At 38.2% G+C, this 1,069,405-nt stretch overlaps 1 protein-coding gene, 5 long non-coding RNA genes and 1 pseudogene across 7 annotated transcripts; 4 read left to right on the plus strand and 3 right to left on the minus strand.

The window, feature by feature from the left end:
- Window positions 1–43,692: 43,692 nt before the first annotated feature.
- Window positions 43,693–628,248, minus strand: LOC139357012 (uncharacterized). Its single transcript, XR_011609618.1, has 4 exons — window positions 628,120–628,248; window positions 563,992–564,101; window positions 111,619–111,791; window positions 43,693–44,079 (listed from the first exon to the last, which is right to left on the minus strand). It is a non-coding gene; the product is annotated as an uncharacterized lncRNA (long non-coding RNA).
- On the plus strand, window positions 371,751–484,595 carry LOC105473990 (uncharacterized). The gene is made up of 3 exons (XR_982616.2): window positions 371,751–372,004; window positions 483,200–483,372; window positions 483,798–484,595. It is a non-coding gene; the product is annotated as an uncharacterized lncRNA (long non-coding RNA).
- Window positions 589,933–600,300, plus strand: LOC139357228 (uncharacterized). Its single transcript, XR_011610091.1, has 3 exons — window positions 589,933–590,124; window positions 595,435–595,567; window positions 595,873–600,300. It is a non-coding gene; the product is annotated as an uncharacterized lncRNA (long non-coding RNA).
- A 151,299-nt stretch (window positions 628,249–779,547) lies between the features above and the next one.
- LOC112425244 (U6 spliceosomal RNA) lies at window positions 779,548–779,646 on the plus strand (annotated as a pseudogene).
- A 55,967-nt stretch (window positions 779,647–835,613) lies between these two features.
- LOC105473989 (uncharacterized) lies at window positions 835,614–937,118 on the minus strand. The gene is made up of 3 exons (XR_003016283.2): window positions 937,069–937,118; window positions 840,226–840,320; window positions 835,614–835,706 (listed from the first exon to the last, which is right to left on the minus strand). It is a non-coding gene; the product is annotated as an uncharacterized lncRNA (long non-coding RNA).
- Window positions 937,119–969,390: 32,272 nt separating this feature from the next.
- On the minus strand, window positions 969,391–1,031,727 carry LOC105473988 (insulin receptor substrate 1). Of its 2 annotated transcripts, none has more exons than XM_011728314.3 (2): window positions 1,027,845–1,031,726; window positions 969,391–970,445 (listed from the first exon to the last, which is right to left on the minus strand). In XM_011728314.3, exon 1 carries the CDS (start codon window positions 1,031,607–1,031,609, stop codon window positions 1,027,866–1,027,868), a length of 3,744 nt encoding a protein of 1,247 aa, XP_011726616.2. In that variant the 5' UTR covers window positions 1,031,610–1,031,726; the 3' UTR covers window positions 969,391–970,445; window positions 1,027,845–1,027,865. The 2 variants fall into 2 exon arrangements, with proteins under 2 accessions (XP_011726616.2, XP_011726617.2); XM_011728315.3 differs by lacking the exon at window positions 969,391–970,445 and adding an exon at window positions 1,025,000–1,025,250 and having other exon boundaries at window positions 1,027,845–1,031,727.
- Window positions 1,031,728–1,033,023: 1,296 nt separating this feature from the next.
- Window positions 1,033,024–1,044,417, plus strand: LOC105473987 (uncharacterized). Its single transcript, XR_982614.3, has 4 exons — window positions 1,033,024–1,033,090; window positions 1,040,443–1,040,586; window positions 1,041,887–1,042,047; window positions 1,044,204–1,044,417. It is a non-coding gene; the product is annotated as an uncharacterized lncRNA (long non-coding RNA).
- Window positions 1,044,418–1,069,405: the final 24,988 nt, after the last annotated feature.

Raw genomic sequence — 1,069,405 nt, forward strand, 5'->3', positions numbered from 1 at the left:
AATGCTAACTTTACTGAATGAAACGTTTATGTTTTGTAATGCAAAAATTTATTTATAACAAATATTTATTAAGCTCTTATGATGAGCTCAGAACTATGTTAAATATTGGCAGTAGAATAGTGAATGAGAGAGGCCAGGTCCCTGCTCACTTAGACCTAGTGAACTGCATTTCAGTGGTGGAAACAGGCAGTAAACATGTAAAAGTCCCATTTCCTATCACACTAAGTGTGATGAAGAGAAGGAAAGAATCAATACAATGGAGAATAAGTGGAGTGGTAGGGACCACAGTGATTAAAGCAGTCAGAGAAATTCTAAAAAATTCTGAAAAATAACAGAAAATCTGTTAATGGCAAGATATTGAGATGGAGTAAATAAATGTAAGAAACCTTCAGAAAGAATTTTACACGTGCTAATAGTAATGTCTATTCACAGCTTTATCAAAATGCTTTTATGGCTAGCACATGAAAAGGAAGTCAAAAAAAAAAGGTCACACCTGAAGACAAGATCCTATTGGCTTTTATTCCATTTATTCAACAACTATTTACTGAGTGTGTATAATGTTTCATGCTGTGGACTAGAGGTGGGAAACACAATGCTAAGAAAAACAGCCTATTCACATGTCTCTGAAGGCAGCCTTTGAGAATTACTGACCCTCAGGAATGAAGAATGTGGTTCCATGAGAAATATCATTGAAAATAAAGCAGTCAGATTTTAAAAACAAACACACACACACAAATAACAAAAGTGAGTGAGAGAGAGAGAGAGAAACAGAGAAAGGAAGTCTAAAAATTATAAGACACTCAAAGGTCTTTCTTTTTGGTTTGACATTTTAGTTTCATCACCTGCTCCAAGAATATCTATGATTGCAAGTACAGTATTTATAGCTCCAAGATGAAAAATAAAATAAAAAAGTCTTCTCTTTAATTAAATGTTTGCAAAAAATATGAATGGTCAGTAAAACAGGATATATGGCCAAACACGGGTTTTGTTTTTGTTCATCATTCCTCCACCTGCTCTTTAAAGATTATAGTTTGTTTCCCACTAATTGTATCGGGCATGGATTTGGCAAGCTTATCTGCGAGACTTTCTCTATTGTGGTCTAGGGCAGCTTCACCCCATGGGAGAAAAGAAGGATCTGGTTCATTGAATCAAAGACCTAAAAAAGTCACTGAGGAAGTTTTCCTATAATCTTAAAGTTTGTTTTGTAAACAAGTCCTCTTTAATCAAGGCTTTCAAGCTATTCTGTCACTTCAAAGTCCTTCCAAACCAGCCCCAAGTCACATTTTTGGTGCACAGACAAAAAATGGGTCTGGCAAAAGCAGCCATCATTACCACTCATCATGATGGTTAGTCTTTTTTAAAACTCCAAGAAGCTACAGCAAGTCCCCTGAACAATTATTAAGAACAAATTTTAAGAAGAAAATTAATCTAATCAATTTATTTCGAGATCTACCTTTACAAAGCAACTGGGGACAGGACTCTATACTGTAAAGAGAGATGCAAAATGAACAAGTGATATTTCTCCTCAAAAATTCTGCAATTTCTCCAAGTAGTATGAAAGCCTAGGAGATCAGACACTGAGGATGAAAGCTCTTGGTATTTACAGTAAAACGAAGGGTTCCCATTCCCAGAGAATGTGACACCATCCAATTCCATGTCTAATCTACTGAGCCAGTAGAGGTAGGCTTTTAAATTAGCTTGTGTGAAATAAAATGTCCAACATGATAATAGCAACAGATTCTGATATACCGCATTTTGTGTGCCAGGTACTTGTCTAAGTGCTTTACATATGTAGCATTTTTTATCCTCAGGATATTGCTACCCTTATTATAATTCTCTTTATCCTGAAGGGGAAACTGAAGCAAAGAGAGTTTAAGTAATGCATGCAAGATTGCCCAGCAGGTGGGCAGTAGATTTAACCCTGTTTCTTCAACCTTGGTGACCGTTCTTTTAACTTGAAGCCAAATTGCATTTCATAGAGGAGTGTTGAAGAAGCAAACTTTTCATAAAGAAGGCAGGTCTTGAATGAATATTTATTTATTTATTTATTATATCACATCATGCGTTCAGTCATTATTGAACTGAGTACCTTATATTGCTGTAGAGCCTTCCACAATGTGTCTCTTGCCTAAAACAAACAAATAAAAATGATGGCAAAGATCTATTCAAGTGAAAGAATGCAATGATTGCCCACAATTCTCTGCATGGATATAGATGAGGAGATATGGGTGTCAAAATGTCAATTTCCAAAGTAGCCTCTAAGTCAGCAGAAAGCAAGGACTTTGTTTTCCAAGGTGGCCATCTCTGAAGCATTTTGCAAGGTTTTCATGAGCTAAACATGCCTTTCCTAAAGAAAAATAATGCCAACTTGGAACTCTTTAAAAATGAAAGACCTAAATGAACATAATTTCCATACATGTGAGTTGGAATGTGGAATTCACGCACTCTAAGAGAGTGGTTGCTCTGTAAGGACAGAAATGCATTGGCATCATTATGAGTTGAAACCAGAGAACAATCCCAGGCATACTGGTTTCCTGTGGTCACTCTAACAAATTTCCACAAACTGGGTGGCTTAAAACAACAGAATTTTTTTTAATCTCCCAGTTCTAAAGTCCAGAGGTCCAAATTCAGAGTGTTAGCAGAGCCAAGCTCCTTTTGGAGTCCCTAGAGGATCCATTCCTGGCCTCTTCCAGCTTCTAGTGGTTGCTGGTATTCTCTGACTTGTGGTTGCATCACTTTAATCTCTGCCTCTGTGATCACAATGCTTCCTCCTCTTCTGTTTGTGTCATCTCCTTTTCTGTCTGACTCAAATCTCCTTCTGACTTTTTCTTATAAGGACACTTTTAATTTAAATAATGACCACTCACATGATCAAGAATAATCTCCTCATCTCAAGATCCTTAATTTAATTACACTTACAAGGGCTCTTTTTCAAGGTAACATTAGCAGGTTTCGGGAATGAAGAGTGAACTTATCTTTTTGAGGGTCACTCTTCTATCCACTATGCCAAGTAATGGCAAGATCACTCCAAGGGAACCTTACTGGGCAGTTCTCTTTACAAAACAGCTGATGTCACAAACCTCTCCTCCACCTTAATCACAAGCCCAGGAGAAGCACAAACTGTGAAGCCATTTATTGTATCTGAATGAGTGCATGTAGCATTGGAGTGAGGGTACCTGGTTTCCTGGAGTTAATAAGTCCTTAAACTGCAATACTATGTGAGTTTCAGGTCTATCAACTTTTCCTGCCCAGTCTTACAATAATAACTTGCTATGTGTTAGTGTATAAAGATAAATAAAATAGGGCTGCTGTCCTTGAATTGATCAACACACTGAGAATCTGGCATTAGATTAATTCAGGGAATGCACTAAAGATTTTGCACCTTATATGATTTTATATTCTTGTCTGTTAGTGTTGCTTGCCTATCAGTCTGTTTCTTGTCCAATTCTGTATCATCCATCTCTCATGGGCCTGGAAATTCTGGAAGTTCATCATGAGTCTTAAAGGCAAGAGTGTTGTGTGAATTAGTGAATGTTTGCACTAGAGACAGTCCTTCTAGCTGGAAACGAGTAAGTGGTCAGTCCACCTTTCGAAACACAACTGAGAATAAATAATTTAATTTTAAAAATCTCCCAACATCTAAGTTAAATATGATATCTGGCTATTATAATTTGCCTAAATGCCCACTGCTAGGCAAGCTTCCCAATTATCACTAATTCCTAGTTATTCTTGTTTGCATGTGATTCTAATAATCCCTATTTAGCAGTTTCCTGAGTAAATAAGAAACATTAAAGTGGACACATAGAGAGCAATAAAAAACTGCAGATATAAGCTTGACAGAGAAGTATTAGAATGAGGATTTATACTTTGCATAATATTCTCTGGGAATTTGATAGACAAGAACCACATTTTTATTAAAGAGTCTTGTTTACTTACCTATGTGCCTAATTATTCAATAAACTCTTGTTACAGTTCAGCAGATAGACTCTGAAAAGTACATTCTGGCTGACCATTCAAAAGACAATATCTACAAATGCAGCTTTTGAGATAGTGTAAGTGATAAACATTGGAAAGATTGTAAGGTTATAAGGCAGTGTCAGCCATTGCTCTCTATATCCATAAAATCTTTTTGGGTTAATAAATTCTGTTGCTGATCATCAGTTTGTCTGATAGCAGAATCTGCCTGGATTGAGGCTGCTGAGCTATTGGGGAAAGCATCAAAGTGATTTGCACATCTTCAGGTAGTGCAGACTTCATCAGTCAGGGTATAAGGATCCAAACCAGATTAGTGCACCAAAGAGCGGTACTCACTGTGCCTGTTCTACCCTCCCTTCCTCTGTCCCTCCTTCATTCCCTCCCTCCTTCCTTCCTTCCTTCCTTCTTTCCTTCCTTCCTTCCTTCCTTCCTTCCTTCCTTCCTTCCTTCCTTCCTACCTTCCTTCTTTCCTCCGTCCCTCCCTCTCTCCCTCCCTCCCTCTCTCCCTCCCTTCCTCTCTTATTCCCTCTCTTCCACTTTTCCTATCTTACCCCTCCTCCTTCCACCTTTCCTCCCTTCCTCACTCCCTTCTCCCTTCCTCCCTCCCTTCTTCCCTTCCTTCCTCCCTTCCCCTCTTCATTCCTTCCTCCATTCCCCCTTCCTTTCTCCCTTCCTTCCTCCCTCCTCCCTTCTTCCCTTATCCCTTCCTCCCTTCCTCCCTCCCTTCCTCCTTCCTTTCTCTCTCCCTCTTTATCTCCATTCTTCCCTCCTTCCTTTTCCTCTTCCTCCTTTCCTCCCTTCCCACCAGCTTCCTTCCCCCTTCTTCCTTCCTTTCCTCCTTCCCCCTTCTCTCTTTCTCTCCTTCCCCCTTCCTGCTTCCTTCCTTCCTCCCTTCCTCCATAACTCCCTTCCACCTTCCCTCCTCCCTCCCTTCCTTCCCTCCTTCCTTCCTCCCTCCCTTCCTTCCTCCCTTCTTCCCTTCATTACTCCCTGTCTTCCTTCCTTACTATCTTCCCCTTCTTCCCTCCCTCCCTCTTCCCTTCCTTTCTTTCTCCCTTCCTCTCTCCTTCCTCCCTCCCTTCTTCCCTTCCTTCCTCATTTTTCCACTTTGTTCCTTCATTCCTTCCCCCACTTTCTTCCTTCCTCCCTTCCTTCCTCCCTCCTCCCTTCGTCCCTCATTCCTTCCTCCCTCCTCTCTTCCTCCCTCATTCCTTCCTCCTTTCTTCCATTCTCCCTTCCTCCCTTTCTCCCCATCCCTTCCTCCCTTGTCCCTTCCTCCCTTCCTCCCTCCCTTTCCCCCTTCCTTTCTCCCTCCCTTCCCCCCTCCTTCCTTTCCCCTTTCTCTTTTCCTCCCTTCCCCTTCCTCCCTTCCTCCCTTTCTTCCTTCCTTTTTCCTTCCTCCCTTCCTCCTCTCTTCCTTCCCCCTTCCTCCCTTCCCATTTCCTTTCTTCCCCCTTCTTCCTTTCCCCTTTCCTTTCTTCCATCCTTCCTTTCTTCCTTCCTTTCTTCCCCTTTCCTCAATTCCTCCTTTTCTTCCTTCCCTGCTTCCCTCTTCCCCCTTCCCTTTTCCTATTTCCTTCCTTCCTTCCTTCCTTCCTTCCTTCCTTCCTTCCTTCCTTCCTCCTTTCCTTCTTCCCTCCCTCCCTCCCTCCTCTCTACTCCTCCCTCCTTTTTCTCCTTCCCTCCCTCTCTCCCTTAGTTCGTTCGTTCGTTCGTTCGTTCGTTCGTTCGTTCCTTCCTTCCTTCCTTCCTTCCTTCCTTCCTTCCTTCCTTCCTTCCCTCCCTCCCTCCCTCCAGAATAAGTGTTACACCAAGCTCACCCATGTAGCATTCCTACTCTATTTATGATAACCAGCTCTTACACTTTTAATTTTCTGGAATGACAGAAAATATGTTTGTGTACAAGGAAGAAATATTATGTAATATAACAACAGAAGACTTTTTTCCTGGGGGATTGTGCACAAAAAGTCAACTTGGTAAACGCTTAAGTAAAAACAGTCAATGTAAATATTTGCAACAGAGTTTGAAAGATGACAGACTCAAGAGCAGATCTGAGCTGAAGATATTTTTTATTTGAGCTTTATGGAATTTCTGAATTTGAACCAAAACTTGGAAATTTAGAGACTCAACGTGCAAATCATATATTTTAGCTTCTCATGTAAATATTAGTAACGGCAATGCTAGGGCCACATTTTGGCATGGCTACAAATCCCTCTCCTCCCCAGACTTGACTACAGTCTATGTCTGACATTCATGCCACATAGGCATAACACCTTACTCATGGTCACTTCACTAATTTAGCTTGTGTGAAATGAAATGTCCATCATGACAACAGCAATGGATTCTGATATATCATATTTTGTGTGCCAGGTACATGTCTAAGCTCTTTACATATGTAATACTTATAATCCTTGTGGTGTTGCTACCCTTATTATAATTCTCTTTTTCCTGAAGGGGAAACTGAAGCATAGAGAGAACATAGGCAAAAAAAAATTCCTTTCCTAGTACTTGGTGCAGTTGACCAACTAAATGTCATTATTAATTAAGCAGGGTTGTTGAATTGTGTAAGACCAAAAGTAATCACATAATCAGAGGTCTTATTAGGTTTCCTTGGTGGTGCTCAGAGTATAATGTATAAATTAAACCCTAGATTTTATTTTTCTGGTGGTTTATCCCTCATATCTAGTAGAAGAGGTACTTTGTAAGCTTGCCGACACTAAAAGTTTTAGTAAATCCTCAGTTTGAAACCCTTGAAGAGTATCTAGAGCTTTAAACTGACATCTCCAAGTACTTTATGACTAGGCTGTACACACATTGGCCACTGAATCCAGTGCTTAGGAACCTAATGTCTTTAGATGGTTGGTGCAGAGGATGAATTCCTGGTCATGAAAGATATATTACATATCCTCTATGTCAAGTTTGCCCAGCCCGCAGCCCACAGGCTGCATGCAGCCCAGGATGGCTTTGAATGCAGTCCAACACAAATTCATAAACTTTCTTAAAACATGACGAGATTTTCGTGCAACTTTGTTTGTTTATTTTTAGCTCATCAGTTACTGTTAGTGGTAGTGTATTTTATGTGTGCCCCAAGACAAATCTTCTTCCAATGTGGCCCAGGGAAGCCAAAAGATTGGACACCCCTGTTCTAGGTAAATACATCTCTGGTACTTTTAAATTAAAAATTTTGCTTTTGTTTTCTTCAAATCCTGAGTGGTCATGACGTGCCTTGTCCATAGTTTCTTCCAGTGATCTTCCCTGCAATTTGCCCTCATTAATTTCAGACTGCAGTGATACTTATGGCCCTTTTAGTATGCCCATTTTCCAGTGGTCTCTACATTCTTTTGTTATTTCATCATTTTTTATTTTATTTTTTACTCATATTTTGAATATACTGTGTAATAAATTTGTAACTACCATTCAAAGCAAAATAGCAAGTATTTCCTTCAGGACAGAAATTTTCTTTCCCTGCTTACCCACCCAAACCTATCCACAACCACTTTTACTCAAGCTCATTGAGGTTTAATTGACCTACCTTAACCCACATACAATACACATGTGCAATTTGATAAGTTTATATGTATATTTACATACACTCATGATACTGTAATCAGAGTCAAGATGAGATTGTAGTAAAGTACTTATCAGCTGAGAGCATGTGTGGTATTGTAATACCTATTGGTCAGGAAAGTATAACATAAATATTAAAATACAATAAGACAATACCTAAAAATTTCTAACATATTGCCTTGAGAGCTCTCAATTACTGAAAGTTCAAAATAGTCCACATGTATGTGAATACACACACATATTATATATGCTTACACACACTTACATATATACACACATACATGTATGTATAAAAATACAGAATGATTTTATATATATATATATATATGGAAAAGCTTTCAAAGACAAATTACAAAGTAAAATTGCCTAAAGCAGCATTAAAACGATATATTCATATTGATTATGAGACAGAGATAATACACTCAAGAGGTATGTTTCGCTAAGAAATGGCTTGCTATATCTAAAGGTTGAAACTTTCCTAACTCTATTACAATGAGCATATTATGTCTTCTCAAAAACACACACGCTGTTTAGGTGGACCATGGATAATGAACAAGGAAATACTTTTTAATATGAAAGGCCAGGAAGATGTTCACAATTTCTTGGGTTCAAAGAGGAAATAAATACCAACTAAAATGAAAAGAAAAACCTGCTGGGAAAAAAGCACTGGAGAACCCAGCTTCATTTTTTAATTTGATGTTCATAATTTATCCATTATGACCTAAAAAAAGCAGTGTCTGCAGTTTCTCATTTCTGGAGCCTGTTTTGCTCCACTATCTTACAACAGAAACTAAATGTCCTTGTAGTTGAGCTGAATCCCAGAACCTACTTAAATAAGATAAGCAGTTGCTTTAACCATTTCTTAAGTATATTCATCAAAGTTGTTGGAATACCTCTTGCCACTATTAATAATTCCCAGAAAAGATTTTGTTTTCTTTAAAAAATTAGTATGAAAAGTGTTATTTATTTATTTATTTATTTATTTTTTTAAACCAAACACCGCATGTTCTCACTCATAGGTGGGAACTGAACAATGAGATCACTTGGACTCAGGAAGGGGAACATCACACACAGGGGCCTATCATGGGGAGGGGGGAGGGGGGAGGGATTGCATTGGGAGTTATACCTGATGTAAATGACGAGTTGATGGGTGCAGCACACCAACATGGCACAAGTATACATATGTAACAAACCTGCACGTTATGCACATGTACCCTACAACTTAAAGTATAATAATAATAAATAAATTTAAAAAAAAAAAGAAAAAAAAAGAAAAGTGTTATTTAAACCTCTCCCTGTAGATTGTTTTAGTTTCTGAAGCTATTTTAGAACCTCCTTATCTGCTGGTCAAAAATCTAAAATGATTTTTTGCTTTGACTGTCAATTGGAAAAAAAGTACTCTAAACGCTCCCATTGTGAACAGTTTACAGTGATTCCTTTGAAGTAGCTATTCTGAGGCATATACTCATTTATTAGTATATAACAGGTTAGCACTTTGAGATAAAAGACATTACATACATTTTACAGTATGCAAATATTCAACTTTGTGTAGGATCTCTCTCTCTCTCTCTCTTTGAAGACGAGTAGGTGAAGCCAAAGTTGACAGATAAACATATGTATGGTCTGAAACCTTCAACTTGACCATAAAACAACCATGGCTCATAATAATATAATTTATGCAATTTCAGTAGAAATAAATTTGTTTCTCATAGGTTAAAAAGGAGTCTAATGCTTATATCTATCATGTTAGCAATTACACGTACAAGTTTTTTTTTTTTTTTTTTTTTTTTACAATTGGATGTATTTCAGAAAACATGAATACGCTGACATTTTAAAGTCAAATATCTTTTTATACATATTTAATATTATTTAATTAAAAGAACTCTTTTATACTTTTATGAAAGAAAATACACCTAAATTTGTTGCTTTATAAATCAGTTACAAGATTTTTCCTTAAAATTGCTGTTTTATTTATTTGTATATTATAGATTATAATTATGTGATTCCTTTTCAAAGTCTGTTTTAAAATTAAACTTTTTAAATTGTATTTTAATTGACAAATAATAATTGTGTATACTTAAGGGGCTATAGTGTGATGTTTTGATCTATGTATACATTGTAGAAAGATTCAGTTAAGCTAATTAATATGTCCATCACCTTATCAACATGTTTTGTGATTAGGAATATTATAAATGTATTCCTCTAGCATTTTGGAAATACACAATGCATTATTATTGACGGTGGCACAGTTACTACACTGTGCAGTCAGTTCAATAAAATGTATTCCTTCAGTCTAACTGAAACTTTGCACCCTTTGGCCACCATCTTCCCTTTCCCCATGTCTCACTTTCATCTCCAGCCTCTGGCAAACACCCCCTGACCTCCTCAAAAATTACAAAGCTTTAAATACATCTATTTGTATTTATGTATGTATGGATTTATTTGAGACAGAGTCCCGCTTTGTCACCCAGGCTAGAGTGCAGTGGTGCCATCACAACTCATTGCAGCCTCAACCTCCTCGGACTCAGGCCATCTTCCCACCTCAGCCTCCCAAAGTGCTGGGATTACAGATACAAACCACCACACCCAGCTAATTTTTAAAATTATTTGTAGAGACAGGGTTTCCCTGTGTTGCCTAGGCTGGTCTCAAATTCCTGGACTCAAGCAATCCTCCCGCCTTGGCCTCTGAAAGGGCTGGGATTGCAGGTGTGAGCCACTGCACCTGGCCTAAATGAAGTTTTAAATAAAATTGGCACAGGCTCCATTTGGATTACAGATTCTCTATGGATGAACATAGAATTTTATGATCTGATTACTGAATTTTTTATTTAGACAAACTATGAAGAGTTTGATTGATCCTTTGTTCATCACAGTAACTCCAGAACCACATCATTTTCCCTTCTGTTCTTCTCCTTCAATTTAGCACCTTTCCTAAAACGGAGATTAGTAGATATTAAAATCTCCAGGCAAGTTAAAATAACATGTAATTATGTCTTTCCTTTGAAGGATTCTTAAAAGAAAGAGGTGTGAAGAAAAGCACAAACACCAACATTGGTTTAAACAGAAAACATACTCCACAAGATTTGTGGACTTGAGGAGATCACCAGGGATTTTTCTTCCTTGAAAGAAGATAGCCTTCCAGGCTTCATCTTTCTCCCACGCTGGATGCTTCCTGCCCTCAAACATCAGACTCCACGTTCTTTGGCTTTTGGAGTCTTGGACTTACACTAGTTTATTGCCAGGGGCTCTCAGGCCTTCGGCCACAGACTGAAAGCTGCACTGTTAGCTTTCCTACTTTTGAGGTTTGAGGACTTGGACTCATTTACTACTGGCTCCCTTGCTCCTTAGCTTGCAGATGGCCTATCATGGAGCTTTACCTTGTGATCATGTGAGTCAATTCTCCTTAATAAGCTCCCTTTCATATATACATACATCCTATTAGTGCTGTCCCTCTAGAGAACGCTGACAATACAGCCTTCTTTCTCATTCACAGATGGCACTGTTTAGCTGAGTCTGCTCTTTCCACCTTCTTCTGCCGGCTTTATTTTAGCCATGCTGGCAGCTGATTAGAGGGTGCCCACCCAGATTGAGTGTGGGTCTGCCTGTTCCAGTCCACTGACTCAAATGTTAATCTCCTTTGGCAACACCCTCACAGACATACCCAGGAACTATACATTGCATCCTTCAACCCAATCAAGTTGACACTCAATATTAATTATCACAAGGGCCCTTAGCAGGCACTGAATCTGCTGGCACCTTAATCTTGGATTTCTCAGCCTGTAGAACTTTCAGAAATAAATTTCTGTCATTTATAAGCTACCTAAGCTACAGTATTTTGTATGTATTTTTATAGCAGCACAAATAGACTAAGAAAATATGACAGCCAATTCCTTATTTTATATAAATATATACACACACACACACACATACATATACATACACACATACATGAGCATATATGTGTATATAAATGATCCACAGTTTGAGTTGACAAGCTGCTGACCTAGGAGACCCTGGAGAGTCAATGGTGTAGTTTCCACCTGAAGAAGAGCAGATATTTCGATTCAAGTCTAAGGACGGGAAAACACTTACTGAATCAACAGAGTATATGTGTGCATGTGTATATGTATGTATACCTTATTGATTCTATTTCTCTGGAGAACCTGGACTCATACAAAAATGTAAACAGAAGATTAGGAAAGAAAAATAAAACTGTCCTCATTCACAGATTGTATGAATGTCTATGTAGGAAATCCTAAAGAATAAAAAGCAAAACCAAAAATCTTGATCTAAATGATTATAGCCAGCTTGCAGGATACAAGGTTAATATTTAAAAGTCAATTATTTTCTTAGATACCAGGAATGAACAATTGAATTTCCAAGTATTTATTTCTGGTATCTAAGAAAATAATTGACAATTGGGATTTCAATTTTTTATTCCTGGTATATAAGAAAATAATTGTCATTACATTAGCACCAAATAAGTAATACTTAGGTATTAGTCTAAAATAATGTAAAATATTTATGAAGAAAACTATAAAACTCTGATGAATGAAATCAAAGAAGATTTAATTAAGTGAAGTTAATTTGAACCCTCTTACCATGTCCATGAACGTGGACAGTAAGACTCCAATGTTGTCAAGACATCAGTTCTTCACAACTTGATCCACATATTTAATAAAATTTCAATCAAAATCTTAGTTAATTATTTTGTCTTTGATTAAATATTTATGAATAAATTTATCATAGTCTATTAAATATCTCACTTGGATTTTTATTAAGATTGCATTAAATCTATAGATCAAGTTAGGAAAGACTGACATCCTAACAATATTGAGTCTTTTAATCCATGAACATCTAATATATTTTTACTTTTTCAGATAATCTTTTTTTCCTACGTATGATAGTTTTCTGCAAATAGATCTTGTGAATATTTTGTTAGATTTATGCCTAATAACTTAATTTCTTGTTTTTGTTTTTCTTTGTTTTGATACTCTTGTAAATGGTAGTTTTATTTAATTGCAAATTCTAATAGTGCAATGCACATATACAGGAAAGCAATTGACTTGCACAAGTGAACATTTTATTCCATGATCTTGCTGTACCTTCTTATTAGTTTCGGGGTTGTTGTTTTTTCTTTTTTTCCTTTTTTTGGTATATAATATCACTAGCAAATAAATTTGGTATTATAGCTTCCTTGCCAATGTGTATACGTGTATATTTTTCTTTTTCTTTTCTTATTTTATTTTCAGAGACTTCCAGTGCCATCCTGAATAGGAGTCGTGAGAAGAGACATCATTACCTTGTTCCAAGTCTCAGGGGAAAAAATCTTAATGGGAAAGTTTCCCACCATTAAGTACGATATTAGCTACAGGATTTTTGTAGATGAGATTTTTTTTGGCAAGTTGAGCAAGTTTTCCACCATTCTTAGTTTGCTGAGAGGTTTCCCTTAATCATGAATGGATATCGAAGTTTTTTTAGTGCTTTCAGCATCAATTTATATGATCACATGCTTTTTCTTTAGCTTGTTGATGTGGTTTGTTACATTGACTAGACTTTTATGTTTGTTTGTTTGTTTGTTGAGACAGGGTCTTGCTCTGTCACCCAGACTGGAATGCAATGGCACAATCTCCTTTCACTGCGACCTCTGCCTCCCAGGTTCAAGCAATTCTCCTGCCTCAGCCTCCTGAGTAGCTGGGATAACAGGCACGTGTCACCATGTCTGGCTAATATTTGTATTTTCAGTAGAGAGGGGGTTTTGCCATGTTGGCCATGCTAGTCTCAAATTCCTGGCCTCATGTAATCTGCCTGTCTTAGCTTTCCCAAAATGTTGGGATTACAGGCGTGAGCCACTGCACGTGGCCACATTGACTAAATTCTAAATGCTGAATCAGTGTGCGTATTGGAAATAAATTCCACTCATTTGTGGTATGTAATTCTTTGTATACATTGATGGATGCTGTTTGCTAATATTTTGTTGAGAAGTTTTGCATCTTTACCCATGAGTGATATTATTCTTTAAAGTTTTCCTTTCTACTCATGTGTTCGTCTGGTTTTGTTGGGAAAATGCTGGCCTCATAGAATGAGTTAGGAAGTGTTCCCTCTGCTTTTATCTTCTGGTAGAGTCTGTGGAGAGTTAGTGTTACTTCTTTTCTGACTGTCTGGTAGAATGCACCATTGAAACCATCTGGGCCTGGTGCTTTCTTTTTTGGAAAATTATTAAATATTGATTGAATTTCTTTAACATACATAGCATGAGTGAAGTCACTCTTTCTCCTTGTATGCATTTTGGAAGTTTGTATTTTTCAAGCTATTGTCCATTTTATCTGAGTTATTAAAAGATGTAGTCATAGTTTTGTTTGAAGTGTTCCCTTATTATCCTTCTAACATCTGTGAGATCAATAGGGATGATGCTATTTTCATTTCTGATACTGTTAATTTGAACCCTCTTACCACTCTTCTTGGTTAGCCTGGCTAGAAGTTGATTGATATGTTAAGCTTTAAGAGAATCAGCTTTTCAAATTAGGTTTCTTATATGCCACATACAGTTGTATCTTATTAATTAATTTTCAGAACAATTTTACTTTTAAAAAATAATTTAGCAATTTTTAAACTAGTGGAATTTTAACCTTCTAAAATACCATCTAAATGAAATGTAGTTATAGCCAAAAGTCAGGTAAGAATTACTTTGATTAATAGGATACATTTGGAAGTGCTGAAAGACTCATTTGATCTTTTAAAATTCACATATACTTTGATATTAATTTAAATTCCTCTTGTGGTATTTGATTTTTTAATAATTAGTTTTTAATATGCTTCCAAGGATATTTGGGGAGAAATCAGAATTATAATTGCTTCTAGATGACATCAAATTAAAAGAATTTATTAAAATAATTTCCTTTGAGGTTATATTAGAAATGCACATAGAACTATAATGCATAATTTTATTAATTGTCTTTTACTGTAGATAGATGATCACATGTCTCTAAAGTTGATTGGATATTAGTATAATGTAATGGATTCTAGCAAAAGGTTTGTAATCAAGCAGGCAAAATTTTTAATTCTCCTCATGCCACATACCAGTATTTAACCATGGGCACATTACTTAAACTCTCTGAGTTGCAAATATCAACTAATATGGGAATCAAATCAAATGAAAAATATAAACTATTGTGTCAGATGGATGTAGCTTCTTGACCATGCTCTACTATTGATTAGCTATATAAATTAGTTATTTAAGTTAAGTAGTTTCTATAAGTCTGTTTTCTTACCTGTTAAATAGAAAATTGTAAATTAGTTACAGTGGGTTTTCTGAAAATTAAGCAAATATTATATTACACTTATTAATAGAATATAAGTTTAAAGGTGCCCAAAAGTGCTTCACACAATATACTTTCTAATTGTGATAAAATATTTCTTCATTCAGAAATAAGAAATCATTGATTAATATAATTTTTGAATTTTTCTCTTTCACAGTTTGTTTTAATATTTTAAAATATTAAATATTAACAATGTTAAAAAGAATCTCTTGCTTATTTAGATCTACAAAAAGTGGCAGTAATAATTAATAAGTAAATCAATAAAACAGATTTTGCTTTGCATTTTCTCATTTCTGGAAGTGATACTTGACTGTTTAAAGCAAATATAATAACAATGTATTATAGATTTTATAATATAGTGGAAGAGGGAGGAGGAAATGGAAGGATACTTTGTAAGGCACTAGGTTATATATTACAAGGCATTATGTTGTTTAAATATAGACTATAAAAAATTAAACAGGTACATTATAACCCAGAGCAACTACAAAAAATTTTTAAAAAGAAGTATTGCTGATAAAAGTAGCAGCAAGCATAAACTTACAGATAATTAATTCATATAAAAGGAAGCAGGGACAGAGGAAAAAAATAATAAAGAATGTATGGAACAAATAGGAAACATAGTAATCATATGGATAATTTCCAATAAATGTAGATAGTCTAAGTGCTTCCATGAGAAAATAGAGGTTGTTCACACTGGATAAAGTAGCAAGATCCAATTTTACGCTATGTGAAGGAAGCCAGAAACAAATTATTATACAGGCTATGATTTCATTTATATGAAGTTACATAAATAGCCAACTTTTAGTGACAGAAAACATACTGGTGTTTTCCAGGGGCTAAGGGTGAGGTGAGCAGATTGATTTTAATTGGGCATGGAAGAACTTCTTGGGGTGATAGAATCTTCTATATCCTAATTGTGGGAGTGATTATAAAACTATGTACATTTGCTAAGACTCATCAAACCGAGACCTTAAAATAGGCTAGTTTTACCGTATGAAATTTGTAACTTGTAAAAAGTAATTTAAAACAGTTTATGAACATCCATGTTTGAAAACCATAAATGATTTCCAAGGGGCCTTCCTTTCTGTTAGATTCTTTCAGTTTTCAGATTTGTACATTTAGCCATGCATTTTGCAGAGACAGAAGGAGTGAGTTTTCAACGTGTTCAGCTTATGTGGGTGTTCAATAAATTATTTTTAATCAGTTGGATGACTCAAAGGAAGCGAATCTGAGATGGGGGTTGGGGTTAGTTACCACTAGCACAGCGTATCTTTAAAACCTAAAGTGCCTTAAACATTTGCCTTTTGGGCTCCTAATTTCTTTCTTTCTTTTTTTATTTGAAAATATACTCTCCTCCGCTTAGCTGGAAGAATAAAATCAATGGCAGCTCTATTCCAGAAATTTGTTATGGTGTGACTGGAAACTATTGCATACTTGAGCAGGCTATTTGGAAGAAGATTCTCCATACTATGTAAGGCAATAAACTTACTTCTTTCCTCAATTGTTTTGCTGATGCCTGAAAAAATGAAGTAATTTTAGAGAGGTCTCTCATTTTAAGATTCTATTCAGATGCTAGTAGGCTAACATTAATTTGTGGTTTTTTAATATTGTGAGTTAATAGCACTACTACATAAGCAATATATAATTTTTTTAAAAGACATGAAACATACAAGCATAAAGGATGGCTTGAGCTAGTGTTTGAGCAGGCAATGAGAGAGTATTTTAAGAGCCTGAACCAAGGATTATAAACATGCATAGACGATAAAATTCAGACCCTTTGAGTAGATAAACTTTTTTCCCTTCTAGGAGTTATTCAATGACATAGCTGTTAGCTATTTGATGCTGATCACAAATGTATTAATAATGAAAAATTTGAATTTGATCCATAAATGAATAAGAAACAGAAAATGCAATCAACTATAGCAAGTGGCTAGGTTATCTCTGATAATTTAAGGTTCTGGAATTCACTTAAACTAAAATAAATTGTCAGAAGTGTCCCCCTGGGTGTCCAATAGAGCTTTATGGCAGATTTAAGGACTTGGAAGAGACTCACTCCAGACCCAGGAGGCCTGAGTGTCTCTTTGATCAATTATTGTGCTTCCATTAAAATATTTTCACTTCAAAATACTCAGGGGGCATCTTGATCACCGTGATTCTTGCTACAGCTATCAGATCATCTAGGTCTTTTACTTTTAAAGGTTATCACTCCTCTCTGCTAATGCATCCAATATTTAAGGAGTTCAACATGCAACTGATACAAATCTTTCTTGCTGGACCAAGAATTGACTTTTCCTTGCAGTAAAAGATGTTTGTCATAAAATATCCTAGTGAAATTCACGTGCTAGCCCCTTAACAGTTTGGGTGATAGAATAACATAAGTAGTAGCCTTGATGGCTCAGCTATGTTAATAGTCTTCTGTGGTAATAGGAGTGATTGATATATGCTGTAATCCTACACTGTGATTTTGTAATATTTCTTTGGATTTTTATGTTGATGTGAAAACTCTGCTTGGAAAATGACTGGTCACCAACACACACACACTCACACACACACACACACACACACACACACACACACAAAATGTTAACTCTGGGCAGCAAATCTGTTGAATATTCACTGGACCAGATTTTTAAAAATCACATCATATAATGAAGTGAATGCTTGCTCCTTCTCTACATTAAAGGGAAGTTACCAAAATTAATTAAAAATCTGGAAAATACTTTGGTCTTCTGAAATCTACAATATACCTGCGTAGTAATACTTTCATAATAGTGCATTCGGTAATTGTTAAAATAAATTCTTAGTCATTGATACTTGGTGTATTCGCTTTTATTTCTAATTTGCAGTTATTTGTTTATTTGTTTTGTATTTGCGATAGCACTTCTATACAAGAAGTGTATAGATATTCAATTATTTAACAACTTTGGATTCTTGTTGATTCGTTTTATTGGCTACTTTGAACATTAAGCATATTAACGTTTAAGTTTTGAAACAATTTTAGAATCTTATAGATTCATATTTTTTTGTTCAGAACCCTCATTAGTAGAATAAAAAAGTTCAGGCTAACATCTCTTTCTGCAGGTTACAAACATGCAAATATCACTGTCTCTACAGGAACATTCTTAAACTAACCAATGGGCAATTAGGTGGCATAGATTTAGGTCAGTCCCAGAAGTGAAACTTTATATATACTTGTATTTCATTATCGTAACGGCATAAAACATACTCAGTATAAAGCTAAAAGCACAACGATGTTTTATAGTGGAGGAGAATGGTAATAGTAAAAGAAGAGACATTCATAGATATTCTAAGAGTAAAAGTAAGAGAAACGAAAGATAGGTTTTCAACCCAAATAAACTACCATTACAAGTTATTAAGAGGACTGAATAATGCTTCAAGAATTTTTCACCCTGATGTACAAACATCATGATGTGGATTAATGATAATATAATAGTTGCTTTCACAGAAATTTGTTCTTTTGTGAGCTTGACATGTGAAATAATCATTTACTTTAGACATTTGTGAATGTGCTATTTAACCAATATTCCATTAAAAACCTATGAGACTAAATGTTTATAGAAACCTTCTATCCCTCCTAACTCAACATGATCTCAGATCAGAATCTTAAAAAAAGAATGAGTATAGTCTCTAGGTATCTTCTATGATGAAAAGATGAAGTTATTTATTTATATATTATTCAAAGGCTGCAAGCAAAAAGAAGACAAGCCCATTCACCCAAACACAGTACCATCATAGTAAAAATTTTATAGTTGAGGCGAAGGAGTGTGTGCTTCTATGTGTTGTATTTTTAGGTTGTTAATTTAAAACATCTATATCCATACACATTTACATTAAATTACTTGGTTCTTATTTTCTAAAATCATTAACTTCATTGTTGCCATTTTTTTTTCTTCTTCCCCTGCACGTTCTCTCTCAAGATCATATGGAAAAATATATGGTATTTAGGTGTTCTGTTGATTTCCTAGGGTTGGGTGCTTAAAACTACAGAAATTTATTCTCTCCCTGTTCTGGAGGTAAGAAGTTCCAAATCCAGGATTGTTCTCTTATAGAGGTTCTGAAGGAGCATTTGTCTCACGTCATCCTGCTGCCTTCTGGTGGTTTTCAGGAGTCCTTGGTGTTTCTTGAATTGCAGATTCACCACATCTATCTCTGTCTCTGTCTTCAGATGCCATTTTCCTCTGTGTGTGTCTGTGTTTCTTTTCTTCCTATAAGGATATTGGTCATATTAGATTTAGGGACCGTCTTAATCTAATATGACCTTTACTTCATCTGTGAAGACCTGATTTACAAATAATGTCTCATGCATAGGTTTTCAGGGTTATGGCTTCTATATATTTTCATGAGGGACACAATTAAACCCCTAAGAGCTGTTTACAGAACGTATATGTACATACATACACATGTAGTTTCTGCATCTTTCTTTCTTCACAGAATAATACCTCATGGAAATTCCTTGAAGCCAATTGCTATGGCTCTAACACATTTATTAATGCCTGTATAATATTCCATGGTATAGGTGCTTGAAAATTTATTCACTGCTTGCCAATGAAGGGCATTCACTGTTTTTTAGATTTCATCACTACAAACTAAAGTGCCCTAAGTGCCTTAGTGCCTTTTCCAACTAGTTCTTTGTATCTATGTAACAGATTCCAAGGTGTGGGATCAAAAGGTATATGTGTTTTAAATTTCCTAGGTGTTACCAGATTAATTTCCAAACAGTTACAACAATTTGTCTTTTCCCCAACAGTAAACAGGCATAGTCCTTTTCTTGCATTTCTGCCAGAACAGGTATTGAAGCTTGTATTTAATCTTTCAGCACAATGAGTATGGAGTGATATCTTACTCTTACATTCCTCACTAATGGGTTTGACCACATTTTTATCCTTCTTTGGCCACTTGGACTTGTTTTAAATTGTGATAGATGCCTTTTTCCTATCAATTCACATGAATCTGTTGGATAGTAAGTATGTTTAACCTTCATTAGCATGTATGTTATATATATATTTTCTGCCAACTTATTTAAATTTAAATTTTATTTATATCTATTTTTTTCTGCAAATATATCATTTGTGAATTGATTTGTTACACAGTTCTATAATTTTATATAGTCAAGTACAAACTATTTTTTCTTTTACTGGTCCAGAGTTGACGATTTTGCTGGAGAAACATTCCCCAGGAGCATAGTAAGTATGTTTAACCTTCATTAGCATGTATGTTATATATATTTTTTCTGCCAACTTATTTAAATTTAAATTTTATTTATATCTATTTTTTTCTGCAAATATATCATTTGTGAATTGATTTGTTACACAATTCTATAATTTTATATAGTCAAGTACAAACTATTTTTTCTTTTACTGGTCCAGAGTTGACGATTTTGCTGGAGAAACATTCCCCAGGAGCAGCCAAACATTCATTTAGAGCAAGCAATTGCCGTGGCAACTGTGACCTGTCTCCCAAGATCCCTGCTCTGCTCCCTTCTGGTAGTGATAGGGCCTTTGGGTCTTTGTTATGCCAATGGCTATTCAAGCAAGAGAGCACTTGACAACCTCCCTTGTAGTCTGGTTTATCCATGTTACTTAACTCTGCAACCTGGGAGGTGAGCAGAATGAAGTCATACCTTTTTAAAAGAGCACATGGCCTCCTCTTACATTTCCCCTTCCACACTGGCTGAAATGTGTGTGAGCTACTTTGAACCATGAGAATTAGGATAGTACCCAAGGACTGCAGAGTAATTTGATGGAAAGAGGCTCAGTTCCAATTCTCTACATCATGGAGCCACCATGTAAGCCCGAGGCTCCTTTCCCATGATCATTCCCTAGGAGGGAAATAAACTTTCTTAAACGATTGCCATTTGCAGACCCAGTTAAAGCAGCCACAATTAAACCCTAAATAATATAGAAACCAAAGAATCTCATGTGTTCTAAATTTGGAAATAGTGTTAACCATCTAGCAAAAGATCTTTGACCAGAATAGCATGATTCGGGATTCTATTCACACTAAAAGATTGATTTGCCTATATAATTTTGTCTGTTTAAAAAAATAAAATATTTTTCCATTATTTTCCCAGCATACTATTGAATGATTCATTAATATCTCCGTATTTATTCAGGCACCTAGTAATTATTTTTCTGAAGCAGTGCTAACAGAAAGCCAAAGAAGTTCAAATAATAACTTTGTAAATATGAATTATAGGCTCAAAACTGAGTCTGACATTTTCAATGGTGGGTGTGAGAATTCTTGAGGCAGCAGGAATGACTGGGTGCTTAATACCTGTTTGCTTTATTTAATAACAATGTGTACTGTACTCAGCAGGAACAGCAGCTCTCCCCGCAGACTCTCAGCAAATATAGCTTCATGCATGCTAAAAGCATCGTTTGATCTAAAAAGTATTTTTATTCTCTTAAAGAGTGATCTTATCAATGTTAATACTATTTGGCATTGAAATATTAAATAAAAGTTATTTGTCATGGTCAATATATACATATTATTTTTCACGAACACGTCTTTCTCATTCTATTCCCTAAGTGTTGGTGTTTCCTAGGTTACACCTCCCTCTACATTTTCATTTACAATAATTGTCCTTTTCCACTCATTCTATGATGCAGATCTGGACTTGTTTCTACCCTACACAAGAGGAAACACTTTCCCCATTCTTATTACATTCCAGTATCAGCCTGCAAAGAGAAGCATTCTATCACTACCTCACCTTTCTCAGAAGTGCTGAAGAACAACCTTTCACTCTTACTTACTCAGGGAAAGTGGACTGGCTAATTCATGATCACTATCCGAGGCAAGACTGGATCAACATCTATTGTTTTCTCTGGAGCTGCTACTTTTGTGTTCAGGTTGGAAGGACCATTGACTGTCTCATTCTCTATGACCCATTGAGTCAAGGCTGAGAGCCTGACTTCCCAAAGTAGGCAGTGGGGCCACGTGTTGATGCTCCCTATATGTTTGCAGTTGGGTTTGTTCACCAGATGGCGACCCTTTGTGGGACCAGTGGAGTGTTTGAGACAGAGTCATGCCCCAATGTCTAGAATTCTTGGAGAGCTAATAGAAAACCCCAATTTAATCTCATATTAAAGCCACACATTTTCCCCCTTTTTAAAGTCACTGCTTCTTTACTTAATTAATATTTATTGTGTTATGCTATTTACTAGATAATAGTAATAAAATAGTGAACATACAGATTAGTTACTTACCCTTATGGAATTTTCAGTGAGAGGGGAAATGTCAACTTAAAAAATAATTATATAAACATAAAGCAGGTGCTAAGGGAAAAAATTAGACAGTATCAAATGATTAATAACTGGAACACCAATTTGTTCTGGGTAGGTAAGAGACCAGGAGGAAGTCATGGGGCCTCCTGGTGGAAGAAATATGTGACTGAGACTTAAAATTAAACAAGCATGAGAGGACTTCATAGGACAGAGACAACAACTGACTTGAGGATCTGCAGGGTAGAGAGACTGTGGTATCTTCACAGAATGGAAGGATTCCATCATAGGTGGAGTGAACACAGGTACGAGGGTAAAAGGTGGCTTAAGAGAGAGGTGACGATCAGATTAATATAGGGCAAATTAAGGATTTTACGTCTTATCCCAAAGAGGCTGCAAACAAGGGAAAGTGTTGCCCCATTTGCATTTGAAAAATAAGTCACTTAGAAGCCAGAGCTGTTTGGGAGCCGGAAAGAAGGAAGTGGTTCTGAGTTGAGACCATAAAGGCTTAGACTCACCCATGGTGATGAGAATGAAGAGGAGCACAGAATTTAAAAGATATCTAGGAGGAAGGATGAAAATATTTACTGCAAGATTTCATACCTGAGTGAGGAAAGTAGAAGAGATGAGACTATATTCCAGGCTTCTGATCAGCATGTAGGTGGAGGTGGATACCATTTCCGAAGCAGAAACAATGGAGGACCATCATTTCTAGGATGAAGGAGCTCTCCCTGCATAGCAGTCTAGCCTTCCAATATCTGAGCTTTAATGAAATTCCTCCCTCTTTATTAATTTGCTAGGGCTGCAATAACAAAGTACCATAGACAGTAGGCTTCAACAGCATAACTGCATTTTCTCACAGTTCTGGAGGCTGAAAGTCTAAGATCAAGGTGTTGGCAGGTTTGGTTCTCCTAAGGTCTCTCTCTTTGGCTTGCAGATGGCTGCCTTTTCACTGAGTCCTCACATGGCCTCTCCTCTGTGCAAGTGCATCATCCTGGTGTCTCTTCCTCTTCTTACAAGCCACCAGTTGTATTTGATTAGGGCTCAACTGTTATGTCCTCACTTACCATTAATTACCTCTTTAGAAGCCCTATCTCCAAATTCAACATATTGAGGTTTAGGGGTTCAATGTATGAATTTTGGGGGACACAATTTGGTCCAAAACACTCTCCCATGGCACACCTGCTGGCTAATAGATTCTTGCTTCATAAACTCAATATATGTGAATCCGATATTACTCATGTTGAAAATAAATGTCTGAAAATTTTATCAGCCTTTTTTTCCTCTATGTTATCAGAATCCAGAAACAATGTTTTATAAGATTTTGTATCTCCCATTGCACAGAGCTAGTCCCACACCATTAAAAAAAAATGATTAAATGACCGCTAATATTTTAGAGATTTATACTTTTTAAGATTAGGTTATGAACATGAAGAGAATGAAATATATGTCAAAGATATTAATGGTCTAGCTATTTATTCATTAATGAGAAATGTAATTCATATTTATAAAGTTTGGTAACAAATTTACACAGGACTTAATATTTTGGTCCTAATGTCTTTTCATATTTGCCACAGATCTCTGATATAGTTTGGCTTTGTGTCCCCAACCAAATATCATCTTGAATAGTAATTCCATAATCCCCATGTTTCATGGGAGGGACTCAGTGAGAATCCTGGGGACAGTTTCCCCCATGTTGAATCACTGGGGACAGTTTCCCCCATGCTGCTCTTGTAATAGTGAGTAAGTTCTCATGAGATTTGATGGTTTTATAAGCATCTGGCATTTCCCCTGCTGGCACTCATTCTTTTTCCTGCTGCCCTGTGAAGAGGTGCCACCCGCTGTGATTGTAAGTTTCCTGAGGCCTCCCCAGCCATGCAGAACTGTGAATCAATTAAGCCTCTTTTCCTTATAAATTACCCAGTCTCAGGTATTTCTTCATAGCAGCATAAGAATGGACAAATACAGTCCCCTTTGTTGTTAATAAATTAAACCTTTAATTAACAAAGGATGCTTGTATTAATGTATTCTAAACTAATCAAAAGTATTATAGCCAAATAGGATGCTAATTAACAGATTAGTTAAATATCAAGCATAGGCTGAATCCCTTTTTGCAACAGTTTCAATAATGTTTTAAAATACTGTAGTGAACTTGTTCTTTCAGACCTATTCTCATAAACATATCAATGATTACTCACATTTCCAGATTAACACACAATTTTTCTAAAGCACTGGTAAAAACATAATTTGGGTTTTTAATACAATTTTCAAATTGCATCAAAATACTATCACATTTGTGTAAAACACCTTAATAATATATTAGATTAGAATAACAAAATTCTTTAAGAAAGTATGTCTTAGATGAGCGTTTAATTTCTACAGGTAAAAGATGGTTTTTCCATTACCTGAATGTAAACAGTCTGTGAGATAACAATTCATCTGTTGGGTAATCCATTCATTCAGTCAATTAATCTTCAGGAAGCATTTACCAATAAATTACTGTATGTAAGACTGTCCACTTAAAAAGTAATAGACAATTCTCAAACAAATAAGAAATCACAAAGACATTTAAAAATGGGATCTATAACATGCTACATGTCATCCTATACATATGCTAAATATAAAGGAAACATGTTTATTTTAATAAATATGTAAGAGAAGGAAACAAATCGGTTAACTTTTAAAGAGGAAATAAGTCGATGAAAAAATGTATACATTTTTAGAAAAAAATTATTTTGTTATGTATCTTTAAACAGTATATAAAAATCCTAAAGAAAACAATGAGTCCATAAGTACCAAATTTGAAATGATGGTAGAACAGTATGATTATACCCATTGGTTAATTTCTATAAGCTGACATTTCTTAATGTTTACTGGGTATTGTATTACATCTGTCTATTAATCATGATATAAAAATTTCATAAAAATAATAAACCATTTAAAAATGCATTTAAAATATTTTACTGTTTTCAGTTTGCTAACTGTACTTTGCCTTAGAAACTTCATGTGGTTTTATGCCACTCAAGACTTTGATTCAATCAGCTAATATTATAGGGCAATAATTCTAAAACTATCTCAGGAGAAAGATCAGTTTAGCTTTGTTTTTAAAATTCTAAATTTATTGCCAAATGGTACATTTTTAAATAAAATAAAACAGAATTATTTTTTAAAGTAAATCTAAAAAGACATACAAATTATAAGCCTTTTTAAAAAAATTATTGGATTCAACAGGCATAAAACTACTCTGTCAAAAGACTATAAAACCTTTTTAAATGTTTCTTTATACTTCTCATGTCTTGGACCAGTAACAAACACCAAACTTTTAATATCACTGTTCTGAAAGACACAACAGTGGACAAAAGAAACAAAAATCTCTGTCAAAAGTAAAGCACTGGGGAGCGGGTATGCTGAAGAAGTACAATTTATTTATTTATTTATTTATTTAAGACTGGGTCTCACTTTGTTGCCCAGGCTGTAGTGCAGTGGTGAGTGGCCTGATCACAGCTCACTACAGCCTTTACCTGCCAGGCTCAAGAGATCCTCCCAACTCAGCCTCCCAAGTAGCTGGGACTACAGGCATTTACCACCATGGCCAGCTAATTTTTAAATTTTTTTTTTGTAGAGATGGGGTCTCACTGTGCTGTCCAGGTTGTTCTCGAACTCCTGAGCTCAAGAGATCCTCCTGTCTTGGCCTCCTGAAGTTCTAGGATTACAGGTATGAGCCACTGCACCCAGCCAAAGTATAATTTTAAATAAGATGGTAATAAAGGTCATATCTGCAAAGGTAACATTTGATCTAATACCTGAAGGAAATGAGAGACCCAACTATGCGAATAACTAGGAAAATATCATTCTTGGCAGAAGGAATGGAAAGGACAAAGGCCAAGTAACTTAAACATAGTAAGAGAGAGAAAATGGTAGAAGATTAAATAAAAGGGAAAATGGAAAGCCAGGTTACGCTGGGGCTTTGTGAGGACTTTTGGCTTTCACTGTGAATGAAATATGGAGACAGTCATTGGAGAATTTTCAGCGGAGGAGACAAATCATCCGACTTAGATTTGAAAGAGGATCCTTCTGGCTACCGTATTCAGCAGACCACAGAGGTCCATGGCAGGAATAAGGAACCTCAATAATCATGTGAGAGGTACTAAAATCTTGGGCCACTTGTGGAAGTGTTGAGAAGACACTCATTTCTAGATATATTGTGAAGGAAAAGCTGAGAATATTTGCTAATGGGTTGACTATGCGGCTAAAGAGAATAAAGGATGAATCCAAGTTTTATTTGTTTGTTTTATTGTGTCCTAAGCAACTGGAAAAACGGAATAGTCATTCGTTAAAATGGAGAAGACTGGATAGATTAACTTTGGGCAATAAATCAGGAGATTTGTTTTAGAGATAAGTTTGAGATGCACATTTAACACACAAGTAGAGATGTTAGACAGTTCAATCTCTGGAGAGAAGGAATTAGAAACAAAAAGTATATAAAAAAACTTTTAGAAGAGTGTTGTTATAAAGGGAATCAGGAATATAGGATACAAACTGGGGTAATGCAGATTTTGTTTTAGGATGGAAGGCAACAAAACAACATCTTTTTTTTAAAAAAAAAATTATTTTTGTTTTTATTTATTTATTTTTTGAAACAGAGTTTTGCTCTTGTTGCCCAGGCTGGACTGCAATGGTGCCATCTTGGCTTACCACAACCTCCGCCTCCCAGGTTCAAGTGATTCTCCTGCCTCAGCCTCCCGAGTTACTGGGTTTACAGGCATGTGCCACCACGCCCAGCTAATTTTGTATTTTTAGTAGAGATGGGGTTTCTCCATGTTGGTCAGGCTGGTCTCGAACTCCCTAACTCAGGTGATCCACCTGCCTCGGCCTCCAAAAGTGCTGGGATTATAGGCATCAGCCACCACGCCGGGCCAAAACAGCATATTTTTATACTGATGTGAAATACCCAATAGCCAGGGAAAGCTGGTGATGCAGGAAAAACAGGAGAAGCTTTGCTGAATTGATATTATTTTCATAAAATGAGCTAGAATAGGATTTAGTGCACAAATAAAGAGGTGACTAAGGATACAAGCATGAAAAGTTTATCCATAGTAAGAGAAGAGAAGCATATATAATGGCCATTACCTGTGTGCAGGTAGGTGGTTAGTGGTGGTGGTAGGGTATTGTGAAAGTTTGCACTGATTGTTTCTCAGTAAAATACGAGGCCACATCATCAACTGGGAGTGATTATGAAGGTGTGTGTGTTAAGAGATTGAGGAGAGAGGTAAATCAGCAATACAAGCTGTGGAGAATGAAAGAGAATGAACTAGTTAAATTTGATAAAATTGCTAGATAGTACCAAGGTCGCACTTGAAGTTACTGGCCACAAAATTTACCTAAGAAAAGTCGGCATGACTGTATGTATTCTCCACCCCTGTTCAGCTGTGTAGCTACAGGCACAAATGAGCAAAATCATGTTGTTTTGCCATCAATTACAATGAAATGACATAGTAGCAAGATAATTCGGGATTTATGCAGTGCGTAAGTATGATGACAGCCTCTGGAATTTAGACTGCATAAAAAAGCAGTGAGAACATGAAGGAAACTGAGGGAGAATGAAAATGTGTAGAATCAGTGGATCAAAGATTCTGGGTAGTGAATGGATTTTCAGGATTTAGGGACTAGAAAGAGTGAGATGGAAAATAGAAAATGTTAGTTGGTTGCTTAAAATTGAGATTGTATAGGGGATGTGGTTAATGTAATGACACAGTCTAATGGTATTTCTATGATGAGTTGAGATAGGAGTGCACAAAATTTATTGAGGAGAATCTGAATGGGCAAGATGTAGGAAGAACTGTCTATGCAGATATTAAAATTACCAAGTTGTAGACTAGGAGTGATGGTTTAAGACTGATAATGAACAAGAAGCTCAAATATGAGAAGAATGAAAGAAAGTTAATGGAGTTGGCAGATAATTGCAGCAAGCAAGACATAATAAAAGATTTAAACTTGGAATAGTAAGAGATGACAGAGAGAGCAAAGTGGTCTGCCCCTGGCAATAAAGAGCATGAAGAATAGCTCCCCTATCTCCAGGCAAAGGAGGAGTGTTAGAGATAAAAATACTTGCAACTTGCAGGGTGAAAAGCAAGAAATGTCTAGCTTTCAGTGACAACAATGTAAATGGAACATTTTTGAGGAAAGGTTGAGTATATAGAGATTTTGCTAATGAGCCTGGTATGCAAACTCTTTCATACTTCATTCATTCTCAGTTAATTATGGGCTTAATTATTGTGCATATTTAATCACAACATATTCCAATACAGTTAGTCATTGCTCTGTGTAGTTCTTTGAATAGTGTCCCCAAAAATTCATGCCTGGGACCTCTGAATGCAACCTCATTTGGAAATATGGTCTTTTCAAATGTTATTAAAGGATATTGAGATGGAATTCTCCTGAATTTAGGATGGTTCCTAAATCCAATGACTGGTGGCCTTATAAGAAGAGGCATGGGCCGGGCGCGGTGGCTCAAGCCTGTAATCCCAGCACTTTGGGAGGCCGAGACGGGCGGATCACGAGGTCAGGAGATCGAGACCATCCTGGCTAACACGGTGAAACCCCGTCTCTACTAAAAAGTACAAAAAAAACTAGCCGGGCGAGGTGGCGAGCGCCTGTAGTCCCAGCTACTCGGGAGGCTGAGGCAGGAGAACGGTGTGAACCCGGGAGGCGGAGCTTGCAGTGAGCAGAGATCCGGCCACCGCACTCCAGCCTGGGTAACAGAGCAAGACTCCGTTTCAAAAAAAAAAAAAAAAAAATGAAGAGGCATGACACAGAGAGACACAAACAGAGGAGGCAGACACCCAAGGAAGAGGGTCATGTGACAATGGAGGCAGAAATTGAAATGATGCATCTGTAAGCCAAGTCAAGGACTGTTGGAATCACCAGAAGCTGGGAAGAGGCATGGAACAGATTCCCCCTCAGAGCCTCCAGAAGGAACCAAATATCAAAAAGACTTTGGGCTTCTGGCTCCCTTGAATTGTTGGAGAATACATTTCTGCTATTTTAAGACACCCAATTTGTTACCCTTTGTTAGCGCACTTCTAGGAAGCTAAAACACTCTGTAACAAACCACCTCAAAACTTCAGAGCTTAAAACAACTCTCTCTTGTGCACACTCTATCTCTTTCTCTCTGTCATGCTCTCGCTCTAGCTCTTTTGCTCTCTCTCTCCTTCAGGAGAGCTTCTGGGCTGATTACGATGTTTTGCTGATCTGAGCCACTTTGCTGTTCTAACCTTGACCTGCTCAATGCAACTGACTTAGGATGGCCTCAGCTAAGATGAAGTGGATTTTCTTTATGTTGTCTGTCATCCTCCAGTAAGACCGCCAAATCTTGTTCACATGGCAGGGGTTGAAAGGAGAGTGGAAAATTTGAGTGTGTTTTCAAAGTTCAGTTTACATCACATGTTCTGATTCCAAAGCAAGTCAGATGGCGAAAACCTGAGTCAGCGTGGGAGGGCACTACCCATGGGCGTGGATTCACCGAGGTGTAAAAATTGAGCCATTAGTGCACTCATTTTACAAAGAGTGAATTACCAGTTATGATGTTTCGTTACATTTTTTCCCAACTGTCAAGACATAGTTGATATTTAGACCACTTGTACAGACTTTTAATACTTATTAAATATTGACTTTAGTCTGTGGGGAGGAAGGAGCTAAGGTGGCTTGTCTATGATCTATACATTCTCTTTAATGGAGGACACACCCTGAGGAAGGAAAAAAAGTCAACTGACTTTATCCAATTGCCTTATCAATGTGATAGCCAGACTTCCAGATAAATAAACTAATAACATTTTTAGTAAGGAGTTCATATCTATGGAATATTCCTGGTTAAGCATTGAAACAAAGAGGAAATGTATGTATTTATGAGGCTTGACTCCCTGGAAAATGTCATGTAAATTGGGGTATAAAATGGATGAATTTCATAAACTACATATGCTCTATGGTGGGAGGTAATGACCTCAACTTAGAGACTGGGCCAGAGAGTCTGTGTCTGATGCAGGAAAGAAGGACAGGGAGAGATGCCCTCAATGTCCCAAACTTCCTCCTGCTCCTCTGACCCTCTCAATTGTTTATATCCTTAATTGTAAGATATCCTTGGTTGCCTGTATTAATAAAGCTTGATATCCTGTGAGAGCTCTGATTTCTGTATGACTTGGCAATCCAGTCCTGTGTAGCAGTGCTGTCTATTAGCTTAAATAATGCATTAGTCACATTATTTAAATGGTTGTGGAACATAATCTCCTACATATCAGTTCCGACTAGTACAAAATAAAACTAATTTCATTTCAATTAAAGATGAACTTCTATCCTGTTCCTTTGGTCACATTTCACATTTTGGGAGAATAATAACTGCTTGGAGAGGCTTTAATTTTCTAAATGTAAGAATCTATATTTATATTTATTCTTTCCACAGATATTTATTTAGTGCCTACACTGTATTAGCCATTGTTCATGAGTCTGAGTCAAGTGCTGTATTTCTCAAACTGTAACCATTGGATTTTCCCTCAACAATCTGTTGTAAGCTGATAATTTTGTAAAATACAGTGAATATATCTTTTGTTACTGCAACAACATCAATTGCTATTACAGTTTCTAAATACTAATGCTTAGTTTATATACTTTTGTTGCAGATCAGTGGTAGTTTATCTAAAGGTGAAGTCTCTGAGTAGCACTTTGAGTAGCACTGCAGATGGAGATATACAACAGTAAGACAAAGGCACTAAATTTTATTCCAGTGAAGAATTAATTAAGTACACTAATAATTAAAGTAAAATGTAACATATTATATCATGGAATATTATGAAACTCAAATATTATAAAATAAGTAGGTTTCCTTTGTCCTGACAGACAATTGTATAGGCACAGAAAATCTGCAAGTCAAAGTCCAGAATTGGGAACAATGGTGTTCCCCAAGGATAGAGACTAATGCAGGGGTTGAGGGGGTGGGGAGGGCTGGAAGTCATATTGGTAATAATTCTTTCCTCTTTTAACCTTAAATACCCTTAAATTTTTCTTTAAATAAAAACATGTATTACCTATTAAGTAAATTAATTTTACAACTAGAATATAATAATATAATAGAGGCATAAGGAGCTTCAAGAGTTCATGGGAAACAAAATTAAAAGATAAAAATAAAAATATAATCTTTTCAATATAAGCTCTATCAAGTGCAGGACACTTTTGTAAATGATGATACCAGATATTTAGCCTGTCCCTAAATAACTGAAGTTGTTGGGAATTTAACCATATCAATGCTGTCTTTTTTACATCATTAACAGAAGGAAAATGAGTGCACTTTACAGATTTTTTTAAGATTAGGAAACAGAAAGAAAAAGAAGTCAGAGGGAGCCAAATCAGATGGTATGGTGAATACTTAATTATTTCCCAGCAAAAGTCTTGCAGAATTTCCCTTGTTTGATGAGAAGAATGAGCAGGAGCATTGCCCTGGTGGAGCAGAACTCTCTGGTGAAGCTTTCCTGGGTATTTTTCCGATAAAGCTTTGGCTAACAGTCTCAAAATCCTCTCATAATAAGCAGAAGTTTATTGTTCTTTGGTCCCCCAGAAAGTCAACAAACAAAGTGCCTTGAGCATCCCTAAAAGCTGACCCTTACTTTGACCAGTATGCTTTTGCTTTGACTGGACTTCTACCTCTTGCTCTGAGTGTCCTTTGCTCTCAGGATTGTACTGGTAAAGCCATGTTCCATCGCCTGTTACAATTCTTCAAAGAAATGATTCAGGATCTTAATCACACTTATTTAAAATTTCCATTGGAAGCTCTGCTCTTGTCTGCAGCTAATCTGAGAGCAATGGTTTTGGAACCCATTGAGTGGAAAATAAGCTAAATTTGAATTTTTCAATCTGAATTGTGTAGGCTGAGCCAATTGAGATGTCTATGGTATGGGCTGTTGTTTCTGCTGCTAATCTTTAGTCCTCTTCAACTGGGCAAGGAATAAACTGAGCTTTTTCCTCACAAATTGATGTGGGTGGTCTGCCATTGCAGGTTTCATCATCAACATTGCCTCATTCCTTCTTGAAACAAATAATCCATCTGCAAACTGATGATTTCTTGGGGGCATTGTCCCTGTAAACTTTTCAGAAAGCATCGATGATTTAACCATTCTTCCACTGAAGCGTCATCAGTTTGATGTTTGTTCTTGTCTCTATTTTAGCAGAATACATGTTGCCCTGATAGGGGCCCTTTTCAAACTTATATCTCATTCTCCTTGGTGCTTCAAACTAGATTCTGTTCGAACATGTTATAGCAACATAGTATGAGTTTATCTTGGTGTACAGTTTTTGAAATCCAGGCATAGTTTTTTCATAATATACATTTTCCAAGGACTTTTTGAAAAGCCCTCCTATAAAGGTCCAGATATCATTTAGTAAAAAATATGTATGTTTTTCAACCCCTCTTAAAATATGAAAACATTTAACGATAACCATGTTACTCTGAATGCATTTCATGTCCCCTCTGCTTATGTGTTTTATATCTAACCTGCTGTCCTTATAGCACACATCATACCACACAGACACACACACACACACTTTACATATATATCATATATGATTTATTCTACTTTTTGCAATTGATTTTATTTTTTTCTGTTTAACAGAATGGTTCACATTAGATGTTTTAAGTATTTGTCAAGTAAAATTTTTTCTTAATTATTTTGGGGAGAATACATTCATTCAAGTAAGCCATCAAAGCACTCAGAGATGGTAAGATTTGGGCATGGCTGTTTCTCTTGTTTTAATCAGATAGCCTATTCATGTGTGTACAGCACGAGAAGGCCACCTTGTACATATAGAGATGTAAGTTTCACAGAAGGAAATTTCAGTGCTTATTGTTACACTTGTCCTGTTATGAAGATTTTCATACACATGAGCAGATTTTTTTCTGAATGTTATAACCTGAGAAACCAAACAACATTAATAAAAAAGAAATCATAAAAAACTCCCTGTGTCATACTTTGGGTGATGTTATCTTGAAGATTCATAAGAATGAACTTGGCCCCATCATATATTGATGTCATTTCTGGACATTTTGAAAATGGATAATAATCATAAGCGTGTTAAAACTCCCAATCACTACTACTCTTGGTGTATTAGTCAATTTCTCACACTGTTATAAAGAACTGCCCGGGGCAGGGTGATTTGTAAAGGAAAGAGGTTCAATTGACTCACAGTTAGTTCTGCATGTCTGGGAAGGTCTCAGGAAACTTACAATCATGGCAGAAGATAAGGCAAAATCAAGGTACCTTTTTCACGAGGCAGCAGGAAGGAGAATGAATGCGGGAGGAACTACCAAACACTTACAAATCCATCAGATCTTGCGATAACTCATTCACTATCACAAAAACAGCATGGGGTTAACCACCCCCATGATTCAATTACTTCCACCTGGTCTCTTCCTTGACACGTGGGGATTATAGGGATTATGGAGATTACAATTCATGATGAGATTCTGGGTGGAGACATAACCAAACCATATCAATAGGGTTGTACTTGTTGATCTAGCATCCATTTTTTCAACTTTTTGAACATGTTTATGACATCAGTGAGCATAGCACCACCATTATCCATACCATGAATTATTCTGAGTTATTCTACTAAAATGCATAGAGACCAGTTTCTTCTAAAACAGTGATTTGACTATAATAGCTTTTTGCCAAACATTTTAAGTTTGATCTGATTCGATGACTATTTACTTACTTAACATTACTTAATATTTAAATGGCTTTGGAGTTAGGTGGCCTGGGTTCACATTTGGCTCTATCATTTACTAGCACGTAACTCTCACAGTTTTATGCAGAATACAGATGATTCCAGAGAGGTATCTGATGATGGGTTTTCTCAAGAATTTCTGAACATTACTGACAGCACTGATGTCCATGGTACATTATAATTGGCCATTTCTCTTTCCTGGAGAGTGGATATTTGGTATGTTAAGAATAGAGGAACATTGCTGATCAGTAAACAGCATAATTTATTTAACAGTGAGCCAGAAATTTGAATACTTGGATATATAAAGTGAGTCTTGTCCAGCTGAACATGGGTGGTTACTTGCCTTAGCAGTTTTCTCGTCACAGCCATCACCTCCAGAGCAATACTGGATTACGAGGCACTCAACTAAAATAAAATGAATTTGTCATTCCAAATAGTTCTCATGAGAGTATGACTAAAATTGATATAGACATTTAAATTTTCTCAATGTGCTCCTGGAAAACCAACTGATCTCACCATCTTCAAGTCAGTACACAACATCTCACCTCCTTTTCTAGTCATAGTTCAACCCTACAAAACTGATATGGAAACTGATATAGTTTGGCTGTGTCCCTACCCAAATCTCATCTTCAATTGTAGTTCCCATAATTCCCAAGTGTTTTTAGAGGGACGCGGTGGGAGATAATTGAATCATGGGGGGCAGTTTCTTCCATACTGTTCTCGTGATAGTGAATAAGTCTCACAAGATCTGATGGTTTTAAAAGAGGAAACCCCTTTAGCTTGATTCTCATTCTCTTCTCTTGTCTGCCACTATGCGAGATGTGCCTTTCACCTTCTGCCATGATTGTGAGGCCTCTTCAGCCATGTGGAACTGTTAGTCCATTAAACTTCAAAATTTCTTTTATAAATTGCTCAGTCTCAGCTATGTCTTTATCAGCAGTGTGAGAACAGACTAATACAGAAACTAAATAGAAACTAAAAGTGAGTTTCCAGGAACCTCATTAAGACTGGTCATCCACAGCTACTAGATTGTATTGGACACCATGTTGCTAGTCAACTATAAGGATGATAGGCTTAGGTTATAGAGATTGGAGCTTTAATATCTGTATTCAATCAATCACTTATTTAGTTACTCCTTAACATAATCAATTAACATTTACTGAGTGATTCTCATGGCCCAGGTCCTATATCTTGTGACAGTAAAAATAAAATAAAACAACAGTTTGTTTTGTCTCTACATTAAAATTATTTCTGCTGCAGGTGTAGACTGAAAAATTTGCACAGAGAAATGCCACATATAAAATAATAGGGATGGGAAATATGGACACGTGGTCTACCTTCTGTTTATTATTAATAAATTCATGAATAGATGCATATACCACCATAAAATACACAAACTGGGGCAGGATATATAGCAGAAAGTGAGACCCCCATCAATTATAGCCTTAACCAGTGTTCCACCCAAAATTTATGTGCATTCTTCAAAATGTTTGCTATATTTATACACACCCTAGCTTTCCCATATGTATGATATAAAATATATGTTTGTGTATGTATATGCATATACATATGTATAGTTTTAAGAATTTGTGGGTTTGTTTCCAATATAATTCAGCTTGTGCAATAATATGATTCTATAATTTGTTTTCTCCATATATATATATTTTGGGAATGTTCCCACATCAGTGTATTTAGCTCTGCTTTCTTCTTTTAGCTGAGTCATGGAAGACTAGCATAGAGAGGTATTCTTTATTAACATTAACTCATAAGATGATAAGAATTTATAAATCACCAATTTTTTAAAAATAGGGCAAGAAAGTTGATGAAAAATTTCCCCATTTCTAAAAGTAGTATGAGAAACGGGATATGAATTTGTCCTTTTTGCCTTATTTTTATTTTTAAAATTTCATTTTAAAAATAAAATTTCATCTGTGAGAGTTGGAAAAACGTATAATACATAGGCTGAGTTCCTTAGAATAGAAAACCATGCCACCATATTGCAAGTTCTGGAGAAGCTAGTTACATCATAATCTGAGTATCGCCCCTGGGGTTTTTCTGCACGCAATGCATAGCCACATATTGTAGCCTTGATGGGAAAGAAGACAACTTAAGGAAGAGCACTCTAGGCACAAGGAAGAGCCAATATGAAGCACATGAGTTGGACAAGATAAGTTTAAGGCTAGAGTTGAATATAATGAGGGAAAAAAATGAGTTGAAGAAGACAAAGAAGAGCCAGTCACACAGAACCTTGCAGACCATCACTAAGGGATAAATGAAAGTGAGAAGAAGGAAAAAAGATAAGAAGGAGAAAGAGAAGGAGGAGGAGAGGAGAAAGAGATATAGAAAAGGAGAAGAAAATTAAACAGGTGATAACAATATAGAGAAGAAAGAGTAGTAATGCTATTTAAATGATAAAATTAAAGACCACAATGATTTAGAAGAATTTCCCAAGAGGCAGAAAACAAAAATGGTAGAACTTATCAGTTCCTCATAGAAGGGAATACCTGAAAAATCTTGGAGGTATCACGGGTATAGTTTCAGGTATATAAAAAACTATAATCTGGGTAGAGCAACTGATGAAGATCACAAATATTTGTTTGACTTTACTGACATTTTAAAGCCAACTTCATCCAGTAATCTTTATGGAGACAAGTCTGAGCAGACAGTCTTACAGAATCTATAAAGAAGATCCCAATCTCCTGTATTATGCTTTATTTATGCTGAGTAACCCTAGGAGACAGATTTTCCTCTCATATTCTTGTGTTGATTTAATTTCAAATATGTCTAAAAGAAAAAAAATGAATCAGTTACACAGCTTGACAGGCATAAACAGGTTTTGCTCGGCTACCCACATGATCTGTAACATTGTCATTCTTTTTGTCTCTCCACTTGGCATTCACAAGGTACAGTACCAATTATTTAGTTGTGGAGAAATTCCTGTGTTATTTTGAAATGAGTTATAATCAGTTACAAAATTTGACATGCATGTAATCTAATGTCCAAAGGCATTAGAGCTCTTGGATATGTTTTCTATTTGTAGTGGTGAGAGGGACAAGAAGAGAATTTAATTCAGTTCTCACTCGTCTGAAAGGTGTCAAGATTTGTTCTTGCATTACAATTTTTTTCTTCTCTCTTACACTTCTCTGTGGATAAATACTAAGAAAAATAACTTTGCTGGAATTCCGACCTGTTATTTCATTGTGTGTCTCATGTTTGACTTGGTGGAGAGAATGCTAGATTAAGGCAGTGCCTGCAACAGCATGCTGAAGAGTGCTATATATGAAAGCCAGTCTTGACAAGGGAGGCTGGGCTTAACAATGGCTGTGCTGGTTAAAGAAGAGTACCACATCCAGATCAAGTACCTAGTATGTGAAGAATCACAACGTATACAGAGAAGATTGCCTGAGCCCGTGTATGCTGTGTGTACAAGAGAATGGCCAGCATTATCTCAGTGCTGTGAACATATTTGGTGCTCTTTAAAGGTTATTACCAGCAACCCAGGCTCCACTTCCTGGAGGAGCACTTCAGTGTTAAGGACGGAAAGCACGTTGGTGTTATATTCTATTATTGCTCAGCCACACCAGAGAGCAAAGCTCCAAATTCTATAAAATCTCATATTTGTATCAACATCTGTTTCTTCTTTATTTATTCCATTTAATAGTTTATTCAACAAATATTTATTATGCACACAGGTTGTATTAGACACTATGAGACTTCATGTAGACAAATGCAATCCTCTACGATTCCCTCTGAGCAGTGTGAGGGTCCATAAGATCAGGCTGTTTCTGAGGTTGCCCCTCAGTGATCTCAAGTCTTTAACAGCATTGCAATCCTAAATCTCCCATCAGAAGGTTAGGTGCAACTTTTTACTTCTCATCAAATCAGGATAAAGTGTACAAAAACTCATGGGACCAAAGTCTGAATGCCTGAAGTTAGATGGTGTGACTCTCTCTGGTTTATGAATAAGAGAACTTTGTGGTTAGAAACAACAAATAGGTAGAAGAGCTTAAACATGTTCTTGGCAGAGTGCTTCCGTTCTTAGGGTAAATAATTTGTTAACCATTTCATATGAATTTTCTAGTTTGACATGTTAGTCTTTTTATAAGGATTGATCTCTATGATGATGCCTTCAGAAACTAATGGGTGAGCTGGCCATTTACTTTTAAATGTCAAATATCTAGTTCCTGCTTCTGGAAGTGAGCTGTGTGGAGGCTGAACTCTGTAGGCGATATTGCTTATATCATGTGCCAGGAGTCAGAATTTCATCTGATATTCAGGTCCGAACTTTCTTGTGAAAATATCAATCTACTTACATCTATGTCTACATATTTATCAATCTTAGTAAATGTACATGTCTTCATAATGGAATAAATTATATAACTTAGGACTTCATAAAAATAAAGGTATTCACTGAAAATTATATATGTGTATAAACCATCTTTGCAAAAATCATAACAATGAGAAAATTATGACAGTGAAAGAGACTGACCTAACCAATCCTCATCTTGCCTTTAACCTCCAAACTTCCATTGGTTATTCCTCAGGTAGGTACAAGCTAACTTTGGGAGAAAAGTAGTTTAAATGATAATAGCCCTTTCCCCAAACTAACACCTTTTGTAAAACTAATGAAAGATGACCAGGTTAGGAGGATGAGAGGGGCCTGAATTCTGCTAAGATGTAGGTGTAAATGAACACCAGGCATTATTGCAGAGATCAAAAGATTTGCAACTTCCCCAATTACTCCTGCCGATAACATCACTATTGTAGAATGTAAGATTGACCTTTTGAGATGTCCTTTCAGGCCTCTGCATTTCTGTTGACTGGATGACCCAATCAAAAGCAGACTCAACACATGAGGACTATTTTCCACACCCTTACTATTGCATCCCCAACTGATCAGCAGCACCCAGTCCCCTAGCTCTCTGCCCACTTTCCTTGAAAAACCCTAGCCTCTGAATTTTTGAGGAGGCTGATGTGAGTAATAATTAAAACTCCCATCTTCCCTTTGGCCTGCTCTATGTGCATTAAACTCTTTCTCTATTGCAATTCACCTGTCTATATTGACTCTATCGGGGCAGCAAACAAAATGAACCCACTGGGCAGCGACATGTATATACACATACAAACATATTTGCAAGCATATGCATACGCATGCACATGTACATACATGCGCGTGCACACACACACACACACACACACACACAGATTTAGGTTTCCACCTACACCAGGGGTTTTTGTGATGGGTCAGTGACTCTTTCTATGACTTTTTACTTCAGCTTCTGGACTCCTTCTCATCCCCATTTCCTCACACATTTGTCCAAGGTCTAATCCTTATAATGAGTCAATTATTCCCATAATGCCCATAATGGCCAGGCTTTCATGATTGAATCCTTATTGATAAGTATGTGAGGTGAATAGAATGATGATAACCTTTATTTTTAAAATTGATCACTGGCTGCTCTCTAGAGGATGTATTAAAAGAGATACAACTGGAATCTAGAGGATCACTTAGGGGCTATCACTAGGACATGGAAGGAAGTGGCTGAGCAAGAATTTTGGAGAAAGAAGTAACAGGGGTTGATGAAATGTTAAAATACTTTATGAGATTTGTCATGCAGTTATATTTCTGGATCTCTTTTCAAATGGAAAGTTCTGACAATATTGGCCAATCATGATCTGAGTGATAGTTTCCTCTAATTGGATCAGGTGGCCTCTGGTTTTTCAAAGTCCCCATTTCTCCCTATTATTTTACATATTTCTCATTTTATGACTTGACAGTATATGCCTGGTTTCTCTTTGTGATCTGCTTTGGTTTGAATGTGGCCCCAAATTTCATTTGCTGAAAACTTAATCTCCAGTCAGCAGTGTTGGGAGTTGGGGGCCTGGTGGGTGATGGTTAGGTCATGAGAGTCCATGCTTATGAACAAATTCATGGAGATTATAAAGAGATCTGAAGCTACGAGTTCTATCCTTTTTATGCTCACCCTCTCTTACCCTTTTAACTTCCACCACTGTTTGAGTTAGCAAGGAGGCCCTTACGAGACACTGGCACTTTGATACTGGACTTCCCAAACTCCAGAGAACTGTGGGAAATAAATTTCTTCTTGTTGTAAAATATGCAGTCTGTGGTATTCTGTTATGGTAACACAAAACAGAGTAAACATGAGCCTTTATGAAGTACTTAATAAACAATAGCCCTTTTCTGTGTTATTATTGTGAAAAATTTGCATGGAGGAATAGAAAAGATACTGGGCTTCCAATGAGAATTACTGAGCACAGTTAAAGAATCACCACGTAGCCCAGGCACACTGGACATTTCTGAATCTCCAAATACGTAACATTGAGGATAAAAACATTTATTGACCTCCCCCACAGAGCTGTTGTGAGAATCAGGTGAGGGCAATAACCTCTCTTCTCTAGCTCTAATGTCGTGCAGAGCTCACATATATATTTCCTCTAACACCTATTTTAACATCTTGTGTAGTTTGTGTGGTTTTTTTCTCTATGAAGTCATTTATTCCTTGAGGAGTGGTAGTGGGCCTGATTCATTTTTGCATCTCCTACAGCTTGAGCAAACAGATTTGCACATAGTGGCACTAAGTAAAAAACTGAATTTGTTAAGCAATATATATTTGAGATATCTTATAAATTGTGAGTGGATCCTGACGTGTAAAAATGTAGCACACCTCTGAATCACTGTGTCCTGATTCTCTGGCTATTGCTCTAAACTAGGATCACCTGTGCAACACCTTCAATCTGAATCTACATGCAGGTCCCATTTATAGTAGTTGATCTTGTCAACAAGTTTCAAGAAATCCAATGCAGTGTGACTTAAATGCTAAAGTTCTGAGAAGCTCACAGGTAGGAAATGGAACAGGTGTGGCTTGATTAGATATGTGGCTTGATTAGAGAGCTGTTTTGTTCCTGTCTGATTCTTCTAGTTTGGCTCTGCTCTCTGTTGTTTCTTTGTTCTTAAACTGGATTGCCTTGTCATGAAATGATGTTCATAACATGCTATAAAGAGCTTTTAGGCTTCACAACTGCTCACCACACTGTATATGAGAGAGAACATTGGTGTCCACAATTCCCAGAAAATGTCCTGAAATCTGTGCTGATTGGAAACAGTGTTTGGCTAAGGCCTAACTTGCCCAAACATGTGGCAAGCTGAGCTACGCTACCCTGGGTGATGCTCATGAGGGGAGTTGTGGGCTTTCTTGATGGGACATTTCCCTATTGTGTGTAATCATTTGCATTTCTGCTTGCTGCCACTCAGTGTCAATGGCACCCTCTAGTCACTGAGACAACTAAAAGTGCCCCTCTCTAATTGACTCTGAGGGAAGAGTGTCCCTACTAGTTAAGACTAATCAGGATTCTTTCCTAAAGCTTATGGAACCAAATGTTGCTACATATTGGAGAAATAGTGCAATAGCTGCTGAGAACTCAACAACATCCAACATACTGAGCAGCCTAAAACCAAGGGGAGATTGGTGGCCACTTCCGTTGTTTATAATCACAAAAGAGACCAGGAAATACTTCTTTCCCTCCCATTTCCTTAAGAATAGAAATGACAATCATTTGTTGCCATTATTTTAGGTTCTTTGTGACACTTTATCCCCTGTAACATTCACAACAACACTACATGTATTCATATACCCTTACAAGTGGGAAAGCTGAGACTCAAAGTGTAGTGTCTTAGTAAATTACCCATTACCACAGCTGATAAGGGGCTACACCAGGAGCTGGCAAACATTTTCTTTAAAGAGTCACGTAGTAAATATTTTAGACTCTGTGGATGATACAGTTTGTGTAACAACTACTGTGTCATTGTAGTGCACTACAGCCATATACAATATGTAAACAATAGATGTGCTGTGTTCCAATAAAACTTTATATATAGCAACTATGATTTAAATTTCATATAATTTTCAATGTCATTAAATATTCTTCTTCTTTTGATTCTTTTCAAACATGCAAAAAAGAATTTCTTAGTCACAGGTGATATGCGTTAGGCTTTGTGTCCCCACTGTGACCAGGCAATCCAGTTTAAGAACAAAGAAACAAAGATGAATCTTGAATTGTCATTCTTATAATCCCCACATGTCAAGGGAGAGACCAGGTGGAGGGAATTGGATCATGGGTTGGTTTCCTCCATGCTGTTCTCATGATAGTGAGTGAGTTCTCATGAGATCTGATGGTTTCATAAGGGGCTCTTCCCCCTCTGCTTGGCACTTCTCCTTCCTGTCCGCTTTGTGAAGAAGGTGCCTTGCTTCCCCTTCACCTTCCGCCATGACTGTAAGTTTCCTGAGGCCTCCCCAGCCATACTGAACTGTGAGTCAATTAAACCTCTTTCCTTTATGAATTACCCAGTCTCAGGCAGTTCTTCATAGCAGTGTGAAAATGGACTAGTATAATGGGCATATAAAAGCATGTGGTAGGCTGGATTGGGCCCATGGGTCATAGTTTGCTGTATCCTGCCACACAGAAAAATCCCACTGTGTTCTGGGATGGAACTGGGAGGGTTATATGGCCATCTAGTTGTAGAACCATCACTCTTAGCCCAATACCCTTATTGACAGTGCTCTACATGCCCATGTCATCAGTGACTCACATTCTGAAGCCTGGAGGCCAACACAGTGGGATCTTATAGTTCTTCATGAGTCTGGACATTTGAGTCCATCATCTACCTGGATTCAAGGCTTTAGTGTTCACAAAGGCATGTCCTGTGAGTTACTGGACCTTATAGAATGCCTCAAATCCCACCAGTGATGTCAGCTCTTTGCTTTGCCACAGTTGTCCATAATTTAGTTTTCTTTTTAAAAAGGTATTCTATAGACCTGATATTGGCCTATTATTTTACTAGCGTATGCTTTTATTTTGATCTCACACATTAAAAAGCTGGGTTTGAGAAGCAAGTGTTTGATGGCTTTCTTTCCCTCTTTAAGAAACATGCCATGCTGTTGAAGACAATCAGGACCCACACCTGTCACTGAGCACCAGCTGAACTTGCTCATCAGAGATGCATCCTGGACCACGTTCAGGACCAGCCCGAGGCAGAGGCAAGTGAGGCAGCTGCCTGGGGTGAGAATCAGCACAAACTTGAACAGGTGCCTGGAGGCCTGAATACTTCAAATATTTAAGATGGGAACCTTGCCCACTAGTAATTTTAAACCCGTACATTTATCTTTTGGTTTTGCCTTCAAGCCCATTTTGTAAAAGCATTTGAGTTTCCTTCTGTAGGTTCACTGTTCATTTTAGAAAGGTTTCATGTATTTTTCTTAATTTTTTCTTTTTTTACATGGAAAGTCAGTATATGGTCTCACACTTAGCATAGTGATATATTTTCTATATCCAGCTTGTTAGCATATGAATGAATAAAAATACAATTCTCCAAACTAAGGAAAAAAGGCTGCTTTTCATAAAATATTTTAGCATAAAAATAGAAGAGACATGACAATTTTACCTTTAAGCTTTTTTTTTTTTTTTTTTTTTTTTTTTTTTTTTTTTTTTTGAGACGGAGTCATGCTCTGTCGCCCAGGCTGGAGTGCAGTGGCCGGATCTCAGCTCACTGCAAGCTCCGCCTCCCGGGTTCACGCCATTCTCCCGCCTCAGCCTCCCAAGTAGCTGGGACTACAGGCGCCTGCCACTTCGCCCGGCTAGTTTTTTGTATTTTTTAGTAGAGACGGGGTTTCACCGTGTTAGCCAGGATGGTCTCGATCTCCTGACCTCGTGATCCACCCGTCTCAGCCTCCCAAAGTGCTGGGATTACAGGCTTGAGCCACCGCGCCCGGCTACCTTTAAGCTTTAATTTTAATTCAGTTCTGAATTCAAGTTGTAGAAAGGGGAGTCACAGGCGAGAACTAAGGATCCTATTGCCTTGAAGACATCACCATATGGAAGCCATTTGTGAGCAGCGGCTGTACTAGACAAACCTTTGTCTCCTGAATGCAATTTAATGCGAGATGTGGCTCTTTAAGATGCTTGGTAATCACATATGGGGATTTCCTTCACCTTCAGCTCTCTGGAACAGGGTCGGCCTCCAGAGCATGTGGTTCTGAGAGTTATATCTCACCGCGCTCAGATAGGAACACGGCGCTGGAAAAATGTCATTTAAATATCTTGCTTTGTGATCTTGATTGTTGATTGTGGTTGTTGTTTGGGGTTTCTTTTTCTGTTAGTAGGTCTGATTTTCACAACTATAATTCATATTTTATCTTAAAGGAAAAAATAAACATTAATTTGACACAATAATATAATAACTTAAGAATTTGCCAAATGCCTTTGTTTTTCCATTTGCACAATTTTGAATTTTATTTTAAACATTTCTTCTGGCTCATTTGTATTGCTATCATTCCTTGGAAATGCTGTCATTATGATAGCATGCCTATTAATGAGGATGCATTTACTAGCACATGTTGTTGACGGAAATTTTATAGGTGGTAGGAAAACCATTCACTCACTTCTTTATGACATTATAACTCTTGAATTCCTCCCGCTTTCCAGGCCCTCTGTGGGCTTTGGATAGAGTTTAGAATAGATTAGACACATTTTCCTATGCTGATGCAACTACCAGTCTACTGAGAGATGTGCAAAATAAATAAGAAATATTGGGACATGTTTTAGAATATAATATGTGTTACTGTATGAATGCCATTAAATGACTAGTATTAATGCCATTAAATACTAACTCTAATAATGTTGAATGTGTCACCATTCCCAAATACATATGTGATTGTGAATTAAAAGTATGGTGGCAAGATCCAGCTGAAATTTGAGTGTGGCAATATTTGGAGAAGGAAACATTGCTGGGCAGATCTGTTCTGGGAAGATAATTGTAAGGAACAGGACCATCAGAAAGTGTCATATACACTTTGACAACTGCCACTGGCTGCAGATACTGTTCCTGTTCTTCAAGTGAAGAAATCGAAGCTCAGAAAAGTTAAGTGCCCAAGAGGGCGTGGCCACTAAGTGGTTTGGCTAAGATCTGGAGAGTCAGCCTCAGGAACATCATGGTAAAGATCACATACTCCAACTATATTTCTTTGATCCAGTCTCTGCCACTTGCTGGCTTATGATCTTCGGCATGTTGCTTAACCCTTCTGTGTCTTAGTTTATTTTTCTATAAAATGGGTATATGAAGAGTATTTTCCTTATTTGAATTACTATAAGGATTAAATTAGTTCACATTAGCCAAGTGTGTAGAACTGTACTGAGGATACAACCAGCACTGTATAAGTGTTTGCTAAATAAAACAAACATTAAAGTATGAGTACCAGGTCTGTCTGACTCCAGAACTTGCTGTCTTTATATAGCCTCGTGCTGATTTGGGAGTGCAGCTACAAGTGATAAGTTTATTCCCTTTTTCTTCTCTTCTATCAGCTGTGTAGCTTTCTGATACTAGAAGGGTGGGGGGGGGCGGGCATCAGAGGTAGAAGTAAATGAGATGAGAAATCACGAATTTTTCATTCTGTCATTATAGCCACTGTGATCCCTTTTTCCAAAAAGGACCAAATTGGGTTTGTTTTCAGAACAAGTCAGAAAAAAGGTATTGTTACTCCAGGGCCTTCATGAAAAAGAAAAGGCATGTAAGTAAACAAGCAATAACAAAAACCGTTTCCTCTGGTTTGTTGATGCATGACATTCCATTAGAAAGACACTTTCTTTCATCTTCCAATTGATGTTTTAGGATAAAACAGTTCAGCTGATATAAATGATCCTGAGCCTTCTTCCCAGAGGATATATTAATCAAGGTATCACTGCGGGGTGGAAGTTGAATAATTTAGCATCTTTTAGTCAAGAATTGAATAAATGCATGGTTATTCATTTTATTTTAAGTACATTTAAATGAATACAAAATTTCTAACCATTAGTAACAGTAGATGTTGCTGTGATGCTTTTGGATATGTCTAAAATTATTTTACACTGTAGAGCACAATTATATACTTGGCTATAAAAATTCTAATGAGAAATAGACTCAATTTATCAACTAAACATTAGAAGTGTCAAATAAATATCAGCTTGATCTAGTTAGTCATTTATAACTGCTAATAAAATGAATAAACCTACTTAACAGTATTTCCTTGAAGTCTAAAAATGCTATTTTTAGATTTAAAAAAACGCAAAAATGTGCTTGCTTATCAACACTCTGGAGAGCAAATAAATCTTATAACTAAATTTTCACTAATATCCTGATTCATACCATTCCTTGAGTGTGGTTTAAATCAATCTGTAAAAAAAAGAAAAAAGTCTAATTCACAAAAACCAGGTTGATTTTTAATCAAATAATATTAAATATTTAAGAATTGGAAAAGTATATGAGGAGTCTTCAAAATGTTCATGGAAAATGTGTATTGTGAAGAAACTATGCATGGATTTCAAAACATTTTTGCACTGAAATAAACTCATATTAACTGGTTATAATATGCCAGAATAGGATGTAGTTTGAGGCAGTGAGAAGGATGGCACATTAGTTTGAAAATAGTCCCTATGAAAGCAACATGTATTCTGCTAAAATTGAACAAAAACAAATCTTAAATCGATGGTGAGGCTTGGATTGAAGAACGGTAAAATCATTGATGCTTTATGAAAAGTGTATAGGGATAATTCCCCCAAGAATCAGCAGTTTACAAATGCAGTCATTAAGTCAGAGGAGGGGACAAGATGGCTGAATGGAAACAGCTCTGGTCTGCAGCTCCCAGCAAGACCAACACAGAAGGCAGGTGATTTCTGCATTTCCAACCGAGGTACCCAGTTCATCTCATTGGGACTGGTTAGGCAGTGGGTGTGACCCATGGAGAGTGAGCAGAAGCAGGGTGGAGCATCAGCTCACCAAGGAAGTACACAGAGCTGGGGACCTCCCTCCCCTACTGAGGAAAGCAGTGAGGGACTGTGCTACCTGCCCAAGGTACTACGCTTTTCCTACGGATTTTTGCCATCTGAGGATCAGGAGATTCCTTCGTGAACTTACACCACCAGGGCCTTGGGTTTCAAGCACAAAACTGGGCAGCAGTTTGGGCAGATGCTGAGCTGCAGGAGTTTTTTCATACTCTAGCAGTGCCTGGAACTCCAGTAAGACAGGACAACTCTCCACTGTCCTGGAAAGGGGGCTAAAGCCAGGGAGTCAAGTGGTCTTGCTCAGCGAGTCCCACTCACATGGAACCCAGCAAGTTAAGAACCACTGGCTTGAAATTTTCACTGCCAGCACAGCAGTTCGGAGTCAAATGGGACTATTGAGTTTGGTGGGGGGAGGAGTGACCACCCTTACTGTGGCTTTAGTAGGCTGTTTTCCCCCTGACAGTGCTAAGAAGACTGGGAGGTTTGGACTGGATGGAATTCACCACAGCACAGCAAAGCGGCTGTGACCAGACTGCTTCTCTGGATTCCTCCTCATTGGGCAGGGCATCTCTGCAGGAAATCCAGCAGCTCCAGTTAGGGGCTTACAGACAAAACTCTCATGTCCGTGGGACAGAGCACCTCGGGGAAGGGGCGACTACAGTGGCAACTTCAGCAGACTTAATCTTTCCTGCCTGCCAGCTCTGAAGAGAATGGCTGATCCTGACAAGGGGGATTCTCCCAGCACAGTGCACCACCTCTGCTAAGGGACACGCTGCCTCCTCAAGTGGGTCCTTGACTCCTGTGCCTCCTGACTGGGAGAGACCTCCTGATAAGGGTCAACAGACACCTCATACAGGAGAGCTCTAGCTGGCATCAGGCCAGCGCCCCTCTGGGATAAAGATTCCAGAGGAAGGAGCAGGCAGCAATTTTTGCTGTTGTGCAGTCTCCACTGGTGACATCCTGGCAAACAGAGTCTGAAGTGGACCTCCAGAAAACTGCAGCAGACCTGCAGAATAGGTGCCCGACTGTTAGAAGAAAAACTAACAAACAGAAAGCAACAACAACATCAATAAAAAAGACCCCCCCCCCCGCCAAAAAAAATTAAAAACCTCATCCAAAGGTCATTGGCCTCAAAGATCAAAGGTAGATAAATCCATGAAGAGGAGGAAAAACAGCACAAAAACCCTGAAAATTCCAAAAGTCGGAATACCTCTTCTCCTGCAAATGATTGCAACACCTCTCCAGCAAGGGTGCAGAATTGGATGGAGGATGAGATGGATGAATTGACAGAAGTAGGCTTCAAAAGGTGGGTAATAACAAACTCTGTTGAGCTAAAGGAGCATGTTCCAACCCAATGTAAAGAAGCTAAGAACCTTGATAAAACATAGGAAGTGCTAACTAGAATAACCATTTTAGAGAGGAACATAAATGACCTGATAGAGCTGAAAAACACAGCACAAGAACTTCGTGAAGCATACACAAGTATTAAGAGCTAAATCAATCAAGTGGAAGAAGGGATATCAGAGTTTGAAGACCACCTTGCTGAAATAAGGCATGCAGACAATATTAGAGAAAAAAGAATGAAAATTAATGAACAAAGATTCCAAGAAATATGAGACTATGTCAAAAGACCAAACACAGAATTAATTGGAGTACCTGAAAGAGACAGGGAGAACCAAGTTGGAAAACACACCTCAGTATATTATCCAGGAGAACTTCCCCAACCTAGCAAGACAAGCCAACGTTCATATTCAGGAAACAGAGAACACCACTAAGATACTCCACAAGAAGATCAACTCCAAGACACACAATCATCAGATTCTCCAAGGCTGAAATGAAGAAAAAAATACTAAGGGCAGCAGGGAGAAAGGTCAGGTCACCTATAAAGGGAAGCCCATCAGACTAACAGTGGATCTCTCAGCAGAAACCCTACCAGCCAGAAGAGAGTGAAGCCCAATATTCAACACTCTTAAAGAAAAGAATTTTCAATGCAGAATTTCATATCCAGTCAAACTAAGCTTCATAAAAGAAGGAGAAATAAAATCCTTTCCAGACAAACAAATTCTAAGGGATTTTTGTCACCACCAGGCTTGCCTTAAAAGCATTACCAGTGACACTCTGGAGAAACTGCATTAGCTAATGTGCAAAAGAGCCAGCTAGCATCATGACGACAGGATCAGATTCACACATAACAATTATAACCTTAAATGTAAATGGGCTAAATGCCCCAAATAAAAGATACAGGTTGGCAAATTGGATTAAGAGTCAAGACCCATTGGTGTGCTGTATTCAGGAGACCCATCTCATATGCAGATACACATAAGCTCAAAATAAAGGGATGGAGGAAAATTTACCATGCAAATGGAAAGAAAAAAAAAAAGCAGGGGTTTCAATCCTTGTCTTTGATAAAACAGACTTTAAACCAACAAAGATCAAAGAAGACAAAGAAGGGCATTATATAATGGTAAAGGGATCAATGCAACAAAAAGAGCTTACTATCCTAAATATATATGCACCCAATAAAGGAGCACACAGATTCATAAAGTAAGTTCTTAGAGACCTACAAGGAGACTTATACTCCCATACAATAATAGTGGGAGACTTTAACACCCCACTGTCAATATTAGACAGATTAACAAGGCAGAAAATTAACAAGGATATGCAGGAGTTGAACTCAGTACTGAACTAAGTGGACCTAATAGACATCTACAGAACTCTCTGCCCCAAATCAATAGAATATACATTCTTCTCAGTACCACATAGCACATATTCTAAAATCAACCACATAATTGGAAGTAAAACACTCCTCAGCAAATGCCAAAAAACTGAAGTCATAGCAAACAGTTTCTCAGACCACAGTGCAATCAAATTAGAACTCAGGATCAAGAAACTCACTCAAAACCACACAACTACATGGAAATTGAACAACTTGCTTCTGAATGACTCCTGGGTAAATAACGAAATTAAGGCAGAAATAAATAAGTTCTTTGAAACCAATGAGAATAAAGATAAAATGTACCAGAATCTCTGGGAGACAGATAGAGCAGTATTTAGAGGGAAATTCATATCACTAAATGTCCACATCAGAAAGCTGGAAGGATCTCAAATTGACACCATAACATCACAATTAAAAGAACTAGAGAAGCAAGAGCAAATAAATCCAAAAGCTAGCAGAAGAGAAGAAATAACTGAGATCACAGCAGATCTGAATGAGATAGAGATACAAAAAACCCTCCAAAAAATCAATGAATCCAGGAGATGTTTTTTGAAAAAATTAACAAAATAGATAGACCACTAGCTAGACTAACAAAGAAGAAAAGAGAGAAGAATCAAATGGACGCAATAAAAAGTGATAAAGGTGATATCACTACTGACCCCACAGAAATACAGACTGTCATCAGAGAAAACTATGAACAACTTTATGCAAATAAACTAGAAAATCTAGAAGAAATTGATAACTTTCAGGATACATACATCCCCCGAAGACTAAACCAGGAAGTCGAATTCCTAAATAGACCAATATCAAGTTCTGAAATTGAGGCAGTAATTAGTAGCCTACTAACAACAACAACAAAAAAAAGCTTAGAACCAGATGGACTCACAAGTGAAATCTACCAGAGGTACAAAAAGGAGCTGGTATCATTCCTTCAGAAACTATTCCAAACAATTGAAAAGGAGGGACCCCTTCCTAACTCATTTTACGAGGCCAGCATCATCCTGATATCAAAACCTGGCAGAGACACAACAAATAAAGAAAACTTCAGGTCAATATTCCTGATGAACATTGATGTGAAAATCCTCAATACAGGCAAACTAAATCCAGCAGCACATCAAAAAGCTTATCCACCATGATCAAGTCAGCTTCATCCCTGAGATGCAAGGCTGGTTCAACATATGCAAATCAATAAATGTAATCCATCATATAAACAGAACCAATGACAAAAAACATATGATTATCTAAATAGATGCAGAAAAGGCCTCCGATGAAATTCAATGTCACTTAATGTTAAAAACTCTTAATAAACTAGGTGTTGTTGAAACAAATCTCATAATAATAAGAGCTACTTATTACATACCCATAGCTAATATCGCACTGAAAGGACAAAAGCTGGAAGTATTCCCTTTGAAAACTACCACAAGAAAAAGATGCCTTCTCTCACCACTCCTATTCAACATAGTATTGGAAGTTCTGGCCAGGGAAATCAGGCAAGAGAATGAAATAAAGGGTATTCAAATAGAAAGAGAGGAAGCCAAACTGTGTCTGTTTGCAGATGACATGATTCTATATTTAGAAAACCCCATTGTCTCAGCCCAAAAAATCCTTAAACTGATAAGCAATTTCTGCAAAGTCCCAGGATACAAAATCAAAGTACAAAAATTGCTAGCATTCCTATACATCAACAATAGACAAGCAGAGAGCCAAATCATGAATGAGCTCCCATTCACAATTGCTACACAGAGAATAAAACAGCTAGGAATACAGCTTACAAGGAATGTGAAGGACTTCTTCAAGGAGAACTACAAACCAGCGCTCAAGGAAATAAGACAGGACACAAACAAATGGAAAAACATTCCATGCTCATTGATAGGAAGACTCAATATCATGAAAATGGCCATACTGCCCAAAGTAATTTATAGATTCAATGCTATTCCATTCACATTCTTCACAGAGTTAGAAAAAAACTACTTTAAATTTCATATGAAATCAAAGAGAGCCAATATAACAAAGACAATCCTAAACAGAAAGAACAAAGCCGGATGTATCACACTATCTGACTTCAAACTATACTACAAGGCTACAGTAACCAAAACAGCATGGTACTGGTATCAAAACAGACATATAGACCAATGGAACAGAACAGAGATCTCAGAAATAACACAACACATCTACAACCATCTGATCTTCGACAAACCTGACAAAAATTAGCAATGGGGAAAGGATTCCCTACTTAATAAATGGCGGTGGGAAAACTGGTTAGCTATGCAGAAAACTGAAACTGGACCCCTTCCTTACACCTTATACAAAAATTAATTCAAGATAGATTAAAGACTTACATGTAAAATCCAAAACTATAAAAACCCTAGAAGAAAACCTAGGCAATACCATTTAGGACATAAGCATGGGCAAAGACTTCATGATGAAAACTCCAAAAGCAAATGCAACAAAAGCCAAAATTGACAAATGGGATCTAAATAAACTAAAGAGCTTCTTCACAGCAAAAGAAACTAGCATCAGAGTGAGCACACAGCCTACAGAATGGGAGAAAAATTTCTGCAATCTACCCATTGGACAAAAGTCTAATATCCAGAATCTACAAGGAACTTAAACAAATTTACAAGACTAAAACAAACAACCCCATCAAAAAGTGGGCAAAGGATGTGAACAGACACTTCTAAAAATAAGACATTTGTGTGGCCAACAAACATGAGAAAAAGCTCATCATCACTGATCTTTAGAGAAATACAAATTGAAACCACAATAAGTTACCATCTCACACCACTCAGAATGGTGATTATTAAAAAGCCAAGAAACAATAGATTCTGGTGAGGCTGTGGAGAAAGGGAAATGCTTTTGCACTGTTGGTGGGAATGCAGATTGGTTCAACCATTGTGGAGGACAGTGTGGTGATTCCTCAGTATCTAGAACCAGAAATACCTTTTAACCCAGCATTCCCATTGCTGGATATATACCCAAAGGCATATAAACCATTCTACTATAAAGACTCACGCACATGTATGTTTATTGCAGCACTATTTACAATAGCAAAGACACAGAACCAACCAAAATGCCCATCAACTATACACTGGATAAAGAAAATGTGATACATATACATCATGGAATACTATGCAGCCATAAAAAACAATGAGATCATGTCCTTTGCAGGGACATGGATGAAGCTGGAAGCCATCATCCTCAGCAAACTAACACAGGAACAGAAAGCCAAATAACACATGTTCTCACTCATAACTGGAAGTTGAACAATGAGAATGCATGTACACAGGGAGGGGAACAACACACATCAGAGCCTGTCAGGGGGTGGGGGTCAAGGTGAGGAAGAGCATTAGTACAAACACCTAATGCATGCAGGGCTTAAAACTTAGATGATGGGTTGATAGGCACAGCAAACCACCATGGCACACGTATACCTATGCAACAAATCTGTGCATTCTGCACATGTATCCTGGAACTTAAAGTAAAATAAAAACAAACAAGCAAACAAACAAAAGACAATCAACCAAAAACAACAACAAAAAAATGGGTTATTCATTTTAAGAAGGGACAAGGCAATGTTAAAGATGAAGCCTGCAGTGGCAGATGACCAACATCAATTTGCAAGGAAAAAAATCATCTTTTTCATGCCCTAATTGAAGAGTTCCAACAATTAACAGCAAAAACAATAGCCAACACCATAGAAATCTCAATTGTTTCCGTAAACATAATCCTGACTGAAAAATTAAACTTGAGCAAATTTCCACTTTGTGGGTACCAAAAATATTATGCTCAGATTGGCTGCAGACAAAATCAGAGTTTCAGTGGAAATTTTAAACAAGTGGGATCAAGATCCTGAAGGATTTCTTCATGGTATTGTAACAGGGGAGAAGCATGGCTTTACCAGTATGATCCTGAAGATAAAGCACAATGAAAGCAATGGCTACCGAGAGCTGAATGTGGTCCAGTCAAAGCAAAAGCAGACGGGTCAAGAGGAAAGGACATGGCAACAGTTGTTGTTGTTTTGTTTGTTTGTTTGTTTTTACTTTAAGTTCTGGGATACATGTGCAGAAAATACAGGTTTGTTATATGGCAACAGATTTTGAGGATACTCAAGGCATTTTGCTTGTTGACTTTCTGGGGGACCAAAGAACAATAAATGTCTGCATATTATGACAGTGTTTTGAGATGGTTGGCCAAATCTTTATCAGGAAAACAGCAAAAAAAAAAAAAAAAAAAAAAAAAAAAAAAAGTTTCACCAGAGATTCCTTCTTCATCACAACAAGGTTCCTGCTCATGTTTCTGATAAAACAAGGGAAACTCCACAGGAGTTTTGATGAGGAATCATTAGGCATCCACCCTGCAATCCTGATTTGTCTCCTTCTGACTTTTTTTTTTTTTTTCCTAATCTTAAGAAAATCTGTAAAGGGCACCCATTTTTTTTCAGTTAGTAATGTAACAAACATTGCATTGACATCTTTACTTTCCTGGTCCCATAGTTCTTTAAGGGATTGACGAAATGGTTTGTACTATTGCTTACAAAAGTGTATTGAGCTTGAAGCTTATATTGAGAAACAAATTATATATTTTTCATTATCTTTTAAAGTAATTTTTCCACAAACTTTTCTGAAGCCCTCTCATATTTCTTTTAAAATCTATTTTTATGTTGCCCTCAATGAAACCATAGCAGGTTTAATGAAAAGCAACTTATAATATACGTAAAATATGTTTTTCAGGGATTAACTCATATCATTACCTTTCCTTTTACAAATGAATTAAGTTTATTTTAAATTTAACCCTTTCTCTGTTATTTGTCATCTTCTGGAAAGTTTAATTTCTCTAGCATTTACACTGTCCAGCTGCTTGTTAATACCAAGTGTTCCACTTACAAATATTTGCTACCTTAGCTTCATTATCTGTGCATAATTGTATCTACACAGTGGTATTGTGAGAATCAAATAGAATTCTACATGTAAAGATTTTGTAATAGTTGTTGGCACATATTAAACACTCAAAAATGTAGGCATTTTTGTTAGTAATAAAATAATGTATATTAAGGCATTTACATAAAGAGAACTCTCGAGAAATTTTTGTTTCTTCATTTCTTACATTATTTATTTCTTTTTGTACAGTAATTTATTGTTTCTAAACTCCAAGAGGATACTATGCATTTTTAAAAAATTAATACATAATAATAAGATACTCCAAGGAAGTGAAGTTCAGCAAATATCAGCTAACTTCTCCATGACAAAAGCCATGTTTATGTTTGGGGTAAACAAAAAAAGATAACACATGGATTGATTGTACCTTTGGATGCAAGAATGTTGCCTCTGAGAGAGGGACAGGATATAAAACAGTTTTACTATTTTGGTATTTGTGGGTAATGTATTGTAACGGAGTATTAGATAAAGTTTGATAGGACTCAGAGATGGTTAAGTTTTTAAGCCAATGCCAAATGTGTTCTAACCAGATGGCAAATATTTAATTCACATCTGCATTGGTTGCTTATATATACCTACTTTTACAAGGTATGGGGTTTTAGTTTCCTGTCTTTATAGTCCTAATAATCTGCTTGTCGAAATAAAGACATGCAAAGCGTAAAAGTATGCAGCATTGAGTGTATAATAATACATCAACAATATAAGTAATGTCAAATTGCAGTGACATAAGATTTCAAAGAAGAGAAAGTCAGTTACAGCAGAATTTTCTGAAAAGGCTTCTGGTAGAAGAAAGGGCTTAGTTGGGCCTTGACAAATAGAGAGGATTTAAATACCTAGAGATCAGAGAAGGGAGATTTACTAGGTGTGTGTAGAGTTTTTAAGCTTGTAAAGGAACAGATATGAGAAATTGCAAGTGGTGTGCTATGATGGCAAGTACCGCTTCTTGGTCACACAAAGCAAAGTTTCATGGGAGATTCAAAGGACACAAGGATAGATTTTGAGGTTCCTTGAATACAACATAAAGGATTTTTTCTCCTGTAAGCATAGGAGAGAGATATAGTACCCCCAAAATATTAGATATTCAATAAATAATTTTAAAAGAATGTATATAGGCTTATATTCACACTTTCACAAAATGCATCTGAAAATGGAACATACTAAAGTAGGGACTCAGGGATTTAGTTACTAACCCAATAGGAAATGAAGAATAACTAAAAGTACTTAATGCATATGCAGTTAGGAAAACCATACTCATTTTTAGCTATTTAGATATGTCTAATATTATACAAATAGTCAAAATATCTAAATTTTCATTAAAAATGTCCACTTTTCTTTCCTATTTTATTTTTTTAAGGATTTGTTTTCTTTGTAACTATAGAGTCTTGCTTTGTTGCCCAGACAAGTCTCTAGCACCCCCCTCCATTTCCTAAAGTGGTGGGATTATAGGCATGAGCCACCGCACCCAGGTACTTTCTTAAACCCTCTTACTATAAGAAAATATTTATAGAAAAATATTGTATGTTTTCAATAATGTATTGTGCAACTGCGCTGTACAGATAATAATAAAATTAAATAGTATTTTGCTTAAATTTGCTCTTATGAATAAAACTAAAATATCATTAAACAATTTGGGAAATTACTATCTTGAAAGTTGTTGTATTTATGTTTATTTTTTCCCCAGAACAATTGCACCTTGAAACAGATCTAGAGAAGCAATCTTTTTTGATATTATGTATCCTAGTGTTTCTTTGCATATAAACTTTGTAATAGCAGAATTTTACTTTACTTTAATGGCATTAAGCTGAAAGTGATTTATGATGCCCTTTGAAATAAATGTAACAATCACACATTTAAGAGTTTGCGATAAATGAGGCTGAGAAGACCCAAAAGAAAGAGGAAACAAATCCATAATCCTTAATATTATTTATCCTAATGAACCAAACAACTCAAAATCACCAAAATACAGAGAACAAGTTTTAAAATATCTCTGCCATGAATACTGGTAACCACTGGGCCTTTGTTGCAGACCTCTGATAAATACCAGAGAGGCAGGATGAACATATAAGACCTTTGCTGATTTTCAGTTATTGCACACAATTTGCTACTAGCAGTAGGAAACGATATGCCAATAGGAGACCGATTTTGCCATGAATTCCACTGTCCTGATACACAACTGTTTTCCTTTTCTTCTATTTCTTTTAAACTCTTTATCCAAGTGTAACTAATTGCCTTTTAAAAAGGGTTTAATCACTACATATCTGCAATTTGGTAGTCATTATTTTCATTAAATCAATTGCGTGTATCTTTTATGTTGCTTCAGTTTCATAATTGCAGTTGCAATTTTGCCTATTTTTTAAAATTTAATGTCTCATAATTGGCTATTCGTCAATTGTTTGATTTTTAGGTAGTTTTCTTTTTTTCACAGGTAGAGTAAATTCTGTAATTAATAAGTTTATGCATACAGTTGTATTCTATTTTTAAAATTATTTCCTTAGGATAAAATCTCAGAAGAGATATTACTGGGTCAAAAGGTGTAATGGTTTTTATAGGTTTTCAAACTAGTTGCCAAATTGCCTTTTGAAAGGATTTTACCACCTAAATTTATAATACCCTGGATGTCTCTCCTGATAATAATACATATATATCTACTGAGTATCCCTTACTATTCGTTCCTGTATCCTCTATGAGTTTTCAAGCTGTAGATCCTGTGGATCATCCTAATTTCATGTCTATTTTCCCAAAGTAGTCGTGTCTTCTTTAAAGTATTTAAAGTATAGTATCCAAAAATTAAATACTAGGAGGGAACTCCTGTTCCTGCCTATGCCACCCTGCAGAATCATTAACATCTAGAATTTTCCTTACAGCAAGCAGTGGATAATTGGGATTTTTGCCTCATTGAGGGACACTTAAAAACTACTTTGCAAAGTTAAGAATAATAGATTAAGGCAGAATCAGTGACACCAAGTATTTGTTTAGATAACTAGGTTTACCTGATCTCCCAAGGATGCTGGAATTCAATTTAGTATTTTATCTTTTCATTAAATATGTATAGATTTGTGATTACTTATGATTTTGCCCATCTCCTTTATTTCAGTAAGACATTAATACTGTAACTTATCCTCCCCAAACACTTCAAGCACAAAGCTCATAAGAGTTTTTGAATGGAGCAAGAGTTGGCCTCAGATTCCAACTCCACAGCTTACAAATCACATGGCCATGGGAAGTAACCTGACTTCTTTGAGCCACAAATTTCTCATTTATTAAATGAGAGTGGTATTAACTCCCACTTTCTCATACTATGAAGACTGCATGAGATAACACATGTTCAATTCCTAGAACACGGTATGCTTCCAATAACTATTAATTTTTAGAAGACATTAGCACAGATTAACTATGTTTTACTATTAAAGCCTGTTAATATATACCAAGAAGTCATGTTGGGACAATCTAGCATCCAAATATACTGATAGTATTTCCAAACCATTTTTTGAGCCATGGACTTATTTGAACATTTCTTGAAAGCTATCTGTATTAGTCAGGGTTCTCTAGAGGGACAGGACTAATAGGATAGATGTATATATGAAAGGCAGTTTATTAAGAAGCATTGACTCACACGATCACAAGGTGAAGTCCCACAATAGGCCATCTGCAAGCTGAGAACCAAAGACACCAGCCTGAGTCCCAAAATCTCAAAAGTAGGGAAGCTGACAGTGCAGCCTTTGGTTTGTGGCCGAAGGCCCAAGAGCCCCTGGCAAGCTACTGGTGTAGGTCCAAGAGTCAAAAAGCTGAAGAAGTTGCCCGTGTTAGAGGGCAGGAAGCATCCAGCACAGGAGAAAGATGGAGGCCAGAAGACTTAACCAGTCTAGTCCTTCCGTGCTCCTTTGTCTGCTTTTATCCTAGCTGAGCTGGCAGCTGATTAGATGGTGTCCATCCAGACTGAGGGGGGTCTGCTTCTCCTAGTCCACTGACTCAAATATTAATCTCCTTTGGCAATACCCTCACAGACACACCCAGGATCAATACTTTATATCGTTCAATTCAATCAAGTTGGCACTCAATATTAACCATCACACTATCAATTATCTCTCCAAGATAATTGATAATTTTCCCGAGAAAACTGTATCCTGGTCTTCCAGGACTCTAAAGCTGAGTTCAGTGACCTCACATAAAAGTTCCCACTCCTATATATTTCATTTCCAATAAGAAGAAATTACACCTCCAAGAACTTACATGGTCTGTTCAATCAGTGTTCTGTAATTATATAAACACATACAGCAGATCAAAATCACTGTATCTGGTTCTTTTTAATAGGAATGTATATTCAGCAATGTCCAGTAGGAGCTGGAGTTGTTAATTGTTATCTCTTCTAAGATGACACTTTTGTGTAAAAACTTGATTTAAAAAACTGTAAAACAAAAAGTCATTTCACAAAAATAAATGTAATGCAAAAAGGTCATTATGTCTTATTGATTTTTTCTTCTCTGCCAATACGAAAGATCACACCCTGCTGTTAATATAGAAACTTTAGTGAATTCGGTCTTCTAATTCACATTGAAGAGTGCAACATTCTTTCTTGGCCTTCGTTGGAGGCCAGGAAGGATCAGCACATTTTAGCTGTGTGGTCCTGGTCTCTAGGACTGCTAACTCAGAGGCGAGTCGCAAAAGATGATTCATTGCACTGGGACTTAGTTATTTGTAGTGTCTAACTCTCTGCTAGTTTCTATACATTCCAGTGTTTTCAAAGGAGAATATCTGACCCACAAGTGTTCAAGAGAGGTCCCCCCACAGAATCTCATCAGGCTAGCAAAGCAGCAGTACATCATTCAAATGAAGTTGGAAACCTGTCTGCTTGGTGTGGGGAGGCAGTATGTGGCACAAGAAAGTACGTTTTCTGTGACAAAAATATTAAAACAAAAGCAACCCAAAATTTCTTTTGAAAAGTCAAAAAAAAAAAAAAACAAGAAAACTGGAATAATGTAATCTTTAAGCACACATGGAAACTTACAATAATGGAAATAATCACTTCCATTTATGAGGTCAGGTATCTAGTTAGAATATGGAAAATAGTAAGAACAGCCACTCTCATACTAACAGCCATAGCAGCGTGGATGAGTATCACACCCACAGATTTGTATTAACCTGTGACAGAGCAAAGAATGCAATAAAACCTAAGCTAATTACATTTTTAAAAAATAAGTCTTTTCTCACATAGGAAAGAAGCCATCCTCACTCACGAGAAGGGGGAAGATTTTATGACAGACAGGAGGAAGGATAAAATAGAAAAACTTTTAGTTTATAACAAATTCATACGGCTGCTTATGGATGGAGGACCAGAGTAGAATTTTGAGGAGCCCAGCACACAATGACACTTTAGTTTTTTTACCCCTGGGTCTTCAACAACTATCAGGGGCTGGTATGCCAGACACTGGAAAGAAGGGAGTGGATGAAACAAATCCCACTCAGATACATGGGGTCTCTCCCAAGTGCAGAGCCATTGTTTCCTAAATGGAGGTACAAGGGAGAGTAAGAGGGTTGACGTGAGGTGAGAGGAACCCATCTGGGGTACTCAAGTCCCTCGCCTACCTTTAAGATTGTAACCAGGCAGCTTAACTTGAAAATGCATTTTAAAGCATTTCCCCCCACACCTTTCTCTTGGGTTTCAAGATAAACCATAGAAGGGTTTATCTTGAAGCAAAGACGGGTTTCTTGAAGCAAACCATAGAAGTCTTTTCACTTAGCCTTAAACCCCATATTGCTCCCTTTCTCACTGCATATACTCCCTTTACATTTATCTAACTACAGGCTAGTATCTAATTATGTGCCTTCTTAGAAGTTCCAGGGGCTAATCTTGAGACAGTTAGACCAAGCCTAGAGACCCAGCTGCAAAATTCCAGCGATTACCTCAAGGCAGCTAGTCAACAACCCAGCCACTGTTGAGATGATGCCAGCCCATGCTCCAGGTGATCTGAGACCCAAGATAGCCACCAGAACAAAACACACAGGCATTGCATTTGGCATAATTCTTGCAGCCCTTGCATATCAAGTTTTCTTTCTAAACTCTTGCCTTCCCCCCAAAAATTTGAAGTGGTTGCTTTGGATGGGAATTCAGCCACTTCTCCTTTGCTAGCTTTGAAAATAACGTCATTTTCTTTCTACTATACCTCACTCTTGTGCTTTAGATGGGAATTCAGTCACCTCCCGTTTGCTAGCTTTGGAAATAAGGTCACCTTCTTTCTACCATCCCTCACTCTTGTTAATTGGGTTCTGCAAGTGGTGAGCAACAGAACTCGCGTTCAGTTATGACACTACGGCAGGAAAAGAGAGTTGAGAGAAAGCAATTTGAGACCTCCCAGCTTTCACCTACCAAGAAAGGAGCAAGCACAGGAGAACTGGGGAAAACATCTCTAAGGAGTTCTGAGCACTCAGGGATTGCAAGGCAGTTCCTTCCTAAGGCTTAGAGCAAAATGTCAGAGTTGGAAATTGGAGAGCAAAGGGAAGTCTCCAGCAACCAAAAAAGCAGGCTTCTTCATTATAAAGCACACAGAGATCTCTGGGGGCTTGTCAGTGCTCAGCCCCCAGGCCTTGCTAGAGAGAAGGTCCTGACACTGACCACAAACATTTGAATCTGGTGATGAACTGAATCAAACTAAAGCTATAACAAGTTATTCAGCCAGCTCCAATAATCGCCCATTTGGCCTGAATGGAAAAAAGTGTGATTTTTTTTCTGGAGACAAATTTTCAACATGCTATATATATATATATATTTAATGAGAAAATGTGAAACATGGCCAAGAAAGGAAACAGTCAACTAAAGAAGATTCAGAGGCAACGCAGAGGTTGGAATTACATGATAGGAACTGTAAAATAACTATTGTAAAATATGTTAAATGATATACTTGAGAAGATTCACAATATTCACAGAAATATGAGAAAGCCAAATAGAAATGTAGAAATGGTAGAAATGAAAAATACAAAATCAAAAATAAAGAATATTAAATCGACTTGACAGCAGATTGGATACAATACAGGAAAGGATCAGTGAACTTGAAGATGGGTCAATAAAAAATAACTTAACTGAAGCCCAAGAAGAAAGAAGAGTGAAAAAATGAGGCAATTTTAAAGCATGTCTACAAATTCTTTGACACTCTCTCATCAAGCGGATATTTTGTAGTTTCTTTGACAGACAGAATGTGGTTAAAGTGACACTTTTGTGACTTCTGGGACAAGGTTTAAAAAAGAACATGGCTCCTCTGCTCTCTCCCAAGGGATACTCATGCTTGGAATCCAGCCACTATGTTGTGAGGAAACTCAGGCAAAATAGAGTAGACATGTGTAGATGTCCCAGCTGCCATTCCCCACTGAAGTCCCAGATGACAGTCTGCATCAGCAGCAAGCATGTGAGTGAGGAAGACTTTGAGATGACTCTAGGTTGATTAAAATCAAGTGAGACATACTTCGTAAGACCTTTGAAGAGCCATCCTGGTTTCAGAGCTTCCATGGATCGGACTGAGGTCTTCATGAGACATTATGGTGATCCAACTTTTCTCTCTGTCCAACCCTATTTGTTCCTCCCTCCCTGCAGGTAATGATCCTAATAGTACTCCCTGACAAAGCTTGCGCTAGTGGTCTTCAGCCTAGAGTCAGCTTCCTAGGGATTCTAACCTGTGACAGACCCCAATCTTAAACTCTATTTATCAATGGATAGGTAAAAATAAAGAAATAAACAATACAAGTAAAAGTATAGTAAGACTATCTGAGAAGCTATATTTTCCTATCTAGTAATGGGAGAAACCTTCTTAACCAAGACTGGGAACCCCAGGAGATAGACTTTTGAAAAAATGGACATATATTAATATAATTTAAATTATTCTGTATAAAAATTACTTCAGCTTATTTCTTTTTCTCCTTTAATTCCTCTTTAAATCTGTTTCAAACAGGCCTTTGTCATGTTACAGACTAAGTGATAGCAAAATTAATTCTATATACAAACACTTGTTTTGATGAAAAATATTTTTGATGCAGAGAGCTCCATGTATAATATTCAAAAGGCTATTACTTTTTGACTAAAAAGAGACAAACCAAAACAAAAAGTGTAAATATAGAAGAGCAAACTTCAAGAGACTACAGATGTATGAAAAAATGAAATGCTGGAGCTCAATAAAATTCAAGGAAATGTAAACTATAATATAATAAGGTTTTTATATCCATTGCAGTAATTTAAATAAAAAAGAGTAAAAACACCTATTACTGGTAAGAATTGAATTGTTTCAGTTTTCCATAGAGCATCTTTAAAATATTCTAATAATATGAATTAAAAATACATATTCCTTTGGACAAGTAATTTTATCTTGAGACTTTATTTGACAGCTAGAAGTAACAGAACATGGGAACACAGGTATCTAGAGTAATATTATAGTGACAAAAAAGAAAAGAAAAGTGAATGACCTTAAATAGGAAAGCAAGTTAATAAGTTCAATAAGTGAATTCCTATAATTTTATGTTGCCTTGGCATCCATTTTGAATATGGTTTTAACTTTCTTGTACCAGAAGCAGGGCTTATTTACCCTTGACAGTTTTCATTTCTCCACCTCCTCCCAGTTCCTCAGTATAATCAACCAACTTTTATAAAATTGCCTCCTGGTGACCTAACCTACATAGTTTCTACACCCCGTATAGACTATATAGATATGCCACAGTCATTGGGACTCCATTGAACATGTGCCTGCTTGCTCTAAACTCACCATTTAGAACTTCCTGCAGGAAACCTGCTTGGATAATACCTCAGACCCCAATAAAGGTCATGGTTCATAGGTCCATCTCTCTCTGGCTCCCCCACCCATTGGTTGAGTGTGCATGTCCTGAATGGCTCTGCCCTTTACTTTGGCCCTCTGAGGCATGCTGCCGTCTTCTTTCTAGGATCTGTAAGTAACAGACTACTCCTGTTGTTGTATTTGTTTTGTTGAGTTGCTTGTATTTGTTTTGTTGAGTTGCTTGTATTTGTTTTGTTGAGTTGCTTGCAGTTTGTGTCCAATCTGCAAACCTAACATTTTTCAAGATGAGTGTTCTCTTAGACACTGACTATCTTGGCAGGAGTAAACTGGACACAGATCAGAGAAGAACCACATGGGTGTCTGCCAGTATAAACAAGTTTTCTATGAAAGGGACATCTGGTCCCAGGTTGAACACTTAGGCATTAGGCCATCTGCGAGGTTAAAGAAATATCCGATGAAAAGCACACTGTAAACATTCATGACCAAATCCTCTGGAGTCAGGGCAGGGCTAGAGTTTATAGCTACTTTCAAGAAAAAGACCTCAACGCCAAATTAGAGAGAAACACAAGTTATGAAACATATACATCCTGGAATATTATGTGGCTATTGGAAATAATGAATGAGAGCTAAGTGTACACTCAGTGTACTAAGTAGATTCGGGGACAGGCGGGGAGACCAGTCCTCCCAGATAATGGTTATAAGGAGGCTTTCTGTCTGTAACACATTTACTCAAATAGAAGACGCTCTGCTTATTTACATCAAGATATGCTGCTGGTAATTCTAAACAATCTTACTGATAATATACTTCTCAGCCAGGCCCCGTGGCTCATGCCTGTCATTCCAGCACTTTAGGAGGCAAAAGTGGGAGGATCACTTGAGGCCAGGAGGTCAAGACAATACACTGCTCCCCACCAGAGTAAATCCTCCCTGCCACTTCCCTGCCCTTGGCATCCCTCTATGTGCCAATTAACTTGGAGATATGTCCACAAAGTACTGGTGAGTGAAAAAAGGAAAAATGTAAAATAGGTCTGTCATATTATCCGATTTTTCTTTAAAAGGATGATCAAAACCGTGTATTTATATGCATGGAAAATAGAAATCACAAATATTTATAACACATATACATATATATTCATTATTTCGTATCAATTGAATCAATTGAAATCAAATAATCAATTGAAATGATTATTGAGCATGAGAAAGAAAAAAGGCTGCTTTCTATGTTGTTAACATGGGCTATGGGGGACCAGACAAGAGGGGCATGGACAGGAAGGAGAAGAAAAGACAGGACATAAGCAAAAACACATTTTAAAGTACTACATTAAAAGCATATGTATGATTTGACCACATCTGTACAGTTACATACATATCAGGGTGGAAATGTAACATCGCTTTTAATAATTTCAAAAACAAACAGAAAAATAACAAAGTTTAATACTCGCAAGCTGAAAATTTGGGATCCAGGTTTCAGAATTCCATGCTGTCTGATGATACGAAGATCTGAAATTCTATGGGAAGGAACACGCTTTAGCTTTTAAGCTCAGACTTGGGAGCTAGCTGATAAACCCACAACCATCGCTAAAATGCTGAATTTACTCCATCAGGAAGCCCTTACCATTTGCTTTAATTGCAAGTTGAGAACTGACTCTTTTAGTCCAACACAAAAGCATACACATAATAGTCACTCACCACTCCACTGCAAATTAGTATTCAGATTGAAGGCTACCTTTTAAAATACCATTTTCTTTAGAGCAAATATAATCAAATGGTTAAAAGAGGCATTTCGATGATTTTTACTTCATTTCCTAGCTTTGCTTGCTTGCTTGTTTAATTATCCAGAAAATTGTGACACAAGTGACTTGTTTTTTACTGTCATCTTTATAAACACAAAAGCTTGAATTTCACTAATTCCAAGAAAGCAGAGCAGGGGTGGGTATTGGGTCATAGTTTGTACCTGACACAAAACAAACTTTTTAATTGTATCTAATCAGAAACAGATTTTGTTTTGAATTCCGATGTTAAATCCAGCAGTTCACATTGACAAATCTGTGCAGAGGCACTACAGATTTCTCTATTAGTCATTCATGCTGCTTTGTTCATGTCATTGTGACCTTGCAAAGAACACAGTGTCCTTAGAAACATTAAAATAATGTTCTAGGTGAACTTCATAAAGTACATTAAAGTTATAACTTTATCTTGTTTAAAGGACTGCAAATTTACTAAAAGATATAAAAAAGTCTTTTTTAAATATATAATCTGGATTAAGGTACATGTTAGGATTTGGAGGATCTATTGCTTGTATCAAAGTCACTAGATTTATAGTATCAGCAACTTATTATAAATTAATAGGATCAGGTTAGTATCTTTTTATCTTTTGAACAGTTATTTTAATTTTAGGCAAAAAGACAGTATAAAGAATCAAACAGAACATTGCCAGGCAAAGCCTTTCATTTCCAGTTCTACTTTGGTCCCAGGTAGTGTTTAACTATTTCCAACAAACAAAAATAAATATCATTTTTCATAAAGAGCTTCACAGTCAATCTCTGCAATCAAAGGAGTTTCTACAAAACAGATTATTCAGATAAATGCCTTTCTCTCATTCAATAAATAAACATTGAGTTAGACAAAGATTTTGTTCCAAGTTTTGAACACTTGCTGGTCACAGATGGACCAGTAAAACACAAGCCTGTTCTCAAAATGTTTACAGGCTCAGACAGAATACAATGTGATGGTCATCCTAATTATGTTTGTACAAGGAATTGTGTAAGCATAGAAAACTATGAAAAACATAATTTTGATTACATATGTATATATTTTTGTAATATAAGTAGTTCCAAGATCAGGGTTGTGGCCACACATTGCTCTAATTAAACACTTAAAGCCCATGCTATGGGACCACCTACATGGTGTTAGGGTTATTAAGCAGCCAAATCCACGTGCGTGAGGCACAATCGAGATCATGTTTTTATGCCAAATTCTGTATCTTACCAAACAGAATTACGTCAAGTACCATCTTCCTTTTAGAAAAATTATACTTGTATTTCTCAGACATGGAAGTATCATTAGGAATTTGGATCTGTTCACTATGGAATAGTGCATGCCACTTTGGAATTTAATTCCTTGTTCATGTATGGAAAATGAATTATGCAACTTAAGCTGCCATCTGACCAGGTACTTTTCTCTCCAACTCTCTGTCATTAGATGATGACGAATAAAGGCAGTAAAATATTTTCTCAAAATCTAGGCAAATAGCCTGGAATTGTTGATGACTACTTAATAAGGAATTTTGACTTGTAGGTTTTCTTAGGAAGCAGTAAACTCATGAAAGTATTGAAGTTGCTGATTTGAAAGATGTTTCATTTTTGTTTTTTCTTTTTTAATTCAATACTCATGAAATGAGTTTTTATTTTTATTTTATTTATTTATTTTTTTTATTTTATTTCTTGAGACAGGGTCTGGCTCTGTCTCCCAGGCTGGAGTGCAGTGGCACGAACTCACCTCACTGCAACTTCTACCTCCCGGTTTCAGGCCATCCTCCCACCTCAGCCTCCCAAGTAGGTGGGACTACAGGTGCACACGACCACACCCAGATAATTTTCGTATTTTTTGCGTAGACGAGGTTTCACTATGTTTCCCAGGCTGGTCTCGAACTCCTGAGCTCAAGTGGTGCACCCACCTCAACCTCCCAAAGTGCTGAGATTACAGGCATGAGCCATGGCACCTAACTCCATGGCATGAGTTAAAAAAATAAAAGTCCAGGATGCCTTGTTCATGATTTATTTTCACACCAATTTCCCTTAATAGTTAACATTATCAATCTCTATATAAAGATTTATTTGGATACAAATAAAGAAAAAAGCATTATAGACCTCAAAGAGCTTTTGGAAGAAATTTTTGAAATGAACTATGATGCTTAGTTTTTTTTTTTTTTAAAGGTGATTCTGGTTCAGCTTCATACTTTGACTTTTTAATTCTTGGTAACTGTAAACTTAAGCATTGACCTAAAATAGCAAATTTAAAATAAATTAGGTAAAAATGTATTCAGATAAATAAATCCTAATAATCTTTTGGAAAATAATTGGATATGTTTTGTCTTCTTCCTGTTCAGCGAAATATGGATTATCTAGCTCTAGCAGTAACATTTATTGCAGGTCTTAGTATGTGTGGGAAATCTATGAAGCTCTTTGTGAGCCCTATCTCAATTAAATTTTGCAACAACCCTACGTAGTGTGCATTTGCATTAGCTAAAAGGAAGTTGACTGCTGTAACAGGGAAACCCCATCATTTGAGTACCTTAAAAAAAGATATTGTTTTCTCACTCATGTAAAGCACAGTTATGTACTTGGGAGCAGAGCAAGGTGTCTTTTCTATACAGTCTTTCGGGTGACTCAGGCTGAAGGAGGCACAGCCATATACAAATTATGTGGATTCTAGTGATCTTTGTAGGCAATACAATCCACCAAATGGATGAAGGAAGAAATAGTAGAGAATCAAATGGGATAATTTCATTGGCCAGGCTTGGAAGTGGCATACATTGTAGACCTCAGAGACACAGCCTTATCTTATTGCACAGGGGGCTGGAAAAGTGTTACCTAGCTCTGCACCCAAGAGGAATGGGTATATTTGGTAAGTAGCTAGACAGTCTGTACCAAAGTACAGTATATCTTCTAATTTACTGCTGAAGAAAGTAAGGCATGAAGAAATTTCAACTCTAGCAAATGATGGACTATAAAGCACATCTATTAAATATTGTCTATGTGTAAATAGTTTAGCTTATTATATGTTTGTCATTAATATGCTGTACTCTGAATGTAAAAGTCTGTGCTTCATGATATCATACTGAGTTTGCATATAACATGTTAAATGACTTGACTAAAAATTTTTTCAAATAAACTTCAATTTTATGTGGCAGTAGGTCACATCCTTGTAGGTTTTCAGTAACTAAATATGTGAAAAAACTAAGTGTGCAAAAGACTAAAGACACAAAACAATCTTGTTTGAATAATGGACTCGATTCAGTAAGTCTAAACTGACTGAACTATGGAGCTAGTAGAAGAAAGTCAGAAGGCAATGCGAAGTGACTTGATGTAGTTAAAAGAAGTCCGACATATATTCAGAGGTGCAAATGATGCCTTTCCCAAACTACCAGTAAAGGTGTCCAAGAGCCCCACTAAACAGTGGGCCTGTGAACACTTTGGCTCAGCATACTCTCTGCCCTGACAGTTTAAATCTTAATCTAAACAACACAAGGATGTGGCAGGTGGGGCATGGAAGAGTGGAGCTGATTTTTCTCAAAATTGAAGACCTTAAAAGAGGAGCTATTAATTTATGCTACCTGTATCTTGGGCAAGATCCAATTTCTTGTTCCCTCTGAGCTTTCAAGCTTTAAACTTCATAAGGAAGTCTTGTTCAAACATAAATATTCCCAGCTGTGGATGAACTTGAAAGATATATTTTCATCAGATCTTTGAGGGGGTAGCATCTAAGCAGATTTTTTGTAAGTGCAAAAAATATCTCTAGACCTTGTAGTCTATTTAAAACATTAACAGATACTTGTATTCAGCTCTATGAAAGACTCATGTTTGGTTTTTATCTCTGTGATAGATACTGCTATTTTTACAGGACTTTGGGCAATTTTTATGCTCTAGGAGACATGTAACGTTTACTCTGTTGTTGAGATGCCCCTAGCACATTACCATGTCCTCCTAAGGGTACTGATAGCGTGATAGTGAAGCAGGCTTCAAAGCTGCCTCCGATGGTAATCTTTAAGGGTTCACCTTTCGAGATGGATCATTACCGTAATTGTTTTGTCATCATCAGGTTATTTGTTGAGCCACATGTAAGCCATATTCTCGGCACCTACACTTATTTTATTATACAAATTATATATATCCACTAAAGGTCATCAACATGTTAAAAACAAATAAAATGTATGAATTTATTTATACATTAAAAAAATTAAAAAAAATCTGTTCAAGGAGGCTGTACTTCTGCTCAATAATGTGAGATCAGTGGTGCTCAGAATTTAACAATGCTACAGGCTGTATCCCAGTTTTCCACATCTACTCTCACAGATACTGTGGGTTTGGTTCCAGGCCATCTCAGTAAAGAAAATATGGCAATAAAGTGAGTCGCAAACATTTTTGACTTTCCAGTGAATATAAAAATTATATTTACACTGTATTATTGTTTACTAACTATGCATTAGCATTATGTCTAAAGAAACCATGCATATACCTTAATTAAGGTGTGTACTTAATACCATATTGCTAAAAAGTGCTAATGATAATCTGAGCCTTTTGAAAGTTGTAAACATTTTGCTGGTGGACGGTCTTGCCAGATGTTGATGGCTGCCGACTGATCAGGGTGGTAGTTGCTAAGTGACGGAGAAGCAATGTCTTAAAATAAGACAACAATGAAGTTTGCTGCATTTATTGACTCTTCTTTACATAGAAGTTTTCCCAGTAGCATGTGATGCCATTTGATAACATTTCATGCACAGAAGAACACCTTTCAAAATTGGAGTCAATCCTCTCAAACCTTGCCACTGCCTTATCAACTAAATTTACGTAATAGTCTACATCGTCTGTTGTCATTTCAACATTGTTCACAACATCATCACCAGAAATAGCTTCCATCTTAAGAAATGACTTTTATTGCTTATCCATAAAAAACAACTCCTCATCCACTAACATTTCATCATGAGGCTGCAGCCATTCAGTTACATCTTCAGGCTCCATTCTCATTCTGCTCCTCTTGCTACTTCCACCACATCTTCAGTTACTTCCTCCCCTCAAGTCTTGAGCCCCTCAAAGTCATTCATGAGTGTTGAAATCAACTTCTCCCAAACTCCTGTTAATGTTGATATTTTGACCTCTTCCCATGAATGATAATTGTTCTTAATGGCACTGAGAATGGTGAATCTTTCCCATTCAGTTTCCTTTACAAAGACCATCAGAGGAATCACTGTCTATGGCAGCTATAGCCTTACAAAATGTATTTTTTGCATAAGACTTGAAAGTTGAAATTACTCCTTGATCCATGGGCTTCAGAATGGATGTTGTGTTAGAAGACATGAAAACAACACTAATCTCCTTGTACATTTCCATCAGCACTCCTGGGAGATGAGGTGCATTGTCAATGAGCACTAATATTTTGAAAAGAATCCTTTTTTTTCTGAGCAGTAGGCTCCAACAAAGGGCTTAAAATATTCAGTATACCATGATGTCAACAGATATGCAGTCATCTAGTCTTTGTTATTCCATTTATAGAGCACAGACAGAGTAGATTTGGCAAAATTCTTATGGACCCCAGGAGTCTGGGAATGATACATGGGCATTGGCTTCAGCTTAAGAATCATCAGCTGTATTATCCCTTAAAAAGAAAGTAAACCTGTCCTTTGAAGCTTTGAAGCCGGACATTGACTTCTTCTCTCTAACTGTGAAATTTCTAGGTGGCATCTTCTTCCAATAGAAAGCTGTTTTGTCTACACTGAAAATCTATTATTTAGCACAGCCACCTTCATAAACTGTCTTGGCTAGATCATCTGGGTAACTTACTGTAGCTTCTATACCAACATTTCCTGCTTCATCTTGCACTTTCATGTTAATGAAGATGGCTTCTTTCCTTCAATCTCATGAACCAACATTTGTAGGTTTAAACTTTGCAGCTTTAAAATTTTTCTTCTGCAACTTCCTCATTTCTCTCGGCCTTCATAGGACTGCAGAGAGATAGGGCCTTGCTTTGGATTAGACTTTGGCTTATGGTGATATTGTGTCTGGTTTGACCTTCTATCCAGACCACCAGAACTTTCTTCATATCAACAATGAGGGTGTTTTGCTTTCTTATGATTTGTGTGTTCACTGGGGTAGCATTTTTAATTTTCTTCAAGATTTTTTTCCTTTGCATTCATGACTTTGCTGTTGTAAGAAGGCTGAGATTCAGCCTATTTCAGCTTTTGACATGCCTTGCTCACTTAGCTTAATCATTTTTAGCTTTTGATTTAAAGTAAGAGGTATGGGACTCTTCCTTACACTTGAACACTTAAGAGACCATTGTAGGGTTATTAATGCCTAATTTCAATATTGTTGTATTTCGCGGAACAGGGAGGCCCAAGGCGAGGGAGAAAAATGGGGGGAACAGATAGTCAGTGGAACAGTCATAATGTACAAAATATTTATTGATTACATTTGCCACGGACGCGGTTTGTGGTGCCCCACCACCACTGCAACAGAAACATCAAAGATCACTGATCACAAATTATCATAAAAGATACCATACTAATGAAAAAGCTTGAAGTAGTGTGAGAATTACCCAAACAGGACACAGAAACATGAAGTGAGCACACGCTATTGGAAAAAGGCACCAATAAACTCACCGTACGCAGGGTTGCCACAAACCTTCAACATGTAAAACATGCAGTATCTGTGAAATGCAATAAAGTGAAGCACAATAAAATGAGGTGTGCCTGTCCGTCCTTCAGGGCTCAGATCAGTTATACCTTATCACATTGGCCCAGCATTCTCTATCCCCTCACTTTGTTTTAGTTTTTTATAGCAACTTTAATCACAAAATATATCACATATAGGCTTATTTACCAATTTTATGTGTCCCCCAAGTAGAATGGAGACTTGAAGGAAATGGAAGCTTTGCTTTATTCATGGATAAATTCCTGTCATTTACAGTAATAACTGCCAAAAGAAGCATTTAATAACATTTGTTGAATTAATAAGTACCTTTTTAAAGTTTAAGTCATAGGAAAATATTTTATAACTTTTAAATTTTTTATTTTATCGTCATAGATATACAAAAGTTGCAAAGATAATACATACAGAGATATTCTATGTACTCTTGTCCAGTGTCTTCCCTCAAATATTAAATCTTAAATAATAACAGCACAAGATGAAAACCAGAATATTGACCTTGGTAAAATGTGCATGCAGAAACTAAAAAATTTTATCAAATGTGCCTATTTATGGAATCACTCCAATGAAGATACAGAACTATTCCATCACCATTAGACCTTTCTTGTGCTACCTCTTAAGACTACATACATTCTTCCACCCTTCTTCATTGCTAACCCTTGGCAAACCACTCATGTGCTTCTCACATGTATAGTTTTGTAATTTTGAGAATCTTACATAAATGAAATTACATTATAAAGTATGCGACTCTGGGATTGGCCTTTTTCACTCAGGAGAATATCCTTGAGATCCATCCAAATTGTTATATCTGTCAGTATTCTGTTATTTTAAAATTGCTGAATAAAAGTTCATGGCATAGCTGACCCACCTTTTAAACATTCACCTAGTGAGAAACATTTTGGCCATTTCAGCTTTTTGCTATTACAAATGAAGCTGTTTCAAAAAATAGTGTACAGGTTCCTGTGTGAACATAAGTTTTTGTTTTTATGGGATAAATGTCTAGATATGCAATTGCTGAGTTTATGATAATTGTATTTTTAGTGTTTTCCAAAGAAATTTCCAAAATATTTTTAGAGTGGTTGTACCATTTTACATTCCCGCTAGCAATGGATATAGATCCAGTTTTTCAACACCATCACCAATATTTGGTATTTGGTCGTGCATGCGTGCGTGTGTGTGTGTGTGCATGTGCGTGTGTGTGTGTTTATACATTTGACCCTTGAAAAACATGGGGGCAAGGAGCACTGACCTTCCGCATAGTCAAAAATCCATGTATAACTTTTGACTCCTCAAAAACTCAACCAATAATGGCCTAATGTTGACCAGAAGTCTTTCCAATAACAACAAAATAATACATATTTCATATGCTATGTGTATTATGTACTGTATTCTTACAGTAAAGTAAGCTAGGAAAAGAAAATGTTATCAATAAAATTTTAAGAAAGAAGAAATATATTCAGCATTCAGTAAGTGGAAGTGGACCATCCTAAAGGTCTTCATGCTCACTGTCTTCATGTTGAGTCGTCTGAGGAAGAGGATGGGTTGACCTTGCTGTCTCAGGGGTGGCAGAGGTGGAGGAGGTGGAAGGAGAGGCAGGAGAAGCAAGCATACTTACTATAACTTTTATTGAAAAAAAAATTATGCAGAAGTGTACCCACACACTTTTGTTCAAGGGTCAACTGTATACTGTTTTAATAGGAGAGCAGTGATATTTCATTTTCCTAACAGTTAATGATGTTAAACACCTGTTTTAGGCTTATTTTTGTCATCATGTCTTTTACTCATTTTCTAATTGGATTGACTTTTTTCATTAACTATTGAGTTTCAGGAGTTCTTTATATATTTTGGATGTGAGTCTTTTGCCAGCTATGTGATTGGCAATTTATTTTTTACCTCTTGTAGCTTATCCTTTAATTTTTCTAACAGTATCTTTCACAGAGTAAAAATGTTTAATTATGACACATTTCAGTTAATTGTTTGATAGAACATGCCCTCAGTCTCACATCTAAAAACTCTTCACACTGTAGTACCATAGTTTTAGGCTTTACATTTAGCTCCATAATACATTTTGAGGTTTGGGTTTTGTTTTGTTTTTTGTTTGTTTGTTTGTTTGTTTTTTTGTTTGTTTTTTTTTTTTTTTGAGATGAAGTCTCACTCTATCCCAAGCTGGAGTGCAGTGGCACGATCTCAGATCACTGCAAGCTCCACCTCCCGGGTTCATGCCATTCTCCTGCCTCAGCCTCCCAAGTAACTGGGACTACAGGCGCCCGCCACCACACCCGGCTAATTTTTTGTATTTTTAGTAGAGACGGGGTTTCACCGTGTTAGCCAAGATGGTCTAGATCTCCTGACCTTGTGATCCGCCCGCCTTGGCCTCCCAAAGTGCTGGGATTATAGGCGTGAGCCACTGCACCTGGCCCTTGAGTTAATTTTTGTATAAAGCATGAAGTTTAGGTTTTGTATAAAGTGTACTTTTTCTGTCTATACATGCTCAATTTCTCCAGTATCATTTATTGGGAAAGCAATCCAGTCGCAGTTGAATTGCTTTGCTCCTTTGTCAAATATTAATTAGGCATATTTGTATAAATCTATTTCTGGATTCAGTATTCTGTTCTATTGATCTATATGGATATCCTTCCACAAACACCACACAGCCATGTCATAAGAGTCATATAACTGTAGCCATATGATAACGGTAGCTGTATAATAAATCTTAAATTCAGTTAGGATGATTCCTCTCCCTTCATTTTTTTTTTAGAAATATTTTAGCTATTCTAGTTAGTTTACCTTCTCATATAAATTTTAGTATAGTCTCATTTGCAAAAAAAATCTTCTGAGACATGATTGGAATTACATTAAACCTGTATATCAATTTGAGAAGTCACATCTTTACTAATACCCATGGAAACGGAATGTCTCTCATATTCTTGATTTTTTCATTAACATTTTCTCATTTTCAGCATAGAAGTCCTATACATATTTATTAGACTTATACCAAAGCATTTTATTTTCAAGGTATTGTAAATAGTACTGAATTTTAAATTTTGGTTTCCACGTGTTAATTGCTAGGATACAAAAATACAGTTGATGTTTGTATGTTTATCTTTTTTCTTGGGAACTTGCTGAACTCACTGAGTCCTAGAAGATTTTTGTAGATTCCTTGGGATTTTCTGCATAGACTATTATGGCATCTGCCTATATGTAGATGGTCTTCTTTTTAAAAAATTCCTTTTCTGTCTATGTGCTTTCTATTCTTTAAAATCTTCTTGTGCTGGCTAGAATTTCTAGTATTATGTTGAATAGTACTGGTGAGAGAAAACATTCTAACTTCCTGACTCTAATTTTTTTCGGTAGATATTCTTTACTAAGTTGAAGAAGTTCTCTATTGCTAGTTTCCTAAGAGTTTTCATTATGAATGAGTGTTGAGTTTTGTCAATATTTCCTTGCATCAATTGATATTATGTTATGATTTTTTTTCCTTTTAGTCTGCTTATATTTTGGATCACACTAATTTCCAACTACTATACTAGCCTTTATTTCTGCTACAACTCGCACTTGGTCAGACATTGCTGAACCATATTTTATAATGTTGTGTTAAATTTTTTGGATGTATATTCATGAAAGATATTGGTCAGTAGTTTTCCTTTTGTGTGTGCACTGTCTGGTTTTGGTAATAAGGTAACATTAGCTATTATAATAAGTCAGGAAGCATTCCCTCCTCTTTTGTTTTTTGAAAGAGACTATATGAAATTTGTCTGAATTTTTATTTAATTATTTGGTAAAATTCTCCAGAGGTACCATCTGGGCTTGGAAATTTTTTTTCAGGATATTTAAAATTATGCTGGGCGTGGTGGCTCACGCCTGTCATCCTAGCACTTTGGGACACCCAGGTGGGTAGCTTACCTGAGGTTGGGAGTTCAAGACCAGCCTGGCCAACATGGTGATAGCCCATCTCTACTAAAAATACAAAAAATCAGCCAGGTGCCGTGGCGCACACCTGTAATCCCAGCTACTCTGCAGTCTGAGGCAGGAGAATTGCTTGAACCCGGGAGGCAGAGGTTGCGGTGACCAAGATCGTGCCACTGAACTCCAGCCTGGGCTACAGAGCGAAACTTTGTTTCAAAATAAAATAAAATAAAATAAAATATTAATTTCCTTTATAGGTATAGGTCTATTCAAATTACTTCATATCTGGTAAGATGTATTAATTTGTATTTTGATACTTTTTTCTATTTCATGTAAGTTGGCAAATTTATGTATATAAAGTTGCTCTGAGCATTTTTCTATTATCATTTTGATGTCTTAGAGGACTGCAGAGACCTCTTGTTTTATTTAGGGTACTGGTAATTAGAGTATTCTTTCTTTTCTTCTTGTCAGTCTTTGTGAGAATTTGGTCAATTTTATTGGTCTTTTTCAAAGAACCTGCTTTTTGTTTCATTAGTTTTTCTCTATTTTTTGTTTTTAATTTCATTATTTCTGTTTTTATGTTTTGTAATTTCCCCTTTCTGCTTATTTTACGCTAATTTTTGCTCTTCTTTTTCTAGGTTCCTTAGGTTAGTACTTAAATGGTTAGGATTTTCTCTCTGTGCTAATGTATGCAATTAATGCTATTTATTTTCCTCTCAGTACTTCCTTAGCTGTGTCCCACAAATTTTGATAAGCCATATTTTCATTTTCTTTTAGTTTTTATTTTTCTTCTAGTTTTTAAAGTTTCCCTTGAGACTATCTCTTTAACCCATGGGTTACTTACAAGTATGTTATTAAGTTTTTAAGTCTTTGGATATTTTTCTTTTATATTTCTGTTATTTTCAATTAATTGTAGTCAGATAACATACTCTGTATAATTTCAGTTATTTTCAGTTGGTTGAGGTTTGTTTTAGGGCAAATAATGTGTTCTACCTAAGTATATATTCTATAGATACTTTAAAAAGTGTATTTGGCTATAGTTTCATAGAATGTCCTATAAATGTCAATAAGATCTTTTAGTTGATAGTGTTTTAAGTTTATTTATATCCTTGCTGATTTTCTAACTGTTCTATCAACATTTAAGAGAATAGTGTTTAAGTTTCTAGTTGTAATTGTGGACTTGTCCATTTTTCCTTTCAGTTTAATGAGTTTTACTTCACACATTTTGCAAACCCGTTGCTTTGTGTATACATATTTTGTATCTTCGTGTCTTCTTTTTTGGAATCATCCTTTAAAATTGCGTAACATGTTTTCTGTCTCTGATAATTATATTTATTTTAAAATATGCTTTATTTGAAGTTAATGTAGTCACTTCTGTTTTCTTTTGATTAATGTTTGTATTATATATCTTCTTCCATCCTTTTATTTTCTACTTACTTATATCACTATATTTAAAGTGCATTTCTAGTAGATAGCATATAGTTGGATCATTTTTTAAACCCAACTGCAATCTCAATCTCTGTCTTTTAATTGATGTATTTAGTCCTTTTATATTTAATGTAATTATTTGTGTATTATGGCTCAAATGTGGTGATTTATTTTTTATTTCTGTTCATTCTCTTATTAATGTTTTTTGTTTTCTTGCTTTCCTTTGAGTTAGCTGAATATTTATTTAGACTTCCATCTTGATTTATTTAGTCAACCAGTATTTTAATAATTTCAGTAAAGTGCAGAGATCATTACTCCCTCCCATTTTCAATATAATTGTCTTAAATACTGTATAAACACTGAGGATCACATTACACAGTATTATAATTTTTTGCTTCACTCTAAATGTAATTTAGAAAGCTCAAGAAGAAAGAAAAATCTATTGTGTTACCATATTTTTCCTCTTTTCACTAATTCTTCCTTCAAAATATTCTAACATCCTGTCTTTTATTATTTCATTTTTGTTTAGATAACTTCATTTTGCCATAGTTTAAAAGAGAAGGTCTACTAGTAAAAAATTCCCTTTTTTTAATCATCTAAGAATGTCTTGCTTTCTCTTCATTCATAAAGGTTGTTTTGCTAGATATAGAATTCTGAGTTGACAGTTATTTTCTTATTTTCTTTCAGCGCTTGAAAAATTATACCCTGCTTCTTTCTGGACTTCATGGTTTCTAGTTGGAAACTAACTTTCCATTTTAATTCCCACTATAAATCACATATTATTTTTTTCTGGATGCTTTGAAGATTATTTGTCTTTATTTTTTATAAGTTTGACTATGATATGTCCTAGTGTGTCTTATCATATATAATGAGGGAAAAAATACAGTTACCAGGGATCTGAGTTTCAGCAAAATAGATCAATAGGCCAGGTGTGGTGGCTCATGCCTGTAATCTCAGCACTTTGGGAGGCTGAGGCAGGCAGATCTCTTGAGCTCAGAAGTTCAAGACCAGCCTGGGCAATATGGCAAAACAATGTCTCTACAAAAAGTACAAAATTTAGCTGGGTGTGATGACATGCATCTGTCGTCCCAGCTACTTGGGAGGCTGAGGCAGGAGAATTGCTTCAGCCTAGGAGGCAGGGATTGCAGTGAGCCGAGTTTGACCATTGTACTCTAGCCTGGGTGACAGGAGTGAAACTGTCTCAAAAAAAGTAGATCAACAACGTAGCAGCCAGGGAAGAATTAAGGGCACAGAGAAGAAAGCTATAACAGTGAAGAAACACCTGTAAAGCTCATAGGTCTGAGAAAGATGCCAACTACAAGTTTGAAGATTTATTTATAGCATTTTAAAAGCTTCTCCTCACCTTTACTTTACCACCATGTAACACAGCTCAACTATAATAAAGACAAATTGCAGCTGAAAGAGCTGGAATATACTGACTCTCTCTGAGGAGAAGTATTTGAGAAAACCCAAACTTAAAAGAGGAAACAAAAACAATGACACTAAAAATATTTGGAACCTTATGTATATGTAACTACAGCAATACATAAATGCAACCTAACGTCTAGCCAAAGTAACAAATACCCTCACAATAAATGCAAGTTTACTTCAGTCCCTGTAATCCAAAGAGTATGTTCAGGTTTCAACAAGAAAACTAAGTCATGCCACAAAAGAAAAGAAAATGCAATATGAAGAGACAAAGCAATCATAGTTAAGAAATTTGCAAAATTAATGACAAACACCAAACTATATATTCAGAAAGTTCACAGAATACCAAAATTATAAATACCAAAAAAGAGACAAACCGACAAAAACAACCTAAGTATATCATATTTCAACTACAATCAATCAAAGTCAAGGAGAAATTCTTTAAAGAATCCGGAAGGAATAAACACTTTAACTACAAGGACAAGAACTATAGTGAATTTTTATCTGAAACCATGCAAGCAAGAAGAGAATAGCCTGAAATATCTCAAGAATTAGAAAACAAATCAACTAAAATTCTATATTCAGCAACAATTTTCTCCAAAAGTGAAGTAAATTATATATTCTTAGACAAATAAAAACAACTCTATCTCTGGCAGACCCTTCCTAGAAGAAATTTTAAAAAATTTCTTCAGGCCAAAGAAAAAATGGTATAGGTCAGAAATCCATATCTATGGAAAGAAAGGAAGAACATTGAAGAAGGAATAAGGAAGTAGTCTTATTTTCAATTGTCTTAACGGATTTAAAAAACAACTTTTTGTTCAAAACAGTAACAATAGCATTGTATTTTATGTTTATACCTACATGGATAAGTGAAATCAATGAGTGCAATGTTATAACATACACTTGGAATGAATTTGAGATAGTTGGGTTAATATCTACCATGTTTGTAACTGCTTTCTATTCATTCCATGTGCTCCTTGTTTCTTCCTCCTAACTTTTTTTCTCACTTTCTCTGGCTTCAGTAAGCACTTTATATGATTCCAATTTACCTACTCTCTCAGATTATCAATTACATATTTTTTTTTTAAAAAAACAAGTGTTTGTGCTACAACTTACAGTATATGCTACTTACTTATCCCAGTGTGCCTTAAAATAATTCTATACAGCTTACCATATAATGTAGGTATCAGAATATTTCAAATTTAACACTTACAGAACACTTTTTTCAGCAACAGAACATCTACTCTTTACAGGCTCACATGGAACAGTTGCATAGACCATATTCTGGGTCATAGGCATATCTTTAAAAATTTAAGAGACAACAAATCATACAAAATATATTCTTAGACCTCATTGGAATTAAAAAAGAAATGAAGAACAGAAAGGTAGCTGGAAAATCATTGAATATTTGGAAATTTAAGAATACACTTCTGAATAACCTGTAAGTCAAATAAGAAATTTCAAGAAAAGTAAAAATTATCTTGAACTCAATGAATGAAAATTCAACCTATCAAAATCTGTGGGATTCAGTGAAAACAGTATTCAAAGGGAAATATATATAATGTATATATTAAGAAGATAATAAGAAAGATTTTAAATCAATAAGTTATGTTTTGACTTTAAGAAATGAGAGAAAAAAAGAATAAATTAAGCCAAAAGCAATCAAAATGGAGGAAATAAAAATTAGAGCAGAAATCAATGAAATTGAAATTAAGAAAACAGTAAAGAACATCAACAAAATTTAGTTCACTGCAAAGATAAAACAATTAACAAAACTCTAGCTGATAGTGAATAAAAGAGAAAAAACACAATAACCAACAGTAGATGAGCCATCCACACTGATCTCATGGGTAATAAAAACATAAAATGGATAAGAAAATACTGGCCAGGTATGGTGGCTCAGGCCTGTAGTCCCAGCACTTTGAGAGGCTGATTGTTTGAGCCTGGGAGTTCAAGACTACTCTGGGCAACATAGGGGGATCTTATCTCTACAAAAAATATAAAAATTAGCTAGAATGGTGGCCCGTGCCTGTAGTCCTAGTTACTCAGGAGGATGAGGTGGGAGGATCGATTGAGCCTGGGAGGTTAAGGCTGTGGTGATCCACAGCACACTCAAGTCTGGATGACAGAGCAAGACCCTGTCTCAAACAAAGAAAAGAAAAGACAAGGCTATGAACATTTCTATACCCACATATTTGATAACTTAGTGAAACTTAAATGAAATGAACCAATTTATTGAAACACACAAAATATCAAAATTCACACAAAGAGAAATTGATAACCTGATTAGGCGAATATTTACACTATAAATAAATGATTTCAGGCCCAGATGGTTTCGCTCTTGAACTGTACCAACCATTTAAGGGAAAAAAACAGACACTGTTTTCCACAATTTGTCCCATACAATAGAACCAGTGGGTATTCTTCCTAACTCATACTTTTGTTGGGGTCCGCCTGTTTCCTAAACAAAGGAATAAACACACAAGACAACACAAGACAAGACAAACATGGCGGCCGCCTCGAATGGCGTGCTCTGCTTTATTTTATACAGTCGTTTGTGGAACGTTGCCAAGTCACAAGACACATTGTTGTTTTTCTGACCTTTCCCTGACTTTCTGGATTTTCAAGATGTTTACACATAAACAAGCCCCCAACGCCCTGCTTCATTTGCAAGAGCAGGACTTACCGGGAACGCCTCGTTTGCGAGCACGTAGTCCTCTACATACTTTAAGCTCAGCATTACCCTAACACTGAAATCAAGACAAAGACTTTACAAGAAAAAAGAATAAAATTATATACCAATAACTACCATGAATATAGATGCAAAATTATCTACCAAAATTTTTGTATATTGAGTCCAACAATGCATAAAAATTTACATCACAACCAAGAAACATTTATTTAGGTATGTAAGGCTATTTCCGTTTTCAGAAATTAATGTTCTTGGTCTATTGACAGGCTAAAGAAGAAAAGTTAAAGTTATATGATTATATTAACTGACATGAGAAAACCATTCAAAACAATCTCATACCCATAAATGAAATATCATTTAGCAACCTAGGAATAGAGGGGTACTTTCTCAACTTCATCAAGAACAAAAAGCTCTACAAGTAACATATTTAGTGGTGAGAGACTGGATGCTTTCCTTCGAAGACTGGAGAGTAGGGAAAGATATCCTCTCTAACAACTGTTGTTCAATATCATACTGGAAGCCCCAGGATAACTTAAAAAATTAGAGATTTGAAAGAAACAAAACTATCTTTATTTGACAATGACAACATTGTCTATATAGATAGCTACAAAGACTCTACATAAATACTTCTTGAATTGATAAGTGAGTATAACATAAAAGAACACTATACAAAACTGCACTGCTTTCCTATATACAAGTATTGAACAATTGAAATTTGAAATTTAAACTATGTATCATTTACAATAGCACCAAAGTAAGGTATCTAGGTACAAATATATCAACATATGTGCAAAAATCTGTTTTTAGATGAATTAGTCCATTTACATACTGTTATGAAGAAATACCCAACACTGGATAATTTATAAAGGAAAAAGGGCTTAATGGACTCACAGTTTCACATGGCTGGGGAGGCCTCACAATCATGGCAGAAGGCAAAGGAGGAGCAAAGGCACATCTTACATGGTGGCAGGCAAGAGAGCGTGTGCAGAGGAACTGCCCTATATGAAACTGTTAGATCTCATAAGACTTATTCACTATTATGAGAACAGCATGGGAAAAACCTGCCCATATGATTCAATTACCTCTCACCAGGTCCCTCCCAGGACACATTGGGATTGTGGGAGTTACAATTCAATATAAGATTTGGATAGAGACACAACCAAACCATACCATTCCTTGTATATAAACTGGAAGACTCAATATTAAGATGTTAATTCTTCCCAAATTGACCTACAGAATGTATGCAATCCCAATCAAACTAACTGAAAGATATTTTGTAGATATCAACAAACTGATTCTTAAATTAATATGGAAAGGCAAATGAACTGGAATAACAACTACAATTTTGAAAAAGAAGAACAAAGTTGGCAACTTACACCTCAACTTCAAGGCATACTATTAAGCTGTGATAATCAAGACACAGTGGTAACAGTGAAACAATACACCTTTAAATCAAAGGAACCCAACGAATTGACCCAAACAGATTCAAATAATTGGCAAAGATGCAAAGAAAATTCAATGGAGAAAAGATGGTCTCTTAATCAAATGGTGCTGGAACTATTGGAATCCACATGCATAAATAAAAATTTAAAAAGTAAATGAACTTAGACGCAGCCCTTGCATATCACACAAACATTAACTGGAAACAGATCACAGATGTAAATGTTAAAACTATACTTTTTTTAGAAGAAAACATAACAAAGTGTAGTTGACTTTCAGTTTTGCGATGGATTGTTAGATACAACACAAAATCACCATTTATAAAATAAAAATGGATAATTTGGACTTTATTAAATTTAAAATTCACATTTGTGAAAGAAACTGTTGTGGGAATGAGAAGATAAGCCACAATCTATGAGAAAATAGTGACAAAATATATTTCTGAAGAAAGACTTGTATACAAATATGTAAATAATCTTTAATGTCAACAATAAGAAGCCACACAACCCAACCAAGTATCTGAATAGACGCTTTACCAAAGAAGATATACAGAGGACAAACAAGGACACACACAAAAAATGCTCAATATAATTTGTCATTAGAGAAATGCAAATTAAAACAACAATGAAATGCTGAGACATATCTATTGGGATGGTTTATCTCTGAAACTTGATAATAATGATCACTGGCAAGGATGCAGAATAACAGGAACTCTCAGTTATTTTGGGTAGAATACAAACAGTACAGTCACTTTGGAAGACAGTTTGGCAGTTTGTTACACAGTAAAACACAGTCTTACCACATAATCCAGCAATTGTGTTCCTAGGTATTTACCAAATTAATTTTAAAAGTTATGCCCATATGAAGTCTTGCATACAAAAGTTTATAGCAGTTTTATTCAAGATGTTTTATAATATGTTGCTCAAGATGTTATTCAGTAAATTGTGATATATCTATGCAATGGAATACTATTCAACAATAAAAAGAGGTGAGCCACTAAGCTATGCAAAATTATAGATGCATGTTAAAAGCATATTTATTAACCAAAGAAGTCATTTTGAGCACTGTATTCTGCATGATTCTACTTTTATGACATTCTGGAAAAGATAAAATTATACAAACTGAAAATATCTGTGATTGCCAAGGACTTGGGTAGAAGAAAGGGTTGAATAAATATAGCATAGTGGACTTTTTAGATCGTGAAACTGTTTTGTATACCATAATGGTGGGTACCTGAACACTCTGTATTTGTTAAAGCCCATAAAACTACACAGTGAAAAAAAATTAACCTTAATATATGCATATTTAAATTTTCATTTAGGAGGTTGGGGGATCCCAAATGGAAGGCAGACTGTGACAAAAGTATGGAACCATATTATAAATGCTATAAATAATCTCTCTGAAGAGGTTGAGGGTAAGAGTTCTAAGTAACATTGAAAATGAATAGAGACTATAAAACAAAGAGTAAAGGGACATAAGTATTGCACTTTGTTTGATAAAGTTATTTCCCATGGGGATATATCCGTAAACAATTTTGAAACCACTGTGCACATATGCGGGAACTGAACAATTAACTTAATAAATGGCACATGGCAGGAGTTAGGTTTCTCATGCTGGAGTGGAAGGTTACAGATGAGCAAAAGAAAGAATCTAGTATGATGCATGTGGTAATGCATTAGAGCTGGAAACATCAATATAAACATGTTTAACTTAATATAAATATAGATATATCAATATAGAAATATATATTCTATAAATATACAGTTATAGAAAGTAAGTACATATGCAAAGAATATATATAGAAAAAAATACGTATGTGTAAGTAAATGAGCTAGTATATACATATATATTTCCTTGCTCTTTTTCAGCTAAAAGTGTCTGGAGGCAACTATGATCCAGTAGCAATGAGCACAACTTCTGCCCATATCTTGGTTTCTAATACCATTCTTCAACAAAAAAGAACCAAAGACCCCCTGAGAAATTATTTATTCTAGATCTGGATTACAGAGGACACAAAATGAGCCTGGAGCATGTTGCAGTGCCAGAAAAAGTGATGAGGTGCTTTCAAAAAATACACATACACGTGCATGCACGCAAATGCACACATGATATATGATGGGATATGTCAAAGGGATACAGGAGCCAACTGAAAGCGCTTCCAGTGGCCAAAGCTAGAATAATTTTAGCAATAAGATAAATAACATAGTATTGGATTAAAACCAAAGTAAACAGTAAATAGCCAAAAGTCTAGGCTTTTACAAAAAAAATTGAATAAACAAATTCGCAGAGAAGTAAGAACAAACCTCCTACTCAGAATAATTATAAATAATTGATGTAAGTACTCTGCTCTCAAGAAGGGCCCACACTGAACACCCCACTCCTTAAGTGCAGGCTGCACATAGTCATGTCCTTTTAAAGAGTACAGTACAAAAAGAGGATAAAAAAGTGCTATGATTTGAATATGTCCCCCAAAGTTCACGTGTTGTAAACTTAATTTCCAATTTGACAGTACTAAGAGGTGAGACTTTAGGAGGTGATTAGGCTGTGAAGATTCTTGCCTCTTGAATGGATTAATACCATTATTGTAGAAATGGGTCTCTCATAAAAGGACAGGTTCAGCCCTCTTTTGGCTTTCTTCCTCCCCCACCTTTCTCTCACCCTCTCTTGTCCTTCTGTCTTTTGCCATGGGATGATGCAACAAGTGGTACTTGCTAGATGCTGGCCCCTCCATCTTGGACTTCCCAGCCTCCAGAACTATAAGCTTTCTATTTATTGTAAATTACCCAGCCTTCTGTATTTTGTTATAGCAGCACAAAATGAATTAAGACACAAAGTAACTTTACAGTGGAGAAAACTGACAAACTCTCACTCAGTCAATGATCAAGATGAACTCACCATCAATAAGTCAAGTTGATAACATGTAATAGCACTTATTTCTCGAAACAATGCAGCCTAATCATGAGAGCAACATCAGATAAATCCCGGTTGGAAACATTATACAAAGTATCTGACCCATACTCCTCAATACTATCATCATCAGAAACAGGGAAAGTCCTAGAAACTGTCACGACCGAGGAAAGCCTAAGGAAGTCTGAAAACTAAATGTAATCTGGTATTGCAGATGGGTTTCTGTAACAGAAAAATGACATATGGTAAAAAATAAACAAATAAATAAAACCGGAAGAATGGATTACAGTATGGACTTTAATTACTAATAACCTAGTATGATTGGTTTATTGCTTGTGAAAATATATTATACTACTTTAAGATGTTAATGAAAAGGAAAACTAGGTGTCAGATAGGTGGGAACTCTCAAGTTTTCTATAAATCTAAAACTATTTTTAATGTTTTATTTAAAAGAATACTCTTCCAAAAACTTAAATATATGAGCCTTTGAAAATTGCTGATGTGACAGTAGTCAAAATAATGTAATTGTACATTTTAAAATAACTAAAAGTGTATAACTGGATTGTTTGTAACACAAGAATAAATGCTTGAGGGGGTAGATACCCATTTTCCATATGTGATTATTATGTATCACATGCCTGTATCAAAATATCTCACATACCTCATAAATACATACATGTACTATGTACTCACAAAAACTAAAAATGAAATATATTTTAAAATGTGCTGATGTGGACTGCGGGAAGCGGGGATATTATTGGCAGCACAGGTGCTTACAAAGTAATTAAGACTCCCATTTTTTATTTCGCATTGTATATTGATGTTTTATTCATCATTTTCCACCAATATGTCAGGCCTTCTTGTTCTTTCACCATCTCACTTGCTTATACAAACTTTGCTGTCACCTTTCAACTTATAGTTATAATTGATGAAAAATAAACTGAAATGTTTGAGCCAAGGATTTCTAAGGAGAAAGAAATAGCAAATAAATTAAATAAAGGAAATCTGTAAATGTTAAGATACCTAAGTGTAATCAGTTTCCTAGGTGGCGATATTTCCCAGGTGGTACAATTTAGAAAAATCAAATTTTCAACAATAGGTAAAGTGTACCACTTAGTGTTACAAATATTATTATACAGGATTTTTTAAATGTTGAGATTACCAACCATGCTGGACTCGTACACTGATTGCTGCCTACAGCTCCGTTCTTAGTATGCATGCTGTGAGATCTCTATATGTGTGAAATAATTTTTAATCAGAACAAGCCCTATTTGATATTTTAGAAACAGGCTGTATTATGTAGGCAGTGATCTAGGATAGATTCGCTGCAGTAAAGTGCGTTGCGCGTCATGATTAGATTTAATTTTTAAACTTTAATAATATATTCCTAGATCAGCACTATGATTAAAGTATCTAAAATGGTAACTATAGTCAGTCTGGTGGTTTTGGTCTTATTAGTGAATTTAAGGCCAAGATAAAAAAATAACTCTTGGTTTGAACCTGTAAAATTAAATAGCAACTGGTTAAGATTCACCATCTGCAGGAAGAATCCCCGTTATGCAGTGATGTGTGTATCTGTTGCTAAGGAGATAGGGAACAACTAAGTTCAGTCTTCATGATGAGAGCACATCATCCAAAGTAAAATGAAACAAAAGGAAGCTGCAACTTAATCAATTCAATTGTCATAGCACGATTTAGAGTTAGGAGGTATATATTGGTTTGGACCATATGGTGTTGTTGATATTTGATCATTTTTGACCAAAAAATGGAAATGTTATGTGGTTCAACCAAATATATTCAATCTTCCAGAGTGGTGGGGTCACAAAAGCAAGAACATTAGTGTTTTTCTAATTTTCTCAGGGAAGCAAATGCTCTGGATTTTTGCTGAATACAGCAGTTATTTCCCTAGCAATATTCCTGAGTGGAAGAAGACTGTACATTAGGATATCATACAACCTATTAGAACTGGAATTCCAAAAAGTTTCCTCTCCGTTGTAACATGGTGCTCCATGGTAATATTTGCATCTATAATTTGGCCTCCTCAGACAACTTTCCTATCAAAAATCGTTTGGGAAGCTAGACTTCAAGGTTTCAAGCTAGATGTGACTCCTATGTTGAAACGCTAACTTGGAATCCTGGATTATTAACCAGTGTCTTGGAATTTGCTTACATGGGTCAATGCCTCTGAGCCAAATCCATTAAATACATATTGAGCAGCCCTACAGTCAAGCAACTATGTTGAGCAATAATAAAAAATTGTGGACTCATAACCCCCAATGGGCTCACAATCCATACCAGGAAATGGATACATACACAAACTCTAAAGTGCTATGGGATCTAGAAGAAAAGGTGGGTCCTTCTGAATGTTGGAACTGGAGACAATTTCCCAGAAAAGATGAGAGTTGTGCTGGGCTTTACACAGTCAACACATAGAGGATTGGTGATGGAATTGGTAAAGGAGAGAATATGCATGGCAATATCACATAAGAAAGTATACGATGTGTGAGGGAAGAGCATATTTTTGGTATGGGGATGTCTTAAGATCTGCAGCCAGGAGATAGAAAGGTAGAGTTTTTGATAACCGACCAAGTGCCTTAAATACTGTGCTTACTAATTCTGTAGATTGACTGACCATTTCTGCCTCCAAACACCATCCATGAGTAATATTCTCTCATCAAGACTAAGTCTCATTATGGACCATGACTATCTCTGTGGGAATAGAAAGTACCCTGGGATGGGAGGGTAAAATTATAACTTGTAATTGTAAGGTTCTTAATATGTCCATCAAGGTTCAACAAACAACAAAGTACCAGGAGCACTGCTGTAGCCAAACAGAGTTAGGTGTACTTATCTGACTGCAACAATGGTGAGCACACTCCAAAGGAAAGTTGACAGGACTATGTAGTGGGATTAAGGAGGGACATTTTATGAGTCTTGGATTTATGTCCAGTGATTTTTAGGAGGAATTAGGGAAGCCAAAGTTAGTTCTGAATAGGGCAATGTGAAGTCACAGGGGCTAGTTTGTGACTGGAAATATTTTTTTTGTCTTTTTTTTTTTTTTTTTTCCTTTTTATGGAGAACGGGGTCTTGCTATATTACCCAGGCAGGTCTCGAACTCCTGGGCTCAAGGTATCCTCCCGCCTCTGCCTCCCTGAGAGCTGGGATTACAGGCGTGAGCCACCGCACCTGGCCAGTAACTGGGAATCTTAATAAATGTGTTGCTGCAGTGGGAAGATCAAAATGGGGCTCATGTTGTAATGGAAAAAAAAGCAGCAATCACTCATGTTGGCCAGAAGAGAGGAATGTGTAGTCATGTTGTGATAGTACCATGGCTTTGTCTGTGTCCTGGTTTGAGTATCATTCATGTTCTGATGAAAATACTGTCAGCAAGGCTTATCCTTACTTTCACCAGTTGCCAGTAAGTCTGATTTAACTTTTTAGTTCAGTGTGTCCCCAGTCATCAATCTCTCCTTTGCTGATTATCTACTGAAAACACATCAAAGTTTATTTTTGTTTGTTTGTTTGAACAAGACAGGGATACATCTTAATCACCTGAAAATAATAACTATGGTAACTTTGTAAAAGAGGTATTAAAAGCAGGAATCTCTGAAGACATGTAAACTAGTTAGGAGACAATTTTTTAAAATCTAGGTAAAAATTATGGGAGCCTTAGACACTGAGATTAGAAAGAATGAGAAAAAGTCATGGCACATTTCCACAGTAGAATTTATGATTTACCTGCCAAATTATGTGGGTTATTCAGGAGGTGTTCTGAAAGAATTTGCCAATAAGTATACTGAATATGCATATGTAATTAAGCACCTCTTGGAAAATACACATCATTCTAATGCTTTTATGTATGCATCATGGTTTTTAAACTGTAATTGGAAGATGAGCAAAATATAATCTTTACCTGCCTTTGTGCAGTTCACTGTTAAGAGAGGTATGCAGATATCTCAAAGACACCATGAAAATAAGTGACATAAGAATTATATAGAATCATGGACAGTGGGGAATTAGAACTTTCCCTGAGAAAGTAACCTGGAATTTGGGACTAGAAGTATCAAAAGAAGAGAGAATAAAGGCTAAGACTACAATATGAAATACAAATTCAGTCTCTAATGCTACCAAGAAACAATATGAACATATAAATATAAAGAACTAATTATTAAGTAACTAAGAATGCTATTGTAGAGTGGATATGTGATGTTGGAGAAGAAAGCAAGGTTGGGGGAGAGTTTAGAAGTTTGGAAAAACAGGTTAGGATGAGTCTATGCTGACGAAATGTGACTATAAACTGTAGGTAACCGAAAGCCATAAACGAGATTAAGGAGTGAGCAACAGTCATCTATTTCTATAATATACATTAATTTGGGATTTTTATATTATCAATAATTGAAACTAAATTGGCCATGGTAAAAACTTACAAGAGTCATTTAATTTATAGTCTACTTTATTTATTATGTACTCTCCTGCACATATTAAACCCATTTCTGCTTATAAAGACCTCCATTAGATTACACCATTTTATCTAAAATCCAGTTCCAGTATTAACAATCATTGCCAGGAGGTTTTGGTTTTTCTTCCAGCAGAAAAGTGGCTGCTTTCTTCTCTGTCTTGCTGGATCCTGCATCCTAGTAACCATGGAGCTGTGATCACTGTACCTTGAAGTCACAATCTCTACCACAGCCTCAGGAGCACTGGAAGCAGGCAGTTTAATTTGCCTTCAATAAATTAGGAAAGTATACTTTGTGGATGCATATCAGAGCATTCTGTGTCTTTACAATTTTGCATTCCTTTTGTCTAAACTTTCTGAAAAGTTTCTCGTCAGGCTCCCAGGAAGCAGATTTGCTAATAAATAAACTCACTACATCTCAGTGTGCTACATGTAGAGTGAGAGAAAAACTCCCCCCAGGTATTTTAAAATTCCAACCCAATGACTAACAAGCCATGAAGTCCCTGGTAGTACTCACTATCCAAGAATGGTAACAGATAAAGACATGTTAATAATCAAACCCAGATGTGATGCCCAGCTGGAAGAAATACGATGGGCATCTGACATTGACTTAGGTTGTTAATATTCAGAATACTCCAATAAAAACTGCTCAAACAGTCTTCTATAATTTTACTCTGTGGTGAAGCCATTCTAGAGGCTGAGTATAGAGTTTTAGTGATGTATTCCGTGGCATTTTAAATACCATCTTGTTTCTTCCCCTTCCTATTAGCAGCCCTCCCTCCACACCTTCCTTGCCTACCTCCACTATCTGCTGGTTCCTGAAACCACATTTCTATCTTACAAGTTAATTGGGCTGGAATGCTCTCTGACTTCCATTTCTTAAGCTCCCTCAGTCACAACTCCAGATCTTCCATAATTTCAGACAACTGATGAAAGTAATTTGTGAAAGTAATTTCTTTCTAGTTTTATTGTAGTTTTCTAGTTAATCACTTTAGTTAGTTTTATTATTTGTTCATCTGGAAGACTTTCCTACCAAATATTATTTTAATCTGGTAATATCATTTATTTGTATCACACTTTTAAGCATTTTATGTATACATGTATATTTATATATAAAAATATATAGTGTATATGTATTCATATATATGATATATATGTATATACATGATATATGTATATAAATTATATATATAGTCTACATTTGTTTCCTACTTCATGCAAAACACCTCTTCTTTTAAAATGAAAGTTGCTTCAGGATGGGGATTAAATTTCTGCCATACTTGTTTCATGCTCATTATTTTATGTACTGTGGGTATAGTGAGCAGAATATCAAGAAGGACATAGTGTATCAAATAAATGTACACATATATACAGAAAAGCTTATATGCTTTAACCTTTAAGAATTTAATATTACATATAGTGCACGTTTGTATCAGTCAGGGTTCTTCAAAGAAACAGAACAAATGGGATATACAGATACATAGTTTATCATAAGGAATGGGGTCACTGGATTATGGAGGCTTACAAGTCCCAATATCTCCTGTCAGGAAGCTGGAGACCCGGGAGAGTCAATGGTGTAGCTCCAGTCCAAATGCCATCAGACTTAAGACCCAAAAAGAGTGGCACTTCCATTTGAGTCTGAAGGCTTGAAAAAAACAACGCCCCAGTTGGTGGCAGTCAAACAGAAGGAAATTTCTTCTTACTCATAGAAGGGCCAATCTTTTTGTTCTATTTAGTTCTTCAGTTAATTAAATGGGGCCCACCCACACAGGGAGAGAAATCTTCGTTTCACACTCTACAAATTCAAATGTTAGTCTTATCCACAATACACTTACGAACACACCCAGAATATTGTTTGACGAAATATCTGGGCACCCTTTGTCCCAGTCAAATTAACACATAAAAGTAACCACTGCAACATTCAAGCTATATATCTACCTAAAGGGTACTTGTTTTAATATCAGATAAAGAATATTCTGTGGTTTTGGAATTTAAAATGGGTTGACTGATATCATGTTAAAAAGTATTTTACATATTAAATTTATAACGTGCTTTATTTTTAAATACGTGAACTCACAAACCACACATATATTGCTTATGTTCATTTTTCCTTTTCTATGGATACTTTAAAAAGAATTTAAAAAGAAGTAAAAAAATGAGTTCCTTAGTTTTTCAGTAAACATATTAGATGTGCATATAGAATTCATATATGTATAATATAGTCAAAAAGAAAGAAAATGTCTACTGGAAACAATTAGTTGCAAACAAAAATATTCCATCACTATCATATATGACCAAGGAAAATAAAGAAACAGTTCTCTATTGGTTGCTCTGGTAAATGTTATTTTTAATTTAATTTAAACAAAAGAGATATTGGCCAACAAATTAAAAGTCATATCCTTGGAACATTAAAATGTCTCTACTCGTTTTTGTTGTCAAGTCTGATTCCAATAATATTCTTTAATGTTGGTTTCTAATAATTTAATAATTTATTAAAATTTTATCAATTTTAATAAATTAAATATTCTTTAATGTTGGTTTCTAATAATTTAATAATTTATTAAAATTTTATCAATTTTAATAAATTAAATATTCTTTAATGTTGGTTTCTAATAATTTAATAATTTATTAAAATTTTATTTTGGGGTAATTACATATTTACATGCAATTGAACGCAATACAGACAGTCCCTGACTCATGATGGATCCACTTATGATTTTTTTAACTTACAATGGTGTAAAAGTGATATGCTTTTAGTACAGTATTCAATAAATTGTGTGAGATATTCAATACTTTATTATGAAATAGGCTTTTTGTGGGCTGGGTGCAGTGGCTTATGCCTGTAATCTCAGCATTTTGGGAGGCTGAGGTGGGCGGATCACCTGAGGCCGTGAGTTCGAGACCAGCCTGACCAATATGGAGAAACCCCATCTCTACAAAAAATTCAAAATTAGCTGGGCGTGGTGGTGCATGACTGTAATCCCAGCTACTTGGGAAGCGGAGGCAGGAGAATCGCTTGAACCCAGGAGGTGGAGGTTGCAGTGAGCCAAGATCGTGCCATTGCACCCCAGCCTGGGGAACAAGAGCAAAACTCTGTCTCTAAAAAATAAATAAATAAATAGGCTTTCTGTTACACGATCCTGCCTAATTGTAGACTACTATAAATACTCTGCGTATATTTAATTTGGTAGGCTAAGCTACAATGTTCAGTAGGTTAAGTGTGTTAAATTTATTTTTGACTTAAAATATTTTCAACTTACAGTGGGTTTATTGGGCTGTAACCCCATTGTAAATTGAGGAGCATCTGTACAGAGAAATCCCTCTGCCCTTCACAAAATTTCTACAATGAAAACTTCTTGCATAACTCTAGTATAATATCATAGCAGGAGAATTAACCTTGGTACAATCCACTGATTTATTCAGATTTCAGAGTTTCATGTGCACTTATTTGTAGGGCTGTGTGTGTGTAACTTTGTCACATAGGGCTATTTTTGTAATTGCCACCACAGTCAAGATGTAAGATTTCAATATTTTTTTTAAGCTATCAGTGATCATCCTGACAAGGTAGTTCATCAAAAAAACTAGCTTAACAGAAATGAACTAACTTAATAAAGATGTATTAACGTTAACAAAAATGTATTAATGATAAAATGTATTAATGATAAAGAGAGAGAAAAACAGATAAAATGTAAAAAGCACTAGCTTGCTGGGGAGTGGAATCTGTGACTCAATTAGAGTTGCCTGAGTTAAAGGGCCACTAAGGCTTGTGGGCTGAGCCTTTCTCATGACCACTCCCCTTTCCAATGAATCCCCACAATGTGAAAGGTTCTATTCCTTGGTGATATGGTTTGGCTGTGTCCCCACCCAAGTCTCACGTTCAATTGTAACAATCCCCATGTGTCAAGGGCAGGGATGAGTGGAGACAATTGAATCATATGGGTGGTTTCCCACATACCATTCTCATGGCAGTAAATCTCCTGAAACCTGATAGTTTTACAAATGGGAGTTCCTCTGCACAAAACCTCTTGCCTGCTACCATATAAGACGTTCCTTTGCTTCTCCTTTGCCATCCACATGTGTGGTGGATGTGAGCCCTCCCCAGCCTTGAGGAACTGTGAGTCCATTAAACTTCTTTCCTTTATAAATTACCCAGTCTCAGGCATGTCTTGATTAGCAGCATGAGAATAGACTAATACACTTGGTTTGCAGAGATTCCCAACTTTTTAATAGCTTGCGATTTATTTTTCCTTATTCGAGTCTGAACTTCATTAGCACATCGAACTATATGCCAGATAAAATTATCTACCCACCAATATACACCCTTTATATCTATTAAGAAATTAGCTGTCTCTATTCACTGGTGTTTCCTTTGAACATTTTTAGCATTGTAGTCATCATAGGTGAAATTAATCAGAGCATCATCCAGCACCATACGAAGGTTTGAGTATGAAACTCCACTCTGCAAGTGTGTATTAGTACTTTTTGGTATCCTAATTTATTCATCCCTAATATTCTGATAATTTGGTAACTATTCTAATTCATGAAAATAAATGCATGAAAATTGCCTAGGATAGTGCCTTGCATGTAGGAATCCATAGGAAACATTTGTCCCTTTTCTGCCATCTTAAAATATACACATGTACACACATGCACACACAAAGTAAGAGAAGAAAAGACTCATTTTACAGTTTAAATATCATTTTGGAGCAAAGCTAAAAAGGCAGAAAGAAATCACCATATCCTCAATAATCAAGTGTAGAGCTGGTTTAGACAAGCACTGATGGCATTACTAAAAAGAAAATGATCTAGTATAGTTTGTACTTTTAGTGCCCTCTATCAAGACAGCTCATCAGGATGAACTGTGCAATCTGCATGCACATTATCACCCTGCCCTTTATAGCCTATGGATAGCCCGTTGCTATCATGCTTGAACCCTGGGATTTCCTTGTAAGCCCTCAAATTTTCCAGGCAGATTCCTACCTCAGGAATTAGCATTGTTTTCTTCTCTAATAAATGCTCCTTTCCATGTGGTAGGCTAATATAATTCGCTTTGCTCAAATTGCTGCCTTTGTAGCTAGGCTTTTCTTGGACACACTATTTAGAAATAAAAAGTAAACTCTGAATCACTACTATTCATGGTGTATTGGTCCATTTTCACAGTGCTATAAATAACTACCTGAGACTGGGTAATATATAAAGATAAGTTTAATTGACTCACAGTTCCGCATGACTAGGGAAGCCTTAGGAAACTTACAATCATGACGGAAGGTGAAGGGGAAGCAGGGTATGTCTTACATAGCAGCAGGAGAGAAAGAACAAGTGAAGGGGGAAAACTGCACACTTTTAAACAACTAGATTTCATGAGAATTCGTTCCCTGTCAGGAGTACAGCAAGGGGGAAGTTCACTCCCATGATTCAGTCACCTCCCACCAGGCCCCTCCTCTGACACATGGGGACTACTATCCAAGATGAGATTTGGGTGGGGCCACAGAGCCAAACCATATCACCTGGGAATCCTCATCATGGGGAATCATTTTCCGTAATTCTTACTGCAATCTGACATTCTAATATATATGCCTGTACCCTCCCTCGAATCCCCATTAGAATGTTCTGCTCCATAGGCTTAATAGAAGCTCCATAAAATATTAACTCAATAAATGAATGAATTATAACTCACAGATAAAAGAACACAAAATGGTTGAGCAGTAAAATACTGAGAAGTTACAGGAAAGAAGTTATTGGAAAATGTTTATCAATACAACCTACACAATTGCTCCATGCCCATAGTTTTTCCCCAGTGGGAGATAGCTCTGAAGATTATTTCCTCTGCCCAAATGGGTAGAAGCACTTTCAAGCCCAATGCAATCACCCTTCACTTTCCCTTCTAGGGTGACCAACTCATCCAGGTTTGGCAGGGATTTTCCCATTTTCAGCACCGAAAGTCCTCCATCCAAACTAATATTCCACAATCTCCCTCAGTTCCAGGAAAACTGGAACAGTTGGCCACCTTACATCCAACCGATGAACAAGTCTATCAATATTACCTCACTAATGCCTCTTGAATCCATCCACCTTTGTCAGTCTCCTTGTTTCTATCCTAGTTCTACCTACCACCCCTTCTCACAATGGGTCTTAAATAGCCTCCTACTTGATCTAAGCAGAGCCACCTTGAATATCCTCTAATTTCTTGCACTGCGCAGCACAAAACTATATTGAAGAATGCTACACTTCCCCTGCTAGGAACTCTCGAATGAATGTCCTGTTGCTCTCAGAATAATGGAACTTAATACAGACTTGTAGGATCTGGTCCCCAGCTTCTCCTCCAGCCTCATCCTATACCATTGTTTTCACTCCAGGGCTACTCTCAGGCCCTCATCCTCATCATGCTCCCTTCTACCACAGGGCTTTGGTATATGCACTGTCCCATGTGCATAATGTTCGTTTCCCTCCACTTAGCCTTTATTCCTTCTTCTCACCTTTCAGACCTACTTGAAACATTCCTAACTCAGGGAAATGCAGCCAACCCATCTGACTTGGGCAGATTGTCCAAATGTAAAGCCATGCACTTTTTTTTTCTGAGAGCTGTTGTTGCAGTCACAATTTACCCATTTTTATATGATTATTCGACTAATAGCTGTCTCCTCTACTAGTTTATAAGCTAGTACACCTATATTCATCTCCCTTGACACAGAGTAGGATTCCGAAACATTTTTGAATAAATAAATGAATTAAGGAAGCAAGCACACCAAAGCAATGTGAACAAAATATAAAGCCCCATAATCATGTAAATAGACAAAATATCTCTGGGCATGAGTAAGCAGCCTCAGGCATTTAGCAGAAGGTGTATCAGCAAAAATCCCCACAAAGCTCAGCAATAAAATTGTTACAGACTTTATAGTAGTGAAGAGGTAAAGAATAAGAATTATCTACAACTAACAAAGTTGTGTAAGGGAAAAACCGCTTGTCATATACAGACTAAAATAAATAGCAACTGAACTATGGAGAGAGAGAGAAACAAAAAGAGACAGAAACAGACTTTGATTTTCTGGATAAGTAATTACAGATCATTTTCTTAGCCATATCGTATTAACGAATTCACCAGTTTCTGAATGAGAGTAATTTTAAATGATAATGGCGCACCTCCTTGTGTTATCCCCTTCCCTCGAGTATGGGTGAGACCTGTGACTTGCTTCTAACCAACAGATTATAGGAAAGGTGAAAGAATTTTGCAGATGTAATTAGGGTCCTAAATCAGTTAACTTTCAGTTTAATTGAAAAGGAGATTATATTGGGTGAACCCCCCTCCCCAGTCAGGTGAGCCCTTTAAAAGAGGGTCTAGAGGTTGCACATACAAGCAGCCAGATTCCGCTGCTGGCCTTGCAGAAACAAACTGCCATGTAATTGCCTATGGGGAGGGTTATGTGGCAGGCAACTGCAGGTGTCTTCTAGCTGCTAGGAGTCTCAGTCTTACAACCACAAATCGCTAATCAGCATGAGGATTTATTATTGAATTCTACGAAATTACCATTATTTTATGTGTCAAAAAATAGTCAAACATGCAAAAGTCTGTAGGATTAAACTCATGTACACAAAGAATTCTACATTGCTGTATGAGAAATAATAATACACTTCATGGCTTAACCTAGCATCCATGTATTATATCACTGTGTCTATAGGTCAGAAGTCCAGGCACAGTGCCACTGGGTTCCCTGCTCAGGGTCTCATGGGCTGAAATCAAGGTATCAGCTTGGGGGAGTTCCTCATCTGGAGCTCAGGGCCCTCTCTCATCTCACATGAATCTGTTTTTGATTACCATCCTAGTAATTTGTAACATTTTATTTTCTTTATTAAGCATTTAGAAAACCACATTAGATAGAGATATGAATTAAAAGGACTTTGCCTGATTATAATACATGATATTATGTTAATTTAACCTAAAGAGGCCAGGTAAATAGCATCCAGTAATGAAAAGTGCCTTAAGATGCAATCTGATAGAAATGAATCATTTGCTATCTAATGGCATTGGCTATTTAAAAAAGATTCTGGGAAAACTAATTGGATCATTTTATAAAGTATCTGAATCCCTCTGGGCTAAAGCATAAGTTATAATAATATCTTTAATATTATCTGGAAGACATTCTGATACATAAATATCAACAATTTAACTTCTCTCTACCCCTTTATTATTTTGCATAAAAATTCAAATTTACTATATTATACAGATGGTTCGAAAACTAAATTGAAGGCTACCCACCAAAAGTCATGTGCTTCATTGACCCTTTACACAAGGGCAACGTGTTTTTATATCAATGTACATGCCATGAACACAGCTAACCTAAAGTGTATGCCAATAAGAAAGAAGATAAGAAAAGCTCTTAGTGGTTGCTTCAGCATCTGGCAGAAAAATACCAGTTATCATGATGTTTCAAGTTAATTTGTTTTTTTTTTTTTAACTATTCTTCGACATTATATATAAAACATGTGAAAGGAAACTGATTGCTTAGTAAGGGTAGCTATATCTCCACTATAGAAGTAATTTAGTTTTGATTTCTTTTTAGGCAAGCATTCAGAAAGACATTCAGATGTAAAACAAATTTAATTACTTTAAAAAAGCGTGGTAAAATATTGTGGAAAAATAGAGATCATTAGTTTTATGTGGAAGCCTAGAATTTTCTCTGATTCCAGAAAAGCACACTGAAAAAAAAAAGATTCTCCATTTATTTTCATTTTGTTTCATGTCTCCTTCCTTCCTTCCTTCCCTCCCTCTTTCCTTCCTTCCTCACTTCTTTCCTCCCTTCCTTCCTCACTTCCTTCCTTACTTTCTCCTTCCCTCCCTCCCTTCCTTCCTCCTTCCCTCCCTTCCTCCCTTCCTTTCTTCCTCAGTTCCTTCCTTCCTTCTTTCCAACCTTCCTTCCACAAATGTTTGTTGAGTCCCTACTATGTGCCAGTGGCCTGGAGACATAGTGAACAAAACAGACGTGATTCTTGCCCTCATGCAGTTCATACTCTATTAGGGAAGACTGTTAAAACAGTAAGTATGTAACACTGAAAACAAATAATATGAAGAAAAACTTTTGCAGTTAAGGGGTTAGGCTGATGGGGGTGGCTACTTTAGATACTGAAAGAAATACCTGTTGGAACACTCTGGGGATCAAGTGAAGTACGCATACGCACTTTGGTTTTCCTAACATACTGAGCACAGGAAAGCCAAGTTCATTCTCTGTCCTATGCCAGGAATAATGACTTCTCCCTTCGCAGCTTTTCAGGCTCACCTTCACTCATTCTAGAGCAAGCTTGCCCAATCCACGGCCCATGGGCTTCATGTTGCCCAGGACAGCTTTGAATGCAGTCCAAGACAAATTCATACACTTTCTTGAAACATGAAGAGCTTTTCTTGCAATTCTTAAAAGCTCATCAGCTATCATTAGTGTTAGCATGTTTTATGAGTGGCCCAAGACAATTATTCTTCTTCCAGGGTGGGCCATGAAAGCCAGCAGATTGGACATTTGTGTTCTAGAGTAAGAAGCCTTGAATTTGCAGAGAACCAAAAGCAGCACTGTGCCACCAGCTGATATTCTAAGAGTCTCTCCTTGCCTAGGTGTACCTGACTTGGGCAAAACATTTACAAAATTTTCTCATGAAGGGTACAGGAGAGGATGCAGAGATCATGCTAAAAAGTATATCTTACAATAACCAGTGAGAGTGCCTGGTGAGAAGGAATATTACAGGAGGGCATTTGGAAGGGGCCTTGGAGGACTTGGGGTCGAGAAAGAAAGGGGAAAGGATCTCAGAGGCTAAATTTCCATATTTTGCACTGCAGCTTGCTATTGGTAATAGTGTTTTTAATCTCTGAAAATGACCACAGGTTGTTTGTCATGGTACATGTGGAGCCTTAAAGTGGTACACACATGAAGTCATGTTAATGAAATTTATCTAACTGGGGCATCCACAACTAACCATATTTTGAAAACTTGATCAGCTTGGAAAGAGCACTGACTTTCAGCTACAGGAAATGTGGTATAAGTTCTAATTCTATGATTTACACACTCAGTGATCTTGGACAACCTCTCACATTAATTTTATGTTACTCAGTATTTCAATGTGCGTGGCTACTATATTTTCATGGTGGGGTGTACCTTTGATCAGTATTGGTAAGCCCTTTGGTGATTGAATATATTCTTTCCCTAATTTTACCATGATGTGTTTATTTTACTTCATTTTTTCATTTGTATGCCTGTAGTGTCTTATTCATCTCATCATTTCTTCTATTTCTGGACCATGTTGGATTAGCTATATGTCTTACAAGTATTAACCGGGAATTTTGCCTTATGATTGAATTTGAGTGTTTTTAACTTTTAAAATAAAGTTTGAACAAACCAAAGGGGTTATACAGTAATATTTTCAATCACATTTGGTCATTTTTTAAGGCTCATTCAATTTTTCTATTTTTTTTTGGTCATTTACTTATTGTTCTTTTCTCATTGTATTATTATACTTTAAGTTCTAGGGTACATGTGCACAACGTGCAGGTTTCTTACATATTTATACATGTGCAATGTTGGTGTGCTGCACCCATTAACTTGTCATTTACATTAGGTATATATCCTAATGCTGTCCTCCCCCGTCCCCACATAGGACCCAGTGTGTGATGTTCCCCTTCCTGTGTCCAAGTGATCTCATTGTTCAATTCTCACCTATGAGTAAGAACATGTGGTATTTGGTTTTCTGTTCTTGCGATAGTTTGCTGAGAATGATGGTTTCCAGCTGCATCCATGTCCCTACAAAGAACACGAACTCATCCTTTTTTTATGGCTGCATAGTATTCCATGGTGTATATGTGCCACATTTTATTAATCCAGTCTGTCACTGATGGACATTTGGGTTGATTCTAAGTCTTTGCTATTGTGAATAATGCCGCAATAAACATACATGTGCATGTGTCTTTATAGCTGCATGACTTATAATCCTTTGGGTATATCCCCAATAATGGGATGGCTGGGTCAAATGGTATTTCTAGTTATAGATCCTTGAGGAATCACCACACTGTTTTCCACAATGGTTGAACTAGTTTACGGTCCCACTAACAGTGTAAAAGTGTTCCTATTTCTCCACATCCTCTCCAGCACCTGTTGTTTCCTGATATTTTAATGATTGCCATTCTAACTGGTGTGAGATGGTATCTCATTGTGGTTTTGATTTGCATTTCTCTGATGGCCATTGACGATGAGGATTTTTTCATGTGTCTGTTGACTGTATGAATGTCTTTTTTTGAGAAGTGTCTGTTCATATCCTTTGCCCACTTTTTGATGGGGTTGTGTTTTTTTTTTCTTGTAAATTTGATTGAGTTCTTTAGAGGTTCTGGATATTAGCCTTTTGTCAGATGAGTAGATTGCAAAAATTTTCTCCCATTCTGTAGGTTGCCTGTTCACTCTGATGGTAGTTTCTTTTGCTGTGCAGAAGCTCTTTAGTTTAATTAGATCCCATTTGTCAATTTTGGCTTTTGTTGCCGTTGCTTTTGGTGTTTTAGACATGAGGTCCTTGCCCATGCCTATGTCCTGAATGTTATTTCCTAGGTTTTCTTCTAGAGTTTTTATAGTTTTAGGTCTAACATTGAAGTCTCTAATCCACCTTGAATTAATTTTCGTAAAAGGAGTAAGGAAAGGATCCAGTTTCAGCTTTCTACTTATTGCTAGCCAATTTTCCCAGCACCATTTATTAAATAGGGAATCCTTTCCCCATTTCTTGTTTTTGCCAGGTTTGTCAATGATCAGATGGCTGTATATGTGTGGTATGATTTCTGAGGACTCTGTTCTGTTCCATTGTTCTATAGCTCTGTTTTGGTACCAGTACCATGCTATTTTGGTTACTGTAGCCTTGCAGTATAGTTTGAAGTCAGGTAGCATGATGCCTCCAGCTTCGTTCTTTTGGCTTAGGATTGTCTTGGCAATGTGGGGTCTTTTTAGGTTCCATATGAACTTTAAAGCAGTTTTTTCCAATTCTGTGAAGAAAGTCATTGGTAGCTTAATGGGGATGGCATTGAATCTATAAATTACCTTGGGCAGTAAGGCCATTTTCACAATATTGATTCTTCCTATCCATGAGCATGGTATGTTCTTCCATTTGTTTGTGTCCTCTTTTATTTCACTGAGCAGTGGTTTGTATTTCTCCTTGAAGAGGTCCTTTACATCCCTTGTAAGTTGGATTCCTAGGCATTTTATTCTCTTTGAAGTTATTGTGAATGGGAGCTCATTCATGATTTGGCTCTCTTTTTGTCTGTTAGTGGTGTATAAGAATGCTTGTGATTTTTGCACATTGATTTTGTATCCTGAGACTTTGCTGAAGTTGCTTATCAGCTTAAGGAGATTTTGGGCTGAGACAATGGGGTTTTCTAAATATACAATCATGTCATCTGCAAACAGAGCAATTTGACTTCTTCTTTTCCTAACTGAATACACTTTACTTCTTTCTCTTGCCTGATTGCCCTAGCCAGAACTTCCAACAGTATGTTGAATAGGAGTGGTGAGAGAGAGCATCCCTGTCTTGTGCCAGTTTTCAAAGGGAATGCTTCCGGTTTTTGCCCATTCACTATGATATTGGCTGTGAGTTTGTCATGAATAGCTCTTATTATTTTGAGATACGTTCCATCAATACCGAATTTATTGAGCGTTTTTAGCATGAAGGGCTGTTGAATTTTGTCAAAGGCCTTTTCTGCATCAATTGAGATAATCATGTGGTTTTTGTCTTTGGTTCTGTTTATATGCTGGATTACATTTATTAATTTGCATATGTTGAACCAGCCTTGCATCCCAGGGATGAAGCCCACTTGATCATGGTGGATAAGCTTTTTGATGTGCTGCTGGATTCAGTTTGCCAGTATTTTATTGAGGATTTTTGCATCAATGTTCATCAGGGATATTGGTCTAAAATTCTCTTCTTTTGTTGTATCTTTGTCAGACGTTGGTATCAGGATGATGTTGACCTCATAAAATGAGTTAGGGAGGATTCCCTGTTTTTCTATTGATTGGAATAGTTTCAGAAGGAATGGTACCAACTTCTCCTCATACGTCTGGTAGAATTCGGCTGTGAATCCTTCTGGTCCTGGACTTTTTTTGGTTGGTAGGCTATTAATTATTGCCTCAATTTCAGAGCCTTCTGTTGGTCTATTCAGGGACTCAACTTCTTCCTGGTTTAGTCTTGGGAGAGTGTAAGTGTCCAGGAAATTATACATTTCTTCTAGGTTTTCTAGTTTATTTGCATAGAGGTGTTTATAGTATTCTCTGATGGTAGTTTGTGTTTCTGTGGGGTCGGTGGTGATATCCCCTTTATCATTTTTTATTGCATCTATTTGATTCTTCTCTCTTTTCTTCTTTATTAGTCTTGCTAGTGGTCTGTCAATTTTGTTGATCTTTTCAAAAAAACCAGCTCCTGGATTCATTGATTTGTTGGAGCGTTTTCTGTGTCTCTATCTCCTTCTGTTCTGCTCTGATCTTAGGTATTTCTTGCCTTCTGTTAGCTTTTGAATGTGTTTGCTCTTGCTTCTTTAGTTCTTTTAATTGTGATATTAGGGTGTCAATTTTAGATCTTTCCTGCTTTCTCTTGTGGGAATTTAGTGCTATAAATTTCCCTCTACACACTGCTTTAAATGTGTCCCAGAGTTTCTGGTATGTTGTAACTTTGTTCTCATTGGTTTTAAAGAACATCTTTATTTCTCCCTTCATTTCATTATGTACCCAGTAGTCATTCAGGAGCAGGTTGTTCAGTTTCCATATAGTTGAGCGGTTTTGATTGAGTAGTTCTTAGTCCTGAGTTCTAGTTTGATTGCACTGTGGTCTGAGAGACAGTTTGTTATAATTTCTGTTCTTGTACATTTGCTGAGGAGTGCTTTACTTCCAACTATGTGGTCAATTTTGGAATAAGTGTGATGTGGTGCTGAGAATAATGTATATTCTGTTGATTTGGGGTGGAGCGTTCTGTAGGTGTCTATTAGGTCTGCTTGGTGCAGAGTTGAGTTCAATTCCTGGATGTCCTTGTTAACTTTCTGTCTTGTTGATCTGTCTAATGTTGACAGTGGGGTGTTAAAGTCTTCCATTATTATTGTATGGGAGTCTAAGTCTCTTTGTAAGTCTCTAAGGACTTGCTTTATGAATCTGGGTGCTCCTGTGTTGGGTGCATATATATTTAGGATAGTTAGCTCTTCCTTGATGAATTGATCCCTTTACCATTATGTAATGGCCTTCTTTGTCTCTTTTGATCTTTGATGGTTTAAAGTCTGTTTTACCAGAGACTAGTATTGCAACCCCTGCTTTTTTTTGTTTTCCATTTGCTTGGTAGATCTTCCTCCATCCCTTTATTTTGAGTCTATGTGTGTCTCTGCATGTGAGATGGTTCTCCTGAATACAGCAAACTGATGGGTCTTGACTCTTTATCCAATTTTCCAGTCTGTGCCTTTTTATTGGACAACTTAGTCCATTTACATTTAAGGTTAATATTGTTTTGTGTGAACTTGATCCTGTCATTAGGATATTAGCTGGTTATTTTGCTCACTAGTTGATGCAGTTTCTTCCTAGCATCAATGGACTTTACATTTTGACATGTTTTTGCAATGACTGGTACCTGTTGTTCTTTTCCATGTTTAGTGCTTCCTTCAGGATCTCTTGTAGGGCAGGCCTTGTGGTGACAAAATCTCTAAGCATTTGCTTGTCTGTAAAGGATTTTTATTTCTCCTTCACTTATGAATCTTAGTTTGGCTGGATATGAAATTCTGGGTTTAAAATTCTTTTCTTTAAGAATGTTGAATATTGGCCCCCACTCTCTTCTGGCTTGGAGAGTTTCTGCCGAGAGATCTGCTGTTAGTCTGATGGGCTTCCGTTTGTGTGTAACCCGACCTTTCTCTCTGACTGCCCTTAAGATTTTTTCCTTCATTTCAACTTTGGTGAATCTGACAATGATGTGTCTTGGAGTTGCTCTTCTCGAGGAGTATCTTTGTGGCATTCTCTGTATTTCCTGAATTTGAATGTTGGCCTGCCTTACTAGGTTGAGGAAGTTCTCCTGGATGATATCCTGAAGAGTGTTTTCCAACTTGGTTCCATTTTCCCCATCACTTTCAGGCACACCAATCATATGTAGATTTGGTCTTTTCACATAATCCCATATTTCTTAGAGGTTTTGTTCATTTCTTTTTACTCTTTTTTCTCCACACTTCTCTTCTCGCTTCATTTCATTCATTTGATCTTCAATCGCTGATACTCTTTCTTCCAGTTGATCAAGTCCGTTACTAAAGCTTGTGCATTTGTCATGTAGTTCTTGTGTTATAGTTTTCATCTCTATCAGTTCTTTTAAGGTCTTCTCTGCATTGATTATTCTAGTTATCTATTCATCCATTCTTTTTTCAAGGTTTTTAGTTTCTTTGCGCTGGTTATGTAGTTTCTCCTTTAGCTCTGAGAAGTTTGATTGACTGAAGCCTTCTTCTCTCAACTCGTCAAAGTCATTCTCCAGTCAGCTTTGTTCCATTGCTGGTGATGAGCTGCATTCCTTTGGAGGGGGAGATGTGTTCTGATTTTTTGAATTTCCAGCTTTTCTGAACTGCTTTTTCCCCATCTTTGTGGTTTTATCTGCCTTTGGTCTTTGATGATGGTGACGTACTGATGGGGTTTGGGTGTGGTGTCCTTTCTGTTTGTTAGTTTTCCTTTCAACAGTCAGGACCCTCAGCTGTAGGTCTGTTGGAGTTTGCTTGAGGTCCACTCCAGACCTTGTTTGCCTGGGTATCAGCAGCGGAGGCTGCAGAAGATAGAATGTTGCTGAACAGCGAGTGTTGCTGTCTGATTCTTGCTCTGGAAGCTTCGTCTCAGGGGCGTGAGGTGTGAGGTGTCAGTCTGCACCTAGTGGGGGATGTCTCCCAGTTAGGCTACTCAAGAGTCAGGGACCCACTTGAGCAGGCAGTCTGTCCGTTCTCAGATCTCAACCTCTGTGCTGGGAGATCCACTGCTCTCTTCAAAGCTGTCAGACAGGGGCATTTACCTCTGGTGAGGTTTCTGCTGCTTTTTGTTTAGCTATGCCCTGTCCCCAGAGAGGAGGAGTCTACAGACGCAGGTCAGCCTCCTTGAGCTGTGGTGGGCTCCACCCGATTCGAGCTTCCGGCAGCTTTGTTTACCTACTTAAGCCTCAGCAATGGCGGGCGCCAGTCCTGCAGCCTCGCTGATGCCTTGCAGTTAGATCTCAGACTGCTGTGCTAGCAATGAGGGAGGCTCCATGGGTGTGGGACCCTCTGGGCCAGGTGTGGGATATAATCTCCTGGTGTGCCATTTGCTAAGACCCTTGGTAAAGTGCAGTATTAGGGTGGGAGTTACCCTATTTTCCAGATGTTTTGTGTCTCAATTTCCTTTGGCTAGGAAAAGGAATTCCCTTCCCCCTTGTGCTTCCCAGGTGAGGCGATGCCACGCCCTGCTTCAGCTCTCACTGGTCGGGCTGCACCCGTGTACCAGCGCCAATTGCTCGACACGCCCCAGTGAGATGAACCTGGTACCTCAGTTGAAAATGCAGAAATCGCCCGTCTTCTGTGTCGCTCACGCTGGGAGCTGGAGGCTGGAGCTGTTCCTATTCGGCCATCTTGGGCGCACCCCCCTCATTTTTCTATTTCTATATTACTCAAATTCTAACTTTTGCTTTGTAACAGTGTTGTTCAATTTATCTTTTCATCCTCATGTAGTAAAGAAAGTATGACTTTTTGTATGAAATGTTACTTTTCTATTGGACTCTTGTAGAAGGCTTGTTTCATACTGAAAAAAAACCAGAATAGATTCTTACATGTTTAATTTCCAATTCATCACAATATGGTATTAGTACGTTTGAACTTTATTCTTTAAGGATGAGTGATTTGTATTTGGTGACTAGTAAAACATCAAGTGTAGCAATCTTTGACTTAAATGTGATAGTATAATATAAATTCTGATTAAAATTTTGCAACCTTCTTTTATACCTTCTTACATATAGTCTACTTTTATTTCATTTGATTTTTTTGGGGATGGGTTCTCGCTATATTGCCCAGGCTGGAGTGTAGTGGCTACTCATAGGCGTGAATATAGTGCACTACAGCTCAGAATTGCCTAAGCCCAAGATTCCCAGGTAGCTGGGAGTATAGGTATGTGTCACCATGCCCAGTCCTATAGTCTACTTTGTAATGGTATTTTACTTAGTATATTGTGATATTTCATGTCCTAGGAAGTATGAGATGAGGTATTCATATTTTTCCCTTAAAATGTGTCATATTTTCCATGTGGTTCCTTAATAATGTGCTTTCTTCTTCATATGCTTCTTAAATCTGTATTTTTAACTGATATGACCTTTTGATTATCAATAAAAAGCAGTATGAGAAAAGCATTAAAGAAATGACAAATTAAATATAGGTTATTGTGGATATTTTCTTTTCCTCTTGACAGCTCAAAATCACAAGGACAATTTTCCAAGGTTAAAAAATGGGTCCATTTAAAACTGGAATTGCGTTCATCATTGGTGTCACAGTTGGCAATGGAGTGTGACGGGCGGCTGTTAACTCTAGCAACTTGTCATGTGCCAGCTGTTTTGTTACAACTCAAAGGGCCCACAGGCAAATTCTAAGCTGAAACAATTAAATGACAAAGAAACAGAATCATATAAAAATAAGACTGAAAACCAGAAGACCTTCGAGTTTCAGCAACCAATAGAGAAAGTAAACCCTTGTCGGGAAGTGGTCACCACAGGAGAGGTGAAGACTTATTTGCCTTCAGTGTCTTTAAAAAACAAAGCCAAACACTGCAATTTTTCATGACAGTCTCTAGATTTAATTCACAAAATTCTTAGGCTAATAAATCTATCGTTCTTTGAAAATTTTATAACCAGAATGCCATAGTACAACAAGATTATTTCAAATATATTTGTCAAAAGCAGTTTCCCAAGAGAAACACCTAAATTATCATAGTCACAAAGTAGTCTGTACTCCTTAAGAATTTTAAGGCTAGCACATCAAAAACTGGGAAGATTTTCAGGACATATTCTTGGACATCACACTTTCAACACCATTCATATTCTAATACAAGTATTATCACTTCAGAATATATGAAGAAGTGATTTTCTGGTTCTTCTCCTTACTTAAATATTTGAAACGAATGGACTCAGCATCTTTTGGTGGGGCATTCACCACTAGTTGACTCCCACATCATCTGATTGAGAGTATAAATGATATTTAATAGCTGAAGGTAAAAGGATGAAGAAGCATGGAAGAAATTTCCCACTGCAAGGGGTTTCAGAGTACCCTGGGACCACCCTTGGGCTCTGTGATTGGACTGGAACAGTCCTTGGTAAGACATTGGCCCTTGTGGGGTTACTTCCACTTTGTCAGCATTGTCAGCATCAGCATAACTCTGTTATGACTGTTGGAGTCCTAGGACAGAGCAAGTCAGACCAGTTTCCTTCCTTCAGAGGCCCTAGAGCCTAGAACAGGGTGAGGGTGGGACACATTGAGAAGGAAGAAGGAGTATTAGACGAAGGCAGGGAGACAAGATGCGAGATGAGGGCTCAAGCTCTAGGATGAGATAAACCTGGATATGAATCCTGACTCCTCCACTACTAGGTGTGTAGCTACAGACAAGTTATTTCAACACACTTGAAATAATATGACCATAATATGAAGAAGGTGTACCTCCTCTTAATGTCATTATGAGGATTTAATCATATGATCTTCATAGGATTATTACTGGACTTCATAAGTAATACTTTAATAAACATTCCTTATTATTTTAGCTGTTTAGTTTTTTATTTGTTTATCATCGTCATCATTATCAACACCATTTTGAGTTTTTAGCTTCATGAAATCGGCTTCAATTTTTATTTCCTCCAGGAAATACTTTCAGTTCCCCTTCCCTTACAATGTGGGACCTCTTCCACCTTGAAACCCGTCTCTCTATCTATTGATGCTTGCCTTATCTTCCAAGGCAGTGCCAACTCACTGAGTGTAAATAACTGATTTTATCTGCATGTCCCTATCATATTTAACATGACACTTTCATGTATGTAAAGCTCAGTACCAGAGCTTAGTATCATTTGTGGAATTGAATTGCCACCAGGTATGGGTGTAGCATGTTACTGGGCTTAATGTCTCCTCATGTAGTTGCAAAAAATGCTATAGTCATGTGCCATATAAAGATATTTCAATCCATGTCGGACTGCAGATAGGATAGTGGTCCCATAAGACTATAATGAAGCTGAAGAATTCCTATCACCTAGTAATGCTGTAGCCATCATACTGTTGTAGCACAATGCATTACTCATATGTTTGTGGTGATGTTAGTGTAAACAAACCTACTGCACTACCAGTCATATAAAATTAGCACAGACAATTATGTAGAGGACAAGATATTTGATAATGACAATAAATGATGATGTTACTGGTTGATGTATTTACTATACTATACTTTTATTGTTATTTTAGAGTGTACTTCTTCTACTTATAAAAAAAATAGATGTAAAAACAATCTCAGGCAGGCCTTTCTGGAAGTATTCCAAAATAAGGTAGTGTAATCACAGGAGATGGCAGGTGCATGCACATTATTTCCCCTGAAGATCTTCCAGTGGGATAAGATATGAAGGTGGAAAACAGTGACACTTTTTAAATCTGAGGCTAATGTGTATGTCTGGGTTTTCATTTCTAATTTTAAAAAGTTTAAAAAGTAAAAGGTAATAAAAATGAGAAATTTCAAAAGCAGAAAAAAGAAGATTAAAGAATATGGATATAAAGAAAATATTTGTATAGCTGCACAATGTGTTTATGTCTTAAGCTGTGTAATTAAAATAGTCAAAAAGTTTAAAAAATTAAGTTTATAAAATATCAAAGTTGCAGTCAACTAAGGTTAATTTATTATCGAAGAGAGAAAAATATATTTCTCTAGCCTAAATGTACAATGTTTATAAAGCCCACAGTCACATACAGTAATGCCCTAGGCCTTCACATTCACTCACCACTCACTGATGTCTAGAGCAACTTCCAGTCCTTCAAGCTTCATTCATGGTAAATACAGCTGTACCATGTTTTATCTCTTCTACTGTTTTCTTACTGTATCTTTTCAATGTTTAAATATGTTTAGATACACAAATGCTCACCATTATGTTACAACTGTCTTCAGTATTCAGAACAGTAACATGCTGCACAAGTCTGTGCCAGGAGCAATAGGCTTTACACAATAGGCTAGATGTGCAGTAGGCTGTACCATCGAGGTTTATGTAAGTTCACTTGATGGTGTTCATGCAATGACAGAATCATGTAACCATGCATTTCTCAGAACATATTCCTGTTGTTAAGTGACATGTGACTGTACAGCGGACCCTGGAAACATGGTTTGAACTGTGCAGGTCCAATCATATATACATGGATTTTCTCCCACCTCTACTATACCTGACACAACCAAACCAACCCCTCCTCTTCCTCTTCCTCCTCAGCCTAGTCAACACAAAGACAAGGATGAAGTCTTTTATGCTGATTCACTTCCACTTAATGAAAAGTAAATATACTTTCTCTTTCTTATGATTTTTAACTAATATTTTCTTAACTGCATAGCTTACTGTTGACTGGAAGCTTTAACCATAACATAAAGAGTCGATTAACATACATTTTGTATGTTACATGTATTATACACTGTCTTCTTACCTTACTGTAGCTCCACTAGGGGAAGAGGTGGCATTCAAGGGGCCTGGGACTTAGGAAACTTTCAAGCTAATGACTCAACAACAATTAAAACTATATTAGCAGATTTATTCTGTGATAATTTCTTGACCCTTGAGAAGTGGTTGTAAAGTGCCTATGTCATAGGATAAAACTGCATTACCATGGAAAAGAGTAACTTTTGTCACCAACAGTATTAGAGATGTGCTAGAAATCCAATCTCAATTGGATATAAACATTAATATTCTTTTACTAACATCTTAATCATGAAATAAGGTGTCTTAAATTATGAAATTATGGAATGCTAAATCCAGATGTCATCTAATTCAATTATCCTCTTCTTATTTCTTTAAACAGGGAAGAAGGCATAGACTCACAACAAGTTTCCCAAAATATGCATTATGTTTTTCAAGTTGCACGTATTGAAAGCCCAAATCAAATAAATTAGTTACAGCAACAACAAAAACCCCCAGTAACTATAAAGCCTGAGAGCAATGCTGTATTCAGGAATAGCTGCATTCAGGAGCTGAGACATTTTGCAAGGATTTTGATTCTCAACGCATCTCAGGTCAGTAGTCTCCTCTTCCCTATGTTGGGCTTCACCCTTGAGATCTAAGTATGAGCATGGTGACTGCAAGAAGCTTCTGCTTCACATGCTTCAAGGTCCAGATCCCACAGGAAAAAGTTTTCTTTTATGCTACCATCTACCCGTGGCTTCACAAAAAACATGAAAATTGCTTTAACTAGACTTGCTGTAGATAAAGTCCCCACTTCTGACCCAATCCTCATGGCCACTAGAATATAAAGTAGTGATTGGCTTAGATGTTTCACTCTTAAAGTTGGAGGTGGGCCTTAGATCTCCTGGGCTAAGAGAGAAGGAGGGACCTCCACAAGCAAAAAATGAGTGAGCTATTACCAGAAGTAGATTCAAACTGAGGGCGTAAATAACTGTTAAGAACTAATCCAGACAAGCAGCCAGTGTGTTCCTTTCATTAAAATATTGCACCCCTTAGAGTCTTTATATAAAAAACATATATACTCCATGCATGTGGTAGGTAGTATATTATTCTCCCATATTTGGTGCCTCTCCTGACAATAAAACTATACTCAGGTGAAACCAGGGACTCACCTTGTGAGCAGAGATATGTGACACATCTCAGTAGACTGATCAAGGGCCAGCACATGGTCTACCAAGTTTGCTCCTCTTTCTGCCATCATGACCAGTAGTACTTCTGCTAGAAGACTTCTCCATCAGCCTGGTTCCCAGAGGTGAAGATGAAATGGGGTACAGTCACAGGCAACCTATGAAACACATGGGACATGAGAGAGAGAGATCTTTCTTGATGTGTTGCACTAAAATTTTAGGATTATTTGTTATCAAAATATAACTTAGCCTGACTGATAAACCTCCTGAAAAGGATCACCAAATTTATTTCTCTTTTGGCATTTGTAAACCAAGGAGAATCCTTTCCTCTACAGCTTTTCTAATCTCATTTTACTCCAGAAAAGCTAGGCAAATCAAGGTTTATTTAAATTTAATATAATACTATTTACGTATATAAAATTAACCGTCTTTCACTTCCAGTTCCAAAATGGCGTCACAGAAGCAAGCCAAAACAAATATACCACATGGCAATTATCATGAGCAATATCCCAGAACTCAAACGTGAGAATGAGAGAGTCCTTGGGGTCACAGAGAGATGAAAAACTCTGAGCAGAACAGAATCAGACTCCTGTATCCACAAGTGTCCTATCCCTTTTCTGCCCAGGAAAATGTACAGTGACAATTTCCTACTAACTCACGGTTTCTACGCTGGACAAAGTGGGATCAAGGTGGACAACCAGCTTCCCCACCATCCTGGACTCTGTAGCACAAACTTTTCCCTGCTTCAACCCACAGGAATCATTGCTAGTGCCTGAAGAGAGAAATATCTCTGGGAATATTCAGAGACAAAGTGGGGAAGCAGCACTATCATACCCAGTCCCAAAAACTTTGCTCTGTAACTTGGCCAAAGGAGAAGCGAGATCAGAGTGGTCGTGTAACAGCAGCATGATGCAGGAAGGTTGTTCTACATGCCTCTTGGCAGGAATGCCTAGCCAGCCTTCCAGGATATTGCCTTTGGGACCTCCCCCATTCATATGGGCACAGTCTGATATGTTACTAGCTCCTAGGCAAATGTGAGTTTAAAGAAGCATCTAGGGGCTAAAAGGAGGCATCAACCTTGTAGGAAAAGAAAGAAAAGCAACAGGTAAATTACAAAGAATCTGTAAGTAAACATATCCAATAAAAACCAAAACAAGCCAGACAAAGAAGACTGGAATAAATAACTCATCCTTTAATGCAAAGACATAGACATACATCCACAAGAAACAGCAGCAAACAGGGACCTCCTAAAATGGACAAAGAAAGAAACCAGTGGCTGACCTTAAAGAAACAACAACATATGAAGAGCCAATCAACAGAATGAAGTGAAGAGACAACCCACAGGACGGGAGAACATCTTTGCAAACTATTGGTCTGACAGAATTAGTAAGCAAAATATATAAGGAGCTCAAACAATTCAATACCAAAAAAAAAAAAAAAAGCAAATAATCTGATCTGTGTAATTGGCAAAATATCTGAATAGATATTTTTCAAAAGAGGATATGCAGATGACCAAGAAGTCTATGAAAAGTGTTCAATATCACTAATCATCAGAGAAATGCAAGTCAAAACCACAATGAGATATCATCTCACCCCAGTTAAAATGGCTTTTATCAAAAAGGCTGGAAATAAGGGGTGCTGGTGAGGATATGAAGACAGGGAAACACTTGTACACTGTTGGTAGGAATGTAAATTAGTGCAATCACTATTGAAAACTGTATGGAGGTTCTTTAAAAACTAAAAATGAAACTTCCATATGATTCTGTAATTTCACTATTGGTTATGTATCCAAAAGAAAGAAAATACTTGCACTCTCGTGTTTATTGCAGCACTAGTCACAATAGCCAACATATGGTATCAAACTAAGTGCCCATCAGTGGATGACTGGATAGACAAAATGTGGTATGTGTACACAATGGAATACTGTTCAGCCATAAAAAAGGAGGAAATCCAGTCACTTGCAACAACATGGATGGAGCTGGAGGTCATTACATTAAGTGAAATAAAACAAGCACAGAAAAGCAAATATTTCATATTCTTATTCATATGTGGGAACTTAAAAAAAAGTGTATCTCATGAAGATAGCAAGTAGATTGGCGGTCACCAGAGGCTGGAAAGGATAGAAGGGAGGAAGAATGAAGAGTAGTTGATTAATGGGTGCTAATATACAGTTAAATAGAAAAAATAAGACCTAACATTTGATAGATCGGTAGCGTGATTCTATTGTTTATTTCAAAATAGCAAGAAAAGAATAATTTGAATGTTTTTAGCATAAAGAAAAGACAAATATTTAAGGTGATGGATACCCAATCACACTGTGTGGCAGTTAATATTAGGCATCAACTTGATTGGACTGAAGGATGCCTAAATAGCTGGTATTGGGTCTGGGCATGTCTGTGAGGGTGTTGCCACAGGAGATTAACATTTGAGTTACTAGACTGGGAGAGGAAGACTCACCCTCAATGTGGGTGGGCACCACCCAATCAGCTGCCAATGCAGCTAGAACAAAGCTGGCAGAAGAAGGTGGGAGAAGGGGGCTTGCTGAGTCTTCTGGCTTTCATCTTTCTCCCATGCTGGATGCTTCCATCCCTTATTCCTGCCCTTGGACATCAGACCTCAGGTTCTTTGGCCTTTGGACTCTTGGACTTACACCAGTGATTTGCCAGGGGGCTCTTGGGCCTTGAAGCTGCACTGTCTGCTTCCCTACTTCTGAGGCTTTTGGACTTGGACTGAGCCATTACTGGCTTCTTTCATCCTCAGCTTGCAGATGGTCTATCGTGGGACTTCACCTTGTGATTTTTTTGAGTCAATTCTCTATAATAAGCTCCCTTTCATATATGCATGTATCCTATAGATCCCTTTCATATGTGCATATATCCTGTTAGTTCTGTCCCTCTGGAGAACCTAATACACACTGATTTGATCTCTATAAATTATATGAAAGTATATTACCCCAGATACCCCAGAATTATGTACATCTATCATGTCAAAAAATTAATTAAAAATTTTCAAACTCTTCTTGTGATAAAAAAAAAATCAACTGTCAATTTTCTCTGTGTCTAATTTGATGCATGCCCCCTATAGCTACGTGGCCTTGGACAGATCCTGTAATCACCTTAGACTATATCACAATTATATCACAACTGTATCACAAATAATATATTAGTTATTTGTGAAATATCATATTTGATCACTAGATGATGTCTAAAGCCACTCTGTCAATGAACATCTATAGTTCCATGAGTTTATATCCTGCTTTCCTTCATAGCAATTCCTCTAATTTGTAATAATCCATCCTGTTATTGTTGCTTTTTGAAGTATCTCTCTCTTCATACTAGATTATAAACTCCATGAGGGCAGAGACCATCTCTGCCTTTTTTACTACTAATAGCTCAGTATCCAGTAGAATGTCTCAGATGTAATTAGACAAATAAGTTTTTATTTGTTTGTTTGGCTTTTATTACAAATGTTATGTATGCCTTTGGTTTTAATGAAACATCATCTAGATTAATAGCTTTAAACAGGCATGACCTGGCCTTTGTCTAAGCTCAAATGTCTGTGTGCATGTCCAGACATAACACATAATATGTATTCTATATATATACATTTTCCTTGAATTGGAAATATGCATCTGCTTTGGTGCTGATAGTTTAAAATCTATGCAAATCATTCTATCAAATCATTGTAAATTAAAAAAAAAACTATTAAGCTCATAGCTCTGGCATGCTAAAACATGTAAAGTTTTATGAGTTGAACAGAGGGTAGTAATTCAGTGATGGGAACATAGTTTGTTAGATGATTTTTTTTTTTTATAGCTCAAAATTGATATGAAACAAAATATTACTAATGATAGTTGAATTTTTCAGCAGTTCCGCCTTTTGCCTCTAGATGTCTCACCTGGAATTCCCATTGTATAATAGAAGCTCTTCTGATGCAATACCCCACTATAGGGCTTGGCTGAAATGTCATCTTGGGAACTAAAAGAGTAAACCATGTGAACTTAACTGCAATTGGGTCAAAACATTCCATCAGTATTTTTTTTAACTTTCTGGAAAAATGCAAATAGCAGATGGTGGGAGAATAGGCAGATTTATGAGAAAAGTGACTTTATATTAGTCATTTTGATGAGCCACATCCCAAGGAGCCCTGCCTTTTTGGCTATGATGAACAGTTTCCAGGTGTAACCCTTGGTGTTGGGAAAGTGATATTTAAGACAATGGCCATCAGCCCACCTTAACAGCTTTTTTTCCACTTCAAACATAAGTTATATCATTTATATCCCAGTTGGTGAGGTATGGAATTCAATATATTAACATATGACTTTAGGATATTACTTATGTAAGAAAAATAATAATTTTACCCCAAGAAAGAAAATATTCTGTGAGTTCAACCAAACACAAAGTAACAGTTTTATTTCTTGAGAGGATAGGAAACATTTTGGCAATAGGCAGAAACAGTTTATTAAAATTTGTGAACATAAGTAATGAGACGTAATTCTCTTGTAAATATCCTTACTAGTGAAAACGTTTTCCAACACCATATGTTATATAGATTGACATATATACTATATGTGCTAATACTATGATAATATTTAGTCTATAAGGGAAAAGTGAAAAATAAAAAAAAACAACAGATGACCTGAAATGGACTAGAAGTAATATCCCAATTCAGGTGATACTCAAACTACTTCAAAGTGGCATAGAATATATTCTATCTGGGTGTGTTTAGATATGCTGAGCTTCTGCCACAAAATCTATATTTCTCTAAAGTAAGGAAGAAAAGGATACCTTTTCATCCCTGAAATAGTTCTAGCCAAAACAATTAGTATTTATTTGTTGAAAAAAAAAAATGAATGAGCGAATGAAAGATGAGCAGAATCTGATTATTTTCTTGCATATTTACTAAATAAATGCTTGCTTTCTTGGTAGTTTTTAAAATTATACGAGGCCTAAGTTTCTATGTCTTTTAAATTTCATTTGTTTTATTTCAATTTGTAATTATTTTATTTTAATTTTTGGCAAAACGTATGATTCTCAAAATATGTCGTATAAATAACCATTTTGGTAGACAAAAAAAACCACAAGCAAGCAACCAAACAAACAGGCAGTGTGCCCCACTTTCCATCTGCTTTTGTTTTATTTTCATGAATTATCTTTTTTTTAGTTGATTCTAGTCAGTTTGGGTCACTTAAGTTACATATAACAAATACTGTATGTCACTTATTTATTTAAATGTATTTTCAAAGAATCATCACTAACTACCTAATCATCTCGGAATTTCGGGCTCTAGCATAGAAATCTCTCCCCAAACTAGTTTCATCCTCCTTATCTAGTCTTTTCTTCCCCTAACAACTGAAAAACAATCTAAGGTCTCTCCCCCCACTTACCTATTGTGGTAAATAATTGTTCAATCTAAATATTACCTACTTACATCATATGCTTGTTCTGGTTCACTCAGGTAGATGTCATCAAATCTATTCCTACTTAAGGAAATTGAAGAGCCATTATTTACCTAAGGTCTTAACTGTCTGCCTAGACTTTAAAGTCACTGACGTTAGCAACTATGACTTATTCCTAGAAACACTGTTTGGCCTTCAACAAAAATTGGTTAACATAAATTGAATTCCATTTGCCAATCTACCAATTAAAGAGATAGATATGGCTGACGTTATCAGTGGAAGGAGTAATGGTACAGCTCTGATAAGCTCTTAATGAGAAATAGGATGTCAGTGATAAGAGAGAAAGAGAGGCACAGAGAGAAGTTTGTGAAAAAAAGAGAGATTAGAGAGATACAAAAGGAAGAGAGGAACAGAGGGACAAAGAGGAATGGAATGAGCAGCAAAAAGGATAACTGGGCTTCTCCCTCACCCCTGAAGAGTATTGTGTCTGGGATCCCCTGTCTTAGCTCTCTCTCATCTTTCGGATTTTGTATAATGGTGAGGTTTGGGCTTCCAGTGAACCCATTGCCCAATAGCGAACTGACTACTTCTTAGCAGTTCACTGGGAACCAATCAGCCTTTAAAGTCTTTGGGAATCTAGCCAGGATCTAACCAGGCATCAGCCCCTGCTCTGCAGGTCCGGAGAAGAGAGGAGGGTGAGACAACTCCCTCACCCTGTGTCCCTTTCCTTGCACAATACGATATTCTAGTAGCTTCAAAGGTCCTTTTCTCCCAAAAGGTATCTACTTCTCAGAGCATAGATTGAGTGCTTGGTCCACAGGGCAGCTGGAATTCTCTAGGAGACTACAGATCAAAATCCAGGGGCTTACACTTGGGCTGTAAAATTGGAAAGTATTTAAATTTTAAATCATTTGTGATCTTGGATGATTCACTTACATTCTCTTGGTCTCAATTTTCAAATTCTAGAGGGATTTTCCAATTCTATGCTGGATTTGTTGCAGAACTCTTTTAAGTATGAGGTCCTATTATTCAATTCTGGAACTCAAAGTCGGGTATTCAATCTAATCCCCTTATCATGATGACTCAATTAAATTTGTTTATTTCTAATGTAATAGTAATTATAGAGAGAAATTTACATCACAGATAGGTATAACCTAATTTTTAAAATAAATATGTAGTTATTAGACTCTGATTTTATATTTTTACATCCTCCTTTTCAGTTATATTAGAAAATAGAGTAAGTTTTGATTTATTTACAAATTCAATACATATTTATTGAGAATCTATCATGAGCCAACCTCTGGTAAGTGCTTGGAATACAGCAATGAAGAAAACACTTCTTGTCCTCCACATGAAGCAGACACTTGAACTGACGGGAAAGGCTAATACTTCTAACTAAATTTTATGTTTTGTGGACACAAAGACGGAAATAATAGACATTGAGGACTCCAAAACAGAAGAAGGGAGGAGCGGGGAGAGGGTTGAAAAACTGTCCATTGGGTACAATGTTCACTATTTGGGTGATGGGTTCACTGGAAGTCCAAAACCTCACCATTACACAAAATACGCAAGTAATAAATTTGTACATGTACCCCCTAAATCTAAAATACAATTTAAATAATAAGATAAATAAAATAAAATAAATTGTATATTTTGGAGATATTTTGACCCCACTGCTTTTACAGCCTTTCTCCACAGCATTTAATATCTTTCTTTAACCAAAGTAATAAAATCTGCTTTTTAAAAGCACTGTAATGATGCCAACCATAGCAAATAGAATATATTTTTATTAGGACATTAACCATTTCATTTAAAAAGACAGCTAAGTTTTGATAAATGTACCTAGGTTGTTGAGAATATGGAAAAAAAAACTAGAACTGATACGAAGTTTCTATTTTTATTAAATCTCTGTAAGGTCTGCTTGAACTTAATTCTGATAATCAATATGTCTGTCATGATATGTCTGTCAATGTTCATGTTTGGATAGAAACAAATACCTGTTTCAAATACCATAGTTCAGAGATTTTTAATAAAGATAACCCTTTTCTTTACAAATGGGTGGGCCAGGGTTTAGAGAAACCAAGAGATGGCTCAGCCCACGCAGGGCTAGCAGTGGTGGGTAGCTGTTATTACCCATAGGCCTGAAGTGGAGAAAGGGGTCACCAGAACTTGGAGAAATTTGATGTATCGACAGGACTGCCTGGGAAGCTTCTGACCTTTGGCAGAGTAACACACCTAACCAGTGGCCACTTGGTAAGAAGGGTGACCACATTCTCCTCCTCCAAGCTGATCTACTGCCAGGGCTTCTCACTGATCCACCCCACTGGCAAGCCAAAGGGCAAGGTAGCCCAATGATACAGTCCATAGACGTCAGCCTTCTATAACATAGGGTAGAACCAGGAAGGATGGTATATAGATCTAGACAAGAACATGGATGACATCCAGAATAGTATGATCATCAGAAGTTATCAGAATTATCTCTTGACAAACTTTTTACTTTAACATTGAAAAATGACTTTCCTAACAGAAAAGTATGTTAATTTCTGTTGTATTTTGAAATCAGTTTTCATAATGCAAATTATTATTTTAGTTACTCACATTTCTATAAACCATAAAATATATTAATTCATCTTTCTAGAGACATTATTTATATTATCACAGGGAAGGTAGTACTTTCTCAAAAATTAGTTTAAATAGGTCACCTTTGCAATTATTGAATGATAATGGAGGTGTTTCAAAGACTTTGCATTTCTACATGGCATATAATGAGCATTTCAGAATTTATTTTTAAAAGGAACAAAAGAAGAAAGAAGTGTATTTATATACAGTCTTCATCACCAAGCAGTTATCTCTGCCTCATTTTAGGAGAGAATAAACAGATATTTGGACTTTTATAACATGAAAAGTTTGTTCCCCCCAAAAACAAAATACACGGCCTCAATAACGCAAACATCTAGGGAATATTAGTAGAATCTGAATTTCTTTTCAGGAACAGATCATTTTAATCATATTTATTTTATTTTATTTTGCTTCTCTGAGTAGCTGTCTTCTCCCCAAATTAGAACAAAAAAAATTCAAGTGTACTGTTATTTTTTAAAGGTAACACACTCGCTGATAATAATTAACAACAAATTAACATGTAACTATTAATTTGTATTGAATGAATCACTCTGTTTTGCTTTGCTTCTATTTTAGATCTAAAGCTGAAAATAAAAGAACAAGATAAAGCTTTCCAGTTTATGAATGTTTCTTAATAAATGTACACACACTTTTATACATATTTAAACTGGCTTAGATCAAGCTGCCTGCTCTGTCAAGGGCAATGTATTCCACAAAACTAATTCTTTACAGTTCAACATGACATGTATTAAATATATATCAAATACTTGGTACAATTTTGCCTATTCAGCGCAACTGGCAAACCCTTCATAAGAAAGGCCACAATGTCACGTTGGCATGAAAATAGAATCTGGACTGAGAAGTGGAGAGAAAAATAAAAGTTCTCTTAAGGTCAAGGGCAACAGCTGAGCAGCTCCAGGGGCTCCAGGGGCTACCTGCTTCAAAGGATACGGTGCCTTGTGTTTATAGATAAAATTTTGGTTTCTATGGGGGGAGGGTGGTCACAGGAACAAATATCCCTGACACCCAAACAAAATAATCCCAAATAAAATGGATGATGTAGTCCATAGTAAAAAGGGAGATAACTATTCATGGGAAAAAATGCATGACCTCACCCTTTCAGAATACACAGTGATTCATCAGCATTTTCCAGCTTTCTTTCTTGCTTGCTTGCTTACTTTGAATCTCATAGCTCAGTCCCTTTCCCTTTTGCACCTAACGTCAGCTTACTTAATTGAAGATGTTAGGGGTTTGGGAAGGACGGTCAACTGTAAGGAAAGCTCATGGTTTGTGGAAGTATTTCTTGTCAATAATGTAGAGGTATCATCTTTGCTGATGACACATTTTTCTCAAAAGCTAAATGTGACACACACTTCTTTCTTTTTTTTTTTTTTTTTTTGTCTCAGAAAAGCTGCATATTAACTTAGTTGATAAAGAAGCCCCTGTGATCATGAGGAAAATCTTATGGAAATATATTTATAAACAGGAGGAATCAGCTGAAAATATTACAAGCAAGCAAAGTTATAATTTTCAAGTGTGGTACTTGCAGAAACCTTCGAGTGCTATCAGTCCATCTCCTTCTTATAAAAATGCACCACAGTTTAATCAAGTAACTGTGAAACCACTGCCTCAAAATTGCAACCAAATTGTTTGGGCAGTGTTATGTATCTAAGGAAACAAATGTGGACTTCTAGAATTACATTATTAGTTTCTTTTGAGCCATGTGCACTTCAAAGATTTTTTAGAATCTAGTAATGCTATGTCACACAGAAGCCAACTACTACCCAGGTGGAAATAGTGGGCCCCTTGATGGTCGTTTGCTCTCATCTACCTGCCTCCCGGTGATTTCCAATTTTTGGCTCCTGCAATGTGGCGGGAAAAAGAGCGAGTTTTTATCTGGTTTGTTCTACCAGCCATCTACAAATTAATAAAGGGATGATGAAACGCTATTGGTGAAAATGTTTTTGACCAATCTGCTTCTTTCCATTGCACTCTACCAGTGATTCTCAGCATACACAGTAATGTGGATTCTTGTTAAAATGCCGCTTCCCAGGCCCTGCCTCCTGAGATTCAGCAGGTCTGGAACTGAAATCTATATTTGATACTGGGAATCCCTTGGGTTTGGGGGCCACACTTTGAGAAACACAGCACTACATGTTTCCTGTGTCCAAAGCCTGATCTTTAGAAATCAAGTCAAATCAGCACACTTTTTTATCTATGCTGACTGAACAGTTTCTAGAAGAAACATTTCGTTGCATCTCAGAACCTGGTGGTTCAGTGCCATCAAGGCAGCAGGTACAGCCCTGGGCCTCAAAAGTTTCAGATACTCTCTCTAAATAGCCCATTAACAAGAGATGTTTCAAAGAGAGTATTGGGGATGCTTAAAAATTACATATGAATATTGTCACCTCATTTGATGGACCTAATGGCTGCACTGTAGATGAAACTCTCTGGTTGTGAGCATCACCCATTCCCTTCAAGGGTCTGGGAAAGTGACAAACTCCTCATGGTACTTATTCATGGCTTTGGAACAATCACAGGTGGCAGGGGTGCAGGGTTTTGCACAAGCCCCTCTCTTACTTAACAGGTGTCTATGCATGCCTACATGGTCTGTGGGTTTTGGTGACCTGCGCTCATCTACTTGGATACTGGCCTTGGTGTTGCTGGCTGAGCAGACAAAGCATTTTGTTTTCACTCTGAGAGCTTTCCTTTCTGCTTATTTGCACTTCTATCATTCTGTACCCAGAAGATAAACCCCATCTGATTCAGGCCAGCCACTTACGCTTTATGCGGTCAGCACTATATTCACTTATACAAGTGGGCTGAGTGTAAATGTCTTTAGGGCTTTTCATGAGATGATTTGACCAACCAAACTGCAAACAACTTATCTCCAGGATAATTATTTTCTTAGGGAACTCAAACCTAGGGTCCCTCCAATAGCTAATCAATGGAATCAATCAATTCATTATTTAGTAGATAGTGTCATTCTTGTGAATTATTTAACTAATATTAGTTAAGGTATAATTTATGTACACTAAAATTCCCATGTAAAATGTACAGGTTGATGAATTTTTTTAATAAACTATATTTTAGGGCAATTTTAGGTTTACAGCCAAATTGAGAAGAAAATTTAAAGATTTCTCATATACTCTTAATTGTAACAAATGTACCCCTCTACTGGGGGATGTTGACAATAAGGGAGGCTATGCATGTGTGGGTGCAGGAAGTACATAGATTTCTTTTTAAACTTTTAAAAAATTTTGTAATTAGTATACATTCACAGGAAGCTGCATCATGCTACTCCTTTGTAGTTACCTCCACACCCTATCTTTTACCACTGTAATACCTGGTAACCAATAATCTGTTGTTTGTCTCTATAGTTTTATCATTTCAAGAATGTTATATAAAAGGAATGATACAGAATGTGGATTTTTTGTGACTGGCTTTTATCACTCAACTAATGCCCTTACGATTCATTAAAAATCATTTATCCAATTTGTTGTGTGCTTGTTCTTTTTATTGCTGAGTAATATTCCAACTTATGATATTTATGTATTGAATTTATCTATATGCATTTATTTCCAAAGGCTTTAACATGATGTATATCAACATATGTACTAACGAGGCTAAGAAAACACAAATACAAAATTAGGAATATTGAAAACAGAAAACCATAGTATGCTAAGCTTAGTAATGGTCAACATAGTCACTATGGCTATGTTTCAGAACTGGCTCTGAAATTCCTGGCATGACAGTCAAAAGAGAACATGATAGATAAATGGCATAGTCCTCATTATTAGAAAGAAGGAAGCAAGCCAGTACTTAAGTAGAGAGAAGTTTTCTGCTGGTGTCAAATGTAAAAGAAATAACTCATGAGAAGTTTTACATAGGCCATACTGATGTGATAAACAGCATTCTCAACGATATTTCTATGGCAAACACAAACATGAATTTTACATAGCTGGCTACTTTTCATTATGAACATTGTTGGTCACAAGGCAAAAACCAAACTATTAAAGTACAACTCAATGGATGGAGCAAGGTGGTAGAATAAAAGCTGACACCATTCATTCCTCCTGCTAGAATAACAAATTTTAACAACGATTTACACACAAAAAATGCCATGCTGGACCCAGCCAGTGTCCATGCATGCAAGGAGTGATGGGCCAGCCCTAGCCAGTGAGGAATTGCCCATCCCAGTAGTTAGAATTTGAGTTTCTCAGAAAGCCTCACCACCATGTGGTGAAGTGTTTTGGGGTCTTAGGTAAAGGTAAAATGCAGTGTAGGACACAAGGACTGCAATTCCCAGGCAACTCTTAGGGATAGGCTGGGCTTAGAGCCAGTGGCTTGCAATAAATACCTAACTCTTCAATACCCAGACACTGATGAACATCTACAAGCATCAACACCATCTAGGAAAATGTGACCTCACCAAATGAAATAAATAAGGCACCAGGGACCAATACCAGTGAAATGGAGATATATGACCCTTCAGACAGATAATTCAAAATAGCCATTTTTAGGAAACTCAAAGAAATTCAAGTTAACACAGAGAAGGAATTTAGAATTCTATCAAATAAATTTAAATTGAAAAATGCAATTGACATGCTGAAGAATGCATCAGAGCCTCTTAACAGCAGAATTGATCAAGCGAAAGAAAGAATTAATGAGCCCGAAGACAAGCTACTTGAAAATACATAGTCAGAGGAGACAAAAGAAAAAAGAATAAGAAACAATGAAGCCTGTATATAAGATCCAGAAAATAGCCTCAAAAGGGCAAATTTAAGAGTTACTGACCTTAAAGATGAGATAGAGAAAGAGATAGGGGTAAAAATGGTTTTCAAAGGGATAATAACAGAGAACTTCCCAAACCTAGAGAAAGGTATCAACATTCATACACAAGAAAGTTATAGAACACCAAGGAGATGTAACTCAAAAAAGACTACCTCAAAGCATTTAATAATCAAACGCTAAAAGGTCAAGGATAAAGAAAGAATCCTAAAATCAGCAATATAAAATAAATAAATAACATACAATGGAGCTTCCATAAGTCTGGCAGCAGACTTCAGTGGAAATATTACAATCGAGGAGAGAGTGGTATGACATAAAGGAAAAACTTTCATCCTAGAATTGTGTATCTGACAAAAATATCCTCAAGCATGAAGGAGAAATAAAGTCCTTCCCAGTCAAACAAAAGCTGAGGGATTTCATTAACATCAGGCATATCCTGCAAGAAATGTTAAAGAGAGTCCTTCAATCTGAAAAAAAAAGTTAATGAGCAAGAAGAAATCATTTGAAGGTACAAAACTCACTTGCAATAGGAAACACACAGAAGAAAAAGAATAGTGTAACACTGTAATTGTGGTGTGTAAACTACTCTGGTCCTAAGTAGAAAGACTAAATGATCAACCAATCAAAAAAAAATTATAACAACTTTTCAAGACATGGTGAAATAAGACATAAAGAGAAACAGTAAAAAGTCAAAAAGCAGGGAATGAAGTTAAAGTATAGAGTTCTTAGTTTTCTTTTTTCGTGTTATGTAATCAGTGTTATGTTATCATCAGTTTAAATTAATAGGTTATAAGATGGTATATGCAAGTCTTATGGTAACCTCAAATAAAAAACATACAATGGAGACATAAAAAGATAAAAAGCAAGAAATTAAAGCATACCACACAGAGAAAATCACCTTCACTAGAAGGAAGACAGGAAGAAAGGAAAGAAACAAGAGAAGGCTGCAAAAGAACCAGGAAACATTTAACAAAATGGCAGGAGTAAGCCCCTACTTATCAATAATAACATTGAATGCAAATGGACTAAACTTTCCAGTCAAAAGATGCAAAGCAGCTGAATGAATTTAAAAAACAAGACCTATTGGTCTGTTGCCTACAAGAAACACATTTCATGTACAAAGATACACATAGACAGAAAATAAAGGGATGAAAAAAGATATTCCATGCCAATGGAAACCAAAAAGAGCAGGAGTAGCTATACTTATATCAGACAAAGTAGATTTCATGACAAAAACTATAAAAAGAGACAAAGAATGTTATTATATAATGATAAAGGCATCAATTCAACAAGAGAATATAATGATTATAAATAATTATGCACCAAACACTGGACACCCAGTTATATAAAGCAAATACTATTAGAGGTAAAGAAAGAAATAGAACCCAATAAATAATAGCTGGAGAGTTCAACACCCCAATTTCAGCATTGGGCAGATATTCAGACAGAAAATCAACAAAGAAACATCTAACTTAATCTGTACTGTAGAGCAAATGGATCTAATTGATATTTACAAAATATTTCATTCAATGGCTGCCAAATACACATTTTTTCCCTCAGCACATGGATTATTCTCAAGGATAGACCATATGTTAGGTTACAAAACAAGTCTTAAAATACCCCCCAAAACTGAAATAATATCAAGCATTTTCTCTGACCACAATGGAATAAAACTAGAAAACACTAAGAAGAGGAAGTTTGGAAACTACAAATACATGGAAATTAAACAATATAATTCTCAATTGCCAGGGTGTCAACAAAGAGATTAAGAAAATAATTGAAAAAATTACTGGATCAAATGATAATGGAAACATAATATACCAAAGCTATAGGATATAACAAAAGCAGTACTAAAGGGAAATTAATAGATATAAGTGCCTACATGAAGAAAGAAGAAAAACTTCAAATAAACAATGTAATAAAGCATCTTTAAAAACTAGAAAATCAATAACAAACTGAACACAAAATTAGGAGACGAAAAAATAATAAGAATCAAAGCAGAAAGAAATAAATTTGAAATTAAGAATACTACACAAAAGATAAATGAAAAGATTAATGAAAAGCTGTATCTTTTTTTAAGAAAAAGAGATTACAAAAATTGACAAGTCTTTAGCCAGATTAAGAAAAAAAGAGAGAAGACCCAAATAAATAAAATCAGAGATGAAAAAGGAAACATTTCAACTGATTTTGTAGAAATCCAAAGGATCATTAGTGGCTACTATGAACAACTATATGCCAATAAATTGGAAAGTCTAGAAGCAATGGATAAATTCCTAGACACATACAACCTATGAAGATTGAACCACAAATAAATCCAAAGCATGAACAGACCAGTAACATATAATGAGTTTGAAGCTGTAATAAAAAGTTTCCCAGTAAATTCTAAGACCCATAGTTTCACTGCTGAATTCTACCAAACATTTAAAGAAGAACTGATACCAATCCTACTAGAATTGTTCTGGGAAATAGAAAATGAGGGAATACTTCCAAATTCATTCTACAGGGACAGTGCTACTCTGATATCAAAACCAGACAAAGACACATAAAAAAAATAATACAAGCCAGTATCTCTGATGAACATTAATGCAAAAATCCTCAACAAAATACTAGCTAAATGAATTCAACAATACATTAAAAAGATTATTCATCATAACCAAGTGAGATTTATCCCAGGGATGCAAGGATCATTCAACATATGCAAATCAGTCAATGTAATACATCATATCAACAGAAAGAAGGACAAAAACTATACGATCATTTCAATTGATGCTGAAAAAGCATTTGATAAAGTTCAACATCTCTTTATGATGAAAACCCTCAAAAAACTGGGTATAGAAGGAACATGTGTCAACATAATAAAAGCCATATACATATGACAGATCCACAACCGCATGGAGAAGAACTGAAAGACTTTCTTCTTAGGTCTGGAACACGAAAAAATGCCCACTTTCAGCACCGTTACTCAATATAGTCCCGGAAGTCCCAGCTAGAGCAATCAGACAAGAGAAAGAAACAAAGGGCATCCAAATTGGAAAGGCAGAATTCAAATTATCCTTGATTGTAGATGATATACTCTGTTATTTGAAAAAAATCTAAAAAATCCACAAAAAATTATTCAAACTGATAAATTCAGCAAAGCTGCAGGATACAAAATCAATATACAAAAATCAGTAACATTTCTATATGTCAACAATGAACAATCTGAAAAAGTAATCCTATTTAAGATAGACCAAGTAAAATTAAATACCTAGGAATTAACGTAGCCAAATAAGGGAAATATCTCTACAGTGAAACTTCAAAATGCTGATAAAACAAATTAAAAATGGCACAAAGAAATGGAAAGATACTCCATGTTCATGGATTGGAAGAATCAATATTGTTAAAAAGTTTCTACTACCCAGAGCAATCTACAGATTCAATGCAGTCCCTACCAAAATACCAATGACATACTTCACAGAAATAGCTAAAAAAATCCTAAATTTTATATGGAATCACAAAAGACCCACAATAGCCAAAGGTAACCTGAGCAAAAAGAACAAAACTGGAAGAATTACATTACCTGACTTCAAATAATATTACAGAGCCATAGTAACCAAAACAGCATGGTATTGACAAAAAAAAAAAAAAAAAAAAAAAAAAAAAAAAAAAGGATACAGACCAATGGAACAGAATAGAGAACCCAGAAACAAATCCACCCCCTACAGTAAACTCATTTTGACAAATGTGTCAAGAACATACAGTGAGGAAAAGACAGCCTCTTCAATAAATGATGCTGGGAAAACTGAATATCCATATGCAAAACAATGAAACTAGACCCCTATTTCTCACCATAAGCAAAAATCAAATAAAAATGGATTAAAGACTTAAATCTAAGACGTCATACTACAAAACTACTACAAGAAAATATTGGGGAAAGTCTCCAGGACATTGGTCTGGGCAAAAATTTTTTGAGCAATACCCCACAAGCACAGGCAACCAAAGCAAAAATGGATAAATGGGATCGTATCAACTTAAAAGGCTTCCGTACAGCAAAGGATACAACATTTACTCACTTGTTACACCTCCAATATAATTGCTATTTTGTAAAAAGTAGCAAATACCCCTTCCTTTGATAAAAACGTGGGAAGTATTAAATGATAGTAATGTATAAAACCTATTTACCAATCCCTGAAGAGAAATATATTTTTTCTTGAAATACGTCTTATTTGGATTAAATAAACTATTTTCTTTAACTCTCTGTTAATCTCTTAATTTAAAAATAAGTGACGAGACAATCCACAGAATGGGATAAAAAAATTTGCAAACTACCTCTCTGACAAGGGATTAATAATCAGAATATTTAAGAAGCTCAAACAACTCCACAGGAAAAAAATCAAATAACCTGATTTTAAAATGGGCAAAATGTTTGAATCGACATTTCTGAAAAGAAGACATACAAATGGCAAATAGACATATGGAAAGGTAGGTGTTCAACAGCATTGTTCATCAGAGAAATGCAAAACAAAACTACAAGGAGAAATTATTGCCCCTCAGTTAAAATGGCTTATATCCAAAAGACAGGCAATAACAAATTCTGGTGAGAATATGGAGAAAAGGGAATCCTTGTACACCGTTGGTGGGAATGTAAGTTAGTACAACCCTATAGAGAACAGTTTGGAGGTTCCATAAAAAAGTAAAAATAGAGCTACCATTTGATCCAGCAATCCCTCTCCTAGGTATATACCGAAAATAAAGGAAATCAGTTTATGAAGAACTCTCTGCACTCCCATGTTTGTTGCAGCACTATCATTATAGCCAAGGTTTGGAACCAAGCTAAGAGTCCATCAACAGATGAATGGATAAGAAAATGTGGTGCTTATACACAATACAGTAGTAGTCTGCCATAATAAAAGAACGAGACTCTGTCATTTGCAACAACATGGATGAAACTGGAGGTTATTATGTTAAGTGAAACGAACCAGGCACAGAAAGACAAACATTGTATGTTCTCACTTATTTGTGGGATCTAAAAATAAAAACATGCAGATAGAGACTCACGCAGATAGAGAAGGATGGGCCGGTGCGGTGGCTCATGACTTGTAATCCTGGCAATTTGGAAGGCCCAGGCAAGCAGACCACTTGAGCTTAGGAGTCTGAGACCAGCCTGGGTAACATGGCAAAACCCATCTCTACAAAAAAACACAAAAACTAACCAGGAATGATGGTGCACACCTGTAGTCCAAGCTACTGGAAAGACTGACATAGGAGAATTGCTTGAGCCTGGGAGGCAGAGGTTGCAGTGAGTGTAGATCATGCCACTGCATTCCACTATGGGTGACAGAGTGAGACTCTGCCTCAAATTAAAAAAAAAAAAAAAAAAAGGAAAAGAAAATAGAAAGATGGTTACTAGAGCTGGGAGGGTAGTGGGGTGCAGATTATGTGGGAGGTGAGAAAGGTTAATTGGTACAAAAAAAAAAAATAGAAAGAATAAGACCGAGTATTTGACAGCGTAATATGGGGAATATAGTCAATAATAATTTAATGGTTCATCTTAAAATAACTAAAATAGTATAATTAGATTGTTTGTAATACAAAGGATAAATGCCTGAAGGAATGGATACAAAATTTTCTATGATGTGGTTATTGTGCATTGCATGCCTGTATTAAAATATCTTGTATATCTTAATACCTCATAAACACATACACCTACTATATACCCACAACAGTTAAAAATAGAAATCATAAAAAGCATGAAAATAAAAATAAAAAGCAAAGAAAATAAATAAATAAAAACCCAGGCCCTCCAAAAAAATAAAAAATAAAGTATAAATTCATAAATTCCAACCAACAAGACATATCATGATCTTAGCACTTCAGTGCATCATAAGGAAGTCTGTGAGGGGGGCTCATAAAGTCAATATTAGTGTGGCTCAACACATATATCTGGTTCTTCTTTTTTGCCTCCTTGTGAGTGGATGGGGTCAGGTACCCACTTACGGCAAATGAGTTGTGAGTATAGTAGTATGTATTTTTTTAAAAAATGTCTCTTCTTTTAATACAACACTAACATTCCTCCATCAAGAGATTGGGTTCAGCTTTTTTCTCCTTGAACATGTGCAGGCTTTATAGAAATGATGCTGTGCAGTTCTGAATATTAGCTTCTGCTAATTTCTATCTGGCCTTCAATCTCAATTTCTCTCTTTCTCTCTCTCCTTGCATTTTTGAAGTCCTGGGCCATCACATAAGTTTAATCATTATGAAGTTGTTATGCGGAAGGAATCATACTGAGAAACTACATAGTGATAAGGAGTGTTGTCCAAAGAGCCCCAGAAGTTCCAGCTCCATAGCTGTTTAAGTCAACCCAGGCTAGGATCTAGATATGGGAATAATGAAGTCTTGGAGATGATTGAACTTGACATCTTTTCACAGCAATCTCAGGAAAATAGATAAATTAAATATTTATTTTCAATGATATTTGGAGCAAATTTCTTAGGCTTCAAAGGTCTAGGACAGTGATTGAATTGCAAACCCTTATGCTATTTGTACGAGCTGATGAAGAGTGTAAGAATATTCTGGGTACTAGAGTCAATTTGGAATAATCCCAGAGATCAGGCTTACCTTGAAATATTAGAGAAAAAATTACCAGTTTTTATAGGACATCCTCTTTTGAATAATACCCATGGGCAAAGAAACAAACAAACAAAAAACAAAAACAAAAACAAAACAATTCAACAAATACTTCTATAACTTCAATTGTAATACATTTTATTAGGCATGTTTCTCTTCCAAAGTGTGTTTCTTCATTTTCGTGACTTGTTCCCTTCAGTGCTTTCTCCTTTTGTTTTATATTCTAGAACAAAGTTGATTATAAGCATCTGATTGATTATAAGAGAGTATACATTTAGGGTTACCTAAGACTTTAATGATAATCTTGGCCAAAACATCCCCAATGTTATGACTGAGGAAACTTAAGATCCAGGACATCGCTAAAGGATTGTAAAGGACGTTGTTGAATGGATTGTAACCTGTCATCTGACTGCTATGTTCTCGTCTATGCTCTCTTCTAAGATCTCACCTGACTTAATGAATATGCAACAAGTAGCCTTAGCATAAATCAGGACATGGCATATGAGTGTTCCCAAAACAGTTGAAGAATGTGACAGAAGAGATTGTGAGAGTCCCTCTCTGCTGGTCATTGGTAGGCATCACCCTCCACATTTAAGTACCTTGTAAGTACCTCATCCCTGCCCCACAACACAGAGATATAACCAACATTTACTGACTCTTTACACCTCCAATATAACTGTGCTGTTTTGTAAAAAGTAGGAAATACCCCTTCCTTTGCTAAAAATGTGAGAAGTATTAAATGATAGTAATGTATAAAAACTATTTACCAATCCCTCAAGAGAAAGATATTTTTTTCTTGAAATATGTCTTATTTGGATTAAACTATTTTCTTTAACCTATAGCTGTTAATCTCTTGATCATTCCCTATGATATTTTCTTGCCCAAAATCACACACATTCAGAGTTCTAAAACTGGCTGAATCTTATGTCTCTCTGACAATATATTCATTATTTTTTAAATTTGGATCGAAGAGATTTATACATACTTAAACTTTTAGTAAATGTCATACACTCAAGAGAAATCTTCCCTTACCAGGCCTTCCCCCTTTCAATTTAAAATATCCTTCCTTGTTAATACTTTCTGTACATACAATATACTTCTCTTTCAGAGCTCTTACCCTAAGTAGATTATTATTTGTATCCTGTATTTCTTCTCACCAGTCTGTAAAACCCATGAAGGCAGAGACAATATCTGAGACGTTTATCATTATAGGTTTGTGAGAGTAAGAACTTGTAAGAACTTGTTGAATAAAGAAAACATCACCTTTCAGCTCTGACACGCTCTATTTTACCTTTTATAGGTTCATCTTCTTAGAGAATAAATAAGAAAAACACATGGAATGATATTGTGGTTAATACAATGTAAGAGATCACACGACAGACTCCAAAGAAGACACAGACTGATAATATAAACAATAAGTGCTGGAAGAGTTGAAGAGGTAGCTGTATCCCTCGGAGGAGGTGTTCAGATAATACATCAAGCAGAAACTTGCACCTTGAAAGATGAGTGGAAAGAGGGGTGGGAAATACATCGATAGTGGGAAAAAAACTGGTGAAAACAAAATCAAAAAGAGAAATGTATACACTATGCACAGCAGAGACAGTTCCATGCTTCTGACTCTCAAGGGAAAATATCCACATAGGAACATCATGAAATATAAACTTGGAAAGGTCATTTGCGGCATCTGTGGAATTACTGGATTTTTTTAAATGCTGGAGTCTAGGTCCAGTGTCTGTCCCGTAAATGCTGGAAACGACTCATTATTTGAACAGTTAAGTGGCAAGATTAAAAAACTGTAACAGCAAAGTGCACCAGTAGTTTAATGTAAGATGTATTGAGGAGAGAAGTCCAAAGGGAGAAAGGCTAAACTTGTTGAAATACCATAACCAAGGTGGAAGTAGTTGGCATAAAAAAGAAGGTTATATGTGACATGTGTTATGAAATATAATGAAATATTAAGAGTGAACATGGATTGTAGGTAGAAATTAATGGTAAGGGAAAGGAGTAAACCAAAAAAAATACATGACAACTAGGTAGACTATAAGAAAACAGAAGGTAGGAAATCAGGTAGAAGAAATGATTTGTGTAGATCAAATGATAAATTACAGATACTAAATTATCATTGGCAATGAAATCTCCAAGTGACCATTTGTTGTAAACAAAGTTCATATAAGATGGGACTTTGAGGGTGAAGTCAGTGGTGGAGATCATTGAGTTTATTGAAACTAATTTTGTGACTTACGCACTGGTCAGATTTTGTGAAGGTCCCATATGTCTTGAAAAATAATCAGTGTTACATAAAGGTAAAGTGAATTTTTCTTTATGTTTATTTTAAATCAAGAGTATTAATTATGTCATGTAATACTTCTATATTTTCACTAGCTTTTTGTTGCTTGACTTGTCAATATTAAAATATTAAAAAAAATTAAAATCTTTTTTTGGAAGGGGTAAAGATTCCACCATGCATGTTTAAAAAATAATTTGTGTTCTTTAAAACTGGCATGCAAACTTGGCATATTTCCTTCAAATAAATGTTAATCATTATGTTGTTTACAAATCTGTGTTTTTATTACTATTTTTCTGCTTATCCTGCCAACTTTCTGAATTATGTCAATATCTCCACTAATTTTGTATGTTCCAATTTTGAAAAATAATTTCGTCAAACATTTTTTGTATATTTTAAGATTATGTTGCATTCAAGTTCAAAATTTTAATTTTGTAGTGAGTATTCATTTTATCTTTAAGTTGGGAATGACTTTTATTTATAATGAAGTTAATTTTTATCCAACATTAATATTAATTTACAAGATTTGCTTTATATCTTATTTTCACCTTTCACTTTGAATCTTTGTAGGTCAGCCTACCTCAGACATGTCTCTTCTAAGCAGCTTATAGCTGGATTTTTTGAGAATCAAAACTGAGAATTTCTTTTTTGTAAGACATAATTTTCTGTTTCAATTGTTGTTTTCTTTACTGATAAATGTGTATTTCAGTCCAGTATTTTAGTTTCAGCTTATTTTTAACTTCTGCTACTTCTTAGTCATTATTTTCTCTCAAAATATTCTGTTTATTTTACTTTTAATTTTTATAGATACCTAATATTTGTGCTTACGTATGTGGTACCTGTGATATTTTGATACCAGCATGCGATATATAATGATCAAATCTGGCTAACTGGTATATCTACCACCTGAAACATTTGTTACTTATTTGTGTTAGGAATAGTCTAAATCCAGTCTTCTAGTTATTTTGAAATATACAATAAATTACTGTTAACTATAGTGACCTTATTGTGCTGGTGAACACTAGATCTTATTCCCTCTATTAATATCTAACTACAGCTTTATACATTAACCAGCCCCTCTTTATCTACCTGCCCCCCACCACCAGGCCCACTCAACTTCATTTCCCAGCTGTTCCCATCAATGAATGAATGGATTAAAAGATGCACAATGGAATATTATTCTGCTATATAAAAAATAAAATCCTGTCATTTGCAACGACCTGGATGAACTGGAGGGCATTATGTTAAGTTTAGTAATCCAGGCACAGAAAGACAAATGTCTCATATTCTCACTCATGTGTGGGAGCCAAAAAGTTGATCATATGGAGGTAGTGAATACACTGGTAGTTGCCAAAAGGGTCATATTTAGATTTATCAACTAGTTTACCAACCTCTTTTCCTGTTACAAGTTCTTGCATCATGTTCCCTTATGAATTCAATTTCTTACTACGTGTATTCTTCTAAAGTTCCTTCAGAAACGGTATTTGAGTCATTAACTGTCTCACCTTTATCTGAAAAATGTCTAAATTTTGCATTATCTTGAATGACAATCTAGTTAGATGGATATAGATTTCAACTGGGTTGAAATACTCTTCATTTATTTACATAAACATCTCTCTCTTTTTTCTAGACTGTGTCTCTTAAGAGTCATAATAATTTCTGATTCATTTTTTAGTTGCCCAATAGGTAATCCACAAATATCTGTGAAGAGAATGACCAGGGCCCCCTTTCTCACCAATGGCAGTGTCTTGGATAAACTTCATTTTAAAGGAAAGTAATGATACATAATTTATTCTTTCTTTTGACCATAGATAAAGACAAATCCTGGAATTTTTGTACAGACTTGGGGAGTAACTAAGGTGTATCTCATGGTCACTCTTTAACTCCTTCCTGAAATCTTTTTGAGTTATTACAATATAAAAAATATTAGAACCTAATTCTTTCATTAAAATAGTGGTAACTGACCACAAAGCAATGAACTATTTTTTGTAAGTTTTTTTGTTTTGCTTATCTTTAAGTTGTATCAAATGCCCTCCAAAGATACAATGAGGATAAGGCAACTTTTTAACTTATAAAATTTGAGCTCCTTTAAGGTTTACATTCCCTACTAGTACTGGTGTTTCTTTTATGCATTTAAAAAATGCATAAACATGTTACATGCTCTGTAAACATGCTTAAAGAACAGTGTATGTACAACCAAGACAAACTAGGTTGGAGTGGATCTATGTTGAAAGCGATTCTACTAAAACTGTACACTGTACACTTAAAGAGCACTTTAAAGATGATAGAACAAAGATGTTTACTTACTTTTAAAATTACAGGTTGCTGAGCACATCTGCAGAATACAGAACGGATGCCAACTATCTCAGAGTTTGATTAGAGGAAAAAAATGAAATATATCAAGCCCTCTGAAGAATGAAAAATGAGTGAAAAAAAAGGAGACTGTATATAAAATATCACCTGTAGACTTCATTCGTTCATCTGTCATTCATTATGGGCATTCCAATAGAAATATACCAGTGGCCAGCCAGGCGTGGTGGCTCACGCCTGTAATCTCAGCACTTTGGGAGGGTTAGGTGGGTGGATCACGAGGTCAGTAGTTCTAGACCAGCGTGACTAACATAGTGAAACCCTGTCTCTACTAAAAATACAAAAAAAAAAAAAATAACCAGGCATGGTGGCAGGCACGTGTAATCTCAGCTACTAGGGAGGCTGAGGCAGGAGAATTGCTTGAACCTGGGAAAGGGAGGTTGCAGTGAGCCAAGATCACGCCACTGTACTCCAGCCTGGGCGACTGTGAGACTCCTCCTAAAAAAAAAAAAAAAAAAAAAAAAAGAGAAAACAAGAAAAAATATATATACCATTATATTTTTATTGTCAATTTACATTGTTGTGTAAATATATTTCCAGGTGCTTGATTACTGTGTAGTTCCCTCCCCTGCTTCTCCCCAGAGATGCAGACCCTCTTCATCTGCTGTATAAATCAGGCTTCTGAGATGAAAGCAGAGTTTCAACCCTGAACCTTAGAGAATTCATCAAAGCAAATGCCACCTTGTTTCCCTGATGGCACTTCTGATCTCACAGCATGTCCTTTTTCAAACATCTACAGGTACATGTGTTTGTTATGAATATTTTACTCACAATTCTTTTGCACCCTCAATTTGAGGTCATGATTGAAGTTAGCAGATGCCTAGAACCTCCTTGTCCAAGAACAAGGATGTTAATTATTCCTGGGCACAAGGGGCTCTCATGCTTCTCTGCACTGGCCTCATCCCAAACTTGAAACCAATTTTAGGTCTCTGCACTCTCACCATGGAGTATTCACTTGCAACAAAACCCCCTTAAATAGGTAGATTGTGCAAAGACTTTGTGGAGGAGACCTGGAGAGTCTGTGTGCAAATCACACAGAAAAAACATTATTTGACTTGTTCATTATTTTTGTACACCTTGAACTTCCGTGTTGGCTGTGCTCAAAGAAGCCTTTACAGAATCCAGGTACCCACAATGCTCTGCCTTCTGAAGACCAGCCCTCCTGACTCATGATTCTGAGCTGCTTTCACATCCATGGGGAGGTGGGTCCAGTCTCCATGCACCCACCAGTCATCCCTAAACCAAATTTACTTGTGGTAAATAAAGTCCTCTCCATCTCATTTTGCTATGCATTCTCTCTCTCACACCCTGGTTTTGCATGTATAAGCTTGTATATCTCCAACTTATAACCTACTTCCTATGCCTAATTCTTGCTAAGAAAGGTATTTTAAAAATTACCACAAACTTGGCAGCCTAAAATAGCACAGATTCATTACTCATAGTTTCCATGGGTCTGAAATTTGGGCATAGTGTGGCTAGATTTTCTGCTTAGGATCTCACGGGGATAAAATTTTACTATGATTTGGGGCCGTGGTCTCATTTGAGCTCAAGTTTCTATTTCAAGCTCATTGACTGTCAACAGAATTGATTTCACTGAAGCTGCAAGATGGAGATCCCTATTTTTCTTCCAGTTGTTGGCTGAAGACAATTCCCAGCAAATAGAGGTTGCTGGCAGTTCCTTGCCATATGGGCCCCATAGGTAGTTTACAGCCTATGTTTGTTTTCTTCCAGGTCAGCTAGTGCATGACTCTGATTTTCATTTCTGTGCCTGGTCAGAGAAAAGATGCGGCTTTTAAAGGGCTGATGCAATTAGCTCAGGCTTACCTGGATAATCTCCCTCATCTCAAGGTTCACTGATTTAAGACCTAAATGATATCTGCAAAATCCCTTCATAGCAGTACGTAGATTAGTATGCTAATTAACTGGGAGAAGGGTTGTACACCAGTGGCTGAGCATCTTGGAGAGCCTGTCTTAGAATTCCACCCACTGCAGTCAGGTTTATTGTGAAATAAATAAAGAATAAGCTTCAAAGTTCCTTACTTGCAGAACATTTTCCAGGAATCTAGGATGAGCCCTTTCTGTGTGTTCACATGGTCTTATGTTTATACAATTTTTGCAAAAGTCATATATTTTGTTAATATCTAGTTAAGAAAACTATTACTTACCACTCCAGATTCTCTCTGCTTTTTGTTTGGCCATGGCATTTTGGAGATTCAGCTAAGGGGAAGCTGAGTGAGGGATATTTTTACTTCTATTTAGTGGGATGTTTTTATGTGGTCCCTGTCACTTCTGTACGCTAGCTGGGGACAGTTTCTGCGAATAGTCCCACTGCTGTCCATTGCCACTCACCTGTTGGGGGAATACAAAGCCAGCCCTGCATTGTGCTGTGAATGAGAATCATGGAACCCAGTCCCAGAAGCAGGTAGGAAGAGGCAAATGAGTTAAAATGTATAGAGTTGGAAGCGAGGCTATTGAAAAGTCTTCACAAAATCAGAAATATAAAATTACAATCAGGGAATGTGTTTCTCATTAGAGCCTGGTTGAGAGCAAAAATTTCTATTTTCAGCAATATTATGAGTAAGGCAGTATATTCAATCAAAAATTCACAATACTTTTTTTTAACTGGAAACAAAATATTTAATAAAGTTTGAGTACATCATTTGACTTCCAATTTGGAAAGATGATTGAGATAGTTTAAAAAATACAAAAATTTGGCTTATATCTGTATGGTGTGTACTATCTTTATCAAATTTAAATATATTGATTCAAGAGTTGAAAGAAATTTCATATAAAATAATGATATTTTAAACAAAAGTAATAAAGTTAAGCAATGAAATTAACTGAAATTATTCTCATACTGAGAACAAATTATAGCCAAAATATACACAGATTTTGTCAAAAGTAATAATTCCTTAAGAGAAAGAGACAGATTTTTAGTCACAGTAGTGAATAGTTTCTTTATTTCTTCACAGAAAATAATATTTTGAGTTTTTTATGAAGATGTGTTCTGCCAAATTATGTATTAAAGACTTTCATTATGTTATTTTTATGGATTTTGTTATATTGTAAGTTTCTCAGCATTCTAAAATGTACAATTCTCTGATATCTTCTTATTCTAAATAAATATTCACATTGGTTCCTAATTTCGTATTCAAAATATTGTTTTTATTTATTAAAGAAGCCCTCCCACACTGTAGAAGCTGCAGGCCCCTTAGCTCACACTCTGTTGTGTCTCCGGTGTTCTCATGGGTGTCAATCATGTCTATATACACACAAAGAGATTGCACCACTATCTCCTTATGGGCAGTACAAGATCCCAAATGGGTCTCATCTCCTCCAAGCCTTATGTCTTCCTTTATGGGCTTGGGACAGGGTGAGGACACTCAGAGCTGTAAGGTTCCATCAGATGAGACCCAGTAGCATTAGGATTTGACAGTTATCTGAAACATGAGCTACATTTTTTAAGAAAAATTTACTTAGCGTACAATTAACCATTTTAAAGTGCACAATTCAATGGCATCGAGTCTATTTGCAATGTTATGCAACTGCCAATTCTATCTAATTCTAAAACATTTTTATCACTCCCAAAGTAAACTCTATCTAATCTTTATGAGGCAGTCACCCTCCACCTCTTTTTCCCCTGACCCTTAGCCTCTGACAACCACTAATTTACTTACTTTCTCTATAGATTTAACCATTCTGAACATTTAATATAAATAAAACCATACAATAGCTGGGCTTTTGAGTTTGGCTTTTTCATTTACCATCATATTTTTAAGATTTATCGACATTGTGGTGTGTATCAGTGCTCTACTTTATTTTTATTTTTTAATTGATGGAAAATAGATGTACATATTTTGGGGGTACAACTGATAATTTAACACATTTATATAATTTTAAAATATCAGTGTAATTGGGATATGAATTACCTTAAATAATTATCTTTATGCTAGAAGCATTCAAATTAATCTCTTCAAGATATTTTGAAATATACAATACATTATTGTATAGTTACCTCACTGATCTATCAAATACTAGGTCCTATTTCTTCTACCAAATTGTATATTTGTACCCATTGATCAGCATCCCTTCATCCTCTTCCTTCCCCATTACCCTTCCTTGCCTCTGGTAACCAGCAATCTACTATCTTCATGAGATCCACTTTTTAATCTTCCACATATGAATGAAAATGTGGTATTTGTCTTTCTGTCCTTGGCTTCTTTCACTCAATATAATGGCCTCCAGTTCCATCCATGTTGTTGCAAGTGACTGGATTTCATTCTATTTATGGCTAAATAGTATTCCATTATGTATATATTCAACATTTTATCTATTCACCATTGATGGACACTTAGGTTAATTCCATATTTTGGCTATTGTGAATAGTGCTGCAATAAACATGAGAGTGAAGGTATCTGTTGGATATGTGAAATTCCTTTCTTTTAGATATATAACCAGTATAGTAGATTGTAGTTGTATTTTTAATTTGTTGAGAAATCTCTATATGGTTTTCTGTAGTGGTTGTGCTGATTTACATTTTTAGCAATAGTGTATGTGGGTTCCCCTTCAAATTCTCGCCACTGTCGGTTAGTCTCTGTTTTTTTGTTTTGTTTTGTTTTTTGTTTGTTTTTTCATAAAAGGCCATTTAAACTGGGGTGAAATGATATCTCATTGTGGTTTGATTTGCAATTATCTGATGATTAAGGATGTTGAACATTTTTCGTGTACTTGGCTATTTGTAAGTCTTCTTTTGAGAAATGTCAATTCGAGTCTTTTGTCCATTTTCAAATCTGTTTGATCTCCTTATATATTCTGTTTATTAATTCCTTGTCAGATGGTAGCTTGCAAATATTTTCTGTGCATTATCTCTTCACTTTGTTGATTGTTTCCTTTACTGTTTAACTTGATGTAATTCCACTTCTCTATTTTTGCTTTGGTTGCCTGTGCTTCTGAGATCCTACACAAAAAATCTTTGCCCAGGCCAATGTCCTGGAGCATTTCACACAGTGTTTTCTTCTAATAGTTTCATAGTTTAATCCATTTTTATTTGATTTGTGTATACGATTAGAGTTAGGGGTCTAGTTTCGTTCTTCTGCATATGGATATCCAGTTTTCTCAGAATCATTTACTGAAGGGACTGTCCTATCCCTGTTATATGTTCTTGAAACTTTTGTTGAAAATGAGTTGCCTATAAATGCATGGATTTATACATGGGTTTCTTTATTCTGTTTCACTGATCTATGTGTCCGTTTTTATGCCACTACCATGCTGACCAATTTGGTTATTAGAGCTTTGTAGTAAATTTTGCAATTAGGTAATGTGACACCTCCAGCTTTGTTCTTTTTGCTCAGGATTGCTTTGGCTATTCTAGGTCTTTTGTGATTTCATATGAATTTTAGGATTACTTTTTTATTTCTATGAAAAATGACACGGGTAGTTTGATAGAGCTTGCATTGAATCTGTAAATTGCTTTGAGTAGAATTGTCATTTTAACAATATAACTTTCCCAATCCATGAGCATGAAATATCTTTTTATTTTTGTGTCCTCTTCAATTTCTTTCATTAGTATTTTGTAGATCTTTCACTTTCACTCTACACTTTCACTCCATCCATTTTTACTTTGTGCTCTCTCAATGTACATAATCTTATACTGCCTATTTCTTAAGTTGCTGTGGATAATTTTTGATCTGTGTTTGGGTCTTTATACTAGAGTATATGAGTGGACTGAACACCACAAATCTAGCATTAGAGTATCTAGGTTTGTCCATGTACTTAATTTTATCCATTGGCTTTATATCTTCAAATATCTTCACTTTTCACGTTAGCTTTTTTTTTTTTTTTTAAATTTCTGATGGAAGAATTCTTCTAGCATTTCTTTATACGATGAGTCTGCTGGTGCTAAATTTGTTCAGTTTTTGTTTTTCTGGGATATACTTTATCTCTCCTTCATACTTAAAGGGTAGCTTGGATGGGTACACCAATTTGGATGACAGTCCTTTTCTTTCAGCACTTTGAAAATGTTGTCCCCTTCCCTCTTGGCCTGTGTGGTTTCCATTGAGAAATCTTTGCCAGATAAATTGGACCTCCTTTATATGTCACATGGTTCTTTTCTCTTGTTGCTTCTAGGATCCCCTCTTTGTCCTTGGCCTTTGAGAATTTGAGTACTATCTGTCTCGGGTTATTCTTATTTGGCTCAAATTTGTTTAGTCTTCTCAAACCTTCCTGTACCTGGATATTTATCTCTTGTTTAAGTTTAGGAAAGGTTTCTGTTATCATTTCTTAGGATAAACTTTCTGCCTCATATTCTAGCTCAACTCCATCTTGAACACCAATGCTTTTTAGATTTGATCTTTTGAGATAATTTTCTATATCTTGTGGGTGATCTTTTTTCCTTGTTATTCTTTTTCCCCCGAATATTTATTTTTAAATAGTCCATCTTTGAGCTCACTAATTATTTTCCCCGCTTGACCCATTTTGCTATTGAGAGCCTCTATTGAATTTTTCAGCTCCACAAGCAGATTTCTCCATTCCAAGATTTGTTTGGTTTTATTTTGGTTTTATTTTCATTATTGCAATGGCTTTGTTAAATTTCTCTGATACATTTCTGAATTGCTTTTCTGTAACCTTGAAGGTCACTGAGTTTCCGCTGAACTTCTACTTTGAATTCTGGTCAGAATTTGCATATGGTTGCCTTGTTAAGGTCAGTCACTGGTTCCTGGTTTTGTCCATTTGAGGAGATCATTTTTCTTGGGGATGTACATCTATGTCTTTGCATTAAATGATTTGTTATTTCTTCCAAGTCTTCTCTGTCTGGATTGCTTTGGGTTTTATTGAATATGTTTGCTTATAGATTTGTTGTAATTTACTTGTTCATGTTATTTCTTTTCTTTCCCCCCATCCCCCAGGTTGTTGCCTCCTGTTCAGGACTACATGGTGCCTTAAGCCCAGGTTTGCCTCAGTTCTAGTAAACAATCAGAGTACTGCCTGTTAAGAATGAGGCAAGTTCCAAAGGTGATACATAGGTACTGTGGGAAGGCTGGCTGTGTGTCTATGCCCGGGGCACCAGTGGAGCGAACCTCCTACAGCATGGTGCTGCTAAACAGCCACTCTGACTTGTTGTTTCCTTTGGTCGAGTTGCAGAGCAGAATTTCCAGGAATGGCAATGGTAGTACCATGTCCCCCTTTGTCTCTGGCTGTCCTCAGGGATATTTCTCCCTTCAGACATTCCCAATCTTCCTGTGGTTTCAGACAGAGACAAGTCTTTTGCCAGGGAACTCAAGATGGTGGGGAAGCTGATTGTCATATCTTACTTTATCCAGTGTAAAAACCATGAGTTGGGGGAAATTATCCATTTGCTTATAGCCAGGCAGTTTGGGACAAGAGGCATTGCCCCTACGGAAGTCTGATTCTCTCATTGTCTGTTTGTAGTCTTTTTACTTCTACTTCTCTGTGGCCTCAGAAACTGTCTCATTCTCATACTTGAGTTCTAGGATATTGCAGGTGATGTCAGCACTATGTGTGTATATTTACGTATATACAGGTTTTCCTTGAGGGTGAGTAGTAAAGCCAGCTTGCGTCTACACTGCCATTTTGGAACCAAAAGTCTATTCAGTTTCTTTATGAGGCTAAATAATATTCTAAGTATATACTACTTTTTGTTGATCCAGTCATCTGTTCATGTACTTGGACTTTTAGGAGCTAGATCTGGAGCCTGGATCTTCTATTAACTTCTCTCCATTCTCATTGTCAGAGTCATCCCAGTGTCACCTATTGTCCAAGTGCATCCATCTTTGCTGAGTATCTGCTCACTTCCTCCCCTGCGTCAGGGACTCTGTCTCCTCAAGGGTGCAGGTGTCCACAGAAATTCTGTTCTTGGTGCAGAATGGCTAGTCACTCTTAGTTTCCCTCAATTACAGACTTTAATTTTGGAGGAAGACAGACTTCACTTATACAAAGAGACTCAAGTCATAGACCATTGCCACCAAAACAATGAATAAAAACAAATGAGTGAGTATTCTCACTCCATAGACAGCTAGACAATAGTTTGCTTCTTCTGTAATCTTGCTGTAATCACTCTGGCACCCGATAGACATGTTCTATTTGTAGTACCTGTTCTTCTGTTTGTAACTCACCTTCCTACCCACTCCCCACATGAGTTAATGGTCAACGTTTTCAATTAAAGTTTCAGATGCATTCTCAGGAGACACCTGAACAGAGATGAGAGACCTGAATTGTCCTGCTGCTCCAATATTTCTCATCAGAATGTGGCATCTGGGAAATGATCCTAGTCCAGTTATTCTAGTTCACCAGGTTGGAACCAATTTTCAACCTCAGAGATTTGGTCCTACACACTGAGTATATTATTGCCTTCTTTTCTTTCTTGTCTCAAATTTAATTCACTAAGAGCAGGCTTTCACAGAGTAGTTCAACTCTCTTCAGCGAATTCTGAATTTCTACAATTGGGCTTCTCCATAAGGTGCTTCTTCATAAGGCGCTTCTTTAGTAAAGAATTTCAGTCAACCTAACTTGTTTTACAGCCTTACACACAAAAAGAGAATAAGATGAAAACTCTATATGGCCAAGGACATTGTTTTGTTTTGTTTTGTTTTCTCTCACTACCATATGTCCTACAATTACAATATTGTATGCCATAAAAGGCACTCGATAAACCACTGCTAATGTAACGAATACACGCACATGCAGTTCTTTTCTCTGTCATGATTTAGTGATCACAAACTTGATAGAAATCACAGCAGCTGTCTGCATAACCACATACCATAGGTGCGCTTGTAGGTATTCCCACAGAGAGAGAGGCATTTGCAGCCACATGTCCACATATTATTCCTAAAGACTGAACCTGTGAACATTGTATTAACCTCCATTGCATCTCTGTCTCTCCTGCAGGATTTTAGTGGTACTCTCTTACAATAACCATTTCATGCTTTGCAAATGGCTTTGGTCACTGGTGACAAGTATTGTCAAATGGGGTTTTCCATGCATATTTGATGGACAACTCCACGTTTCAACTCAGACTAGAGAAAATCCTGTCTAATCAAGTGAAGTGGATTCTGAGTTCCAAATCCATAATAGGTACCTCTTCTGCTTCTAGGAAGAATTTCATCTTATGATATTGGATAACAGTCAATACTGAATTAAACATTGACTATTAGCTGGTGATTTTATAAGGTATGTTTTAAGACTTGCTCACACAATACCACAGTTGTCCTACTTTCTCTCTGAAACAATGAGTCAAGGGTAGAGCAGACCCCGAAGAGAACATGGTACTGATCATTAGCAATACTGTACCGTACACTTAAAATGTTAAGGAGTGCAACTCACATTATATGTTCTTGCCACAAGAAGAAGAAAATGAAATAGTGATCTCAGAATCATTTCCCTGATTGCAACCATCTTTGTGCATCAGTAGAGCAACAGCTTGATGGTGACAATGAAGGTGCACCCTGGCACCTTAATTGAATAGAAAGGGAATACTTAATCAAAGATGGAACTTTCACTGCATCATAAATTAAAAGCCTTGGATAATGTTTCAAAATGTGGGTGATCTTATATATAGCCTCCTTCCTCACTTGATACTAACATTGAAAACAGACTCAGCACTTCTTTACATTCAAAGTAAAGAACATGCTCATGCAAAAGCATTTAGGATTAAAGTGGATTGTACCAAAGATTCAAGGGAGGCAGGAAGATTCACATTACAGAGCAAAACACTGATCAAACACCCCATTTGACAATTCTGTTCATCTCAGCATTTCTCTGACAATTGGGTTCCTCTATTTTGCACTCTTTTGTTCTGTTTCTAGGATTGCACTCATATTCCACTGTCTTTGCAGGGATGTACTGACAGTGAATAACCATTGTTTTACATCATCCCTAGAAAGCATGATCATTTAGATTATTTGGTCTGTTCCCTTCTCCTCTTTGAGGATAAGTGCCAACTGGCTGACTATCTTTCCCCAGCCTTCCTAGAATTCCAATAAATTACATATTTTCCATACTGTTCAAATTATATCTAGAGAGGATGCCATTATATCCACTTCTATAAAGAAAGATACAAGCCCAAATGTGCTAAAGTCCCAATGCAATCAATTTTATCTTATCTGTCCCACAAAAAGGATTTAATGCAAAAAATATTTAAAGTAAAAAAATTCCAAAATGATTATACCTTTACTAATTATTTCCAGAAGTCATGAATTGTTGTTTTTTGTGTTGTCCTATTCTAGTTAGAATTAAACTACTATGCCCATGAGAGACTGCTATGTCATCAAATTTCAAAAGGATTATTCTTGACTATGCGCCCAGTAACTATGGGTTCAGATATTGTAGTCAGCGAGGCTTCCTTATACAAAAATGTAATAGCTTCCTTCATCACATGAATTTTTCTAAAGGCATTCACCATTTTTAAAAATTATTCTAGGAAATTAATTATTTTATGATTTTTTAATAGAAACTGTAATAGAATTGAAATGTGTCTTGCAAATGCCCAGGGTAAGTGGTAAAAGATAATGTACAGAGAAACAAAATTGGTAAGAAAATTGTGTCAACTTATCCAGCATTTAAGAATTTTTACTTTTTTTTTAAACTAAACTTCTCCCTACTTTTAGTTTTTAAAAAGCATTACTATCTGTTATAGTTTGCCATGATCAAGAATCACAACCTTGATTGACTGAGCTGTTACTACGTGTCTTAGTTTGCCAGCATCCAGAATTGGAACATTGTTGAAGTGTGCAGACTTCCCACTGTTTACTGAAACGACTTTCTTGTTAACCATGGCAAAATGTCCGGCTCTGAAAATACTCTTCTGAGAACCCCCATGAACTCACTGTGACTCCAGTGTAATGCACATTTAGAAAGATTTCTGTGAGTCTTTTAAAATGTTGTGGTTTATCACAAATTGCCAAAACCTTGCCTGCAGTGCTGTTTATCAGCACTAAATTATTTCAAGCGCTCTTCCTGTTAAAGCTTTTAATGTTCTGTGTGACTCCTTATGCTAATGTTATACGTATGACTGATGTTTCTGCTCACATGAAACAAAGCACATTCATAAAATCTGGATTTCACACAAAGGTCGCTTTTTCTTCAACGTCGCATTTAAATTGATTCACTCTAAGTATTTCCCCCATATTCCTATAAATCTGATACGGAGGCTGGATGGATCAGTCACTGAAAGCAATCAGATAATGCGTTACACATTAAGGCAAAGTAAATTTAACCCACTGCTAGTAAAAATGGATTTAGATGTGTGTGGTTTTTGTAAAACATGCAATCTGCTGTGTTTGATCTTCTCTTTGGAGGTAGGGATAGAGGTAGTCTATGCACAAACAGACTAAATGAATATATGTTTATGCAGGCAAATAAATGATCCTTTTCTCTTCTAGCAGGCTTCCAAACCCACCTCTCATTCCAAGTAAGGCCACGAGCTCTGGGTGGAGTTCGCCTACATTGCTAGGCATAGCCCTTTACATATAATTCTAAAAGAGGTATTGATTACATAACTTTGAGAGAGAGAAATGCACTGTCGATCTCTATTCTTACTAAGACCCATCACATAGGATGACTTTTGTATTCAAATAAATGATTTTGGATACTTTTGAAGACTGAATGCACATATATTCTTTGGAATTTTAAGTACATCCTCCATATGAGCTAAAGTATTAAGTATGATATTAGTCCTAGTGCTCTATAGTGCTGTAGGGTATATATAGTTAATAATAATTTATTGTATATGTTCAAAAAGCTGGAAGAGAGGATTTCAAATGTTCCCAATACAAAGAAATGACAAATGTTTGAGGCGATGGATATGCTAATTATTCTTATTTGAACATTACACATTACACATCTCAACACATATACATGTATTGAAATATCACTCTGAACCCTATAAACATGTTTAATCATTATGTGTCCACCAAAAATAAAAGAGTTAAAAGTAAGTTTCCTTTGATTTGAAATTTGGTGTAAGAGATGCTATATCCAGCATGCCTGCAGAAACTGGATGCTCTGCTAGGGAATTTGGGGATTTATCTCTAAATTACAGACCCCAGATGCAGTAAATCATGTGCATACACCATGCTTTTGATACATAAATATAAGTGTATTTAATTTTATCTTTACATTTTTGTTTTGTGTTTGCATGTGTGTATGTGTATGTGTGTGTATTTGTTTGGCTTATCTAGTTACATATATGAACTTTTTAAGAAAAAGTCCAACATGTCTAACTGGCTCTTACATTCCTCTAATGTCATGTCTCTTTTGGTAAAAGAAGTTTTTCCCCTTTGCTTATGTTTTATAACTGCTTTTATTAAGCTATCTGTCATTAAATTCACAGTTTGAGATAACTTTACCAATACAAACCTATGAAATACAGACTATAAGAATTATATAGCCAGCATCCATTTCACTTTTTTGCACAAATGCTACATTTCATAGTCCTCCTGCATCTGGCTCCTGGAATACAAGAAGAGGTAGTATTTGTTTCTCTCACGCCAGACATGGTCATAAAACATCCTGCACAATCTTCCATGCTATCTCTCCCCAGACTTTGTGGCCGGAAGCAAAGGATTCCAAGATGGTGGAGACATATGTTGATGAGAGTCCAGGTCTCTGAATCAGTGGCTGCCCAGGAAATTTGTCCAAATTAAGCATGGGCTTGAGCAAGAAATAAGCTGTCTTCAGTTATGCTCCTCAGCTCTTGATGTCTTCTTTAACTCTGTTTTGAAATTATGGTTGTACTCTTTAGGCAGGTGATTTTGGGGGCAACATTTTCTGATTCCAAATGTGTCTTCTAAAGGTAACTCAACAGAACTTCCAGAGCTTATGTAGGTCATTGTGCAGTTGCATTTTGGGGAGGAAGGTCTTTACTCTTGGGGTGTTCATTCACAAACCATCTATTTATTAAATACCTGGTTACTGTGTTCTTATTTTGAGCATGCAGAGCACTGCCCATATATCATTTCACTAGAATAATTTTATTACTTCTATATGTACAACTTTACCCTTATGTCATGGGCTGGGGTATTTATGTTTGTGTCCCCTCAAAATTCATATTGAAATTCTAACCTCCCAGGTGACAGTATTAAGATGCAGGCTTTTTTGGAAGGTGATTATGTCATATGTCAGAGCCCTAATGAATGGGATTAGTGCCTTTTTAAAAGAGGCCCAAGGGAACTCATTCATTGGCCCTTTCTATCACGTAAAGATGTTGCAAGAAGTTGCTGTCCTTGAGGAATGGGTCTCAACAGACTTATCAGCTCTGCTACCACCTTTATCTTATACTTCCTGGCCTCCAGGACTGTGAGAAATAAATGTTTTTCATTTATAAACAATGTAATGTATGGTACTTTGTCCCAACAGACTTAAGACATTTTGTGAATTAATAAACTCAGATGAATTTTACAAACTAAGCATTTTACCCAGACCTGCCTGGGATTATTCCACAAAGTTTACTATATTGAGAATGCCCTTTCTCTATATTTTAAATACTCTTAAATGTTAGTTCTACAGGTCCTAAAGTTGTTTCTTAATCCTGCATAAAGCATTAAGAAACTTCACATTCTGATAGATGCCTGTCAGTTAAGACTTGTTGGAGCCAAACAACCCAAAATGTGTCCATCTCTTGGCATCTCTTTGAGTCCTGAGGTTTATACTAAAGATGGTAACTCTCATCATTTCAGATGTCATTCCTGGACTGTACAAGTCAGTCCACTGCAACTCAAGGCCTTTCCAATAATTCCCCAACTGAGTAGAGCAACAGAGGTTTGAACAACTGCCCTTTTATGACCTTTCTTGAGACTTTTACTAAACTTACTGTTTTTGCTCAATGAGAATGTGAAAATAGCTTGAAGAACATATTTGTATTATTGTTTTCAGTGTTTCTTTTTTTTAACTTCAGACTATTTAAACAGCCAACACTCTTTCAGTACCTTTACATGTTCTAAAAATACAGAGGTTCTTTTGCTTATTTATTAAAAGGAATTAACCTTCCATGACACACGGCAGACTTAATTTGTTGAATTTTGGAAAGTGCAATTATTCAAACTATAGTACTGAGTTCCACAAGGTACACTGTAAGCACACACATCATTTTTCTTGGGTTTATAATTCTATTTTTTCAGTCATTTGATAACTAGATGGCTATCTCAGGCAATAAACAAGGCTCACATTAACAAGGTACCCACATTTCATTGGTCCTAATCCCACTTACATCACATTGAACTTTGGAACCCACAAACTAACTACCAACAGACTTTAAGAAGTAATGCTATCTTCTTATAGTATAGAAAATGGGCAGTTATTTTATCTGTTTCTCTGCTAAAGGTGGTCCCCTATTCTGTCATGCCTGCTGTGGCCACCTGTGACTGGTGATGCTCACAACAAGGATAATATTTACTAGGACTTCCAACACTGCTGAACTCACAGGTGAAACCACTCTGTTCTCTTGCTACCTCACTGAGTCAGAGCCAACTACACTATTTGTATTATTAGCTTGCTTGATCACAGAGAAGTACAGAAGCAAAGTAATGGGACACCTGCTTATGCCTGATTTCCTTCCCTCCCTCAATCATGGGCCATCTCTCCATGAAGCAACCCCTCCGTGCCAATCTACCCCTGAGGCTCCCAGTAAAATGCTTCTCTTCTCTTTCTGCCTTTCTTCACTCACTGATTTGCTCTGTCCTACATTCTGGCAATAAATGTATTGATTGTGAACAAAAATATTATCAGTTTCAACTAGAACCATAACCAAGGCCCTACCCTCCCTCTACCTTAGTCACAAATACAATGATTGTTTTTTCTTTAGTACCAACTATTCCTTCATGGATGATAAGTCCTGTGCTGCAGTCATGCCAAATGCATGATTCTTAACTCTCAGAATTCAAACTTCAGGCTGCAAAAAGGATTATCTGGCAGCTTGTTCAAATTGTGAATTCCATGGGTCTACTCCTAGCTCTCCCATTCAAGGTCTACTGCTCTTGGGTGAACTATTTTGACTTTTGCAAAGCACCCAGAGGATTCTCATTCAGATGATCCAAGCCTTCTTCTACTTTTAGATGCAATGCCACCTGCCGTATTAACATTCTTGACTGTTCAGGGGATAGTATAAATTTTATTAATAATTTCTATAACTTTTTTTCTTTTTTGGTAACAATGATTTTGCCTGGCAGTCTATGTTGTTATTTGAGGCAGACATGTTTAGAATTCCTACAAATTCCTGGTAGATTGGTCCTTTTAACATTATGCAATGTCCTTCTTTGTCTCTAGCCATTTTATTTGATCTGAAATGTACTTTATCTTTTAATTGGTGTATTTAAACACTTACATTTAAGGAAATTGTTGATATATCAAGACTTAGATCTGCCATTTTATTATTTATTTTCTGTTTCTAATTTATTTGTTTCTCTTTTCTGGCCTACCTGTTGGTTTCTTGAACATGTCTTAGAAAGTTTTCCTATGAATCTACAGTGTTCTTGAGTGTGTCACTTTGTATAATTCTCTTGGTGACTTGTCTAGAATTTACAGTATACATGTGTAACCTATATCATTATTGGCACTGATGTCTTGTCACTCAAGTGAAGTGTAGAAAACTTTCATTGATTTCCTTTTGCCCTCTCTACTTTTTAAAATACAGTTGTTTGTCTTAAGTATTTCCTGAATATCCATTGAGTAGCATGTAAGATGGTGTTACATTTTTGGCTACAACCATGAAATGTGATTTAATAAACTAATTAAAGGAATACACAATCACTCCCATTTTTATAAATATCCATGGTTTTCCTTCCTTTCTGGAGTTTCAGGTATTCTTCTGTTATCATTTATAGTCTATTTAGAGAACTTTGGTTAGTCATTTATTAAGGGTTAAATTGCTGGCCAAAAAAAAAAAAAAAAAAAAATTCCTAGTTTTTCTTCACCTTAAAAGTTCTTGATTTCCCCTTCATTCCCAAGGATATTTTTGCTGAATATAGAACCTTGGATTGGCATGTCTTTTCTCTGTGATATAAATGACAGTTATTAGCCTGTTTATATGATATATTTAGAGTTTTTTTCTTATTATAAAAAATTCTGAAATCAAGATCATACATTTCGTTAGAGGAATCATATATTCATAGACTTCATGGGAGGATTCAGTGGATAACAAAGGTAAAATCTAATTCAACCACAGAGAGTGAAGAGAGATGGAACAAGGTCTGAACGGAAGTGGAAATCATTTTCGTAAGCAGAAGTGGATCAGCTTCCTTCTCTGAGACTAGAGGGAATAAAAGGAGGACAGGAAGAGATTTACATGGAGATCAGAGCATGTTTTCTAAATGGATTTCTCCCTGGGTGCCACTCTTGGTGAAGTTTGAATGTTTAAAGATAGATATTTTTCATAAACAAAGACACTAAACTGTAAGACAACTACTTAATTTCTCATCATCTAAAGAAATATCTATGTATTCTACTTTAGAATAAAAACGAAAGAAATGAACTACAAAATATCCACAGTTACACATGCAGTGGTGTTGGCTTTTAGATATCTTATGACTGTCTGAAACATGGAAACATTCCAAACAATTTTCAAGGGGGATCTGACCCCATGCAATGTTTCCCTGATACTCTTGGCTTTGCAACCTAACCTTGGCTGAGATGAGACTGCATTTCCTTCTGGTGCCTACCTTGAGAAATTCTGCCAACTTTGTTTTGGAGACATTTAAATAGGCTAATTATAATATATTCGCACTGAGAAAAGGAAAAGATAAAGTACCTTTTCTTGCCTATCAATAAGGAAAAATATAAAAAATATTTTCAGCATTGCCCAGAATACCTTTATTAGAATAAAAATGTGACTGAGATCTACTTATTCAATTTTTAATTTTCTTTTTTGGACCATGCTGCTTCTAGCAAATAGGACCGATAATTTTAAAAAGTCAACTTAACAGAATGTACACATCAAAACGAACTATATTTATTGTAATCTTACTTATATTTTTATCCAAGTTTGCTGCCAATGTAAAAAAAAACTTTTTGGAAACTCATTTTTGGAAAAGTATCTGAAATCTCCAGCATGATCTTTTCAGGAACATTGATGCGACAAAGGAAACCAGCTGAATGTGTTGCTGAGACACACAGAAGATTGATTTGGTAATGGAAGGTGAGCTCTGTCAGTTTCCACAAGGGCAAAAGAGTATTGAGTCCTCGTTGTGTGTCTGTCTCTTCTGATAGACTTTGGGCTCACGAAATGAAGGTACCATATTTTATTCATTTCATTGTTCCCAGCACAGTCCTTGGCACTTATCAGGCATCTCATCAAAGATTATTAAATTCCATTTTCTTAATTCAAATCACAGTTAATGGTCCTAATGCTTTGAAGTGACCCCAAATGTTTCTCTGGTCATTTGCAAATAAGCATGAAATGATTCTTTTTTCTCATGCGTGCATACCATTTCTACAGGTACTATATATATAGTATTATAAATTTTCACAGAATAGTATTTTCTGACCCCATCCTCCCCTTGCAGTGCAATAGTCTTATGGGGATTTTTCATGATTGATAGTTGGATTCATTTTTCAACTAGATACATGTATCCAAATGAATGCTTTAATATTTCAACCCCATAAAAATGTAATGAAAAACCTGTCATGGATAATAAGTTGCAGTGAAGTGCTTGAGTACCTTAAATGACAGGCTCTCTGTGATTTCAAATTCCAGTTCTCTTGGATTTGAGTTATACAGTTAACTAAGTTAAGGATGCTACATGTAAAGAAAAATATGATCATTTCAATGAACATCATAATCAAAAATAACTTAAAAAATCACTTTGCTGTGTGTTAAAATATAAGTAATATTTTCTCAGGGGACTTTATACCAGAAAGAATGAGGCACAATCTAAGGGTGACTTTAATTAGTCGATTTCTCATGTCCTTTTTTTTTTTTTTTTTTTTAGCCTATTTGCTTTGTCTTGTCCTAATTCATTTTTTACTCCACTGTCTTAAATATTAACCAGAAATAATATAAGAAACCTGGATTTCCAGGGCAAAACAATTCAACAAGCTTTATTTATCAATTGATGTGTGTTTGTGTGTATAATTCTAAAAATAGAAAATGAGTAACCATGAAAGTTAAGTTTACCTTTATAATGTTCATCTAAATTTATATTTACAGAATTAGAATACTTTCCTAGATGTCACCCAGAATCAAAAGTTCTAATACACCGATAAGTGTGAATTTCCACATCAGAAAAGTTCCTTTTTCCACTCTGTTTTATGTGGCTGTTACTGAAACAAACCAAATGGCTAAATCAATACAAATGGCCCTTGAGGCCTAGAGAGAGCACAAGAAAGTGTAGCATCATTAAACTAAATTACAAACAAGCACTTAAGAAGACAAATAAGTATTTTGTTACCATAAGTCTTCATTTTTTTATGGTGATGATAATTGAAAATGTTTACAAAACATGCATGGTACCAGAAACAAGGCTTCTGTGATTGTGTCCTAATAATTAGGTATACCAAGTTGCTATGGCTGCTTTAATCAGATAGAAAAGTATAAATCTAGAGACGAAAATTTGATAGCATTTTCCCAAGCCCCAGCCTCTATCTGGTATTAGGAAACACATAACTCAGGAGGAGTGATAATCGGGGAGGTGAGCATTGGAAGAGTAATAGGGCCAGCTAGAGAGTATGAGTTTCACCTTGTTGCTCTACAAACATGAGTCTGGAGCTGAGCAGAAAGAAGGAAGACACAGGAGGGGATAAAAGGAAATACTGCTAAGGGCTCGGGTAAGTGATGAGGACAGAATATAGCAAAGATAGGGGCTGCCCTTCCTGTTTCCTAGGAAACTGCTCCCAGATACCCAGGTTTATATTATCCACATGCTTACAGCAGATGAAAATGAAGAAGGACGCCGGGCGCGGTGGCTGAAGCCTGTAATCCCAGCACTTTGGGAGGCCGAGACGGGCGGATCACGAGGTCAGGAGATCGAGACCATCCTGGCTAACACGGTGAAACCCCGTCTCTATTAAGAAATACAAAAAAAACTAGCCGGGCGAGGTGGCGGGCGCCTGTAGTCCCAGCTACTCGGGAGGCTGAGGCCGGAGAATGGCGTGAACCCGGGAGGCAGAGCTTGCAGTGAGCTGAGATCTGGCCACTGCACTCCAGCCTGGGTGACAGAGCGAGACTCCGTCTCAAAAAAAAAAAAAAAAAAAAAAAAAAAAAAAAAAAAAAAGAAAATGAAGAAGGACTAAGCCCAATATTCTACAAATAGAATACAGGCCCAGGAGAAATATCCAAGGAAATGATATGTGAATAAAAATTATTTTGAAAAAGTCTGGAGCAAATACATGTCAGAAGAAAGAAGAATAAATTACCCAGGATATTTAAAACTCAGAATTCAGGGCATAAGTGGCTTTTGGTCCTGAGCAAACTATGTGTGATATGCACTTCATAAGTGACAGTTTAGGGCAATGGTCATTATACAGTGGATTAGAACCAACCCTGGGAGCAAATCAAAATACATAATTTTAATTAACCTTCTTGTATAAGGCATGTAAGTTTAATATTAGAAAAAATTTACCTGTATTATAAAATAATTTAATAATGATGTTTGAGTTCTTCTAACCAAGACAATTTATTTTGTTTTATATGAATAATTTTAAGTCTAAACATAGGAGAGATTTCAGAAAAAAATATTTATATAAATTATTTTCATGACAGATATACAGGTTTTGATACAAACATAAATCCTGTCTGGAAAGTTCAAATTCTTTACCGTCTTTGTGAAAGATAGTTTTCAACAAAACATTATGCTTTTTTGCCCATACTAGCTACTAGGATCATGAATCTGAAGAAATTATACATATATATGCATGTAAAATTATTATATATAGACTATATATATACTTGTCACTGTCAGCTGTTATTTTGACAGATTAAATAGAAACTGAATAGATAATTTTTGCTTCACTAAATCAAAAACACTCTTTATTGGTTATAAATAACATTGAAATACACTCCTGCAAAGCACATCAGAATGGTTTATGACTTTTTAAGGAAAAATATTATATTCAATGGGCTGACTGAAAATTTGCCTTCAACATAGTGACTCTATTCTATGTGAAAAATGAAATAATTTAAAGAGACTACAAAAACATACATAAATTAGTTTTATTTGTCTTTGACAGCTATGGTACAGCCTGTAGTACTCACACATATGTACTTATCTTCCCTTTCCAGGTTTCTGGAATGGTTAGGCTTTGTGACCCTTACATCCAGGTAGTAACATGCAACCGGTTCTGATCTGGAAACAACCAGCAGTGACATGGATCATTTCCCGGCTAAAGCATTTCATTGCTGATATGAATCTCTACGCACTCTTTCCCTCTATGATAATCATGGAAGAAGACTCATATTCTATTGGTGGAACTATGGATTTGAAGGTTCATGTGTCAACAAAATCTCTACTTGGAGGAAACCTGCCTGAGAGAGTTACTTGGATGGACAAAAACTTAGTATGACTCAGAAAGAAACTTCTGGGCTGTGAAGCCACTAACTTGTTTTGATTGTTATTTCAGCACAACCTAGAATATACTAATGAATATAACTTTAGACAGCACTTTTTGTGCCATGATATTTCCATGTAGCACTTAATGTACAAGTATTTGTGTTTTGACCTATTATATTTAGTTCAAAAAAAGCTTATTAGAAGCTGAGGCCAAACTAAATAAAAAGGGAACAACATGCCCAAATTTAGTCAAATATTGGAGTCTTCATCTTTATACAACAATTTGGAATATAAAAGAATGATGGCAGAGAGTTAATACTTCAAATATTGCATTGTAAGCTATATTTCTCTTAGAAAAGGATCTCTTGACCCATATAAACAGATATTTTTTTTAAGCAGTACTCTCTGCTATGTAAATATTCTATAGCAGCCAGTATCTCTCATTTACAGGGTTATTATCGTTGGCAGTAGGACATGAAGAGAAATCCTGAGGGTGTTTATGTTTAGGTGTCTTATTTCTGGAGGGCAGGAAATGACAAATACAGCCAAAAGAAACCTGCCCCATGCCAGCAGTCCTTAGAGACTTTAATAAAGTTCAAAATTTTTATATTAACATTACTATTCTTTTTTTAGTGCATTTAAAAATAGCACATTTTGAGAAATAAATTTTCTTTTCTTGAGAATGAAATATTTTTAAGAGAAGAGCTTTGGTAGAGATTTTCCTTATTCAGGAGACTTTATACTTACAAGAACTAGAGGGAAGTTATGAAAGTCATAAGAGAGATAATGTTTGACTACCAAAATTGTTTGTCACTCTGAGTTATCTTGTCTAAAGAAGAAAACATATTTGGTTGATTCTTCTAATATCTTGTTACAACTTATTCAGTGGGAATTTCTGGAAGTGATGACATAAATGGGAAACCCTGTAATCATCACTTTTGTATTTATTTATTTATTTATTTATTTATTTATTTATTTATTTTTGAGATGGAGTCTCACTCTGTCGCCCAGGCTGGAGTGCAGTGGCCAGATCTCAGCTCACTGCAAGCTCCGCCTCCCGGGTTCACGCCATTCTCCTGCCTCAGCCTCCCGAGTAGCTGGGACTACAGGCGCCCACCACCTCGCCCAGCTAGTTTTTTTTTGTATTTTTTAGTAGAGACGGGGGTTTCACTGTTTTAGCCAGGATGGTCTCGATCTCCTGACCTCGTAATCCACCCGTCTCGGCCTCCCAAAGTGCTGGGATTACAGGCTTGAGCCACCGCGCCCGGCCTTTTTTTGTTTGTTTGTTTGTTTTTTGAGACGGAATCTCTCTCTATCACCCAGGCTGGAGTGCAGTGGCGCGATGTCGCCTCACTGCAAGCTCTGCCTCCCGGGTTCACGCCATTCTCTTGCCTCAGCCTCCCCAGTAGCTGGGACTACAGGCGCCCGCCACTACACCCGGCTTTTTTTTTTTTTTCTATTTTTTTCTTTTTTTAGTAGAGACGGGTTTCACCGTGTTAGCCAGGATGGTCTTGATCTGCTGACCTCATGATCCGACTGCCTTGGCCTCCCAAAGTGCTGGGATTACAGACATGAGCCACTGCGCCCGGCCATCATTTTTGTATTCTAACTACCTTCTCTTCTTGCTCTTGGGCATCTTGTCATCTACTTCTTCACGTCATCAACTTCTGTTACGTGAAAATACTGATATTCCAAAATCAACTAAACCTAAGCATGGGGAATATTTTTACTTTGTTTTAATTTTTTTCCTTAAAGTTATGGGGGTGTGTGGGTGTGGGGGTGTGTGTGTGTGTGTGTGTGTAGCACTATAAGAATAGAACAGAAACAAACATTATTTAGAGTCATCTGTTAAAGGCAGAATAATATACTCTCCACCAGAGAAAAGGTATCTACATCCTAAACCTCAGAACCTGTGATTATATCACGTTACATGGAAAGGGGAATTAAAATAAGGTTGCTAATTTTAAGGATGCTTACTTCCTTAAAATAGGGAGATTATCCTGGCTTTTCCAGATGGTGCTAATGGATCCTTAAATGTGGAAAAGACAGGCGTATGAGCGTCAGCATCAGAATGATATAATGGGAAAAAGACTTAACTTGCCATTGATAGCTTTGAAGAGAGAAGAAAACTATGAGCCAAGGGAGGTGAACATCCTTTAGAAACTGAAAAAGGAAAAGATACGGATTCACTCTTAGAGGCTCCAGAAAGAAATGCAGCCTGCCTGACACCGTGGTTTCAGAGTGAGAACCACATCAAATTTCTAACCTAACAGAATTGTAAGATAACAAATTTGTGTTTTAAGCTAGTAAATGCATGGTCATTTATTACAGCTGCGATAGAAAACTAAGACCTGTATAATGCCCTATGAGAATAAAACAAGTTGAAAACCACTACCCCTTAATTCTTTGAGAATTAAGAAGTATACAGTAACCAATTTTTCTTAATTTCAACCAACAATCAAATAATAATAATAATAACAAAATAGAGGCCAGGCACGGTGGTTCACGCCTGTACTCCCAGTACTTTGGGATGCTGAGGTGGGTGGATTACTTGAGGCCAGGAGTTCAATGCCAGCCTGGCCAACATGGTGAAACCCCGTCTCTACTAAAAATACAAAAAATTAGCCAGGTGTGGTGGCGCATGCCTGTAGTCCCAGCTATTCGGGAGACTGAGGCAGGAGAATCGCTTGAACCTGGGAGGAAAAGGTTGCAGTGAGCCGAGGTCCCACCATTGCACTCTAGCTTGGGTGACAGAGTAAGACTCTTGTCTCAAAAAATATAAAAACTAAATAAAAATAAATGAATTCAAATGGGAATGTTACTGGAAATGAGCATCATTCTCCAGACTCTGTTTTGAGAAACAGAATCTAATTCCTTAAAGAAATGAATGAACATGCTAGATTTCCCCAATGCTTGAGTTTGCTCTGATGCATCCCTGCTGGGAAACTGATAAATGAACTACACTCTCTTGTGAGATGTTTCTATGCAACAAGTCTATAACCGATGAAGAATAAATCATAACAAGTGAGAGTCTTGAAAGGTCAAGCCATAAGGTTCAGCACTGAGTTGGACTGGGTCAGAAGCTGGGAACGTTATTTAATACTGAGAGAGATTGTAAACTTGGCAATCTAATCAGACTCTGCTTTGATGTTATGCTTTTTGCTTTGTAGGCTCTGGTTTATGGTAGTTGATGTTTATTTCCACATATACTTTCCTTTCTTCCTATTTTATAAAATTCTTGGAATTGGTATTTCTGTATCCTACTTAAGGCAAAGCATTAATTCAAGCCAATTAGTAAGCTCCCACCCTCTCTTGGTTCCAATTTCAACCCCATTATTGTATAAAATTTCATGTTTACAACATTCTAACTCTGTGTTGAGAATAACAGCCTCAGTCACCAAGGCTTATGGGGATTTCCACATTTCCAAATCAGTCATGAAATAAACATGCACTGAAACCAAACATTTTTAAATGTATTTGGTGGGGTAATAACATTCATCTAACTGCAGATAGAAACTTTTTGTTCAGCCCAGAGATCATTGCAGTGATTCCAAATGTTTAGTCAGGACAGTGAAGACAGACTTTTCAAGCCACTTAAAATCCTGGTGGGGAAATAAACATGGCAAAATATACATTTAAATCTCAAAAACATATTAAAATACAAAGACTGTTGGAGAAGTTTAAGGGAAGTACTAAAACTGACAGATGTTTAGTAATGATAAACAGGATTTTCGACAACATTTCAATTAACTAGTCCTTTGAGATTATTTTCATAGCTAAATTAGCTAATTGAAGTAGATTATAAGAGCTTATTAAACACTTAATTCTGGTTTTCTTCAGTGTGAAATATATTCAATTAGCATTTAAAAATATCTGAACATGTGATATAACATAGATGAAACATCAAAGTGGTCTCAGAATTTTTGTAATTAAAAAATATATATTTTGCTGTTAAAGAAATATTAACTTGGATAGACTTAGGTGTCTTTTTTCTTTCTCTTCTTCTTAACCCAGGTGAGAAAAGGCAATTGTGAAAGGAGAAATGGACCAAGAATCAAGAAATGTAAAACCTTATCACTACTTTTTCCACTAAAGACTATTACATTGGGCTAATTGTTTTACTTCCTGGGTCTCAGTTTCCATAAATGTAAAATAAAATATTAGACGTCATTCATTCAATCATGCATGAAAAAAACTGAGAACTTCCTGGACTTCTATATAGGCAATTGGGATACAAGAATAAACAGATTAATGCACAGAATTTATAACCCAATTTCTCTTACAGCAAAAATGGCATTTATTTATGTGCTATGAATCATTACAACATAATACATAGGGATTTTGATATTGGCAATTACATGTCCCATACCTATTAATATAAGTTGTCTAGTGTTTCAAATTAAAGTTTCTATGATGAAAAAAAAATCAGAACTTTGTTTTAAAATGATACCTGGAACATTGGTAAACAGCTGATAAAGATGAAGAATTTTAAAATGCAATTTTAATGTGAAAAAAAAAAAACTCTATTAGTAGGTCAAAATCTAGAATGGAAAAAATAATTAAATAAAATTGGTTTATTAAATTAATGTCCTATGGACAGGACTACCAAACCACATTTTATAGTGGATGTTAAATATTTTTATGGAATTTCTAGTTTACACGACAAAGTTTGAAGCAAAGAGAAACCCTTATTCTAAAAAATAAATGTTGATCTGAAATTGTTGCTATTGTTTTCTTTATTTTAACTGCTGGTATAGAGCAAACCATAATTACACCTAGATGTCAGACAAGGAGAAAATAATATAATGAAGTTTCTAACTATTTAAACACCTTTTAAAATGTGTAAATTTGCCTATATCAAAGCAACTTTTGCTTTGTTCTCGCTTTCTTTCTCTCTCTCTTCTCCTCCCAACCTTGCCATTTCCATTTTTTGAGCCATTCCATTATTTTTTTCAAAATATATTATTATTTTATGTGTTTATTTTGTCATACATCCTCCCTTTTAAATCAAATTGTCTTTCTTATGCCCTTTTCTTACTCTCTCATGTCTCCTATGACTCTATCCTCCAATTTTGTTCTTTTCTTTTCTTTTTTGAGACAGAGTCTCGCTCTGTCACCAGGCTGGACTGCAATGGTGTGATATTGGCTCACTGCAACCTCCGCCTCCGGGGTTTAAGTGATTCTCGTGCCTCAGCCTTCTGGGTAGGGGGATTACAGACACGCGCCACCACACCCAGATAATTTTTGTACTTTTAGTAGAGACGGGTTTTCACCGTGTTGGCCAGGCTGGTCTTGAATTCCTGGCCTTGTGATCCACTCACTCCCAAAGTGCTGGGATTACAGATGTGAGTAACCACACATGACCCAATTTTTTCCTTAGATATTACTTATTCATATTCCTGGTCTGAGACTTCATAAAACCCTACTACTAACAAGGAATAGGCCATTTGCTCCTCCTTAGTAAAGTCCTAAAGAATTATTTTGGGATGTCCATCATTTGTGCTACCCCATTCTTGAGAGTTCAATCTTCATTCACCTTCATTTCACCTTCCAATTGTCAGTATTGGCTATCCTGCCTCCAAGCCATCATCAAGACTTGATAGCTCACACTCTAATGAAATAATCCATCGGTACCATTTCATAACCCAAAAGAGTCTGTTCCCAAACTTTCAAACAAGGAGTTTTCTTATTAATGTCTCTAGAGTTGACCTGGGTATAGTTTGGACGATTTACCAGTATTTACTAAACACAGACACTGGTTGAGAAAAAGACTGTTACTCTTGCTAAAGTTCTATTTTTCAGAGGTCCTTTCTCTTAGGAACAACTGACGTTTTGTTCTCCAGCTTTGGAAACTACCTTCCCATACATTCTACAGTTTGTCTTTTATTGCTCTGTATTAGTCAAGATTAGTTCAGTTGCAAGTGAGAGATCCAAATTCAGCCATGTTAAACCATAGGAAAGGAAAAAAGTCTTGCTATATAACCAAAAGTCCAAGGACAGACTATCTTCAGATTCAGTTTGATCAAATTATGTCATCACGTTACCTGCTCTCTCTTTTTCTCCTTCATAATTTCTCAGCCCTGCATCCTGTATGTGTTGACCTCATTATGTGCTTTTCTGTTACATTGACTGGATTTCTTCATTATAACAGTTCTAACACAATTTTCTGTAAACTTAAAATTCAAAGGTTAGTCTTTTTTATTTCCAGCAGAAATATGAAGATAGGCAGTTTCCCTTGGGCTGATGCCTCTTAAAAATGTAGGAAGATGTGGTATTCTGTGTGGCCTAGTCTACATAAGGCACACATCCTTGTAATGGTAGGGGTAAAAGGGATGGGAGATTATGCTATAGAATTTTGACTGAAATTCCTACCAAAATTATATGGAATGGAGAAGGTATTCCCAAATGAAGATGGGAAAGGATCCTGAGCAGACAAAAATTGTATTTAGAGTTGTCCGATATACATAAACTCCTCCAAAATGATACAATTTGAGGGGTAGCTTTATAAACTTTAGAACAACTGTGCTATTGTAGATATCAGAAGCTTCTAGAAAACTAGTTAAATTCCAACAAATAGAAAATATCTATAGGTGTAGACCAAATAATTTAATCGATTTTTTACGTGTCAATATTTTTCCTAGATCTTTTAAATTAGGCTGCAGTTATCAATTTTCTTTTAAATCAGGCTGAAGTTATAAAAAATTTTTTCATATCACATGTAGTTAAAATAAGTTCACATTTATTGACAAACCCAAAGTTGGGAATTTCAATGACTTTTATATTCTTTCCCAATATTCACTCTTCCTCTTTTAGCACTTAAATTTTCCTTCTGGAAACAGTTTTAGTTCATTCTCAGTCTAAAACCATAAGCTATAACAGTATCTGCCAAAGGTGTCCCAGTTCACTAAGAATGAACTGTAGAGCCCTTAAAATAACCTTCAAGACTTGCCTAGAGAACAGTGTCCACGTACCTCTCTGACCTCATGCTCTCTCACTCTAATCCACCAGCTCTGCTCCTTCCATGCTATGGCCCCATCCCAGCCCCTTGCAGATGCTCAAATACCCCATCTCAAGCACAATCCCATCTCAAGGCCCTTGAACTTACTGTCTCTTCATTCTGGGATGCTCTCATGTTCATAACCACATGGCTCACTCCCTCACATGACTGAGGTCTTTGTTCAAATATCTCCTTTTCATGGAGGACTGTATTAACCATTCTATCTAAAACAAACAAACAAATAGATGAACAAACCCTTTTATCCTATTAGCCTCCCCAATTTTTAAAAATGTGCTAAGCATTTATTATTTTTTAATTGACATAATAACTGTGCCTATTTATGGAGTACAAAGTGGTATTTCAATATGTGTGTACAATGTATAATGATCAAACCTGGGTAGTTAGCATATCCATCACCTCAAACATTTATGATTTTTTTTTTCATTTTGGAAACATTGAAAATTTTCTAACTATTTGAAAATATACAATATATTATTGTGAATGATAGTTACCCTCCAGTGTTATAAAACACTAGAACACATTACTCCTGTCTAGCTGTATTTTTGTATTTATTAGCCAATATGGCTGTATATTGTATTTATATAGCCAACTTCTTCCTGTCTCCACTCCTCCCTACCTTTCTAAGCTTCTAGTAAGCACTATTCTACTCTATACTTCTATGTGCTCAAACATTTTGCTTCCATATATAAGTGAGGCCATGCGGTATTTGTTTTTCTGTGCCCAGCTTGTTTCATTTAACATAATGTCCTCCAGGCTCATCTGCATTGCTATGAATGACAGGATTTTATTCATTTTTATGGCTAAATAGTATTCCATTGTATATATACACTATATTTTCTTTATCCATTCACCTTTTGACAGATAGTTAGCTTGATTCTATATCTTGTCTATTGTGAATAGTGCTGCAATAAGATAGCTTTTTGAGACTAATTTTCTTCCCTTTGGATATATACCTAGTAGTAGAATTTTTTTTACAGCAATTATTACCACCCAACACTTTTGTTTATTTTCTTTCCTTCCTCACTGGCATGTGGTGTACTAGACAAGAAAAACTGATTTGCTCATTTCTATATTTCAGCACCCAGGACAGTGCCTAACATATTGTTGGTGCACAGTGAATAGATGTTAAATATATTCTTGAAGGGAGAATAAATGAATGAATGAATAAATGAAGGAATAGTTCTGTCACTCAGATCCAAATGTTGACTCATGATCTAGGCCTAGCCTGTCAGAGTCTCATATTGCATGGCCACGGTGATGCTATAAGTTTAGCCATGAGACCTATATCAAACACATATGTAGATATGGTTTGGTTCTGTGTCCCCACCCAAATCTCAACTTCAATTGTAAAAATCCCACATGTCAAGGGCAGAACCAAGTGGAGATAATTGAACCATGAGGGCGATTTCTTCCACGCTGTTCTTGTGATAGTGAATGAGTTCTCACGAGATTTGATGATTTTATAAGGGACTTCCTCCTTCACTCGGCACTCATTCTCTTTCCTGCCACCCTGTGAAGAGGGGCCTTCTGCCATGAATGTAAGTTTCCAAGGCCTCCCTAGCCATGTGTAACTGTGTGTCAATTAAGCTGTTTTTCTTTATAAATCACCCAGTCTTGGGCATTTCTTCATAGCAGCATGAGAACTGGCTATTACATATGTTCTCACAGTAAATCTGTGACACTACAGACAAATAATGATATACATTAAAACAATGAAGTCCATAAAGAGGGTCAGCCTGAGCATCAACCCAACACAGATGAAGGCACAGCTAAGACATGGAGCCTCATGACCCTAATAACTACCCACCACCATCCTACTTTCTTTCCTCATGCTAGACAGAGCTTGTATTTTTTCCCTGAAATTAAAATGTTTTAAAAATTCTTTAAATTTCTTTCCAAAAGATAACTAGTAACTGCACTGTAATCAATAATTGATGAGCATATCAACATTTAGTACTAGAATTTGCAATATTTTTTAAATGTTGATCATTCAGAAAATGGTACCATATTACTGTGTTTGAATTCTAGTCATGTTTGCATGACTTATTTAGTCATATCATTTATCTGTGTTATCCATTGAGTCATTAGCATTGCTTTGGGAATTTGAATGCACCCTCTGTATAAAATTACTGGCATCAGTCCATCAATTTAGATAGTAGCCAATGTTTTTCTCCATATTTTAATGGATCTAGAGAATTTCAGAACTGGAAGAATCTAAGAATCAAGTCATATCCACTTATTTTATAGTTTAGGATCCTGAGATACAAAGAAATGTAGTAATATGTAAATAGTAAATAAAACAGCATACATGGTTCATCTTACATAAGCCTTGTCCTTTCCCTAATTAAAGTATTTAAATATTTACGTAAATAGAAATGCAGCTGTGATATTGAAACCAAATCAGTCAGTGGTGACTAAAGATTTCATAGCAGGTGCAGCCCTTAAATTTATCTTGTCTCACATTCCAAATGATGCAACAAGTGCAATTTCCCCACCATATTCAACTGCCAAAGACTAATACAAGTAAACGCAAATACCTAAAGTGAAAGGTCAATATTACTGTTAAGAAATCAGCAGCATAACTACTGTTAACACATTTTCACTTACATAACAGTAATTGCATTTAATCATAATAGAGATAAGGCTTGACTTATTAATTTTGATTAATTTGGTTTGGTGTTTAAAATATGACCTGGCCTTTCTCCTTAGCATCTCTTCACTAAGACCTTTCAGCTGCAGGATTATATCACAGGTCCAAAACAGTACTTAGAAATAGAAGTTGTAAATTACTAACCCAGTGTACATAAGTTTGGAGCATCAAATAGCATCTTCTTTAATTTACTTACAAAATCTCTTTTAGAAAAACCACCAAGCACTGGGAGAGAAATGTTAGCGCACTGATTAATTTTATGTATGGTTGTAGTATCTTAATAGATTGTAAGACCTTCTTTAGGGAGGTTACATAATATCTTGTGTGTACAGTTTATGAGCTAGACATACATTAACCTACTCAATCCTGGTAACAGCTCTATGAGACAAGTATAATCATTACCTCTGTTGTACAGATATAAAAACTGAGGTCAACAGAGGATTCGAACAATTGCAAATTGCTCAAGGTTACTTCTTCACTGAACTCACCAGAATTATTATAGATTGACTGAACAGTCATTATACAATCAAATATATTATTGAAATCATTGTTTATTTATTTGCTAAACCTAGGTTAAGCTTCACTATGTCCAGGACTAATCTGGAGCCAGTATGCAGGTATTAAAAAATAATAAATAAGGTCCATATTATCATAGTCTTACTGCCAAGGGCAGGGAGGCAATAAAGATGATTATCCTTTGGTCTCTAAGAAGTTCTAATGAACTTGGTGGAACAAAGCAATGAAAACAGAGGACAGATGGGAAGTGAGAAAAGGTATTTTGGATAAGATGGTCAGGAAAGCCCTTTCTGATGAACCAGCATTTTATTTTTATTTTGTTTTGTTTTGTTTTCCTTTTAGCTACAGCTCAAAGAATAAAGCAGCGTTTTAGTTGATATTTCTTTTGTTGTTGTTGTTGTTTTGAGACAGAGGCTCTGTCTGTCGCCCAGGCTGGAGTGCAGTGGTACAATCTCGGCTTACTGCAACCTCCACCTCCCGGGTTCAAGAGATTCTCCTGCCTCAGCCGCCCGAGTAGCTGGGACTACAGGTGCCTGCCACCATGCCTGACTAATTTTTTTTTTTTTTGTATTTTTAGTAGAGATGGGGTTTCACCATATTGGCCAGGCTGGTCTTGAACTCCTGACCTCAGGTGATCCACCCGCCTCAGTGTTCCAAAGCGCTGGGATTACAGGAGTTGATATTTCAATGGTGACAAGCAGCTTGCCATCCAACAGCACAACAAAAGAACATTTTTAGGCAAATTGAACAGCAAGTAAAAATTTTATGTGGACATGAGTTTGTTATGGTCAAAAGACAAAAAGAAGTTGATGAGGCTGGAAGGGACAATAGAGAGGATGAGGTTAGAGAAACAGAAAGGCCCCAGAGTCTGGAGAGTCTCAGAGGCCAAGGTAAGGATTCCAGCTACAATGCGCACGCCTTAGAGAGTTTTAAACATTTGCATGAAAGTTACACAATTTGATTTACATTTTTAAAAGTTTGGCTTGTTTTGTAGAAAACAGACTGTAGGAGAAATGGACAAAAGTGAAAGAAAGAAGACCAATTTAAAGGTCATTAAATACTTCAGTTTAGAATGAATATTTAGGGGTACTTTTGAAGAGAAAAAAATAAATGCTAAGATCCTCCTCCTGAAATTGCTATTTGTAAAGATATCCCTTTAGAATGTTCATAGTTCTCCCCATGGGGAATAAATGAAGGAGACATAGAAGCTAATAATGGGTTCAGTGCTCTCCTGTGCACTCTCATAGCGCTCCTCTTTACCCTTCTGCATGTATCACATCTTACAGTATGTTAGTTGCCTTTTTTACCTGCCTTTTTTACTTTGCCTTTTTTATTTTTACTTTGCCTTTTTTATTTATTTTACTTTGCCTTTTTTATTTTTAGTCCAAAAATGTATCAACATTTTAAGAGCAAGAGCTGAGTCTTCACAACCTCCAGGTCTTCTTCCTAGCGCATAGTAGGTACTTAAAAAATATGTGTTACATACCTACAACAGCTCCAGCAATTCCCCAACATATGTGCCCAAGTTTCCCAGGGTAGGCTTCCTGAAAGTTCTTGTTCTTCATTCCACCTCACCCCACTCCAAATGCCTTTCACATTCAGGAGTGATGCAAAGCTAAGATACAAACCATGCAGCAAATGCATTCACTAGTTGTCTATTATTATAGTTGATAGTATAGGGAGGTACATTTTAACATCTTTAGTATTGGAAAGCTGGTGGCTGAAAAGTAGTGAGACTGGGTAGTTTGATTTTATTCTTTATGCAGGCCTCTATAATATTTTCTTTCACTATTTTTATATTCTTTTTTCTGTGGTTATATTTGAATTTAAATTTGTTATTGAGAAACACAAGAAGAAACTGTAGCTTTCAAGCTCCATCAATTAGCAAGAGTTTCCTCCTAGAAATTCCAACCCTTTCCCCTTCAGGGTTTGATTTTATACTCTTTTCAACAATCCCTATAGAACACTGCCTATGCTTATAGTACATCTTTATGGATTAATTTTCAATTTATGCAATCGTTATCCTATTAGTATGAGCACATTGTAATTAGGAATTATATGTTTTAATTTTGAATCCTCACTACTAAGCACAGGGTCAGAAAGAAGGTAATGATTCTGGAAGGAAGGAAGGAAGGAAGGAAGGAAGGAAGGAAGGAAGGAAGGAAGGAAGGAAGGAAGGAAGGAAGGAAGGAAAGGAGGGAGGGAGGAAGGGAGGAATGGACGGACAGAGAGAGAGAAGAAAGAAAGAAAGAAAGAAAGAAAGAAAGAAAGAAAGAAAGAAAGAAAGAAAGAAAGAAAGAAAGAAAGAGGAAGGAAGGAAAGAAGGAAGGAAGGAAGGAAGAGGGAAGGAGGAAGGGGGAGAAGGAGGGGGAGAGGGAGGAGGGGAAGAGGAAGAAAGGAAGGAAAGCGAGAAAGGAAGGAACAAAAGGAGAGAGTGGGAGGGAGGGAGAAAAAAAGAGAGGGAAAAAGGAAGGGAAGAATGCAGTTCTTAGATTCTTCTATCACCACCAGGTCCTGAAAATAATGCTTGTCCTGCAGCTTTTCAAATATGAGGCTGAAGCAGGAGAATCTCTTGAACCCAGGAGGCGGAGGTTGCAGTGAGCTGAGATCACAGTACTGCACTCCAGCCTGGGTGACAGAGCGAGACTCCATTTCAAAAAATAAATAAATAAATAAAATAAGAAAGAAATTGAACACATACGCATGCACTCACGTGCAATATCTCCTCCCTAATGAGCCTTATAATCTAACTGAGTTTCAAAAGTAAAAACGCACAACTAGCCATACAGAAAAGTAAATGAAGAACCATTATATGATAAAGACACTCTTAATACATAGCACAAAATAATGAACATGGTTTACCTGTGTCAATATTTAATGGAAATTTTATTTATATGTAGAATCCTATCTATTAACATATTAAAATAGAAATTAAATATTTGAGAAACTTTTCTAAGGCAGTCACTTTCCTTTTTCATGTATTTCTTGCTTGCAATTTTAAAATTTGTCATCCACCTTTTCTCCTTGTTTTGTTACCAGAAACTATCTTTGAAAAAGATTCTGTAAAAATTAATAAATGATTATTTAAATATATTAAAAACCACATGGAAAATTATCAATAACAAGGTGACAATGAAAGAGAAATTGCTTGTTCCACAATAAAATAAACTGTCTATATAATATTCCTGAGAAAAACTGAATCAATAACATTTGGAATTTATGCTGATGTAAGAAATCATTTAAGTGAGAGAATAACTAGGCTGTTTAAGTGTGTACCTATGTTTTTCAAGTAAAAGTCTCATTCAGATATAACGTGTTTACAGAAAAGTACATAAATCATGCATAAATCTCAGTAAAGTTTTACAAAGTGAACAGTACTATGCAGCCAGCATCCAAATCAAAAACCAAAGTCCTGCCAGCCTCCCATAAAGACCCCTATGAGTCTCCAACATACCCTGCCCTTCTGCAGGATAAAATCTCCACTAATTCTTCACACTATAGACAACATATGCCTATTTTTTATCTTTAATTAAATGTTTATTTAAGTGTTTTTAATTTTCATTTATGTTTTGGGAAGTTGTACCATTTATATAATGGCATTGCATTGTTTGAATATATGAGTATATCAAAATGTATTTCTCCATTCTATTCTAGATGGACATTTGGATTGCTTCTAGTTTGGACATATTAAAAATAGTGTTACTATGAATTAGTTGGCATCAAATGAAATATATACATGTGTTGAATTAGACCAAATAATGTACAAAATTATTTAGATGAATGATTTCATTTCATTTTCAATAAAAAAGCATGTGACTATTAGTATCCTCATTTGTGAACTGCAGTAACTGAAGTTTGAGAGGGTTAGTAACTTTCCCAAGATGATGTAGCTAGTAAGTATGGGAGACCAAATTCATGATTCAACAAATAGAGTCTCTATCTTATACCAGGACCTATAGAAGCAATAAAAATAGCAGTAAATAAAACAGATCATGATCTCTGTCAACCATTTTAGTTGGTTTTAGGAGAGAAGACAATAAAATATGTCATATGTTAGTTCGTGAGGTAACGTGTGTTAAAGAAGAAGGTAAAGTAGGAATAAAAATAAGACATAAGAAGGGTTTATTGGTTTTAATTTTAGGTAAGGTGACTGGAGAAGAGTTTGATGAAAAGGGTGCTGTTTGATTAAATAACCTGAAAAAGGATTGGACTTCAGACCTATCTTGTAGCAGAGCCCGTACTGTTTACATATTAAACCAACAAATGTAAATTTATAACTTCTTAATAGAGATTTTTTGAAAATACTCTGCCTCTTTAAAAAAATCTACTGCCCACTCATCTGTGTGTAGATCATTAAAGAGAACAAAACAAAGCAAACAAATAAAAGCCAATTGCGCTGAATTTAGAGTGGATTTAATTGCATGAGCCTAAAAGGCTGATTCTCAGTCCTCTTTATAAACAGTGGTTGGTAAGACGTCACTGGACATATTCTGAAGTTAGCAAGCCAAAATATCAATGATGATTAGACAAATATTGTTAACTAAAGACAAGACTAAAGGTAATGTAAGAAATCGCTGAACTAGTAACACTTGTCATTTTTATTCAACCTTTCTTCTAAGGGATAATTTACTTGATAGAGGCAAATATAAAATTGATTTTTAAAATATTTTATATGCTATATTTAAATTAGTGGAACATAAGGCATCACTGTTATTTTTGTTTTCTTTACCTTAAGAGAATTGGGTTAAAATAGTCTAACAAGAGATTTTTGCCTCTGGTATGACCAAGTAGTTCTTAAAGGACCCAATACTGACACATATAAAAGCTACACATTTTTTAAAAATATAAACAAACAAACATATAAACAAAAATCCCATAATGACATAAAGGAACTGGAGAATGAGCCAAAACAAGCTAATATGGTTTGGCTGTGGCCTTACCCAAATCTCAAATTGTAGCTCCCATAATTTCCATGTGTCATGGGAGGGACCTGGTGGGAAGTCATTGAATCATGAAGGCAGGTCTTTCCCATGCTGTTCTCATGATAGTCAATAACTTTTATGAGATCTGATGATTTTATAAATGGGAGTTTCCCTGTATGTGCTCTCTCTCTCTCTTGCCTGCTGCCATGTAAGACATGATTTTGCGCTTTTGCCTTCTGCCATGATTGTGAGGCCTCCCTAGCCATGTGGAACTGTGAGTCAATTAAACATCTTTCCTTTATAAATTATCCAATCTCGGGTATGTCTTTATTAGCAGTGTGAGTACTGATTAATACACAGGCCAATTCATAATGGAAGGTAACATTTGGCAGATGAAACTGGCATGAGTGAGTTATCAGGTTTTATGCATTTTAACTCAGGGTCAGGTCAAAGTCTACACATGGGTCATATAAAACCATTCTAGGGAGCTCACATACTTTCCCCCTGCAGAAATACAAGAAAAGATTTGTTGTATTATAGCCACTGGTAAGTGGAGTCAGAGAGGGAGAACTCCAAATTTTGTGCATAAATTTAGTCTAATCTCAGCCTAACTTCTAAACACTAAACTATGGCACATATTCCAAAATGTAAAATCAGTACTGAGATTGATTTGCCACCCAAGAAACAGACTTTACAGTTTGAACCCAACCAATTTAATTACATGCAAAATAAAAGAAACAAACATGGCCAAATGTGTATAATAGAATTCAGAACATGCCCAACATAACTCCACAACATCAATGATAAAATCCAATACACTAGACATTTGAAAAGCCTGGAAAATGTGGCAAATTTTAAGAGAAAATATAATCAAGACACTATTACTAAGATGATGCTGATGTTGGGTTTATCAGAGGCAATCTTAAAACTGCTATAACTATGTATAGAAGGGATTTCAAGATGGGTGATTGGAGGCATCTGGAACCCACCTCCTCCACAAAGAACCAAAATAGCAAGTAAATAATCACACTTCAAACAGATCATCTAAGAGAGAACATGGATTCAATAGGGAAGTGGCTGGAAAGAAACACCTAAGGCAAGGAAGGAGAGGAAAGTAAGGCAGCCTGCTTGGCTGGGATCAGCTGGGAGCCCGGAGAGGCTCCTCAATACAGGGAAAGGGAGGGTGAGAGACCCGCAGTGGTCAACATTTCCTCTGCAGACTCCTGCAATCCTGGCCATAAGAGAGCCCCTTGACCCTTGGGCCCTAAGACTAACATAGGAAGCTGCCTAGAAACCACACAATGGTATTGCTCCAGAGAAGGCATTCAAACTGGGTCCCATATCGCCCAAGTTCCAAGATGCTATAGCACAAAGAGAGCCCCACTCCTACAAGATTGCATCCTGTCCTGGGGTCCCACAACCCCTGCATCTCTAAAATCTTGGAGCCCCATTGACATCCCCAACCTGCAGCCTCTGCTACTGCTGATTGCTACTGCCAGGGCCAAGGCATGAGCTGTTGGCAGCAGTCCTTCCGCCACTCACATTTTCATGTACCCTGAGGACAGACTCCCTGACCGGTAGCTGCTGCTGCTGCTGGCTGTCACTTCTGAGGCCAAAGTGTGAGCTACTGGCAGCAACCCTAAGGACAGATTACTCTGCCTGAAGCCACTCCCTGGGACTAATGTGAGAACTCCTCAGCTGCCTGCCTAAGGCCACTGCCACTGAAAGCAACCCTGTTCTTACCAGCAGCGTGCCTGCAGCACAACCACTGCTTCCCCCACCCAACCATTCTACCAGGAGCCTGGGTATCACCCAGGCTACTTACCACAGCAAGCACCTGCACATATCACCGGGGAGCCTGAGGACACACTTGTCTGGCCCAGTTCTGCCCCTCTCAGTGGCTAAGCACACCATCTGGGAGTTTGGAGATCATCCTGCCCATTCTGCCATTGTTGACACCTGAGCACCCCTCCCAGGGGCCTCAGCATAGGTCCATCCAACCTGCTGCAACCACCACAGTTGGCACCCACCTATACATGCCACTTGTGGGCCTGAGTACTAGCCCACTTAGCCTTTCACAGCCACCACAAACACCAGTATAGATGCTTGGAAACCAGAAGGTTGTCCTGCCACTGCTATCTTCCATGGCATCACTCATGCCATGTCCATTGCCTAGGGGCCCAAGGACCCACCTACCAGCCCATTCCACAACTAATCCACAAGATGCCTGGAAGAATCAGCCCATGTAAGCCCATTAAAATTGGGGCCAGAGTACAATACCTTGGGGCCCAGGTACAGGCATGCTTGGCCTTCTGCTGCCACTAATGGGGCCCAAGTATTGGCCCACCTGGCATCCCCACCCACAGTAAAACTTAAACACAATCTCCAGTGAGAATTACACCCTAAGCTACAGAAAAAAATCATTGACACTGCTTATAAATGAAGAAATCGTATAGAGGTTACATGATTTCACACACGCAAAAGCAAAGGCAAAGTGTTGTACCCAATCAACACCATAGGTACATCTTCAGGAAAAAGTCCTTCCCTGTAAAAGCAAATCCAAAAATTAGAAGAAGCAATTGTTACACCAGATGTGCAAATATCAATGTAAGGATACAAAAAACATGAAAAAGTAAGGAAATACAACACCTCCAAAGGGACACAACAATTCTCTTGCAACATATTTCAAAAAAAATTATGAAATCCCAGAAAAATAATTCTAAATAATGATATTAAAGAAGATCAGTGAAATACAAGAGAACACAGATAAATAATACAAAAAAATCAGACACTCTCCCTCTCATTCGCTCGCTATCACTCGCCATGAATTTCTTGGGGAAGAAAATAAGTGCTGAAATTTTTTTAAAAATTAGAAAGACAATTCAAGATACAAATAATAAATTTACCAGAGATATGTTTCATAAAAAAGAACCAAACAGAAATCCTGAAACTGAAGAATTCATTACATAAAATAAAAAATATATTTAAAAGCTTTAACAATAGACTAGATCCAGCTGAAGAATTTCAAAACTTGAAGGCAAGTATTTTGAAATAATCTAGTCAGACAAAAATGAAGAAAAAATAATTAAAAATAATAAACAAAGCCTACATGACATGTAGGGCACCATAAACAAAATATTCAAATTTTTGGTAGCCCAGACGGGAAAGAAAAATGCATAGAAAATATATTTAATGAAATAATAGCTGACAAGTTTGCAAGTCCAGCAAGAGATTTAAACATTCAGATAAAGGAAGCTCAGAGATGCCAAAATATATACCATTCATAAACATCTTTTCCATGGTACATTCTAATCAAATCATTAAAAGTCAAAGACAAAGAGAAAATTTTAGAAACAGTGAGATAAAGCATCTAGTCACTTATAAGACAACCTCCATCAGATTAACAGCAGGTTTCTCAGCAGACAACTTACAGGACAGGGGAGAATAGGATGATATATTCAAGATACTGAAAGAAAAAGAAAAAAAAAATGCTAGTCAAGGATACTATAACCAGAAAAATTATCCTTCATAAATAAAGGAGAAATAAATTCTTTTCCAGCTGAATAAAAGCTGAGGGAGTTAATTACCACAAGACTGACCCTACAAGAAATATTTAAAGGAATCCCACACATGGAAGCAAAAGGATAAACCAAATTCAAATTTAGTTTTAGGAAAGAAATAATAAAGATGAGAGCAGAACTAATCAAATAGAGATCTAAAAAGCAATACAATGGATCGATACAATAAAAGGTTGATTTTTTGGAAAAAAACAATTCATAAACCACTAGCTGGACTAACCAAAATAAAAAGAGAGAAGACCCAGAAGACCCACATGAACAAAACCAGAAATTATAAAAGAGACACAACAATTGATAAATGAAACGCAAAAGATCATCAGAGACTATTATGAGTAACTGTACACTAACAAACTGGGAAACTCAGAGGAAATGGATAAATCCCTGGACACTTACAACTTATGAAGGCTGAATCAGGAAGAAATAGACAATCTGAACATACCAATAATGAGTAATAAGATTGAATCAGTAACAAAAAGCCCTTAACAAAGAAAAGCTGAGGACTGAGTGGCTTCACTACTGAATTCTACCAAACTTACAATGAAAAAAAAAAAACACACCAATTCTCCTCAATCTGTTCGACATCTCTTCCCAGTAAAAACTCTTAACAAACTAGGCATAGAAGGAACACACCTCAACAAAATAAAGGCCATATATGACAAACCCATAGCTAATGTCATATTACCAGCACTTTGATTTTGGACTTAGCTTCCAGACTTGTGAGTAATACATTTCTATTATTTATAAGCTATTTCATTTATGGTACTTTGTTAAAGTAGTCTGAATGGACTAAAGCTAAGCCAAAACAGGTTCTTTGAAAATATCAATAAAATTAATAAGATTCTAGCCAGGCTAGTTAATTACATGGGTTCATTGGTGATTTCTACCAAACAATTAAAAAAGAAATGATACCAATTATCTACAATCTCAAAAAAGAAACATAGGCAAGACTTCTGTATTCTGTGAGCTCAGCATTACCCTAATACCAAAACCCAACAAAGACACTATAAGGATAGCAACCCACAGATCAATATCTCTCGTGAAGACAGATGAAAATATTTCCAATAAAATATTTGCAAATCAAAACAAATAACTTATAATGAGAACTATACCACAACCAAATAGGGCTTATCTCAGGCATGAAATGCTGGTTCAACATTCAAAAATCAATTAATGTAATCCATCACATCAACACATTGAAGAAAAAAATCACATTATCATATTAATAGATGCAATTAAGAAAAGCATTTGACAAAACTCAAAAAACTAGGAGTAGAATGGAACTTTCTCAACACCATTTAAAAAAAAAGTATATCTAACATCATAGTTCATGGTGAGAAACTCAAAGCCTTTCCATTAAGATCAGGAAAAAAGCAATGATATTTCCTTTTACCACTGCTTTCCCACATCAAATTGGAAGTCTAATGCAATAAGAAAAGAAAAGAAATGTATACGGACTGGACAAAGATAAATAAAATTGCATTTGTTGAAAGATGACATGAGTGCCTATGTATAAAATCCAAATCAATCAATTTTAAAAACCTCCTAGAACAATATCAAGAATGCAAAATATGACTGGGTGTGGTGGTTCACGTCTGTAATCCCAGCACTTTGGGAGGCCAAGGCAGGTGGATCGCCTGAGGTCAGGAGTTTGAGACCAGCCTGGCCAACATGGTGAAACAGTGCCTCTACTAAAAATACAGAAATTAGCCAGGTGTGGTGGTGCATACTTGTAGTCCCAGCTACTCAGGAGGCTGAGGCAGGACAATCGTTTGAACCCAGGAGGCAGAGGTTGCAGTGAGCCAAGCTGGCACCACTGCACTCCAGCCTGGACAGCAGAGAGAAACTCCGTCTCCGGGGAAAAGGAGAATGCCAACTACAAGGTTAATATATAGTCAGTAATTATTCTTTGCAGCAGCAATGGACAAGTGAAATTTGAAAATAAAAGCAAATTGTTATTCACATTAGCAGCCCCCAAAATGAAATATTTAGATATAAATCCAATTAAGCATGTACAAAACTCTGATGAAAACTATCAAAAAACTAAATAAATGAAGATGTTTTCCATATTCATGTGTAGGAAGACTCAATATTGTCAAAATGTCAGTTTTTCCCAACTTGATCTATAGATTCAGTGCAATCCAACTAAAAAATCCCAGCAAGTAATTTTGTGGATATCGACAACCCAATTCTAAAGCTTTTATGACCCAGAATAGTCAACTCAATACTGAAGAACACAGTCAGAGAACTGACACTACCTGACTTTAAAACTTACTCTAAAGTAATAATAATTGAAACTGTGTGGTATCTCTGAAAGAGTAGACAAATAGGTGAATGGAACAGACTAGAAAGCCCAGACCCACATAACATAGATTCCTATAAATATGATCGACTCTTTTTTTTTTTACAAAGAATCAAAAAAAATTATAATTACAATGGAGCAAAGATACTCTTTTCAACAATAGTGATGGAATAATTGGACATCCACATGCAAATTTAAAAAGTCAAAAACATTCTACACACAGACCTTAAACTTTTCACAAAAATCAATAGCAAAGTTTTTTTGCTTATTCTTCTCCTAAGTTTTCATAAACAGAAAGAATTTCATTCTTAAATAATTGACCAAAAAAAGTAGTGAAACAATCTACTCTTGGATTGCCCTTTGGGACCTATTTATCACAATTCAAAATTTCTTAAATATATGATATTGTTAGGTTATCTATTTCATCTAGAATGTGTTTTGGTAGCTTGTATCTTTCAAGGTACTTGTGTACTTCTTCCACATCATCTAATTTCTTGACATAGATTAGTTTATCATATCTTTATTATCTTTTAAATATCTGGAAGACTGATAATAGTATTTCTGTGTTTATTTTGATATTGGTAATTTGTGCTTTCTTTATTGTTATGTTGTCTTACTAGGGCTTATCAATTTTATCCATCTTTTCAAAATCCAACTTTTTCTTTACTTTTTCTATTATCTTTCAGTGTTCTATTGCAGTGGTTTCTGCTCTGATACTTGTTTTCCTTCTACTTACATCTGAATTTCTTTTTATGGTGTCTTGATGAGAACTTATATCATTGGGCATCCCCTGAATACTGAATTTTTATTGATTTCAAGTTAAGTGTATTGTCTTATGATAATATTTTACAAAATACTTCAATCTTTTAAAATTTATTTATACTCACTTTGTGGTCCAATGTAACTTTCGTTTTCAAAAATGTTTCATGTGTACTTGAAAATATTGTGTACTTTGCTTTGATTTATGTAGCATTTTGAAAATGCTTTTAATGTCAATTTGGTTTACTGTTTAGGTATATTATATGCTTATTAATTTTTGGACTACTTGTTTTATTGATTACCAGAATGAGATGTTAAAATTTCCTGCTTTTATTTTATATGTATGTATTTTTTCCTTAGTTTTGTCATTCTTTAGCTTCTTGAGTTTTGAATCTCTGCTATTTGATGCCTACATATTTTGGATTGTTATGTTTTCCTGGTAAATTGTCTCTTTCATTTTTATAAAATGTTTCTTTTTTAGACTCATAATACTCTTTGCATTATAGTCATTTTTCTGATACCAGTATGACTTTATGAGCTTTATTATTACAAACTGTATGCTTCCAACTCATGTAGTAGGTTGTGCATTTTTGAACATTCTAATAATCTGTTCCCTTTAACGAGAATAATTAATCCATTTATATTTAATTATGTATTGACACCTTCTAATTTAAGGAAAATATCTTGTACCTAGTTTTCCATTGGTCTCTTCTACTCTTGTTATTATTTTGTGTTATGGCTCTTTGTTGCCTTTTTTGCATTAATTGATAACTTTTTAGTGTTTTATTTTATTTCCACACTACCAGAAATTTAGCTACACCTTTTAAAATATTTTCAGCATATGCTCTGAAGTGAATAATATGCATTTGTAAATAAATATATTTGTAACATCTCATTAGCGTCAATATTGTATTATTTTACATTTTATACCTGACTCTTTACAATTCCTATTTGATTCTTCCTCTGATTTCATACCTGAAATTTCACACATCATGCTTTCTAGAAGTGATAACCTAATAATGTCATAATTCTGTTTACCCACACTTCTATCCTTTGTGCTGTTTTCTTTTTCTTTTTCTTATCTTATCTTTTTTTTTTTTTTTTTTAAGAGAGAAAGAGAATGTCTTGCTCTGTCATTCAGGACGGAGTGCAGTGGTGGAACCACAGCTCACTGCAGCTTCCACCCCAGTCTCAAGCAATCCTTCTGCCTCAGTCTCCTGAGCAGCTGGAGCTACAGGCACATGCCACATCACCAGGCTGGTCTCAAACTCCGGGTCTCAAGTGATCCTCCTGCCTTGACCTCCCAAGTTCTGGGATTACAGTTCTGTGTTCTCTTAATCATATGCTGTATTTATAAGCTCTACCTCACAATATTGTTATTTTTACTTAAATTAGTCTGAGACAGTTACAAAAATTAATTTTTTCCGACAGAAATAGTGTTTTAGGTTGGGCGCGGTGTCTCATGCCTTTAATCCCAGCACTTCGGGAAGCTGAGGTGGGCAGATCATCTGAGTCAGAGTTCAAGACCAGCCTGTGCAACATGGAGTTAAACCCCGTCTGTACTAAAAATACAAAAATTAGTCAGACATGGTAGTGCACGCCTGTAATCCCAGATACTCGGGAGGCTGAGGTATGAGAATTGCTTGCACTCGGGAGGTAGAGGTTGCAATGGGCTGAGATAATAGATATTACCCAGCCTGGGTAATAGAGCAAGACTCCATCTCAATAAATAAATAAATAATAAAAAAAATCAAAATAGTGTTTTACATTTACCTCTTTACTTACCATTTCCAATGCTCTAAGATTCCATCTGGTATCATTTTCTTTAACCTGAATAACATCTTTTAGGGTTACTTGAAGTGAAGGTATATGGGTAAAAAAATTCATTTGTCTTTTATCTGTCTGACAGTATTTTAATTTAAATAACATTTGAAGTTTATTTTTCCTGGATATTAAATTCTGAGTTAACTTCCCCCCTTCTTTATTTAAATTGTTCTGTTGTCCTTATTGCTGCTTTTCCCCCACCACCTCGACCCCAAGGAAATATCAGTGTTAATCATCATTAGCGTTTCAGTATATATGACTGACCTTTCATTCCCTTGCTTTCATATGAGATCTTACCTTTGTGATTTGTTTAAAGCATTTTGACTGCCAAGTGCATAGAGGTGATTTTTCTCATATGTATTGTATTTGGGACTAGCTGAGAATCTTTAATATGTGTATCATTGTCTATTGTCATTATTATTATTACTATTAGTATAAATAAACTATGTTTGAGCCATTATTTTTATAGAGTTTTTCTATTTCCTTTTCTCTCTTTTTTCTTCTGAGATTCTAATTTTACTAATGTTAAATTGCTTGATACTTTCCTACAGGTCACTGAGGGCTCGCTTCATTTTTCCTTTTTTTTCCCCTTCTTATTCAGATTAAGTTATTTGCATAGATTGTTTATCACGTTTACTAACAATTTCTTCTACTATCTTTAATATGCCTTTGCGGCTGTAAAGAAAAAACATAATTTCAGTTATCATGCTTTTAAGTTTTAAAATATCTATCTGGTGCTTTCATATAACTTTAATTGTTTTGCACACATTACTTGTTCTTTCTCTATTAAGTTTATATCTTCCTTAGATTATTTAGGCATTATTGGATTATTTAAAATATTGATATTGGTTGCTTTGAAGTCTTGCTTGCGAAATCAAACATCTTGCCAAATCCAACACCTGGGCCACATCAAGGTCTGCTTCTATTGATTTTCCCCTTGACTATTAATTATATTTTTCTCTTTCTTTGCATGGATAGTAAATATCAACTGTGCACTGGACACAAGTAAAAGATATACTGTAGATGTTCTAGATTTTCCTTCAAATATTCCCTTAAAATTGTTATTCATTTTGTTCTAATAGGCAATTGAGTTACTGGTAAAAAAAAAAACTTACACTCCTGTAGCCTTTATTTTTATGTTTTTTAAGAATGGATCCACAAAAATCTCCCCAAAATTTCTGACATCCTCATTGACAGACTCAATCTACAACTCTGTCTTCTCTAATTCAGACTTAATTTTAAAGTTTATTAGGATGAGGCTAAAAGAAGAGCTTACTATAGGGCATTGTCCTTACTCCTAAAGAATAGCCTTTCTAGTATCTCCAGGGTGTTAATAAGGGATAACTTTTTAAAAAAATACACTTTGGCTAGGCAGTATCTACATGTTCCACATCACTAACTGACTGCTAATATCAATTTTCCATTCTCAACCCTGTAGAACAGGTATCTGGTAAGTCAGGTATTGTATTACTCCTTCCATGTAAGACCTAGCTTTCAGTGCAGAACTCATGAGGAAGCCACCTGTAGACCTTTGAGATAACCCTGATTCAGTATCCCTGTTGTCTCAGGTCCTGTCCTACAGATTCCAGCTGCATCGGTTGCCTTGAACTCTGATATCTATCTTCTCACTCATTAGGATGGTCAGAGTCACCTCAATCTCCAGAAATCCGTTCTTCAGTTGGAATACTGTCCCAAGGCAGAGAGCCAGGGAATTTTCCTAATCTCTCCTCTTTCATGGATCACAGTCTTGTGGAGCCTGTCTTCCAATACTGAAAGTTTTTCTTTGTATATTTTGTGTTTTTTATGGTTGTTAAAAACATAAGGGGTAGTCTGCTACCAGTTACCCTGGCATAAATATTGAAATTGAATGTTCACAAACACTTCTTCAAGCCTCTGCTTGCATAAACATTGCTAACATTCCACTGGCTTAGCAAGCCACATGGTGAAGGCCAGAGTCATACTGGGTGGAACTAAAAAGGTCTTAGATACGATCAACTTTACTGCAACCTGTCTATAAAATTGCTATCTGTGTAGTGGGAGCCTAAGAAAAAGAGAAGAGAATGAGGATGGGTCAGTACTAATAACTGAAAAGATAATGGTGGAAAATTCTTCAAACTTGAGAAGAGATATTAAAATGATTAGAAATAATCTTCCTCTCTAATGAGATTTAAAAATATGTAATAAACCTCCTATATACATCATAATAAAATAGTAGAATAATAAGGGTGGAGAGAGGAAATCTTAAAAGTAGGTAAAAAATAGAAATATTAATACCTTCATAAAAACAACTGAAACAACCTAATACTTGACTTCTTTGTGTAGAAATAGTGAACAAAAGAAAACAACTGTCAATGCAGGATTCACTTTCAGGAGCCTAAGTCAAGTTAAAGTTTTCTAAAGTAAATTCACTGACAAAGAAAGAGTAAATGTAGATTTACTGTATTTATATTTCTATTTTATCTACACTAATGGCTAGTTAACATATAACAAATTAGAAGAATAAGATATTTAATGAGTTGTAAATAAGAAAAATGAAAAAGTAACATGGTATAGGTAGAACAAATATAAAGCAAATAGCAATATTATGGATTTAAATTTAAATATTGAAATAATTACATTTAATGTAAACAAACTAAATTCTCTAAAGTATTGTAAAAATGAAATTTTAAATTAGTCTATATGTTGTTTACAAAGAGCACAAGTTGAATGTAAAGATTAAAATGGTAAAATTAAAATAATAGATACCAGGTATGGATACCAGGTAAACAGTAAAAAAGAAAAAAAAGTTGCTAAATTAATATCAAACCCTTTCAGGAAAGATGAATTAGTAGAAATAGAGGAATATTTTATGATAATAAAAGGTCAAGCCAACAAAAAAATTACAATTTTAAATGTATGCGGACATATTACCTAGGCTAAAATACACATAGAAAAAGTTGACAACACTCTAAGCAAAAACCATCAAACTTTTAAGTTTGGAAGATTTTACTAAGCCTCTTTTTAGTAATTTATAGAACAAGCAGATTAAAAAGTAAGCATATAGATGATCCAGACTACAGAGTTACAGATTCGTTCTCATGAACATACTTCACCTAATAACTACAGAAAATAGGTTTTTTAAGTGACCATAAGATATTTAACAAAATTTATTATTTTCTAGGAATAAGATCTCAACATGTCATAGAATTTAAATAATGAATAGTACATTTCTAAATCACAGTGAAATTAATTTAGAATTCAATTAAAACAAAATTAACTTTGAAATCCTCATGTTTGGAAACTAAGAAACATATTTCTAGAGAAATATACTTCAGAAAATAAATTCTAATAAAAATGTAAAATATATTTAGCTGAATATGAATAAAACTATTATATATCTGAGCAAGCGAGATGCTGCTTACTGAGAAATTTTAGCCTTAAATTCATTTAATATATAAAAGGAAAGGCAGAAAACAATGATCTAAGAATCCTTCTCAAGAGGTTATAATAACATCAAATTAAACTCCACAAAGTAGAAGGAAAATTTAATAAAGAAGAGAAAATAATAAAATAGAAAATAAGTAGACAATATAATAAACCCAAAAAAGTTAGCATATTAAAAAGATTAATAAAATTGATAATTCCCTTATAATGTTGATCAACAAAGAGGGAGAAGTGGTGGGGTGAGGAGAGACAGAGATAGGGAGAGATAGAGAAAATTTCAGAGAGGTAGCTTAAATAGCCAGTACTGAAAAGAGTTACATTACTAATACCATAGACATCAAACAATATAATATGAACCTATCATGATTAACTTCAAAGCAATAAAAATTAAAATCTAGAAAATAATGACAAATTCCTAGAAAAACACAAAATACCAAGACTAAAAAGAATTCACCAGTGAATTCTGCCAAACATATATGAAAGAAATAATGACAAACACATGCAAATTCTTCCAGAGAATAGAAATAGGAGGAATACTTTCCAGCCCATTTTATAAGGTCAGCATGAACTTTATAACATATCTGACATCAAAAGAATTTTTAACAAGGAAAATTGTAGGACAATTTTACTCAAAAGTATAGATGTAATATTCCTAAATTAAATATTAACAATATTAACAAAATAAGGCCAACAGTATAGAAAAGGGATATCCTATTATAACCACAGTGAGTTTATTCAAGACTGGAATATAATCCACTACAATAACAGAACAAATTATTTAAATGATAACATCTCAATACATAGATGGTTTATTCCAAATATGTAAGGTCTGCTCAATATTCAAAGAATAATTAATACACAACATCGTATTAACAGGCTAAACAAATAAACCACATGTTCATATCAGTTGACGCAGAAAAATCATTTGACAAATCAAAAACTCATTAATTATACACCATAATTTATCCCTGAAAAATAAAAACTTATTTTATACAAAAACATGTACACAAATGTTTATAGCACCTTTATAATAGATCCAGATAGGAAACAATCCAAATTTCCTTCAATGAGTGAATAAACTATGGTACATCCATATCCTGAGGTACAACTCAGGAATATAAAATAACAAACCATTAGTAAATATAACAAGATACATGAATCTCCAGAGGATTGTGGAAAAGTCATATTCCCAAAGCCAAAAAATAATAATAATAATAATCAAAATAAAGCCAATTCCCAAAGTTTATATACCGTAAGATTCCACTTATCCAGCATTCTTGAATTGCCAACATTGTAAAAGCAGCAGAAAGATTAGAAATTGCCAGAGGTTACACAGAGTGTGGGGGTGGAATGAAAGACATTGTGGCTATACAGTGATGATTGTTGTGGCAATGGAAATGTCCTGTATCTTGACTGCATTAGTATCAATATACTGGTTGTAATATTGTACTATACTTTTGCAAGATGTTATCATTAGAGGAAACTGAGTAAAAAAGAAATGGAATCTCTTGGTTATTTCTTATAACTGCCACAGAACTTACAATTACCTCAAACAAAAACACGATTTCTCAGTAAGTTCAGAAAAATCATTTGATAAATAATATCCCCTATTCATATAAAGATCCTTAGAAAATTAGATTTAAAAAAACCTTCTTTTATCTAATAAAAACATCATGTGATGATAAAATTTTGGACGCTTTCCCTATAAGGTCAGCAATAAAGCAAGTGTGGTGCTATCATAATTCTGTTCAATATTGTACTTGTGGTACCAACAAGTATAATAAAGTAAGAAAAAGAAACTCTAAAAGTGAAAAATGTAATATGTACACTTTAAACATAAATATATGTATATATACATATATAAAAGATGGACTAATGAGCAGAATGAAGAAGACATTAAAAGTTAGTAAACTATGCATTTTCCAATTAGAGGCACAGAGAGGAAAAAACTTGAAGAATAAAGCTGGACCTCTATCTGTCAACATATAAAAAAATTAACTCAAGGTGGATTAAAGACTTCAATATAAGACTTGAAACTATAAAACTACTAGAAGAAAATATAGGAGAAACACTTCAGGACTTTGGTCTGGGCGAAGATTTCACTGCTAAAACTTCAAAACCACAGCAATCAAAATCAGATATTGACAAATCATACTATGTTAAACTCAAAAGCTTCTGCACTGAAAAAGAAACCATCAACAGAGTGAAAAGACAACCTGTTGAATGGGAAAAATATGTCCAAACTCTTCATCCGACAAAGGACTAAATATCCAGAATATACAAGGAACTCAACCCGACAGTAACAAAAACACCAACAAATAATCCCATTAAAATATGGACAAAGCACATAAATAGAAATTTCGTAAAAGAATATGAACAGACATTTCTCAAAAGAAGACATTCATACAGCCAACAGACACATGAAAAAATGCTCATCATCACTGGCCATCAGAGAAATGCAAATCAAAACCACAATGAGATACCATCTCACACCAGTTAGAATGGCGATCATTAAAAAGTCAGGAAACAACAGGTGCTGGAGAGGATGTGGAGAAATAGGAACGCTTTTACACTGTTGGTGGGATTGTAAACTAGTTCAACCATTATGGAAAACAGTATGGCGATTCCTCAAGGATCTAGAACTTGATGTACCATATGACCCAGCCATCCCATTACTGGGTATATACCCAAAGGATTATAAATTATGCTGCTATAAAGACACATGCACACGTATGTTTATTGCAGCACTATTCACAATAGCAAAGACTTGGAATCAACCCAAATGTCCATCAGTGACAGATTGGATTAAGAAAATGTGGCACATATACACCATGGAATACTATGCAGCCATAAAAAAGGATGAGTTTGTGTCCTTTGTAGGGACATGGATGCAGCTGGAAACCATCATTCTTAGCAAACCATCACAAGAACAGAAAACCAAACACCGCATGTTCTCACTCATAGGTGGGAACTGAACAATGAGATCACTTGGACTCAGGAAGGGGAACATCACACACCGGGGCCTATCATGGGGAGGGGGGAGGGGGGAGGGATTGCATTGGGAGTTATACCTGATGTAAATGACGAGTTGATGGGTGCAGCACACCAACATGGCACAAGTATACATATGTAACAAACCTGCACGTTATGCACATGTACCCTACAACTTAAAGTAAAATAATAAATAAATAAATAAATAAATAAATAAATAAATAAATAAAAAAGAAAAAAAAAGAAAACATACAAAGAGTCAAAAGGTATATGAAAAACTGTTCAGCATCACTAATCATCAGGAAAATGCAAATCAAAACCACAATGAGATATGATCTTAGCACAGTTAGAATGGCTATAATTAAAAAGACGAAAGACAACAGATGCTGGTGAGGATATGGAGAAAATGGTACTCTTATATGCTGTTTGTGGGAATGTAAATTAGTACAGCCTCTGTGAAAAACAGTATGGATATTTTTCAACAAGCTAAACATAGAGCTACCATATGATCTAGTAATCCTACTACAGGGTATTTATCCAAAAGAAAGGAAATCGGTATATCAAAAGGATACCTGAACCCCATTGATGTAAACACACAGCACTAGTCACATTAGTAAAGATATGGAATCACCCTAAGTGTTCATCAATGGATAAATTGTTAAAGAAAATTATATATATAATTTATATATACATTATTTTATATATATATATATATATGAAAAACGCACACACATTCCATTTGTCCACTAAAAAAATTGTGTCATTTGCAGCAACATGGATGGAACTGGAGGTCATTATATTAAGTGAAGTAAACCAGGCACAGAAAGATAAATATTGCATGTTCTCACTCATATGTGGGAAGTAAAAAAGATTGATATCATGGAAGCAGAGAGTCGAATGATAGATACCAGAGGCTGGGAAGGATGTGTTAGGGAGAGGGGTAAAGAGAGGGTGGTTAATAGGTACAAACATGCAGTTAGATAGAACAAATAAGTGTTAGTATTCAGTAGCAGAGTATTTGATAAAGTAGTGTGGCTATAGTTAACAAGAATGTATTGTGCATTTCTACTACTACTATTATGTAGTAGTAAATAGAGTAGTGTGACCATAGTTAACAACAATGTATTTTATATTTCAAAATAGCTAGAAGAGAAGATTTGAAATATTCCTAATACAAAGAAAGGATTAATACTCGAGGTGATGAATATTGTAAATACCCTAACTTGATCATTATACATTCTATGCATATAACTATATTTCATATGTTCCTCATGAATATGTACAAATATCATGTATAAATAAAAAATACAAATCTAAAAATATGGGTAAAATACAGGCTAAAGTAAAGCAAAAGGAAAGTGGTATTTCATGCAAACAGAAAACGTAAGGCTGGAATGGCTAATACTATCAGACAATACATTTCAAGATAAATAGTGTGAGTATATCCAAAAATATCTTTCAAAATCAGAGGTGAAATAAAGACTTTTAAAGACAAAAAAAAAGGAGTATTATTACTAGCAGACTTGCATTAAAAGAAATGCTAAATAAATTTTTAAGATAGAAGGAAGATGGTAACAGAAACTTGAATCTACACAAATAACTAAAGATCTCTGAGAATGGTTAAGATGAAGATCTTTTCTAACTGCTTGAAATAGTTAAATGAGACAAATCTAATCCTCAAATTTATTAAAGAACCCATAAGGACCTTCACCAGACTCTAGACTTTGTTTTAACATTTTACTGAATGTTTAGGCTCTTTATAAATATTTATCAAATAACATAGATCGTATATTAATTCACTTTGTACCTCTGAAAACTATCATATGCCTGGCCTATCAAAGGCATGAATACATGTCTGATTGAAGAAAATAAAGATGGTAAAAATACTGTATTTTAAAATGATTCACCATTGTACCCTTTGCCTTTGCTGATAGTTGGTATTAGAATCATACACTTGAGCAACATTTTCTTCTTGAGAAACCAGAGCGTGAAAAGTTTCCTTATTCTATTTCTCTTTGCCCCATATAAAACCATAAAATAAACACTTGACTTAGAAAAAAATAAGGAAAGGCAAATCACAAAATCCAATTTTTTAATCTTTGCCTCTGCTTCCAGAAAATCTAAAGTCCGTATTAGAGTAAATGTTTAGAAATTAGCTTATTTCAAATACCTCACTTCAACAGGCTTCTTATATATGAATCTCAATTCTTTTATTTCCCATGGGAAATCATTCAAAAAGTAGGCTAAAAAATTACAAATACAAATTCCAATGATAAAATAAACTGAAAATGGTGGTTCAGTGGCACTTGTATGTCTTTATTTTCTTCCATAGTGTCATGTAATGATGTCAAGCCGAGAACATCTCCCAAGACTACTTGTCAGAAGAATCTAATCCTGAAATTCATGAAAGAAACTTTAAATCCTGCTTTGTCACTGATGTTCACATTATATGTATTACCAGCTTTTCTTCACAACAGCTCCAACCTTCAGGAAATTTGTGGAAAATACTATAAAGTGAAGGCAGGAAAGACAACTATAAACATTGGATGCAATATTGGGACTACAGATACAGGATGGGTGATCATTCTCCCTACTAATGTGCTCAGTATATTCACTGTAACATGATTGTCATGATTTTAAGTCAATTACTTCATGGCTATCTAAAGAAGTGATCTCTTTGGGCACTTGTGTGTTGGCAAATGCTTTTTACTGGTACCATATAGAATCCTCAAGTGCTTCATGAGCAAGGGTTTTCTGTTAAATCTCTCTCTCTCTCACACACACACACACACACACACACATACACACACACACACACACACACACACACACACCTAGTATAACCTGCTTAAATGGATTGGAAATCTCAGTTTTAGGGGACTTAGCAAACTTCCCCCTACATTACATGAGATAAATGGTTAGTGTGATACTGGATGTACAAGAAGTCTGTTTGTTTCTAACACTCAGGGTCCTTTAACACCCATGCTTAATGTTCATCAGTGATTTCTTAAACCACTGAGAAAAGTTTTAAGTTCTCTAATGTCACCTTCGACACCTCAGTTTTTTCTTTCTCCTTTTGTTCCTATCTCCCTATCTTCCTCCTTTCTTCCTTTCTCTCCCTTGTATTTTTTAAGGTTTTGAGACTTGTATGCCATTTCAAAATAAAGAGGTTTCTAAGCTATTCTTACATAAAATTTATTTTCATCATAACAGCCTATTTGCTTCCTTCAAGCACTAACATAAATCTGTAATTATTCCAGATATTTTTTAAGTTCATTTATTCAACAAAAATGTATGAAGTTCCAACTGTGTTCCAAACATTGGACATGCAGAAAGCAATCTAGTAACAACAACAATAAAAAGAGACTCTCATGGAACATTATTTCTTGGGAAGAGAGAGACAATACATAAGAAATAAATTAGAAAATATCATCATTGATCTTAGATACTGCTAAGACCAATGATGAAATAAAATGGAATGATATGATATGTAAGTACTTGATTATTATTGTACCACTCTGAAAAATGTAGGCTTCATGATGGCAAGAAGCAAATTTGATAATTTCTTTGTATATCCCCAGCAAATTACATGGCACATAATACTCATTCAATATGTTTATTAAATTACATAATTAGCTAATGGAAAAAATATAACTGGTGGAACATTAAAATTGCATTATCAACTTCTCAAAACCAAGTACCTTGAAATGATCCCAGATTACTTTCAGAAATCCACAATCCAACCTCTTTCTGGCAAGAGAATGAATACAACTAATTTCAGATTATCTTCAACTAATTTCCAGGGTCATCAGAAGTGTGTTTGCATAGGTCCACAGATTGACTCTAGATAAAAGACTAAAAACTACCAGGAATTTGTCCAGGAGCTATGAACATCAGTTTTCCAAAAATAACTAACTAGAGCCAATAATACCCAGATGAATGTATGAAGAACTAAGGAAAAACACCCGCAGTGATTTGGGCTAACATCTGACCTGGAAAGGTCCAACCTCCTTTAAGAACAAGTAATGTGGCCGGACCTAGTGGCTCACACTTGTAATCCCAACACTTTGGGAGGCCGAGGTGGGCAGATTGTCTGAGGTCAGAAGTTCTAGAGCAATCCAGCTAACATGGTGAAATCCCATCTCTACTAAAAAAAAGCCAAAAAAATTAGCCAGGCATGGTGGTGGGCGTCTGTAATCCCAGCTACTCGGGAGGCTGAGGCAAGGGAATTGCTTGAACCAGGGAATTGGAAGTTGCGGTGAGCCAGGATGGCGCCACTGCACTCCAGCCTGGGTAACAGAGCAAGACTCCATCTCAAAAACAAACAAACAAAAAACAAATAATGAAAAATAACAAGTTTTTGAAAAGTATTTTTTTTAAGAAACAAATACATTTAGAAAAGGACACATTGTACTGTCAATAAAATTCAAGATATCACTTGCTGTACATACAAAACAACATATAAAGGAAAATAATTTAAATAAAGCAAGAGAAGGACACAAAGGAAACAGAGACAAATTAAAAATGAAAAAAGTGAGAAATGCATGAAAGAAAACTATACAGAGAGAACAAAGAAACAGAGGTACTTAAAATGAGCATTGGAAGTGGTCAATAAAATAAAACAATATGATCAGTGTGTCAGAGAAAGGGAGGAAAACCTTAAATTTTTTCTCTAAATACAAAGGAAAAATTCCAAAAAAAAAAAAAAAAAACAACTTGGTGAATAAAAATATACAACAGAGAATAGAGAAAAAAGCATATGGTTCATTGCTATTTGTAAGAAGAGACTAGAAGTAAGAATATGGGAGCAGTAACAGAATATATACTAGAAAAATGCTTTTTGTGAATGGGCAAAAATATTTTCTGAATATTTGGAGAACCCTCTGAGTAATAAGCAAAATTAATGAAAAATATGTCAATATGTGACAAATTCTGGAGATATAAAAAAATTTCTAGGACATTGGAAGAATCACAGATCTTCGTCCAGAATAAAAAATAATATTAGAAGCATTTATTTACAAAGAGCTAAGTAATACCTTTAGATCATTAAACGCTAGGTGGTGCTGATAGTGGGGGGGGGTTTTGTGGGGGGGGTGCTTCCTATGAATTCTTTAAGAGTTCAAGGTGCTATTTAAGTGTGAGGGCAATAGAAAAATATTGGAAAGAGTTAGAGTGTAAAGCTTACCCTTACACATATACTTTCTGAAAAAATATGAACTAAATATATGTCCAGGCAGGCAAGGGATATATCAGATTAATACTGATAATAAATAAACTTCCAGAATGAGTAAGCTCTGATACAAAAAGAATGTAGGGGAGTAACAGAAATAACACCCAGCATGAGTTTCAAATGGCTGCAGCAAATGTTCACAATGCTGTATATAAATGTCAAATTGAGTTCATACTAAGAAATGTGAAATTGGCCTGGCGCGGTGGCTCACACCTGTAATCCCGACACTTTGGAAAGCCAAGGCAGGCGGATCACAAGGTCAGGAGATCAAGACCATCCTGGTTGACACAGTGAAACCTCGTCTCTACTAAAAATACAAAAAAAAAAAAAAAAAAAAAAATTAGCCGGACGTGGTGGCGGGAGCCTTTAGTCCCAGCTACTCAGGAGACTGAGGTAGGAGAATGGCATGAACCCAGGAGGCAGAGCTTGCAGTGAGCCGAGATTGCACCACCGCACTCTAGCCTGGACAACAGAGCGAGACTCCGTCTCAAAAAAAAGAAAAAAAAAAAGAAGAAATGTGAAATTGTTAAAACTATTAATATTATAATTAATAGCAATACATATTCCAAGCCTAGAAATGTGGAAGAAAAAGCAAAAATATCAATTTTGTTAATGTGTATTGAATGTAATAGGGTTCTCCAGAGAAAAAGATTCAATAGGTAAGATTTATTACAAGGAATTGGCTCAGTGATGATGAAGGCTGAGAAGTCCCATGAGCTGCCATCTGCAACCTGGAGACCCATAGTATAGTTTAAAGGCCTGAGAAGGAGAAAGTTAATAGCATAGATGCCAGTTACAGTCTGAAGATCTGAGAACCAGGAATGCAGAGGGCAGGAGAAGATGAGAAGATGGATGTCCCAGCTCAACCGTTGGGCAGACAGATAGCAAATTCATCTTCCTGTGCCTTTTTGTTCTATTCAGATCCTCAGTGGATTGGTTGATGCCCACTCACATTGGGGAGGGCACTCAGATTTACCCAGTCTGTGGATTCAAATGCTAATGTCTTCTGAATACATCCTTAGCAACTAAACCAGCAACGCTGTTTAAGCAGATATCTGGGCATTCCATGGCCCAGTCTAGATGACACACAAAATTAACAATCACATAAGGGAATACCATTCACTGTGACGTTTAAATCAATGTTAGGTCAACTATTAACTTTACTATCCTAGAGATAACTATTAGTAAATATAAAAACAAGTTCTCAAGTGGAGAGTGCGATCTGATCATCCAAGGAGGGTATGAAAAGTCAAATTGTGGAAAAAAAGTATAATAAAAGAGCCATAAAGCCAATTGCCCATGATGTCCAGACATTGCAGGAAAACCATGAGGGTTCAGACAGACAGAATAAATAGGAGAGACTATGAGATGAGATGCCCTAAGCAGTTTGCAGAGGGCAATTAGTGGAAGTTAGAAATGGGAGTAATGGAAAGGTAGGGGATTGTTATCACTGCCTGGGAACCTGGAGTTTGAATTTTGGCATCATGACCAGGACTAGTGGTTATGGTAAAGAAGGTTTTTCAAGGGGTATAGAAGTAGAAGTCATTGGACTAAATTAATACTTCAATGAACTATGAGGTTTAGGTTACTGGATCTGAGAAACAATGCAGATAATGCGTTAGCATGGGAAGAAAGATGTTTACTGGATTTTAGAATTATAGTAATCATGTTTTTTGTGCCTTTGTTTCTCCAACTCTAAATCAATAATATAATAACGTTTTCATATATTGTGGTGAGAATTGAATGGTTTACTGCATTTAGAAACACGTGGTACACAACAAGTGTTTAATAAATGTTAGCTTTTTCTGAATAAAATGACTGCCAAATGCTTATTTTTCTTTGATGCCCACGTGTAATAGATTTCCTATCATTTGCAACTCCAGAACATGAGGTTTTTACTTGGTATAACCAGAAAGTAAGAAACTGCATAATCATGTACATGCAAATTATAGTGAAAGAAAAGAAAAATAAAAGCTACAAGTGGAAAATTTTGAGTATGTGCCCCTTCTCCTGATTTTTGTTATATTCCTGCTTTTCTTCTACTTACAGACTTATGTTTCTTCTTTTCTTCATAAATTAGGAGTCTTCAGTCTTAGTCTCTTTTGCTCTTATCCTCTGAGTGACCTCATTCATTTGCACGACCTCAATTAACATCTATGTGCTGATGACTACAAAATATGTACTCCTGCCCAAATTTCTCTCCACTGCTCAGAACCTGATTATCTATAGGCCTACTTAATATTGCTACCTCAATGTCCCCCCTAATTCTTTCCTTTTTCATTTCCAAGCCTGCTTCTTTCCTACCTAGCAAGGCCAAAATCTGGGAATAATCAAAAATCCATCCTCCCTCTTACACTTACTTATCATTACAGGAAAAAAAAAAAAAGTCATTTTTAAGATTTTAAAAAAAACTATCCCACTAGTAAAAGCTCACAATTAAAATCAAATTCTAGTATGACATATAATAAAAAGCAACGTTTCACCAATCCCAATCCTGCTGGCATGTGGGGAAAGGCTGGCAAACACGTTTTCAATTGTTTGGTTCTTTTCTATTGCAATGAATAAAAAATTATAGCACTATTTCTTTTATATATAAAATGAATACATATTCTATTATCTTCCAATATACTATGTTAGGATTTAGCAAATTACAACATTACTTTCCCTCTGACCTTCTAATGTAAGCATAAACATTACTGTCAGTTTTTTACTTGTCACTTCTTTTACTAAAGGGTAAGTTAATTCTTCCTTTCTTGTCCAGTTAAACTTACTTAGAATTTCTTTTGTAAGATGAAGCCTTTAATTCTGCCAACTTTCCTTTTACCTCTTGTTCTCACCTTCAACCTCTTCATTGCCGCAGCTACATCTATGATTTTACATTACAGTTATACCTCAGAGATACTGGAGGTTCAGTTTCAGACCATTGCAATAAAGTAAGTATTGCAATAAAGTGAGTCACACATTTTTTTTGTTTCCTGGTACATATTAAAGTTATATTTACACTATACTACAGTCTATTAAATGTGTAATAGCACTATATCTAAAGACACAACATGCATACCTTAATTTAAAAATACTTTATTGCTGAAATATGCTAGTAATCACCTAAGCCTTTAGCAAGCCATAATCTTTTTAGTGGAGGAAGGTCTGGCCTCAGTGTTGTTGACTGCTGAAGGATCAGAGTTGTGGTTGCTGAAAGGTGGGGTGGCTGGGACAATTTCTTAAAATAACACTAAAGTTTTTGGCTGTATGAATGTCTTCTTTTGAGAAATGTCTGTTCATATCCTTTGCCCACTTTTTGATGGGGTTGTTTGTTTTTTTCTTGTAAATTTGTTTGAGTTCTTTGTAGGTTCTGGATATTAGCCCTTTGTCAGATGAGTAGATTGCAAAAATTTTCTCCCATTCTGTAGGTTGCCTGTTCACTCTCATGGTAGTTTCTTTTGCTGTGCAGAAGCTCTTTAGTTTAATGAGATCCCATTTGTCAATTTTGGCTTTTGCTGCTGTTGCTTTTGGTGTTTTAGACATGAAGTCTTTGCCCATGCCTATGTCCTGAATGGTACTACCTAGGTTTTCCTCTAGGATTTTTATGGTATTAGGTCTAACATTTAAGTCTCTAATCCATCTTGAATTAATTTTCGTATAAGGAGTAAGGAAAGGATCCAGTTTCAGCTTTCTACTTACGGCTAGCCAATTTTCCCAGCACCATTTATTAAATAGGGAATCCTTTCCCCATTTCTTGTTTCTCTCAGGTTTGTCAAAGATCATACAGCCAACAGACACATGAAAAAATGCTCATCATCACTGGCCATCAGAGAAATGCAAATCAAAACCACAATGAGATACCATCTCACACCAGTTAGAATGGCGATCATTAAAAAGTCAGGAAACAACAGGTGCTGGAGAGGATGTGGAGAAATAGGAACGCTTTTACACTGTTGGTGGGATTGTAAACTAGTTCAACCATTATGGAAAACAGTATGGCGATTCCTCAAGGATCTAGAACTAGATGTACCATATGACCCAGCCATCCCATTACTGGGTATATACCCAAAGGATTATAAATTATGCTGCTATAAAGACACATGCACACGTATGTTTATTGCGGCACTATTCACAATAGCAAAGACTTGGAATCAACCCAAATGTCCATCAGTGACAGATTGGATTAAGAAAATGTGGCACATATACACCATGGAATACTATGCAGCCATCAAAAAGGATGAGTTTGTGTCCTTTGTAGGGACATGGATGCAGCTGGAAACCATCATTCTTAGCAAACTATCACAAGAACAGAAAACCAAACACCGCATGTTCTCACTCATAGGTGGGAACTGAACAATGAGATCACTTGGACTCAGGAAGGGGAACATCACACACCGGGGCCTATCATGGGGAGGGGAGGGGGGAGGGGGGAGGGGGGAGGGATTGCATTGGGAGTTATACCTGATGTAAATGACGAGTTGATGGGTGCAGCACACCAACAAGGCACAAGTATACATATGTAACAAACCTGCACGTTATGCACATGTACCCTACAACTTAAAGTATAATAATAATAATTTAAAAAAAAAAGTTTTTGGCATTAATTGATTCTTTTTTTTTTCACAAAAGATTTCTCTGTAGCATGTGATGCCACTTGATGGCATTTCACCCACAGTAGAACTTCTTTCCAAATTTGAGTCAGTCTTCCCAAACTCTGCCACTGCTCTGTCAACTAAGTTTATACAATATTCTATGTCCCTTGTTGTCACTTCAACACTGTTCACATCATCCCAAGGGGCAGATTCCATCTCCAGAAACCACTTTCTTTGTTTATTCATAAGAAGAAACTTTCCATTTGTTAAAGTTTTATCTTCAGATTGCAGTAATTCATTCACATCTTCAGGCTACGTTTTAAATTCTAGTTTCCTGGCTATTTCCACCACATCTGAAGTTACTTCCTCCACTGAAGTCTTGAGCCCCTCAAAGTCATTCATGAGTGTTGAAATCAACTTTTTTCAAACTTTTGTTCATGTTGATATTTTGACCTGCTCCAGTGAATGACCACTGTTCTTAATGGCACTGAGAATGATACATCTTTTCCAGAAGATATTTACTTTTCTTTGCACAGATCCATCAGAGGAATCACTATCTATGATAGCTGTATCCTTGCAAAATATATTTCTTAAACAATAAGACTTGAAATTAGAAATTACTCCTTAATCCATGGGCTGTAGAATGGCTATTATGTTCAGAGGCACAAAAACAACATCCTTGTATATCTCCATCAGAGCTCTTGGCTGACGAGGTGCATTGTCAATAAGAAGTAATATTTTGAAATCATTTTTTTTTCTGAGCAGTGGGTCTCAACAGTGGGCTTAAAATATTCAGTGAACCATGTTGTGAATAGATAGATGTTCTGCCATCCAGGTTTTGTTGTTCAACTTATAGAGAACAGGTAGAGCAAATTCAGCGTAATTCTTCAGGACCCTAGGATTTTCAGAACGTTAAATGAGCATTTGCTTCAACTTAAAGTTTCCAGTTGCATTAGCCCCTAACTAGAGAGTCAGCCTGACCTCTGAAGCTTTGAAGCTGGACACTGACTTTTCTTACATAGTTGTAAAAATCCTAGATGGCATTTTCTCCAATATAAGGCTGTTTAGTTTACATGGAAAATTTATTTTTTAGCATAATCACCTTCATCCATTATCTTGGCTAGATCTTCTGGATAACTTGCTGCTTCACCTTGCATTTTACGTTATAAAAACAACTTCTTTCTTTAAATCTCATGGACCAACCTCTGCTAGTTTCCAATATTTTTTCTGCAGTTTTCTCACCTCTCTCAGCCTTCATAGAACTGAAAAGAGTCAGGGCTTTGCTCTACTTTAGCTTTACCTTAAGGAAATGTGGTGTCTGGTTTCATCTATCTAGACCACCAAAAGTTTCTCCATACAAGCAGTAAGACTGTTTTATTTCCTTATCATTATGTGTTCACAGGAGGAGCACTTTTAATTTTCTTCAAGAACATTTCCTTTGCATTCACAACTTGGCTAACTATTCAGTGCAAAAAGACTAGCTTTTGGCCTCTCTTGGCTTTCAACATGCCTTCCTCACTAAGCTTAATCATTTTTAGCTTCTGATTTAAAGTAAGAGATGAGTGACTCTCCCTTTCACTTGTACACTTAGAGGCAATTGTAGGATTATTAATTGGTCTCATTTCAATATTTTTGTGTCTAGAGAATAGGAAGACCCGAGAAGAATGAGAGAGATGGGTAAATGGCTGATCAGGGGAGCAGTCAGAACACACAACATTTATGGATTAAGTTTGCTGTCTTATATGGGTGCTTGTTGTGGTTCCTCAAAACAATTACAGCAGTAAAATCAAAGATAATTGATTACAGATCAAAATAACAGATATAATAATATGGCAAATTTTGAAATATATGAATAATCATATTGACATTTGAAATAGTCCAAAATGTGATGCCAAGACAAAAATTGAGCACATATTGTTGGAAAGATAGCATTGATAGACTTGCTTGATACAGGCTTGCCACAAACCTCCAATTTGTAAAAAACACAATATCTACCAAGTGCAATAAAGTGAAGCACAATAAAATGAGGTATCCCTGTATAAGGCTGATAATATTTACATTGTGTTCAATAAATATACTTGGGCTTTATATGATTCATCTGCAAGTGGAATCTAAAAGTTAAGAAGCATTCAAGGATGTTTACAGTATGATGATCACTCAGAGTGTTTACTCCAGAGTCAAACACAACCAATGTTACAACTTCTGTGCACTGAAAATGGGATATGATTATAGTCAAGTTAGAATGGATTCATAAATGTTTATTCTCCATCAATCATTTTGACAATATACTCACTTTTTCTTAAAAGATTCATAATTTTATTTCTGTTTTAATGCTTCTTGTTTCCAAAAAAATCTCCCTCCCAGAACTTTCTACCTTCATATTCCCATATCAACTTGTTGCTATTTAAGTTTGCTATTCTCCTATTACACAGAGGACAGCTCACTGCCCTCCTAAAGCACTGTTTCATGGATTCCACATCTTCCTCTTTCTTAATCTTTTCCTAAGTGCTACTATAGTATATCCTTAGTTTCCTAAAGAAGACAGCAAAAGAGCAAACATTTCTAAGATCATATATATCTTCATAAACCAATATTCTGATCCTTTATCTTTTTTATCTTTAATCTGAGAAATTGTTTCAACATTATTTTCTACTCCTTTGATTGTTTTTTAATGAAAATCATCTTTCAATTTCAAGAAACTTGTTCATGTTATTTGCTCATCTTTCATAACTCATACTTCTTGCTTTGTCAAGTATCTTCTTGAATTTGACAACACTATTAAGACATTTTTATAATTTATTTTGTGTTCCTCAATCTATGACTATTTACTTTTTCATTTGTTTTGTCTTACTTTTTAATATTGCTGGCATTCTTCAAAGGTATGGGAGTCATTGATTGTCTGCTCCTATGTAAGAACGTAGCCATAAAAAGATGACTTAGTACCAGTATGAATCGAGGCAGAGGTTATTGTCCGACATGCTTTGCTTTACAGCAATTGGGCAATGAACCAGACATTGTACCAGGTAATACCTACATTCCACAGTGCAGAAATTTATTATCCTGTGGATATCTCTGGTTGCAACAGATGCTTGAAACTGAGAATCAGTCTTCCCAGTCTCGGTAGCAGAAAATAGGGGACAGTACAGTCTGTCAATGGCTATTGTATTAGCTAACCACTTTTGTTTGCTATGGTCTCTTCCTCCTCAAATTTATTCCACAATTCCCCATGATCTCAAGGTCCAATTTTAATGTCTTTACATATCAAACTAACTCTTTTATGGTCAGGTTCATGCCTATCTAACCAGATTTCTTTCACTTTGTAATTTACTCATAATGAAGAATTTATAACCTTCACTACCTTTAAGGCTCTTTCAAATCTATGTTTCTTTTCTTTTCCTTTCTACTACTTTTTTCATCCTAAATTATCTCTATTAACCTTTACATCTCATTTCCCTAATTCCACCAAGAAGACAAGTGTCAACTTTCCCAGGCAAATGCCTCATCTAAATGTCATGTTCTTTAGTGATATTTACCAGTTGTCAGTACTCCACTTTTATGGATAAATTATGCAATAAATTATACTGAATGAATGAAAAATAGTAAAAATGACAATAAACATTTATTGACTATTGTCCTACATACTTTAGGTGTGTTTTAATTTAATCTTGATGACATCTTATGGGTTATGAACTGAGGCAAAAAAAAAGGTGAATAGTGGAGCTGGGATGTGAACTTGGGACCTCTTACACCAGACCCAGAGCTTAATGCTACACTATAAATTAATGAATGAATAAAATTGTGACTTGAAAACCTCTCTTCTTTTGGCTTCTATAATATTGTCCTCCTCTTGTGTTTCTCTCACCTTTTTGGTCTTTTCCTCTAACTAATTTGTAAATGTTAGAGTGCCCCAGGTCTTGCAGATAAGACTTCTTCTATTCTAGCTTTAAACAACCCCACTATCTCCATAGTTTTTAATCACATTCATATTCTGATGACTCTCTAATGTAACCCTCCCATCTGACCTCTAGACATGTACATGTGAATGCTTCACCTTTCCTCTCCACCCCAGACTTAAGACATTTCAGTAAGAAAAATTGATCTATTTCTTCATTTTTGCTCCTTGCCTGGCCTTCCTCATCTTAGGGTATGGCATCACCCAGTTGCTCAAGCCCAAGATCCAAGAGTCAGTCTTAACATATCCCTTCCCTTGATTCTCACATCCAGTCACCTGATTTACAAATCTTACTGTATCTACAGGGCATATCTCATATCCATCCACCTCACTCCAAGTTTTTCTTAGCCTGAATACTCATCCATCCAACACTGAGGGTACTGCCTGAGCCTGCTAACTAGTCTCCTACTTTGTGAGGAATATGTTCCTTTGTATTGGTAAATTTTCATACTGCTAAGAAGAAATACCCAAGACTGAGTAATTTATATTATAAAGAAAAAGAGGTTTGATGGGCTCACAGTTACACATGGCTGGGGAGGCCTCACAGTCATGGTGGAAGACAAAGAAGGAGCAAAGGCATGTCTTATGTTGCAGAAGGCAAGAGAGCGTATGCAGGGGAATTGCCCTTTATGAAACCATCAGATCTTGCGAGACTTATTCACTATTACGAGAACAGCATGGGAAAACCTGCCCCCATAATTCAATTACCTCTCACTGGGTCCCTGCCACAAAACATGGGGATAATGGGAGCTACAATTCAAGATGAGATTTGGGTGGGTAACACAGCCAAACCATATCACCATTCCTAATACTTTCTCACTTAACAGTCTGAATGGTTTCTTTAAAGTGAAAATTACATTTTTGCACTCCCTTGCTCGATATCTTCAATTGCAATTTATTGCACTTTGAATAAATATTTGGAATCAAACTTTTTATCATTGTTCCAAAGACTTGCATGATTAGGCTGCTGAACTTTTCTCATGCCACACTTTCTCTTGTTCCCTTTGAGAACAAACAAAGCAACATTCACATCAGCCTCCTTGCATTTTCATACAACCCATTTATCTACTTTTCAACCTACATCTACTCCATGATCTGTTTCCTCAACCTAAAAATACTTCCCAGGCCCTACTTACTCAGTTTGACTTTATCTTTTTAGCTTTGTCTTATTTTTTAGGAATCTGCTTAAATGTCTTCTCTGTGGAAGGATCTTGTCCTCTATATAGTCTTACATAAGTACCTCTATTACTCTTTTACCAAATCCCTGTTCCTTTCTTTCATGGCATTTGTGAAAATTCCCTTGGAGTGAGATATAAAAATAAATAAGAGTCGATTCTTATTTTACGTAAATTTAAAATGTAACTGAAGAGACAGGCAAGCATGCCACCATAATACAATGTGAACAATGCTGTGATGGAGGGATTAACAAAGTTCTACAGCAAGACGGCAAGACGGGGAGAGGATGTATCAATCTGGCCTTTAGCAATGCAAGAAGTGAAAGCTTCACACTGTAACAGACAGTTTAGTTAGTTTAGTTGTGAACTGCAGAGTGACTCTGAATTCATGCGAGAGACATGTTTTGATCATTGAAAGAATTGCTATTCAAAAATTGCAGATCTCTGCTTCCTTCTTGAACAATGTCACTGTTTACCTTTATCCTAAAATAAAGGATGCAATGTCTTTCCAGTGGATATTTTGATACAGAAGAAATGTACATGATAGATTGTCTAAAGAATATGAAGTCGTATGGAATTCTGGGACAACAGAATGAAAAGGCAGATTATGATATGATATAGCCTCTGCTTTCAGACTTATTAATCCCCCATTTGTGTCCACATTTCCAAGAATAACTTCCCCTTAGCAGTTCAACTAATAGTCACTCAGGGTAAGCAATTAGTTTTATGGCTAGCTGTTCTCTGCTCTAGAGAAAAATTAAGAGCTGTTGAAGGATGCAATCTCCTAGTAAAGCAACAAAGTTAAAAGATTAGATGGAGATAAGTAAAATAATTGCAAGTAATTTTAGGCTTATGTTCTCTTCCTCATCATTCCACAGTTATTTCTGAACTTATTTTGCTCCCAAATAAAGTATTAGTAGTAGTTTCTATTATACTGTGTTTTGTTGATAGTGTGAGTTTGATTTAAAGAGTGGGCGGGGGGGAAAGCATTTTTAACTGTGATTATAATACTAAAGCTTTTCAAACATTGCCATGAAATTAGTTTTGTGGTCCAAATTACCTGTAGCTCAACTGTCTACACTAATTTCATTTTGATATTTATAAAATAGTTCCATGTAGATGAACTTAATCCATATCATAGTTCATAAACTAGTCAGCAGTATTAGACGATGTTCAATATTTAGATCAAAATATGGATTGCATATAAATACTGACCTTGAGCTACCAGAAACTGAGCTACACTTAAATTCTGAGCAAATACAAGAATTTAGGACAGGTAGATTTATACATATAATGTAAATAACCGTTGTTCACACTGATGACTCCTTAAATTACTAAAGTAATGATTATAGTCAATACAATATAATGTGATTATATTCCATAAAACACAGGATGCTGTTAGGACGTTAGTGACAACAGAGAAGTAAGAACCTCTGAAAGCTCACCGTTCCATAAAAGCAATAAAAGAAACTAGCAAAAATTGCCAAAATTGATTTTTTTTTTTTTGAGAACTTGGAGAATTAATAAAAGGCTCGCAGCAACCAGAGGAGAGTTTAGTCAAGAGAAACTGTTGAATATCAGTAAGAACAGTGGGCTCTGTCATGTTTCAACTTACCCTAGTTTCATCTTCTGTTTTTTATTTCAGTGGTAGTCTTTAAAAAAAAAATCACAGCCTATATTCCTGGCACTTGAGGGAGAACAGACTTCATTCCCAAATGATTGCCATTATTTGACCTGTCTTGTGGTTCCCTGGAAAACACCACTCCAAAAGCTTATCTTTATGCAAACTTACTTGAATTGCTCTAGTGCTAAATGCCTCAGGGAAGTGTGTGTGTGTCTAATGTTTTAGCATCACAGCTGCCTGAAGCAATGGATAAAAGTTGGGACAAATAATAAACTAGCCAAAAAGCTTAAAAGAAAAAGCTGCAGAATGAGATACCCATAGGGGCTTTGCAAAGCTCCAACATATCCCTGGAAATCTAGAAGGCATTGTGCATGCACAGGCTATATGCAGCTGTGCACATGCTCACAAAAGACAGGAGAGGTCCTAAGTTCTTATTCCTCACTGACCTTGAGGTTCCAATGAAAGTACATTAGACAACAACACCAATTCACATAAGGAAATCAAGAGTACCAGTAAATATAATAATTTACATTTGTATATGTGTAAAACTCAAAGACATTATAAATATATTTTTGTTTGTATCTCCTATTTTGCTCCTATCTGAATTAAATGATAACTGCATAATTCAATAATTAAAAATCTAACTTAATTGGCACACAATGTGTAAAGACGTAACCTGTGATAATAGCAAAATGTAAGGAGATGGAGTCTAAAAGAACCAAAGTATTTGTATACTATTGAATTTAAGTTGGTATTAATGGCAGTCTCTATACTGATTGCTAATAACTCAAAAATATATCATAAAAAAGTACTAGAAAATTAAAATTGTACACCAGAAAATATCTAACACAAAAGAAGGCAACAAAGAAGAGACTGCGGAACAAAACAGACCTAAGATATAGACAACAAATAGCAAAATGTCAGATGTCAATCACACCATATCAGTCATTATGTTAAATATAAATTGATTAAACTCTCCAATCAAAAGACCAGAGTTGGTATTGTAACAACCCAAGGGGTTCACCTTGCCCACTGCCTAGACAGAGCCAATTTATCAAAACAGGGAAACTGCAATAGAGAAAGAGTAATTCATGCAGAGTCTGCTGTGTGGGAGACCAGAGTTTTATTATTACTCAAATCAGTCTCCCCAAGAATTTGAGGATCAGAGTTTCTCAGTTTAATTTGGTGGGTAGGGGCCGGTGAGTCAGGAATGCTGACTGGTTGGGTCAGAGATGAAGTTATAGGGAGTTAAAGCTGTCCTCTTGTGCTGAGTCGGTTCCTGGCTGGGGGCCACAAGATCAGATGAGCCAGTTTATCTATCTACATGGTGTCAGCTGATCCATCAAGTGCAGGGTCTTCATAATATCGCAAGCGCTGATTTTAGGTTTTACAATAGTGATGTTATGCCACAGGAGTAATTTGGGGAGGGTCAGAACCTTGTAACCTCCAGCTGCATGACTACCAAATAGTAATTTCTAATCTTTTGGCTAATTTGTTAGTCCTAAAAGACAGTCTAGTCTCCAGGCAGGAAGGGGTTTGTTTTGGGACAGGGCTGTTACCACCTTTGTTTCCAAGTTAAACTATAAACTAAATTTCTCCCAAAGTTAGTTCAGCCTACACTCAGGAATGAACAAGGACAGCTTGGAGGTTAGAAGCAAGATGGAGTTGGTTAGATCAGATCTCTTTCACTTCAATAGTTTTCTCAGTTATAATTTTGCAATGATGGTTTCAGTATAATGGGAAAAAAAACAAACCCGGGATCTAACTACATGCTCTATATAAGACATATACTTTAGATTCAATACAAAAATTAGCCAAAAGTAAAAGAATAAAAAGATATACCATGCAAACGGTGATCAAAAGAAGGCTGAGGCAGACATACTAATATCATATAAAATAGGCTTTAAGACACAAATTGTTACCAAAGATAAAGAAGTACATTTTATAATGGTAAAACTAAGAAGGAGAAATAGACAATTTTGCAATAATATTGGACTTCAATATTCCATTTTCGACAATGTATAGAAAAGCTAGACAGAAAACTGAGAAATAGAAGACTTGAACACTATATAAAAACTTAGCAACAGATATCTATTGAACACTTCACCCAACACCATCACAATTTTCACACATTGTTTTCAAGTGCACATGAAATATTCCTCAGGATAGACTTAATAATGGTCTGTAAAATCAGTTACACTGAATTTTTAACAAATTGAAGTCTTACAAGGCATGTTCTGTAGCCATAATGAAATGAGATTATAAATAAATAACAAAAGAAATGTAGGAAATTCTTTAAAATGTAGAAGTTAAATAACACATTGCTAAAAATTCAATGGGTCAAAGAAGAAATCACAAGTGAAATTAGAAAATGATTTGAGGCGAATGAAAACAAAACGAAACATACCAAAACTGACGGGATGCCGTCAAAATGGCGCTCAGAGGGAAATTTATATCTCAAAATGCTTATATATTGGAAGGGGGAAAATACCTCAGATCAATAACTTAAAACTTCTACCTTAAGAAACTAGAAAAGGAAGAATAAACTATCCCAAAACAAGCAGAAAGAAGAAGACAAATATCAGAATTGAGATAAAGAAATTGGGAATAGGAAAACAATTGAAAGAATAAATGAAACAAAAAATTATTCCTTTCAAAAGATCAACAAATTGACATTTAGCTAGATTAACCAAGAAAAAAAAGAGAAAAATTTCAAATGACTAAAATTAAAAATGCAATAGGAGACATTACTCTTGACATTATACAAACAAAAAGGATTATAAGGAAATACTATGAATAATATTATTCCAACAAATTAGATAGCCTAGATGAATTGAATAAACTCTTAGGAGACACCAATTATCAAAACTGATTTGTAAAGAAATAGAAAACCTGAATAAATCCATAACAAGTAAAGAGATTGAGCAATAATAATAATAAAACTTCTCACAAAAGCCCAAAACCAGGTTAGTTTTACTGATTAATTATGTAAAATGTTTAAAGGAGAATTAACATTAATTCTTCCCAAGCTCTTTCAAAAAAATAGAAGAAAATAGAAAACTTCCTCACTCATCTATGAGGCCAGTATCACCCTGATATCAAAACCAGACAAAGATATCTTGAGAAAATATAACTGCATACCAATATCTTAATGTAGATGTAAAAATTCTCGATAAAATACTAGCATGCCAAATTCAATAAGATATTAAAAAATTAGAAACCATGACCCTGTGGTATTTATCCCAGTCCTGCATAGTCAGTTCAACATATGAAAATCAGTTATTGTAATATACCATTTTAATAGAATAAAGGAAAAATCCACATGACCATCACAATACACATAAAAGTTATTTGACATAATCCAACATGCTTTCACGATAAAAACACTCAACAACTGATAATAGAAGGGAGCATCCTCAACCTGGTAAAAGATATCTGTGAAAAATACACAGCTACTGTTCTACCTAAGGATTAATAATTGAAAGCTTTTTTTTCTTAAGAATAAAACAAGATGTCCACTCTCCCTACTTCTATTCAACAATATACTAGAGGCTGTAGCCAGAACTAGAGATTTTTCTTAAGTAAGAAAAAAACTAAAGGCATCCAGATTACATAGGAAGAAGTAAAACTATCTCTCTTTGAAAATGATATGATCTTATTGACAGAAAACCCTAAAAATCCACAAAAGAAATAACTCTTAGAATTAGTAAATGAGTTCATCAAAGTTACAGGATATAAGATCAACATACAAAAATCAGTCATATTTCTGTATATTACCAATGAACAATCTAAAAATAAAATACAAACAGTTTCATTTACAATAGTATCATGCAAAATAATATGTTTAGGAAAAATATGCAACCACGAAGTGCAAGACTTGTTCACTGAAAACTACCAAACATTATTGAAAGCAACTAAAGAAGATCAAAATAAAAGAAAATAAAAGATATCAGTGTTTACATATTAGAAGACATAATATTATTAGGAGGGCAATGCTCCTTAAATTTATCTACAAATTCAACAAAATCCCTGTTAACATTCCAACGTTACTTTAAAAATAAAACAAAACAAAACAACAACAACAAAAACAAGCTTATCCTAAAATCCCAATGAAAATGCAAGAAACAAAGAATAGTCAAAACAATTTTGAAAAAGATCAACAAAATTGGAGGACTCATGTTTTCTGATTTCAAAACCTATTAGAAAGCTACCATAATCAAAACACTGTACTACTAACATGAAGATGATGAATGGATCAGTATAATACAACTGAAACTTCAGAAATAAACCCATACACCCAGGGTTAACTGATTTTTGCAAGGCTACTATATTAGCCCTGGGTTGCCATAATGAAGTACCATAAATTGTGTGGCTTAAACAAACAGAATTTTTTTTTTTTTTTTTTGGTCTCACAGTTTTGAGAACTAGAAGTCTGAAATCAATGTATCATCAAGGTCACAATCCCTCTAAAATTTTCAGGAATATCCTTTCTTGCCACTTCATAGCTTCTGATGGATTTTTTTTTTTTTTTTTTTTTTTGGCAATCTTTAGTATTGTTTGGTTGGAGCTTCATAACTCCAATTTATCCCCAAATCATCACATGTGGATTTCACCATGTGTCTCTCTTCACATGGCCATGATCTTTAAGGACACCAGACATGTGGATTAGGGGTCCACCTTACTCCAGTTTAGCTGCATCTTTACTGACTACTAGGTTGGTGCAAGCAATGGCAACAACCGCAATTACGTTTGCACCAACCTAACATATTTCAACCGTATTTCTGAATAAGATCGCCTTCTGAGATACTTGGAGTTGGGATTTTAATATACATTTTTTTTTTTTTGTGGAGGGAGCATAATTCAACCCATAAAAGGTACAGAAACAATTTAATGGAGAAATAATCGTATTTTCAACCCATGGTGCTGGGACAACTAGATATCTATATGCTAAAGAATAAACTACTTTACAGCACATACAACATCAACTCAAGATGGATCAAATACCTAAGATTTAAAGCTCTAAATCTCTTAGAAGAAAACCAGATGTAAATCTTCATGACCTTAATTAGGCAACATTTTTTTTTTTTTATGTATGACACCAAAAGCACAAGCAATCAAGGAAAAAATAGATAAATTGGACTTCAGCAAAATTAGAGCCATTTGTGCATCAGAGGACAGTATCATGTAATTGAAAAGACAAATCAAAGAATGGAAGAAAATATGTGTAAACTATATATCTGATAATGTGCAGTATCCAGGATATATTTATAGAATTCTCAAAACTCAACAATAAAAAGACACATAATTGAAATAAAAACGAGCAAAACAAATTTAATAGACATCTCTATGAAGAAGGTAGATACATGGCAAATAAACATCTGAAAAGATGTTCATCATTATCATCTTCACTAGGAAAATGCAGACTTGAACCACAATAAGATACCACTTTATAGTAGAAAGACTGTAATTTTTTTAAATGAAAAATAAAAATAGCAAGTGTTGGTGAGGGTGTGGAGAAATTAGAACGCTCATACATTTCTGGTGTAAATGTAAAATAATGCAGCCATTGTGGAAAACAATTTGGCAGTTCCTCAGCAAGGTAAAATCTAGTTACCATATGATCCAGCAGTTCTATTACTAGGTATATACCCCACCCAAAGAACTGAAACCTTATGTTCATATTTTACAAAGGCTCATACATTATGTTTATAGCAACCTTTTCCTAATAGCCAACAAGTGAAAGCAACTGAAAAGACCATAAACTTATGAATGAATAAACAAAATGTGTGGGGTGTGTGTGTGTATATATAAATATAATATATAATATACATAATAAATGATATGTAGTGTATATTATATGATATACAGAATATAAACATATAATAATGTTATGTATTATATATTATAAATAATATGTATTTTATATAGTATATATCATATATTATATCAATACAATTATATAATTGTTATTTTATATATACTATATAAAACATATATAATATATAATATATAAAACATATTTACTATATAATATATTTTATATTTAAGTACATATATAATACATATATGAGTATTAGTCATAAAGACGAATGAAGTGACAGTACATGCTGCAACATGTTATATGATTTCATTTCTATGAAATCTTAAGAATAAGAAAAACCCGGGAGGCGGAGCTTGCAGTGAGCTGAGATCCGGCCACTGCACTCCAGCCTGGGCGACAGAGCGAGACTCCGTCTCAAAAAAAAAAAAAAAAAAAAAAAAGAATAAGAAAAACTGTAGAGACAAACAGTAGATTAGTGATTTCAGGGGATGGGGTAGGTGGAGAATGGAAATTGACGATTATGTTTCTTTTGGGGATGATTAAAATGTTCTGGAATTAGAAGGTGGTGATTGCACATCTCCATAAATATACTGAAAAACATTGAATTATACACTCTAAAATGGCAAATATTACAGGTATGTGGATTATATCTCAATATTTGAAAAATATTTCACTATTAAGTGTTTGATTTAGTGTTTATGGAAGTATTTAAGAAGCAGTATTGTCATAGTATTTCCAATGCCTTACAATCCTTGGCTGAAAATAAGGTTGTAATGTAGAATCATGCCATAACACAACCATGTAGGACTCTAACTCCTGATTTTTGCTAACTATTCTATATTTAGAGCCAGGTAAATTTTTAGACTTAATGAGCATTAGCGCAACGTTTTATTCTAAGTGCCAAGGAACTCAGCAGTAAATATACAAATACAATTTTTAAAGGCAAGTTTATCTTTAAAAGTAGCAAATCATAAATATATTAATATCTTCCTACCATTTAACAAAAAATGCTTGAACTTAATTTTTACTAATTACAAGCCACAAAATTAATACATTTCAAACACTTAACAAGAAATGTTATTCATTCATTCATGTTTCCATGCATTTTTTTATGAGACAGGCCCTCATGTAAGTCCTAAAAATACAGATACAAAACAAAACAGAAAGAGAAATCTCTGTTTCTATTGAACTTATTTTGAACTGAGCATGAAACAGAAAATAATTTTTAAAGCAATGTATATAGATCTGACAAGAAACAGAAGCCACAATCAGAATAAGTGAATTTTTAAAAGGCATTATTTACAGAGGTATAGAAAATGTTGAGGAGGCCAGGTGTGGTGGGTGGCTCATGCCTGTAATCCCAGGACTTTGGAAGGCCAAGGCAGGCGGATCATGAGGTCAAGAGATTGAGACCATCCTGGCCAACATGGTAAAACCCTGTCTCTACTAAAAATACAAAAAAATTAGCTGGGCGTGTTGGTAGGCGCCTGTAGTCCCAACTACTCAGGAGGCTGAGGCAGGAGAATCTCTTGAACCCGGGAGGCAGAGGTTGCAGTGAGCCAAGATCCTGCCACTGGACTCCAGCCAGGGCGACAGAGTGAGACTCCAGGGACCTGTAACAGTAGGAAGTTGTTACATACCTAGGCAAGAAGTGGTGGAGTGCTGAAACAGTTTAACTGGAATAATAAAAGTAAGAGCTGGACTGCTCTGCCCAACAGATGTTGTACTTGTGAGACTGTAGCTACTGCCTGAACCTTGGGGTGAGGCAAGAAAGAAGTGGGGAAGATCTCTCTCTCCTGCTACCCTCTGATCTCCTGAGAGTAACTTCCTTGCTCAACTTAACTCAAAGACAGAGAGAAAGCTGGTGGTGATGCAGCCCACCTGTGTCTGCCCTCTGGAGTGTGGGAGAGTGGAGAATGAATAGACAGGAGGGAGGCCTGGAGTGCAAATGAAAAATAATCAACACAGACTGACACATGGCAAATACTCAAGAATTGTTTGTTAGTGAATGCTTGACAAATTTATAATGATATATGTTCACAAATATTGATGTGGTTTGACTCTGTATCGCCACCCAAATCTCATGTCAGATTATAATCCCCAATGTGTGGGAAGGTACCTGGTGGGAGGTGCTGGATCATGGGGGCGGATTTCCTCCATGCTGTTCTCCTGATAGTGAGTGAGTTCTCAGGAAATCTGAAGATTTAAAAGAGTGGCACTTCCTCCCTCACTCTCCTGTTCCACCATGCTAAGATATGCTTGCTTCTGCTTTGCCTTCTGCCATGATTTTAGGCTTCCCATTCATACTTCCTACTAAACCTAGGAAGCTATCAGTCAATTAAACCTCCTTTCTTCATAAATTACCCAGTATCAGGTAGTTCTTTATAGCAGTGTGAGAATGGACTAACATAAATATACATACGTATGTATATTTATATATATATATAATTATATAAAGATAAATGTGTTCAGAACTAATTTTGTGTCTCTGTTCCTTTATTATACACACATTCACAGATACTTCTATGTAAGTGCAAATTAACAAATACTTGTTGACCACTTAAAACTTACATACCTCTACACATACATACATACAGTTTATACTTCACAAAAGATTTTAACAAAAACAGGATCCCTGACCTCACTGAGTATATTAGTAAGGTTGGCAAGGTAACATATGCAAGTAGTAATTTTGGTGTGAGGAAGAATACTATAAGTCAAAGAAACAAAGTAAGAGCCTGAAATATGGAAGATAATTCCTCACGCGTAAATAAAGTGACTATCATGGATGGGGGTGGCAGGGGACAGTGGGAGGACACTTGTTTTCCTCCTATACAGAAAGGCATTAGGAACACCACAGAGAAAGGTATTTGCTAGGAGGACTCATGGGAACTGAAACCATTAATAAAGATCAAAGGGATTTATATGCCAATCAAGCAAATACATGATATTTTAATCTGTAGGCAATGGGAACCATTGATTTATGTTTTAAAGTAATCTTAAAGAAAGATGTGGTCATGAAAGAAGCTGCTTTCCATAATCCAGGTGGAAATGCCAAGAGTCACAATGACATTGGTTATAAAAAGAAGGAAATGACTCTAAGAAACAATTTAGAAATGAAATAACATGATATGCTGCCTAATTGGATACAAAGATTATGGAGATTCAGGAGAAAGCTAGAGCTGAAAGCATGGTGATCTTCTTAAGAGAGGGAAAGATCATAAAAAAAAAAAAGAAAGAAAAAAGAAGAGTTAGTCTTGCAAAAACCTGCAAGATGAATATGTTTTTAAGTAGGATACCTCTTCATATACTTTCAGTTGCATATTAAGCATATGCCAGGCATCATGCTATGCACTAAATTTGCAAAAACAACAGTATCAACAATACCTATCAGATAGCAGATCTCAGGTTGGGAAGGAAGAGTTTAAAAGCAATATGGGAGAGTACTAATCTACTTATGTAGAGTATATTACACATGGAATTTGTTAGGTGGGTGGGGTGCCTGGGGAGGTGATATCTGTGCTGAATCAACAAGAATGAGGGTATTCCAGGCAGGAGAAGCAGCACATGAAAATACCAAGGAGCTGGGCAGGGTGTCAATGACCATGTGACAGTTCAGTTTAAATGGGCAGTTGAAATCACTGGTCAGACTTAAGAGAGAAGTGATATCTGAATATGCAGTTCTGGATGCCATCCTCCACGGAGCTGGTATGATGCAAAACGATAAACTAGGATCCCAAGAAAGAGTGGAGGTACAGAAGAATTCTGGGGGAAATTTAAACACCATTCTTCAAATGCAGTCTCCAGACAAGGAGCTTCATCATCACCTAGGGACTTAGTGAAAGCATGGAGCAAGCATCTCCCTGCTCTGTTCTCCCCTCCCTTCGCTGGCCTGCTGCCTTGGCCAGGAGCTAAGTGCGTTTGTGTGTGCAAACACTTACCCTTTCTCAGAAAAACCTATTTTCAGGAAGGATCTGATAAACTCATTCACTCTCCAAAAAAAAAAAAAAAAGTTTCTAAAAGAAAGATTTATTTAACAAGTTTCACTTAATACAATACATCTAAAAGGAAATCACAATACAAGGAAAGATTTAAACCAAAGCCTCAGAATTTCATACAAACAACATGACCAAACTCCTAAAGTATTGGTATTACATCTTAAAATTGTTCCATATGCTTTAAAAAAAAAAAAAAAAAAAGTAAAAGTGTACACTCACATGCCTTACAGGATATTAAACCAAAAAGCTGGAATTAACAAACATGCCAAACGTCTTTATTATGAATTGTAGACACAGTTCCTATATTTGAGTTTCACAGAAAAGCATATTTTTCAACATGCATCTGAAGTTTTCAATGTATTTGTGGTATAAGAGCAACATTTAACGTAAGTGAAACTGCATTAACCAAAAAATGCTTACTGCTTAGATACACTCCTACAACCTAACCAACTTGAGGAAAGCTGAAAATTATTTTAACAGTTATGGTCAATACTGAACTTTGTTATTATGTCCTAGATGAATGTTTCCCTGTTCAAAATTACTGAGCTTGAAGTTTTAAAATAATCTCAACTTCCACTTTACAGTAAGCATGAATCACAAGCCTGTAATGCAAAAACTGTTACACTTAATTTTTGTTTTCTTAAAAAGGAGAAAGAGAGAGAAGATAAAGAAAGAGAAGCTGATGAAGAGTAATCAGAATCAATTATATTTCCCATCTACCAATCATACTGGATATACTCGACATCCCTCCCATTCCATTCAACTCCCATAAAAGCACAGCTTTTATATCTGGAGTAGCTGTTTAGTGTACCCTCTCTAGCTAAGCAAGGTTTGACGGATAGTCACTGGAGTTTTCCTGCAGAACTTGGTCATATCCACTCACACTGCTCTGACCACCATAACCACCTCCATGACCACCACTCAGCTCCTGGCTAGCAGGACCGCTATAACTAGACTGGTTGGATAAGCTCATCCCTCCCCTCATTTGGCTACCATAAGCACCACCACTTGCCCCTGCTGTAAATTCAAAAACAGTTCTACATAGCTGTAGTCCTACTGAGTCAAAAACTCTGGAGTGGGGGCCCAGCAATATGAGTTTTAACCCTTTGGGTTAATTGCCATTCAGGTGATGGTTATGAAGGTAAATTTTGAGATCGACTGCTACAGAGAAACGAACCAGTGAAAATGACTAAAATGAGCAATCAGGGTGGTAGGAGAAAAAAATGGAAGGTGGAAATGTTTTAGAAACTCTGGGAAAAGACTTTCAAGAGGTGAAGACACCTTACCAGGGTGTAGGACTGAAGAGAGGATGTGATGAGGACTTTAAGAGACCTTTTCTTTTTGGTGTTTGGGGATCTCTGGAAGAGACATTTCAATTGTTAGAAGACAGAAAGAAATAAACAGGAAACATATCAGAGTGATGTAGAAATAGGATATGGTGGTATGATAGACAGTGAGTGACTCAGTGGCTCCAGTAGATGGGAAATTGTATTAGGATAGGGATGTGATAGATAAAGAATATGAAGAATTAGTCAGGAAGAAGATAATTGTTAGTTGGAGTCAGGAAGGGAAGATCATGCTCTGAGTTAGTGGTGGAGAGAGAAGAAAGGGGAGAACATCTTCAGGGAATGAGAAGGCAGAGAGAACTAAGAAAGAGGAGTGGCTTTTTGGCAGCAGTGATGACTCCTTGGCAAGAATCTGATGTCTGATAAGAGAGAAGAAAGGATGTGAGCAGAACAAATGCTGAGAGGAGAGGAGAGAGGATCCTGAGACAAGAAGAGAGGTTAGCCTTGGACTGGTATGAACTAATGTCTTTCTAGGAGGAACAAATGACTAGAGCATGCCAGACTTGATATTTCATTTTAATTTGAATTAAATCTGTAGTTCATTTAAAGGATGGATACAGTCTTTATAGAATCCTTTAAGTAAATGAAAAAGTATTTTAGTAAACCTGGGGAAGTAACAATGCATGTTTGTGTTTACTTCATGTCAAAAGATAAGGTTTAAAAGAGGGTTTCATTCAAAAAGATATCTTGATGAGAATTTTTAATTATTAATAAAACCATGGTTTTTTTAAATTTTAAAAAAATGTAAGCAGAGAAAATTGATTTTTCTGAATATTCAGGGCTATCAACTAAATAATTTTTTTTCTATAAAAGCCACATGGTATTCATTAATTCATTAGAAACTTAGTAAAAGGCTACTAAGCATCAGCCAGGTGCAGTGGCTCATGCCTGTAATACCAGCACTTTGGGAGGCCACGGTGGGCAGATCACAAGGTCAGGAGATCGAGACTATCCTGGTTAACACGGCGAAGCCCGATCTCCACTAAAAATACAAAAAAATAAAAAATAGCCAGGCATGGTGGCACATGCCTATAGTCCCAGCTACTCTGGAGGCTGAGGCAGGAGAATCGCTTGAACTCGGGAGGCAGAGGTTGCCTTGAGCCTAGATCGCACCACTGCACTCTAGCCTGGGCGAAAGAGCAAGACTCTGTCTTAAAAAAAAAAAAAAAAAAAAAAGACTACTATATGTCAAGCATTGTCTTTTTTTGGACACATAGTTGTGAACAATAAGACAGTCATTTTTGTCAAGGAGCTCACATTCTAGTTGGGAGACTGAACAAAAAATAAATAAGCAGATGTACTAAATAAATAGGAATCATATCAGAGTGATGAGTACTCTGCATAGAAATAGGATATGGTGGTGTGATAGAGTGAGTAACTCAGTGGCTGCAGTAGTAGATGGGGAATTGTATTAGGATAGTGATGTGATAGACAAACCACGTTTACGTAATAATCCAATATGGTTCCATTATAGAGAGGGCAGAAGCATTGTGCCCCCATGCAGTTATTCAGAGACCCAGGTGAATGCTAACTCTGCCATGTGCAACCTTTGGCTTCCAGGTTTCCTCCAAATGACATCCAAGGAAAGGAACATGGAGGATGGAACATTGGAGGTGTTTGCTTTCCTGGTCTGGAAGTCACATGCACCTCTGCTGCTGACATTCCATTGGCTCACAGTCATAGAGAGACCCCCAGCTCCCCACCACTAGGAAACAGCCTATCTTAGTGCCAGGGAGAACAGAAAAGACAACTTTTTAATGAAGAGGTTAGCAGTCCTCCTACGAGGTGTCAGATCACACAGACTATGATGAGAAACCAATGGAGAGTGTTAGGGATAGAGTGATAATTTATTATTATTTACATGCTTCAAAGAGCCCTGTGACGATGAATGATGGATCAGAGAAATACAAAAATGGGAATGTGGAAGCCAGTTAGAAGATTCTTGTAAGATAAAGGCAATGGTGGCTCAAAGGTGTCTTGGACTACAGTGCAATTCTTGTGAAGATATAGAGAAAAAGGAACACATGAGGATAAGCTTGAAGATCTTCAAATGAAAGATACAATTTGGAAAAGGATCTAGACACAATTAATGAATACATAAACACATGTCTTCTCCACACACAGCCTCCTTAGGCCTTAACTCTTATTGGAGATGTGTGCCTTCACTTTAAAAATGTTGTATTAATTCTGCACCCAATTAACCTCAGTGGCCAGCTTTAGTGTTACTTGACAAGGTTAAACAAGTGTGGTTTTTGCCCTCAGCTGTCATTACTGGATGCTTGGTTGATGTCTCCTTCTTTAAACAAAAAGAACAAGCATTTCAAAGGGCTCTTACAAGTTAAATCCTCTCTCCAGTTCTTCAGTAAGGTTGGAGCTAAATCCAGGGGTGAGAATCTCCAACAGCTGGGGGTGGGCAGAGGGAAATGAAACTTACTTCAAGCACATGTGACAGTCATGATTCATAGTGGGAATCTGGGTCAGAATTTGCAGCTGGGGAAGCACCAGGAAAAGATTACTTTTATTATAAAAACATGTACTTAATTACAGCTCAAAGCTGGAGGTGGGGGTGAATTGCACAGCTGGAGGGAGAAAGCAAATTAATTTGTGGACTTTTAAAGCCCTCTTCCAGTGAAATATGCCCCCTCCTGTTTTAGCATTGGGTTATAACTGAAGAATTTTCAGAGTAGCCTCAAAGCAAGAGTAGGCAGGATGCAATGTAACAGCAAACAACTTACATTAGGATTTCCTCAGGCTTGTGAATTACAAGAGCTTTGGGCTGTGGTTTCTTTTTATAAAGTAGACAAAGCCTGGCCCTCAGTCAGGATTGTTTTTCTTAATAGGCAATATCACCTCCAGAGATGATGATATCCTTAGTAAACAATGCTCTTGGTATTATGATAGAGACTCAATATTGATCACTGAGCCCCTTAGAGAGACCCTGTTGACAGAACCTGGCACTTTACTATCCAGGAAGTAAAGACAGTCAGATATATATTAAGTCGCTATGTGAAAATGTTAAAATGATGAGAGTTGAATTAAAGTTTCCAAATCTTAGCATGTTAGTTATTAAATAACCCTGGTGACATAAAAATCTTTGCAAATTTCTTTGCAAATTTCACAATAACTAGGTTGTGTCTTTTTTTTGGTCATCGCATTGAGCAATGCAATGAAGTGCAAAATACACTCGCTGTCATAAAAAGTACAGCAATTTGGTGAAGCTGAAAGACATGGCTACATTAGCAAATAATTAATAATCAAGGCCACCTCCAGGAAAAAATTTGTACAAAAAATAAGTATCTTAAAGGAATTCATATTTGGATAGAGATCTTAAGTTTGGAACCATAAACAAAATGTCAGTTGAAAACAAAAGCACAAATGTGGTAGATGCTAGGCTTGTCAATAACCAAATTTTTAAAAGTCAGCAAGGCTCAGAGGATCAAAACCTTAACAAAAATCATAAGTCAGAATTATGTCACTGTATTTGGAGATTAAGAAAACATTTTAAGGAAAAACAAAATATTTTAATTAGTGCATTTTAAAACGAATGTAATTTGTATTTTTATGCTCCTGGAAATAGACTTTGAATGACTGTTGAACATTTGGAACAATTATAATACAGAAAGAATATTTACAATATAAGGAATCTATATTTTATTGACTTGTATAGTACTAATATTATATGATTTCATGTTAAGACACTAAGATAATGTTCAAGTTTTAATTTTTTCTAAGTGTTCATCGAGAATTTTGTATGCAGAAGACACTGTGCTAAATGATATTACAAAATTCATATATGCTAGTAATTTTAGGTAAGTGCCATACATATAACCAATTCACAGGTATTAATGTAATTTTCAACCATTTATATTTGGATGATCTAATGATTAATCCTGATATCATAGATTTCTTACATTGCTAACATATTTTAATTAATGCATATTATTTACAAATACGATATTGAGACTCTCTTTGGCGTTGGTGTGAATTACGGAATAATAGAATCAACATTGACTAGGCGGCCAGCCAACTCCATTCTCGACCAGATTCTTCTACTAAACTGGGTGCATAAACTTTCACAAATTACTTCGCTTCTGTGGTTTTCTAGTCTAGAAAATGGGTCAGTGGACAAGATTGTCTTTTCATTCGTTCCATCTCTGAAAGCTATAATTTTTATATGTTTCAAAATGGTAGCAATGTGTCATGTATCTTTCTGGCCTCACATACCCATCACATATGCAAGCCACTGCAGCTTGTACAATAATTCCTCCTGCAAATATAACATCATATTTTGACTTCTAGATATCTTGGAGCTGTCACCCTATCTCCAAGGTAGGTCCAGCATTCACTTTTAATGGATCCTAGGTTCAGACATACAGAAGAATGGGAAACATCACAAATCCACTAGTGACTAACTAACCTAACTTCACACATCACTGTCATCGTTCCTAAACCTAGCCAAAGGGCCTGGAAAAAAGGGTATGGACAAGAATGCCTTCTCTATACTAGAGAAAATTAACTTTCAATTTGTGTATCTTCAACTTCTCTAGAATAAACAAAAACCAGTTAGCCTAATAAGATCGAAGTTATCCAGGATTCAAATCTAACTTTGAAATTTAATACTTAAGTTTCATCAAGAAGATGAAACATCAGGGCCAAGGAAATAATTCGAAGCACCATGGATCTCAAAGACAAAAGCTGCTGGTAATTATACAGCCAATAATAATTACAGCTAACATTGCACAACTTACTACGTATTAGGCCCTGTCCTAGGTGCTTTCCATATATTAACTAATTTAATTCATTTAATCCTCATGACAAATCTTTGAGAAATGTATTGTAATTATCCATATTGTACAGATGATAAAACGAAGTAACAGTGAGGTTAAATAACTCCCTCTTGATCATATAACTAATAAGAGGGAAAAGATGGTATTCAAATTAGAAGTCTGGCTCTACAATCCCAGACTCTTTATTATTATTTTTTTATTTCCATAGGTTATTGGGGAAAAGGTGGTGTTTGGTTACATGAGTAAGTTCTTTAGTGGTGATTTGTGAGATTTGGGTGCACCCATCACTCGAGCAGTATACACTACATCCAATTTGCAGTCTTTCATCCCTCACCCCCTTCCCACTTTTTCCTGAGGCCCTGAAGTCTATTGTGTCATTCTTATGCCTTTACGTCCAGCATAACTGTTGAGAAGACAGAAAACGACAACCACAGGACAGCTAACAACTCTGGCAGGCAGTTTTAAAGCCATATTGCTGGATATGCCTCTGCTGTTAGTAGTATAACGTTCCAGCTCTAAACTCCTCCCATTCTTCCCATGGACAAATGTTCAAGGAATCTTAAAGAATTCCAAAGAAGCATAATAGTGGATCCTCGCCATCAAAGCGATTGCAGTCAAGTTTTGGTGACAATATAGGGATAGAAAGGCAAGTTCTTGCCCCAGAATAGTGGGTATGGGTCTGGGCTGAAAAGACAAGAATGATTAAGAGCTAGACAGAAGGGATACGAGCACAAATGTCTTTATTATTGTAGCTGATAGGGTGTTTGAAAACCTCCAACTCTTCACTTACTTCAGTCAGAGCATTACATAAAATACATATTTTATACAGGAATGATATTACATTAAATTATCATTTGGAACTAATCAACTCTTTTTGGTTGATTATTTTCCTTGATTAGCATATTACCAGACCTGGTGCTTCCACGGAAGACCCTGCAATCACAGGCGAGGCAAAGGCCTTCCTAGACAAAGTCCCGCATGAGAGCATGGGTACCTAGGTAGAATAGGAGGCACAGTGATGGGGGAGGATGGAAGTGGGCTAAAAATGATTATGGGCTTTATAATTTGGCATGGTAGTCTTCTTGTCGTAATTAGAGAAAAGATATTTGAGAATGAAGTGACTGAGAGGTCTGTATTATATTTAGATTTGCTAATTGGAAAAAACAAGTTACTTTATTTCTCCCTACTGATCCCTAAGGGAAAATAAAAACTTCCACTGCACACAAGAGCAAAAAAAATTCTTTTTCTCCCTTCTTTTTCCTTAAAATTCACTTTGGGTATCTCGGATCTTTTATAAAATATTCCAAAGGGCATCGCTGATCTTGGCTGCACTGTCACCACAATTTCTAAGACTTAATGCCCAGAAATTGTAGAGACTCCCCGAATGCCTAACGAACTGTTTTAGAAATCTGTTCTATTTAGTTTTCCATTTGCTGGTTCCTTCTGCCATGTTCAAAGTTACTGGAAGCAGTTTGACTTCCAGAAACCAGATGGATGAAGTCTCTGAGAACAAAGACTCCTTGGCTAAATAAACAAGCTTGGGAACCTGTTGTCCTTTGCATCAACACTTTGCCCACAGACCGGTTTTGTGAGGTCAGTACAATTCCCAGATGTATTACTAAATGTGTGAATTTTAGAAAGAGTAGGAACTAAAATATTGCCTTTAGACATAACTACTTGGAAAAAATATGTTTCCGTATTTTGAATGCAACTCTTCTGGTTAGAAGTGCAGACTTAACATTTAAAAAAATATGCACATACATATGTGTATGTATAATAGACATACATACACTTACACATGATACTGGTTTTTACATTATTTAATACATTATATTTTCTTTGTCCCTTCATTTTACTTAAGATAAATATTACTAAACATGTAGTTACTATTTTAATATTTCTTTTAATTGAATGTTGGCAAATAGATATTAGAGATACAAAGTCAAAATTAGAGATACAGTTTGAGTTTCTTTACCCCTATCTAATGGCTAAACAAGAGAACGTTAAAATGCTTGCAAAATTTAGGTAGCATACAATTTCAGGATAGGTACTTTAAAAAATGTGGTACAATATGTAAGTTACTAGAGGGACTGCTGAGTAGAATATTTGGATAAAAATAGTAGTAGCACCCATTAAAAAAGTTCGGGGCTGGGGATGCCTGGCAGGGTGGCTCATGCCTGCAGTCAGAGCACTTTGGGAGGCCAAGACAGGAGGATCACTTGAACCGAGGAGTTTGAGACCAGCCTGGGCATTGTAAGGAGACCCTGTTCCTACAAAATATTAAAAAATAAAAAATCAGGTGTGGACCACATGCTTGTGGTCCCAGCTACTCTGGTGGCTGAGATAGGAGGATCACTTGAGCCTGGGAGGTTGAGGTTGCAGTGAGCCGTGATTACGACACTGCATTCCAGCCTGAGCAACAGAGCAAGATCCTGTCTTAAAAAAGAATTTTTTTTAGAATGCAAAATAAAATGGAGATATGAGTCTACTATGAAAATTCTACATTTTCTTTTTGTTCTCAATTCATAGATGAGATAACCCCTTCTCAGAAACCTTCCAATTAACATATATATATCTTTGGTCATTTGATATAATAAGTCATTAGCCCTCTGTTGAAGTAATTCAAGAAATTGCCTGCAAAGTGTGAGTGAAAAATAACTTATGGGTAAGGTTATACAATAAAGTGTGTCAGCTGAGACTTGTGGTGCCAATCATATGTCTATTCTGCATATCACCACTAAGTTACACAAAGGAGTCCCAAAGAGCTGGGGGCTGGTTTGCGGGCTGTACAGACAATTGCCCAAGCAAGCCTGAAGTACACATCTAATTTTTAATGCTGAATCTCAGAACATGCCTTAAAGTAAACCTCCACCATCGTGTGTTGTTTAACGGTGGTGATACTTTCCAAGAAATGCATTGTTAGGCAATTTTGTTCTTGTGTGAACAACACAGAGTGTACTTACACAAACCTAGGTGGCAGAGCCTACTACTGACCTACACTGTATGGTGTAGCCTACTGCTCCTAGGTTACAAAGTTGCACTGAGCCACTGTAGACCTCATAAGTGTGGTATACTTAGGCTACACTAAATTTATTTAAAACAATTCTTTCTTCAACAATAAATTAGACTGGGCACAGTGGCTCATGCCTGTATTCTCAGCATTTTGGGAGGCTGAGCAGGAGGCATTGCTTGAAGTCAGAAGTCTGAGACCAGTCTGGGCAACAAAGCAAAAATCAGTCTCTGTAAAAAATTTAAAAATTAACAATTATCTAGTCATGGTGGCAGACACCTATGGTCCCAGCTACTCAGGAGGCTGAGGCAGGAGGTCCTCTTGAGTCCAGGAGTTCCAGGCTGCAGTGAGCTATGATCACGCCACTGCACTCCAGCTTGGGTGACAGAGTAAGACCCTGTCTAATGAGGAGTAAATAAGCAATAGTAATAATAATAAATTAACCTTAGCCTACTGTAACTTTTATGTATTATAAACTTTTAAAGTTTTTAAAACTTTCTGACTTTCTTGTAATAACACTTAGCTTCAAACAAAAACACATTGTAGACGAGGTGAGGTGGCTTATGCCTCTAATCCCAGCACTTTGGAAGACAGAGGCAGGTGGATCATTTGAGGTCAGGAGTTTGAGACCAGCCTGCTCAACATGGCGTAACTCCGTCTCTATGAAAAATACAAAAAAATTAGTCTGGCATGGTGGTGCACACCTGTAGTCCCTGCTACTCGGGAGGCCGAGGCAGGAGAATTTCTTGAACCAGGAGGCAGAGGCTGCAGTGAGCCGAGATCACGGCACTGCACTCCATCCTGGGCCAGAGAGTGAGACTCTGTCTCAAAGAAACACACACACACACACACACACACACACACACACACACACACACACACATTGTACAGTTGTATAAAATATTATTTTCTTTATATCCTTTTAAGATTCTGTTATTTTTACAGTTTTTGTTGTTGTTGTTAAAAACTAAGACACACACACATTAGCCTAGGCCTACAAGAGTCAGGATCATCAATGTCACTGTCTGTCACCTCCACATCTTGTCCCACTGGAAGGTCTTCAGAGGCAGTAACATGTATGGAGCTGTCATCTCCTATAATAATGTCCTCTTCCAGAATCCATCCTGAAGGACTTATTCTTATTGAGAAGTAGGTTTATTTACATTGCCACAAATGCCTGAGTAATGCATTATGTTATAAAGTTACCATGACTACAATGTAATAAGGTGATAGAAGTTGTAAGCTCCATTTATAATCATATGGGACTACCATCATGTGGTCCATTGTTGACCAAAACATTATGTGGCAGCCAACTATATTTCTAAAACGTGGGCTAAAACTGTGAAGGGAGTTGGTTCTAAAAAGCAGATTCCATTTACTGTTGGGCAATTATTTAGGCTACACTAAATTCACGGTGAGAATCACAGACTTGCCTCTCCCTTCTATCAGAAACAGACCAATATAATGAAAATCAATTCATTTTCTTGAAAGAGTAATTCACCAAAACTACGTTGACATTCTATTGTTGTTTTACCATGATCTTTTTATAGCCAATCAATAGCGTGCCCTCTAAAGGAAAAACTCTTGACTCTAACCTACCACACAATCATAGCTGCATCATGCATGAAAAAAATAAAAACTCACAAATGGACTGTCTCAAAAGGTTATGTATGGCTTTTCTCACAGTTATTTCATGGAAACCCTTTTCTTCAGAACATCTCGATAAACTAGTGGAACACACGTTGGGAGAGGATAAGCTAGCACATAGGAAAAAAGAGATCCTCAAAAGCAGAAATTAGCAGAGCCCATTCAAACACTGTCTAAGGAAGGGTATCTTGGTGCCCAAACTCTGTGACACTCTGGTCTTTTGGGAGGATTGTTCTTGTTGAGTCATCCAACTATCTCATAAGATTGTGACTTCCTGCTTACTGAGCAATCATTTGGTTACAGTTTGGTTCCCATGGAAATCTGCTTGTGTGAGAGAATGTGCTGGTTGGCCAGCATGGTCACTGCAGCCCATACTTTGACCTCACTAGGACTTCCTGTACTTTCAGTCTCTCAGTCTTTTCCTATCTTTGCTTTGCTCCTCATCCACCTTGAATTTCATGAGTTATTTCAGAAGTACGATTTGCCTTTTGCCAATATTCTAAACTCCACTGTCTCATTTCTCAATCTTTTATTCTTATTCCTATGTTGAAGTCACAGCTCTTGATGAACTTTAATTATCTGTTCTTTTGACATTTGCACCTGATCTGCTGAATTCTGATGAAGAAAATCTGAAAATAATTGCTGAATTTATGGTTATTGACCTCAATTAAGTCCTCAAGACTGCCTAGAGAACATTATGTTTCTTATTGCACTCAGTCTCAAAAACTCCACAGTTATTTGTTTAAATCTTCTTTATTGCTGTCAGATCTCCAACTCCCCCATCCCTCTGCTTTCCTCTATACAGAAGATGAAAGGTATCCAGAGGGGGTATGGTCATCTTCCCACCAGAAAGCATATTAGCCTACTACACTTGTATGAGTCTTATCTTTCTTCCTTTTTATTACAAAGAGGGAATAGTATCACTTCATATTTAAGGCCAATCCAATAGACATGCATTGGTTCACTATTCTTACCTTTCCAGAGACCTTATACTACTAAATATCACTGCTCTTCCTCATATTCATTTTTACTTTTAACCATAGCCTTTCTCAGCATAAAATATGCTCATGTCTCTTCAATAAAACATACACATACACACACATGCACACTTGCACTGCACCTACTCCGGAGACCTCTTCTTCCTCAACAGCTATTGTTCTGTCTCTTCTTCCCTTCCTAACTTCTCTCAAAAGCTCTCATATTTACTGTGTCCTTTCTTTAATTCTCTTTCATAACATTTGGTGGCTTTTTAAAAAAGAATTGATTTAAACTAGCTTATTAACTTATTATTTTCCTTTTGAATATGTTTTTGAGTCAATTTCGATCATTTATATTTTCCTAGAACTATCAATTTAACCTCAGATGCCCAAATGAACCTATGTAAAACTGTAGCATGGATCTGTCACAATTTTTACATAATTTTGATAGTTTAGTCAAGACTCCTTTCACATTCACAATGTCTTTTTTTCCTTTTTACTTATTCTTTCATCAAACTTCTCGAAAATTTGTGCAATTCAATAAAAGTTTCAAATAACTAGTTTTGAATTCATTTTAAAAATTCTTATATTTGTAGGTCTAATTATTAGTTTCTCTTACAACTGTTATTAATTCTTGTACCAACTTAAGGTTTACTTCATTGTTCATTCTTTGTCTACATTTTAATCTTTCACTTTAAATTAAATGCATTTAACAGTATAAATTACCATCTTGGTATCATCTTTTCATTGGTATCCACTTTTCATTGATTTCATGATATTACTTTTTAATTGTCACTTATTTATATATAATCTCTTTTTGGTTTTAGTTTTTGCTTTAAGCCAAACACTATATAAGAATGTATTTTTAACTCTTTATATACTGTGCCCTCTTTGATTTGTAGTTTAGAGAATTACTTGATATTTTCCTCATAGTGTGAGACCTTGGCCAGTTTTTGTAAATTCATGGGTGTTTGAAAAAAAATGAATCCCTTTAGAGATTGTCTTAGTTCATTTGTGCTGGTATTAAAAATATGTTAAGTTGGGGAATTTACAAACAACGGAAATTTATTGCTCACTGTTCTAAGGACTAGAAAGCCTAATATGAAGGCACTGTGGTGAGGGTCTGGTGAGGGGTCTCTGCTTCCAAGATGGAGATTTGTTGCTGTGTCCTCATATGGTAGAAGGTGGAAGGGCAAATTAGACAAACAGCTCCTTCACATCTCTTTTTTGAGGGAATCTGTCCTCATGACTCAATCTCTTCCAAAAAGCCCCACCTCTTGGTAGTTTCATATTGGTGATTAAGTTTCAACACATGAATTTTGAGGGAACACACTCAGACCATAGCATCTCACCAGTGATCCCCCAAAATTTATTCTCATATATAAAAATATTAATTTTATTCCAGTAGCCCCAAAAGTACTAACTTGTTCCAGCACCAACCCAAAAGTCTAGTTTAGAGTCTCACCTAAATACCATCTAAATCAGATATGGGTGAGACTCGAGGTATGATTCATCCAGAGGCAAATTAATGTCTAGGTCTGAATCTGTGAAATCAAACAAGTTATGTACTTCCAAAGTACAACGGTGGGACAGGCATCAGATAGACATTCCCATTCCAAAAGGGAGAAATATGGAAGAAGGAATGGGTAACAGGTCCCAAGGTCTAAAACCCAAAAAGGCAAACAACATTAAATCTTCAGGCTTGAGAATCATCTTCTTTGACTTCAGGTCTTGCCTTCTGGACAACTGGGATGGGAACTGGATCCCAAAGGTCTTGTGTGGCCCCGCCCCCATGGTTCAGCTGAGTGTAGCCCATGTGACAGCTCTCAGGTGTCTGTGGCTCCTCTAGGCTGGTGTTGCATACTGGATTTACAGTTCTAGGTCTCAGGGTGGCCCTATCTTCATGGCTCCCTGAACAATTGTCCTACTGGGGACTCTCTGGAGTGCCCCTGCCTCTGTAGCAGTTCTCTACCTGGTCCACAAGACTCTACCTGGTCCAAGGACTCCCTAGAAATCTAGATGGAGGTAGCTATTCCTCCACAGCTTTTGCAATCTGTGTACATGCAGAGGTGGAATCATGTAGGTGTCACCAAAATTTACCACTTAGGCCCTTCTGGAAGGGCTGCCTGAACTGGACCTGGGCCACCAGAGCCATAGCTAGGGTAGCCAAGAAACACTGCACTAGAATGTAGGGAGCAGAAACTTGAAGTGAGCCTGGGCAGCAAGCCCCAAGTTTCCATGGGTGTCTCAGGCCCCTCGTTTGAAATTGGTATGCCCTCAATGCCCTGGTACTCTGGGCCTGTGATGGGAATTGCAGTCATGAAGATCTCTGAAATGCTTTTGGGGTCATCCTTCTACTATCTTGATGAATAGCATCTGGCTTCCTAGTATCCTTACTCATCTCCTTATCAAATGTTCACTTGGCCACACTCTTGATATTCTTTTCCCAATGTACTTTTTCATTCTTGACATGGCCAGGCTGAGAGTTTTCCAGATCTTTAAGTCCTAAGTCCCTTTTAATTATAAATTCCATCTTTAAGTTTTTTCTCTCTTCTCACATTTCACTATAAGCAGTCAAGAAAAGCCCTGCAGTACCCTGAACACTTTGTTTAGAGAGTTCCTCCTCCAAATAGTCTAGTTATTTTCTTAAGTTCTGCCTTCCACAAATCACTAGGATGTGGACATCCTTCAGCCACATTTTTTTGCTACTACAGACTTACATTTATATTTAGTGTCATGAGGGAATATCTATGTTCACATTAAGTATTAAATCAGATTATAAAAATGTGTGCATGATGGTTCCATTTGGTTGCATGATACACTTGTATGTGCATATATATAATATATATAAGTACCTATATATTTATATTTGATAACATAAATCCATATATACAAACACATACATTAGGCTGGCCTAGAACCTCATTGGTCAGAATTATTTTCTTCTTATTTCATCTGGTTTATGGATATGTTGGACCAAATTGTTTTTTCCAGGTAGGTAAAGTATCTGATGTTTTCCCTGGGCAAAGCTTTAGAAAGCTGCTGTGCCTTCCCCATGGCTCCAACTCCCACTAGACGTACCTGCTACATTCCTAGTTTTCTCTATTAAGATTCTAGATCCTGAAACATGACTCTCACCTCTGGGCCCCACTAATTGCTTCTCCCTTTGTTCCTTTCTATTAAGGGTAGTAATGACTTTCTCCTATTGTCAATATCTGGGTTTCATATTATCTGCAGTCTGGCTTCTCCATCCTTCCATCATCAGTGTAACCAGCGTTAAACTCCCTTGGTTTTAATTCTTAAGAGTTCCTGCATTACTGGTTGGGTCCTGAGGAACACACACCTTAACACACAAAGACAGAAACAGAGAAAGTGTGTTGGAACCTAAAGTGACCCCCAGGCAATCTTACTCCAGAATCTGCTCTCTTGAACACCATCCTAGATCTTTCTCTCAATTGAAATTACTCCTGCCTGGAATGTGTACATACATTTTGGTTAAGTCCCTTAGTCTGCACTTTGGGAAGACCAATGTGCTCCCTGAGGTTTCTGCATATTTCTATAATCTAATAATCTTGTGGCTTCTTGTTCTAGAGCTCCTGTTCTCAGTGGAATTAATGTCATTTATCGTCCTGCTCTACTTTTAGGCAGAGCTCTTTAGTTTCTTGGTCTTTTCTTGAGTTCATGCCTTCTAGGCCTCTCTTTTCTCACTCAATGTGGCCAATTAAAATACTTTCCTAAATAAAGATAGTTCCCTACCTTGAAAAATCTCTAATGCCAGCTACTAAAGTAACAATTTCTCACTTATCCACAGGGGTTATTTCTGGCTAGTAAGATGATGAATGACTGTTTTATGTTAATTTTTAATTTTATAATACTCTTGTGGGATTAAAATAATTCTGCCAACCACAATAACTATTTGCATTTTCCTAAAGAAATAAACTTGCTATGAATTCAGAGCTATGTAAACTGAATTCACCACCACCAAGAATTTGTGATACATTTTTCAAGCAAAGGAGTCAATGATTTAATACATAGGCTTTAAGAATGAATGGGGTTTTTTTTTTGGTTTTGAAAAAAAAGGAGAGAAGGGCTTTATTCATTTTCATGCCCAGAAAGAGATAATTATTGTTATAGAATAATTGTTTAGGTTCTACAGAATAAACTATTTCTTAATTTTAGAGTTAAAGTGATAAGAACAGAGAAACGGTCATGGATGTATTTTTCAGGATATAACTTATTCTTTCACGCACAAATTCCAAAACGAATGGAAATCTATTGTTGGAATTGTATGAAATATTAGTTATTGTAAATAAAGCATATAAAACTAAAATAGGTTTATATGCTTTTAGATTCAGTAATTTTATTTTAATGGTGCTTTTTGCAATGAGATTTCACCTGTATAGATCCCTGCACAAGATAAATTCATAGAGGCATAATAAGAACATGAAGAGTGAATACTAGTGACTCACATCTGGTTTAGGAATTCCTAGGTCAAAAAAATAATCCCTACAAATAACAAAGATACTTTTTTTACTAAAAGCAAAAGAGACCCTGGAGGAGTAGGTGGAAAACAAAAGAGAAGGCATGCCAGGCATGGTGGCTTATGCCTGTAATTCTAGTGCTTTGGGAGGCTGAGGCAGGAGGATTGCTTAAGGCCAGGAATTTGAGACCAGCCTGGGCAGCATAGCAAGACTCCATCTTTACAAAATATTTTTTAAAAGAGAGAGGATGTGTAGACAGATAATTTTCATTTTTCTTTCAGTTCACACACAGTTCTTAGTTAACAAACATTGTTAAACATCTAGGTGACAGTCAACGTGCAAGAGATAAGAATCAAAATTATTTCTCTCAGAGAACTTTCACCCTAGAGGAAGTGCAGACAAATACTCATAATACAACAGAGTGTGACACATGGATTACAGAGATACTTAGAGTGCTACTGAAACCCAGAAAATTGCAGGAAGGAGTGGAGATCAAGCCGTGTCTGAGACTTAGGGAAATGACAAAGACTGTCTCCCAGACAAGCTTTAGTCAGGTTCCTCTGAGCTATCTTCTCAACTAGGCCTCAATCTTGGCATAGCCCTATCTTTGGCATGATTAGCCCAGTCTTAGCAAAGAATTCTGCTAGTTCATCCCCCAGCCTTAAATATCTAATCATCCTTGATATTTAATCAAGTTCTTCTTCCACTTTTGATGCATAAGTCTTTCACCTGCTTTTAGGAAGAATCTTATTCGATCAGTTTTATAAGAATCTCTTTCCCCTAGATTTCTCTTCTTAGTACTTTTCCATCTACTGACCCCCTTCCTCGCTCCTTGGCTGTAATTCCCCACTTGCCCTTGTTGTATTTAGAGTTGAACCCAATCTCTCTCCCCTATTGCAATATCCCTATTGTGAGTCTTGAATACAGTCTTCCTTACCACTTTAATGAGAGTCAGAATGGTTTTTTTCTTTAACAGAAGGCTTCCTTGAAGTGGCTATCATGACACTAAGTCATGAAGGATAAGAAAGAGCAGGTGGAGGAGGGGCAGGTGGTGGGGAAGAGCAGTGAATAGCATTCACAGGGTAAGGACAGACATTTGCAAGGCAGTTGGCTGGGAGAGTCTGTGGCTGGAGAATAAGACACAACTGACATGACAGTGTGGGATGAGGATGGAGACATTCGCCAGGGGCTGCTCATGCATCAAGGGCCTTGTGTGCTATGCCAGGGAGTTTGCATTTACAGTAAACAACATTTTACCCACTGCAGGAATTTTTTTTTTTTTTTTTTTTTTTTTTTTGAGATGAAGTCTCACTCTGTCACCCAGGCTGGAGTGCAGTGGCGTGATCTTGGCTCACTGCAACCTCTGCCTCCCGGGTTCAAGAGATTCTCATGCCTCAGCCTCTTGAGTAGCTGGGGCTACAGGTGCACACCACCACGCCCGCCTAAGTTTGTATTTTTAGTAGAGGCAGGGTTTCACCATGTTGGCCAGGCTGGTCTCGAACTTCTGACCTCAAGTGATCTGTCCACCTCAGCCTCCCAAAGTGCTGGGATTACAGGCGTGAGCCACTGTGCCCGACCCCCACTGCAGGATTTTAAGCAGAAATGTGACACTGTTAAATTTGTATTTTATTTATTTATTTATTTTTGACACAGTCTCGCTGTCACCCAGGCTTGAGGAGTGCAGAAGCACAATTTCAGCTCACTGCAACCTCCAACTCCCAGGTTCAAGCGATTCTCCTGCATTAGCCTCCCGAGTAGCTGGGATTACAGGCATGTGCCACCGTGACTGGCTAATTTTTGTATTTTTATTATAAATGGGGTTTCACCATGTTGGCCAGGCTGGTCTCAAACTCCTGGGCCCAGGTGATCCCCCTGTCTCAGACTCCCAAAGTGCTTACAGGTGTAAGCCACCATGCATGGCTAGATTTGCATTTTAGAGACCTTGTAGCCACTATGCTGAACATGTAGTAAGGACTGCATGTTTGGTGGGCTACGTGCCTTATGAAGAGGCTCAAAGACTAGTGAGTAGTGAGTATCTGAAGTGGGAGCAGATGGTAGAGGAGATGGGTGGGACTGGATCCATTCACCTGGGTATCTACGAGAACATGAGTATTTAAGTAAGGAGTAGAGGAAAGAAACTGAGGTGATTCCTGGGTTTCCCTGATTGGAGTGTCTGAAAGGGTGGAGGCTCATTTATTTAAATAGAACATATAAGAGGAGGAGAGAGTTTTAGGAAAAACACGATGACTTCATTATTTTTGTTAAATCCCATTATGAGAAATTTAGAGAATGGAAATTGCTAAACGGCTGTTCTATCTTTTGGAATTAGCTGTGTAAGACCAAATTACAGTAATTCATAACTATCATCATTCTAAATCCACTTGATTTTAATATGTTTCAAATATTTTTTTACTGTGTAATTTACAAGAAAATTGTTCTATATTCAAATGGTCATTTTCTCTAATTGCATATTACCAAATCAGGATAGACTATGAACAGAACTGCATTTGGGTAAATTTGCAAGGCGGTATTAGCCAGAATTGCTGAAGTAGCTTACTGCTGGGCTCTCCTGGGTAGGATAGTAGAGAAGATACCAGGGATGTCTTGTTTTTTGATTGTTCATTTACACTGATAAACACAGTAAATTTAAATCGTCATTATTGATGAACCTCTCTCTTTTTTCTCTCTCATTGAGATATTAAATGTAAGTCCTTCATAGATGAGCTGATGCAAAAGAATGTTTTCAAGTTGTCTTTGACAAAGACAATTTTAACTGGAAAGCACAGTACAGAAGAGTTTTCCAAAAAAAAAAAAAAAAAAACCTGCTCAAATACAAACAGAAAATGCATGTCAAAATAAGATTTACTAAGCCACTGGAAAATGGTTTAAAATGTATGGAAAGAGCAACTTTGTTTTTGCAAATACCATTGGCTAGAATATGTGAACCGCTGATTATTTTCAAATGCTCCTCACAAAGACAATTCAGGCAACAATACTGAATGGAAACATGCATACATCCTCATTTTCATCTTAAGGAGCTAAATAAGCAATATTCTCATATCCCTTAAAAACATTCAGCAACATGAGGCATATACCAATTTTATGATAAAACTGTAAGATTGTTAATACAGCAGGTAATAAAAGTATTCACTAAGTGTATATTGCTGGTGAAACTAGTCTTCAGAAATATGTTTATATGGATAAGAAAATAGGAAAAAAAATCAGTAAATATTAGCTGTTGGAACTGTATCAAGTACAAGTGGAAAGAGGCTAAATGTGTAAAGCTAAACTGTCAAACACAGTATAAACTCCTAGTGTTAATTCAGTTATAAGTAAATATTATATTTATACCCAGGAAAATGGGCATGTAGGGGAAAAAATCATTGGGCCACTATGCAGTATCACTTTGGATGAAAGAAAATACTTATTATAAGTCAATGGAATAGAATAAATCATTACAATATCAGTCTGGGTTTTACGTTCTAATCCTAGAATTATTCAGAACAGCAATAGGAAATTTTCTTTCCTAGTAGTTGTAGAAAGTGTGAAAGATGATAATTTATCATCTTCTATAAAAATGATTTTTAAAAATTAAAAATAATTTCAAAGGGCTTTTTATTTTTGTCTACAGGTTGAAGTAGTTTAGTTTCTTCCATCTGATAAAAATTGAGAATATTCACATTCATTTTCAAATTTTAAAAAACTTTGTATTATAAACAAATATATAATAACAAATGTCCCAGAACCTCAGAATATGTACTAGCATCCAACTAATATTAAATTTGATAGTGTGTGTGTGTGTGTGTATATATATATATATATACATATGCATTTTAAAAAACTCTTCACAAGGTAGCATATAACCTATTGGAGGATCAGATTTAATCTAATTTTCTGACATTTTCCCCAAGCAACTTGTAGACTGGATTAGGTTTAATTGTTTTTTTTTTTTTTTTTTTTTGAAAAAAACTGAAGGGTGACTTAAATTATTACTAGCTTTTTTAAACTAATTGAACAATGAAAAATACATACCACAGGGCACAGCATTGAGAAAAGTCAAGTAGTACGGGAAGTAACCGCAGCATTTACTAACATGCTCAGCCAAGAACATAATTGCCAAAATAACCTTGAAAAGGGGTGAAAGTACTGAATACTGCAGTGGTGATTATGCTGATTTCAATTACTCTGGTTTAAATGGAATGAAATAAGGCTCTAACTCCGTTAATTAACAAGCCTATCCACAGGTGATCTCTAAATGCTCTGCGTATAACTCCTATTAATGCAGAAAATGTACATGCCTAGAAATGGCACGTCTGCATATTAAACCCAATTATGCAGTTTACAAGAGAACTGGTGTTCTTTTATTTTTCCACAAGAAAATTATAGTGAAGAGTAGAGAGAGAAAGAGGAAAGAGCGTGGCAGAGGGAATGTTGCATACATTAATGAATAATGATCCAGAGGCAGTGCCTTTCTTGAGTTAGTTCATTTTTAAGAAGAACAAAGGGGCCATCCTGCTGTGTACATTTTCAGCAGGGATGCCTGACTGGCTTATTTTTGATCTGCACTATGATGTGGTTTCAATTAGCAGTAGCACTTACAAAACTAGTAGCAGTCATTGTAGCAGAAAATATGAGCCTAAAGCGGTTGAAAGGCACTTTAGATGTATGCAGGAGATGTCTAAGAGCACTGTGCTTTAACTTCTCCATAGCTAACCATCTATGTCCATAATAGTCCCTTTAGCTTTTCAGAATTTGAGGATGGTGTCTTTTCACATCTATAGCATGTCGCCTAACTTTGTTTCTTTTCTTTTTTTCCTTGCCTAACTCCGTTTGGGGCAAAGTCAAGAGGAAACTTCTACTTTCATATTCAATAATATAAGCTTACATGTCTTCAGCATTAAAGAAATTACAACACACATACATTAACTCAAATCCACTACTGATATCTTGATAAAATTTTTCTGGATAGGACCTAATTAAACTAAGAAGCTTCTGCACAGCAAAAGAAATAATCAGCAGAGTAAAGAGCCCACAGAACGGGAGAAAATCTTCATAATCTATACATCTGAAAAAGGACTAGTATCCAGAATCTGCAAAGAACTCAAAGAAATCAGCAAGAAAAAAAACCACAAATGATCCCGTCAAGAAGTGGGCAAAAGACAGGAATAGATAGTTATCAGAAGAAGATATGCAAACAGCCAATAAACAGGAAATATTGCTCGACATCACTAATCATTGGTGAAATGCAAATCAAAACCACAGTGAGATATCACCTTACTCTTGCAAGAAAGACCATAATTAAAAAGGTAAAAAAACAATAGCTGTTGGCATGAATATAGTAGAAAGAGAACACTTTTAACTGCTGGTGGGAATGTAAATGAATACAACCACTATCGAGAACAGTATAGAGATTCCTCAAAGAACTAAAAGTAGAACTACCATTTGATCCAGCAATCCCACTACTGAGTATCTAGCCAAAGCAAAAGAAGTCATTCTATGAAAAAGACACATGTACTTACATGTTTATAGCAATACAATTCTCACCAACCTAAGTGCCCATCAACCAACGAGTGAATAAAGAAAATTTTCTATATATACACCATGGAATACTACTCAGCCATAAAAAAGAATGAGATAATATCTTTTGCAGCAAGTTGGGTGGAATTGGAGGCCATTATTCTAAGTGAAGTAACTCAGGAATAGAAAACCAAACATTGCATGTTCTCACTTATAAGTGGAAACTATGCTATTAGGATGTAAAGGCATAAGAATGATATAATGTGTAATCCCAGCACTTTGGGAGGCCAAGGCAGGTGGATCACGAGGCCAGGAGTTCAAGACCAGCCTGATCAACATGGTGAAACCCTGTTTGTACTAAAAATACAAAAATTAGTTGGGCGTGGTGGTGCACACCTGCAATCCCAGCTACTCAGGAGGCTGAGGCGGGAGAATTGCTTGAACCTGGGAGGTGGAGGTTGTAGTGAGCCGAGATCGTGCTACGGAACTCCAGCCTGGGTGACAGAGCGAGACTCCATCTCAAAAAAACAAAAAGAAAAAAAGAATGATGGTATGATGGACTTTGGAAACTTGGCGGGGAAGGTTTGGAGGGGATTGAGGGATAAAAGACTACATATTGGGTATGGTGTACACTGCTCAGGTGATGAGTACACTAAAATCTCAGAAATCACCAATAAAGAATTTATCCATGTAACCAAAAATTGTCGAAATAAATATTTTTTTTAAAAACTTCCAAAAAATAAATTTCAAAATATGAAGGAAGGCTAAGGAAAGACAAGATCTATGGAGCAACTGCCTTTCTGGGACAGGGGCAGAAAACAAAACAGGAAAAAACCAAGGAGAATTGTACGGACTGTTTTCAGTGTTGGTCCACCCTGCCTGAGGTGTTCCAAATCAATGACTAGGAAAACCCTGACACAACAGAACTGCTAGTTGAAAAAGCAGCTCAGCTTGCTGGTGTTTCTCAAGATGCCTTGTGGGTTTTACTATTTGGGCTTGCAAACGTTAGTACCCCAGGGATAATGATTTCCTTTTGAGTGTTTCATCTTTATGAGAATATTACCTACCACCAGGTGTGCAGTTGTAACTTGCTTATGACCTTCAGAACCAAAGGTTTTCCACGTGTCATCTAAGACTAACAGAATCAAAGAGAATATAACAATTTTTCTATATAGTTACACATAGATGAAATCTTTGAGAGCACAGCGAAATGTGGATTATGAAAACATATTTAACAATATACAACATAATTTACATAAATTCAAATACCGATGCCAAAATTATTTACCTGTTACCTATAACTGTGCAACTCATAGGTTGGTAAACTATGGCTCAAGGACCATATCTGTTCTATTGACTGGAAGACAGTCACACTTACTCACGTATGTACTGTCTGTCTGCTTACCTCCTAGAATAGCAAAGTTGAGTTTCTATGATAGCAACTATATGGCCCACAAAGCCCAAATTGTTTACCATCTGGCCCTTTATGGAAGAAGTTTGCTAATACCTGGGGAGACTTATTCTTGATTCAGAGAAAAATAAAATGCTTTCATCAACTTTTCCTGAATCATTATGCCTCTAGAAAAAAACTAAAGAAAAAAAATTTCAAGGATATGCATTCAAATTTTATATAAACAGATATGAAACAAAGTGTTGATAAACAAAAGCCCAATAGGACCACAAACAAATAACATTAACTGCCTTGCAGTTGGTGAGGAAGCTGTCGATGTCAGAAACCAAGACAAACTATAAAGGAGAGGCTTCAAAGAAACAAGAAACCGAACTTCCAGATAATCCCAGTTTTTTGTCTTCACCTAAAATATGATATTGCCTGAAAACCCGTCTTCTCTATGAACCAAGAGGTAAACCAAGATATATTCCTAGATATTCAGAGACAAATATTCACAAGTCATGTGCCTTCTTTAAATAAATTTCTACCTTAATAAATTTTAGAAATAATAAATATTGTTTAAAGTTAATCAATGGTTTAAACAAAATATACAATTAATGAAGCCTTGCAGGTGCAACAGAAAAAAGTCTCTATTCAAATGATTAGAGAAAAAAAAAAACAGCAGAAGAATCAGAAACAGAAAACGCAAAGGGCAAGATCTCAATCCAGAATGAGTGAGAACAGAAAACTGTCCTGAGAGCTATTAGCAAGAAGAATTATTGTCATTAATATTGATTTACTGGTAACTTGCACTTGTGTATCTGTTGTGAATGATGAATAAATGTTTACACACACATATACATATGTCTATATGTGTGTGGGTGTTTATATATATATATATATACACACACACACACTGTTTAGAATGTTATCTATATGGTTTTTAATATTGATTAAAATTTGTTCTCAACTAGTCCTTTAAACTTCTATATAAATTCTCAAGTAAAATAATCTTTGAAGTTATTTCAATGTTAAGGTAAGGTTATAAGTATAATAGATTATAGCTTCCATTTATAAATTACACAAGTAACAGAGCTATATTATCTTTCTGACTACATAAATTAATACAAATAATTCTTTTCTTGCCACTTATTTGTATCTATTGTTGATTCGTTTATTGCATTAAAGGTATTTGTTAAACACCTAGTATGTCAAGTACTAGTTGAGGTGCTTTTGATTCAGCAGTGAGCAAAACAGAAATCTCTGTCCTCATGTACTGAACAATCTGGTCTCTTATACAGATAACTAATGGGCAAATTTGACTGGTCTACCTTCAAATATACATTCTGATCTAATCACTTCTTGTTACCTCTGCCATTACTACTTCAGCCATTATCTCTCATCTGGATTATTTCATGATTTTATTAACTTCCTGATTGTTCTACCTGTTTCTGCCCTTTCACTTATATTATATTTACCATGTTAGAACTGGAATAATTCTATTAAAACCTAGCTCGGATAATATACCTTCTCTCCTGAAAGTCCCCAGTATTTTCTCATCCCATAAAGTAAAATAAAAAATCCTACTCTTGCCTCTGAGTGTCTACTCTCAGCTTCATCTCTGACCTTATCGCCCACAACTCTTCTTGTTCACTCTACTCCAAACCCACAAGCTCCGGGCTTGCTCCCTGAAAGCACCAGGAGTAAAGAAACACTTGCTTCAGGAATATTGAAGTTGCTACACCCTCTACAGATAGTGTTTCTCCAGAAATTAATACGTTTTGTTTCTTCTCTTCATTCCTGTTTCTGCTCAAATGTTACGTTATCAGACAGAACATTCTTGTTATCCCATTTAAAATAACTAACGTCTCATACATCATGACCATCCCCTTCCTGTGTCATTGTTATTCATGGTATGTATGAATGCCTGTCATGATTTATATGCTAATCATTCATTTGGTTGTACATTGGATTAGTGTAAATATTACTACCCATTTTCTCCTTTCCACTTTTTCTAAATCCTCATGCTTTCTATATGTCCTGTATGCTGACTGTATTGCTCAGTAAGATTAAATGTCTTCATAACCTAATTTCAACTTTTACACAATCTGTTCTGAGAATTCACTGAAATAATAGAAACTAGAAAAAGAGAAGGTTTTAAAGTCTTAAAATTGTGACATATACCTCATTACTTTTTATGTACAGTTGATTTAAACTAAGGAATAATTAATTTTGAAAGTCTTTCCTATCAACTCCCAGAGATTTATTTTTAATAATTTACATTATTCAATGTCTAGTTATGCTTTATCAAAATTATTAAAGGTGATATATGGACATCTTTTTGTTCTCTCATTTTAAAAAGTACACTCAGATATAATACATACCCTGTGTCAAGAAAAATTATATATATACACATACACACATTTACACACTGCAAATCCATGTAAACTAAGAAATGAAAATGCTTTCATTTTGACACAGGGTCTTACTTTGTCACCCAGGCTACAGTGTAGTGGCATAGTCACTGCTCACTGTGGGTGGCCTCCACCTTCCAAGTTCAGGTGATGCTCCCACTTCAGTGCCCTTAGTAGCTGGGACTATAGACATGGATCACTCACCACACTTGGTAGGGATGGGGTTTCACCATGTTACCAGGCTGGTCTCACACTTCTGGGCTCAAGCAATCTGCTCACCTTGGCCTCTCAAAGTGATGGAATTACAGATGTCCACCACTGTGCCTGGCCTGAAAATTCTTTACTTTGAAAGGAAGAGGAACTACAGAATTCTTCTAAATTTACCAAATATAGTGCAACTTACTGAACACCACTGTATCAGTTCATTTTCACATTGCTATAAAGAACTGCCTGACACTGGGTAATTTATAAAGGAAAGAGGTTAAATTGACTCACAGTTCTACTTGACTGGGAAGTCCTCAGGAAATTCACAATCATGGTGGAAGGCACCTCTTCACGAGGTGGTAGGAGAGAGAAAGAACTGAATGAAGGGGGATGTCCCTTATAAAACTATCAGATTTCATGGGAACTTACTCACTAGCATGGGAGAAATCAGCCCCATGATTCAATTACCTCCCACCAGGTCCCTCCCATGACATGTGAGGATTATGGGACTACAATTCAAGATGAGATTTGAATGGGGAAACAGCCAAAACATATCATTCCATTCTTGCCCCTCCCAAATCTCATGTCCTCACATTTCAAAACACAATCATGCCTTTCCAACAGTCCCCCATAGTCTCAAGTCATTCCAGCATTAACCCAAAAGTTCAAGTCTAAATTCTCATCTAGACAAAGCAAGTCCCTTCTACCTATGAGCCTGTAAAATCAAAAGCAAGCTAGTTACTTCCTAGATAGAATGGAGGTACAGTAATTGGGTAAATATACCCATTCCAAATGGGAGAGATTGGCCAAAACTAAGGGGCTACAGTTCCCATGCAAGTCCGAAATCCAATAAGACAGTAATTAAATCTTCATGTCTCACATTAAGTTCATGCTGATACAAGAGGTGGGCTTCCATGGCCTTGGCTAGTGATCCTGTGGGTTTGCAGGGTATAGCCCTCCATCTGGCTGCATTCACAAGTTGTTGTTGAGTGTCTGCAGTTTTTCCAGCCACATGGTGCAAGCTGTTGGTGGATCTACCATTCTGGGGTCTGGAGAATGGTGGCCCTCTTCTCACAGCTCCATTAGGCAGTGCCCTGGGGAGACTGTGTGGGGGTTACAACCCCACATTTTCCTTTCACACTGCCCTAGCAGAGGTTCTTCATGAAGGCCCTGCCCCTGAAGCAGACTTCTGCCTGGACATCCAGTCATTTCCATATATCCTCTGAAATCTAGGTGGAGGTTCCCAAAACTCAGTTCTGACTTCTGTGCACTCACAGGCTTAACACCATGTGAAAGCTGCCAAGGCTTGGGGCTTGCATCATCTGAAGGCATGGCCTGAGCTATCCCTTGGGTCCTTTTAGCCACAACTGGAATAGCCGGGACTCAGGGCACCAAGTCTCTAGGCTGCACACAGCATGGGAATCCTGGGCCCAGCCCACAATACCATTTTTTCCTCCTAGGTCTCCAGGCCTGTGATGGGAGGGGCTGCCACAAAGGTCTTTGACTTGGCCTGGAGACATTTTCCCCATTGTCTTGGTGATTAACATATGGCTCCTCATTATTTATGCAAATGTCTGCAGCCAACTTGAATTTCTCCTCAAAAAAATGGGTTTTTATTTTCTATTGTATCTTCACGCTGCAAATTTTCCAAACTTTTATGCTACACTTCCCTTTTAAACATAAGTTCCAATTCTAAACCATATCTTTGTGAATACAAAAAACTGAATGCTTTTAACAGCACCCAAGTCACCTGTTGAATCCTCTGCTGCTTTGAAATGTCTTCCACCAGATACCCTAAATCATCTCCCTCAAGTTCAAAGTTCCACAGATCTCTAGGTCAGGGACAAAATGTCACCAATCTCTTTGCTAAAGCATAGCAAGAGTCACCTTTATTCCAGTTCCCAACAAGTTCCCCATCTCCATCTGAGACCACCTCAGCCTGAACTTCATTATCCATATCACTATCAGCATTTTGGTCAAAGCTGTTCAACAAGTCTCTAGGGAGCTCCAAACTTTCCCACACTTTATGGTCTTCTTCTGAGCCCTTTGAACTGTTCCAACCTCAGCCTGTTACCTAGTTCCAAAGTAGCTTCAATGTTTTCGGGTATCTTTAGAGCAGCACCCCGTTACCCAGTGCCAATGTACTGTATTAGTTTATTTTCACACTTCCATAAAGAACTGCCCAAAACTGGACAATTTATAAAGGAAAGAGGTTTAATTGACTCACAGTTCCACATGACTGGGAAGGCCTCAGGAAACTTACAATCACGGTGGAAAGGAAACTTACAATCATGGTGGAAGGTACCTCTTTATAAGGCAGTGGGAGAGAGAATAAGAACCAAGCTAAGGGGGAAGCCTCTTGTAAAAACCATCAGATCTTGTGATGTCTGACTGTCACAAGAATAGCATGGGGGAAACTGCCCCCCATGATTCAATTACCTTCCACAGGGTTCCTCCCGTAACATGTGGGGATTATGGGAACTACAATTCAAGATGAAATCTGGGTTAGGAAACAGCCAAATCATATCAACCTCTTAATATTTACCAACAGGTTTCTCAGGTTTAAGGCTACAGAATTAATATGCATGAACTTTAATTGACCAGATGCTTATTGTGGCATTCTCCAGGTTGAGTGGAATCAGTGCAAACTCTCTTGGTCTTTATTTCTTCAGAATACTTTTCATCATTATTTGATTTGTTACTATGTTTACACTCAGTAAATGTGCATCTTTACTTAACGAAAATCCAGTATCCCAAAATTCAGCACATTTTGCCTAGTGTAAACTAGGGTTAAAAATAAATACTACCAATACTGCCAAAGTTCACTTCCCTAGTTTAGCTAACAATGATAAACCATAAATGAAAACCAGGCTAACAAATGACAATGACTGTTAAAAATAAGCTGATTAAACCCTCTGTCTCAATCCTGATTCCTCAACCTCCTACTTTCTATTGCATCTTTCCCAATAACACTCATACAACTCTGGACTCACCCATCCCAAAACAAAACAAACACACAAGCAAGCAAGCAAACAAATGCCACCTTTTCTCCCAAGGAAGAAAAGTGGAGCTGAGGGATATCAGAGCCTTGTCAGCATCACTAGCCTTCAGAAGCTCTACCTTCTAGGTCAAGAAATGCCAGTTTAAGAAAACAAGACAATCTAGGTTTAATCCTGCCTATTCTGTCTACCAGTGATTATTTAACTCTCCTTATACTATGTAACCTCATATGTAATTGAATATTATAATAATAGAACCTACTTCACAGAGTCATCATGAAGAATTATAAATAATGCTATACAGGTAGTTGCCATAGTACCTGGAATTTGATATATGATCAATAAATACTGGTATGGTTATTAATCCTTATTCTATACTACTACTTCACCTACTGACTGGATTCTTTAAAAGGGATACAGTTCTTGCTTATGTTTTACTTGCAAAGATCTATGTGTGCCCTGAAGTCTGTTCTCACCATTATCATTGTGATGAGAGGCTTTATCCTTTTTCTGAAAATGATGTCAGCTAGTTGGAGAACCCTGCCTATCTCCTACAATGTTGCCCAACCAATATTCCTTAAATATTGTCTCTACCATGTTTGTCCTCTGCTCTCAAACCTTCAGTGATACCCTCCACATCACCACAGTAAGACTAAATTTCTCAGCCTAACTTTCAAATCTGCCTCCACTCAAAACTCGTCACTTCATGTTTTGTAGCATTCGTGTACTCATCACCAACACTACCCCTCACCCTGTTGCCTCATGGCTCATGATGACAGCATGTTGTAATGAAATCTCTGGAATCAGGATGGTTGAGTTGTTGAAAGTGTGACTTTTCCAGTATCTGCAGTAGGCAGGTTACTTAATCTCACTAAACCTGAGTTTCTTTCTGTGTAAAATGAGACTATTAACAGTAAAATAGATTTTGGGGGGATTAAATAAAATAAAACCATGTAAGATCAAGTGAGGAGGCTGAACCTTATGAAGCACACAGTAAATATTCACACCTCTAATGGATAGTGCTTTGGTTCAGCTTTCTTCACTCCTCTGCCTAGCCAGACCTTTCTCATTATTTAACTGTCTCTGGTTTACTTTTTCGGCAACCTTTATTAAAAAGCTCTACACTATTACCACAATGTTCCTTAGTGCTCATATGCTGTACTTTACTTTCCCAATAGATTATAAATCATTTATGGCCAGAGGATAATATTTTATCCTCTAGTAGACTCCATGGTACCTGATGAAGCACTGCACAGATTTTAGAGTCTGCCCAAACTGTCTAACCACACTGTTTCCTGAGGAGCTATTGGACCAGAAAGTGAGTAAGTGTTCATTATACTTCCCTGACTCATATGACTTAACACCATTTGTCCACACATATAGCACTTACGTGCTAAACAACTGTGGGTGAGACCTACAATTAGAGCAAAGATGAGAAGATAGAACATCAACATCAGGCAGCGGTCCCCAATCATTTTTGGCACCAGGGACTGGTTTCATGGAAGACAATTTTTTCCATAGTAGAGCAGGAGGAGTCAGGAGATGCTTTCGGGATGAAACTGTTCCACTTCAGATTATCAGGCATTGGATTCTTATAAGGAGTGTGTAACCTAGATTTCTCACATGCACAGCTCATGAAAGAATTGGTGCCCTTATGAAAATCTAATGCCACCACTGAGCTAACAGGAGATTAAGCTCAGGCAGTAATGCTTACTTCCCTGCTGCTCACACCTCTTGCTATGCAGTCCGGTTTCTAACAGGCCATGGACCAACCAGTCCATGGCACGTGGGTTGGGGACTGCTGATATAGAGTATGGTCAAGATTTTACCATCATACTTGTTGAAACAAACCAGTTTTACTATGTCTTTGTCTATATCTTCTGTTCTCTGAATAACATATGTAGAGTTCAAGGGTTTATTTTCTCAAATAATAATTATATTATGTCTGTTCAGATGGCATACAGGTTCATATTTTGGCAGCATAAAAGGCAAAGAAAAGTTGACCAAAAAATATATGAATTCTACTGAGAAGTATAACACTTTATAGGTACCAACAGATGACTCTTCTCTCCTTGAGTACTTTTATTCCAAGAACAGAGATTATAACCTAACTTAGCCCTAAGATGCCTACTCATGATAGACATGTTAAAATTGACATTTAACAAAATTGAGCAATAAAAGAGGCATTTTATTAAGTGCAAGAAATATCACCCATTTAAGGCCAGACACAGTGACTCATACCTGTAATGCCAGCATTTTGGGAGGCCAAGACAGACAAATCATGAGGTCAGGAGATTGAGACCATCCTGGCCAACATGGTGAAACCCCGTCTCTACTAAAATGCTAAAAATTAGCTGGGCGTGGTGGTGCATGCCTGTAGTCCCAGCTACTCGGGAGGCAGGGGAATCCCTTGAACCTGGGAGGCGAAGGTTGCAGTGAGCCGAGATTATGCCACTGCACTCCAGCCTGGCAACAGAGCAAGATTTTGTCTCAAAAAAAAAAAAAAAAAAAAAGAAAAGAAAAAAAAGAAATATCACCAATTACCTTTGTAATATTGGTAAAATAGTGAATGATGTTAGAAACAATGACATAAACTTGCATCCAGATTAGTTTATTTGAATATGCTTATGCTCTGCTATGTAAATTTAATATAATGAAAAATAATGCTATTTGGAAAAAAAAATCCTTGAAGAGGTATCTAATGTAAAAGTAGATTAAAACTGTCTATATGTGTATACATGTGGCAGCTTTTTGCTTCGGAAATGGATGTATACGTAATATATGCTATAAGTGTCTGCATAACATACATTACAACATATACATGTTACACAAGTGATATAATTTATTAAATATTTCTGAAATAAATTATAAAAATAGCTGCTTAACTAAATGAAAAATAATTTTTCAAGAACAAATACTGTAGAAATTATGTGAAAAAGACATAAATATGTTGGTCTTAGATTGGTTTTATTATTGAATACACTTAATTTTAGACATTTAAACTTTTACCTTGCACAAGATGTCTATTCACCTGTGATAGACCACCTTGAAACAATATGAGGAAAAAAGTTTTATCTGATATTAGTAGTGCTATCTCTCATAGTAAAGAAAATAAACCCAGTTTCAGGGAGATTTGTGGAAGGAATAGTATCTTTGTGATGCACTTCCCCAAGCATACTCACATACATACATATCAGCCAGTCATTCCATAGGGGTCACACCCAAGAAGGTGGCATGCCTACCACACGGTGGCTTTCAACAACCATAACCCAGGGAAAATCCTGGAGCAGCACTCAACTGAGAAAGTCAGCCTGCAAAATCCCAGAAGCCGAGGGATGAGTGTATCTGGGAGACACACCACAGCATCCACTACACTGATCTTGTTAGGGGATTTCTTAAGAGGTGTCAATTGAGGAAAATGATGAGACAAGTCTCAATCATTTTACGAGATTTATTTCCCAAAGTTAAGGACACGCCCAGAAGACAGATCTAAGCCTTTCTCCAAAGACGATTTTGAGGGCTCCAAATTTAAAGGGGAAAGGGTGGGAGATTAAGAAGTACATGGTTTTCTTTTCTTTTTTCTTTTTTCTTTCTTTTTTTTTTTTTTTTTTTGAGACGGAGTCTCTCTTTTTCGCTCGGGATGGAGTGCAGTGGCGCGATCTCGGCTCACTGCAAGCTCCGCCTCCCGGGTTCACGCCATTCTCCTGCCTCAGCCTCCCGAGTAGCTGGGACTACAGGCGCCCGCCACCACGCCCAGCTGTTTTTTTGTATCTTTTAGTAGAGACGGAGTTTCACCATGTTAGCCAGGATCGTCTCCTTCCCTCCTGACCTCACGATCCGCCCGCCTCGGCCTCCCAAAGTGCCAGGATTACAGGCGTGAGCCACCGCGCCCGGCCAGCCGAGAAGTGCATGGTTTTCATGTAAGTGAATCTGCATTTTTTATATAAGATGACATAAACAAAAGAGTCAGAGGAAAAATGCAGGGAATCTGCATTTTACATAAGGTAATACAGACAAAATGGGATAGGGGAACAATCAGATATGCATTTGTGTCTGGTGGGCTGGAGTGACTGCACCTGTAAAGATAAGTTATCAATTTCCATTGCCATGGGAAAATTTTAATAGCTCACTAGGAATTTCTTTGTGGGCAAAATATGGGGGAGGCATGTAGCTTTTCATCTTGCAGCCATCTTATTCAGGACCTAAAAGGAGGAAGCAGGTTTGCCTGACCCAGTCCCCAGCTTGAGTTTTCCCTTTGGCTAAATGTGTTTGGGGTCCTAAAATTTAATTTCCTTTCACAGAGGTAAACCTTTATGTTTGCTCTTTCTTCTTCCACACTTTCATCAACATTTTGTTGTGTGCTTCTTCTTCCATGGGTCAGCAGCCACCATCCTGACCTTACCTTTGCAAACTTTCCAAAGTCCTCAAAACCCTTCACAGAAGATGCTGAATTTTTCTTTGCTTAAACTGAAATCTGACTCACCTCTAAGGATATAACATATTTTCCTCTACCATACTGGCGCATGGCAATTCACATGGATCAACATTGTCCTTTATCCTCACTGCTGGAGCTTTTTCTCTTCATTCCTTGGAAACTCCTAACTAGAAATTTTCTCCTCTACGCTTCCTTCTTTCTACCAGCTAAGGAAGTCCTTCTCACAGACATGGCAGCACATGCCTCATGGTATTATTCTATAGCTCACATCCTGGCCCCATGCAGGTGACTTCATATCCGCATGCACAATTTATGAAATGTTCTAGCCTCTTCATACTTAAAGAGTGGTCCAGGCTGGGCGCAGTGGCTCACAACTGTAATCCCAGCACTTTGGGAGGCCGAGGCAGGTGAATCATGAGGTCAAGAGATCGAAACCATCCTGGCCAAAATGGCGAAACCCCGTCTCTACTAAAAATACGAAAATTAGCTGGGTGTGGTGGAGCGCACCTGTAGTTCCAGTTCCTCAAGAGACTGAGGCAGGAGAATCGTTTGAACCCGGGAAGCTGAGGTTGCAGTGAGTCGAGATCGTGCCACTGCACTCCAGCCTGGGCACAGAGCCAGACTCCGTCTTAAAAAAAAAAAAAAAAAAAAAAAAAAAAAAAAAAAAAGGTGGTCCACAGACCAGCGACATTGGCATCACCTCAGAACTTTGTAGAATTCAGAAATTCATCCCTTTACAGGGCTACAGACTTAGAAACCAAATTTTAATAAGATCTTGAGGTGCATGGTACACACACTGAAGTTAGAAAAGCTCTGTCCTAAACTCTTTATTCCTTGACATTGTCATCTATGATCTTCACAGGCCCTCTGCTTTAGGACATCTGTTCTTTGACTGCATCGAGCTTGACACTGAGATGTCTAGACCATTGGTCCTTTAATTTCTTCTCACAAATTGATACCCTTTTGGTTGCTATTGTTCCTCATGAAACTCTTGGAAGGACCTGTAACTCTAACTTGCCAAGTGAGATGTTCCCTAAATTTCCAAAGAGCATCTGTGTTACCATCGGTGCTATAAAAAGTTAGCAAAGTCAGGTGAAGCCGGGTTGGTGTGTACAGTGCTTGAGCTTGCCCCATTTCTCATCTTTCACTTTAGTTTCTGACCTAAATTGAAATAGATTATTAATATTTACATCATTGTTTATAGTTTATGAAGCAATTTTAGACACATTACCTCATTTGGTAATAAAGTTGCACAGTAGAAAAAGCATTCCATTTTACAATCAGACAGTTCAGATTGAGAGAAAAAAGGTATGTAAGGTATTCAGATCTCATAAGCAATCAGGGACTCAACCTCAGATCCTCTGATTCCTACTTCAGCCCATATTCTATGGCACTTAAAATATTGCCATTTATTCTAGTATTTCATACCTATTAGAACGTCATGTGACTTGACATGAAAACAAATGAACTTATACTTCTCTTATCTGAATTTGTATTCCCTGAATAAAGGAATGGGTTTTTACCTACAAATCCTTTTACATTGTAATATAATTCCATTCAATGAAATATTAGAGTGAATTATTTAAATATCATAACATGAAAAATGACAAAAGTCAGCTTTAATAGAATTGACTTATTCTATCATTTTGTCTCTGTAATTCTCAAGAGGATATATATTTATTTCTTCATCTTGTTTGACTGTTTAGCAGTAGACATGCTGTTATTTTGGTAAGCCTTACTTATTTATAATTCTTGACACAGATGGAATCAAAATCTTGGTTTGAACTATTTCTAAATTTTCTGTGATAGGAACCAAGAATCACAAAGCATAGTCCTTGTTATCATTCAGATAGACTGTTTGGATATATTCAAGTTATCTATTTCATTTCCACCATTTGTAATAGACACTATTAGGTACTATGACCCAAATGTTCAATTAGAAATTATCTTGTTTTTGAGGAATTTACAACCTACTGTGGGAGACAACAATGTAAGACAGTAATAGTCTTTGATAATGATAACAGAATAGAAAGTAATTCAAAGTGTGAGACTGTCAGAAGAGGGAAGGGCAAATTAGGGGAAGAAATTTACAAAAGAAAGAGCATTTGACTTGAATCTTGAAAAGTCAGAGCCATAATAAAGGAAACAGCATGTTAGTCACTAGAGAAAAATATGACAGTGTCTTCACAGCAGGTAAGTAAAATGGAGGGTGATGTGGTTTGGCCGTGTCCCCACCCAAATTTTATCTTGAACTATAATCCCCACATGTTATGGGAAGGACCAGGTGGAGATAATTGAATCATGAGGGTGGTTTTCCCCATCCTGTTCTTATGATAGTGAGTGAGTTATCATGAGATCTAGTGGTTTTATAAGGTCCTCCCCCTTTTGCTAGGCACTGATTCTTCTCTCTTCTGCCACCATGTGAGAAAGGATGTGTTTGCTTCCCCTTCCACCATGATTGTAGGTTTCCTGAGGCCTCCCCAGCCATGCTGAACTGTGAGTCAATTAAACCTCTTTTCTTTATAAATGACCAAGTCTTGGGTATGTCTTTGCTATAATAGCAGTGTGAGAACAGACGAATACAGAGGGTTTGAGCTGTGACATGGCACTGACAAATTCGAGGAGGAAAAGGAGGTCAGCGTAGATGTTGATGATATGGAAAAGTCAGTTGAGGTAAAAATCACAAAGTTACTCAATGAGTGAAAAGAGTGTGGATATTCAGATGTAGGTTTTCACATACTGGTAGCGTGAATAAATCTGCCAAGAAGCTTTGGAAAATACTAAGATGAGGAGCAACAAAGACTGAGAAAATAAGTTAGGAGACCGTTTTTCATAAGGAGACTGTGGAGGCCTAAAATAGGGGAGTAGTAGATAGAATGGGAAGGATAATATAAATTGAAAGACACTTCAGAAGCAAAATCAATAAGATGTATTCATGTATTTTATGTGAGGAGGGGAGAGAGAAACCATGTCAAAGAGAAATCAAAGAACCCTACATGTTCTAAATAAACAAGAGAAGGTGGTTCCCAGTGCTACTCTATGAGCAAGTGCCCAAAACTATAAATCTCAGAGCCCCATATATTAGTCTGTTCTCACGCTGCTAATAAAGACATACCCGAGACTGGGTAACTTATAACAGAAAGAGGTTTAATGGACTCACAGTTCCACATGGCTGGGGAGGCCTCACAATCATGGCAGAAGGCAAATGAGGAGCAAAGGTTCACCTTACATGGTGGCAGGCAAGAGAGCAAGCGCAGGGAAACTCCCCTTTATAAAACCATTAGATCTCGTGAGACTTATTCACTACCAGGAGAACAGTGTAGGGAAAACTGCCCCTATGATTCAATTATCTCCACCTGTCCCCCAACTTGACACATGGGGATTGTGGAACTGCAATTCAAGATGGGATTTGAGTAGGGACACAGCCAAACCATATCACTCCATTCCTGAGACTATTATTCAGAATGTCTGGGATAGTGCTAGAAATCTTTATTTTTAAAAAATTTCCCCAGGGAATACTTTCTGTGGTCATTTCTGCCATAGGCCTGGTAGGTGGCAAGCCATGTTGTTAACACTGACCTGTTCCATTAAATGACACCTTGTATCTAGTTTTATAGAGAGGATGTGTGTCACTACTTTAGGAGAAAGAAGAATGATGCCATCATTTATAATTTTTGAGAGTGGCTACGTCATAGATTCCTTTGAGAAAATCAATCTTGAGTATATTAATGTTTCTAAAAATCGATGGAACCAGGAGTTCTGATGACTTTTATTTGATAAACTGTTTTTCTTTTTTAAAAATAATTTCAACTTTTATTTTAGAATAGGGGGTTCATGTGCACGTTTGTTACATGGATATGTTGTGTGATGCTGAATTTGGGGTACAAATAATTCTGTCACCCAGGTAGTGAGCATAGTACACAATAAGTAGTTTTTCAGCCCTTACCTCCCTGCCCCCATCTCCCTCATTCAGTAGTCTCGTTTCTATTGTTCCCATCCTTTTGTCCATATGTAACCAATGTTTAGCTCCCACTTATAAGTGAACACATGCAGTATTTGGTCTTCTATTTCTGTGTTAATTCACTTAGTAAGCCATTATTTTGATGCTTTTTCTTCCCTCTACAATCCACAGACATTTTTGGGGTCTATCTACAGGCAAAGTCTTAGTTTAGTACAGGGGAAGATGTAACCAGTGCTTTGCTAAAAAGAACAAATGAATGTAGTACCCTACTGACTAATTGATACAGTGTACACTTATTTTAATGTAGAATGGTCCTAAAGAAATAGAAACAGTTTAGACAGCTAATCTGCCATCTGGAATAGAAGATAAAAGTACATGTTCTTTATTAAATTTTAATCAGGACACAACCTGGAGTCTATAAAAGAAATTGCTGACAGACTTGGCTACATAAAAATTCAAATGTCCCTATGATGAAGTTTCCATAATCCAAGTTAAAAGATAAACAATAGGCTAAGAGAAACAATTACACTAAGTAAAAGGAACAAAGGTGTTCATTTTATGTAAAGGATTTCTTAGAATCATGAAGAAAAAGAAAGATCCAAAGAAAAAATGGGGCAAATACGTAAACAGGCAACTCAAAACAAACAAACAAAAAACACAAAGTAAGACTTGTTCAACCTCAGTAATAATTTAAAAAGGAAAGTGAGAAAACAAGTTTTTTTTTTTTTTTTTTTACAAAATATTGACAAAACATTTTTAAATTGATAATAAATAGTGATTGAGAGACTGTGCAAAACAGCAGTCTAGTCATAGACAATTTGGTGGAATATAAATTGTTTTTGCTCTTTGTGAGACTACTTTGGTAGTATCCATAAATTTAAAACGCATATATCCTTTCACTTATCAATTTCAATACAGTCTAGTCTATAAAATTACTAGCACGTATGGTCAAAGATGTGTACCTAAGAATGTCAGTTTCAGTATTATTTATAATAACAAAAAACTGGAAATACCCTAATTATGTATCAATAATGTAATAATAAATCATGAAATGTTATACACCAGTCAAAAATGAGATAGATTTATAGGTCTTGATTTTTTTTAAAAGATCTCTTTGGTGTAGTAAGTGAACAAAATCACTTTGCAGAATAAAACATATAGTATGATTGAATTTGTAGGCTTTTAAAATTTATATGATTGCATATATACATATACGCATATAAAAATATTTACAAGGGCTGGATGAATTTTATAAGGGTTAGATGAATACTATAGTGGGGAAATATGAATTTACTTCTGGGGAAGGGAATCATTTGGGAAAGTGGGAATCCAGATGAGATTTTCATTGTTTCATGTGTATAACCCTACACTATGTAAATATTCTATGATAAAAATATGTTCTTATATAATTGGAAAAATAAACAATAGATATTAAAAACCTCCCTAATATTGGAGAAAACAGTAAAGTTAAAGACTTCTTAAGGGAAAAACAAAGCACACGTGTTCTAATTGTAAGAAAAGCTTCAGAATTTCCTGGCTATGCCTATTTTTGACAAAATGCTAGTGCTGTGTTAAAAGAATACATTAAAATTTAACACTTTATGATTAAATGTAAGATTTAGGGTGTGGAGATTTCAAAGTGTGAATTTGGTTAAAATTTAGTTTGCTTGTTGCTGCTGGTTTTTTTTTTTTTTTTTTTTTTTTTTTTTTTTTTTTTTTTTTTCTTGTAAAGCTGTAACTGATAAAAAGTCTTAGAGAGGAGAGAGTAACCGACGCTTAGGCAGAATAAAGTCATTATCATCGAGAAGGTCTTTCTCATTCCATTCAGGCCCCTTAATAACTTTATTGCATTTCTAGGTATAAAGATCATATCTCACTAGGGAAGAAACTGCATGATATATGCTGGGCAGTTGCCTACCTACCATTGTCATGCGTTGGTTGTGAGAGCAACACCTGTGTTCTTTCTATATGTAGATGGCTCCACTGCCATCTTTCCCAAAACTTCTGGAGGTCACCGTTTTTACAACAGGATATCTCTCGCACCAGTGACCTCCATTTTAACACTTTGCCCTGTTATCTATAGAAAGAGAGGTTCTTTCCAAATGCCAGGAGTGCCTTAAACTTTATTTCTGAGGTAAATCAGACTCACACAAAGTTAGCGTTCCCCAAAGTGGGGGTGCCTCTGCATAAAAATGTTCTCCAGTGGATAATTCATCATGTGATATTTCAAGCACTGAGACAGCAGAAGTGACAACATTTGGAAAGAAAGGATGGAATTTCCTTTCTTTACATGTGTGAGGAGCGCGCGCGTCTGTGTGTGTGGGGTGGGGTGGGGGCCTATGGGAAGGAGTGGATCTTGTAGTGGACAGCATTCTTTGAATGTAAATATACATGTAAACATATAAATATATAAATATATATGCGCGCATTTTTCTCCTGCATAAAGGAGTCAGGCCGATCTCTTTCTATTTGATCTTAATCCCTCTTCCCCGCCAGCGTGGCCCAGGAGCACCCCTCTCTTTCTAATAAACGGCTGGCAGAGCAAGCCGTTCACGCTGTCCCCTTTGATCACCTTGGAGCTGTCAGCCCTTGCTGCTGTTTTCCTCCCAGCTCTTGTTCCTGCCTAAAAGTGGAAGTAATACCCCCTGAAAGAAATACCCTAGGTGTCCTGCAAAGCATTAATCTATTTCTTCTTTTTCTTCTTTTTTTCCTGGGGCCCACCCTCCCAGCTTGAACAAATCCCCCTCTTCCTCCCTCCTCCCCTCTCTGCAGAATCCCAGTTCCTTTTGAGACACCCTCCACTGTGCCGGCGTAACCCCCTGGGCCCTCGCTGTCTGAGAAGCTACCACCCGGCCAGACAGGGGAGGCTCCGCCCCGCCCCTGCACCCGGCTCCCTCTCCCCCGCCGCCCGGGAGCCCGGATCCCACAGGCATCTGTGTTCGCAGGTTCTGCCGTTTGCTTTCGGGAAGGCGAGCATTGTTTTCCTCTGGATGCAAGCTTTTGCTGACCCACACCCACCTTCCCCAATGCCTCCGCTTCCCTTCCCCCTTCGGGGACTTGGGATTGCCCTGCAGACTCCCTGGACTTGCATTTTGGTCTCCGGCTGCAGTGTTTGGGAGCGAGGCTGCGGGTGCGACCCAGCTCCGGCTCAGCTGCGCGCATTTGCAAATGCGGCTGCGTCCAGACAGGACCTGGAACACATTTCCAAGCTCACGTCCCCGTTTCTTGTTTACAGCTGAGATTATAAGCAATCTATGTGCCCTCTTATCATCGTGTCAGGCAGTGATATATAGTTTGTAAATATTATTTAAAGGAAATGATTCGCAAAGGCAAACAATTGCAAGCAAAGTATATGGACCATGAGGTTTATCTTTAATGTACATACCAGAAGGACAGGGAAGGGGGCTGGGAGACGGGAAAATTATGGGGTGAGGTGTGTGGGTGGGGGGAAAGGTGGCAGGGATGACTCAAAGGATTCTGGTGATTCGATGACAGTGACATAACTAATTAAATGTAATGTTGCTTAAAAGCCTTTGCTCTCTTTCTGAAATTGCTCGAAAGTATGCATTATTAAAGAAAAAAAGATAATGTAGAAGGAGGGGGACTTAGAATGACTGAATACAACTCATTGTGCTGGCTCAAAAATGTCAAACTGCAGTGGAAAGAAATACAGCATTACAGGCTGGTGCGCTGAGGCCCCAGCTAGGGAAGGGGGAACTGTTAAGTGGAAAATTCCGGGAGAGAACTCGTTTCCATTTCCAATGGGAAGAAAGAGAGTGTTGTTGGAAGCTGGCAGATCTTTGGAAAATACAGGGGAGCACAGGGAAAATGACAAAAATGATCTCATTGAACTCTGAGAAATCTAGCAAACAAATAGCTTTAGCCCAACCTACCACATTCTTACAGTGCCTGTGCCTGCATACCAAGACTGAAAGAGGCTGAAATCTCAGCTCTCCCTCTCTCTGGTCCCCTGTGTCTCCTGAGAGGAAAGGAATGATGCTTGAGACACTGGCAGCAGCAGAGGATCATGACTGTAGAAGTGTGTCTACGAGTACATGTGTGCTTCCTCAAATAGACTTGTGTGCTTAGGGAGATACTTACTTGGCATCCTGAATACTAAAACGATGGTGCAGCTGTATTTGTTGGACACTAGAGGATTTCAGTTTAAGGAGCATTTTTCTGTCCGAAAGAACCACAAATCCTAACAGGAGTCACGAGGTTTTGCCACCCTATGGGTGGCTTCTGTTAGTGGGTTTTCTTCTAAGGATAGCCCGAATTGCATCACGAGCAGCTAGGTGATGGAGCAGGGTGAGAGCAATCACATCTCAGTAGCTGTGTGCAGGTGTATTCGTATATCCACGACCAGGAATGTTAGAATTATCATTTCATGTTCCAATGGAGAAAAACAGACACTAATAAGGAGCCATGTTTTTTGTTATTCTGTAAAGCTTCTGTCAAGAAGAAAGAAAAATGCCAGGCAGTGAGTGTACTGCACGTACACAAATGAAGTTCAAATGATCTTCATTTGCTATGCTGATTTTTTCTCTATGAGATCCACAGCACACTGACAAGCTAAAGAAAACTTGCTTTACATTTATGGGTAGAATATGTGTGTATGTGTGTTGAGCAGCACTTTTAAATACATTCCTCTCCATAGTAGTCTGATAGTTTAATAACTGTTGAATTATATTGAAAACACTTTATTAAAACTATTTGTCCATTTCAAGTAAACTTTATTAAAAATTACCGATGACCGAATTTACGTGATCAACATTCCATCTACTGACAAATCCAAAGCATAGATCAGCATATCCTGTATTAGTCCAACGTCTGCTCCAAAAATTTAATTGTACTTGGATATGTAAATTCAACGCTATGATGGACCTTGGGACTTGTAAATTTTACATAGAAAACAATATTTGGTTCAGACCAATTCTTAAGCTATGTCCAATTGCCAAGGCAATGCCCATAGTTGATCGAAGAAATATACTGTGAGTTACTCATTATATACTTAAGATATAAATGTTCGTGTCTGTCCTTACAAACAACTTACTTATATAGAGTTTTAATGAGATATAAGTCATATCTCATAACATTCACTTACTTTAAGTGTTCAATTCAATGGTTCATAGTATTATTTACAGTTACACCACCATTAGTACAGTTCCATTTTAAGGTATTTTCATCACTCTACAAAGAAAGATAGTGATTATTTACGATCACTATCCTTTCCTGCCCCAGCCCTAACTAATGTTTTTGAGGTCCATCCATGTTATTCCTTTTAATTGCCAAATAGTTTTCCACTGTATAGATATACCACATCTTACTTATCGATTCTTCAGTTGAGGAACATCAGTTGACGAACAGAAATGTTTCCATTTCTGGGCTGTGGTGATTAATGATGCAATGAACATTCACATATAAGTCACTGTGCAGACACGTTCTATTTTTGGTAGATACCTAACTAAGTGTGGAATTTCTATTTCATATGGTATGCTTACATTTTTCAGAAACTGCCAAATTGTTTTCCAAAGTGGCTGTACCATTTTACATTCTTACCAAAAGCATATGAAAGTTCTAATTGCTCCAAACAGTAACACTTGTTATTGTCTGTCTTTTTGATTATAGCCGTTCTGGTGAGTGAGAAATAATATCACATTGTGGTTTTGATTTGCATTTTGTTATGTTCAATCATGTGCATCTTTACCTGTGTTTATTAATAATTTGTGTATCTTCTAAGGAGAAATACCTAAATATTCAAAACCTTCCACCATATTTTTAGTTGTGTTATTTGGTTTTTATAACTGACTTGTTAGAATCCTTTTTATATTCTGGGCACAAATCCTGTGTTGGATATATGATTTATGAATGTTTTCTCTCAGTTTGTGGGTTAGTTTGTTATTTTCTGTCTTTCAAAGCAGTAAAGTTTTTATTTTGATTAAATTTAATTTATCAATTATTTTTCTTTTATCATTTGTGCTTTTGTTGCCATATCTAACTTTCTGATACAGTCTTAAGATATTTTATTTTATTTACTCAATATGTATTTTTTAATAACCTACCATGTGCCTGTTACTATATTAGAATGGAAAGATAACTCAACTGCAATAATATTGATAATTTATAGCTTAGATTTGAGGGCACATTTAATGTGTCTGAGTCACAGGACAAAAGTCACAGGACACTGATGACGAACATATTTCAATGTAGTTTCTGAATGTACAACTTTGTTTGAAAACTACATCAAAGGTCTAAATTTGATGCCATAAACCACTTCTTTACCCCAGGAAAGATATACTGTATCTGAGGATTTTTCTTAATTTTTCTCACTCAAATACTGCCACTTACAATGGGTGTCCATGTTCTGACATGACTTTGTAGGAAAACTGACCTTTCCTCCACATGGAAGGTGGTAGACGGAAGTTGTGTTAGGTCGTTCTTGTGCTGCTATAAAGAAATACCCTGAGACTGGGTAGTTTATAAAGAAAAGAGATTCTGCAGGCTGTATAGGAAGCATGGCACGGGCATTTGCTTGGTTTCTGGGGAAGCCTCAGGGAGCTTTTATTCATAATGGAAAGTGAAGCAGGAGCAGACAACTCACATGGCCAGAGTAGGAGCAAGAGAGAGAGAGTAGGAGGGTGCAACACAATTTTAAGCAACTAGATCTCAAGAGAATTCACTCACCATCATGAAGAAAGCACCAAGCCTTGAGAGAGCTACCTCCATGGCCCAGAACCTCCCACCAGGCCCCACCTCCAACACTGAGGATTCTGTTTCAGCATGAGATTTGGTGGGGACACAGATCCAAACCATATCATAAGTCTAAAATATTAACAACAGAATATATCATACACTGGAATCAGTGTGAGCTTCTGTATGCAGTGGGGATAGCATGGTTGCACAGGCATACTTTGTTTTATTGAGCTTTATTTTATTGAACTTCATGGATAATGTATTTTTTATGAATTGAAGGTTTGTGGCAACCCTTCATTAGGCAAGTCTATTGGTGCCATTTTTCTAACAGCACATGCTCACTTCCTGTCTATGTTATATTTTGGTAATTCTCACAATATTTCAAATGTTTTCATTGATATATCTCTAATGGTGATTTGTGATCATTGATCTTTGATATTACTATTGTAATTGTTTGGAGGTGCCACAAACTGCACCCATGTAAGACAGTACACTTAATTGATAAATGTGTGTCTTCACTGGTGCATCAACCAGCCATTCTGGTTGATTTCTCTTCTTCTTCTCAGGTCTCCCTATTTCCCAAGACAAACAATATTGAAATTCAGACAAGTCTTTTGTAAGAGAGTCAATCAACTCTAAAATGGCCTCTAAGTGTTCAAGTGAAAGGAAGAGTCACATGTCTCTCATTTTAAATCAATAGCTAGAGATAATTAAACTTAGTGAGACAGGCATGTTGAAAGCAGAGATAGGCTGACAGCTAGGCCTCTGGCATCAAATAGCTGAGTTGTTAATGCAAAGGAAAGGTTTGTGAAGGAAATTAAAAGTGCTACTCCAGTGAACACACAAATGATATGAAAATGAAACAGCCTTCTTGCTGATGTGGAGAAAGTTTGAGTGGTCTAGATAGATGATCAAACCAGCCACAACATTCCCTGACGACAAAACCTAATCTAGAGCAAGGCTCTAATTCTCTTCAATTCTGTGGAGGCTGAAGGAGGTAAGGAAGCTGCAGGAGAAGAGTTGGAAGCTAGCAGAAGTTGGTTCATGAGGCTTAAGGTGAAAAGTTGTCTTCATAACATAAAAGTGTAAGGTGAAGTAAATAACAAATTATTTGGAAGATCTACCCAAGATAATTGATGAAGGTGGCTATGGCTAAACAATACATTTTCAATGTAGATAAAAAAACATCTTATATTAGAACAAGATGCCATCCAGAACTTTTATAGCTAGAGAGGTGAAGTAAATGCCTGGCTTCAAATTTTCAAAGAGTAAACTGACTCTCTTATTAGGGTCTAATGCAGCTGGTGATTTTAAGTTGAAACTGGTGCTCATTTGCCATTTTATAAATCCCAGGGCCTTTAAGAATTGTGCTAAATCTGTTCTGTCTGTGCTTTATAAATGGAAAAACAGGATGGGCGTAGTGGCTTACACTTGTAATCCCAGCATTTTGGGAGGCCAAGGTGGATGGATCACTTCAGGTCAGGAGTTCGAGACAAGCCTGGCCAATATGGTGAAACCTCATCTCTACTGAAAATACAAAAATTAGTCTGGCGTGGTGGCGTGTGCCTGTAGTCCCAGCTACTCAGGAGGCTGAGGCAGGAGAATCACTTGAACCTGAGAGGTGGAGGTTGCAGTGAGCCAAGATTGTGCCACTGCACTCCAGCCTGGGTGACAGAGTGAGACTCCATCTCAAATAAATAAATAAAAATAAATGGAGCAACAAAGCCTAGATGACAGCACATCTGTTGACAGCATAGTTTACTAAATATTTTAAGCCCACTCTTGAAACCCACTGCTCAGGAAAACAAAAATTTCTTTCAAAGTATTACTGTTCCTTGTCAATGTACCTAGTCAGCAAAGAGCTCTGATGAAGGTGTAGGAGAGTAATGTTTTTGTGTCTGTTAACACAACATTCATTCAGCAACCCACGGATCAAGAAGTCATTTCAACTTTCGAGTCTTATTATATAAGAAATACGTTTTGTAAGGTTATAGCTGCTATAGATAGTGATTTCTATGATGGATCTGCACAGAGGAAGTTGAAAACCTTCTGGAAAAGATTCACCATTCTCAGTGCCATTAAGAACAGTTGCTATTCATGGGAGGAGGTCAAAACATCAACATGAACAGGAGTTTGGAAGAAGTTGATTCCAACCCTCATGGATGACTTTGAGGGGCTCAAGACTTCAGTGGAGGAAGTAACTGCAGATGTGGTGAAAATAGCAAGAAAATTAGAATTAGAAGTGGAGCCTGAAGATGTGGCTGAATCGCTTCAATTTAATGATAAAACTTAAACAGATGAGGAGTTGCTTCATATGGATGAGAAAGAAAGTGATTTCTTGGAAGCAAAACTTCTGGTGATGATGCAGTGAACACTGTTGAAATGACAGCAAAGAATTCAGAGTATTACATTAACTTAGTTCATAAAGTAGTGACATGGTTTGAAAGGATTGACACCAATTTGGAAAGAAGCTCTACTGTGGGTAAAATGCTGTAAAAGAGCATCACCTATTACAGACATGTCTTTTGTAAAACAGTGCATCAATACAGCAAACTTCCTTTTTTTTTTTTTTTTATTTCAAGAAGTTGCCATAACCACCCCAACCTTCAGCAACCACCATCCTGATCATTCAGCAGCCATCAGCATCAGAGCAAGACCCTCCACCAGCAAAATGATTATGACTTATTGAAGTCTCATAATCATTATCATTTTTAGCAGTAAAATATGTTTACATCAAGTATTTTTAAATGTACATATTTTTGTTATACATAATGCTATTGCATGCTTAATACACTACAGTAGAGAGCAATGTAACTTTCATATGCACTGGAAAGCCAAAAAATCTGTGTGACTTGCTTTATTGTGGTGGTCTGGAACCAACCCCACAGTATTTCTGATTTATGCCTAAAAATGCTAAAGTGATCCATTTGTATTTCTCCTTCAAATTACTGAACACTTAAATGCTTCTCCTTCTCAGAGGGATCCTTTGGGTTATCATCCCAGGGACAGAGAGGGCAGTTAAGAAACTTCACAAGAAAATAGATTCACTAACTGGTCTGGATGAAAAGGATGCCATGGTTAGCTAACTAGACTGTTGGAGCGTACTCAAGGGTATTCCAGACAGGAACAGCAAGAGGGAAAGCTCCATTCTTTCAAGGCCCTGGGGATTGAAGAGGAAGAAGGAAAATGATGTAATATAAGGTTCTCTCCTCATTTCCATCCCCACTTTCTTGGTAAATCCAATCCCAAAAAATATAAGGTAGCTTCAGAAAAACCTAGACATGTTCAGAAACAGTGTGGGAGGAGCACCAAGGCCACTAGGGCTTTTCTCCCTTCCAAAGTTTTGGCTCTAGGAAAGACCATCTTGAAGGCTGCTCCCACACCCATATGGGGCATTGCTATATCAAAGTCAGGTAGCATTGTTGGGAGGAGGAGGGCTCAGTGTTTAGCTTGCCCTAACTACCCTCAGTTCCTGTTTGGCAGGGACATGGCGCCCAAATAGATCAAAGCCTAGCCAGAGCTTTCTAGCAGCTCCTACTAGTATGGAATAAAAGGACAGCAGCTGTAGGGTGGACACTTGGGCCAAAATGGATGGAGACCATTAGTGCTCCCAAGACCAAGAACACATTGCAGATTGAAACAAAACAAAACAATACCAAATAAAACAAAAATAACTTTTTCTGTTACTGGTGGCAGTGGACACAGAAGGAGAATCTATATCAATTATGAGCAATGCCAATGGATTTTAGAATCCTAAAAAGCCAGTTTAAATTATTGGATTGTTTTCTGACTCCCAGATGGAGAACGTATAATTCAGAATTCAATCAGAGAAAAGGAACCAATAGTTTACGTATATTAAGAGATTTATTGCCGGGAATTGGTTTATGAAATTGTGGGACTGGCTGGGAAAGCCTGAAATCTGTGTTGCAGGATTTCAGGAAGGATGATCTGGAATTCTCAGCCAGGGACAGAAGCTACTGTTTATAGGCAGAGTTTCTTCTTCTTCAGGGAAGCCTCAGCCGTGCTCCGAAGGCCCTTTCAACTGCTTAGATCAGGCCCACCCAGATAACTTAGGATGGGTTTGTATAAGTCACCTGATTATGGACCTTAATCACCTCTATAAAACACCTTCATAGCAACATCTAGATTAGTGTTTAGCTGAATCACTGGGTACTGTACCTTTGCCAAATGGGCACACAGAGCTGACCATCACAGGGAAGTATGTTTATTCCCTCACCATACTTTTTAACTATCAGTGGGCTTCAAATAAGAAGACTGGATGCATTTCCCAAAAAATAAAAAAGCACTCTTTCTTTTTGCAGTTAAGTTGTCCTGTGAATTTATTAAGTGCAATTCTGTACAACAAAGTTAGAGAGATGCTTAATTGTGGTGTGTGAGCTCAAGGAGGTAATCTTCCTGTTATTCTCCACCTGGTGCAGAGCAAAAGTGAAAAAAAAAACAAAAACAAAAACAAAAAAAAAACTGGGATCTGTTCTGTAAATTGGATCTAAGGGAATAACCTTGATTTCAGACTCCTGCCACCAACTTCACAGTAATTTGTGACATCAGCCATCAGACACTAATACAAGCACACTGTAAATCTTGCTTTAATTAAAAAACTTGGAAAGCTTCTTGGAACTATGACTTCAGGACATTCTTTGGGCTTTCTCGTTTTTTTTTTGTTGTTGTTGTTGTTTTTTGTTTGTTTTGTTTTGTTTTGTTTTTGGTTTTTTTTAGCAGTCTTTTCTTCTCCCTAAATAAGAAAACAAGCATGACTCAAGAGGTGCTCAAAATGTGTTTTTAAAATATCTTATATCAAGTAGTCTCTAAGATTTTCACTTTGTTATCTTCAGAGGGCTTTGAAAATTTTCTCTGATCACTGAGGAAGCACATTCTTCACCCCAGTGAATAGTACCACTGAGCATGAGCCAAGGAAGCCTTGTGAAGTCTTCTTTTTTCCTGTCCTCTAAGAGCTTGCTCTCCTGTGTCTGTCTCTCTCCATCTTTACAACTCACAGCCATCCTCTCCCCTAGCATCCCGCTTCAGTTCTTTCTCCCCTAACAAGTCACTCTACATATAAAAGCCAGGGTAATATTTTAAATACTTCATTCAGATCTTGTTACTCTGTGTCTCCTTTCCCAGCTTAAAAATCATCAAAGGCTTTTCCATTGCCGTTAGCATAACTTCACATGCCTTACCATGCCCCAGAAGGACTGGTGTGATGTGGCTCCTGCCAACACAGCCACCCCATCTCACACTCCCTTCCTCCTGCTCACTGTGCCCCAGTCCCTCTGGCCTAATTCCTGTCCATGAACATGCTTGCCTCTAGGCCTTTGCATTTATTGTTGGCTCTTCCAGAAAGCTCTTCCTTTGAATGTTTATCTGACTGACATCTTCTTAGCTTTCAAGTCCCACCTTAAGTGTTACATTTTCACAGAGGCTTTCCCTAACGCCTCCCAATTTGCTAACTCTTATATTCACTCATCACAGACTATAAATAGCAGTTTATTTGCTCACTTACTTATTTTCTGTCTAAATTCACCAGAAGGCAAACTCGTTGGAACTGGAATTTTGCCAATTATATTAATTTGTGTATTCTCTGCAGTTAGAACAGTGCCCGGCACATAGATATCCAATAAATATCTGCCAAAATGATCAATCAATAAATATTAAAATAGAAGATGGTGTGCTACGCTGTATCTGTATATGCTATGAACTATATAGAGCTTCATATATAAGCTACTAATTACACTGTTAACTTGCATCATTTGAACCTTTAATACCTCCATTATTTTCTATATACAATGCTGTTAACAACTTATAAAACATAATACATTTAATAACTTTTTAATGAGATCAGCAATCTTACCAATGCTAACACTATTCTTTAGCTTTGGATCCAAAAGTTATAAGAATGGCAATATCTTTTCCTGTGCCTTACACTTCATCTGCCATTTGATTTTCATGTTGGAAGAGCCCTACAATAGCCCAAGGACGCAAAACCTTTATATGAGCATGGATGACATCACGACCATAGTATAGGTCATTTAAAATAACTTTTGCCAGTTTTAGACACAGAGGTAAACATAGATAGGAACAGAATTTCCAGGTAATTTGAGCTTTTTTTTTCTTACTTTTTGAGAAGAAAGCAGCTAGTTATGAAAACTAAACACAGAGAGGAAAACATTTGTTTCTGTGAAAAGACCCCAGCTTGCTTGAACATGTTTCTAAGAATGTTTACTTTGGATATCTAATATTATAATAGATTTCTTTCTAAGTTATGTTTATCAAGCTTCTGGTTGGCAGTGCTATAATTTCTGCTATAAATAAGTCTGATTATTGCAAGAAAGAACTACTTTTCAAAGCACTCCATGCAACTCGCTCAAGATGTAAACCACCATAACTCCCTAAGTTTATATGCACAGTGCAACTGACACGCCTTCACTATGTCTTCACAATTTAGACAACCAGCACACTACTGGTTCTACATCTAGAAAAGCTTAGCACTCTTCTATTAGATATTAGAAGTCTGGAAATTCACTAGCAGTCTGAACTGCTTTCATATGGCATTTAAGAGCAGGAAACAATTGTATAAATTCACATTAAATTTGTTAAGAGGCTCCAGGGTTTCAGAAGTCATTTGGATGAAACAGCTAAAACCTCAACAGAAGAACAAATGCTGAGCTGCTTTCTAAGTAAAGATACTATGACACACAAAGCAATAGGCCTGATTTAATGTAGGTCAAAATATGACTGTGACCCTGGCATACGTAACATCTTAAAATTCTTCTTTGATGGATGGAAACGCATTTTCCTAGACCCAAGACATTACAAACTGCCATTCTATATAAATTCAGCTGTAAAATTATTTTTAGTATATATATTCTCCTCCATGACTTAAATCAATGCTCTCTCAATGCTTACAGATGTTTTCATTGAGCTAAGGTAGATAAATTCATAGACTATGTGCTAGAATGTTAATTATAGTTTTTCTTTATAGCTCCTGGGTGATCATGCCTTAACTCATCTATGAAAAAGTACATTTTGGCCAGATGAAAGTTTGGTGCTCCTGGGAAAATGAGATTTATACAGCTAAGACAAAATCCTAAACTGCCCATCTGAGATGCCAAAGCCTCATTTAGAATCTTTGTTGGGGAGGGGGGCAGTTAGCTTGAGGGAAAGACGTCTCAGGTACCTGTAAAATGTTCCCAAAAGCTTAAGACCAAACTGTCACTCCTCACAGAAGTTACTGGTCTCAAACCTTATACCAAAGCAGTAGAATATTTTGGGAAATGTATAACTATTAAAAATCACTTGACAACTGGGGAAATGAGAACGAGTAAACCTCATTATTCTTCATATTTTACCCCTCAGTTTAAACCATCTGGGTATAGGGTGTGAGTTCACAGGGCTTTAGTTCTCACCTGTCCCTGCGGGTGCAGGATGCATCTCTCAGACTGCCTGCATATTATACCACACCCTCAGGGTATCATCACTCTCGTCTCTGAGCCCTGAGGTCAGGACTCCCTAGAAATCCTGGCCAGTGGTGAATTAAATGCACCAAAGTCCCCTTTGCAGTTAAACTCTGTTTTAATGAAATTACTTCACTTTCCGGCATTCAATTTTGTGTAATGTAACTAACATAAATACTAGTAAATCTCCCCAGATGGAGCCTAATTATGAAGGGCCAGAGGGTAGAAGAATTAGAGGGTATTGTAAGTTAAGAATCTTAGATGCTGAAATAAAACTATTAGCAGCCAAATTATAAGGCAATTTTTTGTTTAACAGATAAGATTTTTCATCTTAAAAATTAAACACTGCCAGGCATGGTGGCTCATGCCTGTAATCCCAGCATTTTGGGAGGCCAAGGTGGGTGGGGAGTTCAAGACCAGCCTTGCCAACATGGTGAAACCCCGTCTCTACTAAAAATACAAAAATTAGCCAGGTGTGGTGGCAGGTGCCTGTAATCCCAGCTACTCAGCAGGCTGAGGCAGGAGAAGTGCTTGAACCCTGGAAACAGAGGTTGCAGTGAGCTGAGATCGCGCCATTGCACTCCAGCCTGAGTGACAGGAGTGAGACTCTAACTCAAAAAAAAAAAAAAAAAATTATACACACTGTTGTCAGTGTATTCAAATAAAGGATGGTCAGAGAACTTAGGGTATATACACACACACACGTATATATGGTATATTTAGTGATTTAGTGTTTGAAATTTTGATTGAATGTGGTTTGGTGATTTATAGCAAGAAAGAGAAGATGACATCAAGAATTTGTGTGTCAAATTGAAACTTATCTAAATTTAAATGTTTTTAAACCAATTTGTTTTTTTTGTAAGCACTTTCTACTCTCAAGAAGAGAAGTTTAATTTAGGAGTAATAAGAAAAAGTCATAGGCTAAGCTTTCTGTAAGCAATGTGGACTTAAGAAAAAGCTTTGAAAATGTAGCCTAATAGCACGGCCCCAGTGGGGGGAAATTATTTTTCAGTAAAAGATTCATTTTTAATCTATATCTATCTATATAGATACAAAGCACACACACACACGTATATATACATATGTATAAGTAAAATATAACATTTATTAAAAACTTGGGAATTTTGTATTAAAGGCTTCTTGAGTTTGAAAAGGTGGTTAGAAAAATTAAACAATAAAATAATTGCTAACTTTATTTTTTAAAATATGTTTCTCTTTTACTCTGCACTGGTAGATTAAATTATTGGAGAGTGCGAAATGGGGAATTTGGGGCTAGGCATATTTAATTCCACGGAAGGGTTTGGATTTCCTCATTAAAACTCCACAGCTAATGTTTGATGTCAGTATGAGATTTCAATCAAAATGTCATCCAATTGGGTGCAAAAAATTACCTTTATGAAATGGTCCTATCAGGAACAATCCAAAGATGATATAAATTCTGCAAAAGACCCCAGTTGAATTATTAGGTGTGGCTTAAACATGTAATATTTTACACATTTTCCAGTCATCTTTAAAAATGTAATTGTAATTTGTTTTGAGACACTATGGCTCTCTTTTATAATATCTCTAGTTATCTTTGGAAAGTTAGAATTCTTATAGTTTTATTTCAGCAGTCATGTGTATTTTTCCAAATGCTTATGTGAATACGGAGCTCTGTATTACATTTACCTGTCATCAAAGTGAGGATATTAATGATACATATAAAGTCAAAGGAGGATTTTTGTCTAAACCTCAAGTAGAGTCTATATTTACATAGACTGTTCTTTGAAAATTATATAGATTATATATAAGGTACCAGGAAACCTCCTGATCCGTCTACAGGAAAATTAAATACATGTTTGGAAAAAAATACTAATTGGGATAAATATTTGGTTTCTACACTATAAACCTTGGTGGGTGATAAAGAGATGCATCATACTATAAAATTAAGAAGAGCTCATAGCACCCCAAAAAAGGAGAACGTTAAATGAAAATTTTAATTAATGAATTTAGTAAAGTCAAATTTATAAGACAGTAAAGAAGCAAAAATCATATATATGACATAATTAATTGATGGCAGTAAAAAGAAATATTGATGAAATGAAACTGTTAGGTAGATAGGCAGACATGAGCAGGGCAGGAGAACCACCCCCGCCCCCCATCTCCAGGAATGTCAAGAGATCATCGTGTGATAGTTGAGCGGTTGTTGAACTGTCTCTCTAAAATAATAATCTATCGCAGCCAGCTCCAGCGAAAGACAGTCTCTCAATAGATAGAAAACACCTGAAGCTGGTGTTCGGCAGTTTCCCGGAGCCGGCTCAAGCATGCACTAATGGGCGAAATGCAGAATTTAACGGGTATATGACCTTCCTCCAAGAATGCGCAACTTGTAAGGGAAAACTGTCTCAAGTGAGCATGCGCACAACCTCAGTAAACACAGCACGAATGCCGCCGCTCCCATGTGCTGGCAGGTCACCACGCATGTGGACAGCCTGCCCCCAGGAAGAATCAGGGGAGAATAAATGCAAACCCCAGAACCATGCCAACGTATAAAATCCCAAGTCCGCCGGGCATGGTGGCCCAGGCTTGTAATCCCAGCACTTTGGGAGGCCGAGGCTGATGATCTCTTGAGGTCAGGAGTTCAAGACCAGCCTGGCCAACATGGTGAAACCCCCGTCTCTGCTAAAAATACAAAAGCTATCTGGGCATGGTGACGGGCGCCTGTAATCTCAGCTACTCGGGAGGATGAGGCAGGAGAATCGCTGAACCCGGGAGGCGGAGGTTGAAGTGAGCCGAGATCGCGCCATTGCACTCCACCCTGGGCGACAAGAGCGAAACTCTGTCTCAAAAACAAACAAGCAAACAAAAACGCAGTTAAGGGCAGGACAGCGCACTTGACTCTCTCAAATCGCCCTCCTGGCCCTCTTCCAAGTGTACTTTACTTTCTTTTGTTCTTGCTCCAAAACTTTTGAATAAGCTTTCACTCCTGCTCTAAAACTTGCCTTGGTCTAACTCTCTGCCTTAAACTTACTTCTGCCATTTGGTCAAATTCTTTCCCCGGAGGAGGTAAGGATGAATTGCTGTGGACTCATATGGATATGATGCTGTTAACAAGACAATTTTAGAGGATTTTGAAACTGAGATCTTTGAGCTTTTCCATAGACCCAAGGTAGAGCAGACCCTTGTGTTGACCAGTGATTGAAAACCACCACCTTCCAAAAACAGAACTATCATAGTGCTATAGGAATGCCTATGCTCTCGAATTAAAAGCCAACTGAAAATCGAAATAACGCATTATACGAGAAAGCTGTCTATACAATCATGCAGATTGTGTTCAAACCCTAAATAGAATGCAGCTGTGGGCAAGGCTGCTCACACGTTGCTTCAATATCCCTTGACACTTGATTTCAGCAGTAACTAGCCCAGCTGTGGCCAGCAGTTTAACTTCGTGCTCAGTGTCTCACTGCATGTTCTTTTTGGTTTCCACCCAGGAGCATCTTGGAAGCTGTCAGAGCCCGCTGGTTCGTGGAAGGTCTGCACCCTGGAAATGCAGAGTAGTGAATAACCTTTGGGCAGCCCGTCTTCAACCAAGAGAGACTGACAGTTGGTGGATAGTCTCTTGCCTTTCATTTGTAGGCAGACAATTCTTGCAAGCTTCTCTGGAGAATTCAATCACATTCCCGAAAGCAGTGACCTCCACAGCAGACTCCAATATTGCCTTCCTTTCTTCTCTCATTTTGCCTCCTTTCTCACTTCTGCTTCTTCGGATTAGCGCCCAAATGAACTGCCTACGCCCAAGTCTTTGTCTCAGACTCTGCTTTCAAGGGAACCCAGACCAAGAAACACAGTCCTATTACACCTGTTTTCAGCAATTCCATAAAAGTGATGGCTTAGGAACTGAGTTAGCCTTGGCTTTTGGCTGGTAGTTAATCTGCCTCTTTTCAACCTGCATGAAAATTGTTTTAGAGAAAAGCAAAAAGATATCTCAAAAATCTCCAAAATCACTCATTTATTTCCTTAACACTGTTTATTTTTGTTCAGAATTACTTGTCTATAGGTTTAGCATCTTATTTCATTGCTCATTTACAGATGGATCAGCATTACAGTGCTGAAGAAATGTGATTAGTATAATGTCCTGCCCATCTTTATGTACTACACACAACTTCATTGAATGTTAAATAATAGGGGAATTGATGATGACAGTATTTATCTTCAGCGGAAGATCTGCATATGTGTTTAAAGTATTTAGTGAAATTTGCTGGCGATTCTAGATGGGTTAGGAGAAAATCGTTATTTTTTCAATTAAAAATAATGGAAGATAAGCTGTAATTACCTGAAAATTTTTTATCCAACAATTTTTTTAAATCTATCTTTAGGAACAGATTAAGAGGGATTTGTGTGGTGTTCATTACCTTAGTTTTGGAAGCACCCAATATTTACCCAAAAGATTATAATAACAATATTTTAGCTGCAGTGACTTAGATAAATCAACAACACACATATATGGTTAAATATTTTGTGTTCCTTCAAAAATTTTTACCTGGCCTTAAATAAAGGAGAAAATGGCAAATGATAAACCAAGCCCATTACAGAGAAATTACATTGGGAGAAAAGTAAATGTCAGTTATATATTTTAAGTGTATCTTACATATTATATAATATATACATTTAAATAATATACAATATATAGTGTCATATTAAAATACAATAGGATAAACAAATAATTATAGAATTTAAAATAATATTTCTTTCTCAGATTAGAGGGAAAATTTGCTTCGCTATTTTGCACATACTTAATAACAAAAGTGTATGATCTCACTTGGTTAATTGTGATATGGAAATAAAATAGAAGTTTTGTATATATGCAGCTAATTTGAAATGTTTGGGATATATAAAATAGAACTATAATATACATATGGATGTTCATGGTTTCTGAATAAAGGACAGAAACTGAGTTAGAGAGAGAGACATTTTTCTCTCCCTATACAATTCGAATGAAAATTGTTTATGTTTCCTTTGACTTCACGATATTTGGGTAAGCATTTTTAAAAGATTTACTAATCATCCTGTAGAATCTAATTATGAAAATATTCTAAGTCAAACTTAAGCAAATTACTACTCTTGGACATTACTTTGGAACTCTTCATAATTTCAATTTTATTTGATTATAAAAATTTCATGTAATCCCAGCACTTTGGGAGCCCTAAGCAGGCAGATCACGAGGTCAAGAGATTGAGACCATCTTGGTCAACATGGTGAAACCCCATCTCTACTAAAAATACAAAAATTACCTGTGCCTGGTGGCATGTACCTGTAGTCCCAGCTACTCGGGATGCTGAGGCAGGGGAATCGCTTGAACTCAGGAGGCTGAGGTTGCAGTGAGTCGAGATCACACTACTGCACTCCAGCCTGGTGACAGAGTGAGACTCCTTCTCAAAAAAAAAAAAAATTCCCCAAAATAAAGTGATATTAAAAATTGTTCATAGCTATATAAAGCAAAAGAAATTGCAGAACTTCCATCTCCCACAATCTTTAAAACACCTTTAAAACAACACATGTTCTGATTTATCATATACATTCAGTCTTCTAATCTCTGCAACACAAATCCATTTTTAAAAATGTTTCATCAAATATTCAGATAGTATGCTAATGTGCAAGTTTAAAAATAATCTATATTGGGCATTTAGGATAAAAACATTAAAGAGATTTTTTTCTTTTTCTTTTTTGAAAATAAAATCCATTTCTATTTGATTTTGAATTGCCCTTCACATGTTTCAGAAAGAGGATGCAAAATTGAATGCTGCTCTGAGAGCATGTTGTGCCCCTGAGCCAGCACTGCTTGCAGCCAGGGATTCTGACCCTGCTGGAAACCCTACCGCAGAGCAGTGATGGCAAGAACTGAGAGGACATCAAAACCTCAAACAAGCTACACTCCTGTGGATTTGGAAAGAAACAAGGCACTTAAACATTCCTGCTATGGTTTCCTTAGCAACATCCATAACAACAACTCCGTAATACTATGGGGTTCTGTTTTCTTAACCCTTCAGGGTGTCAACTGAATGAAAACTTCCTTGAGGAAATATTTCAACTCACTAGGTGGACTGGCATAAATTAAACTCAGTAATGCACTGTCTTCTAACCCCTTTCCTTAGCCTGGGTGAAGTGGCTAGGAGGGAAGTAGGGAGAGGGAGCAACGTACAAATTCTACCTTAACTGCCGTGAGAGTTTACTTCATGAAAGAGTTGGATTGGCACTGTTTAGAGGTGACTTGTATGGAAAAATAAAAATATACTCCAAGGCAGTGTGAAGTTAAATTGCCCTTGGAACTCCTCATCAGATATATTTAGTAAAGGAGAAAATCCAAAGCCCAAGGAGTTTTCTATAACCACATTGTCCGAAATGACAGAAAACAGCAAACAGCCCTTAAATCATGTGTATTCAGAATAAGCGAACGGTTTAGGAATATTTTATTGAGCCAATTTTATGTAACATAACTCAAAGGTAATAATTCAGAGCAATCATTTAATATTAAATTAGTTGAGAAAATTATGCACTTAGGAAAGTTTGGGATGTGAACAAATATATAGCAATATGCCAATCATTCAAACATTTAAGTTGTGTAATAAGAAATTATTTTTATTCAAGAATTTAATTATTTGGCATATACTAAATAATTTTATTATAATAACCCATAATAATAGCAATATAATAATTGCAAGAATAATAGTAAGAAGATGAGAAAGAAGAGAATAATATATCCTACTAATTACAAAAATTCAAAAGTATCAGTGATACATTTCTGAAATTATTACCATTCAGGAATATTGTGGAGTTGGAGCAAATTAATGAACATACTGCTCAAAAGTACAATTGTTTACTTCTTTATCCCAGGATAATATTCTTTACCAATTGTTATATAATCAATTTATTTAAATATCTGTTTAATTAATACATTTAAATTTAAAAGCCTTCTTATCTATATAGAATAGCTGATATTTGACAATCAACAAATTCAAAGAAAAATATAATCAATGTTTATAGGTGAATAATTCCAATTAAGAAAATTCCCATGGGTATTATATCACCATCACTTCAGTGTTTTGAATTAGTAGGAATTTGTTTTCTTTCTTTCTCATCTTCTTCCTATTATTATTCTTACAGTTATTATTATATTAGTTATACTTCTTTAATGATAGACATAAAATTAAAATATGTAAATACTCTACATGAACTGTAATCTTTAACTTTCTCTTTTATACCTTTAAGTCAAGTCAGGCCTGTGACCAGCAAGAAGGCAGCTTTTGTTTAAGACATAAAAGATGTCAGAACATCCTCTTGTCCTTTCACACACGTGGCACTCACTACTTCACCCAGTAAGACCCAACACATTTTCATTAATGTCATACTCAGGCTGCAGAAATAATAAGGTTGCTATGTTGAGGAAAGGAAGGCAGGAGGGCAACACGTTGGGGGGAAGACGTCGCCTGTGTTTTATTGGAAAGCTATTAATGGAGTCCAAATGATTTATCAATTTGATGCAAGTAAGGAATTCATTGGTTCCTTGAATTGTTTAGGAAAATGGGAAAATCACTCAGTTTCTGAACATTTCTGATCATTTTAATCTGAGAAAGGATCATAGTTTCCATTTAAGACCTGTTTCCTACCTTTTAGACCCCAAGCTATCTGTATATCTGCTTTTTTGCTTCTACTTGATATAAGAATTAGAGGCCAAAAAAACCATTTGAAAGAGAAAAATAAGTAAGAAGTAATAATGAATTACGTTAGTGCAATCAATCTTTTAATGAAAATCAAGTTTTACCAGAAGGGTAACAGCACACCCTTCAATATATCATGTTGAACTTGATAACCATGTTGAACTTGGATAAGGGAAATCTGGATTCATCACAATTTTTTCCTCTGGGTCTTCAAAGAAGATGCACACCCTATGAAACTTCAGAATATGCAGCAAGATCTTTAGATAATGCAAGCATGGTGTTTTATCCAAATGATTAGCAGTGTCACTAAATCCCACAAAAGAGGAAAGAGATGGTAACATACAGTCAAAGAATTAGGCTGATGACCGTAACACTGCAACTCTAAACAAGGGTCACCCATCAACAAACAAGAAGCCCTCCACAAATTACAGCCCCCCAGGAAATGACTCAGTACCTATCCATGCTTGTTGTGTGGTTGTTATTGTTATCTTCTTGTTATTGCTATATTTCTTATTTCTCATGAGCCATGAAAACATATTCACTTATTTGCAGACCTTGTCCAATCTCTGTTCAAGATCTGTCTGATTCCTGATAGAATCCTGCTTTTCAACCCACCAACTCCTTTAATTACTGGCTAGAACAGGTGTTGCCTTCATCCTAACACAGTTGTCAGTAAACATAAACTCCCGGGCCTACCCACATAGGCTTTGTCTCAGAATCCCAGCCCTCACACATGAAGGCTACGGCAAAGGCCAGGGTGTCCATGCTGTTGATCAGTTTATAAAGAAATCTGCAACATATAAAGGATAAATGCAATATGATGGTGAAAAAATATGGTGGAAGATGGGCTGATGTGAGGCAGAGCTCAGAGGATTACAATGGTAATAATCAACAAATAAGCATATTATTGTCTCCAAGGGGAGTTAAAACAGGTATCAACAATTCTGAACCTAGAGCCGTAAGAAAAAAAGAAAAGCAGTGGATGGGGTAAAGTGAGTAGAAGAGAAAGGTCATCAAAAATGCATTGGTGAAGATGGCCCTACACAGCCTTAGAAAGCAATTCTTACAAGAGGGAATACAAAACAAAAGAGGAAGGCAAAAATGAACATGAGTGAACGTATAACTACTGTCAGACAAAAGGATAAAACACACTGAGCCTTTTAAGCAGTTGAGAGTTCAATTATTCTTAGTATTAGTTATATAGATCTCCCAGTACTAAGCCTCTTCCCAGAGAAAAGCTTATTATTTTTGTCTTAATCTAAAAAATACAGTCAAAAGAATGAGCATACATCTTCAGTCTCTACCCTTTGCTCATCTTCCTGGTCACAGCCAGTCAGAGTCATCTTCTAAAAACACAGTTCTGATTATGTCCTTTTTCTGTTTAACACCCTCTTTCATTCACTGCTGTTAAAATTAGGTCATACCCTTATTCCTGGAATGCAGAGTTCTCTGATATTTGGCCTATAACTTTTCCTGACATTTATTTTTTCTTCTAATTCTACTTTCCATGTTTTCTACACTAGCCAAGTCAAACTGCCAATCATTTCTTGTGCACGCACTTCTGCAAGTTCCCCAGCCTTCACAGTTTTTCCCATACAATTTCCTATTTGGTCTCAGTATCATTTATGGCATGTTTCAAATGCTATCTCTTCCTTGAAGAAAAGTCCAAGTAATTCCTGACTTTTCCTAATGCCCATATATTTTGTGTGGGTGTTATGAACTTTCTTTCTTCCTCTTTTGTATTAATTATAGGTGAACGTAGATGAGTGGATGGATGGGTAAATTCACACATCCAAAGATATTCTCCACTACTATGATAAATGAGAGCCAGAGACTACCTAAGACGCATAAAGACATTAAAAGTGACTGCTCTGAAACTAGAGAAAGCTAGGTTTGAAGCCAAGCTCTGTTAGTTTGTAGCTGACACCTTAAGTTAGTTATCTATCCTCTTTAAACTTAGGTTATCTTATCTGTTAAAAAAAAAAAAAGAAGTGATGATATGTAGAAGGAGGGAGAGAAGGAGGAAGATAAGGAAGAGGAAGAAGAGAAAGGAGGAGAAAAATGAAGAGGATAAGAAAGAAAAGGAGGAGGAGGAAGAAAAACAATGGATGAAGGATGATAATTATGTATTTGGCATAGTTTTTGGAAAATAAAATATATTCACTTAATATTAGTAATTTAAAATATTGTCAATTATCATTAATATATTAGAACTAGCCTTTTCAATTTTAGTTTTGCACACCTCATGATGCTTAGCATGTAAAAGGCACTCAATCCATATTAGCTAAATGAGGGCATGCCTGTTTTGTGTTTCACTCTGAGAAGTCAATAGGGCAAGAACATACCCAGAATTAAAGGACCTCTGGGTAAGAACATCAGAAATGAAAGTTGAAAATGAAAGGATGTGGTAAAGAAGGTGGCAGAGTGGATAGCAAAGGCCAGTGACACAAAGTCGATCATACTTGAAAAACGATGCATAGTGCAGTATCTGTAAAATACAAATCAATAGATCAGAGCAGGTGTTTGTAATATTTGGTTCATGAATGGGCCTCAGAGGCCTGTGAACTCCCGAAATTGTGTGCGGCATCTGGAAATGAGCAAGAAACCATGGCTTTTTATCAGACTCTCAAAAGAATTGATAACTCCACAAATATTAAGCAACACATTTTAGAGATGGAACACGTAAGTAAGGTCAATTAAAGATTACAGAAAATAAGGTAACATAACTTGTGCTTCACGTAGAGATGTTGTTTGGATATTCAGCATAAACTTCATGGATAATATAAAGCTCCTAAACAGAAAACAAAGACAGACATGGTGTTAAGACTGAAAAACACCCGCCTTTTACCTCCCACTGGGAGAGGAAAGGTTAAGTCTTGAAGTGTGGAAAGTCGTCAGGAGATAACTCACCAAAAGGGTGAAGCTCACTGGAAACAGAAGAGAGAAGCAAAAGAGAAGTAAAAAGAACAAAAATGAAAACATGTCATGTTTTTGAGATACTAGCATGCAGTTGATAAAGGATAGAAACTAGAATTAATTTTAAAAAGAAATGCTGGAAACTTTTACATATAAATAAAACAAAGTAAACAAAAGATAAATAAAACACCTTGTTGGGATAAATAAAAGCATTGTTTCTTAAAATGACCATGTAGTACCAACTTGTAACATGTTACTTACAGTTTACTTCTTTTACTTGTTTGCTTGGAATGGGTTTCAGTGGAAGAGACATTACCTTCAACTGCCCTTTCATATTAATCATTATTCACTGGAGCTTTTTTTTTTTTAATACTTCTATAGAGATTAAATTGCATCAGTTTCTTGAAAGTCTTTAGAATACCAGAGTATCAAAGCCACTATGGACTTGCACAATATTAGCAATATTGATTTATACTGTACATTTTCGAAAGAACGAATCTATCTCACTCAGGAACCAACTGAGAGAAAATAGAACCTTGCAATTTATCTCAATATCTAACAATCCTATATTAGCTCTCTGTCCATAAAAAATACTATTTTTAGCATTTCAGTTATTTTTGCATCTCAAATATTATTTCCCTCTTGAGGTAATACGTGAACACATACACTTGTAGAATCCAAATTCAATCTCAGTTTACACAATGTGCTTAGAATCTGAATCAAAGAGATTTAATTAAATTGCAAGAAAAAATTCTCAGTATTTTTATCTTCTTTGAAACACTGATTAGTATATTTTAAATTTGAATTGCAATTAATCATGACTCTTAGATGTGTAGCGGAAAGAAGAGAAAAAATGGTTTGTATAAATTAAGAGAATCTGTTTAAAATAAAGTAATTGTTTCCATGCAGAAGGCGGTTTTAAATAATAGGCAGATGCACAAACTTTATTTTTACCGTAAAAGACAAAGTCAATTATAAAACACTGGTATGAATCCACAGCCCTCAGGACTTGTTTGCTAATGTAATATTGGAATCCTAAAATAGAAAGAAAGTCCATTGGGAAACTTTACTGCCAGAGACTTAGTTTCTGAAAATCAACTTATCATAAGAGAAGTTATGATTCCAACTGAATAGAAGTCATCAAAAATTGAGCCCAGGACCAGCTACATAATTTGCAAGGCCCAGTGCAAGATGAAAATACTGAGCGCTTGTTTACAAATTAAAAATTTCAAGATGATGACAGCAGGGCATTAGACAAAAGCCCAGTGCAGGGCCCTGTGTGAGACCGCACATCCGTGACATGAGTCCTGCCAAGGCCTTTCTAAGCCCAGTCAGAGCCCTCTAGAATCAGACACCATGATTTATATGATATCTTAGGTGCCAATGGAAAATTTAAGTTTCCATTATAAAGACCTTAAGAATGATATTGATGAAAAAATTTAATAGCTAACTTATAACCATTTGTTTGTACATGTTATGGAAGAATCAAGTATCTACATCCTTGGTAGGCCTAAAGATGAAAAAGAAGGCATTAAGGAAGTGTTACAAGTTATTGACCATGGCACATAATCTTTTTCACCATAACCTTTTCCAACTATGGACAGAAATTGCCTAGCAAGATGCAGGTCAATGCTAAAGGCAGTACTTAGGAAGAGGGTACTCTGTAGAAGTAAGCCTTAAAAAGTGTTTGACAACAAGATGGTATAAAATATGAAGCTGAGGACATGAGGGTTTCATGGTAGGACTCCTGGAGGATTCTGAAACCAAGCAAAGAAAAGAAAGAAAGAAAGAAGGAAGGAAGGAAGGAAGGAAGGAAGGAAGGAAGGAAGGAAGGAAGGAAGGAAGGAAGGAGAGAGAGAGAAAGAAAGAAAGAAAGAAAGGAAGAAAGAAAGAAAGAAAGAAAGAAAGAAAGAAAGAAAGAAAGAAAGAAAGAAAGAAAGAAAGAAAGAAAGAAAGAAAGAAAGAAAGAAAGAGAGGGAGGGAGGAAGGGAGGGAGGGAGGGAGGAAAGGGCAGTCAGGAAGGAAAGAAAGGAAATAAAAAGAAAGAAAGAGAAAGAGAGAAAGAGAGAGAAAGAAAGAAGAAAGAAATAGAAAGAAAGAAAAAGAAAGAAAGAAAGAAAGAAAGAAAGAAAGAAAGAAAGAAAGAAAGAAAGAAAGAAAGAAAGGAAGGAAGGAAGGAAGGAAGGAAGGAAGGAAGGAAGGAAGGAAGGAAGGAAGGAAGGAAGGAAGGAAGGAAGGAAGGAAGGAAGGAAGGAAGGGAGGGGGGAAGGAAGGGAGGAAAGAAGGAAGAAAAAGAAAAGGAAAGAAAAGAAAAGAAAGATTAAATTTGGGGAGAAAGCTAGCATTTGCTTGACCTGTTAATTGGTGCCATGAGAGTTAATAACAAGTCATCATCTTCCCTGGATTTTAGGGTCTTGCTTCAGAAGTACTATGTGTTAAGTTTTAATAGACAAGGGATCTCATTTCAACCCAAAAATTTATAGGCATATATTCATGGATACACACACATCCACATGCATATATGTTAACTTATGTGACCACAGCCAAGGCAGTTACCATCTGTGGCAGTGTACATTTGTTGGAAGGTGAGATTTCCAGTTAGAAATATTATAATTTTATCATGTCACATCTGCATTTACAAAAGTAAATATGATAATGACAAAATCTTCTTGAATTAGAATTGATTCAAATAACCCCCATAATTTTCAAAATTTAATATATAAGCTTCTTTCATCCAAATAATCTGCTTTTGTTATACAGGATTATGTGGAATGGATTTGGCTGACTTACTTGGGTTACATCTTCATTTTTTCCCCAAATTTTACAAATAAGAGTTAATAAGAAAAAAATTCTAATGTAGTTGCAGTGATTTTTTAAATATGCTCCACTCTCCTCATCCACAGCCTATATTTTCCTGATTTAGAATCTAAGTTGGATTTGAGAAATATTCGTACTTACGTGGAGAGAAGTAGTAATTTTATATTTATTCACTACAGTATACCAGAAACTATGCTTAATACGCTCCATCCATGGTATTTTTTTAATCTTCAAAATATGTCTGAGATGGGTAAAATTTCCATTTTATAAATAAGGAAACTGGGGTCCACAGATATTATGAAACCTGCCCAAAGTCTCACAGCTACTACATAATTTAAGAATAAAATTTGGCTGTAAAAGAGACCAAAAAACACTTAAACAAATGAGGGTTGACATTTTTTCTTGTAACAAGAAGTCTGGAAACAGGTATTTAAGACTTGGGAACATCAACTGGAAAGCCCTATGATTCTTTTGGTTGTGAAATTATTGTTGCAAGGTGGCTGTTCCAACCCTAGTGGCAAGTTAGCAGTCCAGGAGGAGGGACTACTAACTACTACTGGAAGGAGGGAAAAGGAAAGTGCCAATGGCTGAATAGGCTTTTAAGTACTGTTTTTTCAGAAATCCAAGTCAACAAGTGTTGTGCAAGGTGGATTTCATTGACCCATTATGCAAATAAGTCTAAGAAATGCAAGTTTGTTTGTTTGCATGTTTGTTTATTTTCTAAACTGGGCTTATTGCTGCCCCCTTCAAAATCAAATTTATTAGAAAGAAGAAAAATAGCTACTGGGTAGAAAACCATCAGTCTGTCCAACTGCTTGATGCCTTTTCCTCTTGGAATTTTTCTACCTAGGAAGGTTTCCCAGCCCAGAAGTGGTGATAAGGAAGCTTCCTTCTTCTTAAATCTTTATCGTCTCTTCCATTTGGGATAAGGAGATGGGAATCACATTTGTTCCCAGTTCTGTGGGTGCTTCTAAAGAAAAACAATGCCTTCTTTCTTTTCTCTTTTTTATTTTTCTGCTCACAAATGGAGCAAGCTCATGAAATTGGATGTTAAATTGAACCAAGCTAACAATAGAAGGGATAAGGCAGGCATGCTTATAAGTAATTCAAAGTAGGTGACTGAGAGCAGTGAGAATATAAAACGTATATCTTCTACACCAAATATATAAGATGATTAAGGTGGCGATGATCAGAACAGATCTTTCCTTTTCAAAGAAATTATTGGGTAATTGGCAGAGTGCTGTGACTCCATCTTCCAACCCAACTCTTTGCCCCTCATTACAAGATATAAGCTCCAATACAGCCAGGAGTTTGGTGGTATATAGTGGACATGTGCCCCACAAAAGCTGAAAGACTCTAAAGGCAAGAATCTACAGCTATTAGTTGTAAACTGTAGGACATAAAAAGAGTGCTCAGCTATGTTTGAGTTAGCTACAATTCTACAATAATTTAGGAGTTTGTCTTATTGTCTAGAGATGGACCATGCAAGGACAGAGTCACCTGACATTTCCTACAAAGACCACCTTAAAGAATGATAGGACCAACGGTGAGACTTGGTATAAAAGGACTATCAGAAACCAGAGGCTAATGGGAGTCCAGAGGATGAGATAAAGTTGCAACACCTGTATCATAGAAAGCACCATTGACTACTCCAGTGGAAATGCTGAGAAACTCAGGAAAGCTCCCATGATAGATGCAGACAAGTTTAAAAATCTGCCAAGACCTCAGAGCATGAAGCCATGTTCACATTATCAGTTACATAAGAACCTTCTTTATCTCTTGTCTCTCCCCTTAACTCCTCCCCCAGTATTAATCTTGAAGTTATTCACAATAGCAGCCAAGGAGTGGTGAGGAGGTGAGAAACAAAGAGAGAAGATGCTTAGCTTTTGGAAAACGCAGGGCTACAGGCTACCAGCCCAGGATAGGTGAAGTGAAAATGTTTTCCTTCAATAAATATTGGATTATAAATTAACATGTTATATTGAGCAATTGTAATTAGGTTGGTGCAAAAGTAATTGCATATTTGCCATTAAAAGTAATGGCCGTCTCAATACTAAATTAAGACTGTTTGCCACTTAAAGAAGCCATAGGATCTTTGATTACATAAGAGAAGAGTGAGCATAAAAGGCATGCACCTGCCTGAGTTTTTAATCCCTGAATTTCCATCAGGGGCAGAGGAAGAGCTTCCTTCCAATGAAGAGATTTAAAGGGAGCAGTGAGAGACAACAATGTACTTGCACTGAATTGCCCTCAGGGAGCCTTGCTTGTTCCCCATGCTAGTTACACTTGCCAGTTGCTTTCTGACTTCCTATACTGAGCTCACCAGATACAGTCTGACCCTGCCCAGCTCCTTAGTCTCCTCTCTGCACTCTGACTTCTTCCCCAGGTCATGCTGTCACTTTGCTTTGGCTTAACTGGGAAGAAAAGAAGAAGGAGGTGTTTATCTTCAGCTCAGATGAAGGCAGGAAAATCGCAGATTTCTTCCCTGATGCATAAGTCGGTTAGGTCCTTCATTAAATCATTACCATAAATAAAAGTGATCTTTTCATTCCTCTGTGTTCACGCCATGGAGTTTATACAATATAAATATGAGCCCTCAAAGAAACAGGGGTGTTTAGCCCCATAAACTAAACCTCAACTGTGGCAGAGCCAGGATTGAAACAGGGAGCCGCTGCAGAAGACCAAGTTCTTAACCTGTTCTGTTTGTTCTCTATCTCCAGAGAAAGAGAGAGCTGACCGGACCCTCCCTATCCTGCCCTAAACTTGAGTTCCCTGAGAAAATCGCATTTACAGAATTCACCTGGAAAATGACTACCCTAACTACCATTAGGTATGAATTCTAGTCCAGTGGAGATTTCTGTTGAGCTAAGCTGAATCATTCAGGACTCCTTCCTGAGCTAGAGAAAACAGGTCAAATGAGTTCTTTGCACGTTTCCTCTAACCCACCACACATATTTGACTTTACATCTGTAACACCTGGAATACCTGGTGCAGAAAAATAAAGATAGCCAAGAACATGAGCACTATGGCAAGACTGCACTAAGTTGTGGGACTTTTTCTTTTGCTCCCAAGTTTGGAGCTATTTGAGAAACAGAAATAGCTCTTCAGCACATGAAAAGAACGTCAATAATCATGCTGATTGAAGAATATGGCTTTAGGTGAGACTGCCATTTCTATCCCACATCAATCACCAGTAGGAACATTGGACAGCTTAAGGCCTCCCTAATGGTAGAAACACTTACTGCAAGGAGAGGCAGAGAAGAAAAATGCTCTGCAGAGAGTTTTTGAAAAGGAATGAGCCTGGAGGAGCTGAGCTCAGGACATTGAGTTCTTACTGCTTGACTCACCAGGAAGCAAAGTCATTCCTCCAGCCTGGGAAGGGAGAGTGAAGGCACAGCTAAGCCGGATGTGCCTCCCCAAAGCTTTTCTATTCTCTCCACTTTATGGAAACACAGAGCATGAAGAAGAGATCGTTACCCCAGCATCAATGTTAGAAGTTTTTAGAAATGAAAATTGGAACTGCAGTGACTAAAAGCGTGAACTCTGAGCTATGCCGCATGGATTTAAATCCTGACTCTCCCACCTCCAAGCAGTGTGATCTTCAGCACATTTTGTCTTCTTTAACATGGGGATAATCAACTCTATTTACATAGACCTGTTAGTAGATTAAATTAATTGAGAAATATTCAGCCCTTAGAATAGTGCTTTGAAGATATTAAGTGCTCAAAATAGCTTAATTACAATGTCAAATATCTTATGCCAATGCAAACTCATATTTCTCTGCATGTGTATTTCAGTTTTGAATCACCTTTGAAACATTTTATAAATGCTAATGAGCCATCTCGTTTTTGTTGTTTACATTATCTAAAACATCATCACTTGGCTTCCTTTAATCTATTTTCACCTAAGCATAAAGGACATAAATTTGATAGAGATAGTATGCTGTAGCTGTAGCTTTTGGTACAGGTTTTTCACGTATTTTTTTTTTCTTTGTGCTACTGTGCTTACCTAGATTTGAACTTGAAAATTTCTGATTGGGTAATTAATTGCAAGTAAAACTGAAAATTAAAACCATATAAAACAATGCAAATTTTGAAGTTGGATAATGGAATGCAAATTTTGAAGTTGGATAATGGTATCCAAATTCTCTATTTGCACACTTTTATTTAGCTGCTCATCATTTTTCTACCATGTCTTAGTTTGTTCCTACTGCCTTGACACAATACCTGAGCCTGGGTAATTTATGACAAACAGAAATTTATTTCTCACAGTTCTGGAGGCTAAAAGTCCATGATCAAGGTACCAGCAGTTTTGGTGTCTGGTAAGAGCCTGGTCACTGCTTCCAAGATAGCACCTAGTTGCCACGTCCTCACATGGGAAAGAGATATAAGGGCCAAAGGGATGTACGGCTCCCGCTCCCTCATGAGACGGAGTCTCGCTCTGTCACCCAGGCTGGAGTGCAGTGGTCGGATCTCAGCTCACTGCAAGCTCCGCCTCCCGGGTTTAGGCCATTCTCCTGCCTCAGCCTCCCAAGTAGCTGGGACTACAGGCGCCCGCCACCTCGCCCGGCTAGTTTTTTTGTATTTTTTAGTAGAGACGGGGTTTCACCGTTTTAGCCAGGATGGTCTCGATTTCCTGACCTTGTGATCCGCCCGTTTTGGCCTCCCAAAGTGCTGGGATTACAGGCTTGAGCCACTGTGCCCAGCCCCTCACCTCTTTTATAAGGTCATGAATTTCATTCATGAATTAATCACCTTCTAAAGGCTCCACCACTTAACACTATCACCTTGACAATTATGTTTCAACATGAATTTTGGAGGGAACACAAATATTCAAACCATAGCGCACTGGTACAGAACTTTCTCCCAGAGTTTATGCTTAGTCCTCAACTGCAGACACATCAAGTGGCCCATGCATGTGCAAGGTGAAATCAACAGCTTTATTTGCTTTGAGAGGAAAACATCATTAAGACAATGTTAAACTTGTTGTACTTGAATCTGGGCTGCGAAAGATGTGGCATCTTAGTTCGTCTTCTGTTGCTTATAACAGAATCTCTGAAACTAGGTTATTGATAAAGAAAAGGATTTTATTTCTTATGGTTATTGTGGCTAAGTCCAAGGTCAAGGGGCTGCATCTGATGAGGGTCTTCTTTCAGGTGGGGGCTCTTTGCAGAGTCCCCAGGTGGTAAAAGGCAGCACATGATCATGATGGGAAGGCTGAGCGTGCTCATGTGCTAGCTCAGGGCTCTCTTCCTCTTCTTGTAAAGCATAAGTTCCTCTCCCAAGATAACCTATTAATCCATTAATTCATTAATCCATTCATGACAGCAGAGCCCTCAGGATATGATTGCCCCTTAAATGCCCTATTTCTCAATCCTGCCACATTGTGGATTAAATTTCAACCTGACTTAAAGGGGGCATATATTGAAACCATAGCAATCAGATATACTTCGACACTCTTAAACTCCTGTTTATTAGAGTTCTTGGTACTTGTAAAAGGTAGCTTTCCAAAATCCTATACCTCTCTCATAACCTCTCTAACCCTCATGCACATGCAAGCACGTACAGGCATGTGTATACACACATACACACACACACACACACATATGTATACACATTGGTGATTGCATCAATGAAGAGAAGACAGACTGGTATTTTTCTTTCTTTTTTTTTTTGAGACGGAGTCTTGCTCTGTTGCCCAGGCTAGAGTGCAGCGGCACGATCTCGGCTCACTGCAAGCTCCGCCTCCCGGGTTCTGCCTCAGCCTCCCGAGTAGCTGGGACTACAGGTGCCCGCCACCACGCCCGGCTAATTTTTTGCATTTTTAGTGGAGACAGGGTTTCATCATGTTAGCTAGGATGGTCTCAATCTCCTGAGCTTGTGATCTGCCTGCCCGGCCTCTCAAAGTGCTTAGATTACTGGCATGAGCCACCGCGCCTGGCCAGACTGGTATTTTTCAAGAGGATATTTTTTAATGGACTTCAAATAGGAAGAGAACACCAAGAACCAAGTCAAGTCCGTTAGGGAAGCTGAAATTGAAACCCATGGAGACCATGAACCAACAACACTCAAAAGCCAACAGCAAGACTGAGGCTCCATCACATAGAAGATAGAGCAGAAGTTAAGGAGACAGAATGCCTGGGTTCAAACCCTACTTTTGTTACTTATCAGTCTGTGTAACTTTTGTGAAACTTACCTAACCTGCCTGTGCTATAGTGCACTTATCTGTAAAATGGGGGTACTAAAAGTACCTACATCTGTATAATGGGGGTAATAATAGAGCCTGCCTCAGATGGTTACTCATTGGTAAAAGAGTGACAATAATAGTATTCGTCTCATAGGGTTTCATCTTAAGGATTAAAAGAGTTAATACATATAAGCACTTAGGAGACTGGCATGTAGTGAGCATTAAGTAATCATTTACTCTTATTGCTATTATCACCAAAGCATCAAAAATGAGATTGGCACAGCAGCAGCTCGGATATTCACAAACAAAGGAGAACCAGGCAACTGACAAGGTAACTGAGGAACAGGGAGAACCGTGACTCATGTCTATGGACTGCAGAGTGCTTGGTGTGTGTGTGTGTGCGTGCGTGGATCAGGCCCCCCAAAAATGCCATCAACAAGGTAGACAGAATACTTTGTTTTTCTAAAAGTCCAAAGCATAGCTCCTGGGGAGATTTGACTTACAATTTAGTCAGTGTGGAACCAAATAACTTAAAGTTAGTAGTGCCAAATGCCTTTGGTTGAATTCGTCTTCATATAAAGCCTTATTTGTTCTAGCCAAGAATAAAGTTTTCTTTTGAAGTAAACCCTTTGAACTCTCATGAACCAACGTGATCTCTGCACTATGGTTATATTTCGCAATCAATAGTTTATTCATGCCACTTCCCTCCACAGCAAAACTCTATGATACAAACTGTAAATCTTCAACATCCCTAAGTTTCTCTGTCAGTTAGTTATCTGTCTCATAGGTGTTGACATCACCCATACATAAACACGCACAAGGATAGCCTCACTTTCACCAAAAATAAAATCACATAGATTTTATTTCACCAGTAATAAAATTACATAGATGTGTTAGCTGCTCTTTCTTAAACTGTAAAAAATGTATACTCTTGTTAATTCTAGGACATGGATTTTTTATTTTTTCCAGCTGAGGATATTCCCACTGATTTTCAGTGACTTCCGCATGGGAAGGCAGGATCTTTTCTCTTACCATATTATGTGTATATTTCTACAAATCAGCTGCTCCATATATTCAGCTCTTGGCTAATTTGTTCCACCTGACAATTAATGGAAATTAGAAGTTTGAAGGCAGTGTCGTCAACTTTTAAAATATATATTTAAATATTTTGTATCAACCTAGAAATCCATCTATAGTACCTCTGTAATGTTTCAAGCTCTAGCCTTACACCTATAACTTAAAAATGGAAGTGATTGCTTTATATGAACATGAATGTAGTATCTCACAATCATTTTAAGAAATTATTTGTAAGTTAGCCATTTCGATAAAAGGTGTTTTTATATCAGCAGATATTTAAAAGTGAATTATCAATTGCAGAAAAATAGGGGGCAGGAAACAGAGAATTACTATTTTTTCCTCATTCATTAAGTTAATGAATAAGCAGATTTTTAAATTTTTTTAAAAAGTTACTGTTATTTCTTTTTTATTACCAATGAAAAGGGAAAATAACCTTAAGCTCTACATCATATTTATTATCCTCAGTGGTGAAGTGAGTAAGTAAGTGTAGAGGTGTGAAATTCCAACAGACAGAAACATGCTGTTTGAAGAGGAAGTGGTGATATATAGACTACAATTAAACAAAAAATATGATTGCTGAAATTTACAAATCATTCGTAAAAAGAAAACAAAGTGGATAATTATGTTATCATCTACATAGCTCACAGCTTCCACTGATCTAAATCAAGTATATATATTTTTAAATATAATTCAGTTAGCAACTACAGCAATCTAAATGATCAATTACAGAAATATAAAAAGACAGCAAACAGGAAATTAATATATTTTTATACTCTTATTTTTCACTACATCATGATTATGATTTTACTGTGTAAAGCTTACAAATTCACTAGTTCAGGTTTGTTAGTAGTTTGTTTTAGTTTTATTTGTGGTTTGAGAGTTTCTACAACCCTAAATGGATTTATAGCACAGATATATTTAACATAAATCTGAAAATATTAAAACATACTCAGAGAAAATTTGTATCTTCTTGAGATACCATGAGGCCTTAATATTAGTAAAATATTTTGACAATATTGATGGACAAAAATGCATGCCAATGACAATAGGATTTTCTTTATGAGGTTTACTTTAATAGGATTTACTTTATGAAATTTAAGAACAAAATAATTATTGTTGACAAGAAAATACCATGATTTAAAGGCTCTGTGATGAATGCAAACAGCAAATATGAATGAGAAACCATTAATAAATCCAATGGAAGACCAAGTTGAATTTCTGTCATAAGCATTAAAAACAAATATTTCAGTGACTTCTGGTTTCCAGTCCAGCATGTAAGAAGCTTAGAAGGCATCACTGCAATCCTCACAACAAGAAAAAAGCTGAACCTACTGAAAATAGACAACTTTTCTTAGATCTGCCAGATAATTGAATTCACAGGGCAAACCAGTACCCCTCAAATTGAAAAGACAGGCAGATACAAAGAATCACAACTTAACTGAGCAGAAACCTTTGAGGGAACCAATATGGGGAAGGAAAACCTAAATTATAGTTGACAAATTGCTGGAGCTCCGTGTTGATAAGTCTGAGAGTTAAAGTCTCTAGGAGGCGCCAGTTTTCTGGGGACTATACACTTTTATGAGTTTTACCTCCAGAAACCCTATTAGGTTCTCACAGTGAAGATCTGAGAAAAATCCCCTCCTGCTTCCAGCAAGGGAAAGGGAGAAGTAGCCATTTTGAAATATACCAGGGCATTCTACTATTCTTGACAAGGTCTACCCTCAGGAGAAACTATTATACCAGAGCTAACCTATGGAGGTTTTATTGGAGCCTAACTGATTTGCGGAAGGGGAAGAGAAATACCCAACTCCAGCCCTCTCTTTCCACCTATCCCACCTAAGGTGGAGGTGAGGGAATGAGAGGGAGAGGGTGTGTGTGTTCACAATCCAGTTCTCAATGTGGAGGCAGAGGCATACTTAAAGACTAAAAGACAGACCTAACGACAGGAGTATAGAAGGCTTCTCCTTACCCAGTACCCTATGGCCATACTTCCAAAGCCCTATGTACTACATTTGTCAATAAGAAAACACACAATCCAATTACAAAATGGGCAAAAGATCTGAACAGACGCCTCACCAAGGAAGATATACACAAGAAAATAAGCCTATGAAAGACGATCGATATCAACATGAGATAGCACTACAAACATAGTAAAATGGCATAAATCCAAGGTGCTAACAGTGCTAGTGTCAGAAGGAATGAGTGGGTATGTGAGAATTATGTGTGTTCTGTATTCTCTGCTCAATTTTTTGGTAAACCTAAAACTGCTCGTAAAGAACAAAGTTTATTTAAGTAACAAATAAGGCCAAATGCTAGTGAGGATGTGGACAAAAAAGCAAAAGCAATAATTGACCTAGAATTTTAAAAATAAACATAAATGTATATTGAAAGATAGATTAAATACATGGATAGATGATAGATAGATCTGTAGATAAATAGATAAGCTTGACTATCTTCTTTACCTTTGTAAAGCATCGTTAGCATAAACAATAATGCTGGAACTCTTGCTTTTTTTTATAATATTTTTCATGTACTTTAATTTTAAAAATAAATCCATTCATTAAGACTTCTAATAATAATGAAAATGGAACTGATTCATTTCTCCTTTTTGATTCAAGTGAATCAGCATTTGAGTTATTGCTAAAAGGAGACTAAGTGAGGATCGGGCATCCTGACAAGTGTGGACAAATAGTATGGGCTAGGTTCAACATTTGAGCATTTGTATATAGTTTGTCACTGAAACAAATCTAACTACTATAATTTGTGAAACCAACATTGTGTGTCTGGCTTATTCCTTTTAATACTTTAAATAATAAAATTATTTATGGCTTGGGCTATTTCCATTAGTTATAACTGACAATGAGAAATGTAGTAAAATATGATGTGGTTTAAAGGGTACAAATTAAGCTATAAATGACAGCAACATCATGGCTCTGAAGCTCATGAGTCATTTGTAATTCAAGTGCAGGAGTATTTTTTGGTAAGACCTCAGTCGTGGAGCAATCCAGTGGAAGTATATCTCATCTGTCTGGAATTACCTAGGTGTGGTTCTGCCCAGAGGCAGAGGGATGGACTGATTGATCTCTGGGAGCTACTTCCCAGCCCAGAGTCTCAGAAGGTTAAAGCTTGCAATTGAAATAAATGTCCTGCCATCACTGAGCCCTTAATCCCGCCATTCTATCCATGATTAAGTGATACCCTGACTCCCTTGGACTTCCCCAACCTCTTTCATGTCCACACTTGTCAAGATGCCCGATCCTCACTTAGTCTCCTTTTAGCAATAATTCAAATGCTGATTCACTTGAATCAAAAAAAAAAAAAAAAAAGTGAAAGAGTGTACACAATTGAAACACACTAAATAATTCTTAAAATCCAGCCAGTGAATTCATTTCCTTAACAGAATTCAAAAGGATGAAAAGATAGAAAGTTCTTAACTTAGAACATATGCTGAAGAAATAAGGTTCTGATTACCATGTTCCATGGAGATGCCACACACACACACCCATCTACAGGAGAACACAACACACATACATATATATACGGTCTCCTGTATAATGGATGTGCGTGTGACATCTCCATAGAACATGGTAATATACATATATACACACACGTGTGTGTGTTTGTGTCTGCCCATTCCACCTTCTACCTACCCTTTTCAGGGCTGAGTGACTGATCTTCATGCTTGATATGGTTTGGATCTGTGTCCTTGCCCAAATCTCATGTCAAATTATAATCCTCTATGTTGGAGTTGGGCTCTGGTGGTAGGCAATTGGTAGTGAGTGAGTGCTCATGAGATCTGGTCGTTTTAAAGTTTGTAGCAACTCCCACCACCTCCGTCATGCTCCTGCCATGTAAGGCTCCTGCTCCCACTTTGCGTCCTGCCATGAGTAAAAGCTCCCTGAGGCCTCCTCAGAAGCAGAGGCTGCCACGCTTCCTGTGCAGCCTGTGGAACACTGAGCCAATTAAACCTCTTTTCTTTATACATTACCCAGTCTCAGCTATTTTTTAATAGCAGTGGGAGAATGAACTAATACAATGTCCATATTCTATATTCGCACAGTGAATCAGTTCTCATATCACTCTTCATATTAATAACAATAGTTATTCCTCACTATTATTAGCAACAGTAATAGTTCTTTTTACTGAGATAGGGTCTTACTGTGTTGCTGAGGCCAGCCTTGAACTCTTGGGCTCAAATAATCCTCCTCTTCAGCCTCCTGAGTAGCTGAGACTATATGTGTGCACCACTGCTCCAAGCTAATAATAGTTCTTATATACTATATATATGTGTGTGTGTGTGCGTGTATGTGTGTGTGTAAAACCACTGTTCCATTCACAGGGCATCCTGTGACCTAGGATCAACCTTTACTTCTAAAAGTCAACTTAAAGTTTATGCTTCCAGAATTATTTGAGAGATGTAGCCAGAGAAAGCAAGCAGCTCTGTGCAGGAGAACTTACTCTTGGCTGTATGTTGAACAACCATAGCCTTTAGGAGAATTGCTGTCATTTTCAGCTAGGCCATAACTAACAGTCAGTTCACATTGTGAATGCAGAATAGCCTATTGTGCCTTGGGATTTTCCAGCCTAATAGATTCTCAAATTCATCATGTACTTGGAGGCAGAGCTAGTTAAGTGAATGACAAGAGAAGTGGCAAAAATAGTAAAGAGAGCTTAAAAGAAATCAGGAAAAGGAATAGATATTTGCCTCCTCCCTTCCATTCTGTTCTTTCTATCTCCTTTGCTAATTTCTTATTTTCTTTTCTCCTCTCTTTTAAATCAAAGACACTCTTTACTCTGCAATTTCAGTAACATAAAACAGATATAAACATATTTGCAAAATCAGAGTTCTCTCCATCTATTAGAAGTCTCTATCGTGCATTAAGAAATGTAAGATATATGGCACCAAATTCTATCTTTGTTTCATCATCTCCAATCTAAATCATAATTGTAATAAGAAAGAAGTAATGAAAATTCAATTTTATAATAAAAAATAGGGCATTGTGTTGTTACACATGCAAGAGGCCCACGTCTAAAACAAGACACAGTAAAGCAAAGCAAAACAGAACAAGACCACTTCTAATCTACTAGTTGCCTGCCTTATGTGTAACTTAAAATACAATTTGTGAATTGCAAATTAGAAATTGGGAGTACATAAAAGACCATTTAGACAAATCACCTTTCTCACAAGTATTTTCCTGTTCATTCTCTCCATTGGTTTCTGTCATTCTAGCTTTAAATATAAATAAAAAGATCTGCACAAAGCTCTTGTATCTGTCTGCATAGACTCAGGCTACCACGACAAAATACCAGGGACCAGGTGCTTAAACAACCGGTATTTATTTCTCACAGTTCTGGAGGCTGGAAAGTCCAAGATCTAGATGCCTGCAGATTCAATTCCTCAGTGAGGGTGTTCTTCCTAACTTGTAGGTGCTGTGTCCTCACAAGGTGAAAAAGGAGAAAGAGAAAGTAAGCTCTCTAGGGCCTGTACGTATAAAGTCACTAATCCCCTTATGAGGACGAGCCCACCCCCATGGCTTCATCTAAATCTAACTGTCTCCCCAAATCTTCATCTCCAAATCCCATCATGTTGGGGTTAGGGCTTCAACATATAAATTTGGATAGGACACAATTCAGTCCATAGCAGTCCTCATTCTCCATCAAATAATACATCCTTTATAGTGAAAATTCCTAATCAAGGCTTCCAGTGGTACAGCGCTGACTGCGTGCCTAGGATCCTTGCAAGGCCTTTTTGCATATGCCGCTTTAAAACTCATAACAACCATTTGAGGCAGTTACTATGATGTTTCTCATTTTTCAAAGGAGGAAATTGAAGAAGAGAGAGGCTTGACAACTTTTTTTGGGTTATAAAGCCAGCAAGGTCTAAGGCTAAGTTTCAGACTCAACCCAATTGTCTTCCAAACCTGCTAATCTGTAAAGCCGCCAACTTAAAGAAGAAACCTGTACATATTGCTCTTCTTCCTAACCTTCACCACCACTGTATAGAGCACCCTTGCCATAAGTAATTCCATCTTAAGAAGAGACTCCATCTTACTTCCTAAGGCACTTTGACAACAGGGACCAGATAGTTTGGTTAATAAATAAAGACAGCATCCAACCAGATAAGGACATAACCAAGCACACTCTTCCACTATCAGTCCTCACCAGACAACTCTGTGGCTATATAAAGAACAGACTGACACAGTTTTGCTGTTACTTGTCATAAGCACCAAGATCTGCTGCTGAGAGCTCTGCCCACATCAAAGGTTCTTTCTTGCAAGACCAATGGACCGCCCGGCCCAGACCAGAAGATTCTTTTTGTCTGCTTCGTTCTCCCTGGACTGGTTCCTTTTCCCTTTCTGTCCCCTTTCTCTTGATATTCAATGTCACTTTGTTATGGAATATTTAATCTATAACGTTTGTTTGTATGTTGATTAAGTATACTATTATGTATAGTTTGCAATATCAACTGACCTATGGAATGGCTTGAGCCTGTGTGCCATAGGCTCTGACTACTGAGTGAACAGGAATTACTAAGGAGAATTGTCTGCTTGGAAGTTCCTTGTAGCTCCCGGCTTTTGTGATTGAAATAGCATCGATATTGGGAGGCCAAGGTGGGCGGATCACAAGGTCAGGAGATCGAGACCACCCTGGCTAACAGAGTGAAATCCCGTCTCTACTAAAAATACAAAAAATTAGCCGGGCAAGGCGGCGGGTGCCTGTACTCCCAGCTACTCGGGAGGCCGAGGCAGGAGAATGGCGTAAACCCGGGAGGTGGAGCTTGCAGTGAGCCGAGATCGCGCCACTGCACTCCAGCCTGGGACAGAGCGAGACTCCATCTCAAAAAAAAAAAAAAAAAAAAAAAAAAAAGAAAGAAAGAAAAGAAAAGAAAAAAAAGAAATAGCATGGATAAAAGCCTGACGTTGTGGAAAGACACAAACGTTCATGAACCTGGTTATTTCTGACCTTGCATCACTCATGAGAATCACTATGTTAACACTTCAAAATTTGATGGTTTCTCACTCCATAGAGCTATTTTAAAAATACAATATTCTTTGTGCAATTACTCTTTGCTTTCTTTTCTGCTGACCACAGTACTTTCTTTGCTGGCATTGTATAACATTTTCATTTCTCTTCTATTTTTCTTTCCTTCACCTTCCTTTTCTCCTTCCCTCTTTTGTCTTTCCTTTCTCCTGTTTTTATACCATCCTCAAATGACTAATTCCCCTAAGCATGAAACCTGAAATCTGGTGTATACATTTTCTTGTTTCAAGTTTTTTTTTTACAGTTTGTTTGTTTATTTATTTATTTATTTATTTATTTAAGTTTAAGTTACTTCTTTTCTTTTCTTTTCTCTCTCTCTTTCTTTTCTTTTCTTTTTTCTTTCTTTCTTTTTTTTTTTTTTTTTTTTTTTGAGATGGGGTTTCTCGCTTATTGCCCAAGCTGCAGTGCAGTGGTGTGATCCCGGCTCACTGCAACCTCCATCTCCCAAGTTCGAGCGATTCTCCTGCCTCAGCCTCCCAAGTAGCTGGAATGACAGGCGTGCAACACCATGCACGGCTAATTTTGTGTTTTTAGTAGAGATGGGGTTTCACCATGTTGGCCAGGCTGGTCTCGAACTCCTGACCTCAAGTGATCCACCTGTCTCGGCCTCCACAAATGCTGGGATTACAGGCATGAGCCATGGCACCTGGCAAGTTACTTAATTTCTTCACCTGACCTAAAACCTAATCACTCTTACCTCAAAGTCAGTGAGGAACTATGAAACATGGATTTATATTTAATAACAATAGTGGAGACTCAGCTACCTAGGCCTTTCAAACTTGGAGATACCACTATTTTAGTGGGCTTCAGGTTTTTTGTGATTAAAATGAGGAAATAATATCTTCCTAATTTACTTTACCAGGTTGTTAAGAATATCAAATAATACTATACACAAAGAGAGAATTATCTGTAAATATTAACATGTTTTATAAGTAAAGATGATAACTGGCATGACTAAATTAAAATTTATTATCTTAATTTGCTATAATTTATCTCATATCTTTTCTTTCTCTTTCCCCAAACCATATCTTGCCACCACTGATAATATTGCTCGTATTTATTCAGGTATCCATTGTTCAAGTATTCAATCAATAAACATATATTTATTCAACTCCTACTATATCTACCTCTCCTAAGAAAGCAATACCCAGGGTGTACCCTGTTATGGACCTTTAAAGAACTAACAATATAGAGGAAGTGGCAGACAAATACAAATAAGATTGTAAAAGGCAGCAGCAAAAATTCCACCGCTAAAAATGTTCAAGGTTATCATCTTAGGGCACCTACAACTTCTAACTTTATATTCACTTCCCTCTCCAAACTATAATCTTCTTTTTTAAGGAACTTGAGATAGTTCCTCACATAGAGGCAGACAATCCCATTTTAAAAGAGGCTCTAGATTGTAATGTTCAGATATTAATTTATTTTGGGTGGCTTTGAAATTATGAAAAAGACTCTTAAGGTCAAAAGTAACAAGAATTTATGACTTTGTGCCATATTGATGTCATAGAGCTTGGTGATAAGTGACTGAGAAAATAGTTATCAAAATCCTAGCAGGATCTTCCAATGCAATGATAAATTCAAGAATACCTCCCACAGGAACATATAAAGAAGTGCATGAGTTTGTGTCCTTTGTAGGGACATGGATGCAGCTGGAAACCATCATTCTCAGCAAACTATCGCAAGAACAGAAAACCAAACACCTCATGTTCTCACTCATAGGTGGGAACTGAACAATGAGATCACTTGGACTCGGGAAGGGGAACATCACACACCAGGGCCTATCATGCGTTGGGGGGGATGGGGGAGGGATTGCATTGGGAGTTATACCTGATGTAAAGGACAAGTTGATGGGTGCTGACGAGCTGATGGGTGCAGCATGCCAACATGGCACAGGTATACATATGTAACAAACCCGCACATTATCCACATGTACCCTAGAACTTAAAGTATAAAAAAAAAAAAAAAAAAAAGTGCATGATCCTTTTGGCCTATATCAAGTCAATTGCATATATGCCAGTATGGCTACTTTATCTGAGACATTTCAGTATCCATTCTAACTTCTAAATATGAAGATTGTTAATTTTTCAAAGGAATCAATGTATATTTTATACAGAAAAGAGCTTCAGCTATGCAGAGCTTTCTTACTTTTAAAAAAGTAAAGTACTATTTTGGATACGATCAGTATTTTGACAAAATCTAACACATTTTATGTCTGCCACTTAAAATAGTTTAATTACTAAATTAGAAATCACACATCAACTTACTACTAGAACGAGGCTTCTGCATTGAGATATTTTCAGTAATACTATTATTCACAATTTGGGAAATAAATCTAATTTTGAAATGTTTCAACATAGTCCCTTAATGATTTTACTATAATGCAAATTTCATTGCTACATGGCAATAGGTGATGAGGCTTTTGATCATAATACCTTGCTAACTTCTATATTCATATTAAATCCTGTATAAAAGTCACTTAAAAAGAAATGTTGAACCATGTCAACATGTCTGCAACAGTATCAGGAGCCTTAGGGAAAACCACAGACTCAGTTCAATGAAGCAGTCAACGTAGTTCTCCACACAATATTGGCCCCCACTAAGCGTTTAATATCTGGTAAAATGATCTAGTTAGTTTTAAAAATGGGTGAAGTAGGTACCTCCTGATGTGATTTGGCATGTACTTTTAGGAGAGAAATTTTAAATGTGGCTCATTTGAAAGAGACAAAGTGAAAATCAAACAAGTCAGTAGATCGAAATTTTACACTGTATCTTCCAGGCTACAGATTTGAAATCTTACAGATAAATTCTTCATACAATTCGAACATCTTTTCATGTCACTAATACAAATTCCTGTGTCTGGTTTAAGTATAGGAGAAGAGTATAAAAGAAAACAACACTTTATAGAACTATTTAAAAATGATATGGTTTGGTTCTGTGTCCCCACCCAAATCTCATCTTGAATTGTAATCCCCACATGTTGAGGGAGGTACCTGGTGGGAGATGATTAGATCATGGGGTTGGTTTCTCCCATGCTGTTCTCGTGATAGTGAGCGAGTTCTCACGAGATGTGATGGTTTAAAAGTGTGGCACTTCCTCTCTCTCTCTCTCTCTCTCTCTCTCCTGCTGCCATGTAAGACATCCCTTGCTTCCCCTTCACCTTCCACCATGATTGTAAGTTTCCTGAGGCCTCTTCAATCAGGCAGAACTCTGAGTCAATTAAACCTCTTTTTTAAAGTAAATTACCCAGTCTCAGGTAGTATCTTTATAGAAGTGTGGAAATGGACTAATACAGAAAGTTAGCAGGAAGAAGCGAGAAGGCCCTTCCTATGTAAGATTTAAACAAATGAGTTTTAAAAATTCAGAACCTCCAGGACCAATGAATAAGTGCTTATTTCTCAGCTATGGAAAAATCTATGACAATCACATATGGTTACATATACACTCCGTTGAATTTCTTGTCCTCCTAAGGTTAATGGCACGCCCAGTGCTATCACACACAGCCCATGAGAACAGGCAATCCTCAGTATCTACTGACCTCTTTGCCTTCTTATGTCTTCCTGGTTTTCATCCAACCTTCATCTACTTTTTGGTTTTTCCACCTCCTTTCTCTGTGTGTATATCATTTAAATACAGATAGTATATATCTCTGAATTCTGCTCTAAATTCTTACATTTGTTCTCTGGACACAGATCTTTTCCACTGTTGATCTTATTTAATATCATGGGCTCATATGCCATTGCTAATGATCCTCAAATGTGTAAATCCAGCTGAGGTCTTTGCCTTGAGCCTTCCAACTAAAAGTTTCCTGGCTCCTCATTCAATTCATACCTTAAACTATGTTCATCCTTCCCAAAACTTATTCTGTTTTCTTATGCTTCTGATTATAAAGGAATAGCTTCACCATTCAGTGTCCAACACAGAAATCTGTGCATTATATTTGGATGTTTCCTTTCCATATTCAATCAATGCAAGCAATCACCCCTGCAATGTCTGAACTACTTTCAAATTTCTGGAGTCAGTCCCCTCTCCTTATAGCTGATTTTAGGTAAATGTGATTCCTTTTAGGGATTACTGCCATATTCTTCTAAAAGTAATACCTTCCTTAAGTCCTTGTGGCTTTGTGACTTATGCAAGCTCCCTCAACCCCAGCACAAAATATCCAAGTACTAATCCTCAGAACCTGAGAATGTGTTATTTTATATGGGAAAAGGTAGTTTGTAGATATGATTAAGATTAAATAATTTAATTTGGGGAGATTAGCCTGGATTATCCAGGTGAGCCCAATCATATCACATAAATGTTTGAAAGCTGAGACTCTTTGCCAGAACTGTTCTATCGATAAGTAAAAGACATGATTATTAACACTCAGAGTTGGGGAAGAGGTTGGGGAGAGAATGGGCATCCTGTCTCTTAAGAGGATTTGACCCAATTATTTTTTAGCCACACCTTCCTTCCCATTTCCAAAGCCATCTGATCGTCTGGGGACTCTTTAAAATCTTTCCCTCTTGCTTATTTAGGATTCCCTTTCCCTGTCTGTTATTTTACTGGCCTTTGCTTTCAGGCATTCAAATACTCTATCTCCTACCACCTGTTTTTATACTTGTAAGTGTATGCCTTTTATTGTTAATGTATCTTTAGTATAATTTTAGGAGGTTTGAAGAGGGAGTTTGGCAAAATGTGTATCTTCAATCTGCAGTCTTTAAACGAAAACCCACCCTCTCTAACTTTCTTTCCCATCTAAGCCATTTAAGAAAATCAGTCTCGGCCGGGTGCGGTGGCTCAAGCCTGTAATCCCAGCAGTTTGGGAGGCCGAGACGGGCGGATCACGAGGTCAGGAGATGGAGACCATCCTGGCTAACACGGTGAAACCCCGTCTCTACTAAAAAATACAAAAAACTAGCCGGGCGAGGTGGCGGGCGCCTGTAGTCCCAGCTACTCGGGAGGCTGAGGCAGGAGAATGGCGTGAACCCCAGAGGCGGAGCTTGCAGTGAGCTGAGATCCGGCCACTGCACTCCAGCCTGGGCGGCAGATGGAGACTCTGTCTCAAAAAAAAAAAAAAAAAAGAAAAAAAGAAAATCAGTCTCTACTCACTTGCTTCTTTCTACACTGGCACATCTGAATGATGCTGTCTTAATGTTAAGACTTAGTGGAAGCAGGGCAAATTTTATAGAACCAATGCAATTTGGAGATATAATACCTTTGATACATATTGAAGATTTATATAAAATGCAATATCAAAAATAGTACCTTTTTGGAAACCAACAAAAAGAATCCCAAACATATATTTACCTAGAGAGGTTGGAAATCCAAGAGACACTAACAGAACATACATTTTTAAATTAAAATAAAGGAAATTCCTCTATGTTTTTTGCTTTGTAATGAGCACAGAAGTTTTCAGTTTTAAGCAGGAAATCTACGGTCAGATGTCAAAGACCAATTTCTAATAACTGTCAGGTTTACCCTTTTCTTAGCTCCATATTTTATACTCAGTAACTATATATGTAATATATATAACTTTAATCTTCCCTAATTTTTTGGAGAGGAGTCAGACTTAAAATGCAGGTTTTCAAGGGACTTGAATAGAACCTTGTCTAAAATGCAAAATAGGATTTTTTTAAACATCTATGGTATGCTTCAATATTTTTCCTTATATCCTCATGGTTTTCCTGGCTTCTTAGATAGGGGTGGAGATGAACAAGTTAAAGAACAAAGGCAGAAGGAGAGAAAGAGAGAGAGAGGAAGTGTAGATATAAAAGTCACTAATAATGATCACTTTATTGATATGTAAACCAAATCTTCTTAAATCTTTTCCAAACTGAGTCTTAGTTCTCTCTATAATTTTTTAAGATCAGCTCAAATTTTATTCAAGTAAGACATTTGTCTTTATTTTGGCCCCAGTCATGGATGTTATGAAGTCACCATTAATCTGTTGCAAGAATTCCTTTAAGAAAAGATATTTGATTTTAAAATAGAAGTGTGTTTCATAGAAGCCTTCAATTATAAATTGTAAATTTTACAGAAAACAGAATCTGCAATGAGACCAATACTAAATTGCTCGGAAGGTCACTCTGCCACTTGAGCCAATAGTCTTTGGAGTCAATCATAGTATTGTTTGTGATAGGAAACATGACACTTTCTAAAGAAAATTCCTGATGACCAACCTAATGATTTGCATGCAAGTGATAGTCAATAACTTGACAAAATAAGTATGTAGATGGAATGAAGAGAAGAGATACAGAAAGCATAGTAGCAAAGATTTGATTTTACTTTTTTTTTTTTAACTTTTTTTTATTATTATACTTTAAATTCTAGGGTGCATGTGCACAACATGCAGGTTTGTTACATACGTATACATGTGCCATGTTGGTGTGCTACACCTATTAACTCGTCATTCACATTAGGTATATCTCCTAATGCTATCCCTCCCCCCTCCCCCCACCCCACGACAGACCCTGGTGTGTGATGTTCCCCTTCCTGTGTCCAAGTGTTCCCATTGTTCAGTTCCCACCTATGAGTGAGAACATGAGGTGTTCGGTTTTTTGTCCTTGCGATAGTTTGCTGAGAATGATGGTTTCCAGCTGCATCCATGTCCCTACAAAGGACAGGAACTCATCCTTTTTTATGGTTGCATAATATTCCATGGTGTATGTGTGCCACATTTTCTTAATCCAGTCTAACATTGATGGACATTTGGGTTGGTTCCAAGTCTTTGCTATTGTGAATTGTGCTGCAATGAACATACGTGTGCATGTGTCTTTATAGCAGCATGATTTACAATCCTTTGGGTATATACCCAGTAATGGGATGGCTGGGTCAAATGGTATTTCTAGTTCTAGATCCTTGAGGAATCGCCACACTGTCTTCCACAATGGTTGAACTAATTTACAGTCCCACCAACAGTGTAAAAGTGTTCCCATTTCTCCACATCCCTCCAGCACCTGTTGTTTCCTGACTTTTTAGTGATCGCCATTTTAACTGGTGTGAGATGGTATCTCATTGTGGTTTTGATTTGCATTTCTCTGATGGCCAGTGATGAGGAGCATTTTTTCATGTGTCTGTTGGCTGCATAAATGTCTTCTTTTGAGAAGCGACTGTTTATATCCTTCTCCCACTTTTTGATAAGGTTGTTTTTTTCTTGTAAATTTGTTTGAGTTCTTTGTAGATTCTGGATATTAGCCCTTTGTCAGATGAGTAGATGGCAAAAATGTTTTCCCATTCTGTAGGTTGCCTGTTCACTCTGATGGTAGTTTCTTTTGCTGTGCAGAAGCTCTTTAGTTTAATTAGATTCCATTTGTCTATTTTGGCTTTTGTTTCCATTGCTTTTGGTGTTTTAGACATGAAGTCCTTGCCCATGCCTATGTCCTGAATGGTATTGCCTAGGTTTTCTTCTAGGGTTTTTATGGTTTTAGGTCTAACATTTAAGTGTTTAATCCATCTTGAATTAATGTTTGTATAAGGTGTAAGGAAGGGATCCACTTTCAACTTTCTACATATGGCTAGCCAGTTTTCCCAACACTATTTATTAAATACAGAATCCTTTCCCCATTTCTTGTTTTTGTCAGGTTTGTCAAAAATAAGATGGTTGTAGATGTCTGGTATGATTTCTGAGGGCTCTGTTCTGTTCCATTGGTCTATATCTCTGTTTTGGTACCAGTACCATGCTGTTTTGGTTACTGTAGCCTTGTAGTATAGTTTGAAGTCAGGTAGCATGATGCCTCCAGCTTTGTTCTTTTGGCTTAGGATTGTCTTGGTAATGCGGGCTCTGTTTTGGTTCTGTATGAACTTTAAAGCAGTTTTTTCCAATTCTGTGAAGAAAGTCATTGGTAGCTTGATGGGGATGGCATGGAATCTATAAATTACCTTGGGCAGTATGGCCATTTTCACGATGTTGATTCTTCCTATCCATGAGCATGGAATGTTCTTCCATTTGTTTGTGCCCTCTTTTATTTTTCTGAGCAGTGGTTTGTAGTTCTCCTTGAAGAAGTCCTTCACATCCCTTGTAAGTCAGATTCCTAGGTATTTTATTCTCTTTGAAGCAATTGTGAATGGGAGTTCACTCATGATTTGGCTCTCTGTCTGTTATTGGTGTGTAAGAATGTTTGTGATTTTTGCACATTAATTTTGTATCCTGAGACTTTGCTGAAGTTGCTTATCAGCTTAAGGAGATTTTGGGCTGAGACAATGGGGTTTTCTAGATGTACTGTCATGTCATCTGCAAACAGGGACAATTTGACTTCCTCTTTTCCTAATTGAATACCCTTGATTTCTTTCTCCTGCCTGATTGCCCTGGCCAGAACTTCCAACACTATGTTGAACAGGAGTGATGACAGAGGGCATCCCTATCTTTTGCCAGTTTTCAAAGGGAATGCTTCCAGTTTTTGCCCATTCAGTATAATATTGGCTGTGGGTTTGTCATAAATAGCTTGTATTATTTCGAGATACGTCCCATCAATACCGATTTTATTGAGAGTTTTTAGCATGAAGGGCTGTTGAATTTTGTCAAAGGCCTTTTCTGCTTCTGTTGAGATAATCATGTGGTTTTTGTCTTTGGTTCTGTTTATATGCTGGATTACGTTTATTGATTTGTGTATGTTGAACCAGCCTTGCATCCCAGGGGTGAAGCCCACTTGATCATGGTGGATAAGCTTTTTGATGTGCTGCTGGTTTCGGTTTGCCAGTATTTTATTGAGGATTTTTGCATCGATGTCCATCAGGGATATCGGTCTATAACTGTCTTTTTTTGTTGTGTCTCTGCCAGGCTTTGGTATCAGGATACTTCTGGCCTCATAAAATGAGTTAGGGAGGATTCTCTCTTTTTCTATTGATTGGAATTGTTTCAGAAGGAAAGGTAACATCTCCTCCTTGTACCTCTGGTAGAATTTGGCTGTGAATCCATCTGGCCCTGGACTTTCCTTGGTTGGTAAGCTATTAATTATTGCCTCAATGTCAGAGCCTGCTATTGGTCTCTTCAGAGATTCAACTTCTTCCTGGTTTAGTCTTCAGAGGGTGTATATGTCCAGGAATTCATCCATTTCTTCTAGATTTTCTAGTTTATTTGCATAGAGTTGTTTATAGTATTCTCTGATGGTAGTTTGTATTTCTGTGTGATCGGTGGCGATATCCCCTTTATCATTTTTTATTGCAACCATTTGATTCTTCTCTCCTTTCTCCTTTATTAGTCTTGCCTGCTTTCTATCAATTTTGTTGATCTTTTGAAAAAATCTAGCTCCTGGATTAATTGATCTTTTTGATGGGTTTTTTGTGTCTGTGTCTCCTCCAGTTCTGCTCTGATCTTAGTTATTTCTTGCCTTCTGCTAACTTTTGAATGTGTTTGCTCTTGTTTCTCTAGTTCTTTTAATTGTGATGTTAGAGTGTCAATTTTAGATCTTTCCTGCTTTCTCCTGTGGGCATTTAGTGTTATAAATTTCCCTCTACACACTGCTTTAAATGTGTCCCAGAGATTCTGGTATGTTGTGTCTTTGTTTTCATTGGTTTCAAAGAATATCTTTATTTCTGCCTTCATTTCATTATGTACCCAGTAGTCACTGAGGATCAGGTTGTTCAGTTTCCATGTAGTTGAGCGGTTTTGAGTGAGTTTATTAATCCTGAGTTCTAGATTGATTGCACTGTGGTCTGAGAGACAGTTTGTTAAGATTTTTGTTCTTTTACATTTGCTGAGTAGTGCTTTACTTCCAACTATGTGGTCAATTTTGAAATAAGTGCGATGTGGTGCTGAGAAGAATGTATATTCTGCTGATTTGGGATGGAGAGTTCTGTAGATGTCTATTAGGTCCGCTTGGTGCAGAGCTGAGTTCAATTCCTGGATATCCTTGTTAACTGTCTGTCTCATTGATCTGTCTAATGTTGACAGTGGGGTGTTAAAGTCTCCCTTTATTATTGTGTGGGAGTCTAAGTCTCTTTGTAGGTCTCTAAGGACTTGCTTTATGAATCTGGGTGCTCCTGTATTGGGTGCATATATATTTAGGAGAGTTAGCTCTTCTTGTTGAATTGATCCTTTTACCATTATGTAATGGCTTTTTTTTTGCGTCTTTTGATCTTTGTTGGTTTAAAGTGTGTTTTATCAGAGACTAGGATTGCAACGCCTCCATTTTTTGTTTTCCTTTTGTTTGGTAGATCTTCCTCCATCCCTTTATTTTGAGCCTGTCTGTGTCTCTGCACGTGAGATGGGTCTCCTGAATACAGCACACTGATGGGTCTTAACTCTATCCAATTTGACAGTCTGTGTCTTTTAATTGGAGCATTTAGCCCATTTACATTTAAGTTTAATATGGTTGTGTGTGAATTTGATCCTGTCATTATGACGTTAGGTGGTTATTTTGCTCATTAGTTGATGCAGTTTCTTCCTAGCATCGATGGTCTTTACAATTTGGCATGTTTTTGCAGCGGCTGGTACCAGCTGTTCCTTTCCATGTTTAGTGCTTCCGTCAGGAGCTCTTGTGGGGCAGGCCTGGTGGTGACAAAATACCTCAGCATTTGCTTGTCTGTAAAGGATTTAATTTCTCCTTCACTTATGAAGCTTACTGTGACTGGATATGGAATTCTGGGTAGAAAATTATTTCCCTTAAGAATGTTGAATATTGGCCCCCACTCTCTTCTGGCTTGTACAGTTTCTGCTGAGAGATCCACCGTTAGTCTGATGGGCTTCTGATTTTACTTTTAAAGTGTAAAATTAAAGCATTATAAATGTCCTTCCCTCAACACTAACCAAATATGCTGAATAATAGCTTCTAACTTTGGCATATTACCAGACTTCTATGAAAAATAGTCCCTGAGATCAGTCTGAGAATAAAAGAAGAAAAAATAAACAAGCATTGAAAGCAATTGAAAAGTTATTTATGAGCATTCACAGATGACATTTACTAGAATATGAGAGGAGTTAATAAAGTTTTGCCTTGTCTATGTATTACATAGAACTTCAATCTGGGATTTTTGCATAAATAAGAAAATAAAAGTTGAATATGATTAGTTGGCAAGGTGATAATGAGAACATGTTCTGACACATTTATAGCTTGTCCAAAACACATTGATCAGAGGATGAACACATTTGGACATATGGGTTACGGGTATAGCTATTGCATCACTATTCACTTTGGCCTGGGTTCAATGTAAGGCTACTACCTAAGCATTTAAAATTAGAGTTTGTCTCTGCTATCAAGGTGATGTGTTATCCTAAGCAGTAATGTGAGTCTCAAAAGTGACTTACAGGTTGTCTTGAAGAGGTCATTCCCTGACATTGCCAATGTGAATCACAAGTCACAGAAGTTTAAAACTGGGCCTGTGATGCAGAAGGGAAAGCAGAAAGTGGTGTTGAAAGCTTGACAGATTTCTGCTTTCAGAAGTCAGTGGAGATTGGATTAGACCTGAAATCCTGGTACCCAAAAACAAGATTTTAAGATCAGAAGAAATTCTGGCCTAGTTCAAAACCATTCCTGATGTGGGAGAAATTGTTCGAAGTAGTATAAATTTGGGGAGCATCATGGGAAGTTGGGGGACCTACATCAGAAAATAGAGCATGTCTAGCCAGAGGAGAGGGCCCAGATGAGAGGGCAGTTAGCAGCAATTAGGAAACATGAGTAAATATTGAAGAAACTGGGACTAAATGAAGAGGTTTATGACAGGATTTACAAATGTCTGAAAGGCTTAATTGTAAGCAAAGAGCAAAAAACCTAAAAACTAATATTCCCTGTTTTGAGAGTTTTTCTGGTTGGACCCAAAGGGCAGACCCAGGAGTAAAGCAAGATATTTATAGGGAGATATAATTTAGTTAAAACAAGAAAGGCCTTTCTAAGAATTTGGTTCTCTAAAATCAAGTGGTGTACATCAGGAGAAACTATATGAATAGTTTACAGTCTCAAGGAGAGTGATAAAGCAGATCTAGGTCATGTGGGTTGGGGAGAGGGGTGAGGGACAGTTAAGCATCAGAGCACATTGAATTTCATGACTTCTAAGGTCCTTCCAATCCTTTGAGTTAGCAAATGACATGACTTGGTCCAAACGCAAACATGAGGCCATGTCTACCTCATGTGTCACTATTCTATGAACCATTATTTTCTCTAGATACTTTGGCAATGTAGATTAAATACAGCTTTCATTTGATTCATATATTTACCTAAAAGAATATATAATTCTATTGATAGTGACAGGAGGCAGCCAAATACCTAGGCAGATAGGGGTGGGTACCCAGTAAAACCCCACCTCCAATCCAAAGATATTTTAAAGCCTGAAAGCCAAGTCAAAACTTAAGTACTCAGAGCATATTAAGAATTTGTCTTCCTGTTTGGTGTGTTTTCCTCTGATTGATCTCCCCTCTTCACCTATTTTACATATACCTAACTTTTCCTAATTGGTTTTCTATACTGTCATGCCCACCTTTGAGTGGTGTTTTTGCTGTAAACCTTTTTGCACACTCACAAACCGTCAGCATGCTCTACCCATCCTGTGCCTATAAAGACCCCAGGCTCAGTCACTAGAGGAGAATATGGCCTAACTTCAGGAAAGGAGATGGCTTGACTTCAGGGAAGGGACAATCTGACTTTGGGGAAGACAACCTGAGCTTCCCATCCTCTCTCCACCAACCCTCTCCACTGAGAGTCATTTTTACTGCTCAAGAAAATTCTCCACCTTCGCCATCCTTCAACCATCTATATGACCTCATTCTTCTTAGATGCTGGACAAGAGTTCAAGACCCACTGAGTGTGAGTATCCAGAAAGACTGTCACACTGGCCCTTTGCTATGACTGGTAGAGAGCAGTTGCCTCTCATGACGAGGCAAGGGGCCAACTGAGGTGTTAACACACTGCTGTCCAAGGACAGTAGAATTAAAAGAACACTGTAACACCCCCTCTGGGGTTTTGGAGTCACGAGTACCCTCACCTGGGCACCACCATGTTCCCCTCAAGGCGACATGCCTGGTCTGACCACAGACCCTGCATGGAGCTTGCTCCTGTGTCAGTGCCTGGAGCAGCCAGCTGAGTCCCGCATTTGCTCTCTCACATACTCCCTCCCATAATGGAGCACAGCAGGCCAAGCAGAGAGGGGCATTCCTGCTGTGAGTCCAGTGAGGGGGCCAAGAAAAATCCTGCATCACTATAATAATTCATAATTTGAATATCTTTTTTCTACAGGCATATGTCTTTATAGAAATCTCAGCAGGAGATAGGTATAACCTAATTCATCAGCTTTTTTTTTTTAATCACATGATACAGGTGTCAAGTTAATAAAATGTAGAATTTGAATCTTATGGATGGCATAGGGTTTCTATTTCATTAGAATGTTTCCATTTAAATTCCTAAATAATCCTTAAAATAGCTGCTTACTGGGTTTTGAATTGAGCCATGACTTGGATGTTGAGTTGCATTCCAGTATCACACAATTTTCCTGCCCTGTATCTCCTGCCTATTCCAGAATAGGAGGTTCTTATGAGGCTGGTAGGGAAGAAGAGATCTGGCTTACTTAGGAGGCTACTAGTAGCATCCAGTCTACATAGATTGCCTTCCTGTGCTTTAAACCAGGGTAATCCACATGCCATCTGGCGTCCACTTGTAAGGGAATAGTATTCTTTTGCCATTCTAGGCTGTTCATGGCAAAAGTCTTAAATTCTGTTGATTCATTTCAGCCTCTGTTTCTACCTTTTCATATTCCACTTCTGCCCTTATGTGATTGTTTACTTTTGACTTCCTTTACTGATTCAGGTTCTTCATCCTTTTGATTTTAACTATGGATATTTTCAGGGTCAGAATCTGCCCTCAGCCTTGGGTACTCTTGCTCCTGGCTGCTCTGAGTTACTCATCTACATTATCAACACCTGGTTTGGGTCACTATCTTATTTGACCAGTCCCTGGATCTACTTCTTGGTTTACATTAAATACTCATCAGGATGGACATATAGCGGTCACCTTCCAAATTATTATAAGTGAAGCCCAGAGATTCAGGTGTTTCTAAATGCCAAATAATAACAGATCATGTCTTCAACTTGGAATCCTTACATTAAGCTGATGGTTCTGGGTGCTTTATTTGACTGTGACTTTCCTGGGTCTCCTTATCTACCAGATTAATATCTTACTCTATAATATTTTGGAGACCTTCATCCTGCTTTGACTGAATGTCAAAAGAATTTGACCAAGAACAATGATACGACCAGCTCTGGCATGAATGTGGCCATTTATCTAAGTCAAGCACACAAAGCAGGGTTAGTTTTTGAACCTGACTCACAGATTTATGAGAAAATTTAAGTGGGTATCATTTTATCTGAAACTCTATCAGACGAATGCTTAAGCACAATATTTTCCTAGGAGAAATAATGTATTTTGAGAATACTGAGAGAGGAATTTAATGAAAATTAAGGGAAAATAGAAAATTTTAATTTGTTTATACAATTATAGGGAAATTTACATGAAAAAGGTCACTTAAAAATGAACACAAAGAAAACAGAAATACACTTCTCTGTTTGCACCATGTAGAGGATGAATTTGTTTCTGGACAGGTTTACAGCTCTCTAACCTCCTGTCTTCTAAATTTCCAATTAAAATATGAGCACAGGGAGTAGGGGAATGTGTTTGTTTACAGTTGGCAAAAACTGATTTCCTGTTTCTAAGAAAAAAAAGCTTTTCAAAGCCTTTTTGGACTTCAAATAGCTCTTGCAAAACAGTATTTTGATGATCTAAGTGTAAATGAATCAGGAACATATGGATTGGATTTCCATTGAGATATACATGGGTTTAAACATAAGCTGAAGAGAATGCCTAGTAAGTTATACTTAGAATTGATAAAAACAAAAGTGTAGTGCATTTTTCAGAACTTGTTTTGAGACACCTTATGTCCCACCTCCCAGCCCAAACACTGGGAGTTTATTTTCTTTTCTTAAGAAATCTTTTATGAAAGGTGGATGTTACCTGTTCATTACTGAAAAAGAGTCAAGTTTTAAGGAGCAGGCTTCCAAGAGATGTTATTACATGCATCTACCTATCAGAAGGAGTGAAGAAACCCTCAGGGCCACCAACACAAATAAATTATCATTTTGATATTTTTTCTTGCCCTTTCTACTTTCCATTCTACTTCCCTGTCCTCAAACGGAAGTATCTAAGCATGGGAGGCTAGAGAATGAAATCTTGTAATTCCCAAAGCATGCATGCCCAGCTATAGCTTTCATTGCATTTATAAAGGTGGCTATACAATAGTTGCAAAAATATTTAAAGTGAATAGTCTCAAAAATATGCCATCCTCTGTCCTGGGTGATATTTAAAATTGCACTAGGGTCCATCTTGATACAAGATGTTATAACACTAAATAATTTGGGATTAGAAATTCTTACACATAGAAAAGATGACTACATGGTTAATGCTATTTATATAGCCTAATCCTTTAAGAGTCTCTGGGGTTTGTGAAACAATACAAGAGATACCTCTCTTAGCTACTCAACAACAAACTTGCACCAGATGTTGTTATGAATGCTGTTTGTGTCTCCTAGGATTCAGATACTGAGTCCTAATACCTGGGAATGTGACTGTATTTTAGAGAGAGGGCCTTTAAAGCTGTAATTTTCTTAAAACAAGGTCAGTAGAGTGGGCTCTAATCCAAGATGACTGGTGTCCTTAGAAAAAGAGATTAAGACACAGACAAGCTCAGAGGTTAAGACCATGTGAAGAACCAAGAAGAATGTGGCCATGCACAGGCCTCAGAATAAACCAACTCTGCCAATAACTTTGTTTTGGACTTCCAGATTCCAGAATTGTGAGAAAATATATTGTCATTGTGTAAGCCATCTGGTCTGTAATATTTTGTTATAGCAACCCTAGCACATTAATAGATAAACATATTTGCTCTTCACCATTTACAAATAATTATGACTCTTAACTATAGGCCACTGTCTAGTGTTGTTCCCTATTACACTTGGAAGCTATCTTCCTAGAACCTAAACTTTTGACCATGAAGCTTCCTTCTTGGCTTAAAAGCCTTCTTCAGGCTTAAAAGCCAGGGACTCTATAAACAGCAGCCTACACGAAAATGCATACCTAAGCCAAGACAAGGTTCAGTTCTCCTGGTCATACTGTAATCTGTTCTTAGCATTCCTCTGACAGATGCTGAATCCTATTCCTTTCCCTGATCAGATTCTGTTTTTTGCCCATTTCCCATATGCTCAGTTTATATTTTCAGTTTTATTATTTTCTCCCAAAGGTAGCTCTATTTCCTCAACTATGGCCTGATACCTGTATTCTATTCTCACAGTCAAGCAATGGACTCATGATAAGTCATATTTTTCTCATTAATAAGGAAACTGGTGACATTCTTGCCACATGATGGCTTAACTGCTACACTTTGGAGGCACATCTTCCTCCTCTTCCTTCATCAGCTTGGCCTTATCTGCCCACTCAGGCCTACTGTCTTCTCTAAACTAATCTGAATTTCCTTACAGGCTAACTGCTGCAGGCTCTGGCATCAGAGTGGCTGTGTTCTTGTTCTGACCCCCTTTCATACGAACTAGGTGGGAAATTCCTCCATCTGAAAATAGGGATAATCATAGAATCTATTTCACAGGATTGTTGGGGATTTGAATAGGATGGTGTATGAACAGCACTTAGGATTTCTCAAAAGCTCAGTAAACGTTAGATAACTTGTTAGGAATGATAATGACTTCTCTAAAACGTGAATATGCATTGTTCATTGACAGCAATCCTATGAAGGGGGAATTAGCTCTATGTTTTTGAGATTAAATAAAGACTGAGCAAAACCTGACTGAGTGCAAAAACAATTGTTTTTATGCATTTTCCATCATGGTTCCACCTTGGAAGAGAAAGTCAAGGGAAATGAGCCAGATATAATGATTCACTGTAGCCTAAGTACATCATGGCTTCATTGGGGGCCACTGGGGAGAATAACTCACTTTGGAAAAGGGATTAATATGTTATAACTGTGAATATGGAGAAGCTTTTAGACCTTTCCTTTTAAAAAATATTTAATTTTGTGTGTGTGTGTGTGTGTGTGTGCTGTGAGTTTCTGTTTTACAGAACTTTCTTAAGAAGATAGTTGGAGCAAGTTCCTATAGTTAGAAGCAAACTCATTATATGCTCCAAAGGCCCAAATCCAATGTTCTGACTAATGGATCTGAAATAAAACATTATTTATATCCATATTATACAATGAATGAATTGGCCAGGAAACTGAGGGTGTGTTGATGACTTTGAGTCTTAGTGAATAGGGTGATCTCATGACCACAGCATTCTGCAGAGGTGCATTAGTGCACTTTCATGTCATCTGTGGGAGCCTTGACATTGAGAAGCATGACAGTAAATTACATCATTCAAGCCTTGAAGCAAACCAGTGGAGTTGGGTTCATTCTTCTTGCTCCCCTCTTACTGTATTTTGCTGACCATAGTATTATCTCTGTTTGGAGTGGGGGTGGAGGCAAGAAGCCACAAATAGCGTAAGCAGGAGTTGATGCTTCAGGGGGGTTATCATGGTTGGAGCTGTGCCTTTATGCAATTTCTTGCACTGTTATCTATCATTTGTTTTGCAAAGTGCTAATACACAAAATCATTTGGAAACTCCATCAAAGACAGACGGCACTATGTCATATGAGGCCATGAGACTAAGAGACTGTCTTCTCAAGGGCCAAGTGCAGGAAAATAGGAAGCTTATTTTAAAGATCTTCCTCCTCTATTTGCACCTTCTCATCTAACTGATTTTAATTGTTCTCTAAAGTTATGAGTAGCACAGTTCATAGCAATTTCCACACATTTCCCTAAGAAAAATGCTGCCATAAACACACATAATTAAAATATGTGAAGTATCAGGCTATCAATATTATATTACTAAATAAGACTAACACAATAATTACTCCCAAGGAGGCATGTATAGGTCTTTCTGTGTGGGTGTTCACATATGCAACACTAAAGGGGAAGAAGGCTGTGGCAGGAAATGGTCCCCTTAGGGAAACGTAGGAATGTAATCAAGGGCATTTTTATTCAAAGGAAATGACTACATTGACTTCAACATTTTTCACATGAAGGTTGCAGGATCTTGTACTGACTATCAAGTTTCAGCTCAAAGTTACTAGGCAGAAAGGCTGTCCTCAGCTATAGTAGCCTGGATCTGTAAACTCTGATGCTTTTCTCTATTACTGATTTTAAATTTTGCATAATGCATACCATTATCTGCAAGTTGTTTGTGCATTTTTGTATTTATTATCTCACTTTTCTCACCAGAATGTTGGCTATGTGATAGCAGAAACTTTGTTCATCATATTCATTATTGTGTTTTCAACACATAGAACACAGTCTGCTACAAAAGAGATGTTAAATCACGACTACTCAAGTAAGAAATAAATGATCGATTGAATACCCATGTTGTTAAGAGAAATGTTTTCAAAGAAAAACATGAACCAGCATTGTTCATTCTATTCATAATGTTGGCCACTGGAATTAAAGCTAGTTCTGTACATTAAAGCTTAGATTATCAGAGAAAATGTGTGACTTTTTACTTACCCTTCTCAATTCATGTATTTCTTTTGTGTGTTCATTCAACAAACATTAACACAGCTCTTATTATGTGCCAAATGTAGTACTTTTGAAATGAGGATACTAAGAAGTAAAATACAGTTCCAGCTCTATTTACTATGTAACCAGCAAGGAAAAAATTAAGTAGAAAATAATAAGCACCTGGTAAAAGCTCTTTCCAAGTGGACTGCCATTATATCTATTACCAAAACGTGTGAGAGGGCAATTTTTAACAAATACCATAAGGTTACTTCTAAAAACATAACAAGATTGAGTATATAATGAAGTTTTAGGCTAGAAATAGTTTTCATGAACAGTTGAGTATCAGATAAGATATAATCCAATTATGCTTTTTAAAATTACCACCTCCCATGAAGACACTACTCCATATGGCAAGAAATTTGGGCAGGGAATGTGGACAAACCTCATGATACTTTACTCCGAAAGTTTCAAAGTGGAAAGGTATTTCTTACTCTCTTCCCTGTTCCTTGACTCTGAGCGCAAGTGTTTATGGCAAGCAGAAACTAAGCATATACTCTTTTCTCCTCTTTGATTACTCTTTCCTCTGCAGTCATGATCCTATTTTCTCACTTTCTCTTTTCTCCCCTTTGATTACTCTTGCCTCCGCAGTCATGATACTATTTTCTCACTTTCCACCATCTCAGTTTTTCTATGTCTAGGCTGAAACTGCAGACTTTGGAAACAGTGGGACGAGAAGTTAAGAATTCTGAATAGCGGGACAATAACAGGTAACAAAATGAGGTTTTGCAGGGTATTTTCTCTGTCTAAAGTTTCAGTGATGAGTAAAGAAAACAGAAATGGGAGAAAAAAGCTACTCCAAAAGAACAAAGGTAGCCTCCATGAATATCTACTGGATACAAGCAATTGATCTGTGTTCTGCCTGAGGCCCACAAGTATTCAAAGACTTCAGAAGGAGACTGGTTAATCATCTTAGTGAAAAAGAGCAGAGCCACAGGTGACCAATTTATTCTGTCTGTTCATACAATTCTTAGTCCAGATTATTAAAGAGGATATATATACAAATATATACATATACATAGATACACACATATACATATATACACACATTCATATACATATATACATTCATACATACATATATATATGCTAGGTGATATATCAACTAGAAAGCATACTATAGAACAAGACAAGGGATACTGCACTAAAAATACTTGTAAAACCTAACTAAAATATCTAGAATAATTTTTCAGAAGAGTTCCTATATACTTCAGCAAAATCTAGTGGATAATAAAGAGAAAAAAATGTCATAAGAAAGTTTAGCTGAATGAAAGAACTGTATGAAAAGATAACAATATGAGATGAAAAGGTGAAAAGAAAGAATAATAAAATTATAAAAGAGAGAAAAAGAAAAGTAAAATCATAGGATCAAAATTAAATATGGGAGGTAAAGACAGAAAACAGCAAATTTGATGTTACAGAAAACTAAAATATGGAAGACAAATTTCAATAGAGCTTCCAACATTTAGAAGCAAAAACTTAGAGATTAACATTAATGAAACAGAAAGAAAACCAAATACTCAGACAAATGCTGATACCAAAGAACTGGGAATACACGAGACAGAGGTTATTTTTCCATATCTCACTGAAAAAAATTTTGGAGATTGAGATAGCTTAATGTAGGCAAATCAAAAGGGAAAAATTATTGCTACATAAAATTGATTAAAATATTAATAATCAGAAGACACAGTGGATGTCTATGAATCAATAAAATGAAAAAAATATGTGTAAAGATACAATTCATAGAAAAGGCCTTCCAAAAAGGTGCTCAACTTCACTAGTAATCATGATATCACTAAATTTAAAAATTAGATACCATTTCAGATGTACTAGATTGGCACAATTTTGAAATTAAAGCTTGTAGTAGTAAAGATGTCAGGAAACAAAACTTTTTTAGAGTATTCACATGGATGTACATGGTGACAGTATACTTATATTTCATATTAATTGTCTTATATATGGATACGTCACGATTATTTATCTACTGATGGCATTTGGATTCTGCCTATTCTTTTTCTCCTTAACAATGTCATAAAATGTTGTTATGCCTAGATGGTAAGATTGTGATTGAAGGTTTTCCTTAAAAGAAAACTTCTTCTGACTTATGAATTGTAAAAAAATCAATAAAATAAAATAGAGCATATCACTAAGTGATCAAAGAAAGTTGAGCCATATATGGGTTGGTGTTTTAGTCCATTTTCATGCTGCTGACAAAGACATACCCAAGACTGGGTAACTTATACAGCAAAAAGGGTTTAATAAACTTACAGTTCCACTTGGCTGTGTAGGCCTCACAATTATGATGGAAAGCAAGGAGGAGCAAGACACATCTTACATGGATGGCAGCAGGCAAAGAGCGAGAATGAGAACCAAGCGAAAGAGGTTTTCCTTTATAAAACCATCAGATTTTGTGAGACGTATTCACTACCACCAGAAGAGAATGGGAGAAATCACCCAATGATTCAATTATCTCCCACTGGGTCCCTTCCACAACCCATGGGAATTATGGGAGTTACAATTAAAGATGACATTTGGGTGGGGACACAGGGAAACCATATCATTCCACCCCAGCCCTTCCCAAATCATATTTCCTGACTCACATTTCAAAATCAACCGTGTCTTCTCAACAGTGCCCCAAAGATTTTTTTTTTCTTTTTTTTTGAGATGGAGTCTCTCTTTGTTGCCCAGGCTGGAGTGCAGTGGCACAATCTCAGCTCACTGCAACCTCCGCCTCCCAGGTTCACACCATTCTCCTGCCTCAGCCTCCCAAGTAGCTGGGACTACAGGCACATGCCACCATGCCTGGCTAATTTTTTGTATTTTTAGTAGAGACGGGGTTTCACCATGTTAGCCAGGTTGGTTTCGATCTCCAGACCTCATGATCCGCCCGCCTCAGCCTCCCAAAGTGCTGGGATTACAGGCGTGAGCCACCACACCTGGCCCCCCCAAAGTCTTAACTCATTTCAGCATTAACTCAAAAGTCCAGAGTCCAAAGTTTCATCTGAGACAATGCAAGTCTCTTCTGCCTGTGAGCCTGTAAAATCAAAAGCAAGTTACTTACTTCCTAGATACAATGGTGGTACAGGCATTGGGTAAATACACCTGTTCTAAATGACAATAATTGGGCAAAATGAAGGGGCTACAGGACTCATGCAAGTTTGAAATCCAGAACATTCAAAATAATCTCCTTTGACTTTGTGTCTCAGATTCAGGTCATGCTGATGCAAAATGTGGGTTCTCATGGTCTTGCGCAGCTACGCACCTGTGGCTTTGCAGGGAATATCCCCCTCCTGGCTGCTTTCACAGGCTGGCGTTGAAGGTCTGTGGCTTTTCCTGGTGCACAGTGCAAGCTGCCTGTGGATCTACCACTCTGGGGTCTGGAGAATGGCGGCTCTCTTCTCACAGGGAAGAGCCCCAGTAGGCAGTGCCCTAGTAAGGACTCTGTGTGGGGGCCCTAATCCCACATTTCCCTTCTGCACTGCCCTAGCAGAGGTTGTCCATGAGTGCCCCGTCCCTGAAGCAAACTTCTGCCTGGATATCCAGGCATTTCCATACATCCTCAGAAATCTAGGCAGAAGTTCCCAAACCCAAATTCTTGACTTCTGTGACCTTGAAAGCACAATGCCACGTGGAAGCTACCAAGGTTTGGGGCTTTCACCCTCTGAAGCCAAGGCCAGAGCTATATATTGGTCCCTTTCAAGTATAGTTGGAGTGTTGTGACAAGGGGCACCAAGTCCCTAGGGGGCACACACAAGGACCCTGGGTCTGGCCCATGAAACCACATTTTACTCCTAGGCCTCTGGGCCTGTAATGAGAAGGGCTTCTGCAAAGGTCTATGACATGCCCTGGAGGCATCTTCCCCATTGTCTTGGTGATGAACACTTGGGTCCTAATTACTTATGCAAATTTTTGCAGCCACCTTGAATTTTTTCTCAGAAAATGGGATTTTTTTTCTATCCCATTGTCGGGCTGCAAATTTTCCAAACTTGTTTGCTCTGTTTCCCTTTTAAAACTAAATACCTTTAACAGCAGCCAAGTCACATCTTGAATGCTTTGCTGCTTAGAAATTTCTTCCACTAGATACCCTAAATCATCTTTCTCAAGTTCAAAATTCCACAAATTTCTAGGGCAGGGGTAAAATGCCACGAGTCTTTTTGCTAAAACATAACAAGAGTCACCTTTGCTCCAATTCCCAACAAGTTCCTTATCTCCATCTGAGTCTACGTTAACCTGGATTTCATTGTCCATGTTATTATCAGCATTTTGGTCACAGCCATTCAACAAGTCTCTAAGGAGTTCCAAACTTTCCCACATTTTCTCATCTTCTTCTGAGCCCTCCAAACAGTTCCAATGTCTGCCTGTTACCCAGTCGCAAAGTTGCTTCCACATTTTCAGTTATCTTTTCAGCAGCACTCCACTCTACTGGTACTAATTTACTGTATTAGTCTGTTTTCATGCCACTGATAAAGACATACCCAAGACTAAGTAATTTATACAGAAAAAAAGTGTTTGATGAACTTATAGTTCCATGTGGCTGGGGAGGGCTCAAGATCATGGTGGAAGGCAAGGAGGAGCAAGTCATGTCTTACGTGGATTGCAGCAGGCAAAAAGAGAGGGTGAGAACCAGCAAAAAGTGCTTCCCCTTATAAAACCATCAGATCTTGTGAGACTTATTAATTACCATGAGAAGAGTATAGATGAAACTGCCCCCATGATTTCATTATCTCCCATGGTGCCCCTCCCATAACATGTGGGAATTATGGGAGCTAAAATTCAAGATGAGATTTGGGTGGGGACACAGCCAAACCGTATCAATTGGGTACAGCCAAGTATATAGAGATACTGGTGGTTTAATTTACTCAAACTCAATTTAGAGAAACAAACAAATTCTTGATCTCAAATGTGATAAGTTCTACACATGAGGAAAAAAAGGAATTATGAAAATAATACTGGTGGCCACTATTTTAGATTAGATACTTGAATAAAATATCTTGAAGACATGGCATTTAAGTTGGGGCTAAGATAAGAAAAAGACATCATGTAAAGATATTAAGTAGAGAATCACAAGTATGAGGAACAGTGTATGCAAAGGTCCCAGGGCAGGAAGAGCTTGCCTCTTTTGAGAAACTGAAAGCAGTCAGTGTGGATAGGAGTTTAGCCCACAGAGAGCAGTGGCAGTTGGAGTTAAGTGTGAAGAGTTACAAAGGACCCCATGGTGGCTGTTAGAACATGGTTGACAAAATAGTCTTTAAAGCAAGCCCTCATCTGAATTCAATGTGTGTTTTGTTTCCTCTCCATTAATTTCACACTCTCTGTCCCTTTTCATATCTCTCAGATGACTTCTGCCTTTATCATGGTATTGTGGTAGGTCTCAGTTCTTCCCTGGGCCTGTCATTTTATATGAATTAGTAACTGAATGATGATTATGCCTAAAGGTGTGCTGCTATATAAGCAATGCTGTTTTCATTGATTTGTTATGATTTATAATTTGAAAATTGAGGGAGGATGTTGAAGAGAAGTTGAGTGGGTGAGACAGAAGTGCTAATGGGCAAAGAATATCAATATCTGAATTTCCAAACAAACAATACAAGTTGTTACGTTGTTTATTTCAACAGAATATCAGCCATACTATTAGGTGCTTCAGAGTTGCATATGAGAAGAGGTAACCTGTTTTTCAGTATTTAAAGTGAAATGGCAGGTTTTAGGGATGGAGGCATCTGCACTAGAATACAGAATTCATAACACTGAAACATCCTATCATTGTATCATTCAAAAGGGAAATTCTCAGCAATAAATTAACACATCTATAATGAAACACAAAAGTCAATTAAGAAATATTCAAACCTGATGCATAAAATCTTATGATTTAATCACAAATATACCATTCTAAAACTACATTAATAATAATTTATACTTAATGTAAGATATTCTAATATATCTCCTAAAAGATAGTATATGAAACATGCAGCTTATACATACCCAAAATAAGAATTTACAGTATACATTATTGTATCCTCAGGTATTGCAAAAAAAGTGATATATTTTTAGTTTAATTGCTTGACTGTAATGGGTTCCTTGGGGTGTCACTTTGCCAGCCAGAAACCTCTGTGTCTGGTGGCAACTCTACTTGTGTTTTGCTTGCACCTGCTGGGCTCATTCCACCCATTTGGTCCAGCAGGCTGCACTTGGCTCATACTACTGACCCAGATCCCATACCTGCCAAGGATGAGCCAGGAGCAGAGTGGTGAGGAATGTGTGAGCAAGCGAGCGCAGGGTCCAGCAAGTGTGCACAGCCTGGTATGCTGGCTGCAACAGGGCAGGCATCTCCAGGTTCCAGCACAGGCACTAGTTCCATGTGACGTTGTGGCTGGACCAGGTGTACCACAAGCTGCACTGCTGCAGGCACTAGGGAATACAGTGGTGCCCAGAAGCTTGGAGACACTGGGAACCATAGACCCCAAAAGAGGGTGTCACAGCCCTGACTTGGGGAGCCCTTAGGTTTGGGCTCCCCAAAGGGACACAGATCTTCTCTCCTACTTGTTGCCCACCACGTGGTGAGTGAAAGGGCATGTTTCAGCCCTGTTTGTGTTACACCTCTTTCAGTCTTGCCATTTGGTGTGTCCTAAGTTCTTGTCCCATGTCCAGGAAGAATGAGGTACACAGACAACTGGAGGGTGAACAAGGTGGAGAGGAGATTTAGTGAGCGACAGAACAGCTCTCAGGAACCCTGAAGTGGGTAGCTTCTTTCTGCAGGCAGGTTGTCCCAGTGAGTGTCCAGCTTTCAGAGGAGAGGAGACCCATAGTGGGTAGCTCCTTTCTGTAGGCAGGTCGTCCAGACAAGTGTCCAACTCTTAGTGGAGAGGAGACCCATAGTGGCTATCTCCTTTCCACAGCTAAGTAGTCCTGATGAGTGTGTGAGACTGGTTGAGTCTGGGCTTTTTGTCTGCTCTGAATGGAGAAGTGCATGCTGATTGGTCAATTTCCCAGGGCAGGCCTGGGAAAAGTACCATCCAATTGGTCAAAAGGTTATCCGTGAATTTCTCACTCCCAGTGGTGGACTTTGCCCAGAACCGGCAGCACAGCTTCCAGGCTTCAGGCTGTCCTTGGCTTGAAAGTGAAGTTTCACCAGGGACCTGCCCCATCCTGCCTAGGAACCTGGCTGCCTTTAACATGCCACTCATGGCACCCAGGCTGTCCCTACCAAGAAGTTCCCATAGGCCAGTGCTGAGCTGCCCTAACCCCCACCCGCCTTCCTGTGCTCCTTGGCACCAAAGTCTGAGGGGGCTAAGGCAACAGGAGGCTGGTGTGTCAGTGCTGCCCTGAGTGCATGCACAGCTGGCTGGGTTGTGACAGTGCCTGGGCTTGGTCACAACTTTGCTCTGCCCTGGAGTGGGCACCTGGAGTGGGGAAAGGCCAGGGAGCAGGACCAGGCACTTTAAGCCTGCAGGGGCAAGGAGCTTCCTGGGCCCCCGAGAGTGCAAGGATGCTAGGGTCTGGAGGTAAGGTCGGTGGCTGCACCTGCACCCAGGAGAGTGGGCTCCTGCCTCACAAACTCAGTAGGGGGCAGGGCTCTCGCCTGTTTTCAGCTACCGCCAGCTCCATGAAGGGCATAACCCTGGCCACGCCTCCCCCACTGCAGCCAGCAACCTTGCAGCTGCCACTTCAGATAGGCTGTTGTTACCATCATAAGGATAATTCTTTAGAGATAATTTCTTTTATTTCTATAATTTTGCATAGCTAACTTTAAAAATGATTGTTGGGAGTTGAGACAACAGAAAAATAATACCATTATTCTAAAAATTTTAGAAAATATCCAAGACTGATCATAGATTTTCACACCATAAAAACAGGATAGAAAAATGAATTTTCATTGTATTTTGAAGTGAAGCTCCATGAACACTGTGCAGTGTATAGAAGAGTCATTTAATGATCAGGCAAAGTAGCATCAATATTTTGCAGAGTTGTTTCACAATTATGAACCAAACAAAAATTATTGATTTTATTTCAGTCTCTTTCTTTCTCTCTCTCTCTCTCAACTCAGTCTTGCTACTTATTAGCTTATTTTTTTCAAAGAATTGGCATGTGACTTTGTTGATTTTCTTTATTGTGTGTAAGATTTTTAAAATCATTGTTTTTATTTTTATAGTTTTATCTCTTCTATTTACTTAGACTTTGATTTCTCTTTTTAATTACTTCTTCAGCCATAACTTAGATTATTTATTTTAAGCCATTATACTTTTTAAATAGTGGCATTTAAAACTATAAATTTTTCTTAAGCTCAGCTTTATATGCATCTGATAAATTTTCATGTTACTTTATTATTACCATTCACATTAAAACATGAATTTTAAGTTATTTTCTTGTGACTTCTTTGGCCTGTGGGAAATTTTTAAGATATAACAATGTTCTTGATTTCAAATGTAATGCTTTTTAGTCCCTGTGTGATTTAATTCTTTTTAGATATTTTAAGATTTATTTTGTGTGTTTTTTTTTAAATAGTGTGTCATTTCTCTTAGTGAATGTCTCACATGCATTTGAAAGGATGATATGTCCTTTGTGTGTAGTAGTCTTTAACTATACCTTAGTTGCTAGAATTGTTTGCATATTTTATATTTGTATTGATTTCTTGTCTATTTGTTCCATCAATTTCTGAGGAAAACATACGAAAACTCCCAAATATGATTGTAGATTTGACTATTTCCTCTTTTGTTTTGCCCAATGTTTACTCATATATGGCAAAGTTCTATTATTGTTTCTGTACAGATTTAAGACTCTTGATTTTATTCCAAAGTCTATCTTTGGAATAAAGGCAGAGACAGGCCTTCAGATGGCAAGAAACTTGGGAGTTTATGTGTTATTGACAAATTTACCCTTATATCATTATAAAATGTCCCTTTTATATCTAGAAATGTTCTTTGTCTTAAAATCCAGTTTGATATTAATTTAGTAAAATCAACATTCTCTAATTACTGTTTACCTAACACACATTTTTCACCATTTTCTTTCAATCAGTTTGTGTCTTTATATGTGAGGGATATTATTTTAAGGAGCATATAGTTGAGCTCTAATTTTTTTAAAATTCAGCTGAAGATCTCTGCCTTTTATTTGAATATTTTATTAAATTACATTTTATGTAATATTGATATCTTTGGTTTAAGACTAACATGTTGGTGTTTGTTTTCTCATTGTCCAATCTGTTCTTGTTCCTCTGTTCCTCCTTCTGTTACTTTTGTCTTTCACCATAAGAAGCCAGAAAAAATAGAAGTAATTAAACACACAAAGTAAAAGGAAGAAAATAAAATAGCAGGTGTCATGATACTTTTTTTTTTTGAAACAGTGTTTCACTCTTGTTGCCCAGGCCAGAGTGCAATGGTGAGATCTTGGCTCACTGCAACCTTCATGTCCTGGGTTCCAGTGATTCTCCTGTCTCAGCCTCCTGAGTAGCTGGGATTACAGGTGCCCACCACCACCACACCCAGCTAATTTTTGTATTTTTAATAGAGACAGAGTTTCACTATGTTGGCCAGGCTGGTCTGGAACTCTTGACCTCAGGTGATCCACCTGCCTTTCTCTCCCAAAGTACTGGGATTACAAGCATAAGCTACTGCACCCAGTTGAAATGATTTTTTTTTAAACCCAGTACAGAAAAATCAATAAAACCAAAACAGACACTTTGAAAAGTATCAATAAAATTGATAAAATCCTTAGCAGACTAATAAAAAAATAATTAAATGGAGAGAAAACACATTATCACTATCAAAATTGAAGGAGAAAAATCATTGGAGATACCAAAATGTTAAAAAGATAACAGAGGAATGTTATAAATAACTTTATTTCAATGAATTTGTAACTTAGAAAACATGCAGAAATTTCTTAAAAGGTGAAAATTACCAAAACTGATAACAGAAGAAATAACAAGCATGATTAACTTTATCAATTATGTACTGAATTAATAACGACAACAAAAAACCCTTCTCACAAAAAACTCCAAATTCACTCATGAATTCTATCAATCATTTAAGGAACTAATAATATCAATCCTATACTAACTATTTTAGAATGTGGAGGAGAAAACACTTCATAACAAATTTAATGAGGTTAGTATTATCTGATATTAAAACCAGACAACTTACTTTAGTAGAAAAGGAACACAACAACATTACTAGAAAAGGAAATAGACCAAGGATACCTGTCATGTATAGAGATGCAAAAATCACTAACAAAATATTAGCCAATCAAATCCAACAATACATAGAAAAGATAACACTTCATGACCGAGCTCCTTTTATCTCGGGAATGCAAGGTCAATTTAACACTTAGCTATCAGTCAGTAAATGTCGTCATATTGGTAGATAACAAGACGGACAACTAGACACAAGCAAGAAGTGTCACTCCCTCCAAGAGAGACCAAATTATCAAATAAACCACCATCATTTGGGCAGGTCTTCAGAGAGAAAATGCTGAGAGTAGATGGAGAGACAATGCTGAAGCTGAGGCTGAAGAGAAAGCTAGCTGGGAACTATGCACGGCATATCCAGATGTTATAGCTAGTTCCCTGCCCCAAATGGCTCCTGGGAAAGGGGTGAGTTCAGGAACTGAGAGTCAGCTCACTCTCACCACAGACCTCTGGGATCCTACAATAGCTGCAGGGGACCCTGTCCCCCCTAGGGACATGCCAGCTGGCAGCGAGATCTCCCCAGGGAGCAGAAAGAGACAGGCCTTCGGACGGCAGAGAACTGGGCGCTTTTGTGTGCTGTGCATCTCTGGCTGAGAGCAGCCATACAACCCCATTTCCCAGTGGTCTTCATCTACTGCAGGAGGCTCTGGCTCCAGCTGACCTCAAAGCCAGGAGAGAGCCTTCCCTATGGGACAAGTGCACAGCTGTTCTACAAACCCTCCTGATTTCTGCCCCCTACCAGGAGCTATGCCTAGCTGCCCTGCAAAAGTAGGTGCACAGTACAGCCTTTGCATCCCAGCCTGAGTGTGTTGCTCCACTGGAGTAATTCCCTGGTGACTCTGGGGCAGATTGGATCCCCTACTACTGTTGGAGCCCAAAGTCAAGCTGCAAGACATCCTGGCACCTCCTCTCCATGGCTGTGGCACACATCTCAGTAGTAACAGCCAAGACCCATGGCCAGTACTTGAGCAGGGGAGAATCCTCCACTCTCAGAGCACTGACAGGGGTTAGACATTTGGGTTTCTGAGCCAGTGCAGAAGTGGGGCATGCCTCCCTCCACAGAGTATTTCAGGACTCTTTCAGTCCTGAAAGAGTATGGTCTATATCCCTGCCACAGACTCTGCCCAAGGGGAACCCCATGGCCTGAAACACTTAACAAAAATATATGGGTGTGGTACAAGTAATTGGAGGTGGCTCCCCCAAGGCCCAGAAGCAGACTTGGTGAGGGGACCATCTCTCTCCCTGCCTCACCAATTGCATGCCTATGAATGTGAAGTACAAAAGAGCCATGGCTGAGCATTAACCTAGCTACCAGCCATTACTCTTAAGCATCACTTACTGGATTGCAACCCAAACGTTATTACCAGAAATTATTCTGTTATTATCTATACCTGTGAAACCAAGTGCAATAATTCATGCACACATAAAGATTCTGTACGGAGAACTGGCCCTCTGAAGGCACCCAGAAACAAAGTCAACTGACTATACTCAACTTATATCACAGTTAAAGGAGCACCAGTCTCCCAGATGAGAAAGAATCAGCACAAGAACTCTCACAGTTTTAAAAGCCAAAGTACCCTCTTACCTCCAGTTTACTAGCTACCTAGCACTGATTCTTCACCAGTATAAAATGAAAGAAATGATAAAGAATTCAGAATGTAGATGGCAAGGAAGCTTTCTCTCATTCAGAAGAAAGCTGAAACACAATACACAGAATCCAAGGAATACAGTAAAACAATCCAAAGGTTGAAAGACAAAATAATCATTTTAAGAAAGAATTAAACTAAACTTCTAGAGCTGAAAAATTCACTATAAGAATTTCATAATTCAACTGGAAGTATTGTAGTGGAATAGACCAAGTTGAAGAAAGAATCTCAGAGCTTGAAGACTAGTTCTTTCAATCAACTCGGTCAGACAAAAATAAAGAAAATACTTCCTTAAAATGAACAAAACCTCTGAGAAATATGGTATAGGCAAAAAGAGGACATCTACAACTCTTTGACATTCCTGAGAGAGAAGGAGAGAAAATAAGCAACTTGGAAAATATAGTCCATGAAAATATCCTTAATCTCACTAGAGAGGTTAACATGCAAGTAAAAGAAATACAAATAAGCCCAGCTAGATACTATAAAAGGTGACCATCAGCAAGGCACATAGTCATCAGATTTACCAAGGTCAATGCAAAAGGGAAAATCTTAAAGGCAGCTTGAGAGAAGGGTCAAGTCATGTGCAGAGGAAACACCATCAGGCTAGCAGCAGACCTCTCAGCAGAAACCTTTCAAGTCAGAAAAGATTAGGGCCTATTTTCAGCATTCTTAAAGAAAATAAATTTCAACCAAGAATTTCATATCCCACCAAATTAAGCTTCATAAGTGAAGGAGAAATAAAATCCTTCTCAGACAAACAAATGCTGAGGCAATTTATTTCAACTAGACCAGCCTTACAAGAGGTCTATAAGGGAGTGTTAAACACAGAATTGAAAGAATGACACATGCTAACATAAAAATACACTTAAGCACATAGCCCATATGCACCGTAATGCAACTACACAATAAAGTATACACAACAACCAGTAACAACATGATGACAAGATTAAAATCTCACATGTCAATTCTAACCCTGATGGTAAATGAGCTAAATGTCCCACTTCACTTAAAAGACATAGAACGGCAAGCTGGATAAAAAGACAAGACTCAACCATCTATTGCTGTGAAAAGACCCATCTCACATGTAATGACACCCAAAGTAAAGGCATGGAGAAAAGATCTACCATGCAAACAGAAAACGAAAAGAGCAGGAGTCACTATTCTTATATCAGATAAAACAGACCTTAAACCAATAAAAAATTAAGAAGGACAATGAAATGCATTACATAATAATAAAGGGTATAGTTCAGCAAGAAGTCTTAACTATCCTAAATATATGTGCACCCAACATTGGAGGACCCAAGTTCACAAAACAAGTTCTTCTTGGTCTATAAAAAGACTTAGACCACCACACAATAATACAGGGAGATTTCTAAGTCCCACTCACATTATGAGACAGATCATCAAGGCAGAAAACCAACAAAAAATACTCTGTCTGTAAACTCAACACTTGACCAAGTGGGCCTATGGACCTCTACAGAGTACTTCACCCAGCAGCCACAGAATATACATTCTTCTCTTCTGCACATAGAACATGGAACATATTCTAAAATCAAACAGGTGCATGGTCATAAAGCAAATCTCAACAAATTTTAAAAAAATGAAACAATGCCAAGCACACTCTTGGACCAAAATGCAATAAAAATAGAAATTAATATCAAGAAGATCCCTCAAAAACTACATAAATACATGGAAATTAAACAACTTGCCCCTAAATAATTCATGAGTGAACATCAAAATTAAGGCAGGTATCAAGAAATTCTTAGAAATTAATGAAAATAGCGATGCAACTTAACAAAATCTCTGGGATACGGTTGAAGTAGTGTTGAGAGAAATGTTTATAGCCCTAAACACCTTCATCAGGAAGTGAGAAAGATCTTAAATTATCACTCTAACTTTGCACCTAAAGAAACTAGAAGAAAAAAAAAAACCAGAGCTAATAAAAGAAAAGCAATAACTAAAATTAGAGAAGAACTGAATACAACTGGGATGCAAAAATCCATACAAAAGATCAGTGAAACCAGGAGTGGATTCTTCAAAAATAAATAAATAAGTAAACAGGATTATTACCCGACTGCCAGCTAGATTAAAAAAGAAAAAAAAATGAAGATTAAAATAAGTACAATTGGAAATGACAAAGATGACCTTATAACGGGTCCCACAGAAATCAAAAGATCAACCAAGAATACTGTAAGCAACTATGCACACAAACTAGAAAATCTAGAGGAAATGGGTAAATTTCTGGAAAGACACAATCTCCCAAGATTGAATCAGAAAGAGATTGATACCCTTGAATAGAACAATATTGAGCCCTGATATTGATTAAGTAATACAAAACTTACCAACTAAATAAAAGCACTGGACCAGATGGATTCCAACTAAATTCTACCAGACATATAAAGAAGAACTTCTACCAATCCTACTAAAACTGTTCCAAAAAATTAAGGAGGAGGCATTCCTCCCTAATTCATTCTCTGAAGCCAACATCAGCCTTCTACCAAAATCTGGCAGAAACAAAGTGAAAAATAGAAAACTTCAGGCTGATATCCCCAACGAACATAGATGAAAAAGTCCACAACAAAATACCACTAGCAAACTGAATTCAGGAACACATCACAAAGACAACTCACTATGATCAAGTAAGCTTTATTACTAGGATGTATGTCTGGTTCAAATTATGCAAATCAAGAAATGTGATTCATTACATAAATTTAAAAGCACACACGATATAACCATCTGAATAGATACACAGAAAACTTTTGATAAAATTCAACATCTCATGATAAAAACCCTCAACAGACTAGACATTGAAGGAATATCCCCCAAAATAATAAGACATCTATGACAAACCTACAGCCAACAGCGTACTGAAGAGGGAAAAGCTGGAACCACTCTCCTTGAAGACTGGAATAAAACAAGAATGGCTACTCTCACTGCTGCTTTCAACATAGTGCTGGAAGTCTTAGCCAAAGCAATCAGAAAAGAGGAAGAAATAAAAGTCATCCAAAGAAGAAAAGACGTCAAATTATCTTTCTTCATTGACAATATGATTCTATACTTAGAAAACACTAAAGACTCCACCAAAAGAATGCTAGAACTGATAAATGATCTCAGCAAGTTTTCAGGAAACAAAATCAATGTGCAAAGATCAGTATCATTTCTATACACCAGTAAGATCCAGGCTGATCTTCAAATCAAGAACAAAATACCATTTGCAATAGACACAAAGGAAGTTAAATACCTAGGCATATGGCTAACCAAGGAGGTGAAAGATCTCTACGAGGAGAACTACTACAAAACACTTCTGAAAGAAATCAGAAATGAAACACAAAAAATGGGAAAACATGCCATAGTCATGGATTGGAAGAATCCCTATTGTTAAAATGGCCGTACTGCTCAAAGCAATTTACAGATTCAACGCTATTCCTATCAAACTACCAATGTCATTTTTTACAGAATTAAAAAAAAAAAGGCTATTTTAAAATTCACATCTAACCAAAGAGACCTCAAATAGCCAAAGCAATCCTAAGCAAAAAGAATGAAGCTGGAGGCATCACACTACCCGACTTTAAACTATACTATAAGGCTACAGTAACCGAAATAGCATGGTGCTGGGGGAAAAAAAGAAGACATACAGACCAGTGGAAAAATAGAAAACTCAGAAATAAAGCCACACATCTACTACCATCTGATCTTTGACAAGTTCAATTAAACCAAGCAATGGAGAAAGAAAACCCCATGCAACAAATGATGCTGGGATAACTGGCTAACCACATGCAAAGGAATGAAACTATATACTTTCCTTTCACCGTACATAAAAACAAGCCTGAGATGGTTTATTGTATACTATGTCTATTACCTGGGTACAATATACCCATATAACAAAACTGCACAATTATCCGTTGCATTGAACATAAAAGTTGAAGTTTTTAAAAAAGTCACCCTAGCAATAGATAATGAAAACAAACCACGTTTCAATGGATGCATTAAAGTTGTTTGTAAAAATTCAACATTCTTACATGATAAAATATTTTTAAGCAGTAGAAAAAGAAGAAAACATCCTCAATTTGATTAAGGGCATATGTGAAATGCCTACAGATATCACGCTCAATGGTTAAAGGCCCATTGTTTCTGGCTAAGATCAGAAACATGCAAAGATGTCTACTTTAGTTACTTCTATTTCACATTTTACTCAGTGTATTAACCTGTGCAACAAAGCAAGGAAAACTAAAATTAATAAAGATTGGAAAAAGGGAAGTAAAATGATTAAAACTCCTGTGCAGACATTACTGTATTTGTAAAAATCTTGAGGACTCCACAAAAAAAAATCTTAAAATAATAAGTGAATTTAGCAAGTTTATAGGACACTAGGTTGCTATAAAAAATATTAGATTGGTGCAAAAATAATTGCGGTTTTTGCCACTAAGGGTAATTATAATTCCATATACTAACAATTAATAAATATAAGATAAAATTTGAAAACCAGTTATATTTAAAAGAGCATCAAAAATTAAATATTAGGAATACATACAACAATATTTGTGCAAAAGTTGTATACTCTACAAAGCAAAGGGAAATTGGAGAAGACTTAAAGTAAGATATATACTTTGTTCATGGACTGGTGACTTGATCTTAAGAACAATTCTACTGAAATAGATTTATAGCTTCAGTGCAATCAATTATTGTTTTATATTTTTAATTTTTTTATGTTTGCATCTTTATTTTTTAAAAATGTTCATAACTAAATTCTAACACAATTCATTAAATAAATTGATAAGCTGTTTTTAAAATTTATATTTAAATTTTAAGAAGCAGAAATATATAAGAGAATTTGAAACAAACAAACTAAAAACCTGCCTGATTGAAAGCTTATTGTAACTCTACAGTATTAAAGGCAGTTTGGAATTGGTGTGTAGATACACATAGAAATTAGTAAAACATGATAAACAGTCCAAAAAGAAAACAATGCTCATGGTCAAATGATGTTTTAAAAAATTGCCAAGGCAATTAAATGGGGACAAAGTGAGTCTTTTGGTGCTAGAACAACTGCATATCTTCATAAAAAAATTATTTCCAGCCCTTGCCTTACATCATATAAAAAATCAACTCAAAATGAGCTAAAGTTATTCAACTTCTAGAAGAAAAAAGGAGAAAAATATTTGTGACACTTAATTAGGCAAACAATTTTCAATCGGGACACAAGTATAAACTCTTAGTGGAAAAAAATAATAAAATTGGACCCAAATTTCTCTCTTCATTACACATTTTGCTCTTCAAAAAATGTAGTTTAAAAAATGTAAGACAAGCCACAGTCTGGCAAAAATATTTTTGCAGCACATACAGGAAAGGGCTTTTCCTCACAGAAAATACATAGAATTCTTTAAATAATAAGAAAACAAACCACAGAAAAAGGGCAAATGATTTGAATACACATTTATCAAATGAAGTGTCTGTGTCAATAAGCACAAGGAAAGGTGTTAAACATGGCAAGTTATCAGAAAAATGCAAAGTGAAATCATAATGCAATATCACTGCATACTCACTAGAATGGTTGATTTTAGAAATTCTGACCATACCAAGTGCTGGTGAGAATGTGAAGCAAATGTAAATCTCATTATTGCTGATAGAAATGCAAAATGTTACATGTTACCATATAAGTCATCAGTTCCATTCATAGGTATTTACCCAACAATTCCACCAAAAAAAGTCTATGTGCATTTTCTTAGCAATATTATTCATAAGATTCGGAAGTAAAAACAACTCAAATGGCCATCAACTGATGAATGAATAAACAAACTGAGGTAAATTCATACTATAGGATGCTATTTCACAATGAAAGGAAAAAATATTAATATGTACAACAACATGGATGAATCTAAAAAATTATCATAAGTAGAAGACAAACACAATCAATCAGTAAGACAACATATTGTATGGTTACATGTGTATGATATGCTAGGAAAGGCAAATATAGTGTGACAGGACATCAGGTTTTGTCTGATGCTGAGATTGGTGGTACAAAGGTTCTAGTTATAAAGATGCATGCAGATTAAGCCATCCTGTATATTTTTATGATGATGATTAAACAATTATATATAGTTATCAAAATTTATCAATCTGTACACCTAAAATGGGTGAATTTCACTGTTTATAAATGATACCATAAATATAACAAAATGCCATAGCGCAGAATGACTACCGATGTAGAAAGAGTTGTACTAGTGTTTGGAAACAAGATTGTTTGGATTTGGGAGATTATCTGTCTGTATTAGTTAGCTAGGGCTGACATAACAAAATACCACAGACTGGGTGACTTAACGGACACGTATTTTCTCACAGTTCTGGAGGACAGACGTCTAAGATCAAAGTACCCACAGATTGGGTTTGTCCTGAGGCCTGTCTCCTTGGTTTGCACATGTTGGTCTTCAGGCTGCAACCTCACATGACCTTTTATCTGTGCATGCACATCCTGGTGTCTCTTCCTCTCTTATAAGGACACCAGATGTATTGGATTAAGGCCCCACCCTTATGACCTCATTTAACTTTAATTACCTCTTTCAGGGCCCTATCTCCAAATAGGGTCACATGGGGAATTAGAGCTTCAACATGTGGACTGAGAGAACACACAATTCATCCATAACATTGCCAGTGAATCTTTAAGAATACATTTGAGAAAAGTAAGTCTGTATTTTCTAGTGCTTGCATAGCTGGTGCATTGTAAAAACATTCTAAATGCTAATCTGGTAATCAAGTTCCAACTAACATATGAATTCCATAACTAAAGAGGTCATGTGAGGAGTCACTACAAAACCAAATATTTATAAACAAGATAAAAGTTAATTTTTAGATTTTGTAATGAAGAGAAACCATAACAATCAAAATGTACTGGCATTGCCTCATCAGAAATCATTAAAAAATCAAAGATAAACAAGTCAAGGTTCATGACATTTTGAATTCATAGCATGGTCTAGGATTTTTGTCTATGAAATTTGGTCTATGTCTATGAAATTTGACATAGGTTTTTATCGATTCTTCTAAATATTTAATTTATCAACCATAAAATTAGTACTAATGAAAGAAAATGTTTATTTCATATTTTCATGTTTTGTCTTATGATTCCTGACTTTATGAATTAGCATTTTTTTTCTAAAACATATACTGTAAGACAATGCTAAATCTGGGAGAAGAAGCAGTTTTCAAGACAGTACTCTTAAAATTACTTAGGATAACCCGTAATATTCATAGAAAACAATTGTAAAGTAAGAATACATTTTCAGATAGCATACTTATTATGACATTATAGATGTTTCCATCATTTAAAAATGATAAATTAGCTGAATCTCAAAAGTGATAGTAAAGACAAATTGAATTCATGTTATGATAGAATAATGAATTAGATGACATGAATACACACTTTTTGTGTTGTATTACTATATTTCATTTGTGTAATTTTAGCACTAAAATTTGCTGCTTAAAATATTCAGAGGAATATTTGAATAATAGCTATAATACTTTGTATATACCATTTAAATTACCTTCTGATATAAATACATGGGTTGAATAATAATCAATTGGCAAGTTATTTTAGCAAAAAGAAAAATCAGTTTTATATGTTTTATAGATTAAACACAGAAATGATTAAATATACTTTTTCACCCAATTACTTTGTGGTGGTAGAGACATATTTAACATATCTCTTAATTTTTGTATATTAATTCACATCATCCAAAATGTGAATGTTAATGTATTCACATAATACCTCTTATTTACAGCATCCCTTCTTTATTGGGTGGATTGGTTTATAGAAATTTTACTAAACTTTAAGAAGATTTTGAATTTGACTGCTTTTGGTTTCTAAGGAACTACATTGATGTTTTCTTGCATCTATATTCTTCTTCCCGCTGAGGCTAGAAAGAAAACGAAGGAAGGAAGGAAAATATTAATACTAATACTGAATAATAGTAGGGCCTGCTTGACTTGATAACCTACATCTGTGCTACCCAATATGGCAGCTACTGGCTACATATGGCCACTGAGTGCTTGAAATGTGGCTTGTCCAAACTGAGAAATTCTGTCAGTGTAAAATACACACCCAAATTTGAAAACTTAGTATAAAAAGAAAGAATACAAAGTAGCCTGTTAATAAATTTTTCATATTGATTGCATGTTCAAATGAATATTTTAGATATACTTGAATATTTATGAATAGAAGGGATTTTTTGATATATTGGGTTAAGTAAAATGTATTATTATATCAATTTCATGTTTCTTTTTAGTTTTCTTTTTAATTTGTCTACTAAAAATTTCAAATTTAAATATGCACCATGTATAACATTTTTATTGGAAAGCACTGATCTAGAAAATACTTACATCTACTTCGTTTTATTCATTCAGATAATCAACTTTTAAATTATGTTTTTACAAGATCTTAAAGAAAGCCAATGAATTACCTGATAGATGAATTTGAGAGAGGAACTGGGCAAGACCCTTATACATTTGGGCACAAAATACCTACCTGAAAGTGGCATGCATTCTCCCCTCTTCTTCCAGGATATATGTCTTATCTGAGCAAACTCACAGATTTGCCTATCTTAGTCCAGTGCTGCAATGGCAGAGTAGACACATACACTGAATTCTGGGTATCAGTACGAGATTCACTTAGCTTTCTCTAATTTCGACTTTATGTATCATAAATCTTTTACTTGTTTGTCAAAACACCTGAAAAAGAAGGATAATCTATGCAATGTAAATACTTTTAGTATTTATAGAAATGAGCCATAATTGTGTATTTCTGAGTTTTGCACATATTTACTCAAAATGTATTTCTGCTATATACAAAAATTCTTATTTATTATGCATTAATTTTATTTAGAACTTTTGATATATATGTGTATATATATATTTTTTATATAATAGCCATCCTAACAGGTGTGAGATGAAAATATCTCATTGTGGTTTTGATTTGTATTTCATGGATAACTAGTATTGTTGAGCATCATTTTTATATATCTGTTGGCCATTTGTATGTTGTACTTGGTCAAATGTCTTTTCATTCCCTTTGCCCGTTTTTTAAAAAATTGGGTTAATTAGTTTTATTACTACTGAGTTATAGGAGTTCCTTATACTCTTTGGATACTAACCCTTTATCGAATACATGGTTTGCAAATATTATCTCATATTTTATAGATTGCCTTTTCATTTTGTTATTTCTTTTGTTTTTCTGAGCTTTTGATTTTTATAGAATCCCATTTGTTTGTTTCTGCTTTTCTTGCTTTTGCTTTTGGTAAAAATTATTGCAAAAGTCAATGTCAATAAGCTCTTTTCCTTTGTTTTTTCCTAGGAGTTTTCTCTCTTCAGATTTTATGATTAGGTCTTTCACCTATTTTGAGTTCATTTTTGTGTATGTTGTAAGATAAGGGCCCAATTTCTTTTCCTATTTTTTGGCATGTGACTATCCAGTTTTTTCAGCACCATTCATTAAGGAGACTATCCTTTTCCCATTGAGTAGTCTTGGTATCCTTTTTAAAACTCAGTGAACAGTCTATGCTTGGGTTACTATAGGGCTCTCTATGTTATTCCATTGATCTAGATGTTTGATTTTATGCCAGTGCTATACTGTTTTGATTACTGCAGTTTTGTAATATATTTTGAAATTAAGAAAGGTGATGCCACCAGCTTTCTTTTTCTTGCTCATATATTGGGCTGTTTGTGGTCTTTTCTGGCTTCATATAAATTTTAGGATTTTTTTCTGTAAAAATGCCATTGGGATTATGGTAGGAATTGTATTAGATATTTAACTCTCTTTGGGTAGTATGGACATTTAAGCAATATTAATTCTTCCAATCAATGAACACAAATGTCTTTCCACTTATTTGTGTCTTCACAAATTTAATTTATTTTGTCAGTTTTTTTTTATAGCTTTCAATGTACTAGTCTCTCACCTCCTTGGTTAAGTTTATTCCTGAGCTATTTATTTATTTATTTATTTACTTATTTATTGTTAGTATTATTATAAATAGATTGTGTTCTTAATTTCTTTTTCAGATAGTTAATTGGTATTGTATAGAAACACAACTGATTTTGTATATTGATTTTTTTATTCTGCAATTTTGTTAAATTTCTTCATTAGCTCTATGAGGGATTTTTTTGTGTGCAGTTTTAAGGGTTTTCTACGAATAAGACCATGTCATCTGCAAAGAGATAGCAAGTATTGTCAGGAATCTGGAGAAAAGGGAACCCATGTACACTGTTGGTGAGAATATTAACTGGTGTGGCTACTATAGAAAACAGTATGGAGGTTCCTCAAAAAACTAAAAATAGAACTACCATATTTGTAGCAATCCCACCTCTGTGTATATATCCAAAGAAAATGAAGTCAGATATGTGCACTTCTACATCCACTGCAGCAGTATTTGCTATAGCCAAAATATGGAAGCAACTTAAACGTCCATTGATGGGTGAATGAATAGAGAAAATTTAACATATACCTAGAATAAAATATTAAGCCACAAAAGGAAGGAAATCCTGTCATTTGAAATATGAATAAACCTGGTGGAGATTATGCTAAGCAAAATAAGCAAGACACAGAAGGACGAATAGTACGTGATACATTTCAGAAAATGTGACATATACCCACAATAAAATATGAAGCCACAAAAAGAAGGAAATCCTGCCATTTGCAATATGGATGAACTTGATGGAGATTATACTAAATGAAATAAGCCAGACACAGAAAGATGAATACCACATAATACATTTATATGAGAAATCTAAAATAGTCAAACTCATAGCTGCTGAGAGAAGAATGGTGGTTGCCAGTGACTGGGAAGAAGGGGAGATGGGAAGATATTAGTTAAAGGATGCAAAGTTTTATTTATGTAGTATGAGTAAGTTCTAGAGATTTATGGTACAGTGTAGTGCCTATATACAATATTATATTACATATTTACAGTTTTGCTAAGTGGGAGATCTTATGTTGTATTATCACAATAAACAAGCTGAAATAAATAGAGTAGGAGGAAACCATAAGGAAACATATAGATATGTTTATGGCATGGATTGTGGTAGTGGTTTCATGAGTATATCCTTATCTCCAATTGTAAATATGTATAGCTTTTTGCATGCCCATCAAACCTCAATAAAGTAGTTTAACAACAAAAGAAGCACATTTGCTGTTTTTACAATTTTCTTTTTCTTTTCTTTTCTTTTTTATCTTTGAGAGGGTGTCTTGCTCTGCCACCCAGGCTGGAGTGCAGTTGTGTGATTTTGACTCACTGCAACCTCCACCTCCTGGATTCAAGTGATTCTCCTGCCTCAGCCTCCCAAGTAGCTGGGATTACAGGCATGGGCCACCATGCCCAGCTAGTTTTTGTATTTTTAGTAGAGATGGAGTTTCACTATGTTGGCCAGGCTGGTCTCGAACTCCTGACCTCCAGCAATCTGCCTGCCTTGGCCTCCCAAAGTGCTGACATTACAGGCTTGAGCCACCACGCCTGGCCATTTTTACAATTTTCAATCACTTACTAGTGGACTAGCTTTAGCATTCAGGGAATACATTGAATTTTTAATTATGTTCATTCCCACATACTGTGATTGTGATGGTTAATACTGAGGGTCAACTTGATTTGATTGAAGGATGCAAAGTATTGATCCTGGGTCTGTCTGTGAGGGTGTTGCCAAAGGAGATTAACATTTGAGTCAGTGGGTTGGAAAAGGCAGACCCACCCTTAATCTGGGTGGGCACAATCTAATCAGCTGCCAGCTCAGCTAGGGTAAAAGCAGGAAGAAGAATGTGAAAAGACTAGACTGGCCTAGCCTCCCAGCCTACATCTTTCTCCCGTGCTGGATGCTTCCTGCCCTTGAACACTGGACTCCAGGTTCCTCAGCTTTGGGACTTGGACTGGTTTCTTTGCTCCTCAGCTTGCAGATGGCCTATTGTGGGACTTTGTGATCATGTGAGTTTAATTCTCCTTAATAAACTATATATATATACACCATTAGTTCTGTCCCTCTAGAGAACCCTGGCTAATACATACAGTGATCTTCAGTTAGATTTTCAGAAAGTGCAGTGCTTTTTATGATATATGATAAACCAGGATGAAAGCAATGACTTAGCTGTTGAAAAATAAGACTAACACAATCCTATTTTTCATTTAATAAATTACCTGTATTTTTTTCCACTGGTAATATCCCACCTAATTTTCATACCCTATTTGATATACATAGAAACTGTATTATTCATTGAGTTTCAGTGTCTGTCATCTCTAATTGCATAAAATCAGGTGGTATATTTGCAGCCAACTCTACAAGCATTTTATTAATTCCCACATTCTTATAATTTCAATTCAGATTATAGATGAGTTTCCCAAAAAATAAATGTCTGGAGTTTAAATAGTGAAATAAAAATATGTGAGCAGTCAACAATCAAGCAATGGGCCTTTTCAGTGTATTAAATAGATATCTAACTCTCCTGAACCTGAAGGGGATTTTTTTTTTTTACCTACTGTCATTTTTATAATGTTTTATACTTCTGGGTTATATTATAGTAGTACTGTTTCTGTTCCTGTAGTTAAAGCAGGGTCAGAGTTTCTATTAAAGTGATCTCATTTGATGGAGGTAGGCAAATGACAGTCTTTCAATATACCTATGATATCTGTTGGCTTAAAAAATATAAAGTTAATATTTAAAAATACTAGAATTTGATAAATTGGTTGATTATTCTCTTGATGCTTAAAATATTTCATTCAGCAATCATATTTAGAGAGATATATAATACACCCATGAAATTTGTTCTGAATTACATCTTAAACACCACCTACTACATATAAATATATGTACCTTTTTCTTTTTTTCTGAGAAATGTCCTTAAATGTTTTATGCTATTAATTCAGCTCAATTAATTACTTTAATAATCCCCAAACCACTAGAATATTAAAAATACACATTTCTGAAAGAATGCAATACATTTTACATTGTAGGTAACTAAAAGGGAATAAACATGGACTAATGAGATATATTTAAGCAACCATAAAGAGTCAGATATCTCAAAGCTTATGCTGTAACATCATTGGTCTTCCTACACCTGAAGTGTCTCCTTCCTTACAGAAATACTGAGAACAAGTGATTGCACTGAGTTGTATAGACATAGATCAGACTGTGGTGATCCATCCTACAAAACTTGAATTAAGAAAAAGACATGGGCCGGGCGCAGTGGCTCAAGCCTGTAATCCCAGCACTTTGGGAGGCCGAGACGGGCGGATCACGAGGTCAGGAGATCGAGACCATCCTGGCTAACACGGTGAAACCCCGTCTCTACTAAAAAATACAAAAAACTAGCCAGGCGAGGTGGCGGGCGCCTGTAGTCCCAGCTACTCGGGAGGCTGAGGCAGGAGAATGGCGTGAACCCGGGAGGCGGAGCTTGCAGTGAGCTGAGATCCGGCCACTGCACTCCAGCCTGGGCAGCAGAGCGAGACTCCGTCTCAAAAAAAAAAGAAAAAAAAGAAAAAGAAAAAGACATTATTTACTGCCCTAAGTATATAGTATTGTATTGGGGATGAATGGGAATGCCAACATGAAAACAATACGAACTCTAACAACAAAAAGGCCACAGTCTAATGTGTGGTGAAGGGGCTGCAAGGAATGATAGTGATGACATAAATGCAGAAATCAAAAATAAAGACTAATTGTACTTAAAAAATGAGGAACACGGGATGCTGTAGATTTTCTGCAGAGATAGTTCATAAGTGTTTAGGATAGTTTCCATAAGTTCAAGTATTTTGTGTATCTGTTTCCCTGTTCCTTAGAATTTTGATTAGATTTAGTTCAAATATCTTATAAAATCTACCTTGCCTCTTAATTTATTTGTCAAATATTCTATTACTTATTTTAAGAGTCACAGATATCTATATCTGTGTATCCACATCTAAATCTAAATGTAAAATTGCTATATTTTAGATAATTTATATATTCATTCCAGTTCATTAATTTTTTCTTCAGCAGTGTCTAATCTACTATCAAATCTATTCATTGAGTTTTTTAATTGCAAATATTATAGTTGGCATCTACAAAAGTTCTATTTGTCACTTGGTAATGAATTTTTCCTGTTTTCCCATTTTAAATATCTAACATAATTTCTTTAAAACATCAGATACTAGATAATTCGCAAACTGTGTTTAATAGTTAAATATCTAAAACTTCACAAATCAATGTTAGCTCCATGTGTTATTTCTCCTACTCTCTCCATGATGCCTTTTTCCTTAATTATTTTGTGGGTTCTTAACTGTAACCTGCTCATTTTTCTTGACACGTTGTCTATGAGAATTCTTAGAAGAGTGGAATAAAGGGAATTCTTCCAGAGTGATATATATTTGCCTCTTCCAGTAACCTGGGTTGTACTTACAGACTGAGACTCCTTTAAGCTTATTCTTAAATTACGGAAGTAATAAGAATGTGGCTGAGTTTCTGCATGAAGCTTAGCTTGTACTTACAAATTATCAGGGTAATTTTTTTTCTTTGTTTCAACCCCAAAGTAAAATACATAAGAAAAAAAATGTAACACATATCAGAACTCCTAATTACATTTATTTTTCTTTTCTAATTTCTACTCTGATACTATTTATATGTCTTAGATCTGAAACTTTCTATATATTGGCATGTTACTAAGAAAATAAAAGTTTATTACATGTAAGAATTAAATAGAGAAGTGCAGGTGGTGAATTTACATATTTTGATTGTGATATTTATTGACATATCCTCTCAAAAATATTTATCATAAGGAATGAGCTTACAAGTTTTTGGAGGCTGAGAGCTCCCAAAATCTATTGGAGACACAGAAGAGATGATTGTATAATTCCAGTCTAAAATCCAAAAGTTGGCAGAGGCCGGAGACTAGGACAGCCAACATTTTCGTTTGAGTCTAGAGATGAGAAAAGACGTTTGAGTCTAGAGATGAGAAAAGACTGATATCCCAGCTCCTGCAGTCAGGCAGGAAAAGTTTCTTCTTATTTGTGGGAGGGGGCAGGCTTTTTGTTGTATTCAAGCCTTCAACTGATTGGAGGAGGGCCACCCACATTGAGGAGAGCAATCTGTTTTAGTCAGTGTACTGACTTATTCAAATGTTGATTCCATCCAAAAATCCTCACAGTCACATACAGAGTAATGTTTGACCAAATATCTGAGCAGGCCATGGTTCAGTCAAATTGACACATAAAATTAACCATCATGCATCCTTTGTGACTTACAGCTTATAATTTGTGAGAGAGATATATATGCACGTATGTGAATACATATATATGTATATATGGTTATATTTATATTTATAAATATTACATAGACACATTAAGAAGCTTTCCCTCTATAGTAAATTCTGACCATTCAAGGCATATGACCATATCTTTATTCTGAAAAAACTGAATCACAAGAGCCAGCCAATTACTAGATGTGTTAAATGATTTCTTAATATAGTTTTGAAAAAAAAAAAACAGACAGTTCAGCGATATAGTCAATGGCCTCAAGATATTTGTATGTTGCAGAAAGTAAGCTTTATACTAGCATCCCAGATGGACAATCATACTAAATCATAGAATAGCACTTTTATTCTCAATTATGTTTGTTCATAGAAATTTGGCCATATTCTGTATTTTTCTCCTTAAAAATTACTATGCCTGGTAGACAAAGAGTTTTGTTACCCAGATCCTCTTCAGAAAGGGACTGTTGCCTCTACTGCTGCTGCTGATGCTGATCACACGCCTGGTCTAGCTACCGGCTCCTTTAGGTGCCTCCTCAGTGGGAGATCTGGCTGAGGTCACGTCCTTTCCATAGTAGCCCACATCCAGTGACTGACCTCTGGCGGGTGCCAAAGCGCAGTCATTCTGACTCCCAGGGGAAAAGCCTGATAAGTCATATGCACGCCAAAGCTCCCTGCACACTCAGCCAAGGCTTTGTTGCGCTTGCCTCAATGTTTGACTTCTCTCTGCCTGCTCTTACTGCTGGCCTCTCCCTTCCCCAGGTGTTGGTCCCTGATCAATATCTTCATATCAAACTGTGTTCAGTCTCCGCCTTTAAAGATTACAATCTGTAACCACACAGAAATCAGAAGTGAAAAATGTTTATAAAGTGGGAAAATACATGGCTTATTTTTGATATTGGTTTTCTGTGTCTAATGTTACAGGGATGTTGATTATTTTTAAAAGTCTACACATGCTTTCAGATACTTATATTTTCAAAGCTACACAATGGGGTATAACTTCTATCGGCTTCTGCAGCCCCAAGTACAAATTTGAAAGTGATTATTTCAGACCCTGTTGCTATTGCTGTAACCTGTTCTCCAGTGAATCAGAATAATGGGAGTTGGGTACATCCTCTGTGGCAGTAAAGTTGGCTTTGCTAGTACACAGGGTATTATCTTCTTTGTAATTCTTGCGAGAAGAAGATCAAAGGTAGCTCTGATCTGCATCTTAAACCATAGATTATGAGTCAACCAGAGTTGGCCCAAGATAAATATCTGATGTGTGGTTAGTCATATGGTGAGTCAGTGTTCTAATCAAGGGTAGAGTTAATCAGTTGGGGTTACTCACTCACCATGCCTAACTTTCATGCACTCCTTCCAGAGGGAATATATATGCATTCTTTTGGCATATTTGGTTTTGCTTGTGCATCATCATGTTTCTCCTCCCACTACCACAAGAGAAAGATATTAATTGTAGTCAAAAATAAAGTTATAAATGTCTGGCAAGCTAAAACTGAGAACAAGTTATCAAAGGAATACGTGCCTGTTCACTTTTAGAAGTGTATTAGGTCTTCCATAGCTGAGGAAGGACAGAAATAGGAAGATAAAGTAGTTCACCTCAGATCACAAGCTAAATTGGTGGCAAAGGTTGGACTAGAATCCAGACGTAATGGGTAACTTTCACCCACATTATGTCCATCCCATTTAGACTTCCTTGGTTGACTAGTATTGATGTAACCAAAAAGACATCTACTCAAAATTCAATATTCTAATGGTAGTTATTGAGAACTTACTATGTGTCTGGTCCTGTTTTAAGAGTAGGATATACAACAGTGAATCAGGCCCCTTTTTTTTTTTTTTTTTTTTTTTTTTTTTTAATCGAGAACTTTACTTTCTGGCAAAGATATATATTCTTTTCCTGCCAGAGGCCATTTGTAGCATATCAACAGCAAGATAAGCCTTAAACAAACAGGTAATAAAAAGGACAGTCTTGGCTACTCTTTTTGTGATTTAATCTAGAACATTTCTCTCTTGGTACTTACTTCATCAGGCTGGTGTAAGGACTTGCTACTGCATTCATTGTCAGCAATGGTCACAGCATGCCTGAATACTTTTTTGTTGTTGTTGTTAACTGTATTTAAAGGTGGTGTACCATTTACTCAGGAAGAAATTGTTTTTATCAAATGAGATTTTGCTTTGGAAGAATGGCAATGGAATTCAGCTGTGTTTTTTCTAAATTAATGTAACATTTGCATAATAATATTTTAAAGTAATTGCTTGGGCCACTTTCTTTTTTTATTTTTTGCAGAAGAACTAGCAGGTCACTCTTAGAAAAACATTTGTTAAATTTCCAAATCATAATGTATTTTAGTGGTGAGAGGAGCTCAGTAAAGGAAATTAAAGGCATTGTGGACTCCACAGAGCATGGAACACAATGAACTCTCAAAAAGTCATTTGTTGGCAGATATTGTTATTCTCATTTTATAGCGTTCTGTGTATCTCCTTTATATCACTTGTTACAATTAGAATTAATCCTATTCAATTACTTCTGGAGAAGCACCATGGTTAAGTGGCTAAGAGGATGAACTTAGAAGCCAGTCTAGCAGGGCTCATTCTTGCATTTCTGCTCCCATCACCTACTAGCAATGTATAGCTTTGGATATGTGACTAAACTTCTATGTGTCAATTCCTTGAATGTAAAATAAGTATAATGTATTATCTATAGAGTTATTATAAGATTTAAATTAGGTAATATTTGTGAAGTACTTGGAACAATGCTCAGTGTATATAATATTATGCAACTATTTATAAAATGAATAAAAAATTAAAATTTTCCTTTCCTACTAGTCATACTCATAGAAAGTAGAACATATCAATCTTAGTGACTGATTCTCATCTTCTCATCTTCTGTAGTTGTGTTTCCAAGTTGAGTTGTTAAATAAATTATTGTTGAATGAATGAATGTATTAAAGTTTTAAGGCCCATAAATGGTAAAAAGATCCATCAAGATCATTTGTCATGATTCTATAGATTCTTCAATAGAATAGTAGGGCTAGTGCTACTACTGATTCTGTGTGCCTTCCATGTTGCTGCACAAATATTATTTCATTTAACATTAAAACAGCCTTAAAATGTAAATATCAAATCTCCACCTCACAGGTGAGGCAGCTGAAGTTTGAAGAACTTAAATAACTTATCAAAAGTTTGGACAGAACCTACAATCAAAAACAGGTCCTTTTGATGCCAAAGTTCATTTTCTTCCACGCTACCCGGTCTTACATCAAGAGAGTGTGTTGGCTGATATCAGGTAGGGAAGACTAAAATCTACAAGGGGGAATTTACAGAGGTATGAGAAAAATACTACAGGATGTATTGTATAAGGATTTGGCTTTCAAAAGATGTGTCTCCTAGTTTTCCTTCCAGGCAAATGTCAAGCCCAATGATATTAGCAATATTTCACATTACTTACTAACTTTTTTTTACTTACATCAATTTATTACAAAAGTAAAGCCTAAGTATGAGGTCATTGTAGTTTGGTTCATAAAACACAATTAAGCAAGGTATTCATAGCTTTGAAGTACAGGATTAACAAAAAATGCATTTGAAATATTTTACCAATGATAAATTAACGAGAAGGCCAGTTTAATTTAATATAGCTCAAGTGCAATAAAACAAATTCAAAAATCATTACATCCTTAGTCATAAACCATGGCATGTAAACCATAATGCGTAAGCCGTATATGCTCAGATCAGATGAATTTGGAAAGTGAGGGAAAATAAGCAGCCTGGACAACTGTTGGAAACAATGTAAAGCTACCCATGGAATTCTACAATCAAGCTAGGAATTCACTGGTCCTGGAGAAGTTAAGTAGCAACACTGCAATAGGATGAAATAGACTGGCACGAGCACATCTTATCTGTTCTTCCTGAATTGAGCTTTGTGTACTATCAGATTCCATTGTACCAGAATGTCTTATAATTGGACTATGTAGAGTACATTGAGCTGAGGGCAATAACACTTATGAGATACAGAAGGATTTTGAAAGAGATGAATATGTCAGCTTAAGGTGGCAACCTGATCCACTTATTACCTCCATTAAACAGTTATGATTGATTATTTGTCATTTCAAAAAATATACCCAAAAAATAATAGCATGCTTACCCTATCACACCTGGACTTTGGGTGCATTCTACTCTATTTAAAAACATTGTTTTGAATTCTTTTTATGTTACAATCATTTCACAAAATCTAAAAGAAGTCAGAGATACGACCAGGGGCAAAACACACATGCCCCTTGCTTCTCATTTGTCTTATTTATGACTGGATCCATTTTCTGTCCTGTTGATGAAAGTAAAAGGGGGTGCTTAGAAATCATAGATTGTATTCCAGAACAAACAAGCAAAAACAAACAAACATAAAGCCAGACCCTAACTCACAATTTCATCAAAATGTAGCAGAACTCTCTTTCATAGCAAGAAGAGTGCAAGCTTGTCCTTTGGAAATTCTTCTGAATCAACAAAAGTACGTGTGACTGAGTCGTGTGGCCAAGATGGAATGCTGTGGCAATACAAATTACAGAGAAGATGCATGGCTTTTCATCTCCTGCCCTCACCCGCAGATGTCTGTGGGATGAAAGTAGTAGTCACTGCCAGCCACCCCAGTCCTGCTGTTCTGACACCCTGTAATCGTTTGCTGTATTCATTACCTCCCTCATCATCCACTAAGCCTCCTCTTAGGGGCACTTTATTGTACACATTTCACTTTAAAAAATTAAGTCACATCACGATTAATTTTGCCTCGAGGATTTCACAACATCCTTTGAGCTCACCGTAACCCTGAGGATATTGTGCAATTGGAGTTGGGACTGTCTTGCCTAAGTTATAACTTTGTGAAAGAAAGCGGGTGAAAGTGGGGGAGCTGATGTTGCTTAAGACAATTGATGGATGTTAAGCAAATACACAGCGGTAAGTTTAAGAGTGACTAGTAAATCTGGTAAAACTTTATACTTCTCAAGTTATCATCTTTAATGTTCACACCTTCTTACAGTATTTTTACAGGCAGTATGCTTTTGCTTGCCCTAAGTAAAATAGCATGCTTTTTTTCTGTGTTTTCCTCTGGGGCATGTCTTCTGTATGCTAATCTGACTCATTACTGTTAATTTAAAATATTATAAATAAGCAAATACATGACTCAATAAATGTGATGAGTAAGGAGAAATTGGTGTTTGCCTAGCCAGCTCAGACCTACATTTTAATTAAAAAGCATGTCTCACACACCATCAGTAAGTTTTCAAGTGACCCGTCATGACCAGTTCTAATCACAAGCATGTCATTCACTCTTTCATAATAAATTGGCAGATTATGCTAATAAAAGAAAGGGAAGCTATCAATTTTATGTGTCAGACAAACTATGCCATTGATTTTATAATTTATGATATGCACTTGCAAAATAAAGGTGGCTAAGGAAAGAGTTTCATAAACAGGATAGAATGCTACAGGAGAATAATCAATTAGTTTAGCTGACAAATAGGTGGATAAAAACGTCATGAAAATATTATGCTTTCCTAATAGTCAAACATTCAGGGATTCAGTGTCATATTATATCTGTATAATCCCACAACAAAAAGGTCTGTGTTAATAGCAGCTACATGTCAATTTTTGAGATTGGCTAATTGATATTTTTAAAAGTATTTGACTGGAAAAGTCACAAAGATTCAGTTGATTGGGACTCAAAAATTCTTTGTTCAAGAGAAAAAGAAATCATAATAAAGGTTGCTATTGTTTACACCAATAAAATTTTATAAATTACTATATGGCATAGTGTTTTGTGATTTTATGTTCTTTGTCTATGGAACAATCATTTAGGTTAGTTCACATTTTTACAGAAAATGAGAGTTTGCAATGGAAATAGGAACTTGGGAGCTCACAGAAAAATCTAGGGTAGATTTGGGATCAGATAAGACATTCTACCTAAATAGGCATGGTTAAATACACTTTATGTCTTATATTTAAAGCCAAAACTAGTTGTTTGCTTTTGGTTAAAAGATTAGGTTTTGTTCTGAAGTCCAGTTTCAATATTTTAGTTTTGTCATTAAATTATGTTTCTACACTGAAAAACTTTTGATGAAACTAGAAAAATTAAGTATACTTATGCTATATTATTTTTAAAAAAACAATTTGTCTAAGCTTTGCTCATCTAAAAAATATATATGTATAGCAGACAAAGAAATGCAAATTAAACATTTTAAACCTTATACTTGCATTCAACAATCTTTATCTTGTGTAGAGTTAATGCACATAAACATATATAGGTACATGCACACACACACACACACACACACACATTCCTAATACCTAAACACAAGTCAATGTTCATCCAAAATATAACAGATCATCAATTACTTCTAGAAATTTCTAGATATCTTTATTATACTGATGTTTATCATAATGGATAAATGCTTGTCTTATGGAACTCACAGCACTTTGCATCCAATCATCATATATTTGGCCACCACTCCAACAGGGTGAAAAGTTAAATATATTGTTGATTACAAATGGTCTTATTTAGGTAATTTCAAGAATATTAAATGTTATTTTGCCCCAAATTGTTATATCTCAGTTAATGGTGAAATGATATGACTTTAAATGCTATGCAATGGCTCCATAATAATTTTTTTTTGTAAATATAATCTCTAGACCAGTTATTAAAATCAGTTAATAATTGGTTGTTTTCAGGTAAAATTGAGTTTTTAAAACTTTCAAAAAAGTCCATTTGAACGTCATTCAATTTTGTTAAGAAATCTTTTGCTGAATATTTATGAAATGTGGATATTAAATAACTTTTGCAAGCATAGTATCCACTCATGTTGCAGGTTATTCTTTCTTGCTGTGGTTTTAATCTCACCACAAAACTAAATAAATAAAAATAAATAGCTACAGATTGGAAGTAATATTTGTTTTGCATATGTAAACTATGGGACTCAGCTGATGGATAAGGATGTACATGCAGTGTTGTTCTATCCATCATCAAATTCACTTCTCAACTTTTTCAAATAAGCAAAATAATAGTTTTAAATAAAATACAAGTTGATGATACATTGTCTGCAACAATTATCAACTAGATTTGCGTTCCCAGTAGTGGCCCCTCACTGGTTTCACTGGTTTCCTGGTAGGCACATTTGTGATTCTGGATCAAAGGACTTTTCATGAAAGAATCGCTATTAAGTGTTTTACAAAAGCATTTTTCCTGTTTAGGGTTAGTTCCTCAAAATGCCTCTTGGCCGCACAACTCTAATGCTGTCTTGTGTTTTAACACTTTAAACAACCCCCTCCAGATTCGTCTAGAGCCTGAAATTAGGTTTATTTTTCTCTTTTTTTTTTCAACCCTTAAAAAAACAAGTAATATTACTAACTGGTCTGAAATATGACCCTTTAAAAACTATGTGGCATTAACAGAATTCTACAGTGCAAAAGTACAAAGAAGACCAAAAGAATAAGGGCAAAGGAGAGCAATCATTTGCTTCAGTCTTGCATTATGTTGAACTTTGGTGGAATGGATCCAAGATGGAATTAAATCCAAATGTTTCCTGGTTTCTTCCATCTTAATAGCCTCATATTTCCTTCCATTTCATCTCATCTACAGTGTTCCCATTTAAAATTGTCATCTTTGAAAACATTGAACATATTTATGGCTTGTCTGCTTCCTGATATACATTCTGATCTATCATATTGTTATAGTTGCTAGACAACAAAAGAAATTTCAGATTTATATATAATATAGAAATTTAAATTAAGGAGGAAATGTGACCATATCATGCCAACTTCAAAATAAATCCTCCCTCTTACTCTAAAAGATAGGACAATATTTGTAAAGCTATTTTCCTGCCCTTTATAATATGTTTAGCCATTAAATTGCAGAAACCTACCAAGTAGTCCAAGTTCATGGCATAAAAACAATAAAAATGCAGGATAAAAACACAAAAATAGAACGGAAAAAAATATGGCTATAATGATACAAAATTAACATGTAATTCCTGTTTCTAGCTTAATATCATTCTTATAGCTAAGAACCATATTAAGAGCTTTATTTATACAACCTTATTTAAATCTTATACAATAGGACGAGATTAGTATTCAGTCTCCACAGGGTTGAGATGTTAAGAGCCTTGTCCCATGTCACACTGGTACTAGGTAATAGAATCAGAATTAAATTTAAACAATTGGATTCCCCTAGACACATTTTTTTTATTTCTTCTTTGAATAATCTCTGCACATGTTACACTCAGTGCTGCTGCAAAATAAGAAAGTGAAGACAAAAAGTAGCAGGGAAAGAAGAGGAGGAAGTTGGTGTGATTTAGGATTCACACCATCCCTGTGCAGCTTCTTACTGTCAGTATCAAGTCAGACTGGCATTTTCTGATTCAGTCATTGTTTTAGTCAGGGTTCTCTAGAGGGACAGAACTGATAGGATATATATTGACAGATAGATAGATAGAGGAGTTTATTAAGGAGTATTAACTCGTGTGATCACAAGTCCCACAATAGGCCCTCTGCAGGCTGAGGAGCAAGGAATCCAGTCCAAGTCTCAAAGCTGAAGAACTTGGAGTCAGATGTTTGAGGTCAGGAAGCATCCAGATCAGGAGAAAGATGTAGGCTTGGAGGCTAAGCCAGTCTAGTCTTTCCCATGTTCTTCTGCCTGCTTTTCTTTTCTGGCCACACTGGCAACTGATTAGATTGTGCCCACCCAGATTGAGGGTGGGTCTGCCTTTCCCAGTCTATTGATTCAAATGTTAGTCTCCTTTGGCAACACCCTCACAAACACACCCCGGATCAATACTTTGCATCCTTCAATCCAATCACGTTGACACTCAGTATTAACCATCTCAGTCATTATTATTTTGGTTACCTAGTTCTCAGCAGGTTCCTTTTCTGTATAGTTTCAACTTTTATTTTAGATTCAGGGAGTGCATATGTAGGTGTGTAACATGGGTATGTTGTGTGATACTGAGGTTTGGGATACCACTGATCCAGTCATCCGGATAGTGTGCACAGTAGTCAATACTTAGTTTCTCAATTCTTACCCCCTGTCCTCCCTCCCCCCTAGTGCCTACTGTTGGCATCTTTATGACCATGAGTACCCAATGTTTGACTTTCACTTGTAAGTGAGAACATGCGGTATTTGGTTTTCTGATCCTGTGTTAATTTGCTTAGGATAATGGCCTCCAGCTGCATCCATATTGTCTCAACAGGTTTCTGTACAAAAAAAGAAAAAAAAAGAAAAAGAAGAGGAAGAGCAAGGAGGAGAATAGAGAAGAGAGGAAGGAAGAGTAGAAGGAGAGAAATGACCATTCTATCTAAATAAACAACTCTATCTAAATCATGCATCAGCAGGAGGATATTTATGACCTCAGTGCATTTCTTTTACTGCATGCTAGAGACACTTGGCTCTCCCCTCTCGAATTCAAATGTCAGTGGAATGGCTAACTCATGTGAACAGGCTGTTTTTCCCAGGGAGGAGCCAGCCACATAATAAAATTTAAATGGAAAAAAAGCTTCCTGATGTTTCTCTGCAGTACTTTGAATCATGCCAACTGCTAGACCAGACTAATTACACAATTGTAAGAGCAGGAAATAAACTAATTGAGGACATCATCCTCCTCTTTCATTTCAAGAAATACTATTTTCTCTTGATATGAGTCCTCTCTTTCACCTTGACTTGTTTTGTCAACTCAACCACTTCTCAAACTTTTCAAGAACGGACTGTGTATGACTTGAACCTACGTTTTTCCCAAATGAGAAGCAGCAATTACTTTAGTGCTTGCTTCCTCAGTAATGGAATTCTTGATTGTTTTTGAAAGCATCCTAGCATATAAAAGGGGGCAAGAGGTCTTTCTGCCAAAAGTAAAATCCTAATTCAAGACAGGTAAAATGGGTAGGGACCTGGTTCAACAGAATAAATCCATCTTTTCATACTTTAAATCAATCCCTCCTTATCTGTCAGCCATTGTTCAGGGGAACACAGACTTTAGAAGTGCAAATTTTCCAGCCTAACTCTATTATAATTGTGTATGTATTCAAATATTCTATGAGACTATATTCCAGTAAACATGTGGGGAAAAAATAGAGACTTAATTTTACAGGAAAATTATCACATTTAATCTTATTTTTGAAGCTTACTCACCAAAGATAATATATTTAGCAATTCACTAAATGATTTAAAAAAAGGAAAATCATACAAATATTGGTTGTAACATAGTTTTCCTTGAGGAATAAAACATATGTTAGTCTAGTAGTCTATCATCAGACTTGGAGAGAGATTTTCGTCTCTATCCTGCCAATTCGTTTATTGACATAATGTTTTCTTGGCTACTCTAATCTATAGAGTTCCTCTCAATACTACTGCTTTTGTCATTCTCAGGAATACACAAACTTGAATCTTACTCTGTACCTTGCAATAAAATTATATATATAACATACCTTGAGAAAACTGTGTGATTCAAAGATAATTAAATAGGTAAAACTGTGTGTGTGCACCCCAAATTCCCTTCATGGAAGATCTCCGACTATATTCAAGCCTTTGCTAGTGCTAGAAGAAAGCAGCCCATGTTACTCTTTTGTGGCAGAGCAGTGTCTCTTTACTCTTCCTACATCTCCTTCCCATTTCACGGATTGTGACAAAGCTTTTCCTCCATTCCAAAGCTACTTTACTTCAAAGGTCTGGTGGAAATCTCCCCACTTCCTGAAATACCTAGGAAACCCCTCTGTGTCTGAGTAGCCCTTTCATTATGGGAAAGGCAGGGGGTGACTGACATTCAGATTAGATCTAAAAGAGACTTGCTGTGTCCCACAGGCCTTGTTGGAGAGAGAGGGTGTTACAGATGTTGGACTGGGGCCCTGGGTCAAATTCATCAGCTCTCATATTTTTCTTTTCTCTTCTTGAGAAAAATATTCCAGATGGTATATATTAATGTGTATTTGTAATACTTTTGGCACGGGATAGTAGTAAGATAAGAAAAAGTGAAGTAAACAGAGATGAAAAAGCAAGTTACCAATGAAACAAAACTGGAAGCATTTAAGTTTCTAAGTAAGAGACTTCAGAGAACTAGATATAAAAAAAGGCCAATTGATTTATCTGTCATTTTATCTCCCAGTTGGAGGAAAAAAAGAGAGAAATTTCATAAGATCCACTCTTCCCTTTTAGTGGAGTTGTTTGAAAACAAATATTTTCCAAAGTTAATAAATTTAATGTGGTAAACTTAACAATTACATATTTCTCTTGTTATTGGTCGTAACAATTTTCTGATTCCCTTCACTCGTCATTTTATTTCTGAAACTTGCCTGATAAAACTTGCTCGAGCACGTTGTATATGGGAATTGCCAGGCAATTGCTAAAGAACTGCATATCTCTTAAATTTGAACATAGAGATAATCCGTTTTTGGTCACAGACTTTTAAGGTAGTTAGCCTTGGCCTTATTTCTGTGGTAACTTATCCTTGATGGGAAGCCATAGCAGTAGAAATCAAATCAAATTCAGTGATCAGAATCGCTTTACATGAGTTATTCAATTCATTGAATGTAAACATGATTCATATCTGTTCCCAGCCTCCTGCAAAACTGAAGAATTTGCTGTGTTGTTTTTCTATTTTCCTCTCCCTGGACCTTTATTTAAGCAATTCCTCTTGCTTGAAGTATCATAGTCCAGCTTATTGAGAAACAATTCCTTAAGGTCTTTTGTGTTCCTACACACTTTACGAGCAGAGACACGGACTGCTTCTGTTCCAGGCTACCTTTCCAAAGATGTTTATAGGGAAAACAGCCTAGAAAGATGGAACTACTGTTTTCCTCTGGAGCAAAGCTCAGGTTCTTTTGTCACATAACCCACTACTCGTGTAGGCATTACGTGGCTCTATTGTATCTTTTCACTCTATGTGAATGAGTGCTTAAGGAACTCACAGAAGAAAATTCTGACACTCTTGCTGCTGCTATTTCTGTGACCAATACACTTTCCTTTGTCTCTGACACAGGAGTCTGTGTTTGCTGCCAGCATCTACGAATCTCTGGAAGGCTAAATTATTAGCTTAGAGATGGAATAAAATCTCAGACCCTTTATAGTTCTTGATACAGCTTCAATTATTTTTTTATAAGAAGTTTTATGGAATCCTTCCTGGTGTAAATATTAAATATAATAATTCAGTGCTTCCGAAACCTTCCCTGAAAATAAAGCTCCTCTAGTATATGGCTAAATAAACAGACTATTAGATAAATCTCCTAGAAAATCTCATTTATATTTCTAAATATGAACATGGAAATCTGTTTTTTATTTTATTTTATGACAGGGTCTTGCTTTGTCACCCAGGATGAGTGTACAGTGGTATGATCACAGCTCACTGCAGCATCGAACTCTCAGGCTCAAGCAATCCTCCTACCTCAGCCTCCTGAGTTGCTGGGACCACAAGTGTGCACAACCACACCTGACTAATTTTTTATTTCTTATAGAGACAGGGCTTTTGTTATGTTACTCAGGCTGGTCTTGACTCCCAGACTCAAGCAATCCTCCCACCTTAGCCTCCCAAAGTGCTGGGATTACAGGCATGAGCCACCATACCCAGCTTCTGTTTCTAACGGAATTCCAAATAATTATTATCTCTGGGCATATTATGTATCTAAAACATGTATCACCACTCCAGGTAAACAGTAAACACTCAATACATATCAGTTATTATTACAGTCTTCAAAAAGTATTTAATACATATTAACACTTTTACTCCTCTCACATCTGAAGAGGTTAAAAAAAAAAACGATCAAAACCCCATTTTTATTACTGATGAAGGTCAGATGAGAGAACATAGATTTGGTCAATTGTCAAGGTGGACCTACTAATTACATCCTAAAATTAGGTAGATTCACCATTTGGTCTCAGGCAGAACTGAACTAGGGCAGAGCTTCCAATATAGAATATTTTCATTTAGGTGGGATTAAAACAGCATAGAAGACTTTGGAAGCATATCATGAGTTTTGACTTAGAAAATGAACAGGAAAAAATAAGTATACATGAGAATTATGAAGTGTTTAAAGTAAGAAATGCAATAATCTGATGACGTAGCCCATTTTGTCTTTCACCTTGATAAGAATTTTTTTTTTCTTATGACATGGAGTTTCGCTCTTATTGCTCAGGCTGGAGTGCAATGGCGAGGTCTCCACTCTGCAACCTTTACCTCCCAGGTTCAAGCGATTCTCCTGCCTCAGCCTCCCAAGCAGCTGGGATTATAGGCTCCCACCACCACATCTGGCTGATTTTTATATTTTTAGTAGAGAGCATGTTGGCCAGGCTGGTCTCAAACTCCTGACCTCAGGTGACCTGCCTACCTCGGCCTCCCAAAGGGCTGGGATTATAGGCGTGAGCCACCACGCCTGGACGGTTTTGGGGTTTAAAAAACAAAAACGTCATTTAGGCTCAGGGTATATGTGCAGCTTCGCTATACAAGTAAACTCATGTCACAGGAGTTTGTTGTGCAGATGATTTTGTCACCCAGGTACTAAGCCTAGTACCCAATGTTATTTTTTCTAATTCTCTCCCTTCTCCCACCCTAGGTTTTTAAATGACCTCTTCAAATTATCTTATGACTCAAAGAAGTAAAGGAAATTGCTAAAGATCACATGGTTAACAAATGTTACAGCTAAAATTCCAACTGGCAGCTCCAAAACTCTATTACATTATACAATATTGCTAAGGAGTGATGAATGGTGTATTGGAGGTGAGAAAGAACAGAACATATAGAAAGGTTTGGTCAATAGTATAAAAATAAAGCAATTTGATTCTAGAGCGAATTTGATTTTCACCCTTTTTCATTTTTGATTTATTGAAACCTCAGCAAATCTTGACCCTATGTTATACACTGGGGTAAAAATACAATAAGACCTACATCATGTATTGAAAGGTAGATGATAATTTAGTGAGGGATACAAGCCAATATAAGACCACAATAAACTTGGCCATTGTCATCTCAGAGTTGGACATTAAGTAAACAGTGGAAAGCTATTCAGGCATAGAAGAGAAGTGAGAATCAGAAGCTTTTCCAGAAATAGTTACCAGGGATTAACAAGTTACTCCATACACAAGATCCTGTCCTAACACAGAATTAATAGTCTTTACCTTTTAATAGTAATGCATTATAATTTTATAAAATCAGAAAATAAGATAATATTAAATTCCTATAAATAGTCGGAGACATCTGCTAATCCAAAAACTCTCATTAGTATTTGAACATTTGATACGGGTTTTTCCAAACTATTTTCCTATGCAATAATGCACCTCAAAGAAGAATCATTAGAGGTAAATAGCATAAGCCTACCTTTGGGTATGAGTAAACCTTCTCATACCTAAATAACCTTCTCAGGAACAGTAAGTTTTCCATTACTCTTAGCCGTTATCAAATGCAAAAAAATCCCTGCAAGTTTTCATTCACTCATCTATTTATACAACCCACAGTGAGCCCTTCCAATGTCCAGGTGCTGAGCTGACTGCCAGGAAAACAGGACCCCTTTCTACTAAGGGATCATCCAATAAACTATAGGATAATCAGTCTACTGACAGAAAATCCATTAAGTTCTAGCATCTGGAGTGCACGTTCCAGGTGATATTATAGTTCATACCAATAAATAAATGGAAAACATTTACCATGGTTGCAAACTTCCCAGAATTGAATATTTAAAAATATAAAGTGTGTGTGACTACACTATACTTGTAAGACAGTCTATAACTTTTGTTGTCCGTCTTTCTGGGATGAACTTCTCACTGTTTCTTTCCATGACTAACTTCTCTTTTAAGTCTCAGCTCCAATGCCTCTTCCTCCTCAGAGAGGTCACTAGTAATCATCCTGTTTGAAGAAGCACCTGTTAACCAAATAAATCACTCTATCATGTCATTCTATTTATTTCCTTCAGAGGATTAATTATAATCTAACTGCATGTATTTGTTTACTATCTATTACTTGTCTGCATCACTAGAATCTAAATTGTTGAGAGCAGAGGCGTTATTTTCTTCACAGCTATATGCCTAGCACTTAAACCCCCACACTTAATAATCACTTAATATATAATTTATCAAACAAGTTAGCCCTAGTCTTCATGTCTGCACCAACACATAAGATAGTAGTTACATCACTTAGGATGCTTTAAGCTGCAGAAAACTGAAACCCAAAGCCAAGTGGCTTACATAGTCCCAAACATGTATTATCTTACAACAAGAAGTTCAGACGTAAGGATGCACCAGAGTGCACTTGGCTTCTCAGTGATATCATTAAGAATCCAGATTAATTCTGTCTCTCAGTTTTATCATATCAGGAAGTTGATCCTTCCACAGGTCAGCTCATCTTGTGTTTGCAAGATTCTGCAGCAGTTCTGGGTTATCATATCCATTTAAGAAAATGTACAGAGGAAGAAATGGGACTATCACTTACTCAGTGATTCCTACAATCCATAAATAAACTTTTCTGGATGACACTTAGCAAACTTCTCATCAAAGCTCAGTGTTCGCAATTTTGTTGCACATTTACAAATAATCCAATCACAAGGGAAACAAGGCCATGATGACTGATTCACACCAAAGATTTCCAAACTCTTTGATTGTGACCCATGATAGAATTTTTTTTACATTGACACCAAGTACATATGTATACATAATTTTTTTAAAGTCTGTGTGAGATTTTTCTTACCCTGTTTCTAATCTATATGTAACGTGATATTTCCTATTCTATGTAATTTGAGACACAATAATATGACCCACTAATTTGATTTTAGGATTTACTAATGATTGTGACTCATAGTTGAAATAATGTTGTCCTAGACCAATAACAATCTACTTCAAAAGCTAGGCTGTGAATCAGTTGAAGTGAGAGTAGATGTGCAAACTAAATTAATTAGGTTAAAGAAGAAAGTGGCCTTGGTGGAGGCAAATAGCATCTGCTCAATTTTTACTTAGTAATTTTTATTTATATTGTTAATTTGAATTTTCACATTACATTGTTATATCATATGATATATCTAATATTAATTGTAACAAAGATTCTCAATATGTAAAACTATCAAAGACAATAGGTTAGGAATCAAATAAATTTCTAGAGCCAAATCAAAAGGAAAAGTGTATAAGGATTGTTTATTTTTTGTTGTTTATTTGTTTAGAAAATGTTACTTTAAATGGCAGAAATTAGAGCTTAAGTGCTGGGCCCATGAAAAATACCAGGTAAGTGGGACCCTCTCAGTTTCTTTAAAAGTTGTCATAAAGCATGCTGACATTCCCAGGAGGCCTCTGAAAACCCTCCAATTGGCTCTCTTGCTGATAATGAGTTGCGCTACATTGATGTTCGCTGTCCAAGGTATTCTCACCAAAATACTACAGAGAATGGTCTCCTCCCTGATGTCTCTGAAATAGACAAACTCAAGTCTTCTTGGCTAGTCCTGTAATTAAGAAGTTGCATCCTTCGAGCCACTTTCTCAATCTTCTCTTCAGTTTTACTTCTTAAAAATGTATCTATCTCCATTTTCTTCTAGCTATATCTTTTTTATTTAAAAAATATCCCATTATTTCAATATGGACAGTAGACATTTTGATTCAATTACAATGTTGTGTCATTTCTCTGTTATGGGACAGAATCAGAGTGCTACAAAATTGGATTATTTAGATAACCAAACATAATCACTTCCATCCCCAATACTTTATTTAATTTTAATCATTTCCGTGAAACATAAACTGTATTATGGGATTACTTGTCATGATAAAATATGCCAAGAATCTAACCTTTTGTTGATTCAAGATGATTATGAGAGATGAAATTTATTTCTCAATACTTTAATACAGAAATCCTACATGTATTTACTGAAAACATTTTGATAAATAAAATAAGAAAATGAATGCAACACTCAGCACACACCAAAATAGAGCAAGGCCAGGGAAGGAGGAAATAGAAGAACGATAAAATAATCTATGGAGAAAAATTTGAAGGATTAGTCCTATCCCAAGGAGACTAGGTTTTCTAAATTTCTGATATCCTCATTGATCCCATTCTTAAGCAAGTCATATATGTATGTAGTCTAAATATAGAGACGTGTTTGTGCTTAATGTTCTAGCATAAATTTTCATCATATTCTTGGACTCTACATTATAAAATGGGTAAGCTGAGGCATGGTATAGTTAAACGATAATATCTTAGAGTCAGTGGCAGATTTGGTCCTGTATCCAAACCTACTTTCTGTGACCTCATATGTTCCCTTTGAATCAGGCCTAAGAATAGTCTTGATACCACAGAGAGCACCTCCCTGGCCATGTGATAACCAGGGAAAGGAAAAGCCAGGCTCACCTTGAGGGGAATGTGGCTCTGCACCAGGTATTTCAGGGTCACTCAGCAGGGTTATTTTTGCTATTCTGCTGGCCTTTCCTCCCTGGCCATGGCCCAGAACACTCCAGGCTCTGTCATCGTTTTGCACTGCACAGAGCAGCCCATTGACCTTAATACCTGAAGCCACAGCTGCACTTCAGGACCTGTTATAATCAACCTCAGGCTTCCTAAGGCATTGCTTTTCCTCTCTGCCTTCTTCAAAAGGTGACAGATGGCACTATTACATCACATTCAGCTTTTGGGGGAAGTAAGCTTAATAAACTATGTAATAATCTCTATCAGAGCCCAAAGAAAGCAATGGGCCAGGGAGTCAGAGATTGGCTGCCCAATTTCTCAAAAAGGAAATAGATTGATTCCAACAAATCTAGCCCTATGAAGACAAGAAAACGTGGTATTCTTTATCACCCCCATTCAGCAGCACCAGCAATTTGAGCTTTGCATTTTCCTATTATCTTACCCGGAGAGTCACTAGTAAATACAGATGGATATTAAAATAGTTTGTGTTCAGGATAACATAAAGTAATGTAATAATATGAACAAGAGTAGATTAAATGTAAATGTAATAAAATCATGGTGCCAACACTCTATCATACAACATGGAAAGGAGCACAACATACTTGCCATGTTTTCAGGGTAGGCATTGCAAATCCTCAAGTTACAAAATTTTCCTGCATTATGATGTGTCTTGGACAATTAGAGAAAATATAATTTGAGATCAGAAAACTTGATTTTAATCCTGGCTTTGCCACTAGTTAGTGTTGACCTAAATAACAGACAGAGAGAGACTCTGTAAAACAGAATGATATTTATTTAGTAATGGTTATTGCAATGAAAAATCCATTCCATAGTAAACTGTATGTGTATTCGAGGAGGTAAAGACAAAGTTTATAAAAGAAAAAAAAAAGTTACATAGCTCTTTTGAGAAAATTATCCTTGGCTACAAGGATCAGCAACAAGTGTGATATCAGTCTGATGTTGGACAGGCAATTGTTGGGCAGATGATCTGGTGAGTTTGTTTTGTTTGTTTGTAAGATTGCAATGGCCTTTGTGCAAGGTTGTGGTGTTTGGAGAGTCTTTTGTGGTAGCCTTGTTATCAGGGATTCGTGCATGAGAAACCTTTTTCACGGCCTTCCTTGGCCCTATTTGTCAGTGTTTTTAACACAAGTAATTTCATTTGGAGTCACTTTCACATTAGCTCTCTTGCCTTTGGCAAATCACTTATCTGTCTTGGTACTTCAGTATCTTTGCTACAGAATGGGAAGAAAGAGTTCTCACTAGATGATCCATGAGATCCCTTCTAATTCTGAATTTTTTTATTCATATGTAACTCACCAAGGCTTCATCATCCTGCAAATATCAGTGAGCTCATGTATACGCTGACGTTGCAGTTACATAAACTTACTAGCCTCCATTTGCAGAACTGCAGGCCCTCAGCACCCATGCTATTTTCTGCAAAGTTAGCCCCAGCTATTTCTGGGTAAGGTGGTATAGCAAGTGTTGGTTGGGTTCTATCTTGATCCCCTGAAGTTTCTTTTACTGTTTCTGCGTCCACTCCCAACTTCTGAGAGCTTTGTTTCTAAGGTGTAACACCTGCAATTTTTTTCAGAGGGCTATCCTTGGGCTAGCTGAGCTGTTCCGCCTGCTCACCAAATGCCCGGAGGCCTTGAGACAATGGCTGACTTTAATTAGTGAGGCAGTTTCAGAGCCCAACTCCCTTGTTGCAAATAAGCACAAACTCTGTGGTGTCAGGAGCCTCCTGTGAGGGTCCTCGTCCTCATCTTGGAGACCCTCACAGAACCTTGCCTGAGATCCTTTTCTGCCCTGTGTTTCCTGTTCTCTGGGATGTTTCATGTATGCTTTGGAAAAATCCCCCTCCTTCTCTTCTCAGCTGGCATTCTTCTGGATGTTTTCTGTCTGCCAGCCACTTGAGGGCTGTGCCTTGTGGAGTCATGGCTGGAGGTGACCTCACTGGGCCCACTGCTCCTCTACTAAGGATGTGGCCTTCCAGGGCATCCCCAGACTGCAAATATGCCAGATATCAAGGGGCACTGCCTCCTCTCCAGCCCTCTTTGTACCACTTGAATCACGGTGAGCTCTTGTCAGAAATGAGATGTGTTTTCTCCAATTGTGTTCTATTTTGCTATCTACACTCAGAGCTGAGCTGCTGGTTCTCTGCATTTCTCTTCCTGTGCAATTCAGATCTCTCTCTTTATTGTGCTCCTATTAGTGGTCAAGCCTAGTCACTGAGAGGAGGCAGGAAAAAAGAAACATCATCCTTATTTCTCCATCTTCCCATCTCTGTCCCCCACATGCTGAGTTTTGCAGGTAGATTCCTGAAGAGCTACCGGCATCACGTTCAATCTAATTTCTTGTTACTAACATTTGAAATCATCTTCTAGATATAGATAGATCAGAACTCAAAATCTAGCACTTCATGGTCTCTCTCTAATGCTGTCTTATCACCAAACCAATCGATTTCATAAAAATGGTCCAACCAAAACAGGTGAGTAGAAAAACCACTTCATGTATAGGACGGCTACATTTTTTTAATCTGCTAATTTAAAGTGATGAGTAACTAATTTATATTCATAGTTTTTACCTAAAATCCTCATCTGGGTGTATATTTCCTTTTTTGTTACATTATTTAAAAATCCATGAAGTAATAATATTCATTAATTTTATATTTGTTACTTGATAATCACCAACAAATGTTCATTGAGCATCTCCAGGAGGACATTTTAATTTATCTAGTAGTGAAATAATGTCAATAGTCCTATTTGTTCTGGGGCTCCTCAGGCAAACTTGGGAAAGGTAGAAGACATCCAGGTCAGTGGTACAAAACCTACATTAGAAACAGCACCATTTGGCAGGGTGCGGTGGCTCATGCCTGTAATCCCAGCACTTTGGGAGGCCGAGGCGGGCAGATCACGAGGTCAGGAAATCAAAACCATCCTGGCTAACACGGTGAAACCCCGTCTCTACTAAAAAAATACAAAAAATTAGCCCGGCGTGGTGACAGGCACCTGTAGTCCCAGCTACTGGGGAGGCTGAGGCAGGAGAATGGCGTGATCCCGGGAGGCGGAGCTTGCAATGAGCCGAGATGGTGCCACTGCACTCCAGCCTGGGTGACAGAGAGAGACTCTGTCTCAAAAAGAAAAAAAAGAAAAAGAAAAAGAAATAGCACCATTAGGCAGGGTGCAGTGGTTCACGCTTGTAACACCAGCACTTCGGGAGGCTGAGGAGGACTGATCACCTGAGGTCAGGGGTTTGAGACTAGCCTGGTCAACATGGTGAAAACCTTTCTCTATCAAAAAAATACAAAAATTAGCTGAGCGTGGAAGCTGAGGTGGGAGGATAGCTTGAACCTGAAAGGCAGAGGTTGTAGTGAGCCAAGATCGCCCCACTGCACTCCAACCTGGGTAACTCAGTAAGACCCTGTCTAAAAAAAAAAAAAAAAAGAGAGAGAGAGAGAAAGAAAGAAAAGAAATAAATAGCACCATTAAAACATGACATGCACAGGAGACAAGACTTAATACTCTACCATTAACTTCCGTTTAAATAAGCCACAGTATGCAAGAATAAAAGGACCATCCATTTGCCTCTTGCTTCTATGTGCAATATATCCATCACACGAGACCAGCTCCCTTATTTAAATCAACAACAACTTATCAGTATTTTCCTCTTATTTATTGTTTTGTCTTCCTACATCTAAAATAATTATGCATGCCAACCTTTATTAACTAGGCAGTGGAACAGAAAATACAAGTTTTATTTTCAGTATTTGCATTGACTTCTGAGTGAACTGGGTTAGACACTTCATCAGCAGGAACCAATAGCATTTATTATGCTCTATCCTGCAAGGAACCTGGTTTTAGGTATTCTGATAAAGGAATTTTTCTGGGGAAAAAGCATGGTTTCTGTTTATAGTCTAAGAAAGCAATGTAGAGGCAGACAGAACAAGCATTGTTCAAACACATACAACCTGCTTTTAAATACACATTCTTCATATGGCTTTTATAAAATTTCCCTTTGGTAATAACTTCTAAGGAGGCAAAAAAAAAAAATGGCAAGAATAAGATTAAATCAAAATGTCCTAAATAATATGGCCGAAGTCACTTTACAGAGATGGTTCTTAAGCTTGGGGGAGGGGGATCACCAATTCCAGAAAAAAAAAAAAAATCTGTGTGTGTAAATATCAACATTTGGTAGAAAATCTTGAGATTCTCAGATCTCCTTTTTTGAACCCCAATTTAAGAACTCCAATTACAGTTTTCCAGAAACAGTTTATAAGACGTTCAATTTTGCTAAAAGAGAAGAATATTTACTCAAACTGTATGACCTTTCCTCCATTTTCCTTTTCCACTTCTTCACTTTTCTTTCGTCCTACAAAATCTCTCTCTCTCTCTTCTCTCTCTCTCTCCCTGCCACCTCTCTCTCCTCTCTCTCCTTTTGGTCTTCTGTGAATTAGTTTCAAATACTAAACCACCTACAATTTACTATACTTAACAAGAGTTTTGTAGTAAGGAAACAGAGATGGAAAAAAAAGAATCACACAAAGCTTTTCATTTCTCCTCTCCCTCCTTCGTGTGATCATACTGGATATGATCAGTCCTAATCCATATCATATTATCTTCTCCCTATGCCTTGCCCTAGAGACCACAGCTACCTGGAAGACTTTGCTCTGAAATATAAAAACTTATGACTTTGGCATCTAGACATTGCTAAGTATGTGTGCACTAACTCTCCATGAGGAGTGTCTCATCTCAGTGTTTCAAGCTATGCTCCTGTATTTCTGTATTATTTAGAGTGACACTAGCTGCTGTAACTAAACACCCAACCCCCAATATTTCACTGGCTTAACTCATGAAAAGTTAATTTCTTGCCCAGAATAGATGTTCTGTTCACAATAGTTCAGAGCAAATGCTCCTGTCCTCTATGAGTGAGTCAGGACTGTTCTTTCTAGTCATTCAGGACCCAGCATGGTGTAGAAACAAAAAGAGAAGGCAGAGCTGGCCCATCCGTGGCTTAACCCCTAGGCCTGCAAATACCACAATCACTCCCACACATGTTCTTGTAAGTGAAAACCAGTCACATGGCACCTCAAAGTGAATAGATGGGCCGGACACAGTGGTTCACTCCTGTAATCCCAGCACTTTGGGAGGCTGAGGCAGGAGGATGGCTTGACGCCAGGAATTTGAGACCAGCCTGGGCAATTTAGCAAGATCCCATCTCTACAAAACAATTTTTGAAAATTAGCTGGGCATGGTGGCGCATGCCTGGAGTCCCAGCTCTTCAGGAGGCTAGGCTAAAGGATCACTTGAGCATAGGAGTTTGAGGCTGCAGTGAGCTATAACCATGCCACTGCAATCCAGCCTGAGCAACAGAGTGAGATCCCATCTTTAAAAATAATAATGATGAAGAGGTGGAGGTGGAGCTGGAAATCCTAGTCTCTGTCCTGGCAGCTGCTTCCAGCAACAATTCTACACTGTAGAAGGTCACCATGGATTTGTGGTGAACTGCCAGCCATCTTTGCTTAGCACTTTTTTGATAAGCAAGGTGTTTCTCATCCTCCTCTGCTTACGAATCACTGTTATGCCCTACCCAGGTGTCTATTTTTTGTTTGTTGCTGTGAAAAATAATTTCCCAAAATGTCATGACTTAAAACAATAAACGCTTTGTATCTCATGTTTTCTATGAGTCAAGAGTATTGATGTGGCTCAACTGGATACCTGTGGCTCACGGTCTTTCACAGATATCAACAGACGCTGCAGGGAGGATCCACTTACAAGCTCACTTTCCTGGCCATTTGCAGGCCTCACTTCCTCACTGGCAGTTGGTTGGTGGTAGATACAGGCGCCTGGCCACTTAGGCCTTTGCATTGGGAAACTCACAACTTGGCAGCTGGCTTCCTCTCTAATGAGCCATCGAGAGACTGAGAAAGGAAACTCAAGGTAGAATTCACCATATTTTGTAGCCTAATCTTATTAGCTTCATCTTGTGAAATTAAATAATTCAAACTTAAAGCTGTTGTAACTTTAAATTATTTTAAGCCTGGAGAGGAATGTGGCTATGTGGCCTAAGTCACAAAGCATGCAGCTGCAAGTTCTGCTTTTCTGATTATAGATCGTATCTCTTCCTCATTCTTGCCCTGTAAACGATTAGGAAAGGCTGAACGGCACCAGAGATAAGACCCATCAAAACCATTACCCCTCCCTACAGAAAGGTAAGGCAATTTTCCTCCAAATGTACTATAGCAAGTTGTAAACAATCAAATCACTATAACACATGTACTCACCTTTTTTGAAAAATGCTGCAACCTTGTTAACCTTCCCTGTCTTCGCCTATATAAATGAAATCTTACTCTCCCCACCTTGGAATGCTGACCCATTCTTTTGGAGTCTGTGTTTCCCAGGTGGCTACTCTTAAGCTCTGCACTCAAATAAACTTTATTCTCAGTCATATTTCCCAAATCCCATCATTTAAGGTTGACGATGTCATCAATATTGCTGCGTTGTTTTCATTTGGAGCGAGTCACAGGTCCAATTCATGCTCAAAGGAAGATCAGTACACAAGGATATCAGTAGCAGGGAGCAGTGATGAGGGGCCATGTTCCAGGTTGCCCACTGACCACAGGTATGGGCAGAGAAGGCTCTCCATCTGTAGTCTCTAGCATTTAAAAATACATAAACATCTCTCAACTTGTTTTGGTAACAGGAATAGAAGAAGGTGTCTAGACATCTAATTCTATTCCAAAATAGAGCTGAGAAAAGAGCCTGCCTGGTAGAAAGTAGTGGGTGGTCAGAGCGGCTAGTTCAGGCACCTGCACAGATCAGAGGCTCTTCTGGAACATGCAGGTGAGGCTGGGTTTTCTTATTGCTCTCCTGTATGTCACAGTGTCACATATTTATTTTCTTTAATTAAATCTATGTATTTTTTCTTCATATTACTTTTTCTTTTTCTTTACCTTAACTTTAACAATGAAAATTTCAAGATCCAGTAAAGGGTCTAAGACAGGAGAAAATGGTAAAATATTCATATTCAACATATAGGCCCATTGAAAACTGTGTTCTTCTAACTTAATAATTGACATACGCAAATTTTATTTTTCTAGGGCCTTTTTTTTTTTAATACTTTAAGTTCTAGGGTACATGTGCACAACATGCAGGTTTGTTACATATGTATACATGTGTCATGTTGGTGTGCCACACCCATTAACTCGTAATTTACATTAGGTATATCTCCTAATGCTATCCTTCCCTACTACCCCCTCTCCACAATAGGACCCGGTGTGTGATGCTCCACTTCCTGTGTCCAAGTGATCTCATTGTTCAATTCCCACCTATGAGCGAGAACATGCAGTATTTGGTTTTCTGTTCTTGTGATAGTTTGCTGCATCCATGTCCCTACAAAGGACACGAACTCATCCTTTTTTATGGATGCATAGTATTCCATGGTGTATATGTGCCACATTTTCTTAGTCCAGTCTGTCACTGATGGACATTTTGGTTGATTCCAAGTCTTTGCTATTGTGGATAGTGCTGCAATAAACATACATGTGCATGTGTCTTTATAGCAGTATGACTTATAATCCTTTGGGTATATCCCCAGTAATTGGATGGCTGAGTCAAATGGTATTTCTAGTTCTAGATCCTTGAGCAATTGCCACACTGTTTTCCACAATGGTTGAACTAGTTTACAGTCCCACCAACAGTGTAAAAGTGTTCCTATTTCTCCACATCCTCTCCAGCACCTGTTGTTTCCTGATTTTTTAATGATTGCCATTCTAAGTGATGTGAGATGGTATCTCATTGTGGTTTTGATTTGCATTTCTCTGATGGCCAGTGATGCTGAGCATTTTTTCATGTGTCTGTTGGCTGTATGGATGTCTTCTTTTGGGAAGTGTCTGTTCATATTCTTTGCCCACTTTTTGATGGGGTTGTATGTTTTTTTCTTGTAAATTTGATTGAGTTCTTTATATGTTCTGGATATTAGCCCTTTGTCAGCTGAGTAGATGGCAAAAATTTTCTCCCATTCTGTAGGTTGCCTGTTCACTCCGACGGTAATTTCTTTTGCTGTGCAGAAGCTCTTTAGTTTAATTAGATCCCATTTGTCAATTTTGGCTTTTGTTGCTGTTGCTTTTGGTATTTTAGACATGAAGTCCTTGCCCATACCTATGTCCTGAATGGTATTCCCTAGGTTTTCCTCTAGGGTTTTTATGGTTTTAGGTCTAACATTTAAGTCTCTAATCCATCTTGAATTAATTTTCGTATAAGGAGTAAGGAAAGGATTCAGTTTCAGCTTTCTGCTTATGGCTAGCCAGTTTTCCCAGCACCATTTATTAAATAGGGAATCCTTTCCCAATTTCTTGTTTTTGTCAGGTTTGTCAAAGATCAGATGGTTGTAGATGTGTGGTATGATTTCTGAGGGCTCTGTTCTGTTCCATTGATCTATAGCTCTGTTTTGGTAGCAGTATCATGCTGTTTTGGTTACTGCAGCCTTGTAGTATAATTTGAAGTCAGGTAACATGATGCCTCCAGCTTTGTTCTTTTGGCTTAGGATTGTCTTGGCCATGCGGGATCTTTTTTGGTTCCATATGAACTTTAAAGCAGTTTTTTCCAGTTCTGTGAAGAAAGTCATTGGTAGCTTAATGGGGATAGCATTGAATATATAAATTACCTTGGGCAGTACGGTCATTTTCACAATATTGATACTTCCTATCCATGAGCATGGTATGTTCTTCCATTTGTTTGTGTCCTCTTTTATTTCACTGAGCATTGTTTTGTAGTTCTCCTTGAAGACGTCCTTTACATTCCTTGTAAGTTGGATTCCTAGGTATTTTATTCTCTTTGAAGCTATTGTGAATGGGAGTTCATTCATGATTTGGCTCTGTGTTTGTCTGTTAGTGGTGTATAAGAATGCTTGTGATTTTTGCACATTGATTTTGTATCCTGAGACTTTGCTGAAGTTGCTTATCAGCTTAAGGAGATTTTGGGCTGAGACAATGGGGTTTTCTAAATACACAATCATGTCATCTGCAAACAGGGACAATTTGACTTCTTCTTTTCCTAACTGAATACCCTTGATTTCTTTCTCTTGCCTGATTGCCCTAGCCAGAACTTCCAACACTACGTTGAATAGGAGTGGTGAGAGAGGGCATCCCTGTCTTGTGCCAGTTTTCAAAGGGAATGCTTCCAGTTTTTGCCCATTCGGTATGATATTGGCTGTGGGTTTGTCATAAATAGCTCTTATTATTTTGAGATACGTTCCATCAATACCGAATTTACTGAGAGTTTTTAGCATAAAGGGCTGTTGAATTTTGTCAAAGGCCTTTTCTGCATCTGTTGAGATAATCATGTGGTTTTTGTCTTTGGTTCTGTTTATATGCTGGATTACGTTTATTGATTTGTGTATGTTGAACCAGCCTTGCATCCCAGGAATTAAGCCCACTTGATCATGGTGGATAAGCTTTTTGATGTGCTGCTGGATTCGGTATGCCAGTATTTTACTGAGGATTTTTGCATCGATGTTCATCAGGGATATTGGTCTAAAATTCTCTTTTTTTTTGTTGTATCTCTTTCAGGCTTTGGTATCAGGATGATGTTGGCCTTGTAAAATGAGTTATGGAGGATTCCCTCTTTTTCTATTGATTGGAATAGTTCCAGAAGGAATGGTACTAACTCCTCCTTGTACCTCTGGTAGAGTTCAGCTGTGAATCCGTCTGGTCCTGGACTTTTTTTGGTTGGTGGGCTATTAATTATTGCCTCAATTTCAGAGCCTGCTCTTGGTCTATTCAGGGATTCAACTTCTTCCTGGTTTAGTCTTGGGAGAGTGTAAGTGTCCAGGAAATTATCCATTTCTTCTAGGTTTTCTAGTTTATTTGCGTAGAGGTGTTTATAGTATTCTTTGATGGTAGTTTGTATTTTTGTGGGGTCAGTGGCGATATCCCTTTATCATTTTTTATTGCGTCGATTTGATTCTTCTGTCTTTTCTTCTTTATTAGTCTTGCTAGCAGTCTATCAATTTTGTTGATCTTTTCAAAAAACCAGCTCCTGGATTCACTGATTTTTTGGAGGGTTTTTTGTGTCTCTATCTCCTTCAGTTCTGCTCTGGTCTTAGTCATTTCTTGCCTTCTGCTAGCTTTTGAATGTGTTTGCTCTTGCTTCTCTCGTTCTTTTGTGATGTTAGGGTGTCAATTTTAGATCTTTTCTGCTTTCTCTTTTGGGCATTTAGTGCTATAAATTTCCCTCTACACACTGCTTTAAATGTGTCCCAGAGTTTCTGGTATGTTGTATCTTTGTTCTCATTGGTTTCAAAGAACATCTTTATTTCTGCCTTCATTTCGTTATGTACCCAGTAGTCATTCAGGAGCAGGTTGTTCAGTTTCCATGTAGTTGAGAGGTTTCGATTGAGTTTCTTAGTCCTGAGTTCTAGTTTGATTGCACTGTGTTCTGAGAGACAGTTTGTTATAACTTCTGTTCTTGTACATTTGCTGAGCAGTGCTTTACTTCCAATTATGTGGTCAATTTTGGAATAAGTGCGATGTGGTGCTGAGAAGAACGTATATTCTGTTGATTTGGGGTGTAGAATTCTGTAGATGTCTATTAGGTCCGCTTGGTGCAGAGCTGAGTTCAATTCCTGGATATCCTTGTTAACTTTCTATCTCGTTGATCAGTCTAACGTTGACAGTGGGGTGTTAAAGTTTCCCATTATTATTGTATGGGAGTCTAAGTCTCTTTGTAAGTCTCTAAGGACTTGCTCTATGAATCTGGGTGCTCCTGTATTTAGTGCATATATATTTAGGATAGTTAGCTCTTCCTGATGAATTGATCCCTTTACCATTATGTAATGGCCTTCTTTGTCTCTTTTGATCATTGATGGTTTAAAGTCTGTTTTACCAGAGACTAGGATTGCAACCCCTGCTTTTTTTTGTTTTCCATTTGCTTGGTAGATCTTCCTCCATCCCTTTATTTAGAGCCTATGTGTGTCTCTGCAGCATGTGAGATGGGTCTCCTGAATACAGCAAACTGATGGGTCTTGACTCTTTATCCACTTTGCCAGTCTGTGTCTTTTAATTAGACCATTTAGTCCATTTACATTTAAGGTTAATATTGTTATGTGTGAACTTGATCCTGTCATTATGATATTAGCTGGTTATTTTGCTTGCTAGTTGATGGAGTTTCTTCCTAGCATCGATGGACTTTACATTTTGACATGTTTTTGCAATGGCTTGTACCTGTTGTTACTTTCCATGTTTAGTGCTTCCTTCAGGATTTCTTGTAGGGCAGGCCTGGTGGTGACAAAAATCTCTAAGCATTTGTTTGTCTGTAAAGGATTTTATTTCTCCTTCACTTATGAAACTTAGTTTGGCTGGATATGAAATTCTGTGTTGAAAATTCTTTTCTTTAAGAGTGTTGAAAATTGGCCCCCACTCTCTTCTGGCTTGGAGAGTTTCTGCTGAGAAATCTGCTGTTAGTCTGATGGGCTTCCCTTTGTGTGTAACCCGACCTTTCTCTCTGGCTGCCCTTAACATTTTTTCCTTCATTTCAACTTTGGTGAATCTGACATGTATGTGTCTTTGAGTTGCACTTCTCAAGGAGTATCTTTGTGGCGTTCTCTGTATTTCCTGAATTTGGATGTTGGCCTGCCTTACTAGGTTGGGGAAGTTCTCCTGGATGATATCCTGCAGAGTGTTTTCCAACTTGGTTCCATTTTCCCCGTCCCTTTCAGGCACACCAATCAGACGTAGATTTGGTCTTTTCACATAATCCCATACTTCTTGGAGGCTTTGTTCATTTCTTTTTACTCTTTTTTCTCCACACTTCTCACTTCATTTCATTCATTTGATCTTCAATCGCTGATACTCTTTCTTCCAATTGATTGAGCCAATTAGTGAGGCTTGTACATTTGTCATGTATTTCTCGTGTTATGGTTTTCATCTCTATCAGTTCTTCGGAGATCAGTTCTCGGATCTCAATTTCCATGCTGGGAGATCCACTGCTCTCTTCAAAGCTGTCAGACAGGGGCATTTACTTCTGCCGAGGTTTCTGCTGCTTTTTATTGAGCCATGCCCTGTCCCCAGAGGAGGAGTCTACAGAGGCAGGCTGGCCTCCTTGAACTGTTGTGGGCTCCACCCAATTCAAGCTTCCTGATGGCTTTGTTTACCCACTTAAGCCTCAGCAGTGGTGGGTGCCCCTCCCCCAGCCTCACTGCTGCCTTGCAGTTAGATCTCCAACTGCTGTGCTAGCAATGAGGGAGGCTCCGTGGGCAAGGGATCCTCCAGGCCAGGTGTGGGATATAATCTCCTGGTGTGCCATTTGCTAAGACCCTTGGTAAAGCACAGTATTAGGATGGGAGTTACCCGATTTTCCGGGTCTTGTGTGTCTCAGTTTCCCTTGGCTAGGAAAAGGAATTCCCTTCCCCCTAGCACTTCCCAGGTGAGGCGATGCCTCGCCCTGCTTCGGCTCTCGCTGGTCGGGCTGCATCAGCTGACCAGCACCGATTGTCCAGCACTCCCCAGTGAGATGAACCTGGTACCTCAGTTGAAAATGCAAAAATCACCCGTCTTCTGTGTCACTCACGCTGGGAGCCGGAGGCTGGAGCTGTTCCTATTCGGCCATCTTGGGCGTGCCCCCACAACTTTTTAAAATACCATAATTGCTTTACACTCTATTCGTTTCATTATTGTTTCAATTCTTAATTTTAAAATGTTTTATTCTAGTAAAAGAGACAACTACATTTACCATTTTAACTTTACTACATTTTGTTGTTGTTGTTGTTGAAGTGGAGTTCTGCTCTTGTCACCCAGGCTGGAGTGCAATGGCATAATCTCAGCTCACTGCAATCGCTGCCTCCTGGGTTCCAGTAATTCTCCTGCCTTAGCCTCCTGTGTAGATGTTATTACAGGCATGTGCCACCACACCCAGATAATTTTGTATTTTTTAGTAAAGATTTAATCAGGCCTCTGGAACCATGAACCCCTGTTGGCCAGGCTGGTCTCGAACTCCTGACCTCAGATGATCCACCCGTGCTGGCCTCCCAAAGTTCTGGGATTACAGGTATGAGCCACCACGCCCCAGTATTTTCACCATTTTTAGGCATACAATTCAGTGGCATTAGATACATATATATTTTGTGCAACCATTACTACAAACCATTGCCAGAACTTTTTCATCTTCCCCGAGTGACACTCTGTACCCCTCATTGATTTTTAGAACAGGGTTCTAATCACTTAACTGTCATTTTCCTCTTTCTCCTTAGAAATTTTTTTGACTTTGATTCTTTTTCTAATTTATATACTCTTTGACTTCCTATCTAAAAAGCAGCTCTTCATTCTTCAAAATAATCCTGAGATTATAGTTTTATTCAGTTTTATTTAAGGAGATAAGATGACTAGGAGTTTCATTCCATTATATTCAAGAAACTAAGACGGTTTAACTCCTTGGCTACTTCTAGCACCTCAAAACCACACCTGTGTTTATTTCAATGACACCTGCATGTTTAACTTACTCTAGTCCGTGGGACCTTATTAAACTTCTAAGAATAATAAATAACGACAATCTATGTGTTTAGCTGAGCCACTCTTTATTCATCTCTTTTGTGGCTAAGTCATTCTTTTCATCTTGATTCCAGTGAATAGACCTTTGCTTTATTCTTGCATGTCAGGGTTCTAGCAGACAGGCATTTTCTTCCAGAACTTTCTACCTGTTGCTCTGGTTCCCATGACCAGCTCCCTGCCTGCTCTTCACAGATTTTGCAGGAGCTACAGAGATACGTACATAAAGCTCCATGCCTTTATTTCTACTACCTGTCATCAGAGCCCTCTCTTATCCTCTCTATTACCTCATACCTGGATCTTTCTGGATCCTCTATCTTGTCAAATGGAACTTTCTTATCTCTGCATCCTGACCATTGTTTTTTGTCTATCCTGCTGAAGCCTAAACCTAGGCTCTGTTACTTTCTGTCTTTCACATTCTTCTGGGACAGCAAAACCATTTTGAGTTTGGACCAAAAGACGAATACTTTTGGTCACAGCATTCAAAATGGAATCAGTACTATTCCTTCCAGAAGGAAGAGATAAGAAGAACTCGTTTTTGATGCATGTGTCTAAATTCTAAGTCTGTATGTTCAACATAGACTTTTATTTGTCCAACTAAAATCTGTTCTGCTTTTTCCAGAGTAATAGTGTATATCTGGGTGCTCAGTTGCTCAGGTACACTATTTCTTCCCGCCTCTTGGTAGCGAGGTGTGGCCACACCACTAAATTCTCATCAATGGGATATGAACAGAAGTAAAATGTTCAGCTTCTGCCTTACTTGCTTAGAAAACACTTGCTCTGAAACCACTCCTTACTTGTCTTTCTGCTCGCTGAGAATGAGAACAAGAGAATTACCTTGGAAGCTACACTGGAGATGACAGAACTGCCTTTCTGTCCAAGGCATGGCTTCCTGAAATAGAAGCCACCTTCCTGCTCTGTGCCATGAAGAGACACAAAATAAACTTTTGTTTGGCTGAACCATCATCTTTGGGTCTTCTTGTTTCATCAACTCAGATTTCATTCTAGTGGCTACAACATAATTGATTGAAATCTTATAATTACTCATTGGTTAACAGATTCAAATATTTCTCATTTTTTCTATGGTTTGGGTAGCTTTTTGAAGGCCAATTGTATTTAAATAAGACATAATTAAAATATTGCATATGCTAGAAATCAGTCAAACTTCTGCTTTGTTATTTGCCTCTCTTTGCTACTTCTTTCTCAGTAGGCAGGGTAGGGGACAGGGGAAACCTTAGGTGACACCTGTGCTTCATGGGCTGCAGTCAATTTTATCTTCCAGATATAATAATGATTGATTATCACTCAATTTTCAAGATGTGGCAATATGCTGACATGAGAAGCAAATCACTTGTTAAAGGAATCTGATTGACCATATTGCATTCTCGTGGACAGAGAGTGCATACATAATTTTCACAGCAACTGCTTGCATTTTTTTAGGCAGCAGACATTGAATTAAACTGAAGAAGAAAGTACAGAAAGTGGCAAATGTCTAAGGCAAATGTCAAAGTAATCTGAGCCAGTTATTATTCTAAAGGCTTCATGATTTTTAGACAATGATGTTCTTAGAAAGAATATAAGGAAATTCTCTATAATGGTTCCAACTCTGTTCAAGACCACAGGCTGCCCCAGGAAGCTGATGAAAGTTTGGACCCTTTTCCTAGACAAATGTATAAGGTAACAAATTTTGAAAACAATGTGAGATGGCTCACAAACACCCACCAGCCCAGGTACATCCATGGATCACAGATTAAGAACATACTTTTATAGGGGAAACATGAAAGAATAAATAAATCAATTTCTTCCATTCAATCACAATTATATCAAACTAGCATTTATCAGGTATTTGTTTGCCAGCAAAACCTGGACCCAATGACACTGAGAGAAATAAAAGAATACGTATGTCCTTGTCTTTGAGTAGTTGAAAGTCCAATGGAGAAAATAGACCTGACAATTGATATTAACCATGAAATGTGATGGAATGGATATGTGAGCAGCATGCAGAGACAACAGAGGACTGGTTGAAATCTGTACCCATGGCAGCTAGAGAAAGGTTTTGTTTTGCACAATCAATGCTTGAGGAAGATCTGAAGAAACAAAGTGACCAGTCCTGCAGAAGCAATACTTCCAAATCGTTGTTCATACATAGTAAAAACAACAATCTTAATGAGCCACTTATTATGTGCTTGATACTATTTTAAAATATGTTTAATCCTCACAACAATTCAAGTGATAGGTTCTCATCACCCAGCTACTAAATGAGGCCAAATTTAATCAGGCCTCTGGAACCATGAACCCATCATACTGTCTTAGATCCATACGTAAAACAGTGAACTGGAAGACAGTGAGGAATATGCTATTTGTGTCAACTGATTTTACAGATACAAAAAAGAGATGTTATGGACCAGGCATTTTATTGGAGCACAGCACAGTGGCATATATACTATTTTCCAAACTTTATAGATGAGGAATATAGACTTTAAATCAGTGATTCAAAGCCACATAGTCACAGAAGGGAAGGCCCATGTATGAACACCAGCCTTCTGATGTTTAGTGTGTTGTCATTGCTACTACATCCCATTGCTTTCAAGCACCAAGGGGAGCAGATACCATCGGGAGTTCTAAACCTTTATGACTAGTATGAGAATCAAAATGGTTGTACCAAATGCAGATGCAGAATTTAGATCCACATCTATATTGTGCAGTTCAATTCTAGACATAATCATTTGCCCAATCTAAGAAGACATTTGACTTCCCATTCCTATCCTCCCCTAGCAAATATAAATGCAAATAAGAGAGGTGAGGAACAGCTACAATGTGAGATCAAGTTCAACTTAGCTAAATAATAAAAATATATTATGACTAGCAGATAAATTAAAGCAAGTTAAAAATTTGAAGCTCAGAAAATCAGGTTCCAGAATCCAGCAATAAAATGAGATATTAAAAATCTGCACAAGTCTTTTCCGCATAAACTGACAATCAGTCTTCATAAGGTCTCTATAATATATATATCTAACATTTAGGGAGTATTGTCAAGTTCTATTAAAATGATAGTATAGTTAATAAGGAATGAATGATGCAGCATAAAATATAGGACACTGTCTTTTTAATTTTAAATTTGCACTCTCAGACTTGATAAGATATTCCTTGTCATGTCACTGTGCAGTTTCAGAAATTATCATGGAAATTACATATATTTCTGTTTATCAAATCAACCACCTCATGATAAATACTTGTAGACTCCCTCTCATTTAACTCACAGTTTGGGTTTTAGACCAAACACACTATGCCCACACTGTTCAATGTACATTAACACTTGCAATAAAGAAACAAACATTAGTTGATCCAGTCATCTCCCATTGACAGACCGTCATCATTCTGGTACACAGAGAAGTATACACTTCAGAAGCTCATGGCATGTTTCCTCCTTGATTCAGGTTCCTTGTTTATTACCACATGAACACTTCTCTGGTATATTTTTAGTACAATGTGTTATCCTAGACTGATCATATGTTCACAGATTGTGAGGAGCCTGTGAAAGACTTTTTGCTGTACTTGCTATTGGGCAAAATCCCGTCTGCTACCTGGTATTCATGTAGAGTAAACTGCAATGTGGAAACAGATGGTATGACCAAGTGGGAGAGAGACTCTGTCTGCAAAACTGGGAGAGCTTCACTCTGGCTGGGGGTGGAAGAGGAATGAACAAGTCCACCCCAGTGTGAAAATAAGATGAAAATATAAAAGAATGTCAGCGTTGAAGGTTACTGCTTTTGATTTTGACAGTATCCCAGAACCGTGTGGGCACATGAACATTCCAAAGAAGATACTTCCAGGTTCTTCACATGGTGAGTGCAGCCTTAGTGTTCAAACCACTGCGGCTTAATACATGACACTTTGCATGAGATAATTTGACCAACTCAAGGTGGCCAATATATCCTTTTTTGCATTTGAGAATCAAAAGGAACAATGTGTTTCCCTACAGGTTGTCTGTCAAATTATAAATGAGACCTTACTCGTATTTTATATTTTGTGTTATCTTATTTTCATCCAGTCACTAAAATTAAGATCAAATTATTTTTCTTCTATTGAATTTGAAAACTGAAATCAGTTTTCTCTTCACAGCCCAGAGTTCTGACTATGGTTTAGCACCTTCCACATGGTGAGAGGAAGTTAGATAAATTGGAATTTGTTTCCTGTTCCCATGTGAACGACTACCTCTGTGCACGACTCTCCAGAATATTTACTTATTTTTATAGCTTTCATCCATGCTTATGTTTATAAAACAGATGTGCTAATTGAATTTCTTAAATTTTTAAATTTTTTATTTTTGTGGGGACATAGTAGGTGTACATATTTATTGAGATGTTTTGATATAGGAATGCGATGCATAATAATCACATACATTTTTATTTATTTTATTTTATTTATTTAGAGAAAGGGTCTTGCTCTGTCACCAAAGCTAGAGTACAGTGGAGCAATTATAGATCACTGAAGCCTTGAACTCCTGGCTCAAACAATCCTCCTGCTTCAGCCTCCCAAGTAGCTATTAGTGTGTGTTAATTGGATTTTTAAAACACAAAAAAAAACCTGATCAAAATTAGCCCAATTCTAAAGAAGTCAATTATGTATTTAATCACTGTATTAGTCAGGGTTCTCTATAGGGACAGAATTAATGTAATGTGTGTGTGTGTATATATATGTGTGTGTGTGTGTGTGTGTGTATATATATATATATAAATAAAATTAAGTCACATGATCACAGGGTCCCACAATAAGCCGTCTGCAGGCTGAGGAGCAAGGAGAGCCAGTCCGAGTTCCAAAACTGAAGAACTTGGAGTCAGATGTTTGAGGGCAAGAAGCATCCAGCATGGGAGAAAGATGCAGGCTCAGAGGCTAGGCCAGTCTCTCTTTTCACATTCTTCTGCCTATTTCTATTCTAGCTGTATTGGCAGCCAATTAGATTATGTCCACTCAGATTAAGAGTGGGTCTGCCTTTCCCAGCCCACTGACTCAAATGTTCATCTCCTTTGGCAACACCCTCACAGACACACCGAGGATCAGTACTTTGTATCCTTCAATCCAATCAAGTTGACATTCAATATTAACCATCACAATCATGAATCTTCAGTTCTCCCAGTTATATGCCCAGGTCACCAACCTGACTGAATCTGGGTTATCTAACCAAGGTACCATGTTAATGGCTGAAAAATAAATAAATAAAAAACAAGGTTGAGAAAAAAAAAAAGTTTGCTTTGGTTACAGGTCATTATAAGCGAATGCTTATTGCTAGAATAATTTATAACTGAATTAAGTGTTGTTTCTTACACTCTCCAGTGGCGTACAATGCTACATTATTCTTGGCATCAGGAAGCCGCTAAAGTTTCAGATTCAGCCAATGGACTGATACTCCTAGAGCAGGCCTGGCACACTGGAAACAGCTCCAGGGCCTGCTGGAGCACCTTGCCCTGGTTATCCTGGAAGCAACTAGAGTGGATGCTGATTCTACTCATGCCACCTTCATCTGTGAACCCCCAAAGATCTTGCAATGTAACTGATACACAGTCAGCACTAAATAAACATACATACTCTGACTGTATGCCACTGGTTCAAAGGGCACTAAAATTATTGCATTAAGATGAAACAAATGTATAGGTTCAGGATGTCATTGGCTTCTGCTTTTCTGTGCAGATGCATAGAATAGCAGGGAGTGTGAAGAACTGCTAACTCTGTTGTCTTATGGGATCATCCAGGTTAGTGGAACGGTCTGGTTATTTGGAAGTTATCCAAAGATGCAGTCTTGAACGCAGAAATAGCCAACATAAAGAGGCAAGATCCTACGTGTCAAATTGTGCTCTCCCTTGCTGAGCTTTCTAATGCAGGACGTTTCTCTTTCTGGTACACCTCTATTCCTTCATCTTTCTAGGCAGAGGGAGGAACATACACATCTATTCCTTCATCCATAAGTGATGACTTGCTCTGTTTTCAGAGATTTTCTGAGGACATATGTTTACAATATAGTGAATGTTAGTGTGCCCCAAAATTTGTATGTTGAAACCCTCATCACATTATGATGATATTTGGATGGGGAGCTGTTGGGAGATAACCAGGACGTGAGGCTGGAGCCCTCATCAATCGCATTAGTCCCTTTACAGGAAGAGGCCAGAGAGCTAGCTGGTTCCTTCCACCATGCGAGGCTAGGACAACTCATCAGTCTCCAATTTGGAAAAAGAGCCCTCACCAGAACCTGACCATGCCAGTACCATGACCTTGGACTTTCACACTGCAAAACTGTGAGAAACAAATTTCTATAATTTATACCCATCTGGTCTATGATAATTTGTTATAGCAACCTGAACTAAGATGGCGTTCTCACCGTACTTAAACAATTAGACTTATTTTTTTAGACGGAGTCTCATCCTGTCACCCAAGCTGGAGTACACTGGCACCATCTCAGCTCACTGAAACCTCCAACTCCCTGGTTCAAGCAATTCTCCTGCCTCAGCCTCCCAAATAGCTGGGATTACAGGCATGTGCCACCATGCCCAGATAATTTTTGTATATTTAATGGAGATGGGGGTTTCACCATGTTGGTCAGGATGGTCTCGATCTCCTGACCTCATGATCCACCCACCTCAGCCTCTCAAAGTGCTAAGTTTACAAGCATGAGCCACTGCACTCGGCCACCAATTAAGCTTTTAAAGAATGTTTATCTTTAATCATAAAAATAAATATTCATTATGAAATGCAAGAGAAACAGAAAAACATAAAGTAGATGATAAAATTCATATTGCATCTTATTGTTCAGAAGTAGCCAATATCAAATAAGTAATGGTTAAATTCCTGAAATAATTTCTTTTACAGTAACTTTTCTTTTCTGTGTATAAATTTTCTTATTTGAGAAAGTTAGGATTATATCAACCATACATTTTTAATCCTGCTTATTTCATTTTCCCAGCTCTGTAAGTTTTCTCTAAAGTCTGATATTTTAATGCCAGAATGATATTTGACATTAGTTGATGTACTATTTCTCTGATTTATCTGTTAATGCCTTTAGTTCATATTATTTCCCTATGAGTTTTAATTTATAAAAAATACATTAAATGAACATGATTCCTTCATTATTTTTTTATATACTGTATGTATTTTAACTAACAACTCAAAAGTCTTTTATTCAGCCTTATTTCAAGACTTACTATAAGGCCATCATAATAAAAACAGTGTAGCACTGGCAAGGAATCAACAAATAAATCAATGAAATAAAATAGAGAGCCTAGAAATATATTCACATTACATGATCATTTGATATTCACCAAAGGGACAAAACAATCTTACAAGAAAAGGAAAAGCTTTTAAACAAATGATCCTGGAACAACTAGCTATGCAAATTAAAAAATAAACTTTGACCCCTATCTCACACCATGTACAAACATTAATTTGAGATGGATTCGAGATCTCAACATATTAGCTAAAACTATAAGCTTTAATAAATAGTATATTTTTGTGGATTCCAAATAGACAAAAGTTTCTTTAAAAACCATAGAAAACAATATCAATAAAATAAAAATACATAAGGTGGCAGGCGCCTGTAGTCCCAGCTCTCAGGAGGCTGAGGCAGGAGAATGGCGTAAACCCGGGAGGCGGAGCTTGCAGTAAGCTGAGATCAGGCCACTGCACTCCAGCCCGGGCAACAGAGTGAGACTCCGTCTCAAAGAAAATAAATAAAATAAAATAAATAAATAAAATAAAAATAAAAATACATATAAAATATATTTTTTAAAAATTAACAACTTTGGTTCATCTAAAGACATCAAGTAAATGAACAGGCAAGCTATAGACTGAGACATACTTGAAGTTTACACACCTGACTTAGGACTGGTAACTAGCATACATTTTCAGAAACAAAAAATAATAAAGTTTATAAGGCAATCATAAAAAGAAAAAAATGGAAAAAAGATTTGAACATGCACAACAAAGGCTAATTTATAATTAACCAATAAGCACATGAAAAAGCACTGAATATTATTAGGTATTAGGAAAATTAAAATTGAAACCCCAATGAGATACCTAATATCCACTAAAGTAGCTAAAATCAAAAGAGAAATACTGTTAAATGTTGATGAAGACTTGTGGCAACCAGAACTTTCACATATTGTTAATGGCAGTGAAAATCCTGCAATTTTAGAGAAAGTTCCCTTAGCATCTTAAAAAAGTGGATCAACCTCTCATGTAAGACCTGGTGATTCCAAAGAAACATATTTCTACAAACAGGCTTGTACAAAATCATTTATTGGAGCCATATTTATAATAACCCCCAAAAAGAAACAGCCTAGATACCCAGCAATAAGAGACTGGATAAATAAAATTTGCTTTATTTTTACACTGGGTTATCAGGCAGCAATAAAAAGAATAAATTACTGATATATACAATTACACGGATGAATTGCAAAAGCCTTATATAGAGTGAAAGAAGTCTTACACATTAACACACACTATGATTCTACCTGTGTAAACTTCTAGATCAGCAAAATTAATTCATGGTGTAAAACAATCAGAACAATGAATGCTTCTGTGGAAATGGGGGTAAGGATTTATTGAGAAGGAACTTTCTGGAGTGACCATCATATTTTGTTTATTAATAGTAGGTTGGTTTTCTCAGGTAATCAAGTGGTCGCATGATTTGAGTACTTTAGTGTATGTAAATATTACTTGAAAAGAAAAAACTCATAAATAAATGTTGCATTCTAATGATATGTATGCTGAAGTATTTATAACATGTAGTAAAGTCTACAACTTATTTTCAAATACATTTTCAGAAAAGGAAGGAGAGATACATGTGTGATAAAAACAAGTATAGCAAAATGTTAATTGTAGAGACTAGTTAGTGGGCATATGGGTGTCTCTTCTGAAATTCTCTCAACTTTTCTACATGTTTGCAAATTTTCATCATGAAACAGGACGGGTAAAAAGGAACCTAGCAGAATGGGAGAGAGGATCTATTTCCACCTTTTTTGTGTGTGGACAGTGTAACAGGTTGGAATTCAGGATAAAAACCCAAATATAAGGAATAGGTTTATACATTAAAAACTTTGTAGCTGGGTGTGGTGACTCACACCTGTAATCCCAGCACTTTGGGAGGCTGAGGCGGGCAGATCATGAAGTCAGGAGTTTGAGACCAACTTGGCCAACATAGTGAAAGCCCCTCTCTACTAAAAATACAAAAATTAGCCAGGCGTGGTGGCATGTGCCTGTAGTTCCAGCTACTTGGGAGGCTGAGGTAGGAGAATCGCTTGAACCAGGGGGCGGAGGTTGCAGTGAGCCAAGAATGCGCCACTGCACTTTCCAGCCTGGGCTACAGAGCAAGATTCTGTCTCAAACATAAAACAAACAAACAAACAAACAAACAAACAAACAACAACAACAATTACTGCAGCACTATTCACAATGGCAAAGACTTGGAACCAACCCAAATGTCCATCAATGATAGACTGAATTAAGAAAATGTGGCACATATATACCATGGAAAATTACGCAGCCATAAAAAAGGATGAGTTCATGTCCTTCGTAGGGACGTGGATGAAGCTGGAAACCATCATTCTCAGCAAACTATCGCAAGGACAAAAAAACCGAACACTGCATGTTCTCACTCATAGGTGGGAATTGAACAATGAGAACACCTGGACACAGGAAGGGGAACATCACACAAAGGGGCCTGTTGTGGGGTGGGGGGAGGGGGAAGGGATAGCATTAGGAGATATACCTAATGTAAATGACGAGTTAATGGGTGCAGCACACGAACATGGCACATGTATACATATGTAACAAACCTGCACGTTGTGCACATGCACCCTAGAACTTAAAATATTAAATAAATAAATAAATAATACTTTAGGGCATTCAATAGATTTTGTTAGTTCTAAGATTTTAGGGTTTTTTGATTTAAATATAGTTCCTATAAAAAATCATATTATCAACTAATATGATAATATTGTTCTTACCATTTATTAAGCACACATATATATTTCATAGATTTTAATGCATTATGTAGAACTTGCAAAACAGTATTAAATAGTAATGCTAGTATTGCTATCCTTTTTTCCTCAAAAAATCACTAGTATATAAACAATATTAAATAGTAGCTCTGCTATTGATAACCTTTTCTCTTTTAGAAGAACACAGCTAGTGGTTGACCATTAAGTCACAAAGCTGACTAGTGTTTAATGTATTTAATCCAGATAATCTTTGCCCTTCAATAGATTAGGACAATATTTAATGTGATAACTAGTACTTTGAAATTATTCTTACCATTTTATGGTGTGTTTTCTTTTTACTACCTCTTTCACTTTCTACCTCCCTAGTATCAATTTTATTAATAATATTTATTTTATTTCTGTTTCAAGACAAAAATTATATTTTTTAGTATTTCGTTTCTCTATCAATTTTAAATACACACTTAAATTATACCAACAAAATCTATTCAGTATTTTGATTCTTTACCTTAAAATGTTTCTCAGACTGTTCCTTTTACACATTCTCTTGAAAACCTTATTTCTGTTATTATTGTCAGAATGCTAAATGCAAAATTGATCAAGATGAATTATTTTAATATCATCGGTGATATTTATAAATACAGTATACCAATATCTTTGCTTACCTCTTTTTCTCTGATTTTTCTTTTTGGTATTTGTGTTAGAAAAGACCAGTAGGGGCCGGGTGCGGGGGCTCACGCCTGTAATCCCAGCACTTTGGGAGGCCGAGGTGAGCAAGTCACAAGGTCAGGAGCCAAGACCATCCTGGCTAACACAGTGAAACCCCATCTCTACTAAAAATAAGGAAAATTAGCCAGGCGTGGTGGCGGCAGCCTGTAGTCCCAGCTACTTGGGAGGCTGAGGCAGAAGAATGGTGTGAACTCAGGAAACAGAGCTTGCAGTGAGCCAAGATCACACCACTGCACTCCAGCCTGGGCAACAGAGTGAGACTGCATCCCCCCCCCCCAAAAAAAAAAGAAAACAGAAAAAGAAAAAAAGGAAAAAAAGAAAAGACCAGTAGGTAGTGAGTTTATACTCTTTATATGCCTGAAAGTTTTTTAGGAAATCTGTTATGCTTTTTAATAACATTTACTGTTATTTGTGTATACTCAGTGATCTATAGTTTAGTCTGGTATGAAGTTTAGATTTATTTGTATTTATTCTTCTCTAGATGGAATCTATTTTAATCTAAGGGCTTACGTTTTCTTTAATTACAGAAAATGTCTGCCAATATTCCTCTTCTGCCATTTCTTCTAGAATCTTCTGGTGGAGCACCTTCTGAAACTTTGTTGTTGTTTCCCATCTCAATTTCATGTCTTTTAACTGCTTTTTAAATACTTTTATCTCTTTATTTCAGTGGTTCTAACTGGGCGAGGGTTACTCACCTGGACATTGGACAATCCAGTTTTGGTTGTCAAAACTGGGGAGGGGGTGCTACAGGCATCTAGTGGGTAGAGGTTATAGATGCTGCTAAAATTCTGCAATGTACAGGACACTCCCCACAACAAATAATTATTTAGCCCCAAGTGACAAAAGTTTTGATGAGAAATCCTGCTTTATTTCTGTGCCCCACCTTCTAGTGAATTCTTGTGTTACTATTTTTCAGTTCACCAAATCTCCTTGCTGCTATCTTGAGAGTATTCCATATATTGACATTTTATTTGAAATTAAGGTATTTTTAAATTTCCAGTCTTTCTCATTTTAATAACCCCTGGGTATCTCATATCTACCCATGTTTGCTTCATAAATTCTTGTTCATTTACAGCATTCCAAGTTCTTTATTCATTACAGGATTTAAAGCACACACATTTTACAATTATTTTTGCACATTCTATTGTTTTCATTTTCCTTGGGGTGAATTAACCTTCAAATTGTTGGTTGTCTGTCTTAGCATTAGTTTACTTTTTGTTTTTTAATAGTTTAGGTTGCAGGCTGATATTAAATGGAAATTTTAGTTCTCCTTTTCTTCCTCCATACTTTCACCCCACCCTTTTATTTTTTCCCTTTAACAATTTTTCACAGTTGCCTGAAGTTGGATAGTGGTCTGGGGCTAGATCTTATGCTGGTTATTGAGACTTTTCCCACAGTGATACTGAGAACAATGTTGATCAACTCACGAAACCAGAGGGCAGCTTGACCCAAGTCTTGGTTGCTAGGTGATGCCTGCTCCTTTGACGTCCCTGGTTTATAATTATAACTACAATGTAGCTTCAGGCTCTAGTTAGACTTAGCTTGTTTTTTTCAACCTCTTTTCAAAGAGATGAGCTTCCTCAGCCTTCAGTTTTCAGTAAAGAGACTGCCTCACTGAACAATATTTATTCTGGTAATGCCACATGTATCATTTCAGAATCCCTGCATACTTGAAGCTTTAAGTTCATTTTATCTTTTTTCATCCACAGAAATATTTAACTTTTACTTGTGGCTCATATGAATAGTCATTTCTTCTTTTTATATTTTACCATTATGCTATACGTCTGGTGCAGATGGGGTCCTTAAATATCTGAAATTACATTATCCCAACTAGAAGTCTCCTTGCTCCTAGTTCAAATAATAAACTAATACTTAACTATTTGTATAGTTACTTTAAAGGTTTTATTTTTAATAATAAATATGAGTAGAATTATATCAGTTATCTTTCCAGTGACACTTAAGATTTTTTCCTTAATTAGCCTATTTAAATGAACTATAGTTTTATATAACCAGATATTGCTTTATAGTTACATTCCTGTCACAAATTCTCCTTGCTATTCCTATTTCAAAATATTATATTCAATATTTTCAATGTAATATTTATACCAATATTTAAAATAGAGATTAGTTGTCATCTTTTATTTTACTTTATTAAGTTTTATTTTAAACTTTTATTTATAAGATAAATTGATAGGTCCAATTGAAATATTTCTCTAGGTTATTGAAAAAAGTATGTTATATTTATAAATACCAATTATTCAGAAATTTGGTGAATAAGTCTATCATTCAATCTGGCTCAGGACTATTTGGAGGATTTGCTCTTTTGAAATTATCTCAATGTTTTTGGCTATCTACTATAGGATTATTAAACCACAGTAATCTTTACCAAGTTATTCAAATATATTTCCCATATGTTATGGCATCCCCTACTCATTGATTTCTTTTTTTTTTTTAATCTCAATATTTCCTCTTAGACTGTGTAGTAAACATTCTGAGGTATTTTATGCTATTATAACAGATTACATGCATATTTAAATAATAATTTGGCTTGAAATAAAAGTGAGATAGAATTTCTTTTTCTTCATAATTTAAAAATATTTCGATGTTTCTATTTTATATCCAGCATTGGTATTGAAAAATTTGGCATCAATCTGACTATATTGTTTTGCCGTGATTTATTCTTCCTCTATAGAGACTTCTAGAATAATTTATTTCCCTCCAATGTTTTAAAATATTGCTGCAGTATGTCAAGATGTAGGTTTTTAATTCTCTCCAAATTGATACTCTAGGAGCCTTTTTAATGCAAGGTATGTAATCTTTTTGAAACTTTTTAAATGTATATTCATTATTTCTAAAGACATATTCTCTTTTCTGTTTTTTTCCTTCTTTTCTGAGACTCTCATTACCATATGTTGATTCTTTCTCCATCTTCTAGCCCGGCTTATTATTTTATTTTTCTTCATCAGTTTCTGTTCCTATGGAGTTTTCCATATGACTTTTCAGCTGGATAATTCCCAGCTTTTTCTTTAGCTGTATCCATCCTGGTGTTTATCCTTTCTGTGCGTTCTTTGTGTTAAGTATTCTATTTTATTCCTAATAAAGTCACAGGGAGATTACACACACATACACACATATATCTGTCCATTTTCTCATATCTCTTTGAGCATATTTGTTATATTTCTTGGTTTATCTGTTCCAAAATTCCGGTCTATTTTATATGTGTGTGTATATATATATATACACACACACACACACATACTTATATATGTACATACATCTGAATATTTGTCTGTTTAATGATTGTACTCCACAGGTGTCTATTAATTTTAGTATTCCTGATAACATGTTTTGGGGTAGATCCAAAGGCTAGGCCCTTTCCTGTGTCTCTCCATTGTCTTTATAAAGAGGGGAAGGGACGTGCCCCAGGGCAGAGAAACCCAGGCCCCACAGAATCATGTTAACCACTACATAAGTCTCCTAGTCAAAGATTCATTTTTAAACTACTTTGAATAAGCAATTTCCTGTTTAGTTTATAAACCCAGTCTGGGGGGTTGGAGGAAGAGGACATGAAAAACGAAGGCCAGAGAGCAGCAGCAGTCCAGATGCACTGTCATCTGCATACCTGCCGTTTGATAGCTTCCGTGGCCTGGGCTGTCCTATATGTTTCATGGCAAAGAAACTGATTATGCCAAGGTGACATAGAAGGGGAAAAACAAAACTAAACAGCTTTCCCCAAACTACTCACCTTTATCTACCTCCTATTATCCTGTGCCCGCTGCTGCAGACACACCACAGCCCTCTCCACACAGAGACTGCTTCCTGGTAGTCTTCAATCTCAACTTGTTTTTTTGTTTTTTGTTTTTTTTTTTTGAGACGGAGTCTCGCTCTGTTGCCCAGGCTGGAGTGCAGTGGCCAGATCTCAGCTCACTGCAAGCTCCGCCTCCCGGGTTCCCGCCATTCTCCCGCCTCAGCCTCCCGAGTAGCTGGGACCACAGGCGCCACCACCTCGCCCGGCTAATTTTTTGTGTTTTTAGTAGAGACGGGGTTTCGCCGTGTTAGCCAGGATGGTCTCCATCTCCTGACCTCGTGATCCGCCCGTCTCGGCCTCCCAAAGTGCTGGGATTACAGGCTTGAGCCACCGCGCCCGGCCAATCTCAACTTGTTTTATTGTCTTAATTATTGTTATTTTCCTTTCCCTATGCTTTCCTTGAGCTTCTGTAGTCTCTCTAGGATTTATTCAGAAGAATAAAGTGTGCGGTCCATTCAAATTCACCATTATAGCAGGTACTAGAAACTTTTATAGCATTCTATGTCTGGTTATTTAGATTTTTTTTCTACTTATAACCTTTCTTACAAACTGAAATGTATCATATTTGCAAAATTTTTCATAAGTAAATAATTTAAGATATATTAAACCAAGTATATCTTTTTTAAAAAACTATACTTATTTTTACTTTTGATTAGTGCTTTGTTTTGTCCTCCTTAAGACTTTGAGAGGATTCTTTGGTTACAGGCTTACTTTACATGTTTTCTATTTTTCTGTATGGGTTATTCAACTTATACAGAATTTGACACTATGAATTTTCCTCTGAATACTTCAGACGATTTTCTGGGTTTTAATATGTGCTATTTCTTTTATCATAAATAACTTGTTCTTTTTATTACTAGTCACCTCAATTTGTATACCCCTCATGCCCCCACCACCAAATAATAAAACATTTTGCAGATTAAAAAAAAAAAGACTTCCAAGGCACTTATGGCTGGGGTGCCAGCCTTTATATAGAAGCTCAGAAACCACCAATAACTAGGCATAACCAGGAAAAGAAAATTAATCACCACAGAGCTGAAACTCCTTGACTAGATAATTTTCTAACACCGTTGATTTTCCTCCTAAGTCACTTTTCCTATTTTAGCACAATAAGCAGCTTTTCACAAGGGATCTGTAGTGTTGTGTTCAAGCAAGCACGGCTGTATGAAACACTTCCTCTCTAGTTGCAACGTGTCAATCACTTCATGTAATTAATTTCCTAACGATCCTGAAACATTTGCTTTCTACCTGAAGGATCTCATTCTGGCACCAGGCAATTTTCTGGAGCATTTTAAATATAAAATTTATAGGTAAACCCAAGCAAATACCTTGTAGACAACATGCAGAGGAGAAACTCAGGATCAAACCTTTTGCCAACGAAGTGTATTATATTTTCTTTGACAGAAGCAAAGTGATATATAGCGTGCCACAGCTAAGCTGTAAAAATACCATGACCTTTCATCAGTCTCAATTATTAGGAGTAATAGCCTCAGGCTGAAACTACTTGAGAATCCCTGACGATATTTAAGACAGAAAAACTATAGAATCTAATGCAAAGTCCACAGCCAGACTGTGCTGGGATAGGGTTGCCTAGTGGTCCATTCATCATTTTTTTTTCTGCTTACACTGGGGCTGACATCTACTTATTAAGTCTTTCCCTGGGTCATTTCACACTGCTGAAGAGGCAAAGTAGAAATCCCATCAGGAGGCCTGCATTTCCAGAGGGAAGGGAGGGATTTTATTTTTGGTGCCATCATTATCTTATTAGGCAAAAGGAAAACTTGGTCCTGATAGGTCCCTTCCTGTTCTTTCAAAAGTCATATCCAGTGTGGATAAGTGGCCCAATGCACAGGAAAGATCTAAGAGAAATAAAACAAAAAACTGCTGTCCTGGGAAATGGTAATATTTTTTAATAGCTAGGGACCACGCCTTGCTGATGAGGGAAGTCAGGCCCAACTGAGCATTGTAAACAGACTGTGACAATCTACCAGGAGAAAAGAAGGGATGGGAGGAATCAATAGACAGAAGATTCGAGGAAAGGGTAAATCTTTCATTAAATTCTATGGACTAAACCTTCTCAGTGGAATGACTAGCAATATTTCATTGCAACAGGTAGTGACAATATGCAAGCAGATTGCTTTCTATCCAGGATGGAATTCAGAAACCTTTGTTTTCCCTGTTCTCTAACATTTGGCACTTTACTTAACTAGGAATTTATGAAACAAACTGCAACAGTATTTGCAACACCTCTAACTGTGTCACCAATGGAAATCATGTATGTCATATCACATATCACATTTCAATTGTAGCAGATAGTATGGAATACCATTTTCATGGACCAGTACTTCAAAAATATAATGTTCTCGGCCCTGACACTAACTCTTATTATATAATATAGAAACACATTTTGTTCATGCCAAGTGAAGGCAAAACAAAAAGAAGAAAAAAAGAGAAACAGACATTACTATATCACTTTTTAATTATTTTATAACTATACTTCAATGTAATTTATTTCCTTTGGGATCATTTGCATTTTCTTTTATGCATTTAAAACACATTTTTTTTTTTTTCTCAGAAAGGTCTATAGGCTTTACCATACTGCAAAGTCCATAGCACAAAAAGCTTAAGAATGTTTGTCCTACTCTAAATTTGTATTCATTAGGCAAAGTCACTCCCGTCATTCCTTCAGTGTTTGGGTGTGTGTGATCTCAGTACACAGGTCCAGACACATTCAGATCACTGTGATGAACCCAGTCAGTTTCAAAGATGGTTTTACCTATTACCAAAGTCTAGATGCAACCCTGGCATCTAAAAACAATGACATTTAAAATCGCCTTAAGATGTGTTTTTAAATATGTCAAATATTGTGACATACTATGTTTTTAAACATGTCCCAATATATAACTTAGTCAAGGATGGAGGCTCAAAATAGACCTAAGACTCTTCCTAGGCCTCCTATCAGTCTGTAGAAACCTTGGCTCAGGAGAGAAAGGTTAAGAACTAGATTTTACTTCTCTTATAGTAATCTCTGAGTTACTGGTGAGCAGCAATCCCACCACACGCTCACCCCAGAGTAAATATCCTAGGTCACGAACAACTAGATGTGTAATGAGATTCAACAGAGACAGTCTGTGAGGGGTGGGCAGTCACGAGCGGTGAATGGAAGGTGTGGCCTGCATCATTGCAGCACAGTCACTTTTTTTTTTTCATAGAAACCTCTGCATAAACCAGGTAGACATTTACAAAGCAAGAGACAGCTTGAAACACTTGCCAGACCCAGAGAGTGCAATACCATCATACAGCAATGCTGGTCAAGGGATACCTTCCTTTCGCCTTTATTTTTGCCCTTAGTTCCCACCACACTCCTGCTGCTAGGGTGGATCAGAACCCAGTTTCATTACGATGGGGAGAGAGATGGAGGTAATGAGGACCACATCTCCATTCCTGGCTTCCTGTTTGAGGCAGGCTCCAACTGGAGGAGGTGAGAAAATTTTACTTTAATCAAGTTTGGAGTTTTGCATATTAAATGCATTTGGATATTCTAATTTCTGAAGGAAGATTCTGTTTGGTGACTTAAGAATCCATGGTACTTATTTGCATAGTCATCTCATACCCCAAGATACAGCTCAGGCAGAGAAAGAAATCCCTCCAGTGAATTTTAAAGAGACAGAATACAAAATTAAGTGGCATTATGGTTACACTGCACGAATTCTATACGTTCAGAATAAATCTTATACTGATTTTTGTCTTTTTTCTCAGCTGTACAAAACTTCTTCTGTGTTTAATTTACTTTATCCCAGATCCCCAGTCAGTTCCTAGTATTCATTCCCAGGTTTGTTCTTGTCCAGAAAGTCTCCTCATTTCATTCCCTTGCAATATAAGCCCTACCTACCCATCTAGTCTGGCTCAAACCCATTGCTTCAGCTATGTTATATCTAAATGCACAGTCCACATTGATTCCTTTCTAATTTCTATTGCTTTTTGCAGTACCACTTATTAACAATGGCCATATTCCATTTTTATATAATTCATTTTTTTCTTTTCAACTTTTTGGCTCATGGGGTACATGTATAGGTTTGTTACATGGGTAAATTGCATGTAGCTGAGGTTTGGTGTACAAATTATTTCATCACTCTGGTTGTGAACATAGTAACTGATAGGTAGTTTTTTGATCCTCACACTCTCCTTAGCCGCTACCCTGAAATAGACCCTGGTGTCTCTCATTCCTCTCTTTGTGTCTATGTGCACTCAATGTTTAGCTTTTACTTATAAGTGAGAACATTCATTGGTTTTCCGTTCCAGCGATAATTCGCTTAGGATAATGGCTTCTGGCTGCATCCATGTTGCTGCAAAAGACTGATTTTCCTCTTTTTTAATGGCTGTGAACCACATTTTCTTTACCCAGTTCACTGTTGTTGGGCATCTTGGTTGATTCCATGTCTTTGTTACTGTGAATAGTGCTGTGATGGACATATGAGTGCATGTGTCTTTTTGGTAGAACAATTTACATTCCTTTGGGTAATGGGATTGCTGGATTGAATGGTTATTCTGCTTTAAGTTCTCTGAGAAAAGGCTTTTAATAAAATTCAACAGCCCCTCATGTTAAAAACCTTCAACCGACTGGGCATTGAAGGAACATACTTCAGAATAATAAGAGCTATCTATGACAAATGCACAGCCAACATCATACTGAACAGGCAAAAGCTGGAAGCATTCTCCTTGAGCACTGGAACAAGAATAAGAATGTCCACTGTCACCACTCCTACTTAACATAGTACTGAAAGTCCTAGTCAGGGTAATCAGGAAAGAGAAAGAAACAAAATGCATCCAGATAGGAAGAGAGGAAGCCAAACTCTCTCTCTTCACATATGATATGATTCCATACCTAGAAAACCCCATAGTCTCTGCTCAAAGGCTCCTGCAGACTGATAAACTTCAGTAAAGTTTCAGGACACAAAATCAATGTAAAAGATCGTAATATTTCTATGCAGCAAAAATGTCCAAGCTGAGAGTCAAATCAAGAATGTTATCCCATTCACAATAGCTACAAAAAGAATAAAATACCTAGGAATTCAGCTAATCAGCAAGGTAAGAGATCCCTACAATGAGAATTACAAAATGCTGCTGAAAGAAATCATAGATGACACAAACAGATGGAAGAATATTCCATGCTTATGAATAGGAAGAATCAATAGTGTTAAAATAGTCATATTGCCCAAAGTGATATACAGATTCAATGTTACTCCTATCAAACTACTAACATCATTTTTTACAGAGTTAGAAAAATCTAATCTAAAATTCATATGGAACCTAAAAAGAGCCCGAATAGCCAAAGCAATTATAAGCAAAAAGATCAAAGTGGAAGGCATCACACTACCTGACTTTAAACTATAATACAAGGCTGCAGTAACCAAAACAGCATGGTACTAACACAGAAACAGACACATAGACCAATGAAATGGGTTAGAGAACCCAGAAATAAAACTGCACACCTACAACCATCTGATCTTTGACAAAGTCAGCAATAGCAAGCGATAGGGAAAAGACTCCCTATTCAATAAATTGTTTAGGTGAGGGAGAAAGGACAAGATGGAGGAAGGTGAACAAGAAGGCACAATCCATGTTGCTTCCGGGTTCTTCCCCACCAACATTCCCGTGTGCGAGAAAGTGCAGCCCGCCCCGGGAAGATGCAGATCAAACGAGCATGCGCCAGGTGATGTCAATCTGAAGAGATCTAAACTTACCCGGCCACGCCTACGGAGACGCCCCTATCACACCCTTATCATGCCCACTGCCTTCCCGCTTCCAGTACCAATGCATAAAAGTCCGCTGCCGGCAGGAGCCGGCGTGACTTCTTCGGCCCCCGCATTTGTGGACCGGAGAACATCACCCGAGAGCGCCGGCGCGACTTCCCTGGCCCCCCACACCTGAGGACCAGAGAACCTCGCTCGAGAGTGTGTGCATATTTGCAATAAAAGACTGCCACTTTCTTACGTACTTTGGCCTCATGTTTAATTACTTAGCTCTCCTAAATTAAGTTAAATTAAATTAAACAAAACATAAATAATGCTGGATAACTGGCTAGTCACATGCAGAAGATTAAAACTGTACCCCTTCTTTTCACTATATGCAAAAATCAATCCAAGATGTATTAAATACTTAAATATAAAAACGAAAACAATACCAACCCTAGAGGAAAACCTAGGAAATACCATTCTGGACATAGACTTTGGCAAAGATTTCATGAGAAAGTCTCTAAAAGCAATTGCAACAGAAACAAACAAACAAAAAGACAAATGGGACCCAATTAAATGAAAGGTCTTCTGTACAACAAAAGAAACTATCAACAGAGTAAACAGACAACCTATAGAATGGGAGAAAATATTTGCAAACTATGCATCTGACAAATGTCTAATATCCAGAATCTATAAGGAACTTAAACAAATCTATCTTTTTCTGAAGTTAACAATACATCATATTTCTCTTTATCTTTTTGGAATTGTAGGTAACTTCTAGTCTGGGAAAATATGATGGTCCATTTTTTATCATTTCTAGCATAAATGTAAATAAAAATCTTATTTCCAATCTTACCTGCATCTACAGGACATAAATCTCGGAATATTATCTGTTTACATGTAAATATCCTAAGCCTGTGCTTTAAAGAGATTTCAGTTTTATTTAAAATTCATGCAAGGTTGGAAGCAGCAAAAAGGTGTCTCAAGGGTCTTGTGTATTTTAGCGAGGAATGTCAAGAATGCAGGCTTCCCAGCTTGTAAAACAATAGCTTCTTTGATTGGAAGTTCAGTTGTGCTTTGCCTGACATTTTCTGTTTTTAAACCCAAAGGTAAATTTAACTTAAGGAGGAGATATTTCTGTTTGTCAGCTTCAAAAGCGATGTGTTTTCATTTTGTTTCTTTTTTTTTTCCAAGCAGTAAATCTTTTGAAATTTAAACTCTACCCTTGTTTATCACTGCAGTTATTGCTTTAGAGGTTAAAGTTTGTAACATAGTCCCTTCTCTACCCGCTGAAAGATGGGAGACAGAAAAGTCTATTTGAGAAATTCTGTTGGTAAACCTATTCCCAACGATCCTATTTAAGGCGGATTATGCTGTTCAAAACATGCCACTAATCTATATTTTCTTGATGTCATAATAAAATAAGCTGCCATCAACAAAATAGCCCCTTGTCAATCAGACAAACACTTGCTAAAATTATACTCCACTTTTGAACTCACGTAAAAAAAAAAAAAAAATCCATTGTTTTGTGCCTTTCTCAAATACATATCAACTAACAGTAGTAATTAATATCCTCTTGACATCTCTCATATTTTTGTACATCTTTCAATATTTGGGTAAATTCTTTTCCTTATGCATATTCCTAAAACATTGAAAAACAATAGAGAATTCTTGGTACCCATCCTTTAGTATGATTCTATTATTAAATATTTTTTTTTTCCAATTTAAAAATTTATCAGGCTGGGTGTGGTGGCTCATTCCTGTAATCCCAGCACTTTGGGAGGCTGAGGCAGGTGGATCACCTGAGGTCAGGAGTTCGAGACCAGTCTGACCAACATGGTGAAACCCCATGTCTACTAAAAATACAAAAATTAGCTGGGCGTGGTGGCAGGTACCTGTAATCCAAGCTACTTGGGAGGCAGAGGCAGGAGAATCATTTGAACCTGGGAGGCAGAGGTTGCAGTGAGCTGAGATTGCACCATTGCCCTCCAGCCTGGGCGATAGGGAGAGACTCTGTCTCACACACACACACAAAAGTATCAATTTATAGTTCTCATTTCTTGTGGTAATATTTAAAAAGAAAACAAGAACACCTCTTTTTGAGTGATCAAATACGTAGAATTGAAAACTAAAGCTGAATTTTAATATTATAAATAGACCATTTTCAAATGATTCACTGATTACCAAAAAGTAAAAGTTAGATATGGGAAAATAACTTTTTGGTTTACTGAGAGACTGAGGACCACGGAAGGCTGGACTTGCCTCTAAGATATGGGGAGTGGGCAAATTACAGCACTTGGGCCAAATCAGCCAAAAGGGCTGACCACCTGTTTTAGTGAGAGCTAAGAATGTTTTCTATATTTTCATGTGATTGAAAAAATCAACAGAAATTTAAAAGAAAATAGCACTTCATGAAAGACAGGAAACATGAGATTAAGCTCTCAGTGTCCATAAATAAAGTGTTTTTAGAACACAGTCATGGTCAATCATTTGCATATTGCCTATTGCTGCATCCACAAAACAGTGGCAGAGTTGAAGAGTTACAACAAAGACTGTAGGACCTGCAAAGCCTAACATGTTTACTAGCTGATCCTTTACAAAGAAAGTTTAAGATTATGTCTGTTTTCTGGAACAGTTCCACTGATAACAGCACATATATTTATGGACCATTAAGTTGTGATTAAATATGATTGCCATGAATCAAATCTTGGAATACCGTCTGTCTATTCTCCTAGGAATGATGACTTCAACAGCTCTCTGGAACAATACATGGTGATTTTTTCTAATTCTTTTTTTGTTTTTTTGAGATGGGGTCTCCCTCTGTTGCCCAGCATGGAGTGCAGTGGCATGATCTTGACTTACTGCAACCTCCACCTCCTGGGTTCCCGGGTTCAAGCAATTCTCATGCCTCAGCCTCCCCCATAGCTAGGATTATGAGTGTGTGCACCACACCTGGCTAATTTTTGTATTTTTAGTAGAGACAGGTTTTCACCATGTTGGCCAGTCTGGTCTTGAACTCCTGACCTCAAGTGATCCACCCACCTCAGCCTCCCAAAGTGCTGGGATTACAGGCATGAGCCACTGTGCTGAGCCTTCTAATTCTTTTATTCAGTTTCCCTTTGACCAGCCAAATATTTATTTTTTAAACAGGAAAAACTATGAAATTTTCCCTCGGGTATGTACTGACATACCTGTTGATATGTATTTTGGTGAGAATACATACCAAAATTTAATATATACCTAAACTGGCACTCCAAAGAAGTATTTACTTATTTTACTTAATTTCTCCCTTCAAACACACCTAATAAAAACATTCCTGATAAATTTCCCAAATATATACTGTTAGAATGTCAAGAAAAACTTCAGTACAGTACTATAGTTATTTTGTCAAAATGAGAGATATACACTATTTATTCAGCTATTTATTGAATCACTTGCAAGAAAATCTCAAACTGAGAGAAAAAGATAATGTATTGGCACATATGGTTGAGAAATCCCTGTGTTAAAATGATGCCAATTAAGACTAGTTTTCTCTCTTTCTTTTGGTTTTGTAGCAGGACAAAATGCCTCAGACATGCAGTTAAAGAAGGAAGAGGTTTATTCGGCCGGGATCATCAGCAAGACTCCTGTCTCAAGAGCTGAGCTCCCTGCATGAGCAATTCTTGTCCCTTTTAAGGGCTCACAACTCTAAGGGGGTCCACATGAGAGGGTTGTGATCAATTGAGCAAGCAGGGGGTATGTGACTGGGGGCTGCATGCACCAGTAATCAGATTGGAACAGAACAGAACAGGGATTTTCACAGTGCTTTTCCATACAATGTCTGGAATCTATAGATAACATAACTGGTTAGGTCAGGGGATGATCTTTAACTACCAGGTGCCGGGCTGTCTGCCTGTGGATTTCATTTCCGCTTTTTTACTTCTTTCTTTGGAGGCAAAAATTGGGCATCAGACAATATGAGGCGTGGTCTCCTCCCTTATTCCAGCTTTTCTCTACCCATCTCTGGGTGTTGTCTTCCTCTTTAGGCTACACATAATGGGAAGAAGCTAGCAATAGCTTTCTATATTCATTCTCTCAAATTTAAGTCCAACAGAATAAGACAGCATCTATTCCCAGTACACACAGCACAGAAACACAGATTCACTATGATTGGAACCATGTGGGAGACACGAGGCACTTACTATAAGTAAGGGGGATTGGGAGTTCTCATTGGCCAAGCCTGGGTGCTATGCCCCACCCTGGTCATCACTGCCATCCCAGCCAATAACTGACTAAAAATATGAGAAGAATGGGTTCCCAAAAGAAAGTTGAGGTTTTTGTTGTTGTTGTTGTTCAGAATAAGGAAGAAGAAATGTAAGACCAGGATATTTACTATTTGAATTAAATTATTCCTAACCACATTTAGAACTTTCACCAAATACTGTTCATGATATTTCTACTGCTAATTCATTTTTATTTTTCACAAAGGAAACTTCAAAATGTTATACATTAGGTGAGGCTGAGAAAAGAGAAACTAAAAGAAGTTTGGTGGAAGCTCTTGACCATGTTTCATGTATGCCTATCCCTTAACCACCTTCAACAGGAGGCCAGTCCATGGCAAACAATTGTTAATCATCTACATACTGCATTTTGCCACCAGTCACCCTCCAACATGCCTCTGCAACACAACATCAGGCCAACGAAATGCTGCGTGATGGGCTCTCGAAGGGAATGGTGGCCACACGATTGGCCTTCCATAAGCTGACCCCAGAAAAGGAGTTTAATGAGCTCTTAGGGGCCGGGCGTGGTGGCTCAAGCCTGTAATCCCAGCACTTTGGGAGGCCGAGACGGGCGGATCACGAGGTCAGGAGATCGAGACCATCCTGGCTAACCCGGTGAAACCCCGTCTCTAGTAAAAAATACAAAAAAATAGCCGGGCGAGGTGGCGGGTGCCTGTAGTCCCAGCTACTCGGGAGGCTGAGGCAGGAGAATGGTGTAAACCCGGGAGGCGGAGCTTGCAGTGAGCTGAGATCCGGCCACTGCACTCCAGTCTCGGCGACAGAGCAAGACTCCGTCTCAAAAAAAAAAAAAAAAAAAAAAAAAAAAAAAAATGAGCTCTTAGGTCAACCTAGGCCCAGCTGATTGACTTATGGTAAAATTCAGCTTCCATCTGCTCTTTGGGGTCTCTTTAATTGCCATGATCCTTTTTTCTCTAGTGCTCCATTTGTCTAAGCAAAACAACACAAGAGAACCTTTTCTTTATTTTGGACTTAAGTAACATTCATGCTCTGGTCTTCTGTCCCAATTCAGTGTTCTGTATCTTTCATATTATTCCAGCATCTTTTTTTTTTTTAAATAATTTTACTTTTAGATTCAAGTAGTACGTGCGCAGGTTTGTTATCTGAATATATTACATAATGCTGAGGTTTTAGGCACGATTAATCCCATCACCCTGAGCATAGCACCCAATGGTTAGTTTTTCAACCTTTGTCCCCATCCTACTCTCTCCTCTCTAGTAGTGCCCAATTTCTTTTGTTGCCATCCTTAGGACATCATTAAAAAAAAAAAAGCTTTGAGAATACAATTTGTATCTTTGGGTTTGAAATATCATTTTAGTAGAAAAAATATGAAATAAGTTACTATAAATATATCCTTATTTTTAAAAGGCTAAAAACACCTTGACTCACCGATTGGGCCAACTATCTCTTTTTAAAAATAATAATAGGCCAAGAAACAGCATATTCTTATTTTTATCAAAGATCTTAGGATTTTATTTAAGATAAAAAGGAATATTTTACTTAACAGTTTGTGATGTAAAAGAATTGATTGGCCAGACATGGTGGCTCACACCTGTAATCCCAGCACTTTGAGAGGCAGAGGTGGGTAGGTCATCTGAGGTCAGGAGTTTGAGACCAGCCTGGCCAACATGGTGAAACCTCATCTCTACTAAAAATACAAAATTAGCTGGGCATGGTGGCTGACATCTGTAATCCCAGCTACTCAGGACGCTGAGGCAGGAGAATCACTTGAACCCGGGAGGCAGAGGTTGCAGTGAGCCAAGATCGTACCACTGCACTCCAGTCTGGGCAACAGAGTAAGACTCTGTTTTAAAAAAAAAATTAATCTACCTTCCCAACACATCTTATTGGCCAGAATTCAGTTTCTCTAAGGCAGTCAGACTGCAGAACATAGTCCTCTCGTGTGCCGAGAAAGAAAATGTAAAGGACCTCAAGAACCACTCAGGATTGTCCCTGCTACAGGAAATAAGGAGAGGCTTTCTGGAAGAGGAATAAATCAATCAAGCCTAGAAAGATTAAGTAAGCACATTTCGTCTCTGGCCTGGAAATTCTAGTAGCCCTTTCAGGAACGAGAATGTCTAGTACTCTCTTAATATTGACTCTAGGATGTGAGATGATGGTTGTGACTCCATATTCAGGAGTGTGAGCAATCAGTAGCAGCTCCATTCCTGGAAACACAGTGGAGCCTGTCCGCTGTAGCTGACAGAGGTAGTGACTGATGGAAACTTGCCACCTTCACTTGAATCTGTCATAAACCGTCTGCAACTAATCAATTCCACTACACAGTGAGAGTTGTAATGATTCTGATTCCATTTTGCTTCTGAATAGATAGATATGTCTATAATCACACTCAACCTTTAAACTTTCTGCTTTCTCTGACTCTGCCATGTATATTTGTATTTGGAAGCATTTGATACATAGATGATATTAATGGATGGATGGATGGATGGATAGATAGATAGATAGATAGACAGACAGACAGACAGACAGACAGACAGACAGACAGACAGACAGACAGATAGATAGATAGATAGATAGATAGATAGATAGATAGATAGATAGATAGATAGATAAAGCAAATGGAGTGAAGTAGCAACTGGCGAGACAAAGAATAAAAACCTACGCTTTTCAAAGACATTTTAATTCCCCCTTTTTCTTCTTCCTCTTTTCTTATTTATTTATTTTTGTTTCCCACAAAGGATTTATCAGGATTAGCAATCAACTGAGCAGTGGAATTTTATAAAATGCCTGAAGGTAACTATGTGGAATTGTGAAATGTGTATCAGTGGGATTACTCTAGTCTTGTCTAATTATTTGACTGCTATCACTACAACTGAGTGATAAATATTTAGAAGATGCTATTTAAATATTTTTCAGTGAATACTGAGAGGCACAGTCTCCTGATAAACCCCTTCCTATTCAATAATCATGTCAAAATATTAAACAATGTCATCTTAGGAAAAGGAAGAATGGAATTTTGGAACTTAAGCTAAAACTGCCATAAAGACTGCTATATCATTTCAAATAAGCTGTAGTTGCTTGCATAGATTGATATAATTTTATTTTGGAAAAATTACTAATCTAAACAACTAGAGATCAGCCCTGGTACATAAAATTACCTGCTTTCAAAAATTCTGACCACAAATGTTCACAATGGATGCACAAACAAATTTTGTCAGCCACAATACAAAAGATTTTTGGAATCTTATCTTGTCTTGGCAAAATAAGTTGCTTGATTCTTCTTGATTGTCTTGTATTGAGTACTAAAATTAAAGGTGCAGGAGCAGCACATTTTATTTCTCTTTCTAACTTGACTATTTTTTGTTTCATGAAAAAAATATTGATTGCAAAGCGCTTCCTTTGTGCTAAATTTTAAAACTGCCTCTTATAACATGCTGCTTGTAGAAAAGAAAAAGAAAAAAATGAATATGCAAATTGCAAAAGAAAGTGAGGTACCATGAGTAAGATCACAGGTGCAATTATCAGACTTCTTGGCAAAACCTCTTTACTACTCAGATGGGCCCCAGTGGGCAATTATTTTTCTGCATCCACTTTCATCAATTATAATATAAGAATAATATTAGTATTCACTGGTTAAGTGATGTGATAATTAAATGAAATAGATACTCTATTTAAAATACTGGCTATGATGTGTGGCAAAGCGTAAGTCCTCTATAAATGGTAGCTATCATTCTTTGATAAAATATATTCAGACACATCTCCAAAGTGATCTGGCGATGATCAGTTTGCAATAAAGCACAGTGACATGAAACCATCATGCTAGACTTGTGTTAGAATCTGTTCCACTTTCCACTAACCTCCTTATGAAACAGTCTTTAGAGAAATGTAGAAGACATGATATGAGTATTATTAAGAATACGCTAAGTCCTAAATATTTACTATCAGTCTTTTGAAATATTGCAGGAGTAATAGTACCTTAGACAATGTCCAAAAAGACTGACACATTTTGCCTTGAATTTTCCACACAATCCTTTCTACCTGAACCCCACTAAATTTTACTTCCATCTGGATCACGACTTTAAAAACTTAATCAGTAAGATACCCAGTAATCAATTGTGCCAAATGGACATTTCTGAACTCATCTCTAACTTGATCTTCTTGGTCGTATTGGTCCTTTTCAGTCCCACTTTATGTCACCAAATGAAGTGAACTTAACACTCATTGGCTGCCAACTGACTGTCAGGCACACTGAGGCTTAAACTCTGTGGTTCTTATATCTCCTAGTTTTTTTTTTTCCTTCCTCTCTGATCATAGTATTCCAGTCTTCTTTATAGATACCTCTTCCTTTGACTGGCCTTCAAATAAATTTCCCATATGTGTGATCCAATGTCTGCTTTTCTTTTCATTCTAGATGTATCTTATCTGCGGCCCTGATTTATTGCAGGACAATTTATCAAGCAATCTCCAATATACGTAACTATTCCAGCACTCTCTATTGAGCTCCTACCACATATCTACTCGAATATCCACTTGCAAAGATGTTTTGAACCACAATGTCAACATAGCTCACCCTGAATCAATGATCTTTCCTCCAGTTGGACTTCTCCTCCATAATTTCTTATTTTCATTAACAGTAACATATCAACCCTATCACTCAAGTTAGAAACCTGGGAACTCTCTAACCATATCTCTCTCCATCATTTTCTAACTCCAGTCCATCGATAGTTCATCTTAATTTTCATTCCCAAGTATTTGCTCATTTCAGTTGCCACCCTTCTTCTCTAGCACAACCGACGTAGTTCATTGCTTTTCACTGATATTACTACAACAGCATTATAGCTAGTTTTCTCTCATTAATTTGTCTTTAGTTAATTCAATCGCCATAATACTTCAGAGTAGTTTGTCTTTTGTATTAAATAAAAATGTGATCTCTTCAACATCTATTTTAAAATCCTTGTGTTCCCAGATGTTTTGGTGAGCCTTTATGTGCATGGGGCCATGATCCTGTGGCTTGACTCTCCAGTCTTATCCCTGATCACCCTTTCCCATGGATCTTAAAAATAATTTATTTCCTCTGAACTTCATCTCTTTCAGCCTCACCTGAAATAAATAGGACAAAACAATACTTTCAACATGATTGGATCTTCACTGCCTTATCACTAACATTTTCCACAGTTCAACCTTTCAAAAAGAGTTAAAAACATTTGTTTTTCCTAGCTCCTCACTTTCTGTTCACTCATAAGTTCACCATAAAGTCTGGATGCTGTCACCAAGATCATAAATAGCCTGCCAATTGTCAAATGTAATAGGGATCTTGAAGTGTTTGTGTTGCTTGATGTACCAGTAGTTAACATTGTCGATCACTATTGTTTCTTGAAACTTTCAATATCCACAGTTTTAAGGACATTTCTCTGGTTTGTGTTTTGCTTGTGCGTATTTTCCTACATTTCGCAGTGGTACCAATCTTCTTCCTGAGCCCCTCTTTCTGTGCTAACTCTTAACACTGTTTTCTTTCTTGCCAGGGTTCTCTTCTTGGTCTCCACGTATCATTTTCAGCCCAGTGGTTCTCAAGTGTATTTCAAGCCGGGCACACTGAAGGCCCTAGTATGCAACAGCAACAGAAGCTCATACATTTCCAAAACTAAGTTGGAGGTGGGAGGTTTTGTCTAATTTTAAAAGGCACCTCAGTGATTTTGACTTGTTGCCTTTCTCTGGTCTAGATTCTTACCCTTTCTGGCTGATCTTATCCTTGCGTCATCCTTCACTACCACCTATGGTTAGATAATTCACACATTTTTACCTCTAGTTCTTATCTAGTTTATCAGTTCCAAGTCCATATATTTTCCTGCCTCTTGCCGACTCAAACTACAAGTTCTACCATTACGTTTAACCCAAACTCTTCAAGTTGGACTGATTATTTTGTTTTCTCCAAAATATTTGTTAAACAGAATTTCTGTCTCTATAATTATCCAAGCAAAAAATCTGGGGTTCATTTACCTCCTTTCCCCAACATTATTCACAATATCCAATAGATCCTCTAGCCCTGTCATTTTTTTAAAATGTCTCAGTCACTCTCATTAGTTTACACTTCTCTCTCTTCTCACTGATATTTTCATTGTTTAGTCTTCTTTTGAATCTATCATTATCATTCTCTAACTAATTATCATGCCTACAGCTTGACTGCCTGCAATCTATCTTCCATTCAGATCTCAGAGTAAATTTTCAAAATACAACTTTTACCATGTCACTGCCTGAATTACAACTCTTTTGAAAGCCTACCATTTACAGGATAAAGTCCAAATTCCTACCCTGATGTTAGATCTCCTCTGTCAGATGAATAAGAACAGAGTTCACTGACCTAGTTTCATTTATTTATTCAACAAATATTTATTGAGTATCACCAGGCAATGCTCTAGACACCAAGGATACGGAATGGAAAAGGTCAGAGAAAATAAAATAAACAAAACAAACATAAATACAAAGTGGTAAGTTCTATGTTAAAAAAATTAATGATGTAATTGATACTAACTAGATGGCTATTCTTTTTTGTTGTTTTGTATGCATCTCAATTACAGCGCACAGTATTTGTGTTATTTAAACAGCTGTATCCTACACTAGGTTCTCAATGCCTTAAAGAAAGACAAGTCTTACTGCGTTTTCAACCTCAGCACTTAGCAGTGACAGCATAGAGTAAGAGCTTCATCAATGTTAGTCGAACATACTCACTCAGGAGCATTTGCAAATGTTAATGTTGACTGACTTTGGGATGTGTAAAATATTTGGCAAGGTAGAGGGGGAAGGAAAAAGAAAAGGAAAGGGGTGTTTTAACATGCAATTCCATTAAATAGATCAGGATACAGTAAGTAGTGTTTCAATGGCAAAATATATATCCCTAATTTTATAATTTAGTGAAAAAAAGCTCAAAAATAACCCACTGACGTAGCACTTTTTTGTCCAGTAGAATCTGTCCATCTGCCAAGTGGGTCTTGATCTTTCATGCATTTTATGTGCTATTTAGCTGTCTACTTATCGTCAACTACCAGCCTCTTACTTTACACACTTATTATTCAGAGTATGTAACATTAGCTGCTATATAGACAATCCCTCAAATCTCAGTGATTTAACAAATCACAGGTTTATTTCTTGCTCATACCAAATCTAATGTGTATTAGCAAGGAGCTTAGCTTCGTATAGTCATTTCAAGGCCAGGATTCTTCAACTGTATGGCTCCTGTACCTTTTAAGGCCTTAGCATATTCCACAGATCTCCTACAGTCAACAGATATCGGAAAAGATGAAAGGATGCCCAGGAATTTGTGGAAATCAGATCTAGAAATGGTATCTACATTCCATTACCCACATTCTTTTGGCCAAAACTTAATAATGTGGCCACAACTAACCTCAAGGAGCCTGGGAAACAAAGTCTGATTGTGTGTCAGGGAACAAGGGAAAAAAACATGGCTACTGATGGGCAAGACTTGATAGGGAAGGAGTACTTTGTTTAAGAGTGATTCCTTGCAGATTAGCCACTCATAAAGTGCCATGGGTACCATCTATAGTCAAGTTTAAAACACTCAATCCTGGAAGAATTCTGAACTGATGAATTCAGTTATCCATTCACTATATCATGTGAATTATATCCACTAGGCTTATTTCCAACCCACTGATCATAGCACAGTAGGAGCTGAGTCTGCTGCAACCATGCATGCTGAGCCAATGGAATTAGGCTGGAACCAAAGTTCTGCCAAACGATCTAATATTGATCCCAACTTCTGATCACATCAGGAAAGGGATGTGTGCTCAAAAACTCCATAGCCCAAAGTTTAAGGTTTCTTCCTTGGAGTCTGAAGCTGGTCCTGCTAGTTGCAAGACTATAGCAGAGGACCTGCATTCCTACTAATGCTCCTGCTTCTTTTATTTAACTCTTGGAAACCAGATCTGCTGAATACTGTCCAGCCTTTTGTCTTTGTTTACTCAACACAGGCATTCTCTGCTACAATATTTATGTTTAATCTTGGGCTTCCACATAGTTTCTGGTCCCGTGTCTGTCTGTGTACAGCCAGGTCTGCCCAACATACTCTTCCTCCTCACATTCAGTCTCCAACTAGTCCCATACCAGCCCCATATGGCCACACTACAGTATCAGACACTTTTCCCAACACACTCCATCCTTTTCCATCCAGAGAGGCACTAGGCCTCAAACATAAGAGAGTTAGGCTTTGTGCAGACAAGTCCCCCAACGGATTGTTTGAAATTGCTTTGATAGCTTGTAATTTGTGATTATATTTTTTAAGCTGAAAGACTAAAATACCTGGTAGTTGAAAAATAATTTAAAAGATTTTACCTTTCACTATACTGCTGGTGCAAAAATGCATTAATTCTACCATCGGCATTATTAAAAATGATGTCCCATATTTATAAATTAGACCATTTTTTAAACTTATTTAACAAATATTTACTGTGTATTTATAATGCACCAAGCACTGAGGGGCACTTGGGATACAAGGTATTTTGGAAGATAATAATGAAGTGCAGACAGTTTAGATGACCTAGCTAAGGGAGCCTTTTTTTTTTTTTTTTTTTTTTTTTTTTTTTTTTTTTTAAAGAAGTTGCATGTAAGTTGTAACATGAAAAATAAGTGTGAGTTTGCCAGAGAGCAGGGAGGAGGGTATCCTAGATAGAGGCAAATGCGTGTCAAAGGCTATTTGGAGAATTGTAAGAATTTAAAGATAGCCACAGTGGCTGAGTTGAGTCTGTAGGTATGGTGGAGGATGTATAAGGGGTTGATGGAACATGACACTAGAGAAGGGCAGGTCTTGATAAACGTTGTCAGTCATATCTTAAAAATTTAGATTTATTCTTAAGGAAATAAACATCTTTAAAAAAAAGAGTTTAAAACAAGTGCCTCAGATAATTGAACATGATAGCTGCCTCAACATAATAGATTTGCAAGAGAAAGCATGGACATAGGGTCTGTTGCAGTAGCCTGGGTAGGAGATGGTATATTTTGTACTAAGGCTGGGACAGTGAAGATGGTGAGCCATTAACTTATTTGAGATATTTTCTGGTTACAAAATGAATCATAATTAAAGACAATAGGTCATGTGAATCCTTGAGAAAAAAAGCACCATTAGGAATAAATTTAATAATTATCATAAAAATTGGCCAGGCATGGTGGCTCACACCTGTAATCCCAGCACTTGGGGAGACCGAGGTGGGCAGATCGCTTGAGGTCAGGAGTTCAAGACCAACCTGGACAACAAAGTGAAACCCTGTCTCTACTAAAAATACAAAAATTAGCTAGGATACTTGGGAGGCTGAGGCAGGACAATCGCTTGAACCTTGAGAGCAGAGGTTGCAGTGAGCTGAGATCATGCCACTGAATGGGCAACAGAGGGAGATTGTCTCAAAAAAAAAAAAAAGAAAAAAATTGTCATAAAAATAATGATATTAGAAACATATCAAAGACATTGTGACCCTACATAGCTGCATTATTGTCTATTGGCATTGCCATTTTTCATTTAATTTTTGTCCCTACCTAGGAATAGTCAACAATTTTTTTTTTTTCAAATGGGGTCTCCCTCTGTCACCCAGACTAGAGTGCAGTGGCATGATATCACCTCATTGCAACCTCTGCCTCCTGGGTTCAAGCGATTCTCCTGCCTCAGCCTCCCAAGTAGCTGGGATTACAAGTGCCCACCACCAGGCCCAGATAATTTTGGTCTGTTTAGTAGAAACGGGGTTTCACCATGTTGGTCAGGCTGGTCTCGAACTCCTGACCTCAAGTGATTCTCACACCTCAGCCTCCCAAACTGCTGGGATTACAGGTGTGAGCCACCATGCCCAGCTAACAATTCTCATAAAAGTACTACCATCAAAAAATCTGAAAAAAGCACTATTCCAAAAAAAAAAAAATCACAATCAGACCAGAACACAATGAAATATAACGAATGAATCTCTCTGAATGGTACACTCCCACAAAAATGCTGTGGTTGGGAGTTTGAAAGAAAAGCCAACCATCTGGGCTTGGGATTTAATTTGTGCTTTCAGTGACACTTGAAGGTGAAACTCTCCCTTGTAACTAGAGAGTTACAGATCCTTAGAGAAGGCTTCAGTGAGTTTCATTTCGTGGTTACTGCAAAAGCTGTCCAGGTAAGTCCCATGACAGCCTCACGGGGTCCTTTGAAGGATCAATCAGTCCACAGGATCAGAGACTACTTTGCCCTCAGCATTTTCAGAATTTCAGCGACAGGGCATAATACATTATTTTATTATCTTAGCTTAGTATATCAAAATCCCAAGTTCTTCAATTCCTAGTAATATGGGGTTTTTGTTTTTGCATTTTTTTGTGTGTGTGGTGATTATTACTTCATAGGAAACTTCTCTGTGCTGGTGTTTTGGTATTTTGCTTATCTCCACTGGGGCTGGGTTATAATAGGTTGGAGATGTTTGTTTTCTGTTTGTGGAATGTCTGACCTTCCAGCTCACTTTGCCCACAGGTTTGAGCCTGATACTCAGATTCCAGGAAAACAGAAAGAATTCCATTCAAAATACCATAAAAATGGAGCAGGCTACAAGGCTTTTGAGATAACACTACTGTTAAATTTTTTAAAAGAAAGACATTCTGAACCCGAGAGTCTCAGTTTCATGAAGTGTCCTGGCAGGACACTGAAGGCTACCAAGAACCCTGACTCCTATTAAATCGGGTGGTACCTTATTGTTATGTCAGAGCATTTTTCTACTTTCTCTCCCTTATGGAGCTAGCTCAAAGGTGTATTTTAGCTCCTGTTTTCTGAAAGCCCATGAAAGAGAGACACTATCAGTTTGCCAAAATTATCCTTTATGTAGCACTTCTATTTTAGTATTCTCATGGAGTGACAAAGCAGGGCACCCTACCTGCAGAAAGTCAACAAAGGGGAGGGGAGATACTATTGTCTTTGAGCTGGGAAAGGGTTCTCTGTTGAGAAGTTAGACTCCAAAAAATTTGAGCCCAGGATTGAGGTAGACTAAGAAAGCATCGTCTGTGTCTGTTGCCATATAAGCACAAAGAATTTTACAAGAACAATTCATAATAAGCTTTGTTAAACTAAAATTTTATCTTTTTGTTATGATTTGTAGTGCCATTAGCCTAATGATGTTAGGCATAAAACTCATTCATTCCAAAATTTTGTATAAATTATACTTCCCTTGCAGCTGGTAAATTCTTAAGGTGAGTAATATCACCTTTCCATCTGTTTCTCATATTCATTAAATAAAAACCATATTTTGTATCCTTACTTACCTTTTTTTCTAATGATACTCACCTATACTCTTTTGCTTTTAATCTACCCCAGGTATATCTGAATTCTTTTGCTATGAAAGGCCAAAATTTCATAACATAGCATCATACAGTTAAGAGGCAGGAAAAACCAGTACCTTGGCCTCAATAGGTAAACTGAATATTTCCAGGACACAGACATTAATTTGCTGGGTTCGAGTTCAGTGGTACCTTATTGATTATTTAGTAAAACTCCTTCCTTTTAACAGATTAGGTAATTTAAGTTTTTCATCGATAAATATTTATTTTCAGCCAACTCTGTTCCAAATGCTATACAAATGTAAGTAAGGCATAATTCTTGTCCTTTAGTGTCTAATACTCTACATCAAGGTTTCTCAACCTCTGGCCAGATAATTCTTTGTTGTGGGACACTGTCCTGTGCATTGTAGAATGTTCTGCCACATTTCCTGCACCTCAAAAATATCTCCAGATTTGCTAACAATCCCCCAGTTGAGAACCACTGTACTAGAAGCAAAAACAAACCATGCACATAAAGACTTAAAATGTAAGCAGAAAGTGCAATGAGACATATTAGATATAAGCACAACCTCTGGAGTCAGTTGGCCTGAACTTGAATTCTGCTTCTACTGAGCAGGTTACTTAACCTCTCCATTCTTCAGTTTCTTCATCTGTAAAACTGGGCTATACGACAAAATCTATCATATCTTGGGTTCTAGTGAAAATCAAAGGATATTTGTATTTGTATGTGTGTGTGTTTGGTTTGTGATTAGAATAGGTGTTCACACCACATTGTCAGCACTGAATAAATGTTAGCTCTTATTTTTCCAATAAAGAAATGTTCCACAATTCAAATTTAAAAGAGGTATTTTGTAAGTAGCAGGGGGAGAATCTTTCCAGACAGCTGCATCTTCAATTAAGGCTTTGGGTTAGAGAATTACTGAGTCACCTATAACTTATAGATGAATGTCAATGTGAATGGATGATTCTAATCCAATCTCTTTGTTTTTGAAAAGTGAACAGAAACTGCTTGAAATAATTTATCTAATAATTCATCACCAAGTTTCTCCCTCAAATGTTCACTTCATTCCTGTTATTTATGATAGATAAGAATATGGAATGGTCACTTCACAACATTGTTTGTGAAAATCTTCAGATTTATTTTATTGAACAAGGTAAATAATGCAATTGTACCCTTGTCAGTTTCAACAGAGAAATCACGCATAGGTTGTATACGTTCCTTCTTGCCTTCTTTGATCACTCCCTCCTTTTCACCTTCCCTACATATTTCATTCCTTTCTTCCTTTTCCTTACCTTCTTTTATTTAACAAATATTTATTGAATATCTACTAAAGCCACTGTGCCATGTGCTGGGCTATAATTTCATCAGGAAAGACGTAATCTTCCTCCTAGACTTCTGCAGTGTGATTTATATTTATATATTAATAATTAAAATAGTCAAAGAAACAAATGATACATTAATCAATTCACATAATCATGGGTTTATTTTTCCTTATGTTTCCTCATATTTACATTCTAATTCTGTTCAGCTACTCTTTCTTATAAAAACAAACAAACAAACAAACAAAGGCTTTTCAGGTTTTGATCTCTAGATCAAAAATTAAATTTCTCTCTTGCTTCTCCCCCAGCCCATTCTGATAGAAAGATATTCTTAATGAATGGAGAAACATATTCCAAAGCCATGAGAATACACTAATTTTCCACAGGAGCCCAGGCAGTTTCCTTCCTGATCAGAGAGGAGTTGCAGGAGTGCCAGGTGGGCAGTGGCTACTCTCTTCCTTCCCTTCTGGAAAGAACAAAACATTTTTGCTTCCGAGATAGATTGTCCAGGGCATACACCTGGTTGTGTATTCTCCTAAAACTCTACCTCCTGATCTTTTAGTGTAAAAAATATTTCAACAGAATACTCAGCACCAAAAACATCTTGAAAAATATTGAAAATCAAACTGGAACTAGCATTCTATCCTTCACTGGAGTGTTGTGTGTCTTCACCTCTTTGTGGTGTGATCATGGTGCCTTAGAAAAATACAGGCAACAATACAGGTAAAAATACAAGGTAACAATAATTTTTCAATTCATTAATCCAGACTTTTACCTTTTTTTCCAAATACGTGATGCTGAGGGGAAAGGGAAGAAGAAAATAGGGGAGCAAACAGTCTAAGCAAGTTGTTTTCTTAAAAATTGTATAATAGCCAAATTTCTGGGGGGAAAAAAGGAAAAAAATAAAAATAGAAAACACCAGAAAAAACCTAAACTGGCACGGGTTGAAGCCTGATGAATCTCAGACCCTGGTTCAGATCTAAGCTTGCAAACAAGGGTGAAATAGCCCCAAATGTGGGGGCTAAAATGGTGTGAGTAGAGGAAACCAAGCCAATTTTTAAAATGTCCTTTAAAACACAGCATACTGCTCCTGTGTGTGGGGGAAAAAAAAAAAAAAAACAAAAACAAAACCCTTGCGATACACTTTTGAGTACATCTTCTTAATTATTTTTTTAAGTTTTATAAGACATTATCCCTGTTTTATATGTAAGGAAACCTTGGGCCAGAGAGTTAAAATGACTTTGTCAGGTCATATAACTAGTCAACTATAGAATTATAGAACAAAGACCCTAGCATTTAATTGTGTCCATTACAGCTCTTGCTTTTAGGGGGATTTTCTTCCTCTTTCTGTTTTCTAAATCTGTCTTTCTATGATAATTTCCTTAAAAGTTTAGATTATTTCATTTGTTTTTCTTTGAAACTTGTAATACCTAAAACCCTTCAATGGGTCCCATCTTACAGCTTTACAAGTATGCCCTTAGCATGAGACAAAAGCTCTTTATGATGTAACCCAGTCAAAATATGTCCACACGCTGCAGATACTGCAGCTAAAATTCACACTCAAGCAGGCCAAGTGCAGATTCTACCCTCCAAACCCCAAAGTTATCCTGTCCCACTTTGTGTCCTTTTTCATATCTCTAGCTCAGTGCCTAGCACATGGCAGCATGGAACAAAACCTTGCTATTTGCATGTGTGTTTGCATGAAGGAAGAAAGGAATGGTTCTCTCTGGACTATCTATCTTCCCCTGCCCCTGTCTGAACTCTGAGTTTTGGCCTTGCTCATTCTAACTCATCCTTCTACCAGCCCAAAACCAGCCTGAAAAGCCATGCTGAGTGGCATTATGTCATGCTGGTCAAAATTCAGAAATTCTAACTTGTAAAATACATTTAAAATAAATAGCAGGAAGCATTGAAACTTGATTTTAAAATGGGCAAAAGACTTGAATAAACATTTCTCCAAAGAGGATATGCAAATGATCAACAAACATATGAAAAGATACTCAACATCATTAATCATTAGAGAAATGCAAATCAAAACCACAATGAGATATCATCCCCACCCATGAAAATGGCAACTATCAAAAAGAAAAAAAAAAAAAAAAAAAAAAAAAAAACAGAAAATAACAGTGCTGGTGAGGATGCAGAGAAATTGGCACCTTTGTATACTGTTGGTGGGAATGTAAAATTGTGCAGCCACTGTGAAAAACAGTATGGAAGTTCCTGAAGAAATAAAAAGAATAGTCATATGATCCAGCAATCTCACTTCTTTATATTTACTCAAAAGAATCGAAAGCAGGATCTTGAAGAGATATTTGCATATCCATGCTCATGGCAGCACTGTCTACAATAGCGAAAAATAAAAGCAACCCAAGTTTCTATCCATAGCTGAATGAATAAACAAAATGTGGTATATACACACAATGAAATACTATTCAGCCTTAAAAAGGAAGACAATTCCGGCATGGGTTAAACATGAATATATCTTAACAACATTATGCTAAGTAAAATAAGGCAATCACAAAAAGGCAAATGTTGTATGATTTTAATTACATGAGGTTATCTTTGTCAAATTCATAAAAATAGAAATTAAAATGGTGGTTGTCAGGGGCTGGGAGTAGGGGAAAATGGGGAGTTATTTAATGGTTACAGAGTATGGTGAAGCCTAAAGCTGTCCTTCAGATCACTTCTGTTTTTCGTTGTTTCACTGATGTTTTCTCTATTCCCAAAGCCAATGTTTTCTCAGCATTCCCAAAGCCAACACTGGATTTAAGTGTGTTTCTTGAGTGGGAGGATCAGCCAGTACTGGTTGTCATCCTATCAAAAAATTGTCACAGCAGGCTTTGCTATCGTTCCCCAAAATGTTTATCTAACCAAGTCCTTCAGTTTTAAGGACATTTGGGATTTTTTTAAAAAGCCTAAAATGCAAATGTTATCCTAGAAGATCAGGAACAAGTAATAACCGTTAACCTTAAAAATAACAATTAACACCTCAGTCCAAATGAGTTTATAACATTTTCTTTAATAGTGAATGGATCAGTTGTTGTTAAATTTTTCTGAGTTACTAGCACTAGAGCTTAGGGTGACACTGAAGGAATTAAAAAGTAAATGCCAGTTCTTTTGAAAAAATGTTTAAGATATACCATTATAGTCCTTTTCATTTGATATTCTTTCAGTACTATTTGGGAGCTTGAGTAGAAATGCTTATTTCCCTGACCTTGTCCTATGAAAGAAAATACAAACACAAAGAAATTAAAAGTTCTAGTGGATTGTAATAAACAGGGATCCTTTTGGTGGCACCAGCTTATCTCTGACCTAAAGGGGCACATGCTGCCATGCCCCACCCTACATCTCCCAACTCAATCATCAGACTCAGTTATTGTGACCAACATTATAATATATAGTATGAATTCTCAGCTGTTATGAAAATGTATTTCCACATTGATCAAAATGTATTGAAAAAAGCTATGGCATTGTTTTTATATATTGTTTCAGATTCCAGTGGAAAGAACTAGAATAAACTATAAATTTTTCTAAGACAGGAAAAACAAAAAACAAAAAAAACCTCTCTGTCATCTTCTGCCACCAGAACTCTATAATTCTTGGCACAAGAGAGACACTCAAATATTATCTTTAGTAAGATGATTTAGTAAGAGTCTGGTAATAGAGAAGTTTAATGGAGAGAAAAGGTTGGAAAGTCTATTGCTTGACGTGGTGAAGACAGTAGTAGTACTGCCCTATGGTGTTGGGAACCATAGTTTCTGTATTTTCTGCCAAAAGAACTAAAAAATTAAGAGGGGTAAGGTGGTTTCCATGACCATGTGGAAAGGCCAAACATGGAAGGATATAGAAAATCAACTCTCTTTTCCTTATAATTTAATTTATGAACAATTTTCTCTTATAAATTTAAGAGAAGCTTAAATGGGGATCTTTCTAACATAGCTTTGAATGAGGTTCCAATAATTAACATCAGATAACAAGATGTGTATGAGAGAGTTTACTATAAAAAGATTTTACAAAGGTTAAAAAAACCTGTTCCATAATTCTTATATCTGCTCCTTTTTTCCAAGGCTATAAGAGTCTTTACAGAGGAGAGGGAAAGAGAAGACAGTGGAGAGATGCCTTGGGAGAGAGCTGTTACTGGCCATGGTGCCATTCTTCTTCCACAGGTAGTGGTAACCCTTCTATCCCAAGTCTGGTGAGGAGTGACTACGTAATGATTCCGAGGGCCATGGAATGTGTGGAAAATTAGGGCTCAGCTTGACTCATGACTGCCAAAAAGCACAGTGGCTTCAGGTAGAGGGGTAGGGGTCACTGTCCTGGGGAGGGCCTGTCTGCACTTCAGAGTGCTGGAATAAAGGAGCAAATTTGCTCCCTTCCTTGTTTTATGTGGAAGAGAGAACCAACATAGAGTCCTTAAGTCCTTCTAAGAAATCCAAGTAGATGGGCCAGGCATCCCCTTAGGAGAAGATAGGAGTGAATACTGTGTCCCCGGGAGCTGCAAAGCTTTGCAATCTACCATCATAATTAGATACACCTATCTGTCCAGGTGAAAGGGACTTAAGCAGTGGGGTCTTCTGCAAATCCATGAAAATGACTCTCGAGCAGAAACATCAACCTTAGCCATCTGTTGAACCCCGAAAATGTGAAGCCTGATAAGGAAGGTCCAGTTCAAATAAGGCTTTTCCTCTGCTGCTCCCTGCTCCCTCAAATAAGTCTCCCTGCTGCTAGGATCTGAATGACAGACACTGGTGAGCTGTTAGAGGGAGGATTAGGATCACAGTGTAAAAGATAGAAAGGAAATCAGGTGCGTCTGAAGCCCTACCCCCACAGCCCTTTCCCTTTGTCAACTTCCAGCGAGAAGCAGATCCAAACTGAGAAGGGAGACGATGTGATATTTGATATCACAACAAACTTGAGTTTTGATTAATATCTTGGATAGGACATTCTATGTTCCAAATAGAGATTGTGTGTTACAAAGTGACTGTAGGACCAAAAGTGAGTAGCAAATTCATGAACCTCTTAGATTTTTTTTCATTTAGGCCATGATGAGATTACTGCCAATGACTCAACTTTCAAAATACAAGTGAATAACTAAATAAGTAAGGTAAAATTGCACTTTTAATTGTATTTTGATGACATCGCGAGCCATGATTCAGTCACTTCATCTCGTAGAACTTCTGCTGGTGGTAATCACATTTAATATTGTTACAATCACCCCTTCCTCTCACCTTGTGGATGTATGTCCCCCCAGTCTCCTTCTGAAAGGTAAGTGAATACAGCTCATTAGGGTGTTACATTAGAATCACTGTTTTGGAAAAGTCAAGCATGGTGTGGGCTTCTGGTGTCAGATGTGAATGTGAGAGATGAACAGCCAAGCTTTGCAAATAAAACACAGCCTTACTCATCCCCCTTCCCTCGCATGCACCACCACCCCATCTTCAAAGTCAGGGCTGCCTCAGCATGTCACAGGAGGCAGGGAACATCATCTTGTAAACACCAGCGATGAGCATGAGCCGAGACCCCCAGCAGCAGAGGATACAAACCGTCCTCCTGAAGCAGGATTTAATTACATTCTCCGTCAGGAAAGGAAGTTGGATTTGCTTCAGTGGAATTGCATTTTCTGCATTCGGGTGATTTGTTTCTCCTATAAAACCATTTCCCAGTACCACTACTGGAAGGCTGGTAACTAGAAACCTGCGTGGCTCACTCTTTAGACCGAAGGCCACTCCTGTCCCCGTGTGTACATTTCTACCTTTCACAGCCTGGCATTCCCAGAGGCCTTTGTGAAAACAGCGCAGAGTCCTCGGGGGAAAGCGCTCAAGATTAGTGCTGTACATTCTGCTCCATGGCTCTGCTACTTCATGTTCTGTAATATTCCTGAATTCCTGCTTTTCTGAGGTCAAGGGTCCTGTCTTGTTGTCCAGTGTCTCCTACCGAACAAAATTCTCATCTGACTCCTTTGCCCTATTATGTTTGGGGTGTCGGGTTGATTCCCTGATGATCTCAGTCACAGCCTCCTCTTTCTTCTTCAAAAACAGCACTTTGTGGATGAGTTGTGTGCTGGCAGTATTTTCTTTAAACAGTTCTCTATGGTAAAAATGTTGCCAATCGGAATATCTTCAGATATAACACATGTTAAAGTACACAAGAAGTCCTTGGTTCAGGGCTTCAAGGAACTCACCTGGATGCAAATCAAAGAATGAGTTGTCAGACTGGATAAAGCCAAGAGGAAAAGAAGTGGACAGTTTGGACCTAGTCCTTAAGGAATAACCATATGGATGATTTCATGCTCACATGTACCCCATTTCTATAGCCCTTGGGAAATATTTGAGTGTAAACGAATATTTGGCATCTCATCTTTGGGAATTTCTGAATATCCTCAAATTGTAGAGATTCCAGCCATGTGGGTACAGACCCAAACTATGAATACGTGTGTTTAGAAAAGAGAGCCTTTCTGCCCTAGTCCCAGCCATTGCTTCTGGTGGACGCAACAACATCCTCCTACCCCCTCTCCCTGATTCTGTCTTTTGCCACCTTCAGCACATTCCAGTGGTGCTCAAGCAGAATGACTTTGCCCCCGATTTGGCAATGTCTGGAGACAATTTTGGTTGTCATAACTAGGGGGCAGGGGATGACGTTATAGCTTTATTAGGGAGAAGCCAGGGGTGCTGGTAAACATCGTACAATGCAGAAGAATATCTGTTACAACAAGGAATCATCCAGTCCAAAATGTCTGTTGTGCAGAGAAACCCTGGTGTATTCCCACACTGCAGCATGAATGATCCTTTTAAAATTTACAGCCGGTAATGTTACTCCTCTGCTCAGAACCTCTCAGTTGTTTTCAGTGTCTGCTGGAGTATAAGTCAGAATTCTTACAGCTTACAAAGGCCAAGATGACCTGTTCCTGCTCCTCCCTGACCTCACCTCCCGCTGCTTTCTTTTCGCTCACTCCACTCCAGCCAGGAATTTCTCCTTGTTCCTCCAACCACTTCTCCAATCCATTCATGCTTCTGCTCAAATGTCATTTCATTAGAGAGGATTTCCCTGGCAAATTTACATATATAAAAGCAAATACTCCATAACTTTTCCCAACCCTACACCACAGGGAAACAGTTAGATGAATTATAATCCATGGTTCACGGCATATATTCAATGTTAACGCTGTAAAATGCCTGCCCTCCCTCCCTCCCTCCCTCCCTCCCTTCCTTCCTCCCTTCCCTCCTTCCTCCCTGCCTCCCATCCTTCCTTCCTTCCTTCCTTCCTTCCTTCCTTCCTTCCTTCCTTCCTTCCTTCCTTCCTTCCTTCCTCCCTCCCTCCCTCCCTCCCTCCCTTCCCTCCTTCCTCCCTGCCTCCCATCCTTCCTTCCTCCCTCACTCCCTCCCTCCCTCTTTCCTTCCTCCCTCCCTCCCTCCTTCCTTCCTTCCTCCCTTCCCTCCCTCCCTCCCTTCCTTCCTCCCTTCCTTCCTCCCTTCCCTCCTTCCTCCCTGCCTCCCATCCTTCCTTCCTTCCTTCCTTCCATTCTTCCTTTCCTGCAAATAATATAATTAAATCCAATAATCCAACATCCAACATGAAGCTAGAACACTCACAGAAACCCATGTGACTACCCCAATAATTTCTTTGCCACTCCTCATTCAAGACAACTACTACCCCGATTCTTGTATTAACAATGTTCTTGATTTTATTTGATATATGTTAACACATCTATTTGTACTTCTTTAAAAATATTAGTTTGGGTTGCATGTGTTGGCTTTATGGAAAATGTAATGTTTTAAATATAAACTAACTTATTTTGTATTCCTATTATATTGCTATGATCCATCTTCAATGTTGCATGTAGTTATAATCACTCAGTTTTCATTGCTACATAATAGTCTCTGTTTGAATATGCCACACTTTTCTTCTCCAGTCCCCACTATATAGGACTGTGTTTGTTTCTAGGTATTTGCCATAATGAACTATGGAACATGTTAGGGTTTCTCTAGATATAACTTATCATCACCTGATATTTTATGTATGCACTGGCTTATTTGTTGATTGCCTGGCTCTTCCCAGTAGAATGCAAAGCCCCTGGGAACACAGCCTCTGCTTTCCCCCTGATGTATCCACAAAGCCTAACATAGTGCCTGCTATATAGTAGGAACTCCATTTATATCTACTTTCTCCACCTTTACCCTTTGTCCTGTTGCCTGGCTTACTATAATAGCCTTCTAACCTGTCTCCCTGCTGCTTCCCTTGCTGCCCTTAAATCAACTCTCAACATAACAGCCAGGATTATTTTGTTAAAAGTTATGCGAGATTCTGTCATTTTTCTGTTCAAAAATCTCCAGCAGCTTCCCCTATCTCAAAGTAAAAGCCAAAGTCCTTATAAGAAACTATGGTTTTCTAAGATCTGGCTTCCTTCACTTCTCTAAACTTATCTCCTAATATCTGTACTCTGGGCACACTGGCCTCCTCAGTACTCTTGAACACTCTACATTCATAACCCCTAGGACATTTGCTATTGCTGTACTATTTGCTTGCAGAGTTTTTCCCTCAAATATCTACAAAGGTTATATCTTACTTCCTTCCCTTGTGTGCTCAAAAATCACATATTGAGATCGTCTCTTTTACTCCATGTAAAATTGAAACTCTCTCATCACATTCTGTCCCTTTACAGTGCTTTTTGTCCTTAGAGCTCATTGCTATTTAACTTTTTTTACTTATATATTTTATTCGTTTATGTCCTCCTACTGAACTGCAACCTTTATAAAACTAAGATTTTGAGTTCACTGCTGAGTCCTTGGTCCCTAGAATATGCCTGACACATATGAGTTGTTCAATTAATACTGAATGAATAAATGAATAATGGGGAAAGTGAACATGATAAGTAGTTGTTATTATGCGACAACTTATTTGGGCATTCATTAGATCATAGTTATATATTTGATGGTCTAGTGGATGTCAGAATGACTTAAAACTTTAAAAATAAAATATTCCCAAAGCTACTGATGCAACCATCTGAAAAAATAGAAGATGATGTAAGAGATGCACATGACTAGAGTCAGAACACTAATTCTGAAGATCCTAATTCCTGAAGCCAGTTTTAAAATATTAAACATAATTTTTGCTTTGTATAAATCAAGGCACAAGAATTCCTAGAGGGCAAAATCAGATCTAGACTTGTGTGGTGCACTTATGGAGGAGCGAAGCACAGACCCCCTTTGCTGGAGTCTGTCACACGAGGAACTTCTCAAGACTCCAGAGGAACAATCATGCCTCTTTGCCGCTGGTGTGGCCTTGTGGTTCTTAAGGAAAGCAACGGTTTTGCCAAAGTTATTACAAATATTTCAAAATTATTCAGTTCTAAGTTTCAATGTGTGTTTTTAAAAATTACTTCACTCTAGCTTAATAACATTTCCAAAGAAATCTCTAAGAAAAAATGACTTCTGGAGGGAGCTAGATAAGAAGGACTGAGGAGAAGATAGATGATTTCTGGCTGCCATGTCATTATTAACCACAAATAGAAGAAAGGAAATGCACAAGGAATAACATTAAGGTCCTTAAAAGATATGGATACATCTTAACATCAAAGAATTTTCAGCTCAGGATATGTATTTTATAATTTTAGATAAATCTTGAATTATATAAATCTTTAAAATGTCAAGATGTGGCAAAGCCACTTCACAATCATGGTTTGTCATCTTGTCAGTGCTCTTGACTTTTGAGTTCTCGTGTAAAGAAGGCATTCCTTTTGCTGTCGTCCTTCTGATAAAATTAGCTGTGTGTGTGGTGTAGTAGTATTTCCATCCACACACAAGGGTGTGACTTCACATTCTTTGTTACAACTGCTATTCAACCATTTATTTAAAATAAAAGTCTAAAACTGAAATCCTCTAATGAGTTGGAAAAGTTTTGCTTTAAAAATGATCCTTTTAGAGTGATTTCCAGTGCCATTTAGGGGATATAAGGAAGGAAAGTCCAAGGTGTCTATATTTTATCTACAAATAAAACGATCAAGTGAACACATGCCTGTTTGATCTGTGCCTGGTAGCTTAGCATGGCTACAGCAAGTGATGCACTTGTAATCATTTCAGCCCTCACCCAACCCCAACCATCAACATTTCTCATCAAAGGAGGACATTTACATGCTCTGAAAGATCGAATGAAAATAAGTGAAAACCTCTTCAGATATTTGTTTTAAAAATTCTTTGGGAGTACATAGAGTTTGGATCATAAAAGCAGAGCTCAATTCATAGTTTTGATTCTTCCCAGTTTCACATTTTTAAAAAATGTTCTTTCACCACCTCCATGTGCAGAAGGCAATGAGCTCGCTTTGTTTCCCAACTGACCTATTCATATCAAGTTAGTTACACCCACTTAAGTCTCCCCACCACCTTTGGCAGAGCCCTCCTATGGAGCTGGAAACTCATATGGAGACTTTTGTTTTTTATAGAGAATTCAATCGCTCGATGCCACAAGACACCCTTTCTTATTAAAACGAGAACGAAATGCATGGAAGTTGTTAAAAACAAATCATTTTCCATTAGTAAAAGTTACATGATTGGAAAGAGAAGAGCACATTGCTGTAATTACCGGTACATTAAGCAGGGGATGAACAGCTGCGTGAACTTGGAGTCAGTAGAATAACAGCCACTGAGCCAGCTTCCCCATATGGTCCAAGCGAGGAGGTGGGGCTTCTAGCTGCCTGGGGGTTGGGGAGAGGTGAGGAGGGGGCAAACGAATCCCATTCAAGTAGGGAATAGGCGCCAAGAAATGTCTGGCTTCCCAATCCGAACCCAGCTTTCTCTGTGCTGCACTGGAAAAATCCCCCTGGCCTCCATAACAAAAACCTCTAAAATCAATGTTGTCTTTTCCTAAAGAGAGCAAAATGTGAGCGTTTTCAGACTTTTGGCTACATTGCTACTAATAGAAAAGACGACCTCAGAAGGACTTAGTCACTTCCTCAGCTCTTTTGGGGTGTGGCTATGACTTGGAATTGTTGGTGTCACTTAGTAAACACTGTATTTGATCTAGCATGTGCCTTCTCTCCCAATTAAAAATAGAGTCTGGCCAACAGCGACAGGTCCCCATCACCAGGTACTGGCCTCAGTCTGTTCCAGTGAAAAGCATTAGAGACTTCTAATTGGCATTCTCTTCAGAATTTGGCAAATTTGGTCAAAGCAGACCAGCACTATAGTAACCTTTCATTATCAATGCAAATCCTAACAGAAAAGCATTCCATTCTTCTTACATTGTACGTCATAAATTAAACACAATAAATTTTATTGTGAAACCTCCTAGGAAGACATTCCTGAATAGACAAAGCAGAAAATGCTTGCCATTATACTAAACAGAGCTAAAATGTGATAGTTGCTGGAAGGGTCGGCTATAAGGAATCTAGCTATTTACAGGGGAAATACCAAATAGGCTACATCATTTGCAAGGAGATGTTTTTGTAAGTACCATGTCCAAAACCGTTTGGGTTTCAACTATATGAAGGTTATTATTACAGAGAATGGTGACCAGCTGTTCTTCATTGCCTCTGAAAACAGAATGAGAGAAAAATGGCATTAAAATGGAATTGGAAGAATTCAAGCTTCCTAAAAATTTGAGTTTGTTAACAGGAGAAGGATCCACGCTAGGGAGTTATAAAATGAATGCCTTTCATTTTCTGTTGCTTTTAAAAAATAAAAAGTGGCACTTTTAAGACAGTTCAGGTACAATTTTGTCCATTAGAAAAATACTGAATTTGATAATCTTACAAATTTCTAGTAAAAATAATTTCAAAAATATTTAAGAAATATGACTATTGGAAATTAGGCTATGTCTGGAGAATAATTCATCCAGTCATGCTATGGTGTCAGGGAATCTTGTAAACTGAGAGAGTATTACTAAAGCAGTCCTGTCGGAAGTGTGTGCATTTCATGCCATAGATTTATGCAGGCATATTTGAAGAAGAAGGATAATGACTCCCCTGTCAATTAATATTGTCTTCAGAAATACCTAAATTTACAAATAAAAGAAAAACAGGCTGGGCGCGGTGGCTTATGCCTGTAATCCCAACAGTTTGGGAGGCAGAGGAGGGTGGATCACCTGAGGTCAGGAGCTCAAGACCAGCCTGGCCAACATGGTGAAACCCCGTCTCTGCTAAAAATACAAAAATTAGCTGGGTGTAGTGGTGCATGCCTGTAATCCCAGCTACTTGGGAGGCTGAGGTAGAACAATCACTTGAACCCAGGAGGCAGAAGTTGCAGTGAGTCAGATTGTACCACTGCACTCCAGCCTGGGTGATAGAGCGAGACTTCATCTTAAAAAAAAAAAAAAAAAAGAAAAGAAAAGAAAAAAGAAGACAAAGAAGAAAAGAAAAACAATAGTATTCTATCAATAGAATAAACACACCGCTATCTCTTAAAAAATTATTAGATTGATGAATACATAGACATAAAAACATCATTTGGTGGGTATCAAGATTTCCACTGAGAGTTAATTTGTGGATTTTCAAGGAATTCATACCTGTATTCAAACAGGTACTGTGATATTAACTTGCAGGACTTTCTTAATAAACCAACTGTGGGAAGGACACACATTCCTAGACTTTCACTCACAGGGCAAATCCATCGTTGCCAGACTTCTGCTGTCCGTAGAACACTCACTTTTCTGTTTTCCATTCAACTTGAATGAAAATTTCTACTAGATCTCATTCTAAATCCTCCCATGGGACAGAGCTACCTTTCAGCAGTCAGTGCTTTACCAAGGGCCGCACTCAAATTTGAACATCTCAGTAGACATGGAATCAGAAGTGAGGGATTACTGAATTTCACTGAAAGCTTTTCTCAGATACTGTAATAAAAAAGCACCACCTTCATCTCGGATGATATGAAGCTTTTCTGACAGCTAATGTTTATCTTTGTGATGCTTGCTTTCTAGGGAAATATTACAATTTGTAGATAACTTTAAATATTTAAATTTTTTCCAAGCAGGAAGAAAAGGGTAAAACAACCACACACACACACACACACACACACACACACACACACACACACACAATTTCACTACATAAATACATCTTAACTTAAAATTCCTGGACACTTAGGCTGTATGTCATGGCCCCCTGCATGAGTTAAGTGGAGTTAGAGATTTCTGCCAAGTTAGAGAGCTGGTTACTTACTTCAGGAAATATTCAGTTATTTCATTTGAAGTATGAAATTGCAGGAGCATCCAAAAGTTTACCAGGGTCTAAAACTACAAGTGAGCTTATTATTGTCTCTACTCTTTATCCTTCTATGGAGTAGTTCCAAGGGATCCTTTGAACCAGCTGCCCAGTTTTCATCCCTGTAAATAAATTTTCCTTCACACAGTACAGGGTCAACTTCTGAAGAAGAGACCGTTTATCACGGTAGTTAAAAGCACAGACTCAACCCAGACTGAATGGGTTCTAGTTTCAGTTTTGCCTCTTTACAGCTGTGTGCCCTTTGGGTAACATACTTAACTGCTCTCAGCCTCAGTTTCTTCCCCTGTAAAACTGGGATTTAATAGCATCTTTCTTAATTGGTTGTTTTGACGATTTAAAAAAGTACTCAGAATCTTACCAGACTATTTGTCCGCAGCTGGATATGCACAGAGGTTGAGAACAGAAGGAATGAAACAGATCATCCCAGAAAGACCACATAATCAAAAATCACCACTTTCCATACAGTAAAACAAATACAATTCTCTTTAATATTTATCTTGGTGCAGCAGTGTATTAAGCCTGATTTTATTTTGAAGCAGAGGTAAAACTTATTTTATTTGCAGATAAAAAACACTGCATAAAATGGTTCATGATCGCCAGTTGCTGGGAAGTGGGGAGGATATCATACTAGTAATTGTCCACACTGTCTACTTATCATGTGCCGCTTCTGAAAACAGTAGTAATAAATAGATGGGAAGGAAAAAGTTACATAAAGGTCTGATGAGTCCATTGTAACCAATTTGTACTATGTCCAAGAGAACGAGTCCGTAAAGTTTGGACCCTTCCTTATCCTTCATTCGTTGACTCCCTCCCAGAGTTTAGAGGCTGTCTTTATCCTCCCAAACCTTTCAAGACCAATTATCAGTATGATTTTCTTTACTCCTCACATATTTATCCAATCATTCATTTAACCAAAATTAGTTGAGCACCTACAGAGTCTTGGACTCTGCAAGACAGAGCAGGGTTCGGAAGTTTGGAAGGGAAAGGTGTGAAGAAAACCTTATATGCACAAGGGTGAGTAAGATACAGTTCTCACCTTCAAGGAACTCATGGCTTATGTATAAAACAAACACTCCAAAGCAAACAAAGATTAGAAGAAAGATCACATGATGCATTATAAAATGGGGTGTGGGCAAGAAACCAAGTAGGAAGGAAGTAGCCAGCTCTGCTTAGAAAAGGTAGGAAGTTATCTCAGATAAGAAGGTGCTTGATTTTCAGGGCTACAAGAAAAGTCGCGATTCACCAGGTGACGACAGGGAAAAGAAGAAGCCAGGAAGCAGCTCAGGCAGAGGAAATGTCACATGCAAAGACACCAAGGCCTGGAAGAACATCAAATGCATAGTGCATGTCTTATTATGTTTATGGTTGGAATGCAGTGTGTGTTGGGCAGCACTGGATTGGCAAACATAGCCATGGCCCAGGTTTCTTCAGAGAGTCACAAGTAACAGTAAGGTAGGAGGCCACTTATGAAGTCTCGCTACCATCCAGGCTTATCTGATTTCCTGCCTGAAGGAAGGGAGGAAGAGTCCACAGATGCTACAGCCTTTGGGCATTTAAATGAAGAACATGTTGATTTTCTTTAAAACCCAGCTTCTGGGAATGCTGGAAGATAGGGAGCCAGATATTGTCTCCTGTTTGTCCTATGTTATATCCAAACATCTTAAAAGAGACAATTCTTAATGTTACAAAGAAATTATATGAACTCGTAGTCACTTTGTTCATCTCGTAGTTTCACTGGATATATATACCATTTACTTACACATTACCTAAATCAATTAAAAATAAAAAATATATTGTGCTAATGACATAGAAATTTGCATTAAATAGCCTTTAGTCTAATAAATATTGCTATCCACCTCAAATCCTGCCAGTCAACTATCCTGAAAGAGAGACACCATAAAAAAATAATGAAATCAGCCTTTTGCACTTGTGACTCTGTCAAACTAAATGCAAGACTTGTCTCCAGAGCTGGAAAATTGTATTCTCATTTATTTAATAAATAGTTACTGCTGACAGAGGCATCACAAGGGTGGATCAGAAGACCCTTTTCCTGTCCTCTTGGAATTTATAGGATAATGGATTTAAATAAAAAATAATGGAAAGAAAAGAAAGGCCCTTGAACAGATGTCACTGATGCCTTTGCATGCCACTGAAGCTCCTATCTGAGCAGGCATTTAAGAAGCTGGGCCTTGAAGAAGGAAAGATGGAAGCACATTCAGGCACATAAAAAGCAGTGAGCCAAGCCTGTGCAAATCAACCCAGAGGGTTGGACAGGTTGCTTCTGAAACACTGTTGAGGCCACTCAAAGAGGGCTTTTCATGGCTAAATTTCAGATCAGGAAGACAAACAAACTCATGCAACTTAGAAATAGAGTTGCCCAATTAGGAGAGGTAAGAGTTGAACGTGGTGATTTCTACCAGATAGACCACATCTTGGACCCTCACGCATCCTATAAGCTCCTTCTCCAATGAAAATCATAGAACTCTTCAAAGTCATATTTGAAACAACAGCAAAATCTGTAGTAAACACTGTGATATTTGATCCTTTTCCATCTGCATAATAGAGCTATAAAAAATGATCTGGATTAGGCCTTCCAACATTAAATTTGATAGGACTCAATCAGTGCAGGTTTTCATGGCTCTGCTGTATGGATGAAAAAGGGACAATGATCATAGCATTTACTTTTCTTCTCCAGTTTCTCAGAAAGCAGCATGAGTCAGCCTTCTTCAAAGAGTGAAGACGGAATCTGAGTCGGTAAACACATTGTGTGGTGGACTTTTGAGCGGCACTGTGCCTCTTCTCGCCCATTAATAGAGGGCAAACAAACACAACAACAAAAAGAATGTGTGCTAAATCTGAAAGTATTGTTCATGAAGCTAAACTACCCAGCAGGTGAAGCACTTTAATCCCAGAATCCACCATCTATAAAATCTGCCCAATTCCTTCAGCATTTGTGAACAACACTGTAAGAGGAATTCTTAGGACAAATAAATGGGGGTGGTGTGAATTAAAAGAGAATAACACCTGTCTCTGCAGCTGGCCAACAGACCTCACTTTAATGTGCTGTCTACTGGGAAATGGAGGCGTCTCATGTTACCCGGAGGCCTTGGCCTACACTGGAGTTTGCAGAAAGGAATTCTGTGACCAGAAGATGTGAGGCTTGGTCCGTGGCCAAAAACAATGGTGAAAGGTACAAAATGAAAAGTTCTGTCAGGACAAAAGCACTCAATCACAGAACAACACACAACCTGGCTGTTTGAAGAAATGAACCCCAAACCAAAGTCACAACTGGATTAACAACTGGTTGATCCCCTTTTACCTTCTAATGCTTCTGTGGCTGCCAGATACTTATTGAAATCGGAATGAAGAGAGTACAGCCGCCAGCAGCATACAGTGTCTTCATTTAGGGCTGGTTCTGGCTGGTCACGCAAAAGCAACTTGTAAGATTTATGCTCCTCGCCTTCTATCCATATTTTTTTCCATTAAAGGGGGAATTTAGAGCAAAGTTACCAATGTAACTCCAACCCAGTGCTGGAGAAGTCCTCGCTGACTTGCAAAATAACTGTGGCTTCAGCAGAATTGTGTGCCCAATGGTAACAGAGGTGAAGCCCATAAAAATTGTGTGCACATATTTTTTAAAACAAGAGAAAAGACCCTATTATTTGGTCCACATTGGCTCTAGTGGTTGGTTTGTCCCATAGAACACGTCTGAGTTTGAATAATGGGAACAAATAAACTAAAAATGAATTGCTCTTTCCAAGAAATATTTAAAAGGGTTTATATCTATACATGTAGAGAAAGAAAGATGATTATGCAATGCATAGACCACAGATCACAGAAACTATTAAAGTTATTTGAAGAAATATGGACTATGAAAGGACCAAAAGTTAAAGGAGAAAAGAGCTGCTGGTGGTTTTAGGTCACAGGGACTTGAATGTCCATCACAGGCCTAGGAGTGAAGACAGGCTTGTGTGGTTAAAGTGTGGGCCCATGACTTCTACGGGCCAGGAAGAGACTGTTGCTTTCTCCCCTGGACACGGATGCCTGGAAATCCTCTACTAGGGACAGAGCTATACACGTACGTATCGGAGCCTGGATAAAATGCAGCAACGTTAGAAAGGTACCAGTAAATAAAAATCACAATGAGCCCTAACTGACTGAAATTGATCTGAAGTACAGAGGAGGGTGGTACAGGAAATCAGGAATGCCTCAGCCTCATGAAAGGATGGAGCTTTACAGGGCACCCCAGAGTGGAGTCCATAAAGCAGGAAGTGAAGCTGTAGACACCAACATCAAGGTTTTTTCTTTGACTTTGGATGGATGTGGGTTCTGACTGTAACAGACGGAATTTATTGGGTCAACACTACATGAATTGAAAATAAGGCCTGCACCCAAAGAGGAAGCAAGTACCCCAAGTGTCCAGTCCCAAATATTTTGGCAGTGAATTTAGACAAAGGAAAAAAATTATGTATCCATGGAAAACTCTCAATGAACTGTTTTAAAATGCCAAAATATCTATTGCTATTTTCTACTGTAAAAAGATATAAGCAAAGTTTCATTGTTATCGTGAAAAAATGATTTCACTTCATTACAATGTTGTTTAATATTAGCCTAAAGGCATTAATGACAGGGAACTCATTCATTAAAATACATGATTATAATTCCAACAAGAAAACAAGTATTTGTTTTCCAACGACACTCTCCTCCTTGTGTAACACTTGAGGATATTTAAGCCATTTTAATAACTCTCTTTCTCACTCACACACATACACACACACTCTAAAATACAGAATATAAATTCTGTTCATGTCTCCTTTTGCATCTGTGAGGATATCCTACCCCTGCTATCATAAGAAATAAAGTTTGCTCTTTACTCTGCTTCCATAAATATACTTAAAGAAAAAAAAAAACACTCTATTATATTAGCATCAACTCTACTGACTGAGCTATTGATCAGCTTGGGCATTTTCATTGAGTTTGAAAATGCAGCATTGGCCGGGCGCGGTGGCTCAAGCCTGTAATCCCAGCACTTTGGGAGGCCGAGACGGGCGGATCATGAGGTCAGGAGATCGAGACCATCCTGGCTAACACGGTGAAACCCCGTCTCTACTACAAAATACAAAAAAACTAGCCGGGTGTGGTGGCGGGCGCCTGTAGTCCCAGCTACTCGGGAGGCTGAGGCAGGAGAATGGCGTCAACCTGGGAGGCGGAGCTTGCAGTGAGCTGAGATCCAGCCACTGCACTCCAGCCTGACTCCGTCTCAAAAAAAAAAAAAAAAAAGAAAATGCAGCATTATAAGTCTACCTAATTGATGAATTACAAGTATGCATTTGATATACATCATTTGCTATATGCTCTGGTGGGAAGAGGAATGGAGTCAAATAACAATTAAAGCATGGGCACAATTCAAGAGTTCTTAGCACTTTCCGGTATTACTTATTTTCATCAAGTCTTCTGCCAAATATCAGTTTGCTCATAGAAAGACAGTATTTTGGAAAGAAAGAAAAAAGTTCAGAAATTCATGATTTCTTTAAGGCTAAGCCTACTTTGTAAACTGACATATTTCTCATTGGTATTCAGCTTTTATTACATTCAGGGACCCTGATAATTCATTTGAGACTTGAGAATAGATACATATTTCAAATATTTCTCTACTACAGAGAAAACATGTTACAAATTCAATATCACATTGGCAATAATCAGCTTAAAGTACCAAACATGACTCTTCCAGATTTGAGACCATACAAATAAAATTATATTTTTAAAAGGCATAAGATCAGCAGGAAATGTAAACCTCATTTAGTCACAAGCTTAGAATTTCTTTCCTTAGGAGCAAAATTGTATGACTTATTCAGCTCCAATATGTCCTTGAAGGTAAAGATTGCAAAGTAGACCATCACCCCAGTAGCAAGTCACTTATTTTTTATATCGATATAGCTGACTGTCCAAAGCAAACCTAATTTACAGGCAGACCCAAGATTACTGTGCATTTTTCAGAATGCTGCCCACAGACGATAGTCACAAAATATTGAGTCCAATTTGCTCCCCCCATTCAAGGAAGTATTTCCTAGGTCTTTCTCACATACAAAGACTAGAGCTCCAACTTCAGAGCTATACCTGAAGAGGTATTCATAGTATGAAACAGAGCAAAAGTGATTTCAATTGTCTCATAGATTTTTTTCCCTGTGAAAATGTAGTCCTCCTTCATGAAAAACTAAGTCTGAACTTTCAAAATAATTTATTGTGATCAGGCAAACCATGGCATGTAAACACTTCAATTCCATAAACAAGGATTAAATATCTCAACTTACTAGATAAAATCTGGGATACAAACAGGGGAAGACAGAGCTATGTATGTAACTGTGAAGCAAAGTTTTAAATGCTTTTTGAATTTATACAAATAAATTTGAATTTATAAAAGCATTTATGGTTCTTCTGAGAACACAGAAGAACGAGAATTCTCTGTTGAAGTGAGGGCATTTTTAGGAGGAAGTAACATTTGACCTGCCTCTTGAAAATGAATAGAATTTCAATAAAGTGAAGATAGAAGAGGGTCCGTGCCAACCCTCAATGGCAGGGAGCCCAAGACAATCACACTTGAAAGGAAGCCTTGCTGCTGCCTTCTTTTATAAGATACTTGGCACATCAATAGAGGCAGAAATGTCAAAGTTGCCTTGTAATAACGCTCCAAGAGAAGAGTAAAGTGTAGTGGCCCGTGGTCTCTGTACCTCCTTACCTCCAGCGCCAAAGGCAAGGCTAGGGCTGCTGCCAAGGTGGCCTGTCCAAGGGAGGGACCTAACAATAGGTAAATGAAGAAAGCAATGTAGCTTCCATCTCAACCTTCCACTGAAAGTGCTCTCACCAAACTCACAAATGATATCCTCAAGGCTAACTCCAATTTTTAAAAATTTTTAAAATGTAACTCTTATTTCCACCATTGGCTGCATTTGACATTTCCAACTTTTTCTAATTTCAATGGCTTCTCTGAGTTTCCTAGGACCACCTAGTCCTCTTCTTTTGACAATGCTTAAAATATTGGCATTGCTGCAGGTCCTGTCTTAGGTACTGTACTCACTCTACAGACCCTCTCTGAGTGATCTCATCTGCTTCCACAGCTATATAAACCTGTATGCTAATGAAGCTCAAATCTGCCTCTCCACTCCTGATCTCTTTTCTGAGCTCCAGACAGTATAACCCCTACCTATTGGCCATCATCCATTCTACTTAATTTTGCATCATCAACAATAAAGCAATCATGAAATCTTGTTTTGTATGCCTGTTTTCTAAGTCAGTTCACATTTCTCTGTTCATGTAACAAAGAATCTGCTTTGAAGAAATTTAGCAACTGTTTCTAAATATTTTCACTTCCTCTGGTCCTGTCTCTCCATTTTATCCTTCACATGGCAGCCAGAATAATTCTTCCCAATAGAAATAGGATTTTATTTTATTTTGTTTTTGAGACAGAGTGCAGGGTCATGGTCTCAGCTCACTGCAACCTCCACAGTTGTTGTCTTACTATTCTTTATATATTTGGTACATAGCATAGAATCCAGCATAGAGCAAGTGCTTAATTATTATAAGCATGAGGCAAGCTGCCTTATTGTATATACTTCAGAATCCTATATTTCCTCTAGCATAGCATCTAACACGCTATATTTTATTATTTTTCTGCATTAGGACTGTGAAAATTAAGAGAAGCTTTTGTCTTATTCATCTTTACATCTTTGGTACATAACATAGAATCCAGCATAGAGCAAGTGCTTAATTACTATTTCTAATAGGTAACATGGAGCTGTGGAGGTCAACTTCTAGAACAGTTAGGCTTTTCCCATTTCCCCCTACTCTCTGGTAACCACCAATCTATTCTCTATTTTCATCTCCATAAGATCCACTTTTTGGCTCCCACATATGAATGAGAACAATCTTTGTCTTTCTGGCTTGGCTTATTTCATGTAACATAATGGCCTCCAGTTCCATCTGTGTTGCTGCAAATGACAGGATTTCATTCTTCTTAATGGCTGAATAATATTCCATTGTGTGTATATGTCATATTTTCTTTATCCATTAATCCATTAATGGGCACTTAGGTTGATTCCGTATGTTGGCTATTGTGAATAATGCTGCAATAAACATGGGAGTGCAGATTTCTCTACAACTAGTGTTTTCATAATTTTGAGGTATGACTGGAAAAAATGAAGTCTGGAAAAAGAGACTGATCCAAATTATGATAATGCTAAGGTATGAACTATGAGGGGGTTTACAATTTTTAAAAAATATTTTAACCTTATTTTATTAGCAATCAGAAAAGAAAGCAGATTTGTGTGTAGGAAAATGATGTAAACAGACCTAAACTTTTAGAAAGAGTAATGATGACAACATAGAAAATGGATTGGAAAGAAGAGACACCAATGAAACATCTAGTTAAAAAGCTTAAAAGAGAGATTATGAACTGGTGTCATGGCAACAGGAATAAAAAAGAGGAAACGACTGTATGGAGATAGGATTGGAAGCACTGAGAGATCACCTGGGTATGGAAGATGAGGAGAAAAGACTATTCTAAAGATGAATTTAAGGCTCCAAAACATGACCAATACAGGGGACACAAGAGAATGGGTCATTCAAGAAAGAAACAATATAAGGATTTATTAGGTCCTTTTCATACTTTTTCAATTCGAGAGATGCCCAGCAGGTCATTAGAAACACAGATCTGGTCTGGGCATGGTGGCTAACTCCTGTAATCCCAGCACTTTGGGAAGCCGAGGCAGATGGATCACAAAGTCAGGAGTTCAAGATCAGCTTGGCCAAGATGGTGAAACTCCATCTGTACTAAAAACTACAAAAAATAGCCAGGTGGAGTGGCAGGTGTCTGTAATCCCAGCTACTCGGGAGGCTGAGGAGGAGAACCACTTGAACCAAGGTGGCAGAGGTTGCAGTGAGTTGAGTTCACGCCACTGCACTCCAGCCTGGGTGACAGAGCAAGACTCTGTTTCAAAAAAAAAAAAAAAAAAGGATAGATAGATAGATAGATAGATAGATAGATAGATAGATAGATAGATGATAGATAGATCTGAAATGCAGAAGAGGGAAAGAGATAAGTTTTAAAATATGCATCTGAGTTCTATCAATAAAGAAGAGATGATTGAAGTGACAACATAAAAAAAAATGAGAAAAGGAAAGTGGATTGTTCCTTTAGGACCTTCTTGCATATGGGGAAAACAGAAGAGGAATAAGTGGAAAAGTAGGAGAAGAAGTGTTAGTAGATACAGGAGGAAAAGTAAAATGGTGCACTGTAGATTGACTACATTAAAAAGATTTTCAGAGAAGAGAAATGTGCATTAAGCACAATTACTTCAGAGGGATTGTATAGGATAAGGACAATACAATCCTTGACTTTAAAGTCAGCAGAGTATTGGTGACTTAGAGACAGCAATTTCAATTATGTGCTGCTATTAGAAGTGACATTACAACAGACTGAAGAATAAGTAGAAGGTGACATAATTGAAGCAGCAGATGTAGCCTACTTTTCTTTCTTTTGTGGATGATAAAAGAAAGAAAATAGATGACAGTAGAATCAAGGAAATACTTTAAAAGCACTTGAAAAGGAAGAACACATTTGGAAGCTGAAGGGAAATATCCAATGGAGCTAGAGATCATGCTTGTGGACAATAGCAAGGGATAATTTCAGAAGCCAGATCTTAGGGGAGAAGAGATGGGCCTGAAATGAGTCTTCTATGCAGAAAAAGAACATGGAGCAAAGAAGAGAATAAAATAACTTAATCTGTAGTTATATGTTATAGGATTTGAAGTAAAAGTGAGAGGAAGAGAAACTTTGACTCTTCAAGGATAAACAGAAATTTTACACATGTGAGAATGTAGCATTCCAGGGAGAAGTACTGATACTTAGCAAAAACATAAAAGCAAGGAACATCATGTTGGGCATGATAATGATAAGTGGGTCAGTGTGGATGCTGATTAAGTGCAAAGTAGATGGTAAAAAGAGAAAACATAAAGCATAATAGGGATCAAGTTATATTGGAGCTGTTAGGAAGCATGGAGTTTAGTCCTGTAGGTAAGAGGAAATTATTGAAAAGGCTTTGGCAAGTGGATTAGTCCATTTTCACACTGCTATAAAGATATTACCTGAGACTGAATAACTTATAAAGAAAAGAGGTTTAATTGACTCACAGTTCCACATGGCTGGGGAGGTCTCAGGAAACTTACAATCATGGCAGAAGGCAAAGGGGAAACAAGGCACATTTTACATGGTGGCAGGAGAGAGAGAAATGAGGGAAGTGCCATGCTTTTAAACCTTCAGATCTCATGAGAACTCACTCACTATTATAAGAACAGCAAGGGAGAAATTCGCCCCTGTGATCCAATCACCTCCCACCAGGCCCCTCATCTGACATGTGGGGATTATAATTCGAGATGAGATTTGGGTAGAGACACAGAGACAAACCATACCAGCAAGGGAGTTACATGGACAATTATATGCTGGGAAGATATTACTCTGGCAGCTATGGGGAGGAGGGATTGAACAAGTATAGGAAGAGCACATATCCAATTATAAGTCTGCAACAGTAGTCTAAAAAGAAGCAATACAGAATAGAATGGCAAAACAGAGTCAACAAACATTTGGGGAAAAAATCCATAAGACTTTGTGATTGATTAGGGATTCTGGAAATGTGAGAAATCAAGAAAAAATCTTGAGTTTCTATTTCAGATTATTAGACAGAATTTTGTTTCACAAACTAAAGGAACAGAATAGCAAGTCAAGTCTTAAAGGGCAAAGATGAGTTCAGTTTTGAGCATGTTGGATTGGAAGTTCTTTTGGGGCTTTTGTATGAAAAAGTTTAATAGGCTGTTGGTTTATAAGTCTAAGATCTATAAAAGTGGGTAAGATCAGAAAGGTAAGTAAGTTGGTAGGCTAAGAATGTAACCCAAGAAACACTACAAATTAAAGAGAGTAAACAGAGGGAAATTAGAGGATTGGTCAGAGAGAGAGAGATGGAAATCAGGAGCATGGGAGATCTAACAACCCAATTCATGTAGAAAGATCTCCCAGATAAGGCCAGAATTCACAGTATCAAACATAGCAGTTGTGCCAAGTAAGCTAAGCTCCAAAAAGGGCCCATTGGATTTGGCAAATTGAACGTCATTTGGGGTTTGGGCAAGAGTAGTTTCAGAGGAATAGTGAAAGCACAAGCCAGATTACAGTGGACTGAGAAGTAAACAAGACATAGGAAAGTGACATAGTGGGACAATAAGATTAGACTCTTAGGGATTCTGTGTGTGGGACCAACCCACAAGAAGATGAAGCCTGAATAGCCTTTGAGGGAGGATTAGATATCTGCTAGATGGACTGAAGAGAAGGCTTTACAGGGGAGAACACAAACAAAGCACAGAGGCATTACACAGCTTGGTTTGCTTCAACAACACAAGAAGTTTAGCATTGTCAAGGCATTAATGCAAAGGGAATGGTTGGGTAGAACAAGAGATATCCTGTGGAACAGAGACAGGAATCAGATCAGAAAAGCCTTTCATGCTATGCTAAGGAAAAGGAATTTTATCCTGAGGCAATCAGGGGACATTGAAAGACTTGAATCATTCTATTTGTGACTTGCACCAGCAGAATAAGGAAGGAAAGAAGGCTGGGGACAGGATGAGCAGAGTAGGAAGGCAGATTTCAGTAATAGGGGAGGGATATGACCACATAAATCAATGGGAGAAACAGGATAGAGTAAGAATTACCAAGAGTTGGTGATTAAGTCACATAAAGAACAAAGTCTGGAAGCAGGAATCAAAGAAAATACCACTATTTCTGGTTTAGTTGATTGAGGAGAGGGGAATTATCACCAATAATGAAAGTGAACAGACAGGGAAATTGAGTTTGGAGCATCATAAATCATGATTTCAGTTTGGAACATTTTACATCTGAGATTCCTCTTAATATCTAAAAGGAAAAATCCAGGGAAGCCTTTGGACCTAGTATACCTAGTGTATTGGACAGGTCATGGAAATTTAGAGCCTGAGATAAAAGATAACTAGAAATCATTGTGGATGTCTGGGATTTAATTCACTGCCTTGAGGAGCTTCCCAGAGAAAAAGGATGGCAATGCTTAACTACCCTGGACACAGTTGAAGCTAGTTCAAACTCCCTCCATAGGACTGAAGAAGTGGTTCTGGAAACTGAACCTTCAATAGTGGATTGGGGGAGATGGAATGAGATCAACTGTGGGTTGGAGTAATTGAAAGACTTGCAACCAAACAGGCCCTAATCAGTCCTTAAAATCTCTCTTGCTCTACTCCCTGTGGCTACTTACAACAAGGGTGTAGGAATTGGATTGTGAATCTGAACCCAGAGCCTTTGGGAACTCCATAGAAACAGAGGACTAAGGAGCACCTTGAGGAAGTAGCCAGTAGAGAAGAAGGTCTCATAATCACAATATATTGCCAAAGCAGCCTAAGATTAATCTACCTGCCATCACCAAAGCAAAGCAGGTCATTCTGCCCTTGCATTTCTACATAGCCTCCTTATGCCATGCTGTGACCCTGATATTCATATTAACCTGATTTCAACTGCACACTCATTTTGAGAATGAAAGACTCATGTCATGAGTTGGCTTTTATACCATTATTTCTCTTTCCCCCGGGCTTTTCCAGGTCAGTGTGAACCCTATGGTGAATCTTCAGATAGAGGGTATAATTTACTTGGAGCCTAGGGATTGAGCAAGAAAGCAACTTCTTCTCCATTTCAAACACAAGTATCATTTTGCTCCAGAATAACTCAAGGCAATTTCTCATGTGTTTTTCTCCAGGCATCCCTCTATCCACATACCCTGGTAGCACTTCCAGTGGGAATTTCAGAGACTCTAAGTCAGAAAATAATTTTTTATTTAGAAGGATAAGAAGCACTGAAAGATTTTGGGCCATCAAAGACCAAAGAACAAACAAGGGTCATATGACTGAAGTAAGAATGTCCCAGGGAGATGTTTTAGGTCACTGAGCAGAATGAAATTCATTTTAGGTTTCAGCTCTTGGCCTTATCTTGGCATTACCTTTATAATTAAAATAATAATACAAAAAGAAATCATGAAAAAGATATTGTCAGGATATGTCAGCAGTTGATGAAACCAAGCTCATCTATGCTTTCACCTGTTTTAATACAACATTTAACGTATATACCCAAAGAACATCACCGTATTTTATACTAAGCATGGCAATATGAAATTTTACAAACTTAAAACACAGTAACTATCATTCTGGCAAGATCTAAAATTTATCATTGCCAAATACTTTCCACTCTAACCTCATTTCTTCTTGGTTGAAATTTGTACAAATGCTTTCTCTCTCTAAGGGGCAGGGGTTTCTCTGCTCAGAGGTGAGATGAATGTCTAAAAAGATAATTTGAAGTCTTCTGAGCCACTTTTTAGTCATAAGCACAAAAAACAATCACCCATACTGAAACTTTAAAATATAAAAATCCTTGAACTTTAAACACAAAAATGAATTGTGTGGGAATTATTTTATTCTTCACATAAAATTTTAGAAGTTTTAAGAATGGCTCAAAATTACATTAGAATATTAGATGTAGTTATGATAACTGAGTTTAATTTTAAACAGTTTATAGAGATTGGTAGGTGCATATACTTAGCAAAAAGAATCCTGTGTGAAACATATTTTTGTAGATCAAAATTTCAATAAAGTTAAAAATAAAAATACTAAATTAGACTAGCAATTTTCATTATGTTATTGTATACATATACAGATTTTCCCACGTCAAATTATTTTAGGAACCTTTTCTAGAAATCAGAAGTCTCTGACTTCACTTTAGTCTGGCCTGCTTCTCATCAGAAGCAACTACTGACAATTCTTTAGTCAGGCATATGCTTCTACAATTCTAAATAACACGCTTTTCCTGTTACCTCTTGACTTATAATTTTTAGATGTTATCTATTGAATTTCTAAACAGAACAAGAAGCATCCTTACATCCCTCGCCCTCAAATCCCTTTCTCTACATCCTCCAGCAGTTATGTCATACTTTTGTGATGATCATTTGAAGCATGATTTACTTCACTTTTTCTGCAGCTAATAATCATATCTATTTGTTTGCTTTCATGACTTTTTGTCATTGTAATTAATGCTTCCCAAGCTCTCCAAGTGAATTAAAAACACCCATGAATTCACCTTGTCACATTGCCAAGCGTATCCGGGAAGCTAACAGTTCCATTGTTTTTCTTTTTTCCTTGTAGCCTCTTCCTGGTCCTCTGTCCTTGCCCAATCTGGAAACTGCTCTCTATGTCTACTCCACAGTTGCTGTTCTCTAACTTCACTTACTCTGGATTCTCTTAGGTCTGGTCTTTCTTGTTCTTCCTTTGCTTCCTTGTCTTGGTGGAATACATCGTCTAATACAGTGTGCAGACTAGAGAGTCTGCAAGCCATTTCTGGTCCACAGACTATCATCGTTGTGTGATGAGAGGGATCTAGAAATCAATAGTAAGCATTCGAAGGCTTTTATAATACTTTGATAGTGCTACTCCATGCACACATTTGATCAAGGGCCATGCTCGCAATTAGCACATAGCAAATTCTAACTTGGAACAAATCAACCCAGCAAGTATTTTCTTTTTTAAACCTTTTTAGTACAAGTTGAGAATTGGTCATATATGGCTAATATAGTAATTATTTTAAAATACGTGAAAATTGAAGAAAGCTTTTCCAATGCAGAAAATAATTTACCTGGGTTTGCACTCTAGAATATAGACTATAAAATATTGCATTTTGTATCAATATGTCTGTCAATGACATAGCATCTTTCACTCAAAGCATCTTATTGCCAAAAAAAGCTATCAACTGTAAGGTTAATGTATTACATTCCGCTTATTCTACTAATTATGGAATAATAAGGAAAGTAATTGCAAACAACTTTTTTGTATGCTGAAGTAAAATCGTTGTCAAGAGAAAAAACTCACTCTAGACTAAATTGAAATAGGAAATCAACTCTGGTGCTCCTGAAAAAGAAGAAATTAGTTGGGTCCCCAAATTTAAAGATATAAATTGAACACAAATTTTACAAATTTGCTTACGTGTTTAATATCACTGATATTTCTAATTATCTGACTACTACGTGAAGAAGGAATGCAACATACTTTTCAGTGGTAAATCAGATTGAAAGGCAATGGAAAACTTTACAAGTTAGAGAATTTTTGCAGGTTGTTATGATATATACTTCATAATTTAACACAATTTTCAATAAAGTAGAAGGTAATCTTGATATTTTACATCTGAAAAAGTTAACACTGAACACCTCACAAATTTGATAGAACATTTTAATCTTTATTTTATATCACAAAAAAAGGCAACAGGACATTTATGAGTCTAGAACCTTGTTATTTCATTGGTAACAAAAAATTTACATTTTAAGGCATAGATTATTGTAACTGTCTATTAGTAAGAGATTGAAAATGATTGTTGAAATTACAGCATCATTTGCTTCATTTTAAATAAAAAGTAAAACTGACTATCCTGAGCATGCTGAAACTATTTTGAAATTTCTTCCTTAGTTTTTGTCACATATTCTGGAAAACTGATTTTTCTATTACAAACGTAATTTTTAAAAAGATAGAAACATTTTAGATATACATTTTTCCCTAGAATACTGTTGTAACCAATTCAACCTAGAATGGATAAATGAACAAGCAAAAAGCAAGCACATCTGTGGCACTACAAACATTAAATATTTATATATGTAGTGTTTATTTCATTATAAATACAGATGTTTAAAATAAGGGATTACTATTTCAGTAAAAACTTTAAGTTACAAATGTGCAGCAGCTACAATTTTCAAGTGTAATAACCAGGAAGTGTTATATTTCCAGCTTTGTTCTTTCTTAAGATAGCTTTGACTACTCTGGGCCTTTTGTGGTTCCACCATATGAATTTTAGAATTGTTTTTTTTTTTTTTTTTTTCAATTTCTGTGAAAAACACCATTGGGATTTTCATAGAGATTGCATTGAATTTATAGACTGTTTTATGTAATATAGACATCTTAAAAATATAAATTCTTCCAATCTATAAACATGGGATCTCTTTCCATTTACTTGTGTCTTCAATTTCTTTCATCAATGTTTTAGTTTGTAGTGTACATACAGATCTTTCTACTTCTTGGTTCAATTTATTCTGAACTATTTTACTCTTTTTAATGCTACCATTAAAGGTTTTTTCTTTTTTATATCATTTTCCCTTAGTATATAGAAATGCAACTGATTTTGATATGTTGTTTTTCTATCCTGCAACTTCACTCGATTTGTTAGTTCGTTTTTAAAATGAAGTCTCTGGCCGGGCGCGGTGGCTCAAGCCTGTAATCCCAGCACTTTGGGAGGCCGAGACGGGTGGATCACGAGGTCAGGAGATCGAGACCATCCTGGCTAACACGGTGAAACCCCGTCTCTACTACAAAATACAAAAAAACTAGCCGGGCGAGGTGGCGGGCGCCTGTAGTCCCAGCTACTCGGGAGGCTGAGGCAGGAGAATGGCATAAACCTGGGAGACAGAGCTTGCAGTGAGCTGAGATCCGGCCACTGTACTCCAGCCTGGGTGACAGAGCGAGACTCCGTCTCAAAAAAAAAAAATAAAAATAAATAAAAAAATAAAATAAAAAAAAGAAATAAAATAAAATGAAGTCTCTTTAGGTTTTTCTATATACAAGACCATGTCATGTACAGAGACAATGTTACCTCATCCTTTCTGATTTCAATGCCTTTTATTTCTTGCCTACTCTGGTTAGGACTTCCAGTGCTGTGTTGAATAGAAGTGATGAGAGTAGATATCCTTGTCTTGTTCCTGATCTTAGAAAAAAAGCCTTCGTCTTTTCAACATTGGGCATCATGTGAGTTGTGAGCTTGTTATATAAGGCCTTTATTAGGTTGTGATCATTCTTTCCATGCCCAATTTGCTGAGACTTTTTTTATGAAAGGATGTTGCATTCAGTCAAATGCTGCTTCTGCATTTATTAAAATAATCACATGATTTTTAAAATTCATTCTGTTAATATGGAAGATCACATTTCTTGATCTGCATATGTTGAATTATCTTTGCAAACCAGAGATAAATTCAATTTGATCATGATGTATGACCCTTTCAGTGTGCTCTTGAATGCAGTTTGCTAGTATTTTGTTGAGAATTTTGGATCTACATTTATCAGAGATGTTGGCTTGTAATTTTCTTTTCTTGTAGTGTCCTTGTCTGGCCTTGGTATCAGTGTAATGCTGGCCTCATAAAATGAGTTTGGAAGTGTTCCCTCCTCTTCAGTTTTTTGGAAGAGTTTGACAAGGATTTGGTGTTAATTCTTTTTTAAATTTTTGGTACAATTCGTCAGCGAAGCCATCTGGTCCTGGTTTTTTGTTGTTGTTGGGAGGTTTTTGATTACCGATTTAATCCCCTTACTTGTTACTGAACTATTCAGATTTTCTATTTCTTCAATATTCAGACTTAGTAGGATTCTAGAAATTTTTCATTTCTTCTAGGTCATCGAATTTGTTGGTGCAAAATTGTTCATAGTCCTACAATCCTTGGGATTTGGGGGATATCAGTTGTAATATCTCCTCTTCAATTTTAATTATTTTTACTTGAGCCCTATCCCTTTTTTTCCTTGGTTAGTCCAACTACAGGTTTGCTTATCTTTTCAAATAACCAACTCTTTGTATTGTTGATATTTTCTATTGTCTTTTAATTTTCTATTTCATTAATTTCTACTCAATCCTTATTTGTTCTTCCTTCTGCTACCTTTGAGCTTAGTTTGTTTTTTTATTAGTTCCTTGAGGTATAAAGCTAGACTGTTTATTGGAGATTATTTTTCATTTCTTAATATAGGCAGTTGCAGTTATAACCCTTCCTCTTGTAACTGCTATTGCTGCATTGAACAACTTTTAGTATGTTGAGTTTCCATTTTCATTTCTTTCAAAATATTTTTAAATTTCCATTTTGATTTTTTCTTTTACTTTTTGATTGTTCTGGAGTGTGTTTAATTTCCACATATATATGAATTTTTCAATTTTCCTCCTGTTATTAATTTACATTCACTTTCAATGAACAACACATACAGATGTTGAGACCCTTTTTTCCCGATGTTAGGTTTGTTCAGATCATATTTATTGGAATGTAATTTAATGTGTGTGCTTATGTCTTGAAAAAACTTTAATTTTTCCAGTAATTCATTTTTTACTGAATTTCACAAAAGAATCATATTTGAGGCACTGCTGTCATAATTTTGGTGGAAAAGAGGGAGAAAGCATGATGGAGGAATGGAAGGTGAGATCTCATGAAATTAAGTGAATTTCTGGAGACTGCAGTTCTGAAAATATCTCTATTCTATCCTCTTACTGTCTTGATATTTGTCAAGGTACAGAATTCTAGGAGAAAATAATTTTTCTTGAAGATTTTGAAGTGATTGTTTTATTTATTTACTTACTATTTTTCCCCCATGGTGCTCTTAGAAAATCTAAAGACAGTCTGATTCTGAGCTTATATATTTCCTTGTTATTTATTTCTTTTTCTTCTCTCTTTGTAAATATTTAAAATCTCTATTCTAAAATCTCATAATGATGTGCAGTGGAATGGGCTTTTTAAAATTCACTGTGCAAATCAGTTGGTGCATCTTTTCATTCCAGAAATGCATGTTCCTTGTTTATAATTTCTACTTGCCTGTTTGAATCTTTTACATCACAAACTCTCAACATATGTTTGATGATATGTAGCTATCCAGTCACATTTGAGAGGCAGAGATTTTTAAAATTTTGATTAAATGGTTTAAAACTATCTCAGCATCCTAGGAGCCTAAATGGACTATCCTAAATCTAATAATATCTATTTTTAAAACCTAAGCAAACTTTATACTTATTGATAAAATATTGCAAATATTCCCCTTGATATTGAGAATGAGACAAGGACACCTATTGTCACCACTTCTATTCCAAACTACGCTACAGGTTCTGGGCAGTGCAAAAAGACCAGAATACAAAACCAAAGTCACAGGGACTAGAAATGAAGAAATAAAATAAAGTTATGATTATTCATGTATCACATGAATGTATAAATTAAAAAGATTAAGTGAATCTTCAGACAAACATCTGAAATAAATAAGTAAATTTACTAAGGTACCACATACAAGGTCAATATAAAAAAGTACAATGTATCTCTATATACCACTTGGAAAAACTAAAAAATGATATTTAAAATTTTAAAAATTCATAAAAACTTTAAAAAATGAATGGAAATAAATTTAAGAAAAGGTATGTGGGATTCCCACCCTGGAAATTATAAAACATTATTGTGATAAATTAATGAAGTCCCATAATAAGAGGAGTGATATTCTATGTTCTTGGATTGAAAAATTTATTTTGTTAAGGTCCAAATATAACTAGGGCCATCCAGAAAAGAATAAATTTAGTAGACTAACACTACTAAGCATCGATAATTATTTTAAAGCTGTCTATTTACTTAATTTATAATAATTAAGACAATGTGGCAGTGAAACAAGGCTAGACAGACTAATGGAACAGAACAGAGTCCTAAGACAGACTTGCAGCTATATGTCACCTTACTTATTGCAAAGGTGATACAGCAGAACAGTGGGAAAGGGTTGGCATTAATTTAAAAATAATGGTGCATCAACTGGATATACTTACTGGGAAAAAAAATGTCTTCACCCTCTAGTCTCATATCATGAACAAAAATGCAATTCTAGATTGTTTTGTGAAAACCTCATAAGAACATAAATTGAAAATTCTAAAACAAACAATTTTACATATTGTTGACAGTAACAAAAAACACTTTTACATATTATTTCATTTTATTTTTATGCAAACCCAGCGAGGGATGTATGGTAGCTATTCTTATCTCCATTCCGCAAATGAGGAAACCAAATTTTAAGGAAGTTAAGACACTTGTTGAAAATTAGTCTTAAATGAATGAAAAAGAGTGTCACCCAGTCCAATCGCAATAAGCTTAGAGAAAAAGAGAAACAAGCAGATTCAAATAATTTGCCTACATCTAAACCCTGTGCTTCCATTTCTTCTTTTGTAGTATGTTTAAAAAGTTTATAATAAAAAATAATATGACAAATGTGAAGATGTCTCCTATAATGCCTCCCACTTAGCAGCCACTTGACAAATGTCCTCATTTCATCTTAGCCCATCCTGAAGTCCGGTGACCAGTCAGGAGTTTAGATAGCCCCAGAAAGAATGTCTCCAGTGCAAGGCAACATTCCCTGCTGCTTCTGATAAATGATACTGATAAGGCTCAAGAAACTATTTTTAGTGAAATTGGCCACCTGTGCAATGTGAAACTTGTCACTTATCAAGCAGCAAAATGGAAAGTTGTTAGAAGGTGACAGGATATTTTATGGAACCAAATGTTCCAATTTTCAACACATTTCACAAAGTGTTTTCCTCACGTGTCTTCATTTCTTTGTGCGTGTGGGTCTAATTTTTTTTAAATGTGTCCTTTGTCACTCTTGCTCTGGCTTAGACTTCAGAGCTTCTCAGCTTCCTCTCCTGACCTTCCAGTGATAGCGTCATCATTGTCCTGAGACTGTGATTAGGACTCGTGATGGTTGCATGACAAACCATCCCAGGGGAGGGACACTTACTTGTTCCAGAGCATTTGTTCTACTTCAGTGAACAAGACCAAGAATGACTTCAGAGCAGAGCTGACCATTACCTAGAAGTGTTGACTTATTTTTAAATGGGAGGGAAAAAAAGAAAGCTTTTTTCCCCTTAAACTCAACACATGAAAATCATCTGTATACAGATAAATCTGGGGCATTTTCTGGAGATGTATAGATCATAAAATCATTAAATTTAAAGATTACAAATGACTTGAAGAAATTTCTAGTTCAAATTTGCAAACTCAAATGCCTATGAGAGCCAAACAAGTGACATGAGTGAAGCCAAGTGTGTGACAATCACAGCTTTCTGGGAGTCGTTGTACACAAAATGCCCAGCATAGCCTTCTTTATTAACAGAACTCTTACTTCCTTTAACATAGCAACTTAGTTAAAATAGTACCCTCTTGCAACTGTGGCAGTCATGTGACATGCTCCTGATCAATTTAGGAGTCTGCAGGGTAGACCTACTTGGAAAACAGTGGTTTTCCAAACACAAAGGACAGACCCAGCAGGCACATGGCTTTTGCCTTTTGCCCATTTTTATCTAGAATACGGTTATGATGCCCGGAAGCAGGGGAGCCATCTTGTGGACTTGGGGCCAAAAGCCAGAAAACAAACACAGGCAACAAATAGTTTTTCAGTATTTACTATGTGGCAGGCACTAAGGAGACAGCAACACTCAATTCTGAGAGACCTTAAATTCCAAGGGGAAGTGAGGAACAGTCAGTAAGAATGCCAGGTACTGAGTTCTCTGAAGAAACAAAAAGTGAAATGAGAGGGTGGAAACTGATGTGGGTTTGACAGTAAGTTAGTTAGGTGGGAACAGGGGAAAATCTCTCTGATAGGGTGGTGTTTGAAGCAGAGACTCCTTAAGATGTGGCAAAGATCCCCAGGCCTGTATTCCTGATGACTCTGAGGAAAACAGGGGTTGTAGCTCACTATGTTTGAGAAACCCTGAATAAAATACCCTTGAATACCCTTGACTGGAGAGGAAGTCATAGCGTATACTAGTATATTAAAGACTCTTAAGTCATGCTGAGGAGAAAAAAAAAAAAAAACATATTTAACTTTGTTTAATATAGAATTTCCCAGAGATTCGTTGGCCCTAGAACACTTGGTTGGGGATAGGCCTATCAGTCACCTCTGGAGAAGCTCCAAGTCACAGTCTTTGGGAAATGCTGCCTATGATTAGCATAGGAGGGAAACAATCACTATTACTGAGGCCCTCTCAGGAATTAAGTGAAACTGACTGATTTGTGTTTAAGTTCTTATACATAAACATTTTTATTCAAGTAAAGTTAAGGTCCCATTTCATGGAGTTCTGTTGCGTAGCAAACAAAAATAGGCAAACCAAGAAAAGAAATTAAATGAAAGCTAGTGATACTGTGGTAAATGTAAGACATGTAGGGAGTTAATCGTGGTAAAAACAAACAAACAAACTACTAAAATATCTAATATTTCAAGGAGAATAATACTGTTCCATAATTGTCAACACATATTCTGCATTCATTTCCTCCACTGCATTTTCTATTGTTCCAACTTTCAGGGGAAGATCGACAGGTTTGACTACATAAAAAATACAATTTCTCTACGATGAAATGCATTTTAAATAAAGTCAAATGACAATATGGGGAATCATTTGTAACACGTTTGAAAGATAAAGGTCTAATACGTTTAGTATGAACATACACTTTTATAAATCAATTTGTAAAAATATAAACCCAGATTAGAAAGAAAAACAGCCTACAAATATAAATATTCAATCCACACAGGAAAATGTAAGTAGTCCATAAACACAAGGCAAAATTTCAAACTCACTAGTAATTAAATATAACATTTTTAAGATGAGATATTAATTTTAGTCTATCAGATTGCCAATGATGAAAAAGAAGAATTATGTCTAGTGTGGGTAAAATCTGTATTTTCTCATTTGTCTCTAAATATGTGTTCTATATATATATATATATATATATATATAACTTTTTTAATATGTGAAAATTATAAAACATGTAAATAGCAGCAAAATCTATAAATGTTTATAGGAAATTAGAACTAATGAGTTAACACCTTTGACATTAAAAAGTGATTTTTTTTGCATTCATATAACCTGTCCATCCCTATGAAAAAAAAATATTGTTGAATACAAGAGTAAGAACTGTACATTTTTCCAGTGAATTTTGTTTGCTTATGGAACCAAGGTTAATGGGAGTACAGTGATTAAAAACCATGCCCAGGAAATAATACTTCTGTTTAGTATGCACTAAGGGAGCATAATAGTAGATTTAAATTCCCCTATATCTTTATATTTATTTCAGTACCAGACTTTTCTGACTACCATGGCTTTTCAATGAATTTTAAAATTTCCTTCAACATTCATATTTTTCAGATGTTTGTGTATAATCAGATATTTTCCTTTCCACATCAACTTTAGAATCATTTGATCACATTCTAGAAAATAAACAAAATAGCTTTAGATTTTCACTAGGATTGACTTAACATAGATTCATTAAAAAAATCTGACATCTTTGGAAAACCAACTGTCCATATATTATCTTATTTTATGTACTTCAAGAAAACATTTATAGTTTTATTCATGAAGATCTCATGCATTTCTTGCTCTTCTTTGAACATTTTATCTTTGTTTCCAATATATTTCAATGGATTATTGTCAAAATAAAATAAAAAATAGTTTTGCAAATTAATTTTTAAATGGCTTATTTTTGCTGAACTCTGAGTAGTTCTAACAGTCCTTCCTCAACCTGGTTGATTATCTTGGGATCTATAGACATAGAATCAAAAAATAAAATACTGACAATTGTGCCTTATTTTTTTCTGTCCTTATACCACTTACTTTTCTTATTCTTTTCTAATGGACTGGTGAGCTTTTGAAGAATGATGTTAAAACACGATGACGAAAGTAAATTCATGCTTTGTTTATCCTTTTATAATAATCCTTCTAGTGTGATGTAAGATATTACTTGAATTTTATTAGTTTTATCCTATTAAAAAAATAGATGACCACTTTAAAATAAGTTTTAACTGAAATGGCTATGGAATTTTATCAAATTTCTTTATAGAGTTACATATTTTTCTTCATCCTATTAATATCATGAGTTATGTAAGTAGATAAGCAGATTTCCTAACAGTAAAATATTTTTGCATTCTTGAGTAAACTTTATATAATCATATTTTATGCTATTTCAATGTAATACTGTATTATAATTTCTATAGGTGTATTAATATTAGAATATATGTTCCTTGCATTGTTTATGCAGCACTGTGTTTAAATGCCCAGAATCTGTATGGAATGCTAAATGATTTTTTTTTTAGTGATGCTTATAATGAAACTTCGAGGCATTGAAAGATTTACCCTGGTAAGATCATAAATTGGCAGTAGCATCTTTTTCTATCAGCAAGTTCCTATAAGTCTTGGTTCATGTCTTTGCTTTCTGACCACATATTTCAGATAGAGTCTCTGTGATACAAATTAATCATGCATTTAGGATAATACGAGATCTCCTAGATACAAATGAATTATTCAATTGATACTGATCTTTTCCTTCCCAAATTATCTTGGAAGCTGCCAGCAATACATTTAAAGGAGAACACAGTGGAGCTAGTGCTCAATATAGACGTATATAAACATTTTTTACAAACTATTCTGAACAATGCAGAAAAGAAAGTTGGCAAACAACCAAGGCATTGTGTTCCAGAGCCAAGAATGTGATTCTGGAACTTTTCCATTGTGACTTTCACTTCAGAGTAATTTGTACAATTTGGAAAGCAGACCATAAAACTTTATGTGGAAACAGGTTATCCAAGGTAATTCCTCTGTCAAATGAGAACAATATTAATAATCTTAGGCCCATAGGAGGTCATGTATTACTAGTTATTAAGGCTAATACAAAAGTAAAAGGTTGTTTCACATTTCTGTGTATTTGTGTATATTATGTGTACATATGTGTGTTTATATATGTGTATATTATATACATAATAATGTGTTGTATGATTCAGTGACATAAAGACACTTTATTTATGTAATCTTAACATATCCTGCTAATAATATGCTAATGGTGTGGGCAGAAAATAAATAACAACTCCTCCTTACCTTAGAAATCTATTTTTACTAGGCACATTGACTGTTCGTATTCAGATTCTATTGCAGAAAACCCTGACTACCAAAGATGAAATGAAGAGAGTTTAAATGGGAGACAAGGTTTTAAATAAGGAAATTTACAATTGCATCTATCTGAAATTGCATTTTGTCACTGTGGATTCTTGGGACCTAATAGTTTTTTGTTGAGTGGCAGGTGTTCTCATTTATAATCACGTCTATTAGCTGCATTTTGAAGGTTGAGGTGAGGTTAAAATGTGGGCTGGCAACTATAAACAAATTGGGTGACAATATGTGCAGGCTTCTGCCAAAGCTGCTTTCAGCAAAATTGTAAAGCAAGTAAGTTTGTCTCTACTCAGTGTCTGTCTCCTTCTGTGTCCTTGAGCCTCTTCTGTGGCACCATCACCTGCAGCTGCACTTGAAGTGGTTAAGTTCTCTCCCTGAACCTTTTACTGTCTTATCAAAACCACCCAGATTCTTCATTCAGAAGGTGAGGATGCAGTCCATTTTAATGAGGCTACCTCCTAGGCAAGCAACACCTGAAGTTGCTATTAATCATGGTCACACTCTGCAGTAACCATGGTGCTCTCTCTGCAAAGTAAATACATTCATTGTGGTGTTTTTTGTTTTTGCAAAACAAGAAAAAAGATGCTCTTGCATTTTAACAGGACTTGAAACCATACATTTAAAAAGGGTAACTTAAGTGAAGAAAATAGAGGGTTAACCCAACATGTAGACATGTTTCTGAATAGGGCGGAGTAGAGAGAGTTTGGGAGAAGGGCAGGAATCAGAACCTTCTAGAATCCTTCAAAACCCATCACATGTTAATGACTTTACTTGCCTAGAATTTAGATCTATATTGTCTGTTTTCTTTCAAGAGTTTAGATCTATATTGTCTGTTTTCTTTAGTTTTCTCAAATGTGATAAAGATATAGGTCTTTATCAAGAACAAAATGACAACTATAGCTCCAGCTAAATCTCAAAAAAATTGATAGGAATTTTTTTTTTTCTATCTCCTGGGTAGAAGTGGGTAACATTTCTGAATATCCCAGAAACAAATCTTCTACTCATGATTAGGTTGAGAAAGCTAATATATATTTGTTGCTTTATTTAATACAGAAAAATGGCGAAATATTTCATATCTGTTCTTTGTATTTTCTTGAAGAGACAAGTTTTTTCTAACATTTTGACAATTTTGTCACTCTCTAGAAAACTGAAAAACACAACAAAACACAATGTCTTGAAATTATATAATCAAAATGTTTCAGTCCCAAAAGGTACAATACTTCAGCTCTCTTTTCTCCCCAGTAAAGTGGGGACAAATTTTCTTCCCACTAGTAGAGTAGCAGAAATTATTAACAAGCATAGAATGTGGAATGTGGAAAGGATTTCTTGTAAAGAAGCAGTAGATTCAAGCTACCATCAGGGGTAGGAAGAGGGAGGACATTGTAAGAGGCTTAATTTCAACAGACTTAGATGGGAACTGTGAGAATAGTTTTCAAAGGCTAGTTAGCACTAGTTTTGGGGAAAGTTGAGTACCAGTCCAGCTGAAAGATTGTGAGAAAGAAATTTGTAATAAAACTGAAAATAAAAAATATCACAAGCTATAAAAAATCAAATTAAGAATTCCAAATATTTTCAAATGTAAGTATTATCCAAATAACATATTATTCATAAATTGATACTTGGGGTTATACCACAAACAAATTTGATGTTTCATCTGAAACCACAGCATATTTCTGTAGCATTCATCTTAATTCCCAGTCTCTCTTACAGCCCCATTTTCTATTTTCATCTTTATTTGATCAATCTGGCATTTGTCTGGCCTGTCATTTTAAATGCATAAATACTACAAACAACTGTGAGTGGCTTAAGAATAGTGAGAAAGAAGGATTCAATTCAGTTTGGGATCTCTGGCTAAAATGTCATTTTTGTGGCATTAGTCAGTCAAGAGCTTTTAAGGAAAAGACCCTATTCTCAACGCAATACTAACTGATTAATCTCCATCACTGGAATTTTTCAGGAATGAGATGCAGAAAAGACAGCCACACTACCTAGTGTTCCCTCGAGATCTTAAAGAAAAAGCAATGCCCCTTTGGGGTAAGAGAAACAGAGAATAAATTTTCCGACCTTCCTATTACTAAATGTTAATTATTAAAGTTTGGAGGCTATGGTTGCTATCACAATAGTGAATTTGGAAGGAGAAAATGTGAGAAGGAACAGAAGCTCTCCTCAATAAATAGGCAGGGGATGTTTATGAAAGATATTGTAGCCTAAGACAAATATGGTTTTCTCAAAAAAGCTAAATCTGTGCTCAAACCATGAGAAAGTTGAAAAAGTGTCCCAAATGGGGATGGTGGGAAAAAAGTGGATTGGGCAGGATGGAAGAATAGAGTTGAACTTGTGTGTGTGTGTGTGTGTGTGTGTGTGTGTGTGTGTGTGTGTTTCATTTTTCTTCTTTTGCATTTTATTTTATTTAGATTCAGTTGGGATTTTCCCCTTAAGATGCATACTTTGTGGAGTTTTCCTAAATGCTCACTACGGTTAGAATGTGCTGTTCTTCAAGCTTAAAAGTTCTTAGAGCCGAGTGGGAGGCCATGATGCAGAATACAATAACTATCAAAAGGCACGTCCCATCGAGATGGCATTTAAAATTTTCACCAAGAGACAGGCTCCACTCTCCTCTCCATTTTCTCCTTCATATTCTGAATTCAAACAAGAATTACAGTAAGATCGTTTCTTTTTCTTTAATGCAAATGTCAGTTGACAATGTGAAAGAAAGTAATTTCTATATCATGACATCCAGCTTAGTTAATCTAGTGAGCTAAGGAACAAGACAGACCCGGAAAATCCAACCTCTACTCTTTACCAGCTGTGTGACTTTGGACCAATTACTCAACATCTCTGTGCCACAGCAGCTCATTTGTAAAGTGAGAATAATAATACTTGTCTCATGTGGCTGTGGTGAGCATTAATTAAGTAAAATAACTAGCAGACCTGTGCTTGGCACAGAAATTGGCACATCCTAAGTGATCAGTAAATGTAAGCTATCATTATTATTATTTTGGTATTTATATGTGATTTTGATTATTAGAGTCAGTAGCGCTAGAACAAGCCAGTAATGCTTACCTTTTTTAAGGAACTCAGAATATTTCAGCAATAGGAATTTCTTAATCCTAAGTGGTTTTCATTTAATTCTGAAATATGAACTTGTTTTTTTCCAGTGGAATGCAATTAAAATTCACATTACAAACATATTTTTTTCAGGGCTTAATAAAAATCTTCCTAGTGTTGTAAATCTCACCTTGGAATTTCAAGTTCCAATTTGCACAAACCAATCAAAAAGCAATTATCATAAACAGCCAATCAACAGTAGGAAATAAAATAAATCATCTATCACCCAGTTATGAGTGTGTGATAGATAATTTTCTCTAAAAAAGTCTTGCATTTATTTTTATCATTCTAAGATAAAGCAGTTACAACAAAATGTAGAGTGTACAGCTCTATAAAACCACTATTATCCTTTAAAAAAAAAAAAAGATCATTCTTGAAGATCTAAAGCTTATACAGAACACCAGTAAACTTATGCAGACATTTATAAGTATTTTCTCAATATTCACTAAAATAAAATAACAAAGAAGCATTTTGATATTTCTTACATGCTTAATTTGCAGTAAAAGCTCAGTTATTTTTAATATACCATCTCTGGCTTGCTAGAATGTTTCCGAAATTTTTATCCCCAGAATTTTCAATAAGAGCTTTGACACAACTGAGATATATATCTGAATTATTTTTTTCTTGTCTGGAACATAAGAGAAAAACACTGTTTATTCAAAGAAGTGAATGACTGAGTGCATGAATGAATGAATGAATGCTTTCTCCTAATGTTAAGGCCTGTTTAAGTTTCAAAATTGTCACCTTCCTGATTCTTGCCCACAAGTGGTCCCAGAGACATAAAAGGTTTTTATGCTCGAGGGAAAAAGAAAGGATAACTTTTAAAAAATAATCTACACACATTCGCATTGCAGTGGTCATCAGAACATAGGCATTCTCCGAGGCCACCTTTTCCCATCTTCTTCTTTCACTCGCCACCTCCTGCAAGCCTCAGCTGTTGTGCTACCTTCCTTTCCTTCCTCTTCCTCAAGGGGGCGCTCCAGACTCTAGACGGCTCAACTTCGGCTTCACCTCCATACAACACCCCGAGTCCTCATCTTCTAATTACCCTGTCTGGAATGACTGAAAAAAAAAAACTCTATATGCAACCCCCAAGTCACACCATAGGAGGAAACATTCAGAAGTACATAGATGATACAATTTGGTATGAGGTGAATGGCATTGGGTGTGGGTGTGGGAGGTAGATTATGATACAGCTAGCATTTCTCAGTGTCTCTCTGCGGCATTTAAATATAGTTTGTTCCATTTTCTTCACTTAAATATTTCACCCCTTAGCTAGTTGTTATGTATATTTTATTTATTCATTTCGATAAAGGATAGGATCCTCAGGCCGACATTTCCTTCAATAATAATAAAGGGGCTGGGGCTTGTTACCTCACTCCTGGTGCTCTCTCTAGAGGTTTCTGACACAAAGGACAAAAATGACCAAGTGGAAAATGAAGTGCAGTTTTTCGAGAGTTACTGAACACTCTATACTGTTCCTCATGCAGGGCTTCTCTGGAAACCACTGCTGAATTGCAGGACTCTGGCTGAATTTCAGTGAGCTGTTTTTCACCGTGTCTGAATCCAGGATGGCTGTCCTGTGGGTGAGGCTCTGGGTCCAGTTACAGAGTGAATCACATGGATAAAGATGGCGGGCCCGGCCTAGGGCTCATGACCTGCCCCTGGAGCGCCTAGGGCAGGGAGAGAGGGAAGCAGAGGGCACTTACAGCTCAGATGTTTGAAGTGATTTTCATAACAATAAGGATTTTCATAAGGATTTTCATAACGATCCTGATGGATAAATACTACTATTGTGTCCATTTTACAGATGCAGAAGTTGAGATTTTAGCTGAGTTAAATAACTTATCTAGGGTAGTAAAGCTGCCAGCAAGCAGAACTGGCTTTCTCATCCAAGTCCGAATTGTGGAGTCGCCACTTCTAGACATTATGCTACATACCCTGTTTGGCAAATGGTTGTCAAGTATCTATGTTCCATGTGAACTCATTTTGAAAATTTCCACTGTGTCCACCCTGGCAAATCTACTGCTTTATTTCATCATTCAACAAATAAATTTATTAAAGACCTCCTGTTTGCCAATTACCATGTGAGGCCCTGGGGAACCACGATTGAGCAAGAGAGAAAAGGGCCCTGTCCACGTTGAAGCATGTCCGTCTGGGAAGATGGAAAAATCAATCAAATAAAATGATAGTGTCTAATTATACTTTCCCCTACATTGGGAAAGCACAAGTACCACTGGGCACTTAGCAACCATCTCTGTATCAGTCTACAGTGCTTGGAATTTATCATTCTGAAGATACATAGAAAATTGTTTTCTCTAACACTGAAATTACTGTGCTAGGTAGTGAAAGGATATAAAGATAGCCTCTCCCCTACAGAAAACAAAACTTAATCGGGGAAAGAGAAACCAACCAAATGGTTAATGGGAATAGAAAAAAGGAATCCTTGATTCTACAGGTAGGAATTGAAGGCTCTTTAGGACAACTAACTTCTTGGTTTCATGCATTCACCAGAGAAACTGTGTTTAGTGAAAATGAGGATCAGATCTGCCTCCCATTCCTATCTGGGTTTCCTATATCCCTGTTTCTTTTTAAAATTAAAGAATTGAATAAGAGGATCTTAAATGATACTTCTGACTCTGACATGCCATGATACTAATCTTTTAAGAAAGCTGATAAAATCAACATTTCACCTTTGGTATTTTTTTTGCTATGTCCATCTGAGCCCTATCTTTTTATATGAAAAACTTCCATTCTTCTTAGAGTAGAAATCTCTCTTGAATCACTTCTGAAATTTCTCAGTAAGTCAGCATCTTAGCATTCCTGTTTGTTTCGGGCTTCAGTATTTAATACCCTGAAAACAAACCTTCTTATCTTATATCAATAACTATGCTACTAAAAATCAATTAATGAATTAAAAGATAAATATGAATTCTAATCAGGAAAGAAAGAAAAATTCTCATTTTTCCAAAAATGCAGGAATTCATATCATTTTACTAATATTAATCAAAGTCATGGAAACCTTTTACCCTGCCTAAATAGAATATCATAGCTACATGTTTGGGTGGTTCTCAACTAGGAAAAAATTTACTTCCAGGGGACATTGAACAACATCTGGAGGCATTTTTGGTTACCATATCAAACTGCTATTGGCATCCAGTCAGTAGAGGACAGAAGTGCTGGTCAGCATTCTACAATGCCCATAACAGCCTCTCACAGCAACAACAACAACAAAATCATGTTTCAACATGTCAGTAGTGCTAAGGTTAAGAAACTCTGGTGCAAGTGGATTATGCATTTCTAATGGAGGGCCATTATTCAAGGCTATGGTAAAATGTATGCTAAGATTCTTTATATTTTTCTTCAAGTTTCTTATTTGAAAAGTCCTGACTGTGTCTTGATAAGCTCTCCTTCTTTCTGCTTAGCTTTCGAACAAATGTTAGTTCTGATTCCCCTTCCTGTCTCTCTTCACAAAGTTCATAAAACTAACCTGATTGCTACCACCTGCAACCAACAGAGGAAACAGAGGGCAAGAGGGTCCGACCCTTGTGGAAGGGTCCAGAATAACCACTAGAACCTTAAGCTGGAATTGTTCTTCCAGTTTCCTAAGCCAATACGAGTCCAGGCAGTGTTACAACGCACCCAGAGCAAGAATGGTGGGAACCAACTTTGTGCATAGATCTGTGGTACAGAGCACAGATGCTGGAAATGTCCCGGGTTCAGATCCTACCCCTTCTGTCCTTTTGCTGTCTAGCTTTGACCACATGATTACACCTAATCTCTCTGTACCTCAGTTTTATCATTATTAAAAGAGGGATAACAACAGTAAGCCTACCCCAGAGAATTATTGTGAAGATTAAATGAGCTAAAATCTGCAAAGTGCCTGGCACACAGTAAGCCCTAGATTCAAGACAGTAGTTGCTTTTATCATGATTCACCTCTGCAATAGTGCCACATAACTTTAAGTTACAGGAGGAAACTGGCTTTTGTCTCATTACTTTCTGAAGAACAAACTTTCTCTAGCCATTTTCTCTGAATTTTCATTAGAGGTTTCAGATTCTACTGGAAGGATCCTTGTTTCTGGAGTCCCACTTGCACCCTACATTCCTAACACTTTCTATGATTGTTTCACCTCCAAATCTTCCCTACTGAAGCAATTCTGTTTCTGCTATTTATGTCATTGGCCTTTGGCCATGCACACAAACTTTCCAAGAGTCAATAGCATAAAAAGTGATGCTTTTTTTTTCTATGAGTTTCAAGTTTTAAATTATATCTCAAACTCTAAGAAAATTTAATTTTGACAGTTTGATTAGTCTTACATAACTATATGCTAGTCTGGGCAAATAAATGCAATTAACTGATAAAAGAATTTTTAAAACCTATTCCATAGATGCACAGAAATGTCTGGAAATTTTTACACTTGTTCAAACAATGTGTAATTCTTCATGCCATCATTGGGGTAAGAGAGAATTTTGTATTTAGGTCTCTAATTAATCTGTGCCGAGATTTCTTATAAAATTACTTAGATACATCTCTTAGTTAATAAAATTAAGTAAGCGTCAATGAAATTTTATTGGGTTTCTCTGCAACATAATGTGGTTAGCAAAGTGGACATCACAAACTCTCACATGTGTTATTCCCAACTTTGCAATTAAAGCTTCTTGTTTTCACAAAAAAACCTACGTGTCAACAAATTCATCTCAAATAACCATAGAATCGACTCTTTGAAACAAATAAATGAAATATTAGCCCAATAAAAGCTTACCAATAAAGGGCCTGAAATAGTGTGCCTGAAAATCATTTAATAAACCCAACAAGGGGAAAAGAATCAGCAAATGAATTCTCCCCCTTTAAAACAAATGAACAAAAACAAACAGCCTTACACCAATTCACAAAACAGTTAAGCCACATAAAATGCCTTACAAAGAAATTAATACTACACTTCAGTTTATTGGCTCTTTTACTTCCTCATCAAGCTTTGTAAGCATTTCTAAATAGAGCATCATTTCCACAAGTAAACATTTTTTACTGGAACATAATTTTAGCAGTACAATGAGTTCCTTCCATTAAAATGATTGGTTCCGCTTGAGGAAGTTTCCCAAATGCAAGCATTTGTTTTCATCATTATGGCTGAAACAAATATTCTGTTAGACCTTGCTAACTAGCCTTGCTACATATACATATATGAAAATGTATTTACTCATCTTTCCTAATACGAAAGCAATGTGTGCCCTCAATATGTTTGCATGAAATCAGTGTACTTTTAAGGTTATACAAAAGATTCTAAATCATTGTTTTAAACCTCAACTTTCAACTATGTCTCTGTCAGCCCTTCTGAAAACATATGGCTATGTTTTATTGAAGAGTTTGAAAATCGTCACACTGGCACTGGCCTGTCATAGTAAGGAGATCTATTTCAAGAGGGGTATGAGTTCATCTCTATGATAAAGCAGTGAGATTGGCCAGGATTCATGGGTCGATAAGGAGATAGTGAAGAAGCCATGGAAAAACCCATTTTTGATGAGAAAGGCAAGTAGTAATCCTACCAAAACATCTTTAATCTCTAATTAGATGTCAATGTCTACTTAGTATATATGATTTTAGACACCGGAAGGCATCACAAGTTTTGATTATAATATTATGTTATGATATAGCCTAAGACAAATTACTTTATACCTAAAATGTGATTCTGATACAATGAATAAGTTGGCAAGGCTGATCTAATAAGTTAGCAAGGCTGATCTCCAACAAATTTATGAAAAGGTGGAGACCTCCTGGGAGGCTTCTTACACTTAGGTAAGAAGGAACCACCTAGAAGGAATTTGAACTAGTATGGAAACCCTTGACAGTGGGAGAAGGATCAATCCTAAATAAAATATGATATTTGGCACTTGATTGTTCCTCCCATATCAACCCTACCTAGACTGAACAGAAGGATTATACATATAAGCTAAAAGAGCTGTCTTACAAACCCTTGCTTGATCTAGCCCCTGTCTTCCTTTCTGGTCTTATGTTATCCCATCTTCCTCCTCAAGCCCCATTCTTTAGGCTCTACTTACATCATTGCACTATGCTGCATCAGATAATTAAACCTTTATCCTTGCTGTTGACATCTCCAAAACCTCTTTGCTTGAATCTTGCCCAATTCTCTTTCCCACTCTCAAGCACATTTCATTGGGGTATTTGTGCTTGGAGAGGAGGAATGGTGTTTAAGAAGACAGTGAGATTCTGGGTCAGCAGGCAAAGAAAAGAGCCTGTAAAACTTGGTTTACTCCGTAACTCTGACCCCAGTCTGGCCCCACAGGAAAACAAGGTCTGGAAAACCGGGGTTGTACTTTTTAAAAACTGGGGTGGTGTATTTTTTTAAAGATATGACTTAGGACTGTCACTCTCCTCCCTTTCTTTTTGCCTCTCTCTTTATCGGAAAGCTGTGTATAGGACATAACTAAAACATTTCTTCTCATCTAAGCTCTAACCCCCAAATTGGTTCCCTTCATTAACGATGATATATAGAATCGTATTTTGCAGGTGTAAGGATGGACATTGAGAAATCTTGAGCCAAAAAAACTCAGGTCCCAGGAGGCTGAATAATTGCTCAGAGGTGCACATCTAGTTTCTGGCACTCAGATTAACATTCAAAGGTTAGTTCGTTGCACTTTTAGCTTTCACTTGAAAGAAAGGTGATGCTTCACACAATGGAATTAAGCTAAGAAGCTGAGCTGACCTGTAATTAAAAATCAAAGTCATGCCACTCAGCCTCTCTACTCTGCTTAACATTCATGACTATCACAGGTGTATCTCATAAATTACAATTATTTCTTTGGCCCCAGAAATCAATTTGGTAAATAGATGCACCGTTTATACACAGAATCTCACATTTCCATTTATCTCAGGACCAGGTGTGAAGGACGGGGTTGAATATAGCTAAAGGGCATACATTGAGGGAAATGAATTACATATGATATTACATATCTTACTCTGATATCAACAATAATCTTTCATTTTTCAAGCATATTGCATATAAAGTGGGCATTATGAACTCCGTGCACCACAAGCGAACAACAGAAGCTTATCATATGGCAAATGATTAATGCTGCCACCTCCAAGTTACCTTGGGCACAGCCAGGATGCATCTCAAAGATGTGTGAAATATCTATCAACACCTTCTGCAGTGATTGCTATAAAGAGAAGATAATGATGAAGGCACAAAGCTTGTCTTGCTTCAGGGCTAGATTCACAGAAGGGGAAAACAGGTTAGATTCACAGGAAGAAAAATAATTAGCAAGAATTTCTGATAAATTAGGTAACTTTTGACACTTGTAAATTTATTCATTCATTTCTTTGTTCATTCATAGAACAAATATTTGTAAAGCAAAAAAAAAAATCTATAGTACGTCAGGTACTCATCTGGGTTTTAGACATAGAGCAGGATGCAGAACGAAGCCCTTTCTTTTAAAGGAGTTTACCTACTTTTGGAGACCTTAGATAGACGAATTTAAAATATCTGGTTGTAAGAGGTAAGATACAAGAGAACAAGTGAAAAGTTTATGGGAGAACAGGAAGGAGGGAGTGTGGCTCTAAGTTTCTATGCTAGTCAATTGCATAGGATGGCAGCATGGCTCTGGGAGTCCTGTCTGATAAGAAGCCATTTCTTCAGAGCAGTGAAAGAAGTAAGGGACTGAGGCTCACGGATGTTTACAGGGAGATACTTCTAAGCAGAGGGAATAGCACGTACAATGGCTTTGACAAAGAAGTGTGGTTAGCCTTGGCATGTTCAAAAACCAGTAAGTGGGCAGTGTGACTGAAGACTAGTGTGTGTGAATGTGGAAGAGGAAAAAGAGAGATTATTTAGGGCCTTATAAGTTGAGATAAAAACACATTACCACTGGATGAAAAAAACAAAACTTGCCAAAATGATATGATTTGTAGACAAACACAAATTTATAATCTTTATTATAGGGCACTTCACAGTACAGCGGGATCATTTTTTAATACCATTTGCTGAAAACACTGTAATCTGCAACTGCCATTTATTAATTTAATTTCATGAAAATATATTCTTCAATCAGACTTCCTTACTTTAAGTAACTGTCTGGCTTCGTTAAATTATTTAATCCCTCTATACCTTAATTTCCAAATCTATAGTCTATGGATCATAGAAGAAACTAACAGCAATCTCTCTTATAAGCATAAATGTAAGTATGTGTACATACATACCAAACTAAATGATAGCAGTCAAATTCAAAATAACATATTTTTAAAATTACATTAAAGAAATGCAAAGTCAGCTAATATTCAAAAATTGATTCATGTGATTTACCCATATTATCAGAAAAATAAATAAAAGTCATATCATTATCTTCATATTTTAAGGAAAATCAACCAACCTCCATTAATTTAAAAGCTTAGCAACAAGAAATAGAAAGGCAGAGTTTTCTTAACCTAATAAAGAGATTCTACGCAACAAATTTTAGCTAACATTATAGATAAGACAAGACTATTCATTGTCCTTATATTTAGTCAACATTGTGCTGGAAAGTCTAGAAAACAGGAAAAGGAAGTTTTTTTTCTCTTTTTTAAATAAAAGTTATGAGAATTGGAAAGATAGGAATTATAGGGTCATTATTTTCATATGAAATAACTGAGTACATAAAAAATTCAATAGATTATATTGATATTTAAATGTAGAAAATTACAAGATGAAAGATCTATATAAAAAGTTTCTATATAGTACTAAAACAATTCAGATACATTTTTTTTAAAAAGATACTATTTACAATAGTACCACAGAAACAATACAGAATCATCAAATACCTATGACAAGATCTAACTAACGACATGTACATGACAGAAAACTACAACATTCTATTGAGAGAAATTAGAGAAGACTTAAATAGAGAAACACATGTTCATAGATGAGAAGATATACTATTGTTAAAATGTTGATTCTCTACAAGTTGTTTTACAGATTCAATGTACCCCAATCAAAATCTCAACAGAAATTGTGGTGACAATTGAAAAGTGAGTTCTGAAACATGTATGAAAGAACAAAAGATGAAAATTGTGAAGTCAAAAATTTGGGGGAATTTGCACTACTGGTCATCAAGACACTATTGGCTCGGCACTGTGGCTCACGCCTGTAACCTCAGCACTTTGGGACCCCAAAGCGGGCGGATCATTTGAGGTCAGGAGTTCCAAACCAGCCTTGTCAACATGGTGAAAACCCATTTCTACAAAAAAAAAAAAAAAAAAAAAAAAAAAAAATTAGCCAGGCATGGTGGCGCATGCCTGTAGTCCCAGCTACTCAGGAGACTAAGGCAGGAGAATCATTTGAACCCAGGAAGTGGAGGTTGCCATGAGCCAAGGTGGTGCCACTGCACTCCAGCCTGGGTGACAGAGTGAGCATCATTAAATAAATAAATAAATAAATAAATAAATAAATAAATAATAAAGGAAAAGAAAAAAACTTATTAAAGTACAATAATTACATTCCATTCCAATCCTTATACAGTCACCTGTTTTATGCAAAGATTCTAATGCAAAATGGAAGAAAGGATGTCCTGTTTAGAAAATGATGCTGAATCAAATCAGTATCTGATATATTAGTAGTTTGGATGTTTATCCCCTCCAAGTCTCATGTGAAAATATGATTCCCAGTGTTGGAGATGGGGCTCAGTGAGAGGTGTTTGGGTTATGAGGGTGGATCCGTCATGAATGAACTCCCCATAGAATGAGTTCATACAACATCTGATTGTTTAAAAAGGAGCCTGCCACCTCCCACTCTCTCTCTCTTGCTTATTCTCTCACCATGTGACCTGCTGGCTCCCATTTGCCTTCTGTCATGAATGTAAGCTTCCTGAGGCCCTCACCAAAAGCAGATGTCAGCATTATGCTTCATATGTAGCCTGCATAACCATAAACAAATAAAGTTCTTTTTTCTTTATAAATTACCCACTCTTAGGTATTCCTTTATAGCAACAAAAGTGGACTAACAGTATCAATATAGGAAAAGTATACATTTCAGTAGTTATCTTAAGCCACATATAAAACTCCATTCCAGACTGGGCGCGGTGGTTCATGCCTGTAATCCCAGCACTTTGGGAGGCCAAGGCAGGCAGATCACGAGGTCAGGAGATCAACACCATCCTGGCTAACATGGTGAAACTCCGTCTCTACTAAAAATACAAAAAAAGTAGCCGGGCATGGTGGCACATGCCTGTAGTCCCAGCTACTCAGGTGGCTGAGACTGGAAAATCACTTGAACCCAGGAGGTGGAGGATGCAGTGAGTCGATATTGCGCCACTGCACTCCAGCCTGGGAGACACAATGAGACTCCGTCTCAAAAAAAAGAAAAAAAAAAATCGACTTCAGATAGATTGTAGAACTAAATTTGAATGATAAACAATAAATCTTCTGTAAGATAAAATGAAACAAATCTTCACTATTATGAGGTAGTACTTGGATGGCAAAGTAAAGCAATATTCATATAGCTCATACCCTGAAGCCAGCTTGGGGCACGAGGTACTAGGGCAGCTAATATAAGTTGTCACTACTCTGCCGGCTCTCCTAGTTGGCCTGGAGCATAAATCAGACCTTCAACTCCTTCTGCTCCCACTAAGTCTCCTCTGTCAGCTTCTTAGAGACATGGCAAATACAGCAGAAAAGTCCAGATGAAACTGCCTCTACCTACCAAATTACTAAAACCAAAGCAAATAGCATATTTTTTAGGGACTTCAAGGATAAGAGCCACCAAGAAGGTATAAAGGATGCAGTATGGTGATACTACCACACCTGCATTCAACACACCCATTATTTTGGCCTGTGCAAAAGACAGATGGGACTTTGCAAATGACAGTACATTATTGTAAACTTAATCAAGTGGTGAAATCCATTGCAGTAGCTAGCCCAGTTGTAGTATCATTACTGGAACAAATCAACACACCCCTGGCATCTGCAATCTGAAAATGCATCTATCTCTCTCTCTCTCTCTCTCTCTCTGCTCTCTCTCTCTCTCTCTCTCTCTCTCTCTGTCTGTCTGTCTGTCTGTGTGTGTGTGTGTGTGTAAAGAACTTCAGAAACAACTTGCTTTTCCCTATGATCCCAGAGCCAGTATCATATTAAACCTCTAGTCCTATGCCATAATCTACTCCTCAGGGACTTCTATGGCATCTTCATTCTACAGGGAATCATTACTCTGTAGTGATCATCATTTGCTGATTAGATCAGATGAGCAGAAAGTAACAACTGCTTTAGGCATCTTCCGAAGATATATGCATGAGAGAAGAAAGGAAATAAATCCTACACAAATTTAGGGACCTGTCACCTACGTGACATTTCTAGGGGCACAGAGGAATGGCATGATATTCTCAAAGTGAAAGATCAGTTGCTTCATCTGCACCCTTTTATCATGAAAAAAGAACCAAAATAACTAGTGCACCACTTTAGAGTTGGCAGAGCCATAAACCTCACTTGGGCCTGTTACTCAGACCAACTCATTGAGTAACTTGACAATCTACCAATTTTGAGTGTGGCCAAGGGAAAAAAAAAATAATTCTTCAGACGCCCTATTAGTTGGACCAGATGACCCTGAATATCCTCATGATGCTTCACATGTCTGTGACAGATAGGGTGCTTCATGAGGACTTTGACAAAACACTCTAGGAGGCTCACAGTACAACCATTTAAAATTTTGGATCAAAGCTATGTCATCCTCTGCAAACAGTTATTATAGTTTTGAGGAACAACTTCTGTCTTGCTGCTGGGGCCAAGCAAAGAATGAATGTTTCATTATAGGCTACCAAATTACCACATGGCCTTAGCTGCCTATCATGAACTGGTTGCTGTCTAACCATCAAACCAAAAAGTTGAACAGCACAGCAGCACTTCATATTCAAATGGCATGTAGGAGATTCAGTTCAGTCATATCCTAAAGGCAAATGTAAGTTGCATGAGCAAGTGGCCCACAGGCCATATTCCGGATCCAATGCCTCCTCTTTCTCAACCTGCCCTCAAGGCCGCATGGAGATTTCCCTATAGCTGGTTTTATATTATTTTATATAAAATAATATGGCTTCATTTAAAGATGGGAGCCCCTTACAGACCTGTTTAGGGTGGCCTTGGAGGACAAGGGTGAAGGGAAGGCCTCCAGTGGACAAAACTTTGAGCAGTGAATCTGGCTGTTTGCTTTGCTTGGAAGAAGAAAGGGCCAGAGTTGTGAATCTACACCACTTAATGAACAGTGGCTAAAAGGTTAGATAAGTGGTCAGGGTCTTGGAAGAAACATACTTGGAAAATTGGTTCTGTAACCGGGCACAGACTATGATGATATTTGCTTTTCATCTGAACACTTACAAAACAACCTCAAACAAGAGAATTTTAATGATCATTTAGACAAAATGACCCATTCTGTGAAGGTAACTCAGTCACTTCTGTCCTTGTCATGAGTGAGCTTCATGAACAAAGTGGTGATGTTTTAGGACTAGAGTTTAAACTTGGGCTCAGAAACATAAACTATCACTCACCAAGGTCAGTTTGGCTAAAGCCATTGCTGACCTACCGTCAACAGAGACAACTGTTGAGCCCCCAGCATTGTACCATTCACCAAGGAGATTGTTGAGCAACATGCTGCATGTCAATTGCATCCAAGCTTGTCCAACTTGCCCTATTTTGTTGTTGTTGTTCTGTTTTGTTTCATTTTAGGCTTTTAGCAGCTCAAAGCCATGGATTTAAGTTTCTGTCTCTAGTAATGTGCAGAAAAGAAGGATGAAGAAGGGGTTTTACTGGCCCAACCAGAAACAGAAACTAAGAACCCATGACTGTGTTCTCTCCCTTGGACACTCCTGAGAGACCATTCATAATGGAAGATGTAGCACTTTGTTCTCACTGGAATAGATACTTACTCTGAATATGGATCTACCTTCTTTGCCTGTGATGCTTCTGCCAAAACCATGGCTTCTGGCCACAGTTGTGATTCGATACCACTTAGCGGACAGTGGCTACTAGATTAGATAAGTGGACAGGGACTTAGAAGAAACATAATCAGAAAATTAGTTCTGTAACTGGGCGCAGACTATGACAACATTTGTTCTTCATGTGAACCCTCATCAAACAGCAACTTCCATATTATTCACCATTATGGTATTTCATACACCTTTGCTTCTGACCAAGGGACAGTTTGTATTTATGCAATTTGCTGGTCTTCTGGTATTTCCCATCATTCTGAAGCAGTGGTATGATAGCATAGTACAATAGCTTTTAGAAAACCCAGTTATGGCACCAACTGGGTAAGAACACCTTATGAGGCTGAGATAATGTCCTCCAGGATACAGTGTATGCTCTAACTCAGCAACTATATATAGTGCTGTTTCCCCATATCCCAAATTCATGGGTCCAAGGATCAACACAGTTGGAAATGAGAGGAACTCTTCTAACTATTAGCCCTGATATTACCCTAGTAAGAATGTTGTTTGTTAACAAAACTTTGAACTCTGGTGGTCTCCAGACCAGATAACACTGTTCCATATCTGTGCAATTCAACATGGTAGCCACTAGCTACACGTGGCTATTGAACTCTTGAAAGATGACTACTTCAACTGAGATAATATAATTAAAAATTGATTTAATTCAAAATAATTTAATTTAATATAAATAGCCACATATGCCTAGTGACTATGATATTAGACTAATGTTTATCTCAAAGTCTACAGTTTTAAAAGATTAATACTTTAACCAGGGGATTGTAATGTTCCCATTACACTAAAAGTTGAAATTGATAACTGTCCATTCTAGGCTTCTATGACAATGATTCAACAGTTACTTGGCTGCCTGGAATAACTATTCCTCATTATCAAGGGGAAATTGTACTACTACATAATGAGGATAAGGGAATATACCTGGAATGTGGAATATCCTTTGGGTGTCTCTTAGTACTCCTGTGTCCTGTCATTAAAATAAATGGAAAATTATACCCAACACAGGCAGGACTGTAAATCACCCAGATCTTTTCGGAATAAATATTTGAATCACCATACCAGGAAAGGAATTACAACCAGGTGAGTTCTTGCTTAGGGAAAAAATAATTATGAGAATGACATTGAGAGAACTGGATATTCACAGGCAGAAGAATGAAAATGGATCCTTATCTCACATCGTATACAAATAATCAACTCAAAATCAATTAAAGACTTAGATGCAAGACCAAAAACTGCTAGAAGAAAACATAGGGGTAAAACTACACAACATTGCTCTGGATAATTATTTGTTTTGATTTGACTTCAGAAGTGCAGGCAACAAAAGCAAAAATAGACCCAAATGGGATTACATTAAACTATAAAGCTTCTGCACAGCAAAGGAAACAACAGCATGCAGAGACAACTTGTGGAACGAGAGAAAATATTGGTAAGCCATGCATTTAATAAACAATTTATATCTGAAATATATAAGGAGCTCAAACAACTCAACAAGAAAACAAAAAACTCAATTAAAAAATGGGCAAGCGACCTGAATAGATAATTCTCAAAAGAAAACATACAAATGATGAACAGATATATGAAAAAATGGTTAACATTGCAAATCATTAGGGAAATGCAAATTAAAACCACAGTTAAATATCATCTCACAGCTGTCAGAATGGCTATGATCAAAAAGATGAAAGATAACAAATATTGATGAGAATGTGGAGGAAAGGGAACTCTAGTACGCTATTGGTGGGAATGTAAATTAGTACAGCCACTATGGAAAACTGTGTGGAGTTTCCACAAAAAAACTAAAAATAGAACTACCAGAGGATCCAGCAATCTCACTTCTGGATATTGATCCAAAAGATTTGAAATCTGTTTGTCGAACAGAAGTCTGCGCTCTCATGTTCAAGGCAGCACTATCCACAATAGCCAAGTAATGGAATCAACAAAAGTGTCCATCAACAAATGAGTGAATAAAGAATAGGTAATGTATATAAGCAATGGAATACTAATCAGTCTTAAAAAGGAAAGAAATTTTGTCACTTTCAACAACATGGATGAATTTTGAGAACATTATGCTAACTGAAATAAGCCAGGCACAGAAAGACAAACACTGCAGGTTCTCACTTTTTGTAGGATCTAAAACAATCAAACTCAGGAGCAAAGAGTAGCATGATGCGGTTACAGAGGCTGGGGACTGGGGGCAATGGGGTAATGGTGGCCAAAGGGTACAAAATCTCAGACAGGAGAAATATAGGGTTTTCTTTTATAGTTCTATTGCACAGTGTGGTAAACACAGTTAATAATATTGTAGATTTCAAAATTGCTAAGGAAGTAAATTTCAAAAAATTTTCAAAAAAATTTTAGTATTTGAGGTAATGAATATGAACTAGCTTGATTTAATTATTCACACTGCATTCATGAATCATAACATCACTTTGTACCCCATAAGTGTATGCAAATTATAATTAACAATTACCATTTTAAAAAGAATGATACTGGTTCCAACAGTGTGGCTAGTTGTAGAAATGAGGACTAGAGTAGCTATGGATATTCTTCTTTATTTTGATATGACTGTATTTGTATTTATATTAACCATTTTTTCCTTTTTCTCTCCCAATTCTCTACCACCTACTATAATGCATACTCATATAAATTAAATTTAAATACAGGAGTTAAAAAATGAGACTTTGACTTAGCTAAAGGGATAAATAGTATAATCCAAAAATAGATTCAAGTATTTTTGTTCCCTTTTGAAGAAAAGGATAGCATATTGGGGGTTATATGAGAGATAGTTGCATTATGTCAGGTAGAAATATAATTTTGCTTCTTTTTTTAAGAAGCAAGGATAGTTGAAAGAGAGCTGTAATGTAGTGGATTTTTCCTTTGTCTACACAAATAATCTAGAACTGCATTTCATAGAAGTTCTTTCTGCATGTGATTCTTTGTTAGCCCTGGTTGGAAAAGACATTCTAAGTGAGATTTAGAAGGGGGCTCACCAGCGGCTCATCAGCTATCACCGAGTTTTTCTCAAAGGTTTCCATTTTTCCCCAAGCATTCTAGTTCTGCTTTATGAGTTCCAGTTTCTTATCATCCTCTTTTAAAATCAACATTTCTTCCTGACGTCTGGTCTAGCTGATGTAGCTAATTTGAGTTTTGATACTAGACACAGGGACAGCATCCTCAATAGACAGCTCCTCTAGTTTCCACAATTGAGTAAAGTGTAATCATGGTAATAAATCTCTTATTATGTATTATTTATAGTGGCTTGAGGTTTGTGATGAAATCTCAACTGATAAAAAATTGTTGTCAATATCTGCTAAAGTGGAACCTATGCATGCCCTATAAATCAGCAGCTACATTCCTAAATATCCACCCTTAGAAACAAGTACCTGTGTGCACAAAAATACGTAAACAAGAATGTTCATAGGTCTTTATCCATCATAGCCCCAAACTGGAAACAATCCAAATGTCTATCCACAGAAGAAGGAATAAATCCAGCAGGAGATAGCCCCACACATTAGAATAGGTATCAGTGAGAAGGAGCGAGCTTCTGTTTCATGCAACAACACAAAAGAATCTCAAGACATGCTATTGAGAAAAAGAAGCCTAACACAAGAATGCATATTTATAGGAAGTTCTTTTTTTTTTTTTTTTTTTTTTTTTTTTTTGAGACGGAGTATCGCTCTGTCGACCAGGCTGGAATGCAATGGCTGGATGGATCTCAGCTCACTGCAAGCTCCGCCTCCCGGGTTCACGCCATTCTCCTGCCTCAGCCTCCCGAGTAGCTGGGACTACAGGCGCCCACCACCTCGCCCGGCTAGTTTTTTGTATTTTTTTAGTAGAGACGGGGTTTCACCATGTTAGCCAGGATGGTCTCGATCTCCTGACCTCGTGATCCGCCCGTCTCGGCCTCCCAAAGTGCTGGGATTACAGGCTTGAGCCACCGCGCCCGGCCAGGAAGTTCATTAATCAATTGTAATAAAAGTCAGAAAAGTGGTTGCCTTTAGGAGGAGGCACTGACTAGATTCAGTACGAGGTGAGATCTGGAGGGGTGCTCGCCAGCATTATCTAGGAACGGATAATTTCATCTGGTGGAATTACATAGGTATATTCACTTTGTAAAATGTTATAAGTTGTAGACTTAAGATTTATACATTCTACTATTTGTATATTATATTTGTATAAAATGATTAGAAATAATATCTACCTATCTCATAATATGTGAAGATTAAATGACATATGCTTACCATAATAAAATTTTAATAAATACTACATAGCATTACTTTGTTCTTATAAAAACTAGTAAATGAAGGTGTAAAGAAAAATTTTCACTAGGCAACCTTACAATTAAGAAAAATGACAACTTTGCACTAGAGAAAGAGTTGGACCTAAAACAATAACATCAGAGGTGCAGTGTCCATTGTTTACATAACATCACAACCTCACATTCTAATTTGAAAGGGTATTTTACAACAAAGACAAGAACAGAGCAACTAGAGATTTATGCAGAGGACGTCTCTCTGCCTTATCTCCATTGTTCTCAGCCACAGCTCACTCCATTTTCTGGAAAGAACTCTTAAAAAAAGTTTTGGGGCATATCTATTGACGGATTTGTCCCATTAGTATGTAAACTCCATGAGGACAGGTACCTTCTCTATGTTTTCTATTTTTTCCCAGTGCTATGGCTAATAACTATCACACAGTCAGTTCCCAGGTAAGTAAAGTGTAGTAAGTACAATGATACACAGAGCTTGAATACCCATGACCTGAACCTAAAGAGCCGGCACCTATGGCATGTGGGCCAGCCACCTTGATAGGGCTGGCATTTCCAATTTACCTCTCCCCTAGCTCCTTTTTTGTAGAAAGCCTGCCTGTCATAGTTAAGAGTTTTAGCTCTGTAGAGTTCTAAGGGTGATTTTTTTCAAGGTCGACAATTTCTGAATACTTGACATTTCCGATATGGTTGCCCTTGTACTTTTCTTAATGAAATGACAACACCACAAATCCTTTCCAAAATGAAGTGGAAAATGAAGGTGAATAAATAAATGACTAATGAAGTGGCCACAGATCAACTAATTATGATCACAATATCAGAAAGTTTATGTTAATAAGAAGTGTGTGTCATTTTGCTTTGCATTTATTTATAATCTGGAAAATGTTGACAGGACATTCTTGTGTCATCAAAATATTTTATCTAATAATCAATGAGACATAATCACTATAAATAATTTAAAATCTATTAACTAAAAACAAAGATTTAACTGCGTTCTGCCAATGAGGCTTGGGGCACTTAGACATCCCCACAGCAGATGGGAACTGTCAAAGCACATAAACATTCAAAGTTGCAAGACACGACTTTCAGATGACAGAAACCAGAAGAATTCATGCAAATCAATAAGCCCAACACACCTTATTTAAAAGAGAGCATTTGACAGGCAAGAGAGAAAACCATTTTGAACCTTTGCTTTAGGAGATATCCAAGGTTTTAATCATCAAATGTCACCGTTTCCTAAATGGAGATTTTTCTACAGATAACCCTTTTTAAAAAACTATTTAAAAACACCCATTCTTCTACTGATCTTGGTGTTACTGCTATGCCAAATTATGTTTTCTTCACCATTCAGAACTTCACTTTAATGATATCCAATAACAGAATAAGGTGACTAAAAAAATTCCCTAAGAGATTTGGCCAATTTAATTTTAAGTTAATCTGTTTGGGATGGATTTTGTTGACTACATGCTTGTGGCTATAAGAATTTTGAGCATAAAGATGGCGATGTCTCTCCAATTTCGTTAGAAGAGGAGCAGAAACATATTTGGAATTAGGTGTTCAGGATGTATGACAATGTACTTGCAGAGCAAGAATACTAGTTTATATATCCGTTTAGTGTTCCTTGTTGAGAGATGGTGATAGAACCTTAGGGGAAGCGACAATCTAAGCACCACCACTGACAAATGAGGTTTCCACTGAAAATGTGGTCAATAAAATAACTGACATATACATGGCACTTGCTCATTTAAAGAATGTCTTCCTATGCATGAGTTAATGTGTTCTTGAAGTTAATCTAACGAAGAGATTAAGAATATCTTTATTGGCCCCATTTACAACTGAAGAAACTCAGAGTTGGGGAAGTTGTGAAATCAATTACAGATCACATTCACAGTTAACTCAACATCCAAGGACAAGAACCCTTTCAATTTCAAATTTCTCTGTTTCCCTCACATCATAGTGAGGGAAGAATCACATTGATCTTCTGAAAATAGCATAACACTTTAAAAGAAACTGCATTGATATTGATCATTGCATTTTCAATGCACACCTTCTATACTTCTTTATGTTAGGACCAGGCGATGCCGTGGAGAAGGAGAGACTCAGTCTCTATCCCCTCTCTGAGTGGAAAGGTGATTTGTATGACCATCCCTCTAAAAAGTGATACCATGTAGTTCCTGGAAGAAGTGGGATATCTCAGCCCAGATCTCAAATTTGAGTAGGATTTGGCCTGAAGAAGGGGCAGGATGTTCTAGGCACAGGAAATTGCACATACAAAGGCCCAGAGACAAGAAAGTGTGACACAATCAAGTAACCAAAATAAATCCAGTTTGGTCTCAGTGTACTGAGAGACTAGGGAATCATGACAGATATGACCAGGAGAACAAGCAGGCAATGAATCCCAGAGGACCTTATACATCATTTTAAAAGTTTTAGACTTTTAAGAGTAATGGGAGCTTTGTAAGAGGTTTGAGCATTTCATGTGTGTTGACAATGTTGTTTTAACATTTGTTTGCATTCGTAAGGGAAGACCTCTTTTGGAGCACGTTGGATCTTCCTTGGAAAGCTGCCAACGAGTAAGATTGCAAACGGCCAGATGGGCCATAATCTATCCTTAGAAAGAATAAGATTTCTGATCCAAACTGATATAAATTTTATTCTCGAGATAATACAAGTGCATACTGACATAATTGTTCCTAAGGAGAATTAATAATATAACAAGCCCATAGGTTTCGATAATGTAATTGACCTATTTCTACTTGGGGTATCTTTTTGTACTCTACTTGGTTTTACAGACTAAATGGTCTTGGTTATTGGAAATAACTTTAAATAATCTCCCAAATCTAGGCAAGATCCCCTGGGCAATTAGAAGCTGAGATATTTGCATGCCAAACTGTAAGGTTCAGCATATGGTCCCAAATATTTGCATAAATAAAATCTTAAGATAGCATATTCAATGAGGTACTTTTATTTTTGTCTTTCCTTCACAATACCTAAACAGTGTTTCTTTCAAACACAGATTATCTCCTTATACATTGTCCTCAAGTAATATTTTGTATATGTTATTTTTTCTTATGTAGAAAATACAGCCTGGTGTGATGGTTCATGCCTGTAATACCAACACTTTGGGAGGCTGAGGCGAGCAGATCACCTGAGGTCAGGAGTTCAAGGCCAGTCTGGCCAACATGGCGAAATCCTGTCTCTACTAAAAATACAAAAATTAGCCAGGCATGGTGGCGGGCACCTGTAATATACCAGCTACTAGGGAGACTGAGGCAGGAGAATTGCTGGAACCCGGGAAGCAGAGGTTGCAGTGAGCAGAGATCACACCACTGTACTCCAGCTTGGGCAAAAGAGTGAGACTCCATCTCCAAAAAAAAAAAAAAAAAAAACCTATTTGGTGTTAAAAATAGAAATGTGCAAAAAGAAAAGAAAAGGTTAGAAAGAAACATCTCACACTAGGCAAATAACTTGTTGATTGCTTTACAAAAATAAACTCATATCCCATATCCTGATTTATGGTGTTTTAAAATATTTTTCCGGCCGGGCGCGGTGGCTCAAGCCTGTAATTCCAGCACTTTTGGAGGCCTAGACGGGTGGATCACGAGGTCAGGAGATCGAGACCATCCTGGCGAACACGGTGAAACCCCGTCTCTACTTAAAAAAAATACAAAAAAACTAGCCGGGGCGAGGTGGCGGGCGCCTGTAGTCCCAGCTACTTGGGAGGCTGAGGCAGGAGAATGGCGTGAACCCGGGAGGCGGAGCTTGCAGTGAGCCGAGATTGCGCCACTGCGCTCCAGCCTGGGCGACAGAGCAAGACTCCGTCTCAAAAAAAAAAATAAAATAAAATAAAATAAAATATTTTTCCATTTAATTACATCTCATGAAGCTCTTTAATGTGATTATTCATCTGAATATATTTTAATGAGTGTAGTTTCTCATCTTATGAATGAAACTTCTTAACCAATTCCGTATTGCTAGACATTTAGGTTTCTTTTATTTTTTTAATTATAAACAACACTGTAATGTATGATGTACGGTTAACTAACATCTAGTAGCATAATAAAAGTAAAAATATGCTAGCCATGGTATAATAAAAGTAAAAATATGCTAGCCACCATATATATATATATACACACACACACACATATGTATACACACATATGTATCATACACACATATCTAGACATATATATATATTTTTTTTCTTCTTTTTTGAGATGGTGTCTTACTCTGTTGCCCAGGCTAGAGTGCAGTGGCACAGTCTGCAACCTCCACCTCCCGAGCTCAAGTGATTCGCCACCAAATAATACATTTATCAGCCCCAAATCTTTTCTACCTTTTCCACATTAATATGACAAAAGCAAAGAAGTATCTTTTGGCCATCATCTGCCTAAATAACGGGATTAATTAAGCATATATTTAATTATTTTAAGAAATCATATTTATCTACACTCCAAGGTCTTTGGAGAACAGGACAAAACTGTCAGTCTGCATGAATTTATGTGGTTGCCATAAACAATCAATGCAAGCAACATAACCTTTAACATTGCTTATGGAGCTAAGGAAATAGCCTTAAGAAAGAACTTTTAAAATATATATATAGTCACTTAGTTTGCAGCATAGAACATCTTGAGCCTTAAGGCAGATAAGAAATTTTCCTTAAAAGATTACCCTGAGGCCGTGCATAGTGACTCACGCCTGTAATCCCAGCAATTTGGGAGGCCAAGGTGGGTGGATCACCTGAGGTCAGGAGTTTGAGACCAGCCTAGCCAAAATGGTGAAACCCCATCTCTACCAAAAATACAAAAATTAGCCAGGCATGGTGGTGGGCGCCTGTAAGCCTAGCTATTCTGGAGGCTGAGGCATGAGAATTGCATGAACCTGGGAGGCTGAGGTTGCAGTGAGCCAAGATCACACCACTGCACTCTAGCCTGGGCGACAGAGTGAGACTTTGTCTCAAAAAAAAAAAAAAAAAAAAAAAGATTACCCTGAAACCACAGCTAGAAGAGTAATTTAGCATTCTGAATTTGACTGAATTTGATCTAACTGGATGTCCTCGTTCTCGGCTGGAGTCCATACTAGCCTCTCCCAGTAGAGAAACTCAGTCAGTGGTCACAATGACAGACATCTGCAGACCATTGTGGTGATCTGGAAATGCTGGTTTCCTACCTGAAAAGTTAAAATACTGAGCCTTATGACCTTGGCCAAATTTAGTGTCCTGGTTTTTTAGAGTCTGGTCTCTGAAATCAGACCACCTGCATTTGAATCAGAACTCTACCTCTTACAATCTGTTTGAATTTTTGAACAAGTGCATGGACCTCAGTTTCCACAGGAGACGCTAAGCAGTTGATGGGAGGTTTAAACAAAATAATCAGTATAAATCACTTAGTTCAGTATCTGGCTCACAGATCATACTTAGCAAATGTGAGGTATCGAGTTCTCAAATTTGTAAATGTAAATAGAGTAAGAAAAACAAATGCCAACTCCCTATCAAGACAATGTCTTATTTGTCTCACTTGTTACCCAATTCAAAATCAAGTGTAGACAAGATCTTAAAACAGCTTCGTATGTCAAATCTTATTTAAAAGTAGAGGAGAAAGAAAGATAAGAGGAGAAAAAGGAGGAGCAGGAGGAAGGATGGGAAGGGGAGGAGGAGCAGGAGGAAGGATGGGAAGGGGAGGAAGAGCAAACATATTCTAGAATACACATTTGCACTTAGATATACAGATTACAAATTCATATATTAAAAAGGAATAAATTATAGTTGTTGAAATTATGCCATTGATAGAAGAAATATCGAATATCCTGAGACATCACAGCATACAAAATTATTTTCTTCTAGAAAACAGAATAACAATTTGAAGGTGATCCCTGTAACTTAAGATTTCTAGGTCTTATTCTTGTCATTTGAAGAGTGAGAAATTTAAGTAATAATTTAAAAAATGACTATCCAAAATACCTATGATTTAATGAAACAATATTAAATATGATAAATTCCAATAAAAGCAAACAAATTAGAGTGCCTTTAGGAAATTCTTCACTATAAGAAGGTTTACTTAAAGGAAGATAATAACAAACATTTTTCCTTTTGCTTGTGTAAAGATCACTGAAGCTAAGAGAAGCATTAACTTAAAAGAAATGTATTTCCAAGGGGAAATGGCATAGTGTTACAAGGAAATGAGAAAATGTGATAGAATTTCATATCTGAAAACAGGCAACATTCACAACAGTCAAATTGATTTTAACTTATTTTAAACATGTTTATGGATCTTTTATTGTAAAAAGAAATGCATTATCATTGCAAACAAAACTACTTGAAAGTGAAAAAAGATGATACTTCAGTGATATAATTAAGAATTCTAAACTACTGTAAATATCAAACCATTAATAATTTTCACTTGTAATAATTAAACTGGGATGGAAAGGCACATTCCTGTGTCTATGTATTGAAAAACTGCTCATGTCTAAATTTAAGGTATGTATTAAAAAAGTAAAATCATCTATGGCCCCACCATATACAGATAATCACTAGTAACAGGTTTGAATACATCCTGCCCAAGCTTACTCATTCTCTCTCTTTCTCTAACATTTTTGGGGGTCTGTAAATTGTTAAGCATTATTTTTCATGTAATCTTTCAACTCCAAAGGAAAGATTAGCTTAGGGAGTAAAGGACATTGGAAATACGAAATGTTCCAAATATGAAACATTTTATATAAAGAATGAAATAAAGAATAGGGGATCTTTCAGAAAACCCAAGGATGAGAGAATAGCTGGACATCAAGAAATACAGGCATCAAGAAATACCAGCATCAAGAAGAAGAGATGCTGGGAAAACCACTGTCTTTCATTATGCTCTTCTCTCTTTCTCTGGGGCCACTGAGCCTCATGTCTGCTTCTTTCTGCACATTTGCTTGTCACTACTCTCACAGTTTTGGTTTTCTCACATTTCACTCTTGTAACTATTTCAGATAAACTAGCACCTCTTACCCCAATTCCAAATTCTCAGGAGGGAAGAATCTCTTTGACTCCATCTGTATTAGGCATTGAGAATAACATTCTGCAGTTCTCAAGCAAAGAAGCATCTGGTCTTGGTAGGCACTGCGGCATTAGTCCGTTGTACCATGAACACCTTCTGTATGAATAAATGAAAATCTACCAATCTACATCATGGATGGATTGACTGATTAGATTTTATTATTTTGTGTGTGTGTGAGAGAGAGACAGGGTCTGGCTCTGTGGTCCACGCTGAAGTGCAGTGTTGTGATCACGGATCACTGCAGCCTCAACTTCCTGGGCTCAAGCGCTCCTGTCACCTCAGCCTCTCAAGTAGCTGGAACTACAGGCATGGCGCTACCACATCTGGCTAAGTTTTGTATGTTTTGTAGAGACAGGGTTGTTTCATGTTGCTCAGGCTGGTCTTGAACTTCCTGAGCTCAAGCGATCTGCCTGCCTAGGCCTCCCAAAGTGCTGAGTTTACAGACATCGCCGCCATGCCCAGTCTTTTTTTTTTTTTTTTTTTTTTTAATGTTAGCATCATCGCAGAATAATTGACAAAAATAATTCACATGCATTTACGGTGTACAACATTTTAACAGTTGTGTTTTGTATTTCAAAACATTGGTAATACATTTTGAACATTCTTTTTATCAATGAACACTTAAACTATTCCGAATTTTTTTAGTAAAACAATGTTGTATTAAAAATTAATGTATATGGAGACTTCTGCTCCTGTTCATTTTTCTTCAGCTTTATTGAGTTATAATTGACATAAGATTGGACAAACTGAACGTGTATAATGTGACACTTTGATATTTATATGTATTGTGAAATGATTACCACAGCAAGTTAGTTAACACATCTAATACCTCATTGTTACCACTGTGGGGAGGGGCAGGTAGTAAGAACATTTAAGATCTACTCTGAACAAATTTGAAGTGTATGATACAGTATGGTTAACTACAGTCACAATTTTGAATACTAGATCCCCAGAACGTATTCATCACAATGACTGAAAGGTTGTGTCTTTGACCAACATCTACCATTCTCCCCCAGCTCCCCAGCACCTGGCATTCTATTGTTTCTATGAGTTCAACTTCTTTCAATTCCACATACAAGTGAGATCATTTTTTTCTTTCTCTGACTTATTTAACTTAGCATGAAACCCTCAAGTTTTATCCATATTGTCAAAAGTGGTAGGATTTCATTCTTTTGCATGGCTAAATAATATTCCATTATTTATACATTACTATATATCCATAGGAAAAAGGAACATTATAGATATAATTGTTAAGCTAATATGAAGTCACACTGGAGCAGAGTGAGCCCTAATCCCATATGACTGGTGTCCTTATAAAAGGAATTTGGATACAAACATGCTCATAGGAAAAGTGCCATGGGGAAATGAAGGCAGAGACTGGGATGATACTTCTACAAGCCAAGTAACACTGAGATTACCAGAAATTTACCAGAAGCTAGGGGAGATGTATTTAAGTTTCTGCCTCTCAGCCCTGAGAAGGACCAACTCTGCTGACACCATGATCTCAGACTTTCAGTCTCCAGAATTATGACACAATAAATTTCTACCGTTTAAGCCACCCAGTTTTTGTGACTATTACTGCAGCTCTAGCAAACTAATGCAAGAGTCTGCTATGTTGGTACACACATCTATATCTTATGTGACAATTAATATTGAGTGTCAACTTGAATGAATTAAAAGATGCAAATATTTGCAAATCAAATATTGGATAGAGGATTTGTTTTCAGAAAATATAAAGAATTCTCAAAACTCAACAATAAGAAAGCAAATAACCAAATCGCAGTGGTGTGAACTCGGCCCATTGTAACCTCCGACTCCTGGGTTCAAGTGATTCTCCCACCTCATTCCTGGGTGTGTCTGCGAAGGTGTTGCCAAAGGAGTTGAACATTTGAGTCAGTGTACTGGGAGAGGCCGACCCACCCTCAGTCTGGGTTGGCACTATCTAATCAGCTGCCAGTGAATCTAGAATAAAGCAGGCAGAAGAAGTTGGAAAGAGCAGACTTGTTGAGTCTTCCAGTCTTCAACTTTCTCCCGTGCTGGATGCTTTCTGATCTTGGACATCAGACTCCAAGTTCTTCAGCTTTTGGACCCTTGGACTTATGCTAGGGGTTTGTCAGGGGCTCTCGGGTCTTGGCCACAGACTGAAGGCTGCACTGTTGGCTTCCCTACTTTAGAGGTTTTGCAACGTGGACTGATCCACCGCTGGCTTCCTTGCTCTTCAACGTGCAGACAGCCTATCGTAGAACTTTACATTGTGATCATGTGAATCAATTCTCTTTAATAAACTCCCGTTCATATATACATATATCCTATTAATTCTGTCCCTCTAGAGAACCTTGTTAATATAGCTTGTTTATTTTTATTACTGAGTTTTATTCCATTGTATACAATATTCATCCATTCACCAACTGAGGGCATTTTGGTTGCTTCCAGTTTGGGGTGATCACAAAAAAAGCTATAATAAACATTTGAGTTCAGATTTTTTATATGAACATAATTTTTCACTTCCTTTAAATAATTAGGAGTAAGATTTCTGGGGAATATGACAAGTGGATATTTAAAAAGTACAAGAAACTACCAAACTATTTGCTAAATAAGCTTCCCCATTTTGCATTCCTACTAACAGTATATTTTACTTTGCGTCTATGCCAGAATTTGGCACTACCATTGTGTTTTGTTTTTTACTATCATTGTGTATGCAGAAGGGTAGCCTCTTGTGGTTTTCATTTGCTTTTCTATAATTATTAATGGTGCTGTGCATCCTATCATGTTCTTATTTGCCATTCTTTTTTTTTCTTTGGTGAAGAGTTGATTGGATCTCTTGCCCATTCCTTTATTTGGTTATTTCCTTTCTTATTGTTGAGTTTTGAAAGTTCTTTATATTTTCTGAAAACAAGTCCTCTATCCAACATTTGATTTGCAAACATTTTCTCACAGTCTTTGGTATGTCTTTTTCATTTTCTTTCTTTTTTTAACTTTTATTTTTAAATTCAGGGGTACATGTGCAGGCTTGTTATACAGGTAAATTTGTGTCATGTGGGTTTGTTGTACAGATTATTTCATCACCCAGGTATTAATCCTAGTTCCTGTTAGTTACTTTTCCTGATCATCTCCTTCCATCCATCCTTCATCCTGTGATAGGTCCACACACTCATCTCCTTCCATCCATCCTTCACCCTCTGATAGGTCCCCGTGTGTGGTTCTTCTCTATGTGTCCATCCTTTCCTTTTCTTTTTCCTTTTCCTTTTCCTTTTCCTTTCCTTTTCCCTTTCCCTTTCCCTTTCCCTTTCCCTTTCCCTTTTCTTTTCTTTTCTTTTCTTTGACAGAGTCTTACTTGTTGCCCAGGCTGGAGTACAGTGACACGATCTTGGCTCACTGCAACCTCCACCTCCCGGGTTCAAGTGATTCTCCTGCCTCAGCCTCCCTGGGATTACAGGCATCTGCCATCAAGTCTGGCTAATTTTTGTATTTTTAGCAGAGACAGGGTTTCACCATGTTGGTCAGGCTGGTCTCGAACTCCTGACCGCAGGTGATCTGCCTGCCTTGGCCTCCCAAAGTGCTGAGATTACAAGGATGAGCCACTGCACCCGGCCACGTCCATGTTTTCTTAACAATGTCTTCCAGAAAACAGACAACTTTGTTCATAATTTAATAAAGTTCAGTTTATCAATGTTTCCTTTAGGAACCATGCTTTTGGTCCTAAATCTAATAAATCTTTGCCTAATTTAAGATGAGAAAGATAATTCTTGTGTGTTTTCTTGCAGAAACTTTATAATTTTTGGCTTTATATTTAGGAATATCCATTTGGAGTTAATATTTTATATGGTAAAAGATAAAATTTTTAAAAATTTTTAAAAATACTTTTGGTTTGGAGTTTTGTTTTGATTTGCATTTAGATATCCAATTGTTTCAGCACTATTTCTTGAGTGGCTAAATCTTGAGATGCTGTAGGCTTTTTTTAATGCCTTTATATGCTTGTGCTATCAGGCCAATGCTGGCCTCATGAAATAAGTTGGAAAGTGTTCCTTCTTTTTTAACTTTTTGGTGAAGTTTGTGTAAAATTGGCATTTTTTTCTTCTTAAATGTTTGGAAAAAGTCAACAGTAAAGCTATATGCACCTGAAGTTCTCTTTGTGGGAAGGTTTTGAACCACAGATTCAGTTTCTTTAGTAGATACAGACTGTTCATGAATCTCTACATATCTATGTCTATACATATCTTTCATCTGTTTTTATATATATATATATGTATATCTATATCTTCTTGCAGTACTTTAGTAGTTTGTTTTTCAAAGAATTTGTCTACTTCACCTAAATTGTAGAAATTGACATAAATTTATTTGTAATATTTATTTATTTTCCTTTTATAATATGTGTAAGTTCTACAGAGGTCTTTCATCTGTTATTCTTGATATTGACAATTTGTGTCTTATCTTTTTTTTCCTGATTAGTCTGACTAAAGATTTATAAGAGTATCAGCATTTGGTGTTATTGATTTTCTCTATTGTTATTCTATTTCATATTTTAGTAGTTTCTGCTCTTATATTTACTATTTCCTTTGTTACACTTTAGGTTCAATCTTCTCTTAATTTTCTAGTTGTTAAAGATGTCACAGGTTTTCAGGATTTTTATGTTATAAATTTCCCTCTAAACAATGCTTTGACTGCATAACAGAATTGCTTTCATATTGTTTTCATTTTTCATTCAGCTCAAAATATTTTCTAATCTCCTGTTTTAGTTCTTCTTTAACTTTGCTGTAAGTTTCTTAATTCTCAGACTTTGGGAAATTTTTAAAGAGAACTTTCTGCTATTGATTGCTAATTTCATAATCATCATAAAATTTATTTTGTATTACTTGGATACAGTTGTCCCCTTTTGTCTGCAGTTTCACTTTCTGCAGTTTTATTTACCCATAGTCAACCATGGTCTGAAGACATTACAGAATTTTGACAGTAAAGAGAGAGACTACATTCACATTACTTTTAGTACAGCCTATTGATATAATTGTTTTTTTATTATCATTTTTGTTAGTCTCTTACTGTGCTCTATTTATAAATTAAACTTTATTATAGGTATAAATACATAGGAAAAACACAGTGCCTACATGGTTTAGTACTAACTTCCGTGTTAGGCACCCACGAAGTCTTGGAACATATCCTCCATGAAGAAGGAGGAACTACTATGCTTTTACATTTACTAAAACTTGGCTGGGCGCGGTGGCTCATGCCTGTAATCCCAGCACTTTGGGAGGCTGAGGCAGGCAGATCACGAGGTCGGAAAATCGAGACCATACTGGCTAACACGGTGAAACCCCGTTTCTACTAAAAATACAAAAAATTAGCTGGGCGTGGTGGCACATGCCTGTAGTCCTAGCTACTCAAGAGGCTGAGGCAGGAGAATTGCTTGAACCCAGGAGGCAGAGATTGCAGTGAGCCGAGATTGTACCACTGCACTCCAGCCTGGGCGACAGAGTGAGATTCCATCTCTAAATAAATAAATAAATAAATAAATTTACTAAAACTTGCTTTGTAGCCTAAAATATGGTCTGTCTCAAAAAATGTTCTATATGTAGTTGAAAAAAAATGTGTACAATGCTGTACTGGGTAGGAGTAATAGTCTCTAAGTGTCAATTAGATGAAATAGATGATGACATTGTTGAAGTCTTCTATATGTTTGCCAATACATTTTTTGGTATTCATTTTCTAGGTATTATTGAGAGACTGGTGTTATCTTTGGCTATATTTGTGAATTGCTTTATTTATTATTTCAGTTCTGACAGTTTTTGCTTTATGTGTTTAGAAGCTTGCTATTAGGTGCATAAACATTCATGATTGGTATGTCCTCATGATTAACTGACCACTTTATTTTGTAGAAATGACTTTACTTCTCTCTATTGAACTCTGCCCTGAAATCTACATTATATACTATTGTGTTAGCATTCCTACTTCCTTTTCAGTAGTGTTACTTTTAACTTACATATGGTGTTAATGTAAAGTCAGTTTCTCATAGTCAGCAAGTAGTTGAGTCTTGTTTTTTAATCCAATATGACAAATTGACAATCTATGTATTTTAAATGGGATGTTTAGGCCATTTACATATAATGTGATTATTGACATGGTTTTGTTTAAATCTACAATCCTGTTGTTTGTTTTGTGTTTCTTTTTTGTTCCATCTATTTTCTGTCTCCTTTTTTCCTCTTTTTCTACATTCTTTAGGATTATCTTTTACAATTTTATCTCCATGTTGGATTATTAGTCCTAACCTTGTGTTTGTGTGTGTGTGTGTGCAGCGCTCACTTTTAGGGTTTCTAGTATATACACATTTAATTTATTATGGTCTACCTTTAAATTATATTACATCACTTTATATACAACTGAATATTTCCATTTCACCTATCCCAGAGTTTTTGATATTACCATACATTCTAGTTCTGTATTTGTTATGAACTTTACAGTATAATATCATTTTTACTTAAATCATTATTTTTGAATTTCAAAATAAAAAATAATTTTATATTTACCTGCATGCTTACTAATTCTGCACTTTCTTTTTTGTTAGATCCAGATATCTACCCAATATAATTTTCCTTCTGTGAAAGACTTCCTTTTACATTCCTATAATGCAGGCCTACTAGTAATTAATGTTTTTCCTGTTTTTTGTATTCTAGAAATATATTGTATTTTGTCTTCGTTTTTTGAAAGACTTTATATTATATGTAAAATTCTAGGTGGACAATAATACCTCCTTTTAAAACTTTAAAAATATTTTTCCACTGTATTCTGGTTTGTATTGCTTCCTAAGAGAAATTGTTTGTCATCCTGATCTTTGTTTTACTATATATAGTGTGTCTTTTTACTCTAGCTACTTTTAATAATTTTCTCTTTATTATTCTTAGTAGGCTATTTGATTATGGCATGCCTTGCAGTTGTCTTAATTTTCCTGTGCTTTGTTTATTGAATTTCTTGGATAAATGTATTTCTACTCCTAATCAAATTTGGGGAAAATTTTAATTATTTCTTCAAATAGTCTTGTATTTTTTTAATATTCTTGAGATTTTTTTTCTAGGCTTCTCAAGTCATTTGTAAATAGTTTCCTGTTTTTGAAACCTGCCTCTAAGCTTTACAAGTGGGACCAGAAAAGTCTTTAGCTCAGTCCTCATTTTTCCTCACTGCTAAGGCAATACCATTTTCTAACATTCTACTCAAGGCTCCATTCTATTCTGATTATTGAGAATATCAACTTTCAAAGGCTTGGTGTGAGCCCAGGATTGTTCCACCTGCTCTTTACAGGTAGTTATTTTCCTGGCCTTGCTAGCTGCCACAAATGCACGCACCAATTTCACTCAGCTGAATACAGAGGAGGGAATCCTTGGCAGGTCTTTGTAGCTCATTTTCTCTTCATGCAACTTTCTGTTCACCATTACTCTGTCTTGGGAACTCTAACTCCTTGTCCTCTCCTACCTTTCAATGCTGTCTTCAAAACACAGGTAACCACAAGATTTTTATTGCATTCTCCTCCCTGGAAAATGTCAAGGCAGTAATCTGGGACAGTTGTAGGACCTAGCTTGCTTACTTTATGTCTCATGTCTCATACTTTATCTTCTCTAATGTTACAGAACTTCATTGCCTGTATTCCAATATCTGAATCTAATTTTTTTTTTTTTTTTTTTTTTTAGTTTTTTTTCCTAAACTAAAAATGTGCTTAATACTGATGGATAAATCTGGTCTCTTTTACTTTTGCTATAAGAAGTACAGACATTAACTTTAAAAATACTTTGCTGCATTCTGCAGAATCTATAATGTAGAAACTAAGGAGCTTTAACAATTGATTGTACACACCATTACTATGTAAAGGAAACCACACACAAAAATTAGTTTCTTTTCTTAAAAACTTTTTGCACTGTCAAAACATTTAGTAACCAAAAAACATTTGATTCAGTAAGTCTGTAAACATTCTTCATGTTAAACGTCTGTTTGGATTTTAGGAGAATCTTTGGGTCCCCAGGCTTGAAATTTAAAAATGAGATTATGTGATCATTTGCAATTCAAATAAAATAATATTACTTACAGGAACAAAGTCTGAAATCATCTGAATTTAAGAAATTAAATGTGATCTATTATAAGTGTAAGGCAATAAAATGATAGAATACAATTAGCTCAAATTTAAATACAAATATCATCTCTGCCTGTAAATCATTTACATATATGTCAATTTTTTTATGTGTACGCGCAAAAGATTCAGCATACACAATCAAGATAAGTCATTTAGGAGATGTTGGAAAATATATAGATGCACAAGTGTTTTTCTGGTACATATCCTCACCTTTTGGTTAGTAGTTTTCAGAAAAACTGCTGTATTAGGCTTGGAGTCTCATAACTTTTGTTTAGGGAGTTTTTAGTTGATTTGTTCTGAGAAAAATTTGAGATGGATAAGTGAAGCCAAGCTCTGGAGAGGAAAAAAAGGCAATTTTATCAAAATCTGGCACATTCTGAAGGTTGCTTGGGTTGAAAGGGAATCTAGCATATATATTTGGCTATGAGATGCTTCATGTCAACCTTTCCTTACTCACACAAAAACTTCTTTGATCTATCCTGAAAAGTGTGTTTATGCCAACATCCCATACTGCTATATATAAAGTTTTGCAGGAACTACTGGTGAAAACATTACTCTAAATACATTGGGTGCTGTGTTTACCTAGACATAGATATGTGAATTATGTTTGATGATTCAGTGGTAGGCAACATACCACGTTCGGAACTAAATCAGAACAATCATAAATTAGCTGTGCCCTATAAGTAAACAGAATGAATAAGTGAAAAATACCTATTAAAAATTACCTACAAAACCAGAGGCCAACTTGGGAATCACAATATTGCAAAGAGCATTTATTTCAACTTAGAGAATTAAGAACTGTGAGAACTACAAGAAATGCATTATGATAGTGAACCTTAGTTTATAATGTCATTCATAGCAGCCAAGGTTGACAAACAGAATGTTTGCCCTCAAGAAGTATTTGATAATATGTCTTCTGTGTTTTCCTGTTTCCTGGCTAGAACTGGATATTCAATATGACTAATGCTTCTTTCATTTAAAAAAAAAAAAAAAAAAGACAGACTTGGAAATATTTACTCACTCCTTCAAGAATGTAGAAAACACTTAATGATAACATTTCTGTTAGCTGTGGTGGCAGAATTATGTATTTACATCTAACACTTTTTTTCTGTATAACAGGGATTACTTAATTACAGAGTACTCATATCCAAGGACATTAAAGTTATTTTAAAATCTGAAGAACATTTTGAAATGAAAGTTGTATTTACTGTTTCTGAAACATATATTAAATGTCAGAATTACCAACTTTTTAAGAATTGCATGTCTCATACACAATTTGTATGTGTGTGTACGGGTGTGTATGTATAGTAAGTTAACCTTTAAAAATTTAATGAATGTATAACTTACAAGGCAAATTTCAAAAGACAGTGAACTGTTTAGTTCAAACAACTTAAGATCTGTTATGGCTATAATTACAACAGTGGAAAATTGGCAGTCTAAACTATGAACCTAACGTGAGTTGGTATAAATAATTACATGTTTATATAGCCCAATCGAACAAGGCTACTCTGGCAAAAGCCACTTCAAAATACAAAATTAAAAATCGAAACTCTAAGTATATTCAAGCAACTACAGTAATTAAAATCCATGTTAATTACAAATGATCCAGAAATATTATTGAAGAACAAACCAGTTGGACAACTACATGCCAATGTATTTTTAGACATATATGGAGATAGTATTTGAAATCACAAGCATGTTTATAAGTCCTGGCTACTCTCTAAGTTTATGAGATTATGTGGTATTATGGTCTATTATTATATTACAATATGTGCTAGTTAATTTTTATGTTACAATATGGATGTACTCTTTGTAGTGCTGTAGAATTTACCAACCAGTTCCACATAGATTTTCTTATTCAATTCCCTTAACAAGTCCACAAGCCAGCTTTTAACTCAACTACTATTATGCCTTTTCCAGCTGAGGAAACCTGAAGCTCTGAGAGGCTATACATGTCTGCTACAGATTGTTGAGTTACAAGTGGCAGATGTTGACTAGAATTCAGTCATCTAAACCTATCATTTAGTTAATAAAATATTTCAGACAAAGTACATAATTATATTGTATGGTTGTTATTATCTAAAAACAGTGTTTGTGAACTGAATAGTAAAGAGGAAAGAGCCTGCTTTATGAGCAGTTTTAATGAAGGCCCTGTTAGAAGGAATTTATTCACAATTTTCTCGTTGCATTCATCATAACACGATTTGAAAACTGATCTGAATTATAAAACAAGCTTCTATTTTGTATGTGTTATGTATTTTTTTTTGTTAAAAACATGTTTTTAAAAGTCAGACATTGCTTTTAATTTAGGTGTAAAAAACCAAAAATATCAATGGACAACCTCAGAAATAATCTAGAGTATTTTTTAAATGATGACACTTTATATTCTGACACATCCAGCAGAAAGAGCGAAACAATTTGGGTTAAACAATTAGATATGCCCTTTGTTTCCTCCTTTGAGCTTTACCTTTTGAATTTGCCTTTGTTTCATGTACATACAACTCTAGACGTGTGCGAAGACACAACCTTCTGACACTTTGCCAGAAACACGCAAATTAAAAACCTGAAATCTAATATGCCATAAATCGAAAATAAATGTGTCAGGGGATTTAGCACAGGCAGCCCATAAGGGGACACCTTCTTTTCTTAATCTGTGAAAGGCAAATGTCATGGTTGAAATATCTGCCAAACTGCCGTGGTGAATGTGTTCACTGCATTTGCTAAGCCAGGGGTACCAGGGCTGTCAGCAGAGAACGAAGGGTGGGTATACCCAACTTTTAACTCCATCTTGAGAAAGAAAGAAAGGGAACTTTCTCAGGACACACCAACAGGGTAAGTAAAAAAGGCTTTGGGGAATTTAAAAATAAAAGTTGAAATCCCCAGAAAAAATGCTTCTCTAATAGTTGCTAAAGACATCCAAATCTAGAGACTTAGGGAGCCCTGAAGCTGGATTGGGTACGCTGAAATTAAAACCTAGAGTGTACCAAAAGGATTATCAGAATAAAACAATGCTTCTCAAAGCATGAGACAGGTTCCACTGCTAAGATATTATTACTTACTATTATTATCATTATCGCTATTTTCGAGACAGAGTTTCTTGTCGTCTAGGCTGGAGCGCAATGGTGTGATCTCGGCTCACTGCAACCTCCCCACTCCTGGGTTCAAGCAATTCTCTGACCTCAGCCTCCCAAGTAGCTGGGATTATAGGCGCCCAAGTCACCATTCCTGAAAAATTTTTGTATTTTTAGTAGAGATGGGGTTTCGCCATGTTGGCCAGGCTGGTCTTGAACTCCTGACCTCAGGTGATCCACCAGCCTTGGCCTCCCAAAGTGTTGGGATTACAGGCATGAGCCACCATGCCCAGCTAGGATATTATTTTAAGTGGCATACAGAAATGCTTACTTGTTGATTTTATTTTACTTGTTAAAAATTTGATTATACATTTAATGAATACCTATTAAAATATAACAAGCATATTAAACTTCTGTGTGAGGACTGCAAAGATGAAAATAACATAAAATTAAATTTCAAAGAGTTACTTTGTGGAAATTAGTGAAAATAATGGTTTAAATAAGATATGGATTTGAAAAACAATGTTAAAGTTGGCACCCAGAGAACTGAGGTTGTGGTAATGCTGGAACAGAGAGTACAAGCATTTATAAAGCAATTGCCCCTCTTTACTTTGCTCTTCTTTCTCTGGAGATAGGGGATATTGAAGATCTTCCTTTGTCTTAATTCATCATGCTATTATTCCTTATCTTCTCCAGCATGCCTCCCATTTTATACTCTGTTCTTGTCCCTCATACATCCTCACCTCTACTGGAATGTAAGCTCCAGCAGGCAGATAGCATCTACCAAATATTCAGCACTTAATACATGGAAGAATGAATGAATAACTGCTTTTTCCCCACACATTTCTGGACTTGAGACCCCTCCCTGCTCACAGGATCGGTATGAACTCTGCCCTTTAGATCAAAGTATTGCTCCCTCGAGTCACCTTTACCTTACTTTGGAGTAAGAACTTCAAATTCCAAGTCCATTGTGTGATAAAGGGTTGCAGAACTACATATAGGGTATGTGCTGGCTTTCCCAACGGTCCCCTTTTCATTGTATAGTGATGTGATTTGAAAAATCTTTTTATGCAGCAGGATTGGCCTGATTAGCCCACAATTAGGCTAATCCTATCACCCTTTCCATAGTGATTGGATAGGGATGGGAAGATCTATGTCAATGAGCAAAGGGCATTCCTCTTCCTACAAAGGTTGGTTCAGAAATAAGGAGATGATGGAAGGTGTTTGCTTGAGATTTCCGAGAAAGAAGATAATTCTCACTTCTGAGAAATTTTCTGGGAATAATCACTTATTTCCCACTTGCTCCAGGTATGTCCTGCTATGAGTGTGGGCACTACTGTAACCAATGGGTTGCCAGCCTGAGGTTGGAGCAGCACATAGAACTGAGCAGAATCAGAGTCTGATGCAGAACAGGCTTGCTGGCTTGATTTCAACTCCTGTTTTGACCTCATCTAAACCTCCAGAAGATGTCCTTATCTTCAGTAAGACAATTGTTTTGACTTGTTCCGATATTTTTAAAAAGCTTTCATTTTCTTTAACTTGGGGCAATGTATTTATGCAAATTATAAATCTGTTATTATACAACTCACATTCTCTGTTGAGTTACTGATAAAATTCCAGGACAGTAGAAAGTTATTACATCATTTACTTAGATAATCTTGTTTTGTTTATTTATTGCTTTTTACATTTCCTTACTATAACAAGAAACTAAATAGTAATTATTATTATTAATAACTAATCATTATTGAACATTTGCTTTGTACCTGACAATCTGCTAATGATCACCACACTTAATCCTCCCAACAACCTTTCGAGGCAGGTGTGTCTTAGTCCATGTGTGTTGCTATAAAGGAATACCTGAGGCTTAGTATTCACTGGGAAGTTTATTTGGTTCACATTTCTGCAGGCTGTATAGGAAGCGTGGTGCCAGCAACTGCTTCTGTGAAGGCCACAGGAAGCTTCCACTCATGGTGGAAAAGGAGCAGCCATCATGTGGTGAGAAAGGAAGGAAGAGAGAGAGAGGAGGAAGGTTCCAGAGTCTTTTTGACAATCAGGTCTGGTAGGAATGAATGAAGCAAAAGCACTTATTCCCATGAGGACACCACCATGACATTCATCAGGAATCCGCCCTCATGAACAAAACATGTCCCACTAAGCCCCATCTCCAATATAGGGGATCAAATTAAAACATGATATTTAAAGAGGACAAACATCCAAACTACATCAAGGTCCCAAATTTATTCCCATTTCACAGATGAGAAAACAGAGGATTGGAATATTTAAAGGCTTCATGGTTTAAGACCGAACATCATTGATGTGGCCAGGACATCTTTATGTTGAACAATTCTGACTACTTTACTAAGAGAAATCCTATGACATTTTCTATTAAAACTTGTGTTTACTCCTCAGCAAATGTAAAAGAACAGACATCACAACAAACTGTCTCTCAGACCACGGTGCAATCAAATTAGAACTCAAGGTTATGAAACTCACTCAAAACCGCACAACTACATGGAAACTGAACAACCTGCTCCTGAATGACTACTGGGTACATAACGAAATGAAGGCAGAAATAAAGATGTTCTTTGAAACCAGTGAGAACAAAGACACAACCTACTAGAATCTCTGGGACACATTTAAAGCAGTGTGTAGAGGGAAATTTATAGCACTAAATGCCCACAAGAGAAAGCAGGAAAGATCTAAAATTGACACTCTAACATCACAATTAAAAGAACTAGAGAAGCAAGAGCAAACAAATTCAAAAGTTAGCAGAAGGCAAGAAATAACTAAGATTGGAGCAGAACTGAAGGAGATAGAGACACAAAAACCCTTCAAAAAATCAATGAATTCAGGAGCTGGTTTTTTGAAAAAAATCAACAAAATACATAGACTGCTAGCAAGACTAATAAAGATGAAAAGAGAGAAGAATCAAATAGATGCAATAAAAATGATAAAGGGGATATCAATCCCACAGAAATACAAACTACCATCAGAAAATACTATAAACAACTGTATGCAAATAAACTAGAAAATCTAGAAGAAATGGATAATTTCCTGGACACATACACCCTCCCAAGACTAAATCAGGAAGAAGTCAAGTCTCTGAATAGACCAATAACAGCTTCTGAAGTTGAGGCAATAATTAATAGCCTACCAACCAAAAAAAAGTCCAGGACCAGATGGATTCACAGTCAAATTCTACCAGAGGTACAAAGAGGAGCTGGTATCATTCCTTCTGAAACGATTCCAATCAACAGAAAAAGAGGGAATCCTCCCTAATTCATTTTATGAAGCCAGCATCATCCTGATATCAAAGCCTGGCAGACACAACAACAAAAAAGAGAATTTTAGGCCAATATTCCTGATGAACATCAATGCGAAATCCTCAGTAAAATACTGACAAACCGAATTCAGCAGCACATCAAAAAGCTTATCCACCATGATCAAGCGGGCTTCATTCCTGAGATGCAAGGCTGGTTCAACATATGCAAATCAATAAACATAATCCATCACATACACAGAACCAATGACAAAAAACACATGATTATCTCAATAGATGCAGAAAATGCCTTCGACAAAATTCAACAGCCCTTCATGCTAAAAACTCTCAATAAACTAGGTATTGATGGAATGTATCTCAAAATAGTAAGAGCTATTTATGACAAACACACAGGCAATATTATACTGAATAGGCAAAAACCGGAAGCATTCCCTTTGAAAACCAGCACAAGACAAGGATGCCCTCTCTCACCACTCCTATTCAACATAAGGTTGGAAGTTCTGGCAAGGGCAATCAGGCAAGAGAAAGAAATAAAGGGTATTCAATTAGGAAAAGAAGAAGTCAAATTGTTTGCAGAGGACATGACTGTATATTTGGAAAACCCCATCATCTCAGCCCAAAATCTCCTTAAGCTGATAAGCAACCTCAGCAAAGTCTCAGGATACAAAGTCAATGTGAAAAATCACAAACATTCCTATACACCAATAACAGAAAACAGAGCATCCAAATCATGAGTGAACTCCCATTCACAATTACTACAAAGTGAATAAAATACCTAGGAATCAACTTACAAGGGATGTGAAGGACCTCTTCAAGGAGAACTACAAACCACTGGTCAACTAAATAAAAGAGGACACAAACAAATGGAAGAACATTCCATGCTCATGGATAGGAAGAATCAATATCATGAAAATGCCCATACTGCCCAAGGTAATTTATAGATTTGATGCTATCCCCATCAAGCTACCACGGACTTTCTTCACAGAATTGGGAAAAAAAAACTGCTTTAAGGTTCATATGGAACCAAAAAAAGAGCCTGCGTATCCAAGACAATCCTAAGCAAAAAGAACAAAGCTGGAAGCAACACGCTACCTGATGTCAAACTATACTACAAAGCTATAGTAACCAAAACAGCATGGTACTGGTACCAAAATAGATATATAGACCAGTGGAACAGAACAGAGGCCTCAGAAATAACACCACACATCTACAACCATCTGATCTTTGACAAACCTGAAAAAAAACAAGCAATAGGGAAAGGATTCCCCATTTAATAAATGGTGCTGGGAAAACTGGCTAGCCATATGTAGAAAGCTGAAACTGAATCCCTTCCTTACACCTTATACAAACATTAACTCAAGATGGATTAGAGACTTAAATGTAAGACCTAACACCATAAAAACCCTAGAAGAAAACGTAGGCAATACCATTCAGGACATAGGCATGGGCAAAGACTTCATGACTAAAACACCAAAAGCAATGGCAACAAAAGCCAAAATAGACAAATGGGATCTAATTAAACTAAAGAGCTTCTGTACAGTAAAAGAAACTATCATCAGAGTCAACAGGCAACCTATAGAATGGTAGAAAATTTTTGCAATCTACCCATCTGACAAAGGGCTAATATCCAGAATCTACAAAGAACTTAAACAAATTTATAAAAAACAATCCCAGCAAAACATGGGCAAAGGATGTGAACAGACACTTCTCAAAAGACATCTATGCAGCCAACAGACATATGAAAAAATGCTCATCATCACTGGTCATCAGAGAAATGCAAATCAAAACAACAATGAGATACCATCTCATGCCAGTTAGAATAGCAGCCATTAAAAAGTCAGGAAACAACAAATGCTGGAGAGGATGTAGAGAAATAGGAACGCTTTTACACTATTGGTGGGAGTATAAATTAGTTCAACCATTGTGGAAGACAGTTTGGCAATTTCTCAAGGATCTAGAACCTGAAATACCATTTGACCCAGCGATCCCATTTCTGGGTATATACCCAAAGCATTATAAATCATGCTACCGTAAAGACACATGCACACTTATGTTTATTGTGGCACTATTCATAATAACAAAGTCTTGGAACCAACCCAAATGTCCATCAATGATAGACTGGATTAAGAAATTGTGGCACATAAATACCATGGAATACTATGCAGTCATAAAAAGGATGAGTTCATGTCCTTTGCAGGGACATGAATGAAGCTGGAAACCAACATTCTCAGCAAACTATCATAAGGATAGAAAACCAAACACCACATATTCTCACTCATAGGTGGGAGCTGAACAGTAAGAACATATGGACACAGCGTGGGACATATCACACACTGGGACCTGTCGGTGGGTCGGGGGCTGTGGGAGGGATAGTATTAGGAGAAATACCTAATGTAAAGGACGAGTTGATGTGTACAGCAAACCAACAGGCACATGTATATCTATGTAACAATCCTGCATGTTGTACACATGTACCCTAGAACTTAAAGTATAATAATAATTTTTCTTAAAAAAACTAGTGTTTATATTGTCCCAGCATGAATCATCACTTGATTGTACTTCCTTGTTGCCTGCCTGCTTGGCTACCATAAGCATCAGAATCTTTAGAGGAAGAGGCTTGTCAGTTTATCTCAACACCTTGGCCAGTATCTAGCATAACAAATGCTCAGTGAGTATGGACTGAATCAATGACTAATGAATTAATGAACAAACAAAGAAATTTGCTGAAAGCTATGGAGGTAGTTAAGACTCACAGCTGACTCAAAGGCTAACACTGTTGAATGTTATGATAGCCATACAAGTGTGGCAGCTACTCTATGCTGACCACTTCCAGTAGAATGACATCAGCATGTTTATTAAGTGTACCAGATAACTCTTACATTTAAAATCCATAGCTATAGACTGAATCTTCACAATAGAGAAAATCATACAGCACTTGGGGAGCATGTCTACTATAAGTAGACACTATCCAAATGTTCAAATGGTTTAGTTTACTTTCTTGTGGATTTACATTTCCTAGATTTTTTTAGTTTTCCAGATCAATACCTTAAAATTAGCTATTAATACAATTGTAATCCTATACCTTCCATCTGTACAATACTCTGTAGCTTCTAAAGCACATCCATATGTATTCTCTAATCTAAGCACATTACATTTCCTGCAACCAGAAAAACAGATACCAGTTTACATGCGGGGAGGATAAGACTCTGGAACTTGAAATGACTTGGTTCTTAGCACATAGAGAGTAGCTGATCAGCTGTCCAGAGAGCCTACTCCTCACTCTTGTCTTATTTTTGGCAGCTTCTCCAGTTCCATCGAGGGTTGGAAAAATATCCTGTAAGCCAAATCTTCGAGACCACCTGCCCTGAGCAAATGTCGAGCTGACATATGAGAATCGAACCTGAGCAGAGGTAGCCATTACTATGGCAACTCCCTCTGATTCATGTTTGGCTGTAACCCCAGGCACGTTGCTTTCACCTAAAATTCTCCTCTAAAAACAAAAGTTGAAGCCATGGTGATGGAGAGAGTGGTGGCTGCCAAGACAGTGAGGGAGGGCTTTGCTCCTATCCTTTATCATCCCTCAGCAAATACATGACCCAGGTCAGTGTCACCTGCCATCCCTACTCAACTAAAGGGTACAGCCAATTTAGGAAACATGCAGAGTAACTCTCCAACACACTGGGATGCAATTCCTGCCATTATATCTGTTTTGAGTTTGCTTTCGGTTGATTCTCTTTTTTAATCCTTTTTTGCTTTCTTCGTATCTTGTCTTTCTCCCTACCTTCTCTCCTTTCTTTATTTTTATACATTTTCATTTCTTTCTTACAGTGGAGCTCACTTTTAGTGGAACAAGATTTTAAGATGTATTAACTAACGGTTTATAAAATTGATAGTCTATTCACTTTTGAGCTCCTATTTAAGTCTCAGAAACATACAAAATAAAACAATATATTTTGTTAGAGTGGAAAATTGGTTTATTTTGGAGGTATTTTAGATTGCATGTTATCATAGAAAATTAAAAATTGATTTAAAAACAAATTATTTACCTTATAGATTTTAACAAACTTAAATATAAACATGTCTCTAGATAAGTGTATCTCTCTTGGCTAAAACTATAATATATAATACCAGTGAGAGAAAGTTTGTATTAAAAATAGGCATTATACATGTTCTTGTTAAATCTTCAACACATCAAAATTATTATTTTTTTTCCAACGATAAATAAGTAGTTAGATGTTTTCAGGATTGGAGGTTTGAAAAATACTGTGCCAAAGCTTGTTCCAATTAACACTCTCAGCTCCTGTTACATTTCATGGAAGTTAAAATGTGAAAATTGAAAGACAGAATATATCCATAGAGCATTCTTACAAAGAGTAAAAGTGCCAAAGAAGAAATCAGCTGTGCTATTTTTGATTGTTAAAAATATATTAGGCAGATTTGTTATTCCCCATCACCAAGGCACCTGACTACATTCAAAATGCTTAATGAAAAGATGAGTCTGTGTTATATTAACAAAAGAATTGTGTACAAGCATGTACTGTGGAAGAGATAAACAAATTACTTTCAGAAAGTGCTATGTCAAAGAGATTAATTCTGGCACAGATGTACATGTTGGCACTAGCTATAACACAAGTATTGTATAATTCTTTCAAAATTGTTATCATTCTATCAAATAAATAAATGTCGTTTTTAAAAGGCTACATATTTTGAATAAGACTTTGAATGTTTCTAGCATAAAGAAATGACAACCATTTAAGGTGATAGATATCCAAATTGCATTGATTTGATGTTTACAAATTATATGAATATGTTAAGTTATTGCATGCACCTCAAAAATATGTATGTCTATTATATTTCAATAAAAAATGATGCTAATAAATAATGGAAACAAAGGGTGCATTTATTTATTTGGCCATTTATTTTTAAATTCATAGGTTAATGTGCATTTATATAGTAGGTGGTACCACTGTCTTACTGTTTTTATGGGCCAAAATTGACAATAATCAGCAATTCAGATGTTTCAACTTAATAAAAGGTCTATTATCAAGTAACATTAAAGTTGATTAATTGTCAAATTAACATAGATGACATAGGAAAACCTTAGAAATCTAAACTGCAAAATAATGAGGCTTGAGTTACAATATTAAATGGGTTCCAACATAGAATTAAATCTTATACTCTAGTTACAAATTCTTTTATTAGCTATTATCTACCTGTGGCTTTTTTTTTTTTTTTTTTTTGCCTCATTCGATCAATTTCATTTGTGGCTTAAAACATTTATAGGTATCCGTATGATATCATGAACCTAATATTAGCTTTCTTTTAATCATGATGATGCCAGTTTCATATTGGTCATGTCTTCATAAAACTTCTTCCTGTGTCTTATTCATATGATGATCTAATAAAAGTTTCCATGGGGAAAGTTGTAATTTATGAGTTGTACTTTGCATGAAATGTCTTTACTTAGTGATTTTACCTGCCTACTTTGGTGTTGTACAAAAGGAATCTACAGAAATTTATACTAGAAATGAGAGAACTAAACTCTTACCATTGGGCTACTGGGACAGATAAAACAACATACATGGAAGAAATAAAAAAGTAGTTGTAAGATAAGAACCCATATTTCCACAATATTATGAAGGAAAAGAGATGTATTGGGTGTTCTCTGAAGCTCCCTCACCCACCCAGACTCTACCCTCTCTCCCACAGTGTTCCCTGGTTTCCTGTGGGGTTAAACCAATGGCAGGCAGAGGCAAGAGGCTTAAAGATGGTAATGGCGGTAAAGGTGAGGAAATCTCCCCTCCACACACACCCTGCTGCTGCTCCTAGCCAGTCTTGATGCACATAGGCAGTGTCCTTTCTCCTCTATGTTCCAGCTTCAGGTGAGGGACCCGTCTTCCATTGTTTTAACTCTTGTCAGATTCCAATAACACTTTTCCCTCCCCATTGTTCAGCCCTAGTGATGATAATGGCTTCACAATACTACTAGCCCCTGGGTGCATCACCATCCCTTGTTGGTTTTCTTCCCCCTGCTCATGTCTCTGTAATTTAGATTCTAATTAAATTAAATATATAAATGCACATTAACCTATGAATTTAAAAGTAAATGACCAGATAATTAATTTAGAGTTTAACTGAAAGTTAAACTCTGGTGATGCTATTTATTTCAAAGATCTTGATAATCACAAAAGCACAACACTTTTGTTTGTTAAAAGTTTCTGATACTGTTTGCAATATTTACAATACAGTAAATAAGTATGCAAATGAACAAAAGATATATACACTAAAAAATAGACTTTACAAATAGTTATGAAGAGCTCTGGAAATTCCTTAATCAACCAACCAGGAAGAATTTAAAGGCAGTGTTTTTATTGTATTAGTTATCAGACTGATTTTTTTTTGCAAAAAGATAAATCAAGAAGTTATTACAAAGGGGAAATTTGATTGGAGTATCTTCATGCATTCAACAAGTAATGAGTGATACAGCTATAAATAAGGCAGGTAATGCCTGGTCTCAGCTGTAAATAAAGCAGATAATACCTGTCCTTATCTTGCTAGCAAAATAGTCTATAAACAAAAAATTACACAAAGAATTACATACATGGCAATTGTTGTATCACAAAATGGAAATATGAGATTATTTTGATTCAAAGGAAATAACTTGTAAGTGAGGAACTGAAACATGTGTTATCTAGGTGAAGAAGCAGGTAAAAAGCTGCCTAGGCAGGACAGGTCAGACGTGCATGAAGTCTCCATGGTGTGAAGGGGCACAGAACAATTGAAAAATTAAAAGGAGTCCAAGGTGACTATATCACAGAGAATAGGGTGGGGGATGGTGAGAAATTAGGTTGGCAAGATCAATACAAACGAAATAATTTCAATACCTGTAGTCTCTGTTAAGGATTTTAAAGGCATTTCTAGGAGCAATGAGGAACCATTGAATAACAGAAGAGGAATGACATGATAAAAGTTTGTTTTTGTAATGACAACTCTAACTGCTTAGAGAAGAAAAAAATAGAGGTAGAGGTTGAGGGAGCAACACCAGATAAAAGGAAAACAAGTGAAAAACATTGTTGATTTAGAATATGATGTTACATATGGAGAGAGGTAAGCAAAATTGAAAGAATGGTGATTAATACAATGCAGATGCGGGGAGAAGGAGGTAATAAGGTTGATAATCAAAATTCTATATTGAGCAAAATGCTGGGTGATGGTGTTCATTTATTGAGATGGAAAATCCTAGGAAAAGATCAGGTTTGTGAAGAAAAATAATTAATTTGGTTTTGAAAATGTTCACTTTGAAGCTATTAACACACGGATCAAGTCAGCAGTTGAGTTTGAGGGATGAAAGGATAAAATCTTGCCTGGAATGAGCACTAGAGAGAGAGGTCAAGCTTGGTATGGAAATGTCAGCATTTGCAAATTGGGTTTAAAAGAAAGAGATGGCAAAGGAGACTGTCAGGGAGTGACCAGTGTGGTAAATGAAAATCAGAACTCCAGTGTCAGTGAAGTCAAAGCAAGATACTGTTTCAAGGAAAATCAAATGCATTGAATGTGATTGGGATGTTACTTAGGAAATAATGAAAGATCATGTTTTAGATTTTGTGATACTGAGGTTGTAGGTGGCATTAGCATGGACAGTGTTGGAGTGGAAAAGTGGAGACAATGTGCCTGGACAACTCATAAGAAGTTTGATTGGGAAAGGAAGCATAAAAGGCAGGAGTAGGAAGAGATTCAAATTAAAGGAAAGGCTTTTTTATTTTAAGATGAGAGAAGCAAATTTAGCTGAGATAAGAAAGCTCAGGTAGAGAGTCACAAGTTGAAGACACGGAAGACAGAAGATAAAATCTAGTGCAAGATTCTTGAAACAGGAGGAAGAGAAGGACATGAACAGAGTTGAAGGAACTGGGCTTGAATAAATAAATGTCTATCACTTCCATTTAGCAGGCAGGCAAATTTGGTTTCAGAAACTGAAAGCCTTTCTCCCTGATGACTTATACTTTCTTTGTAAAGCAAGAAGCAGTTATCTACTGACTGTGAAAAGCGGAGGAAGTCTAGAGGTTTGACAATACTGTGGAATATTGAAATAGACATTTATGTTAAATGGAACCACAAGCCAGTTCAAACAAAGTAGCAAGATTGACAGTTTTGAAGGTGCATGTAACATTGGTAATCATAAATTTAGAGGTATCAATCTGCTAAGTTTTATATAATACCTCTTCAGCCAAGTACAGTGTGTCTGACAATGGAGCATGTTTTGCTGGATGACAGAGAACATCTCATCTCTTGCTATATCTCCAAGAAACTTTGTGTATACCCCTGTGTCTTGGTCAGTTCAGACTGCTAAAATAAAATACATTAAACTGGATAATTTGTAAGCAACAGAAGTTTATTGCTCACAGTTCTGGAGGCTGGGAAATCCAAGATCAAGGCACCAGCAAACTTGAGAACCAATTACATTTGTCACAAGAGATATGGGTGAGAAAAATAACCACCATTACACATTTTAGTAGCACAGATCCTAAAAAAGTAGCATGCTGTTATTAATCTAGAACTAGAACATTCAGAGTAAACCTTTACATTCTTCAATTATATATATTGGAAGATTATATGTATTTTTAAATTCAGAAGTTACTCTGTGGAAAAAAAATCTATAGACATGAAGAGGAGACAAGAGAATCACAGATCCAGGCTGAAAACTTGGATTCTGGGTCAGATTGTCAATTATCCTGGTTTGCCCAGGCATAAGGAAGGTTCTGAGAATGTAGGGCTTTCACATTAAAATGGCAAGTCCCTGGAAAATTAAGAAACACTGGCCATCCACAGATGCAGATGATTTTGTTCATTCTCAACCAACACAGCCCAAGTGATATGGTTTGGCTGTGTCTCCACCCAAATCTCATCTTGAATTGTAGTTCCCATAATCCCCACATGTCATGGAAGGGACATGGTAAGAGGTAATCAAATCATGGGGATGGTTACCTCCATGCTTTTGTTGTTATAGTGAGTTCTCATGAGATCTGATGGTTTTACAAGGGACTTTCCCCACCCCTTCACTTTGCACTTTTCTCTCCAGCCACCATATGAAGAAGGACTTGCTTTCTTCCCCTTCTGCCATGACTGTAATCTTTACAAGGCCTCCCTAGTCATGCTGTACTGTGAGTCAATTAAACCTCTTTCCTTCATAAATTACCCAGCCTTGCATATGTCTTTATTAGCAGTGTCAGAGTGGACTAATACACCAAAAAAACAGGTTCTGTCTGCATAATCAAATGTATGCCAAGGAATCATTTTAAGTAATAATGACTAAAATTTGTTGTAACTTTACTTTGTGATAAGCAGAGAGATGAACATTTTCACATGTAATACCGTCTTTAACTTTATCTTTGTTTTAAAAATCTTCCAGAACACACGAGGATGTTTGGGTTTGTGTCGAAGACTGGTTAGTTCAAATGATGAGGACAAAGAGACAGTAGAGGATATCATATTTCTAATTAATTCTTGTCCTTTTAAATTTTTTTTTCAACTAACACAGCATGGATCTCATGTACATTTTGAAAGACTTTCTATTAGTGTTCAAGTATGAACTGAACAACCATTTTTGTGGCGGTTATATGTGGATTTACATATCAGGTAAGAGTACAGATTGATTACTATTAATAACCTTTCCAATTAGGTTTTCTATAAGCCTATGAATTTCTCAACGTACACAGATTCTAAATTTTAAAAACATCATTTTCAATTCGATACATAATGAAACCCAAAATTAAGACTTAACTGGCATTTATGAATTGAACTAGAGCATTGCATTTATTTCTACATTATATTTATTTATACAGAAGCAAGTATTTGAAGTGTTGGAAAGGCTTGGGAAGTCTGTAAAATGAGAGGAGCTGTTTTTTACCTCCAGATAAAATATGGATTTTCTTTTAAAGTAAGACCAACAAAAAGGAGACACCATCTGTGAAATGTTAAAATCAGGTATTCATCATTGTGTTTCAAAAGTATAAAGGCAACCCAGATGGATAATTCATTGGGACAGCATCACTGAAGGCAATGAGGTCCAATACTGAATACACCTGCTGGAAGTAAAAGTGGAAGGGAAGGCTTTTAAAAAATCTTATATTTCAGTATTATCCAGCAATATGGCTATAAAAATATCTGGAGACTTTTCCATATAGTCCAATTTGACTAAAGATGGAGAGTTTGACTTCATTTTATTTCAGTTTGTATGATGTGTCCACCCCTGACATCACCAAATTCACTATTCTAGCTGCAATATTTCAGTCAAATGGTATGATTCACTAAATAAAAGCAAAGAGGGAGCTAAAAATTTTTTACTTAACCATTCAAAGATTAAACTCATCTATCACCCAGTGGAATCAATTGCTTTATGCATGCAAATGTAGCTTTTATTTATAAAATTCCCAAAGAGAATTGAGTTTACATGAAGAAAAAAGATGGCGACTCTGATTAAACATCATCAAGAAAAATGCAACTGCAACTTTTAAGATGAGCAATGAGCCAAATTATTAGGAGTAGGAGGTGGGACAGGAGGAAGAGAGAAATTGATTTTAACTTCCAACAACTCTGATTTGACTCTGCTTTTTGGTCACTTACTATTTTTCACACCCTTTTCCTTTTCCTACTATGTGGAAATTAGAAGGAAAAGACAATTAGGATGATAGGCGCAAAGAGACAAGGTGCTTTACAGAAAGAAGGAGAAATAAAGTTGGAACTTTGTCCAGGAGCTCTCTCCCAACATGAAAAGTGAAAGAGCAATATTTTGTCCAAGGAAACTGGGCATTTCCTCAGCTTGTTCCTCCCTGGTTATTTTACAGCTAGCACTTCAGTCACCACTGTCACCATCTGGAGTCAGTTCATCGCTTGGTTTCCCCCCGCCCAGGAATATCCTAAGTTAGCAGGAAGTTCACCGGCAAGGCTCATCTGCCTCCCTCCATGTTGGATGCAGACCACTTGGAAAGCTAAGATAGAATTGCATTCTCAGTTTTGTTCCTGAAAATTCTTCAAATTACAGTTTACCTGCATCTTCATCTCCTTTCCTTGCTTCAGATTATTGCAAAATCACCACATTTTCAGGAAAGTCTTCTCTGACCGACCCATTTAAAATAGAAGCACCAGCCTGCACTCTGTGCTCTCCTACTTTGTTTTCTTCTCACTCTCATCATCAGTTCACATAGAATGTAGTTTACATATTTTGTCTTACATATTATCTGACTCTCCCTACTCTACTCCATTTCCATTAAAATCTGTGAAGCAGGAATTTTCTTTGGTTTTGTTCCTTGTTGTGTCTGCATTCCTGGTACATAGTAGGCACTACTTTTTATTCATCACTATACCTGGTCACATCAAAATGTCCCACTTTTCCTCTCTTCCTCTGAGGATAACATATAATATAATGGTTAATTTAGGGTTCCTGTGACAGAAGGGCTTCCTGTGAATTTGGAGGCTGAAGATGGGGTTTTGTATCATGGTCACACTAGAACTTGAGCTTTGGACACTGATCCTCAGTTTCCTTTCCTGTAAAGTGAGAATTAAAATAATACCATCTTTCAGTGTTATTGTAAATAGTCAATAATTAATGTGAAAAAAATGCATACAGCTGACTCTTGAACAACATGAGTTTGAAATATGCAGGTCCACTTACACATGGACTTTCTTCTACCTCTGCCATTCCTAAGATAGCAAGACCAACCCCTCTCCTTTGTCTCCTCCTCCTCCTCAGACTACTCAGTGTGAAGATGATGAAGATAAAGACCTTTATGATGATCTACTTTCACTTAATAAATAGCAAATGTTTTCTTTAGAATGTTCTTAATATTTTATTTTCTCCAGCTTATTGTGAGAATATAGTATGAAATACACACAACCTACAAAATATATGATAATAAGCTTTTCTATGTTATCTGTAAGGCTTCTAACCAACAGTAGGCTATTAGTAGTTAAGTTTTCAGGGAGTCCAAAATTATACATGAATCTTCTACCATGCAAGGGGTTGGCACCCCCAACCCCTGCATTGTTTAAGGGTCAACTATTCATAGTAAAACATTAAAGAGATACTGATTATTACTATTTAACAAGAAAATCTGGCCAGTTTATCTGAATTAACGAGGAGCAGAATGGGTCCTGAAAATGATATTAAGACATTTGTACTACTTGGATATAATCTATACTACTGATTGGCTAAACATGTGAGAGAATTTAAATGATTTACTTATATTTCCAGGTAGTTCTTTCTTGAGTCTCTAAGTTTAGAAACTTAGTTGGTCATTGTAACTGAATTATAATAGCATCTATCTTTTCTACATGTTATGGTGAACTAAAATAATCAAAACTTTATATGCAGTATGCATTTTTCATCTCATGCAACCCATTCTTTAGCAAATGCACTTAACTTTAAAATTTGAAGAAGGAAACCATTCTTCTCTTTGGTATGTTTATTGTCACTTGGGAAAATTGGTGTGGTAAGTTTATTGTTTGGAGAGAAAATTGTTGACTCCATAAAATAGCCTGCTTTTCATACCATTGGTATAGCACTTCATTTTAGAAATGTGGTTTTTTAACATTATAGGAGCATGAAAAGGAGGTAATTTTAGTAACCACTTAAGAATCATGAGCTCAAAGGACATCTAAGAAGTGTTTAAGGAACAAAAGAGGTGAAAATGAGAGGGGAATGATTGGATATTTTTCCTTCTTAAAGTCCTTCTGATTTCACTTCTTTCTTGATTCAGATTCATTGTATAGTATTAATTCTGAGGCTAAGAAAAAATGTTTAGGCTGTAGGAAAAGCTGCAACGAGCTGATAGGCATATGTGTGTACACTCTTATACCTAAGAAAAAGTTCAGAGCCATTGGCTTTCCTTAATCACAGTGATTACTCTTTAAGTCACTCCCTCAAAACCAAACACAAACCAAGAGTGTCTTGCTGGAGCTGATACCGCTGCCAATGACTGCATGTGTTCTTGCCTGATTCTTGCTATTATTTTAGTCCCTCTTCTTGCTTTGGGGACCCTTCCTAAAAAGCTGATAGAGGCTTCAAATTTCATCTGATTGTATTAATCTGACTGGATGTAGAATGGCTGAAAGAAAAGCAGCCATAGGTAACATAGGATACATAAAGGTCAACTGATCTAATTTGCTTACTCTACATAAAGGGAAACAGAGGTCCAAGGATTGGCTCAGGAAGTGACAAATAAAGATGAAATGAAGTGTGAAGTCTCTATGCCAAGCTTAAAGATCTTTCCATATAATATTCTTCTCCATCTGAAGTGTTCTTCTTAAACTATTTGAATATGTTTAACTGTTAGATTACAGCAACAAACCAATTCATTACATATCCATCATATAATGAAAGAGTAAGCTACAGAATTAGAGCAATTGAGGCAGATGTGTATTTCCGAAATGGGAAATTACACAGGCAGTGTTTACACCACTGGCTGGCATTCACTAGTTACTTTGAGTAATAATTTACATACATTTATTCAGCACTAAGATTCCCTCACTAACAAGATCTGAGGTATTTGTGAACTATCTTAGAATTGGACAACATGAATTATTTATATAGCCACATTAGCACCTGTGACAGTAGATAATCTATACAATTTCTGACTCATTTTCTTCATCTATGAAAAGGGAAACCCAATATTAACCAGTGTTGCACAATACTTAGAAATTAATGGATCCCCATAAATGGTGGTTTTCATCATTAAAATCTCTAGTATCCTCATCATGATAGCAGCTAATGACTCAATGTTATAATCCATCTTTGAGAAGCTGAGGTAGTCTGAGATTGACTACTGTCTGGTTTCCCATGAGCTCTTAGCACAGGCAAAGATTCTATCTTCCTGACCCTCTGGAAGTTAACCTTGGCCATGGAACTTTCCTCTAGCCACTGACGTAGGGGCAGAAGCAATTCATGTCATTCCTGGATGGAAGCACAGAAGAACCACTGCATGATTCTTTACCTTCCCTTTCTTCTGAAGTGTTGACAGCCATGCTGTGCGTTCACAGCTTACATCAGCCTCGGCCCCTCAGCAAGAACCATGTGGAGCAGAGCACCCTGCCAATGCAAAATGGCCCTGTATCATGAGCAAAAATAAGCCTGTCTTGTTTTCTGCCTCTGAAATTTATTTTCTCTTATTGCACTTTAACCTGGACTATCGTGCTTAACACAAAAAGAAATTTCAAAGTTAAGTCTTCACAACTATTTACCCAATACCACCCACGTAAATCATTACTATTGAACTTTTGCTACAATTCCATGTAACATTAAATCTGCCCCTTAAATAAATCAATGAATTCATTCAATAATATTTTCTGAGAGCACCTGTGTATACAGCACTCCATATCCCCTAATCTGTAAGACAGTGACTTACACATGGCAGCCATCCAATAGATGCTTGTTACACTGAATTGTTGAATTGAAGTAGGTCATGCCATGATTACTTCAAAGACCACATGTTATTCTATTTCATTTAGGATAAGTCTTAGCCAGATCTTGAGCTCTAGAAAAAGGAGACAGACATCTAACAACCTGAAATGGTTAGACACAGTTGCACCTGTAAACAGAAAGGTGCCACTGATGTCATCAGAATTCCCTTTTGTAAACTTTGAACTCTGTAGATGATTGGGCTGAATTCAAAGTTAACATAGAAAATTATATAAGGCAGATAAATCTTAGAACAAAGTTTTCAATTTATGTTTAACTCTTTCCTGACTCTCGATGTCACTTTCGACCTTCCTAGTCTTCCTCAAACTCTAGATATTTATGTAGTGGATTTTATCTGTCTGTCAGCCACAGAGCACTCTAGGTTTCCTTGCCCCTGATCCTGTATTCAAAGCCATGCAGTTCAGCCCCGATATTGGCCAATCAAAAGTTTCTACTAACCTGACCTACATGACTGATTCAGAAATAGTTAATTCAAGCACAGTCAATCAGTCCTTGAATGCATGCTATAAAAATTAGGAAAAAGAAATTATCTTGCTGCTGGGGGGCTGAAGTCTAAGGCTTCAGCTAGCATCTTGCCACAGTGACACTTTAGCTTGACTAATAAGTCAACTAATGCGTGGAAATGCATTGTGTGTGTGTGTGTGTGTGTGTGTGAGAGAGAGAGAGAGAGAGAGAGAGAGAGAGAGAGAGAGAGAGAGAGAGAGAGAAAGAGAATCTTTTCAGTCTTCTCTCCCCTTTACAGTCCACCAATTCATTTTCCAAATTTGGAGATCTGAAGGTTTGCCAACTCTCCTTGCCCTACAATGTAAACCATTAAGCAATTTTTTCTGCAGTTCTTTTGAGAAGTAGGGTTACCCTTCCTGCTGCTTTTGCAGAACAGCAGGGAAGTGCATGGGCTTGCTCCTAGTCCCAAATCAGTCCCCTCCCCTTCCTATGATACTTTCTCTCCACTGGCTATTGCAAGTGTTCCCTATTTCCTCCAAGCTCCTCCTTCCTACCTCTACTTCTACTTCTTCAATCCCAGAAGATGGTTTACCCTCCTAATTCAGATAAAAGTAGAGATGATTCAGAATAAATTCTTTCAAGTTGACATTCCCAAAATTGAATATACTGATATGTGATCCATATCTTTTTTCCTTGTCTCAGTAGAAAGAATTGTCTCTTCTACTTCATGTTAATTCCTCCAACATAGGATTTTATCCCTTCCTGTCGTTCCTGTACTCATACTTATTCATTCTCTCTCTCTCTCACACACACACACACACACACTTTCTCTCATTTTCAGTCTTTCTCTTTCTGTCTCTGTCTGTCTGTGTCTCTTTCCTTTGCTTTTCCTCTCCCTTTCTCACCCTGCACCCCGTCCTTCATCTATTAACACATATTCACTCAGCTACTGAGTTGCTAAATTTAGCAAATGAAAACACAAAACAATGTATTAAATTTCATTTAGACAATGAAAAATTTCTTAATACAAGTGTGTCCCAAATATTGCATGATATATTTCTACAAAAAGTATTTGATTGTTTAAATCTAAAATTCAAATTTCACTGGACACCTTGTGTTTATCCTGGCAACCTTACTTAGCACCAATGCAACTCAACATTCACAAAATCAAGTAGGGCAAAGAGGGTCTCCACTTTTCTCAATGCCTGTGTCAAGTCACTCCAGAGGAATGGTCATGGTTTCAATCTGGTAATACTCTGACAGTCTCTACAGACCTTCCTCTCATAAATATTATCTCTCAGAGCATCACTTTGACATCACTATATCAAAAGATCTATTTCTTCTTATGAGTGATGAATGATAAGGAAAAAAGAGGCTAAAGAAAGCAGAAAATCTGTCCTAATGTACACTTATATACAAGTGCTTTACACACACACATACATGCACACCATGCACACACCTCACTAACACACACCCCCCCAACACTCATCTCTAGATCTCATTCAGTCATTGCCCTCTCTTTTTTCTCTTGACGCCGTTTTCTTATGTAATCCATTTCTCCACCCCATGTGTTCTGCTGCTGTTCCTATCATTCCCATGAGTCTGTTGAAAATAAGGTTATGAACCAAATTTTCATCATAAAATCCAGCAGACACATTTTGCCTTGACCTTACTCTGCTCTGTTTCTTGTGTTTTACCTTCCTTTCTTCCTGAATTGTGTCCACCCAAAAGATACACTTAAGTGGTAATTTCTAGTACCTATACATACAACCCTATTTGGAAAACATCTCTGTAGATGTAATCAAGTTAAGAGGAGTTATTTAGGGTGGGTCTTAATACAATATGACTGAAGTCCTCACAAGAAGAACAAAAAAATCAGACACAGGAAAAAACACAGAGAAGAATATCATGTGGAAACACAGACACCAGAGGGCAGAGAGCCATGTGCAGGTGCAGGCAGAGACTGGAGTTATACAGCTGCAAGCCAGGAAATTCCTGGAGCCACTAAAGGCTGGATCAGGCATGGGAGAATCCTCCTTTAGTGGTTTCAAGGGGAGCATGATCCTACTGACACCTTGATTCTGTACTTTAAGCCTGAAAAGTATGAGAGAAAAAATCTCTCATGCTTTAAGCCATTCAGTTTATGATACGTCATTATGGAAGCACCAGGAAATGAATACACTCGCCTTTAATGCTCATTAAACTATTCTCAAATTCCTTCTACTTCTTTTCAGGTTTTTAAAATCTTGTTCCTTCACTGAATATTTATATGTTGCTATGTACTGGAATTTGGCTTTCAGACTTTTCTTTCTTCTCATTTTCCATAATTGACTTAGATGACCTCATCTATCACAAAGCTTTTACTACCATCTACATACTATATACCACATGTAAATACAACAGTTTACTACAATTAATGTTAGCATTATTGAACAAAAAAGAGCATAAATTATGGTTCTTTTCATGACTGGGTCTTCAGCACAAATGACACTACATTGGAAACAGGTCACATTTCATTTATCGTGAAGGAGTGGAGGAATCTGTGACTGAAGAAATGCATGTACCTTAAAAAGATGCCCATTTGCTTTTAGTGTCCAAGAAGAGAGCCAGTCAGCTTCCCCATCCTAGCTGTCCTGCGAATCATTAAAATGTTTAATTCTGCCTGTGAATCATTAAAATATTTAATTCTGAATGCACTATAAACATTTATTCTGGTAATTATTGTGTGGCATAATGAGTCATGGAATGAAAACTCTTGACAGAGTCTAATTCTGAACATCTTCCTAACAGGCTGGAGCAGCTGATTTCAGCACCAAAGAGCCTGAGTCCTCACTATGATTATTTTATTACCACTATGTAGGCAATATGGATTGATTGACTGACTGATTTCCATTTCATTCCTTTACAGTTTTGAGCTGTTTCACAAGAATCTGTGCAATAAAACAATAATGATAATTAACAACATTATAAAGTGCACTTAATAACTAGGGTTTTGTAGAGTGCTGTGTAGGTGAAAGAAGAAACATGAAACTAGACTTTATATTCTAAAGCAATAAAAATATGTAAGGTATTGAGTTTGAGAAAACAGTAGTTGCTTTTTGGAGAAACAATAGTCTCTCTGAGTGACTTAGGACTAGATCAGAGTACCCCAAATTCAATATGAGTGCCCAATCTGTATGCAACTGGTCTGAATTTAATAAATGGCCTTGCCTCTCTATTTGCTGAAAGGGAGAGGGAAACAAGCTGAGACCAACCAACCTTCAGGAGCAGCTGCAAGAGAGAATGAAATGTGAACAGCAAACAGCCAGAAAATGAGTGTCTCTTTTGTGGATGACATTTTTATATTACTGAAGTTCATGAGGATTATAGAGACTTCCCCAATTTCTATCATATCAACTTGCTTAGTCTTCTGATTTGTTTTTAACTTAGGGAAGTGTTTATTAGCCTGTTACATAAGTATACATAACAGGTCATGTACATTTGAAATACTTGAAAAATTGAAAAAGAGAGGCAATGCACATTGGTCTTCATGATGAATGCATCCTATTCTCAGTTACCTGTTCACACCTCCAAGCACATGATTCCATTATCTCAGGTGCAATACATCCTGTGACTCTCCCAGCATTTGGCACAGAACTTGCCTAGTATGAGTGTATCTCTGAATGGCACATTTCTTTTTTGCTTCTTTTCTATCAAAGTGTATTCTTTTAGGAAAACATAAACATATCTAGATAAATAATAAAGCACTCTGCCATGAAAGACTGTTAGCAAAGCAAGAGCCAGCCAAGATCTGTATGTGTTGATCATGGCCAATACATTCATCCAGCAAACGGATGCAAATGGGAGTTAGAGGGACACAAAGCAATAAAGTTTTCTATTGTGCTGTGCTACACAGCACTGCAATTATAGACACATCTGCAGTCAATCATCTTTTCTGAGGATCGAATGGAAAGGAGTTCATTTCATTTCATTTTTCTACCTGCACTGAAAGCCAGATATTGCTATTGCACACATTTCAGCATCCTGATTTTAGATCTTTCAAATCTAGCCACAAGACCACTTCCTATTTTGACAGACTCCTCCCCTTGCACAGCCCTACCCTTGTGATGGCCAACAAACAAATCAATGCTCTTTTTTTTTTTATTTCAAGAACAGATTAAATTTTATTTATTTATTATTTTTTAATTTTATTATTATTATTATTATACTTTAAGTTCTAGGGTACATGTGCATAACGTGCAGGTTTGTTACGTATGTATACTTGTGCCATGTTGCTGTGCTGCACCCATCAACTCGTCATCAGAGAAATGCAAATCAAAACCACAATGAGATACCATCTCACACCATTTAGAATGGCGATCATTAAAAAGTCAGGAAACGACAGGTGCTGGAGAGGATGTGGAGAAATAGGAACACTTTTACACTGTTGGTGGGATTGTAAACTAGTTCAACCATTATGGAAAACAGTATGGCGATTCCTCAAGGATCTAGAACTAGATGTACCATATGACCCAGCCAAATATACCCAAAGGATTATAAATCATGCTGCTATAAAGACACATGCACACATATGTTTATTGCGGCACTATTCACAATAGCAAAGACTTAGAATCAACCCAAATGTCCATCAGTGACAGACTGGATTAAGAAAATGTGGCACATATACACCATGGAATACTATGCAGCCATAAAAAAGGATGAGTTTGTGTCCTTTGTAGGGACATGGATGCAGCTGGAAACCATCATTCTTAGCAAACTATCACAAGAACAGAAAACCAAACACCGCATGTTCTCACTCATAGGTGGGAACTGAACAATGAGATCACTTGGACTTGGGAAGGGGAACATCACACACCGGGGCCTATCATGGGGAGGGGGGAGGGGGAAGGGATTGCATTGGGAGTTATATGACGAGTTGATGGGTGCTGACGAGTCAACGCTCTTTTCACAGATTCTGAGAAAATCTGCTGACTGGAGAATATTTTTTCACAGTAGGTAGATGAACAACAACAATAAAAAAAAATGGATGGAAATAATGAAATAAAAGATAAAGGAATTGGCAACCAGGAATTTGGCTAACAAAAATGAATTTGCTAGTTAATAAATTGAGCTTGAACATGACAGTTGAAATGCAACCTTTACAAGTAGAATCCACAGGAATTCAAATGTGAAATGGAAAATACAATGACAGAGCTGCCTTTGTTTAACGGTCATCTCAATGGTTTAAGAAGAATTGTAAATTCTATGAAAGTGGAATAGAGAGATAAAAACAAGAGTATCTTCTCCATATTTTCTAGAACAAAATAGATTCTAAAAATATTTGTGAGAATGCTTAGATAAATGAACAAGATACACATATATGTCTACCCTGAATTTACTTTATTAAAATGAGTTTTAAAATTCATACAACTCAAATAACTTTTAGTAGATCTGCCCACATTTCTAGGTGAAAAAACGTCTCATATACTAAGGTTAAGGTGTACAGTATGACTTTGAATATAAAAGCAACTCTTCAGCTTCTTTTATGTATGTGCTTCCTGTTGACTTTAAATGTGCATTTTTTTGTAGATATTTTTCTACTCTGTTGAGTAGGTCATAAAGGCTTAGAAGGTGACTAAGCCTTAGGTAACTGCCCTTTTTTTTTCAAATGGAAGAACATGGTAATTTGTAACAGTCTCATTAGTGCATTGTAGAAAATCGCTAAATATCTTGTCTCCACTGTAAACTCTGAGGCTGGTGTCAGAACTATAGAAACATGGAATATTTCTAACATCCAGTGTTCATAATCTAACATCCAAAAGGGGAACTTGAAATCCCAGAAGGATATTTGTTACAGAATATAGCACAAATTGACATTAAACATTTAAATTGCATTTAGACAAAAATCTTCCCACTACAAGTTCTTCAGAAGCCAGGTCAAGCGTTTTCTGTTTTACTTACGAACTGACGAAACTAAAGATGTCATAGTGCCTCAGAGATGGAGGGCCAACTAAAGACCAAGGGATACCAATAATTAATAGACGGAGACATTAATAGATTCAGAGACAAGAAACATTTTCCTTAACGCTACATAATTAGTTAACACGTTAAAGACGGAGTTGATGAGTTTTACCCACCACTCCATAGTTCATTTGGAGCAGATAGAATTCAGTCCTATTCTCCGTCCAATGAACTTTGGGAAATGTGCTTACCTTTCATGAGGGCTGACCTACTGAAACTATAAGATCAAAATAATGTATTCTATAAATGATGTGAGGTCTACGGCCATACCACCCTGAATGCGCCCGATCTCGTCTATAAATGATGTGAGACAAATAATAACTTCTCTCTGTGTCTGTCTTTTTCTCTCTCCCAAAATAAAAAATTAGGTCAAAGGTTTCTAAAGTACCACTTTTCGAATTAAGGTTTGCAAGATTTCCCAGAGTGTAATATAGGGATCATGGATCAGATGACATGTTCTGTGAAGACAAAAGGTCTTATGATTAACTATATCTAGGAAATAAAAAAGTTTAAAATATTAGGTCCTATTATGTATTCCTTTTATATTGTATATCATTTTTATCTTATTGTTTATCTTTTTTTTTTTTTTGAGATGGAGTCTTGCTCTGTCACTGGGCTGGAGTGCAGTGGTGTGATCTCGGCTCACTGCAGCCTCTGCCTCCCAGGCTCAAGCGATTCTCCTGCCTCAGCCTTATCCTTTTTAATAGGACATAAAAAGCTCTGAATAAGAGTCTTGCTTAACTTCATATGTTCCCAAATTCATCTGACTATGGAAGCCTTTTTTGCTTTACTCCTATGAGAATAATTTGAAACTATTTTCCAAAGAAACAGTTTTTGAGAAATATGTAGCTAAAAATGATGAACTGGGAAACTACACCTCCAATCTCCTTGTGTCTATTGCTTAATTTCTGAGATGTCATATAAATACATTAAAATTTAAAACCCAGCTGTCTGAAAACCACGTTTCAGGATGACGCCAAGTTTTCCCAGACATCAAGGCACCCTGCCTGTGCTCTGATTTGGTAGCTGTGGCTGGCTAAGCAGGGTGCCTTGTTGATGAAGATGGCCTCTTCAAGGAATGATCAAATCTGTCCACTGGAATCAAGCACATTCCTCAATAGTGGGAATTGTGCACATTAATGCAAGAATAAAATTAATTAATTAATTAATTCTTTGTTTATAAGTGAACAGAGGGGAGAAAGATGGACAGCCTGCTGGTCATGAGTAAGGGTTTCTCACTGAAATGTAAGAAGTAAGCCTACAAGCACAGAGCAGGGACAAGAGAGGGTAAGTGTCAGACCTCCCATCTTTATATCAACAGCTCTCAATCAGGGACCACATCCCCTGGCACCCCAGGAGATGCTTAGGAACATCTGGAGAAATGTTTGCTTGTTGCCACTGAGATGAGGTAGGGGTACTATTGGCATCTATTTGTAGAGGTCAAGAATGTCACTTATCCTACAAGGCAGAGGAAAGCCGCCATAAGAAAAGAATGTCTCAGATGCCAAGAGTGGTGCTGTTGAGAACCCCTTGTCTATACTGAACTCATTGTTTTGTTCATTTGGACAAAGTAAAAGTTGTCAGCTGAGGTATTTTTGTGTAATAGCAAAGGCATATGCAACATTGCTTCATGAGATGTAGTATAAAGACTTTCCCATTGTTTTGTTTTCATGTTTCTATGAGACGTTTTTGTATGAGAAGGCTTCTTCTCCAAGGGAGTCATTATTACAGACTGCACAACCAAGCCTAAGAGCAAACATGCATAAAACAACTAATAATATGAAGTACAAGCAATGCCATCAAGTTCTCATGGTGATAAATCACTGCTTAGAGGAGAAGGTTTAAATGCTCTGGGAGGATTTCACAATTCTTCTATTGATTTATTGCCACTTCCGTCTTTTAAAAGATTGAAAGAAGTAAGTGTATAAATAATCTGATTGCAAATAAAATACATTTGATTAATGTCTATCAACAGTGTGAATAGCAATGAACCCCTCTTATTTTTGGTATGGATTTGTGTGTGTGTGCATATTCACACAAATACATGCATGCTATTCTTAAAATATTTGTTTTTTGAGTTTCCCAAATTAAGTTTGATGGTTGATGCAAAAATTATAACACTGCCTGATGTGGTTCTAAATGTATATGAAAGAAATATTTATGAAAATTATATTATAAATAGAGGAAGATAAAAGGATAAGAGTTCTATATCTTACTTGAATTGGTAATATGAAGACACTAATAACACACACACATATATATATAACTTTAGATATACATAATCTTTATACACACATATATATAAAGTAATTCTTAGAGCAACTAATATATAAAAGCTGTATGTTTTGGTCTGTTTTGGCTATTTGTAACAAAGCACCATAGACTTGGTGGCTTATCGACAACAGAAACTTATTTTCTCATAGTCGTGGAGGCTGGAAGTACAACAGTCACTGGAATATTCAGTATCTGGTGAGGACTAGCTTTCTGGGTCACAGACAGCATCTTTTCACTACGTCCTCACATGGCAGAAGGAGCATGGGCAGTCTCTGGGATCTCTTTTATAAGGACACTAATCCCATTCATGAAGGCTCTGTCCTCATGACCTCCCAGAGGACCACCTCCTAATACTATCACATGGGGAATTACATTTCAACACATGAATTTTAAGGAAACACAAACACTCAGTCTATAGCACTCTACCCCTGGTCCCCCAGCCCTTATGCTTTTAAATAATCCATTTTCAAAGAGGAAGTCTCAAAGGAAATTTAAATAATACATTGAACTAAATACAAATGAAAATACAACATATGAAAATTGGTGAGACACGGGTAACATGGTGTTAAGAGGGAATCTGTAGCACTAAATGCACACATTAGAAAAGAGGAAAAGTTTGAAATTAATCAGTAAGCTCCCTCTTCAAAAACCAAAAACAAAGAAGAGCAGGAAAAAAATAAAATAAACAGAAAGGAGAAAATAGTAAAGAGCATAAGTCAATGAAACTGAAAAGAGAAAAACCATAGAGAAAATCAATGAAACAAAGAGCTGAAAAGATTGATAAAATTACCAAATGTCTAGCAAGACTGACAAAGGAAAAAAGAGAGAGAGAACACACGTGCTATCAATATCAGAAGAGAAACAGAAGATATAACCACAACCCTGCAGATATCAAAAGGACACTGGAGGAATACCACAAACAACTCTAGCCACATAAATTTGAAATTTTAGAGGAAATGGATCACTTTCTCAAAAACCAAAAATAACCAAAACTCGCCCATTATAAAACAGATAATTTAAATAGCCCTATAGTTTAAAGAAATTGAATTTGTAATTTAAGAACACTCCTAAAACAGAAATCTACAGGCACAGGTGGTTTCACTGCAGAATGCTAGCAATAAAGTTTTTGTAGATGTTCTTTCTAAAGCTAAAGAAGTTCCCTTCTGTTCTTAGATTTGCTCTTTAAGAGAATCAAAAGACATGCTACAGAGTGGGAGAAAATATTTCCGAATTGCATATGGAGATGACCATAATATCTAGGAAATATAAAGAACTCTCAAAACTCAAGAGCAAAAGAAACCAAACAATTCAATTAGAAAATGGTCAAAGACATGAAGAAATATTTCGCTGAATATATAGATTACAAATAAACATTTGAAAAGATAGTCAATATCATTATCCATTAGGGAAATGCAAATTAAAACTGCAATGAGATATCACTACAAACCTATCAGGAAGGCTAAAGTAAAATATATTGACACCACCAAATGCTTTGAAGGATATGGGCAAACTACATTATTCATGCATTGCTGGTAAGAATGTGAAATGGGACAGCCACTCTGGGAAATGGTTTAGCAATTTTTAAAAAATTCTGTCGTGCAACTACCTTATGATCCAGCAATAGCACTTTTAGGCATTTATCCCAGAGAAATACAGACTTATGCTCACACAAATCCTGTATGCAAATGTTTATAGAGATTTTATTTGTAATAGCCCCAAACTGGAAACAACCCAATTATTTTTCAATGGGTGAATGATTAAGTCAGCTGCGAGTACATCTCTGTCATGGAATACTACTCATAAACAAAAAATAAAGAAAACCTGAGTGAACCTCCTGAGACTTATGCTGAATGTAAAAAGTCAATTCTAAGTTATATACTGTATCGTTCCTTTTATAGAAGATTCTTAATTTGGCAAAAATTATAGAAATAGAGAGCAGGCCAGTGGTTGCTATGGGGAAGAGGTGTAGATCGGAAGGAAGACAGGGTGGTTATCAAAGTGCAACATGAAGTATCTTTGTGTGGCAGAAATGTTCTCTATCTTAATTGTATCAATGTCAATATATTGGTTGTAATTTTGTACCATGGTTTTACAAGATGTTACCATTAGTGAATACTGGGTGAAGGGTATATAGCATTTCTCTGTATTGTTTCTTGCAACTGTATATGAATCTGCAAATATCTCAAAATAAAAAGTTTCACAAAAAACTACACTTGCATTCATTATGTCAAAATTATATTAATTCAATGCATATATACCTATTTTTTTTTTTGACATGGATTCTCTCTGTCACCCAGGCTGGAGTGCAGTGGGACAATCTCGGCTCACTGCAACCTCCATCTCACGGATTTAAGCCATTCTCCAGCCTCAGCCTCCCGAGTAGCTGGGATTACAGGCGTCCACCACCACACCTGGTTAATGTTTGTATTTTCTAATAGAGACGGGGTTTTGCCATATTGGCTAGCCTGGTCTTAAACTCCTGACCTCAGGTGATCTACCTACCTCGGCCTCCAAAAGCGCTGGAATTACAGGTGTAAGCCACCGTGCCTGGCCCCATGTTTACCTATTTACCAAGCTTTGACTGTTTGTCAATTTCCACTCTTAAGAGGCTGTTCAATGCCCAAATGGAAAGCAGTTTGAATCTCAAGCCAAATAGTCACTGAGTGGTGTCTTCCCAGAGTACTTTGTTGAACTGTGTTGTGAGTCTACATATCATCCATGCAGGAGAGAGAGCTATCATAGATCACCTCCACAGTCAGAAGATAATGGGTGGAAGATTAAATGTTTGATCTGTTGAGCAGCATAAATACAGAAAGAGAAAACTACAGCCCAAGAGGATAAATAATAATAAATAGAGGTCATAAACACTTGTGTCTAAAAATGTAAGGAAGATATCAAAAGGTGTCTTTTAAAAAGTCATAAAGAAAGAGAAAGAACTTTCCATAGAGAGAAAAGCACACACATAAACATGGTGAGATGTGCTAGGTAGTTGTAACATGGATGTCTTACACAAGGTTAGCAGGAAAGGAAGCAAAACAGCTTGAAGCCACCTGGTCGAGGACTCCATAGTACATGAAAGATTTCAATTATTCATAACTGTTAATGATGCTTAGAATCAAGGGCACATTATAATTTTAATGATTGTTTTTCTTTTTAGAAGTACATAGCCAAGGTCTTTATTGGTATGTCTTTATCTGAGCCCTCACCATCACCATTTTCATACACATGAGTGACATCATATGCAGTAAAACAGACAAATCTGCGGCATCCTGGAGTAACAGCACCATCCCTGGAAGACTAAGTGTTTTCCTGAGTGTACCTAGCTTGTTCAAAATCGTCATAGAAGAGGAAAACTTGAGAAAAGTTAGTTTAAACTGAATTAATTTTTAGAATTGGTCATAGAGATGCAAACGTCATGCCTTTGAAGAGTTGCTCATGATGTGTCATATAGGTCACCACTGGATTTCATAGTATATAGCATTTGGATACATGATAGGACAATAGTTTCCAACCTGTTTGATTATTTTTATTATCCAGTGATAGGGTTTGGCTGTGTCCTCACCCAAATCTCATCCTGAATTCTGGCTCTCAAGTCTTCATGTGTCATGGCAAGGACTCAGTGGTAGGTAATTGAATCATGGAGGTGGGTTTTTCCCATGCTGTTTTCACGATAGTGAATAAGTCTCATGAGATCTGATGGTTTTATAAAGGGCAGTTCCCCTGCATACACTCTCTTGCCTGCCACCATATAAGATGTGCCTTTGCTCTTCCTTTGTCTTCCACCCTGATTGTGAGGTCTCCCCAACCATACGAAACTATGAGCCCATTGAATCTCTTTCTCTTTACAAATTACCCAGTCTTGGTTATGTCTTTATTGGCAGTGTGAGAACAGACTAATAGAGAAAATTGGTACTGGTAGAGTGGGGAGCTGCTATAAGGATACCTGAAAATGTGGAAGCAACTTTGGAACTGGGTATCAGGCAGAGGTTAGAAAAGTTTGGAGGGCTCAGAAGATAGGAAAATATGAGAAAGTTTGGAACTTCCTAGCGACTTGTTGAATGGCTTTGACCAAAATGCTGATAGTGATATGGACAATAAAGTCCAGGTTGAAGTGGTCTCAAATGGAGGTGAGGAACTCATTAGGAACTGGAATAAGGTGATTCTTGCTATGCTTTAGCAAAGAGACTGGAGGCATATTGCCCCTGCCCTAAAGATCTGTGGAAATTTGAACTTGAGAGAGATAATTTAGGGTATCTGGCAGAAGAAATTTCTAAGTGGTAAAGCATTCAAAAGTAAGCAGAGCATAAGTTTGGAAAATTTGCAGCCTGATGATGTGAAAAAAAAGAAAACCCCATTTTCTGGGGAAGAATTCAAGCTGGCTGTAGGAATTTGCATAAGTAATGAAAAGCCAAATGTTAATCACCAGGACAATGGGGGAAAATGTCTCCAGGACATGTCAGAGACCTTTGCAGCAACACTTTTATCACAGGCCCAGTCCCAAAGGCCTAGGAGGGAAAAATGGTTTCTTGGATCAGGTCCAGGACCCCCTGCTATGACCACCCTTGAGACTTGGTACTCTATGTCCCAGCCACTCCATCCATGGCTAAAAGGGGCCAATGTACAGCTCAGTTCATTACTTCAGAGGGTGCAAGCCTCAAGCCTTGGCAGCTTCCACATAGTGTTGAGCCTGCGGGTCTAAAGAAGACAAGAATTGAGGTTTGGGAACCTAGATTTCAGAGGATGCATGAAAACACCCAGATGTCCAAGCAGAGGTGTGTTGCAGGGGTGGAGCCCTCATGGAGAATCTCTGCTACGCTAATGCAGAAAGGAAATGTGAGGTTGGCGCCCCCACATAGAGTCACCACTGGGGCACTGCCTAGTAGAGCTATGAGAAGAGGGCCACCATCCTCCAGATCCCAGAATGGGAGATCCATCAACAGCCTTCAAAGTGCACCTGGAAAAGGTGCAGACACTCAACACCAGTCTATGAAAGCAGCCAGGAGAGGGGCTGTATCCTGCAAAGCTACAGGGATGGAGCTGCCCAAGGCCCTGGGAGCCCACCTCTTGTATCAGCGTGACATAGATGTGAGACATGGAGTCAAAGGAGAGCATTTTGGAACTTCAATGTTTAATGACTGCCCTATTGGATTTTGGATTTGCATGGGGCCTGTAGCCCCTTCATTTTAGCCAATTTCTCCCATTTGGAAGTGGTATATTTACCCATTGCCTGTACCCCCATGCTATCTAGGAAGGAACTAACTGGCTTTTGATTTTACAGGCTTCCAGGTGGAAGGGACTTGCCTTGTCTCAGATGATACTTTGGGCTGTGGACTTTTGAGTTAACACTGAAATGAGTTAAGACTTTGCGGAACTGTTGGGAAGGCACGATTGGTTTTGAAATGTGAAGACACGAGATTTGGGAGGGGCCAGGGGCATAATGATATGGTTTGTCTGTGTCCCCACCCAAATCTCACTCGCCTGGAATTGTAGCTCCTATAAACCTCATGTATCATGGGAGGGACCCAGTGGGAGGTAATTGAATCATGGGAGTGGATTTTTCCCATGATGTCCTCGTGATAGTCAAAAAGTCTCATGAGATCTGATGGTTTTATAAAGGGCAGTTCCCTTCCATATGCTCTCTTGCCTGCTGCCATGTATGACATGTCTTTGCTCCTCCTCTGCCTTCTGCCATGATTGTGAGGCTTCCCCAGCCATGTGGAACTGTGAGTCCATTAAACCTGTTTTCCTTTATAAATTACACAGCCTCAGGTATTTCTTCACAGCAGTATGAAAATTGACTAATACGTCAAGAGAAGTTTAAAAATTTCAATTCCCAGGCAGGACTCCAAATTTACTCAATAAATCTCTTAAGGAAGACCTAATGATGCAGTTTTAAGTTCTCAAGTAGTCTTAAAGTTGACCAAGTTTAGAAAGCACTGTATTAAACTTTAGGCTTGTTATGGGCTAAAGTTTGACCCCTCAAAAGTCATAGTTAAAGCCCTAACTCCCTGTACCTCATAGGTAATGATATCTGGAGATAAAACCTTGAAAGAGGTAATTAAGTTAAAATGAAGCTGCTAGGGTGACCCCTAATCCAATCGGACTGGTGTCTTTATAATAAAGTAAAGGAAATTTGTGCACATAGAGAGACACCAGGGAGGCTAGCACATAGAGCAATGACCACATGAACACACACTGACAAGGCATATGACTGCAAGCCAAGAGAGTGCTCTCAGAAGAATTATGCCTATTGGACTTAAAAACTGCAAGAAAATAAATTTGTTTGTTTAAGCTCCCAGTCCTAAGTACCACCAGATATTTTGTTACGGCAGCCCTAGCAAACAAATACAAGGTTGAAGCCCCATACATTGTTGAATAAAATGATGTCAGAGTGCTTGGCCTAGTGGCAAAAGTGAAGATCCTAGCAAAAGTGGAGAAAACCTTGCAATAGCCATAAGATGAAGGAATTGGGAATCATCCACTAGAACTGGAATGTGCAAACTACTGCCTCCTGGCCAAATCTGAGCCCTCATCTATTCTTGTCAATAAAGTTTTATTAGAAAATACAGCCACACTATCTCACTTATGGATGGCTATGGTAGCTTTCAGCAATAATGTCAATGTTGAGTAGTTGAAACAGAAACCATTTGGTCCAAAAGGTCTAAAATATTTACTATATAGCCTTTGACAGAAAAAGTTTGTCAATTCTACACTAGAATGTCAATTCCACACTAAAATATCAACAGCAAGAATGCAGACTTTGTTTAGTGCAGTTTTGTCAGTGTAATTGTTTGCAATGATCAAAATATTCTAAATCTGTGCTGTCGGATAGCCACATATGTGGCTATTTAAATTTAAATTTAATTAATTAGGATTAAATAAAATTACAGATTCAGTTCCTTAGTCTCATTAGGCACATTTCAAGTTTGCAATAACTGCATAGATGGTCACAGGCTACCATATTGGGCAACAAAGGTCTAGCCTCCCTTTACCCTTGTATTCTTGAGTGCCTGGATCAGTGCATGGAAAATAATCAACAGGTATTCCCGAAAGAATTGTTAAATAGGTATACGAATGAATTGGCCAAGAAGAAGAATGACACTTTTTTTATTCATATAAAAGAATTACAAGTATTTACATTTAATTAAATTCCAAATTATGCCACTATAATACATAGACTTGCAAATATATACCCTGATTCTTATCTCCTAGTTGTTCAGCATTGATCTGGGTCCTGCTATGAAGGGACTTTGCAGATGTAATTAAGGCTATGGATGTTAAGATAGGGAGATCATATGGTTTGGCTGTGTCCCCACCTAAAATCTTGTCTTGAATTGTAGTCCCTGTAATCCCCATGTGTCAAGGACCAAGTGGAGGTAATTGGATCATGGGGGCAGTTTCCCCTATGCTGTTCTGGTGATAGTGAGTCTCAGGAGATCTGATGGTTTTATAAGCGTCTGGCATTTCCTCTGCTGGCACTCACTCCATTCTGTCATCCTGTGAAGAAGGCGCCTGCTTCTCCTTTGCTTTCCACCATGATTGTAAGTTTCCCGAGGCTTCCCCAGCAATGTGGAACTCTGAATCAATTAAACCTCTTTCCTTTATAAATTATGGAGTCTTGGATATTTCTTCATAGTAGTATAAGAATAGATTAATACAGGTGATTATCCTGAAATAGCCATGGGAGCCCAATCTAACCACTTAAATCTTTAAAAGCAGAGACATTTCTTTGGCTGGAGCTAGAAGAGGGATGTTGCAGAAGAGGAAGGCAGGAGACATGAGGCAGAAGGGGGAGGTCAGAGAAATTAAAAGCATGAAAAGGACTTCTTGACCCCAACCCATCACTGTTGTATTGAAGGGGTTCACAAGCCTTTCCAATGCATGTGGCTGCCAGAAGCTGAGAACAACCTCAGCTAACAACCAGTGAGGAAATTGGGACCACAGTCCTATAACTGCCTGGCACTGAATTCACCAGAATAAGCCTGAAAATGAATCCCACACTTACATCCTCTGAAAAAGGGTGTGGCTATGTTTTGAGACTCTCATCAGGGAAATAGTAAAACCTCATTATACCCGAACTTCTGAGCCATGGACACTAAGATACCAAATGAATGTTAAGCTGCTGTGTTTGTGGTAATGTGTCCTAGCCAAAATGCAGACATTAAAGACTCCAAAAATTAGGTTTTTACAGAATGATTATAAATAAAACATAAATATGTTTGAGAGGAAACTTCACCTCTGACATACCCTCCAGCTATTTCTTCTGAAGACATTTTGGGGAAAGGCAACTATTGAGCCCATGTGAGACCATCATGCCTGGTACAAAAACATATCTTCAGGGTCTATGGGAAAGAGGATAGTTGCAGTGCAGACCAAGGCAGAGGGAACACAAAGGCACAAGAACACACCTCCTCCCAGTCTCCAAACCCTACCAAATCTGATGGTAATTAGGGCTTTGTAAAGAAAACCTCAAGACAAGTTGGACTGAAGAACCTGTTTCTAAGGTGACACACACACCAAACAAAAAAACACAAACCATGTCACCAAGTCCCCTTCTTATCTTTCATCTTACTTCCTCTGAAGTCCTCAGTTTTCTTTCATATATCTCTTGAGAAATCCAGTAAATTATGTTTAGCACGTAATTATGTCATTTCCAATGGAGGCCAAACAAATATACATATGGCAAAGTTATACATACCAAAAACACTTGGCATCTAGTAAATTATTTTCACATGCCATTAAGATAATGACATACATTTAGAAAAATAAATTACTTTACTGATAATCTGGTAACCCATAACCCTCTTCCAAGGGCACATACCTCCCTCCAGGACAATGTTAGACTTAGAACCACGTTCTCTTGCTCTGTGCTCAGGGATTTTCCTATTACCCAACTCAATCTTTGGGTAGTTCGTGATCCTCACATCTTTGTGGATATTCTCATGTAACTTTCAAAGGAATTGCTGAGTTTTTCCTATAAAATGCAGCTATTAGTAGTAAAAGTACAGAGATATTTATAAGGTCCTTCCCCAAAAAGAAAACTGACTATTGTACCTTTTACGTGATGTATGTTACAATTTCATATTTTTCCCTACAATCTTTTAGTCCTTGTTCCTCATCTTCTTGGCAGTAAACTTCAAACCACTACCATAGAGGGCACCTCTATGTTATAAAGCTCTGCCTATCTGATACATAATCAAGCTGTTCTTATCTTTGTATCATATGACTTATCATGAATTAATGAATTATATGACTTATTATGCAATTATACAACCTTATAATATATTTAATCTGGTATCAATATTGGGACTATTTAGTCCTGTCACTGATGAGTGGCAAGGACTTCTTAAAAGATTAAAGATAAGTTAATTCCTTGCTGTTCCAGGTAGAGTGATTTAAAATATTTCTGATTGTTGGTTTTATTTTTTCTCTATATTGTATTATGAGTTAATTCTTATTTTTAATAAAATATAATGTTCCCATTTCCCATCTCTGAAGTAACTTTTTTTTTTTTTGAGACGGAGTCTCGCTCTGTCGCCCAGGCTGGAGTGCAGTGGCCGGATCTCAGCTCACTGCAAGCTCCGCCTCCCGGGTTCACGCCATTCTCCTGCCTCAGCCTCCCGAGTAGCTGGGACTATAGGCGCCCGCCACCTCGCCTGGCTAGATTTTTTGTATTTTTTAGTAGAGACGGGGTTTCACCGAGTTAGCCAGGATGGCCTCAATCTCCTGACCTCGTGATCCACCCGTCTCGGCCTCCCAAAGTTCTGGGTGAAGTAACTTTTAATGCATTTAGACATTCTTGATTGGTTCATTTCCAAGCAAGAAAATAAGGAAGTAACTTAGCAGAGAAAAAGAAAGTTCAATGTAAGTGGTCTTAATAATTACATATATAAAATCCAGTATTATTTACATATCTGAGAATTATAACAATGTGATTGAAGTAGAACTTTAGTTGGTGATAAGTGTTCATGTCATGATTTTAGTAATCAGGTTATTGATAGGATTTATAAGAAAAACTATTCATGGCTATGTGAAAATCATTTCCCAAAGTATCTGCCACAGAACACTCACATGAGACATGTTAATAGGTGCTCCTCATCAAATGAAACTCACAGTTGGATAAATTTGATAAATTCTTCAGGCTATATTCTATTCTTGGAAAGTTGCAGTTGGTATCAATGTATTAAATTTCCAGAATAGTCTGTAAGGAAGAAAAACTCTTTCATTTAGTGAAATCCAGAGTTTTTCAAATTTATTTAATGAAAATCTTCTTCTCAAAGAATATCCACTAATAGCTCAGAGACATAGTCTTAAACAGGAATGTTCTACAAGAGTGATCTTGTGTAAACTTCTTTCTATACTCAGTTATATTCCAATTTCAAAGTCTACAAAATAGTGAGCATTTCCTATTACACACGTTCCAGGGTGGTCTGTATAAAATGTCTTAGGTAATTTGCACAGATGCATGAAATAAATAAGATTGTTCCCAAACTTAAAGGTCTTGGAAGAGAAAGGGATGGGTTTTCATCAGGAGGCATTTCATCCATCACTCTCATTCCAATTCCCCATGGTTCCCTTCTATGCACACAAAAGCAAGGGGAGGGAGGTGCACTGTTCACCAGCAGAAGAGAACTTTGCTCCTATGAATATATGAAAGAGGCTTGTAAGCTAAATATTGGTGGGTTTTGTACAAGCCCAAACAAAAGAGGAACTTGTAAGGAAAGAAAACACAAAGAAAAGTCAGAGAGGAGAGGAAGCACCAGATTTCCGTGATTATTTTGAAGTTTAGACATGATAATGCATGTTAAGCTCTTAGTAAACTGCATCCTGCATGCTATAGGCCAAAAATATTATTACTGCTATTATTTTCAGAGTAGAGTCCCTTTTGTTCTCATTCTCCACTCCATTTTGTTGGCCAGTAAACTGCATCCTGCATGCTATAGGCTAAAATTATTATTACTGCTATTATTTTCAGAGAAGAGTCCCTTTTGTTCTCATTCTCCACTCCATTTTTTTGGCCAGAGTAAAGAAACCAAAAGCATGAATCCGTCTGGGAGACAAAGTCTGACGCCAACTGCAGCCTCTCTCTTGCACTCCTACTCCTGTCTCCCAGGAAGTAGGAGTAACTTGCCTGATGCGGCCATGCATAGCCTTCATCAGGGCATGTTGCCCTAGTGGGTAGAATCACTGTGTCTCGTGGGAGAACCTTCCCCTGCCAGTTCCCTCCGCCTGCCTGCGTTCAGGCATGGAGGAGCAGCTGCTTGGACCCCTCATTAGTTGCACTCTTGAGCTTCATATTTCTGTTTAGTATAGAAACCGAACCATTGATCTCTTTTATTTTCTCTCTTGTGAAATAGGCCGCAGCCCACATCCAAGTAGCTGGCTGGGTCCAGCTGCTGTCAATACGGAGAGAAGGGAGTAAGAGAATCTATATAATTCTAAGGTCTTAGCCATTTTCTCAATTCCAGCTTTTATTTTTTTATTTTATTTTATTTTATTTTTTTTTTTTGAGACGGAGTCTCGCTTTGTCGCCCAGGCTGGAGTGCAGTGGCCGGATCTCAGCTCACTGCAAGCTCCGCCTCCCGGGTTTACGCCATTATCCTACCTCAGCCTCCCGAGTAGCTGGGACTACAGGCGCCCACCACCTCGCCCGGCTAGTTTTTTGTATTTTTTTTTAGTAGAGACGGGGTTTCACCATATTAGCCAGGATGGTCTCGATCTCCTGACCTCGTGATCCGCCCGTCTCGGCCTCCCAAAGTGCTGGGATTACAGGCTTGAGCCACTGCGCCCGGCCAATTCCAGCTTTTATCAGAAAGTTTCATAGTGTAAAGTGCTTTCCACTGCATAGAACAAAATATCCAATAAAAACAACTTAAACAGTGGAGATTTGTTCGACTCACCTACAACAACAAAAGGCCATGGCAGCCCAAGGGTGAATTTGAGAATTCACTGCCAGCTGGGGATCAGCTGGACTTTCCTGAGCTTCTGTGGGCTTTATCATTGAATTGCAAGGTTTCTGAAACAGCCTGAAGCGTCACATCTACATCTTCACATGACGTTGTCCAAGAGCAGCAAGGCAAGGGTGAGGTCTTCCTTTGATGAGTCCTCAGAAGACTTCTCCAATCCTCTGACCAGGGCTAGGTCATACACTCATGCTGTAGCAACAGGATTTCCAGCTGCTGGAATGACGTGGGTCTTGTCCGCCAGGAAGAAGGGAGATGGGAATGGTGGTTGGTAAGCAGCCAGGAAAATCTACCTGGATGTACACATAGTCTAATAAATGTTGTACTGGTTTACCAGTTGTCTAGAAAATCTTAGCGTGAATCATCATCCAGGTCTCTGAAGGGAAGGTTAAAGAAGTGGTAGATTCTTAAACCCTTACATTACAAAGGAAGAGAAAGGGGAAGTAAGTGTTTACAGGAAGCAGCAGAGGGGAAGATACACAAAAGAAAATGGTATCCTAGAGTGAAGGCAGATCCTAGAGGCTTCCTACTGGAGCCTATCAGTGCTCCACCCAGATTCCCTTCACTGGGCTGGAGCATCCCCCTCCCAGCTGCAGTGAGTGTTGGTGATAGGGGCTCCCAGCCACACCATTCCTGGAAAATTGCCCTTGGCTGAAGGCGCCCACCTCAGCTGATGCTTAGGATGTGCAGTATGGGTGGTGGGCTGCAACCACTGATACAAGGGTACAAAGCTGGCCTCTGCCTCAAAGTGGAAAAATTTCATGGTGCCATTCATAACCCAGACCCCCTGTGGGTCAGACTCAGGCCAGATGTCAGCTGAAACCCCATCTACTGGTTTGCTTAGCCTCTTCCCCTGCGCTCTCCTGCTTCCCTCTCTTTCTTACCGGCTTCTGCTGGGAACACCTTCATCATTTATTTGCACAAGAATCCTTATCTCTTGTGCAAATCCTTATTTGCACCAGATCCGGCTTCTAGGGGACCTGAACTAAGGCAGTCAGGAGTACCTAGCTAAGAACTTTAAATTGTATTATATACACAATGGAAGAACTATGGAGGTTTTAGAGCGAATGTGTTTTAAGCTGATGAGTCTGGCAACAGAGAGGCTGTAGAAAGAATTAAGGGTAATACATGCCCCACCATTATGAATTGCCACATGAAAGACATGGTCTTAAAATTTTGTATAAGGGGCAAGAAGAGAGAAAAAAGAAGGGAGAGAGTAAGCCAAAGTGGTAAAGATTCCTCCACTGTGGTTCTATATCAATTTACCCAATAGAGCTGTAATGTTTCTCATTACAAAATCTCTGGCAAGAATCTCTATAGCTATTATTTGCCAGAAGCCTATGGGTTAAAAGTTTGCTTTTGTGTCATGCACATAGCCTTAAAGTACTTTTTTCCCCCTCTTCTCGTGACCTTTACCACCCATATCTGCTAACGGTTAAACAAAATAAAAAAAATTTACCTTTAGCAAGAATGACTTAAGCGAGGTATAGCTTTGTTTGTTTTAAGGCATGATCAGGAGTGAAGGGAAGCCCTTGTAGATTGTCTGACCCTGAAAATCCTTAAAACCAGACTATAAAAACACCTGTGTTTGATGGTTGAGGTGTTCATTAACATGAGTCCATCGCCATACTCAGAGTTCCCTTGGAAATATCCTTTGATAGCTGATTCCAGACTAATGGGCAGAGCTTAAAATTATGCGGCCTAAGTCTATATCAAGCATAAAACATACGAAAAAGGAACATATACTTCTATCATATAAAATGTTTGCAGTGGATGTTAAATATTTCTCTATAATGTATTTACTAGAAATTGAGGGAAGAAAAAAATGTATTTATGTTCAGAGGGGTTTCAAACAAATTTTACTATCATAAAAATCTAAAAATAAAAACAAATCTATTTTGCTTTATCCCTTTTGCCCCCACTCCAGTGAAAACTATACCTACTTAGCAACAAAAGTTGAGTCTAATATGCGCATCGAGAAATATTATAAACTATTTACAAAGGTAGCTATCTACCTGGGCAACTTTCAAACCTAAGGACCTAAGAACAAGCCCTGAATGAAAGGAACAACAACAACAACAAAACATTTCCTTACTGTATTCACCCAGGTAGTCTTGGAGTGTGATATTTAAAGTAAAAAGGTGCTGGGAGAGGTGCCTCATGCCTATAATCCCAGCACTTTGGAAGGCCGAGGTGGGCGGATCAGTTGAGGTCAGGAGTTTGAGACCAGCCTGGCCAACATGGTGAAATCAGTCTCTACTAAAAATACAAAAGTTAGCTGGGTGTGGTGGTGGGTGCCTGTAATCCCAGCTACTAAGGAGACTAAGGCAGGAGAGTCACTTGAATCAGGGAGGTGGAGGTTGCAGTGAGCAGAGATCACGCCATTGCACTCCAGCCTGGGAGACAAGGGTAAGACTCTGTCTCAAGAAAAAAAAAAAAAAAAGTAAAAAGGCAACTACTTGCAATTTCAATCCCTAAACAAAATTTTACTAAGCCCCTAATAGTTCATCCTCTTAATTTGGTAGTGTGGGCTTATGTCATCAGAAGCCATTGGAGACTTTTTGAACAGGTTCATAACCCATCTGTTATTTTAACAGGATAAATCTGCTTACTTTAATAGAAAAGCCAGTGAGGTTAAAAAAATGAGAGGTCTATGTTTTTTGCTATAATTGAATAAAAAGATGACAGCAACTTTGACTAGGGTAGTGGCTATGGAGGTAAAAAGAGATAATGATATGCTATCAAATGTGAATGTAAAGTCAAAACTATTAGATTTTTTTTTTTTTTTTTTTTTTTTTTTTTTTTTTTTTGAGACAGGGTTTTGCTCTTGTTGCCCAGGCTGGAGTGCAATGGCGTGATCTCGGCTCACTGCAACCTCTGCCTCCTGAGTTCAAGCAATTCTCCCGCCTCAGCCTCCCGAGCAGCTGGGATTACAGGCATGTGCCACCACACCCAGCTAATTATGTATTTTTAGTAGAGACAGGGTTTCTCCATGTTGGTCAGGCTGGTCTCGAACTCCCAACCTCAGGTTATCCACCCTCCTTGGCCTCCCAAAGACCTGGGATTACAGACATGAGCCACCATGCCCGGCCCCAAAACTATGAGATTCTAATACATTTGACAGTAGTGCTGACTAGCTGTAGAGTGGGAAAGAAGTAGTGAGGGATAATGACTGAACATCAAGGAGGTAAGACTTTCTGCCTGAGCTTTGTAAGGATGGAGTTGCCATTAACTAGGATAGGAATGACTGTCGAAGGAGCAGATTTAGAGTGGATATGAAGAATTCAGTTTTGGACACTGTATGACTTTGCTAGGCTGCCAATACAAAGTACCACAAATAGAGTGGCTTAAACAACAGAAATTTTGCCTTATAGTTCTGGAGGCTGTAAGACCAAAGTCAAGGTGTCAGCAGGGTTATTTTCTTCCAAGGACTGTGAGGGAAAGACCTGTTCCAGATCTCTTGCTTTGGTTTGTAGACTGCCATATTTTCTTACATTTCTTGATATGGTCTTCCCTCCTCGCATATCTCTATGTCCACATTTCTTTTATAAGGACACCAGTCATATGGGACTAGGGCCATCCCTAATGACCTCATTTCAGTTTGATTACTTCTTCAAAGACACATTCTCCAAATAGGGCCACATTCTGAGGTTCTGTGGGTTAGAACTTCAGCATATGAATTTGAAGGGACACAATTCAACCTGTTACTGACAAGGAAAAGAATTTGACAAAATGCTATACGCTATCTGTGTCCACTGCATGCTGAAGATGATTTTGAAGCCATAATATCAATTCTGGAAACAGAGTGTCCACAATGATGTTAAAATGCATTTCTTAAAGACAGAATTCATCATTCTTTTTGCTTGTTTCATTGGTCTTTAAATTCCACACACCAAATAGCATTGTGTCTTGCAAATAGTAGAAAATACTATCCAGGAATTTGTAAAGCTACAATTCACAGAAAACCTTGCTAACAGAAGCTTTTTTAATAAGGGCAGTTAATCTTCCCTAACAAGATGTATGAAGTCAGGCAGCATAAGATTGAAGAATGCAGCCACACAGGCATGTTACCATAGACACGGGGATGTTCATTTTTCTCTTCTACTGTTCAGTGTGGCTGCCATCCTCTGGCTGTCTCCTTATCACTCTTAGATGCCTGCTACAGCTCCTGCTGCTATATGCTCATATGACCATAGCCACAGAGAAGAAAGAGAGGGATATGGTTTGGCTGTATCTCCACCCAAATCTCACCTTGAGTTGTAATAATCACCACATGTCAAGGGTGGGGCCGGGTAAAGATAATTGAATCATGGGGATGGTTCACCCATACTGTTCTCGTGGTAGTGAATAAGTCTCATGAGATCTAATGGTTTTCTGAATGGGAATTCCCCTACACAAGCTCTTTTGCCTGCCACCATGTAAGATGTCCCTTTGCTCTTCCTTCGTATTCCACCATGATTGTGAGGCCTCCACAGCCATGTGGAACTGTGAATCCATTAAACCTCTTTCCTTTATAAATTACCCAGGCTCGGGTATGTCTTTATTAGCAACATGAGAATGGATTAATAAGAGAGTTATTCCTAAGAGTTCCTTCTCGCCATGGCACCAAACCTTTTCAAGAAGCTTCACATCCTCCGACTCTTGCAGTCTTCTTTTCAGGGAGTCAGAATTCTCTCATATGCCCTAGTTTCAAGGAAAACAAGGAATTGAGTATCTTGTCATTTCCATCTTTAACAAGGGCGAGAGATTCTGCTCTCAACTCACAAGAGATGGAAAGGACAGTTTTTTGCACAGTAAATTATCCATAAATGCTCAATGGGTAGATGATACGTAATCATGGTGATGGAAAGTCAGTGATATCAGTGATTACCATTTTCTTAGAGCTAACTCTAGACTCCATGAAATATCTCTTTGTTTAATATCAGATATTTGACATTATAATTTCCAATCATAGAAGAGATAGCATAGGTACTACCTCTAATGTACTTTAGTTGGGTTCTCTATTTAGAATTGCTGGAAAAAAATAGCATAGGCAGAAAATCAGGAATGAGGTGAGACATCATACAACAAATTTTAAAAATGTCAACAGGCATGAGTACCATGCTTTTTCCAATTACTGCCATTCAAAAGGCCATTTCTAGTTAACGGTCATCTTTGGCTTTGCACTGTTAATAATGTAATTGCCTAATATGTGTGCTATTCCTTTTCTCACTGGAAACAAAAGTCTCGCAGCATCTCAGTTGGGGTGATTTTGCCAAGTCTGGAGACAGTTTTGGCCATCACAATTCAGGGAGGGATAAGGAGCACTAGTGGTATATAGTGGGTATAGGCCAAGGATACTAATAAACATCCTTCAAAGTACGCAATAACTTCCTTCAGCCTCTGAACCATAAGGTCAATAGGGCTGAGATTGAGAAACTCTATTTCACAGTAATCTTTAAAATTCGTCATTTAACATGATAGGCATTTGGATTTTGTCAGTTGTTAAAATTAAGGACTTAGCTGTGAATAGCCACTAATGTCTTTTTTAACATTTCATTAATGTGAACTATTCAGGCTGAACAGATTTCTTTATGCATGGAAATTTCAGTACTCCCCAAGAATGTAGAGACCTTCTACCTCACTCAGTTCTAAGCTGACAGTAGATGTACTGGAAATATTTGCTGAGAAGAATTGAAATTAGTTTGATTAAGGCTAATAAAATTACCTTTGGCCCCTTGCAAATATCTCTGCTACTGGCTCAACTTAGTTGAAAGGGATTGAACTGAATGCAAAATTATGTTGTGAGAGTCTAACAGAAGTACTTTTTAAAACTGTTAAATGATTACAGATGACACGTTCATTTCAGTTTCCATAAGAACATCTGAGAGAGATAAGAAAGTAGTTTCAAGCAATTCCCACCAACAATTTGAGGAAATTAGAAAAGATGCCAGAAAGCCAAACAGCAGCAGAGAGAAATGAAATGCATGGCTTCCCTAAAAGATCAGGGAAGGGAAAGTGCTGTGTTCTCTTGCTGTTCTGAAGGCCCTTTCAGTGATCGCCCCTTATTCTATAAATTCCATGGAAATAGTATTTAGACTTCTCATTCTGACCAAGTGCCTGGCATTTTTCAATTTCCAGCAGAGGGTGATAAGAAGGATACTTGTTGTGTGAGTAGGTGTTCTGTGTTACACTTTCTGGTAATTTGCTTGATTTGTTTGCAATTTTCTTAAAATGTGAAAGAAAAGGGTGGGGGAGATAAGAGTAAGGTTTTTCTCCACTATGTTCAAATGTTTGGCCAGAAGCTCCCCTGAGATTTTGTGATAGCTCATTTATAATATGGTGCAATTGGATCATCATTATACTTACATACCATCTGTTCTCTTCTCTTTTTTACCCACTTATTTCAGTTTTAACTATTTTCATCTGAAGTGATACACATTTGCTAAGAAAATCCCAAGCATATTGGTGTAGGAGGACTTCTGGACAAGTGGCTTGCAGAGTATTGGAAGACAGAATTTCATTTAGCACACATTTATCTATTTCATTTAGAGCTGATTTGTTTTTTTTTTTTTTTTGAGTCCCTGTATTTGGGAAGTTCATTAACTGCACATTTCACAGTTTTGCTGTTCTTTTCTCTTTAAGGATGCTATTTGGATTCAGGCACACATTCAGGAGAGTTGGAATGGAGCCAGTTTGTGAAATTTTGTATCTGAATTTCTAATCATCGTAGATTATGAATTCTACTCCACACATTACTTTCTGTCCCCTGATACACATATGATATCGTTGCCAAGCCCCTGTGCCACAGACTGATCTTTCTCAACCAAATTTAAAATACAAAGATAAGTTAGGATGTATTCCTTCGTGGTCATGCCTTCTGGTGCAAATCCCTTCTCCCACTCCCAAAATAAAGTCATTGGTGCTGCTGTATTTTTCAGAGAAGATTATATTTTTTTCTCTTGCATTCAATAATAGCAAAGTTGAAGAACTCCAGTATTAAGCATTACCCAGATGTGCTACCCGGCCATTAATCAAATAATAAACATGATAGTGATTTATACAATATGTTGGGTCTTCTACATGGTCGGTATTATGCTAAACAGTTCACATGTGTTTTCTGATTTGTTCATACAAGAACTTTAGGAGGTAGCTAATAGTATTTTCATCATTTATTTCAAAGAAGAATATTGAGATTTCGTGATAGTAAATCACCAAGCTTTCACAGCTAGTAAATCTTGGCGCTAGAGGCAAAACCAGATTTTTCTAACCTCAAAACCATACTCCTATCAAGTAAGTAAATTCTAATTATCTCACGTGATGCAAAGTTTTCTATCAGTAGCAATAATGCTATCACTATCTCAGGGAATTTGCCCCACAAGACGAGACTAACTTGGTCTCTCTCTTTCCCATAACCAAGAAGAACAAGCATGACAACTCCCTGGAAGTAAAAAAAAAAAGGAAAATAGTAAAAAGGAAAGTCTTTCAGTCAAAAACCGACCTTAATAAATTAGATACTGAGTCACATATGTAAGTGAAAACAACTAAACTCAAAATGATGAGGTTGTGGGTTCCTTTTCAGAAAAACGACTTGGTCCTGCAATGGAATCTAAAATTGTATATATACTTTAAAATTGTATATATATATATATTTTTTTCTAAAGCTATCAGTTAAATCAGAATTAAAGTTATTAAATGCCTGTAATCCCAGCACTTTGGGAGGCCAAGGTAGGTAGATCAACTGAGGTCAAGAGTTCGAGACCAGCCTGGCCAACATGGTGAAAACCCATCTCTACTAAAAATACAAAAATTAGCCAGGTGTGGTTGCAAGTGCCTGTAATCCCAGCTACTCAGGAGGCTGAGGCATGAGAATCACTTGAACCCATGAGGCAGAGGTCGCAGTGAGCTGAGATGGCACCACTGTATGCAGTATGCACTTCAGCCTGGGGAAGTATGCACTTCAGCCTGGGGCATACAGCGAGACTGTGTCTCCAAAAAAAAGTTATTGGACATTGGTGTGTTTCTGTACTCTAACAATGAATAATCTGAAAAGAAAATTAAGAAAACCACTCCATTTAAAATAGCATCAAAATGAATAAGGTACTCAGGAATAAATTTAATTAAAGAGATAAAAATTGTACACTGAATACTACAAAACATTTCTGCAGAAAATTAAGGAATGTACAAATAATGGAACATATGTACAATGTTCATGGACTGGAAGATTTAATATTGCTAAGATGTGAATACTACCCAAAGCCATCTACAGATTTAATTAATACCTATTAAAATCCTAAAGAATTTTTTTGCAAAAATTGAAAACTTCATCGCAAAATTCATATGGAATCTCAAGGAACCTCAAATATCCAAAACAATCTTGAAAAAGAACAAAGTTGATGGTCTCACACTTGCTGATTTTACAACTTACTACAAAGTTGTAATTATCAAAGCAGTGTGCTGCTGGCATAAAGGTGGAAATATAGACCAATGCAATAGAATAGAGAGCCTAAAAATAAACTGTCATGTATACAGTCAAATAATTTTTGACAAGGGTGCCAAGACCACTAAGTAGGAAGAGAATATACTTTTCAAAAATAATAGTGTTGGGAAAACTGTATATCCACATGCAAACGAATGAAATTGCGTCCTTAACTTACAATATATACAAAAATTAATCCTAAAGGGAGCAAAGAGTTAAATGTAAGAGCTAAAACTATAAAACTCTTAGAAAAGAGCACAGAAGGAAATCTTCAAAACACTAGATTTGATGATAATTTCTTGTATATGACACCAAATCATGGGCAACAAAAGTAAAAATCAATAAATTGGACAACATTAAAATGTGAAAACTACTGTATATCAAAATATACAATCAACAGACTGAAAAAGCAACCTATGGAGTGGTAAATATTTGTAAATCATATACCTGATATGTGATTAATATCCAAAATTAACAAAGAACTCCTACAACTCAACAACAACAAAAATCCGATTTAAAAATGGGTAAGCATCTTGAATAGACATTTCTCCAAAGAAGATAAACAAACGTCCAATAAGTATATGAAAAGATGCTCATCATCACAAGCCATTATGGAAATACAAATCAAAATCACAATGAGATATGACTTCACACCCATTATTATGACTACTGCCAAAAACAAACAAACAAACCACCATCACAACAAAATAAAAGAAAATAGTAAGTGTTGGTAAGGATGTGGAGAAGTTAAAACTTTTGTGCACTATTGGTGGGAATTTAAAAAGTACAGTTGCTATGGAAAGCAGTATGGTGGTTCCAAAAAAAAAATTAAAAATAGAATGACCATAGGATTCAGCAATTCCCTTCTGGGTATATGTCAAAAAATTGAAAGCAAGGTCTTAAAGAGAAATTTGTACACTCATATTCATAGCTGAATTATTCACAATATCCAAAGGGTAGAGGCAACCCAAGTTCCATCAATGGGTGAATGAATAAAGACAATATGGTTTCTACATACTGTACAATTAAACATTTTTAAGACATAAAAAGGAATAACATTTTGACAAATGCTACAACATAAATGAACTCTGAGAGCAATTTGCCAAGTGAAAGAAGACAGTCTCGAAAAGACAAATACTGTATGATTCCACTTATATACTATATTTAGAGTAGTCAAACTCATAGAAACACAAAGTGGAATGGTGGTTGCCGGGGGCTAGAGACATAGAAAAAACAGTGTTGCTGCTTAATGGGTACAGAACTTCAATTTTGCAAAATGAAAAGCTTTTGGAGTTTGGTTGCACAACAGTTTGAATACATTTAATACTGCTGAACTGTAGACTTAAAGAGAGAGTTGAGGCCAGGCGCGGTGTCTCATGCCTGTAATCCCAGCGCTTTGAGAGGCCAAGGCAGGTGGATTATGAGGTCAGTTTGAGACCAGCCTGGCCAATATGGTGAAACCGTGTCTCTACTAAAAATACAAAAATTAGCTGTGCGTGGTCGTGCATGCCTGTAGTCCCAGCTACTCAGAAGGCTGTGGCAGAAGAATTGCTTGAACCTGGGTGGCGGAGGTTGCAGTGAGCCGAGATCATGCCACTGCACTCTAGCCTGGGTGACAGAGCGAGACTCCATCTCAAAAAAAAAAAAAAAAAAAAAAAAAAGAGAGAGAGAGAGAGAGTTGAGATGGTAAATTTTGTGTTATGTGCTTTTTTTTTCACAATTCGAATTATTGGAGTTGATAAAGTACTCCCTAGCTGAAAAAAACTAAATAAAAATGCCCCACAATGATGGAGATACATCAAAGGGATACAAGTGCCAACGAAGAGTTCAAATTGAAACAATTAGAGCAACAAATAAGCAAAGTAGTATTGACCTCTAATCCAAAGTACAGAATAAATATTCATGAGTCCATTGTGAAGACAAAATATCTACATAAATTATATGAAGTACTTCTGCACAGAGATTTACCTAGTCTTTATTTATTCATTCATTCATTGTTGATTAATTGTTGCTGTTGTTGTTGTTAAAGACCTTGACCATTTCGAGGCATATTGGTCAGATATTTTGTAGAGGGCCCTTCAGTTGATATTGCTAATATTTTTCTCATCATTAGGTTGGGGTATCAGGTTTAGGAGAGAAAAATCACAAAGGTAATGTGTGATTCTCATGATATCATATGATGGGTACATACCATTTACATGACTTATCACTGTTGGTGTTAATCTTGACCTTCTGGTTTATGTAGTGTTTTCAGGTTTCTTCACTATAAAATTACTCTTTACATGTAAAGACATTCTACAAAGTACCTCACCAGTACTCCTCAAAACTGTCAAGGTCATCAAAAACAAGTTAATCCCGAGAAACTCGCACAGCCAAAAGGAACCTAAGGGGACATGCTGGCTAAATCCAACGTGGTATGTTGGAGGGAACCTTGGGACAGATAAAAGACATTAAAAACTAAGAAAATCTACATAAACTATAGACTTTAATTAGTAGTAATGTAACAATATTATTTAATTAATTTTGACAAATATTCCATAATATTGTAGAGGTATTTATAGTGGGGGAAACTGGATGTGGTGTGTACTAGAACTCTCTGTACAACCTATACAACAATTCTGTAAGTCTAAAGCTATTCTAAAATGAAGTTTATTTTAAAAGATAAAGAAAAAAATGTTGTGATTTAAGTGTGAGGCTAAGGCAAACATTGTTGTGCTTAAGTGATACTCATCAACTCCAGCCGTCTCGCACAACATTTTGCCTACCCATCTGCCACGAGATTCAGATTGAAGGACCTTTGATGGAGAGGGAAAAAAAGGCAGTAAATTAAATGGGACTTCATATTTTGAAAGGGAAGAACAAAGCTAAAAATTAAATAATCTACATTTAATGACAATGGTAGAAGAATGGTTATGAATATGTTTAAATCATCTTTGGACACCTGTCAAAGCCTCTCTGAGTTTATGAGTAAGGGATAGAAAAGAGATTACCATTCCTGCCATATAGAGCTGTTCAGTGAAAATCAGCATGTTCAGCAGCCTTTACACATGATTTCAGTTTCAACAAGGAAGTTCAGCAAAAGTCGAGTATGACCATTGTGGCTTTGGACAATCTGTGTAGTTAGCATTCTGAAAAATTGGCTGAAGCATTCATTTCCTTCACTTAGCAAACCTTCACAACAACCCGCAGTACACCTGTTTTCTACAAACTGTAAGGGGATGGGGTTTTGCATCAGGTTATCAACCACCTCTACCTTCTAGTTATCACTCCCTGGTAATCCAAAGTGATGTCAAACACACTGACTACCACCAAAACAATTTCAGTTCAGCTAATGGCCTCTCGGTTTGCAAAAGCCATAAAGAGTGTATCCATTGGCATTTCTCTTCTCCCCAGCTCAAGAAACAGCTGCTTTCCCATTTGCCTGGCAGCTTGCCAAAGAAACAGGCAGTTAGTTAACACAGAGCTGTCAATAATCCATGGTAGCTAGACTTGATAAAGTAATCAGGAGGGGATATCATTTAATCAAGGTCTTCGAAACATGGAGAAGCAATTGGGATTGCTAATCAGGTAATTGCAGGGGAGAATTGCTCAGAAATAATTTATATTGAACTGATGGAACTGCAAGTCCAGGCTACAATGGGCAGCAGGAATTTTTATGCTAGTGTCATCCTTACTATAATTGCTGATCTTTGCGCAGTGTGCAAATGAGATGGGAATCCATTCCTCCATGGCACTTGGTTCCCTAAATGTCACATTTCTGGCTTGTGCAGGTCACAGATATTGACTAAGCTGTCTCTGGAGGAACCAGAATTTGCTGAACCTTTGAAAGAAAATATGGACACAATGTATCAAATTCAAAGTCACTTACATATTGACCTGATTATATCAAAATATGTGATTATGAATAACATGAGCTTCTACCCCAACAGGAAATTTAACATCCTGTAGACTTTTCTCAAAAATTCTAAGGAAGCGTCTTACATGGATTCTTCTTGATTCACTTGATTCACAATACATCCTCAATAAGGATCCCAAGGAATATGAAAATTGGAAGTAATACAACACTAAACATATTCCGATTTTTATTGACTCACGTGATTTGTCAAGACTACACATAATTATGACCCCTTCATCATTGCAAGGATAATTTAAAAGTGTTTCCAATACTTTATAAAATAGAGCAAGATAGAATAAACTCAAAATCAGCGAGAATATGAAATAAAATAAAATATACTAACAGTACTAATGATTAAGAAAAGTTGCCATTTCATTTATTTATTCATTTCACTGGAAAAATAGTGAACATTTGCTCTGTAACTAGAGAGAGTATATACTGTTTCTCCCCACTGAACTTTTTGTGGATAGTTCACTGTAGATGCTTTTACTCTTCTATTTTCCTAATTTATAATATTCTACCAAATTTGCTGTATGTTGGAAAATAATAAATATGGAGTCAGGACTCTACAGTGGAAGACTAATTCACCATTTTCTAGTTATCTGCCTTGAAGAAAGTGGATTACATTTCTGATTATTTGTTTCCTCCTAGAAAAATTGGGATAAAACTAAATACTCTCATAAAGTTTCATTGTTGTTTTAGGATGTAAAGTAATTGACCCCACTGCATGGAATTATAGTCAGTAGTTAATAAATTATAACTATTAACAATGCTTCCTATTTTTTGCCTACTTCATTTGTAAAGTATACTGCAGAAAACTGCAATTCTTTCCTTCAGTAAAAGATGAGAATAATTACGAATGCCTTCCTCCTTTGACAGATGCCAATCCGAATTCCATAACTTGATATGACCTAGACACAATTTTATTAATCTGTACACAGGTAACAGGAAAAAAGTATTTAATATGGAAGTACTCTCAGCCTTAAACTATCTCTACCCTGTTCATCCCACCTGTCAAAGAGAATCTTGGAGTTTCCCACTAAACTTCTTCCTCCAATCCCTGATCTTTATTCTCTAAAGAAGTTACATGTGATTGGCCTATAAAATCATGTGATGCACACTTGGGAGTATAGAAAGGACTAGAAATGAAGAATAAAAATGAAAAAGCAAGAAAAGAAGAGAGAGACATTATGGATGCAACAGTATCAGAGAAAAAAAAAAGTTGATGGAGAATGAAGACTATGAATAATGAGAGACCCTGGACAAGTCTCTGTGCTTTACAGAATAGATGAACAGAGGAAAAGGAAATTAAAAGAGTTGTGTCTAAGATTATTTCTTGACTCCATTTTAAAATTATTAAAAAAATATGTAAAGGTTGAAATTGATGTTTAATAATGCTGGTTATTAGCCAGTGTTTCTTTCAGAAAAACATACTGCTAATACTGAACCATGAGGCATCTTGAATTTTATTTGGATTACACAAAACCTCCCACTCATTCCTTTCTGTTCTGCATAAACTGTCATCAAAGAGAGCTACTGATCTGGAAGAGAACTATAGGACTAGCTCTTAACTGGTGCTTTGTTTGCAAAGGAGGAGGAAGTTGAAAGATAGTTGTTATCTTACAAACTGAGTGTTAATAATATTCTGTGTGATTCTGTGATTTGTAGAAACAAAGTCTTTGAAAACAAGTATTACTATTATGCTAAATTTAATGTGCTATCCTCCTAGGATGCTGACTTGGACAGACTTAAAGAGGGACTATGTATGAGTCTTCAAAGACTCATACATTCATTAGGAACTCCACAGACGGTTTTCTGTTTATTAGCCTACAAATATTTATTAATAATTTTGTGGTGACAGTGAAACGTTTTAAGAAGGACTTAAAATTAGAATATAGCTTTCTTTTTTAAAAAAAGTCTGTATCATACCAGAAATAAAAAGTTATAAATGCCTTTCACCCTTATTCAGGCTGAATATTGATCTAAAGCAATGGAACTTACCTTTTTAAAAAGTTCATATTTTTCCATAAGAACTTTCCCTATGATATCTCAAAAAGCCCTACAGAACATTAAAGCCTCTATATCCAAATAACACATGTTACTCCTGGCTATATAATTATACATACTTAGATTGACAAATGATTCTAAATTTTATCTGAAGACTAAATACAAAAATAGCCAAGAGCATTAAGAGAAAAAGAATATAATGACAGGGACTTTACCAGCTATTTATGAATATACGATCAGATATTAAAGTATATTATAAATGTACAGCAATCTTAAAGGTACAGTAATGGCACAGAAACAGACAAAGCAGAAAGAACAGAAGCACACTCCATCTCTAACGTGCAAGAATGTTGACATTTGAAATCAGTGACGGAAGAGTAGATAAACGGTGCTGAAAATACCTGGGTAAATATTGGCTGGGAAAGATAATTCCATTTTCATGCCTTTCATCACAAATAATTCTTGATGAAAAACAAAATAAACTACACATTCACATTAGTAGAAAAAAATGGTTTTCTTTCAACATTGAAACTATAAAGGAAAATACTGATAAATTTAACTATATAAGTTTATTTTAAAAGGCCTTTTTGAATTAACGAGAAAAATAATGGCTTATAAAATGTAATGACACAATTGACTAACCATATGGGGGAGAAAATGAATCTAATATCTGCCTCACTCCTTATCACAAAAAGCCTTTCAAATGCACCAGAAATATAACTAAAAATGAAGGTAAAAATCAATGGAAGGAAATATCAATTTATATTTTTATAGTCTTGAAATGGGAAATAATTTCTATTTATAATAACAAATGAAGATTCAGTAAAGATTATATTTTTTTAAAATGTTTTATATTGTAAGCCTAAAGGATAAGAAGGAAGTGACAAGCTGGGGGAAGTATTTGCAATATATGTTCAAACGTGCCTCTTTCATAATCAGAGAATAATATTCATTTTTGTAAACTACCAATGATGACATCAGTATTTCCATTTTGTTAACTTTTATATGAGATGTTGATATATTTGGAACCTGGTTTTCCCCAGACAAGTCATTTGAATTGAGGATATAGTTTTTAATCATGCTAGAGTTTCTTTTCAATTCAGTAAAAGTACTATCCTTATTTAATTAGTTTCTTTATTCATGTTATGAGATTTGTGACTTGATAGGAGATAAGAGGAACTTACTCTCAGAAATTTCCAACACATTTGTAACACTTTCCTCTCCACTTTTCCCCCTTATATTATCACAGCTATCTTTGATTCCCCTCACTCTTTTCTTCTTCCCTCCATCTTAGAATAAGAGGGCCACCCTCATTTTCTCTCCTATTCCACGGGTAACATTATTTCTCTTTGTAGTATCACTTTTCTCTGAGGTTCAGCTCATAAAATTTGAATAGTTTGCTATTTTTTATAGCACTTCTCAGTATGGGTCTAGTCTCTGTAAAATCGAATGATATTTGGCCTATCAAACACAGTGATCTAGAGTACAGAGCTTGAGACCATTTAGTCCAACTTTACTGTTTTTCAGATAAAAACTGAGAGGCCTGCAAAGGTTCAGTGAGCCAACAGCCATCCAGCTTGTTAGTGACAGAACTACTTGACCCTGAGGTATCCTGGCCTTGTCCCCTTCCACATATGGCTGATTGGCAGCATTTAACCCAGATAATCAAACCCTCAAAAGAAAACCATCTTACACTTCCTTTTATAGATGGAAAAGTTGAGGTCAAAATAAGTAACTAGGAACTAGCTTAGGGTCAATTTGTTATTGTTGGCAGAGACGTGAACAGAAATTTCATGTTCTATTCTCAACACACAGACAGGTTGTATATAAATGAGGAGAAAAGCTGAACCTGGTGCAATGTGGAACCCTGCTTCCCAGTAACAAATCACTTGGGAACATTCTGAAAACTTGGCGCTGCCCTCTTGGAGACTCACAGAACTCACTGGCAAATTAAATTAAGGTCCTGAGAAATCCTGCAGCAAATGAACTTATTATGCTTTGGATAACTCAGAATTTTCCAAATGCACATGACCAGAAAACCCTTTGTCTCATAAAAACTGTGATCATCCAGGAGAAATAGTGTTTCACTGGACATTTTGTGATATTTTTTGGTTGAGAGCAAAGAAAGCTGAACTTTAATCTCACATCAGATTGTCCCTGTCTAGGTGCCCAGGGGCAAGTCTCTTAATTCACTTAACTTTCTTTACGTGTAACAAGAAAGACTGGGAGGGGAAACAAGTTCCAAAGTCTCTTTCATCCTTGTAAGTACCTTGTAGCCTCATCTATTGTACATATTCTAAGGAAGGATACACACACACACACGCACACACACACACTCCACACACATACACACACACATATGTACACAAATAAGATTACTAGTCAAGATCCATAAGAATGTGTGTTTATGTACATATATGAAATATTTCTAATTTCAACATGTCCCCTTTTCTCTTCTCCCAGTTAGTGGAGGAGTAGAAAGAATTTTACATGGCACAAGACAATTCTGCTCACATCCCATTGGCTAGAACTTATGCCCAGGGCACACCTAACTTGGGAAAAGTGGTCTAATTGTGTGTCCTGGAGGGGAATGTGGATCTTGGGAGCAGAGAGGAGCAGTTTCTGAAGTTGTTAACTGGATTTGACGTCCCATCCATTCTAAATCTCAATGTTCATAAGATAGCCTAGAGCACCCTAAATGTGCTCACTATACAGCTTGGGGAATGATATATACTTAAATAATGCATAATAAACTAGTTATTGAATGGGTGGTGTGAGGTGCTATATGATTTAGACTCATACGAGACTTAGGACATTAAATGAGAATTCAGAGACCTGGCTCTTCATGTTTGGTATGTACCAATGTATGTTGCTTAAGATGTCTCAGTTTCAGTTGCTTTAAATGTAAAGAAAGGTCGGATGCAGTGGCTCACACCTGTAATCCCAACATTTTGGGAGGCTGGGGCAGGCAGATCACCTGAGGTCAGGAGTCCGAGACCAGCCTAACGAACATGGTGAAACCCTGTCTCTGCTAAAAATACAAAAATTAGCTGGGTGTGGTGGCAGGTGTCTGTAATCCCAGCTACTCTTGAGGCTGAGGCAGGAGAAGTGCTTGAACTTGGGAGGTGAAGGTTGCAGTGAGCAGAGGTTGTGCCATTAAACTCCAGCCTGGGTGACAGAGTCCATCTCAAAAAAAAAAAAAAAAAAAGAAACATAATAACAACATAATAATAACTACTTTATTTGATAGGACTATTCTAAAGATCAAATAAGACACATATGTAAGAGATTTTAGCACTGTAAAGCAATTGTGAACAAATCATTATGCTATCATATCTCTAATAATGGATATAATATATACTAGCCTCATTAGTAGAATTTTTGACCCTATGAACTAATCTCTGAATACTAAATTATAAAAGGATGGCTCTATATATACTATATTAGCAATAATCTGGTAAAGCTTTAACTAAACTTTTTGTGTTATATTTAACATTTGGAGGGTCTGGTAGAGTTTGTTAAGAGGACAAAATGAGCTAATCCATATGAATTCCTTAAAATAGCAACGGCACTAATAAGTTCTGAATAAATATTATATTGTTGTTAGGGGAACTGACATGTGCTGAGAATGCATGATACTTCAAGTGCGATGCCAAGCATTTCATATATTCTTTAATTATTACAATAACTCTAGAGTGTAGTTATTATTATCCCATTTTCTAGATTAGGATAACTGAGACTCAAGTAGGATAAATAACTGAAATTTGGATTTTAAACTTCAAATAAATATTTATACCTCTTTATTCTAACATTGATGATAAGCAAATATTTTTTCACAAACTAACATCTAACACATCTAAGCCCACTTGGATTCCACAATGGCGTATCACTGTCCTGTACTCTGATCTCTGCAGTTTAGATTGTGGTGGAAACAATTCACTAGATGCTCATTGTGAATGATTTCTCCATTACTTTTCCTAATTAATGACTTTTATCTACCTTGCCCTGGGTCTCCTGGAGCAATTGACAGAGGGCACAGAGGACTCAAGAAGTTGCCAAGTAGCTGGGGGAGACACACTTTTGCTGATGAAAGTGCTTCCGTAGGTTTCTTCGTGCCTGTGGTTGTGTGTTTAGCAGGTGAAAATCAGGAGGCTGACAGCGATTTTCTTTTTGCCCAACGTGTCAGCACAAAAATTACACCCATCATAGACAGAGTCTTCCTGATCTCTTTTTGGGGTGTGTGTGTGTGTGTGTGTGTCTGTCTGTCTGTCTGTCTGTGTGTTTGCTATTTTTTTGTTGTTGTTGTTATAAAAGAGGAAGGACAAAGTTCTTGGTGACATAAAAACATTTTCGTTTCTCTTCAGTGATTCACTTGTCCTCTTTTCCCTATTATGGTGCTATGTGACACAAGCATTGAAAGTACAAAATGAAAGGGTACTTTATATATTTGCACAGCATATTATACAAATAGTCGGTCAAATTGGGACAGTTCATTTGGAAGTGAAGGAGAAAACTTCCCCTGAATACTCATAAATTCACCTTGAAGCTTTATCGCCAAAAGCCTGTGCTATTTTGCTTTTACCCATATACTATATAGGTCCAGATTGGACACTCTTATTAAAAATGTGTTCAGACGATGCAGAATGAATCTAAACTTCTAGAAGACATAGGTTACTTTCATCAGAATCATGGTCAACAGCAATTAGGGGTTCAAAATAGTTACCTCTTTATTTTAAAGTTAATCATTAAAAGAATAAAATAAAATTGGTTTACAAGAAAATCACTTGTTCAGTTACCCACACAAAATATCCATTGGTTTAGCAGTTATTGAGAATCTCCTATTTTTAAACACCCTGTGTGAATCTATGATAATATTACATAAATGTATGATACAAATATATAATATCGAACATACATACACATGTATATTATAAATATTCATATACACCCAACAGAAATAGCAGTAAATAATGGGATCAATGACCTCTCAGCAATGTCAGCAATGTGCAGTGGGAGTACAAAGAAGGAAGTAATGACTTCTGATTGAGACATGCAGAGCGCTTGCTCATATCTTTTGAAGACACTGCCCTGGGATCTATCATTCGAAACAATTCTAGTAAGTGGAAAACCCAGGACAGGAATCCTAGGGTGGGAGCAGCATGAGTAAAGGCAAAAAAAAGAAAACAAAATGCCTACTACAATTGAATATAGGGAGTAATAAAGTATAGTCATTAAAAGGGAAGAAAATTGTAGGACGTTAGACTGTAGAAACAGTCTAGAAAGAGATTGTCAAGGACAACATGAGTAAGTCCCCCAGAGAGCGACTTCAAATCTCTTGATAAACCTAAAGATGGGGAATCTACTGAATGGTTACTGTCCTTACGTTGGCCTACTGAGCCCTCCCATACAATCATATATGCATATCTAATTTAAGTATTGTCTTTATCATTATCTGTAACATTATTAAAATATCAATGTAGGCAATGCACTTGGGGTTTAAAAAAAAAAAAAAGACGCCTGTGCAGAAGAACAGAGACGGAGCTCAGAAGCTCTTGACGGTCAGTGAAAGGTACCAGAAGTGCAATTTGCATGAAATATACTCAGCTGCTTGGAAGGAGGAATGTTCCCTGACCATCAAAGATTCAATGCAAACAAGATAAGCCAAAGGTTGTCTCAGTTCCTCAGGAGGGTTCCCTGGAGAGGCAAGGATGCAGAGAGGATAGGAAGGACGCGTGCACAGCTGTGAGACACCAGACATGTGTCATGGGTAGCAGGATCCAGTAGAGCTGCCCTGAATAGCTACCAGATGTGATCTTTTGTCAACGACCTCATGTGAAAGAGTTCCAAACCGGATATAGCAAGGCAATCATTTTAGGACTGACAGGATCATAGGAGCTGAACCAGAAGAACCACCACTCTGAGAGAGAGAATTTTGTCTCATGGCAGAAGTTCTTTTTAACAGAAGTATAGGAACCATTCCATTACCCTTGGAGATGTGAATAGAAAGAAAATTATGAGGCCAGGCGTGGTGGCTCACACCTGTAATCCCAACACTTTGGGAGGCTGAGGCAGGTGGATCACCTGAGGTCAGGAGTTCAAGACCAGCCTGGCCAACATGGTGAAACCCCATCTCTACTAAAAATACAATAATTAGCCAGGCGTGGTGTTGGGCGCCTATAATCCCAGCTACTCGGGAGGCTGAGGCAGGAGAATTGCTTGAACCCAGGAGGCAGAGGTTTCAGTGAGATGAGATCATGTCACTGCACTCCAGCCTGGGTGACAGACAGCAAGACTCTGTCTCAAAAAAAAAAAAAAAAAAAGGAAAAGAAAAGAAAATTATGAATTGAATCTTGTTGGAAGGAGACTGGAGTCCCCAGTGCTCAAGGGACAAGAGAAATGTGGGCATAGAGCTGAGGTAGGAGTAAAAAATTGTTCTAAACACCCAAAGACCCTAGGTCCATGCCATTTTCTCTTGTGAGAAAGCAAAGAGTATGAAGTATTTTTTCTTAGCACTTGGAGGAGCAAAAATTGCAGCCAGACAGACTGGTAGAGATGGAATTCTCATAAAACTGGTTGGAGAACTGATCGAAAGCCAGGTCTCTATTTTCCCCTCACAAATGTAGTCTAGAAATCAAGGCCTACCAATATTAAATATGTTATTTTTTAGTTCTCTAAAAAAACTACAGAATGAAGTGCCAAATTATTATATTTTGGAAAAACTGCCATTGGCAACATATGGGTAAACAATTACAAACTCAAAAACTGATATTAACTCTATCAGCTGCAATGCATACATTTGTTAGGATCAACATTGATATATATTTATTTTAATCTTTCAGCACCACTGTATAAATATAGCCTGTCAATGTTATGACATACTATGCTGAATACCAACTGAAGCTCGACCTTTAGTTTGCTGACTATATGAACCATGAATGCACCATATTGTTCCAAAGGACATAAGGATGTTAAATCTCTACACTTTCAAGTTTAGATGGATTTAACTTCCCCTTCAATTTGTATCCATTCCAGCCATGCAGATTCTGTATAACCCAATGGAATGTGTGAGGAAAAGGGTCAAATACAGGGCATCACAGTGAAAAAATCACCAAGTGTACAAGTTTCCAGAAGTAGATTTTACCTTCTGCATTACCATTTGGGTTAACTCAGGCAATCATGACTTTGGGGAATTTTTGTCTTTACTTATAAAGTGAGGAAAGGTAAACTAAAGCCGTGGGTTAAAATTAAATTTTGATGGTCTAAATACTCTAGAAAACAGAAGAGTGGGAAGCCAAAGGAAAACCCTGAAGGGGCCGGAGTGGAAGTAAGAGTGGACCTAAGATGTCAAACCTGTGTTCCACTCATTCGCAGCACACACTGGGTTAGCTAATCCAAAAGGTTTACTCCTTGTCTAGAATCCTGTATCCATGAGATTATAAATTTCTACATCCCTGGCTCATGAATTCTCCTGGTAACATAGGAACCTATCTTTACTGCCAAAAGATTGTGCCCTTCATTTTGTTTGTTTTTAAATGTGCATATTCAATGCCTAAAATAATACCCCAAAATTGTAAGTGGCTCTTTGTAAAAGAAATTCTAAACAGGGTCTTTTTACAATTTTTATTTAACTTACTTAGGGAAGAAATTGAAGTCCAGTCCACATGCCTATTTGGCAGATGCTATTTGGATCACCCTCTTTAGAAAGAGTGACTTACTTATAAACCAACAATTCTAATTTTATTTCAGCAGTTGGGTTGGTGTTGATTTTTCCTTGAAGTTTATACAAAAGGTCTACAGTGTAGAAACCATTCTAAGTAGTTTCAACATTCCCAAGTTACGGATGGACCTCATATTCTCCTTTCCATTTATTTCACTTATCTTCATCCTGGGACAGGGGACCCTCACGATTCATCCTTTCCCCATTTGCCCATGAATTCAACATCTACATTCATTTCTTTTGCATCTATTAGTTGAGCACACACTGTGTGCCAGACACGAAGTTTTATGCTAGAGATGTGTTGCTTCGCAAAACCCAAAACACATGTTCTTGACCCTCCAAGAACATGGAGTCCAGTGAGAAAAGCCCCAAAAGAGGTGATAATGCCAACATATAATAAGTACTTGGAAAGTGACATAATGCCAACTTCTTAAGTACCAGAATGTTATGGGCACCCAAAGGAGGGGCACCCAAAGGAGAGTCACCCAACCTTTTCTTAGCAACATTAAGTAGATTTTCCAAAGGAGATGATTCCTAAAATAAGAAACAAAGGACTAATAGAAACCTACTTTGCTGGGAGTGGAAGAAGTCTGACCAACTGGCTCAACCAAGGCCCAAGACTGAGATGATATGCAGTCCTCAGAAATACAAGTACAATTTTAAGAAAAGTATAGTTTTGGGGCTCTAGGGGGAGAAAAGATGAGGTTGATGAAATAGAGCCTAACTAAAGTAGGACCATTTAAGTATGAACATGGTATGATTAGTTACACATTAGAGAGATTCCACAGAGAATTCCATGCATGAAACTATTCAGCTCATGTCCAATATCAGTTATGCATTGTCACAATAATGCCAAGTAACCAACTATCCCAACACTCAGTGGCTTAAAACAGCAAGTGTTTATTGGGCACAGGAGTCTTCAGGTGGGCAATTTGGACTGGATGAAGCTGCACATCCTCCTGGACTCAGCTGGGTTCACCAAGTCTGGGGAGCCACTGACCATAAATTGGCTGATCTAGGCTGGCTTAGGCTGGGGCAACCAGGAAGACTCATCTCTGCTTCCCAAATCTCAACTCTGTGCATGTTCTCATGGGAGGGCAGAGGAGCAAGAAGGGAAGCAGAAATGTGTAAGAGCTTTCTCAGGTTTCTAAAGAGTCACGTCTGGTAACATTCTTTTGTTCAAAACAAGATGCTTGACCTAACATAACAGAGTCTGCCGATTGCATAAGAGGCTCTGCAAAGTCGCATGGCTAAAAGAAGGGTTTCAGGGCTGGCTGAAGTACTGTAGCCAATACTGCTATCAATCTATTACACATACAATCGCTGCTGGTGCTAGATTCTGTGTTTCCTAAGATGACGACAAATCTAAAAGACTACAATGATTTTTTCAGATGGGGGTCATTCCTTAAATCAATCACTTACCTACACTCACCACCAGCACACACATGAGGTGCTTTGTCTTCAATTTTCTGAGACCACGGCTTTCTGTCTCCAAAAGAGTGAAGGTAGTGGTTGCACTTTGGGGTAAATTAGGGAAGGAGCAAAAATAAATAAGATATAAACCTAAGGGAAATATGTTTGTACAAAGAGATTTGTTTTAGCAAACTTAGGAAAGAACTTCACGTAATTAAATCTAAATAAAAGTGCATTAATTGAGAACAAATAATGTGCCAAATAATGTGCTAAGTACTTTTACATAGATCATCTCAGTGCTCTCTCTCTCTCTGTGATGCGCACACACACACACACACACACACACACACACACAGGCACACACGCACATCAGATAAATTATATTGTTATATCATCCTCCCAATTTTACTATTGAGAAATCTGAGGCTTTGTGAGGTTATATAATAAGTAAGCACCTGAAGTTGAAACCCAGCCATTTGATTCAATAACCCATTTGCTTAAATAATGTATGTCAAATTGTCTTATCCCAAAATGTCGTAAATCCCACCCTTAAGAAAAGAGTGTGTTTGAAAAGATATCACCAAAGACTATCTCTTTCTTATATACTTTTCTTAAAAGTAAATGCCAAGACCCATGAACACTTTCTATAAATGAATAATTCAGTGAAAACCTCAGAAATGTATAGACTAGTGTCATGGAAAGTCTGCTTTCCTAACAAGTCTATCTTTGATCAGTGATTCATTTACATAGATTCTGTCTACACGTCAATCCTCATGATTTGTAGCACTGCATATTTTAGAACTTGACATATGTATTCTTTTCACAAGCCACGTTTCACAGCCCCCTCCATTGTCTATGATAATGAAGAAAGCACGTCAGTAATAAAGAAAGCCTAGTTTCTTTCAAGACTATGTTAAGACAGACATTCAGGCAAGCCTAACAATTACTCTACCTTCGTGTATATCACCAGCCTGCCAGGTTTATTGTCCCTTTACCTATGGGTTATATATTCATTCTTTCATTCATTCAAAGGATATCTATTGAGCATCCACTCTGTGTCACGCACTGTGCTAAGCATAAGAAATACAATGGAGAACAAGTCACAAATTTATGATCAAATGGGGCAAACAAATCACAAAATCAAGTAAACAAATAACTAAGAATAATTGCAAATTAAAATAAGATGCATAGGGTATACCTATACAATGTACCTATACCTATATGCCTATAACAACCTTACTTTCATTAGAATGATCAGGAATTGGAAATATCAGAGCTGCCTCTGAAATGCTGAAAACAATGAGAAAACATGTGGAAGGAGCTGTCTTTAATCAAAATGCTCAGGAACGGTAGGATCTGAGTTATTCAAATATTCTGCAAATTGAGAGTTGACCAGGAAGTACTCTTGTTTTCTCCTTTATTGTTGGAATATAATAGCCCACTTTCCTGCTTTGGTTACATACACTCAATCAAGATGAACTGTGTTCTAGTTAATTAGGTCTTCACAATGCCCAGGGTCATGATTCTCATCTTCAATCAAGGCTTGATAATATCTCTGGGTTTGCAGGGTCCTCCAAAGTGACAGATCCTTCCTCCCACCCAATGCTGGACTCTGGCATAGACTTAAAGGTGTAACAGGCAGAGACGAGCAAGAGCTCATCCTAAACCATATCACGGAAGTTGTCAGGCTTTCCAAAACCCATTTTTAATGTAGGCTTTTCAAAAATTAGCTTCTTTCTCTGAAAATTTGAGTATGTTCTTTAAAGCAACTTGAAAATGCTAGTTATTTGAGTTTGGGTTAGTTTAACAGACATGATAAAATAAGTCTAAACATGCACACTGGTCAAATTTTCAACAGATAGATTTTTTTGCTAGTAACTAAGAGAGCTTTTGCTCTGTTTTGGTGAGAGTTTTTGTTTTGTTTTGTTGGAATTTTTTTTACACACTGGGCTAAGCATTTATAATAGCCTAGCACGACTTTTATCAGAGTTCCCCTTTCACTTTGGCATAAATATATTAGTATACAGTAACAGAAAATACCAATTCAATGAGAAGGTAAAGAACGAGTAGCAGGCAGCATTTTATCCCATTTTTATTTTCAGCCAAGTTTTAATTTCTCTATAGGCTATTTTTATTTAGTTCCAAAGTATTCTGGACTTTGCTTTAATCTGTTAGTTTACCAATGGGCTTTAGTTACAATGATGCTATACAACAAATAAACATGCCAACAAAGAAAAAGGAGAAAAATGCAACATGCAAAATATCACCGATAAGCTATGTGTAGGCTAGCTGAGAAGATATAGGTGTCATGTCACTTTGAATTGCTTCTGTCTGCACCTTCACGTCCCCTCTCAACTACTGTTCACCTTGTTCTCTGCCCAGGGACATTCACCGGCTTGGAACGGGTTCTGGTTGGGTTCAACCAGTTGGAGGCATCAACCAGGAGAGAAGAGGGAAGAAGGAGGATGTGGGCAGGATATTTGTGTCCCAGGGTCACTTTAGTTGTGTCCCTGGACTGAAGGGCACAGCTGTTCTTTTGGCAGCTTCCTACATTCCTTCCTCCTTCTGGTTCTCAGGTCAGTAAGTTCTGAGGTTGCTTCTCCCACATTACTGCACTACCCTTGTAACTTCCTCATATTTTGTCCACATCTTTCTAAATAGTCCTTGTGTAAAACCCTACAAAAATGACCTTAAGGCTGGGCGCAGTGGCTCTCGCCTGTAATCCCAGTACTTTGGGAGGAAGAGGTGGGCAGATTGCAAAGTCAGGAGATCGAGAACATCTTGGCAACATGGTGAAACCTCATCTCCACTAAAAATACAAAATTAGCCTGGCATGGTGGTGGGCACCTGTAGTCCCAGCTACTTGGGAGGCTGAGGCAGGAGAATCACCTGAACCCGGGAGGCTGAGGTTGCAGTGAGCCAAGATTGCACCACCGTACTCCAGCCTGGTGACAGAGCAAGACTCCGTCTCAAAAAAAAAAAAATGATCTTAATATGTGTGTTGTTCATCTGTTTCTTATAGGGTTCTTAACTCATATTATTTTTTTCAGATGGTTTTTCTCTTTTCCTCAAATATTTTGACAATTGCTGTGCCATAAAATTAAATCAATTGTACCTTATGGTGGAAAATAACTATGTATTCAATTCCTTTTCTCACACATTTCTTTATTTGATTCACCAAATAACTCTAAGATTGGTAGAACAGTTTTCAATGGCCCTATTTATGGTTTGGAAAATAAAGGCTTAGAGGGATGAAGCAATTGGACTATAGTCAACATATAGATCCAGGACCCCTTAAGTGTATGATTTCTTCTTCAAGACTCTCTTCCTTAAACCATGCTATGAGAGTATACTGCAAACACCTAAACAACATTTGATTATGACCACAAGATAACAACCATAAATTCTGTGTATGCAGAATCTAAATAAGAGGTCTGCAAATTATGGCCCAGGCCAAAAGTACCTGTTGCCTGTATTTATAAACAAAATTTTATTAGGACACAGCTGCACACAGTTCATTTGTTTATTGTCTGTGGTTGCTCTGCCACCTTTTTTTTTTTTTTTTTTTCCTGAGATGGAGGCTCACTCTGTCTCCCAGGCTGGAGTGCAGTGGCGCAATCTCGGCTCACTGCAACCTCTGTCTCCCAGGTTGAAGCAATTCTCCTGCCTCAGCCTCCCAAGTAGCTGGGATGACCGGCATGTGCCACCACGCCTGGCTAATTTTTTTGTATTTTTAGTAGAGATGGGGTTTCACCATGTTGGTCAGGCTGGTCTCGGACTCCTGCCCTCAAATGATCCTCCCACCTTGGCTTCCCGAAGTGCTGGGATTACAGGTATGAGCAACTGTGCCTGGCCTGCCACCCTTTTGAGTAAAGGTAGAGAACACGTGACCTACAAAGTCTAAAATATTTATTACCTGGTCCTTTGTAGAAAACATTTGCTGGCCCCTGACCTAAACAAACGAACAAACAAATACACACTTTTTTCACAGTTGCCTGACTGTGGTGCTCAAATTAAATAACCTAAATGTGTCTGAAGCCTCTCCGAAATTACATAGTAAAGATTAAATAATTTCAGGCCTTATTTTTGTAAAATATCAGTGAAGGGTATTTTGGGTAACTCTAAGTTAACCAGAATATTAAAATAATCACAGCATGTCATTCTATGATTAATCTGGAAAACAGAAGAATTTCTCAGCTTGTTATATTATTTTTTTTAAACTTCTTCTTAAATAATGTTTTGAAACTAAATTTACTCCAAAGGGATGCTAGAGAGGTAGTTTAACTTTCTTTTCTACTTCCAGAAAATATACCAAGTAAAATATGGAACACTGAGCCCAAAGACCAGAAATTTTTAAGTTAAAAGTTGGTTTTCACTTAAAGAAAAGAGAAAATCAACCTTGACGGTATTCTGCATACAAATCATTAATTCATACTGCATCAAATATCTGCTTCAATACAGGTGTTTATCAGAAAGAAAAAGGTGTATTGCTACGTGCAACCTAACTATTTTAAAGAGTGAAAACAAGTAACAGAGAGAGGCTAGAAATCTATTTCTTACTGTGAGACTTCTGGAAGCCAGGGATTATAGTGAGCAGCTCTACTTTTTGGCCAGTCCCATTTCCATCCAGCAGGACCATGAATCGTGGGTCCTGGCCTCCCGCTCCAGGGGCTGAGTATGTTATTCCCATTGGCCAATTAGTATAAATCACTTCCCCAGTCACAGAGATTGAGTCACAGATGGGCCTGTTGGCCAAGCAAGGCCAATTCAGAATCTTTTGTTGGGGATGGATATTGATATTGATAGCATAACACATTACTATCTTCTGAGCTTTGACTTCTAAAGACCTTATGAGCTTGACATGGCCACTGGTCATTTTCACCACACAAGAGCAATCCGCCTGAGCACGGAATCAACACAAAAGCAAGCAGAGTAGGGAGAGAGGGAGTAAGATGACCTCCTGGTGGCCTCTAAGTACCCAGATCAAGGCCACAGTGGAAATTAGCCATCCCCTCTATTTCCCTTTTATGTGACTCACTGCTTACTTCTACCTTCCACATCGTTTTTAGTAAAGTAGTTTGAATAGGGACTTGTCACTTACAATTGGAAGAGTCCTGACTAATTCATGGTGTAAAGACGACTGTATAAATAGAGACATTTATTCATTGAACATTTATATATCCAATGCCTATCATGGACAAAGCCTGAAAACTAGACATTTCCACTAGAGTAATATAAACGCATAGGGAAGGCTGGTGGGAGAGGATGGAGCTAGGCAGGTGGAGCCTGCTATTCAGAGAACACCGTGGCATGTACGGAATGGCACTGTAGTATCAAAGAGGCACATTTTCTCAGGTATTCAACAAAGAATTATTCATATCAGTACTCACTCTGTGTTCTTGGCACAGAGGAGACAAGGGAGGGAAAAATGAAACATTGCCCCTTCCCTCATGGAGCTTACGGGCTCATAAGGTAGAATTCAATCAAATAACCTCACAGAACTAAGTACAACTGCAATGGAATGGAACAGAACAGAAAAAGGAAAGGAAAGGAAAGGAAAAAGGGAAGGGAAGGGAAGGGAAGGGAAGGGAAGGGAAGGGAAGGGAAGGGAAGGGAAGGGAAGGGAAGGGAAGGGAAGGGAAGGGAAGGGAAGGGAAGGGAAGGGACAGGAAGGGAAGGGAAGGGAAGGGAACGGGAAGGGGAAGCAGAAGTGGAAGCGGAAGTAGAAGGGGAAGGGGAGGTAGGGGAGGGAGAAGGGAAGGAAGGAGAGGAAAGGAAGAGTGCAATACTACATTTAAAAAAAAAAAAAGTGAGAACAGTCATTTGACGTAGTTCTGGAGGTCAGGGAAGATTTGTGTGAGAATGTGTCCATAGCCATTGGCCAGGAGAAGATGAATGGGAAGATCTCATGTGAAGGGAAAATGAGTAGCAAGAGCCAAAGAAGGTTGGCATGTCTGGAGCACTGAGAATGTGGGGGGAGGTGAAGGTAGAGGAGCGTCGTCCTCCTGCACTCTAGATAAAGTGACCTGGGGCAGTTCCCATCCACACCTGCTGTCCCTGGTAATTATTGAGGGCCTTTTTATTGGGGAAAAAAAAAAAAACAGATCAAACATTAAATACTATAGTCCCCTGAATCAAAAACCAAATTAGGCTAACGGCAATGTGGTGAAATCCTAATAATGTCTGGAGTTCAGTTATTAGTAATGCATCAATGCTAATTTGTTTGTTTTGCAAATGCAATCCTGAGTAACTTAAGATGTTAACTGGGCAAGGGGTATCCAGGAGTCATCTGTACTATAATTGAAATTTTTCTATAAATCTACAAGTATTCCATTATTGTTTATTTAAAAAATAAAACAACACCAGCAACAACAAAAAGGTAGACTGACCGAAGGAAACAAAGTTAAGGAGTTTCGTTTTCATCTTAAGGAGAAGAGAAAGGTACTAAAGAGTTGAAGCATGGTGGAGTGGTGAGGAGGAGGACGAGAGTCCTCAGATCTGTGTTTTAACAAAGCCACTCTAGCTGCAGGTGAGGAGCAAACTGGAGGGTGCCTGAGTGACTACAGAGAGATTGGTCTGGGGCCATGTTAGTAGCTCAAGGAGCGATGACAGTACCTTGGACCAGGAGATGAAGAGAATGGCTAGATACAGGCCCATTTTGAGGATGAAATAAGCAGTAGTTTTTGTGGACTGCATATGGGGTACAGGAGAGGCAGGAGTCAGGAATGAGCCCTACGTTTCTGTACATTTGTTTGTGAGTGGGAGTCTGGGGGGACCACACACAGGACCCTTCTGTGAGCAGGCCATCCAGGAAGGTGGGGAAGGGTAGATGGATCCTGATATGGAGCTGAAGGGTTAGAGGACAGCTATTAAACCCCTGCAAGGACTGGCAAGAGCCAGACAGCACCTCAGTTTAAGCACCAGTGGAACATCCAGCAGGTTATCAAGACAACGTGTCAGGCTCCTCACAGCAAAGGGAGGGCCCAAAGGAATCACATCCAAGTCCTGCTCCTCAAATGGGAACCCAAAGCCACGATAGCATTTGCCACTATAGAAACATGGTTCAGTGTGGTGATGAGTCCTGCTCTGTGAACCTCCATCCAGCCTCGGCCTACATGTCCAGCATGGAGTGGGGCAGACCTACAAGGAGGAAAGAGCTTCTGTGAAGAGAGGCATTGCCTGGGGGTGAGGGACTTTAAAGGCCCCCAGACCTCTAGGGCAAGACCTCAGAACAGTGCCTGGCACATAGTAGACACTCAATATCAGTTGAGGGAAAGAAGGAATGGATGAAAGATACTGAGCATTGATCCCATCAACTGTGAAATCAGTCCAATAATACATCACTGATAGTGCTGAAAAAGGCTGAAATTAATTGGCAGTGTTGTCTGCAGGGCTGAGCTCGAGAAAAACACTAAAGAAGCTATAGCCATGAAGGGATGAAGGCCTGGGAAAAATATATCCATCATTTATGTTTATTTATCTGCAGTGACCAGGACATAGTCTTTAATTAGCAATCTAATTATGTATTGGTACATTAAAAACATACACATGGGGCATGAGTATTTTATTCCTTGTGGACAAGGCCACAAGTATATTATTCACAATTGCACCTCAGGCAATGTAATCCACTATATGTTTAACAAACAAGTGACATAGAATTTGTTTATTTAATTCCTCTTGTGCAGCCAACAGAGTATCTCTCTTCAGGAAGGTGACCTCTGTAGCTCTTTTCTGCCCCCCATCCCTTGGCTGGTGTTATGTTTTTCTCTCCAATTATAGTGAAACTAAATGGAAAGTATTGGTTCTCTCTGTTCCTGAAAGGAATTCACTTACTTCACTGTAATGGTCCACCAGTGACCAAGCTGTGCCTCATAAGTGCCACAGCTTCCCCCAAGCCCTGGGAATGAATGAATTACCCTTGGGGTGAGTTGTGCAAGAAGAAAAGCCTGCCTGTTCCGGGAATAGCCTCCATATCCAGGAGAAGTGACAGCACCTGTTGGTGACTCTCAACGAGTTGGCTGGGATGGCAAGGCAGACTGAGAGGCATCAATTCTGAGGCTGGTTTTTGAGCCTGTTAAGCTCCTGAAGGGGAAGCCCAGTGGATGGAACAGGTTGTGATTTGTTGCTGCCTGGTCAGAATATGAGTTGGGCTCCCTGGAAGCTGCACCCTGCTTAATTTACCTGTCAAATAGCCTGATGGATTTGCCCATCGAGTTTTTAAATAGAAGATAAAGCTCTTCACTCTGTGAGGCTTTCCTCTCCAGTGGGGAACATATCCATCACTTGCGTGGATCAATGTGGGTAATTCAGGGCTCTTCAGCCCCATCCCGTTGAGCACTCTATCTCCACTCTGTAAATATAATTACTTGGAATGGAATTTAAAAGATTGCCCATTGTGTGCTCAGTTTGTTTTCCAGTGAAGGCTCCAAGAAGCCAGGTCACCAGTTGCCGCTAGCTGGTGCTCTGCTAGCGTGCCCTGTGGCAGTAGCTGAGTGCCACCCAATGAAAGTGACCAGACTCAGGGACCCAGCAGAGCTCAGGGAGCAAGGAGAGCTCACACAGGTAGAGTGCTCAGCCCTACATCATGACTGTTCACTAATTCTCAGCCTTCTTTGGCCCACCTCCCTAAAAGTTCTATGCACCATTCCTGTCCTTTCACTAGAAAACATGTTTTTTGGGATAGGGATTTAAAAATAGACAATTTTTGTAGATGCGTGGTCTCCTCTGTCCTTCCTTATAAGAGATAAGGAAGAGGAAACATGGAATTCTAGGTTCAGGGTACCCATTAATCTGTAACACTTGGACTATGCCTTTCAACAAAAACTGAAGAATCTAATGTAAAGTCACTAATAAATACAAATAAGTCTATTGGATTCATTCTACAGCAACTGTTAAGTACTAATGTAAATTTACATAACATCATCTTGATCTTTTCTTTGCTAGCAATAATGTATAATTCTATTCATCTCAACAAAGTGAATTGAATACAGAAATTTTCCCATTTAATGAAATATTAATTTTGCCTCTTTTAAAAACTGCCCATTTTTTTCCAATGACAAAAACGGATACTTCAGTTTCTTCTGGTGGAAAAAAATATTAAGAACAAAATACTTATGTTCATATGGTCAGTGTGTAATTGTTTTTAAACATCTACATTGATATGAAATAAATAATTTTAAGAGGATAAAAAATACAAAGCACTTTTTAATCCTCTTTAAGCAATACATAAGTAGATTAAGAGGTTTCCTGAAAACAGTTTACATTTTAAAATTTGTAACAATTAAAAATATGCTCCAAAGCATAAACACATGTTTTTAATCAACATTCTTAATCTTAGTAATGAACTAAGAATTTTTCTTTTTTTCTTTTTTTTACCATGATTCCAATATTACAAGTCATAAAGGAAAGATTGAGTAGAGTAAAATGAAAAGCTTTGTAGGAAAGGAAAGAAAAAGATACAGAAAGTCAAAAATCAAATGAAACCCTAGAAAAGCGCTGGTAGCTTAAGACAGAGTACCGCTATCTTTAATATACAATTAATTCTTACATGTCAGTAAGAAAAGAAATCTAGCTAGCAATCACAATATAAAAATAGCATAGGAAGTTGTAGAGGCAATTCACCAAGGAAGTGCAAATAGCCAACATATTCTGAAAATATACTCACTAATAATAAAAAAAGCTAAAATTCAGATTTGCAAAAATGTAAAGAATTAGTATGCATTAGAAAACAGAATTAGCACACATGTGAAGGATTGGTCACGTTCATGAATGGTTAATACACATCTCAATTTGGTTTGTTTCTGGAGAGCACTTTAGGAAACTGAATAAAAACTTATACCTATCTACACTGTCACAGAAATTTCATTTGTAGGAATCCGCCCTTTAAAAAATACTTAGGCAAATAATAGACAAGGTTCTCCAGTGAGGTATTGTTGAGTACATTGTGAAAAACAGCATAAATGTCCATTAATAGTGATTTGATCAATTAGTTATGATACTATATGATACACAGGGATACATGTAGTCATTTAAAATGTCATTAATCTATAGGTATTGAAACAGATATTTCTTTAAGGTTGCAATGCAAAAAAAAAGCTATTAAGAAATAGCATGTGTTACTTATGGTTTCAGAAATTAAAAACTGTGACTTATCAAAAAAATCCAAAAATTATTAAAAAAAAATTTAAGGGAAATACTATAACCCAACAGATTTGAGTTTCTATTATGCCCCAACCTCAAACAAATATACATAGTTATTGGCATATTCAATTTGTATTTATTTCTTAAGTACCTTATTTAAAAGATATTTACTTATCCTTTTGGCAGGGACAGATTTTTAAAGGAGATTTTGGTTTATATCTTGTTTGTAATGATATTAAGTTTTTATTTCTAAGGGCACTGCAAATGACAGGCCTGTGCTTTCCACTTGAGATTGACGCTGCTGACCTCTCCAGCAAGCTTCACCCTCAGGGAAGTGAAATCACCATGGATGCTATTTTTTTTCACTTGTGAACTAATGTTGATTCACTTATATTTTCTTAAATGCATGCATACATGTATAAATAATTAAACAGAGTCAATAGGATTTAATCAGGGGATACATTTCCCCTATAGTGACTAAAATAGAGTGAGGACTTGGTTTGTAAGGACAATGTTCAAAAAGAGTGGCTGGTACATGCTTTTGCTTTGAAGATGAGTGGGCCTAAAATCAATGATACCCCAGTATCAACAAGCATATTCGCAACCTAGATGGTGATCTATCTCATCGTCCATTAAAGAACCAAAGGTCCTCAGAGAAATGGCTGACTCTAGGACTGGGGCAAGGAATATATATGATAAACCTGGAACATTTTGTTGTGCCAGAAAGTAAGAAAGTGTTAAACACGCCAACACGCACTCATGCACAATGGCTGCATATCTCAAAGGGATACAGAAGACAACTGAAAGAACTCCCAATGGCCGAAGCTGGAACAATTTGAACAACAAATAAATACCATAGTATTGGATTATAACCCAAAGTATAATATATATAGGAGTGAGTCCATACTGATGTAAATACATGACTAAATAAATAAATAGGAGAAAAGAGACAATCCCCTATGCAGAGGAATTTCAAACAACTTAGGTAGATACTCTGTACCCAAGGAGAAGAAGCATAACTCCCCACTCCACCAGTGTGAGCTGATTACAATGCCATGTTTTTGAAAAAATACAGCTTAGAAAGTAAAAACAATAAAATAAAGACTAATTTTACAGTGGAGAAATCTGACACACACTACCTCAGCCAGGTGATCAAGGACAACATAAGCCATGATAAGTCATGTTGATAGGGTGTGTCCTTGGTAGGATGTGATGAGATGGAACTTTGCCTCTGTGGTTTTCACTCTCTAAGCATATTACCGCAGCCTGATTTTGAGAAAAATCATCACACAAATCCCAATGGGGAGACACTCTACAAAACAACAACCGGTAGATGCCTCAAAATTCTCAAGGACATCAAAAATCGGGAGAGTCTGAGACGTATTCATAGTCAAGAAGAGCCCAGGGAGACGAAGATGAAATGTAATTTGGTGTCTTGTAGCAGATTCCAGAAAAGAAAAAAAGAGCCTTGGTAAAAATTGACAAATCTGTATAAAGTATAGACTTTTTGGTTAATAATGACATAACAATATTTGCTCATTGGTTGTGATAAACGTACCATATTAATTTAAGATGTTAAATTAGGGGAAATTGGTGTAGAGCTTATGAGAACTCTGTGTACTATCTTTGCAACTTTTCTGTAAATCTAATATTATTCTTAAAAAATTATTTTTTTTATTAAGAAACAGCATGTATGGCTTTTGGTTCCAGAAATTAAAAAGCAGGCAACTTACCAAAAAATTCAAAAATTATTTAAAAACATTTAGGGGAAATACCACACACAGTCCAACTGATTTTAATTTCTATTATGCCCCAAACTCAAACAAATATGCATAGTTATTTGCATATTCAATTTCTATTCATTTCTGAAATACCTTATTTAAAAGATATTTACTTATCTTTTTGACAGGGACATATTTTTAAAGGAGATTTTTATTTACATCTTGTTTGTAATGATATTTAGTTTGTATTTTTAAGGACACTGCGAATGACTGCCTAAATTAAGTTTATCCTGACCACTTTAAAAAATAACTACACTGACCACTCTTTAAAATTTTTTTTTTAATTATTATATTTTAAAGAGTAATCAGGGTAGTTATTTTTTTAGTGATTGTTATTTTAAACAATTGTTTTTAAATTGTTATTTTTTAAAGAGTGGTCAGGGTAGACTTCATTTAAGCATTCATATTGAGCAGAAATGTAAAAACAGTAAGGAAGCCAGTCGTGTGGACATCTAGGGACAGCCTGTGTAAAGGCAGTATGTGACTGACTCTTTTAAGGGGGAACAGAGAGACCAGTGTCCTAGCAGTGGTCAGGGTTGGGGAGCTGGGGAGGGTAGTGAGAAAAGAGGTCAGAGAGGACAGAGGGCAGTGGGGGGTAGCATATATAGGACCTACAGCATATATAGACCCACAAGCCATTTCAACACCTTTGACTGAGTAAGAAGAGTGGCCACTTGAAGTTTTCAAGCAGAGGAACAGAACCTGACTCCTTTTGGAAAGATTCACTCTGGCTGATGTGACCGTGAGAGGCAAGGATGAAATAGGCTGTTTCGGTCGTTCAGATGAGAGGTGATGGTGACTGGGACCACTTTAACAGTAGAGGTGATAAGAAGCAATTATATTTGATAAAAGCAGTTATATTTCAAACTTTTTTGTATAAAATTAGATATAAGGTAAGAGAAAGAGAAGCATCAAAAATAATTCAAAAAAACGACCAGGTATGGTGGCTCACACCTGTAATCCCAGCACATTGGGAGGCCAAGGCAGGAGGATCACGTGAGCTCAAGAGTTTGAGATCAGCCTTAGCAACATGGCAAAACCCTGTCTTTACAAAATACACACACACACACACACACACACACACACACACACACACACACAAATTAGCTGGGCTTGGTGGCATGCCTCTGTGGTCCTAGCTACTAGGGGGATCACCTGAGCCTGGGATGTTGAGACTGCAGTAAGCTGAGATCATGCCATTGTACTCCAGCCTGGGTGACAGAGTAAGACCCTGTCTATTAAAAAAAAAAAAAAAAAATCAAGAAACTATGTTTTGTGTTATGCATTTACACCCTAACTTATATCAAAGAATGTTTGGGGATTTGCCATATTTCACAAATCAAATCAACATTTAAGTCCCTTTATTAATGTGATGGCAGTTATGCTCTGTCCATTGCTCTACTCCTTGGTTTGGTATTTCCTGCATCCAGTCTTAGAGCTTCTTCCTGCATGGTATGTTTTGTCCTATTGTTTAGCCTTGAGGCTCCAGTAAAGCAACAAGTGGGCTGAAAGCAACTTTCCCAGAAAGGACAAAGCTTTGGGGCGCAAGAGAGATCTTCTTAGTGGGAAACTGCTCCTAGGAGAGGAAAGTACTATGATGCAAAAAACATGCGTTCTCTGCTTTTTCTGAATAAAACAAGAACCTACATATTATATTTTTAAATGCAGAAATACATGTAAATGTAATTTCATTAAACCATGCATTTATCCATTGAACCCTCAATTCAGACTAATGACTCCCATTCTTGTCTTAATGACCACACTAGGAAATTTTCTTTCATTATTATTAAGTAATTGAACTTGTATTTTTTTAAATTATTATTTTCATTTTAAAAATGAAGAAAATATTTTCAGTTACACAAATAGACGCTGCTATATAGACAAAACTTCCAATTCTCTTGAAATTGAACAGTAAGCATGTATTTGGCACTGCCATATTATAGTTTAAAATATGCACTGACCACGTGAAAAATGAAAGTCTGAATGTGACATGCAAGTGACCTAAGGTAACAGCATAAAAGTAGACCACACAAAGGGAAGCTGCACAGAAGCTGAGGAAAGACTATGTAAAGCTGGACAGAAGTTCGTCTTTGGTAATGCCAGGTGAATTTTAGCTCCTGGCATTTTTACCTCCCCTCGGATGGGCCTGACAAATTCACGCTTCCAGGAACATTTTAATACTGGCCACCTTTGCGCAAATAAATCAATTTAAATTGTTTATGTAGACATCATGTTTTGAAAACGGGCATAATCATATTCAGAATTTAAATCATTGTAAGGATTCATTGACATTTTATATAAAGTATTTAACGCTATGTCAGATGCATGTTCAACAAATTATTAATTACAATAGCAACTGAAAAATTATCAATTACAATAGCAAGAGAAAAATTATAAATTATAATAACAGTTGATATAATTATCAATAACAAATTATCAATCATTATTATTCATCATGAAATTCAGGGCACTTTGAGAAGACCCCAAAAGACTGTCATAACATACCTCATAAACAAGAGAAAAATCCTTCTAATAAAACTGTCCTCAATATAAACTACAACCCCTCATTCAGCTATGCAAGGAGACGGAGCAATGATATGAGAGACAATTATGTAAATACAGCCACCATCCCTATTTTCCAAAGTCCTGATTTCAGACATAGCCTTCGCTTGTTTCCATATACCATATTTCAGTGCCAAACAGCAGGTCCCAGCTTGCCTCTGACACTCTGAATTAGCATAAAATGTCATTGTCAAATCATATGTTCCCATTTTTAATTGTCAAAGAATTGTTTGCAATAATATCAAGTTTAATGGCTGCACAGCAATCACATCACCTGAAATATCTGTATTCCATGTAACACCCCATTGTCTCTGTACTACAGAAGTAGGCTCCAAGAAAGAAAAGAAATCAGCCCGTACATCTGAGCTTTCAGTCCAAAGGCAGAGAAGCCATGCAGAGTAAGCAGGAAATGCAGGGTGCTACTCGCAGCCTAGAGCAATCAATGCAAATCTATGCCACTGTTAGAAGGTGTTTTAATTCCAATAATAGACATCCTGTGATTGATGAATCTTTCACAGCTGTTTTCTACGTAGCTGCTTAATTCAAGCCTGCTGGCAGAGGTGGATGCTCACTTTAGCAAGTTGCCAACCCCAGAGTATCCTGCTTGGCTGCCAGCAGATTGAAAGGAGTGGCTAGGCCATAAGTTGGGGCCTAAGAGTTGGTGTGAAGTCAGTGCATAATGTGATGCGTCAAATTCCATCAGCTTCCTAATAACACCAACACACTGACAAATACAGCACTACGTGGTGGCTGATTCCATGGTCATTTCTGTCTTATCTTTCACATGGTCACCTAGAAATGCTTCCCCAGTGATCAAGCTTAATCCTATGGAAAGGCTTTGTCAAGAACCTCAAACTATCCAACCTTAGATAATATCATAACCACATCATAATATAATATCATAACCAGTCATCAGAGATGACTGTTGTTGGCACGCAGTTTTATTTGAGTACTGTCCTGTACTCCAGGTAGGAAAAAAGGTTGACACAGCCATTCTGAAAAACAAATTTGAAAATACATACGCCTCAAAACTCAGAAATCCTAATTCTTGCCATTTACTCCAGAGAAAACACAGCACAAATTAACAGGAAACATGTACACAGTTGCTTGTTAGAGTATTGTTCATGCTGTAAAACTTATAGTAACAAAAATTTGGAAACAATCTAAATGTCCGTTAGTGGAGGAATAATAAAATTGTGATATAACTGTGCCATGGAATACTATACTGCGGTGAGAAGAATCAAGGTACATTTGTCATTATAAATGTCAAAAACATAAGGGTAAATGATTTGAAAAAGGTGCAGTATGTATAGTTCATACCAAATAATGTATTTTTGTGAATTCTAAAATTATACACTAAGCAATACTTTATATGTTTTGGAATATATGTATATTAAGTCCTTGATGGGAGATAGATAGTTACATGTTCAGATTAAGTGCTAATTCACAGAAAGAGGTGGAAACTGGAAAAAGAGACAAAAGGAGACCACAGTAGCCATGGAGTTATTATTTGAAGAGATATGACATTGTGTTGGTATCAGGGAAGATGATTGACTCAGTTTGATTCTGTGTACCTAAGGTCCCGCATGGAGACAAGAAGTTAAGGAATGTCTTGTGAGGAGTGTGGCTTTAAGGACAAATGCAGTACAAGAAACTTGAGCTCTGCCTCAGCTCTTCCAACCAACCTCCCCTCCTGTGCCTGCTGCAATCTGTCCTCAGAAAAGGGAGCTGGAGGCTCAGACGTCATACACGGTTTAGGCATTGGCCTCTGTATGGACACTGACGACAAGGACTCCAGTTTCGAGAACATTTTGGTGACACTGTCACCCTGTGCTGCAAGCACATCCAAACCATCCACTCCCTGCCAACACTGAAGGTGTTTCAGAGACTATTAGACTGGACCCAAGCATTTACTAATCCATCATGCCATCATGTCCTCTGTAATGCTCTTCTCTCTGGCTCTGAGACCAGCCTGGCTAACACGGCGAAACCCCATCTCTACAAAAAATACAAAAATAAGCCAGGTGTAGTGGCATGGACCTGTAATCCCAGCTACTTGGGAGGCTGAGACGTGAGAATCTCTTGAACCCGGGAGACACAGGTTGCAGTGAGCCAAGATTGCACCACTGCACTCCAACCTGGGCAACAGAGTGAGACTCTGTCTCAATAAATAAATAAATAAATAGCCCAGGCATGGTGGTTCATGCCTTTAATCCCAGCACTTTAGGAGGCCAAGGCACGTGGATTACCTGAGATCAGGAGTTTGAGACCAGCCTGGCCAACATGGTGAAACCCCGTCTCTACTAAAAATACAAAAATTAGCTGAGCATGGTGGTGGACACCTGTAATCCCAGCTACTTGGGAGATTGAGGCAGGAGAATTGCTTGAACCTGGGAGGCGGAGGTTGCAGTGAGCTGAGATCGCGTCATTGCACTACAGCCTGGGGAACAAGAGCCAAACTCTGTCTCAAAATAAATAAAACAAAATAAAGGAAACAAAGGTGTCTCAATTCACTTCCATTGACCTAATAACAGAAATATTTCTAAAAACAACCAGAGTGGTTTAGCAGCTGTCTTTATTCACCTTTTCAGCAATGCAGACTAAATGCAGCTGACATTCATGTTGAAATAATTTGAGTATAAATTACTTTCAAATACTTCTTTCTTAAAATAGAGAAGGGTCTGTCCTTCATATTTGAAGATGACATTCATTCTGGTTATCCATAAAGCAGTGTGGTGAAATGGGTTTGTAACACTTATTTTAGTTTTCTTGGAATGTCTTTAACAGTTAAGTTCTCGTAAAAGATAAAATGGATTTAACTCTAGGCCCTATAATGGAAATTTGTTTGCCTCCAAGCTAAGTTTATAAAGTGGAACAGTAATAGTACTAAATGAAAAAACTCATGGAGAAACTCCACAGAAAGAACAGAAAATTCCAAAAAGTAACCCCTGGTCTATAGCTTCTGTGTGTTTCTTTTTGGGGGACTGGGGGCAGCTCTTCCATTTTACTTCATGCATTAGGCAAATCACTCAGTTGTAATTTTTCAGAACTGTGTGGCTCTTATGCAGAGGCACCTCTTACAGCTGCGAGGATACTTCTAAAAGCTTGGCTGCCCTCTGATTATCTACCCTTAGTCAGCCTGCTCTCTTTTAACTATTCTATGGCTACCAACTTATTGGATCATTTCCTAAAATAAAGCCAAGGGGATCCCTGCAGTAACTAGACTCATAGAAAGAGTTTTCCAACAGTGGAAACTCTTGGTTCATCACTTTGGCTGATTCAGATAGTGTGCAAAGAACTTCATCTACCAATGTCTATTACAACCACATGGTCAGTTCCCTGACCAAAGCCAACTGGAATCTTTTTCCTTCTTCCAGGATAAGGCTAAGGAAATTCAAATCTTGATGGTCTAAAATTGTCTAGGTATAAGAAGAGAATTAAGGCAGGAAAAGCTGAAGGAGAAAGGCAGACTTGGCCATAAAAGAGGCTCATCTACAGTTTCTTGTGGGAAGACAAGAGTCTGTTGGAAACCAAAGTAGAATCTCTGCACATCTGCACCAAGACAAAGCTTCTGAGAAATGGAGAGATCAGCTCTGCTTATTAAAATAATAATAATTATAATGTCTGTTTAATCATTAATTCTGAATAGTGTTCAAATCACTAGTTCTGAATAGTCATCAAATTAACAAAGTATTATACAAGTTAACACTAATTCAATTGTCTTGAGAGTCATTAAATTGATTTCACAGTAAGTAGAAGGGTAGGGGTATTTTATGACAAAAGTATGAAAAGAGAAGAATCCCAGGAGTACTGAAAACAACAATAAAATTTTCTCAATTTTGCCCCACGAAATCCTACTTAAAATAGCTTTAGGGGTTCACTACATTCTCTATTCTCCTTGAGCAACATTTGAGCAACTTTTCCCATTGGCCATCAGCAAGCAATGGAGGTGTGTTTGAGCAGTCTAAAATGATGATCCATACAGATTCAGGAACTCCCTAATTATTTCCAGTTAGGCCCATAAAAGTGAAAGATGCCTGAGATGTGCCATCGCTCATATTGTTCTAGGGCTTAGTTTTTTTAACTTTCCCAAACAAAGAAATGGCTATAATTCTGTGTATACTACAGAACTTCTACATCTGCCGTATCTAGGACAGCCATATTATCTGATAATATTAATGTTTGTTAATGCATTAATTATTAACAACATTTAATCATTTAAATAAAGGTGACTTTGTAACTCAGGAATGGAAAACCAAACATCATATGTTCTGACATGTGGGAGCTATGCTATGAGAACGCAAAGGCATAAGAATGATACAGTGGACTTTGGGGACTTGGGGGTGAAGATTGGAAGGGGGGGTGAGGGGTAAAAGGCAACATATATGGTGCAGTATATATTGATCAGGTTGCATCAGGATCTCACAAATCACCATTAAAGAATTTACTCATGTAACCAAATACCACCTGTACCCCCAATAACTTATGGAAAAAATTAAAAACAAATGAGGGTGGCATTGAATTATTGAATGAATATAATTCCCCAATACATTTTAAGGAGGTTGGAGGGTGCTAACCACAGGGCATTTTGCAAGCATTGTAATAAGTTAGGAGAGGCAAATTCTACACATAATAAAGATGAGGGATTTGTAAAATTTGAGAAATATTTGAGAGCAGGAGATTACATTTAGGGAAATCTGAGTGCTTTACAGAAGGAAAGATGAAAAGAGACAAAAAGAACCCAGGACCAAAAAAAAAAGAAAAAGAAAAGAAAAGGCCACTATATGAACTTTTCTAAGTTCTAAATGTTTTTATGAGACAACTCACTCCTCTGCTTTTCCTAGCAGATCTTCAGTAGATTCTACGCTAACCAATGCTTGCTTCTCTCTTACTAGAATGGGGGAGAACATAGATAGTTTCAAGAGGATGATAAAGGGACAACTGACATCTGGGTCACCTATCGTGTGTTTCAGTAGCTTCCGCCATACACCACGTATGATATTAAGCCAATTCTCCAACATAGCTGAATCCCTTTTTCTCATTCATTATCTTACATTATCTACATTGGTCAACGCTTACATATTCACTCAACAAATATCCATTGAACACTAACTTTTTAGGGGATAGTTAGCTAGATCTTTGAGAAAGTCAGAGTTGAATCGACATTTATCTTGCCTTTGAAAGGAAAACAATCCAACAGGAACAGTGAGACCTAGGCACTGGTAACTATAATACAGTGTAGAAATTGAGAGATGCTGTAAGAATGGAAGATTAAAGCATTTAATCGAAGGGAAAGGAGTTAAGAAAGAATGTGTAGAGGATTTAGGACTTCAGTTGATTCTGAGAGTAGATTCAAAATCAATCACAATCAATGAGTCAGATGTTTCCAACAAAACAGTGATCTGCAATTCAGAATTCTGTTGTGCTGATAGTTACTGCAATAAAATGTTTCACCCCCTTGCAAAGGCTCATAGTCCAAAGGTATATGATTTTGATAGAAGAACAAATCCATTATGTGATTCATACTCTACCTATAGCAACCAAATGTGACATGAAGAATAACAAAAAGAAAAAAAAAAAAAACCTGTACTTGAGAGACATTAAACGTACATGTTTTATTAGTCCGTTTCTACACTGCTATAAACAACTACCCAAGACTGGGTAATTTATAAAGTAAAAATGTTTAATTGACTCACAGTTCTGCAGGCATAACAGGAAGCACGACTGGGAGCCTTCAGGAAACTTACAGTCACGGCAGAAGGCAAAGCGGAAGCCAGCACTTCTTACCATGGTGGATCTCTTCTTACTAGAGAAAGAGAGAGCAAACTGGGAAGTGCCACGCACTTTAAAAAAAAAAACACAGCTCATGATAACTCACTCATTATCAAGAAAACAGCAAGAGGGAAGTTTGCCACTTGACCCAATCACCTACCACCAGGCCCCACCCCTGACACATGGGGATTACAATTCCAGGTGAGATTTGGAGGGAGCCAAATCTCATTCCAGATGAGAGCCAAACCATATCCAATGTATTCTGCAATTCTTTGACATTTTATTATTTCTAAAGAATGCAGGGGGCCGGGCGCGGTGGTTCACGCCTGCAATCCCAGCATTTTAGGAGGCCAAGGTGGGTGGGTCACCTGAGGTCAGGAGTTCGAGATTAGCCTGGCCAACATGGTGAAACCCTGTCTCTACTAAGAATACAAAAAAATAAAAATAAAAATAAATAAGCCAGGCGTGGTGGCAGGTGCCTGTAATCCCAGCTACGCCAGAGGCTGAGGCAGGAGAATCGCTTGAACCTGGGAAGCGGAGGTTGCAGTGAGCCGAGATCGTGTTACTGCACTCCAGCCTGGGCAACAGAATAAGACTCCATCTCAAAAAAAGAAAGAATAAAAATACTCATCCTCTATAATCACGTAAAATATGTCTCATCCTTCCAAAACTATGACATTGCCCTTCCAAAGTGGAAATCAAACTAGGGAACGGAGACTTATAGAAGCCGAAAACTGGTAACTTTAGGATAATAATTCTACTAAAATTTGTTAGTCTATCATTTTAATTATAAAATGATAAAAATAATTAGATTACACAGAAAAAGGTAAACTCCGATTTAAAATACAACTGTAATGGGGGAGAAAGCAGTTTTTCTTAAAGAATATTATTCTAGGCCCTTACTCAATAGTGTCAGTAGCCTTTAGATTCCTTTATCACAGCTTAACCTGGTGCTGCTTTATAGAAGTGTTCACATCTGTAATGAGGCTTGAACCCCAAACACTAACACATTCAACCACAAGCTAAATGCAATTGTTGAATATTAATGAATTTATTGTAGGAGGAGCTACTGAGTTTTCACACATTGTCTTATTCAAAGCTGACTCTATTTCAGCAGAACTCTGCCACCATCTGTCATGATACCAAATATGACTGATCATGAAATAAATAAATGACTGAAAAAATGTGTTCAATTACTTCCTTTTGAGCTTACCAGACAGCAAGGGTCAATCCAGGCCAACGTTAGTTTGCCACTATTTCTAGCTTTCTACGGTTCTCACTGCCACTACACTCCTAATAATTACATATTTCCTAATATCGCTAGACCTAATTTTGTGTTTATGCAAAACAGAAGTGCAGATCCTGCAGAAGTGTCTCACATTATATAAACTGCAGATACATTAGAACTGATTATTAAGTCCTGGTTTCTTTTCCCTCCCCCACCACAAACACACACACACACACACACACACACACACACACACACACGCACACATCCTAATTACTCACTACATTTGGGCATGCTACATAAAATAAACAAATGAGTCAAAAAATTTAAGCTCCTTATGCTTCTAGATGGGACCTAGGAGTAATGGGTGCAAGAACGGATAAGCCTGGATCATGGGAATATTGTGCCTGGAGACCTCATATGAGGTCAGTACTTTCACTGGATTACTTTTAGCTGTCATGTCATGAGCCTTGTCCTATGACATTCCTTTTTTTTTTTTTTGCCACTCAGATGTTGTTGGGAATATTTTTCATGATAGGACACAAAGTTCTCTCTGTGAGCAACCACTGGAGAATGTTTTGGTTTTTTTTTTTTTTTTTTTTTCATTTCCAGTTCCAACAATAGATGTATTTCTCGTAAGTTCCTAGCTTTGCTTTTCATCCTATAGGTGACGTGAGTTGTGAAATTCATCATGTTTCCTTTTTTGTATTTACTGCTATGAAACCCAACCCCAGACAAGTCCATGATCCATCGCTTCTGAAAACAGTCTCCCAGATGCCTAGAGCACAAGAATCAAGGGGCCATTCTCAGGATGCCTTGCTAGCCTCAGATTCTGGCCTCACAGCCCAGCAGGTGTGCAGCATGGTGGCTAACTGGCTCTCAGTTCACCTTATTTTTTCTTAGTTCATGATTTCCTCACTTACGTGTATTATTATTTTGTAGACAGTTTTAATATATCTATCTTCAATCTGAAGAGTATAAGTAGATTGTTTAAAGCTACAGAAAACCTAATGCTCATCAAAATTTCCCAAATTTTTCTGCTGTATTATTAGGACTTTCAGAGAGATTGTGAGCCTCCACTGGTATTTGTATCATGTTCACAGATTTGTGCACTTATAAAATTGTTTAGCTAACCAAAAAGGGAGACCCCATATTGCAATGTTTAACCAAGCAGGTTTTAGAGCCAGTCTAATGGAGTTCAACTTCCAGCTCTGTCATTTAACAGCTGTGAGACCAAAGGAAAATTACTTAACCTCTCTTGGTTTCCTCATCACATAAAATAAGAATAAAAGTAGTAACTACTTCATAAGGTTATTATGAAGAGTAAATGAATTAGGTGAAAAGATTTAGCATAGTGCCTAGAGGCTGGTAAATAATATAAAAGCATTTACGTCATTGGTGTATCCAATCTAAATTCTTTGTGTTGTATCTGGTACATTTAAAACATCTTCTTAACATTCTTACCTATTATATAAGTATTAAGCATCATTGTGAGTAGTTAAAAAATGAAAGTAACCTGCACAGAAAGTGAAATAATCCCCCAAATTAAAAAGCAACCTACATAATGGTAGAAAAATATTTGCAAACCATTTATGGTTATTATCCAAAATATAAAAGATTTTGGATAAAAGATTATGATCCAAAATATACAAGGAACTCAATAGCAAGAAAACAACCCAATTTTTTAAATGAGCAAAGAACCCGAATAGACATTTTTCCAAAGAAGACACACAAATGGCCAACAGGCATACAAAGAGGTGCTCGTCATCATGAATCATCAGAGAAATGAAAACCAAAACCACAATGAGATATCACCTCACACCTGTTAGGATGGTTATTAATAAAAGAAAAAGAGATAATGAGTGTTGGTGAGAGTACAGAGAAAAGGGAACTTTGTACACAGTTGGTGAAAATGTAACTTGGTAAAGCCATTATGGAAAACAATATGGAGGTTTCTCAAAAAATTAAAAAGAGAACTACTCCAGAAATCCCACTTCTGGGTATATATCTAAAGGAAATAAAATCAGCATTTTTGAAGTTATTTTAAATTATAAGATATTATCTTTTATATAAATGTTACCATATTATATAAGTTTATATTTATAATTTATAATTTCATAATATATTAAAATATTATCTTTTATATAATCATTTCATATGATAAAAAGATATTTTATCATGTAAAATCAGCATCTATACCACCATGTTCATTGCAGTATTATTCACACTAACCAAGATATGTAAACAACTTAGCGCCGATCAATGGATAAAGAAATTGTAATATATCAAGAGGTGAATTTTTTGTCTTCACCTCTTGGCATAATGCTATTTAAAAGGCTTGTATTTTCTCTTTATACAATTTTCACCTTTACTTTCAAAGTGTTTTGTTGTAGTTGGCTGTTGCAGAGAGCGCATTGTCCTATCATTTGTAAACCTGGCCTGCTTTCTACGTTCATGGTATGGAAACGATGTGATTCTTTGTACAGTTTTATGCTGATGCTCCTTGTAATGCAGTAGAGGCTATTTTGCCTTCCCTCTTCTTTCTCAGTCATTTTGTAAACTCCATAATTATGAAGTGATTGCTTGAGAAAATAACATATAAACATAGAATAGAGTAGACTGATCAAGATGGTTTACAATTTCCTTTTTTAAACTGGGTTATTTATTATGTATTTCTGAACCACTTGGCAGAGAAATTCACAGTACTTAATGTTCATATTTTGAGTAAAGGAAGCTAAAACCATATTTGCTTTTTGATACTACATGCATTAGCAAAAGGTTATGTAAGTTTGTGAAGTAATATTTAACATCTCAAAAAATAATCTTGCATGTTCCATAGTTTTGTATTAAATCAGTCATGTCATAGTCACTTCATCAAGTACAAATAGGTCATTTACTTGTTTGCAGTAGTAGAGTAACATATTCTCCCTTACAGCTTCAGACAGTATCTATAGACTTATAGTTCAAATATAATACCTGAATATCCCAAGTAGTTCTCCCTAAACCCAGTTGAGCACAGAAGAGAGGTAACAGGGAGGTGCAGTGTGTGGAAGCTGCAAACAAGTAGGCCAAAATGAACATAATCTACACAGAAAATTAAATAACCAACACAAAAAAGAAACTTGCAGAATGGGAGAAAATATTTTCAAACCATGTATCTGATAAAGGATTATTATCCAAAATATATAAGGAACTCAACATCAAGAAAACAAACAAACCAATTTTTTAAATGGGCAAAGACCCTGATTAGACAGAATTCGCATCTTGCATTGGTAATATACCAGAGCCCTATTAGTTTAGTGGTTAGGTATGAAGATAGGAAACACTTTCTGTAATCATATGAAAAAGCTGAACAAACTTAAAGTTAACATTTTTTTAGACCCAAGAAAAAGGAAATAATAATCACCCAGAGAAGTCTCCACGGCAAAGGCCTAGAGAAAAAGAATTTACCAGAAGCTCATTCAAGCCAGGAAGACATCTGTCCCCAACTAGTCCTCTCTAGCTTTCCTGTCTCACTAGGGAAGGGAGCCATGGAAAAATACTTGGGAAGATCACAGCCCAGAGACACAAGACAAGAAAAATACCAAATCAAGGACACCAGAGAAAGTCAAAACCTCCTGTCCTACAGCTACAGCAAACAATAAACACAGCACAGTTACCAGCCATATTCACATAAATCCTCACACTAAAGGCCCAGTTATCTCAGTTCCTATTACCCAATGCAACATGTCCAGCTTCCAAGAAAAAAGGATAAGGCATTCCAAACCAAAAAAAAAAAAAAAGGAAAAACAGTCTTAAGAGGCATAGTAAACAACAGAAACAGACTCAGACATGACACAGATGTTGGACTTATCAGGCAGGGATTTAAAATAATTATAATTAATGCATCAAGGGCTCAATGGGAAAAAAGTAGACAGCAATCAAGAACAGATGAGTAATGTAAGCAAAGAGATAAAACCCTAAGAAAGAAACAAAGGGAAATGTTAGATATTAATTTCTTTGATAAACACATTAATACTCTAGACATCAGGAGACAGAATTGCTAAGAAATAATCAAAAGCAAATTCTAGAATTTAAAAACAATATGAGAGTAATAAAAAATACCTTTAATGAGCTCATTAATAGACTAAGAAAAGAATCAATGAGCATGAAGATATATCACTAGAAACTTCCCAAACTGAAATGCGAAGAGAGAAAAGACTAAATAAAACAGAACAGAACATCCAAGAACCCTAGGACAATTTCAAAAGGTGCAATCTGCAAACAATTAAAATACTAGAAGAAGAAAAAAGAATGGAGCATAAATATCGGAGGTGACAATGTCCTAGAACATTATAACATTAATGACCAACACCAAACCACAGATTCAGGAAGCTGAGCAAACACCAAGCAGAAAAAAATATCAAAAAACTGACACCTGGCATATACTATGCAAATTGAAGAAAACCAAAAACAGAGAAAAAGTTTGAAGGAACAAGAGGAAAAAAAATCTTACTTATAAGGAGCAAGGATAAGAACTACAAATGTCCCATAACTCACCCACCATCAAATATACAATTTGAACAGCCCTGTAGCTATTAAGAAAATTTAACTCATAATTTTAAAACTACTAAAAATGGAATCTCCAGACTCAGAGTTTCAGTGGAGTTTTATCAAAGGTTAAAAGGAGAATTAGCACCAATTCTACATAATCTCTTCTAGAAAATAAAAAAGAAGTGAACACTTTCCAATTAATTTTAGGAAGTTAGCATTACTTTGATACCCAAAACAGAAAAACATAGTACAAAAAAATGAAAACTACACACCAACATGTCTCATAAATGTAGATATAAAAATCCTTAACAAAATACTATCAAACAGAATTCATCAATATATAAAAATAATTATACACGATAACAAAGTAGGATTTATTTCAGATAATTTAAGCTTGTTCAACACTGGAAAATCAACCATTGTAGTTTACCTCATCAACAAGCTAAAAAAGAAAAGATCATAACATCAATTAATACCAAAACAGCATCTAACAAAATCCAACCTTCATTCATATTGTAAAACTTCTCAGCAAACTAAGAATAGAGGAGAATTTCCTCAACTTGAAAAAAGGATCTGTTTGAAAAAAAACAAATCCCTACAGATGACATCATACATATAATGAGAAACTAGACATGTTCTTCCTAAGGAGGGAAAGAAATTAGGCAAGAATGGGGTTTGGATCATGATCCCAAAAGACACACTCCCAAACTCCATACTCTAATGTTGAAATCTTCCCTAAAGATCAAAATCTCTAAAGCCCAAATCTCTGTAGTCTAAAATCCCTACCATGTAAAATCCCCAAAACCACAATCCCGAAAGATTAAAATCCCAAATGTTGAAATCCTAAAATCTGGATTCTGGGGGAAGATTAGTATGTTTTCAGCTGTATACACAATTAGTTGCTGAATGTTAGGCACAACTATTACTTTGTTGTTGTCTTTATTTGCCAATTAAGTATAATTTAAGGAGATGTATGTGGGTGACAAGTTGACAGTAGGTAGATTTGTGAACTTAATTTTAGGTGTCAACTAGAATGGATAAAGAAACACCTAGAAACCGAATAAAGCATTATTTTGCGTATGACTGTGAGGGTGTTCCCAGGAAAGATTAGTATGTGAGATCAGGTAAACTAAGCAGGGAAAGATCTGCCCTCAGTGCTGGCAGGCACCATCTAAACGGCCAGAGTCCCAGAGAGAGCAAATACTGAAGGCAAACTGTTCTCTCTGAGAGTGGGACAGATTTCTGCTGCTGCCTAGGACATCAGAAATTTGATTCCATTAAAGTGCATGATAACAATGATGACTTTGTATGCAAGCATTGTGTGTATACATGAAAACATTGAAACTTTCTCAATAAATGAAGAGACATTCTTTCTGTACAATTGTATTTGTGAAAGATAAAATTTCTCGAGATCTCATCTCTTTGAACAAATGGTGGTGACACACGGTGGTCTTTGATCATCCCATTAAAAGGTTGTTCACTACAGTATTTCAGATGACCACATAGTGGTATGTTCTTATATACTTCTTTCTTTTTTTTAAGAGACAGGGTCTGGTTCTGTCGCCCAGACTGGAGTTTAGTGGTGTGATCATGGCTAACTGCAGCCTCAAACTCCTGGGCTCAAGGAATCCTTCCATCTCAGCCACCTGAGTAGCTAGGACCACTGGGGTCAACCACCATTCCTGGCTAATGATTATTTTCTAATTTTTTTGTAGAGATGGGGCCTCATTGTTTTGCTTTAGGCTGGTTTCACCTTTTTCTTCATCAATACAGCTCAGCTGCTCTTAACTGTTATACCTGCGTTACCGTTGCTAATATGCCTAAGTGTTTACACTTGCAAAAATATGTCTTATTATTGCCTATTTTATTGTGTAAAGTGGCCTATGAAGTGTTCTGTTGTTTTTTGTTTCTCAAGTAAATTTCCTTTAAAAATGGAAATACATTGTAAAGAATTTTTAATCATTTTTTTCCAAAATTACATATACGGGATTTTCATCTTTCAGGATTTTAGCACTGAGGATTATGGCATTTGGGTTTGTGCCTTTCAAGATTATGGACAGCTCCCACAAGGATGTTCTCTCCACTGCCCTTAATAAATGTCATACTGGAAGTCTTAGCTATTATAATAAGAATATATAATGAAGTAGAAAATATACAGGTTCAGGCCAGGCTCGGTGGCTCAGACCTGTAATCTCAGCACTTTGGAAGGCTGAGGAGAGCAGATCACTTGAGCTCAGGAGCTCGAGACCAGCCTGAGCAACATGGTGAAATCCCATCTCTACTAAAAACAAACAAACAAAATATAAGCCAGGTGTGGTGGTGTGCATCTGTGGTCCCAGCTACTCAGGAGGCTGAGGTGGGAGGATCATTTGAGCCTGGGAGACAGAGGTTGCAGTGAGCCGAGATCCTGCCACTGTCCTCCAGCTTGGGTGACAGAGTGAGGCCTCATTTCAAAAAATACAGAGAGAGAGAGTGGAAAGAAAGAAATGAATTTGTCTTTATTTGCAGATGACATAATTCTCTCTACAGAAAATCTCAAAGAATCAACAAAAATATCTTGAAACCACTAAGTCATTATAGCAAAGTCACAGGGTAACAGGTTGAGATATAAACATCGAATGTTTTTTCTAATACCATCAAGAAACAATTGAAATTTAAATTTTTAAAAATACAATCTATTGACAGTGGCTCACACCTGTAATCCCAGCACTTTAGGAGACCAAAGGGAGGCAGATGACTTGATCCTAGGAGTTCTAGACCAGCCTTGGCAACATGGTGAAACCCAGTCTCTACTAAAAACACTATAATTATCCAGGCATGGTGGCACACACCTGTAGTCCCAGCTACTCTGGAGACTGAGGTGGAAGGATCACCTGAGCCCAGGAGATGGAGGCTGCAGTGAGCCTGTTTGCACCACTGCACTCCAGCCCGGGTGACAGAGTGAGACCCTGCCTCAAAGAAAAAATACAATTTACATTAATACCAAAATGAAATTAAACACTTAGGTACAAGTCTAACATTATATGTGCAAGACCCATATGAGAAAAACTACAAAACTCTGATTAAAGGCATCAACAACGAACTAAACAATAGGAGAGTTGATCAGTTATTATGGATTGACTCTTTAGTAACATACTATTTCAACTCAACCTAATCTACAGATTTAATACGATCTCAAACTCCCAACAACCTGTTTTGTATATGTTGACAAACTGATTCTAAAGTTTATATTGAAACACAAAAACCTTCCAACAGCAAAAGCAAGACTGAAGAAGAATAACATTGAAAGACTCACAGTACCTGATTGTAAGACTTACAAAGCTTCAACAACCAAGACAATGTGGCATTGGCAAAAGAACAGACATAAAGATTGGTGAGACAGAGTAGAACATGCGGTATTAGAACCACACAAATACAGTCAGCTGATCTTTGACAAAATAATAAAGGTAAATTAATGGGGAAATGATTGTCTTTTCAGCACATAGTGCTGGAAAATTTCAGACAGATCCCAACTGAGCGACAGTCTACAAAATATCTAACCAGTTTTCCTCCTAACTCTCGAGGTCATAAGAAACAGTCTGAGAAATTGACAACCAAGAGAAGATTCAGGAAACATGGTGGTGACTAAATGTAATGTGATTTCCTGGATGAGACCCTAGAAATAAAAGTGGAATTTAGGTTCAACTAAGGAAATCTGAATAAAGAATGGATTGTAGTTAATAACAATATATCAGTATTGGTTCATAACAAATGAACTATACTACTGTGTGTTGATTATAGAGAAAACTGATGTGGTATATATGGAAACTTCCATCTTCATAATTTTTATGTAAATTTTAAGCTGTTCTAAAAGAAAATATTTACAAAAATATTAGTAACATATCCTCTAATAATCAGGAAAAAATCAGTTAACATTTTGACATATGTATATGATTTGTCTATATGAAAATATATTTTTTCACAAAATGTCTTTTTATATGTACTGCTTCATACTCATCTATTTTTCACATTTCAATATATTATAAATATCCTTAATTTCAATATTCATAGCCATTATCATTTCCTTGTACTACTATACAATAATATTATTACACAATTATCCCATTATATTATATATCTCACTACTCTCTGAAATTTCTGTTGTTCCCAATCATTTACTAAACAACTCTGTAATTCATTCTACAAAATAGTTAGTCTGTCACAATTAACTCTCTAGGAGCACTTTCAGAAGCAAAATTTAGGGGTAAAAGTTTGGATTTTTTTATAATTACATTATTCAAAAATTCATGTTCTCTTATATTTATTAGGAATTTTGCTATAATAGTATTGATAAAATAAAATATCTTTAAAACAAGTAAAATGTGTAAAGAAGCAATTTTATGAAATAAAAATGCAATACTTAGGTGAAAGTTATCAGACATGCACATGCTAATTGTCACCCCTACACTGTATATTTAAGTGGCTTAAAGGAAGCACTCCAGTGATGCTCACAATATTAAATTTAAAAGAAAGAAAGAAAGAAGAAACACTGAAAGAAGGAAGTAAGGGAAGTGGGAGGGAAGGAGACTAGGGAGAAATGGAGCAAACAACATGAAAAAGTCGTTTGCAAGAGATTTTGGCCTATGATCATATAAAACACTGAGATTACACTGAACAAAAGGAGTATCTAAACAGTTTAAGGAAATTACTGATCACATTCTATTTAACATATAAAAGATAGTTATGGCAATATGTTAGCATTTCATTCTTATTGTCTTCATGGAGATAAATGAGTAACCAAAAGTCAAATATCTATTGACTATTTATCTCTCTAAGGTGTCTTTCTAGCATTCCACATAATATTTTTATGTTGTGATTTAATTAATATGCATGTTCATTTATTCCCAGGATAACCATATTTTAGATGTGTGCATATTATAAACACACAATATTGCATAACTTGTAAATGGGTCTGTGTGCGTGTATTTATGCATACTAAAACACTGGCTATGCAACAATTCCATCTGTAGCTCCTCTCTTATTTGGAGGACGTATTATTGGTGAAGTATATACATATACTGTACGAGGTGATTGATGTCATTAGGGAGGCAGTGAGGCAGGTACTTAAAAGCCTGTCTGTCTTGGTTCATACCTTGGTTTCATCATTCAGTAGTTGTACTACTTAAACCCTGTATTATCAAGGTTCTTATTTACCCTTTCTGTGCTTCATATGCATAACCTATAAAACGGGGACATTAATAGTACCTACCTTGTAGGTAGTTGTTGTGAAGGCTTATAATTACATATTATATAGAATATAATATGACATTGTGTTTAACATATATTTTATATATAACATTTTGTATTGTATGTAACATATATGATTACATATACTTATATATAGACACATGTATATATTAGTACAGTGCCTGGCAAATGGTAAGCACTCAATGGATGTTTGCAGTTATTATCAAATTTTCAAAAACATCCTGCAAGTATTGCTGTCTCTGTTTGACAGAGGAAGGAGACAAGCTCTGAGAATCTGTATGATTTTCCTAAGGTCTCACAGCTAGTAAAGGCTCAGGTTATGTTTGAAACTAAAGCATATGGCCTTCCTCTGAAGTACCACATTTACTATCAATAGTAATTAATGTGATTATAGTATAGGGATGCATTTCTTAGGTTTATTATTGGAAAATAAAAAGGACTCTTACCATAAATTACTTTCACCAAAATAAAGCTCAGTAAGGATTTGTTACAGCATTATTGACAGCTTAAGCATGTTTGCTTAAATAGTCAAAAGAAAAATAACATTGGAAAAATTCTGTACAAGTAATAGACACCAGAAAAAGTTACTGTCCATGAGTCAGAAACCAGGATTTCTTCAACACACTGTATAGACAGATCTAAAATTAAGGGGATGATTAGCCAATATGCAATTCACCATATGTTAAAGAAAAGAAAAGCCCCCTATACATGAGAGAGGGAGCAAATTGACTTGATCACATTGGCATATCACAACTTCCAAAGAAAGGGCTGTCAGTGAAGTAGGGCTGGGGACTATTGATGGGGCGGGGAAGGTGGCATACCAGAGCCCAGGAGTATAGCAAGTACCTACAACAAGATAAGGCATTTCCTCAAAAGTGTTCATTCAACCAGATGTAAATTCATCCCAAACCGATTTACTGGCCAAAGAGTGGAGGCAATGCCACAATATATCCTAAGGATGAGAGCTAGGGTAGAGAATGGAAGAATAGTCTAACCTCAACAAGAAAGAGAAGCAAAACAAAACAGACTCCTTGGCAGTGGTGAAGTTGCTACTTTCACTACCTCGGCTCTCACTACCTCTCACAATACATATTACTACCTGGAATACATAATTATTATATATAGAAAGTGTTCCTTTCCCCTTCTTTGAGCCTAAAACATCCAAGAAGGGACTACAAAATATTGGTTAGAATGCACCAGAATTTTCAATATTAGGAAAACTTGAGCAAGTAAGAACGAACAGAGAAAAATAACCAGATATATAAAAGGAGCTTCAATTTAAGAGGAATTAGCCAATACAAAAAATATATTCCTCAGTTTTATCATCAATCAAATTTTCTGCAATAGAAGAAAAAATATTTGGGGAAAAGTAAAAGAGAACATGACATCTATGAACCTGTATTAGCCAAACACTAAGAAGCAGTCATCTGAGATCTGGAAGAAATGCCCATTTTCAGATTTAAAATTGTGATGGAGGTGGTGAAACCTTTATTAGAATCACATAAGACCCTCACCTATTAAAGCAGAAGATGTGCTTCACAGATTAGTCAGCAACTGAGAATTAAGGATGAATATATAAAAATGATGAGAGAAAAGGTAAGAGACATGGAAGAGATACCTTGAAACTATGGCACACAGGTAACAGCAGTTTAAGAAAAATAAGAAAAAGGAAAAAGATGAGACATAATATTCAAAATAGCATGAGAAAGATTTCCTGAATTCAAGACATGTTTGAGGTTTCAGGTAAGAGGGATTCTAATTGCCAAACAAAATAAATAAAAACTTTTTTTTTTTTTTTTTGGGAAATGGAGTCTCACTCTGTCGCCCAGGCTAGAGTGCAGTGGCATGACCTCAGGTCACTACAACCTTCACTTCTCAAGTTCAAGCAATTCTCCTGCCTCAGCCTCCCGAGTAGCTGAGATTAAAAACATGTGCCCCCACGCCCAGCTAATTTTTGTATTTTCAGTAGAGATGGGGTTTCACCATGTTATCCAGGCCGCTCTCAAACTCCTGACCTCAAGTGATCCTCCCACCTCGGCCTCCCAAAGTGCTGGGATTACAGGCATAATTACAGGCATTGCCGCACCCGGTCTCCTATATTCTTATAATATCTGTGACTGTTAATTTTATCTGTCAACTTGACGAGGCTAAGGGATGCCCTGTTCACCGGTAAAACATTATCTCTGGGTGTATCTGTCAGGGAGTTTCTGGAAGAGATTTGCATTTTAATTGGTAGTCTGGAGTAATGCAGATGGTCCTCACCACCACTGGGTGAGTATTAGCAGATTCACTGAGGGCCTGACTACAAAAAGGTGGAAACAAGTTGAATTCTCTCTATCTTCTTGAGCTTGGCCATCTATCTTCTCCTGCCCCCAGACAGTACTCTTGGTTCTCAGGTCTTTGTACTCAGGGATTTACACCAACAATCCCTTCAGTTCTCAGGCTTTTGGATTTGAGCTGAATTATACCACCAGCTTTCCAGCTTCTCCAGCTTGCAGATGGCAGTCTGTGGGACTTCTCAGCCTCCTTCATTGCAGGAGTCAATTTCCATCATAAATATCCTCTTTTATATAGATACATCCTATTAGTTCTATTTCTCTGGGAAATCCTGACTAATTCAATATGACTGTATTTCAAAAATAAAGGAAGCAATAAACTGAGAGAATACAGGCATAAAATAAAAAGGTTGTCTACACAGGATAAAGTATGAGTTTTATATGAAAATTCTTTTCACAATGCAAAATGACAGAAAGCAATGAAGCAAGGTCCAGTAAGTGTTGACGCAAAACGGCTGTGAAATAGGAAATCGGTAACAAGATGGGAGAAGAGAAACAGAAAGATATTATCAAACATGGAAAGCCTCAGAAGTTATTTTAATTAAATATACTTTATAAACATATAAGTCTAATTAACCTAAGAAAATAAAAGAAAACACAAGTACTAAGCCTTACATATTGTGTTAATTTGCTATGGCTTCTGTAACAAAATACCAGAGACCGAATGGCTTAAACAACAGAAATGCATTTTCACATGTTTTGGAGGCTAAAAGTCTGAGGTCAGGTGTGAGCCGGATAGGTTTCTTTCAATGTCTCTCTCCTTGGTTTGGAGGTGGCCCTCTTCTCCCTGTGTTCTCCTGCTCTTCCCTGTGTGATCTGTGTCCCAATCTCCTCTTATTTTCTGAAACAGCCTTCTTGAGGTATAATTAATATACAAAACTGCACATATTTAATGTATACAATTTGCTGAGTTTGAATATATGCATCAGCCCATGAAACTATCACCATAATCAGGTGATATAGATCCGTCACCTCCAAAAATGTCCTTGTGTTTTTGTGTTTTACTTTTGTTTTGTGGTAACAATATTTAACAGGAGATCTACCCTCCTCGGAGGCACACCAGTCCTATTGGGTTAGGGCACGCTCTAATAATTTCATTTTACCTTAATTATCCTTTAAAGACCCTATCACGACAGGTGCAGTGGCTCGTGCCTATAATTCCAGGACTTTGGGAGGCCATGGCGGGTGGATCACCTAAGGTCAGGAGTTCGACACCGGCCTGACCAACATGGTGATCCCCTTTCTCTGCTAAATACAAAAAATTAGCCAGGCATGGTGGCACATGCCTGTATCCCAGCTACTCAGGAGACTGAGGCAGGAGAATCGCTTGTACCCAGGAGGCAGAGGTTGCAGTGAGCCAGGATCACGCCATTGCACTCCAGCCTCAGTAACAAGAGCAAAACTCCAACTCAAAAAAAAAAAAAACCAAAAAAAAAACAACAAAAAAAAACCCTATCTCTACATATATTCACATTTTGAGGTTACTGGGGTTAGGGCTTCAACATATGAATTGGGAGGGGGTGGACAGCACAACAGCTCATAACAGACCTAAAGAATTATACACAGAAGAAAAGTTTTAAATTTGCCAATTCAGTAATGAACAAATTTTAAAGAAAACATAAATGTTAAAATTTGACTCAAAAAAATAGAAAACTGAGATTAATAATGATACAAAATGTATCAAGTTGTCAAGTGAAACGCAGCAGACTGCTTAGGCTTTCAAGTCACAGAAAAATATTAAACAACAAAAACCATTTAAGATTACAAAATTAATAGGAAAGCTATAAATGTCATTCTGTAAAGCTAGCATAAGCCTGGTCCTAAACGTGTCAAGAGGGCTAGAGCAGAGCAAAGACTGGGCTGCCCTCTCTAGTCACAGGCAATGTGATCTGGGGAGCCAAGCCCCAGGCCTGACCACTCAGAGGCAGCATCTTTATTGCCATAAGGATTGGTTAGAAATGGTTAGATGATCCAGTCTAAGCCAATCAAGCTCCCAGGAAGACTTTTGCTGTAATTATGTGGAAAAAAAAAAATTCATTCTCTCCTGAGATCCAAGATTTTAAGGTAAATTAAAGCCTGGAAGCAGAGGGCCGGAGCCAAACTGGCTGTACTATCTGTGGGGTTTAGTGCAAAATGAAAACTACTAGGAATTTCAAGGTGTTGATTAATATAGGATGACTGTATCTCCCCTAAAATTTATATATTGAAGACCTAACCCTCAGTATTCCAGAATGTGACTTTATTTGGAAACAGGGTCATAGAAGATGTTATTAGTTAAGTTACAACGAGATCATTAGACTGGGCCCTAATCCAATATGACTTCATCCTTCTAAAAGGGGGAAATTTGAACACAGAGACACAAAACACCACGTGCTTTTCTTTCTTTATATTTTTATTTTTGTTGTTGTTGTTGTTTTCAGATGGAGTTTCACTCTTGTTGCCCAGGCAGGAGTGCAATGGCGATCTGTGCTCACTGCAAGCTCCACCTCCCAGATTCAAGCAATTCTCCTGCCTCAGCCTCCCGAGTAGCTGGGATTACAGGTATGCGCCACCACGTCCAGCTACTTTTGTATTATTACTTTTTTTTTTAGTAGAAGCAGGGTTTCTCCACGTTGGTCAGGCTGGTCTTGAACTCCCAACCTCAGGTAGGTGATCTGCCTGCTTTGGCCTCCCAAAGTGCTGGGATTACAGGCGTGAGCCACCATGCCTGACTTGTATTTTGTATTAGTTTGTTCTCACGCTGCTAATAAAGACATACCCAAGACTGGGTAATTTAAAAGGAAATAAGTTTAATAGACTCCCAGTTTAGCATGGCTAGGGGCCTCAGGAAACTTACAATCATGGCAGAAGGGGAAGCAAACATGTCCTTCTTCACATGAAGGCAGCAAAGAGAAGTGCTGAGCAAAAGGGGAAAAAGCCCCTTATCAAAGCTTCAGATCTCATGAGAGCTCACTCACTATCAGGAGAACAGGACGGGAGAAACTGCCCCATGATTCAATTATCTCCACCTGATCCCAGCCACAACACATATGGATTATGGGAACTATAGTTCAGGATGAGATTTGGTTGGGAACATAACCAAATCATATCAAACATAAAGGCAGAGATTAGGGTGATGCATCTACAAGTCAAGGCATGTCAAAGCATGACAGCAAACCATAAGAAGCTGGGGGTGAGGTATGGAACACACTCTCCCTGCCATCTTCAGAAGGAACCATCCCTGCTCGCACCTGTGAGACAATCCATTTCTGTTGCTTATGGCCCCCAGTTTGTGGAACTTTGTTGCAACAGTCCTAGAAAATCATAGTAACAGCAGAGCATTAAACCAAGCACTGTGCCCTTCTCAGCATGGGGCTTGGTGCCAGTGCACAGGTTGCATGCCCATGAGGCCAGCCCTGCCTGCCGCTGTCTATATCGCTGGGTTCAAGGAAGGCACACCTGAGGGGAAGAGCTGCAGGAGAGTGAAAGGAAGTCTTGAAGCCAAGGTTTAAGCTTTAAATCCAGTGAGTGACTTCAAGTCTCTGCAAAGGAAATGCCAAGGTTTGATTAGACATGCAAGTGAAGTAAGTCTTCAGGGAAATGTCTCTGAAGGGTAAATAAGGGTGGAGGAGGCAAAACAGAAGAAGGCATGGAGAGGCTTCCATCTGCATTGCTGGCCTGACACCCTGAAAGCAGTGAGGGAAAGGAAGAGAATTGGGTAGGACACTCAGGTTGCAGAGCAACTCAGAGAAAGTCCTGACCAGGCTGATGAGGAGCTCTAGAGCAAAGTACTCAAAGGAATCCTGCATGAGGTAGGAATTGCCCAGCTCACTACACCTGCCCTGCTCAGTCATTGGCTGGGAGCGGCCAGAAGAAAGCATGACCACCACCTGGACACTGTGGGGAATTCAAATGGGTGACCCTTGGAGGCTTTCTGTCAATGACCCTGGATCTACCAGCTGCTCTTTAGGTGAGATCTGAATGATACAGGTAAATGACCACCAGGAACCACATGTCAGACGTAGCCACTTCCGCACACATTTGGGAAACAGCTCCACTACAGTGTCTAGAGCTTCTCTTCATGAAGAGAAACACAGGAGGAAGAGACTAGCAGGATAAACTGCAGCCCCCATCTCTGCATTTGGACTTGAGGGCATAACTTGTACTCATTCTCTTCCCCTTTCACTATCTATTTAAATTTTCCCTCTCCTGTGTTACCACCTCAGCAGGTCTTAATGGCTTACCTGGTGGTGTGACACAAACCCTTATTCTCTAGGGGTCTGAACACTGGTCATCAGACCATTCTCAGCCTGAGGTTGCCAAACAAATCAGTTTATGGTTACAACGAAGCAAAAAATGTACTAGTTGGTGCCCAAGTGGGTCACCTGGGTTCCATACACATTTCCTACTGGGTAAAGCCTTACCTTCTCCTCCTGGTCAGAATCGAATCAGTTACCCATGGAATGAAGACTTCTCTTCTCCCCTGCTCATCTCTGGGCACATGAACTTCCTGGTACCTTGGAAGAAGCCATAGCTTATAGTCTGCTGGACTGTATGCCCCAAATGGCAGAACTGCTTATATCACAGCTTGACCTATTACAGAGTCCTTTCTTCTTTCAAGCCTCACCCAAAGTCACCAGCCTTCCTTGTCACCTAGTGTATGAGCTGAGGCAGTAGTCCAAAGACCCAGGTACAGAATGTGATGCCTCCAGGACCTCAGGTGGTTTATAAGGAGCTGTGCTACCTGTCATCTTAGTAATGCAGGATATAACCATTTGGCTTGTACTTTGGAAGTTATGTCCTGGAAATTCCTTGACACCTAGATCCCTGAGATGTTTACTGAAGTGACAGGTCCTTGACTTATCATTGAGTTTACCTCCCATACCCCTAGAATGCATGTATCTTATGAGGGTGTCCAACATACTAACAACTTCTTGCTCATGCTGACACCTCAACATGATGCTATCAATGTATGGTATCAATGTGATGTTCCTCAGCATACGGAGATGTTCAAGATCTCTTCAGGTTGTATTATGATAAAGGGAGAGTTTAACATACCTGTGAGGCAAAACTGTAATTATTGTTATCAGTTCCTCACGAACGTGAACTGTTTCTGGCCGTGTGTTCTGAGTGGAATAGAAAACAATACATTCCACAAATCAATGGCCACACGTCATACACTCGAGGCCTGGATAAATCTACTCTAGCACTGATACCACATCTGTACAGCAACTGTGATTAGGGCTACTTGGCTGACTTTATCTGTAGTCATTCTTTAGGGTCCATTTAGTTTCTGCAAGGGCCGGACTGGTGAATGAAGTGGGGATATAAGGGGGACCACCACCCTTGCATCTTCCAGGTTTTCAATGGTAGCATTAAGTTTTACCATTCCCCTGGGCTGCAATTTTGTTTTGATTTACTCTTTTGGTGGAGGATGGGAAGGAGCAAAAACAGGCCACACTCCTGCCATACTCGGACATTGGCTGACAGCAGACCAGTGAGAGCGTGGCCACTGAATGAATAAGAAGGATCCAAAATGGCGGCAGGTAAGGGTGTCTGCCAGCTACTCATTGTAGCCTGAACTCTCAATGGAAGAACTGATCTACACACCTCTATGGTCACTACTGCTAGACCTATCTACATTTATACATCAATCTCTACATCTCCATCTATATCGAAATATGTCTATTTTACCATACTCAAGATTTATCACAAGAATTCAAAGACATTTATTCACATTAGAAGATATTTTGGTGAAATTCACAAAATTACAAGGTAGGGGTGGGGGGCATATAAGTAAATCAAAAAATGGAAACACTTTTTAAATTTCTTTGGTGCTTTTCTGTGTGTTTAAAATTTTCGACATGCAAATCTTTTGGGACTGCATTAAAGATTCATAGTTATTTTCAAAGAGCATTAAGAAACGTATCTGCTGGTTCTTTGCATCTAGAAATAATGCTTTCAGAACATGCTGATAATCATAGGCTTTGGACAATCAGACCAATCAAGTCTCCCAGTTCTGTCCAGTTCTACCACATGCACAATGACATGCCTGCCACTGGGTTACTGTCATCTGCATCGCCTCTGTAGTATCCCACCTGCAAAGGATAAAGTGCAACTTTTCCAAGGGCCCCAGCACGGTCTCTTTCCCTCAGAGCAACAACAGAAAGAGGCATGATAGATAGTATCAAGAAATAGTTACCTACTTTGAATAATCAAGGACTCTATAACCTGAAAGAATATTGCCTTCACATAGACAATAAGATTTAATTTAGCGTTTTGGAGCCCAGCAAACAAGTTCCCTGAGAAAAAGCTTTCTTTAAACACAGCAACTCAGGCAACTTGCACATACATGAACCAAGAAGGCCTGGAACATTCAACAAGCTGGGTACAAGTTGACCCACAAGAGCAAACTAAGCACACTTAAAAATAACAATACGGAGAAGAGGGATCATAATTATAATCTCTCTGGTGAGATAGAAGATCACTGTGACCACCAGACACAATGCCAAATATCCTGTTGGCAGGTTGCTTCCTTGGCCCTTGTGCATTTGTGAGCCCAGAGCCAGGCTGCAGGCAGGCACCAGCCCCAGCTTTCACTTGCTCACCATCAAGTGACTGCCACGAGCTCAGGTTACAAATTTGTTTATATTTAGATGAACAGGTGTGTGGCTCAGTTCTAAATCAAGGCAGTGTCCTGCTGTTGTCATCTTAATGTGCTTCATATAGCTGGAATGATTTAATGTGGAAAAGGGCGACACTCCTACCCTGACTTATGCTTAGGGCTGTGCCCAGCTTGTAGAAATTTTGTCATAACCTCTGCTCAGATTCTGTGCATCGTTCCCTCTTTGCATAAATCTGCAAAGGTTTTTTGTACTGGTTGGTGGTTTGCTGCGGGAAAAGGAATGAGAAGCCCAGGTTTCTAATGTGGCTTCATTACAAGAGCTGGTTACCTCTTCCCTCTTAGCTTTGCAACCTGGGGATATTTTAAAATTGCCGATTTTCAGTTGGCCCCTCATGAATACACCAAGATTGTTGTGAAACTCAGATGATACCATTTAGGTGACTGTGCTTCATAAACCCTAAAATACTCCACAAATGCAAAATCATATGATGCATGTAAAAGACCTTTACGAAGCTAAATACACTCTACAGATGCAAACTAGTACAGTGGATGAAAGTGTCCTGCAAGCAACATTATAAATGTCAGAAACACGAGGGAATTCAAGACCAGGGGTTCTCGAAGATAGTGGCTTTTCAGTCAGCTTCTTCAATTGTCATTTTATTAGGAATTCTGACGAAAATATAACATATAAGGAAGTGGAAACACCGGCTACACTGTAATTATTCTGTTAAGTATTTGAGCTCTGGTACTTACACAGGTTTTCATTCTAATTCTAAGAATTCCACATACTGGGTGACAGGGATAGGCTGTGGATCACTTTGTGACATCCCTAAAATAAGTAGCTACCAAGTGGGAGCCTTTTCAATGAGGGAAGGAAAATAAAATGTTGTTTCCATTCAGATTTCACTTCTGTTTATATTATCATAGGGATCATTATGTGTTATTAAAAGTGATATAAATATTTTATACAAGAAATAATTCTGACTTTTTATAAAGTAGCTTCATCATAGGCATCTCTTAATAAAAAGTTTCCTGTCTACCAAGTAACTCCTTGTGCCCATATTCTAGTGTACTTTCCACTAAATAAGTGAACAAATGCACAAGGATATTGGCCCTCCCAAGCATGCATGACAGCAAGGGCACTTGGAATGCACTTGAGTTTTTCTTGGTCATTCTATCCTCACTCATGTTTAAAGTCTCCTTAATTGCTCTGAAATACAGAGCTCTGTATTTCAGAGCAATTAAGTAGAGACAGATGCGTCACTACAGATATGCTTACCTAACAGACACAAGATTCCCAGCCTCATAAAATCCCAGAGGAGGAAAAGCCCTGGGGGGCCTCTAGTTCTCCTCTTCCCCCACAACAGGAAATCTGCCTGCAACTGCCTGGCCATGGCTGCCCTCCAAGTCAGATCTCTACTCAGCCAGTCCCCTGCTTAGTGCTGTGAGCTGCCTGGGTTATCTGGCCCCAGAGTCTTGTGCACTGACCAATTTCCTATGTTTTGTGAGGTTCGTTTGTCTGTTCGTTTCGTTGGTTGGTTTCGTTTGCTTTGTTGGTTTTGAGACAGAGTCTTGCTCTGCCCCCCAGGATAGAGTGCAGTGGCACGACCTCCACTCACTGCGACCTCTGCCTCCCAGGTTCAAGGGATTCTCATGCCTCAGCCTTCCAAGTACCTGGGACTACAAGTGCATGCCACCACGCCTGGAAAATTTTTTTTTTTCTTGTATTTTTAGTAGAGTTGGGGTTTCACCATGTTGGCCAGGCCTGTATTGAACTCCTGATCTCAAGTGATCTGGCTGCCATGGCCTCCCAGCGTCCTGGGATTACAGGCATGAGTCACTGCACCCAGCCCAGCTTCTTGTGTATTTGAGCAAAGTTCAGACTGAAGGTGCTAATCTATTAGAGCCTGTAGGAGTCCTAACTTCTCTGTCTCTCTTTCCTGCTAGGAAGTCCTTGATGTTTTATCATAGTGAAAGGGAAGAAATCTCCATTTGTTGCTGCCAACCTGGGCAATGGCAAGTCTAAAATGGTTTAAGTTAGATCTGAGGGATTTGTTTTTAACGAAGTAAAACATTTCTCCTGCCTCCTTTTACTTGTTTTTTTAATCCAGAGGTATAAAAATCTTAGATTATTTAAAACAAGTAATGAAATATGCATTTTAAACAGATCATAACAAACTGAAGAAGGACACTAATGAGACTGATGGCGATGAGTGGAAGATGGTGAGGAAAAATAGAGGTGGGGAGATTGAAGGCAGACAAATGGAGACAGTGGGGTGATGGAGAGAGCAGTAAAGGCTAGCAGAAAGAATAACATGCAAACAGAGGAGGAGGACAGAGTGAGAGTGAAGAAAGAAGGAAGGAAAGAAGAAAAGAGGGAGGAGACGGAAGGAGGAAAGAAAGAAGAAAGGAAATAAGAGAGGGAGGAAGAGAGGTAAAAGCCAACAGAAAGACAGAATTACTTGCAAACAAAGAGGACAGAGCGGGAGTGAAGAAAGGAAGCAAAGAAGATGGAGAGGGAGGAAGGAAGGAAGGAAGGAAGGAAGGAAGGAAGGAAGGAAGGAAGGAAGGAAGGAAGGAAGGAAGGAAGGGAAGGAAGGAAGGGAGGGAGGGAGGGAGGAAGCGAGGGAGGGAGGAAGCGAGGGAGGGAGGAAATAAGGAGCAAAGAAAGGAAAGAGAGGAGGGAGGAGAGAGGAAGAAAGGAAGGGAAGGAAGGAGGAAGGAAAGAAGGAAGGAAAACAGAGACAGAGGGAAGGGGAAGGAGCAAGTTTGAAGTGGGTGATAGGTCAGAGGTAAATTACTCATTAGACTCCAGGTTACTTGCTATAATAATAACTGTTAATAATAATATTTATTGAATGTTTACTATCTCCCAGATACTATCCTAAGTACTTTAGATGCAATCCTCTTCACAACCCTATGAATTTTGACTCAATAATTATAATTTTAGCCATCAGTCTCAGGCATAAGAAAGCTATACACTAGAACTCTAGGTAATGACTGGCAGAGCCAGGGTTCAAGTTCAGGTAGGCTGGCTTTGCATCTCTTGGCCACTTGTCTCTAGTTCCCTGCAGCTTCTTCTTATTCTCCAGACTGACCATGCATTGCACTATCCACTGAGATTTCCATGAGCCTTACAGAAGTTGAAAGCAACACTCTATCTAGTGGTGTTAGCAGATTGCAAAGTCCATTGTAGAATTTAAGTTTATTTTATTCAGTGATGTTTCAAAACATACTTTAGAAGTTTACAGATGCTTGGCAATTTTCTAGCCGTTTCAAGCTCCTTTAACAGTTCCAAGATTTTTAATTGCCTTATTGTTTTGCTTAGAGTGATCAGAGTTGCTTTTTTCCTTGCGAACTAGAGGTCTTAAATAAAACCAGCATTTATTTCTACTTCATAACAAATTCTTGTTTTGTGGTCTAGTTAAAACTAAGTAGGAAATATGAAAGAAAAGCTTTTAAAAGCTAGGAATAAATGTTACATGTATATAATAAATGCAACCAGTAAATGTTTAGTGAATAAATGAAATTGATTAATCATTGCTTGGCAACAGCTTTTAAACTACCTCTAGCAGTTTAAAGAAAACCTGCTAAAACCCATTCTGGAAAACCCTTTTGAAAGTACTTGCCAGTAGAAGAATGGTTCCTAATGATTAAGATAAAAGAAGTATCATTTATTTTCTATGAGTCTGCTGAAATTAAGGCTAGCATCCATCCAGGAAAATTGAGTTATTTTAGGTACTTTAAACAGAGGAGCATTAATGGAAGCAATTAATTATTTAAAGAGATATTGCATAAACATGAGATGCAGGAGCAAAAAGGAAACCGGGCTCATACCCAGAGAGTGAGAACAGATGCCTACCACTGCCCGTGAGCTGCAGTTCACAGGCTACATGCACTGCTGAGCTGTTGAAGATGCTGACAGTTTCAAGAAAGCAAGTAGAGCAGGGCAACTGTGGAGCTGAGAAGCCATTTAGGTCTCACCTGTACAGAAGGTGTCTAGATGAGTGCATTACTACAGCAGAAGTATATACACACCACCCTTCCATCCACCTAAAACCTTTTGGTTTGACCTTCTAAGTAGCCTGTACAAACCAACTGTTCTCCAAAAAATAAAAAACAGAAGGCATGCAGGAATTTGGTGAAGGGCATTTTATAATTGTCTAGGTACTTAAAAATAAAACTAGGGAGCATTTTTCACCACATACAGGAGTTTTTAAATATCTGTTTTCTTGTCTATTCTATGTTTGATTTTTAACATTGTCATCATTAATTTTTTTTGCCTTAACCTTAACCACCACTTTTCAAATTTGATGACTTACCACATTTTCCTTTAGCTTATAAAGAGAATTATACTTACCTGCCCTTTAAATGGATTATGAAATTAATTATTGAGTGAGGGGTATTAAGCCATTAGGAAAGAGTTTATTAAAGAACAATTCCAATTGTAAAGTGCCACCAAGACTCTAAGAATGTCATACTAAGTCACTGAATGCAGTCAGAGATGATGTTCACATGTTTTATTATAGCTCTTACAGATAGCAGTTATTTCAAGGAGATTGCTTTATTCTGAACCCTGCAGCCGATTCTGAGGTTGATGGCATTTAATTTTATGTATGTATTCAGAGAGAAATGAAATGGCTTGATGGTGACATACATTTCAGGATTTCTCTTTTATTGGATTGAAAAGCAGGTACTTAGACTTGCATTAACGTTTGAAGCAAAGAAAGCCATGATCGGCCCAAGTTTCATGTTAGGAAAAACAGCGACATTTTGGAAATTAATTAATCTTATCTGGAACTCCAGCTGCATTACATTAAATTTGATCAAATGCTGAATGTCATCTGCAGTCAAGCTAATTTCACTAAGGGCCAAGAAGATGGTGTTACATTGAGGCGGGGCTAGTCAAGTGAATCTTGTCCATCAGCACAGTGGGGAATCTGCTGAGCTTATAGATTTAAAATCCTCAGAACAATTTCCCTCTCCTTAGAGGTTTTCCTAAGTGCATGTGGATTTGGGCTGAGATTCCTCCCCGCTGGATCCACTAAAAAGACTTTTCCTCTCTCTTGTTGACAGTTCTCAACCTGTACATAAAATACATTCAAGAAAATGTGATGTGAAGGGTTAGGTTAGTTCATGGATCATGGCATTTAAGAGGAAGAATCACCCTTGAAAGGTTAAGTTCAGGATTCACTTTCACATGTGAGATAAATATTGACTAGTAATCAGGAAGTAGGCAACAGTAGTAAGATTATTTTTAAAATAAACCAACCTCTACAGTACAGAATGGGGGTGACTTTCAGTGAATTCTTGAAAATTCCTTTGAAGTGGCATAGCATCATGGTTAGAAACATGGTATCTAGACACAGGTGGCTTGGGTTTACATCCTTGCTCTATCACTTAGTAAATGTAAGATTTAGAGTGAATTGCTTAACCATTCTGGGGCTCAGTTTCCCTACAAAATGAACATAAAATGAAACCCTTTAAAATGAATATAACAATAGTGCCTGTTTCATAGAGTTATTGCAAGGCTTAAATTAGTTAAAATCTGTGAAGAGCTTTGAATGGTCCTTGGCATATAGTAAGCACTACATATGTGTTTGTTAAATAAACAAATTCCTTTCTCGAGACAAGAACCTCACTCCTAGCCTTGTACGCATAATGCACGCAAGTTCCAATGCTGAAGCAATCAATCCTTCTGAGAAAGAAAATCACGGATTCCCAGAGCCTTATTTTCAGAATCACTCATGTTGCTTCCAGACATTGGCTATTTAATCCTTCCAGAACAACCGAGAGAATTTACGCAAATAAACTTCTCCTTTTACAGAAGAGAATGCTGCCGTACAGGAAGATCAAGTGTTTTCCTTGAGATGACCCACGGAACTCAACCCTTTCTCCATGTTTATTCCTTTACTAGATCACTTGCTGTTAGGCATAAAGTAATCCTAAACTGATATGAGATTTAAAACAAAAAACTTAAAAAGCGTAAGATTCAAATCAATTTTAAAAAGTCAGGGCACATATAAGAGAAATGAATCCTCTGTGTGATACTTATGCAATTTTTCAGACGCTGGATGTTTTCTTCTGACTGTTGCGGGAAACTAACAAAGTAAGTACTGCTGAATGGACTTCAGTTTCCACTCATATTTCCTAAGTGAGAAAGGAACTGAAACATGTAGCTGGGTTTTTTTTTAAAAATAATAAGTTATGCATTTAAGTTACATTTAAATTCATAGAAATGTGGTTTGACTCTGCCAGGTCAAGAAAAAAAATTATTATTAGGATGATCTGGGAACATGGAGAGCTTCAAGGCCCCTCATTATTGTGGGATGTAAAAACCTGGTCAAGGTATAAGAAAGACAGAAATGAATGTGAGAAGAGTGTCTGGTGGGGATGACAGACATGTTCAACTTTCCCCTCCAAATAGCTCCTTGTCAAGTTTTGAAAAACAATCTTTATCCATAAAAGTTTCCTCATGCCAAATCCTGTTTGTGCAAGAATCCTTCAACTTTACCCAGCCCAGCAAAGTGTCTTACAGGCAGGAAAGAGGGAGGGAGGGAAGATAAAGAGATAAAGAAAAGAGAGAGCCAGACAGCGAGGGGGAGTGGGCAGAGAGAGAGGAGATTTTCAATTATTTCCACGTTAATTCATGGTTTGAGGAAAAAAAAAAAAAAACTGGTAACTTCTAATGCTAATAATTTCCCCAAACACCAAAACAATATATGCTCATTGCACAAAACTAGGAATTTTTTAAAAAGACAAAAGAAAATCAAACTTACTAAAAGTATTTCACTTCACTGTGAGTATGTGAATATGTTGGGCTCCATTATCGGTGCCTCTCCCCAATACACACATACACACACACACACACACACACACACACACATATATCTGTTCCCTGTGCCTATGAATTCATACAGATTTTTTCAATCACATTAGTATCTAAGAATATAGCTTTTTAGCTCCGTTTTACTATTTATTATATCATGAGTCCTTTCTTATGCCCTGCAATATGCTCCATAGATTTTGTTTGTCTCTAGCATAATGTATGCAATGAGTTAATGCAATTTATTAAATCAGTTACATACTAATGGATGTTTGTTTCTATTTTTTTTAAATAAATAATACGTATATTTGTGAATCTTGATGTAATTCTATAGTTATTTCATTAGGAATATTTTCTAGAAGTAGAAATTCTGAATCAAAGTCTATGAGTATTTTAAAGCATTTAATATATAATATTGTGTTTGGTGTTTTCTCTGATTTTAGTGAGATTTGAATATTAACCTCTTTTCTCAATATAGAAATCCCAGTTTATTAAGTCAACTGTTTTTCTGTTTAATTTATAATGTTTTCTTCGTTCTGCATTATGCTATTTTCTCTATTTTCCTCTAGGTTATTTTCTATAATTACCTTTTTGAAGAATTAGGTAATTCATTTTTATTCTTTCTATAGAAACATTGCTAAGTACTTTAAGTGAAATATCTAATTTAACCCTAGCAGGAACTCAGTAGATACTATTCTTAGCTCCGGTTTATAGCTGAGGAAGTGGACTTAAATAAGTTAAACAACTTCCAAAGTTCACATAGTAAACATATGGTGAAATCCAGGCTTTATCTCCTCACACAGTGCAAAGATTCAAAGACAGTGAACTTCCTTACCTGTGAGCACAAAGCTGTGGGAACAACCCATGAGATGGATGGGTCCTGTACTTTTTTGATATTTTTTTAACATGAAGGATAATTTACATGTTCTACCTAGGATAATGTTTTCTGTTTTATTTTGCTAGAAATAGCATATATTAATGAAATTTTCATTGCAATTTCTAATATTATCGTGTGACAAAATTTATCAAGGAGTTTCCTATTGAAAACTTATCAAAGCATTTTCATAAGATTGCTATTTTTAATGATTCTTACAAATGTTACAGAAATATTTGGAAAGAGGCATTCTCTTCTTACACAATAGAATATCCATTATATATCAGATAAGTTGAATTTATTAAATTTTATTCACATTTATTTATTTTACTCAATTTTTACTTAACTTTTTTATTTGCTCAATTTCAATTATTTTCATAGACATGTTTTGCCCCAGGCTGAGAATAGTGTAATGTCTATCTTTCAATGCCTTCTTACCTTTAATTCTTCTGTGTAGGATATTAGCAATGCCTTCTCCACTCTCTACTTGCCTAATTTATCTTTGCCTTTCCTTTTATTTCCAAGATTTTCTTGTCATTTCATTTTATGTGAGAATTCCACATATACTAGTCTTTGGATCTGAGATCTTTTTCTTTTTAATACTCAAGATTAATCCACTCACATTTATTCTGATAACTAATGTGCTTGCTTTTTACTTTTGTTCTTTCTTCTTTTTCCTTTTTCCTTTTCCTTTCCCTCTCACATTTCCAAAATGATATATTCCAGATTTTATTTATATTATATACAGAAGAAAGCTCCAGCTCTTTAGCTTGGTATCTGTCTTAGCCTGTTTGTGATGTTATAATAGAATACTTGAGACTGGGTCATTTATAAAGAACAGAAATTAATTTTCTCACAGTTCCAGAGGCTGAGCAGTCCAAAGTCAAGGCACGAGGGGTCTTGTAAGGACCTTTCTGCTGTATGATCACATGGCAAACGGCAACATGGCAAGAATGCAAGAGAGAGTGCACCCTCTTCCATAATTAATGAGATTAATCCGTTTAATCTCATAAAGGGTGGAGCCTTTATAATCTAAACACCTATTAGGCCTTGTCTCCCAACACTGTTGCATTGGGAATTAACTTTGTAACACATGAATTTCTGCAGGACACATTCAAACCATTGCAGTCTCCATAAGTCTTTCTGGGATCTGGTCCTAACCGTTTCTACAACCTCCAGGCATCTGTTCCTCCCGCCATGACTTCCAGTACACCTGAATTGCTTTGCATTCTTGCCTACACAATGCTGCTTCATGCTCTAGCTTTATTTGTGTTGTTCCTCTTCTGTTGTAATGCTCTTGCTGTAGTTTTTCACCTGGCTAAATTTCATTGCCTTTCCCAGAATTATTCTGTCATCTCCTCCAGAAGCTTTCTCTGAAATATCCTCTGAGCCTTCTAATGTGTTCTCCTAGCACCCTGCATGCCTCTCCCTGGGTGCTCTCTCAGAATTCCTCTTGCCAGAAGAAGTTTATCAATTACAAATAAATGAATGTCAGGGAGACCTCTGTTTATAATTACACTATTTCTTCATGAGAGATTTAGCAATTTACTAATAAAAATGTAGGGCTTTCCTTTAAACTGAAAAACAGCTGCTGTTACTTAGGCTTATAAGCTAAATGGTTCTATCAATTCAGACAATGGACATGATCATAATAAAAACCATGAATACAGCATCACAGTGATAGCCACTTCCATGGAAGTATAAAGAACAACATCTCACATGCACAGGAATTGATTTAGATTTGGAAGCCACCTGTCTGTTGAGCCAATATATTGAGGTCCATAAAGGTGGTGTTCTATGTTATCCTTAAATAGCTCCACTCCTCCTAGCAATTGCTCTAACAGTCACCAGCTGCTGTGTCAGAGGTGGGCCCCAAGATATTACATCTATGCCAACAGCTCAGCTCCAGGATAAACAAGGAAGCCCTGAGAAGCCCTTTCTTAACTTTTTCTTTCTTAGTTCAGTTATGGCTCATATCATGGCCTTAGCTTAGCAAATCACACTTAAAGCAGAGGCTGCGAGCTTTAGCAAAAATGACAGATGACACTGGGTCCTCACAAAAGCCCAATCTGTGACCCAGGCTGTTTCAGGCAGGTGTCATCTGCACACAGGACAGGTACTTGTACCTTTATGCATTAAGTTCTTTACAGCATAAGTGAAATAGATCTTCACAAAGCTTCACACCCTGAGGGAAACAATTTGAAGGGTCTCGCCAGCTTGGCGAGCGGATCTTACTAGGATGCTGTGCTGACAGATATCACCTCTCTCTGCAGGATTCCCACTTTTCAGTGCAACAGTGAAAAACATTTGTGACTTTTGAAAGAGTAAGAGTGCCTGTCAAAGCAGGCACACACACACACAAAGAGTAAGAAGATGATACAAGGGGCCATGTCAGAGAACAACAAAGATTGGATACAATCAATCAGAGTTTGAAGTAGGGGAAAGGTGGGGATTAAAACAATAATACCAGATACAGTATGTGCCCTCTGGGTGGAAAGGAGAAGGAAAGAAAGAAGGGAGGGAGTAGGTGAAAGAATAGAGGGATGTCAAAAGGAAAGAAGGAGAAAACAAGGAAGGAAGGAAGGAAGGAAGGAAGGAAGGAAGGAAGGAAGGAAGGAAGGAAGGGAGGGAGGGAGGGAGGGAGGGAGGGAGGGAGGGAGGGAGGGAGGGAGGGAGGGAGGGAGGGAGGGAGGGAAGGAGGGAAGGAGGGAGGCTCACTCACCAAAAAGCTCAGTATTTGGGTCAGATCTAGGACATGAATGGCATCATTGTAGCTCAATCTTGCTCTCCTCAGCCCTGGACTCAAATTTTATCTTGTGTGGCCTTCACTCTCAGTCAAGCATTTCATTTTGTGTGGTAATAGACTTTCAAGAGTTACACCCTATATTCTTAGGAACCTACAAAGGAAAAATAGTGTTTTTTCTCTAATATGTTCAAGGAACCTAAAGCTCCTTGGTCTGGATTTGTCTGGCCAGGGTCACCTGTGCATTCCTGGAGCTCCACTGATACCACATGACTGTAGAGAAGGTTGCCCAAGGAGTAAAGAGGCCCTGATACCAGAAGAGGAGGTGCATTTTAGAAGAGCAGATGGAATAACAGAGCAAATATTTTTTCGGGTCACTGTGGTTTGAGGATGAGCTGACATGAAGAGTTTAGAGGAAGTTGGCCTGGTTGTCTGCTGAGCATCCTATCTCTGTCTTTGGGGAACACCATCTTTATGTGTGGAACTTCCCTACCTCACAAGGTCTAGGGGAACTGCCAACCACAAGGCTCTGATCACAGCAGTGAATATGTGACTCAAGTCAGTCAATCAGATTTCCTCTCCCGGAAAATGTAATCTTTAGCTCTGAGACACAAAGGGTGGCTGCAGCTATGTGATCCAAAGATAGAGCCCCAAAGGGAGGGCAAGACAGCCTATTTCTAAACTGCCAGTTACCCAATGGTGCCTCAGTTCCTGCGCTTCCAGAAGGCTAGCTTAGCTCAACTCTTCCTTCAATTCTGTGGCTTACTCAGTGTGTACCCATAGGTTGTCCTATTATTGCTTGTGTTAGGGCCAGTTTCTGTAGAGTGCAGCCTCAGAACCTGACTACAATGGGGCTAGCTTCAGAGGTTCTCATAATAGTCCACATTACCTTAGACGTCCAGGACTGGACTTTTGTCAAATATCATGCCTGGCCCCGTATGGAAATAAATGAAGACCATTGCTGTTTCTGTTGTAGAAAGAGAATATGAGAGGCTGTGGTCTCCACATATATAGTTTCCTGACTGACTTCAAACCTGGACTTGTGCTGTGTACTCCTTCTCAGATATGTATTCCTTAGCTTGTGGAAATGGAAAATCAACTAATGAGAGGTAAGGCAAAGTGCTCACTGATTTTCCATTCTTATCTTCATTAATTAGATGATGATTTATTTATTAAGCACGTATTTTGGGAAAGGTACTGGAGATACTATGCTGGACAAAAATACACATCCCCTTAACTGAAGAGCCTTGGTAGGGAGAGTTCAAAAGTTGAAAGTGAGTATACACATTGTAGTCACATTCTGGGTGACTTAACAGAAATTTATTCTCTCACAGTTCTGGAGGGCAGAAGCCCGGAATTAAGATGCTGGCATGGCCATGCTTCCTCTGAAGTTTCTTTTTTTTTTCTTTTTCAGATGGATTCTCACTCTGTCACCCAGGCTGGAGTGTAATGGTGCAATCTCGGCTCACTGAAACCTCCACCTCTCAAGTTCAAGCAATTCTCACACTTCTGCCTCCCAGGTAGCTGGGATTACAGGTGTCCACAACCATGCTCAGTTAATTTTTGTATTTTTAGTAGAGACGGGGTTTCACCATGTCAGCCAGGTTGGTCTTGAACTCCTGACCTCAAGTGATCCACCCACCTTGGCCTCCCAAATTGCTGGAATTACAGGCATGAGGCACCGTGCCTGGCCTTCCTCTGAAGTTTCTGAGAGAAAATCCTTCCTTGCCTCTTCCAGCTTCGGAATTCCTTGACTTCTAGACATTTTCACTCCAATCTCTGCCTCAATTTTTACATCATCTTTTTCTCTGTGTACCTCTGTTTTCACTTCTTATAAGGAAATCAGTTACTGGATTCAGGGTCCACTCTAACTCCAGGATGATTTTATGTCAAGATCCTTAACTAATGACATCTGCAAAGGCCTTGTGCCAAATAAGATCACATTCTAAGGTTCCCAGTGGGCAGGAATTTTGGGGCAACATTATTCAACATACCACACAACTCAATATATAACTGCAAATTGAATGAAAGTAACAAAAAGAGAGAGTATGGTTGTATGAGTAGGGAAGAAAGGTGTGTGAACTGGCCTGTGGGCGTAGTAGTTTTCTCTCACATTGCACCAAACCACCACAAAGTTAGCAGCTTAAAACAATATCTACCTATTATCTCAAACTTGCATAGCTCAGAATTCCAGGAATGGTAGGACTGGGTTCTGCACTCAGGGTCTCAGAGGCTAAAATCAAGGCTTTGGTCACACTCAGTTCTAGTCTGGAGGGTCCGAAGAGGATTCACTTAGAACCTCCATTCGGATATTGGAAAAGATCTGTTTCTTGCAGTCATAGGAATGAGGTCCTGTTTGCTAGCTGGTTTCTCTGCACTAAATTCATTTGATGAAACCTCCAATGTGACTGCATTTGGGCAGAGGGCCTTTGGAGGTAATTAAGGTTAAATACGATCCTATTTGCCTATTGATGGCCTTATAAACAGATGAAGACAGATTCTCTGTCTCCCCATTGGAGCACAGAAGAAGCGGCACATGGAGATACAGTGAGAATGCTGTCATCTGCAAGCCAGGAAGAGAGGTCTGACCGGAAACTGACCCTGCCGGACCTTACCCTGACGGACCGTAACCTGGGACTTCCAGCCTTCAGAACTGTGAGAAAAAAAATGTCTGCTGTTTAAGCCCCTAGTCTGTGGTGCTTTGTTACGGCAGCCATGCAGACTACCATACAGGCTTACTGCTGGGGACTGCGATTGTATTTGTCCATTCTCACACTGCTATGAAGAAATGCTCAAGACCGGGTAATTTATAAAGGAAAGAGGTTTAATTGACTCACGGTTCCACATGGCTGGGGACGCCTCAGGAAACTAACAATCATGGTGGAAGGCAAAGGAGAAGCAGGCACCTTCTTCACGGGGCAGCAGGACGGTGTAGGAACAAGCAGGGGAAATATCAGATGCTTATAAAACCATCACATCTTGTGAGAACTCGCTCACTAACACAAGAACAGCATGAGGGAAACTGCCCCCATGATCCAATTACCTCCACCTGGTCCCGTCCTTGACACCGTGGGGATTATGGGGATTACAATTCAAGATGAGATTTTGGGTGGGAACACAGCCAAATGATATCAGTGATGAAGTCCTAGAAGCTACCCACACTGTGTCACATGGTCTCCACCACCTTCAAAGCCAGTAACGGGGAACCTCTCTCATGTAGTATTTCTTACCTGATTTAAATCTTTTTCTTCTGGAAGAACCCAGACCCTCTTTAGCGATTACTTGATTGGGTTAGGCTCACCAAGGGTAATCTCCTCATCTTAAGATCCACTGATTTGGGAACTTAATTATGTCTGCAAAATCTCTTCACAGCAGTACCTAGGTCAGTTTCTGTGAATAACTAGAGGATGTGAGCATACCAGGGGGCCAAGGTCTTAGGGGTCTGTATTAGGGTTCTCTAGAGTGACAGAACTAATAGGATGTGTGTGTGTGTGTGTGTGTATACACACACACATATATATGAGTATATTATATATAAAGGGGAGTATATTATATATAAAGGGGAGTTTATTAAGTAGTATTAACTCACACAATCACAAGGTCCCACAATAGGCCATCTGCAAACTGAGCAGAAAGGAAGCCAGTCCAACTCCCAAAGCTGAAGAACTTGGAGTCTGATGTTCAAGGGCAGGAAGCATCCAGCACAGGAAAAAGATCTAGGCTGGGAAGTCAAGTCAGTTTAGCCTTTTCATGTTTTTCTGCCTGCTTTTATGTTCTGGCCGTACTGGCAGCTGATTAGATGGTGCCCACCCACATTAAGGGTGGATCTGCCTTTCCCAGCCCACTGACTCAAATGTTAATCTCCTTTGGCAACATCCTCACACACATAACCAGGATCATTACTTTGCATCCTTCAATCCAATCAAGTTGACACTCAGTATTAACCATTGCACAGTCATCTTAGAATTTTGCTACCACAGAAGGTCAGGGAAAGCTTGCCTGAGGAAGGGATAACAGAGCTGGGGTCTAGAGGATGCCTTAGCTAGATGAGGAGGGAGAAGGAACATTAGAGGCAGAGTAAGAGTGTGGGAGAAGAGTTGCTCTCATGAAACTGAAAGGAGGCCCACAGGCAAGAGCACAGAGAATGAGGACTGGTGAGGGATGTGGGCTGGTGAGAGGTGTGAATGGATCACCTGGACCAGATCCTCAGAGCCATGCAGGTCACAAGAGGACACTGGACACAGTTCATAAGAGTCCTCCCCCCTGCAGGGTGCTGTCAAAGCCACAGGATGCAGGAGAATGACTGGAAGCCACCTAGAGAATTTGTGACTCTGAATAACACTAAGCCAACAGGAGTAATATTGAAAATATTTAATAACTGCTTAGGCTAGGACACCGTGTGGGCCATGCTTCCCTCCACAGGCCCTGACTATGTGGGCATTAACCCCGCACCAACTACTTGCTAGTTTTTAAAGAGGTCCAAGGCGGTATGGGGTATAATTTATCACCCAAACTGGGACAGTTTTGAGAATGACAGGTGTAAACCAGGACTTTCCTGGTAAAAGCAAGAATTAGAGTCACCTCAGTCTTTTGGAACTCAAAGCAGTGAATATTCACCAACCAAAAAGGAAAATTTTAAAAAATATCTCAACTAAGTCTCACTCATGCATATTGACTCTATATCAGCTCTATGCACTCCAAGTTAATAGACTTGAGTTCAGTAACTAATCTGGCACTAATTGTCACTCTGGGAAATTGTTCTCACACCTCAATTTCCCTACCTTGAAAATAAGCTTATTGCTGTTTCTACCTTAATTCATTCCATGTGAATTTCATTTAAATGGATTTATGAATAAGCGTTTCTTTCTTTGTCAATGCGTAAATTGCAAAATATCTCCTGTGGCTTTACATTGTAATAGCACTGGGGAGAAATGTGATCAGACAAATAAAAATTCCTGAATGAACAATAGTGAGAATTGTGCTGAGAAATTCCATATCTTTAAGGTCTGAGGTTGTTTAATCCTAGAGTATAAAGCCTCGACCATGTCTTTAGTCCCTGTGTACAAAGGCTGTTCTCTGTAGGAAGTCAGCCAGCTGTTGCTTAGCTCTGTTCTAGAGAAGAGGAAATTGCCACTGATTTCACAAGGGTGAGTATTCCACCCTTCTCCATATACCCGTATTTTCCCATTCCTGAGAGCCTGTCTCAAATCCCATCATTCTTGGGAATTCCTGGCTCATGACACCAGCTGGTGGCTCTCCCTCAAGTTACATATTTTATGCCTTTTGTATGCATCACATGATGGGTATTTTATCCCGTAACACCCTGTTCAGTAAGTGCTGTGTTTAACAGTGTACCATTTTTGTATGACTTCCCACCACCAAATTCTCAAGTATAACAAATTGGGCTAATCAGTTTGAGCCCCTAGCTCTGGGGGGCCCTCACTGATGCTGGGGCAGGTGGCTAAAGTTTCATGTGGCAAGAATGAAGGGAAAGCTGGCTGGAAAGCAGATCTGAGGTTGGCGAACACTTGGTCAGCAAATCATAAGGATCCTGCAGACAGCAGCTGAGAATCAGCACGCTGGGCCCTGCCCCTTCAACACGCACCATTAGAACACATAGACATTTCTCTGTCATCTTTCAACCTACACTCAAAGTTCATCTTCATGTCAACCGTTCCCAAAGACTATGGGGAGACCCACTCATTGTAGTCTACCTATGACTGTAAATCCTTAGGAATACCTCTAAGTATTGCAGCCTCAAACTATCTAAAGCAGGGGTTTATAAACTTTTTCTGTAAATGGATGGGTAGTAACTATCTTAGGCTTGCAGGCCATATGTTCTCTGTAGCAATTACTCTACTCTGCCATTACAGTGGCAGAAGATGTGTAACCAGTGAGCATGGCTTTATCCAATAAACTTTTGTTGATAAAAACAAATGGTGGGTTGGATTTTGTCCTTGAACCATAGTTTATTGATTCCTGGTATAAGCCTAATATCCTACCAGTATGTAAGCACAATGAAGTACGAACTGCCTGATTCATAAAATGCTTTAATTTTATTTTTTTCAACCTCTCTTCTTTCCTCCCTACATTAGGTTCTTTGTCTCTCCATAACAGTAAATATGCATTTTACAGGATGTCCTGTAAGTCCAGCCTCATAGGAAAACTGTATACTTTTCCACCTGCAATTCATACTTCCCCATTTCTGCAAACCTTAATGCCACTTATAAAGAAAGAACTAATACAAATAATTTTTATCTCTGGAGCTGTTTGAAACTACAAACATGCAGAGAAGATTGCTAGTTTTGAGCATTCATTGCAGCACATTAGTTGGGGGCTGTAACCCCATTACTGTTGATTTGGTTTCCCATATGTTTGTTGCCTTACCACATAGGAATGAGTGTGAATGCAAGCATTTGTTTTGCTGTCTTTTTAATAGTATTTTTCCTGTGTCGCTGGATGAATGGAACAATCTGAATTTCTTTTTTTATTGAAGTGGCTAGCAGAGTTTCTAGATTTCAGTAAGTTCTTGTTACAGGATTAATAGAAAAATGTTGGATCTCTGCTGGAACTCCTTGGAGTTGAAGAACTTTCATGTTCTTCCTCCCTTAGGGGAAGTCAGGGAATCAATGTAAGTGAATTTCTGAGAGTCCTCCAAAGCCCACAATTATTTGGCCTTTTTCTCCATCACCCTGAATTCCTCGAGTCTCATTCTTGGGTAGACTCATTTACAAGGAAGCAAAACAGTTCTAGGATTGTTTCTCTGTAAACCTAATGGTTTTGTCCTCTTCATACGATTTCAGCCTCATTGCTGTCATCCTTATTAATCTATATTTTTTTGCCCTTTTATCCTTTTCTTGCATAGGCTATCTCTTTCAACAACTTTCTAGAATTTTTTCTGCCTCACATTATCCAACTCCTATTAGATGGCTTTCTCCCTACCCCAAAACAGTGTCCCTCCACCTTGTGAATCTTTTCTCAAAACTCTGCTGTACTTCAACCACAGTGCATTAAACTTTTTATCATAATCATGCACATGTCAAAATTCTCTATAATGGCTAACAGTCAAGCCTGGGACAGAATTTGTGAGGAAAGAGCATGAGTTCCTGAGTTACATGTTGAACACACTAAAGAGCTACTTTTCACTAAATTACTCCCTAAACTGGCTCTCACTTTGGGGGCCGCTTAGCTCCGGGGTCAAAGGCGAAGTATTCAAATCACCCTTGCCTTTGACAATTCATACATATCTCTCTGCTGGTGAGCAGGCCAAGTACAAAAGCTAAAATCAGCAACAGTAGCACCTTCAAACATAAAGCATGAAGTCCAAACCACTTTGAACTTCCTATGGGAAAAAGTATTACTGAGGTCAAATGGGTTTTCTTGTGGACCCAGGGAATCTTATGCTGTCTTGAGAGACAGAAGACATTTTACTATACGGAGGATTGCATAAATAATGGTTATTAAGGTGCCAAAAATAGTCAAATGATAGCCATACAACACAGAATGCTTGTTTAAATTTTAAAACAAGCCGCCCTCACCTTAATAGGAACAACATGTGTTTGTTAAACCCATGGGACCAATTCTGCTTTTAGTGAAAACAGAATTTATGCCTAAGTCAATAAAGCCTGTTCAGGATTGTGTGCATGTGTGTGTGCAGGTGTGTGAGATGGCAGGGTGTTCTCAGGGTAACAGAGAAGATATGGATGGACAGAGGAGTAAAGTAACCTTTCACGAAAAGGTTAGAAGCTGGAATGAGGACCAGCCTGTGTTCAGTAAGTGTTACTGTGTTCAGGCCATACCTGCCACACCGGTAAGGCCACATATCAGTTGTTGAAGGGCAGCATCCATTCTGGTTGGTCAATACTCTTGCATTACATGTATTACCTAGTTTTAATATCACACTCAAAGGGCATCCTAAAGTTTTTCAGCACCTTAAAGCCTAATTAGTCTTACCATTTAAATTTGTCAAAAGAAGGTGTCAAAAGCAATTCATTAAAGAGGGGTTTTAACCCCATTTTATAAGGACTATTTCTCCTATTCTCTTTGAGTCATTTATTCAGTATATCTTTCTTTCACATTTTCACTTGTTGTCAATCAAGAAAACCCTATTGAGTGTTGGATTATTAAATGCCAAGTAACAAATAAAAGTTTACTTGTACTAGCTCAAAGAAAGAAAATTGTTTGGAGTAGCGTCATTAGGTATCAGTTCATTTTGCCTAATTATTGTTATACCTAAATTATGCAGTGAAAATATAAATTTTAAGTACTGAACTATTCTAAGAATGAGGAATATATTCAGTCAAATATTCAGAGTTAGGGCTACAAAGTATCCACTTCAGTAGGTAACTCAGTTGAGAAAGGGATTTGATGGATTCACATAGTTAGATATTGGAAAAGGAAACGGTCTTCTAAACTAAGGTATGACAAGGACTGAATGCCTGGGGCACAGTCGGACCCTTCTCTTTTCACATCTCATCTCCACTCTCTTTGCAGGTAGATCTCTACTCTCATGCCTCTGCTTGGTGAAGGTTATGGCTCCCAACAGTTCTAAGATCACATCTTTATAGCCTTTTGTCAAAGAGCAAAAATGGCTCTTTCTTTCCCGGGTTTGGTCTTTAATATCCAGGGGAAGGATCAGGATTGGTTTGAACAGACTTTTGTTCCAACTGCTACACTTGAAGCACGCTAAGAAGACAGCTTCTTGTCTTAACATGTGATATTTAATCATTTTATTCATTAAGCCTTTGAGCTTTCACCAGTCTGGGTCTATTGACAAATGTCAGTAACCTGTAACTAAACAATACAGCTACTGTATTGACAAAGGATGCAATGGAATAGAAGAGAGGTCTAGAGTGGGAAATGCCAAAGTGGTTAATGTGAGTGTGTTCGGGAGACAGGTTTCCTGGGTGTGAAAGAAGCTTTGCTGTTCGCTGGGTGTCAGACTCTGGGACAAGTTCTGAACCTCTCCAAGCCCCAGTGTCTTCAGATAGTAGGCAGTGGGGCTACCTGCCAAAAAAAGGGATTGTAAATCCAAATGCAGATCCTCTATCCTTTTCTTGCACAGGCTATCTCTTTCAACTCATTTCTATGTTTTTCTCTTCCTCACATTATCCAGCCCCTATTAGATGACTTTCTCCCTAACCCAAAACAGTGTCCCTCCACATTAAGATTATTTTCTCAAAACCCTGCTGTGCTGCAACCACAGTGAATTAATCTGTAAGACCTCTCTGAAAGGTTACTTGACTCCTCTGTCTATCCATATCTTCTCTATTACCTTGAGAACACACACCACACACACCTGCACACACACGTGCACACAATCATGAACAGGCTTCATTGACTTAGGCATAAATTCTAAATTTTAACTGAAAGCAGAAAACTGAAAGCAGACCAGTACCTGATACTTGAACCAGACATACATCAAAATATCACATTAATTAACCCTCCTTTTAAGTGTTATAACTTTGCTCTTAAAAGCTATCCAAATGCAATAGGAATATTCCCCTCCAGGATAAATTTTAGCAAGCCTTGGTGGATATATGATGTCCATTGTGTTCTGACCCGCCTCATACCCTCACACTCACTCATATGACCACACCAAATTACTAGCCCTTCTCTGAATCAGACCTGGGTTGACTTCAAGCCTCTGGGCTTTTGCACTTAAGGCTCCTCTGCCTGTATTGTCCTCTCATGCCTGAGCTCCCAAGCATATCCTTATACATCTTGGAAGTCCTAGCCCTGTTCTTCTTCTGGTTTCCCAAAGAAAGTGCAGATTGCGTTCTCCTGCATTTTCTGCATTAATTATAACAATCATCATCTTGCATTACAATCACCGAGAACTTTTTTTATTCTATTAGAATGAGAAAGAAGACACTGTGCTGTGTGCTTTTCACTTGATTCCTAGAGCTCACAATGACCAGAATATAGTAGGGGATTAATAAATGCTATTGAAAAAGGGGAGGGATTCATTTTCTTTCATTTCAAACTTTGCTTCAATGAAGCATAAAGCAGTGACTGCATTTTTTTCAAATTAAAAAAAATACTACAAGATTATCAGGTACAAATATATTTGGGCACAAAGGTGTTGTTGAACAGTGGACATTATTATCAGTTACCTTCTGAAAGTCGTGGCTTTTTCTAGAGTTCACACCTAAGAACTTAGTACATTACTCCACCAGTCCTTAAGGTTATATACTCTTTCATCTAAGAGGAATTTCCCCCCTTGTTTTAACAAGTGTGATCAGCCCCTGGAAATATTCACAAATCTCAGTCAGAAAGGGAACTTGTTGTAGCACACAGACAAACTGCCATATGTGTGTTATTTCATGCAGTAGAAAGCAAAATATTATAGGGCTGACCAGCTCAAACATCCCTGTACTAATATGTCCAACAGATGTTGGGAATCTTCCCTCTTTCTATAGTGTGATTTAGATAAATATGTTATGCTCTTCCTTAGAATAAAAAGATGTTTTAAACTTTCATATATATCTATATTTGTCTTATATATAATTTTTGCTAAACTCCTACTTGACACTCTATAGCTCTTTGCCTTGTTTTTTCTCTGTCCACACGAATAACCTAGGATTAAATGTGAGAATTTTCAAGTAATTGCTCTGAGAATACATTTAAATTTCATTTACCCTAGGCAATTTGAGAACTTAGCATCTTTATAAGGTAAGCCTAAGATCTTACAACACTTGCCTAATCAGTGTGAAGCAGAGAGGAATAAACAGCACACTGCATTTCCAGAATATTTTAGAACAATTTTCCTCTTCAACAATTCCAAAGCAATTACACCTCAAAAGATCCCTAACCTCACAGAATATGCATTAGGTTAAAACCCCTGAAGGAAAAAAGCTTTAAAAATGTAATATACCATATCAACTATATGAAATATTTGTACTATGTGATACTAAATAACCATCCATTCTCCAAGACTTATGAAAATAAAATTGGGTTTGTTTTTTCCACAAATAAAGCTCTGTTTCTAAGTAGTATAATGTTAATTCTATGATTAAAGACATAAAACTTTAGCTAGTTTTTCACATATATACAAAAGTAATTTTAAAATCTTTTGAGATACATCATTTTATTCATTCAACTACTTTATTCTGTACAAGAGCTATTCTAAGACCCCATAACAGATATTGCAGTTATGGTTAAACTATAATCTAAAAAAATACAGTCTGGCTTTCAAAACAGTAAATATAAGACATATCCAGGCAGGGTGCCAATAATCCTAGCACTTTGAGTGGCCAAGGTGGGCAGATCACCTGAGGTTGGGAGTTCAACACCAGCCTGGCCAACATGATGAAACCCCAGCTCTACTAAAAATACAAAATTTAGGTGGGCATGGTGGCATGTGCCTGTAATCCCAGCTACTTGGGAGGCTGAGGCAGGAGAATCACTTGAACCAGAGAGGCAGAGGTTACAGTGAACCGAGATCATGCCACTGCACCCCAGCCTGGGTGACAGAGCGGAAACTTCATTTCAAACAAAACAAAACAAAAAACAAAGACATATACAAAAATAATGATAAGGCAAAAGATTTTGTGAGCATCAAATAAGAGGCATGAACAGCAAGCAATACCAGTGGTGCTTAGATGAGGTCAACACAGGCGGCTCTGGTGGCCCCTGCACTGGGTACTGAAGGGCAGGGAAGATTTCTGATAGAATGAAATGGCGACAACAGAACATTCTACACAAAAGGAAGAGTATAAACAAAGGCAGATAGCTGGAGGAACATGAATTATACTTAGGACTGAGACAAGAAGTCTCAAAATGGAAGCTCACAGACCAAATCCAGCCCATGGATATATTTTTTAATTATGCTACAGATTAATTTTTTAATTCCATTGACAGCATTCAAAAATTGATAAATTTCATATACAAATTCAAGTGCCAAGCTTTATGTTAAAAAGTTAAAGATCCAGCAATGGTCAGCAAACATTTTCCCATGAACACCCTTGGCAGGAACTTAGTAGAAGTATTTACACACACCCCTGCTTGCCAGTTTCCCCCTCTCTCTGTCGCCTCATAGTTCCCAGGGTACTCATTTCCATGACCCAGAGGCCCCTTAGGTATTGTGGATGGCCTCATACAAAAACCAACTCACCAGAAGAGATGACAAGGGAAATAATGATAGATAATATTTGTACGTAGGAAAGAATCCGAGTTACAGAGAGCATCTAACACCATGCTGAAGAGTTTGGATTTAATTAAGAGAAATCAGAAACAAAAAAGATCTTAGGAGTAACACGATCAAGTTTGTGTTTTAAGGAATTCCATCTGGAGGCAAGGACAGGGTGTCTTGGAATGCAGAGAGAGGAAGCCAGTAACAACAATAATAAAAGCCTTCATTTACTGAATTCTACCAATATTTTCAGAAACTATTAAAACTTAATACATACCATCCTCCAGAGCTTGAATCCCAGCTCTACCTCCTACTAGCTATGTGACATTGGATCAAATTTTTTAATCTCTCTCAGTCTTAATTTGTAACCTGTGAAATAGTGCCTAACATAAATATATTTGTGAGCATTAAATGCATTCACCCATTTAAAGTGCAAAGAACAGTGCTTGGCCTGTATAAACAGTCCCACTAATTGTAACTATATATTCTTTTCTCTTTCATTCTCAAATGTGGAAAATATTAATTTTCTCATTTTATTGGAGAGAAAAATGATATTCAGTAATTTAAAAAACTTTGCCCAAGAGAAATAGCTATTAATTGGAAGAGGCTCATGTTCAAAGCAAGCCATGATCTGGGCTCTTCACTGTATTATGTCACTTTCTATTGACAAGGCTTTGGGAGAATCACTGAGTCTCATTTTCCAAATAGCAGGCTGAACTGGCTCACTGGATAATCAAGAAGATCCATTATTATCCTCATGCTCTGACTACATTTTTTTTCTAGAAATTGGCACTTTCTGGATCACAGAACAAGGAAAGAAAGGAAAGAACTAGCCTACTTCTTATAATGAGGTGGTTTTATTGAGTCTACCTCTCATCAGCCCCTCCCTTGACACTCTAGAAGTCACTGCCCTACTTTAGATATTTATTACCAATCATGGAGGCTAAGAAAGATAAGGTAAAATCATGACCCTCTCCTTCTTAAACTCTTTCAATGGTTACCCTTTGTTGTTTTTTTTTTTTGGTTTTTTGTTTTTTTTGTTTTTTGTTTTTTTTTTACAGAGAATAAAATCTAAACTTTTAAGCATACTACTCAAATCCCCTTACAGTCTTGTTCACCCTACAATGCAGATTCTTAAGCAGGTTCTTCCTTACCCTGACCTTCATATGACTTCATTTATCATTCTATGTTTACCTATGGTGTCCTTTTTTGGGGGGGCGAGGAGAGGGGATGGAGTCTCGTTCTGTAGCCCAGGCTGGAGTGCAGTGGCGCGATCTCGGCTCACTGCAAGCTCCACCTCCCGGGTTCACGCCATTCTCCTGCCTCAGCCTCCCCAGTAGCTGGGACTACAGGCACCCACCACCACGCCCGGCTAATTTTTTTGTATTTTTGGTAGAGACAAGGTTTCACCGTGTTAGCCAGGATGGTCTCAATCTCCTGACCTCGTGATCCACCCGCCTCGGCCTCCCAAAGTGCTGGGATTACAGGCGTGAGCCACCGTGCCCGGCCTAGTGACCTTTTCTTTATACCATCTATCAGAATCTTGCCCACTCTTCAAGAACTCACACCCAACATGAGCCCTTTACAACCTACCCCCTGTGTCCCCAAACCCAACATCTTTCTTCTCTCTCCCATTGTCCATAGCATCCCATCAGAACAGCCACAACAGTCTGTGTAGCTGAGATACATGTGTACAACCCTCCCCTCCCCATTTTTCTCACCACCAGTCTGTGAGCATGTTAATGATGGGACAAGATGTCAATCATCTCTATTTCCTGAAAATCTTAGTGCATTTATTACATGCCCAAGTGGAATTCCAGTTGCCACTAACTATAGAATACAAAAAAAAAAAAGAAGGAATATATTGGGGTAGCAGAAGAATCAAGATAATTCTAGATTTTATAATGCTTTATCCTACTAACATTTAAACATATATTGAAATATTTTAGATCCCAAAATAGATATTGCAAACCATTAATAATCTCACAGTTTTTAACAACAATAAAGGGATAAGAAAGGCCTAATGAAAAGAATTCATGTGTGACTTGTGGTATCTATTTCATTTCAGTGGAATCACAGCTTATCTATATGAGCTAGAAGTTTGTGTGTCTGCGTGTGTGTGTGTGTGTGTGTGTCTGTGTGTGTATGTGTGTGTTTGCACAGTGATAGGGACAGAATTTGTTATGACTCATATGGAAAAAAGTGCACCTCTGAACAACTTGGCTGGATCAAGTACACAAATAAATATTTTAAAAGGCATTGCCAACCCTGCTCTAGAAGAAATACACTGAGAGTTTGTTTATCAACAGCCATCTACCCTTCAAAGTGAATCTGGAAGTGGGGTCAATGGAAGGAAAAAAATAATCTATTATGATAAATAAACAGAAGACTTAAGTTCAGTATTGGTCCTAAAGACATAAAATAGAAAACAGTATTGTAGGGTAGCAAAAATTATTCCTCTGGTAATTATAAGCATCTCATCTATTCCAGATTCATGATGCCTAGGGTTATGAATTTACAAAATGTGTAGTTCCCTATATTCAGTCCTAAATCCAAATATTACATAGATCCTAAAAGAGCAAAACTTTCTCTAATGTGTGTGTGTTTACACTTCAAAGTAAAAAACATGCGTTTTAACCAACTTTAATGGAGCTCATTTTTCTTACATACATGCAGCTCATTTTGACATACAAGCTAAGGCAACTGCCAAATTGGTCTTCCCAAAATAGAATCTGGCTCTGAAATCTAACATGGCAGCAATTAACTTAAACTGCACAGCAGATAACTTTGACTGGTCATAAATCTTTGTCATTTGCTTTAAAAAGCAACAACTGACAGCTAATAAAACTGGATATGCACCTAGCTGTAAACATTAGTTGTTTATCTTGCTATCATTAGCCCTCTTGCCTTGAGCTACATCATCCACGACTCACAGATTCTTCACTGGCCATATCTCTGGATATTACTGGGGCAGCTGCAAATCTCACTTTTCATCCTCAAATTATCTTTACATCTCTTATTTATTTATAGTGAAGGATGGAAGAGAAATTTTTTTTCTCAAATCATTTGGGAGTGATGACTGTCCACTTCTTAAAATGCATGGTCTCTATTGCGTTCTCTCCTTGCAACTTCCACTGCCTAGCTCAGTGTATTCTCTGAGATTCTCTGTTATTTTATAAATCATCTACTATAAAATGACAGTCCAGGGAATGCTCCACTGGACTACTATCGAGTAACTTAAGGAATTGCTGAACATTGACTATTCTTACAGGGAATATTCTCATGGGAGAAAATCTGAGAAGTCCTACCATACCAAAACAAAGCAAACAAACAAACAAAAAACAGAAAAAAACTAAATTGCCTTGGTTTTATATGAAATCTGTGTAGCATCTTTGGCCATAGAGCTCTCTCTTTCTTTTATTTATTTACTTATTTATTTATCCATCTTTAGGTAGCACCTATTAACATCCTGTCATAATCTGCATTTCTCAAATCACATGCTGGAAAGCACTGCTCCCCATTGGAGTCTAGCTCCTCAAGTTACATGTCAAGCATTATCCTCTCCTTCTCCCACATCTCCTTCCCAAAACAAAGTCCAGTCAACTACCGTTCCCAAATAACTCCAGCAGGACTGCTATTCTGACAGGTTTTAGGCTAGACACCTTGAATTTTGCTTTCTTGATTGCCTATAATCAGTCTCTCAGGAAGTCTTATGTTTCCCCTTATATGAAAAGATTCCCTGGACTCACCGTTCCCCTCCCCATCTCATGACCCCACAGTGATTTTCAGCACTGTGATAGTTAATTTTAGCTGTCAACTTAACTGAAATAAGGATTACCTAGAGAACTGGTAAAGGGTTATTTCTGGCTGTGTCTGTGAGGGCGTTTCTGAAGAATATCGGCCTGTAAGTCAGTGAACTAAATGGGGAAGATCTACCCTCAATGTGAATGCACACCATCCAATCAGCCGGAGCCTAGAAAGAAGAAAAAGGTGATTTCCTCTCTCTCCTGCAGCTGGAATATATTATTCTCCCATCCTTGGACATCAGAACTCCAGGCTCTCTGGATTTGGACTCCAGGACTTACTGACTTCTCTAGATAGATAGATAGATAGATAGATAGATAGATAGATAGATAGATAGATAGATAGATAGATCGATCTTCTATTGGTTCTTTCTTTCTGGAGAACCCCAGCTATTACAAGCCCTCATCCTGTCATCAAAGCCTAATGGTTGAGGGAACAAGCCCACAGCAACCATTCCTGTCCATTCTTTAGGGTCAGGCTCACCTGGAGGCTCAGCATCTCCATGTCTTTTCTGATACTAAAACCCAAAGGAACCACACCTTTACCTAAATTCCTATGTAGGTGTTCAGTACCACAAAAGCTTACCTCTAATCATTCTCTAACTGGGAGATTGGAGGGCTGCATTGGGCATCCTAGGTAGATTATAAATTTCTTGATGCATCTGAGCTTTTATTTTCTATATTTCACAATCTATGGACTAGTGTTGGGCACAATATTTGTGTGTCATGAATACAATGATCAATGAAAAACAAAATAATATAAAATCAATGGAGTGGGAACATGAAACACTCACTTAGGATGCCTTCCTTATTCCTAGACTAGTAGGCTTCATTTCCCTTATTTAGGCACTCTCCTGGGAGGGATTTCTACAGAAACATTCAGACTGAGAACGCTTCAGGGCTTCAATTTTCTCAAAGGTGATAAAATGAACAGAACCTGAAGCAGGTATTAAGGCTAAATCTAGAACCAGAATCTGAAAACATTGGAAATTACTGTGGGGGGTTCATGGCGATCCACAAAACATCAGTAAATGTTATAGATTTTTCTTAGAAGGTGGCACCAAAATGGGTTCTCAAAGCCCATTAAGGCTGGTCTTTGTCCTCCTTCGCCATCCCCAGGGTTCTCATCATCTATCAATCCTGGGTTCCTGTGTCAGATGGCAATGCTTTCTTCCAAGCCCACAGGTATATCTGCTTAGGCTCTAAAGAAAACTAGTCACTTCAAATCCCTGAAAGCTTCTTTCTCACAGTTTTCCTTTAACAGTAAAAGCTTGAGCTTTACAAACTGGCCTTATAAACAAAGTTTTGACAAGGACTCTATAAGAAACATTTCAGATTGGTTGAACCCTTATACTGAAATACTTGGGTTTCCTTTGGCTCAGAGATTACACTTTATGTAAAACTGTCCACATTCTACAATTATCTAGAACAAATAATTTTATTATAACAGGTGACCATTTTCAATTCAGGTTAATCATGTCCTCACAATGTTCTCCGTTTTGTTGTTCTTTCCATGAAGTTCATTCACCTACTCTGTGCCAAGTACTATCCTCAATGATGGAAGCACAATGTTTAATACAAAAGTCTCTGTCCTTAACTCACAATTAAATAAAATTTCCAGAAATCACAACAGAGTACAGATCAAGCTACTAGAAATTGCAGATGTCCAACCATGGCTACAAGGGCTACAGAAACAGCCATATCAATGGCTTAGCCTAATACAGTATTTGCTTTATGTCTTTAGTAAAGATATATAACAAGTCCTGAGTGCTGTAAAGAATGGGATGATCAACTGCCTTTGGGAAAAAGCAGAGAAAGTTCTGGAAAGCCTTTTCCTAGGAAGACATATTTATGCTATATCATGAGAGATAAGGGAGGAAAGGGAAGTCCAGGAATGAGGACTATCAAGTGCATACGCATGAAATGGTCAACCCAGTGTTCATTTCAGCATGACTGGAAAACTGCACTAACAGAGAGGCAGTGAGAGACACAGCTAAGGAGACAGGCAAAGGTCAGTGTTCTGAGAGCACTACATGCCATGAAAAGGAGTCAACTTTATTCCAACAGGAAATGGGAAGTCATTGAAGGGCTACAAGAAGAGGAGTAGTATAAACAAGTATACTTTAAGAGCTCCTTCTGAAATCATGCACAGCACCAATTACGGGAAATTGAGACTAGAAACAGGGGGAGAGGAGACTCTGTAGTAATCAAGTAAACACATATTGAGGACCTAAATGAAGACAATGAAATTTAGTACCATAGGGAAGAAGGCAGAGGCTCAAGTGGGGTTTAAGAGAAAGAATGAGCATCACAAATCAGAGGTGGAGGAAAGGGTTAGAGGAACACAGGAAGGCAAGGAAAGTGTCAAAGATAACTTCTAGGCAGGACAAGCTATGTGATGTGTGGCGCCCAGCGCAAACTGATATTATTTTAAAATTATTAAGAATATCAAGATGGAGATGGCTGAAAGGAAGTCAAGCACAGGGTCCTTCTGAGCATGGCACCTGGGCAATTACACAGGTCACATGTCCATGAAGCTGGCCCTGCTCCCAGCTTCTCACTAAAGTGCCTGAGTAGATGGTGAGATCATTAAGTAGGATCCAGAACACAGGAGAAGAGGTAGATGAGGGAAGAATAAAATGATACTTGGTTGGATATGTTGATTTTAAAGTTCTTGTGGCATAGCTAAATGGAAAGCTAGTATAAGGTAGTGATTAAAGCAAGGGCATTAGAATCAGACAGATCTGGGTTTAGGTCACAGCTGCTGTAAGCCATGAGATCTTGAGTGAGTTACCTATATTTAATGTGTTTTGGTTTCCTCCTCTGCAAACCTCACAGGCTAATGAGGATCAAATGCGATCACATTTTAAAGTTATTAGTCAAGAGCCTGATATATGGTGTGTGTAAGCCATTCAGAAAGGGCATTCATTATTATTTATTACTATTACTATATCCAGTAGGCTGTTGGTGGAGTGAGTCCAGAGCAGTCGATGAGGTTTGGAGAATCACAACTACACAGTTGGCTCATGATGGTGGCAGCAGAAGAAAATACACAGTAACCAGAACAGAGGCCTGAGGTGGAGGCGTCAGTGCTGAAGAGCACTGACATTTGATGGGGAAAGAAAGAAAGAGAAGGAAAGGGAGACAAAACGAATTCTGGACCCTACACACACACAAAGCTTAAACAAAGAAATAAATTACTAATAGTGAAATTTCACAATAGAAAGAGACCTGTGAGGAAATACTTGGGGACAGGATCTCCCAGTTAGGCAGTCATTTATTCCATCAATAGATTCCTCAGCCCTGCTTCCCAGATATATGCTGCAAAGGTTCCAGATGTTTCTTTTTCCCTCAAGTCAATTTTTATGCAGTTTTCTAGCATGTTTATTAAATTATAAAAATCTGCCTCTGCTTCTAAGACAAAATAGCATCTGATTAGTTTTACAGCACTCTACAATCCTAACTGTTCAGAGAAAGTTGTCCATTTTTCATTTCATCAAGAGTATCAAGAATCCTTCATATTACATTAAGCAAGTATCACTGTTTCAACATTGCCTCACTCTTTTGACAATCTAACTTCTAATATAATCTTTAACCTACAAGATACATTTTTAATTTGTTTTTCTGAATCACCTTAGTGACTTATGAATATATTCATTTATCCTAAGTAAAGGAAAATGGAACAAAAATCTTCAAATGCTCTGCTAACTCCCTTAAATTTATTCAAGAACATAACTTGGGACTCCATTCTGTAACTGTAATACCCTTTCTGCTCGAGTTCTTCAATTATGCAAGTTCATAGTCTTCTGGACCCTTTAGTAATTTAGCATCTGGTTTTTGAGTTATGCGATTTTTTTCCCATGAATAATAAAAAATTTTAAGTTGGGTATCAGTTCACAAAATTTACAAACTTAACAGGCAAACTTTGATAGGAGTCAAGTAATATTTTCCACTCAATGACTGCAGCAGACAGTGGCGGGGTAAAGTATGACCAAAAATACTATGTAAATTAAAAGCACATTGCTGCATCTTTAGTGCAGGGTGAAAAAAATATATATTTTAATTAATTTTATTGACGATGATATTTTGACTTTCTACAGTGGACCACCCCTCCTTCAAACTCACTCAAACCTTCTGCCATACTCATCATCCTCAGCACAAGATTTTTCCAAGGCAACAAGTATCATTAAGAATGAACTCCTTCAGGCCAGGCATGGTGGCTCACACCTGTAATTCCAGCACTTTGGGAGGCTGGGGTGGGAGAATCATGAGGTCAGGATATCGAGACCATCCTGGCTAACACGGTGAAACCCTGTCTCTACTAAAAATACAAAAAAAAAATTAGCCCGTCAGCTGGCAGGCACCTGTAGTTCCAGTTACTCAGGTGGCTGAGGCAGGAGAACGGTGTGTACCCTGGGAGGTGGAGCTTGCAGTGAGCTGAGATCACGCCACTGCACTGTAGCCTGGGAGACAGAGCGAGACACCGTCTCAAAAAAAAAAAAAAAAAAAAAAAAAAAATGAACTCCTTCAATTTCTCTCCCTACCTCCACAGTTATCTGATAGCCACTCATCTCTAGGACTGTCCCCTCCTTCCTTCACCTTCTCATTGAGATGCCTCTGGTCACCTTATCTGAAATTAACAACCATAACACCACCATCCTGTGCCTCTGAAACTTTCCATCCTCCAACTGTGCTTTCTTTTTCTCTATTGTACTTATCATTCTGTAACATGCCATATACTTTACTTCTTTCTTTCCTGTCTCCAATGTCAGAATGTAAGCTTCATAAAACCAGTTATTCTGTTTTACTTATTGCTGAATTCTTAACATCTAAAAAAGTGCTGGGCACAAATAGGTGCTCAATAAATACAGTTGAATAAATGGATGTCTGGCTTTTCGAAACAAAAACTTATATGTGCATTTTTCTCAAGGCCTAACCCAGTGCTCACGCCCTAGATCCCAGTTTTTCCTTTGGCCTCTGGAAATTGCGTTCTTGATGACCTCCATCCTTTCCCTTCTTCACTCTTTTTCTTAGTGGTAAAACTTCTCTTTGTAAATATACTTCACTCTCCCATCCCAAAAGAAAAAAAAATCATTCTCTTAACACTACCACTTTACTGTAAGTCTCTTAACACTACCACTTTACACATCTAATTTCTTGTGGCAATTTGTGAGTTTTTCCTATAACCTACAAACCTCTTGTGGAAAATCATTGCTAGGGCCCACGTCCTAGCACTCTGGTTTCCTTTCTATCCCTTCTCACCTTCTATCAGTGCTTCCTTATATCTTCTATAAGCACTTGCCCACCCACCCCCAAACTTCTTGCTCTATAATGTTAGAGCAATCCAGCTGAACTTTCTGCTCTAATAGAAATTTTAGATCTCTGTGCTTTTCTAACACAGTAGCCACATTTGTCTATTGGGTACTTGAAATGTGGCTAGCATGACTGAGGAATGAAATTTTGAATTATATTTAATTAACTTTCATTATATTATATTTAGGTTTGCATAGCAACTTGTGATGGGGTCTACCATGTTGGTCAGCACTGCCCTAGACAATATCATCTACCCTCATAGTCTCCATCACCAAAAGTCATTGTCAACTCTTCCTTTTTTCAGCTAAATCTGTGTTGAGCATCAGGCACTGTGCCAGCCAATTAAGAAGGCAGACATCAACAAAGACTTCCCAGTCTAGCAGTGCAGTTGGATTGGTATTATGAGACAGCAATTATGAGACATGTAATATCCCTACTGATAGGATATGCATAGGTAAGAACAGAGAAAGAGCATGTACATCAGCCTGACAAAATTAGGGAAGGAGCTAGTTTTTCAGGTGGACAAGGAAGGTAAAATGCCACAGACACAGGGCAGGACAATCTGAAGCACAGGCATAAAAGGACACAACAGACTCAACATCATGCATTCATAGATCCCCCTCCAACCACAACTTTGAGTCTTCCAATGTACTTCCTTAGTTATCCTCATGGAAACCATTGTCTGACCTCATTAAAGTCCCCAATTCACCAATCTTACTTTTCCCTCCCCTCCCCTCCCCCCCTCACCTCCCCTTCCCTCCCCTTCCCTTCCCTTCTGACAGAGTCTTGCTCTGCAGCAATGTAGTCCCAGCTCACTACAACTTCTGCCTCCCAGGTTCAAGTGATTCTGCTGTCTCAGTCTCCCAAGTAGCTGGGACTACAGGTGTGCACCACCACATCCAGCTAATTTTTTGTATTTTTAGTAGAGACAGGATTTCACCATGTTGGTCAGGTTGGTCTTGAACTCCTGACCTCAAGTGATCTGCTCACCACGGCATTCCAAAGTGCCAAGATTACAGATGTGAGCCACTGTGCCCAACCTCCTTTGTCTTTCTTTCTCTTCTTGTTCAGATTAAATTATGTGGTCCATCATTATGATGCCCTAGTAACTACTGAAACTTCCTTAACTCCCTTTACCTCCATAGGCTGGGATAATACATCCACAACCTTGAATTAACCCAAGAATTCACCTTCTCCAATATTTGCATTCTTGAAGCAAATCTCTGCTGAAGAAAATCATGCATGTAGTCAAATTGGTATCAAATTCATGACAGTCAATCACAAAAGGACACTCAAAAATTATACTTAGTTTCTATGAAAGGTTATCTCTCTCCCTCCTTATAAAGTTTATTTCTTTTCTTTCCCTCACTGCTCTAAGCTCTCACCTTTCCTTCTCACAACATTCATTTGATGAATTTGCCTCATTCCATAGGACCAGGTTCCCTCATCTGCCCTCACCAGTTCTAGAATAGATTGCATTAATAGCCCAGGTTCTTCACTGGTCCCTGTATTCACACTCTTTGCCATGTAACTTTGTTTGCCCTAACTCTGACTCTAACCTTGATCATGTGGCTTGCTTGGCCAATGGGATATTATCAAATATGATACAACAGAAATTTTCACGTGATTGGACTCCTGCTGTATTTGCCAACATTGTGAGAAGATGCCTGAACTATCCGCTAGAGGATGACACATGTGACCCAGCTGTCTCCAGCACTCCATTGAAGAACCAGTCAACCACCAGACATCTGAATTAGCCCAGCTGAGAGCAGAAAGAACACGCAGTGGAAGCAGTCTGCATCTGCTCCCATCTTTTGCTTCCTCCCTCAACAGACAAAGTGTTCTCTCAGGATGTCATTTCTCCATTCCTGCCCAGCCAAGGACTTTGCTCCTTTGGCTAGCCTCACTCTGCTGCACCAGCTGTAACTACCTTTCTACCATCATCAGAATATGTACCAACATATTCTACTTTCTTCAGTACAAAAAAAAAAAAAAAACCCATGCCACATGTAGTGGCTCATGCCTGTCATCCTAGCATTTTGGGAGGCCAACGCAGGCAGATCGCTTGAGCCTAGGAGTTTGAGACCAGCCTGGGCAACATGGTGAGATGCTGTCTCTACAAAAAATACAACAATTAGCCGCACATGGTGGCACGTACCTGTAGTCCCAGCTACTTGGGGGGCTGAAGCAGGATTGCTTGAGCCTAGTAGGTCGAGGATGCAGTGAGCCAATATCATGCCACTGCACCCCAGCCTGGACAACAGATGGAGACCCTGTCTCAAAAATAAATAAATAACAAATAAAATAAATAATAAAAAAACAAAAACAATATGCCTGTAACTACCATCTCCTTTCTTAGCTCCCTTTCTCCCTTTCAGATCCTTAATTCTCCCCTTTCATTCACTCTTCACCTCCTTGCAATATGATTTTACCCTAACACTTCTCTCCTCTGAAAATACCATTGTGAATGTCCACAGTGAGTTTCTTTTTCAATGCACATATGTTTGTCCTTGTCTTATAATTCCAAGAACCTCTGGAAAATGCTTCCTGCTTCTTAGGATACTTTCTTCTCTTTGGCTTTTCTCCTACTTACTAGTTGCCAATTGGTATCATTCACTTTGGCCAGTGCTTACAGTTCAACCCAAACTCTAAGAATTATAATTAGGTCCCTTCTTTCATCTCTACACTTGCTTCTTGGGTGTACACAAACATTCTCATGGTTTTAAACAATGTACTTATGATGATAATTCCTAAATTCACATCTCTATCCTAAATTTTTCATCAGAAGTCCAGACTTCTGTATTTTCAAATGCTTACTACATATGTCCACTTGAATGTTCCCAAAACATTTCAAAATTAACATGTGCACAAAGGGACTCTTGATTTTCCATCTAAAAATGTCATCCCACCCTGCTCTTATAAGTTGAAGGTGAAACTACCCATTTAGTGCTTGGGAATTTTAGAGGAAGGTGGAAGGAATCATTAATTATTCCTGTCTCTCTCACTGTACCCCTATCTAACCCATCAGCAAGAACTGTGTTTCCTATATACAAAATATATTGTAAATCTTTCCATTTCTCACTAAACAGTCACCACCTCACTCCAAGACATCATCATCTTTTACAGAAATTTTAATAGATTTTTAAAAAGTCTTCTTGCCTTCTGTACTGCTGGGATTCTCCACCCAGCAGTCAGAAAAATCTTCTGCAAATATAAATTAAAACACACTATTCTCCTCCTTGGAAAGTGTTTCTTCCTGCACTTCCAGAAAATCCAAAGACCTGACTTTGGCTGACAAGACCTACACAGGATCAAGGGCTCTGCTTAGCCCTTTACCACCATTCAGGGTCCATTCCCTTTTTCCCCTGTGCCCAAGCCACAGGAGCTTTTTCCAAGTTCTTCAAATGAGAACTATCTTCTCTGCAGTAGATTCGATGTTCATATCGCTCCTTCCTCTTGGGACATTTTCCCATCATATCCTTTAGTCTATGTTGACAAAACAGTTAGTTAATCTTTAGTGGGGCCTCTTCTGGCCATCCTATATAGGGTAGGCCTCCCTTAACCTGTCAGCTTTTCTCTTGGTGTCTTGTTTATTTATTTCTCAATTCTGCATACCAAAATTGCTCCTTTCTTTTATTCTCTTATTCAATACATATGTATGAAATGCCTACTGTGGGCCAACAGATGTGATAAGCACTTGGGAACATAGTAATGAACAGGTCAGCAAAACTTCCTGCTCACATATAACAAATTCTGAGATGATATTGATAATAAACATCAACAATAATAATATATAAAGAAATTACATAAAATGATAGAGGGTTATAAGTACAATGGAACAAAACAGAGCAGGTTAAGGAGGTATCAGGAGTAACAGGGAGGTGGGAAGAGCTACAGCTAAGCAGAATGGTTAATCATTCAATTAAAATAATCATAGAAAGATGATATCTAAGAAAGGCTTTAGGATACAGATGGAGTGAGCAAGAATACCTAGGGAGCATACTTGGGCAGAAGGAACAGTCAGTTCAAAAGTTCTCAGGTAGGAGCATGCCTTCTGCAATCAAGGAACCAAGGATGACAGAACGGCTGAGATGAAATGAGTGATGGGGACACCAGCGGAAAGTGAGCTCGTGGAGTTAAGAGGCCAGAGGAAGATTTTTCAGGAACTTGGAGGCCATCATAAAGACTTTGGCTTTTATGCTGAATTACATGGGAAGCCAATAGAAGTTTTGGAGCACAGGAATGACATGATCTGATTTGTTTACAATGCCTATTTACTTATTTATGTTTTCTGTTTCCATCATTAAGTGATGTCCCTTTAGCTCATTACAGAGCAGTCACTGACTACTACAGTACAAAGTACGTAAATATTTGTTAAGTGAAAAAAAAAGCATGACATTACCCTATGACATTTAGCATGTCTATAAAAAACAGAGTATATTTGAGAGAAGATGAGAAGAGAGATAAATGGAAAGTAGGGATTCTACTGTAATGCACACTGTATGTAAAATGAGATATATGTTTTTAGGTAAGTTAAAGCACATTAAATATTTTTTAAAAATTATTAACTTGCAACAACCAGAAAATATTCAAAAGTACATAAATAATATGTAATGATTAATTGTATGTGTCAATTTGGCTGGGCTACAGGGTGCTCAGATATTTAATCAAACATTATTCTGGGTGTTTCTTGAGGGTGTTTCTGAAAGACATTAACATTTAAATCAGTGGGCTTTGAATAAAGCAGATTGTCCTTCATAATGTATGTGTGCCTCATCCAATCAGTTGAAGGCAGAAACAGAACAAAAAGATTGGCTTCCCCTGAGGAAGAGAGAACACCCTAGAAAAATGCTTTCAGACTTCATCTTCAACATCCTTTCTTCCTGTTTTTACAGCAGACACCATTCAGACTTGAATGGGAATATGAGATTTCCTGGGTCTCCAGTCTACCAGGCTTAGACTGGAGGTATACAGTAACTAAGATAAAAATTCATTGAGTGGGCTCAACACAAGAAGACAAAGAAAAGAATCACTGAACTTGAAAATAGAATAGAAATTACACAATCTGAACTGGAGATCCAGGTTGCCAACCCGCTAGCCAACTCTGCAGATATTAGGTTTTCTAGTTTCCATAATTGTGTGAGAAAATACCCTATAATAAACCCCAGTCTCTCTCTCTCTCTCTCTCTCTTTCTGTCTACACACACATACACATCCTATTGGTTCTGTTTCTCTAGAGAGTTCTGACTAACACATAATATATATTTTCCCTGTCAGCCACATAATAGATCTCACTGGGTAAACTTGGAAAAGTTTTAATTTTTTGTTGAATGAATCCAAATCTAAGTATCTCTGTCACATATATTTGCTAACAATTTACTCAATAACTGAAAAATTAAAAGCCAGCATAGAGATCTCTACTTCTAGTCATTATAAGTGGTACTACATTACCTACATGTAAATAAGTTTGAAATTGGACAAAAAAAAAAAAGAGGCAATTGTTTTCAGGTGCTGGTCTACAGACCTCTCAGAACCATGATCCTTAAATAAAGGAAATACCATGATCGTTAAAGAAAAGAAATGTGGTAAGCCCCATATTTTTCCAGCCTTTCTGTCTAGGGCAATGGTCAAACCACAATGGAGAAAAAAGGCTTAACAAGGGGATAGTGACCTCCCTGACCTGAAGAGGCAAAGACTAGAGCTTGAGGTTGCAGAAGCATCTAGAATTTGTAGGCAAAGTACAAGAGAGCCAAAATATATACACAGGTGGATCTAAGGAGCGTGTATGTGGAATTTCTAAGATTATTGACCAAAAATCAGGATACACATATTCAGAGCAAAACTATGCATGGTGAGGCACAGAATGACTGGTATGGGACTGGAATCTGAACCAACATAACAGAGGTCATCGAGAGCCAGGAGGTTATAGGAGTCTCCACCCAGCCCATATAGGGGAACTTTTATGGGCTGGGTGGCATTCTGTGATATGGGCTCTCAGGCATTCCATGAAAACCCAGGAAAGGCCACAAGTAGGGGTAAGAACTAGGCCTGAGGGTAAAGGCCTAAGACTAGAAATGAAATTAAAATTGACCTGCCCTGTCTACTTCTATGTTGGAAAGATGGAGTCAATGCACTTTTCCCTCTTCCTCTCTCTAAATACAGCCTAAAGCCCTAGACATTATATATCAAGTAAACATAAAAAGACATTAAGAGGTGGAGAGTAAAAAACAAGCTGGCTAAAGATCCAAGGGACAGAATGGCAGTGAGCTCCTTAGGTTTTCTTTTTGTTTCACATATCCAGGCTGGGTGTTAGAGAAACCAACAATGTGGAATTGCTAATGGACACAGACAAAAAAAAAAAAAAAAATCCCAAAAAGTCTGCCATCAGTTATGAAAAGACCAGAAATGGGACAGCCTAGCAAGACAGAAAACTTTTAGACCATAATCTGTCTACTCCAAGCAAATACCAAAGAATACAAACTGCAATCCCACACCAAACCCCATCATCAAAAGTTGAATGGAGAGCCTAGACTGACATAGTGACCTGACTGTAATGAAATGTCCCTACCCCTCTTCATTCAGGTGGTATCAAAGGAGACCTCGTGGTACCTCCAGTAATGAGGTCAACCATCTGCCATGTCATTAGAAGATGTGGAGAGAGCAGTAAAAAGTCACTGCTACTCATCCCAGCCAGGGTAGTGTCAGTGATTACTAATGAGGAGCCTGAAATTCCATCCCTACCCAGCAGTAATGAGGCACTTCTTCCCCTTTGAGGGTCAATGGTGGCTAAGAGGGGAACTGGGAGTTCCATCTCTGTCAGGCAGTTAAGTAGGCAGTGAGTGGCCACTCCTCCCACCAGTGCAGTATAGAGGAGGCCTATTAAAGGAGGTGATTTTAATAAGATCCAAAGTCTTATACCAAAATACACAAAATATACAAGATTCCATTGAAAATTACTCATCCGATCAAGAACCAGAAAGAAAACATCTCAAGTTGAATGATAAAAGACAAGCTATAAATGCCTACACTGGGATGACATATATTTTAATCAGCTGACAAAGATTTTAAAGAAATCATTATAAAACTGCTTCAGTGAGCAGTTACAAATGTGCTTGAAACAAATTTTAAAATGTTTCATAAAACAGTAGAAGACATAAAGAACCAAATGAAGATATTAGAACTGAAAAATATAGTAAGAGAAATAAAAACTCATTGAGTGGGCTCAACACCAGAAGACAGAGAAAAGAATCGGTGAACTTGAAGAGAGAATAGAAATTACACAATATGAACAACAGAAAAAAAATTAGACTGAAAAATTGAAATGAACAGAGTATCTGCAAAATATGATCTGCCAAAAGACTTAAGTCCAGAATGTACTTAAAAGCCATATAAGTCATTAATAAAAGATTAACAACCTAATAAAAAGTAGGGGAAACCTGCAGGGTTAATAAAGGAAGATATTCTAACAACCCAAGTAGATAGACAAAGGTACTAACGTCCTTAGTCATCAATGAAATGCAAAATAAAACCACATTGAGATGCCACTACACAATCACTGCAATACTTCAAATTAGCAAAACACTGAAATCACGTAATATTGGCTAAGCAATTTGTAATTTCATACATCGATAGTAGATGTGTAAAATGGCGTAACTACTTTGGAAAACCATATGACAATTTCTTAAAAAGTTAAACATACATCCATCATATAACACAGTTAATCTATTCCTAGGTATTTGGACAAGGACAACATGTGTCTACAAATGGAATTGAGCCATAATGCTTACAGCAGCTTTATTAATAATAGTGAAACAACAGAAACCTTCTAATTCATCAACAGAAAAATGTCAATAAATTGTCAATGATGTACCTGTCACCAGTAAAAAAATGAACTGTTGATAAATACAATAATATTGGTAAATCTAAAATATATATATACACATATATATTTGTGTGTGTGTGTGTGTGTATCCAGCAAAAGAAGAAAAGAAGCTGGATGAAAGAGTGCACACTGAATGAATCCATTTATATGAAGTTCAACAACACCAGAACGAATCTACGGTGATACAAATCAGAACACTGCTTGCCCACAGGCTGTGGGGGTAGTGGCTAACTGGAATGGGACCTGTGGGAACTTTCTACAGGGGTGGAAATAGTCTAGGTATTGATTGGGGTGTTAAGTATGCCAATGTTTTACACTTGTCAAAATAATAAATTGTACACATTAAATCTGTGCTTTTCACTATATGCAAATTTTACCTCAACAGAGAAAACTTTTTACTATAGTAACCACTTCACCGTGTATGTGCTTATCAAAACATTATGTTGTACACCTTAAATATTCTTAAATATATACAATTTTAAAAAGAAAAAAATTCACTATGTTGCAGAAATAAAACTCACATGTCTGGCAAGGAATGATGTCAACAATGAACTGCTTACTATGAAACATAAAAATTTTCTGTTGGCAACACTATTTGACTTATGAGAGATTGAGACTCTGTGTCAAAATCAGAGGAGCCACATAAAAAAAGAAGAAATAATAATCTAATAGAGTAAATGGAAAATTCACAGGGTTTGTTGTTTGAGACCTTAAAATGTAGCACTTAACGTGGATGGAATTTGTGAGGTTCTATATTGATTTGGTTTTTGAGTAAGAGACACTTCTTAGAATGTACTTAAAGAAATGTAAATTGTATAATGTTTATTCTTTCTGTGTAAAGTACCTAAGAGATAATAAAGTTGCGAAATGGTATTTTTCGGCTGGGCACAGTGGCTCATGCCTGTAATCTCAGCACTTTGGGAGGCTGAGGTGGGCAGATCACTTGAGGCCAGGAGTTCAACATAGTGAAACCCATCTTTACTATGCCTGGCCAACATAGTGAAACCCATCTTTACTGAAACTACAGAAAATTGGCCAGGTGTGGCGGTGTGCACCAGTAATCCCAGCTGCTTGAGAGGCTGAGGTATGAGAAGTGCTTGAACCCGGGAAGCGGAGGTTGCAGGGAGCCAAGATTGCACGAGTGAACTCCAGCTTGGGCAACAGAGTAAAACTCTGTCTCAAGAGAAAAGAAAAAAAGATGGCCTTTTTTCAAAAATTGTTTTTATTATAATTCCTATTGTTATTGTTTGCAAAATAGCAACAGAAAACATGGATGAAGAGAAAGTAACAATGATGTTTGATGAGAAGGCCCTTTCCCTTACTTATCTTTTTATAAAGTTATTTGGCACTTTCAGATTTTATTTGTATTCAGAATTTGAGCAGATTTTCTCAGTGGTAACATATTTATAATTGTATATTTTCATCAATGACAATACTTTACAACTAAAAATTTACTTGAAATTTTTTTTTAAATAACATATTTCTTATTTCTAACTATACCATATAAGAATTGATGATTACATATTAGGAGAGGAAATTATCCTCATGTTAATTTCAGCTCCAACAGCTCCTGTTTAGGAAAAGCATTAATATCATTGCCATGCTTCTTTAAATTTGTGTGTGTGTGCACGTGTGTGCATGTGTGTGTTTCTATACAAACATGACCCTCTGTTGAGTTCCTTTTATGTGTAATGCATTATTCCAAGTTTTTAATCATATTATCCCATTTCATTCCTAAGAATTCTGAAAGCCTTTTTATCCCCACTTAACATTGGGAACTCAAGCTTGGATAATTTAAATAACAACTCTAATGTCATACATGTGATAACGGATGAAGCTCAAATTTGAATCTGGTTTTGTTTGACTCTAAATCCCTTTCATCTAAATTTTCAAATTGCTCTCATACACATAATTTCATTGGAATATCCCAGTATCAATATGAAGCAGAAGAATGAAATAAAATTCCTATCAATGTGGGAATTTGAAATACACACACACACACACACACACACACACACACACGAGAAAACTGAAGCTTGATGAGCTTAAGTAACTAAGATTTGCTTTGAACCCAGGTTTTATACTCCCAAAACATTTTGATTTTATTAAATACTTCAGAAATTGGAGATTCTTTTATTTTTAAAAGAAGAAAACTACACGAAGTAAAATCAAAATCAAACTCCACTATGCAGACATTTTTTATTCCTTTAGATCATCCATGAACCTATCATCCTCCCTATGTCCAAGATACATGTCTGCCTTATGGAAAAGACTACCTCTCAATACAGAATCTGAGAAGCTATGGCACAGACTTATAACCCAGGCTCCTGCAATCAGATAAATCTTCCCTCAACTTTGAATCTCATGATAAAGATGCAAGAAAACGGTGTCCACATAGAATCCATTGTGGTGGACTGGGGGCAGGGCAGGAGCAGCAGAATGAGCACCTGCATCCAGTTTGTAGGGACAGAAATGCCCAAAAGGTGTTGATGGTACTGGGCGCCTTGATTGTGTGCAGTAGTAGTAATAGCTATATGTGTAGTTCAGGGCATTGTTCCTGGTTGCATATCCCACAAGTCAGGTCTCTGGTCCTCTTGAAGACTTTATGAGCTGTTGCCTATTTCCTAACAAATTTCTTTACTACTTAAATTAGTTCATTTCTGTTGCTTGTCATTAATAATGCTGTCTGATACACCCATGATTACAACAAATTTCTTATGGGAGTCGTATTTGGCTGTTTAAACAGGTATAACTCCCGAGTTTAAATATACATCAGAGCACTCTTTTTTTAATATTGGTGGGGAAAATGCCTTTGTCACAAGGAGAAAGGAATAAACATATCACAAAGCAGCCAAGTTCTTTAATCTCACAGATCTTCTTTTGTAATGGTGTCCTAGCAAATATGTTATTACTATGGGAAAATTTTTAGGCATAAATGATTGAAATGACTACAGGATTTTCTGGCATCTTGAAAACAGTAACTGAAACTGAAAGTATTTTGAAATTAAGAGTAATATCTAGTCATCCTCAGGAATTTCTGTTTTTTAACCTTCCACCTTCAAAATTATGACCTTTAGTGATCTGCTCTTTATATGTGGGTGTTTGTTTGTTTGATATTAGCATTTAATCAGCTTAAGGGATGACTTTCAGTTGGAAATCTGGAATTTTCTCTCTTGATGCTATTAGAATTTTAATTATAAGCTGTATTTTGCAGAATGTCTAGGCCTATAAAAACATTTTTACAATAGTTTTTCAGGAAAAAACTAAACATGTTATTAGGAAAATTAATCTTTATTTTGTTGGTGAACAGTAACCTACATACTATTTTTCTTGAATGAATAAATTAGGAGGCTCATGGAAATTTCATTGGCTATGAATTACCTTTATCTTCCTCAATAATTTGGCCAAAAATCTTGGAAAATCCAATTTTTTAGTTGCTTTATGTCTTCTTGTTTGGTTTAGAAAAAGAAAAAGAATAACAAAAGAATGAGAAAATGAAGGAATGTAGGAAGCCAGTCAGGGTTAGGTAAACTATCCCTTCAAAGTGCCACTGGAGGGCCTGGGAAAGTTACTGTTCATCTTCGGCTAGATCCTGATATTTATAAGACCTTCTTTGTTCCACCACCCTCCATATCTGTGTCTTATCTACCTCTTCACATCCCACGCAGAATCATTGATTTTGTTCTACCAGCTTTCTATTTTTTTTCTTCCCCATGGCTCTGTTGAATCAAATGACTCTCCCAGTACCTGCACACTTGCACTTGGCCTAGAGACTCACATTCTGCTTAATTTCTTTCCAAATGGGATAGCTGTTTATTGATTTTGTTGTTGTTCATTTTTTCCCTTCACTGAAAATTTCTCATCTACCCACTATGAGCCAAGCATTGCGTAGGTGTTCTACATCCCACGGTGGACAAAACAAACATGGACTTCACTATTACAGAATGTATGATACAGTAAAGAAGACTTTTAAGTAAAATAACACATAAACAATTATATAGATAGTAGTACCTTCTATGAAGGGAAAGAACAGAGAGCCAAAGAAAAGTTGGAAAAGGTAGAGTAACAGAGGAAGCTTAATTTATGTTGAAAGATTAGTGAGGATCTATCAGAGGGGGTCACCTGATTAGTGAGGATCTATCAGAGGGCTAAAACCTGAATGATTAGAAAGGCCCAGCCGTGCTGTGAGTTAGCCAAGGTGAAGGTCTGCACAGGAACCTTCAATGAGCCGAGAGTTCGGTGCTTTGGGGAACTGAAATAAAGTCAGTGGCTAGAGCAGCAAAATAAATAAGAGTTCAAATTGAAGTTCTAGAGTCCAGCCGGGGCTATACCCCCTACAGTCTTGTAGACAGAAGTTAGGAGTATAAAATTATGTGAAGTATAATAGTAAGCCACAGAATAATTTTGTACAAGCAAGTGATATTATCCAATTAATATTTAAAGACTATTCATAACGTAGAGAATATGCTTTGAGGGTATCTTCTTTATCTATGAACACAAAATTTAGTAAGTATAAAAAATTCTACCGACCTGGAGGATTTCTCTTCCCTGACTGCTCTCAGGAGCAACCATGCCCCAGGTTGTGATACTGGTGCCAGCATATCATGTTGAATCATCTCAAATGAATCTGTTTTTCTCTCCACTGTCATTTGGAAACTGCTTTTGAGGCCACAATAGTATTTTGAGAAAGAAGGAGCAGTGTGGCAAAAATAGGCACTGTGGGATTATTAGCCACCTTGTGCCAACACGACACGCTTGAGTCATGTTCCATGAATTCAACTTCTGAAGGAGTTGAAGGAGCACCCATGGGAACACTTGGCTTCCTGGCTCAGTCAGTCAGATGAATCTGAATGCATGATGGACACAGCTTGGATAGCATGGTCACCTTGCGTTTAGTCTCTATGAAGTCCCAGTAACAAGCCAGGGTCTGTCTCCTTTAAAATACAATTACTTGCTGAGAAAATATGGCTTTGCTCCAAACCTCTATAGAGCTTGCCACATGCTCAAAACAACAAACATAGTTTCCACAGATACTGTATCAGTTAGGTAAGACCATTGCTATAGTAAATAACTCCCAATTCTCACTAGTTTAACACAATAAAAATTCATTGTTTAATGTCCCATTGCAATGTGGGTTATTTGAGGGCAGTGAGAAAAGAAGACTCTGCTCTAAACTCCTTTTGCCTCTCACTCCACCACATCCTCAGAGACCTCCCCATTCCAACAGCAGTTAGGGAAAGGGGTTTTGGGAATTTTAGTGGGCTAGACCCAAAAGCAATATACATCATTTCTGTTAACCCCACTGGCTGGAACTCAGTCATTTGACTGCACCTAAATTGGAGGGAAGACTGGAATATGTAGTCTAGATGTATGACCAGGAAGAAGGGAATGTGGATGAGCACTAGCAGTCATTTGGCAAATATCTGAGCTCATTAGATCCAGTGGGTCATAAAGGAATTGGTGACAACATCTTATTAGATTCTAATTACATTATTCTTTTTAAACAACTCTGAGCTTTGTCAAAAGACGTTTTATCAATGTTCTATATTCATGATAAGCAATGGCTGCATATTGCTGACCAGACCACACACAGAACAACATCCTTCCCTAGGCCCAGTGTTCTATTAGCACAAAAAGAACTTTACACCAAAGCTCCACTCCAAACATTTAGACGTGTCGGTGCCCCCATCTCCCTCCTCTTTGCCATTTTTGGCTTCTATCCAACATACAAGTACTATTGTAATCCACTCTCTCCCAAACTTGGATTCAAACCCCGCTTCATCAAACTCATCTTCCCTTTGGTCTAGCACAATGCAGGTCTGACATCTATGCCAGAAGAGTGGGAAGTTAATTGGGTAGGAGAAGCCTCAGACCATAGTGAGGTTCTGAAAAAGTCTTGTAGGGTTAATAAAAGCCCTTAAGCAAAGAATGACCATGAGAGGACTCCCATGTCTGGTAGAACTGGTCTGGATCTAGTTCTCTCATCCTGCTTAGTTATTGGTTGTGAGCAGCTAGAGGCAAGAGTGATCTTGCTGTTAATGTCTCGATAGATCCCAAAGTTCTGGTAGCCAGAGGCTGCTAGATGACTCTGTTTCCCATAGCAATTCTCTTGAAAAGAGAGACGAGAGACACAATCCCATGGCTACCACATGGGTCCTCTCAAATTCTAGTATCTCTTCTGTTTTGTCTATAGTAAGAGTCAATATAAATCTCTGATTCTTCCTTACACCTACCTCATATTTATTATGTTACATCTAAACTTCTGCTGATACTATTCATAATATTAGCTAAGACCAAATTACCAAAGTTTTCTTACCTGGAATTCTGTCTATGGTAGGCCAATGAAGCACATCTCCACAAGGACCAGATCAGTCTTTTGGAAGAGAATAAATGCCTTGATTGCTAATTGCCTTCATTCTATAGTGAGGCAAGAATACAGCTGATACTCAATGCTCTACAGAAATCAGAAGTGTAACTAAAGGGGCCAAATGGGTCAAATGGGAGCATCTAAACTTTTAAGGATCCCGTTCTTCTTGCCTAGTTGAAGTTCAGTCTAAGATGCAAGAGAATACCTTCAAAACCATATGTAGATCCCAAACTACTACCTTGAATTTTAAAAACATTCAAATCCCAAGCATGGCTGCTTCTCCCTTCTTGTCCTATCCTACCACCCATTTCCAATTGCTCAGGCTAGAAACCTAGGAATCACTCAAGACTACACCCTTTCAATCCTCCCCTACCCTCAAGCAATCACCAAATCAAAAGTATTCCATCTTTCACATCTCTTCTATCTACCCTCCTCTCAAGCTCTCATCACAATTCACTTGGATTAGTACAGAAGTCTTCTCTCCATTCTTGCCTCGAGGATGGGCACTTTTCCATTACTGTACTGCCACAGTTATATTTTCTAATTGACAATCTGGTAATATAATTGTGATAAATCCTTCGATGACTCCCTGCAGATTTTAGGATCAAGTTCTAACTGTAGGTGAGTGCCCAAAGCACTTGTATTAGTCCATTCTCATGCTGCTGGTAAAAAAAATACCCAAGACTGGGTAATTTATTTTAAAAAGAGGTTTAATTGATTCACAGATCTGAATGGCTGGGGAGGCCTCAGGAAACTTACAATCATGGTGGAAGGTACCTCTTCACAGGGTGGCAGGAGAGAGCATGAGTACCAAGCTAAGGAGGAAACCCCTTGTAGAACCATCAGATCTTCTGAGAAATCATGCATTATCATGAGAGCAGCATGGGGGAAACTGCCCCCATGATCCAATTATCTTCACCAGGTCCCACCCTTGACATGTGGGGATTATTACAATTCAAGGTGAGATTTGGATGGGGACACAGAGCTGAAACATATCAGCACTAAAGGTCTAGATCTGCCGAAATCCCTAATCTGGTCTCTTCCTGCTCTCTCTTAAGTCCCTCATTCCAGGCATACTAAATGCTTCAGTCCCTCAAATGACAAGATGGTTCTTATCTCCATTCCACTGTATAGGCTGAGTCCTTGGACAGGACACCTTTCCACCCCACTACTGCTGTGCTGTCTCACTCTTCTCTCAATCTCAAATCAAGTCTCATCTCCTCCGAGAAGTCTGGATTGAAGATACTTCTTTCCTCCAATAATACCTAACTATCACCATACTTACCCAGCCAATGGTACAAAAAAGCTTAAAGATCTGTCTGCAAGCATGCTTAACTCTTGTGAAGTTTTCTTGCTTTATTCATTCCTGTCACATTATTTACAAAAAAGAGTCAGGGAAATACTGGGTTAAATAGATATTTAAATGAGATTTTTTTCTTTGAGTTGTCACCTTCTAATGAAATTGTCAGTAGTAGACCTTCCAAAATTTCTCAAGTTATCAAGCACATAACATGAAGATGCTCAGAGAAATAGAAATGGATCAAATTGATTATTTTAACCAGGGAAAGAAGCCAAAATATTTATTACAGCCCAGTTGTTTGTAAAAGAAAAAAAATACAAATTCAGTAATACTTCAGCAACTCCTAACAGTCTCTTGACATTTAAAATGGCTCCATCTTAACTTGAACATAGAGTTTTAATTGACTTCCACTATCAACAGAAACAGAAGCTACAAAGAAGTGAACATTTTCAGTGCAGCAGAAGCAGAATATACATGCCTTGAGTTTTGTATTAATTATAACTTCTCCTTCACAAAAGCTACTTTGCAGATTACAATATCTAATCTTAAGTTATCTTATTGGCTTTTTTAAATCACCTAGTGAAGTGTACATCATTATTGCTGTCTCATAGATGAAAAAACCAAGACCAGAGAAATAAGACGTGCACAAAGTAAAATCCCCATTAAGTGTAAAGTTCATGCCTGTCTCCTCCATTTTTCTATTGGTCACAATCCTATATATAATTCTCTGTCACTCATTAAATTTTCCTAAAACACACAGCTAATTTAGTAGAAGGAGCAATCCAATTAGATTCCTAATTACTAAAAACAATAGATTTCAGTGGTTAACAGCAGAAACTCTGCAGAGAGCTGAGGCTGAAAGCCCAGTTTGGCCACTCACTACCTATATGACCTGGACCTAAACCCCTCTGTGCCTCAGTTTCCTTATCTGCAAAACAGAGGTCCATAGTACCTTCTTCAGAAAGTTATTTTGATTATTGAACAAGTTGATAAACATGAAAGAGACTTAGAATGAAACCTATATTAAAGTAAATGTCAACTACTATGTAACATTAAAAAATTGATGATTCTATAGAAATAAGGACCTGTGAGATTAAGTTGCATCACACAAAAAAATTATACTTCAGGGTACAATTTGTTTTCAGCTAAACAATGCCACTGAATTTAACTGTACATTCCAAACTAATCACACCTTATTTAATTATGTTTAAATATGGATACAAAATGGGATAACTGAAATATACCATTTTAAATATGATTGACATCTACTAGTTTTATAAACATAAGGACTTTTTTAAATCTTTGTTTATATTTTGAGAAAGTATCTTTTTTCTTTTCCTAGCTAAATCAGTAGGCCGTACTCATTTCAAATATTTAGGAATTTGTAAGGAAAGTAAAAATGCAAATATTCCATTTATGGAAATAAATGTTGATGGACATAAGTAATAATTGTCATAATTTTAGATTTGATGAACATTATAAACATAAAAATGTTCTGCATAATTTTTCTTCCCTTTTGATCCCCTATGTGTAAGTGTATGCTAATAAGCTCTGTGTAAAGATTAATATTCCATTGCGTTAAATATAATTTTATGGTGTTATACTAATTTGGAAAGATGTCTTAAGACAAATGTAACATTATTATAAAATAATGTAAAACATTGTTATCATAAAAAGTAGGAATTACTGTTATTAGTGCTTCCATACAATAAAACACTTCTATTGTAAACTTAAAACTCAAATGATTACATTTTCCTAAAGTATTAAGCAAGAATAAGCAGATTTTGAAGTTTCATTTAATTTTATCATGTCTACAACATTGAGTAAATAACAAGGATTAAGAAAAATGAACCAAGATCCTGGATCTTGGCATGGACAAGTCTGAGTTCCTTCTGGGGGAATGGGAAGAAGGTGATGGGAAAAAGGTGAAGGCAGCTGAGAAAGGAGTCAAGAGGTCAGAAGGAGTGAAGGGAGCAAACAAATATCTGTTTCAAAAGAGTATATGAGTTGTCCTAACTGTACAAATATTTCTACAAAGCAACCGTTTAATTCCCATGAAGTCATGGCCAAAACACCCAGGAGGTAGAACAAAGAAAAGTGAGAGATATTAATCAAGACATTCCGCCACCAGTAATAGGGGAACAGCAGCATTTCAACCATGGGAGGACCAATCATCAAGAAGAGACGTCCTGGAAATGCTTACAGAACATTTAGGCTATTTAACTGGCCAGTCAGTAAACACATTGCTTCACCATAGTGATCCAAATAAATGATTCCCATTGAAAACATTTCTCCCTGACTCTCTGGTTCTAATAATCTGACTTTGGTTATTGGAGACTCAGCTGAGCTAGACATGAAAAGCAGTCATATAATTGTGAGAAGAAAATTTAAGATTAGCATGCAGGATATTGGCATAACGACCTTTCTCATGAACCAAGAAAACACTACACATTTTTGACTTGCTCTTTTTCATCTCAGTTGCTGTAAGAAAAGCCATTTCCTTTTACTTAATACGTTCTTTCCACATTGTCTTGCTGAAAAATCCTCCTTATTCTTTACAGCATGGCTCAAATATCACTCTCTGACAAAAGCCTTCTCTGAATTTTGCAGGCAGAGTTAAGCAAATCCTTCCTTGTGCCTCGTTCACATTTTTGTTAAGACATTTGTTATATCACTGTAATTATTTCCAGGTTAGTCTGTCTAGTAGGTGATGGGCACTGGTTGAATAGATGAATGAATGAGTAAATGAATAAATGGGATGTGTTTCAGAAGGGGAAATTAATGCTTTTGCCTCATGTAACTCCCAAAATAGCTCCTCATAATCTTGGATTTCTAAAGCTTTGGGTTTTTCTCTTTTTTTAATTAAAGAATTGGAGACAACAGGTGGTTTCAGTTTAACTAACCTAAAATTCACTTTTCTGAGTCCACATATTCATCTTTTTTTCTTGGTGGTACCAATAGCGTGCTTTGGATCAGTGACCCTTTCCTGTAAGAAAGAAAGGTCATTCTGATTTTTATTAAGTCCTGGCAATTGCCTCTTTAGCTCTCTTTGTTGTTCTGCTTACTGGAGTCTTGTGAATAGCAAATGTCATGTTCTGGAATAAAAGCTTCACAGAGCCGCCCCATCCTGCTTGAAATGTTGAACAACTCTTAATTTGATTTACTGGAAAGAAAGAAATGCTGCTCAAATGCACTTCCTCCTGTGCTAAATCTAGTTAAATATGAGGAAAGGAACAAGTGTTTGCCACACAAAAAGCTCAAATTTTACTGAAAAAAAAATCAAATTTATGAATATTTTAACTCACGAAAAAAACAAATTAAACCTTTTTCTCCTACTTCATAGGCAACACAGAAAGAAGTATGGTGGTCAAAAGAATAGACACAATGTCTTTCCTCTTTCTTAATGAGGAATTTTTAAAATAAGAGGCCTTTTATATGGGATCATTTAATTATATACCCATGGAAGCATAATGATTTTTTAAGTGCACTCTCTCTTATTCATTAGAATCATAAGGTTGCCTTTTTGCATTCAAGCTAACTTAAATATCTTCTTTTTTTTTCTTAAGTCCCATTCCAAAATAAAATTGTAATGTACAGATAGTGTGCACTACACAATGACAAAATGAAGTTTGAGCACAGTTACTGATTATTTTTATTGAATTGCAATTTGTTCATAGATTCCCAGTGTAAGAGTAGAGACAATAAGAAGTCGTCGGTATTGGACCTACTTTTCTGGCAATAGATTAAGTAAAAAGAATTATCTAGAAATGATGCCTGAGAACACTCATTTATTCATTAAACAATCATTTGCTGTATTTCTACTATGTGACAGATACACAGTAAACACACAGAACATGGGTGCTAAGGACCCAACAGGGAACCATCAGACAAAAATGGAAACAGTATTTGTTGTAGAAATTATAATCCACTGGTAAGAAACAGAAAATTCAAGATCAAAAATAAATTGTATGTTGATGTATATGATGTTAGATGGCAATAACTTGACATATACCCAGGAGAAAAGTAACATGAAAACAGAATAAAAAGGGCTGGATTCCTTATCCTATTTTAAAGTGTTATTCAAATTATTTATATCTTAAGAATGGGCATGAACAGATATAGTTGGATTAAAAAAATACGAGGAGAAAAAGTCAGTTGTCATTCATTTGCTTTAGTCATTTGAAATCTAGGCTTGAAATTTGAATCATGGAAAAAATGAAGAGTAGATATTGGTGATGATTCCCAAGAATGATCCTCAAGTGTCACTTAGAGTAGACAAGAGATTCAGTGACATCTCTCAAGCCTAACTTCAGTAGCACTAAGCCAAATTTGATTAGGTCCTGAAAGTGTGCAACCAGAGATAGCTATCCTTTTAAACAGGGATCTTTTTTCTTCAGAGCATGATGTCAGGTCAACAATACAACAGAATATATCCACTGAGGAAGAACAAAAAAGAAATCAGGACAATTATCTCTCAAAAGCAAAGTAAAACAGTAAGTCAACTAAAATATATTTGCAGCCAGGCGCAGTGCCTCACGCCTGTAATCCCAGCACCTTGGGAGGCTGAGGCAGGTGGATCACCTAGGTTCAGGAGTTCAAGATCAGTCTGGCAAACATAGTAAAACCCTATCTCTACTAAAAATACAAAAATTAGCCAGGTGTGGTGGCTCGCGCCTGTAATCCCAGCTACTCAGGAGGCTGAGGCACGAGAATCACTCAAACCTGGGAGGCAGAGGCTGCCAGTGAGCCAAGATCACACCACTGCATTCCAGCCTGGGCAACAGAGTGAGACTCTGTCTCAATAAAAATAAAATATAAAATATACTTGCAAACTTTCATTAGTAGAGTGACACAACTAATGGGCTTTCTTGCTATAAGCAATACTAACTAGATGGAATTTTCAAAGTTAAAGGTATAGCACTTCTCTACCTTAAAGCAACCTTTTAAATCACAACACTGAAGTCTATTTTTCAAAAGAAGATACAAGATGAGTGGGATGAAGTAATATGCTTAAGATTACACATGCAGTAAACTGCAGGGAAAAATCTATTTTGAACTTCGATTCATTTATGTATTGAATTTATTCAAGTATTTATTGAATATCTACTGCATACTGAGTCCTGGACTGTGCTGTGAAGTGAAGATACAACTGAAAGCAAGGATGTCGGGTCTCTGCCCACACAGAAGTTTGCTTCTACTAAGATGATACAGAAAGTGACAGAGAAAATAGATAAGTAAGATAATTTCAGATATTGACAGAAAACAAGAACATAATAGAGAACAATGTCAGGGGACAACCTTAGAAAGTACTAGAAACGCCTCTTTGAGGAAATGGCATTTGAAGTGAACTGTGAATGACAGAAAAGACCCTAGGAAGTAAACACTTACGGGCAAGTAATTCTAGTAGGGTTCTTCAAAGAAGAGAGATTGTAACCTGTAACTTCTCAAAGCAATATTTAGAAGACTAATTTTCTAATTATCTACTTTATTGCCAGGATTTCAGAAGAAAACAAGTCTGTGATTTAAGTGATTCTGATTCAAAATGATCCAAAAAGTTTTTTTAAAAAGAGAAAAAAAAGTCAAATGCCAAAAATTTTAAGCTCACCTGTCTCCTAGTAACCTTTATACCCAAAATAATATTTCTAGATCCTATTTTTAGAAATAGGCATGAAAGAATTAATATGCCTATAATCACTGCATCAACATTTCCTAAAAAGGAAACATAAAGAATAGGGGAAAAAAAATAAAACAAAAAGCTTAGAGGTTAGCAGATCTGGAGTCTTTGGTATCCGGACATGATTTATGTCACAAACAAAAGCAGTAAGCTTGGACCTCAATATAGAAGTGGAAGCTGGGAGAACTCGGAGCTTTGTAACTTCCCCAATAAATCACAATTACCAAAATGATAAATAGCTAGAATCTCAGAGTATTTAATAGCTTTTACCATTCATTGGCTTGTTGATCATTTGGTTCTTTTCCTCAAAAACTGGTGTTGGGTAGTTCAACCCCAACACATTAATGCTTAATTGTGAACCCTTGGAGACACCAGTTATAAAATTTAAAAGGAATTCGCTATTATAAACAAGACTGGAGCACTGGGGAAAATTCTCTTGCATGAATCTATCCTACATTTTAGGAGAGGAAAAAGACTCTAAGATAGCTTTAGATTAAAAAAAGAGATGTTTAAAAACTCAAAAAAGAACTTAAAAGAAAGAAAGAAAGGAACATTGCTGGTTTTCATTTTTCAATGAGAATGTCTCCAAAAGAGTAATTAAGTAAGTTATTGGTGTGTTAATACAAAAAAAAAAAAAAACTCAAAAGAACAGGCAAAACATTAGAGTTATCAATAAATCCAACAGAAAATGTTCTCACATAGACATAAATTTTTCGAAAATTTTAATATTTTCTTCTCATAGAATGACTGCAATAACATTTACATGGTTTCTTCTAGTATCATTATGAAGCAGCATTGGTATCCCCATTTCTGAGATGGTAACAACTGAGACATTAAGGTTATTGAGGACAAAAATAAAATGAGAAAATGCCGGAATCAGAATTAAATATCTTTGTTTTTAACATTTTCTTTATATCTACTTAACTAACGCTATTTCTATTACACTGCTAAAATATATTGGTTGACCATAACTTTAGCATTGGCTTGACATAGTAACACTTGAATATAAATCTATACACCAATAGGATTTCCAGTTCTTCCTAAAGTTGAACCCAACACTTAGAGTCAATGCTGTTTCCATAACTCATGCAAATCAATCCTTCAGTCATCATGAATGGGATTCCATTCATAGCAAGAGCCTGCTCACCATCACTCCAAAATCCATTTCCCTTTTGTCCCCAATGATTTCAATAAGAATTACAGGCAGGAGAAAGGTTTTTAATGAACCATGAATTGGTATTGTAAGCTGCTGTGATTTTATGTAAAAAATGTGTCAGACAAAACTCGTCCTGAGCAGAGCAGCGAAGTACATATAAATGTTTCTTCTTATCACCACCATCTTTGTCTATTCTTTCTGGTTTGTTTTGTTCAGTTTGGTTAAGTTGGTGAGTTGATTTGTTGATGGCTTTAAACTCAAACATTAAAGAAAACACAAGTAGGAAGAGCCCTCTCACAAAGTTATTATCATGTGAAATTTACTTCACGTTTTACATACAAAACATTTGTTTATCCCGCCAGGTTTGTTCCTGAATTTGAACTACACTGCTAAATGTAGCAAGAAACAGACAGAGTTCCATGCAGACCCAAAAGTGGGTGGATTACAATTTATTTCAATTCTCCAAGAATTATCTATTCTAAACTCACCTCACACATTTGATTTTATGAATTGAAGTTTTAACTTAAAAATTAAACACAAATTATTGATAATGCATACTTGAAACCAGTAAAAACAAAATGTTTCCTTCTATTATATATAAGATGACTGCTCACCTGATCACCTATCCTTTCCAAGACATATAATCTAATTTACCGGCACAAAAAATCCCCAAGTAAGATACTCTTTTTAAAATATATGTCTTTGATTTTTTTCCATAGGTAATATACCAACTCAAAGGTGTAAGTGAATGTCTTCCTTCCAACCCTTTTTTCTTCTTGCCTAGTTTTCCATTGCCACCATGATTACCACTAACCAAGCAACCATGAGCCACCATTATAGATTTTTATGGATCTTTCTAGAAGTTCTGAGGTATACATATACATACTGCAAACTGTGCCCTTTTAATTTACATAATTGCTAGCATATGAGTACAAGTACCCCAGGGCTCTGTATTTCTTTTGTTCTATTCTGTAGGATCATTCTCTGCATACACATGAAGAGCTTACTCATTTTTTTAATAAGGGCTTAAGGCAACTCATCCTGAGGGCTGCCTCTTGTTTTAACAAGAACCAAATGAAAACACCTGAGTTATTTCATTTATAAAGTCCTGCTTCCTGCTTCTACACTGGGTTCTTACAATTTTCCCCAGCCAAGTGGTGAGGTCCCAGCCCCACCTTTGCCTTCTCCCTCATATTCCAGCTGCCATTTTGGGTCTTGGCTATTGTCTGTGCATGCTTTTTCATACTGCCGGTTTTAGTCCGTTCTCACACTGCTATAAAGAAATACCTGAGACTGGGTAATCTACAAAGAAAAGAGGTTTAATTGGCTCACAGTTCCACAGGCTGTACAGGAAGCAGGGGAGGCCTCAGGAAACTTACAATCATGATGGAGGGTGAAGAGAAGGAGGCAGGTCTTCATATGGCCAGAGCAGGAGGAAGAGGGAGGGCAGGGAGGTGCCACCCACTTTCAAACAACCAAATCTCATGAGCATTCACTATCACTAGAGCAGCACCAAGGGGGAACTCCAACCCCATGATCCAATCACCTCCCACCAGGCCCCACCTCCAATGCTGAAGATTACAATTTCACATGAGAGTTGGGCAGGGACACGACCCGAGCCATATCACTGCCTAAGTACTCAGCTCTCAGGCCTTCTGATTTCTGCCTGAATTTGACCCCTATTAACTATGAATGCTCTTTTTTTATTGAATTGTAATAACCAATTTGTTCTCTAATTTATTTAATTTAATCACAGTTCATTAATATGTTATAGTGCTTTTAAGAAGATCCGGTTTTTTTTAATTACACTTTAAGTTCTGGGGTACATGTGCAGAACGTGCAGGTTTGTTGCAAGGGTATACACATGCCATGGTGGTTTGCTGCACTCATCAAGCCATCATCTACATTAGGTATTTCTCCTAATGCTCTCCCTCCCTTAGTCCTCCACCCCCCAACAGGCTCTGGTGCGTGATGTTCCCCTCCCTGTGTCCATGTGTTCTCATTGTTCCACTCCCACTTATGAGTGAGAACATGTGGTGTTTGGTTTTGAATTACATGACCCACTAGTAATCACTGATCCAGACTTTTTCCTATCTTTCTAAACTATTCATTTGGAATACCAACTACCCTTCAGCACTTCTTATCTCAGTTGTTGATTCCAGGTAAAATGCCAGGGTACACATGTGTATCTTTTTTCTTGTGGGCCCAGATTATCATGTTACTTCTTTCCTTCTTTTTTTTTTTAAGTACTATTGTTGATTTTAAGTGGAGTCTTTTCTCTCACATACTTAAGTTTGGCTTTAAACAATTTCCAGAGCCAAGTCCCTCTGCTAACCTATGAAAATACTGCTAGGAGGGTTTATTAGTTAAGGTCTCCAAAGAAATGGAATATATATATATACACACACACACACACATATTGTTTCTCTGGTGTGTGTGCAGGTGCATGTGTGTGTGTGTGTGTATATATATGGTTCTTGTTGTCTTAACAAGAACCCAATGAAAACACCTATGTGTATATATATTATATATAATATATATTTAATTTATATATAACATATATATTATATATAACTTTTATATAATATATATTATATATTATATATATACACACACACACATATATACATATGGAGAGATAGATTATAAGGAATTGGCTCACACGAGCATAGAGACTGAGAAGTCCCTGAATTTGCTGTGTGCAAGCAAAAGGCCTAGAAAAGCCAGTGGTGTAACTCCAGTTTGACTCCAAAGGCTTGAGAGCCAGGGCACCAAAGGTGAAGATCCGAGTTCAAGGGTAGGAGACCAACACCTGAGCTCATACAGACAGACAGGAAGGGAGTGCGTCTTCCCTTCCTCCTCTTTTTGTTCTATTTAGGCCCTTTATCCTCTCACCCTAAGGAGTGCAGTCTACCTTACTAAATCTACCAATTCAAATTTTCAATGTTAACCACATCTGGAACACCCCACAGACACACCCAGAAATAACACTTAACCTGGATGCCCTGTGGCCTAGTCAGGTTGACACACAAAATTAACCATCACAGGAATCAATTTCTGTGACTAGCCCCTTTCAAAAGTTTTGCTATATACTTCTTGAAAAAGCTTTCAGCATCTCTTAGACAGTTTACAACATCATCTGAAACACAGCAAGGATGCTTAAAAAGCAGCCATTTACTACAGGGCCCTAGGTCCACCTGCCTCATGAATAATTCTACACTCCTGTTACTTATTTTCTAGGAAAAGATAAAAGGTGGTATTCATCCTTCCCTTTTTCCTCACACTGTACTATTACTTGTCAATTAACTTAATGCTCTGCTTACCCTTGAGGTAGCTTCAGGGTACTAGCAGATGTATTTTGTTTAAAGGGTACACTAAAACTATGAAAAAAAAGAAGTCATCTTAGCCTCTTCATTGCCTCTCTTAGTTAATGGCAGCACCATGCTCCCAGACACAGAAAACTAGAAACTAATAATCATCTTCAGTGTCTCTACATCTCTCACTTCAACATTAAATCAGAATTCTCAATGCCTTTGAGATCAAAGACAGTGTTCAGTCCCACGGACACTGACCTAGCTCAAATTCCCTCTGCCTCTAATATTTAACCTCCTTAACCCACCTTCCAGGTAGGCCTCTGGAAAAACAAACAGCTACTTTCCCCCATATCTTCTTATTCTTCTATAAGGAGGGACACACATTTAATGAGTCAGACTCCAAGCATGTGCCTGGCCTATGGTTATTGTGGATTAATCATCACATCCACAGGTGTGGCTCTTTTCTTCTTTCTTTCTTTCTTTCTCCTTTTATGGCCAAGGAGTAGCAAAGTGGCCCAAGCCTTTCTCCACATGGAGGAGTCATCCAGTTGTCTTGCTCTTTCATGTATATTTAAGCCATTAGACTCAAAAGTTATTGTCCTTGAGGCAAGTTGGAGCACAGCATCCAAGTCACAGTCTAGGCTTAGGAATAGCAAGAAGGTATCTTGGGCTTCTTGTCTACATGCCATGTTGCAAGCCCATCTTAACAGAGTTACTGGCATTGTGGAGTTGTGGATAAAAAGTCCAACCAATAAAAACAAAAACAAAAACAAAAAAATTATTTTGCTTTTCTTTGCATTTGACCCCAAGCATGAACATTTCCCTTGGCAACGTTTTGAGATGAGTGGTTATGATCTTGTGAAGATTAGTACCAGACTACCAGTCCTAACAGTCCTCAAAATCATAAAAGACACGATCCTATTGTTCATATCCAATCACACCAGATTCTTTTGTGAACCATCTGATGTCCTGCTTGCCTCCATTGGGTACCACATGGCACTTAAACCTATAGGATGTCATTCAAGACCATCCAATATCCAGGTTGAAATCTATCTTTACAATTTTTTTATACACTGACCCTGAACCCATGAATCTACCACCGTGAACTTCTTAAATGGATCCTTCTTATGCCTCCATGTGTATCTTGTGTTGTTTCTGCTTCCAGGGAGCTTTCCCTGAATCTTGACTTTCACTCACCATATTCAACTCTTCCCTATTTATTCTCTGAGTATCTTGTGTGTAGCAGCCACTGAGCCAGGTTTCATGGAAGTTTAAGGCATATAAGATATTCAGGCCAGGTGCAGTGGCTCCCGCCTGTAATCCCAGCACTTTGGGAGGCCAAGGTGGGTGAATCACGATGTTAGGAGATTGAGACCATCCTGGCTAACACGGTGAAACACCGTCTCTACTAAAAATACAAAAAATTAGCCAGGTATGGTGGCAGGTGCCTGTAGTTCCAGCTACTGGGGAAGCTGAGGCAGAAGAATGGTGTGAACCCAGGAGGCAGAGGTTGCAGTGAGCCGAGACCGCACCACTGCACTCCAGCCTGGATGATAGAGTGAGACTCTGTCTCAAAAAAAAGATATTCAAAATCACACAAAATGTGTATATTTCCCAATTTTCTTACTGAATGATAGGCCTCTTGGGGAAAGATACTAGTTTTATTCATCCCTGTATTCTCCATTGCCTTGAAAAGAGGCATATATACAGATGATTTTTATATAATTAGTTAAATACCATATTGTCACATGGTAAAGTCAGGCTTGGAGTCTAGAATTGATGGCAAATTTATAATATTAAGTAACATTTTTACTCTACTTATTTTGTTCCAAACACAGTTTGTTCCAAACACCTTGCATGCATTTCCCTCTCAACATCCCTATATGATAGGTAATATTATTATTTCCATCTATACAGATAAGGAAACTGAAACCGATAGAGGTTAAACAACTTGCCCAAGGTGACACAATGGGCACGTGGAAAGCCAGACCATCCATGTTTATAGTGGAGGGATGGGCAGGAGCTTTCTGTTTCACAGGATGATTTCTGGAAGTCTGACTATTTATCTTGCCATTTTTAGAAGAGTAGAGATCCAGGGACATACCAGACCAACCAGTCACAATGTTAGAAAGAAGAGCACCCCTGAAAAAGATGATGAGAGAATCAAAATTACTGTACAGTACAAAGGGCCCTTAAATGGAGATTCCAAAGACTTTAGGTTCTGGCCTGGCTTTGCCACTTACGAAGTGGGTAATTTTGGATAAGTCACCCCATGATCCTCATTTTTCTCATCTGGAAATGGGATAATAATGATGGCTTTGTATGATCATGAAGAAGATCAAATAAGAAGCTAAACAGGAAAGCATTTGACATTAACAGATCATTGCAGGAATTAAAGAAACCACTGTTGCTTCACGGTCTCATGGCAGGACTCACCCTGGCTGGTAGGGTTAATAGCAAGTTTGTTGAGAGGTCCTAGTGAGGAAGCTATAATGACAGAAGTTTAGTGCAAGGAGGCCTCGAGTTGCTTCTACAGTCTGTGGGGATTCCGCTTTTGCTACGAAGGAGAGGGTGAACAATTTAACTCCAGTAGTTTTGAGTCGAAAGTCTTTTTCTCTTCATTTTAAGTACCGATCAAGAATTTATTCCAGTAAATAAAGTGATTTTCACCTAAGTTTAAAATCCAAGTTGATATTTTGTTCTTTTTTTAACCTGCAAGACGTGGGAATCACAGGCCAGAACTGACAACATTCGATGTTCTAAGTAAGAATCTTCCTAAGGGACGCAGAAACCTCCCTAGCAACTTCTTCCAGTTCTTTATATTGACACTGAATCGCTCTAGCTGCAGCCCTTGTTCCTGTGGCTTGTTTTAGGAGGGAACAGCTGGTCTGCAATCTCCATATAATATCCATTCATAGATGTATTAAATCGTCATGCATATTATCTGTGTTACGTATTCTGAAAGTAGCAGGCTCTTAGCATTACCAGCAGTCATTTTTCAGTCCTGTGCAAAACATACCCCTGGGAGTTCTTAGCAGATGTTTGGTAAAAATTATTGAAAGAAACAAAAAAAAAGGCTTTCCCCTGTTTTGAATCCACACTGAGTCTATCATTCAAAAACAGCCATAAGGCATCTCAAAGTCTCTAAAAATTAGAAAAGACACTCTTTTGTGAGTATCCTTGTCCAGGAAAATGACACACCATAATTAATTCCAAACAAATATGCCATTTTTTTACACAGGAGAACATATTCATATTGCGGCAGTTATGTCTTACGCATGTTAAAATACTGTTTATAAAAACCAAAGATTTTGTACGTTTTTGCCTCTAAAGTAACAAGCATGATCAGATTTTTATGCAACAACCCAAATCAGGAAGCAAAGAAAGAATAAACAGAAAGAGACGAAGAGAAGAAAGAACAAAAGGAAGAAGGGAGAGGTAAAGAAACAGAGAGAGGAAGGAAAGGAAAAACTATTTTTTCTTATTGCTGTGGTTTAAATGTGTCTCCTCCAAAATTTAGGAGTTGTCAATGTGACAGTTTTAAGAAGTGGGACATTTAAGAGGTGATTAGGCTTTGAGGGATCCTCACTTATGAATGGGATTAAAGCCCTTATAAAAGAGGCTTTATGCACCATTTGGTTAGCTTGCCTTTCTGCCTTCTGCCGTATGAGGATGCAGCAATAAGGTGCTGATCTTGTAAGTTCACCAGACAACTGAACTTGCCAGCACCCGGATCTTGGACTTCTCAGCCTCCAGAACTGTAAGAAAATAAATTTCTGGCCAGGTGCAGTGGCTCACACCTGTAATTCCAGCAGTTTGGAGTGCCAAGGTGGGCAGACCAGTTGAGGTCAGGAGTTTGAGACCAGCCTGGCCAACATGGTGAAACCCCGTCTCTACTAAAAATACAAAAATTAGCCAGGCATGGCATCTCACCCCTATAATCCCAGCTGCTCGGGAGGCTGAGGCAGGAGAATTGCTTGAACTCAGGAGGTGGAGGTTGCAGTGAGCCGAGATCATGCCATTGCACTCCACCTGGGCAACAGAGCAAGACTCCATCTCAAAAAGAAGAAAGTAAATTTCTGTTCTTTATAAATTATCCAGTCAGTGGTATTTTGTTGTAGCAGCACTAAGACACTTTATTCATAGAAAACATATGGCGACTTTTCAGCATTTTATTTGTTTTCTTCATTTCCTGAATCATGTTCGGTAATACCTATGCTAGGAAAAAACTTAACAATAATGAATCAAAATGAAAGGGTTATATAGAACCAGATGAAGAAAAACATTTCCTTAAAAAATACTAATCCCTGCATCCTTGCACTGCATTCATCATTGCATGGATTCTGTTCCTAATAGCGAGTAATTTCTTTTCTAATTTGGTTGACACAGACACCATGAGCTTGCTATTGATTTTCCGGAAGTGGGTATTTTCTCCTTCCACCCAGTGCTGTTCAAATTCTTTACTCATAAACATCCCCCTGGGTGTAAGTCAAAAATTCCTACCATAGCAGTTAAGAAAGACTATGGGCCCTATAATTCTGTGCTTTAAATTCTATGCTCTAAGCCCTCTCCTTGGGCTGCGAGTTTAACATGTTTGCTGTTTCTGAGAAGAGAAGTAAGTTTCTAAATTATGCATTGTCATAAGCATTTTAGTAAATAACCATCAAGAAATAAGAAAAGATATCAATTTACATTTGTACCCTACAAAAGAAGAGATTGAACTTTAATAATATACTCACAAAACATACATGCCAAAAAAAAAAAAAAAAAAACCCAAGACTGGAACTTTGTAAGTAGGACAAAAGATGGTGGGTACCTAATGGAAATGAACCTCACATATGTTCCTCATTGCATGGTACCATATGCATACAGAGTGTTTTCCTCCTCACCACATAGAGTCACAAATGCTATCACCAAAGACAATTCTCCTTTATATAAGAGTACTTCTATTGTTATTTAATAATTTTAAGTAAGACATTGCCACTGTGAACAATTTTAGAAGTACAGAGGCCGGGTGCGGTGGCTCAAGCCTGTAATCCCAGCACTTTGGGAGGCCGAGACGGGTGGATCATGAGGTCAGGAGATCGAAACCATCCTGGCTAACACAGTGAAATCCCGTCTCTACTAAAAAATACAAAAAAACTAGCCGGGCGAGGTGGCGGGCACCTGTAGTCCCAGCTACTCGGGAGGCTGAGGCAGGAGAATGGCGTGAACTCGGGTGGCAGAGCTTGCAGTGAGCTGCGATCCGGCCAATGCACTCCAGCCTGGGCGACAGAGTGAGACTCTGTCTCAAAAAAAAAATAAAAAATAAAATAGAAGTACAGAAATTATAAAGAAAAAATTAAAACTCCTCTTAACTCTGCTAAACATTGATCACATGTCAGTGCATTGTCCTCCTAAATTTTATTTCATTATATATATTTTTTGCCTTTAACAACAGGAATTTATTGTCTCACAGTTCAGGAAGTTAGAAGTCTGAAATCAAGGTATTGTCAGGGTTGGTTCCTCCTAGAATTTCTTGTGACACTTATAAAGATTATTCCTTTCTTACAAAATTCGGATGATTCTGTAAATGTAGTATTTTTCATTTAATATAGTAAGTACCTTCCAGGTAGTGTGATGAATTTCAAAAATTTGAATTGATGCATATTATTCATTAGTCATGAATTGTTTGTTCAACCCTCTCTCTATTGCTACACATTTGGGTTGTTTCTAATTTTCCAGTATTATACATAAATATTCTATGGGCATCCTAGTACGTAAATCTTGGCCTCATCTCTGATGTTGTCCTTAGTAATTTCATAGTCAGAGATTTATCCTAAGTCAAGAGGAAAACACATATTTTCAGGCTCTTGTCTCAAATTATCAATTAGCCTTTTGAAAGACTGGGTCAATTTAGTCCCACCAGCTGAGAGAAGAGCAAGCATTTTCTGTGCCCATGGAAACCACTGTTTTAGTTATCCTTGGCAATTTAAGAGTCATAACATGGTACATCATTGTGAGTTCTACGTTCATTTCCTTCACATTTCCATGATTGAACACTACGATTTCTATTGCTCAAATATTCGCTTCTAGTGATAAAATCAAACTGTTCTCACCTGAAATCTACTTGGCACCTTCCTTACTCATCTCAGGGACATATGGAAAAAGAAAAGGTTGGCATACATGAATCCTGGATTTGGTTTGCTTTTTTTTTTTTTTTTTTTTGGTAACTCTTTCATTCATAATACCAGCTTCATTCATGAAATCGAATTAACCAGGAATTTAGATACTTACTTACAGGTGTTGACTACAGTGAATCATTGAAGCACGTGAGCATTATAAATAGATTCTTGTGGATACTAAGGAAGACATTTATACATTTCAAAATATAAAAGGAAACATAAGTCAGTAAGCCATGCAGAGAATACTATAAATTCCCCTCACCATGGCCGGTGTGGTCAATGTTGACTTTCAAGAGTCTAACGTCAATGTTTACATTGTAAATTATACATTTATTATTTTGTGTGTCAGTTATAGTGAATAATTTCATTAATAAGAACAACAATAAAAACAATTAGAATCTTCCACACAGAGAATAGTGCATTAGATTCTAGGGTCAAAAAAAAAAAAAGGACAAAAGACATTGATGTTGCTTTAATACCATTTTGAAGGGCAAGGACATATTCACTACAATAGAGTGCTAAATGGAATGAGACTGTATTTTTGAAATATTATACTTACTGATATTTTGTGGGTATTTCTGAGTATGGAACTTCCCACCCTTATCCACACGGATATGGTCTAAAACCCCCAGAGGGTGCCTGACACCACGTATAGTACCAAACTTTATATATACTGTTTTTTCCTATATATGCATACCCATAATAAAGTTTAATTTATACACCAGGCATAGTACTCTTGCACTATGGGACCATTATTATGTAAAATAGGGGTTCATTGAACACAAGCACTGTGGATGCCAGGACAGTAGATCCAATAACCCAGATGGCTACTAACTCATTGGCAGGCTTGGAGCATCTATGGCATGGAGGTTCCAGACAAAGGCAGGATTCATGCCCTGGGCAGGACACAGGAGGATGACACCAGATCAGAACAGTGGGCAATTTGAAACTTATCAATTGTTTTTTTTTTTATTTTTTGGAATTTTTCATTTAATATTTTCAGGCCACGTTTGACCATGAGTAACTAAAACCATGGAAAACCAAACCGCAGATACCGGGATCTTCCTCCACTTTTCACCCTTTGCCCAATCCCACCAGCCTGAGTCATTGCCTCAGGGCAGGGCTGCAGCCAGACCTCAAGCACAAAGACTGAAGGCCACCAGCCTCTTTTCTATTTTAAAAGCCTATACTCTGACGGGAGTAGAGAGGTTTCTGATTTTATTGAATCTGAGGGTTTGAGAAGTGAATTCTACCAAAACCTCACTCTGGACATGGGGAAAGAAGGGAACAAAAAATAAATGATCAGAAGAGAGAAGTAGGTGATGCTCATCACAGGGGCCCATCAGTCTCCCAAGAAGAGCCTAAGACAGTAGAAAAACAAGAGCTGAAGCAGGCAGCAAAATCAGAGACAGAGAGAGAGAAGGGGGATGGCCACACGGTAAACCCAGGCATCCCAGGTGAGAGATTGCTGTACACGTTCTGGTGCTCTGGCACTGCACAAAAGTAACAGAACAATTCTCATGTGCCCAAGAGGGACCTCCTCAAAACCTAAGGGGCCATGCAGGTGGGAACAAGGGCATTTTCACAGTTTCACAGGGGGGATGGTTACTAAGAACCAGAGAGTAGGATGGACATCTGTTTATAGGTGACGTTGTGGACTTGAAGGCTTTATTCGTCCTTTGCTGAAAGCACTTTGGCATATCTTAGGTCAGATTCTGCAGCAAACAGACTCTGAGAAGGAGATGGGGACAGGGGCCCTATTGGAAAGAACATCCCCCCAATAGAGAAGTGAGGGAAGCTGAACTGGACAGAGAGAGAAGCTGAATTGAACTGTGATACAATTACAATGGAGGCCTCAGCCAATTGAGGCAAGGAGGCCAGGCCTAGGAGAATTTCCATCATCCACTCTTTGGGTCTGAGCTGCCTCTGGGGATAAGAAGGGGCGTAACCTTGGGCAAGGTGGTAGCCAGCAGCCAAACCCCTCAGTAGCTTAGAGAATGAGTGAATCTATCTCCTTTATGATTGTGAAAAAGTAGAATGGTATTCACTCTGGCCCACCCCTTCTGCAACTTAGATCCACTTATTTCTTAGAGTAAATGTATGCCATTTGGGGGAAACTTCTCCAGGATTCTGGTTGGTTTTGTTCCTTGGCAAAGCATGGACAAAGCAGCTTAGTGAGAGTGAGAGAAACTATAAATCCCATCCCTGCAGCTGGTCTCAAGGCTGCAATTAACACTCCTGCTTCCCCTCCTCTACTACTCATTCTAGATTCCCCTCACCCTTGGTTGGTAACTTCGATAGTCTAGAAGGCTTGCCTGGAAGAGTGATACTAATGCTCTTACCCGAGAGATCTGAGAGTCTAGTCACCTTGCCATTCCCAGGCCACACTTTATGCATTTGTCCATTTCACACCAAATTGCGCAAGAGAGGGTAGTTACTCAAACACTTGCGCGGCAAACATATCTCTCTCTAGCCCTATATTATAATAATGACACTACTTCCTCTTGGTGATCGGGATCAATAACCTCTGCCGTCTTTTCCGTATCTTCTAGTTTCTTGAACAAGTTCTACGGCAACCATAGCTTAAAGTTCAATGATACTCTCAGTGTGGCTCCTAGTGAAAACATTTTCTCTCTGGGAATCAGGACTTTGAGACATACACATTCTAACGTCATCAGAAAGAGACGGACACAAATTCCCATGGTGGGTACTACCTATGATGGTTAGTGAGGCCATCTCTAAAACTATCTCCTGGTTCCCAGGCCCATGTATTCTACGTAATGGGGTAAAGCGCATGTATTGGTTATTGATTTAGTGTATACACCACATTCTGGAGAATGGGGACCCATTCTATATTTGTCACATAACCGTAGGTGATATGACCAGGAGCTTCCACAGTCATGGGCCCACTGCTGTACCTCTTTTGTTGTTAAGTGCATTACTTAGTCTGAAACAAAGTTATGCAGAATCCTTTGTCAGTGGATGAAACATTCTTTAAGCCCTCAGAGAGCAGTGCTAGGAAAGGCAACTTACTCCCAGGGTATTTTGTGAACCCTGGCAAGATGAATTGCTACTCCTTACAGGGTAGAAGTTCAATGTAATCAACTTGCCACCAAGCGGCAGGTTGATCTCCTTGAAAGATTTGCTGATTCAGAAGCTCATCACTGGTCTCTGCAATGAGATCAGCCTTAATGAGTGGGAGCTCAGGGCCCAGGGCCCAGGTATAGCCTCCATCCTTACTTCACTGCTATAACATTCATGAGTCCATTGTGCCAGCACTAGGTGGCTGATGACAGAGTTGGCTGAAGTTGGTTGGGTTATTCTATCTACTTAGGCCCTCTTTCATTATTGATGCTGTTAAGATGAACACAGAGATCCACACACTGATCAATCCCCAAGGCCCATCCATGAACCTACTTGACCTTGATGTTCTAGTCTGTTTCCTTCCAGGTCCCTGGCAAATGAGACATGTCATTCTGCTCATAAAGCCATTACTTATAATTTGACCTATGTCTCCTTATCACTGGGAGAATCTACCCTCACCACTGGTTTCCAGAACCTTCCCAAGTGGGGCCATCATAAAGTGCAGTTCACTTTCAACTCGTACCCACAAACCAAGCTGACTGTCTGTAAACCAAGCATGGTTTAGAGATAGCATCAGCTGTCATAAGGGACCCCCCAGGAAACCAGCAGTGTGAGGTGAAGGAGAGGCAGCAGTTAAACCCCATAGGCAAAAGGGGAATGAATCATGGTAACCTTACTTTCAGCTTACTTACACCATTTGTCTCTTCTCATATATATATATATACACACACACATATATATATATATATAGACACACATTTTTTTTTTCAGATGGAGTCTCACTCCGTCACCCAGGCTGGAGTACAGTGGCATGATCTTGGCTCACAGCAATCTCCATCTCCCAGATTCCAGCGATTCTCTTGCCACAGTGTCCCAAGTAGCTGGGATTATAGGCACATGCCATCATGCCCAGCTAATTTTTGTATTTTTAGTAGAGACAGGGTTTCATCATGTTGGCCAGGCTGGTCTCGAACTCCTAACCTCAAATGATCCACTCACCTTGTCGTCTTCTTCTCATATATAATCTAATAGATTCAGCTGTCTCTTATTTTCAATCAATGAAATTGACCTATCCATGAAGAGGCAGATATAAACAAATAAGACGAGAAGACCCTATGGAGCTTTAATAGCACTACCATATGATGATGGCCTGCTGCTGGATCCATCCTATCTTATGACTTGCTTGTTCTGAAATAACATAATCATGATATGTTCTGGTCACAAAGTCACATAGTGTCTCCACTTGAGTCTAGTAGCATGACAACCCTAGAGGCAGCCAAAAGGGTACAGTCTTCTGCTGCAGATGCTGTGACCTAGTTCCAGGCTCCCTGGGTCTTTATCATAATTCTCCTATTGGGTTTTGCAATAAACTCTACAGCATGTCTTTTTCCCTGTGGCACCACGTGATCTGCTGACCCAAGTGACAGATTGCTTTCATGGCAACCTGGACTCACTGCGGGACCTTTTCCCACTCCAGGCCCCACTCAAAGTTGTCAGTCTTCCACATCACCCAGTAAGTGGATGGAAACAGCATATCCAAATGTGGCATATGCTAGTATCAGAAGATACCTATTAAGTATTGTGCTCTGTCTTAATGATAAGAGATGCAAGCTAACTAGCCCTAAGAAAAGACAGTAAATGTATTTTTTTTTTTCTTTTGAGAGTCTTGCTCTGTCACCCAAGCTAGAGTGCAGTGGTACAATCTCGGCTCACTGCAACCTCTGTCTCCCAAGTTCAAGCAATTCTTGTGTCTCAGCCTTCTGAGTAACTGGGATTACAGCCATGTGCCAGCATGCCTGGCTGATTTTTGTATTTTTAGTAGAGATGGGTTTCGCTGTGTTGGCCAGGCTGGTTTCGAACTCCTGACCTCAAGTGATCTGCCCGCCTTGGCCTCCCAAAGTGCTGGGATTACAGGCATGAGCCACTGCATCCCACCAATGCATATAATTTTTTGTCTCAAATGAATGCAAATTGCTTCTGATCCTACTTTTCAATAAGGATGGGGGGAATACCTATTCACCAGATTAATAGTTTCATATTATGTATGAAGGCTGTGTTAATCTACTCTAGTAGACTGACTGCTCTGATCTAATTAGGTTTGTTTCTTGTTATCAGGCTGCCTCAGTTGAAACCCAAACTTTCTCACTAAATACTTAAGGTAAGTTATTTCACCTTTCTGGGACAATTTCTACATGCATCAAATGGAGATTATTATAGTATCTTAATTATATAGTCTTTGTGATTATTAAAATTACAAAATTTACACAAGTGTTAGCGCTGCACCTGGTACACAGTGATCACTAAGTAATCAACCTACATACATTTGTTTCACTACCATAGGGTTAAAAGGTAGTTTGATTTATTAAAATTCATCAAACATAGAATTTTCTGTTACATAAAGCACTTGAAATGAAGTAAATCTGAAATCCATTTAACTCAGGGTACAATCATGCAGAAATATAAGATAGGGTTAATTTTGATCATACCAACACTGCCACTGATCACAAATTATTAATGTAATTTACAAATCACATACACAATTACCAAAGTAGAACACTTGCTCAGTTACTCACTGGTCTAAATTTTATGCCACTTGAAATAATTATGCTATCAAGAATTTAATAATCATGCATATGGGACAGCTTCCCCAATATTTATCTTTAACTCTAGCACAAGGACTAACTACTAACCCATGCCACTGTGTATGTACCTGCATAGGCTTAGCAAGCTCTCCATCTAGAATCACATCTATCAATATATTTTCCCCACTATGCTAGAAATTCGACAGTTATATGGGAAAAGAAATCATATGAAGAAAATGAAACTTCTTCTTGTTCGTCACAGAAACGAGAAACTACCTCCATCATCACCTCCACAACCTCTTAACCACAAAGCAGCCCTGCCCAGTCTGGGCTTCCTCCTTTTTATATCACTGCGACGGTCTTGGCAGGGGAAAACAACGCAGAAACAGAACTCAGCATTTCACATTACTGTAACAGTCTTGCTAACTGCCAAGACAGAGTGGGGAGGGTTGTGTGTGAGCATTACGGTCAGCCTCCCGACCCCTGGATGATGGCAGAATGCTGATCATACACCGATGGTGAGCATGCAGCTTGCAGAGGAACTAGCTCCCTGCAACAGAGACTTAGCGCCTAGCTGCGCTTTGAGCTGGCAGGGGCAATCTTCATATTCTGTACTGCAAAATCACAGGAAGGGCTGTTTATAAACCTGTGAAAGGAGGAAGTTGATTTCAAAGGAAAAGGCTTTAGAGGAATTCCAGCTGCCTGGCACATAGTCTGTTTCTCCTGCGTTCATCCTCATGGGGCTCCTATAGCAAGTAACAGAGAAGTGACCATTGTAGGGAGAAAACAGAGAGAGAGAGAGAGAGAGATTCTTAGCAGGCAAAATAATACAGCCAATTTACCAGCAACTTCATTTGGGGGCTGGTACGTGCATTTCCTCCTAAATTGCTGAATATCTAGACTTTATGTGAAGCTTATCAGATGAATATCCTTTAGCCCCATTTCATCTGCAGTCCTTGAGTACTCTGCAGGTATTTCAGTGATTAATAAAGCATGCTGGTAAGGCAAAAGAAAGGTCTGTTCTGGATTTTCTAAGAGCTCTAAGTCAAACCTTTTCTGCGAATTCAGACAAAACTGAATCACAGCTCCAATCCACAGTCATCAAATTACTTGTTAATGTTGTGTGATTTACCAACAAGAGAAAGATCTGTCACACTGCAGTGTAACTCTTCAGCATACAGAAAAACTAGTGAAACCACTAGGGAAATTAGTTTTAACAGTAGCACATAACTACAAATCATTCGATGGCTGGTCATGAGTTTAATCTGTTTTCCAGTTTTTCTGTTGTTTTGCTTTACAGAGCTTAAGGTACATCTGAATCATTGCCAAAATGACCATGGGTTTAAATTATACACACAAATTACACAGACACACACACACACACACACACACATACTTGAATTGAAACAAACATCAACGGATCTTACTCCCAGAAACCTGATAGACCGAGTGAGAGAGAGAGAGAGATTGAGAGAGAGAGACTGAAAGTACAAAGACTCACTCCTGGCACTCTGGGTTTAAATAGTTTCTCCTCACCCTTCTTTTCTCAAGTGCTAAGAATATTATTTTGGAATGCTTCTGCAGGACTCCAAAGATTATTGCTGCCATATTTCAAAATCACACCTAGAACTACAATCTCTATTTCAAGCGGAGTGTGAGCCTAAGCCCTAGGAAATGCTTTGTTCTTGACATTAGTAATAGAAACCCCATTAATAAACACCTAACATGGAAGTAGTTGCAGATTTGAAAGGACTAAACAAAATGCTACACCCCTTTTCTCCCTTTAAATCCCTCCCTGTGAGTCACATCCAAGCCAACTGTTCTTACCTACCTCAGTCACCTCTAGACATGCTTAATCCCAACCTACAATATTGAACATTCCTGACTCCTGCATGCCACTCACCCTCTAATCCTTTAAATCTCTCCCCCTACTCCCCTTTTCTACATTCCTGGGACTTAACAAACTTTTGTAATTCAGGATTAGTTTGCATATTTGCCGTGGGTCACCCTGGGATACACAAAGCTATCCTAGGACTCGGGGTCTTTGTGGTCCCTGAAGCTGGAGGTAGGTGACATAGAAACCCAGATACTGGGACACTGTCAAGTGTCCTAAATGCTGAATTTAGGCTGCCAAATTTAGCAAATAAAAATTTAGGACATCCAATTAAATTTGAACTTCAGATAAACAATATCCTTTGTACAAGTGGATCCCATGCGAGGTTTGGGCCGTGATTATACCAAAAGGTATCTGTTGCTTATCTGACATTCAAATTTAATTGGATGCCCTGTATTTTGTCTGGCAACCTTAGCTGTATGTGAACATGGGAAGGAAGATGCCAAAGCTTAATTATCAATTATATCCCAGAAGGGTACCCCAATGTAGATGTATGGGGTGATAAAAGATCCATGATTTGCCCCAATGTTTAGAAAAAAAAAGAGCCCACAGCAGAGACAGCAAAACCAAGCATCACTGCCCTTCCACTATCCAATGCCCATGGCCAACATCCTTTATCAATCAAGACACCCTTTCTTGCTTCCACACAGCCACTCAGGCATCCATTACTAATCAATCAGACGTGGCTTGTGAGATGAAACATTTTAACTATCCCTGGCCTAGACAGGACTAACAGTGTGGAAATACATAAAATTACCCAGGCTTGGTTCCCAGGGAAATCTCAATGGTTTTTGTTTTGTTTTGTTTTGTTTTGTTTTTGTTTTTGTTTTTGTTTTATGAATTCTCCAGAAACCAGAAAATAAATTTAAGAAAAAAAAAAAAAAAAACTAAAAAACTATTGCCTTAAAAAGCTGTGGAATTTCAGAGTCATCACTAGATAGCTCAGGTGGGGCCTTGATAATTAATGATTCTATAGTAGTGATTCTTAGAGTATGGATTATAGTCCAGGTGGGGCCTCCTGATAATGTGCATTCTTTGGTTCTTCCTACTATCATTTTTAAATGCATTCAAAGATTACATATTGGCCATCTTCTAAATGAATGACTGTTACTTAATGTTGTATGCACAAAACTAAACTCTTACTTTAGTAGAGATTGCTGAGAACTCTGATTCAGGGCCCTGCATTACCATGTAATACTGGTGAGGTTGCACAATTCTAATTGAGCACAACTTGTGGAATTCCTGTTGCTTTCAGGAAGCACACTTGATTATCAGTGTGGTCTTAACTTGGTCGTGGTTTCCAAATGCCTTCTACTTAGGAATTACTTTTGGCGTAACTTCTTCATTTACATTGGACTTTGTTGTGGATTGTTCGGTTAACCCAAGTGTGTAGTGATATATGTTTCCATCAACGGCATTTGAAGACCGTAATTTTGCAATCACTAGCCTTTAAGGCATGTATACGTTGTGATTCGAATACAAGTCATCTCTACCACTTTGCTAAGGCAAACCACAAGAATCTGCTTATGCAGTGACATGTTCCCTCTTATTACTCTATTCTTTCGCCTCTGTAGAGTGGGAATGGACAGGGTAAGGGGTCTGTGAAGTCTTCTACCTTCTCGGTCTGCACTATGGTCACAAAAAATAATTCGAGAAATACTTTTCCAGAGCAATGATATTCAACCTTGATCAGGTGATATTAAATGTTAACACCTTTAATTCATTTATTGATATCATATGACGAAACTTTTCTCATATCAAGAAATATTTCATCTCAAAAAATATTTTTTGACACATGTAATTTTAACCAAAAGCATGTCACTTATTTTTTTAACTTTTAAGCTAAGCATGATTGACTCTTTCCAATTCTTTTTCCATGAATATTTGTCTCCTTTTCTTTTACTTTTGATTATGCTTACTGGCACTCAGTTGCTAGCAATCAAGCAGTGGCAAAAGCCAGACCTTTAAAAAAATATCTGTAGGAAAAAATATCTTTAGACAGACAAATGGTTTTCCATTTAATTTAATTTTCCTGCAAAGTGGGAAAATATTTCCAGTATTCCATTTTACTTCTATGTCACTTTGGTTCTTTAGGTGCTTAAACCACATATTATGAACTATTAGACAATTATGAAATTGATGTAGTGAGTCTTGGCTGGTATTCTTTTCTTAAAAATAGAACAGAGAATAGATCCAATATGTTTTGCCTCCTGAAAAGTTTGTTTCAGTTGTGTGTGTGTGTGTGTGTGTGTGTGTGTGTGTCTTCTAGAACACAATGTAAAATGTGTTTCTTGCCATGTGGGAGGGTGTTAGTTAAAAGTTTGAAAAACATTGCTGTAAAGTTCCTCAATCATTAATATGTAAAAAATTACAGGGGAACCTTATTAAAATGCAGTTTTAGACTTTCACCTATCTATCTATCATCTATCTATCTGTCTGTCTGTCTATCTATCTATCTGCAGTTTTAGACTTCCATCTATCTATCTATCTATCTATCTGTCTATCTGTCTGTCTATCTGTCTGTCTGTCTGTCTGTCTATCTATCTATCTATCTATCTATCTATCTATCTATCTATCTATCTATCTATCTATGTATCTATCTATCTATGGGATAGGGTCTTATATTCTTCATTTCAACAAAACTCCTAGGTGATTCTGATGCTGCTATTCCAAAGGATCATACTTTGAGTAGTGAGGGCCAAGAGGAAGAGCCATAGCCACAAGCAGAGGATGACTAGCCCTCTGGAGGAATGGCAAATGAAACTCTAGACCCAGAATATCCTGCTCAGGATACCATAGACGCAAGAGGCATCTTCAGCTACAGCGTCTGACTGAGGCAGTTCTTTCCAGCAGAAGACTGAACCTGCTTACCTTCCCTTCTCTATGGTAATCTCAGCACTTTGTGGGGCCAAGGCAGGCCGACTGCTTGAGTCCAGGAGTTCAGGACCAGACTAGGCAACATGGTGAAACCTAGTCTCTACAAAAAATAAGTAAATAAATAAATAAACAAACAAACAAATAAATAAAAACAATTAGCTGGGCATGGTGGCACACATTTGTAGTCCCAGTTACTTGGGAGGCTGAGGCGGGAAGATGGCTTGAGCCTCGCCTGGGAGGTCGAGGCTGGGAGGTCGTGAGCCATGATTGCACCACTGCATTTCCTCCTAAGTGACAGAGCCAGAAAAAACTTTCCTAACTACTCCTTTCCTATGTGAGTCAGTCTGGGCTGCTATGACAAAGTAGCATAGTCTGAGTGGCTTATAAACAACGAAATGTATCTCTCATAGTTCTGGAGGCTGGAAGTCCAAGATCAGGATGCTAGCTTGGGGGTTCCAGTGAGAGCCCTCTCTGAAGCTGCAAATGGTCAGCTTCTCATCACACTCTCACTTGGAGGAGAATAGGCAAGGGAGTCTCTTTTATAAGGGTACTAATCCCATTTATGAGGGCGCCACCCTCCATTAAATTACCTCCCAAAGGCCTTATCTCTAAATATTATCACATTGGGGGTTTGGATTTAACATATAAATTTGGTGGGGGACACAAACATTCAGGCCATAATACTTTCCCTACATATGAACACACACACACAAACACACAAACACACAAACACACACATACACGCGTGCGCCTGGTTCGATTAGAGTAATGGTTTCCAATCCTGGCTACATAGTAGCAATATCATCATGCATGGCTTTTTAAAAACACTAATTAAAAATATTGATGCCTGAACCCCACCCTTTCCTTAGAGAGTTCATTGAACCAAAAGGGATCTGGAGTGTATGTGTGTGTGTGTGTGTGTGTGTGTGTGTGCGCGCGCGCGCATTTGCATGCATATCTGTGTGTGTGTGTGTGTGTGCGCGCGTGTGTTTCCCCAGGGATGGCTCTGTTCTTTGGTAAAACAGAATTTCAAGTTCCCACATTAATTACTAACCATCTCCATGGAGTTTGCCTCATGCCCTGGTACTTTAAATATACCTAACACTCTGGGATTTTCAGTGTTGGTCAATTATATTTCTATTTTATTTCTTCCATCCTAGCTTGTATTTGTCCTTCAAAAAATTTTCCAACTAAACAACAATGCCCTTTTCAGTGAATGATTCGCCTCTGAACAAAACTGTTATATGTCTCCTTTAACAGCTGCCCTACAAATGTCTGGCCCCTGGATATGATATTTTTAGTGTTTCTAAAGCAAACCTCAAGCATTTGGCTATACCTGAGTCAAGTACAAAGATAGCCTGGAAGTGATATGATTATTAAAGACATTGTTCAGTAATAGCTGAAGAACAATTACAAATGCAATGTGGTACGTCAGACACTCTAAGCATATTTTCTCCTTTGCTAATAAAGTCCACCCAATAGATTGCATTTCTTTACCCTGTTTACCTGTTATTATTAGAGAATCACGCACTCTATGTCACATTACGTTGCAGGTAACTGAGGCTTCCCCTCTTATATGTGTTTCATTAAATAGATGCTCAATGCTTTTGTAAAAAACATGTATGGCATTTCAATTTTAATCATTTTAGATTAAATATGTCTAAGCCATATTACCTACATCTTTGTTTTATTAAACATGGAATTTTAAATGTAATTTACCCTTTTCTAGATTGTGTTAGCATTGTGACTATTAATTTTTATAATAAAAATCCAGAGACTGGTTTTGTTCTGTTTTTGCTGTTGGCTACCTTTTGGCTAACGGCTTATCTATTTTCTTCAGATGTTCCTCCTCTTATTCACTTCTTTTTCCAAGCATTTTAATCAAGAGCAAAATGACCTAGTCATTAGAATAAATGAGAAAGGAATGCAACCCAGCAACAGGCTGTGAATCAGAAAGCCTGGGCTCTAGTCTTGAACCTTCATGGAAACTCTATTGACATGATTTGCCTCTCCTGCGTATTCCCATATCGCTACACTTTATCACGTGCTGTATGTCATTGTCTCTCTTCACCAGACTGGGTACAGCTGGAGGGAAGGGACTTACCCTCATTGTCCCACAGGCAAGCACAGGTCCTGGCAGGTAATATGGGATGAGATGTTAGGAGGGGGCTTAGTGAGAGTCAACAGCTTCAATTATTCCAGGAATCAGTAAGTTCAAGTGACAACCATAGAGCTCCCTTACAGTATGTTGCAAGAATTTGCAGCAATAGCTGTTTTTTTTTTTCGTTGCTCTGTTCTATTGGGACTGAAATTGCTAGGAATCTGCTCTGGATACGCTTCTTCTCTGAATGCATTTTTCTAGATAAGTTATTCTTCTATGCAAGTTGAAAACTCTTCATCTTGTTATAATTCATCCAAAAATACAGGGTGAGATCTTACATGTTTGCCTCCTTTCCTTTCTATTCCTGGGCTTTTTAAGATGGGGTATACAGACCCATGTGAGGCATGTGTGAATAGAAGTGACTTCACAATGGGTGGAGTCAAACTAACTCTAATGCTGCCCCTAAACCCTGCCTTGATGTACGTACCCCGTGATCCTTTTCCCAGGCATAAAGCTCTCCTCTGCTCCTGCACCCTTTAGAAGTAAAAGGAAAGAAAAACACACAAAAAAATCTCTGTTTGGTTAGAGCTCTGCCAATAACTACAGGGCACTGGGGATGATTATTGCGGCATCTGAAGAGAATTCTCTCATTTTACATCTAAACCTTCTGCAGATGTCAGACTTTACTATTGTGGATTCATGAGCAAATAGATGAGATGCATCCAGTAACATGATGGACAAGTTACTCAAGTTAATTTTTGTATTTTCTTCCTTGGCAGAGATTGTTTCTGAAATTCGATAGGTTGAATTCTCTTTATTTCTCTTTTCTAAAAGTGCTTAGAGGTAGCTAAATGTTAACAGGATATTTTTAAGAGATGCTTAATTCAATTTTAATTGACTTTTCTTAGGACATACCACCAGAACGCTACCTTCCAATAAAAGATGTGAGGTTAGTATGTTTTATCTTTTTCTGCAAGGATACTTTTTTCCCCGCTTTGGAGTCTTCTGAATTCACCAACTCTAAAATATTTTGCCTTAGGTTGAGCTTAACTACCAAGTAGAAGCCCATTGTTTTTTGTGAACATGAATGCTAATTTAGTTAGGTGATGGAAATCCTATCAGTCTGTTTCTCTTATTATTCTATAAATATTTATGAGAGACAGTTTGATTTTTTTTCCAAATTATCAGTAATCATAGAAGAGAATTTGTCTTAAATATCAAATCTGACTTGGGAAAGATTCCTCAAGGACTCACTAAATACCTGTTGAGCACCACTAAGTTATTGGTTTTACAACAAAAAGAGACAGAAGAAAGAAAAATCGAGAAGAAAAATGTTACTTTTTAAAAAACCACAGCTCTTCCAATTGTACATTTAAGATATATCAAATACTGTATTCAGTTTTAAATACTGAAAAGACATAGATTTATAGTGATTTGTTTTGTAAATGATCTTTCCACATATAAGGAGACAGACAAGTAGCTTCCTGTGCAACTGTCCCTTCACTCCAGAATTTTCATTATCTGTATGTGAATGCTAATTAATATAGCCCAGAATTGTTAGTAATGCTTGATTTACATATGTACCCTGGGGAGCTATTTACCCACATTCTTTCTGATACTCAATTGCACATTTGACCTTGTGTCATATGGGAGAAATTCAAAAGGAATTTGGGATTTTTGCCAAGTTCTCTAAATTCTTGAATTCAAACATTTTAAGCAAGATGAAACAGGAAATCCAAAGAGGGGTATTCTCTGAGTGAGCGAACACTCCCCTAGTTAAAGGAAGGTGATAAAAGTGTTTTATTTCAGGACACTTGACTGGGCTGTGAGAAAGGTGGCGTGCTGGATTGTTACATAAATTTCCTTCACAAAGCAACTTGAGAGGACATTGAATATCAGTTTCCATCACATGGTTCAGCAGGGATGTTAGTTTGTCCATGGAGTAGAACTAAGATGACCTTCTGTCAAGGAACCCAGGTCAGTGCTATTCAAAATGTGGAGACTGGTGCCGGTCTTCAAACTATTTGTTACTTGTCCATAACGACATAAGTATGGGAATTGAAATGAAATAATTAAAACCTTTTTAGCAATTTGACTTGTCTCAACATCCAAGTGTGGGATCAGCAGACTGGTGTTTGCACGTCTTTCCTTTCTTTATAGGTTTCTCGCAATTCATTGTTACTGTCTCTTACAAAAGAATGTCTTTGACAGATTGGAAATGAAGAATAAAACCTGGTCTTTTGCCACATGCAGTTAGAGAAACCCTGATAGAGGTGTTCCTGAGGCTCTTCTAGACTGCCGCCGTCAAAGGTGTCCCTGATGATGGGCATAGTAGTGAAAAAGAGCTCTTCAGACACAAAAGCAGTGGCTGGCCTGGGCGCCCCAGTTGCTTGAAGTCTTGCTCCCAGAGTGAGTTACTCAACAGGGAGAAGAGACACTACTACTACTGCCAGCAAATATCAGGGAGAATGTTGGAGATTTTTTTATGTTATACTTCCATGAAAAAAATAAATAATAATAATTTTTCACTAGGAAATGGTACCGGACTCCACCCTGACCCCAAATTACACAGGAACTCTAGATATTTAATAATTTGAAATACCAAAACTCTAAACCGGTATCTGGCTCTCACAGTTTCAGCTGGAAGGGAGGAGCATAGTAAAAGTTGCTTCATTTTGTATGTCCATCATCCAGAAGAATTATAAATAGGATTGTGAACATGGTGAGTTAGAATATCTGTTATTTCACCAAAAAGTTAAACGAACTTAGACCATGTAAACAATTTTCAGATAATCATCCTAAGACAGAGGATCAGGGACTATCATAAAAGAAGTATTGCTCGGGGATATTTCTTCAAAGTTCTTATTCCTTTCTTGAGAATATAAGAGAAAACCCACAAAATAGAATATGCAGGAACTGGAAATATCCAAACCTACTAATAAAGGCAAGCCATGTCAGCATAGTCTGTAACTGGAAAAGTCTAGACTGTTTGTTGAAAGCCAAGCAGTTTTCAATATTAACTTACCAGTGAATGCTATAAGATATTGTCAGAGAAAACTAAGAAAGACTTCTATTTGGCCTCGTAGGACAATTTTCCATTCAAAATGACACTACCAAGCAACTTTAAGTATACCTTTAAGCACATCTTCCATTCACAAATGTATGTCTTACATGCACTTAATTTTAATTTCAGAAATAACGAGAGCTTCCCAAAGGTGAACATCTTGATGCTTAAGGTCCTCCATCATATTCTTTTTTTTTCCATAATTGAGATTTTATTGGTTGAAGATCAGTACAGACATTTCAATTTGTACACAACTCTTAACACATGTAACAAAATTCTAAAAACCATGTATTGCAATCATTTTTTAAAGTTATTCCAGTGACGTTCCAGCTTAAAATTTGGAAGCAAATTTTCCTGAAGAGGCTATCAAGTACCAGTATCTTCACATGTTGGTCAGCTGTTACATATGGCCCACTAGTTCACAAACTGAATAGCATGTACACTACATATTCAAATTTGTAATCTTTCACAGCACAGTAACAATGTTATTAGGAAAACAGGACTACTGCAACCAAAGATGTTACAGAGTGCACACAATTCTGACAGGGACAGCCATGATCAAAGAGTGGTTTTCTTTAGGAAACAATTCGACTAAAAAACAACATGAGAATAGAAGTAATTTAAAATGTTCAAGACATTAAATACAGGACTGACTCCATAATGCCATTTAATACGCTTTGTATTATAGGACTAACCCCCCATCTATGGAATGTTAAGCTGACACCCAAGACAGTCTTAAACTCCTGAAAAGGAAGTGGATGCTCTGTCTCTTCAAACCTGCTCAGCCTTATTGGTCCTTGTTGTCTGGAGACATCAAAACTAATGGAACGAAATACCTTGAATTTTGACTTTCTATTTTAGAGAGTAGGAAGTCAATGAGTGAACTGTATTTTAATTATTGTATTTAGATGTATACTTAAGGTTTCCATAAATAGCTGCTGGGGACTATAAGAGAAATATTTTGTATTCTGCTACTTCCCACCAAGGTAGAACTTGGTGAAACACTCTGAGTTTCAACATTCCTGTTAGGTCCTCAGCAGGGATTTGAATAGCACGCTACTGAATTTACCACAGACATACCTTTAATGGCACCCAAAATAGCATTTCAGAATTTACTGTCAATTTTTGATGTTTGACTGAGAGCCTAGACTGAACACTGATGTGTGTTCTAGCATGAGCTATGAAGGGTAGGATAGTGGGGTTCCTCCTCAATGTGCCGTGAAGCTAGGAATATAAAACTCTATTTCTCTTGCTTGTCTTTGTCTATAAATGTGTCCAATGCTGAATGGAAAGAGCCACATAATGAAATGAGGGCACAGTGTCCAGAATACTAAAAAGGCATTTGTTAGCTTCATAAACTGGACACATTCATAAAGCCTAAAATAGCAAACAAGTAAGATTGCTATTCCCTACCAAGTGATAGAAAAAGTCAGAGTCCCTGCTAAACAATTTACAACAACTTTTACCAGTCAGGAAACTAGTGAGAGGAAAAGCAAAAGGTATTTAACTTTACATATGGGTCGATAATTTAAACATCAGTAAGGCCAAAACCCATTATGCCAAATTCAACAGGTCAGTGATACTTTGTTGTTCAGTGACACTGATTGAAAAGAAGACATGTCTGATTAGATTATCCAATCATCTCTGCACTAATACTGGAGATAACCCCAAACCAAAGCAAGCCACCTCCCATTAATGAGTTAACCTGTTGTTCAAATGCAATTATGGTTGAACCTGAAGTATTTAACATATCTTCTCATCCTAGAAGGAAAATAATAATAGAAATAAAGAATGTGATATTTCCATTTTGCTGAGGTGCCTTGTTCAGCAATTTAGAAAATAAAATATTCTTTTCTCCTCTTTCTCCACCTTCTCCTCCTCCCTCTCTTCCTTCTCCACTTCGTCTTCTGTTGCTACTTCATTTTCACTTCGACAAATTGTCAGAGCCAGCAATAGCAGCCCTACAACCTTTCTAAAGGGTTGGAGAGGGAGGATCTGCTGAAACTTTCTACTTTTGGAAAATAAAAGTGAGTATTCATGACAGTTGTGAACTTACATCCCTCCACACACACATGTACACACACACACACACACACACACACACACACACACACACACACCCCGAGCTTTCAGAATCTCTCTACTGAACAACTAGCGCTGGTGGCTGATTCCCAAGGAAGTCTTTGCCGCTCCCATCATTCCAATGACTTTATAAGCGATCATGGTAACTGGCAGCAATAGACCCACAGCATGATTCTCCCCCTCCTCCCTTCCTGATGCCCTGTGTTCAGTAACAAAACCTCCACCCACTAAAAAGATGAAATTAGACAAATATTATAAACTAATGTCATTTCCTTCTCAATGTAGAAGACTTACAAATGTCAGAGAATGCATTTGCTTCCAGGGAAGGCCAAGAAGGAAGGAGAAACAAAACAAAGCAGAACAGGCAACAAAGGTTGAAGTTTTAAATATGAATCTCTGTTTCGAAAGGCTCTCTGTTTCTGAACTTGAAAAAGGTCATTTAACCTCGCCGCTTGCATTTTACCACCCAGATTGGAGGGACTAATTCAAAACAGAGCTAATCTGAGAACCCCACTGAGGTTAGTTTTCTAAAATGCTTCCCACTGTATGAAAAGGAGATCTAGGTGCCAAATGCTATTACTGTCCACTCCTGCTATGTTGTAAATTGACCTCTAACCTTTGATACAATGGAGTGTGAAACCAGCTTTAAGATCTATGTAACGCCAAATGGGCTGCAAGAGAAAATTTTAAATAGTAAGCCTGGCTGAGTTAAGCTCTAGCATACCACAATTTCACAGTTGAACCAAAAGCAGTACAAATTCAAATTGTAGGGTACAAAGAGCCTAAACTTTGAAGTCAAGCCCCTGGAAAGTGGAAAGTGGAATGTGGAAAACGGAGCTTGTTTACAATCTACAAATTAACCCTTTGATAGGGCACAGTCAGGCAACAGAACTCCAGCTATTACTCTATGCACGTCTCCCAAGTTACTGAGTCCAACTAATCAAAATCATATGAATGACGACAATTATGGCAGCTAACTTTTAATAATCTCTACCACGTAGCTGTCTGTGTGCTGTGTTTAACATGTGTTATCTCACATATGCCTCAAAACTACACAATGAGGGAGAGTCTGTTGCAATTTCTGTATCACATGGAAGGTAAATAGAGGCTAACTACATTGTTTGGGGGTCACTCAGAGAGTTATCAGGGAATCCAGGGTCTAGACTCATCCCATCAGACCCCATGGAGCACAAACCACTACAAAGGGCAAAGAGATCTGGTTGGCAACTAGAAGACAGCCAGTGACATGCTGCAGATACAGTACTTTCCTCACTCATCTGACTCTGAGACCATTCACCTTTCAACATTCCATGACTCTGGAGCTGGAGCTAAGGTTTTTATTGGAATGTGCAGGTTGCGAATGATTCTCTCCTTGTGTCTTCTCTGTAAAATTCTCATTGAAATCCATCATACCCTCAGCCAGGTCCCGTTCATGTGTTATTAGTCGGTTTTCATGCTGCTGATAAAGACATACCTGAGACTGGATGATTTATAAAGAAAAAGAGGTTACATGGACTCCCACTTGCACGTGGCTGGAGAGGTCACACAAACATGGTGGAAGGTGAAAGGCACTTCTTGTATGGCAGCAGGCAAGACACAATGAGAGACAATTGAAAGGGATTTCCCCTTATAAAACCATCAGAACTCGTGAGACTTTTTCACTGCTATGAGAACAGTATGGGGGAAACTGCCCCATGATTCAGTTATCTCCCACTGGGTCCCTCCCACAACATGTGGGAATTATGAGAGCTACAATTCTAGATGAGATTTGGGTGGGGACACAGCCAAACCATATGATACGTGATTAAGGGTGTTTCTATGGAGTTATATTACACTGGAGTCCCCCAGACTATATGCCCACTGTCCTCTCTCATCCTTGTTCTTGTCATATAGGTAAAGAAGGAGAATACTTTTTCCCCATGAGGAGGATGACTGGTTTCAGTGTAACTCTGTCCAGTGAATGTCTAGCAGGCCTAGCTGAGCAGGTACAGTCTTCCTCCTTCTGCTGTGGAAGACACAGTCCCCACGACTCCCACAGTGGCGCCCAACTGTCCCAAACACTGTTGATAGTTGAGAAAAAGACCCCAAGGAAACCCAGTACTCTACTTCAGCTTTTTTTTTTTCTTTCTTTTTTTTTTTTTTTTTTTTTTTTTTTGGCTTACAGATACTTTCTTCCTCCTCTCTGAATGGCACATTTTATTCTCAAAAGGTCCTAGAAAAAGCTATTTCTGGGTAATTAGAAAGCTGGGAAAGGTTTCTATCCAAAGCCAAAAATAAATTTATTTTGTAAAAAATAACCTATCAATTGAGTGGGAACAATTTTCTTTTTACACAGAGACCAAATTTATATGGCCAATTCTTCTTTTCTAATTATTACAATGTCCCTTTGGTGAAAGATATTTAGGATTCCCTTTCTTTTGCGGCTCTGCTCTGGCTGCTGTAAACACCAAAATACGAGACAGTGGCTCCCTATACTCCCTGTTCCTTATAAAGTGATGCCGAGAAATTACTAGCAATGTCTCTATCAGAAGTTTCCTTGCTTCTTCTTTTAAAGCACCTACCTTTACATTAATGAGCCTTGCCATTGTCTAAGTGCCCAAAGTTAAGGGAAATGAGCAAAGAAAGACCTGAAAGGACTGGATGAGAACCTGACCAGGTCAGTGAGACCTAGGAGAGTTCCACATGCTTTAAGAGGTATCACATGTAGGAGTAAAAGTAGAAGGAAGGGTTATAATAGAGAAAGAAAAAAAGAGTATTGAAAATCCAATTCAGGGTAACTGATCAAGCAACAGTGATAGGCAGACCTCAAGGAGCTGAGTTCAGGGCCCAAGTCCAGACCTCCAGGCTGGCCAGAGGGGAAGAGGTCACATTCAAAGCCTGAGTATACAGCTAGAATTCTGGGATTCATGTGAAAAAGTAGGAAATTGAACATTTCAGAAAACCTGAAAGCACATCCCAAAATCAGGAATGAGCATGTTGTGCTCGGACAATGAACAGCCAGATCTGAAACAGTGCAATCAGGGTTAACAGGAGATGCTTCTCCTGCAGATAGGCAGGGCTTGGAAGGCACTGGAGCAAAAGTAGCGACACAGAGGCCCGGAGGACCCTGTCATGGATCAGAGGCCTGGAGCATCCTCCTATGGACCAGGGGCCCAGAGCCTCCTCTCATGGACTAGAGGCCCAGAGCCTTCTCTCATGGACCAGAGGCCTAGAGCATCCTCTCATGAACCAGAGGCCCAGAGGCTTCTCTCAAGGACCAGGGCCCCGCAGCCTCCTCTCATGAACGATGTAATCTTCTCAAAAGCAAATACGCTGACAAATTTCCAGTGTCCATGCAGCGTCGTTTGTCAAAATAATAATAATGTATTCATTGACTAGGACCAAAGAGTTTGTGGACAGTACATGTTAAAATGTCCTTTTAGGACTACTAAGCTTGTATTTAAAAAGAGCAGTGTTCACTTGCGACAGTCTTCTGCAAATCCTGTAGATCAAATACTTTGGCTCTAATCTGATTCTGCAGAGAGCCCTCATGCATACCTACTCTGAAAAAAGATGCTCAGGCTTGGAGTGAGCACTTATCTTTTCACCTCTGCTGAGATCAGCTAACCTTTGCTAATTCAGTTATATTATCTCATTCTCACATTACTGTAAAGAAATTTCTGAGACTGGGTTATTTATAAGGAAAAGAGGTTTAATTGACTCACAGTTCTGCATGCTGTACAGGAAGCATGATGCTAGCATCTTCTCAGCTTCCGGGGAGGCCTCAGAAAACTTACAATTATGATGGAAAGTAAAAGGAGAACATACCTATCACATGGCCAGAGCAGGAGCAAGAAAGAGAGATGAAGGAAGGTGCTACACACTTACAAACCAACTACATCTCATGAGAACCCACTCACTATTTATCACGAGGACAGTACCAGGGAAGATGGTGCTAAATCATTCAGGAAAAATCCATTCCCATGATCCTATCACCTCCCACCAGGCCCCACCTCCAACACTGAGGATTACAATTCAATGTCAGATTTGAGTGAGGATATAGATCCAAACCATATCACCAGTTCAAGAACATAACTTCCATCCTTTGTTAGCTGAATCTGAGACAGGGGAGGGTGTAGTCAGCAAAATAATGGCCTCCCAAGATGTCTACGGCCTAATTTCCAGGACTTGTGAATATGTTATGTTATATGGCAAGGTAGAATTAAGGTTACAGATGGAATTAAGTTTGCTAATCAGCTGATGCTGAGATAGAGAGATTTTTCTGGATGATCTGGGTAGGCCCAATGCAATCACAAGGGTCTTTTAAAAGTAGAAGAAAGAGGCAGAAAAGGAGCCAAAGTCAGAGAAAGCAATGTCATAATGGAAGCAAAGACTGGAATGATACAATGTGAGAAGAATTCAACCCATTGCTGACTTTGAAAATGGAAGAGAGGCACGGAGCAAAGAATGCTGCAGGCTCTAGAAGCAAGGGTAAGCAAGGAAACAAATTCTCCCCTACAACCTCCAGAAAGGAACGTGTATCTGCCAACACCTTGGTTTTCGTCCAGTGAGACCCATTATGGACTTCTAGCCTGAAGAATTACAGGATAATAAAGTTATGTTGTTTTAAGCCACTCAATATGTGGTAATTTATTAAGCTTCGAAAGAAAACTAATACAAGGAGTTTCCAACAAATTCTGAGCCATCAACCACACATGAATATGCAGGACAAGGGAGGTCAGCTATGTAGAGGGAGTTTACTACACTGAAGAGAAGGATTGCAATTGCTGTCTTTGCACATTTATAAGGTGACTAGGCCAGGGCTGTCCCTTTGTGTATGAAAAGTGGCAGGCTGGACACGATGGCTCACGCCTGTAATCCTAGCACTTCAGGAGGCCAAGGCGGGTGGATCACCTGAGGTCAGGAGTTCAAGACCAGCCTGACCAACATGGAGAAAAACCCCATCTCTACTAAAAATACAAAATTAGCTGGGCGTGGTGGCATGCACCTGTAATCCCAGCTACTCGGGAGGCTGAGGCAGAAGAATCGCTTAAACCTGGGAGGCAGAGGTTGTAATGAGCCAAGATAGCACCATTGCACTCCAGCCTGGGCGGCAAGAGTGAAATTTGTCTCAAAAAAAAAAAAAAAAAGTGAGTGGCAAGTGGCTATGGGACACAAAACTGAAGAGTCTAGGTTGAGAAGTCAGACAAAAACTAGTTAGCAAGCACTGTTGCTATGTATAATTATGCCATGTATAATTATCAAGAAAAGATTATCTATGCTCTCTATTCTGGGGTATGGGTTATTTGAGGAATGCAACTTTTCTCCCTCTTCATTCTTGTTTTCTACCTCTCAGACATAAGAAAAGGGAAAATCGACCTTCCTCACCTAAACTCAGGATCACATCTCTAAACCTGTCAAGACACAAGAGTTCTAGATGGAAGATGTCATCTAGTCCTTAAATAAACTCGTTGTTTGGAAAAAAGGTCAAGTAACCCAAACCTTCCAAAACAGAGAGAAAATTCATAATTCCCAACTCATACAGAAATATGTTTATTAAATGCTGTTTTTAATATTAAAGAGTCTTCTCAAGCCATGTATAAAAAACACAGGTGTCCAAATACAGCACAGTTTCCTTTGCCAGTTTTGCTGCTGAAAGGGAAAAAGGAAGTGGGAATGATCAATCCAAATGAGCTATGATGAAAACCGATTCTCTCTGTACATTTCCCACCTATTAGAAAACAATATATTTGGGCTGAGTGCAGTGGCTCGTGCCTGTAATCCCAGCATTTTGGGAGGTCGAGGTGGGTGGATCACGAGGTCAGGAGATCGAGACCATCCTGGCTGATATGGTGAAACCCCATCTCTACTAAAAATACAAAAAAAAAAAAAAAAAAAAAAAAATTTAGCCTGGCGTGGTGGTGGGCACCTGTAGTCCCAGCCACTCAGGAGGCTGAGGCAGGAGAATAGCCTGAACCCGGGAGGCGGAGCTTGCAGTAAGCCTAGATCGCGCCACTGCGCTCCAGTCTGGGCGACAGGTGACAGAGCAAGACGAGAGGAGAGGAGAGGAGGGGAGGGGAGGGGAGGGAAGGGAAGGGAAGGGAAGGGGAGGGGAGGGGAGGGGAGGGGAGGGGAAGGGAAAGGAAAGGAAAGGAAAGGAAGAAGGAGAGAAAGAGAGAGAGAGAGAGAAGGAAGGAGGGACGGAGGGAGGGAGGGAGGGAGGGAGGGAGGGAGGGAAGGAAGGAAGGAAGGAAGGAAGGAAGGAAGGAAGGAAGGAAGGAAGGAAGGAAGGAAGGAAGGAAGGAAGGAAAAAACTATATTTGAAAGATATTTTTCCTAAGTGGACATTAATCAATCCTACCCAGCAAAAATTCACTTTGCATTATATTACTCAACTTTTTTCCTCTAAAGAAATACAGAACAAAGTGGATAGAAATATATTTCAGAAAAAGCTAGGAAAATTGTCGAAGAATATTCATAGAAAAGGAGGATCACGGTGCCACGCAGCCTACATAAGGCCCTTTTATATCCCAGGGGCATCTGGGGAAGCCACATATGTGTGTTGCAATGTAATTGCATCATTTCTTTGAATCTGACGGGAGGGTTTCACTCTGCATAAATTGTGGTCACAGAAGCTAAGTTCACTTCTGCTGTATTTGTGGCCAGGAGAAGAATTGCACACAATTATACATCTTTGCTGGCCATGCATGGAAGCGAATCCTAAAAACAAAACCAACTATTCTATCAAGTTCTCCCAGCACACATCTATCAAATTTATGAGACCTCAAGAGTGTGAATTTGGAAACTAAAAAATTGTGCTTCCCCTAAAATGATTCCCAAAGGTGTGTGGGTCAACAGAGAATGGAATCCTTCACAGTGGGACAGGGAGCCAGCAGACAGTATCTGGGTATGACATCGTCAATGAAAGACTGTTTCAATCACCTAATACATCTGCAACAACTGTTTTGGCACCCAGTTATTGAGTCCACAAAGGTTTAATTTAACAGTGCAAATACACAACTTGCTGTGTGTATCTGTGTATGTTTTTAATGACCTACATACAGGCTACTATTTTATAGTGGCTTCCAGCAGAGAGAGGGAAAAACAAGATTCAACTATAGAAGCTGTCTATATTTAATATTTCTGTTAGCTTTCTGTCTGCCAGTCTGGCAGATTGGCCCAATTGGAAAATCAACATCTATGATTGCTGAAACAGTTCCTGGCTACATTTGGCAACCTTAATCACTGAATGACACAGAAATCCCTGTCTGAAAATCGAAGGCACAAGAGGCCAGCCTTTGTATATCACCAAGACTTATCTGTTCGTCTTTATTTCAAAGTCCAAATTCTAATGTCATTATTCAGTTCAATAGCATAGCAGTCCACAAGATTTCACAAAACCAATGAAAACTCTATGCAAATCCTTGGTAAACTGATGTCATCAGTCTCACGTCACTATAAAAAATGAATCTGTCTCCTGTTTTATTTTGTGTTGTGCTATGTTTCTAGGTCAAGAAAAAAGAAAAACAAACTTGCACTCACTTGACTCAAACTCTATTTTTAACAGTAAAAGAGTTAAAGTAATTTTTATATATTGATCGGTAACAAGCAAATAAGCAAAAAAATAACTATTGGCACCGTGTGCTTTAGATCGCATTTGGTTTACAAAATTCCTAAATATGGTGAAAAAAAGTTTTATAGTACTGAACGTGAAGTTAGAAGTGCCAAGTTTGAAAGCTGGTCCTGACTCAGTAGCTGGGTGAGATCTGACGGCTCACTCAACCCTCTGAGTCACTCAATCTCACATTGTTGCAAGATCAAACAGGGTTCCATGCAAAAAAAGCTGATAAAAGACAAAGTGTTATTCAAATGTAACATATTATACTAGAAAATGAAAAGAGGACACAATAGCCTGTAGGTAGTATTTCAATCAAAGTTTAACATTGAATACATATATAATTCTTAAAGGAGGAAATAAAAAAGACTGAAAATCTTATTCCCAAACTTCCTCAGGGTTCATCTGCATTTTTTGGTCCTACATTTAATTAGCTTCTGAAAACTCAATAGAATGCTAATGGAAGTTATGTTTCTACGCAAGAACCCTGGCAACATGAACATCTTTTTTCTCAACACTTCAACATTACAAACTACAAATTACTGCCATAAACTGCTGCCTATAGGGCCAGGTACCTTACCCTCAGCCCTTCGGTGGTCAATGATAGGAAGCACAGGTCATCAGCAGTGATGGAATGACCTGGAGACAGGCACAGGGGAAAACTAATAGCACTTCAGTGAGGCTTTGTCTTGGTTGTAAAAACAAAGCATGATCTTTGAAGTCAGACTGTTGTGATTCCAATCTTGGATCTACCATTTTTCCTTTTCTCACTGTTGACTGGCATAATCACACCACAGAATAATCATGTAGCTATGAGGTTTAACAGGATTATTTAAGGAAAGTGTCCCAGTCCTTAGCACATAGAAAATACCCAATCAGACCGGGCGTGGTGGCTCATGCTGGCTCATCCCAGCACTTTGGGAGGCAGAGGTGGGTGGATCATGAGGTCAGGAGTTTGAAACCAGCCTGGCCAAGATGGTGAAACCCTATCTCTACTAAAAACACAAAAATTAGTCGGGCATGGCGGCGGGTGCCTATAATCCCAGCTACTCAGGAGGCTGAGACCAGAGAATTGCTTGAACCCAGGAGGAAGAGGTTGCAGTGAGCTGGGATCACGCCACTGCACTCTAGCCTGGGCAACAGAGCCAGACTCCGTCAGAAAGAAAGAGAGAAAGAGAAAGAAAAGCCCAATCAGGATATAGTCCTTTGTCAGATGTGTAGTTTGCAAATATTTTCTCCCACTCTATGGGTTGTCTGTTTATTCTGATAATTGTTTCTGTTGCTGTGCAAGAGCTTTTTAGTTTAATTAGGTCTCATCTATTTATTTTTGTTCTTGTTGCATATGCTTTCAGGTTTTTGGTCATGAACTCTTTGCCTGAGCCAATGTGCAGAAAAGTTTTTCTAATGTTATCTCCTAGAATTTTTATGGTTTCAGGTCTTAAATTTAAGTCTTTGATTCATCTTGATTTTCGTATAAGGTGAGAGTCGAGGATCCAGTTTTGTTTTTCTACATGTAGCTTGCTAGTTTTCCCAGCACCATTTATTGACTAGCCAACAAACATATGTAAAAATCCTCAACATCACTAATCAAGGAAGTGCAAATTAAAACCACAATGAGATACCATCTTACTCCTGCAAGAATGACCATAATCAAAAAGTCAAAAAACAATAGATATTGGTGTAGATGTAAGAAAAAGGGAACACTTTAACACTGCTGGTAGGAATGTAAGTTACTAAAACTACTCTAGAAAACAGTATGGCGGTTCCTTAACTAAAAGTAGAACTACCATTCAATCCAGCAATCCTACTACTGGGTATCTACACAGAGGAAAGGAAGTTGTTATATGAAAAAGACACTTGCACACGCAAGTTTATAGCAGCACAATTCACAGTTGCAAAGATATGGAACCAGCTTAAATGCCCATCAACCAATGAGTGGATAAAGAAAATGTGGTATATATACACCATGGGATACTACTCAGCCGTAAAAAGGAATGAAATAGTGTCTTTTGCAGCAACTTGACTGGAGCTGGAGGCCATTATTCTAAGTGAAGTAACACAGGAATGGCAAACCAAATATCGTATGTTCTCACTTATAAATGTGAGCTAAGATATGAGGACACAAACGCGTAAGAATGATGCAATGGACTTTGGGGACTATGGAGGGAAGGTTGGGGGAGGGGTGAGAGATTAAAGACTGCATATTGGCTAAAGTGTACACTGATCAGGTGACAAGTGCACTAAAATCTCAGAAATAGCCACTAAATAACTTATCCATCTAATGAAAAACCACATGTATCACCAAAACTATTAAAATTAAAAATAAAAAATTATTCCCATGAAATTTTTTTAAAAGGAAAACAATCAGTGGTTGCTATTATTCTTATAATCAACTGTGAGCTGATGTTCTGGAATATTTTAATGTCCACCCAAATTTTCAACACCTGAAAAACTATTAGTATGAAAGAAGTGAACATGTGAAAAATAAAACATTACGTTCCTAATAGTATATCGGTATGTTTGTTTTAGAATAAATGTATTTTTGCAATAGGAAAGAATTTCACTCCACTCCCTCACTAGCACCACACTCTAACCAATGAGCTAACCAGCCAGTTTACATTGCCTCAAGTTGGAAAACAAATTCATTGTAACTAACTTTATTCTCACCTCACTTATCTGATCAGTCTTTAAACCCTGTCTGTCCAACCTTAGAACCCTCCTTCAGAGCTCCCAACCCTGCTGTCTGTGCTGACTCTGCTCTGCCCTGCACCTCATCACCTCTCTCTTCTACAGCTTCTTGATCTCTTCATTTGTGTCCACGCCTCCAGTCTCTTCCTCTTCAATCCACTGTCTACACTGCCAGCTGTTACTAGGTTAAAACAGTGAGCCACCCCATGGATGCCAAGGAGAACAAATTTCCAGTGGTGTCCAATGGTGTCTCATTAACCAAAAAGTTCAACTTTCTTATTGCAAAGTGCAGCTTGTTTCACAACCAGGCCCCAGGCAACCTCACAGTCTCACAGCCAGACATTCCCTCCTCACTGCCATTTTGCACCTGAGTACAGTCACACCCTGCTTAACGATGTTTCCATCAACCAGGGACAGCATATACCATGGTGGCCCCATGAGATTATAATACCGTATTCTATTCTATCATTCTGTGTTTAGACTTGTTTAGATACACAAATACTATTGTGTTGTAATTGTGTTGTGTTGTACAATATTCAGGACAGTAACATGCTAAACAGGTCTGTAGCCATGAGCAATAGGCTGTAACACGCAGCCTAGGTGTGTAGTAGGCTGTGCCATCCAGCTTTGTGGGGGTACACTATGATGTTCACAAAACAATGAAATCCCCTAAGGATACATTTCTCTAAGGACCACATCTCTGTCTTTAAATAACACTGACTTAGGTGCAAGGAGATGTTCCAGTGAGATCTGCTCCCACCTCAATAGACATCAGATTCAAAAGTGAGTACATGGCTGATGTGGATTAGCTGATGTGGATTCAAGGTAAATAATCAGCCTAAGCTTCTTGAACCACTATTCCACTTTGAATAATACAAATGGGCCTGAATATGAAGGAAGGGGATTTGGGGAATATTTGTATTTTGGAGAGGGCTATTACTAAGCCAAGTCTTAATGCCTGCCTTTTGGGGGTGGGGTCGGGAGGGTCCCACTTTCTAAATTGCCCTATCAAGGAAGGATTTGTTGTCCCAGCGAGTGCTGACAGCACTTCACCTTCAGCTGCTAGCCTTGTAGAGATTCCCTCAGATGAGGAAAACGGCCAGTGTGAACATCACTGCACATGAAGTGGTCACGTCCAGTGAAGAAGCCAGTGGTGTGTAAGGCCAAGCCATTTCAGCCCATCAGGTCAATCTTGATGGGCCATTTTAGTGTTAGAGTTTCTAGTGCAGTCGGCTAGGCTCTCTCAAGCCTACCACACAGTTCAACTCCTTCCTCTGCCCATTTCTGCATCATTCTCTTTCCTTCAACAGGTATTGGTCGCAAGAACTCTCCCTAGTAAACATTATACATATTAAACTTCACAGGAGAGTTAGCTTCCAGGGGAATCAAGCCTGCAATGGCTGTTCTAGTTGTTTGCTTATAAATACATCTGTCTTTCAAGCCATACATTTCCTGAGGGTAGAGATGGATCTTAAAGCATCTTTGCATTGCTAAGAACTGACACATTTGTATATTTCTTACACAAATTAAGAAATCAAAACTAAGAAAATTCAAAACTAGGTTTTGAAGCAACACAAGGAAGATTCTTTTATGTAAGACTCTTTCATATGGAGAGTTGCTCTTTGTAAAAGAAAAATAAGTATTTTCTACTCTTCTGGCTTCCATAAGAAAAGATTTTTCCTAAACACTCCTGGCTTATTGCTCCAACCTCAATCCTCCCCGTAGAGATGAGTTACCTACCTGCTCACTAGGGAACCCCATGACTCAAGGGTGCTCATCCATTGCATTTGCAGATGTGGAGAGACCTGTAGTGAAGATCCTCTTCCTCAGTGGACAAGAAACTGACTTATCAGCAGGTAAGTTCAGAAAAAAAAAGAATAGTCATTATAGTTTGATCCTATCTTTTCCTTAATTGATTTGGAATCTACGTGCCTAACAAAAGCATATTCTCTTCTCTGCCCCCACATGCTGTGAGCTTTCCAGCAGCAGGTTCCCAAGCAGCGGGCATGTGTTTGCTCAGCATCACCAGAAACTAGAAAGATACATCTGTCTATTTGCAGGGCAGAATGGCAAACACATCTGTATCCATTATCTATTATCATTTTCTTGGCAAACACATTTGTATCAGTTATCTATTGCTTAAGAACAAATTGCCCAAAACTTAGCAACTTAACATAACACACATTTAATATTTCTCAGTTTCTGTGGATCAGGAATCTTGGCATGGCCTAGCTGGTGTTCTGCTTTTTGGAGTCTCACATAAAGCCGCAATCAAAGTGTCAGACAGTGCTGAGATTTCATTTGAAGGCTCAATTGGAGAAAGATCTGCCTCTAAGCTCACATTTTTATTGACATATTGACAGAATCAGATCCTTGCAGGATATTGGATGGAGAACCTTGGTCCTTTACTGGCTGTTGGCCAGAAGCTGCTCTCAATTTCTTGCCATTTGAATGTCTCCACGTGGCAGCTTGCTTCAGCAAACCCAGTAAGGGAGTCAATAGGCAGAGTCTGTCAGCAAAATGGAAGTTACACTCATACAGAACATAGTAACAGAATGGACATCCCATAATCACTGTCATAATCTCCTGGTTAGAAGCAAATTACCAGGTCTTGCCCACACTCAAGGGGAGAGGATTTCATGTGAGTGTGAATAGCAGGAGGTAGGTATCATGGGAACCAGGTCAGAAGCTGCCTTCTGCAGCCCTTATGACCCATTGTTTATCAGCTTTATCAAAAAACATACAGTTATACTTTTATCCCCAAAGTCTGACTCCAGTGCTCCTTTCTCTACTGGTTACAATATCAGGAGGGGAAGAAGAATGCTAGTTATCAGGCTCTTCAAGTAACCAACACCCATCACTGAAATTATTCAACTCCCAGCTGGGCAACCTCTCCGTGGAACTGAACCACTGGTTGATCTCTAAGTCACTTCTCTGACTATGCATTTACCCAATGTGGGGCAGAATCTTGCTGAGGATATTAACCTCAACCTGTGGCCAATATGCTCTGCGCATATCCTTACAGAAACTTGAGAGAATTTACCTCATGTCCTTATCCAGGCCAGTGATCTCACATAACCACATGCTAAGGCCAAGTGTATACTTGTCATGCCAGCTTTCAGGAGACAAAAATATTAAAGACTCATGTGACTCCGGAGGAATGACACTGGAGATCATGTGACACCAAAATCTAAACCATGTCTTGGTCACAGAAAGGCATTGAGAAGTGTGACACATACTTCTCACCACAAAGGTCCTGTCCATATTGAAGCAAATCCAAAGGATAGAATTGCCTGAATTGCACAAGTCCTCCTGTGCTCAGGAAGCATTCTCCGGTGCCATGCAAAAGACAGTGACATTAACACACTGAAAAGGGGCTCCAGAGCTCAAATGAAAGCAGCTGAGCATCACTTGGGACATTGGTATACTCTGCCCTCCAAGACATTGAAATCAATATGTTCCAATTAAACAAGAGCTAATTGTGTGTAAAGTTAAAACTACATATGCCCACCATGAAGGCAGAGAGTATTCACGTGTCACCAAGACCTGCATATTGCCATATGCATTGGATGTTTTATAGACACGTTTAGTTGTTTCATTGATTGCAAAGTCTCTGTGGTTTGTTGTCATTCTTGTTGTAGTTTGGCTATTAACAACCTTTGCAAATTCTTCATTTGTACTTTTGTTATCATATATATAATTGCCACATAAGAGTTCAAGATAGATAAAGAACTATTCTATAGTCTTTTTTTAATTCCTAAATCAACAATATGTAATCAGGAGTACCCAAATGAGAACTGTAGCCATCAACTCCATGAAGGACTAAATTGTATGTGTGTATCTTTCTCTGGTGTGCTGATGGACAGGGGCCACAATGTGTGCGAATAGAAAGAGAAGGTCTCAAGAGAAATCTCATGTAGCTTGGATTATACCATGGCTTAGGAAATGCTAGACCTTCTGTTTACGCACCTTCTGTAAATACAGACCACTTCTCTGGCAAGTAGTGCTACCTTGATATTTCCAGGAAAAATAAATAAAACATGTTCTGTTTACAGCTTTGTACTCAATCTAGAGTTGGACTCTCCATCTTCTAGAACAGGGTTTTCCAAAAGATGTTTCTGAGATGATAGAAATGTTCTATTCTAACAGCCCCAAACAGTAGCCACTAGTCATGAGGGGCTATTGAGCACTTGAGATGTAGCTAGTGAGACTGAGGAACTGAATTTTACATCCTTATTAATTTAAATAGCCACATGTGGCTAGTGGCTACTATATCAGACAACACAATACCAAAAGTTTGCTACACAAAGTGCGGTCTGGGGACCAGCAGCTTTCACATCACCTGCTGCATTTCTGTTAGAAATGAGAAATCATGAATGTACAAACAGAATCTACATTTTACCAAGATTCCCAGGTGATTTACTTACACATCACAATTTGTGAGATACTGCTCTGAAATATTTCTTGATGAGGAGGCTGATTAGCTTCCGGGTCTTCAGGGGAATAAAATCCCAGAGGTCATGTGTTCAATAGAGAAACTAGAGATTACAATATTACTCCAGCAATCTTCCCAGAAAGACACCAAGGTAAAGGAATGCCTCCAGAATTCAGTCCTCCGGAGTCCTCTTAAATGTGATCTGCATTCAGCCTCACTCATCTGAGACCCCCTTTCCTTTCCATTAGAACTGGCTTCACATCTCAACTTTGCAAGTATATTCCTTAAAAGATTTTTGATGATGCTAGGGAGAGGCCTCCTTACTGCACCTGATAGTTCCCCTAACCTTCTTACTGATGTTGAAATTAGTTTGCCAACTCTTTTCATAATTAGAGATAAAATTTCAAAAGCATATCCCCGTGAAAAAAAAGTATATAATGTTTGCATTAGGCTAATGGAAACAATATCATTTACCCGAGTACTAAATGTGATCAGGAAGGGGTGAGGAAGGAAGAGGATCTCTCTGGGAACCTAAAGTGGAAAGAAAGAGAAACAGCAGAAGTGAAGGAAGAGAGAAGAAAGAAAACCCAAGGTTCCACACAGCAGGATACACAGGCTCCTATTCTGGACTTTGAAAGCCATTGTGGTTCCGAATCACATCCTACAAAGAATGATAGTAGCCACTCTAGCAAACCAAATTCTTGGAATATTAGAGACATGTGTTGGAAAGGTCAGAGTGTCTCCAACTGATCCCCATGTTGAACCATTCTTCGGCACAGTCATTTGTACCCCAGCCTGGTTTGTCACTGGCAGAAATACCAGTGTTCCTTCTGCAGTGGATATTTGTGTGTGTTCGCTTGTTTTCAGGGCCAGCATGCACCTCCTCTTTTTTTCCAATATTACCTCTAGAATTGTATCTGGGGATTTACCTTCCAGACTGTCTCACATCAGGTAGGGTGCTTCTTCCACTCAAAAGTGGAAAAGATGGTAAATGCTAACCATTAGCCTGGTGACTGTGATTGGTTCAGAGAACTGCACATTAGTCAATTAAAACAAAACAGAAACATGGACTTTGGCTGGGACTTCTAAGAAAGATTCCCTTGTTCTATTTAGTTGGACTTGAAGCCATAAAGCAAGGAATTGTGCCAGCCATTTTGATGCTACAAAGAGAGAATATTCTATTAGAATGAATCCAAGTGGAACCTGACTATAGTGATTGAAAAGAAGAAAAGGGACCGAATGCCCCCTTTGAGTATCTGACTCAGACCTCACCGGAAGCCAGCCGTATGCATTGTTCATTGCGTGAGTCAATAGATGGCTCCTTTACCTAAAAATGCTTGGGTTCAGTTATGCATCTCGTGGAACCAAATGAATCCTGACAGATACATCTACTCTCAAACAAATATCCTAGGAGGAAAAGAAAAAGCTGGCTGAATGAATTAACGTGAAGAAATGGTAAATACAGTGATCTGAGCTCTTAGTCTAATGTGGTGTAAGAGTTGTCTTGTGAAGACTAAACTTTCTTACTTTCTTCCTTTTCTACTACATACAGATTTCTGTAAATAAATGTATACGGCAGAAATAAACTAAAATAAGCTCTTTAGTAAACAAAATATAAAAGTTAACTTGTAATCATAAGCTCTCTGTTGTTCCCATTTATTTAAGGTAGTGATAACATTATCTATCACGAGTAAAAAATCACAGGATTTCCAAATGTACAATTAAACTACTTATTATGTATATTTTACAGATTAAGCACAATTTAATTTTATTATACAAAAAGCAATAGAGGTTGGAGTACACACTCATGGCTATCTTGTCCGATTAGTGAAATCTAACCTCTATAGGGAAAGCTGTGAGAACAGAAGAAAAAAAGGAAGACAAGTCAGTGGTATTTTCCAAAATGTTGGAAGCAGAATTTTATAATGGTGACTATAATTATTCTATGACATGTGTTAAGATGTCTGGGTCATTTCTTATTAGTAAAACCATGTTAGCAATTAAGTTGGAGTCTATTTCACGTAAGACATTAAGTCATGTAAAACACATAAGTAACAGCAATAAGTCAGTGTCAGGGTTTCTGACAGTGCATAATGTAATACCAGGCATAGGGTAGCATTCTATCTTGAGCCACTTTAACCACTTGCACCCCTAAAGGAAATGCCAGTCACGTGTCCCAGATCAGAAGTTTCCACAACACTAGAGACTTCCAGCATGTCATTGCTCTTTGGAGACTATGTGTAAAAAGGCATCTGTACATGGACTCATTTTAACATGAATCCTTTTTTAGAGGAAGCTAAGTGCTCTGTATCAAATCAGGAATGAGAGTGGCAGCCAATGAAGATGAAAAAAAAAAAAAAAAGATAGCTTATCCCTTACTGCTGGCAAAGCCAATTAGGCCTATCTTTGTTTCATGACAGCTATATAAAGAATTGGGGAGTTGAGAGAGTGGGCATTTGATATGGATGTGCAAACTAATTCTTTCTGTTGGCTCACATAAACAACATTTAGTAGAATATCTGGTAGATGTTTTTTGGCCTCATTTCCCCAAACCATGTAAGGCAACGCAATTTAATACATGCAGTGGTTTTCTGTCTTGTATCCAAAAAAGAAAAATACAAGAGCTTCTTCAGACAAAGAATTTAAGATGAGTTGAGGAGTCAGTTCCAATTTATTGGGTTATTCCACTTGAAACTAAAATGAAGCTCACATTCACATGATGTGCTTGATGACTTCGACTTTCTCAATTTCTGTCATGTACTAGTGATACAGTAATTGTGCAATATGTAAATTCAGCACCAACATAAATTTTGCTTTGTAATTTAATTTATTTGAGTTTATTTAATCCTTTATAATTTCTTTATCCATCAGTCTTTTCTAATAGATTGTGAACTCCTGGAAAGCAAAAGCTTCATTTGTATCTACTTTGTCAGCTCTCTACGCATAGTGGAATCTCAATTGCTTGTGAAATAAATTTAGTATTGGTTTCTACAAAGAAGTATATTAAGCATTTCAGTTAATATCTTATTAAAGAAGTCCCACAAATAAGGTTAAACAGGATTCTTCTGGGCAGCATTCGTTCTTATCTCACAAACATACATTTTTAGACGTTCTCTTAAGCACAAGACCTATACTGATAATATCTAGCGTGCCCTGACTGCTCACTCTGAGTCAAGCCAAACACTAGGCACTCTGATTCCATTATTCCTTCTCTCTTTGCAACTACCTTACACTGTATGACTGTGCTATCTAAATGTCACAAATAAGGTAGCTAATGCTTGATGTTTAAAGAACTTTATGTACCCAAGGTCATACAATCTGACACCTGGATTTCTTGTTCTTAAATATCGCCCTATGTTCCAAAGCCAATATGTTTTGCATGTTGATAACTATGAGAACCAGTAGAAAAATGCCAAGTCTATGGGAGCAATAAGGAAGTAATTACCTTTACTATAAACTTTAATTTTTCTTGCTTTTTGTTTCTTAGTTTCAGAAATGAGATCAACCACATAAATTAATTTAAGCCCAAGGGCATATGTGGGGATGACTATATGAGATCTTAAATCAGAAAATTGTTTGGCTCATGAAGGTTGGCACAAGCCAGCACCACAGAAAAGCACAGTCTGGGGCATGCTCAGAGAAAACAGGTGTGCAGAAGGGGGTATGAATCATGCAACTGGCGGATTGGTGGATTCACAAAGTTAGCTGAGCATGGGACATCGGCCATTCCCTATTATGTCAGCCACTTCTACATGTTTCAAGAGATGAAACAATGACACAGGCCCAAAAAATTACAAGCATTTCTATGACAATTGAAGATGCTTGTCTGGACAGCTGTTACCCTGAATCAGCAAATAGTTAAGAGTGACTGGTGTTCATTCTCACACAAAATGTTACTTACTTGATCTTTTTATATAAATGTAACAACTGCTTTCACTTTAAAGGATTTTTGTAATGTAAAATAGGAAAAAGTATCTAAATTAGCACTAGAAAAGAAAAATTTTATATAAGGTTAAATCCATTTTATTTATTTGACCAATAGCCTATACTGAGTTCAAGAGCTAGCAAATAGGGTGTGAGATCAATTAGGGGAATACCAAGAGTTAGAATATTAAAATCTTCTAGAAATCTCAATCTATTTTCTTAAGGCCTCTTTAATAGATCCAAGGAGAAATATATGGACATGTGAAACTAACTACTTGTCAGAACAGGGAGAAAGTTAAGGACAGTTTTCAAATAACCAAAACCAATAGTAGGAGGTACTTTATCCAACTTAAATCCTTACCTAATGGAGAAAAAAACAATCCTCTTCTCCAATCATTTCTAGCTTTCCAAAGATTTTTTTCTGCCAAAGTCCCTCATAAAAAAGTAAGAGAAAAGCAATCTTAGAAACTGTTAGTTCTGAGATTTGAGGGAGTGGATGGTACAGTTGGAAAAAAACTGATTCATTTTTCTCTTTGGGGTAGGAAAGAAAGGAGTTTGGGTAGATATTTGACCTATATCTACCTATTTGACAAATTTTAAATTAGATCCTCCATTTTTCACCCCTTTCTTATTCCAATCTTTCATCATTTCTGTAGTCTTTAAGACCTGAATTCTTTGTAGGCTACATCTTTCTCTCAGAGTACTCAAGTCTATGGTTATTCTGATATTCTATATTCTATATTTCACAATATAGAAAAAAATTTTTGAAATATATTGTTTGGTTAAGTTTGCCCCCAGCTATGTTTTTTTCTAGGCTCATACCGGGTCTTTACTCTGTTACTGTCATTTTCATTCCATCTCTGGATGCAAAAGAAATAAACCTGTGTGTGCAGTTCACCATTTTCAATAGAAAGCCTGTTTATATTTAATAATTGAGAATTCACTTACCCATTCATTCTGTATTCAAAAACCACTTATTGAATACATTCTAATAGCCAGTGTCCTAAAACTCTAATAAATATGTTATGTATTAACTTACTATTTTTTTAAAATCATATGTCTTCTATATACCAGGCATTGTAAAGAACTTCATGACTTAGTGTCTCAGGATACCAAAGGAGATAGCTAAGAGGAGATCTAAATTTTCTGTTCTCAAAAAGGCAAAGATGAAGAAGAAACATTTGTCTCTCTCAGAGGCCTGATTGAAATGGCTTCTAGAATGCTCAAGAATTCTGGGAAGTATAGTCTACATGGAGACTAAATAATCTGAATTGCCAGTTTCAATAGTGAGGTGAAGATTACTAATCATGTCCTTTCTCAAATTTCTTCTTCCTCATGGTTAGAGAGTTTCTCCCTTTAGTTTTGGCTGGAGTCACGGGCAACCTGCTAGAAACTGCATTTTCGGCTTCCTTTGCAAAGAAATATGAGTAGAAATAATTTCTGCATAACTTCCAAGTTGTTTATTTAAAATAAAATACATTCTCCCTTTTCCTTCACCATGAGCTATAAATAAAGAAAAATCAATGTCCCACTTTGATCATGCAGAGTTGGTCAGTGGCCTAATGGGTAGAAGAAAATGTCAGTGGAAGCCAGGTCCCTTAAGGGTCCCAGGGAGCAGAGCTTCCTCACCCCGCTAGACCAAGCAGATGGTTTCATGAGGAATCAAAGACTACTTTCATATTCAGACCACCATATCTTGGAGTCTCTTTGTGAAAACATCCTAAAAGTTGCTCTAAATAATACAATAGCCTTATTCTGCCAAACAATTGTAAGTTTCTCTATCAGTTTCCACACATATATTAAAATTATGTTTTAAATAGTGTCAACCATAGTTTCCAAATATTCAAATTGTATTTAAATAAAATTTCAGGTGTTATATTGCTAAATAAAAATTCAGTAAGCAAATTCACATAATAGCAATTACTCTAATCTTGGCCAACGCGAAGGAACAATGGTTAAATCATATAATGGCTCCTGAAGGACCTACTCAGACACCACATACAGTTACTTCTACTCACATTCCATTAGTTTAAGTCATTGAGGAAGCCTGACTCAGTGGGGTTGGAATATATAATGCCCAGCCTCACCAGAAAGACACTGTGGCTCTTATAACAATGGGTAGGAATAGACAATCCTCTTACAAAGTAAACAACAAATAAGTGGGCGCAATAACACAGTCTCTACCACAACCAAATGAAACAAACTCTAAATAAGTTTCAGGTATAAGGCAAATAATTTAAATGGGCTTCAATTTCATTCATATGTGTTCATCTCCTTTGTGCCAATGGGATCTTATAACTAGAAGATAATGTATTATATTTAGATATACTTTTAATACATTTTAATGATGATGTTCTGGCCTTGTTACCTTCTATAAATAGAACCTATGATCAGATATTAAAGCGTTCATGCCTTAGTTTCTGAAATTCTCACCCCTTTACCTCTGCAATAAAAACTTAACTTGCTACACAAAGGATCTCTACCATTTTAGATCAAATTTATCTTTAGCTATGGTAAAGGCAACCTTGATCAATTCATAAATTCCATATATTAGAATTCAAAACAATAATTTCAATTCTATCATAAAATGACAATTAAGTACAAGGACTTACAAAATATCCCCACACCATCATAACAAACTTTGTTCTTTATCTTCTTAATTTTTACTAAAGTGAAATTAACATACCTTTTAGTCAGAAATTTTTTATCCTAGAAAGGCAAAATAAAACTGCCTTTATTCTATTTTTTGTAAAGATTTGGTATATGACTATATAAAGTATATATTACCCTCTTTCCTTTTTCAGCATTAACTACAACAGCAAAACAGTATCAAGTTGATCAGGTTAAGTTTTATAAAATTACATATCTGTTTGAATTGATTATGCATGAACAACTCCAAAATAACTCCACTTAAAATGTAGAAGGATAAAAAGAAGCCCTATGTTAGTAAATGTGAGGCTTGAATCTTAAAATATTACTCAAATTTATTGTTTTAAGAAGCACCTAAATAGGGGAGTTTTATTTTCGGTTAGGACATAGAAAGCTGCAAGAGATGATTGCTTTTACCCTAACACCGAAAACCAAGCCATATCAATTATAAAATCACAGTATTCTGAACCTACTGCTGATCTGAGGATACAAAGAGAACTAAATTCCAGAAAGTGATTAGTATTTTATAAGAGAACTATAGCTGTTCTCAACCCTGATTGGCAGGCAATAAATAAGTCCATCATTTATGCAGATAAGGAGAAATCAGTTAAAATTTTAAGAAACTTACAACAAGTGTATGTGAGCTAGCAAGGCATGTTAGAATCCCAAGGAACCTCGGCCACAGGGCAAGTTTACAGACACATGTCAAGCTTTGTTTTGTTTTGTTTTGTTTTTACAATTCTCTGTCATTAAGTACTCAGGAACTCAAAGGCTAGGGGCAAGGCAGAAGAGCTAAGAGAAGTCTCCCTGATGTACTCTGAGCAAAAAGATATCTCTGTAGGTGCAGTCTGGACGTCTGGCAGCAGATTGGTACGTAAAGCACGAAGAGGAATCTTACCAGTATTCAGCCCTGCAGAAAGGAAATTTCTGATACTGTGTTCAAAATATCTGAAGGGAGTAGTAAGTTCTATTCAACTAAAGCTGCAGTCAAGCCCAGATCAACTTGGCTACAGATGAGATTTACACAGATCCTAAATCTATCCATTTATACATGAAGGGGTATGACGATAATTTCTAGGGAAAGATATAATTTACTTTGCACTTCACTGTTATGATATGCAAAATGTTTGCATTCATTTCCGGCAGATATTCATTACAAATGATAAAAGAAATTCTTTAATCTGAAAGAAAATGATACCAGAACTCAGAGTTGTACAAGAAAAGAAGAGCATAAAGAAGAATAAAGCTGGGTAAATATAAACTAGTAACTTTTGCCATTATTTTATATATATATAATATATATCTCTCATTTTTAATTTAAAAGATACATATTTATATGTATCTTTTAAATATATATAATATATATATATATTTATATATATATCATTCTTTTTTTTTTTTTTTTTTTTTTTTTGAGACGGAGTCTCACGCTGTTGCCCAGGCTGGAGTGCAGTGGCGCGATCTAGGCTCACTGCAAGCTCCGCCTCCCGGGTTCCCGCCATTCTCCTGCCTCAGCCTCCTGAGTAGCTGGGACTACAGGCGCCCGCCACCGCCTCCGGCTAATTTTTTGTATTTTTAGTAGAGACGGGGTTTCACTGTGGTCTCTATCTCCTGACCTTGTGATCCGCCCGCCTCGGCCTCCCAAAGTGCTGGGATTACAGGCTTGAGCCACCGCACCCGGCCTATATATATCTCATTCTTAATTTAAAATACTATTGACGGGGGGAGATCTGGCAAGATGATTGAATAGGAGCATATCCAGTCTGCAGCTCCCAGTGAGACCAGTGCAGGAAGTGGGTGATTTCTGCATTTCCAACTGAATTACACAGCTCGTCTCATGGGACTGGCCAGACAGTGGGTTCAGCCCATGGAGGGCGAGCAGAAGCAGGGTGGGGCACTGCCTCACCCGAGAAGTGCAAGGGGTCTGGAAACTCCTTCCCCTAGCCAAGGGAAGCTGTGAGAGACTGTGCCATGAGGGACAGTGCTATCCAGCCCAGATACTATGCTTTTCCCATGGTATTTGCAACCCACAGACCAGGAGATTCCCTCTGGTGCCTACACCACCAGGGACCTGGGTTTCAAGCACAAAACTAGGAGGCCATTTGGGGCAGACACCGAGCTAGCTGCAGGAGGTGTTTTTTTGTTTTTGTTGTTTTTTTGTTTTGTTTTTTTTTGCTTTTTTGTACCCCAGTGGCACCTGGAACACCAGCAACACAGCAAGACAGAACCGTTCACTCCTTTGGAAAGGGGGCTGAAGTCGGGGAGTCAGGTAGTCTTGCTCAGCAGATCCTGCCCCCATGGCGCCCAGCAAGCTAAGATCCACTGGCTTGAAATTCTCGCTGCCAGCACAGCAGTCTGAAGTCAACCTGGGACACTAGAGTTTGGTGCAAGGAGGGGCGTCTGCCATTGAGGCTTGAGTAGGCAGTTTTTCCCCTCACAGTGTAAACAAAGCCACTGGGATGTTCAAACTGGATGGAACCTACCACAGTGCAGCAAAGCCACTGTAGCCAGACTGCCTCTCTAGATTCCTCCTCTCTGTGCAGGGCATCTCTAAAAGAAAGGCAGCAGCCCCAGTCAGGGGCTCACAGATAAAAGTCCCATCTTCCTGGGACAGAGTACCTGGGGGAAGGGGCAGTTGTGGGTGCAGCTTCAGCAGACTTAAATGTTCCTGCCTGCCAGCTCTGAAGAGACCAGCAGATCTCCATGCACAGCACTCCAGCTCTGCTAAGGGACAGACTGCCTCCTCAAGTGGGTCACTGACCCCCATGCCTCCTGACAGGGAGACACCTCATACAGGAGAGCTCTGGCTGGCATCTGGTGGGTGCCCCATTGGGACAAAGCTTTCAGAGGAAGGAGCAGGCAGCAATCTTTGCTGTTCTGCAGCCTCCACTGGTGATACCCAGGCAAACAGTGTCTGGAGTGGACCTCCAGCAAACTCCCCAGACCTGCAGAAGAGGGGCATGACTATTAGAAGGAAAACTGACAAACAGAAAGCAATAACATCAACATCAGCAAAAGGGAAGCCATGCAAAAACCACATCCAAAGGTCATCAGCATCAAAGATCAAAGGTAGATAAATCAACAAAGATGAGGAAAAACCAGGCCCAAAAGGCTGAAAATTCCCAAAACCAGAATGCCTCTTTTCCTCCAAAGGATCACAACTCTTCACCAGCAAGGGAACAAAACTGGATGGAGAATGAGTTTGATGAATTTACAGAAATAGGCTTCAGAAGGTGGATAATAACAAACTCTTCTGAGCTAAAGGAGCATGTTCTAACCCAATTCAAAGAAGCTAAGAACCTTGATAAAAGGTAACAGGAACTGCTAACTAAAATAGTCAGTTTAGAGAAGAACATAAATGACCTGATGGAACTAAAAAACATAGCAGGAGAACTTTGTGAAGCATATACAAGTATCACTGAATTGATCAAGTAGAAGAAAGGATATCAGAGATTGAAGATCAATTTAATGAAATAATGTGTGAAGACAAGATTAAAGAAAAAAGACTGAAAAGGAACGAACAAAGCTTCCAAGACATATGGCATTATATGAAAAGACCAAACCTACATTTGATTGGTGTACCTGAAAGTGACAAGGAGAATGGAATCAAGTTGGAAAACACACTTCAGGATATTATCCAGGAGAACTTCCCCAACCTATCAAGGCAGGTCAACATTCAAATTCGGGAAATACAGAGAACACCACTAAGATACACCTCAATAAGAGCAACCCCAAGATACATAATCTCAGATTCACCAAGGCTGAAATGAAGAAAGATATGTTCAGGGCAGCCAGAGAGAAAGATCAGGTTACCTACAAACAGAAGCCCATCAGGCTAACAGCAGATCTCTCTGCAGAAATCCTACAAGCCAAATGAGAGTGGGGACCAACATTCAACATTCTTAAAGAAAAGAATTCTCGACTCAGAATTTCATATCCAGCCAAACTGAGCTTCATAAAGAAAGGAGAAATAAAATCCTTTACAGACAAGCAAATGCTAAGGGATTTTGTCACCATCAGGCCTGCCTTACAAAAGCTCCTGAAGGAAGCACAAATTATGGAAAAGAAAACCAGTACCAGCCACTGGAAAACCATACCTAAATATAAAGACCATGGACACCATGAAGAAACTGCGTCAACTAATGTGCGAAATAATCTGCTAGCATCATAATGACAGGATCAACTTCACACAAAACCATATTAACCTTAAATATAATTGGGCTAAATGTCTCAATAAAAAGACACAGACAGACAAATTGGAGTCAAGACCCATCAGTGTGCTGTATTCAGGAGACCCAACTCACGTGCAAAGATGCATATAGGCTCAAAATAAAGGAATGGGGAAATATTCACCAAGAAAATGGAAAGCAAAAAAAGCAGGGGTTGCAATACTAGTCTCTGATAAAACAGTTTTTAAATCAACAAAGATCAAAAGAGACAAAGAAGGGCATTATGTAATGGTAAAGGGATCAATGCAACAAGAAGAGCTAACTATCTTAAATATATATGCACCCAATACAGGAGCATCCAGATTCATAAAGCAAGTTCTTAGAGACCTACGAAGAGACTTAGATGCCCACACAATAATACTGGGATACTTGAACACCCCACTGTCAATATTAGACAGATCAATGAGACAGAAAATTAACAGGGATATTCAGGACTTGGGCTCAGCTCTGAACCAAGCAGACCTAATAGACATCTACAGAACTCTTCACCCCAAATCAACAGAATATACATTCTTCTCAACACTCCGTAACACTTATTCTAAAATTGACCACATAATGGGAAGTAAAACACTCCTCAGAAAATACAAAATAACGGAGATCATAACAAACACTCTCTCAGACCACAGTGCAGTCAAATTAGAACTCAGGATTAAGAAACTCACTCGAAACTGCTTAACTACATGGAAACTGAACAACCTGCTCCTGAATGAGTACTGGGTAAATAACGAAATAAGGCAGAAAGAAATAAGTTATTTGAAACCAATGAGAACAGACACAACATACCAGAATCTCTGGGACACAGCTAAAGCAGTGTTTAGAGAGAAACTTATAACACTAAATGCCCACAAGAGAAAGCAGGAAAGATCTAAAATCGACACCTTAACGTCACAATTAAAAGAACTAGAGAAGCAAGAGCAAACAAATTCAAAAGCTAGCAAAAGACAAGAAATAACTAAGATTAAGATCAGAGCAGAACCGAAGGAGACAGAGACACAAAAAAATCCTTCAAACAATCAATGAATCCAGGAGCTGGTTTTTTGAAAAGATTAACAAAATACATAGACCACTAGCCAGATTAATAAGAAGAAAGGAGAGAAGAATCAAATAGACAAAATAAAAGTGATAAAGGGGATATCACCACTGATCCCACAGAAATACCAACTTACCATCAGAGAATACTATAAATACCTCTATGCAAATAAACTAGAAAATCTAGAAGAAATTGACAAATTCCTGGACACACCCTCCCAAGACTAAACTAGGAAGAAGTTAAATCCCTCACCAGACCAATAACAAGTTCTGAAATTGAGGCAGTAATTAATAGCCTACCAACCAAAAAAAGCCCAGGATCAGACGGATTCACAGCCAAATTCTACTAGAGGTACAAAGAGGAGTTGGTATCATTCCTTCTGAAACTATTCCAATCAATAGAAAAAGAGGGAATCCTCCCTAACTCATTTTATGATGGCAGCATCATCCTGATACCAAAACCTGGCAGAGACACAACAAAAAAAGAAAATTTCAGACCAGTATCCCTGATGAACATCGGTGCGAAAATCCTCAATAAAATACTGGCAAACCGAATCCAGCAGCACACCAAAAACCTTATCCACCACGATCAAGCTGGCTTCATCCCTGGGATGCAAGGCTGGTTCAACATATTCAAATCAATGAACGTAATCCATCAAATAAAAGTAACCAATGACAAAAACCACATGATTATCTCAATAGATGCCGAAAAGGCCTTTGACAAAATTCAACACCCCTCATGCTAAATCTCTCAATAAACTAGGTATAATAAGAGCTATTCCTGTAATCCCAGCACTTTGGGAGGCCGAGACGGGCAGATCACGAGGTCAGGAGATCGAGATCATCCTGGCTAACACAGTGAAACCCCGTCTCTACTAAAAAATACAAAAAACTAGCCGGGCGAGGTGGCGGGCGCCTGTAGTCCCAGCTACTCGGGAGGCTGAGGCAGGAGAATGGCGTAGACCCGGGAGGCGGAGCTTGCAGTGAGCTGAGATCCGGCCACTGCACTCCAGCCTGGGCAACAGAGCGAGACTCCGTCTCCAAAAAAAAAAAAAAAAAAAAAAAAAAAGAGCTATTTATGACAAACCCACAGCCACTATCACACAGAATGGGCAAAAGCTGGAAGCATTCCCTTTGAAAACCGGCACAAGACAAGGATGCCCTCTCTCACCACTCTTATTCAACATAGTATTGGAAGTTCTGGCCAGGGCAATCAGGCAAGAGAAAGAAACAAGGCATATTCAAATAGGAAGAGAGGAAGTCTAGTTGTCTCTGTCTGCAATTGACGTGATTGTATATTTGGAAAACCCCATTGTCTCAGCTCAAAACCTCGTTAAGCTGATAAGCAACTTCAGCAAAGACTCAGAATACAAAATCAATGTGGAAAAATTGCAAGCATTCATACAAACCAGTAATAGACAAGCGCCAAATCATGAGTGAACTCCCATTCACAATTGCTACAAAGAATAAAATGCCTAGGAATACAACTTACAATAGATGTGAAGGACCTCTTCAAGGAGAACCGTAAACCATTGCTCAAGAAAATGAGAGAGGACACAAACAGATGGAAAAACATTCCTTGCTGATGGATAGGAAGAATCAATATCGTAAAAATGGCCATACTGCCCAAAGTAATTTATAGATTCAATGCTATTCCCATCAATCTACCATTGACTTTCTTCACCAAATTAGAAAAACTACTTTAAATTTCACGTGGAACCAAAAAAGAGCCCATATAGCCAAGACAATTCTAAGCAAAAAGAACAAAGCTGGAGGCATCACACTATCTGACTTCGAAGCATACTACAAAGCTACAGTAACCAAACAGCATGGTACTGGTACCAAAACAGATACATAGACCAACGAAACAGAACAGAGGCCTTAGAAATAACACCACACATCTACAACCATCTGATCTTTGACAAACCTGACAAAAACAAGCAATGGAGAAAGGCTTCTCTAGTTAATAAATGGTGTTGGGAAAAGTGGATAGTTATATGCGGAAAACTGAAACTGGACCCCTTCCTTATACCTTATACAAAAATTAAGTCAAAACGGATCAAAGACTTAAACATGGCCAGGCATGGTGGTTCATGCCTGTAATCCCAGCACTCTGGGAGGCCGAGGTGGGTGGATCACCTGAGGTCAGGAGTTCAAGACCAGCCTGCCCAACATGGTGAAATCCCATCTTTTCTAAAAATACAAAAATTAGCCAGGCAAGGAGGTGCACACCTGTAGTCCCAGCTACTTGGGAGGCTGGAGCAGGAGAATAGCTTGAACCCAAGAGGTGGAGGTTGCAGGGAGCCAAATTGCACCACTGCACTCCAGGTTGGGTGACAGAGTGAGACTCTGTCTCAAAAAGAAAACAAACAAACATAAAATACTTAAATGTAATACCTAAAACCATAAAAACCCTAGAAGAAAACCTAGTCAAAACCATTGAGGACATAGGTATTGGCAAAGACTTCATGACTAAAATAGCAAAAGCAATTGCAACAAAAGCAAAAATTGACAAATGGGATCTAATTAAACTAAAGAACTTCTGCATGGCAAAAGAAACTACCATTAGAGTGAACAGGCAACCTATAGAATGGGAGAAAAATTTTGCAATCTATCCATCTGACAAAGGATTAATAACCAAAATCTACACGGAACTTAAACAAATTTGCAAGAAAAAATAAAAATAAAAAAGCCGGCAAAGAATATGAACAAACACCTCTCATAAGAAGACATTTATGCGGCCAACAAACATATGAAGAAAAGCTCATCATTACTGCTCTTTAGAGAAATGCAAATCAAAAAACACAACAAGATATCATCTCATGTCAGTTGGAATGGCAATCATTAAAAAGTCAGGAAACAACAGTTGCTGGCAAGGATGTGGAGAAATAGGAACACTTTTATACTGTTGGTGGGAATGTAAATTAGTTCAACCATTGTGGAAGACAGTTTGGCAACTCCTCAAGGATCTGGAATAAGAAATACCATTTGACCCAGCAATTCCATTACTGGGTATACACCCAAAGGATTATAAATCATTCTACTATAAAGACACATGCACATGTATGTTTATTGCAGCACTATTTATAACAGCAAAGACTTGGAACCAAGACAAATGCCCATCAATGATAGACTGGATAAAGAAAATGTGGCACACATACACCATGGAATACTATGCAGCCATAAAAAAGAATGAATTCGTGTCCTTTGCAGGGACATGGATGAAACTAGAAACCATCATTCTCAGCACACTAACACAGGAACAGAAAACCAAATACCACATGTTCTCACTCATAAGCGGGAGTTGAATAACGAGAACACATGGACACAGGGAGCGGAACATCACACACTGGGGCCTGCCAGGAGGTGGGGGTAAGGGGAGGGGTAGCACTGGGAGAAATACCTAATGCAGATTATGGGTTTATGGGTGCGGCAAACCACCATGGCACATGTATACCTATGTAACAAACCTGCACGTTCTGCACATGTATCTCAGAACTTAAAGTACAATAAAAATAAAAAATAAAAAATAAACGGACCTTCTGTACACTTTGAGAGGGCAAGCCAGGAGGATTGCCTGAGCCCAGGAGTTGGAAAAAAGCCTGAGAAACTTGGTGAGACCTCATCTCTACAAAAATTAAAAAAGAAAAAAATTAGCTGGGCATAAAAATAAATAAATAAATAAAATACTATTGACTCTTTAAGATAAAAATGACATCTATGTATTAGAGGTATATTACATATGTAGTGAAGTAAAATACAAAATAAAAATGACAAGAGAAAGAAATTTAAAAGTAAATGATTCTTTGTTAAAGTTGTTATAGTGTCCATTTTATTTGCAAGTTAACTGTGAAAACGTAAAGATCCTGTATTAATCTGTTTTCACTCTGCTGATAAAGACATCCCCAAGACTGGGTAATTTAGACAGAAAAAAGGGTTTAATGGGCTTACACTTCCACATGGCTGAGGAGGCCTTTCAATCATGGTGGAAGGTGAAAGGCACATCTCACATGGTTAAACAAGAGAAGAGAGCTTGTGTAGGGAAACTCCTGTTTTTAAAACCATCAGATCTCATGAGACTTATTCACTATCATGAGAACATCATGGGAAAGACCTGCCCTAATGATTCAATTACCTCCCACTGTGTCCCTCCCTCAACAAATGGGAATTCAAGATGAGATTTGGGTAGGGACACAGCCAAACCCTGTCAGATACATATTGTAACAACTGGAATAACTAATAAGAAAACAACTCAAAAAGTTACACATAAAATATGTGATCTATTTTAAAATAATATAAAAAAGGAGAAGGGAGGGATAGAAACAAAAGAGATTAATAAGTCAAAATAAAATTTAAAGACCAAGATGGTAGATTAAACACAACCATATCAATAAATATATTAAATGGAACAGGATTAAACACTCTAGTTAAAAGCAAAAGACTATCAGTCAAAGGTAATAGAAGCAAGACCCACTGCATGCTCTTTACAAAAGAGACTTTAACTATAAAAGTAAGGCAAGATAAAATAAAAGATAAAAATGGTATAGTGAACAACACTAAGCATGAGAAATCTGGTATGCTATATAAACATAAGAGAAAGTGGATTTAAAGCAAGAGTATTGTAGAGGATAAAGAGAAACATTTCATAACAATAAAGTGATCAATAAATCAAGTAGACATAGCAATCCTAAATGCACAAGCACCCAACACAGAGCTTCAAAATACACAAAGCAAAAACTGATGAGAGTAAAAGACAACTCTTGCTTCAGGCCAAGAATTAATAGGGACTAGGTTTACCCTCCCATGTAAGATAACATTTTTAACAAAATATATAAAGCAATGATTTATTTAAAAAACCATAAAAATGCATTCAAGTTTCACGATCTCTGAAAGACAGGAAACAAACGAGTTGAGTTCCAAAATTGCGCCACGCTTACTGCCGTCGGGTTGCAGCATAGGGAGGAGAAACCCAAGCAGGGCCTGGTGGAGGCCCTCTGAGTTGCAGAGAAAGAGCTGAGAATTCAGGGAGACCAGCACGAACTGTAAGTCCTCTGGACAGAGGACTGGAAAAGAAGAGACTTGCCCAGAGAAAGATCTCAGGGGAACGGGGAGTCCTCAACGGTCTCCCACAAATATTCAGCTGATTACTGATAAGCACATGTTTATAGGGGAACTACCCAAGCTGGAAACAGAATCACCCAAAAGGATTAGAGAGAACAATTATTCACATTCACAGAGGGCTGGCAATAGAGCCCTTTCCCCCCATATTGGAAAACCTCGTGATTTATGAGGCATTGGAGAGAGTTTGAAAGCTCTTGCCTCAGTAATGGGGAATCATTAGGTCTTGACTGAGCACTGCTCCAGTTTCCCCTAAATTAATCTTAAAAGCAAGACCAAAAAGTACCAAATTGTTTCTAAGTAACTTAACTGCATCCCAGAAGAAAGCTCTAGAATATTCATAGGAATACAAAAGTAACCAGCACCCACAAAGTGAAATCACAATGTCTGATATCTGATTAATAATTACCAGACATTCAAAGAAGGAGAGAGGTATGACCCATAAGGAGGAAATAAATAAGCATTCACAACCAACCAAGAGCTGACACAGATATTAGAATTAGTAGAAAAAGACATTAAGACATTTATTATAAAAGTGTTTCATGTATTGAAAAGTAGAAGCATAAAAGGTATAAAAGAAGACTCCAAATTAAACTATTAGAAAAGAGACTACAATGTATGAGATTTAAAATACACTAAATTAAATGAGCAGCAAATAAGCAATTGTAGACAAAAAGATCAGTGAACTTGAAGTCAGAGCAACAGAAAGTATCCAAAATAAAGCACATTTAAAAAGAAGCTTAAAAAAATGAACAGAACATTATAGAGTTGTGGGAAAACAAAGTTAAAGTTTTATGTATATGCCTTATACATATGACCTTGGATTGAGCAAAGATGTTTTAAACACAAAAGCAAAAGCAAAATGTGTAAAAGTACAAATTGAAAAATTGGAATTCAACACCAAACTTCTGCACTTCAGAAAATATTCTTGAAAAAAATAAAAAGGCAGTTTACATACTAGGAAAATAAATTTGCAAATCATATATCTGAAAAAGGACTGGTATCAACAGAACTCTCAAAATTCAGTAAGAAAACGAGCAACCCAATTATAAAAATAGGTAGTAGATTTGAACAAATATTTCACAAATAAGTATGTGAAAACATGTTCAACATCATTATTCTTTAAGGAAACCCAAAGTTAAAACCACAATAAGCTACCACCACTCACTCACTGGAATGACTAAAATTTAAAAACTGACCATACCAAGTGTTGGCAAGGATGTGGAGGAACTGGGGCACTCCTACACTGCTAGTGGGGATGTAAAATGGTATATTGACTTTGGACAACAATTTGGCAGTTCCTTGAAAGGTTAAATATTAAATTAAAACATGATTCGGCCATTAGATTCCTAGACATTTACCCAGAAGAAATTAAGGCCTATGTGTATGCAAAGATTTGTACATGAATATTCATAGCTGTTTAATTTATAATAGCCCAAATTTGAAAATAACCAAAATGCCATCAACAGGTGAATGGATAAACAAGCTGCAGTATTTTTATACAATGGAATATTACTCAATAATAAAAAGAAATGAACTATTAATACAAGCAACAACATGGAAAAATTTCAAAATAATTATGCATAGATAACTTTTGTGCCAACCTAATACATACCTATGGTCCCCTTTATTTGACTTCCAAGAACAGGTAAAATTACAATTTAGTCAGGAAGTAGTTGCCATTTGGACAAGAAAGGTGAGAATGGACAAGAAAGGAGCACAATTGATCTTTCTGGAGTAATGGAATCTTGGTTTTGGTAGTGGTTATTTACATGAATACAAGTGTCAAACTTCCGCAGCCTGAACACTGAAGATCCATGCATTGTATTATATGTAAGTAATGCCTCAGTATTTTTAAAGATGAGTCCTGAAAAAGTAAATCACTCTTTTTACCACCCTTCATGTCATTTTCTTAGTTTTTTACACATTGTTATTGAAGATTGAGCATATTTTCCATATTCATAAAAACAAGCTCCATACATAATTAAGATATATCAAATACTACAGAGAAAAAAACAAACTTCTTTTTTCCAAAAAACCCTCAAATGCAATTCCAGGAAAAGCAGGGAAAAAATCCAAAGCGATTTTCTAGACCAAAAACCTTCTCCAAGCTTAGTTTAAACCCCATGTTTTCTTCACTCTCAGATAATTTTCCTAATTTCAGTTTATCTAAGAATATTATGCATTAATATTTATTTTCATGGTCATTTGAAAATAAATATTCAAAACCTGTATTCTCAGGGTTTTAACAATAGTCCCATCCCAGCCAATTTAAATCACCTTCTTAAGATCGTTTCTGTGTGTTTGTTGTTGTTGTTATAAAACAAGTCTGAAAGTAAAGGCAAGAGTTTTAAATTATGAAAATGAAAGTCTGGTTTTACTTACCAACTCTGGGTTATCATCTAACACAACTTAGAATCTTCAGAGAACCATGCCATCCAGCAGAGGAGAGCACACCCCTAGCCAGAAGCCATTTCACTTCAGGCTGCTGAACCCACACAAGGTACACCTGACTTCACTTCTCTTTCCCACCATCAGCGCTACAATGAAAATGAGTAAAACCTGGACATTTATGAATTCATTTCAATGGATGATGGTGTTGGCTAAAAGATATACAATTAGGAGGGACAAAAAAAAAAAGGAAAGGAAGGATTTAAAGAAAAAAATAAAGAAAGCATTGGGGACAGGTGAGCAGACCCAACACCTATGGTGTAGGTGAATAATCTGCTGTTACTCAAGTTTCTAAAAGGTGGAGAACATACCTACCACACAGGATCGTTCACTGGACTTTTTAGATTAAATAGCACACAGCAAAAACTGTGGCACTTGCTTGTGTTTCTTCACTGGCAGGATTTTGTGATATTCTTTGACACCTGAGGACCCTACTTTAATGAATTTAAAAGTTAGAAGAACTAATTGCCATTTGGACACAGGTGTGTGCATGTGTGGTGATTATCTGCATTTTCTTTCCTGAATTGGTTCCTTCAAGGGAAAGTAAAGCCACACAATTTTAAGCAGGCCAAAGCATTCTCCTTTTAGGGCAGAAATAATTAAAACATAGGTACAGCCTACATATCTGTGGGCTTGGGATTGAAGAAGTTTGTCCCTTATGTCTCAATGAAGCTTACAGCCCATTCTCTTTCCCAGAAACCATGATGCAGACAGCACTTTCTAGGGTATGCAGGGTACAACCTATATAATCTTCCATGGAGACCAGGAGCTCCTTCTTCCTTCATTAAAGCATCCAAATTTGAATCTTAGGTTGTCAGACTATCCCACCTGGCTCTCCTCCCTGTTGCAACCATCTCTCATTTCTCAATGGCTCTAGCTCCTGGGCCAACAGTTATTCCTTCTTTGGTGTTTCCTATGTCAAAATAGATGATTCTTTCAATAATCTGGTTTCTTAGATCCTTGAACCCATTTATCCTGATGACCATGTTCTTCAACCTATCTCAGCCATTTCCTCACCATGCTCATTCACCAAACCAATGGTTCTCAAAGTTCCATTTTGCTATCACTGGAGAAATTACTAAAAATTAAAACTCTCGTCCTCACCTCAGTCCTGCTGAACCAGGAAATCTGGGATATGGCCCAGCAATCTCTATTAAATAACCTTTCTATGTGATTATGGTACCCAAGTTTGACCTTGTTATTACCAAAAAATGCAACACCTCTATAATCTCAATTCCAGGACTCCCACATTTTGACCTCAATTTGATTATAGTACCCTAACGCTAACAACCCTTACCCTACCCATAAATATGCCTTGAACTCACTTTCTCTTTAATATTACTCATATTTATATTATTTTCATTTTACTCATTTGGCAAAAATTCAACCCTTCCTTGTTAAGACAAAACTTCTCATTTCTGGCCTATACGCAGTCCTTACAGTGACCTGCAGTGCCCTACATGGTCTGACCTGCTTTCCATTGTCACCAATTGATATGAAAAGAGCTAAATATGTATGACTAAAGAAGGTCTAGTATCACTTTAAATGTATGGACAAACTCTCATGGGCCCTTCCTGCTGCCAGGCAATCATCCTATGTTATTGAGAAATAACAACTATCAGAACTTCTACCCTCACTTCCACCCGCCTACCTGCACATGTTCTCTTACATTCTGCCTTCCCACCTGTTCCTCCGGATTGTGTGTACTTCTATCTAGGTCAACCTCTTCTACTTGTATACCAGATATCATGCCCTCTTGCCTACTCAGGAATGTTGTCCTAGTACCTATCCACTCTCTTTTGCTTCCTCATTCTGCCCACACTCTGCCAGATCCTTCTGACTACATAAAGCATGCTATTATTCCTCCCATCCTAAAAAAAAATCTTCCCCTTCCAGTTACTGCCCTGTTTCTCCTATTTATAGCACACTTCCTCCAAAGAGTTATTATCTATGTTTGTCTTTTATAATTTGTCCTCTCTCATTTTCTCTTAAACCCACTCATTAGAGTTTCACTCCCACTGCTCCATCAAAATGTTCCTGAAAAGGTCATCACTGACACTCCTGCTGATTATCCAAGAGGCGATCTTCAGTCTTCCACTTGCTTGACCTGTCTAACATACTTGACACAGCTCTTTCTTCCCTGCCAGCACTTCCTGCCCTTGGCTCTCCCAGTATTCTTCCCACCCCACTGCGACCCTTCCTTCTCTGTCTCCATTCTCATCTCTATAGCAATTGTATACTGGAATTCCCCAGTTCTCAGTCTTTGCTTCCATTTTATTTCATTCTTTGCTCACTTCTTGGGTGATTTCATTTGAGGTTTTAAATACCCTTTATCCTGATGACCTCAATATTTATAGCTGTGGCCCCAGCTGCTTCACAAATTCCCCACAGGTATAGTCAAGCGTATACTCAACATCTTCACTAACAGACATTGGAAACTCAGTACGATCAAAATTGAATTACTCTTCTTCCTCAACAAATGTGCTCTACAGCTTCTCGCCTCTGTTTGGGGTAGCCTCACACTTCTAGCTGCTAAGGCTAAAAACTTTCAAATCATTCTTGACACACTTTATCATCACATGACACATAAAAAAATGAAACTATTTCACAAAAATGACACAGGTATTAAGGTCATGAATCCAAAACCATATATATAAGAAAGCAGAACTAGGACAAAAAGAAGATTTATTTGATACTGTGCATAAGGTATCTTCAAACATTTTGTAATGGACCAAATAGTAAATAGTTTAGGTTTTGTGGACCATATGGTCTCTGCCTCAACTACTTAACTCTGCTACCTACCGTAAAGCAAAAACAACCATACACAATATGTAAATGAATGAGTATACTTACATTCCAGTACAGCTTTGTTTATAAAAACAGGTGCATGCCAAATCAAGCTGCTGCGTTGTTGTTTGCCTGCTCCCACCCTGCATCTCCCCCATCCATCCAATCATTATTTCAAGGGTCAACACTGCTTCTTGAGTGAATAAAGCTATCTACACATTTTGTATTCAGAGCAATTTGTGGGCAATTATAATGACATTGTTTCAGAGTTTATGAGTTCTGAGTTGTGCTCAAATCATTTAACTTGCCTTCCCAGAGAAAGTGCTGAAGAATGTTGGAGATAGCAAACGGGAAAGCTGAAAGAATTCTATGGCATGTTCTTAAAAGGAAAATGCAATGAGCCCACTTCTACAAACAGATATCCATATTTATGTAAAGTGGGTACTTTGAATTTGTAGAGTGTTCAGAAATGTGTTTTACATCTTCCTCTAATTTTCTGTGAATATAATCATAGAGACCTGGCAGTTAAAACACAAAAATCAAATTTGTAGCCATTAGAAAAGTTGTAGGAAGTCACTGTCCCAGGTAGATAGGAGCAGTAAAAGTAGCCTTCATCATCAGAAGTAAAGATGAGTTAAAATAGATTTGGGGACTATGTAACGCTTTTACACCCACTGACCTTTGCCCCTTTAATTTTCACCAGGATATGTGGTATGACAGAAAGTGGCATGAAAGAAAATATAGCAGAGCCCGACATGAGAAACATTTTGTGAGTCCAATGCAGTGGTATCAGGAAGTAACTTTTTTTGTTAGTGGTAAGAGAATAAAAGTGAAGAAACAGATTGGTAAACTTACCATGTTCCAGGCAGTGCCCCAAGTGCCATATATATATTCATTCACTTAAATGAATATATAGATATATATTTTCATTCACTTGAATATATATAGTCATTCACTTAAATGAATATATATATAGTCATTCACTTAAATGAATATAGTCATTCACTTAAATGAATATGTATATTCATTCACTTAAATATATATATATATTCACATATATATATGTATATATATATATATATCTCCATTTAATTCCTAAACATCTCTATGAGACAAACATAAAGTCCCAATTGTCCAATGTTCCAGGTTTCCAAATGAAACAATTGGAGAACAGATATGTTAAATAATTTCCCAATGTGTCCTGCTAGTTAGAGACAAGCTGATATTTAAACTTACAGTATATGGTTCTGTAGCTTATGCTTTTATTGACTTACCTATACTGCCTGTCAACAGTTAACAGGTTAAAAGGACATTTTTAATTAGGAAAATGTTAGCCCACCAGAAAACAAAATGTTAAAACCTAGTAGAGAAAGTTAAGTAAGTAGATAAAGCAAAATTTCCAGGAAGACATATTCAGATGCAATTTTAATTTTAATCTTGGAAGAGAAAGGAGACATTTTGAACTGAAATAGAAGGAAAGATAGGCTGTGATGAAGACCAGGAAAACTACAGTTGCTCCCACCCAAATAGAAGTGGAGAAATTAACAACTGGCCAGTGAACACGGGGCAGGAGCCTGGAAAGTGTGGAAACAGCTTGAAGTGTCTCCTGTGGAAAACTCAGCAGGGTCCCCAAAGAGCTAAATCAGATGACCTGCTCAGGGCCCAGTGGGGGCCAGATGCCACAGACTCAGTTATCTATTCATTAAGGCAATTTCTCTAGTGATCTGTTAATTTACCCTATTTCATCTATTATCAATTCAAAAGCTAGAAATTGTATGCCTTTTTAAAAGATCCTATATGTCTGATTATCCCTAATTCAGACTGACCTTCTCCCCAATCAGTCCACATCTTTTATATTTTCTCTACTTACTATATTTCATCCATAAGACACAAAATGGATGTCTTTCACATCCATTTCTTTCAGAGTTTGACATCTCAGAAATCTAGATGTCTTATACTCAATGATGAAATTGGGAGCATTTTTCTCCAGTGGTAAATGAAAGAAAGATATATCTGAAAATCTATAGTGATTTAAATTGGATGAACCACATCATTAATTTGCCTCCAATTAATGCGAACACTTCCAAGCCAAGGAAAGGCAAGACATTTAACCTCAACCCTACTCAATATTTCCATAGCTTCTTATCCTATCTAACACATTTCTATATGTTCTTTCCATTCGTGTCAATCCTAAGTGATAGACGTTTATTATCCCTTCCTTTCACAGATGAGACATCCAGGGTTCAGAGAAGTGAGCTCTCCCGCACAAGACCACTGGCTGACAGAGGCAGCAGCCTAATGAGGCCTTCTGGTACCAGCTGCTGCTCATCTGACTACCCACCATGATTACTCTTAGGCTTTTGCTCTGAATAAAAGTCTCACTACCCCACATTTCAACTAAGGTCTGAAAACTACCTGTACAACTTTGGTTGGAACTGACAACCTTTTACTCAACAATGTAGAGAAACAGCATATATAAGAATCTTACTCTAAATCACCTTTTAATCCCAAACAATAATAAGAGGCATAGAAGCTGTAAAATCACTTTCCATCCACTTTCTATCCTTTTGACTTTATAAGTCACAGACAACATCAAAATTCCAGACTCTATGTGCTGATATGTAGAAGCCTTCTTGTGTGCAAGAAAACAATTTATAAAAACAAACAAACAAACAAACAAACAAAAACAAAGATCATGCAGAAAAACGGCTTTGCACAATTGAGGCAATATTTTGAGCTGATGCAATGAATAAAGATAGCCAGTGTCAGTCAACAGCCAGTGGAAAAATAACCCTCAACTTCAGATTCATTTGAAGCCTACCAGAAAGACAGAGTGAAATATAACACAAAACTGCCACAAAAGTCTGTTAGTTATAGAGATTTCAATTAAATATGGCAATTGACCAATAGAATTATAATAGATAACTCTTCCTTTCAGGCATCACAAGAGGGTGTTTACCTTACATTAACCAGAAAATGGACTGCAGATGATGATGAACTTCCCTCAGATTAACAAGCAGCCAACAAACAAAACAATCAAACTTCCAAATTACAGTCTGGCCAAAGAATCAGAATTGTTTTGAGTTTGGCAACTAAAACAAATGAACTCAAAGCCATAGGGTTAGTAGGATATACTTGGAATGAGGGTCTAATTGCAGCCAAAGAGAGAGAAAAGGCCAAGGGAGTTGCTAGAGAAAGAGGGGTAGTAAGGAAAATTTTTAATACACTCAGTCACATGGACACTTAACCAAGTTCTATTACAGTTTCATGCTATTAGACACTAAAATGTATTGTTAAGGAATAGTAAATAAAACAGTGTGGCACTAAGGCAGGAATAGATCGAACACAGGCAGAATATGGTAATTTAACCAAATCAAGGGAGACAATATTTATTCATGAACAATTGGTTTTGGAACAATTGGCCAGCAGTTTGGAAAACAAGGTAAAACTGGATCACCACTTATTTCCTTAAAACAAAACAAATTCCAAAGGAATCAGAAATCAAAATCCAAAAATCAAAACCAGAAGAATAATAGGAGAATATATAGGAAAATACTTTTATAATCTTGGGGAAAAAATGCTTTCTAATAATATCAAAAATAAAAAACAAAGCAGTTATTTATATAAGAAATGATCATTACATTTAACTCCATAAAACTGTAAAGTTTCTGCAGAGAAAAACATCTTCACAAACTAGGTTGAAGGATAAATGACAACATGGAAGAGCAATTTTTCAAATATAGATCCAAAAAAACAAAACACCATTTTTTTAAAAAGTTCCTGAAAATAAAAAATTTTAAAAATAAAAAAGCAATAGCTAATTTAAAAGGTGCTTCTCAAAATAAAGACTAAAACAAATGAATCTGCATGAAGAATCTTAGTTGGGTGATAAAAATATTCTAAAACTGGTTTAGGACGATGATTATATAACTTGGTAAATTTACGAAAAAAAAAGACAATCATTGAATTGTACACTAGAAATGGGTGAATTATATGATATGTTAAATATGCCTCCATCAAGTTGTTAATAAATGACCAATAAAAATTAAAATAGATGTTCTTCCTCATTAGTATTCAAAGAATGCTAACAATGCTTCTTCAATGGTCTCCTCCCTAAGCTTCAAGGACTTCACGTAGTGCTGGTTTTCTTCAGGCCTCTCTGATAGCTCCTCTGTGTCCTTTGTTCATTCCTTTATTTCTAGAGATGGCCATGCCTTAGGCTTCCTGTGAACCTCCTTCCCATTTTATCACATTCCCTCCCTAGGAGTTATCACCTGCTGAGGTTCTGCAGCAACACAGCAGTATATTATAAAACAACATTCCAGACCTTCTTCCTAAGCTCCAGAATTATGTATCCAACTTTCTGCATGGCTGTACCCCACTTGGCTGAATCACCAATAGTCTTCAGTCCCATTCTTGCCCCTGCTCACAATTCTTCTCAAGAAGTCCCTCCTCTATAAATGGTATCTCTATTTTCCCACTTGCTCGTGGCAAGACTCAGATTTATCTTAGGTATATTTCTATCCCTTGTGTACCCCATCTAATCCATTTCCTATTCCTATAAAAGCTATGTCAAAAATGCTTTTGGGTTCCATTTACTTCTTTGCCATTTTACAGTCACTCTGTAGTTCAAACCATCATGATCATTTTCCATTGAACTATTCCAAGAGCATTCTAATTGGTTTCCACTCCTACTCTGTTCCTCACTAAACTATTCTCCTGAAACTGAAAACATGATTTTTTTAATGAAAATAAGATTTTTGAGGCAGACACCAAGGTGCACCACTCAGATCCCCGTTCAATAAAGACTTATTGTCCATTGGCTGAGAGTGTTGCCAGCCCCTTCAGGGTTGTTCTAGCTGCAAAGAACTACCTTGCCCCAGGAGGTCACACTTGATCCTGGGGAGGCCCTCATCCAATGACTGGTCAATGTGAAGGTATAAAAGCCCAAATATCTTAACCCAACTGGGGAACCCCTGGAGAACCATTATAGTTCCACTGCTCCTCATGGGGTCAACCAAGGCTGTCACTGGGCCCACACCCCAGAACCCCTTATCTCTCTGCCCAATCCTTCTTCCTTCTTGTTTCCACATGTGTTAATCCAAGACTAGTCCTTAGTGAACATTCTTCTTACCAGACTCTGACTCAGACTCAGACTGCATCCTCGGGAACACTATCTACAAGACTTTTGAAACCATGTGATGGGTTTATTTGGGTCCTACTTACCCAGACAGATTCCTCCCTTCCACTCTCTTGCCCTATTCTGCTGCATGTTTGTTTTCAAATACACCAAATTCCTGCAGGTCTCAGAATTAATGTGTTTGGTGGATCCAAAATAAGGTTTCATCCTGATGATGGCATCTAAACTACTGTAGACTATGCTATAGAGACCACTCATAGATAACACATTTTTTCACTTTACATGCTTCTTAGAGGAATGACTCTTAGAAAGTTTGACATTCTCTGTAGCACCTGGTACAGAGCTTTGCTCACAAAAGATACTCAATAAATAAATAAAATGTGTATGGATTAGGTTACTTGGCAGCAAATACTCTATTGCAGGACCAAGTCACTGTCAACAACGGCATGCTCAAAACAGCTGTTCTACTAGAACCAAAGCAAAACTACAGAGAGATGGGAGACAATTGACATATAAAATTGACAACTGTCTTCTACGGTTGAGATCAGAAATTCTTTCAAGGCAGACTAAAGCACAACCTCAGCAGTGAGTCATACTCAAGGTATTTAAGGAAGTAGCAAGAAGTATATTGGGCTGTCTTTTTTCAACTCCAGTTTATCACATCTCAGAATCTCCCCTTTAGGAAAGATTTCTTCTTGAACAATTCCATACTAAATCTTTCCTCTTCTCCTGTTGAATCTTTGTGCAAGTAGATTCAAGACAAAGAATTCCTTTTTCCACCTATTCATAGTACATCCTTTCTAATCCCAAGGCCCCTTACTTAATGCTATTTTTCTATCCACTCAGGATCCTTATGAACAAACTCTCATGATTCCAGTTTGTGTGTAAATACACATAGTTAATTATGATGGACTATACATTCCTGAAGCTAACTGTGGCCACTTTAAGAAGAACCTCCTACAAAAAAAAAAAAAAAAAAAAAAAGAAGAAGAAGGAGAAGGAGAAGGAGAGGAAGAGGAAGGGGAAGAGGAAGAGGAAGAAAAAGAAGAAGAAGAAGAAGAGGAAGAAGAAGAAGCTCCTTCTTAAAAGGCCCCCTTGGAAAGTAAGTATGGTGATTTAAATAACTAGCTGGGTGTGGTGGCTCATACCTGTAATCCCAGCATTTTGGGAGGCTGAAGTGGGAGAATTGCTAGAACCTAGGAGTTCAAGGCCAGCCTGGGCAACATAGGGAGACCCTATCTCTACAATAAATGAAAAATTAGCCAGGTGTGGTGGCAAGTGCCTGTGTTCCCAGCTACTTAGGCAACTGAAGTGGGAAGATCACTAGAGCCCAGGAGTTTGAGACCAACCTGGGAAACATAGGGAGACACCATATCTACAAAAAATAAAAAATTAACCAGGTGTGGTGGCAGGCACCTGTGCTCCCAGCTATTTGGAAGGCTAAGGTGGGAGGATCACTCAAGCCTAGGAATTTGAGGCTGCAGTGAGCTGTGATTGTACCACTGCACTCCAGCCTGGAAACAGAGCAAGACCCTGTCTCAATAAATAAATAAAATAGTTAACTAAAAATTTCAGAGAAAATAAATAATCCATTTGCTCCCAAAAGATCTCCAAGAGAATAGTACCATGACCATACAGGCAGGATAATTTATCCTTGATCATGAGTAATACATTTGTCTTTGCATTTTTGTCTTGATAGATAAACAGCTCATATTATAAAAAATCATTCTTAAACAGTTCTTGAAGATATGAGGAAGAGGAACATGGATTAAAAAACAGGTAGTAGAAGTTGGTGGGAGAAAAGGGATAACAGATCACCCTTAAACCAGCCAGAAACTTAATTATCGCCTTTAGTTGAATCCAAACACCCAGTCTCTTGTTTCAAGGAGACCAACTCACAGAATATTTTTCATGACTAACCTTATGTTTGCAACTGAAGATTAAAAACTAAATATTATTTGACAAGTTTTTATATGACGACATAAAGAGTGGCTAGTACCCGCTGTTGACTCAGACATTTCTGCCAACCTCCTTTGCCTGCCAAAATATAGCTTCAATAAGCACACATAAATTTTATTTTTAATAAATAACCACAAAATAGTTTCATAAACATACTAAACTGTGGATAATTGTAGCTCACAATGAATATGTGTTACAGTTTCGGTAAATAGAAGTTACACAGTCTGAAGCTGGCACACGCTAACCCCATCGTATGGATTGATGTCAAACCAGCTCATGCTGGAACACCCTGGTGATTTTCTTGGTAAGCGGCCTACGTGCTAACTACTTGGGCTCCTGCCTTCTTCCAGCAGCCCTCCTGTTTGTCTATGCAGACATTAGGTTTCAGAGTCCTGAGAATTTAAAAGGATAGCTGAGGTCTCTGCTTGGTGTCCCAAAGGGTCTTTGCGGTAAGAAAAGTTCTTTATACCCTGACCAACATGTAGACACCTATGATACTTTAAAATGAATAAATAAAGGGCATTTGGGGAAATAAATACTGATGTGATGAGAAGGAACCAGTGAGAATAAACTGTTCTTTCTAACTAACTTTTCTTGGAATTTACATGTTCCTTTTACTCAAAAGATCCTTTTGGAAGAGTGTATTGCCTTTTCCTCTGTTGGCAGACATTTCTTTCTTTTTTTTTCCTTTTTTATTTTTTTATTCCTTGAAAAAAGCAGCTTATTGAAAGCTTAATGAATTTTTTTTTCTCTGTTAGAAATCAGCTTTATTTTTAAGCTTCTTTGACCACACGTGTGCTTTGATGAACTTCCCTCCCATTCGTGGAAAAGAGCTCTAGGTTCCTAACACTTCCAGCTCCAATTCTCCACATTCTCCTTCACTTCACATCGACCCCTGGGAAACTTAGAGTGAGAAAAGTCAAAGGGGGAATTTTTTTTTTTTAATGTACTGAGCTTCCTTTTGAAGATGAGGAAAGAGAGTTTTATCTTTAGTAAAAACAGGCCCTTTTGTGGAAAGGAGACGTGATGATTGATCAAACAGCATTCAGAATTCCAGGGATGCCATGATATCGCTGGGTTAAATGGTGGAGATGACCCAAAGACCCTGTGCTGTTTGAAAATAAATAAAATTACTCCAGCAACATGTTCCGCATTCCTGTTTGTACTCGGCAATTTACATGCTTTGCATTCTGCCTGTGGTTACCTTTCACGCAGGTCTTAGCTCACGGCTGAATTGATTCAGTCAGAATTTACTGCAAACCTCCTTATGGGATGCATGAAACTGGGCCCTAAGACGGATGGGCCAGTGTGCATGGTAAGGAGGCAGGATAGAGTAAGAGGGTGGCCCCGACACCAAGAAGTGCTCAGCCTGAGGCCTTGGAATATCGCAGAGCCGTGGATTAAGGGCCTCATGAGCACAGGGAGAGAGTGACTCACTCTGCTGGAGGTTGACCTCCATCAGGAGGAATGCCTCGTGGTGTTTTGTGACCTATGAAACATTGGCAGCCTGCAGTGCTGCCGCACAATTCTGTTATGTTTTTCAGCACTGCCAAGGGTAGGTTTCTCATCTTAACCTCAGTCCTCCTCCAGTCTGCATCCTTTACAATCCTACACAACCCCCAGCAATAGTTCTCTAAGCACACCCTCCCTGACTCCAGTTAACCATTTTTTCTATCCTCACCCCAAATTAAATTCAACTCTCTCTGTATATTTCTTGTTAAACAGCTATGTGTAGAAAGCTATGCAGGACACAGAGGTGCAAGATCTTGTGCATCTAAAAGCTTATCATCCAGTAGGAGAGTTAGACACGTACAAATTTAAGTGGCAAAAAAATGTTGTAGCAGAGCTGCAAGTGCTGTGAGCGCTTAGACAAAGTAGTGACATGTTTTGGTTCAGCAAGATTGTGAAGTTTTCACAAAGGTTCTGGCACGTAAACTGAACCAGGATGCGTGGACACTAAAGATATTTGGATATGCAGCCAAGGGTGTTCGAATGTGAGTGTGGCCAGGGCAGAGGATAGTTAGAGCAACAGAAAAAGAGCTGGAGGGTTGGTTCAGGCCAGATCAAATCCAAATCAAGAAAAGTAAAAGTTACTCTGTGGGTAATGGGGAAGAGTTGAAGTTTTCCTAGGAAAAAAGTAACTTCTACTACCCTGTGGTTAAGAATGCTAATCCTGGAAGCAATGAGAAGGATTGATTAGACAGGATCAAGGCAGGAGCTGGAATGGACCCATGTCGAGGACCCAGTAAGAGTGAGCATAGAAGATTTTTAGATAAGAAGCTCTGCAGAGGTGGAAATAAATGTTTTCCTAACATGGATAAGCAAAGCTCCACTGTCCTGCCACTTTTCCTTTTTTAGCAATCAAGCAAGTGACCAAAGACATCAGATGTTAATAAAATGAAATGGCTATAGACAGCACTGTACAGAACCAATAGAACCTTCTACAGTAGTGGATACTAAGCACTTGATGTGGAATCACTCCGACTGAACAACCGAATTTTTCATTTTGTTTAATTTTAATTACTTTCAGTTGACATAGCCCTATGTGGCTAATGCTATCATATTGGACCATGTAGCTCTAAAGAATAAAATTATATTGACTGAACCAAGAGATTCAAAGCATTTTGGAAAAATTTACATTATGCTTCTACCAGCCATCAGACTTCAGTGGTGTTGCTGCATTTAGAAGATGGTGTCTACCTATCAAAAGCCCCATGTTAACATATAATAAGATGCAGTGCCTGTATTTAGCTCAGGCATGAAAAAACTTCAAATCGTTTTCACTTTCAAAAGGGATTCCTTTGAGTTGTCCAGAAGGGCCATCTTATCTCCAGTCTACTCGGGATAGCCTATCAGGGAGCAATAAGATCACGGAGGTCAGGAAGAGGTTGATTAGTTCTCTCTGACTTCACAGAGAGAAGGAACTGCCTTCGACTATCTATTTTCCAATGAAAGTTTCCCAGTGAGTCATTGCCCCGTTATAACCTAAGCACGGCAGAATGACTATGGTGTGTCGTTAAGTGTTTTTGTAAGTTGATTTGTGGTGTTAACTTTCCAGATCATAGAAATGGTTTTGCTCAATATTTTTTCTTCTGTAGGTTTGGAGTCAAGAATTATAATCAGCTGCTAAGACTTTGAATTCTCCAGGTAGTTATTTCAATAGCATCCTTTTGCAGTTTTCTTGGAAACTGATTCATTGCTGTATGAATTCAAATACATTATATGTGGTGGCTACTGGCCAGCTCTCAGGACACCTAACCTTTTTGGTACTTCACTCCCTATGTTCCATTACAGAATATGGTAAAAAATCTCTTACGGACTAAATAAAACCAGGATTAGATCACTTTTTACTTACTTATCTCTCCAACAAAATATCAAAGTGAAGCATTGAAAGAAATTATAGCAATGAGAGACTATAGAAATGACATTTAATTTACACATTGATTATATCTAGTAGAACAAGTGTTTTGAAGATGGCTACAATAATATGAATCTTTGAAAACATTTAAAAACAGAACAGATTGCTCCGAAACCAGATGAAAGAAATAGATCTTCCTAAAGCCACAAAGATGAAATAGTGCTTTTCAAACCGTGGGCCACAACCAGTTAGGTTATGAAATCAATTTAGTGAGTCAGATCAAATTTTAAAACTGAAACAGAATAGAAAATATCAGTGTACCTCACACATATTAAAGGTAGAAAATGCTGTATTATAAAACTATCAGTTGTGTTTGTGTCAGTGTGTTCTAAGTTGTGATGTAAAATAAGTATTTTTTACAGAGCATTACTTTACCAAGAGCTTAAAAGCCACTGATTACCAAATGACAGGACCTGAAGTTTCTTGCTGTTGTTCTAGGTAGCAAATTGTTTTTTCATTGTTCTAGGTAACAAATATTTATCAAACATCTGTTCTATGCCTGCTATTGAATTCAGTTATAAGGTGAATACATCGTTACTTCCTTCAAATAATTTACCACCTAACAACATATAGACATAAATAATTATAACACAATGAGCACTATAATAGACATGAAGAGGTATGTTAGAAACATGGCAGAGGGAGCCTCTACTTCTGCATGTGACAGAATGCAGAGAGAAGACACGAGAAATACTTCACAGAGAGAGTGGCATTTGATGTCATCCTTGAAAAGTGACCTGGAGAGACAAGAGAAAGGCATTCCAAGAAAACAGAACATCTTTTATAAAGGTTGAGATGTGACTTGTACTATGCCTGGCGTCGGGAGTGGTACTCTTAAATCTTACTGCACATTTTAATCACTTAATATAGCCTTCAAACTTAGAGGTGTAGTGAAAATAGAGATAGTTTATTTTCATTATGTTTGAATTGTCAGTAATATGCTGGTGTTTGATTCAGGTCTTAAAACCATCGCTTTTTTTTTTTTTTTTTTTTTTTTTTGAGACGGAGTCTTCCTCTGTCGCCCAGGCTGGAGTGCAGTGGCCAGATCTCGGCTCACTGTAAGCTCCGCCTCCCGGGTTCACGCCATTCTCCTGCCTCAGCCTCCCGAGTAGCTGGGACTACAGGCGCCCACCACCTCGCCCGGCTAGTTTTATGTATTTTTTTTTTTTTTTTTGGTAGAGACGGGGTTTCACCGTGTTAGCCAGGATGGTCTTGATCTCCCGACCTCGTGATCCTCCCGTCTCAGCCTCCCAAAGTGCTGGGATTACAGGCTTGAGCCACTGCGCTGGGCCAAAGCCATCCATTGCTTTTAAGAGCAAAGTTTTTCAAATGGAAGAGTTCCTCTCAAATGGGTCAAATGTTAGACTTCCTAGGGAAGAAAACAAAAGTCATTTGCACTATAACAGGGTTTAGCAAGAAGTCATGTAAGGCTCAAACTCCTTTCTTTTGCTGGTTTGAACAAAACAAATATTTATTAGAAAACAAAATCATTGTATGTTATAAGAGAATCAAGAAAATTAGGTCATGCTTTGTTATAACTGTTATTGGACATAGATCATTTAACTTAATTTCACACTTACAACATTTACATTACATGGTAGGGGTGGGGGGTAGAAATTGAGGCCCAGAACATCAGGTATGTGTGTCATGAATAATCATAAAAGGCTTTAGAGCCAATTTAGGCAACATTGATAAGCATGAAATTACAGAATTGAAAGTACTAATTCAAAATAAAACTTTTCATTAATTTTTTTCTTGGTATTATTTACATTGAGTGTGACTATGTTTGTTATTTATTTCAAATCATTCTGCTTTCTTTCCTTTTCCATGATTCCTCACAGAAGAGCTTTTACAATAGCGTTTCAACTCACAGGTGCTAAATGATATAGTAAGATCTAACAGAACTTTATATATAAAGCAAGGTAATAACTAAAAAGAAATCAGCAATATATTATTGCAGATTAGGTAAATAATCTTAGTAATTATTCTAAAAATAACACGTGAATGAGCATTCTTTCTTTGTGATGGGAAAACTATTTTAATTACTTTTCAAACAATCTCAAAGAGTGAAAATGACCCTTGTATTTTAGATTTTGAAAATTCCATGAGAATTGACTCTGTAAAGATTTTGACATGGCCTTGAAATGTAATCTTATTCCCCAAAAGTGACTTTTATTTTTTGTCTTTTGAGAATAATGACTTTGATTTGAAATGAGAAAATAAATAATAATATTTCTAAGCTCTGCCATAACACAGTTTCAAAACAAAAATTAAACCGTCCTGCTCAGGTGCCTATTAAATTTTTCAGGTCTTAGGAGAAAGAAGCACAGTAATCATAATTGCAGACTCTACGAAGGACTTAAAAGCCAAACAAACCCAAAAGTATCGTAACTTTTTAAAGCGGTTCTCAAGGGTTTTCCAGAATAAAAAAAGTGATCATGAGTGAGTTTGTGTTTGGATTTGATTTTCATCCTGCGGGAGTGAACATTAAACCAAAAATACATATATCTTGGAGGAAAAGCTGTAGCTTCTTTCCCCAACTGTCTGAGTGCTCTAACGTCAGATTTTTCGAATTCTTCTCTACCTTGGAGGAATCAGACATTTCCAGGAGCACCAGGATGGATGCTTTTCTTTTCAGCGAGACTTCAATTGTCTACCTGTTTATATAGGAGAAGCTCTGTAATTTAATCTCCACCACAGAAGACAATCATTATGATTAAATGAGGCGCTGGTTTAACAAGGTACACCTAATAGGCACTTCTGCTCATCAGATCTTGCACAAACAACATTCTTTCATCGTGCAACATGTAAAATAACTTCTTCGTCCTGTTGTAGCCTGTGACACTAGGCACAGCATGCTACCTCTTGACTGACTTTTCACTGGAAAGCAGAAAAGACTTCACTCTGTCCTAGAGACCATGGCCTCTGTTCATGTAGCTTATATGAAAGCAGGAAAGGGAGACATTTTTTCCACTGTTTGCACTCACTGCGGGATTTGGGGTATACCACACAACAGAGGACATGTCTCTCTAAGCACATGGTGAAAAGAATGTGCCTCAGAGAACACAGCTTTTTGCAAACTCAATTGGTTTACCAGTTTATATATTATAAATTTCCTCTCCCTTATCCTCGTATTGAAACAGATGCATGTGCATGCACACACACACACATACACACACACACACAATTTGAAGAAAGCCAGGCAAAACCAAAAAGTCCCTGTAGAGAAGCAAAAGCAAGGGAAAGGAAGACAAAGCTTTAAAAAGGAGAAACAAATGTTAAAACGGAACACAACCCAGGATAAGAATCCCAGAAAAGGGAAAACAAAATATTTGAGCACTGTAAAAAGGAAAATATTTCAAAGGAGTGAAAAAACACCCAGCAGAACTGCAGTTCATGAGTGAATTTATGAACGATCATTTCCTTTCAAGCCCAAAGGTGGAACACATAGATCAGCTTCCCCTATCTCTCTCTAGTGTCTTGGCTGTTTCCATGTTTTTCTCACCATATCTCACATTTTTCTTCGTTTGGTAGTTTTGTTTTGTTTTGTTTTTCAAACCTCCCTCCTTCTGAGGAGGTGAATAGAAAGTGGCCCCTCTATAAATGACTATTATCCCTTCGGGGTGAGGAATGTAGAAGAACCACGTCAGGAATTCCAAGCAGCCCAGCAGCATGAGGCTGAGGCAGAGCCGTTGTTTGCAGAAGGGAAAGCGCGAGAGCCTGGACACACGAATAATGGAGCTGATGTCCTCAGAGATCACTGTAGCTTAGGGTTCCCATTTAGGTTAAAAAAAAAAAAAACTGATAGAGTCACAAAGAGGCACTATGAACTTCTAGCATTTCACTTAGATACGGAACTTATTACTATGTGTTCCTTCCATCCATTTCAGACTCTGGGGCAAGAGAAGCAGCCACCTCCCAGAATTTCTCAAATCCTGCCTTGTGCAGCAAATATCCCAGCTGCACCCCTCCCGTATTATGCATTCATGAGGTAACTCACAGAGGAATGCATTCTTCCCCAAGAGCTGTTTTGCTGGAGTTTCTAGAGTAGAAAGGAATTAAGTATAGATATGGCAGAGATCCCCAAATCTTATATTAGAAAAGAGAAACCAGAAATCGGACTTAGCTGCTTTTGTGTGTGTGTGTGTGTGTGTGTGTGTGTGTGTGTGTGTGTGTGTGAGAGAGAGAGAGAGAGAGAGAGAGAGAGATGGAGATAAATAAAAACATAAATAGGTATAGATAGGTAGATTAGATAGATAGATCTAGAAGAAGATCAACAATGTGTATGTCAGAGGTGTGTGAGCCAGAGCTACTCCATCTTGAATAGGGGCTAGGTGAAATGAGGCTGAGACCTATTGGGCTTCATTCCCAAATGGTTAAGGCATTCTAAGTCACAGGATGAGACAGGAGGTCAGCACAGGATACAGGTCACAAAGACCTTGCTGATAAAACAGGCTGCAGTAAAGAAGCCAGCTAAAACCCACCAAAACCAAGATGGCCACAAGAGTGACCTCTGGTCGTCCTCACTGCTACTCTCTCATTAGAGCCATCACAATTTACAAATGCCATGGCAACGTCAGGACATTACCCTATATGGTGTAAAAAGGGGAGGCATGAATAATCCACCCCTTGTTTAGCATATCATCAAAAAATAACCATAAAAGTGGGTAGCCAGCGGCCCCCAGGGCTGCTCTGTCTATGGAGCAGCCATTCTTTCATTCTTTTCCTCTTTTAGTAAACTTGTTTTTGCTTTGCACTGTGGACTCGCCCTGAATTCTTTCTTATGTGAGATCCAAGAACTTTCTCTTGGGGTCTGGATCGGGACCCCTTTCCTGTAACATATATATAATATATATAAAATATTTCAAAGGCGTGAAAAAACACCCAGCAGAACTGCAGTTCATGAGTGAATTTATGAACGATCATTTCCTTTAACATCATTCTCTGTAACATATATATGTATAAACATATATATACACACACACATACAAAAATACATATATATGTGTGTGTATATATATATATAAAATATATATAAACTATTTCAAAGGAGTGAAAAAACACCCAGCAGATAGAGTGACATGGGGAAACATTTTGCTTGTTTCCCCATCTAAACTTCCCAAACAACTGGCAAGTTCAGTGCCAATTGCTACACAATTGATTGGGCTATGGAAGGCTCCAAAAATTTAAGGGGCCAACACAAGCAAATGTTTCCCCGTGTCACCCCATCTGCCGGGTGTTTTTTCACTCCTTTGAAATAGTTCACATATATTTTATAAATATATGTATATATAATGCTTCCACATCTCGCCTTTTTAACGCCCTGTGGCTATTTTTGTGTGCATATGTCTTTTCACACAAAGGCGATATTTATGACTCACCATCAAAACATTACACAAAAAGTTACCTAAAGACTACCATGGATTTTCAATGACCAAATCATGACCTAACTTTTGGTCTTGTTCCTGAAGACTGTATCTAGGTAGCCATTCATCAAGAAGCAGCAAATACATCTGCAGGAGTTTAGACGTCAACACTAACTTATTTGCATGTGATCCTCAATTTTTAGAGCTCATGTGCACGGATGTGAAATCTCCTCTTATCTCACCCTCAAATTCTGGCTTAAATATCAGAACAGCTATTCTTCATAAGATGATGGAGATGCTGATGCTGATAATAATGGAGATGGTGATGATGATGATAATGATGTGATGGTCGTGGTGATAGTAATGGCAATAGCAATGATGAAAACCAACGACTACTGAGAGTTACCATTTGGCAGGCATGAAGCTAAGCATGTTTCGTGGATTATCTCAGTCAGTCTTCCAAACAGCTCCATGAGCCAAGAGCTATATCCCCATTTAGCAGGTGGAGAAACTGAAGCACTGAGGTGTTAGGTAATATTAAATATCACACTCGAGGCCACACACTGGTAGGTGACAGAATCCAAACTTGAATGCAGAAAACCCACCTTCAGAACTTGTGCTGTTAATGTCTACTATCTCCTGCACGATGCCCGTGCATGTTCTGAACGCTGAGAGCTTGGGCTCATCCATCAGATGTTCAGGCCAGGCACAGTGGGGATGAGGCGTGCATGTGTCTAAGTGTGAAAATGTATTCAGCTGAGTATCTCTGGGCAAGTTGAGTGCCAATTGCTACACAATTGATCGGGTTATGGAAGGCTCCAAAAACGTAAAGGGCCAACACAAGCAAACTGTTTCACAGTCTGGCTATTCCTTTCACACAGACAAACTCAGCAAGGCCAGCCCTACAGCAACGCAGAAGACATCTCCTGAGTGGATGCTTCACAGGTTTTCCAGCCGATGACCCCAAACACTGACGATCCAAGACATGTCATCTGTGTTCCCATACTCCACCTGAGATCTGAAATAAAACGCAAATACAACATATAAACCCTGTCATAACAGGGACCTGAGGCAAGAGGCAGAAACTTTTTGATATTAAAGAGCTCTAGAAAGATCCAAAGTTCACAGTACCCCCAACCCAACCCCTCACAACTGCTGCCATTCACACACACACACACACAAACACACCCACACAAACACACCTGACAAGTGCCATCAAAACGGCAGACAAAAGCAGCCATACAGCAGTAGACAAAATTATTAGTAAGTGCTTCAAAGGAATAATGAAGGTGAAAGAGGGAAAAATCCTTAATTCATTCCATACGGTAATCATTTATTCAACAAATATGGTGTATCAATACTTATGGATATAAGTTAAGGAACTGCCAGTCTAATGCAAGACATAGACAAATGACAGAGTATAGAATATTCACCATCAGTAAGCCTTTTCTGTGAATGATTGTGTTTTATTTAGATATGCATAATTTTTTTAAACAGATTTGAACCAAATAATCTATCTTATGTAGGAATTAACTACTGTTTGGGGGTTCTACATATGTCTATTCCCACAGAAGCGTTAGTGGTCAACTCTTAAATGTGGTTACTTTTAAATATCAATAAATCTTGACTACACAGTTAGATTTTTACCTAATTTTTGGTTCAATCCCTGAATTTTAGGCACCCACAACCTGACTTCAGACATATCTTCAAGTAACTTTAATTAATGTATAGAAGTATGGTATAAGAGAGGACTAGGTGCTATGTTATAATACACACATAGGCCTCTCCTTTCTCAAAAGGACTTTATAATTGGTTATGGTAATGAGACGAGTATATAACTTTGCCACAAAAGGTATACAAATTATCCTGAGAGAAAGATAGGTACAAAAGATCATATTTGGTTGAAGGAATTCAGACACAGTTTTTCTTTTAATTCAAGCTCAAATCTTCAGATAAGAAACGTTTTTTTAAAAAATGAAAAGTCAAATTCATAACAGTTCTCAAATTTTAAAAAATATAATATTAAATATCCTTTATGTCTGAAATCCTAAGCATTTTCTTGTGTATCAGATGTTTAAGTAGCTAACGGACTTAGCCAGAGCCTTTTTAGAGGGTGTGAGTTTGTCCACACTTCGTAATGCCCACACTTGCAACACTCGTCAGAAAGAGAGCTAGTTTCAGGTATGGTGTGATTCAGAGGCTCAAATAAAGACTTGAACAAAAATGTCTCCATCTCTGTACTCTGCCTCCTATTGTGTTAACTTCATTTTCAGTCTCCATGTTGTGACTCCTGTCAACTCTAGGCTCATTCTCCCATGCTCAGTCTAGCAGAGAAGAGAAAGTGTTTTTTCCCAGGAGCCCTTCCATCTTTCTTGGATTCACTCTTTCCCATCTCTGCAACGATCAGTGTGGTTAAGGGGCTTTGATGCACTAAATGACCAAGCTTGAATCACAGATTTCATTCCCAGTGTCAAATATGACATCTGGTAGATGTCCATCTACCAGAACCAGATGGACAAAGAGTAGAAGAAGATGATCCCTCAAAGAGAAGGAAGTGCATCTGATGCTGAGTGTTTCAAACAAATAGCCTCTGCACATATTTCATTCTCCTAAGGGAGATCATATATACATGAATCTTATATTCCATTTATGTATGAAGCAGAGTTGATGAGAAATTAACAAAAGCAAAAATATATTATTTTTGTGGCTTTATATTACATTATACATATTACATTATATTTATATTATTGTGTGGTTTTTGAACCAAAGCCTCGATCTAAATAATTGATTCTTAAATCTGAGGTTGACTTTCAATGAAGAGTTCCACAGTCCCTTGACACCTTGGTCTTCTCTGATGTGAACTCTAGAATCGCTCCCGCTGAGCTCAATGATGCAATCTGCTCCCCTTCACGGGGCTTACCTTGCATTGATAGAAAGGGTCTCTGAAAAGAAAATACATGCTGATTCTCTTCAATAAAACACGTGTTGAGAAATTGGGAGAAATGGCATCCCTCAACCTTGTCAACACATTGAAGCTAAACAGGAGAATATATGCAGAAGTAGGAAACAACCAGACTACACATTGGGTGCTTGTCTACCAGTCCTGCTCTATTCTCAAGGCAATTTCTTACTGCAGAGACTGTCTGTTCAACTGCAGAAAATGTACAATGGCTCTGAGAGTACTGTTCTGTGCCAGAAATGTAGGAAAGGAGGAAGGACCGTAAATGCATATTAATGAATTTGTTCCAGGGCAGATCATGCCTTTTGCTCACATAATAGTAAACCAAGACCAACATTCTGCAATCACAACTATTAAAAACACTCAAACACGCCACCAAACATATTTTTCCCATCATCTGTCTTTTCAGATGATTATCATTATATTTCCAGTACAAAATTTTTTGCAAAAGCATCTTAATTTGCTTCACATTCTCTTTGGAAGTAAGTGGTGTTATACATGAACCCCAATTATTGTTGTCAGGAAAACAGAAAATAGCAGGTCCTTAATAAATGTCTTTTTTTTTTTTTTTTTTGAAATGGAGTCTCACTCTGTCACCCAGGCTGGAGTACTGTGGCACGATCTCGACTCACTACAAGGTCTGCCTCCTGGGTTCTTGCCATTCTCCTGCCTCAGCACTCCGAGTAGCTGGGACTACAGGCACCTGCCACCATGCCCAGCTAGTTTTTTTGTATTTTTAGTAGAGATGGGGTTTCACCGTGTTAGCCAGGATGATCTCGATCTCCTGACCTCGTGGTCCACGCACCTTGGCCTCCCAAAGTGCTGGGATTACAGACGTGAGCCACCGTGCCTGGCCATAAACATCTTATAAGTTGAATTAATAATGATGGCTAAAAGGGTAAACATGCCACACTTGGGTAGAATGTCATAATTTTAACAAGGGCCTGCAGAAGCCAATCTGGAGACAGCACCATGACTCAAAGGAATGACTAACATCAGGAATTTCACACACCATGGTAGATGCAAGAGGGGAAACTGTCAGCTTGTACTCTATTTGGGGATTTCCTGATTCCACTATTTATCTTGTCAATAAGTAGAATGAGTTTCACCCGCATTAAATCTACTTCTACTAACGTAGCAACCTCTGAAAAAAGTCTTGGTCGTATCCACCAGCCTCATTCAAATTAGACTGATTTTCTAAATATAGTTAGTTTTTTGGCAAGATTATTTCACTCATAAAAAAATTAAACATGAGAACTCATATATGATTAAGAAGTTTTCAAAGAATCTTAAAAACATGGCTGATGAAATTATACATTTATGTGATGACAGCTCCGACATATTCAAATATAAACGCCCAGCTCTACACATTGCACAAGTCCAGAGGGAGTGCCATTCATGTAGAACTTAGTGTAAGTGGTACTTCCTGGAGATGGACAATGAAGTGATCCAGCGCATGAATCATTCTCTTAAAATGTAGTGTGTTTATGCATGTGTGCTTGTGGATGCACACACTTCCTATACCTACATCTGTACCTGTCTGTATCCATAGCTCAAACTAGATTTGGTCTTTCAGAAAAAACCTCTTCCTCTACTCAACAGATAACCAACTGACTTGGGATTTCCCAATGAGTTTGTAATGTGGAAGCTACCTTCAAGCCATTCATATCCCCCATTGCCACTCTACTTTCGAGGAACTGTAAATTATACATGAATTATTTAGCCATGTACGCCTTGTCCATAAATGTATTTAGGAAATTCATTTTGTTCCTTTCTTCCTATATTATCATATACTTAATATTAAGACTTTTGAGTGTCTATGTGTGTGTGCTTGCATGTGTGTGTGCGTGCATGTGTCTGTGAGAGAAAGAGTAACCAAAATATCCATTTATTTCAAAACCATGGCAACCATAAACAAAGTTCTTTTCCATAAATCAGGAGAACAGGTTGTACTTCACATGTCAGGAACCAAATACATGAACCTAAGCAAGGCACTTCCACTTCTGAATCTTACTTTAATTTTAAAATTGCATATTTAATTTTAAATAAGTTATAATTTATTAGTTGGTGGAAGGTCTACTTAGCAGGCTCAAAATATACAGACTATCCTAAGTGGATTCAATAGTGAAAATAAGCTATACACTTCTGTCAAGACTTACAAAAATTCATAAGCTGAAAACAAAATTAAGAAATCTGACAGAAGGTATAATATTTTATTTTAGGTGAAGTTAATGTGAATTAATTGTATAAAGCTTCCCAATTCCAAAAATGAAAATCAAGCTGGACTGTAAGAGGAATAACACTTAATCTATTCAAACTGGATCTCAACCAAGTTTCCAGAGTAGAAGAGATGTATGACTGGTTACTAGTTCCCAGAGCAAGTTTCCGTTTTCAAAATATTTCCTTTAAAAGAAAAAAAGAAAAGGGCAGAATACCAATTTTGAACTTTAAAGAAAAATATCCTTGCCCCATATATTCCTGGAACCCTGCTTAGTGCTGTCTCACTTTTTCCCCTTACCTTAACATTTAACATTTCTCTAAAAAGAGACATTGTCCAATTAACATGATTTTTCTTGTGGACAGGGCCACCATCATTTACTATCCCAGAGAAAGGAAGAGCAAGCGTCTACAACAATATAGCATTTCACATACTTAATCCTTACCACATTTATTTTTCCCTTATTTCCTCCTATATAGAATTTCCTATAAAATGTATATTTACACTCTGCTGATTTATATCTGTGGGAAATCAATGTCTTTCTTAATGCTTCAGAGATTTGAAATAACCCATTCTTAGTAGCAACAAGATTATATTCATGGAGATAGTTTGCCTGTGAAATACTACCCAACAGTCTTTCGAACCTGTTACCATCACTTTGCTTGGTGGTGCATTTTGTCTTTCCTGATTAAGCAGTGTTTGCAAACAAAATATTTCCACTAGTAAACCAGGTAGGAAAGCTGTCTTGCACTTGCTCAGACAGTGAAACATAGAGATATATCATTCATTTCTGTCAAATTCAACTCCTTCCTACTTCTCTAAAAACCATTGTTTTGCAGACGAGTGAGTCAGTAGTTGATACCAAGTTAACCAAGAGTTTTCTTACTGCTCTTAAGATCCCAGAGATCATTAAGTGGGAGACATTGAGTCTGGAACAATCCACCTGATATTACCTTTTTGTTATATACATAAAACAAACTGATATCCAAAGTGCTTAAAAGACATATCCAACATACCACAGATGATTAGTGCCAATATCAAAATAACAGCCCTAAGTCTTTGGCTACTGTTGCTGGTTTTGAAGGAATCTGGTAACATGTAACATCTAAATAATTTCAGAACGGGTATATTCATCATTTTGCTACAACATAGGATAAAAGTCCACTTCAGAGAATAGTCTGGCAAAACCATCAATAGCTTACACAGAAAAATGAAGCACTTTTTCTCCTACCCTGTGAACCCACAGAATGGGGGTGCCCATTACAGAGTGGGCAGAAGGTTGCTCTGTCAACTGCATTTTATTCTAGAAGTCTTTCTTAGTGGTACGGTCTTGGGGAAGAGGCAGGACACTCTGAATAGCTTTCCTATGGGAACAGCAGGGAAAGCTTAGAGGTGTTCTGAGAAAAGGGACTCGCATGAAGGCCATCTTGCGACCTTTTATTGTAATGAATCAAATCCCGCCCTGGTCCATAAAACTGGCTCTTCTGCTACTCCTTTGCCTTCCCAAGAAAGGATCCAGGAAGAAATCTTTCTTCTCTTCCCCTTACCCATTCTCCCATCCACAGTAAAGAGGAAGATGACAAGAACCTCTCTTGGGAGAGTTGATGGGACCACGCATGTTTGCTCGTGGATCTCTCTTGGAAACAACCTGTCCTATAGGTGCTTTCTTCCTTCTGTCTCTCCATCTGCCTTGAGAAGGGCTCCCTTCCCCCAGCTACCCAGCTATACAGCCTACAACTGGGCAGGTAGGTGGTCAGAATGACGCTGTAGCATTGGGTCCTAGTTGCATCATTCTTATACCCGTTAATAAAATTTATAACTCTCTCCTGACCCTCAGAGACTATTTCTGAATTGGGTCAGAGTCTGGTGGGGGAAAACGTGGAGATGGGATCAATTAGCCTCCTCAGAGGCTTGTGTGAAGAGAGTAGAGTGACAGATCCCAGGGAAAACCAGCATTGAATTGGAATGTTAACAAAAGAAATTGAAGCCAAGACCAAAGTATTGGTCTTATTTGCCTTGGGCCAAGACTAAGTGGACATTTCATCAAATTTCAGCAGGGAAGAAACAGAGTGTTATTGGGCCTACTTGGATTAAGCTGTTAGACTCACGGAGGAGGTAAAAATTGCTGCAGGTATTTGGAGAGAAGCCACAAGGGATTGTTACTGGAGATGGGGAGGGAAGCTGGGCTTCAGGCAATTTAGCATGGTGGACAGAGCCCAGATCCAGGGAGCTACACCTGGCTTCTAATCTAGGCTCTGCCTCCTATTTGCACTGTGACCTTAGAAATGCTCTCCCAGCTGTTTTTCTGTCATAATAGTTTCTGCCTGCAGTTGTTTTCATGACAGTGCATGGGGAAGCCCTTAGAAAACTGTGAAGAACCATGAAAAGGATTATCTGGTGGGGGGGAAAAAAAAAAAGAAAATGATTAAAAGAGATACATAATTTTGTCAGTTATGTTCAAGACCCATTAACCCCAATCTCTCACGTACTTACTTCACAATACTCCAGGTATCTGCATACCTTGGCCCTCCAGACTACCCTATTATTCCACTGATAAGATATGAAAAGATGAAAAAGAAGTTGAGGTACTAACTTCTTGGAAGGTGGGATAGAGACAGCCAGGAAGTATAGTACTGTGAAGGGAAGGTGCTATGAAACTCAGATCTTGGGGCCTGGCCTCCCTGCCCAGCCAAGCCAACCGTTTAAATAATTCTATGTGGCTTCCTCTGCAAATAGCCGCATCAGATTAGTCTGTAGGAGACTCTCTGTTATTTCTCTTCTGATGTACATACAGCACCAAGGACAGGAATGAAGAGTGAGCATCATTAGTGAGTGAGGCAGACTGTCAAGAAAGAATAAAACTGCCTGATTTCTGCTGGTAAAATGGTTACTGTTATTCAATTAGTAGTTAATCTGAAAATCATAAGGTGCAGTCCTACATGTGAAAATGATGCTTCTCCTTGGCCATAAGTAAATAACTTTGGTTTCCCTTCTAGTGCAGAAGAGCTTGCCTTTCGAAAAAGACACCCCTGGTCTCCCTTTGCCCCAACAGGAATCTAGCAAGTGGGAATGCAAAGCTGAATGAGCTCAGGAAGCAAGCCTCATTAGCATAGGACTTCCACCTCCTAGAAAACCAGTTCATTTTCTTTTTTACTTCTTACTTATAACTGTAAAGGCCCATATTTTTTTAAAAAAGAAAAATCTCAACTTAATAAACGAATCCTCTACCGTAAGAAACTAGAAAATGAAAAGGAAACTAAAACTAAAGCAATCAGAAAGAAAATAATATAAATTAGAGTGGCAATAACTGAACTAGAGAATATACAAAGCAGAAAAGTCAAAACCACTTTTGATTCCTGAAAATATCAATAAAAGTAATGAATCTGTACCTTAACTAACCAAGGATAAAAGACAGAAGACTCAGATTACTAAAACCAGAAATGAGAGACATACATTACTATTGACCTTGTAGAAATAAAAAGGATTGGCCAGGCACAGTGTCTCACGCCTATAATCCTAGCACTTTGGGAGGCCGAGGCAGGCAGATCACCTGAGGTATTGAGTAGCCCAAGTAGTCACATAGAAAGCATTCTCAGCAGAGCTCCTACCTCAATGCCCTTGTGTTGACTGTCTGTTAACTGTCCCCTGACCACCTATATCTGACTTGCCCTTCTTTCCCCCTGCATCTTTACCTCCAGCAGGGCTCCCTGGTAGGACAGTGCCAATAGTTCATACTATCTGTGCCACCCAGCTTGCTTTCCCTCCCTACTGTTTATCTCTACTGCATACCCTAAGGTAGTGGGGATAGACTATCAGTCACCAGAACTGCAGGTTACATAGGATAAAAGTAACTCAGGAATGAAAAACCAAACATTGTACGTTCTCACCGATATGTGAGAGCTAAGCTATGAGGACGCAAAAACAGAATAAAGATACAATGGATTTTGGCAACCTGAGGGGAAGAGCGGGATTGGGGAGATGGATAAAAGACTACAAACAGGGTGCAGTGTATACTCTCAGGTGATGGGTGCACCAAAATCTCACAAATCACCACTAAAGAACTTAGTCATGTAACCAAATACTACCTGGACCCCAATAACTTATGGACAAATAAAATTTTAAAAAGCTTAAATTAAAAAAAGAGAGAGAGATAAATGAACACTTCAGTGTTTTTAGGCTGGTGGGTTTGAAATGAAAAGAAGACTATGACTTGGATAGGAGAAGAGAAAGAAGAGAACTCTCTTAGGGCAGGATACCAAAACAGGAAGTGTCAAGAGACCCAAGTTCATTTCGGGGCCACCTGTAAATTTCTCTTTGCAAACTAGGAAATGACACTACTGCCTCCAGGTAAACAAGCCCCATGACAAGCTGCACAGTTTGGTGAACCTGACAAGGTTTGCATTTTGGCCTGTTTGTCCTTTTAGCCAGTAACCCTGAGAGCTGCAAGACCTGCCCCACTTGCCCAACTGGGCATGCAGTCCTAACGCAGCTCTGGCTTTGGGGTGATCTTGAGCACCTACGTTTCTCCACCTTCTGGTTTCTCCCCTCAGAAAGCTACAATTGCAAGCATACTTGCCATTCTCACCTGGTTTTAAAGATGACATGATATACATATGTAAAAGCATTTTGGGAAACATACAGAGTGACAGAAATTATTACAGAGCAGCCTAACCCAAGTCTCTGCACCCAGCCGGGAGGGAGGAAGGGGACTGGGAGGCTCAGTGCAGCATGACTGAGCTTTAGGACACACCACATTTGGTACAAAGACAAACAGCCGCACGGTGAGAGGCACGTGCTAGGCAGAACCATGAGGAATGCCATGGCTTTCCTCTTGTTATTCTTCTAGCTGTGGGAGTTTACTGTTGTATTGGTGTTTTGTACAATTACCCAGAGGCTATGGTGACGTTTTTGCATATTTAATCAATCTAATAACCAAAACCTGACACTGTGTGCATATCACCTCTATTAAATCTCTTCATTCATATCTATTCATTCATCCTCCCCCTCCAAGCCTCCCAGCACTTCATTTCTTTTCTCACACATTGCTGTAATTTATTCATCTCAAGATGCACTTCTGTCTCATTTAATCATTTAAACAGACCTTTGGTGCCTATTTAATTGATTCTTCCTGGGTTTTAATTTGCATCTTTGACTTTGCCATCCTGATTTCTTTGACTACCTCTCGCTCTGCATGACATATGTTTATGCTTTAACAGGTTTCCAATATTCTGGAAGACTTTAGAGGCCAGGGTTGAAAAAAAAAAAAAAAAAAAGCTATTTAAAACAGAAATCTATTTGATTGGCCAGGCAACTGAGCAAAACCAAAAGCAAATGTTCTGTGGCTTCAGGAGACAGACAACCAGGGTCATCCTCAATGTCAGCTGCCCAGAGCCTGGCCAGCTCCTGGGCCAGCGGAGGACCAGACTCCCCACTCTGAGGATCCCTGCCAGGATGGGGAGGTAGGTCCACTGATGAGAAAAGGTGAGGGTTTCCTGTGAGGGGTTTCACTTTGATTTTGCCTCTGTGTAACGTAGGGACCGGCTGTTTGCTTCTCTTGTGTTTAGGTTTGCTTCCGATTTGGAAGAAAAGGAGGGTGACTGGTATGGGGAAAACACACAACTGAGTTAATAAACTGGTATGTTCAGGAAAGCAGGAAGGAGACAAGTTATTCAGCAACAGTGTATTCTATGATGCTCATGGAGAACAATATTTGTGATTTTAATTTTGTGTAGATTAAATGTAAGTGGAATCGCATGAAGATTCTTACAAATTAATATCTCCCATAGAAGTCCCAAATGACAGGAAGAAGGAAAGGCAGGCAAGGTGCTATGATTCTGACTCCATGAGCCCGTCGTCCAGATGATCCAATAAAGGTTCTCAACTCCCCAGAGGGGAACCTAACCCTGCGTTTGGGTTTCACAGGTGATTTAATTTTTATTGGGATTCTGTCGCTGACCTGACAAAAAATCCTTCTATTTTCATTTTCTCCTTGATATAATGGGAGTTATAAAGCAGAAATTATTCCCCAGCAGTATTATGCAAAGAAGTTAATATGTTTAAGCACCCAGAAATCCTACTATATGACAGAGAAGTACTGAATATTATGGGTGCCACATGCATTTATTATGTTCGTCAAAGGAAAAAATTACTCAAGTTTTAATCACAAGCATAAAATCATTAAACTTGCAATGTGGTTGTATAATTTCTGCCAAAAAAAGAAAACATTCCAAGTCTTTCATTTGTTTTAATGAGCTTCAGAACCAGCTATTGGCACCCACTTTCTAATCAGTCTAATGCCTTTCATAGGAATCCACTCTCTTATTGCTATATTTAAACTCTTCTTCATGAAAAGTGGTAAACTTACTTCAAATGTATAATGTGATTTTTACCAAAACAAAACACAAAAAACAAAAAAAAACCAAGACCTTGTTATAAGAGAGAGGTTGTCTTAATATTTTCTCTTTATCAATTGTAAGACCGAAATTCTGAATGTACATGTGGAACCACCTTATGAGTAATATCAATACCTCCTTTATGGTTCTTTTTTTTTTTTTTTTTTTTAAGAGAGAGTCTCGCTCTGTCATCAGGCTGGAGTGCAGTGGCGCTATCTCAGCATCTCAGCTCACTGCAACCTCTACCTCCTGGGTTCAAGCAATTCTCCTTCCTCAGCCTCCTCAGTAGCTGGGATTACAGGCTCCCATCACCATGGCAAGCTAATTTTTTGTATTTTTAGTAGAGATGAGGTTTCACCATGTTGGCCAGGCTGGTCTCAAATCCTGACCTCAGGTGGTCGAGCCGCCTCGATCAACAAAAAATGAAAAGTTGTTTTGTTGTAAAGATTTTTAAAAATCAACAAATCATTAGCTAAAGAAAAATAGAAAATCCAAATAAATAAAATCAAATTATGAAAAAGAAGATACTACAACTGATACCATAGAAATACAAAAGATCATTAGAGACTATGATGAACAACAATATACCAACAAATTGGAAAGCCTAGAGGAAATGAATAAATTCCTAGACACATATAACCAACCAAGACTGAACCAAGAAGAAACATAAAACCTGAACAGACAAATAAGAGGTAACAAGATTGGATAAAAAGTCTCCCAATGAAGAAAATTCTAGAATTAGATGGCAACACTGCTAAATTATATCAAACTTTTAAAAGAACACCTATTCTTCTCAAAATATCCCCAAAAAAATATTAAGAGGAAGGAATTCTTCATAATGCATTCTACAAGGCCAGCCTTTTCTGGATGCCAAAACCAGACAAGGACACAGGAAAAAAAAAAAAAAAAAAAAGACAAGTACAGGCCAATATCCCCGATGAATATAGATGAAAAAGTTCTCAACAAAATACTGACAAACCAAATCCAACAGCACATCAAAAAAATTATACACCATGATCATGTGGAATTTATCCCAGTGATGCAAGGATGGTTCAACATATGCAAATCAAGAAATGTGATATATCACATCAACAGAATGGAGGACAAAAACCATGTGATCACTTCAATAGACACAACAATCATTTGGTAAAATGCAACACTTGTTCACGGTAAAAACTCAGCAAGTTAGAAACATACCTTAACACCATAAAGGCCTTTTAGGAAAACACCACAGCTAATATACTGATGTTACTGACATAAGAACTGGAACAAAACAAGGATACTCACTTTCAACTACTCTTATTCAACATGATACTGGAAGTTCTAGCCAGAGCAACTAGGCAAGAAATAGAAATAAAGGGCATCCAAATTGGAAAAGAAGTTCAATTGTACCTCTTTGCCAATGAGGTACAAATGAGGTAAAAAAATTTAAAAATTTTTTAACTTTAGGTTTGGGTGTACATGTAAAGTTTTGTTACATAGACAAACACATGTCACAGGGTTTGTTGTATACATTATTACATTACCCAGGTATTAAGCTCAGTACCCAGTAGTGATCTTTTCTGCTCCTCTTCCTCCTCCCACCCTCTACACTCAAGTAGACCCGAGTATGTGTTGTTCCCCTTTATGTGTCCATGTGTTCTCACTGTTTAGCTCCCACTTATAAGTGAGTACATGTAGTATTTGTTTTTGTTCCTGCATTAGTTTACTGAGAATAAGAGCCTCCAACTCCATCCATGTCCCTGCAAATGACATAATCTCCTTCTTTTTTATGACTGCATAATATTCCATGATGTATATGTACCACAGTTTCTTAATCCAGTTTGTCATTAATGGACATTTAGGTTGATTCCATGTCTTTGCTAGTGTGAACAATGCTGCAATGAACATTTGTGTGCATGTGTCTTTATGGTAGAATGACTTATTTTCCTCTGGGTATACACCCATTAATGGGATTGCTGTGTTGAATGGTAGTTCTGCTTTTAGCTCTTTGAGGAATCACCATACTGCTTTCCACAATGGTTGAATTAATTTACACTTCCACCAACAGTATATAAGACTCCACTAGATTTAGTAAAATTTCAGGATAAAAAATCAAATGAAAACATCAGGGGCATTTCTATACACCAATAACAAACTAGTTGAAAAAGAAATCTCATTCATAACAGCTATAAAAATAAAATTCTTAGAAATAAATTTAACCAAGGTGAAAGATCTCTACAAGAAAAACTATAAGACACTGACCAAATAAATTGAAGAGGGCACAAACAAATGAAAAGACATCCTATGTTCATGGATTAGAATAATGAATATTATTTAAATAATCTTACTAACCAAAGAAATCTGCAGTTCAATGTAATCCCTATCAAAATATCAATGACATTCTTCACAGAAATCAGCAAAAAAATCCTAAAATTCATATGAAACCACAAAGGACCATGAATAGCCAAAATAATCCTGAGCAATAAGAACAAAGCTGGTGGCATCACACTATTTGACTTCAAAATGTACTACAAAGCTACAATAACCTAAACAGCCTGGTACTGATATAAATACAGATACATAGGACAATGGAACAGAATACAGAGCCCAGAAATAAATCAATGTATTTATAGTCAACTGGTTTTTAACAAAGGCACCAAGAACATACACTAAGTAAAGGACAGCCTCTTTAATAAATGGTGCTGGAGAAACTGGATAGCTACATGCTGAAGAGGAGACCCTTATATCTCACCACATATAAAAAACAACTCAAAATGGATTAAAGACTTAAATATAAGAGCCAAAACTGTAAAAGTACTAGAAAAAATTAGAAGGGAAATGCTTTAGGCCATTGGTCTGGCACAGGATTTTATGGGTAAGACTTCAAAGACTTCACAGGCAACAGAAGTAAAAGTAGAGAGATGGAATTATATCAATCTAAAAACTTATGCACGGGAAAGGAAACAATCAACAGAGTGAAGACTGTAGAATGGGAGAAAACATTTGCAAGTTATTTACCTGATAAGAGATTGATATCTAGAATGTACAAGGAACTCAATTCAACAACAACAACAACAAATAAAAATAATTTGATTTTAAAATGAGTAAATAATCTGAATAGACATGTTTCAAAAAACGACATACAAATGGCCAACAAGTACATGAAAAAAAAATGCTCAACACCACTAATCATCAGGGAAATCAAAATTAAAACCACAGTGAGATATCATCTCAACCCAGCTGGAATGGTTATTATCAAAAAGGCAACAAATAGCAGATGCTGGTGAAGATGAGAAGAAAAGGGAACTCTTATTCACTTTTGATGGGAATACAGTACAACTTTATGCAAAACAGTATGGAGGTTCCTCAAAAAACTAAAAATAGAACTACAAAACTAAAAATAAAACTACCAAATAATCTAGCAACCCCAGCACTTGGTATTTATCTCAAGGAAAGGAAATCAGTATATCAAAAATATCTGTGCCACACATGTTAACTGCAGCACTATTCACAATAGCCACAATATAGAATTATCCTAAATGTTCTTCAACAGGTGAATGGAAAAAGAAAATGTAGTATATATACACAATAGAACACTATTCAGCCATAAAAAAGAATGAAATTCTGTTATTCACAGCAATTTGGATGAGCCTGGAGGACATTATGTTGGGTGAAGTAAGTCTGGCCCAGAAAGATAAATTCTGCATGTTCTCACCAATATGTGGGAGCTTAAAATGTTGAGCTCATAGAAGAGAGTAGAATTGTGGTTATAAGAGTCTGGGAAGGGGTGGAGGGAGGGGAAGATAGGGAGGGGTTGGTTAAATGACACAAAATTACAGCTAGATAGGAAGAATAAGTTCTACCATTCTATAGCACTATAGGGTGACTATAGTTAACAATAATTTATCATGTACTTTCAAATAGCTAAAAGAGAAAAATGTTCAATATTCCCAAAACAAAGAAATGATAAATACTTAAAGTGATGGATATGCCCATTATCCTGGTTTGATTGTTATGCATTGTATACATTTATTGAAATATCACTGTCTATCCCATAAATATATACAATTATTATGTGTGAATTTGAAAACAAAAATTGAAAAAAGGCCAGACACATTGTCTCATGCCTGTAATCCCAGCAATTTGGGAGGCCTGGGTGGGTGGATTACTTGAAACCAGGAGTTCAGGACCAGCCTGACCAACATGATGAAACCCCATCTGCACTGAAAAATAAATAAATAAATAAATAAATATTAGCTGGGTGTGGCAGCATACACCTGTGGTCCCAGCTACCTGGGAAGCTGAGTCACGAGAATCCCAGCTACCCTGGAGGCAGAGATTGCAGTGAGTCAAGATTGCCCCACTACAGTGCAGCAGCCTGGGCAACAGAGTAAGACTGTCTCAAAAAATAAAATACAAAAATAAAAAACAAAAAAGGAAGAACAAAGAGAAAAGGGAATAAAGAGCAAGTAGTATAAATAATAAGATAGTAGATATAAATCCAAATATATTCATTATATTAATTTTAAATGGGTTAAATATTGAAAATAGAAAGATTTTCAGAGATTAAAAATATATATATTAACATATTCTGTTTGCAAGGTACAACTGAAAGATAAAGACTCAGAGATGTTAAAATTAAGGGGATAAAGACATACTATACCAATACTAACAACACATAAAAATATTAGCTATAACAAACAGGTGTAGCTATACTAATATCATACAAAATAAAAGAATGGCATTTCCTAGAGAAAATGAGGTCAATAAAAAAGAATATACAACAATTTTAAGTATGTATGCCTCTAGCAGCATAGCTCAAAATATATAAAGCAAAAAATGATTTTAAAAAATCAACAAATGCACAAGCAAAGTAAAAATCTTTAACATACTTCTCTTGATAAGTCAAAAGATACAGACCAAAGATTGGTAAAACTAGTGAATATTTAAATAAATTGAAAATATATAGAAAATTGTACCTGGAAATTCTAGAATACATTATTTTTCAAGTGCATACAGAAAACTTACCAAAATTGACCATATGCTAGGCCCTAATGCAAGATTCACTAAGATCAAAAAATTGAAATGATTAAGAATATGTTCTCTAAACACTGTAGAATTAAGCAAGAAATGGGAAGCAAGCATTTAGGCAGAAAAATTACTAATGTTAGATATTAAGTAATATAATTTTCAATGATCTATGGATCAAAATATCACAATAAAAAATTAAACAGATGCATACATTACCACTAAATCAAGTTCATTCCAGAAATTCAAGATTGATTTAAAAATCAAAAATTCAATATAAAAACATCAGTGTAATTTTTCATATGAACAGGTTAAAGGATAAAAATAATTTGATAATCCACATTGTGCTTTAGCCAAGGCAACAAAACAAAATTCAGAATGGTAGAGGAAAAAACACTGTCCTTATTTTTAGATAACATAATATTACGTGTGAAAAATCCAAAAGAATCTTCGAAGTACTTGAATTAATAAGTTTATCTACAAGGATAACATATGCAAAGTAACTATTCAAAAGTTATTTGAACTTCTATATACTAGCAACAAAAATTCAGAATTAAAAATTTTAAAAGGATACCATTCACAGAGGTATTAAAAATGTCACTTACCTAGAAATAAGTCTAATGAAAAATGTTACAGACTTTTACACTAAGAATTACAAAATACTGGAAGGCTGAGGTGAGAGGATAGCTGGAGGCCAAGAGTTCAAGTCATCCTGGGCAACATACCAAGACCCCTTTCTATTAAAAGAAAAGGAATTACAAAATATTGCTGAGAAAAATTAAAGGGAACCTAAACACAATGCAGAGCTATATCACATCATAGAATAGAAAGACGCCATAGGTTGAAGAACTTAATATTAAGGTATCAATTCTCCTCAGACTGATGCATTGATTTAAATAAAATCCCAAACAAATTCCCAACAGTAGCTTGTTTTTAATGGAAACTGAGTCCAAAATCCTGCAGAAATGCAAATGAATTAGAGGAGACAAAATAGTCTCGATAGAAAGAGAACAAAATTAAAGGACTTACATTATCTAATTTTAAGACTTACTATGAGGCTACAGCAATCAAGATAACACAATCAATTTGTCTATCTAAGGATAAACAAATAAATGAAATATATAGAGTCCAGAAACAGAACCTACATAAATAGAGTGCACCTCACACAAAGGTAACACTGCAGTATAGATGGGAAGTGCTCTTCTCAATAAATAGTACTAGATCGATGGATAGTCATGGGGGAACAAATGTATTTGACTCCTATTTAATACTGTACACAAAAATCAATATCTGATAGATTATACATCAAAGTATAAAAAAGCAAGCTAATAAAACTTTTTAAAATAAGATAGATGAATACCTTTATGAAGGTGAGGTAGGCAAAGATATCTTACATATGACACAGAAAATAATCATATAAGACTGATAAATTGTATTACATTAAAGTTAAGAATAATTAACTTCTTAATACCCAATTAAATTCCATTAATTAAGAGAATACACAGGCAATCCACACTGAGGGGAAAAGTTTTGGAATGTAAAAATATAGCAAATGGCTTGCATGGCAAGTGGCATCATGGCAAAACTCTCTCTACACAAACTACAAATATTACCCAGGTGTAGTGGTGCATGCCTCTAGTTCCAGCTACTCAGAAGGCTTAGGTGGGAGGATAACTTGAACCAGGGAGGTCAAGGCTGCAGCAACTGCACCACTGCACTCCAGCCTAGGAAACAGAGTGAGACCCTGCCTCAAAAACAACAAAAACAAATTCTTAAAAAAGTATATAACCACTCTAACCTTTGAGAGCACTTGAAAATATTACATGTATTTTATATTTAATGTGCTTATTACCTTATTTTTATCTAGCAGTTTACAATTTCCCTTAAGGAGAAACAACATATTATGCATTTTTGTATCTCTAGCACCATGTACTTAAAGAAATACTCATAAACATCTATTGATAATGAAACATTCAGAAATCGACAAGCATAGATAGATATGAGAGAGTCATTAACCCATCCATGCACAGAAGAACAAAATTACAGGTATTCGTGATATTTCCTAAACCGTATAGCAATCCTTCCTTCCAAAGAGTAAGAAAAAGCAGAAAGCATTTATTAAATTTTTACTATGTTCCATTCACCAGCCTAAAATTTAGAATTATATCAATATATACTCTCAACAATTCTTTGAATTAAGTACTATCACTACAGATGAGGAAAGCGAGGTACAAATGATTTTAATTAATTTGCCCAGGATGACATAACTACCAACACTCAAAGCCAGAATGGGGCTGTAAATTAACTGGAAAGTGACCAAAGATAATATACATCTCTCCCTCTGGGTCTTCTTCATTGAGTTTGAAGGGTCTGTCAATCAAAGCCTACAGCCCATCCCATCCTTCTCCAAGTGACCCAAACTAGGCAAATCAGACCGTCTGACTGAAAGTTGATCCTTGAGCAAAAGGTACAAACACTGGATTCATCCAGAAGAGGGAATGTTGGGAACTGTCTTCCTTTTGGACATGTTAGTTCACTCTGCTCCTTCAGCATTCTCCTAGATTCTGTAAACGACAACACATATTTCCAGTAAACTGCTTTTCTGCTTAAGTAGGCACAATTGGTGTCTATGGTTGTAAGACAAGTACCTTAGCTGAATCATCAAGAAACATCGTACAGTGGGAAAAACAAAACAAAACAAAAAACAGACCCAGAGCAGACCAGCCACTTGCTCAAGCTCCTCCGTGGCAGATGAGGCCCCCACGACTGATCATTTCTCCACTCTATTTTTCTAGCTAAGGGATAGCTTTTGTTCCTGGGTTGCTAAAACATAACTGGAGAGTCTTCAAGGTTGCCTTCACAGCACCTCAGTTTTCTAGGCTTTTCCTCAGCTGCAGCTGATTTGGCCCAAGCAGTGTGATCAATGGACCAGCAGGCTCCAAATGCAACCTCCATGGCCTTTGGCAATTGAGCACTGGCAGCTTTGCATTGTTCTGTTTCATAAGCCACTTCGCCCATTTGTTTGCTCCTCTAAACTCATGTTGGTCAGCATAAGGCCTGTGCTCTGAGGTTGATCTGAAAGCGCAAATATAGAATAATGGCTTCCTGTTTTCCAATTTTTTAATTCCAGTAGTCGTTGGACTAAGGAAAAGGGACCCCTTGCTGATGGTAAGTATGGGAGCTAAAGCATTCTCCCATCCTCTCTGCCACCCCCTTCACAAATAAACCTATTTCATAAAGGCACAGAGTAAAGGAGTTCTACCTGGCTTTTGTAAGTGCTAGCTACTTCATTGGTTCTGTTCAGCATTCCAAATCTACCCTAACATGTCTGTGTTCAAAACTATATTGAACATCTTCAACTATCTGTTCTGCTCTTCATCCCTATTGTTAGCTCTTAGATTTAACATTCCAAATAATACTCTAATTTCATTAAAGTCTAATTCTAATCAGGAAGAAAACCTACTTATATTTGCATTTTTAACTTTATACCAAAATTTATATTACTCACTAGAGCCCAAGCAGCCTTCTCACCTCACATTCTGCTTCTTGGAATGTCAATGTTGGAATGTCAAACACTATCAGACACCCAAAAACTAGCATGTAGAAACCCAGGGGTTTGAATAACAAAGTTGGAAAAGGACGGCCAAAATCAATAAATTGGCCTCCCTGGTCTAAGCCAGACTCAGTCATGTATAACTACCGAGCTGGAATAAATAAGACCTCTGTTTTAAATGGTAATAAGAGTAGATGAAACATTCAAATAATAAAGTCCAAAAAATCACAAAAGTTCATTCTAAAATTCTCAAAATAGGATGTTTCTAAAATACCAAAGCATCAATTAAATTAATGGTATTATAACCCATGTGGAACAAACTTAAACGTTGATGTAAATAAGGAAAAGATCATTTTGATTCAGCCTGAGAGCTCCTGACTTTGATACAGAATATCTGCAGAGGCAAGTGTTTTTCAAAAATTTCTCCATTAAGTACCATAAAAATAAAGGGATTGGGAACATGAGCCCCACTGGTTGGATGGTAAACACAGTAGAAAGTAGCACAACTCAAGCATTAAATGTCTTTTAAGTTTTGTATCTGTCCTAAAATATTATGATAATTTTGAGTTATACCTTAACATCTAGCTCTATATAATTATATTTATAGTCATATATAAAATATATGTAATGTATATATCTGTATGAATATTAAAATTATTTACCTTAGGGAATTTGTGAATTTTTTATTATTAAACTCTGAGTGAAGTCAATACTTGGGGACTATATGTCATATTGATCCTGTAAGTAATTGGACTCTCTGTCAAGCTATCAGTTACCCATAGGAGCACATAGAGCCCATATTAATAAACATAATTTTAGAAGAATTTTTATATTTCCCAACCTATTGGCAAGCAACTACTAACTAATTACATGAATATAACATTAGGAAGCATCTTGCAGATACGCATATTCTTAAAGGATTAAAGAATTAATTTGGCTCCTATTAGAGAGACTCCCAGTAATAAGGGCTTAAATAAGATAGATGTTTCATTTTTTTCCTATGTAAAAGTCTTGGCTAATATGGTGGCCTGTGTTGGAAGCCAGGCTCCATCTGTTTTGTTCTGCCATCCTCAACATGGCCCACTCTTCTATCTTCTTCAATTGTGACTACATCCAAGAACAGATAGTTGTTCTTCCCTAGAAATTTCAAGCATCATTCCCACTCAAATTCCAAATGCCTAAAATTTAGTCACATGGCCATACGTAGCTGCAAGAGAAAATGGGAAATGTAATATTTAACAAAGTAGCATTATGCTCTCCTTTAAAAAAAAATCTATACCTAAATAATAAAGGGAAAATAGATACTGGAGAAAACAGCAATTTCTGCCACACTCAGCTACAGTTATCAGTGTGATAGAAATTTGTGTTCAGTATTTAGTAAAAGAATAATAGAAATTATCTTCTAGATATTGTGACTAACCAGGCACAGGTATTGACTAATATCCTGTAGAGATATCAGGCAATTAGAAATTTAATTTAATATAAAGAAGCTCAAATAAACTTTAAGTTAAGAATTTTTGATCTTTGAAATTAATGAAGGAAAATATTATACACAAATATCCTAAACCAGGTGGCATTATCAGCAGACCTTTAAAAACTAAACCATGAGGCCGGGCGCGGTGGCTCACGCCTGTAATTCCGGCACTTTGGGAGGCCGAGGTGGGCGGATCACGAGGTCAAAAGACAGAGACCATCCTGGCCAACATGGCAAAACCTCCTCTCTACTAAAAATACAAAAATTAGCCGGGCATGGTGGCGGGTGCCTGTAGTCCCAGCTACTCGGGAGGCTGAGGCAGGAGAATCACTTGAACCTGGGAGGCAGAGGTTGAAGTGAGCCAAGATCATTCCACTGCACTCCAGCCTCCAGTGTGGGGAGAGAGCAAGACTCTGGAAAAAAACAAAAACAAAAACAAAAAAAAAGTAAGCACTGGAGGAAAACGTCTTTATGGAAAGCATTAAGCATTAAGATTTTTTTTTTTTTTTTTTTTTGAGACAGTCTCGCTCTGTCGCCCAGGCTGGAGTGCAGTAGAGTGATCTCGGCTCACTGCAAGCTCCACCTTCGGGGCTCACGCGATTCTCCTGCCTCAGTTTCCCGAGTAGCTGGGACTACAGGTGCCCGCCACCATGCCCAGCTAATTTTTTTTTTTTTTTTTTTTTTTGTATTTTCAGTAGAGACAGGGTTTCACCGTGTTAGCCAGGATAGTCTCGATCTCCTGACCTCGTGATCCGCCCGCCTCAGCCTCCCAAAGTGCTGGGATTATAGGCGTGAGCCACCGCGCCCGGCCAAGCATTAAGATATATTTAACTATTTATTTCCAGGGTCAAATAAAACAATGAATCTTTACTAGAATACTTTCCTAAGGTGAAAATCGATATTAAAAAATAATATGGGATAGCAAGATATTGTAGGATAGGTTTCACAGGAAGCCGACTCATAGATGGACCTTAGCATGCAGAAGGTTGATTGAGTGCCTTTGGAATCGCACCTGTTAAAGGGAAGGGATTGAAGGAGAACTGGACAGAAGGAAAACCTGGGTTGCAATGCAGTCTCGACTAGGACTTCAGCTAATGCCCTGGGGAGATTTGAATGTGATTGGCCTATCAGAAATGTTCCAAGGTAAAGCGAGGATGAGACTGCATCAATCAGTCATCGAACATGGGCTGTCCCTAGAAGGAGCTCTGACTTGGTAGAGAAAGTTTTCTTCAGCTGAGACAAATTAAAGGAGACTGACATTTGACAGCTGTCTGCTAGTAGCATTTACTGCATGTGGAGGAATAAGCCTTTCAACTGTTGCAGGATGGTTTCCCCAGAAACAGACATTCAAACACAGATTAACATAACGGATGTTCAGGAAGTGTTGTTCAGCACCTGCTAAAAGGAAGGAATGAAAGCAGAATACAATGCTAATAAAGAATTCAGCAAACCCTGTGGGAAGCTCCGGAGCTTGGACATTCAGACTCATTCCCTGCTGGAGACAGAGGGTCAGGTTTTTACACCCTATAGGGATCACTCACTGGATGTGGGCCATCCAGAAAGGGCTATGACCTTGGGTGAGGCAAACTTCTTCAGCCAAGACAATCTCCAAAATGCAATGACAGTGAGAGTGTTTTCTGGCGGCATTCCTAGCAGCAGGGGAAATAGGTTCTTCAATGCAGAAGGAGAATCTTGGTGCACATTGCAGTGTCCACCATACAAGATACACCATGATTTCATTTTATGGCCAAAGAAGAACTTAAATCATGCTTTACGTGGAAACACGTTCAATCATTTATCCATGTGAAACCAAAGGCATGTGTTACCTTGCCTTTTTTTTCCCAAAGCATATTTGGTAATATTCACATAAATTCAATGTGGGATTGATATATGAGACTTTACTATGTAAATATTTCTATTCCTCACTCCTCCACTCTATTCTTGCCAGCAAATTCCTGCCCTTATTGTTCTGAAATAATAATAATTATTATTATAAGGCCATAAGCCCTTATTTTTCTCACCTAACCTCCTTTAGGTCCTGTTCTTGAATGCTGTGAAATACATTTCATCCTTCTCTAAGGTAACGAACCCCGCACCTGCATCCTCAATTCCCGTCAGTGCACAGTTGTTACACTCATTCCATCATCTCCAGCCATCTTCAAAAGCTCCTTTTCCTCTAAATTCCTATATTGTGCACATTTCACTTATTTACCCATTTTGAAAATGTCTTTGGCTTGACCCTTCCATTTTCCCTCATTACACCCTTGCCTCTATCCTTTTCCCTCTCATGTTTCTTAAACTAGCATCATACAATCATTAATTCATCTCTACTACTCCAGTTCTCTCCCCATTGCCTTGCAATCTTACTTCTGTCCACACTATTCTACCCAAATGTGCCTCCCCACAAAGGCTAAATAGCTTTCCTTCCTTCCTTCCTTCCTTCCTTCCTTCCTTCCTTCCTTCCTTCCTTCCTTCCTGCCTCCCTCCATCCCTCCCTCCCTCCCATCCTCCCTTTCTCTCTCTCTCTCTCTCTCTTTCTCTTTCTTTGTTTCCATGGAGTCTCACTCTGTCAGCAGGCTGGAGTGCAGTGGCACAATCTTGGCTCACTGCAGTCTTCACCTCCCAGGTTCAAGCAATTCTCCTGCCTCAGCCTCCTGAGTAGCTAGGACTACAGGTGCAAGTCACCATGCCCAGCTAATTTTTGTATTTTTAGTAGAGATGGGTTTCACCATGTTGGCCAGGATGGTCTCCATCTCTTGATTTCGTGATTCACCCACCTCGGCCTCCCAAAGTGCTGGGATTACAGGTGTGAGCCACCACGCCCAGCCGCTTTCCTTTTGGCAGATTCAAACTGTTTTCGTAGTCCTCAGACTTGACTTAAAAATCATGGGCAGGGAACACCTGTTGTTGCTGACACTGTACTTGACTGACGTTAGGTTTTATTCCTATCTCCTACCACTCATTTCCACTTTTTCCTCCTCCCCCAAGCAACTGACTGGGCAAATTCTCCAAAGCTGTCTTTAGTCCTCTATCTAGAGCATCAGATCTTTATCATTACAATTCCTCTTCGTTTTCATCATTGCTTCTCTACTGACCATTCAGATCTATGTCTCCGTTCTGTCTTCTTGAGCAATTTCAGCCTCGATCTCCAGCCATCTCAGAGGCATTTCTATTTGGACAACCAAATAGAGAATGGCCACTGTATTAGTCTATTCTCACACTGCTATAAAGATATTGCCTGAGGCTGGATAATTTATAAAGGAAAGAGGTTTAACTGGCTCATTGTTCCACATGGCTGGTGAGGCCTCAGGAAACTTACAATCATGGTGGAAGGGGAAACAGGGACCTTCTTCACTAGGCAGCAGGAGAGAGTGAGTGGTGAGTGTAAGCAGGGGAAATGCCAGATGCTTATAAAACCATCATATCTCGGACATGTTCAAGGAGAACTACAAACCACTGCTCAGTGAAATAAAAGAGGACACAAACAAATGGAAGAACATACCATGCTCATGGATAGGAAGAATCAATATTGTGAAAATGGCCATACTGCCCAAGGTAATTTATAGATTCAATGCCATCCCCATTAAGCTACCAATGACTTTCTTCACAGAATTGGAAAAAACTGCTTTAAAGTTCATGTGGAACCAAAAAAGATCCCGCATTGCCAAGACAATCCTAAGCCAAAAGAACAAAGCTGGAGGCATCACACTACCTGACTTCAAACAATACTACAAGGCTACAGTAACCAAAACAGCAAGGTACTGGTATCAAAACAGAGATATAGACCGATGGAACAGAACAGAGCCCTCAGAAATAATACCACACATCTACAGCCATCTGATCTTTGACAAACCTGACAAAAACAAGAAATGGGGAAATGACTCCCTATTTAAAAAATGGTGCTGGGAAAATTGGCTAGCCATAAGTAGTAGAAAGCTGAAACTGGATCCTTTCCTTACTCCTTATACAAAAATTAATTTAAGATCGATTAGAGACTTAAATGTTAGACCTAAAACCATAAAAACCCTAGAAGACAACCTAGGGAATACCATTTAAGACATAGGCATGGGCAAGGACTTCATGTCTAAAACACCAAAAGCAACGGCAACAAAAGCCAAAATTGACAAATGGGATCTAATTAAACTAAAGAGCTTCTGCACAGCAAAAGAAACTACCATCAGAGTGAACAGGCAACCTACAGAATGGGAGAAAATTTTTGCAATCTACTCATTTGACAAAGGACTAATATCCAAAACCTATAAAGAACTCAATCAAATTTACCAGAAAAAAAAACAAACAACCCCATCAAAAAGTGGGCAAAGGATATGAACAGACACTTCTCAAAAGAAGACATTCATACAGCCAACAGACACATGAAAAAATGCTCATCATCACTCGCCATCAGAGAAATGCAAATCAAAACCACAATGAGATACCATCTCACACCAGTTAGAATGGCAATCATTAAAAAATCAGGAAATAACAGGTGCTGGAGAAGATGTGGAGAAATAGGAACACTTTTACCCTGTTGGTGGGACTGTAAACTAGTTCAACCATTGTGGAAAACAGTGTGGCGATTCCTCAAGGATCTAGAACTAGAAATACCATTTGACCCAGTCATACCATTACTGGGGATATACCCAAAGGATTATAAATCATGCTGCTATAAAGACACATGCACACATATGTTTATTGCGGCACTATTCACAATAGCAAAGACTTGGAATCAACCCAAATGTCCATCAGTGACAGACTGGATTAAGAAAATGTAGCACATATACACCATGGAATACTATGCAGCCATGAAAAAGGAGGAGTTCGTGTCCTTTGTAGGGACATGGATGCAGCTGGAAACCATCATTCTCAGCAAACTATGGCAAGAACAGAAAACCAAATACTGCATGTTCTCACTCACAGGTGGGAATTGAACAATGAGATCACTTGGACAAAGGAAGGGGAACATCACACACTGGGTCCTATTGTAAGGGGAGGGGAGGGATAGCATTAGGAGATATACCTAATGTAAATGACGAGTTAATGGGTGCAGCACACCAACATGGCACATGTAAACATATGTAACAAACCTGCATGTTGTGCATATGTACCCTAGAACTTAAAGTATTAAAAAAAAAAAACCCATCAGATCTCATGAGAACTCACTCACTATCACGAGATCAACATGGGGGAACCTGCCCCCATGATCCAATCACCTCCCACCAAGTCCTTCCTTCAACACGTGGGGATTATGGGGATTACAATTCAAGATGAGATTTGGGTGGGGACACAGTCAAACCATATCATATGTCTCCATCCACTTCCACAACTGTAATCCTAGAATTGTCACTTCTAGAATATACCATATGTACTCTTTCTGTCTTTACTCCTTCTATATTCCCATTTATCCTATATGTTGCTTCCAAATTTAAGTAAATTTTAACATTTTCTTTCTTTTTACAAAATTCCCTTTTCACAGTCTAAAAACTAGAATCCCAACTCAGAAGCTTGGATCTCAAGACCCTTCAGAATTTGACCTACCCTTCATGGCCAGCCTCACCATAGTTCAAGTTTTCTGTCCTATACTCACTCTCAACTGAAAATCTTTGCTCATCCTGTTTTCCTGAGTGGAAATGGCCTTTCCCCTTCATTTCTTTTATCTAAACTTATTCTTCTCAAGATCCATATTAGGTTTAAACTATAGGGCACACTCCATCTCTTCTAGTCTCCTGGGATATTCCTTTTTCTAAACTTCTGTAGCAAATCCCAACTGTTCACTAGAATAGCTTGTCACACATAGCTTTATGGGGACATACAATTATTCCACATGAACACATCTTGTCTTGGTATTTATGTTACAAGATTCTTAGAATACTCCGTAACAAATTATGCACATGAGAAGAATTCAGTACATACTTTCTGAATTAAAAGCAGTTTTCCTCCTATCTACCTATGTACTAGCATTATAAGAATAACCTTATAGAAATACAGTGGAAAAGTTTCAAAAGAGTGGAAACGAATCCACACCTATGTATTATTAAATAGTGAGAGACAAAGTGCTAAAGTATTATATATAAAATCACTCACAAAAATTAAAATTATTTTCTTTTTGTTGGAAGGTTTTCATTTTTTCTAAATGAAAGGAGGCAAAGTTGTATTAAATAGCTAGAACAGTAAATGAAAAAAAGAAATGGTCTCTTGTTTTTTCTCACTTAGAAATCTTTCCTTTCATGAATTGTTCTTAATGCTAAGTAAACTCTGTGTGTGTGTGTGTGTGTGTGTGTGTGTGTGTGTGTGTGTGTGTGCGCGCGTATGTGCATATATATATATTCAGAGGGAATACATATATATTTTTTTCTAAATATATATATCAGATCTCATGAGACAAGTACCAAAAAATGTATGGTGAATATATATATATAGATAGATAGAGATATAGATATAGATTCCCCCTGAACAAATTCTACTTAGTTTTTTTATGTATAATTTTTATTAAACAAGACCACACAAATGAGTAGGAAAGAAAACATTTTGTCATCCTTATGCTCGGACACTTAGGCTAAAATATTTTTGCCAGGAAGGAATAGACTAAACATACATCAAGCCAAATGGAGACGCTTACTTTAGAGACTTGAGGTACTTCTTATGATTTAAGACATTAGACCATAATTTGAGAATGTTTGGAAAAAGCACACAATGGCTTTATGTTTCTGACCATCACTGCATAAAAGTCTATATATCCAAAAGATTTTATAAACACATATGGGTGGCTAATACTATTGTTTTAAGCTACATTTTAGTTTTTTAAACTAACTTTACAAACATTTTTGAGGGTAGCCTCAATTTTTAATTAAAATAATTGTGATCTTTTTTCTTGATCATCTCTATCTTAGCACTTCTCATCCCAGGATGTGAGTCCCAAAAATGCATCTCTTTGCCACATAAGTTATTGTCAGTCATGACTCATTTATCTGGTCAGAATTTAAAAAAAAAAAAATAGTTTCTTTTAAACGGTAGTGTTTCCTCTGAGGAAAGTCTTTTGGGGTGTGGCATGGGAGTGGATAGAGACAGTGGTAACCTTTATTCATTCATATGATACATATGATTTGAGCACTTACTATGGGCAAGACTCTATGTTAGATGTTGAAGATCCAGCAATGAAAGAGACAGATACAGCCTTTACTCTCATTGAGTTTGTATTAAAAGAGACACTTGGACATTAAACAACTAGTTACACAATAATTTAATCACAATAGTGGTAAGTACTGAAAAGGAGAAAAATTGCTTAGCAACCTGGAAACCCTTCAGAATTAGCCCCCTTTTTAACCATTATTGTCCTATCCTTTGTTCCTATCATTTATTCGGAGGAGAGATTTTATTTAAACTACTTGTAATTAACAAACTCCAGTCTCTAGTGAATGACTCAGCATGACCCTGCAAACTTTTCAAAGAGATCAAAGTACAAGATTTTGAAATATAACCAACATGTTTTGACCAAACTTAACCTATGAAATTAGAAGAGGATAAGTTAAATATAAACAGGTTTCTCTAGGAGTAAACATACATGAGACAAGTACAAAAAAATGTAGGGTGAGCAGTTTCCAGCATAGCCTCCCCCATCTTCTCATTAAATACAAACGAACACTGGGCAAAAGAAGATACATTGACAACACACAGAAAAACTAAGATTGATAGTCAACCTAAAACCAGAATCTAGGAGGAATTGGCATTAATTATAAGGGGGTTAGATCTGGATTGTGAAACACATATCAAGGGTTAAACACATGGCATAGTGAATGAATAAAGGCTCCTTGACAGAAAGGCTTTCCACCTCTCACAGAACAGGCAGGTTGCACGTGGACCCCTGGGAATTTCTCTGAAAAGATAGAATCTACTTCCAGGCACAATCAATGCTGGGAATAAACAAAGCAAAATGCTATGGATGAGGCAGGCATGAACCAGACTTTTGAGCAGTACTGTTTTATGTTTAATATTATTATCAAAAACAGTAGAGTAAGGAAGATAACACCACAGTAGAGTAGCAGTACACTAAAACACTAAATGAAGGCCTTCTAGAAATGGGGTCATGTGTAGAACAGCCTGTATCTCATCTGAAAATCCAAGAAAGATATGAGACAACACGGTCAAGGACAGGAGCAAAGACAAATAACTCACCCTTCTACTGAAAACTCTAAGTCTTGACTGTTCCTGCATTGTGAAAGTATGAGATAAAAGACAAAGGGGGAACAAAAACTATTACAGCAGAATGAAACTCTTAGAATAGTATCTGTGAAGCTTGAAGGAAGAAGATGCTTTGATTATCAGTTGGATGTAAGGATGTCCCCATTACTGAAACATGAGATGTGTTTTCTTTCAAATCAGAAATAAAGCTAGAAGGCCCCTCTCACCATTATAAGCTAATTTCTGAAAGGACTAACTAATACAATCAGCCATGTAAATCAAGCAAGGCATATAAATATTTGAAAGGTAGATATAGATTCATCATTTTCAACTAGAATCAACATCAAACAAAGAAAAATTAATACTATCTAATATGTTGGTAATTACTATTTTTAATGTAATATACAAAATACGCTCTTTTAAATGCAAACATCTTAAATATTTTCAACTAAACTTAAACATAAATGGTAAAGGACCACATTAAAAAAATTAAAACCTTAGAACTTTGCTCATGGACTCAAAATGCTTTTATATATGAAGACTTATATAACGAATGAGTCTTCCTGTATGGGAAGTTTCAATATTCTAAAGATGTCAATTCCCTTCCAACTGTAAATATCAGATATTCCAAATAAAATTTAGGAAATTTTTGTTGTGGAGATGAGGGCAGAGAGTGGGATCTTAACAAATGATCCAAAATTCATTGAAAAAATAATCAAGAGTACATACAAAAATTTTTTTAGAAAACTAAGAGTAATAGATATTTTTCAAATGATAAAATATGTTATAAAAGTACATGATTCTTATACTTTTCAAGTAAACACAAATGACCTTTGTTGTGGACTGTAAATATAAGTATGCTCAAAACTGAAGTAGCATAAAACCCAGGCCTACATTCACTCCAGGTCCCAGAATGATGACAGTAGGAAGTGCACAGGTTATAGTGGAACAGAACAAAGGCTGGTTTAAGAGACTCTCCTTCTCCTGTAGCACCCAACATCACTATTTTCCAAAAGGAATGACTGATAGGGCCAGTCTCTCCCCATTCTAGGTGAACTGTCCCTTATGGACATACTTCATGCTCAACCATTTGAATGGTCTTTTGGCCTCCTTCATACTCACCATATAGTTATCACTGATGGGAATTTAATTCAAAGTCCAAAAAGCAATAACTACATTAATAGACTTAGCTTCACTTGATATATCTATCAAGTTTATGTGAAGTTGATATATCTATCAAGTTTATGTGAAGAAAGCACAAACTTTCTTCACATAACAAATACCAAAAATACAACAAAATGTGGAAGGTTGTATTCTCCTCTCTAGGAAATCTTATGCCAAAATAAATTCTAACTAATCACAATTTAAATGTCATAGGTAAAACCATTAATTGTTTAAAAAAGGTACATTTGTAAATATTCTAAAAGTATCTTCAAAAGCAAAAACACTAACAAAAATGATTGAGAGATACGGGTAAACTAAAATCAGTTTCTCGGTGGAAAAGAGAAGGATGACTAGGCAGAGCACAGAGGATTTTTAGGGCAGTAAAACTATTCTGTATGATACCATAATGGTGAACATCTGTCATTATGCATTTGTCAAAACTTATGGGATCTATGACACCAACAGTAAACCCTCATATAAACCATGGGCTTTGGGTAATGACATGCCAGTGCAGGTTCATCTATTGTGATAAATGGAACTCTGTGGTATGGGATGAGGATAGTAGGGGAGGTTAGGCATGGGTGAGGACACAGGATATATGGAAACTTTCTGTATTCCTCTCAATGTTGCTGTGCCTCTAAAACTGCTCTGAAACACAAAGTTTATTCACATTTTTTAAAAGACCATAGAAAAAAAAACTTTTTAATTTCCATGGAGAAATACAAACAGAAACAAAATTTTTAAAATAAAAAATTAGGAGCAAAATATTTGTCACACACATAACAGAAAAATGATTAATAATCTTAAAATATAAACTGTGGTCAGTTTTTTTAAAAGTCTGTAAATACACTATGTTAGTTTGCTAAGGTCACCATAACAAATTACCATAAACTAGGCAACTTACAACAACAGAAATTTATTCTCTCACAGTCCTGGAGACCAGAAGTCCAAATCAAGGTATCAGCAGGGCCCTGCTCCCTCAGAAGGCTCTAGAGGAGAGATTACTTGCCTCTTTCCCCTTCTGGTGTGGCTCCAGTGGTCCTTTGGCTTATGGCTGCAATGCTGCAATCTTTGCCTCTGTTTAATGGCCTTCTTCCCTGTGTCTATGTCTTATACTTTTACGTCTCTTACAAGAACACTTCTCATTGGATTCTGGACCCACCCAAATAACATAGGATGATCTTATCTTCCGATCCTTAGTAGAACTACAGAGGCCCTTTTTCCAAATAAGTTCATATTTACAGGTTCTGGGGGCCAGGACATAGACTTACCTTTTTTGGGGCCACCACTAGACCTACTACATACAGCAGTTTTAAAAATGGGCAACGGATATGAACAGGCAATTCCCAAATAAAGAAATAAACCTTTTAAAAAGTCATCAGTCTTAAGAGAAATCAAATAAATGCAAATATAAGTGACATTGAGACATCCTTTTTCACTCTCAGATGTTGAAAAAAATTTAAATAATAAATGTCAGTGTTGGAGAGGGTAAGGGATAGAGACATATGCATGGACAGCTGGTAGATGTATAAATTAACACAAAATTTTTAGAGACTAAATTTTTAACATAGATTAAAAGCATTGAAAATATTTAAATGTGTTAATTCAGCAATTGCAATTTTATGAATTTAGTCTAAGGAAATAATCCCATAATTTCTCAAAGATACACATACATGTATGTATACATATCTACACAAAGATATTGCACAGTTGCTTATACCGACAAAAAATCAGAATAACTTAAACATCCAAAATTAAGGGATTTGTTGAATAAACTACAGTTACATCATAAAATGTAATACTAAAGTGTTACATTAAAAAGGTAGATATGACCGGGCATGGTGGCTCACACACATAATGCCAGCACTTTAGGAGGCCAAGGAGGGCAGATCACTTGAGGTCAGGAGTTATAGACCAGTCTAGCCAACATGGTGAAACCCCAACTCTACAAAAAATACAAAAATTAGCCAGGCATGGTGGTGGGTGCCTATAGTCCTACCTACTCGAGAAGCTGAGGCAGAGAATTGCTTGAACCCAGGAGGTGGAGGTTGCAATGAGCCGAGATTGCACCACTGCACTACAGCCTGGGTGACAGAGAGAGACTCTGTCTCAAAAAAATTTTTTTAAAAAGTAGATATGTATTTACTGAGAGTGACAGAGATTCACAGTACATTATTAAATAGAAATTTAAGCTCTGAAACAGCATACATGCATTCTTATTAAGTATCTTCATATTTAATTTAGATTTTTATTTATAAATTGGAAGCCCAGTGGTTCCAGTAGCATGGTTTTGTCGAAGCATCTTATTATAAATTCCATCGCATATTACAGAGAAATGCCCGGAATCTCATTAGCTGTGATTTCACACATTTAAAACAAATTTTCATGTTTACGCCTAACTGAAATTGCATCTTTTCTTGCTGACACCAAGATCCCCTGAGTGGGCCTCCAATGTTGATGAAACCGGGTAGCCAATGATGGCAAAACAGCAAAGGACTGGGAAATAAGATGAAGGCAAGTTTGAGTTCCACATGTCGTGCTCATTTCCTGGATTAATTCTGATGTATTTGGAGTTCACTTCCCTACTGCGTATAAACATGTTTTTTCCATTGTAGTCAAAGATGACAACACAAAGTGTTTTAGTTCATTCTTGCATTGCTATAAAGAACTACCTGATATGGGGTAATTTATAAAGAAATGAGATTTAATTGGCTCAATGTTCCATAGGCTGTACGGGAAGCATGGGTGGGGAGGTCCCAGGAAACTTACAATCATGATGGAAGGCAAAGGGGAAGCAGGCATGTCTTATATGGCTGGAGCAGGTGGAAGAGAGTTGGGGGAGGTGTCACACACTTTTAAACAGCCAGATCTTGTGAGCACTCTTCATAAAACAGCACTATGGGGATGGTGTTAAACCATGAGAAACCACCCCGCATGATCCAATCACCTCCTACCAGCCTTCACCTCCAGCATTGGGGATTACAATTCAATAAGATATTTGGGTAGGGACACAGAGCCAAACCATATCCCAAACCAACAGGAAAAATCCTTTTCTTTTTTCCAAATTGAGGGAGAGATTTATGTTATTCCATGCCATCCTCTACTTGGTTCACTGTTATTGAATAAAGTAGTTCTTTATATAAGAAAGTCTTGTGTTCAGTCAAGGGTATAGAAAATTGAACAAGTTCATTTTTGTTAAGTGTTCTTTCTCTCTTTCATGGTATCTTGTTGCTAAAGACATTTAGAAAGCCCCACTCACCCAGTAATGATGGAGAGTTCAACCCAAATAAATAATTTCATTTTTTCATATTTTGCCAAGTGCTCTTCTCCTATATCGAACCTCTAAAACAGTTTGGGTGTGCAGAATACCTGTTTAATTTCCCATCTTTCTTCTGTTGCTGTTGCTGCTTGTTTATTTTTTAGACTGGGTGCTTCATGAGGGGAAATTGTGGTCTAGTTTCCTTTCCCAAGTGCAATACCACTGCTCAGACAGTCTATTTATTGAATGAAAGAATAAATGAACAAAGACTCACCAGCCCCAGCCAGAGGCCAGGCCTACATCACAAATTAGGATCCTAAGCACAGAGCAGATCATTCCCTTGAGATTCAGGCACATCCCTGTGGCCTCACTAACAGCCAGACTTTTGAAAACTGGACAAAGGGAGGGCTAGAAAGGAAAGTGGTAGCCTAAAAATGTGTTCCTGTCCTATTTTTGGATTAGCCTAAGAAGCAAAGAGCACTCTGGAAGTGTCCAGGAGTGAAGGGGGAGCACAGAGAGGATATGGTGTGAGGATACAGTCTAGGAACTGTCAGGCCAGGAAAAGAGTGGCCTCTTCTTGAAGCCTACTAAGCGCCATTTTGTATGTGAATCCCTATGTTAGGCCATTTTTGCATTGTTATACAGAAATACCTGAGTCTGACTAATTTATAAAGAAAAGAGGTTTAACTGGCTCACGGTTCTGCAGGCTATACAAGCCTGGCACCAGCATCTGCTCAGCTTTTGTTGAGGACCCAGGAAGCTTCTAATCATGGCAGAAGACCATAAGGGGAGTAGGAGCAAAAGGGAGAGAGAGTGGGGGCGAGAGGTGCTACAGACTTTTTGTGTTTTATTGCGTGTTCACAGATCTCTTGTGAATTCTGTGGGAGAACTCACTTATCACCAAGGGGACGGCCCAAGCCACTGGTGAGGGATCCATTCTGGTAATTCATATGCCTCTCACCAGGCCCCACCTCCAACATTGGAGGAGATGACATTTCAACAGGAGATTTGGGTGAGGACAAATATCCAAGTTATATATATTTTGTATAATAAAATCTCCCTGTGTACTAGAAGACCCAATTTACTTACACTATACACAAATGGAAAAAAATTTTAATGATACTTTTTTTCTCTATAACTGAAAAATACAATCTAATCTATAATCTGATCATTTGTGACATCCATCTAATGGGTAGGAGGGGACGAAAAAACTATGCTTTAGTCCACTCAATTGACTTGGTTTGAAGCAGTAACTTAATTCCTTGAGACAGATGCCTACTTTCTCAGTTCCTCTTATTCTCCCCTGCTCTTCTCTAAGTTGGCCTCCAACTACATGAGGCAGGAGCATAACACACAGCACCCTATGACAGAGAGGAAGAGACAGAGTCTCAGAATCCATATAGTGCATCCTGTACATCCCTGGGCTTTGCAACTGAATGGCTGAACCAAACAGACCCTACCCTGGTGCCTGCTGCTCTGCCTCTGGCCCCATCCCTGGGGATCTTGCTGACTGGTCATGGCCTATGATGCTTGCTGGTTGGGGTGACTTTGTTCACCTCTCAGTGATGCTGAAGCATCTCCCATGTCCCCTGGCCAGACTGTGGCCCTTCGACCTCATCACTGAGAGCATTTGATGCTACCTTTCTAAACAGTCAAGTCTGTACCTTGTACCATCTACCAAGATGTTAATGTTTCTAATAAGAACGTCTCCCACCTGCCTCTCTTAAATCAGTGTAACTTACTTTGTTTCTCTCTCCTCCCACTCGTGTTTTGACATTAAAACCAAAGCACGTTACACACAGCAATCACATCCCTCCTGGAATTTCTAGATATGCTTTTCTAAAAACAGTGTTCCAGGAATAAGCCTTTTTAATTTCCTTCCAATCTTTCGAGTTTCTAATAATATCACTGAGTATCTTCCTCAATTCAAGAAGATTACTTCTCTGATATGTAATAAGAATCTCCACTCTTCTTGATGCATTCATGAATTCACAAGGTTAACCCTTCCATAGCTCCTTTCTCATCCCTCAGAGTAGTTCAAAACAAGACAAAAATAGCTAGATTTGGAGCAGCTCACCTTGTGCCACCTACTCATGATAAATACTAACTAAAAGGTTGAAAGCTTGCGCACAAGTTCTCTGAGGTTCATTGGAAACTTAGCTGCCTTTACAGTTTAAAGTCCTGGCTAAAGATAGATAGATAGATAGATAGATAGATAGATAGATAGATAGATAGATAGATAGATAGATAGATAGAAAAAAATTTCCCATGAGTGACTAACCTTTACAACATATTGTCTGTTTCGAGGAAAGACAGCTACAAATAAAAATCTCCTTTTCCAAGCCCTTGTACACTATTGATGGGAGTGTAAATTGGTGCAGCTATTATGAAAAAGAGTATAAAGTTTCCTCAAAAAATTAAAAATAGAATTATCATATGATCCAGTGATCCCATTTCTGAGTATATATCCAAAAGAAGTGAATTCAGAATCGCAAAGAGATATCTGCACTCCCACCTTTATTGCAGCACTAGTCACAATGGCCAAGATACAGAAACAACCAGTGTCTATCAACAAATGAATAGATAAAGAAAATTATATCTATGATATACAGATATATATATATATATACCCACATACACTTATAATGGAATACTACTTAGCCATAAAAAGGAAGGAAATCCTGTTATTTGCAACAACATGGATAAACCTGGAGGACATTATGCTAAATGAAATAAGCCAGACACCAGAAAGAGAAATGCTCCATGATCTCACTTATATGTGAAATCTAAAAAATCGAACTCACAGAAGAGATCAGAGTAGGTTTGCCAGGAATTGGGGGTAGGAATGGAGAAAGAAATGGGGAGATGTTGATCAAAAGGCACAAACTTTCAATTATAAGATAAGTTCTGGGAATCAAGAACAAAGAGACTGTAGCTAAACGACCTCAATTGAGGTTATTAATACTGTATTGCCTACTTGAAATTTGTTAAGAGAATAGATGTTAAGTGTTCTCACCACACACACACACACACACACACACACACAAAATGGTAACTGTAAGGTGGTAGATATGTTAATTAGCTTGTGTTGATCATTTTACAATGCACACTTTAAATATGTTTATTTGTCAATTATACTTCAATGAAACTGAAAAAAATCTCCCTTACCAGATGTAACCAAAGTATGCCTTCTTTGGTCAACATCAGCTACAGAGGCCCTGGAAGCCACGCTTGCTGAAACCTAAGCTACATCATCTGCCTGCCTACTTGGACACTAGCTACCCCAGCCAAAGCAAAGAGCTAGACATCTCCATACCAAATGCCAGTATGCCCATGTCTTCTGGAGGTTTTCTGTCCTAGGCATGACCTTTGAAGATTTCTGGAGGACAGGGCACACGAGATCAAAATATCAGCTTTAATGGGGGCATGACTAGGTTGGAGAAAGAGGTTCAAACACAAGGCCCAAAGAGCTTCCTCCTCCTTCCTTCCTGAAATAAGCAACCTACTGGTCATGGGCAGATCAGCCATCAGGGAGAAAGTGTTTGCTCTGATTAGAGCTCCACTTGAAGGGGAGCAGAGTGGGTGGAACCCATGAACTGTCCAGCTCCCGAAGAGTCGACAGTCATCGATGCCTGCATTAGCTTCCTGGGGTTTCTGTGACAAAGTACCACAGACTGCGTGGCCTAAAACAACAAAAAAGTATTATCTCACAGTTCAGGACGCTAGAAGTTCGAAATCAAGATGCTAGCAGGGCAGAGCTCTCTCCAAAACCTCTGTGGGAAGATCATTCCTTGTCTCTTTCAGCTTCCGGTAGCCCTAGGCATTCCTTGACTGGTGGCTATATAACTCTAATATCTGCCTCCATCATCACATGGCTGTCTCCCTCTGTCTCTGTCTTCACTTCTTTCAAGAACAGTCACACTGGATTACAGCCCACATCTTAAAATGACCTCATCTTAACTTGATTACATCTGCAAAGACCTTATTTCCAAATAAGGTCACATTCACAAGTACCAGAGGTTAGGATTTCAACATATCTTTTTGGAGGACACAGTTTCACTCATAACAATGACTAGGACCTTTAGTACATTTATCTCATCACTTAGAGAATCTGGATAAAGGGATATCAGAATGTTGCCTTCCAGTAAATCCGATAGAGTGTGCCTTCCATGGAGAGGATACAGTGAGGGAGAAAAGAAGAGCAGAAACCTTCAATAAAGATAGGTTCTTATCCTATGAGCAATACTCAAAGGAAGCAAGATTTAAAAAGAAGCACAGTTAATTTCACCCTTAAAGTGAATGAACAAGGATTTACTGGGACAGTTTTGATGTCACCTCTGTGTTAACACTTTATGTGTCAGTCTAGCTATGAATATGTCATTTAATATGCCAAAATAAATTTGCATGTTTCCCTCATACATAAAATTATGTTCACCTGAAGGAAACAGCTGATATATGGTTAAATATTAAACATGCAAGAAAAGAGAAAATATGTTTAATAATCATAATTTTAAAATGCAGGTTGAAAAAAGTGCTTTTGCCCATCAAATGTTGTTGTTGTTGTTGTTGTTGTTGTTGTTGTTGTTGCTGCTGCTGCTGTTGTTTGAGTCAGCCTCCCTCTGTCGCCAGGCGGGAGTGCAGTGGCGCCATCTAGGCTCACTGCACTCTCCGCCTCCTGGGTTCAAGCTGTTCTCCTGCCTCAGCTTCCCGAGTAGCTGGGACTATAGGCGCCTGCCACCACGCCCAGCGAATTTTTGTATTTTTAGTAGAGACAGGGTTTCACCATGTTGGCCAAAATGGTCTTGATTTCCTGACCTCGTGATCCACCCGCCTCGGCCTCCCAAAGTACTGAGATTACAGGCATGAGCCACCGTACCTGACCAAATTGGTTATTTTTATGCCTATCAAATTGGTAAAAAAAAAAACTTTAAGAACTCCATAATATGCATTGTTATTAAGGTTGGTGCAAAAGTAATTCCAGTTTTTGCCATTGAAAGTGATACAAAACTGCAGTTACTTTTGCACCATCCCAATAGCAAGGGTACGGATAAAGACACCATCCTTGACAACATTGGTGAGGATGTAAGCTACAATTCTGTGGACAGCTTCTGGCAATGCATGTCAATCACTTTATAAAAGGAATTTCCATTTGATTCAGAAATTCTTTTTCTGGGAAATTGCGAAAATCTAAGTGCATGTGTATTAAGTTTTAATTATAAGAATTTCATCACAATGTTGTTACTAAGCAGACACAAACTAAATAACTAAATAAAGCCTATAACTAAATAATAAGATAGCCATGGGATAAACTACTATTGGTGACGTTTGAGAAAATGATGCTGTAAAATAAACATCAGCATACTATAGCCCATGAGCTAAATCTGACCCACTGCTTATATTGTAAATAAAGTTTTGTTGAAACCCGGTCATACCCATTCACTTATGTATTGTGTTTGACTGCTTTCTCAGAGTTAAGTAGTTGGGATGAAGATTATACTCCCCACAAAATCATAAAGATTTTTACCAACTGATCCTTACAGCTGCCCCCTGGTATAGAAAAATAAAAATGATATGGAACAAGTTCCCAATTAAGATTATAAAAAAGAAAGTTATAAAATAGTGTACTCAGTATGAGTCCATGGTTTTAAAGGTAGATGTATTTATTTAAATATGTGTGTACATATATGGCTATAGGCTCATACACTAAAAATTAACAGACATTATCTCAGGAAAATAGCATTCTGAGTAATTTCTTTTTTTTCATATTATAGTTTTTCCAAAATTCCTTCAATAAATATCTGTGTTTATGTATATACACACAATCTTTCAAAAACTCCTCTTAATCCAAAAAGTGAATTTTATAAGTTTGAGCAAGTCACCTCACTGAGCTTTAGTGCCAGCCTCTGTTTAATGTAATTAATAATAGTACCTACCTAACAGGCTTGCTGTGATTAACTAAAACATGATATATGTAAAATGTGCATGAGAGTGCCTGGCATCTTCTATTTATGAATACAGCATCCTTGAAGAGTCCTAATCCAGATGTTGAATGCAGTAGGAACTTCTACAAAATCAACTGCAGAAAAAAGTATAAAGAAGTATTCACATCTGGCAAAGCAGCATCAAAGTGGACTTCCAAGTTTTACCTTAGCAAAAGAAGATCTGACATTAGGGGGCTTTTCGCAGGAATGGAGCCTACTTTCAGTAAAAACTTTTAGATATCTGTATTTGGGTATAGATCTCACAATATAAATATAAAATATTTAGCCAGTTTGGCCCAAATGGTTATAATAAGAATCATGGCATCCTAATTGATCAGTCTTTAAAAAGACCAATGAATTAACTACAATTGTACAAAGACATTACTTTATTCTCTATTAGTCTTTCATTTATTTAAAACTGAAGAACAGAATCACCCTAAATGAGAAAGCAGCATCCATTTTTGACTTGTATATTAGGCAGGCCTCACAAAAACATCATAAAGGAGTAAGGTATAAGATGTTATTCCAAAATTCTTCAGTTGTTTCATGTCATATATTTAGAGCGATAAACATTGTTTTGTCTATTTTGAGGTTTGATTTCGCTCCTAGAAAATATGATATTTCATTAAACCAGTATGTGTTCATGGTTTCTTTTCATCTCTTTTAAAATCTCCTCCAGTCATTAAGTTGCCCAGAAGCCTTTCCAGATAAGAAAGCAAAGGATATTTGAAAATAACATAAAACCAGACCAAATTCCTATGCACTCAAAAACCTAGGAATGCATAAATTATATAAATTGTGTGTTCTTGTTACACACAGTTAAAATTACTGTCGGTGCCAGCTGTCTTTACATCAGAGAGGATATTTTGATCTCTGCTGAGCCCTATCTGTGTAATTATTTAACATTGTTCTTCAGCCCTCTCAGCTTCCATTTATCAGTGCCAACATCCAGGGTGCCTTCCAGAAAAAAAGTAAAACAGTAGATTTTGTTTTTCTGATTTATTTATTAAGACTTTCATATTAATGCCCAAAGTATTATACAATATGCAAAACTATTTAAATCTAGGGGTTATGTTAAAAGAAATTAAAACCAAAACAAAATGTATCAAAATTGAGTCAGAGTACAAATAGGACATAGGACTATGATGTGTATTATTTAGACTGAAGCTGACTTTGCAGGAAGCCAAAACATCCAGTTGATTTAATTAAAGAAAGGAGAAACTCAGTTGATCCAGATGTCTGGCATCATAAAATCCAAACACAGGAATGATTGATTGAATCTTTGACGTGATTCACCAGATGTTTTAGCCTCCTGGAGACAGACTAAAAGGAAAGGATTCGGATGGGTTTCAAATTCCTTCATTTCACTGGGTACCCAGTGTGAATCTTCTTTGTTTACGATTTAGTTACCTTCTCCAACTAATCCCTGAACCCCTTGGTAATGGTATCTTACATTCTTATTCAGACTGAATCTTGGGATATTCCAATCAAGTAACAGATTCAGAACCAAGTGGCAAGATATCAACGATTTGATTTCCTTTCTTTCTAAATATATGGCTTCATGATTTCTTTTTTTTTTGTTTTTGGAAAGACCACAGTGCATGCAGGCTCCCAGGAGTACTGTACATGTAAAATCTAACAAGATCAGCTGAAATGATAGGTCCAGGAGAAAAATAGCTGGCCCTTGAACACCATGGATTAAAGCATCTCAATTCCATTTATACACGCTGAGACAGCAAGACCAACCCCCGCCTGCTTCTCCTCCATGGTCTACTCAATGTGAAGACTACAAGGATGAAGACCTTTATGATGATAACATCCACTTAATGAAGAGTAAATGTATTATCTCTTATGATTTTAATAACATTTCTTTTCTCCAGCTTACTTTATTGTAAGAATACAGTATATAATACATATAACATACAAAATATCTATTCATCAACTGTTTATGTTATTGGGAAGGCTTCTGGTCAACAGAAGACTATTCCTAGTTAAGTTTTGGGGATGTCAAAAGTATGTTACATGTGGATTTTCAACTGCACAGGGTGGTTGGCACCCCTAACTACCATGTTGTTCAAAGGTCAACTGTATTCTTGAAAGGCATTATTAGTGTGATTTCTCTGCAGTGTGAACATTAGCTGGTCAGATTGCCTATAATCAGCTTACTTCATATTAAATCACTAATGAGTTGATGGGGAGATAAACTCTTTCTCAAAAGAAATAAACTGACAATTACAGGAACAAAGAGAAGTGAGTATAAGAGGGTGTCTTCATAGAACCACCATGGGATGAGGAGGTTTGCCTGAATTCTGAATTATAAAAGCCCAGCTCTTATTTGGAGCATGCTAAAGGGCAGAAGTCATCCAGGGTGTAGGCAGAAAAGATTCCATTCTGTGTGTAATAATTTGAAAGAAAGAAAATTGATGATTCCATTATATCCCCACCTTTGGCCTGAATTTCCCATCCCTGAGAACAATGTGATGACAATGCTCACGTTGTCTAGCTGGGTACAGCGTCCCATGCATTTTCTCAATTGATTGGCTTACTAATTCTTCAAGAAATTTATTATTAACCCCATTTACTTAAAAAGATAAAGGTTTGCCTAAGGACACACAACAGTGAGTCATGATCCAGGACACAGATATTCCAACTGCTAGTCTTACTCAGTACCACGACTGACTCTGCAAATTAGTTATAAAAGAAACATTGAGACTTGTTCCGGGAAGACACTAGGTAAAATACACACCCAAGAAGTTTCTTTTCCAGAACATTATGAACATAACACCCAAGAGTTTTATTCGTCAGATTAGTCAGTCAACACCTTGAACTTTAAAGGGGGTAAACACAGAACAAGCCTACTTGGGATCCAAAAACTACTATAAAATCTCATGTATTTGAAGATAAACTCTGCAGAGCCAAACTTACTAATTATGAACTCAAATATTCTGGAAAACAAATTTTACAACATTTCTGCCCCAAAGAGCAATATACTGAGGGAGAAGCCCACGGTATTTCTTCTCTCTCTGAATTTCTAGAATTCTGTTATCTACTTAGGTTTTCATGTTCCATATAATGTCTATTCCTGATTTTGATGTTCTAAGTTGTATTACAAAGAGTAACAGCAATGTAGGGGATATGCAAACTACAGGCTTTAACCTGCCTGAAAGGGCCCCAAATTCAACACTCTACCACTGATTTCATCTGCTTTCTCAGTCAACATCTTTTTAAAGCACTGTATTCTCAGCCAGCCATCAAACTTCTTAGCTTTTTCACCCATAATCAACCCATCTCAAAAATCACCACCATCACTGAAGCTTTGAGAAGAAAAATCTCCTCTTTGGTAAACACCTTTGTTTACCCAGCATCATTTTGTTTGTTTTTTAACAAGTGTTGCTCCTCCATTTGGCTGGGTATTTATGAATTGATTCTACTCACCTCTCCTGGCATAAGGCTAAACACATGGCTAAATTCAACCAATCAGAGAATAGTGTTCTCAAGTCAAGCAGTTGGTTTTGGCAAGGAATTTGATCCAGACTGAGCCAAAGAGTGTCCGTCCAAGGGCTTTTGCTGGCACTATCAGAGAGGAGGGTTTCTCTCTTCTCTGGTGTTAATAACTATAAGGGAAACATGTCTAGGAAACAGCATGTGAAATATATCTGAGGAAAAGCCAATAAAGTGGAAAACAGAGCTGAAGATGGAACGAAAAACATCATCTGACCTCCCAGCCCATCTATCCCTAAAAGATATCACAACCACCTTTGATTCTTCAGTTACATACATGAGACCATAAACACATTTTCTTTTCCCTGGGGTGCTGTGAGTTGGGTTTCAAATTTTTATAATCAAGACTTCTGTCCAACATACTCTTCAACCTATCCTTTAAGCATTCCCAGTACTCAAATTCCTGAACTCTTGAAATTATGGTGAGGTCAACGTCATTTTAAACAATGGAGCTTTGGAATCACAGGACTTTTAATTGACATGGCAGCCATGAAAATGTGACTCAATCTATCACAATAAGGAAAGTACTTGATTGATGTCTCCAGCTGCAATGTCCAGAATCTACCACCACTTTTGATCCAAAGCCATGCTTCTCACAAGCTGCTCCCAGTCAATGACTGAATGACACAGGGCTACTTGGCAAGCCACTCTTACTAGAGGTGGAACAGCTCTGAACTGACATTGGTTGGAGGGCTCACTGTCAGCCTTGCCAAATACTTTCTTATAACTACACATTGTCCAAAATTCTTCTACTCAACATTCCTTCCTTTCTTTTCTCTCTCTTTTACAAGAGACAGACCTATATGGTGGTCTCACAGCTGTCCCAGGCTATGCCAGTGTCCTCCCTATTTTCACAAGTATTTTATCAATAATTCTGATATGGTGGCACGTGCTTGTAGTCCCAGATAGTTGGGAAGCTGAGGTGGGAGGATTGCTTGAGCCCAGGAGTCTAAGGTTGCAGTGAGCTATGATTATGCCTCTGCACTCCAGCCTGGGCAACAGAGCAAGACCCCATCTCTAAAAAAAAAATAATAATAATTAATTTAAAAAACATAAAATAAATTCCGGTGAGTTCAACACTTTTACTCTGCTTACAAGTCGGCCTGCAAGTTATCCATATCATGGATATTGGTAAAACAAGGATCTCTTGCATCAAAGAAAAATATTTTTGCTCACAATACCAGCAGCCAGAGTATCAGCATTTGCCATACTTATCTAAGCCCCAAAAGGGCCAGGTGACGCCCCTACATGCAGTAGGGGAGGGAGGGTTATTTTTCTTTTTATGGGAGAGGCTCCCCAAGCTTGGGAACCTGAATCTTTTCTAATAAGCATCAAACCTGCTTGATCTTTACCTTGAAGAAAGGTATTATTTTTATTATCCTGGACAGTAAAAAACCTTTCCTATGCTGCTTTGGAAGGAGATATGATCTTCATTCCCCAAGGGTATTCACCATGTAAGCATGCATGAACAGACAGCCCAACACAAAAGCAGCCAGTGCCTCTACTCGCAAGATGTGTGGAAATGTACAATACATTTCTTGCACATCTCATCCCATCTTGGCCTCTACTTCTAGGAGACCCAGACTAACACAAATGGTTTTGCTACTAGTTAGACTGTGTGGCCTTCGAATGTAAAAAGTATGCTTTGCCTTTGCTTTCAGCCTCCAGAGTGCTTTGCTTGACAAGTACGTGTTTATAGACTGAGCCATGGAATTGAGACTAAAGATGAACTAATGAACAGTAGACTTGGACTTTGAAAAAGGGCAAGGCATTCTTAAAACAGGTCTCCTTGTATAAATTCGGTTTCCTTGTCTATATTTGCTGAACAGGGACTGCTGCTGGATATTGATACCATTTAGCCATTTCTTTGTCTCTGCCTGCTCTAAACAGCCGCAACTTCCCATGGTGATGACATCTAAGCTTGGCCCATTCTGTGCTGAGCCAAGAGAGATCCTTAGGAGCCCTCCAACCACTGGAAAATAGAGCCTAAGAGAAGTACTATTGTTCCCTGCCCACTCACTACATAAGTAAGGCTATATGTCTCAAAATGTATCCACAGGATTTTAATTGATGTAGTTGACTGAGTGGCACCATGGAGAAGCTAATACCATTGATTGAAAGAAGAATTTTATTGTATTTCCCAAGAGGAAAGGGCAGCTGCACCCTGCAGGACCACATGGGGAAGCACTAGTTTGGGTCAGGATGCAGAAGGAGCAAGGGGAAAGCCCAGACCAGAGCCCTTTTGGGAGTTTCGACAGGGACAGGACAGGACAGGACAGGGCAAGCAGTTTAGGAATGGGTCGTTCGAATCATCCTGGTGGCCTCTGGGGTATAAGAACTGTCCCTGCTTGTGTGATCCCTGGACCTGAGTTGATAGACCAGGGTAATATTGGCTTGGTGTATGTATTAGGGTTCTCTAGAGGGACAGAACTAATAGGATATATATGGGAGTTTATTAAGGAGTATTAATTCACACAATCACAAGGTTCCACAATAGGCCATCTGCAAGCTGAGGAGCAAAGAAGCCAGCCCAAGTCTCAAAGCTAAAGAACTTGGACTCCAATGTTCAAGGGCAGGAAGCATTCAGCACAAGAGAAAGACGTAGGCTGAGAGGCTAAGCCAGTCTGATCTTTTCATGTTTTTCTGCCTGCTTATATCCTAGCTGTGCTGGCAGCTGATTAAATGGTGCCCACCCAGATTAAGGGTGGATCGGCTTTTCCCAGCCCACTGACTCTAATGTTAATCCTAATGTTAATCTCCTTTGGCAACACCCTCACAGACACATCCAGGATCAATACTTTGCATCCTTCAATCCTATCAAGTTGACACTCAGTATTAACCACCACAGTATGTGAGAGTTTGGTGTAAAAAGATGGTTGGGGGTGTGAACTCTGGATTTGTTGGTTTGCATCTGAAAGGCAGGCGCTCAGGGGAGACTTCTGCTATCTCTCAAAATTTGGCTAGTCTTGGCCAGTTGGCAGCGCCACAAATACCAGAGCATCAAGAATACAGGAAGATAATAAGATAGAGTTAATTGAATTGACCCTGTGATGAACGGATGCTAAACAGACAAACACAGAATTTAAGAAAGCACAATTAGAACATGGTGCCTCCCTCTGTCTAAACTACAGATAGCACCTACTGCTTGCTACAGCTTTCCCCAAGTTCAGAAGTCCACTCTTGACTCCCAGTCAGTTGAATGGTAGAAAAGGGTCATCTTTTGTCAATAAACTCCTTCCAAATTTTCTTTCTCCAGAAGTAGACTTTTAGTTTCTGGTGTCCTTTCATTCACTTTGATCTTCACCTTCGCCTTCCTAGTTATTGGCTCAAACAGGCACCAGTACCCATTGATGAGGCTACTTGACATTTTGAATTGAGTTGGACTCTTGGGATTAACTCAAGGGATGAATCATATCTGCTGTCACGGCCACCTTCTCCAACCTTGCTCCACACCCATCTTGCTTTGGTTTTCCTCCCTATGCAGCAGCAGGCAAAGCCAACATATCACCCTAGATTAAGGCTATCATGTTCAGCTCCCAAATATCACTTCATTACACATGTAAAAAAGAAGCTACTGACCATGACTTTTGTGGGAGCCTAACAGTGCCACTTTCATTTTCCCCCTGTCACGAGATCACATTTTATGTGAGAGTTTATCCTAATACGGTCTATTTAGTAATAAAATGTCCTTAGGATGAATTATTCAGACAAAATTGATTGAATATTCAAATACTTCTGTTCCATAGTGGATATAAAGGCATTGAAGCAACAAAAGATTACAACGAATCAGTAGACTTCAAGTTGGTCTATAGGTACATGACCCTTTATACTTAATTTTAGCTCTTATCACGGAATGCAGGGAGTGGGGACCACACAGATCAGTATCAATTTTATCCACTTTGGAGGTGTCATCTATCCTGCCATAGCCCTAGGTTTTTTGGCTTTTATTCCTAAACACTCATATTGATTTCTATTACAGATGGTTACAAACTGTGTTTTCCATCAGAAAATGGCAATGTTTCTCCAAAGGCAAAATAGAGCAAAACATAATGACTAAGGCCATTTGTTGTTATCTCAAGGGGTTCAATGCCAAAATGCAAGAAGGAAAAAGAGAGCTACTGCAGGTATTCTGCAAGGGGTGAGAACAACTTCTGCTTTTTCTCCTTTCTCATGGCCTTCTGTTTTCCACTCAGCATGGTGGCAGGAGCAGGTTCAAGCTACAAGTGAAGAGGTGGTAAACGTCATGTTAACAGCACACTTCCAAAGACGGTTTTATTTGGTGACTATCCACTTATGCAAAACACACGGCCCTCACCTCACTGTATAGAAATGTTTTTCATTCCACATTTATATCCTTAACAGAACAGAGGAAACCTTGTAATGAAAATTACACATATGCAAATGAACTACTATATTGATATGCTATATTAATTATATCATATTAAATTATCTCAAATAATACAGGTGCTTCCACATTTTAGTGTAAGTTAAGCAAGATCCACCTATAATTCAATGCAGATGTTGAGGACTGAATTTCTTTTTTAAAAAGATGGTGTTTTCCTATCCAAGCATTCATTTTCATAGCTTCAAAACTACCTAAGCATAGGTAGCCAAAATAAATACCTTATCCTTTACAGGGGGAAATGAAATGGAAACTGAAATTTAAATGGAGAAATCCTTCCCTGTCAAATTTGTGCTTGTTTTTGTGAAAATAAGTAAGACACTTGTCATTTACATGCTTCGGTGTGAAACACTTTTACCTCTCTCTGTTGCCAGTATCTAGTGAGCTAAACCCATAGTCACAAATGGCCAAATTGATCATTCTACTTATGACCAAAATGTTGTTATTTGAAATGATAAAGAACATCCCATCATGGCTAGTATTTCAGTTTTCTATGGCTAAGTGTGCTCACTAAACATATAATAAAAATCAACACATTTATTGTCATAGATAAGATTTCTATTATGAATTGGTGAATAAAATTCAAATTCACAGGGGTTCTTCTGTATGTTGTAGGGGTAGGGGTGGAAGGCTTCTCACGGAATACTTTGTCATCTGCTTGAAAACTAAAAACTATCAACGCCATCAAAAACCTGAGATTCCAATAATCGATTTAAATAAATAAATACTCGTTAAAATGCAACTTTTCAAAATGACATCAAATTTGGCATACGTACACAAGCATCTAGGAGAATTAAAATCAAAGTTTGAGTTACATGGGCTCTGGTTGACTTTATGCTGCTAAAAGCACTGGTCTTTAAACACACCCCCAAAATGCAGCTACGTGATGTAATCGTATTAGCAATGTAGTAAAATGCACTGTATGAAATAATAGATTTTTACAAACACAAAGGCAATATGTAACAAACCATTTTTTTTCTCCTAAATTGTTTGTGAGCTCCTTTGCCCTATGGATGAAACTGCTCCGTAATTACTCATGCTAGCCTGGAGACTTCACTGCCTTGCAATGCCACATGAGCCCCTGTTTTCATTTATGGGAGCCAATGATTCATAGGGTGCACTGAGAAATCTTTTATCAATTAGATATGAAGAATCATACTCCCATCTTGATTTGTATCAGCCCTGGGTGGAAACCGCTTTTGCCAAGGACTATATAGTTCACCAAGATGTGCTCTCCCCCACCCCGCACAAGCCCACTCAATTCCAGCTTCGTTTCCCAAGACGAAGTACTGCTGTAAGTGGAATTCAAGAAAACAAAGTGGTTCTAACTTGCAGTAGATTCTACTGGGGAAGATAAATCCTGCAATCTGTTGCTGTGTTAAGATTAAAGAACATCAGGACTAGGGAAAAATATACTCTGTGTCTAGCTGGAATCCATTGCTGTCACAGATGATAAAATACAACTCAAAGTAAATATGCTTTATTTGGCATACATGCATAAATAAATATATATATATATATGGAATTTTGGCTTTACTACACAGAGTCTTTTAACTTTTAGCCAATTGTCATGCGGAATACAGAGATATAAGTATAGTAAACCTAGCATGATGTACAATTTCACAAAAGCAGAAATATTTCCAAACATGCCAGGGCATGACAGTGATGTAGTATTTCAGGACTGCTTTTTGTGTAACCCTGTTTACCAAGCTTAATTTTCAAAATGACAAACTGCTTCCAAAACTAGCAATTCTTCCTTTTCCCACTAATTGGTGTCTACAATAACACACTCTCCTCCATGTATGGAGCTGATGCTGCAGATTTGCCATTTTCCAGGCCCAAGTAGGTAGATCATGAATGAACCTGTCATTAGCAGGGATACATTTGTACTTGTAGAAACAAGAGGCTATTTGCCCCTTGTCCCCAGTCTTGTGACCATCAGCACATATCAGTAAGATGGTGGGCTAGGAACAGGGGTGCAAGCAGTGGCCATGGCTCTAGACTTGTGGATCCTCCTACAACCTTGACCTTGTGAAAGCCACTGAAGACAATATCCATAAGTCACTGGATACTACAGAACTAGAGCAAACAGCTATTTTCTGGGTCACTGCCCTATCCCATCAACAATTCAAAACATGACATTACAATATATTTTGTGTCTTCTACTAAGTTTACTTTTGAAAAATGGTTATATACACAGAGGCAAAGCTGCTTGACACCTTCTCAGACTTAGAAGAACTTTGATGAACCTGCTCAGACACCTTATACTATGTTCAAGAATATTGAGGCAGCTATGACAATATAGTAGGAAAAGCAAAACAAATCACTCTGCAATAATCAATTCATAGGTGATTGTTAAACATATACTATCAAGATATATACAAATACATGTCCACTTCCTCAGATATTGGTTTCTAGGAAATAAATATAAAGATAACTACTTATTTTTAAAATTTTTTTACTTTAAGTTCCAGGATACATATGCAGAACATGCAGGTGTGTTACATAGGTATACATGTGCCATGGCGGTTTGCTGCACCTATCAACCTGTCACCTAGGTTATAACCCCTGCATGCATTAGGTATTCGTCCTGATGCTTTCCCTTCCCCCGACCCACCTCTACAGGCCCTGAGGTGTGTTGTTCCCCTCCTGTGTCCATGTGTTCTCATTGCTCAACTCCCACTTATAAGTGAGAACATGCGGTGTTTGGATTTCTGTTCCTGTGTTAGTGTGCTGAGAATGATGGTTTCCAGATTCATCCATGTCCCTGCAAAGGACACGATCTCATTAATTTTTATGGCTGCATAGTATTCCATGGTGTATATGTACCACATTTTCTCTAAAGATAACTACTTTTGAAGTCTTGTTGAAATATAAACAAACTAGTACAAAGGGATTCTAAAAATTAATATTATTGCAGAGCAATAAATCTATTGCTAATGAAACATGCATCAATAATCAGTACCCCTTCAATGAGAAGTTCTCAAATACTCTATTATATTTAGGATTTCGTAGGCACTGATGTTTAGAAATGCTTTAAGTTGTAAAAAGCAGGTGTAAAAGGACAAACATTCCCAGCAATACATTAGCAGCTATTTATACTTTTATGTAGAACCTTCAAATCATGAAGATCATTGTTTAGATATCATTTTATGATTCTACTATGAACATGAACATACTAGTTTTGTTCTTTTGTGGGATGTGAACTACTAGTTCTTAAAAAGAAAAAATACAATAGACTGTCAGAAAAGGACAACTTCATCATTGAGAAAGATGTAAACATTGTAAAATATAAGATTTTATTCCAATAAAAATATACTTGCAAGGAAAATACTTGGAACCCCAGGACAGAGGTAAATGATGCTTCCTCAGAAAACATCAAATACTGAAGCATTTTTGAAAATGTTTGGAAAAACCTAGTTCCAATGAATATTACAACATTTACCACAGGGTAAATCTACATTTTGTGGAGCCTTTAAAAAAAAAGAATGCAAAAATTGCAAAAATACAATTAAGTCTAAAAGTGAATGTTTATTTATAATGAGAAAATAAATCACAGGGGAACACAGAGTTCTTTAAATGTAAAAAAAAAATCACAAAATCTGAGGTAAAGCATTACGTTTTTATTAATCAAACACCTGATATGCCTATATTAGACTTTTTTCCTACATCTTGGTTGCATACTCTTCCATGGCTCTTCACATGCAAATGATACTATTTTTCATGGAGAGAAGAGAAAAAAAGGCAGTCTTTCCTCTGGCGTGGCTCAATTTGTTTTTGGAGTTTTGGGGGGAGTTTTTTGTTGTTGTTGTTGTTGTTGAGATGTAGTCTCGCTCTGTTGCCCAGCATGGATTACAGTGGCACCGTCTCGACTCACTGCAACCTCCACCTCGAGGGTTCAAATGATTCTCCTGCCTCAGCCTCCCAAGTAGCTGGGATTACAGGCGTGGGCCACCATGCCAGGCTAATTTTTGTTTTTGTTTTTGTTTCAGTAGAGATGGGGTTTTGCCATGTTGGCCAGGCTGGTCTCGAACTCCTGACCTCAAGTGATCGACCCGCCTCAGCCTCCCAAAGTGTTGGAATTATAGGCGTGAGCCACTGTGTCCAGCTTATTTATTATTACTGACAGGTTGTAAAGACTCCTTCCAGATTCATGGTGTGCTTTTTGTAATATTAGATAGGTTTCTGAACTGTCACATTTGGGAAAAGCTCTGTCTCTCAATCTTCACACCAAAACATCTTGATAAACTCTACAAAATTATCAAGAGAAAAATCACATTTAGTTTGCACTAATATCCTTTTAAGTACTATGGAACACTTTACAAGTGATCAAACTAATCACAAATCAATATGATATTTCTAAAGAAATTTATAGTGAAATTCATGTTCCTTTCTATCCTTCATATTTCTCTTAAATGACCTATTGAATATATTGACTCGTCTATTTTTAAGTTAATAAATGATCTACTTTTGTAATAAAATCAAGAAGTTAATGACTTTTGAAGTCGAAAATTTTTTAACCTTGTAGGATAAAAATTATAATATATTTTAATAAGAACACATGATGAAACTGAATAAAATGGAATGCTGTATGACAAGTTTAAACCAGCTCAAAACCTAATGTTCAAGACAGTTGAAAAGTAAAAAGAAAGTTAACAAATTTCTGACATTAAAATTGACCCAGTTAACATCTTATATATTTTAAGAATATCTCTCATTTGGTTTTATTCTGACGGAAAGCCAATCTGAAAGCAAAATATAATCCATTAAATGTGATAAGAATGATAAAAGTTAATACAGTACTTACACTGAGTGTTTTATCAATTACTAGAATACCTCCTATTATCTTGTAATGTTTTGCAAAATATATCATTATTTGGTTGTAATAAGCAGTTTTAAATCCGGAGAGTTATTTTTGCTGCTAATTCAAGTCAAATCAGACTGCTATGCATTCTCATCCAAAACTCAGAGATCTTTAACCTCCAGTGGGTAAAAGTCACAGCCGATAAATATTTATAGAACTCCTCACCAAAGCTTCTGTTTGTTACAATTTTGTCCAAGAATGACATGACCTAGGAATTTCCTGGACTCGTGTTTCTGTTGTGATCTATAGAGTTCAGAGGCCTTTGCCTCATTTAAATATAAAACCCTAGGGAGGACCTCTCAAAATCAAATTAAGTTTTGATGTTTGACATTCATTTCACATTGAAGCCACCCTTTTTTTTTTTCTTTTACTTTTTATCTGATAAGCTCAAAGTTCGCATATGAGATAATGTAGTATAGAAGATGAATATTAAAGTGATCAGGGCTGACACTTTTAATGACATCAAAACAGTTGTTCATCTTTAAATTTCTATTTTATTACTCTGTTTTCCCCTAGGTTCCTTCCACCCTATCCTTCCTCCCCTACTTACATCCAGGCACGCTCTTACCTTTTTGCATTTAGTTTTGAAGGAAAACTCTCCTTCCACTTGTTTAAAGCTAATTTGAGATGAATGAATAAACCCTGTGCCCTCCTGCCATTGTCTGGTATCTTGACCCATAATTTAGCCCTACTTTACTTAATTTTTGACTCCTCCTTTCTTCAGTCACTAAATATCTTCAAATCTCTCTCATTTTCAAGCACCTGCCTTTTATCTCATGTCCCTCCCTACTGACTTCCCTCTCTCATTCCCATCAGAATCAAGGATCTAGGACATGTCACCTTCAGATTTCATCTCTTATAACTTCTTCATCTTCAACACATTCTGAGGAGGTTTCTGGCCCTGCCAATACACTCAAGCAGCTCACAGCGACATCACAAAAGCCGCCCAAAAGACATCCCTGATGCTGTATATTATGTTGACTTCTCATGACATCTCTTGTCCACTTCGGTCTTCCTGAAATTTCTCCTTGATTCCAAGCACCTCTCTCTCCTGATTCTCTCCCTATGATTCTCTCATCATTTCTTCAGTCTAACAGTGAGATGCCCTACATTTCTCTCCTCTTCTCCCTTGTCATCTTCTCTGTCAGCCATCTCATTCATCTTTGTGATGGCAACTCTAACCTATACGTGCTGATGGATTGTAAAGTGAATCTCCACCCTAGACCTCTCCTGTATATCTAAGTTATACTTCCCCTTTCATAACAGACACAACACCTGCAATTATTGTCTGAAGCCTTCCTTTATCACTATTAGTACCTTCACAAGGACAGAGACTATCCCTGTCATGTTCATTGCTGAGTCCCCGGTATCAAGCTTGGGATGAGTGTCTGAAAGGGACTCAATACAAACTTGCTGAGTTGAATGAGTTGACGTTCTATAGACACATTATACTCAATGTGTCAAACATAGACTCCTAATCTTGAGAAAATAGCCACCCCCTAAAACTGGTCTTCCTTCTACATTTCCTGTCTTGATTGAATTTAATCAATATCCCTCCACTTTCTTAAGCCCAAAACTTGAGGACAGTTTTCTGACTCCTCTTTCCTTTACCTCCCATGGTGAAGCACTCATCAAGTTCAGCTAATTCAACTCTTTAAGTATCTCTCTTGAATGAGAATCTGCTCTTTCCTTTATTGCCATAGGATTCTAACTGCATCCGGGTAACTAGATGTTTCCATCTGGTCTTTTTTCCCTTGCACTTCCCCGTGATGACCTCAGGGCTCTTTAAAAAGTGCAAATCAGGTCACATCACAGCTAAAAGCTATTCAGTGGTTCCTCAACAGGTTTAAATGCCTTAGTCCTTTAAAATATGCTTGTGTGTGTTTGTGTGTGTGTGTGTGTATATGCACGTTCACGTGAATGTGAATATGTGTATACGTATGTGTGCATGTGTATGTGCATGTGTCAACCTTTCCTGACCTCACCCTGTGTATTTGTTCAGTCTTTCTTCCTATTGCTCTTCCCTTACTGCTTCTCATTTTGCTCCAGCAATACCAGATAATTTACAGTTCCCCTAACCACGCATATTGCTGGAATGTCTCTGACAGGTTTGTCTTGATTCTCAGAATTCAGTTCAGAGGCCCCACTTCTCAAAGGCCTCCCCTGGTTCCTCCCACTCTCCATAGCTAATTGCTCCCTCCTCCATTCTATTCCACTTCTCCGTATTTACTTCCACTGTTGCCTTGATGGCCCTGACTCTGCTGACTGTATCATCCATCAATCGCAAGTCTTTTTTTTTTAAATAATCTTTATTTTCTAGAGCTGTTTTCATTTCACAGCAAAACTGAGCAGAAAGTACAGAGATTTCTCATATCCCCCCCTACCCCAGCACATGCACAGCCAACCCACTACCAGCATCCTACTCCAGAGTGGTACATTTGTTTAAACTGATGAACTAACATTTACACATGGTACTAGTCTGTTCTCACGCTGCTAATAAAGACATACCTGAGACTAGGTAATTTCATAAAGAAAAAGAGGTTTAATGGACTCGCAGTTCCACATGGCTAGGGAGGCCTCATAATCATAGCAGAAGCTGAAGGAGGAGCAAAGGCATGTCTTACATGCTAGCAGGCAAGAAAGCATGTGCAGGGGAACTGCCCTTTACAAAAGAGAGTATGTGTAGGGGAACTGCCCTTTATAAACTGCCCTTTATAAAAGCATCAGATCTCATGAGACTTATTCACTATCATGAGAACAGCACCAAAAAGACCCATCTCCACGATTCAATTACCTCCCAGTGGGTCCCTCCCATGACGACTGGTGATTACAGGAGCTACAATTCAAGATGAGATTTGAGTGGGGACACAGCCAAATCATATCATACATCATCACCCAAAGTCCATAGATTACACTGGGGTTTACTCTTGGTATTGTGTATTCTATAGGTTTTGACAAATCTATAATGACTTGTATCCACCATTACAGTTCACACAGAGTAGTTTCACTACCCTAAACATTCTCTTTGCTTTGCTTCCTCCCCTGCAACCCCTGACAACATTGATCTTTTTCCTATCTTCATAATTTTGCCTTTTCCATAATATCATATAATTGAAATCATACAGCATGTAGCCTTTCCAGATTGTCTTCTTTCCCTTAGTAATATGTATTTAAGTTTCCTTCATAGAGTCGCTGGCATTTTATCTTTGCTTTCCTCTTATCTAAGATAGTTCTGGTCACAGAACAGGTATCAGATAATTTTAGTTGGATTAAATCTATAATTTGTTGTGATTGTATAGTTATTTGCATTTTCCCTTCCTTGAAAATATATTGTTCTATAATTGTCTGACTTCTATCTCTTATTTTAAAAGAAAAAAAGAGTACCAAGCAAAAAAGGACTTTAAACCTACTTAATAGTCTCTTTTAGGTTTTTATGCACAATTTTAACAGATGAGGGATAGTATTTTCCAAATGTAATCCTGAGATTTGCAAATATACACTTGTGACTTCCTTTGAATTAGAAGCAACGTGTGTTCACTGACAATTGAACTTCTTGTTTCCTTAAAACTGTACCTTCTGTTGCACTTACTTCCTTCTATCTTGACCATCTTTCCCTAGTCATGCCCTTGAGAATGAAAGATAGCCTTAAGGTTGAATTGGCAAACTAAGTGTTTATCTGTAGCAGCTATTTTGCCATCCTTGATAGAATTCTCTGAATTCATTTCAAGAGTAACAAGTCAAATAATCATTCCACTCTCTATCAAAATTAAGAGTATTTTGACCTAAAATAAACAAGAATGCTTGGCTAATCCTACATATTGAAACTGATTATTTGTATAACCATATTTCATTGTCATATGAATCCACCTCAGCTACCTGAAAGCATACACACTAATCTATTATTTCTCCACTATTGGTGAACATCAGCCCCTAAGGTTAATATTCCCTGGCGACAGCTCAGTAGACATCCAGTGGGTACCAGCAAAATGCATCTTTAACAAGTATCCCAGGTGATTCTGATGCAGATCATGTGAGGATCTGATTTCTGAAAAGCCATACTTCATATCAAAATACTTGGAAGCTAGTGGCTACTAGCAGCAAGAAACTTCTCAGTGAAAGTAATGAGACGGATCATCTGTTAAATTTAATGCTCTATTCTAAATGAAAATTGCAGGAGCAAACCTAATTGATTTCCATACATTAACAGGGGGAAAATAATCAAAATGTCTCTAATACCTCAATATGTGGGATGGTTTGTACTTAAAAAAAATGTTTTTTTCACTAGTGTGGCTACACTCTGGGTGAGAAAATGTTCAAGAGTCTGAAACTCAAGAAAATTGCGTCTTCTAGAAGCAGGTTGGAAATTTTGAGAATGTGTTCAAATCTGGAAAGCTCTGATATATTATTTTTCTCACAGGATTAGAAATATGCTTACTTTGTCAGAGAATCAGCAATTGCATTTAAGTCTACACAGGGACCAGAAAGGTTCGTATGGCTGAGACCAATGAACTGAAATCCAAATAACAAAGCTATTTTTGTTACCTCCACTGCTGACCCCACTCCCTTTCTCAGCACAAGCTCAGACACATATAAGTGACTTCATTCTTAGTATCTCACCCTGTTTTACTAATTAGTTATGCCAGTAAGATAATCTTGATATGCTTGCTCTCTACTCTTAAACTGATAGACATTAACAAAAGTATGTTCTCAATTAAAGGAAAGTAACTGGTAATTGATTAGCTCACAACGGGATTTGTTAAAGCACATTGTGACTTTGAGCTGAAAGCATATCATAATCAAGGTTCTTAGTAAAGGACTAGGAACAAGCTAATGGTCCCAGGGCTTTCTGAAAGTGTGATTATGTTTGCTTTTCTTCTTGAATATAATAATGCTAGTCGAATCTTTTTATTAGTCCATTTTCACACTGCTATAAAGACACACCCAAGACTGGGTAATTTATAAAGGAAAGAGGTTTAATTGACTCATGGTTCCACATGCCTGGGGGGCCTCAGAAAACTTACAATCATGTCATAAGGCAAATGGGAAGCAAAGACCTTCTTCACATGGTGGTAGGAAAGAAAGAGAAAGCAAAAGCGGGGGAGCACCTTATAAAACCATCAGATCTGGTAAGGACTCATTATCACAAGAACATCCAATCACCTTCCACCAGGTTCCTCCCTCAACACCTGGAGATTACAATTCAAGATGAGATTTCAGTGAGGACACAATGCTAAACCATCAATAAGAAGCTGAGAAATAGAAAAATCTCATGATACAGGAATGAAGCAGAGACTAACTTAGACCAATGATTACAGCAGGACAAATATGCAAGAAAGTAAATGCATTAATTTATCAATTGAACATTAATCTACCAAGCAGAGAAATTTCATTTCAATGAAAGTTAAAAGTTTAAAATAATCATCTGACTAATAGAAAAGTCAGGAATATTTTTAGCAGATGAACTTCAGACACTTGTGTAGTGGTTGGAAACACTGCTATCTTTAATCAGGTGCCAACCAATTATACTGCAGGGTCAAAGTCAGCCCCTTCCCCCAGGAAGGACCTTTCTCTTATCACTATTCCCCCTCTCTAAACATCTAAATTTAAGACTCCAAAAGAAAGGGAAAAAAAAAAAAAACACACAGAGCGGTGAGAATACAATGCATTATTTGTTTTTCAAATGCACAGTTATTAAGTATTTTAGGGGGAGAGATAAGAGAAGAAAAATAGGTAGTTTTGAAGTATTTATAAGAATATTTCATATTTTAGTAATCTCTAGTTCATTGCCAGTAACCTCTCCCCTCTCTTCCACCACTGTGACTTGAGTTGAATATGTAGGTTTATCCACAGAAGGACAATACCTTTTATCAGCTTAGTCTCTACAAAAACACCTTGTCATTTTTTGATCTTCACATCATTGGGCAGTACATAGTTAATGAACACCTATCATTTGTAAGAAACTGTGTCAGCACCATTCAGATTGCAAATGTATTCAAGAATAGCCTTTATCCTTATGGAATTTAGATGTTCTAGTATGAAGGAAAGACAAAATGTGCAAAGCCCCCTGTATTAGTCTGTCCCATGCTCCTAATAAAGACATACCCAAGACTGGGTAATTTATAAAGGAAAGAAGTTTAATTGACTCACAGTTCCACACAGCTGGGGAGGCCTCACAATCATGGAGGGAGGTGAATGAGGAGCAAAGTCACATCTTACATGGTGGCAAGCAAGAGCACTTGTGCAGGGGAACTCCCATTTATAAAACCATCAGATCTCATGAGACTTGTTCACTACCACAAGAACAGTATGGGGGAAACTGCCGCCATGATTCGCTTGTCTCCACCTGACCCCACCCTTGACAAATGGTGATTACTACAATTCAAGGTGAGATTTGGGTGGGGACACAGCCAAACCATATCACCCCACCATGGTGAAAAGAACGTGCTAGGTTGGTTATATGGAGATACACCTCATATTTGTTTAGAAGATAAGACAAGGTTTATCTGATGAGGTGACACTAAAGTTAGGCACAGAAGAACAGAACTAAAAAGATTCAGAATGACAAAAATGAGAAGGAGGCAATCTGGATTGAGGAACTGCTTGAAGAAAAGCAGAGTAATAGGAAAATGGAATAAATAGAGCAGATACTTGGGAGGGTAGAGGACACAAAGAGAGAGAAAGAGAAATGAAACTGGTAATTTAGACAGCAATTAAACAGACTGATTATCTTCAAAACCAGGTTAAATTGTTTGGCCATGGAAGGATTTGGAAATAGGGTGGGATATAACAATTTCTGAGCATCTACAGTGTGCCAAGTAATGAGAGAGAAGCTTGTGAAACCTACATCCCCAAACATCAACACGGAGAGAGAACTGTCCTCGAAAACGTTAGCATAATGCAGCTTGTCAGGGAAGTTTCAGAACTGAAAAGCCAAACTTTAAGGGAAACAACTAACAACCAAAGATCATTTCAGAAATAAAGGAAGTTTTAATTCAAGCATTGGTGAGGAGGGGAAAATGGAGGAATGCTTTCTTCTGCCATTTTGATACAGCATTTTTTTTCACATCAGCATTTTCACCATGAGGACATTCTGAGTGTGTTATTAGAATATACAACAACTGGAGGATTTTGAAAGGGGAAAGTGTTCTCCAGGGTATAACTCCTTAAGCCACCTTAATTCCTTGATCAATTTTCTATACAGAAGAAACTGTTCCTATTTTTTTCATTTTTATTCTTATCTCACTGAAATTATCTTAAGATAAATTCTTTTTCCATAGACATAGTTACAAACCAATAACTGATTTATCAATCAAATTTCTTTAGTGTATTTGAGAGCTTTTTGTTTGTTGTATTTTGGTTTTTGAGACAGGGTCTTGCTCTGCTGCCCAGGCTGGAGTGCAGTGGCACAATCACGGTTTGCTGCAGCCTTGACATCCCTGGGCTCAGGTGATCCTTCAAACTCTGCTTCCCAAATAAGTCGAACTACAGGTGCACAACACAATGCCCAGCTAATCATTGCTTTTGTTTGTTTTGTAGAGATGGGTTCGCCCTGTGTTGCCCAGGCTGATCTCAAGTTCCTGGCCTCAAGCGATCTGCCCATCTCCACCTCCCAGAGTTCTAGGATTACAGGTGTGAGCCACCCCCCAGCCTGTTTTACTTTAAATAACACATTTTTACTCTTTTAGGTTCTATTACTGTGAATGTATTAATAAGTTCTTCAGAGAAATAGAACCAACAGGAGATTAAATGATGATAGACATATATAGAGAGATACTGAGATGCATTATAAAGAATTGGCTCACTTTATCATGGAGGTTGAGAAAGGCCACAATCTGCCATCTGCAAGGTGGAAAACCCAGGAAAGCTGGTGATATAAATTCCAGTCCAAGTCGAAAGTCCTGAGAACCAGGAGTGCCCATGGTTGGTATAAGTTCTAGTCCAAAGGCAAGAGAAGACCCAGGTCTCACCTCAAGCAGTCAGACACAGAGACAGAAAGAGAATTCAGCTGTCCTCCACCTTTTTGTTCTATACAAGCGCTCAATGGGTTGGATGATGTGCACCTACATAGGCCATCTGCTTTCCATAGTTCAAATGCTAATCTCTCCTGGAAATACCTTCACAGACTGATATGGTTTGGCTGTCCCCACCCAAATCTCAACTTGAATTGTATCTCCCAGAATTTCCACGTGTTGTGGGAGGGACCCAGGGGGAGGTAATTGAATCATGGAGGCCGGTCTTTCCCATACTATTCTCATGCTAGTGAATAAACCTCATGAGATCTCATGGATTTATTGGGAGTTCCCGCCTTAGCTTCTTGTTCATTTTCTCTTGCTGCCACCATGTAAGAAGTGCCTTTCACCTCCCACCATGATTCTGAGGTCTCCCCAGTCATGTGGAACTGTTAGTTCAATTAAACCTCTTTTTGTTCCCAGTTTCAGGTATGTCTTTATCAGCAGTGTGAAAATGAACTCATACATAGAGAGATGCAGAAATAATGTTTAACCAGATATCTGGCCATCTCATGACCCAGTCAACTTGCCACATTAAATTAGCCATTATAGTGCTCCCTTGAGCAGCACATATACTAAAATTGGAACAATACAGAGGAGATTAGCATGGCAATTTGATTTATAAAATCCTTTAAAATAAATAATTAATTAACCATTACAGTGATTTTTCTTTTGTGGGCAGTAATTCTACCAAGTCCAATTTACCCAGGTTAAATTTTTAAGAATCTAAAAATTGTGTCAAGATTTGTTTTTTCCATCAATTTGTTAGAAATACCAAAGTTTACCACTTGCTCTTTAGCTATAGCTAGTTTTATTTTCCATTAATTATACTACTGGCAATGTTCATTATGATTTCTAATAATAGACTGATGGTTTGCATGTTTCTCAAGAAATTCATTAGAGATTTGTGAGAAAAACTCTTCAGATATCTCAACATTGATAAACTGACAAAATTATTTAAGGGCTCAGAAATCTTATTTCAAAGGTGTCCCTAGGTACCTTTTCCCTCAAACATAATGTTCTTGATCCCAGTGTTCTTGATCCCTTACAGATTAGACAAGAACAATGGGATCTAAATGAAGTCACCTTCACAAATTAAACTATGACAGTGAGAGAAGTCTAGCCTGGCCAACTCCATCTTGCTTCTAGCCTCACAAGTGAACAGCCTTTGCTCATTCCTGTGTGTAGACCAAACTAACTATGGGACGATTTTCGTTTATAGTTTAACTGTAAAACAAAAATGATACTAGTTCCTTTCCAAAACTAACCCCTTCCCTGTTTGGGGACAAAAGCCACCCTTGTAAAACCTAATGAATTGGCCATAAGTTTGGAATGATGACTCAGGAGTCCTGTAGCTGGAGGTCACAAGATTAGTCACCTCCCAGATTGCTCCTATAGGTAACATCGCTGTTGTAAAACCTAGGACTGGCATTTGAGGTATTTTTCAGACCTTGCATTCTGATGGACCACCTGGCACCACCAAGACCAGTAACCCATACCTAGAAACTGACTCAACCAGTCCTGTAACCCTCAAACTGACTCAGCACAAGAGGACAGAATCAACCCCCTGTGATTTCATCCCTGACCCAACCAGTAAGCATCCTCCATTCCCTAGACCGCTGCCCACCAAACCCATCCTTGAAAAACCCTAGTTTCCATATTCTCTGGGAGGCATATTTGCATAACATGTCCCATCTTTCTGCTTGACTGGCCTTGTGATTATTAAATTCTTTCTTTGCTGCAACATCTGCTGTTCTCTGTGCATTAGCTTTCCTGGGAAATGGACAAGAAGACTTCATCAGGTAATTACATTCAGTTTCATAAACTGTGGGTTTAAAATGAAAGGATCAGGCCAGTCGCGGTGGCTTATGCCTGTAATCATAGCTCTTTGGGAGGCCAAGGCTAGTAGGTCATTGAGGTCAGGAGTTCAAGACCAGCCTGCCTAATATGGTAAAACCCCATCTTTACTAAAAATACAAAAATTAGCCAGGCATGGTGGTTGGTGCCTGTAATCCCAGCTATTTGGGAGGCTGAGGCAGGAGAATCATTTGAGCCAGGGAGGCAGAGGTTGCAGTGAGTGGAGATCGCACCACTGCACTCCAGCCTGGGCAACAGAGTGAGGCTCCATCTTAAAATAACATAACATAACATAACAACATAACATAACATAACATAACATAACATAACATAACATAACATAACATAACATAAAATGGAAGGATCAAAACCCTCCACTCCAATGTGAAAACCACTAAACTAGCAGGGCTGAGAGGATTTCCAGCTGGCTAGATGTAGTTGGGAAGAAAAAAATAAATAAAAGATGAATTTATGGCTTTGAAACTGGGTGACATGTACTATTAACAGCATTAATGAAATCAAGAATTACTCATCATGAAATCTGGCATGGATTCAATGATAAAATCTTGGACATTGTTCCTGACATGTCATGTTCTCAGAAGAACACCTCAGAGGTATAGAACTGGAAATCAGGTGAGCAGTCAAGGTTGGAAATAAAATGTGGATTACAGGTCCAGAATTAACACACAGATAATTGCTAGTGAATGAAACAAAGAACAGAGCATAGCAAGAAAGCAGGAATGAGCATAGAACTTTAGAGTCATAGGAGAGGAAAGCTAGTGAGGACAACAAAGGAAGCTTAGTCAACAAAAAGGCCAGAGAACGGGGGAGTGTGTTATGCAGAACCCAAATGTTTTAGTCCATTCTCATGCTGCTAATAAAGACATACCCAAGACTGGGCGATTTATAAAGAAGAAGAGGTTTAATGGACTCCCAGTTCTACATGGCTGGGGAGGCCTCAAAATCACGGCACAAAACAAAGAGTAAGGGCATCTTACATGGTGGTGGTCAAGAGATAATTTGTGCAAGGGGACCCCTCTTTATAAAACCGTCAGATCTCATAAGACCTGTTCACTATTACAAGAACAACATGGGAAAGACCCACCCCCAGATCCAATTACCTCCCACCAGGTCCCTCCCACAACATGTGGGAATTATAGGAGCTACAATTCAAGATGAGATTTGAGTGGGGGCACAGCAAAACCATATCCCCAAGGGAGGAAAACATTTCTGAGGGAGAGGAATGGCCAACAGTAAGAGGCACAAAATTCATCCTTTACTCATTCAGCAGCAGTCAATCACAGCTATGACTTGGGAATTTTGATAAAGTACTGGGGGGAAAAAATGGTTCCTGCCCTCAATGAACTCAGAGAACAGACAAATATAGGAAGATGAGTATCATTATACAGGAACACAGAGAAGGATTAGCAAATAATTTATTTACAAGTCTGTGAACTCTAAAATGGCATGCACATAAAATATTAGTAAGAATAAAAGCTGAGAAAAGGCTTCTGGAATTGAATTTGAGGAGATAGATCATCGCTGACTTTCAAATAACATTTCAGTCAAATGGTGTCTTTTTTCATGCCTATTTTGCTTTTAGTACCACAGAAAATCTGCATTGCACTATATCAAAAGAACAAAAGAATAACTGATTCTCTTGGAACTCATCTAAATTAATAACCCTTGTCATAAAGATTAAGAATCATGGTACCCAGTGATGAGACTAACTAAATGTTTGATCCCAAAATGATTGGTTTTGACGTAGCTTCTGAATTTAAAAGTTCTGCCCCTGGTAACATTGTTCTAGCCCTTTAATATTCTTTCTCAAGGAAATGCCACAGAACACTAATGATTACTAATTGGAAGAAACAGTAAGCACTCTATTGAACCATTTCTCAAAGGAAAATATCTAATGAGTTACATTAATAAAAATAGACTTTGCATATTTATGTTAAATAGCTCTTTTGCATTTTGTAAAGTGAACTTTGCTATGTCATATTCTAGGTGTTTTTTTATTTTTATTTTTTTTTTCTGGTGAGTTCAATTTTTGAGACTTGACTGAAGAAAGATATGCAGGATTCAGTATGGGAGAGTTGTTCTGGGCCAGTTAGAATGGATAGAGGAAGAGGCAGGAGAGTGAGTCAAGCAATGGGTAGAATGCTAGCAAAATTCAAGGTTCTATAAGAACAAGTATCATAGCCTAGGAAGAGTGTAAAGCAGCTTAGTAGCACAGCAGGTAATGCTAGCTAGGTTAATGGTTCTTTGAAAGCAGGAAAGACTCAAGCAAGGATGGTCATAGTACCAGGGAAAGCTCCAAGTAAGTCATGATTTTTTTTCCTGTTGATTGGAGACTTTCATTTTGGGGACCTGGGTACTTTCACGTCCAGTATTATTGTCCTGAATGAAAATTTCTTGGTCAAATGTAAAGTGCTTACATTTTAAATCTCAAGCTTCCTGAGGTAACTATTCCACCTTTTTTATATAGAACTCTTATCCTTCTAAAATTAGGCCAACCTATGTACAGCTGAGTTTAGTCTGAAGGTCTTCAAAGTCTTTGTAGGGTTGGGTTGGCAAAAGAGACTTCAAGCTCTCCATGAGCAGAAATCTTATTCACAGTGATTAAAACACTCTTGAGGCCAGAATGGGGCCCCCTAAAATGATGGTCTCCTCTTAATAATCATCCTGTTAAACAGCGTATATACTGCATTTTCCATTTACCCTCTGGCTCTTTTACTATTACTTTGTATCTTGGTCTTATCAATATAATCAGGGACAATTCCTTAAATATACTTAAATACACTTTTTTTGCTTTTTGCTACAAAGTTTCACTTTATCACCCAGGCTGGAGTGCAGTGGCGTGATCCTAGCTCACTGCAACCTCCATCTCCCAGTTCAAGCGATTCTCATGCCTCAGCCTCCAGAGTAGCTGGGATTACAGGCATGCACCATCACACCCAGCTAGTTTTTGTATTTTTAATAAAGATGGGGTTTTATCATTTTGGCCAGGCTGGTCTTGAACACCTGACCTTAAGTGATCTACCCACCTGGCCTCCCAAAGTGCTGGGATTACAGGCATGAGCCACCGCACCTAGCCCTTAAACACACTTTTACATTCCCTTGTGCATGTGGTCCAAAGCTGTGCGCATGTTGGTATTCCACTGATACTTGTTGATTTCATTAGAATTTTCTGACATACGTAAGAGAAGTCTCCATGCTCTCTGATTCTGCACTTAGTTTAATTCTTATGAGATGACTAGATCTCAGCAAACCTGGTGATTTCTTTTTACTTGTAGTTCTAGTAAATATTAATGATACAAATACACAGCTTTTAATTACAGTGAAGCTATTATGGGATTTACTCTTTCAATCAGCCAAGAATCACCAGCTGATTCTGATTCCGTAAAAGGTGAAAGTTTCTACCAATCAGCACAGTGAAACACACTATGTAAGCAGTAATTTTCCTATGCATTCATTGCTTTATTCAACAAGCACCTACTAAGTGAGTGACACAGTAAATTAAAAGCTCTCCACTCTTCTACTTTCTTCATGAGGAGGGTAGTTCAAGCGCAAAATCTTAGGGGAGGAAAGGAAAACATTAGTTTCCTATTGCTACTGTAACAAATTACCACAAATTTAGTGGCTTAAAACAATACAAATTTATCATCTTACAGATCTGGAGATCAGATTTCTGTAATGAGTCTCACTGGACTAAAATGAAGGTGTTGGCAGGGCTGAGTTCCTTCTGGAGGCTCTAGGGGAGAATCCATTTCATTGGATTCATTCCAAAGAATTTTATTGCCTGCATTCCTTATCTCCTGGCCCCCTTCCATCTTCAAAGCCAGCAATGGCAGACTGAATCCTTCTCATATCAAATCATTCTGACTTCTGCTTCGATCATCACGTTCCCTTCTCTGACTTTGACTCTTCTTCTGCCTCTCTCTCCTACTTTTTAAAGACATTGGGCCCACCCGAACAATCTAGAATAACATCTCCATTTCAAAGACAGGCCATTCACAACCTTGATTTCATCTGCAACCTTAATTCTCTCTTGCCATGTAATTCAGAGCCAACATATTCAAAGCTTTCAGAGATGAGGACATAGGCATCTTTGAGGGGTCATGATGCTACCTAGCAAAAGAAAAACAAGGAAAACTTAGATTTATTGCATCCCAGTTGTATCAGGCACTATGCCAGGTGTTTTTAAATTCATTTCATATCCAGAACAACCTAGGAAAGAAGTATTCTTATTTCCACTTTTGCACATGAAACTGTAGCGCATAGAAAGTGAGTTGCTTGCCGTGTGCCACAGCACTACCAAGTAGTAGAGCTTTTATTGAAAGCTGAGTCCATGTGACTCCAAGATCCATGGTTTTCTCTCTAACATGTTTCTTCTCCAGCACCAGAGTCATTTAAGGAACTGGCCATCCAGCATAGCTATTGCCAACAATCTACATTCTATATTGAGCAGGAGTGTCCTATCCATGACTTACAACTGAGTTCTGAGTTACTGACTTGTTTATTATTAGGTAGAAATATAGCTTCTACCTTCAAAAAACTTGTGTTCTGGATTACTAAATTATGTAACATTATAAGAAAGTCAATAATATGAAAAAGTAAATAACAACTGTTTACTCCAACTGCTAAGGGCTTGAGGATTTCAGAGGAAAAAGAATCTTTTTGAGGCAAACGTTTTGCTCATGGATGATTTGGTCTTGATCTGGAACTATGGGGAGAATTTGGGTGGCTACGGGTGGGAGGGTGTAGATGACATAAGGCAAAGCAAGCCCAGGGACATGCTCAGGGGATCTGAACAAAGCAATCCGTTATCAACAAGAAGTGAATGAACACCTACAAGTGTGCCAGTCACTGACCAGAAAAGGAGAGAAAACTAAAATGACAAGCAGGGACATAAAAGGCTAAACATCTAGGCAACAGAGTAAACAGGAAAGTAACATGTTGAAAACCATTTGAAGATAGTGTGTAGGATCTGGAAGAGGAGAGATGAGCTAAGGAGCTTTTGCAAGAAGCCAGGAATGACGTAGTGTGAAGACCTAAACCAGAGTAAAACAACAGAGAGGCAAGACACTTTGGGCAGGTGGAGAAGACAGGGGGAGGGAGACATTACAGATGGAGGTCACAGCAACATGTCCAACACTTGAGCCTACGAAAATATAGAGAATATTCTACTAACATAAAAAGTGAGACAATTGAACTGACCTGCAGTGATTTGTGATAATGGATTTGATGGGAGTATCTGAATGGCATCAAATGGAAAGCTTCCAGCTGCAAACAGACTCACAGGGTTGACACCAGGTCTTGCAGCATTTGAAGAAAAGCCAGAAATTGAGACATTCATGCAAAATACCAAGATCTGATTTTTAATCTTGGCCACTAATGAAAATGTTCCAACACAATGTAAGTCAAAGCAGACCTAGGCATAGGACAGACCTGGCCTGAGAGCAGACCCTGTGAGGATACAGTGAGAAGGCACAGATCTATCTGCAAGCCAAAAACAGGGGCCCCCGAGGAAACCAAACTGGCCCACATCTTGATCTTGGACTTCCATCTTCCAGAACTGTGAGAAATACATTTCCACTGTGTTAGCTACCTAGTCTGTGGTAGTTTCTGGTAGCAGCCATAGCAAACTCATACAGGGATGTATCAACCAACTCTAATTTTAACAAACCAAGGAGAACTGCCCCTCCACAGGGGGCTAAGAGAGCAGGCATTACAGAGAAGAAGTGAAAGGCAGAGTCAATTCATTCAACAAATTCGATCATCAAAGGAAAAATCAAAATAGCATGCTAACTAGTATCTATGCTAACTGACTCACTCATTTCTGAGGCTCTTAAAAACAAACCTGAAATGTTACCTGTCTGCTTAAGCAGTCTCTCGGGGAAATAGCGTACCTTGCCACCTTGATAAATACTGTTTTGTTGGCAATGGGTTTCGGCTCACTGGTTCTCTTCCTTCTGTCCCTGGGATCTCTGGAGCCCAGTGCTCCTAACTCTTCTGGCATTTGGGCCTCAGCAGTCCTGAGACTCTCCTGAATCCCCAGCAATGCCACCTCTGCTTATCTTCAGTGAAGGCTTCTCTGCCAGCCTGTGGTTCATCCCTGAGGCTGGCTCTTGTTTAAACCAGTCCAGGTTCCCCCTCCCAAACAAGGCTGGAGAGTTCAGGAAGCTAAAGGAGGAGCACTGTAAGGAAGTGTGTCTGAGCATGTGTGTGGTGTCACAAGGGAACCCCAGGTGTGTTTGAGGACTTGTCTTTTGAACACAGTTGAATTCAAGAACTCCAAAAGGGAATGGGGCTGCATGAAATCAAGGGCACAGGTAAAAGTGTTGATCTTAATGAGCTTCTCAGTGGAAAAAAAGATAAAGGGGAGTGTACAGAAAAAGCAAAATGGGAGACTCCGCTCTGCCTGGTCAGATCTCAATCTTCTCAGCTTTACTGAGACCTTAGACTCTTCTAAGGGGACCGATTGTGAGTAAGCTGACAGCAAAGACTCGAGGAAGGAAGTGGTTGTGGGACGGGCGGCAAGGAGAGCTGGAGAGAGTGCTGCAGGGATGTGTCCAACTGTAGATAGGGCTAGGAATTAAGCATAGCCAGAGGGAGGCAGGAGAAGATAGTTCCTAAACAGGGTCAAAGGTCAGGTTGTCCAAAAGGCTGTGACAACTGGCAGCCAAAAGCTGTGCATTCGCTTCTGTGATGACAGGCCAGAAATGACTCCTAGCTGGCCCTAGTCCCCTCTCCCTACACCCAATGTGTCACATTTTATCCCAGCATTAAATACGAAGGCATCCATTATGTCAGGAAAGAATCACAAGTGCATTTATCTAGCACCTGCAATTAAACACACAGCCAAGGTATATTGCAAAAGAGCATCTTTATTACAAGGTTACAGACACGTATCTTTTAAACTTAGAGGTTATTCTAAACATACTTCCCTAACTGCCTGCATTCCAAATTCCAAACTGCATTGCTTTGATGCACTTAAAAGAGAAAGCATTCTACTCCGAATCAGAACAAGCAAACAGGACTGCCAAGCAGCCTAGAGACTCCTGAGCACACTTCTAGGAGAAATTTCAAAGCCTTTATTTTAATACAACATACCTGAAACTGCTGACAACAAAAGCCAATAACCGGCTGTATTACTGAGTAATTACAATTATATAGAAAAGAACATTGTTACATAATTATTTGGTAAATGTCATCATCTTTGTTATATTTTACTTTGGCCCTATATTGTACAAGGGCACTAAGTATTGATAAACCCAATCACAGACTTTTTTTATTGTTAAATCATTCAATTAGAAGATGCCACTTTCCTTTTGAAAGAAATCTTTTTTAAAGACTTTTTTAAATGATGCATTCATCAAAAATATGAAAATTGCAAAAAAACCTAATTGCATACGGCTTTTGAGAAGCTACACCTACCATGGAAAATAAGGTAATGTATCCAAAAGATTATAAAAAGATTATTATGACAGCTTACACTTGTCCCTGCTCTCTACTTTCCTTCCTTAAGTCGGATCATCTGCCTTTGTAAAAGAACCAGAAAGTAACATCCATGTCTGAGTATCGGTGAGAAGATTTATCCATTCCTTGGGCATAATCCACTCTCCCCTAACTGAGTCAGCATCTGGCAAACTGGCTGGAGGGATCTGGTGCAAGGACGCATCCTCAGACAAGGTTTCTTGATTCTCAAATGCTGTTACCTGCAGACAAGTCAGGGTCACGGCTCCACTCCCAACAGCGAAGACGCTTAGCTTCAGGCACATGGTCTCATCTCCAAAGTAAATGCATTCAATTTTTTATTCCTTCATTTGACTTACCCCATCAAATAAATAACAATTCCCTATTTCCTAAAGTCTCTTTTTTCTCAAGTTAGAGCAACATTTTCCAAAATGTGTGGAGGTCTTTGCATGCTTTCTAAGAAATGGAACATTCCAGAGAAGAATGCATATTTGTTTGTTGTGTGTTCCTGTCTGTCTGTCTGTTTTGATGGTAATTTGCTTAATCAGGACAACATGTTAGAACTTCTGTTAGACCGAGTTCTGATCTAAACATAGTTATTTAGAAAAACTGCTTCCTTGAACATGGGCAGCAAAGCAAGAACAGGTTTGTCAAAGTACAGGGTGTGTGAAGGATTCTTGCTCTCCAATGGAGCTCTGGATCCAGCTTCATCAGCATTTCTCTCCCACCAAGCATCCCCTCACCTTTTGTTGTGAGTAAGGGTATGAATGAGTTTGGTGCGTTGCTACAGGTACAGTTGCCTGCCTGGAACCTGAAAAGCAAAGCCAAGTGGATTCTAAACATTTTTCAGACGAGGCAGGGCTGCCCTGTTTTTTTTTTTTCTTTGAATACTAAAGACATGCTAAGCCTTCTCACTGTGTTTTGATTCTTTATGACATGTACCATAAAAAGCAAAACATATTTTTTATGCGGCCAAGTGATACGCAGAAGAGGTGTGGTTTCTGAATATAAGCCAGGTGGAGCTAAAAGGTTTTTCTTTTTCCATTACCACACACTTGAAGCCCAAACCCAAGTGAAAGGTAAGACTCCTGCAAATCTTCCTTGTGACATCTCAGAAGTATCCCCACTTACATGGAGCTACTAATTTTGTAAATACTTTCATACAGTTAAAAACCCATTTAATTTAGCTTCCGTATGCTTCTTAACAGATTACTACCACTGGTCAGAAACCAGCTTCCTAGAACCTTCTGATATTTGAAGATTCTAATTTATTTTTCTGATTCGTATAACTGTTCTTAGAAACTGCAAAGAGAAAACCTCGTGTGGAGATCAAGACATACTCCCATGGTTCTGTTCGGTATGGCATTAGTCTACCAAAACCAAGCAGAAATACACAGGAGCCAGATATTAAGAGAATGGGCTTTGGAAATAATCAGACCTAGACATTTGTCCTTTCTCTATAAACGTGTGCAACTATTTAACCTTTCTAAACCACAATTGTCCTATTTGTAAAACGGTGATTAAAAATAGTGCTTGATTCTTAGCAATAACAATTCTTTCAATTGTTATTGGAAGAATTTGCTAGGACAATCCATGTAAATAAAGCACTTAGCTCAGCGCCTGGCACACAATAAGCTTTCCTTATAATTTTAGCTCATCATTATTAGAAACCAGAGCCCCAGACAGTTACCATGGGGGATTGCTTCTATAATTATCTTATATCTAGAAAGTTGATCTCAGTGAAACTGATATAAAAGTGATGCTAATGCCAATGCCACATTCAGTCTAATACTGAATTAAAATCCTTAAGTAGAAAAGACTTAGGGAACGCACATTAACAAAAAAAATCCTAATTTAGAAAAATTTAAAGCAACTGGAGAGATTGATTCAAAGTAAGTAGTACACTGCTTATCGCTGAACAAAAAAAAAAAAATGATATTCAGAAGAAATGAGATAATGTGCAAACAACTTGGCTTAAAAAAATTTCAAAATGTGCTTTATGAGATACTTACAAACCATGGTTACATGTCTGGTTTTCTCCAAAAGTGAAATGTTCAATGATTGACATGGAATCCATGGTCCAGGAGTTGACCATTAAAACCATGGAGGTTTTGTGAGAAGGAGTTTTTGCGTTATGGAACAGACATAAAAGAATGTTTTCAAAGCGTGGGCCACATTCCACATCATGAGATAAAGCACAAAAGAGCAAAGGGAAGGCTTCAGGGTAAAACTTTAAGAACTAAAACTCAAAACCAGTACAACAAACATGACTCTATCACTTAAAAACATGCAGCCATCTGGTAAATATTAATTCTGTCTAATTCTCGCACTTGAGTCAAGCAGGATGGCTATTTGATTTGGTAGTCATGTGCAATGCGGTCATAGGAGGTTATAGAGAATTGCTTCCCTACCAAGAACACCACAAAAGTAGTTTGAACATGTTTATTTATTCACTACCATAGTTAGGACAGGTTAACAGAGGAAATAGGAATGATAAAAATGAGACAAATCTGAGTAATTATGATGCCCCAGACCACTTGACTCCTCTTTCTTCCTTCTTAGTTGTTCAGGACAATTGTTTTTTGAGACAGAGTTTAGCTCTTGTCACCCAGGCTGGACTGCAGTGGCTCAATCTTGCCTCACTGCAACCTCTGCCTCCCAGGTTCAAGTGATTCTCCTGCCTCAGCCTCCCGAGTAGCTGGGACTATAGGCGCCTGCCACCATGCCGAGCTAATTTTTGTATTTTTAGTAGAGATGGGGTTTCACCATGTTGGCCAGGCTGGTCTCGAACTCCTAACCTCAGGTGATCCACCCACCTTGGCCTCCCAAAGTGCTGGGATTACAGGCGTGAAAAATGAAAACCAAACACAGCCCTGAGAAACACCAGTGTAGCTAGGATGAGGGTAAAAGCAATGTCTATTTCCATAAACTCTTAAATGGAAATGATGTCATCACCCTCCTAGATACTAAGAAAAAATCAAATCCAAGTAATATCAAGTAATAGAATTTGAATTACTGGTGTCAACTGTACACCCATTATTGCTATAATAAATGTGGAACTATAATAACATAAATTACAGTTACATAATAGCTCTAATTTATTTTTATTTTTAAATCAGCATTTTTTCCTTAAGCTTATACTTTGTTCAACTGGTAATGCAAGCTCACTAAGTAAAATCTTATAAACTAGAGAAACAGAAAAAAATATCACCACAATCCAAAGAAAACACAAATCTACTGATGTATATCCCCTGTCTCATATGGTGTGTGTATATATAACATGTTTCACCACATTACACATGGTGTATATTGATGTCTCTTTATTAGCAACAAGGTTCTGGGTACTGTTCTAAGTACCTTATATGTGTTGACTTATTTCATCCTCACAAAAATTGTATGCCAGAAAGTCTACAATATTTCCATGTTACAAGTAATAAAACTGAGGCCCCTAGAGATTAAATGATTTGCCCAAGAAGATGCGAGGAGTGGTATGTGGAGTAATTGATGGAACAAGTAGTAATATCCAGATAGTGTGACTCCAGAACCCACATCCAGTGTCAAATTTCATCTAAAACACACCTTTTCAGATAAATCTGTGGCTAGTTCAAAAGATGCCTCCGCAACAATGAGCAATCATTTACAATAAAAATATTTACTTTTAGGCTCCATCCAGATGACATTGTGGAAAAAGGGAGCAATTTCTTTAAATTCTTGTAGCTTTCTTACTGTGGCCAGTATAATCATAATTGCTGGGGTGACAGTTTGCCTCGAGACTTAGTAAGTAAACTATGTTCTTGCCCATCTCTTAAAGCACTGGGCACTCTGGCAGTCATGTTTTACCTGGGCTAAACTCTTCTTAAATTTCATATATTAAAATATGTCACTATCAGGTAACTTTGTTTTCAGAAAAATTAGATGGTTGGCATATTTTTAGTATATCTGTAAAGGTCTTACTTTTATATTAGTAGATATTTTTTAACAGGGCTAAATATAAAACGGTCATGTAAAAATATTTTCTTTCAAAATTCTGTAGATGTTACTCCATTGTGTCCAGAGAAAAAGTCAGGCTAAGGCCAGCTTAGCTCTTTGTTCTTTTTGTTTTTCACCATTTTTTCTACACGAATGCTTATAGTCTCTTTTCCTCCATCCCTGTAATTCAAATGTAACAAAGTTCTCTTTTCATTTAATTTACTTTGAACATGGTGAACTCTTTTGATCTGCTTGTTCATTCTTTTTCAACTCAGGAAACTTTTATTTAATGATATATTGGAATAATTGCTTCTGTTCTTGTTCTACTTGTTATTTATTTTCTCTAGAACACCTATAATTCTCAGGTTGGCGCTCCATTCTCTATCCTCCATACATATCATTTTCTTGCATTATTTTCAACCCTTGATTTTTTTCTTCCTCTGCGTCCTAGTAGAATTTCTCAAGTTTGTATTTTTGATTGCTTATAATACGTATTTGATTGCTTGTAACTCCACTCTGCTGTGTACTGCTTTAATTGCATTTATGCACCTTTTTCAACAATATATTTCTAATGTTACCAAACTACAATTTCATCTAATATGAATTCTTGTTTTTGTTTTATGGTAACACTGCCTGTCCTTTTCCTTTTTCTTTTTCTGTTTTAATATCCCAGAGATGCTACCAGTTTTCTACTTTTTTTTTTTTTTTCTCATTCCTACAATAATTCTTCAGAGGTCTGCTCTTCACTGATGTCTTCTGGATTGTGGAGTCCTAATTAGGTAAAAAAGAGTCATGCTGGAAGGACCAAGGGAAAGCAAAAAGAAAAAGCAGATAAGGTCTAAGTCTGCCTTTCTTCATGGTCCAGGACACATAGCCCTCCTGCGCAAGTAACTCACAATCTTCCTGTGCCCACTGATCACCAGACACCTGCAAACTAGCTCACTGTAACTCTGGCGTTATCAGTACAGCACAAAGCTCTCTTCAGCGTACACATAAACACGACTCTAGAAAATCCCCAGCAATTCTTTGTTCCCTTGCAGACAGCCCCTTCTCTGCCATCCTGCCTCTTGCACCTTTCCACCGTATTTTCATACTTTCTGTAGTAAATCTGCCTTTCTTTACCTACAGCTGTCTTGGTAAATTCTTTAACTACCAACATGAAACTGGGCCCAGAGAGTTGCACTCACCTGTAACATGGATGATATACTACTCCCTTTGTTCTATTATATGTGTCTAGGTGTTTACATATATATATTTTTTTCTTTTAATAAGAGATCTGCCAAACCCAGCATCCAAAAGACAGGATGTACATGTTTACTTTGGCTCTCTCATTTGTCCAGTTGGGTCTGCATCAAATTTCTTTTTTGGAACTATGTGTGGATGTGCACAGAGATCCTAGGCTTATTCCTCTACTCTAACCAACAAAACTGTCCTCAATGAGATGGCGTCTTCCCAGCCCCACTCTTTAGCTCTCTGACTCTGAATAAGTGGATTATGTAAGAAAACACAATACAGCCAGGATTCTTCCTACCTCTGCTCTCATAGACTATCATCCTGTTCTATCCCCCGCCTCATTTCCTTTTCATCAAGTTGCTGTCTAGGAGTTTTAGGTTGAAGTGGAAAGAGAAGTAAAGGTGATTGAGGAGTTCCTATGACACAAGGGCTGTTGAGTATTCTAATTGATGAAAAACTTAAGTTCTATATTGGTGGCAGACAGTGGGAAATGCTAAAAAGGCTGTAATGCCCGCATGCAGGACTACTGACCATAGTGTTCAGACTCATTCAACCAGCCTTCGGTATTTAGTGCAATGTTGTAGCTTCTGGCAATAGGTAAACGGTCAGTTTCAGGTTTCCATCAGAGTATAGAATTTTCACCTTTCTGTGTAAGTTTATTTTAGGGGCTACTAACCAAATGCTATTTTTAAACCAGAGTTCTGAAGTGGATACTGAAGAAGGAGATTTCCTTTGTCCTCATTACATTATTATTGGTGACAGGTGGACATGACAATACATTGGCCAGAGCCACCAGATACTCACATTCCTTCTCTGCGAGTGTCATCGAGAATGATTAAAAACCCAGACAACTGAAATGCTCTAGCAACACGTCGTGGAGCTGACAAGGAATGAGAGGTAACATCGCCCACAAATCTAGACCAGCATCGTCTGTCTTAGAAGTGTCCTGGGAATGGTTTCTCATCACTGGTCCCGGATAACTCAACTGCTTTTTAGGAGAATATTTAAGAGAGAACTGGGTTTTTTTTTTTTTTTAATCTTTGACAGGAGTTAAGAATAAAAGTTCAACTCAGTATAATAGAATAAAAAATTAATTTAGGAAGCAAGATCAAATACTTAGAAATGTGATTAAGTGATAAGTATCAACTGACATGAACTGTTCAATTTTGTAATTTGTTATGGCAATCTACAATTTCCTTCAGCAAAGATTCCAGGATTCTTCCATTCTGTGTATATACGAAAGTAATCAGGTCAGTTTGAGAAGCATAGTTGCTATAGTTTACAGCTGATCTTTTAGTAATTTCATATAACATCTAAATACTGTACTAACAATAATATGACTCTGGCTATTTTAATACGATATTTTTAGGTAGAAAAATGGCCTACCAGCCTCAAATATTTGGGGAAGGGAGCTATTGTCTGTGAAAATTGAAACCAGGCAAACACACAGATGCGCACGCATGCACTTTTATGCACACAGCCTTCTCGGAGAAACTTCCATCTCCACATTCAAGTAAGAGTTTGACCCCCTGGACCCTACCACCTAAGCAGATTTGAACTTGGCTTCCTTTCCTCATTTAACTTTGATTTCTCGTATCAGCAAAGCTAAGCATAAGCTGTAATTAAGAGAATAATGCAGGAACAGAGGAGACAAAATAGAAATTGAAAATTAATTAAGATTAAGTAAAATTAGTTTCATTTAATAGACACACACTAGCCTGTGATAGTGAGCTTATTAGTTCTACTGATGTGAATTCATAAGAGCTTAAAAGGTCTATATTAAGATTCTGTCTCTGAAAACGATTCTCATTATCAACCCAACTGCTTGATGAAACATCCTAGAGGAAAGTCATGTTCTATTGACTTAAGAGTCTTTTAACACCATGATCATCTCCCAATGTGTATAAATGGAATGGTCCCAGGGAAAGGTGAACTACGCACAAAAATGTCACAGTAAATATTGCCTCATCTCCCCATCCCCCAAGGACATATCAGCCCATGAAAATTTCTAAGTGGTTAAAGTATAAGGTCTTTGTGAAACTTTTCAACTTTAATGACTCAGGTTTTAGATATGATAGGAACAGGTTGTAATCTTTCTCATAATGAATGATCAATTTTCTTCTCAAGGCTGAAATAGATGCCTATTCTGTCAGATATTCAACTAGAGTTTACACTTTCATCTAAAATAAGCATTTTTGTTCTTCGCAAGAGCTGAGATTTTACAAAAAAATTCATGTGTGCTACTGTGTAATGTAACCATCCCACAATCTAATAAATTGGCTTTTAAGTGCTCACAATTTTTTTTTTTAGTGTGTGAAAATTCTGTAAAGACCACATTCATTGACACACATAAAAGCCAGGATATCTTCTAGGGAAAAAAAAATTTTTTATACCAAAAAGCGGCACCATTTCTTTGTAAATCCTTTTCTTGAAAGAGAGAAGCAGGTCTGTTCGTGTATATTTTAACTGTAAGTTGCTTTTTGCAGTGATTTGAATAATGAATCACTTTCTTTTCATGTCTAATCGGCAGCAGGTATCTAGAAAGCAATGTGATGAAGAGATACTGTGTTGTGAGTGTCCACTTTATCTTGAAACACGTTAGAAATTAACATTAGACATGAGTTTCTCAACAGCATGAGCTGGATAATTCTCTGTAATGGGGAACTGTTCCTGTTCATCCCTCACCCCTATCCAGTAGATATCAGTAGAATCCTGCTGTCCCACCACCAATTGTGATGACCAAAAGTGTGTCTAGACATTTCCAAATGTCCCTTGTGGGAAGCAGGGAGACAGGGAATTACCCCTGGTTGAGAACCACCATCCCAGGGCCGTTGCCAAATTGTGCTTGCTCTGGAAATAAGCAAAGTTCTTTCTTCTTGGTTGAAGAGAATTAACGTATTTGGGTGTCCCTTGCTCAGATGTGTTTTTGGTGCTGACTGCATTTGTGTACTGGTACTTTATCAATCTCAGCCAGCGTGTGACTCTTCGTGATTGGAAGTACGGCCTTTGCTGGTGTCGCAGTGGAGGGCACTTACTGTAGCCAATAACCTCTGTTCAACTGCAGACACAAGTCTCTCAGGGAAAACAAAAATAGGTTTGACATCAAGGGAACCAACATTATTCCTCCAGACATTCTTCCCTTGGCTTCTCTCTTTGTTTTCTTTCTTTCCCTGTCAACAATTCTTAATGGGAAATACGTATTTTTTCTGTTGGCAATTTCTAGAAGAAAGCTTCAGGTCTATTACTCCCATCTTCACACCTCTTCCCAGTACTCTTATCCCTTTCCAGTTCAGGCCATGAATTTCACCGTAATGCCCTCTCACGCTGCACACCAGTCTCCCTTCTTAAGACAAATGGGTTCCTGTAGGTCACACATGACAAACTGTATGCCCTGTTCCAACGTGCCTCCCGAAAACAGCTCTGTCACAGAAGGCACAATAAAAGCAAGTCATTTAAAGAGTATCAATAGGTGACCACGGAGTAAGAAAACTCGATTATTTACATTGGGTGGGTTGCACTTTAAAAATACCTAGAGGGGAGGTTGGAGCTTCCATCCCTAGCAGGAAGGATGTGCAGACTCTCAGGGATTTACCTAGCAAAAAGAGCTATTTGCAAAGCACGAACGGGGTGACAGTGGTTTTTATAAGAGGACACACAAAGAATGGAAACAGACTCACTCACTTTCAAGCCACTAAAAATGGAAAGTGGCCTAATCTGGCAGGAAATCATTTAGTTAAGTGATATTTGTTAAGAGCACTCAGAAGAATGCCCACTGGGCTAAGTATGGGGAGGACCTGGTCGCCTGAGGACCATTTCTCTTCTAAGATAGCCTGATAAGAGGAAACCTAGGTTGGGGAAAGACAGGTCCTAGGCTGTTCTGGAGCCTGAGGCTATTATGTCCTAGGCCTCTGTCCCTGATCTACTTCCTCCCAATTTAGTGTTCTAGGAAGGTCGTCATGGCTCCAAGGTCAATCTGCAATTGCATTTAGTTGGGTTGGTGATAAGAATCTAGCTTGCCTTGGGTCACCTGACACCACCCCCAAACCTCCTATAATCTGTGCTCTGTACCAAGTTGAGGGTTTGGCTGTAAGGAGTCTCTTTCAGGGATTTAGAACAACAGCAGACACAAAGGACTAGAAGCAAATGTTCCCCACAAAGCCCTCGTAGATCAATCAATCTTTAGAGCAGAAGCTCTCAACATCTTAAAGTTAAGCAATTATGGAGGTAGGTTTGAGGGAAGAAGTTGCTGGGCAACCCCTTGCCTTTCTACACCCGCTTCTCTAATACCAAACATTTCCATTCTAGCAGGTGGGAACTGGTTGCCTGGAAATGCTTATCTAGGAAAGTCATTAATAAAACATAGATTCTGACTAGGCACCCAGGTGTGTGCCAGTTAAGAGCAACTGCTTATCTGCAGCTGTAGCAGCCCTGACTCTCAGGCTCCAACTCAGATGTATAAGAAATAAACGTTTTTCATTGTTACAGCAAACCTATTTTTTTTTTTTCATTTGGACAGCCTATTGCATTGGGTGAGGACAAGGAAGCCGGAAATGAAATCTTATGCAATTGAGGGTCCTCCTCAGAGATGGCCCTTAGGCTCCTCAGGGCAGGCACAGACCAAGACCTAGAAGTGCAAGAACATCACCTGTCCATGCACCAATTGAAGTATCTGCAGCATCTCAACTCTTTAGTGGTTGAGTTACAGAGACACTTGCTGTGAGGTCGCTTCCCCTCAGATGTAAGACTTCCCTGGGTCCATATCTGAGCCTCTCAAGAACACACAAGAAATCTATGAGTAGGAGTGAAAAACCTACTCAAGACTATTTCTGACCCATGTCTAAACACTTCTACTCAGAGCATCCCCTGTCATGGGCAAGGCCTTATATACTAGGAAAATTGTCATGTCTATGAGCGATACCCAGGAAGGAAGAAATAGGTCTCCCCACTCTCAGATGATCTAACTCATCTGAGGTTTTAATTGTGTCTTCCCCACCCCTTGTCTGAACTAGCTATGGGCCCCTTCTCAAAAGCCTCCCTGAATCTAAACTTTCTTCCTTAAATTTGACTCTCTCCTCCTACCATGCTGATGGAATCTTTATCTAAAAAAGACAAGGTAAATAGAGGAAGACAAGTTGTTCTCTCTCCCTTCATTAGTGTTGTATGTGCATATCTTCACGTTTAAAGCTTAAAAACACTAACTGAGAGCCGGCCATAGCAGTGTGCATCTATAGTCCCAGCTACTGGGGAGGCTGAAGTGGGAAGGATTGCTTGAGCCCGGGAATGTGGGGCTGGAGTGAGCTATGATCACACCACTGCACTCCAGCCTGGGCAACAGAGCAGGACCTCATCTTTATAATTAAAATAAAAATTAAAAATTAAAAAAAAAGCCTGAGCTCAGGAGTTCGGGACCAGCCTGATAAAACCCTGTCTCTACTAAAACACACAAAAAATTAACTGGGCATGGCGGTGCACGCCTGTAATCCCAGCTACTTGGGAGGCTGAAGCAGGAGAATCACTTGAACCTGGGAAGTGGAGGTTGCAGTGAGCTGAGATCGAGCCACTGTACTCCAGCCTGGGCGACAGAGTGAGACTCCATCTCAAAAAAAAGAAAAGAAAAGAAAAAGAAAAAAAAAATTCGCCAATAATTTGTTTCTTTCATTCTCCTGTAACAATTCTCATGAGGCATCTCTTGATATTTATTGGCTATTACCCCAAGCTATCATCCAACTGCATAATAAAATGACGAGAGTGGCTGCCTTTGACAATGGGTAAGTTCTTTTTTTTTTTTTTTTTTTTTTTCAAATTTATTTTAGATTCAGGGGATACATGTGCAGGTTTGCTACCTGGGAATATTGTATGATGCTGAGGTTTGGGGTACGAATGGTCCTGTCACCCAAGTACTGAACATGGTACCCAATAGTTATTCATAGTTTTTTCAACTCTTGCTCCACTCCGACCTTCCCTCTAGTAGTCCCTGGTGTCTATCGTTACCATCTTTATGTCCATGAGTACCTAATGTTTAGCTCTCACTTGTAAGTGAGACCATGTGGTATTAGATTTTCTGTTCCTGTGCTAAAAAATGGGTAGTTCCAGCAAAGTGTGTGTGTCATGCAGTCCTGCTTTGCACTTACATTTCAGACTTTCCCATTTAAGGCTGACGGGTCTTCCTGAAATACAGATGAATGCAATGCATGTCGTGTTTTTCAGCCTCTTCATGAGCCCACAATCTGATGGCCTTTTATTCATAAGACTGCCTGATAACTAAGTCGACTCTTAATTCTCTGGATCTTTCAGTAGTGACGGGGTTACTATGCTATCAGAAAAGATTAGAGGTTTCTCCAGTCTCCTTAATTACAGGGCAATAAAACATTAAGCCTTGAGATACATTATTTTCAATAAATAAGAGGACAGCTTGTTGACAATACTCAACCAAGTGTGCAAATGGTAGAAATAAATATAATGGACTCCTTTTTCAATACACAATTCCTTTGGAATTATTAATGAATAGCATATTGGTCTGCTGGGGCTGCCATAAAATATCACAGACTGGGTGGCTTACACAATAATTCATTTCTCATAACGCTGAAGGCTAGAAGCTCAAGGGTTGGCTTCTCCTAAGGCCTCTCTCCTTAGCTTGCAGATGGCACCTTCTTGCTGTGTTCTCACATGGCCTTTTCTCTGTGTGCGTAGAGGCTTTCTTCTCTTCTCCATGTTCCTCTTCTTCCCTTTCTTCTTCTTTGGACACTAGTCCCATTAAATTGAGGTCCCACCCTTTGATCCCATCGAACCTTAATTGCCTCTTTAAACATCCCATCTCCAAAAACAGTCGCATTGGCGGTTAGGGCTTCAACAGAGGTATTTGTGTTAAGGATACAAGTCAGTCCATGCACAGCCCTAATATATAAACCTGTGACTCTGCATGATAAGTAGAACCTAAAATGTAAATAACATGACATTCCTGCTCTTACTACATTGCATCAGGACACAATGTTTAAACTTTGTTTTTCTAGCCAAATGCTAACGCTGGGTTGCTCCCCTTTCACCAACATGGATGCTGACTCAGCGCCCAGGTGTGTGCAATGCTCACACTGATCCACAATGCAGCCTTGAAGGAATGAGAGAGAGAGAGAGCTATCAGCTAGGGATGTGGGCGCACCTGACGATAATCCAAAAGGTGAGTGTTCCCATGTGTCCAGATCTCTGCCATGCACTTCCTCCCACCCACCAATGACAGTTCTGCCCTCTGACAAGGAGCAGCCCCTGGATTGAGACATTAAAAGCTCACATTTGCCCCAAAGCTTATGAGACATGAATCTTATTTTACCACTTTCCTTAAGGATGTTTGACCTTTTGACGATTAGGAGTGTCCTTTCTTGGATTTTGCCCATTACAAAGATCAAACAACATAAACAATTATGATAAATAGAGGTGAAAGATTTCTACTGAAAAAAAATCCTCTTAGAAAATAACATCGTTGAATCCAAAATAAGATTCCTTTTCTGGAAGATTTGAACCCAGAGTGGATCTAGAAAATCATTAGATCTTGAAGGAATTTAAATAAAAACTAAACTGAGAAAGTTATTAGCTTCCATAACTTAACTACCTTTTTTTTTTTCTAAAGCATCCTGTTACACCGAAACCACAGAAAATTAAAGTAAAATAAATGCATCAGTGAAGAAATTGACTCTTATTTTAATGCTAATGCAACTACCTAAGAGGCAATATTTATCTAGGAAAGTCATTAATACAACACCCACAATTCCCTGTAGATTTACCTTTTGTGAAATCTGTAAACTTTTGTTTTTTCTCATGATTTTATTGGAACCAAAGGCACTATACACATGCGCGTGCACACAAACACACACACACACAGAGTATGGGGAATATACTGAAGGCACAGATTTGTGAATCTATCTTTATATAAAGAGCATGTTAATTTACAACTTAAGTACACAGTCAATTGCTTGGCTTTCTAGCAAATTTAATATCTACCATGAGTTTTAACCCTAAGGCTAGTCAACTTCACCCTTCACAATTAGGTACTTGGAATTTATTTCCTCTGTGGATAAAGAACAAAGAAAAATACAGCCAAAGGGTGTTTTCGTTGTTGTTATTCAGTTGTATGTATTTTTAATGATCTCTGTGGTAATATAATTACGGTTTTCAGCCTTCTGGTTGAATCAATTGAAAGGAATTACTTTTTGGCTATACAAGATGATGAAATGCAGAGGAAACTGTCTTAAGTTATAGAAAGAGAAAAATACCACAAAAAAAGAGACTTGGCATGAATATGGGTATCAGCCTGTGTAATCTTTTTAATGTGGAGAGAAAATGATGGACATTTAGACATTAGTCTACAATTATTTCTTGTGCCCAAGCACAAGAGAAGAATTCTCTCATGAGCCCACCAAAAATTGATATAATTCAAGCATTGTATGCTCTAGGTAGAATTTTAGTTTAAATGTTTCAAGTTACCATACATATACAGGAAAAGACAACTTATAAACCCTGGACTTATAAACAGTAGATCCCATCTCCCTCTGCTGAACTCAGAGCACACATAAAACGGTGTTGCCGCTGCCGCCATGAGAAAAGAATCTGAAGAAATATGGAGATTTTAAGGAATTATGAGGGTTAGAACATAAAGAGAAAGTGAGAAAATGGGAAAAATCAGGAACAGAATAACGTGCTCCCAGATGGGACGAGCTCCCCTCTATTAGTTCCTGATATTTATTTTTAAAATAAGTAAATAACAAAGAAGGAGGATAACAAAGTTCTGTGTTAGAAAGGAAGAAGTCTGGTGTCTATTCTTCTTCTTATAAGGACACCAGTCCTATTGAACTAAGGCCCCACCTTTATGACCTAATTTAACCTTACCTCTTTGAAGGTAACTATGCTCTCCCCAAAAACAGTTCCACTGGGGGTTAGGGCTTCAACATGTAAATTTGTAGAGGGCACAATTTCAGCCGTAACAGATGGGGTAGAAGGAACCTGAAAAATTATTTTGAACTGCACTGATGGGTTAATACAATGTATTGTATATTTCAAAATTGCTAAAAGATTTTAAACAGTCTCACCACAAAAAATAAGTATATAAGTTGACAGATGTGTTAATTAACTTGATTTTAATCATCCCACAATGCAAACATATATCAAAACATCACATTTTACCCCATAAATGTATATAATTATTATTTGTCAACTAAAACTAAAATTTTAACAGAAAAGAACTTTTTGAGGAAATCACACAAGCAGTGCAACAGCTTCTCTCTATAAAGATTCTTGGTGTGAAACCACCTGATATGTGATCCAAACTGAGACTAATAACAAAGGACAGAAGAGAGGCAGCATAGGATGAATCAGGAATATGTGGAGAATGGGAAAGAATCAAGGGTTCACATGACTATAAGCATGACATGCAGCAATAGTGTGGTGTGGCTGCTAAAAAACAAACAAACAAAAAACTTCCAATCTTAGACCATAACTCCTTGCTTTTGGCCTCATACCATCCTTCAGCCTGCATCCCATAATGGTGAGTAAGAAATCAACCTGTATGAATGAAAGTCACTGAGATGCAAGAGTTGTTTGTTAATGTGGAGGTCGAAAGTTGGCTGGCAACAGGAGCATGAAAAGAGTATGCAATTGGGAAGGTTAAAGCAATCTCAATCCCTCCCCTACGTTTTGGTACCTACGTGGGTACTCACTACATATCTATTACATCAGAATGGCATGAGCTCCTCTATTTGGGGTCCTTCGATACATACAAAGCTCCATTACCCTGGTTGTCACATAGTCGAGGGTCCAGATATTTCACAGAAACAAGAAAGGAAGTAAGAACATTTTTTTCTCCACTGTGAACTCATGAGGTGACATTATTGGATTCTCTCATGTAAGAAAGTAAAAAAAGGCTGGGCGCGGTGGCTCACGCCTGTAATCCCAGCACTTTGGGAGGCCAAGGCGGGCAGATCACGAGGTCAGGAGATCGAGACCACCCTGGCTAACACCGTGAAAAATGGAAAAAGTTAGCCAGGCGTGGTGGCGGGCACCTGTAGTCCCAGCTACTCGAGAGGCTGAGGCAGGAGAATGGCGTGAACCCGGGAGGCGGAGCTTGCAGTGAGCGGAGATCGCGCCTCTGCACCCCAGCCTGGGCGACAGAGCAAGACTCCGTCTCAAAAAAAAAGAAAGTAAAAAAAGATGCTTATGATTAACTAAAACCATCCTCCCACATAAAACCTGGTAGTATACATTTGTTACTTTAGCAGGTACAAAACATTTTTGAACTGTCTTTCTATGTTCTGGTAATTTCCTATACAATTCGTTCAGAAAATTTGCAATCCCTGACTTCTTTATGGCTAAAAACCTAAGTTCTTCCTTGTGATGCAGGTTCCCCAAATGAAATGCATTTGCACAGCATGGGATTATTCAGAAGTGCGTGACATGGGGTGGGATAACGAGCATCTTGGTCTTTGAGGGCAACAATAGAAGAGGAGCTTCAAGTCCAAGGTTTATGGAAGTCAGTGGCCATAATGTTTCCACTAAGGAAGTCTTAGCAGTGTGCTGTTCAGGACTCTGATTCTCTGATATAATCCCTCATATTACAGTTTTCCTCACTGCAGGGAGAACATAAGTTTAGGTGATGATTGTCACCAATGGCTTCTCTTAGCTTCCACATGATCACTTAAAAAGTTAAAATCCTATTTTAACCAACTTCCCTTCCTAGCACTCAGGTCTCCTTTTTCAAGCTCTCTATATATTTCCCTCTTCTCCTTTTATGGTTTGGATCTGTGTCCCCATCAAGTCTCATAAATCTCATGTTGCAATGTACTCCCCAATATTGGGGGTGGAGCCTGGTGGAAGGTGATTAGGTTATGGGGGTGGATTTCTCATGAATGGTTAAGCACCATCCTTCTGGTACTGTTCTCACGATAGTGAGTGAGTTTTCACAAGACCTGGCTGTTTAAAAATGTGTGGAATTCCTCTCTCTCTCTCTCTCTCTCTCTTGCTCCTGCTGTGGCCATATGACGTGCTTGCTTCTTCTTTACCTTCCGCCATGATTGTAAGTTTCTTGAGGCCTCGGCAGGAGCCAAACAGGTGCCAGCACCATGCTTCCTGTACAGCCTGCAGAACCATGAGCCAATTAAGTCTCTTTTCTTTATAAATTACCCAGTTGCAGGTATTTCTTTACAGCAATACGAGAATGGCCTAAAACATCTCCACAAGTACTTTCCACTTTAATGAGGCCAGTATCTTGATTGTAACACATATATATACACATACACATACATACACACAAACGCACACTCATTGTGCAACCCCCTTCCTTTTCTCATATTATTTTCACCCTCGTCCACACTTGTCCATAGCAGAAAAGCTCCCCTGCTCCTCAAAATTCCTGATTCTGTCTTTTAAAAGTTCAACTTGGATACTATGTCCACAGAACGTCTAATCCTCTCCAACCTCGAATCATCTGTTTTCTGACCCTTCTATAATGCTGTTATCCACTTAATTACTTCCTAGTGATTTGGTGTGTTAGTTTTGACTGCTTCCAACTAAATCACTCTGAAAGTGTGTATTTGTTTTTGCATTGGTTGCTGGCAAGAGTTCTCCCCAGCCCTGTGACAAGGTCTTCACAACCAGCTTGCCATTCTGTCAATTTGCAATAATTTTCCATGGATAAAAATTCAAGGAGTGAAAGGAATTTAATAAACTGAAAAAACTGTGGCATATTTTAGATTATGCATATGAGTGAATTAAGTTTTTCTTTTCTCTCTTTTATAACATTTTTCTTTTATCTCTATTGCTATTTGGTACTTTTAATAATATTTTCTAAAGTGAAGAATTTTTAAAATAGTATATGTTTCTACAGAAACAAAATATGCTAAATTATAACAATTTAGTAAAATATGTGACGGAATATTATACACTTGGCAAAAATGATTGTAAGTGTATGCTAATCTAGAAAATAGGTTATAATGTTGAATGCAGAAATCACAACTCTAATAATGCTAACAATAGTCGCCCTGTTAATTAGCCACCCTGCTAAACATAATAACATAATTTTCACATGTAGCTCATTTAATTCTTTCAATTACCATATAATATAGGTATTTTTATCTTCCTTTCATGTAAGAGAGAAAGAGACTCAGCTAGGCTAATGTTCACACAGTTGCTCAGTGGGAGAACAGGTCCTTGAGTTGAGATTCACCTGATTTTAAAGAGATTATAGTCTTAACTACTATATTGTACATATATATCAAAAGTAACAAAGCCCGAAAAAGACAAATAGATATTAACAAAGGCTTTCTTTGGATAATGGAATTATGGGAATTCTTTCAGGGATCTGTTTCGGTTTTTCAATATTCTGTTTTTCACACCATCCATATATATAATTTCTTAACATTGTATTCCTGCTTTTTTAGTAAAAACAGACAATTCATAAATGCCTACCATGTACCCATGTCCTATCACTGCAGAGATAGCTGAGAAAGAATTCCAAGGTAGGCACCTGAGAATGATGCTTCTTAAAATCTAAATAGGAACATGAAGTCTTCGGAGTCAGCTCACTGTCCTCAACCAAATCCTGTCCAACCCTGCAATAAAGTCCTTTTAATTCCTTTATGGGAGGTGAGGAAACATGGCTGTGTCCAAATATTCTTGACAGAAACACACGTGTCTGCCTCTGTTGAGACAAGTTTCCAAGGATCATGGTGCTCTCCTTTGAGCAAAGCTGTCTAACTTCTATCTCACAGGGGCCTGCCTGGATGCTGGTGGCCACAGATTCTTGTGGTGCACACACCTTGCTCAGGTATAGCCAGCCTCCAAGTGATACATGGTGGTTGCTTCTTGTAGTAGACAAATTAATAAACCACTAACTTTTAATTTTGTTTTGTTTTGAGACAGGAGCTTGCTCTGTCATCCAGGCTGGAGTGCAGTGGTGTGATCATAGCTCACTGCAGCCTCAAACTCCCGGGCTCAAGAGATCCTCCTCCCTTGGCCGGGCGCAGTGGCTCACGTCTGTAATCCCAGCACTTTGGGAGGCTGAGGCGGGTGGATCACAAGGTCAGGAGATCGAGACCATCCTGGCTAAAACGGTGAAACCCTGTCTCTACTAAAAATACAAAAAATTAGCCGGGCGCGGAGGCAGGCGCCTGTGGTCCCAGCTACTCGGGAGGCTGAGGCAGGAGAATGGCGTCGGCCCGGGAGGCGGAGCTTGCAGTGAGCCGAGATCGCGCCACTGCACTCCAGCCTGGGCGACAGATCGAGACTCCGTCTCAAAAAAAAAAAAAAAAAAAAAAAAAAGAGATCCTCCTCCCTCAGCCTCCTGAGCAACTGGGTCTCCAGTCATGTGCTACCATGCCAGCTAATTTTTTAAAAAAATTTTTATAGAGAATCATGTTGCCCAAGCTGGTCTCGAACCCCTGGCCTCAAGGAATCCTCCAGACTCAGCCCCACAAAGTGCCAGGATTACAGGTGTGAAACACCACACCCAACCTACCACTGACTGTAACAGTAGTCAAAATCCACTGAATATAAACAGCAATATTTGTGCACATCAAAATGAACTACTGAAAAAACATACTATTGGTAACATGGCCACTTCTCTTTTGTATTGTTTTCATTTATTCTTCTGCCTTTTTAATCAGAAGTACCACCAACTAAATTTCCCGTATTTTCACACTGTGTTCCTGGATTATCATATTACTTTAGAGGAAGGTGAATAATTGATTTGATCCATTACCTCTAATTCCTATCTTTCCATTATATATGGTCTGATACGATTACACATAAACACAGACAAATTCCATTTTATACCTGGATTCCCAAGTAGCCTAACCATGGCACTCTTTGAAAGAATTCAAATGATTGATACAGAGGTACAGTAAAAAATGGGGACAATAGGTGAACTTACGATAATGAGTTCCTCAGTGGCGTGCAAGTGAACATTTGAGTATTTAGAACCTTTCCCACCAAATAGCATCTACTTTCATCAGCTGAGAAACATGCCCCTTCTTTGTAGGCTCTCAAAAATCAGATATTTTTATTATGGAAATAGCTATTAATAGGTTTAAATGCTGGCTATTGTACCAAATGAACAGTAACCAGAAAGAAAAAAAAGTTTTCCTGATGGCAGCAGTAAGAGCACGAGTGTTAACCTGACTTACAAACCCAGGTCAGAGCCAAGTCAACCCATGTGCTTAGTGAGCTATTATCCAAAATGCACTATGGTGGATGGAGGTTGGAGCTGCAAGGGCAGACCGCACATCAGCTCCTTGAAGTTCAGTGTCTCCTCTCTTTGTGGCTACCAGCTTGTTGCAATTGGTCGTGAGAGGATGGTTTCAGTGGAAAACTTCAGTGATTACATGAGTCAAAGCTCTTAGTGATCAAGAATTTCAATTCTGACATGGGTGTAGAAGTTTTGTATAAATGTAAGCAAAGGTTACCCTCTGAAATGCAAAGAAAAAGGAAACTGAGTGTCCAAAAATAGGAGAAAAATAAATAGATGGTGATGTAACCACTTTAACCAGTTAATGGAATAATATGTTCAAAGTCATGTTTTTAATATCTAATGAGACTGAAAATATTAAGATATTATATCAAGTGAAAGAAGCAGGATTCAAAACAGTATATAGTTAGGATCCAAACTTTAGAAAAAGAAAATGTGTGTGTGTGTGCGTGTTTGTGTGTGTGTGTGTGTGTGTGTGTGTGTGTGTGTGTGTGTGTAAAACTGGAAGGAGAGATACCAAAATCTTAGCAAATACATCTTCTGGGAGGACATTTTTTTTCTTTTATATATCTTTTCCAAATTTTCTACAATGAGTGTATACTGCTTTTTATAGTAATAAAAGAATGTCCTAAGAACCCTTAGGCAAATAATCAGTGTAGAATAGATCTTATTTGTTACCTGGCTTATCCACTGCTATTTCCCAGAGATTTCTCAGGCAATCCCTACCCCGCTTTATTTTTCACTGTGCCAGAAGATTTTTCTTTCCAAAATACAAATGTGGTTTTATCACTGTCTTTTTAAAAACTTTCAGTGATATTCCATTTCCTAAAAGAAAAGAGCCCAAACTCCTTTGCCTCCTTTATACATTCCCACCCTCCTATCAGCCCATCTTCCTAGTGTCCCCTCCCCCCACGTCCCTGCCCCCACCCCCATCTCTGGCTGGGACACATATCAGCCTCTGTTAACCTATACATTGTGTTCTTTCCTTATGGGATCTCCTCTGCCAAATATCCTATTCCAGTTTGCTACCTGTCAAACTCCTACCTGCCTTTCAATAATTACATTATGTAACCAATCTGTACTTCCATCTCTAGGCTAGGTATAATAGTCATATCTACCTCGTGCAATTGTTGAGGGGGCTTAATGTGTTAAGACGTACTTGAAACAGTCCCTGGTTGATATGGTTTGGCAGTGTCCCCACCCAAATCTCATCTTCAATTGTAGTTCCTATAATTCCCATGTTGTGGGAGGGACCCAGTAGGAGACAATTGAATCATGGGGGCAGCTTCTCCCATACTGTTCTCATGGTGGTGCATAAGTCTCACAAGATCTGATGGTTTTATAAGGGGAAACCCCTTTTGCTTGATTCTCATTCTTTTTTGCCTGCCATCATGTAAGATGTGCCTTTTGCCTTCCGCCATAATTGTGAGGTCTTCCCAGCCACGTGGAACTCTGTGAGTCCATTAAACCTCTTTTTCTTTATAAATTACCCGGTCTCTGGTATGTCTTTATTAACAACATGAAAATGGACTAATATACTGGCATATAGCAACTACTTATAAATGTTAGCTACCAGAAGTTGAAATGTCCCGTGGTCACCCCTGCAGCCTCCTCTACTTCCCTCCACCTGTGTGCCAGCTGCCTGAGATGCACAGCTTGGTTATAGCCTTCCTTGCATCATAAACATTAGAGTACTTTATTGTTCTGTCTTCTCTGTGAGACTCTGAACACATCCAGGTTAGGGACCAGATTCTATCCATCTTTGTTGCCCCTGCTCCTGGCCCATAACTGGTGCTCAGTCATTCTTACCAGACTGCAGGGCTTGAAATAAAACAGGCACAAATATTGGATACAGACTCAACAAAACTAAATATAATTAGACATTTAAAAATCATGAGTGGGATTAGAGGGCATTAAATTAGATTAAATAATTGTGTTCATTTCATTAGGAGTGATAATGGTGTTATGATTCTGATTTTTTAAGGTTCTTATCTGCTCTCTGAAGCATTTATGGGTAATATGTCCCTGCTATCTATGATTTGCCTTAAAATATTTCAGCAAACAAAAATCCAAAAGAAAACCAGTGGTTGTGGTAAAAGGGATGAAACTGGCAAAACATTGTTCATTGCTGAAGGCCGACATGAGTGCCTGTTCTCACCATACTGTTCTCTCTGCTTCTGTGAATGTTTGAAAACTTCCATAGTAAAAGTTAACCAAACATGCTAGCAACCAATGAACCAGAAGGTTTCCATAATAACACTGAATGAAATCTCAAAACGCTAGCAAGTATTTTCCCGAAAGAATATCTATGTAGAAATTCATTCAGTGAGCAGCTGATTACCTGGCCTGTGTGAGAAGGCCCTGCTGCCATGCTCGGGTGAGTTACAGAAACCAACCTGACTTGGATTTGGTAACATGCTGTCCTTAGAAACCTGCATCAGTTGCAAAATGGAGACCAGAGAACCCACCTTTCAGAACTAAAAATAATAAATAATTAATGGCAATAAGCACCCTGCTAATATAAATGTAAACGATGATCTGCCTGCCTGCTCGATTTACATACAAATGTCCTTTTTAAAAAAAAAAAAAAATCTATCGATAGTGGAAAATCAATACTGTTGGTGATGGGAAAGTGTTTTCCAAAGCTTTTTTTTTTTTTTTTTTTTTGAATGTTTTTGAAACAATAATCAGTAAAGCACAGTGTCAATGGTTACCCAGACCCCTTGAGGCTGGAGCTCCGGGGAAGGAATTAGAATCTCCAAGTCGATGCTGACTCACTCTGCGACCTCAGGCCACGCATCTGTGTGCCTGTTTCCCTAGAAAAGGAGCCAGGAATGTCCAGAGGCTGGGATATCCCAAGGTCGTCTAGAATCAAGGGGCTTCCAGGGAAAGGATCCCATAATCTCCATATATACCATCTCATCCCAAGTTCCTGTGCTCCCCCAGTTCTCTCGCTTCAGGAAAAGCCTATTTTCTTTGTCCCAGGGTAATAGACAATAGCCAATAGCCATCTACCAAAAGGGCCTTCTGTGTGGACTCATCAATTTGTATCACTTTACATCAGCAAAGAAAGTCAGGTCAGGTTACATTCCGGCTGGTAGCTGTTAGATACTGAAACTGGAATTATGAAGCATTAACTGCATAGTGTGTTCAGTGATAAGCCGTGCCTTTATTGCATGATGACTACAAAAAAGCTATTATAGTTTTATTTGTATTAAGTATTGCAAAGTGCTAGGCACCCCATAACACGAAAGAAACATAGCTCTCTTCTAAAGCACTCTTCACGTGAAAAACACTTTAGAACTCGAATACTGAGAATCTTTCATGACTAAAGGATTGAAAGTAACTTCATGTTTGATAAGAAATAGTAAGTTCTAAATGAAGAGAAAAATACGTATGTACAAATGTATAAACTGACTCAAACTCTCAAATTCGTTATTGGTAAAATTAAGACATTTTTCCATAGAATCAGTTATTGAGTAAAAAAGGTCAATCTAGATAATAAAATTAAGTTTCTGTTTGTGACCCCACCACGTGAAATTGATGATTTGAGCTTTACCAAATGTGGAAAGTATGTTTACAACCAACTGAAAATTAGTAAGCCATTGCAGAGAAATAGAGAGTCAGTTGCCTCCCACAGCTGCTGGAAAAAAAGGTATAACTCATCTTCCAATTTGAAAGGCATATTTGGGCTGCTCTGTCTTGAAACGGAAGCTATATGGCACTCACAAAAATCCACTGTGAGGGACCCAACCAGGGGGTTACTTCCAAGAGAAGTTAGGGAGATCCTTCAGAGCAGCCGAAACGCTCTGCGAGGAGGAAAGCTCAGGCAACCGTAATTGTGAAGCTCCCAGGTGATGACAGTGTACAGCCAACATTGAGAACAACTGATCAATGTAACTGAGCTTTATAGCAGTCACTACAGGCCCCTAATGGAGCAGATGCCAGCCCGGAACACCAGATGATTTCACTGAGGCCTTGATGGCATCACACCCATTAACTTCTCTTACTCCACCACCACGGGTACGTGGGCTCCAGATCACGTGACCCTTGCTTATGCATAATGCCTCCCCATACCCCAAATTTGCAATTTCCACACTATCAATATAATCAAAATATGACCTTTATATGTTTCTTTCCATTGTCCACCTTTCTCTGCTCCTAATTTTGAGCTGGATTAGAAAGAATGGTTAAATCTCTTTTACCATTAACTGAATCCCCTGTTGTTTTTCTCCAAACCCTTCCAGAACAGCTAGTTATATAACTTGAAACACTCTGCCACTGTCTATATAGGAGGAAATATATGTTGTTCTGATAAAAATCACTCCAAAATTAATGGCATATAACCCAGCCCATTCATTCAGCCTCCCATATACTCTGCGGAAATTTCTTCTATAGTGTCGGAACCAGGTGCCTCCTTGTGCAGCCTCTAGTTCTGTGCTATAAACAGGAGACTTACCAATGAGCCACAAGTGTTTACTGCATTCAGGGATATGATCAAAACCATGAACAAAGTTGTTTCAGAATAAAGTTGAGACGTGGATATCAACTGGCATTTCAGGTTCTGTCAACTTTTGTGGCTGGGCCAATTGTATCTTTACATATGGAAGGAGAAATATGAGAGGGAAGCTCCTCTTGCCTTCATTTCTGAGCAGACAAAAACATACAAAAGAATGAACCATGACTTTTCAAAACAAGCTGTAAACACAGTCAACCAGCCAGCCATAGCCCAGGACACCATACTACATTAATGCTTTAAAGTACTGTTCACTATTTTAATACTGTGTCAATAATTCTTCTGATATGTAACTCAGACAACACCAAATTCATCACCTCCCTAGATACTCACACTTCACATGAGTTAGGTATTTTCATTATCCCTCTTTAATGAGGCAATTGAAGTCCATTAAGTGACTTGCCCAAGGTCTTTTTCTGTGTACCTGGGACTATATAACCCAAGCCTTTATCAGACCCCAGGTTTTCCACACACAGAAATGTTCGTGTTTTATTATTCCATAGTCCATTTTACTTGCCGAATACCTCTGTTACAATATAGGAACTTGGAATGGGTCCTCCTTCACCACTTTAAATTTGTTAACCTTGCTGGGTTCTCTTGGTACACTTGCAGGACACCATGGAGAGGGAGTGACAGGGGCAGTGGTTAAGCATAGTCCTTGGAGCCACTTTGCCCAGGTTGAATCATGACTTTCTAATCCCCAGCCACAAACCCTGGCATGTTGCTTAGCCTCTGTATTCCCCCAGTAGCCTCGTCTGTGAAATGAAAATGATAAAACTTCCTTTCAGGGTTTCAATGAGAATTGATCATTGCACATAAAATTCTTAGAACAGTGTCTGACGCACAGTAAGAGCTAGATACATGTTAGCTTGTCTAAAGCATCCCTGAGATCCCTTCCAGCAAGAAATTTCTATACTTTTCCAAAATTAAAGCACCAAGCACCAAATTAATATCTTAGACAATTATACAAAATTTGGGGGTCTGTGGCATTTCCTTTAAGTTAGGGACATGGAAAAAGCAGATAGGCATAGGTAAAGCAGGTGGCCACTTACATAATGTGATCCAGTTGGATGACCATATTCTTTTTTTTTTTTTTTTTGAGACGGAGTCTAGCTCTGTTGCCCAGGCTGGAGTGCAGTGGCCGGATCTCAGCTCACTGCAAGCCCCGCCTCCCGGGTTCACGCCAAGAAATCAGGACCCTTTGACAGGGGAAGGGGTAAGTGGCACTATGAATAATTTCAGTGGAACTACTGTGATCTGGGATCGTGCAAGACCACTCCAGGTTATGTTGTCTGCACTCTCTATGGCGTATGACGGACCCCCACCTGCCCTGTAAATATCTCACTTACTATTGAGCTGAGGTTGTCCTCTCTCCTCATACTGAGTTTGAATTTCCCAGCACTTGAGATTCCCAATATCATAGTCGTCCCTTAAATAAGAAATAAACCCATATTTTAAAAAACCCTTGTATACCTCTACTTTATTAATCCTACTCCTATTCTAAATGAGATTCCACGAAGTTTTTTAAAAGCTACATGAATCTTTACCTAAATCTTATACCATGTACAAAAATTAAGTCCAAATAGATTGTAGGCTGATGTATAATATAAATTATGAAGCTTTCAGAAAAAAATAGGAGAAAATCTTCCAGATTTAGAACTAGAAAAGGAGTTCTTAGTTTGACAACAGAAACATGACCAATAAAACAGAAAAAAGGGTAAATTTTAGCCCTGCAAAAGAGCATGTTTAAGACACATTATGGAATGGAAGAAATATTCGCAAATTACATATCTAATAGACAAATTATATGGTAACAACTCTCAAAACTCAACATCAAAAAAACAACAATCCAATGTTTAAAGTGGGCAAAAAAAAATAGTTCACTGAAGAGAATATACAGATGACAAATAAGCACATGAAAATATGTTCAACATCATTAGCCATCAGGGAAATGCACATTAAAACCACAAAGACATATAACTGTAGTGGATATCGACAAAGTAGGTGGCCATGTATATAATGTGCTCTAGTGTGACAACCAGATACTGTATTGAGGAAACTGGCAACTTTAAGAGTAGAAGAAGCACTATTAATAATTTTGATGAAACAACAAATTTCATCTGAGACTATTGCAGACAAGCCCATTAGAATAAATAAAATAAAAAATAGCAATTAGAACAAATACCAAATGCTGATGAAAAGGTAAGGAAATTGTTACCAGAAAGGGGTCCCAATCCAGACCCCAAGAGAGGGCTCTTGGATTTCACACAAGAAAGAATTTGAGGCAAATCCATAAAGTAAAAGCAAGTTTATTAAGAAAGCAAAGAAATAAAGAATGGCTACTCCACAGGCAAAGCAGCAGCGTGGGCTGCTCAACTAAGGATACTCGTCGTTATTTCTTAATTATATGCTAAGCAAGGGGTGAATTATTCATGAGTTTTCAGGGAAAGAGGTGGGCCATTCCTGAACCTGAGGGTTCCTCCTCTTTTTAGACCATCTAGGGTAACTTCCTGACGTTGCCATAGCATCTGTAAATGGTCATGGTGGGAGTGTCTTTCAGCATGCTAATGCATTGTGATTAGCATATAACGAGCAGCGAGGACCACCAGAGGTCGCTTCCGTCACCACCTTGGTTTTGGTGGATTCTGGCCGGCTTCTTCATGCATGCTTTTTTCTCAGCAAGGTCTTTGTGACCTGTATCTTGTGCCAACCTCCTATCTCATCTTATGACTTAGAATGCCTAACCTCCTGGGAATGCAGCCCAGTAGGGCTTAGCTCTATTTTACCCAGCCCCTATTCAAGATGGAGTCACGCTGGTTCAGACACCTCTGACACAAATGGATCACTCATGCATTGCTACTGGGAATGTAAAACACTACAGCCACTCTGGAAAATAGTTTGCCAGTTTCCTTTAGAACTAAAAATAGATTTATCATACAACCCAACAATTGCACTCTTAGGCATTTATCCTAGATAATTAAAAACTTATTTTTATGAAGAGAATTGTTAAACCTGGTGCCACCAACACAATGGAATATTAACTGGTCATTAAAATGGATAATTTTGATGTTTGTTTAGAAATAGATTTCAAGTGATCCTGAAATAATATTAACTTTAAAATGCAGAAATCAGAACTACACACTAGAATAAAGACTTGCAAAGAATAAGCAGAAAGAAAGCAGCAATTGTCAGGGTGGTGCAATTGGTTAGCGTATTTATTTCTATTCTTTTTTTCAGAAGCTTCTTTGGTGTTATGTTTATATCTTACATTTTTAAAATATAAAACCCAAACCGGAAGATCATTAACAAAAAACAACAATTTACAGAGAGACTCTACCTGGGAAGGAGGGGCTTGGAGGGCCTCCTGCTGCTCTAGCCTTCCCCATGGAGAGCATTCACCAGAATGATCTTTATCAGATTAGCTGGGGTTGGTGCCAAAAGTCCGAAGGTTAGGACCCAAGAGAGAGATATCAAGGGAGGCAGAAGAAAGCCAGAAACAACACAACAACTGCCTCCACTGCATGATTAATTGAGAAGATAAAGAAGGAGATTTTTAAGCAAAAGGAGTGAAAAGATGAATAGGAAGAGAAACAGGAGGTTTCATCCAGGAAGGACAAAGTTAATCAGAGTGTTATCAGTCAGAACCTTAAGGCAGACGGAGGGTGGGAAAGAAATCTGGAGCCCAGGTAGTAGACAGGAAGAATGCAGCTCCAGGAAGAACACAAGGAAGGGGGAGAGAGGGACACCAAAGTGGGACAGGATGAGCACATCGACAAGTAATTTCTATTTTCAGCATTCCAGGATAATCATAGCAAATCTTATGTTCAAGTTTCTAACAACATAAATAATTAGAAGAGATAATAATATCCTTTGTTAAAACAATTTCATTATTCTTTTAGTTATTTTGATTTCCGTATGCAGCCCATAAACCCGCAGGGGATCTTTTTAAAACCAAGCTATTAATTATTCCTTCCAAATGAGGGAAGGAATGAAAGCACAAATTCAGAAACAAAGAGCACCATTCCGATGAGATGATCTGTCCAAACACACCACAGGCCACTATTTCGACTATGCCCACGTTAACACCCCGCATTTACTTGCTGATTGGTGGAGTAGCTTGATCTTTAGATGATCTAAGAAAGAACTGGGTCTCTGTTGCTCAATACAAAGTTACTTAATCTCTCTGAATTTCAGTTTCTTCAAATGAAAATGTTGAGGATGACATGAGGCTGAAACACACATACATGCTAACATATGCAGTTCCTGTGCATATTCAGCACTCAGTAAATGTTCATCTCTCACTCCTTTGCTTTCCTTAGTCTCCTTCCTTGTTTCCATCCCTAATTATAGCAGACCCTGGCCCCTTCCCTCTGCACTCACCATAAACACTAACAGCTTTGTTTTGCATGCATTTGTAACCCCATCTGAAGTGTTTTTTGTTTTGTTTTGTTTTGTTTTCTGTTTTTTTCCTTTTTTGCACTCTGCAGACACAGGCTAGGTCAGAGGGGTCAGGGTTGACACTCTGAGAACAACCCCCAGTCAATACAAGTAAGAAGTGGAGGATAAACACTTTCAGTTACCTGACTGCTCAAAGGGCTCATGTCCAAGGCATATTTTATATTGTCTCCAAGAAGTCTCCAGCAGAAATTAGCCCCAATTGCCCATATCAACTTAATCATTAACATCCTGTATTGTTTTTTCCCTTCTCTGTCTCAAGTCCCCATTCCTCTCTTGGTTCTTCCTGGCATCATCCTCCAAATAAACTACTCCTCACCAAATCCTGACCGGAGTCAGCTTTTGGTGGGACTCAACCCAAGACACCAAGTAACCCAACCAAGTGGCCCCTCCTGCTCCTGAATGGATAAGATATGCCCAAGATTTCACTTGAGATTGGACTGAGTAGAGATCATTCCCTGGCTCTAGCATTTCAATACTTAAGCATTTCATAGCCCTTTGAAATGCAGCTTCAGCTCTAACTACTCTTCAGAAACTCTTTTCTCAGAAGTTTCCAACATTCTCATAATTGCAAATTCAGTCCCTTGATCCTTGTCATCCCTGCAGAACTCAACACCGATGTCAACTTTTACTTGAAACTCTCTTCTCCCTTGTTTGTTCTGAAATTCATTCCCTAGTTTTTCTCTGCCTTTTGTCTTCTCTGGATTTCCTTTAAATGCCCGTTCTTTAAATGTAGGCTTTCACAAGACTCACTATCTAGAATTTGCTTCTGACTTTGTATTCTCCTCCTTGACAATCTCATCCACTTTGATATCTCAAAATATCTTCTTCCTGCTTTTGGCACCTAAACCCACGTCTTTAGCTCTATCTTCTCTCCTTTTGACCAAACTTCTTCTCAGCTGTGGAATGATTTAAGGCTGGTTGAGATACTAGTGCCAGTGAATGAACACTGCTCAGACCAATATCACGTGAAACACTGAGTGTATCTTATCCACTCAAGAGCAAGACAGATCTATTGATTGGGTTACTTGGTGTTTTGGATTGAGTTTCACCAACAGCCAACTGGAGCAAGAATTTGAGGAGAAGTGTGTTATTTGGCAAAGTCCTGGTAAACATATCTACACAAAAATTCTCCCATCACCCCAAACCCAAATGTTTCAAACTGAAGTCTTCATCCCCCTCCCCCCAACAAGCCTGTCCCTTGTCCTGCGATTCTTGCCTCAGTTAAATTGCCTCTACCTCCCAGTGATGCTTCATGTTGAAGTCCTCTCTTTCATTCACATCCTTTTTCCAAGGAGTTTCTCTCATGTATGTTGCCTCCTTTCAGGTGCCTTTAGTTCAGAGTTTCCTGATCTGTCATCAAGAATAACGCAGTTGCTTACTAACCACATTGACTTAGCAACTCACCATCCACCATCCATTGCATGTATATAATCACATAGCCAAATTTCCATGTGCTGGGTATTATCATTGGCCCCATTTTAGAAGTGGAGATATTGAACCTCAAAGAGGTTAAGAAGCTTCTTCAATGTCACCCCAGCCAGTACTCAGTGTAATCCTAACAGACTAGAAACTCAGCTGGAAAAATCTTGAAGAATTTCCACCATGCTAGATGACTCGTTGGAGTGGATTGTAAAGTCCTTCCTGCATTTTATGCATCAGAGGAGAATACACTTTCTACTGCTACAGTAAACATAGTCTTTGAGAGGGTAGAATATTAGCTGGAGCATGGACTCTGGGCATGGACTCTGGATTCACTCTGGCCTGGGTTTAGATCTCAGTCTTGCCATTTACAAGCTCCGTGGGCAAATTAGTAACTTTTCTAAGCCTTCATTTTTCCCATTTATAAAATGGAACTAGTCAAATCTAGTTCAGATACCTGTAGTAAATGAAATACTGGAAGAAAAGCATCTAGTATATGCCTGGCATGTTACAGGTGCTCTGTAAATAGTAATGATCATAGTAATAATTCTATAAAATTTTTCTAAACCAAGGAAGAAAACAGAAGGAAATATAAGGGATGATGTAAAGATGTAAAAAAAAACAGTTTCTTTTTGAACAAAATTTTAGAACAAATAAAACAGGCAAAATCTCAAATCTGAACACTCACTTAGCAATGCCAAACTAAGGAGTCATTTTCATAAAGGTGGAATGTACTAAAGCAATACGTTATTTGGTTACACCATCTATTTATAAATCTTCACCACTGTCTCTGAAAATGAAGAAATATAGCCCCCATTTGGTTTGGATTCTACCTGTCTTTGCACTTTTCACAAAAGATTCTCTATCCTTACACTTACCAAAAGCTATTTCAGGTCAATCCAAAAAAGCAGTGACAGATCAGGACAGTGATAGATCACTAAGGCCTTGAGGCTGGTCTCAGCACTTACAGGCGTGAGTGGGAAGGAGTGAGACTTCATAGTGCTGTCATAGAAGAGCCATGCTCACATGACAATCTTTGGTGGAGTCTATGGCCACATCTTTGTGTCAACCAAATCCACATTCCAGAGACCATCAGTGATCAATCCACTGTCTGGGTTGTGTGTTGGTATAAGAATAGGCATTCAAACTGGAAAAATGTTGACACAGTAATTTTCTCTATGTGGTTTAAAGAAAAAGTGAGCAGAGATATTATAAAGATGTGAGATTCCAGTGAGACAGAAAAGTGTGGCTAGAACCTCAATGAGAAGAAGTGCTGATCTCAGGAGACAGTGACTGAGGCTAGAGTTCTGGTCAGCCAGGATGGAGACAGTGAGTAGGTGTTACTGAAAATGACTGACTTGAACATTTTCTCATGGTAGAAAAGGCATTCTGGGTTATACGAAGGTTTGGAGTGTAAATCCATTACACATCTGCAATGCTCCCCTCCTCAAAAAAATATCTAAAGTTAAGTAAGAAGTTTGACCTAAAATGGGCTGGCTATATTTTGGCAAGTCCAGGAAAATGAGAATGCTTCCGTTGGAACTATTTCATTCTCCATTGCAAAACCTAGGCCTCCTTCTTTAGAAGTCCAGTGAACTATCCCTACAAGTTCAAACAGTGTCTGCCTGGGGGTGAAAGGTAGGGAGGACCATGACATAGTAAAATCTACAGACAGGGGAGAAGCCTAGAAATGTGGTGGCACTAACAAAACACTTTCATGTTCAAAGCTCTTTCTAAGTGTTAATTAATTCATCCTTCCCACACCCATATAAGGCAGCAAGAAGAGATCAAAGAGCTCTGCACAGAATTTGGCAAGATGAGCACAGGGAGGCATGTAGCCCAAACATTGAAAATACGGGAGTAAGTAAGCACTTAGTAAGAGCTCTTCCCCCAGGCCCCACCTCCTCACCACCACCTCCAACCCAAAAAGAGTCACATTGAGGAGATATTCTGGAGGAGAGGGATATTATAGAATTAGGAAAGACACATTTAGTGACCCCATGCCACCTTCTAAAAATATAATTAGAGAAGAAGATAAATAAGCTTTAATCCAAATAATCCTCATTGTTCCTGAGTTCATTAATACCACATCTGTTAGAAAAAAAAAAAATCCACTACACCACAAATCACTAGATGATCAAGGAGAAAACAGTTCTGCAGAGCAGAATCCAGACCCTGTGGGCCAAACATACATCTGTTAATAAATCTGGTTATTTCATCATTCTGATTTTGTTTGTTTATTTGCTTACAAATGTGTGAAAATAGATCTGATTATTTCCAGTAGATTTAGAAACTGATCTAGAAAACATAATTCTTTTGTTCAGTGCAACTTAACAGAACATTCAAATCTTTTTTAAAAACTTTTTAAAAATATTCTAAAATGTCAAAGTTAGATACCGAGTATTTCTTTTTTTCAACTTTTAGTTTAAGTTCAGGGGTACATGTGCCAGATGTGCAGGTTTGTTACATAAGTAGACGTGTGCCACGTTGGTTTGCTGCACAGATCATCCCATCACCTAGATGTTAAGCCCAGCATCCATTAGCTGTTCTTCCTGATGCTCTCCCTCCCCCAACACCCACCTCCAAAAGGCCCCAGTGTGTATTCTTCCCCTCATGTGTCCATGTGTTCTTGTCATTCAGCTCCAACTTGTAACTGAGAACATGAGGTGTTTTGTTCTCTGTTCCTGCATTAGTTTGCTGAGGATAGTGGCTTCTACTTTATACATGTCCCTGCAAAGGACATGATCTCATTTCTTTTTATGACTACATAGTAATTTCCATATGTACCGCATTTCCTTTATCCAGTCTATCATTGATGAGCATTTACGTTGATTCCATGACTTTGCTATTGTGAATAGTGCTTCAATGAACTTACACATGCATATATCTTTATAATAGAATGATTCATATTCCTTTGGGTATATACCCAGTAATGGGATTGCTGGGTCAAATGGTTTTTCTGCCTCTAGGTCTTTGAGGAATCACCACACTATCTTCCACAATGATTAAACTAACTTACACCCCTACTAACCATGTAAAAGCATTTTTTTTTCTCCACAACCCTGTTCACATCTGTTTTCACTTTTTAGTAACAGTCATTCTGACAGGTATGAGATGGTATCTCATTGTAGTTTTGATTTGCGTTTCTCTAATGATCAGTGATGCTGAGCTTTTTTCATATGTTTGTTGGCCGTGTGTATGTCTTCTTTTGAGCAGTGTCTGTTCATGTCCTTTGCCCACTTTTTAATAGGGTTGTGTGTGGTTTGGTTTTGCTTTTTTTTTTTTTTATAAATTTATTTAATTTCCTTGTAGACTCTGGATATTAGACCTTTGTCAGATGGATAGATTGCAAAAATTTTCTCCCATTATGTAGGTTGTCTGTTCAGTCTGATGATAGTTTATTTTGCTGTGCAGAAGCTCTTTAGTTTAATTAGATCCAATTTGTCAATTTTTGCTTTTGTTGCAATTACTTTTGGCATTTTCATCATGAAATCTTTGCCCATGCCTATGTCCTGAATGGCATTGCCTAGATTTTCTTCTAGTTATGGGTTTTAGATTTAAGTCTTTAATCCATCTAGAGTTAATTTTTGTATATGGTGTAAGGAATGGGTTCAGTTTCAATTTTCTGTATATGACTAGCCAGTTCACATAGCAACATTTATTAAATAGAGAATCCTTTCCCCATTGCTTGTTTTTGTCAGTGTTATAAAAAATCAGTTGACTGTAGGTGTGTGGTCTTATTTCTGACTTCTCTATTCTGTTCCATTGGTCTATGTGTCTGTTCTTATACTAGTACTATGCTGTTTTGATTACTATGGTCTTGTAGTATAATTTGAAGTCAGTTAACATGATGCCTCCAGCTTTGTTCTTTTTGCTTAGAATTGCCTTGGCTATTTGGGCTCTTTTTTGGTTCCATATGAATTTTAAAATAGCTTTTTCTAATTCTGTGAAGAATGTCAATGGTACTTTAATGGAAATAGCATTGAATCTATAAATTACTTTAGGTAGTACGGCCATTTTCACAGTATCGATTCTTCCTATCCATGAGTGTGGAATGTCTTTCCATTTGTTTGGGTCCTCTCTGATTTCTTTGAGCAGTGGTTTGTAGTTCTCTTTGAAAAGGTCCTTCACTTCCCTTGTTAGCTATATTCCTAGGTATTTTATTCTTTCTGTAGCATTGTGAATGGGAATTCATTCATGATTTGGTTCTCTGCTTGCCTGTTATTGGTATATTGGAATGCTAGCAATTTTTGCACATTGATTTTGTATCCTGAGACTTTGCTAAAGTTGCTTACCAGCTTAAGAAGCTTTTGGGCTAAGACAATGGAGTTCTAGTTATAGGATCATGTCACCTGCAAACAAAGATAATTTGACTTCCTCTCTTTCTATTTGAACACACTTTATTTCTTTCTCTTGCCTGATTGCCCTGGCCAGAACTTCCAATACTATGCTGAATAGGAGCGGTGACAAGTGACATTCTTGTCTTGTGGCAGTTTTCAAGAGGAATGTTTTCAGTTTTTGCCTATTCAGTATTATATTGGCTGTGGGTTTATCATATATGGCTCTTTATTATTTTGAGCTATGTGCCTTTAATACCTAGTTTATGGAGAGTTTTTAACACGAAGGGATGTTAGATTTTATCAAAGGCCTTTTCTGCATAAATGGAGAAAATCATGTGGCTTTTGTCTTTAGTTCTGTTTATGTGATGAATCACATTTATTGACTTGTGTACATTGAACCAACCTTGCACCTTGGGAATGAAGCCAACTTGATCATGGTAGATAAGCTTTTTGATGTGCTGCTGGATTGGTTTGCTATTATTTTATTGAGGATTTTTGCAACAATGTTCATCAAAGATATTGGCCTGAAGTTGTCTTTTTTTTGTTGTATCTCTGCCAGATTTTAGTATGAGGATGATGGTGGCCTCACAGAATGAGTTAGGGAGGAGTCCCTCCTTTTAAATTGTTTGGAGTAGTTTTAGCAGAAATGGTACTCACTCTTTTCTGTATCTCTAGTGAAATTCAGCTATGAATCCATCTAGTCCTAGGATTTTTTTTTTTTTTGGTTGCTAGGCTATTTATTACTGCCTCAATTTCAGAACTAATTATTGGTCTAATCATGGATTCAGTTTCTTCCTGGTTCAGTCTTGTGAGGGTGTATGTGCCCAGGAATTTATCCATTTCTTCTAGATGTTCTAGTTTATGTCCATAGAGGTGTTTTTGGTGTTCTCTCATGGTTGCCTGTATTTCTGTGGGGTCAGTGGTGATATCCCCCTTATCATTTTTTATTGTATTTATTTAATTCTTCTCTCTTTTCTTCTTTATTAGTCTATCTAGCAGTCTATTTTATTAATTTTTTCAAAAAATCAGCTCATGGATTCATTGGTTTTTTTGAAGGGTTTTTAGTATATCTCCTTCAGTTCAGCTGTGATCTTGTTTTATTTATTTATTTATTTATTTATTTATTTATTTATTTATTTTGTCTTCTGCTAGCTTTGGAGTTTGTTTGCTCTTGGTTCTCTAGTTCTTTTAGTTAAGATGTTAGGTTGTTAACTTGAAATCTTTCTAGCTCTTTGATGTGAGCATTTTAGTGCTATAAATTTCCCTCTTAACACTGCTTTAGCTGCATCCCAGAGATTCTGGTATGTTGTCTCTTTGTTCTTGTTAGTTTCAAAGAACTTGATTTCTGAATTAATTTCATTATTTACCCAAGAGTCATTCAGGAGAAGGTTGTTCAATTTCCATGTAGTTGTGTTGTTTTGAATGAATTTTTTTATTATTGAGTTCTTATTTGATTGCACTGTGGTCTGAGAGACTGTTTGTTATGATTTCTGTTCCTTTCCATTTCCTGAGGAGTGTTTTTACTTCCAATTATGTGATCAATTTTACAGTAAGTGCCATGTGGCAATGAGAATAATGTATATTCTGTTGTTATTGGGTGAAGAGTTCTGTAGATATCTCTGGGGTCCACTTGATCCAGAGCTGAGTTCAGGTCCTCAATATCTTTGTCAATTTTCTGTCTTGATGATCTAATATTGACAGTGGGGTGTTGAAGTCTCCCACTATTATTTTTTGGGAGTCTACATCTCTTTGTAGGTCTCTAAAAACTTGTCTTATGAATTGGGATGCTCCTGTATTGGGTGCATCTACATTTAGGATAGTTAGCTCTTCTTGTTGAATTGAACCCTTTACAGTTATGTAATGTTCTTCTTTGTCTTTCTTTTTTATCTTTGTTGTTTTAAAGTCTGTTTTGTCAGAAACTAGGATTGCAATCTCTGCTTTTTTCTGCTTCTATTTGTTTGGTAAATTCTCCTCCATCCCTTTATATTGAGCCTATGTCTGTCTTTGCACATGAGATAGGTCTCCTGAAGACAGCATACTGATGGGTCTTGTCTCTTTATCAAGCTTGCCATTCTATGTCTTTTAACTGGGGCATTTAGCCTATTTACATTTAAGGTTAGTATTGTTATGTGTGAATTTGATCCTGTCATCATGATGCTAGCTGGTTATTTTGCAGACTTGTTTATGTGGTTGCTTCATATTGTCACTGGTCTACAGTTCCATGTGTTTTTGTAGTGGCTGGTAATGGTTTTTCCTTTCCATATTCAGTGCTTCCTTTAGGAGCTCTTCCAAGGCAAGACTGGTGATGAAGAATTTTCTCAGCATTTGCTTGTCTGAATAAGATCTTATTTCTCCTTCACTTATGAAGCTTAGTTTGGCCAGATATGAAATTCTGGGCCAGAAATTCTTTTCTTTAGGAATGTTGAATATTAACCCCTAATCTCTTCTGACTTTTAGGATTTCCACTGAGAGGTTCACTGTTAATTTGATGGGCTTCCCTTTGTAGGAAACCTGGCCTTTCTGGCTGCCCTTAACATTTGTTCTTTCAACCTTGGAGAATCTGATGATTATGTGTCTTGGGGTTGATCTTCTCATGGAGTATCTTACTGAGGTTCTCTGCATTTCCTGAATTTGATTGTTGGCCTGTCTTGCTAGGTTGGGGAAGTTCTCCTGGATGATATTATGAAGTATATTTTCCAACTTGACTCCATTCTCCCCATCTCTTTCAGGTACCCCAATCAGTCATTAGTTCAATCTCTTTACATAATCCCAAATTTCTCAGGGGTTTTGTTCATTCCTTTTCATTTTTTCTCTATTCTTGTCTGCATGTCTTATTTCAGCAAGATAGTCTTCAAGCTCTGAGATTCTTTCCTCTGCTTGGTCTTTTCTGCTATTGATACCTGTGATTGCATTGTGAAGTTCTCTTGTGTTTTTCAGCTCCATCAGGTCAGCTATGTTCCTTTGTAAACTGGCTATTCTGGCTATCAACTCCTGTATTGTTTTAACATGATCCTTAGCTTCTTTGCACTGGGTTACAACATGCTCCTTTAGCTCAGCAAAGTTTGTTATTATCCACCTTCTAAAGCCTACTTATGTCAATTCAGTCATCTCAGCCTCAGTCAAGCTCTGTGCCCTTGCTGGAGAGGTGTTGTGGTCATCAGGAGAAAAGACCCTCTGGCTTTTTGAGTTTTCAGCATTTTTGCATTGATTCTTTCTCATCTTTATGGGCTTATCTACCTTCCATCTTTGAGGTTGCTGACCTTTGAATGGTGTTTTGTGGGGTCATTTTTGTTTGTTTGTTTTTCTTTTAATAGTCAGACCCCTCTACTGTAGGGCTGCTGCAGTTTGTTGGGGGTCCACACCAGACCCTAGTTGCCTTGGTTTTCCCTATACCTGGAAGTAACACCAGTGAAGGCTGTGAAGCAGCAAAGATGGCAGCCTATTCCTTATTCTGGAAGCTCAGTCCCAGGGAGGGTCACTGACCTGTTGCCAGCCCAAATATGCCTGTAGGAGGTGGCTGGAGACCTCTGCTGGGAGGTCTCACTGAGTCAGGAGGAACAAGATCAGGAATCTGCCCAAGGAAGCAGACTGGCTGTCCTTTGGTAGAACAGGTGCACTGCATTGAGGGGAACCCTTCCTCATCTGGACGCTTTGGATTCTCCAAATCTGGCAGGCTGGAATGGCTGAGTCTACCAAACTGCCGATATGGCTCTTTATTATTTTGAGGTATGTGCCTTTAATACCTAGTTTATTGAGAGTTTTTAACATGAAGGGATGTTAGATTTTATCAAACCACAGAGATGGCGGCTGCCCCTTCCCCTGGGAGCTTCATTCCAGGGAGAAATGAGAGCTTTGTCTGTAGAATAAGCCCCCACAGGGAGGTCTTGCCCAGTGTCCTGGAGGAATGGATTGGGGTTCTACTTAAAGAAGCAATATGGCCACGATCTGGCAAAGCAGCTGTGCTGTGCTATGGGGGACCTTCACTTGTCCACCTGTAGTCTTCAAAGCTAGCAGGCTGAAACGATTGAGTCTACTGAACCACAAGGATGGTGGCCACTCCTTCCTCTGGGAATTCAGTTCTGACTCAAGCAAATTCCAGCCTGCTGCTGCTGGCCAGCTGGAATTTCAAGCCAGTGTGTCTCAACCCATGAAGCCTGGAATTGGGTCCACGGAATGATGTCTCTTGGCTCCCTGGACTCAGCCCCCTTCCTAGGGATATGTATAGATGGATCTCCCACTTTGTCATGGATCCCAGGGCCAGAGTATGCAAAACTCCTGGGTCTCTGTGCATTCCTGAGCAGCCACTCTGCTGAGACTCCACACAGCTCCTTATATCAGACCTAAGGCCCGGTGGTATGGGCTCATGAAGGGATCTCCTAATTCATGGATTCCAAAGATCCATGAAAGAAGCATGGTTTCCCAGGCAGAGTCACACAATCACTCACCGCTTCCCTTGGTTGGAGGAGGGGGTTCCCTTTGCTCCATGCTGATCCTTGGTGGGTGTCACCCCACCCTGCTTCTCTTTGCCTCCATGGATCAAGCTGTTTGCCTAGTTAGACCCAATGTAAGAACCCAAATATCTAAGTTGAAGGTGCTAAATTCTCTTGCTCCTTTCATTCATTTCCATGAGCATTGCAGACTACAGCTGCTTCCAATCGGTCATCTTAGCTTTCCCAGAAACCAAGTATTTTAAAAATTGCACAAAACAATCATTCTTACTATTGCACTCTTTCAGAAATTAACTTTTAACATATGTTTTTATAAATAAGTTAGGAGAGCTCAGTCAATTCTCAATAAGATAAATTTCCATTATGGTTTGGAAGAGTGTGAAAAAAATAAATAAATAAATATTGGCCAAGAATAGCCATCTATTCCCTTTTGATAATATCTCTAACCAAATTCAAAGGCTGGACTTTTGGAGGAGTGCTAATGAGCAGATATAAGAGAAAGGGAATGGAAAACAGAAGTACATTTTTAAAACAGAAGTACTTCTTTGCAAAAGGCACTGGAATAGGCAGCTTATTGACATCACAGGAAATCCATACAGCTTTCCAGGTCTGCTCATATTTTTTGAGGTTTGGGTACATGGAATCACTTCTCCAACCTCCCACAATTCACTCAAAGAACCAGATGCGTCTTAAGATATCAGCTGTATAATTGGCCCTTCCTGTTCTGAACCTTGACCTTGGGACTCCCCCACCCCATCCACCCCACTCTCCACTCCTTACTCTGATGCTGAGCCTCCACTACCCCTGTTTCTGGAAGCAGCAGACTTTCCCATGGGAACCTCCATTCTCCACATCACTGTCCGAAGTGGTTCTGTAGAGTAAGTGCCCTCCTGTAACCCTCCATATCTAGGGATGGGCACATTTCCCAATGTAACTTGTACCTCTATGTCATTTCCTTGGTCATGTAACTGGTTAAGAAACAGGCATGAGACTCACGTTGGTCCACCAAGAGTCCATCCTGGGGATTAAGAATAAAACCTGCTTTCCACTCATGTCTGCCGTGCTTTCTCTGAGAATGGAGATGCAAGACAGAAGCAAACACGACATGCTTCTTAATTAGAAAGCACCTGCCAGAGGTCTCTCTAAAGCAACCTGTGTGACTCACATTTTATGTTAGACACATGTTCCATATTTCAACAATGAATTTACTGAGAAACAGGGTAATGTGTGAACTAAATAGCATTACAAAATTATCATAAATGTTAAAATTTCAATAAAAGGAGACAGTAAATATGCTCATGGGTTGGTGACCTACATCTACACTTATCACCAATGTGTTGGAACCGGGTATTGATTATTCTTCCCAATTGGGAATCACAGTCATTTTCTCTTCAGTTTGAATGAGATGAAAATTGCTGAAAGTAGCTTTCCCCACATTACTTGTGGCTAGGTACTGCATACCAAGTCAACAAAAAAAGTGATGAAGAGGATTATTTTTTCCCCAACAGAAGGCTTCATTAAGTACCTCAATTCTGTGGGCTTGGAACCTATGATAAATGGAGGGACAGTGGGCAATTGGGGTTTGGCAGTTTGTTTCCAAGTACTTATTCTATTTTGTGTTTAATAAAATTTTCATGGTATTTTACTCCAGCTCCTCTTTCTTTGGTCATTTAAACATAAAGATGCCAAATAAAATGTAATTAGTGTTTTCTTGCATGTTTTAATAAAAAAAAAAAGATGTTTATAAGAGACATTAATAATTACTAAATAATCACAGCATATTCTATTTTGAACTGGGAGTGAACTTTGCAAAACATAAGCCAAAATGTGAGGTCAAAGATATGGTCAAGATCACAGCTAAGTTTGTTTTAAAATAGGGGCAGTTCCTGGGGAAGGGAAAGCGGGAACCTTCTATGGTACTGGAAAAGTTGCATATTCTGGTCTGAGTAGTGCCTACACAGCTTTATTTATGAAAATATTCATCAAGATTTAGGTGCATTCATTGTACTTCCAACATTTCACCTAAACAGTTTAAAATGAGGCCATTCTAGCTATCTCTAGATAGAAATTTCAACACAAAGCCTTCCAAAAAAAATGTAAAAATTCTTTAAAAAATTGAAAATTTAAAATAATTTTTTTTTCTAGAATCTAGGAATAGAGATAATTGGGAAACATGATCCATTGCCTACAAGCACTTTACCCTTTGAATGCAATCACAGCCAGCAAGAAAGTCGATGGGAAGAAAGTTTAGAAACACACACACACACACACACACACACACACACAGACACACACAGCCCTAAAATCCACTCCTCTCCACCCCAGTTTATCCTTACGTTAGTGATTAGATTTGTACCACTAGAAACCTGAGTGTGCTCAGCCCTTGATTTTGTTGACCACTGCCTTCAAAGAAAGAACTTTCTATGACTGAAAGTCATGACCAGTTCTAGTCCCTAACCTATTTCCAGCCTGAAGAAGGACCACAAACATAAACCTAAAATCTTCATCTAAATGCTTATGTGTTGGCAAGTTATGTGTTGACAAATGCTAATGTGTTGATGTGTTGATGACCACCATCATCTATAATTCTCACATTTTCAATCTTGAAGACATGCCATTTTTGGTTAAAGATACAGCAGTTTTGGGTTGAAAGAGAGGAGGAAAGGAGAGGAAAAAAATAGGAATTTTGAAGTGTCCCCTTTTTTCTTGACTATCCCTATCTGTTCCAGATATTCTTGGGGGCAGTGGGACGATGGGAACAGCTCCAGCTTGGATCCTGCAGGTCGTTTATTCTGGTGCAACTACTCATTAGTGACAAGATGTCAGGACAGTTGTTTTAATTTCTCTGAGTTTAAGTTCCTTCATCAAGAGGAGCAGGAGTTGTGTAGCATTATATGTGAAAGCACTTTACAAGCTACAAAGTGATGTAAAAATATAAGTTCTCAACACTGCTGTCAAGACCCCTTTGCAAACACTGTTGGATCATGTCATATCTGTGTTCAAACCCTGATGTTTTCCCATCTCCCTCAGAGTAAAGGCCAAAGTCTCACCTCAACTCCAAATCATCTCCCCGCAAATCTCCTCCCCTCATTCTCACCCTTCAAGCAACCCCTTGGCTCACACAGGCATGTTTCCATCTTGAGGCCTTTGTATTTTCTGATCTTTCTGTCTAGAATGTTCTCTCCCCAGGAACCACATGGCTCATTCCTCACTCCCTTCAGCTTTTCATTCAGAATGTTGGTTCTTGGTGAGAACTTTCTTGTCTACACATCCAAGGGTCTCACCTCACTTTCCCTCAAGACTTCACACTCTCCTCTATTTTTCCTTCTTAGAATTCACCATTATTTATGTCATTCATTATCTTCCCCTAGGTTTCTTGAGATACATACACATACTGATGCCAAAACACTGCTAGAATATTCTGAAACAGTGCCTGGCATATGTTATGCACTAAATATATATTTGTTGAATGAATGGGTTTATTATCATCCACATCCTCCCCTCCTTCTCTTAACCATCTCCTTCATTTATTGCCATTTTCCTTAAGAATCTGAAATCTTGGTCGGGTGTGGTGGCTCATGTCTATAATCTCAACACTTTGGGAAGCCAAGACAGGCCAGTAATTTGAGGTCAGGAGTTCAAGACCAGCCTGGCCAACACGGTGAAACCCCATCTCTACTAAAAATAAAATTAAAAATTAGCTGGGTGTGGTGGCGCATGCCTATAATCCCAGCTACTTGGGAGGCTGAGGCAGGAGAATTGCTTGAACCTGGGAGGTGAGGTTGCAGTGAGCTGAGGTCATGCCACTGCACTCCAACTTGGGTAACAGAATGAGACTCTGTCAAAAAATAATAATAATCAGCCAGGTGCGGTGGCTCAAGCCTGTAATCCCAGCACTTTGGGAGGCCGAGACGGGCGGATCACGAGGTCAGGAGATCGAGACCATCCTGGCTAACATGGTGAAACCCCATCTCTACTAAAAAATACAAAAAACTAGCCGGGCGGGGTGGCGGGCACCTGTAGTCCCAGCTACTCGGGAGGCTGAGGCAGGAGAATGGCATAAACCCGGGAGGCAGAGCTTGCAGTGAGCTGAGATCCGGCCACTGCACTCCAGCCCGGGCAACAGAGTGAGACTCCGTCTCAAAATAATAATAATAATAATAATAATCTTAAATCTTATTCATGATTCAAAGTTCATGCATTCACCTCCTTTGTGAGGCCTTCTTCATTTCCCTCCCTTCTTCCTCTTCTTCCTCCATAATATAAGTATTAATCCCTTTTCATTTTCCCTGTAGTGCATGGTTTACAATTATTGTCTAGCATTTATGTGTTATCACATTGTATTACAGTTTGTGTGATCATTTGCATAGACACACATCCATATATTGTGTTCAGGGTTGACTGTCCAAAATTATCAGATCAACTATTTCAGTCCCTAATATATAGAAATCTCTCAATAGATATTATTAAGTATTTACATATACATCTTAAATGTTACATTTTAAATGTTATTTCTACTAACAATGACGAATGTGGTTTTCAGCCAAATGTCTACTCGCATTTCTGTTTTAGAGATGATAGCAGCCTATGCACTTGCTATCCTCTCAAAATCTCTAGCTCAGAACAGCAAGGTTAAAAATTACCACTGTTTTCCATGATGACTCTGTTACGCTCTCTAAACACTCTCCATTTTGCTTTTGTTCTTACCCATTCCTTTTTACCAGCCCCATTGCAATCAGAGACAGAACATTTGGGGTTTTAGTAACTTGCATAGCATGTGGAAATACGAAAAGCCACAGAAATGTGTACTTTGAAAAAACAAAAAATTTAAGATCTTCTTTATTAAATAAGAAAATAAAGATCCTCTTCAAAATAGACATCTTTATTTGAACTCTTCAGAGAATTCAAGGCTCTCAAATATTGCTCTCATTTTCAATGACATTAATTCTCAAATTGTAGCCTCCTCTCTACCCACATACATAATAACTACTGTGAACAAGGGAAACCAATGACTCTTTTTATAGCATCTTCACACAAAATCTTCAAACCATTTGTTCAGATGACTGATCTCAGCAAAGTGGGTGAAGGGCATTAATAGACATTTGGAAATCCCTGTAAATCCATCATCCTGAAAGACAGTGCAGTGTTCATGGCGACTCCAGAGGGAGTGAAATGAAATATGCCATCGACTCTCCAGAGGTTAATCGATCATATTTCTGGTGCTACTTGGTTTGACATAACCAAATTTGCACTGAAAATCAAGTCATCTATCTTTGTTCCGGTCAACTTTAAAAATTTAATCCTATTTGACCTTTCCTGAGGTGCAGTCAAAGAAAAACAGATTCTTTTCTGAGCTAGGCAACCCCCTCTTATTTCTATTACAGTCACCTGAGCGGGTCCATCTTTACTCCAATTCAAGAGCACTGAGCAGCCCGTGACAAATCTCATCACTGGCTTTTTGGCCCTCAACAGCAGGAAGACTGGGAGATTTTATTTGTTTTATTTCGAGATGGTAAAGGAAATTTATTTTAAGAAAAATTAAAGTGAGAGAAAGCAACAGAGGAAGAGTAACATGATGCTTTGATTTACCGTATGACTGAGGCAGAAATAAATCCAGATAAATCATTAGGTTCCCACAATCAACTAATTTTCTCATGGAAACAATCACCACTGCCCGACTCTCACTGTGACCTCCAGAAAGCAGACTTGTTTTCATTAACTTAATTTAGAACTTAATGGAAGGATGCTACTTTATATACATACAGGCTTTCTTCCCAGAAACACAAGAGTATTTGAAGTTGTATTTCAACGACTTTATAAAGGGATTTTTCTCTCTCCTCTGTCTCTTTCTTTCTCTCTCTCTTGAACACTCTCTTGTTCTCAACCTCTCTCTCTCACCAAATATTGCTTTGCATACCCTTTGTTAGATGTCTGAAACCGCTAACGTTCATCATTGTTGCCAAGAGTCCCTTGTTACAAGAGAACTTCTTCCCAGGAAAGACTCTGAAGATAATGGGTGCATTTGATATGTTTAAAGTGGGGCTAAATTTCTGCAGGAACTATTCAAGGGGAAGGCAAGTGAAGCTGACAACAAAGAACACATGATGGTGACTGGAATGACGTGATGGTGACCACTCATGATGGTGACTGGAATGTGAACCAAGCAGAGAGAATGAGTATCTGGAACCAAAAAGATTCACCTGTGAAAAAAGGCCATTTGAATGTGATACTGTAATGTCCATCTCACACATAGTCTTTGGGGACCTCAGGCTCTTCACACACGTAATGTATGAGTGGACAGTGACCAAAAAAAAAAAAGTTGTTCTGTTTAATATTTGATTCTACCACTTGGTTCTTCATGTGTGTGGGAACATGCGTGTGTGTGTGTAGAGGCTAAATCAAGCTCTTGGTCCTTTTAGCAGAGATAGGAGAATGTGAGTAGGTGGCCTTAGGATTTTCTTTCTTTGCCAATTTTACTTTTCAGGGTTTTTTAAAAATATAAATATAAGAAAAGATATTTATTTGCATCACTACTAACAGGTATTGTCCTCAGTTTTCACTGAGATACAATTCAAAATGTCAGCCAATGCTTAAAAAAAAAAAAGAAAAAGAAAAAGAAAGAAAAAGCTTTGAGAAGAGAAGCACTTCAGTCAACCCCCTCTCCTCTAATATGTTGAAACTCAGCTGGATGGTCGCATCCCTCACCTCATCCTGCATCATAGGGTAATTGCTGTGATCACCTGCGGAAGAGAGCAACATAAATGCAGGTGATTTAAAACCCAAGCAAACATCCACTTTAGAAAAGTTGGTCCTATATGTGTTCTACAATGCATAGGAGAGCATTTTTACCTGATAACTAAATGTTAGCAAATTCTGCACTAGAACTCTAGGGGTCTCTGAAACATCCTTATGTCGAACCTCTCAATAATATAATCATATGAGACATAGATATATACAATAATAGCATAATATATGTTATATAAATAACACAATAGAAACTTCTGTTAAACTTTTGTACTAGGTAAGAGTCATCTAAAACAGAAACATTGATCAAGCACTAATACAAATAATGTTAATATTTGTTTACATTCTTTGTGCACTTACCACGCACGTGCTAAGACTGTTTTAAGTACTTTATGTGTTTAACTCATTAACCTTAATGACCACCCCAGTAGCTATGTAATTTTCTCCATTATCTAGATGAGGAAATAAGGGCACAGAGAGTTTACATAAATATTTCAAGGTACTATACGAAGAAAACTATAAACTTCACAACTATAACAGCAAGCATTTAGAGTGTGTACTATGGGGAAACCATTGAGCTAAGCAGTTAACACGCATTATCTTTCTTAAACTTCAAAAAATAAAAAAGTCCCATGGGATAGGTACTGCTTTTAACCCTAATTTATAGAAATATAAAGAGCAAGTAGAGTCAATGATGCCCGGATACTAAGCTGTGTCACAACTCTCAAACTCAAAGAGGCCTACCACGAAGACAATATTTTGTCCTGACTCTTTCTATGGAATATTCCATTATTTGAAAAGGAAGAAAGACAGAAATGCCCATCTGCTGTGACCCTTCCTCCATGGCAGGGATTGGCTATTCTCCTTTACATCCATTATCTTGCTTAATGCTCCCAACGACCTGTTATGCAAGAATTAATACCCCATTGCACATATGACGAAATAGTTTGAGTAATGTTGTTCAAGATCCCATGGCTACCACGGGGTGGAAACAGCATTCAAACCCAACTTCTTCCAATACCAAAGCCCTAATGTGACTACTTCATGGCTTTCTCTCCAGGCTTTTGATCTAAAAGAATGCTGAGGATCCTGCAGCACTTCCTGTGAGCATAGGTTCCCTCTGTGTGCCTCAGGATGGAGGGATAGGAATGGAAGAGGATGGAGGAGGTGGAAGAGGGTTTTCCACACTTTATCCTCATCTCTCCCTTGCCGATTTAGTGGCGATTGCGTGAACTATAGCTAAACATGTGATGACATGACCTAAAGTAAACAGTGCATTGTGATGAACTCTAGCAAACCAAAATAAATGAAGTTTCATATATGTTAAATATGTGACAACTAGAACAATGTTTCTGTGATAGACCTTCTCACATGGCTCCCCAGAGTCCCTGCTTCCCGGCATTCACAGCCTCATGTGGTTCCCTCCCCTTGACTATGGGCTGAGCCTAGGAACTTGCTTCTAATGAATGTAAATATGAAATATGGCAAAAGTGATAGGATGTCACTTCTGGGATTAGATAAGAAAAGACTGTTCCTTGTGCCTTGGTAGCATTCTCTCTCCCTTGCCATCTGTTCACTGGCCTTGATAAAGCAAGATGTCATGTTGAAGAGTCCCATGTGACAAGGAACTGAGAGGGCCTCCAGCCAACAGCCAGCGAGGAATGAAGGCTCTCAGGCCAGCAGCCCACAGCGTCCTGAATTCTGCTAGTAACCATGTGAGTGAGCTTAAAAGCAGAGTTTCCCAATCGAGCCATTAGATGAGAACACAGTCCTGGCCAATGCCTTGATTGTGAGATGCCTGGAGACAGAGAACCCAGATAGGATATTCCCGGACTTCAACCCACAGAAACCATGAGATAATAAATATGTTTTAGTTTCAGTTGTTAAGTTGTAAGAAAATTAGTTATGAAGTAATAGAACTTACTTATGAAGTAATAGAGGACACATAACCTCCTTCTTCCATAAAAAGCTCTTCCAGAAAAGTATCTGCTGTCACTTTAAGTTTAGCCAGATGTATTTACATCTACAGAGAATGAAGAACACTGATGTCAGAAATCTCAAAGAACAGAGAAAGCCATCTTGTTTTGCTCACCTCATTATTGCTGGAGAAGTCTATAAGTGGTGGTTATAGTGAACAGAACCCTGAACTTAGAGTCAAAATACCTGTTTCTGCCATGAGCTCAATGTCAGTGAATCTCTCTGGGACTTGCATTGCTATTTGATAAAATGCAGTGAAGGTGCCTGCTGGAAATTACATCTGAAATTTTTTCCAGCATGATATACACAGAGAGTTTCCTCAACAGCACTAGGGTCCATTAAAAGTGTTACTATTCACTAACAAACAACTCCATTCGCTGTTTCACAAAAAACATCTCAGCTAGGAACTGTCACTACCTAATTAGTATGAAAGATTGGCCTTTCCCCCTTAAAATGGATTACAACCCAAAACAGAGATCTAATGAGCCATAGCATTGAGTTACCACCTTGCTAGGGTCCTACCTCAGGCCAACCTGATTCTAACAATGACCCAGCGAGAACTCTGGAAGTCAGAATGGATCTCTTCCCCACCCCAGCCTCCATGCCTGGAGACCATGCCTTCATCGGAGAGGTCAAACACTGGAAGTCAGAATGGATCTCTTCCCCACCCCAGCCTCCATCCCTGGAGACCATGCCTTCATCGGAGAGTTCATTTAACCCTCTGAGACACAAGAGTATGTACAAAAGATGTCCTCAGTTATAAGTTATATGCTATGCTACAAATCACATTTCCAGACCACATCAAGGCTGATGGAAAAAGAACTAACTCACTAGAAAACCATGTATAGCTAAGAAGTAAAATACCTAAAAAGCCATATGTTTTTTAACAGTCTTACATCAGCAGACACAAACAGGAGTCTTGTGGTGAATCACTGGCACTTTAATGATTTTGAGAAGTCTAACTGCAATTCTGAGTGACAGGAAACACCATCTGAGACAGTAGCCTTAAATGACAATATTCTTTTTAAAGTGGAAAATAATTTGGCAAAGATTTAGGGAGATCTATAAACTATTTGTAATCTATCTGGGAAGAATCTAATAAAAAGCTAAAATTAGTTCCTTATGATTTTCACAGGCTCACAACTGGAGAGCCATCCAATAATTCACCAGGAGGGAGTGGTAATTTGCTTTTGCTTCTATGCATGAACATATATGCCTTTTCAATGAAGAGACAGCTTGGCATGTGACTTCGAGGCTCACTATCTGTTAACCATGTCATTTATGTTATTTTGGTAGGAGTTGTTTCTATTGTCTTATTAAATCTAAATAGCTCTACAGTGGAAATAAAGACAACACACGCACAAGCACACATACACACAAACAAACAATGTCTACATTGTTTCTTAAGTGAACCATATCCTTTCATCTTTCAACTGTTTAGCAATTCTACAATGAATCTAATCAATATAGACAGCCAACACAAATAAGTCAGACATAACTGATTTTTTATGAAGTAGTCAGTATGTAAAGAGCCTTTACTGCTTGTTAGCATGAGTTCTGCAGATAATTCACTTCATTCTCCTTTTCCCTTTTGTGTCTAGAAGCAGCTCAAAACAGTAGCCAAAAGAAAAAGGTATGGCAAGTATGGTTTGGTTGGCAACCATTTATTTTGGAGACCATTAAAGAAATAATTTGGGCTGTGGTATTTTCCACACTACTGTTCCACAGCTCTGGCATGCATGTCTCCTCTAGTATATAAGTCTCTGATATTTAAAACCTTGGAATCAGTTGTTCCTGGTTCTGGAATCTTTGAGTGTTCATTTGTCAGTCTTTTCTTCCTTGAGGCATGAATGTTTCTTACATGTAATCACTCTCTCAGACACAAGCAAGTGGTTGCAGTATTAGGACAAATTCATGGGATCAAGACTGCCTGGAAATATGCTGAAGAGTCTGATCTTGTTCCAGAAATTAATGCTTTGTTGAAATTTAATACCACATATTTTACCAGTATATATTTAATGTGCAGCAGTGGAAAGGATTTGAAATAGCAAATTTTAATGCTAATCCATAAGGTGCTATTTCCAGACACTGCTTACGAGATCTTTTAAAATTTTCTTAAATTCCCATGACCATAAACACTACCAACAATAGTAGCAACATCCCTGAGAGCACCTTTGAATCTGCAAAACACTTCTCTATGGGTATAAAAGCCCCATGAGACAGACAGGACAAGACCAATTATTTCCAATCTGCAGATGAGGGAATGGAGCCCAGGAAGGGTAAAATAACTAGTTTACAGGTAGAAATGGAATTAGAATCCAGGCCCCTACAAAGCCAATTCAGCATGCTTTAGGACATAAGAAGACCAGGTTTAATTAAAAATATATAAGTAAAATAGCAACAATAATCATGTTGACATTTTTATCATAACCGGGAGAGACTAAAATAGAACATGGGTAACATTTGGAAGTAGCAATTGGGAGGAGGTACGGTTCATTTGGAAATATGAGTAGAGAATTTTCTATCTAAAAAAAGAACTGAGACTCATCTATGGACCTGTTGGTCCTCTCAATTTCCATTAGCTGCAAGGGCGCCAGATACCTGAGGTTCCAATAAGCACCTCTCAGCAAGACAGATGAGGCCAATGTCTTCATTGAAGAATGTCTTTAGCTTTTGTGATCCCAGTCCCTGATGTGTGTGCAGCTCTTTAAGACTGACTAAACATTGCTTACTGCACGATTGTATTCTGTTTTCCCCACAACCCTACAAACGGACCAGAGCAGATATCCCATTTCCTTCAGAGGACTCTAACTTACAAAAACACCTCATAGCTCATCTGTGCATGCAAAGGTTAGTACATCCTGGGTGGTGGGATTCGAATTTGGGATTGACAATGTCCTGTTTGAAATTGATCTCTCTATACCAAGCTCCATCTTATTAATGACTATTTCAAAGTCAGAGTCCAGTCAGCAGAGAGCAGAAAGGGTATAGTATAAAATTTTTTACTAGGTAAACAATGAAAACATTGGCTTCATCCATCTCAGTGAGAGATGCTTATTAGTAATCTCAGGTAGCTAGTATATTTGCAGCAAATGGAGACTGACAGGACCAACAGGCCCATAGATTAGTTTTAGTTCATTTTTCAGACAGAAAATCTCTACTTATATTTCCAAATCATCTCCTTGATACTCCTCATCTACTTAGAAAACTGAAAAGCCAGAAAGAGAGCGCTGAAGTATCAGAGAGGTAGCAGCTGCAGGAAACAGCTACCACCCCAAGGGCTGGGAGAAATAAAGATTAGAATTTAAATTTCTAGAATCTTGGAGGGGAGCCCTGCAGAAGAAACACAGACTCCTGAGAAAAAGGCATGGCTCATCAGGTGCTTTTATCCCTGAGGGGCAGATGAGGAGTGCTCTGCAATTGTTGCAAATGCTGCAAGCAGGACTCTCATGCTGCTCCAGGAAGGCTGTCTCACTTATGAACTGAAGAAGCACAACCAGGGTCATTTTCACAGGTACTAGAAGTATCCTGGAAGGAGCAGTCTCTCTTTATCTCCTCTAGCCTCTAAGACCCCCATCTAGTGTTCCCTATTAGCAGAGCATAACCAGGAGCCATCTAGCTAAACAGAAATATGGTTTGCACAGTCCTAGCCAAGCAACACTCAGTTGAGTGTAAAGGGGTAGATCTGGAGCTACTGTCCACACCCTTGGGTACTGAGCATCCGTGCATATCCTTCTATTATTTTAACTTCTGTACAGTGATAAAACCAACTTTGTGTTTCAGCCTAACAAGAGGCAACTATTCTTACTACAAATAAAGGCATTCTCATCCTCTTCCTTAAATGAGGAGACACAAGTCCAGAGAGACTTTGTATCCATCTGGGTACTATGTCAATTACTCCTCCAATTCAGCCAAAGTCCTTTCTGAATTGACTTGTAACCAAATACTAAGTTAGCCTCCAACAAAACTTGTATAAAACAGTGAAAGAAAGAAGAGGGAAGAAGATAACAGATAATACAAACAAAATAAGCAAAGAAACAACATGTATATTTCCTGTGACCCTAAGTGGACATGAGGCCATAATGGAATTTGTCACTTCCTTCTTTTATTATTCTTTCCAAGTTTCCTTTGCCCCTAACTGGGGCCTCAGCCAGCTGGGAGTATTTTCATGGTGGGTGATCTGAACCTTCTTGAAGGGTCTAAATATTCAGTGGTCCAGCCTCTTTATAGTTACTCTAGCTCTTCATTAACTTTTCACACTGGCTATGAAAGTACTAAGAGGCACCCCCAGAGAACTTCCTAGGTTCCAGACATATTATTTGTCCCCACTGTGAGTAACAATCCAACTTTCTCAGCGTCACTCACACTGGCTACTAGAGTAACCCCTTCTAGATTTGCTGGTTCAATGGTGTGAGTAGCCCAAACTGGCCAGATGGCAGTCTCTCATCTTCCAATTCAATGGAACACCTGTTGTGGGCCATCGAGGAAGCATTTACCCAAAACCAAATGGAAAGCAAAGAAAATGATGATTCAGTTATTAGTGAGATAAACTACTAAATACATACCCAAGATCCATGTCTTCTGGCCATGGGAGAGAGTTCCAATGAACTTCTGATCCCAAACACATAGAGACTCTTCCACTCAGGATGTTGTTTCCTAACTGACAAGGTAAGTCTAATTTTAGAGCATGATAATATCGATGGCACCATGGAACAAAACGCTTGTATGAAAGACATCGCTTCCTATATTCCTGTAGTTTGTTAAACTGATCCTAGAAAAAAAATCTTCTCCTAAGCTTACATTATCAAAGTAAAGATAGTTCCACTAGAGACAAAAGAACACAGAAGATCACTTTGTACTTTAAAAGAAACAGTAATCAAAGCAAATCTAAAACGACTGCATATTGTATGATTCCAACTCTATGACATTCTGGAAAAGGCAAAACTGTGGAGATAGTAAAAAGATCGCTGGCTGCCAGAAATTGGAGATAGAGAAGAATGAATAGGCAGAGCACAGAGGAATTTTAGGACAGTGAAATATGCTGCATGACACTATAATGGTGGATACGTATCATTATATATTTGTTTAAAACCTTAGAATGTAAAACACTAACACTAATGTAAACTATGGACTTTGGGTGACAATAAGGTGTTAATGTAGGTTCATCCATTGTAACAAATGTACCAATGTGATTCAGGGTGTTAATAGCAGGTGAGGCTGTGAGTGTGCAAGGGGTATATGCGAAATCTCTCTACTTCCCACAGAGTTTTAGTGTAAATGTAAAACAAAACAAAACAAAAACTGCTCTAAAAATAGTCTATTTTTTAACAAAGACATTAATCTGATTAAAGAAGAATCAATAATTATGCAAAAAGGAGACAACTTTGGATATACTATTCATTTTAAAGAAAGGGTAGAAAAGTAAGGTCAGATGGTAAAAGAGAACCAAGAGCATCAACAAATTTGAAAGAAATAAATGCAAACTGGTAATATGGCAAAAGCCCTGAAGATCTTTGGATCACTGCTTCACCCCCCCATTTTCCCCTTCAATTCATACCCCAGAACACACTAGCCACCTTCATCACTGTCCTTAGTGACCTGTAGCCCCTGCAGCTGAGATAGCCCCTTTGATCAATGCCATCCTGGTTCTTTGACTGCATTTTCAGGTAGCACTAATGAAGAGAGAGCATTCCTCAAAGCTGATAAAAGCTGGCATCATTTGCATGTGTGATTTAGATGTTTTGGGGTACATTTTTGTATTTAGACATTCATTGTATACTATTTCTTTGATCCTCAGTCCAAATGCTAGGTCCCTATAAATCTGCAGAGAGAGCAAGTCCTGGGAACAATACATTCAGAGAAAAATCACAAGGTATTTTCGGGGAGGGAAAAGTGAGTGAGATGGAGAGGGTATGTCGAAGGCTCTGCTCCCTCTGGGCTTCAGGGAAGATGCTCTGGATTCAGAATCTCCACTTCCATCCAATACTGGCTGCCAGAGCCCAGATGCTCCTCCCAGAGCCTCCCCATCACCCACACCCTTCCTTCTTACAGCAAGCCAGTGGCCATGAGGTCTTTTCCCCAATAAGATGATACAAAGCCAGGTAGCCAGTGGCTTACAGAGAGGTAACTTGGACAGTGGTGAAAAGACCATGCCTACATTTGAGAAAAACACCAAATGGCAGACATAAGAAGGACGGTCCCAGCCCTACATTAAATCACTACTGTGAACTTTCTAGCTCACTCACTTTCTTATCTCACACTCTTTCACCGGATTCTTGCCATAACATTTTGTAATGCCTGGGAAACAGTCGATTCTGACTAAATTTTTGTTGAAAGGTAGATAAATGGGTGGATGAGTCACTGTAATATGTCTCCCTGAGTGCAATCTCTTTTCTTTCTAATTCATCCTTCACAATATCAAGTAAATTATCTTTACGTATCTATCATGTCTATTTCACCCAGCAACACACTCCACCCCACAAACAAACAAAAGACCTTCAAAAGCTCCCCTTATTCCCCGAATATTAAATTAAATTCCTTAGCACAGAATTAAAATGTGATCCCTACACCACTTTCCACTACATCCCTCCACACTCCTTCACTCTCCTTAAGTTCCCGCCATGCCAGTCACTAACTAGTTTACCTTGGGAAGTTATTTACCTTTATGGGCCTCCATTTTCCAGTGCCTCCTACGTAGGGTTGACAGTACCGGCCACACATTTCCTCCTGCCCTTCCCTATCCCCACCCACCTCTGACCACTAGTCCACTTTCATAACTTTCATCATTTAGAAATAATTGTCGTCTTTTGAGGTGCTCTCATATAGTATTTTGTATATGTTTTACCTGTGATTTATTCTGCCTTACTTTATTGTTATCAGTTGTTGTTTCTTCTCTCTTCTACTAAACAGTGAGCTGTTTGAGGGTGTGGACTGGTTTTATTATAACTATTATATCTCCCACAACATTTGGCTTTTTGGCTTAAACACTGCAAACTCCCTTTAATGACTCGTCCAATGGATTCACTCTAAAAGAATAAGCAGTCTGTTAATTCAGGACGTGATTAGAGGGGAAGTGAGAAGCCAACATGTTTTCTCCCCTTCCCTGTCTACAAATTCTTTCACACTAAACTACTTTTAAAAAAATATGCCATCACAGAATCATTCCTGTAGCTTAAAACCTTGTCTTCTCAGAAGTAAAATGAATATCCTTCTTGGAAACGATAGCCCTCTTCTGGGGATCATACTTCTAAGTAAGAACACGTGTATCTGATCTTTTCTGAGAAGCAGATTTTCACAGAAGAGTGGAGAGCCTAGTGCTACTGAGACATGAAGCAGATTGAAAGACACAAAAATGAGAGCCTGGGAACACCAAGATAAACTCCAACCACTTCATAATCTTGCCCAAACTAATCCTGACTGGTGGTTCCCAAGTGCCTCCTAGGTGGTCCATAGACGGGTTTCTTGAGGAATTCATGTTTATAATATGACTATGTCTTTGTTTTTGTTTCTGGAATGAATTAATCATTTAGTTAGAATAGTAAATGAGGATCAGACGCTGCCTTTCAACAAATGCAGTTCCTTTTGTCTCATTAGTCCTTCAGAAAATGTTGGCACTGTAGAATGTGAGTAGGTGAAATGTGTCAATTACAAGGTCTTCTCTCCTGATAACATGACACAAAAGAAAGACAAGTATGGTATTCCTGTGATTATTCCTCCTGATTTTACACAGTTTCTCTCTAAGCGATCACATTACAACCATTGTCAATATTAGGTTATCAGTTCACTTGAGAATGTCATATTATTCCTGGTCTCCAAGTCATCTTCTGGAATATTCATTCCATAGAAGAGACTCCCCTTCATCTGTCCAGAAACATTTTCATCTCTCGAAGTTCAAGTAGAATGCCATTTCTCCATGGACGCCTTTTCTGATTCCTCCATATAAGGGTAGACAGCCACCTATGATCTCTTACTTATCTATTTTATAGCCAGTGAATTGAACTTGCACACTTATTTGTCTATCTTTGTTTTAGTTATGTATTACTGTGTAACATACCATCTCAAAACTTACTAGCTTAAAACAATAGCATTTTTTTAAAGTTTTCATAAATTTATGGGCCAACCAGGTTCAGCAGGGACATTCTTCTGCTAAGCGTTGTAGTAGTTGAGGTCATTCATGTAGCTGCATTCAGATGCTGAGAGCAAAACATCAACGAATGACATCTCATCGTCTAAGGCCTCTCTCCACATGCTGGTTAATCACTCAGTGATTGAGCTTGGGCTTCTTACAGCACAGCAGCTGCACAAGAGAAAAAAAGTGGGAGTTGCCAGTCTTCTTAAGGGCTAAGCCTAAAAGTTGGATAGTACCACGACCTTCACTTTTTATTGAACAAAGCAGGTCACAAAGCCGTCCAAGACTGGGACAAGGTAGTAAGAATGTACCTCTTGAAGGAGGAGCAGCCAAGTATTGATAAACCTCTTTAATCTACCACCATTCCCCACCAGACAGTGAGCCTTTCCAGGATAGAATACTACTGACATTTCTGAGACAATATTGGAAGAAATCAAACCTCTTTGGACATAGTCATCTTTGAGAAATTAGGAAGACCATTTAAAGATGTGTCAAATAGAATTTAAAATTAAAAGCAAGAAAAGAGGTCCCATAAACCACATTCTGAAGTTTCACAAAATTCTGGCTTCGACAGTGTTCAGGAAGAACAATAGGAGAGGGAGTAGCCACCCATGTCATCTGCTGTCTCTCCAGATGCCTAAGAAAACAAAGCTTCTTGTAGCAGAACTATTATGAAAACATGCACTTCTCAAAGCTCCTTCGAGCTCAAAAATCCTCCACGTTCCACCTCATTCCAAAGGTCCAACCAACATGAGATTAACCTGACATCAAGACTCAGGCCACTTGATACATTTAAATACATTTTCAGCAATAGTTTTATCTAATACACAATTACAAATGAATTAATAGGACCTAACCACTAGAATTTCAGGTGTTAGTTCTGAATATGAAATTGTGTACTTCATTTGTTAAAGGCAGGATTCATACAATGGAAGGAAAATAGAAGATTTAATAACTGGTTGCGTCATTTATCAGAAGAACTCATGTAGCCAGATTCATAACATAATAAGGAATTGATTCCTGGCTGTAATTTTGGGGGGAAATTTTGCTGGAGTTAAATTTGACAACATAAATAGCAAAAATGTTGAAATTTTTACATATCCTTTAACCTGTAAGTTCTCCTAAGAATTTGTCCTAGAGGAAATAGTCATAAATACTCACAAAGACATAATTATAAGATGTTTGCTGTAGCATTATTTGTAACAGTGAAAATACTTGTGACAAGCTATATTCAAGCAATATGAGATTATAAACTATAGCACATCTGTAAGAGGGGATTGTAGCTGGCCATCAAATTTATACTACAGAAATACATCTAATATGAAAAGGTAATTTATGATATAATATATAAAAAGCAAAACATGAAATAGTTACTGAGCATCAACATATATATATATATGAGAATCTGGAAAGCGATATGCCAGATAATTATAAGTGATTAACAGTGATTATCTCTGGGTAGTAAAATTTTATTATTTTTAATTATTTACATTCTACATAAGTAACATAGAGCTGTAAGAAATGTAAAATTGTGCACTTAGTTTTTTTTTTTTTTTTACTTGTACATTACCAACTTGTGGACTGTTTGGAAGGTTTTAGAATAGAGCAGTTTAATTCAGTCAAGTCAGGTGACTAGATCATGGAAACTGTTATTTACTAAGCTATTTCCTGAAATCAAAAAGTTCTTTGTTTAATGAAAAGTCATTGAAACATGCAATAAGTCAGACACACCATACTACACAAGAAATTGTGTTCTCTCATTGATATGATGTGACTTCAGAAGACACTGAATCTGAAATGTCTCTGAGATTTAGACTAAGGAATGGAACTGGAGTTATAGGCTGTAAATTCCATGAAAGTACAGATTTCATTGGTTCCATTAAATAAATATGCTTTGAATGGATGAATGATGAGATCACACGAACCATTAATCTCCTACAAGATAGTCCTGAAGATGGCTTCCTAGATGACCTGAGGTCTCATAATTATGTCCTCTGCTGTGGCTGCCGCAAACAGCCCACACCCCAGGAACTTCTGAGGACAGGTTTTAATAGGTATTTTTATATACATACCAAAAGAGAGCTGGAAAAGGTCTCAGTATATACTGAGGCCATGAGGAAGTTGAAACCAAGGAGAGTTAGGAGAGAAAGACAAAGGACAGAATTTTGAGGAATAAAGATAGGGATAAGCTTCACTGTATTCTCTGCCCACATGTCCATCTGATCTTCAGATGTGGGATTTCACAGCTTCTTACAGCCGACTGAACTTCACCCTAGGTTCAAAAGAGCACAAAATCAAGGCTCAAGAGATCCCTGCCTGGCCAGACAAAGGTCCTGCCTTGTGCCTGAGATCTAGACATCACATATTTATCCGATTGTCTCATATTTGACTTTTATTCTTAGTGTCTTATTCCTTACTCCAGGTTTTTTTAGACAAAGTTTTCTTGCTTTGTTTGAGCCAGAACTCTCAGTTCTGGAGTCCTGAATCCTGTCTATCTGAGACCCTCTGCTTCTCTGTACCTCTGCTGTTTGCCTATTGCCAACTCCCCATTACTCCATCCACCTATTCAAATTTCCTCTTATTGCTCATTGCCAGACTTTGTGAGATTGTTTGTGTTGGCAGTTTCTTCACAGTGGATTTTCTTGAGCTGTCTACCTTCTGTTGACCAAGCCTAGGGTCTGACAGGTAAAGGAAACATTTCCACAGCGACCCTCATTTATGCTTTCCTCTTCTGAAACATGAGTCATTTAACTCCTGTTATATGTATGGAACTGGAAAAAATTCTACGTTGGTTATTTACTGGCTCAGTGTTGAGTCATTCTTGATACTTTAAGTTTGGATGAACTGGATTCATGACTTCTCTCTTTTTTTTTTTTTTTTTTTTTTTTTTCCTTCACCCAAGTTCTTTTCCTTAGAAGGGAAAAGAAACACAGGTCTTCCTGGGCCCAGGTCTCCAATGCTTGCCAGGTGTTTGGCCAGTCCTCCTCTGAAACCTCGGTCTGTCCTTGCCTCTGGGATCTTTTTTCTTTTTTCTTTCTTTTTTTTTTTTTTTTTGAGACAGACAGACTCTCACTCTGTTGCCCAACTGGAGTGCAGTAGGGTGAACTCAGCTCACTGCAACCTCCGCCTCCCAGGTTCAAGCTGTTCTCATGCCTCGGCCTCCCGAGCAGCTGGGATTACAGGCACGCACCCCCACGTCCAGCTAATTTTTGTATTTTTAGTAGAGACGGGGTTTTGCCATGTTGGCCAGGCTGGTCTCAAACTCCTAGCCTCAAGCAATACACCCACCTCGGCCTCCCAAAGTGCTGGGATTACAGGCGTGCGCCACCGTGCTCAGACTGGATCTTCTTGATCCTACATGGATCTCAAGTCTAAAATCTTGGACTTATTTTTAGACATTTGCTGAAAGTACTTGTGATGCTTTCCAGTTGTGTTTGCTGTGACTGCCTTCAGGATGAAAGCACTCAGTTTTGGTTGAATCCATTGGATGTATATTCTAAATGTCTGTCCATGTAATATCTTTTTGCCTTTTTTCTCTCTATAAATTTTTCAGTTACCAAGGCCTGGACTTTCAAATGATTTCTCTTGCTCCTATCTATGACCAGACCAAAAAAAAAAGTTTTCACTAATAAAACAGCAGTATGTTCCCAGTGGATGTTCAGGAGCAAGACTGATGATAAATTCTTGACTTTCATCCTCGTGCTTTAAAACTCTTCTTCTTTCAAGTCTGCCTTTTTGCTTCTAGACAGTTCTCTAGATATACTATTCTTCCTCCTTCTCCTTTTTCTTCACATTAAAATTTTGAACAAAAACAACTCACCAGTCCACAGGTTGAGCTGTAGCACCAGTTAAAGACTGCACCCCCTCATGGCCATGAGGATTCCCAGCAGTGCAGCTGTCTTGACCCTCTCATGTCAATACATCAGTCAATCAGTCGTCCTTAAGAGAATATTGATAAAGTAACTATGTTTAGAGCTTTTTGGTCCAGTTTTGTTGGGATTTTTAAATAAATTGCATTCATTGGATATCCAATAGTAGCCCAAACACATAGGAACATAATCAGAAATATCACAGTTTCAAATTTCATAATTTGAAACATCACAAGAACTCAAAATAATCTGCCTTACTAATAATCTGCATTAAGGCTGATGGTATTCAATAAGAAGAGTAGAAAGTGCTTACCCAATGGGTTTAGAGCTGCCAACTTGGGTACAATAGAAATGATGTACACTTTTCAAAGCCACAAGTCAAAGATTTTACTTGCTGTTTTAGGGAATAGCTAATATACTATTTCATTTCACCTGTCTTGAGTTTTCTAAATGAATTAGACCCTAAGACAAAGGATGGTGGGCAGCTGGTAGACATCACACCCCCCCCCCCCACACACACACACACACTTTTTTAATTACGTTATAGAAATTTGTTCCCAGATTAGCAAAGCAATTATTCCATAGTACTTTATGCTTCTCTGTTTTTTCTGGATTATCAATTATAATTCAATCGGAGATATTTGTTTGGAGAAAAATATATATTTGCCCCATAAGTAAAAATCCCATGGTCAGTGCTGAAATGAACATGGCAGAATTTACGGCCTTCCTTATACCATCAGATTCCCTTTTCCTCTATCTCTGGGTGTAGCCTTTCAACCATTTTGATAAAGCCAATGTAAAGGTAAAATGGCAACAGAAGTTCTAGACCCACCTCCTCTCAGGCTTAAGACCCAGTGGAAAAGCTCAAACAGAAGTCCCAAAATTGAATTGTTTTCATCCTGATAGGTATGACTTTGGTTATGTGCCTGTAACAAATCCATCCTCCTAGCCAGTGGGATGGAATGTGCTGACTACTTTGGACCATGGATGCAAATGCTTTCAAGGCTGAAGTCTGGTGGCTATTTTTAAAAAAACAAGAGTTAATAGTTGTTGGCAAGCATGTGGAGAAGAAGGGACTCTTGTACACTTATGGTGGGAAGGTAATTGGTGCAGCCATTGTGGAGTTTCCTCAAAAAACTAAAAATAGAACTGCCATACAATGGATAGATATTTGAAGGGAAGGAAATCAGTAGCTTGAGGAGATATTTTTATTTCCATTTGCACTCTCATTAAGACCTTATTCATAATAGCCACAGCATGGAAACTAAGTGCCTATTGATGAATGAATGAATGAAGAAATTGTGGTTCATATATATAATGAAATATCATTCAGCCATAAAAAAGAAGGAAATTTGGCCATTTGCAGCAACATAGATGAACTTAGAGGACATTATGCTAAGTGAAATAAGCTAGAAATAGACAAATACTCTATGATCTCATTTGTATGCAGAATCTAAAAAAGTCAAACTCATAGAAACAGAGAGTAGAACAGAGGATGAGAGGTGAGAGAAATGGGGAGATGTTGATCCAAGGTTACACATTTTCAGCTACAAGATGAATAAGTTCTGGAGAGCTAATATAATATACAGCATGGGTGATGATGGATGTGCTACTTATTTTGACTGTGGCAATCATTATACACAATGTGTACATTTATCAAATCATCACATTGCACTACTTGGATATATCCAATCTTTACTTGTCAGTTAAATATTTTAAAATTTAAAAGCAGATATATGGATAAAAAAGACTGAAGTTCAGGATGACATCTGCTTCCCTGGGAATAAATAGTCAGAAGAAGGTTGAGGATTTTCTAGAGGAAAATTCAGGTAGGTACCAGATGGAACATAAACAGCATCTCACCAATAGGCAAGGCCTTGCCCTCAAAGAGTTCATGTTCTAGACGATAAAGAGACAATAAGCAAAATACTTAAATAAGATAAATGTCAGACAGTGTTCAGTACTCTAAAGAAAATAAATCATATGATGACAGACTAACAAGTATAATAAATGAGACAAGATGATTAGAAAAAGCCTATCCCAGGAGGTAAATTCTCCATATAAGATTATATTGAGGCAATTGAGGCTTTGGTTCATGTAATTCTTCAGTAAATACAAATTATTTCTTTTCAGGTTATTTAACACAAGTGTTTCTTAAGCATTGTTCAGTTTATTGGAGACGATTTATACAGATTTTCAACAGATGCTGGCAAATCTAAATATTTGTCCAGCTCTTAAGGTTGTTTGCTGAGGGAAGTATTTTGTATTTTTACATAATCGCATTTGTTTGTATGTGACCTGGGTTTGTTGCAACTAATTGTCTGATGATCTCAAATTTGTCTGCAGTTAGTACAGTGAGAACCCTTCTGTGGTCTTTTCCACTTTAATTCTTTTTTTCATCTGATGATTACCATTGTCTAAAGAATTACAAAAGGGACCACACTAAGAAAAGACCCGCATGGGAATTTTTTTTCAAAAACTAATTTGGACAGCTAATTTATTCGATTAAGTAAGTGCTCCCGCCTGAGCCGGAGGTAGCATCTTTGCAGACCACATCTATGAGCAGAGGGACACAACCACATTTTGTGGGAGATGCATTTCAGCATCAGCAGGCAGCTAAGTTTTCACAGGTCGTCCAAGGACTAAATGGACAATAGCTCACAAGTCTTTACACCTCAATTCCAGAGACAAGCTCTGTGCAATTACTCTTGTCTCACAGTTGTGGAGACTGAGGCACACACTGGCAAGAAAATTCCTTTAGGAACTACCATCAAGCAGGATCAGGAAAGAACTGGCCTCCGCCGAACACCGCATTCGGGTGAGCTTGTGTCCTAGCTATCAGGGTATCAGTCTGTCTAGGTCCCAGCTACATTCCCAGTAACTGGCAGAGTTTCTGGGACAAGGTAGGTACCTGCAATAGAAGGTGTTCTATTGTCACAGTAACAAATTACTACAAATTTGGCAGCTTAAAACATTTATTGTCTCGCACATTCTGTAAATCCAAGGTCCAGGTGTAATACATTGTGGCTCAGGGAGAGTCTTATAGACTGAAGTCAAGGTGTCGGCAGGACCGTGTTCCTTTTGGGAAACTGTGGGGAAGGACCCATTTTCAAGTTAACTCAGGCTGTTAATCAAATTCAGTTCCTTGTGACTGCAAGACCAAGGTCCCTGTTTGTTTTCTGGATGTAAACTGAGGACTAATGCAAAAGAGGCCATCTGGCTCATGACCTCCTTCATCTTGAAAGCCAGCATCGATGCACTGAGGCCCCTCTCATGCCTTGGCTCTCCTTTGCCTCTTCTGCTGTATTTCTCTCTGATGCTTCTCCCTTCCCTTTAAGGGTCCATGGGATTATATTGAATGATCCAGAATAATCTCCCTATTTTAAAGTAATCTGCAATGTCCCTTTGTCACATGATGCTAAAATATTCACAGGTTCCAGGGGTTATGGTGTGAATATCTTTGGAGCGGGCATTATTCTGTATGCTGCACTTAATTTTTTTTTCTTTTTACATTTTTATTTTATTTTAAGTTCTGGGATGCATGTGCAGAATGTGCAGGTTTGTTACATAGGTATACATGTGCCATGGTGGTTTGCAGCACCTGTCAACCTGTCATCTAGGTTTTAAGCTGTGCATGCATTAGGTATTTATCCTAATGCTCTCCTTCCCCTTGGTCCCCACGCCCTAACAGTCCCCAGTGTGATGTTCCCCTCCCTGTGTCCATGTGTTCTCATTGTTCAACTCCCACTTATGAGTGAGAACATGTGATGTTTGGTTTTCTGTTCCTGTGTTAGTTTCCTGAGAATGATGGTTTCCAGCTTCATCCATGTCCCTGCAAAGGACATGACCTCATTCTTTTATGGCTGCATAGTATTCCATGGTATATATGTGCCACAATAAATGAAGAATTAACACCTAACAGCAGATGCTAATAATATTGTCTAGGCCGAGCAGCAATATACCTGAAGACTGAATTTGATGCATTGGGTACTTGTGTAGACAGAAGAGGAAAGAAGAAAACATTATTGCACGCACATTCTGTACCAGGCCTAGACTCAAGTGTTTTCTTATGAAAGCTTTCTTTGAACACAGATTTTGTGAGCAAGCATGTCATCCCTAATGTTTAATGAGGACATTGAGACTCAAATGAATTACGTGACCTGTAGCAGAGCCTTCTAAATTGAAGTTTATGTAGTTTTCTATCACACACAGTCTCTTCATGCTTAGATCCGTGCATGTTATACCCATATGTATTAGGTACACAGACTCTGGAGCAAGAATGCTCGGGCTCAAATTCAGGTCTAGGACTTACCAACTGTATAACCTTGGGCTAAATGCTTAATATCTCTGTGCTTCTGTTTTCTCATTTGTAAAAACAAAAATGAAGATAATAATTGTACCAGGTTTATAGAGTTATTGTGAGGATTAAATGCATTAATATAAGCAAAGCTCTCAGAACATTGCTCTAGGAATATTAGTTATTACTATCTTACATGTTTGAGCAATTGGATTTCAACCACATTTGTTATCTTTCAATTGATAGTTTTTAACTATCTTCCCATGAATAGATTTTATCATCTCTGGATATATTTGTGTTTGCACTGCCACGTTTATTGTTAGTCTTTCTCCATCAGCCCTACTAAATGATAGAGGAAAGGAGGTGATAGTGGTAAGACAACACTTTTGAAATGATGACCATACCTAAATAATAGATGAGGAAGGATAAGTGTTGCAGGAGTCTGCCAGACACCAGAAGGTTTCTCCAGCATGGCATAAGAAGACACAAACCTGAGAGAGGTCAGGGGATCCCAGACAAGGTGGCTGGATGTAAGAAAATTACAGAGGTCAGAGTGGTGTCACTCTGCAGACACTAACCAGCCTCCAACCCCAGCACACTCACACAAGCACAGGCTGGCTGGGCTCCATTTGAAAAACAGAGAGCACAGCGCTACTCAGGAGCAGCGGGGTGGTGTCTACGGATGACTTCCTTTCAACAGCTGCAGATACTGCCCATGGATCATGAAGCAGGAGCGTGCTCATCCATTACAAAGTTTTATACCCCATTACCCTCTTTCTCTTCTCTCCCCCTCTCTTTCTACCCCTCTTCCTACTCCCTCCTCTTTTGGCACTAAGGTTATGAGAGCATCACTCTTCATAGCAAGGAAGACCACTGTCAAGGTCCCGAGGCCCAGGATGAGCATCCAGCACCACCTGAGCTGACCACTGCTCCCAGTCATTTCACAAGTGACACCAGAGACGACTTCTTTCTTGTCTTTACGTCAGAGAGGAAGAAATCATTACTAATCCAATATGAGTGCCAAGTAATCACCATCAACATGAAGCAGAAACATGTGTTCCCAGTGGAAATACATTACTGATCACTATAACCTAATGAACACCAGAACTGAACCCACATGAAGACATTTATTCTTTCACTCACAATGAGTGAGGTTTCACTATATTGAAGGAGCACTAAGAACGGCGCTTAAAGAAAGAAGTCATGCGAGGAAAGTGAAATCTTTTCATGCTGTCAGTAGTGTGTGAACATTCATTTGATCATTCCATTCTGTGATCTCTTCATAGCAACTGTTGGATCATATAGCCGTCCAGCAAACAAGTCTCTTCCATAAATTCTATTTCCCTCTCGGGCCATATGCCAAGAATAACAGATTGAACTTTAACTCCAAGTCTGAAAAGTTTCCTTTTACTGACTAGAGTTCAACCCCAGTCTATTATCCTAAACTAACTGATAAAGCAATCCTTTGATGCTGTCCTTTGAACAAGTTGTGTAAGCTAAAACTCAGTAAGAAAGAAAAAAGCAGCATATAAAGGAAGCTTTTGAGTTAGCAGCTATGCTAATTCTTAATTGCAGACACAGTACAAACATTTCACACCTTAGGGTTGCAATAACAAGACCCACAAAACTTCAAAAGTACAGGCGGATATTTCTGAGTTCATTCCTTCATCTCACACAAAAACCTAAGCGACCATATGTTACCTTATTTTTCCTGAGAGCTATGATTTATGTACATTCCATTTTCCCCTGAATCTGGAAGCAATTACCCCTGAATATGAATGTGAAGGCAATAGAGGAGGGAGGGTAGGAAGTGCCGTGTTCACACAGAACAGTGTTTACATCCCTGGCACTCTGAATATACTTCTAATATAGGGTGTGGCTATTTATGTTGCAACTATTTATTTAAATCTGCTTACTTGTTTATTGCTTCCATGAACCATATGCTAAATTACCAGCCAGGAAAATGTGTGTGAGCCCTTGGCAAAAGAGAGGCAGCAACAACACAACAACAACACAACAACAACAACAAAAAAAAAAAAAGAGGAAGAAATAGAAATATTTTGATAGACATTTATTTTAACAAAATTATTGAAATAATCACTCACTAGAGGAAAAACTCAGTACTTTGTCGGACTTCCTTCCACTTAGTTTAGTGTTGTTTGGGTTTGAATTGTATTAGGATGGGAAAGGGCCAAGGTAACCTTTTCATTGCCTGGAGCTTTTCAAGGAATTGATCTGTCCCTCCCACTCAGTTCCTAGAAAAGAGGGAGCCTCCAGTGTTAATCTTGGGTAAAAACCTTCAAGAATGGGTCCTGAGCCAGAGTACCGCCTGGCACATAGGAGGAGTTCAACTATGAAAGGATAGAAATTGCTATCCCTAGTACTCAGCACGTGCTTTACTCCTCAGAAAGCATCAATATTCAATAATCAATGTTCATTGACCTATGACAGGGTGGTGGCAAAGCTCTTCTCCTAGAAAGCCAGGTGAACAACTAAAAAATAAAAGTATTTGCAGATAAATATATCAGGTTACATATACACACACACACACACACACACGCACATACACTCCACAACATGCCTTATAACCAGATTCTTCTGAAGTCACATAGCCGCAGCCTGCTGTTTTTCTTTATACCAGTAAGTTATTTTATTTTCTCCTCCATGTGTTTTGTTTGATTACATTTGGTGTATCTAATGACTTGACCAGATTGGAGAATGATAACTGTGGGCTTGCATGGTTGAAGATGCCTGCAAGCCAGGCACAGTGGCATGTACCTGTAACCCCAGCTATTCTGGAGGCTGGGACAGGAGGATCCTTTGAGCACAGAATTTTGAGATCTGCCTGGGCAACACAGCAAGACTCCATCTCAAGAAACTTTTTAAAAGATGCCAGGAAGTTGAACTAGCTATGTTCCCTGAGGTGGCCCATGAATTGGGGTAAGGGTTAGGAAAGAATCCAGGGGCAGCAATGGTTAAGTAGAGGGAACATCCTGGCCAAACAGTGACAAGCAGCAGCTGTAAATATTGCAAACAGCTATCACAGGGGAGGTCAGGGAGGGATTGTGGTCTTTCCTGATGGGCCATGGAGCTTGAAAACAGGGACTTGGGAGCAGGCACTATTTAGTCGCTCTGAAAAATGGCCAAGGTGTCTGAGATTAAAGAGTGACAGATCTGGGCTCAAATATGCATAAAGTGGACAAAATACACGCAAGACAAATTCTGCTGTCAAGAACCTGCTGGGCTCCTGTCTTGGGGGGCCTAACAGCACAGCTAGGTTGACAAGGCAGGAATTTAGGCACAAGAGAATTGATAGCCATCCACTAAAACTAGAGTCTGTGGTGGGGACTCCATGCCATGAACAGGGCAGAAACCCAAGTCAGAACAAAACTGATGCTGGTAGATGCCTTCCGTTCAAGCTCCCTCACCTCCCGATTACAGCCTGCAATGAGACTGACCAGAGGTGGAGATGTAGGTGCCTCGGCACATCTTCATTGATTTGCTTCTTCATTTAGAAAACATCCTGTGGCTGCCACCTCTGTGCCAGGCACCAAGAACTAGTGGAGATGACGATGGCATAGCCCAGCAGAGAAAGGGAAGAGGGAGCACATTTCAAGCCCTAGGTGTGCTGCAAGGAAGCCCAGCAGGGAAGGGAGGCCTTCAAAAGATTGATCTAAGAGAAGTGGAGAAAAGGAAGACAGGAAAACTAAAACATTTCAAGTTACACTATGTTTTCTTCATAACTTAGGTTTTTCTTTACACATGATATTCAGTGACTTGATCTTTAATTAGAGTGAACTTACAACTTGCAGTAAGTTGTCCTTTCACTATGCTGTGTTTATATTAAACTCTAGAGACCATTATGAAGGGTGAAACTAACACAGCCAAAACAATGCATGTGGTTTTGATCCCCAAACCTGTTTCTCTTCACCTCCCCGTTTCTGTAATGATGCCAATTATTCGCTATTTGGAAAAAACGAAAACCTGGGAGTCATCCTTGTTTTCTCTCTTGGTCTCATCACTTCTGCTCCCAACAACCAAACCATTGGCACACTCTTCCATTCAAAGGCTACTTCCAAAATATATCCTGAAATCATTCACTTCTCTCCATCTGTGTGCCACCTCCTAGCCCAGGACGCCCATCTCTTACCTGTACCATCTCAACAGCTTCCTAGCTTATCTCCCTGCTCTCATGGCTGCCGCTCCCTAAATCCACTGTCTGCCAGAGTAGTCACTTCATTACCTGCCTAAAGGCAGCCCAGTCATTGGTGTCCTGCCCCATTGCAAGACCTGGCTTGGACCTACCTATTCCTGTGTTCTGGTGCCTAATGCCTGTCACACCATGCCTCTCCCTGCTTATCCACTATATCCCAGCCTCACACTGCCTGCTTCTTTTCCCTTACTTACCAACCCATTCCCATCTCAGGGTATATGTACCTTCGGATTACTCTGCCTAGAATGTTCATGTCCAGTCTTTGCATGGTTGGCTTCTTCACATGGGTCAACTTGGATTTCCTCTCCTTAAAGAGGTTTTGTTCCAACCCAGGCAAGGTGGCTCATGTGTGTAATCCCAGCACTTTGGGAGGCTGAGGCAGGCAGATCACCTGAGGTAGGGAGTTCAGGACCAGCCTGACCAACATGGAGAAACCCGGTCTCTACTAAACATACAAAAATTAGCCGGGTGTGGTAGTGCATGTCTGTACTCCCAGCTACTCAGGAGGCTGAGGCAGGAGAATCAGCTGATCATGAAGGTGGAGGTTGTGGTGAGCTGAGATCGCGCCATTGCACTCCAGCCTGGGCAACAAAAGCCAAACTGCGTCTCAAAAACAAAACAAAACAAACAAACAAAAAAGGAGGTTTTGTTCTTTTAATGTTAAATCTTAAAGTATGATCATAAAAACAACCCTTTTGTTACTGAATTTTAAAATCTTCCTCTATTGTTGTATATATCATTCTGAAGATGGTGTCCATTTTCTCCAGTTAAAAATAAACATAAAGAACAGTGGGCTTGCTGAAATCTTTCACCTTAGAAACTGCTCAGTTCAGTGGCCAAAATGAAGGCGTTTTGACCACAACTGTCTTTAGCAGATTAATTTTGCAAATCTCCCTCTGCTGGAGTTCCTGTGGTGGGTGAGGTCACTGGGAGCTCTGCTGGGTTCCAGTAGAACCTATCTGGTAGACGTAGCCATTTATTTTTTAAACAACAGACATCTGAAGCACCATGTCCGGGCAAAATCGAGTCCTCGAATTTGACTTTGCCAGTTACTGCATGTTGAACTATGGATCACAATTTTCTGATTAGTATGTGATAGCAAATTTAACATTTCAATTTCAATGCTTAGAGAAAATCACAGACGTGGACATACTATTCCTACCATCAGAGCCACAGAACAGAGATAGAGGTTCAATTCAATGGTACTGTTAAAGGTCTTTAGTAAAGAGTATTTCACTCCTCTTGGTGATAATTCCTGCCTCCTTAGAGAAAATGAACCTCTGGCTAACAAACCTAAAACTTGAGTGTCCAAGATAAGAATAAGCACTCTTTACTGGGCCAGAAATCACTTTAAGTGCTTCACATTCATCATGTCTAACTGTCACATTATGAAAAGGTCTGCCTCATTTTTTATACAAGGAAACTGAGGCTGAAGGACCACCCAGTGAGTTGGGGGATAAGCCTGTATTCAAATTCTGGTTCATGCAGCTTTAAGTCCCTGACTAGTCCTGCTGCCACCATCGGCCCCCAATCTCTTCGACTAACTAAGCTAGGACTGAGGCTAACCTAACACCGCTAGAGAATAAAATGAGTCTTGTAATACGAAGGAAGTGAAACAGAAAACAGCATAAAAAGAGAAAGGGCAGAGATGGTAATAAAGGAGAAAATTGGCACAAACCCTTATTCTTCGAAGTGGAGAGAGTTTATTGGATTTCTAGCAAAATCCACTTTATCTTCTCAATTCAATCAGATTGATAAACCCTCTGAAGATTTATACCATGCTGTCATTGTTTTTCTGACCCATCTGGTGACTGTGATCATGTTCAAACATTAAATGAGAGGAAAATAAATGTGCATTCTTTCTGGAATGACAGACACATATGTTCTCAGCCTGACAAGTCAGATTCAGCTGAAGAAGACACACACCAAAAAATGGATTTGCTTAAATGGGAAAAGGCTCCAATCAGTTCGCAAGCAGCTGCTTTATTTTGAGCAAAGCTGCATGTAATACTAGATGGGATTAAACCTCTCTTTTTCTGATGAGGAGCCGGCCAAATGTTTCCTAGTTTCTAAGTATGTACCCTGGTTAGATCCCGAAGAGGAACTAAAAGGATTTTCCAAGATATCGTCTGTTGAAGATGTCATTAAAGATTCTCCCTCACTAGACCTTTAGTAATTGGAGAAAAATGTCTCTAGGTGAATTGTCTGAGAATAAATCATTTTGATCTCCAGAGCACTTTAGTCTTTATTTAAGCACTCTGAGGCTTCGGTGAAATTCTTTTCCTTTTTTTTTTTTTTTCAGTCAGGTGCTAATATTTATTGTGGCTTTTAATGGTATGCCAAAAAAGATTCCCCCCACCATGTGTGTGTGCATGTGTGTGTGTGCGTGCACGCATGTGTGTCTGTCTGAATGAAGATACTGATTAGCTGGTGGTAAAGGCTCTCTTTTCCGTAAGAGAATCACAAGAATATTTTGTTTTTAAAGAGCATTGATTCCTTAGGCACAAAAATGATTTTTCAGGAGGTAGACTAATAATTTCATGTAATCATTTAAGGGACACACAGCCTTTTGTGCCCACTTTACTAATACAAAGAGAGGCCAGAGAGGTATGACATGACTTTACTGGATGGTAAATTCCAGGCCGTAGAGACTAAGCCAGACCACCAGCCAGCAAGTTCTTACAAACTACGTTTTCTTCCTTAGGTATGTTTTACAACTTTTCAAAAGACTGCTCTATGTTTTTCCCATTTTTAGCATATCCTACTAGAAATGACTGTGTTAGTCCATTTTGCATTGCTATACAGGAATACCTGAAGCTGAGTGATTTATAAAGAAATGAGGTTTATACAGAAAGTAATCCCAGCACTTTGGGATGCCAAGGCGGGCAGATCACTTGAAGTGAGGAGTTCAAGACTAGTTTGGTCAACCTAGCAAAACCTCATCTCTATTAAAAATACAAAAATTAGTGGAGCATCAGGATGCAAGCTTATAATTCCAGCCACTCAGGAGGCTGAGGCAGGAGAATCGCTTGAACCCAGGAGGTGGAGGTTGCAGTTAGCTGAGATCTTGCCACTGCACCCTAGACTGGGCAACAGAGCAAGACTCTGTCAAAAAAAAAAAAAAAGAAGTGAGGTTTATTTTAGCTCATGGTTCTGCAGGCTGTACAGCAAGCATCGTGCCAGCATCTGCTACTGATGAGGCCTCAGGAGGCTTACAATCAAGGGGGAAGACAAAGGGGAACCTGCATGTCATGTGGTGAGAGAGGGAGCGAGAGAGAGAGGAAGAAATGCCAGACTTTTTTACACAACCAGCTTTCACATGAACTAGGAGTGAGAACTCACTCCATCACCAAGGGGATGGTGCTGAGCCATTCATGAGGGATCCACCTCCATGACTCAAACACCTCCCACCACGCCCCACCTCCAACACCAGGGATTACAATTAGACACCAGATTTGGAGGTATATTAGTCCATTTTCATGCTGCTGATAAAGCCATACTTGAGACTGGGTAATCTATAAAGAAAAAGAGGTTTAATGGACTCACAGTTCCACATGGCTGGGGAGGCCTCTCAGTCATGGTGGAAGGCGAAAGGCATTTCTTACATGGCAGCAGGGAGGAGAGAATGAGAGCCAAGTTAAAGGCGAAACCCCTTATAGAACCATCAGATCTTGTGAGACTTAGTCATTACCATGAGAACAGTATGGGAGAAATCACCCTCCATGATTCAATTATCTCCCACCAGGTCTCTCCCACAATATGTGGGAATTATGGGAGTTACAATTCAAGATGAGATTTGGGTGGGGACACAGCCAGACCATATCAGGAGGGGACAAATATCCAAACCATATCAATGACCAAGTGTTTAATTTTATATTTGTCTTCAATTCCACAGGATAAAATTCAGTTTCCTCTCGTGATCTCCTTTTTTGATTTCTGAAGTTTTCTGAAACTTCTGTGAATAAAACATGCTGTGTCAGTGAGGAGGCAGGTGGGTGCTACAGTATGCATCAGAGGCAGGTGCTACTTTGGGAGGACTCAGGAGGCAGGGATGTCCCTTGGTCTTTCCTTGTCACCATCCTTTCTGTTTATTCTTGTATTCTCACAGCATGAATTACTGACCTTTGGAATTTGAAGACCTTGCTTCAAGTGAGACCTTGTCTCTACAAAAAATAAACAAAATTATCCAGGTACGGTTGTGCATGCCTGTAGTCACAGATACATGAGAGGCTGAGGCAGAAGGATCACTTGAAGCAGGGAGGCAGAGGTTGCACTGAGCCAAAATAGCACCACCGCACTCCAGCCTGGGAGACAGAGCAAGAGAGCAAGACCTTGTCAAAAAAAAAAGAAAGAAATGAAGGAAGGAAGGAAGGAAGGAAGGAAGGAAGGAAGGAAGGAAGGAAGGAAGGAAGGAAGGAAGGAAGGAAGGGAGGGAGGGAGGGAGGGAGGGAGGGAGGGAGGGAGGGAGGGAGGGAGGGAGGGAAAAGTAAATTATCCTACTCAAGAAAGTTCCATTTGGTTGAAAATCAAAGCATGGCAGGAGATGGGCATATTCTAAGACATTTCTTACCTACCGTGATAATATTCTTTACAGCACTAAAATGTTAGAAAATATCTCTGGTCAGAGATCAATTTGGTGGCTTAGAAACAGACATCTTACCCTTGTCCCAGCATATCTCTTTGTTTTATGAGTGCTGTAGAAACACACAACCTTGCCTTTTGAAAATGTGGCTTATCAACATGTCATCTCATCTGGTATGGGTCACTTTCACGAAAGCTTGCTTCAAAAACTTGGATTGATGGGAATTTTGCTTGTCTGGTTGGTTGGTTGATTGTTTAAGATACATCTTTTCTGCATTACAGGTGCCACAGATAATAGAAATAATTCCTTATTGGATAGTATCATGCTTTTATTGCTTACACTAACATAATTTTGCTTGCTTATCAACTGGAATTTATTGGCAGTTACTTAATTATCTATTATTTCTAACACAAATAAGCAATTTTTAAATCATTGCTCCAGATATTTTACTGAGAAAAAGACAAATTAAACAAGGAGAAATGAAATACAGATTCTTAGCAAAAAGGACTGGGTTGGTATCACATGAAGGGAAACAGAATTAAAATACTGATATAGTTTGGCTGTGTCTTCACCCAAAACTCATCTTTTATTGTAGCTCCCATAATCCCCATGTATCGTGAGAGGGACCTGGTGGGAGGTAATAGAACCATGGGGGTAAGTTTTTGCCATGCTGTTCTCCTGATAGTGAATAAGTCTCAGGAGATCTGATGGTTTTACGAAGGGCAATTCCCCTGTACATGTTCTCTTGCCTGCTGCTGTGTAAGACATACCTTTTCTCCTCCTTCACCTTCTGCCATGATTTTGAGGCCTCCCCACCCATGTGGAACTGTGAGTCCATTAAACCTCTTTTTATTTATAAGTTACTCAGTCTCGGGCATGTCTTTATTAACAGCCTGAGAACAGACTAACACAAATACATAATTTTGCCTAGCACTAATCTGCTTTCAGTGGTGGTGGAAGGAGGATTAGCCTAGGTGAAGGGATTTGCAAAGTCAAACCTGGAGGAGAAAGACTCTTCCCTGAAACTGTTAGGATCATCAAAAGAGTTCAAAACCAAAAATTATGCAAGGCATGAAGTTCAAGAAACCAGGGAGTTCTGTGATGGAGGACGCTGACCAGGAAGTGCAGGCTGAGTGAAGCCAGAAGATCTTGGGCCTTTTAACTGGAAATGACTGTATGTTCTACAGCCAGTGTTTATGTACTAGCTGCTGCGTGCAGGATGAGAGTGCCCACTGTAGGTCAAGGCAGATGGTATCAACTGCAAGTTCTAGGTGAATGTTTTCCAGCTACAGGTCTCTACCCATTAGTGGGTCATAAAATAAATTCCTGAATAGCAAAAGGTGTCTGTTATCTTCATGAAGTAATAGAATGTGATAGAATACATAGATTAAAATAGAATAAAGAGCACTGCACATGGTAAAGAACGTATCATTTGGGGAAACTCTGTGCGTGTGTGTGTGTGTGTGTGTGTGTGTGTGTGTGTGTGCGCGCCATGATACAATTTGTTTTTTTTTTTAATGTTTTTTGTGGGTGCACAGTAGATGTATATATGTATGGGGTATGTGAGATGTTTTGATACCATCATACAATGTGAAATAAGCATATCATGGAGAAGGGGGTGCCCGTCCCATCCATCATTTGTCCCTTGAATTACAAACAATCCTATTACACTCTTTAAGTTATTTAAAAATGTACAGTTAAGTTATTATTGACTATAGTCACACTATTGTGCTATCGATGCAATGTAATTTGTATTTCTTAATATATATCAAGGTCCAAAAAGGCTCAAGAAGCACAACTAGTGTTCCAGATAGACCCTGCCTGCTCTCATCCTGATCATGGTGGGCTTTGAACAGGCAACTTTCAGATATAATTGGGTCTGTATCCTGTGTTCACTTGGCTCAGTATTTGGTCAGCACCACTACCACCATCCCATCCCACCAACTCCATCCTTGGGGCCATCTTTGGTTGCCTTAAGCCTAGTCAAGGTCATCTTCTTAGGAATCCACAGAGCCTCCAGCTCCAGCCTTTCCTGTGAGCCCAATACATACACAAGGCCCTTTAATGAGCCTTCTATCCTAATTGGCACTGAAATTCCCAGCCAATCCTGAAACTTTGCTCTTAAAACCCAGAGTACTTGACAAAATTCCTAACAACCTTCCTAAATACTGCTTGATGTGTCTTCCCAAGGATATAAAGCCTGCCATTTTACTCTGCAGATGAGCTGGAGTCCCATGCTCATCCATATGCCTCCCTCTTGGAATTCTGCCTGTGCCATAATTAGGAACATCACCACTGCTAGAAACTCTGGCTACTATGTCCCCAGGGCAGCCTCAACCCAGCTCTCAACTGAACTATGGATTATAATTACTCATCTGAGCTTAGCATTGGGATTCGTCTAGAGGAGTGATTCTCCAAGTGTAGTCGCAGATGAGCAACATCAACATCTCTTGGGAACTTACCAGAAATACAAATTATTGGGCCCACCACAGACCTACTAAATTAGACACTCTGGAGGTATGGCCCAACCATCTGAGTTTTAACAACTCCTTTAAAGTTTACACACTAAAGTCTTCGGACTATTGTTCTAGGCAAAGACACATGTACTAGAACATCTATCGATATATGATAACCAGGATAGAACATCCTTTTTTTTTATTCCCTCACATGGATTGCTATGTGATGGTGTCATGCTCAAATGAAATGTGTTCATTTATTAACTTTATTATGTTAGAATAGGAAACTTCTCACTGCTGTCTTTGTTCTTAAAGTTTTACTCGATTGAAATGTGAAGACAGTTAAGTAGCAACCTGACTAAATAAAAATGGAGCACATAGTAGCAGAACTGTTTTGAGGTCTGCAAGTTTCCATAACACTAAAAAAAAATTCACTTGTTAAGTTTCACTGCCTAAATTTCCTTCTTCCAGCTGAGACCATTAGTAAAAGACATGTGAATATCATGAGGCATCTTTTTTTTTTTCCTCAAGAAAACACAAACCAGTGTTTGCTTTTTTGTTTTGTTTTGTTTTGTAATGTATTCGTCCACTTTCTGTTGTTATAATAGACTACTACAGACTGAGTAATTTATAATTTAAAAAAATTTATGTCGCACAGTTCTGGAGGGTAAGAAGTATAAGGTTGAGAGGCACATCTAGGGAGGTCCTTCTTGCTGTCATAACATGACAGAAGGCATCACAGGGTGAGAGGAGGAAGCCACCGTGCTGGCTTTTATAACAGAGCCATTCTCAGAGATAACCAACCCACTCTTTTGATCACCCATTAATTCATGAATTCTTTCACCCAATCACCTTTTGTAGGTCTCACCTGGTCCCACCTCTTTAAACCATCACAATGCCAATTAAATTCCAGCATGAGTTTTGGAGGGGAAACTCAGGTGATAGTAAAGATGGTTCAAGACATTGGGTTCCTTATCACATGTGTGCATTTTTTAGTTTGCCCATCAGCCATTGCCTTAAAGCCCAGATTACTGCTGCATCTTATAGTACTGTAATTCAAAGGTAAACACTTGAGACAGCAGCATACCTTCCTGGAGAACAAACTATTAATATTTTTTGGTCTGTGATGCATTTATGAACTTTCTTATAAAGAGACAGCTGCTTCCAGGCATTAACCTACTTCTTTACTACAAACCCAAGCACGGATGTGTCTGTGTACGCTGACAGTTACACACATACACACACACCCACCAACTCTGGTGGTTTTGCTTCATAGGCTAGACACGCTGATTAGGCAGAGAGTAGAAGCTACCAATCAACCATTACAGATAAACATGGAGTCGGTACTCCTGTGATATGGTTTGGCTCTGTGTCCACACCCAAATGTCATCTTGAATTGAAATCCCCACGTGTGGAGGGAGGGAGGTGATTGGATCATGGGGGTGGTTTCCCCCATGCTGTTCTCAGGACAGTGAGGGAGTTCTCACGAGATCTGATGGTTTTATAAATGGCAGTTTCCCCTGGGCTTTTCACTTTCTTCTCTCTCCTGCCACCATGTTAAAAAGGTCCTTGCTTCCCCTTCACCTTCTGTGCCAGATTGTACGTTTCCTGAGGCCTCCCCAGCCTTGTGGAACTGTGAGTCAATTAGGTCTCTTTCCTTTATAAATTACCCAGTCTTGAGTATTGGGTATTTCTTTAGAGCAGTGTAAAAACAGACTAATACATCCTGGGTTCCATCTGTAGCCCTGTCAGTGACTAGCTGTAGTGTGCAGGTATTTTTCTGATCTGTCCAGCATCCCATCCTTTGGGGAGTCACCCCTCCACCATTTTGGGAGGGACCTCTCCTTAGACCACGTTGTGCAGGTGAAATTGATATCACCTTCCTGCTGAAGAAGCAGCCATGACCCAGGTTAGGTCACTCAGGGAACTGAGCCCACATCCTGGGCATGGTGGTTAGGTCAGGAAAGGGTTCCTTCCTCAGACTGAGCCATATCATAATGTTCCCAGCACTCTTGCCATGAGAGACGGTTTCTCTTTCTCTTTGATTATGAACATTGAAAGCCACATGCATCTGGAACTCTTGGGGGCCATTGTGCTACTTCTTAGGGAGAGGATGAGGGGCAAGCCAGGCCGAGGAAAGCATCTCCAAGAGTCCTGAAGCCACGAATGCCTGAGGTCAAGTGTATGTCTTTGGCTCCCTAGTTACCCCTGTCAGTCTACTCCCCTTTTTCACAAAATCTAGTTTGAGTTTGGTTTTGGTCATTTGTAATCAAGAGCCTCACACAGTCGGCTGAATAGTCCTGTAAAATTAATTTTCTAATTGACTCAATAAATGGGCAAATCATTCTCAATGGTCTTCTTCCAGACTTAAGACTCTAAAAAATATTCTATTCCCTAACTTGTGCAGGTTATTTTCTAATAGAGCAGCTAATTTATTTCTAGACCGGTTTTATGTTGCTTAAAACGATATTGAATTTATCCCCCCTTAATTTTCTGCAAAGATGAATTAAGTCCAAATTTATGGATGCTGTGAAGAGAAATTCCCACTCTGGCCTGCTGCAAAACAGTTCAGTGACTGGTGCACAGGCACTGGATTCTGCGAGGCCAGCTGTGTGAGGTTCGTCTTCTTGCCACTGACCTTGTTTTGTAACTGGTACATCAGCCCCTTATTTGGTTCTGGTGAGAGCAAAGGCAAAATGCGCTGATCATATTTGCTGACGTATTATGAGCAGTCAGAGCATAAGAACTGAAGCATTGGCGGCCCTGATAAACCCGAATGAACACAGGAAAAGGTTACATTGCTCTATAAACAGTTTTTATATATAAATGTCACATGAAAGGCAGTGGGATTAAAGATTTATGCCGTGGGGTTGCCTGGAAAATATCACTCAAGCACTGTTGTTCCTTTGGCAGTAGATGTGGTGGCACTTACTGCTTCTTTAATCTGGGCCTCTCTTTCTTAGAACTCCACACTGTCAAAACAGTTCTTTGTTCTTAGTTTATATGTGTAAAATTTTATTAAAAAGAACTGAGGCCATTTTATTTCTTTTATATAAAAAAAAAAAAAAACAAAGACCAGAGGCAAACAGGAGAAAATCTTAACAAAGTCTTCTGGGTATTGGGAAACCAGGTGTTTTTTGTACAGAAAAATGGACTTAGGGTTCTAATGGTTGCACCAAATTGTTACTTATAAATAACAAGACTCCAGAAGGATTCATGAATTCATTTTCTGTCCTAATAGTAGCACTTAAAAAAAGTTCTCATCGAATAATATTACATTAAGCCCGGAGATGAAAAATAAACCACACTGAGATGAGAATACTTGAAAGCTGCTCAAAACATCAGTTGCTAAACCTGGAATCTACCTCCAAATCTGTCTGAGTGGCAAGGAGCAAAAGCTCACCCACCATTTATTAAAAGCAATTTCTTCACCTTTAAGATGAGAATTTAGGTTGTGGGGGGACTAAAACTACAAGAAGAATGCTGCAGAAGGCCAATAAAGAAATTTTATGTGCAGAGGAATTTGCCATATATGTGTAAATGGTACAGTTATTGTGCAGATGATATGCATTTTTATTGCTTTAGTTTTATTTGTCATTTTCATTATTACTTGGCAGTGCTTAATGGCAAGAAATGGGGTCTTTTTTTGTAGCATAAAAGCAATAGCTGTGTTCACTTATGCATATTTATTTAATCAATGTTATTAACACAGTGCTTACTCTAGGAATGTAATATTATAATTATACACCAAAGGAATTTTTCAGACAAACGTTCCTTTCATGTCATTTTATATGTCAATTATAGGACAGTGTTATTTATTCATGGAATCTGGCATTATAGTCATTCAAAATATATTGTTCTAAGCACAGCCTGCTTCAGAGAGATACTGAGACTCCAATGTTCCAAATCTCTCGCAGTGATTATTAGATCTGCTCAAAGAAAAGGTCCCTGGCCTTACATTCAAATATGGGCAAATAAACACGCATTTAAATGTATAAGGTAAGTACTATTTTTTATGATTCCCCAAAGTAAAGTGCTACTTTCATCAAATAGAGAAATTGACAATCACAAGTCTTACTTGAGCAAAAACTTATTATAACATCATAATTTATATTTATTGGTTTTCCATTTTTACAGTTAACCTATAGACACAGAATAATACAAGAGACTTAATGACATTTACAGAACATGATGTAAATGCTAAAATGGTGACTAACATAAATGGAAAGACAGAACTGACAGAAGTCAGCAGTAAGAAGAAAGCAAGCTACCTGATGTATAGGAGGCTAATTTCCTCCACCTGCGTAGTTAGGCATCAAAGAAATACCACCTCAAATTGAGGAATTAAGAAATAAAATTGGCCGGGTGCAGTGGCTCATGCCTGTAATCCCAGCACTTTGGGAGGCCTACGTGGGCAGATCACGAGGTCAGGAGTTCTAGACTAGCCTGATCAACATGGTGAAATCCCATCTCTACTAAAAACACAAAAATTAGCTGGGCGTTGTGGCACGTGCCTGTAATCCCAGCTACTCAGGAGGCTGAGGCAGGAGAATCGCATGAACCTGGGAGGCGGAGGTAATAGTGAGCGGAGGTTGTAGTGAGCCGAGATTGCACCACTGTACTCCAGCCTGGGTGACAGAGCGAGACTCTGACAAAAAAGAAAAAAAAAAAAAAGAAAGAAAGAAAGAAAAAAAAAAGAAAAAGAAAGAGAGAGAGAAAGAGAGAAAGAAAGAAAGAAAGAAAGAAAGAAAGAAAGAAAGAAAGAAAGAAAGAAAGAAAGAGAAAAGAAAGAGCGAGAGAAAGAAAATCAAGAAATAGAGATATAAGCATAAGCAAAGTGCATAAAGTAACATGAGTTATCATGAACTAAAAATAACAGAACCTAAAAAGAAGAGGTTAAATCAAAAAAGGTGAATATAGACAGGACAAATCCTTATCTTTAAGAGCAGAAATCAATGCTGATATATTTGATGAAATGAAGTATAAATATATTGCTTTTTGTGACAGTAAAACTATTAAAAAATGAAACCAGAATGGTAAATCCCCAGTCCTCCCCTTATTTGGCCTATCAGCGAACTTTTTCCCTGACATCTGGCCTCTCTAGGCTTTCAGCATACACTCTTCTCTCCATCTTTCCTCCTGTTGCACTTGCTCTTTCACAGTCCTCCTGGCTGCTTCCTCCTCTCTAACTGGTTAATGTCAGGGTGTCCCTGGACCAGTTCTTGGCCCTCTTTTCTTCTCTTTCTGCATTCATTCCCTTGGTAGTGACAGTCTCTTGGCATAGGATCATCTGCATATTTCTCTGAGATGTTGAAAAATGCGACCAGTTGTAATAATTTTAGTTGAAAAATATTTATGAGGCACTTATGATATCAAAAGCATGGTATGAGGTTCTCAAAGAGTGTTATTCACTAGAAATTTCTGTTATGTAGAAGCATTCCATATCTGCACTGCCCAGTATGAGAGCCACTAGCCACACGTGATTACTGAGGGCCTAACATGTGGCTAGTGTGTATATGAGAAACTGAATTTTTAATTTTAAAAAATTTTAACGGCCCCATGTGGCTAGTGGCTACCATACTGTACAGCACATTTCTAGAGACTTGGCTATGAACAAGGAAAAGATCCCACTAAAGAAAAGACAGTTTGAGAAAATAGAGGTTAAAACAATTCTTTATCGCTACTATAAATGGGCCAAGTTCACTCAACTACATCATGTAAAGATTTTGGAAAACTAGTTCTAATTTTTACTGGCGAAAGATCAAGATAGCTGAATCAACTTTTGTCATTCTTACCATTATTTTGCTTATGATATTAGAATATCAATCCCATTTTTAACTCTGTAAATGCTGGTGGTTAGGGAATACAAAGTTAAGAACTAAACTAAAATCAAGGCACAATAGACTCATTTTAGCCAACTTAAATTTTCCATCTTCCTTGGGTTTCAACATTTTCTCTTCAGTTTCAAAGCTCTCACTAGAACTGTTGTTATTTAATCAGTATCTAATTCTGGGCTTCTTACTCTGATTTTATCTCCTGATATTTATCACATGCATTGTGAATATCTCCCTGCATCATTGATACTTGCCTTTTATCATGCAAGCCTTCTGTGTTTATAGTCCACTAACAGCTGCAATAATCTCAACTCATTCCTGGCTTGGAAGGGAAATATCTGACATTTCATCATTCTGATTTACATATCATCATATTAGAATTCCTGTTTTTTTATTGCACATTTTCTCAGGGCAGATTTTCATGTGGTGAATATCTAGGTTTTAGTTGCTTAGTCATTTTGAGTTTTTTTTTTTAATTCATTGTTTAAAATTTGTAAAACTATGTTTAGATGAATAAATGTCTGCTATATTTGCATACTGCTAACTACACCTGTCTATTTCATATTCTAAAAGCCACACCCACCATTATTTTTAAGACATGCCTCTATCTCTGGCCTTCACTCTTGACAGTGGAGCATGAGGCTACTGTTGGACCAGAGACATTCATAAGCTTTCTAAGATACATTTTGTCTGGCCGAAAGGGTAATCTAGTCGCCATTTTATTCCTTCCACAGGTTTTTAAAAGTTGTCAACAGCCCAACTGTTGCTTTGGTCTTTAAGCCTTGGAGCAAAGGTTAGAGTGAAAGGCCATGTCTTGCTGGAGTATCTAAACTTGACCTCTGTGATCAGGCTGTATCTTCATTTAAGAATCTCCCACTGAATGGAGAGATGGTCTGAGAAACTCATGTTTTTCCGAACCAGCAAGTTCTGGGTTTTCTACAGTCCCTTGAAATTCTATTTGCAAGCCAGCTGGTTATTTTCTGAGCTCATGATATCATATAGCTAATATTATATATTAACTGGCTAAAAGAAGCCAGCCAATACTTCAACATTCTCATAGAAACCATCTTGCCCAAGTCCACAAGTTCACTGGTTACATAGCCACCTTCCAGTTTACCACAGTTACAGAACATGGTCATCCCTTTTGCAGGCTGCTAATGATGGTTTATTCAGTATTTTACCAACCTATACCACCACCCAGTCCCACATAATTTAGGTTTTACTTATAGCCAGCACACCACTTGTTAATACGAATTTCTATTTTCATTTGCAATTGATACAGAAATCTGGCATAACGAACAGCTTTAAAAAACCTCAATGGTATGCAACGGATAGTTTGGATGTCCTCTTCAAATCTCCTGTTGAATTATAATCCCCAATGTTGGAAGTGGGACCTAGAGGGAGGTGTTTCAGTCATGGGGGCAAATCCCTATTGCGAAGACAGCACCAAGCTGAGTTCTCACTGAGTGAGTTCTCTCAAGATCTGGTTGTTGTAAAATGTGGCAGCTACCCCCCAGCTCTCTCTTTCTCTTGCTCCTGCTCTGGTCATGTGATATGCAAGCTCCTGCTTTGCTTTCCACATGACTGTAAGCTTCCTGAGGTCTCCCCAGAAGCAGATGCCAGTGCTATGCTTCCTGTACAGCCTGCAGAACCATGAGCAAATTAAACGTCTTTTCTTAAAAATTACCCAGTCTCAAATATTTCTCTATAGTAATGTAAATATGGCCTAACACAGTAACAATAAACATTTTTTTAGCTCACGTTATCCGTAGATTGGCTGGGGAAGGGTCTGCTTAGCCATGCAAATATGGCCTAACACAGCAACGACGAACGTTTACTTAGCTCATGGTATCTGTAGATTGGCTGGGGCAGGGTCTGCTTGTCCAGGCTGGGGCAGCTCGGCTGGGTGGCTGAGCACTATGTATCTCATTCCCCTCCTGGAACCTGTGAACTAACCCGGTCATGTTCCTTTCATGGAAACAGCGGATGTACAAGAACCCAGGAGTTACCATACAAGAGCATTTTCAGCCTTTGTTGAGTCACAACTGCTAACATCCCATTAGCCAAAGCAAATCACATTCTAAGACCAAACTCAAGGAGTGGTGAAATACTTTCTATCCACTATGAAGCCAAAGAAAGCCATATGGTGAAGTTCAGCTTTAGGGAAGTTTACTCCTTCCATGCAAGTGAGAAGGGAGGGAATATATCTGACAAGAGGTAAATCTCACATACACATGCACACACCTTTCTTGTTTCTACTTTACTTTCATAATTCCTATATAAGTTCGGCACCTTTTAGTATAAGCAACTAAAATAAATCTGGCTAAGCTAATCACAAAGAAATTCATCAAAAGAGTATGGGGAAATTCATAGAATTAAAAAAAAAAAAATCTGACCATACAGACCTCAGAAAGGATTAGAACCAGAAAACTCAAAAGGTCTGAGTAGCAGAAACTAGTAGGCAGTCTCGGGGGGGTTCTGTCACAGAATGGGGACAATTTTCCATCAAGTCACTCAGCTGAGGATTCAAATTCTCAAGGGAGAGAGTCTAACTGAGAATTCTGCCCAGCCTTGGGCCAGTGAGGGGTCAAGACACTGTCCTATCAAATCTGCAAATAACAGGGAAAATCTGACTCCAAAGGAAAATCAATGTTTTGTTATCAGGAGTTGAGAGGACTGCGTGCTAAGAAGACAAAAACAACAGGTGTGCCCACCAGCTACCTTATGAGCTGATCTCTCAGGATTTAAGGACATTAAACTTGTCAAAAGTAGTATATTATGCTAACCCACTTACATACGTTTATCCAATTAAAATTTGTGTGAAGAAATAAACCTATGTCACCATGCCAGTCACAGTGACTCATGCCTATAATCCCAGCACTTTGGGAGGCCAAGGCAGGAGGATTGCTTGAGGCCAGGAATTCAAGATCAACCTGGCCACCATATTTAATTTTAATAAAATTTAATTAAAAAGTTAAATTTAATTAAAAAATAAAAAAGGAAACAAGCCTATGTTAGTCTAATACACATTGTTCATCAGAGGTCTTGGAATCAGAAGACTTAAAGTTCCAAGTCTACCTTTTACCACTTATATGACCATGAGCAAGTCACTGACCCACAGTCTTCTCATCATAAAACAAGAAAAACCTGCTTTATTATAAAACAAGAAAAACCTGCTTTATCGATTTCAGTGCATTGTTGTGAAGCTCGAATGTATTACAGATACATATACAAAAGTGCTTCAAAACCTGTAACGTTACTCCCACGTGACAGCAACTCTTATGTGTCTCATAAGAGTCTCCTAAGAGGGGCTCTCCCTTCACCGGTGGCTTGCTCATTCATGACTGCTACTTTCTACAGTCATTCCCCAGGTTATGTCTCACCTTGTCACTGATCTCTAGTTGTTCTTCCATTCATGTAGCAGAATAATATTTTTGCAGCATTATCTTATTTGGTTTTATCTCACAGTAATTTTCCCCCACACAAGCGAAATTGTAAACTGATATCAGTTTACAGTTTCTTACAAGAGTCATCACCACAACCTCCACAACCTGTGCCTATTTATTGTTTCATCTAGAAATGCAGGCAGGTCAGAAAAACTTTTCCTATTTAAGTTAATTAGTTATAATTATAAGAAAAAGACACTCTGAATGTAGCGTCCCCAAAGAATGAAGAAGGGAAGAGGGAACGGTTATTTGCATGCCACTGTTGGAATACAGTCTTAGTGAGATCCAATGCTGGGGTCTATTACTGTATTCCACTATCATAAGAAGTACTTAGGATACTTCCAGTTCAGTATTCCATTAGCACAAGTACTAGGTTGGGAAAGTATTCAATAGTCATACAAGGTGAAGTGGCAGAAGCAGACAGAGAGAGTCAGACAAGGGATAAAGAAATCCTTTTCTGCACTGAAAATTCGAACTCATAGGATCACACCACTGCACTCCAGCCTGGGCAACAGAGCAAGACCCTGTATCAAAAAAAAAAAAAAAAAAAAAAAAAAAAGAACAGAAAAGTGAAGTTCAGAGTTGCCGAGTGAATAGCAGAGACTGTGTATATGCTAAACAACATCTCACTTGATTCCATACTTAATGCCTTTCACCCTTTTGTATGTTTTCCATTGGAACAAACTTGCAAAAGAAAAGGAACAGGAAATAGCAGAATATCCAAACAATCTTCATGTAGTCTGCTGAAGGAGCATAAAATACACAGAAGTGGCTCAGCGAGGCAGTCCTTGAAAGATTCGCTCCAGCTGGGGCAACCCTGCCTTACCTTCGACAGCAGCTTGAAGTTGATAACTTGCTGAAGACTGTACACAAGGAGCGGGCATCAGCACCCCAACGGCCCCACCCAGAAGCCCTGGTATCTTGAATTCCTCCTGGAAGGTCTAGCCACGCCCACATGCGCACAGAGGGACGCTCAGCCCTCACCGCTTAAAGATGGAGCCTCCTCGGGCTCTCCCTTCACGGGTGGCTTGCTCATTCATGACTGCTACTTTCTACAGTCATGCCCCAGGTTATGTCTCACCTTGTGACTAATCTCTAGTTGTTCTTCCATTCATGCAGCAGAATAATATTTTTGCAGCATTATCTTATTTGGTTTTATCTCATGGTAATTTTCCCTCACACAAGCGAAGAGTAGGCTCAAGAGTCCCTTGCCCGGGAGAAACTGGTGTGGCAGAATCTCCAGGGGATGTGTGGATCCAGGAACTTCCGCCCCTCAGAGATCATGTTGGTGCCTCTAACATGCACATTACCGCAGGGGGCTGCTTCTGGGAAGACGGAACAAATCAATGGGGGAAGAAGTTCCCTGCGGGTAGAAAAAGGTTTCCTGAGCTGAGGTAAGAATAAGGGAGAAAGTCAAAGAATTATAAATCATGCTGCTATAAAGACACACGCACACGTATGTTTATTGCGGCACTATTCACAATAGCAAAGACTTGGAATCAACCCAAATGTCCATCAGTGACAGACTGGATTAAGAAAATGTGGCACATATACACCATGGAATACTATGCAGCCATAAAAAAGGATGAGTTCATATCCTTTGTAGAGACATGGATGCAGCTGGAAACCATCATTCTCAGCAAACTATGGCAAGAACAGAAAACCAAACACCGCATGTTCTCACTCATAGGTGGGAACTGAACAATGAGATCACTTGGACTTGGGAAGGGGAACATCACACACCGGGGCCTATCATGGGGAGGGGAGAGGGGGTAGGGATTGCCTTGGGAGTTATACCTGATGTAAATGACGAGTTGATGGGTGCTGACGAGTTGATGGGTGCAGCACACCAACATGGCACAAGTATACATATGTAACAAATCTGCACGTTATGCACATGTACCCTAGAACTTAAAGTATAATAATAATAATAATAATATTTTAAAAAAAGAATAAGGGAGAAAGTGATGCCAGCAAAGTCCTGAGTGGGTCTCAGGAAGAACGCCTCCCCACACAGACACACATGGTCACAGAGACCCAGACACACATGGTCACACAGACACACACATACAGATAGACACACAGAGACATGTATGGTCATAGCAACACACATGGACATATATACACAGGCACACACAGATGTATATAAACACAAATATACAGCTAGAGACACACAGACACATAGATGCACATGCACACTAACATATTTATACAGATGGCACACACATATACAGAAAGCCACACATAGAGACACACATGGACATATATACATGAGCACACATACAGGTAGACATGGACACACATACACACATGGACACATATATAGGCACACAAACACACATGGACACACAAACAGATACACAGACACACATATGCAGATAGGCACAGACACGGATACCCGTGGACACCCAGGACGCACACACAAGGACATACACATGGAAACACCCTCCTCTCCTGTTCTAATTCTTGGACAGGCCTTTGTGGGCTGTGTCCAGGTGACTGGGCCATGGGAAGCCTCGCTGAAATCACCATATTCCAGCTTACAGTCCCTCAGTTATTAGACTTAAAGAGGCCCAAAAGGAAAAGAATAAGATGATCACAATCCATGGGCACCCAAGGACCAGGCAGCTCATACAAGTCCCAGAAAATACCACAATGGAAAAAAAAAACACACACACACACACACAAGAGTAAACATTTTCTTGACATCCCTAGCGTTCTTACTTATATATTTAATAAATATTGATTCACTGAAGAAATGGCATTAACTAGAAGATAATTGATCGTTTTAATGTCAATTCATTTAGCATAGTATTCTACATTCTCAAGTGATCCATCCACCTCGACCTCCCAAAGTGCTGGGATTACAGGCATGAGCCACTGTGTCCAGCCAGGTTAATTAACTCTTTGTGCACATATCCAGAGTTATACCCAGATAGACACACGTGGATACATATCCAGATCGACACATATAGATGCACAGACACACATGGACACATATGTTGGGCACATGTTATCTCATTGGGTCCATAAAAGAACTACTTTTATAAGTGAGAATACTGAGGGCCATGGTGATAGTGATTAATCTAAAGCCAGACAGTAAAAGACAAGGAATGGATTTGAACCTGATTTTCTGTTATGTTCTATTCTCTTCCCAATATCCTAATGAACCAAACTTGCCATAAAGGCATTGTTATAAGCGATTGTTAGGCCTTTCATTCAGGCCACAGTATTTTATTGCTCAATAGGAACTGGCAAAAGAGATTCTTACCTTATTGGTCAAAAACATCATTTTTATTTATGAAAAAGACTTTCACAGGGTGATTGCTCATCAGAAGGCATCTGATTTCCATCTGGAAAACAGGCAACAATCTCATGTGATTCAGTTTAAATATCCTTCTTTATTTTAAATTCTTTCTGGATTGATTTGCCTTTCATGAAAGACAGACTTACTGTCCCAATGGTTATTACTATACCACTGAAGACATTGTAAGTGCTCAGAGAGGCAACTTCTAACAAAATGAGGAAAAACAATTTATAAAACATGTATAGAATTAATACTTCTGGTAGTTCATTCATGCATCTTCTGTTTGCAAAGAAATTTCTCTCGAACTCTACAATTAAATTGTAAATGAATTCTAGAGTAAAACTGATTATGTCATCTTTCAGACAAAATTCTCAGGACTGACATGCTGCCCTAGGGTTGGAGAAATGTCAGGGAGCTTAGGGGAGAAACACAGGTGAAATAAGTCCATAGTACTGCACCTGAGGCCCTCATTAAATTGTGAGTTGCATGATGAACATGTAATGTCTCTGCTGCTATACCTGGAATTTCTCTTCAACATAATATACTTAATTTAGCCAACACAGTGCCACATTTAGACAGAGGTAAAGAAATGTACACATTAAATGAATGCTGCAGCGTGCATACAAAATTGAATTAGTCTTGGCCGGGTGCAGCGGCTCACGCCTGTAATCCCAGCACTATGGGAGGCCAAGGCAAGTGGATCACCTGAGGTCAGAAGTTCGAGACCAGCCTGGGCAATATGTTGAAACCCCATCTCTACTAAAAATGCAAACATTAACTGGGCATGGTAGCATAATCCCACCTACTTGGGAGGCTGAGGCAGGAGCATTGTTTGAACCTGGGAGGCAGAGGCTGCAGTGAGCCAAGATCGCACCACTGCACTCCAGCCTGGGCAACAGAGAGATTAAAAAAAAAAAAGACAGACAGACACCACAAAATTCAATTATTCTTGTAATTGCTTCAACATAGTAGCAATGCAGCTAGTTTGGGGTGACTGTTACAAGGCAGAAACAACCTTGATACCCATCTGCCAGAACCAGGAAACCTTGGTTTGCCCTGGACAGCCCTGGTTCCCACTGTCGAGCCAGCACAACCATTAATAGGTCTTCTCTTCACTTTCAAATGTGTCCCCATTACAACAAATTATATAGTCACTTTATTTCTGAGTGACTTTCATTTCTGCACAAACATCACTGTTTCTTAATTTGCCAATTATGCTGGGAATCCTGCCATGCAAAGAGAAGAGTGATGAGTATAGATGCAAGTGTCTCCAGATTAAAGAAAGCATGGAGTAAATCAATAGTAACAATAACACCACCTTAGATCTCCATCACGAATACCTGAGGAGACATGAATTTTTAAAAAACTTTTCTCATTAAGTTCTTACAGAGAGGCAAATGCAGTCATTATCACCACATGACAGGTGAAATCAAGCAAAGTTAGTTTAAAAGCATCTGACCACCCGATTTCTCAAGGATCTAGAACTAGAAATACCATTTGACCCAGCCATCCCATTACTGGGTGTATACCCAAAAGATTATAAATCATGCTTTTATAAAGACACATGCACACATATGTTTATTGTGGCACTATTCACAATAGCAAAGACTTGGAACCAAGCCAAATGTCCACAGATGATAGACTGGATTAAGAAAATGTGGCACATATACACACCATGGAATACTATGCAGCCATAAAAAAGGATGAGCTATATCCTTTGTAGGGACATGGATGAAGCTGTCATTCTGAGCAAACTATTGCAAGGACAGAAAACCAAACACCGCATGTTCTGACTCATAGGTGGGAATTGAACAATGAGAACACTTGGACACAGGGTGGGGAACATCACACACTGGGTCCTGTCGTGGAGTGGGGGGAGGGGGGAGGGATAGCATTAGGAGATATACCTAATGTAAATGAAGAGTTAATGGGTGCAGCACACCAACACGGCACATGTATACACATGTAACAAACCTGCACATTGTACACATGTACCCTGGAACTTAAAGTATTAAAAAAAAAAAAAAGCATCTGACCACCTACTACTTGGTGATGAGCATAATTATAGGTGATTGGACATGAAAGCACCTAAAAATAAAACATATTGTTCTATCCTCAAGGTGCTTGGAACCTATTGTGGGAAAGCCCAGGCCAATGAAGAAAAAGTAAGAAGTACTAAATGACAGGTACAGACTATTATGTGCAGATGTTGAAAGATCCCTCTCCAGGTTACATGAGAAATATGTGTCAGGGTTGAGAATAGAAGGAGTAGAAAGAAAATAAACATTTATCAAGCACATACTATAAGCTTTACATCTACGCACCAGCTTTATGTCTTATCTCACTTAATTCTCATTATAAGCCCTAGAAACAGACTCTTAAAGGAAGGAATTGGCCTGAGGTCACCCAGGGTCCACTCCAGACAACAGAAGCCAAAGCCTATGTTCCCTCCCCTGTACTATATGAATTGCCTTCATTTTTCATATCCCAGGGCAGAATTGGCCAATAACAGGAATCCATCAATTGTCTATACTCAGGAGAAATCAATTCAAAATTGTACAAAATGTAATACCAAAAAAAATTAAAATCAGATTTTTTTTGAACTGTAAAAAAAAAAAAAAAAAAAATGAAAGAAGACTGCTACACCACATTTCCCTCATTCAGCTTCAACAGCAAATTCCCACGCAGTTGTGTACGATTAGAGAAAGAAAGAAAAAAAAGGGGGGATTGTGTAAAAAGACATAGTGATCCAAGAAGTGTTTGTTGAGCTCCTCATGTTGAATTCCGTAGGAAGACTCCCCTATGGAATGTATTACCATCTGTTTGCTCTTCTCCTAATGCTAATCAGAACAAAATCCCCTATTCTGTGCTGCCATCATTGTATAGTAGGGTCAGGAATTGCTGAGCTCTGCTGAAGGCTTCAAAGCCTTTGTCCTGTTGTTGATTCAACTCCTCACCCCTCAATTTATCAGACAGTTTGCAGTTGCAAAGCAAGGTTTTGGATGGAGAAAGGGGGTTGGAAGGAGAGTTGAGACACGATTCCTGCCCACTTGTACTATCTAGCAGGAAAGCAGAACCAGTGTGTGCACAAGAGAAGTCACAATGCAGTGAACCAAGAGTGAGGTAAATCATGTGCCCTGAAGACACTAGTGTCCAGTCACAACGAACTCCCCCTCTCCCTTTCTCTCCCACAGATGAGCATGAATGTTCTTATTGAAACAGGGCACCTAATACCGTCTATGACTTCTTCACTGGTTTGTTATAAGAATGTAATTTTTTAATGAAATAAAATCACTGAATGTGCACTTTGAAAACTCTAGTATACAAATGAAAGGTATTATTTTTAAAGAAAACTGGGACCCACTGTTTAATGCAAATCCACACTGTCCTGCTAAATGATGAATCAAACAGGCTAATGTGCATCTGCTGAGAACTGCGAGTGCACTTGGAGTCTCGGGTTCCTCCCATCTCTGCAGCCTCCCTGCCTGGTCTCTGTCCATTCTCCTCTTGCAGCCCAGCCAAGGCCCTCTTTCACATTGAACTGCCTTCTCTGATGATCTCATGCACAATCATGCTTCAATTCTCTGTTGACCCGAAGTTATGCCTCCAGCCCAGACGTCTCTGAACTCCAGACTCATACATTTCCTGCCTAGTGGAGATTTCCACTTAGAAGTCTCTAAAGCCTGTCCAAAAGGAACTTGCTATCTGCCTTCTCCTCCAAAGAATATGTCCACTTCCCATGTTCCCATTCTTAGTGAGTGCCGCTTGCCATTTACTAGTTACCCAAGTCAGAACATGGCCATCAACTCAGCACCTCCTGCCTCTTCTCCTTCTATACAGAATTTTCTTCTTTCACTTAGCTTGTTTAGGATATAACATAGAGGGAGGGAGGTAGGAAGATAATATTTCTTATGCATAGGCTTCTAGGAAAATGCTTTTTTTTTTTTTTTTTTTGAGACAGGGTCTCACTCTGTCACCCAGATTAGAGTGCAGTGGCACGATCACAGCTCACTGCAGCCTTGATCTCCCGGGCTCCAGCAGTCCTCAGCCTCCTGAGTATCTGGAACCACAGGAGCATGCCACCATGCCTGGTTAATTTTTGTAGTTTTTGCAGAGATGAGGTTTTGCCATGCTGCCCAGACTGGTCTTAAACTCCTGGGCTCAAGCAATCCGCCTGCCTTGGCCTCCCAAAGTGCTGGGATTACAGGTGTGAGCCACCGTGCCCGGCCACCAAATGGGATTATCACTCTAGCGCCAAGAAATGAACAAGATGATTCTACCTGCTTAGAACACACTGACAGTATAATTTGTGTACAGATGTGATGTTTGAATTTAAGACGGTGACTCGTTTTTTTGCTGTTGTTGGGCTTGCCTGCATTTTGATGTACCTGAGCGAATCATGAGCTAGATGAGTCTCTGCACCCTAGCTTGCATGAGCTTGGTTGTTTTCACTGGCAGCCCTGACTCTACCAGTGTGTCCTGCCAAAGGACGAGGCCTCAGGTCCCTTCCCAAAAACAGCCTGATGTAACAGGACCCACAACCAACTATTGCTGTTGCTCCACTGGGACCTGCCACCATACTGGCTCTCCCCACTCTAGTCCTGGTGAAGTATTATACATTAAATGCAGTTGTGGCTGGCTCCACCTGCCAGCACCATGCATGTTACCCTGCCCAGGGTCTGAAAGCAGTGACCCTTCCCCTCTCCAGAGCTGGACTCGCCCTTTACCCCCAGTAGGTATAGGGGTGCTAAAGGCAGTCACAAAGTTTGCTTTACTTTTACTCTTATTTTATGAGTCTGTATTCTGAGAGAAGCCCAATCAGTTGAAGGAAAAGTACCTATCCTTTGTTCCCTCTTTGGCATTAGCACTTAACCAGTCTAAAGCACAAGGGAACCCTACATACTTGAGCCTCATTGCAGAGCCACAGTACGCAGCAGCACAGCAGTGTATCTGAGGAGTCCTGCCACCAGGAACCTGCTTGCTTTCCTTTAGTCTAGTTTCCCAAGCTATTTTGAACATGGAACACTTCTGGACAATCTGCTTTATAGGGATCCATGTTGATAAAGACTGACAAAAGTCCTGGGGGCTTTGCAAGGAGCTCATGCTGCAAGATGCTCTGGGTGAGCCCAGACTGATTTAAGCTTTCATTTGGGTCAGAACAGGTGGCCTAGGAAGGGTTGAAATATCTGCATGTGGGCTCCAGATCCTGTGCTGGTGAAGTGGGTGGAGTTGGTGCAGGAGAACCTGAAAGGAGGAAGAGAACAGGGAGCAGAGAGGCCAGAAGGAACATCATGGGATCTGCCTCCTCCTGCCACCCCTACCCTTCCTACATACCTTCCACGGCCTCTAGCTTGAGCACCTGGACAGAGAAAGCTCAGAGTAGCTCTGAAAACCATGGCATGGTAGGCGCAGTAAGACTGCGAACACAGTGGGGGCCACTTGGGGCCTAGAGCAATACTGAGTTGAAAAGATAAACATTCTTTTTTTTTAATTTCAACTTTTATTTTAGATACAGGGGGCACATGTGTAGGTTTGTTACATGGGAATATTATGTGATGCTGAGGTATGGGTATGGATCCCACCACACAAGTAGTGAGCATAGTACCCAATAGGTAGTTACCCACCCATACCCCATTTTTTCCTCCTCCCTCCAGTAGTCCACATGTCTATTGTGCCTATATTTATGCCCATGTGTGCTAAATATTTAGCTCCCACTTACAAGTGAGAGCATAGGGTATTTGGTTTTCTGTTCCTGTGTTAATTCACTTAGGATTATGGCCTCCAACTGCATCCATGTTGCTGTAAAAGACATGATTTCATTCCTTTTTATGGTGGTTTAGTATTCTGTCACGTGTATGTACCACATTTTCTTTATACAATCTACCACTGATGGGCATCTGGGTTGATTCCATGTCTTCACTATTGTGAATAGTGCAGCAATGACCATACAAGTGCATGTGTATCTTAGGTGGAATGATTTATTTTCCTTTGAGTATATGCCCAATAATGAGATTGCTGGGTCAAATGGTAGCTCTGTTTTAAGTTGAGAAATCTTCAGACTGTTTTCCACAGTGGCTGCACTAACTTACATTCCCACCAGCAGGGTATAAGTGTTCCCTTCTTTTTGCAGTCTCATCAGCATCTGTTGTTTTTGGACTTTGAAGTGATAGTCATGGTGACTGGTGTGAGGTGGTATTTCACTGTGGTTTTGCTTTGTATTTCTCTGATGATTGCTGATGCTGAGCAATTTTTCATGTTTTTTGACCACTTGTATGTCCTTTTTGAGAAGTGTCTGTTCATGTCCTTCACCCATTTTTAATGAAGTTGTTTTTTATCTTGTTGATTTGCTCAAGTTCCTATAGATTTTGCATATTTCGCCTTTGTGAATATCTTCCCGCATTTGGTAGGCTGTCTGTTTACTCTGCTGACACTCTGCTTTGCCACTTCATCCCCCATCCCCATTTTCTGGCCACAAACTGCAGCATAACTTTGGCCCCTGAGCTCAAAAAGAACGGCCTGGAGGGAAGTAGTCGCTGAAGAACCAGTAGAGGACCAGGCCAAGGTGTCCAGAGGGGAAGACAGATCCAGACTTGTCACTGAGCACATGAAAGACATCAAATGCAGGAGCATGGAAGGATAAAACCACCACCAGTAGGCCTTACTGTGCCTATAATTACACCCACAGGCTGGGGAGCCCAGGCACTCTGACTCTATTCCTTTCGCTGTTAACCTTCTGGTTTCCTCCTTCCCTTTTTCCCAGGCCACACTTTCCCCTCCCTCACAGTCTCTCTGGAACAATCAGATTCGAGGAGGAAGTAACTGACAGGCAGGGCCTTTTCTATTTTATTCAGGCAACTCAGTGGGTGGTGGTGTCAAGGCCCCCCATGGGGTTACTGTACATGAAACAAGTCCATAAAACAAACGGTCAAACTCGGGTCGGGGCTGTTGCTAGTAAAGGGAGTTCCCGTTGTCTTAAATCACCCTGGATTGTTTACTGCAAAAGGCAGCGGTTAATCTGAAACACAGACAGAAATAACTGCAGCCTTGTGCCTCTGCATGTCTTGGCTGAGCCCAACTTTTGCATTCTAAGCACTGGAAGTAGCAAGTGGCCAGGATGGCTGGAAGCCAAAAAGTAATGTTTCCTTTTGCTGTTGTTGAGAAAGGCATTCAGGAAAACAATTGAGCACAATAAGGGCCTTCCTGTTCCGGCAAGCAGGCAGCCGTGTGAACCACCCAGCAGACGTGGAGTGAGTCATCCTGGTGCACTGAGAGCTTCCTTCGCCTTTGTCAATAAGCTAGCTCAGAAGCAGCTGTGGGGAGCATGCAAACACGGCCCCAGCAGGCTGCAGTACTGCGGATTGCTCCCCTAGGTTCGCATTTCCGAAATCCATTTCTCCCATTTCTCCAGGAACCGCAGGATTCCCCCCCAACAAAGTCAGTGTTTACGCAGGGAAATGTCACAAACACATTTTGGTTGGGAAAGGCGTTGGCCATACATTTCCCTCCCGCCGGGAAGTCAGTTCTGCAAGGGAAAGCTCACTGAGGCTTGCTCTTAGAACATTTGAAATGCCTAAATTTCGTGGGTTTTTCATTACGTGGTGTACACAAACTGTGGTGACTAACATGCCCTTGGCTAATTGTAGCTGACCATAAGGGGCAAATGACAATGATTGAGTTCAAATGAAACCAGCTATAGACAAAATTGATTAGAATGAGACAGGAAAGAGATAACAACTTAAAATGTGTTTTGACCTTTAATTTTTCAGGCAATGAGACTGAAATACTAAGTTGTACTGAGATGTCCTGGGTCACTGAGAAGGACCTGGAAAGATGTAGGATGTTCAGTGATTCCTTGATAGTGGTAAAGATGGAGCATGCTCTCTCTCTCTTTTCCTTTCCCTTTCTATCAATCTCTCTCCCTTTCTTTTTGCCTCTCTCCCCTACTTCTAGGGTATTCCATTTTGCCATGAATGGAATCTAAAGTCTAAAAGATCTTTCAAAGCATAACCCAGTAGAGATGGTAGACTTGATATCATTCCTCATACCCTGTTCCAGGACCCCACCTACAGTGGTGCTTACACCAGAGTTAGAATGATTGACATTAAGTTTTAAGCATCCATTTTGCCTGCTCAAAAAGAGTTGCCACTAGCCATTCATGTTTTAATACAGCGAGACAATCTATTTAGGTAAGAGACAGTATGCTGTATAGTATTTTGGAACGACTGTGAGTTTTGAGTCAAATGACACTGTTTGGGCCTGAACTGTTCTATTTTCTGGATTTACCACCTGCAGAAGTCATCTGACTTCACTGTGCCTCAGTTTCCTCATCTTAGAATGGGGATAATAATAGTGTCTACCTCACAGAATTGCTATGAGGATTAAATGAGATGACCTACATAGCTAATTTTACTTAGAGTCTTACTCAGTGCCCAATAAATGTAATTAATAATACTACTACCACTACTACCATCACTACTACTACAAACACTAATAAACTAATCAAATAGCCATTCAACTAATTATTTTAATTAAAGGTCTAATAAACCGGGTTTGGCTGAGCTAAAAGCATATTATCACCCCTTAAAAAGGTATAGCCTCTCTCTTGTGCCAGACTAAAATAGGCTTCTTAGGGGAAGATGTTTTTGATGAAGGATGAAGGTGATTTCAGTTGAAGAGTAGTATCATTTTGCAATTATAGTAGAAAATATTTCAAAAACATGCAAAAACATAGGAGAGTAAAGCTATCAGATTTCTCCAAAAAATTTGTTGATCGTGGAAATTGATACATAGTTACTAGAAATTCACATTTAAAACACACTTAAGTTTCAACTAAAGAAATCAGTTAAAGCAAACGAAAACATTAATTTGTATTACATTAAAATATGTGCCAGATTTGTGCACTAACTGGATTAGGCTTATAATTAGAGGAAATTCTAGGCTATGTATTCTCTTCACTCAATATGAAGCAATCTAAAGAATAAATACACTTGAAAATCCATTCTTACAAGTCAGGTGGCAGCCTCTTGCACATCTCCATCAGTCAATAAGAAAACATTTTAAACTGAGCTACTCTGAAGAAGCTCAGACATTCTTTAAGTTAAGGCACATCTCATTTCCCAGCCACAATCTGCATCCCTAAGAGAGATGCAACTTTGATCCCAACAGTTCCGTGAAAGAAACATTTCCACAAAGTCAAGAAAACCCAAACTTCAGCAAGATTTTCGCAGTGTGGCCAGGAATTTAAGAATAATTCTGGTTAATATACCCAAAGTTTTTACCAGTGGTCTTGGTGAGCAAGGTCCATTTTCAGCTCAGTCAGATCTTTGGGAAACTGAACCACAGAAAGAACATTGATGCTGAGTAACTCAGACACATCCCGTGGTTTTGTGCTTCAAAGGTAGCCACAAATTCTTAAGATATGATTCATAGTCATCAAAATCCATGAATCTCCTCTGAAATTGTTCTTTCACTTCCTCTAAATAGCTCTGTAATTCTTCAAATCTGTGACGCCATTGAGGTCAAGGAAGTTCAACAGTAAATTATGAATGCAGTAGGAAATGAGAGTAGTTATTAACTGCTCGACCAGTTGGCCAGTTAGAACCTGCATTTCCTTGAACAAGGAAAAGAGAGAAGTCAGGGTTCATGGAAGAGCTACTGAAACAGACATTGAAAGCCCACGGACTTATGTCATCCAGGATTATGTGCCAAAATTTGAAAATCCTATCAGACAACCTAAGTCTATACATATGCCAGTCAGGAGAATTTAGGAGCTGGGCTACATCAGAAAAAATGCTAGGGAGAAGAAACCTATTGATTCTGCTAGAAGAAATACTCTATTAATTCTTTACTCCAAAGCAGGGAACCATAAAAATGCTCAGGGAACCTATATAAGGAATGCCACTCCAGACATTCCTTATCAGTTAGTTTTTATTATATAAGAAACCACTACAAAACACAGTGGCTTAAAACAGTAGCCATTTATTTAGCTCACAGTTCTTCAGGTTGCTAATAGGGCTGTGATCATCTGGACAGTTCTTCTGGTTTCAGCTCGGTTTATAAATAGGTCTGTGGTTGGCTGCTAGGCCTGTAGGCTGCTCTAGAAGAGTATCAGCTATGATGGCTAGTCTTTATTCCATGAAATCTTTCATCCTTCAAAGGTTAGCCAGGGTTTGTTCATAAATTATCTGAGCAGTGTTCCAAAAGGGAACAAGAAAGGTGCAAGGCCGGCCGGGCGCGGTGGCTCAAGCCTGTAATCCCAGCACTTTGGGAGGCCGAGACGGGCGGATCACGAAGTCAGGAGATCGAGACCATCCTGGCTAACACGGTGAAACCCCGTCTCTACTAAAAAATACAAAAAACTAGCCGGGCGAGGTGGCGGGCGCCTGTAGTCCCAGCTACTCGGGAGGCTGAGGCAGGAGAATGGTCTAAACCTGGGAGGCGGAGCTTGCAGTGAGCTGAGATCCGGCCACTGCACCCCAGCCTGGGCGACAGAGCAAGACTCTGTCTCAAAAAAAAAAAAAAAAAAAAAAAAAAGAAAGGTGCAAGGCCTCTTGGAATCTATGTTCAAAACTAGCACACTGCCATTTCCACCACATTCCATTGCCAAAGCAAGTTACAGAGTCAACCTAGATTCAAGAAGTGGGGAAATCAATTCCACCTATTGACAAGAGGAGTTTCAGAGTCAAATCCAGGCATAAAAAATTGTGGCCACTTTTGCAATCCAACAAAACCCTCTCTCCCACGTGCTCCTTAATGCCCCACTAGCTAAACCAACAAGACAGATCATAGTCATAATTGACTGAGTGCAGCATTTCTGTTTAAGACAAATCAGAGCAACAGCAAGAATGCCTGATGTTCCTTCATGGCAGCCTTCCCACTATTTGGTACTCTCAAGATGGGAGATAATCCTTTTTGCATGAGTAGTAGATAGCTACTGCTTCCCAGAGTAGTAGACAGATGTCCCAAGTAACTTTGTAAAGTTCAGCTTTGTGTCTCTGGACAAATAACTGGAAATGGTGGCATGAAGGAAAGCACAGTTGGAATACCTGAGCTGAGAGAGCCAGAGGAAAAACACAGGGATCCTGATAAAAGAGGGCTCGTGCTCCTCTGGGAAACTGAGGTTTTATTTTATGCTTCATATAAACTAAAACTACTGTGATAGTTCATTTTACATGCCAACCTGACTGGGCCACGACATACCTAGATATCTGATCAGACATTATCCTCAGCATATCTGTGAGGGTGTCTTGGGATGACTTTAACATCTAAAGCAGTGTGCCCTCCCTAACATGTGTGGGGCTCATCCAATCCGTCGAAGACTTGAATAGAACAAAAGGTTTACTCTCCCCCAAATACCAGGGAACTCCTCTTGCCAGGTTGCCTTTGAACTGGGACATTGGTTACTTTCTGCCTTTGGACTCAAGCATCAGCTCTTTCTGGGTCTCAAGCCTGCCAGTCTTCAGACTGGAATCACACCATTGGCTCTCCTGGATCTCCGGCTGCTTGCCAACTTACAGATCTTGAGATTTGGCATTCTCCATAATCATGAGCCAATTCCTTATAATAAACATACATACACACACACACACAAAATATCCTATTGATTCTGTTTCCCTGAAAAACTCTAATATAACTATTTATTGGGATATTGTGCCAGGCAAAAGGGCAAATGAATATTTGATGCCTGGTAAAGGTAAATGACTGGTTTGTACCCAGGTTTGCCATCCCTTCTTTCTTTCACTGTTAGCAAATAATCCCAGGCATCATGGGAAGAATATAAACCTTGAACTAATAACTCTTTAGTGTTGCTGTTGATCTTGTTATACTGTCGTCACTACAGTTGCTCTTTTTTGTTTGTTTTGGCTGTTTGTGCTTTGTTTTGCTTTTGCCTAAAATGGTTAAGCACCTCAAGTTCAACTGTGAGATGTGCACCTGTGCCACCTATCAACAAATACTCCCAATGTGGAACTTCTCTAGGAATCTTCCAGAAATCCAGTCCACAAGATCCAGTGTGCAAAGAAACTCTGTCCTTGGAACCTGATAGCAGAAATGCTAGGAGTAAACTCATGGTGACCAATCAGTTTTTCCAGTTTGCTCAAGTATCGCTTGCAACGACGAGAAAGTTTACACAGGTACCAGAGAAAGACATTACTAGAGAAAGACACTTCAGTGGTGGGCTTTAGTTTGTTATTGTATTGGCTTTGTGATTTTTCAACCTGGATCAATTGCACTACAATCCCCAGAATTCTCTTTCTAGTTTGTTTCTGGCTAGCATGGACTACTTTCCTGGAAGGAGGATGGAAAGGGGGCAGCAGCCATATTATAGCAGGTACCTACCTTCTCCTAGTGATTCAGCAAACTCTTATCTAGGTGCCAGTGTGAAGGGATCTTGCAGGTGTAATTAAGGTCCCTACTCGGTTGACTTCAAGTTAATTAATAGGGAAGTCCTGTTGATCAAGATGGAAGTCCTTTAATCAATAGGAAGGCCTAGACCTTCCCTGAGTTGAAAGATTCCACATTCCAGCTCATGCTTCTGGGGTTCTGGCATGCTCATTACTTCCCTTCTGACCATCTTCCCTATGGGCCTCAGGCCTGCTTAACCAGTCCCCACAATTGCATAAACCAATTTGTTCAGATAAATCTCACACCAGTTCTGCTTCTCTGGTTGAACCCTGACTGATACAATTGTCATCTGAAAATAACAAGAATATGTTCAAGTTTGCCATTTGGATCTTCCACAAAAACATGGACCCCTACAAAATATAGTGGGGAAACCAGAGACTCAGGGGCCACGTGGCCTGCACCTTCTCCCAGCATCTTTCTTCACCAGCCAAGTGACTTTGGGCTACTAAGTCTCATAACCTCTCTCAGCACTGTCTTTTTACTTGTAAAATAGTACTCATACTAAATCCAAGCCTACCAACTTCCCAGGAGTGTTTTGAAAAATCAAAGGAGATATCGTATGTGGAAGTACTTTGTAACCTGCCATACAAATGAGAGGTGTTTAGTTTTAAGATCACCTAGCCTAGCATTTTTAGTTGGGGGGGGGGGCAGAGAAATAATAAACATTTACTTATGCCCACAGTGTATAGGAAATATGAATATATTCCCCTATGCAGTCTTCTAGACTTTCTCATGAGGCAGACAGTGTTTACCCCACATGAGAGATGAGAAAACTGAAGTTCTAAGTAGTTGGCTAACTTCCCTAGATCACAGAATATGATTTGCAGTCCAGTGTGAAAATGGTTCTTACAACACCAAAGTCCGGGTTCTGTGTGGCCATGCCAACCTCCTTCGTAAAAGAAGGACATTTCTTTGCATGTGCACCGTGATAGTCATGCTAACTCCTAGAAAACTTTCAAGACATACTTTCAGTATCTCTTTGGAATTTACTAGTTTAAGTGAGGAGCAAATCATCTATTTTGATCAGTGAAGAAGTTATTTCATCTAATATGCTCTGAGTCACAACACTTAAGAAACCAATAAAAGACAAAACATTTTTTCCTTTTTATATCCAGCAAATTTTTTTTTATTATACTTTAAGTTCTAGGGTACATGTGCATACGTGCAGGTTTGTTACATATGTATACTTGTGCCATGTTGGTGTGCTGCACCCATCAACTCGTCAGCACCCATCAACTCGTCATTTACATCAGGTATAACTCCCAATGCAATCCCTCCCCCCTCCCCCTCCCCATAATAGGCCCCGGTGTGTGATGTTCCCCTTCCCAAGTCCAAGTGATCTCATTGTTCAGTTCCCACCTATGAGTGAGAACATGCGGTATTTGATTTTCTGTTCTTGCGATAGTTTGCTGAGAATTATGGTTTCCAGCTGCATCCATGTCCCTACAAAGGACACGAACTCCTCCTTTTTCATGGCTGCATAGTATTCCATGGTGTATATGTGCCACATTTTCTTAATCCAGTCTGTCATTGATGGACATTTGGGTTGATTCCAAGTCTTTGCTATTGTGAATAGTGCCGCAATGAACATACGTGTGCATGTGTCTTTATAGCAGTATGATTTATAATCCTTTGGGTATATACCCAGTAATGGGATGGCTGGGTCATATGGTACTTCTAGTTCTAGATCCTTGAGGAATCGCCATACTGTTTTCCATAATGGTTGAACTAGTTTACAATCCCACCAACAGTGTAAAAGTGTTCCTATTTCTCCACATCCCCTCCAGCATCTGTTGTTTCCTGACTTTTTAATGATTGCCATTCTAACTGGTGTGAGATGGTATCTCATTGTGGTTTTGATTTGCATTTCTCTGATGGCCAGTGATGACGAGCATTTTTTCATGTGTCTGTTGGCTGTACGCATGTCTTCTTTTGAGAAATGTCTATTCATGTCCTTAGCCCACTTTTTGATGGGGTTGTTTGTTTTTTCTCATAAATTTGTTTGAGTTCTTTGTAGGTTCTGGATATTAGCCCCTTGTCAGATGAGTAGATTGCAAAAATTTTCTCCCATTCTGTAGGTTGCCTGTTCACTCTGATGGTAGTTTCTTTTGCTGTGCAGAAGCTCTTTGGTTTAATTAGATCCCATTTGTCAATTTTGGCTTTTGTTGCCGTTGCTTTTGGTGTTTTAAACATGAAGTCCTTGCCCATGCCTATGTCCTGAATGGTACTACCTAGGTTTTCTTCTAGGGTTTTTATGGTTTTAGGTGTAACATTTAAGTCTCTAATCCGTCTTGAATTAATTTTCGTATAAGGAGTTAGGAAAGGATCCAGTTTCAGCTTTCTACTTATGGCTAGCCAATTTTCCCAGCACCATTTATTAAATAGGGAATCCTTTCCCCATTTCTTGTTTTGTCAGGTTTGTCAAAGATCAGATGGCTGTAGATGTGTGGTATTATTTCTGAGGACTCTGTTCTGTTCCATTGGTCTATATCTCTGTTTTGGTATCAGTACCATATCCAGCAAATTTTCTTTTCCCAATTTACAGTAAAACTATTCCAAGAATAATGAAAGCGAAACTTTATTATTTACTGATTTTGATTGCCCCGGTCTTTAAGTACTCAGAAAAGACACTTTACTGTTTGCGCCCACAGGGAAATTATTGTGATTACAAGTTAAAGTTATGCAAAAACAAACAAAAACATTAATGTGCCTTTTCCTCAAAAATGTAAAGCAGCCAGGATAATTTATGGGTTAGGCGTTTTCTGAGAGTTGATGATCAACTATCTGAAAAGTCCTTGAGACAGTTAGTTTGTAAATGGCCAGGAAGTCCCCTCCACTGGGCACTGAGGATTTTGAGACATTTGTTATGCAAAAACAGATCCTGAAGTAAGCAAACATATATCATAGAGACTAGGATTTTTTCAGATCACTGTATTACATATAAAATTAATTCTACTCAAATTAACTTTAAAAATACAGGGAGAAAACATACAATATTTATTAAATACCCACCAATTATTATGCTTGGCATTTTAAATCACTTTTCTCCTAATTCTCACAAAATTTTCATGTTTATTAACCCCATTTTGATGAGGAAGAAACTGTCAGTTCACGGACTCACATAGCTATTAATAGTAAGAGCAATGCTGGGATTCATAGCCAGTTCCAGTCAAAGTACTTGCAGTTTCTACTTTTTGCATACCCATAGCCTTTTATTTAAATGTTCATCTATTGTGATTATAAAATAAGAAAGAGTTCTATTTTAATAAATAATGTGTTAACCTTACAACTTGGCTCAAAAACAAAATGGAACCCAATGTGCAAAAAAAAAAAAAAAAAAAAAAAAAAATTCATTAATGCTATTTAAAGCTTTGTGATGCAAATTCATCTTTCATCTCTCACAGAATTTAAATTTTTATTACTTTTTATGTGGGGGCCAAAGAATTTTAGTTCCTTCTTAGTTCATGGGCTTTTCCTAGTGCAATCCCTGATGGTAGGGACCTTGTTTTTACCCTGATCTGTATATTAAACTTGGATTAAACTAAGGTTGTCAACACACAGTAAGTGCTCAATAATTGTTGATTAATGAGTGCAGTCTTACATATGCCTGGTGCTTTGAAAGTTACAAATCATTTTCACTCATTATTGATTGTGACTACCACAATAAGGCTGTGTGTGAGTTAGTGACAATCATTGTTAGCATCACTTTAGAGATAAGAAAATTGAAATGTAGAATAAGTTGAGTAATCTGCTCAAAGCCTGTTGGATTTGACCACAAATCAAGGTCTCTTGAGTACAAAGAACAAAGTTTTTGTCCTACTACAAACACTCCTCCATTAGGGAATATCAATTTTTGTCAATGTTTGGCAAAACTGTGCCTCTTATTTAAATAAAACGCTGAAATGAACAGACCCGGATAATACCAAACTGCATGTTAGAGTTTGAGGTCACCAGTTTATTTGAAGTGCTTGAATGTGCTTTTATCATACTGACCATCTTCTAAGGTAGATCAGCTGTTGTCAACCATGATTTTGGGTCAGCAGAGTATTGATGCATCTGAGATCAATACATGAGAAAGGAGAGGATTGGGAGCTGGAAATTGCAGAATTATCCATGCAGCAACTCTGTATGAGCGGCCGTTACCAATAGGAAGGTTAGCCATGAACAGCATCCATGGGAAGAAAGGTGGGGAACTAGTGAACTAGAATGATTATCAAAAGGCCAAAACAAAGAAAAGATAAATAATGGAGGTGATGAATATCCCAATTATCCTGATTTGATCATTACACATTATACACATGTATCAAACAACAAAAACAAAACAAAGAAAAGATAAATAATGGAGTGATGAACATCACATGCACCAAAATCACGTATACCCCAAAATACGTACAACTGTTATGGATTATTTTTTATAAAGGCCCAAACAATGAGAATTGTATTTACTTGGTTGACTATGTGTTGATGTGGCCTTTTTTGAGATTTTTATATTTAGATCATTTTGATAAAAGTGGATCATTTTTAAGAAAAACTTTTATGTGCTTATGTAATATCAGGTTTGCAAAACTACAGTCATAGTAAAACCAATACAAGCCAAAAACTAAATGTATGAGTGTGTTTATGTGCATCTCTTATAATATGGAGTACATTGAAATTAAAATGTTTAAAGGGATTCATTTCCACTGGAGCTATCCCCATGTGTGAAAATAAACACATTTTCTTCTCAATTACCCGTGGTCTTATTGGCTCTCCAGAAACACTTGAAGGGCTTGACTAAGCCAAGTTACGTATTACTCAATGCTTTTTAGCAGTATCTCTTAGACTTTTGTACCTCCATCTAATCCCTGGTCCTAGCCTCTGGGAAATTCAACGCTATGGAGAAAGGGCCATTTGCTTCCAGGTCTTACATAAAAGAAGTTATCACCCAAAAGTCATGGGATATGTTGCTGACTCAACCTACAGAAGGATTTCAGGTTGGACCAGCAGCATATCCCAGGAGCTGAGGCCGCCAAACCTCCTCTTAAGGCCAAGTCACAGCAAGTTTACTGAGACAACTGGAGGGATACCTGTAATGACTGCTGGAACTCACTCCAAAACCAACATCTATAAAAAGAAACTTCTCTTGAATCTCCGGTCCAAATCATGAAACCTATGTGTTTTCCTAACAGGAAATGGAGAAGAAACCACTTTTCCTCTTCACTCTGGCCTCTCTTGAGAAAGAATCCAACTTCTGAATATTCAGGAAAAGAAAGTGCTTTTTGATGTGACAATGTAAGCAACTCTCTAAGTCCCCAAGGAGCAGGAAATGTGTAGAGAATAGGCACCTGTGTGTATATTACCTATTTCCAGGCACCCTTTTTTTGTTAGCCAGCAGCCAGGTTGCAAGTAGATAGTCTGTACTTGTGCACCATTTGAGGACCACCAGATAATTCAGTCACACTCACATTGAGATATTTCTCCTCTCTTTCCATCATCAGTTCCCCTACACCAGCCTGGGAGTTAAAATAACACCACAAAATAGCAGTGACCGTATCTCCTTGACTGTCACCTCCCCTCACATATCTCTAGCCCCACTGAAAGTCCTATCTACTCGTTAGTAAGAGTGTTCCCGGGGTGACCTCAGGTGCACCGGAAACCATCCAATTCCCTCTGTCCCGTCCTTACTGCAGCTATCTCCTACTGTCTTTCCATGAGGCCTCTGAACTGTGAGGCCTTGGAGGGGGCCTCATTGGCAGCCCTGCTCTGGGCCCCACAACAAGAAAATTGCCCTCCCATCCAAAGTGTGTGTTCTCTGTGGAGGTCCTTAAGCTCTGTGGTGGCTTCAGCCACTTCCACTGCCAGCTCCACCAACCAGGCACCATCCAATGCAATTATCACAGGAATCCCTGGATTTAATGCCAAAGTGAGAAGAATAATGACTGTAGTAGTCTAGTAGCCAGGATTCTCCAGAGAAACAGAGAAAATAGCTAAGAAAGAGAGATGAGAATGTGTGTGTGTGTGCATGTATAGTGTGTGCGTGTATACATATATTCAGAGAAACAGAACCAGTAGAGAGTGTATATGTGTGTGTCTGTGTCTGTGTGTGTCTGTGTGTCTGTGTGTGTGTGTGTGTATGTGTGTGTGTATATATATATATATTTTTTTTTTCAGAGAAACAGAGCCAATAGAGAGAAAGAGACAGAAAGAGAGTGTGTGTGTCTGTGTGTATATTTTATATATATATGTGTGTATATGTGTATGTGTGTGTATATATATATCTCTTCAGAGAAACAGAACCAATAGTGAGAGAGAGAGGAAGAGAGAGAGAGAGTGTGTGTGTGTGTGTGTATGTATATATATCTTCAGAGAAACAGAACTGATAGCGAGAGAGAGAAAGGAAGAGAAAGAGTGTGTGTGTGTGTGAGTGTGTGTGTGTGTGTGTGTGTGTGTAGAGAGTGGGGGGCGGTGTGCAATTTTAGGGAATTTGGGCAAGTCCCGAATCTGCACAGCAGGCCGACAGGTTGGAGACCCAGGGAAGAGATGACACTGCAGAGTCCGAAGGCAGTCTACTGGCAGAATTCTGTCTTCTGTGGCGAGGTCAGTCTTTGTTTTTTCTTTTAAGGCCTTCTACTGGGTAGATGATACCATCCATATTATGGAGGGCAATTTGCTTTACTCAGCGCCTACTCATTTAAACGTTAATCTCATCTAAAAAATATTTTCGCGAAACATCCAAATGTTTAACCAAATTTCTGGGTCCTGTGTCCCAGACAAACAGACACATAAAATTACCCATCGCCTTTTTTGTTTGACATTTTAGTAACTCTCCTTAGGGTCCCACCTCCCTTTTGGTGGGCTTCCAGCCCAAACCAGTCATTCTCAACTCCAAAGGACATTTGTGGCAGTCACAGCTGGGGGAAAACTACTTGCTTCTAGTGGGTAGAGGCCAGGGATGCTGCAAAATGTCTTCTAATACACAGCATGGTTCCCAACAACAGAATTTTCCAGTCCCAAATGCCAATAGTAGCATTGCAGCTGAGAAACTCTGCTCCAAATGACCAGTTCACTTCCTGTCTCTAACCCTGTTCATTATTGCTTCATCCTCTCTGGCCTCCTTTCAGGTCACAGAACATGCCAATTCCTTCCCTCCTTGGGGCCTTTGCAGTCATCATTCTCACTGCTTGAAACACTCTGCTCCTTGCAGGGTTGGCTCTTTGTCATCTCTCAAGTTTCACCACGAAATCCCACCCCCACATGCCCCTAATCCCTGTCAGTTTCATTAACCTGATTATGTCTTCATTACCAGTTGACATTTGCTTGCTTTACCTCATACATCTGGATCTTGTTCTCCTCAAATATAAGCAGGATGAGTACCTATCACTGTGCTCCAGGGACAAGTGCCAGGCCTGGCACATAGTAGGTGCTCAACAAGTAATTAGGGAAGGAAAGGAATTAAGGAAGGAAAGAATGTCTTAGACATTTTTTTTTTTTGAGACAGAGTCTCACTCTGTCACCAGGCTGGAGTGCAGTGGCACGATCTCGGCTCACTACAACCTCCGCCTCCTGGGTTCAAGCGATTCTCCTGCCTCAGCCTCCCAAGTAACTGGGACTACAGGTGCATGCCACCATGCCCGGATAACTTTTGTATTTTTAGTAGAGACAGGATTTCACCATATTGGACAAGATGGTCTCGATCTTTTGACCTCGTGATCCACCCACCTCGGCCTCCCAAAGTGCAGGCGTGAGCCACTGCACATGGCCAGACATTTTTAATGAATGTCACTCTCCCCATGTGTTTGATTTCCAAACACACACACACACACACACACACACACACACACACACCACCACCACCACCACCAGCAGCAGCTCAAATATGTGTTTATAGGATCCGTTTCCAAAAGTTACCATAAGAGGAATTCCTGTACACTGACCCTGCCCCCAAAATGCTGAGTTGTTTTCTGTTGAACTTAGAACATGAACCCAGACTTTTTCTCAACGACATCCTTCTCCCAAGACACAATGTGGCCCCTCATGCCAACATGTGTGAACTCTACTCCCCACCCCTTAATCTTCCTAACATGCAGAGATCCCTTAGATTTAAAGTGCAACCCTTGCTATGAATCAATAACTTTAGAAGGACTTACCACAAAAAGAGATGAGCATGAGAAAGCTAAGCAGATATCATCAAAACAGTTCACTTTAAAACAACCACTTGTTCTATCTGTGACTACAGATGCCTCCTCACAGAAGTGGGGCAAAGGTCGTCTAGCCAGAACCATCTAGCAGGTCATCTGCGTCTCCCCCGTCCACCCCGATTCCATTCCCCGCTCTCTCCTCATGTGTTAAGTTCTCCCATGTTCTTATGGTGTCAGCGAAGAATTTATACATGCCTCTAAAGTGACTCATTGTATGCATGAGTATTACTGTTTATTTTTAGCACCTTGTTGTTTTCCCTATAAATCCATCTAAATGTCACTTCTCACTGCCTGGCCCCTTTCAGGACAACATGGCATGCTCCTCGAAATGTCCTCTCCCTGTGTCCCTCTGTTCTCAGTTCTGCCCACAAGGCCACTGCACATAGTTGCCCACGATGGAACTGACCTCCCTCTGTCATCTCTAAATCTGGAATAAATCCCCTTCTTGAGTAAATATCCATCCATCAAGTGGGCAGGATAACTATTCCCTCCAGCACACCCACTGTTCAGGAAGAGAGATGGAGATCTCTGAGATGGGGCCATTCACAAGGGAAACCATTCACAAGGGAAACAGCTCTGACCCTGGACTCCCTTGCTGCCTCCATTCGAAGCACCCTGTCTGAGAATTAAGTTGGGGTGAGAGACCATCTGCCTTGCAGGTGCAAAGGCAGCAGAAGAGCCACCTGTGCTTTCCCTCTGCCTTGCACGTGGGTGATTGCAATACTCTGGATGTGCACCTTCCACAGCCGTGGCTTGGATTCACTGGCCTAGTAGAAGACAGTGCTGAGAACGGGTGGCAAAGGCCCATGTTTCCCATGACACTTGTAAAAATGAGGGGTAGAAACCTCTGAAGTATCACTCAGTCTACTTAGAAAAGAGTAGAATCTGTCCAGTTTAATTTTTGATCATTTTATGACCAAATAATCTCAAAGTTTAAAGAGGCATTAAAGACCATCTAAACCAATTCTCTCATGGTACCAAGGAGGCAAGGCCCACATTGGGTGAGTAACAGGCCCAGGGCCGCACACATAAGTTATGATACAGCCGAGTCTGGACTCCAATGCTGTCTTAGTTGATTTTCTGTTGCTATAACCAAATAACTGAGACTGGGTAATTTATAAAGAGAAAGGATTTATTTCTTATAGTTCTGGAGGCTGGGGAACCCAAGGTTGAGGGGTTGCATCTGGCGAGGGCTTTTTTGCTGAAGGGGACTCTGCAGGGTACCCAGGTGGTACAGGGCATTACATAGCAAGGACTTCATGACACACAACCAAACTGGCATTTTTAACAGACCCACTGTGTGATAACTAACCCACTCCCTCAATTGCCCATTAATCTATTAATCCAATAATGACCCCATCACCCCTCAGATGTTCCACCTCTGAACATTGCTGCATTGCGGTTCACATAAACTTCTGCAGGACACATTCAAACCATAGCAGATGCCTTGACTTCTAGGGTCGATGCTGTAACAACTGCCACATCATCTTTTCTTTTTCCTCCTGTCCCTTCTTTCTTCATCTTATAAACTATCTATTCCCATTCCACATGTTTCTGCTGGGGGTTAAAAGTCCCTACCTGCCCCCAACTTCCTGGAAACTGATTAGTCCAGAGAGTAGCCAAGTGACCCAAATTGAAGTAATGAGATTTTTTTTTGAGAATTGATACTGATATACAGATCACGAAAAGTGTATTAGCCAGGGCAAGCTAACTGCTGTAACAAACACCACCAAAATTGTAGTGGCTTAACACCGTAGAGGTTGGTTTTTGTTGGCTTGTTTACTCACTTAATGGCCCAATGTGGATATTTGCTGGTGGCCTTCCACCGAGTCCCCCTGTATCCGCTGGGCCATGGAGTCCTCATTGAATCCCCTGCAGTCTCCCGGCAGCTGGGGGAAACAGACCTGAGGTGAAGACTCCTGGGAGAGAGTGACATGCATCTCTTCTGCCCACCTCACATTAATCAGAAACCATTTTATGCTCCCACCTAATTGCAAGGAAGGCTGGGAAAAATAGTCTAATTGTGTGCCTAGGAGCAAAAGGAAAGAGTAGGACAAATGACCCAGAGGGAGTTACCAGGATCCGTATTTCCTGCCATGTGGAAAAAGAGCCACTGGTAGATGAAAACAAAACATAGCGAAGCAGAGATTAAAAATAAATAAATAAAAGATATGAGAAATGTTATGTGATCCCCTGGATAGGCCATATCTGATGTTGGACCAATTCCTGCACCTATCATTTCAAAGAAAGCATTCTTATGTTTATCAAAACATATTCAGCAGGATAATAATTCAATTGGGATGGCAGATTAGAAATTTTAAAGCTTAAATAGGTGTCTGGATTGGCCTATGCTTGTGTACAATTTATGCATCCTCTTGGGCCCACCTCTTCCTCCAGCCACTTCTTTCAGAGTCCAGTTCTGCCGGGCTTTGACCAGGCTCTCCCAGGTGCCAGCTGGCAATGCCTCACTTTGGCCCAATGCCTAGAGCTTCTCTCTTCCTGCCTTGGGCTTCTCTGACCCTGCAGCCCAGTTCTTCCATGGGAACTGCCCAGCCATCATGGAGGGGCAACCCAGAGGTACAGGGAGCCAATGCACATGGGAATCACCCTTGACCAAGATGGTTCAGGAGCCAATGGGTAAATGTTCCCCTTTTGCCTCCTCCTGGGACAATTCCAAGACACAGTTGATAAGGCCCTAATCAGAGGCTCGAATGATAGTTCCCAAGATTCCAGTCCCTCTTTCTGAACTTTTTGCCCTGCTTTCCCAGGTTTTCTTTTTATTTGGCAGAAAGCCCCACAGTGTTGAGCACCAGGTGCCCTTCATGATGGCCGACTCGTGACGCATTTCTCTGCTCCATGCCACCACAGTGTTTCTCATGTTGGCCTCTTCTCCTTCCCTTTCTCACTCTCCTTTGTTTCTTGCCCTGCCTTCTGCATTTACACTTGCAAATAAATTTCACACACACAATGTTTGGAAGTCTCTGCTTTTGAAGAGACTCAGGCAGCTCTACTGAAAGAGAGGAATTTTAATATGCTGATATGTGCTGTGATCCTCCTAGAAGAAGTAGTAGGCAAAACCTCCCAAAGGTATCTGACTGGGCTACTCCTTTGTGTTCTTCCCAGAACCTACAGAACTAAAATAAACTGCCTCTCTATTGATTTTGCTTCTTGATTATAGGGTGTCTGATTCTTTAATTTTTTAGCATCTCCAACCAGTTTACAGCATTGAGGGAGCAGACATTGACCCATTGATAACCCCAATCTACCACACAGCAACGGGCACAAAGTTAGACACACAGTAAATACTCAATAAACACTTGTAATTGGGCCAATAGGAGGCTCACTGGTTGAATAACACTCAAATTTTGAACTATTTTCAATGATGGTTTAAATCAAAATGTTTTCAATTTTTATTTTTCTTAATTAGAACAAAATAAAGTGTTACCCTTTCAGTCTCTGTAACAGCACACTGATTTTTTCTCTTCTTCCTTTGTTCTCCTTTTTTCTCCCCTTTTCTTCTTTCTCTCTCATTTCCTTTTTTCCCCTCATTTACTTTCTTCCTTGCTTTGCATCTCTTCTACCATTCTTTATTTTCTCTTTTTTGTTGTTGTTTAAAATTCAGAGGAAAAGACTCCAGGGACAGTGAGTCAGTAAATGAAAACTGCATCGACTCCCTTGGTAGAGAAAGTTGTAAACCACTGAGAATTCCAAAATAGACGTATTTCTTGTGGAAAAATCACCACCATGTCTTCCACTCCCATAGATTATGATGTTAATTTGCCCGTATCATTCTTCAGTGTTTATAATTATCTTGGGCAAAGTACTTTTTAAAGAGTGTCTTTCCTATCTCCCAACTCCCACTTCCCACAAACTCTGCATTTTATTGGTGGTGCTTGCACAACCCAAAGACTGAAACCTCAGTGAGAAAGTAGTAAAGTGCTTAGAAGTACTAATTGATGGTCAGCCCATCTTACATTTGGGGATGTAAAGGCAGAGTCCTTGTAAGCTCTTCTAATCCCATGTATTAATGGTTAGCAAATTGTGATTATCAATCAAAATCAAAATGTGTGTGCTGTCTCCTTGAGCTTTGGGTGGTAGAATTTCTTTTTACTCATTCAACCCCTGTGTGTTTATGTGCACTTATTAGGAGCTTTGATATGTGTAACATGCGATAAATTTATTATTATTAAGAGCCATTGTCTATTAAGAGATGAGTATTTTATTCCATACCTAGTCTTTTATATACATTATTGTGTTTAACTTGATTTTCACAAAGATTCCCTAAGGCAAGGGATTGCTATCCACACTTTATAGAGAGGTTAAGTAACTGGCCTACCATTACATAGCCAATCAGGTGGCACAGGTGGGATTCAGACCCATATTCATCTGAATTCAAAACCAGCACTACATGAGTAAACATCCGTTTGACTGACATGAGACAAATCAGAGATCCAAAAGGTTAAATGACATAATATATGTGCCTAGCACTGTCCATATAGCACATAATAAAGTCTAAAAAATGTTTACTGCTAGGAATATTATGATTATCATTATTACTGTCATTGTTACTGCTACTATTATTTTCATTATCCAAGGCTCTAAACCTTCAGATCTAATTTCCAGGACCTAGAAATATCTAAGTTGTTAAAATGATAGGTACAACTTTAAATTCCCTAAACCAATCGCAAAAGGTGAAATAACAAGAATCCAACAAGTTCATAAACACATTACCAAAATGCAGAATACATGAATGAATTTAAATAACAACTATCTCTAAAGGGCTCACAATTATTCACAGAACTTCACCTCTTTAATTGATTTTTTAATGAGCTATCCAGATGAGAAGTATATTTATTTCCATTGAAGAGAAAATGTTGAAGATGGAGAATTGTGTGAGCAAGCTGTAGTAAGGGCAAGCAGGTAACAAGTTTCTGGAACATAAGAGACTAGTGTTTCTTATCATACAAATGAAAGATCATATTCCAGCCTCATGATGGACATATCTCACGTTGATGTTTATACCAAATGGCAGAGAAATTGCTGATAAAGGAAGTCAACTTCTGCAAGCTATTAAACACTGAGTCACTTTACCTAGAAAGATGGTAAATTTCCTTTTCCAAAAGTGCAGTTTCTGGTTGGGTATAGTGGCTCAGGTCTGTAATCCCAGCACTTTGGGAGGCCGAGGCAAAAAGGTTGGTTGAGCCCAGGAGATCGAGACCAGCCTGGGTAAGATGGAGAAACCTCAGTCCGTACAAAAAAGTCCTAAAAGTTACCTGGGCATGGTGGTGCACACCTGTAGTCCCAGCTACTCAGGAAGCTGAGGCAGGAGCATCCCTGGAGCCCAGGAGTTCAAGGCTGTGATCGCACCACTGCACTTCAGCCAAGGCAACAGAGTGAGATCCTGTGTCTAAAAAAAATAAAAATAAAAATATAGCGCAATTTCTAAGTCACAAACAACCTGTGTTCCAAAAACAACTCAGCTACTTGGCGTCTGGTGCTCAGAATGCTCTTTTCCACCTTCATATGGTGTAGTCAGGTCCAGGGCCAACCCACAGAGATTTTTTATAGGCAAAATACAGCAAAAGAGCCCTGTAATCACCGTGACCCACATACTGTGGACAACAGGAAACTGCTCCTGGGATTCCACCCCAGGATAGCAAGAATGTGTCTGCCAAGCTGCAACCCTAGAAGCAGGTGAAAGTTACCCTTCACCTCTTACCTGCTAGCCAGGAAGTAGAAGAAAAGATCCTACTGGATCTCTGAGGCCTGGGATAGTGGCTTTGGTGGAGAAAAGGCCAGAGAAATGGTGAAGGGCTCAATCAGGGACTCAAAGTGAGAGCAGCTAGGAAAGGCTGCAAACTCTTGGAAAGTACTGGAACTACTTCCCATTCTGTGTGTTTACCTATCCCAAGTCCGCAGGCTAACTTCTTCAAGGGCTTCTAATGGTATTTCCTCTTCCCCTTACACACGGAAGAGACAGCCTCAAGTTTCCTTGCCCTTCTTTGAGATTCTCAAAGGACTTTTCTAAGGTGTTTTATTGCATCTGATGTTTCTCAAAATGTGAGCTGCAGACACTCTTATGTGGGGCTCTAGAATATGCTATGAGGATAGGCGGTTAAATTCCAGCCTCAGGTAATGGACCATGCCTTGCTCCTCGGCCCTTGTTTAGTTAAAATGTTCCCAACTCCTTTGTGGGAATTACCGCCTCCCCACTGTTGAGACTCTCTAACGGGATTTCACCTCTAGTGGGAAGCACTGCAAAGTCATATGGCAAAGGGATGGATGGAGAATGGAGAATGATAACTCTTCTGGGAACCAGGGAGCCATTGACGGTTCTAAGCAGATGAATGACCTAGTCTGACTTTCGTTTAACATCAGTGTGGCTAGTATGTTGAAAATAGATGGTAGGAGAGCCAACGTGGAATCCAAGAGGCCAGTTAGAAGCGATCATGTTACTCCATGAGAAACACTGTGGTGGCATGGAGCAGAGAAATAGCAGAAGAGTTAGCGACTGGTGGGAAATTCTGGAAATATTTTAAAACTATAGTCAAGGGATTTGCTGATGGATTGAACATGAAACGCGACTCAACATTTTTGAGTTAGGCAACCGTAAGGATAGATTTGTCGTTTTTCAGATAAAAGGACTGTAGGAAGAGTGAGTTAGAGGAAAGGGGATATAGAGAGTCTAGTCTGGGACATGTTAAGTTTGCAACATGCAGTTGACATCCAAGCAGAGATATCAAATAGGCAGTTGGCTATCAGATTGAAGTTCAGGAGAGAGGTCTGGACTGGAAATATAAATTCTGGAGTCATTAACATGCAGATGGTATGTTAATTTGTATTGCTGCATAACAAAAGAACAGAAACTGAGCTTCTTAAAATAATATCCATTGTCTCACAGTTCTGTGGGTCAGAAGCCTGGACACAGCATGGCTGGGTTCTCTGCTCAGGCTCTCACAGGCTGAAATCAAGGTGCCAGCTGGGGCTTCAGTGAGACTTTGGTCCTCTTCCGAGCTTACTGGTTGATGGCCAAGTTCGGTTCCTTGTGACTGTGGGGCTGAGGTCCCCATTTTCTTGCTGGCTGTTGGTCAGGGGTCCCTCTCAGCTCCCAGGAGCTACCCACGGTTCCAAGCCTTGTGGCCTCTCTACAACATGACAATTTTCTTCTTTAAGGCCACCAAGAGAATCTCTTTCTCATAAAGACATTCACTCCAGCAAGGGTCCAGTCTCTCTTTTCAGAATTCAGCTGATCAGACCAGGCAAACCCAGGATAATCACTGTTTTGATGAAGTCAGTCAACTGATTAGTAATCAAATCACAGAGGTGAAGTCCCATCACATTCATACTCCCACCCACCGTCACGGGGAGGGGATTACACAGGGGATAGGAATGTTAAGGCCCATCTTAGAATTCTGACTACTGTAGCTAGTTATATAAAACCTTGGGATTAGATGCAATCGCCCAGTTGAATATAGAGAGAAAATATAATTAGTTCCTTCTACCCAGAATCCCCAAGTTGCCCAAATCCTGGCTGCTTACAACATCCAGAACAGATTTCTGTTACTTAAAACCAACAAACACCAATGGATTCATCCTTGGATGAGTCTTACTCACTCCAAGGTTTCGGAACCACTGGCTCAGACCATCAGAGCAAAATCGATGCAAATAAATGATAATGAGTCTTTTGTACCCCCAAATTCAGAAATGAGATTTATTTTAGTTATGTTTCAGAGGAAATCCCATCTAAATGATTCTCTCAGTAGTTGCTTAATGGAAAAGAGAGGAGCCTCTGAGCAGAGAATGTAGGAACATGGCAGAATAGTGTTTTCATGTTTACTTTAGCTGACTAATTTCTTTTACTTCAAAATCGGTGACAACTAGCATCTTGGTTCATCTTGCTGTTTTTTGCCTGGATGTGGCGCACAGAAAAGCCAGGGGGAAAATGCAACAGAGAGAGAGTGTGACAAATATAGAAAGACCATGTAACCAACCAGTGGCCTCCATCTCATCCCTACCTTCTCAAAACTTTGCTTTTAAAAAGGCAGTAGACAACAGTAACAAAAGCACAGGCTTTAGTGACAGACAAATCTGGGTTTAAAGCCTAATGCTTCCATTCACCAGCTCTGCAACTTTGAGCTCATTACCTAACTTTTTCTGCATCTCTTTTTTCTCATCTGTCAAATGCAATAATATTACCTTCCTCCCTGGGTTGCTGAAAGGATTAAACAAGATAATGGATGTAAATGCATTTATATCATGTGCTAAGTAACTATTTCGGTGACTACTGCTGTGGCTATTGTGCCTGTTTTTCTCTTTGAAACAGGAACTAGAAAGAGGACCTCCCTTTGTCTCCTAGCGTTGCCAAACACACGCAGATCAGAAACCTTAAGAGAGAAAAGCTGTAAATAGCATGAGGCAGCAGCATGGCTAGTTCATATCCTTTGCCCTAATTGTGACTTGCTAATACTATCCGTCCCTCATCTAAGCTTCACTTTGGATTGGACAGAATATTAACAAGCAGGTGGGGTGGGGCAGGAAAGGGAACCTGTACCATTGAGCTATGCCACGTGAATGAACACCAAGGCAACGAGAGAGGAATGACAAAGTCCAAAAAAAGTAAAAGCAAGTTAGAACATTAAAAATCTTTCCTTACATGAATGCAAATTCTGAATGACTGCACAATTTATGACTTTATTCCAGTTAACAAGTTCTCCTGGATCAATCCGGAGAAACAACACTTTAAATGTGCATGCCGTCGTGTCTGTTCATTTGAACATTTTTTACTACATACACGGTATGACAACTGAATGTTATATTATCAGATTTTGAAGATGTTTTTCCACGCTTACCTACACCATGACTCTGTCTTCTGGTGTATTTGAAATCCTTATATTGCCTTCTGCCTATGAACAATTGCAATTTGTGCCAAACCCAGCTATTAATTTTTCTCAATAAATCTCACAGTTCTACTAGTGAAACTAATGAGATGCACACACCATTACATGGTTTATTTTAATGTTCCTTGATTGCAAGGATTCTCTGCATCCTAAAAGATAAGGATGGGTCAAATATTCTCTCTCAGAGTTCCACTTATTCATCAACACTTTAAACAAATCAACTGCCACCTGATTCTAAAAGACGGGGTTTACATGTGTATGATGCTCACCCTATCATTTTTCCTGGGTATAGACCCCTGAACACCCAAATATCTCCCATGTCAGGGAATTTGAAGACATCACAAAATAACAGAGAAAAACCAGAGGTCTTGAGCAAATATGATTGAAAGTTCTCTTGACCTAAAAGTCCCTGGTTGACATGTTCTAATCCTCCTCCAAGTGTCACCTTAGCTAAACTATATATTTATAGTACAGAATATAAAACAACTGCATCTTCACTAAAGCAAAGAGAGAGGGATTTTGACAATCAAAAATGCAATTGACGTGGGTGTGGTGACTCATGCCTGTAATCCCAGCACTTTAAGAGGCCGAGGTGGGAGGACCGCTTGAGACCAGGAGTTTGAGATCAGCCTGGGCAACATAGTGAGACCCTGTCTCTATTTTTTTAAAGTTTAAAAATTAGCTAGACATGGTGGCACCCACCTGTGGTCTCAGCTACTCAGGAGGCTGAGGTGGGAGGATCCCTTGAAGCCAGAAGGTCAAGGCTACAGTGAGATTTCGTTGTACCATTGCACTGAGTCTTGGTGATAGAAGGAGACCCTGTCTCGAAAAAGATGCAATTCTACAATAGGACGAAGGATTAAAATTATATTTAACCTGTGAATTCAAAACTTCTACTTCCCATGTTAATTTGCAAGGGCTTAGGGGGAGGAGGAAAAGTAAATAATTTATAGAAAATAATCAAGGCTATTTTATAACTTATCAATAGCCTTGCATGAGATTCAATAAATAAACAAAGGTGTTTTGGGGCCAAATCAACTGGGTTTGTGAGTCAGTACGTTATTGATTTCATCTGCCATTTTGTCAGGTGTTAACCCAATGTCATCATCACACAAATGACTGATGTAATACATTCAGTTGTACTCAAGAGCCTTGGTGGAAAAACTAATTTTGTTCACTAAACAATGCCTAAATTAACTCAAAGATGGAAGAAAAACTTTAGAGGTCAGAAAACTATTGCATGTGTATACTTTTTGACTCCCAATATTTGCATATATATTTATTTCTTCCATCTCTCCCTTTTCTCCTATTTCTTCTTCCCTTTTCATTTTTTCTCCCTTTTTTCTTTTTTTCATATTTATGGTGAGACATCAGTAGTTTCACAGGTGTTATTAAAAACCAAAGAGTTAATTCACTCTTAGCTCATGTTATTCAGGATTACTAATACCAGTTCTATAGTCTCATAGCATTTCCTGGGAATTACTTAAGATTCACTAGGTTCACCATTGTGTGGAATTCATTCACTTGAGTTTCCTTTGAGTCAAATGCAGAAAATGACTCCAATTGTCAACCCAGGGTGTTCATACCTCAAAACCAACAGGAAGCCTAGTAATGTAATGATGAAGAGAGAGTAGATAAGGAAGGGGATTAGATGTCAAGAAATAAAGCCCGCCCTTTTTGTGGTAAGAGAAATCTAGCAACCACAAACTGATAAGAAAGGCCCTGAGGCAGCCTTCCCAAGAAGATGCCAATAAGGAAAGCTGATTATGAATTCAGAGGAAGCAGCTGCCTGCCAGGGAAGGGTGGAGGCCAAGTGGAATGGCAGAGAGATGGTGGCAGCAGCAAAGCCCCTGAGTCCAGCATCGAGTCTTGCATGTGATATTACAAGCTACATGGCTCCATGCCAATCATTTCATCTCCCTGAGTCTTAGTTAACCTCCTCTGTACAACGTAGATCATAAGTTTACTCTAGAGAATTGTCCTAAGACTCAAATGAAATCAGGTATTAGGGTAGTAGCAGTCCCTTGCAAAGTGGAAAGTAATTTATAAATGTCAGTGTTAGCCCTTGTTATTATTTGCTGGACTCGTGGCCCAACCTCATGATCTTTGTCTGGAAATACAGGACAAGTTTCTGCATCAGTCTGGTGCAATTTGGAGGGTTTCAAGGAAATTTTCAGAAAATGAGTCTTTAACCTTGATTAATGGGAAAAAATAATCCCATCTACAGACTACTTGGATAGAGTGCGGACTCTCAGGCATGTTTCAAAGTATGAAAAGTTCATTTTCTGACATTCCTAGCTCCCTTTCCTTATATCCTATTGCATCCAGTCCTCCTCTGGGAAATACTTTTCTTTTCCCTCCTTCATTGCTCTATTTATTCTCCAGTATTCAAAACCCTATCACAGAAAAAAAAAAAAACACTAATAAACCCATTGTATTCATTACATTTGATTGTTTAATCCAATTGTTTTAAACAATGCAGAATGTATGACTCACTTATCTGGAAGTCCTGACAAGGGCTGGACAATCCAGAGGCTGGACAATGTCATTAAACACTCAGGTCCGCACTATCTCTGCTCTGCTAAACACAATGTCAGCTTCATTCCAAGGTTGTTTTCCATGTGGTTATAGGGTTGTTATGTATATCAATTAGGGGTCTGTGCTTCATTGTTCATGTCCAAGGAGCAACAAGGGACTGGGGAGAGAGGCGAGAGGAACAGGAAGGTGCTTTTCGCCAGACATTGAATCAAAGCTGTCTCTCTGTCTGATTGGATCAACATATGTCACTTACCCCTGAGCCATCATACCTAGAACACCACACTCTGTCTGAGTTTTTGAACCAGTTACTGATAAAGGGAAGAAGGTTACCATGCTTGGCCAAGAATAATCAGGGTCCCTCTCTCCCTGGAGTTGGGACCAATCTCCAATCCCCATAGCTGCTACCCATAGTGGGGGCAGTAGAGTGAAGATTGTGGAGTCAACCCCAATACCCAGCACATACCAAAGGAAAACATTGTTGATGAGATTTCCTGTGTCACTTCTCCCAGATTTACCTGCATTCTATCAAAGATAGAAAGAAGATGAAGGAATTAATACTGAAATGTTATATTTCAGTAATCTGATTTTTAAAAGTTTCCCTTAGCGACTATAATATCGTATCCTAGAGATGATTGTTGGGATTTGGGAGGCAAGAAAACTTCTCAAAGTCAGTCTGAGAGAAAACAATCTCACTTATAAGTGGGAGCTAAATGATGAGAACACATGAACACATAGAAGGGAACAACATACAATGGGACTTAATGGAGGATGGAAGGTATGGGGAGGGAGAGGATAAGGAAAAATAACTAATAGGTATAGGCTTCGTGTCCGGGTAATGAAATAATCTATACAAGAAATCCCTATGAAACAAGTTTACCTGTATGACAAACCTGCACAGGTACCCCTGAACTTAAAAGTTAAAATAAAATTACTTAATAAATCCAATAACCTAATTTTAAAAAATCATAGAGCATAGGCCAGTCCAGGAGGCATTTTACCTTAAGAACTGTTTTCAGGTGTGCACAACCCAAAGGAGAGAGGATAGCTTGGGTTGGGGTAGGAGGACATAGAAATGAGATCAAATCTAAGAAATTGCAAAATGAAGACAAGATGAAGGTATTCATGTTGACCAAATACAGAGGTTGGGGGTCAGCCAGTGAGGTCAGAAAGTTTGGAATTAAATCAGAAAGAGCTGGGTGTGGGGTCTTTTGGGGAAAGCCTGGTAGTAGTAACATGTTCTTAGAGGAGTCACTGAGACTTGGCCAACTCCAAGGTAATATTTATGACCACGAAGGGAAAAAGGAAGATGTTCTCCTTTTCTTTGACTCCAGTGTGCTTTTATTGCTTTCCAGGTTACCTTGTAAGTATGCATAACTCAACAAACTAAATGAATTATCTCTACCAAGAGGATATCCTATGTAAATATACAGTGTTCAATTGAAGCAGAAATCATAAAGAAATGTAACATAAAATTGTTTTTTGAGGCCGGGCACAGTGGCTCACGCCTATAATCCCAGCACTTTGGGAGGCCAAGGCGGGCGGATCACGAGCTCAGGAGATTGAGACCGTCCTGGCTAAGAGGGTGAAATCCCGTCTCTACTAAAAATACAAAGAATTCGCCGGGCATGGTGGCGGGTGCCTATAGTCCCAGCTACTCAGGAGGCTGAGGTAGGAGAATGGCGTGAACCCGGGAAGCGGAGCTTGCAGTGAGCCGAGATTGTGACACTGCACGCCAGCCTGGGTGACAGAGGGAGACTCTATCTCGGGAAAAAAAAAAAGATTGTTTTCAGAGGTCTCTAACAACCTTTATCAATATATTTTGTTGAATTAGCAGGACTACCTTCCAAACTGCATCTTCCACCTTAGTAGAATAGACCCGGTTTTGGTAGGATTTGTAAGTAGTGATTACATTTGGTCCTTCTATTCAAGAGAAGTCTGTTTTGGAGGTTGCTTAACGTACAAGTTACTCTCTGAATTAATCATGACTCTTTGTGTTTCAAATGATGGAAATTCAACTCAAACTATTACTTCCAAAAGAGGCATTGCTTATTTCCGGAAGGTCTAGAATGAACACTAGCTTCAAGCACAACTGGTATTGGGACATACATACTATCCTCAGGACTTGGCTTCTCTGGTCCTCATCTCTCTTGACCTAGCTTGGCTCCATTCTTCAAACTGAGTCTCTCCAAGATGACCTCCAGTGGCTGCCAGCCACATACTCTCGGTGTAGCAATTCCAGCAGAAAAACAGTTAACTGAAAGTTAACAATTTTAGGAAATACAGTGATTGACTCAAATTAGCCAATGTGCCCTTCTATGAACCGATTACTCTAGCCATGCATAGGGGCTATTCTGGGTCATCTGCCCCACTGCTGTGGTCAGGGGAGGACGGGCACTGTGACCTCCAGCCCCACCAAGTTCACACTGAACACACGGGGTTAGCACTAAAGGGAGAACAAAGGGCTGCTATCAGAAAGACCCTGAAAAATCACGTAGGGTAGAGAGAGGCCACAGTTACCACTGCCCCTCCTGTTCTCTGGGTCTTAATCTTTACTCCATGACTTCCTGAAAGGTCATTTAAATATGTTCAGTACCCCACCTTGAATATAAAATCATGGTAATTCCCACTCACCCACATCAGAGTAACATTGTAAAATCACCTAATAGATGAAGAGTTCAGCAAATTTAAAACAATAAAATGTTTAATAATAAACATGATAGAAGAGACCAAGAATACTACCGTGATGAAAGTGTTTACTCACCTCCAGTGGAGTCTGGCCTAATTAGATGGTAATCACATTTATCTGGTACACAGTGTTCATACATAAGAAACAGGCATGGTGAATGTTTGATCTGAGTACCAGTAATCCTGGCAATGTTCTGCTTTTACACACATAAGTCTTCAAAGGAGGAAACTTTTTACCTAAATATTTTTGTATGTGCTTTGCTCCTTTGTAATTAGCTTTGAAGGATTAAAAAAAAAAGAATTTTCCCAAATCCTATGAGCATAGATGTGTTGCAGCGTGCCTAAATGTCTTTCAAATAATTCTCCATTAAGATTGTGCCTTCAGCGCTCTCACAAAGTGAGCAGAGCTGGGAGGCATAGCAGTATTTGTTTGACTGAGGGATTCTACCGCTCTCTGTTACCCTGCTGTGGATTTCCTTTGTAGTATATCACAGGACAATTAAAGACATTGTTCCTTAGATACATAGCTAGATTGTTTATTTAAAAGTCATTTTGCTAATTAGAAATTACAACATCAATATGTAACTATCCAAAGTTACTCTTTGTAACTATCCTACCCATCCAAATACTGACTTCATATGAGCATCTCTGAAAAACTTCCCCCATCAAAAGTATCTTTGGACATGAAGGTCTATGGAATACTTCACATATAATGTATTCACCTAGTAATAAATAGCAGTTACGTTACTCTCACTAATAAAAGAACTGCTTACTTATCTGTAACAGAGGAACGCACATAGAAATATCAACTTCAGGGCCGGGCACAGTGGCTCATGCTGGGCGAACCACTTGAGGTCAGGGGTTTGAGACCAGCCTGGCCAATATGATGAAAAAACCCCGTCTTTACTAAAAATACAAAATTAGCTGAATGTGATGGTGCATGCCTATAATCTCAGCTATTTGGGAGGCTAAGGCAGGAGAATCGCTTGAACCCAGGAGACAGAGGTTGTCGTGAGCTGAGAGGGTGCCACTGCTATCTAGCCTGGGTGGCAGAGCAAGGCTCCGTCTCAAAAAATTAATAAATAAATGAATTAAAAAAATAAAAATCAACTTCACAAAATGGTTGCAAAAGTCAGCCAAACAACAACAAAAATCTCCCTTCCCTTCAAGGGCTGTAAAATTCAAAATGGTTCGCATTAGTAAAAAGCCCAGGCCTTTCGTTTTTTGCGAAATAAATATTACAATATAATTCCCCTGAATAACATTGGCCCCATGCCCAAAAGAAGGCAAGGCGCAAATTGCAACCTATTTGTGGAGCTGCAAAGAGCTGCCTTGTTTTTTTTGTAATTGTCTGTGCCCCCTAGAGACGCCTGACCTTGCTTATCTGAGCATGAGCTCGCTGCTGAGTTCAGTCTGGACCTCTCCATATCTACACACGCTGGCAGGTAAACTAAGCAGGCCTCTCCACGCAGGTGGCCTGGCTGGCATATGCACTGCCTTCGTGGCCCACTGACAAATGCTTGGTGTCATCATGGGTGTTACACACAAAAGTCCATGGAGACATTGGAGAAGTCAATGGGTCTGAAGTCATAAAGGAAAGTAGGCACATGCCACCTGGGCTCTTTTATTTCAGCGTGTTTCTATGACACTTCTCTTTTATATTACTGTATATCGAGGTAGGGGTAGAATAATCATCACAGTTATCTATTTTGAGGAGGGGATTTTACAGTGGAACGAATATGTTTGGTTATTATTCCATATGCATTTGTATTTGTGTACATTATCTTCCAAAAGAAAAAATTACCAAACAACCTAATTTAAAGATCATGCTTTGCCGGGCGCAGTGGCTCATACCTGTAATCGTAGCATTTTGGGAGGCCGAAGCCGGCGGATTGCCTGAGCTCAGGAGTTTGAGACCAGCCTGGGCAACACGGTGAAACCCCATCTCTACTAACATATAAGAGAAATTAGCCAGGCGTGGTGGCATATGCCTGTAGTCTTAGCTCCTCAAGAGGCTGAGGCAGGAGAAATGCTTGAACCCAGGCGGCAGAAGTTGCAATGAACCGAAATAGTACCTCTGCACTCTAGCCTGGGGGACAGAGCAAGACTCCATCCAAATAAATAAATAAATAACATCATCCTTCACAAACAGAAAGATCTAGATTTAAGTCTAGCTTAGGGATGGTCTCTCTTTGAGGGTAGGGACTGTGTCCTGTCTACCATTCTGTCTCCGCTGCCTAGGACTTGCCGAGCACATACACATTTTCTCTATGAATGATCAAGCAATAATTGTCAGAAGTATTTGATTCATCGCAGAGTCTCGTCTCCCTCAAACCTCTTCCTTCTACTGTCCCAATCTTTAGAAGAAGGAAGTTCTCATCTGTGTGTCCCATAATGAAAGGAGCCTGCGTGAACTAGCCACCATCAGGCTGCATACTGTGCTGTAAGGCTTTAAGAAGGACATGGCATTTTGGCTGGGTTGTACATTTCTGTAGTGAATGGTGGAAAGGAAAGGCACTTCAGGAGGAAGAAAAGGTACTAAGAACGCAAAGGTGAAAACCTGCATGGGACAACCTGTTGGAGAAGAGACTGGGAGATAGAGCCAAATTCTAGAGGTTCTTAAATGTCAAAATAATTCTGTGCTCTGCTCTCCTGAGTTAGCTCAGCTGTCAGATGGGTTGTGCGCATGAGATGACCTACCACAGTGCCAGGAGGTAACACTATAACACGATCCGCCGCTTCACTCTGTTTCCCTTTGCCAGGCACAGGGACTTCACAACCTAAGGAGGCTGTGCTCAGCTGGTGGGCTCTTGGAGCCATGTGCCTGCTGATAATCCTTTTAGAGCCTCTGCTAAATCAGTCCTCACTCTGTTCTTCTCCTAAGAGAACTAAACATTAAGTCTTACACGTTTGAGAGCCGAGATAATTAGACGTATAGGGACACAACACAGGAGTTCAAGAAATGTCATGGATGTTTTAAAGTAGGCTTTGAATCCTTTTTTTTTTTTTTTTTTTTTGAAATGGAGTCTCGCTCTGTCGCCCAGGCTGGAGTGCAGTGGTGCGATCTCGGCTCACTGCAAGCTCCGCCTCCCGGGTTCAGGCCATTCTCCCGCCTCAGCCTCCCGAGTAGCTGGGACTACAGGTGCCCGCCACCACCACATGGCTAATTTTTTGGTATTTTATTAGAGATGGGGTTTCACCGTGTTAGCCAAGATGGTCTCGATCTCCTGACCTCATGATCCACCTGTCTTGTCCTCCCAAAGTGCTGGGATTACAGGCGTGAGCCACTGCGTCTGGCTTTTTTTTTTTTTTTTTTTTTTTTTTTTTTTAATGATTGCTTAGGAACACTGAAGTCCAAACTGTAAGTTGAGAGCCTTACACAGTCTCAAAATCTAGCACAAGTCATCAAGTAATACATAATAGACTCTCTTAGGAGCCTTCCCTTTAATAACAATAAGGACACCAAATGACCTCAGCACTACAGCAAGACCCTGTGGACCCTTTTAGTTGGAGAAATTCAGAAAGTCCTGGGGAGGAGGTAGAGTCCCTTGAGGACTGAGAGGCAGTGAGTGGCTATTTAACAATTAGTATGGAAGTACTAGGTTAAATCACATGCTATTACTGATTTAACCATTTGGGACTTATAATACTGTCCATTTCATAGGGTTCTGGCTAATACCTCACTATGTTAATAACAACACAGTCCTATCAGTATGTATATCAGTATGTACATCAGTATGTACAAAAAGGAAGCAGAGATTATATCTCCATAATAATGGGCAAAGTTCAACTCTTGAGTTGTATTTAGGTAGCACAAATAAATATAATCTGGTAGGTATTTAGTTCACCTTATCCATGCAGGCAAGCAGATATTTTAGATCACAAGTAGAAGGTACTGAGACTGGAGGCATACATTTCTCCACACCCCATGCAGAAGCAGTTAACCTCTTGGGAGCACGTCTTAGGTTCTCCATATTTTTCTAAAACCATTCTGCGAGTTCACTTACTAACTTCTTACACAACCCTACCTGGTGGGTTCTATCATCACCCCCATTTTATGAAGAAACTAAGAAAGATAAAGTTTCCAAAGTCCAATGTGAGTGATAGTAGAGATTGGTTTTGCACCCAAGCTGTCTCCAAACTCCGTGCATTTGCATTGTTCAGGGTTCTGCAGAGAAACACAACCAACAGGAATACATACATATATAGAAAAAGTTTCAAATCAGGGATTGGCTCACGTGATTACGGAGGCTGAGAAGTCCCACAGTCTGTTTTCTGCAAACTGGAGGCCCAGAAAAGCCAATAGTGTAGTTCTGGTCCAAGTCTGAAGGCCCAAGAACCACAGGTACCAGTGTCTATGTCCATGTCTGAAGGCAGGAGATGATGGATGTCTCAGCGCAAGCAGAGAGCAATCTGCCTTTCCTCCACCTTTTTGTTCTATTCAGGCTGTTAACGGTTTGAGTGTGCCCACCCACCCTGGGGACAGCAATCTTCACTCAGCCTACTGATCCAAATGCCAATCTCTTCTGCAAACATCCTCCCAGACACTCCCAGAAATGTGTTACCAGCTATCTGGGCATCCCTTTGCTCAGTTAAGGTGACACATAAAATTAACCATCACAGCAGTTCAGCAGCACTCTAGAGCTGGCTAGGGATCCAATGTGAGGTCAACAGAGGCAGCAGGGTATAGCAGACATTCGAAGATCAAAATGGCAAATTTATTACCAACAAAAGCCGGGTTGGAACACAGGGCTTAGTACCACTGTGGAAGATGTTAGACATCCACCTCTGAAAGAGACAGATTTGCCACTGGGTCAACTGCAGGTCCCCCTTATGGGGGTGTGCTGCTCCAGCAGGACAGAGAGTGGATGGGAAGGTCAGCATTGTGCAGACAGGCTAGAGAGAAAAAGAGAGGCCTGCAAGAGGCTGAGCTGAGCTGAGTTCCTTTTCCTAAAGTTACCAGTCGGATACTGTCTAAAGGAATAAGGAAAGGGTGGCCAATAGAGGTCCCTGGAGAGAACTCAGGATGACCAATGAAATTGGAGAGGGGAAAAATTGCTTCTTTATTGTCTATCTGTTAAATTGCTGCTTTAACCTCTATCGGACCTGCTAACGTGTAGCTGAAATTTAGCATTTCCTTCAGTTGTGAAAGGAAGCTATAAGCCAGACTTACAGGAGCAGGGCTTGTGACTCTGTCAGCAACGGCCGTCTCAGACATTTTCATACTATGCTACCACTGCACAGAGATCTAGAATCTCCCTTGTGTATATCACGACTACAAAATTTTAGAAGTTCAGACCTGCTGCTAAATCTCGTTATTAGTACATTAAGAAATACATGTATTGGTCAGGGGCAGTGGCTCATGCCTGTAATTCCAGCATTTTAGGAGGCCAAGGTGGGCACATCCCTTGAGGTCAGGAGTTTGAGACCAGCCTGGGCAACATGGCAAAACCCTGTCTCTACAAACAACACAAAAATGAGCCAGGCATGATGGCGCGTTTCTGTAGTCTCAGCTACTTGGGAGGCTGTGGTGGGAAGATGCCCCGAGCCCAGGAGTTGGAGGATGCAGTGAGTCGAGATCATGCCACTGCATTCCAGCTGAGGTGCCAGAGTAAGGCCCTGTCTAAAACCAAAAAGAAAAAGAAAAGAAATACATATATTACTATATGATAAATTTCAGTATTTTGATCATCGCATTCTGGGATAATTAATCTCTATCATTCTATGTGTTGTCTTACATAATTTTAAAATATTATTCTGAGAAGGAATTCATAGGCTCTGCCAGACTTCCAAAGAGACCTGAAAAAATGTAAGAACCTTTGCTCTGGAAACAAGCGCCCCTCCGACACTGCTCTGCCCTAAAAGATGTTTCTTTTACGCTAAATAATCTGTTTCTCTAGGTTTGATGTCTCTTCCCTCTACTTCATGCATCTGGTCGCATCTCTCCGTTGCAGTCTTTAAAACACGGGGCTCTAAATGGAAGTCTCTCATGCTAGAGGAGCAGGTTGGACTTTTTTTCTTTCTATCCTGTCTTCTGTTAATCACAAATTGCTCAAACTGTGCATAAGTGTTAAATGTATATTTTTATTTTTGTTTTATGTATTCATGTCCTGTCTTTTTATTTTATTTTATTTTATTTTTTGAGATGGAGTCTCGCTCTGTCGCCCAGGCTGGAGTGCAGTGGCCCAATCTCCACTCACTGCAAGCTCCACCCCCCGGGTTCAAGCCATTCTCCTGCCTCAGCCTCCTGTGTAGCTGGGACTACAGGCGCCGCCACCTCGCCCGGCTAATTTTTTTGTATTTTTTAGTAGAGACGGGGTTTCACCATGTTAGCCAGGATGGTCTCGATCTCCTGACCTCGTGATCCAGCCGGCTCGGCCTCCCAAAGTGCTGGGATTACAGGCGTGAGCCACCGCGCCTGGCCTCCTGTCCTGTCTTGTTCCAAAAATAGTTTTAGGGATTATTAAAATGATGCCTTTTAGGATCATCATGCTGCAGTGTGACTAATTCTAGTGATTGTTCCACTTACAGCTGCCCAAGCACCTTGCCCTGAGTTTCCTTTTAAGCTCCGCTTACAGTCCAGGCACAGGGCAAGGCAGAGGCTCCTCCCAGAAAAATGCCAAAGAAACTGCTGCCACCAACATTGAGGGATGATTCACTTCTAGTTTACAAAAAATAGAAACAAAATTCTTGTTCCAGATACCACTTTAATAGTTTAATTACATGTGTACATCAGGAAAGTTTTCACCAAATGAGTTTGTGTCTCACCTGGAGGATAGACCACCTCACTGTGGGAGTCTTGGTAAGGATCAGACTCAGCTTTGCCTGGAGTAGAAAAGACCAAGTGGAGTTCATCCTTTCCTTTTGTTAACATAATTTCTCATTGTCCAACTGGGAAATTGAAATTAAGAGAGAAAAAGAAAGAGGAGACACAGCCTGATGATTTAATGCTGACTTAATCTTAAGTCTTCAATTAGATTTTATTGGTCCTCTACTACCTTCTTTTTGGAGTTGCTTTTTTTTTTAATTCTATTCATTTTATTTTATTTATAATTATGCATTGTAATTATGTAATTAGGTCGGCCTGTAATAAATGTTTAATAAATTATTGGGTAATTTTTTTATTATACTTTATGTTCTAGGGTACAAGTGCACAAAGTGCAGGTTTGTTACACATGTATACATGTGCCATGTTGGTGTGCTGCACCCATTAACTTGTCATTTACATTAGGTATATCTCCTAATGCAATCCCTCCCCCCTACCCCCTCCCCACAACAGGCCCCAGTGTGTGATGTTCCCCTTCCTCTGTCCAAGTGATCTCATTGTTCAATTCCCACCTATGAGTGAGAACATGTGGTGTTTGGTTTTCTGTTCCTGCAATAGTATGCTGAGAATGATGGTTTCCAGCTGCATCCATGTCCCTACAAAGGACATGAACTCATCCTTTTTTATGGCTGCATGGTATTCCATGGTGTATATGTGCCACATTTTCTTAATCCAGTCTGTCATTGATGGACATTTGGGTTGGTTCCAAGTCTTTGCTATTGTGAATAGTGCCACAGTAAACATACATGTGCATGTGTCTTTATAGCAGCATGATTTATAATCCTTTGGGTATATACCCAGTAATGGGATGGCTGGGTCAAATGGTATTTCTAGTTCTAGATCCTTGAGGAATTGCCTTTTTTTTTTAAGTAGTAGGCCACATATTTGCTCCGAAAACTCAAGTCTTACTTTATATTCAATCATATCATGACTTCATTTATACTGCTATTTTGAAAGCCTTAAGAATTTGATTCTCTCCTGAAACTTCTTTGAGGAAAAAGAAAATATGCAAATGGATTTCCTTCCCTGTCTCTGCCAAATATAAACAATTCATGCAGGACCACTAGCAAGAGTGCTGCTGACTTATGTAACATAGACTGTGTCCAGGGTGGAACAAGCTTATCTGAGGCACACTCTGGGAGGAGAGCTATGTATGTGGTCAGCCTCCTCAGAGGATCTGAAATTCATATGAATGTATCAGTACATTCCACCTGGTACTGATATGTGTATAAAAATATCTGAACGGGTTCTTTAACTCAAGATTTTATAAAGAATCTATTGACAGTGACAAAATAAAAATTCAGAGGGAGACTACTAATTAATAGAAGCATGTACACACACACACACACACACACACACCAGTCACAGCAGTGCCACAGCTGCTACCACCACACCCAAAAAACAAATTACAAATACCATACTATAAAGTTCTGGTATTCACTTCTCAACCTTTCTTACAAAGGAATTGATAAAAATTCTTAGCCAGGTCCAGAAAAGGGTACTGCCCTGGTTTAGCCTGTCCTTATCCTCTCTTGCTATCACGGTCTCAATTCTGCTGCCTAAAGACCTACTTCTAGTGGCTCTAAACCTATTTGCACCAGTGTGTTCTTTCTTTGTAGCAAGCCATTTAATATTGGCTGCAAATGATTCTCAGTCTGCAGTTGCTTTAAGCGGCAATTTTAAGTACACAGTCTTTAGCAACCTTATTCCTACCATGATTGCTTTCATTCAATGCCTCCTGAAATGCTAGCCACCTGTCAACATGGACATGGTCATTGAGCTTGCAAGGCACTCAAAGTCTGCCTTTATTCTGCACCTAGAGTCACTACATCATTGGAGTCCTGTCCAGCCTCAGAGGCTACAGCATTTCAGAGGACTTTTAAAGCAACTGACATTAATTTCCAGATTGTATCCAAACTGAAAGAGGTCTCCTCTACATGTGGGACTCATGGACATCCTGACAGTTCCTGGGTAGCCCCTTTCAACATGCTCCTAAGGGCACATGCAAAAAGCCGTAGAATTATACCCTTTTCCCCATGGTCTGGTAGGCAATACCAGGCGTTCTCAATCCTGAGGCTGTGACACTATGTATATTAGCCAAGCACAAGATATTTTGGAAATAAATCATTACTGAAATTAGAAAATGATTGGCTCCTTTAATAAGTCAGAACCAATTCCAGGTTATTCCCATAATAGTGGCAACTGTACTTACCCTTCTTTTTATGCAAGAAAAACCTATGGACATTTGCACCAGGAATAAAATGTAAGTTATTATAGTAAGTTACTAAGACCCAAGTTATCTATGCCATGGACCCTTAATTCTTACGATGATAAGAACTGTTATTGCTGTTATTTCCTCCATTTCCCCCCTCCCATTTTGGAGTTTCAGTGAAATCTGAGAATATACAGGAAGTATGTGGTATCAAAGATGAACAAAGCCGGACACTAGTCAGAGTGGTAAGGATGGATTTTAATCAGTACTACACTACTGCACTGAACTCCACCTTGATTTGTAGCTGGGTGTTTTAAAGTGAGAAAGAGGGAAAAAGGAGAAGGGTGACGAAGGACTCAGAAGAGTCAGGGAAGTGAAAATTACAAAAAGCAGGGAGGGAAGCGTCATTCCATGTGAAACCATCTGGTTACTGACATTTACTAAAGTTAGGCTCCTGCCGTCCCACAGAGGCTGGGAGACAGGGGCCCTATCTTCAGGTGTTGACTGGAAAAAAATAGTATATTCTTGGACAGGCACGTTGGCTCACGCCTGTAATCTCAGCACTTTGGGAGACTGAGGCGGGTGGATCACGTGAGGTCAGGGGTTCGAAACCAGCCTGGCTAACATGGCACAACCCCGTCACTACTAAAAATACAAAAATTAGCCAGGCATGGTGGCAGGCACCTGTAGTCCCAGCTACTTGGGAGGCTGAGGCAGGAAAATCGCTTGAACCTGGAAGGTGGAGGTTGCAATGTGCAGAGATCGTGACATTGCACTCCTGCCTGGGCATCGAGAGCGAGACTCCATCTTAAAAAAAAAAAGAAAGAAAGAAGAAAGAGAGAGAGAGAGAGAGAGAGAGAGAAGGAAGGAAGGAAGGAAGGAAGGAAGGAAGGAAGGAAGGAAGGAAGGAAGGAAGGAAGGAAGGAAGGAAGGAAGGAAGGAAGGGAAAGAAAGAAAGAAAGAAAGAAAGAAAGAAAGAAAGAAAGAAAGAAAGAAAGAAAGAAAGAAAGAAAGAAAGAAAGAAAGAAAGAAAGAAAGAAAGAAAGAAAGAAAGAAAGAAAGAAAAGAAAATTTTGGCAGCCTTCAGTTTCTCAGCTGGACACTTCAAGGGGTGCTGGGGTCATCCTAGGGTTCAGCTTGCACTGTTTGAAACTATGTTACTACTTGTGCAGATCTTCATAGGCCAAGGTTGAGGACTCGACTCAGAGGACGCTGGCTAGAGTTTGGCTAGGAAAAGAATCTTTGTCAGTAGTTGTGTCAACGTCAATAACTATAGTAGTAAAGCGGTGTGTGGAGGTGGTGGGGGTGGGGCATAGAGAAAAGTTAAAATGTCTGATATAGTTTGGATATTTGTCCTCGCCCAAATCTCATGTTGAGTTGTCATCGCCAATGTTGGAGGTGGGGCCAGGTGAGAGGTGTTTGGGTCATGGGAGCACCTCCCTTATGGTTGGGGGCTGTCCTTGCCATAGTGAGTGGGTTGTCACGAGACCTGTTTGTTGTGAAGTGTGGCACTTCCCATCCCCCTGCTCTCAGTTTCTTGCTCCTGCTCTGACAATGTGATATACCTGTTCCCACTTGGTCTTCCGCCATAGGTAAAAGCTTCCTGAGGCCTCCCTAGGAGCCGAACGAAGGCCAGCACCCTGCTTCCTGTACAGCCTCCAGAACTGTGAGCCAATTAAATCTCTTTTCTTTACAAATTACCCAGTCTCAGGTATTTCTTTACAGCAATGCAAGAACAGCGTAACATAATACCTGAGCCACTACTGATCCCTTTTGCAATCACCCTGGGCAATACAAACCGAGAAATAACGATTCTAAGTAAGACCATCAGAAATGGCCAATATTTGACCATTTCTGACCCATAAAAAGAGAAATTTCATATGATTTAATTTAATATTATTCACATTGCATTTAAACATTTAAATCTGGAAAACAGATTGACAAAAATTACCCCGATCTACCCTAAGGGTCTGCAGGTGGAGGAAGCAGACAGCTTTAAAATGGTTTTATATTGTTTCATTTCATTCCATTTTAACCAAGAAGATTGCAACAATATACATTGTTGCAAATGCTTCCTTGTTTACACTCATGTTTGGATAGGTACATCTGAGAATAGTGATGGAATGTCTTCCTCAGAAGAATTGCAGGGAGAGTACTTCAACACTACAAAAAAGTCCATCAGTAGAATTTAAGAATCATTGCGTTAAATTCTCCAGAAATGGATGGCTGTTGTTTTAAAATTTCTAAGGAAGCATTTAACACAGAGGAATAAATTGTCTCAACTTGAACTTCTCTGATTGAATGTCTCCATCAGTAAAGGGCGCTATTATGCCTGGCACTATAAGTTTAGCCCAAAATACAAATTAAAATGACTTAATGTGTGAAGTGGAGGAATGATTATATTCTTTTAAAGTTTTCACTACATTTTAATTTCTCAAGATAATTTGGTGGTGGTTGTTACAAGAAGGGCATTAGGCAAATACATTATAAGTAAGCTTTACCATGCTGGAATTCTTCCTTAATGTATTTAACTATATGTATGGAACTAGGTCATGCTCCATTGCCAAGATCATAACAATTGTTATTTCCAAACAAAGATGTGGCCATAGGTAGTTTAAACATCGGCAGTCTAGATCTTCCTCTTTTTAGTACTTAATTGCCATAAAATGAGAAATACTCAGCACTTCAGGTCTTGCCTTTTAATTAAACATTTAAAATATATGCATCGTGAAAATGACTTAAACATTGAATCAAGTCCAGGCCAGTTAGGATCAGAGAATGTATTCAGAGATGTCTTTACCAGTTGACATTTCTAAAAGATTTCAACCTCTGATAAGAGAGGAAAAAGAATATGGAGAGGGGAAAAAATGTTCACTTGGCCATTCCTTGATTACTGAGCCATAACCATATACTTTTTAAACAAAACAGTGGCAATGCAAGTTTTATTAGTCTGCTCAGGTTGATATAACAAAATGCCACAGTTGGAGTAACTTAAACAACAGACAATTATTTCACACAGTTCTAGAGGCTGGAAATGTAATATCAAGATGCTGGTGGATTTGGTTCTTGGTGACATCATCTTTCTGGCTTGTAGACATCTGCCTTCTTGCTGTGTCCTCGCATGATGTGGAGAGAAAGAGAGGGGACTCTGGTTTCTCTTTGTCTTGTAAGAGCACTAGTGTCTTAGATTTCAGTCCTTGATCCATCTTGAGTTGATTTTTGTATAAGGTAAGAGATGAGGATCCAGTTTCATTCTCCTACATGTAGCTTGCCAATCATCCCCAGCACTATTTGTTGAATAGGGTGTCCTTTTCCCACTTTATGTTTTTGTTTGCTTTGTCAAAGATCAGTTGGCTGTAAGTATTTGGGTTTCTTTCTGGGTTCTCTATTCTGTTCCATTGGTCTATGTGCCTATTTTTATATCAGTACCGTGCTGTTTTGGTGATTATAGCCTTATAGTATAGTTTGAAGTCAGGTAATGTGATGCCTCCCGATTTGTTCTTTTTGCTTAGTCTTGCTTGGGCCATGCAGGCCCTTTTTTGGTTCCATATGAATTGTAGGATTGTCTTTTCTAGTTCTGCGAAGAATGATGGAAAAATTCTGGAACATAACATCAGAAAAACCCTTCTAGACATTGGCTTAGGCAAAGACTTCATGACCAAGAATCCAAAAGCAAGTGTAACAAAAACAAAGATAAATGGGTGGGACTTAATTAAACTAAAGAGCTCCTGCACAGCAAAAGGAGCAGTCAGCAGAGTAAACAGACAACCCCCACAGTGGGAGAAAATCTTCACAATCTATACATCCAACAAAGGACTAATATTCAGAATCTACAATGAACTCAAACAAATTAGCAAGAAAAAAATACCATCAAAAAGTGGGCTAAGGGCATGCATAGACAATTCTCAAAAGGAGATATACAAATGTCCAAAACACATGTGGAAAAAAAATGCTCAACATCACTAATGATCAGGAAAATGCAAATCACAACCACGATGTGTTACCACATTACTCCTGCAAGAATGGCCATAATTAAAAAATAATGGATGTCGGCATGGATGCAGTGTAATGGGAACACTTCTACCCTGCTGGTGAGAATGTAAACTAATACAACCACTATGGAAAATAGTGTGGAGATTCCTTAAAGTACGAAAAGTAGAACTACCATTTGATCCAGAAATCCCACTACTTGGTGTCTACCCAGAGGAAAAGAAGTCATTATACGAAAATGATACTTGCACATGCATGTTTATAGCAGCACAATTTGCAACTACAAAAATATGGAATCACCCCAAATGCCCATTAATCAACGAATGGATATAAAAATTGTGAGAGATAAATATATATATAGAATACTACTCAACCATATAAAGGAACAAATTAATGGCATTTGCAGCAACCTGGATGGAACTGGAGACTATTATTCTAAGTGAAATAACTCAGGAATGGAAAACCAAATATCATATGTTCTCACTTATAAGTGGGAGCTCAGCTATGAAGATGCCAAGGCATAAGTATAATACAATGGATATTGGGGACTCAGAGGGAAAGGGTAGGACGGGAGTGAGGGATAAAAGACTACAAATTGGGTTCAGTGTATAATGCTTGGGTATACCAAATCTCAGAAATCACCACTAAATAACTTATTCATGTAACCAAATACCACCTGTTCCCCAAAAACCTATGGAAATAAAAAATTTAAAAAAGCAAAATAAATGTCCAGGTGCGGTGGCTCACCCCTGTAATCCCAGCACTTCGGGAGGCCGAGGTGGGCAGATCACCTGAGGTCAGGAGTTCAAGACCAGCCTGACCAACATGGAGAAACCCCATCCCTACTAAAAATACAAAATTAGCCGGGCATGGTGGCGCATGCCTGTAATCCCAGCTACCCAGGAAGGCTGAGGCAGGAGAATCACCTGAACGTGGGAGGCAGTGGTTGCAGTGAGCCGAGATGGCGCCATTGCACTCCAGCCAGGGCAACAAGAGCAAAACTCCATCTCAAAAAAAAAAAAAAAAGAAAAGAAAAAAACACCAAATAAATAAAACTGACAATAAATAAATAAATAAATAAGGGTGCTAGTGTCATCCTGAGGATCTAAACCTTATGACCTTATCTAAAGCTAGCTGTCTCCCAAAGTCCCCACCTCTAAACATCACCACATTGGGGGTTAGGGCTTTAATATATGAATTTGAAGGGTAGACACAATTCAGACCAAAGCACTGATTAACAGCAAAACAAACAAACAAACAGTTAAAAGATCTAATTCATCTTAGAATGCAGCTTTCTATAGATATTAATTTAACGAGTATTAATAAAACACAGAGATGGTCATTTTAAAACTAAGACCCTGAATGTCCTTCTGTACATACCTTGCATCTTTAGCAAACTATGGCTACACACCAAGAAGCTTACATTATCTTTCTCTTTGAGCATTTCCTTTCTACTCACTCCCTGTATCTGTTTGTGTGTGTGTGTGTGTGGGTGGGGCGCTGAAGGGTAGGGGTTGTTAGTTTAACAATTTGGCTCAGTGTGCTAAAAATAGCCTATGTGCACTGTTTTTCCTTTTAGCTTTATTGTTGCACACTAATTTTTAATTGTCTCTGAGACTAGGAAAATCTCCTGTGAATGCAGTAAGCACAATTGATGGAAGCCGATGAGCAGACTGATGCAACCCTAGATATGGGGCCACAGTTCTCATCACTTCAGCACTACCGCTTCTTAATCATACACTCCTTTGGAATTTATTTCTGCCCATGCAGAATCTGGATATTAAATGCTCGAGTTGCTATAGTTAGATAGACTCTATTTTTAGTAACAAACTGTTTCCCTGAGATACATACAGCTGCTCATTAACACTGGAAGCCTTTTTCACAAAGCTCATATGCTCGTCCTTCCTTTTTAATGCCCAATAGGCTTAGGAGGGAAAATACAAACAGGGGTTATATTTAGTTTTCTACTCAGCTGTGTCAAGCCCTAAATCTAGAGGAAGTTATAAATACACTACAAGGAAAATGCTCTCATTTCCTTTTAAGAAGCATTTTAATACCACAGCATTGTGGTATAAAATGTAGAGGGAGCCTGTATTAAAGTAAGAGGGTAAGTAAATTAAAATTTGACTTTCTGAAGGCATTTTCCTGTATGTGGAGCTGACGTTCACACTGGGTAATATTGAGAGCCCAGGATATAGTAGATGCCCATTAAATCTTTGTAGAATGTAGAACTCATGCTGTGTAGCACATACCCCAAAAGGGTGGATTGCTTGAATGAACATATCATTTTGTATTGTTTACTCTTTGAGATCACAGAGAACACTCTCTGAAGCAAATTCCCTGAAAAAGGTGAGCATTGCAAAACCACAAACTATTCCACACATCCCCAGCAATGGATCTAGCAGTCAACGTTTGCAGATTGTCTCAGCTGCTTCCTCTGTGGTAAGGAGCTTTCATTAACACCAACAGAAGAGGCATTCCCTGCATTTGGAACCCTGGCTCCTTAAAACTCGGAAACCTGCTGCCAGCCAATGGTCTTGCAATCAATCCCACCTCACTCCTCACCTGCTTTTAACTCATTTCCTAAGCTCTCTTGGGGACTTGGTGATTGGCACCAGAAATCAATTTAACACTTCCCTTCAGCACCTCTTTTCGTCCTTCTCAAAAGATTCCTACACCCCATGGTCACCCACCTTTCCATCTCTCACCCCACACAGGGTAGCACTAAGTCTATCGTAATGGAAGGGGCAAAGGCTTTGGCAGTCAGGAGGCTTGGTGCAAATCCAGGCTGCTTTTACCTGGAGGGGGTGGGATATACATTGAGTGAGCTGTTTAATCTCTAAACTTCGGTTTCTCCATCTGAGGAATAAAGGGAAAACACCTACCTACTTCAGATGGTTGTCATGAGAATTACATGAAATAATTAATGTAAATGATCTAGTCCGGCTCCGGGTGATGGGTGGATGTGCTCTCTCAGTGGGGGATGGTTATTATTATTCACAAGACTGTGAATTTCACCTCCAGCAGCCATCCTAAATTTTGACATTGTCCTTTTTTCTTTCTTTCAACTTCTGTCCATTATATATCAGTTCCTTTCTTCCTCTCAATTTTTCTTTCTCTCCTTCTCTTTGTTCTACTCACAAATCAAAATAAGGCTACTTAGGGAGTCTAAGAAGAGCATTACTAACATGCCTACGAATACGAAAAGCTAAACCATCAACTGTGAAATGAAATATTTGGAGCAAAATAGAGGGTTAAGATAAATAAATGCAAACACCATTAAAAATGAGCCCAGAATATTCAAAATGTCTTCTTTAGACTGTCTCCAGAAGTTTCCCTCTAATTCTAAGCTTAATCTGCTTTTCACTGAGCAGTCAACACTTAAAAACAAAACAAAACAAAAACTAGTTTCTATGTAATGTTTGTTTCTTTATGGAGAGTAGTATTAGTGAATTAATATTGCTGGGTTTTGATGTGGGCTTCCATTAACTTCTGTTCCACAGAAGCATTTCCTGATATTTGTATTATAAATATACTACTCTTCAGCCCCATCATGGGCAAAATCGACTACCATGGATGAGCCTTGGAAACTAGCAAATTATAAAAGTGCTTCCTTAAGACGGCATGTTCCAAATTCCAAATAAGTGATGTACAGTCACATATGGACTGACCTGGTAGCAAGTTGGGACCTGCCCTGTTCAACGTTTTCTCACACTGAGCACATCTTCCTCTATCTGTTATTGTTTTCCTAATGTGTGGCTTGGAAAGGAGTTAGACAGCTCTCCAACACATATGAAAGTGCAGAAACCCAGCATCCAAAAATGACTGTCAGTGGTAAAATGGTTGAAACATACCACTTTTCATCACAGCAAATGGTTGGCCAAGAAATAATCATCAGTCTTTCTCCAGGAACACCTGTACCCTCAGGGTTTTTAAATTTTCTTTTCTTTTTTTAGTGAGAGTCTTATATTGCAGAAACATGTCTTATTTTATGATCAGGCTTGCAACTTCACGAGAAAAATTAATGGAAACTCCCAATACGTTAAAAACATAAACTGAACATTGTCTCCTCAATTTTAAATTGTACATGAAGCAGGTGATCACATTCCTGCTGCTGTTTTTCTGGGACTGTGCTGTCCAATATAGACTCCACCAAACGTACGGGGCTATTTAGATTTAAGTGAATTATAAATAAGTAAAACTAAACATTCAGTTCTTCGGGTTCAGTAGTCACATGTGGCTTGTGGCTACCATGCTTGGACAATGCAAATATAGAATATTTCCTTTTTTGAGGAAAGTTTTATGGAGATCTACACTGTCCCTATATGATACACTCTTGCAAGGAAACCTCACTGTTCTTCACCAGTGTTCAAATAAAGCCTTCTTGATTTTAGTACATGACTACTTTGAATGTCCCAGTTTGTCACACAAGAGAGCCATCACTTGCTCTTCTAACTTAGTAGCTTGTTGCTTCAGAAAGATATAAAGCCACAGATTCAGACTTCTCTCTTACACAATGCAGAAGGCAGTGAGCGGGCAGGCAGTCAACCTTGGTTCTAACCCACTTGGTTAGCAGGCAAATTGGGCAAGGACAAAAATCTAGTTATCATGTTCTCCCTAAATGCAACAGGGATTACGTGTATAGCCAAGGTCATAACACAGCTCTGCAAAGAAAGCTTCCCTAGTTTCCTGTATGACATTTATGACACTTATAAAAATGCCTCTTGACATTGTTGAAAACTTCAGCACATGGACCACCTGCTCAGGAAGGGAAGTCAGATAACAGAAAACTATTCCCACAAAAGACTGGGCCAGTCTTCTGCTGTAGTCATCTCAGTTCAAGCACAAGAAATACTCTTCTGACCTACTTGCCTTTATGATTTGGATACAAATTTCCACCTTCTGAAAGCCATCTATTAAATTTGGTATCCCAGTAAGTGTTTTTGTTAAATGTGGGTTGAGCTGCCTTTCACTTAACTCTACCATGAGCTTATTAAATTAAATAGAAATTGTTAAGAAGATCAAAGTCCCTTCTTTTAATTCCTTTAGATCCTTTGGGGAGACCACTGTTTATCTCTGTAAAGTTCAAGTCTGCATAACTCTAAGTCAGCCAAATCTGACATCCAACCATGGAATCTTGCAGAGACCATTTCCTCCTCCTTTCTCAGTCTTCATATTCCCATTCCCTGCCCAGACTACAGTTTGGAAGTTGCTGAATGAATTCACAAGTACTACCATTTGCACTTTCACACACTGTTTAAAGGCAGAAGTATCAGATTTCACAGCACTGTGAAGAAGTTGGCAACTACTTCAAAGCAATTTCGAAGCATCTATTACATTATTAAGCAAGGGCAATAATGATCTACAAAATGCCAACCAGCTCATGTTTTCCTGTCCTTCCTGCATTTCATTGCAAATACCGTGGTCTCTATTTTCCTGTTTAAACACCAGTTATTACATTGCCTTTAAAATTATAGATCTGACAGCAATCACAAATAAGAACTAAAACCACGTAACTAAATGACTTGCACAGCTATGAGAGCTGTGGTGGGGTAGAAAAGTCTGCTGTAAAATAATTTGTCTTTTGTTGTTTTGTGTAGCAGTATGTACTTTGCTCTCCCCCTCCTTCTTTTCTGCCCTCTGTCTATTTCTACAGATACTATGAGACTCAATAATAGCCCATTACAAATGGTCAATCCCTACAGTAACTCGGCAGATCTTTAACTGAGTGTTTCCATTTGGTACAACATTTGCTAAAACCCAAGTAAAGATGATATGAGTACAAATATGCTGTCCTATATTCAAGGAATATACAACCCAATCTTGGAAACAAGTCTAACCCACATTAGGCAGCAATGAAAAATGCTAGAATAATTAAGTGTGAATTTTGGAAAATGAATTATCCTCCTTGGCTCCCTTTCTATTTTAATGCCTTATAAATTCCAGGACTGTGTAACTAGTGGGCTCCTTTATGCCTTACAGGCTGTAAGTTGCAGATGTTAAGAGCCGAAGTGACAATTGAACTGCCATTCCTGAAACTTGACCTTGTCACTTTTCACAAGGCCTGTTCTTACCAAGTGATCCCTTGCACTTAGAACCTATTTGTCAGCAGCTAGTGAAACTCTACCCTAACTGATATCTACACTGACTTCTCCCCTCCCTGATAGTCCACGCTGGGTTAGATACATGGAGATGAATGACTTTCAAAGTCACAGTAACCGAGTCTGCCTTTTCAATGTTATCCATTAGTATTGGTCCTGTCAAAATTTTCTTCAAGTTTCTATAAAGGAAAGAAATTCCATGAATTCTAAATGTTTAATCTATTATTGATCTTTATTTATTTATTTTATTATTATTATTAGTTTTGATACAGAGTTTTGCTCTTGGTGCCCAGGCTGGAGTGCAGTGGCATGATCTCAGCTCCCAGCAACCTCTGCCTCCCAAGTTCAAGTGATTTTCCTGCCTCAGCCTCCCGAGGAGCTGGGATTACAGGAGCCTGCCACCACGCCCAGCTAATTTTCGTATTTTTAGTAGAGACAGGGTTTTACCCTTTTGGTCAGGCTGGTCTCAAACTCCTGATCTCAGGCGATCTGTCTACCTTGGCCTCCCAAAGTGCTGGGATTACAGGTGTTAGCCATCATGCCTGGCCCGGTCTTTCCATTTATATGTAAAATAGGCATGGTTTAGCAATTATAATCCCTCTACCACACACACACACATACACACACACACATCAAATGCTGAAGAATTTGGAAATAATATCTTCCCAGGAAAGCAGAGGCAAGCAAACTTTAGGGGTTATCTATCAATATAGACAGTCATATGAGTATTTGAGAACTCAGGCCTGAGGCCAATGTCTATTTGATGAGTATACTTGGGTATAGCAGGGCATAAGGGGATGGGAGAAGTGAAATGGGTCACTGAGTGTCTTCAAATCTCCTGTTCACAAGGTGGAGCCACCTCCCAAATGCTCCCTTTGATTAAGGTCAGAGTCAAAGTTAAATACCTCCTTTGACCAAGCCAGTGAAGCTCATCTAATAATTAAATAATGACCTACAAAACTCCAATGGCATTTTATGAAAAATTGGAGTTAAAAGATGAATTTGTGTTCTTTGTCCTACATTGTTCTTGAGTCACAGGAACAATTTCTTGCCATCACAAGTAATCTAAATTCAAAGGGGGTAAATCCCAATAGATATGGAAGCAGAGAAAACATTTCCATATGTAAAGGGCTAGCAAAAGTTTTGGAGAAATGATAGATAAGAACTGGAGTGTGAGGCCCTGAACAGTATTGCCTGGCTTGATCAGTCACTTTATTTACCCAGCTTGACCCTCAACTACCGTTGGCTTTTCTCAAAATATCATATATGTTCTTAGGCAGCAGGAAAGTTCAGAAGAACAAGTCAGTCTCTGAAGATCATTTTCAGAGAGCCATTTCAAAATAGTTGGGGCAAAGATAATATCGTTGGGATGAGTTTTTAGTTTACAGTTTCCCAAGAAAACATTTCTAAAGAACCCACAGGTAAACACCTAATGACTGTTTCATGCCATGGTGCGCTTCCCAGTGCCACAACTTTGCACAGTCTTCCCCACAACTGATGTGCCCTCAGACACACACTACCCCTCTACCACCATCATCCCTGCCCCATAGGTCTCATCTCTTTCTCCTTAAATCTGGCACCAAAGGTTAAGTTTTGTATTTTCCAGGAAACTTTTCCTGATGAAGAATCCTACTCTTTGTCAACTCATAGCCAAAGCTGATTCGATATTTGTTATGGACTGAATGTTTGAGTCCCCCCCAAATTTATATGTTTAAATCCTAACCACCAATGTGATGGTAGTAGGAGGTGGGGCCTGTAGGAGATAATTAAGGTCATAAGAGTAGAGCCCTCAGGAATGGAATTAGTGCCCTCATAAGAGTCCCTAGAGAACTCTGTAACCCTTTTTCCACCACATGAGCATAAAATAAGAAGTAGGAAATCTGCAGCCTAGAAGAGGACCCTCACCAGAACCCAAACTTACTAGCACCGTGGCCTCAAATTTCCAGCCTCCAGACCTATGACAATATATTCCTATTGTTTATAAGCTACCCAGTCCATAACACTTTCATTATAGCAAACCAGACTAAGACAATATTCCTTTAGCTAGTTCTCTTTTTCTACCAGAAATGTCTCATATTCTTTTTCTATATTGGTCCTCAAACCCTGTTATTTATCTTTTCATACGTTGTTTCATGTCTTCTTCCCCAATTAAATTGTAAAATATTTGAAGGCAAAGATCTCTGTTGGACTTTATTATATTCACTATGCCTCTGATGCAGTGGACACTAAATAAACATGTATTAATTTATCAGTTGCAAGATGACTCGTTTTCACCTCACTTGTATCTAATATTTTCTTCTTAAAATTTTTTGGATATGTAAAAAATAAAAGAAAAACACCTAGGCCATTGGATATATTCTTAACTTTGCACAAATGATACAACTTTCATCCTTGCTTTCAGCCAACAAATATTTATTGGGCACCTCCTGTATGACAGCCATGATTCCAGATGCTGAGAATACCGCTGTGAAAGACTAGAGATTACCTTTTTAGTGAGGGGAAGAGGGACATAGTTGATTAATAATAACAATAACAAAAAGTAAAATAGATATGATGTCAGATAGTGACAGGTGCTACGTAGAAAGAAAAAGACATGGAAGAGGATTGGGGAAGATGGAGTGGGGGCCCAGGCAGAGGGTACAATTTTAAATAGGGTGGTCAGGGAAGGCCTCAATAGGAGGATGATATTTGAGGAAAAACCTGAAGAGAATGGGATATCAACCCACGTAACATGTAGAGACCATGGAATATGCTCAAAGAAACAAGGATTCATACAAGTGGTTGTAGAAGTCCTTGGCATTTCAGTGGGTTCTCTTCTGAGGTGGATGTTCCCTTTCCAGAGTCCCCAAGGTGACTCCATATGCCCCTGTGCTTCCTTACACCCAAATATGAATCACTCTGTCACACTAATGTTTTATAATATGTCTCCCTCAAGAGACTGTGAGTTATTGGAAAGCAAGAGTTATCTCATTTATCAATACAAACCTCATAGGATTTAACACAACTCTAAGCCAGCAGTGAGAAATCAATTGATGTTTGTTGATTATTGAATAAATCTTCATTCAGGTAAACAATTCATCACTAAATTCAAAACATAGCTTGTACTAATTTGGGTAAAATGGCATTTGCTATTTATTTATTTATTTACTTTGAGACGGAATCTCGCTCTGTGGGCAGGCTGGAGTGCAGCGGTGCGATCTCGGCTCACTGCAATTTCCACCTCTCAGGTTCAAGTGATTCTCCTGCCTCATCCTCCCGAGTAGTTGGGACTGTAGGCGCATGCCACCATACCCAGCTAATTTTTGTATTTTTAGTAGAGACAGGTTTTCACCATGTTGGCCAGGATGGTCTCGATCTCTTGACCCCATGATCCACCCTCCTTGGCCTCTCAAAGTGCTGGGATTACAGGGGTGAACCACCACACCAGGCCGATATATTTATTTTTTAATGTAAACATTTGGCAAACTTTTCTTGAAAAAGAATTACATTTCTTATCAAAAGTCAGATAAAGCTGGCCACATTACCCCTTTTGTCACTTCTGACTGGATCGTAGAGAAGTCACCAAATATGGCTTTGAAACTGGGTAGCATATTTGCTACTATTCACTAAAGGAAGGACAGCTAGTCCAAGAAGAGATGGTGCAGGTTCCCACAGGAAAATTTTAAAGTAGTACACAGTACTAATTTAGCCCTAGAGTTATTAACATGAAGAAAGAGTAAAAGTTCAAGTCGTCCAAACACACAAGGACAAGTGAGATGACTGTACAGCCTCCCTGGCATGATCACGGTTGTGTAGAGGCATCACTTTCTTGCTGGCTTTTAAGTGGGTGGGGAGGGTGGGCCCGAGGAGGGGAGGGGAATATGAGGAATGCCGGTTTCTTCGAATATCTCATGAAGGAGACGTTTTCTCTCTTTTAACTCAACTTCATTCGTTCTCTTAATGACTGTTAGGACCTCCAAACCAGAGCAGTCTAGCGGTCTGTCATCCTGGTCATCTGTCCAGAATGGTTGGACAAAGGCTATCCATTGAGCAGCCCTGAAGGCTGACATCAACTCCCCGTTAATGAGCTTCCTAGCGACACAGTATCCTAAGGAAGTGTATTACAATCAAGTAAAATCTATTGTAATGATAGTTTATACAGCAGGCCAAACAAAGTCATTTGGTGTCACTCAATACCCAACTGTGAGCATTGCACAGTGTCTCTTGAAGCGCTTCAACAGAACACAGATGACTCAGGGGCTCCCCCGTATGCTCCTTGGCTCTGAGCTGGTGTGACAGTTCCAGGGAAATCTGCTGCTGGCTTCCAGCCAGTCAGGATCCTGCCTGCTAGGACTGTTCTAGTCAGTTAATAGTTGGCCAGGTCCAGTTGTTGCCTTAGTGGTAGCTCTCTGCCATCCCTAGTGGTGATAAGGTGCCTGGAAAAGGCTGCTACAGAGACCCCCACAGCCACTCCCAACCATCTTGACTCACCTGGTTTCCCTCCTATTGACTGGACTATTTTCTGTGCATGCATCCTTCAGATTGACAAATGAAGCTAGATGGTTTTATCTGATTTTATTTCTGTTCTACCCTAGACGCTACTTCCTTCAGTTACTAAGCATTAGCACCAAGGGCATGAGATGGCCATCCCTGGCCCTCTCAGTACCATCCAACAAGTGTCCCAGGCTACTGCTCATCTAGGAGGGGACATGCATGAAGCATCCTCTATGACTCCACATCAGAAAAAAAAAAGAGAGATACAATGTATCAGCCTGCACAGTGGCTCACACCTGTAATCTTAGCACTTTGAGAGGCCGAGGCAGGTGTATCACTTGAGGTCAGGAGTTTGTGACCAGCCTGGCCAACATGGCGAAATCCTGTCTCTACTAAAAACTACAAAAATTATCTGGGCATGGTGACACACACCTATAATCCCAACTACGCCAGAGGTGGAGGCTTGAGAATCTCTTGAACCCAGGAGACGGAGGTTGCGGTGAGCCAAGATCACGCCACTGCACTCCAGCCTCTGCAACAGAGTGAGACTCTGTCTCAAAAACAAACAAATAAACAAACAAGTTATGCATCAATATTTATACGACAGTAGAAATCTGTCATTTTTTCATTCTAAGGCACACTCTAAGCTGAGGAATAGTGTACAGAGAATCAGCTATGTGCTCCGGGATGCTCTAGGCTGAGTGTGGCCAACACACCAGAGAGAAATGGATGTGCTGTTCAGATGAGTGCGCACAAGGTGGATGGGGACATGATTTTGCCAATTGATTATAAAGACAAATATTTTGAAGAAGGTAATCATGGGGTAGCTCAGGAAGATTCTTTTTTTTTTTTTTTTTTTTTTTGAGATGGAATCTCGCTCTGTCGCCCAGGCTGGAGTGGAGTGGTGCACTCTCGGCTCACTGCAAGCTCCGCCTCCCGGGTTCCTGCCATTCTCCTGCCTCAGCCTCCCGAGTAGCTGGGACCACAAGTGCCCGCCACCACGCCCGGGTAATTTTGTATTTTTTAGTAGAGACAGGGTTTCACCGTGTTAGCCAGGATGGTCTCGATCTCCTGACCTCGTGATCTGCCCTCCTCCTCGGCCTCCCCAAGCGCTGGGATTACAGGTGTGAGACACCGCACCCGGCCAGGAAGATTCTTAAGTCTCATTTGTCTAGGACCTTGAAGTTCTGCCTTTAGGGAGCAGTGAATATTATGAGGCAGTGTGGAGGTTATCTCTAAACCAGTAGGCAGAGACCCTTGAAGCTTAGATTTCGAGGAGGGTTGGAGCTGGGCTTGAAATTTTAGTTCTTTATTTTATAGGTGAAAAACCAAGGCCTTGGGAAGTTAAACGATCACCACCAAGACTTCTGTTGGAGCTTTTCCATTTCTCTTTCTCTCTTTTTTCAGACACAGAGTCTCTGTTGCCCAGGCTAGAGCTGCTGGAGTTTTTCTCCTTTTTTTTTTTTTTTTTTTTTTTTTGAGATGGAGTCTCGCTCTGTCACCCAGGCTGGAGCGCAGTGGTGCAATCTCAGCTCACTCCAACCTCCACCTCCCGGGTTCAAGTGATTCTCCAGCCTCAGCTTCCAAGTAGCTGGGATTACAGGCACCTGCCACCATGCCCAGGTGATTTTCATATTTTTAATAGAGAGAGGGTTTAACCATGTTGGTCAGGCTGGTCTTGAACTCCTGACCTCAAGTGATCCACCCTCCCCAGCCTCCCACAGTGCTGGGATCACAGGTGTGAACTACTGCTCCCAGCCAGTTGCTGGAGTTTTCCTACTGAGTCTATTCAGATGTCTGTTTCTAACTATTGATTTGAATTCATATGTGCTTCACACTAACTCTCATTCCTCTCCAAATTCTGATGATGTTGAATATCCCTTCCCTGAGAAGAACCACTAAATGTTATGAAATGGGCAAATTACATGTGTTTTCCCAAATTAATCAAAGAAATGAACCCTGAGGTCTCCCTCTGACTCAGTACTCCCAGATGGCACCTACTTCTTCAGAGGCCTCTATCTCCCCAACTCAGCTATAAGCCTCATAAAGCCGGAGACAGTCCTCACTGTGGTTTTTCCCGGGGCTTAGTACATAATTCATTATTAGCACACAGTATGTATTTATTGAATAAATGAATAAATCCTCCTAATGTTAAATGTAGGATGAACATGTGGACACATGGACAACTGTTTCTTACTATCTCTGACTAGTAAGCTATCTTGGTTAAATTATTTCAGCAAAGTCATAGTTTGATTATCTTATTAACTGGTTGCTTGTGTTCTATCCATAGAAATTATTTTCATCCATAATCTACTGGTCTTCTTGAAGCTAGGCACTATAAGTGAAAAACCGTTTGCATCAAGGGCCATAACAAAGTTTGTGCTGTATGACTTGGTAGTTATAATTTTAGGAAATCAATTTTCAGGAAAGAACCCCCAAAGCAGGTGATTTATAAATATGTCCAAAAGTATTCATGGCAATATTATTTATTTTAAAATATTGTCCACAACTAAAGAGTAAATAAGCTAATTAAAGCTCATTCATTAATATATACGAACACTTGGTTACTCTCTATTAATTGCCTACCGTGTCCAGGCACTACCTTAGTCACCTCATAAACACTGGTTAGCAAAATAAACAGCTCTAACATTTTGGAGTTTGCACAGTTAAAAAAAAAAAAATATGTCCTTGAGAGCATTTAGTTAAATAGAAAAATGCTTGACATTTTATGTTAAGTAAAAAAAAAAAAAAAAAAAAAAAAAAGCAGGATACAAAATTATATAGCTACAGAAAATTATTAAAAGATAATAAGTCAAAATGTCAACAGAAGTTGTCTCTGAGTGCTGAAATTCAGTGATTTTTCTTTATACTTTCCTATACTTTCCTATAGTTCACTTTTTAAAATAAATTATTTCTAATGAGCAACTCCCATAATCAGATAAACATTGGAGCAGGCAGGAGAGTAACACACTCACCTGAGTCACAGGAATCTGGAACTCTTGTTCTAAAAATGCCTGCTCTGTGTTCCTTGTAGGCAGCGTCATTTCTTTTAAAGCATAGGTTTCCCAATCTACAAAGGCTCTTTTTAGCATTCCTTCGTCTGGCAGCTGAGAATAGCAAGCAATAGCCTGCCATGGACAATTGCTGCTCAGTGTTAAATGTGTTTGGAGCTGATAAGTTAATGAGTTGATTAGGCAAATGTAAACTGTGGTTTGAGATATTACATATTATAATATCCATGGAATTATTTATATAATGCTACTTGTATACAAAGTAGATTGAGCATCTCTGAACATAATACACCAGGACACACACACACACTCATCAAATGAAGGGTAACAATCCAATAGCCGGGTGCCACGGGTTTGCTAAAACGGTCTAGATGTTATCTCACTTTATTATTATCAACACAAGTAACTTTTAAACTAAATTATTCTTTGATTTGTATCTCTTATTTGTATTTTGAACAAATAGATATTTAAACATTAGGGGAAAAATGCTTTATCAAACCACATGTCCTAATTTTCGTCTCAGAATCTAAGGACACAAAAAGAAGAGCAATATAGAAATGCTCATGAAATATCTTGAACAAGGAGTCTTACCTTTTTAAACCCAAAGAGATTATCAAGTATGCACAAACATATCTAATTGTTCTACTATTTGCCTGTTTGGCTGTGTGTTTTAAAACACATACCTGCACACACACAGACACACACACACACATAAAAACTGAGCAAGAAACTAAGTTGAGCAGGAGGAGGGTGCCTTGAAAGCGTAATAAGTTAGGTGAAAACAGGAATAGGCACAATAATACAAGTATCAGAAATTATATAGCATCTCAGCTCTGGTTAATAGGATTAGGGGAGATAAGATATGGGATAAAGGGAGAGTTAGGTGGCTGGGTTTTTATTATTATTATTATTATTATTATTATTATTATTATTATTATTGTAGGGAGCCATTCAATCAATACCTTTGAGGGAAAAAAGAAGCCTCAAATACTTGATTAATACCCGAAGCGGAATAAGTTCAAGATTATTTATCTAACCAAAAGATTAGCTTTTGGGACAAGGTTAATGACTGCACATTAAGAAAGAATGTCATGTCACAACCTATGGCAGTAGGTACAACTACTGAAATCGCTGTACAATAAGTGGTCGCAACTTACTGCTGTCCTCTCAACTAGGTGACTTGTAGAAGGAGCTCACTACAGAAGGAAAGAAAGGGAATACAAAAGACTGTTCAAAATTTTTCTCTAAATTAGTAGTGAAAAGAAAAGCAATCTCTTTCAGCCCCGAGGACCAAAGAGTTTACTGACATGTGAACGAGCCAAGCTTAGAGAAACATTCTGGGGTCAGAAAGTCTGCAAAGCAGATGCCTTGATTCAGAGGGGACAGCTGGTAGGAACAGGGCTGTCTTCCCTGGGGAGTACGTATAGATTCCATTCCCTAAATAGCTTAACCTTCTACCGTGCAAAGAACACTGCACAAGGGGAAGGGATAAGAACTCAGATTATTTTTTTTCCTGTCACTGTGTTCATTTTTTGTATTGACAAATACAAATTGCCTTGTTGTGTTTGTTTCTTAATATAGCAGCAGTGCACATTAATACATGTTTAGTATGGGAAATATAGAAGCAGAGCAACACAAAAATAGCAATTAATACTACTTATGATCTCATCACTCAGAGATGCTAAACTTTAACATTCTGACATATACCCAAGCTGCCTTGCATTTACAATGCGTAACATTTTTATTTTTATTTATTTTTATTTATTTATTTTTTTGAAACGGAGTCTCGCTCTGTGGCCCAGGCTGGAGTGCAGTGGTGTGATCTCAGCTCACTGCAAGCTCCGCCCCATGGGTGCGCGCCATTTTCCTGCCTCGGCCTCCCGAGTAGCTGGGACCACAGGTGCCGCCACCATGCCCGGCTAGTTTTTTGTATTTTTAGTAGAGACGGGATTTCACTGTGTTAGCCAGGATGGTCTCGATCTCCTGACCTCGTGATCCACCCGCCTTGGCCTTCCAAAGTACTGGGATTACAGGCGTGAGCCACCGCGCCCGGCCAACAATGCATAACATTTTTTAAAAATTGGGAGTCAATAGGAACACACTCCTTTGTAACCTGCCTTTTAAATTTTAAATAATATCATGGTATCTGGCAATATCATTAAACATTCTTTTAAAACATGATACTTAATGGATGCATGGACTGCTATATCATATGGACACCCTCTAATTTATGTAACTATTCCCATTCTCATATTTGGAATGATTTTGACTTATGCAATTTTTGTGATACATATTCTCATGTATAAGACTTTAGCAAATCTTTTTTTTATTTTTCTTCTGGATAACTTCCTAGAGTTGAAACCGGGTAAATGGCTATGCACATTTTTCAGGTATTTGGAAGCTGATGTCAAATTATTCTTTAGAAAAGTCTGCTGATTTGTATTTCACCAGCGGTGTGTGAGACTTCTTATTCTCCCATATCCTCAATAACATCAAATATCGCTCTAAAAAGAATCTATTGGAGTGATATTTAATTATTGTAGTATATTGTAGTTTTCTTGGAAATTTTGAAACTTATTGCTGAAGTTTCCCTTACATTTATTCGTGTCTTATGTTTTAATATGCAAGATAAAATCAAAATGCAGTTTTCTATTGCACACATCTTTCTACATGAAAATAGATGGGGCACACAGACTTATCTCCACTCCTTTCCCACTCCTGAAGAACCATGTTCCTCACTGTCATTTTTCTACTGACATGACAGTAAAACGGTTAATAAAGAGGAAAGAAAGGAGAATAACAGGAAAGGATATCAAAAAAAGTTTAGAAGGCTGGACACGGTGGCTCATGCCTATAATCCCAGCATTTTGGGAGGCCAAGGCAGGCCAATAACTTGAGGTCAAGAGTTTGAGACCAGTTGACCAACATGGTGAAACGAACATCTCTATTAAAAGTACAAAAATGAGCCAGGCATGGTGTTGCCTGCCTGTAATCCCAGCTACTCAGGAGGCTGACGCAGAATTGTTTGAACCCGAGAGGCAGAGGTTGCGGTGAGCTGAGATCACAAAACTGCACTCCAGCCTGGGCGACAGAGCGAGACACTGTCTGAAAAAAAATTTTTTTTTAATTAAAAAAATTACAAGTTTAGAAGAGGGAAAGCAGATGGACAAGTGGAAAGTGACTTGGGTCTCAACTTCTGTGGTCTTGAAAGAGAGGACTCAACAAGAAGCGAGTGCATTTTTGTAAGAGATCATTGGGAAAACTCAAAAATGAGAGACACTAGTGCCTCTGACAGTCTGTATTAAGAATAGTTCAACCTCTGCATTCACTTTTTCAACCCACAGGGCCTGCAGCTGTTCCTCATCCCTCCCGGGGGAAAATGCGGGGAGAGTGGTTAGCTGGAGGGCGGCCATACAGCCCACTGTGCCCAGGCAAGGATACTTACTATGTGGCATTCCGTCCAGTTTAGTATTTGTAGATTCCAAACATGTCTTAGTTTGAAAGAAAACTATGCGTTTACTGTATTGGGTTGAATTGTGTTCCCTGCAAGCTATCCATCCACCTAGAACCTCAGAATGTGACCTTCCTTAGTATAAGGGTCTTGGTAGGTATTATAAAGGCAAGGATCTCGAGATGCTATCACTCTGAAATAGAATGGGCCCTGAATCAAAAGAGAAGAGCTCTTAGACAGAAAGATGGGCTGAGTGTGGTGACTCACGCCTGTAATCCCAGCTTGGGAGGCCAAGGCGGGTGGATCACTTGAAGTCAGGAATTCAAGACCAGCCTGGCCAACATGGAGAAACCCCGTCTCTACTAAAAATACAAAAATTAGCTGGGTGTGGTAGCACATGCCTGTAATCCCAGCTACTAGGGAGGCTGAGGCAGGATAATTGCTTGAACCCAGAGGCGGAGGTTGCAGTGAGCCAAGATCGCACCACTGCACTCCAGCCTGGGTGACAGAGCAAGACTCTGTCTCAAAAAAAAAAAAAAAAAAAGAAAAAGAAAAAAAAGAAAGATGCAGACAGAGACACAGGGGAGAAGGCCATGCGAAGATGAAGGCAGAGACCGGCGACTGTGCTGCCACCAGCCAAGGAACACCAAGGATGGCCAGCAGCCACTTGAAGCCAGGAGAGAGGCGTGGAACTCTACTTCAGACCTTCCAGCAGGAAACCACCCTGCTGAAATCTTAATTTGGAACTTCTGTTCTCCAGAACTGTGAGAGAATACGTTTATGTTTTAAGCCACCCAGTTTGTGGCATTTTGCCCTGGGAAGCTAATACAGTCACCCTGATTTGAAGAGGCCATCCGAGGAGCTTGAGAGAGGAAGGCAACTTCCTGGACACAGGAAGGTGAAGTGAATGGGCAGACACCTTCATCAGCCTCCTTTTCCTACTTAGCTTTGAAACTCAGTTTCCGGGTTGTTATATCCACCTCTTCCTGGCTCAGGCAGGAGATGGGAAGACATTTCTCTGGAGAAGCCAACTGCTCTGGCTGATGGTCCTACTGAACACTCTCCTGTGAGGCCTGCAAGTCAGCAAGCTCTGTCCTTATGGAATCGGCTCCCAATCATCTTTCCATGTAGCACGCTTCACTATACATGGACATCAACTAATCAGAAAAGGAAACAAATTCAGAGAATCAAAAGAATGGCATGCACAGAGATATACAAGTTGTTGGAGCATTGCATTCTGTAGGAAGCTGTCCCTCCTTCCCATAGCCCCAGATCGCTCTGGTTTCCTCTCGATTCTTACAGTATGACCCAGCTGCCTTAGCCTTGTGACAATTATAAAAACAAACAAACAAAAAAAAACAAAAAAACTTTTATATTTGTTTTATCATCTCTTTCACATGCTATGTACCAGGAAGTTTGGGTCTAAATTTTATACATTTCTCCCTTCCTCATAGCATTGCCTCCTGTAAATAGTCTCTGTCCACAAGACTAAAGATGAGACTCAGTACATTTCTTCTCACACACATATTGTCAGCATAACCTTGGTGAATCAACCAGCAAATCCATGTCCTAAGAGTCCCCAAGGGGGGACACATTATCCAGAAGAGCTATCATGAGTTGAGTGCTTCTAGATGCCAGGCACCATGCTGAAAGCTTGACTCAGATTATCTCATTCAATCCTTGCAGCAACCCTAGAACTAGAAACTGCAATTGTCTCCATTTTATAGATAAGGCAACTGAGACATTCCAAGGTTTTCCGACTTGCCCAAGATCATACAGTCCAGATTTAGACCCAGGCAATCTAACTCCAGAGCCTGGGTGCTTAAGCCTTGTATCTGTTTGTTTTCACGTTGCTGATAAAGACATACTAGAGACTGAGCAATTTACAAAAGATAGAAGTTTAATGAACTTGCAGTTCCACATGGCTGGGGAAGCCTCACAATCATGGTAGGAGGCAAGGAGGAGCAAGTCATGTCTTACGTGGGAGCAAGTCATGTCTTACATGAATGGCAGCAGGCAAAAAGAAAACCTGTGCAGGGGAACTCTGCTTTGAAAAACCATCAGATCTCATGAGACTTATTCAGTATCATGAGAATAGCACAGGAAAGACTTGCCCCCATGATTCAGTTACCTCCCACTGGGTCCCTCCCACAACACCTAGGAATTCAAGATGAGATTTGGGTGGGGACACAACCAAACCATGTTAAGCATTAAGCTGGTTCTTTGTCTGACATCATCTGGAATTCACAATATCCAACTATAGGCCTCACTCACCCCTCCTCCGTATAGCATCCCTAGTACCGTAGGTCACATGCACTAAGGGCTCATGGCAAGAAGTCTGAGAGGGAATGTACTAGTCAGTGTCATAGATGGGGCTCTATGTTGTGGAGTGGAAAGTAGCGAAGGCCACAGCCTCATACAGGATCCCTGGAGGATCCCAGGCAGCAGGGCTTCTTGTCAGCGCTCCTGCAAGGTGATTAGACTTGCATTTGGAAAAACAAAGGGCACAAGAGAAGAGAAAGGGATCACCAATCATCTTTTTTTTCTTTCCCTCCATTTCCACACAAACTCAGGCAAACACTGCTTATTCCGGTTAGTCATGCAGACTGAATATAAAGTAGTGGTAGTAGTTGTTACGGATAAAAATCTAACCTGGTTCCCAAGCCCCTCTGTGGGTATAAATTAGGCCTTCAGAAAAGTAGATGAACTCCTCCTTGGGGCCTCTAGAATAGCACAGCTTGCTGGCACGGTGATTATATCCATGCCTTAAAAGAAGGGCTCAGATGTACCCATGAGGAAGCTTTTGATCCTGCAAACAGTGGTTGGCTGAATACTGGTGCCCTAAATATGTTGAGGATGTAGCCTCCAGAACCTGGCTTATTGTAAATAATACATAAGAGTTTTTGTGTGTATGTATGTTTTCAATTCTTAAGTATATACCTAGGATGGAATTGCTGGATGACATGATAACTTTATGTTGAGATTCTGAGAAAATGCCAGGCTGTTTTTTAAATGGCTGCAACCATTTTACAGTCCCAAGGTATGAGGATTCTGACTTCTCTATATCCTTGCTAACACTTCTTGTTTGTCTTTTTTATTTTTATGTATTTATTTATTTATTTATTTTGTGCTTTAAGTTCTAGGGTACATGTGGACAACGTGCAGGTTTGTTACATATGTATACATGTGCCATGTTGGTGTGCTGCACCCATTAACTCACCATTTACATTAGGTATATCTCCTAATGCTATCCCTCCCCACCCCACAACAATAGGAACCTGTGTGTGACGATCCCCTTCCTGTGTCCAAGTGATCTCATTGTTCAGTTCCCACCTATGAGTGAGAACGTGCGGTGTTTGGTTTTCTGTCCTTGCGATAGTTTGCTGAGAATGATGGTTTCCAGCTGCATCCATGTCCCTACAAAGGACACGGACTCATACTTTTTTATGGCTGCATAGTATTCCATGGTGTGTATGTGCCACATTTTCTTAATCCAGTCTGTCACTGATGGACATTTGGGTTGATTCCAAGTCTTTGCTATTGTGAATAGTGCTGCAATAAACATATGTGTGCATGTGTCTTTATAGCAGCATGACTTATAATCCTTTGGGTATATCCCCAGTAGTGGGATGGCTGGGTCAAATGGTATTTCTACTTCTAGATCCTTGAGGAATCGCCACACTGTTTTCCACAATGGTTGAACTAGTTTACAGTCCCACCAACAATGTAAAAGTGTTCCTATTTCTCCACATCCTCTCCAGCACCTGTTGTTTCCTGATTTTTTAATGATTGCCATACTAACTGGTGTGAGATGGTATCTCATTGTGGTTTTGATTTGCATTTCTCTGATGGCGAGTGATGATGAGCATTTTTTCATGTGTCTGTTGGCTTTATGAATGTCTTCTTTTGAGAAGTGTCTGTTCACATCCTTTGCCCACTTTTTAATGGGGTTGTTTGTTTTTTTTCTTGTAAATTTGATTGAGTTCTTTATAGGTTCTGGATGTTAGCCCTTTGTCAGATGAGTAGATTGCAAAAACTTTCTCCCATTCTGTAGGTGGCATTTTCTTTTATTGTGCAGAAGCTCTTTAGTTTAATTAGATCCCATTTGTCAATTTTGACTTTTGTTGCTGTTGCTTTTGGTATTTTAGACATGAAGTCCTTGCCCATGCCTATGTCCTGAGTGGTATTACCTAGGTTTTCTTCTAGGGTTTTTATGGTTTTAGGTGTAACATTTAAGTCTCTAATCCATCTTGAATTAATTTTCGTATAAGGAGTAAGGAAAGGATCCAGTTTCAGCTTTCTACTTATGACTAGCCGATTTTCCCAGCACCATTTATTAAATAGGGAATCCTTTCCCCATTTCTTGTTTTTGTCAGGTTTGTCAAAGACCAGATGGCTGTAGATGTGTGGTATGATTTCTGAGGGCTCTGTTCTGTTCCATTGGTCTATATCTCTGTTTTGGTACCAGTACCATGCTGTTTTGGTTACTGTAGCCTGGTAGTATAGTTTGAAGTCAGGTAGCGTGATGCCTCCAGCTTTGTTCTTTTTGCTTAGAATTGTCTTGGCAATGTGGGGTCTTTTTTGGTTCCATATGAACTTTAAAGCAGTTTTTTTACAATTCTGTGAAGAAAGTCATTGGTAGCTTAATGGGCATGGCATTGAATCTATAAATTACCTTGGGCAGTATAGCCATTTTCACAATATTGATTCTTCCTATCCATGAGCATGGTATGTTCTTCCATTTGTTTGTGTCCTCTTTTATTTCACTGAGTAGTGGTTTGTAGTTCTCCTAGAAGAGGTCCTTTACATCCCTTGTAAGTTGGCTTCCTAGGTATTTTATTCTCTTTGAAGCTATTGTGAATGGGAGTTCATTCATGATTTGGCTCTCTGTCTGTTACTGGTGTATAAGAATGCTTGTGATTTTTGCACATTGATTGATCAAGTGGGCTTCATCCCTGGGATGCAAGGCTGGTTCAGCATATGCAAATCAATAAATGTAATCCAGCATATAAACAGAACCAAAGACAAAAACCACATGATTATCTCAATAGACACAGAAAAGGCCTTTGACAAAATTCAACAGCCCTTCATGTTAAAAACTGTCAATAAATTCGGTATTGATGGAATGTATCTCAAAATAATAAGAGCTATTTATGACAAACTCACAGCCACCAATATCATTCTGAATGGGCAAAAACTGGTAGCATTCCCTTTGAAAACTGGCACAAGACAGGGATGCCCTCTCTCACCACTCCTATTCAACATAGTGTTGGAAGTTCTGGCTAGGGCAATCGGGCAAGAGAAAGAAATAAAGGGTATTCAGTTAGTAAAAGAAGAAGTCAAATTGTCCCTAGTTTGCAGATGACATGATTGTATATTTAGAAAACCCCATTGTCTCAGCCCAAAATCTCCTTAAGCTAATAAGCAACTTCAGCAAAGTCTCAGGATACAAAATCAATGTCTTTTTTATTATAGGCATTGTCATGGGTATGATGTGGAATCTTGTGATTTTAATTGGCATTTCTCTGATGACTAATATGTTGAGCATCTTTTCATATCCTTGTTGGCCATTCAGGTATCTTCTTTGGAGAAATGTCTAATCAAATTCTCGGCTATTTTTTAATTGGGTAATTTGTCTTTTTATGGTTGACTCGAATGTTCTTTATGCATTCTGAACACTAGATTAATCAAATATATGATTTACAAATCTTTTATCTTTTTCTGTAGGTTGTTTTTTCACTTTATTGGTAGTATTCTTTGAAGCACAAAGGTGTTAAATTTTGATGTTGTCTAATTTATCTATTTTTTCTTTGTTTGTGCTTTAGGTGTCATATGTAAGAAATCATTGCCTAATATAAGGTCATAAAGATTTATACCTATGTCTTATTTTAAGAGCTTTATCATTCTTGCTGTTAAAATAAGGTATTTTGGTCAATTTTGAGTGACATTTGTACACAGTGTGAGCATTTATTGTATCTTGACACTGCATTAAAAATCCCAGGTAAGCATCCTGTTCCATAAGGACATAAATTATATTTTTATAAATAAAAGGTGGCAAAAATATGCCACTAAAGAAAAGTATTTAAACACCTTAAATAGCTATTAGTTACTAAAATTAAAATATTATTTGTATGTATGTTACAAGTCATCCTATGTATTGAAAGAGATAACCTAAGGTCCTTATAAGGCAACAAAGTATTGCCTGTATTTGACTTACAATTTTTACTTGAAAGTAACACAAGTGATATTTCTTTTAAAAGTCATAATGTGTGACTTTTAATGCATTTGAGTTTACTCCAATACTTAATAACTAATTTCTCTAAAGAAAAATATCCATACAAATGAACATATTAGTCTTATGACTATAACCTACATTAAGCATGTGTTAACAAAAACATTTTTACACAGAATTGTTTTTGCTAAAATTTGGGTATTTGGCAAAGAGAAATATCCTTGCAGCATTCTGAGTCCTTCTTAAGTGAAGTCTTAGATAAAGTGTCAAGGAAGAGAACTGTTGGTAAGCTGCCAGCAGAGCTCACTGCATTCAGAAATTCATGAAAGCACAAAGAAGAACTTTCTAACTCAGTAGGTGTGAGAGGAGAAGCGGGAAAGGAAAAGCAGTGTTCAGAGATGTAAGAAAAAAATCTTATGATAGAGACAACTGAAAAATAATGAAAAATGTGCTTCTGGGGTCAGGCTTTCTGTGTCTGCAAGTCTGTTCCACCACCGTCCAGTTCTGAACTTGCACAAGTTACCTTCTGTAAGCCTCAGGCTCTTCCTCTGTAGAATAGATTTATGGTAGTCTGTCTTGTAAGACTGCTGTGAAGATTAAATGAGTTAATGCATGTAGAGCACTTAGCTCAATCCCCTGCTTATAGAGAGAGCCCAATAAATGTTAGCTTTATTAATTATTATTATTTTAAACAACAGAATGCTTGCACAGGGCTTCCAAATTGCCAAAAATTCTTGGCTTCAGCAGTTAAATTCCAATTCCTTGGAGTTATTATATGATACATAATTTCAGGATAAGACCCCAAGCAAAACGTTTCTGTATGCAGGTAAATTGGATTGTCATTCCAGTCTTTTGTCATGAAATTTGGAGATCTAATTTTACACACAGGGAAAAAGCTTGGGAGACAGATGGAGTAGTTATTACACCATGAACACTGAGGAAGAACCACCTTAGTAAAAATGAGGGAGCCAAAATGCAGAAAACGAACCCTATAAATTCAGTGAATCAGTAGGAAAAAGCAAGACACCTGAATTCTAGCCCGACTCTGACAATAGGCAAGACAAACCACTTACTTGGGATTTCATCAGATGATCATTAAAATCAACTCCAGACAAAAGGTCCTATGGTTACAATTTCAAAATGATGGTGACCATTCATTTATTTTCAATTGAATGCAACACTGTACCAGAAAAGAACATTTTAAAGATTGTCACTTAGAGTGAGAATACATATAATCATATTAGCACAGAATTTTTAACTTCCTTTTTAAGTTATCTATTTGATTTTTTGAACAGGTGATACATCAATGTGACTCAAACAAGAAAGTGTACAAAAGGGTATACTGTAAAAAACCTTCATTCACCCCAGTTCCAAATCTCTCGGTGACTCCTAAAACATGTAGGCACCAGTAGCTGTGATTTCACTTTCTTACTATCCTTCTGGACACTGTTTATAAATTTATATGTGCAAGGCAACACAATGGATCTCTTTTGTCTCCTTTTCTACACACTGATGATATACAACGCACCCTGCTTTTTTCAAATGATGCACCTTGGAGATCTTTCCACATCAATAACAAAGATTTTCCTCATTCTTATCCTTATAGGGATATAACATTTCATTGTGTGTATGTAACATTTCATTGTGTGTACGTATCATCATTTATATAACTAGTCCCACTGATGACTAGACTGGTTTCCAGTCTTTCTTTATTACATGCAATGCTGCAGTAAAGAATCGTGTGTGTACTCCCATTGGCTAATGCATTTACTGCATAAAATTCATGAGACAGGATTGTGGAATCAAAGGTATGTGGGTTTGTAATTTTGATACCTAATGCCAAACTGCTTTTCATACAGTACCAATTTACACTTTCTTCAGCAGGGAAGGGTTGCCAACCCACTGTGTTTTTAACTTTTGAAATTTTTGCTAATCTGATAGGTGAAAAATCATTTATAGAGTAAACCATATATTCCCCATGGATTTGAAATGCCCCTTCATTCGTAAACAAAATTTACATAAGTGTATTTTAGTTTTTTATAGTTAGCCCTTCCCCCATTATTCATTCCTGACAGAAATTCTCTGGCTATTTTTACTTGCATAATTTTCCATGTAAATGTTAGAAAAAAAATATTCCTACATAGGAAAACAAAACAATTGGTATTTTCACTGGGACAATGTTAAATGCACAGGTTAATTTAAGGAGGATTGACACGGTTATGAGGTTGTACCTTCCAGACCCAAATTGTGGCATGTCTTTTTATATATTTCAGTCTTATGTTTTCTTCCTCAGAATTTATAAGTTTTTCTCACATTTGGCTTGCATATTACTTGTTAAATTTACACATAGATAGTTTATCTTTTTAGAAGCTATTTTAAATGGTATCTTTTCTATCATTATACTTTCATACTGGTTTCGAATATCTATAAAAAGGCTATTGATTCTCATAATATAGTTGTTATGTATGTTATAATCTTATACATAACATTTAATGATATCTTTTCATCTTTACTGGAATTCTTCCAGTGTTTTTCCACTAGGCATAATGATGGCATGTGTGGTATGGATGTGTGATATCTGTGTGTGTGTGTGGGGGGGGGGTGTATGTGGTGTGTGTGTTTATGTGGTGGAGTGTGTGTGTGTGGTGTGTGTGGTGTGTGTATGTGAGGTGTGTGTGTGTGGTGTGTGGTGGTGTGTGTGGTGTGTGTGGATATGAGAGGAGTGGGTTATGTGTGTGTATGGCGTGTGTGCGGTGGTGTGTGGTGATGTGTGGTGTGTGTATGTGAGCTGTGTGTGTGGTGGTGTGTGGTGGTGTGTATGTGGAGTGTGTGTGTGTTGTGTGTGGTGGTGTGTCTGGTGTGTGTGGGTATGGAAGGAGTGGGTTATGTGTGTGTATGGCGTGTGTGCGGTGGTGTGTGGTGATGTGTGGTGTGTGTATGTGAGCTGTGTGTGTGTGGTGTGTGGTGGTATGTGTGGTGTGTGTGGGTAGGAAGGAGTGGGTTATGTGTGTGCATGGTGTGTGTGTGGTGGTGTGTGGTACATATATGTGGGATGTGTGGTGTGTGGTGTGTGTATGTGATGTGTGTGTGGTATGTGGTGGTGTGAGTGTGGTGTGTGTGGTTGTAGGGCAAGTGGGTTGTGGGTGTGTGTGGTGGTGTGTGTGTCGTGTGTGTGTGGTGGTATGTGTGGTGTCTGTGTTGGTGCATTGTGTGTATGTGGGATGTGTGTGTGGTGGTGTGTGGGTGTGGGGGGGGTGGCTTGTGTGTGGTGCTATGTGTGTGTGGGTGTGGTGTGTATGGGTGTGGGAGGGTGGGTTATGGGAGTGTGTATGTGGTGGTGTGTGTGGTATGTGTGTGATGTGTGTATATGGTGTGTGTGCACGTGTGTGGTGTGTGTATGTGGGGTGTGTGTGTGTTGTGTGGTGTGTGCATGGTGTGTATGTGGGGGTGTGGGTTTGGTGGTGTGTGTATGGGATGTGTATGGTGTGTGTGTGTGTGTGTGTGTGTGTGTGTGTGTTGAGGTAAGCTCCTATTTCTCTTTTACTAAAGGATCTTTTTCATTTAAAAAATGTATGTTGAATATTATCAAAAATATTTTCTGCATATGTTGAGACAAATGACCTTCATGGTTTCAGCCACTGGGTTGCTAAATTATGTTAAACTTCTGGATTTTAAATTATGCTTATGTTTCTAAAATAAACCCCACTTGATCATGGCGAATTATTCTTTTATGTGTTACTGGAGCCTATTTGCCAGTATTTTGTATAGGATTTTTGCACTGATAGCCATGTAATATTGTTTATGGCACTCTCTTTCTGCTCTGTCAGGTTTTGAGGCCAGTATCATCCTGGCCTCATTAAAAAGCATTTAGGAGCGTTCCCTTATTCTGCCGTGACACAACCTGAGTGACACTGGAGTTATCTGCTCTGTGAGGGTTTGGGAGAACTTTATGAATCCAGGGCCAGGGGCTTTCCAAGATTTCATTTTCACAAACTTGTATTTTGTTTATAGGATTGGGCCTGTTTTCATTTTAGTTTAGTTTTGTTTTTTAAGCCTCGGATACAGAAGGTTGGGTTTGTCATACATGCCCCTTAACTCATGACACAGCATTACTATTCATTTCACAAGGCCCATGTTTTTACTTTTAAAAACACGTATTTTTTTCACCCTCTTTTCCCTTTCATTCTCTTTCTCTCTTATATAGGCAACCATTCTAATATGTGTAATGTATATATTTTTTTAAAATCTCTGTAACCTGCAAAGTGCATGCATTCTTTTATTTACACAAATGACGCTGTTATAAATCTCATTCTATTTGTTATCTTTTCCCTCAAGCACTATGGTTTAAGATGCATCCATGTCACTTTGTGAATATCTAATCCATAGCTTCTGATTGGTGCAATCAACTCCAAGGAGTGGATCCACTTGATGTGACATCACTATTCTTCCTGTGATGGGTGACCTTCTTGCCACCAGTGGCTATGCAGTTAATACCACTGCGCATGCCTCCTTAGGAACCCATGTGAGGCTTTATCCGGTGGAACTGCTGGATCATAGCCTATGTGTCTATTTAATCTGACCCCCTGTCCATGGCTCCTAAGGAACATATGTGAGAATTCATTTGGTAGAATTGCTAGATTATAGCCTATGTGTCTATTTAATTTGAACAAGTAGTGCCAACTTGTTCTCCAGAAGATCTGACCGATCTACACTCCCACCAGCAGTACGTAAGGATTTTTATTCCCCCAAGTCCACCGATTATTTAGTTTTCTAATTATTGTCAGTCCAGTAGGGGCACACTGATGTACCACTGTTATTTAATTGTGAATTTTCTTCAGCTACTGGTTAGTTTTGGGGGCATCCTCATAGGTATTATATCTTTTCATATCCTTTGCCCGCTTTTCTAATGAACTTATTGTATTTTTCTTTTTATTTTCAAGGGTTTCTTGATTAATCCAGGCATTAATCTTTAGCTTTAGACATTGCAAAGATATTCTCTCATTCTGTCATTATTTTTTCCACTTTAGTCATAATGATATTTGCTGAACAGGAATCCTTAATTTTGATTTAATCAAATTTCTCAGAATTTTTTTGTTTTTAGTTTATGATCTTGTTTTTGAAGTTTTATTTTAAAAATCTTTCCCTGCTCTAGGTAACAAAGGTATTTTTCTGTATTTTTTCTGTTAAGAGTTTTTTCTTAGATTTAATTTTCTAACTAAATCTATTTAGAATCCCCCTTTATTTGAGATATCAGGGAAGGACCCAGTTGTATTTTTCTCCAAGTTTTCTTACTACCACCTTAACTGGATATGTAGTTATAATATTAGGTTAAATTTACATGTCAACTTGGCTGGGCCATTGATTCCAAATATGTGATCAAACATTATTCTGGATACTTCTGTGGCGGTGTTTTGAATTAGATTAACATTTAAATTGGTGGCCTTGATTAAAGCAGGTTGCCCTTCGTAATGTAGGTAGGCCTTATCCAATCAGCTGAAGGTCTGCACAGAGCAAAAGGACCACCTCCCATAAGCAAGAGAGAATTCTGCAACAGATGAACTTTGGACGTGAGCTGCAATATTGGTGACTCTTCTGTGAGTCCTCAGCCTGCAGTCCCATCCTGCAGATTTTAGATTTACCAACCTTCATAATCTCATGAGCCAGTTCCTTAAAATAAATCTCTTTCTATATAAACACACATTCTGTTGGTTCTGTTTCTCTAGAGGACTCTGACTAATACAGGAGCTTTAGCTTTAAGTATAATTTATTAAGGACCGTACATTCAAGGCTTCAGCCTTGAGTTCTTTATTCGTGTCATTGTTCTATTGGTATAATTGGTATAAATATTTCTTTTTTATTACTGCCTATGTAGTATGTCATAGTACTTTATAGGACAAGTCTTACTTCTAGTCCCCTTTCTTAAACTGACTTAATAATTTATAGACTTTTATTCCTCCATGTACATTTAAGGACAAGTTTATTAAGCTTCCCTTTAAAAATATAAATGTATGGCGAGGCGTAGTGGTGTATGCCTGTAATCTCAGCACTTTGGGAGGTCAAAGCAGGCAGATTACTTGACATCAGGAGTTCAAGACCAGCCTGGCCAACATGGTGAATCCCCATCTCTACTAAAAATACAAAACTTAGCTGGGCATGGTTGTGCGTGCTTGTAGTCCCAGCTACTTGGGAGGCTGAGGCAGAAGAATCACTTGAATCCAGGAGGTGGAGAGTGCAGTGAGCCAAGATCACGCCACTACACTCCAGCCTGGGTGACAGAGTGAGACCCTATCTCAAAAAAATAAAATAAAATACAATAGAATAAAATAAAATAAAAATAAAAATGTACTCTTGATTAGGTTTGCCATGAAATTGTAGGGAAATTTGTCACAACCAAGAGCATAGGTATTTCTCCACTTTTCTTAATATCTTTCATGTCTTGTATTAATATTTTCTCCATAAAGATCTTGTGAATTTTTGGTTAAGCTAGCTCCTAGAAACTTTATACTTTTGTTCTCATTGTGAATGGGGTGGGTTTTTTTTATTACATTTTCTAGTTGGATATTGTTGTGAAATGCTATTGATTTTTTAGAGAATGATTTTGCATCCAGCAGTCTTATTTAACTCTCTTATTTGTTCTAAAAATTTTTCCAATTTTTAATTTTTTCAGATTTGTGATCATACCATCAACAAACAATAACAATTTTATCTCTTTTTTTCCACTGTATACACCTTGATTTTGTTTTGTGTTTTGGTCCTTAAGGCATTGGTAAGAATTTCAATTTAAAGAAACTCTAAACCTGTAGGACTACTACTCTTTTCAGAGTGTTTCAGTCCGTTTTCACACTGCTATAAAGAATACCTGAGACTGGGTAATTTATAAACAAAAGAGGTTTAATTGACTCACAGTTCCACATGGCTAGGAAGACACAAGAAACTTACAATCATGGCAGAAGGTGAAAGGGAAGGAGGCTCCTTCTTCACAAAGTGGCAGGAGACAGAGTGCACAGGGGAATCTGCCAGTTTTAAACCACCAAGACTTTGTGAGAGCTTCCTCACTATTATGAGAACAGCATGGAGGAAACTGTCCCCATGATCTAATCCCCTCCCACCAGGTCTCTCCCCCAACATGTGGGGATTATAATTCTCCATGAGATTTTGGTGGGGACACAGAGCCAAACCATATCACATAGTAAATGGGTATTAACACATACAGGAAGTTTCATGTGCATCTCTTGAGACAAACACCTGATTTTTCTTCTTTAGTCTATTAATGTAACAAATTACATTGAAAAAGTTTACAGTGGCAAACCTTCCTTGTTTTCCTAAGATAAAAATCTTAGGAAAGGAGATAATTTCCACGCCCAGTTAATTTTTGTATTATTAGTAGAGATGGGGTTTCACCATGTTGGCCAGGCTGGTCTTGAACACCTGACCTCAAGGAATCTTAGGAGATTGCCCCACTGCACTCCAGTCTGGGTGACAAAGAGAAACTCTGTGTCCAAAAAAAAAAAAAGAAAGAAAGAAAGGGGGGTATAAGTCTGATTGATTTGCGTAGGTAGGGACATTGAATCACTAAAACTTGGATTTAAGTGGTCAATGGGAGCCCCCAGTCTAGACAGGCTTAGGAACATTTAGATTATATCTGAAATTAAAATGTGACTCAATGGGAAAATGCATTTTTGTATATTAATAATAAGGTTGCTTGAACAGAAATGTGAGATTGTAGATGTGTATATGAAGCTCTTACCCTAACAGATACAGATGTGCACTTTTGTCTTTAAATAAGAATCCAAGTTAGGACTGTACACAATAAGAAAATACTTCCTACTACAACTACTACTTTTGAATAGAATTTAAATTCACTTTGTCTTTCTCTCTACTGTACCATCCCCTACTATAATGCACAGACACATACAACATGAAAGCCTTCTGGCCTTTTCTATCAACATGCATTGGGATTTCACGTTCTCCTTCCAACAGTCCAGATCCCCTCACCATAGTTCAGAAAAAGAAAATCACCTTGTCACGAACCCTTGTCCAGAGACCATTTCTTCCTCCTTTGAATTCCCATGACGTTTTATCTGTACCTCCCATGAGACTTACTCTGTCTTATATTATAGTTGTTTATGTGTGGTACATGTCATGGTCAAGAGGGAAGAAAGTCTGCTGGCTTTAGAGTCAGACCTGTCTGAGGACAGATCCCAACTCCATCCCTCACTAAGTGGGTGGCCTTAGGAAAATACCAACTCTTGGGAGCCTCCATTTTTTGTTTTGGGAAAATGTAAAATTATCCTCTCTCTCATAATTGTTTTGAGGACAGTGCTTGGCAAACCAGAAAAAGAAAAAACTCAATCATTTTTATTGCTATCATTACTAGTGATGTTATTCTTGTTATTTCTTATGCCCCCTGCTAATGTATTTGTTTATCCATTCATTCAACAGGTATTTATTGAGGACAAACTATGTGTCACAGGCACTGGTTGACTACATGGAAAAAAAAAAGACAGTTTTAGGGGTAAAGGCAGCAAATAAACAGGCAGACAAATAAGTGCAGAGATCATTTCAGATAAAGATATCCTGTGAAGAAAAGAAAACATGATATGCAACAGAGAGTGAGAGAGACTGGGGGAGATAAGGGAAGGCCCCTAGGAAGGGAGCATTTGGGCTGAGACAAGGATAAAAGGGAAGCACCTACCTATGAGAAATTCTAAAGCCAGAGCATCCCAGGGGTGGGGGCAGCACAGCAAATGGGAAGCCTCTGAGTGGGTAATGAGCGGACAGCAGAGTAAGCAAAGGAAAACGTGCTGTGTGGGATACAGAGATATAGGCAGGGCCAGACCCTGCAGGACCCAGTTGGCCCTGATAAAGAGCATGGATTTTATCCGCAGTGTGACTGGAAATCTCCTTGAAGCATGGTTCACTGGGTCATACTCAGAATCATACCTACCTCCTGGAGAGATGCTACCCAGCAGCCAGCTTAAAGATTTTTGCAAGAGGTAGAGGTGGAGAGAGGGAAGGAAGTCTGAAAAGAAGACAGAGAAGGAAGGAGAGCTGGAGGGAGCAAGGAAGGAGGGAGGTAGGGAATATCACAGCAGACAGACATCCACGCAGATGAATCTGATGGTTCTCCCCACTGTCAGGGACTCAAGTCCAGACTGAGGCTGGCCTTGGTGGGTGGGGACATTTTCCATCCTCCCGTGAACATTTGGTGTCACACTGGTCTCTTTCCTCGGGTGGTCCCAGATGGCGGTGGGGGACTGGGGAACTGGGAGGTCTTGCAGAGAAACAACTCATCACGGCCTCTGGCACTCATCGCTGGCAGTTCTGTCTCTCAGGTCGCAGATAACAACTGTCAGATGGTCTCACTGTGAAGCAATAAGCTTCCACAAAACACGGAGGCAGGCCAAGCCCCAGAAAGCTGCAGTCTGGACAAAACTTACACAGCCTGGAAAGAATTAAAAGTTCATGTGCAATGAACAAAGCACCTCGGGGAAATGTAAGGGGTTAAATATAAGCACACAATGTTCCCAACGCCCTTGAACACACAAGCAGGAAAATCTCACGCATCCTTGGTAAAGGGAAAAAGAAGCAAGGAGAGAAACAAGTTGATGTTCCCATACGAAAACTAAAAATACTGCTGTGAAAGGTTGGCCCCGCCTAAAAATGGAGGGAGACAGAAATGAAAGACGGTAGGGGAAGGTAAGAAACAAGATAGGAGGAAGAGGCAGAGGGCAAGGCCTGCTCAGTGCAGCCCTGCTCAAGGCTCTCGGCTCCTTTCTCAGGCTCAGGACACTCCCTTCATCTGGGTAACAGAGCCGGGATTGGCAGGGTTTCTCAGGACACCCTCCCTGCCGATCTCCCTTTTTTAAAGGCACTGTCGTGAGGGGAATCCAATGCACAAATGAAAGAGAAACAACAGGCTCTTCTTAAATATTTTTCTTCTTACATTTTGATCCGAAATATAAAAAGAACTGAACTCAAACCTGGCCAACCCCAGTGGCAAAATGGTGTATGAGGTATTTTCTAATGGACCAGCATCTCCAAAAGAACACTTCTGGTTCAGAACAGAAGAGTAGCACTGAAATGAGCAAGAAGTGTGAGAGTGAGAGAGTCTGGAACCATACATGAATGCACCTGAAAGGTTAGTGAGCCTGGATTGATGGGAGTTTCCGGTCGCAACTCCTGTCTGGAGGAAGCAGTACAGTAGTTAGAATTAAAGCCAGAACTAGCTGGCTTGCTCCTTATTCCTGACTTCCGTTTCCTCATCAGGGCCAGTCTGGTGCTCAGAAACTGTATGAGTGCAGTTCTGAGAAGTAGTGCCATGATCACAAAAATCCCATCTTGACTTCATCCTGAACTTTCCCTGAACATTTTTTTTATTTTTAACCACAAAGATAGGATAAGGACTACAAACAAGGAATTTCTCCTCCTGTCTAAGGCCTTTTAAACTTCACAGTTACAAAAAGGTAGAGCAAACTGGAATGAAGGAAGAGATTTTGTCCAAAAGTTGTAAAGCTGTTGAGAATTAAAATTATTACGTAATGTCTACAAAGTACTCAGGGCCAGCTATGGATGAAGCATTTTCAAAATGCTTTGCCTACGGCGGGGTGCCTTTAATAACTTCCCAGACCTCTGCAAAGTATCATCACCCCCACGTTGCAGATGGTAAAACTATGGCATGGAGAAGTTAAGCAATTTTCCCATGGCTTCTTCGTGAGTTAGTGGAATTTCCAGGTTGGCCTAGGGCTGCCTCATTTCAATGCCAAAGCCCATTTTGAAAATATAAACTCATCTCTCCATAACTGATAAAAAAATTTAAATGGCAGATTTCAATGGCATGGTCATCACTGGTGAAAATCTTTAATGGTTGATTATGGCTTCATTGGGGGTTCAACATTTTTATGGAACAAGCACACGGTGTGCAGGCTTCTTACCTGACATGCTATAGTGTGGGTTCTTAGAGAAGATATTTTGAGCTCATAATCTCCGACGAGTAATGCACTTTTTTTTTTTTTTTTTTTCCCAGAGACAGAGTCTCACTCTGTCACCCAGGCTGGAGTGCAATGGCGCGATCTCAGCTCACTGCAACCTCCATCGTCTGGGTTCAAGCGATTCTCCTGCCTCAGCCCCCTAAGTAGCTGGGATTACAGGCAACCCCCACCATGCCTGGCTAATTTTGTATTTTTTTAGTAGAGATGGAGTTTCACCATGTTGATCAGGCTGGTCTCGAAGTCCTGATCTCAAGTGATACACCCACCTCGGCCTCCCAAAGTGCTGGGATTACAGGCATGAGCCACCACACCCAGCCTGTACTTTAAAAATTTTTGGCTGAGGGTTTCTTTGTGTCATGAAGATCAACTCCATCGCTGGGGTACGGAAGAGTAAAAATAGATTTCCCATTAGTAGCAACAAGGAGTTGTTTGTCAGCCAGAAGGAAATTCTTTAGTTCTTTTCCTGTTTCGGTTCTTTTTCTGCCAACATAATTAAGCAAGGTTCATGTTGGGCTACGTCAGAGCCAGCTTGATATACTGGTGGCATCGGGGGTCGTCTATAGAAGATGACTTCAGAGATGTGAGAAAAAGGGTGTTGAACTCAGACAGGACTTGAGAGCACCAGTCAAGCAGGGACCCCCGGTCTCCAAAAACAAAAGAGAGGAAAAGTATATCTGTGGTGAATTTATCCAGAATTAAAATTACTCCAAAAATTTAGAAAGGAGGTTTTTTCATTTAGCAAACATGCAAGTTCTGTATCATTTGTAAATAAAGTTATTTATTTATTTATTTATTTATTTATTTATTTATTTTTGAAACAAGGGTCTCACTCTGTCACCCAGGTTGGAGCAATCATAGCTCACTGCAGTTTTGACCTCCCAGGTTCAAGTGATCCTCCCACCTCAGCCTCCCAGGTAGCTGGGACCACAGGCACACACTACCACACACGGCTACCTTTTTTTACTTTTTGTAGAGGTGAACTCTCACTATGTGACCCAAGCTGGTCTCGAACTCCTGGGCTGAAGCAATCCTCCCACTTTGGCGTCCCAAAATGTTGGGATTACAGATGTGGCCACTGAACTGGGCTCAAAGTACAGTTCTGTTGTTGTCGTTGTTTGTTTGTTTTTAATGACATGGAAGGGGAAAGGACCACTTCCTCATCACAGTTTGCAAGGCTCACTGTCTATAACATGCTAGATGTGTCTCAACTCTCCCCCTAAAATATGTCCCCACACTGATACCTAAAATGCCACCATTAGCAATCAGTCCCTTTTTGTTAAAGTGTCCTCTTTCTTACCTCAGGGTAGGTTTTCTTTTTGAGGCAAATACCTAGGAGCTAATACATGAATTTCATACACCTCTGGGGAAAATAATAAGCTTATCAGACAAGTATTTTCCATTCCAGAAAGACTCTGGGTCCCATGAAAGCATTTGGTAAGGGGGAGTACCCACTCTCAGCCAAGGTGTAGCAATGAGGGGAGAAAGAATAGGGTGTGCTAGGGCAGTTCCTAATTCTATAAAATTTGCTAGGGAATCACAAAAATCATGATTCTTTTAAACTCAAACACAGAATTTTATTGCAACTACAAAGTACAAAACCCAATCACAGCCTTTTTTCTCTAATAAACATGTCTGAGGAGCTAATATCAACAACCTAAAGAAACGGCTAAACTAACACGTCTCCTGCTTGAGCCTGTGGCCTCTCTCTGCCTGTCCCTGTAAGGTGCTGTTGACTGTGGAGTTGGAAGGGATGCTGGCTCACAGCCTGCTGTCCTAAGGAGGATGACTTCTTTCTTCACTTGCTGTCTCAGCTGACCCCTCAGCGTAGCTGAAAGTTTAAATCATGAAATGTTATGCTTTTACAAACCATTTCTCTGCAATCACAGCATCCTTGGTGAATTCACTGGAAGTCACAATCCCTTTTCCCCAGGAAGCAAAAATGGACACAGCCACACCCACAAAAAACACTGCATTCGATTAGAGAGCGTTGAGAAAATTCTGAACCCCAGGTTGAGATCAGATATCCCTCCTATTTTATAAACAAAGAGCTGGAGAGCCAGAGAAGCGCTTTCCTTGAAGTCACAGTTAGTTAGTGGCAAGACAAAACTAAGATCTGAAGTTTTCACACGGTCATTAAAAGAAATGCTCCCCGTCAGATTTCCATCTGTCAAACATTTCGGCAAACAGAAATGGGAGGGTTACTCTATTCAGGAAGAAGTTTGTTTAGCTCAGCCAAACTTACTTTATTTTTCAACAGATGAAGTAAACCAGACTCACGACTCTACATCTTTTTTTTTCACATATGGGGGATGGGACTCTCCTAACTGGAATAGTTCGTGTGTGGTGGAGAGGAGAGGAGGATGTATAATTAAATGAAACGTTTGAATTTAAACCAGAAACACCCTGCTGATGTAAAAAAACAAAAAACAAAAAACAAAACACACACACACAAAAGTGCCCCTTTTAGACAAATCATTAACATTTCCTCCTTGAATTGTGCGTGTATATGAATGGGGTGTGTTTGTTGGTGTGTGTGTATGGGTGGAATGTGTTTGTGTGTGGCTGGCTGTATGTGTGGGTGGGTGGGGTGAGGGAGTGTGTGTGTGTGTGTGTGTATTTGGCTTCCGTTTTTTGTGAAAAGCAAATGAGAAGCAGCGTGTACCCATTAGGGTAGGAAAAAACTTTTAATTAAGAGGTGTGTGTTAAGAGGTTAATAAGAGACAGCCAAGGAGCGCTTCCATCCTGACTCAACCAGAAGCCTTCAGAAGTGCTGGAGAAGGAAGTTGGACTGAAGAGCGGGATCTGGGGAGGGGCACGACTTGTGTCTGGAGCATCAAAACTGAAAATCAAGAGATTCTCCATGGCGTTTTTTGTCAACCAAGTGACGTAAAGGTATGTCAGGATTTTAAAGGACATGGATTTCTTTTTCAGTTTCCATGTGTTCGGATTATTAATGAAACTAAGTTGGAATCCCACTTTCCAACTGGGTGGCCTTGGACAAGTCCCCTTCTAGACCTTAGGGTGTGATGAATGCATATTGGGATTTTATGATCAAAATGCCAAGGAAATGCCTTCCTAGTTTATCTATGACTCAGTTTAGAACAATGGTTCTTTTTTTTTAACCCGGTAATCCCCAAATATTTTATCCTCCTCTGATAGGTTACCGTGCACTGTCTTCCTGGACAGAATTCATGTTCCTGGAACTCATCTCTATTCTCAGCACTGCAGCTGATCCCCTAAGTTAGAAAAAGAGAATGGAAAAGACCTGCCTGTTTATTGTCCCTCCTATGGGGTGAGGTCCTGTCACTCTGGGTGCCGCAATTGGCTCTGAACTTCCTGTGGACCCTTGAGGAAACCCAATGTCTATTTGAAAAGCACCACTCTAACTGATTGCTGCCTCTTTTGCTTTTTATCTAGAAAAATTGAGGCATCAACAAAAAAGTATCATCCTAGCTCTCCTCTAATTCAGCTCAACTGTATTTACTTGCCCAGCTGTAAATGCTCTGGTGTTTGTAGATAAACGCTTTTAAGAAGTCCTTTTAGCACTTCAGCAATGAATTGCATAAGGAGTCAGAGGGGATCATGAACTCTGTCCAACAGCACTTGTAATTGCAGCAACAAAGCTCCAGCATCTTCCAGGATAGCTTTTTCAGCAGGTCCAGGAGAATTTCAGAAGCCCAGGGCAAGGGAGTTTGCCTCAGATCCCACTTCTATCTTGCAAACATCTATGGCAGGGGCCAGCAAACATTTTCTGTGAAGGGCCAAAGAGTATTTTACTTTTCAGGCCATTCAGTCTTTATTGCAACCACTCAGTTCTGCTGTCGTAGTGCCACGGGCAATATGTAAATGAATGAGTGCAGTTATGTTTCAATAAAACTTTATTTACAAAAACAGGCAGCAGGCTGGATTTGGCCTCAGGGTCCTAACAGGGAATTGATCTTTGATTTATAGACTGTGGAGTAGCAAGATTCAATGTGGGGATTCACTAAGATTCTCTTCCAACCGCCTTTGTATTTTTAAATAATATTTAATTGTTTTCTTTCTCCTGATAAAGAGATATGATTATTATAAACATTTACAGAAAAATAGAAAAGAAAAATTATCCACAATGCCATCAGACATACCACTTCTTAATATTTTGGAACAGAGCCTTCTATTTACATATATATATGCATATATATATATATATGCTTATTTTATAGTATTAGGAAAATTCTGTGTGATCCTGTATATATAAAAATTTGCCTAATACCCTTATTTTCATGCTACTTCCTACATAAGTTTAGACAAATTTTGCTAATTTTTTCTTTATGAGTTGTTTGCTTTTCAGGAGCAATGAGGAACTCCAGCTGTATCATTTCTTCTCTCACATTTACAATTATGGGACTTTAGTCCTTGAGATTTGGGGCAACTAACATAGAAATGGAAGCAGATAGGATATTGCCTAATGAACTCCAATAATGTGTTTCTCCAAGGTCAGGTGTAGAACGACCCCAGAGAGAAGGGAGAAGGGTGTGTGTGTGTGTGTGTGTGTGTGTGTGTTTTTGGGGAACCATTTATTGATATAGTTTCCTGTAGCCCTTGTTAAAGGTATTGTTTTATGCCCTGTTGAAACTCTGATGCAGGTGGTGTGCAGCTGAAGCTCTGAAAAACACTGAGTGTATATCAGAGAAGAGCTTCAATCACTCATTTGCTTCAGGTGAGGACTCATTCTCCAATTCAGATGATACTCAAGCATATGCCTCCCATTTTTCCCATTGCCAATCTTGGCCATTTTTCTAATCACTGATATCCCTAACAGATAATAGTAGAAGTTCTCATTTAAAAGGGTTTACGGGAGGTAATACATAAAACCTAATGTCTAAAACCACAGCTGTTAGGATTTCATGTGGCTTTCACATTTAACCTACAGTCCCGTGTGTTCCTAAAATAAAGCCAGATATTTCAATCCTGTTGCTGAAAAGAGGTGCACTTATTGGGAAAATCAGTAGGGAACCAGAAAATGACTTTTGACACAAATGATCTAAGCTAGACACCAAGACAAAGAATTGGAATAAATAGAATAAGCCCCTGTTACCTTGTAGGGTGAAAGTTATCAGTTGGACAGAGCTTTACTTTCAGGCTCATGTGAGATGATGTTTGCTCAGCGAATTTGCTACACAAGGCAGCTGGAGTAACAATGTTTTTAATTAATGGAAAATTATTTTTTAAGTACTTGGAAACCAGAGATTTGCAGTGAGAATATAAACCATCAAGAAGTCATCAGGCCAAGCACAGTGGCTCACGCCTGTAATCCCACCACTTTGGGAGGCTGGGGTCCTGTCCTTGAGTGGACTACTTAAGGTCAGGAGTTGAAAACCAGCCTGGCCAACACGGTGAAACCCTGTCTCTATTAAAAATATGAAAATTAGCTGGCATGTTGGCATGCACCTATAATCCCAGCTACTTGGGAGACCGAGGCAGGAGAATCTCTTGAACCCAGGAGGCAGAGGTTGCAGTAAGCTGAGATCCCATCACTGCACTCCAGCCTGGGCGACAGAGTGAGACTACGTCTAGAAAAAAAAACAAAAAAAGAAGTCCTCAGTGTGGAAAGCAGTTCCTCCCCTTAGCATCCTGTGACCACAGACTTACTCCTTATCTACCTCTGGGTTGCTGGGAAAATAAAGTAATTGATATAAATTCTAGTGGCTAGCCTACAATGAATGCAGAATGAACGTTGCCATTGTTTGTAATAGGATCAGTGAAGTAATTACAAATTTTCCTTGACCATTAATTCTCGAAGGCCTTTCACTGACGTTTTACTTGCTATTTTGTTTCTGTATGTATATAAAGGTAATAAGACAATTATGCTATAAATTGCACTATTAATTCTTTCCAACCAGACTTCCCTCAAATTAATACTAATTAGTGATGTTTACATATAATTTCAATAGGGATTAGAGTGATGTTTGCTTTGCAATATCACTGGGAGGGAAAAATCAGTGTTTAAGTATAAATGGAGGAAGATAATATAAAGTGAAGATCAAATAATGACTTCTAAGTATTTACTAGATCGTGTTGTGTGCTGCTTCCTCACAATAAAAATATCACTTACACTGGCAGACAGAAGGAAAATCCCTCTAGCCTGGTGCACCAAATAAGGGTGGAAAAGTCAATCTTTATACTCTCAGTGGCGCATCATGCTCATAAAAATTTTTGTAATATTATTACATTTTTTTAATTAAAATTTTTTTGAGATGGGGTCTTGCTCTGTGGCCCAGGTTGGAGTGTGGTGGTGTAATCATAGTTTGCTGCAGCCTCAACCTCAGAGGCTCAAGCAACCTTTCCACCTCAGCCTCCCAAGTATCTGGGACTGCAGGTGCACACCACATCTGGATAAATTTTTTAATTGTTTTTACTGATAGGGTCTCACATTTTTCTGCAGGCTGGTCCTGAACTTCTAGCCTCAAGTGATCCTCCTGTCTCAGCCTCCCGGATTATGGGTGTGAACCTCCTGAGATTATAGGTGTGAACCACCATGCCCAGCCTTAAATACTAAAGTGTCCATTAATGCGAGTTTGCCCTACAACATAGGACACATCAATCATCTTCTATTTTAAGTTGTTTAAGCAAGATAGCTCAGAGAAGCAGGGGAGGGCTTGACTGCTTCGATATTGGCAACATGATTTATTATTTTCAAAAATTATAGGTGTTATTATCCTTTCTAGTGGTGAAAGGACCCACTAAGCTCCAGTTGTACAGAAATCAGGATTTCCCAAACTTTCCAAGCGGAAGTCACCTGCTTAAAAGTACACATGCCTAGACCACTCCAGGGAATCAGGATCTCTAATAGCTGCTCTATTGTAATCTAACAAGTTTGGGTAACTCTTTCCAGCACTGGTTCTTAGCACTGACCACTTGCTAGGATCTGCTGGGAAGCATGAAAAACAGCAGCAGCAACAACAGTGATAATGGATGTCCAGGCCCCACCTCCGACCAATTCAGTCAGTATGCATCTCCTGAGTTGGACTGGCCATGGATGTGTTTTCTAAAGCCACTCAGATCATGCTAATATGCAGCCAGGCCTGAGAAACACCAGCTGCTTTGCCTCAGTACTCAGTGTCATCAGAACTAGCAGGACTGGCCTCTTCTGGGAGCTGGGTAGAAGTGCAGGATCTCAGGCCTGGCCCCAGGACCTGAGATGGCGATCTGCATTGGTTATTTTTGTGTTTTTTTTTTGTTGTTGTTGTTGTTGTTTTTTCCGAGATGGAGTCTCGCTCTTTCACCCAGGCTGGAGTGCAGTGGTGTGATCTCGGCTCACTGTAACCTCTGCCTCCCAGGTTCAAGCAATTCTCTGCCTCACCATCCCAAGTAGCTGGGATTACAGGCGCCTGCCACCATGCCGAGGTAATTTTTTTGTATTTTTAGTAGAGACAGGGTTTCACCATCTTGGCTAGGCTTGTCTTGAACTCCTGACCTCATGATCCACCCGCCTTGGTCTCCCAAAGTTCTGGGATTACAGGCGTGAGCCACTGCACCCGGCCGAACAAACTCTTTAAGAGATCTATGTGCACACTAAAGGTTCAAGTATGCATATCAAGGGAACAGAAACCTTTCCACCGCGAGGATGGATTTTTACTCCCCTCTCCCCCCTCCCTTTGCCAGCACACCATCAAAAGCAGCTTAAAATCTTGACTGAGGTTTTTTCTTTATACACTTGACCAATCGAAAGCCAACTGAAGAGTGGTAGGGTGAGGCCCATGTATCTGCTCCAAAATCATTTAGGAAAGTATGTTAAATAGCATACACTGCTCTTACCCAATCAAATGTCCCAGCCCAGCAACATTTAATTGGCAGTTTGTTTCACGTCCAGCAATCAAAGACATTAAGGACCACTAACATTTACATCCATGAATTCATTTAGACAGTTTTCTTTAATTGATGATGAAGACACTACAATTCTAAGTACCAGACAGAATCAGGAAAAAAAATTGAAAATAAGCATAACACTATAAAGAAAACTTGGAAAAGTGAAACACTTCTAAATAAAAAATATATACCTGGCCTGGTACCCATTACATATATACATAATACATGTTATACACATATATACAGTAAATGTTTTGGTAGCAATACAGACCATGCATTGGTCTTTGTGTACACAGATGAAGTAGCACCGGGGACAGCACCACTATCTTAAGAAGATAAACCAAACTACACATACATTAAATGAAAATACATATGTGTTTAATTTGGCCCACCCTGTAGCCCAGAGGTGTAAGGAAAGTACTTTGCAAGAAAAAATTGTTTTGGGAACTACATTCTTAAGCCAATGGCGAAGTTCTAAAAAGAAAAAAAAAAAAAAAAACCTACAAATGTCTATGCAAATATGGACAAGTTTTCCTGTTTACTGAATTTGTCCTATCCTATGGCATGCTGGTTAACAGCATAAGCAAAGAGAGATTTAAATGCCAGGTGAATGGCAGAAGTCTAAAACACCAGATCTTTTTGGTGTATCCATCACAAATCGCAAGTCATTCACAAACTAGAAAAGAAAGATAACTCTCCACGTAAGTCATGTGTTTCCTAATCATATTAGCTAATTATAAGCTCTTTATTCATAATAAATTTCTCAAGGAGGGTTAAGCACCTCCAATATCATTCCACCTCCTCCCTGCACTTAATGTGATGCTCTGTTTACAAGCAGTGGGAGACACACAACAGGCTACACTTTCTCTACCCGTACTTAGAAGACAGACTTACAGAACTATGGAAGGACTACGAAGATCTTCTGTGGCACTGCCTCGGAAATGACCCACGGCACCAGTGTTTATCCTCGGTGTTCTACTGACTATGAGGCTGTTTTTGTTATCCATAACTGAGCTCACATTCTGGAGGTGTTTTAGTCTTGGCAAGGTCGTATTTCCTCACATTCCTAGAAGAGCATGCTTCTTCCTCTCAAGTTTCTCACAAGCCTATACATATATATACATATATAGATGTATATATACATATACATATACATCTATATATCTAGTGTGTGTGTATATATATATCTATATACACACACCCCACACACACGTCACATACACACACACACGTCATATATACACACACACACACACACACACACACACACAACATTACCTCCAACATTCATCATTCATGGTATCCTAGGAACATTAACTCCCATGTCAAGTCATTGCAAAGAAGAAATTTCATATTGGCTTCCACCCATTCTCCTTCCTATTCCTACCAAAAGGGTCCTGTCTCTCACCAGTCAAGGTCTTGATTCACAGTGTCTGGATTCAGGGCCTCCTTGTGTGATGGACTGACCTACAGAGCGCTCTGCAAAAGCAGCATGAGACCAAATATAGGATCACTGTCACCAGCAGTTGGAAGACTGCCCATGGATACTATTTTTCATGGCTCTCATTGTCAGTGGATGGTGAAACCCTTCCCCCCGCCGCCGCCCTTTTTTTAACCACCTGCAGTAAATAAAATTAAAGTTTCCGACTTTGTGGTATATTGCATTCAGGATGCAAGACTGAATAAAACAGGGCTTCAGTATTGTAAAATACTGTTTCTTACCATACAGAAAAATTGTTTCTTAATACTTCCAATGTCTCAAATTTAAATGATCGCTAGAAGACAAAAGCCAGAGAAGGAAAGGTTAAAAATCTCTACTTCTGGCTAGATGATTTTTAGTAGATCCATTTTTGCAGTCACTAGATTAGTCAAGAGAGTCCTTGACCTTTGAAAGTCAGCAAGAAATAGCCACAAATGTAACATCAGTACTGATTTGTCATTATTGACTCAGGTGGTTGATCATTAATGGATTCTCTTCACTTCTAGCTGGTTCTAGGGCCATTCTTTTGCCCAGAATGAAGATATCATCAAAGTCATGAAACATATTTGTTCTTTTCACAAAAGAGGATTTTAAAACTCTGCCTAAGTCTCTAAGGAAGAACGCTGTGAGAGGTTGGTGTCAGGAGGAAAAACCCACTAACTTCTAGGTTAACCAGAGGCCACTAGAAGCCTCAATAATGAAAGCCCTTGGCTGGCGTACAAATCCTTTGAAATGGATAAAAGCCAACTCTCCTCAATGGGAACTGAACACAAGGACTTAGCAGCTGACGTTGCTCAAAGGAAACCCTTCGTGTTGCCAGAGCATGAATTTTTGGTTTGAGTACCAGCAACTTCCAGTTTTAAATTGGTAGTTTGATGCCACCATCAAAACCAGCTCAGGCACCACTAGAAGCAGCTTAAGTAAGAATTTCTACCTTTATGCTATTTGACTCAAAAAGTCAGAGAAATAGAAACCAAGAGATAGATTTTTCCAGTCTGTTCATTTCTGCTCTCATCCAAAACATGTTGATAATTCCACATGCAGAGGTATCTCGGTAACACATATTCAAAGTGTAGGTTCCTTGAGAAATAATAACCAGCTTTACAGAAAAAATGGTTGGGAGTGACTTTGTTCATTGATTTCTCTTTAACTATTTCAGTCCTCAAAGGAAAAGAGCAGGGCAGCTTGCTCTCTTCTTCCACTAGCAAGAGTATGAATCAGAATGCTTGAAAATATGAAAAGTTAGTTTGACTAAGAAAGTCTTTTTTACAAAAGTGAAAAACAACTTTCATATCAGATTTTCAAAATGGGTAGTCCTCTCTACTAATAGGAAATGATGTAATTCTGCAAGTTCCTTGAAAACAATGGATTCTTATGACTCTAGACCCTATTTATCTTAGAAATTGATGAGCATGCAAATGATTAAAATCTGCAACAATGAACATTGCACAACAGTCTGTGAGGTACATGCCATCTGGTTGAATGAACAGTAACACGGGCCTCAGCAGTGTGAGGGGTTCCATTTATCTCTGCTCCCTTTTGAGTAGAGCTGGGGTCCCCAAACAGTTCATCAGGAGGCAGCAGCCACCACAATGCCCTCCAACCCTGGCACCTACTTTGTAGTCCCCACTCCCACCCAGGGAGCTTAGGCGTTCAGAGAAATAAAATGTTGCTCCTTCCAACAGTAGGGCTGGGAATTCCTGAGAGAGAGATAGAGGCTCCCACAGACTCAGAAGGAGCCTGATATGTGCATTAATTCATTTAACCTTTCGGAAGTTTCCTGGTAAAAAAGATTTAAAAATCTGTCGGCAATATCTTTAAATGCATTCATTGCCATTTCTTTTTCACATGGAAAAAATTCCAAGACGTGCATACTTTCCAAACAAGAAAAGAATTAACATTTTCACTGCTGGCTAGATGTTTCAGTAGCAGATCATTAAGCTTTTATGTGCTCTCTGTATACTGTGTTTTATTAACTAATCACTAATAGGCCAGCACCCACCAAGGCAAATGGGCCAATTACATTCAGTTAAATAATGTAACACTGGAAGTTCTCAAAAAATACGAGATAAGGTAAGGGTCTTAGGGAAAGTGACACGTAGCCCTGGTCATAATGCAAAACACTTTCTGGAATTTTAATTTCTGGTTAGCAAGACCTCACTTGTCTTATCATCTTTCTCAAGACAATGCAGGAAATGAAATATATCATGTGTGCACAGAAAAAAAATGGTGGGAATAGAGCAGAAACTTACAGAAGTGGTGGGGGGAGGAAGAGAAGAAAAGATCAACAGTATCTAGTTTATTATGAATAGAAAGACATTTCCAGAATTTACAAACACTCACATTGTTCATTCCAAAGACAGTTTTCGATTTGAAGGAATCACCCATCTCCTTCTCTTTACAATATATACAATGGAAGACTTTGATTTCCTCTTCTTATAATTTTGCTTCCATTCAATTGCCAATTTTAAGCTGACACTTAAAAACACCCAGTCAAATATATCCTTCTTCAGTTTAATTAACATGGCCTATTGTCTTATAGGAAAAAATACAAAATTAAGAGTACTTCTTATAAGGAACTCAGCTCAACATCAGATTTATATTACAAGAGATAGTATCAGCAAATATAACTATACAATTGAGGACCATCTATGGCACTATGATTCTTATATTATTTTTTCTGAATTACAATCTTAAAAACAAGGATCATACCCTATTCTACTCTTTTAAGCCTTGTTTTAAGCATTTGCTCCACTCTTTACAACAGAACATTGTATATCTCCGTCCCACATCCAAAAAAAAGATGTGCTGTAAGAGAAGTTACATTTTCATTAAAAAATTACACATATAAATCAAAACCTATGTTAAATATTTAATACTCTCTCCACCCAACGTGAATAGTTTTGTATGAAATAATTTACAATGATGCTTTGTCGTACACAGTTTCAGCAGCAGATGAAATGGATCTTGTAAATGCATTGACAGTAAACCCATTCTCTCATGACACGGTGGTGGGCACATCAGCTCACTGTAGCCAGCTAAGTCCTTAAGGTTGAAGATGAAGTTTATGCAGACTCCTTGTTCTGGTGTCACAGTGCTTTTTTTTTTTTCTTTTCTTTTCTTTTTTTTTTTTTTTTTTTTTTGCTTGGCACAATATAGAACGTGCAGTTCAGTCAATAAAATCCTGAGGATTGGATAAAGTAAACAAACTGAAATGGATGCATCGTACCATCTACTGATGAGGAAGATATGAGGTCCTAGTTGTGAATCATGAAATATTTAGAGTCTGGGTACCCATGAGTTAGAGGAGGATTTGCTGAGGTCATTTAGGTCTTCATTCTGAAAAGAAAAATGAAAGAATTCATCACCACAGGCATCTCAAACTGCACAATCACTATTTCAGAACCTTTCTTTTACAAGGAGCAGTGTCATATAAACTGAAATTACAGGAACAAATAGTACTGTCCACCTAAATACAATCAACAAACTGTATTAACTTTTTATTTATTTCAAAATGCAAGAGTCTAAAGAAATCACTAACTAAAAGTCATCAATGTGGAATCTGTAAACCAATCAACATGAGCTGGATGTTTCAGAGGTTTAACAAAGGAAAAACAGAAAATTCTTTGGTGTTGTGATGGAAGCAAAAACATACATTATAGTTGCTATGTAAAATGACCATCCAGTATGAGCGGGTTGTAGTCAGTCTGTGTTCCATCTCCCTCTGGTTAAAAGTCAGCTGCAGAGTTGCAGAGCTTCACATGACAGAATCGGAAATCAATTTTTAATGTGCACAAACATTGTTTGACATGAGAATTTTAGATGCAAAGGGAGACCTAAGCAAAACAGACCTACTTAATCATTAAATAAGAAAACAAAAGGATTCAGATTTACGTCTAATAGAAATAAGTTATTTAGGCAGAAGCACAGCATTTCTTCTTCGCAAGTCAAGAAGGTAAATTTTAAAGGGGCACTATCCATGATTCCCCTTCAGAGTGAAGACTCTTTTCAACCTCATAGAGCATCTTTTACTCAAGGATTACATTACATAGTCTTTTAGAGGCCCTTATTTTTCATGCATTCAAAACTTATCTATAAATATCAGTATCTATAGAGTGCACCAAAGGGTATTTAGCAGAGAGTAAATAAGAAATACTTGTTGAATGAGTACATGGTTGCACTAAATACTAGGAATTGTAGAGAGTTGAATTCTGTCGGAAACTCTGCCTTTTAGTAATTCTAGAAAGGAAGGCAAGTTCTGTTCATAAGTACATGGCATGTGAAGTAGACATCAGTACATGCTATGATACACGCATGGGGGCAATAGCTCTAGACACGTGGAGGACGGAAAGAATCCTCCCAGCTGGGGGTGTAAGGGAAGCACCTCACTGACACACCTGGCTTGGTTTTGGAAGAAAAAGAATAATTTGGGGAGGTAGAAACAGGGATTGTGTCTATGTTGCTTCAGTGTTGCAGTCCCAGAACGTAACACAAGGCTTGCCACATAGCGGCGCTTAATAAATAGGAGTAAAATACATGAAAAGGAAAAGGACACTTCCCATTGAGAACATATGACAAGGTCCTACGGGGTGAGATCGCAGCCGTGAGCAGGCTCAAGTAGAGGAAGTGGCTTCTCTGGACCCCAAGATATCTAAGGAGGGATAGAAGGAATTAAGTCTACGAATGTAGGTTGAGGTAGATGGTGAAGAACCTTGAATGACAAGCTAAGAGGTCTTTATCTAATTATAGAGACAACAAGGACATGCTACACTGACATATGGTCAAGATGTAGCAGTAATAATCCACATCACCTACAAGGATAGTGACAACTTCCAAAATACACAAAACATAAGTGTGGACCAATATATTAGGTTGGTGCAAAAGTATTTGTGGTTTTTGTCATAAATGAAATTACAAAACCCACAATTACTTTTGGACCAACCTAGTATCTTTTTTCCTCTGTCTCCTCTTGAAGGGAATGATCATGGCTGGGATCAGTCACCATTCATTACGCAATGGTTTTCTGATAAGTCAAAGTTTACCAAATGAGGACTCTAGTTTTAGGAGATTTCTGTTTATTTTTAAATATTAACTCTGCCTCTAAAAGACAGGTAAACAAACTATTTTTTTAACTGACTAATGAAGACTTGGCATGACGATCCCAATGTAAAAACAAACAAAAAATGAAAGCATTCCAAGTTTGCCCCTTTAATTGCCAGAGAAACAGGATTTACTCTGTGTGGTGTCTACAAATGAAAGGAAAGCCCATCCCTTCACAAGCCATTGGTATGCTAGGAAACTCACCACAACAAGCTCCAGATCTCTTACTTACTGTCAAGCTTCTCCTGAATGCATATAGGAATGTTCCCACTAGAATTTCTAGATTAGCGCTTAACAGAGCTTCACAGCTCTGGGCCTCTAATTAGGCAGGAAGGCCACACTTTATTAAAGGACTTGTGACAAACAATCAAACTGCTGAATATAAAATGGGGGAAAAGCAAAGGGCATATGGTATGTTTTTCATTTCCTATCTGGCTCTTCTCCAGGAGGGGTGGGTGAACAGCTTTGTACAGGAACACACTGTACCCTCTTTTATCATCACATGTACCAACCTGCATGGATGCATAAGGACAGAAACCCGGGGCCCTTTGAGGAGAGGGAAAAAAATGTGGCTTCACTGGGTGCTGAAATCTATTGCTTTGGGCCACTTGGAAATGATCCCTGTCATTATCCACAAGTATGTTCAAAGGGCAGGGAATAAAAGGACGTATCAGGTCCACTGATACCTTCCTTCCAAAGTCTTACTTAGCACACTACTTTTCAAAGTCCCTTATCTGAAGTCCTGATCAACACTTGTCTCAGCCACAAGTGCTGCCCGTTGGTGGCATTCAACATCAGAGACTATGAAAAAGTGAAAGTAAGTGGTAAACAGTGTGAGGCAATGCTGACGAGGGGGTGGCAATGGGAACAGGCAGTAGAGACCTGGACAAACATAAAGGGAAAGTCTGAAGTTCACACCTGTTTGTCTTTGTACAGGACATGTGTATCTGTGTATGCACATAAAGTTTAGCTACATGGACATCTTTCAGTGAGAATTGTCCTCACAACAGCCACCTTGGGGGCTGCGTACTTATTCCAGTCATGCAGCCATTGTTTGCAGCATTTTTGGAATGCCTGCTCAGCCTTGGGCATATTCTTTTGAATAGTCTCTATAGTAGCCAGTCTTAGCCCTCTGAGAACATGTTTGATCTTTGGAGACGGCCAAAAAGCTTCAAGAGCCAAATATGGTGAATAATGGGACTGACTAAGCTGGGTAATAGTTCCCAGTGAGGTATTATCTAAAGCCAAAGAGCTCCGAGACTGAAGTTCCAAAAGCAGAGTTGTATACAACACTTGCTCTGATGAGTTGGTTGGTAAGGAAGTCTCCTCACTTTAGAGACAGACCTCAACACAAGCTTAATGAGACTAAAGTTCATCTGTCTGTATCTCCCTAGCTCCACACACTCACAATCAAGCAAGGCTGAACTTGAATAAAGCAACTCACTCAAAAAAGGCAAACATTTGCGTAACTTAATATATTTTTAAAAAAGAAAAACAGCAATGCCCATACTAGGGTATCGCAGTCCGTCATTCAATGCAGTAAGCATAAATACAACGATAAAGACTGGAATAAGCAGGGAAAAGGCCCGCATAGCCATACATGTTTAATACACTTTATATATACACCACTTGCATTGACTGAAGGGAGACAATTGACTGACCAGAGGTAGCAAATATTGCTACAAAGTTTTACAAATGCAAAAATTCATTTCTAACACACAGAAACTGGAAAAAAAAAAAAAGGCAAAACATTTCCTTAACAGAAGACACTGCAAATATCAAGTGGTGATGTTCCTACAATACATTCTCTCTGGTTACATCATTGGGGAATAACTTCTGAAGGCAGAAATACAATGCACCTGTCATGAGATTTAGTAGCAGGAAATTACATTTTGACAAAATTTCATCACCACATCAGTATCTACTATGCCCCTCTGCGTGTCTATTCTCGTAAGATAAAACCCACCTAATCCTGTTGCCAGTAATGAAAAATGTAATTTTTAAAGCATTATCAAATAAGTCAACACTTAAGCAATGCGACTTGAGACCTATGGATTATTGCATTATTGCGTCTAGTAGGAATTTACATCTTCTGGGGTCTACCGACTTAAACTATGCCTACAATAGCTGAAAAACAAATAGAGGCTTTGCTTCCTTTTCCATTGTCTCAGCTTACTGATCGTTTTACTGGGAAAGCAGCTGGAAACAGCACGAGGGTATAAGTATGATGGAAAGGTCTGTACACTTTCGGCAATGCGTTCTTGGTCAAAACAATTGACAAATGTTTTTATCCTGTATTCATATGTTTTGAAACTTCTTGCCAATATGTTAAATCAAGTGCAATATAGTAATAAAAACCTAGTTGGAGCATTGCTAGTCATTTCTACTTTTACTAGGGAAATAAGAGTAAAATATTTTAAGTTTCTTGGCTACTGTCATATACTAAGTTGTTAGAAAGTAACTCTTCCTTATCCAACTGTGCTTTAAAAAAATGACTGTAGTGATGACTTTTTTTTCAATAGAGGTCATTGTTTGAAATCTTATATTGTAGACGGAAGTAGAAAATTCATATAAATTAAATTCCTGCACTTAAAGAAATGAATCAAAACAGCATATTTTGCTTTCAGTTAACACAAACAGCTGTGTTTTTTTAATGTATCTTGAATATAATACAGAAAATGTATAAAATACAGGAAGATGTAAAGAAGGAATAAACATGACTTATATTCCCCGCCACCAGGAAAACCACTACTCAGCTGTGGTTGTAATTCCACAATCCACTTAAAGGATATGAACTTTTAATATGCTACATTTAATGTCCCCCAAAAAAGTCTAAGTAGGAGAGGAAAATACTGTTTTAATCATACTTCGATCTTTCCCATTCTTAAAAATCCACGATGAGAAATTTTTTTGAAATGTTATCCAACTTTTTAAAGCCTCCTGGTATTCCATCCCTTCCCCATCATCCCAATGCATTGTACAATATGGGGAGAGTAGGAATTTGAAAGTAGAAAAATCTTCTGGCTCCATGGCTTTAGTTTCCAAAAGCCTCAGTATTTAAGGGAATGGCACAGGCAAAATATTTGGAAGAGCCAGGAGAGCAGAAGGATTCCTCTCAGGTTAGAAAAGATTCCCTTCATGAGAGCAGAGGGGTCAGTGGGTAGCTCTGTACCTTGCAAGATTCTGACAGTGATGCCTGTGACCTCTCTCTATTCCGTCTTCCCCCGTCTGTTGATTTCTTATTTCACACAATTACATTAAACTGCATACCCTTCCCTCCTACCACAATTCACTTCTTCAGTTACCTCACTGCCAATACACTTAATTCACAGTATCACTAACTGGAAGCAAATCATGTCTTCTAGAATGCTTATTAATAAAGCACCTTACAACACACACATTCAGCATACCTGAATCTGGCAAATGAGCCCAGTAAACACACACACACACACACACACACACACACACACACACACACACACACACACATATTATCAGCAGTCTCAAATACCTTTATAGTTCTGGTAATAGATGGGTGTTCCTCATTCAAATTCATACCTCGATAAAATCCCACTATAAAATCTCAGATGAATAGAAACAACCACTGACCTATGGACAGACTGTGAAACACTTATTAAAGGAATTTCCCAGCTTAAAGCCTTGGTTCTAACATTTGAGTTAGTAGCATAGGAGTAAGCTGCATTCTCCTGGTCCAGCGCTATTAGCTATGGTCATATTGCTGACACAAAAAAGAAGAGCTAAATCCAGAGAGCCTCTAAAGTCTGGGACATGGGATAATCTCTCTGTTCTTTACAAGGGACAGGTGGGAGGTATGGGGGCAAGCTGAAGCTTGGAAAAGGAGAAAACTAACCAGTGAATTCTCAGTTCTCAACTCTAAAGCCTTCAGATCATACTCACACACATCAAGTGAAGATTGAGCTAAAGTTAGAGGTAAGACCAACATGTTTGCTACTTGGATGTTGAAAGGAGAAAGCCATTTTAGTTAAAGAAAGGAAACCAACTTCTTTTAAAATAGGCCAGGATTGAGCTGGAAAGACTTGGTTTTGTGGTCTTAAATGGCAAAGGCTAAGCCAACCAGCCAAGTCAGTGCTTTAATGGAGCTGCTTAAATAGCACTTTTGCCTGGTGCAAGTCACATGGGAGAGGGCTGGTGAAAATAGCAAGGTTGCTGGCCAGACCTTCCAGTGTGCAGGGTTGCCAAGGAAGAAAATTCAGGGAGAGTTGCCAACATGTGAGAGGCCATCTCGCTCCAGTTCCCCTTTTGTCCCAGTGAAAGAGCTTCTGGCAGGGCTGGTGACTTCAGGAGACCACCAATGAAGAAAGGCACACGCATTACAAAAAAAAAAAAAAAAAAAAAAAGACCAAAAGGCGACCATCAAGTCTGTTGGCTCTGGCTGAGGCTACCGGGCTGAATTCTGTCAGTCCCGTGAATTTCTCCTTCCCCAGCTACTAAAGGCAGAAGGAGATTCTGGAAACTTTTCAGGATGGTTAGGAATTTGTGGAGAAGACAGACTAAAACAACATTTAATTCTCAGTAATTAAAAGTAGTCTGTCAATGATATATTAAGGACATCTGAATAAATACTAATACATCTTTTAAGCCAAAGAATATCCACTTCCGTTATTTCCCATTCTTTTTATTAACAGGAAGCATGCTGATAAAGAAAATGAGGTTAAGACCATAACAGCTCCTCCCCTCAAATGTAAATCAAAATGTTTCCAATCTCCCTTTTACCAATACTATAGTTTGTCCTATGTACATGACAGATTCAAGGTAAAAGGACTCAGGAAAAAAAACAAAAAACAAAAAATCCCTCTTCATTTCCAGTCAGACCACATGTACTCTCAGGCAAGAAGATTTAATTTTTTTTTTTTTTTTTTTTTTTTTTTTGAGACAGAGTCTCACTCTGTCACCCAGGCAGGAGTGCAATGGTGCTATCTCGGCTCACTGCAACCTCCCCCTCCTGGGTTCAAGCAATTCTCCTGCCTCAGCCTCCTGAGTAGCTGGGATTACAGGTGCACACCACCACATGTGGCTAATTTTGGTATCTTTAGTAAAGACGGGTTTCACCATGTTGGCCAGGCTGGTCTCGAACTCCCAACCTCAGGTGATCCACCCACCTTGGCCTCTCAAAGTGCTGGGATTACAGGTGTGGGCCACCGCGCCCAGTCAGGAAGCTTTAATTTTAACAGAGTTCAACCAAAATAAACCTGTTACGAAAAGACATAAAGGTAATATGGCAGAACAGTCCCTACCAAGTGAGAATGTCATACTAATGTCTTCCTTCTGCTTTCATGAGCACTATTTCTGCAGCGTCTTTTCACTCACAGAAATTGCATTTCAGTTCTGAGGTTTCTATTGTAATTTCACATCACTTTTGGGTTTTGGGTTTTGTTTGTAATCGTCAGATTACAGGATACAGGTTTTATAGGTCTGGCTTTGATACAAACCAGTAGACTTACATTACAATCACAACTTCATTTAGTGTATGGATGGTGAAAATTGTGTGCAATACTGTTTCTATAATTAGACAAAAGGGAATTAGGCAGACCTTATTTTCACTGCCTTTACTTTTTGTTAAAAACTAATAGGTATCTCATTCTTTGCCCTCTCCCTGGAGTCCATTTGCTTCAAGAAAGCAAGCGTCTGATTTTACATTTGAGTAACTGTCTGACTACCCAATTGTTTCTCAACCATCATCAGTTTTTCCATAACAGCCCAGGAATCAGGCACGGAACAAGCATTTGCATAGACATCCCTGGTCTGCAGCGAACTGAGGTAAGAATCATTAACACCACTGACATCACTTTTGGCAGCTAGAGAAGTGGGAAAACCTGTGTTTAATCTATTTCCTACTCACCGCAAGTTTTAGCTGGAGTCCCCGATAGTATGGGTTGTGGTTGACTTTATGGAAGAACTTGGTCATGTAAGAAAAATCTACTGAATTGACCAAGCATCTTCCAAAACAAGCATGAGGTACCTCAGCTGTGGCGCCATGATCTTCCCATAGGTTTTTCTGATTCCTAAACAGGCCTAACACAGGACAATGCCACTCCCACTAGTTCCTAATAGGGGCAGGCTCAAGCTCAGTAGGTTTTCCCTACAACATACATCTAAGGCAGGGGTCCTCAGTTCCCAGGCTGTGGACCAGTAGAGATCCATGGCCTGGTAGGAACCAGGCTCCACAGCAAGAGGTGAATGGTGGATGAGCATAACCACCTGAACGCTGCTTCCTGTCAGATCAGCAGCGGCATTAGATTCTCACAGGAGTGTGACCCCTATCATGAACCATGTATGCAAGGGATCTAGGTTGCATATGCTCCTTATGAGAAAAGAATGCCTGATGAAACCACTCATCCCCCCACCCCCAGCCATGGAAAAACTGTCTTCCATGAAACCTGTCCCTGGTGCCAAAAAGGTTGGAGACCCCTGATCTAAGGAACCTCTCCAGGAAGCCATCATCTTACAGAAGCAAAAAAGGTTTAGCCGTTGTTTTCCTTTTTGCTTTGAGGAAAATATCAGGGGGAAAATGTTGAGAAGAATTTGATCTGGGATTCTTTGAAGTGAACTGTTCTTTAAAAAAAAAGAAACAAAGTGGTCTAACTCTTGAAGAAGCACTCCCTCTCTGAAACCAATTGAAACTGATTATAATACAAGTATATGGCAGCATATTTCAAATGTATTTGACCCACAATTCTCATTTGCTTTACCTGAAGAATATTTGTTATGGAAATGCAAGTCCTAAAGATTTCTGGGCTATGATAGTAATTCTTAAACAAAAGTCAATGTAAAAGGAGCAAGGAAAAGCATACCATTCATCTTAGATTTCGGAAGGCCACACATAGGCAGGAACCATATTAATGAGCCTGATGAATTCAAGAGAAAGCTATGAACTGTTGCTTACAGTAAAGCAATAATGCAATAAATGTGTGTTTCCCCGGAGTTGCCTCTTTCTGAGTGACAAGTGAGTAACCTGCATGCGATTTTGAATTAAAAAATGTACTTCAGGGAATTCAACCCCAAAAAAGGTTATTTTCAGAATGAAGACGGAGCTATTACATGGCTGTCATGCTTTTTAAAGACTGATAATTTTGTTTAAGTCAAACCTTATTTCTGAATTAAAATTTGAAAGGAAACTAAGACAAGTTCCATTATCCCATCTCTCATTGTTCTTTTCTCTGTGATTTCAGGCAAGTGGCTCACCCTCCAAAATCCCAGATGTTTTCATCTCTAACACTGGAGAGCATTGCCCATCTCACAGGGTTATCATTGAGATTAAATGAGATAATACATGACATTTTCTTATCATTGTGCCTGACACATAATAAGCCTTCAATCATTAGCTCTTAGTGTAACCACTGTTATGAAGAACTAGAAACCCTTGGATCCCACATCTTTTCCTGATACCTGAAAACACACCAGCCAAAAACACTGTGGTGGAACTAGCAAGCATGGATGACTCCACCAACCAAATGCTAGGCAAGGACTGAATCTGAAGCCAAAATTAGGATGCAACTTGCGAAGAGAGGACAAAGTTATTTCAGAAAGGAGGAATGGGAAAATGCCAGAACAAAAAGAAAAAGTCAAAGTCACAGTAGTAGTAAGGCTAAAGATATGATTTGTAATACAGTGTTATACAAGGACCTGTCTACCTACACAGGCAAGAGTACAAATTCAGTATCAAGACAATAGCAGTCACCTACAACGGGGAAGATCTCAAATGAATGCTGTCAACAGAAATATCAGAAAGGCCACTTTTATTGCTTGAAAAAAATCAGAAGCTTGAAGACCCCTACTCTTTCTTAGTCTGCTAATGAAAGACTTCTAAAAATGTACAAAGAAATCACATTAATATGCTTAAATCGGTGTTCAGTGAGATTCTTAGGCATTATTTCTAGGTTCTAAAGCATGTTTATAATTGTTGGGGGTGGGGGCAGGGAATTGGGTGGCTTTTGTTTCCGAATTCTTTTCCCCAATCTCTCATCTGAAGGAACTGAACAGGAGTGTGATCTAGCCAGTCATTGCTGCCTGAGTAACTTGACGAAAAACTGAAATTGCTGCCAGATGCACATCTAATCGTTGGCAGCTGGAAGAGGAGGGGGAAAATCTCAGAAAGATAATCTAAAATAATTGATAATGCATCCGCTGCTTGCAGCTCTAAGGTCACTGAGGCAGACAATGGTGCAAATTTCTAACTGACTGCAAACACTTCTTTACTGCCTTGTGTAAAGAGGCAAAATTTTTCCAGTTGACAAAGAGGGGCCGACCTTTCACCTCCTGACCCCAAAGCTCCTGGGCCTTTGCTTTCATCTTTCAAGTCTTACTTCCACTTCGTTCCTGCCCCTCTCTATTTTCTCCATTATCTGACATTTCAGCCTCTTTCTTTTTAATGTGGAAAAAGCCTCTTGCTTAAAAGTTCCCTAACAGCATTCTTTTTTTTTTTCTTTTTTGAGACAGAGTCTTGCTCTGTCACCCAGGCTGGAGTGCAGTGGTGTGATCTCAGCTTACTGCAACCTCTGCCTCCCAGGTTGCAGCGATTCTCCTGCCTCAGCCTCCTGAGTAGCTGGGAGTACAGGTGCGCACCCCCATGTCTGGCTAATTTTTGTACTTTTAGTAGAGATGAGGTTTCACCATGTTGGGTAGGTTGGTCTCAAACTCCTGACCTCCGGTGATCCACCCGCCTCCGCCTCCCAAAGTGCTGGGATTGCCGGTGTGAGCTACCGTGCCCAGCCCGTAACAGCATTCTTAAATGAAATTGCATATCACATTATTGCAGTGTTGAGCTGCCTCTCTGGCTGAGCTAAAAGCAGCTCCCCGTGGACTGTTGTGCCCCATTCTTAATAAACAGGTGGTGACAACTTTTAGCTAAGGAACCGTCATTAAGAAATATTTATAGTGACTGTTATGGACTGAAACATGCCTTTCCTTGCAATTTATATGTTGAGATCCTAACCCTCAACATGCTGGTCATTAGGAGGTGGGGCCTTTGGCAGGTAATTAAGTCATGAGGGTGGAGCCCTCATGGGTGGGATAAGTGCCCTTATGATGAAACATGAGAGCTTGCTTTCTGCTCTCTATCACAAGAGGCTACAATGAGGAGACGGCCATCACAAACCAGGAAGAGGGCACACCAAACCAGGGTCTGTGGTGCCTCATTCTTGGACTCCCCCACCTCCAGAACTGTGAGAAATAAATATGTGTTGTTTAAGCCACCATCAACTCAAATTTTGTAATAACAGCCCAAACTAAGACAGAGACTCTGAGGGGACTGCAGTCCCAAGGGAGATAAATGGGGTAACCTTCAGGCCCATGGAAGGGCCAGACAGAAGTCATCCATCTGGCCTTTGGCAGAAACACGCTCGTGAGGCTCAACCGACTTCTCTTTACAGACACCCTCTACTCTCCAAGCATTTCATTAAATCTCTAGGGTGGCAGTGGTTCTCAGTTTGTGTGGGTGATAACACTTTGCCCCACAGGGAACATGTGGCAATGTCTGCAGCTATTTCTAGTTGTCACAACCAGGATGGGGTGGCAGGGGAGAGATGCTGCTGGCTTCTAATGGGTAAGGGCCTGGAATACTACTAGATACATTACAACACAGTGGACAGCCTACTGCAACAAATTAACAGTTTAACAAAATGGAGACAATACCTGGTTTCACAATCATTTGCAAAGTTCAGGGAGATAATGAGATAAGGCTGCAGTGAACAAGGAGACACATATTACTTACATGACCCCATTCATCACGCTCATTGCCCTGAAACCTCTGAGAGTCAAAAAACAAAACAAAACAAAACAAAAAATCCTCAAGGGCCGGGCGTGGTGGCTTACACCTGTAATACCAGCACTTTGAGAGACCAAGGAGGGCAGATCACATGAGGCCTTAGGTGTTCAAGACCAGCTTGGCCAAATGATGAAACCCCATATCTATTAAAAATACAAAACTTTGCCAGGCGTGGTGGTGCACATTTGTAATCCCAGCTACTCAGGAGGCGCAAGAATCACTGGAACCCAGGAGGTGGAGGTTGCAGCAAGCTGAGATCTAGCCACTGAACTCTAGCCTGGGAAACAGAGTAAGACTCTGTCTCAAAAACAACAACAACAAAAACAAACAAAAAAACCCAGCAAAACCTTAAATATTAGATTCCCTCTGTTCCAGAATTTATAGACTTTAAAAAATAAACCCACTAACTTTATTCTCTAAGAGGCTGTTCTTAAATCAGAACACTGTTTCATAGAGGTTTTCTCTACTTTATAAGATAAATATCCACACCTCGGAAGATAATTTATGATCAAAAAACAAAACACACACACACACACACAAAAAAAAACCCCAATAGTCAAATGCAAGACTGAGATATAAATTGTAGTTGCTGTTTCTGTGGTTTAAAATGTCTTCTCAAGAAGACGCTTTTAGGTCTGCTTTCCCCAAATTTAATATTGACAAAAAACAGCAAAGGGGGGATACGCAGGGCATATATACCATTATCTGTGAGCACACAGGGTTCCAGATTCTAAAAATTAGACAATGAACAGAACAAGTTGATTTCCAGGTGGTTAAATACCAGGGTTTTCAGATTGAACCCTAAGGCAGTGGTAAGAAGAACAGATCCTCCTTAAATACAGCAACAGGAGATGCTGCAGGTCCCAGAGTACACCAAGAAAACAACAGCTTCTATTCTTTCTAGACCATAGCCTGAGACGCTGACAAAATGCTTTCAAAATAAAAGGGAGCCACACAATTTCACCTTACTATCAAATATCAACAGGCTATAATTATCACTTAATTAACAGCATTATGGTGAAATCTGCTTATTCTCCTCAAAAACTGCCTGAAGCTTTTTTTCCCCATAAAATTATTATATGTCACAAGCTGGCCACGGCCTACCTGTTCATTTGGTTTCTCCACGCTTTCCTTCTGTAACACTATAAGGAAGAGTTGTGGCCAGGCAAATGTCCTTGGAAAGCCTTACCCCTTTAGAGACAGTTTTCTTCCTTCCTGAATTCTCTTCACTCCCAACCATCAGCAATACTCACCAGGGCCCCTAAACACAGCCACTGACTTGCCCCACATCATTTCTTCTGGCATTCTCTTTGTGGGAATTTCTCGTAGAAACAAGGACCTTCCCAGGGACTCTTGAGTAGAGATGGGAGGATTGCTAAGTCCTTGCCAATTTCCCACCTCTCTAATGCATAGTTAGAAAAAGTCAATAGGAAGTTGACTTGAGAACCATTCGCCATAAGTCAATAAGCTGGGACCCTTCCCCATGGTGGCCTCTTTCCTCCGCCTTCGACAATTTAGTGGTTTACTTGCATTTTTTCCAGAGATAAATCCAAGAAATAAAGTGAAAACTGAACAAAAATTCAACTTAGTCCATTTTTCCCACCTGAGAGTTCTATAAAAGTGGGAAGGAAGATGAACTGATGACTAACCAAAAGATGCACCTGGATGAGTTATTCCAGTGTTTGCTTTAAATGCCCTATTCTCATTTCTACAGGCAGTATCCACCACATAACCAAGTTACCCCATAAAAAGCTCATTAATTAATATGGACAGAGCAATCAAAAAGTCCCAGGCCTGGTATTATGAGGGTTTCCTTGGTTGTATGGTATTGTTGACTTAGAATCATTAAATGAGTGACCAGGCATCATGGCTCACGCCTGTAATCTCAGAACTTTGAAGACTGAGGCGGGTGGATCACTTGAGGTCAGGAGTTCAAGACCAGCCTGATCAACATGGTGAAATCCTGTTTCTATGAAAAATACAAAATTAGCCGGGTGTGGTGGTGCATGCCTATAATCCAAGCTACTTGGAGGCTAAGGCAGAAGAATCACTTGAACCCAGGAGGCGGAGGTTGCAGTGAGCCAAGATCCCGCCATTGCACTCCAGCCTGGGCAACAAGAGTTAAACTCCGTCTCAAAAAAAAAAAAAAGAATCATTAAATAAGTTGTCTGAGTTCGTGCAACTTGTTAGTAGTAGCACTGGGGTGAGACTAAGGGGTCTCCTCACTCCCAAATCAGTGAAATCTTAACAGTATAACTATTTAGAGAAACAGAAAGATCCTAACAAAAGACAGAAAACAAGGTGATATTCAATATAAACGCCAAAGAAGATTCTTAAATGCCAAATCACTAAATTAAAAAATAGGGACTTCCACAGGTGAAGGGGGTAAACATATAGCAGTAAAAAAGACCCAAAACTGTTGTCAGTGACTACAAATGTATTGTAAAGGAAGAATACACATCAAATTTAGTTCAAAATGTTTTAATATCATGGGTATTAAATTAACAGGAAGTTGAAGCACATAAATACTAGGTAAAACATTTCCACTATACTTGGTAATGTCCAAGTCATCAATATAGGAGCATGTCTAGCTTTAGTGTCCACTGTTAAGCCATACCAAAGAAAAGCACAGAGAAAATATCCAGATTATAAGGATATGGAATAAAGTAGCACTTCTCTAACTTAAATGTGCGTAGGATCTCCTGGGGGTTTTGTGAAAGTGCAGATTCTGCTTCATTACATTTGGGGTGGGATCTAAGACTCTGCCTTTCTAACCAGCTTACAAGTGACCCCAATGCTGGGGGTCTGAGGACCACACTCTGAGTGGCAAAGGAGTAAAGAACCAAAAAGGAAGCAGGAAACCTACTATTTAATTACTGCAAACGAATACGAAGAGGGCTTAGTTGAGGGCCAATAAGGAGGCTACACTACAAGCCATGTCTATGGGGTGAATGGGCTTCGACTGCAGAAAAAGTTTTGAATTAAAACATGAAGGACATTTTCCAGGTGGATAAGGTTTTGTAAGCGTTAACTAGAGAAGAATGAGAAACTTCTGCCCCCAGGGCTCTTGAACAATACAGATTTGGATGACTGCAAAGGGGACATTGGGGGAAACTACAGTAGTTAGAATCCCTTAAAAGACTCCACACGGGTATTTTGTTTAAAAACCCTTCTTAGTGTTCAGGCTAAAGAGAAAGGAAGGCCGAGTGACAGAGGCAGATGCACGGGGGAAGGAAGAGGGATCGAAACTGTGACCCAATACATTTCTATCTCTTTACAAAATGAATGCGGGTGACTCTGACACCGGAGAGGCTCAGTTAGGAGGAACTGAGGTAGGGCCATGTACGTTAGCTCAAAAGTGACAGAACCAAAAAGAACCAGGCATTCCCCAAACTCAGTGAAATACATCGCCCTGCGCTACAGCCATGTTTTACCAAATAAACCACAAGGCACAAATTGGAGGCTAGTTCCCAACTCCACATCTTTACTACTTGAGAAGGTTGCAGGTATAAAAAGCCACCAACCTGCCAACTCCGATCTCATCCCAAATAAATGAATAGAACTGACATAACAGGTAAATGACTCTCATGGTCTATGACACCTTCAACTTTGAAATATCAAAAGTACTGATATTAAGACATGCTAGCTCCCATTTTCTGCTGAGTATTAATTCAGCCTCAGAATCTTTCTTAAGAACAAGGAGGACTCCTTGTGCAGGTAGCTCATTCCCAGAACTGTAGATGCTTGCAGAGAAAGATCCTGAAGCAGCACATTTTGTATTATCAGGGGGAGCACAGAGGCATAATGACTCAAAGGTACCAAAATTTAGAAAAGACTAAAAAATAAAAAAGAAAGGATGGTTTGTGCGTGCTAATAACTTCCACTGAGGCCAGCAGACAGTAGCAAACTGGTCCCTGATTTCTATAGGAAGGCAAACAGGCCCTGAATCAACAGCACACATGTCAGCCCTACTTATTAGGAAGTCAGCTACAAGATTCTCTTTTCCAGTCAATGAAGTTTTATGGCAGTCAACAGGCCTTAATTATTACATGGCAATTTCATTCACCAGGCCTCACTCTGGTCTCTAACCCCAAGGTGAAGCTTTACCACTGGTCTGCAAGCATAGGCTACCAAAGGCTTTAGGAAATGATGAGGTGGCCAGAGACACTTCCCAAGAGCTAATTTCCAAACCACTTCTGGGCAGTGCAATTCACATATCATGTAATTCACACGAGTTGTCTTCCTAACCAGTTGAACAGAGTGAGAATACATTTTACCAAGGGATATGGGATACAATGAGAATGTAACATATAACCTTTAAAACGGTATCCAGTATATAATCCTACCTGTAAGGTACTCACTGCTGGACCCATGTGACCACTGGACAGCAGGGAGACCCCAGCTCCACTTACTGACGTGGGACCTCGGGCACTTGATCAGCCTCACTGAGCTGTGGTTTCATGGTAAAACAGTGATAAAATTACCTAACTCACTGTGTTGTTGTGAGGATTAAATGAGATGGCGACGGTAAAGCACGTGGCACAGATCCTAGCAACTAAGAAATGACAGGACCATCAGTTCATTCTATCTAGTAGCAAGAAGTCAGCAGAAACCAAAATGGCCCCGAGGGGGTGGCAGAAAGAGGAACTGAAAAGGGATCGAAGGGACTTGACACTGAAGCTCTGCTTCTTTGCAGTTCTATCTGTTTGCAGAGAAAAGAACCTCAAAAAATCATGCCATGAAAACCCAGACAATTACATGAATCATGTGATATCACAGGCCTTCAATAAGGAATATTACCAAATTACCACTGTTTATCACTGGGTATAAAGGTACTTCCTATTTTGCTTTAAACTTATAATTTTAATCATTGACTCATTATTTAAAATGGATTGTCCTTAACTAAAAGGGCAATTCAGAAGCACCCTAAACTTTTGTAACCTGCATTATTACATTTCATTAGCTGAAAGGTAAAACTGTGTCTAGGCAGAGTAGAATCATACCATATTCCAAATATGCCATGAAATGTAATTTTCTGAGACTGTGAATACACTTACATTTGATTACAATCCTTTACTAAACTGTATAAGAAGTTTCTTATCTCTAACTTTCTACCTGATCCATTACAGTGTTTTATATATAACTGGTACTCAATTAATAAATGTGTATACCAAGAAAGGATCTATAAGAAAATCATAGGTACTGATATATATAGTCTAAGATTCATATGACTTGATTAAGGATAAGTAATTTCAGCCAAATCAAAAATAATGGACTCCGAAGTCTTTGTGACGAGATCCTCATGGTTGGCAGTGTTTAAAGGGGTTTGTTAACCTTTTGAAAGTGTTATTTTCTTTTGATAATATGTTTTTTTAAACTCAGCATGGATTGATTGATTGATTGACTGATTGATTAAGACAGGGTCTTGCTCTGTCACCCAGGCTGGAATGCAGTGGTGTGATCATGGCTCACTGCAGCCTAAACTTCCTGGGCTCAAGCAGTCCTCCCACCTCAGCCTCCTGAGTAGCTGGGACTACAAGCACATGCCACCATGCCTGCCTATTTATATTTTTTTGTAGAGATAGAGTCTCAGCACGTTGCCTAGGCTGGTTCCAAACTCCTGGGCTCAAGTGATCCTCTTCCCAAAGTGCCAAGATTACAGGCACGAGCCACCATCCTTGGCCCTCAGCCTATCTTTTAATGCTACAAATTAAATCTCTCTACCAAGAAAATAAAGAAATTTTAATATTGATGATAACTGTTCTCAAATTACACTAGTATCCTCCTCCCTCCCAGCATATTTTAGTAAACCGTTCCTGGAGTGGGGTGGGGTATGTAAACTAACCCAACCCACAAACACATACACAGTAATTTAGAATCGCCAAAAACAATATAGCCATCATTGATTACGTGTCAGGCAGTATGTGAACAGTGTTAATATGCATTATTTCATTTCATTCCAGCCATGATCCTGTGACTGCATTATCATTCCTGTTTTAAACACAAGAGAACTGAGGTTTAGAAAAGATGAATAAATAAATTCCTCAAGATCTCAAACTAGTAAAAGGGCAATTAGGATTCAAAATTCATGCTATGAACCAAAAATTTATAGACAATGCTATAAAAAGCATGGGTGGAAGTGCTGTCAAACCTTTCATCTAAATAGAGTCCACTGGAATATACAAAGTTATGTTTATAAAAGGAAACAGGGTAAGCTTTGTGTTTACAAAGGTAATGAGAAATTACATACTGAAATGCCATTCTGTTAAATCTAAACTAAATCAGTTAAAACAACATTTCACTTAATAGGTACTTGGATATCAGAAATACCTTCACTTCTAGAAAACAGCTTGCAAAAGAGATTGTCATTATAAAAGCACGTTTTTATCTCTTATTATATGTCCTCCTATAAAAACACTAAATATGAAATCTCATTTCCAGAAGAATCTAGACAGTGGTAGACACAACAAACTGGGTGTGACTAATAGATTTTGACAAACACAAACAGCCAAAAGGTAAAGTGTGAGGCCTGACATTTATTGATCCCATAAAATAGAAACCCTTTTAGCTCTCCTGCCACACTGCATGACCTGGTAGGCATGGGGATATTTTTATTCAACAACTTTCCTTCAGTCCTTCCGTCCTTTTTTAGAAAGCCAAAATAAAAACCAGAAAAGGCATACTTACAAAGTCATAAGCCATATGCTATAATAGGTAAATAAAAGTCCTTTGACATTAGAAGCCACAAAAGAACAGAAGATTAAAAACTAAATCATAAACAGCTGCATCTCGCCTCCCAGTGTTTACATTCTTAGACATCCACTTTTTAAAAATATTCCCTCTGTAGATCAAAACATGCTGTACTTTGAGAAGGGGAAAACAATGACGTTAACGTTAAAATATTGTACAGTTTACATATAAACAGAGCTAAGTTTATGCACATCATTCTAGTTGGCAGCAACTCATCTGAATGGCTCAAACTGAGAGCTATAATTAAGTGTGTTAATTATCTGTCTACACAAAAATCTAAAATATATATGTTCCTTATTATAGAGCATAGAATACAACTGGTTTAACAAATCAAAATAATCCAAAAAGCTTTTTCAAGTTAAACTTGGATGCTCTGAAGCTGGATGAAACTAGGTTCAATTATTGGGGGACCTCTGTTTCTTCATCCCCTCCTTCCCCTCCCCACAACTTTTTATTCCTTTCCCTCAGTAGCTTTCCCCTTTCAACTAGTGCCACCCACAAATACTGCTCAGCTCATGACTGACACTCAGTCTTCAAAAACTGGGTGGCCCCATACCAATAACCATTTTAAAAATTACTGCCTTCAAGCATTAAAATGCTAACCCAACAGAAAGCTAAGCTTAAGAGCATGGAGCTCCTCCTCCCAAAAACATACATGTATGTGGGAGAGAAGCAAGGATGAGCCACGTCTTTAAAATTCTAGTTTGTAACATATTCAAGAGATAAGCAGTTGGCAGAAAGTTTTCAAAACACAATGCCCATTCACAGACTTTCTGCACTCACTTTCAATCATCCTTATAAAGGGAAATACTTCATCCTGAGAAGGATGTAAGTTTTAACATAATAGAGGCCAACTTCCATCAGAAGCAGCAAATTAGTATCAATGGTAAGAAGGCTAATAAGTTCAGGCAGATACAAGATTTGGGTGCCCTGAATTATCATTAAGGAAACATTTATCTTATACCCACATGTCTAAGGTACAACCCAAGGTGAATCACCAACTCATCTGACTGAGGAAGTTCTGTTGCTAAAATCTGGTATCGCTGACCTCACTGAATCAAAACATATATGCTCCTTTGAAGGTGGTGAAACATCCCGAGTCAGTGAATCACCATCTCTCAAAAATCTCCGAGGATTATAGGTAATCACGAGCCCTGCCACTACAAGTCAAAGTCTTGATACCCAAAGAATTGGCTCTGGTGTTAATACATGCCCAAGGTTTAATGAGAATGAAAAAAAGAAAACAAACAAACATATTTTCCCAATAGAAGACAAGTAGGACACATGGTTTTTTAAATCAGATGACTTATTGATCAACTATAATATGCTTATTGATGCAGAACAATAGCAACATGATCTAAGGCTCAGGGATTCAAACCACAACTGGGATAGGTTATAAGCAAGAACAGAATTGTCTCCTTTAAAATACAATGGCTCGGGCGGGCAGCGGTGGCTCACGCCTGTAATCCCAGAACTCTGGGAGGACGAGGTGGGTGGATCACGAGGTCAAGATATAGAGACCATCCTGGCCAACATGATGAAACCCTGTCTCTACTAAAAATACAAAAATTAACTGGGTGTGATGGCCCGCACCTGTGGTCCCAGCTACTCAGGAGGCTGAGGCAGGAGAATCACGTGAACCTGGGAGGTGAAGGCTGCAGTGAGCCGAGATCACGCCACTGCACTCCAGCCTGGGTGACAGAGTGAGACTCCGTCTCATAAATAAATAAATAAATAAATAAATACAATGGCTGCTTTCCCTAACAGGCCGTATGTAGCCAAAGACAGGCCTAACTGCTTGTGTGCTTGCTTCCAATGACAAAGTGCGTGCGTAAGAAGCACAGATATACTTTACTATTTATAAACTACTGCAATTAATAATTTATGACAACGACTGCAAGTCATACAACATCTGAAGGTACCTATAATATACAGAGCAAGAAGCTTTCACTACTAGAGGATGGTATGGTTTGAACGCTCCTGGAGCCCTGGTCCTGAACATTCAGTAGGCCAGCAGCTCCTAAACATGTTTTACAGAACATGAGCTCCATGAGAAACACAGTCTTGTGAGGCCGTGGCACAGTGGCTCACGGCTGTGATCCCGGCACTTTGGGAGGCTGAGGTGGGCAGATCACCTGAGGTGAGGAGTTCGAGACCAGCCTGGCCAACATGGCAAAAACCAGTCTCTACTAAAAAATACAAAAATTAGCGAGGCATGGTGGGGTGTGCCTGTAGTCCCAGCTACTCAGGAGGCTGAGGCAGGAGAATCGCTTGAACCCGAAAGGTGGAGGTTGCAGTGAGCCAAGGAAAGAAATAAGTGTCTTGTGTCCAAAGATATTTAGGACATATCTCTGTCCTGACATCTCTCATCTCATATTAGAGCTTTGACATTTTGTTTAACCATGTGTTTCCTACACTTATAATCAGAAAATACGCAGTTTTCATTTGATGTCTGTACTAACTACTCTAACATCTTTAAAATACATTTTGAGAAATAGTGCATTAAAATTTTCCCTCAAAAAGCCTTTTCCCTTGACCTTTGCTATTCACAAAGCATTCTGATAAAATATTAGACAAAAGATATATAGGCATAAGCAAAAGAATACGTTTTAGAATAGAAAAGATTTAAAAATTAACAACAAAATGTTTTATTTAAGAATATCATATTTGTGTTTTTAGCCCTAAATTTCTAATATGGTTTGTCGTCAATAAGATACTAACATATCAATAATTTACAATTTGCCAAAACATTTATATGTCAAAAGAATTCTTTGCTTCTCTGATTTTGAAGGAAAAGAAAATGAGAAAGGCAGAGAGAGAAAAAAATGGATTGAAAAGTGGAGAGAGAACTTCTTCCCCTAATTATTCACAGATTCCATTTGAATTCAGAAAACGATTCTTCACATTTCAGGACTCATGTACGAAGGTCGTTGTATTTTTACTTCATGATGTTGGTAGATTACTGTTATATAAATTATTATCACACAAACAATTTTAAATAATACTTGAAGAATGAGACAAAAATAATATTTTACATTTCTAGAATACCAGCTATATCATTAGTTGACCACCATGATCACCACCATGACCCAACATGTGATGAGTATGTCTAAAATCATAAAAACACCATAAATGAAAACCAAATACCTTTATTTTCTAAAACATTAGGCAGAATGTTATATTACCTTTTAGCCTAAATACTTTCCCAATATACAGTTGAATATCAGGAATATGCAAAATTTGAATGCCTACATATAAATATTTAGACTTGGGTGGAAATTCTCCTCTTATTAGAGGGTTAAACTTCAATATAATACAGAAATAATTACAATGAATCAATGACTTTGATCCCCTTCTTGGTTTCCAAGAGGCTGTGATGACACACAATATTTTCTAAGGTATCTCTATGTGCCTAAAGTATATACTGCTAGAAATGTGGAAATGAAACATAAAAGCCATCATGTTTGCGGGGAGTTTTAAAAACAGGTGTCAGTGAAGGGATGAGGTTAAATGATTGGATGCAAATGGAAATAACCTCCAAATTAGCCAGACAGGACACACACCCCATCTACCCTTCCTAAAATGTCCAAAGAAGTGAAATTTGTGATGATGCTCTACAGACAGATACGGGGATTATCTTTCAAGATCTTCTTGTAAATTCCTTTAGCAAAGATGCTCATTGCACATTACAAATTATTTTGCCCAGTAACTGTGGAATAAGTGGTTGTGTAATCATACATTCACTTCTATTTGTGTCCAGAGTATGACTCAAAGAGGCCCAATGGGTGATAATGAAAAAGTCAGCTCTAATATCCAAAACTGCCTGTGTCCGGGGCTGGTGCAAGGGATTACACAAGGCTCAAAACACAAATAAAAGTCACAACTAGCAAGTCATATTCACTAGGCACCCATGTGGCTTTGAAAGACAATTTCAAATGCTTACTTATATAAATGTGAGATATGGTTGCTAGATTTTTATAATGCTATGCTAGAAAATTGAAAAATTCTTTCTACAAAGGAAAACATTTAGTCTAGAGAAAACGTTCACAGAGGTTTGCAGCAAATAAACTCCTAAATATAGTACCAGCACTTAATAAAGGGACAAATAAGTTCTGGGTTCTTGAGCCTGAAGTTTTCAAGGATTTTGACACAGCCCCAATGAACCATGGCAGAACCATGGCAGCTGACAAATGCTCTGAACCATTAGCCACCAAACAGCTGCTGAAGCAAGTCACATTCCACAATTCTGTAGCACTTCCTATCGTATAGTAAAAGTTGGTATGTGCCCAAATTTATTTTCTCACTAAAGCTGAATGAAGATCATGTGAGCAGAGAAAAGCTTTTACGATTAAAGCAGATATACATTTTCAGATGTATTTTTTTAAATGAATGGTCAACCATAGAAACTTTTTCAAAATTCAAGCAAGGACAAATAAACACCCTTTTCTGATATAATTTAAAACTATGTAGTTTCTTTATAGCCGAGAAAACACAAGAGAATCAGAAGTCACAATAAAATGCAAATATGCCATGAAAAGCAAAGCCATGAAAATGCACTGAAACATTTTGTCTCCTAGCACTCTGTTGGAACTTGTACATAGGCTTAGCCGAGAAAGAAGAGTTATGTGCTGGGTGCCGTGGCTCACACCTGTAATCCCAACATTTTGGGAGTCCGAGGCAGGCAGATCGCTTGAGCTCAGGCGTTTGAGACCAGCCTGGCCAACATGGCGAAACCCCATCTCTATTTTTTAAAGTACAAAACAGCCAGGTGTGGTGGTGCATGCCTGTAGTCCCAGCTACTTGGGGGGCTGGGACTGGAGGATCACTTAAGCCCAGGAGGTTGAGGCTACAGTAAACCATGATTGTGTTACTGCACGCCAGGCTGGGACCCTGTCTCAGAAAAAAAAAAAAAAAAAAGAATAATGCTTACAGAATAAGTCCACCATCCAAATGAGTCATTTAATTTATGTGCACAAATTAAATTTTTTTCATTATGTTTGTTTTTTTGTCTTATTGCAAGATTAAAACTTAATTTTAAAATTACAATTCAATAAGTGGCTTTACTAAAACGTCCCTTGAAACATTATTTTGACAAAAGCCGGCATTAAGAATCTCCTTCTTACTCCTCGGAGAGAGTTGAAAATACCCAATTACTTTATAAAATGCCAATACAAGAGGATCTCACAGATAGCAAATCCAACAGTGTCCGGTCCACACTTCCCTACAAATACATGCAGTCATACTTTTTTTTTACCCTCTTAATCTGCTGTGGCTCCATTAGTAAGCCCCTAAAAATGCAACCTGGCATTTACACTCTTGTCCATCTGGAATGTCTCTGCATCAGAGGAAAACCCTCAACCCCACCCCCCTCTGCAAAAGATGAACAAGTGCACAGCTGGTAGAAATCTGGGCACATATGAGGGCAACCACTGGCATGCATGCATATGCAAGGCTAAATGTTTAATCCCTCGAGCACCCTCTTCTATCCATTTTCAGATGATGCTAGGAAGGATATGATTTGCTTTTTTAAAAAATTGAATTACGTACTTTTATTAGACCCCAAACAATTCCTTGTAGAAAAGATATTGCAAGAAAAAAGCTTGAAAACTTGCCACCACAAGCTGTCTGAAGTCCAAAGTGCTGTCTTTGCCTGTCACCAGAAGACTTGGAACCAAATAGGCAGAATGCTAAGGTCAATCTTGTGAAAGAATCATTGTGAAACCTAACCCGAGACCTTTGTCCTCCTCAGAGCAGCAGATTCACATATGTGCATTTCAGCAGAGATGCAGGAATTGCTGAGGTTTTCTATGCTGCTTCCATGAAAACCAACACTTGTAGGGTTCACTGCCAGCTCATGATGTGAAGCTAAACTTAGAAATCAAGTTGGGTTCTATATCGAGCTACACCACCTAAATAGCTGTGGGCAGGAATATGACTATATAGACAACTCCAATTCTTAACTCTCGGTTTTTAACGAGCAGAGCAGACCAATAAAATTCAGCTCTCTAAAACAACAACATAATTGCTTTGGAATGCATTTTGGTAATACATTTGGCTGCTGTAACAGAGATTTTGAGAGGACAACTACAGGGGGCACTATTGACACCATTCTGGGTGTGAAAACAATTCCATGGAATTGTGCCGTACACAGCCCAGGTGACTGCCGGTTTTATTGTCATTCTATACCAACTTCCAAGATCTCTATCCCAGGGGGAAAAAAAACGATCCATTGTATCTCTGATACTTTCCTATTTTGCTATATTCCTCTATTTCTTTCTGGCCCCCTTCTCCATTCTGGTCAACTGTTACTTATAGTGACAGCTTTGTTTCTTATCAAACTTTAAATCAAATAAAAGCTAGTTGAGGTTCCAAAGACCTTTTCTCTTCCCACAAAGAATCCTAAGTTGTAGATGATTCAGATACTAAAATTTGAACAGCACTACAATTTTATAGGTACCTCAATAAACCCGAAATTCCCCAAATCCAAAACTTTGGAAGAGTTCCATAACATAATTAAGCTACAAATTGTCAATCTTGAAACTTAAATGACTGTTTGATGAATGCAGTTTGGAAATCATGACAGAGCCATAAGTACAGACATGAATAACGAAGGTTGCCAGGTGGCATTACGTTCCATCATAAACTACAGAAAAATTAAAGTATTTCATTACTTTAGCCAAGACCCCTGGTTACTGGATTACACGGGCACTGCATTCTGCTTGTCCAAAAAGCAAGTCAGAGAGAACTAAAATGGCAGCACAGAGGCTGAGCTGTTGTCCTGCAACAACACAGCCCTTGCTCATTACAGAAGCACTAGGCACCCTAAGGTTCATTTTGTTCCAACAACTGGCAATCATTATTTTCCAGAAAAATGGAGATGTGAGTTTGGTTTATTAATTTAGTTACTCAAAACCTTGCCCTTAGTGACTGTAAATATGCTCTATCGCCATTCAAGGGTGGCATCCTCACTTGGAATCTCTGGCCAGAATTCTTTGGGAAGTTACCATTGATATCTTATTGCACTGATAATTAATAGACAGATAGCTCATTCCTCCTGAGATATTACTATCTAAAATGCCATCAGAACATAAAAACGCAAAAAAAAAAAAAAAAAAAAGAGCAAATCTTTATCTAAACATAAGCTTTACCTATCACAGGTAACACTAGTGAAGCATCTGTATAATTTACTCATTGCACTAAAAGTTTTAACCAGTGAAGCGTCGGCAAACTTTCTGATAGGGTCAGATTGCAAATATCTTGGGCTTTGTGGACCATGTATAGTCTCTATGGTAACAACTCAACTCTGCCATTGTAACTCAAAAGCAGCCAGACAATACATAAATGGTTGTTCCAATGAGTTTTACAGAAACAGGTGGCAGCTGGATTTGGCCCTAGTTTGCTGGCTCCTGGTCTACTGTAAAGTCAGTAGAACTATAGGTTGGTGCAAACGTAATTGCAGTTTTTGCCATTACTTTTAAAATGACAAAACCTGTAATTACTTTTGCACCAGCCGAATACAGATTTCATTGTAAATCAGGAATAAAAATCCAAAAAGGGCTGATCATAAGCACAAAAATCAGCTCAAAGTGACATGCCTACAAATATAAAACACCTTCCAATGGAAGGAATCAGGTACAAATATTAGCTAACAAGTGGTCTGCCAGAGCGTTAACGGGCGTGTATTTGTTATTCTTACAAAATGGTATCATACTCTTGTGATCATCCAGAAGGGAAAACTCATTTGGGAACATTTATATCATCATCTGCCTTTAAACGCTTTTACAACAAAGAATGTACAGTAACTTTCTGAATAGAAAGATAAAGGGGGAAAAATGATGAGATAGTACCTCCAAAGGCAAGAAAGGGAAGATGGTTGGTTTCAGGAAAAAAGAAACTGAAGAGAATGCATTGCTGAAGGCCTTGTACTGCTGGAGGGTCGTCTTAGGTTTAATTCACCATTCCCTAAACACTTCTCATACCATCCTATTTTAGGTTTCTTTTTATTCAAATTACTACATTTTTGGGGTTTTTCTTTTTATACCATGTTGTGGTTTCTACAGTCTTGAATTACACAAGATTCTCAGAGTCCTGCATTAAGGCTCTCTTGGAAGACTACTGTCCACATTTATGACAAAAATACTACAACGAAATCCACAAAAACTGCCATTCATGCCACATCTCAGATCCTGGTGGTTACCCCCTTTGAATGCCAACATGAAAATGAAACGAGCAATCCAGGGAGCTTGAATTTCAAGGATATTTTTAAAAAGATGCCATCTGCTTTCCAAAAGCAACACAGACACAGAATTAGTTCTCTCCTTGACTAGCACCTACACTCCAAAATATTAGATCATGGTGAGTGCATCCCATCGCCAATGGCCCAGGTATCCACATTTTCTGGCCTTTCTCTCTTGGTTTCTGTGATACTAGTCAAGTTTTATTTCATCTGGAATTATTCACTATCCTCCCAGTAATTCCAAATCAACTTTAACTGCCATTAAAAAAAAGACCCTACATAAGTCTTCCATTCAAACAAACAAAAACTGACTTTCGAATCAAATTTCTCTTTAGCAATACCCAAGCTACTCTTTTCTTCATTGTGGAAAACTACAATGAATCTCAGGGTATTAATCTATCCTATGATAATTTTTGGGCCAATCACTTAGTAATCAGAGCTTCCAAACTCATTTGTGTGACTGTTGTATAGTAAATGAACTTCAAATCCAAATAAAATGAAAATCCCTATACACAACTCTGTAGTTCATGCCAAATGATGAAAAATGGAGCACGGATAAACTTCAGTAGAACACACTCCAAGAATCATTTCCATTCAGTCCGAAAGTAGGTTTTGTGATTACTCCCCATACCAGATTTCCTAAGTAATATTTTCCTTTTGCTTTTACTGTACTGCTAAGGGATACGTTGCTTTAGAAACATCGAAGGATCACTGATGGAATGTGGCAAGAATCAGAGCTAAAAATATAGCTTTTTGGCCAGGAACAGTGGCTCATATCTGTAATCCCAGTACTTTGGGAGGCCAAGGTGGGAGAATTGCTGGAGGCCAGAAGTTTGAGACCAGCCTGGGCAACATGACAAGACCCCTTCTCCAAAAAAATATAAAAAGTTAGCTGAACATGATGGTGCTCATCGTAGTCCTAGCTACATGGGAGGATGAGGCAGGAGGATCGCTCAAGTCGAGGAGTGCGAGGCTGCAGGGAGCCATGATCACTTTACCACATTCCAGCCTGGGCAATAGAACAAGACCCTGTTTCAAAAAAAGAAAATCTATTTACCTACAGAGAGACTTTTAAAATTATCAGAAAAAGTATCTCAAAGCCTGAAACATACGTCATCAGTCTCAATGAAGACCGGAATAAGGAGAGAGAATTAAAGAGAGTGACATTACCAGTTCTAGAAAAGGGAGTGAAAAGCAGATCACAGTGATGGTGCACCACACCATAACCTCTGTGAATCCTCGTGCAATTCACCTCTTGGGTGGCCGTTATCAAGGTTTAATTGCTCATCTATATGCGAGCAGATCAGAAATGGACCAGCTGCCTAGCTTGTTGTTCTACAAGATGTACCATAAGACACTAATCAACTACTCCTTAAAGACAACAGTGCACATGTATATCTAAGTGGTGGTTACAGAAATGCCGTCAATTGTGTACTTAGAAGTCTATCGCACAAACTTTGTTTCTTGTTAATTTTCCTCAAAGTCAAGAAAATCTACTTATACTTCTATGTCACTTCTTTTGAATTACATATTTAGCTTTCCCAAGCTTACCTTATAGCTTCACCAATTCATATTCTTTTTATAAATATTACTCATTCATTCATTCATTCATTTGAGATGGGGTCTTGCTATGTTGCCCAGGTTGACTCAAACTCCTGGGCTCAACCAATCCTCTGGTCTTAGCCTTACGAGTAGTTGGGGCTATAGGCATGTGCCACTATGCCCAGATCACCAATTCATATTCTTTCCTTAGAAAAAAATCTGCTAAGACTTACCTCCCTCGGGAAATACACAGTTGAGCTGAAATGGAAATGAGACAAAAGATAATGCCTTTAAATTTTTATTGACTAAAAGGTAGCAAAAACTCTTACTGAATCACTATTGTTGTCATATAAGCTTCTTTGAAGGGTACTCTGTGCATCCTACCCCAGGACTGGTCCACATAAGGGTCAGGAAGACTTTTCATTGCGCCCTGTGGGGAACTGCCAACTTATTTGGGTTTCCTACAAAGTTGACTAACACTGCTCTCTGAGTTCTCTAAAACAACCCCATGAGCACTAACGGCCTTTCCTAGACTCACAAGAGTAAAGTATCCATGGAGCTCTTCCACCTGCCTACTCAACAGCTGGCCTCACAGCTTTGGAGCAATGAGAAAACTCCAGTTCCTACTTCGCAAAAATTGGGGAGGAACAGCAAAGGCCTTCCCACATTTCTCCTCTGCCACTTCCATAAAAGAACTACGCAGGATGTCTTCATCGGCTGAACATAATCAGAACCAAAGAGAAGCCACTTTAAAAAGTAAATCTGTTGAAAACATGGACCTAATTTTTATTGTAAATGGATTTAACTGAAATTTTACATTAGGGAATAAAACTGAAATATATGAAAAAACTATCTTACCTCATGTTTAACAAAGAATGTTTTAATTGAATCTACTAGAAAATTCTTATAATGAACAAAGTTTGATCAAGTGTTCATGTTTTTGGATTACTTTTCCTTCATGTTTCAACTTGGACTTCTTGCTTGGTCTTCATGGAACAATCATAAAAAGAATCATTTCTGTAGAACTATTCAAAGGTTTTATCAATTTTCCCAAGGCCCTCTCTTAATCCCATAATTTTTTTATTATTATTTCTTTTGAGATAGGGTCTCACTCTGTTGCCCAAGCTGGAGTGCGATGGCACGATCTCAGCTCACTGCAACCTCTGCCTCCAAGGTTCAAGCAATTCTTATGCCTCAGCCTCCTGAGTAGCTGTGATTATAGGCATGTGCCACCAACCCCAGCTAATTTTTGTATTTTTAGTAGAGATGGGGTTTTGCCATGTTGTTCAGGTGGGTCTTGAACTCCTGGCTTCAAGTGATCCACTTGTCTTGGCCTCCCACGCCTTACAGGCGTGAGCCACCGTGCCCAGCCAATCCTATACGATTTTTATCATGCATTTTAGAAGTACTAAAGTAGTCATTATCTTTTATTTGTTTCTTCAACAGTTGACACATCTAATTCTGCTAGATCTTTACTGGTCATTGACTACTTGTGAAACCCAGCAATCCTCCAGCATTACTTTCATTGACTTTATGAAATGTTGCATCTTTCACAAACAGTATATTTCCACACTGAATAAAATTGGACGAAGGATCACTGGTATTAAATATAAAGAGATAATGAGCAAGGGGAGAGTTTAGAAGTGCTTAGTTCATTTGTGAATATTTTTATATCTTCTACTTCCCTACTAAACCCTTATAATTGCAGGAACTCAAATAATGAAGACCACTCTCTTGCCACCATCCATATGGTAGGATTTGGTTTCATCAACCCACTAGCGTGCCTTCATGAAACCATAGAGCCAGCTGTCTAGAGCAGCTCAAAACAAGAATGGTCACAGAATTAACACCTAAAAGCAAATGGCATAATAAAAAACATCATTAAAAGTTTACTCAGCCAACATAATTTTCCAGGAAGTCAGTAAAATCAACTAAAAAAAAAAAAAAAAAAGGCAATGAAGGTCAAAGCTAACTCACATTTACCTGATTAGTGCCAAATGTTTCTACTACAGGTTTTGAATGTCACCAAAAAAAGGCCTGATATGTAAGTGTTAGAGCAGAACAGTATCTAGCCTACAGGAAGATTAAAGGATTAAAATGAACTAATACTCTGCTTCCTAAAACATACAGACTTCTACACAGTGCCAGTCAAATGGCAGCCAAGTGTTATCAGCAAGGCTAAATTTGGATCACATAACCTAAAAACCACTTAAGATAAAAAGAGTGCTGAAATAAACGCAAGTCATAATAAGGGCCAATGAGAGAACGGGTCATGTCAGGTGACATGGTTTCCAAAATAAAAAAAGGCCAACTCAAGATACATAAGAACTGGGATAAATTCTTGATACCTGGAATGTTTGGTGGAGGCTTAAAATAAGCACCTTACACCCCACCCCCAAAAAAAGGGCCCTTAGCCATTCTTTATAGAATTGACATCCTGCTTTAAAGAAACCAGAGCACACATGTCTTGCAAGGAATGCATCAATGATCATAACCTGGGTGGCCAAGCATCCAGACAGGCCTGGAACTACGAATCAACTCTGGTGGCAATATGCAAAGGGCCTGGTTTGACTAAAGGGTATCTCAGAAGCTAGTGCAGCCTGGCGCTGTGGCAAGACTAAAAAGAAAACCCTTTGGAGCCACCCCTAAAATATGTCTGGGTGATGCTGGTAATGAATGTATGAAAATCTAGGGTAGAGGTGGCTTTAGTTCATATCTAAGAGGTCTCAGCTGTTGGCACTATCAAACTGAAAGGCATGAGGAGTAACAGGTCACACAGAAGAAGTCCATGTCCCTCTAGAATAGAACTTAATAGCATGGTGAGTGGTCCAGGCACACACGCTGACATTCCTGGGCTTTCATCATATTTTGAATGAAATTCAAGCAACTTCCCATGGCCTATGAAGCCCTGAGAGACCCTAGCCTACTATCCTAATCTCACCTTCTACCCCATCCCTGCTGCTCCAGATGCACTGGAACATAGGATCGTTCCCAGCATAGGATTCTGCATCTGCTGCTTCTACTGGGACACTCTTCACCAGCACACAGCCTCACCCCATAAGTCTCTCCCTCACCTCACTAAGGGTGTTTGCTCAGTCACTGCCTCCTTTCTGGCTACCCCTATCAAAAATGGCCCACCCTACCCATTCTTCTCTATCCCTTTACACTGTTTCATTGGTCATCATTTGTTTCTTCCCTTGGAATAATATAAACTCCACGAACACAGAAACCTACTGTCTGTCTGATTCACCGTATAGTCTCTGTTTTCCAAAAATGTGTCTGGGCACACAGCAAATCTCAACAAGGAATGATGTTTGGAATAAATGAATGGACATATACTCATTGCATTGATACAAACATATGTTATAAAGTAATGAAATATTAAACAAAAATAATAAGTAAATAATAATCAATAAGACTAAAATAAACCAAACCAAAGCCAAAGGGCTAATCAAAAATTTGAATGTTTGTGAGCTAAATATTGTACCACCAGCGGCTTGGTAACACCACCCTGAGCTCTCCTCTGTACCTGCTGACCTTAAAATCCATTTGAAACTAGGTTCCGGCTGTTACTAAATCAATCTGAATGCCATCAGAAGTTCTCTAACATCTTCATCTTTTTTTTTCTTTTTTCTTTTTTTTTTTTTTTTTTGAGATAGAGTCTCTGTCACCCAAAGCTGGAAAGCAGTGGCACATTCTCAGCTCACTGCAACCTCCACCTCCTGGGCTCAAGCAATTCTCCTGCCTCAGCCTCTGGAGTAGCAGGGACTACGGGCACATGCCACCACGCCTGGCTAATTTTTGTATTTTTAGTAGAAACGGGGTTTCACCATGTTGGTCAGGCTGGTCTCGAACTCCTGACCTTGTGATCCTCCCACCTCGCCATCCCAAAGTGCTGGGATTACAGGTGTGAGCCACTGTACCCGGCGGATCCTTCTTTAAAGTAACCAGAGCTCACTGAGACAAGAGAGATGGTGCCTTCGGTGACCCATTCTCTAACAACAATGTCATAATACTTGTTTGCAAAATAGCAACTCATGTTCAATATGTTTTATTTAACTATATTCAATATATTGCAATATTGTTTATGCAACTGAAGAGACAATCAGAACCTAGAAACTAGTAATAGGATTCTCCTAATTCCATACTCCCACTATAACCAAATCACTCTGTGACCATAAATATATTCTTAAAAGCATGGAATACAGGCAAAGATGAAAATCCGCTAAGCAGAGTCAAAAAAGAGTTAAGAACAGATGATGAAACTGAAGACAACTAAGGCCACCAGCCTTGCCCTGCCAAAGATGGTCACTGGCAGTGCAGCACACATGGACATTGAACTCAGGACAGTCCAGGTTCAAATAATCAGTGACCGACAAGGAAATGGAAGCTGCTGCAAGACTGCCCGGAGTGTCTTCAAGAAGCAATTAGGTCTATAGAAGACTAGACCAAGGCAATGCAGGCCCCTGCAGCACCCCACAGAACCACAGAGCCATTTCGAGGCTGTCCTTCCAGCCAACCAGACATGGATGGAAGATGTAGACATGCAGATGTCGTTTTATGCTTCCTACGCATTTCATGGGAGGCTTAGAAACTTAACTTTCACTTGAAAAGCAACAACTTACCAACTCATCATTATACCTCAAAGTTGTTTAACAAAGCTATTGTTTTAGTAGGAATGAGGCAGATAATGGGGAAGGACTACTCTTGTCATTATCTCTAGAAAACTTACTATTTATGACTCCAGAAAAACAGGTACATATAAAAATTAGTCATAAGCCCATGGAATGGAGTCTTCCAACTTTTCTGAATGTATCGGGCCACTCACTGATCACAAATATACATTCGTCTTAGTTGAGACATATCAGCCATTGATCGCCTTACTGCCATATAAGGTATGACCCTTCAAGTCTTATAAAATGTAGCCTCCAAGTTTCACTGCTCTCCTGTCTGGTAAGCAGTGGAGGCACTAGGAAACCTACTCCTCTCCCAGAAAGGAAACAAGAGGTTGAAAAAAAAGAGCACTAATAAAGTCCTAGCAGTCATGAATGCATTTTGAAAACTTTATGACTAGGGTTGACTATGTCATAGATAGAGGCAATTGATTACCAGTGTTCAGAAAGTATTTTCAAGCAGGACTAAAAATCAAACACTCTACATATGAAAGAGAAAACTTCATTTAACAAGCTACCTTTTAAAGCCTTTAATTATTCTAATAAATTATAATTTTTCCCCTCAGACATATGTATGAATCTCTGAATGGCATCTTCCCTAGTAGAATTTTTCAAAAGAAACTTCAAAAACAATAAAACTGAATATGGGTGTGGTCCACTTAGCTTCTTTGACAAATTTAGGATGATACATTGTTCATAAACTCCTCTACCCTGCCTGATTTTTCCAAAGAGTACTTACCACTATCTGAATTAACTTGATCTGTGTAGTGCCTATTTCTCCCACTAGAATATAAGCTCTAGAAGCATGGAAACTAAGTCTTATTCCTAGCCCTATTCCCAGCACCCAAAATAGTGAATGGCTTTACAAATATTTGAGGATCAAATGAATGAACAATGAACAATGACATCTATAACATACAGTCTTTGGACACATATATATGTGAATATGCAACATATATGTACAACATGTTGTATATATAGATATAAAACAGACAAAGCATTTTACACATGCACAACCTGATATAGTATAGCATGGGAGAAAACATTAACCTGGAAATAGAATATCAAAATAGAATATCAAAAAAATATTGTTTTTGTTTTTGTTTTTGCTAACTCTACCATGTAACAGCTGTATCATCTTGACCAAGTTACTTACACTCTCTGGTACTGAGTCTATTTGTCTGTAGAAAGAACATTCTGAGCTTTATTATCTTTAGGGATACTTTTAACTTGAATATTTTTCTCAACAAACTCAAGACTCTTTAGAAGTCTGAGGTGGGAGGATCTCTTGAGCAAGAGTTTGGGGTAAGCTATTATCACGCCACAGCACTCCAGCCTGGGCATCAGAGTGAGACCCTCCCTCTTTAAAGTTATATATATATAACTAGAGTGAGAGTGAGAACTAGCTAGATCCTGTCACTGTCAGTGACGGAAGAACGTTGGTAGTGTGGGCTGTGTTGTTTATGATTTTAAAGGTTACCCTATTTTTATGGGAGAGAGTGGTGTATGTAAATATGAGCTCATTCTTGGTCCTGCCTGTGTTTATCAAGGTCAGAAGGTGTTGAGGAAGGATGATGGTGATGGGGCATGGCATGGCTGCTGAGGAGTTTACAGCTGGGGCCCCTTTCCTGTGCCCAAAGCACATGGTATTAGTTGGCCGTCCGGTGGCTCAGTAGGCTCATTTGTGTTCCAGAATTACTTTAGAGCATTCGACCCCACCACTCAAGGAAAAGGAAAATAAAAAATGAGAGGAACAAAAGAGTAGGTTGGAGGAGGGGTGAAATTCACAGGACAGTTTTATAGAGAGCCATGAACCACAGTTAGTTACTGATTTATAATTACCCAGAGGCCAGGAGTTAGAATTTTAGTAGTTTCGTTATTTTGCTTTCCTTACAGCATGGATTATGTAAATTGTTGTATATATGTCTCTTGAATATATATATTATATATGTATATTTAAACATCTATATATGTTTATATACATATATAAACCCATCTCTTTAAGATGCTCATGCCTTCTGCCCAGCACAGCACATAGCACTGGATCTCTCTGTCAAAGAGTCCTGAGACTCAAGAGCAGGGACAAGAATTCTACAGAAGAAAGCATTCAGCACTCCCCAGTCATACTTTTATTTTCAATTTTTAATATATAATTAAATCCACAGAAACTATAAAATGCATGTACCTAGCTCCCTTTAAAGTTTAATAAATATATTTCAGCCTTTAATCCCGATCTATACTTACAGCTTATAACAGAATTTAGCCCACGAGTAGAACTTTGCTTTTTCTATGCCAAACTAATAAATGCAACCCAGTTTCCTAGAATTTAACAGTACACCATACTCATACTTCGTAAAATAAATATCTGAACAAGAGAGTCAACATTGGTGTATCTTTTCAGGCACTCAATCATGATGTACTCTTACAGCCAAGAAATCTAAGAAGCTGACTGAGTTCGAAAAATATTTTTAATAAGGAAGGACAAAAACCAAAACCACCCCTATGTTCTAAGGGTGAAAGGGGCGTTGGTGGGATATAACTCAAACCATGACAAACTCTATGTACGAGAGGAATTCATAGTTTACAAATTTACTTTCATGTATTATTTCATTTGATCCACAAAACAACAATATAAGACAGACTGGGGCAATATTACTATCTCCAATTTTGTGAACCAGAAAATCAGGTCAAAGAATGACAGTTCCCAGGAGGTGGCAGAATCGGGAATAAAATTCACATCTCTTTTCTTGTCCATAATGGTTCTATACTTTCATTTGATCTTTCACTTACAATAGTCAACCTAGTCTTGCACTAAAACAAATACAAAATCAATACTATCCACACACAATAGATATAGCTAATGAATGAGTGAACAGTAGCGTATAATTTGTCTCTTAGCCAAGCAAATACTATGAGTGGTAGGAAATGAAAGGACCTTATCAAGACAGGAAAAATGATGCTGGTAAATTATTTCTCTTCCCCCTACATGGACATTTTTTTTTTTAATTCTAAGCCCTCTTATAGAAGATGATTACAGGAAAATAAATCTTGGGATCAGGAAAGCAGAACTGAAACCTAAAGCTTATCACACTGATAAGGATATTTACACAGGAAGCAATAAGTTACCACTGCTTCCTGTTTTAAGTATCTTATCTGTAAGACACTAAATTTTTTTTCACCACAGAACCTCACATTTAGGACACTTCCCAAAATAGCATCTTCTGATCTTCAGCTGTCAGCTGAAGTTGTTTCATAAATAGCCCAGCATATGTACTCCAGAGAACTGGTCACACTCTAAAATGCAAATACAATCCAGTAATACCAATTCCTTTTAGGCTTTGGTGACAACATGAAACATGCAAAATCAAACAGCCACAGAACCTTCTGAGGCGAATACCGTCTGTAGCTAATGACCTATGTAACTCTAGCTGGACTATTTCTGGAAACTTTGAAACAAAGGCCATTAGCAGATATATATTCCTGTTTTTCACTATCAGTTTATAAAGGAACATAAGGTTTGTTTTCGGTTAGTTAATATTTAAACAATTAAAAACCCAACTTTTTTGCAAAGATTCATTTTGGTGACTAGGATGCATATATAGAAACAGCTGGGTTCTCTATTTGAAACAACTTTTCTGGGACCCTTCAAGGTCAAAGAGTACAGAGCAGCAAAACTGATTATAAGGGAATGTGTTTGAAATATTATACATGTAACTCTAAATATATGGAGAAAACACATACATACACACTAGTATAAAAGAAGCCTCACTGTAATCTGTATGATCTAGCATGTCAGGAATTCTACTGCCAGAATTATACAATAAGCTGAGACAATTTCGGTAAGAGAGAAAGAAAAATCAATGTCTCTGTTTTTAAAAGAAATAAAGAAAAGATTGTATAGAACGGGACTGTATAATCTGTTAGCTTGCAAGTTAAAAAAATGGGACTATGGAGCATACCTAGGATTTTATTTTCTTTTGCATCTCGGTCCTTAAACAAAACATGTGTGCTTTTGTGACCTCCTTCCCACACACCCCCTGCCTTTACCCAGCAGCCCCTCCCCAACACATCTATCCCAGGAAGGCAGAGAAGGGGTTTTGCCTTGGTTAACTGTAGCCACTCCAGGAGAGTAGTCTTAAAGTTGATTCCATGCTGTACATAGTAAAGGTTCAAAAATATTTGTTGAGTGTTGAAAGACTGTATAAATATGATCCTCAAGCCCTTTTAGCTAATTGGATAGTAGCTGCCTTTTTTCACATAAAGGTGATAGACAGTGAGGCATGGCAGAGCGGCCCTCCTTATGATCCCAGAGGTAATTCCCTGTGGTCCAACAGAGAAAGCCCTGTTCCTACACTACAAATCCAGACAGGGATGCTCAGACCAGGCAGTCCAGGCAGTTCCAGATTCCCACTGGATGTCCAGAAAGCACAACAGCCAAGCTTCAATGAACTTCATTAACTTGATTTCCTGAGACTTGAGAGTCCATTATAGTAAGAAAGAATAAAAACGTTATAAATGTCTATACTGAATTAAAATCACAAAATACGTTTTAAAAAAGACTACTGGTAGATGGGTTCAAATAAATCTGCTTTTTAAAATGCAAATAACTATCCTTCAAGGAAGAGAGCTTAAAAAGGCTCTGATGATCATAGTGGCTCCAAGGTGGTACATAATCTACAAAGTTCTGTCATTGAAAAAGTAAAACACTAACATGGGGCAAATTAAAATGGAGAGAACATGGGGAAATCAGGAAGCAAATGTCTAACTATGTCCAGTCTGGGGTTGGTTTGAAACACTGTACTACAGAATGTTGGACAATTTGGGGGAGGAAAATGATGTAAAAAAAACCAAGCAAACAAAAAAAAATTCAAGGTTTGGGAAAGAGCCACAAAATTAATTGAAGATTTGAAAAATAAGAATGATGAGTAAAACCTAAAAATGATTAGCATTAAAGGAAAACTGAGACCTGACTTCACAAATGTCTTCAAACACATGTAGAGAAACATTCCATAAAAGGTCGGTGGTCTAGGTAAATAAACTATGTTTCATCCATACAAGAATATTAACCAGCAATAAAAAGAAATGAGCTATCAAGCCACAAAAGATGTGGATGAATCTTAACTGCATATTGCTAAGTAAATGAAGCCAGCCTGATAAAAATACATACTATAATGATTCCAATTTTATGACATTCTGGAAAAGGCAAAACTATAGAGACAATAAACAGATCAGAGATTGCCAGGGGTTGGGGAGAGAGAGGAAGGGTTGAATAAGTGAAGTACAGAGCATTTTTAGGGCCTTGATACTATTCTGCATGATCCTGTAATGGTGAATACAAGTAAGCATTTGTCAAAACCCACAGAATTTATAGCACAAACAGTAAACTTTAATGTATGTAAATAAAAAAAAATACACCTAGGAAGTCACTGATCACAGGATGGAATGTAGAATGTGACAAAATAATCTAAATGTGTTACAAATTCATGAAAAGACTTCAGTAAAAGTGGTAGAATAAGGTGCTGACCTAAGTAACTCTGGAAATGAGGAGAACCTATAAGACTAAAGGCAAAAGAAACTTGACAGAAGCATTGTACTCTAGTTGATAAAGTTGTTTCCCATGGGGCTAGAGTTAAAAATCCTGAACTGCTATGTATACATATGTAGTGAAATTGAACAATTAAATGGATCAAGGATAGTAGCAGCCAGACTTCACACTGTTGGGATGGGAGGTGACAGATAAGGAGGCGAGAATGGTCCATGTGGAAATGGACTGGAGTTAGAGACAGCAATGTGAACTCATGTTTAGCTTAGTACAGATACAGATGGTTACATATAGAAATATGTACAGATATGTGTATATGTATGGGTTAGTACACACATATATTTCCTTGCTCTGTCAGCTGAGAAGACAAAAAAGAAATGACATCTCAGTAGTGACAAACACTGCTACGTCCCAGATCTTAGTTTCCAATATAATTGTCCCTCCATTTTCTGTGGGGGATTGCTTTCAGGATTCCTGTGCCTCCCAAAATCCATGGATGCTAAAGTCCCTTGTATAAAATGGTGTAGTGTTTGCATATAACCTATGCACATCCTCCAGTATACTTCAAATCATCTCTAGATTACTTATGATACACAATACAATGTAGCTGCTACATATAAGTGTTACGCTGTATTGTTTAGGGAATAATGACAAGGAGAAAGTCTGTATATGTTTAGTAAAGATGCAACTATCCTTTTTTTTTCTTGAATAGTCTTGATTTGTGCTTGAAATCTGCGAATGCAGAACCCAAGGTTACAGAGGGCAGACTGTATGTTCTCCAATAAAAGGAAGCAGCTCCTTAGAGAAATGGATGATTTTTAGAACTGGGGCAGGAAATAAACAAGGTGATCCTGTAGCACACTGGAGTGTCAAAAAGTAAGGGAATGCTAAAAAATAATACAAAAGCAAGAACCCACAATGATGGGAGTATGTCAAAGGGACACAGGTGCCAACTGAAAGGGCTAAAGCTGGGACAATTTGAGCAACAAAATAAAGTGTTACTGGATTATAACTTGAAGTATAAAATAAACAGCCATGAGTCCATACTAATATAATTGACTAAATAAATAAACAAATCTCCTGTGCAGAAAAATCGTGTGTGTGTGTGTGTGTGTGTGTGTGTGTGTGTGTGTGTGTGTGGCAGGGGGGGTAAGATAGCTGCCCTCTCCTTAATTGTGGGTTGTGTATAGTGACTTTCTGCCAAAGAGCACAATATGGACAGGGGGGGAAAGGCTAACTTTATAGTAGAAAAACCTGAAAAACGCTCCTTCAGCCAAGTTATCAAGGTCAACATCAGCCTTAAGAAATCCTGTTGATAACAGGTACACTTCATCGGTGATGAAATGGCACTTCATCTTTGTGGTCTTCATCCCCAAAACACATTACCCAGTCTAATCATGAGAAAAACATCAGACAAATCCCAATTGAGGGACATTCTACTCCTCAAAACTGCCAAGGTCATAAAAAACAAGAAAAATCTGGGAAACTGACACAGTCAAGAGGTGCCTAAGGAGACACATAATGTAATGACTAAATGCCATGTGGTATCCTGGATGAGACCACAGAACAGAAAAATAAGGACATTAGGGGAAAACTGAGGAACTCTAAATAAAGTATGGACTTCAGTTAATAATGATGTGTCACATAGTTGTATAATACTAATGCAAGATGTTAATAAAGGCAGAAACTAGGTGTGAAGTACATAGTAAATCTCTGTTCTGCCTTTACGATCATTCTGTAAATCTATAACTGTCCTGAAATTAAAAAGTGTATTTTAAAAATGTTATTGAGTTAAAAATGAAAACAATATTAGATAAAACAAGCTTAGGTGACTATATAAATATTCAAGTATTTTGTTTTCCAAGGGATTTTCAAATGTATTTAAAGTTCCTGACCACTTAGAGAACCCCAAATTGTAAACTGTATTTGATGAATTATTGTTCTTCAGAGAATAGTTGGATGACGCAAAATTTCTTTCAGAGGAAACTGGCTGATATGGTTTGGCTCTGTGTCCCCACCCAAATATCATCTTGTAGTTCCCATAATTCCCATGTGTTGTGGGAGGGACCTGGTGGGAGATGACTGAATCATTGGGCGGGTCTTTCCTGTGCTGTTCTCATGATAGTGAATGAGTCTCATGAGATCTGATAGTTTTAGAAACAGGGGTTTCTCTGCACAAGCTCTCTTTTTACCTGCTTCCATCCACATAAGATGTGACTTGCTCCTCTCTACCTTCCGCCATGATTGTGAGGTCCTCCCAGCCAGGTGGAACTGTAAGTCCAATTAAACCTCTTTAGTATGTAAATTGCCCAGTCTCGGGTATGTCTTTATCAGCAGCATGAAAATGGACTAATACACTGACCCTATTTCAGCAAATAAATATATGTTATATTTGAAACCCAGAAAAGTCACAGTCAGTTTAATTAGAATTGCCTGATCAATTATAAAATACTTTCTATTTATAAATATTTTCTAAGAATTTCTTAGAAAATTCATTTCCTATCTTATTTCCTCTTTTAGCAAACTGATTATGCAGTACCAAGGTTATGATTTTTCCATTTATTCTTCTGCATATCTACATATGGTCATCGTGTTTTATTTTAAATTTGTTTTTAGAACTTAATAGTACTTTACAGTATATTTCTATAATTTAAATCTTCTGATAAAAATATAATTTATAGCCTCATTTTTTTAAAAAAGGGCCACTTGTCACCACTACTAAAATCAGAATGAGGGAAATTCTCTCACATGTAAATGAAGGATTTAAGTTAGAGATAAAGGAATTTCCTCACCATAAAAGCTGTTATCCACTAGAAAAAGCAACCTCAAAATTGTGGGATTTCTTCTTGTGATGTATGGATTTAACAGGAATATGCCTGAAGATCCTTACTTGTAAAATACACAGCAATACCAAAGTAAACTTTTATATAAAAGTAGTTTCAAGGTAAGTCTTTCCTCCCAAACATTAAATACTTTTCTAACAGAATTTTCAAAAAACACTTTTGGAAAAAGAAAGATTAGAGTATACACATTACCACTTTTGCACACTAGTCTTAAAAAGAAAACTCTTAATAATACCCAGTGAAAATTACTACCATTCAATGCTGCAACATAAGCTATGATTCATGACACCCCTGCTCCCTCCAACACCCAATGCCTAGTACACATAGATGGCCACACTAGTGGCCACCTTCAGTCTTCTCTAGGGCTTCCCAGATGTACCACATACTCCTAACATCCTTCTCGCAATATGTCACCTGTTCCAGATCTTGACTTTCATGTAAGACTCTCTCTATGAAGCACATATACATCAACTTCAACTCTTGCTTCCTTCTCTTTTATAATTTGCCCTATTACATCACAAAAATGTGCCCTGGGGAAGTTGGTCCTCTACAGCTTTCTCGCTCACATGGCCCTCAAGAAAGGAAGTTCTAAGAAAGCTTGAATTTTTGTCTGTTTTCTTCACAATTGTAATTCAAGAACTTAGGAGTACGCCTGGAACTCAGTAGAAATTCACTAACTCCTTATTGTACTACTTAACCAGAATGCTCTCTCATGACAGGTCTACAAACATTTGAGTCTTCAGCGACTCCCCACCAAGATCTTCATGACCGGTTATGATTTCTGTTAAATTTCAGGTTCATCAATTACAACAGCTTACTTCTGCAATGAATGGAAAAATCTAAGAAAATATTCAATACCCACCAAGTGTTAGCAGTACTAATGTAGTTAATAAAAACTTTGTTTTCCTGAATAGAGTATGATTCTGATCTACAGACAAATGAGGTGCTGGTATATTTCCCATATTGTGCTTTAAAACCCTATGGTCCAACATTCATTCATTACTTACATACAACAAACAGTATCTACCAAATGCCAGACTCATTCCACTGAGCATTCAAATCTATTCAGCCACGCTGGTGAAAAGAGAAAGAGCCTAGCTCAATACCAGACACATACCTATAAGAACACACATCTTCAAGTTTTAGAAAGCAGCAAAAATGTTAAATTACTGTGAAGAGCCAATAAAATTGAAGTCTTATTTAAAATAAAACAGAACTAATTTATATTACAGATCTTGTGGAGGTGTGGGTTTCATACCCAAATGTGGCAAATGTTCTGCTATAAGTATTATAAAAGTGCTTGGATCCTAAGTTTTAGCTCAATACTTCAAATGTCCAACAATAGTTAAAAACAATTGCTACAATAGCTGGCACACCAGTTTAGAATACACATTCCATTATTTTGGTCATCACACCAGTTCAGCCTCAATGAAGTGTGGAAATAAAAGTCAGGGAATGCAGGGGAAAAGTCTCAAAGCAATTAGGTTCAATTTTCCAGACCAAGGTAACATTTTAGCAGAGGAGCTACCAAGGGCTACACTGGCAAAATGGACTCATTTAAATATAATTCCTTTTCCTAAACCTTATCCATATTTTAGTAGAGGGACTAATTAGCAACAATATTCCCAAGAGGAAGAAAAAGGAGGAGCAATGGGACACATCAAGAGGGAAATCTATGAATCATAAACTTTCTAACTGGCCTCTGTTTAAAAATAGAGGTAGCGGCTGGGCGTGGTGGCTCATGCCTGTAATCTCAGCACTTTGGGAGGCTAAGGCAGGTGAATCACGAAGTCAGAAGTTTGAGAACAGCCTGGCCAACATGGTGAAACCCTGTCTCTACTAAAAATACAAAAAATTAGCTGGGCGTGGTGCCAGGCGCCTATAATCCCAGCTACTCGGGAGGCTGAGGCAGGAGAATCACTTGAACCCGGGAAGCGGAGGTTGCAGTGAGCTGAGATCGCGCCACTGTACTCTAGCCCAGGCAATAGTGCGAGATTCCATCTCAAATAAATAAATAAAATAAAATAAAATTAGAGGTAGCTGTGATATAATGCTATTTTTCAAATAATTTTCTCATTGCTTTTGATATCTGAAACCTCAGTGAAGATGCTACACTATGACCTAGATCAGTAAGCTACAATTAACATCAGAAGAACTATATTAGTAGAATAAAAGCTGATGAGCTACTGTTGGAAGCACAAAAATAAATCTTGTCAAAACAAAGCAAAGTTCCTGTCAATCTTCAAAGGAATGGTTTGGGGGAATGAAGGAAGTGTCCAAGATTTAAGATACATAGAAAGTTGCAATTAATTTTATCCAAGTTTTTATATCCAGTCATACCACATTACAAAAACTCTTGTAATTTTGATTGACTGTTTTTAATATATCTGATATTGTTAAATCTGAATTTTTAAAATATTTGACAACTGGAACGGTTTGAGGTACTCAAAAAATATCCACATTATTGTTCTTGTTTGAAACTTTTCTAAAGTCACCCTCTCCCTTGATCCAAGACTCTTCCCTGAACTGTTGATAAATACGTTTTCCATGTGTCAAGTGTTTTGTGAGCACCAACTTGGATAATGGAGTCATGAAATGAAGAGTGAGCCTACTCTCAAATAGCTCACAATTTTTAGTAGGAAGGAGTGCCATAAAACCAGTAACTGGAGCAAAGACAGGCGGTGTTACCGCTTCCATCATCCTTCAGGAAGGGGTCAATTTTCTGAACTAAAAAGAGAGGTAGGGTGGTAGGTACACTTGACCCCAGCTAATAAAAGATTTCGGCATTTTCTTTGGTCAATGCATTTAAACGCACTGATTTTACATTGCAAATGCAATTTTACTTACTTTTGCTGGAAATCCATTCAGAACTCTTCTTAGCTAAGAGAGTTGTTCCTAAATACCTTCCGCCACTATTTTTTAAAATAGTATTTCCCATCCACAAAAAAGGAAAAGAAAAGAAAAATGCTGAAGTTTCCTAAACTGGTGAGTAACAGTAAATCCTACGAGTCAGGCTAGGGAGGGAGCCGTGGAATGAGGCTCTATTCATAGAGAAGAGACACATTAATTAAAAACCCACCTAAAAGGAGCCAGTGAATTAGATCGAATTGGGTGGTATGGGTTTTTGTTGTGTACTTGATAATGCAAAGACGTTTTCCATGAGCCCATCTAACTAATACGGCGTGGTGGGAAGCAGGCTTTGAAGACACAATAACATTCCTCCAGCGAGCTTCAAGCTGGAGGCTAAAGCACCAGCCATTCATTTCCCCATCTTGAGACACATTTTTCACCCAGTTCAAAGGCCCAAGAAAACAACAAGCCTGCACACTTTCTGAAGGTCGGCCTTTGTAGGGACTTGTGGGGGACTAAAGGCTCAGGCTGCAAAATATTTTTAAAGACCAAGTTTTAGGAATGTAACCTTTTTTATTGGACTGCAGTTTCCACTCCCTAGTCCTCCTCCTCACCCCTCAATACACACACACACGCACGCACGCACGCACGCACACACACACACGTTTGGGAAAAAGGTAGTTTTAATTATACTCTTGGTAACTTCCAGGGTACTCTACAAGTGGAAATAAAATATTTTTAGAAATTAATTTATTACTCATTCTTTTAAAAATGTAATATTAATATTCCTTAACCTAACCAGAAGGAATGGGATTCGCTTTGAAAGGAAGTTATTGTTTAGCTGTGGTTCAAAGAGTATGCTGGAATTGGGAAGCGGGGCAGAGGGAGCTAGTAAGGGGTGGGTTAGTGGGGTGGACTGGAGCTGCCAAGATAACAATATAAATACCACCACATTAAACTTTCAGTTTCTCCCTCTTGGCTCCCCTCCATGACATATTTTATACAGTGTCTTGTTTTGTTTTGTTCTGTAACCTCAGGAACATTTAAGGTATTTGAGATTCTGGTAAAAGAGAAATGTAAATAGTAGCTGATGGGAGAGCTGGGTGAAGAGTTAACTAAAGTACTGCCTTTGCTTTGAGTGGGATACGGCAAACCATTTGCATTTGCCTTCCAATAATCAGCAACTCTGTGTTACCCAAATCTAGATTTTTGCTCAGGCAGCAAAAGCCCTTTCAAACCATTTCAAAGTCTCTGACTCCATTTAGGCCCTTGCTATCCACCTCTCCCCACAAAATGTCCAGCGCCCTGCACCAGTTCTCATGTGGCTCAGCTTGTTGTATAAGCGGGAACAAGCAGTCAGCCATTGGTGAAGGGACAGTGGGAAGATATCCCCTGGCTCTGGGTTCCCTTCCAGTACCATATTCGTTTTCAAGTCCTATGTGAGCCACCTGAGGACTGTTACAAAGTGTAATCCTTGGTTGGGTGCTGTGGCTCATGCCTGTAACTCCAGCATTTTGGGAGGCCAAGGTGCGCAGATCACTTGAGGTCAGGAGTACATGGCCAGCCTGGCCAACATGGTGAAACCCTGTCTCTACTAAAAATACAAAAATTAGCCTGGTGTGGTGGCGCACCCCTGTAATCCCATCTACTCAGGTGCTGAGGTAGGAGAATCGCTGGAACCCAGGAGGCGGAGGCTACAGCGAGCCAAGATCGCACCACTGCGCTCCAGCCTGGGCAACATAGTGAGACTCTGTCCTAAAACGAAACAAAACGAAACAAAAGTATAATCCTCTAACCTAGCTCATGTTAGACATCTGGAACAAATAGTATATTTTCACCAGCCACCAATGGCACTAAAAATAGAGACAACCGCGTCTACTACTAGAAACCTCAATAGTCATTTTTCAATGTTTCACTTAGAGGTGAGCTTTCAGCCTTCACTCATCTAATAAGAGGTATTCTTAAGGAGATCTAACTCTTAAAAAGATGCCATCAAGACCTGAATCTGCACTTGGCCCACAGAGCATGTAATATAAAAATATGTGTTTCTCCTTTACAAACCTGAATAACAGAAGTACATTAAGTATTTTCTGAAATCATTTCCTGCCCCTACATTTACAGTAGTGCCCATTATTCTACTTCATAACACTCTGCCCTTCCTCTTCCTCATGCCACATTTTGCAGTAGCATATTTATTTATTTACTTGTCTATTCTTTGCCCCCATAAAGTGCCACAAAGGCAGGGACACATCTATTTCAGTCTCCACTGCCCGGCTCACAGAATAAACTCAATGAATATTTATCTAAGGGAACATAAGTGTTCATGTTTTCCAAAAAAATTAGTATGAAGGAAATCGCTATTTCACCCCAAAGTAGAACTGTTCACTATAAACATCTAAGAATAATTTGATTCTAAATGTTCAAATGCAGTTGATAAACATTTACTAATGACAACAAAATAACTGCATTTAGTATACTATGGTATCATAGTAAGTCAGAAAATACGGATTTTCTAATAGTATCTATTTTATCCCCTTGATACTGGATGTGGCTATGTGACTTGCTTTAGGCAATGGGATAGTAGCAAATGTGATGTAAGCAGAAGCTTGAAAAGTACTTATGCATTCATTGCTTCCCTGCCCTTGCTGCTGGGAACCGGTTCAATACCACATGAGGACTGGGTCAGGCTGCTGCGGACACGTGGACCAGTCAATAGCAAGCACCAAGTGACAGCCATTATCATCCACTAGATATGTTAGGAAGAGAATCCTAGACAACCAGCCAGTCAGTCCTCCAACTGACTGAACCACATGCGTTTAGCCTGATGAGACAAGCAGAAGAACAGCCCCGCTCAACTCAGCCTAAATTACCAACACACAGAATTGTGACCTAGTGAATGACTAATGTTTTAAAGCACTTTATTTGGTTGTGGTTTGTTACATATTGAAAGCTAAATGATATATACTCCTGAGAAACTAGACACAAAATTCTTTTAACAGCTTTTTAAAACTTTCCTTCATATTGAGGAATTTCATTCCTCCTTACTTTAATCTGGAAGAAAACTAATACTACTGCTGTTAGTATACTCTTATTGGTAAGTCACCAAAAACACGATCAAACGCTGACGATTCTAATTCATTTTTTTTTTTTTAGATTGAGTATTGCTCTTGTCTTTTAGTCTAGAGTGCGGTGGTGTGATCTCGGCTCTCTGTCTCTGAGGTTCAAGTGATTCTCCTGCCTCAGTCTCCCGAGTAGCTGGGATTACAGGCACCTGCCAGCACGTGCAGCTAATTTTTGTATTTTTAGTAGAGACGGGGTTTCACCATGATGGTCAGGCTGGTCTCCAACTCCTAACCTCAGGTGATCCACCCACCTCGGCCTCCCAAAGTGCTGGGATTATAGGCGTGAGCCACCGTGCCCAGCCTCTAATTCAAATGTTATCTGTTACCACATTCTCGAAAGTTTCTATTTTGTAACAAGAGCTACCCCATTCTATTCATTGTCTTCCTGGACCACAATTAGCAAGAATAGCAGGGTATCAGTCATAACGTTTTTGACCATTACAGAAGCTCCTCTTTGCTTCAAAATAGAAATTATCTCAGCAATACACACCTTCCTTAGGAGACAGGGTAGATTCTCTAAATTCCATTCCTGTCCAGTATTAATAACTTTGGAGAAAATAAGTGAGAGGACATTGCTAGTATAAATAAATTTCATTAATTAGTTGTATGTAGTCCTATGGATAAAACAAATTGCTCCCAGAATTTGAAATGTTGAAAGACTATTCCAATAAAAAGCATTAATTCTTTTGAGCACTGAAAAATATGAGACATTGGTATCCAGAAAGTCTTCAAAAAGATCCTTAACCTTAATACTTAATCCCATTACACTATTATTAAGAACTAGTTATTCACTCAGTCTTGGGGGAATGAATGCCTAAGTACCATGAAAGTGAACAGGAAAAGAAAATAAAGTAATAAAGATTTAAATTGGTGATGTTTAAAAACTTAAAACTTTTCTGGCCAGGTGTGGTGGCCCACACCTATAATCCCGGCACTTTGGGAGGCCAAGGCGGGTAGATCACTTGAGGTCAGGAGTTCAAGACCAGCTTGGCCAACATGGTGAAACCCCGTCTCTACTAAAAATACAAAAATTAGCCAGGTGTGGTGGCGCATGCCTGTAATCCCAGCGACTCAGGAGGCTGATGCTAGAGAATGGCTTGAACCTGGGAGGCAAAGGTTACAGTGAGCCAAGATTGTGTCACTGCACTCCAGCCTGAGTGACAGAGTGAGACTCCATCTCAAAAAGCAAACAAAAATAAACAAATAAATAAGACACGTGTCTTAATTTGCACATTTCCAACTTGAAAAACCAGATCTTTTTTCTTTTTTTTTTTTTTTTTTTTTGAGACGTTGTCTTGCTCTGTCGCCCAGGCTGGAGTGCAGTGGCCCGATCTCCACTCACTGCAAGCTCCGCCTCCCGGGTTCACGCCATTCTCCTGCCTCAGCCTCCCGTGTAGCTGGGACTACAGGCGCCCGCTACTGCGCCCGGCTAATTTTTGTATTTTTAGTAGAGACGGGGTTTCACCGTGTTAGTCAGGATGGTCTCGATCTCCTGACCTCGTGATCCGCCCGTCTTGGCCTCCCAAAGTGCTGGGATTACAGGCGTGAGCCACCGCGCCCAGCCACCAGATCATTTTTTAACCTATATTTTCCCCTTTCACTGTTATGATAGACTGATTAATCTCTAGAAATTTTTGAACCTGAGGATTGAAAAGAGACATGGAAAGTAGTGTGTCCTTTTTTTCCCTTTAAGAATAACAAACAAACAAACAAAAAACAAGTAAGTCTGTTGTACGAGGTGTATTATCTGCTGTGCCCCTTTAAGTGCTGAAATTTGGGATCTGAGCATATTCTTCCATAGAAGACTTGGAGCAGTTGGGCATTTAACCAACTTTCTGTTACAAAGCTTCAAAATTTATAAGCAGTCTATCTCTGGAAAGATAAACAAAACCCAGCAGTGATGGCGGCCTATGAGAAACTGGGGACAAAGGTGGGAGGAAGTTCTATGTTTCACTCTCTACGTTAAAAAAGAAAAAAAACCACTTGAAACTTATAGCATGTACATGTATCACCTATACAAAAATATAGAGAAAAAATAGTGTGAAGAGACCCAGCAAGCTATTATAAAACTTGGTAGTCTTAAAAGAAGCTTTTTAAAAATGTTTCTGTAAGAGACTACCACAAACTTAAAAATAAATATGACTGCATATCATCAAAACAGAGGGAGAGAAATCTCAAAAGTGATTATACTTCCAGCCAGAAGCAAGCAAGGAACCACAGTTAAAAGTGTTGGAGCCTTTCTTTATTAAAAATAAAAACCACCCACCCAAAGGAAAAAAAAGAAAGAAGTCCTGGAATAACAAAGCTAAGATAGCAAGAAAAGACTTTAAAATTTCTTTTGTAGCCCCCACTTTCACCCCACGTTTCCTAACACTGGCAGCCCATAACAAGTCCACATTCAACCCCTCTTCATTTAACAGTTGGATGCCTCTTCTTCTGGCTACTTTCACTGGGACTAAAGATCCAAAGCCAAGATATCTTTTTCCTGCTTTTTGTCAATATTACATTTGCAAGCTTAATATCCAAAAACGGGCCATTCTTCCAAATGAGAGTTTCAACAGCCTTCCTGATTATTTAGTATGCTGCTGGTATTGTCAGACAGGAAGCCATGGTTAGAAAGATTTAGAAAAACACAAACCTTTAAGGTAGATGGGCACTTTTGCCCATTAGGTTTATGAAAAATGCCAACTTTTGTGAACTACACAATCTGAATCTTGATTTGTTTCTCCCGGATAACTTCTGTCAAAGAAATTTGGTAACTACTTTGGTGATCTCCTCTCAGTACCATTTTTTCCCTCCATTTCCATGAATCTACCTTCATCCCCTTTCACTAAAAGGTGTACTACATGGAACATGATAGGTGCTCAATAGTGCTTACTGAGTAAAAGGCAGGAGAGGGGAAAAACAACAAAAAATGGCTTAGGGCCTATTTGACCAAAAGCAGATAATTTATGTTAGGCTTGAGAAATGGGTGATGGGCTTGAATAGTATTAAAGACAATTAAAGATCTTCCGATCTTCTGATTGTTCCCACAACCCCTAAAACTCAAGGGTAAATATAATTATTTTTCATATCCATAGAGCCCTCCAAATAATTTTGAAGTGAATAGGGACATGACGATTGAAGAAGATTAGATAAATTATAGTTGACTACAGAGCAATTACTGAATATTCCAGTGGCCTTTAACTAACTGCTAAATGTTTATAAATGGCTTTTAATATTTTGCTAGCTCACTTAGATCATATCCTTCCTAAAAGTAAAATCACGACTTTCTGTGCAAAACATAATTTGTTTGCCACATTACATATATTTGGAAAAAAAAAAAAAAAAAGTCTCTTTGATCATTTCAACAAACGTGAGAAAACTTCTCAAGATTAAATGATACTGTTCAGCAACATGACCTAAATATGTCAGGGAGGATCAGAGAACACCTATCAAAGTATTCTTTGGTCAACAATAAAAGCGGAGTGCAAGGATACATATGTAATATTCAATATTTAAAAAACTTGGGATGGTAAAAGGAATACAATGAATGCAATCCAACTCAGCTTACTCAATAAAACATTCCTGGTAGAGTAATAAAACCACAAAATCTCCATTCTGCTTTAAGATAACTGCAACTAGAATCACAGTCTGACCTATGTGTTCAACTCTACTGCCATTATCAATGGAAAATACAGAAAAAGGGTCAAAAAGCCTTTTCAACATAAACACATCTTTTTCAAAGCTCTATTATTTGAAGATCACTGACTCACTGAATAAGCACAAATAACATTTATCCAACCAAATTTATTTCAACAAATAGATTATAGCAGAGCCTGCTGCAAGACTACTATTAAAATGAAAAGTGTTCCTTTTATCACACATGACAGTACCTTATACTTATCTAATCCATCTTCTCCCTTTTTCAGTGAATTAAGAATGGGAGAGATACTACCATTTCCAAGGTGTAAGACGAAAATAGAAGCAAATAGATGATACTTACTAATCTATCATCTTAAAAAGCTTTACAATAAATTTTAGTAACTACGTCATACTATGAAATTAGTATACAATTATATCATACTAATATTTAAATGTAATTTTAAGTTAAAATTCAATATGATTATACTTTCTGAACATGTTTCAACAACATTTTAAAAAGAACTTTCAAAGTCTGCTGCATAGTTATGGACTAATAAGGTAACAAAAGAATAAATCAGTTACATAATTATAAATGTGGTAGAGGCAGGATCTATTATTTTACATACAAAAAAATACTAGTATGAAAAAAAGTTACAGGATCTTTAGTGTGAAACTGGCTTCAAGCATGATTCACAAGAAGCTATTTTCCTTGAATACAATTTCCAGTAACTTTGTAACATGAGGAAATAATTGAGGAAATGGCTTTCTTTAAAACAAAACAAAACCTTAAAACCGTGAAATGTTCCAATATACTAAATTAGCAACCCATCAAAATAAAAGGAACGATTTATATACTATTCAACTAAGACATATCTGATTATAGTGAGAGGATTGGAAGAGAATAAGTCCATGGAGTTTCTTAAGAGGCAACAGACTATTTTAATGACTTGTGAAATCCACATGGAGGGACAAAAAAGGCAGGAGCTTCTGAATATACTGGCAACTCAACAGCCAAGATAACACAGGGTTGGAAAAGCAGTGTTGGCTCAACTAATCAAAAATCCTAAAGCACAAAAAAAATCTGGACAACACTAATTTTGCCAGCAAGAGAAATATTGAGTTGTTTCATACACCTAAGCGAGGAAAATAAAGCTAAACAAAAAATTTTGGAAGACCTCCTATAGTCTCCAATTGGCTTCTCAAATTTCCTTTCTATTCACTTAAATGGTTATCTCACTGAAGAACACTGATGGCACAAATGCGAAACATTATCCACAAACACACCACCCCTGGAAAAGAGGTGATTTCCAACAGGATGCATGTGTTAATTTCCGCAGTGTGCACTGGTTAAAGCTTAATCTATACTGTGGGGAGGGGTGGGATGTTTCTGAGAGCTGACCTTAGGATGTAGGAGCTAGCAGGTGCCTTGCCTTCCCACACACATTTTATTTTTAAAAAGGTGGAAGGAAGAGGAGCATAATCCACTCTAGAGATGGTTCCAAAAACTTAGGCTGGTTAGTCAGGAGGGTTTGTCTTGGGGTCTGTTAAAACTTGAAAACGCCCCTTTGAAGCAAGAAAGGTTAATGTCAGGCCCGAATCAAACGATGTTTTCCTTCCAGGCCCTGGTCTGGCCGTAAAGAATGTCTGATCCAAAGGTTAGAAATGGACAGAACAGGCTATTCTAATGCTTTATGATGACCCTGTCAACAACTTCTTCTTCAGAATCCTCATTGCAACTGACCCATTAAAGAGTATCAGTCATTTTCTCCACAACATTCCTATGTTTAGAGCTGCAAAAGAGGTTAGAATAATTGAGAACAAAATCCTCAAGTTACTGATGAAGAAATAGGTCCAGAGAAATTAAGTGACTTGCCCAAGTTCACTCAGCTGGTGAAGGGCACAGGCTGTGTTGGAGCCCAAGATCTCTGGCTCCCAAGAACTGCTTTTTCCATTGCATCATTTAAGATAGCACAAAGCTATATTCCTGGAATTCTGATTTAAAAAAAAAAAAAAAAGTGGCATGCCCTTTGGATCCCAAGTCTCTTCTTGTAAGGCAATGCTGGAGATAGTATTTATTGAGGGTAAACTAAGAGAAATGACTACAATATATGCAACATTTTATGGATTTTTTTAAATATAAAAGGCTACCTAAACAATTGCAAAAGTTAAGCAAATTATTAGATGCTCAAACTTTTCTGGAATAACAGAGAAACTCTCTCCCACTGCTCAGTAGCAGTTTTGGGGCATAGCATTTGCACCTGCTTGGTACGTTTCCACCTGTGATGTTTCACTTGGCCCCTCAGAAAAAGCGCTGCCCTGGGATCTTATGATTCAGTGATGCAAGAGGGATGCTGGCTGGTGAGAAATGCTTGAGAGGGAAGGAGGAGAAAATACGCCCACAGCACTTCTCTTTCTTATTTTCCTTATTTTAGAAAGGCCAAATCGCAACACATTTTCCATCCCATGTAGTAATATATCTCACATAATTTTGGTTACTGGAGGGTGCACAACACAACTCTAGCAAGCTTTCAAAATCGATGTGCCTAGCCTAAATTGACGGGCTGTCACTGGGACTGTCAATTATGGAAAAATGAATCTGTGTCTGAGAACGCGACAGCATTTCCTCTAAGCCTTGAAGGAACACACTACCCAAACCCTTGTCACACCGAGTTCTCAGGATCTGCAAGCCGCAGTCCCGTCTTTCATTTCTCTGTGAGCTCCCTCACAGCCCAGGAGGACGCGTTTTCCCAGCTCTTACCTAGCTCAGGTGCTTTGCAGTAAAGCCTATGGAGCCTAGGGCACTTTCAAGCCAAAGGAACTTCCCCTCCCCCAGTGACCAAAAACGACGGCAGCCGCAGCACTCGCAGGTCTCTCTCCCTCCCTTGGTGGCGGGGGGCGGGCAGGAATCGCGGACCAACCCCACCCGGCCCGCAGGCCCGCAGCCACGTGCGGGGCTCCCTTCCTGCTCGCGGATCTCGAGACAGGAAGACGAAGGAACGTGGCCTCGTAGTAAACCGTAGTAAAGAGAGGAGGGAAACAAAATGGGGCTCGTCACATGGTTACGGCCTGGATTTTTCTCAATTAAAAATAAGAGGAAGTGTGTGTTTCCGGCCCCCGTCCGTGGGCTGGTTGGACTTTTTCGTTCTTAGGATTCTGGTCCAAATGCAAGAATACGGCTGAGGGCACAACGTCCTCAGTCGGCGGGCGCGGTACGGAGGGGGCCTGTGGTTCAGCCTGCGGGCACCAGTGGGAAAAAGGTGTCAGGCGGGGTGGTAGAAAGCAGCCCAGGGCCGCCCGCCCGCTACCACCTCCAGGGGACCTGCGGAAAGCCCCGCCCCGCGCCCGCTGCGGCTCAGCCGTTTCACACGCTGATTGGCTGTGGTGGGGGCCAATCAGCGCCCAGCTCCCCCGCCCGCCCGGGACCCGGAGCCGCGCGGCTGTGCCCGAGGGCGGGGCCTCGCCAACCAGCGCCGACCACGCGGCCCGGGAACGGGCCCGGCCGCCCGGGATGACCCGAGACGGGCGGGGGCGGGAGACCCGAGGGCGGCCTGGCTCTGCAGGTTCCCCCACCCCGGGCGAAAGGGGGCTCGGAGGAGGGAGGAGAAGGAATGCAGGAAGCGGAGGTGACCCGGAAAAGGGAAAGTGCCAGGGCTGAGAGAGTTTGCGCCAGCCAAAAAGGCCACACGGCTGGGGAAAAGGGAGGGAGGGGAGGCAACCTTGGAGGTACGGAATCCTTGACATCACATAAAAGGAAACAGAATGAAAAAGAAATGGAAAGAGTCTTTTTCTGTTTTTTTTTTTTTTTTTTTTTTTTTTTCTTTTGGTCTTTTAAAGGGGGAGGGCATAACAAAGAATGACAAAAACAAAAAACTGAACCCAAAAGGCATGGCTGGGGTCTGTGTCTTTGTCAGCTGCAGTTTCAAAACTAAAAGACAAATTTGATGCCGGGTAAAGGTGGCGGGGCTGCTATGACCGAGTCTGAGAGGCTCTTTTTGCCCTGCTTCTTGGGCTCTCAATTTACTCTCTGCAGAGAGGGGGCCACAAGTACTGCGAAATTCTGAAAAGGAGCAAAAGAAAAAAAGGACATTGTCAGGAACATGAAATAAGAGGTGGAAACAAAGGGATGGCAGGGGATAGTACTAGAAAACGAGCAGGCCAGAACTAAGAGGCGATGCAAGAGAAAGGGCAGGCAGAAAAGGTTACTGGACTACAGGTAAAGCAGAAAGGCTTCCAACAAGTCGAACTCCTGAGCTCAGTGCTTCACAAGTGTTGTCCTCTAACACAATGAAAAATTTTAAACAAGCCGAGATGTTTCAACAGCGCACACCCCTCATCACACCTCTATTCCTTTCACCGAGTCTCAGGTTTTACCTGAGAAATGAGGAAAAAGAGCAAAGACAGCAATTGCTGAGGAAGTGAGGAAAATAATGTTTGCACACACATACTCATTCGGAGCAGAAGCCGTTTGCCACTCACAGGTCTGACTTCTGTCTGTTTCAGATAACTATGGAATAACATCTTTGGACTCAACAGGGCACAGGCAAGCAAGCAGAAATCAGGATGTAAATGTGCCAGGTAGCATTTGGTGCCTCACTTTAAACACCAACACAAACATCTCAAATATGCATTGTAGAATTTTCCTGGTACGGTGCAAAGCATGGTCTATTGTTACTCCAGAATTATTAGAAATAGGATTATATGATTATTCCAGAATATTTTATTTTCCCAAAAAAGGTTAAGGATAGAAGGTTGTAGAGTTTTGTTTTTTTTTTTAAATGCATCCAACACATAGGAGAATTTTATTTTAAAGCCCTTTTTAAAAATGAAAATTCTAGTTGGACATCAATTTTCTTCAGAGCAAACATTATTTATTCTACTCTATAAAAAGAAACCTAAAAAAATTAAGATGACAAGTAAGAAAAACTTTCTTCATCTCCTTTAAAACCAAAATTTTAGTTCTGCTGGGCTTGTTTCCTTCAAATTCTCATTATTTTACCAATGAGGCACTTTATAATACAAATGCTTAAAGTGTTGAGGGATTCTGACTCCCAAAAACATCATTTGATACAACAAGATTTGTACTGTTGACGTTGACATACACAATTAAATCTTCTAGTGAATGATGAAAATAAATGTTGAAATAAATGCTTATCAAATAAATGCTTTTTATAACATATCACCTAAAATCTTCATTTCAGTGTTCATATACCTTTTTTTCTTCTACAAAATAGAGAATGATATGGATCGAATATTGGAAACAGAATTAAGAAGACTACGAACACATGATAAACAAATACCTATCAATAGGAAACCAGGGCACAGATTAATTTCTTATGAATTGACACAAATTAAGAAAAATCAATGCTTTGAAAAGCTTATTCTGTGGAGCATAGATAAAATTCACAAGATAATCAGTTTGTCAGAGTAAAATGTTTCCAAATGCTGGAAACTTCTGTATTGCCAACTCATCACATTATTTGCAAACTGTACTCCTCTCTTCTACCCACAATCATGACCACCAGAAAACAGGATCAACAGAACGAAGGGCAGGCTAATTTCCTATTACAAATGTTTTTCATTTTCAATACGGCATTAGCCACAGAAGACCTAAAGCCAACTTTCAGCATTTACTGCAGTGTCTACTCTTGAACTTAAAGGAACACAACAAATACCCTAAAAGTGGAGGGTATACAGTTTAGCCCTTCTATTCAATGCAAAACAAAACAAAACAAAACATATTAAGGCATGTTCCTTAGTATGCATTCTTCTCAACAAATAAAAGCTATTTTACAGAAGATGTATAGTAGCCCCCAAATGATATCTGTAATGTCTCAGTGCAAGAAGAGGTAACTGTAAGGCAGACATCCTAGGATGAACTCCCATAACTCTTAATCATGGGTCCCAGACACATACAGAGTTTCCTGCATATCCTGTATGAGAGAGGCCAGGCCCGTGGGATGGTGGGTTGGTGTGTGAATAATATTTCACAAATCCTGGTACAGGAACAAAAGGACAATGTAACCCATAATTACTTTGAGAGATCATAAAAATAGATAGGTACTTCTCTCTAAATATGTATTTCTAAAAAGCTCTTACTCCTTATCTTTTTAGGGCAGGATGAATAGAAATCAATGTTTCCCGCTACTGTTTATGTTGCCTTGGTATTATGAAATCACAGAACGAAAGGACAGAGAACAACTCGATAAGATCACCCTTAAGGGCTCCCAGAAACTATCTTAAAGGAAGGGTTTAGCCCCTGTGTTAATAAATATTTTCTGTAGAACGGTCCCTGTAGGGGCTGACTTAAATATATAGTGAAAAGAAAACTTCAACAAACCAATCAAGCTTCTTATGTAGGAACTTTACAAACCTCAGAACTGGCATAGGATATACGTTTTAAAAATATGGCAGTAACTCCTTCACTTGGAAATTCTCAAACGAAAAAGCCCTCCTGTGGCTGCTCCTACATGTTTGTTTGACTCTCTGCCAGATGTCAGTGTGGGGTGAGCATCTTGTGTACCCTGAGAATGTAAGCGCATTCTCCCTGAGGAAGCAGTGGGAAAAAACAGGAAGGGGCAGAGGCGAAGAACAGAATTGAAGCACAAGGTTAAAAACAGTTTTGTCTTCTGACTTTGTCACCATGAAACGCACCTGCTGTGATATCCAGTTGAGCTACTGAAGGTCCTCTGGCTGCTTCTGGAAACTGATGCTGGCATAGGCGCTTAAATCCTCACTTGAGTGGCGGCGGGTGGAGCTGCTCTCACTGCTACCCAGGGGTTGATGAGGGGGTGGGGGTGGGGGAGGCTGCGGTTGAGGGGTGCACTCCTGAGGGCGCTGTTTGAAGTCCTTGACCAAATCCAGATCTATGTAGTTAAGACCATTCTCCAAACCCCCAGCAGCCCCACACAGTTGGGCTGGCTCCTTGGGGGCTCCCCCAAGTTCCCCAGGCCTCAGCCACACATTCTCAAAGGAAGCAGAGCTGTGACGTTTCACATCCTCGCTGCTGCTGCTACCGCCACCACCCCCTATTGCTGCCCCGGCTCCAAAGGGCACTGTGTTGCCCACCCGGGTGGCACTGGGTGTTGAGGAGAAGGTCTCGGAGCTATGCCTCCTCCGGCACCCTTGTGGGTCTGCACGGATCACTTTGGCACTCTGGTTGCGGTTAGGACTGAGGTTCACCCGGGTGAAGGCGCTCATGCCCCCAGGTCCTTGTGGGCCCCCCAGCAGGGATGAGTGGGCAGCCAGCTCTGCTGCCCCTTGAGGCCCAGTGGGGGAAGCAGAGGCTGCTGAGGATGAGGAGGCAGCAGCCATGGTGGCCCTGGGCAGGCTCACCTCCTCTGCAGCAATGCCTGTCCGCATGTCAGCATAGCTTACAGGGGCAATTGGCGAGGTGTCCACATAGCTCTGGCGGGGACAACTCATCTGCATGGTCATATAGTCACCCCGGCTGCTGGGCACTGCCCGGGTAGGCCTGCAAATGCTAGCAGCCCCGGGAGGTGCGGGGCCCAGTCTGCCCATCTCGACCCCAGTGCTCTCCTGCCAGGCTGCCCTCCGGCCCGGCCCCAGGTCCATCTTCATGTACTCCTCAGTGCCAGTCTCTTCCTCTCTGGGAGCTGGCTGGAGCTGGGATGGACACCTGACAGAAGGTGAGCTACGGGAAGCCACCGGGCCAGACAAGTAGCCAGGCTGATCACTCCCAAATTCAATATTCACATATTCCCCTGGGCTCTTGGGCTCCGGAGGGTGCAGCAGGGGCTGCTGTTGCTGCTGTTGCTGCTGCTGCTGCTGCTGCTGCTCTCGGGCCCGAGGTAAGGTGCTGGCCTTGGGATCCCCCAGGGACAGCCTCGTAGGCCGGGCCAGGCGGCTATTGGTCTGAGCAGCTGTGTCCACCTTTCGAGGCAGATGGGGCTGCAGAACCTGATGGTGGGGATGTGGAAGGCTGGGCTCCAGCCTAGCCCCACAGTATCCCCCACCCAGGCTGTCGCTGCTGGTGGAGGAGGAAGAATCATCCGCTGTTGCAGCATAGAGAAGGCGACCAGAGCTAGCAGAAAGGCGGAGGTGCTGATGCCGGGCACCCTCCTCCGGCTCCCCAGGGCGCTGGGTGTGCTTAAAGGATCTTGGCAATGAGTAGTACGAGAGGACTGGCTTGTGCTGGGGGTCCTCAGGGCCATAGTAGCAGTCAGAGGGGCTGCTGGTGTTGGAGTCCCCCACTGGTGACATGTTCATGTAGTCACCTGTGCAAGGTAAGAGCTTGCCACCGCTGCTCTCCACTGGGGGTTTGGGGTGAGGCAAGACATGAGAGTGGTGGCCCCCTACCCCGTTTGTCCACAGCTTTCCATAGCTGCTCCCAGAAGGGACGGCACTGCTGCTGCTGCTGCTGGGGCCACCTCCAATGTCAGGAGAGCAGCCACCGCTGGGGGACATCATCATGTAGCCATTGGGGTCCACTCTCTGGGGATGGCGTCTGATGGGATTGATGATCTGCTGTGGGGCAGACACGCTCTTGGGGCTCATGGGCATATAGTCTCCACTGCCCTTTCGGCTGCTGGGCACTGGGGCCACCCCTGGGGACATGGGCATGTAGCCATCATCAGTGTGGAGGGTAGAGCTGTCTGGGCGGTGGTGGCCCCCCCGACGCTCCAAGGGGTGCATTTCCAGACCCTCCTCTGGGTAGGAGTGGGTGGGCACGAAGGCAGAGTGCCTGTGTCCCGGCAGTCGGCCTCCACTGCCACCTCCTGGTGGGTAGGCAGGCATCATCTCTGTATACTCCTCAATGGAAGCCACTGAGGACTGGGACGGGGTCTTCTGGTGGGTAATGGTAGGGGATGTGCCTGCAGAGTGAGTTCTCTTTCGGAAGCGATTATCCAGATCCGCAGCACTGGATGCTTCATCCCCAGCCAAGGCTGGACTCGTGCCCAAGCCTGTTCCTGGGGTGTAGCGGTGGCCATTGCCACCCCGAGACAAAATGTAGTGACCGTTGGGGGCGGTCAGGGTGGAGGGCCCCTTGCCGCCCATGCAGATATAGTTGCTTAGCTCCTCCTCACCGCGGGCTGGTGGGGTGTGGCCCAGGGAATCCGGAGTGACACTGCGGAAGGAACTCCGGAAATCGCAGGGACTGGAGCCATACTCATCTGAGGAGATGAAACCGCCATCGCTGGGAGAACCAGACACCGAAGCACTAGATCGCCGTGGGAAGAGACAATCCGAGGTGGAGCCATGGCCGCTGGTGCTGCTGGACGACAGACTGACGGGGCTGGTGGCCGAAGGCGAGCAGCGGGAAGCTGGCATGGGGATGGAGCGGCTGTGGTTGAGCGGGGGGTGCAGCCGGGCGCTGCCCCGATGCCGGTGGGCGTGGGTTCTGTTGGTGCTCGGACTCACAGGGCTGCCATCCACCGAGGCTGGGCGGGACATGGTGCCTTCGCCGTCACTGGAGGCGCGGACGCGGAAGGAGCCTGGTTTCCCGCCCACCATGCTGGCCGGGGAGGTGGCAGTGATGCTCTCAGTGCGAGATCGTCGGGTCAGCCCCACCTGGCTGGGCGGGGGGTTGTTGAGATGGTGCCGGCGCAGGGGGACGCTGATGGGGTTGGAGCAGTTGGACGAGGACTGGCTCTTGCTGCGAGGGCGGAACTCATCGCTCATAGCCCGCATGGCCTCCAGGATGGTCTCGTGCATGTTCTGGGCCACCACGGAGTCATCCACCTGCATCCAGAACTCCCCGGGCCCCGTCACGGCAGAACGGCCCACCTCGATGAAGAAGAAGTTCTCCGAGTGGCCGCAGCGCCTGATGTTCATCAGCTGCAGCACCACGGCGGCTGCCTCCGAGTTCAGCTTCACGAAGCTGATGGTCTTGCTGGTCAGGCAGAGGCGGTAGATACCAATCAGGTTCTTTGTCTGACCCAGGCCCTTGGGCTTCAGGATCACCTGCCAGACCTCTTTGAACGCGGGTCCTGGGGGCACGTCACCGTAGCTCAAGTCCTCCCCAGCCTCACCAACGCCGGAGCTGCCACTGCAGCTGCCCCCGCCACCTCCCGCCCCGAGGGCCGCAGCTCCGTCGTGGTGGCCCTTGGCACGGTTGTGCAGCTGTAGGAGAGCCTGGTACCAGCTGTCTTGCTCCGCCTCGCTGTCCGCCGCGATGGCAAAGTGCTCGTCCCGGGTGTAGAGAGCCACCAGGTGCTTGTTCTTGGAGTCAGCCCGCTTGTTGATGTTGAAGCAGCTCTCAAGGGGGATCGAGCGTTTGGGGGCGCTCGACTTGTGCCGCCACTTCTTCTCGTTCTCGTAGTACTCGAGGCGCGCCGGGCCCCCAGCCTCGCTGGCCGCGCGCAGTACGAAGAAGCGTTTGTGCATGCTCTTGGGTTTGCGCAGGTAGCCCACCTTGCGCACGTCCGAGAAGCCATCGCTCTCCGGAGGGCTCGCCATGCTGCTGCCGCCGCCACCGCCACTGAGCAGAGGGAGGCGCCGAAAAACAACCGGGTGGGGGGCGGAGGCTCCTCGCTGCGGCCCCGCACATGCAAACAGGGCTGGAGGCAGCAGAAACCCCGACTCCGAAATCCACGCCGCCCCCCGCGCCGGGGAGGGGCTGCTGAAGGAGGACGCAGCTGCTGAGCCAAGGAGAGAGCCCGACCGGAGTTTTCGGGCGCTTCACGCCCGGCGGGGAGGCAGTGCGTCCGGGGTGAGGACAGCCCCGATCCTCCGAGAGCCAAGTCTCCTCTCAGTCGCCGCCGCCACCAGGAAGGAGCGAAGATGCATCTCTCGTCGCCCCAGCTGGAGTCCGGCGCGGGGAGGCGACAGTCGGGGGTCCCTGCGGTGCCCCTCCAGGAGCGCGCGCGCGCGCGCCTTCCCTCCTGAGTTCCCCTCTGGAAGTAGCGATTCCCGAGGCAAATTAAATATCCTTGGGCAGGGGGAGGCGGGTTGCCAAGTCCCAACGTTGCACGGGGTTCTCCCTCCTCCTTCGCCTCCTCCCACCCCCCAACCGTCCCAGCCGCCACCAGCCGCCCAAATACCAGCTCAATCGCAGAGACCGCGGCGCTGCGGCTGTTGCTGCTGCTGCTGCTGCTGCTGCCGCCGCCCGCGGGCGCGTCCTCTGCAGCCCCCATTCGGGCCCATCTCGGCGGGCGGAGAAAGTGGCTTTTCCATGCGAAACGCTACCGGGCAGCCAGTGCAGCTGGGGACCGACCGGAGGGACAGGCTCATCCCTGCCCCTCGCTCCAGTCGGCAGGGGAGGAGGGGAGGGGACAAGGGCGAGAGGCGATGGGGGAGGTTTGTGAAGGGTTCGGGGAAGACGCCTGTTCCTAGGGAGGCGCTGCCGCTGCAGTTACTTCCCCCCTCCTCCCTCCTCCTCCTCCTCCTCCTCGGAGAGTTGCCGAGAGCCCCAACCAAAACAAGCGGCGGCGTCTGGCTCTGCGCGCCGGCCCCCTCCGACCGCGCCGCCGTCTCACTCGGAGGAGAAAAACACGTGACGGAGCCTCCGCGCTCGGCAGCCGGGCAGCCGCCGCCGCCGGGAGGCTCCCGCCCGGGTCTCTACATTCCGGGCCGAGCCCGCCCCGCGCCCGCCCCTCTCCGCCCCCCGGCCGTACTGCAGCGGCGCCCGCGCCGAGCCCCGGCGCAGCGCTAGGACAGCGCCCCTGCGCGGCCGCCAGCCCAGGCGCAGCGCCTCCCTCACCGCGCGCCACCCAGGGCGCCCCCGGCCCGCAGGAATCCCCGCGGTGGGCGCGGGCGGGGGTGTTTGGGTGGCTACCCGAACGCACGAGGGGAGTCTGGGAAAACGGGAGGGGGCGAGCTCGAGAAGACGCAGGAGTGAGGGTGGGGGGCGACGGGGGGGGCACTGCGGCTACAGAGCCCCGAGTGGGAGACCGGGGGAAGGCGGGGGCGCGGGAGCTGGGCTGCCTCTTACCTAGCAGGTAAGACTTACCCACGGGAGGGAGGTTTCTAGTCAAGGCTTTTTCTCCCAGGAAATTTAAAAGCTACATTTCGGCTTCAGGGCGATAGGCCATGGTGAGGGATCTGTATTTTTGTAAGGTTTTCTAAAGGACTTCTGGGCCAGCCCTCCACCTTGGGATCCCTAGATTTGCTGCCGTGAGGTACCTGGAAGGCACAGAGGGACGCCGAAGGGCAGTGACTCGGAGCAGTTATGGTCACTGCAAAAGGAGAACAGGGATCCCCAGGAAGTGTCTCACATCCGGCGCTGTGGGATTAGCTGCTGATCAATTAGGGAGAAAATGTAAATATCACCGTTTCTCCTGCTCCCCTTGCCCATCCGAGTGAGGGGGGATTCACACATAAGGCTGAGGGCATGGGGGAGGGGAAATGAGAGGTCCCTTATCATATTCCGAAGTCTATCCGTGACTTTAAAAAGCTGTTAGGGACCTTCAGAGGGTTCATAAGGCCAAAACCCTACTGTGCAAATATTGGCTGAAATGTTTTTTTCACACACAGCTCCCACACCCATTGAACCACCCTATAAATTTTTAACCTTGACCACAAGGATAATAGGGAGAAAACAAGGATGGTGCCAGCTCAACTGTACAGGAAAATGGGTACTTCATGAATGGACCAGATCAGCAGCCTGGGTCTCCTTGAAGCGCCCCTTTCAGGGTCACCTTGCGGTATCAGTCTCCCCACAAGCAAATATTCCCCAAAGTTTTTTTATTTTTTAAGCTGACCTATAAACAAGCAGTTTGTCCCTGCTTGCTCGCCTGGCACTAAGGACCCACACAGATGTCACTCGGTTTAATGCTGGCTCATTTTGATGCCCGGCCCGTTTGGGGTTGCCGCCCATTTACTACTACGAGAGACCCTCCTCGGCCTGGGGCTTCCAAGCACTGCGGGATGCTGGCGGGGCACTCTGCAGTCCAGGCGCTGGGCATGCTCAGTGGCCCGGACCCTCCGGGCCGCGGGGGAGCGCGCCTCGGCCCAATGCGGGCTGAGGGGCGGGGCGAGTTTCCCTGGGCGGCCTGCTGATTGGTGGGGTGGCCTGTTTTTCAAGCCTTGCACTGCAGAGGGAAGGTGGGGGAGAAGGGTTGAGGGTACCAAGGTAGGTTGCAAAGCGTAGTAAAAAAAGAAAAAGAAAAAGAAGAAGATGATGATGATGAAGGAGAAAAAGAACCATAAGCGCCATTCAGAGGCGTGCGATACGTAAATTAGGGGGATTGGGCATCTGCAGAGGGGCTCCTCCCTACCCAAGCCTGGGAGCCTCCCGTTTCTCCTCTCTCCTTCCTGTTCCCGGTCGTTCTGCAGCCTCATCTAAACCTGGTTAATCTATAATTTGAGTACACATGTTGAATTGAAAGCCCTCCCTCCTTTTCCTCTGACAGCTTGGTGATGTGGGCACACGTGCCCACTATAGCAAGGCTATTAATAGCAGATATTTGGAAATGGAAGCGAGGCGGCACTCACAGTGACCGAAATTCTGGGGGTATAGAGTGCCTTATGGAGGGTGGGGCAGGGAGGTGAAGAATAGAGACGCCTGAAGTTGGTGGAAAAGTGTAACTGTGTGCCTGGTTTTACCCTAGACAAGAAAAAAGAGAGATGATAAAAGGGTTGTTTACTAGTAAAAATGTAATCCAGATAAGGCCAAAGGGCTTTTTACAGGTTTGATGTTTAGCGCTGCGATGGGGGTAGTGGAGTATTTAACGTTTTGTAAGACAACAAATCAAATCCATACACATTTACTTTTCAAATGGCCCGGTCCCTACCTTCATCCCTCCAACCTCCCCCCTTCCCCACCAAAAAAAAGCTAAATAAAGGTACTGTACCTCTATGGGGGAAAAAATACTCTTTTCTAGAAGGAGGGGAGGGTTGGAAAATTTATTTGCATGTATTTTACAATTATCTTCATAGGAAGGATTTTGATCATAAAAAGCTAATTATGATAATAAACCGTTTTAAAAATATATCTCTCAGTGTTAAAGCATTTCTGCTTTAAAAAACACAATTTCAGTTGCTAAATATTCGATAAAATTATGAAATAAACCGCACTGCTGTGACAAATTATGTTCAGACCCATGGGTTTCCTATGGAAGATAGTCACTGATCATAGGATATTAGTGCCATTTTTCTACTTGCTGATGTTTTACTACCAATTTAAAGGTGGTTAACATTTGTTATAATTATACTACAGTAAATTCAATTGTTCTCTACATTTTTTTAAATTAATGGGCTAACTGGAAATGCATTTACATTTGGTTCATGTAATATATAGAATAGAAAAAGACGCGCTTATGGGAACTCACTGAAGTAATGCTGAGCAGGTATGAATATTATTCTGTCACCTAAGCTAAATTAGTCTTTTGGTGTATTGTAATGAAATACACTGTATGGAAAATTTACTCCTCACTGAAAATTCACGGAACAGAAGAACAAGCTGTTACCAAAATCTGTTGCTCGATGCTGCCATCTATAGGAGAGTTAGAGCCGATTTGCGTAATACGCTAAGGTGCATTTTAAAAGAGGGCTAAAATAGTGATTCATCACAACATTGCAACAGCTATGTTGATGTCACTAATACAATACTAATTAAAGGAGTTAAGAGTTTACATGCTATGGATGCACTTTGGGGCAATACCTCTACAACTAGCTTTAAAATTGAATTATTGGTTTATGTATGATACTACCAGGAAAATAATGCAAAATTTATAGATTATTACATATATCTGTAAAGGGCTTGAGTTGGGTAGATGTAAAACTAAACATTTCAAAATTATAAAACACTGCTTGTATCAAAACATATGTTTTCCTTAAGATGTATGGGTCATAACTGGAAGAGCTATTTAAATACCGGCATCTCTTAGAATTAATTTTGGCAATTTAGAACAGGGCTTGAAGGACAACTGAATGTGGATTTTCTCACTTTAAGATGTATTTTTATTTTAAGATGGCTCAATAGTAACAAGCATTTGAATGCCTACTCTGCAAGGCAATATGAAATACATAAAAAGACAGCTTCTTACAGCTTTGATGGAGTAATAAAAGAGTACAAAATAATAATTGATGACTAAAATGTGTGTGTGTGAGAGAGAGACAGAGAGAGAGATGTCGAATAACAAACAATTGGTATTTACTTTCATGATGGAAGAAATAACTAACTAAATTTTTACAGAAGAGAGGAGCCTTAAGCTTGAACTTGAAATGGGCTATAACTCAGATACTTGGCACTCTTTATCCCACTCAAGTATTTTGGAACACCTACTTGCGTTAGGCACTAGGCTGGACGCTGAGGATTTAGATATCAAAGACATGCTGCCCACAGGAAACTTACATTGAAAATGGCAGATGAACACAAGCACAGAGCACTATGCTGTCTTTTGTGGAAAAAATAGGCACAGGGCAAATGAGATCACATAACAACAAATTGCCTTCTGACATAAACATTATTAGTCACAGACAGTACAATTTGGGAGTCTGAAAGGTGCCTCTTCCCTTAAAAACTTTGTTTTCTCATGTAATTAAAATCTTTCATCTGTTTTATTTAAAAAATATAAAATAGGCCAATTGAAAGTGAGCTGAAAAGTCACACTTGGCTTGTAAATCGGCTAGATCAGGGTTTCTCAAACCCTAGGATCTTGTTAAAATGCAGGGTCTGGTTAAATGCAGAAGGTCAAGGGCAGGCTGAAGCATTGCATTTTTAACATACTCTAGGTGGTGCTGATTCTGCTGGGTAAGTAGCATAGTTCTAACGACTGATGCTTAATTGAAAGACACAATAATTTGGTGCTGTGATATGCAACCAAGGCACTCATACTTTAGTATTATATACATGTATAAAGAGAACAATAGCAAGAAAAATTCTACTTAACTGAGGCATCATTGTGTTTGGGCTTCTCTCTTTTCAGTAACAGGCATCAAATCTTTCTGGTAAGCATGAAGAGTTATTATCAAACAGTTGTGTTAGTGTTTTCCAAGGTGTAATTAAAAATGGAGATTTCTTACCTCATCCCAGTCCTACTGAACCAAAATCTCTTAGCGATATATGGGCCCCCCTGCATTCACAGTTTAAGCAGCATTACAAGAGATTATTATTTACATTAAAATTTAAGAATCATTGGCTTAAATACAAAAAAAATTGTAATTATATACTTCCAGAATTGGCAAATGCACAGCCTTAACCAGTCAACAAAGATCTTCACCTGTGAACTGTTTACTACAACTGGGTAGAGCAGGCAGTGACCCAAACCTGCATGAATCTCCCAATATGAATTGATTTTCCTTTGAAGAAAATCAATTACTGGCAATCAGCTAGTGAGAATCCAGTTCTGCTCTCATCTTGATTTCATCCCTCATCTATTCTAGAGAACTGAGGGGAAATAAATGCACCAAGAACTAACATGGGATTTCGGAAAGACAGTAATGCCCTCAACAGATGATTTCAAAACATTTGCTGTTTGGGGAGCAAATAAAGGATGAAATAAACGGATGGGGTTGGAGGAAAGGAGGGAGGTGAAAACTCCATGCCACTGTTTAATTCTTTCACTTCAGAAATTCTAGTGATTAATTGGTGATTTTGGGGGCGGTGGGGAGAATCCATAAGTGATATTTGTCTAAAAAACTTGGTCCTGGTCCAGGCATAGTAGCTCATGCTTGTCATCCCAGCAATTTGGGAGGCAGAGGCAGAAAGAACCTTGAGTCCAGGAGTTCAAGGTTGCTGTGAGCTATGATCATGCCACTGCACTCTAGCCTGGTTGACAGAGTGAGACTTTGTCTCTAAATATGAATAAAAAGACGACTAGCTTTTCCTTTTTTAATTTTCTTGATTTCCTTAACTAGTATATTCTCATTTTCTTTTACAGTCTTGTTTGATAAGAATCAGGGGTCTGCCAGTCAATTTGTTATCTTAGACAATGCCAGTAGTGTTTTTGGTCATTTAATCCAGAGAAAGAACCTCCAGCTCGCTTGCTTGCTTCTCTCTCTCTCTCTCTCTCTCTCTCTCTCTCTCTCTCTCTCTTTCTCTCTCTCTCTCTGTCTTTCTTTCGGCAGAGTCTCACGTCTCACTCTGTTACCCAGGCTGGGGTTCAGTGGCGCGATCTCAGCTCACTGCAACCTCCGCCTCCCAGGTTGAGGCAATTCTCCTGCCTCAGTCTCCTGAGTAGCTGGGATTACAGGCATGCGCCACCACACCCAGCTAAATTTTGTATGTTTAGTAGATACGCGGTTTCACCATGTTGGCCTGGCTAGTCTTGAACTCCTGACCTCAGGTAACCCACCCGTCTCGGCCTCCCAAAGTGCTGGGATTACAGGTGCGAGCCACGATGCCCAGCCACTGTTTCTTATATTTGAAGAGCCAAGTGTTATATCTAGAGAAGCACATGCTTAGAAAGATTTGCAGACTTTACAACACCTTTTGCTGGTTTTGCCCCCTTCTTTATCTTAAATTTGTCTTTTTGGTGCAGTGCCCTCTAAACTTCTAAATTTAAATTTATATTTAAAGTCTAAAATTTGATAGCCCAAAAATGTCTTTACAGTAATCCCTCAACTTCATTTGTTTATTTTTTAATGTGAATTTCAGTAATGAAGAATGTCTCATGCCCTCTATTCAGTGGGCAAGATCTAGAGGTAGAGCTAGTTGGTTTTACTGTGGTCATACTAACAAAGAATTGCTGGGTCACCATGGCCCCCTCATTCTTCTCACATCCCCTCCTCAATTGCAAGGCGAATAATCATCTCTTTTTCTCAGTAATGATGGATGTCCCATGCTCTCTATTCACTTGGCAGGGTCTGGTGGTAGAACTAGTTGGTTTCACTAACAAAGAATTGCTGGGTCACCATGTTCTCCTCATTCTTCCCACATCCTCTCCTTAACTGCAAGGTTAAGGACCATCTCTCTCTTTCTCCTCTGCCCCCCCCTCCTCCTCCTCCTTCTTCTTTTTACTGGGTCTCATCAGTCCAAGGTTCTTCATTTTAAGAAAGGAAAAAAAAAAAAAACTAACTAGAAGCTTAAGGACATTAGCTTTGTGTGGATTGGGAAGATACAAGTTAATTTGAACTTAAGAGATTTGTAATTACATCACTACCTGTGGTGTTGTCTGGTCTGACTCTACAAGTGGGCAGAGGGTTACCTATATCAGAATCGCCTGTGGAATTGTTCAGATCAAAGCTTCCTGCATCCCACCTCTGACGCTTCTAAATCAGATCCTCTGTAGGTCAATGTGTGACCTACATGTGTGTGACCATTTCCCATTCCCACCTCCATGAGTTTTATGTATGCTAAGATTTGAAACCCACTGATTGGCCTATCTCTAAAATCCTAGATTACAAATGAAGATATTAGGAAATGTATGCAATATGGACCTCCAGCAACTGTCACAACTTTGGTCAATAGTTTTTCTGAAATATTTTACTGCAGTGACTTTAAAACTTTTGACCATGACCTGCAGTAAAGATACATTTAGAAACACATTGTACATCAGTGCATACACACACAGTCAGACTCACTCATGACTAAATACAACTTAGCCTTACTACCTGCAATGCACTCAGATCTTTTTACCCTTTCTTTTTCTCTCTCTTTCTCTCAATCTCACACTTTCTCTTTTTCTTTTAATGCTTTCTAAGACCCACTAAATTCATTTCCCAGCACACTAAGGTGTCATGACCTACAGTTTGAAAACACCAACTTTCTATCTGAATATTTCTGAATTCAAAAACAACAGAACAATGATCATCTCTAGATCCTTGGCTGCACCACCCATAGAACACCTAAGGAGGAAATTCACAATGCTTCCAATGGATTCAAGTTTACTTAACATTATTTTTGGTAGTAACCAAGAATGTTTTTTTACTACTTTTTTTCTTAAGTGGTTGGGCACCAGTCTGTTCCTTTTAAGCAATAAGATCTGATGCACTTACAGTTTTCATACAGTGGAAATCTAAAGACAGGCAAAAGGCAAATTAAGAACATTGAATGTGATTGAGTTACTGTTTTTAAAAATAGACATGTATCCTCACTTCCTAATATTATTTTCATTGTAATAATTGAGCTAATGTTGTTTGCTATATAAAGTATTGGAGGAAAAGAAGTTAGAGATTATAAATATATTTAAAATATATTCTTGTAAATTTGTATTTTATATTTGCATCAGTTTTGGACTGGGGTTAAAGGAGAAAATAGCTGTTTTCTTTTATAAAGAAGACAATTTTTCAAAAACTGCTTACTAGGAATTTAAATTATTAGTTTTATTAATAACATTAGTTTCATAAAAACTAGATTAAATGTTCCTATTTTGTATTTCTTAATTTACCAAATATCTTTGATTCCTAGGAAATTAAAATTTTAAGGGCTAATTCCCCTTAATTCATTCAACAAATATTTACTATGATGAAGAAATGTTCCATGCAGAGGAAATGGCCAATGCAAAGAGCTCCTGACTGGAGGGCATGTGGCACATTCTAGGAGAGTGAGGAGGTAAGTGCAGTGGGAGCAGAGTGAGGAAGGGGAGAATAGGAGGAAGCATGCTTAGTGAGATAACAGTGGACACAATCATAAGGGATCATGTAGGCCTTTGTAAGGACTTTGGTTTTTACTCTGTGAGTGGAAACCACCAGAGGGTGTATAATAGAGCAGTGATGTAATTTGACATATTTTAAAGACACTCTGGGCCGGGCTCCATGGCTCAGGCCTGTAATCCCAGCACTTTGGGAAGCGGAGGCAGGCATGGTGGCAGGCACCTGTAGTCCCAGCTACTCCGGGGGTCTGAGTCAGTAGAATCGCATGAACCAGACAGGCAGAAATTGCAGTGAGCTGAGATTGCGCCACTGCACTCTAGCCTGGGTAACAGCGAGACTCCGTCAAAAAAAAGAAAAAAAAAAGACACTCTGGAAGCTCTGTTGGAATAGACTGTTGGGAGGAGGACAGGGATAATGGCAGAAGCAGACCTCATAAAAGGCTACTGCAGAAATATGGTCAAGAGATTATGGTCATTAGTAAAGATGGTGAGAAGTAATAAAGTTCTGAATATATTTTGAGGGCAGCATCAGCAGGATTTGCAGGTGGTTTGGATGTGACATGGAAGAAAAAGAGTGTAGAATGACTCCAAGATGTTTTTTACTTGTACAACTGAAAAGATAAAATCCCCATCAACTGAGACAGTGTATCAGTTTTCTACGGCTGGGTTAAGAAACTGCTCTAAAGAAATAATTATGAGGTCGGGCGTGGTGGCTCATGCCTGTAATCCCAGCACTTTGGGAGGCCGAGGCGGGCGGATCACAAGGTCAGGAGATCGAGACCATCCCAGCTAACACGGTGAAACCCCGTCTCTACTAAAAATACCAAAAAAATTAGCCGGGTGAGGCGGCGGGCGCCTGTAGTCCCAGCTACTCGGGAGGCTGAGGCAGGAGAATGGCGTGAACCCGGGAGGCGGAGCTTGCAGTGAGGCGAGATCGCGCCACTGCACTCCAGCCTGGGTGACGGAGTGAGACTCCGTCTCAAAAAAAAAAAGAAATAATTATGAAACATCAACTCTTTTATTATACTCTAGGATTCTATGGGCCAGGAATTCAGACAGGGCACTGTGTGGATGGCTTGTCTGTGTGCCGGTTGGGATGGCTCAGATGGTTGTGGAACTATTTGACCTGAAAGGCAGGAGCCTGGAATCATTTGAAACATTGTTCACTAATGTATTTGGCACCTGGGTTAGAATGACTGAAGGCTACATCAACTAGAGTACTTACATCTGGTCTCTCCATGTGACTTGGACTTTTCACAGAGTGGAGGCTGGATTTCAAAGGTGAGCGTCTGAAGAGAGACCATCTCAAGAGTTAACATGCCAAGAGGGAGCTTCTAGAGAGGAGGTGTTCCAAGAGAATCAGAGAGAAGTTGTGTAGCCTTTTGTGATCTTATCTCAGAAGTCAGAGCTTCATTTCTACTGTATGTATCCTATTGATCAAAGTAGACATGAGCCCACCCAGATAAAAGGGCAAGAAACCTAGACCACAGTTCTTGATGGAAGTAGTGTCAAAAACAAACAAACAAACAAACAACAACAACAAAAAACACTTGTAGTCATTGTTTTAAACTACCACAGATTGAAAGACTGTGACTGAACAGGAATGGGGAAGATGGGGGAAGATCAGGAGTTTGATTCTAGACATGTTGAGTTTCGGGTGCTTATTGATCCTCCAAGTGGAGATATCAAGTAGGCATTTGTATACATGAGACTAGAGTTGAAAAGATGAGTCTGGGCTCAAAGTATAAATGTAAAGGTTGTCAGCCTATGAGTGGGATTTAAAGCCCATAATACTGGATAAAATCATCAAGAGAGAAAGTAGATAGAGAAAAGAATAGGACAAAGATGCCAGCAAGGGAGACAGAAGAACAACCGTAAAGTTGCTCTCTTTTGGGCAAAAGGAAGACACTGTATCAGGAAAAAGAGAGTGAACAACTGAGTCAATTGCTGCTGATGATCAAGTCAGAAGAAGACTTGGAATTGGCATAAGATCTAGCATCATGTTTGTGTTATGTGTAAGATATTAACATTGATCGCAGATGCACACAATGTTTATGATCTGACTGAATTCTTTAGTAGAATCACAAAAGTTCAACATACTCAGATGTGTACAGTAGGTTAGTAGAGTTTGTAGGAATAATTATGGCAACGTACTTCATATTTCCTAAATAACTTTAACTTGAAAAATTCCTGTGAGGATAGAGATACTAAAGTACAGTGGATGCTATATTTAGTCTCACTATGCAATTTAGTCTTCTTGTCTCTAAGATTGGACTTCTAAACATTCTTAAGATTTTGAGAGAGGGAGAGAGAGATATTCATATTAATAGGAAAAATTACCAAGATATGTCCTAATTTTTAAACCAAATATTTTAAAATCTTTTAGACTAAAGTTTATATCTAGGAATATACTTCTGGATTTATTAGTCTTTACTGATTTAAAACTTACAAAATAACAAATAATAGCTTTCATCTTTTTAAAAATTATTTTAAAAGATTATTAAGGTAATTTAGTGCAAAAGACAAATACCAATACCAACACCTAGTTTTAAGTTGGAAAATGTGAAATAAAATCTTATGTAAAATACATAAATACCCAACAATATAATAATAATGTAACATAAAATCACCATGTCATTGGCAGGACATACAATTTACCAAGGTGTAAAAACCGTAACATAACTCTTGGAATCTCTATAGAACTACAAAATATAGTTGATTCTTGAACAATGCAGGCATTAGGAGTGGCAACTCCACAAAGTTGAAAATCTGCATATAACTTTAGACTCTCCAAAAACTTAACTTCTAATAGCCTACCATTGACCAGAAACTTTACTGATAGTGCAGTTGATTAGCACATATTTTGTATCTGCATTTTATACTGTATTTTTAAAATAAAATAAACTAGAGAAAAGTGAATGTTGACTGGGCACGGTGGCTCATGCCTGTAATCCTAGCACTTTGGAAGGCCAAGGTGAATGGATCACCTGAGGTCAGGAGTTCGAGATCAGCCTGGCCAACATGACGAAACCCCATCTCTACTAAAAATACAAAAATTAGCTGGGTGTGGTGGCAGGCGCCTATAATCTCAGGTACTTGTGAGGCTGAGGCAGGAGAATCGCTTGAACCCAGGGGGACGGAAGTTGCAGTGAGCCGAGATCACACCACTTCACTCCAGCCTGGGCAAAAGAGCAAGACTCCGTCTCACACACACACACACACACACACAAAAAGTGAATGTTAAGAGAATCATAAGGAAAAAAATATATTTACTACTCCTTAAGTGAAAGTGGAGCGTCCTAAAGATCTTCATCCTCATCATCCTCAGATTGAGTAGGCTGAGGAGGGGGGAGAAGAAGAGGGTTTGGTCTTGCTGTCTCAGTGGTGGCAGAGGCAGAAGAAAATCGTGGATAAATGGACCCATGCCATTCAAACCCCTGCTGTTCAAGGGCCAGCTGTATACTTAAACACATCCCTGGGAGTTGTAAAACTAATGTTACTGTTGTTTTCATTTTGCAGTTTTTCCATCATGATATAAAAGCAAAAGTAAAACTAATCTGTGTACAATTTATTATAGGTCAACTGAGAATGGCAGAGGACTCATCTCACCTTTGCCACATGGTGACTCGCCCCACTCCCCCAGGTGACCTTGCTTGTGCATGTGGATATTTGCTCAGATTAACGTTTCCCACAAAATTGCTTGCTCTCTTTCATTCTGTCCGTGGTTGGTTGTGGTTTATTTGTTGATAACTGAAAGTATTTAAAAATTGCCAAAATATAAGCCATTTCTTTTCTCCCCGAATAGCCTCATTTTTTCTATTCCCTGTTTCCCCTCCTATTACATTTCGAGGGACTCTAAAACAGAGCTCAAGATGGTTCAGGACCACGGAGAGCGCAAGGAAGGGGAACTACCAAAGCGTTTTAGTCATGCAGGTGGGGAAAGAGATGATCCTGAAATTGTTTTTATTTTTTTGAGAGGGTGTCTCGTTCTGTCACCCAGGCTGGAGTGCAGTAGCACCATCTCGGCTCACTGCAACCTCCGCCTCCGGGGTCCAAGCGATTCTCACGCTTCAGCCTCCTGAGTAGCTGCGATTATAGGTGTGCACCACCATGCCCAGCTAATTTTTTGTATTTTTAGTAGAGACAGGGTTTTGCCATGTTGGCCAGGCTGGTCTCGAATCCCTGACCTCCAGTGATCCACCTGCCTCAGTCTCCCAATGTGCTGGGATTACAGGCGTGAGCCACCACGCCCGGCCGATCCTGGAATTGTTGCTGGACAATTTTTATTTAAAAGACATTACTGTTTTAAAAGCAGTGCAAGAAAAGATAAGTCTCATCTCTTGATCAGAATCCTAGTTTTAAACCTATGAAAGAAATGCTTCCATTCTGAAATTTTAATAGACTTTTACAATTACTTTTATGTAATGTTTTGTTATTACTTTTCTAAGGGTTCTTGCACTGCTTTTAAAATGAGAAGATCAATAAAGTTAACTAAAGTATTAATATTTGCATCTTTAGAATACTCAAAGCATAAACTGATTTTTAAAATAAAAATATTGCATCTAATCATGAAAAAAATAAAAATAAAAAAATAAAAGACATTATTGTAAGGAGTAACAGTGAATTCTGGCTCCTTGAAATTTGAGGAGAATGACTTTTCTGGACATTTGGCCAGTGCTTTCTAAACTTCTCCACTGAATTCTATCTAATGAAAGATAAGAGGACCCTGAAAGTAGGAGTAGCCATAAGCCACCAGTGCCAAATGTCTTTTGAAGTTTGCATTTATTGATTGCTACCATTTATGTAAAGTTTTACAGTTTTGACAGTTATGGGGTGCACCAATTCACCACAGAAGAGAATTAAGTCATACAGAGACAGCAGGGTTTAGAATGGATGAGAAGAGGAGTGTGCAGGCTCCAGTCCCCAAAGTCTCCAGGACTGTCCCAGAACCTGCAGCTCATCTGTCAATTCTGTCAACTACCCAGGATCCTCTCAAGAATTATCCCCCAACATCCACCTTTTAAATTTCCTCGAGCTAGTTTCATTTGAGTTTTGTCACTTGCAACTGAATGAGTCCTACTAATGCAGGTAGATTCCATTGAGAAGGGGAATTCTAGGCTAGGAGTACAAGATTACAGGCAAGGAGACAGGAACATAGCTTGGGATTTCCTGGGGCAGTGAGAAAACTGACTTTGAAAAATGAAATGGTTTCTAAAAAGTTTATACAGCTTCTCTATAGGGCAATGGGGTAGGAGTATAAATTATTTCAGCTTCTTCTGAGGGCAGTTGAACAAGAACTATAAAAATTTTGAATGCTGATAGCATTTGACCTAACAATTCCACCTCTAGAAGTAAATTCTACAGTAGTAATCATAAAAACGTATTCATTGAAATGTTATTTTCTCATAGAAAATGTCAAAACAACATGTGTCCATCAATAGAGAACTTGCTAAATGATTAATGCTATCTTTACATATTGAAATACTGCATAGTCGGCCGGGCGCGGTGGCTCAAGCCTGTAATCCCAGCACTTTGGGAGGCCAAGACGGGCGGATCACGAGGTCAGGAGATCGACCATCCTGGCTAACACGGTGAAACCCCGTCTCTACTAAAAAATACAAAAAACTAGCTGGGCGAGGTGGCGGGTGCCTGTAGTCCCAGCTACTCGGAAGGCTGAGGCAGGAGAATGGTGTGAACCTGGGAGGCAGAGCTTGCAGTGAGCCGAGATTGCGCCACTGCACTCCAGCCTGGGTGACAGAGCAAGACTCTGTCTCAAAAAAAAAAAAAAAGAGAAATACTGCATAGCCGTGGAAGAGAATTTAGTAGATCTATATGTCCCATTATGGAACAATCCCCATGGGGGGGAAAAAAGAATAAGGTACAGAATTGTATCATAGATGTTCTCTTTTTTCTTTTTTTTCTTTTTTGGAAAGCACACATATGCTTTTATATACACAGGAAAAGTTCTAGAATGGCAAACAAGATATCTTTGCAATAGCTTTTTTCTGGGAGGGGACTCATTTAAAAAATTCTCCCATATTGTTTGTTTTGTTTTGTTAAACACATCCGTGTATTCTACTTGGGTTAAGCTGTAACTAAATGTGATTAAAATATAGAACAATAAAAACCTTAGAGGTGTATGCATAAATATCACTTGCTTAGGAATTTCTAGGTAGGTACTATTTTAAGCCCTCTACATATATTATCTCATTCAATCCTTGGAGCAACTCTAGGAGGGAGGAGTTCTCCTCAAATTGCAGATGAGGTTGATGAAGCTTAAAGGGTAATGATGCCATGAGTCCATCCTCTGGCTCCAAAGCCCTTGTGTTTAACTGTTCTCCCTTTTGCATATCTGTGCTAAAGTGAGTTTGCTATAATATCCATAAGGAAGAATTTCCATGTAAAAACTAGATTTCCTTGCAGGCAGTCTATTGGTGATATCCAATAAAGACTGAATAGTGGCTAGCAATACAAACCACACACACAAGAAAAACTTTTCCTTTTGTACCAGGTACTTAGATTAGGTGTAGTAATTTTCTTAAATTGACTGTCAAGGTAAACACCACCTCATATATTTCATCAGAGAGCAAGTATATAACAGTGGTTTCTCTCTCCAGCAGTGGGAGCCACGGAATCAGGACAATGCCACACAGTTGGGCTTTCATGTTAGATCACTCTTACAGTTTTGAGGGATGGAATTACAAGAAAGGAGATTGGAGGCAGATAGGCTATTGTCATGCAGATTTGTAGGGTGTCCATCCAGCATTCACTTTTTCCATCTTTTGCCAGGGGTACTCTACACAATATCACCAGTCATTTAATAGAATGCCACTTAGATTAGGCTTAAGTCTGGACTGCCTTCCTTCACTCAGCTCTGCCACTTGACATCATTGTAAAAGCAGACAACTTAGTGCCTTTCATGCTTCAAGTATCAATACTATAGGAATAGTAATAGTTTCACATTGAATTATTGTGGAGTTTTAAACAGATGATACTTGTGTTATCAGTGCTCAATAAATATCAGCTGTCCTCCTCCTTGTTGTTGTTGTTCTCAACCATGTATTTTAAATGGGATTAGTCACACCACTCCTCATGTCCCCCAGACATTAATACCTGACTCCTTTGCACAACAAGGCTTAGCATATAGTGGTGGGGATTACAAAATCGTTACAGAAATTTTGTATGTAAAGAAGGGGCAAGAGTTGGCCAGTTTGACTCTTCCTTAACCTATTTTATTTTTCTTAAATATTACAATATCACCAGATATACTTTCTGTTTATTTGTTCTCTCAGAGTATGTAATGTGTCTGATTTGTTGCCTGCTGTCTTTGGGACAGTGATAAATATGAGTTCAATAAAGGGGGTGAAGAAAGCAGTCCATGAGTGGGACTGTATGAACAATGGAGAAAAGTCATGAAGGAAAGATGGCGTTCCATGCGAAATGGAGTAAAGTGAACATGATGTCTTGTCTATAAGAGGGATCACGCATTTGAAGCATTCAGCATCCTGTAACCATCACAAAAGTCATTCCAAGAAGAGAGTTTGAGCTTTTAGAGGGAAAGGAAAGTGTCCTCTTCCCTTGAGAAGCATTCAGAGCATCTAGTACCACACTTGGGATATAGCAGGCACTTGGTATTCAATTAAAGAATAGAATGGGATTAAATAACTTTGAGGGCCCACATGGATGACTTTGAATACAGATCAAAAGTTTCGACTTAGTTTGTCAGTAATGAGGAGGCTTTGGTATGATCAACAGAAGTAACATAAGCAGAACTGACGTATAGAGTAAAATGGAAATCTTGAGCAAAGGTAGGTTAGTTAGGAGTCTGTTTCAATAGACCAAAGGAGATGGAGAGCATGAGGGGCTCAGTTAGTCTTGTGGTGGTGGAAATAAAGAGGAGAAAGCAGGTGCAGAAAAAAATCAGAGGAGGAAACAATGGGCTGTTGAAACAAATTGGATATTTGGGACAATGGCAAGAGGAAAGTCAAAGATGACTGGGATTTTAATCCTGAGCAACTGGTAGGCTAGTGAGACATCTAACCACTCTCCCCATCTCCTTCCCCAATAAGTTAATTACTCACAGAAAAATCTTTAGCAAGAAGTCAGCATGTTTACGTCAGTTCCTTAACCCTGCAAGTCCACACTGGTGATGCAGGTGGCCAAGACAGGTGCTGCACACACTAGATTACAGCACGGAAGAGGAGCCCAGGGCCATGGAGGCGCCCAGCAAGTGGCGAAATATGGGCACCTTGACCTACTGGGTTGCCTGTATGACCAGCTACAGAAGCTGCTCAGTGTTTGGAGATGGAGCTGCCTGCAATCTGGCCACTCAGCAAGAATTTTCAGACTGTTTCTATCCCATGGTGGATGCTCCTTCCAACACCATTCTTTTAAAGTGCACACTTCTGATCACTTTCCAACTATAAATGGCCTGAATTTATTTTCCTTTCTTTACCAAAAGCTAATCTAAGTAATTTTTTTCTTTCCATGCTCCTTATTCTTGAACTCTAATTGTTGGTAACTTTGAGAGCATTGGTCATCTTAATTTCTTACCACTAATGACATGACAAGTTAATTTCTGTAATAAGTACAGCTGATATTATTTTTCTCTTATAATATTTTGTCATGAATACTTTCCTAGAATCTTCCTTCTGGAATCCCACTTTTTATGTAGTTTGCAGATTCTCTTTTCTAAAATAAAGATTAGCATGTAAGATAATAAAGTTATTATATATTTCATCCAAACTGTAAAAATACATTGAATATTTTACTTCTTAATTCCTCTAGGTAATATAAAAGTATTTTAGACAGTTTTATATTATATTAATTGAAGCATATCAAAGTTGATTGATTTCTAAAGACTGTGAACTTAACCCACATAAGAGGAGGCAAAAGTAAAGATTAGAACTTGCCATCTCTATTCCAGTCCATTAATTCTATCTTAAGCTATTTCTGGTAAGTGTGTACTTTGGAGAAAAAAAAATGTTATTTGAAGAGTGGCCACTATATTTGTTTCTAGCTAAACTAAAGTTTTAAAATTCCAGTTCCTCAACAAATGGAAGATGAAATTTTCCAGTTCTTCAAAGTACGATTTTTAGGACTTGCTACTAAAGGTTAAATTTTCTCTCTCTGTTACAACATATTCATGGATTCTTTAGACATTAAAGTAAAGGTGGGGTGGAAGAGTAGAACATAACAGAATCTATTTATAACTTTAGGTTTTCTTATGAATTGCCCCCTGCTCTGTCTCTAGTTTGTGACATGATGCTGATAGCATGTCTATTAGTGTGTAGGTGACACTGCCTTCAGCTAGAAGCTGGGTTCAACAACATTAGGTTGACTTGCAGGCTACAAAGCCTGTGACTAAGGTCATCACATGTAGCACCAGTTTGATGTCAGGAGCTGATGTTCTTTTCACCTTCTTTCCCCATGAACTTCTTAACTTAGTATTTCTAAGGATATTATACAGTGGCATCGTGCTGACTTAGGCTAGGCAGTGACAAATTTAATGTTACTTCACCTCTGCTAGGGGGAATTCAAGACTCATCACCGTGTCCAGAAACCCAAGAGCATATCTGAATATTCTGAACTGCAAACCTGGTTGCATTAACAAGAATGGTATGGGAATGGTGAAAAAAAAACAATAAGCTGTGCAATAAATTATCAGTTTATTTTCTGGAGAAGGTTACTTTGAAGGTCATAAATTTCTTCTGTCTAAGGATCCCTGGAATGGTTTAAGAAACAGCCTACTTATGGTCAAAGTTAAGAAATGAATAATCTCTTAAACTGCCCCATATCCAAGACTCTGTTGTTTACAGGTTATACAAAGAAAATATAAAACACAGGTCTAGGCCAGGCACAGTGGCTCACGCCTATTATCCCAGCACTTTGGAAGGCTGAGGTGGGTGGATCATCTGAGGTTAGGTGTTTGAGACCAGTCTGACCAACATGGTAAAACCCTATCTCTACTAAAAATACAAAAATTAGCTGGGCGTGGTGGCAGGCACCTGTAATTCCAGTACTCGGGAGGCTGAGGCAGGAGAATCGTTTGAGTCCAGGAGGCGAAGGTTGCAGTGGGCCAAAATCGCACTACTGCACCAGCCTGGGTGACAGCACAAGACTCCATCTCAAAAAAACCACACACACACACACACACACACACACACACACACACACACACGTCTAATACCTTTTTCTGAGGGACAACTTGCAGTTTAGTTCATTTCTCACTGAAGTAAAATAACAATTTACATTTAAATGGTGGTTTTCCTTAAACATACGAAAATGTATAGTTCTTGAACACACCAGTCTATTGGCATTTTCTACGGCTAATGCTTCCAGTGTCTGAAGTGGTGTGACATCATCTATACCACCTTCATTATACTATTTTTGTCCCATGTAGGAGTGCATAATGAGCTATATACTACTAGTAATATGTTTATTCCTTGTGTTTAAGAGCAGGCAAAGTCAGAAGTTATACTAATTCTTTGGGGATGAGTTCATTGGTCAATGTCAGCAAATAACTTTTCTGAGAGCTAAAAATTGGTCCAGTTATTGGCTTAACTAAAATGCCTAGAGTGTTACAGTAAATGATTGTTCAGCTCAGTCACAGACAGTTGATCTGGTAGGCCTAGTTGATGGTGTTCTAATTAATGCCTTATAGTAGTCAATCAAAAATTACTGGGCACCGATCAGGTACATTACACTGATACTCAGCAGGGAACCAAGAGGAAATAACCCACTAAGGCATTAGCTAAATGAAGAGCAACCATAAACTGGTAGCTAATGAGGTAGACATTTGTCATCATGAAGTATCAACCTGAAACTATGTAATTGAACAACCCAAATGCACAGATGAGTTCCGAATCACCCAACCAAGCAGGGATCCAAAGGATCCCAAATTTGCCCTATTTAAATGGAGCTGTCTCTGCATGGAAGAATAAGGAAGACAACAGCAGTTAAGGCTGGCAGTTAAATGACATTGTAACCAGTATATTCTCAAAGGGAGAAACTCCACTCATGTTTATATGTGAATCATTTGGGGATTGGGGTGCTCACACAAAGTTAAATTCCTAGGATCCACATGAGACCAAATAAATAAAAAATCCAGCATGCACCTTTTTAACAAGCTCTTCAGTGAATTCCGCAGTCAGTGGTTTACAGTTCACATGTTGAGAGATACCCTTTATGGTTTCACATAGATCCCTAGGTCTTTCCTGTTTGTATTGGTAAAGTCTAACTTAATTGTTAAGGTTATACAGAAGCTAGTTTAGAGGTATAAGAATTCAGAATGATATGATAATTTGGAGGGGATTCTTTCTCCTATTACTTGTTTGAATCAGGAGTTGCAAACTTCTGGCCAGATGTGGTTGGTCTATGAATAGTCTTTTAAGTGGTCCAAACAGTATTTATTTATTTATTTATTTTTTGAGATGGAGTCTTGCTTTGTTGCCCAGGCTGGAGTGCAGTAGCACAGTCTCTGCTCACTGCAAGCTCCGCCTCCCGGGTTCACACCATTCTCCTGCCTCAGCCTCCTGAGCAACTGGGACTACAGGTGCCCGCCACCAGGCCCTGCTAATTTTTTGTATTTTTAGTAGAGACGGGGTTTCACCGTGTTAGCCAGGGTGGTCTCTATCTCCTGACCTCATGATCCTCCCGCCTTGGCCTCCCAAAGTGCTGGGATTACAGGCATGAGCCACCGCGCCCGGTCCAGTATTTTTTAAATTATTTGCCAACATTAAACATTAGAAGATGACACACCAAAATCTGAAATTCTAGTTTCTCTTTAAAAATCAGATGACCTGGCCAGGTGCAATGGCTCACGCCTGTAATCCCAGCACTTTGGGAGGCTGAGGCAGGCAGATCAGAAGGTCAGGAGTTTGAAACCAGCCTGGCCAACATGATGAAACCCCATCTCTACTGAAAATACAAAAGTTAGCCAGGCGTGGTGGTGGGCACCTGTAATCCCAGCTACTCAGGAGGCTGAGGCAGGAGAATTGCTTGAACCCGGGAGGTGGAGCTTGCAGTGAGACCGGATCGCACCATCGCACTCCAGCCTGGGCAACAAGAGTGAGAATCCATCTCAAAAAACAAACAAACAAACAAATAAAAACAGATGACCTGAGAGTACTGAGCCCTGATTTCTACAAGACCTCAGTCAGCTAGAATTGAAAAATAGCTGCCCCTTTCAATGGGTAGTTTTCCATAGTCCCATGACTCCAGATCATTTCCCTGACACCATGGCCAAATGTCAGGTGCCATTTGTCACCATGGTGCTTCAGATGCTCTCTTCCATCTGGCCCACTTGACTCATTTATATCACCTGCCTATATTCTCTAGGCACTTGAGTTTATGACCCCTGTCTTAAGGGTACTTCAAAACCAATTGCTTTTGAACAGTATTTGATGATGAAGACAGATATTCCACATTCAGACTTATTCTGGTGCATTCCCCTGGGATCCACATACTATGCTCCTGGGCAGAATCTGGGCTAATTCATTTAAAGAATGCTCATTAATCAAAAGAAAGTCCAATCTAACTCAAGTCTTTCTAGGAGACTACACAATTTCCATGTCTAATTGATGTACATATTTTATTTTCTATTTTCTACAGCAAAAGGAAAGATACTGCTTAAGAGGCTGTTGTTTTATAGAAAACATAGCTGTTTACAGTCATTTACAAAAATTTAACCACTTTAAAAACCACTCTAAAAAACTCATCCTTGTGTAATTCTGATGTGTCAATGTAGGTTCATCAATGGTAACAAATATACCCTCTGATGGGAAGGCTCATAATGTAGGAGGCTATGCAGGGGGTGTATGGGAAATCTCTGTACTTTCTGTTTAATTTTGCTGTGAACCTAAAACTGCTCTTTTTAAAAAAGTCTCAAAAAAATTTCATCTGAAATCAATCCCAGGTGCTTAACAGCCCAAGAATATTCAATGGTCAACATTCTCTATGTTTTCTCTACTTCATAAAAAAATATGCTTTAAAATATTTCACATTATTTCTCAGTAGAACCTTGAAAAGTGAACATGCTATCTTTTTTCCTAGATCAAATATGACATGGCATTGCAAAATAAGCCTTTCCCCTCATTACTTTCACTCCCTTGATTATGTGCACTAAAAACACGTCTCAAGAAAATCCAAGATAAAAACCTGTTGGTAAAATATTAAGTTCAGGTTTAAATGTGAAAACTACATATTGTTTTTGTTTGTTTGTTTGCTTTTTTTTTTTTTTTTTTTTTTTTGCTGAAATTCAAGTCTCTCTTTTAGCTAGGGCAGCTAAAAATCTGTGGGTGAATTCATGGTAATTTAAGTTTGGGTTTCAAGTCTCTCCCGTTTTGGCACTGTGAATTTGAACTAGTTACTTTGTTTCTGTAAAATGAGATAATAATCCTACCTCATATACTCATTAAAAGGACACAAGTAGTTTGATGAATAAAGTACATGGCACACACTCAATAAATGATAGCCCTTATTTTAATTAGTGACAATGAATTTCTTTCTGTACTGACCAAACAGTATTTCCACAGGACCTAAGAAAAGTACTTTAAAAAGGAAGTCATAAACCCTTTTTTTGACTTTTCTTTTAAGCCGCTTTATTCACCCACAAAAGGAAAGGTAAGTGAATTTATTTTCCATGACAACATTGTTTAGGCTGATAGCCAGTTATAACTCCTACCTAAGACTCCATCTTGCTCAGTCTTATATTTCTCAGGTAAAAACTCCAAAGAATTCTACAGAGAAGTAACTTTCTTTTAAAAATTAACTTTTACTGGCCAGGTGCAGTGGCTCATGCCTGTAATCCCAACACTTTGGGAGGCCAAGGCGGGAGGATCTCTTGAGGCCAGGAGTTCAAGACCAGCTTGGGCAACACAGCGAGACTCCATCTCCACAAAAAAAAAAAAAAAAGAAAAAAGACAAAAAAAAAAAAAAAGAAAAAAAAGAAAAAATAATTAGCCGGCCATGGTGGCATGCACCTGTAGTCCCAGCTACTCAGGGGGTAGGATTACTTGAGCCCAGGAGCTGGCATCACTGCACTCCAACCTGAGAGACAGAACAAGACCCTGTCACTAAAAAAATTTAAAAATTGATTTTTACTTTTGAAAGTAGTATCAGAAAAGCCATTAACACCGATCAAAAAGGGGTTGCCAGAAAGTTAGCTGGTGTGTCAAAGAATAATGATGAAGAAAAGGGGCCTGTAACTGGACCAGGAAGGTGAGCAAACAGCATCCCTGGCATCAGTCAGACCTTCCCTCTGTTCCTCCAGGCTTCTGGTACCCCCATCCTCTCCTATGTCTGCCACTCAGGCTCTTCCTTTTTTCCACCCAAAGCAGAAAATTGAGTGTGAATGATACAAGGTTGATATTATAGTTAACATTTTTTGAGCCCCCTACTGTGTTCCAGTCACTGAGCTATATGCTTTATTCACCTTAATTAATCCTAACAAAAAGCCACAAAGAGAAGAGCTATTGCCCCATTTCAGAAGTTGGTCATACCATCCAGTCCTTAGGCTAGAGCTAGGACTGAAGCTTGGGTTTATCTGATTTCAAGCTACTTCTAAATGCAATAGTGACGGGTACTGTGTGTGTGTGTGTGTGTGTGTGTGTGTGTGTGTGTGTGTGTGTGTGTGTGTGTGTGTGTGTGTGTGTGTTTAGCAGTGGATGAACTTTTAATATTTGTCATATTAAATTAAAAATAACTAATTTGTTTTTTGCTTGAGTTAGTGTCCACAGTCATTGACTTTGTTGTATTTTTTTCTCCCCTGCCCCCACGCCCCATGACTTACTGGCTCTCAACAGCTGGAAATGTGTTTAAGTTTTGCTCTAGTTTTTTTATTTTAATAATTATTTATTATTCTATAATTTAGGAGTTTTATTTGTTCAGAGCTGTCATTACCTCTTATAAACATCATAACATGAGATATATTTATTAAGTAATTGTGAGTTGTATTTAGCTACTGACTATTTCTTGGTTCTGTTTCTTCATTCCAAAATATAGCAAAGGCCTATATTTCATTTCTCTCATTTTCTATACTATAAAACTTTTAACAAAATGTATATGAATGTTTTAAATATGAAAAATTATGGTGATTCTTATTGTATCTCAAAATTTTACCTTTTCTTTGGCTCAGCAACTCTTACTTCTAGTAATATTTTAATATTTTTGTCATCTTTGATTTTTTTCTAATATGCCATTTACTTTTTACTCTAGATCTTAGAATCTTAAAATAGTCTGGAAGAGATTCTTCTTAGAAAAATTTTCATGTTATTATGTCATCTTACAGTTGAGAAAACTAAGTTTCAGGGGGTTTGAATGACCTACTCAAGGCCACATAGCTAGTGGTAGAGCTGAAAATCATATTCTGTGAACTTTCCAATTTTCTATGCTTTTTTTCTCATTGTAAGTCAAAGGCATTAGGAAAAAAAAGAAAACAAAAACTTCTGTTAGCCCCACAAATAGCTTTATAGCTTTATGTAACAATTTTTACCATAGCCTGTTAGACATATACCTCCCCTGACTCTTCTGGTCCCACTCTGTAATAGCTTGTTTCTTTTGGATGAATATTATATTCATTCAAGCAATTAATTTTAAAGCTCTGGGCTATTATTTAGTCAAATGAATTTAATTTTGTTGGGATGCCTGCTCTTTTGCATACATTAAGAAAGAAATGTGGCTGGGCACGGTGGGTTACACCTGTAATCCTAGCACTTTGGGAGGCCAAGGCGGGTGGATCACCTGAGGTCAGGAGTTTGAGACCAGCCTGGCCAACATGGTAAAACCCTGTCTCTACTAAAAATACAAAAATTAGCCAGGTGTGGTGGTGGGCGCCTATAATCCTAGCTACTCAGGAGGCTGAGGCACAAGAATCGCTTGAACCTGGGGGACTGAGGTTGCAGTGAGCTGAGATCGTGCCACTGCACTCCAACTTGGGTGGCAGAGTAAGACTTTGTCTCAAAAAAAAAAAGAAAGAAAGAAATGTTTGAGTCATGTTGGCAGTTCAATTCAAAGAGTGACAATGTTTGTGGTGTCCCTCCAAAATTCATATGTTGAAATTTAATCCCCAGTGTGTTGTTTTTAAGAGATGAGACCTTAGGGAGGTTACTAAGACATGAGGATGGAGACTTGTGAATGAGTTTAGTGCCCTTTTAAAGAGGCCTAAGGGGCCAGGCGCAGTGGCTCACATCTATAATTCCAGCATTTTGGGAGGTTGGGGCGGGTAGATCACTTGAGGTCAAGAGTTGGAGATCAGCCTGGTCAACATGGCAAAATGCCGTATCTACTAAAAATATAAAAATTAGCTGGGCGTGCTGGTGTGCACCTGTTGTCCCAGCTACTCAGAAGGCTGAGGCAGGAGAATCGCTAGAACCTAGGAGGCAGAGGTTGCAGTGAGCCAAGAAGACTGCACCACTGCACTCCAGTCTGGGTGACAGCGAGATTCCGTCTCAAAATAAAAGAGCCCTGAGGGAGCATGTTTGCCCCTTTTTGCCCTTCTGCTACATGAGGATGCAGGAAGAAGTCATCATCTATACTGCAGAGAGCCCTCGCCAGGTACCAAATCTGTCAGTACCATGAGCAATCAATTTCTGTTGTTTATAAACCACCTAGTCTAATGCATTTTGTTATAGAAGTCCAAATGGATTAAGACACAGTCAATCTGCATTCTGTTTCTTAAAAATCTAGTTTGTATTCTGCTTTATATTTGGATGTATAGTCGAGTAGCTGTCAGCATTTCCTCATAACTGAGTCCCATAGCACTTGAATACTGCCAACTTAAAATGGGTAAAATGGTGCACTAGACTTACCCTGGAAATTTATGAATAATATATGTTTCTTAAAAGAAGTCCTTGTTTTCATAACGAAATGCCTGCTGCAGCAAAGGGGCATCTTATCTGCAATGTGCATGAAAATGATTCAGAAAAAAAATGTGGATAGATATATCTATCTGAGTCCAATTTATGCTGCTATAACAGAATACCACATACTAGGTAATTTATGATCAACAGATATTTGGGTAATTTATAATGAACTGACATTTATTTGACTCAAGGTTCTGGAGGCTGGGAAGTCCAAGATCAAGGGGCTAAATCTTCTGATAGCCTTCGTGCTGGATCATAAATCGTGGAAGGCATCACATGGGCAAGAGACGGCAAGATGGGGCTGAGCTTGATTCTATAACAAACCCATTCCCACAATAACAACATTAATCTATTCATGAAAGCAGACAGCCCCTCATGATTAAATCACAGCCCAGTAGGCCCCACCTCCCAATACTGTTGCACTGGGGATTAAGGCTCCAACACATGACCTTTGGGGAACACATACAAACCACAGTAATACTTAACAGAATTATAATTGATATACCTACACACACACTTTTTCCTCTCTCTCTCTCTATATATATATATACACACACACACACACACATTATATACATATAAACTACATAAACATTGTATATACACTATATATACATGTATATGAGAGAGAATATGATATAGCAAATGTTAACATTTAGGACATTTGAAGAATACACAGGAATTCTCTGTACGATTTTTGCAACTTTTCTATACATCTGCATTTATTTCTAAGTAAATTTGAAGAAACAATCGGCAGCATTAAAACTCGTATGATTGGACATCCACTTAAAGATTCGCATCCTCAAAACAAGAAAAATAAATGAAATTGTAAAAAATCTTTTCCACTTATATATATTTAACATTCTCAGATAAGAGACAGCCTTTACTTAATTAGCTCTCAAAGAACAAATTCCCTGGAAAAGAAAGGATTGAGTTAAGTCAGGCATGTTAAATTAAAACAGAAAAGGAAGAAATCTAAATTATGTAAAGTGGAGCTATCTGTGATTGTACGGGATGTCAAAAATTGCCCCTACTCCTTGCTTCACTCCATGGCTTCTATTTTCTAAGCCCTATGGTAGTAATTTGGCTAGAATCTTAGCAATACTTCTGCAAATTTTTCAACTGTGTCTTTTGTCCCAGGCTCCCTTCACTCAAGATCTTCTGTCTCCCGCTCCCTCCGGTCACCATCCAGGGCTGAACAGATTGACCTTTAACTGAAATTCATCCTTCCTTGTATACATGATATGCGTAATTGTGGATGTAAAGGCCTTTTTGAAGGGATTTTTTAATCATTAGTAAGCAGTGGCAGAGATACAGCTGTGTTTATGAGGTTATGGATGTGCAAACATATGCACAAAGGAGGTCCTAAAATCACTTTCAGACTACAAGCAGACTGGAAAGCTAAGCCAAAATGCCTAAGAGTCATCTGCTACTGTTATTATCACAGACTGATTTCCCACGTTTTGATGCAAGTTCCTTTTTGGACATTTATTTCCTAACAGAACATTCATAGCTTCTCCTTTTCTAAAAGTTCATTATCTACATTAGTTTTTCATCAAGCACATATACACAGTATTCATGAAATATTTTGCCAGAATTTAGGAGGGGTGGTTTAGAAAGTCTCCTATGAGGTCTCCAATGGCACACAGAGAATGTGATTTGGAAGCTGCGGAGAAAGTTTTCATTATAATCGTGGAAGCATCAGAATTTTAGTTGATTAAAAAAACAGAAGTGGCAGTTGCAGATGTAAAAAAAATTTAAAGGAATGTTTATTAAAATAAACTGCTTATTTAAGATTTATTATTTGAAGGAAACAAGAACTCTCAAACAATATTCTACTATTACCCTGTGACCACAGGACCATATCCTGTGAAAATTGGACAGCTGTAACCAAATTTAATTTTTAGAAAATACTCATAATGAGTCAAACTAAGATTAAGATTTATCTAAAACACTCAATAGATAAGTACTCCTTAAAATAGAAAAACGTAGAAAATTGGAAAGAAACACATCATTCAAAATAATTCTGAAATAGATAGCAAATGGTTATTTTCATTTTGATAGTTTAGATAATTAATAAAACAATGGAAACTTAATGCAAACATGCATGAGTAAAAACAAAATTGGCTTTTATATGGACCAATGATGCATTCAATGACACCCAGTACTAGACATTTAATATTCAGAAGTAGAAATAATGTATTGTAATGGAATCATTAATCCCTTTGCCCACTAGCTACCTGAGCTTTGGCAAATTACTTAGACTTTCTGATGCTCTGTCTCCTCATTTGTAAAATGGAGACGAAGTGCCTCACATGCAGCAGACACTCAAAAATGGTAACTAATATTATTAGCTAAAATAACAGTTATTGGGCACGGAGAGTTTATTGTGTGCCAGGCACTTTGATAAAAGCTCTAAATGGATTATCTTTTTTAGCTAGTAGGGGTCACACTGCTGGTTAACAGTGAACTCTTATAGGATGTTAGAGGAGTGATAAAATTTTAAAATCTAAAATAATAATGAGTTGTAACAAAATCAAGGAGATCTGGCTTATTTATCTATTTCTTAGGAAAACATGTAGATGAAGCATGAGTACAGAATGAGGTTTTATTGGTTTAACACGCCAAAATAGGAAATAAAATGATCTATTTATGGTGAGATTGGAAATCAGGGAATGGCTGATCTAGAGGTAGGAGTTTAAGCATTAACATTGTAAGTATTAAAACACTTGCAGTGTAACACAAATTATTTTATTGTTATCTCGGCTCTTCTGAGTTCCATTAGATTAACTGAGAGTTGATTAGTGAAAATTGATATGCAATTATAATAATGGCCATAAATATGTCAGGATAATTAACCTTGGCATGTCTACTTGCAAATGCATTGCTCCTATTTGTAGTTTTGGTAACAACTTATTACTGACAGGATTCTCCTGGCTATAGAACAATCATGATAGTTTTTTTTTTTTAGACAGAGTCTCGCTCTGTTGCCCAGGCTGGAGTGCACTGGCACAATCTCGGCTCACTGCAACCTCCACCTCCTGGGTTCAAGCAATTCTTCTGCCTCAGCCTCCCAAGTAGTTGGGACTCCAGGCGGGTGCCACCACACCCAGCTAATTTTTTGCACTTTGAGTAGAGATGGGGGTTTCACTGTGTTAGCCAGGATGATCTCAATCTCCTGACCTCATGATCTGCCTGCCTCAGCCTCCCAAAGTGCTGGGATTACAGGCGTGAGCCACTGCGCCTGGCCTGATAAGATTCTTAATTGTACATTCTTCTTTTACACCAATGAAAAACCATTTGAGTTCTAAAGCACGAATTTTGTATAAAGACTCAAATAAAAGATCATTGTAAGAATTTCTAAGACACGTTAATAGATTGCATTTTTAATTTTTTTTATTATGATTTCCTGAGAAAGTGCCACTATTACCCAGGATGGAGTGCAGTGGAGTGATCATGGCTCACTGTGGCCTCAACCTCCTGGGCTCAAGAAATTCTCCCACCTCAGCCTCTCGAGTAGCTGAGACCACAGGTGTATACTACCATGCCAGGTTAATTTTTGTATTTTTTTTTGTAGAGACTGGGTTTTGCCATATTTTCCAGGCTGGTCTCAAACTCCTGAGCTCAAAATGATCCACCTGCCTTGGCCTCCCAAAGTGCTGAGATGACAGGCATGAGCCACTGCGCTCAGCCTAATGGTGTTTTTAAAAGTAAGATTTAATATTCTCCATATTTCATATCCATAATCTACAGATAACCTTTCCATTATCCCAAATAAATTATCTACTCCATGTAGTCCAATGTCCACATAGGAATGCTCACGCACCAAGAATATTGCACATGATAGCATACTTATCCCTCTTATTCCTTACTATTGATCAAAATGATACCCTGCTAAAATACTACGTAAAACATACATTACCATAATGATTCCTCAAAATATTGTTTGCCCGTCACCTTTTTGTTTTGTTTTGTTTTGATTTGGCCTGGAATGCTCTTCCATTTAACTCAGTAAGTCCAATCCCACCCATTTAAACATTAAGTATTGAAATGCCAATTCTACAAAGTATTCTGCCATCTCTCCAGCTCTAGTCAATGTCTTCATCCCATAAACTCCCAAGTTAATTTCAACTTCACTTAAAGCAGATAGCTCTTTCTATCTGGTTTCATTGATAGTAATGTAGATCCCTTGGTTTCTTTACAAGGCTAGAAGCTCTTAGAGTATGAGATCCACTTGTGATGGTTATCCTTCATCACAAGAATAATTTCTTGAGCATAGCATGTGGATGGGTAGGGCCTGGGTAGAACTTCCATGGTCAGTCTTTACCAGGCCTTGGACCTAAGTGACCATACATGTACAGACTGGTTATCTTCTTTAAATAGCTTTGTTAAGGTGGAATTTACATAGCAAAAAATTCATGCATTATTTGTGTATAGTTTGTGATTTTTAATAAATTTATAGTGTTAATACATTTATAGGCAACCATCATCACCATCCAGTTTTAGAACACTTCCATCATTCCAAAAAGTTTTCTCATGCTCATTTACAGCTAACCTGCTCCCACTCCTGGGAGCAAAGATCTGTTTTCCGTTTCTATAGATTTGTCTGGTCCTAACATTTCATATAAATGGAATCACACTATATGTAGACTTTGGGTTTGATTTCTCTCCACTAACATAATGTTTTTGAGGCTCATCCGTGTTATAGGATGAATCAGTAGTTTGTTTTTCGTTGCTTAATCATTAACAGTTGTTAAGCATTTGGATTGTTTATAGTTTTGTCTATTATGAATAATGCTGTCATAAAATTAGCATGCAAGTCTTTTGTGGACATATGTTTCATTTCTCTTGGGTAGATTTCTAAGAGTGAAATTGTTGTGTTGTATAGTAAATGTATGTTTAACCTTCCAAAAAACTGCATAACTATTTTTCAAAGTGGCCACACCACTTTATAATCCCATCAGCAGTGTATGAGTATCACAGTTTCTCCACATTCTTGCCATAATTCCATCTTTTTTATTACAGTAACTTAAGGGAATGTGGAGTGGTTTCTCATTGTGGCTTTAATTTGCATTTTCCTAATGACTAATGATGTTGAGAATATTTTCACATGTTTATAACTCATATATCTTCTTTGGTGAAGAATATATTCAAATCTTTTGCCCACTTTTTAACTGAATTGTTTTCTACTTGATTGGTAAGAGTACTTTAAATATTCCAGAGGAAAATCCTCTATTAGATATTTGCAAATATTTTCTTCCAATCTCTAATGTGATTTTCATTTTCTAAATAATGTCTTTTAAATACTTTTTAACTTTGAGAAGGTCCAATTTATCAATTTTTTTTTCTTTTGTGGATTGCACTTTTCCTATCATACGTAGAAGTATTTGCCTAATCTAAGATGACACAGATTTTCTTTTGTGATTTCTTCTAGAAATTTTAGAGTTTTAGCTGTTACATTTAGGCCTATGATCCATTTGGAGTTAATTTTTGGGTATTGTGTGGGCACAAGTTCATAGGTTTTTTTTCAAAAAGACATCCAACACTGCCAGCCATTCTTTGTTGAAAAGACTATCCTTTCCCCATTAAATTGCCTTAGCAATTTTGTTGAAAATCAACTGACCACATAGGGTGTCATTTCAGTTCTGTTCTGTTGATCTCTATGCCTATTCTTACACCAATAGCACACTGTCATGATTACTATAACTTTATAATACACTTTGAAATTAAGTAGTATAATTCCTCCAAGTTTATTCTTTTTCAAAATTGTTTTGGCTATTCTAGGTCTTTTATTCTAGATTATAGGGATCAGCTTATCAAGTCTGTACCCCAAAATAGCCTGCTGAAACTTTGAGAGGGATTGTGTATTGAATTTATACGTTAATTTAAGAAAGAGTGTCATTTTAACAATATTGAGGCTTCCATTCCATGAAGGTGACATGTCAATTTATCTCAGCCCTGTTAAGTATTTTTCAGTGTACAAGCCTTACACTTCTTTTATTACATTTGTTTTGAATATTCCTAAGTATTTTATTCTTTTGATGCTACCTGGAATGAAATTGGTTTCTCAGTTTTATTTGCAGACTGCTAATTTGTAGTATACATAAATATGTTTTTTAAAAAAATTTTGTATCCTGAGACTGTTAAACTTATTAAGTTTAGTTTTTATCTGTGTGTGTGTGTGTGTATTTTCCTTAAGATCTTCTACATATAAGATCAGGTATCGGTGAATGAAGAGTTTCACTTTTTCCTATTCAATTTGATGCTTTTTCTTTCGTTCCCTTTATTACACTAGCTGAAACCTCCAGTACAATGTTCAGTAGAAGTGGTGAGAGCAGACATTTTTGTCTTGTTTCTAATCTCAGGGGGAAAGCTTTTGGTGTTTTACGTTATGTATGATATTGACTGCAGTTTTTTTTTATAGATGCCCTGTATTATTACTAGATTGAGGGAGTACCCTGTCATGCCTACATCCTGGAGAGCTTTTATCATAAATACGTGTTGGATTTAGAACAGTGCTTTTCTACATCTATGGAGATGATGCTGTGGTCTGAATGTTTGTGTTGCCCCAAAATTTGTATGTTCAAATTCTAATCTCCAAGGTGATGTTATTAGGATGTGGAGCCTTTGGAAGGGGATTAGGTCATAAGGACAAAACTCTCATGAATGAGACTGTGCCCTTATAAGAGACCCCAGAGAGCTAGTTCTCCTTTCCAGCATGTAAGGACACAGCGAGAGGGCAAGAGGGCGCTGTCTATGAGGAAGCGGGCACTCATCAGACACAAACTGCCCATGATGCTTCGTTTGTCAACCTTCCAGCCTCCAGAACTGAGACATAGATTTCTGTTGTTTACAAGTCACTCAATTTATGGAATGTTTGTTATAGCAGCTCAAACTGATTAAGATGATCATGTGGTTTTTGTTCTCTAGCCTATTACTATAGCGTTTTATATTAATTTTTTGCTAAGAAGGTCTTGCTATTTTGCCCAATCTGGAGTGCAGTGGCTACTCAAAGATGCAATCATAGCCCACTAGAGCCTCAAATTCTTGGGCTCATGTGATTCTCCTGCTTCAGCATCCTAAGTAGCTGAACCTACAGGTGCATACCACAGTGTCCAGATATGAATTTTTATTTTTAAAGAGATGGGATCTTCCTTACTTAGGCTGGACTGCAGTGGCACAATCACAGCTCGCTGCTCCTTGAACTACTGAGCTCAAGTGATCCCCCACCTCAGCCTCCTGAGTAGCTGGGACTATAGGTGTGTGCCACTGTGCCTGGCTAATTTAATTTTTTGTATAGACAGAATCTCACCATCTTACCCAAGATGGTCTCAAATTCCTGGGCTCAAGGACTCTCCCACCTTGGCCTCCCAAAGTGCTGGGATTATGGATGTAAGCCACTGCACCTGGCCTTTTTTGATGTAAAGTCAAACTTGCATTCATGGTATATGATCTATCCTTCATACGTATTGCCATATTTGGTTTGCTAATACTTTATTGGGAATTTTTGTATGTTCACAAAGGATGCTGATCTTGTAGTATCTTTGTCTGAATTTGGTATCGGGGTAATAACATCCTTGCAGAATAAGTGGAGAACTGTTCTATTTTCAGAAACAGTTTGTGTATGATGGTATCATTTCTTCCTTAAATATTTGATGGATTGACATCAGTTAATCCATCTAGACCTGGGCTTCTCTTTGTGGGAAGATTTTCTTTGTGGAAAGTATTACCTTTCTGTACTTGTTACATGTCTGTTATGGCTTGAACTGTGTCATCCAAAAAGATGTGTTGAAGTCCTAACCCCCAGTACCTTAGAATATGTTATTTCAAAAGAGGGTCATTGCAGATGTAATTCGTAAAGATGAGGTCACACTGGAGTAGGCTGGGCACTTCAGCCTCTAGGAGACAGGCACGTTGAGGGAACAGCACATGTGGAGATGGAGGCAGAGACTGAAGTGCTGCAGCTACAAAGCCAAGGAGCACCAAGAAAGGCCAAGGGTTGCTGAAAACACCAGCAGTGGGAAAGAGACAAGAATTCTCTCCTCTAGGTTTCAGAGGGAGCACAGCCCTGCCAACACTTTGATCTTGAGCTTCATGTCTCTAGAACTGTGAGGTAATAAATTTCTGTTGTCTTAAGCCACCTAGTTTGTAATACTTTTTTTTTTTTAACGACAACCATATAAAATGAAGTCTTTTTGGATTTTCTATTGAGTCAGTTTTGGCAATTTGTGTCTGTCTAGGAATTTGTCCAATTCATCTGCATTGTCTAATTTATTGGCACAAGGTTATTTACAGTCTCTTACAATCCTTTTAATTTGGGTTGGTAGTGACGTACCTGCTTTGATTCCTAATTTTGGTCTTTTTAATTTTTTGGCCAGTTTAATATTGGCTCATTAATTTTACTGTTTTTTTCCAAAAAACAAACTTTTGATTTTCATTTTCTCTATTTTTGTTACTTATTTCATTGATTTGCAATATAATTATTTCCTCCCTTTGCTAAAGGTTTACATTCCGCCTTTCTAGTTTTCAAGGTGGAAGTGTAGATTTGAGACTCTTTTTCTTGGTGTTTAAAGGACTAAATACCCTTTTGATCACTGTTTTAGCTGCAGTGCATGACTTCAATATGTTTTCACTTTCATTCATTTCAAAATACTTTCTAACTTCCTTTAGTACTTCTTCCTTGGCCCATGAGTAACCTAATTTCCAAACATTTGGGGATTTTCCAAATTTCTTTCTATTGTTAATCCCTAATTTAATTCCACTGTAACTAAAGAATATACTTTGTATGATCCCAATTCTTTTAAATTTACTGAGACTTATTTATGGCCGACCACAGGGCTATTCTGGAGAGTATACTTTTTTTTTTTTTTTTAGATGGAGTCTCTGTCTGTTGCCCTGGCTGGAGTGCAGTGGCGCAATCTCGGCTCACTGCAAGCTCTGCCTCCCAGGTTCACACCATTCTCCTGCCTCAGCCTCCTGAGTAGCTGTGATTACAGGCACCTGCCACCACACCCGGCTAATTTTTTTGTATTTTTTAGTACAGACATGCCCGACTAATTTTTCTGTATTTTTTAGTAGAGACGGGGGTTTCACCATGTTAGCCAGGATGGGCTCCATCTCCTGACCTTGTGATCTGCCCACCTCGGCCTCCCAAAGTGCTGGGATTACAGGCGTGAGCCACCGCGCCTGGCGCAGTATACTTTTTAAAAAGAACATCAATTCTGCTGTCATTAAGTACAGTGTTCTGTACATATCAGTTAGGTTGAGAGTCCTGTTCAAGGCTTCTACATACTTAGTGATTTTCTGCCTGGTTGTTCTATACGTTATTGGGAGTAGGGTACTGAAATATAAAATTACTGTTGTTTGTATATTTCTCTATTCGATTCAATCATTTTTGCTTCATGAATTTAGGGTTCTGTTAGTGGCTGCATATACATTTATAACTGTTATATCTTCCCAATGTATTGACCCTCTTATCAGTATGGAATTTCTGTCTCTAGAAATATCTCTTGTTGGCCAGGCACGCTGGCCTGTAATCCCATTTGGGAGGCCAAGAAGGGTGGATCACATGAGGTCAGGAGTTTCAGACTGGGCTGGCCAATATGGCGAAACCCCATCTCTACTAAAAAAAATACAAAAATTAGCCAGGCGTGGTGGCGGGCACCTGTAATCCCAGCTACTCGGGAAGCTGAGGCAGGAGAATTGCTTGAACCCGGGAGGTGGAGGTTGAAGTGAGCCGAGATTATGCCATTGCACTTCAAAAAAAAAAAAAAAAGAAAGAAAAAATATTTCTTTCTTAAAGTCTATTTCATCTGATATTAGTATAGCCACTACAAATCTCTTATGGTTCGTGTCTGCATAGTCTACTGTTAAGTATCATTGGTATTATTATCATTATGGTACATGAACCAGTTTCTCACTTTTACAGTTCTTAAATTGAGATCTGAATTATTTTAATTTGCAAGCTTTTCTATAACAAGAAAGCTATAAATTCTTTGATCAGCTTTACACATATTTTGGTAGAGTTTTGGGTAAGACAGTAATCAATACTCGGTTCATTAAAAGCAATTAGAAACCTAAACAAGCTTCTCCCTTTAAAAAGATGATCCAGTTGTGTATTTGTTGCATGGTATTGTTGCCTGACATTGTCTCACTTTCAGGCTGGGTTCTGAAATCTGAGAATGACACTTGTCCACCTTCCTGCCAGTTCCAATCCAGGATTTATGAACTGTACAAGGGTTGTTACCACCACTCCTCTGCTTATGTGCAAGTACCACATCTTAGAAACACTCATTTAAGCCCGGTGGCTTAATCATAGGTATTGCTGCTTTTCCTGTAAGCCTTAGATAAAAGTTAAAATTTATTTTATACCATTCAATGTCTCACATATTATGCACAATGTGCACAGTGTTGCCTTGTCTCATCATTAAGATACATACTTTTCAGCATTTAGAAATCATTGTTTTACATGGTAATGTAGTGATTACATATATTTTAAGTTAAAGAATTTATTCTGGCATTGATTCTTTGGTATTTTTAAGCCTTGCTCAGTGAAAGGATGCTGCTGCTGATTGCTTCATATGTTAATATTTAAGATATACAATTATTATCCAAGTGGTTTGTCAATTTAAATGGGATATGAGCATGTTACAACATGCTCATTTCAATAAAAACGTTTAAAAAACCCAGTCTGCTCAACAAATCACGTAGGGCAAAAGAGAAGGTCGTTTTAAAAAAGGTAGGTATTTTTTTCTACCTGTTAAATGTCTTTTACCTCTTAAATGTCTATGACAGTTTTCACTGATATTTGAAATAGAACATAATTACCTAAGAATATTCTTAGTCCCTATATATTGCTACATTTTAATGAAATTTTTGAATTGAGACTTCTTGATTTGTGGCTCCCTTAAAATCACCTCTGCATTTGATGTATTATAAGGACAAGAAAATGATGCAATTATAGAAAGGTGTATAGAGTGATGGAGAACAGAAGATAGGATTAATAGTAATTGAATGGATTCATATGATAGTGGATGAGAAGGATAAATGAGGACTTCTTCCTTTTGAGAAATTACACATTTCGCCCTCTAGGGAAATACAGAAAATACCTCTATAGGCAATTTACTTTTCCCCGCATTCATTTGACTTTTCATTTCCAGAAATGCAGTTTCTCATTGTCAGCTGAGCTTTTGGAGGAGTATATTGTTTTTCTAGGAAACGGGTAACTTACAAGTCTTAAGGAACACATACAATTTGCTAGGAATTTTCTTTGTCACTTGAAAGTCATATGTAAACCCACATCTATACATGAGCCACATTTTCACTTAAATTTCAAACTCCAAAATAAACATTCCTATTAAGAGTTTTAATACACAATGGCAAAAGATAAACTCTTCTGGTTTAGGCAGTTTTTGTTTTAGCAGACTATCTAAACACAGCTGCTACAACTTCCAATAAACAAAGGGCAACACTAAACCACCTGTATTTGGATATTCGGATTCCTTCTTGGAAAAAGAGCATCTTTACCCTAGCTAACAGCAAATTGTTAGTAAGATTTTTTTTTTTTTTTTTTTTTTTTTTTTTTGAGACAGAGTCTCACTCTGTCGCCTAGGCTGGAGTGCAGGGGCGCGATCTCAGCTCACTGAAACCTCTGCCTCCCAGGTTCAAGGATTATCCTGCCTCAGCCTCCCGAATAGTTGGCATTACAGGCGCCTGCAACCACGCCTGGCTAATTGTTGTATTTTTAGTAGACAGGGGGTTTCGCCATGTTGGCCAGGCTGGTTTTGAACTCCTGACCTCAGGTGATCCGCCCGCCTCAGCCTCCCAAAGTGCTGGGACTACAGGCGTGAGCCACCGCGCCAGGCCTGTTGTTGTTTTTTAAATAGAGACAAGGTCTCACTATGTTGTCCAGGCTGGT

The sequence above is a fragment of the Macaca nemestrina genome, chromosome 11, assembly GCF_043159975.1.
Source record: "Macaca nemestrina isolate mMacNem1 chromosome 11, mMacNem.hap1, whole genome shotgun sequence".
NCBI classification, from domain to species: Eukaryota; Metazoa; Chordata; class Mammalia; order Primates; family Cercopithecidae; genus Macaca; species Macaca nemestrina.

Excerpts from the sequence above, each read along its gene's own strand:
- LOC105473988 (XM_011728314.3), bottom strand. The coding sequence starts at position 1,031,609 with ATGGCGAGCCCTCCGGAGAGCGATGGCTTCTCGGACGTGCGCAAGGTG.